Raw genomic sequence first — 1,153,433 nt, forward strand, 5'->3', positions numbered from 1 at the left:
AAGATTTTCTCTGTTTGTATTTGATCTGGCCATTTTAATTATAATTTGTGTTTATGTGGGTCTCTTTGAGTTCATCTTGATTGGGACTCTGTGCTTCCTGAACTTCTGTAATATTATTTTTTACCACCCTAGGGAAGTTTCTGTCATTGTTTCTTTAGACAGGTTCTCTATCCTTTACTCACTTTCTTCTCCTTCTGGTACCCTCTGATGTGGATGTTGTTACATTTCATGTTGTTCCAAAGTTCCCTTAAGCTATCCTGCTTTTAAATTATTTTGTCTTTTTTCTATTCTTATTTAGTGTTTTTTTTCTATTTTGTCTTCTGAATCACTGGTTCAATATTCCTCCTCATCCAGTTGACTGGAAAATTTTTTTAGTATATTCTGTATTTCAGATATAACATTTTTCATTTCCACCTGATTATTTTTCATAGTTTCTGTATCCTTATTCATGGTGTTTTTGCTCTCACTAAGCTCCTTGAACATCCTTATAACCCTTACTTTGAATTCTCTCTCTGATAAATTGCTTTCCTCCATTTCATTTCTGGAGTTTCTTCCTATTCTTTCATTTGGAGACTCTTTATTTGTCTCTACATTTTGGCTGTCTTTTTGTGTTTGTTTCTGTGTTTTAGAAAAGACTGCTATGACTCTCAGTCTTGGTAAGATGACCTTCTGTTGTAAGTGTCTGGTAGCTCCCAGTGGTGCAATCTCCTTGATCTCCTAAAACTGAGTGCTCTAAGAATGTCTCTTTTGTGGGTTGTTTAGACCCTCTTGTTGTAATTGCATCTTGTTTGCCCTTTTGTGGTTGGGATCAAACCTTAGGCTGGTTGACTATGAAGTTCAATCCCAATGATTGTGTTCAATCTTCTGTACAGGTGCAGTCTCAAAGTGTCTTGATGGGTTCAGTGCCACAACCTTCAGGCTGGGTGTCTGTTGAAGTAAACCTTTATCACCAAAATATTCACTGTTTGTGTCTGCTTCTGCTAAACCTGTGTGTTCCTAGGAGGAACCAATTTGTGTAAATTGGTTGGCTTCTTTTAGCTTAGAGCTTGTGGCAGATCTGTGGTTGGTCTGAGGCTCCCTGACTTCAGCTTCCACCTGTCAGCTATACTGCCTCCCCCTTGAGGTTGGCCTGGTATTCCTCTAGTGCCTTCAAAAGAGAGTCTTTAGGGTGGACCCAGGCTAGGCTAGCTCAGGCTATTGGGCCCCCTGCTTAGAGATTACATACTCTTAAATATTTTGCCCAAATTATTGGATTGCTATTTTTGTACTGATTGCAGAGCCCAAAGGTGGGAAAGTTGATAGTTTTAAACTAATTTGGGGCACTCATGAGTCTGTGAGTGGGATCTCTTCACCCAATCTCATGGCTAAATTGGAGGAAGTAAATGTACTCCTCCCTTGCACCCCACCAAAAACTAATCAAGACACAATAAGTGAAGTGGGAATGTATACTGAGGAGGAAGCCAAAAAACCTTTATAAAAATTAAGATTGTGCTAAAATTATATTTTTGAACATTAGGTCATATATTAACTGGAAAAAAAAGTCATAAACAGGATTTTCAGTATTCTATATCTTTTTTTTAAATTATCTATAAAACAAGGTATATAAAGGAATGCTAAGAATAATAAGCTATGGGATATTTTTATATTATTTTTTTATGCTTATCTTCAATCTTTCTTTTTTTCTCTATAATAAATACATATTACTTGTAGAATATATTTTTAGAATATATTTTAAACATATACTTTTTTCTTTAGCATCATTATTATCCTCAACATCAGTATCAATATTATAGTACCTAGACAACCAGCACTGTGTAAAATTAGTTTTGTTAAAACATTTCCTTGTGGTATTATCTTAGTAGCTTATGTCTTACTACAAAACATTCTTTCAAGGAAAACACATCTTCCTTAAAAAAAAAAAAAAATCCAAAACCTGGTAATACTAGTTGTAGAATCTTCTCATGAGGAGAGCACTATGAGGCAATAAGCCCATCTTCCTTTCCCTGGGAGTTTCCCTCACCATAGGTCTTCTCTCTACCCACCAGTTCAACAGGAACTTTTGGCCTTTAACACTTGTGCACACAGTTCAACTAAACAGCTTCACTTAATTGCCTCTTTGCATAGCTGAAAAGATGTTGAAAATTTTACAAATAAAATAATTTACCAGTGTAAAAAGAATTATGAAAGATAAATAAATCTACAGCACCATGATTCTATTAGGTGTGTCATGCTCTTTGGGGAGTAGAGATGGGAGCTTACAGAGATGAAGCCATCTAGAAACAAGAGGGCTGCATCTTATTCTCCAGATCCATCTCAGCTTTCTCAAAGCTTCCTTTTCTCTGAGGAAGGGAAGGTTTATTACAGTGTATTGATCAACCTTCCAAATAGGTCCCAGATGGTCAACAAAATACATTTTTTATTTTTATTGGTTTCTCTGCAGAGATTAAAAAAATAAAATGTAAAATTATGGTTCTTGCTCTAAGAAACTTACCATTTCTGATGGGAATATCCTACAAATGCCTGGAATTCATGTTGGAACACTTAGAAAGAAATATGTAACTGCTGTCTATTTATCATTTAGCTCATGGATGGATGGTCTATCTTCTTCAAAACTAGTTCCTTAAATAATAATTGACTCTTGTCAACCAGCTGTAATGGTGTTTCTTCCATAAAACCTTCTATAATTCCCTCCTCCAAAGTTATAGAATTACTTTTTTTTCTGAACACCCAGCATATATTGTGCTCCTGTTGAGAGACATTTCACAATTTAAGGTGGGAGACACACCCTCTGAGAACATAAAATAATAGCAATAAAAACAATAAATACCCTTTATTGACAAATTATAAGCTGGACGAGATCATGTTTTTTACAGTATCTCATTTAGTGTTAATACTAATATTATAAGCTTCAAAATGATTGTGTAGCTCATCAAAATCACACATTTTAGCCCATATCTGTTTTATCCCAAATTCCTAGCTTTGATTACCAATGCCTCCTGAAATTTCTCAAATTACTCGTTTATCCTCCCATTCTGCCAGCCTGCATTCTGACACCTCATCATGTCTATACACTTGACAATTTTTAGGATCGGCAGCAGAGGACCTCATCTCTCTAAAATGCTGAGGTGAAATGTTTTTGAGGATCACTTTTTGATTTTATCTATCTGTCTTATCCCATCTACTGGGCTTTATACCCCTGTAGAGGAGAAACTGTACCTTTTCACCTATCTGCCATTTCCCCCATACACCATTTCTGTGGAGCCTAGAACAATGTCTTGTTCTTATCATTTCTGAATGAATTTTTAATAACATTTTTAATGAATGAAAGAACATTAATTAGAATAAACAGATTATATAAGTGAAAATAATATAAAGTACGAGTGATAACACTTCCATGTTGAGAGAGGCTTCCTGCAGGAGGTGACATTTTTTTGTTTCTTTTTTCCTTTTAATCCTCACCCAAGGATATTTTCCCGTTGCTTTTCAGAGAGAGTAGAAAGGAGGGAGAGAGAGAGGGAGAGAAACATCGATGTGAGAGAGACACATTGGTTGGTTGCCTCCTGAACGTTCCCTGACTGGGGCCAGGGATTGAGTCTGCAACAGAGGAAATACATGCCCACGGCCAGAACAGAAACTGGGACCCTTCAGTCCACTGGCCTACACCCTAACCTTTGAGCAAAACCAGCTAGGGCATTTTTAGTTGCTCTGGCTGGGAGAACATTTATTTAGGGGAGATGAAGGTGAAAAGCAATCTATTGGAAAAATTGCATAATGGTCTGAAATAAAGCATTTCTCAATATTAATGAGAAATGATGGTGCTGATAGATTTCTTATGCCCATAGAACAGATGAGCAAGAAAGTTTAATTCTGGGAATTTCTGTTTTCCATCCCAGGGATTATTTCTTGAGTCATTACCACTTCAGTGGATGAAGGTATGTACTAGGAATAGGCTACTAATGTTTTCCTTACAATTACAGCACATTTCAGAAGAGACTAATGACCCCATGCCACATTGTTTCCTTTTCATTTCAGTTGGCCTCAAACAAATAAAACCAATAAATATTATCAGAGTTACATAAGTTCATTAAGGGTTATAGTCAGTGGCTATGTTTGTTTTACTGTGTAATAGATGACGAAACCATGGCCATGAGTGGAATAAGGTGAAATGGTTTTCATATTTTCCCATCACAACACTGAAGACTTGCTCATTGTTTTTACACTGGCTTATATTTGAAATAGAACAGCTTAATAAAGCACTTATACATTTTTACATGTCTTAAAGCAGTCCACATTCACATCTGATCTAGTTCAATGATACAATGATACAGTGATACATAATAGATGTTTGAAAGTGGTTCTTAAGAATAACATTGAATATTAAATAAGCATTTTCAATGGCTACACAAGTAGTGTGAAAGCTTTCAAATATGAAACAGTATTTTTCAATAACTTCAATTCACCACTATTGAAGTTTTTTTTGGTAATCGTTTTATGGATTAGAGGACAAAATTTGACTAATGCTATATAAAATATATGACATAAAAAGTTAAAGCATACTCTATTGGCCTACAGTCTTTTTTATTTATCCCAGGCTAATAAAACAAAATAACCATTGCTCTAATGAAAATACCACACATTTTTATACTGAATTCTCATTGTTGTCATATTTAAAAAGAGACTTTAAAATGATGAATCTTCTATAAATTCTTACCAAAATAACAAAATTGTACCTGTGATTTGGCTATCTAAAAATCTCTTATCCTCTTTTAGCTATAATCCATCCTTCTGTCAACAGAGTGATTTTCTAAAATACAATCCGATCACATCTTTTGAAAACCTTCAGTGGTTCCCTATAAACATAATCCAAATGCCTCTGCATGAAATATATGACTATTCATATCATGGCCTATATTGACTCCTTTTTAAATTTTCCTTTCAGTCTTTTTTTTAACGTCCTTCCCATGTAACCCACAATCACCCTGAACTTTCTGTGTCTTGAAACTTGAGACCTTTTTTTACCTCTCAGCCTTCAATTGCCCTCCCCATCATTTTCTAGGTAAAACTATTTTCTTATTACTCCACACAAATATAACTTCTGAAATTTTTTTTCAGATTTATCCAAAACATACAGTAATCTCCTTCTCTGTGCTCCTCTCGTACAGTCTCCAGGCATTCATAATAAGACATTTCCATCACCCTGCATTTTCATATTTTAATGTTTAGTCTCCCCCAACACTGAGGATTTTGTCTTTTTTGCAAGTAAAAGCTGAAGACTGGTATCAGAGATTGTGTATCTCTGGTCCCAAGGAGGTGCTTCATAAATGTCCACTTACAGAACAATTTAATAAATAAATCACACAAGCTCCTCATGGAAAAAGAATACATCCAGAGTTTATGCCTTTTAATGCCCTGATGCTAGTTGCCATTTTGGACTGGAGTTCCAGACTGACACCAGGGATTTGGTTCTGCAATAGTGTCCAAGTGGCTTTTAGTTTCTAGGTAAAAACACATATTCCCAAGAGAATATCAGGAGTCATTATTTGAATAACCACCTCTCATTTTATCCCCATAAATATGGTGAATACATAGTTTCTTTGAAAATGTCCCTTTGAGTTTCTGCTGAAGTGTAGTCATTTAGAAGAACAAAAGGTAATCAGTATGTTCAATAAAACAGCAGGAATTTTATGTTTGGCAGCCAGTTCCACGGGGATACATGCGTGGATTTAGTTTCCAAACAGACTTCAAGAAACTGACTTGTTGGGAGAAGTACAGTCTTACAGGGAAATCTGCATAAGACCAAAGAAAACAATCGCATTTGATAGTGATAATGTTTCCACCAAAATCACAAAAGATACTCTGCCCTTATACACTCAATTCCATTTTATTTGTTATTTTTATTTTTTTAAAATATATCTTTATTGATTTCAGAGAAAGGAGGAGAAAGGGAGAGAATGAGAAAGAAACATCAATGATAAGAGAGTTGTCATTGATCTGCTGCCTCCTGCACGAACTTGACTGGAGATTGAGCCTACAACCTGGGCATGTGCCCTGACTGGGAATTGAATCAAGATCTCCTGGATCCTAGATCAGTGCTCAACCATTGAGCCACACCCGGCCAGGCCTTAGTTCCATTTTAAATGGTAGCCGTTGGAATACAATTAAAGAAAGAAAATTACATAGTTAGGAGGAGCTTTAGAGATAATGTTGTCAATACTCTTTATTATTCAGATATGGATGTAATTGCTAAGAAACAAGTCCTACTTGCCTAACCTATTTGGGATACAGAGAAAACTTCAGGTGAAGATAATATACAAAGGCAGCAGTGCAATAGGGTGGCCAGGCCATCATTTCTAGAGTCAAATAAGACTGGGTCCATCACTTACCATCTTTATGGCCATAGACAAGTTACTTAACTTCTTTGAGGTTCAGTTCTTTCACTATCAAAAAATATATACTACCACCTTTTTTAGATGGTGTGGTAAGGATGAAAGATTCTACATATGGAGCACTTAGCCCAGTGCCTAAAAAAGTAAGAATCCTCAGTAGCTGATGGATATTGCAGTAGAAACAGGGGGATGTAAATCATGTTTGGGGTGAACTTCCTGTCATTTGAGGCTGCACAACATCCAAATCTTTGGATTTGGGAAGATCCCTGGGAAGAAGGAAGAAAGCTCACCTTCCACTATGAAAATTCTAAATGGAAGGAGAATGGACCCCTGGTTGAAATAATCCAATAAAGACTTCTGCCTAGGCTCTGAATCTGGAAGGGACAGGCTTTAGGGGCACCACCCAGTGCCTTTATCAGGCTCCTGCCTGCCTGCATTCTACAAGAAGCTCCCACTGCACAGACTTCCTTAGTCCCTATATGTTTTCTGCACCTGACATTTTTGGGTGCTCTTTGATATCCTCCAGCTCTTTGATATCCTCAGCAAATTCATTTTTTTGTTGAGATTAAATAAATTTCTGCTACTTCTGACTAGTAAGATGCTAATTATAAATATAGTTATAATAGGGGCAGACCAATGCCTTCCAACCAATTCACATTCCATTGTTAACACATTTTGTGCTATAACACTTCTTCAGTTATAACTATAGCTTAAATTTCTGTGTTCATGGAGAAAAAGGAATCTACACAAATGGGAAACTGTGGATGAACCATAAGTTTACTTTAAGTCACAAGATTAAGCAACTATACACACAAATGTAGGATAAGAGGCATTTCTGCCCACTCTTAGTTTAAGGGCCTATTCTAAATGGCAGCATGGGAGAGTCAGAGAGCAGAAGCCAAAAAAATCCAGTTCCATTAATTGAGAGCCATTTACAAAAGAAGTGGTTCTCTAATGCAAGCATAACTTTGTGCTAAGTTACCAGTGATTTCCTAATGTTTTCAGTTGGAGGGAAATATATGACAGATGTGTTGGCTCTAGAAACAATAAAAACAGCTCCTTAAACCACCAAGAAGGAGGTGGGGGGAGAAGATAATACAATACAAAATAAATCAGGAGGGAGTAGGCAGGACTGTATTATGGTTGAGGGTACCAAGGGCATGATATGTTCAATAGCAGTAAACAGGCTGGGGGTGAGCAGGCCTTGGAACACAAGCATCAACCAAAGCACAGAGCCCCACCCTAAAGGAAAATGATATTCAACTAGAGGAACACAAAAAGGATAAATATAAAAAGAAACTCAAATGGGGCAATAACATTAAGGCACTTATACATAAATATAATAAAACAAATGAAAGAAAATATGAATCGTTAGCCTGTGCCGAGTTCCATTATGATGGTGGTTCTCAATATTTAGTGTATATCAGAATTATCAGAGACTCTGGTTAAAAATGTACATCCTTAGGCTTCTTGCCCAATAGGTTCTGCTATAATGGTTTTTGTGTGGAGCCTGAGATATGTTTCTTTAACAAGTTTGAAGGTGCTCCTAATGTAGGTAGCAATTCTCATTATATTCAGAAGAGTTTAACAAGGCTTTTTAGTTTCAATAGGTACACTAACAAGTTATGCTGTCCTAGAATAATATTCTTGAGACTAATATAGCTGCCATTACAGCACTTTGAATAATCAGGGTTAATTAAAGTCATTTATAAAAATTCTAATTTTTAAGATAGACGTTATCTGGTGATGTGTACAACCTACTGATAATAATGACCATCACTATATGCCTGGCATTGTTAAGTGCTTTACATGTCTTAAACAGTTTGCTCTTCAAAGCAACTCTATGAGGTTTGTTTTGTTATTATTTCTATTTTACAGATGAAGCAACTGGTAAACAGAGAGGATGAGAATCTTGGGCATCACGGACAGCGATGGTTAAATCTGTGTCAACAATGAGATACTCAAACATTATTCTAGGTATGTCTGTGAGGGTATTTCTGGATGATATGAACCTTTGAATTGGTAGACTGAGAAAAACAAATTACCCTGCTTAACATGGATAAACCTGATCCAATCAATTAAAAACCATCAGAACAAAAGGCCAGTAAGAGAAACAGTCTGACTTCTAAGCTGGGATATTGGTCTTCTCCTGGCTTTGGACTAGAGCTTACAACTTTGTAATGGTTCACAGGTCTTTGGATTCTGACTATTCTATTATCAGTAGTCCTCTCCTGTGTCTCCATTTTTCTGACTGCATATCTTGGGACTTCTAGCCTCCAACACTGTGAGAAATTAATTTTTGCTGTTTAAGTCATCTGATTATGGTATTTTGTTATGGCAGCCTCAGCAAACTAAGAGTTTTGGTACTGAAAAGTGAGGCATTGCTGTAATACCTAACATAGGGAAAAGGCTTTGGAACTGGGCAATGGGTATAGGATGGAAGACTTTTGAGGTGTGTGCTAGAACTACGGACATTAAGGATGATTCTGGTGATGTCTTATGGAAATAAGAAACATGTTATTGCCATCTGAAGGAAAGATGATCCCTGTTTTAAAGTGGCAAATAATTTGGCTGAACTGTGTTTCTCTTCTACTATTTTGTGGAGGGTTGGCCTTGTAAGTGATGAAATTGGATATTTAACTGAAAAGATTACTAAGCAAAGAATTAGAATGGCTTCATTTCTTCTTTTTGTAATTTTTATATCTCAACTAGAGTTGACATTCAATATTATTTTATAATAATTTTGGGTTAGACATTTATAAAATTTATAGAATTTATAGAATTTACAAAATATTTAATTTTTTGAGGAATCTCCATACTGTTTTCCATACGGGCTGGATCAAGTTGCAATCCCACCAACAGTGCACAAGTTTTCACTTTTCACCAAATCCTTGCCAGCACTTGTTAAATTATTAATAACAGCCATTCGGAGAGGTGTGAGGTGATACATCATTGTATTTCTATGATGATTACTGACTTTGAGTATCTTTTCATATGTCTATAAGCCATCTGTATGTCCTCTTTAGTGAAATGGCTTTTAAGGTTCTCTGCCCATTTTTAAATTGAATTTATTTTGGTGCTAAGTTGTATGAGTTTTTTATAAATTTTGGAAATTAACCCCTTGTCAGATGAATCATTGGCAAATATGTTCTCCCATTCAGTAATTCTCTCTCTCTCTCTCTCTCTTTTTTTTTTTTTTTTTAATATATCTTTATTGATTTCAGAGAGAGGAAAGGAGAGGGGGAGAGAGAGATAGAAACATCAATGATGAGAGAGTCATTGATTGGCTGCCTCAAATCCACAACCCAGGCATGTGCCCTGACCAGGAATCGAACCCCTACCGCCTGGATCCTAGGTCGATGCTCAACCGCTGAGCCACGCCCGGCAGGGCTCTTTTTGTTTGGCTGGTAGTTTCCTTTGCTGTGCAGAAACTTTTTGCTTTGATGTAGTCTCATTTACTTATTTATTCTTTTGTTTTCGCCCAAAATAAATATAACTAAGAGCAATGTCAGAGAGTTTACTGCCTATAATTTTAGTCTACGAGTTTTATTGTTTTGAAGCTTACATTTTAGTCTTTAATCCATTTCGAGTTTATTTTTGTATATAGTGTAAGAAGGTGATCTATTTTCATTTCTTTACATTCATCTGTTCAGTTTTCCAACATAATTTATTGAATAGAATGTCATTAATCTGTTGTCTATTTTTGCCTATTTTATCATAGAATAATTTACCATATAGGCATGGATTTATTTATGTGTTCTCTATTCTGTTACACTGACATAGGTATTTGTTTTTATGCGATTACCATGCTATTTTGATTATGATGGCCTTGTAATATAGTTTGATATCAAGTAGCATGATATCTGCAACTTTGTTCTTAAGATTGCTGTGGTTATTAAGAGGCTTTATTGTTTCATATAAATTTTAGGTATATTCCGGTTCTATAAAAAAATCTTATTGGTATTTTGATAAGGATTGTACTGACTCTATAGATTTCTTTGGGTAGTATGGGAATTTTGGCAATGATAATGCTTTTTATCCATGAATACTGTATATACTTTCATTTGGTTGTAACTTCTTTATTTTCTTTCTTCAGTGTCTTATAATTTTTTCAGTACATACCTTTTACCACCTTGGTTAAATTTATTCCTAGATATTTTATTTTTATTTTTTCATGCAATTGTAAATAAAATTGTTTTCTTAATTTCTCTTTCAGATAATTTGTTTTTGGTATATAAAAATGCAACTGATTTCTAAATATTTATTTTGTATCTTTTTTCTCTACTGAATTTATTCATTAGTTCTAATTACTTTATGTTGGAATCTTTGGGGTTCTCTCTATATAATATTATGTCATCTTCAAATAATGATAGTTTTACTTTGTTTCCACTGAAGCTGCCTTTTATTTCACTTTCTTGTCTGATTGTTGTGGCTAGGACTTCCAATAATATGTTGAATAAAAGGGGATAGCCTTCTCTTGTTTTGATCTTAAAGGAAACATTTTCATTTTCTCCCCATTGAGTATGATGTTAGCTGTGGGTTTGTCATATATAGCCTTTATTGTGTTGAGATATGTTCCTTCTATAACCACTTTGCTGAAAGATTTTATCATAAAACAATGCTGGATTTTCTCAAATGCTTTTTCTGCATCTATTATATGCTCATATGATTTGCATCCTTTATTTTATTTTCTGTATCATGTTAATTCATTTGCAAATATTGATCCAATCTTTTATCCAAAAAAATAAATCTCATATGATCATGATGTATGATATTTTTAATGTATTGTTTAATTCAGTTTGCTAATATTTTGTTGAGGATTTTTGCATCTATGTTTATCAGATCTCTACTTTTTTTTTTTTTTTTTTTTGTAATGTCTTAGCCTGGTCTTGGGATCAGGATATTGGTGGCTTAGTAAAACGAGTTGGAAAGTCTTCACTCCTCTTGACTTTTTTTGAATAGTTGCAGAAGGATATGTGTTAAAACTTTTTTCAATGTTTGTTTAAATTTACCTGTGAAGCCATCTGGACTAAGAATTTTGTTTGATGGGATTTTTTTTATTAATTCATAATCAGTCTGTTCAGATTTTCTGTTTCTTCTTGACTTAATCTTGGAAGATTGCATGTTTCTAGTAATTTATCAATTTCTGCCAGATTGTCCATTTTTGTGTGATATAATTGTTTATAGTATTTTCTTACAATCCTTTGCATCTCTGTGGTATTAGTTGTCACTTCAACTCTTTCATTTTTTGTTTTATTCATTTGGGTCCCTTGTCTTTTTTTCTTGATGAGTCTGGTTAAAGGTTTATCAATATTGTTTAGCTTTTCAAAGAACCAGCTTTTGGTTTCATTGATCTATTTCATTGGCTTTTTAGACTTTATATTGTTTATTTTATCTCTGAACTTTATTATTTCCTTTCTTGTACTCATTTTGAGCTTTGTTGTTCTTGTTCTTTTTTTTGTTCCTCTAGGTGTAAGGTTAAATTGTTTACTTGATTTTTTGTTGTTATTGTTGCTTTTTGAGGTAGACCTGCACTGCTATGAATTTCCCTCTTAGCACTGCTTTTGCTGTGTCCCATAGATTTTTGATCATTGTGTTTTCATTTTCCTTTGTCTCAGGGTATCTTTTGATTTCTTTCTTGATCTCATTATCAAGCCATTCATTGTTTAGTACTGTTATTTATTCTCTATGTGTTTGTATGTTTTGTGTGTGTTGTTTTTGTAATTAATTTCTAGTTTTATATCATTGTGGTAAGAGATAATGCATAAGATTTCAACCTTCCTAAATGTATTAAGACGTGTTTTGTGACCTAACATGTGGTCTATCCTGAGTACTGTTTTATGTGCAGTTGAAAAGAATTTATATTTTGCTGCTTTAGGTGAAATGCTCTGAAAATATCAAATAAATCCTTCTGGTCTAATGTGTCATTTAAAGCTACTGTTTCCTTGTTGATTTTGTGCCTGGAAGATCTATCTATTAATGTCAATGGGATGTTAAAGTTTGTTACCATATCTGTATTACTGTTGATCTCTCTCTCTGTGTTTGTCAATATTTGCTTTATATATTTAATTTAGGTTCTCCTATGTTGGGTGCATAAATGTTTACAATGGTTGTATCCTCTTATTGGAGTTATCCCTTTAGTCCTTTTTTTTCTCTTATTATAGTTTTTTTGTTGGTTTGTTTTCTGGGGTATCGTGGGACTACTTTATTTTTACTACTTTCAAAGTATTAAAAATGTCCCCTTTTCCCTCCCATTGACCCCTTCCACCCCACTCCTTGACCCTCCTGAGGCTTTCATTGCACTACTGCCTCTGCCTGTCTTGTCTTATATAAGTATTGGTACCCCAGCTTTTTTTGTTTGTTTCCAGTTGCAAGAAATATCTTTTTCATTCCTTTACTTTCAGTCTCTCTGTGTCTTTTCATCTGAAGTGACTTCCTTGTAGACAGCATATATGGGTCTTGTTTTCTTATCCATTCAGCTACTTTACGTCTTTTGATTAGTGCATTTAATCCATTTATATCAAAGTGATTATTGATAGGTATTCAGTTATTGCCATTTTATTATTTATATTTTTGTGAGTTTTTCCTTCTTAAAGAAGTTTCTTTTAACATACTGGTTTATTAGTGATGAACTCCTTTAGCTTATTTTTCCTGTGATTCTCTTTGTTTTTTTTCTTTTTTTTTAATCCTTATTTATCTTTATTGTTGAAAGTATTACAGATGCCCTTCCCCCCCCCATTAATCCCCTCTACCCCACATCCACCCCACCCCTAGGCTTTTCCCATACCAATATCTGTGTCCATAGGTTATACATATATGCATGTAAGTCCTTTGATTAATCTCCCCCCACCCACTCTCCCACCCCAACTTTCCCGCTGAGATCCCTCAGTCTGTTCCATGCTTCTATGTCTTTGGATCTATTCTGTTCATCAGTTTATTTTGTTCATTATACTCTACATATGACTGAGATCATGTGGTACTTGTCTTTCTCTGACTGGCTTATTTCACTTAGCATAATACTCTCCAGTTTCATCCATGCTGTCCCAAAGAGTAAGAGGCCCTTCTTTACAACTGCATAGTATTTCATAGTGTAAATATACCACAGCTTTTTTACCCACTCATCTACTGATGAGCACTTGGCTGCTTCCAGACCTTAACTATTGTAAATTGAGCTGCTATGAACATAAGGGTGCATAAGTTCTTTATGATATATGTTTTGGGTTTTTAAGAATATATTCCCATAAGTGGGATCACTGGGTCAAATGGCTGTTCAATTTTTAATTTTTTAAGAAAATTCCATACTGTTTTCCATACTGGCTGCACCAGTCTGCATTTCCACCTGCAGTGTACTAGGGTTCCCTTTTCTCCCCATCCTTGCCAGCACTTGTTGTTTGTTGATTTGATGGTAGCCATTGCGACAGATGTGAAGTAATACCTCATTGTGGTTTTAATTTCCACCTCTCTGATGATTAGTGACTTTGAACATTTTTAAATGATAACCTTGGTGGGTAGAGTTCTCTCGGTTGTAGGACCTTGCTTTTCATTAAAAATTTTATGCAAATCTTTTGCAACCTAAAAAGTATCTAGTGGGAAGTAAGCTGAGAATCTTATGGGAGCTCCTTTGTAGAAAATTAACTCCCTTTCTCTTGTTGCTCTTAAAATTCTCTCTGTCTTTAAAATTTGTCATTCTAATTATGATGTGTCTTGGTGTAGGCCACTTTGGGTTCATTATATCTCAGAATCTTCATGCTTTTTGGAATTGCATGTCTATTTCCCTCACCCAGTTAAGGGAGTTTTCAATCATTGTTCATCATATGAGATTTTAATCCCTTGCTCTCTTCTCTCCTTTTTCTGGTACTCCTATAATGCAAATGTTGATACTCTTGAAGTTGTCCTGAGAGCTCTTAATCTTTCTTCATTAATTTTTTTTTTCTATTCAGATTGGGTGTTTACCACTGTCTTGTCTTTCAAATTGCTAACTGGATCCTCTACTTTGTTTAACCTATTGTTGATTCCTTCCATTGTATTATTCTTTTCAGTTATTGCATTCTTCATTTCTAATTGCTTCTTCTTTGTGGTTTCTATGTCTTTTTGATGTTTACTGTATCTTTAGTAAAGTTCTCACTAAGTTGATCTGCTTTTCCCTCCTTTAACATCTTTATAAGCAGTGTTTTGAACTCTGAATTCCGTACATTGCTTGCCTCCATTTTGTTTAGTTCTTTTTCAGGATGTTCAGTTCTTTTATTTAAGACATGTTTCTCTGTGTTCTCATTTTGGCTGACTCCCTTTGTTTGTTTCTATGTCATAGATAGATCTGCTATATCTCTGGTTCTGGCTGGGTGGCTTTATGGAGTAGGTGTCCTGTGGGGCCAACTGGGGCACTCTTCTTAATCCCCTGAGCCAGGTTTTCAAGGAGTGTCACTTATGTGGGTTGTGTGTCCCCTCCTGCTGTAGTTCAGCCTTGATTGTTGTTGGCACATCAGTGACTGGCTGTGAGGATTAGTCATGACCATGGTTTATAAGCTACAGTGTGGGAGCTGATCACACCAAGTGGGTTTACCTCAGTGGGCTCTGGTGCATGATGAGATCACCTTTGTGTGTTCCACTGTGGAAGTAATTGGGTGGTTCTGTTTTGGTCTGAACCTTGGAAATAGGAGTGTTCTATCTGGGGCCTCTTGGGAGAAGCTTTGGTGAAAGCCAAGGTCAGCCACTGCTTATGACCAGCTTGGGGCCACGTGGTGGGATCTACAAAGTCATCTATGGTTGGTAACTACCTTTCCTGGCCCTGAAGGCATGTGGAAAAGTCCACACTATGAACCTAGGTCATCTGCTATCGGTACTATGCCTGGTGCAGTTCAGTGAAAGGTTCAGGGTATCTCAAGGCTTTCTGTCACAAGCCAACTGCCTATAAGGCTCAGACATTGAAATAGCCTTGAGTTGTATTCAAGTTGGATAAGGCAGGGTCTCAATGAGCCACCAGGGTGAGTGGTGTTCACCTGGTTAATGCAGATTCAGATTTGGCCAGTTTGTGTGGGGAGCTGTTCAACACAGATAAGATGGTGCCTGCCTGCCAGTTGTTTTGGAGGAGGACTCGACACAGGGATAATGGCAGCTGTCTCTCGAGCCCTCACACTGAAGCCACACAACTCAATTTATTTCTGTGTGCCTCTGGTGCCTCATGAGCTTCTGTTTCTCCACAGGAGCCCAGGGCAAGTACCTGTGAGCAAGTGAGTCTGTATGTGAGCCTTTTAAGAGGATGCCTAGGTTTTCAACAGCCTTCTGTCTCACCTGTATGCATAGAATCCCCATTGATTTTTACAGCCAGATATTGTGGGGGACCCTCTTCCTAGCACTAGTGCTCTGGGCTGTGAACATTGGTGTTGGGCTTGGACCCTTGCTCCTCAGGGGAGACTTCTGCAACTGAGATATCCCTCCTGATTCCCAACTGCCACATGTGGGCTCAGGGCCAGCCTGTTTTGCATGTCTGCTCCTTCTTCCAGTCTCGTCATGGCTTCTTCATATCCTAAGTTATAGGACTTCTGTTTGGCTCTCAAGGTTGGTTCTCAGATGTTTCTCAGGTAGATTGTTCTATAATTTAGTTGTAATTTTGATATAGTCATGGGAAGAGGAGAGTACAACATTCACCTACTAAGGCATTTTGACTGGAACTCTGTCATTCCTTCTTATTGCTTAAAGTAAAATGAAAGAAATAATTTGAAGAAACAATCATTAAGCAATAAAAGGTCAGAACTTGAAGGTTTGGAAAGTTCTCAGCTGTGATGAAAAAAATTAGAAAACTTGTTCTAAAGAGAAAACTAAGGATATGACTGATGAACTTAATCAACCATCTTGCCTGGCAGGGAGTGGTTCAGAGGCTGAGTGTCGACCTAGGATCCAGGTGATTGGGGTTCGATTCCCAGTCAGGGCACATGCCTGGATTGCGGGCTCGATCAATGACTCCCTCATCATTGATGTTTCTATCTCTCTCTCTCTCCCTCTCTTTTCCTCTCTCTGAAATCAATAAAGATATATTTTTAAAAAAGGGGAAAAAAAGAATAGTTATGAAATTATATTATCAGTGACATTGCCAGTTTGAACTAAGGGGCACAGAGAAGGTGGGGATAGGCTGAAGGAATTTCATAAGATAGAACCATAGCACTATTTGCCTGCAAACTTGCATTATTTTTTAAGAAAAGGGGAAAATTGTTCAAAAAGCAATTTAGAGATCATCACATTTTGCCATTCCCACCACAGGCACAGAGTGCACAGGCCTAGAAGACATACATGACACTACCTGATTTTAAATGTCAAGACTTCCACCCAGTGTGGTCCTTGCAAAAAACTGCATGCTTGGAGCCACTCTGCCGAGCTATGGAGGTGATGCTGCCACCCTAGTGGGTCCGTAAGGCAGATTGTCAAGAGGATTATTCTCAAGCCTTAACAACTAGTGAAACTTGCCTTACTTGGTTTTAAACTTGCTTAGGACCCCTTTCTCCCTTCTGATTTTTTTTTTTTTTTTGGAGTAGGGATGTCTACCTTCTGTCCCACCATTGTATTTTGGAAGCATGCGACTTGTCCATGGTTACTAAATACACAGGAGAATTTTCCTCAAAATGAATCATATCTTGAGCCGCATCCATATCTGATTTAGATGGTATTTAGATAAGGCTTTGTATATTAGACTTCAGAGTTAATGCTGGAATGAGTAAAGACTTTGGGGCTTATTAGGGTGGGATGAATACATTTTGCATGTGATAAGTACATTATTTTGAGGGGCCAGGGGAAGAATGCTATGGACTGAATATTTATTTGTGTTTCCCCAAAATTTATGTATTAAAGCCTTAATCCAATTGTAATAGTATTTAGAAAAGAGAAATTTGGGAGATAATTAGAGTTACCACACTATTTTCTCTGTGTGTGTGTCTCTGTCTCTCTCTCTTCTACATGAGCTTGCAAAAACACAATGAGAAGGTGATTATCTACAAATCAGGAAGAAAGTTCTCACCAGAACTTGACCATAATATCACCCTGATCTCAGACTTCCAGACTCCAAAACTGTGAGGAATAAATTGTTATTATTTACCATAAATTTTCACCTAGTCTATGGCATTTTGATATAGCAACACAAGCAGGCTAAAACTTGTATAAGAAATGGTAAGGTTGGGATTTGAAACCCAAAGTTTGATTTGAAACTTCCCCTTGACCAACTACTCTATACTTCCCCCTGACCAACTACTCTAAACATATCCAGAGACCAAGCTTTACAAGTTTTCTTAAAGTGATTCACTCTCTTGCATTCTCCTTATACCAATAGATAGAGAAAGTGTCACTTGATTTAGGGTTCTGGGTGCTTGGATTTAACTTTCTTCTTAAAATGCCTCTGAGTGGTGGGACAGAAACCCCCCCACTCCCATGAAACAATGTAGAGAGGCCATCAAGAGAAGGGGCAACTGAATCATTCCTTTCTAGATGACTTGATCATATTTCCAACAACTGTGTCAAAATTATGTTTCACCAGATGTAGCCTGGTCTCTGAGGGGACTGTATGACCACTGCATGTCCAAGAAAACCTATCAAAGACACATACTCTGAATGTCTCATCAGATCATCGTGCACTGACCTTCTGTGGGATGGTAAAATCCAACATGCTTGGAGAAAACAAATACATACATATTTAGTATCTTCATAATGATAAAGCAATTTTGCAACATTAATTCTGGTCTTTAGATTAGCACATTCAATATGTCAGGTTCACAGGTAGTTTGGGGCCAGGTTTGAATTCTAGCAAAGAGTTAGTAATTGGTTAGAGAGTAGAGTGAGAGGAACCACACTTCTTTCATGTAAGAGGGAAAAAGGGTTCCAAGGACGTCTGTTCATGCATGTATTGGAGCTTGAAAATGGGAAATACTAAAGGAAAAAATAAATAAAAGATGTTCCCTTGCAGATGTGGAGTTTAGTATTTTGTGGATACAAAGGCAAAAGGCCATGCTGGAAAAGAATCAGCTGCCTCAGTCCACATAAGAATGCACTGGTCACTTTGAAACCATTTGGTTCTGTTTAATTTAGAAGAAAAAGCAAATACCAGGGGAATAGAAAAACAAGACAAAGGAGAATAACTTTGTCTATTTCTTTATCAAAACCAGTATCCTAGCACTTTCCCTCTCAAGAGCATGCCTGTGCCTTTCCCTTTCCCCTCTCCTTCCCTCTTAGTCACTTTACCTTTGTCTTTCCCTTTCCTAATCTTCAAAGGACCTTCTTTTGCTTCTGTAACTTGTATCAGAAGCCTAGCTGGCTCACTTCTACTACTTCTGTAACTTTCTAAATAAACTTTCTCCCATAATTTGAGTTCTTGGCTCTGAATTCTTTCTTTGCTGAAGTCAAGAAGAGAGGTCTACTTTCACCACAACACCACTGGTAACACCCTCAGTTCATTCTCAGTCTCATGGTTTTGGTGATTGATCCCATCTCCATTCTGCAGAATATTCCATCAGGGTTCCAAGATGGTGGCAGATTAAATGGAAGCCACTCTGACACTCTCCCAGAACCAAACTGAAATTAAAACTCAAATATAGACAAACTATCCTGAATAATGAATTGAAGATAAGCTGGAAAGAACCCTTATAACCACAGAAGTAAAGTGGAGACCTCATAGAGGCTGGTAGGAAGTTCAGAGGCATGAGAGGGCTGGCTGGGCTCCTACAGGCAGCAGCTAAAGTTCTTGAGGGATATCTCAGCTGTGGGGGATTCCTACTGAGAATTTTGGGGCTTAAACACCAAGCTGGGCTTCCCAGCCCAGAGCACCAGAACTGAGAAAGGTGTTCACATAACATCTGGCTGTGAAAAGCAGCAGAGTTCCTGTCTGCCAGGGAGAGATGTATGGTAATACAGGCACCTTCTTTAACTGCCAACACACAAAAATTTTGTGCAGCTACTAACCTTGGGCTCTAGCAGAGGGATCACAGAGTGGATTAGAACTGTGTGAGGAAAATCCAGGGTGCTCGTTCTGGGGAATAAAGCTCAGAGTGTGTCCATCTAGATTCCTGTGCTAAGTCAATACCCCATACCTCAGAGGACATATTTCTCATGCAAAACTTTACAGTCCAGGCAGCATTTGTCTGGGGCAGAAGAAATTGCCTCAATTGTTGTAAAACCTCTTGCAGTACCTTGTGGAGTTTATGCTTTGCTGTGGTCTACACCCTGAGACTCATCAAGAGACTAAGAATAACAATCAGCCTGCAGGCAGTGGGGGACCTCTGGGTGCTTTTAGTCTTTTGCATGATTTGCTTCTGGACCCAGGGCTTGAAAAAGCAGATGATGTGTAACTTGGTCCTTTCCAAACACACCCAGCCACAGAAGAGAGAGCCACAAGCTGTGGATTGCTGATAGTTCCAAAGAGGGTACTCAAGGCCAGTCAGAAACAGCATCTGACATTGACATTAGCCTGTACCAGAGACCCTCCAAAAAGGCTGGGAGTCTTAGCAGATCTACCTAACACATAGAAACAAACCCAAAAAGGCAGCCAAAGTAGGGAGGCAACAAAACAAGTCCCAAATGATAGAATGAGAGAATTCTCCAGAATAAGAGCTAAATGAAATGGAAATCAGCAATCTAGGAGATAGAGAATCAAGAATAATGATTGTAAGGATGCCCAACAGCATGAGAAAAGATATGGAAAATATGAAGGAAATTAAGAATTACACAGCAGAAATAAAGAATGCATTGGAAGGGATAAACAAATTAGGGAAAGTTCAGGATTGGATCAGCAAAGTAGAAGACAGGCCACAAAAATTACTCAATCAGAAATCTAAAAAGAAAAGCAATTAAAAAACAGGAGAGTTTAAGGGAGCTGTGGGACAACATGAAACATAACAATATTCACATCATTGGACTATCAGAAGGTGAAGAAATCAGCAAGGGATAGAGAACCTGTTTGAAGAAATAATGACAGAAAACTTCCTTACCCTGCTGCAGGAAACAGCCCCACAAGTTTAGGAGGGACAGAGAGTCCCAAGCAAGAAGAATCCAAAGAGGCCCACACCCAAACATATCATTATTAAAATGCCAAAAATTCAAAGCAAAGAGAGAATCATAAAGGCAGCAAGAGAAAAGCAATTTGTTACCTACAAAGGAGCTCCCATAAGGCTGTCAGCTGATTTATTATCAGAAACTCTACAAAAGGGAATGGCATGAAGTATTCAAGGAAATGAAAATCAGGGATCTGAAACCAACACTACTTTATCCAGCAAGGCTATCATTCAAAATAGATGGTGAAAGAAAGATCTTCCCAGCCCTAGCTGGTTTGGCTCAGTGGTTAGAGCATTGGCCTGTGGACTGAAGGGCATGTACCTTGGTTCCAGGCTCAGTCCTCTGCCTCAGTTGGGGTGCATGTGGAAGCAACCAATAGATGTGTCTCTCTCTCATCAATGTTTCTCTCTCTCCCTCCTTTCAACTTTTTGAAAAGCAGTGGAAAAAAATGTCCTTGAATGAGAATTTAAAGAAAAAACACACACAACTTCCCAGACAAAAAAAAAAAGGCTAAAGGCTAAAGGAGTTTATCACCACCAAACCAGCATTGCAAGAAATGTTAAAGGGACTGCTGTACTAAGAAATAGAATGCTTGGTAAAGCACCTTTGTGAAGCCATTTGGACCAGGGCTTTTCTTTGCTGAGAGTTTTTTGATTACTGTTTTAATTTTATCAGTTGTTATTGGCCTATTCAGGTTTTCTGATTCTTCCTGATTCAGTTTTACATGATTTCACTCATATGTGGAATCTAATGAACAAAATAAACTGAAGAACAAAATAGATCCAGGCACATAGAAGCATGGAACACACTGCTGAATCTCAGAGGGAAGGCGGGGGTGGGCAGGGAATAATTAATCAGAGAACATATATACATAACCCATGGACACAGGAAATATTATGGTTAAGGCCTAGGGGGGGATGGATGCAGGGTGGAGGGGGTCAGTGGGGGGGGAGGGGACATCTGTAATACTTTCAACAATAACAATAAATTAAAAAATAAAATATCAAAAATGAAAAAAAACAATATCCAAATGAGAGGGATTGATTTTTATTTTTGGTCTAAGCTGCAGCCTTATAAATTTGGATCCCCTCCTGCCATATAAACCTCATGCAACTTCTCACCAAAGAATACCTTAAGAAATGTTAAAATCTAATTCTTTAATATTATTTTTCTTTGGATATATATAGAACTGGGTAAATGAGATAGCAAGTGCAAGTTGCTTTATGAATTTGAAAAGATTAATGATGAACTTTAAATAATCTCTCTCAATGGAAAACTAAGAATATGGATAAATGAAAACTGACATTGCCACTCTTTTTAATAGGAAAAGTTCCATCCTGTTCTTTTAACCTTGTAGCTAGCATACTCTGGAACTTAGATCAAAATAGATCCATCCATTTTTGCAGATGGTCTACTGCATTTGTTATTATTATTGACTTCACAACCTGTTCCCTTTCCTCTATCTCCCAGTCTCGGCCAGAGTATCAACCAAAAGGCCCTTGAAAGAAGAAATCCATTCAAGGTTGTTAGTCTGCAGTTACATGTGTGTTCAGGCCTCCAACTCACACTCACTCTACCCTGACAAGTGCAGAAGATGAAAACATTGCTAGACAGTCTGTTTCTGAGAGGGATCAACCTGTTGCTGAAAAATTTATTGTCAGGGAACTGTGGGACAGCAAAAGGCCTTTATTTGAACCAAAATTGGTCATTCAGAGTTTATTCTGTAATCTGATCATTTATTTATATTTTATGCATATTCTACCAAGAAGAGGATGCATGTGGGGCCATTACCTCATTGAATGTGGTTTGGTCCAGTGATTATATCATTGGATGGCCTATTAGAGACTATAGTATGCAGATCATTTGTATGTTGCTTTAACCCTTTGGGTTTTGTGTGACCTCAATAAGTAGGGTTTTTCCTCTTCTGTTTGCATCCATTGCAAATGGGATCTTGAGACACAGTTCTTGGTTTGAACAGACAGATGTCCCATGTACAACATGTCTTTCCTCAACCACTTCTGAAGGAGAACATGAGTGGTGAGAGGGAACAAAAGGACTGAAAAAAATCAAAGGATGGCTCATAGGGAAGAAGATTTTTCTTGTAAATATTAATGACTTATGTTCACTAAATTAATTCAGTGACATGAAACTTATCAATGATCAGGAAAAGTAGTCACAGATTGGCACTGTTCTTAAAATTATAACAATACCTTCTATGTACAGGCAGGTCTGTCAGAGTGTGCTTGTTATATTTTCTCAATCTATGGATATTTTTATTATTTCACAAATGAAGTAATCAAGGTTTAATGAATGATTTGCCCAAAGTCAGAGCTCAGAGATGGTATTCAAGGCCATCTTTGAATGATAATACCAGAGCTCTATTCTCCATGGTCTTTAAATCCATATCTAGAGGCTACTGAGGGCAGCAGGAAGCAATCTTGGAAAACTTGCCAGCCATTTCCATTCACTTTCAAAGTTAGGTAGACCCACCTCAAGTTCCCTGGTTGAAAATTACCCTTTTTCTCTGTGAATGGCCATCAGTACATTGGGTGAGCCCCCACTGATGAACCATCTAACCCTGATCCTCAGCCAGCAGGCTCCTAGTCTTGATTGACTGATATAGGGTAGGAGGGACACTTGATCTTAGGTTGGTCATTCAGACTGGAGCTAGTAACACACACTTGTGCCTCCATGGAGTTTACTTAAGGTAGGTCTGTGAAAGGAATCTCCATAATCTCTTTTTGTTGAATCTCTTTTTGCTCAAAAGCTACTTTTAGTTCCATCCATTCAAGTCTTGTTTGGAATTTTCCAAAATCTTTCTCTTCTTACTTAAGGTAGTGTGGAAGATATGGAAAATTGGTTCACTCAACACATATTCTCAACCAAGTTCCTCCTTTCCTTCTTTTCACTCTGCATCTCAGGGTAGCTATACAACATAGTTCTGGCAAAAGAGATACAACCACAGCTCCTTGGGCTGGATTATGGGTTCCAAAATGAAGAAGGCAGATTCCCTCCCCATTTTTTGCTGACTAGAAAGCAAATGTTATGCCTAGAGGGGCAGAAGCTATATGGAAAACATAAAAAAAGGCTACAGAACTGAAACATCATTGAATCAGTAGGTCATTAGCTCTGGACAGCCTACCTCCAGACTTTGTAACATATATAGAAAAAAATACAAACATTAGTTTAAGCCCCACTTCCAAATCTTTTATCCTTTACAGAGTAGAACTGGATAAAGGTATCCTGGTCAGTTTTCTTTAGGTTATTTGAAGGGATATGTATAGAAAACTTTGGGTAAAGAAGGTTATTTCGAAATATGCAATGATTTAGAAAATTGACCAAATGCCAATAGTTAGTTTAGATTCCACTTATTACTCATGAATTCACTCATCATGCAACAAATATTTATTGCCCACCTATAGTAATGTCAATTGTGTGGATACCATGGTAAATATGATTTATCTGCTTTCAGAAAACTAATGTAAATATCAAGGCAGAAAATTCAGCAACTATTTCTTATAAAGTTTAATGAGCACCCATATAATTGGGATCTGCATAAGTTTCACACACAAAAATGGAAAAATAGCTCAGCATAGCTAAAAACTAGAGCTAACATATCTGCCTTATTATTATTATTATTATTATTATTATTACTTTAGAATTTATTTGTGTTTTCTCAAAAAGAGATTTAGGAGGGTTGGTTTGGGACCAGTGAGGATGAAATGTGCTTCTTGGGCACATTTGACAAGCCATCTCAAAGGTGATGGGATTCCCTCCTGCCCACTATGATGGTTATCTCTGGAATGTTTACATAACTGTGTTAGTCTTTGCAGGCCACCATTACAAAATACCACAGGCTATATGGCTTCAACAACAGAAATTTATTTTCTCGTAGTTCTGAAGTCTAGATAGCTCAGATCAAGATCTGGCCAGGTTGGATTTTGATGAAAGATCTCTTTCTGGCTTGCAAACACCACCATCTCACTGGGTCTCTTTCTTTTCTTATAAAGACACCAACCATATCAAATTAGTCCTTACCCTTATGACCTCATTAACCCTTATCACCTCCTCTCAGGCCCTATCTCCAAATACACTAACTTTGAGGATTAAAGCTTCAATATATGAATTTACAATGGTGGTTTGGATGGATGCCAAAACATTTAGTTTATAGCAATAACTGATTCTGTCTGCATGGTTTATTTAAGGCTGGTCTGTGAAAGGAATGCCTACTGGGGTGGTAGCAGGGTGATGATGCTCAAAGGGCTCTCCATATGAACAGTTCCACAAAATGAGGAAGAAAAATATGGCCACTATTTTTAAGTAGCTTTTTAGGCACTATGGGGTTTTCTTTTAAACATTCCAGTATGAAAGTATATGCTTCCCTGATATGGAGACAAAATAAAACCACCCAGAAAGCAGTAGTCAGGGTCTCCCTCTGCAGAACAATCAGGTCATGCACCTTGAGGAGATACCATATCTGGATGACAGGTAATTTCCATGCATCTGCTTCCAATGCCAGGAAACACATGGGTAACCCATGGAGAGCCAATGCTAGGGTATAAAGGAGAGGGAGCTCCAGGTGGAATACAAAATGTTGCCTCTCAATTTATATTTGGGTCTCCTATCATAAATAAAATGCAAGGGCTTTACAGGTGATTCTCTAATTGAGGCCAGAGTGAGAAATTTGCGTTCTCTTTAACAGAATAGGAAACTGAAAAGAAGTGGATATATCAAAGTGACAAAAAGAGCCTGGGTTTCCCATGCCCAAAACCACAGGCTTTAGCCATAACCAGGACATGTGCACTAGAGTCCTATCCCATGGGAGGCTTGGACATAAGGACAAACTTTTCCTAATTATTTAGTTATAGGATAATTCAGTCTTGTTTTTAATAGTGTTAGCAACTTCTCAAGAGTCCTCTTCGGATGTTTTCCTATATATTAAAGACAACATACCTGGAAAAGAGAGACGCTGAAACTTTCAGCATCAAAATTTAGATTGGCATGAGCCAAGAGCCTCCAGGGAAGGGTAGTAAAGAGTAAGAATTGCATATTTCCACATCTGTTTTCAATGAAATTTATGTCAAATAATTTTGACAAAAGGAATCCAAATAATTACTTTGTTTTTTCAAAATGTCTTGAAATGTCATTAAAATTCACCTAGAGCAAATGAGAATATAGAGGCCTGGCCCTCGTGAATAGGAAGACACTTGACCTGCTGCAATGTGAGAGAGGCCATATTGTTGCTTATTTTAGCATTTCTGTTCCCACCAACCTGGGGCAAGTGATCTATTTTCAGCTTGATACCAGCCAGGAAATAGCTCAGCTACAATACCCTTCCTGTTAATGCAAATAAGTCATATCCCTGGAAGAGCAGAGAACACCAGCATTGGCCTGAGTATCAGAAGGGCAAAGTCATTCCTGTACTAGCAAGGTAAGAGCAACAGAAATGTTACAGAACACAAATGAGAAAGGAAACCTGCTAGAGTAAGTTTCTAGAAGGTAATTAGGTAGTGTGCATGGAAAGTTTACAGCAGTGCACTCACTTTGGTTGGGTAATTTCATTTATTTGAATTTCTTACTTCTGAGCTGGCAAGTAGGATAAAAATCAAATTCCAAACCTGACACTAAAGATGGCATTGTTTAGTAAAAACAATGAAACTAAATATTATCCCAGGATAAATTGATTAAATTAATTTGGTTCATACATACACAAAATGTGGTGCAGACATTTAAAAGAACTTTGGGATGCATATTTACTCACATGGAAGTAATATAACTATATTTTTCACTGAAAAAAGCTGGTAACAGAGAAACACATAGATATTTTACAGGTGTATATGCATAAAATTTCTAGATGGTTTTATACAAAAAAAACTGGAGCAATATCTAGGTGATGGACTTAAGAAAGAGTTTTATTTATTGATTTTCTTATTTGTATTGTCTCCTCTTTCTTTTTTATATAAACCATTAATATTATTTTCCATCGATTGTTGGATTTTATATTTGCTGGATTTTACTCATTTTTTTGTATTTCTAAGACTTAATACATGTAAATGTTCCTGTTCATTGGATGAACTGGAATATCATATACTTCCAGAGCTGTAAAAGATCTTAGAGAGTTTTTAGTTCAAACTTTCAGGTCCACAAATTGAAGTTGGGAATAAGATCCAGTGAAGAGAATGGCTTGGCAATAGTTGGTGGAGAAGAGCAGGCACAAAACCTTTGGAATGAGATAATTTGTTCTTTTGTTTTTATGAGTTTCTACTTTCTCCTAGTTTCCTCTTTCCTATGGTTAACATAAATAACAACTAATAATTGTAATTGAAAATAACTGCCAGAAAAAAATGTTACAATATTTGTGTTTGAAACAAACTGAAAAACAGGTGTGCACATACAGGGGAACATTGAAAAAAGAAGTAAGATTCTTGATAGAACACAACTTTTCCTGTAGTGCAGATGGTGACTCACACCTCCTCAATGAGGAGAAATAATGGAAAAGTTCTTTATAGACACAGTCTTCTTAGAACATTTGAGGATAAGTATCAGAACCTACTTTTTAGAATCTTAAATGTTAAATATGCTAGTGTGTTAATGGATATTAACAATCTGTATTAGCTATTGTGAATACAGTAGGTCCTAAAATAACGTCGTTTCTTCATTCAAAGTTTTGTTATCACATTGATGAAAATTTAATTACCAGTGCAGACTTTGTGTGAAGTTTACAAGTTCTCCCCATCTCTGCATGGGTTATCCCTAGGTACTCCGATTTTCTCCCATATCCCAAAGAGGTGCATATGAGATAAACTAGTATGTTTAAATGGTCCCAGTTTGAGTCAGTGTGGGTGTGGGTATGAGTTTGCTTAGCAATGGAAGGTGTACTGTAGAGGATGGGTCTCCCAGCTTGCTTCCTGAGCTACTGAGAAAGGCTAGGCCACCAGCAACCATGAACTGGAACAAGCAGGTTGGAACATCATTGTCTTACTTGTTTTTTATAAATCTTTCTAAAATGTATGTATAGCTCACATTTATGTCAATGTTTAGTATTAGAAGAGTTTTGGGTCTTTATTTAGAAGTTTGGTGATTCTGTGCCCAGAAATATGCCATAGGAACGTATTCTTGTTTATATCAATTAGCCCATGGTAAAATTTGTTTTGTTATACATCTTTTTATTTAAAGTTACAGTTTCCGAGAACCTATTGATGACCTTAAGTAAGGACTCACACTAATGTTGCAATGGATATGAAAATACAACTATCTCTTTCATTTTCTGTTTTTATTTCCTTTGGGTATACACCCAAAGATGAGATTGCTGGGCCAAATGGTAGTTATATTTTTAATTTTTTGAAGAACCACCATTGTTTTTCATAGGGGCTGCTCCAACCAACAGTGCACAACTTTTCCCTTTTCTCCATATCCTCACAGACACTTGTCTATTGTATTTCTCATAATAGTCAATTTAATAAGTGTGAGGTGATACCCCTTTGTGGTTTTGACTTACATTTTCCTCATGGTTAGTGATGTTGAACACCTTTTCATGTGCCTGTTGACAATCTGTCTTCTTTGGAGAAAAACTTATTCAGTTTCTGTGCCCATTTTTAAATCAGATTGTTTTTTATAATTGAGTTGTATGAGTTCTTTATATATTTTGGATATTAACCCCTTACCAGATTTATGACTTACAAATATTTTCTCTCATTCTGTAACTTTTCTATTCATTTTCTTCATGGTTTACTTTACTGTGCAGAATCTTCAATGTTTATTGCAACATTATTCACAATAGCTAAAATATGGAATTAACTGAATTGTCTATCAATTGATAAATAAAAAAGATGTAAAATTATATATATATATAATTGGATCTTATTTAGCCATGAAAAAAGGAAGGAAATCTTCCCATTTACAACAAAATGGGTGAAGCTTGAGGACATTATGCTAAGTGAAATAATACAGACAGAGAAAAATAATAATATATAACATCACTTATTTGTAGGATCTTTAAAAAATATCAAACTTGTAAAAACAGGGAGTAGAAAAGTAGTTCCCAAGGGCTGGCATATAGGGGATGCAGAACAAAGTTGGTAAACTTTTAGGTATAAGATGAAAAAGGTCTGATGATCTAATTTATTTAAAATATGGTGACAATAGTTGGTAACACTGTACTGTATAAATGAAATTTGCTAAGAGAGTAGCAAGTGTTCTCACCAAAAAAAAAAAAAAAAAAAGGGAGATGAGTGAGATAATGGATGTGTTAATTAAGTAATAGAGGAATTCTTTCACAATGTATAAGTATATCAAGTCACCATGATATATTCTTTAAAAGTTTAGGATTTCATATGTCAGAAATACCTCAATAAAACTGACAGATTTTATGTTGATGTAGTCTCATTTGTTTATTTTCTCCTTTGTTTTTCTTGTTGTAGGAGATTTATCAGCAAACTTATTGTTATGAGAGATGTCTGAGATTTTTGCTGCCAATGTTTTCTTCTAAGATTTTTATGGTTTTACTTCTTACATGTAAATCTTTTATCCATTTTGAGTCTGTTCTAGTATATGGTGTAAATTGTTGGTCTCATTTCATTTTTTTGCATTTACCTGTCCAGTTTTCCCAACACTATTTGTTGAAAAGACTGCCTTTGCTCCATTGTATGTTCTTGCTTCCTTTGTCAAATATTAATTGAGCATAATGGCTTGGGTCAATTTTTGGGTTCTCTGCTCTGTTCCACTGATCTATATGCCTGTTCTTATGCCAGTACCAGACTGTTTTGATTACAGTGGCTTTGTAGTATAACTTGATATCTATTATTTTAATCCCTCCAATTTTGTTCTTCTTTCTCAAGATTGCTGCAGCCATTTGGGGTATTTTTTGGTTCCATATAAATTTTTGGAGTATTTGTCCTCGATTTGTGAAATATTCCATTAGTATTTTAATAGGGATTGCATCGAATCTCTACATTGCTTTGGATAGTATGAACATTTTAATGGTGTTAGTTCGTCTAATCCATGAACATGGTATATTCTTTTTGCAAAGTCCTATAGTTTTCCCAGTACAGGTCTTTTACCTCCTTGGTTAAGTTTAATCCTAAGTATCTTAATTTTTTTGTTGGGATGGTAAGTGGGATTTTTTTTTTAGTTTCTCTTCCTGAAAGTTCATTATTGGTGTATAAAAATGTCATTGATTTCTGGGTGTTAATTTTATATCCTGCTACCTTGCTGAATTCATTTATTAAATCTAGTTTTTTGGAGGAGTCTTCAGGATTTTCTATATACAGTATCATGTCATCTGCAAATAATGACAATTCACTTCCTTCTTTCCAATTCGGATGCCTTTTATGTTTTATTCTTGTCTGATCACTGTGGCTAAGACTTCCAGTACTATGATGAATAATAGTAGTGAAAGTAGACACCCCATCTTGTTCCTCATCTTAGGGGAAATGTCTTTAGTTTTTGTCCATTGAATATGATGTTGGCTATAGGTTTGTCATATAGGGCCTTTATTATGTTGAGGTATGATTCCTCTATTCTTATTTTGCTGAGAGTTTTTATTAAAAATGTGTGTTGGATTTCATTAAATGCTTTCTCTGTTTCTTTTTTTGTGTGATTTTTATCTTTCAGTTTCGTTATGTAATGTATCAAATTTATTGTTTTGTGAATCTCATACTTGCCTTGAATCCTTGGAATAAATCCACTTGGTCATTATATATGATCTTTTTAATATATTGCTGGATGCAATTTGCTAATATTTTGTTGAGAATTTTAGCATCTATGTTCTGCACAGCAAAAGAAACCATCAACAAAATGAAAAGAGAGCCCACTGTATGGGAGAACATATTTGCCAATGATCCATCTGGTAAGGGATTAATATCTAAAATATATAAGGAGCTCATACAACTTAACAAAAGACAGACAAACAATTCAATTTAAAAATGAGAAAAGGACCTAAATAAACATTCCTCCAAAGTGGACATACAGGTAGCCAAGAGACATGACAAAATTTTCAAAGACACTCATCATCAGAGAGATGGAAATTAAAACAACACTGAGGTATCACTTTACACTTGTCAAAATGGTTACCATCAAGAAATCAACAAACAACAAGCGCTAGTGAGGATGTGGAGAAAAGTGAAGCCTAGTACTCTGCTGATGGAAATGAAGACTGGTGCAGCCACTAAGGAAAACAATATGGAATTTCCTTAAAAAATTAAATATGGAACTTCCATTTGACCTGGTGATCCCACTTCTGAGAATATATTCTAAGAAACCCGAAACACCAGTCAGAAAGAATATATGCACCCTTGTGTTCATAGCAGCTTAATTTACAATAGCTAAGATCTGGAAACAGCCCAAGTGCCCATCAGTAGATGAGTGGATAAAAAATTTGTGGAACGTTTACACTATGGAATATTACAAAGCTCTAAAAAAGAAGGATCTCTTACCCTTTGGGACAGCATGGATGGAACTGCAGATTACTGTGCTAAGCGAAATAAGCCAGTCAAAGTAAGACAAGTATGACGTGATCTCACTCATGTGTGGATGATAATAAACAAAATAAACTGATGAACAAAATAGATCCAGCTACACAGAAGCATGCAACACACTAAAGAATCTCAGAGGGAAGGCAGGGATAGCGAGAGTGGTTGGGGAGAGATTAATCAAAGAATTTATATGCATAAATGCATAACCCATGGGCTCAGACAATAGTATGGGGAAAGCCTGTGGAGGACTTGAATATGGGGTTAAGGAGATCAATTGGGGCGGGGGGGAGGAAGACATCTCTAATACTTTCAACAATAAAGATAAATTTTTTAAAAAATGAAAAATTTTTCAAAGAATATTTGTAACCTCCATGAGTTATACCATAATTCATCCATGAAGTCTGAGAGTGGGCCCTCAATATCACTGATTCATCTCTACATGCACCACCTCTAACCCTCTTCAATCCATCCTTTCCAGCTCATCTCACTGCTATGGCCTGCTCTAAGGTCCTCCTCATTTTTTTCCTAGATATTTCCTAACAATTTTCTTTGAACTAGCATCCCTGCCTCCATTTCATACTTCTCTAGCCCAGCTTAACACTGCTGCCAAATGACTTTAAAAAACAACAGTAACAACAAAAACACAGATTAGAGCATGTCATTTTTTTGCTTCAAAGTGCCTTCCAAATACTGACAAAGTGGACTTGCAGGTAAGGTTCTCCACCATAATCTGCTCCCACTGGCTTGTCCTTCTTGCTCTGCTTCCCAGACTCATTTCTTTTGATTTCTTGCCCCTTCCTTATGAATGCCCTACCCCAACACTATTTTGAGATTTAGCTCCTCTAGGAAATGTGTCATAATTACCACTCCAAGTTGAGTTTCTTTCTTGGAGTCCCAATCAGATCATATGCAAATTTCTCAAAACATTTACCATGCTTTGCTTTCCTTTGTTTAGTATCTTCTTCTGCTATTGGTTTATAAGTTCTTTGAGGACAGAAACCATATATTATTTATACTTATATTACCAACATTTAGTGCTATACTTGGAAAAAAAGATAATATTTATACCATAAATAAAAAACTTCAGAGTTTGAGTTCAAACATATTAATTTAGAAAGTTACAAATTAAGAAATCCTAATGGACTCAATGTGTTACCATCAACATTTTGCTGCCCAGAAAGGAATAAATTGGGTGATTCATACTTGTAAAGAATGTTACTTTGGAAATATTAGTTTCTGTATGACACAGGGCAGTCCCCTCTACTTCCTTTGGAGTTGATGCCCTGGGGATGTAAAACATCCCTGAGAGAAAAGCCATCGGGAAAATCTAAAACTGTAACAACATGATATACTTTATGATATTATCTTATAGAACTGAGCATAATAAAATATCTTAAGCCTTTTCTATAATTTATTAATAAAAGCATCCAAAGACAGACACAGTGTTAACTGGAGCAAATCAAGCAGAAGTAGAAAACAAAACAAGCTTTTAGACATAATGACTGATCCAATAGGATGTGGGCCTGAAACTGGACATCGGGTTTTCATATTCTATTTATAATGTATCACACGGGGTAGGACTAAAAAAGATGAACTAATATAAATTTAAAATATTCGTTGTTTCTTTGGTATGATCCCATATCTTAAGCAGAAATGTTTTGAAATGTCAATGCAGACCATATTATAGGACTTGATAAGCCATTTCTAACATGAGGATTTTTTGCCAAGAAAGGCTCTGGAACAACTAGTAACAGTGGAGTCTACAGAGCTATCTCTTAATTTGGGATCAGAGCAAAGCAAGTTTATCATTAAAGTTTTTTCTATTAATACACAGAGCAGCCTGAGCTGGCCTCATGGAGCTGGTTAGAAACAAAAGCATAACCAAGGGTTGAGTAAGAGATGAAGTCTCCCAGTTTTGCCCAGGATCCACAAGGCTAAGCGCATACTCACTGGACACTCATGCCACAAGGGCTCTTTAGGAGGGTTTTAAATTCTCTTAGGTCCATCAGGTAAGGAAGGGCAACACTAGGAGTAAGAGTCAGATCATGTTTCACAAGGGATTTACCACAGCCCTCCACAGATAAAGCAGCAGCTTTATTTTGTTTGAGGCCCTGTTCCAGAGAACTCTTTTGCTCTCTCCCTCTTTTTAAAATCTTTACCTTAGGATATGCTTTTTACTGATTCTAGAGAGAAAGAGGAAGGGGAAGGGAGAGAGAGAAAGAGAAACATTTCTCTGTCCCTTCATGCATGCATCCCAACCAGGGATAGAACCTGAAACCTGTGTTCTGATGAGGAATTAAACCAGTGACAATTTAGTGGGATGGCACTCTAACCACTAAGCAACACCAGTCATGGCTCTCCTTGTTTTTGATTACTCCATCTTGACTTGTTAAACATTGAGTCTGGCATCCTCTTTTTTTTCTTTTAATATATCTTTATTGATTTCAGAGAGAGGAAGGGAGAGAGAAAGAGAGAGATAGAAACATCAATGATGAGAGAGTCACCACTGATAAGCTGCCTCCTGCAGGCCCCCAACTGGGGATTGAGCCTGCAACCTGGGCATGTGCTCTAACACAGAATTGAACTGCAATCTTCTGATCATATCTTAGGCCAATATTCAACCGCTGAGCCACACCCAGCCGGGCCTGCCTAAGGGTATTAAGAGGATACTGGGAAAGCCTGGCATCTCTTAATACCCTTAGGCAGCCCAGGCTTTTTGTCTTGTGATCAGCACTTCTTTTCCCATAGTCACATAAGAACTTTGTTCTGATATTTGATGTCTCTCCTAGTCTCTGAGGTGATTCATAGAAGTTGAAAACTAATAATGTATGGACATCACACTACATCAGCTTTTCAGCTCCCCAGAGCTAGAACTATCTGAATTACATAATCAACTGATTGTGATTTACCATAACCACCTAGGTTTGGGTTTAGCCCTGGCAATAGAATGAATTTGAGGTTGAAGCAATTCTCTTCATAGCTAAGCCATCAAATGCCGTTTCATTGTTCAATTGAAAGTTATGGGCAGATAAAGAGGATGGTTCAATTTGTACTCTAGTCTATGTGTATTGTAAATGACTTGTTTTAAAAGGGTTTATTTCATAAGTATTTCAGATATATATAGATTGTCTCATCTTATTTCATTCATTCTAGTTTTACAAAAGTATGTAAATAAGATTCAAAGATGTGGAAAAAGAGGAATTTGTTCCAACTCTTATCAGGCTCATTGTTCACAGAATAAGTGTTTTTCATTTGGAAATGTCCTTAAGTCCATGAAAAAAGAAAAGAAAAATGGGTGGGTTACATAGAAACCTATTAAATTTTATCTATTACTAAAATTATGCTCCTCAGGTTAGAAATATCCATTATGTTGTTTTTCTTAATTTAATTTAAGTCTTAGGCTCTATATTAGGGGAGAAATAGTGGGAGAGTGGATTTTTGTGATTTTCATGTATTTCTATGTAAGAAATCATGGTGGTTTATTTCCAGAAATTATCATCATTTGGGACTTTAAAAAAACAACATTCAAAGCTACATACCCAGAATTTGTGTAAGTAGACCTTCATTTTGATTAAGAGTGAGAGTGTGTGAGTTTGGAAAATGGGAAGGAGGTTGTTTTATTTTAATTGCTTGGGTGTGAGAGAATCTGGTTATCAGTTTCATATGAGATGCACTTAATACTGAGAGGTTCTGTGCTTGTCTTAGTCATTAAATGGAGATTCAGTGATCCTCTCATTACTTACACATAAACTTGATAACAATGCATGATTCATTCTCAACTTGCTCTTTTGCAACTGTGACAAGGGTAAATCATTGCCTGTAAGAATCAGGCAGCACTTTTTTCCACAATGGCAAGATTGCACTCTGGCCCATGAAGAAGCAGCACAGGACTCTGTAGTAATATGTGAGAGAGCACAGGGCGTGCCATTTCTCATCAGTCTCAGCAACAAAACAGATTGTCTGAGTAACTCATATCTTGTGCTTTTTTTCAGAGAAGAAGGTGCTTGGTCATGTTCAGGGTCTTATGATGGTAAGCATCAAATTTTCCAAAAGTTAGAAGAGAAGACATATGAGGTCTGACATATCCACAAATATATCTTTCTGAACAATGGACAAAGAACTAAGTTAAATATCTCTGGACTGTAAAACAGATTCCTCTTCAGTGTTTCTTTCAAAGAGCTCTTTTGATCAAACCATGAATCTTTTTCAACATGGCAGCCTACTGGTCTATGATTTAAGTCAAGAATTTAATCACCCCTTAATAAAGTCCTTAACTTCTGAAGGGGTAAAAGAGGACAACCTACTACTAGAAAGAAAATACTGCTATCATATGACCACTTATTTATATCCAAGGAATTATTCAAAACAAGCTTGCTCACTGGTTATTTTCTTTTCATTTGTCCATCAATGCAGACTCCTCTTTAGGAGTCCTCTCTCTCTTGGTGTCCCTTTGTAGTATTTGTGTCTTTTTCCCTCACCCCCAAACCCTAGCTCCCAACCAAATGTTCCATTTTGTTCCATCACCATCAAATCTCTTTCAAATATATACAGTACTATTTGTCCTTGGAAGTAGTTTTTGGTCCTTTGTAATTAAAATACACATGATAAACCTTTGTCTTGATAATATTGCCCACTTCTTATTGCATAACTTTGATGTTCTGTTCAAATAAGGACTCTGACTCTCTTCTCTGCTTACTAAGAGAGGAATGGGGCAAAACATAGAGTGACAACAATGGGGGAAAACACTTTGTCTAGTAGTATTTAAAACTAGGCTATTGCCATTAATAAATTCTTACAAAATTTTGGATTTTCAACCAACTATCTTCTTTCAGCCATGGTAACTGCAAATTAGTGAGGTTCAGCTAACACTAATATATTTTTATTTTAATCTTCCAGTTAAAAATGTTGCATAAATTGATTTTTTATGTTTTTTTAAGTCTAGTTTGTCTTTCAAAAATAGAATTTACAAATTTTTGAAACTTAAAGCAACCAAAAAACCAAAGTGTTTTTTATATTTTTAAATTTGTTTTAGTGAGAATATGTAATAGCTATAAAAAATATTATATGCAACTTAATTATCATCATTGATAACATTGTATTTAGAAACTGGCCAATATCATGTTGAAATACAATTTGTATTTTGAAAATTCCCAAACATTGTTGTTGTTTCTTAAATTATTGATTTATACTCTGCTTCTTTGCTTGGAATAACTGATGAGAGTAAAACTGAAATAAATGAATTGACAAAGAAAGGAAAGTTAAAAAAAAGAGGAAAGGATGGTAAAAGAATGTAAATACACAGAGCATAGGTCTTGCATACTTGTAAACATAGTTAAATTTTGCTCTAAGGCCTTGGCAACCAAAGCAAAAAAGAAAAAAGAAAGATATATCTTGCTACACAGTTCTTACTATTGGGTAGGAAGAAACATACTAGTTCCTCAGGGAAGCAAGCTGATGGGGCATCAGATGGGAAACACTGAGTGATGTTATGCAATGTATTCAACTGGAGTTCTACAAGCAAGGACATTACAGAGTCTTCCTTAAAAATCAAGAGTACAACATTAAACACAACCTAATTTAAGAAATTTTTAAGCCCAAGTATGAAACTTTCTGTCAGTCCATCTTGAGTGGAGGCATGAGTTGAGTGCTTAACCTTTAAAGATTCATTTTGTTGAGGTTAAATAACAAATGGTTTAATATTGCTTTTTCAGTAAGGATGTGGAAAGTCAGTGGTGTGATGAGGTAGTTGAAAGCAGATTCATTATCTAGACAAGAGAAACTCAATCACAACATACCAGTCTATCACAACCAAGATATATGTAAGCAGCTATTACTCTCCTTATCGATCACTGTCCCACTTCCCTAGAGTTACACCCTGGCAGTAAATACAGACACACTTGTAGAAAATTACTTCCATCATATAAGGAATTAAGTATGAACCTTCTGCAAACAAAAAAGAGTATATACTTGGGGTCTATCCAACTGGGATCAATCCCACAGACTAAGCTTGGAATAGCTCTGGTAGAAAAAGCATCCTCACTTAGCTGCATACCATTGACTATTTTTCATAATGTGAGCTTTGTGACATGGGTGACTGAATCCCAACCAGACAGAGCCAAGTGCCTATGACACTTGAGGAATTTGCTTGGACTGTGCCTTCCAGAGCCCCTCTCCAGAATCTGGATCTCAGAGCCTACCCTTACACTGATCAGCATTAGAATGCAATAAGATGTTTAAAATGAAATTTAAATTTTAACAGTTTCCTTTCTGTTTCCCCTTATATGCTGCCCTTTTGACATAAATGGGGATTTTTTTTTTTTTTTTGCAAAAGACCTTCCCAACCAAGAACAAGATAGGAAAGATCCATGTTTATTCAAACATAGTGAAACAAATCTTTTTCAGTTTATGAATGATTCATTAATAGGAAATGAATAAAGAACTCTTCTTGAAAGAAGGTTAATATAGCATTTTAATATCTTCAAGACAACAAGAAATACTATACAAACTATAGAAAACTTTCTGAAAACTCCTAATACCACTTATTCAATTTAGCATTCAGTGGTCTGGGAGACATCACTTCAAGGATTAAACTAAAGGAAAAACAGTTGCTCTTGACAAGTCCTCTTGACAATGGCCCTAATCAGGATACATGAGTTATCGTGCTTTATGCAATTGTGCAGTCTGAACCTGCATTTGACATCTTTCAAAGGATCTAAATATTGAACAGCATGAAACATTGCTGTGCTTGACCTCTCTTATTTTTAACTCCTGTCTTGATGATTTGGAATTGCTCCTAGATCATCTAGATGCATATGCCCTGCTAGAAAGAATGAAAAGTATGAGGTACACACTGCTGATTATATATAACCAGAGTGGGCCGTACTAGGATATTGATATATGTAAGTAACAGCATCTCATATTTATCCTATAGAGTTCCATTTAATATTATTAAATTCTGTATGCAAATTAATTTGGAAAGGAGTATTGCATTTAATTTAACACAGAGCTCTCCTTAAGGGGAGTAACACAAACACATTCTTCCCAGTATAAATTGGCTCCAGGTAAGTCATGAAAGCATATCCTACTGTTCAGGTTTCAGAAGACAATTATTTTCATTCCTAAAAGCAAAGAAAGAAAACTGATGTCAAAAAGCTATCTAATATCCAAGCAGACATTGCATTAGCTGCAATAGAAAGAGTAAAAATATCAATAAAGAACATCTCTGCCTCATTAGAAAGTTGATGGGGTTAGGACACTTCTAAATTAGTGAGCTGAGGAGTTGGTGACAGTCTTCACTTAGGGATCCAACAATACTTTTACATCTTCCAAAATGGTCTCTTACTTCTGGGTACAAAATTAAAATACTTGAAAATAAATAATACATAGATGTGGGGATAATTTAAATATAATTAACTAATTAGGTAAATTTTGAAATGGTATAACTCAGAAAAAAGTACTTGTGAGAGCAAAGACTGGGGCAGCATCATAATATTTCTTTATTTATATAAAATTCCCAATAAAGACGCAGTTGATGTTTAAAATGCAATTCATTTGGTTTAGTAAGCTTCTTGTTGGCCATTATTATAAGGGGAGGGAGCTGGAAAAATTCCTCTCCAGATAATCCACTTGAAAACCTGCTTAAAGAATGATAATTAGATTTGAAAATAAACAGTCTAGGGATGATTAAGGTAGAAAAGTTTCCAGGAGCTGATCCATGACACTTCTATCTAAGAAGCACATTGAACTCTGCTGTGTTCCTTACCAAAAGTCAACTTGAACCATTGTGTGACCAGCTCAGGAAGGGCCAAGTCACCCACCTATTTCCCATTGAATTGCATACTATTTTCATGACATTGATGATGGACTTTCAACTTAGACTTCCTCAATAGTAATACAGGTGTGTTACCTACCCAGGCAAAACTCAATATTTTCTTGAGTTTCTCTCTCTCTCTCTCTCTCTCTCTCTCTCTCTCTCTCTCTCTCTCCATGTTTGTGTGTGTGTGTGCGTGTGTGTATGATTTGTCTTTGAAGGGATTCACATAGTAGGAGGTGGAGATTCTTGAGGAGAAGAGTCTATTGAACTGGGTATTACTCAATATGAAAGATCTGGAGACACTAACTGTCCAGTTGAGGAAAGGGGGACAGCGAGAATCCTATCTTATGCTTTGATTTCCTTTGAAGCAAATACAGAAGAGCTGGGGTTTTCTGAGTCCTCCCCTCTCTCTTCAGAAATAAGAAGTGGGAGATGAAATTTTTAGCAGAAGCTAAAGCCAGGAAAATAGGTGACAGATAGCAAATGCAAATAACAAATGAAAAGAGAAAGAAACAGGTTACAGAGTACTGGAGGCAACAATGGAGTCCTCAGTGAAGGAGTCTTTGGTCATACACCTTCACCTTCTTGGAAGGCAGGGTAGGGTAGTATGTGTGAACACCTCTGCCTCCAGTGTATTTACTTAGCACCCTTGTATGAACAAGAAGGACAATCAACTTGGATTTGGTAAACTTTACTCTAGTTTAAAATCATTCAACTTTATTTCTAAATATTTTGAATATTTAGAATATTCAACATATTTCTAAATATTTTGAATCCCTTTCTAATAATTTGTGGACTTCTAAGTTAATTGAACAGAGAATTTAATGGCCATACATGACAAGGAATAGACTATGTAATCCAGGAAAGTCATTAAACAACATCAGGAACAATAACAAAAACAACAACAATAACAAATTTTGTGCAGAAGATAGAATGTGATTTCCAGAGTTGCTACTTTATATTATTTAAAAGTCCACTTTTTAGCAAAAAAATATGAGAAATGCAAAGAATAAGAAAATATGGCCTATACACAGGAACAAAAGCAGTCAATAGAGCTTGTGCTTGAAGAAGCCCAGACATTAGTTACTAGAAAAATACTTTAAGTCAGATAGTTTAAGTATGTCCAAAAAACTAAAAGAAATAATTTCTAAAGAAATAAAGGAAACCATGCCTAAAGAAATAAAGTATGAGAATAATGTCTCATTAATTATAGAATATTCATGGAGATAGAAACTGTAAAAGAACCAAATAGTAATTCTACATTGAAAAGTACAATAACTGAAAGGAAACATTTACTAGAAAGGAGCAGCATCAGGTTTAAACTCACAGAAGGAAGAATTAGCTAACTTGAAGTGAAAGCAGCAAGAGAGAAGCAATTTATCACATAAGGGATCATCAGTCATATAAATAGCTGATTCATCATCAACAAACATGGAAACCAGAAGACACTGGACTGAAATAAGCAAAGTACAGGAAGTAAATGATTGCCAATAAATCCTATATTTACCAAATTTGTACTTCAAAATAAGATTAAAGAAGAAATGAAGACATTCCCAGATAAACAGAACTGAGAGAATGTGTGACTAGAAAATCAGCCCTACAAGAAATACTAACTAGAGCCCTTTAAGATGAAACAAAAGTACTTCAGAAAGTAAGTCAAATCTATGTGAAGATATAAAGAGCACTAGTAAAGATAAACACATAGGCAAATATAAAAATTGTATGTTATATGCCAAATCTGGACATTTGGAAAAAAAGAATGTGCAAGACCTGTTTTTTTCCTGAGAAAATAAAAATTTATGCTAGATATATAAGTGATTTTAATGGATGAATTTTAGAATGTAGAGGAGACTGTGCGAGCACATACAAGGGCCTTTAATCCAGGAGAGGAGGAAGAAGGAATTCATGGATAAGAGAGTTAAGCACCAGATAAGGTGCTCTGAACCTGAGTTATAAAGAACAGGTAGGGAACACTGTGAAAAAACTATAGGGAAGAGGGAAGCATGAGTGAACCCAATTGGTCAATCAAGATGTGTTTAGGGAATTAGAGGTTATGCCAAAACAAAAGGTGCAGAGGGGCTAATAGAGGAGCTGTGGGAGAAGAGCTCAGAGATCAGGGGAAGCCAAATTGTGGAGGGCCTGAATGCATTATGGAGGTATAGGACTTTGTTAGTTAAGTAACGGGCAGTCACTGAAAGTTTTTGCATGAGGGAGTGAGATGATCAGTTAGATCATTCTAGCAGCAATGTGGAAAATGAAATGGGCGTTGAGGGTAAGATGAGTGGTAGAGAGGGAGAAAATTGGAACAAGAAGTTCTGTCAATCAATTATTGCAATATTTATGGCCAAGAGACAATGAAAACTGAATTAAGAACCCCTAGGAATGGGGTTATTTATTGGGTAAAATTAAATTATTAAAACTTTCTGAGTGATTATATAGAAAGTGGAGGAGAAGGAGGATGCAGAAGTAACAAATAACATGGACAATACCAGAGGAAGCTTATTTTGAAGGAAATAAGAGAGTAAAGCAGGCTGAGTTTGAAGTGCCTGTGGGACATCCAGGTAGAAATGTCTGGTAGGCATTGAGAATTTGAGTGTCGAGCTTAAAGAGAGGTCATGGTTACAAAAATAAATGTATGAGTCATCTATATTTAAAAGATGGGTAAAGGCATATGATTCAATGCTATCATCCAGGAATGAGGAGAGGGGAAAGATAAAACTCTGAAACCGCCAACAGTTAAGTGGATGGCTCTCCATTCCTATGAAGAAAATCAGAGATGCTAGGATAATTTTTCTCCCAGCATAGCTTTTCAGGTGACTTTTCATCTGTTCAGAGTCCCCAGGCACCACATATTTTTGACAGTGAGAAATAAACATATTTATATCAAACAACAGTATAAGAGATTAAAAACATTACCCCTCCTTGTGAAATTTAGACTCTAACTTTCTGGCTTGTGGAGTGCTTTAATAACAAGATTGGAATTTCAGGCATAAACAAAGATTTGTAAGTCAAGAATGGCATCAAGGAGGATATTCTCTATTGTTTCCATTCTTGCCCTATCCTTTTATTCCAATCATCTCCTCCCAGGATTCTGGTCTAATTCAGTGGATGCTATGCATTTCAACCTGGAGAATGAGTGAAAGTTCTGACAGAAGGAAAATGTCTCCAAAACAAATAAATTGTTTCTGTGCTAATTTGGGTCTTTTTGTGTAAGCACAGCCTTGATGCTTTGATAGGCTAATAGAGTGCCTATATTTTTCCTCTTCCTAATAAAGATTTCAGGAGGATGGAAGTATATGATGAAGACTATTAACCCCCCTCCCCCCAATTTTGTTCTGCTCTCTCTAGTCTTATGGCTAGGCAATATTTCCCACTCCTTGCGATGACCATCTGACTAGTTTCTCTCCAATGGAAACTGCCTGCCACTTCTGCACATAGACCTTCCAGATTGTGGACAGGCTTATTCCACTATTCCACTTTTTAGCAAGCTAGATCCTAGGCATGGCTACAACTCACATCCACCATGCTGATGATAGCAAAAAAATGGTGTGGTCACAAGACAAGAGGGATCTGCATGGAAGCTTGGATCCCACAACCTGGAACTCTCACCTTTAACTTTTAGAGAAAAATAAACTTTTTGTTCTTTATGCCTTTACATTTGGGAGACATTTTTGAAAGAACTGTCTACCTTCCCCTCCCAACTAATGCAAGATAGAAATAGTGGGAAGGTGGGTAATAAATGAAATCAAGACCTGCTCCTTCCTCTTAAGGGAGAGTGGCAGTTAAAAGAAGTTATAGAGAACATTGGGGGGCCATTTAATAATGATCAGAAGAATCAAAGATATAAAAAAATTACTAGATATTTGACAGCCATGAATTTGTGTCCATTTTGTCCAAAGACATCCCATGTGGGAGTTAATCCTTCTCAACTCAAAGGAAGAGAAATCTAAATTGTATTATGGAGTAAGTCTTTTTTCCTTTTTCCTTTAAATAATTTTTGTACTTTTCAATTAAATTGACATACAATATTGTATTAGTTTCAAGTGTACAACCCAATGATTAGACATTATATAACTTACAAAATGATCACCCTAAGAAATCTAGTACCCATCTTACACCGTACACAGTGATTACAATATTATTGTAATATTGTAATATTATTCCCTATGCTACACTTTACATCCCTGCAACTATTTGGTAACTACCAATCTGTACTTCTTAATCCCTTCACCTTTTTCACTCATTCCCCCAAAACCCCTCACATCTGGCAACCATTAAGATATTCTCTGTATCTATGAGTTTGTTTCTGTTTTGCATGTTCATTTTTTTGTGTTTTTGTTTTTAGATTCCACATATAAGTGATATCATATGCAATTTACCTTCCTCTGTCTGACTTATTTCAGTCAGCTCAATATCCTTTAGTTACACCTTTGTTGTTGCACATGGCAAGATTTCATTCTTTTTTATGGCTGAATTCTATTCCATTTTATATATGCATTTCTTTGTTCATTAATCTGTTGATGAACACTTAGGTTGCTTCCATATCTTGGCTATTGTTAAGTAATGCTGGAATGAACATATGAATGCATACGTCTTTTTGATTTAGTGTTTTGGGTTTCTTCAAATAAATATCCAGAAGGTGGAACTGCCGTGCCCTTCTTTGTCTCTTGATATAGACATTGTTTTAAAGTCTATTTTGTCTGGTATATGTATTGCTGCCCCAGCTTTTTGGGGTGTTTTTTGTTTCCATTTTTATGAAATGTCTTTTTCCATCCCTTTGTTTTCAGTCTGGGCATATCTTTCAATCTGAAGTGAATCTTTTGTAGACAACATATGTAAACGTCTTCTTTTGTTATCTATTCATCCTCCACATGTCTTTTGATTGGCATATTTAATCCCATTTTATTTAAAGTAATTGTTGATAGATATGTATTTATTGCCATTTTCTTCCTTCTCCTTCTCCTTCTCCTTCTCCTTCTCCTTCTCCTTCTCCTTCTCCTTCTCCTTCTCCTTCTCCTTCTCCTTCTCCTTCTCCTTCTCCTTCTCCTTCTCCTTCTCCTTCTCCTTCCTTCTCCTTCTCTTTCTCCTTCTCCTCCTTCTCCTTCTTCTTCAAGAAGGTCCTTTAACATTTTTTGTAATACTGGCTTGGTGGTGATAAAGCCCCTTAGCTTTTTCTTGTCTTGGAAACTATTTATCTGTCTTTTGACTCTAAACAATAGCTTCACTGGGTAGAGTAATCTTGGTTGTAGGTCTTTACTTTTCATCACTTTGAATATTTTGGGCAGTCCTTTCTGGCCTACACATTTTCTATTGAGAAATCATCTGACAATCTTATGGAAGCTCCTTGCTTTTCTCTTGCTGCTTTTAAGATTCTCTCTGTCTTCAACCTTTGGTAGTTAAATTATGATGTGTCTTAGTGTGGGCTTCTATGAGTTCAACTTGTTTGGGACTCTGCATTTTCTGAACTTGTGTGTTTATTTCCTTGCATGGTTAGAGAAGTTTTCCATCATTATCTCTTCACATAGGTTTTTAACTCCTTGCTCTCTCTCTTCTCCTTCTGGCATTCCCATAATGCAAATATTGGTATGCTTGAAGTTGTCCCAGAAGCTCCTTACACTATCCTCATATTTTTAGATAATTTTTTTTCTTTTTGCTGTTCTGATTGGGTGTTTTCTGCTTCCTTATCTTCCAAATAACTAATTCGATCCTCTGCTTCCTCTACTTCACTGTTGATTCTCTGCAATGTATTCTTCATTCCAGTTAGTGTATTTTTCACTTCTGACTGATTCTTTTTTGTTTTCTATCTCCATTTTTATGTTTCTTATCTCTTTGATGAAGTTCTCACTAAGTTCATCTACTCTTCCCTAAGTACACTGAGTATACTTATAACCAGTGTTTTAAACTCTGCATCTAGTAGATTGCTTGTCTCCATTTAGTTTAGTTCTTTTTCTGGAGTTTTATTTTGTTCTTTTATTTTGAACACATTTCTTTGTCTCTTCATCTTGGCTGACTCTCTGTGTTTGTTTCTATGTATTAGGTAGGGCTGCTATGTCTCCCGGGCTTGGTAGAATGGATTTATGTAATAGGTGTGTTATAAGGTCCAGTGGTACATCCTCCCCAATCACCCACACTGGGTACTCCAAGCGCATCTCCTATATGGACTGTGTACACCCTACTGTTGTAGTTGAGTTTTTATTGCTGTTGACACTTCAGTTGGAGGGATTTGTCCCTAGGACAGTTGTATGTGAAGACAGGCTGTGACCATCTTGGAGGATCAGCTGTTCAGGGGCTGACCCCATGGAGCAGGACTTACTTAGAGGGCCTCTGGTGCCTGCTGAGTCTGCCCCTTGAGTGTGTCCCGTGTGGAGGAGGTTGGTTGGTGCTTTGATGTGATCTGAAGCTGTCCATTGGATACACTGGCTTGGTCCTGCTGGGAGATGCAGGCCAAGGTCAGTTACCACCCGTGCACTGTCCAGAACACCCTACATGAGCTACAATGTTATCTGCAGATGGCTGCTACTTTTGCAGAATTTGGATGTGCCCAGGAGAGGCCAGCTGCAAACCAAGACTGGCTGCCATTTGTGCCGGGCCTGGAGCCATTTAGTGAGAAGTATAAGGCATATTGAGACCAGATGCTGCTTGTTTGAGAAATTTTAGGAAAGTCTGAAGCATAAACCAAGACAGACCCTTTGTATAGAAAAGAGACTGGAATGGGCCTGCAAGGTGGGTGGGGCTTCATCTCAGGGAATCACCAGGGCGGGACTAACAGTGTGAGCTAGGTTGATGGAGACTCAGAGACAGTGCTTGCCTGCAGAGTTTGTGGGGGGAGGACCAGAAAAGGAACAACGGCCTCTGCCAACACTTCTGCCTAGGAGAATGTTGCCCTTCTAGCTCTCACCTGATACCATACAACTCAGTTCCTCCCCACATGTCCCTGGTGCCCCGGTGCTGGAGCTCAAAGTGGTTGAGTCCAAATAAGTCCTTGTGTGAGACCTTTAAGGAGGATGCCTGGGACTCCAGCAGACTTTCATCTCACTGAGCCACAATTCCTCTTGGTTTTTACAGCCAAGATAAGGGACTTCTATTCCTGACATTGCACTCCTGGTCTGGGGGGGCCTGTCTGGGACTGAGACCCTCTAGCTCCTCAGGGAGGACCTCTGCATCTGAGATATCCCTCCTGATTTTCATCTGACATAAGTGGGTGTGAAACCAGCCCTTTCTCCATCTCTGCCCCTTACTATCAGTCTCTATGTGGTTTCTTTTTCTTTTTTTTTTTTTTTAATATATCTTTATTGATTTCAGAGAGAGGAAAAGAAAGGGAGAGAGAAAGATAGAAACATCTATGATGAGAGAGTCATTGATTGGCTGCCTCCTGCTTGCCCTCTACTGGGGATAAAGCCTGTAACCCTGGGCATGTGCCCTGAATGGGAATTGAACCCCAATCACCTGGATCTTAGGTTGATGCTCAACCACTGAGCCACGCTTGGCAGGGCCCTATGTGGTTTCTTTATATCCTTAGTTGTAGGACTTCTGTTCAATTACATTTCCGGAGATTCTGAATGATGGTTATTCTGTAGTTTAGTTGTAACTCTGATGTAGTCATGGGAGGATTCAAGTACCGCATTTACCTACACCACCATCTTGAACAAAATCAAAGGAACTCTTTACGGTGTTCACTGAATCCTTTTAATAATAGCTTCTTGTGTGAAGTATACCCAAGCTACTTTCAATACCTAACAAATTCAGTCTCTAAAGCCTTTTTAAAAATCTAGTGCCTTTTCTGACTCTTTATTTACTTGAATAAGTAAGTAGCTTCTGCCTTTTTTGTATTCTTAGTGATGGTCAATCAATAGTTACATTCTGCAACTATTTCAGACTTCTTGTGGTTTTATCAATAGCTTCATATGTGAATATTTTTAAGCATATAATATGTGTGTATATAAAGAAACAATGAATAATAAATACTAAAACTCTATACAATCTCACATTCAAAAAGTGTCTTCAGCATGTCTTCATCTTTTCTGCATACATATACACAAATATCAAATAGATGTAATAAAAATGGCCACTCACTGGCTCAATAACAGAACTATTTAAGGGTAGACTTAGTTTTAATTATGATAGCATGCTATGAGTCACATGATTCTATCAAGATTTAGTTTATTTCTCACCTATATTGTCTCCCTTCTCAAAAAACTCTTCTCTCATCATCACAAGACTGAAGCTCATGGAACCATAAAATCCAGTGGAAGCTAGTGAGTCTTTTCTGTCATTCTCAAAGTTCTGGGATTCACTTTAATTAGATTTGTTCTGGTCACATTCATCCCTGAACAGAATGTATGTAATGCAGGGATTGGCTTAGGCTTCCATTCCTAGGGCCGTAAATGGATTCGTGTCTCGACTATGTGAACTGAGAAAGATAAAGGAGTACACTTCAAACATAATATTTTTGTTAGGTCTCTTCTTGAAAGAAGAGGAAACAGATGATAGAGAAACAAACAACAACCATTTATAACAATGTATCTCTTCGTTGTCCAATGTTTATGTACAATCTTAGTACAACTACTAGCACTAGTGCTTATTGCATGTGTAATTTTCTTTTTTTCTTTAATGTCTACATCTAAATTTAACATACTCACTCAATCCCCAGAAAGCAAAAGTAAAATCTCTTTTAATGCTGCCCCCCACTTCAAGTTTAGGATTACTGGGTGGCATGAAGTCCTTACAAACAGACATCCAACATAGTCAATACACAGTGGCAGAGAGAGACTAGAAAACCCAGGGTGAGAAATAAGAAACACTTTTAGTCACTATTTCATTGCATATATAAACTTTTGCTGTTCACTAATGCATTTCTATAACATTGACTGGGAAATGGTAGGTACCTAGCATTTTTTCAATGAATGAATGAATGAATAAATGAATGTATGAATACACAGCTGGACAGACCCAACAAAGACTTCCTGTCCAATGCTCAACTGGCCTAACCTCATTCTTCTCTCTGAGAATGACTTCTGGCTTTTGTCTGTGTCCAATTTTTCTGTTCTTTGGTAGAATCTTCATAAACTATTGTCTTCCATGGTGACGTTGTGGAAAATGTCCCCAATGTTAGCCATTTTTATTTTTGGTTTTTGGTGGTTTGTTTGTTTTTTCTTTCTTAACATTTCTCAAGTCTGAGGGCTTTCTTATAAATTAAATATTAATAGACAATTGTTCTGACTTCTTTTTAAAAAATGTCTTAGTTTTTATCTAATTCCAAGCAGAGCTCCAAAGTTAGAGATTTTGTTTGGTCATGTCTCTTTAAACTGGACTCCAACCTGAGAATTTCTGGTTCAAAGTAATAAGATAGGTTCACTGTCCATCCCAGAAGTCCTTCCTTTACTAACCTTCATCTTTGCACTGCCCCAGAGCAATTTGAAACAATTGTTGAAGTAAGAGCACTAATCTGGAACTCAGGTAGCAACTGCACATGCTTTAACAGTGTGAAAATTCAACTTCTTTATTATGTAGGAAACATATAGCAGGAGGTACTTGGCAGTGATATGAAAATATGTTTGCCCCATATTTTAATGATGTCTTTTGATATGGTTTCTCCCTTCCTGATTTAGTCTACACTAACTTTTGTTTTGCATAGATAATAAACTTTTCTGACCCTGCAACTTTCTTATTCTACAGGTTACATTCAGAAGGTGACATTTCAGCAAACTTTTACTCTCTTTCTTCTTTGATTTCAGATGTGTCAGCATCAACATATGCTTATCTAATTCTGGCTGGACCTTTATTATCTCTTTTTAAAGGCCACAAAAAGTGGTTAACCCTTTCCAAAATCTTGACTTTCTCCTACCACATCCCCTAATGCAGAAGCATCTGTAGGCATATGGTCTAAGGTCTGAGATATAACTTGGCTCACCAACTTCTATGCTGTGAATAATGAGTTCTCATTACCTTCCACTCCACCTCTTCAGATTAGCATTACCACATTTTCTGCTCTCTTATACACAACACCCCACTCCTGGTATTTATTTAAGCATCAGTCAAGATCTTATCTGTGGTTAAGTTCATAAATATGAGGTATTAAGCATAGACATTAATTGACTCATAAAACTTAAGAGTTCAACTCTGAGCTACTATACATAGAACAGCTCTCCTATGAATATAGCAAAATTGACATGGAACGAAGCTCAAAGTTGTATAGTTAAGCCAAAGACTCAAAACTGTAACATCTTTTAAAAGATCTGGCATTTCTGGACCAAAGCTCAGAGTTGCAAAATCACATGTGAATGATATGGTAACTTTAAGAAATGTCTGTATTGTATTTGAAGACTGTTTGCCAAAAAACTGAAGTTTTAACTTACATATGCTAAAATGCTGAATTAATGTAATGCTATTTTTTAAAATTTATAATATTGTAACCTCAGTTCAGAATTTAACTGAATATAAAACCCAAATGATTTCTATATAATAAATTGAACTATAAAAGTAACTTGTGTGTGATTCTGAATTCACAGATAAAATGTTAAAAAATATACAAGACAAAACAAAACAAAACTTAAAAGTTCAGCAGATATGACTTAAAAAACAGTAAGAGTACTTGCCCCAGCATTGTCAGTCTTGCCGTAAGATACACTAGTAACTGTGGTAATAGGAATAAAATTTGTTCTTTGGGCCACATGCTATACTCTTGGGATGAGTGTGGAACCCTACTCAGACATCCAGAACTAAAAGAGAGGGAGGGGAGAATCCCTACACAAAAACTGGATATATAGATGAAGCAATGTTAAGTCAAGAATGAGCTTTTAAAAAGATCTGTTTTATAGCTCTTTTCGTCTCTTTTTCAAATGCTGTTATTTTTTTTTATTATTTATTCTTTCTATTTCCTGGGTAGGTGCAGTTTTCTTTCCTTACTCATTGATGCTCAGCTAGGCTGTATGATATTCTATAGCCAATTGAATATTAGGGGACATGACAGGAAGAGGTCTTAAATGAGCATGTGCATTTTGGCTTGGCTCTTGTGCATCTGTAATGTCATGAGAAGAGAATGCTGCAGATAGAGCTGCCCCTTCAGCTTGTGTACTAGAATGAACATGCATACAGTGTACTTGAATCCAACCCACAGCTTGAAGCAAAGCCACCTAGATGAGCCCATTCTTGATCAGCTGCACTCAGCCTACAGAACCATGAGTGAGAGAACAAATATTTGTGTTGTAAGCTACCAAACTTTGACATTGTTATGCAGCATTATTTTGGTAATAGCTCATTAAGACCTTCTTGTAGTATATGCTCCAGAATTTCTTTCTAAAAGCAGAAATCTGGAAAATGGGACAAAGAATATTATGTATTATAACAAGGGTGTTGTTTTTATTTAGATTGTAAGTTTCCTTTGGGTGGATTATTAGAGTTTTGGAAGATATTATTTTCTCAGTTCTAAGATGTACATTGTTTTCCACTCTAACATTTCTATACCAGGATAAATTACAAAATCAATGTGCATGTGGCCTAATGGCAGATGGCAGTGTTTCTCCATTTCTGCCACACCTCCTCCTGCAGTTGTGTGTCCTTTAAAGGTATCTAAGTGTGTCTTGCAGTCTAGCAATTCAGAAGTCACAAAGTGCAGTAGGGGTTGGCAGGAGGGGAGCAAACCAGGGTGTGCCCTCTGATCAGTACATCCAGTATCTAAAAAGCATCATTAAATACTGATTGAGTACAACTTAACTGAATGCAAAGTTTCTCTTTTAAAAACTAGTGAGTGCCACACTGTAGTATGGTAAAGACTAAAAAAGAAGGAAGAAAGAGGAAAAAGAAGTGTATGGTGTTAAGGTTGAAGTTTGTTTGATTTTGGTGAACTTGCTTTCTTTTCATTTACTGTCTTTCAGAAAATCAGTAGGCACAGGTTTAGCTAACATTTATTATTTTCTAGTTACTATCATTAATTGCTTCTTGTACTTAACTTATTGTATTAGTGGTAATTAAAGAACTTAAGTGTTATCGACAATCATACAATTATTCTTGTAGCAGCTCACAAATAGATTTTAAAATAATGCTATTGACTTTCAAGGGTACTCAAAGTATAGATTATTTTCAAAAGTGTAATCACAACATCTAAATAACTTAGGACTTCACTAAAGTTTGTGGTGAGTTTGCTCGTTTTGCATTGTTTTTCTTCATCTGTACTTTATTCTCTTTGATCATCTGGCCTTTCCCCATCCCTAAGTAATGTACTGAATCAAAAGAGTCACTCAGACTACATTGAGAAAAGTGTTCAGGAGGAATGGAAAGTTAGGCCTGCTAGTCATGGCCCCAGGGAAAGAGCCGCAAAGGGGAGGGGGCACAATGACATATAAATAAGGCCCAGACTAACTTTAAGCATTTATTATAAGAATCTTCTTCTTTCTTTCTGTAAATCAGCATGGACTTTATTACAAAAAACAAAACAAAAAACCAAAAAAAAATTACAACCACAAAACCAAAAACCAACCACCAACAAAAAAACCTATAAATTTCTCTGTAGAGGCATTTTGACATTCCTAAGGGCTTACTATAGTTTCTATATGTGAAAGTCAATCATTAAATAAATGTCAAATTAATGAATGTGCTAACATAAATCATTCAAACCTGTGAAGAATTTTTATGAGTTTATCTGAGCCAAACTGTCAATGTATTCTGGGGATCCAAAACCTCAACAGATAGAGATAATGCTCCAGAGAATGGCAGTTTTTGACCCTGCTTTATAGATTACAATCAAAGGAGAAGACGCAAGTAAATTACATGAAATTTGCTGGTGATAGATTAGGGAGGTGGGAGAAAGCAAAACTGGGAAATCTCTGGGATTGGATAAAAAGTAAAATGATAGACACATACATCTTTTACATAGATGGGTGCAGGGTAGTTAACAGTCAATAGTTAACAATATATCAATAAATTATAGAATTCCTGGTCTTTGCCCTTGTGCATTGAGGGCTGGGGGGGGAGGGGGGAAGGGAAATTACTTTGTTTTGCAAAGGCCTGTGTTAATCAGTATGTTATCTCAAATGCAAAAGACAACCCACAAGCTTAATTGAAGTGAAAATTAACCTCTGTTAGGGAAAAATACTGCCTCAGGACATGGTCACCAGCCATAAACTGCTTATATTTAAAAAGTTTTAATTTCAGACCATCCTTTGTGGTTACTTTAGGTCTCTGAGTTTGCAAGGCCACCATGCCTGAGCTTGTCAGGTTTAGCATGTGGCCCCTTTTCACCTACAAACATATTAGCAATCTATTGTGTGCCATGGGTTATACTGGGTATTTTGCATAGGTAAATTATGCTTTCTGCTATCCAAGAAGAGAAGCATGGTACAAGTATGGATGATAAAAATAAGAAACAAAATACAGTAAAGGCTCATTGTAACTGCCAAATTCACCAATTAGTACCCATTAGATAGGTACTAATATCCTTGGTTAATATTAGGCACATAGCTAGGTAGGCATTCTTACTTTTCATCACTTCTAAATGTCAGTATGTCTCCTCTCAGTTTGCATTCCAACAAAACTTTATAAATATGAATCAACTGCCCAGTTTACATCTCATTATATAAATGGTCCATATTTTTATAGGCATTTATTTGTAGGCAGACATCTTAATGTCTCTTAAACCCAACACATAAGTTAACTTTTCTGCAAATAGCAAGTACCAACTTAAGTTTCTAATTCTTGTTACCCTCCACTGAAAGTTAAATAAACAAATGAAACTACATCAAACTAAAAAGCTCTGCACAGCAAAAGAAACCAGTATCAAAATGAAAAGGGAACCTACTGTATCAGAGAAAATATTTACCAATGATACATTTGATAAGGGGTTAATTTCCAAAATATATAAAGTACTCATACAACTTAACAAAAGGAAGACAAACAATCTAATTGAAAAATGGGTTGAGGACCTGAGTAGACACTTCTCCAAAGAGGACATACAAATGGCCAAGAGACATGAAAAAATGCTCAATGTCACTAATCATCAGAGAGATGCAAATTAAAAACACAATGAGGTACCACCTCACACTTGCCAGAACGGTTAGCATCTATAAATCAAAAAACAAGTGTTGGCAAGAATGTGGAGAAAAAGGAACCCTAGTACACTGCTGGTGGGAATGCAAACTGGTACAGCCACTATGGAAAACAGTGTGGAGTTTCCTCAAAAATTTTAAAATAAACCAGGCCTGCATGGCTCAGCGGTTGAGGATCAACCTATGATCCCTGAGATTGCGGTGTGATTCTCGGTCAGGGCACATGTTCAGGTTTCAGGTTCGATCCTCAGTGGGGAGCATGCAGGAGGCAGCTGATCAATGATTCTCTCATCATTAATATTTCTATCTCTCTTTCTCTCTTCCTCTCTCTGAAATCAATTAAGACATTTTTTTAAAAAATTAAAATAGAACTGCCATTTGACCCACTGATCCCATTTCTAGAAATATATCTTAAGACTCCTGAAACACCAACCAGAAAGAATATATACACCTTTATGTTCATAGCAGCATTATTTACAATAGCTAAGATCTGGAAACAACCCAAGTTCCCATCAGTAGATAAGTGGATAAAAAAGCTGTGGTAGATTTATACCATGGAATACTATGTGACTGTAAAACAGAAGGCTCTATTACCCTTTGAGACAACATGGAGGGACCTGGAGATTATTATGTTAAGTGAAATAAGCCAGTCAGAGAAAGACAAATATCAAATAATCTCACTCATATGTGGAATCTAATGAACAAAATAAACTGATGGATAAAATGGAACAGACTGATAAATCTCAGAGGGAGTGGGGAGGGAGACGGGAAGAGATTAACCAAAGAATTTATATGCATATATGATTGTCTATGGGTACAGGCAATATGGTGGTGAAGGACTAGGTTGGGGTGGGAACCAGGTGGAGGGAACAAGGGGGAAAAATAAAAGCAAGCATCTGTAATACTCTCAAAAATAAAGAATTTTTTAAAAGTTAATCTCAAACTGATTATTTTGCCATCTTTCTCATATTTTGGGCTGACATCCACCTATCTTGGTCTTAATTTTTCATCCACAGTTTGATATACATTTCAGTTAAATTTCTGATTGCTTCCTACCTCAAAGGTTTCATCTATTCAATGGGTCCTTTACAAAATCATCCCTTGTAGACTGATAGGCCTTGGAACTTCCCATATTACACACACACAAAAAAAATAAATAAATAAACCTATATTTGGGTTAATGTAGGGACAGCTGGATTGGATTAAAATTTTTCAGTTCTGAATGCTCTCCCTCTTGACACCAGCTTCCAACAAGGAAAATGAGAAGTGACTTAAAGACCTATTGAACACCACTCAAGGAGTCAACTGGTAATGTGAACACAACCCTGGAAGTTACCCTTAGGTGGACTCCTATCTAACCAAGTTGCTGTTTTAGACTCAGACACATAGGCTCTAAAAGCAGTCACTAGGAATTTCATGCAGATGACTTCACTCTGAAAACCTTCCTGATAAAGTCACTAGATGAGTCCAAACTACCTCATAGCCCTGGAGCCAGCCTGTCTGGAAGGTGCCAGAATAACCAGACAAATGGCCTAGTTAAAATCTTTCAATAAATATCTGGAATCAGGTAAAATGAAATTCCAGATGAAGTTACACAGAAAGAAAAGCCATGCAAAGGCAGTCATTAGTAAAAGAGGACTGGCTGTTTAAGGATAGATCTCCCTCTTGCACTCCCCTCTTAATGATGTCGTAAGATGAGCAATAACTACACATTGTAGTTGTCTTCATGTTTCATTGCATCAAGTTACCAGCTCTGTCATAAAATAATACACCACTGCATGAGTGAGCAATGGCCCACCACCAGAGAGCAGGAGCTGACTGAATGGGTGACATACAGCCACAGGGCAGGGCAGTAAGTCAGAGAGGCAGATAGAGGCACATACTTTTTGTACATGTCACATTGGGAAACCAAACAGCGAGTGATGGGAGGTATTGCTCCCATGTGATCTACTCCTTTCCAGATCTTGGCTCGCCCTTGGAAGAACTCTAGCCCAGGTGATCCAAGGAAGAACTGTTGATTTTGGAAGTGGCTGGGCCTGTATTTCTACCATAACAGATGATTGGGTCTCCAATCTCTTTTATTTAATAAAATTTTATTATATGCTTGCAATTTGTGTTCATTTTAGAAAAAGCGCTTGAGAATAAAGAAAAAACCCATAAATGTCCATCCAGAGATAGTTTTGTGGGTATTTTAAGGTCTCTCATTCCAAAGATTTTCTTCTATAAATGATGTATGCATCTATATTCAACATATATACAGAAAAGTGCACATGTAAGTGTACAACTCAATAAAATCCCTATTACATTATAAATTCTTCTTTCTATAATAATTCCTGGAAGCTTTCTACAGCTATAGATAGCTCCCTCTATTTTATCATCACTTGATATTTAATTGTAGAGATCGTCCAAAATTTACTTAACTAACTTATGATCCATGTTTTTATGTGACTTTTCTGTTGATGTCTTTCCCTTTTCTATTATATTGAGGTTGTGCATGAGTCTTTTTCTCACTGATGTGTATCTATATCTTACAAAAATAGTTACATTTGAACATTTTGAAACTATAAAGTAATGAGGCTAGATCTCTATTGACTACTGTTAAAAATTAAAAAGTAAAGATCAATTCACCCTCATAAAATTAATTAACAAACTTTTCTTGTTTTACTCTTTCAGTTTTAGTAAAGATGATGTCATATGTTTATCTTAGATTATAGTTGTAAAACACACTGTGTCTCAGGCATTGTCAACACAGTCTCCTCATCTTTACATAATTTTTAGTCAAAGATCCCATCCAGAAATAACACTGTGGTTAAGTGAATAGGTTGAGATGTTAAACAAATATGTATTCAAGTTCTTTCTGCAACCCACTAGGTATGGTGACATTGGGCAATATAATTTAATCTGAGTTTCAGTTTATTCAGCTGTGAAATGAGAAGACTAATAACACCTACTTCATAAGGTCTTTTTGTGAGCATCAGATGAGGCACCACATATAAAAAAAACTAAGATTTAAACTACATTTAGGCACTCCTTTACAAGCATAACACCTGACATTGAATAATAAGTTAATAAGTGTTGGCTGTATTGCACTAGTACTACACCTGTTCTTCATGGGCTCTAACAATTCAAATAAAGAATTCACAGCTCAGGGAGGAAAAAACTGGATTAGGCACTACCCCTTACAGAACTTTGTCACAGTGATGTTGATTTCTGTCTGGCAATGCAGCATATAACACAATAGCAGGTAGGCTAAGTCAAGATGAAGATACTGCATTTCTGAGCCGAGAAAATGTTTAATCATTGGTGTGCTCAGGAAGGAGTGCAGAAACCAGGAAGACTCAGAGATGGCTCACTGGGTTCAAGTGGTCCCCCTTGTGATAGTATGTGAAGCACAGTTTCTTCAATAGATGACACTTTGGGAGGGTACAAAAGTAGTTACCATGTCTTCTGATTTTGTGATTTTCTTTTATTTCTACCATCGCTTTACATTTATCCTTTTTACTACCCAACCTCCAAAGGCTACTTCCCCTTCCAAGTTTCTGGTCTCTCCCAGAATTGATGCTTTCCTAAGATGGCCACATTTGCTTCCTTCTGTTCTCAAGCCACTTTTTTTTCTTTAATTTCCTAAATAGCCAATAGTCCCACTTTCTGGTTCTCGGGCTTATTCTCAGTATTTCCTCACTGAGGATAAGACCATCACCTCTGAAGGTGACTTTATCCATATAATAACACTATATTTGGTTGAGCAGTGTCCCCTCCAAACTCATGTCAATCCAGTTCATGTTACCGTATTTGGAAATAAAGTCTTTGCAGATGTAATCAAGTTAAGATAAGGGCATAATGGACTAGGGTAAACCCTAAACCCAAAGATTGGTGTTATCATGATGAGAGGGACATTTGGTGACAGACAGACACAGACACACAGAGAAAGAAGAAGGTAATATAATGGCACAGAGAAAAAGATTGTGTGACCATGAAACAAGAGATTAGTGGTAAAGCTACAAGCATGTGGAACACCAAGGATTGCTAGCAACTGCCAGAAGCCAGAAGAGAGGCACCAAACAGATTCTCTCTTCGAGACTCCAGAAGAAGCCAAACTAGCTGATACTTTGATTTCATATTTCTAGCCTAAAAAATTGAGAAAGAACAAGTTTATGTTGCTTTAAGCTACCTAGTTTGTGGAAACATGTTACAGAAGTCCTAGGAAACCAATACAACCATTGATACTAGTAATCACTGCCCTCTCCTTATTCGTGTGTAGTGTTCACTTGACTCTCAATGCTAGTGTGGGTTTTGGAGTCAACCTTTTTAGTTTGGGATGTTTCTTTCCCTTGTATACACAAATTTAAATCTGTAGTGATCTCGGTCTCGTAGTATATCAAATGTGGTGAATGAATGATTTTATTTATATTTCTTTTTAATCTGTAAGATTTTGAAAGGTGTGTGCAGAAATTAAGATTTAAGAATGTGCTAATATCCCATAGGCACTGTGATTTATTGTTAACCAAATTAAATAGTGATAGATGTTTTGGCATAGTGAAGACACTGGTTCACAAACTGAACAGAACATCAGAATGACCATAGATTCTTGAACACAATTACTCAAGATTCTATTCTGTATTTCAAGGTAGGGACTAAGATCTATATTATTAAATAAGTTTCCTTAGTATTTCTGACCAAGCTGATGCCTGTCATTTATTGTATGTGAGCTATACACAGGACAGAATTTTCCCATTTATGGAACCTGAGTTGAAAGAAAGAAAGAAAGAAGAAGAAGAAAGAAAGAAAGAAAGAAAGAAAGAAAGAAAGAAAGAAAGAAAGAAAGAAAGAAAGAAAGAAAGAAAGGAAAGAACCTTAACAATATACTCAGTTAAGCATAAATGACATGTAGATTCAGATAGTTATGGTAAAACAATTTCTACAATATTTGTATTGTGAAATACAGATATCCATAGGCATAATCCATAAATATGCTCAAGGTGCTAATCTGTCAGACAGTTTGTTGCCTTGACCTCATCTACTGGTCAACCAGCTTTTTTCCTCAGAAGAGCCAATAAACTACAATCTTTTGGTGGCATGAATGATTTTTTTTTTTTTTTTTGCATCTATATCTAACCATTGTTGGGCTACATGCAACTCCAACCCTTTCATCAGGAGGGTATTGTTTAAAATTCATTATCTCAGCAAACACATTATTCCTTAAAGACTGCAGAGGATATAAGTAGTGAGAATTTTGATCAATTTTTTGTCTTCTTCATGGAGTAATGACAGGATTTGTGGTTTGATGGGTTGGCTGAATGGATTTAGTATGGACATGAATGAGAACTTCTGAAAGTGAAACTAAATGATAAACAGTCTTAAATAGTAAAAGAGAGTGAGTAGCAAGCTTTTCTTTGAAGTCTTCCAAAATGAGGGCAATGTATATTCTTATCAATTCAGCCCAGCATGTCTCATTCATTTTTAGGGTTTTCTAGAAATTATATCTTCTCCATTGATCATATTAAAAACCAAATTATACAGGCCTGGCTGGCATGGCTCAGTTGGTTGAAGTGTCATCTCTTTTACCAAAATATGGTGAGTTTGATTCCCGGTCAGGGCACATACCCAGGTGGAGGGTTCAACCCCAGTTGGGGTGTGTGCAAGAGGCAATTGATTGATGTTTCTCTCTCACACCAATGTTTCTTTCTCTCCATTCCTATCTCTAAAAATCAATAATTTAAAAAATAATAATACTTAAATAAAAAGAAATTATACAGAAACCTAAACTTAAAACTACAAAACTCTTAGAATAAAAATAGAGGGAAAGTTTCACAACATTGAACTTGGCAATAATTTTTTGGGTATGACACCAAAAGTACAGGAAAAAAAAAAAGATACATTTGTCTTCATCAAAATTGAAATTTTTTATGCATCAAAGGACACTATCAAGAAAACAAAAAAGTAACCAATAGAATGGAATAAAATATTTGCAAACTATATTATGGATAAGGGATTAGTATATAAAGAACTCCTACAACTTGACAATAAAAACACAAACAACTTGATTTTTAAAATGGGCAAAGGACATTAATAGACATTTTTCCAGTGAAGACATAAATATGGCCAAGTATATGAAAAGGTGCTCAGCATTACTAAGCACCAAAGAAATGCAAATAAAAACAATGAGATAACACCACACACCCATTAAAATACCTATTTTCAAAACAAAAACCCCAGAAAATAGCAAATGTTCATGTTTGGAGAAATTGGAGCTCTCATTCATTGTTGGTGAAAATGTAAAATGGTGCAGGTGTTGGGCAAAACAGTATGGCAGTTTCTCAAAAAAGAAAAATTGAACATAGGTTTATCATATGATCCTGCAGTTTCACCCTGAGTGTGTAATCAAAAGAATTGAAGCAGGGACTGGAACAGATATTTGTGTATGCATATTTATAGCAACATAATTCACGGTAGCTAAAAGGTAGAAGACACCTGCATAAACAAAATGTGGAATGTACATTCACTGAAATGTTGTTCAGTCTTAAAAAGGAAAGTAATTCTGACACAACATGGATGAAACTTGAAGGCACTGCGCTGAATGAAATAAGCCTGTCAAAGAGACACACACTGTAAGATTCCATTTATATTAGGTATCTAGCATAGTCAGATTCACAGAGACAGAAAGGAGAACATTAGGCTCCAGAGTATGGAGGGAGAGGGGAATGGGGAAGTGGTGTTTAATGGTTAAGAAGTTTCAGTTTAAGTAGTGATAAAAGTTCTAGGATGGATGATATTCATGGCTGCACAACAATGTAAATATATGTAATGTCATAAACCGTATACTTAAAATGGTTAAAATCTTTTGCATATTTTACCACAATAAAAAGATTTAAGAACACTTATTCAATGCCATGAAGTTTGTTGGACCCTGAACACACAGAGGTAAGTAGAGAGGCAGGTGGTCAGCCATTATGGAATTTACAGTTTGGAGGAAAATGTAGAAAATGATAGGGATTATGTCAAGGATTGATAATGAAGTGTAGTGAGTTAAGAGTCTGAACTAGAAGAGAATAAATTTCTATTCTTTAAAGCATTAAATATATATATATGTGTATATAGTAACCAATATAAGTTAAGCTTGCCTTATTTTCCTTTTACCATCTCTTCTCAATATTGTTTTAGTTTCAGGTATATTGTATAGTGGTTAAACAATCTTACACTTTACAAAGTGATCCCCCAATATTTCAAGTACCCCCTTGGCAGGATACATAGTTATCACAGAATTATTGACTATATTTCCTATGCTATACTTTAGATCCCTGTGACTACTTTGTAACTACCAATTTGTGTTTCTTAATTCCTTCACCTTTTCAAATCAGAGCTGATTTTATATAGTGTTTTCATTAATACACATGTATGCAAATTTATTCATTGAGTTTCTTAAATATTAATCAAAATTAATTAAGAATTTGTTTGTTCCAACTAATTATTATTTGATAGAAAATTTAATTTTTTGTAAAGGCTGTTGAATTACAACTCAATCATTTCCTAGGATATAGTTGTAATAAGGTTCTTAATTTTAAAATGCCAGGCATTATATTAAATTACAATGATAATATTAATGTATAATTGGGTGAAATCTTCCAGATTTTAAAATAAAATATTTCTTTCAAGATAAAAAATATCCCTTTACCTTTTTAGCCCAGCCCCCCAAACCCCCTCCCCTCTGGCAGCCATCAGACTGTTCTCTTTGTCTGTGAGTCCGTTTCTGTTTTGTTCATTTATATTGTTCTTTCTATTCCACATATAAGTGAAATCATATGGTATTTGTCTTTCTCTGATTGACACTTCATTTAGCATATTACCTTCTAAGTCCACCCATGTTGTCCCAAATGCTAAAATTTTCATTCTTTTTTATGGCTAATACTCCATTATATATATCACAACGTTTTTATCTACTTATCTATCTATTGCCTTTTACCATCTCTTCCCATTAATATTGACTTACCTTATGCTTGTATAAGAAAATGTAGCCTGGCTGGGCATAGCTCAGTGGTTGAGAGTCAACCTAGGATCCAGGCAATTGGGGTTCGATTTCCTGTCGGGGCACATGCCCGGGTTGTGGGCTTGATCCCCAGTCGGGGGCGTGCAAGAGGAAGCCGATCAGTGACTCTCTCGTCATTGATGTTTCTATCTCTCCCTCTCCTTTCCTCTTTCTGAAATCAATAAAGATATATTAAAAAAGAAAAGAAAGAAAATGTAAATTCTTCAAACCATAATCAAAATCTGGGAATGTTTTAACTCAACAAGATCTCCCTTCAAATACACACAGTGTCAGAAAGTTGTTTTCTTATAACTGAGGGTTTTTTCCTGCTTGGAATTGGTGGGTAAGTCAGTTTTATGACCCAGGTAATTAAAATAAAAGATTTTACTTAATATTAATAGTTTATATTTTTGGTGTACATAGATTTTAAGGTTCTTAAATACATATAAATGAGTCCTTCAAAGAAAATATTTAGTAATCATTATCTTATTAGAAGCTTCTTTATAACAGAACTTCTCACTCCATGAATTCACCAGTTTACAGAGTCTTTAGTTGAAAATGTTTAAACTGTCACACACAAAATTTTATTATCCAGAACTTGGAGGGCATTAAGTGAAATAAGTCAGATAGAGAAATACAAACACTGTTTGATCTGATTTCTTTTCTTTTTTAAAATTTATATTTATTGTTGAAAGTATTACAGGTGTCCCATTTTTTCCCCCAATTGACCCCTTCCACCTCATTCCCACCCCTCCCTAGGCCTTCACCCCGTCATTGTCTATGTCCATGGGTTATGCATATATGCATATAACTTCTTTGGTTAATCTCTTCCCACCCTCCATCCCCCTTCCCTCTTCCCTCCGAAATATGATTGTCTGTTACATGCTTCAATGTCTCTGGATCTATTTAGTTCATCAGATTCTTTTGTTCCTATCTTTATTCCTATTTTATTCCACAACTCTATATCTAGCTATCTGCATATATATAATTTAACATTGTTCAATGCTACTTTAATTACATTTGCTTAACTGTAATTTTGCAATCTAAGTTCAGGTTTACCTTTGGTTATTTTTGTTTAATAAAAATTATTAAAAATAAAAAAACACCATCTTCCACTATTACTCAGGCAAAGAGGCAAAGATGGTTGAAATGATAATACTAAAATGTTTTAATCATCTTATACTAACCTGGGATGTCAGTGTTATCAAAGTATAGAATAGGAAGCTAAAGAAAACTCCAGGTGGAACATTAAACTCTGGTTTTCCTTCAATGTCTCCCTGATAGAAAATGTGCTCTGAGCCATGGTCAGACTATGCTGCACCACTGTGAAACAAAACTTTTTTGAGACTCATTTGCTTGATCCACACATCCCAGAGCATAACTTTCTCAGATCTTCTGGACAAAAGAAACCTGAGAAAGCCTTTTAACTCCTTTGAACAGACTTCTATCTTCTTAGAATAGTGTATTATAACAAAACGGCCACCTCCAAATCTTCAATGACCTCTCGGATGACACTGCTTTGGGAAAACAAGGCACACAAGTGATGCATTTAAAAATGATGCCAACTGAACAGAAGAAGCTGAAGATGTTGGGTGCATTTGGTGTTTTGTCATTGTGGACTTCATTTTAGATTTCTGAAAAATTCAATGTAACTCACAGGATAAGAAAGCAAACAGGCTTGGGGGCCAGGAATAAAGTATGTGCACACCACTACACCTAGGTATGAGCAGACGGCAGGATAGGCAGACGCCAAGGCAAGGGGAGCACTGACAGTGTTCATGTTGCCTTCAAAACTAAGCTCAGAAACCCACAATTATTGTGACATTTCTCTTCAGCCAAGTAACTGAGTGAATAGTAAGAGATGAATGAACACTTAGGGGAAAAGGCATCTAAAAACAAGCCACTCTGTCATATTAGATTAAACTATGCTAAATGATTTAAAATGCTGGCATTCTATAAAGTCAAACAAAAGTAAATCAAACATATTTGGGATCTTCAAAATTGCCATAAAATAAGCAGAAATATATCTGAAAAAAAAAAAAAAAAAATAGGAAGCTATATATGTGTTTTATGAAAGGGGTTGTCCTATATATAAAAATACATATGACAACCCCTTTTTTAAACACACACACACACACACACTTATTCAATCTTAAACCCCTACCTGAAGACAATAATATGTCCTCAGCATCCAAATAAATTTTATTGTGGTAAAATATACATAATATTAAAATGTATCATTTTAATCATTCTTAAAGTTATAGTTCAGTGTCATTAGCATTATTGTGCAATCATCACCACCATCCATCTCCAGAATTTTTCATCTTCCCAAACTGAAACCCTGTATCCCTTAAACAATAATTCCTATTCACTGTTCCCACCAGCTCCTGGCAACCACCATCTTACTTTCTGTTTCTATGAATTTGACTCTTCTTTGTACCTTGTATAAGTGGAGTCATAGAATAACAAATAATTTTTAAACTGCAATGTAATTATCCTAGTTGTAGTACAGTTAATTGAACAAATTATGCCCTTTAAACTATAGAAAAAAACCATCATTGAAGTATATACAAAGATCTCCTGATTTCACAGTAGAATCCAAGTCCTGGTCTGATGGGGACCTGCGTCCATCAGGCAAATACAAAACTCCTTTATTTACTTTATTAAGTTGAAGTCAAAAAAGTCTCACTGGCATTCCGGGCCTTGCTTATATATTTTTGTATTTCTGATGGTGCAAACTCAGTTGCAAAAATATCTACAGTACTTGCTTTAAAAGTACTTGCCACTTAAGTGTAAACAGACTTGTAATTTCGCTGTAAAAATTCATGACTTGCTGAAAGGAGCTGTAATAAAGTCACAATATTGCTGGCACAAACACCATCAGGGGATCAAAGATAGTTGGCTGGCCATGAAGGGTGATATGCATAATGTAAGCTGGGCAAAGCTTGGGCTATAGCCATTGGTATTGCCCATAGAGGCCCTTCTTTCCTGTGATCTTCAATGTTCAAATATATGAAATGCTGATGGGCTCATGGTTAAGCAAATGGTTCAACGTCAATCTCAGCCTTACTGTGGATACATACAGAGGCACCCTTCAAGACCCTCTAGTACTTCGAATATCACTGATATTTCCTTATGGCAGAGGGATGTGGGGCAACTTTCAGAAATAAAGGTTAGAGATAGAGGCCATTTTATGCTAAAAACAGTTCCCACTGAAAGTTTAGTGTGCTTTGTATGTGACAAAAGAACATTCCTCCTTTCTTCAGGGATTACTAGAGGAGGGTTATCCAAGTACGAGAAGGTTATTCTTATTCACTCTGAGGTAGTGGGAATATAGCCAAAAGGTGAGGTATATCAGAAGTAACCTCAGGGTCAGAAGTGAACTAGTATCAGTTTTGTTCTCTGCTGTAGTGGCTTCCAAAGGTATACAAGGACATTCTTGTATTGAACCTCTGGCTCAACAGACTAGAGTGCCAGGTCCCACTGCTTTTCTCTTCTTCTCCCCAGACCCTCTTTTCTCCCTTTCTCAGCTCTGTCCCTGGTTACTTTTCATAATTCTCTGTCTAGGATATTGTGTGGGGTCCACTGTGCACTGAGAACTGTCTCTCATGGGATACTTGTTCTGGCTGAAGCTTATTTATATGTACTTCTCATCTAGATACAGCTGCAAAGCCTTTCAGAGGAAGAGTCTGACTAAACAAAATGGTTGCCCAACCTTGGCTTTGCCAGCTGGCCAGGCTCCCCAACAACAGAAAGCATCTTGATTTGGAGTCAGGAGATCTGAACTTTGGAAAATGATTTTATCTTTCTAGGCTTGGATTCATCTTTGTAACATGAGGGAATTAAACATAATTTCTGAGGTCTCTTTTTTTAGCTCTAACACTTTTGATTTTTGACCTAAAGGATATCTCTTGAAGCTACCTGTTCTCTACCCTTTCAGAAAGATGAGGCCAGAGAAGGACTGGATACAGCTGAACCTTTCTTCTAGTCATGCTCATTGCTTAGACTTACAGAGATAAAAAGAGACACACAGATCCTGGAAGCAAACTTGAAAATATTATTTCATTTGAGATTTTGTCAGAAATGAATTATTCTGAAAGAAATACAAGGAGATAGAGATTAAAGATGGCAGCGGACTGAGTGGAAGCTACACTGACACTCTCCTGGGACCAAACTAGAATTAAAACTAAAATATAGAAACACTAGCCTGAATAATCTATTGCAACTGAAGACAAGTTAGAGAGCACCCTCATAACCAAGGAGGAAAACTGCATAGAGACTGGTAGGAAGTGCAGAGGTGCGAGAGGGCTGGCTGGGATCCCACAGGCAGCAGCTGAGGTCCAGAGGAATACCTTAGCTGTGGGGGTTTCCCACTGAGGACTCTGGGGCCTAAACCCCAGGCTGGGCTTCCCAGCCAAGATCACCAGAACTGAGAAAGGTGTCCACATAACATCTGGCTGTGAAAAGCAGAATTTTTGCCTGCCAGGGAGAGGTGGCTGGAACTGCAAGAACCATCTTAAAGAGCCAACACACAAAATTTTGTGTGCAGCCACTCACCTTGGACTCCAGCAGAGGGAGGGCAGAATGGACTGTAGCTGTGTTAGGAGAATCTAGGGTTGTGGGCTCTGGAGATAGAGCTCAGAAGGCACCCCTCTGGATTCCTGTGCCAAGTCATTCCCTCATACTGCAGAGAGAGACATTTACCTTCCAAGTAGCTTTTGCCTGAGGGGGAAACTTTTGCCCCATTCTGCTGGAAAATATCTCACCCTACCCCCTAGAGTTTCTACAGCCTAAGGCTCATTAAGAGATTGATAACAATCAGTTGCCCCACCCTGTGGAGTTTCTACAGCCTGTGATACATTAAGAGAATTAGATTAATCAGTCTCCAGGCAAAGGCAGACTTCAGAGTGCTATGAGTTTTTGCTTAGTTTGCTTCCAGACCCGGCCTAGGAAAAGCAGGCTTTGGTGTGCCTCTTGGTCCTGTACAAATGCATCCAGCCCCAATGGAGAGAACCTCAAGCTGTGGATTGTTCATAGCTCCAAACAGGGTACTCAAGGCCAGTCACAAACAGCATTTAACATTGGCCTGCACCAGAGACCATCCAAAAAGACTGAGAGTCTTAGAAGGCCTAACTCACACAAAGAAACAAACCCAAAAATGGGGAGATAACCAAACAAGCCCTAAATGAAAGAACAAGAGAAGTCTCCAAAAAAAAGAGCTAAATGAAATGGAGGTAAGCAATCTATCAGATATAGAGTTCAGAATAGTGATTGTAAGGATGCATAACAGCATGAAAAAATATATGGAAACTATGAATGAAATGAAGAATAACATAGCAGAAATAAAGAATATGTTGGAAGAAATAAACAGCAGATTAGAGGAAGCTGAGGATCAGATCAGTGAATTAGAAGACAGGGCAGAAAAAAATCACTCAATCAGAGACCCAAAAAGAAAAAACAATTAAAAAACAGGAAGATAGTCAAAGGAAACTGTGGGACAAGATGAAATGTAACTATTCACATCATAAGAGTGCCAGAGGATGTCGAAAGCAAGCAAGGTTTAGAGACTCTGTTTGATGAAATAATGGCAGAAAACTTCCCTAACCTGGTCAAGGAAAAAGTCACACAACTTCAGGAGGCACAGAGAGTCCCAAGCAAGAAAAATTCAAAGAGTCCCATGCCCAGACACATCATAATGAAAAGGCCAAAAATTCAAGACAGAGAATTTTAAAGGCAGCAAAAGAAAACCAATCTGTTACTTACAAAGGAGCTCCCATAAGGCTGTCAGCTGACTTATCAGAAACTCTGCAGGCCAGAAGGGAATGGCATGAAGTATTCAAGGTAATGCCAATCAAGGATCTGAAACCAAGACTACTTTTCCAGCAAGGTTATCATTCATAATAGATGGTGAAATAAAGAGCTTCACAGGCAAAAAAAAAAAAAAAAGCTAAAGGAGTTTATCACCACCAAACCAGCATTGCAGAAAATGTTACAGGGAATGCTGAAATACTGAAATAGAAGCATTTCAAGAAATGTTAAAGGGACTTTAAGCAAGAAGAAGAAATAGAGAAACATAGGAATAAAGAATTAAAGTGGCAATAAATAAAGATCTATGAATAATAACATTAAGGACTTTAAAGGAGATCAACAGCAATACAGTCATAGTAAAGGACTTGAACAGCCCACTGGCTTCACTGGATAGATCTTCCAGACAAAAAGTCAACACAGAAACAGTGACTAAATGGTGCACTAGATCAGATGGATTTAATTGATATTTACAGAACTTTTTACCCCAAAGCTGCAGAATATATATTCCTCTCAAATGCACATGGGTCATTCTCAAAGATAGACCACATGTAAGGACACAAAACATGTCTCTACAAGTTCAAGAAGGTTGAAATCATATCAAGCATCTCATATCACAAGGGCATGAAATTAGAAATCAGCTATAGTAAAAACACTCAAAAAAATTCACACGCATGGAGGCTAAAAACATGTTATTAAACAATGAATGAGTTACCAATAAGATCAAGAAAGAAAGCAAAAACTTCCAGGAAACAAATGAAAATGAACACACAACCCAAAATCTATGGGACACAGTGAAATCAGTCCTAAGAGGGAAGTTCATAGCATTATAGGCCTACCTACCTCAAAAAGCAAGAACATTTTTTAGTAAACTCTCTAACCCTACAACTTAAAATGTTAGGAAACTTAAAGCATTAGAAAGCTCCCATGTGAAGCCATCTGGGCCAAACCTTTTGTTTGCTGGAAGTTTTTTTGTTGTTAATGCTTTGATTTCATCAGTTGTTATTGGCCTATTCAGGTTTTCTGATTCTTCTTGATTCAGTTTTACATGATCTCATTCATATGTGGAATCTAATAAACAAAATAGATTGAGGAACAGAAAAGATCCAGAGACACAGAGGCATGGAACAGACTGGTGAATCTCAGAGGGAAGGCGGGGGAAGGGGGAGTGGGTGGGGAGAGATTAATCAAAGAACTTATATGCACATATGCATAACCCATGGACACAGACAATAGTGTGGTGTTGGCCTGGGGAGGGAGCAGATGCGGGGTCGAGGGGATCAATGGGGAGAAAAAAGGGGGATATCTGCAATACTTTCAACAATAAAGATAAATTTTAAAAAAAGAAATACAAGGAGATAACTTTATGGATAAACACCACACTCTTATTCATTTTCTTTGGTTTCATGTTTTTTGAAAAAGGAAAAGTATATTAAACATAAACATATCATTCTAGCCATGAGTTTATCTATAATGTCTGGATTTTCAGGAAAACTTTTCTGAACACTAATCTCATGGTTTCTATTACTTGGAAGGAAAATAGACATAAACACTGTTGTTAGAGTCGAAGAAGAGTTCATGCCTTTTGTATGTACTACAGTGTCTTGGTGCCATGTGAAGTCTGCAATAAATCATAATGGGACAGGATGATATTTCATTTTGGCCAAAGCCCTCTCCACTTCTCCATTACCATCTGCCTGTGTTTGGCTTGATGTGCACTACCATACTCCTTATTTCTGGCACCACTGTACAAAATGACCAGTGAATCTCTACTGCATCATGACATTGTTTCTGAGATTCTATAATTTTAAATATATCCATCCCTTTGTTCATAATTGCCAAAACTTGGAAGCAACCAGGATGTATTCCTTCAGTAGGTGAATGGGTACATGCAGATAATGAAATATTTTTCAGTGCTAAAAAGACGTAAGCTATCAAGCCATGAAAAAATGTGGAGAAAACTTAAATGCATATTACTAAGTAAAAAGACACTATGGAAAAGTTATATATTGTATGACTCCAACTATATGACATTCAGGAAACAGCAAAGCTATGACAGTAAAAAGATCAGCAGTTGCCAGGGGCTGGAGAGAGAGGGGAAGATGTGAATAGAGCACAGAGAATTTGGGGGCAGTGAAAAATACATTGTATGATCCCATAATGATGGATATGTGACATGTTGCTATACACTTGCACAAACCCAAAGAATACAACACCAAGAGTGAAACGTAATGTAAACTATGAACTTTGGGTGATTGTGATATGTTAATGTAGCTTCATCAATCTTAACAAATGTTTTATTCTGAGGAATGATGTTGATAGTGAGGGAAGTATGCATGTGTGGGAGCAAGAGGATTATAGGAAATGTCTGTACCTTCCTCTCAATTTTGCTATGAACCTAAACTACTCTAAAACATAAAGTCTTAATAAAATAATCCAACTTCTTTCAAATTTGACATTACTGCAGTATTTTAAGGGATTTTTAAAACTATAATCCCATTCATTTTCATCAGATATATTTTTCATTTTGTTGCTCCTCTTTGTACTTAGTTCTGCTTCCTGATTTATTGCCTGGCATCCTTTACTCTGATATAGATGTGCCAAGAAACTCACATAGTGAATGTGGACATGCAGAGAGCTCTGTGAGTCTCTCTCTGAAGATGGGCATAAATCAAGGTAGATTGGAAACCGCTTTCAGTGGGGCCTGAGCTTTCAGAGCACCTTAGGGGTGGGCTTCTAAATGAATTGACACCCCCCAGCTGGGCGTGGCTCAGTGGTTGAGCGTTGGCCTAGGATCCAAGAGATGGCAGTTCAATTCCCGGTGAGGGCACATGCATGGGTTGTGGGCTCGATCCCCAGTTGGGGGCCTGCAGGAGGCAGATGATCAATGACACTCTCATCATTGATGTTTCTATCTCTCTCTCCCTATCCTTTCCTCTCTCTGAAATCAATAAAGATATATTTAAAATAAATAATAAATATAAATAAATAAATAGACACAGAATGCACTGTCTAACACTCTAAGGCAATGGTTGCTTAACAGTGTATGTTGCAAAGATTCATAGGATTAAACAGTTATCCTTATGAGATGGAGATACAGGGACCAAGTTTCTGGACAATTTCCAATAAGTTGAAACAAATAGTAAGGACAGCTTTGCCTGGTCAAAGAGGCAACCAAAGGATCCTGATGAGGAAACTAGAGACTTAGGATCAGCCAAGAGTGTCACCACCTTCCTCCTCACTAGCCATCTTCTGAGTCATTTCCTCACCAGTCACTAAGGTCCCTGGGCAATTCTCCATGTAAGGGCTGGAAGTCATCTGGAATATCTACTCTGTAATGGACTTAAAGCTTACTGAAGGCAAACAGAGTATGAATCATAAGAGGAAACACCAAAAACAGCAAGCTAAGAGTGGGGACATATCTCCCACTCCCACCCCTGCAACACACACCTCTATCCAGCCAAACTCATTTATTTCTTTATACTCAATGGGCCAAGTATAATCCCTGGATTTACTAACTTTATATATATATATTCATTTGAGATTTTGTATACACACATACATTTATAGATATATGTATACACACACACACACATATGTGTGTGTGTGTGTATATTTGCCCTCATTGATCTTATATTTCAAATTATATGTGCTTTTGTAAATTCCTAAAATCTTTTGAGGAGCAATAATGTGCAGATCAATCACTTTGTAAAAAAATAAATAAGCTGCATTTTTCTTATGAGAGGCCTCCTCACCCCAAATGAGGGCTTCTCACTCTGTTCAGAGTCCCTTTAGTTCCCTGTGGAATCATGGCTCCTGTGCTAACTCATGGTTTCTTGAAGATAGTTTCCTAAGAGTAACCCATGCTTTTCTTGGACAAGGACCCTCATATTTTTTCAGTATTTTTCTCCGCATCCATTGGCACTCATCTGGCCCAGGCCTGAGCCAAGAACATACTTTTGATAACCAAACAAGAGATATCATTTTAGCCAACTTTGTGAAACTATCTCTGCAGATCAACAGAAGCAAACACGAGTTTTATTTTACATCAGCTATGCCCATAGGCATAGTTTAAGTAATAGTTGTTGAATGACAGAGTGAATGTTCTCAAAGAAGGTGGTGGCAAGTGGTACCCCTACATGAGGCTGGGCAGCATGATTCAAAAAGGCCACATTAGCCAGAGAAAGTCAGTGTTCTTCTGGGTGCCCCAGACCATAGGGGCTTGTTAGGTGTGGGCATTCTAAGTTGCCCCAGGGCCTGAGGAAGAAAACCTGCCCTGGGTCGAGGAGTCCACATGTTTAAGAAGCTGACCAGCTGATTCTGAACCAGGTTTTCAGGCAACAATGAAGGATAAAGAGCAGCCTTGAAGGACTGGCCCTTCTGGGAAGAGGACCCCTGCACCCCCAGCCTGAGGTCATCAAAGCTGGGGAAGAGGCACTGACTCCACTGCAAAAGCCCTGTGTGAGCTTGGATCAGTCACTTCCCCTTCACAATTATAAGATGAGCAAAATATCTGTCACATTAACTTCCAATATAATACACATAAGTCCAGACATAGAAAAACTTAGTAAATATTTTATTCCTGAAAACCAAAATCTCTCCTTTACTATGAAAACACTTTACTAAAACCCTGTAATGATGAAAACACAGAGCAGTATTGTTAACTCTAATTTCAAAAATAATGCTAACTAAATGCACACTTGTCAAGTCCTGCACCACCTGATGTTTGCATAAATGCAAACTATAAGTCTGAAAATCACTGAGAGGGAGAGTAGGCAACACAACAGAGTGGCTGAGGCTCTGGAAAGACATGGACCTGGGGTGATCCAGGCTCCACCTTCTCCTCACTGCAAGAACCTTTGCAAGCTATTTAACTGGTCAGGGGGCTTACTTTTACCTGCAAAACAGGAGTGATAAACCCAACCCTTTTGGAAGGAGTGATAAATATAATTACAATATGAAGAAGAGAGGTGACTGGTGCCATGAAAGAAACACAAATGAATGATAAGCCTCCCCAAGAGACTGTGAGCCCATGCGGCTCCAGCCCCTGACTATGTCCCCCCAATACCTGATAGAATGCCTGAACACAGTAGGAACTTAAACATATCTAACTGGTTATGATAATAGCAATGCAGTTTAAAACATACCATGGGCTAGACCCCATGTAAAGTGTTTCAATGGGCATGATCTCACTTATTCCACACAATTAGTTTGTCTTACAGAAAAGGAAACATAAAGAGGTTCAGTAATCTGTTCAACATAGTGGAACATTGCCATGAACTCAGAATTCAAAATCTGAACTACAAATCCACATGGGGGCTGAGAGGGGTCAGAGAAAGAAAAAGCAGCGGCTTAGAGATGGCTGCACAGAGACTATGGGACTTTTCTTGAGCCTTGAAGGACAGCAAAATTTGAGGCAAGACAAAATGAGAGGATATTTAAGGAGGAGGAGGAGACATCTTTCCAGAGCTGGAAAGAACAGTCTGTCCTGTGTGGGCTCTTTTCACAGCAGACCTACAACTTCATCTCAGAGCCCTGGCAGCAGCTCCCACAATAACAGAAGCTGTGGTTCCTGTGTTACCATGACCTCTAGACCTGGGGGGCAGCCTCAGCCCCAGCTCTGGTGATTTGGAAGCTTCTCCCAGACTGGGCTTCTTTTTTGTCTTTAGAATCAAGCTAAATTTCTAGTTTGAAGCCCAGAGGTATGCAATGGTACACACCATGGTGTGTCAGGGACAGGGTGGCAGGTTAATTTCCTGGCCTCTCAACTTTGCATCACATCCATAATGACATTTCAACATTGAGAAAGTTTCTGCTATTTCCCTCCTCTTTAAATTAAATATACAGTAAGCGTTTTGTGTTTCACTTCCTTAAGAAAAAAAGTATATTCTGGTTAAAAAACAACAACAACAACAACAACAAAAAAAAACAAAAAGAAAAATATAGAATGGAGTCGGGGAAGTTTATAAAAACCATATTGTGTGCTCAAGGGACTGGTGTTATCTTTGTGGAGCTTTTTCATTCTCCTGGGAATACTCATAATGTTGTCTTATGAGTTTTGTTTGTTGTATTTTTTCCCTTCAGTTCTGTCTTACTTTTGAGCATGTGCGTTACCTACTGAGTTGCTAGTTTTTTTATATGCTTCTCAGAGGTATACTGCTGACACAGTAGCCTGGAGCCAGCAGGCTTTGGAGCCACTTCTGTTCCATTTTGAAATTACCTTCACAAGGTATTTATAGTAACAGAGGTGCCAAGGAGGGATGGAGGTGAATGACAAGCCCTGCCTCCAGGTTGGCGGCACTGCGGGGGGCCCCCTGCAAAGATCTCTGTCCAGTCATGTTGCTCGGGAGGAAGAATGCCAGTCTGTTCGCACAGAGAAGGTCGACAGTGGCACACTGCACATGTCAGCCAAGGCATGAAGGAGAGGAAAGGCACACCAGGGTGCTGTAACTCTCACTCCTCCCACATCAGAAGTTATCACTTGCCCCTTACAGCTTTGGGGTTCTGCAAGAGAGGCTCTGTTAAGGCAGAGGAGAAGTGAGAGTGAATGGGGCAGGGCTTGGCTTTAGACCCTTACTCCAGCCCTAATGAAAGCCATGTTCATCTAATTTACTGTGGAAGTTCTGAATATGATTTTGTTTGAAGAAAATCTCCTCTTAGCTAAAAGTTTGACTGCCCCTGATCTATACAGGATATCTCTACTCCTATCAAGTGAATCATCTCATGGCCTTTTTAGACCTCACTAAGCTTGTTCTCTGTCCCTCACCTCCATACCTTTCCCTCCTTCTTGCCTTAGGAAATTCTTCAGGCTCACTGGAGACCATATGCCTCACTGAAGGCTCTTGGCAGCCCACTGCAATGGTCCACAGGGATCTTTCTGCTTCTGTGAGACACAACCTACTCTTCCCAGCCGCCAGAGTGATCATTCTACAACACAAATTTGATCCTGTCCCTGAACTGGTTAAAGCTCTTCTGAGGTTTACCCACCTCCTAGAAGATAAAACTCGACTACATTAACACAGCACTCAAGGGGATGTCTATTCTGAGCCTGACTTACTCTGCAGCTGCTCCCCTGTCTCCCCATTGTGACCATATGACAATCACATGGACCCTTTATTCACTCAGTGATGGAATAAGTATTTTTCCAGCAACTATTATGTGCTAGGCATTCTGTCAATGCTCAATAAGAGATGAAAAATGATTGCCCTCATGGAGCTTGCATTCTGTGAGAGAAAAGGAGCATAAACACAAAAGGAACAAAGAATCAGGGAAACTGGCAGGTCAGAGCCAGGATGGGAGGGTTAGAATTTCTTTTGACTGTAACGGAAAACTGTAGGAGGGCTGGAGCAACTGGAGATCATGATATAATTCCCATTTGTAAAAGACCTCCTTAGTGGCTGTGTGGAGAATGTTTATAGAGGGGGCGGGAGAAGGGACTGCCTATTTGTGACCCTAGGCATGTCCCCAGAGAGGAGGGAACAGCCACTTCCCAGGAAAGAGACTCAGAGAACCTCCAGAGCACACCTTCATTCTCAGTCCTAACCATTGGCTATTTCAGATGAGAGGAGTTTAGGTTCAAGAGGGAATGGGAAGTGAGGAGGGAAGTGGAGAGGAGTGAAGCAGGGACAGCATTTTCCTGCAGTTTTGCTGGGGACATGCCACTGAAATAGGACTGTGGCTAGTAGCAATAATATAGTCAAAGGAGGTTAGTTCACTTATTTTTTAGTTGGAGAAGACACTAGTGATGAAGGAATTTGCTTTGTGTATATGTGGGATTCCACAGCAGGGGATCTTGGTCTGTGAGACCAAAATTCCACCCCAGGTCCTCAGGGAGTGGACTGGAGTGCTAGAGCCTGACCACTTGCTCTGTTTCTGATACTGAAGACAGGAAAGTTACATGGTCAGACAATGTGAAGCCCCCTGGGAGCCAGCCTTGTTAGAATTCAGTGGCTCATAGATCAGGCATGAGCTTCCCAGGGCCCTGTCTCCAGTCCCACTCCAAAGTTAGCAAGGCTCCAAGGAACCTCTCCACCCATTAAGGTGGTGGCTCAGTAGAGCACACAGCCCTCAGGGTTTGAAAGTAGATGTCCTCCCAGGCAGCACTGTCTGGCCATGTGCTTCCAAACTGCTCAGCCCAGCTGGAAGCCACAAACTAATGCCTCCTACTTTCTAGATGTTCCCCTGGAACCCCAGTGGCCAGACAACCCACCAACCCCCCATCAACCAGCCTAAGGGCACAGCTTAACTCCTGGATCACCCTGTTCATCCATCACAGTCAAGCTCCAGTACATCTTCATTTTCTTGCTGCCTTCCTGCCAAAATAAAATTAGTCAAATAAAACACAATCATAAGGCATCAGGCCACAGGCTCTTTACCACAACCTAAATAACTCTGACAGCTCAGAGAAGAGATCAGCAGAATAGCCACTGAACAGCAGCTAAGCTAAGGTTTCAGGAACAGAAGTAGACACTGCCATATCCAGCTGCATCTGAACACTCTTCCAATCCATACTCAGAGACCTGTCACCTGGGATGTACCCAGCCACCCCTCTCCCATATAGACCTTCCTATCCCTGCTGAGGCAGTGAACAGTGCCTGACTCTGATCAGCCATATGTTCTTCCTACCAAGGTCTCAAAACATGCAGGTATACCCCACCCATTTGGGGGTCCCTGCTTAGATGTTCTTGGCTACAACCCCCAAGTGTACCTTGCTTTAGTTATTCCGTGACATGAGTATCAAAAAATCTATGTACCTATTTTATTATTTATTTATTTATTTATTTATTTATTTATCTATTTATTTATTTATTTTTATTTATGTGTATATTTATGTAAATGTTATTTTTAAAAACATTTTTATTGATTTCAGAGAGAAGAAGGAGGAGAGAGAGACAGAGACAACCCTGATGAAAGAGGAATGCCTCCTGCATTGATCGGCTGCCTCCTGCATGCCTCCTGCTGGGGATCAAGCCCCCAACCTGGGTATGTGCCCTGACCCAGAATTGAACCTTGATCTCCTTTATCATAGGTTGATGTTCAACCACTGAGCCATGCTGGCCGGGCAATATGTATCTGTTTTAAAGCACAGAATATCTTAAGGCTAAGAATGTCATTCATTGTTGATTTTTATGCAAATCAAGCTTCTTTGGGTTCTTCAAAAACACTACTGGAACCCTGATGGTGGGTACATATCTACTTTTGTGGTTAGATCTTTATGGAGAGCCATTTCCTTATATTCTGAGTCTCTCAATGGTGTTGGGAACAAAGTAGAAGAGGAAGCCTACCGTGGTTTAAAGGACATGAATTTAAGAGCTAAAAGCCCTGAATTACAGATCCATGTGAGCCTCTGCTGGTCTGTGTAGCCACCTCAACGCCTCGTGCTCAGTTCTTTATATGCAAAATGAGGATGCTGATGTCTAAGGAGTGGAGTATAGTAGGCAGAGCATCAACTCTGGAATTAGCTTTTTCAAGCCCAGCTCTGTCACTGCAGGGATCAAATGTTATGTGTATAATGCTTAGTACCATGCCTTTAGTGGCACCTGATCCTGCTGAACAAGGCCTACCTTGATAGAAAGCACTCTCTATTCCCCACTTCCACAGGCCACACTCCCTTGCTTTTCATCCAAACCCATTGGTCACTTTTTTTCAATGCCCTTTGTGGACTCTGCCTCCTCCTCCCAAACACTAAATTTTGGAGGTGAGGGTATTAGTCCTAGATCCCTATCTCTTTCCTCTCCCTTGGGTAGCTCAGCCTTCCCACCTTTGTGTCTCCAGCGAAAGCATTCCTGGGACACCAAAAAGTCTTAGATAAACAAGTAGTTCCTTGAGACTCCATTTGAATTTCTCAAAAGCAGAACTCTTAATACTTCGTGCCAATGAAGTTTCTTATTCCTGTATGTTCTATTTCAGTCAATAGTTCCACTCTTTTACTGGTGGCTGAAGCCAGAAACAACATATTTTTAATCCATTGTTGAACTCTGTGGTTCTATATCTAAAATAAATTTGAATCTATCCTTGTCTTCATGAGCCCCCCCCACTACCTTTGATCTAGATAATCACCACCTCTTGCTCCAACTACTGCAGTAGCTTCTTAACTGGTCTCCAGCTTTCAGTCCTGATTCCACCCAACATATTTCCCAAACAAGTGTGGTCTTTCTAACTTGAAAATCAGGTCATGTCACTTGGCTGCTTAATTCCTCTTGGTAATTTTGCTTTATACAAAAAGTTAAATTCAAACTATTCTTCAGGATTTGTGATGTTCTTTATCATCTGGCCTTTGCCTAGTTTTTCAAGTTCATTTCATTCCAGCCTCTCAGCTACTAGTTGTGCTCCAGTCATGCTGTTCTCTTTTCACACTTCCAAGTCCTTGCAGGTGCTATTCCATTGTCCTAGAACATTATCCCATTTCTTATTTACAGGACCTTTATCCAACTTAAAACTCTAGTATAGATCCATGGGAGACTGCAGTAAGAGATGACATGGGTCCAGAATCACTCCTACTCTCAAGTTGGAGGCTTTGACCAAGAGTCAACTTCTTAGAATGGCTTATTTCCCCTGGAGGCTTGCCAATTTCTCATATAAATAGACTTTTCTTGGCCTGCCCTTCCAATAGATTAGACCTGTCAGTAGGTTGGAATTCCAGTTTTGGAAACAAACCTATAATACGTTGGGATGATCACTGTATACCAAGTTTTGTATCTCTGAATTTTCTTATTTCTTGGGGTACACGGTTCTGGGAATTGGCTAGTTAGCAGGGCTTGGAGAATCCACCATGATGGAAGCCTCCCATTCTGGAAGAATTTCTTAGTATGTTAATCAAGCCCACCAACATTGTAACCCAGCTTACTGTTCCATTCACTACTCTCCCCACATACCTTTCATTCTCTTCCACTAAACCACCCATTGTCTGATGAATTTACCTTTCATAGCTCAGTGTTCATTTTATATTCATGCCACTTCCTCAGCTACTGTGGAAATCACACTTTACTTCAAGACCCAGACCAAATTGTAGCTCTCAAATATTCTAAATCCAGGTAGATATTCATTTCAACCAGAGCTTAGTGTTCACTCCTCAGGGCTCTAATAAGTCATGCCATGAATTAAGCATCATTTCTGCACCAGGTGCAGTACTAAGAAGTTTATAAGCTTTATATAACATACCTAACACTTTATCTATGAGAAAACAGAGGCTTAGAAAACAATAGCATGTTCACAGTCACAATTCAAACCCACCCCTGTCTGACTCTATCATGCACAGTCTTCACTGTTGCACTATTTTGTCTCACTCACAAGCATGTCTGTCTCTCCATTTTCCTTGAGGCTCATTTTTGTATATCTTAGGCCTTCACAGTATATGATACACTGACACTTTTTGGGCAATGCACTGTTAGAAGGGTGGTTTCTTATTCCATCTCTGTAAAGTCTTTTAAAAGGATAAAAAGGGTGAAGGTCTTTCTACAACAGCTTTAACATTCTGTTATAATGAAAAAAAGTTGGAAAATTGATATTTACATGTTCCCAACACCAACATTAGTTTAAATTCTCATCCACACCCTTGTCCTGGGAAGGCCACACCAAGACAAGTCAGCCTTCCCTTTGGAGCCCATTCATTAGAGAAGGGAAGTGTTTATGTAGCCTCAGCTTAGGGATGATATAATGATTGCCTTTCCTCACAGCAGGTCTCACCCTGTCTCAGGAAGACGTCAGGGGTCAGAACAAGGCCACTCTGTGTTGATGAGTCACTCTGGGAGAAAGCCAATCACAGGATAAAGGTTGGCTCCAGAGGATTGGCCAAAGGAAACGGTACCTTTTCTTGGAGGACTGAGGTTGAATCTGACCTCAGTCTGATGGCATGGAAAACCACCTGGGCTGTCTGGCTGGGGATTCAGGAAATCGAATAGGAGTGCCCAGAGAGGAAGACTCTAACCAGGACTCTGAGGAAATCTTCACTGCCAGGTCTCTGAGGAGCTCAGGTGAAGTAGGTTTCAGGAATAATGACTCTGCATATTTTTTCCACTTGTAAGTTTAGTTCAATTAAAAGCAGGCAAAAGTGGTGGAGAAATCTACCTTGGAGAAAGCAGTAGAGGAGTGAGGCCAAAAAATTGTTTTCTGTCCAAACCTTTGCATTTGCTATGTATGGTACACTTGGAAGACCATTGAGTCATATGGTGAAAAAGCTAGAGTCTCTTTTTCCATTTGTACTAACACCAGTACTGTAATCTCAACACCATGATCACCACCTCTATCACTACCTCCATCACTACTACTAGCTAAATTTTAATGCCTTTGAATTATTTGGCAGATATCATTCTAGGTGTTTTATGTTTACTATTCATTTAATTTATATAATGGGAGTTATTATCCTTAATAATGAGAAAACTAAGATTCACAAAGATCAGGTAGCATGACCAAGGTATATATCTTGTGAGTGGCAGGGCTGAAATCCTCACTTAAGTGTGTCTAACACCAAGGCTATGCTTTCAACCACTGTGCCAGATCAAAGATTCCCTTGGGATAGAAAAGAAAGCTAAGGTTAACAAAAAATAGCAAAAAACAAAGCAAAACAAAACAAAAAGCAAAGAAGAGTCCTACTGAATGTCTCTTCCATCCCTAACTACTCCTGTCCTTCTGTTCACTCATATTTTCAGTGATGCTATGGTACATACTCCTCAGAATAACTGATTCTCTTTCTTCTCCCTTGGGCCATGAGAAGAGGTTAATGATGGATGACTTTATATTTCTGAGAACAGGGAAGAACATATTATCTCATGAAACCATGGGGATAGTCACAGGGTACTTTAAAGGAAGTTAAAGGTCCCATAGTGGAAGATGGGAAAGAGAAAGTCAGAGGTTATTTTTGTTATGATTTGTAATTCCAGTTTTATATCCTACATTGGTATGAGGTACATATACTTGCACTATATGGCAGAGCAATCATTCTGCATGCCTTTCAAGACTGAAGGATAGGGGGTCATTTTCCCTTCACCTTACAAGAAGCTATTGCTCAGGGAGACCCTCCATGGCTTTATCATAACTCTCTAGGCCAGAGGGAGAATCTAACTGGCTACTATGCAAACTCACAACAGACCTCCTATCAGCTATACTTCCTTGTCCTGTTGTGAAGCATCAACCATTAGAGCTGGCAGGTATCCAAGAGATCTTCTGGCACAATGATTTATAAACTGTTTTTAATAAAATTTTTTCAATTAGAAATTTTACTCAGACCTTAATATATAAAATAATTATAGTAGCTATGATTTAATATGGCAGTTTGATGATAACTTTTCATTAATTTTACTTAGTAAATAAAGATAGATTGAATAAAAGAAAAATAATTATTTTGCAGTCATCAATGAAACAATAGACAATTATCCTGAATGGATGCTGAAACCAGAAGGTGAAATGTCAATAAGAAACTTGTTAATGAAAGGATCAGGCTAACACCAACTTAGCACATTGATCAAACAGCATTAGTAAAATGGGTTAATCAACTATTTGTGGCCTCAGAGGTGATGTAATAGAAAGTGCAAGAGTATCTACAAAGTACTCTTGCCTAAAGAGGTATCAAATCCAAATCCAGTCAATCCTCTATATTTGAATATCAGTTTCCAGGACACAAAAGAATAAATCAAACCATTCCATGAGGAAGTGATCAGCCAAATTCACAATGTGAGTCAGTCTATGGAATAAATGAACTAGTTTCTCTTACTGATCAAAGGCATGTGCAGTGGATTTTATTATTGTCCAATTATTCGTTCTCCCTTCCTATAAGAGAGTAAGGATTATACATTGTAAGCAGATAATACATTTGTGACTACTGCCTTTTGGCTGACCATTCAGAAGAACTGTGCATATTCCTATCCCACTGATGTTGGCTGGGCCTTTTGACTTGCTTTGATAAATGGCAACTGAGTAAAAGAGACTACACCATGTCTAAAGCTTTGCTCATTATGTCATGACTGTTTTGTGGCCTTTTAAATTCTGCCACAAGAATATCCTAACAAAAATAGCCTGTGTCCCAAAATAAGAAGACACACGGAGAGAGGCTACAGACAAAGTGCAATGTGAGCCAGAAACAAAAACTTTTAACCTTTTATTGTTATAACAATGGAGATTTGGAGGTTATTTATGACCATAGGAAAGCTGGTTAATTTAATATTTTTTTAAAAAACACACATAAAGGGGGGGGGGGTAGGTTTGAAAAGGTTGTTGATCTGCCCAATAGAACACAGCACAGAGCTGGCAACAGGCATATAATTCAAAGTCTGTGTAAGCACACACCTAAACATGGAATGATGCCAATTTTTACCCTCCAGGTGAAAAATAGTGGACTTACCTTCTTTTTAAACAAAAGAAACAAAATCTGTCTGAGGTAAACTGGGACAGCTAATGTGGGCATTGATGTCTAAAAGCAAAACACTCCAAAACAGGCATTTTAATGTAATGGTCTACTCCCTGTATGTTCATCCTAAAATGAAGCCTATCAGATGATCAGCCCTGTTGACAGAGGAATACAACCAGACCACTGTTGCTCCATTAGTAAATATGAACAGACTTCTAAGGATTACCATAACAGGGACAAACACAGAGGGAAAATGACACCAGAGAAAAGAGGAATAATTAGGATACAGAGTATATTTTTTTAAAGGAAAAACTTTTAGTTAACATTCTCAGAGGGATTTGAAACAAGATAGCATTCAAAAAAAAAAAAAAATCACACACACAAAAAACAAGAATAGAATTCTATAAAAAAGGAAAAATGAGAAATAAAGTACTGTAGAAATTAAAATGCAATCCCAAATCTTGCTCTGTCCCATCTAAACAAAGAAGAAAGATAAAAAGATAATATAGGCCTCACTAAAAAATAAAGAGGAATAGGATATTTTCCATCACTGTGAAAATGGAGGCAGTATTATTGATACACAGAAGAGGAATAAAACTGACTGAACAAGAGTAGGATGGAATCACCATTTATCTGAAGGAATGGTATACACCAGAGCTTTGTTAAGATCTTCAGTGTTTTCATCATGTCTGGTTTTGTCACCATGCATTTTCAGAATGTATGACAAACATGTACATAAACAATTCAGTGAGATGAGCATATTTTAGAAATGTAAAGTCAAAGAAGATTCAGCATCATAAGAAGTAAATTCTCATGTATCTAATAACTCAGCCAGACTTTCATTTCTAGAACTAAAAAATCTCAAAGTCTCTATATTAATTTCCAAAACTTAGTTTAGAAAGGTTAAGTTTTCAAAAAAGCTAAAGATCTCTCTCAGTGAAGCCAATTCCCTAGAGAAGTTCCTGCCATTTTAGTTTCAAAAGCTTATGGTTTCAGATGAAAGTTGTTTGAAATTTTTGTATAAAGAAAGGTTTACATATTGAGAAGAATTTTACTCACACACCCTACTCACTGCATACACATTAGTGCTGCAGTACATTATTGAAAAATACACAAAATATGTCAAAATTACTTTCACATGTCTAAAAATGCTTGTCAAAGTGCTTAGAATCTGGTTGGTAATGATTTGAGGGAAATATCCAATGACGAACCTTGAAACTGCATGTGATTTCCAGTAAACACACAGACACAGATACATATTTGATTATAATGTGAAGATATTTTTAGAAACCTCTTGCTAAATTTTTTATTACATTTTATCTAAAGAGTATTTAAAGTTTTGATTACAAGCCATAATTCAAGAGGAACTTTGTTCATCTGAGAACATCCTTTAGCCTAAGGAGACTTCAAATGGGTTAAAGGGATCAATATACAAAAGGAAAATATTCATTCAAAAAATCAAATCATAAGTAGACCTCAACTTTAAATGTCTTTGAACTTAATTCAGGCTCTAAGTGAAAAAGGGGGAAGTTCACATATATATTGAAGAAGAGAAAAGCTTTTATGAATTCTGGGGAAGAGTACTATAAAAAAATAAAAAGGTTGGCTGATCCCAGGGGAAATTAGAACACTGACGGTGTGGAATACTGGAATGGCTCCAGGCTGCACAGGTCTCTCTAGGAGCAACATTTTCAGACAGCGTCTGTTCACAGTGGGAACTATGACTCTGAGCAGCATTTGTCAAGTGTGGCAGCCCTGGGAGAGATGCACACACACAAATTCATTCTACATAATGATCCAATAATCCACTTCCAAAAACTTTACCATTCCAAAGTGCTAAATTCATCTTTAATGGGACAGGGACAATCTATGTGAAGTTTGAGAGGAACCTCTGATCTGTGATAAATTGAAGCTTTTCTTCCTTCTAAAACATAGCTTTGGTCTACTAGAAAGAAAGAAGCCAAATTAAACACTTTTTATACATAGACTTCTAAGTCATGAGTGGCATTAGCTCCTTCAGGTTGGTACAAATAATCTCTTTCTTTTAATGTGTTAAAAGGACATTCTAGGAATGTCAACATGCCCAGCCTGTGCATTTTCTAGTATATTGTCTATATTGTTTTTTCCATGGAATAAATTAATAGGCAGCTTGACTAGTATAATATTTAAGAGTGTAGGTTCCTGAATACAAATAATAGCTCCGAAACATAAGTGCTCTGTGATGTTAAGAAAATTATGTTAACTATCTAATTCTTAGGTTCCTGACCTGAGGAATGGAGATTAAGATAGTGTCAACCTTACAGAGTTTTTATGAGGATTAATTGAAATAATCTCTGTAAAGTTAAGATATTCCCTTGCCCAGAGGTACTGTGGTTGCAAACAACAAAAACAGTAACTCAAACTGGCTAAAAAGAGAAGTAAATGTGTGTTTCATATAGGCTGGAATCCAGAAGAGCAGGCTTCCAGCATAAAATGATTGATGGATTGTCAAAAGCCCAGGTCCTTACCCCCTCTCACATGCTATTCTTGGCATTGATTTATCATAAATCTGCTTCCTCTCCTAGTCACATTTTGCTTCCTATGGGAGTTAGGACTACAGAATTTCTTGTTTATATTAATAAGAAAGGGCAAGGTAAACTTTCCAGTAGACTTCTTTCATCCCATTGGCCAGAATTGGATCACAAGACTATTTTATTATTGTTGATAATAGACAATATAGATGTTACCCCTTCTCCTCGACTTTACCCACCTCCACCTAGTCCCACCCCCTCCCTCTGGCCCTCACCTGTGTCTAGAGGTTATGCATATAATTCTTTGGCTAATCTCTCCACCATTTTTCATCCATTATCTCCTTCCACTCTGATCTCTGTCAGTCCTGTCAGTCTGTTTCATGTATCCATGCCTCAATTATTTCTTGTCAGTTTATTTTATTCATTAGATTCCACATATAAGTGAGATCATATTATATTTGTCTTTCCCTGTCTGACTTTTTCATTTAGCATAATAATCTCTAGGTCTATCCATGCTGTCACAAAAAGGTAAGAGTTCCTTGTTTTTTACAGCTGCGTAGTATTGAATGGTGTAAATGTACCAGTGTTTTTATTCGTTTTGCTACTAATGGGCATTTGGGCTATTTGCATATCTTGGCTATTGTAGAAAACATTGCTATGAACATAGGGGTGCATATATTCTTTCTGACTGGTGTTTTGGGTTTCTTAGGATATATTCCCAGAATTGGGATCATTGTGTCAAAATGCAGTTTCATTTTTAATTTTTGAGGAAAATCCATAATTTTTTCCACAGTGGCTGCACCAGTCAACAATCCCACCAACAATGCATGAGGGTTCCTTTTTCTCTACATTCTCCACAACACTTGCTGTTTGCTCATCTTTGATCATAGCCATTTTGACAAGTATGAGGTAATATCTCAACATGGTTTTAATTTGCATCTTTCTGATGATCACAAGCTTATTTTAAAATTACCACTGCGAGTAAAATAGAATCACTGTGACTGATATAGACTTGTCTTTGGAGGAGAAAGTAATGTAGAAGGTTATTTAAATGCCCAGTGAAGACTACCACTTATTTCCATTATTGTCCACATTATGTTACCCTTACTTAGTCTTATGGAGTTTTTCCAAAATGCAACTGGCTATTGCTTCAAAGGTATTGAAGTGGCAAATTGATTTTAATTTTTGTTTTATGGAATATTTATTGCAAGTGATTGTCTAAAATTGTGCTACAGAGGGATTTTGGAGCTCCACTTATGCTGGGGAGGGGAAGGTAAAATAAGTTATAGGAATTGGCCAAGGGCACAATGCCATGAGTGGAACTGAAGAACATCACTGTACCATTTGTACTCTTTCTTTCTACCACTTTTTAAACTTTAGGCCTTAAAGAACTACTTCTAGCACATAAACAAGTCTTTCAGACTAAATCCAGGAGTTCATCTTCATCACTGAAGGATGATTTTGACAGAAAAGCTGGTCTTCCAGATTTCTGAGTGACCTTTCTGAACAGGCCAATTCAACAACTATTTCCGGAGCACTAACTCATTTTCCTGTTTTATGCCAGGTACTTAGCAGAATACAAAAGAAGTATAAGAAGCAAACTCTATCCTTAAGAAATTTCCAATCTATCTTGAAAACTAAAGCATGTATGTGGACAGTAAAGTGTTAAATAGTAGAACAAGGCAATCTAGAATTCAGGGCTCAAGGAAATCACTACAGCCATTTTAATTGGTCATGACTAAACTGACCGGGGAAAATCCCACAATTAATTGCAGCACCATTTTGCAAATTGGAATATGTGCTCAGCCTAAATCTGTACTAGAGACTGATACTTTCCATGGAGCCTGCAGACAGATGGCCTCAGAGTTTTTCAATTTCTCCCATTTGTTGACGGTAACCACTACCATGACCTTGTATAAATACATCTTCTTCCAGAAAAGAATGAGTTTTGAAGCCTGCTGTGGAGGTATGTTTCTAGAGCTCTAAAAGTGTGGCAGTTGCTTCTCAAGGCTCCATCCTCCGACATAATCCTTAGGATTCACTCCTCAAACATGATTGATCTGACCTAGATGACTCAGCACCCTTGACCTTAGAGAATATATTACATAGAGAATATATTGTATGTCACAATTTGTGATTGCCCTACCAATGTTATGAGTTTGTAACAGATTTGAAGGATCTAAGTCTATAAAAATTTATTGAGTAATAATAATAACATTTACTCACCAACAGACACTTAATTCTGAGCACTGTATAGACCAGAAGATACACACTATAAAACTAGGGGAAAATATTATTCGTTCACAAGGCATTTATAATCTGGTTAACCTAATACAACATACATATATGGAACAAAAGGTATAGATCAACATACAGGGCTGCTATTTCTGGTCCAGGCCCTTACTGACTCACAGGCAGATTATGGCAGTGAGTTTCTGACTCAAGTCCTCCTGCAGTCCAGTGTACTTTATCACAACTGCCAGGATCATCTTCCCAAAATATAGCATTGAGCAAATCATTTGCTTTTTGGAAAATCTACAAAGGCATCCCAGTACCTACAGAAAAATCACCCTCTTGGTTTGTAAGACCCCCAACTACCCTCTAAAATCTGTTCCTTTCCAACCTTCCACTCTGTTGACAATATAGCTGCCTTCTTTCACTACTGAGATGTTCTCTTTAACTAAATGTGTTCACTCAAGATCTGCCTCCATGGCTTGTTCACCTCTGTATGTCATACCCTACATGCCTCCACTGATTTAAATTCCACTTTTCTTTGAAGATGAAGGTTTTTATTTCCTACATACTTACTTTCCTAAACACATAAGATTACAGCAATTATTCTCCCCTTTGAACTCCAATAGCACTGGCATTTCTTATGTGGTACCAGGAGTTACTCTGCATCAAATTGATGTAATTGTCTTGCCTTCCCAGTCAGATTCCAGTTACTTAATGTTGAGTACCTTGCACCAATCCTTTCTATCTGCCCAAAGCTTAACAAACACAAAATCTTCAACAATCTTGTTTGATGACAAAATAAAGTCAGATGTAAGTATTGAGTAGAATAAAGGAGTATTCAGTTATAATCAGAATGGACTAGAATGAATTTTAAAATTTCTTACTAGAGAGATGACTTTTTAAACTGGGTTTGGAAGAAATAACAGGAATGGCAGAGGGCAATAGGAGAGGAAGGAAGAAGGGTGTGGGTTAAAATGGTGATGGTGGACATAGGAAGGAATGGGTGGATCTGGGAGCCTGGCCATGTTCTGATAGTCAAGTAAAATCAACACACTGGTACAGAAGTCCAGTTGCCAGATGCCCTTCCCTTTGAATATCTTCTAGGTGTAACTTGCTTAGGTCTGTAGAGTTGAGAGTTACAGCCAAGAAAAAGTCATTGTCTAGGCTTAAATTCTATCTTATGACCTTTAAATGTTCTTCCATTTTATTCTTTAAAATATCATTTCTTTTGGCAAGGCAAGTTTTTCCAATGGGAATTGAGGTCTTTGGTCCTCATTTTAGCCTTGTCAGAACAATTGGATAGAATTACACAGACTTATTCTCATTTTTAGGTCCTCCTCAGAAACTCCATTGTAGAGAAGGATCTAAGACACCCAGATCTGCAAGTTTTCAGGGTAGTGTGAGATATTACTGAATATGTTTAGCTGCATGGCTTTGAGATGTCAACGAGCTGGGCCTACAGTTATCTCCAGCCTAAATTAAGGGAATCTGTTTCCAAACTCACCCTGTGGTTCTTGGCAGCCTGGCAGGACTCAGTTCCTCACTGGTTATTAGCCAGAGGTTTTAGTTCCTTATTGTGGGTCTCTGCACAGGGCTGCTCACTCCAAGGCAATTGGTGTCCCCCAGAATGTGTGTTGAGAGAGAAATAGAGAGAGAGAGAACAGAGCTTCAGTTTTTCAAAACCTAATCACAGTGACATACCATCATCTCTGCTATTTGTTGTTTTCAGAAATCAACTTTGGTACAGTGTGAGAAGGGACAACACGAAGGTGTTAAGAAGAAATGAGGCCCATTGGAGAGCACCTTAGAAGCTGCCTACCATGGAAACCCCTCAGTAACTTAAACTTTCTTACCTTTAACCTCTTTCCAAATAAAAAACATGGCAATTTCTGGTCAAGTATATTCAGTTTCATCTGAGGATGGGAAGGGATTTATATCTGGTCAGAATGATGACCCTGAGGCACCACATCATCAAAATAATTAAACATATTCCATCCTTCATGTGACAATATTAGGCCAATTCATTTTTTAAAAATCTTTTAACACAAGCAGGTTTTTGGTTGTCCTATTTCAATAGAAAAAAATAATAAACCATAGCATATTATTTCCTATTTCAATCAGTCAAGATTTCATGAACACTATTCATCAAACTACATTGATTAAATATTTATTGAAAGTCTTCTCTGAGTTAAACATTTACTTATGTATTGCTATATAACCAACTACCTCAAAACAGTGTTTTAGAACAACATAAATTTATGTGGATCAGCATTTGAGTAAGGTTAAGTTGGGAAGTTCTGCTCCACATGGCAGTGTCTGGAGTCATTTTCTCAGCTGTATTCACATGGTTGCAGAAGTGAGCTGGAGTTCCATGGAAGCTTCACTTACATGTCTAGTGCACTCCTCCAAGTGGCCCCTCTCTCTCCAAGAATGGTGACCAGACTTCATTGGTTTCAAAGAGCAAAAGAAGAAAGAAGATACTAAACCTCTTCAAGGCTTGGCCTAGAACTGGTACAGTATCACTTTTACCACGGTCTGTTAGTCAAAGTGAGCCATGTATTTTTGTTTTTTGTTTTTTTGGAAAGTATACCGTTTTGGAAAGTTTTCTCTTTTCTTTTCTTTTCTTTTCTTTTCTTTTCTTTTCTTTTCTTTTCTTTTCTTTTCTTTCTTTTCTTTTCTTTTCTTTTTTTCTTTTCTTTTCTTTTCTCTTTTCTTTTCTTTTCTTTTCTTTTTTTCTTTTTTTTCTTTTCTTTTTTTTCTTTTCTTCTTTTCTTTTCTTTTCTTTTCTTTTCTTTTCTTTTCTCTTTTCTTTTCTTTTTATGTCTTTATTAAATTTAGAGAGAGGAAGGGAGAGGGAAAGAGAGATAGAAATATTAATGATGAGAGAGTAATTGGTTGCTTCCTGCATGTCCCCTGCTGGGAACTGAGCCCCCAACATGGGCATATGCCTTAAGTAAGAATCAAACCATGATCTCCTGGATCATAGGATGATGCTCAATCACTGAGCCATGCTGGCTGGGCTTGGAAAGCTTTCTTCTGTCAAATTTCCTTTGTGCATCAAATCTTTGAACTAAAATCGTTGACCTCTAGACTCAGATTTAAAGGACTCATGTGATTAGATAAGGCCTACCCAGATAACATTTGGTGACTTAATTACAACTGCAAAATTATTCCATAACAGCACTTAAATTAGTGTTTGATTGAATAACTAGGAAAGAGTGTATGTACATCAGGAGCTGGTAATCCTGGGGACTACCTTAGAATTCTGCCTACCAGAGTGAGACAGCTGGTAATATTTGGTCAATGCTTGTAGAGTAATTAATAGTAGTATATCAATGTTAATTTTCTGGCTAGATAGTTGTATGTTGGTCATGTAAAATGTTAACATTAGTGGACACTGAGTGAACAGTATATGGGAATCCTATATACTATTTTTGTAATATTTTGCAAATCAAAATTCATTTAAATAAAAAGCTAAAAAAAAAAAAAAAAAGAACAAGTTATCAGGCCAGCCTAGATTTCAGGGAAAGGGAAACAAAGTACATCTGCTGCTGGAAAGGGAGACATGGGCATATAGGAAGGGAGGAATTGATGGTGAGGATCTTTGAAGGCTATTACAGGCACTATGAGTAATAAAAAGAAATGAATATGACAAATTCTTCTCTCATAGAACATGTAATCTGGTGAGAGAGTGTCTATTCAACAGGTATTTATTGTGTATTTTCTATATAGTAGGCATCATGATAACCACTGGAGATGTAATGGTGACTAAGGTACCCACAAGGATATTAAAGTTTAAGGGGAGGTAGCAATTCACGACTAGTAATTATAACCCAATGTCACGTAACTTTTATGGTCAGATAAATGCCTAGGAATTATAAAGCAAACAAGATGCAAATATCTCTTCCAATCATGGAGAATTGAAAAAGCTTCATTCATGGGTTAACAGACAAACACCAAGATGTATTGCCCTACCTTCTCTATTCCAGTACTTTGAAAATGCTCCAAAAAAACCAAAAGAAGTTATCTGTATGGTTTACTCCTGTATGTTCTCATTTGGGAGGGTTACAGTTTTCACTGAATTTGCTTATAAAAGAGGTTTTTACACAAATGAATGTTTTCCTACTAATATAATTTTTAACTCCTGGTGGAGTCATATAAATCATCTAGACATCTCTCAGGTTTCTTTTATTTCCCCAGGCAGAATCTGAAATTTGATTAGAAATGGTGTCCCTCATTTACACTGAAATGTGTCTCTGTCTCAGAATTTGTTAAGGCTCAACAGAGTGCTGGTTGTATTTTACATGCAAAGTGATGTTCCCCTAAGTGGTTAAATCCAAGTGATCCAGGCTCTCTCACTTTTCTCTGCAGTGATCTTTGAGAGACTTGTTTTTGACCTACTTATTCAGCAAAAGTTTTTACTCTATTTAACCTTTAAAAAGAACCAGAAATAGAAGTTTGTACCTGTGAATTTACACACAGAAAAATCTGCTTGGGTTAAGGTTATCTTTTGTGGAAGTATATATTCTCATCTTAACAGATGAAAAAATGTAATATCTTGCTGAGATGGCAGCTTGAGAATACTTTCTAGGAGTTTCTGGGTACCCCATTATTTCTAGAGCATATGAAAAGGTTGAAATGTTTGGATTAGGGATTTTCTTTCTGATCCTGATGTATCTTGTCTCTTCTCTCTTTGAAGATCCCTAAAGTCCTAAAGCTCATGAGTTTTAAGGACACAATCTGAAAGTAGTGTTCATGTTAATAATGGCAGGGTATCATTTAGTCACATTGAACATGGTAGACTGGAGGACACGTGAATATATCCACATTAACATGATGCCTTTTTTCCCCCCCTCCACTGGTTTTTAGAGAGAGTAGAAAAGGGGAGAGAGAGAGAGAGAGAGAGAGAGAGAGAGAGAGAGAGAGAGAAAGAGAAAGAGAGAAAGAAACACTGATGTGAGAGAGACATATTGACTGGTTGCTTCCCAACTGGGGCCAGGGATCAAGCCTGGAACTGAGGTACGTGACCTTGGCCCAAATTGAACCCAAGACCCTTCAGTCTGCAGGCCAATGCTCTACCCACTGAGCCAAACTGGCCAGGGCGACATGATGTCTTCTTCAAGCAGCACATCCATCAAGCCTTTCCATTGGGAATAGTGATTTACATGTAAGAACTCAATAGATGTTACTTATAATAATAAGTATCATTGTTTAGCATCAAATTTAACTCCAGTCACAAAACTTATGAAAAGATCAGCCAGCATTGTTAAATTATGTCTACTATGTGTCTTAAGAAAGAGAGAGAGAAAAAAAAGAGTACAATAAGGTTTCATATTTCACAGGAATGAGTAGAGTAAATCTACTTTCATTTTGTACAGGAAATTAAAGGTTATAACTCCAAATTTTAGCAAAGTCCTCTTTCTCTTCCAACTGAGCCTATTCTAGAGCTCAGTGCTCTTTCTGTTAAGTTAATAAAACTTCCCTCAGAAATAAACCCACACAGAGACCCACCAAGCTACTCATTTCACCTCATGTCACCTGAGTCGTATGAGAATAGTTGCATAAAACATTGAGTTTTGATCACTGTCATCTCTCCATGGTTTTGTCAGTGAGTTCTGCTCACTGATTCACTTAGTAAGTGCTGAGCACCACTTCTGTCTGAGTACTGAGTTCACATGTTGTCACTTAAATTTTCTCAGAAAACAAATGTGGAGAACCAGGCAAAATGTTTGGGATTCAGAAGATGGAAAACATGGACTCAGAGGTGGAAGCCCTATGATTGGATATTTCCATCTTTTTTGTGCTTTTTAAAATGGGAAAATTTAGTTTTCTATTGCCTCAGACCTTCCTCATTGTACAGTTCAGAAAATCAAGCTGAAAAGATTCTCAGTATCCTAGGTCACTGGGTACCATTTCCAGAGGTGACCTGTGGGTCATTGTATTTCTGTCCTTCCCTCTTGTCTGTGTCAATGCCACTGTAAGCATGTTTGACTTTATGCAAGGGTAATTCTAGAGAGGGAAATATAGTACATTTATCTATCCCCAGAAATAGTGATTTTTAGCTGCCCCCCCAATATAGATGTTATAATTTTCTTGACCTTCTCCAAAGAAAGAACACAGTAATGTCTATTAGTAGTACATTTCAAAACTTCTGACAAGAACAGCCAGAAAGTTCTTTGTGAAATCTAAACTCATAAATTCAAGAGTGTCAGGGCAAATGTGTGTTACACATGTTGCCACTTCTCAAACCAAGAGATGCTATGGAAGTCAAAATTTTTCTTTAGGGTTCACAAAAAGGTTAAGGGGTGAAAAGAAAGATATTTTCCTGTGGCCATTTTACATTAATTTCAGTCTCAGTTGTGTGTTCTGAAGCTGAGTGTCTTGTTTCATGGTGAACACTTGTGCAAAAGTTCTAGGTGAGAGGAAAGGGTGTGGGTGACAGAAAGAGGGGAAGGAAAGCATTTTTCTTCCAGTCCATGTGGTCAGGAGCCAAATAAACCAAGTTGAGTTGGACAGATTGTCCTGTGGCTAATTTGCAAGAAAATGAAAAGGGGAGCAGAGATGTGCTAGTGTTTTTCATCCCATTGAAAGGATAAATCACAGACAGCTGTGAAGATCCAGTCACCCTTTTTAGGAGATGGCAAAGCCAACATAGAAAAGAAATCACCTTCCTTCTGGAGGCCATCTGAGTAAAATGGCTAGGGACAAACTAGTCATTACTACCTGAAGGCCAGTAAACCTGTCTTCTCAAAAAGAATCAGAAACAAAGTCCAAGACCTACTGCTGGAGCAGAACCATCAACCATCATGCCTCCCCACTCCCCATTTCTCAGATGAAAGCCCAATAACCAAAGCAGCAAGGCCTTGGTTGTCACAGAGTCTAGATTGTGTTCTGTATTATTTTTTATTTATTTTAGCTTTTTTTCTTAGAACCAGAGCACATGACAGAGTGGTAGTAAGACTAAGGGCTCTGCCTCAGCCCAGATTGGCATTTGGAGCACTCCATGTTTTTCCCTGAGTTTTAAGGGAGAAGAGGCAGCCAGTTATTTGAGAACCACCCCACCCAGAGATTAAATCAAGAATGCTTGTGGAAGTGAAGTCATGGCCAGAATGACCATTAGTTACCTTCCAAATTACTGAGCAAGCCCTATTTTTCTGAAAATCGGTTGTAGGTTTTGGTATCCATGCTTGTGTAACACAAATATATAATTCTGTCTCTGTGTGTCTATGTAGAGAAAGAGAAATAAAAATGAAATAGAAGTGGAGGAAGAGGGGAAGAAAGATAAAAGAGGAAGAGAAAAGATTATTATCACTGAGAAAGAGAGGAGAATAAGGGATTTCAAAGAACGAGGGAAAATAAAGTTAGGGAAGTAAGTAGGCAGAATAATAGAGAAAGAAGCAAAGAAACAAAGTGTCATCTGTTTACGTTGCAAGGTAGTTATTTTCCTGTCCCTTTAGACTTGCAAAGGCAGAGCAGCCTCTGTATTAGTTTCCTATTGGTGCTGTAACAAATTATTACTAATTTAGTGACTTCACACAAAGCAAGTTTATTATTTTAAACTTATGGAGATCAGAAGTTCAAAATAAATCCAAAATAAGTTTTACTAGCCTAACATCAAAAAGGGCTGCATTCCTTCTGGAGGCTCTGTGGGAGAGTCCATTTTTCTTGCCTTCCATCATCTAAATGCCTACATTTCTTGGCTCACTTTCAATTGCAAAGCCAGCAATGGTTGGTCAGTACAGTCTTTCTCACATTAAATAACTGACATTTACTTTTCTACATCTAAAGAACTGCTGTGTTTATATTGGCCCACCTGCATACTCCGGAATAATCTATTTTAAGGTCACCTAATTAGCAACCTGAATTCCCTTTTGCTATACAAGGTAACATATTCACAGATTCTGGAAATTAGGGTGTGGGCATCTTTGGTGGGACAGGCTCTTATTAAGAAAGTTGCAAAGAAGCAGGATTCTGAGAAGTGACTTTAATCCTAAAGCCTTAAGAAATAGAAAAAAAATAGAGCTATTTCTCAGGAAAAATTTTGAGATGGATGAAATCTGTTCCCTGAATAGTGTTTGATCTGCCTCCAGTATCTGCCTTCCCTTCTTGGTCCTTCCACACCAAGCTGGATTCATACAGCTATAGGCTTACCAGAGTATCCTGAGCAAATGCATACTTGGGTCTGCCTGACCTGGGTGTGCTGTCTCTTTCCCTTTCCTGCTAATCAAATTTAGCTATTCTAATTCTCATATCATATAGAATTAAATGCATGACTGCAAATAATTTGCATTCATTGTCTATAATACTTTAACCTCCTAGAGTGATAGTGGAATACAAGTTTTTGAATGGGTATTGGGGAAACTTATCTATTAGAGCTTGTTATACTTACTTATCATACCACATAAACCTGTCATGCATACAGCCAGACTGGTTCAAAAGTTCAGTGCCATTTGGACTCAGAAGATAGGTTGGTATGTCCATATTAAGAAACTATTTAAGCATCTTATGAGAGTAGTAATTTATAAAACATTTAACCTGGTATTGCTATAAAAATACAGTTTTATCCTGATGTCTTTTCGTACCTCAATATGGACGATGATAAGGACTGTGGTGTATCCCTCCCTACCAGTTGCTGTTTGGAATGGAAATACATACTTTTCTCTGAATCTTTTCATCCTCCTTTTCAAAAAATACTGTACCAGGACTAGTACCACAAAATGTAGAGGGATTAGAAGAGAGCTTGATATTCTCACCTCCTAAGGATGATGCAACAAGGAAGGTTAACAACTATTTTTTTAAGCCCATTGTGTCTAAGGAATCTTATCAATTAGGGTTCATGACAGCCGATAGTCTCCTATCAATAGAAGCAAGTGCAAGAAGAACAACATAATATTTTTTAAAAAATCTTCATTGTTGAAAGAGATGTCCCTTTATTTTCCCCTTTGACTCCCCTCCTCCCCACCCCAATCCCCTCCACAAGCCTTCACACCACTATTGTCTGTGTCCATGGGTTATGCATATATGTTCTTTGGTTCATCTCTTCCCTCCCCACCCTCTTCCCTCTGAAATGCATCAGTCTATTTCATGCTTCTATGTCTCTGAATCCATTTTGTTCATCAGTTTATTTTGAACATTAGATTCCACATATAAGTGGGATCATGTGACACTTGCCTTTTCTGACTGGCTTATTTCACTTAGCATAATACTCTCCAGGTCCCCTCATGTTGTCTCAAAGGGTAAAAGATCCTTCTTTTTTATAGCTGCATAGTATTCCATGGTGTAAATGTCCCACAGCTTTTTTATCCATTCATCTAGTGATGGGCACTTGAGCTGTTTCCAGATCTAAGCTATTGTAAAAAGCACTACGATGAATATAGGGGTACATATATTCTTTCTGACTGGTGTTTCAGGTTTCTTAGGATAAGTTCCTAGAAGTGGGATCACTGGGTAAAATGGCAGTTACATTTTTAATTTATTGAAGAAATTCCATACTGTTTTCCATAGTGGCTGTACCAGTCTACATTCCCACCAGGGTTCCATTTTCTCCACATCCTCACCAGCACTTGATGTTTGTTGATTTATTGATGGTAGCCATTCTGGCAGGTGTGAGGTGGTATGTCGTTTTAATTTTAATTTGCATCTCTCTGATGATTAGTGACACTGAGCATTTTTTCATATATCTCTTGGCCATTTGTATGTCTTCTTTGGAGATATGTCTATTTAGGTTCTCTGTCCAGTTTTTGATTGTATTGTTTCTCTTCCTTTTGTTGTGTTGTATGAAAATCAAAAAAGACCCCAAACAGTCACAGCAATCTTGAGAAAGAAGAACAAAGTTGGAGGGATCACACTACCAGATATCAAGCTATACTAAAAAGCCACTGTAATCAAAACTCACACAAGAACAGGCACATAGATCAATTGAACAGAACAGAGAACCCAGAAATCTACCCAAGCCATTATGTTCAATTAATATTTGATAAAAAAGACGAGCATACAATGGAGTAAAGACAGTGTCTTTAATAAATGGTGTTGGGATATTGGACAGGTTCATGTAAAAAAAGGAAACTAGGCCACCAACTTACACCATACCCAAGAATAAACTCAAAATAGATAAAATATTTAAGTATAAGACATGAAACCATAAAAATCCTTCAAGAAAATGTAGTTAGCAAAATACTAGGCATCACACTTAGCAAAATTTTCACTGATACAACACCTAGGACAATAAAAACAAAGGAAAAGATAAAAAAAAGTTACCACAGCAAAAGAAAAAGCTTCTTCATAACAAAAGAAAGAAGCATCAAAATAAAAAAGGAACCCACTGTATGGGAGAATATATTTGCTAATGAATAACATAATCTTTAAAGATGAGCTTAAATATGAGTAGCCCAGGTACAAGGTATGAATGGTGAAGGATGTACCTTTTTTCCACTTGTCTCCTTTGCCAATTGAGAATCAATGGTGAGTAGTCAGAGGAAAGGCAGAAGATATGCACAGTCTGTTCAGCCCTGAGCTGGCATTCTTTGTCAGTACTTACAGGCCTATTATCTGGAGAATGAGTCCTATGGATGAAGGCAGCACTGAGCCATGTGGGAAAGTGACAATCAAGACTCACATCTGTAAAGCTTTAAAGTAGACAACATGCCAATGGCACAGGACAAAAGAGTCAGTGGTGAAATGTCAAATTCAGGTGAGATGGGCGTGTGTGAATATCTCTGAAGGCTAAAAGCAAGGGTCATGAAGTCTTCATGTAAAAATCCCCATTGCAGGTTTATATAGGCTTAGTAGCCGGATGGCCTAGTGTGAAATAGCTTATATGAGACCTCCTCTGTTTTTTAAATTCATAATTGTGCTTCTAACTCTTAGTAAATGGGTTAAAGGCAAAAGGACACCAACTAAGTTGGTTAGTGTTCATTTCTCTTCTTCTAGGATAACATTCAGCATATCAGGCAGCATGTTGGAAAATAATCATGTTTAACCAGAAAATTATGGCAGTAAAATGTCTCATAAAAAAATAAATCAAGTAAAGGAAGCCTAGTTGCTTGTACACACTCTCACTTCCATATTGATTAACCCACTAAATTTCAAAGAATTTTCTAGACAAGCCTCTGACATAAACCTTTCAGAAGTCAGGCTTTAACATAAACTGAACTTGAGCATATGGTATTTAGTAGTGTGCTCATTTTAGGGAATGTGTAAGATAATAGGTCTTGATAATTCAAACAGTACATTTATTTATAGTCATAGCCTATTCTGGGGCATATTGCTAAAAACTTTAGCAAGCACATGTTTCTTTCAGGGTTAATTATTTATCTAAACTTAAAATATGATTATGAATTATTTCTCTCACTAAACAGGTAAAGTAAATACTTTCTATTAGATGGTGAACAGGTTCAAAGTTCTCCTGGATCATTTTGAGTTGTGTAGATAGAAATCCGGTTAGCTATGACATACATGATTACACTGAAGAGAGTCTCCAATGGTGACTCTGCTATGTATAAAGACTGTAGTTTTAATTGATTTCAAGGATTTAGAAGCATTTTGTGACCCTCTCTGAATGATCAGTATCCTCCTACCTATGGCTACCCATATATTTAAGGTCATTGCTCAGTAACCAAGTAATTTGCATCTAAAGATATCTACTTAGATTAGTAGGAGAAATGGTGGATTTGTCTTTTAAGGTGGGTGGTTCTGCCAATTCTCTGTCCTTCAGCCTTTTACCATTTTCATTACTAATTGTATATTTATGGAGGAATTTCATTTAGATGCCTGGCCTGAAGTGAATGTCTCCAAATATATATCTATGAATTGGCCATTGGGGGAAAAGTACTACAGAAGGCATTAATTACCCTTGTATAAAAAATATAACTGGTAGAATAGCATCAGGAGTTCTTCAGAATATTATGTGCACAGGGAACAAAAGCAGAGAGGACAATAACTGTTTCAAGAATTAGTAGGCATTCTTCTAAAAAGTCTCATGAGGCCTTGTGAGAAGACATTTATTTTTTATTCCAAACTTTGATTTTTGACACATATTGGGCTTACAGCATGAATAAATGGCTCAAATCATTCCAATAGTAAAGAACACAAAAATAAAATTAGCTCTAAATCATTGTTTGAAGGATGGACATTACCTTTACATTACATGAATTTAACTTTACATTACCACTTGGTACATAATGACATGACTTTCAAATATGTGTGCCTAACAGTCATGAATTGAGATTATACCAGGATATTGATTGTGGGGGTCATCTGATTCCTTGGCCTATACCTGGGTGTGGGTGATTGGCAGTCTGGGTGACAATTTAATCTGGAACATATAAATAATTCAGTTACTACTTTCTAGACAGAAGATATTTCCTATACTTTGAATTCGCTAACAAATACTAAATGCTTAAATACAAATATTTAATATCAAGGAAGGATACATTGTTCTACAGTAGATACTCAGAAACCCATAAAATGCTTTCATTTCATTCTCCAGTTTGTCATTATTTATACAGTATTTAATACCTAAATAGTCACCTGATATTCATTTAAAAACATGTTGCATTTACACTTGGCTCAAAATAAAGTATTGATTAAAGACCCACTCTTCAATCCCTAATGCAGGTAGACACCTACACCTCAAAATGCATTGATGGAAATTGATTTTCTGTTATGTATCATAAAATAATCAGAGAAATACAGCATAAAGCAAATATTTACTGCCATGGTAGAGAATGGAGTTCAGCTTTATAACGGCCATCAGCGAAGACCATGGTTTAAATTATACATTAACAAAGGGCTCATGAGCTCAAAATTAAGTTGTTCTGTTTAAAATCAATCACTGTGACTGTCATTCTGCTTATTGCTTTGACTTCCTAACAAAGGTTTAAATGAGAACTTTATGTGCAAGTAGAGAATGTCACGAGATCTGCTTTTTTTCAGACCTGCATGGGCTGGAGAGGCAAAATGCTTAAGCTATTAATCTAATAAGAATGAGTAATGTATTTTTCCAGAAAAAAAATCTTTACAAAAAATCCCACAAATCCAAAATTAATCTATTATCTAGAGGAAAAAAATGTTAAGGAATGAAAGGTGGGGTATATTCAGAAAGCACTAGATTCACTGATACCAGAGCCAAATGTTAAGCAGGAAATCCTGAATTTATTCTTTTTTTTATTGCCAAGTACCAGAATTGGGGAGTAGGGTTCAGAAAGAGTATTGCTTTTGCTGGCAAAATGCATTCACATTGTGGCTTTGAGAAAGAGCATATTTTTTTGTCACTCGCCTTCATGTTGGTTCACTACACCAGTCCTGAGCAGCTCGTCGATTGTCCTGTCATCATATCTGAGGGCCTCCTTCAGGATGTGGGTTGTGTGCTGCCCAAGCAGGGGAGGAGGCCTGGCCTCTGACATCTTGAACTTACTGTATCTCACAGCCGGGCCTGTCAAAATAGGTGGAAAGCAGGAAGTCTATTAATGACTAACCCTAGGAAATTTATTATCCAAGAAACCTGGGGTATATTTCCCATGAATGCCAAGAATATCACTGCTAGTCACACCCTTAGAGATGCACCATCATTTTGGAAAGAAATGTATTTTCACATGTGGTTTTTCTTGACTCCATTTCATCCAACTGCACAATGGTCATCTGATCTGCCTACCACTGTGGGGGGGCATATATATGCCTGGTGGATGCTAAGCCTGTTCTGAAGCTGTCAGTCCTGTCACTAGAAATCTCAGGGGTAGGGTGCTTAACTGAGTGGACTCTCTGGTTACAAGAGAACAACAACCAAGATACATGCTGTCTTTCTGAAGCTGAAAATATGGCCCCAGGAGAAGATAACCCAAAATTTTACTATTTACTGTCTACTGTATATTTCCAAGATTTAGTTCAACAAACCGCAGATTAACTAAACAGCAGGCAGACCTTGATTGAAGCTTTTTGATGGTAGAAGTTATATAAGCAAGCTCCATTGTTAGGGAGACTTCAATTTTAATGTTTGCTCTTATAATTTCTAAAGAGTCATCTTGAATAAATTACTTAACTTCTCTGAGCCTCATGTTCATAGCTCTAAACAGGGTATGATGTTTACCACATAAACTTTATGTAATAATTTAAATGAGATAATGGGCAAAAAGCACTAAGCAAACATTCCCTAGCCCATAATCATGCACAAAACCCACTGGCTACTCTGATGGCAAAAGCTGCCACAGCATCAATCTTAAAGCTTGCAGTGCAAGGGGAAAAGACATCACCAGCTATTTGCTGAGCACTAAGCCACTGTAAACAAGGTAACTCAAACAATACTTTCAACAACTGTTGGAAATAGATTATCCCATTCTTTATATAAGGTCACTAAAGCCACAAAAGCTAAGGTTTTACTTCAGGTCCCATGGCTAATAATTATTAATAGTGCCAAGATGCAAATCCATGTGCATTTGAATTGTCTCCCACTGAAGGCCATGCACTTTCCATAGCCTTAGCAGTCTCTTTTTAGTCCCCACTCTTCCATGGAAAAGATGAACTGACATTGAGGAACAGATTTGATCTTTGCTGCCTCATTCCATAAGTGAAGTGGTATTGATGTTGGCTGTACTTTATATCTCATCGATTAGCCTTCAGGAAAACAAATTAGTCACAAGAAGACTACAAACAGTACATTTCTATCTAATAAAAAATTTTCAGCCTCCTCTTAATTTGGGAAACCCATAAAAACAGTAAAACCAAAGCATGTATGGGTAACTGAATGTCAGTCAAGAAAGAAGCAAGTGTGCTTTGAGCTCTTTGGAGAATTTCATTAATAAAAAGTACTGTTGTAGAAACCATTGCAATAGTTAGAGGACAGAGACCATCAAGCCACAGCTCTGTGTAACACATACCATCCACTACAAATAAATGGCAATTTTTAACTTATATCCAACATTTTCCTTCTCTGAAGCTTGGTGAAATCCATTTTTTTTTTTTCCCATTTATGTTTCCTTTTAAATGCCCCAGTATATGACTGTTTTTCATGGACTGGTTCCTTTTCAGTAAAGGAGCATGCATTGGCAGTCATGGTGTGCTACTCTCCTGAGAAAACTGATAATCTGATGTTTTAGGAATGTGATCCTTACTCATTGCTCTCTCAGACTTGGTTCTGTTTTGACACTAATTAACAACAGTTTTAATCTAAAACTTGCCTTTCAAAAGAAGAACTCCACTGAGGTAATACATGTATGAAGTCAATGTGATATGGCTTTTTCTTAAATGAATTACCTGAAGTGAGACTTCCAACTGGAAAGTAGGCACTTGACTATATCAAGAATCTGGATTGGAACACAGCTACTACTATTATTGTTGCTGCTGCTACTGATAATAGTAGGAAGCAGTAATAGCTATCATTTTGCACAGTGTCAGCCACTATCCCAAAGGCAGTACATACACTATCTCATATAATCTTCAAAACAATACTGAATGAGAACTGAAGGTAAAGGGAGTTAAGGTAAAAGAGTTAGAGTTAGGGTTTGGATGGAAAATTAAAATAACTTGCCCAATGTCACACACCTAGGAAGGGACATCTGTTTCCAAGTTGAGGTCTCTTGAGTTCAAGAATTTGGACTTTAAAAATATAATTTTTTGAGATGAAATTCATACAATATAAAATCAACCATTTTAAAGTGAACAATTCAGTGCCATTTAGTACATTCACAACGCTGTGCAACAACCACTTCTATCTAGTTCCAAAACATTTCCATCACTCCAAAGTAAAGTCTTCTAACCATTAGACAATTAGACAGTTTCTCTCAACTCCTGCTCCCATAGACACCTGGCAACTACCAACCTATTTTTTGTCTCTATGGACTATCTATTCTGGATATTCCATATCATCACACAGTTGGTGATCTTTTGTGTCTGCTTTCTTTCACTCAGCATAATTTTTTTGAGATTTTTCCACATTATAGCACATATCAGTACTAGGAACCTGGACTTTTAACCTCCATGCAATGATGGCACTGAGAAAATTCTTCAGGTCTAGCCATACTAAAGGGAATTTCAACTTTTGTCACTCCCACTATACACCTTTCTTTCCTGGTAGCTTCCAGAGTTACACTGAAGACTATGTCACCAGTTTATAATTAAAGGTATTTAAGCCTTTGCATAAAAAATCTTAAATAATTTAGGTTGTTAAGTTGGTATTACTTGGTAAATTTTTACAATTCCTTGGATAAAGACATATGTATATTCAATGAAGCAAATAAAGTGATGTTCAGATCCCACAGAAAGATAAGCTTTCATAAGCTCTTGTTCTTGCCACCTTGTACAATAATCCAGTGTATTCCTTCAGTCTAAGCTTTGCACAAAGGGAATAAAGGACTATTAAAACACATCTGTTTCGAAGAGTAGAAAATGTTTGATATAATCATATAGGTCTAAGGTCCAGAAAGAATAAGTAATCTGACCTTTCATTAAACAAAGACTAGCAGATAAGTTACATGTTCTTAAATTAATTTTTGACAAAGTAATATCTATGTTCATGTGTGCTTTCAAAAACTTGCAAGCTGTGTAATCTCAAGGATTTTTTAAGTCTCTGAGCTTTGTCTACACATTTCTAAAATGAGGCTAACAATACCTTTTAAAGATTATTTTGAATATTTGAGTAATATAATATAGGTCATATTCAATATCAGTAATAGTCAAAGAAATTTACATGAAGATAAGACACAATTTTGTTTATAATATTAGAAAATCTTGTGAATATTTTTTTTACTGTTTTTAAAAAGTGTTCACAAATTAAAAGAGAGATTGGAGACGTCAGAGGAATGGCAGCATGAGAGATCACCTTGGAGTCTCCTCCTGAAATTTCAACAAGTTAACCAACTATAATTAAACAAAGAATTTCCTACTCGATACAGAGAGACCCACCCATCAAAACATCTAAAGATGAGCAACAAGGAATAAGTAGGGAGGCGAAAAGGGAGAAAAGCTCAGACGTCCCTCAGATGCAGTCCTGCAGCCAGAAGGTAGCAGTGTGGCCTAGAGAGGGGAGGAAGCTGGCTGTAGCAGGTGCTTCCTTCCTTTGACTGGGAGGAGCACAGAGCTGTGGGGCAGCAGACCATCAGGGAGAGTGGAGAAAACAGTGACTGAGCCAGCAGATGCTTAATAGAGTGTGAGGCCCTTCAGCCCAGCTTTCCACTGTAGGACAGGGGTATTTCTGACAAATAAATGAAACTACAGAGCCCTGTCACCCCTTAGGCTCCCAAAACTTGCCTCCTGATACCCCAAGAGCTACTGCAGTGGAATCACTGTTTCCCTCTGTGACTAATTCCCAGATTTTGTCCTTGGGGCTATATTCCACAAGGTCCCTAGGGGTTGCCATTACCTTGAGGGCAAAACAAACCACACCCTCAAGCATCTCGGCTATACTGGCTTACTGAAGCCTCAGAAGTCAAGTCTGGGAGTTCACAGAAGTAAAAAAACAACTTTTGATTCAGCGCCATCTACTGGAAAATAATAGAAAGAACACTTTAGAGAATCCTGCTATAGAAGGGATAGTTATGCCTAGAAAAAGGAGAGTAGAGAATACCATGAATAACCGCAGTAATGAGGATGATCAGAAAGAAAATGAAAAGTCTCCATAAAGCTCGCTGGAAAACATGAAAATATGTGATATAAGTGAAAGAGATTTCAAGATTGCAGTTCTGAAAATATTCAACAAGATCTGAAAAAATACAGACAGGTAATTCAGTGCACTGAGAAAACAAATCAATGAATAAAATGAGTGCTTTTTTATTTTTTTTTATAAAAGTATCATTTTCATTTAAAAAAATGATTTTTGAAGTTTCAACCAAAGAGATTGAAACTTTAAAAAAGAATCACTCAGGAATCATGGAAATGAAACATGCAATCAAGATTAGGAATGAGCTACTGAGCACAGAAAACAGAGCCAACCAGATGGAGGAAAGAATTAGTGATATCAAAAATAAGAATCTATAAATGATGCAGAGGGAATAAGAGAGAGACTTGAGCATAAAAAAAAATGAAAGAGCTCTATGAGAACTATCTGACTTCATCAGAAAAAGAAATATTAGAATAACAGGCATTCTGGAAGAAGAAGAGAGGGAGATGGGAACTGAGAGTCTATTCAAACAATTAGTAGATGAGAACTTCCCAAACCTATGGAAAGAACTAGATCCTCAATTCCAAGAAGCAAACAGAATACCTAGTTACCTCAATCCAAAGAGACCCTCTCCAACACACACTGTATTAAAATTGTCAAAAATTAGTGACAAAGAAAAAATTCTAAAAATAGCCAGGGAAAAGAAGGAAGTGACTTACAAAGGAAAACCCTCAGAATTTCACCTGGCTTCTCAGTAGGGACTCTACAAGCCAGAAGAGAGGGGAACCAAATATTCAAATATCTGAAACAGAGAAACTACCAGCCATGAATAATATATCCAGCAAAATTATCCTTTAAATATGAGGGAGAAATAAAAACATTTCCGGACATACAGAAGCTGAGAGATTTTATCACCAAAAACCTCCATTGCAGGAAATACTCAAGAGAGTTGTTCTACATGAAACAAAGAACATAAGGTCACAACACTATGAGTAAGATCATCAAAACACAGCATATACAGGGATATTTTGTGACAAAAAACATAAAGGGGAGGGGGCAAAGGTCTGAACAGGCAAAGGAGGGTGAAAATCAGATACGCTCAAAAGGAAAACAAACAATTGTATATATGCAACATTAATTTTTATAAACCTGGTGGTTACCACACACAAAAATCCCCAAACCAGGACACATAGATTAATAAAAGAGGACACAGAGGAAAGAAGTATGAAACACCACCGAACAAAAACAGACAGAGGTACAAAGTAAAAGAGAGAATGGCTATTGTTTTCCCACAACCAGAAAACAAAATATAAAATGGCTATAGAAAATCCTCATACATCAATAATTACCCTGAATGTAAATGGTCTGAATTCACCAATAAAGAAACACAAAGTATCAGAGTAGATCAAAAAACAAAACCCAACCATATGCTGCCTACAAGAGACACTTCTAAGCTGCAAAGACAAGCTAGATTCAAAGTTAAAGTTGGAAAATGATTCTCCAAGCAAATAACATCCACCAAAAAGCAGGTGTAGCCATACTTATATCTGAAAAAATAGATATCAAGACAACAAAGATACCAAGAGATGAAGATGAACACTTTATAATAATAAAGAGGACACTACATCAAGAAAACATTACAATTCTTAATATATATGCACCAAACCAGGGGGCACCAAAATATATAAAGCAACTACTCATAAAACTAAAGGAAGAAACAGATCAAAACACAATCAGAGTTGGGGACCTTAATACTCCATTGACAGCTTTAGACAGATCAACCAAACAGAAAATCAATAAAGAAATATTGGCCTTAAATGAAGAAATCTTGCTTTAAAAGTGTTTTTTATGCATGTATTAAGAAACTTGAATGAATTTTATAGACATGAATCTATACAAATTTCTGAATCCACTCAATACTCTTACTAGCTCTATCTTTCCCACATGGCTTTCTAACCTACAGCCTGCGAGGGTTCTTTGTATGGAATTCTGTACTTTGTTTTTTACTTTTCCATCTGCTTATTGCTTCCAAAGATTACTTTTGTTAGGACTAGGTATTTAGCTCTTCATTCTTTCATGTATTGCTGTTTAAGCCAATCTCTAACCTCTTCTTTCCAGATAAAGTAATCAAATAGTTATAATATTGAAAAAAAAACAAAAGAAGAAAATATGTCTAAAACCTGGGCATTGGTTAAATACATTACAGTGCATCTAAATGATGGCAAGCTGTAGATTAATTTCAAATTGTACTTTGGGGAGCTTTGAATATACACAGTACCCTCACTCTATCCTGAAATAACACTAAAATGGAAGTATAGAAGTTCAACAAACAAGCAAAAAACTTCATGTGAGTGAAGAGAATGGAAGAAAGCATCACTACTAAATGAAATATTTCAGCAAATCTAACAATGTCAGCATTACAAGAAATGTTAAAGGAACTGCTGTAATTAGAAGTAGAAATAGAGAGAGAAACATAGGAATAAAGAATTAAAATGGCGATACATAAGTATCTACAATAATAACCTTAAATGTAAATGAATTAATGAGCCAATATCAAGATTTAAAGTGGCTGAATGGATGAGAAAACATGACCCAAATCTATGCTGTCTACAAGAGACCCATCTCAGGACAAAAGACTCACACAGGATGAGAATGAACAGATGGAAAAAAATTTTCCATGCAAATGGAAATGAAAAAAACACTGGGGTAACAATATTTATATTGGAAAAAGTAGACTTCAAAACGAAGACCATAACAAGAAACAAGAAACATCATTACATAATACTAAAAGGGTCAATCCAACAAGAGAATATAACACTGATAAACATATATGCACCCATTATAGGAATACCTAAATTTATTAAAAAAAAAAAATTCTAGAGGACTTTTTTAAAAAATATATATATATCTTTATTGATTTCAGAGAGAGAAAGGAGAGAGAGAGAGATAGATAGAAACATCAATGATGAGAGAGTCATTGATCGGCTGCAGCCCACAACCCAGGCATGTGCCCTGACCAGGAATCGAACCCTGATCGCCTGGATCCTAGGTCGATGCTTAACTGCTGAGCCAAGCCCAGCCGGGCTCTAGAGGACTTTAAAAGAGATATATAGCAATACAGTCATACTAGGGGACTTTAACACCTCACTAACTTCACTAGATAGGTCTGCCAGACAAAAAGCCAAAAAGGAAACAATGACCCTAGATGACACACTAGATCAAATGGATTTAACTGACATTTACAGAACATTCCACCCAAAGCTGCAGAATATACATTCTTCTCAAGTGCACACAGGACATTCTCAAAGATAGATCACATATTAGGACACAAAAAAAGTCTTTAATACTTCAAGAAGATGGAAATCATATCAAGCATCTTCTCAGACTACAATGACATGAAATTAGAAATCAACCACAATAAAAACACTAAAAGACATTCAAATGCATGGAGGCTAAATAGCATGTTTTTAAACAATGAAGAGTTACCAAAGAGATCAAGAGGGAAATCAAAAACTTCCTGGAGCCTGGCCGGGTTTGGCTCAGCGGTTGAGCGTTGACTTAGGATCCAGGCAATTGGGGTTTGATTCCTGGTCAGGACACATGCCCAGGTTGTGGGCTCGATCAATGACTCTCTCATCATTGATGTTTCTCTTTCTCTCCCTCTCCTTTCCTCTCTCTGAAATCAATAAAAATATAAAAAAAAAACTTCCTGCAAACAAATAAAAATAAACACACAACAACTCCAAATATATGGGACACAATGAAAGCAGTCCTCAGAGGAAAGTTCAAAGCATTACAAGTCTACCTCAAAATACAAGAAAAACTCCTAACAGACTCTTTAACCCTACAACTTAAAAACTTAGAAAGAGAACAAAACAAAACAAAAAAAAACCCTAGGAAGTAGAAGGAAGGAAATAATAAAGATCAGAACAGAAATAAATTACATAGAGACTAAAAAATCAATACAAAAAATCAATGAAACCAAGAGCTGGCTCTTTGAAAAGATAAACAAGATTGATGAACCTTTAGGTAGACTCACCAAGAAACAGAGAGGACCCAAATAAACAAAATCAGAAATGAAAGAGGTGAAATAACAATTACCACAATGGAAATACAAATGACTGTAAGAAAATACAATGAACAACTATATGCCACCAACCTGGACAATCTTGATAAAATGGACAAATTCCTAGAGAAATACAACCTTCCAAAACTCAATCAGGAAGAGTCAGAAAACCTGAATGGGCCAATAACTGCTGATGAAGTCGAAGCAGTAATCAAAGGCTCCCAGCACACAAAACTTCACAGGGGAGTTTTACCAAACATTCAAAAAAGATACCAATCCTCTTCAAACTATTTCAAAAAATCCAAGAGGAAGGAACACTTCCAAGCTCTTTATATGAGGCCAGCATTATCCCAATTCCAAAACCAGATAAAGACACTACAAAGAAAGATTATTATAGGCCAATATCCCTGATGGACATAGATGCTAAAATCTTCAAAAATGTTAGCAAATCTGATCCAGCAATATATTTAAAAGATCATACACATGACCAAGGGGGATTTATTCCAGGGATGCAAGGCTAGTACAATATTCACAAATCAATAAATGTGATACATCACATAAACAAATTGAAAGACAAAAATCACATTATCATATCAATAGATGCAGAAAAAGAATTCAATAAAATCCAACACCCATTTTTGGTAAAAACTCTCAGCAAAGTGGAAATAGAGGGATCATACCTCAACATAATAAAGGCCATATATGACAAACTTACAGTCAACATCATACTCAATGGGCAAAAACTAACACCATTTTCCCTAAGAACAAGAACAAGAAGAACAAGAACAAGAACAAGAACAAGAACAAGAACAAGAACAAGAACAAGAACAAGAACAAGAACAAGAACAAGAACAAGAACAAGAACAAGAACAAGAACAAGAACAAGAACAAGAACAAGAACGGTGTGTCCACTTTCACCACTTTATTCAACATAGTACTGGAAGTCTAAGCCAAAGTAATCAGACAAGAAGAAAACATAAAAGGCATCCAAATTGGAAAAGAGGAAGTAAAACTGTCATTATTTGCAGATGACATGATATTGTACATAGAGAATCCTAAAGACTCCACCAAAAAACTACTAGATTTAATAAATGAATTTAGCAAGGTAGCAGGATACAAAAGTAACACCCAGAAATCTATATCATTTTTATACACTAATAATGAACCTTCAGAAAGAGAAACTACACAGAAATTCTATTTACCATTGCAACTAAAAAAATAAGATACATAAAAATTAACTTAACCAGAGATGTAAAATACCTGTACTTGGAAAACTACAAGACACTGAAAAAAGAAATCGAGGAAGATATAAACAAATGGAAATGTATACCATGTTCATAGATTGAAAGAATTAACATCATTAAAATGTCCATACTACCCAAAGCAATCTATAAATTCAATGCAATCCTTATTATTAATACCAACAGCATATTTCAGAGATATAGAACAAGTACTTTGAAAATTTATATGGAACCAAAAAAGACCCCAAATAGCCATGGCAATCTTGAGAAAGAAGAATAAAGTTGGAGAGATCACAATATCAGGTATCAAGTTATACTACAAAGCCACTGTGATCAAAACAACCTGGTACTGGCACTAGAACTGACATATAGATCAGTGGAATAGAACAGAAAACCCCCAGAAATTGACCCATGCCATTATGGTCAGTTAATATATGACCAAGAAAGCAAGAACATACAATGGAGTAAAGATAGTCTCTTCAATAAATGATGTTGAGAAAATTGGACAGGTACATACAAAAAAATGAAACTAGACACCAACTTGCATCATACACAAAAGTAAACTCAAAATGAATAAAAAACTTAAATGTAAGATGCAAAACCATAAAAATCCTGGAAGAAAACTTAGGCAACAACATCTCAGACATCTCTCATAGCAATATGTTTGTCAATACATCTCCTAGGGCAAGAAAAACAAAGGAGAAATAAACAAATGGGACTGCATCAAAATAAAAAGCTTCTGCACAGCAAAAGAAACCATCAACAAAATGAAAAGGGAGCCTATATATGGGAGAACATATTTGCCTTTGATATGATAAGGAGTTAATATGCAAATTATATAAGGAACTCATACAAGTTATCAAAAGGAAGACAAACAATCCAATTAGAAAATGGGCAAAGGACTTAAATAGACACTTCTCCAAAGAGGACATCCAGATGGTCAAGAGACATCTGAAAAAATGCTCAAAGTCACTAATCATGAGAGAGGTGCAAATTAAAACCACAATGAGGTATCATTTCACACCTGTCAGCATGGCTACCATAAGAAATCAATGAATGACAAGTGTTGATGAGGGTGTGGAGAAAAGAGCACCCTAGTACACTGCTGGTGGAATGCAGACTGGTGCAGCCACTATGAAAACAGTATGGAGTTCCCTCAAAAAATTAAAAATTGACTTGCCATTTGACCCAGTGATCCCACATCTAGGAATAGATCCAAAGAAACCCAAAACACCAATCACAAAGAACTTATGTACTCCTATGTTCTTTGCAGTGCAATTAACAATAGCTAAGATCTAGAAACAGCCCAAGTGTCCATCAGTAGATGACTGCATAAAAAAGCTGTGGTACATTTACACAATGGAATACTATGCAGCTGTAAGAAAGAAAGATTTCTTACCCTTTGAGACAGCATGGATGGATGTGGAGAGTATTATGCTGAGTGAAATAAACCAGTCAGAGAAAGACAAGTACCACATGATCTCACTTATATGTGGAATATAATGAAGAATATAAACTGATGAACAAAATGGATCCAAAGACATAGAAGCATGGAAGAGACTAAGATCTCAGGAGGAAGGTGGGGATGGGGAAGTAGGCAGGGAGAGATTAAAGAACTTATATGCTTACAAACAGTAAGCATAAACCATGGACACAGACATTGGTCTGGGGAAGGCCTAGGGATAGGGTGGATGTGGGGTGGAGGGGATCAATGGGGGTAAAAAGGGGACATCTGTAATATTTTCAACAATAAAGATTAAAAAAACAAGAATGTCATGGGTGGGATCATGTTGATGGGTTAAAGGAGGTAGAGAAAACTAAAGTTCAGAATATTCTGTAAAGAGACTGAGAGGTAGTGAATTTCACTCCCCAAAAGCATCTGATCTTAAAATCAGTGGTTATTAGACTATGAGTTGTTAGAATCGAATTAGGAATGAAAGCAAAAATATTCAATTTCTCAATATAAGCTAATCTCACTAGTTTTCTGGAAACTAGAAAAAAGTAAAGCTTGCTTTCAAATTTCTAAACAAAAATTATGTTAAACCTAGAATTCTATACCTAGTAAAATGATTAATCAAATATAAATACATTTTCCAACTTACAAGTAAGTCTACTAAGAAAGTTTGTTGATGTTGAGGCCAATGAAACATGGGAGTAAATTATAGAAGAAAATTTTGGTATACAATGAGGGCCAATCAAGAAGTAAAGGGAAAGAAAGGCCCCAGGATGATAGCTGAGACCAGGAGAGTCTATATGGTAGAGATGGGAGAGGACAGAGACCTTCGAATAGGGAGCCTAAGAAGGCCAAAAGAGCCTTAATTGTATAACTAGTATAACTAAAAAGTTTTAAAGTCTTTATAACTGAAAAGTTGGAAATATATAATAATAAGATAAAATTACATTATGCAAGAAAAAATAATTAGAAAAACAAAATTTGCATAAGAGAATCATGGTCCAAAAATAAAGCAAATTATAATGTCTCATGATTTAAGTAACTGATTTAAGTAAACAAAGAAAATCCACTTGACTTTGATGTCAAGAACATTGGAGTAGCACATATTACCTGTGTATCCTCTATAACAGCACTAAACATAGTGCATTAAATTGTCTATTTAGTTGTCTATCCTCTATGGAGACAGAAAAATGTCAACTGTTTTTGCTAATATGTCCGCAGTGCCTTTCACAGCCCTACAAAATAAAGATAATGTCAATGATTGTAGATTGTGCTTTTTAGAGCATTATCTATGAGAGCTTTCAATTTATAAAATAAAGACCACTATCCCTCTCATTTTACAGATCAGAAAACTGTGGCTCTTTATATGGTTAGTTTGACTAAAGGTACTGAACTAAATAATTGAAAGAACCAGGACAAGATCTCCTATATGTCAGACTCCATGGTCCATGTTCTGTCATTCAATACAAATTTATTAAACTAATGATTGCTAACAATTAAAGATATTTGAATAAGTACTGCTTATGGCATTTTAATGAATTCATTATCCACTAATTTATTCTACCTATACTTTTTAAGTACCTATCCCTGTGTCAAGATCTCGGCTGTATGATCAAAATACCTATTAGCAAACCATGGACTCATCATTGATGTTTCTGTCTGTCTCTCTCTCTCCCTCTCCTTTCCTCTGTCTGAAATCAATAAAGATATATTTTAAATAAATAAATAAATAAATAAATAAATAAATAAATAAATAAATAATAAATAGTTAAATTTAATATAAATTATAAAATTGTTAAAAACCTACTGAAAAGAGGAGAATATTGTAGGCAGAATGGGGACGGGCCATTGTGATAGTAAAAGGCTATTCTAAGTGGGATGTGAAATAAAGCCAAACAGATTAGATGATTTTAAAGCTGAGCCTTAAACTGAGCTATTGATATAGCTAATGGAGGAAATAACATTCCAAACAGTGTGAAAAGGCTTGATGTTCAAGGAACTAAAAAAGATACAGTGTGGATAAAATAACTTGGTAGAAGAAGAGATATTTTAGATGAAGTTGGAAGGAAAGGCAGAGAAGAGAATGCAAAGGGATTTAGAAGTTGATGAATCCTGTTTCTGGGTTGAACAGCTCGTGGGGCCATTTACCAGATGAGGAAGAAAAAATGGATTGCATAGACAAGTTTGTGTGGAAGCAGTAATCAAATTTCTTTTTCCATTAAATTTATTTGGGTGACATTGGTTAATAAAATTATGTAAGTTTCAAGTGTACAGCTCTATGATACATTATCTGTATATCACATTGTGTACCCACCATTCAAAGTAAAATCTTCTTGCGTCATCACATATTTGACCTCCTTTACCCTTTACTACCCATCTCCCCAACTGCTTCCCTTGGTAACTATTATGTTTTCTGTGTCTATGTGTTTTTGTTTATTTGTTTTTCTTGTTTGTTCCCTTGTTGCTTTCAGTTTTATATCCCACATATGAGTAAAATCATATGGTTCTTCACTTTTTTTTCACTTATTTTGCTTAGCATGATATCTCAAGATCCATCCAGGTTGTTTCAAATGACATAATTTCATCTTTTCTTATAACTGAGTAATATTCCATTGTATACAACCACTAAGGAAAACAGTATGGAGGTTCCTCAAAAACTAAGAATAGGCTTTCCATATGACCCAGCAACCCCTCTCCTGGGTACCTACCTGAAATATTTGAAAACATTTCTTTTCAAAGTTATACGTATCCTTATGTTCATTGCAGCATTATTCATGGTAGCTAAGATATGGGAACAACCAAAGTGTTTTTAGATAGATGATTGAATAAAGAAGATGTGGTATATATATCTATAGCTATATACATTATATAAGTATACATAGATAAATATTTATATGTATAGTATATGTATATCTACATCTAATCATCATCTATATCTAATTCTTTCTTTTGGACATGCTATTTGAGGTACCTATGAGATATCCCTGGAGAGTTTTCAATGAACATTTACCTATGCAAGTCTGGAATTCAGGGAAGAGTTTTGGTCAGGGTATATAAATTTAGAATTCATTTACCATCTAAATATCTTATTCCAAAACAATATATTTCCAAAACAACTGCATTTATTCCAACATCCTTGATGCTGAGATCTTAAGTTATTTAGGCACCCTTTTCTCTGCTATCTAAGTTCTATAGTAAATCTATTGCATCAAAAGTGTTTAGTGTTCACAGAAAGCAAATTAAATGAATGAACAATTCATCTCTATAACTCATAATTTGGGAGATAAATGCATTTTTAAAAAGAGATTTCATATTCTTGGCCTTAAGCAGGGAAACTGCTATTGACTTGAGGGTAGACTTAAGACATCTTTATGTTGAAAAGAACTGTGGACTTTGTGTCCCACAGAAGAAGCAGAGAAAGAAACAGAGTTCTCTTTGACTGAGAGCCACTTACAGATAAACAAAAATGAGATACTTTTCTTCTGCTTTAACAAAAGCAATCAAACTGAAAAACACTGAAATAAATGAACACTGTGGAAGCTTCCAGTTCATCAACTGAAACCCCAAGTGCTGTCCTTGTGAGGGTCTAGCTAGTATAATGATTGGTGGTCAAGGCTCTGGGTTTACTTATACCCCTCGCAAAGAAGGGAAATTATGGGCTCCACGATGGCAGTGTAGTAGGTAGGAGTTACACTCAACTTCTTCCCAGGACAAAACTGGAATTACAACTAAAATATAGAAATATTAACCTGAATAACCAACTGAACACTAGCTGAGCAGAAGTCTTATAACAAAAGATTTACAGAAGCTATATTGAGACTGGTAAAAAGGGCATAGATGTGAGAAGGGCTGGCTTTGTACCCACATGCAGCTGCTCAGAATCTGGAGGGATATTTCAGCTGCAAAATTTCTCCCTGAGGAGCGGAGGGCCTCAACCCCACACCAGGATCCCCAGTCCAGACAACCAGAGATGGAAAAAGAGGCGCCAACATAATATCAGGCTTTAAAAATCAGTGGAGATTATGTCTGCTAGAGAGAGAAGAAAGTCTGCTTAAAACCCAGGCACCCTCTTAAAGGGCCAATGCACAAAATCTTGTTTGCTGCCACTCACCCTGTGTTCTGGCAGAGGGAGGGCTGACCAGCTCACAGCTGACTGCAGTCTTTCAAGGATAGCCTGGGTTTGTGGCTCTGGGGAGACAACTGAAGGGACAGCTACCAGTGTCCCTGTGCTGAGTCCCTCTCCCATGCTTCCCAAAGATGCAATCTATACCCCATTACTGCATCATCCTGGGGGAATACAATAGCCCCATTCTACTACCTGTCACCCCACCCTGCTGAGGATGGATTCTCCAGGAGGTATGGGCAGAATCTGGAATAGGCCCAGTTGTGTGGCTCTAGGACAAGGGCCACTTTTCCCTCTTACATTAAATGGGTGCAGAGCCCTCCCTTCACATGGCCAAATCCTGATCGGTTTGGGCCTGATAAACATTGCTGGCATCCCCCTGACAACTCTGTGAGACCGTGTCCCACCACAAAGGTCTGTGGGCAGCTGGCAAGTACCAGATGACTTTGATGTACACTGGGACTTTTGTTGAGTGACCTCAGACTCAAGACCTGAACTGAGTTTGAATCTTTATCAATCTGGTGGACTCCAGTTGTCCTCACCTGGTAATTCACTGAGAATCTATCATAGCAAAGTCACGTGTAACCAGAGGCTCTTTGAATGACTGAGCCTAACAAGCAGCTGGCAGGCAGAGGTGGGTGGAGGCAGATCTTGAGGTGCCCTGGGCCTTTTATTGACCTACTCCTGGGCTTGGTGCTGGTAGAAACCAGCTTTGGTATGCAGATAGGCCCTTCCCACACACGAATAGGCCTAGCAGAGGCAGCCACAAACAGTGGATGGATTGTAGCCCAGGGCCAATCACAAGCAGCATCTGACATTGACTTGCACTGGCATCCCTCCCAAGATGCCTCAGAATCAATACACCCAGTGGTTTCAGACAATATAAGAGCAGGATCCAATTAGCTCCACAAGCATTACATTCAAAGGGAGATATTGGCAGACATCAGATCTTGCTGAGGTGAATTCCACTTCATGTGGTTAGCATGCAAACAGAAGCTCATCATCCATGATGGTCAAAGTTGATCCTCACAGCCAGTTAGACTGAGGGTTGACTCCACACATGGATGAGCCAATAGCAACTAAGATTCAACTATGAAAAGAGGATTCACATAACCCAGCTCAAGGGATCAGGGAGACAGTGCCACTGGGTGCCACAAAATATCTACTACATAAGTACACCTTACTGAGACCAGGGGACATAACTGATCTATCTAATAAACAAAAACAAACACAGAGAGGCAGCTGAAATAGAGAAGTAAACAAACATGCCAAAAAGAGAAGAACAGGATACATCTCCAGAAAAAGAACTGAATGGAAAGAAGACAATCAAGCTACCAGATTAAAAGCATAAAACAATGTTATAAAGATACTCAAGAAACTTAGCGAAAACTTCAACAGCATGAAAAAGGACATAGAAAACATAAAGTAGAATATAAATGAAGTCAGAAATAAGGAGTACAATATCTGAAATGAAGAATATACTACAAGGAATCAAAAGTAGGATAGACAATGCAGAAGGCTGAATCAGTGATTTAGAAGATAAGGTAACAGAAAACACCCAATAAAAACTGCAAAAAACAAAATAATTTTTAAAAATAAGGACAGTTTAAGGGACCTCTGGGATAACATGAAGCATAAAAACATCCAAATCATATGGGAACCAGGAAAGGAAGAGAAACAGCAAGGGATTTAAAACATATTTGAAGAAATAAAGAATGAAAACTTTCCTAACCTGGTGAAGGAAAAAGACACACAAGTCCAGGAATCACAGAGTCCCAAGCCAGATGAACACCAAAAGGCCTACACCAACACATATCATAATTAAAATGGCAAAGGTTAAAGACAAAGAGAGAATCTTAAAAGCAAAAAGAGAAAGAAACTTCATTAGTTACAAGGGAGCTCCCATAAGACTGTCAGAAATATTTCAGTCCAGAATGGACTGGCACAGAATATTTAAAGTGATGAAAAGCAAAGACATACAACCAAGACTGTCATTTAAAATTGAAGGAGAAATAAAAAGCTTCCCAGGTAAGAAAAAGCTAAAAGAGTTAATGAACACAGAACCAGGATTACAAGAAATGCAGAAGAAGAAGAAAAAGAAGAAGAAGAAGAAGGAGGAGGAGGAGGAAGAGGAAGAGGAGGAGGGGGGGAGGAGGGGGAGGAGGAGGGGGAGGGGGGGAGGGGGAGAAAGTTACAAAGAATAAAATGGCAATAACTAAAATATCAATAATCACTTTTAATGTAAATTGTTTAAATGTTCCAATCAGCCCAGCCAGGTGTGGCTCAGTGGTTGAGCGTTGACCTGGGATCCAGGGGACCGGGGTTCGATTCCCAGTCAGGGCACATGCCCGGGTTGCAGCTTTGATCAATGACTCTCTCATCATTGATGTTTCTATCTCTCTCTCTCCCTCTCTGAAATCAATAAAGATATATTTTAAATACATAAATAAATAAATGGTCCAATCAAATGACATAAGATAGTTGAATGGATTAGAAAACAAGACCTATATATAAGCTGTCTACAAGGCATCCACCTCAGGAGAAAAGAAACACGGAAAACAATGTTTAAGAAATGGAAAAAGATATTTCATGCAAAGGCAAATAAAAAAGCTGGGAGGGCAATACTTACATTAGACAAAAGAGATTATAAAGCAAAGGCCACAATAAGACAAAGAAGGACACCACGTAATGATAAAGGGATCAATTCAACAGAGTCTATAACCCTTGTAAACATTAATGCACCCAACATAGGAATCCCAAAATACATAAAGCAAATATTGATGAACATAAAGGGAGAGATCAACAGTAATAGAGTCATAGTAGGGGATTTTAACACCCCTTTTATATCAATGGATAGGTCTTCCAGGAGAAAAAATCAACAAGAAAAAGACAGCCTTAAATGACACATTAGACCAGATTGATTTAATTGATATCTTCAGAGCATTTCACCCCAAAGCAGCAGAATATACATTCTTTTCAAGTACACATGGAATATTCTCTAGAATAGACAACATGTTAGGGCACAAAACAAGTCTAAATAAATTTGAGAAGACTGAAACCATATCAAGCATCTTCTCTGACCAGAATGGCATGAAACTAGAAATAAATTACAAGAAAAAAAATGAAAAACACATGAACACATGGAGACTAAAAACCATTGTTACTGAACAATAAATGGATTAACAATAACATCAAGGAAAAAATCAAAAGATAACTTGAGACAAATAAAAATAAAACAACAATCCAATATCTTTGGAACATAGCAAAAGCAGTTCTAATAGGGAAATTCATAGCATTACAGTCCTTCCTCAAGAAGCAAGAAAAATCTCAAATAAACAATCTAACCTTACACTTAAAGGATTAGAAAAAAGAACAAAAAATAAAGTCCAAAGTGAGTTAAATACAGAAAATAATAAAGATTAGAACAAAAATAAAGAAAATTGAGTAAAAAAAAAAACAATACAAAAGATCTATGAAATAAGACCCGGTTCTTTGCAAAGATAAACAAGATTAATAAACTAGTGCCCCGCCGACGTAGCTCAGTGGTTGAGCATCGACCTGGGATCCTGGAGATTGTGGTTCAATTCCCCTCAGGGCACATGCCCATGTTGCGGGTGCAATCTCCAGTCAGGGGTGTGCAGGAGGCAACAGATCAATGACTCATCATTGATGTTTCTATCTCTCTTTCTCCCTCTCCCTTCCTCTCTCTGAAATCAATAAAGATATATTAAAAAAGAAAAGAAAATATCTGCAAATTAATTAATGTGATACATCACATAAACAAAATGAAGGATAAAACCGTATGATCATATCAATAGATTCAGAAAAAGCATTCAATGAAATTCAGCACCCACTTATGATAAAATCAGCAAAGTGGAACTAAAGGGAAGATATCTCAATATGATCAAGGTCATATATGACAAACCAAGAGCTAACATCATACTCAATGGAAACAAAAAGGGTTTGTTTCCCTTAGTTTCAGGAACAAGACAGAGATGTTCCCTTTCACCACTTTTATTCAATGTAGGGCTGGAAGTCCTAGCCAAAGCAATTAGACAAGAAGAAGGAAAAAGTCCCGCCGGGTGTGGCTCAGTGGTTGAGCTTTGATTTATAAACAAGGAGGTCATGGTTTGATTCCTTGTCAGGGCATATGCCTGGGTTGCAGGCTCAATTCCCAGTAGGGCACTGCAGGAGGCAGCACACCAATGATTCTCTTTTATCATTGATGTTTCTATTTCTCTCTCCCTCTCCTTACTTCTCTCTGAAATTAATAAAAACAGATTTTAAATTAAAGAAGAAATAAAAGACATCCAAAGTGGAAAAGAAGAAGTAAAACTCATTATTTGCAGGTGACATGACACTGTATATATAAAACCCTAAAGATTCCACACAAAAATCCTTACTAGAACTGATAAATAAATTCAGCAAAATAGCAGGATACAAAATAAATCTTCAAAATACAGTGTCATTTTTATGAACCAATAATGAACTATAAGAAAGGGAAACTAAGAAAACAATCCCATTCACAATTTTATATAAAAATTACCTTCAAATAAATTTGAACAAAGGGGTTAAACAACTGTTTTTGTATAATTATAAAACACTGAAGTAAGAAATTGAAGAAGATACAAAGAAAGGGAAGCAGATACCAAGCTCGTGGATATGAATTATTAACATCATTAAAATGTCCAAAGCAATCTATAGATTCAACACAATTCTTATCAAAATACTGATGACATTTTTCACAGAACTAGAACAAATAACCCAGACACTTACATGGAACCACAAAGAGCCCGAACAGCCAAAGCAATCTTGAGAAAGAATAATTTTGGAGGTATCACACGGCATGATATCAAACTATAGTACAAGGCTATAGTAATCAAAGCAGAATGGTAATGGCATAAAAACAGACATATAGTTCAATGAAACAGAACAGAATGCCTTTATAGTTAATTAATATTTGACAAATGAGGCAAAAACATACAATGGGGTAAAGATAGTCTATTCAATAAATGGTGCTGAAAAACTTGGATAAATAGCTCCTTACACTTCCTTACACCTATACAAGAATAAAATAAAAATGGATTAAAGACTTAAATGTAAGACTAGAAACCATGAAACTCCTAGAAAAAAATATAGTAATATCTCAGGCAAGAGAAACAAAAGAAAAACTAGCAAATGAACTACATCAAACTAACAAATGAACTATAGAAATGATTCCTGAAAGTACATTCTTACATCAAACTAAAAAGGTTTTTCACAGCAAGAGGAACCATCAACAAAATGAAAAGACAACCCACTGAATGGGAGAAAATATTAGCCAATGATACATCTAATAAGGGGTTAATATCCAAAATTTATAAAGAATTCATACTACTCAGAACAAAAAACAAACAAATGATCCAATGAAAAAATGAGGAAAGGATCTGAACAGACATGTCTCCAGAAAGGACATATCAATGGCCAATAGACATATGAAAGGATACTCAAGTTCAATAATCATCAGAGAAATGCAAATTAAACTCACACTGAGATATCACTTCATTCCTGTCAGAATGGCTATCGTCAATAAATCAATAAACAAATGTTGGTGAGGATGTGGAGAAAAGGGAACCCTCATGCACTGTTGGTGAGAATGCAGATTGGTGTAGCTACTATGGAAAACAGTATGGAGTCTCCTCAAAAAATTATAAATGGAACTCTTTATGACCCAGTGATTCCACTTCTGGGTATATATCCAAAGAAACTGAAAACACTAATTCTAAAGAATGTATGCATCCCTATGATCATTGCAGCATTATTTACAATAGCCTAAGTATAGAAGTAACCCAAGTAACTCAATAAGTGAGTAGAAAAGAAAGTAGAAATACACATAAACAATAAAATATTACTCAGCCATAAAAAATGAAATCTTAACATTTGCAACAGCTAGGATGGACCTAGAGGGTATTATGCTATGTGAAATAAGTCAGAGAATTATAAATACCATATCATTTCACTTATATATATATAATCTAAAGAACAAAATAAAAGAACAATCTAAACAGAAACAGAGTTTTAGATACAGAGAACAGACTGATGGTAGCCAGAAGGGATGGAGTTTGGGGGTCTGGGTTAAAAAGGTTGAAGGGATTAAGAAGTACAAATTGGTAGTTACAAAATAGCCATAGGGATGTAAAGTACAGCATATGGAATATAGTCAATAATATTACAGTAAGTATGTATGGAGCCAGGTGGTTTCTGAAAATAGCAGGGGAACCATTTTTAAAGTATATGATTATCTAACCACTATGCTGTACACCTGAAACTAATACAAAATCATATTAAATGTAAACTGTAATTGAAAAAAAGAAAAAGAAAAACTTTAAAGGGAATTGGGTGGCATGTTTTGAAGGCTATACCTACTTCTAAGTGAGGACTGTGTGTGAACTGCCTGTGGTTCCCTTGGGGACGGTCTGTATGATTCTAAAAAAGTGTCTATGCCTTTTTATTCAACATCTGCATATGCCTATCAAGGAAGACTGAACTGATAAACTTCATAGAATCTAGTGTTCAATAGCTTGAACTGACCAAATACAAGGTGAGGAGGACTCCTTTCCCAGTCTCTAAGTCATATAGAACAGCATTGGAAACCATGACTTAGTGTTTATGGTATATTAGGCCTGTGACTGGGTTCTTTCCATACTGCTTCTTGGTGAAAAGGAGGGAGCAAAAGAAGAAAGAGTTACCTAAGTTTAAAACTGAACTGAGGAGTCTTAGAGTAGAACAAGCCAAGAACAGCTTCAGGTTTCATGTTCTGACCAGTCTGTTCTCTCCATCTTTCCAGAGCACAGTTCTATTAGATATCTTATGCAATATGTACACATTGCTACCTCATCTTTTAAATTAATTTGTCATATGCCAGCTATTTCCTTGTAGGAAGTCATAAAATCACAGCACCATCAATACATTTTGTTTTCTCATGCTTCTGAGTTAGGTGATGCTCTCCAAAGGAATGATGCCTTTGCTGTGTTCTCTTGCAGAAAGTTATCTGGTATAAGCCACAGGGACCACCCAGTTCCTGGTGTGCCAGAGAATTCCTCAGATTATCCCTATAGTGTTTTCTGTCTGTGGTTTGAGACCCTTCAGTAACAAGACCCTGACTATATTGTTTCATCTCCTTTTAGGAACCTTCCTGATTATTTTAGGATGAAATGGGAATCTACCCAATCTATGCAAACATCCCAAGCTACACTAACTATATACAGAGTTGAAGCTACATTTTATAATACAGACCAACTTAATAATGTAAACAGTTGCAGGAAACAGAGGTAGCCAAAAGCATGTGGGAAACCATAATGAATATTCAAGTAATGGGAATATAATATCACATCATCATGAGTGAAGGAACCTAAACAGTCTTTTTTTCCGGAACTCTATGCACCTCCTGTCTTGATGATGCATTTTTAAAGCAATGAAACAATCTTGCTCAACTTCACAGAACACTGGCAAATCATCAACACTAAGTGTTAAATTAATTTAACATAGCTGGCCTGACCAATCATAACAGAAGCAAAAATAAATAAAATTAAAGGTAATTATGTGGATCTTTTCATTTGTTGTTTTTTTAATGACAGATATGAGTGTCAACTTTTAAAAATATCAAGAATACTTAAAGCAAACATCTGTTTTATAATACATGAAATACTATATTTTTATTTTGACTTCTTTAGACCATTGCTAAGATACAGGCTGTAGATACCATTTTATCTTCAAGGCTTACTAGTGTAATAAGAAGCCAAACTTCATTTTGCTGAAAATAATGATAGCTTCAGTACCAAGTTATTTTACAATTTTTCCCTCCAGTGCTTGATCTCATCATCATAACAATAAAACATTATTTATATGGTGCCTCACAGTCATAGCATACAAGGCGCCAAATGGAGCCATATAGTTAGAACACATTAAACCCATTAGATGTGAGATAAAACTATTTAAACTAGAATGAAATGGTGGGAAAGGCCTTAGAGTTAAAAATGACTTTGGACACCTCTAACAGAAGAACTCAGTCTACGGGACTGCTTATGTGATCAAGCATCCCAGAAATTCAAAGCAACATGTGGTGGGTGGGTACCACCAACTTAGATGGGTCACCCTTCAGTCTCACCCAGAGTTCAGAGGCACCATTTATCACTCGTGGTATAATGAACTTTAATTCATCATTTTGTGACTCAATAAAGAGTACCTCAAATGCCACTACCTAAAAGGTAAGGCTGTATTTTCAACTATGTCTATGGTCTTGTGGTAGTCATCAGTGTTGTCCATGAAATTCCAATTTCCACCTTCCAAGAGAAGAATAGTATGTCCTGACCCCTTAGATATTGGGCAAGTTTAGGTGAGTGGCCAACAAATTGTAAATGAAAGGGATATGTATGCCACCTCCAGAAGAGAACACTCACTTGCTGATTTAAAACTCTCTCTTTTATGAAAACTTGGCAGTGTGTGAGATGGTGACTGCTCCACCAGCCTGGGGCCCTTTCAACCCATGATGGACATGTAGTGTGAGCATGTAATATATTTGTGTTGTTTAAAGCCAATGTTATTTGGGAATTGTTTGTTATTACAGTATAACCTAACCTATGAACACTGATCATATTTCTCAATTTTAATACAGAGACCTATTTGCCTGAACCAGAAGAGGATTCATTAATCTAGTCCCTCAGCATTTAAAAAAAACAACACACATTTAGTTCAAATGTTCCAAATACTTTGAAACTCTCATTTTGTGTGTAGCCAATTTTAACTATGGAATGATGAAAACAGCTATTATTTAGTGAGTACTTGCATGTGTTAAGCATTTGGTAGAATGCTTTCCATATATTACCTTGTTCAATAGACTAAATATCTTTAAAATGTAGAGTTATTATTATACTATTTTATCAACAAGGAAAGTGGAGTTAAGTAACATCAAAATTACACAGCTAGTCAACTAAAGATTTCTTTATAACTTAGGCTGGCTAACTACAAAGTGCATGCTCATTAACACTAGGATGTATTTCCTCCCTGCATAATGTGGAAGAAAATCTGTTCTCATATCAGTGGCTGAATAAATACCATTCTTTGGCAGATGGTATAAAACAGTACTGTATTATAAATACTTATATATTTTATGATTGCTACTCCATTGAGACATTTATCTTTCATTTGAAAAAGAAACACGACAACTTGTACTTGATTTATCTATCTTGTTCCAACCCACTGAAATGTCATAGTAGATTATCCATTTCCTGCTGGAAAAATATATGGCCCATAAGGAAATGATATTCATATTCATTAGCAAACACCCCATCTCCCTCAAAGTGTGCTACCCAAACTTCCAGCTGAGGTCTCTGAAATGTCAGGCTAGAAGAAAATCTCCCCTGAATGCTTCTTCCTAACATTTGTGTTTGCTTCTAATTATTTCTAACACCTCTGAAAACACTAGAAAGGGTGAATAAACACCTTGCTGACAATGTGCTCTTTGCCAAAATAATCGATTATCTTGCTTCTTTGCCTTCTAAAATCCAAATATTCAATACAAGCTTCTTGGGCACATTCCCAAGATTTTGTTTGGTTAGACTTCACCACGGAAAACAAAATTGGTTCAGCAGGAGTCTGTAGCCAGAACATTTTAAGCTTCATAGACCTTCAAAGTAGTGACCTTCTCTTCACCTCCTCTGCCTCTATGCTCTATTAAAGAAAAGACCAGAAGAAGTTTCCAGTCAGAGAAGCCAGACTGTATTTTGATTCCGTTTTGAGACAAGTAACTGAACAGAGTTGAAGCAGGTAGTTATTTGTGGCTCTTACCTCAAATACCTTTGAAAAGGTCTTCTGTAAACCTTTGAAGATCTTTCATAATTTAATAAAATTTTTCTGTGCTGCTTAATCTCTATCTTAAAGGAATCAGCCTTATATCTACCACCTGATTTTCTTTTCCAAGAGTCTCTGAGATCACAGAAATCACAATCATAACACAAGCAAATAGAGGATTGAGAAAATTAGGTCCCCAAACCTGCTGCTGGGAAAATTGGGATATGCTATTTGTGACAAGAATTGATTGTAGCTTTTTTCTTTCACTTTGCCTCTGTGGTCCAGGCGGAAAGATTTTAGGAGAAAGTCCTTTCCCTCTATGGCCCTATTTCTGCTTTAGCATGCCCTTCCTCTCGATAACAGCACCCTAAACCTCAGCATTGCCTTTCATACCTTGCTCTTTCAGTAGTCCTATCTCTGAAATGTCTCTTACACATACCCACATTTCTGATCTTTTCTGCCACCTCCTTGGCCCAAAGCACCCTGAAATAAGAGGAAAACTTGTTTAATCTTTGCCCCAGTTGTTCGTACAGCCAAACTGTATTCATTCTCCTCTGGACCTGATGTTATGTGAATCTCTGAGCCCACCTAGAATGCATGTCATTTTAGCCATCTCCAAGCCCACGTTATTCTTAAAGATCTGTTCAAGCTCACTTGATGTTGAGCCCTCTTATTTTCTCACAGTGCAAAGGAACATCTCCCTTCTATGACTCCCTATAACATTTGATTGGCCTTTCCTCTATGGTATATTTCAATTTCTAATTGTTTTGTCTCTTGTGATTTTTTTTTTTTAAACCAGAATTAACATTTTGCTCATCTTGCATCTCCCACAGCACCTACCAGAGTGTCTAATAAATAATTATTAGACAAAACCAATTAGACTGAAAGGAAAAAAACTAACTAGATATACAGAATTGGAAAAATGTAAAATATAAAACTAAAGAGAAGTTAAAGCTAGCAAATTAATATATTTTGTACTAAGTTTCTAAATGAAGTCATCTGTACTTTCCTCCTTCCAATCCCATAACCAACACATCAGCAAATCGTGCTGATTCTACCTTCAAAATATAACAAAATTGAGTGACTTTTTACAACAAACCTGGTCTTAGCCACCATCATATTTTGCCTGGAATTCTGTGAGAGCCTCCTAGCATGTTTCCCTTCTTACCTGTTTTCTTGCAATGTATTCTCAAAAAGGCATCTGAAGTTACCCTCTAAAAACATAATTCAGATCATGCCACTCCTACGCTCAGAATTCTGACAGTGGATTCTAAAATTTTACATAATCCACCAACCTTTCCACTAAGCAGTTGCCCTGTGAGCTCCCCTCTTGCCTTTTCCTCTCTTATTCACTTTGTTCTGACCCTGCTGGCCTTCTTGTTCTTCACCAGGTATACTCATCTTCAGAGGCTTTGCTCCAGCTCTTTGCTCTACTTGGAACTTTCCTCCATCTGATGTCTACACATATCATTTCCCACAAATACTTTAAGTCTTTTTTCAATGAGGTCTCCACTAACTACCCTACCACATTTAACATCTCAACCTTCCATTCTGACCTTGCCACATCCAATACCTCTTACTCTTTTTCTTTCTTCCACACTTTTCATGTATGTCTACCATTCTTTGACTCCCTTTGCTAAAACATAAGATTTATAGTAACAGGGAGCTGTGTCTGTTTTCCTCAACAAATATTTGCTAAATATGAATGAATGAATGAATGAATGAATGAATGAATGAATGAATGAATGAACGAGCTCAACTAGACTTTGAATTTAGTTCTCAGGTTTCTGAAACAATGAAAATCAAAGTCATACTCTCAGACTTCAAGATTCTAGCAAAATGAATCTTGTCAAACATACCTGAAAGCAAGGTGAAACACTATTATTACTATAAACCAAAAGAGTCACACATAAACAAAAAGTGATCAATGTAATGTGCTTGTTGTCACTGCATTTGCTTTATCCAGTCATGCATCTTGCACTTATGTTACCCATGAGGATGGACAACTGCAACATTCCAAAGGTGAAACATTTCAACAGTTAGGTGGAATTTTTGAGTATAGAGATTCACTTTATAGGTTGGATAAAAACAGGTGTTCAGGAGAATTTTTAAGCTCCATGAGGGCAGAAATCATATCTGTTTTGAGTGTACTCTATGTCCAGAAGCCAGTGAATTGTGATGCTCAATACATATTTGTTGAGTGTACGATTGAAGAGAAAGGACCTTTATATTTTCAGAAATAAACAAGGTAGTAAAAGATAATTCTACTATTTACATAAAGAAAAGTTTTACCACCTGGAAGTTAGGGCAGTGATACAAAATTTTACCTTAAATTAGTTTAGAAATTAATTTTTTATTATGAAAATAATATGTAAGACTTTGAGCAATGTAAAATAGGTCAAGAAAACACTCAGATTTTAAAAAAATGTTTATTAATCCTTCTTAGAAGGACATAATTTCTTCTAAAATTTAATGGCTATTTTTTCTACTTGGAAAACATCATTTTTAAAATTTATATGAACTATAATTTTTACAATTGCATGTTAATTAAATCTTGTTCCCTATGTTTCTCTTTGCTAGTGGATGTTGTGAAATTCACACAATACATGTCTGTTGTGGTACACAAACATTTTCTGATTTATTGTTTCTTCCCTTTCAAACCTTCTCACATTCTCCTTATTAGCTATGTAGATTGGTGTTTACAAAATGCCCTGATGACTCTCTTGCACATTAATTCTGTGGTTATTCTTTCCTAGTGTCTTTTGAATTACTTAAAAGTATTCAACAAAGTACAAATGACCAGTAACTATTGAATATCTGAAGTGTTGTTTTCATTTTCACAGTTTCATTGTAAATTTGAGGATGGCCATTTACTTATTTTTTTTTTAATTTATCTTTATTGTTGAAGGTTTTACAGATGTTCCCTTCCTCCACCATCACCATTGACCCCCTTCACCCTCCTCTTGCCCTCTCCCCAGGCTTTCAGCACACTATTGTCTGTGCCCATAGGTTATGCAAATATGCATGTAAGTTCTTTGGTTAATCTCTTCCTGGCCCCCACCCTTCCCCTCTACTATACATCAGTCTGTTGCATGTTTCAGCGTTTCTGTGTTTATTTTGTTCATCAGTTTATTTTGTTCATTAGATTCCACATAAAAGTGAGTTTGTGATATTTGCCTTTCTCTGTCTGGCTTATTTCACTTAACATAATATTCTCCAGGTCCCTCCATGCTATATCGAAGATTAAGATATCCTTCTTTTTGACAGCTGCATAATATTCCATTGTGTAAATATACCACAGTTGTTTTTATCCACTCATCTACTGATGGGCACTTGGTATTTTTTATACATTAACTAAAATGAATGGGTAATATTCTCTCCCCACATGGAGCTCTTTATGGTTTCCAATAACACAAACTTGGTTCTTTTCATCTCCTAAGTGTAGAGGTAGCTGTTGTGCATGAAATGTGTTAAGATATCCTCAGTCTATGTTGAGTGAAAAAAACATTTCTACATTGGAACTTCATGAATTTTGCCTAACAATCCAACTTAAGTAAATGAAAAATATATATCATTTTTACAAATAAATTAAACTAGGACAGAGATGTGTTGTAAATCATAAGAAAACTTACTTAATAATATACACAAGTAGATTATAATTAGTAAATTAATTCTTTGCTCACAAAGGGTACTTATTCTGTGTTTGAGTGTACTTATTTTTAGGAACAGTAAAAACATTTCCTGTGTAATCATAATTAATCCAATAATTTGTTCAGGATTTGTTTTTGTTTTGTTTTTTAACAAAATAGCATAAATATAAACCTCAAAATGATCATCTAAATATCTAAGTGATAATGTATTCCAAATTAATGAGAATTAAATTTAAAATGTTATTGTTTTTAGGTTTTTAGGTTCACAGGGGCCATAAAACCAGAAGACCTGGTCCCAGATAATTATTTGTAGATTATCATGAGTAAAAAAGGCCTTTGATGAGCAGTGATACAAGGATAATTTGTCATCTGTGTCCTTAAAAAACGTAAGTAAATTCTCTAATTATAAGTATTTCACATGGCATTTTGAATGTCATGAAAGAAAAAGTCTAAGTACTATAACAAAAATGGGTTAGAACCCAGCCGGGTGTGGTTCAGCAGTTGAGCATCGACCTAGGATCCAGGAGATCGGGGTTTGATTCCCAGTCAAGGCACATGCCCAGGCTGCAGGCTTGATCCCCAGGTGGGGCTTTGCAGGAGGCAGCCCATCAATGACAACTCTCTTATCATTGATATTTCTCTCTCTCCCTCTCCTTCCTCTCTCTGAAATCAATAAAGATATATTTTTTTAAAAAATGGGTTAGAAGTTTAAGAGTCCTTTTTCTGAAAGTTTTGTACCTTAAAATTACGTGAAGAGGTATAAAATAGTCTATGTGAGGAAAGTGACCATTTTTGTACACTATAAAGGATTTGCGGGTTATCACACTATAAAAAGTGTTATAAAGGAAAAAGCATCCACATACATAATATATATTTTAAGGATAACCATAATTTTGTTTTCTATGAAACAGAACATTCAAAAAACATCCAGTGGTCACCCTGGAGTACACCCAATTGCCCAGCCCAGTGATATGGCAATGAATGTGCAGTAAACCCCACAGACCATGTTTGGGAAAATCTTGGGTATCTTCTTGGGCAAAACCCAGAAGAGGTAAACATCCTCAAATTCCTCTTTTAAAAGAAGAGGTTTGCTTGCTTTCTCCTTCTTTTGTTGTTGAGAGCCTCATCTTACCAAGAACAAGACAGATAGATGCCTCAGTGCCTTGGGTGTTTGTGAAAATGTGAATAAATGGCTTCCTACCTAAATTTCCCAGCTTGCCAATTCAAAAATGCATATTGCTGGACTTGACCTTAAACCTATTAATCAGAATCTTAGGGAGTAGGATTTGTTATCTGAATTTGAACAAGCAAATCAGAAGTTTCATGAATCACTAAATTGGAAAGATCATGCAGATCTGGGAAAAATATTTAACCTCTCTTAACCTCAGTGTCCTCATGTATAATATGAGTGTGCTAACAATGTCTAGTTCACAGACAAGTTTGGAGGATTAAATAAGAAAACGTCTGCCAAGTACTTAACCCAGGACATAGCACATATTAAGTGCTTGCAAATTATTATTTCTTATTTTTATTGTAACTAACAAAGTAGAGTCTGAGGTTCAGAGTCAGTGAGAATTGAGTTTATGTTTCATGATGACCAGCAGTGATTCAAACTCATGTTTAAGATCTAGTCTGAAATCTGTCCAGAAAGACTCTCTCTGAAGGAAAGATCCTTATTTTAACTTTAAGAAATAGAAATAAAGTCTTTAAAAAGCATAACATAAAAAGCAATATCTTGGCTTTCTAGTTTTGGACAAAATGGAGTAGCCCCATTCATAAAACTAAAAAAACTCTGGACATAAGGCAACAAAAAGCATAAGACAATTCTGAGAGGTGGAAATAAGGTGACTGCCAAGGGATCCTGGGACTTGAGAAACAACACTTAGAAGAATTTTCTTGGTTTCTTTTTAGTCTCCCATATATTTTGGACAGGGCACTACAGAAGTCTCCAACCCAACAGACACAGACAAAAATAAATGCCAAGAAAGCTTGTTCCTTCTACCAAAAACTAGAAAAAGAATGGCCTAATCGAACCGTAAATCTTTTTGTCAATATCTGCCATACTCTGGCAAACACCAGTGGAGGAGACCCCTCTACCACCACTGCCTGATGGTTTCAGTGGGACCAAGCTGAGAGCTTACTTTTTACCCTACAATCCCCACCCCAATCCAACAAAAGCAGGTAGCAGCACTCTAATTTCCCATACCTGTGTGTTCAGCAGTACCAAGGTTGAGCATATCTCTCATTCCTCATCCAATTACACTACCAGGATAATGCCATAGAAATCTAGTAGTGAGCTAAATGGAGCAGGGGAGTCTGAAGGGAAGCTGACCAAATACACCTACCTGGACTTCATGCTACACCTCAACAGGGAGATTTCCTGCTTAAGAATAAGAAGCTTGAATAAGATACAAACTCTCATAACATAATATTCAAAATATCCCGAATACAATTGAAAATCATTTATTGTAACAAATACCTAGGATAATTACAAATTGAATGAGAGAAGTTCCATCTCATCCAAATCAACAAACGCCAATGCTAAGATAAATGAGATATGGAATTATCTGACAAGGATTATAAAACAGACATCAAAAATGCTTCACAAAGCCCACCTGGTATGGCTCAGCGGTTGAGCATTGACCTATGATCCAGGAGATCGCAGTTTGATTCAGTCAGGGCACATGTCCAGGTTGCGGGCTTGATCCCCAGTAGGGGGTTTGCAAGAGGCAGCCGATCAATGACTCTCTCTCATCATTGATGTTTCTATCTCTCTCTCCTTCTCCCTTCCTCTCTCTGAAATCAGTAAAGACATATTTTTAAAAAAATGCTTCATAAATAATCCTGGATTCACTTGATACAAGTAAAAAATATAAAATCTTAGCAAAAATAAAAAACAATATTAAGAAGAAGCAAATAGAAATTGTGGACCTGAAAAATATGATAACAACCACAAAAAATACCAATTGGCTCGACAGCAGAGTGGAAATGATAGAGGATAAAGTCAATGAATTTGAGAACAAACCAATAGAACTTACCAATCTAACAACAGAGAGAGAATAGATTGAAAATTTTTAAAATGAACAGACAATAAGGACAATAACAAAACAGTTAACTTTGTTATCATTTCAGTCTCAGAAGAAAAAAGGAAGAGAGTAAGACTTTTTGAAAAAGTATTTGAATACAACAATAATCAAAAACTCCCCAAATTTGGTGAAAGACATAAATGTATGGTTGTGAAAATTTGGACAAACTCCAAATAGGATAAACCCATAGAAATCCCTGTCAAGATACATCACAATTAAACTTTTGGGGAAGAAAAGACAAAAGAAAAATCTTGAAAGCAGTCAGAGAATAGCACCTTACCTATAAGGAAAAAGCAATTAAAATGACAGGATTTCTTATCAGAAACCAAGGAAGAAGAAAAAAGTAAACTTTTTTTATTACTGAAAGAAAATAACTGTCAACTGTGAATTTTATTTCTTTCCAAAAATATCCTTCAGGAATAAAGAGAAAATAAAGACATTTTCAGATGGAAAAAAGTAAAAAAATTTGTTGATAGCAAATTTACCCTTAAAAATGGCTAAAAAAAATAATTTAAACAGAAAGGAAATAATAAAGGAAGGGACTTTGAACTTCAGAAAGAAAAGAATATCAGAATTGGTAAATATAGAGGCAAATATAATATTCTTCTTATCATAAGTTTTAAAGTCATATTTGATAACACAAGCAAAGTCTGTAACATCATTTAATGTGATGGTCAATGTATGCAGAAGAAATATTTAGGGTAATTATATTACAAATAAGAAAGTAAAATTATTTAAATGGAGCAGTGGAAACAAGAGGTCTCTATACCTTTCTTGAACTGGTAAAATGTCAACACCAGTTGACTGTAATAAGTTATACATGTATAACATAATACCTAAAGCAACCAGTAAAAAAACTATATAAAAGAGATAAACTCATAAATAAGTGAAAATGGAATTCTGAAAATGTTTAAGCAACTCACAGATAGGCAATAGATGAGAAACAGATAAAATAAATAACAAAACTGCATTCCTAAGGTGAAATATATCTCTATTTATTTAAATGTAAGTGATCTAAATGTACCAATCAAAAGAAAGAGATTGGCAGAAAGGATGAAAAATATGCTGACTATAAGAAACTCATTTCACATTTAATGACAAAGGTAAGTTGAAAGTAAAAGGTTGAAAAAATATGGCATGCAAACATTCATTTCAGAAAAGCAGATAACTGTATTAATGTCAGATAAAATACACTTCAGAGCAAAGAAAATTCTAGGTACACAAAGCTAAATAACATAATAATGAAAGAATCAATTCAGCAGAAATACATGATCCTAAATGAGTACATTCCAAACAACAGAGACTCAGTTACATGAAGCAACAACTGATAACACTGAAAAGAGAAATGGAAAAACTGCATAATTGTAGTTGGGACTTCCACATCTCATTCCAACAATTGATAGAACTCCTGGACAAAAAATCAGCAAGGATAAAGAACCATTCAATCAACCAATATACCTATATCAGCATATATGGATAATTCCACTATATAAAATCAGATTTTTTTTTTCAAGTGCCCAGGTAAAATTCACTCAGGTTGAGAATAAATCTAAACAAAATTTTAAAAACTTAAAATCTGTAACAGTCTGACTCAAATTCTTTGATGTTTGACTACTGACAGTATTTAAGCTTCACTCCTTTTCCTTTACCTTCTTCTCTATAGCTGGGAAATTTGAAAAGAAAGTCTGGTTGTCACCTTCTTTGGTACTTGTGGGAAGATCAGACCACACAAGACCTAGCCCATGTGTGTGCACAGAAAAGCTCACCCCAGACCAAACCCCCTTATTACCATAAAAACCTATATTAGTTTGCTATGAATGTCATAGCAAAGTAGCACAGACTTATTAACTTAACAGAAATCTATTTTTCATTGTGATGGATGCTAGAAGTCCAAATTCAAGGTGTTGGCATGGTTAAACTCTTCTGAGACATCCTCCTTGACTTGTTGAAGGCCATCTTCCTGTGTCCTCATTTGGTCTTCCCTCTATATTTGTCTGTGTCCTAAATTCCCATTTTTATAAGGACAACGGACATATTAGATTACGGCCCACACTAATGACCTCATTTTAACGTAATTACCTCTTTCAAGACTCTCCAACTATAGTCATATTCTGAAGTACTGGATATTAAGACTTCAACATATGAATTGGGGGGGATATAATTTAACCCGTGATAAACCTCAAGCCAATCTTTTTTCCCTGCTCTCTCAAGCCATTTTCTGATTTGCTTGGGAGCCACCATGCTCTCCCCGGAAGGCCTCATTATATAAGTAATGAAGCTTTCATATGCTCTCCCTGTGTGCTTGTCATCATACAGTTTATGCAAATTTGGGGAGTGGGGTTATCCTGCAGGGTGGCTACAACAAAATCACACAATAATATGTTCTCTGGCCCTGATGTTATTAAACTAGAAATCAATAACAGAAAGACAATAGGAATATCTTCAAATACTTGTAAAGAAAACAACACATTTCTAAATAATGTATAGTCCAGAGAAATTCTCAAGGAACAAAAATTACATATAACTCAATGAAAATTAAAATATAATGTATCAAAATATGTGAGCCACAGTTAAAGTTGTGCTATAAGAGAACTTCGTGGCAGTAAATGCTTACATCTGAGAAGAAGAAAATTCTCAAATCAATAATCTAAGTTCCTACCACAAGAAACTAGAAAAAGAAAATCATATACTCAAGCAAGCATAAGAAAGGTATTGATAAAAATAAAATGATAGACATCAGTAAATTTAAAATTATGAAAACAGAATCAATGAAACAAAAAGTTGTTTTTTCAAAAAAATCAATAATATTGATAAACCTCTACAAGACTGAGTAAAATAGAAATAGAGAAAACACAAATTGCAAATATCAAGAATGAACAAGAGATATCACTACAGATCCTGCAGCCATTAAAAAGATAATATGTTTATTTACTCATAAATTTAACACCTTAGAAAGTGGAACAATTCCTCAGAAACCACACACTAACAAAAAGATTAAGTAGACAATTTAAATATTCTATAATCATTAAAGAAGTTGAATTCAAATTTTAAATTTTCTAAACAAGAAGTTTCTAGGCCCAGATGATTTCACTGGAGAATTCTATTAACCGTTCAAAAGAGAATTAAGACCAATTTTACAAAATTGCTTACAAAGTACAGAAGAGTAGAGAATATTTCCCAACTCACTTTATGAGAATAGTATACACTAATCCAGAAACTAAACAAAGGTAGTGCATAAAAAGAAACTAGGAACTAATATATAAGATGTCCCCAAAAATACACACACTTTAAATAATTATAAAGACAGTATTTATTAAAATACATTTCATTTTCAAAATTGAGCTACAATGTTAAAGTGTGTATACATTTCTTGGGACACCCTGCATTTCATAAAATTACATCTGAAAGTCCTCAATTAACAAATCAAATCCAGCAGTGTGTTAAAAAGAAAGTATAAACCATGACCAAGTGGGATTTATTCCAGTTATGCAAAGCTGGTTCAACATTTGAAAATTAATTAATTCAATCCACCATTCCAACAGGCTATGGAAAAATCTTGTGATAATATCCATTGATGTAGAAAAAGCAGTAGACAAAATCCAACACTTATTAAACAACAACAACAAAAAGACTCTCAGCAAAGCAGGAATGGAGGGTACTTCCTCAACTTAACAAAGGCCATTCACAAAACCCAACAGCTACACCATACTTAAAGGGAGAAGACTATTTCCCCTAAGATTAGAAACAAGGCAAAGAATGTATCTTTTTAAAAATATGTTTTTTATTGATTTCAGAGAGAGAGAAAAGGAGAGAGGAAGATAGAAACATCAATGATTAGAGAGAGTTATTGATTGGCTGCCTCCTGCATGGCCCCTACTGGGGATAGAGCCTGCAACCTGAGCATGTGCCCTGACTGGAAGTCAAACTGTGACCTCCCGGTTCATAGGTAGATACTCAATCACTGAGCCACCCTGGCCTGGCAGAATGTCTCTTCTTACCACTCAAATGATAAGAGAGACTGCACATCTGAACCCCACAAGACACCTACTACATAAGTCCACCATACAAAGACATAGCAGATCTACCTAACACACAGGAACAAATACAGAGAGGAAAACAAAATGGAGCGACAAATAAACATGCCCAAAATGAAAGAACAAGAGAAATCCTCAGAGAATGAATGAAGTGGAGGCAAATAAACTACCTGATACAGAGCTCAAAACAATTTTTATAAGGATGCTCAAGCAACTCAGCAAGAACATCAACAGCATGAAAAAGGACATAGAAACCATAAAAAGAACCAATCAGAAATGAAGAATACAATATCTGAAATGAAAAATAAACTAGAAGGAATCAAGAGTAGGTTAGATGAAGCAGAGGATTAAATCAGTGATTTGGAAAACAAGGTAGCAGAAAGCATTCAATCAAGAAGCAAAAAGAAAAAAAAATTAAATAAGGATAGTTTATGGGATCTTTGGGAAAACATGAAGGGTAACATCATCAGTATCATAGGGGTACCAGAAGGATAAAAGAGAGAGCAAGAGATTTTGAATATATTTGAAGAAATAATTATTAAAAACTTCCCTAACCTTGTGAAGAGAAAAGAAACACAAGTCTAGGAAGCACAAAAAATCCCAAAGAGGCCCACACCAAGACACACCATTATTAAAATGGCAAATGTTAAAGACAAAGAAAGAATCTTAAAAACAAGACAAAGACAGTTAGTTACCTACAAGAAAGCTCCCATGAGACTGCAAGCTAATTTCTCAAGAAAAACATTTCAAGCCAAAAGGGAATGAAATGAAATATTCAAAGTAATGAAAAGCAAAAACCTACTACCAAGACTACTTTACCCAGCAAGGTTATCACTTAAAAATTGAAGGAGAAATAAAGAGCTTCCTAGGGGAAAAAAAAAAAAAAAAAAGGCTAAAAGAGTTCATCACCACCAAACCAATATTAAAAGAAATGAAAATGGGACTTCTTTAAAAAGAAAGAAAAATGTATTAACATAGTTTTAAAGAATAAAACTGCAATCAGTATGTACCTATTAATACTTTAAATGTAAATGGCTTAAATGCTCCAAACAAAAGGCATAGGAGAGTTGAATGGATGGGAAAACAAGACTCATATAATTGTTGTCTTCAAGAGGCCCACTTCAGAATGAAAGATACACATAGACTAGAAGTTAAAAGATGAAGAAAGATACTTCATGCAAATGGAATGGGGGAAAAACCTGGGGTAGCAATATTTATATTATAAAAAATAGACTTTAAAACAAAGGCTATATTAAGACACAGATAAAGAACTCTACATAATGATAAAGGGAACAATACAACAAAAGTATATAACCCTTGTAAACATTTATGCACTGAACATAGGAGCACCTAAATATATAAAGAAAGATTGATGGACATAAAAGCAGATACTGACAATAATACAGTCATAGTAGAGGATTTCAACACTCCACTAGGATCACTGTATAGATCTTCCAGACAGTGAAAGAACAAGGAGACAGTGGTTTTACATGACACACTAGATCAAATGGATTTAATCGATATTGTCAGAGCATTTCACCCCAAAATAGCAGAATATACTTTCTTTCCAGTACACATGGAAGACTTTCAGGGTAAACCACATGTTAGGACACAAAACAAGTCTCAATAAATTTAAGAAGACTGAAATCATATCAAGCAACTTCTCCTACCATAATGGTATGAGACTAGAAATCAATTACAAGAAAAAAACTGAAAAATACACAAACACATGGAGGTTAAATAACATGTTACTAAACAATGATGGATTAATAATATTATCAAGGAAGAAATCAAAAGATACATTGAGAAAATGAAAACTGAAACACAGCAACCCAAAATCCATGGGACACAGTGAAAGCAATCCTTTGAGGGAAATTCATAGCATTACAAAAGCAGGAAAAATATCAAATAAAAAAATCTAACTTTATGCTTAAAAGGAACTAGAACAGGAACAACAAACAAAGGCCAAAGAAAGTAAAATAAAGAAAATAATGAGCATTAGAGTGAGAATAAATGAAATAGAGTTTTAAAAAAGCAATACAGAAGATCAGTGAAACCAAGAGCTGGCATTTTAAAAAGATAAACGAGGTTAATAAACCATTAACCAGACTACACAAGGAAAAAGAGGTGGGAACCAAATAAATAAAATCAGAAATAAAAGGGAAGAAATAACAAATGACACCAGAAAAATACAAAGGATTATAAGAAAATATTATGAATAAGTATATATGCCAACAAACTGGACAATATAGAAGAAATGGATAAACCTAGAAACATACAATCTTCAAAAACCAAATCAAGAAGAAAGAAAATTTTAATGGACTAATGAAATCAGGTGGTAATCAAAAACATCCAACAAGCAAAATTCCTGGACTGAATCACTTTAGAGGTAAATTTACCAAACATTCTAAGAAAAATTAACACCTAATCCTTCTCAAACCAGTCCAAAATATTCAAGAAGAGAGAAGATGCCCAAGCTCATTTCACAAAGCCAGCATTACCCTAAGTCCAAAACCAGATAAAGATGCTACAAAGACAATTATAGGACAATATGTCTGATGAACATACATGCAAAGTCCTCAACAAAATATAAGCAAACAAAATTCAGCAATATATTAAAAGATCATCCATAATGATCAAGTGGGATTTATTCCTGGAATGCAAGGTTGGTACAATAACCACAAATCAATTAACATGATACACAACATGAACAAAATAAAGGATAAAAATCATATGGTCATTTCAATAGATGTAGAAAAGCACTTGGCAAAATCCAGCACCAATTTATGATAAAAACTCTCAGAAAAGTGGGAATAGAGAGAAGATATCTCAAGATAATAAAGGCTATATATGACAAACCCACAGCTAACATCTTACTCAATGGGGAAAAACTAAAAGAATTTTTAAGATTAGGAAGAAAACAAAGATGTCCACTTTCACCATTCTTCTTCAACATAGTACCTGAAGTCCTAGACACAGCAATCAGACAAGAAGAAAAAATAAAAGGCATCCAAAGTGCAAAGAAAGGAATAAATCTTTCATTATTTGCAGATGACATGATGCTCTGTATAGAGAATTCTAAAGGCTCCACCAAAAAACTGCTAGAACTGATAAATGAAAAGTAGGAGGATACAAAATAAATATTCAGAAATGGTTGCATTTTTAGATACCAATAATGAACTACCAGAAAGGGTAACTAAGAAAACAATCCCATTTACAATCGCATCAAAAAAAGTAAAATACCTAGGAATAAATTTAACCAAGAAGGTAAAAGACTTGTCAGAAAATTATAAGAAACTGAAGAAATCAAAGAAGATACAAATAAATGTAAACAAATGTTCTATTCATGGATAGAAAAAACTAACATCTTTAAAATGTCCATACTACCCAAAGCAATCTATAGATTCAAAGCAATTCCTATAAAAATTTTGAAGAACTAGAACAAATTTTGCAGAACTGGAACAAATATTCTAAATATCTATATGGAACCACACACACACACACACAAACACACACCCAAAGAGCCTCAGCAATATTGAGAAAAAAAAGCAAAAAAGTATCATGCTACCCTATACCAAACTATACTACAAGACCATAGTACTCAAAACAGCATGCACTGGCATAAAAATAAACATATACATCAATGGAACAGAATAGAGAACCCAGAAATAAACCCATATTTATATAGTCAATTAACATTTGACGAAAAGAGCCAGAACATACAATAGAATAAAGACAGCCTATTCAGTAAATTGTGCTGCGGGGTAAATGGACAGATACTTGCAAAAAAAAAATAAAATTCTATCAACTTATTACACCATATATGAGAATAAATTCAAAATGGATTAAAGATTTAAATGTAAGAGTTGAAACCATAAAAATTCTAGAAGTTAAATCTCTACATTTCTTTTAGCAATATTTTTTTTCTGATATATCTCCTCAGGCAAAGAAAACAAAAGAAAAATAAACAAATGAAATTACATTAAACTAAATTTTTTGCACAGCAAAGACAACCATCAACAACACGAAAAGACAACCTAGTAAATAGAGAGCATATTTGCTAATGATACACCTGATAAGGAGTAAATTTTAAAAATTATAAAGAATGACCACTATTCAACCCCCCTCCAAAACCCCAAACAGTCCAATTTAAAAAAATGGGCAGAGGACCTGAATAGATGCTACTCTAAAGAAGACATACAGATGACCAACAAACTTATAAAAAGATGCTCAATGTCACTAATCTTCACAGAAATGCAAATTTAAACCACAATATGGTATCACCTCACACCTGTCAGAATGGCTAACATCAATAAACCCATGAATGGCAAGTGTTGGCCAGAATGTGGAGAAAAGGGAACCCTTGTGCAATGTTGGAGCAATTGCAGATTGGTGCAGTCAATATGGAAAACACTATGGAGATTCCTCAAAAAATTAAAAATGAAACTGCCTCATGACCCAGGGATTCCACTTCTGGGGATTTATTGAAAGAAACCCAAAACACTATTCCTAAAGAATATATGCACCCCCATGTTCATTTCAGCATTATCTACAATAGCCGAGCTATGGAAGCAACCAAGTGCCCATCAACAGACAAGGGTATAAAAAAATAGTGGTACATATATACAATGGTACATTATTTGGCCATAAAAAAGAATGAAATCTTGTCATTTGCAACAGCAAGGATGGACCTAGAGGGTATTATGCTAAGTGAAACAAGTCAATCAGAGAAAGACAAATACCATATGATTTCCCTTATATGTGTAATTTAAAGGACAAAATAAATTAGCAAACATTTAAACAGACTCATAAATACCAAATGAACTGATGCTTGCTAGTGGGGAGGGAGCTTGGAAGACTGGGTAAAAGAGGTGAAGTAATTAAGAAGTACAAATTGGTAGGTACACAATAGTCATAGGGAAATAAGTAAAGCATAAGAAATATAGTCTATAATATTTTGATAACTATATACAGCGCTAGTTGGGATACTGGATTGAGGGAAGCACTATGTGAAGTATACGATTATCTAACCACTAAGCTGTACATCTGAAACCAATACAAAATAATATTGAAAGGAAAAAGTTACATAGTGTATAAATCCATTTATATAACATTCTTGAAATGAAAAATTTAGCCTTAGCCAGTTTTGCTCAGTGGTTAAAGTGTCATCCCATAGACTGAAGGGTCCAGGTTTGACTCCAGCCAAGGGCACATACCTCGTTTGGAGGCTCGATCCCTGCCCCCTGGTTGGGGCTCGTGTGGGAGGCAACCAATAGGTGTGTCTCTCTCATATCAATGTTTATCTCTCTCTCTCTCCCTTCTGTTCTCTCTGAAAAGCAATGGATTAAATATCCTTGGGCGAGGATTAAAAAAAAAAGGAAAGAAATGAAAAAATTTATATAGAGAAAAATAATGAGTGGTTGATAAGGATTATAGAAAGGGGGTGGAAAGTAGCATTGCCTATAAAGAGTAGCATAAAGGCCCTTTGTGATGGAACTATTCTGTATATTTGTCATCATGCTATTCATATGAATCTACATGTGTGATAAAATTGCATAGAATTAAACACACACATGCAAATGAATTGTGTAAACTGGTGAAATCTGAATAAGATCAGTGGATTGCATCAATGTTAATTTCCTATTTGTAATATTGTATATTATTTATGTAAGGTTTTACCAGTGGGGGAAACTGGGTGAAGGAATTATTTCTTACAACTGCATATAATTCTACAATTATCTCAAAAATCAAGTTTTAAAGAGTTATTAAAAGACAAGAAGAACAAAAGTAGTACTTTACATTTGATTAGTGTTTTTTATCTTTTACTACAAATCAGTTCAAATCTAACCCTTCATCTCAAGAAAATGGAAGACACTAATGACTTCCTCCAAATCGAAGCCACTGGATATTTCCCTAATCTAACTGCATCGATCTTGAAATTGAGGTTGAAAAGGTGATTTTCCTTGACCAGGGGACTTAATAATGGATTAATCAAGATTTACTTCAAAGAAGAATCATTTTTTTCTTTAAATCCAAAAAGTTGTCTTTTTTAAAGTTTGAATCCAAATGAGAATATAAATACAACCATCAAATATGTTATTTTCCCAAGTTGTTAGCAAGCCTTGGGGGATTACCTACCATATTATATTTATCCTGTATTGAGGGTAGCAAATGCAGGTCCTTTATAGAAAGCACTATTTCTGGAGGTCTGGCAAAAGAACGTGGGTGCTATTGGAAAGAGGGCACTAACAGAACTTAATTTCTGCAATCAATATTTCAACATGCAAGACATAAGGGAAGGTGTTCTGAAGCAGATGTCATTTGATAAGAAAAAAATTGAAGAACTTGGATACGGGACTCAGGAAATATCTGGAAGAAATCTAAAAAAATAACAGTCCACATTTAGTAATCTGGAAATTAGATTTTAATTCTGTTACACATTTGCTTTTAAGCTTTTAGGTGAACTTGGAAGAGACAACAGACCAAGTTCTTAAAGTTTTCACAAGGTAAAAATGGAAAAAAAGACAATATTGTGTGCTGTGCTGCCCCGTATCATAACTACCAGCCCCATTTGGGCATTTAAATTAAAATTTAATTAAATAAAAACCTAGTTCCTCAGTTAAATTAGCCAATTTCTAGTGTTCAATAGCCATATGTGGTAGTGGCTACCATATTGGACAGTACAGAAAACATTTTCACCATCTCAATAAAATATTGGGAAGCCACAATATAGATAATTAAGGAAAATATTACAAAGCTCTAAAATACTTTTTAAAAAGGACACCGTTTTACAAAATGCCACTTCCATAGAAGTATAACCACTGCCTCCTAGGAAAACGGGGTTGACAAGGACCCTAAAATCATCATGTCAAAACACCTGTCATATGCTTGAATCTTTGTTGTTGCCCAGTCATGTTTAAACATTTTTTCTATAGCAAAAAATTATAATTTCCTTCGTTCTTTTTCAAGGTTAAAGAAATATTTCTGCCAGGCTGGGCATGGCTCAGCGGTTGAGTGTCTACCTAGGATCCAGGCGATCAGGATTCGATTCCCATTCTGGGCACATGCCCGGGTTGCGGGCTCGATCCCCAGTCGGGGGCATGCAGGAGGCAGCCGGTCAATGACTCTCTCATTACTGATGTTTCTATCTCTCTCTCCCCCTCTCCTCTCCTCTCTCTGAAATCAATAAAGATATATTTATTAAAAAAAAAAAAAATTCTGTTCTTTGTAAGTATTTTATGGTATAAGTCATTCATCATTCTGGCTGTTCACTGCTGGATTCCAATCTGGATTCCAATTTATTTATATCTCTAATCAAATAAATGTGCCAAAATTAAGTGCATGCTTCAGGTGCTCAGAGTTTAAAAGATCTTTCTTTTCCTTTATTCTAGATATTACACTTCTATTTTTACAGACTAATAGCACAAGGTGTCTTTTAGTGACCTCACCAATCAGCTTTTTTGCAGTGAATTTTCAGTAAAATAAAACCTTGCAATCTGGTAAATGTAGCCATTGCTCCAGCTAATTGAAATATTTTTTTTCCTTATTTTAATAATGTCTCCATGAAGTGGACCACCAGCATACTTTGGAATACTTCAGGTGGCAAATTCATTAATGACACTGGTTTTGTCTCAGATACAAATGCATGGTCTGGACCTACATATTTTTGCATTAAGTTACATCTTTTCCAGTGTAAATGACATAAATGTGGACAACAGGGACCATTAATAGGTCCTTGGAAAACTCTCACCATCATCTACCTCATCCTAAAAATCATCACAGTTTGAGTCCAACCATTCTCATGTCAGTTGGACTGTAGTAATGTGTAGTTCCTGCTTCTTCGTTTTACCTACAAAGGTATACCTGGTAATCTAGTTTATATTAAATTTTCTACAACATACTTCATCTTTTCCTAGAAAGCTAAAAGCAGATGCTGAAATTTATTAGTGTAAAATGACTAGAAAGGCTTTTATAGATAGCACAAGAGAAAATTCATCAATCCTGGAACCCTGAGGCTACACCTACAATCCTGGCACCAACAGTGGGCAACTCCAGCATTTTATAGTAAAACAATGTTAAGAAACATTTTTAATGACATTATTGATTTTCAAACAATAATAAAGGTGAGGTCCTGTTTAACTGAATTCTAATGAGGTTGGTATTTCCAATAGTCTTCCACTGAATGAACCTCTTATACAACTATTTGAACTGGCTGTGGGAGAGAGAACTTAATATTGTAAATTCTGGCTTAACCATTGCCCAGTTGGGATGTTTTAGAACCAAGTCTCTTAGTGACTCATTCAGTCTAGAGACAAATAGAGGAATATTTGCAGCAACTGATCTCCAAGCAGTTGGTTACATGGTAATGATGCAGTGTGTGCCAAGATCCTGAAAGGCAAGGTTCTAGAGAAACATTGCAGGACACCATTATTTTTAATATCAATCTAACTTTAAAATGGTTTGTGTCCAATTTTCAAAAGACACAAAGCAGTCTAGGAGTTAAAACAGAGAATGTGGAAAAGTAACTAATACATTCATGAACACATGTTGACATGGCAAAGCACTAAATAGGTGGACCTCTACAAAAAACTAAGAGTCAGTCACCTAAAAGAAGTCAGTCAAGTCAATGTTTGCTTTTCACACAGAAGCTTTATGTCACAAACTGGAAAGAAATAATTCAGTGGGGGGGATGGGTAAATGCTTTCCAAATAAGGAACCCTCCTCGGTTTGTTAATTTTTCTTGTTATATGCAGGGTCTTAGAATATGAATCATCTCAGCTCAAAATTCCTACATTTGGAGTTTGGATAAAATTTCTTTTTCCTCCAGGAATCTGCAACTAAAATGTGATCTATTTGATTATTATTAGGAGGTTTAAAAAATTATTTGTTAGAGTCTTCTCCAGCAGAACAACAACAAAAGGGGCTGCTGGCAAGGTAGATTCTGCTAAAGGGAGAGTACGAAGCCAAGCAGATCACTAGTTGCAAGGTCTCACACAACGGTGGCCAACGGACAGGGAGGACCAGAATTAGGAGAAGGCCTGGGACAAATGGGATGTCTGGGCTTCCTCTTTAGGTAATTCTCTGTTGCTAAGAGCGCTAAAAACAAAACAAACACACATATAAAAATCTCCGTAGTGGATGGATGAAAGTTTGTGTGTGTCCAAAGAACCAAAGAATGTTAATTTTTGGAGAACATGTGTCCTACAGTGTAATGTTAAGTATAACACTAATAAAGTATTGAATGGGATAAAAAGTGTTTTCACAACCATATCACAATAGATATTCACAATGACCCTATGTGGAGGAGGGTAATTAGTATTTTCCTCACTTAACGTGAAAGGAAAATAAAGCTCTGAGAGAATAACATGTTGCCTACAGTCCCCAATTAAGGAAGCAAAGCAAGAACTAGGGCCTTCTGATTCCTGTTCTGGGTACTCAAGGCTCTGCACTGCCAACTATTTCATAAATACTTTCCAAAGATGTGGGTTATGATAAGCACAGAGAACAGCCATACATCTGTACTTGTTGCCCCTCCTGAATGGTGACTGCCTCCTTAATACTCATATTCCGTCATTGTTCTGCCTGCTCAGGTCACTTTGCCACATCACAGAAGCCCCCTCAAGTATGTGCTGGGTACTGAATGTGGAATCATTCACTACTCTATACAGGTTCCAAGCACCAGCTATTGCCTTGTTAGAGGACCCCTACTCAGAAAGCCTTCTTTGCTTTCAGAGCCCTTTACTATCTCCCTCCTTCAAATACCCAGTACCTTCTACTACCCAAGGCTGACAATCACCCCTGTTGAATTCCAGCTGGAGTAGGGAACAGTTGTAAGAAAAACCTCACAAGGAGATAGGAGCACCAGGTGAACAATGTGAACAAAAGTGCTCTTGATGTCCCCAACAGAAACTCAAAATCTTATTTTCTCACAGAGTCCATGTGACTGATGCTGACTTGCTAGTGAAGTTCAGAAATTCTATGAGTATCTAGTAGCATCTTGGTTTGACATTTATATTATACAAGGCTTCATTACCCCAAGACCCCATCCTTCATTGATAAAATGTGTTTCAAGTTTCATATGACAGCCCTCCAAAACTGCAGCAAACAAACCCATTTGCAAGTTGGGCACCTTCTGTCTTCCAGCACTGGCTCTTCCCCTACTCATTCCCTTCGACCTAACCTGTTTACTCATGTCCAACTTCTGGGTGGCCCATGAAAACTATTGCTCCCCTGAGACTATAGCAGTCGTAAGCAATGAGTGGAAGGTGAAAGTTCTGGGGAAACGTCCAGGCAGCAGAGCCAGGCAAGGAAAGAAGACTGAGTTGGAATCATTCAAAAAACAGCAAGGATTGCTAAACCCAAGCTACAGGGAAGAAGGCCTTTTATGGGAATTAAAATGGAATTTTTAGGCAAGCAGGGTGGGTGTCATTAAGAAAGCACAATCTGTGGATGAGGCAGGCCTGGGGTACATTCTTTCACTGAATAGAAATGATAATTTTAAGCTAAATATTAAACCTCTCAGAAGGTCCAGTTTTCTCATCTTTAAAATGGAAACAATGTTTATTTCTCAGGGTATTTGTGAAGATTCAAACAATCTTATAAATGTGACCAGCACAATCTCTGGCAGCATACAGCTGACAGTTGAATGTTGTTTCTTGCTTGCCCCTTTGAGAGATGCAATGTGATATGGGGGGAGATTAGAGTAACATAATGTATGTTAACTCCTGCAACCAGGTCGTGCTTGAGAAGTATTATTAATTCAGTATTTCAGCAAATGTGTGTTGAGTGCTTAATATGGGCCAGGCACAGTTCTAGAAAAAATAAATCCAGGCAAGGAGAAAGAAAGCAACAAAGCTGTTATGTTAGGTGGGATAGTCAGGGAAGTTTCTCTGAATAGATGAGATTTCAGCAGAGACTTAATGAAAAGAGGGACAAAAAGAACCATAAAAATATCTAGGTAAAGAGGCATCCAAGTAGAGAGAGGGAAGAGCAAAGCTAAAGGCCAGGCACTTGTGAGTCTGGTAAACAGAAAGAAGGTCTCAGAAAACTGTAGTGACTATAGTGGAGGAAGCAAGGAAGGGATGGGCATTAAAGGGGACTGGTGGGCCATTGATATGCACTCTGCAGACCACCAAAAGGGCTTTCTACTTAGTTCTGAGCACAGTGGAGCACTGGGAAGGTTTTAGAAAAGCCATATGGAGAACAGATTATAGCTGTGCAAGGGTGGAAGCCAGCAAGCACTACTGCTGGCACAGGTCAGAGATGATGGCATTGGGGCCAGGCTGGGAAGTGTTCTGATTCAATGTGTGTTTTGAAATTAGAGCCAATAAGATTTGCTGATGGGTCTGGTTGTGGAAAGTGAGAGAAAAAAGGTGACTGAGAAAGAATCAAATTATTGTTTTTATTCTAAAGGGAATGCTGTTTACTGTGGTGGAGAATTCACTGTGGCAGAAATCATTTAGGGTCATCAGTATTCTCCTGTGAGCAGGCTGAGTTTGATATACACATTGGGTGTCTATGTGGTGATGAAAGGTGGGCCCTGGAGTGTGGGAAAGAGTGCAGGCCTGGAACAGACACTGTGGAAACCTCAGCAGGGTAGTGGCCTAAAAGGAAGGGGACGAGATGCAGCCAGTTGTCTGGGAAGCAGGAATAGAGAAAAAGGAAGGGGGTTAACCACTGCCAGGGGAGCACTTACAGGTCTTGGGGGGACACTTTCCATCAGTGGAAATTGAGAGGGCAGGTCCCTTGGCAGAAGGGGCCTTCTCCAATTAACAGTATTAATATTTCTTTTGGTTATTGCTTTTGTTTTCTTCTTTTAATTAAAAAAATATAAAATATTTCAAACACACTGAACACCAAAAATAAAATAACAGACACACCACCAAAATTTGTAATTTGTGAACATTTGGGTACTTTGCTATATTTATTTCAAATACACCCCAACCCTTTCTTTCCTTTCCAGATACTTTAGTGAACTAATTTAAAGAACAGTGCCTGGCATGTGGAAAGTTCTCCATAATGGTCAGGTACTACATTGCTGGTGGAGATGAACATGGTAGTTATTGTTATTATTTTGCTGATTTATATTCTCCTCATGTTTTCTAGCTTTTATTACATAAATATATCTTTTTTTAAAATCCTCACTTGAGGATATGTTTTCATTGATTTCAGAGAGAGAGAAAAGAAAAAAAGGAGAGAGAGAAACATTGATGTGAGAGAGAAACAAACATTGATTGGTTGCCTACCAAATGTACCCCTACTGGGGGTCCAACCCAAGACTCTTGGGTGGATGGGATGATGCTCTAACTAGCTGAGTCACACCAGTCAAGGCTATATAATTACATCTTTATAATAATGTATAGTACAATGTTCTATAGTTTTAAATTAACATAAATGATTAATTTTTGAACTATATTCTTGTGTATCTGGATTTTTTCACTTAACATTGTGTTCTTGAGATGTTGTTTTTCATGTAATGAGTCAGATACAGTTTAGAAAATAAAAGTAATATGAAGAAGAAACAAGCTCTCTTCAAAGAGAGTTAAGTGAGGGAGCTCTGGAAGTCCTGACACACACCAGCTCTCCTTCCAGCAACCTTTCTCCATTTATTTTGTCTTTTTTATTACTCCTTAATCTGCAGCTATCACTCACTGTTATAGAAATATGAAATTCCAGCTTCACAAACACCAGGCCAAGAAGAAAGCCTAAAGATTATCTGTTTTTGTAGCCCCCAACTTTTTCCACTGCTTGATTCCTAAGAAGGAGCCATAAAGTGAGTGAGTCTTTAGCCCAAGTTTCTATCCCTGGGGCAGCCTTATTTTATTCAAGAATTGACAAACACTCACTTCTACAAGCAAAGTAAAACTGAATATAGACGCTATACTTGCTGGTTTCTATTATTTCCCTGATCTCTCATATTCCAATTATCTGATTTATTTTTATATGAGAGCCCTAATAGTACAGGCAGTGTTTGAATGTAAGCTCCAAAGGGGTGAGAGTAGACAGAGGGCACATTCCACATAAGGATCCAGGCATGAATTTTGAATTAGAAACTTGACCAATGCCACTGTGGAGCTGATGCTAGAGGACAGGACTAATTTTCAAGGCCCTGCTGCCAGCATGTGACAGAATGACAACTTCTGTGCTGGCAGAATCAGAGCAGCACCACCAGGAGACAAATGGGCCTCTCTGTGCCTGGATAGTTTCCATGTAGGGAACTTTTGTTGCTGTTGCTCTTGTAAAGTTTAAGTTCCTGTGGCTTTTCCCCTTTTGCCAGCCTTGCTGAGGACTGAAGGAGTGCTGGGTGGTAAAGACTCCCTCAAGGGTGGCAAAAGCCTTGCAGATCAAGTCCCCTGGCCACAGCAAGGAGGGGAGGATCAGGCCTAAAGCTTCAGGACTGGACACAACCTGGAGGAGAAATGAGCTTCCTGGTTAGTACCAGATTCAAGCTTCGTCTGTCTAAACTTTCAGTGGAATTTAGAGCTCTTCATATTTCAGTTTACTACAGAACAGCCTGAGGCCCCAAATCAGAATCAGCTTGAAGTTGGTGAGCAAGAAGCAACTCATTGGTCTCTAAATGTGGGCAGCTTAGGGTCTCCCCTGCTTCTAAATTCATAAGACCCTCTTTGTTCCCTCTCTCCTACCTGCACCACTTAAGACTTCTCTCCCCTTTCTGAGGCTCCGATCTTAAAGGAGCCGGTGCCTGAGTCCACTAGAATTTCTCAGTTGGAGAATGTCTCAGAGCAGGCAGCACCTTCCACCCCCACACCCTGTCACCTTTGATCCTTGGCCATTTGCCCTTGAGGTTTACATTTGACCTTGTGCTCTTGAGTTCACTCCAGAATCTGTGTTTTTGTGTTTTCCGTTTCTTGCTTCTTTTTCCCTGCCTAACACTCCTTTTTCCTATGGCCTATGCTCACTGAGCATCTCCCTTTGTTTGTATGTTGGTGTGCTCCTTTTAATTCATCTTTTTTTTTTTTTTTTTTTTTTTTAAATTATGCTCTACACAAAGATTTAAAGTAAGAAGTGCCAAAAAAAAAAAAAAAAAAAATTAGATAGGAAAATCTAGCAGATTTGGGGTGAAGAAAAACAAACTTGCATCCCACTTTCCCAAACCTCAAACATACTTCTTTCTTGGCCAACTTCTCAGTTACTCACCACAGTGCTTTTATTTTATGCCTTAAGGGACAGGAAAAGGTTCTTTCCTGCTCAGCATGTAATTAATATAGTACTTAAAAGAAACATCCTTTTTTCCTCTAGTGATGCACTTGTTGCTAGCAGTGGAAAGACAAGGCATCCAATAGGCCACAATTTCTAGAATCCCCGGGCCAATCCTTCTGAGTACTGATGCCTTGTGGATGATTCAAAAACAACTCAAAATAAACTGATGAACAAAATAGATCCAGAGACATAGAAGCATGGAGCAGACTGAAGGATCTTAGAGGAAAGATGGGGGTGGGGGAGTCAGGGGGGAGAGATTAATCAAAGAACTTGTATGTTTATATGCATAACCCATAAACACAGACATTGGCATGGGGAAGGCCTGGCGGTAGGGTGGAGGGGATCAATAGGGGGAAAAAAGGGGACATCTGTAATACTTTCAACAATAAAGATAAATTTTAAAAAAACAAAACGCAAGTCAGAATCAACAACATTCCTCACATATTGTTTAAATGCTAATTCTTTGTCTTGAGCTGCATACTTTCTGAAAACTGTTTCTCTAGGCTGCAGTAAGCCTAGTATTTGGTTATGAGGCCCAGAGGTCTAGCTTCTTCACCCAATACTTACAAAATATGGTGAATTCAAATACCTTCCACAGATCACTCTGATCCTCCATCTGATTTCTTTACCAGCTGCTCTCTGCCTGATTCATTGTGCAGATTTCTTGCTGGTGTAATGGATACTCCCTAGTTACCTACTATAATACGAGGCCTTACAGGTGTATAGCATGTTTGTAATGCTTGTTCATAGACTTCCAGGGAAAAATTCATAAAACACAATCTTATGTGTAATTTTCCTGAATACTAAATGTTTTGTCTTAAACTTTAAGATAGTGTACCAATTGAAAAATGCCAAGAATTACTTCATCTCATGGAAATGTACCTGTTATAAATTATGTTCATTTTTAAATTAAGCTCAAAGCCAGCTGTTATTTTTGCTAAAAGTAATCTTTGATGGTATACTTTGGCAACTACCCCTTAAAACTTAAAAAAGACAATAGACAACATTTAAATTGTTTATTATCATTTTACATTTGTGCTTAAGCCTTCTTGATTAAATTATCTGTACCACATAATAAAAATAAGTTTTAGGGAATATATATATATACATATATATATTATATAATGTTGGGGTTTTGACTTATTTTTCTTTATTTTTGCTACTCTAGTCATTTAGTTATCTCTACAACAGTGGTAAAATTGAAAGGCAAGTTCTTATGCCATGAGAGTTTGCTGGACATTCTAGCTGGGAATGCATGTACCTATGTAATCTTAATCCAAGAAGACAACTTCTCTAACTGGGAGGGTTGTCTGTTTTGACCATCAGACAGCTGGGCAGGATGGGGTATCTGCCTAGCCTACTTTTAATGATCTGAGTGAATTCTGACAATCAGAGCTGGAAGGAAGTATCTCTTTCGAAGTGAACACATATCCAATTCCAGCCTCCATTTTTCCGTACTCAAGTGGAGTGTTACTACTTCTAAAAAGTCAGGCTTTTCTTTTTCTGTTTTTCCCTTTTTGCGTGGAATTGACACAGTGATTATATCTAGTAAGAACGAAAGACAGAGAGAAAGAGAGAGAGAGAAAGAGAGGAAGAAGAGAGAGAGGCAGGGAGGGAGGAAGACAGACTATACCATGCACTTCTAATTATGTTTCCTCAGAAAATTTGAAAAATTAGAAATGTTCTTCACTCATGTCCTAGAGAGATATGAAAAATAAGTATCTAGATTCAAACTCTTCTAAGTAATGCTGAAAATAAGGTAGCCAGTGTTCCAATAAGGGCAAGACCTCACTTGCATGTTTCTTAGGACTCTTACCACTGTGAATTTCAGCTTGATGGAAGTACTACCACATGTCAGAGACAATGCCATGTGTTCACCAACACCAATTTATTTTCTTTTTGGACATACAGGAAGACTACATTTTCCAGTTTCTTTTGCAATGACTTTCGTCTCAAGAGTCTGAATTCTATCGAGTGGAATGCAAGTGAGAATTTTGTATGCCACTTTCAAGCTGGCCACAATCTTCCCTTTTCCTGTACAATCTTTCACATCTTTCTGTCCCTTTTACAGAAATCTTGGAACCACATAATGAAGATGGTAGCATTACAAGACAGAAAGAGTCTGTTCTTGAAAGACTGCATTATATGATGTCATCTCCCCCCATGACCATATTGGACTGTGACAGAGGTGGACAAGAATAATTATTTGAGATTTAGGGGTTTCTTATTACAGTAATTAGTATTACTAACACCAAAATACCATATTCTATCACAGATGCTCCCTGTATTATTTCCTGCTTCACCCATAGCTGTCATTTTAAGATAAAAATTAGGAAAACAACTTTGTCTGCAAACGACTTCTTCCATCTTCCTCTGCGATTTTTCTCCCCTTGCCCTTCCCTTTGTCCCTGCCTCCCCAACACACACACATCTCTTTACTTTTACACACCTTTTTTTCGTTTTGAAATAGCAAGCAGGCCTGTCACTCCTTAGGCTTCAAGGACATCAATCAGCTTTATAACTACAGGCAAAGATCTTTCCTCAGGAAACATCATTTTTTATATTTTTTTTTGAGCAAGAAATATATTTTGCTTTCTCTAGGCACAAAGTGAGGCTAACAGTATAACTAGCTACTTGTGATGAGACCGAACAAGAGAGAAAAATTTTCTATTCCTGCTCACTGTCATTTGTTCCCTTTCTAACTTCCATTTCTCCAACATTGTTGCATTAATCTAGCAACTATCCAGTGATCTACTGTAGCGTGAGTATTCAAGAAAGGGGCCCCAATGTTTATTACATTATTCTCCTCAGCATGTTGGCTATTACTTAGCGATAAGATGATACAGGAAGCAAATCAACTTTGACTCTATCAAGAGGAATTAGGATAGTTCCCTGGACTAGAACAGCTGCCTGGCCCATCTTTTAGTCCATACCTATTTGAATCCCAGATCTGACACTTAAGGGAAAGAAAATTTTAAGTACAAATGCCACCTTTTAATTCATCGTGAAATAACTTCTCTTTCTTTTTCCCATCTCTCAGTAGAAAAGGAGAGAGAGAAAGAAAAGGAAAGGAGAACTTGGAAGAGACCCATTTTCCTCTCAAAACAGAAAACAGAGGTCTCAAATGCTAACAAGATCTACTCCTTAAAATTCATATTTATAATAAGCAGTATAGCAAAGTCAGGCAGAGGAAATGGAAAACCATGGGAGCAGAAATTGCATTTGCTAAGTACAAATGTAAAAATACAGTTTCCACCTTCATTCTCCAGTGTTAGCTTTGGAAATCCCCCTAGTAGGAAATGCACTTGAAATATGTTTTGCCTTTGGATCTATTTTTAACTGAAAAAAAATCTTACTGATTCTGGTATATGTATGTATAAGAGAGTCTTAACCTAAGTGAGGAGGCTAAAGGCAATTTATCAGTGACAGAGCTCAATACCAGGAGAGAAATCGTAATGTGTGTTTCTGTGTGTGTATGTGTGTGTGTGTGTGTGTGTGTGTGCAAGAGAGAGAGAGTTTAACAAAACTTCCATTTTTAACACCTTATTGGCTTATCCACTGGGATTATTTCTAGTATTACAATTTTTTTAAAAAGATTGTTCCAAGAAATTCAGACAGATACATGGAAAAATCATCAAGTGGATACAATAGCAGTAAACATTTATTGATACAAATAAGCAGCTCTAGAATATCCAGGGACTTTCCTGCTATGGTATTGACTTATAAGAGACATCACAACCAAGGTCTGCTTTTGTGTTTCTCCTTGTTTCCAGAAAAATAAACACAACCCTTAGAGATATCAGAATATCCAAGAGGATCCATAACCTGATCCTTGGGAATATTTGGTGGCACTCCTACTTACTGATTTTTCACTTTCTCTGACCTTAATACTTTTCTTTCTTTCCTGATCCCCTTGGTCTTTCTAGCTGCATACTCATATAGTATTTCTCCTTTTCTTTAACACTCTCACTTTTATTTTACTTTGTATCCATATCTCTTTCAGAATTTCTCCATACCCAAAAATATCTAGTTGTCTCAGAAAAATGTAAGTATGTATGAGGTGAATGATGGTGCTCTACCAAGATCCCTTTCAGTTCTCTAAGGACCTCATTCTATTGGTCTTCTCCCCTGTATATGCAACCTTTGTTTCTCTCAACTCTACCTTTACTATTACTATATAAACAGGCTGAAATAAGTTCTCTTGTCTTAGAAACTTATGTCCTATTAGCCGTGATACCTCCTACTTTCCTTCCCACAAAGACTCATCTACATTTCTTCTTCTCTACTGGCTCACTTCCCATGTACTTATTCATCTACTAAAATTCAAACTCTGGCTTCTGTGTCCACTGTTAAAACCACTTCCTCAGTATGCCAATATCTCTGGTACTAAAGAAGCTTTAAAACAGGAGGAATTTTCCAGTGCCACTGTATCTTGTTGAGGAAAGCAGTTCTCAGTGGTTCTTTATGCAGAGGTAGTCACATTCTGGGTAACATATTATCTTGCCTTTCTGGCCACAGCTGACTGGATCCCAGGGGGTGGGGATACACAAGTGACCCAATCTATGGACTATGGGTCCCTCTTTAATTAGAAACTGGGGATTCTCTCCTTGAAAGTCTGGTTAAAGAAGGTAAAATGGCAGTGAATCCAAAGCATGCAGACCTCCTAACAAAAAGTTAGGATGATAGCAGGCATCCTGAAGAGGGATCATAGAGCACCCCCTACATGGAGGAACCCCAGGATCTCCTTTATACTCCCATAGTAATTTCAGGAAGCAACAAAATACCCTAATTGCAAGAATTATGATGAATCCTGAAAAAACTTGTAGTTTTCTGAACAGTATTCCATTCTCTACAAGGCCTGACTTTTCTATAATTCTTATTCTCTGAAAACTTGGTTGCATAAATAAGGTTACTGTCTACTTCATTTTCTGAGTGTGTACTTAAGTAACTTAAGAAAACTTGAATTAATATACTGTTTATTTTAAAAACACACACATAAGAAATAGAGCTACCTAGCAATTATTATCTTGTATCTGGGGTATTGTACTCTGCTGATACTATCTCCTTCCAGAAGTTCACACTCGCTTGGTTTATGTGATCCAATTCTTCTTGGTATTCCTCCTATTTACATAGCTATTTCTTTATTTTTTCTTCTCCATCTTCTGTATTTCCTCATCTCAATCCTTATAAATTAACCAGGCATATTATGATCTACTTTTCTTAAATCTATATACTCTCCCTTTGAAGAAGCACATACATACACTTGGCTTCAATCTACACTTAAATCCTAATGACAATTGTTTGCTGGATATTTTATCTTCATTTGGATGTTCCACAGGATCCTCAAATTCCACATGGTTAAAATCAAAGTCATCATTATTTTGCACAAAACAGCTCTTTGTCTTGTGTTCTTTGCATCGATGGATGATACCATTGTTATCCTAATAGCTCCAGTCAGTAATCTGATTCTGTGTACAGTTTTCTTGCTGTCAGTTATTCCATGCTTTAACTTATCTCCAATATATCTTCATCATTGCACTCCTCTGTTGTTGCCTTTTCATCTAGTCATCCCCTGACTCACCCTGTTTCGGTCCTTCTCTGCATTCCCACAGGATCTTCTGTATACCACTTTCATAGTACCCACCCACTATAATGAGAGTACTGACTTCTTCTGTCTCCTCTAATACTGTAAGTTCTTTGTGGGTCAAGATCTAGTCTTAGTCATACTTTTACTTCTACCACCTAGCACAGTGCTGGCCAACTACAGGTATATATTAATGTTTTTAGAAAATAATAGATATATGAATAAATAAATAAAAATTCAGACTTGCCTACATTATGCACAAAACCAAAGATGCTCCTGACTCTTAATTTCATCAGCTAGAATGAGAAATGTAATATTGAACAACAGAGGTATTGGTTCATATTCTCCAAACCTCTCTCCTCAAAAGACACTAGGAACAAATATTTCTTTCTCACTCTCATCCCTTTCTCAGACTTCTTCTTTACAAGACCTTCATTCAGCTCTTATTTGGCTTCTTACATGTGTGCTCCTACCAAACCAGACCCTGGCTCTATGGTTAATGGCCATAACTAAAATGCACAATTGTAAATACCTCACTCATCAATATATTGTTTCTTCTTTATTAGAGAGGAACTTTACTTCTGTATTCAGTGGAGTTGCTTGTATGATACCTCTTAATTAAGTTAATCATTGATTCTATTGATAGTAGGAAATCCAGTTACATCTTTGTTGTAGTTTGTTTGTGTGTGTGTGTATGAGAGAGAGAGAGACAGCCAGAGAGATGAAGAAGAAGGAGAAGAAGAAGGAAGAAGGGAAAGAATAAGAAAAGAATGAAGAAGCAGAAAATACATATACACACACAAATATACTTGTATATATAGAATAAAATATAGTGTCACCATTGCCTATTTTGATTTGTCCATGCTAATAGAGAAGAGCATGGCATGTATTGTAGAGAATAACAGATGTATATAAAATTTAGTCCTAGAAGAAAAATTATAGATGGAAAAGTAATATGAGCTAAAATATATTTAGTACTTATAATACTCAAGTACTATTAAGTACTGTACAAGCATTGTTTTATATAATCCTCATAACAACCTTGTTGATAAATTAGAAAAGTGAGCCTCTATTGTAGTTGCATCACCTTTGTCAAGGAACAGAACCATGATTTAAAGTCAAGTATTTTCATCTTCAAAATCATTTTTCAACAGCAATGGCACACTGCCTATCAAGTTCTACTTACTATGTTTCCAGATAAGAAAACAAACTCAAAGGTGTGAAACAGCTTGTCCAAAGTCATACACTCTCCCCTTCTGCCTGACTTTGGGATGGCTTGCATTCTGTTTTGTATAAAATCTCCAAGAGACAACAATTACATTCACCGGAAGGAAAGCAGTCTGTTTGAATGACACATACAAGAGATATTTTTGCATAAAAGCCGGGAAATGGGCACTTATCTCCTCAAAGATCAAAAGGCCCTTGGAAGAATGTTCTTCCTCACCATCAGCTCCTTATCCCAACCCATAGCTGGCTGACTTCCTCATTAGGCTTGGGCTATGGAAGGGCAAAGAAATTAAACCAAATAGGCTTTGTGAAACTGCAGAAGATTAAGGCTTGGGGAATGGAGACTATGTCCCCAGGGAGCATGGCTGGATGTAGACCATTTGAGAAGTGAGGAGACAGTGCCCAAGCATATGGATGCTTCTGTGCAGATAATCCAGACTTGGCTGAATATAGTTCTTACAAATCTAAGGCTTCTTATTTTTCCAGATGGCCATTCCCACTTGTTCAGCTGCCCAGACTTCTGTTGCTGGATATCTGATTTCCTCTATCTGCATGTGAGGCCAGGGGCCAGTCTCAAGAAAGAAGTCCTTTAGAACAGCTTTCTTAGGCCTGAAATCCACTGCTAAGCTCCTGGGTTTTCCTCACTCCACTGCTTCCTGTGCTGGCAAACAGGGTAAATGTGAGTGGTCTAGGGACATGTCCAGTGTAGCCAGGTGGCACTTCCATCTTAATTCAAATGACCCCCATGTTAGCCTTATCATGGTACTGAGCTTCTGTCTGGCTGTTCAACTTCCTTCTTCCTCAAGAGCCATAGTTCTTTCTTAAGTCTCAGCTTAGTGACTGAGTTTTAGTTATGTAACCTGTTCCTTGGATGACAGTTTGCTTTTTGCTAATGAGAAGCAGTAATTTTCTTCAGACTCCACCTGCCTTTGTATCTTGCTCTCCGCATATTTCCCTTCCTACTGTCCTTAGCTTATTGAAGACCTATCATATAAGGCCTCACATAAAGGTTTCCTATTCTGTAGTATTAGGCACCAAATAATTCAATTGTTCTTTGAAAGTGTAAATAGAATTGGCCTATAGTTTTCAATGATTCTCTCCAACTTATGACCTTATAAAGAAAAAAAGTTACTGTAATTGCTGCTAAACTACCACTACTTCAACTACCATCACTTCAACTACCAAAGGTGCTAATTAGCTAGCACCTTTTGAGTAACGGGAATTATGCTATGTGCTTTATATGTATGAACTAATTTAATCTTTACAACTTTAAGAGGTGGGTAGTGGGTATTCCTCTTATTTTCATTTTATAGATCAGAAAGCTGATCTATAAAGGGTTGAAGCCAGCGGTTGCCACCTGCTATGTTATGGTACTGCATAGAGAACAGGTTATGAGTCTTCTGAGCTATGCATCAGCTACCCTTTATAGCAGATGACCCAGACTCTGGCCTCTGCTTCAAGAAGCCCCATTTGTTTACCCCAGGTTTCTTATCCCAGCACTTGTACAAATATTATCAATTTAAATTTATTCCATAGCATTAAAAACATTGTGAAGCACTAGTGTAAGCAACTAGATTAAGTGGTATAGCTACTATGAATTCAAATTTGCAGAAATCAGAACGTGTTCTCAAGATAATCATTCATAATGTTCCTTTTCTTAACAAAACAAATAAAAGGGGAGGAATAAAAAACAACATAAAATCCCCCAGTGATGGGTATAAGAGGGCAAAATTAATCAGAACCACTATAGTTTTCCTAATTTTATAAAACTGAGAGAACAGAGTAACAGATAGAAGCAAAGAGAGAAAAATCAGGTTGAAGAGAGATTACAATGATGATGGTAGAGAAGAGAAGGCTAAGCCTGTCTTCAATAGAATCTCAGTGTTCAAAGAATGCCTTAGAGGAAATATTCTCAACATTCATAGCAGCATAGACAGGATAAAATAGATTTAAAGCAGAGTGGATTTGGAGTTGGACATCAGCAAGTCTTGACCATGAGTTTGATGAAACCCTGAAATTGGCTATACAGGACCACCTGGAACCCTTTGAGAACAAAAGCTCCATCAATAACATAGGCTTTAGACATACCCATTCTTAAAAAGCTGGAATTTAGTCCAAAATATCTAGCCCTGGGAACTTGAAAACTTGACAGTTCTTTAAGGTTTTAGTTTTCTTTTACAGACAAAAGATCTTATTAAACTTAATGGTGTTCACTTGGATGTTTGATATTTGAGAGTTTGGAAGTGTATCTATTCATTGCTTCTCAGGAGGTTCTCCAAATGCTTTCCATGATGCAGGCACTACTTCAAGGAGTTTTTTCTTCTCTCTGTTCTACATATTTGGTGTTTGTCTCTGAGGCTCCTTGGATGACATTTGATAGACCCACAATGATATTAGACCAAGTCAGAGGAGCACCCTCAGTTTGTGTTACCACAATAGCTTGATAACACACATGGAAACATTTAATATGTACGAAAGCAAAACACTAGCATTTTCATGCTAAAAAGTACCCCAAAGGAATATGTGTTATTTTCACAAGGACATAAAACAAATGGCAACTGCCATTAAGTCAAGTACACAAAAAAACTATTGATTCCTGAGAGGGGAGGCATTCAGAGTTTCCTAGGCTGGATTCATGTCTGAATTATACCAATCAAAGTGGTTGCTCCCAAAATGGTTTACAAAAACTTGAACTTTGCAGGAAAACTTTAAGAAGAAACAAGCCATCCTCAGTGTCTTTTCCATACCCTCTTGGCCACAACTGCCTCTCTGCCTAAAATCAAGTCACCTTGTTTTAAGGTGTTGTCAGCTTAGGGATTGTCAGCTTGGGTTGAAGTGAAGAACTCAAACATATTTTCTTTCTAATTAAACCCAAGGAATATTTGAATTGATGAGTTATTCAGAAGCAGTGAGTTCATCTCTTTTGACATTTAGAAATTGGTTGAAGGCCCATGTAAATAGTAAACAATGTACTTCTGGCTTTGTACCCCAATACTACATGCAGCCAGCCAGGTTCTACACATGGACATGCCTGGATGAGTGCCACTGCAGTCAATGAAAATTGCATGAGAATTTCAAAGGGGCAGAATTCAGCTGGGAGACTATACATGAGAATCTAAGAGCAGAGTTTGGGTCCAGAATCTAGCTCAATGGCTGGGTTTTATATACCTTTAAAGACAGTACCTTTTTCCTTTGCAGTATGTTAACTGGCTTGCTTCAAACAGGCATGGGAAAATTGGTCCAAGAACCAGCAAACCTTAAAACTGTTCAACTGTTCATAGCCAACTATAAAAAGACAGTCATTTTAATTCTGATGGATGCTTTCATATAGACATATTGAAGCTGACCACAAATAAAAGTGAAAACAGATACAGAATAAGTACAGCAAACAATGGAAAACAAATGGATCCTGGTCTACAGATGAAAAAGACTAGTTTTGGATGCCCCATATTCTGCCTTATTTTACCTAAAAATATTTTCTTAACATTTTTAGCATTATTAATGAAATTAAATTATTCCACATGTGTGCAGAATCAGTCCCATGGTGCCAATATTTGTTTTCTACACTCAAACTAGGAGAACCACAGCACTTCAAGGGCAATAGCACTAATCTTTTATTATGGCAATTTAGGACTTGGAGTTTACCCATGGGCAGCTAAGCATCACTCAGAATATATGAATGACAAGGCCTTTGTTCTTGAGTACCTTATCATGTTTTCTAAAAGACGCTTTCATTTAACATATTCAGTCCTTGAGTCACCCACAATGTTATTGCACTGAAAGAGTGTTTTTTGTCTGAGAAGGGCTATGGCCTGGACAGTGATATTCTCATATCACATTCCATAGGATATGAGGGTGGAAAATCCCACTATTCCTCCTCATAGATATAGAAATATATGCAGGGAGAGTTGCAGTGTCCCCTTGATTACTTCTCTTAAAGTTCACATTATGTAAGAAAAAAATTATTAATACCTATGATGTGCCAGGTATTTTTCTAGGTGATAGATAAAGAGTATTTAACTAAGAAATAACAAGTATCTGTCCTCATACAGCCTGCATTTTATTTTGAGTAGGGAAAATAAATGTATCAATACTTTTTTGTTCAATTAAGCATTTACTTAAATTTTTGATAAGCATCTTCACTAGTTACATTTATGTACAAGGTATATAATGCTGCCCAAAATTGGTAAGCTTTGAGAAGGTAGGATGAGATCTAAGCACTTTTCTTTCTGGTGTATCCTCAATTCTTAGATCATTATCATCAGCATCTTTGAAACAATAAATAAAATACTATTCTCTTGACATCACATGTTCCATTTACTCACCTTGTTATGATAGGACATTTTGTGTGTAAAGTGAGAAAACTTTACATTGTAAAGTTGATCTTTCTAGATATCTAAGTGGAAAAAATAATATGAACCCTTTCCCTCCTCTCGCAAAAGCAAATGTAATCAATACACTACCCTTCCCACTATGAATTGTAACAATGTGCTTTATATTTTTGAATAAAACTGGCATTTGAAAAAAATTTCAAAACAAGAGAACAAATGTGCTATTTTCAGTACATTTCAATTTCCATATGAGTTTCTTTAGAACCACTACTTGATTTCTTTAGGTTACATAAAGAGTCCAACCTTAGTTGCATAATCATATTATCTGTGAGATTATTTTAATAGCTGGAAAATTAATAATATAGCATCTGCTATTTCTAATGGTTCAAAAATATTATTTTGGAAGATGGACTCTTATTTCCTTTTTGTGAATGGAATAAGAAGACACAAAGTGAAGAAAGGGAGGATCACAGGAAATAAAATGACTTCCTTAAGATCTAAATGAACATGTGTCTTTCTGAGGTTTATGGCAGGTAGTTAAAAGCATGAGCTTTGGTGTCAGAAAAATTGGCTTTAATCCTGCTGCACACTAGTTGTCTAATTGTAGTCATAGTTGAACCTCTGTAAGATCAATCTTCCGATCAGTAAAATAGGAACATTTTACTTGTAGAGCTATGAGAATAAAATGAAATAGTATCTATGAAGAGCCTAACATAAAGTTTGGCATATTTGTGAGTTTTCTATAAGTGGTTGCTGCTGTTTTATTATGACTGTGATTGTTATTACTTTATTTTACTGTTACATAGCATAAGGCCAGAAGAAGAAAAAGAATGAAGTATAACAGAAAAGTTTTGTCTTCTGAAACTTTACAATTGAAAATAAAAATTGATATTCTTATTATGTCATGCTATAATCAGCTACCTAGAATAGTTAAATATCTTTTTTAAATAAACATGTAATCAATTTCTAATTTCCCATAATCAAGGAATAAAAATTAGCATGTTTAAATGGAAAACCATAAGTAACCTTTAAGAACTCATTCAAGTTTCTCACTCTAGTGAACATAAATAGAACAAAAGATTTCATATAATCCAGTCATTTATGTATCTTTTGGTGCAAAACTTGCTACACTCTGAAGAATAGAAAAGAGCAGATATGGTTATGGTTAATATCCCCACTTTCAGCTCCCAATTTGCAATAAATTGTCCCTTCAATGCTGTGACTTCTACCATCTATTCACGAAAAGTGTGTGTTGCTCAAGGGATGAAAGGAAACTCAGTGGTTTTCTGGTTGGGTATTTTGAATGAACCTGAAAAAATGTACAGATTCTGATACCCCCATTTGATGGGAATTAGGTTATTCTCCTTGTTTCCTATCTAGTCTTATAGAAGAAGATCTACTGCTCACTACTTGCAATCACTAGGACTCACTGGGGAAGGTTTTTACATGGTTTTAAACATGACAAAGGGGGAACTTGTAAGAAATTTATAATCCAAGCAGAAAACCTTGTCCATAATGAAGAAATGAGGAGATCAGAATTGACAGTAAATGTAGACCCAGTCATAGGAAAAGGTTTTTGAAGTTTTAAAATGCCATATTTGTGATGATCAAATTGAAAAGTTAGTAGACAATTTTAAAGTAAGTGGTTGTGTGTGTTTGTGTGTGTGTGTGTGTGTGTGTGCTGACCCCAATGAGAAAATGTCCACAGGCAAAAAAGAAAAAAAAAAAGCATCCATTCATTTCTCTACAACCTTGCCTCTCATTGCTTATCTTCAAGTCATTTGTCTAGTCTCATTTGAAATGACTAAGTGATGGGGCTTCCAAAATGTTCCCAACGAAACTATTTCACAGTCTGCAAAATTTCACTGTTTCCTCTTATTTAGCTTAATTGTATTCCACTTCAATTCACTGCTTTTATTTAAAAAAGAAAAAAGTAAGTCTGTTCTTTAAATTCAAATCATAGGAAACAGTTTCTGTTTTCTTTTTACTTTATAATTGAAAAGGTTTCCCAGTAGCGATGCCTAATATTTGCTAAAAGGGATGCAAGACTATATGCAGATTCTAGCCTGTGAAGTCACATCCTCCCCAAGTGCAAGTGTGAGGGTATTTTAAGTTGTGCTCATCCCAGTTAACAAGGGCCTGAAGCACATCTGATAAACCATATAACCCATTCATCTTTAGGGTGGTTGTTTTTTTCCTCATTCCTGTGTCCAAAGTACATAAATATGAGTTCAAAGTTCAGCTCAAGATGAAATGGCTTTACTTCCACAGGGGAGTACCTTGCTATTTTATGTACCTCCTGGAAGGGGCATCCACATCTGAAAACAATAAAATTTTCATGTTCATGGTTAAGGTCTTAGACTATCTCTATCTCACTAGTGTCAGCTTTTCCAAACCCCTGTTTCATTACCCAGTTCCAACCTGCCCACAAATATGAATCTGAGTTCTATAAAGTTTATGTAGAACACATCCACAAGAGAGGGAAGATGTTTAAGGTAAAATTTTAGTTACTTTCCATCTTCCTTGAAATAACCCCAAGTCTGTGGTTATAAGGCCCAATATTTAGTGAAATATATCTCACTCAAGATGTAATGAATTGTTTGGGTGTGCTTACAATAATGTAGACTCCAAGCACCAAGACTTGCTGAATCAGAAATTTCTACAGGTGGAGGTAAAACTAATAAATGCCCCAGCTGATTTGTGTGCATGATAAAGTAGGAGGAACAAAGGTTTTAGTTCTTTTAGCTCTATGCAAGAGAGTGTTCACAAAGTTCCAATATTTATCCACTCCCTTATATGCTTTGTCTTCCCTTTTTCACCTGTTTGTGCCACTATTCCACGTGAACAAGCTAATCTGGCTCATGTAAAATACACTGTCTGCCACCACCACTTGCCAGCTCTAGGTCAGTTTAGGGAGGTGGTTGAACATGAAGCCAGCCCCCACTTACTGAACCTCAAGGAAGCCACCACTTACTGACTTTGCGACTTTAGCCAAGGTACCTGTTTCTGTTTCAATTTCCTCATCTCTCAAACAGTTGTAATAATAGCACCTACATCATGGGCTAGTGTAAACACTGTATGATTCACTTAATGTTTGTAAAGTGCTTAAAATAATGCTGAAATATAGTAAATGACACTCTATAAATGTGGACACTGTAAATTTAGGACACTTTAGCTTCAATTTCTGCATACAACATAGAACCCTCTGTATAACCTATATACCATCCTACGTAGAAAATGAAGAAATAGAGAAACTTGGATCTATGATTAAGTGATGGCAGAAATAAAGAGAAACCTGGTTTCTGTGGTATTCAGCATGAACAGCAAAGACCTGTACAACTCCTCAGCCCACCCCCAGGTCTGCCCTAGACCACAGTCACCCTCACACAAGGCCACCCCCATTTCCAGGGCAAAAGTATCTCAGAGTGCTGCAACATCCATCATTATGTAAAGAGAAAACAGTAAGTCCAACTTTTTAGCTAGGTAGGCAAGAATTATTATTATTTTAAAAATAGTGAGTGTTTTTTGGTTTTGTTTTTTGGTTTGTTTTTAAATATGTTTTTATTGATTTTAGAGAGAGAGAGAGATGAATATTGATTGACTACCTCCTGAACACCCTCTACTGAGTCCGCAACAGGGGCATGTGCACTGACAAGAATTGAACCTGTACCTCTCAGTGCATGGGACAATGCTCAACCAACTGAGCCACACCAGCCAGAGCAAGGGTAGGCAAGAATTAATCTTTTGACATCATGACAATGACTCTTGAATGTCAGAAATGAAAACAAATGTTTGCTTGGAGCACTATGTCATTTTCTAGGCCCATGGTTGTGACAGGAACCACCATAGCACTTGTGCTATGAAATAATTTTCCTTTACATAAGAATTTTCCTTCATACAAAAAGATTGTTAATAAAATCTTGCTAAATTTCAGAAAGAGAGCTCTTCCTAAATTTTTTACCTGGCTTCATCTGTGACACGTTTGCTGTGGTAATGACTTTTTCACAACAGGTATTCAGCATTCTGCTTGTTTCACAAACTTCCTTCACCACATTTTCCAGGCTAGTGCCAAGGGTAAGGCTTTTCCATGCCAGGTTTTCTGAAAAATTAATAAATCTCCTGCCATAATCCTTTCTGCTTCAACTGACAAATTTAATAAATGACAGGATGCAAAGCCTAGGTTTCCTAATGGGATTGCTTTCTTTTTTGTCTTTGACAATTATTACAGAGTAGCACCTCTGAGACATGGTCAAGTGCTACAAACCTAATCCTTAGCAATTTCCTCCTTAGCTCAAATAACCTAAGTATTTTATGAATGGTAAAGGGTTTCATGTCAGTCATCAACAAACCAACCCTATTCTATCCCTTCCCTCTGTCCTTTCTTCTGTTTTTTTGGGTAATTTTCTTTAAAATAACATACTTATGTCAATTTTTCAAACAAATTGCACAGGATACTTTCAATATATTTTCTTTTAAAAGTTTCAAAAATAGCATGCTATTTCTAAGCAAAGCTATCAAAATTGTGCAATAACTTTAATGTTACTCTTAAAAAGTTTTGGTTTAAGAATTTGGATAAATAAGAAGACCAGTTCTAGGGGATTCCAGGGGCCTCGTGGTGCACAAAAAGGAGGGATTGGCTCCAGACTCCCTTCAGGAAGAGGCAACTCTCGTGATCTTTCAAGACTTTTTAGATGTGATTAGATGTGTATTAGATGTGTTTAGAGATGTGTTTGGGCCCAGGATACACTCCACCACACAGGAGTCCTTTTGCCCAAGGTGGTGGTGGGTTTCCTCAGCCCACAGTATTGGCCTCCAGCAAAGCAAAGCTATTCATCCACGGAGTGTACCCCAATCTTACTAAAACAAAGGCCTGAAGGGATCTGTGGTGGGGCAGTGTAGCTCCACTCAGAAAAAGGAATGACAAGTTACTGCATATTTGTGAAGCTAACATTTTGGGGTAGAGTTGATCTAAAAAAATAAATTCTTTAACAAAACACAAAAGAAGGATATTAACATTGACTAGTAAGTGCTAACTATATCAGCCAGTATTTCAGGATCTTGGGTGTTTTGCCTCGTAGGATTCTTATGATGATTATGATAATTCTGTGAGATAAGTATCATTTCGTACACTTAAAGGTAGAAATTATGATGCTCAGAAAGGTTAAGTTGCAGGCACAAGACAAGACGATCAGAGAAGACATGTGGTGGTATTCAGACTTTACAACATTAAAGAAAACAATATATTTTTATTTAAAATCCAAGACACCAATATACTTTTAAATAATACTCACAAGCACTAAGATATATTATTTGCTAAAATGGGTTAAAATTCGCTTTTTATTTTGATTAAAGCTATGTCAGTAAGCAATGATTTCTGACTTTGTATTTTACTAGTATTAACCTAAAAACATTTCCTATGTCTATTCAATAATTTGATGTTCTAATTTAGCAATCCTGAACACATCTTTTTCCTTTTTTATATATTTATTTCTCTATATAGGTCTCAAAGTATCTCACAAAAAGGAAAGTACCATAGATAACAACAGAATTTGTATCCAAGGGGCTAGAGTAATTTCTTTGTCATAAGTAATTAATCTTATCATAATCATTCATTCAACATATGTACTTATTGATCCAGGTCTTATGCAAGGGGTTACAGGTAAATGATAAATAAAATATGAGTCTACATTCAAGATCACTGGGTAAAGGGGAAGACATAATAATAGATTATTATTATAACACAGTGTGATAAATGCTAGGAAATGTATCTGTATAGGGGTAAAGCAGTTTGGAGAATCTGCATGTGGCTGGAAATTCCATCCGAGTTGCTGATACATTGAATTCTGAAGAAGGGCTTAGAGTTCTCTTGGTGGACTTGACAAAGGTGCATACTTCAAGTAGAGGAAACAACATGAATCCATGCGACTACATAATGGTAGAAATATGTCTGAGTGGCTAACACATATGGGATGAGTTTGAGAGTGGGGCAAAATATGCAGGGAAGGTAGATGGGGTCCATTGTAAAGTCTCTGTATTTCAGACTCTGAAATTTGAATTCTGACCTGTATGCAAAGGCCAGACAGATTATAAATCTAATATTGAGAGGCCTAGGATCCTGAAAGTATCCACTACTTGCCTTACGCCTTCTAAGCAAAGCAACCCCTGACCCCTTGTTCAGGTCCCATGCTTTTGAGAATATGATCCTGTAACTTAACAATAAATTTAGCTGACAATCAGTGACTGACCCAAATATTAAACATTAGAAAGCCCATTGGTTTATAAATTAGAAAGGATGAGAAAATTAGGAATGGGAAGGAAGGAAAAATTTGGAACTGAGGGTTCTCTTGACCAGGTGACTGGATGAATGTGGGAGAAGAGGGAGAAGTAGTCTAGGGATGATGGCAGTTTCTAGCTACAGTAACTGAGGGAGCGAATAATTTAGAGTGAATACAAGAGGAAGAAGGGATTTCAGAGGATAGATAACCAGTAAATGTAGTATGAGGTCTTGAGTGAAGAAATTAAAATAACTGAGCTGTGTATCATGAGGAGACTACACATATTTTCCAAATGAAAAGATGGTTTATAAAGACCTGCCCAATATGAATTTTTTTGTAAGAAAATTAAGCAGGTATTTCAACTTGGGTTATTTTATAACTATGAAATGTTGTATATTTTAAGTTAAACACTGATGTCAAAGATCAGTTTTATAGTTTTAAAAAAACAGCCCATGTTGTAATATTTCGTAAACACTAACTGAAAATGCATGGAATTAAACTTTGCATCACCTACTTTCCTCCCTATTTTATTAGACCTATGAAAAGTTATCACAAGACTTAAATGAGGCCTCTCACTATACCCTACAGGTTACAGATTGAGGAAACTTGATTAAGACCACTAGAAAATGCTTTTTCAGAAATGTGTTGATCTACTTAACGTTTTTGTTCATATCCTAGTCAATCGTGGCTCTGCCCTGCTTTGTTTTTTGACATTCAGCTTCCAGGTTGCCCCTGGCTTGTCCCCAAGGACCAGCCATAGGCTCACCTATTGCTGACCTCCACTCATTGTCTCTTTTCAGCATTTGCTTCATGACCAAACTGCTGGGGTTACCATTTGGCTACAGACCTTTACTAGTTTAGATTCATTGCCTAAAGTCAAACCCTTTCTCCAAATTGGCAAAGATATAAAAAGAGTCATTTATAGCCTGCTGGAAGAGGCAATATAGCTTAACAATTAAAACAGGAGTATGGCGTCAGAAAAAAACTGGGTTCAAATTCTTGATCTGCCATTTATGATGTAAGATCTTGTACAAGTTACTTTTTTAGCTTGTTAGCTCTCTAAGCCTCATTTATAAGACAGGGATGATAACAGATACTGTCTCTTAGCTTCTGAGGTACAAATATAACAATACAACAATACATGTCCAGCACTTAACCTGGAACCTAACAGAGTACAAGTTCAATTTATTTTCTTTCTCTTCTGTTTTTTCATTATTATGAATTCTCCATAATATGCTTCTTGTTAGTAAAATTTCTACCAAGTTTCCATCTTATAAAACACCATCTCAGAAATGCTTAGGTCACTCCTTAACCTTCAATTACAAGTTATCTCATTAAAATATCTATAATGTTCTCATTCCCTTTAAATAGCTTTGTATATATGCACTTGTTTTCATAGATTGATTACTAAATGGGATACCAACACTTGGATTCCAAACCCAATATTCATCCTCCCTGTCCTATGTAAACACGATTAGACATCATTAACTGACTATTTAGAGAACTCAAGGAACTGGGTTCCCTCCCCCCGCCCCACGAGATGTATTTGTTAGACACAGACAAATAAAGAAAAGGAAATTCTGAAAAGAAAAAAATTAATGTCTAAGATGCAAAGGAGTTATTACAAACAACAGAGAGTGTTAAAAAAAAAAAGAGAAAAGAAACATTTAAAAGAGGTCAAAAAAAGTACCTCAACAGAACCATTTTCATTTATATTGTTTCAAGTGGATAGCACATATTCAAAATGTTCCCATTACTTTTTATATGCTGTACTCACTCAGCATGTTTGACTATTTTACTTCATAGTGTTTTGGCACAAAAATGTAAATAACATTGCACTTCACCTTCCGAAGTTCCCAGTCTATTTTCTGGGGAATATGGGGAAGAGTACACTGTTAGAAACTGTGCACATTCTGCTGGTTGAAATCCAAAAGCAGTTTTTTAAAAAAGTTTTCTGTAACAACTTGTTTTAGGGAGTTTATTCTCTGCCAACTAAAAATGATGATTTCCAGGAGAATGCAAACTCTTTTAAAAATCAGACAAGATTTTAGTATACCTCTGCATTGATTTGAATTGAAGCTCTGTGAAAACATCAGTTTTCTACTTTAGGTAAATATCTGGAACTTCAGACTTTATTTTCCGTGAAGAACTTCTGGAACATTCCTATTTAGCTGTTTTTGGGAGAGAAGCCAACTTTCCTTTCATTTAGTGAAAGAAGACAGGCTCAGAATGCATTTCAATTTGAGGATGGGGCACTACTGAAAATAGTTTCACAACCAGCTATGTACAAAATGTTTCATTGTAATGATAAAGAGGAAAAGAGACCTAGAAGAACTGTGTTCTAGCCTTTGCTCTGCTACTACTTACCTATGTAGTCTTAGGGAAGGCATTTTTCCAGGCCAGCTTTCTTCAAGTGCACCTTTGGAAAGTGTATCAGTCCTATAAGTTATCCCACTCTCAAAAATGCACAAACATATTACACACCATACAATTTCTTCAGTTAGAACATCTGCAACTTTGTTTAATCCAGTGCTTCCCAAGCTTATTTGCCTACATAACTACAGATTAATGTTTTAAGGAACTCACTTTGGGAAGTGCTACTCTAAGTATACATTTACTCATCAGACAAAAAAAAAAAAAGAAAAGAGGGTAGTGGAAAAAACGTTTATTAAGATTCCTGTAAACTTTAGTATTGTTTGAATGCTCAAAATATCAGTGGCATAAAATGAGAATTGGAAATTAAAAAGAAAATTTTCTTAATTATATTTTTTATTTTTATTTATTTATTTTTTTAATATATCTTTATTGATTTCAGAGAGAGGAAAGGAGAAGGAGAGGAAGAGAGAGAGATAGAGACATCAATGATGAGAGAGTCACTGATCGAGCCCGCAATCTGGGCATGTGCCCTGACGGGGAATGGAACCCTGATTGCCTGGATCCTAGGTCGACACTCAACCACTGAGACACGCCCAGCCAGGCTTAATTATATTTTTTAAAAATGGAACTTCTGTTTATGGAAATATGGTAGATTAACTATCATATAAAACCCTTTTAATCCAAGACATTTAAAAATGTTAGGCTATATTGTAAAATAATTTAGATCTATGAATTAGTTAACAAGAAAGTAAAAGAAATTCTTGGGCAGTGGCTAGGGATGGGGGGAGCTGAGAAGGACTGAAAAGACAGAAAAAATTATAAATAGTTCAGCTCTGAAGCCAGCAGCTACACCAAGAGCATCTGCCAATGCTTACTGACTTACAGCTATGGCATAAATGACCACATGGAGAACAGAAGACATAGCCTAAGGGTTGTATGAGGTAAGAAGTCATATTTGAGACTCCCTTGTAAAGATCAGACCCCTCAAAATGTTATAATCTCAGTAAAATGGTAAACTAGAAATAAAATCCACCTCACATAGCACAATGGCAAGAAAAATTATATGTATCATTCTGATTCTGATAAAGATTGATAAAAATAATTTCCTTGAGAATGTATAACCTACCACAAGTCAGTCCTCATATAGGTTTGGAGCTTGTTTTATACCATTTTTGTGGTCACAAAAACTATAAGGTAGAATGTAGTTTATAGTGTCATAGACGTCTACCAGAAGCCAGCATAAAGGCATGTGCTCTTGGTCTAGGCTTCAAAGAATTCTGACAATCGAAGTTCCAATGAACATAACACACATAACATAATATAGCTGTAAATAAGTCATCATCTACTAGACAGAGCAAAACAAAATCAGATATTCAAATCTTTCAGATATTGGGTTAACAGATCCAGTGTATAAATATGTTTAAGGGAATAAAGGAAAAAATCAAAGTTACATAAAAAAACAAAAGTCTATAAGAATAATCTGAAATATTTGAAAACATAGCTTCTATAAGTGAAAAATAAAATAATTTTATTAAGAATTTGATGGAAAGGTTGAACATCAGATTAGAGAAAGCTGAAGAGGCATTTAGTCAACTGCAAAACATAACTAAAGATACTACTCAGCATACAGTAGAAGAAACAAAGATTTGAAAAATATAAAAAAAGTTAAAAGATATGAAAGATAAAGTGGTAAGGTTTAGCACACATCTAAGTGGAGTTCCAGAAGAAGAAAATAGAGTAAAAATTTGAAGAATTTTCCACAATTGATGAAAGACATGACTTCTTAGATTCTGGAAGCCCAACAAATCCTAAGTGAGATAATAAAAATATCAATAAATCAATACTCAGACACATCTTAGTAAAACTGAAAAAAAAATGAAAGAAGTCTAAGAGAAAAGCTTCAGTTGAGCAATAGATAAAGAGAAAAAATTACCTACAAAGGAATACAATTAGCTGACATCTTAATAGCAAAAATGAAAGCAAAGGCATAAATACTACTAATCAGTGCAAATGGCCTCATTAATATTCTATAACTATGAAAACAAAGTAAAAAGGATCAGAAGTTGATCAATTATATGACTAACTGGAGAAAAGACAGCACTAATGTTTAGGGTACAACCAACATTAATCATTTCTGAAGTCTCTAAGGAAGAGAGTAGTGAGCTTGGCTGCTTATTTACTACATCAAAGATGCCATGGCCACTTCTCATTGGTCTATCCCCTATCCCAACCCCTTCTACAAACTCAGAAATGTTTATTATGGTTACTCAGCTAGAAATTTACTCTAGGAATTTATGAGTATAATACAGGCAAATCTAGCAACTCATTTATCTAACTATGCCTTTAAAGAATCAGTTAAAAGAAGACACATTTGAATATCATATGGAGATGGAGTCTAAAACAGTGGTTTCCAAACATGGCTATGCATTGGAACCATCTGGGGAGTGTCTTTTAAAATGTGAAGTTGGACTATACCTGATTTACTGTAATAGCATCTCAAGCACAGGAATCTTTATTTCAACAAAGCTCTCTAGGTGATTTTGATACACTGACAGCTTGGGGAACTACTGGTCTAAGGAAACTCCAGCTAGATCAAGACTTGTGCTTCAAAGACCCACAACCTGGTTATCAGCTCTCAGTCTCATGAAAGCTGACACACTCAAAATCAAACTGCCTTTATGACTGAAATAGATACCAGGATACCACTCTTTAAAGTATACAGCTGTCCTGTGAAACACAGATGTTTCCATGATTGGCCCCTTCTCCACCTATAGCCAACTACATGGAAACATAATTACAAGAAGAGACTAACAATTTGCATCAGCAACCATTGTCTCATGGACCAGATAGCTACACTGAGTCCAGAATATTCCATCATCATATTCTCTTCTTGAGAATTAATAAGTTGTTGGTGAATGTAGAATCAGAACAAGAGGCATTAGATAAATTGAAGATCCCTTGAAATATCCTTCCCATCGAAGTGATGGTTTTCAACACAAGACTAGAATATACAAGTCTGTTGACAACAACCAGCAAAGCAAGCATGGTTGTCTGTTTCAAAAGTCTACTGATGATGGAGTTGACAGTACTTGGATGGGATAGGATGTGTACAGATGACATTGCCTCTGTAAACTCCTTAGCTAACCACCCTACCCCTCCTTCAGATTAAAACTTTTAAAATATACACTGTTCCTTTTATTCTAAGACACAGAACATGTTCATATTTTCAATATCAAGATATATCTTAAGACAAATGTATAGATTTAATGTGACTTTTAAAAAAACATTAAATCATTGCAGTTCCTGCCACTGGGTAGGAACTCTTCCTTCCATTATAATTGTAAAATTCTGTGGTGATGCCTCATATTTACCCATCTTAGGTGAACCCTTGACCAATCAACTGTGACAAGAGAGGCTGGATCAAAATGGTTGCTTATGATCTCCATGTGTGTGGGAAGAGTTTCCCCAGGAGAAAAAGAGAGAGAGAGAGAGAAAGAGAGAGAGAGAGAGAGGTAGATAGGTTAGGCCAACAAAAGAGAGAAATAAGACTGAAGTGTATAAGGCCAGATAGTTACTGTATTCATATATTGTATAGTATTCTTGATTAATTCCAAAGGGAGTGTCTGTCAAAAACAAACCAATTCATTAAAGTTTCATGTTTATAAGAGCAGGGTGGCAGCACAGGTGAGATCTTAACTATATTTTTGGATTATTTTAACAGTAAGAATTTGGATGAAGTTAAGACAAAATGTAAATCCATTAATAATATTTCTATTTTTTTATTCCCTCCTGCCTTTATTAAACTCTGGCTTGACTGTAAAAACTTGCCAACATTCTACCATTTGTTTACATGAGATCTATGAAAACAGAATTAAGCAAATTATTCTTTCAAACTAGAATCTTGCTGTTAAAATTCTAATGCACAATATTATGGCTATTCTTTGAAGCATACCAAATTGACCTAGTTTCAAGACTTACACTCTGATCACTCACATAAATCCAGATAAAATATTCAGCACCAAATAGTAATTACAAGAAATTCAGATCCGTTAAACAAAATAGTGAGTAAAAACATTGTCTGATTTTAGTTTCTATCTTTAAGCAAAATTACTGGTCTGCATTGTATAGACAATAAAGAGTTATGAAGACAAATTTTACAGTAACGGTTATTTGATGAAGACAAACTTATGTTACACTAATTTTAATCCAGTGGTTTTACCTTTATCATAACAACTTTTATTTCCTTATTTCAAAAAGAAAAAGATACATTTTATGTAAACAGCAATGCATTTTCTGTCAAATATAATTAATGTCTGAAAAATAAAGTTTATGGATTTTGTAAAAGAGAAGATTTTTGTTTGGCTTTTGAATGATCTTAGCTAAATAGCTTTCCCTGTTCATTTGACATCTGTTAGCTCCTCCATATCCTGGAAGTATTAAGTGTATTATACTTTCAGCTGGAAGCAAATAAGATCAAATCTCAGCCACCTCATTTTATAAATCCTTTCAATCATTCATAATATTCTTTGACTAGCAAATAAAAGGACTGCATCAAAAAAGCAATTTAACTCATTGCTTACAGATGGAAATAATAAACATCAGTCATTGTCTAAGTACAGAATACAATACTATATTCAAAACAGATAACACTCAGATATTTATTCATTGCTCAAGTTAAAGAGTTTTTCTTTAAAAATCACCAGTAATACCTCAAATTTCTATTTTTCCAAGGTAAAGTGATCAGAGTTTAAATGATTATGTGCACATAAGTAAGCATGTGTTGACATAACATTCTTGAATTATTTCATTGTATTGAACTTAATTTTATTTGCCTGCAAATTATTTCTATAGCCCATCCTGCTATTCTATTATCTAATGTAATTTTCTTTAAATCTGAATGAGGCCTTCAAGAAAAGATATTTCAATAAAACTCTCTTTTTTGTGTTTTGGCTCACTATTTGGTTTTTCCTATTAGTATGTATCTAAAAGTTGTACTCAGGAGTGAAAATTCAGTGATGGAGAAATTATTATTTGTAACATATTTTCTCTTCCCCATATAAGTACAGATAAATCTTAATTCAAAAGCAGTCTTTGGGATCAGAAGTGTAAGACCTTGAATTTTGCCTCTGGCACTTACTAATCAAGAGAACCTGAACAGCTTTCCTAATCTTTCCAGGCCTCCTTCTTTATTCATTTGTTAAATGCGGAAATCACACTCACCACATCGGGTTTTATGAGCATTAGATAAGTTGATAAGTATAAAACCTAGTACAGTGCTTTGAAAACAAAATATGTATGCAATAAAAATCAACTTCTTTCTATATTTTAATCCATAGAACTATAAAATAGGCTTTTTCTCTTTACGATTCTTATTTCTTAGGGCTCTTTAAGAAGCAAGTGAACTAAATCAAAATCTAACTCAACAAAGTCTGGGTAGATCCAGGTGATCAAACCGTGTCACCAGCACCCTAACTCTTACCATGTCTTTTTTCCTGTCTCTTGGCTCACCTCAAACAGGCTCCTACAGTGTGGACTATGATATATGAGGCAAATATGATAGCCAACAGCTTCAGCTTACATTCTAACAATTGAGCAAATCCAGCTGAAAAAAAGGTATCTTTCCTAATAATTCCAGCAAGAATTCTAGAAATTTATCATTATTTTGATCTCAGAGATCAAAGTTATGTGCCTAATCTTGAACTGTAGGAAAATGCAATAGACTTGCGTTTCCTCATTGATCAAGAGTGGTGGTAGCAACTCTATTTGAACCAATGTGACAATGACCTCCCTACTTTAGTCAAACACCACAGGAAAAAACTACAGCCCTACTCCAGCTCTGTTATCAAAGAAGAGATGCTCCCAACACCCAGCCACACTAGGGTGGTGTTGGAGAAAGCCAAGTGGGAGCCTGGACTTTCATTTCTGCCTGGGAGTTATGAGGACCACCCCCTGGTGAAAGTGGAGACACTTGGAGAGAATGGACTCCCACTCCTCCCACCCAGCAGTAACAAGGCACTCCTCTCCATACATGCTGGGATGGTATCAAAGGAGGTGACATGGAAAGCCTGGACTTTCATAATTTTCCAATATGGCAAACCACAAACTCTTCACTGTCAGTGAAAGCCATTGCAGGTAGCTGTACCAGGCATTCCTCTTACTATGAGATAAGTTGGTATCAGCAGAGGCTTAGTGGGGAACCTGAACTCCCATCTTACCCAGCAGTATTGAGGAGCCTCCTACCCCACAATCACCACAAGGTACCAATGGAGATAAATTGGGGAACCAGGGCTTCCACCATGACCTTTTAGTGATAAGGGAGCACCTCCTTTGCTCTACCAGCACCTGAGCCATGTATATCCCAGTTTGGTTTTTCTTTTATTATAGGAATTAATTATATTTTCTTCTTGGTTAAATCCGTAGAGATTGTTGGGCATGACTCTTTTATTCATTGAATAATATGTAACAATATAATCAACAAATTCATTTGGAATTATTTCTGCTAATGAACCTTATGTTAACTTTATCTATAAATATTTTACCTTTCATTAACATAATTAAAAACAAACATAATTGCCAGGTTAAGCCAAATAACTTCTGATAAAGCCAATCTCATAGCTGAGATAATAATTTTCTCTTGTTAAAGTTATGCTGACTAAATGAAACTAAGAACACTCTATAACACATTTGAAAGAAAATAATTATTGCAAATTCATTAATAATTGCCATCTTTATTTTCTCATTATTCACTGTAATAACTTCCTTCTTGAACTGTTTTCTGAGTATATTATTGCCATTATGCCTGTCTGAGATAATGTGCTAAAATTTCACGAGAACACATGTGAATTTTATATTTTGTGTTTACCACTAGCCTTAATCAATATTTTACTTATTAACTCTTTATAGGGAGATTTAAGGCATTAATTAAGCTAAGATTGTTTTTCTTTAAATTGAATTACAGGTAAAAGTATAATTAATGATTTTACTAAATTGTAATGCAGAGGCAAAAATCTCTGCTCCCTCATAATTTTTTCACTCTGAAACAGACCAATGTAGAGAATATTGCATGCATTTTCTCATGCCTTAACTTTTTTTTCTTCATATACTACATTGGAAATGATGCTGTAAGCTGCAAGTAAAAGAAAAAGTGTGTATAGATGTGTTACTAGTTCCTGACCATTATGACCAAGCCTTGGAGGCTTTTCTTGGAGCTACATCATGTTCCTGGTTACTAATTGGACTCAGAGAAATTTCAATATCAAATTTATACTGTCTAACTAGAACTACGCTTCTTTTAAAGGGATTTGTGAGACTGACATATCTGAAGCAACTATAAGGAATTGGTTACTAGACATAGGCAGACTCAGGCAGTCAGAATTCATTTCATTGAGTTAATTTAGTCATGGTTCCTACCTCTAAAGAATTAGTGAAAAACAGCTAGTCAAACAAACTCAATCTAAGAACAGCTCATTTCTCCAATAATGGACAATACAGCATTTTATGCTTTCTTATAGAAGAAACAGATGATATCAAGTTTGAATACATTCTGATTCACTTTAAAAGGCAGTTTCCAGTTGCTAAAATTTATGTAGAAAATGAAAAATTTTATAAATGTCAGGGCACCTAGGGGTTTATAAATGGTGGTAGAAAGGATTGATAGTCTGAAACCATCTAATTATTGGCCATGATTGTAAATGAGGACATTCCCCTTATATTTTGCCATTAAGATATTTTATGCCACATACCTTGTATTTATGGGATCATATAGATATATGTTAATATTATTTATTTCTAACAGTAGAGGAAATGGAGGCTTAATGTGTTTAAGTCACTCCTTAAGGTAACAAAATGGATAATTAGAAAAGCTGATTCTATCTTAGTTCAATATCCATTCCACTTGATCTTAGTCCCAGTAATTCTTGCACGTACTCCAGTCATGTCTAATAATGCTGTTCAGACAATTTAAAAGAAATTTTTAAGTCATTTTAGCACTATGTTCACAATTGTTTTAAATTTATTTCTTTCCCCAGTCCTTCTTACATAAAAGAAGAACTAGACAGAGGTCAAAGAAGGGGCATTTGCTGGCCCAGGAGATTTGGAGATCTGGAATTCACGGGTATTAATAAGGGATTAGTCTCTAAGAGTTCCTCCCAGAAGCAAGTGAATCTAGTACTCCAAATGTAATCCCCAGTAAGGTGGATTCTAATGATGTAAAAGTGTTAGAAATAGCTATCAGAAGAGAATGACTTAAGCAGTTCTGAGTGGTACACTTGAAACACTGAGAATGAAAAGAATGTTGCTAGCCCTGTCCAAGGGAGACACCATCAGAGGAGTTCAACAATAACAAAGATATACTGATGAGTGGTGCAGAAATAATATTTCACAAATTCTGAGATTACCCTCCCCATACAACTGCTCTAAACTTCCTGCTTCTATTTGCTCTGAAACCAGACTAAAGCCATTGTGCAAATACCAATTTGCTTTTAAACTAAGAGGAAGGTACTATAGGCAAGGATAGAAATATCTAAACATTATAAAAGGCTTATTCATCCCACACACTAAAAGCATTAATTGAGTCACGCACCCATGCTCAATCTTGAGGTTCAAAAATAATAAAAAATACTGACCTTTAGAAAGTCAGAATCTAAAGGGCTTTTTGGCACAAATTTATTTTACATAAATTTAAACTGCAGGAATCAATTTCATCAGGGCTTAAAACCTCTTGAGTGAGTAAATCATAGTGAACCAATTTAAGTTCTCCCTTCTGATTCTTACTCTCCCCCTAGGGAATCCCTTAGGACTTCTTCCTTTGGTGCCCTGAAATAGACATTAACCAATAGATTTTGTTCATTAGTTTCAGCTGAAATTAGATGAAACTTTCAGAAACAATTCTCTATTAAATATGAAAGAAGAACAAAAGGAAAATAAGGAGACTATTATGTACACAGGAAAGCTAATTAAGAAAAGCTTTCTGACCCTATCAAAACTAGTTGGTCTGTGGGGCTTGAAAGTGCTATCTCATTCTATATGGGAATCCCTGAAAAGGAGGTAGCAACCTTCTAGATCCCAAGGGCTAAAATAACTAACCAACCAGCAAGATAGCCTGATGTCTTCTTCCTAGCACCAGGAAGCAACACATGGTAAGCTTCAGAATGTAGTCCCCACCCAGAGTTTTTAACAAAAGATACAAGTTCTAATTTCTGGGTGGATATCTAACTAATCATTGATATCAGGATGAAACCCATGCTCTAGATGAACTTCCTTAGCACAAAATCAACTGAACCTCAATATCTTACCCCAACATCATAACCACACAGCACTGAAGCAGGCAGAGTTGCACATGAGAAATTACCTTCTCACTCATTCTTATTCACTCTGATTTCCCTCCCATCAAAGGCATAGTAGGGAAGGAAAGGGCAACCTGGAAAGGTTAAATAAGGGAATAGAGTGAAAATCCTGCATTTGTTGGATATCTTGAGCTATTGTGACCAAAAGAATTTTCATGATGTAACTGTATTCTTCCATTCTCCTATTGCTCTTGTTAAACAAGGACATTGACAATTTCATGTGATAAATTTAATCTGAAAAGAGGCAAGGAATTAGGCCCATGGCACTACTTTCACCCCTAACAGCAATTAATTTTTTCTGGATTCTCTTAATATTTTCAGACTCAATGAATCTGTGTGTCAATCCAAATACATGCTGCTCTGAAACTTTCCTAGACAGTCAGTTCTTCAGCTTGAAATTAAAGGCAATGATCTAAATCATTGAGGCAGTTCTGTTAAAAATTTTGTTTAAAACCTTTGGATAGGAAAATAACGAAACTTACAGAGCCCAAGTTTTTACTTCCTTTTTATATCATAGACCACAGATACTAGTCAAAACAAAGTGATGACAATATCTCAAAAGTTTACATATGCTTGTCTTAATAGTTGAAAAGTAAAAAGAAAGAAAACAGCAAAAACACTTATTTGGTAATAAACATATGAGAAAACTAGGGAATTAAAAGTTACAAATAGATTGGTCAAGCACATTTTTAAAATATAGATATAAAAAACAAGGATATATAGGATATAATATGATTATGAAGAGGCCTGATAATGTATATTGAGAAAAAAAATAAATATATTTTAACCTTTCTAGGAAAAACAATATTCTATTTATTTATACTGTACCTCTAAAAAATAAGGAATATGCCCTTTTCTCTTCTTCCTTTATTTTTCTAGATTTTTATTCTATTAAAGTAATATTGTAAAAATTTATAAAAATATTAAAAAATAAAAATTACCCATAATCTTACCTCACAGAAAAAATATTTTTCACATCATAGCATTATTTTGATATATTTCCTTATAGGCATTTTTGGGGGGAGGTATAAACCTCACTATATCAAATGAGGTTTATGCAAAAGCTTGAATATTACAAAACAATCTAAAAGTTGGGTTACAGAGAAATAACAAGCTCTACTGTTTTGATAGAAAGGAAGATAAAAACAAAGAGAGAACTACCATTTGATGTTAAAAAGTCAGCTAAGAAAGTTGTCTTGCTTGAGAAGCTAACAAATTTGCTAATTCAGTGCTAGAAAAACAATTCTTAACTTACTATTATAAGTTCCACTTGGCTCACATTACTTTCTAGTTTGATTCAATCATCATTAGACCTCTGAACTTTTTAAGAATTTTATTCATTCTGAGAAAACAACATTTATTCTTCCTGTTTTGCTCTGACGCTACACAACCTACTGACATTCCTGAGTCTCAACACGTACTGTAACTTATATACTCCATTACTGAAAAGTATCTGTGTGCATATATACATGTGTGTATGTGTGTGTATAGCTATATATTATTTGCATATGTAATATGTTATTCTTTTGTAACTATGTATGTGGATGTGTGTACGCATGTGAATGTGTATTTGTATGAGTATGCATATGTATATGTATATATCTCCTATACTAGAGCTTAGCCCTGTCAGAGTTTAGCTCTTAGGCCTTGCTTATCCCCAGTACTGGGGGAGAGTTGAGGCATTTTTCCCTGAGCCTGAAGATTTCATTGTTACTTATATTTTATTATAATTTACATGTCTATTGTTTTACTTAAGAGAAAAGGTTATCAATCCTGGTGATGTCCTTTTAGTTACAAGGGAATACAAGATGGAAATGTATTAAGGCTATGCAGAAAATGAGAAATCCTTGAGAATAACTGTTTTAGGTATATATAAACAACACCGATACATTATGTGCATAACTAATGGGCTCTGAAACCAGACTAAAGCCATTGTGCAAATACCAATTTGCTTTTAAGAAACAACTAGATGATATAGACTTCAAGGAGAAGGAGACTATAATTGTATATGGAGAAAAAGTGAAATATGCTCTCTTCACAAGCCCCTGTCATATCACAAATAAGCAACAAAGTCATCAGCATGAGGAAATCAATGCCTGAAGAATGCAGAAAGATAAAATCAATGACATTGTACTTTTTTCTTGGGGTGAACTTCATTGTAAGAAATATTTCCTTTCTTCCATTTTGAAGATTTAAAATGCAACTCTGTGTTTTATTGTACTTCAAGCTGGCCCCTAAAAACTGTTTCCTCAAAATGTTTAAGACTTCTCAATGTTGGTGTTTTTAAAGACAAAATTTTTAAAAAGAAGAAAAAAACACACACTAGGAACTCTAAGTTCTGCCAATTTTTCCTTCCTGCCAAGTCCTATTAGTATAAATGAATGGTTTATTTTAAGAAATGCCTGATAAATTACTCTACACAATCAGTAATGAGGGTACTGTCAGCAAAGGGGAATCATTTCCAAAATTTACTTGGCATTGAGGAGCTAGTGCCTTCTAAGCTCAAACTGGGTTATACGGCCCTGGCCCCTGTGGATTCCATAAATCTCTCCATTTTTCTCAGAGGACAGAGTGATCAACCAATATGTGTAAGTGTTGAGGCTTCTCTGTGCCAGCTTACAGTTTTTGAAAACTGCAACAAAATTTAGTCACTTTCAAACTTTCCTTGTCAACAGTTTCTACTACCCTTCCCAGAGTTCTTTTTCTTCTTAAGCTTTGCCCCAGGGGAAAATACTAAAGACCTCAAGATATTATAGTAAAATCAAAAAACACAGGCCAGAACAAAACAGAAAACAGCTTAATGTAAAAAGGAAAAGGTCAAAGAGCTTCAATTTCAAGACATAAACATTCATTCTGTGCCTGATTGATATCCAATGTGACTTTGGAGAAATACAATTGTAGTGATATGGAGGCTGCAAGTCACTACTCAAACATAAAAGGAAAGGAAGGCACCTAATGACCTCTGCTAGAAAAAGACAGAAAAATACGTAATTTAAAGACTCTGTGGATAAAGAAAACCATTAGAGTTGCAATTCAACAATGAAAGATGAGAATCATCCTCACAGGCTTCTGCATAGTTTCCTTATAGCAGTGTGCTCCTACTTACATCCTGTGAAATCAATTGTGTGTTTATTAATGAAAGCCGAGAACCAAAAACTCAGAAATAAAAGGCATGTGCTGGTGTTCTCCAGCCCAAAACACTGATGGAAAAATACCTTGTCTTAAAGTTTTATTTTTCTAAAAGGAGAAATAAGTAAATGTTCTTTTGGGTTCATAATGGCAACAAATCCCTACAAAGCTGTTGGGGGAATGAAGAGTTTAAAACTTGGAGTCTGTTATCTGTAAAGCTCTTTTGTGCTCTATAGAGGAATAGCATTATGAAAGTTAATGTGCAAATAAAATAAACAAATACCTCTAGTCCTTGCCCACCCACGAACATTGCAGGCTGGTTCCCCTCAATTATCCTTGGCCCACTTATAAATCCCCCAGTGATGGGCTTCTACTACTTTCACTGTAAGACTATTTTCCACCCTCTAAAAGACTTCCACTTACTCTTAGCAGTGTCTGTATAATGTTTGTGGTGACCCTACATCAAAATCTTGTTCAGCCTCCAAGTATGAGACCAAAGTGTTTCACACAATTTATACTACTCATATTTTGTATTTAATATGTTTAAACACTAGGATCAGAGTTCATCGTTTAATGCAATGCAGTCTGTACACAACCTGACTAAATTACAGATGAACAGAAGAGATGCTGCATACTTCCTTCAATCTTATAGCAAGAAGAAAGATACCAGTTTTCCCTAGGAAATATTTATAAGTTCCAAGCATTCTTAGCATCATTAACAAGCAAACTTCACAATACTCCTTAGAGATCATTGAGAGAAACTAAATCCCATTTTTCAGATGAGGAAACTGAGACCTGGACAGAGATTGGGTGAACTTTTCAAGGGCAAGGATATCAACAGAGACAAAGTAAGCAGGAAGAACCCAGCAGGATCTAGACTCCTGAGCCATCCTGCCTGATCTTTTTCTCCAAGGTCACTGCTCGGAATGCTACCTACCTCCATGGGAATGTTGGTCAAAGTCCATGCTAACATTTCTTAGATGGTTGGAAGGAAGCTAAAGTGCTGGATAAATGGCCTCTAACCACAGCTTGATTTATTTAAAAAAAATAAAAATAAAAAGCCATCCAGAAAATAGTAATGTTGTGGAAAATCTTCTTACCCAAGACACTGGGCCTCATTTTACCTACCACAGATATATGTTTCTACAAAAGAACTACTTCAAGGCTCTCAAGACTGATCCCAAGTTACTACTAACATCGTATTTCATTAATTAGAAAGGCCAGGGTAAGAAGAGCACAAGCTTTATACCAAGTAGGTGTATAAATTAGCCCAGCTTCCCTAGCTTCTAAGCCTGTGATCCATTCTGATGATTTTTCTGATCACTTCAAGAGTGAAAAGCAGAATGTAAAGAGTCTTTTTTTTTTTCCTTTTTTTTTTTTTTTTTTTAGGTAGCCTAGTCTCACCTTTGGGTTACAGAGAGCATTCCTAGATAATTAAATTATGAGATAAGCCAGTGGCAATGATTACAAGGAAAATGAGAGCTTCTGAAATAACTCTACCACAGCCAGATAAAAGAAGTGAAGATGGGTGCAAACTTCACATGGAATAAATGTCATAGCTAAATTTCTAAACATAACTTTAAACCTATTGTCAACTCTCTGAAGTCAGCTTTGGAAATGGCTACTGCACTTTTTCACTATTCCTTGGGTAAGTACAGTTGACTCATGATTCTAATCGCACCTCCAAGGGCATGGAAGCACAGGTATACTACAGAGGCTATACAGGAGGCAGCTACAATATGTATAGCTGTAATATATACCTCTGCCAATAGCTGATTAAACCAATAGGGAACCTAGGGCAGCTAACCCCTGGATTTCAGTCAATGTGGAATTATGATCAATAGTTGGCTTGAAAAGATATTCCTATTAAAATACCAACAGCATATTTCACAGAGCTAGAACAAACATTTTGAAAATTTATATGGAATCAAAAAAGACCTCGAATAGCCGCAGCCATCTTGAGGAAAAAGAAAAGAGTGGGAAGGATCACTTTACTGGATATCAAACTGTACTACAAGCCATTGTAATCAAAACAGCCTAGTATTGGTACAACAGATATATAGATCAATGGAACAGAATAGAGACCCCAGAAATAGACCCAAGCCATTATGGTCAGTTAATGTTTGACAAAGGAGGTAAGAGTATACAATGGAGTAAAGGCAGTCTCTTCAATAAATGGTGTTGGGAAAACTGGACAGATACATACAAAAAAATAAAACTAGACCACCAACTTACACCATACACAAAAGTAAATTCAAAATGGATAAAAGACTTAAATGTAAGACATAAAACCATAAAAATCTTAGAGGAAAACATAAACAGCAAAACCTCAGACATCTCTTGTAGCAATATGTTTGCTGATACATCTCCTAGGGCAAGAGACACTAAGGAGAAAATAAACAAATGGGACTGCATCAAAATAAAAGCTTCTGCACAGCAAAAGAAACCACCAACAACACGAAAAGGGAACCCACTGTATGGGAGAACATACTTTCCATTGATACATCTGATAAGGGGTTAATATCCAAAATATATAAGGAACTCATACAACTTAACAAAAGGAAGACAAACAATCCAATTAAAAAATGGACAAAAGACCTAACTAGACACTTCTCCAAAGAGAACACAGAGATGACTAAGAGACATATGAAAAAATGCTCAACATTGCTAATCATCAGAGAGATGCAAATTAAAACCACAATGAAGTATCACTTCACACCTGTCAGAATGGTTACCATCAACAAGTCAATGAACTACAAGTGCTGACGAGGTTGTGGAGAAAAGGGCACCCTAGTACACTGCTGGTGGGAATGCAGACTGGTGCAGCCACTGTGGAAAGCACTATAGAGTTTCCTCAAAAGATTAAAAATTGACCTGCCATTTGACTCAGTGATCCCATTTCTAGAAATATAAGAAACCAATACATCAATCACAAAGAACTTATGTACCCCATGTTTATAGCAATGCAATTTACAATAGCTAAGATCTGGAAGCAGCCCAAGTGTCCATCAGGAGATGAGTGGATAAAAAAGCTGTGGCTCGTTTACACCACGGGATACTATGCAGCTGTAAAAAATGGAGGATCTTTTATCCTTTGGGACAGCATGGAGAGAACTAGAAAGTATTATGCTAAGTGAAACAAGCCAGTCAGAGAAAGACAAGTACCACATGATTGCACTTATATGTGGAATATAATAAACAAAATAAACTGATGAACAAAATGGATCCAGAGACACAGAAGCATGGAGCAGACTGAGGGATCTCAGAGGGAAGGTGGGATGGAAGAGTGGGTTGGGAGAGATTAATCAAAGAGCTTATATGTATATAAGCATAACACGTGGACACAGACTTTGGTATAGGGAAAGCCTGGAGGTGGGATGGATGCGGGGTGGAGGGAATTAATTGGGGTAAAAAGGGACATCTGTAATATTTTCAACAATAAAGATAAAGAAACTTTAAAAAAAATTAAAATGGTGCTGCTGCCTTTTGACCCAGTGATCCCACTTCTAGAAATATATACGAAGAATCCTGAAACACTAATCAGAAAGAATATATGCACCCTTATGTTCATAGCAGCTCAATTTACAATAGCTAAGATCTGGAAACAGCCCAAGTGCCCATCAGTAGATGAGTGGATAAAAAAGCTGTGGGACATTTACACCATGGAATACTATGCAGCTGTAAAGAAGAAGGATCTCGTACCATTTGGGATAGTATGGAAGGACCTGGAGAATATTATGCTGAGCAAAATAAGCCAGTCAGAGAAAGACAGATATCACATGATCTCACTTATATGTGGAATCTAAAGAACTGATGAACAGAAATGATTCAATGACATGGAAGCATAGGTCAGACTGTGGAATCTCAGAGGGAAGGAGTGGGGTGGGTAAGTGGAGGGGAAGAAATTAACCAAAGAACTTATGTACATATATGCACAACCCAAGGACATGGATAATGGTGTGGAGAGTGATGGGGGAGAGGGGTGGGATAAGGTGGAATGGGTCACTGGGGAGAAAAAGAGACATCTGTAATATTTTGAACAAAAAAATAAATAAGAAAGAAAAAATAAATAAAAAAGGAAAGAAAAGAAAAGTTGTTCCCGAGTCCTCTTGTTGGAATTAAGAACTGGAAAGCTAAGACACTGAGCTTAGTTAGCTGAGGCAAATATAGCTAACAAATAGTGGTAGTGTGATCATTACTGCTCAAGTGTATGCTGGATTTATGAGGCGAGTGACTATGAATTCTCAGAGGAATCCCGTTGGGACAGTGAGAGGAGAGTGCTGCAGGGCACTATGATTCAGAGAGACAGAGATGGAAAGATGCTACAGCTTAGCTTCTGTCTTGCTAAGCTTGTCATTCAGCTTCCCCCACACACAAACTTTCAATAAATCCCCCTTTAAGTAAGGCAACATAAGTGCGTGTCTGTTTCTTGTTACCAAAAGAGCCTTGAGAAGAACTAAGTCCTCCACAGAAATGACTAAAGACTTTCTGTGGTAGTCCCACCTTCCAACTGTCCAGCTTCAGGCACTCACAGCTCTCCCCACAGCAATGCCAGGACTCCTGGAAGAGGGTGCCCCCAGGGTATCCCCTGGTAGATTGGAGTTCTTCAAGCAATTTGGTCATTCCTCTTCCAAAATTAATCTGAAGTATCACTGAAATGTATACTGCTTACATTTATTTTAAAAGATTACCAAAAAAGTGAACTGATTTTCAAAAATCCCCGTGAAGGAAACATAAATAGGAATATGACTATTCAGTTTGGGTCCAATGTCTTTTCACTCTAGCACTTCATTAACAAGGATGTTTTGCTTTACTAATTACTGCAAGGAGTTTATCCTGATGTTCACAGTAAAGATAAGAATGCCCCATCTGATGAATACCTCCATAACGTACCTTTGTGTTTCAAGCTCAGGAGAAAAAATAAGTAGAAACTATCCCTCAAGACCAATGTCTGGGTTCAGGCACAAGAATATGAATTTTATCAGTGTTTGTTGGACAAGAATCTGAACTCTCTTTCCATATTAAGCATAATGAAAAGCAGTCTACAGAAAAGAAGCAAATTCTCTCTCATCTCTGCCTCTGGTAGTGGGATTTTTAACTCAAAACTTCATTTCTCCAAATAATATTTTGCATAAATGAGATCTCCATTATAGCATTAAGAGCTTATAAGAATTTTTGAGCTTTCATCATTGTTCACTACAAAGTATCTTCTTGTTAAAGTTTCAAAGTGCTCCCTGAGGAAAAAAATGTCTATTTGTCTTGGTATTTATCAATGGAGGGCACATTGATTTTATTCTGCACACCAACTCCAAATGATTGATTGAGCCCTGTGTGAAAAAGAGTTCTTTAAACCAAATGACTTCTGTGCTTGGTGGGAAAAAGTCCAGGATTACTTCGCTATGTATGCCACAGGCATGGGAAGGAAAAGAGCCCAAAAGCTAGGTGCTGACCAACCTTAGTTGACACCATTCATGTATAAGCAAGTATTTGATTTAGCGCCCTGCATTTTTGAGCCAGCACAAAACTATTTAGCTCTAAATATCCCTTTTAGATAGAGGCCTTGGCATTTAAAACTATAATAATATATAGAAAATAACACTGATATGAAACTTGTTGCTCCAAGGTTCTGGGAAAGTAACAGTAAGTAATTAATAACTGAAACTTACAGAAAAACATGAGAACTCAAATGCAGGAAATAGAATTTTTCTCATGATATGTAAGAACAATATGCCAGCAAACAGAAATAACCATAAAAATGAAAATAGAAGTAATGATGTAATAAATTTGGATATGAATCCTTAAAAAACTTCAAAAGCCTTTCCATCTAAATAAGACTGAATTCTCTCTTCAGAACACAGGTGCTTTTTTTCTTTACTTTGATAGCTGAGAAACCGAGGCAGAGTGGAAAGGAAAAACAGTTTTAAGAACCCCAATGTAAATCAATACCAGATTCTGAGCATAGAAAATAAGTTGATTTAAAACTGACTTGTTTTAGCTGGCAGACACCTGGATTCCTGGCTGATTTTCACAGTGGCAGAATAAAGGCAACTGCTGGGCAAGGCTCACATGAGTGGTCAAGAGATTAGCTAACATTGAAGAACAATATATCTCAACTGAATAGGTTTTTTAGAAATTTTGGAAACAGGAAAAGCAACACTCTAATAAATCCAGAAATCTAACCATTTCTGAGAGGCTCATCTATTTTCAAAACATGTATTAAGTGCCTCCCTCTGACATTATATGAGTACTTGATTTTATGTTGCTGCTTATTTAAAGGAATTTGGAAGACTGCATCTATATTGACTTATTTATATTTCCATGAGAGAAGATAAAGTGCAGAAATAATCCCCTCACTTTGCACTTAAGCCAGAGACAGTTTAATATTTTTGGCTTGCTTTCTAAAAGGCATGAAGTGTATCTGTCTAAAATCAGACTAGATTCTCTGTGCTGCAGGAGTAAGGTAAAAGATAGGTACAGTGCAATGATTTTAGAATCAGACTCACTTCAGTTGGAACACTAGTCCTGCTTCTCATGAGCTGTGTGACCTTAAACATATCCTTAATCAATCTAAACTTTGGTTTTCTAATATGTAAAGCATATTACAAAATATAATAATATTAGAATAGTATATGTTAGGCACTGGATCCAATATCTGACAGAGAGTTAGTGCTCAAGTAACTATTAACTTATACATAGATATACCTCCCTCTTACTATTGTTAGCTGAGAATACTTGTAGAAGTTTACTTTTCCAGAAGAGAAACTGGGACTCTGTGTCTTGCCAAAGGTATAAATCAGTGGCTGAGTCAAGAAAGAAAATGCATCTACTTGTAAATTATGGTATGTAATTGGACCAAGGACATCCCACTCATTATGAGCAGTGCTCATTACTGTGTGCTGGCCTTTAAGACCACCTCATTTTACTACAAGCTACTTTAATGATTACAGATGGAAAAGCGGGTTGATCTTTTAAAAGTTTCAGAGATATTCAGGAAACTATTATGGCTCTCAAATACGTTTATTTTATTTTATTTTTATTTTTGGTTTGTTTGTATGTTTTTTGGTTTTGGTATCTCTTCTGTGCAGAAATAAAGCCCAGAAATACCACCACTGAAATTGCATGATATGGCAAGCAGTTACCAAATATAAGTGTTAAATGCTACTTTATAATGTACATTTTCATTAATACACATTTGGTCCATTTAAAAGTTTTGTTGTTTGCCGGGCTGGGCATGGCTCAGCGGTTGAGCGTCGACCTAGGATCCAGGCAATTGGGGTTCAATTCCCGGTCAGGGCACATGCTCAGGTTGTAGGCTGCAGCCGATCAATGACTCTCATCACTGATATTTCTATCTCCCTCTCTCCCTCTCCTTTCCTCTCTCTGAAATCAATAAAGATATATTTAAAAAAAAAATAAAAGTTTTGTTGTTTCATAATTTAAAATATATAAATCATTTTAAAACATTTCCCCCTTTTTTCCTTAATGTTACTAATGGGAAAGCAATAATGGCCATGCAAACTCAAAATGATTATGTCTTGATGTTCAGGACAAATTTGTGATTTTTGCCAAAATGGCTTAGTCATTATATTTCACAGTTGCACTGTCTGGAGTAGATTGAAATATGTAACTTGTGAAAAAAGCCAACATAAAATCAAAACCTAGAAACATTTTCAGGCCTTTATAATCATCTGCCTACAGATATTATCAGCACCAGAAATAACTGGAAATGTAATTGCATTTAGGCAAGACATGGTGCCTTTGCAAGGGAAACAGAAAAAAATAAACAAATAGTACTATATCAAACTAAATAGTTTTTGCACAGGAAAAGCACTATCAACAAAGCAAAAAGACAACCCTCCTAAATAGGAGAACATATTCACCAACCATACCTCTGATAAAGGGTTAATATCCAAAATTTATAAAGAACTCATACTACTCAATACAGCAAAAACAAATAATTCAATTAAAAAATGGACAGAGGAACTGAATAGACACTTCTCCAAAGAGAACAAGAGACATATGAAAATATGCTCAATGTTACTAATCATCAGAGAAATGTAAATTAAAACCACAATGAGATATCATTTCACAAATGTCAGAATAGATATCATCAACAAGTCCATAAATGACAAGTGCTGGCAAGGATGTGGAGAAAAGGGGACCCTCATGCACTGTTGGTGGGAAGGCAGACTGGTGTAGTCACTGTGTAAAACAGTGTGGATGGTCCTCAAAAAATTAAAAATGGTACTGCCTTATGACCAGTGATTCCACTTCTGGTGATTTAGTCAAAGAAACCCAAAACACTAATTCAAAAGACTATAAGCACTCTTAAGTTCATTACAGCATTTACAATACCAAGATATGGAAGCAACCATAGTGCCCATCAATAGAAGAATGGATAAAAAAGTGGCAGTATAGCTGTAGAATGGAATATTACTCGGCTATAAAAAAGAATGAAACCTTACCATTTGCTACAGTATGGATGGATCAAGAGGGTATTATGTTTAGTGAAATTAGTCAGAGAAAGACAAGTACCATATGATTTCACTTATATATGGAATCTAAAGAACAAAATAAATGAACAAACAAAATTGACACAGACTCATAAACACAAAGTGAACTGGTGGTTGCCAGTGGGGAGGGGATTTATAGGATTGGTTGAAAGAGATGAAGGAATTAAGATGTACAAATTGGTAATTACAAAATAGTCACAGGGCTGTAAGTAAAGCATAGAGAATATAGTCAATAATATTGCAATAACTATATATGGTGCCAGTTGGGGTACTAGAAACATGGGGGGAACACTATGTAAAGGACCTAATTCTTTAACCACTAAGCTGTACACCTGAAACTAATACAAAATAAAATTAAAAATATAAAAGAGAGTGCCTTTGGCCTACAGTTTGCATGTGAGCACCTAAAAAAAAAAAAAAAATAGAATGTAGCAAAAATCTATACCACTTTCCACTTTTCCCCATTTTGACAATGAACAATGTGAAAATGACAGATTAATTTTTTAGGACACTGGTGTCTGGGAACTTTTTAGGGTTGATTTTTAACATCCATTCCTTAAAGGAAAGCAACAGATACATATATATCATTGTCCTTACTGAGCTCTCTTTTATGTAAAATAGAGCATAGTTTTTAGTTCTAGTTTTGCTTGCTACTGTTGAAGGCATTCTTTTGGCAATCATAATTTTTAACTAGGTAAGTTAAATCTACTTTGTAGAACTGCTTACCTTCCCTGAGGAATTGTTTTAAAATCCTTGATAAAAGCTGTGGGACATTTACATGATCGTATACTGTGCAACTGTAAAGAAGAAGGATCTCTTACCCTTTGGGACAGCATGTATGGAACTGGAGAATATTTTGCTAAGCAAAATAAGCCAGGCAAAGAAAGACAAATATTACATGATCTCACTCATGTGTGGAATCTAAAGGACAAAATAAACTGATGATCCAGTGACATAAAAGCAAGGAACAGACTGACCAGTCTCAGAGGGAAGGCAGGGTTGGGTGGCTGGGTGGGGAGAGATTAACCAAAAAACTTATATGCATATGTGCATAACCCATGGACACAGAAAATAGTGTGGTGAAGGCCTGGGGCAGGGGGTGGGAGCGGGGTAGAAGGGGTCAATGGGGGAAAAAGGGTACATCTGTAATACTTTCAACAATAAAGATAAATTAATTAAATAAATAAATAAATAAATAAATAAATAAATAAAATAAAATAAAATAAAATAAAATAATAAAAGTAAATCCCAGAAAAAAAAGAGGGAAGGAAAACAAACTTCTGAAACTCAGAAATAATCACAAGCTTTAAATAATCTTGGTGAGTTTTAAATTAAGGGAAAAAATACAACAAAAGAAAGGCTTATTTCCCAGATGAATTATGCTATACTGTGGAACCCTAAAGTCTGATGTAGTGCATTTGCCCTTACTAAAAGTTGTTCACTACATTTCTGTACAAAACAGATTTATAGCATCCATTTTCACTCTGATTTCCTGTTTCTCTGTCCATTCACCAAGCAAGTATTTAGAAGCCTTAAATGGCTATATGGAGTGTTTTAAGAGTTGACTTAAGAAGTGAGCACTCCTCTGGGGGCAATTTGATTGGTTAATACTATTTCTGTGCCCAGTATGTGAATCTTTATGACTGCACAGCTCCAGCAATGAATTACTTGACCTCAACTTTCTCCTTGGGGTGCACACCTTAATTTTCCACACTAATTTTCCAATAGAATTACAAGAACACTTTCCTTATCTAGAGGTCAACTATTCTACAAACTCAACTACTTGGAACACAGACCAAAAGCAAGGGAAAAAAGTATCTGTGCTGCCAAAAGTGATGTCATAAAAACCCATAGATTTCCCCTTTCTGAGGGTTGCTAATCATTTAGAATGAATTTACCTTGATTTTATTAACAGTTACGATCATTATACTGATATTGTTTTTGAACCTACAAGAGATGAAATGAAACAAATCATAAGTGAGGAAGAGGGACTGATAGAGGCAATAAACTGGAAACAATAAGATGTAAAAAAGACACTAAATCAAAAACTACAGAAAAAGTACAAACAACCTATGTGCCTCAGGAGTCAACGAGAACATTGCTTATTATATAAAAAATAATAAACACTCCCAATGATTATAAAAATAGATAATGTTTTATTTTTTCAATCCACACTAAGAAAGCCAGATAAGTATTTAACTCATTTTATAAAATTCCATCAAACAAAGAAAACATTTTAAAAGGATTAGCACTTAGAAGAATGAGCTCTGGGGACCATCTACCATCTATCTATAATTGATTGATCATTCTATACAGTATATTCACTCTATGGAACAACTCAGTCACTCAGAAGAAAAGCCAAAAGCTAAATTAATTGCAGTAGATCAAATTATTCAATTTGAGAAAGCATATATACTTAGTGCTGGGTGATCTATAGTTATTTAAAGACATACTCGTCAGCTCAAACAGTGAAATCTGGTTTTTTTCCCTTTAAATCAGAGCATGCTCTCCTCCAAAGAACATAGACTTTTATCTGTAAACTACAAGAACTTGAAACAATCTGCAAGACTTGAGTATGACTTGATTTTCAGCAGGTGTAACAGGAATATGGGAATTGAGGCCAGAAACTGAGCTTTTGAGGAGAGTAAGTTATCTTCTTTCCTACTCTTCCATGCTTTTGGTGTGGAGAGTAAGAAAGAAGGAAGGCTGGGAGAAAGTTCATACTGCTGAGGAAGTAGCAGGCTACAAATTGGCTGACTCCTTCAAGGGGTGAAATGGCACTATTAATAATTATGCTGGCACAACAGCCATAGATCAAGAGAGTCCAAGGCAAACTGAAAACATTGTCACCCTAGTTGTAAGGAGCAAAGCAAAAAATGCTATGCTAATTAATCATCCTCTAATAACTCTTGAAGTAGAAGATAGTGGGAAAATATGAACAGGTAATTCATGAATAATTCCTTATAACACTCTGAAGAAATGGTCTCCCCATTTTTATGTTCACATTCACTCCCTCAGTTAACCTCAACCACTGTAACACATTATAATTTTTAATGTAAACTCTATTCACTATTAGGTTATAAGTTTTTAAAAACTGTTATTGTGTCTTTTTTCATTATATTTCCTTTCAAGTCTCATGCATTTTATTTCTTCATTAGATGATAAAAATTTGTTAATTATCAAAATAGTATCCTTAAGAAAAATGAAGCCTGGCCAGGTGTGGCTCAGAAGTTGAGCATCGACCTAGGATTCAGGAGATTGCCGTTCAATTCCTGGTCAGGGCACATGCCCGGGTTTCGGGCTCGATCCTCAGTGGGGGGCATGCAGGAGGCAGTCGATCAATGATTCTCTCATCATTGATGTTTCTATCTCTCTCTCCCTCTCTCTTCCTCTCTCTGAAATCAATAAAGATATATTTAAAAAAAGAAAAAGAAAAATGAAGACTTACATGTTGAAAATAATAATTACACTTTAATTCTCCCATCTAAACTTAAATTATTTTTACTGACCTAAAATCAGTTGCTTGAACTTAAAAAGTGCTATAGAATTCTAGGTTTCTCCAGACCTCACTACCTACCTTTTTAGTATTAATAATCTTATGGCAATTTTAAAATACATTACAGAAAAAAGACATCAGAAAAAAATTGCTAAAAATAAAATTACCTGTTTGAATTGCTCAATAGATTATTGCTCAATAAATTTATTAGTTTATCTCTTAACTTTATTATTATTTTTATTTTGTTAATCCTCACCCAAGGATATTTTTTCCATTTTTATTTTTTGTTTTTAGAGAGAGTGAAAGGGAGGAGGGAAGTGGCAGAGGAGAGAGAGAGAGAGTAACACTGATGTGAAAGAGACACATAGGTTGATGTCTTCCACACATGCCCTGACCAGGGCTAGGGGGTGAACATTTAACCCAGGTATGTGCCCTGGACCAGGAATCAAACCCATGACCCTTTGGTGGGTAGGCCAATGCTCTAACCACTGAGCCACAGTGGCCAAGTCAGGGCACATACAAGAATAAACTAATGAATACATAAACAAGAGGATCAACAAATCGATGTTTCTCTCTCCTCTCTCTCTCTCCCCCATCTTTCTTTCTCTGTCTAAAAGAAATAATAGTTTGGATGTACTTATACATGCATAGAAGTCATTCCAACACATATGTAAATTAAAAAGTAAAAATTCCATGAGAAAGGAACGATTATATATACAGGCTCAATCCAAGAATGTACAATCAGTATTGGGAGAGGGAAGTGAAATACCTATATTTCCTTTATTGGTATGTCAATTTTTGGCATTGGTTAGCTTGCTCAGAGCTCAAATAAAATTCTAGACAAATTTTAGAGAAAGTCAGCTGTCTTAGTTTTCTATTACTTCTGTAATAAATGATCTCAAAGTTAGTGGCTTTAAACAATCTAGATTTATTGTGTGACAATTCTGCATGTCAGGAGTCTAAAATGGCCTCACCAGGATGAAGTTAAGGTATTTGCAGTGCTGCATTCCTTTGGAGGCTCTGGAAGAGAGTTTGTTTCCTTGCCTTTTTCAGCTTCTAGTGGCTGCCTACATTCTTTGGCTTGTGGTTCTTCATCTTCAAAGCATGTCACTTCAATCTCTGCTTCCATTAATCACACCTTTTTCTCTAACTCTGATCCCTCCTGTCTCCCGTTCATAAACTGAATGTGATTGTATCGGTCCACCCAAATAACACATGGTAATCTCTCTAACTTTAGATCTTTAACTGAATCACATCTTCAAAGTTCCTTTTGCCATATACGGAACCATTCACATGTTCCAGGGATTAGGATATGGGCATATTTGGAGACTATTGTTCAACCTATCAGAGTGGGTTATCGGGTAAAATTTCCAGATTACAATTTTTTTTTCCATAATTTTTATTGATTTCAGATAGAAGAATGGAGAGGGAGAGAGAGAGAGAAACATCAATGATGAGAGCTAGTCATTGGCTACCTCCAGCATGCCCCCTGCTGGGGACCGAGCCTACAACCCCGACATGTGCTCTGACTGGGAATCAAACCACAATCTCCTGGATCATAGGTTGATGCTCAAATGCTAAGCCACACCAGCTGGACCCAGATTACAAAATTTGAATTTTGATTCTAGCTCAGTCATTCACGTTTAGGACCACTGAGTCATTCACCTTTAGGACCACTGAAACCATTTCCCTACTCTACACTTAAATATAACATTCTTGCTAAATGCCCACCCACTGTCTACTTTGAACTATACAGTAACTGCTATGTATACTCTCTTTCCAGGAAGATTAACATTTTCCACAACTCCTTTTTTCATTTCTATTTCACATTTAAGAAAATTTGTCCTTATTTTGAGCCCAATTCCCTTCTCTATAACAGTATTAATTAGTCTTTGCTCTGTCCTGTGATAGCATATCCTTCTCTAAATTGACTATCATATCCAAACTTCTAATAAACATGCCCAGTACAGGACATGATTCCAAGGTCCTCACTCTGCTGGTTGCTCTTTCCTTAAAAGATGAGTCACACACACCTCTCCATCAGGTACACTGGGCAACAGTCTGACAGTGCAAGGTGATGATGTTTATTTGGGCGACTGACTACATGTTTACATAGGAAAAGGAATGGCATAAACATATTAGGTGCATTATGAATGTGTCACCAACAGCAGCAATCATAATGTGGAGGCATTTGGATTGTAACATGGCAAAAACAACAGTATTTGAAAGTAAATTAACTGACTATAGGGCTTAGTTTTTAAGTGTCCAGCATGGTCTTTATAGCAAACATTCCTTTAAAAAGCACTATTTGGTCTTGGTCATGTTAAACATCCTGCTTCCTAGAAATGGTGATAGAAAGATGGTCTTTGGGCTTTTTAAAACATATTGGTTGTTGGCATCCAGCTGTCCCAATAAACTGAACAGATTCCCCAGGGGCCTTTGCCCACTGGTCAAAAAGAACCTCCCATAAAGTGGCTTAGAGAAGTTTAAACATCATTTCGGTGTTTTTCTTAAAGATATAGAGTCCTGGGGGCCATCAAGGATCCCAGGAAACATAGAAATGGCTTAGATTCCTGTTGACACACTGCTGAGATCATTTCAGAAGCAGTTACTGTCTCTTCCACTGACTTTGTGGAAATTTCTGAGAAATAGGTTGTTAAGTCCTTGAGGCCACTGCCTCTGGACTCACCTGCTGCAGAGAGGAATAACCCCAAGACTTGAGCTGGAAACATTCTTGGTTGATATTTGCTTAGCTTTCTGCCCCTTGATACTTTTCCTCCACTTCTACAGAGCCTGGGACCCTGGGGACTGTGCTCAGAAGACACAGGGCCTGCTCGTCACGGTGTCCTTCAGATCCAGGCATGCACTTGACCTAGCCCTGAAACCAAAATTTGCTTTTTGCTCAAGTTTTGAAAGGTAGGTTGTGCCTTCTTCCCTGGGGTGAATTTCTGTCTTTCAAACCATTCAGGCAGCCTTGTCCTTCCAGGATATAGGAAAGTGATTCCATCTTGCTCTCGCCTCTTTCTTATGTCAGGACATAAGAGTTCCTAAATACCAGTTGTGAGGCTGAGACCTTGCTAAGCAGAAGAATTTACCTGAGGTCCACTGCATGCTATTTGCTAGGACTCTGTGATGTTCCTTGAACCTATGATCTCTGTGTGTTTTATCCACTGCCTGTCAAGGCACCTTGCCATCTCTTGGTAAATATGACACCATGTGTACCAGTTATTGTGGCCCACCCATGAGTTGGCAGTCTCTCCATTGTCCACAGGTAGGTTGTCCTCTGCCATCCTTCTGACCCATACCAGTGTGCCTGTCCAGTTACACACTGGCTCCATCTTGCTAGGATGACAAACACTGCCTCTCTCCTCCGTGGGACTCATGAGAGATCCTTTGTTCTAATGGCATTTTGAAAAAACTATTAAGATAGTTTTTGGAGTGCCAAAGCTTAAAAATACCATGCAATTTATTTTTATATTGCATGACTTTCATTCCATAGCATACCTTTTTTGCATGGAAGTATATAAAGAAGGTATTTTTTAAGTATAGAAATTGATATTAGAAAATTCTATGAAGAGGCCACCTATGTTATTAAAAAGGCAAAAATTAGGTTAATTATTACTAGTCTATTTGTTTATAGACCTATTTTTGTTTTTGTTTTTTGTATTAGTTTCAAGTGTACAGCATCAAGTGGTTAAACAATCATATACTTTATAAAGTGTTCCTCCCAATATTCCCAGTGTACCAATTTGTGCTTTTAATCCCTTCACCTTTTTCACCCAAATCTCCAACACTTCTCCCCTCTGGCATCCATCAGTCTGTCTGCTATCTATAAATCTGTTTCTAATTAATTTTGTTCTTTAGATTTCACATATAAGGGATATCATATTAAAAGCTTAATTCTCACTAATATATTTAGATTTACATTTTTATTAATAAACAACAATAAGGAATTTAAATTTGGGAAAGAAAAAAACAACAGGCTTAATAACCACATATAAAAATATGAGGTTTAATTTTGTTTTAACACCAGGACAGACATTGGGATTTGTGTATGGATGTTATGTATTGCTTTTTCAGCACTTTTTGGGGACTCATGGTTTCAACTATATTTATTGGAATGCAAGAATAAAAATTATATTCTAGCAGAGTTCCATTGTGTTTAAATACAAGAGCAGTGAAATAAACTTTTTTCTTTTCCCACCTCACACGAAAGGTTAAGTGTTGACATTTCCTTTTGGATATGTGAAATATTTAATAAAGGTAGAGAAAAGCAGTCCAAAGAAAATACATGGCTGAAAACTTAGAGGGTGATGCGTGATATTCAAGAAAAGTACAGGAAAAGGCATGCTGTCAAAGGATTTCCTTGCGTATAAGAGAGGGTGAACTGCTTGGGTGGAGTGAAAGATTAAGACCATTTCAGAAACTGTTCAAATACGAGTAATCTCCCTATTTTCTTCACTCATGAATTCTATCTTTTCCCATTTATTTGCCTTCCTTAAGTCCTTAAGATATACCTCCTAGGCCCTTTGAAATAAAGTCAAAGGAAACAAATGATAAAGAGGATTCAAATCTGCTTTCTATATTGGTTTAGAAACCTCTGATTCTAAACGGTTAATTTTTCTTTTGGCTCAAATACCCAAATAGAGGACGTGCAGACCTAAAAGTTAGTTGGTTATTTTATTTTTTTTATTTCAGGGAAAGCACACAATTTTTATTTTCTTTTTTAAAAAGCAGGCTTCCAAAAGCATTTGTATCAGACTCTGGATGTCAGGCAGGAGTTGCAGGAGATGACTGAATGCAGAGTCCAAGAAGCATCTTCAAGTAAGAAGCATCTTCAAGTAAAGTTTGTTTTTGTTTTGTTTTTTAATGAAAAGAATTCATTCCACAGAAGATAGCGTGGTATTTCAACCAGACTGGCAGCCTTTTGTTTGGAGTTTGTACAGTTTCAATTTAATTTAAGTCAAAATGTGTTTAAATGACAGCTCTTTCTTTCTTTCTTTCTTTCTTTCTTTCTTTCTTTCTTTCTTTCTTTCTTTCTTTTTCTTTCTTTCTTTCTTTCTTTCTTCCTTTCTTCCTTTCTTCCTTCCTTCCTTCCTTCCTTCCTTCCTTCCTTCCTTCCTTCCTTCCTTCCTTCCTTCCTTCCTTCCTTCCTTCCTTCCTTCTTCTTTCTTTCTTTCTTTCTTTCTTTCTTTCTTTCTTTCTTTCTTTCTTTCTTTCTTTCTTTCTTTCTTTTTTTGGGGGGGGGGGCGGGGGAGTGTCTTACTGGAAAATTTCACAATGAAAGGTATAGAAAAATAGACCAGAAAAAAATTGTCTGTAATTCACTGCAAAGGATGGGAAGGCAACTAATGAAACTATTGTTGGAATTAAAATGTGAAATATGGAATAAGCTGTCACTTATACTTTCCAAGGACTTAAAGACCCTATTGTTATACCCAGGCTAAAGAGACTAAGAAACACCATGGTGTCATTCTAACCATAACTTGAGCTACTGTAAGCACAAAGAAGCTCTAAAATTGGAATAATAGAGAAATATGAGCCTCCAGCACCACCATGGTAAAGTTCTTTCCCCAGAAAGAGCATGCTGCTCTAGACTGTGGCCTGTTTAGAGAGCTGGATGTGAGTTCCAGCTGTAATCTTGCTTATGTCCAGGAAATTGATGACTCACCTTGGACACCAGGTGGCAGAGGGAGGCAATAGGACTGGGGTTACTGCTATTGGGAGTGTTGACAGGAAAGATACCTTAACCAGTTCAATACAGTAAAACTCCTCTAATTAAGCTTCATTTAAAAAATATAATCTTCAGAATTATATTGCTTTTGTTTTAGACTCTACCTCAACTCTACCCTCCTGAATGATTCCAGAAGAGTTAAAAAAATTATTTTTTTAACCTTTCTTTCAGACCTGTTTTTTCCATCAGTCCTAATATACCATTCAAATTCTTTTTTTAAGAACAGAAGAAAAAGATAAAGACAGCCAACAAGATGATATATATCATCTCTGCTGAGTTTCTGCTATGGAACTGAATTCCTTACATTTGAAATGCATTCCATGAGTGTAAAAGACATAAGCAGTCAGTACTGATGGCTAAAAAAGGCAAATGAGGTAACAGTAACACTGATGGGCTGTTTGTCTCAAATGTCCTATAAATTGGAAAGTGAAATTCATTTTTTTCAATCTACATTCTCTCTATTCAAGGAAAACACTCTCCTCAGTGGTAAGTTGAGGTAAGGTATTTCATAGAGAATCCTTAGCATTTGAGTTGTCACTGCAATGTTTACAATTTGGGAACCTCTTACTTAAAAAGTGTACCAAAGTGCATATTTCCTAAATTTCCTGTAAAACTCATGAATGCAGGATGACACTTATGGGAACTTTTTTTCATCTTCTAATCAAATCTACTAGAATTATCTCCCCCTTCTGTATGTATGCTATAGGACAGTTGGGAAAGGGCTTTACCCAGGCTCTCTATTGTAACAGTTGCTGGCTTTGGCATTTTCATATAAACATGCAAGCCAAAGAGGAATTGCTCCTTTATAACTGGCCTAATTTCCCCTTTCCTGGAACATTCCACAAGACACCAACAATGAAGTGCTCAGAAAAGAGGAATCATTTCTGTTTATGCAAAAATAGATCTGAACTCCATGAGGCAAGGAAAGAAATATCAAAACGCTTCAAAGACCACAAAGAAAAGTTATAATCAAATCTGGGTGCTGGTTTTGAGATCTGACAGAGCTCCTCCGTACACCAGCTCTGAATGCTCAGAGAGATATAGCCATCTGCCTTTTCTTCTAGCTTTGCCTAGTTTCATGCCATGGGCAACCTTGGGCAAACTGTGTGCTTAAGCAGTGCTATGACATTATTTAGGGTAAGTGTGGGTAACACTCTCAGTGACTACCCACTCTCAAACACAAGCATACCATTTCAGTCTCAGGGGTGTTTCATATACACTAAGTCTTTGGTTTAAAGTTTATAAAAATGATGATTAGAATGCCTTCAGGAGGCAGCATAGCATTTTAATAAAAGGCATGGCCTTTTGAGTAACTCAGAATTGAATGCAAGTTCTGGCCCTGCAACTTACTGGTTGTGTGTCTTTGGTCAGCACATTTAATTTCTCTGAGGCTCAGTTTGCTCATCTGTAAAATGGGGATACTAGTGTCTCCCTCAGAGTTTCAAATGATGATTAGAGACTATATATGTGATGCATGTAACATATAAGTATACTCACTAAGGATTGGGTAATTTTATCAAGTGCTCTCTACAGTAACTATCCTTATTATGCTTACAAGGTGTATCTCCACACACAGTGTAACATAATGTGTAGGTTTTCTATGATTCTTACCACCATGGTTATCACTGCAATTCAACTTAAAGGAAAACATGTTTAGAGGCTTGAAGCATCAGTAAGTGTTGTTACCAGCTCACATTACCTTGCAGTTAATTATAACTTTTTCTTTATTCTTCAATTTCTACTCCTAAGAAACATGAAAAGTTATGTATCTTTTTAAATGGAAAAAACAAACAAACTTAGTTTAAGATAGTTTGAGAAAAAAAGTATCATCCTGAATCTTTATTCAAATAACTCAGCTGATTTCCCTTGCAATGTAAATAATGTTTCCCTAATAGATTTAAATCCAGGTTTCCCTTTTGCTGCTTAAAGCTTGCTTCTTCTTATTTGCCACAATTAGGCAATTAATTGGGTATTTATAGGCAACTATCACATACCTCACTGGCATTGCTACTCAGCCATATATCTTAAATTCTCCACATCTTACTACTTAAATCCTACCTCTTAATCACCTCATCATCTTTGTCACATTTGAAAATTTCTTTCCACTTAATCAATTCCATTTTCTAAGCTAGAGTATGAACAATTGTGCAAAATTCTTCTAATGCAGCTGTATTGGAGCTCAGTGAAGAGAAAGCATTTTCTTCTCAAGTGATTTCTTTAGATCCAAGGGTAGATTTTGCTTCTAGTGCAAGAGCATCACCATGTGAGCTATTCCTGATCTGCACTTTGGTGTTGTCTTCAATCCATTTCCATTATTGATACCTTTAATAGTCGAATGAGGCTCTCACTGGTAGGGGCTGAGCCAGCTAGGAATGAAAGTGCCCCACCATCTCTAGGACCCCTCAGCCACCCAGACACCTCCATGGCTATGCTCCTAGCTGATCCTTTCCTGCCCAGTGTTCATGTGTGTTCAATATCCATAGAAGAAGAGAAAAAACCTTCTAATATTCCTCAGGTCCTTCAGACCCTTGAGGTAAGGGGGAAAAAAAAAAAAAAATCAACCCTCAGAGGATGGTCAGTTTTCTTATTTGGCTTTTCCTCCCTTCTTTACTAGCCAATTTATCCAGTAAATGACCATTACAGCTTGTTGCATGTGGCTCCAAGGGGCACAGGTTCCCAGAGGAGTGACCCACAAAATGCTTTTCCAAGGTGTCTTAATAAGAGCTCTGGGGAAAAGGGGATCCACTGCCAAATAACAAGAAAACATGGTATTCAGTATCTCCTTATTAGAGACACAAACATCATATTTCAGAACGTTAATGATTCTGAGAAATGTCACTGTAAAGAAAATTCATTGACTTTTTGTAATGAACATTTCCCAAAGTTGTTTGAAAACAGGGATATTTCTTAGTGGGACAAATATTAGGGCTATAAGAAACTGTAGGTTCTGCAGAGTATATTTTGGATACATTCTATTGTATCGTAGTCCTTCTCTGATTTTTCCTAAATAAATTGTTACATTCTCATATGTTATATCTGAATTATTATTTTGACCTGCATGATCTTTCAGAGAACAATGCTGGTTTTGAAAGGATGTTTTCATACTGCATGGTCTCCACTGATTTTATGCACAATATATTTATCCAAGAGCTCCTAGTTGGGAGATGGTTATAGGGACTGGTTTTGCCTAACACACACATCTGGCAGCGCCAGTCCCAGGGTTTCCCTGTCCCCACTGCATTTCATTTTATTGGTCACTATCAAATGCCCGTTAACCTGAGCTCCTTGTCAGCCAACACTTGATTACAGAGTAGATAACAGATAAATGTTTGTTAAAAGAATGATTTATTTAATTATATGTCTTAGAGAAATATGCAAGATTATTTAATTTTTTATGTTTGAAAAATAACTAACAAACTAACTAGTTTTATTTTCCACAAGAGTTGTTGCTACTGTTGATACTGTTAAAAGTTTCTTAATTATCTGCAATGCGCTTTCACATACTCCTTCTATGCACTGAGCACTTGGAATAAATTATTATAATTATTATAAGTCACAGTGACATAAGTGTTTGATCTTTCTATTACAGATTCAACAGACGCCACTGAGACCGCTTAATAAAGCTATCTATAAACTCCAACTATAAATTGCAGAGCAAGGTTTAGGACTCAGGCCTCACTGATCGAACCTATCCACACTCCACTCTACTATGTCTTGTGCACACACCACACATATATACCCCATGTACACTGGGAAAGCAACATAGAACTTAGCTAATCTACGTGCAGTAATCATATTTTTATTGTGGCAAAATATATACAACATAAAAATTATTATTTTAACCTTTTTTAAGTGTACAATTCTGTAACATTAAGTACATTCATATTGTTGCATGTCCATCACCACCACCCTCTCCAGAACTTTTTCATCTTCCCCAACTGAAACTCTATACCCATTAAGCACTAACGAACGCCCTTTTCCTCCCTCCCTTTAGCCCCTGGCAACCACCCTTCTACTTTTTATCTTTATTAATTTGACTACCTAGGTACCTCGTATCAGTAGAATCATATAGGATTTCACTAATTAATTTTTAAATTCTTGTTTTGGCCATAGTATCAACTACTCATCTTAACTTTCTAATACCAACACACTAATGTTTGCAGTTTAATTAACGTTGCTCAAAGAAAATCTGGCTCTAACTTTATAACAAAACCTGCCCCCAGTGAGCAAGAGGAAATTTGCCCACACACCACTCAAGCCATGGGTGATCACTGACAGGATGAGAAATCAGGAACATCAGGGTGGGAGCTTAACATCTTGTGTCTTTTCATGATTAAAATTTGCATGTATATCACAAACATTTCTATTTTTTTTACCCCTTTCAAACTGCTTTTCTGTTAATGTATGAAAACAATACAACTTGAGGAAAATATAATCCACAGTTTTGGTCCATTTATACTTATATGCTCTTAAGAATATCAAAATGGCCTACCAATGCATTTTTCCAATGACTTTTTTTCCCCCATAAAAGCACAATTATAAACTTTGTGGGGAAAAACCAAAACTGAATCCCCAAAGGAGGTAAACTCAATCTAAGTTCAAATTCTTGAAATTTAAATTATTTAAATAAATTTTCAAGCTGATCTTTAAACAAAACATTTTCTAAAGAACAAAATAAACTGATGAACAAAACAGATCCAGTGACATAGAAGCATGGAACAGACTGAGCAATCTCAGAGGGAAGACAGGGGTGGTAGGTCAGTGGGTGGGGAGAGATTAACCAAAGAAATTATATGCATATATGCATAACCCAAGGACATTGACAATAATGTGGTGAAAGCTTGGGGTGGGGATGGGTGCATGGAGGAAGGGGTGAATGGGGAAAAAAGGGGACATCTGTAATACTTTCAACAATTAAGATAAATTTAAAAAAAATAAAAATTAAATAAAATGCATTAAGCAGGCTTTAAATTAGAGACTAAAGTTCTAAGGTTAAAAATGCAAGAGTTGGCTTAACTTTTCTTTTTGGCTCAACTCTAGGAAACATTAGTAAATAGGGAAAAGAAGACAGATTTCAGGAATACTCAAACTTGGGTTTGGTACTGCCACACTCAGGGAGTCTCAATTTTCTCATCTGTAAATTAGACATAATAATATATAATTTAATGAATTGTCCTGGAGTTTAAACAAATTGTGTATATACACACCCTACACAAAGGACAGATGTTTGCTTACATTCCCTTATTTCAAATTTGAATGTTCTATGACAAAGATTTATTAAAATCTATTCATAAAATATATTAATATGCAGTATGTGAATTTCATTTTTCCTTTATACTGAAAAAACAAAAAGAATGATCCCATTAGAACAAAAATACAAGGCACTGAAAGGTGAGGTGAGGTTCTTAAGGTCACAAACCAGTTTGAAGGCCCAACAAAGAGAAAGCAAGTTGTTTCTGAGGAGTTTACTGGGGTAAAAAGGAATGAGGATATTCTTTAAATTTATATGGGGTAGTATTTCTCTAACTTTATGTGGCTGCAGAATCTTGTTGGTACTTTTGTTTCACCAAACACTTTCCTTAAATTCCCAAAATGTCTTCTAGTAACATTTTTCATTTAATTAAAATTAAGTTTTTGATTGTTTGAAAAACATATGACATCTTGTAATAACCTAAACTGGAGACTGCATAAGAACACTTTCAACAGACACAGGGTTTTGAGTAGGTCACCCACTCTCAGAGTCACATGGCTGCTGTGACTTAAATGGTGTTCAGATGAAGGACGATTTGGGGGAACAGTTCATCCCTTCCCATCAGGTGGTATCTTAATCTTACTCAAAAGATGAGCTCAGAGACACATTGACTGCAGATGCCATACCAGATATGACGAAATGGGGATATGGTTCCATGAAGGTTGCTACAGAACTGACACACATAAACTAGCATTTTCTCTTGCTGAGGAGAAAAGCAATGAGCCCCATAGACCAGCTCAGTGTCAAATCAAACCTTTAACTACCATTTCTTTACCTCCTCCAAAACTTATTATATTAACATAACACTCTGTGCTTATTCAAAATTAAACCATAATCCCTTTAAATAAAAACATGGCTTGAGGGAGATTCCAAGATGGCAGTGGATTGAGTAGAAGCTACACTGACACTCTCCCAGGACCAAACTGGAATTACCACTAAAATATAAAAAAACCGTCCTGAATAATCAAATGAAGATGAGCTGAAGAGGAACCTCATAACCAAGGACCTAAAGCAGAGACCACAAAGAGACTGATAGGAAGTGCGGAGGCATGAGAGGGGTGGCTAAGCTCCCACAGGCAGCAGCTGAAGGTCCAGAGGGATATCTCAGCAGTGGGGGGTTCCCACTGAGAACTCTGGGGTCTAAACCCAAGCTGGGCTGTCCAGCCCAGAGCACCAGAACTGAGAAAAGTGCCCACATACAAACTGGCTGTGAAAAGCATCAAGGTTTCCAGGGAGAGATGGCTGGAAATTCAGGCACCATCTTAAAGGGAAAACACACAAAGTTTTGTATGCAGTCATTTACCTTGGGCTCTGGTGGAGGGAAGGCAGAATAGACTAGACCTATGTGAGAAGTATCTAGGGATGCTGGCTTGGGGGATAGAGCTTAGAGGGCAGCCAACTGGATTCCTGTGCTGAGTGTTTCCCCCATACTGCATTGGACATCTTTCTCAGTCAGAAATTTAAAGTTCAGGCATCTTTCTCCTGGGGGGGGGGGGGGTAGAAATTGTCCCACCCATTGAAAACTTCTCATTCCACCCTGTGGAGTTCCTATAGCCTGAGGTGCATTAAGAGACTGAATAACAATCAGCCTCTGCCTCTGGGTGCTTTGAGCCTCTGAGTGATTTGCTTCTTGACCCAGGGCTTGGAAAGCAGGCCTTGCTCTTCATCTTGTTCCTTTCCAAACATACCCATCTCCAGCATACAGAACTACAAGCTGTGGAGCGCAGAAAGCTTGAAACAGGGCACTGTAGACCAGTCACAAACAGCATCTGACATTGGCCTGCACCAGAGACCCTCCAAAAAGACTGGGAGAACTAGCATATCCACCTAATACATAGAAACAAATCCAAATAGGCAGCCAAAATGGGGAGACCAAAAAACAAGACCTAAGTGAAAGAACAAAAGAATTCTCCACAATTAGAGCTAAATGAAATGGAGATAAGCAATCTAACAGATACAGAGTTCAGAATATTGACCATAAGGATCCTCAGCAGGAAATTAAATGACATAGTAGAAATAAAAAAACAAACATTGGAAGTAATAAACAGGATATTGGGGGAAGCTGAGGATTGGATCAGTGAATTAGAAGACAGGGTATAAAAAAATCAATCAGAGAACCAAAAAGAAAAAACAATTAAAAAACAAGGGGACAGTTTAAAGGAGTTCTGGGAAAACATGACTGTAACAATATTCATATCATAGGAATGCCCGAAGATGTAGAGAGTAAGCAAGGGTCAGGGAACCTGTTTGAAGAAATAATGGAAGAAAATTTCCCCAACCTGGTCAAGGAAAAAGTCACACAAGTTCAGGAGGCACAGAGACTCCCAAGCAAGAAGAACACAAAGAGGCCCATGACCAGACACATCATAATTAAAATGCCAAAAATTCAAGACAAAGAGAGAATCTTTTTTTTTATTTTAAATATATCTTTATTGATTTCAGAGAGAGAAAAGGAGAGGGAGAGAGAGAGATAGAAACATCAATGATGAGACAGTAATTGATTGGCTGGGGCCCCCAACCCGGGCATGTGCTCTGACTGGGGATGGAACCTCTATCGCCTGGATCCTAGGTCAATGCTCAACCGCTGAGCCATGCCTGGATGGGCCAAAGAGAGAATATTAAAGGCAGCAAGAGAAAAGCAATCTGTTACATACAAAGGAGCTCCCATAAGGCTGTCAGCTGATTTCTCATCAGAAACTCTACAGGCCTGAAGGGAATGGCATGAATTATATAAAGTAATGAAAAACAGGATATGAAACCAAAACTACTCTATCCAGCAAAGCTATAATTCCAAATAGATGGTGAAATAAGGAGCTTCCTAGACAAAAAACAAAAACAAAAACAAAAAACTAAATGAGTTTAGCCCCATTGCAAAAAATGTTCAAGGGACTGCTATAATAAGTTGAAATAGTAAGAATGAGAAACAGGCATAAAGAAATAAAATGGCAATAGATAACTAATTATCAATAATAACCTTAAATATAAATGGATTAAATGCTCCAATCAAAACATAGGGTAACTGAATGGATAATAAAATATGACCCAAATATATGTTGTTTACAGGACTCCCAACTCAGAACAAAAGACTCACACAGGCTGAAGAAAAGGAAAAATAAAAAACTTCTGGAGGACTTTAAGGGAGAGATCGAAAGCAATACAATCATAGTAGGGGACTTTAATACTCTGCTGACTTTATGGATAGATCTTCAGACAAAAAATCAACAAGGAAACAGAGACTCTAAATGATACACTAGGTCAGATCAATTTAATTCGCATTTACAGAACATTTCACCCCAAAGCTGCAGAATATACTTTCTCAAGTACACATGGGACATTCTCAAAGAGAGTCCACATGTTAGGACACAAAACAAGTCTCTACAAGTTCAAGAAGATTAAAATCATATCAAGCATCTTCTTGGACATTTACACCATGGAATAATATGCAGCTATAAAATATATGGATCCCTTACCCTTTGAGATGGCATGGAGGGACCTGGAGAGTATTATGTTAAGTAAAATAAGCCAGGCAGGGAAAGACAAGTGTCACATGATCTCACTCATATGTGGTATCTAATGAACAAAATAGAACCAGAGACATAGAAGCATGGAACAGACTGATGAATCTTACATGGAAGGGGGGGTAGGGGGGGAGAGATTAATCAAAGAATTTATATGCATATATGCATAACCCATGGATAGAGACAATAGTGTGGTGAAGGCCTGGAGGGAGAGGTGCAGGATGGAGGGGATCAATGAGGGAAAGGAGGGACATTTGTGATACTTTCAACAATAAAGTTAAATTTAAAAAAAAAAGTCTCACTCCATTGATACTTTTTCTGGCAAAGTCTTCTGAACAGGAATATATTTTGATATCTTAAGAATCCATATTTAAAACAAAAAAACAATAAAAATTTCTTATGGATTTTAGCCCAATTGTCATATCTGCATGGACAAAAAGCCCCTGCCTGGTAATGCTGCGGGGAAGCAAAGCCCTTCTTATCTCAGAAAGGAATAAAATGATCCCCTCTCCAGGCATAAATAAATCCAACAATGAAGTCAAGCAACACACTCTATGCTGAAACCCACTTGGTGGCAAAGATGCCATCACTTCCTTCTTATCCGCATTAACTCCACAATATGGAAGTCCAAACAGGAAAATAATTTAAATCTTTATATTTAGCTATTACATGGTATCTGATTTTACTTCTCCATACAGCCTATTTTCTTAATTACATTTAATTAATTTATCTCTAAAGACTCATCATAAAGTTAACACTTAAGTTTGATGCAGAAAAAGACTTCCCTGGGTGCCCAAGGAAAGTTGACTGCAGCAAATTCAAAAACTGAAGCACTGGTCCCAGAACATTTCTGATCCACCTTCTAAGACAAAATAACAAAAAGTGCTTTATATCATTGAGGTCTCCATTTTTCCTGTGGCTTTTGATTTTTGTTTTTATCTTGTTTTGACTTCTAGATTTGGTTAGACCTTCGGTGGTTTATTCAGATGTTTTTAAACACAACTCTCACCTCAAGGATCATTCAGTATACTGATATTTGAGAAAATACCCCGATTTATAAGTTCAATTAAATATTCACCAAGAAAAATCCTTTAGCTTAAATGTCACTTCCTAACACTGAAAACTTACTCTGTAACCGAGAATTTCATCAATAACTTATGACTACTTTGCAACAAGAGTTCCTGGTCTATTAGACAGATTTTCTTATCTTCATGTCTAAATTGATGAGGACATGTTGAAGAAGAACAACTGAGTTCTTAGCCACATTCCTAGTCTCAACTAATAAGAATATGAATTCCCTGAGCATGAAAGCCCAGGTCTAACAAAATATGTCTTCCTTATGGCACAGATAAACATAGTTGATGGAGGTCCCTAAGTCATATCAGCAATAGGAACTTGGCTCTTAGGGATTCCTGATGGAAAGACATTCCTGGGGATGTGAGTCACTCCTCCTGTTTCCTCCAGGCTTTTCTAGGCAGGGAAGTCACTGTGCTATTCATCTCTCACTGAAAGGTTGCAATGTCTATGATCCTGCTTCACTGTAATGGGACTTCCAGAGAAGGCTGCTGGCACTCAATGTCAAATCATCTGAGAATACACTGACTTATTTAACTCAGTGCATTGCCTTGGGTTAAGGGTTTAATACAGTTAAAAATAATTGAGGGCTTTGGAATGTACCATGGTTAGTCTATTTGAAAATTCACTTCCTTGCCAGCTTTCTCTCATTCTGTTGACAGACTGTAGAACATTCCTTTCATCTCTTTTTTTTTTTTTTTTTACAGCTTAACCACTCCCTGAAGGTGTGTGCTCTTTCTAGAAGACAGATTACGCACTGCACACAACATGAAAACTTTACACTCTTCCTGTTGTCACCTGAAAGATTTTTCTACTTGGAAGAAATAACTTATCCCACGATTTATTCTCTGATTGGTTTTATTTAGAATTCCTTCTTAGAACTCGCATATTTAAACTTTAAGGATGGATATAAGCTGAAACTTAGGTTCCTCATAATTTTTTTTTTTTTTTCCCCAGTGAGACTTGTGACAGTTTTCCCTATTGCTGTTATCCATTATAGATATTTAACTGCACTTTGGGGATATGTGGTTTCAAAAACACTATCTAATTTTTTATCTAAAGGGAAGAATAAAAGCTAAAAGTAACAGGGCAAGGTGAAGTCTCATGTAGCCTAGAAGAGGAAAATTTGTAGCCAAGTAAGAGACTAAGGGGTAACTTCATTTATCTACTTAAAACTGGAAACAAACTAAAGTAAAATAAATCTCTTTCAGATAGCTTCCACAGGTAGCCAGTCTGTTCATAAAAAATGCATATTGCTCAATATTGTCACAACTCATATTTTATTATCTTTCATCTAAAGGCTTTTTATTTTAATCATCATCCAGAAAATACCTATTAGTACTTAGTTGGTATAGAAGGTACTGGTTAGATTTTAAAGTGACAGTATATTTTCCCCCAGAAGCTTACTAAAGAAAAGTGTTTTACATAATCTTTTCTATAAAGTTGTAAAACATTCAGAAATAAATAAGTCAGATAATCAGATAACAAACATTCAACTTTTTAAAAATTCACTATAAAACCCAAACATCAATATTCTAATAATTTGCTTCGAACTACATTAATTAATAGTAGTGACTGTTCTTCCTGCAGCCAACACCCACTAGCTAAGAATTTCTGCAGGTTCCAAATATGAATATTAAAATCCTATGGGAGCCCAGCCGGGCATGGCTCAGCAGTTGAGCATCCAGGAGATCAAGGTTCAATTCCCTGTCAGGGCACATGTCCGGGTTGTGGTCTCGATCCCCAGTCGGGGGCCTGCAGAAGGCAGCCCATCAATGATGACTCTCATCATTGATGTTTCAACTCTCTGTCCTCCTCTCTCTGAAATCAATAAAAACATATATTTAAAAAGAAAAAAATCCTATGGGAAAGAGTTATGAAAAGTTTTATTTAAAATAACTTGGAGCTGCTTTCTGAAAAACACAGATCAGGGGACCAGCAGGCAGGGTAATTCGATTTAAAATCATTTCTACGCATAGAAGATTGCTTCCCTTTCACAGTAAGGACACACTCATCACTACAATACTTCTCAAAAGTTCTACTGGAATCAAATAATCACAATTCACATGCACAGGGAAGCATCTGAAAAACATGGGGAGGAACTTAGCCACACAGCAAACTATTTCAGTGATACTCTTTGAAGTTTGGAACTCAGCACCAGGCTGTTTTGGCCCCTGCACAGTACATGGAAAGACAGCATGTTCCACTCTGGCTAGAAGCCCAACGGCCAGCAGTATTTCAAGAAGAGATGCAAATGGTGAATGGCTCAGTGGAAACTGGCAGTCCTTTGGAATGTAATGACTAGTGTGACATCTTTTCAGTAAAGTCACAAATAAGGCGATGTTTATATAATGTTCAGCAATCTCTTGCTGAAGAAATATAATGGTATGAACTCTAATGTACCTTTTCATTTCAATAATTAACAGACAAATTTTTATCAATTTCAGTTTAAAATGCAGGACATTATGAGTTTTACAAACATCTTTAACCAACTTAGAAGTTTTTTGGAAATTACCCTTAAACTCATTAATGAGAACATCTGCCCAACTAGGTTTGAGGCTCCTACCTAAACTCCTCTTCTAAGTCCCACCTTTGCCCTAGATAGCATGTATCTGAGAGACCCTACTTTGTTTTTAATTTTAGTTCAATTTTAGGTCTCATTCTTCTGGCCTCTGGGTACCTCTCCAGGGTAACTCTGAGCTTCTCCCCTCCAAATTTCTCCATTTGAGCTCTTCCTCATCTCCTCCAGACACTAGCACTTGGCCGCCTCATTGCTCCTTCAGCCCACACTAGTTTGGCCCAGCTGACAACTGGTCATTGTTCACATGTCTGTTTACAGTTTACTTCTCAGGAACACTTTCCTGATCCCACACAGTAGCTTAGATCTCCCTGGCTGGTGCTTCCAGAGAATCCTGCTGTAGCCTCTGGTTTTCCATGGAAACACTCATCCTGCTTCTCTGTAATTATTGTATGCTGCCTTCCCTGGCAAACTAATCTCCATGAGTGACTGGGCCTACTCTGGGGACAGCTCTATCAGCAGATCTTCATATGGTTTAGTGAGTTTAGTTGTGTGTGGGTGTGATGTATGTGTTTGAAGATTTGGCACTGGATCAGATTAAATTAGTTAATTATGAGCAAATTAATACATTGTGCCCTAAGCTAATGGTGAGCAAAAACTAAGGACTACTCCCCTCATTGGGGATTCTTAAAACATCAGAATATTTAAGCCTGGCAAAGAAAGATATGATACTTTTTCTCATTCATACCCCCATTAATGATAATTTGTATTAGTTTGTTTCCACCTTTAACTATAAAATAAGCTTTAAAGCTCAAATGAGAGAGTAGTTTCATGAACAATACTTGAGATAAAGAACAATAGCATTAGCATAACTACAACTCATATTTAGAGCTAACTCATGAGCTTTAACTAGATTGCATTTTATAACTATGTCATGTATATACGCAAAATAAATTTCTTTCTTATTTATTGTAGATTGGAGGTGGTAGCAAATGATATAAAATGTATATTGGAATATATATTAATTAATAAAGCTGATAATTTAAATCATATTACTTGCTGTATTTTAATACTGGTAATGATTGCAAACATTGTAATAATATATTAAATACAATAATTTAAGTGGCCACCAGTAATTTTAAAGAGGCAAATAATTTCCCATTCTTGTTCAAGGCATATTAAACTTTAGTTGACCAGTATCTTTAACTATTAATCAATTAGGGGTACACAGGAGCTCTAATTTGAGAATTGAGGGAATGCTGTGGATTTATATATTTCTAAAAGGTATAATCAAAATCACATAAGAATTATTGCTTTCTTCAAGGGACAGTTTTCTAGTAACTGCTAAGACATAAATGCTTCAAGTAAATTAGTACAACATATCAAAAATTCAGTACAGGTTCACTAAGAAAGGAAATATAAATTAGTTTGAAGTAATGTTAACAAAATTTTTACTATAAATGTGAAGATTCAGATATACAGGGGTGGACAAAAGTAGGTTTACAGTTCTGAATATGTGAAACACAGAGTGTATTCTTGAATCATTATTTATTCTTGTATTATATATTTTTTCATAGTAACAACCATAAACCTACTTTGCCTACCTATGTATATGCAAATCTATAGAACAACATTTAATGAATTCAAAATGTATCTCCACTGGCCAACTAGCAGACAATGTAACATAAAATCACTTTTCATTCTACCCATTTTTCCTGTGTTGGCAGAGTTACCTCACTGAGGCATTGTGGAAGAGTCTGAGTTATTTTTACAACATTCATGAGGTTTCCAAAGGGAACACTCACAAAGAAAGACAGAACTATCATAGGGAAATAAAATCAATGAAAGGATCAATCCATAGAAAAAAATTTAATTATTTATTGTGATATGTGTATCTAATATCTTTTATCCTGTCTGAGAGACCTCTTACTGGGATACACTGAATTAGAAGAAACAATAGCAACTTCCTATCTGATGTCTGTAAGCAAAACTGTCTCTGCCTTTTCATGAGGAGTCCAAATGTGCTGCCTTGAAGAGACACTCAGATACTAATTCCAAAAATATCTTAAACATATTTCATCTCAAACCTGAGACTTCCTATATTGATATTCTATAGAAAGAATATAAAGTAAATCAATAAGATAGACATATCAAAAATATGCTTAAGCTCTATAGAAATTAAAGAAACAAAAATAGCCCTGGCAGGGTGGCTCAGTTGGTAGGAGCATTGTCCCATACACCAAAAAGTTGCTGCTGGTTCAGTTCCCAGTCAGGGCACATACCTAGGTTGCTGGTTCAATCCCCAGATAGGACACATATGGGAGGCAACCAATGGATGTCTCTCTCTCTGCCTCTCTGTCTCTCTGACTCTCTCTTTCCTTTCCTCTCTCTCTGGGGTCAATGGAAACATGTCCCCAGATGAGGATTATAAAAAAAGAAACATGCCCTGGCAGGTTTGGCTCAGTGGTTAGAACATCAGCCTGTGGACTGAAGGGTCCCGGGTTCAACTCAAGCCAAGGGCAAGTACTTCAGTTGCAGGCTCGATTCCCAGCCCTGATCAGGGTGTGGGCGGGAGGCAACCAGTGTATGTGTCTTTCTCACATTGATGTTTCTCTTTCCCTCTATCTCTCCCCATCCTTCCACTCTCTCTGAAAAGCAATGGAAAAATATCCTGTGAGGATTTAAAAAAAGAGAAAGGAAAGAAAAAGGAAAGGAAGGAAAGGAAAGGAAAGAAAGGAAAGGAAAGGAAAGGAAAGGAAAGGAAAGGAAAGGAAAGGAAAGGAAAGGAAAGGAAAGGAAAGGAAAGGAAAGGAAAGGAAAGGAAAGGAAAGGAAAGGAAAGGAAAGGAAAGGAAAGGAAAGGAAAGGAAAGGAAAGGAAAGGAAAGGAAAGGAAAGGAAAGGAAAGGAAAGGAAAGGAAAGGAAAGGAAAGGAAAGGAAAGGAAAGGAAAGGAAAGGAAAGGAAAGAAGGAGAGAGAGAAAGAGAGAGAGAGAGAGAGAGAGAGAGAAAGAAAGAAAGAAAGAAAGAAAGAAAGAAAGAAAGAAAGAAAGAAAGAAAGAAGAAAGAAAAAGATTTTTCAAAAAGAAATAAAGATAAAAATAAAGGATAAAAAAGATTACTACAGATCTGACAATTCTTTTGTGACCTTAGTTATTTACTCCTCCATATGTCCATGCCTTTGCCAGGTAACTTTGCAATTTCACTTAAAAAATATATATATTTCCCCACCACTTAGTATATAGCCTTAAACTTGCTTAGGTCAATAGAGTGTGGGCAGAAAGATCTGGTAGTTCTGAGGAAGGTCTTAAGTGGCATCGCGGTTTCTTGTTCTCCTGCCATTGTCATGAGAAGAACACAAGAGACTCATGGAGCAGAACTAAGCCTAACACCATGAGAAGGCAAGCCTCACTAGATGCCAGACTTGCACTTATAGCAAAAGCCACCCAAGCAAGTTCAGCCCAGCTCAGCCATCCCCCACTTGGACCCACATCCATGGAATAAATAAATGCTTATGTTTGAGTGCCACTGAGATTTTTGTGGTTATTTGTTACACAGCTTTATTGTGACTATAGCTAACAGATATACTAAAAAATTAAAGTGAGTGAAAGGGGTATACTTTCCCTTTTAAGGAATCTGAAAAATATTTCCCTCTTCTTGAGTCTGATTGTTCATTCATTTACCTGGAAAATCAGCAAATTCACACCTAACTGATTGAGGGAGTATTACATTCAATGATTTCATTCTAGGTTGGCCACTGACTTACTCTTTTCCTTACTATCATGCTAACATTTGTATTAACTTTCAAATGTTTAACCTTTCCTCTCATGTGTTGGGGATATAAATGACTGTCTGACCTCATCTTTAAACCTGTGGAATTCAATTAGATCAGTGGTTCTTGAATTGTTCTTTAGGGCCTATGGTTCTAAGGAGGTATTTGGAGGGCATTATGGAAGCAGAAGAAATCCAAAAGGAGTGCTAACCTATCGATCAGCAAAACTCTGTTTTGATCAGTTTTAGCTATTGAGACTTTATTTGGAAAATCAGTTTAGTGTTTAAAAGTTAAAGTTAAAAACTACTTGACAAATGCCTTTTAAAGTCTTTCCATAATGAACGCTCTATGATTACATTTTTACTGCCCCCTTCTCTTTATTGCTATTATGATGGTCCTAACTTAAGACATCATCACCTGGACTCCCACAATAATTTCCTAACCTGACTCCCTGCTTTAAGTTACAAATTATATCATTTCACTCCCCTGCTTAAAACTAGAGTAAAATCAGATTTAGTAGGGCTCTGCCCTTCTCTTTGGTCTCATTTTCTGCCTCCTTTTCCTCATTCTTCATACTGGCTTAAAATGCCCTCAGCTCCTTCCCACCTCAGGGTCCCTTCACATGCTGGTTCCTTTGCTAGGAATGCTTTCTCCCTACTCTTCAAATGTTGACTTCTTTATATCCTCCAATTCTCAGTTTATAAATCACCCTTTGATCAACTAAATTAACATAGGTCACTTCTGTTCCCATTATACTCTGTGACAGCACACTGTTTATTCCCCTTCCTTGCACTTACCATGATTTATAGTTACAGGAACATTTGTTGGTTGCTTTAATTGTCTGACTTTGCATTGAATATGAATGAGCTCCATGTGGCCAGGGGCTAAGGTGTCTGGTTTATTTTTTAATTCCAAGGACCCAAAGTATTGCCTGGCACATAAGTATATGCTCAATAATATGAATGAATAAATTACTTTCTTAACATGCTTTTTCCTTACTACCTTTCTAAATAATATGTTATTTCCATATTAACATGTGATCACAGTCTCTGATATGCTTTTACTTGCTCTCTCTCTTAATTAGGTTCCTTAATTCATGCATAATGCTCCTTATGCTCCTGTGCATTAGAATTTTCTATTTCAATTTGATTTATTTATCATAATTCTCTCTTCTTATTTTTTTTACATGCCAATGGCTTTTATCTGATCTGTTCCGGGACATTACTGTCCAGCTAATCCCAAATCTTAGAGCTAGAATAAAGAACTATACCTAAAATAAAATTAACAATGCAATTCTTCAATAAATGAGACCTGAAAGCAGTAGAAGTAAATGCTTTATGCATTTGACTGGTGACTGAGTAGTTTAGGAAATACCCAAATTTCAAGCAAGGCAACCAGGATATAGTTTTGGGAAAACAATGGCCAAAGTTATATCATAGTTAATTTCATTAACCTCTGTCAGAAGAAGAAGACAAAAAAATTGTGTGGTTTGTGTATAGTTTGGAAAATAAGGACACAATGAAGAAGAATGTGGAGTGTTTTTCAAGCAATTCCCAGAGTAGAGACAACAGATCTGAGGAATGGCCATATTATTATCACTAGAGAAGTGAAGTCTGTGGATGGTAACTGGTTAATCATAATCATAAACTCTCAGTAAAGTTCTAATGCTCTGAGCATAGGAATGAGGTTTCTGGCTACAAGGAATAAGAACTCCTCCCAGTTGGCATTTTGGCCTAGGCCAAAATTCTTTGGTGCGTTTGTTCAGTATGAGTCAAATTACAAAACTTCAATATATTCTGAGTTTACTGAAAACATTTGTCTCTTGGTCTACAAAGACTAAGGGTCTTTCTGTCATTATTTCCTCCACCAAGTTCTCTATCCCTTGCTCTCTTTCCTCCCCCTCTGGCACTCCTATAATGTGTGAATGTTGTTTCATTTCATGTTGTCCCAAAGCTCCCTTAGGCTGTCCTCATGCTTTTTAAGAGTTTTTTCTTCTTGCTGCTCTGATTGAGTGATTTTTTCTACCTTGTCTTCTAAGTCACTTATTCTGTCCTCTGCTTCATTGAGCCTGCTTTTAATTCCTTCCAGTGCATTCTTGATATCAGATACAGCATTCTTTATCTCCGTCTGAGTTTTGTTTATGGTATGCATCTCTTTTTTCATGTTTTCACTAAGGTTCTTGATCTTATCATGTTGAACATCTTCATAATCAATACTCTAAACTCTATTTCTGATCACTTGCTTAACTCCATCTCATCAAAGTCTTTTTCTGGTGATTTTTCCTTTTCTTTAATTTCAGGGTTGTTTTATTTGTCTCCACATTTTGGTAGGTCTTAGTGTTTGTATCTATATATTAGGTATATTTGCCGTCTCCCAGTCTTGCAGGGAGGGACTTTGCATTGTGAGACCAGTGGAGCCCAGAGGTGTATTTTCCTTATACTTCTGAGCTTTTTGCTCTAGGCATGTCCCTCTTGTGGGTGTCTCTTTTGTGTGTTTTTGTTCTCCTGTTTTTTTTTGGGTCTAGAGTGTTATTGACCAGTCCTTGCGAGGACTCTCCTCTCAGGTTGGCTGTGTGTCTCAGCCCCAACCTCATTGTATAAGCTGTTGTATGAGTGCTGGCAAGGCAGGACAATACCCAACTCAACTTCCAGGAAACAAGGGGTATCTTACAAAATATCTTGGCAGTCACAATGAAGACAACCCAAGTGAAAATAGAACTGGGAGAGTGAAGAGAGAACACAAGTTCTAGAGGGAAAAAAATAGCTTAAAAAAAGAAAGAGAAAGAAAAGTAAAGCTTAGAGAGAGAGAAGTATTTTGTTGTTAATAGTGACTAAAATTTAGAAAATAATAATAAACTAAAATGTAAAAAATAGAGAACTACTGGGAGATAATAGAGGCAGAGAAAAGATTCTGAAAGAAGGGCCAGCAAACAATTAAGGGAGAGAATAGGAATAGGATAGTAGTTGAAAATGAAAAACTAAAAATACATTAAATAGAATAAGAGAAACTAACAAACTAACAAAAAGACAGGAAGACAGAAGGGAGGAAAACAAAAGCAAGATGGAAAAGAAGAAGAAAAAAGAAAATAAAAACCTTATGCCAATGGATTGAGAGGAGAGAGAGATTAAGCCTGGGCAGGGAGGGAGTCCAATAAAAGATTTGGGGAAACTATAAAGAAAAGCGGTAAACTTGTTGGTTATAATGATAAAGTCCCAGCCATTAAGCAGGAATATCAAGAAAGTCTTGATGATAGAAGCAAGGATAAAACAAAACAAAGCAAAGAAACAAAACAAAAGAGAGAAACAAAACCAAAAACAAGCTAAGCAAAATGAAATTCTTTGAAAAGATAAAATAAGAAAAAAAAATTTAATTATTATACAGTTTAAAAAGAAAAAAAAACAAATGGCTTATTTCCCTTTCTCTTCTTCTTAAGGGAAAAAGGGAGGAGGGGAAAAAAAAGTCAATCAGGTGGGTTTCTTCTGGGCCGCCTGTGTTGTCTGCAGGTCACTGTCTTGTGTGATGAGTTCCGTTCTCCTGGGAGGTACTTGTGTATCAGCCAATGTGAGGAGCCATCTAGGTTTTGGCTCTGGTGTCCTTAGGTAGATGGTTGATCTGAGGCTCTCCATGGATCACCTCCTCTTGTCAACTATTTTGCAACTTTGTAGTTGCCTATTCTTACTCCAGAGTCCTCTGTAGAGTCTTTAGGGTGCAAGATGTCTAGTGTAGCCCAGGGTATCACTCCCCTTACTTAAAGCTTTCACTGTCAGGCACTCACTGTGGGGAATTTAGTCTGTTCCACAGCCAGCTCTTTGGTCCCTACCCTGTCCTCTGATTCTAGTTCCCCATGCACTGTCCCGCTGCAGGTTCAGACTGATTTCAGCCTGTTGCCTTTTCTGTATGGGCCATTTCGGCAGCCTAGGCTCAGTGGGTTTGATTAAAGAACGTTTCCGTGAGCTCTTTGCTTGCCCGGCCCCCAGCAGGGGTTTTCAGCATTTCCTCCTGTTCCAAAACAACAGTCCCTGAAAGTCTTATTCTTGTAATGTCCTCCTGCGAGCTGCTCTCCCTTCCCCTTCAGGACTGTGCCCTTCGGGGGTGTCTGGAGCCTCAGTGAGCTGGACCTGCCCCTTTCCTATTGGGGGTTGTGCTCCAGGCTGCAGGAGAGGCAGGCAGGCTCCACCCCTCCTTCCCAGCTCTGGTTGGCTGGTCACACCAAGCCCACCCTTTAAACAGTGTACTGTGCAGACCCCAATCCCAGCTTCTGCTGGTTTGTCCGCCCATTGCACGCTGGGAAGGTGGGAGCCAGTTTCGGGATCAGACCCCAAAAAAACACAAAGCAACACACAGGCAGAGAGTCTGCCCTGCAAATTCCTGCCACCCACGTGCCAAGGCACCCAGCGGGAGGGGACCCAAAGTCAGCTCCAAGCAGCTCCCCGCACCACTGATCTCCGCAAAGCTGGGGTAGCTTCACACACCACCTTGGCGCTCCTCAAGGCTGGTCACTGATCCTAGCCTCTCTGCACCAGGAGCTCAGGGAGGGAGGGCTCTGCCCCTCCCCTGTGCCACACAGATTCAGTGCTTTCTGGGGCTCAACAATGCCTTACAGGGAGGTAGAGGGTCCCTGTGTGTGGCTGCTCAGTCCCAACCTCTGGTCCCTTGCCACTCAGGCACCACACACTTTGGGACAGCCCTTCTATGGTTGGCACACTGAGCATTAGACACCGGTCGTGTCCTCCATTAGAAGTTTTGTTTCCTAGGAAGGCGCCATCTCCTCCTCACAGGCACACCGCTCCCCTGGGCCCCTCTGCCCTGTGCGTGGGGCACTCCTTCCCCTCTCCTGCACTTCAGGTGTGAGATCCCACTTTTGGAGGCTGGTCTGCACTCCCGAGGGAAGGGAGCTTTGCAGCCTGCAAGCCTCGGGGGCTTGGAGCCCAGCACAGGCTTCAGGGGGGACTCCCCCTTTCTACATCCCCCTCTCTTACCAGGCTCTATGATGTTTCTTCAGTGCTCCCTACTCACACTCTATCCACTCAGGTATATTTCCCTGGTTTTTTCAAGCTGGCAATGAAGTATTTTAGGAGCAAATCAAGTCCGTGGCTGGGAGTGGCCGCACTCTGCTGCTTCTCACAGTGCCGCCATCTTCCCTCTCCAAGACTAAGGGTTTTGGATTGAGACCTTAAACCATGGTTCAGAAAGCAAATGTCCTAGCCCAAGCAGCCTGTAGCCTCCATTGAATGCCACCTCTATCGATCCTGGCTTCCTTTCTCATTCTCATATGAACCACATGTAATTTCACAATATTTGCCATATCTATCATTATCTATCTGCTGGCAATTATATAATGTATCTTTGTGAGTACATGATTACAGAAATAGAGTTAGGTGATACAAGCATTTTTTGTGGGTGAGACAATTAGACATTTGTTAGGGCAAAGACAATTCTGTAGCCCCAGCATGCATTCTTGTATGTGTGATTCTAACTTTTATCAAAAACAAAAACTTTGGATTATGTCTTGACAAGCTGTTTGGGGGGGTCATCATAGGGAACAATTTATTGAGGAAGATGTTAAGAAAAATAAAAATTTTCAAACCTGGGACTGATATCTTTCCCACAGTCGGATGTTTCATTTCCATAATGAGGCCATTGTGCAGCACCTTAAAATGTAAAATGAGGGAAAGAATACATTACAAAAGGAAATTCTAGTCAATCTCAAAGTATATGGAAAGCCACCAATTCAGTCCCCTGAAGAAAGATAGTGGAAAACAGAGATGCTTGAAATTTTTGTTTGAAAGTAAATATTTGATACAAAATAATGTTTCTATTTTACATTTTATCAAGTGAAGCTAAAAAAAATAGAAAACTCATAGTCTTCTCCCTCTTGAAAATATTATTTGCTCCTAAATATAGGTTATGATTCATCCCTTCATCTAATATTAAAGCTTAGCCTCTTCCTGCACTGCTTCACAGTAGGATTTGGCCAAGGTCAACTGCAGGACAGGCTGCAAAGAATTAGACCTGGAATAGAGGAGTCCCCTGGGTGGTACATATGCTCCTGGTAATTTATTTGGTAGAAGGTGTGGGGAGTCAGTCCAGTTTGAAGGTGAATCAGAGTATCCAAAAGGTCCAGTGACTTCTGGAAGTGGACAGATTCAGGGCTGCTGGGATAAGCAATGAGCATAGCCAGCTGACAGGAAGCCCAGAATAGGCCCTGGTCAGAGGCCTGAGCAATAGATTAAAACCAGAGATGTTTTCAGTGATAGTAAAACCTTAATCATAAGACTAGCTTTCATAACTAGGATTCTATTATCCTGCAGTCAGTGTGGGGCGGGTGAGGGTGGGAGGAAACAACTGAAAAAAAAAAAAAAAAGGCCAGAGACTTCATCTCAGAGGACTGACAAGATTCTCATGCACTGGGACCAAGAGAGATATTTATTAGCACCCCATCAAGAACACAAGATAGAACACATGGTTTGAGGGTTAAGATTCAAGGCCAATTACTAAGACAGAAACAATCTAACAGTGTCCAACCAGCAAAAATGTGACTTGCTGCTGAATTCTGTGACTACTGAACCAGAGATACTCAAATCCTTGGCATATAGAGGCTGTAGTTTTTTTTCCCAAGAGGTGGGCAGGAAAACAACATCTGCCAGGGATCAAGTGCCCTCCAACTGTAGGACGAAGATGAGATGAGGGAAGGCATAGAATGAGATTCTACACATAAAAGTGGAATTACTGGAGGCAAAATGTTCTATAATCCCACAAATGAAATGCTATAAAATTGTTTTCTTTTTTATTGCTTGTTTTTTAACAACTGTAGTCTACCTAAGAATACTGTGTCAAAAAAACCCACAAAAATTTCAATTTACTTTTACTATTACTGTATCTTCAGTGAGATATATATGGGTGGCTTACACTGTGTTTCACCTGCATTATCTAGCAAGTGGAGAGTTTCTCTCTCCCTGTTCTGTACATGGACCTAAAGGGCAGAAGTATTTCAGTGGCACAGTAAACTGATGGACAATAATTTCAGGCTAACATCCCAAAGAATGGCAAGTTGTAATGGTTTTATAGTGTTTTAAGCTTCAGGTGAAAGCAAAATTTGCATATACATATTCCTATATAATCTTTTCACACAAAAAAAGAGCATGTACTACATAAATTAATAAAAAATGTTTCCTCACTTGAAAAACTCAGAAAAATGTCAAATATCTTGTTTTTATCCATTTCTAGTAAGTTTTTTTGGTCCCATTATGAAATAAACCACCAAAAAGACAATCTCATGGGTAACTTTTTTTTGATTTATTGTTGAAAGTATTACAGATATCCCCCTTTTTTTCCCCATTGATCCCCTCCAACCCGCATCAGCCTCCACCCCCCCCATGCCCTCACCACACTATTGTCTGTGTCCATGAATTTAGTATATATGCAAATAAGTTCTTCAATTAATCTCTACCCACCCAGTCCCTAACCCCCACCTTCCCACTGAGATTCATCAGTCTGTCCCATGCTTCTGTCTCTGGATCTGTTTTGTTTCTCAGTCTATTTTGTTTATTAGATTCCACATATGAGTGAGATCATGTAAAACTGAATCAGAAAGAATCAGAAAACCTGAACAGATCAACAAAACTGATGAAATCAAAGCAGTAATAAAAAATAAAAATAAAAAAAAAAAAACAAAAAAAAACTCCCAGTAAACAAAAGCCCTGATTCAGACGGCTTCACAGGGGAGCTTTCTAATTTTTTAAGTTGTAGGGTCAGATAGTTTACTAAAAATTTTTCCTGCTTTTTGACGTAGGCCTATAGTGCTATGAACTTCCCTCTTAGGACTGCTTTCATGTGTCCCATAGATTTTGGGTTTCCAGAAGGGAATGCCATGAAGTATTCAAGATAATGTAAAACAAGGATCTGAAACTGAGGCTACTATGTCCAGCAAGGCTATCATTCAAAATAGATGGTGAAATAAAGAGCTTCCCAGACAAAAAAAAGCTAAAGGAGTTTATCACTACCAAACCAGCATTGCAGGAAATGTTAAAGGGACTGCTGTAATTAGAAACTGCTGTAATTAGAAGTAGAAATAGAAGCACTGAAAGAAATTTTAAAGGGACTTTTGTAATAATAATAAGAAATAGAGAAACATAGGCATAAAGAATTAAAATGACAATAAGGACCTATCAATAAAAACTTTAAGGACTTTAAGGGAGAGATCAACAGCAATACAGTCATAGTAATGGGCTTTAACACCCCACTGATTTCACTGGATAGATCTTCCAGACAAAAAGTCAGCACAGAAACAGTGACTTTAAATGGCGCACTAGTTCAGATGGATTTAATTGATATTTATAGAACATTTCACTCCAAAGCACAGAAAAAACATTCCTCTCAAGTGCACATGAGTCATTCTCAAAGATAGACCACATGTTAGGACACAGAACAAGTCCTATAAGTTCGAGAAGATTGAAATCATATCAAGCATCTCAGATCACAAGGGCATGAAATTAGAAATTAACTACAGTAAAAACACTCAAAAACATTCAAATACATAGACGCTAAATAACATATTATTAAACAATGAATGAGTTACCAATAAGATCAAGAAAGAAATCAAAATCTTCCTGGAAACAAATGAAAATGAACATACAACAAGTCAAAATCATGGGTAACTTTTTAAGGTTAGAAACTATAACTCTGCAATAGACAAATATTCTGGCTCCTACTGCTTTTCTGGTGGGGAATGGTCTCCACCTTTTGGACAATTATGCTTTTTAAAAAAATACTATGTCAGACCCCCTCCTTGAGGGTGACGGCACACCATTTTGGTTCCTTTTTAGGGATGTCTTGCCTCTCTGTTGAAGTCACCAGCTTTGCACCAAAGAGCTGGCCAGAGAAAATTCTTGCCAGTGTTAGAACTGTGCTATAGTTTAATTTTGGTGTGGCTTATTCTCAGCACCCACCCAGCACAACCTCCTCATATGTGGGGGTGGGGGCTAAATGCCAACTCGAGGTGCTAAATCTCAGTTCTACTGAGGACAGGAACAAAAATACCAAGCTAAATTTCACTCGAAACAATTATCTGCACACTGAATCATTCTTCTCGTATCTCTGTTGCCCTCCTGACTACCTCTTTGTAATAACACTGCACTGCTACTCACAAAAGACAAAAGTGAGTGTTCTTAGCTAAATATAACTTAACTGATAGTGTTGAAATTAATTAACACTGAATTGTAATTATGTGGCAAATGTTAAGTGTCAAAAGTGAAAGGGTAACTGGTAAAGGTCAAGGGATTTATGTCAAAGTTTTGTAAAGCAAAAGCTAGCAGTTAAAGTTTTTCATGGCAGCAGCTTAAGGAGTGTACTTCCTCCAGCCCTATCCCCATTGCTGTCTATATATGCCATTCCCAATAAGAAACTTTGTTTCTAACCTTATTAATTCATTTACATTGAAAATCATTCTGTTTTAAGCAGAAATATAAATTTTTCTGCTGTCTGGCAAGAAAGCTAACTGCAATTTCTCATTTGTTGTAACAATTGTGCAGTTATGAGGCAAATGAGGTAGACTGAGCCCCATCTTCAAAAAGATTTGCCTTATTCCCCTCCTTGGTTGCCACCCATCTTTGTATGTAAAGTCTGAAGTCCATAAAATTCCATAGGCTTTCTTTGTGAATCAGGTCCGATTATCTCTGAGAACAGTTGAGGCTGTGGCAGTGCCTTCTCTGGAAACCCTGCCTTAATGACTTGGAATCTTGGAAAGTTCTCCAGCCTTATTTGTGGAGCAAGTCCTGCTCAACTGAGTAACGTATTCGAGGGCCTCAGAGACCAGAAAGGTCTGTCTGAATTTTTACATAAATACCTGCTGCATTTCAGGTGTATTGTTTCATCTTAACTTCACTGAAAATGGAGAAACTGCCATTTACCAGTATTTGTATAACATTTCTGTGGGAGTGGTTACTAAATGTTCCCTTTCTTTTTTGCATCCAGAGTCAATACCCCAATCTCTATTACCTTCACCTAGAGATGCACATTGAATAGTGTTTCATTTGCTGACCACTAACAATGGAATAGGAACCTTGGCTTAGAGGCCTTCCACTACCTTATCCCACAGGGAGAATTTCATGCCTGGAACTGTGTGTGGCCGCTCGGGATAGTGTTCACCAGGCAACGGCCTCCCCAGGCTTCGTACTGGGTGTTGTCCTCTTACTTGTTTTACCCCCTAAGTCTTTCCTAGTTTGGTAGCTTTACTAAATTTTATTTCTCCTCCTTGAAATTTCAAAAGCATTTTCTTGACAAGAATAGAATTGCAGACAGTGCACCAACATCTTTAGCATGAGGCCTATTTACGATAAGGCCGCTCTTTCTCCTTCAGGATTTTAGAGACTGGCAGCCTAATTACAGGGTCGGAGGGTGTGCGCTAATGAGGGGAGGGCAGGAGAGTAAAGTGTGTACCTTAAAGCGACGGGTGAAATAAAAGTTTAAGTGAAAGTAAGGCAGTCTTTTTATAAAGTCCTATGGCAGGAAAAATGTCTGTAATATAGCACTAGCAAGAAAAACTGTAAAACAAATAAAATAAAAATGCACACTATATAGGCAGTGAAAATCTTTACAAAAAGCAAGATACCTGGGTCAAGAACAGAAGTAGCAAGGCACAGTCAAATGAAAAGAGACTGACAGAGCGCTGGCATCAAATGGCATACAAATGATACATGCACAGAGCCCATCAAAACGTACATATAACACACAGACACAGACAACAGTGTGGTGATAGCCAGAGGAAACAGGGGTGGGGGAAGGTGGAAGAAGGCAAAGGGAGGATCAGTGGGACAGAAAGAAACTTTCCTTTGGGCAATAGGGGCATGATGCAGTGTGCAAATGAAGTTCTGTTGAGTGCACACTTGAAACCTGTATGTTTGTGAACCAATGTCACACCAATAAATTCAATTAAAAAAAATCAATGAAATTCTGTCAATGATATTAACTACAATGCACAAAAGAGAATTGATCTATCCATTCACTATGAATAGAGACATGATCTATTCATTCAATTTAACAAACATCATAGAGCACCTAAATACCAGACGATATGAAAGGACAGGTAATAAAAAGACAAATTAATTTCATTCAAAGTGCTATAATTAGAAGAAAGGGCAGGGAATAAGAGACCCAAACCCATTTGTAAGATATAATTTAAACTCCACAATGTCCAATAAGAACAAGTAAGTAACTCTGCCTCCCTTCAAAGGAAGCTGAAAGATGTAGGTCAAGGAGGCAAGTAAAAGTCTTAGAACAAAAATGATATTGAAATATAACATTAAAGTTAATAATTACAATAATAAACAAAATAACAGCAGCTATTGCTTAACAAAACTCCTAGGGTCAAAGAGGTCAAGTATTTGCCCAGGATTTCACAATTAATGAGTGGCTATCAGGTTCCTGACAGTTGGAGACTTAGTAAAAGGAAAAGATGAACAAGCATAATTTGACTTACCATTAACACAATTGGTGTGGTCAATTTTGTAAGACAAATTAGTCAATTCATAAAGGAAAGAAAATCAGCCAAATGGACTGCTTGTACTGCTTGACATCATGAAACCGAATTAGCTGATAAACTGAACTGCTCCCTTCTAGACAGCCAAGGATATTCTGGCTACCACAGACACCAAGGTTATGAAATATAAAGGATTTGGGCCCCAGCCAGGCTCAGATTTAGAGGGGACAGACCCAGTGGGTGACCTGAAGCAAGGCAGTTAAGTATCTGGGGCTCAGAAACTTCATCAGTAAAAAGGCAGTAAGAATATCTCTTTCTCAGGAGTTTCTAAGGTTTGAAATGATGAGCGTAAAGCACTGAGCATAGTGCCTGGCACAGAGTAAACTCACAGTGAATAGCAACTGTTTCACCACTATCCACAAAGTGGGTTCAAACTCTGGCTCCACCAAGTTCCAGTTGTGTGGCTTTAGGGCACATTCATTCATGCAACAAGTATATGTTAAACGTATCAACAGTAATGGTTAATAATTAATAATAAGTATTAATTACTATTTGTGCCAGGTATTGTTAACTGCTGAGGAAAAACTGGGTCGCAGACCAAGCAAGGTCCTTGCCTTCAAGAAGCTTACACTCTTGTAAAGTAGACTTTCAAATTAAATAGTATCCACAGGTCTGTTATTGTGACATAGCACATGTTTAGTTCTGTACTGTATCTTCAGTGTCTTGAACATTAGTTGGCACTATCTGGTAGATGCTCAATAATATTTTACTGAATTTATTGAATTAAATGTTTATTTACTTATTATTTATTTATTTATTTATTTATTTATTTATTTATTTATTTAACTAAGTGGAAAGTGGCTCCTTTAGTTTTGTTATTTTATGTGTAGGGGGGATTAGAGAGTTTTCTCTATTTTACCTTTTTATTTTTTCAATTACAGTTTATATTCAATATTATTCTGTTTTAGTTTCAGATGTACAACATAGTGGTTAGATAATCATGTACTTTATACAGTGACCTGGTCTCATACATAGTTATTATAATATTATTGACTATATTCCCTATGCTGTAATTTACATCTCTGGGACTACTCTGTAACTACCAATTTGTACTTCTTAATCCCTTCACTGCTATCACCAAGTTCCCCAGATACACCCTACCCAGAGATTGCTTTACCCTTTTAATAAATCCCTAGAGTTCTCTAGATACAAAACAGTTTACTGGACTTCCAAAATATGTTCACATTTTAGAAACTTAGTTATCAAGTTCCAATGTTGCCTTGCAATTCCCTCAGTTTTCTAAAGCATCTTCCAGGTGATCTTGAATCTGTCCTAAACCTATTATGCACATCTGAAGACACTCCATAAGCCATGCTGAGAGGCTCTGCAAGGACCATGGCCACTTGAAGAAAAGTCAGAAAGGGTGAGCTATGAATTCAGCAGAAACGAGCTCATGCATTATACATGTAGGGTGAATATACCACACTTGAAGAAAATAATCATAGCATTCTTCTTTATTGGAAAATCTCAAAAAGCTTTTTCCAAAATAGGAAAAAATATATTTAAAAGCATAAAAGCATTGGAGTAATCAATTTCATTTATTGCATTGTCCATTTTGTCAAGTTAGTCATTTCTTTAGCTTAATAGGAAAACAACCTTGGAATAATATTTGGAAAGGTGCATAAGTAAAGGTATAACTTATAGTTAATATGTTAAAAGTTAATTCAACTGTTTCTGAAAACTATGACCAAAAAAATGCAAAAATAACATAAATTCATGAAAAAATTGACATGTAAGATCTTTACTGAGATAATGGAGATCAGATTTAAATGATACATTTTGGGGGGTTCTTATTTCTTTTGAAAAAATTACTGTAATTTAATTTTATTCTGTTGCTAATGCATACAATACAGCCTTTTTTCTCTTTTCTCTAATTAAAAAACATGAATATTAATCACTCAAAGAGGTATTATGAGATAAATGTATAGTTTAATCAGTACTAATAAAATAAACACTCGTGTGCCCAACACCAAGCTTGAGAAAAAGAATATTATCAAAATATTTAAAACTCTAAGTTTGCCCCAGCCCCTCCCTTCTCCATATCTACATAACCACTCTCTTGAATATTTTTACTATTTCCTTACTTTTTTTATATTCATACTCCATATGTGTATACCTCTAACAATTTACAGCTTGCTGTGACGCATTTATAGCATTCATATCAGTGAAATCATGAGTATGTATTTCTACTCTGAGTTGCCTTTTCTCTCAACAATTTTTGTGTATTTTCCCCATTTTGGAGCTTGTGGCCATGGGCCAATTATGGTCATTAATGTAAACTATGCCATTATAGAAATATATCAAGCTATCAATCATCTCTGCTCTTATGTTATTTCCAGTTATTTTACAATGAAAAGCAACACTGCTATTAATCCATCTCTTTGTGCACCAGTTACTCTGGGGCATATACCTAGAGCTAGAACAGCTAAGACACAGGGTGCTTGTATCTTCAACTTGTTAGGTACTGGCAAATTATTTCTCTGAATGGTTTACCCATTCCCAACAATAGTGAACATAAAATCAAAGTTATTAGGTTTTGCCAATCACTGCAAAATGGTATCTTATTGAAGCTTTGACTTGCATTTTCTTAATTACCAATGAGTTATGTGTATTTTTCTTGCTTACAGTAGCCATTTATATTGTTTCTTCAGTGAAATGCTTGTTCAAGCACTGGGATGTTTTTGTATTAGCTTAATTATCTTTTCTTATCAATTCTAAAGAGTTGTTTACATGTTATGGTTAGACATCCTTCATTGGAACATAAATTGAAATATTATGGCTTTATTTATTTCTCACTTTGTGGTGTTTTGATGAACAGAAGTTTTTAATTTTGGCATTCTCAAATTTATTGAAATTTTTCTTTACGTCTGCAGTTTTTATGACATATTTTAAAATTTCTTCCCTACTCTAGGTGATCAAGATATTCTCCTAAATTATCTTATAAAAGTTTTAATGTTGACCAATTTATAATAAAAGCTCATAGCAAGTTTGGGATTTAGAGAAATTATCCTGAAGGTAACATCATACTTAATGGCGAAAGACTGAATACTTTTGCTTTAAGATTGAGAACAAGGGAAGGATGTCTGCTTTTACCACTGTTATTCAACATATTACTAGAAGTTTTAGCCACTGCAATACATCGAGATATAAAGACATAATTTGCATAAAGGCACACAGGTGAGAAGGGATGAAGTAAAATAATAAGCGAATAAAAATAAATGAAATATAATGAAGAAAAGGAAGAAAAATTTAAAGGAAGAAATCATACAGATGACATGACTGTCTACATAGATAATACAGCTAGAACTAATGAGTTTGCAAGGTCATGGGTGCAAGGTCAACACACAAAAATCAGTCACACTTGTTTACCAACAATGAATATAAGGAACCCAAAATTAAAAATGCAATATCATTAACAATCACTCCAAAAAGAATGGAATACTTAGATGCACACTTAACAAAACATGTATAGATTCTGTATGCTGGAAATTGCAAAATGCTGATGAAAGCAATCAAAGGGACCTAAATAAATGAAGAAGCATACTATATTCTTAGATTTGAAGAGTCAACATCTTCATTTATTCATAGCTTTAATGCAATTCTTACCCAAACCCCAGCACAGTTTTTTGTAGACATATAAGAAAAAGTTTTTTCTAAAATGTACATGGAAAGACACAAACCTCAGAATAGCTTAAACAACCTTAAAAATAAGAATACAGTGAAAGAAAATCTGTCTACTTGATATTAAAGTATACTATATAGCTGCTAAGAGAGATTTTGATGGAGGGTTGACCACATAAATCAGTGGAACAGGACAGAGAACTCAGAAATATATCCACACAAATATCCAAATAATTTCTGACAAAAGTGTAACTGCAATTGAGGAAGGATAGCCTGTTCAACAAACTGTACTGAAAAAATTGTGAAAAAAAGAACAAAAAACCCTTAACCTAAATCTCATATCTTATACAAAAATTAACATAAAATGGATCGTGGACTCTAATATATAAATTTAAAATGATAAAATCTTAGGAACAGTATTGGAGATTGCTCTGCAAAAACTCATGTTAAGAAGATAAAAAAGCTACAAATTGGGAGAAATATTTGCAAGTAATATATCTGATAAGAGACTACTACCCAGTATACATGTAAAGAAGTCTTACAACTAAACAGTAAAAACACAACTCAGGTAAAAAGTAAGCAAAAAACATAAACAGACATCTCACCAAAGAGGATATAAAGATTGCAAATAAGCACATGAAAAAGTGGTAAATATCATTAACCATTAGAGATGCAAATTAAAAGCATAATGAGATATTAGTATACACCTATCAGAATGGCTAAAAAAAATTTAAGTGACATAATATACCGGCAAAAAGAAACTGGATCACTCATACATTTCTAGTTAGAGTAAAAAATGATACAGCCATTCTGGAAAACAGTTTGGTAGTTTCTTAAAAACAAAACAAACAAACAAAAAAACAACTAAACATACAGCTGCATACAACCCAGGATTTGCACTCCCGAGCATTTATTCCAGGTAAATGAAAATTTATCTTCATATAAAAACTTGGACTGAATGTTCAGAGCAGCTTTATTTGTAACAGCCCTAAATTGGAAACAACACAGATGTCCTTCAACTGGTGAATCATTAATCCAACTGTGGTACATCCATATTATGGAATACTCCCTAATACAAAGGAACAAACTATTGATTCATGAAACAATTTGGATGAATATTTAGGGAATTATTCTGAGTGGGGGGAAAAAGCCAACCCCATAAGGTTACACAGTGTATGCTTTCACTTAATAGCATTCTTTTTTTTTTTTAATAACTTTAAATGTTATTTTCAATTTCAGTTTACATTCAATATTATTTTGTATTAGTTTCAGATGTACAGCATAGTGGTTATACAATCATATACTTTACAAAGTATTCCCCCTATATTTCCAGTACATAATTATTACAATATTGTTGACTCTATTCCTTATCCTGTACTTTACACCTCCAAATTGTATTTATTAATTTTGTAACTATCAATTTGTACTTCTTAATTCCTTCATATTTTTTACTCAGTCCCCCAAACCCCCTCACCTCTGACAACCATCACTTTGTTCTCTGTATCAAAAACTGTTTAAATTTTGTTTGTTCATTTATTTTTTCTCTAGAATCCACATGTAAGTAAAATCATATGGTACTTGTCTCTCTCTGACTGAATTATTTCACTTAGCATATACCCTCTAGGTCCATCTGTGCTGTCGCAAATGGTAATATTTCATTCTTTTTTATGGCTGAGTGATATACCATTGTATATATGTACCACAATTTTTTATCCAGTCATCTATTGATGGGCACTTGGGTGGCTTCCATATCTTGGCTATTGTAAATAATGCTGCAATGAACATAAATTCCTGTTTTGGGTTTTTTCATATTTAAACCCAGAAGTGGAATCATTGGGACATAAGGCAGTTCCATTTTATTTTAATTTAGATTTATTATTGAAAGAATTACAGATATCCCCTGTTTACCCCCATTTATTCCTTCCACCCTGCATCTGCCCCACCCCCAGGCCTTCCCCATACTGTTGTCTGTGTCCATGGGTTATGCATTTATGCGTATAAGTTCTTTGATCAATCTCTCCCCACCCACTCTGCCAATCCACCTTCCCTCTGAGGTTCATCAGTCTGTTTCATGCTTCTGTGTTTCTGAGTCTGTTTTGTTCATCAGTTTATTTTTTTCATTAGATTCCAAATATGAGTGAGATAATAAGCCAGTCTTTCTCTGACTGGCTTATTTCACTTAGCATAGTACTCTCCAGTTTAAACCATGCTGTCCCAAAGGGTAAGAGATCCTTCTTTTTAACAGCTGCATAGTATTCCATGGTGTAAATGTACCACGGCTTTTTTATCCACTCATCTACTGATGGACACTTGGGCTGTTTCCAGATCTCAGCTATGTAAACTGCCCTGCTATGAACATAGGGGTGCATAAGTTTTTTTCTGTCTTGTGTTTCAGGTTTCTTAGGATAAATTCCTAGAAGTGGGATCACTGAGTCAAATGGAAGCTCCTTATTTAATTTTTGAGGAAGCACCATACTGCTTTCTATAGTGGCTGCACCAGTCTGCATTCACACCAGCAGTGTACTAGGGTGCCCTTTTCTCCACATCATCTCCAGCACTTGTTATTTGTTGATTTTTTGATGGTAGCCATTCTGACAGGTGTGAAGTGATATCTCATTGTCATATTAATTTGTATCTTTCTGATGATTCGTGACTTTGAGCTTTTTTTCATGTGTCTCTTGGCCACTGTATGTCCTCTTTGGAGAAGTGTCTATTTAGATCCTTTGTCCATTTTTTAATTGAATTGTCTGTGTTCCTTTTGTTGTTGTATGAGTTCCTATATTTTGGATATGAACTCTTTATTAGATGTGTCATTTGCAAATATATCTTCCCATACAGTGTGTTCCGTTTTCATTTTGTTGATGGTATCTTTTGTTGTTCAGAAGTTTTTATTTTGATATAGTCCATTTGTTTATTTTCTCCTTTGTTTCTCTTGCCCTAGGAGCTATATCAGCAAGTGTATTTCTAGGATAGATGACTATTTGCTGCCTATGATTTCTTCTAGGATTTTTATAGTTTCACATCCTACATTTAAGTCTTTTATCCATTTTGAGTTTATTTTTGTGTATGATGTAAATTAGTGGTCTAGTTTCATTTTTTGCTTTTTCATGTACCTATCCAATTTTCCCAACACCATTTATTGAAGAGACTTTTACTCCATATATGCTCTTGCCTCCATCACCAAATATTAATTGAGCACAATGGAGTGGATCAATTTCTGGATTCTCTGTTCAGTTCCACTGACCTATACTCTGGCTGTTGTGTCAGTACCAGGCTTTTTGATTACACCGGCTTTGTAGTATAACTTGATATCTGGTATTGTGATCCCTCCAACTCTGTTCTTCTTTCTCAAGACTGCCTTGCCTATTGAGGGTCCCTGTTGGTGTCATATTAAATTTTATAGTGTTTGTTCTAGATCTGTGAAATATGCTGTTGGTATTTTAATAGATTGCATTGAATCTATAGATTGCTTTGGGTAGTATGGACATTTTAATGATGTTAAATTTTCCAATCTATGTACAAGGTATATTCTTCCACTTGTTTATATCTTCCTCTACCTCTTTTTGCAGTATCTTGTAGTTTTCCAAATACAGGTCTTTTACCTCCTTGATTAAGTTTATTCCCAAGTATCTTAATGTTTTTTCAGTTTCTCTGAGAGTTCATTATTGGTGTATAAAAATGCTATCAATTTCTAGGTGTTCATTTTTATCCTGCAACATTGCCAAATTCATTTATTAAATCTAGTAGTACTTTGATGGAGGCTTTTGGATTTTCTATGTAAAATATATCTGCAAGTAATGATAGTTTTACTTCCTCCTTCCCAATTTGGATGCCTTTTGTGTTTTCTTCTTGTCTGATCACTGTGGCTAGGACTTCCAGTACTTTGTTGAATAAGAGTGATGAAAGTGGATACCCCTGTCTTGTTTCTGTTCTTAGGGGAAACATTTTAGTTTTTGCCCATTAAGTATGATGTTGGCTGCAGTTCCGTCATATATGGCCTTTATTATATTGAGGTATAATCCCTGAATTCCCACTTTGGAAATGGGTGTTGGATTTTGTCGAATGCTTTTTCTGTGCCTATTGGTATGATTATGTAATTTTTGTTTTTCAGTTTTCTTATGTGATGTATCACATTTATTGATTTGCAAAGATTGTACCAGCCTTGCTTCCCTGGAATAAATCCCATTTGATCTTTTTAATATATTGCTGGATCTGATTTCCTAATATTTTGTTGAGGATTTTAGCATCTATCTTCATCAGGGATATTGGCTTATAATTCTCTTTGTAGTATCTTTATCTGGTTTTGGAATTAGGATAATGCTAGCTTTGTAATAGGAGTTTGGAAGTGTTCCTTTTTCTTGGATTTTTTGGAATAGTTTGAGGAGGATAGGTGTTAGTTCTCTGAATGTTTGGTAAACCTCCCCTATGTAGCTTTATGGACCAGGCCTTTTGTGTGCTAGGAGATTTTTGTTTACTGCTCCAACTTCATCAGTAGTTATTGGCCTATTCAGGTTTTCTGACACTTGGTGATTGAGTTTTGGAGGGTTGCACTTTTCTAGGAATTTGTCCATTTCATCCAGGTTGTCCAGCTCTGGGGTATAGAGTTGTTTATAGTGTTTTCTCACAATCCTTTGTATTTTTGTTGAGTCAGTTGTTATTTCACTTCTTCCATTTCTGATTGTGTTTATTTGGGTCCTCTCTCTTTGTTTCTTGATGAGTCTGGCTGAAGGTTGATCAATCTTGTTTACCTTTCCCAAGAACCAGCTCTTGGTTTCATTGATATTTTGTATTTTTTTTTTTTTGTCTCTATATCATTTATTTCCTCACTTATCTTTATTATTTCCTTCCTTCTATTTATGCTGGGCTTTTCTCGTTCTCTTTTAAAGTCTTTAAGTTGTAAGGTTAGATAATTTATTATAAATTTTTCTTGTTTTTTGAGGTAGGCCTGAAGTGCTATGAACTACCCTCTCAGGACTGCTTTCATTGTGTCCCTTAGATTTTGGTTTGTTATGTGTTCATTTTCATTTATTTCCAGGAAGTTTTTGATTTCTTCCTTGATCTTTTCATTGTTTAATAACCCATTCATTGTTTAATAACATGCTATTTAGCTTCCATGTGTTTGAATGCTTTTTAGTGATTTTATTGTAGTTGATTTCTAATTTCTTGCCATTGTGATCTGAGAACATGTTTGATATAATTTCAATCTTCTTGAACTTGTAGAGACTGGTATTGTGTCCTAGCATGTGGTATATCTTTGAGAATGTCCTGTGTGCGCTTGAGAAGAATGTATACTTTGCAGCTTTGGGGTGGAATGCTCTGTAAATATCAATTAAATCCATCTTATCTAGTGTGTCATTTAGGATCACTCTTTACATTAATTTTTTGTCTGTAAGACCTATCCAGTGAAGCAATGGGGTGTTAAAAGTCCCTTACTATGACTGTATTGCTGTTGATCTCTCCTTAAGGTCCTCTAGAATTTTTTTTTTTATAAATTTAGGCGCTCCTATATTGGATACATACATGTTTATCAGGGTTATATCTTCTTGTTGGATAAATCCCTTTAGTACTGTGTAGTGACCTTTCTTGTCTCTCCTTATGGTCTTCATTTTGAAGTCTATGTTGTCAGTTATGAGTATTACTACCCCAGCTTTTTTCATTTCCGTTTGCATTGAAAACTTTTTTTTCATCCCTTCACTCTCATCCTGTAAGAGTCATTTTTCTGAGGTGGGTCTCTTGTAGACAGCATATATTTGGGTCATGTTTTCTTATCCACTCAGCTACCCTATGTCTTTTAATTGGAGCAAATAGTCCATTTGCATTTAAGTTTATTATTGATAGGTACTTATCTATTGCCATTTTAATTCTTTTTCCCTATGTTTCTCTCTCTATTTCTACTTCTTATTACAGTAGTCCCTTTAACATTTCTTGCAATGCTGCTTTGGTGGTGATAAACTCCTTAAGGCTTTTTTTTTTTTTTTTATCTGAGAAGCCATTTATTTCACCATCTATTTTGAATGATAGCCTTGCTGGATAAAGTAATCTTGGTTTCAGATCATTATTTTGCATTTCCTTGAATACTTCATGCCATTCCCTTCTGATTTGTAGAGTTTCTGATAAGAAATCAGATGAGAGCCTTATAGACGCTCCTTTGTAGGTAACAGATTGATTTTCTCTTGCTGCCTTTAAGATTCTTTATCTTGAATTTCTGACATTTTAATGATGTTATATCTGGGTGTGGGCCTCTGGTTTTTTTCTTGCTTGGGACTCTGTTGCTTCTGAACTTTTGTGACTTTTTCCTTCACCAGATTAGGGAAGTTTTCTGCCATTATTTTTTGAAACAGATTCTCTATCCCTTGCTTATTCTCCTCCACTTCTGGCACTCCTATGACGTGAATATTGTTATGTTTCAAGTTGTCCCATAGCTCCCTTAATCTCTCCTACAGTTTTTTAATTGTATTTCTCTTTTGGATCTCTGATTGAGTGATTTTTTTCTACCCTGTCTTCTAAGTCACTGATCTGATCTCAGCTTCCTCTAATCTACTGTTTATTTTCTCAAATGTATTCTTTATTTATGCTATGTCATTCTTCATTTCATTCATAGTTTCCATATATTTTCTCATTGTCCTTATAATCAGTATTCTGAACTCTATATCTGATAGATTGCTTATCTCCATTTCATTTAGCTCTTCTTCTGGAGAATTCTCTTGTTCTTTCATTTAGGCTTTTTTTTGTCTCCTCATTTTGGATGCCTGTTTGGGTTTGTTTCTCTGCATTAGTTAGATCTGCTAGGCCTCTCAGTCTTCTTGGAGGGTCTCTGATGCAAGCCAATGTCATATGCTATTTGTGACTGGCCTTCAGTACCCTGTTTAGAGCTATTAACTACCCCTGGCTCGTGGTTCCCTGTGCTGGAGCTGGGCACATTTGGACAGGACCAAGATGCACACCAAAGTCTGCTTTTCAAAGGCCCAGGTCCAGAAGTAGATCAGGCAAAGACACAAAGCACCCAGAGGTTGGCCTCTGTCTTCAGGCTCATTCTCTTAATGAGCCTCAGGCTGTAGACTAAAACTAGGGATAAACTCCACAAGGAGGGGTGAGAGGTTTTCCAATACGTGGGGTAATTGTTTCCTTGTCAGATAAAAGCTGCATGTCTGGCAAAGGTCTGCCTGAGAAAGATGTCTCTGCAGTATGGGGGAATGATTCAGCAAAGGAATCCAGATGACTGCCCTCTGAATTCTATCACCATAGCCCAAAACCCAGTTTTCTCCTTACATCACTCTGGTCTACTCTGCCCTCCTTCTGGAGGCTAAGGTAACTGGCTGCAGCCAAAACTTTGTCTTGGCTCTTTAAGAGGGACCTTGCATTTCCAGTCATCTCTCCCTGGCAGAGAGAAGTCTCGCTGCTTTTCACAACCAGATGTTTTGTGGGCACCTTTCTCAGTGCTGCTGCCCTGGGATGGGAAGCTCAGCTTGGGACTTAGGCCCCAGTGTTCTCAGTGGAAACCCCCCATAGCTGAGATATCCCTTGGGACTTTTAGCTGCTGCCTGTGGGAACCCAACCAACACTCTTGTGCCTCCCCACTTCCTACCAGTCTCTATGTGGTCTCCACTTTGGGTCCTTGGTTATGAGGGTGCTCTCCAGCTAGTGTTCAGTTGATTATTCAGGATAGTTTTTCAATATTTTATTTGTAATTCTAGTTTGGTCCTGAGAGAGTGTCAGTGTAGCTTCCACTCAATCTGCCGCCATCATCTAGGAATCTAGACAGTTCCATTTTTAATTTTTTGAGGACCATCCATACTGTTTTCCATAGTGGTTCCACCAATCTGCATTCTCACTAACAGTGTAGTGTACGAGGGTTCCCTTTTCTCCACATCTTGACAACACTTGTGTTTGTTGATTTATTGATGGTAGCAATTCTGACAGGAGAGAGGTGATAACTCATTGTGGTTTTAATTTGTATTTCTGACAAATAGTGATGTTGAACACCTTTTCATATGTCTATTAGCCACCTATATGTCCTCTTTGGAGAAGTGTCTATTCAGGTCCTTCACCCATTTTTTTTTAATTGGATTGTTAGTTTTGTGTGTGTGTTGAGTAATATGAGTTCTTTATAAATTTTGGATACTAACGCCTTATCAGATATATCACTGGTAAATATTTTCTTCTATTCAGTAGACTGTCTTTTTATTTTGTTGATGGTTTCCTTTGCTCTGCAAAAACGTTTTTAGTTTGATATATCTCAATATGTTTATTTCTTCTTGTGTTTTCTATGCCCATGTCCAGGAGAAAAAATATTGCTAAGTTAAATGTCAGAGATTTTACAGCCTATGTTTTTGTCTAGGAGTTTTATGGTTACCAGTGTTACATTTAAGTCTTTAATCCCTTATTAGTTTATTCATGCATATGGTGTAAGAAGGTTTCATTTTTTTTTTTGGCATATTATCTGTCCAATCTTCCCAACATTATTTATTGAACTGTCTTTACCCCATTGTATGTTTTTGCCTCCTTTGTCAAATAGTAATTGACCATATAAGTTTGGGTTTATTTGTGGGGTCTCTGTTCTCTTCTATTGATCTTTAATTGATCTATATGTCTGTTTTGATACCAGTGCCATGCTGTTTTTATTACTATAGCCTTGTACTATAGTTTGATATCAGGTAGCATGACTTCTCAAATTTTGTTCTTCTTTCCCAAGATTGTTGTGGCTTTTCAGGAGCTTTGTGGTTCAATATAAAATTTTGGAATATTTGTTTTAGTTCTGTGAAAAATGCCATGGTATTTTGATAGGAATTGTGTTGAATCTATACATTGCTTTGGTTAGTATGGACATTTTAATGATGTTAATTCCTCTTATCCATGAACATGGTATATGCTACCATTTCTTTGTATTTTCTTCAATTTCTTTCTTCAGTGTTTTATAATTATCCAAGAACAGTTGTTTTACCCCCTGGGTCAAATTCTTTCTAAGATATATATTTTTTAAATAAAATTGTGAATGAGATTATTTTCTTATTTTCTTTTTCTGATAGTTCATTATTGGTGTATAAAAATGACTGTGTTTTGAATGTTTATTTTGTATCCTGCCACTTTACTGAATTTATGTATCAGTTCTATTAGGTTTTAGGGGGATCTTTAGGGTTCTCTATATACAGTATCAGCTCATCTGCAAATAAGGACAGTTTTACTTCTTTCTTTCCAAATTGCATGCCTTTTATTTCTTCTTGTCTGATTGCTGTGGCTAGGACTTCCAGCACAATGTGGATAAACGTGTTGAAAGCAGACATCTCTGTCATATCCCTGATCCTACATTGAGTATGATGTTAGTTGTGGCTTCATCATATATGGCCTTTATCATGTGGAGATATTTTCCCTCTAGTCCCACTTTGCTGAGATTTTTAATCATAAATGGGTGCTGGATTTTGTCCAATGCTTTTGGTGCATCTATCAATATAATCATATGATTTGTACCCCTTATTTTGTTTATGTGGTGTATCACATTAATTGCCTTGAAGATATTGTCCTAACCTGGCATCCCAGAAATAAATCCTAATTGATCGTGGTGTATGATTGTTGGATCCTGTTTGCTAATATTTTGTTGATAATTGTTTGCATTTATGTTCATCATATGGGATATTGGCCTATGATTTTCCTACTTTTAGTGTCTCTGTACGGTTTTGGATTTAGTATATTGCCGGCCATGTAAATTGAGCTTAGGAGTCTTCCTTCCTCTTGAATTTTTTGGAATAGTTTTAGAAGAATAGGTGGTATTTCTTCTTTGAATGTTTGGTAAAATTCACCTGTAAAGCTATCCAGTGCAAGAATTTTATTTGTTGGGTTTTTTAAAATTATTATTACTGTTTCGATTTCATTAGTTGTGATAAGTCTGTTCTCTTTCTTCTTGATTCAGTTTTGGAAGGGTGTAAGTTTCTAGAAATTTGTCAGTTTCTTCCAGATTGTACAATTTGTTGTCATATCATTGTCCATAATATTTTATTCTAATCCTTTTTATTTCTGTGGTGTCAGTTGTTACTTCCCCTCTTTCATTTCTGAGTTTATTTATTTGAGTCCTTTTTCTTTTTTATCATTCTTTAAATGATAATATTCCAGAAATAGACAACAAATTAATGGTACAGGTTAGAGGAGAGATGGGAGTGGAGGAGAGAAGAGTATGTGCAGTTTTAAAAAGACAACAGTGATGGAATTGTTCTGTATCTTGGCTGTATGGATATCACTATTCTGGTTGCAACCTTGTAAGATAGTTTTGCAAGATGTTATCCTTGGGGAGCTGGGTACAAAATACATGAATACATGGAATTTCTCTGTATTATTTCTTACAACTGCATAAGAATCTATATCTCAAAATAAAATTTTTATTTTAATATTTTTTAATTTTGATTTTTCATATTTTTTTTTTTTTTAAACTGGAATTGAATTTTTTGCATGATGTGAAAGGGAATTCAATTTCATTTTTCCCCCAGAACAGGTTTTTTAAATCCTCACCTAAGGGTATGTTTATTGATTTTAGAGAGACAAAGGGAAAGAGAAAGGCAGAGAGAGAGAGAGAGAAATATCAATGTGAGAAACATCAATTGGTTGCTTCCCCTGTGAGCTTCAACCAGGACCAAACTGAAACCTAGGTATGTGCCTTGACCAGGAATCAAACCCCTAACTTTTCAGTGTAGTAGGAGGATGTTCTAAGCAACTGAGCCACACCAGATAAGGCTTCCCTAGAATAGTTTTTAAGCAGTCCTTCCTTTCCTCATTAATCTGAAATACCTGCTCTGATGTAGATCATTTGTAAACAAGTTGGCTTTTTTTCTGGGCTTTTTGTTCTGTCCTATGGGTATATTTGTTTACCCCATTGCTGATACCATGCTGACTAAATCACTGTGGCTTTATAAGTATCACTGGTTTATTTGGTAAGATCTCTACCCTACCTCTGCCTTGTCCTTTGTCTTTAGGGGTTCTTGGTCCTTTACTCTTCTCTATAAATTTTAAAATCATCCTATCAAGGTCTAGTAAAACCTTATTGCACATAAATAATATCCTTACAATATTATCTTGCTATCCATTAAACATTTACTTTAATAATTTCCATTTGCTTAAGTCATTTTGATATTTTTATGAAGTGCTAACATTTTTATAAAGATTGTCCCCGTTTTTCATGAGATTTATAGTTAACACTTTTATTTTTCATATAAAACTTTTTTATTTTTAAAATAAAACTAGTGTTAGCATATAGAAATAAAATTAACTTAATTTTTTATTTTATATCTGACATACTTTTATTAATAACTCATTCATAGATTCTGTTGGGTTCTCTATACAATTAATTATAACATCTCTGAATAATTATAGTTTTGTGTTTTTCCTTATGTTTTGTTTTCTTATATTACATTGCTGACTAACACTTCCAATATATTGGTAGAGTGTTAGTAGAAAATGTTTTTATCTTGTTCCCAATTTTATTTTATTTTTTAAATATATCTTTATTGGTTTCAGAGAGAGGAAAGGAGAGGGAGAGAGAGATAGAAACATCAATGATGAGAGAGTCATTGATTGAGCCCACAACCAGGCATGTGCCCTGACCGGGAATTGAACCCTGATCGCCTGGATCCCAGGTCAATGCTCAACCTCTGAGCCATGCCCAGATGGGCTTGTTCCCAATTTTAAAGAAAATACATTTAATGTTTCAAATTTGAGTATGTTTGCACTATGGTATTACAGGCATGTTTTATTAGGTTAGGAGATCTATTCCCGTTATTTTGAGAAGCTTTATCATTCATGTTGACTTTCATCAAAGGCTTTTTATTCATTTATTAAAAGGATCATATAATTTTCTCCCATAATCTGTTAACATGGGGAACTAATTTTCTAATATTGAACCAACTTACATTTCAAAAGCAAACTAACTTTTGAGTTCTGTTTTGTTTACGGTTTTCTTGTATTTTCATGAATGAGACTGGCCTGCTATTTGCTTGTGTTTTTCTTGTTTTATTTTTAGTATCAAGAGTAACTTTACTTCATAAAGTGGGCTAGAGTAATCCTTCTTTGTGTATTTCTGAAAGCATCTGTGTAAGATTGGAATTATCTAGTCTTTCACTGCCTGGTGAAAACTCAGCAGCAAACTATCTGCAACTGGGGTTTTATTAGTGAGACGTTTTTGAATTATCACTGTATCCCTTTAAACAATATAGGAAAATTCAGATTTTTTTCCTTGAGTAAATTTAGATATCACATTTTTCAAGAATTTTATCATTCCCCTAAATTATCAAATTTATTATCTTAAAATTATTCATTACTTATCATATAATTTTAGAATTAGTATATCTTCCCAGTGAATTGAAATTTTTATTATTATTCTGTGACTTGTAATGAATTTTGTTGTATAGTCTGTAGTGACTAACATTAGTAAAGTTACACTAGCTTAATTCTGGTTTGCATTTTCTTCATATATCATTTTGTGCCTATACAGTCAACATTTCTAGGCTTTAAGTGTGTCTCTTGAAAATAGAAAATCACAGGATTTATTCTATTATATCTCTGTCTTTTAACTGCAGGATTGGGCATATTTGTAGCATTTTATTTAATACCTTCTTTTTGTCCTACTATTTAAGAAATCTCCCTTTGCCTTAAGATTGATTGAGATTATTTTTCTACATTTACTGGTTTGGAAATTATACATCTATACTTTTACTATTCTTTCCTCTTGAGATCTTGACATGTATTTTACTTCAGGCTTAATTTGGTGCTCCAACCTTTCCCAAGATTAACTGGCCCAAGAAATTAGAAAGAACACAATGATTAAATAAAAGAGGAAATACAATAGAATCCAGGGAAATATATAGGTGTGAACTACAAAGTCAGGATATTAGAAGTCCAGACTTAGTATATCTTTAACTCAATCCTCCTGGCATTTGGGGTCTTCAATAGAATTATCCCAGAACCAGGTGCTGCACACTTTGGTATCAGTTGAGGAAGTACTCTTTCCCTTCAGCACAGGGACCCATGCAAAGCCCTGTAAAAGGAGCCATTTTAAGAGGTTATGGGCAAGGTGATTGTATGTATGTGCTGTCTTCACTTAGAAGGAGCCAAATAATTTCTGTATTCTAACAAATTTCTCAGTTGCCCAATGGGAAAACAGAATTTTGGTCAGTTCTCAGGACGGATCAGGAGGCTGTACATATATCATCTTTCTTACTAGATGCAGTCCTCTTCCCTGGAGACGCCGAGATGCCAGTGAGGCAAAGATTGGGCACCTAGTGTAGGGAGCACGACCTGCTCTACTTTATTTAATGTAGTTCTTGATCCTATTCAGAAGCCATGGAAGTGAATTTTTTTTCCCTTAATGTTCATTTATTGATCAATAAATCATCATTTAAATGTAAATCATGCCAGCCTCTCTCCTCTTTCAGGGATCAAAGTAACAAAAGAGTGTGAAAAGGAAAAAAGTCAGTTGGATAAAAATATAGCATGACCAAAGTCACGAGGACTCTCTGAGTGGGCAGTTTTCTAAGTGATGTGTCAGGGAGAGGCAGTCTAACCAGCATTACTGTAAAGAAAGGACAGAGATAAGTGTGAAATAATAGCACCTTCCTACCACATATGGCAGTTTGCATCTGTGCTTATTTGACCCACACAGAAGCCCAGTGAAGTAGGAGTTATTGTCTCCATTTTATAGATAAAGAAGCAGACATGGGGAGGGAAAATTACTTGACTAATATCATAAATAGAAGGGAAAAGTGGCATACTCATGTCTCCCTGATGGCATGGCCTAGACTCTTTCTACAACATTATGTTGTCTCTTAAGTGTTCAGTACCACTTACCACTATAAGATTCTAGTGTTCCCGACCTGGTTCAACAAAGATATAAGGAGAAAGAATCTTTGTGGACACCAAATACTCCAAATGATTGGTGATTTGTCATTTCTTCTGTTGGCTGAAGTGCTTCCTAGAAGTTTGGGTATAGTAAGATGCAAGTAATATTTTATCGAGTGCTTGTTTTCTGTCTCTTTGATGGTAGTGTATTGTAAGTTTCACTGAGATTAAATCTCCATTGGGATCTAATTACAATAATATATCACTTTATTTGCCATAGCAATGCTTTCTCTTAGTAAGTCCACAGGAATATGAAGGACAGCAGGGTATAACAAAGTATCAACATCTGCTTCCTTAACAAGTTCTTTTTTTAAAAAAAACTATATCTTTATTGATTTCAGAGAGAGGAAAGGAGGGGAAGAGAGACAGATAGAAACATCAATGATGAGAGAGGCATTGATCAGCTGCAGCCCCCGACCTGAGCATGTGCCCTGACCAGGAATTGAACCTCAATCGCCTGGATCCCAGGTCCATGCTCAACAGCTGAGCCACACCCAGCCGGTGAACAAGTTTTTCTTTAACAAAGTTATGTAAGCCAAATATGTCTGCCTCTTTATCACTCTTGATACAGTATAAGTTTAACCAGGAAAGATTTTCAGCATCAGGAAACCACAGGATATAATGTCATGGCATACATGATATCTGAACAGTCACAAAGCAAAACACCACCGGATACATGTGACAATTATTCAGGCCTGCACCATGAGGAAGCACTGTCATTTGTTTATGTTAGCCATTCTAGAGAACCCTAACCGCCCAAGAGGCAATCAAGTGACTGCCCTGTGACTGCAGAAAGACCATCGACGTTGCCGACCACATACTCCCTGCACCTCATTCACCATTCACAAAAGTTGCTCAGGTTCAAAACAAAGAAACAAAACCCAAAATAATTATGATAATTAGCATGTTTCTAAGAGAAAAACTAAGGTGGTGGTTCTAAAAGTCAATAAACTCTGTGTTTTCATTTTACATTTTGGTTTGGTGTTCATGGGAATGTGTGTCAGTGGGGAAAGACTTTGCTTGTTGCAGGCAGATGTATGTTTGCTCTAAAGCAAGAAATAAGGAGAGCTATTTTAGGAAGGAGTCTGTATGACTAAGTTTGGGGGAGATAATATTGATGTGTGAGCAGGGTCACTGATAACTTTGTAAGCAATTAATCCTTTGGATATGCCAAGAGATTTTATCAGCCCCAAAAGACTGAGTCATACATACATAATGTTGGCTTGAATTAGTTGGGAGTGTGGCATGGAGGAGTGGGGATGGTAATACGCAGAAAATAAAACAGAAAGACGTGAACTTAGTCCTGAGCCTCTTTCAACAGTCATTTTCCTAACTTTTTGCATCCAGTGGCTCATAATTTCAGTCGCATGTTATCAGCCTGCCTTACAGAAATATTTTTCAGCCTGGATATTCATGGCATTGTGACATCTCAATGGAGCAGCCAGAAAAATGCTTCTTGCCTTTGGTTTTCTTTTTACTTTTTTAAAAATATCTTTATTGATTTCAGAGAGGTGAAGGGAGAGGGAGAGAGAGAGATAGAAACATCAATGATGAGAGAATTGTCATTGATCAGGTGCCTCTTGCATGCTCCCAACTGGGAATGGAGCCTGAAATTCGGGCATATGCCCTGACCAAGAATCGAACCCTGATCTGCTGGATCCCAGGCCAATGCTCAATTGCTGAGCCACGCCCGGCTGGGTGCCTCCAGTTTTCTTAATATGAATATCATGGGAGACACTGCCTTCTAGATTGTGACTGTACGTTATTCTCTTTCGGACCTGACACGACGCCGCTACTCTAATTACTCTAATTTGGACATTTTGCTTTTGCTTCCAATGCAGATTTTCCTTAGAACTGAGCCAAGTGATCAATAACCTTTGAAACAGGTACTATTAGAATTACAATTTACAGATTATTAAACTAACTTAGGAAAGACACTTGAGCAGTTAGCAAGCCCAACAGCTAGAATTTTTACCTAGAAAGCCTGATTCTAGAGCCTGTACCTTTAGTCATTACACTATGACTTCATCTTTTGATAGAATCCAAAGTGGAATTCATTCATATAAAACTCTAGTCTGTGATACCTCATGCTATTTACCTCAACTCAAATCAAATGTATTGAGCACTTGCTATATGCCAAATGGTAGATAAGCACTTCAACATATAGATTTCTATAACCAACACTTACAAATATCTTTACCAGGTGCTATGCAAGAGGGTAGGGATATAAAGGTAAGTAGGTGTGGTGTGGTCCCTTTTCTCAGAGACTGCACATCACAGAAGATTAAAAAACAATGTGATAAATGCTTCAATAGTGTAGAATTAAAAGAGGAAGCACTGACTTTGTTCTGAGCTGAACAAATAATGCTTTACAAAAGTAGCGCCTTTTAAGTAGAGTCTTGTAATAGGACACATGTGCAAAGAAAATAACGAGGATGTGTGTTGGTGGAAGCATATTAAAAGTCAAGGATTTTGAAAGGCTATGACATACAGGAATCTACAAGGGTTTGATGCTGCATTTGGGTGAGATGAGACTAGAAAAGTAGTCTAGCATAGACAACAAAACAATCTATGCTAGAGTTTGGGCTTTATCCTATAGACCATAAGTCACAGGTGCCAGGTAGATAAGGCCAATGAGTAGAACAGACTGGGTAACCAACATTAGGGAAAACAGAAAAGCATATGCCAAGTTGAAGACAATAGCTGCCTCACTCATGTAGATTAGATCCAGGCTTTCCAGACCATGTTATTTTTCATGAAAATTCATAAGTCCAGGCTTATATGTGAAATCTACACATTTTTAATCTTAGCATCTAGAGCCACAGAGTTTCTAGGGTAGGCAAAATTTTCTCTCTGCCCATAGTAACTAAACATTTCATCTTTATGACTCATGCATTCAAAATTACACAAAGTTGATAGCAACATTGTCAAGAATCAAAGTTTGAGAAACTCAGTTCTAATCTGAACAGAATGGGTAATTTGACAGAAACCACAACTATGATATTTCTTGCTAAGCCTTAGCACAGCTATCAGACATGAAGAACATAACCTAATGTTTTCAGTGGAAAACATTCGTCAATAAAAATAGGTGTATGATGAAAAAGGACAATAAAGGTCCTTGGGACTCACCTAAGTGAAAAGTGCTTACGAAAGAGCAAAATGGTCCACTGAGCTATTGGTAAAAATGAGGAAGGGTGCTTGGCAAATAGTTTCTAAAATGTTGCAGCTTTATATCTACTGAGACAAGCGAATCAACAACTGTGACGGACTGGGAAATGCAAAAATAAATTCATTTCTTAGATAAGCTAAAAACAACTTCTAGGAGACAACAATAATATATTTCCTACCAAAGAAATCATGACATTTTTGTATATAGCATGGAAAAGTATACTTGTACACAGCAAAAATGAAATCTCAAAGGTCATGAAATCCTTATATGGAAAAAAGTTACTACCTTAGCTAACAGTGAGCAAAGAAGTCACTAACAATAACACAATACCATCCCTATTAAGATATTATTGTGTATTTGACAGCCCACAGGGTCTCGCCTGTTTCTCCAAACACAATATACATAGTCTGCACAGCCTTTCAATCACACACAGTGCTCTGTCTCAAGAGCTTTGTTTAAGTTCCCCATTCATCTTTCCCTGCCATACAAGTGTTGAGGCTTGTCTATATATCACTTTGTTTTCTTTATGCAAAACCCTTTAGCTAACAATGTTGCTATCAATAAGCACTAACTCCTCCCCTGTTGATCAAGCTAGTTCCTGACATAACACTGTCTGTTTTCAAGCAGCACTTGTATAATCAGTTAAAGTGTGTATACCCTTATGGTGGTGGGGAGTCACCTCAATGCCAATGTCCTCCAAAATAAAACCCTAGCAACTCGGCTGGTAGATTACTGTGCTGTTGTGGAACCTCAGCTACTCTTTCATCCCACTCCATCCATATATAATCTCTTTCCATGAGTTATTATGCCATAATACAAGATGCTGCCTTTATAGACACCTAAGAGAGTTCAGTGCCTGGAGCATACAGATTAGTACATATTAGGTAATAATTGCCAATACTTCATTAATGCTTACTATGTGCTAAGCATTTTGTATGGATTATTTTCTTTCATTGCCTATTATTAGCCCCATTTTACAAACAAAGAAACTGAGGTTCAGAGAGTATGTAATTTTCAAGGCCCCCCAGCGAGTTTAAATAGCAGAGCTGGGATCTGAATTCGGGCTGCCTGGTGCCAGGGCCAAAGCTGTCCACCTTTATTCAATACTGTCTAATTACTGCCTTATTGATTATCATATTATGTATTTTTTTCACCAGGAGCTGCTTGCTGCCTCCCCCTATAATCAAGTTCTATACTCTCTTTACTCCCTCTGATGCACTCCTTGTCTAAAATATTTATCCTCATAAATCAAGGCTGTTAGAAGGTTTAAGGCAAAAACAAAAAACAAAAAACAACAAAAAAACAAAGGAAAAATACAATTTCTTTCTGGAAAGAATCCAGAACTTTCAAAAACAGAGCAATTCTGGAAACTAGAGACTTGAATTGCCGAAAAACAAGATCAAGGTAGGTATACATGATTAGTTATAGGATTCAAGAGATTATCTATAGAAGGGAGCATTTGAGTCAAGTGTAAGGACAGAAAGTTCTGGTGAATTCCAATAGTTCTGAGAGACACAGACAACAGTTTGGTGATTCGGGTGGTGGTGAGGAAGTAGAAGAGGGTATAGGGAGGATAAATGGTGATGGAAAATAATAAAATAAAATTAAATTAAATTAAAAAGAATAAAAGAAAAAGGGAGGAGGCTTGGAAAACTTGTGGGAAAGGAAAGTAGAGGTCTCTACTGCCCCAAATCTTCTATGACCCTTAATGTATCTTGTTGGTCATCTTAATAGGTAGGGCTTTATCTAGAAAGAAACACTTTAACACAGAAAAGTCTAAGAGACTAGGTTTTAATTATTACCATCACAAAAAAGAAATGTTAACAATGTGACAATATATAAATGTAACAATTCAACATGTTGTACACAGTAAACTTATACAATGTTATAGGTCAAATATATTTCAATTAAAAAATTTGATTAAAATAAAGACCAAATTTTTTTTTTTTTAAAGTAAGAAGGCATGAACTCAAAAGATTAAAAAATTAAAAATAGGTGAGGATTCTAAGCTGATTTCTCTCTACCAGGACAGAAATGCATTGTATCTTTTGGATATTAGGATTTTAAGAAGACGGTTTTAGATAATACAAATCTATAAAAGAATACTCTTAAGAAAGAAGGCCTCATGTTTTTCATTCATTCATTCATTCACATATTAATTCACTCATTCATTCACTCAAAATAAATTGTCTTCAATATCAGTGCTTCCAACTCTAGCATGCATCAGATCTTTTTGAAATCAGGTTTAGGAGGTTTGCAAATCCCAGATTGCATTTCCAACAAGCTCCTACTTCTGGGGGCAGAACACACCTTCAGTGGAAAGACTGTATAACTACATGAGAAGACCACCAGATGCACATATCCTGGGAAGGGAAACAAGGCAAGGCTACCATAAAAAGTGGAGAACAGGAGAAACACAATAGCTCCCACCTGAGAGGGCACTCCTCTATTCACACATTTCTCTCAATGATTTTGGGTCCTTCTAGAATTTTTACATGGCTATAAAAATGGGCTACAGGTAAATTCAGCTAAAGGCCCCTTTTATGGTGACAGGACAGATATTTAAAAGAATTTTCTGCCAGGCTGGGTATGGCTCAGTGGTTGAGCGTCGACCTAGGATCCAGGCAGTCGGGTTTGATTCCCAGTGAGGGCACATGCCCAGTTGCAGGCTTGATCAATGACTCTCTCATCATTGATGTTTCTCTCTCTCTCTCTCCCTCTACTTTCCTCTCTCTGAAATCAATAAAGATATATTTTAAAAAATTTTTTCCTTTTGTTTTCTCAAAACTTAAATAAGTGGGGCCAGTGTGGCTCAGTGGTTGAGTGTATACCCAGGAACCTGGAGGTCACAGTTTGATTCCTGGTCAGGACACATGCCTAGGTTTTGGGTTTGATCCCCACCCAGTAGGGGGCATGCAGGAGGCAGCCAACCTATGATTCTCTCTCATCATTGATGTTTCTATCTCTCCCTCTCAAATTAAGTAAAGTACATTTGTTAATCTTTTGTTTCCAATTTTTCTTTTTTAAAATAAAAGATATAGAATTAATTCCAATAGACATTTGACTTTCATGAACATGAGCTAAATATACATATGTAAGTTATATGTATATATTTATATATCTACATATTCTGTATATCATATACATAATAAACATACATATTACACATATAATACATATTCAAATTGTATTGTATTGACTTCAGAGGAGAGGTCAATAAACCATTTGCTGCACTTGGATCTCAGATTCCAAGCCATTGCATTCAGCCCCACATCTTAATAGGAGAGGGGAATGACCAACTATGCCAGGTAGATACAAATAGAATCAAATGTGGCAACTGCCATCTGAAAGTGCTCCCATTACTAGTGTTCCCATAAAAAGAAATCCCCCTTAAATGTTTTATTTTCTCAGATTAAGAGGACAATGTAATCAATCATGTGTTCTTTTTTTCCCCCCTTAATTTAGAGATGTCTAGTGTTCAAATGATCTCATTCCAGGCCCTGGCCCTTGGCAAAAATATCTTTCCATTTTCCTCACATGGTGTCTGGTCTTTTTCTTATCATAATTTAACTGTTCTGTTTCACATATGTTTTGCTACAAACTGCCTAAATCCTTTAGGAAATAAAAAGGAAATAAATAAATAAATATTGATCCATTTGTTGATTCAGCAACCCTTGCCAAGTGTTTATAATATGAGAGGTACTAAGGATGGAGGGGAGTAACATCCTCAGTTATGGAGATGCAAACAGCAAGTAGACAATTGCAGTTTGTAGAGCTTAAGGACTCAATACCCTCACTATGTGCCTGAATTACTGGGATATAGTATGTAAAATAACTCTAATGTTTGCTAGAAAGTCAAAGTTTAGTTTTTTCACTAAAAAAGTTAGTCTTAAAAAACAATCAGTGATTTCCTGTAGATTTGTGATTGAATTGAAAGTCAGAATCAGAAGAAGGAGTCCATTTCCAAAAATAAGTATCAGAAATTGTTCTTGTTAAATCAAAACAAGCCTCATTCTCATTCAGAGAACTGTGACTTCAAGGAGACAGACATCCCAGAGAGGAAATGCTCACCAGCCCAATGATCAGTTGAGATATCTGTGTTTTTTGTATCTTTCTGCACTAGAAGCCAATGAAAAGAAAAAGCAGAGCCCCTAGGCCTGTTAGGAAGGGGAGAGACAGAGATAAAGAGAATACATTGCCAACAGCACTATTGCCTGGCACTGTGCCAGTGACTCACAGGTCATCATCTCTTTTCATGGTAAAGCCTGCTTACTATGCATCAACTGTAAAGGAAATGGAAACTCAGAGAAATGAAGTGATTTTCAAAAGTCACAAAAAAGTGGTAGAGGCAAGATTCCAGCTCATCTACCCCCTGCTAAAATTGATCTTCTTGAACCCGATGCCAGGTGAGTGATTAAGGTCCAACTTAATCAGATTTCATGGAAACATACCTGATGAAGTGGAATGGTTCCTCAATTTTCACTCAGTGCTTCAGAAGCATTTTATCATTTTAGTTAGCCAAGAGTTTCAATAGTCTTATAAAAAGTTCATAGAAAACTCTGCCAGTTTGCTTTCTGTATTTGAATCAATCCCAAACTAGCTGATTTCAGAAGCAAATCACTTCCAATAGCACTTGGTAGATTCATTTCAAATGGTCAATGTTGTTTATGACTTATAAAAAACTTTATGAGATTAAAAGATATCATCTCAATGTGTCACATGGACATTTTATTGACCAAAAAATGGGGATAGGGATACTTCTCCTCAAAGGGGCACATAAAAAAGATGTGATAGAAAAGGTGAAGTAGGAACTTGGTAATTCAGCTTAGGGAAGAAATATATATATATATATATATATATATATATATATATATATATATATACACACACACACGTTTATGTGTACATAAACATATATATACGCACATGCACACACATATACATATGTAATGAACATTATATAGAAATGTATTATACTTGTTCATGCGTTCAAGAATTATTTACTGAATGCCTCTATATTTAAACTAAGACAAAATCTCTTTTACACACACATGATGTTGAATAATGTATCAGTCACCCAACTCTTTTGAACATGTCCCTGAAATACTGTTACCTACCCATATTCCCTAATAATGTGTTTCTAAACTAACTTATTTACATACTACCTCCCTCTAAGAAATCTGAATCCTTAAGAATAAAACTTATAAACAATAATATTTGGCTATCCTTCTAAAACTATATTTGGGAAAGATTTAAATTTTAATATAATTTAGTGATAATTCTCTACTTCCTATAACTTTTCTAATTTCAGGCTGTATTCAAATACAGGGGACTCAGCAGACTAAAATTTTGCTAAAATTCATCCTCTTCCAACACAAGGAAAACTAGTCACTACATTATTTGTCTGAATGGATATAGTCTAATAAATGTAGACTTCTACATGTGAGCTTTTGGAAACTAGAAGTCAAGCATCTTCTGGGAACACCTGCTTTCCTCTAGCTTCGTTGGCATGATACATGGATGAGCAACAGTTTACAGCTTTGTAAAGTGTATTAAGACTATTAAAATGCATATTATGCTGCCATTTGACCCAGTGATTCCACTTCTGGGATTTTATCCTAAGAATCCTGAAACATGAATCAGAAAGAACTTATGCACCCCTATGTTCATAGCAGGGCAATTTACAATAGCTAAGATCTGGAAACAGCCCAAGTGCCCGTCAGCAGATGAGTGGATAAAAAAGCTGTGGGACATTTACACCATGGAATACTATGCAGCCATAAAGAAGAAGGATCTCTTACCCTTTGGAACAGCGTGGATGGACCTGGAGAATATTATGCTAAGCAAAATAAGCCAGTCAGAGAAAGACAAGTACCACATGATCTGACTCATATAAGGAATCTAATAAACAAAATAAACTGATGAACAAAATAGATCCAGAGACATAGAAGCATGAAACAGGCTGATGAATCTCAGAGGGAAGGCGGGGATGGGAGGAGTGGATGGGGAGAGATTAATCAAAGAACTTATATGCTTATATGCATAACCTATGGACACAGACAATAGTGTGGAGAAGGTCTGAAGAGGGGGAGGCAGGGGCAGATGGCAGATGGAGGGGATCAATGGGGTTAAAAAAGGGGACATCTGTAATACTTTCAGCAATAATTTTTTTAAAAAAATGCACATTATGGCCCTAGTTGATTTGACTCAGTGGTTAGAGCACTGACCCAGGGACAAAAGGGTCCCAGGTTTCATTGTGATCAAGGGTATGCCCCTCAGTTGCAGGCTCAATCCTGTGAGAGAGGTGATTAAAAAAAGAGAGAGAGAGAGAATGCATATTATGATTTTCATCATATCTTTCCTCTCTGAGCCAATAAGCTTCAATATATTGACTTTCTAAGAAAGAGGGCTAAATGACCTGCTTTGACCAGTTTCCTGCATGGTAGATATGAAGTGCCTTTCAGGGATTTGGGATTTATTTTAGGTTGGCTTGAGGAGGCTTTAACAACACTAAAAGGATTTTTAGTTGTTTTGCATTGTGTTTTGAGCACCAACATAATTATTGCTGGTTTAAGCAAGGCTAACACCAAAACCCCTCAGAAACAGACACCAGCTTACTGTGTCTGCACTCATCTGCCATGAATTTTACACATTCAGTGCGGACTTGTACTCTAGTGCACTGTTCTCACACCCATGCCCATGAGTTCTGGTAGGTTGAAATCAGCATGAAAACTTGGACTTAATTTTTCCTTAACTTTCTATTCATCTCATTCATTGGATGAAGAAATCACTGAATAAATCACTAAGTCTTGGAAACAGAAGCTCTATGTGGTTAGTCACTTAGAGTGACATCCTGTCCACAGTTATCTCCTCTAACGCTATTTGCTAAAATGGAGCCATCAGCAAGATTTATGCACAAAATAAAGGTTTAGCCCCTGAATCAGACTTAATTTCCTCGTGAAGTTAATTCCTTGTAGGGAGGAACTCTTACTTTGGCAGGAGATTTTCACATAGCCTACATTCGACTCATCAACTGCACAAGGGGTGAAAATTCTGTGCACAGGGTGGGTGGTGGAGAACAGAACACTCTCTGGCCCTTTGCCACCACACAAGCCTGCGATCTTCACATCATCTGTACTCCAACTGATCAGATCCAGACAGTACTCTGCTCCCACCTCTGAAAGGTCCTGTTTAGACAATCATGAGCTTCTTAAGAAAATGAAGATTTATCAGTGACCCTTGAGGGCCACTCTATCTAGAGTGGATAACAATGTGGTTTTAGAATGTTCATTACATATTATTTCTGTGTCAGTGTGACTCCAAAACAACCAGTAGAGAAGTGAAAAAAATCATTTTCATGAAACAGGTATGATTTCTTTTTGGAATTGACTATATTTGGTCTAAAACTGACTGTTTTCTCATTGAATGAGCTAACATTCCTAAGGAGCAATTAAGTAAGCCATATTGTTAGAGCATGGGAATAGCTGAGCACTGCGTCAAGGTCTATTTTCACTTGATTATATGTGTATTTATTATACAAAAATAGAGCAAAACTATGACTCTGCCAAGAGACTTTCTTCCCTACATTATACTATGAGTGATCTGAGATTTCTTTAAATTTAAGAGTGCATGCTTGTTTTGTTTTCACATCTGTCAGCCTTTTTTATATTTAATTTTCTTCTTTATTAGTGTTATTTGTGGTGCTTATTATTTAGGAGAATTCACTGGTAGCAAAATATGCTTGTTGGCAATCGAAAAAGAGGAAGTCCTTCAATCTGTCAATTTGTGGTAGATGAAATTATTCAGATAAAATAAAACTGATTGTGAAAATGGCCCCCAACAGAGGGCAATTTTCATCGTATTTAAATGGGTATGTTTTCTCTGTCATAGACTTCTACAAGACCTGTTTTTATCTGGGTCCAGAATACCTATGCAGTACTCAAATCCTTCATGAAAGGGCAGTCTTGAAATGCTTTGCTTCTAATTTTAAAAGTCAGATTGCAAATCATATTTTCTACTTCAAGCTCTGAAAAACAAAATGTAAAAACCTACCATTCCTTCATAGATTCCACAAATAGGCATAAACAGGGATAGAAGAAAGTTTATCCCCACTGTAACTTCAAACCAGAAGGTACTCCTCAGAGGCAAAGAACATTCAGGTTATAGGAGTGGAATAAAGCTGCTTAAGAAAATGGTCAGTTATGGAATGTTCTGTGCATAAGTATGTCCATTAATTAAAAAATGAACTTAAATTACTAATGGATTTCATAATGGCCACCAACCAGCCGCCAGTTGGCTGTAGCTTTGTCACAGATGGTAGTGACTGATCTGGACTAGATCTGACCTAGAGATAGTCCATCATTTATTAAATTGCAGTCCCAAATAAAATTCCATGCATTGCAGCATTTTACCATTATGTCTCACAGTGAGATGCACTGATAGCACTCCTTATCTGCCACCCCTGTTGCAGACAGAAAACTATTCAAAGGGCTTAAATATAACATTCAGTAAAGAAAGTGCATAGTACCTCTCAAGAGATAAAAAAAAAGAACCACCTGAATGAGTGTCACCTGAATGAGACAGGACAAAATGGGAGCTCTGCTTTGTACTAATCTGGTTTGTTACCTCCCAGCACCAAGATTTACCACTTTTTTTTTTTTTTTTTTAATCAAAGGGCCTTTATTTACACAGCAACTGCTAGGTAGTGAATGCTTGGGTTTTGCTTTAATCCATCAACAAATCCCCAGAGTAAAGAGAGCTGCTGTAGGCTGGCTCCAGAACCTACCAACTTAGGGCTCTTGCATAAATAAATCACTGGAGTGGGCACATCAAAAGCCCCTATTACTGTCACTAGACTCATTGTTTTTAGTATTTTGAAAAATTAACCTTAGCTGTGCTTTTGGAAGCTTAGGCTCATAAAGATGAGGAAAAAATTCCTACTATTATAAATCCAGGTAGAACTTAGAAAGACAGAGAGAAAATACAAGTCCATTTTAAAATATTTTATGTAATGTGTGGTAGAGCTTCCTTCATATTTCCAAAACTCCATGTAGCTTCTTGTCCTATTTCAAAGATGATACATAAAAGATGTGTTTTAATACAAGAAATATACATTCAAGAGGCAAGCCCATGATATATAGATAAGCAGTATTTGTTCACATTAAGGTTATTATTTTACTTATTTCAAAGAAGTAGAATACTACTGTTAACAAAGTTCATATTTAACATGTAGCACTAATCTTTCTATTTTTAAAAAATAAAACATTGTTTTAGCTGGAAGGAGCCTGAGAAATACTATAGTCTCTGCTTCTCACTCATGTTCACTGAAAGGCCTGAAATAGAAGAGAGGAGTGAAGAAGGATTCCTCAGAGATTTGAGAAGAAACTTTAGAGGCTGGACCATGGATAAAATTTCTTTGTAATCTCATGCTTTATCTTAAAACTGTATTCAAATTTTACGTTTTACTCCAAAGCATATCCACTTTTCTGTGGATTTTTAAAATGACATTTAAGCCCTGGCTGGTTTGTCTCAGTGGTTAGAGCGCCGGCAGGTGGACTGAAGGGTCCCTGGTTCAATTCTGTCCAAGGGCATGTACCTCGGCTGCAGGCTTGATTCCCCGCTCTGGTTGGGAGGCGGCCGATCGATGTGTCTCTCTCACACCAATGTTTCTCTCTATTTTTCTCTCTCCCTTCTACTCTCTCTGAAAAGAAATGGAAAAAATATTCTCGAATGATGATTAAAAAATTTAAAAAAATAAAAATGACACTTAATGTTGCTCCATTATGTAAAAGTAATGTTCCAAGATGTGACGTTTTTATCCTATAGCTTTGTGAACACCTGCCAATTATTGATCCCAATTCTCCTCCTATATTCACTCAATTCTCAATTTCATTCTGCCTTTGAGTTTCCTGTTGTGGACTTTGGTAAACTCTTTTCCTAACCGAGTTTTCAGTTTTGCTTTTTTTTGAGTTGGTAGCTTGAGGAATGCCCATAGATTTTGAAGTTCCCTGATGTGTGGTTCTTCAGGGTTGGCCACAGCTCAGAAGGAGGAGGAGGAGGAAGAGGAGTAGGAAGAGGAGGAGGAGGAAGAGGAGTAGGAAGAGGAGGAGGAGGAGGAGGAAGAGGAAAACGAAGAGGAGGAGGAGGAAAAGGAGGAGGAGAAGGAGGAGGAGGAGGAGAAGGAGGAGGAGGAAGAAAAGGAAGAGGAGGAGAAGGAGGAGGAGGAGAAGGAGGAAGAGAAGGAGAAGGAGGAGGAGGAAGAAGAGGAAGAGGAGGAGAAAGAGGAGGAGGAGGAAGAAGAAGAGGAGGAAGAGGAAGAAGACGGGGAAGAGGGGGAGGAGGAGAAGGAGGAGGAAGAGGAAGAAGAGGAAGAGGAGGAGAAAGAGGAGGAGGAAGAAGAGGAAGAGGAGGAGAAGGAGGAGGAAGAGGAGGAGGAGGAAGAAGAGGAGGAAGAGGAGGAAGAGGGGGAAGAAGAGGAGGAGGAGAAGGAGGAGGAGGAGGAGGAGGAGGAGGAGGAGGAGGAAGAAAAAATAAGGGATGAAATAAAGAGCCTGGAACACAATGATAAATAGATTGTGATAGAAATAGGACTGAAGATCAGGGAAGGAAAAAATGCCCAGATAGCTTCAGAAAGAACAGTGTGCTTAAAGGTCCGCACACTAGAGAGCAGGGGATGGCCAGTGCCCTGGAGGAAGTGCTGCCTGGTGCAAGAAGGAATGGAAGGGATCTGTAGGGAAAGAGGGGCCAGGGAGGCTGGTAAGTGTCAGGTCATGGATGGCTTTGCAAGCTGTGTTAGGGGCTTGGGCTTTATCCTAAGGGCAATGGAGAGAAACTAAAAAGTTCAAACACGATGACATTTACATTTTAGGAATGCTGTATAGAAAATCTCCAGATCAACCTTAATAACTGAAACAACTGTATTCAGTCACCTTTTCAAAGTGGACTCCTTTCATATCTGTGGGTTTTTTTTTTAATTTTTATATTATACAGTCTTTGGGAAGAAAGACTATAAATAAGTATTTTTGTAGTCTCTAATATTATAAAAACTTGTTCCCAGAATTTGTGGCAATGTTGTGGACACTGGCTCAGACACAAGCAGGTGGAATCCATTTCAATAAGTATTATTTAAAATATTCAACATCTTTCACTAAAAAAAAAAAAAAAAAAAAAAAAAAAAAAAATGCCACTGCAGAATCACTTAAAAATGTTTATGTATATACCTAAATCTGCACAGTGCTGATAGGGATTTTAAATGGAAGGCCAAAAGCTGTTTTTCTCCCTTTTACTGGACTATTATTAACCAGTCAGAAAGTAGTTCATTTATTAGATAAAAAATGTATAGATGGTTGATGGATGAAGACTATAGACATAATTTCATGACATTATTTAAATTATATTACCTAGACAAAGAATGCTGATCCATTGGCCTCAAGTTACTGTCCTATAACCTATGGTAACAGCCAGATATTTTCCTCATTACTTAATGATACCAGATCTCAAATAAGTATCACAACATGAAAAACAGATGTTAAAATGTGACACTCAAGGTCAGTTTACACTGAATACTTGTTAATTTTTAAGTGCCTGGTTACTTCTCAAGAATTGTTTCTAAAGTATTTCACAAGATTTTGTTGAACTTGTTAGTAGAGATTAGAGTTTTAATACATACACGAGACATAAATAGGAATTTGACTTATTAATCAAAGTAGCAATAAAACATAGAAAACTTTTTATACTAGAATGCTCATTACTTTGAATGAAATATGATTTTATACAAATGACCAAAATAAAGAGCATAGTTTATATTTTTATTTCAATAATTTTTATTTGTATTATCCCCTTAACATGCCAAATGATCTTTTAAATCCATTAAAAGCATAATTTTCATTTTAAATAGAAAATAACTAATTATTGTGCTATTACAGATTATATATTTTTACAAACTAAAACACTAGAATTTAAAAAGAGGAAAACAAAATTCTCATTATGGCACCACCCTCAGCAACCACCTCTAATATAAATTTAGTTCCAACTTTTTTTCTTTGTATATTCATATCTATATATCTATAACCATATCTATAGATATATAGATATTGAAACAGAATCAAAACAAGCAGTGAAGTTCTCTCCATGATGATTAATCTTCATCTACAGCATCATTCTTAATGACTAGAGACAGTGCCCTGATATGAATATGCTATAATTTGTCTAATCACTGATTTGTAAATATTTAAATTATTCCAGTGTTTTGGTTTTATAAATATTATGGCAATGAACAAATATGTAGTTTGGTCTTTCTACACATTCTTAGTAATTTCCTCAGCAAGAATTCCAAGAAGTAAAATTTGTGGGTCAAAGGATGCAAGATTTATAAATGTTGGTACATACTGCTCAATTGCATCCAGAAAGATTGTACTGATAGTCTCACTACAGTTGAGTAGATGACATTTTCTGTCATGTTATTTTTTTCTAGATGCTATGACAATTCCTTGATCCCAAGAGGTACATGGGATCCTCCTTTTTAATATCCTTAAAAAGGAGTCACATTTAACAATTAATGGCATACCATAATTTAACTGGTGGCTTGTTTTTTCCTTTCTTAGTGATACTCATAATATACTGTTACATCATATAATCAACGTCTGAAATGCCATAAAATATGGTATGGCTTTATATGTGTGGCTGTGTTTAACAGATACACAGGTGATTTTCATTTTTATTTAGTCTAATTGTCTCTTTTGTAGCTGTCATGCTTATGATTTCTCTAATTCTATGTAATAAACATTCACCTGTGCTTTTTCTATTATATTTTATACTTAATAAACTTGAGAATTGTATTTTCACAAATGAATTAACTAATTACCTTAATAACACTTATTGAATAATTATTTTTTTGCTCATATTTATATTTAAACATATCATATTTAAAGTTGATTCTATTTAAACATTAGTAATATAAATTATTTCAACATCTTAAACACAAGCATTTAATAAATTTTCATTGATTGATTAATTAAATTTGTAGAAATAATGTGTAGACTTTGGCCTAAGTTAAGGTTTTGTAGTCACAGTTTAAAGCATCTGAAGGGATTCTAGTTTTAGGTGGGAAAGTGCCAATCAGCAGTTTTGGCTCCTGGACTTATCTCTGTTTCAGTCACATAATAAATAATGGGACCCAGCAAACTGAAAACTACTGTTCCTCAATGTTGGCAACCCTTCTTTCCACCCACTGAAATCAGGGAGGAGAGATTACTGAGCAGGGCTGGAAAGTTTCTCCTTTCAATACTCAACAAAACTCCACAGGAATTTACTGAGGCCACCAGGGCAGTGTGCTAAAGTAAGGCATAACGCCCTCACACAGAGAGCAATGAGCTCAAAAGTTTATCTTTTATAACCTCACCCAGTCAGTGTATTCAACTGACACTTCATGGGCAGCTATTCTGTTCCTAGCAGTAATGGTAGGTAGATAGGTACAAAAAAGTTTCTGCTCTTGGAGAACCAGACAGTTGGGGGGAAAGATGTCAATGAAAACTGCTACAAAATTCAACCTTTAGTTTATCAATGCCACTGGGAGAGCAATAGAAGAACAAAAAAGTAAACAGCAGTCCAAGAGGAAGGAAGATAGAAAAAACACATGGAAAGGTGTCTGAAGATGCCAAGTGGAGATAATGAAGGTGGGAATGGCTTTAGAAACAGTTTAACAAGCTTAACAAGCATATAGGGAGTGTACCTGTGGGGTCTGGCATTGAAATGACAGTGAGAATGTCAAATCACAAGTCTGGGGAAACTGAAAATAATCAGATACAGTGAGGACTGGAATTAGGACTTGACTGATTGAATATGGAGAGGGAGGGACAAAGAAAAGTCTAGGCAGATTATCCATTTAGTAGCTTGTATGTTTGGTAATATGTTTGTGCCCATCCATTGAGAGAGAAAACACAGCAGGACGGGCAAAGATAAACTCAGTTTTAGACTTTTTGAGTTTGAGCTGCTGTAGGTGGACACATCCCAGTGGATGTGCACAACTCAAAGTGGGATATATACAAATCTGGAACTCAGAGGAGTCAATCACTCCAACTGCAAATTACTTTAGTTCATTTGCTTTCTTAATGAGAGCATCCTCACTGGGGAATGAGGTGAGCTTTTTTACTTGTCTTTTTGTTTTGTGGGAAATAGGAAAGTTCATGGATAGAACATGCTATATATAGGGTGACATTCCTTTCATCTTACCTTGGATTCCTAAATGGCAGGAAAGATGATGCAAGGAAATAAGAGAAGGGGTTTTAGAAGGCAGCAAAAGCAGGCCAAATATTCTTTACAATTGTGCAGAGTAGGTCACAATGGCAATATTTCCTTATCTATAAACTGCTCATTCTTTGCTACACAAATGGAATGAATAAATACTTAAGAATGACTTATTTGTACTATGTCGGTCTGTTTTAAAAACAAAAGAGAGGTTTTATTTTTTTAAATACTGTTTCGGTAGAATTAAAAATGTGATTTCCATAATTGAAATCATATCCTTGCAATTCTTTTACAGCCAATTTTAACTCCTGGTAGGTAGAAGGAGGAGTCATCTTCACAACTCACTCCATGTACAGACCTATGATTTGTGTCCCTATTTCTGGAGTGTGATATAACTTGAGCGTGAATTGGATTTTTCTGCCATTAAACCAGGGTCAGAAGAAGTAACACTGTCCAGGGTGGGATTTTAGATGATAAATTGCCTTTATGACAGGAGGAAAAGATGGATGGGAGCTTTGCAAGTATTAAATATTTCATTACATATTATTTTTATGTATTGTTCTGTGTAGTTTGACTTATAAAAATTCACAGAGTTTCTACTTCCTCTAGGGTATGATTGGCTTTAAACATGTCTAGAGTTAAATTTGCTTCTGAGAACAAGTGTTTGTGTTAATGTGACTTACTTGATAACAGTCAATGTAAACCCTATTATTTAAGACATATGCATTACTAAATAGTTTCGTTAAATAATGAAGAAGAACTTTTAAGAGAAAAAAACCCACACAAACACATGATTTTCACTTTGCAAGTAAGGGCTGGAGAGAGGCTGGCTCTGAGGCTGACTTCATGGCTTCAGGCAAAACTGAGAGATTAAACAGAAATTACAACAGAACCATAGCTCTCAGTTTTTAGAGACAATTCACTCAGTAAATGACAAATCTCAGGAAATCTTTTGAAGAATAACTAGTTATATTTCTTTGGTTTCTTGTTTTGATATTAGCTAAATAATATCACCATGGAAAGTGTCATAAAGTCTAAAATATTTCTTAATTTAATAACTTGGGGTAATTTTCTACATGGCAAAAGGAAGGGAGATGCCAAATGATGTCCCTGATGTGACCAAAATGCCTCCTTTCAAAAAGAGGGAAGAGAATATGAACAAAAATGTAAAGCAGATACAAGGGGTGGGGTGGCATAGGGGTTAGAAAAGGTGGGGCACTGGAGTTTGAAAGAGTAATTGTTGCGAGAAGAACTCAAACAATTTTATACACAACTGTATTTCCCAGACAAATACTCAAACTGACCACTGCTAGATACCTAGGTCCAGAGTAGGTTTTACATGTGTTAAAATAAAGTTGCTTCTGCCTCTGCTTTGGTTGAGGCCCAAAGGTTAAACAAAATAATAGGTGGCTATGGTATTAGACCACCTTTGTAGAGCTTACAAGGAGGTGGCAAAATTGATTTTGTAATCCTTAACATCTACTATTGGAGTATGAAAATGTTGGAGAATGGTGACCTTTATTGTAATAACACCCTCTAGCCACTCTCCTTCCCCCAATTTTAATAAGAGAGGCACAGAGAAGACAACAAAGAGTGGAGATTTATCGTACCTACAAGGTTCAGAGGCTAGGGCTGAGGAAATCCTACCAGGCCAGGGGCAAAGGAAGTACTGTCTGAGCCAAGGGACCTGCAGTGGGATTTTCTGAGTGGGAGACTCTCAGAGTAATCGTGGAAGCATATCATAAGAAGGTCAGCTTTGACCAGCCTCCAAGCCCAGAGAGTCTATACCAGGTCACCCAACCCATCAGGTGAGGCTTTTTCTGCCCTACTCTTCTTGGGTCCCTCTCCCAGCATGTAGTTGGAGTAAGGGGTGGGGCGACAGATGACAAAGTGAAGAGATAGAACAGGAGCCAACTGTGAAGCCTGCCTCTGCCCCAGCTGCAGACTTCTGAATTCAAGTGGGCCTGGGCTGAGATAAACAAGGGCTTTCATTTTAAAATAAATTCAGAGTCTTTGTGTTTCTACTATAACTGACATATGAATTGCATTTTAGATAAATCTTGTGATTGAAAGTGGTATGAGAGACTTTATTATCAGATCACTGAAAAAGTTATGGGATGATCCCAAGATGCAGTGGCAGGAAAACTGAAGGGTTTAAAAAGAATAAAGGTATGGCAGCAACCTCTAAAGTCCTCTCCTAAATTTAACTCTAGGGAGATGGGAGGCCAGTGTATACGGAGGACCAGCAGGGGACCTCCCAACCCAGCTCAGAGACTCCATTATTCTCTGAGGCACATTCAGAGGCTAAATGTTGAAAAGCTTGATTTAACATCCTTTTTTGCAAGACTAGCATATAACGAGTGGTTTTAATAACTATAAGAAAATAAACAAAAATACAGTACTTTCATTTTATATGGCCAGCATTTCTTTGTGAGAGTTGCATATTCAAACCAAGTTTTATATGATCTTAAACTCTCTTTTTTCTCTACAGAGGCAATTGGTGGTTTCCCTTCCACACTGCATTATCTTATGGGAGGTTTGTGCAACATCCTACAACAAAGTATAGCAGAAAAGTCAGCTTACTTAAATCATACCATACCATACCATGCTGCTTTCCATCTCTGTATGATGAAACACAATATGCTTTATTTCTCTAGAGAACACAACTGATCTATTCTCATAAAATTACTTATGGCTAAAATGAGGTAGGCTATATTTTGGTTAGATCTCACTAACCTTTCTTTGTTCATATTCTCCCTTTAACAAATAGCATATCTTAAAATTTAAAGATAATGGTCTAGCAATCAGTATAAAATAAATTAAATACTGAATCTTGATTCATTATTCAAAATCCTTATTTACCAAGCAAAGAAGCTGTGGTCTATATAATTGTTATGAACTGAATATTTGTGTCCCTCCAAGATTCCTGTTGAGATCCTAATCTCTAGTGTGATGATGTTATTAGGAGGTGGGGCCTTTGGAAGGTGCTCAGGTCGTGAGAGTGGATCCCTCGTGAATGGGATTAGTGCTCTTCTAAGAAAAGTCATGAGAGAGTAGCTTCCACTCTCTACTCTTTGCCATCTGAGTAGATTGTGAGAAGATGAACATCTGAGAACCAGGAAGTGGGCCTCACCAGACACTGAATCTGCTGGCACCTTGATCTGGGACTTCTAGCTTCCAGAACTATGAAAAATAAATGCCTGTTGTTTAAACCACCCAGTCTGTGTTGTTTTTGTTAGCAGCCTCAACTGACAAAGACAATCATGTAAAGGGCAACAAAGTCAAAGTCAGTTTCAATTGCCAGCTCCTCCCCTTAGAACCAGGCCACCCTGTAAGTCAGGTGGGCTTGCCGCCAGCTTCAGTATCCTCACCTTCAACATGGGCCTCACTTGCAGGGCCATAATAAGGGCCTGATGAAAGTGAGGATATGAAGCCCCTGCCATTTGGCAGTGATGACCTCGGTGAAGGCCAGTAACCCTGCTCTGTACATGTCCAAGCAAGAGTCACCTGAGGGAAAACAAAGACATGAAACTGGATATTTTGCTCAAAAGTTTTACACACTTAAGATCTACCTAGGGATATATGCACAGAGACATTTTAACAATGATCAAACACTCAAATAAAAACAGAATTCACAAAACAGTAGAAATTCAATTGATTGACTCAAAGAGTTTGTGCTAGGACTCCACAGAAGGCTGTGTACTCCATGAGCAGCAGTATTCAGTGTTCAGTATTTAAAACAATGGGGGAAGGACGCTTGGTGAGGAGAATTAGGAAAAGAAAAATGGGCATGGGATTGTTTATTATAAGCATTGCAAACTAGTGGCTAAATTGTAAGATTTCACAACAAAATCCTGATTTCCAGCTTCTCTTCCAAACACAGAGGCTGAGCCTTAGTTGCGCCCAGAAATATATGCTTGCCACCTTCTCTAGGTCACTACAGTGGCCTTACACCTTTGGCCTTTGCTTATCCCTGACAGGCCATAGTAGGTATTTAGGATTGCTAAAATCTAAGTTAAAAGTTTCATTGACCTTATTAAACAATGATCCTAAGTGAACATCAACCTATTCAAGCAACCACAGTTACTTCCTATTCCTTTCTTTACCCCAATCCACTGGCAAGAATTCATCTTCTAACACCTTGAGAGCTGCATTCCACACTCTAAACACAAAGAAACCCAAACCTTGAGTGCATTTTAGATAGCATCTTTTCAAGTAAAACTCCTACAGGAAATTTTCTTAAATTAAAATCCCACAAATTAGAAGAACAATGAAATATCACCTCACACCTGTCAGAATGGCTACCATCAACAAATCAACAAATGATAAGTGCTTGTGAGGATGTGGAGAAAAGGGAACCCTAGTACACTGCTGGTGGGAATGCAGACTGGTACAGCCACTATGGAAAACAGCATGGACGTTCCTCAAAAACTTAAAAATGGAACTGCCATTTGACCCAGTGATTTCACTTTTAGGGATATATCCTAAGAATCCTGAAATACCAGTCAGAAAGAGTATATGCTCCCCTATGTTCTTAGCAGTGTAATTTACAATAGCTAAGATCTGGAAACAGCCCAAATGTCCACCAGTAGATAAGTGGATAAAAAAGCTGTGGGACATTTACACTATGAAATACTATGCAGCTGTAAAACAGAGGACCTCTTACCCTTTGGAACAGCATGAATGGACCTGGAAAGTGTTATGCTAAGCAAAATAAGCCAGTCAGAAAAAGACAAGTATCATATTATCTCACTTGTATGTGGAATCTAATGAAGAAAATAGACTGATGAACAAAACAGATCCAGAGACATAGAGGCATGGAACAGATTGAGGGATCTCAGAGGGAAGTGGGGGTAGGGGAGTGGATGGGGAGAAATTAATCAAAGAATTTAAATGCATATATGCATAACCCATGGACACAGCCAATACTGTGAAGAAGGCTTGGAGGGTAGAGGAGTGATGTGGGATGGAGGGAATCAAAGGGGGAAAAAGGGGGCATCTGTCATACTTTCAACAATAAAGATTAGTTGGAAGAAAAAGAAAACGGGAAAAATAAACAATAATAAAACCTCTAGTGAGCACTGAGGCTGATCTTTCAACAAATTGATGATTATTGGTTTGGCTTCTCCATTCAACTAAAATGATCGAGTTTTATCATATTTTTCCACCTAGACTATTTTTTTCTCATCTCCTTTTCCTTAAGCATGATTTTATAAATCCCTCTCAGTCAAATTCTCTCTCTCTCTCTGACACACATACACACACACATACACACATCTAATCCCTAAAAACATTCCTTTTTATCAATATTAGAAGAATGAGGATGGAGAAGATAAGGACTCTGCAATAGAATATTACAAGTCTCACCTTCCTTACTCACCTTACTCATCACCTATAAAACAGAGGCTTAAGCAGTGCAAATCGGTACTTACAGACTAGTCACAGAGATGTGGATCACAGCATAGGGAATATAGTCAATAATATTGTGATAATATGTATGGGGCCAGGTGGGTGCTTGAAACAGTGGGAGGACCACATTATAAAATTCATGATTTTCTAACCACTGTGTTGTACATCTGAAACTAATAGAGAATAATATTGAATGTAAACTGTAATTGAAAAAGAAAAAAATCAAAAGAACTAATGCTGCTGAACAACAACCTGAAGCTACGATTGACTGCCAAAAAGAAAAAAAAGTAAGTACAATAAAGTTTATATTTTCAGTGTACTTTGTAAAAAATGGTCATAAATTTCTATGTAAAAATGCAAAACAACAACAAAAATAAAACAGAGGCTGGGACTATATCTGTATTCTTTCCATAAACTGTGAGACAGATCACAAACAATTTGTTCCTAAGAATAAAAAATTACAAATGGCTTTTTTCTATGTAAATAAAAGCAAATTAAAGGTTATGTTTGTAGTAATATAGATATTTCTGTCTTGCATTCTACAACACTTTCTGGAATGGGAAATACATGGCCCATCACTGAGCTAGCAGGCAGAGAATGTTTAATAACCCAGGGAGAAGTGGTAGTTATGGTGAGAAGTGAAACTATGAAAAGAGGAACAAATTTTAAAATTATTTCTTAGAATGTTTACTAAGTGTACAGTAGTATACATACACTCCTGCCCCTTCTTCAAGAAAATTTCAATAAAGATCTATTTGCTTTCAAAGCTTTACTTTTTGCATTATATCCGTATTCATGTCTTTTGTTTTTATTTTATTTTATTTTTCCATCACCATTTATCCCCTCTATGCCCTCTTCCACTTCCACTCATCCCCTTCCACCCCTATAATCAACACACTGTTGCCCATGTCCTTGAGTTCTCTTTTTTCTTTTTTTGCTCAATCCCCCCACCCCTCAACCCCCAGGCTGTCTGCCTGCTCTCTATCTTTGAGCCTGTCTCTATTTTGCTTGGTAGTTCAGTTTGTTCATTAAATTCCACATATGAGTGAAATTAGGTGGTACTTATCTTTCTCTGACTGGCAACAACATGGATGGACCTGGAGAACATTATTCTTTGAAAGCTTTTTGGAATAAGATTTGTGTTTCTGACTTCAATGATATCTTCAATATGATACAACCCAGTGGAGTGGTTCTCAAAGTTGTTCCCCCAACTCCGACTAGCACCTCCACTACCTGGGAACTTGTTAGAATAACTCTTTGAGCCCCACCCCAATTGTGTCAGAAATTCTGGAAGGTCCAGCAATATGTATTTTAAGTAGCCCTCCAAGTGCATCTGATGCATGTTGAAATTTGAGAACTACTACTATAACCTCATAGTGAGCAGCCGTTACTGAGAAACCATCTGTAGCAGAGGCTACAGGTGCTGAGACATTCAGATCCTCCTGACCAGCTAGTGCACCCACCCTCTAGCTGCTTTGAGTGATAAAGATGAGGGCTTACTCTTGTGAACTTCTTCAGTGACTTAGCCTTCCTTGGCTGAGAGAACAAGAGGAGATGCCTGGGAAGTCACCTACCTACCATCTCCAACCCCAGGGGCAGCCATAAAAGAAGACATCTGATACCATCTATGCTAACAACTAAAGTTTTCTACTTTGTATTTTGCTCCCAATAAAAATCTATTCTTTGCTAAAATTTAATTGTAAGTTTTTAAATGCATAGAAAAGATTTAAATTACAATTTATAATCCAAGCAAGTTTTAAGATAAGAAGCAAACTTTTTAGAAAAGAACAAAACCCCACCAGAGCTTACTTAGAAAAATATTTAGGGCTTGAATATGTGGAGATTTCTAATACTCCTTTTCTAAGTGGAGTTCAAATTTCCCATTTGTAGGTTTCCCAGTGTTGGTGATTGTGGAGTATGTGCCTGTGGTTAGGTGGTTTAGGGAAAATGGAAAGAATGAAGGTACTGGTTTTAAAATTAAACCTGAATCATTCACATGCCTTAAGGATCATGTCCAAAAAGAAATTGCTTTCCTCGGGACCAAAGGTACTATCTCACCATTCAAATGCAAAGTGCCAGAAGTTTATTTATACCTTCTCCATAATTTGTTTCCCAGACTTAGCTTTCTAAATGCACTTCCTTCAGGAAAACATACACTTTTCCCCTCTTGCAGACCAAATTCCTGTAAGAGAGTCTCTTTTGGAAATGATAATCACAACATAATTCTTGTGTTTTCTAGTGACAACTGAGAAGCAAAACCCTCATATACACATAAATAAAACACCTCCCAAAGAAAAACGAGGATGAAGCAATGAAAAGAGAGTAAAGAAATGGTCTGCCTTTCCCAAACTCTCTCTTCTTGTTTGTAAGAGTAACTGTTGCAGCATGTTCATAGCTTACACTGGGATTTTAAATCTATACCCCTCATCTAAAGGCAGATTCTTTTTTTTAGTGTTAGATATAGATTCATGTAATCTGAGTTACTGTGAGAGTTTAGTTCAGAACAGTTCTACCTTGGGCAATTATAGAATACCCAAGGCTACTGTTGGAACAGGTGCATCTTGTGTTCCAAGGTGAAGCTGGACAATGAGGCTGAGTTTAGTTGTCAGAACTGTGTCATGACCACAATATTTGTGATGAATCCCTTTAGGTATAAGACTGCTCATCTGACCTAAGTGAGGGTTTGTGAGGCTGTGTCCACAAGAGACAGAAAAGAATACAGCTAGGTTATATAGCCTAGCTTCCTTAACGCAAAACTCACACAAAGCTATCTTATACACCCTTGGTGATGCTGTAGCTGCCTATAGATTAAGATTTAGCAAGATCTATAGAGCTAGCTGCCCACTAGATGTGGTCCTGGGAGCAAGGCAATATGTCCCTGTGTCAAAGTAGCCTCTAGAAAGGTGATGAATGGACGTCATTGCCAACAGAAGAAGCCACTGCTATGAAAAACACTGCCTGGGGAAGAAGGAGGAAGTTTCCACTTACTGATTGCTATAGACTGAACATTCATGTTTCCCCAAAAATCCCATGCTAAAGCCTAATTCCCAAAGTGATAGTATTTGAAGGTGGGACCATTGGAAAGTGATTAGAACACGAGGGTGAAGCCTTCTAATGGGATTAGTGCCCCTATATAATATCTTCCTGCCCCTTCTGCCCTGTGAAAACACAGCAAAAAGATGCCACTTATGAACTAAGAAGTGGGCTTTCTCAAGACATTGAATCTGCTAGCACTTTGTTCTTGGACTTCCCAGCTACTGAAACTGTGAGAATAAATTTCTGTTGTTGATCAGCCACTGAGTTCACAGCATTTTGTTATAGCAGCCTGAACAGACTAAGACTAAGACATTGACCACCAACTTCATACTCATATCTTATAATTACCACATTTCCTCAATTCTAAGACTTCTCAGGAGGAAATAAGAATACCATTATGACTGAAAGCACATGCTAATATAAATTATAAAAATATATTTACCATAGAACAAAAGAAATATTATATTATTAGAAATGGTAATGATCATAAAAATACTATACTATGTTGAGCATTCCTAGGCTATATATTTAAATACATTACCTCATTTAATCCTCATAAAAATCATGACCCTTTGAGGTAGATGTGATTTTTCCAGTTTTACAGATGAGAAAACTAAGGCTGAAAAACAATAAAGGAAATTAAAAAGAATGATGGAATCTGGAGTTTTGTGAACTCATGCCCAGTCCTTCTGAGTTTCTGAGATGTGCTAACCTGGAAGGAAGCCACCAGGGGGTGTGACATGTAGTTGTTCAGTCCTCTCCACTGTCCCAGTGATACCAAGGATAAATTTTAAGACCAAAAAAAAAAAAAAGCAGTTAATAGTTTAGTGGTCCAAGACCCTATTGTAAGCTTTATTATTTCTAATCACATACAAATAAAACCCTGTTTCTGCCATGACCCAAATTTTAGGAGGTAACATTGTGAATTAGAAGAAACAATGGTTCTGAGGTCTGAAAGATCGGGGGTTTGTAATCATGTTCTGGAACAGAAAGGTAGAATTTCTAATTAGTGACCAAATAATAATTTTTAAAATAAATGGTGCTGAAAAAAAGAAAGAAATTAGAAGATAGAGTCCCTACTTCTCTATAACACCAAAATAAATGTCAGATGAACCAACAAATTTTGAATAAAAATATCTTCATGGTGATAGAATAGTTCTGTATCTTAATTGCAGTTACCATTGCATGAATCTCCACATATGATAGAATGGCATAGAATTATGCACACATATTGTACCAATGTCAATTTCTTCATTTTAATACTGTACTATAACTATGTAAGGTGTAACCATTGGAGGAAACTGGGTGAAGGTGAACAGGATTTCTCTGTACTATTTTTATAACTTCCTGTAAAACTATAATTATGTCAAAATAAAATGTAAATGTAATCATAAAAGAATCAGAATAGATTAAAACAATAGGTAACCTTAGTGTGGGCAAGTAAGAATCATTTTTTTTAATTGATAAATTTAACCACATAAAATGTGGTTTTTCTGAATGTCCAAAAATACAAAATTGGCAGGCAAATATTCAGATGTTTTCTGTGTATCTGACAAATGAGGGTTTAGTTAATTTCATTTCATTTATATAGTGGCTAAAAGTGTAGACTCTGGAGTCAGATTGCTGGGGTTAAATCCATGGTTCTATCACTTGATTGCTGTATGACTTTGAAAACATTACCCTCTTTGAGCTTCAACTTTATCATCTGTGAAATAGGGATAACAGTGCTACCTTCCTCAATGAGTTTTTGCAAGGATTAGAGTTAATACAATATAAAATCTTCAGAACATTATCTGGAACATACATAACAACACATGCAGTATTAGCTGAGTTCATTCTTGGTATTGTAATTACTGCAATTCAATACTGGAAAAGATAAATCCTTCTGTGATGCCAGACACTCACCTATTCTGGATCTGGTTGGGGTAAACTCATCCTTGATAACTCTGGACAGATGGCCCTGATAAAATTATATCCTCATGCTGAGTCAAGTCTGTACATTTATCCTGATAACTGATGATCTGTGTTATGTTAAGTGACTTCTACCCTTGTGGTCACCTGTGAACTGGAACTCCTTGCTCTCCTTAACATGTCTACCACAGTGGCTATTCCTCCATTTCCCTTCTAGTGTGGTGCTTCTAGTTCACTGTAATTAGGTAACGGTATATGAGTAAGAGAACCCCTGTGCCAGTATCCAGTGTTATCATCTTCACTCTCCCATACCTTACCTCTGTTAATCCTCACAATGTCCTTGTCAAGTAGATATTACCATCTCCATTTAGAGAAGAGATGGTAACTCAGAGAAGTCAGTGACTTTTCCAGATCACACAGCCAGCAGGTAGTAGCACCTAATCTCAAAACCAGCTCTGAATCAAAAGCCTGGAAGTTTCCAGAGGGATGGGAACACTCTAGCTCACATTAGAAGCATCATGTCTACTCTAAGATTCTCAATAAGATTCTCTGGGGCCCCACTTTTTTTCTACCATGGACTTTTAGACAATGTTGTTGACCCCTGGCAGGTTTTACTTTTGTTTTCCTGATTCTTGTCAGTGTTCTGCAAAGGAGTACTCACCATATAAGTCTCAATTCGGCAAGAGAGTGGCTCCTATAGTTAGGCCATCCCCTCGGCAGAACACACATTGCTTTTTATTCTCCTTAAGATGCTTTAGAGCTCTGTCTCCCAATATAGACTTGAGGCTCATAAAATACTGGGAACACATGTTGCTATTATAGAGTATCCACTCAAAATAATTAGTACAGTGGTTTGTAATTTCAGATCATTGGCCCCCAAATCTGGAACAATGCTAGAAAAAAAACTAGAGGATGTGAGTTTCCATTTGAGAAGCTCTTGTGTATATGTATGACCACCTAGGATTATGAGTATAGAAACTTGAGTATCAGTTACCCTGGTACCAAATAAAAGGAAGAGTATTTGCTTTATTGCTTGCTCTTGGAGCCAAGAATGGGATTTTCATAAAATCACTATTTAGTGTGACCTTGAGCAAGTGGTTAACTTATCAATTTTCAGGAAATCTACCTCTGCAGGATAAACTCTAATCTTTTCAATCTCCAAAGAAATTTGAGTATTTATAGATAGAGGAAGGTAGGAGAGAAAAGGGCTCAAAAAAGACACTCCCAGGGAATGCTATCAGCCAATGCAGAAATTCCCCTGTGCTGACTGAGCTCCCTAGCAAACCATGCCAATTGGGTCCAGCAACAATCAATGTTCATAGAGAAGAGACAGAGACAAAGGTATGCATGCACATTCTCTCTCTCTCACACACACACATGCATACACAGAATGCACATTTCTCCTGTTATGATACTCTATATGGATATTACTTAGATGTTTTCCTTGGAATAACAAAAGGGCAGGGATAGTAGAATGACTATGTTATGCATACAGAACAGAACTGTCTCTAATAAAAATCTTGCACACCTTGTGGGCTGATTTGAGATAGAATAATTTTTTCCTGTACAAGCAGTCTGAGTTTAGCCTTTGTTTATAAGTGAGGACCCACAGGATAAGAAACTACTCCAGAAAAAAAAGTGTTTCAGTGATCTTCTATTGAGCTGGATATCCCACTCTGGTGTTTGCAGGGCATTAACAGGAACACCTTACTCCACAGTTCTCTCAACCCTAAAAACATGGAGCTGATTCATGTTGATAGGTCATGATGAAACTGAAAGTAGCTTTATAATATGTTGGCCCCTAAAGTAGAGAGTGTCAAAGCAAGGTAAGCTCAGAGCCTTTATAATACACATAAATCTAAAGTACCAATACCTCCGCATCCTCCAGATATCACTGCTGAACATACAGGGGAGGAAAAGGCAGACAGAAGTCCATAGTCCAAGAAAACAAAAACGTAATTTGTGGTTCTTAGAGGTGATGAATATTGATTTAACTTGGTTTCCTTGACTTTGATGTTTTTGCAGAAAAAAATCACATGAAAATGTTTTTATTCCACTCTATTATCTTCCTCATCTAAAACAGTGCCAAATTTCTTTCACATTAGAAAAATATCTCAACAGAATGAAAGATTAAGGTCTGGCCTGGCCGGGCATGGCTCAGCGGTTGAGCGTCGACCTAGGATCCAGGCGATCGGGGTTCAATTCCAGGTCAGGGCACATGCCCGGGTTGTGGGCTCGATCAATGACTCTCATCATTGATGTTTCTATCTCTCTCTCCCTCTCCTTTCCTCTCTCTGAAATCAATAAAGATATATTAAAAAAAAAAGAGAGAGATCTGGACTTCAAATTTCTTCTAAACGTGTCCAGCAGCCTGCCTGCCCATGCAGTACAAAAGAAATTTGGTCATTGATAATTATCTCTGTGTCTCCATCTAGATAATCTAAGAAAGAACTGGCTGCCTTCAAATGGCCCTAAGAGTAGCAGAATGCTCAGGCTTTGGGTGGTGATGAGGGTTATTTTGGGAAGCTAGTGTTTGAGTGGGTTTAAGGATGGGCTGATGACAAAATAAGAGTTGCATCCTGTGATGATGTAACCCGGATGGATCTCACAGTAACCCTTAAATTTCTTATGCATTTCTACTGCTTTACCTTGGCAAGCCTGTGTCAGTTAAGGGCCATAACTTGTGTCCTGGATACTCTAGGGACCTCTAACCCAAAGCTGGGTTTTTATAACGTATCTTACATTAATTCACTGTCTGGCTCCAGGCCACACATTAACTCCTTATACAACTCAATTTCCTCAGTTGAAAGAGGGGAAGCCCCCACTTACCTCCTTTACAGAGCTTCTCAGTGGAGTTTTAACAAAACGAGATGGAAGAGCATGTTACTTTTTTAGAATTGTTCTGTAAAATCCCAGCAGAAAAAATACACAGCTACCATTTGCAGCCCAGGGGACAAAATGTGGTAGGAAGGGCCCAGATGGAGCAGCTCAATGCTTGAGCATTGACCCATGAACCAGGAGGTCATGGATTGATTCCTGGTCAGGGCACATGCTTAGGTTTCACACTCCATCCCCAGTGGGGGATGTGCAGGAGGCAGCTGATCGATGATCCTCTCTTATTATTGATGTTTCTATCTCTCTCTCCCTCTTCCTGAAATCAATAAAAACATATATATTTTTAAAATGTGGTAGAAAGGAGATCTGGAAATTCACCTTCTGTTGGTGCCTGCATGGCTTGGGACTTTAAACAACACCTTTAATTGTTATGTTTTTCTCTGTCTCCTTAAATAAATTATCATTTTTCAGATGATCATCAGGAAAATACTATGCATATAGCCAGGATATAATCACTGTTTTTCAGGACTCCTGTCTTTCATAAAGCAGGTAGCAGCTACCTCTGAAAAGTAGAGTTAGTCTCAGGAGCCTGCCCTGTTGAGGCAGTGTTGAGCCCTCAGGCCACACAGCACTGTTCACAGATGGGCAGGGCCCTTGAACAATGGAGTGACAAACTCAGCTTTCAGAAGTGGCTGGAATGGTTGACATAGGGGTCCCCTGTCACACTCACTTCCTAGAGGACAAGTTTAGCCAAAGCCACATTAAAAGATAGTTGCTTAATGTTGGCAGAACTTTTCAGGAGGGTACGTGGGTGAGGGAGTGGGCAACAGTGTCATAACATGACAAAACCAAACTAATTTCCTGTCCTCATATTTCAAATCTCCGGTGGGGGTAGAAGGCAACCTCAGAGATCTGGGGCTTTCTTAAAAAAACTATAAGAGGAACAAGTGATAAAAGGAGCCAGGGTTTTAGCAGGGCCACTGTCAACAAAACCAAAGAGGAAAGAAGTTTGCTTCTCGACCCCAACCCTTGCTTGTAATTTTCAGACTGGGTTTGCTACAGGAAGTTCTTCAGAAGGGATGTGAGGTGTGGTTTTTTTCTGTGGTGGTTCTTTCTCCTTAGTGAGTGAAGTATGTCTAGTCTTCTCATGTTTCCACTAGAAGTTAAGAAGAATTAGTGGCTTGTTTTTGCTTCACGCACCTCCTAGTGGTCTCTAATAAAATGTAGTTATTTTGTTATCTGATAACAGTCCATTAGTAACTGTCCATTTTAGCCAGCATAAAAATATGAATAACATTTAAGGCAGAACAAATGAAAATTGTTCAAAACACAGCATAATTGGCATATTTCCTTCAGCTTTCCAAATGCTCAAACATTAGTATATCAAGGAGATTCCCTACACTGGATTCCCTGAATAGATTCAATGCTTAGGTCTCTCATTTCATGATCACTTAATCCTAAAGTGTAAGATGCCACTCAAGCAAGGTCTGAAGACCCATATCTTAGGTTCTCCTGAATGCTGTAAGAGCCTTCAATCCTAAAATGGGACTGGAAATGTGAGAGCAAGGCCCACTTAGCTAGTGTATGTACACTGCAACTTAGTCTGTAAAGCAGGCTTTCAGGAAGTTCCAAGCATCTTCACAGTCTCAAGAATTGTATATGACTCATAAAATTTAGAATTCTCCACCTACACTTATCAATGTTATTTTCTTCCTTGTCCTTGTTCCTCCCTCTTCTATCAAGAGACACATTCAGCTGCCTACAGCACCCACAAAGATTTCCCCAATAGAGCAAATTCCAACAAATAGAATAAAAAAGTTTCAAAGGGCTCACAGAATATAGTGGTTCGGGGATTAAATCAGGCAGTCTGGTTTCCAATTCTGATTCTACTAAAAATCAAATAATGAAAAGCATCTAATGATTCTTTGTATACTTCATATTCTTAACACTAAGTAACTCACTTGACCTTCATAACAAACTTCTGAGCGAGAAGGGCAGATTTTGTCATCTTTAATTTACAGATGAGAAAGCCAGCTCTGAGATCTGCATAACTTGCCCAAGATGATATTCCTATACGGGTGGAGCTGTTGTCACACAGCCTCCTTGCTCAGCATCCACCACCATGTAATCTGAGCTCCGTCTCCCCAATGTCTCACTCCTGCTACTGGCACACACATGCCTACTCATCTCCACCCTCTGTGCCCCTTAGTAGCTAGTCTCATCACACAACAAGCTGTCATCTCAATTATTTGCATTTTTATCTTAGTGTTCCTAAAGGTTAGAAACCTCACTGAGTACAAGGAGCACCTGAGACCCATCTTTACAGCCAGAGGACATGGCACTGCATCTTTCATGCAGCAGGTGCTCTGTAAATACTTGGCAAATTGAACCAAACTGGATCAATCTGATAAAATTGCAAAGCAGGTAAATTTTGTTCATCCCCCATCTGGTAACATCTTATTCTCAGCCTCAACTCCCACATATCCACACTTATTCCCAGATATTTCAAACACAGAAAAAACTATATAATTGATGGAAAGTTTAAAAATTATACATCACTGTAGTAATAAACTTGAATCTAAATAGGTGTGGCTCTAGCTAATTTGACGCAAAGCCAGAAAGTCTGGGATGACTTGGGAGCGTCAGAGCCTTCTCAGTGGGCCAAAAATTACATTTAGAACTCAGTGGCACTTAAGCTTGTACCACAATCACAGGCATCCAGTCACCCACTTTGGTTTTCTCATTTATGGGTTGAAAAATACGAGTTATAAACTATTGGAAGTATTTTTAACTCCAATTATTTGGATAGTAAGATGTAATGTTTCAACCTAACTGAATACTGAGACCAATCTTAGCAACCAATTAGACAAAATAAAAGAAAAAGGAAGTATATCAAAGTAAAAGTCTAAGAGAAAAAGAGTAAGCTATTTAAAAAGATTATGTTGATATCATGACATGTATAACTCAAAGCATCTGTGAACTTCCCACACAAATAACACAGTGTAATCACTTCTTCCTCTTTGATGTGGACCACATACAGAGGCCTAACCATGAAGGAGACCAAGCTACCCCCTTAGCCTGAGCTTGTACTCCAGTTACAAATGAATACATGCTTGAAGATTTCTGAGACTCAAATCAAGGGCAAAACCACTACTAGCTTCAGCTTTTTCAGTTTACTCTTTGAGCCGCTAAGTTCTATTCCTGTTACCTCCTCTTGCCTGCTCCTCCTGAGTACCTCTAACAGCGTCGGTTCATGCCATCTGAACATGTGATACTCATGTGATGGACACTGCCCCTCCCTCCCAATGGCCCCTAAGGCAGTGTCACCCCTGCCCCAGCCATGCCAACCACTGGCAGTATTCTCCTCACAGCTCTCTCTCTATGTTCAGGAATTACTCCTGTTGTACCTTGCCTCAAATGTCCACCTGAGTAACTTTTCCTTGCCCACTCATCCTTCACATTCACCTCCTACAACCTGGGAAGTCCTTACTTACTCCACCAGGCTGAGTTAGAATCTCTTCCTCTGTTTTCCAAAAATCTTGGACAGCATTTGTGACTCCAAATAGTAATTCCTGTTAACTTGTCTACCTTCTATCCTCAAAGGTCCCACAAATATCTAGCACATTGTGAGCACCAAGGAAAAACCTTGTTGGCTGACTGACTGCTTGAATGAATTGACAGCAATAAGGCGCAGTCATATCCATCACCTCAGACAGGTGGGAAGAAAAAGCCAGTTATTTGAGATGTTTCTGTTCCTCAGTGCCTAACGCAGTGCCTGGTGTTATTTAACACCTTATCAGTTAGTTAAATAAAATTGAACCATGATTCGTGCTTTGTCCAATCTTTTTTCAGCAATCATTTATTGATCGTCTATATACACACATTTAACTAGGCACCGCAACAATCAGGTAAGCTGAGGGTCTAGAGGAGTCTAAAGTCTGGGTAGTTAATAGATTTATAAATAGAGAAGAGTCATAGATGGTTGACTGAAATACCAACAAGTCTTTGTAGGGAAGATAGGAAAGATTTAGCTATGGAAATGAGTTTTGACACAAATCTTAAATGATGAGTACATGGACATACACTTTTTTTGAGCCTCTTAGCTGTGTGTGTGTTTTGGTTACCTGCAACTACTATCTGAAAAGTACCCTGGTGTGAATATTTATGCAAATATTAATTATACACTAATTACACACTATAATCCCCTTGGTTACTTTCTCCCACAATGTCCTTTTGCATTTCTAACATTTTAGCTGTCCTTGGATGACAGTTGTTTTAACATGCCACAGACCCTGGTTTACCATCTCTGAACTGTTTCCTCTCCTGAATCCTGCTAATCTGTCATGTTTATTATCACTTTTTTCAGCGTCAGTCATTGTGAACAGCAGTGTGTTTTCCCCAAAAGTAATAAATATTCATGTGTTTATGAAGTAATGAAGAAAATGTTGCTGAGCATGAAAAATTGATGTCAACAGTAAGAAGAGAATGAATCACAACATTAAATCTATTAGCATTCTCACACCTTCCTAGAGGCTCAGTTGCTTCAGACAAGGCAGCCAAAACTTGGACTTTAGAGGTTTAGATAATGACTACAGGATGTGAAGGAAAACAAAAGATACAGTTGGCTAGTTATGGCTCTGGGTGTCATTTCTCTCTTACAATAGCACATGGATAAGAAGTCTTTTCACTTTATTTATCTCTTGGAGACTGGGATAGTTTTCTTGCCCCACATATAAGATATAGCCTTGGCAGTGTAACTCCCTCTAGGAAATTAGAGGTTCTCTGCACTAGGGACACCTAGTTTGAACTCATACCTCTGACCTCGGACCTCCACTCAAATGACCTACTGGTCCAGAGCCAGTTACTGCAATGACACAAGTATGTTTCCTTTTCCACCATTTCTCTCTGATGGTGTCTAAGGATTAATATTAGTTTAAGAATGCTTTGAAATATTGACGAATATTTGCTGACATTAGTGCATGCAGGTATGCACATACGGTATACTAAGCAAAGTCCATTAGACATGATATTCAACAGAAAAGGGAAAATAAGAAAGAGGATGGTTGGATGGAATATGTATAGGGTCATGAATAAGCACTTTGCACTCAGAAAGGCTTTGTAGTCCTAGCTCTGCCACTTATCTGCAGTGTGACTTTTGAAAAGTTGCTCGACTTCTTCAGGCCTTAGTTTTATCATCTCCTAAACGCAGCAGTTCTTAACTGGGGGCATTTTTGTGTGGGCAATTTTAGTGTAGGTGGAAATTTCAGTCCTCCTTAGTAATACCTCATAAGTATTCATCTTATGCCCAATGCTAATCTTAATCTTTCCTGAAACCAAGACTCATAAGACAAAGGGGTAGTCAGCACAAATATATCTGATTTTCAAGTTGAAGCCACTAGAACTGACATGCAACCCAGCAGTGTTGGGTTATCTAATCCCCCAAATCATACCTAGGCACATGGTCCAGATTCATCCTGGCACTTCTTGAGGCAAGGTGCTAATTTTATTTCAGAAAGTGCAGCACCATTTCCTACACAGTGATATCTTCTAAAAGGAGTGATCTGGCCACCAATGGCAATAATTGTTTTATGTCTTCTTTGGTTTGTTTGTTTAACAAGACCAAAAAAGGACAAATTCATATCTTTCTCATTGGCTGAAGCCAAGGCAAGGTTCTATTTACAGATCAGCAAGAACAATGTGGAAATTGTTCACTAGCAATGTGAATCATTTTCAGACAAACCCCAGAAAATCTGGGATAAGTTAGGTGGAAGAGAGATAAATGACAGTATGTGGAAAACTTTATTTATGAATGTTAATAAAATTTCTATTGCAAAGGAAATACTAGAGACAAAACTGAAAAGCCCTACATTCAGAATGAAAATTATTCCAGCCTGACTCTAAGATGCAGACACACCAAAGACTAATTCATTAAGTGCTAAGTTCAAGAGAATGGTGGCAGGCTGGAGCTATAGCTAGAGAAGTTCCCCTCCTCAGGTTATTGCCAAGACCCTGATCACACACTTTGCAAACCATGATAGATATGTGAGGGCAGACCTGACACCCTTGCTGAACTTTTTCTATGTCAACTTTCGCAGCATGGAAACAAGTTAGTTTTGGACTAACGGCAATCTTCTCCATTCACACTTGTGGCCTTTGACAGACCCTTTCGAAATGAAAAACAAAAATGACAGCCAGTCAAAATCAAGATTTTAATTTTTGCAACATCTGGAGATCCTTTTGAGCACAGTGGTTGATAAAACCAGAATGCACTTGAACTTATGTGAATATGAACCCCAAGAAATGTCTAGATACATGTTGGTTATATAGTGGATATGGACATCATTAATTTGTTTGAGCTGTGGAAATGCTTTCAAAAAGTATGGTGAGAACATGGAAAGGCAATGTTTTTGAGGGCTTGATATGCTGACTTCTATTTTCCATAGGTTGGGATAAAATGTTTCCAAACATTGACTGAGAGGAGTACTACTAGTTAAAACATTCCAGGTCATGGAAAGAGTCAATATTTTAACTGGGATTTGTGAATAAGTGAATATCAGTTAAAGTGTCATCAAGGTAAGATGAGAATTTCAAAATTCTAATATTGAAAAATACGCTGAGCATCAGTCTCAGGTAAAAAGAAAGGCTTTTTTAGTTGGTCAATCTTTATTCACTTATTATATATTCCAGCTAATGTGCCCAAATACTTTACACTCCTTTGAGAGTCAGAGTATAAAATGGTAGTCAAACAATATGACCTCTGAAGTCCAAAGTTTGGGTTCAAACCCCAGCTTTGATACTTGTTGCATGACTTTGGGAGGCTTATTTAACTTCTCCAGTTCTCAGCTTTCTCATCTGTTAAACGGGGATAATAAGGCCACTGTTTTAAAAATTAAACAAGTAAGCATGTAAGCACTTTGAAAGAACAGCACCAGATTTATTTGTGTTTCATCAATTGTAGCTCTCCTTATCTAATTTCATCTTCACTCAGACTTTGTGAAGTAAGTACTGTCCATCATTCTCATCTCACAGATGAGGAAAGTGAGGATTTGATAGGTAAATTAACTTGCCCGAGGTCAGGCAGCTCATAAGTAGTGGAACCAGTACTGGAAACAACCTCTCTCTCAGGCCAAAGCTCAAGCTCACAAGCATTCAACATCTAATGTATTTGGAAGATGACTGTAAAAAGGAAGAGTTGGCCTTTCCTACTAAAGGAAATAATAGCTACTAGGGCAGAGATTAAGAACATTCTTAGTCCAGGAAGTAGCTTCCATAACCCTCCAAGGGGCATCTACAAATCCTTTCCTCTCCCCAAATCATCTATAATAGGAGTGAAGGGGAATGATTACAAACATGAACCCTATCAAAACTCTACTTCCCTCCATTTAATGGGGTCCCTTTCTTAACTCTTAACACAAAGCATGAATATCTGAAAGCCATCTCCTTTCCCTTCCGCAACAAACTTCTGAAGAATGTGCCCCTCTCATCATGATCAAGACTGTCGTTAGTATAATTTTGCTGAGTATGAGTCAATTTCAGCCGACTTCAGGGTGAAGCAGCCTAGCTGGCTTTTGTTTAATTTTTTTTTTTTTTTTTTAATATTGAAACATGCCTAAGAGCTTCATTTCTTTTTCTTTTTCTTTTTTAAAATTTTATTTTTGTTTAAAATATTACAGATGTCCCTTTTTCTCCCCAATGACCCATTCCACCCCATCCTATCCCTCTCCCCAGTCCCTCTCCCCACCATTGTCCGTGTCCTTGGGTTGTGCAAATTTTCAAATGAAGCTTAGTGTTGGTGCCTGAGCCCTAGCTGTGCCTGTCTTTCCTCTGGAACCTTCTTTTTTCTGCCACTATTCCTGCCCCAATCCCACCCTCTTCTTCCACTCTACCCTAAGAGTTGAGAATCTATGACATGCTCTTGGGTTAGTGAAAGTGTCCATAGTGGTAGCATATTCACATCATCAAAGTTTTACAGCTCCATTGTCCTCATCCATTTTCCCCCTAATGAAGGCTCCCACTTTTTTAGTACACATTAAAAAAGACCTTTTGCATTTTCAGTAATTGTACAATGGAAGTCTACAAAATCAGGACTGTTAAGCCTTCAAATTTTTGCTTTTGCTGCTCTTACTTCCTAGACCTGAAATACCTTATTATTTTCCCCTCCCCCACCCCACTGCTGTCTTAACTTGACAAACTTTTACTACCACTCTAAAGAAAGATAGATGGTACACTTTCACCGTAGTTTTCCTAGATCTCAGGAAAATCTATGTCCCCTGCAAGGCAGAATGGTTACCTCCTTTGCATTCTTCAACTTCTTATAATCCTTAGCACACTGTATCATAATCTTTCTCTATTCAGCACCTAGTATAAGCTTGAGATATAACAGATATTCAATGGGGTTTACTGAGAAAAAACTATTAAAGGTTAACAAATTTTTATTTACTACCTCCTACTTATGTGATCATGGACTTGTTTCTTCATCTATTAAATAGACAGTATTGCTATAAGAAATAAATGAGAAAGGATATAAACATTTTTTCTACATGGTGCACATTTAACAAATGTTTGTGTCTGTCTTGAATTTTGTGCATATTTTCTTCTCTTTATACTCCTCTTCCACTCCCCCACGCCCTCTTCATTTCTTCTTTTTAGAACAGAAGAATATAGCTCTTGAAAGTTTGGATAAAGGAGAATTATGACAGGTTTTAGGAGAGTCCCTCTAAAAAGAGTCTAAGAGAAGCATCTATTAGACTGGAAATCACAACCCTGATATCAAGGATGGCCTTAGTATGGAGATGAATGTAGGATTGTTAAGCCAATAGTCTTCAATGATTTCTGGACCCACTGACAAAGTAATCACCATTATGGAGGGGGTATAGCAGGCTATTTCAACTTGGCCTCATTAAATTTTTAATACTTCTAATATGGTTACTTTGATTCCACACTCATCAGAAAGCTGGGTCTGCTATCTGGGGAGAATTATGGATGATGCTGAATTTGAGTCTTTCCAGACCCCTATGACTGTGATATTTCATTATCAAAAAGTGGGATGGCTTTTGATTATGATCTGGCTGTGAGGAGAAAACCTCTGGTCTTATTTCAGATATAGAGACCAAAAAAAAATCCCACAAAAGTCACATACATTAATCAGCTTTCTGGAGTCTACCACACTCATATACATTCTATCATAGCATGAGACAATAATTATGGACTTTAAAAACACACAAAAATAATTTCTTATATTTCCAATGAGAGGCCCAGAATACTCCAGGATTTCATTCAGCTTCCTCCACTCTCCTGCTCTTCCTATAGATTTCAAGGGCATTCTTTGATATCCAAGTGTTCCAACAGTAAGGGCCCTAACCTCAGTTTTAACTTGATCCTCATCTCATTCTCCAAGAGGATATATCAGAGAGTCCAATGCAAAAGGCACAAGTATATTTGGTCTTGATAGATTCTTGCCTTTACCACTTGACAAGAAATAGACCTTGTCAGCGACATTCTCAGTCACAGTTTTTAAGTCCTCCTAATGACTCCAGCTTAACTGTTTATATAGTTAAATCTCTTGTACTATTCCATTAATGTGACTTACAGCAAGACGTAAAAATGTAGCTTTTCAATAATTAACATATAACTTAATTCGGCATGGGAAAGAAGTTAGCACTTAGAAAAATAATATTGAAGTTACAAACCACATGTGAAGGTGACTGGATAGAAAGTCTGAAGTCTAAAACATTTTCTTGCTTTAAACTTCTTTTGAACAGAAGTCAACTCACATCACAAAAATATTCGTGTTTATACATATAATGATACTGTAAACACAAATTTTAAAAAGGGTTTTAAGACAATAGTCACAGACAACCAAACTGTAACCATTATGTTTACCATCTTGGCCCATGTCCTAAGCTCCACATGTTTTTGGCATCAGCTTTCTGATTCAACAATAAGGGCTCAAATATGAAGATTCCTTTTTGTTGTTATTCCAAATGCATGAGAAAACAAATTCATTTATCTAAATACGAATTTTGAAACTTTGGAGTATGGTGACCATATGCATCAATCCTCAGAAAGTAAAAACAAAATATTAATTTCCCTTTCTATTGGAACACTTTAGGTTTCTGACATGAGGAACTGATCCTATTAAGTAGTAACTTACAGTGGCTACTTATTCCTTAAATGTGGAAAATCCACAGGGGTAGATCATGGGAACTAAGGAAGAGAGTACATTGGGTAAAATCATATACGCAGCTAATCCTCATCAACTCTGTGTCATTCTCCCCCATCCAATCCCCTCCCACTTCTTCACCTTCCAATCCATCCATTCCACCCCTGAGCTACTCAATTAAATGAGAAATATTTAGCAGAGTTTGCTACAAGAATTTGAGTTGCAGCAAACAGACTTGGTTTATTTACAAGAAACAAGCCTTCTGCTGTGCTTGTATCTCATTCATTCCAGGATTCCAGGAAGATTCCTTCCCTTTGCTATATGGTACCTTTCACACAGTGAGAAGGAAGAAACTATGGATCAAGGGATAGTTTTTATGGAAGGGCTGCAGGCCAATAGCAGAAAGGCTCCATCTAAAATCTAAGAAGATAACAATCTTATTAAGGTTCTTTACTTTTCTCATTGGGAAACTACTCATAATAATCTTCCTTTTCCTTTGAGAGGAACATTCTAAACAATGTTGTTTTTTTTTGCTTGGAAAACTATGATTTTAAAAAAAATTCAGATGTAAATAATAAAAGATTATGCCTTCCCATTATATTTATTTTCCCCAGAAGGTGAGGGCTCAAATATGAAGATTCCTTTTTTTTGTTATTCCAAATGCATGAGAGAACAAATTCATTTGCCATCACTTGCCATCAACTGGAAATTTAAGTCTTCTCTTAAACAATGAGATGTGTGCTTTTCCAATTACTTGATAAATATAAAATGAGCAAACACAGAAGGGAAAATTCATGATAGTGGAAACTGGAATACATACAGATCAGGTTGTGGCTTTCTGAGCAACTCTTGCTTATAAGTTTTCAAAAAAATGTATAGTTGGGTCTTTGCCTAATGGAATTAAATAAATTTCTTCTTTTCTTTCCTTCATTGACAAACTATAAAACAAGGAGTCAATGTATAAAACTTCCACTTGTGCTCCACAGCCCTTTAAGTTAGCCTTTAAATAAATCCATTCCATTGCAGAATTCCATAGTAGGACTTCAGAATGTTTACTGTATCCCAAATTTCTTAAAATATGAATACAGAATTTAAATACTTAATTCCATACACAAATATGCCAATTTTAATCTGTTAGTTTTATCATATAAACATTTACATAATGTAATATTTATTATATATTATAAAACATTATTTATAAATAAAACAGTAATTCAAAAAAATTTCATTATAGACTATTTGGAAAATGCAGGGGGGAAAAAATTAAAGGGCAAAAATTACCCATAATCTTATTCCCAAACAACAATTAGTTTTAATATTTTAGTATATTTCCTTCCATATTTTTTTTTATTTTGTATATTGCTTTAACTTTAGATCAAAGTATGCTAGAAATTTTGTATCTTGCTATCTCCCCTATAATATTATATATTTAAATTGTTTGATGATAATCTATTATTTAGATATAACTACTTGAGGATTGGGAATTGTTTTTAATTTTCTATTATTAGAGATTCCAAGATGGTGGTAGATTGAGTAGAAGGTACACTGACACTCTCCTAGGACCAAACTAGAATTACAACTAAAATATAGAAAAACCATCCCAAATAATCAACTGAAGACTAACTGGAGAGCACCCTCATAACAAAGGACATAAAATGGAGAGTACATAAAGACTTGTCAGAAGTGTGGAGGTGTGAGAGGGCTGGCTGTGCTCCCACAGGCAGCAGTTGAAGGTCCAGAGGGATATCTCAGCTGTGAGGGGGTTACCATTGAGAACTCTGGAGCCTAAACTCCAAGCTGGGCTTCCCAGCCCAGAGCACTAGAACTGAGAAAAATGCCCACATAGCATCTGGCTGTGAAAAGCAGCAGGGTTTTTGCCTGCCAAGGAGAGATGGCTGGAAATGCAGGCACCCTCTTAAAGGACCAACACACACCTTGGCTGCAGCAGAGGGATGGCAGAGTGGACTAGAGCTGTGTGAGGAGAATCTAGAGATACTGGCTTGGAGGATAGAGTTCAGAAGGCAGCTTTCTGGATTCCTGTGCTGAGTCATTCCCCCATACTGCAGTGGACATCTTTCTCAGGCAGACATTTAAGTCCAATCAGCTTTTTCCTGGGGTTGAAGCAATTACCCCATTTATTGAAAACCTCTCACCCCACCCTGTGGAGTTTCTACAGCCTGAGGCTCATTAAGAGGCAGAATAACAATCAGCCTCTAAGTGCTTTGAGGCTTTTCCTGATTTGCTTTTGGACTCAGGGCTGGAAAAGCAGACCTTGGTGTGAATTTTGCTCTTTTTCAAACTCACCCAGTCCCAGCAGATGGAACCACAAGCTATGGAGTATGGAAAGCTTCCATGAGGGCACTCAAGGCCAGTCACAAACAGAGTCTAACATTGGTTCCACACCAAAGACACTCCAAAAAGACTTGGAGCCCTAGCAGATCTACCTATTACATAGAAGCAAATCCATAAAGGCAGCCAAAATGGGGAGTAAAAAAAACAAGTTCCAAATGAAAGAACAAGAGAATTCTCCAGAAGCAGAGATAAATGAAATGGACATAAGAAATCTATCAGGTATAGAGTTCAGAATATTGATTATAAGGATGCTCAACAGCATAAGAAAAGATAATGATACTATAACGGAAATTGAGAATAACATAGTAGAAATAAAAAAAAAAAACACATTGGAAGGAATAAACAGCAGATTAGTGTAAGTTGAGGATCAGATCAGCAAATTAGAAGACAGAGTAGAAAATAATCATAAAATCAGAGAACCAAAAAGAAAAGAACAATTTAAAAATTGGAGGACAGTTTAAGGGAGCTGTGGGACAACATGAAATGTAACAATATTCACATCAAGGATGTGCCAGAAGGTGCAGAAAGTAAGCAACTGTTAGGGAACCTGTTTGAAGAAATAATGGCAGAAAACTTCCCTAATGTAGTCAAGGAAAATGTTTACAAGTTCAGGAGGCAGAGAGAGTACCAAGCAAGAAGATCCCAAAGAGGCTCACAGCCAGACACATAGCAATTAAAATGCCAAAAATTCAAGAAAAAGAGAGAATCTTAAAGACAGCAAGAAAAAAGTAATCTGTTACATACAAAGGAGCTCCCATAAGGCTCTCAGCTGATTTCTCATCAGAAACTCTACAGGGCAAAAGGGAATAACATGAAGTATTCTAGTTAATGAAAAGCAAGGATATGAAACCAAGAATATCCAGCAGAGCTATCATTTAAAATAGGTGGTGAAATAAAGAGCTTCCCAGACAAAAAATGGCTAAAGGAGTTTATCACCACCAAACCACCATTGTAAGAAATGTAAAAAAGACTGCTGTAATAAGAAGTTGAAACAGAGAGAAAGAGAAACAGGTATAAAGAAACAAAATGGCAATAGATAAGTAACTATTAATAATAACTTTAAACATAAATGGATTAAATGGTCCAATCAAAAGACATGGTAGCTGAATGGATAATAAAACATGACCCAAATACATGCTGTATTCAAGAGTCCCACCTCAAAACAAAAGATTCACATAGGCTGGGGGGCGGGGAGCTGGGGGGAACAAAAAACTTTTGGAGGACTTTAAAGGCGAGATCTACAGCAATACATAGTAGGGGACTTTAACACCCCACTGACTTTACTAAATAGATCTTCCAGACAAAAAATCATCAAGGAAACTAAATGACACACTAGATCAGATGGATTTAATTGACATTTACAGAACATTTCACCCCAAAGCTGCAGAATATACATTCTCTTCAAGTGCACATGGGACTTTCTCAAAGATAGACCACATGTTAGGACACAAAACAAGTCTCTACAGGTTCAAAAAGATTGAAATAATCTCAAGCATCTTCTCAGACATTTATACCATGGAATACTATGCAGCTATAAAAAAGAAGTATCCCTCAGCCTTTGAGACAACACAGTGAGGCCTGAAAAGTATTATGCTAAGAAAAATAAGTGTCAGAGAAAGAGAAGTGTCACATGATCTCACTCATATGTGGAATCTAATGAACAAAATAAACTGATGAACAAAATAGATCCAGTGGCATAGAAGCATGGAACATACTTACCAATTTCAGAGGGAAGGCAGGGGTGGGGGGTGGGGAGAGAGAGAATAACCTAAGAACTTATTTGCATATATGCATAACCCATGGATACAGATAATAGTGTGGTGAAGGCCTGGAGTGGGGGGTGCAGGGTGGAGGGGATCAATGGGGGTAAAAAAGGGAACATTTGTAATACTTTAAAAAATAAAGATAAATTAAAACATAAAAAATATATTATTAATGCTATCTCAGGAACAAACATAATTTCAGACAATGAAAGTGCCATAGCAGCTATTCCAGTGACTGGGAACAATACCCGGTTTTTCATTTCTTGGAGCAAATTGAAACTCAGAAACACATGGCTAGTAGTTCTTGAAACATCTCACTTTAGATTTCTGGCAACAGAGACCTTCTTTGGAACCTGCAGATCCAAAAGGGAGATTTCGTCTCTAATGGCATCCACTGCAAAATGAACATGAGCATAAAGGATGAGCGTGCCCTGGGAGTCTTTACTTACATAGCACTAACATTTACTCACCATTACATTAAGATTACTACTAAGAGTTTACATTTCTATGACACCTTCCAGATTGTCTTAACCTCTTGAACATTCAATTAATTTTACTGATGGATGAGCAGCTCCAAATTACCAAATCATTTCTTTTGTAGATAAATTGATGGATAAAAGAACATTTCTGGACCTGTAACTCCAAATCACATAAGAAGTGGACAAGAATAATTTATCTTCACCACTTCCAAGTATAGCCACCCACTCTCTGCTTGATACTTGCTGATTTAAAGAACCTGAAAGATCCTATGGGAATGCTCTCAGAGAATCTTGATCCTGATGAGAGAGTTTCTAAGGGATTTGACGTAAGTCTTATGAGGTATATAGGATAAAAATAAGAGCTTAGAGCCTATATCTCATCAGTAGAAGGAGGGGTCTTTTATAGCAGCCCAAGTCCAACAGAGCATGAAGTGGTTACAGTATAGTATAGTGTTTGTGTGAAGAAAAAAGTGTGGGCACCCCTAATCCACTTCCGCCATGAAACTCTGAGACATGGAAGATGAATTCAGTTGTTTCTGAGCTCCTCAAAAAGGAACACAGATGTTAAAGGAGGTGTTTGAGTTGTAGGGCTGTCAAGGGGCCACCAAAAAAACCTAGAAGGTACTTCAGGTTAAAAAAAGGAAAAATGGTGTTGGGGCATCATCCACTGCTGGTACAGCAAAGGGAGATTAATATTCCACTCTGAGAGCTACGAAGTAAAGTTGAAAGTCTTTCCAAGAAATTATAATTACTACATCAGCACAGTCTACCAGTGTCAGAGAAAATAGGATAGAACCAGAAATAAGAATACCTGCTCACAACCAAGTGTCTACTGATGTGCTTTCCTATCTCTCCCCCTATGTGTTGCTTAGAGAGGGACATTATGACAGTAAATGAACTTTTTAAAAGAATATATCTAGAAGGACAAAGAAAATAGGAGAGAAAGTGACAGAAGATGAGAGGCGGTAGCAATATTTTATGAGCTGAAAATGCAGTGGATGAGTGGTCATTAACTTAGAGATAGAAAAAGTTGAAACTGTGGATTAGAGGGTGAGGAAGCCACAAGAAACAAACCTGTTTAAGCTAAAATATCTTGGAACTGGAGGCACCAACACCTCCAGAAAGGTGGTGATGCATGGTAAAGCTGAAAACACGTGTATTTGTAGTTGAATGTTGACTGCCCCTCCCCATACTTTCTGGAGAGGTTTAACATCATCTATATATAAGGACAAAAGTAATATTCCATGTAGGAAACTAGACAATTAAGTAAACATCTGCATGGCAATAATGAGATTCCCTCGCCTACTTTCCCCACTTGGTCGCTAGAACACAATCAGGAATAAACCCCACAGGCAGAAATTGGTAGGATTTTCTCAAGAGAACTGAAAAGACCAAGAATAGATCTGTAGATGCTGATATTTGAGGTTCCTCAATAAAAAAGCCTTCTTATCAGCTAATACTTAAAAACTACCAGTCAAAAGCCATGTCCTTACATACAAACTTCCAGTCAGATTTTTAGTGTCACATTCTTCAATATTAATAGATAGCTAATGCTGTCTTTTTGTGGTGATTTCCAAGCACATTTTAACATTTTACACAAATTAATTCATTTAATTCTTTACACATATTAATATTTTGTACATGTACATATACATTTATTACTATCCTCATTTTTCAATAAAGAAACTGAGATACATAAACATTAAATAACTTGCTCAAGGTAGCAAGCTTTGAAATACTATGGCCAGTTTCACAATCTTTTAATTTAGATTTAGAGTCCATGCTTCTAATCTCTAACTCATACTACCTCAAAAGAAAAGTAGAGACAAAGTTAAGGAAAAGGAGAGAAAATGAAAACAAGCAACAAACAGAAAAATTACTCAGTTTACTTATTTATTCATTATATCCATTAAAAAAAAAAAACGTGTTCTAATTCAAAGGACAAGAGAATATGGGAGCAAAATGTTAAATAGATGAGTTAAGAAATAGAATGTAGAACTAAAAGACAAAAACAGAAAACTAAAGTGGTCCATTGAGAAAATAAGAACAGATTAAGCTGTGATCATGAAATTATCAAAGAAATAATACAAGAAAACTTACAGATTGAAGGAGCCCATCAATATCCAACTAGCATAATGAATGACAAAAGACTAACACAAATACACACCACTGATAAATATTCAGCCACCAGATATAAAAAGACTATTTTGAAAGTTTCTGGAGAGGAAAGAAAATATAATTAGAAGATAAAAAATTAGAATGACATTAGGCATGTCAACAGCAATTCTGAAAGATAGAAGACAATGAGAGGCACTGAACCAAATGTCAATCAAAGGTGAAAATAAAATAGTTTTCCAACAGGTAAAGTCTAAATAATATTATGCCCTATGTGTCTTTTTCTAATAGGAAGACTGAGTTCTAGAAAATAACCCCAAGTTGATGATAAAGGGAAGCTTCAGTAAATCACTGGAACAGCAGTACCATAGAGAATTAATCCAAATCAGAGCAACAGTGTGTGGTAAACAGAAAGATGCCATGCCCTAATTTCTGGAATCTGTGATATTACCTTGTATGGGAAAAAGATAGGTGTAATTAATATCTTATGTGGAGAGATTATCCTGGATTATTTGGTAGTCCAGTTTAATCACATGAGGATTTAGTAGTGGAGAACCTTTCCTGGCTGCAGTGAGAGATGTAACATGAGAAGAGCTCAACCTACCCTTGTTGGGCTTTGAAGATAAAGGAAGGGGGCCATAAGCCAAAGACTACAGCAGCTTTTAGAAGTTGAGAACATCATTCAGCAAGAAAACAGGGACCTCAATCTTATAAACACAAGGAACTGAAAATTCTGCCAACAACCCATAGGAGCAAGCAAATGGATTTTCCCAGGAAGTGCCCAAGAGGAATGAAGCATGCTGACATCTTGGTTTTAGCCTGGTGAGATCCATGCCAGATTTCTGACCTACAGAATTGTTAGATAATACATTTATGTTGTTTTAATCTGCTACATTTGTGGCAACAATAGTAAACAAATACAGATCACCAACTTCTAAACCAATTTACTCAGTTACTGTCAACGGGAGAGAACCTTAAGTGACAAAGCCTGAGAGTGAATGTGTATACTCAATAGTCTTGATAAATACATAAATTTAAAATTCAGTGGAGAGACTGTGTTGTCTTGTCAATACAATTGACAAGGGTCAACTGCAAGTGAGGCAATGGAGGACCTACCTACCAATCACAGAATGATCAATAGTTTTGAGAATAAACAAGAGGTTTGAAGGTTGCCAATGGTGGAATGAGAACTTCAAAGATCCAAATTTCTCCCACATTTTTCTATTAGAGCCATTTCTATCACATCTATCCAAGTCAGTGAGATTTGTTTATGATATAATATAAATATTTATAAACACCCAAGATAAAAGCATAGTCTCTGACTTCATGAGTAAGCCCTGCAAAAAGAGGTAGTCTTGAGTATAGGCAAGCATACGAAAAAAACTGACCTACTCAAATGGCCATCTCTGCAGCAACATGAGCAGGCATTTCAGGGCTAAATAAAGTTAAAGATGTAAACTGCCCTTTATTCTTACCTGGCAGGAAGCAAATGAGGTAAATAGCTCTGATCTATTTCTTTTCTTTTTAATGTGGGAACTTTCAAAAAATTGAGATAGAATTGTCATATAACACCGTATAAGTTTAAGGTGTACAACATGTTGCTTTGATACATTTATATATTGTAATATGATTATCACCATAGTGATAGCTAACACCTCTACCATAAAGCATAATTATCATTTCTTTTTGTGGTGAGAACACTTAAGATGTAGTTATAATACAGTACTATTGACTATAATCACTATGCTGTACATTACATCTCCAAAGTGTATTTATCTTCTAATTATACGTTTGTATCCTTTAATTAACATCTATCTCCCCAATTCTGCCATCCCTAAAGCTTTGTAACCACCATGCTACTCTATTTTTACTAGTTCAACTATTTTTAGATTCCATATATAAGTGAGATAATACAGTATTTGTCTGTCTATGCTTGGCTTATCTCACTTAACATAATGCCCCCGAATAACAGAAGCTCCTTTCTCATAGCTGAATAATACTCATACTATATATATGACATATATATATCACATATCTTCGCTATTGTAAATAATGTGCAATAAATATGGAATGCAGATGTCCTTTTGATATCCTCTTTTCATTTCCTTCTTTCCAGAAGAGAGATTGCTGGATCACATTTTTAATTTTTTGAGGAACCTCAATACTGTTTTCCATGGTGGCTGCACCAATTTGCATTCCAGTCAATGCATGAGGTTTCCTTTTCTTCACATCCTTGCCAACACTTTCTCTTTTCTTCTTGGTGACAGCCATTCTAACAGGTATGAGGTGCTATCTCATCATGGTTTTGATTTCTGTCTCCCTGATGATTAGCAATGTTGAGCATCTTTTCATGATTCCTTTCTTAACTAGAATGTTAAAGACTTGGAATTCATACAGGATAATTGGGAAATTGCTTTTATTAAAATTTCTTTTCATAGAAAAAGTCTAGGCTTTTTTTTTTTAAAACAAAAAATTTAAAGGAATAAATTATTGATATAAAGCAAAGAAAGCAAGTTGACAAACTACAAAATACAAAGGAATCTCATTTCTGCTACTGACATGCTACAAGGTCCAAACCCTTTTGAAAGCATAACAATAGAAATGTAATTGACCCTTTTAAATTTCACTCTACACATTGACTCTTCATTTTCAAATCCTTTCCTTTTGGAGACATCAAAAAATTAAAAGAATAACATGAATATAACTTAGGCTTACTTTTGCAAAATAAAGAATTAAGACTATTTTCAAGCTAGGTAAAAACAAAATGCGAACTTTCCTCTCTCCTCCCAGGGAGAGTAAGGGGACTTTTATCTCAGTTTTCTATGAAACCTCCTCAAGGCCCCCAGTACCTGAAGTGTATTTACAGAGGGAGATCAGAATATTTTGAGCTTAATGTCCATTTGCTAGAAGAAAATTGTGCGCATTTAATGCTGTGCTTAGGTTTTAAAAAATTGCATGGACTTTCCTAATGTAAGTGTGGATGTTACCTGATGCTGAATGGGTCATGGTAATAAATTGGACATGGTGCTTCATCTCATTATTCATTATTGTCCCCAGAGTTTCGTTTACTATACTATTAGTTTAGTAGATCACCCCAGGTAGAATGACCATGGCTACATCAACAGTGCATCCCAGATTTGGACCTAGGAACTATGATCACCATAACCAAAAGGACATAGAAAATGAAGATTGGGAGATAATGTGATTCCCAATTATAAATGATGTCAAAATTCCTTGGAGATTGGGACTTCACCAATGTGAAACATGGGATACCCCACCCCCACAAAACCTCTTAAAACAAGGAGTAGTTACATCCCTGGGTGGGGGGATAGGCAATGTAATTAACTTTGACAATAGAATGTACCCTGAGACTTTTCAAGGCAAAACTGTACGGATTTTTCTTTTTCTTTTACTTCTTTTGTGGGTATGCAATCCTTTTTTAAACATTTGGTCTACATATGGATAGACCTGTGATTTTAAATGACCTAATGAGCCTCAGACAGACGTCTAAGTAAGCCTCATGAATAAGCCAAAGAATTTCAGATGCTAACATTTACTGTACAAAAACATTTTTTTTTCCTGTTTGCTGATTTTTATCTCCTTTTAAAAAGTTAACACTTTTTGAACACAATATATCTTGAATTTTTTGCAGGTGTTAAACAGCTGACTTTAATTTCTTAAAGAACCAAATTCATCTATTACTAGACCAAAAAATTAACTCTATTTATTTAGGTTATTTTGACAATAAGTCCTTCCTCTTTATTCTATCTTAGAAAAAGGGTTGCATTTCTCTGTAAAAATAAACTTTCTGTGAAGATTAAGACATGACCTCATGTAGACTTGCTCCTTAAAAAACTGAAGGGCACAAAATGTGATATAACATTTTCTTTTCTCTAACCTTTTAATTTAGAATGGATGGACATATATTAACAATGCTGGTTTAACAATAAAATAGCATATATTTCTTAATGGCACAAAATGCTATGGTATAGCAAGTGACTTTTTTTCTAAAGGAGCATGTACAAATGCATTGATTTTAGGTTCTTTCGTAGAGTAATACCTGCTTTACATCTCTTTGGAGTATGTTTCTTTTTTTTTTTATTGTTCAAAATATTACAGATGTCCCTTTTTTCCCCATTAACCTATTCCACCCTGCCCCACCCCCTCCCAAGTCCCTTACCACACCATTGTCTGTGTCCTTGGGTTATGCATATATGCATATAAATTCTTTGGTTAATCTCTCCCCCTCCACCAACCTGCCCCCTCCTTCTCTCTGAGATTTGTCAGTCTGATCCATGATTTTATATCATTGAATCTATTCTGTCCATCAGTTTATTAAGTTTTTTAGATTCCACATATAAGTGAGATCATGTGATGTTTGTCTTTCTCTGCCTGGCTTATTTCGCTTAGCATAATATTCTCCAGGTCCATCCATACTGCCCCTAAGGATACAAGATCCTTCTTCTTTACAGCTACATAGTATTCCATGGTGTAAATGTTCCACAGCTTTTTTATCTACTCATCTACTGATGGGCACTTGGGCTGTTTCCAGATCTTAAATATTATATATTGTGCTGCTATGAACATAGGGGTGCATATATTCTTTCTGATTAATTTTTTAGGATTCTTAGGATATAATCCTAGAAGTTAGATCACTGAATCAAAAATAAGCTCCATTTCTTTAATTTTTTGAGGAATCTCCATACTGTTTTCCATAATGGCTGCACCAGTCTACATTCCTACTAGCAGTGCACTAAAGTTTCCCTTTCTCCACATCCTTGCCAGCACATGTCATCTGATGATTTGTTGATGATAGCCATTCTGACAGGTGTGAAATGATACCTCATTTTGGTCTTAATCTGCATTTCTCTGATGATTAGCAACATTGAGCATTTTTTCATGTCTCTTGGCCATCTGTATGTACTCTTTGGAGACGTGTCTATTCAGGTCTTTTGCCCATTTCTTAATTGGGTTGTTTGTCTTCCTCTTCCTGAGTAGCATGAGTTCTTTGTATACTTTGGAAATTAGCCCTTTATCAAATACATCCTTGGCAAATATGTTATCCCATACCATTGGGTTCTTTTGTTTTTTGGCTGATTTCTTTGGCTGTGCAGAAGCTTTTTAGTTTGATGTAGTCCAGTTTGTTTTTCTTTTGTTTCTCTTGTCCTAGGAGATGTATCAGTGAAAATTCCACTACATGAGATGTTTGTGACTTTACTGCCTACGTTTTCTTCCAGTATTTTTATGGTTTCACAACTTACATTTAAGTCTTTTATCCATTTTGAGTTTATTTTTGTGTATGGTGAAAATTGGTGGTCTAGTTTCATTTTTTTGCATGTAGCTGTCCAGTTTTCCTAGCACTATTAATTGAAGAGATTGTCTTTATTCCATTGTATGCTCTTGTTTCCTTTGTAAAATATTAGCTTACCATAATTGCATGGGTCTATTTTGGGGGTCTCTGTTCTGTCCTATTCATCTATATGTCTATTGTTGTACCAAGACCAGGCTGTTTTGATTACAATGGCTTTGTAATATAGTTTGATACCCGGTAAAGTGATCCCTCCCACTTTGTTCTTCTTTCTCAAGATTACTGAAGCTATTCGGGGTCTTTTTTGGTTCCATATACATTTTGGAATATTTGTTCTAGCTCTGTGAAATATGCTGTTGGTATTTTAATAGGAATTGCATTGAATCTATAAATTCTTTGGGTAGTATGGACATTTTAATGAAAGTAGCTTTAAATTAAGACATTGTCTAGACTAGATATGAAATTCCTATCATGAGAGAATACTTGAGTAAGATGAGATCAATCACAGAACAACAAATGATATTGTAAAAGGGAGGGGAAATTTAACAAGGGCTAAAATTTAACTAAATTTTAATTCATGAGGTGCTTCACTGTGTACTCAAGATTCTAACATCTGGGATTTTTTATTATAAAATTTCCAATATAACTGTTATTTTATCAACTAGTTACCTTCTGTTGTCCATGCCAGACTAAGTGTTCTCTGTTTTCATCCACCAACTATCAAAACAGGAACAAAGTGAAAAAAGTTGTCTAGTATGCTACTCATTTTTAATAAAGGACCTTGAATCCATTGAAGGGACTGACACAGTAAAGGGCAGCTGTGTGTGGTGGATGCAACCTTGTTCAGCTTTCCAATGAGTAGCTTTTATGAGATAGTAATTTTCTTTAAAATACTCTAGCATAAATAGGTGATGTATCCATGTGTGTTACTTTTGGTCCATACCCTTAGGCTGGTAATTTTTGTTAATCATGAGTGCATGCCCCAGGGGTGGTAAGCTAGCATGAGAAAAATCTTAATCAAAAGGCCAGCTCCAGATACAGTTATCACAAAACAGTCTTCAGCTATCTTCAAACTTGATATATACCAGGGGTTTGTTCACTAGAATAATGGATATTGGAAGTGTTCTTCAATCAGTGAAATGAGTGGCCATATATGTCATAAAAATATTATAGAGGCATTTCTACCTTCAAATAAATAAGGTTTAAAAATCTGGTAAGCCTAATAGCCAGAACCCTTCATAATGAGAACCTGGGCTCTCTGAAGAAGTCTTGAGTCCAGCCCCTGATTTGAAATGTTATTGGTCACCACTATCCTGAACTATACACAGCTATCAAAGTCAACCAGAAACAACCTGAAAATTATAAATAACTAAATTAGTTAAGGGTCTTTTGCACTAATGGTTAGGAGACCTTCCTAAAACCATGGGGCAAGAAAACCAAATTGTTTACGGTGTGGGGTTAATGGATCAAATTAGCTTTATTTTCTTCATGTAAGAAAAATATCTATATTAAAGTCAAAAACTTTATTCAAAATGTCATAGTTCCTGTGGTACATATATCATATGAGCAGACCATCCCTGGAAACATAATTCATTCCATTTACTCTGTTATCTGTTATTGTCATGGAATTTTTCTTATGATTTTGTTAAAAATCACCCAGTAATGTTTGGCTTTTTTTCAGCAAATGTAGTCAGGATGGGAAACCGGGATATGCCATTAATGTCTTATTCATGTTTATCTTCTTTCTTTTGGTGACTAGTAGTCCAGAGGAATTTTTTCTGGTGAAGTGAGGAGGTATGGATAATTATTTCTTAACAGATAAATGTAACTCTAGATTAAGCATCTTCTTTACTCCAGCACACATTCTTTCATTCCTGCTCATGGACAGGGAGCATAGAAAGCTGTAAAAATGTCACCATGGCTGCCAACAAAACACTTGTGAGGCAGAAGATAAAATAGGATCAGTACCTTAGATCTTTGTTGCTGTGGTAGCCAGCCTCCAAGATGGCAACCAATGATCCTTATCCTCTAATACTCAGGAGCTTGTTGATTTCCTTCCATATTGCATAAGGGATGATCAGTGTGATCAAATAGAACACTACAAAAGTAATGGTGTGTGAACTCTTAGAATAGGATATAAAAAAAAAATTACAGTTGCCATCTAGAGAGAGACAACAAGATGGCAGCACAGGTAACTGCTATACCTGATGCCTCCCACAACCACATCAAAATTACAACTAAAATAAAGAACAACCATCACTCAGAACCACCTGAAATCTAGCTGAACAGAAGCCCTACAACCAGGGAACTGAAAAAGAATCAAGAGCGGTAGGAGGGGCAGAGGCATGGGCAGATTGGGGCTGAATCCCAGAGACAGGGCTGCTGGCCCACACCCAGTGCCACAGTTTAAACCAAGAGGGACATCTCAGTGGTGGAGGTTTCTAAGAGGAGGGCAGGTGTCCCAGCCCCACAACAGGTCCCCCAGCCCAGGGTTCCATGCCAGGAAGAAAAGTCCCCACAGCTTAAGGCTGTAAAAACCAGTGGGGATTGGGGCTGAGTGAGCAGAAGCTACAGAAGTCCCAGGCAGCTCCTCTTAAAGGGCCTGTGCACAGAATCACTCAGACATGCTCTCTGAGCTCCAGCACTGGGCAGCAGCTTGAAAGGAACCTGGGACATCTGGGGAGGAACTGACTTGCCTGGAATCAGGGTGAGAGCTGGAAAGGCAGCTTTATCCCAAACAGAAGAGCTGCCAGGCCATTGCTCCTTTGATGAGCTTCCCCCCAACACAGACAGTAGCCAGGCACCATATTTGAATCTCCAGCATCTGACTCACACTTTTGGCTCTGCCTTGATGATTCTCAAAGACCCTACCCCTCTCTACTGGCAAGCTCATCCAAGCCATTTCCAGTGGTGTTTCTATGCAAGTGGCCTCTCAAGCCTCATGCTTAGGACTTTCCTAAAATCTCTCAAACAAGCAGCAGTTTGCCCCATACCTTTCAATAAGTGGCCCCAGGCCTTGCACTAGTGGCAGCCTGCATTGGTTCATAGCTTGGCCTCTCCTGGATACCTCCAAGCCTAGCACAAGTGTTTCTTATTTTTTTCTCCCAGACTCCCTGTGAGTTACTTCTAATGTTGTTTAGGTATAGTGTTGTTTTTTTACTGTATCTCTGTGTATAGCTTTTTAAGTGATTGCTCTAGATATTACACTGTATACATATATTTTATAACTGTCCATTGGCATTGGCATTTTACCAGTTTAAGTGACATGTAGAAACCTTACCTCATTTTAGATATCTTTATCCTCTCCTTAATTACAATTGTCTTAAATAGTTCCTCTACATACATTTAGAATTATGTCAGTATCTGAGTTTATTGCTTCAACTTTCAAACATAATCTAGAAAATTCAAGATAAGGAAAATCAATTGTATTTACCCATATTTCTACTCACCATGCTTTTTTTTCTTTTTCTTTATGTTTCTTTATGTTCCAAGATTCCTTCTGTTACCCTACAGGCCTCATATTGAATATGGCAGAGCCTCTTTTAGCCTGAATGACTGTACAGAGCAACTGTCCATGTTAGAAGACTATGTAAGAATAATGTGAACTTGTGTTGAATAAGCCACTAAAATTCCAAGGATTATTTATCACAGGAGCAAAAATTACTTCTTTAACTAATGTTATCTATCACGTGCCTCATAATTGGAGCCAGGGACCACTTCAAAAAATTACAATGTAGTGTCCTTACTACTCTCCAACCATTACTCCATACCCCCTCCCTAGCTCATGTAAGGAAAGAATAAAAAAGAGGCAAGAGGTGAGTTGTTGGCTTCATGAGTAGAACAATATGTCTAAGGAGGAGAGAGAAAAAAGCCAAATGAGCAAAAAGGTAAATGTATGAGGTGATAAGTGTGTAATTAACTCAATGGTGAGAATCCTTCACAATGTATACTTATAACAAAACAACATTGTACACTTCAAATATATTACAATTTATTTGTCAATTATATCTCAATAAAGCTGAAAAAAAGAAAATATCTGCCTCTGCTATTCCTCCTTCCTAACCCCAATAGATAATTATCTAAGTCTTTTTTTTTTTAAATCTTCACCCGAGGATGTTATTCCCATTGCTCTTCAGAAAGAGTGGAAGGGAGAGAGAGAGAGAAATATCATGTGAGAGAAACACATCCATTGGTTGCCTCCTGCCCTGACTGGGGCCAGGGAACAAACCTGCAACCAAGGTACAGAATCAAACCTAGGACTCTTCAATCCACAGGCTGACGCTCTAACCACTGAGAAAAGCTGGCTAGGCAGTATCTATATCTTGAGGAGAATGGAAAGTAAGTAGGAACCAGGCCACATGCCTGTCCACTCCAAGGGAGAAGTCTAGCTTTAGTAGGGAAAAGAGAGGGCTTTAAATTGAGTATGAGGTTAAATTAATATTAGGTCTAATATTAAAATGGAAATTTATGGAGTCATCTCAATATGATATTAAGAGATGAGGGAGCATAACAGAGTTGAAAACATTAATTGTTAAAAATCAAGACCATTCCATATTTCTAGCTCAATAAATTGAGATTCCTAAATATAGTATAGAGATTATACTTTACATAGTCATTCTGACTTATAAACTTAGAAGTTAATAACAAAAATGCCACATATAAGGAATACCTAGAAGTCATAAATAGAAATAGATGGATTAACTGAAGACTTGATACATATTTATAGAGCGACAATGTGTCTGACTATCATTTGAGGCTTTTGAGTTTTTAATAATGATGCTGTTGTGTAGCCGTAGATCACTGGATTTGCTGTCAATAGACTGAGTCACCCTGGCATTATCACTTAAGAGTTACCATTGCTTTACAAGTCACTTATCTTCTTTGACCTTAGGTTCTTCATCTGGAAAATGGGATTATGAAATCAAGGTCATGAGATTACTAATTAAATATAATGAACAGGGCCTCACTGAACACTTGATATAGAATATGCTCTCCTGAAAGACACTCAAAGAAAAATCTGACAATTGTAAGTTTATAAGGATGGTAGGCTAATTTTTATTCTGACCTTGTTGTCAATGTCAAATACAGCATATATATGGCACTGATACACTACTACTATGAGCGAATTATTCCTGGGCTAACAACAACAAAGGGAATTAGTCCTTCCTGAACCACTAAAGTATAATACATACAGATATACACACACAAAATCTATAACAGTTATATACATGTAGCTGTTTTCACAAAAATTTGACTTATAGCTTGAAAGAAAAAATAACCTTAAAACTATGTAACCCCTAATGTATCCTTTCTCTAAAGCCATAAACACAACTCTAGTTATCCTGTCCAACAAAAATATACCATAGTAGGTAGAGTCACAAAAAAAGTAAATTGTTTCAATCTTTTCATTCATTTTAGTCTGTTCCCGCAACTAAAACTTCAAACTGCAGGTGCATGCAGAATACTTTTGCTGTGACAAGAGTAGTGTATCTTTGTAACCTGGGTTTTACCTAATGATGTGTGAACTAAATGTTAACTGCAGCAAAATGACTCCAAGCCAAGAAAGCCCCAGTTGAGAGTCATGTCTGGAAGAGGGACTAAGCTACAGGAAGACACCAGAGCAGGGTTGGATCTTTGGTCCTTGGGAGATCACCATTCCTTCCTTCCTTTCCACTTTTAATGTTTCAAGAGTATGGAAATTAAATTGGAATTTTCAGTTTTCAGAGAGTCTTCACTTTAGGATCCAAATTTGATTTCAGTCTGAAAACTAGCATCTAAATGAGTTTGATGAGGAGCAGTTTTTAAGAAAGGTCAAACCAGTCAAAGTAAAACACTAACTAATTATTGTAGAGACATCTGGAATTGGTTATATGTGGAACAGAAGGAAGAGTGTTCTTAGGACAGTTGGTTTAATTACCTTTATAAAACAAGAAAGAGTAACCTAGGAATTTCAGCTATTCTCAGGGCAAACAGACAACCTTTAGCTAGTGAATATATTTGCTTCTTATTTCAACCAGAATCATTTGTACTATATCCATAGTTTCTGATTGTTTCAGTTGTTGATTAAGGCAAATTTTCAAATGTCCCTCTGAGGTGTACATTTTGTCTGGGAGATTTTGTGTGTTAGAGGCAAATTTATGTGTTCAGACACACTGTTTCTTTTTTAAAAAAAAAACGAAAAAAAGAGGGAAGGGAAGGGAAGGGAAGGGAAGGGAAGGGAAGGGAAGGGAAGGGAAGGGAAGGGAAGGGAAGGGAAGGGAAGGGAAGGGAAGGGAAGGGAAGGGAAGGGAAGGGGAGGGAAGGGAAGGGAAGGGAAGGGAAGAAAGGGAAGAAAGGGAAGAAAGGGAAGAAAGGGAAGAAAGGGAAGAAAGGAAAAAAAAAAGAAAAGAAAAGAAAAGAAGAAAAGAAAAGAAAAGAAAAGAAAAGAAAAGAAAAGAAAAGAAAAGAAAAGAAAAGAAAAGAAAAGAAAAGAAAAAAGAAAAGAAAAGAAAAGAAAAGAAAAGAAAAGAAAAGAAAAGAAAAAAGAAAAGAAAAGAAAAGAAAAGAAAAGAAGAAAAGAAAAGAAAAGAAAAGAAAAGAAAAGAAAAGAAAAGAAAAGAAAAGAAAAGAAAAGAAAAGAAAAAAAGGAGAGGAGGGGAGGGGAGGGACGGGAGGGGAGGGGGAGGGGAGGGGGAGGGGGGGGGAGGGGGAGGGGGGGGAGGGGAGGGGGGAGGGGGGAGGGGGAAGAGGGAGGGGAGGGGAGGGGGGAGGGGAGGGAGGGGGAGGGGGAGGGGGGGGGGGGGGAGGGGAGGGGAGGGGAGGGGAGGGGAGGGGAGGGGAGGGGGGAGAAAAGAGAAGAGAGGAAAGAGAGAAGAGAAGAGAGAAGAAAAGAGAAGAAAAGAAAAAAAAGAAAAGAAAAGAAAAAAAGAAAAAAAAGAAAAGAAAGAAAAAAAGAAAAAAGAAAGAAGAAAAGAAAAGAAAAAAGAAAAGAAAAGAAAAGAAAAGAAAAAAGAAGAAAAGAAAAGAAAAGAAAAAAAGAAAAGAAAAGAAAAGAAAAGAAAAGAAAAGAAAAGAAAAGAAAAGAAAAGAAAAGAAAAGAAAAGAAAAAGAAAAGAAAAAAGATGCTGTAAGAAGTATGGTTTTGGCATCAGACTGACCTAGATTTTCATTTACTAATTGTGTGACTTTGGGAATGTTAATCTTTCTTATCTTTCCTGTATCTGGGAAATGGGAATAATTCCTATCTTGATGAGATCTGTGTTCTGATTATTATATTACATTTTATAACATATGTAAAACACCTAACGATTAGGAGACAAAGCATTCCACAAATGTTAATTCTCTGGCTCTCCCTTTCTTTCTTCAGTCTATTCTTCTAAAAGCAATATATTTTTGGCAAATATAATGAGACAGGAAGCTTATGTATCCTACAACTTAAAATGTCAGTGGTATTGATACTATTGCAGTTAACCTAGTTATTAATAATAGGAAAGGAGCAAAGGGAAGGCTAGGCATTATAGGCCTATTCCCTGCAAAACACTGGGGGAAGGGGACTGGACAAAGGGATAATAGACACATGCCCAGTAAAATTGGGAGGATTAACAAAGGTGCTTGCCCATCAGTCACACTTGGGAACAGAGGTCATTGGCCAGGATGGGAGTGGCCACTGTAAGCACATGAAGATTTGGGATATTCTATCCCTTGAAAAAAGGAATTTGCCCTGTTGTGCTTTTGGGAACTTTGGGACTCTTGTTGTTTGAGGCACACTCTACTGCATTCTCCCATGTGGCCTACGGCCATGTGGACCCCTACACACAATGGACTAATGGTCTTTAACTAACGTGATGCTGTACTGGACCTAGCTGCAACATAGAATGGAAACTCTGGACTCTGACCTTGCTTCTAGCTTTACTGAAACCCCAGCTACACTTCTTCTATGACTGGACTAAGGGAAATAGGTATTTGGAAACCCAGGGATGTAATTCCATGCAAATAAAAATCACTCATTCTCCTGTGTCAGTCTCAGAAAATTAATTTTCTCTGGATATCATAAGAACTCCACCTCTAGCAGCACCCACTGGGAAAGAGGATCCCCCATTTTCTCTCATAACAGTGTAGCAAAAGAGATTAAACATATATATGGGTTTGAAAGTACTCTCCCTTGGATATCTCAGAAAAGTTTATCATTATAGTTAATGGCATTTCATGAAATATATTTTTATGATTGTACCAAATTGTACCTTTATGATTTTACCACTGCCCCCCTCCCAGCCCCACCAACAATAGTCAATAGTAGCATATTATAATCATCTTGATTCAAAAATCAAGGACCTGAGATTAGACTAAATCCTGGACCACAGTGTGTCATTGCCTTTGTAATCAATTTCTTTCTAGCATCCAGGGTTACCAATGGACAAGTTTGCAAACTAATGCTGTGCCTAGACTATAGGAGAGAATTCTGCTTTGCACTGAAAAAGTTTAGTGTAGCTAAGAATGATGCTGAAAGCAACATTTTATTCCCAGGGAGCAGGTTATGGCTTTTCAAATGAAATTTAGCCAGAACATTTACGTCACATTAACACCAGTGAGTGGAAAAAAGGGAAGGGAGGATATAATTATATTCACAAAGACACAGTGGCACTGTTTGTCTTTATTGCCTTTCCCTTAAATATTTCTGAGGTTTATAACACAATTCATGAAATTAATAGTAATATTAAATCCTTTCTATTTTCCCCACTTGAGTCTGGGTGCAGGAATAAACCTGTGAGGATAGGTTAGGGGACCAAGAATGGCTGTTGCTGGGTCCAAGGAGATCAGGGTGACATCTAAAGATGATTGTAAAAACACCACATGCTACAGCCCAAAGTGGTAGAACAATGCATCAGAATTATCGAGAGTTGTTTGCCATCACTTTTAAAACCCTAAGAACAGTTTTCAGGTACCCAGTTTGGGTCTTTGTGTGAAACACAAAGTATAGGACAAGATAGAGTTAATATTAAAATGGCATGCAAGATAGGGAGCTTCTTGATGTGGTTAAGCATTTGCTCTCCTTACATTCTGTTCTGTTTATAAACATTCCAGCTATGTGAATAATAAAGAGCCAAGCACAGGCCTTTGTCAGCCCTCTATGATCTTTTTGGTACTGGAAGGGTTCAGAAGGAGGTGTTGAGTTTTTGTGTGCTAAAGCTTGTCAAGGGCACATCAAAATGTAATAACTATATGACAGATTGGATGGCAGATTTTGGCAGCTAACAAGGAGCTTTCTCCTTATAGGATGTGCAAGCTTGTGAGTTGTGCTGCAATTAGAAATATTATTTCTGCCTGAGCTCTTCTTATATTATTTATTCTCAGAAATGACAACAGTAAAAGACTATACTTCTCACTCCCTAGTATACTCTGCCCATCCCTCTGCTGCTAAAGTAACTAGTATCTTAACTGAACATCATTTTTAAAAAACCAGCTCAATGCTATTCAGTGTTTATGAGATATTGATCCTTCAATGAAAAGTCAGTAATACATTATTTAATCTAATCCCCTTGAATTTTTTCTGTGTGTGCAAAACATCCTTTTAGTACTTTTTGTAATTGTTGTGGTTGTAACCATATGTCTCTAGGAGGAAAGCAAGATCGTTGTTTCTTAACGGGTGATATGTACTATCTACTGTGTCACACAGGACTCTGTAATACTGTTAGCAACAACTAAATCCTTTCCACAGAAACTAATTTTAAAATTCAGGAAAGAAAAATAGTACTACTTTTCTGCTACTTACTAAAGCTCATGTGAAACAGTCCAGTGAATGGGGTGAACCTCTTTCTCAGAAGTTAAAGGTGAGACACCCAAAGGGGTAAACAGTTTCCTAAGAGATTTATAGCCTACCTGGGCCAGCATTAGGAATCCATGCAACTGAACAGGCAACTCCCAGATTATTCTGGTTGTTTAAACCATAAGCAATCCTAGAAGACAATGGAGTGGGAACTGAAAGGCAGAAAAAAGGAGATGGGTAACTGAATTTTGATTTTTAAATACACTCAGGGAATGTCCATTCAAGAGTCAGCTTCCATCCTAAGCCTCTTCAATAAAAGGTGCTGGGGAAACTGGAAAGTCACATGCAAAAGAATGAAACTAGACTGCTATCTGACACTATACATAAAAAGAAACTCAAAATTGATTAAAGACTTGAATATAAGAACTAAAATAATAAAGTACATAGAAGAAAACAAAGGTATTAAATTTATGAATCTTGGTTTTAGAGTGTTTTTTTGTGACCTTGACCTCAAAGACAAGGGAGGTAAAAGCAAAAATTAATGAATGGGATTACATAGAACTAAAAAGCTTCTGCAAGGCAAAACAAACCATCAACAAAACAAAAAGGCATTCAACAGAATGGAGAAGATATTTGCAAACAATACCACTGATAAAGGGCTAATATCCAAAATATATCAAGAACTCATGCAGCTCAACAACAACAAAAGCAATTCAATTAAAAAATGGGCAGAAAACCTGAATAGATACTTTTCCCAAGAAGACATACAGGTGGCCAAAAAATATATAAAAAGGTGTTCAACTTCACTAGCAATAAGGAAAATGCAAACCGAAGTCAAATGAAATACCACCTTTCACATGTTAGAATAGCTATTATCAATAAGACAATAAATAAGTATTGGAGAGGTATGGAGAAAAGGAAACCCTGGTACACTGCTGGTGGGAATGCAGACTGGTACAGCCACTATGGAAAACAGTACAAAGGTCCCTCAAACAATTAAGAATAGAACTACCCATATGACCCAGCAATCCTTCTTCTGGTATATACCTGAAAAACTTGAAAACGCTTATTTGTAAATATACATGTACCCATATGTTCATTGCAGCATTACTCACAATGTCCAACACATAGAAACAACTTAAGTGTCCTTTAACTGATAATTAGATAAAGAAGATGATGGATAAAGAAGATTGGATAAAGTAGTATATCCAATGGAATACTACTCAGCCATAAAAATTGATGAAATATTGCCATTTGTGACAACATGGATGGATCTTGAGAGTACCATGCTAAGTTAAATAAGTAAGATGGAAAAGGACAAAAAACATATGATTTCACTTGTATGTGGGTCTAAAACAGAAACTAGAAAACAAACCAAGCAAACTCATAGGCACAGATAACTGTGGTGGTTACCAGAGGGGAAGGAGGGTAGGGGGAAGGTGAGGTGGGTAAAGGGGGTCAAATATATGGTGATGAAAGAGACTGGACTTTGGGTGGTGAGCACACAATGCAAGATACAGATGATGTATTACAATTGTATACCTGAAATGTATATAAAGTTATTAACCAATGTTGCATCAATAAATTTAATTTTAGAAAAGAAAGCAACTCAGTTTCAGGGTATATAAAGTATAAACTAGTTGTCTTATTTATTTCAAAATACTGAGTCTGAAACCTTGTTTGAAGAACATGAAAATAAAACCAAAAATGAGAAAATAGTTTGCAGTAAAAGAGATAGGGACTGAGAAGAATTTTAAGAAAATGCTTGGTTTCCTCAATAAAGGACAAGAAAATAAGGCAACTATGAATAGGAACAAATAATCTTATGGAAAAGACAGGCTGAAGGTAAAAGGTAAAATGATGAAATTAAAAGGGTGCTAATAAAATGAAAAAAATATTGCAAGGACACTAAAGCCACATTATTAGACTTGAAATCTTTTTTTTTTTTTCCCCCATCACCATTTATGCCCCTACACCCTCTTTCCCCTCCCCTTCCCTTTCCCTGGAGTCACCACACTGTTGTCTCTGTCCATGAGTTCTTACTCTCTCTCTTTCTTTTTTCTTTTTTGCTCAATCCAAAATCTGCATTGAAGGAATAGCAGAATCAATGACATAATAACCCAAATCAATCATGTGGTTGTGGGCATATAATTTTTTTTGGAACAAAGAAGAAAACTAAGTAGGAAGAAGGAAATAAGAGCTACCAAGTTTAAGTCTGAGAGGTATATCTGAAGAAAAGAATAAAATAAAACAAAAGTAGCAATAATCAAAGCTATAAGAAGAAAAGGTTTCCTTGGATGAAGAAATGCCTGTGTAAGCAGATTGCAATGATTGACAGCTTATAGTTCACATAAAACCAATGAAAACAGGCATGCCTGGGCATATCCTGATTAAAGTACAAAAATAAGTGAAACAATTCTCCAAGTTCAGGAATGTAAAGCAACAAATTTTGGTCACTTTTAGAAATATCCTTTGCCACATTAAATACAAAATGACAATGAAGGAACAATTTAGTCTCCTTCGTAAAGTAGAAATACACTATTACATGTAAACACCAGCACACTAACATGGTACCTACTCAATAAATGTGAGGTATTATCAATACTATATTTTAAGAGCTAAAAGTAGAAGAGAGGGAAGAGTAAATTTGCTGAAATCATAATGTCAAGTATAGGTAGATTAAATATTGCTGAATTTTGGTTAAAAGGTGTCTATGTGCCTAAAGCACAATATAAGAGTAAGCAGAACATTTGCCTCAGAAGCATATGCCCAGTAGAAGTCCAAACCCTCAGGTCAGTTTCTTTTAAAAGACCTCAGATGATTCAAACTTGCTCTGAAGTGTGATTTAAAATGTCATCTTATTAAAAAAAAAAAAGTTATCAGCAGAGGGTTAAAACTATGATGTGGCTGGCAGCCTCTAAAATGGCCTCCAATAATTCCTATCTCCTTGTATTCGTACTTTTATTTAATCCCCACTCCTTGAGTGTGGATTGAATTTAGTTGTCCCTTCTAGCAAATATCATGTAGTATAGGTAACAGAATGGTATTTTCAAGGTTATGTTACAAAAAGACTGTGGCTCTTCTCTTGGGCACTCTCATCCTCTCCCTCACCCTGAGGAATCCTGCTGCCATGCTTTAACCTGCCCTGTGGAGAGGCCCACAGGCAAGGAACTGGGAAAGGCAGCTCTAGCCAAGTTCCTGTGAGGAACAGATGCCCTCAGTCCAACAAATTAGGAGGAAATGAACCCTGCCCACAAATCCAGCCTTCAGATGAGAATGCAGCCCCAGCTGCATTTGTGAATTGTAGTCTTGTGAGCCATTCAGTTAACCCATGCCCAGATTCCTGATGAAACATTTGGAGATAATAAATATTTGTTGTTTTAAGCCACTAAGTGTTGGAATAATTTATTATGCAGCAATAGGTAACCAACATATAACATGTTAATACTAAGTGAAAAATAAGGGAATAAAAAGTAATTATTTCACTGCCCTTTGGGTCATGTGGTATCTTGAAATTTCTACTATATGGCCTATTTTTAAATAACTGAAAATTGGTCTTGGTCTTGAGATAAGATTTACCTCAAATCTGAGCAAATGCTTGGTAAAAAAAGAATTGCAAACACTTGATACATATACTAAACTCTATCAAGTCTCTGATCATGGACTACACAAATGTACAAATTAGCTTATCAATCAGTTAACCCATCAATTTATCTTTAACACTAAAGTTAAATTTCTAAAAAATATATTAAAAATAAAAGATATAATTAATGTAAAACATCACAATCTAATAATAATTAGGTCTAAAATCCCAGAATTTATTTGGAAGCCCTGATAGTACAGTGGTGGAGAACACAGCTCTTGAAATAAAAGGACCCTTGCTTGAGTGATAGCTCCACCAAGGTTACCTACTAAACTTGGGCAAGTTCCATAACCTTTCAATGTTTTAGTCTCCGTAAAGTAGAAATACACTATTACATGTAAGCACTAGCATACTAACATGGTACTTACTCAATAAATGTGAAGTATTATCAATACTATATTTTAAGAGCTAAAAGTAGAAAAGAGGGAAAAGTAAATTTGCTGAAATCTTAATGTCAAGTATAAGCAACTTAAGTCTTGCTGTTTCAATCTTAATTCTGACAATTAGAAAAATATAGGTCAAAGAACGGTTTTGAAAAATTTAAAGGTGATGAAATAAACATATTTCAAAACACTAAAGAAGATATATGCAGCTGAAAAGACCAAAACAAAAAAGAGGGTGGGAGGGACACAAAGAAGCATATAGAAAAAGTTAAATAAGTTAAAGTCATTTGACAAATTTATTAGTTTCCTAAGGCTGCTGTAACAAATTGTCACAACAGAAATTTATTTTTTCACAGTTCTGGAGGCCAGAAAGGTGTCAGCAAGCTTGTGAAAGAATCCTTCCTTTCCTGTTTCTTGTCTGCAATCTTTGGCGTTCCTTCACTTATAGTTGCATCACTCCAGCCCTGCCTCCATCCTCAGGAGCGATCTTTCCTCTGTGTCAGTGACTTTGTTTCTAAATCTCTCTCTCCTTATAAGGACACCAGTCACTGGAATTAAGACCAACCCAAATCCTGTATGACCTTATCTTAACCTGATTATATCTGCAAAGACCCTATTTCCAATTAAGGTCACATTCACAAGTATCAGGGATTAGGACATCAACACATCATTTAGGGGACAGACACTGTTCCATAACAGTGAAGTACTATTTACAAAAGCACACTTAAAAATAATCAGAAACTATTTAAATATGTGACAAAAAGGAAACAGTCAAGTTAGCATACATCTATATAATCAAATATCCAAAACTTATTAAAAATCAGATTCTGAATAAATAATATGTGAGAAAATATTAGTGATATTGATACCACTAATAACCTGGTTATTATTAACAGGAAAGGAGTAAAGGGAAGACTGGATAATACAGGCATGGCATTTATACAGCTTTGCCGGGAAGCTACAGTTAACGTTTTCCAAGTCTGTTCCCTGCAGATTGATGGGGAAGGCATTGGACAATAGATGCATGCCCAGTAAGGTCTGGGTGACCTATCAGTCACACCTGGGAGTGAGTCAGTGGTCAGAATAGGCATGGACATTGCAAGGGTGCAAAATCTGAGATACTTAACTCCTGAACAAAGAAAGTTTCCTCTCTCTCTCTCTCTGTCTCTGTCTCTCTCTCTCTTTCATTCTTGCTGCTTACACCTGTTTCCTGGCTCAACGGGCTTGCATGCTCTGTACTCGCCCTCATGGGTCATGTCCATGTGGACTCCACACAATAAACTAATGGACTTTAACTAGCCTGGTACTACATCAGACCCATCTCCACTGTGGGACAGAAACTCTGGACACTGGCTTTGTTTTTAGTTCTGCTAAAGCCCCAGCTGCACCTTTTTCAGGATTGGATTAAGGGAAATGGGATTTTGGAACCCAAGGAATGTAACTCCACAAAAATAAAGCATTTTACCACATCTCATCCTCCCAGGAGGACCTCTGGAAATGCTTATTCCAGTGGTTCCCTAATAACTCCACTCCCACTAGCGACAGATAAATTCAATTCTCTAGTAATATGATATAAAGTAAAAATATTGAAATATAGATAGTTAAATACATAAAATGATATAATGACCTCAAATAATCTATACACACATATACATAGAAAAAAGTCTTAGAGAAAATACACTAAAATAGTAATAGTGGTTAACATTGGTTAGTAGGATTAGAGGTGATTTTTATTCTCTTCACAATTTGCTGTACTTTCAATATTTTCTTACAGTTAAAATGATTTTTTTAGACATTCACAGTCTGTTTTATAACAATAAAAATAAAGTGTGTTTTTCATACTTACCTTTTAAGAGTTGTGGATATGCTTGTGTGTTTATTAAAGGAATTTAATAAAGCTTGAGGAATGTATGGGATGCGGGGTAGTTGTAAGTTTATATGTAATGTTGAGATTGCACACCAATAACCTGAATTTACAGTCAAGATCTGTTACTTTCTGGCTGCATAAACTTGGACAAGTGACCTAACTTCTATGTGTTTCAGTGTCCTAATCTGTAAGCTGAAAGTGTATAATAGGGCCCACCTCAGAATATTGTTTTAGCAAATTTTTTGCTCATATATTCAACAAAAACAATAGGTCAACTGCTTTTTATCTAAAATTTGGCCAGCAATTTCATGTGGTGTGCCTGATAGTATTAGTAGGAGTAGAAGTGGTGCCTTCTAAATATTCCACATATCATATATTCTGACTGAATGTGTTCCTCCAAAATACAGTATAACTTTATGATACATAAGGCACAGAGGTCATAAAATGACCAAATGGGAATTGGATAGTTGTTTCTGCTCCTCCCCTACCAAATAGGTAAGTCTAATATATTTCCAGGTATTTTTTGCTATCCTTTGAGTGCCTTGAATTGTAATGATTTAAGGTTATAGACTTTCAGTAAATTGTCCGGGCACCAGTGAAACAGCCACAGAGGGTGCTGAGGCCCTGATATTAGTTCCTATATGTTCCTGCCTTGCCCTGTCAAGCTACAGGTGCTGAGGCCAGATGTAGCTGGTTTTGTTGCTTTTCTGGGCCTGGAACTGAAATACAACTGTGGCCTAGATGTCATCTCTAGGGAGAAAAGGTCAGGGGTTCCAAACCACATGACCAGTGATAGGCAAGAGGAAGAAAGGCCACCCTGGGGGTGAGGTCCCACCCTACAATTGTCCTTTGCTAGGCATCCAGAGCTTTCCACCCTGGTGACCTTCTGTACCTGGCCCATTGTCCTTGCTCTGCTCATGTCTGTCTAAATGCCCACCACAAGATCAATGTTGACTTACATCTGCTCCAATGGATTAAAAGCCCTGCCTCCCCTGACTCAGTCAGCTGTAGTACATTTTGCAAGCCAACCATAATGGAATGCTAGTAGGTGGCAGGAGGTGGGAAAGGGCAGGAGAAGCATTTTGAAATTTATCATACTTTGAGTACTGGAGAAAGGTTGAGACAGAAACACAGCAATCATGCAGTTGAAGAAAAACTAAGGTCTGCCTTCCTCTTGGACCCAAGTGCAGAGGAGCAGATATCTTACAATGGGACTCTGCTAGACACCCCGAACCAGTCTGAGGAAGGCAAGCGCCACATAAAGTCTGACCTAAATAGGGCCATGCCAGGGGCATCTTCTTGGAGTTGCAAACTTTATGCCAGACTGCAGTGTTCCCTGACATCTAGCAGGCACTATGCTTCTGAGGGAACAGAAAAAAGGATCCTGAGATTAAAGGGTTGGAAATGTCTAAGCACAAAAAGCTGTGGTTGAGCTGCCTGCTCTTGTCAACTAGAACTGAACTCCTTCTGTGGTTTCTTAGTATTGACAAACATGGCTCTAGACTGTTTTTAAAAAAGAAGAAAAAAGGAAGATGAAAGCTTTTCTGTGAAAAACAGATCTACCTATGGTAGTTCATGAATTAAATTGCACTGCAGAGGCAAGGTAAGGAAAATCTCAGTACCAGGGCAGAAGAGTGTAATCAGTAGTGACAGTGGCTCATTAATCCAGTGAGCAATAATTGTGCACCAGCTGTGGGCACAGCCCAGGGCAAGAGAGGCAGTAAGGGGGGAAGCGATGTGTAATAGGACAGGGTCTTAGTCTAGATATGAAAGGCAGTGTTATACAGGTCAAAAGGTCTGCAGAGGGGGGCCTTCTCTAGACTGGGAAAATCAGGAATAAACGGCCAAGGAATAAAGATTTAGTTTGTTGGAGTTTCTCCAAAGAAACTTTCTCCATCTCTCCTCAGTCCTACAGTTTCAGAACTTATTGAGAAATAGATGCAGAAGTCACATAGGGATCAATTTATTGGCTTTATTACTAGTAAAGCTGGATCAGAGAATGTGGCTAGTACCTGAGGTCACAATCAGGCTTCTCACTCCCCTACACCCATCCCACAATGTAGGTTTTCCCTGAGGCAGAGGCACAGCCTACCCTATGCTAGTACCACAAAGAGGAAAGAATATGTCCTGCCTGCAGGCAAAATGGGCTGATAAGAAAACTCAGAGGGGGTTAAGCCAGCAATGTCAGTTACTTTTCTTCAATTAGGCAATCCCTTTTTTGGGGGAGGGGGCTGGAAGGAAGGCTTATAAGTTTCCTCCTTTCCCAATATTTCCAGAATGACAGATGTTTCTATTTTATGGGATTCAGTAGGGATGCATGGGGAAAAAAATTAGTCTCCTTTGTATAGACATATGCTGTCAGATTACACATTTTGATATTTAGAGGAAGAACTCTAATTTCTCAATGAGCTAGAAGAAGGCCTAAATATCATCTAGTCCAATGATATTCTTTTTTTTTCCTTTTAGTTGTTGAACTCTTTCTTCAAATATAAAACACAAATGACAGAACTGTTCTGGCTGAAAGGAACAAAAGGTAAGAAGTGTGGAAAGCCCAGGCTTGACCCTAGCAGCCACCCTAAGGCAACTCTGAAGAACCCTAGGACTTCACACTGTAATTTCCAAACCTCTGAAATGGTCCTACTGTGCTGCAACCGTGCTAACCAGAGAAGTTAGGTGATTGCCCAAATTGTGCAGCTGAGTCAGTGGTGGAGACGGGGATACTAGAATCCATCATGGTGACAAGGGCTTGAAAGCAACACAGAGAGTTTCAACTCACTTGAAAGGGACCTATATTAATGCTGGTCTCAGTTCTTTTTCTACTACCATATAGCCCATTTAGTATTGTCCATAGGTCTTTGAAGAGGCTGCATCTAGCCAGGAGCTCACACTGAGAAGCATCACCAGGAAGGACTGTGAATCCAGTAACTGCCACTCCAGCTGATTCAGAGCTTTACAAAAGAGTAAATAGTTATTATCAGGATAATTTAACTGAAGAAAAAGGGACAAACTAGTACAGCTCCTATGGTGACCTCCAGCACTATATTTTGAATAAGGTGTCTTTCTGTCTCTCTTTTTCAGAAGGAACCAGTCAACAAAGATAAAGCATGTTTGCCACAATAGGCAGCTTCTAGTCAGAATGTACTGCTCTCACTACAACCCTAACTTTTCACAAGAAACGGATGGTGAAGGGGTTGTTTTTAAACCAGAAGGGTAAAACTGATTTGGCTATTGAAGACAGAATTAGTTTGAATAATATGAAATCAAATGAAATGAAAACATTGGGTCATATGCTTTTTAAATCATAAAAGGCCAAATATTGGCTCTTTTACGTGTCAACCTGTATTTCACTAGCCTGACTGATTTCCAACCAATTTGGACACTCTAGTATTCTAGAAAATATGCTTTGGTCCAGATTGATCTCTGATTTTGCTTCTTAAATTAGAACAGGGACCAAAAACAATGGTGTGGCCTTAGATTTTAGGTTACATAGGACTATTAAGGGCAAATGAGCATGTCATAGACATTATCTCATGGCCTCCCTCTCCATAATGCTGGTTGCTATACATTTCCCTTCTTCTCCCCACCCTCACTTTATGCCCACACACCTGCATCCTACAGAGAGTGCACTGAGATCACCAGCTGATTCAATACTGAATGCCAAATGCTTATAATACAGAACAACTTTCATTATTGTCAGAATTCACAGGAGAGCGAGCAACCAAAGCTTAGTATCTCTGCATTTGATCATTTATCCTTCCCCAAAACATTATCAAATGTATGTAACAACATACTTATTTCTATTATCCTTCTCATAATTATATCCAGATATGATCCCTGCAAAGCACACACATGGTTTAAAAGCCATTCTGTGTGTCAGGGGAAATCATATTGTCACATGTTGGTAAGCCAGGATATCACTATTACTAAACTTACTTTACAAAACAAAGTGGGGGTAAAAAAACAGGGGAAGGGAAATTCAAACATCAAACAGCACTGATGGGCTTATCATCATTGTGCTACATTACAGGGTGACCTCTGCAGACTAGAAATTAGGTTACATCAACAAACCTTTCACTTTAAAGTGTGAGATGAAAGAGTGCCTCCCCTAACATTTTACAGTACACTGGCTCAGGTTTAAAGAAAGTATGCAGCCAGGTACCCGTGTCATATTTCAATCTGTGATACTGACATGGATGTGAAAACCCAAGCCTTTGAAACTGAGCCTTTCATATGATGAACAAAAACCTGAAATGTACTCTACTGCAAAGACCTGAAGGAGAGAGAAGGTAAGATGATAAAGGGGAAACCTTAACACATGGAACATTTCTGAATTATCCTGCCATGGGCTGTCTGCTAAGGTAGAGCTTAGTTCAGATAATTGACATTGGTTTATTTGGGTTTCCTCAATATCAAGACTTACTTGCCTAGTAAAGATTCTAAAAAGTCAGTGATGTGTTGCCAAAGTAAGGAAAAGTATTTAACAGAACCAGCCTTAAGATCAATTCAATTAGAGTCCCACAACACCACGCCACCAATAGCACTGTCTTGTCACATATTTTAGCTAAATTCGTTTCTTTGTTGCCTCAATAAATTCCCAAGCAACCAGTGAAGAGCTGAAATATTGGATGCAGGCTTTGCTAACCCTTTACAAGTGATCTGCCCTGTACTGTACTTTACATTTCTAGTCCTGTATTTTTGACCTAGAAGTTAACAGATACCAAGACATATAAGTCATCCTCTGCTTTAATCAATAGGTATGTATATAAGAAATGGAGGGACTGCAGAGAGAGGACTTCTCAATTCCCCATTAATCATTTTAAACAAGGTCCTCAAATTCTGCCCAGTCATGACCTTCAGGTTAAAGTGGAGGAAAGGTAAGAGTTACAACACAAAGGGCATTTGAACTCCCTGTAAAAAGAGATAAAAGGTGATCTGCTAATATCTGGTGAAGCAAAACCAAGTCTCCAATAGTAGAACACAAAAATGTCCTAATATTTTTAAATCCTTGAAAACATCTCCAGCCCGAGGTCCTTCCTTGGCATCTGGCCAGGCCCTCGTCCCCTTTACCAGGAACAGAATCCCAGGTTGCATTACCCTTCCTAATTCTTCATAGTCTACTTCATTTGGCAAAGGAACTAAACCTAACCACAATCGTTAAAAAGAAAGGCTTAAATTCTACTATAAAATATACAAATCATGAAATGTATACAACCAACAAAAACAATTTCAGTACTACTTGATGAAAAGAATTTTGTTTTGAGTGTGTGTGTGTGTGTGCGCGCACATGTGTGTGTGTTTAATTTAGCATTCCAGTAATGTGAAACCACTGTTTAAGGTAGAAAATAATTTTTCAATCTCAGAAAACATTGTTACTAGTTGCCAAAAGTCAATTCATATAATAAGAACTATTTGCTAATGCTGAACACCTGCACTTTTATAGATAGCCTCTGAGGACAGCTGTAGCTGAGTCTTCTAGTCTACTGATACAGCAGCCAAGCAACAACACAGAATTATAGATAAGAATGCTTGCTAAATTATCCATGCATGCATCTACACTGAGTCTAGGATATTTATTGGTGGACTCTGAGAGTCGTTAGATACAATAAAGAGCAAACAAAATATGTCCAGGATAAGGATCCCAGCTGCTAGAGGTGGTAGAATATACAAATCAAAACATACTAAAGGTATAAACACATATCATGCTTATGGAAGCCATGTGTAAATATTTTGCTTCCCAAGGTTAGTTTTAGCTTTTTTGGTTTAATTGCTTGATTTTCTGACTTACTGGGTTTAATAGAAAATGACAGCAAACAGAAGTTTAAAGGAAGGGTTCATTAAGTAGGTGTAAGCATTGTTTCATAGTCTTCTGAAATCAAGATTTTAGCAAGCATCTTGAGGATAGTCTTCACATCCTCACATACTTATTCAACCACAGTGATGCTGAACCTCTATGGCTTTTTCACTGCAGTCATCTCCTCTAACCAATGCAGCAGAAACCAGGAAAAGGTGACTTTAATATTATCATTACAAATAATAAAAGATTAATTGAAAATCTATTAAGAGCCAGACAGTGAATAAAGTAATTTACAAGTATTGTCTTTAATTTTGATAACATCTTTATGAAGCATATATTGTTACCCTCATTTTACAGGCAAAGAAACTGAAAATCAAATTAATGTGACTGGCTCAAGTTAGATATCTGATAAGTAAGTAGAATTCAAATTCAGGTCCATCTGGTTTGAGATGCTGTGTGGCCTTTTCTCTATATTTATACTTCTTCTTTTGCCAACATTTAGTTAGCACTGACTTTTTGTCTGGCAGTATACTTGGAATGTAGAAGTTAGTGGGGTAGATGTGGTCATGCAGGAAGACAGGAAGACAGACATACAAAGAGTAGTAAGTGAAACTTGGGCTATTAACAGGCAGTGGAGCATGCTAGAGAACACAAGCTGAACCTGTCCAAATGGTACAAATTCTGCAGACTGCACAAGAAACTACAGAAAAATGCTTACTGAGTAATCATGTTCATTCTCCAAACTTTAAATAATCTAATTGTTCATTCAATTCAATCTTGATATCTTGATATATCTTGATATTTCTATTTCAATATGATACCATTCAGTTTTCTTTGGCTGACTGTGATTTCAGCAGTGCCAGACAGAATCTCTTAAATGCCAAAATAATGATAATTGGCCTTTTTTCCTTGGATTTCAAGTTTTTACAATGCCCTCCTCTGTAGCACATACTCCACTTATATCTCTGAAGCAATCCCTTACTCCCTCTCCCTTCACACAGCCGTGACTCTTTTATCTGCATCACACTTCCCCAAAAGTTCTTTCACACCCTAGGCCCTGCATCCCTACTACTACATTCCTTTTCCTAATGCACTCACCTTCTCCCCTCCTCCCCTACTGACCTATGCAGCACTTTCACACACTAGAATCAAATAACTCCCTAAGGCAGAAAGGACAAACTAATACCATTATTGGGTACTTTGTCCTCTCCTAGTACAGAAAAGTGAGACCTTTTCTAGAAGTGATCTAATACAGTTTTCACCACTTTGGGATGTGTTCAGTCATTTTTATCTTGAGATTTTTCAAAAGTGGACACAAGCAAACTGCCAAGATTAACACAAAGTGCTAAATTAACCAGAATTTTTCAATATGCACATGATGGATGACCTGTGTCTGTGGGATACACTCTCATGGGAGTGATTCAGTCATAGTTGCACCTACTCTCTTCCACCAAGAAAGCAAGTTGGAATAAAAGTCAATATTGGTTTAAAAAAAACCCTTGAATCTATTCTAATTTTTTAAAAATAAGCCACTCAAAAATTTCATTTACCTAGTACATAATTATCTATGCTTTACAATATACTTCACAGCCAAGGCACTGTGGTTACAAATGTGCTACCAAAAATCTCTGCATGATGTTTGAAGACAATGGCTGATAACCTTCTAAAGACAACTGGCTTTTACTTTTAAGGCAAAGTTCTTTTCAATAGAGGGAAGTTTTTTTATTGCACAGTATCTGAGGCCATAAATAGGTCTGATAAAATTCATCACATATGTATATGCAAGTATATATACACCATGGCATTTTCTGAAAAATTCAAGCAGTATCACCACAAATAACTAGTAATACTATCAAATACTTCCAAATACCCAATGACAGTCAGAAGGAAAACATTATAATACCAAGCACAAAGCTTTCCTTTCACATTGGTTGGTTGTATTAAATTTTATGTGTACTATCCCTTTCCTTTTAAAGAATCTTCCAACCACAGTATTATATTCTCAAGGAGTACATTTTATGCTCTTAACATAATAATCATTTGTTAGCATGAATATATTATTACTGTTATAAAACTAAGAAACCACAAAGGTAAATATATTAGAATACTTGTCAGGGTTCTCAATTAGTGGCAAAACATGAAGAGTTAAAGCTCTGACAACCCTAAGGGAGGACCAGCACACTGAAATGGAGAGAGCCATGTGCTATGATAGTTCGCAGGCTAAGGTATGATGTAAAAGAATTAACAACAAATATACTAGAAAGACATTTCTGTTCTTTGGACTGGCTCAGGGTCTGGGCCATACAAAATGATCCCAGGGCTGTTCACTATTAAAAAATTCTACTTTTCAGAGATGCTGGTTCTTATGTCTCAGCCCACTTCTCCTTGATACCTTGGTGACTCACTTCTAATGAACAGAATGAGGTAAAAATGACTTCAAGGCTAGGTGACAAAGACAATACAGCTTCCACCTGGCTTCTTATCTTTCACCCTTGGAACCTAGCCACTATACTGTGAGGAAACCAAGCAACCACATGGAAAGGTCAAGTATAGGTATTCTGACCTCAGCCCTAGCAGAGAACCCAGCCAATAGTCAGTATCAACCACCAGACATCTAAGTGAGCCTTTAGATAATTTTAGCCCCCATTATTGGAGCCACAACAGCTGACCCCCAGTGAAGCAGAGACAAGTTGGCTTCATTAAGCCTTCCCCAAACTTCAGGTTCATGAAGAAGATAAATGTCATAATTTTATGTCACTAAATTTTGAGGCAGTTTATTATGTTCCAATAGATCACTGAAGTATCAACTAATCAAGAGGAATGCTAGCCAGTACATCACACAGGTTTTTATTAGCTGAATATCAGCCCTCTCAGTATTCCATAAAATGGAAAAACAAAATAGTCAGAAACCTACTCCCAGAAATCCTGGAGACAAGATAGCTTGGAATATTCAATTAAGTAAGTTCATAGTAATTTAGACCACAGTTAAGGCAGGAAGGAATCAACAGTCTTGAATGAACTAGTTATACTTGAGTATCTGCACAATAGCAAGTAATATTCACACCTTGGGGAAAAATTAGAAAATACTTAATTGGGTATTACATGCATTAATAGTATTGATGGATACACATAAAATCAATTATGAGAGAAATCATGTCTAATCCACTGGCAAAATCAAAGTGTGTTTCTCCTTGATAGGAAAAAAAATTCACATTTTGGCTATTTGAACCACTTGCTCCTTCACTTAATAAATAATGGAGATCACAATAATAGACGATCTTAATAGAAAAAAGAAACAATAATGCAGACAGACTCTGTTCTGGCAAAAAGAACTGCAAGAAAAATGTTATTGTTTCAAAATATTACTTTAAAGCTTCAATAAAATGTGTTTACAAGCAGATTTTTTTTCTTCTGTTTTGTGTCAATTTAACCTGATTAGCACTTTGTGCTTTTTCTGGCTGAGAACTCATGGCTTTATTCAGCTCTAGAAAATTCTAAGCTGTTATTGTCTGTTGTATATTTTATTCATTCTCTCCTTCTAGAAATCCTATTAGGAATATATTTCAATGTTTCAATTCATCCTCTCTTTTATTTTATATTTTTCATCTATTCCCTTTCTTTCTTTCTTCCTTCCTTTCCCGCAACATTCTGTGTAATTTAGCCAGTTCTATTTTTCATTTCAAGTAACTAACATTTCAATTGTGTCCCACCTACTATTTATCCTCATTATTAGAGTCTTTTTTCAATATTTAATCCATATGTAAATTTTATTTGCAAGATATCTAATGGATTCTTAGCCATATTCATCCATACTGGTTTCAAAATTGTTTATTTTTATCTACAATCTCCTATTATTGACTTGGATACTAGGCCCTTTTTTATCCTTTCAAAAATATATAAGTTAATTTTATTGAAACCATTTGACAAATGATTATTTCTAATTCCTCAAGTGTAATTCCTCCCATTTGGGGGGGGTATGCTGGCTATCTTTTATTGTCTTGAATTTCCACATGTGTTTTTAAATCTGGGCTTATGAGTTTTTCTTACCAAGGAAATTTTGTTTGTTATGTTTCTTTGTTTTTATCTCTTCCTAAACTCACCTCCATATAGTGGGCAGTTTCATTATTACCTCATCCTTACTTGAGAGTCCACAACTCAGAACTAGGTCTTATACTAGAAAACTGGGACCTTGCACCATGGGAAAACCACAGTTCAGTTCCCATGGTTGCAAATGGAGTTTTTATTGGAAAATCCACTGGAATGAGCAAGTAGTTCTGCTTCTTCTCCTCGCCAGGTCATGTCTAACAAGCCCCTGATATCACAAAAGCCATAGGCCTCTGTGACTCACCATGGTGGGCACACTTAGTGCTTCATGGGACTTGAACAAGTTGGCCTGCTCCCTCTTTTCAGTTTCAGAGCCCTGGGTGCTTCAGCTCCTGCTCTCCAAAAATTTTCATTTTGTGCTTGTTCATCTGAGATTTTTATTATAAATTATGCTTTATTAGGGAAATTCTACATTTTTTAAAAATTATTTTCTCCTCAATTTTCTGTGTCCCAAATGGATGTAGAGACACTATTTTGTACCACATGTGCACCCACACTGCCATCTTGACTACAGAGGCAAAAATTAGAATAAAAGTAATTACTTTTTTCTCTATTTTGCATGAAAATCCATATTCTTTTCATTGTTAAAATTTTTATCTTTATCATGATGAAGAGAATGTAAAGTAATTTTACCATTGCATAAAATGATATATTTGCTATAATAAGAACTGAAAATAATACTATGAAACAAGTGTTTTATATAACACAGAAGTCTGATGAATATTTGAGTCAGTGATAGAACTACCAAAAGAATACAACTTTTAAATATATGTGTATATCTATACAAAAGCAGAAGATATGCAGAACATCACAAGTTACATTCCTCACATGGGAAATGACCCATTTGCAGATCTGCACAACTGTTTAAAATCCTTTATGTTTTTTGAATTTCTAGATTTTGCTTTAGATTCGTAGCATAAACAAGTTTTAGTCAAGTGAGAACCAGATCTTTAGCTCTTCTAATTTTCAAAGACAAGTTCTTATTGCTTAATTTTGCATCAAGCACCTGCTAAAAGGCATCATTTTCCTGGCTGAAGGGGCAGGCCACTTAACATTAGCACTGACAATAGACTTCACACAAACATTGGTCTACATGTCAGTTCATTTTGAGCAAGCTTCCATATGCTCAAAAAACCCTGTACTCAGCCCATTTCAGTGTAGGCCTTTCTGCAAAGAGGTCAATTTCTGTATATGAGTTATATCATTTATAGAAAGTTTATTTTATTTTTAAAAGGAGAGATGCTCTTTCAATACTTAATATTAAATATTAGATAGGTTTTTTAAAATATACAGACATTTTTTATTTCTGATTTTATTTTTTAAATGTCAATACAGGAACTCAGAGGAAAAGTTACTGAGTATCTTCATGAGGGATATAAAAAATGTGTAAGACACACAATTTTTCCTCTAGCCAATTTTATATTTATAATAGAGTAGTTGTTTTATGATATGTGATGAAACCCTTCTAAGTCAGTGAGTTTCTGTTTCTCTCCCCCCTACCCCCTTTCTGCCTGTCTCCCTCTCATAGTTTTAAAGATATTCTTTCAGCATTTTTTAAATTTGCTGAAGAAAACTTAGTTGATAGTGCAGCTTGTATTCACACTTATGAAATGTGCAGGTTATTAAAGGTAACATTAGTGGCATTTATGAATACAATTGTCCTTAAATGATAAGGAAACTTGTAAGCTAGTCATTGTTATTTAATATTTCTAAATGGGAGATTCTAAATATTCTCTCATTTGAAGTTACAGATAAAAACAAATATTTTCACAAATTTGTGTGACCAATATATAGTTAACTCATTAAATGTTTTTTTAACTCATTAAATGTTTTTTTTTAATTTATCTTTATTGTTGAAGGCATTGCAGATGTCCCCTTTTTTTCCCCATTGACCCCTTCTACCCTGCACCAACCCCCCACCCCAGGCCTTCACCACACTATTTGTCTGTGTCCATGGGTTATACATTATATGCATATAAATTCTTTGGTTAATCTCTCCCTACCTGCCCCCTCCTTTCCTCTGAGATTTGTCAGTCTGTTCCATGCTTCTATGTCACTGGGTCTATTTTGTTCATCAGTTTATTTTGTTTTAGATTCCATGTATAAGTGAGATCATGTAATATTTGTCTTCTTTATCTGGCTTATTTTGCTTAGTATAATATTCTCCAGGTCCATCCATGCTGTCCCAAAGGATAAGAGATCGTTTTTTTTGTTTGTTTGTTTGTTTTTTTACAGCTGCATAGTATTCCATGGTATAAATGTGCCACAACTTTTTTATCCACTCATCTGCTGATGGGTATGTGGGCTGAATGAATATGATTTTACATAATATGTATGGAAACAGCTATATAACTTATTCTTTCATCTTGCTCAGGCATAGAAGGGCAAAATTCAGAAGAAAGGAATGGTTATGGTGGCTTCGCATTCCTTCTTTATGGCTGTCTAGTTTACCTTCATGCTGAGTGAGATGAGTTGGAAATGGAAAATGAAGTGTGTAAGGACAGATGACTGAACAGCAACACAGACTACTTAAGCTGAGACTCAGAAGATTCAGATGAGAAAGTTTAGTACATACTAGCCATAAGCTTTATGGTAGGACCAGTATAAAAGGACATGATTCTCACCTTCCAGCCAAAGGCAAGTAAAGTATTGTATCAAGGCTTCACTAGTAGACATTTTTCCAAATAAGATATTCAAATGGCTGACAGGTACATGAAAAGGTGCTCAACATCACTAATTATGAGAGAAATGCAAATTAAAACCACAATGAGATAGCACGTCACACCTGCCAGAATGACTGTTATCAATAAATCAACACACAACAAGCATTGGAGAGGAAGTGGAGAAAGGGAGCTCTCCTGCACTGCTGGTGGGATTGTAAATTGGTGCAGCCACTGTGGAAAACAATATGGAGGTTCCTCAAAATGTTTAAAATAAAACTACCATATGATCACCCAATTTTCCTTCAGGGTGTACATCTGAAGGTAACCAAGCCATTGTCCCAAAGAAATATCAAACCCCTATTTTTACTGCAGCATTACTTACAATAGTCAAGAAATGAAAACAACCTAAATATCCATCAACTTATGGAATGGCTAAAGATGTCATATATAATGAAATGCTATTCAACCATTAAAAAAAAAGGAAATCCTGCCATTTGCAACAACCTAGATGGAACTTAAGGGCATTATGCTAAGTGAAATAAGTCAGGCAGAAAAATAAATACTGTATAGTTTCACTTATATGTGGAATCTAACAAGCCCATGAAGACAAAGACCAGGCTTGTTTTTGCCAGAGGGGGTGGAGGGTAGATGAAATGGGCAAAAAAACTGAAAAGGTACAAACTTCCATTTATAAGATGAATAAGTACTGGGGATATAATATACAGCATGGGGACTATAGTTAATAATACTGTATTGTATATTTGAAAGTTCCTAAAAGAATAGATCTTAAAAGTTCTCATCACAAGGAATAAAAATTTATAATTACTTTTACCTTTCTTTTTCAAAAGAAAGTTCATATTCATGTAGCAATAACATAGACCTCTTTTTCCTGGAGATGAGTAAGAGACCTGCCAGGGCCAAGGGGATCTCAACTCAGTAGTCTTCTAGCTATGTTTTCCATGCTCCACCCAGGCTTTTGAGATGGATTTGGTCTTATGTCTCAGAAGAGATGGGCATTTACAGGAAGGGTCTGGTCAAAGAAATCTGTGATATTATCATCCTGATTACAAATAGAAACAGTTTAAATACAAAATAACTTCATCCCTACCACAGTTATCCAGATCCAATCCAGAAACAGTCTTTCAGATCACAAAAGGGTTATTTTGCCGCCTTATAGGGCAACTGCCGATTTAATTCTTTAATGAGTTAAACTAACCTCTGGAATGTTGAATTTGTAGAACTAAACCTAAACAGCTGGTGACAGAGACAATAAATGTCAAATGGTAATCATAACTCTCACCCAAGATACATTTATGGTCAAAATCCATAACCACATGTATACAGTCAAGGTTAGGGAGAAAAGGTGTTTCAAAACATAATTCAGGAGTATGTGTTGAAGGTTAAATAGTTTCTTGTCACAGAAGTAATGCTATAAGAATCCCCGTATTATTCTAAGTCAAGCATGATCATGATAACAAATGATGTTTTCTGTTTTTATTCAGGTGCTTTTTTTCTGTCATTCTAGAACACAGGGTTTGGACACAAAAGGTAATTGAGTGAAATAAAACAACTTTGGACTTTGGAGTCAAGCAAATTTTGGTGTGAATGTCAAGTTAACCACTTACTAGATGACCTGGGTCAAATTATAACTGTTCTGAGTTTCAATTTTCTAATCCATGAAACAGAGATATTAATAACTATCTCACAAAATTTCCATATGAAACATGTAAAGTTCTTTCTCTCTTACACACACACACACACACACACACACACACAGACATACACACAACAAAAAGTTCATCAGTTCCCATTCTGTTAGCTCTGAATCTTGTGTGTACTCTAATATGTAAATTTTTGTTGTTGCTAATCCTTATTGGAGGATATTTTCCCATTGAGTTTTAGAGAGAGTGGAAGGGAGGGAGGGGGAGAAGAGGAGAGAGAGAGAGAGAAACATCAGTGTGAGAGAGACACATTGATTGGTTGCTTCCCTTATACACCCATCTGACCAGGGCTGGATATTGGACCTGCAACCCAGGTACATGCCCTTGACCTGGGATTGAACCTGTGACCCTTAGATGAGCTGACCAATGCTTTAACCACTGAGCAATACCAGCCAGGGCTCTAAAATATAAACTTTAAGCACTTGTTATAAATTTACCTTCTCTTATCACAGAACATATCTTCTTTCTGTCATGAGAATTCAAAAAGTTCTTGGCATAGAGTAGGTCCTCAAAACAACATTCTTTTGTGTCTGTTTTTCTAACATTTACTGTGCTCATGTTACAAGAGCCCTCTTCTCCATTTAAGAAAGAAAATGAGACCAAAAGAAAGGCAGGACCTAAGTTTCAATATTACAATTGTGTACATCAAAAATGATTCTACTACAAATGGTATTACAAGAGGTCTGTTATTTCTAGTTTCTGCTTATCCTTGATGTGTGGTTAAACTTTCCTAAGAAATAATATCTAAGCTCTCAGATATTGTGTCAAGCAGCTGTGAAGAAATAGCAGATATTTTATAATGTGAACTGGAGAAACAGTGGATAAAGAAGAAAAAGATCTACTTCCCCACTTTCCAAGAGCCAACATGGAGCCAACAATCAGCTTCCTTCTTTGGCGTGACTTGTTATGTGGCTGGTATTAGAGGACTCTAGGTTTGGGCTAAGGAATGGCCACTGAAGGAGCAAGGGGGAATAGCAGATGAAGCAAGGGAGCTGTTGACAGAGAAGTGGTTTCCCTGACAGAACAAAGAAAGGAATTAGAAGAAGTGATGGCACGCACAAGGTGTAGGACTGAGCTGTAAAACTGAAGAGGAGGTAAGGGGTGTTCTATGACTGCGTGTAGGTTTAAATCAAGAAGCAGGAAGCCAGAAGCCAGTTAGGCTACCCATGAAACATTCTTTCCTAAAGTTCTGGGGTTTTATTTCCCCCAGTGAAATTAGCATCAAAAGCTTAGAGATGTTTCTTCTTAAACTCTGCAGATTCTCATTCTAACTCTGAAGTTCACAAAATGAGATCCTCTTGTGGATTGACAGATCTTTTAAAATGTCTTGAATATTTTCCCCCCTTGATATTTTACATACAATGTCAATTTTACATTTGGATAAAATATAAGACTGATATTTTACAACACATAGTCTGACAGATGAGGTAGTCTCTAACTCTGATCACTAATTCTCAACAATAACTTTCCTGGCTCATTCTCAAGTGAAAAACCTTGAATCTCAACTTAGTAACTAGTGGACTATGTGACTTTGGGCAACACAGAGTGTATTCCTTCAAAGTTATTCCTTGAGTGTGTCCCTCTCAAGTTCCTTCAAAACTGACTCTCTCTTCCTGCTACACTCCCACCCCCTATTCCAGCCATCGAGTATTACTGGAGGTCCACAGATATTATTTTCATAGCTATGCTTTGAAAGCCCTGTGCCTCTTGTCTCTCTGGAAAGTTCAGAGTCTATTTTAAAGGTTATCCTCAAAGGTCTTCCTCTGTGAGGCTCCCCCTGACCACTCTAATGGCCCTCAGGAAGAGAGAATCTTTTTTTTTTTTCTGCCCTTGGTTAATTACTTACTTCCTATATGAGAGATTCTCTAATTTCAAATGATTGGCTAAATTGTTTAGATCTTACATGTCCTGAAGGGTGGTACAGAGGTTCTTTCTTTCTGGATAAATATATCATTCACTGATTCAAATTACATAAACTGTGTTTTGTGTCAGGATGTGTGCTTGGGTGGGTCTATGTAAATATGAAAAAGACTTAGTTTCTGATTTTATGGAGATAATAGTTCAGTAGAAGATAAGTAAACAGATAAATAAATGGAAAATTATAATAGGATGAGGCAATTACTATGATAGAGAGAAGCAAAAGATGCTAAAAGATGATATGAAAAGAACAAGTCCCAAGCAAATGGGGTGGGAAGGAAGATGAGGCCCCTGAGCAGCATCCTCAAGGTGAGGATACCTGGGGCAGCAGCAGTGGATAGCGAGCAGAGACTCTGAGACCAGATGCTTTCAGTGTGAACACAGCATAGGCAGAGAGAAGATAGAGCTGGTCACAAAGGAGTAAGATGAGGGCTTTTGGTTTTGTTCCGATAAACTGAAAGCAGGTGACTCCATCCTATGTATACCTGGAGGCCATAAGGGGGTAACTGCAAGTGGGGAAACCTCTTAGGATGTTGTTAAAAAACATGTCAATCTTATTAACCAATGTCACTCTAGTGAGATTAACTTACATGTCAGAAATAATGAAGACCCAAATAAGGGAGTGACAGTGAGAGTGAAGAAGAGAGGGAAGATTCAAGAAAGCTACCTTTAAAAGTTATGTGTGTCTAACTTAATGACAGGCTGAATGGAGGGGAGGGCAATGAGAGAGCCATTTCAAGGGTGCTCTTTTTCTTCCTGACCTAAGTGCCTGTTATTATTGAGATAGATGAGGAAGAGCAGATTCAGGGGATGAGAGAAGAAAAGATGAGCTTAGTTTGGGACATATTTGAAGTCCTGTGGAGCACCCAACAAAAAACTTCCAGATGGCAAATGACTATGTGTGCCTGCCATATAGTAGAGACAACTGAACTGAAGACAAGAATATTGGAAACGCTGGTATATATGTGGTAGCTGAGTTCTATTTAGAAGCAAAAAAAGGATATATACAATGAGGAGTGGGTTTTATAAGTTATGGGTATGATGGAAACCTATTAAGAGATATTCATAAACCAGAATCTTAAACTTTTTCTTGCCACAGAATACTCAAACTCTGCCCTTGACCCTCAAACTCTCATCACAAATTCCCCAAGGAAATACATGCCTACAGGTCAAGAACTAATAATACCAAGGTCAAAGTGTATGGTTTACTACTGCAACACTTCACCACTATATTTCACTACTATAGAAAAGTCCCTTGGTGAGTGACTAGATCATCCATGCTCTAAAACCAGAGGCAGATTTAAAGGATCTACAGTACTTAAAGTAAGCTGGGAAAACTTAAACTGAAACACAAGTTTCAGTCCTCTATATCTGACCACTCCAGTGTCAAGGAAAATGTGCCAAAGGAGACAAACTGAGGTAAACAAGAGGGATGGTCCAGGGTAAAGACTGCCTAATCCAGGCACCAACGTAGTATTTCCCTAGCAGTAATGTTCCCAAATCCATATTACTCCCAGTTTCATGGGAGGAAGAGAGAGATTGTATATGGGTAATATTCAAGAGCAGGAAAGATAGAGAATCCCCTGCACCTGGATCTAATAAATGTCATTGCCTTTGAAACCACTTAATCATCCCTCTTCCTTGGGGATGAAGTTAGGAGTCAGAAGTGATTAAGAGTTGCCATGATCTCCCCATTGATCCCAAAGGGCCAAACACAAGACCCTAGTAAACACCTAACTTTTAGGGACTGATAAAGCAAGGGGAACTTTTAAGGAGGTTCCTGAGGAGGACTAAGGAGCAGAAAAGGAAATCTAGAGGACAGTGTACATTCCTAGAATTCAAAGGAGGACATAATTTGACAGGGCAAGTGGTCAAGAGTGCAAACTGCTGCTGCCTACGACAACTAGAAGCATCATATGTGGCCTCAGTGAAAATGGATTTCAGTGCAGAACAGAATCAGAACCTCTGACTGTGTGGGCACAGAAATCTGCACAATTATGTATGCTAAGATTTGCATGGATTGGGGCATAAATTGAGAATTCCACTTTTATATAATAGCTAGCTAGCAGTCCTTGGAACTGGCAAATGGCCAAGTTTTAACAGGATTCTCAGCTAAGTAAGAAGGCACCTCAATAACACGGTCTTTGCTTAGTTAGTGCCCAGATGGCTCACTTGAGTTTCTGACCACCAGATGGTGAAGTATCACAAGAGTGCTCTAGTTTTTGATGAGCTGTGAACCTATACAATATCCTTCCTGCTTACCATTTAGACAAATGTAGGTTAGTATTTCTTTTGGAACTGTAGATGAATAAACTTTTTATGTTAAATGTTATTCTAAACAAAGATGAGAAGATAAAAGAATGCTCCACAGGACCTCAAACTCTTCATGCTAAAAACTGAACTCACAAATATACACATGCACCAGAAAAGAGGCAGAAAGAGACAGAGAGAGAGAAAATTACACCATGTGGTATTAGATTAGAATATAATACCTATATTAAAGTTACATTCATATGAATTTTGTTGAATGATTTGAGTCCTAGATTCAAGTCCTAGCTATGCCATTTACCTGCTATAGGTTTTGGACAAGTTACTTAATCTCTCTTAGTTTTGGTTTCCCTTTTGGTAAAATAGGATGAAAATAATGGCACCTAATACATAGAATTATAATAATTAAATATAAGAATACATATGGCATGAGTCTTGGTGCAAAGCAAGAACTCAATAAATGTTATCTATTATAATTATTATGGCACTTCAGAATCTGGCAGGAGCTTCAATTGTACATTATGAACTTCAATAATAATGATAGCATATATACTATTTCAAGATCATTTGTGTTAATAGAACATGCATACACATAGACACCTATATACATGCATATACATATATGTTACAAAACAGCATCTCCAAAGAGGCAGTCTCAATATTAAAATAGCTTTAATCTAAAAATATAATGATAAGAATGTTCTTTGGTCTTGGAAATGTTTTTTCCCCTCATAGAAATAATGACTATAATAAAGTATTCACATAATTCTAGAAGCCAAATTAACATTTAAATTATGACAGTTCTGAAAATGTAATAAAATGAAATATGCAACCTGCAAGGGAATTAGCAGATGCTGAGAATAATTTGGTTCAATATCTATTCTAGCTCCCTTATAGTTAACAAGAGGATGGAAAGATAAAATGGGAGGGTGGGGAGGAAATCCAACGCACTCTTCTAACTAGGGTTTCAGGCAAAACCTAGTTTTCATAAATCACATGAACTTGTATGAAATCTTGGTTTTGAATAGTGAATTGTGTAGAAAGAAGTAGAATTATGTAGATAGAGAATCCCATTTTCTTCCAGAGACTGTGGTTCCTGAATTAGGTTTTTCCTGGCTTAGCAGCCTCTGTTGCTTTCCTGAGGGCAGCAGAGAAAGTAGAATTCTGGTAGCAATAGCTTCCTATCATCAGCTTCCTACAGAGATGGTGCAACTTTCTTGATTGAACACAGCAGAAAGGTTCTGAGAGCTTGTCTTTGGGAGGTCAGCCATCTATTTCACCACTTGCAATTATTCTGAAGTATCTATTCCCCTGTATGAAATCTTTGTCTACTTAAACGAGTTATAATCAATTCTGCTGTCTTCAGTGGAAACCTCTCTGACCAATAGAGGCAAGCAGAGCAAATATGGCTTTGGACAGGGTTCCAAGTCACTGCTCAGGCAAATCAAACTTAATGAAAGCCTGGCATAAGAATTATCTATGCTAACTTCTCCTTTCACCTCAGAGTCCATAGAAACCCAAAAATATTTACAAAACAACTTTCTATGAAGAAAAACATGGGATTGGGGTAGAGGAGAGGAGAAGAAGGTGGAAAAACAGAGATAAGTCAGAGGTTGAAAAGAAATAGAAATAGCTATTTGTGTATATTAGTTGTCCATATTGTAGTCATTTGAAAGATGGACACTATCTGTACAGAAATACTGATGAAGAAGCTTTTGAAATGTTGAGATACTTGGATTCCATCCCAAGTTAACTCAATCAGAACCTGAGCAGTGGCACCTAGGAATGTGGTGATTGAGATGTGTAGTGAGGTTTGAGAACCAATGCTGTACAATAAGTATGCTTAAACAGAGCAAATTTCAAAGTTTTCACCACTGTTCACTTTCAGAAATAATTTAGAACCTGAAAGGAGAAAGATCACTTTTCTTGGATACATGTTTCCTTTGAGCTTGCAGTTACTGATGTTAAGGGGCAGAATTTGCTGTCAGGTGAAATCTCTCTATTCAAGACAACAAGAATCCTTGTATGTACCGCAGCACTAGCCAGAGGGCCTGATGTAGATGTCTCACCTGACAGAAACCACCAACTTAAGAAGAAATTAAATGGCATGCTCTGATGATTGAATCATATCTGCCTGATAAGTGTTGTAGATATTTTATATTTATGGTTATTAAAAAAATATATTTGTCAAATCATTAGATTGGTGCTAGCCACCCAGTGTAGCTGTGATGAACACCATGCATTTAAGTGAGGGCACTTAAAAAAGCAAAACATTTATAGTAAATTTGGGTATAAAATCATTTTATATATTAAATATTGATAACATAAAAATCCAAAATACATGTGAGTTAATTGCTATATTCAAATGAGCACAGGTAACATGTTTTATTTTGAGGATATACAAACCATACTCAACTCTTTCACACATTTAGAGAGCTGTCCTACCATCAAGTCATGGCAGAGGAGTTTCATCTCAAGAAGTTGAATCCACTTCTGCTTTTTAGTCTATATACCTTTCAATCTTCACCAAAAGTAGGAGATGGATAACACATTTATTCAACTTCCAAAGTTGGACCACTTGATATTTTGAACAAATTTTACTGAGTTAATATGCTGACTTGAAAATTTCAGCCAGAAATATAGAGGGGGAAAAACTTTTACTGAGCATCTTCTTAGTGCCAAGTACTATGCTAGGGGAGTAAGCATTACTGTACATGTTATACAGAAATGAAGGCTCAGCAACTTGCCATAGGACACACAAGAGCATGTGGAACCAGGATTTAGGCCCATGACTATCTGGTCCCTTTTCCCACAAGCTCTCTTATCTCTTATTATTGTTTTTTTGTTTGTTTTTTGTTTTTTAAAAAGTTTATTTAACACATTTCATTTAGAAAAACAGTTAATATGCCTTTCATATAAAGCTCAGTTCTTTGCTATATACTAGAAAAAGCACAGATTCCCTGAAGGGAGCTGAAGATAGCTGCATTCCTCAAATTCTATGAGAATCTCTCAGGAGACAGGACAATGACATACAGTCTGTGGAACTTCCGGAGGGGAGCAATCGATGCCAGAAGGTGGACTGAAACATTTAGGAAAGAATGTTCTTTTGACCATTAGATGGTTGAATAGCATAATATTGTAGTTAAGAACGTAGAATGGAATGTCAGTTCAGGGCCTAAAGCAGGCTGCACTACTTTCTAATTACTCTGTGACATTTGAACAAGTTGCTTAACCTCTCTCATTAGTTAAAAGAATATATAAATATGTACTTCAGAGAATGTGAAATTTCAATTAAATAAAAAATGTGAAGTGTCAAGCAGAGTACCTAATGCTGAGCATATGCTTAATAAAAGGTGGGTTTTTTTTATCAGTCTTAATATTAATTATTTAAGGAAAAAGACAAATTGTTTACCTACCCTTCACACAGGCTCTTGACTATTCTCCAGCAAGGGGTCAAGTTAGTCTCCAGGTGGGCTTGCTACTCAGCCTGGTTACAGTTCTTCAATAGTGCCAGACTGTGTTCACGTAACTGGGGAAAACTCATCTCAATAGCTTACACTATAGTTTCTCCTTGATGGAAAACTATCTTCATTTAGAAAAATAGCCTATTAAGATGCTCACAGTAGAAAAGTGAGGTTCTGGGAGACATGGTTAAGAAGGAAACAGCAAATAAAAACTAGCTGAAGAAATATAGAGGGATTTTAAATTGAAAGATGGAAAGAAGGAGAGGGAGGAGAAAAAGAAGGAGAGGGAAGAAGGGAAGGAAAAAGAGGGGAGAGAAAGAGGGGGAGGAAAGAAAGGGAAGAGGGGAGAGAGAGAGAGGGAGGCGGAGGACAGAAGGAGAAGGGGAGATGAAGAGGACGAGGAAGAATAGGTACTGAGAGAGTGAGGGGCCCTGGGACTATTATGGCAGAGGGATATAGGCATTAAGAACTTCCTGGTGGCAAAGTAGTTTAGGAAAGAAACTTAATATTTATATTTATATATTCTGCTGGGATATAAACCCTCTCCTGTTGTCTGCCAGGTCTTCATTATGGAATAGTTCCTGTGGGAGTGAATTAGGGATGGGAGAAGGGATACAAGTTAAGAAACAAAGGTTTAGTTCCCCTCAAGAATCAGCATGGAAACAGAGAAAAAAGCAGCTGTGGGAGGTATGACACAGTTGAGGTCAAGAATTTGCCAGGAAAAACTGCCCATGGGAATCAGTTCTAGAATGTACAGAAACCTGGGGTATGGCATTGCAACCTTCTAGGAGATATGAAATGGGAGGTTGAGACAATTTTATTTAAACCTCAAAGGACAGGGTGACCTCAGAGACAAGGGTGACCTCAGCTAACATCTGATTTATATTAGCATTTCCAGATGGGGTGTGTGTGGGGGGGAGATAAGAATGCACTATGATAAGTGGGATTATAGAGAGCAGTAATTTTCAAAGCTTGTTTGTATTTTACAGAGAAATTCTTTCTTCAAATGAAACATTACTTGGAAGCCCAGTGTGAAAAAATAAAAAAATATCTGCTCAGCTTGGTCTATGTGTGCACATGTGTGGTGTGTGGTGTGTGTGTGTGCATGTGTGTGCGTACGTGCATGTGTGTGTGAGAGAGAGGGAGAGAGGAAGAAAAAGGAGGGGGAAGAGAAAGAGGGGGAGTCAGTACCCTGTCTCCTTGCTTCCTCCACATACCAATTTCCTCTCACCCATAGAGCTGGTCTACCTGTGATTGGGATCTAACCATCACAGTTTTAAAACCACATGTAAAGGTGCATCTGGCTTTTTTTTTTTTTAATAGATGGAGCACTTTATTTGAGCACACAAGGTCTCAGATCAGATTGCCTTTATTCATTGTGTGTGTTTAGGTGAATTACCTTAACTCTTGTTTTGTACTTTATCTAAATAGTGGGTATATAAGAGTAAGAGACCTCACAGGATTATTGTGAAAGTTAAACCCAAACTTCCATGTAAAGTATTGTAAAAAGTACTAGCACAGAGCAAATAGATGTTAACTATTATTGTTACTTTAAAATACTTCCTTTTCACAGGAGTAATATGCAGACATTAGATTATCAAATAATTTCCAGGTTGGCAATTACACAAAAGAGGTCTTGGTAATGAAAAAAGAGAAGATGGTCTACTGAGGAAACACAACAGAGGGCTGGGGCTCTGGAGCAACATGAGATTAAGAGAAGAGTGAAAGAGGCACCAAACATAAGGAAGGTTCTCCATCCCAGAAGAGTAACTACTGACATCACTCCAAGTCAGAGGGTACCTGACTTATAACACACAACCAAAGGTTCTCCACTACTGTTTAATTCCTAACTCCACTTGATTGAATCAAAGGCTGACTATTGCTAGTATTTTGGCCTAATAATCCTTAATTATCATTAGCAAAAATAAAGTGCATATAATGTCCAAAGGGGCATAGTATCCTAAGGCAGAAGGCAGAAGAAAATATTACTTAAGAGTCACAACTCTACTGCTCTAGCCTATTCTTAAATGAGAAACCAGCAATTATCAGGAATCTAAAAGTTCCTTACAAAACATAATTTTCTCCTATGCTATCACACAAGATTATTGATTATATACTGGAATATGTGTCTATGTGTTCCCAAAATGTAAAAGATACATATCATCTGAGTAAATGATCTTCTAACAAAGTTCAAAAGCTGAAATAGTGCATATTTTCTACAGAAAAAGTCTTGGAATTGTATTATTTTTTTAACATAATTTATTAACTTAATCATTTTCTCTAAAAGGAGATGTTAAAAGTAGAGGAAGTATAAAAATGATTTGTGGAGACTTATAAAGCAATAAATTGTACTTTGTAGAAAGCAGAAAAAAGAAAAAGAAATTTAACTTTCTTCTATTTACAGTAGCCAGGTGAAATCCAGGGCAGAGTCCAATTCTGCACAATTCACACTGTTCTAAGCCTGGACAATTTAATTTTGTGGAGTATGTATTTGGGGCAAAGTTTGGAATCCTGGGGAGAGCTGAAATAGAGTAGCATTGCTGATGCATTTGTGGGGGAAAAAGAAAGTATTCCTAAGACTTGGGGAAACAGCTACAGTAAGACTCTAGAGTCCCTGGCATGTGGAGATGGGCAAATGGAGAAAGAGTCGAAAGCCTGAAAGAAAACGAAAGGTAGCCTTCCCTTGTGGAACTAAGGAGTGGTTCCATATGCCTTTATTGGCAGGGAGATTTCTAGAAAATCATGTTATCAAGCATCAGAGAGTTTGGAAAGAGATCAAATGAATTGGCCAAGGTCATATGCTGTGTCAGGGCAGACCCAGAGTTAGAACTCACAGACCTGAAGTTTCCAATCTATGGCTTGGCTCCCTGGGCCACAAATGCTTGTCAAGGAAAAGTCTCCCTAGAGCTGAGGCAATACAGCTGGAGAATATTAACCCCAAGGTTTAAAACAGATAGTATTTCACTGGATCATAGATCCAGAACCTGTTTTGGTGAATATTCAGGGAAAAGTAGAGGTCAAGGGGGTTAGTATGTAGGGAGGCTTAACTAGGTGATCAGATTGTCTAACCCAACAAAACATCATCCTTCAAACACACACACACACACACACACACACACACACACACACACACACACTCTACTAAATGTTATTAGCTGAGAAAACTGAAAGTACATGTGTGAGAGAAGTCATCATGGGTGGTTATAGGTGTGTGTATGTTCCCTTAAACCCAGAAAAGAAACTTCTAGTAGATCAGTAATTTGTTCTGAAATGAAAAAACAACTAACAAACAAATATAAATCAACAACAACAACAAACCCATGAGGGCAGTTAAGTCTGAGATCATTGAAAAAAGTACCTTCCACCTTCTGGATAGCATCCTCAGATTCTTGGCCTTTAGGCCTTGGGTTTGTAAATTTTCTTGGCAATTAACCCCATTAAGAACTTGATTAAAGCTATAGGACTCTCCTAGGGAACTGCTTATGGACCCATATTAACAAAATTAATGATAAAATTCCAGGAATTCAAAGATCCCCATGTCAAAGGACCCCAATATGAGAAGCCCTGTTCTAAGAAACTCTGCAATGCTTGGAGGTAGATGTGAATGCCATTGATTGATCTGTTGGTTCCCAAAACACTGTCCATGAGCCAGCTACCTCAAGATCACGTGGGACACTTGTTAAAAAATACAGATAGCCTGGTCAGCGTGGTTCAGTGGTTGAGAGTTGACCCATGAACCAGAACATCACGGTTCAATTCCCAGTCAGGGCACATGCCTGGGTTGTGGGCTCAATCCCCAGTAGTGGGGTGAAGAAGGCAGCCAATTGAAGTTTCTCTCTCATCGATTTTTCTCTCTCTCCCTCTCCCTCTGCTCTCTGAAGTCAATAAAATTATATATATATATTTTTTAAAAATACAGATATTTGAATATCTTCCAGATCCTAATGAATCTGAATTTGGGGGGCTACAGTGATGGAGCAAGTGCCACAGGAACCAGTATTTTAACAAGTGTCCCAGGTATTTCTGATACACAGTCAGGTTTGGGAGTCACTACTTTGGACAGATGCTTAATGATACTGTTAACATAGGAAATGGAATGAGATAAAGGTAATAGAAGTTGGCAGAGGGAGGTGTAAGAATAGTGATTGTACTATTTTCTAATCCTGACTTGGAACCAATGGTCTAACAATGACAAAAATATTCTAAATCTGGTCTATCCTAGGAATCTGGGACATATGGTCACCATGATATAAAATGAAAAATGTCTGAGAAATCACTGCTTTAAAGATAAGATGACCAGATGGTCTACATTAAGTTCCATCATTTGATTTCACATCCTGCATCTCTAATTTTCTCTTGCCTGTTACCTTCTCCTCAAGCTATTGAAACACCCTTCTTCCTCTTATCACCAGATTTCTGCAACTGCTCCATATGTCAGGAAACCTCACTGTAGCCTCTTCAGATCAGCCTCAGTGCTGATTAGCAGGCTGAGGCCAGTCTCCATTGCACTTCTTTGCTTTAGAGGCAAAAGCCTCAGAGGTTTAACCTAGTTCTTTCTCCTTAGGTAGCTACTTCCATCCACTCTACCCTTGAAACTCCGTCCTCTCAAACTACAAACCATGGAGCCATATGCAGCTCAGCAATTCCAGCTGACTCTAAGAGCATTCACACTGGCCCATTTTTATCACTGATTGTTACAAGGGAAAAAACAAAAACACATAGAAAAGCTCTTCATTCACAGTGTTCCTTTCAATGCATTTGCTGGGCTATAATTGTACTTTTATATATTCAACTTTTTGCTTCCCACTTATTCCTCAATCTGCTTCAATAATAAATATAATAATAATAAATATATAATAAATATTACATATATAAATAAATATAATAAAAATGTCTTAGAAGATAGAATGAATAAAAAGCACATGGTAAATTGTTGGTGCTTAATGATAAAACTGATTTACTCATTGTTTCAGAAGTAGCAAAAGGAAACAGGCAGCAAAATATAAAGTATAGTCCCTGCTATACTTACCATAGTGGTTTGTCATATGATACATACTGAAGATAAATACTGAATAAAACCAAAAATGTTAAAAGACTGATAAGGATTTTATTATATATTTAGGTGCTTCTACATTGGGTGCATATATGTTTATGAGAGTTATATTCTCCTGCTGGATCAATCCTTTTAGTATTATGGAGCAAGCTTCTTTGTTTCTTGCTATGGCCTTTGTTTTGAAGTCTATTTTGTCAGAAATAAGTATTGCTACTCCAGCTTTTTTTTCATTTCATTCTCATGGAATGTTCCTTTTCCATCTCTTCACTTTTAGACTGAGTGAATCCTTTGTTCTGAGATGGGCCTCTTGTAGATAGCATATACATAGGTTGTTTTTTTAATACATTCAGTTAGCCTGTGTCTTCGGATTGAGTATTTAATCCATTTACATTTAAGCTTATTCATTTAAGTATATACATTAAATATATACTTATTTAATGCCATTAATATATCATATTCACGGAATAGAAGAATTAACAGCATTAAAATTTCCATACTACACAAAGCAATCTATAGATTCAATGCAATTCCTATTAAAATACCAACAGCATATTTCACAGAACTAGGAAAAATATTCCAAAACTTTATATGGAACTAAAAATGAGCCTGAAGAGCTGCAGTAATCTTGAGAAAGAGGAACAAAATTGGAAGGATCACTGTGCTAGATATCAAACTATACTGCAAAGCCATTGTAATCAAAACAGCCTTGTACTAGCACAAGAACAGACACATGGAACAACAGACCAGAACAGAGAAGCCAGAAATCAACCCATGTCATTATGGTGAATTAATATTTGAAAAAGGAGGCAAGAGCATACAATGAGTAAAGACAGTCTCTTCATTAAATGGTGTTGGGAAAACTGGAGAGACATGCAAAGAAATGAAACTAGACCACCAGCATAAACCGGATACAAGAATAAAATCAAAATGGATAACAGACTTAAATGTAAGACATGAAACTATAAAAATCCTAGAAGAAAATGGGCAGTAAAATCACAGACATTTCATACAGCAAAATTTTTACAGATAAATCTTCTAGGGCAAGAGAAAGAAAAGAAAAAATAAACAAATGGGACTACATCAAACTAAAAATCTTCTGTACAGGAAAAGAAAATATCCTCAAAATGCAAAGGGAAACAATGGTATAGGAGAACACACATCTCAATGAGAGGAAGAAAAACAATCCAATTAAAAAATGAACAAGGTGAATAGACACTTCTCCAATGAAGACATACAAATGACCAACAAACATATTAAAAAATGCTCAATGCTGCTAAACATCAGAGACATACAAATTAAAACCACAATGAGTTATCACCTCATGCCTGTCAGAATGGCTACATCAACAAATGACAAGTGCTGGTGAGGATGTGGAGAAAAAGGAACCCTAGAACACAGCTAATGGGGATGCACACTGGTGCAGCCACTATAGAAAACAGTATGGAGTTTCATCAAAAAATTAAAAATGGAACTGCCATTTGACCCTGGGATCCCAATTCTAGGAATATATCCTAAGAATCCCAAAACACCAATCAGAAAGAGTATATGCACCCCTATGTTCATAGCAGCATTATTTACAAGAGCTAAGATCTGTAAACAGCCCAAGTGCTCATCAGTAGATGAGGGAATTAAAAAGCTGTGGTACATTTACACAATGGAATACTATGCAGCTATAAAAAGAAGGATCTCAGGCTAATTCATCTAATAAGCACTCATTAAAGATTGGCTATTACCTTGAGTAAAAATATAGGACAGAACATGAGGTATAAGTACTTTCCATTTGCAGTGGGCTTTACAGTGAATGCTGTGGTTACTGTTTAAGAGTTGGCTAATCAAACTAACTTATAGTAGTAATCATTTTGTAGTATATACATGTATCAAATCATCACGTTACACACTGTAATCTTACACAATGTTATATGTCAAATATGTCTCAATAAAGTTGAAATTTAAAAAAAGGATCTCTCACCCTTTGAGACGGCATGGATGGACCTGGAGAATATTATGCTAAGTGAAATAAGCCAGTCAGAAAAAGACAAATACCACATGATCTCACTTACATGTGGAATTGAAAGAACAAAATAAATTGATGAACAAAATAAAGCCATAGACATGGCAGCATGAAACAGACTGAAAGGTCTCAGAGGGAAGGTGGAAGGGAGGGCAGGAAAAAATTAATCAGGAAAATTCACAGCAATACAGACCTATCTCAAGAAACAAGAAAAAGTTCTACTTAACCATCTGACACAATGACTAAAAGAACTAAAATGAGAATAGCAAGAAAAGCCCCAAGGAAGTAGAAGGAAGAAAATAATAAAGATCAGAGCAAAAATTAACGACATAGAGACTAAAAAAATTAATACAAAAAATCAATGAAACCAAGAGCTGGTTCTTTGAAAAGATCAGTAAGATTGATGCTCCTTTTGCCAGATTCACCAAGAAACAAAGAGAGAGGACCCAAATAAATAAAATCAGAAATGAAAGAGGTCATATAACAACTGACCCAACAGAAATACAAAGGATTGTAAGAAAATACTACAAGCAACTATATGCCAATAAACTGGACAACATGAGTGAAATGGACAAATTCCTAGAAGTATGCAATCCTCCAAAGCTGAATCAAGAAGAGGCAGAAAACCTGAATACACCAATAGCAACTAATGAAATTGAAGCAGTAATCAAAAAACTCCAAGCAAACAAAAGTCCTGGACCAGATGGATTTACAGGTGAGTTTTACCAAACATTCAAAGAAGAATTAACACCTATTCAATTCAAACTATTCCAGAAAATCCAAAAGGAGGGAAAATTCCCAAACTCTTTTTATGAGGCCACCATCATCCTAATCCCAAAACCAGATAAAGACACTACAAAGAAAGAAAATTACAGGCCAGTATCCCTCATGAACATAGATGCTAAAATCCTCATTAAAATACTAACAAACTGGATCCAGAAATACATTAAAAAGATCATACACCACAACCAAGTGGGATTTATTCCGGGGATGCAAGGCTGGTATAACATCCACAAATCAATACATGTGATACATCACATAAACAAAATGAAGGACAAAAATCATATGATCATATCAATAGATGCAGAAAAAGTATTTGACAAAATCCAGCATCCATTTCTGATAAAAACTCTCAGCAAAGTGGGAACAGAGAGATCATACCTCAACATAATAAAGGCCGTATATGAAAAACCTACAGACATACTTAATGTTCAAAAACTAAAACCATTTCGCATAAAAACAGGAACAAGACAGGGATGTCCATTTTCACCACTCTTATTCAACATAGTATGGGGAGTCCTTGCCACAGCCATGAGACAGGAAGAAAACATAAAAAGTATTCAAATTGGAAAGTAGGAAGTAAAACTGTCATTATTTGCAGATGATATGATATTGTACATAGAAAACCCTAAAGACTCCATCAAAGTACTACTAGATTTAATAAACAAATTTGGCAAGGTAGCTGGATACAAAAATCAACATCTGGAAACCAATGGCATTCTTATATACCAACAATGAACTTTCAGAGAGAGAAACTAAAAAAGCAATACCATTTACCGTTGCAACTAAAAAAATAATATACCTAGGAATAAACTTAACCAAGGATATAAAAGACCTGTACTCGGAAATCTACGGGACACTGAAAAAAGAAATAGTGGAAGATATAAACAAGTGAAAGAATATACCATGTTCATGGATTGGAAGAATTAATATCATTAAAATGTCCATACTACCCAAAGCAATTTATAAATTCAATGCAATTCCTATTAAAATACCAACAGCATATTTCACAGAGCTAGTACAAACATTTCAAAAATTTATATGGAACCAAAAAAGACCCCGAATAGCTGCAGCCATCTTGAGAAAAAAGAACAGAGTGGGAGAGATCACTTTACCAGACATCAAACTGTATTACAAAGCCATTGTAATCAAAAGAGCCTGGTATTGGTGCAACAACAGACATATAGATCAATGGAACAGAACAGAGAACCCAGAAATAGACCCACGCCACTATGGTCAGTTAATATTTGACAAAGGAGGCAAGAGCATACAATGGCGTAAAGACAGTCTCTTTAATAAGTGGTGCTGGGAAAACTGGACAGATACATGTAAAAAAATGAAACTGGACCACCAACTTTCACCATACACAAAAATAAATTCAAAATGGATAAAAGACTTAAATGTAAGTTGAAAAAAACAAAAAATCTTGGAAGAAAACATAGGCAGTTAAGTCACACGCATGGAATTTTCACTAATACATCTCCTAAGGCAAGAGAAACAAACAAAAAGATAAACATATGAGACTATATCAAACTAAAAACCTTCTGCAAAGCAAAAGAAAACAGCCTCGAAATACAAAGGAAACCCAGGGTCTAGGAAAACATATTTTCCAAGGTTGTACCTGATAAGGGGCTAATTTCCAAAGTGTACAGGTAATTCATATTACTCAGCAAGAGGAAGACAAAAAATCCAATTAAAAAATGAGCACAGGACCTGAATAGACACTTCTCCAAAGAGGACATACAGATGGCCAAGAGACATACGAGAAAATGCTCAACTTTGCTAATCATCAGAGATGTGCAAATTAAAACCACAATGAGTTATAACTTCACACCCGTAAGAATGGCTACCATCAACAAACCAACAAATGACATGTGCTGGCGAGGGTGTGGAGAAAGAGGAACCCTAGTACAATGCTGGTGGGAATGCAGACTGGTGCAACCACTATGGAAAACAGTATGGAGGTTCCTCAAAAAATTAAAAATGGAGCTGCCTTTTGACCCAGTAAGCCCACTTCTAGGAATATACCCTAAGAATTCTGAAACACTAATCAGAAAGAATATGTGCACCAGTATGTTCATAGCAGCACAATTTACAATAGCTAAGATCTGGAAACAGCCCAAATACCCATCAGTAGATAAGTAGATAAAAAAAGCTTCGGGACATATACACCATGGAATACTACACAGCTGTCAAGAAGAAGGACCTAGTACCCTTTGGGAAAGCATGGATAGACCTGGAGAATATTATGCTAAGCGAAATAAACCAGGCAGAGAAAGATAAACATTACAAGATCTCACTTATATGGGGAATCTAAAGAACTTATTAAACTGATGAACAGAATAGATTCAATGATATGAAAGCATAGATCAGACTAATGAATTTCAGAGGGACAGAGGAGGGTGGGTGGGTGGAGGGCGAGAGATTAACCAAAGAATTTTTATGCACATATGCACAACCAAAGGACATGGACAATAGTGTAGAGAGGACTGGGGAGGAGGGTGGGAAAGGGTGGAATGGGTCATTGGGGATAAAAAGAGGCATCTGTAATGTTTTAAACAAAAATAAACACACAGAAAAAAAAAAAAAAAAACCAATAAAAAAGTAATTAATCAAAGTACTTGTAAGCATGTATGCATAGTCCATGGACACAGACAATAGAGAGGTGAAGGCCTGTTGTGGGGTGGGAGATGTGTAGAAGAGTGACAAAGAGGGGAAAATGGGGGACATTGGTACTACTCTCAATAATAAGATAAAATAAAGATTGACAATGGAGATTTCACAAAGACTAAAAACAGTAGTTGTTACTCCGTGTTTCTGCAATCTTTTTTCTCTTGCTACTTACCTAACAGTGTGCAAAGCAGTCCTGTAAGTTAACATAGAATGTGTTTGTGTTCAATACAATTATTTTTATCATTATCATTATTATAAAAGCCATTCATTAAGTGTTATATTAAAGGTTGTTATCTATGTTATCTCATTTACCTGTATTTTTTTTCAGAAGTTTTGTGAAATACTATCTTCACACATTTTACAGAGATGGAAAATGAGGCTCAGAGAGTTTAAATATCTTGAGAAAAGTCACACAAATTGTGTTCAAAATAGTGTTATGCTGGTAAATGTTTGCCAACCAGTTCTTTGGGGTCAGGGAAAAGTTCTGATAGTATTTGCTGATTTCCATGATGTAAATAGTACCATCAATGTATTTCAAGCTACCAAGGTGATGTCACTTGAACACAGAGTTGTATGTGCACCATTACATTTTGTCAGTTAAGGCACTGGCTCCAACACACCATGACTTGAATCTAGGCCAGCCTTGTTCCAAAAGCAGAATATTCACTTATTGCAGCATTTCTGTGATTCTATGAGTATGGAAATTGAACACTGGCCATGTCTCCATCCTGGTAGTGCCAAGCAATTTGGAGAAATTACCTTTTTTTTTTTTTTTCATTTATTGAAAAGGTAAAATATAGAGAAAAGCCATTCTGTTGTTACTATGTAAAGTCAGAATCAGAAAAGAAAATACTTGTGGACAACTCTGAAAGCTGAAGTGGAAGTAATATAGCAAAGAAACATCATATGAAGTATGATAAGTCTAGTAATGGAAAATATCAACACTCTTGACATGAGGCCTAGTTTCTTTGAGGTTTTTTTCTTCTTCTTTTAAAACCAAATTTTATAATCCAATAAAGAAAAACCATACTACCCAGTCTTCACTGTGATACCCAGGGTTTTTATCTTTCTTTCTTTCATCTGTACACCACATTGTGCTAAAATCATTCAAATGTCTCTGTCTCTGACTGGTTACTTTCCAAAACATCCTAATATTCATCTTCTAGGACAAGTTGTAAATCAAAGAAGTGTCTCCAATACCTGTATAACTCATGACTACTAATGAAAAAAAAGAAAAGTCTATCTACATTTTGAAAGATGAGCCTACATCATCCATTGTACCTATGCCCAAGAAGAGAGGGGAGTAGATGAAAAAGCAAATCCCCAACATTACTTAAAAACCAATCATCAGCTTGGTGATACATCACAAATGAATTTGAGGGAAATGAATTTTTAAAAAGCTTTGGTTGATTTACAAAATCTGTGACATAAAAGGTAAGAATTACATTATGTATGATCATAAAATTAAAATAAATCTTCCTTGTATATCAGATTTTAAAAACATATCATAGAAATATGTTCCCAAATGGGTTAAAAATGTCAAGACAAAAATCATAAACCTGATGGAAAAGCCACTTATTACTAATGTATAAAGATTAGCAAACACAAAAACAATAAATCATAAAATTGTCAGAAATGGTTTGCTTCACCTAGATTTTAATATAAAGTTTAAGTACTCTGAATGAAAAATAAATGTATAGATGAATATCATTTGCCAATGTGAAATACAGAATATATTTTAAATATATTTTACATGTTTGTCAGAAAATATCTTTAAGTTTCATCTAAAATATACTGGCCTAGGCCCTGGCCAGGTCACTTAGTTGGTTAGAGTATCTTTCCAATATTCCAAGGTTGTGGATTTGATCTCCAGTCAAGGCACATACAGGAAGCAACCAATGAATGCGTAAATAAGTAGAACAACGAACTGATGTTTCTCTCTCTCTTTCATCAATTTTTAAAAAGATTATAAAATATACTGACCTACTATAGGATGAAAGAAAATAATACAAATATTAAAAAATTAATGGATAAGGCAGGGGTAGTCATGACTAATATTTTAGGTTTCAATAATTTAATAAAAATTTAGTGGGTCTATTCAAATGAGAATGCAAGAAGCTCAGCAGTATCTCTGATGTGTGCATTCTTATAGAACCAACCATGGGCCTTTATAAAGAACAGAATATCATCTCTGAAACAATATGTAGAAGGGGTCTTAAAGAGCCAGCTAACAATGTGAAATTCCCCTGTGTCATGGTATCCCTGGCCAGGGGGAGGAGAAGGCATGAAGGGAGCCATCCAGAGGAACATCAGCTTCTAACTGAACGCTACCACTGATAGAAAACCTGCCATCTCTTTGGCACATTCTAATTTGGACAACTCTAATTATAAGAGTGTCCATCTCTGTCTCTAAGTTCATACTACTGGTCCTAATTATGCCTCCTAAAACACAGAAAACAGCAACAGAAAAGAGTATAAAAACAGAAACAGAAAAATCAAATTTAATTCTGATGTCATTATCCTTAACAAGATTAGGTCAAATTGTTTAATTCTGAGCCTCAATTTCTTCATCACATAGAAAGTTTATGAAGACCAAATGAGATAATTGTGTACTTTACATATATTAAGTGTTTTATAAACTGTAAGTTGCTATATAAACAATAGATCATGTAAATTCCAATAATTACTTCCTACTATTTCAATCTATTTGACAGTCCCCAAGTTATTTTAAAAAAGTTTCCAAGTGCCATGAAAGGTCTTTGAGGGGATAAAATTTTCATGTTCAAAAATGTATCAGGACAGCCTAGCTGTATCATGACAGCCTGGCTGCAGCCTGGCTGCAGCCTCTCAAGTGTTCCAGGTTGGTAATTACAACAAAGTTATTTGGTCATGTACAGTTCTGAGACAGTAGTATGGTTACCACATCAATGATGCACATGGTTACAGTAGAGGTTTGGTTAGATACTGATACATTTTGGCAGTAAAGCTACATTTCTTGTTGAATTAGATGTGGAATGCCAGAGAAAGAATCAAGTGTGGTGTCTAGATATTTTACCTGAACAACTGGAAAGATGGAGTTGCCATTCACAAAGATAAGAAAGACCATGGGTATAGCAGGACTAGTGGGAAGATCAACTAAATTTGAGATGTTTATTAGGCATTCAAGTAGAGATGTCAAGTAGTACTCCAACAAAATAGAAATAACAGTACTAAAAAAGGGAGACATCAGTGGTATCTAATGTTGAATAAGCTCTAGAGTTCCTTGAGGATGGTGGTGGACTGAGGGGAAGCTACTCTCCCAGGAAGAAACTGGAATTACAACTAAAATATAGAAAAACCATCCTGAATAATCAACTGCAACTGAAGACTAGCTGGAGAGCACCCTCATAACCAAGGAGGAAAAGTGGAGACTGCACAGCGAACTGTAGGAAGTGCAGAGATGCGAGAGGCCTGGCTGGGCTCTCACAGGCAACAGCTGAAGGTCTGGAAGGATTCCCCCTGAGGACTCTGGGGCCTAAACCCCAGATTGGGCTTCCCAGCCCAGAGAACCAAACTGAGAAATGTGCCTACATAACATCTGGCTGTGAAAAACAGCCTGGTTTCTGTATGCCAGGAAGAGACAGCTGGAAATGCAGGCACCCTCTTAAAGGGCCAAAGCAAAAAGTTTCCTGTTCAGCCACTCACCTTGGGCTCCAGCAGAGGGAGGGCAGAGTGAACTGGAGCTGTGTGAGGAGAATCTGGGGTTGTGGGCTCTGGAGAGTGAGATCAGGAGGCACCCATCTTGATTACTATGCCGAACCATTCCCCCATACTGCCCAGGACATCTTTCTCAGGCAGACAATTTATTGCTTTTGCCTGGGGAGGGAAGCAATTGTCCCACCCTGATAGAAAACCTCTTGCCCTACCCAGAGGAGTTTCTACAGCCTGAGGCTCATTAAGAGAATCAGATTAACCACCCTTCAGGCAGAGGCAGACCTCTCAGAATGCTTTGAGTCTTTTTCTGATCTGCTACTAGCAGCAGGCCTTGGAAAAGCTGACTTTGAAAGAACCTGAAACACCAATACCAAAGAACTTATGCAGCCCTTTGTTCATAGCAGCACAATTTACAATAGTTAAGATCTGGAAACAGCCCAAGTGCCCATCAGTAGATGAGTGGATTTAAAAAAGCTGTGGTACATTTACACAATGAAATACTATGCAAAAGTAAAAAAGAAGCATCTCTTACCCTTTGAGACAGCATGAGGGACCTGTAAAGTATTATACTAAGTGAAATAAGCCAGTCAGAGAAAAACAAATATCACATGATCTCACTTATATGTGGAATCTAATGAACAAAATAAATTGACAAACAGAATAGACTCAGAGACACTGAAGCATGCAATAAACTGATGTATTTCAGAGAAAAGGAGAGTGGGAGAAGAGATTAACCAAAGAATTTATATGCATAGATGCATAATCCATGGACACAGATAATAGTGTGGTGAAGGTCTGGGGAGAGGGAAGGAGTGGGGTTGACCCGGTCAATGGGGGGGGGGGGGGAGGGAAATATCTGTAATGCTTTCTACAATAAAGATACATTTTTAAAAATCTCGAAAGGCAAAAAATATATAAAATAAAATTAAAATTAAAAGCCTAATTACTATTAAGCTGTGGCACTTTTCCCTATTTCCATTATAAAAACCACTGCCCATATAAACTAGCATTTCCCAAAAGCATGGCCCTCAACAATAACTGCAAGATATTGCAAGAAATACAGATGCAATAGTTAAATAAACATTTTCTGATCATGACCTCTTGGAGACTGACGTATACATTGGGTTTGCAAAGGCTCTGTTAAATCTAGGAGAAAAGATGTCTGGTTATGTTGTATAAGCCAGTACTTTCCAAATTAATGTAAAACAATGCACTTCTTTTTTCTTTTGAAATATTTTTTTAAATTGATTTTAAAGAGAAAGGAAAAGAGAGGGATACAGAGATAGAAACATTGATGAAAGAGAGACATGGATCAGCTGCCTCCTGTACACCCCCTACTGGGGGTCCAGCCTGGAACCCGGGCATGTGCCCTAACTGGGAATCAAACGGTGATGTCTTGGGTCATGGGTCAACACTCTGAATGCAGAACTCAACATAATTAAAATTTTAAAAAAATGAACCAACATCCCTCAATGTCAACTGGATAATGGAATGAGTTTTGAAACAAGCACAGCCTTAGGTTTGTGTATGGATATTTTGTTTTGCTTTGTTTTGTTTTGTTTTAATCCTCACCTAAGGATATTTTTTCCATTGCTTTTCATAGAGAAAGGGAGAGAGAAAGAGAGAGAAAGAGGCATCAATGTGAGAAAGACACATCCATTGGCTGCCTCCTGCATGTGCTCTGGCTAGGGCCAGGGATCAAGCCTGCAACTGAGGTATGTGCTCTTGGCTTGAATTGAACCTGGGATCCTTCAGTCTGTGGGCCGATGCTCTAACTACTGAGCAAAACTGGCTAGGGCTGGGTATGATTTTTTATTTATCTTTTCACCTCCTCTTCCTGGAGTTATTCCCTGAAGGAAACCATAGGCTTTCAGAGAGCGGAACCATAAAAATTGTAGGCATTCAAAACCAAGCAAAAACTACTTAAAACTAATAAAATCAAACTATAAACCATAGCATTCACTACTACGCTACTTAGAAATACTGGGTCTGGTAAGACTCATAGGGAACAGCAAATGTGCATGCTGGCTGTTGGTAAAAGACTACAGCACTTGGCTTATCTTCCAAAAATCAAAAATGAGAAAGACACAATGATAGGAAGTCATTGTGTATGCTCTTTGTCTCTCTCATCTCTTCATTTATCCCATGTGTTGGAGCTAAGTGAATTCTGACTCCCCACACAACTAGAGAATAAACTGCCTAAACAATTTCTAAGTGCTCAAATAAATGTAGCAATGTGGATCATTCTGGCATTTTCACCCAGTGCCCCTACTAGATACTCAACTGTACATGCAGCCTCATTGTGTTCCCTCTAATGCCCCTACTTTCAGTGTAAGATGGTTCATACACACACAGACTTTCAGAGGGAGTCTGGTATGATTTAGAGGAGTATTCTTTGAATTTCGCTCCCAGGATTCAATCTGTTACTAAAATTCAAAGTACAGTGGTACTTTAGATTTCGAATGTAATCCATTCTGGAAGATCATTTGAGTTCTGAAACGTTTGAAAACCGAGGGATCAATAGCCAACAGCTACACCTCAGGATCTTGCACTCAGCGGAAGCTGTGTGGCATGTTTGACTTCCTAGGCGTGTTCGAAAACCAAAGCATTTACTTCCGGGTTTACAGCATATGTAAACCCAAATGTTTGTCAAAGGAGATGTTCGAAAACCTAGGTACCACTGTATACTTGTGAAATGCAAATGTAGTTTTATTTCAAATAATCTAATAATGTTAGCTAATATTATTTGAATGTCACCTACCATTTGCCAAGCACTATACTAAAGGCTTTAGATACATTTTTAGAATTTAATCTTCACAGTAACCCTGTGGGATATAATTATCCACATTTTACAGATCAGGAACCCAAAGCACAAAGAGTTTAGGTAAATTTCCCAAGTTTTCACAGCCATCAAGGGACAGAGATGATAATCCAATCTAGGCAGGCTGACTCCAGATCCTGTCCTCTTAATCCTGATACCATGCCGCTTCTCATAAGTAAAACAAAAGCATCAGTTCTGTATGGCAATCAAAGCAAGTAAAAACAAAAGTATAATATACACATGCCCTGATTTTTCTTGCTTGTGTGGTGGTTGGGTATGGGCTGTGCAGCATGACTGCCTCAGTTCAAAGCCCTTTTCTCCCCCTAAATAGTTGTGTGCTATGAGCAAGTATTTAACCTCCCTAAAGTCTCAGTCTCCTATCTGTAACATAAAAATAATAATAGCTAGCATTTATCAAACACTTACTATATGTCATGCATTCAATCTCTTTGTATATATTGATATCTTTAATTCTATGAACTAGAAACTGTTATTACCCTTATTAATACCTAAATAATATAATTACGTCTTAATGCATATAAAGAACTTTGAACAATATCTGACATAGCATATTAATAAATATTAGCTATCAGACACATCACACACATACATTTAAAGTTCATAACACATTATAATCATAATTATCATAACAACATCAAACAAACTCTGCTACAAATCATTGGAATATTATAAAAAGGAGATTAATCTAGGCTTCTAGGAATGCTATAATGCAATATAAATTTATAAATCATTAAAAATAATGACTAAAGAAGCAGCTCTGTGATACTGGTTAAGGAGCAGTTCTGCATACCTGTTTCCCAGCTTCACTACTTAATAGCTGTGTGATACTGGGCAAGTGCCTTACCCTGTCTGTGCCTCAGTTTCTTCACTTGTAAAATGAAGAAAATAAATATGCCTGTCCTTAGAGGATCATAAAGTGAAAATAATAATGCTTGCTTTCTGGGCGTATGAAACTTGCATGGGATAATATATATAATGTACTTAGGAAAAAATCTTGGCAGATTCTCCAAAACTGTAGCTTTGTTAGTACTACTAATACTACTACTATCACCACTACTACTACTGCTGTGCAATTCTACTACATAAATCAGTATATCTTGTGACATTTTTCCTCATAAAATTATGGCCCCAAGAGAAACAACAGGGTACATGTGATATAAGAAAAGCATTTGATTTAAAGTAAAACCAACACTCCACATGTGATCCAATAATTCTATTTCTTAAAGTTTGCAAAAGGACATCAGTATGTATTGATCCTCTTTCTACCACATCTCACCACTGGAGATCTAAAATGGAAAACTTCATAAGGTATTATCTTTAATAAGTCATTACTAACCATTATTATACTTCATGGGGATATAAATGGCACTCTAAAGAAGGTTGAATTTATGGATAAATTAGGCTAATTTGGGTTGCTTGAACAAGAGGATAACTGATTATTTACAGATTCACAACCTAATAGCCTTTTCATTTTCAATGTTGCAAAAGGAGTTATACCTCAAGGCATAGTCATTCTGGAGTTGTGTTTTTTAATCTAAACTTGATGTAACCTGAGTATAAAAATGCATTAGAGAGCCAGGAAATAAACAGTGAAGATACATGAAAGTGCCCACTGGTGCTATTAGCAATGGGGGATCAAGGCCTTGTGCCACTGGAACCAAGCATGCTCGGGTAAATGTCTAAAATGCATGTACTTCCCCAAATATCAAGCCTTCCCCAGCCCTCGGTTCCAGATCAGAGAAATGTCGATCCAGACAGAAATTCTTGACTCACACTCACTTGCTTTGAAACTTGCCATAATTAATCTTAAACTGACATGGGACAATATGATGGAATCAAAGTCATAAGCAGGAATAAATCCCCTTGGCTCAAAGCGGAGCCACACATAATAAGCTGTTAAAAATCAGGATTATCATTCAAACCAGCACTCTGATCCTGGGGCAGTCCAGAATTACGGGGATTTGCTGGTCTTTTCTAAGAATAACCCATTTCCAATCATTCAATTTGGAGTTTGCCAAAACAAACGCATTTTCCAAAAGAGAGCAGATGAGGTGTAAGTTGACCTAGGTTTTTTTACCCCATTATAAGTGAAATGTCTGGCTCATTTTGAAACTAGCTCTCTTCTTTTTTTTCTTATTTATTTGTTTGTTTATTTTATTTTATTAATACTTCTACAAATTTTATGAAATCACTAATAGAAGATACCTTATAAATTTCAGGGCCAAGCAAAATAAGACCCATGCTAAAGTATCACAAAGTTAGTATAACTGGACTACACATTCAGTCTTAATCTTCCTGGTGGTCAAAACAAGAAGAGAAAAGTTCTCCAAGAATTAATTTAAAGGGATTGCAGATAACAGCCAGGTTTAAATGATTATTCTAAAATTACAGGTAAGAGTATTTCAATGAATGTATGTGTATTTAAGACTCACAGGCCAATACTACACAAACGTTTCCTTCATGTAAGTCTTTTTCAGAGCAAAATCCTCCTGCTCTTTCTGTTAAGGCCTCTATGCTCTGCAGAAAGAAGGTCTCTACAGGCAATATTTCAGTTTTTAAAATATGGTAAATGGTTCTATTTTAAACCAAGGAAATGGATCATTATCAAGTAATGCTCTTTATATCGCCAACAATGCAATTTTATTTTACTATTTTTAGTAAAAATTTTACTATTTTTAAAACAAAACAACATAAAACAAAACAAAAAATGCCCTGTTAATATGGACTTATCAAGAATTCATAAAGAGGTTAGTTTTCATTAGTTAATCCAATGTATTATGCATAGAAAAAGCTCAGTAAATGTGCTGTATCAAATTAGGCTTAATTCTTCAGGTACCAGATATATAATTACAATTCATAGTTGTTGTTTTCATGTTATTTAAGGGTTTTAAGTGCAATTTTAGAAGTATTAACATATAAATAAAATAAAATTAAGAAAGGATATAAATATGTATATATATACTACAGCATGGGCAAAAATAGGTTTATATAATATAAATAAATAATAAATAATAAATAATAATACAAGAATAAACTTTGTTTTGCATATTCACAACTATAAGCCTACTTTTGCCCACCCTATACACACACACACACACACACACACATACATAAATATGTATAGAAAGAAAGAGAGAATGTGTAAGAAAGAAGGGAAAGAATATAACATACTATAAGAAAGTACCCTGCAGTCCATCCTGGTCTCTGGCACTTATATATATTATCTAATTTAATCCCCACAATGATGCTATCATGTAGACACTATCATTGTCATGATACAGAGGAGAAAACTAAGACTCAGAGATTATTCATTCAAGAGCCAGCAAGGGAATATTAACCCTATATGAGGTAATTTCAAAGCTCATGTTATTCCTAACATACCTCAAAAGAACTTCACATTGCAGAGTGAATGATACTAGACCCATTTGCTAACTGATAAAAACAAAATATTGGAAAGTCAAACTGTCTTTCTAGTGTACACCAGAGTCAGAACTAGAACATAGAGTTTTTCTACTACATTACAGTTGGTATGATATAAAGAGTAATTTGTAACAGTGGTGTCATTGATAGAAAGTCTGTGACATTCTGAAGACAGAGCTTAAGTTAATAAATACAAATAATGTATTTTCTTTTTTTCTTTTTTTTACCCTTTTTGGCTTGTTGTTACATAGACTTTGTAAGTTTATTTGTGAATTCAACTATTATACTAAAAGTACAAAGGGATATATTTGAGATAAACTAAAAACATAATAAATGGACTAAAAATATACCATTTTTCACAAGGGAAACCACAGTTTTCTAGGCTGTATTCCCTAGAGCTAGAGAATATACTTTCTAATGAGCTTTGAGTAATCACATAAATTGAAAATCTAACCTTGTAATGCCTGATAGTAATCTAAACTACTTAGCTGTGTTTTGTATTATACCACAAAACAGTGGTTTGTTCACAAAATGTAACAAAATATCATGTGTTACTCATACTTTGGCCTTAGGCTTACATGGGTAGAAACCATAATCCCCAATGCATTTCAGAGTATGTTTGGAAAACCAAAGTTACTCTATGAAAATGACCCAAAAGCAAAGCCCTATTTCATTAAAAACACAAATTGCTAAGAGGTAAATATTTAATTATTGCCTTAGTGTATAAAGAAGATTTAAAATATAGTGCACATTTTTCCCACTTAAAGAAATGAAAAGGGAACATTCAGGAACCATACAGGAGAGTAGTAAATTAGCTATATCCTGATTTACTTCATATATGCTGCATTATGTAATGTGGAGGAAACTAGATACTATACCCCAACAAAGGGCTGTTTTGATACCAAAAACTTCAGATTCAGAGAGAAAGGGCCTATCCAAGTTGCTAAATGAGGACAACTTGTCAGGCTAATGTCAAGGTAATGTCAGAGGTTAACATTAGACATCACAGGTTGGAGATTCTCAAGTCAAAATATCTGACACCCATCAGGAGAATTTATGGACATGATTTACACTGTAAGATTCTGCAAGAACAGTGCTGTGGCAGTTAAGAATGTGAACAGTGGGATGAATGTTGATTCCCTCTTGAGATCAGAACAGATTAGATATTTTTTCCATTTTCCCATTCCAAAGCTCACCCCAAAAGAACTCAATATTTGATGGTTTATAATGTATATAACTTAATCCTGGTTTTAACTTGAATAGATCAACTTTATTGAGAGTTTAAGTCATTTCTGATTTAAAATGAGTTTTTGAAAATGTACATTGACATTAAACCCTAGATGCTAAAGCTAACAAATTCCACAATGAAAACTTGATCATGTAGGAGTATAAATGTTTTAAAAACATACTTTTGAATAGGTTTCTCATTAAGATAAAATGATTCCCAAATCTACATCCTTGGCAACATTTAATATCAAAAAAGCAGGTAATGAAATTGTCTCCTTATCTAGTGAGTGAAAGGGAAGTGTGAGATGTTCCATGTTGCCTCTCCCTCTCTCCACACAGAGACTCTCACTGACTCCTTGGGCTCCAGCTGGTGAATCCCAAACCTCCTGCTGTAGCCATTTCTTCTCTCTGAGCTCAAGATCTCTATTTCCATCTATTGAGTGGATATCCTTACATGTGATCAGCTCAAATTCAACATCCTTAAAGTAAAAGTTATTATTGGTACACTAAACCTTTTTCGGCCCACTCTGGTATCATTGTAATCTACCTGTCAGGTCTCTCATCTTCCTCACCCTCCACATCCAATCAGTTTTCACCTCTCAAGCAGTTTTCCAGTTAACCCTTTTTCCAGGATTCTCACTCTTATTTTTTTTTTTTTTCTTTTCTGCTCTAACAGTTTCTCAAATAGCCTCCTGTTGCTATTCTGACATACTCCCACCCTCTATCTATCCTCTACTTTCCTGAAATATTTCTAAAATGAAAAGCAGTCATTACACTCCCCTGGTTACTGTCCTTTGGCAACTTTCCATCTCCTGTTAGATACAGTCCAATCTTCTTAGTATGCTATAAGGCCCTTCAGAAGCTGACTCTAAACTAACATTCTAGCCTTAGTTCTTTACACTCTCCACTTTAAACTCTAGCCTTTCAAAAGGCCCTGCCTTTATTGAGACACATACATACCATGCCTTTCCCACTGCGATCTACTATCTGCCATGTCCCACTTTGTCCAACATTTGGACACACAAACATTTCTCAATAATTACCTCTCTCACCCTATAAAGTATATCCTAACTTCTGCCCCTTTACAGTGTTATTATTCTCATTTCTGTGTTTCCCAAACAAAGTGTCACTTTCTTAATTAATGCCTTTTGATGTTGCAAACCTGAAAGTCCACCTCTAGGCTGAGCTACTCAAGATTCTAGGTATCCCTATTCTCCTCCATCTCCTAGTGCTCTACACAGCTCTACTCAATGCCTGGTATATAGAAAGTGCCCATTAATGCTTGTTGAAAGACTAAAATAATAAACAAAACCATAAAATTCAAATAAAATTTTAAGCCTGAATAGGTATTAAGTTGACTGGGGTAGGACATAAAATTATTCTTGTCTGTTCAGATTAGATTTTAAATTACCCTAAATAACTCAAGGTTCTGTGTTCATGGCCATCATCTTACCCTGGCAAAGCACCACCCCCGAAAAGAAAATCTGCCCATATGTTAGCAATACCTTGAAATTGATTAGGCCAGATGTGGAGAGGCCTCCTGTGTTGCTCTGTTCAGAAAGGGCACACAGCTCCCAATATGATGCAAGATGGGTCAACAAAACTGGTGGAGCTGTGGCACAGCTGTTCAACAAGCCAAAGCCTCTGAATCCTAGTCAATGTGCTATTCTGACCTTGCCTGCTCACTGGTGTTCAATTCTTTTCTTTCCACTCACAGTAAGTTGTTACTAAACTTCGAGATCTTAGGTATATTAGTTTGGAGCAAATGGAGAGAGGGCAAAGGGGAGGCTGTTCACTTAGGAGTGTAATAATTTCTTGAAAAGGAAACCTTAACTCTTATTTACATTATAGCTACAGCTGTAACCTAAACTGGTTATGTTAGTGTAGGTAGCTAGATATTAATTAAGAAAGGGAGCAAAGGGAATCAGACATTATTAAGCATAATAAACCAGAGAGATGAATTGGATAATAAGCCTGTTTCCCTAGGAAGTTTCAGCATTCATAGGCACCCCAGAGGATTGCAATATTTCCCTGCCAAGGGGATTAACACCCCTTCCTCCCCTGGGTAGGGGGAAAGGACCAGCTTTCCATTCTCCCCAGGGTACAAACAGTCCAATTACCAAGACTATGGGGGTAAAGAATAAATAATATTTTTTTCTCTGCTAGGTGCATGCCCAGTAGAAGCCAAGATGGCACAGGGGAAGGTTCTTCTACTTTGAGGCACATGCAGTAGGAACTAAGATGGCAATCATAGGGGCCTAGCCTAGGAAAAGGACCAGATTGGATACAGAACACAGAACTTCAGATCTTGGAAATGGACTGATTAGGGGGAGGAACAAGCAGAAGCCCATGAAGGATTGGGAAATTAATTGGTTAGTTTGAAAAAGCACCTGGTCTTTCCCAAGCCCAAGGTAACACAATCAGCCAAACAAAGAGCTCACTCTCGCTCTCCCTCTGTTTCTCTCTGTCACTTGGTTCACTAGTGCACTTTCTCTCTGTAGCAGCCATGCAGCCAGCAGCTTCATGAACTCCAAATGCAGGCTCCAAATGCAAGCCTGGGTACAGCAATGTAGTGCCTGCCAGAGGGCAGCCTGGTACAGAGACTAGGCTAGTCAGATGGGGACAAAGGCTGAACTGAACTAACCAAATGCCACAGAATTTCTAGTCACAGGCCTTTATTCTGAGCTTAATGAAGACACAGCTAGACTTCTTTCAAAGTAGGATGGAGCTAAACCCAGGAAAGTCCTTTGATTTTGCTTCTACAATAAATCTTACCACCATATCTTATCATCCCATATGTAGGCCCCTGATGCTTTCCTTGCAACACCATGAAAGGAAACCATTTCCACTAGTAGCAGTTACAGCATACATTCTGATACCTTCCTCCTAAGAGTGAATTAGGGAAACAGAGGTGGAGACTTTCAAAAGGTGCCTCCCTTTTGAAACTTGAAAGAAAATGATTTTATACTCTTAATGATTCATTTTAGATATTTTAAGTATCAGAAGTGTAACATTAAGGCCATCAGGCTATTAAAAAGCTAGATGAGGTAAATCCTTCCCTTAAATCCATATTTATACTTTATGAGAGGTAACTAAGTAGAAGAGGAGATAAAATTACATTAATTCACATTCTAAAGACAGATGCATCTGTTGTCCCACTTAAGAGTAAGGGTCACTGGTCTGATTTGCTTCTGGACTCAGGGCTTAGAAAGCAGACTTTGGTGTGCATCTTGGTCCTTTCCAAATGTACCTAGCCCCATCAGAGGGAACCACAAACTGTGGTGAGCAGAAAGCTTCAAAGAGTGTACTCAAGGTCAATCACAAACAGCACCTGACATTGGCCTGCTCAAAAGGCCATCCAAAAGACAGAGAGTTCTAGCAGGTATACCTAATAAATAGAAACAAACCGAAACAAGCAGCCAAAATGGGGAGACAAAAAAAAAAAAGCCCAAATGACAGAACAAAAGAATTCTCCACAATTACAGCTAAATAAAATGGAAATAAGCAACATATCAGGTATAAAGTTCAGAATACTGATTATATGGATGCTCAACAGCATGAGAAAAGATATGGAAACTATGAAAGAAATTAAGAATGACATAGTAGAAATTAAAAAAAAAAATTGCAAGAAATAGACAGAAGATTATGGGAAGCTGAGGACTGGATCAGTGAATTAGAAGGAAGGTAGAAAAAAACAGTCATTCAGAGAACCAAAAAGAAAAATAATTGAAAACAGGAGGACAGTTTAAGGGAGCTGTGGGACAACATGAAACGTAACAATATTCACATCATAGGAGTTCTAAAAGATATAGAAAGTAAGCAAGAGTTAGAGAATCTGTTTGAAGAAATAATGGCAGAAAACTTCCCCAACCTGGTCAAGAAAACAGTCACACAAGTTCAGGGGGCACAGAGAGCCCCAAGCAAGAAGAACCCAAAGAGGCCCATGCCCAGACACATCATAATTAAAATGCCAAAAATTCAAGACAAAGAGACAATCTTAAAGGCAGCAAGAGAAAAGCAATCTGTTACCTACAAAAGAGCTCCCATAAGGTTGTCAGCTGATTTCTCATTAGAAACTCTACAAATCAGAAGGGAATAGCATAAAGTATTCAAGGTAATGAAAAACAAGGATTTGAAACCAGGACTACTCCATCCAGGAAAGCTATCATTCAAAATAGATGGTGAAATAAAGAGCTATCCAGACCAAAAATCAAAAAAGGTTAAAGGAGTTCATTGTCACCAAACAAGCATTGTAAAAAATGTTCGAGGGGCTGCTGTAATAAGAAGTTGAAGTAGAGAGAATGAGAAACATACACATAAAGACTTAAAATGGCAATAGATAACTACTTATCAATAATAACCTTAAATACATATGGATTAAGTGCTCTAATCAAAAGACATAGGGTGGCCTGACTGGGCTTGAGTCAGTGGCTGAACATCGACCTAGGATCCAGGAGATTGCTGTTCGATTCCTGGTCAGGGCACACCCCCGAGTTGTGGGCTCAATCCCCACTCAGGGGCATGCAGGAGGGCTGATCAATAACAACTCTCCCATCATTGATGTTTCTGTCTCTTTCTCTCTCCCTCTCCCTTCCTCTCTCTGAAATCAATAAAGATGTATTAAAAAAAAAAAAAGACATAGGGTTGCTGGATAGATAAGAAAACAAGACCCAAATATATGCTGCCGACAGAAGATCCACCTCAGAACAAAAGACTCACACAGGCTGAAAAAATAAACTTCTGGAGGACTTTAAGGGAGAGACCTACAGCAATACAGTCATAGTAGGGGACTTTAACATCCCACTGACTTTATTGGATAGATCTTTCAGACAAAAATTCAACAAAGAAACAGCGACTCTAAATGACACACTAGATCAGATGGATTTAATTGATATTTACAGAACATTTCACCCCAAAGTAGCAGAACATACATTCTCCTCAAGTGCACATGGGACTTTCTCAAAGATAGACCACATGATAGGACACAAAACAAATCTCTACAAGGTCAAGAAAATTAAAATCATATCAAGCATCTTCTTGGACATTTACACCATGGAATACTATGCAGCTGTAAAAAAGAAGGATTCCTTACCCTTTGAAACAGCATTGTTGAACCTGGAGAGTATTATGCAAAGCGAGAAAAGCCAGTCAGAGAAAAACAAGTATCACATGATCATGTTCATATGTGGAATCTAATGAATAAAATCAACCAATGAACAAAATATATTTAGAGACATAGAAGCATGACACAGACTGACCAATCTCAGAGGGAAGACAGTGTTAGGTGGGGGATGTGGAGAGATTAGCCTAAGAACTTATATGCATATATGCATAACCCAGGGACACAGATAATAGTGTGGTGAAGGCCTGGACAGGGGTGGTGCAAGGTGGAGGGGATGAATGAGGGTGTGGAAGGGAACATTTGTAATACTTTCAACAATAAAGATTTAAAAAAAAAAAAAAAAAAAAAAAAGAGTAAAGGCCACTGATTTAGAGAAGCAAAATAGAAAAATAAAACAAATTCTTCTCAAGGAATGTTCCATCATTCCTCTTTATGCTTTGTTTGAGAAGAGCAAAATAACATCATAGTCCTTACATGAAGGTTGTCTGCTCTGTTAACCCAAAAATCTGTTGAGAGGGAGCAGTTAGCAAAGGCCTTTTGTTAACCCTCAGAAAGAATTCACAAAATTTTGTTCTTTTCCTTCAAAAGACACCTCATATGGAGATAAAAGGTCTGCAAGAAATTTTACCCCCAAACTGAGCTACTTCCCTCCCTTCCTGTGATAGGGTCTAGCAGCAGAATGTGGAAAGGTTACTGAAAGTCTGCAGGTGCTCCCAGCTGCCTAAAGAACAGAATGGGGAGATGGGGAGGAGTGAAAGATGAAGCCTGGTGTAACTCATAAATCATGCTAAGTGGAATGATTTTATCTTGATGCCATAAGAAGCCACTGGAGAATTTTAAATAGGCAATAACAAATCAGATTTGCATGTTGGGAACATCATTCTAGAAATAGAAGATAGTGGGGCAAGCTTGCATATCAAATATACAATGTCAAATTAAATTTCATGTTTACTAGTTATGATAAGACAGTAGGATCATGAAATTTTTTTGAAAAACAGAATATTCCAAATAAGAATGGTAATTTTCTTCCATTTTTAGGCCCTAGTCCCAGGGCCCCATTTATGCAGAACAGAAAGCCAAGAGCCACCTAAACTCAGAATAAAATCTTAAGTTATCTGACTTGCCATTCTACTTTCTAAACATAAAAGTGTTATTTATTATACAGGAATTTAATTTCACAGATACTTATGGCACAGCTACTTTGTTGAGACTGTTGGAAATCCTGAGATTAATAAAATGCATTTTCTTTCTTCTAGAAACTCACAGATTACTTCAAATTTAGTAGAGAGGAAAACACTTTTTTTTTAGAAGGGGTTATTTAGGGGAAATAAAAATACCAATGAAAACATGCCTTGTTATCATTATGCATTTGTAATATATGTTCATAACCACCTAAGCCCTTTAGTTTCTAACACTCAGTTCTCAAAGCATAAACATATAATTTGAATTTAGGAAAATCGAATTCAAAAAACAACAGCACTTTTACCTATATTTTTAGGTTATATTTCTTTTAAAAATAGAGACTGAATATTCTTTAAAACAAATCAGTACCAAATAGAGAGTAACTATAAATGAAAAATGCATCTAATTCCTACTAGAACTTAAATTCCCTAAAAGCTGAAATGAGAGTTCTTTTCCCTCAGATCTATTTATGTTTAAAATAACTATGCCAGTCTGCTTGCTACAAAATCCCATCCTTATTGAAGGTCTGAAAAGCAGCCACCCAGTGTTAGGGAGGTTCTGCCATCTCCAGGAAGCAAGTGAACAAATCTTAAGGGCATCATTTTGTTGTGAAGGATGCTGTGGCTACTATAAGAAATGTCTAGGATGGAATTGCTAATACCATGGAAGGGAGAAAGAGCACACCTGGAAATAATTGGAATACTTGACAAAAAGAATGGAAGATCCCAGAAAGGAAGAAAGTAATTCCTAGTAGGTTCTCATGAGGTCACTATGGCATCCTACTGCTTCAGTAACTGCGGTTTTGGGTTTCTTTGTTTTCTCCTGTGCCTGGAGTAAATATAGCCATATCATGAAGGTAGACTTACAATCTAATATTATAGCAGGAAAGGTTGGGGAGAAAAAAACTATTTCATTCAGCAATGTTAAGCTATTATTTAACACAAAACCATGTTTAAAATCCTAAGTTTGAAGGCCTGCAGAAGCCTTCAAAATAATGACATAAATTAACAAAGTTGAAATAGTATATATATAAAAGGCCAAGTGAACTATTTCTAATGGATATGTTAGATATTTTATAATAAAAAATTTCAGGGAAAAGGCAATTCTGGATTTTAAATGTACTTTGAATATGGCTATTTAATGTTTAGATCTTTTTGTGTTATATTTTACAAGCTTGGGCTTTGTACAAAAGAAATGTTGTCCTCCAATACTGCGAGGGAGAAGAATGAGGTTACTGTTATACTTCATATCATGGAATTTTGTGTTAATGAACCACAATATGAAGCCAAGGTATTGTGTAGTTCACATAATTATTTTTGTAACAGACTAAAATCTTTCAGAAAATGCTTTTATAAACATTATCATGGATTAGCTTGCGGCTTGAACCCCATGAATCTGAGCTCCAAACCCCAAGACATAGAGGGGCTTGAACCCCAGCAAGGGGGTCAGAGGTTAGAGTGAAAAAATAAAAAACTGCTTAACAGTGGGACTAGAGAACCATAATTAAACTAGTGAGTAGAGATGATATTACAATTAATTATGTAATAGGCACAAGCTGGTAAGCTTAGGGAAACTTGGTTTAGAAATCAAAACATTCTAAGAAGTATTATTTTATCACCCAAAAACCCATTACATTAGCACCACATGGATTTGTGGCAGAGACATATGTGTTTGATGGTTACAGTTCACAGGGCAACCTAATATACCCAGGCCCCAAATCTATCCCTTAGGTTCATGATCAAATGAGCTAGAAGTTTCAGGTCAACACAAGACATAAGACAAACTTGAATAACCAGGAATTTTTAGGAAATACATCAAGATGTCAAACACTACATTTTTAGGATATGTGTAATTATTACCCTGGAAGATACTTGCTTCCTTTTTTATCATCTATGTGCAGGACCCTACACATGGCTCTGATGTGTTTGTTTCTAATTACATAAAAAAATACATAGCCCTTTTCTCCTCTTTCTTTCTAGAATTAGCATCAGATTCATAGAATTCCATTTATGCTGTTATATTAAAACGACAGCGGTTCACATCATGTTTCAACCAAAAAATATTAAAGAGTATTGAACATAGACACCTGAAAATGTACTTGAATACCACCACCCATAACAAAGTAAAGATGGCTTAAAAACAAACCAAAAACAAAACTGCTATAATTAGAGAATTCTGAGCACTATTCTCACTTCATGGAAGTATCTTCTTTTATCTGAGTTGCTTATTCAATTGAATCTAGTTCACAAGACTTACAAGAGAAAAAAAAATTCTACATTGATTCTTTAGAAATTCTGAATTTGTATGTACCCTTGACCATGAAAAGTGGTTTACTCTGATTTTACTAAATTCCATTTTCTCCCAAAGTTGTTTGAGACTTGCTTTTATGAATCACATAGGAAGTCAGTACTGTCTCCTGTGCCTTCCACTAGAGAAAAAGGAACAAAAATTGTTACAACTTTAAACCCTAAACTGATGTAAGAGCCCTGGAGATTAAGCTGATGCATATAGGTTCTCTCATAAAACTTGTGATATTTATAAAATTAATATCTTGGATGTCATTCTGCAAAGCATGTGGTAACAATCAGCCTTGATAACTCATTCATCTAGCAACAAAGGCATATTGGATTTTGGTGGAGGGATTTTCAGCACATCATCTTCAGTGTGGTTAAAAAAAGACTTGTATGAAATGATATTTTTTTAGATGTGCAGGGATAGAGCTTGAGTGTAAATTGGGTTTTACACACACCTGATGAATGGGTGGATAAGAATTCTGGCTTTGACCTAGCTGGTTTACTCAGTGGTTAAAGCATGGGCCCATGGACTGAAGGGTCCCAGGTTCTATTCTGGTCAAGGGCACATACTTCAGTTGCAGGCTCAATCCCTGGATCCAGTTGGGGCATGTGTGGGAGGCAATCAATCGATGTCTCTCACATCAATGTTTCTCTCTCTCCCTTCCATTCTCTCTGAAAAGCAATGGAGAAAATATCTTTGGGTGAAGATTTAAAAAAAAAAAAAAAAAAAAGGATTCTGGCTTTTACGCCTTTGTCTTGGGAATTTTTGCTTTTGTTTGTTTGTTTGGGTGGGGGAGGGGTGCAGGTTTCTGAAAATAAATAATAAAATGGTTTTGTATACACATCCAGGAAAAGACTGACAGGCAGAATAGTCATAGGTATCAGTCTCAGTCCTATAGAAAGGGCTTCAGGTAAAGCTGATGAAGTGCTTTCCTTGATGGGAACATAAAAATGGAGGTAGAAAATATAAAAATAAATAGTTAGAAATAAAGAATACATTTTAGGGAATCAACAGGAAAGTCAATAAAGCAGACAATCAAATCAGTGATTTGGAAGATAACAAAGCAGAAAAGACCCAATCAGAACAGAAAGGGAAAAAAAAAAAGAATCCAATAAAATGAGAATAGTGTTAGGAGACTCTGGGCCAAATTCAAGCATACCAACATTCACATCAAGGAGATGCTAGAAAGGAAAGAGGGAAAGAAAGAAATTGAAAACATACTTGAAAAACTAATGACGGGAAACTTCCTTAACCCAGTGAAGGAAATAAACATACAAGTCTAGGAAGTGCTGAGAGTCCCAAACAAGAAGAAAACAATGAAGTCCATACAAAGACACATCATAATTAAGATGGCAAAGGTTAAAGACAAGGAGAAAATCTTAAGAGAAGCACAAGAAAAGCAATTAGATACCCGCAAGGGAGCTCCCCTAAGACTGTCAGTTGATTTCTCAACAGAAACTTTGCAGGGCAGAAGGAATTGACATGAAACATTGAAATGATTTTGAAAAGCAAGGACCTACAACCAAGATTATTACCCGGAAAAGCTATAATTTAGAATCCAAAGATAAAGAGCTTCCCAGATAAATAGAGAGATACACTGCAACATAATGAGGCCATATATGAAAACAGACAGACAAGATCATACTCAATTAGCAAAGGCTAAAAATGTTTCCCTTAAGATCAGGAACAAGACAGTGATGTGTGCTTTCACAAACCTTATTCAACATAATACTAGCCATAGCAATCTGACAAGAAGAAGAATTAAAGGCACCCAAATTGGAAAGGAGAAAATAAAACTACCATTATTTGCAGATGACATAATATTAAACATAGAAAACCCTAAAGACTCCACACACAAAATCTATTAGATATAATGAATGAATTCAGCAAAGGAGCAGAATACAAAATTAATATTCAGAAATTGGTGGCATCTTTATACATCAATAATGAACTCTCGAAAGAGAATTTAAGAAAACAATCCAATTTACTATTGGAACAACAACAAAAAGGTATCTAGGAATAAATTTAAACAAGGAGGTAAAATATTTATATTCAGGACATTATAAGATATTGAAGAATGAAGCTGAGGAAGATTCTAATAAGTGAAAGCATATACCATGTTCATAAATAGGAAAAATTAACATCATTAAATGGTCCATTCTCAAATCAATCTATAGATTCAAAGCAATTCCTATTAAAATACCAATAGCATATGTCACAGATCTAGAACAAATATTTCATAAATTAATATGGAACCAGAAAAATATTTGAATAGCCTCAGCAATCTTGAGAAAAAAAGAACAAAGTTGGAGGTATCACACCTACCTGATATCCAACTATCTACAAGACCATAGTAAGAAAACAGTATGGTACTGGCACAAGAACAGGCATATAGATCAATGGAACAGAATAGAGAGCCCAGAAATAAATGCACACCCTTATAGTAAGTTAATATTTGACAAAGGATTCAAGAAAATGCAATGGTATAAAAATAGTCTCTTTAATAAACAGTATGGGGAAAATTGGACAGGTGCATGCAAAAAAATTCAACTAAACCACCTTCTAACACCATACATAAGAATAAATTAAAAATCAATTAAGACTTAAATGGAATTCATGAAACCATAAATATCCTATAAGAAAACATAAATAGTAAAATCTCAGATATCTCTTGTAGCAATATTTCTACCAATATGTCACCTAGGGCAAGAAAAACAAACATAAAACAAATGGAACTACATCAAATTATAAAGCTTTTGCACAGGAAAAGAAACCATCAACAAAATGAAAAGACAACCCACTGAATGGGAGAACATATTTGAAAATGATACATCTAATAAGGGGTTCATTTCCAAAATATATAAGGAATTTATACAACTCAACACCAAGAAGACAAACAATTGATTAGCAAATAGGTAAATAATCTGAATAGACACTTCTCTAAAGTGGACATACAAACATATAAAAAAAATGCTCAATGTCATTATTCACCTCAGAGATGTAAATTAAAATCACAATGAGATATCATCTCATGCCTATCAGAATGGCTAGCATCAATAAATCAGCAAACCACAAGTGCTGGCAAAGAAGTGGAGAACAGGGAACCTTTGTACACTGTTGGTGGGAATGCAGAGTAGTTCAGCAACTGTGGAAATCAGTATGGAGTGTCCTCAAAAAACTTAAAAAATGGGACTGCATTTTGACCCAGTGATCCTACTTCTAGGAATATATCTCAAGAAACCTGAAACACTAATTCAAAATGCACCTCTATGTTCATTGCAGCATTATTTACAAGATCTAGAAACAGCACAAGTAATCGCCAGCAGATGAGTGGATAAAAAGGCTGTGGTGCATTTACACAATGGAATACTACTGAGCCATAAAAAAGAAGAAAATTTTATCCTTTGTCACAGCATGGATGGACTGGTAGAATGTTATGCTAAGTGAGATAGGCCAGTCAGAGAAAGACAAAACCATATGATCTCACTTGTATGTGGAATCTAATGAACAAAATAAATTGACAAACAAAATAGAAACAGAGGCATGGATACCTGGAAAGAGACCGACAGCTGTGAGAGGGGAGAGAGGTGTGTGGGGCTGGATGAAAGATAGTGAAGGGCTAAAAGAAACATATATATTCATAACATATAGACACAGACAACAGTGTGGTGGTAGCCAGAGGGAAACGTGGTGGTGGTAGGTGGAGGTGAACAGAGAGGGAATAAAAGGGTACAGAAAGAGACTTTGTTTTGGGGGATGGACACACAATGCAGCATATAGATGATGTTTTGTTGACTTGTACACCTGAAATCTATATGGTTTTGTGCACCAATGTCACCCAAATAAAGTAAATTAAAAACCTTCCTAGACAAGAAAAAGCTAAAGAAGTACATCACCACCAAACCAGTATTACAAGAAATGTTAAAGGGTATTCTTTAAAAGGAAGAACAGATAACATGAATAATAAAATGACAATAAATACATATCTATAAAGAATTACTTTAAGTGCACATGGGCTAAATGCTCCAATCAAAAGACATGGTGGCTGAGTGGATAACAAAACATGACCATTACATGTGCTGTCTACAAAAGACTCATTTCAGATCAAAAGACACTCACAGACTGAAAGTAAAGGGATGGAAACGATATATCTTAAATTGAAACAAACAAACAAACAAAAATCCCCCAAAACTGTGGTACCAATACTAATACCAGACAAAACAGACTTTTAAATAATGGCTATAGCAAGAGACTCAGCAATTCCACTTCTGGGTATTTTTCAGAAAAAACACAAAACATTAATTAAAAAAGCATATACATCCATGGGTTCATTACAACATTATTCACAATAGCCAAGATATGGAAGCAACCTTAATGTTCCCTTAATAGATGAATGGATAAAGAAGTGGTGCATATATGCAATGTAATAGGATTTAGCAATAAAAAAGGATAATATCTTGCCATCTGCAAAAATATGAACCTAGAAGGTATTGTCCTGAGTGAAATATGTCAGACAGAAAAAGACAAATACCATATAATTTCACTTATTTGTGGAATCTATAAAACCAAAATTAATTAACAAACAGAACAAAAACAAACTCAAACATTCAGAGAACATTTTCATGGTTGCCAGATTCGAGGGGGGTAGGAAGACTGGATGAAAAAGGTGAAGGGGTTAAGAAGTACATATTGAAAATCAAGATGGTGGCAGGGTAGGTGGAAGTTACACTCACTTCCTCCCAAGACAAAACCAGAATTACAACTAAACTTAGAAAAATCATCTTGAATAACCAACTGAGGACTAGCTAAAGGAAAGCCTTATAACCAAGGTTTTACAGAAGAAGCCACATCAAGAATGGTATGAAAGGTGCAAATAAGAAAAGGGTTGGCCCAATCCTACAGGTAGTGGCTGAGTTTCTGGAGAGATATCTCAGCTCCTCAGGGGGGTTCCCCTTGAGAAGTGTGGGGTCTAAAGACCTAGCCAGGCTCCCCATCCCAGAGCATAAGAACCAGGAAGAGGCACTCACATAACATCTGGTTGTGAAAAGCAGTGTGGTTTCTGTCTGCCAGGAACCCTCTTAGAGGGTGAGCACAAAATTTTATTCTTAGCCACTCACTCTGAGCTCCGGAAGAGAAAATGCAGAGTAGACTACAGTTGCGTGAAGAGAGTCTGAAGTCTGTGGCTCTGGAGAGAGAGCTGAAGGGTCAGCTACCAGAATCCCTGTGCTAAATCATTTTCCCACACCACAGATGTCATCTTTCTTGGGTGAAGCACTCTCTTTCTGTGGGATCAGCCTGGGAGAAAAGAATAGACCCACCCTCTAGAATCCCTCTTACCCCACCCAGTGGAGTTTATGACCTGCTGAGGAGTATAGCCAAAGGCTCTTTCAGTGACTGAGCCTAACAGGTAGCTGGCAAAAGAAGGCAGGCAGAGGCAGACCTCAGAGTTAATTGGGACCTTTGCTGACCTGACACTGGGCCCGGTGTTTATAAAAGCCTACCTTGGTGCACAACTTTGTCTTTCCTGCATGCATCTAGGCTCAGCAGAGGCAGCCATAAACTGTGGATCACTGAAAGCACCAAACAGGCTCCCCAGGTCCAATCATAGGCAGTATCTGATGTTGGCCTGTACTAAAATCCTTCCCAAGAGGCCCAGAACAAATAGACTCAGTGGTCTGCTTCAGACAACAATAGAGCAGGTTCAAACAAGTTTCACAAGCAGCATATCCAAAGAGAGATCTCAGTAGGTACCAAAACTTGCTGAGGCAAACTCTGCTACATGTGGTCAGCACCTGTACTGCAGCTCACAAACTCTGGTCAAAGTTGAGCCTGACAGAGAGCCATCCTGAGGGTCAATCCCACACACAAACAGGCAAGTAGCCGTCATGATTCAATTACAACAGGAGGACCATTCCTAGAGCACCCAGCTCAGATATTCAAGGAGACTTCACCACTGTAATCCAGAGGACACCTACTACATGAAGCCACCTTATCAAGACTGGGAGTTAAAGCAGATATATCTAATATGTAGAAACAAACACAAAGAGGCTGCCAAAATGGGGAGACAAAGAAACAGGCCCCAAATAAAAAAACATGAGAATTCTCCAAAAAAAGAGCTAAATGAAATGGAGGCAAGCAATTTATCAGTGATAGAGTTCAAAGTAATGGTTAAAGGGATGTACAACAGCATGAGAGATAACATAGAAACCATAAAAAAAAGATATCATAAATGAAAAATACAATATCTAAAAGGGAAAATACACTGAAAAAAAAAAAACAGTAGGTTGGATGAAGCAGAAAACTTAGTCAGTGTTTTGTAAAAACAAGGTAAGAAAAAACAGCAAATCAGAGCAGTAAAAATATTTTTTTAATGAGGCTAGTTTAAGGGACTTTCACACATGTGAAAACATGTGTGTCACAATATCTGCATCATAGGGTTACCAGAAGGAGAAAAAGGAGAGCAAGGGATCAAGAATCTATCTGAAGAAATAATGACGGAAAACTTCCTTAAACTGGTGAAGGGAAATAGCATGTTATTTAATAATGAGTGGGTTAACAATGAGATCAAGGGAGAAATCAAAAGATAACAATTACTCAATGAAACAAATAAAAATGAGAACACAACAACCCAAAATCTATGGGACACAGTACAAGCAGTCCAAGGAGTGAAATTCATTATAGGCCTAACACGAGAAACAAGAAAAATCTCAAATAAACAATCTAACTTTCCACTGAAAGTAACTTTAAAAAGAATAATAAACAAAGTTCAAAGTGAGTAGCAGAAGGAAATAATAAAAATCACAGCACACACAAAAAATAGAGTCTAAAAACACAATACAAAATATCAATAAAACCAAGTGCTGGTTCTTTGAAAAGATAAAAAGATTGACAAATCTTTAACCAGACTCATCAAGAAAAAAGAAGAGGTCCGGCCAGGAGTGGCTCAGCAGTTGAGCGTCAACCTGGGATCCAGGAGATCAGGGTTCGATTCCCGGTCAGGGTACATGCCCAGGTTGTGGGCTCAATCAATGACTCCCTCATCATTGATGTTTCTCTCTCTCTCCCTTTCCTTTCCTTTCTCTCAAATCAATAAAGATATATTTTTAAAAATAATAATAATTTTAAAAATAAAGAAAAAAGAAGAGAGGACCCAAATAAATTAAATTAAAATGAGAGAGGAGATATAACAAAAGACACCAAAGAAATACAAAGGATTGTAAAAAAAATAATAATAATAAGCAACAATATGCCAACAAATTGAAGAATCTGGAGGTGAATAAATTCCTAGAAACATGGGATCTTCCAAAACTAAATCAGGAAGAATCAGAATATCTGAATACATAGATCACAACTAGTGAAACTAAAACAGTAGTAAAAAAAACTCCCCCAAAACAAAAGTCCTAGACCAGATGGCCTTACAGATGAATTTTACCAAATATTTAAAGAAGAACTAACACCTATCGTTCTTGAACGATTCCAAAATATTCAAGAGTGATGACTCCCAAGCTCATTTTATGAGGCCAACATTTTCCTAATTCCAAACTATATAAAGACACTACAAAGAAAGAAAATTATATGCCTATATCCCTAATGAACATAAATGCTAAATGCTCAGCAAAACACTAGCCAGCCAAATTCAGCAATACATTAAAAAGATGATACACCATGATTAAGTGGAATATATTCTGGAGATGCAAGGTTGGTACAATATCCACAAATCGATAAAAGTGATACATCACATAAACAAAATGATCGTATCAATATCTGCAGAAAAAGCATTTGATAAAATCCAGCACACATAGAAAAACTCTCAGTAAAGTGAGACTAGAGGGAACATATCTCAATGTAATAAAGGCCACATATGTCAAACCCATAGACAACATTATACTCAATTTATAAAACCTCTGTTTCTCTTAAAATCGGGAACAAGACAGGAAGGTCTGCTTTCACCGCTTTTATTCAACACAGTACTGAAAGTCCTAGCCACAGCCATCAGTCAAGAAGAAGAAATAAAAGGGATTCAAACTGGAAAGGAAGAAGTAAAACTGTCATTATTTGCAGATGACATGATACTGCATATAGAGAACCCTAAAGATTCCACCAAAAAACTATTAGAACTGATATGTTAATTTAATAAAGCAGCAGGATATCATATAAATATCCAAAAATCATTTGCAGTTTTATATACCTATTATAAACTATCAGAATGGGAAACTAAAAAAAAAAATCCCAGTCACAATTGTTCCAAAAAGAATAAAATACTTAGGAATAAATTTAACCAAGAATGTAAAAGACCTGTACTCAGAAAATTATAAGGCACTGAAGAAAAAAATTGAAGAAGATACAAATAAGTGGAAGCATATACCATGTTCATAGACAGGATGAATTAACATCATTATCATCAAAATGTCCATATTACCCAAAGCATTCTGTAGGTTCATTGTAATTCCTATCAAGATACCAATTGTGTAATTTACAGAACTAGAACAAATATTCCAAAAATTTATATGAAACCACAAAAGACCTTGAATAGCTATAGCAATCTTGAGAAAGAAAAACAAAGTTGGAGGAATCATATTACCTGATATCAAAATATAGTACAAGGCTATTGTAATCAAAACAGCATGGTACTGGCATCATAACAGACATATAGATCGATGGAATAGAATAAAAAGCCCAGAAATAAATCCATGCTTTTATAGTCAATTAAGATTTGACAAGGAGGCAAGAACATACAATGGAGTAATCACAGTATTTTCAATAAATGGTGTTGGAAATATTGGACAGATACATGAGAAAATTAATCTAGACCACCTTCTTATACTATACACAAGCATAAACTCAAAATGGATTAAAGATGTAAATGTTAGACTCAAAACTATAAAAATCCTAGAAGAAAACATTGGCAGTAAAATCCTGGACATTTCTCACAGCAATATTTTTTCTGATGTATCTCTTTGAGCAAGGGAAATAACAAAAAAATAAATAAATAAGAAAATGGGACTATATCAAACTAAAGAGTTTTTGCATAGCAAAGGAAACCAACAGCAAAATGAAAAGACAACCCACTGAATGGGAGAACATATTCACCAAAACATCTGATAAGGATTTAATATCCAAAATTTATAAAAAACTTATAAAACTCAAAACCAAAAATCAAATAATCCAGTTTAAAAAAATGGGCAAAGTACCAGAATAGGTACTTCTCCAAAAAGGACATACAGTTGGCCAATAGACATAAGAAAAGATTCTTAACGTTCCTAATCATGAGAGAAATGCAAATTAAAACCACAATGAGGTATCACCTCACACCCATCAGAATGGCTACCATCAGTAAATTAACAAACAAGTGTTGGTGAAGATGTGGAAAGAAGGGAACCCTTGTGCACTGTTCATAGGAATGTATATTGGTGCAACCACTGTGGAAAGCAGTATGGAGTTACCTCAAAAAAAATTAAAAATGGAGCTGCCTTATGACCCAGCAATTCCACTGCTGGGAATTTACCTGAAGACACCCAAAACACTAATTCTAAAGAATATATGCACCCCTGTGCTCACTGCAGTGTTATTTATAATAGTGAAGATTTGGAAAGAGCCCAACTGTTCATCAGTAGATGAGTGGATAAAACAGCTATGGCACATTTACACAATGAAATGCTACTCAGCTGTTAAAGGAAGGAAATTTTACCTTTTGTGATAGGATGGACCTGTAGAACATTATGCTAAGTGAAATAAGCCAGTCAGAAAAAGACAAGTTCCATATGATTTCACTCACATGTTGCATCTAATGATTAAAATGAACTAACAAGAAAAATAGAGACAGATTCATAGACAGAGCAGGCTGACAGCTGTTGATGGGTGGACGCATTGAGCAAAAAAGAAAAGAAAAAAAGAAGTACAAATTGGTAACAACAGAATAGTAGTGGTGATGCAAATACAGCATAGGGAATATAGTCAATAATATTGTAATAACAATATATAGTGTCAGATGGGTACTAGATTTATCAGGGTGATCACCTTGTAAGATAAATATCTAATCACTGGGTTGTACACCTGGAACTAACAGAATATTTTGCGTTAATTGTAATCGAAAAAATATTATATAACCTCAGAGTGTCGAAAGAAACAACAACAAAAAGGAATGCTTAAGAGTGGGACTAGAGACTAGGAATATACTAGTGAGTGAAGTTGATATTAAAACTTGTGTATTATCCACAAGCTGGTAACCCTAGGGAACCTTGATTTGGATATCAAAGCAACTGGATTTTAAGCTTGTTTCTAGAAGGAATAAGAGTAGTAAAGAAAAAAATCAAGTGGGTAGTTTGGGGGATGAGAAAAAAGACTTGTAATCAATAAGGTTACTTATATTACTCAGAATCATGTTCATACAGGAAATCTTGTAAAACGAACCCATCCATAGGAAGACTGAACAGCCTTCTGAGGAACCACGTTTGGTGCTGAAATTAATATGAGCCCCCCAGTGCAAAGGCAAGTAAACCACTGCAATGTGATGTAAAAAGCATAGCTATCATCTAACCTCCCACGCTTCATTTCCTCAACTTTAAATGAAGGCTTTTCTAACTCCAACTTATAGTGAACGACCCAATTTCCTAATTATTGAGAATGAACAAGCTACCCACAAACTTCTCAAAAACTCCCCCCAACACTGTGGTAACCTGTGGCAAGCATAACATGGGTGGCAAGAAAATCTCAAGCACCAACTTCTGAGGCTTCCCTTAAAATGTTGGTTTCAAACTCCCTTTCTTGCATCTGACCACAAAGCAGAGCTGCTTCCTGTGCATCTAAAATAAGAAGCAGAAACAAGAGACAGCATTTTATCCAGAAGGAAATGAGGAGCAAGGTGAGTCACATTTAGGCTTCCCTCACAATTCCAGCTCTACACTCATCATGTGTAGAATTGGGGATGGAAGAGAATATGGTCTTGGAGATAATAGAGGTGATCTCTTTAGGAATCACTATTCCTTTGCCAGTATTTTGAAAGTCCGCTTTGCTCCCTTCTCTCCAATTCAGTTTAAAGAGAACACTCTCAATTTTAGGAGTCAAGCATCACATGTGAGGGGTTTGGGAACTGGCACTCCGTATACAAAGATGCCATGTTAGGATGGTAATTGTCATTCACAGATCACAGTTACTGTCTTATATCACCTCCTTTACCATCTGATTTTTCTGAATAATATCTTACAGTTATTTCTCATTCGCCGTGCATTCCAACAAACTCCTTTTCCAATATGTGCCTCATTAGATCCGGACCTGCTCCAATCACTTCCTTAGCACTTTCAGGCCTACATTAACAGTTCCTCTTCCTGTAGTGCTTTTCTCCAATTTTCTACTAGAAAACAAAAGTCATATACTTTGAGGCTCAAATCAATTATCATTCTATAAAGCCTTTTTCAATCACCTTTCACAAGAGCTTCTGCCTCTTAAATAATGATATGCTATGTTGATACATTAGAATGTATTGTGTATGTATCTGTCCGTCTCCCTGAGCAAGGATCAAGGCATTGGTTTCTTCCCTTTTGGTGGCCAAGATTATTAGAATCTCTCTAATGGATCATGAATCTAACTGTGATCTATTGACAGACTAGGGCATCAAGTACTTAGAGAAGGACTCACCAAGGCCCAATACTTGAGAGAGGCACAGTTCCAGTATAGGGAGTCTGTGGTCCAGTTATCCTTTCACACTTCTATGCTTGGGGAAATGGCTAAGTATGTAAGTGTGAATTTAGACAACTGAAATGGCACTGCTTGGACCTATGCAGACATGTAAACCAGCAAAAGTATTATCATTCTAGTGGACACAAAAAAAAATTGTCTGTGAGAAATCATGGGCATACTATGTGGCAGAGATGGAGAAAAGGCAGTAGTGAACTGATAAGGCTTTCCAGTCTTTTTCTGACCTTTTTGAATAAAATAAAACAGCAGGTTTGGGGGCACAAATTGATGGAGAAGGCAGATGATAATATTTGAGTGTTCCAAAGATTAGCTGAAAAAATAAAAGAAATATTACCTATAGTAGTCAGACGAGGCTAGATTATGCTATAGTAACAACCCCAAACCTCAATGGCTTAAAAAAAAAAACAGATTCATTCTCTCCCAAGCAATATGACAACTTTGAATTAGCAATGGGATCTGTTCCTTTTAATAACTCAGGGAACCAGGCTGAGAAAGAAGTCACCATCTCAAGAACTCACCAGTCCACCATGCCAAAGAGAATGACAGCTCTGTTGGGTCTTAAAACAGATATTAAGTGCTCTGGTCTGGAAATGGCATATACCCTCTGTTCACAACACTTTGGCCAGATCTAGTCACATGTTCCTATCAAACTATAAAAAAGCCAGGAGTTGCAATACTACCATATTGCAAGAAGGCAGAAAGCTGGAAATATTTGGTAAACAGCACTGATGACTACAACATGATCTTATTTGTACCCTAAGCTTGTAAAGTAGATCACACTTGTTACAATAAATTGAATTGTATTATATTGAAATAGGGTTTTCTGTTGATTTAGTTTAAATTAATAAAATGCACATTGTCCCTAGATGTTGTCAGAGCCTCTGTATCTAATTTGAAAGATTCTAGAAAAACTTATTTGCACCTGAAATAACACAACTGCACAATTATATTTCTAAGAATTTTTGCTAAGGAAGCCAGAACAGTCCAATTTCTTATTTCATAAATATGTTAGAAACAAATAATTCAACTATTAGCAATCAAATTTTTATAAGTTAAGAATTTCCTTTTAAAGGAAGCAAAATTAGATTGAAAACAATTTATTAGAATGGCAACAAGGCATGAGATCTAGTTCCTTGTTTTCTGTCTACCTTATATTTAACTTATTTAAAGTCTAATATGCTCATGTGCTTCAGTTTTTCTATCCAGAAATGGATAACATTATTTCATCCAATTATCAAATATTAATTTAACATCCACTGGATACGGGCACTTGGCTGCACTGGTAATACAGGGGGGAAATGCATGATCCTCAACCTCATGAATCTTATAATCTATTTACCACTAGTGATCAAAATCACTTGGTTCTAAATAATAGAATGTGGTAATATAGGTACAAATAAACATAATATGAAAATTACTAAGACTTTCACTAATCTGTTAAGTGCACTGGTATATGAGCCCCTAAAGGGAAGTAACAGGGGAGATAATGAATATAAGAGGTAAATGAACATCTTAATAACCAAATATAATATCTGTAAAAAAATCTTCATCCATCCACAACTACTGGAACTCCAGCATATAATGAAACATGTCCCAAGTATTAAAAGATATATAAAGTCAAACTGTCAATGTGTGGCCAATTCATAGAGATGAAGCCTTGGGTTCTTGCTAGGTCATAGGACATTAAGGGGTTGGTTCTCTTTGACTTCCTAGTATTTGACTTAGAATAATTTGTGCATATTTAAAGAATTCAATTTCCTAAAACATATGAAAATTTACATTGCAGCAACAACCTATAACATTACCAAAACACTTGCTATACATTTGCAAAAGTAGTTGTAGAATTTTGTCTGTGCCTTTGTAGTCCTTTTAGTATTGGTATGCCAATGCAGCTTCCAAGGACATTGTGTACTCCCAATACCTACTGTAATTTAATTTTATAGCTATTGTTATTGGAAGGAATGAAATATTAAAATACAAAGTATCTTTTTAAAGCTATAAAGGAAATGTGCAAAAAGCAATGAAAAGGATAAGAAATGATTTCTAAATTGAACAGTTTGTTTTATTATTAACAATAACAATAAAATAAGTCACACAGCTCATAAGTCCTCCCAGATGAGACATCTGCGTGATTCTCTTTGGTCTGAAAAGAAACCTAACTTAGAAACATGTCAGCCATGTTTTGAATAAAATGAAAATTTCACACTATGTGGAAATGTCACTATTTTCTCTTCAACATGTTCATGATTTAGTGTTATTTTAAGATGCTTTGCTTTCCAATTATTTGCCTTATTTAGGGCATTTTTTCCATCAACTTTAGGTGGGGTAAAGTTATCAGTAACTGCTTTTGATGAATCTAAATTGTTTAATCTACTAAGTCTAAGATTATAGGCCATCAACAATTGGTACAAATTCTAAATTCTATCCAGCTCACAGGTTTAAAAAGTCTGCGTTAACCTTCATTAGCAAAGACCATCTCTATATTCTGGTAACCACATTTAACCTTTAATGAGTTGTGATAGCTGAGTGATTTTGAAAAAGAGAATGGTGATATAGCTGTAGCTAGTTCCTAACATTATATTGAAAATGTACTGTGTTCTTTTTATGGAAAATAAAGAAAAAGAAAGGGTGGGTGGAGCTAATAGCTCATTAAGATACACAACCCAGAGGGAGCTGTTGAAAGTCCCTAAAGTTTTCCTCTCTCCATGCCTCTGTCCAAGAAGTAATGTGAGGACTTGTCCTCTGCCTACAAAATGCTGTTAGTCCTATCGACTTCAACTTGCCAATTAACTATTCCCACTTTCTATGAAATGCTTTTCAAAGTTCATAGGCTCCACTCCACTTGCTTCTCTGCTCAAGGCATTAATAGATTATAATAATATATTATAGCAGGAATTAAAGAAGCACAATACGTTTCTTGAATCCTCCACAGATGGGAAGTGGAGAATGGAAAGAATGTGGCCTTTAGTGTCATACAGATCCATCACTTTATAACATAACCCAGGCCAAATAAGTTCACCTTTTTTAGGTGCTCATCTTCATCAACTATAATATGGATAATAGTTTTATCACAGAGCTGTGGCAGATTATATAAGAAAATGAATTTAAGAGCATTGGGAGTATTGTAAGCTTTAAAATTTTTGGCTTAGCATAAATATATGAGGAATATATATTTTCCTGATGTCTGACAAAAATTTCTTTTTATCCCATTATCAATGCCAGCAGCTACTCTGAAATGAAAATGATAATACAGAACAAGTCAGTAAATAATTCCTAGGAGACAAAATGTTTTAAAGACCTGATCTTCATTTTAAACCTAGTGGACTGACCTGAGAGATTGATGAGGTGAGTGGCAAAGTCCAAGCAGAGGAGGCTTGGGTTTCTAATCCTACTTCAACCATGTATAAACACAGGATTTGGGAAACATACCAATGATGGCCTGCTTATGATTTTCTTGTTGGTGCACACAGGAGCTAGCTATAATCCTCTGAAGAGAGAAGGGATAGCTATTCTCATTATGCATAACCCTTGGTAAGTTTCATAGCAGGACAGGTAAATCTGGGCCAATGTTTGGCCCAGATTCCCAGCCTGAAAGCCTGAATGGTTTTGGTAGTGGAGGATGAGCTACCCCTGCTATGTAGGGGTGGCTGAGAGAGTCAGCAGTTGGCCTAAAAGGAGTCTGGGTTGGGCCTGAACTTGTGCTACTGTTGAGAGTCATACCCTGTGTTGTATTCTCCCTCTGATATCCCCAAATCTCATACAAAAGCATAAGATAGGCTCTGATATACTGCAGTCATTTAGTAAGAATCTGTGTTCAAATTTGGAGAAAATTGGTATGATGTTGCTCTTTGGAAGCCAATGTATGGAGTGGCAGTCACTAGCCAAACATGCTCTCCCAAGGCAAACATCTGGTGACTTGAAGAGTCTGAGCTAGATAGCGGGAGATGAGGGAGAAAGAGGTGCTTACACTTGGGCATGCATGAGGCAGAAACAAAAAAGATAATGTTGCTAACACTTATATAGATCATATATGTCAAGCACCATGCACTTCCATAATTATTTATTCATTTAATCATCATTAGAGTCAGGGGAGAGAAACAGTTAAACCAAGACAAAAAATCCCATGAACTCTAGGACTAGGACAGAGCAAGGCTGTGCTGTTCAGCTCCTTCCCTGGTCTGTATTCCAAGGTGACTCCAACCCCTGTAGACTTGAATTCCTAGCAGCACCAACAAGCTTCTCCCTTCTTACCTGGCCACGTCCTTCACATTTCGTCCTCTTCTGTTCTCATAGGCTCTGATTTAGATTGATCATCTGGCTCTTATTTGTGATCTTAATTCTAAGAAGGATATTTCATTTAGCTCTTTGGAGAGCTTTTTGATGCAAATGTGTTAAAATGGGGGGGAAAATCGCTGTTTATAACTGGGGAATGTGTGTAACAGGCATTTCTGAATTTCAGTCTCCATTCCCAAGATCTAGAGATGAGGAACAGGAATGAGTTGTAGACCATCCTTACCTCTTTGGTAATGGAGAAAATATATATTAAGTTAGTACTACCTTGTTTGTTTGCTTTTGATACACATCAAAATATCTCAGTCACAACTATATTCAAATTGTTGTCTAACTCAAGGTAAGCACCTCAATCAGCAGAACCTTGGCAGAACCCAATTAGAGAATCTAAAATAAAATTGGAAAGCCCCAGGTATGACTGATCTTCTAAGTTTAATACACTTTTTCTAAATATCACACAGTCCCCCATTCCGTATGCATCTCCCTAGATTAGCAACCTCACATTTTATAGTGTTCAAAGGTCCCTACCTCCTTCTTTACCTTCTTATTCCTGTAGCCCTCTACTGCTCTCTGCCCACCATCCCTCTCAGCCCAGGGCTTACAGGCCCAGTATGTGATGATGGACCCTCTCTTCCAGACAACCAGTGATTGTAGGTCTTCTCATCTTGTAGCCTGCAAATCCAGGATCAGCAGTCATCATTTTTTATGTGAATCTCTGTGACAAGGAGATGAGAGAGACTCTGGGACCATATCTCTATCTTATGGACTATCAGTTATCAATATCTAAAGTTTTCCAGCTCATTATTATGGTGACTAGCAATTCACAAAAGTGAAAATGACCTTAATAAAAACGTAACCTGACTTTTTAACTAGTGCTTAAACCTGTTCTTTAACTTATCAAAGATTTGTCTCCCAATATAAGTTTGATATCTCCTACCACATTGCTAAAAATTTATGTACTTTTGCAAAGTTGTTCTATATTTTGTGAAAGAAATTATTAGAAATGGGCGGGGGGGGGGGGGACAAAAGGATATACCCAAAATGCTTTAAATATGTATATTAGAAGTTCTAACAAAAATCATATATATTTCTGTCAAAAGAAATATATTTAATGGAGATATCAGCATTGCCTTAACACAATTAAGAGTTGGTAAGTTCTGACCCTATTATATCTAATCTCTCTCTCCCTATATATCTTTAAAGTGAAATTACAAGAAGAAAAATAAAAGGGGTAAATATGGAAATGTTGCCTAGGATCATGATCTTAAGGATATGCTTACACTCACACACACACACATATTTTATATATTTAAATAATGCTACAAGATTACTGAACAGAGTGATAAGTCACTATGATACCAATTACTGGTTTTGTATCAATTCAAAAACAATTTTATTTATATTATTTTAATTAGGTCACTCTTTGAAACTTTGTTATATGTACATGTAGATATTTAATTATATATTTACTTGTACCACAATAGAATTATTTCTTAGCTGGAAAAAATATCAGATATCACTTTTCTCTGCAAATGTAAGCATTATACTACTCAAGAATGTAGGAAAACTGCAAGTAAATGACTGAAGGATAAAATCAAAGTAAAATATAACATTTTTCTAGAGCTTTATAGCCAGCAAGGCGTTTTCATTTTCATTGCCTCAAATTCCACTTCAGTAAATGTAGTCTATTCAAAGAATAACAAATCCTGTAATTTACACTTTCTCTAATAAGACTATTTTAAAATTAATGGAGATTATTAAATTATTATTATATGATATTAATAAAGCTTGAACCTGAACAAATGCTTAAACCAAAAAACCAAGAAAAATGCTTAAATCATAATCATTAGTTAATCTTGTTTACAGTTCTTTATTAAGATTAATCACTCTTTAAGCATAAATCCCTAGACATTAGAAATATGACCATGGGAAAGTTATTTAATTACTCTGTATGTCACTTCATCAGTGATAAAATAGAGATAACCCCTTATCTGCTCATAAATGATGGACTGGGCAGTATAATATTTTGACATTCCCTCTGCCTAACAATTGGATGTAACTATGGTTATATGAACACACAACAAAATGAATGAAATCAAAGTCATGTAAGCCTTTTAGATAATTAATTCTGCATGACAGTTTTCTTGGAAATATAAAAGGAAAAAATCAGTATATGCAAAAAGACCCATTGTACTATTCTCTCACATAGTGGTTTATTGTAAAAACAAGAATTTCATTATGTATTGGGAAATTTTAGAGCAAGCTTTCAGAAGGGCTGATGACCTCATATGGTAGTTATTTTTCACTTAAACAAAATAAATTGAAAATGGAATAAGTCATACGACATCTTACCATTCAGGTTTAATTAAAATATCTCTTCCTCTTCCACCTCCACCCTCTTTCCCATGCCAATGGCAAATAAACATCAAGTGGAATAAACATTTACTGTGTCAGCTCATGCTAAATACAAATGTAAATGCTTTAGACACATACATATACGTCTCTTTTAAGGGTCTTCAATTTCTGCATCACTTTTTCTGATTATGTGTACATATAAATAGGAAGATATGTTTAGACACAAGAAATTTAGATATATTTTCAAAAGATCCTGAGTTAAAATAACCAACAATATTCCCACTTCTCTTTGTGAAAATAAACTCAAGTCTACTTATAAGTCTTTCTTTCTTTTCAGTAAAATTTATTGAAGTACAATTTACATATAGTAAAATTCACCCTTTTTGGTTTATAATTCTGTGACTTTTGACAAATGCAAAATAACATAACCATGACTACAATCAAAATATAGAATATTTTTGTTAGCCCCCCAAATTCTCTTGTTTCTCTGTAGGCAGTTCCTCCCCTCACTCCCAGTTCATGGAAGCCACTGATGTTTTCTGTCCCCATAATTTAACCTTTCTTGTAATGTCATATACATGGAATAATATAGTATTTAGTCTTTTACATCTGGCTTCTTTCACTTAGTATGACACATTTGAGATTCATCCATGTTGTTCCATTTATTTGTAGGTCTGTTACTGTTTATATTGCTAAGTACTATTCATTGGTTGACTATATTCATCACTTGTTTACCCATTTACAAAATGAAGGATATTTGGGCTATTTTTTACTTGTCTTTCTCAACATGTCAGAGCATGAGGCAGTATTGTATGGTGATTGAGAACTTAGTTTTGAGCCACACAGACTTTATTTCAAATCCCAAGTCTGCCATATAATCATTTGTACTCTTAAACAAATTACTTATATTTTTCTGAGTCATAGTATTGTTGTGAAGATTAAACTAGTATGTGACTTGTGGTATAAATAAATGGCTGTCCTTATTATTACTATTACCTCTAATTCTCAAATTCTTCTTACTTCAGGTCTTCAAACTGACTCTAAACATAGCATCTTCAATCCTCTCAGAGCTTCTCCTACATTCCTTCACTTAAAATATACCACCCCTTATTTCTGCTTCCCATCTTCAAGACCCACATTTATCTATCTCCATGAAAACTTCCCCAACTCATATTCCATGTTTATCTTTTCACACTCTTCACATTCTTGTAGCACGAATTATTCAGTTTGGTAGCCACAACTCACATGTGGCTTCTTAATGTTAAATTAATTACAGTTCAATAAAGCTTAAATAGAATACCTCAATCACAACATTCAACAGAAAAAGGTGACTAATGGCAGCCATGTTGGTCGATGAAGATATAGACTATTTCAATCCTCACAGAAATTTCTATTGGACAATACTACTTAATACTTAAAATTATATAATTCCATTTAGAACTGGGTTATTGATATAATTGTATTCTTAGTTTTGCTGTATACATAATCTTATATTACATACAAAAATAATAATTAGCAGACATTGACTGAGCACCTATTATGTGCAAGATACTCTGCAAGGGACTAAGGATCTGAACATTTGCCTTCCAAGAGCTTATCATAATACAAACATTTAAGAAATGATGCAGCATTGTTTATGTGATCCTGAACCATCGGGACAATACGTGCTAAAGGAATATAAAAGAAGAAATGACTATCAAGACCATGCTAAGCAAAAAAGTAGGTCATTAAAAATTTAGGACATATATGAAAAGGAGTATTACATATAGGTAGAAAAGTGGGCAGAACCCTATCTTATACTTTTTTATATATTCCTTCCAGAGCATCAAGCACAGTGCTAGATATAGAGGGTTATAACTAACACACTGAGGCATAGAGGAATCAAGTGATCAGAAACAGGAATAGATACAATCATGTGGCCAATGTTGGCATGTGACAGTCATGTGATGAGGATCCAAAAAACACATGTTCAATGCAGATCAAACTAACAGCAGGTTGGCAAAGGTAAGTGTAGAACAAATCCAGAGGTAGGAGCTAACAAGCAAAGACAAGTTGAAAAAAATGAATCCATAAATAGAGAACAGGTAATCAAAGTGATGTTGAGATTAACACATGCTCAAGGAGAAAGGCAGCATTCAAAGATTAGCACAATGCAGCCAGAAATAACTCATCATCAGAGAAATGAAGGATGAGAAAACTGGCGCCCACACAGGAGGCCATACTGGGGAATGCAGCTAGTTGAAAATGCTGTTCCAGCTATCTTTTATCCCTGATAGTTCCTCATGGAATGGTCTGTCTTCCTGTTTCATATGTTCATATGGCATGTGGAAGTCATATAAGTCATTTGGATAGGCTTCGTTTATTGGTAAAAAGGAAGATAGCTGAAGTCTTTATATTAGTATTCTTAAACATAGAGGTAAAACTGCAAAAACTAGTACATTAAAATCTCAGGTTAAAATGTAACATCCTAAAGTTTATTGGCTTTCTGCAAAGTCCTGCCTGTTCAAATGGTGTCCCTCCATTTTCCCATTTCTTATTTGAACTAATATTTGGCTTAAGTGACTTGCTCAAGAAGCTGGTTACAGAAACATGGCTTCAGTTGCTTATTGTTGGGTCTATCACATGTGATTTGCCAAAAGATCTATAGAGTCACAAAAGTGTTCTTCCCAGCTTTGCCTGAGGCTATAGGAGTATCAAAGAAAATATAAACTTTTTAAAGTCCAAACCTTGGATAAGAAATCAAATGTATGGTTAGAGGAAAAGGCAAAACAAGACAACATTGACAGCAGTAACACAGTCACAAATGATCTGCCTTAAAGAATAATCTGCCTAAAGAACCAACCCAGATACTACATCACCCACCCCTATGCACAAAGACATGGCCCACTGTCTGAAACCACTAAGTTCATAGAATCTTCAGAGGTTCTAGAATAACCACCCTTTGTCTGAGTCAGAAATGAACAGGATGCTCATTAAGAATTCCCCATTTTCCCCACTACACTGTCTTACCATGAGAAGCTAACTATAACCACAGAAACTGATGTCCAGATCATTGCAATCACATCCCATTGGGGAAGATTCTGGGAATACCTGGAGAGTGACTTGAAAAGCAAACCATCGAAGTCAGTTTAAATGTTGTGAAAGGATTAAGTCCTGATGTTATCATCTGCAATGCACTTGCATCAGAAGACTGGTTTTCTAATTTTCTACTTACACAAGAATGTCAGGAGTTCCCCAGGAGAGGGAACAGAATGCTAGGTTATCCTGGGAAGCCACTATTACCTCAGAGACAGAGAACTATAAGGGCAGGAGAAACATAGCCAGTGTAAATGATTTGCTACAGACTCATAGTACTGTAAATAGCACACCATATTTAGATCATGATCCATATTTGAATCCTAGATCTATCACTTTCTAGCTGAGTGATTTTAATTCCTTAATTTCTCCTGTCATCAGTTTATTCATCTGTAAAATGGGATAACACATTACTTAACTATTTTGATGAGGTGTTGTGACAATCAAATGATATAATGGCTGGGAAAACACTTTGTAATCATTATGCACATGGAAGCTATTATCTGTTTTTTTCCCTAAAACACTGTTTCTTGGAACTCATTTAGCCTGGGGTTTTCCAATTGCACTTCTAAAAGAACATTTTTGGAGCTACTCAAAGGATGACTTACACAAAATATTCGTATCTGTTTTCTGCTTTTCTCTGATCCAAGGAACTTGCTTCCTTTCACAGATTTAGCTCTTTATGTCATTAACTAAATTTAAATCATGCCTAAAAACTTACTTGTTTGGCAGAGCAGTTTCATATCCTGTTTGGTTTAATTTTTAAAATTCTTTTGTAAAGTGCTCCAAGATGTTTGCATGAAGATCATTCAACAAACGGAAGCCTCTCTTGAATACACACACAAGGCCACACCCACATCAATGGGAAGAAACATAATATGAACTTTTGTTAACATGGTAAAACAAGTCTACAAAAAATAGTTCATAAAATTACATTCCCTGCCACACTATATGGCCATTTCTTTGTTAAGAGAAGCTTAACCCCTTCAAAACCAACAGGGAAGGCTAATGTGACCTTCTAGAACCCAAGTCCACCAACTCATATACAGAGAAGATTTAAGTGTACAGTCGAATATAAACATAGTATTTTTCATGAAGCAGGCATCCTGGCAAGAAAAAAATCCCTAGTGTTTCACCATTTATCAAGAGACTAACCATCAGATCCTGAACCGTGTTACATAAGCACAATAACCTTATTGTTAGCAGCTGTTGATTGGTCAACATTGCACAACTGACCAGGTGCATGGCAGGATGGAGTTTTGTCTTTATCCCAAAATTCAGGGTAGATGGGCTCAGGACTTGTTCAAGGATGGCAAAACACTGTTTCCAAGTCATCAGGATTATTGTAGCCTATAAAGTACTTTGCCAATTTATCCATATCTGGTAAAGATGAAAGCATGCTGCAATTACAAAAACAGCCATTGGTTTAATTTGGAAATATTCTTTTCAATTTTGTAAGTTTAAGAATTGGTTTCAAGCTTAATTGTCTGAATGTGAAGGTAAAATAATTGACTCAATGTAAGTAAAGATCATCAGACAAGTCCAGGAATGATATATTTTGGAAAATATAGTTTGAATTATCAGTAGCAGGGATATTTAATGTTTATCACTTTAAGATAAATATATAATGCTAAAATGTATTTGTTAGAAGAACCAAGGAAAGCTCTATCTATGTAAGACAGAAGAGTTTATAGAGTAACAAAAAGTCTATCTCATTATGTATTCAAGAAAACGATTTCACATAAAATGAACCATTAAGTTTCAGACTAATATGTTGTCTTATGACACGAATTCAAAGGCTATTTTTTTCACCTTCGCTATTAGTTTTAAGTTGTTAAAAAAAGCTAAGTAAGCTCTATGAGCCTTATTTTTTTATCTTTATGTAAATAAAAGCCCATTTTTTACTGTTCAGTTCTAATTTATAATGCCAAAAATGAGAAACAGCGGATTTTAAAAGCCTGATTTGTCACAGCTCAGCAATACTGTCTAGGTTTCACAACATAGGACAAACATTACATGTGACACAACTTTTCAGGTACAGGTGCTTCAATTTGAGGAAACCTGAGATTTCTAACTCTTCTTCCTGTTTACCATTCTCTCTGTGGCCACTTACTGAACCTATAGGACTTCAGAGTTTAAAAAATAAAAAAGAAAGTAGTTTATCTTTTTTAATATATCTTTATTAATTTCAGAGAGAGGAAGGGAGAGGGAGAAAGAGAGACAGAAACACCAATGATGAGAGAGTCATTGATCGAGTCCACAACCTGGGCATGCTCCCTGACCAGGAATCGAACCACTATCTCCTGGATCCTAGGTCAATGCTCAACCACTGAGCCATGCCCGGCCGGGTGAAAGTACCTTAATTTCGTGTTTGCTATTTATGAGAAGTTCTGACAAAGAATTTAGTGGAAGAAAGCTACTAGATAACAAATTCTACATTTTAAACCATCTAGTAATTTCAATGTCATCCCTTCTTTTCCATTATCCTTAAAATTAAGAACTGTTTTCCAGTGGTTAAAATACTCAACTGCCACTGGTTAGAATACTCAATCCAACTTAAAAAAAGAGGAAAAAAAAAAAAAAGGATTGGTGGTAAGAAACTAAATCAGAGAAGTTATAAACAAATAAAAGCAACAACAAAATAAACTTCCAAAATTTTTCCCAGTTCCCCAGTGTCCCACCACTCATATATATCTATGTGTATATATATATATATATATACACATATATAATATATATATATATATATATATCCTCTTTCGAGAGAGTATTTTTTCCATTGCTTTTCAGAGACAGTGGAAGGGAGAGAGAGAGATTAAAAAACATCAATGTGAGAGAAACACATCGATTAGCTGCCTCCCGCACAGGCATCAAGCTTGCAATTGAGATATGAAATTGAACCCTGGACCCTTCAGTCCACGAGCCAACACTCTAAGCACTAGTTAGACTGGCTAGGGCCCACCACTCATATCTTACTGAAGTATAGGCACACTTAAGAAAGTGTTTAATGTGATAAGAATAGATATAATATAGAAAAAACACTGATTTCAATGATTGAGTTTGAATTTCAGATTCGGCAACTCAATAGACTTTGGGCAAGATGTGTACCCTCTGCAAGGCAGTTTCCATATCCATATATCAGGTATGACAACTTAACTTCCCAGGATTGTTATGAGGATTTAACAGGATGATGTCTGCTGAACCAACTCCTATGGTTATTTGTAACACTAAGTGCTCAATAAATGTCAGTTAATTGAAAGTAAGAACTGATTTACCCAAAATCTATGGGGAGATTGAACTAATAGGACCCCATTCAAGATGATGATATAAATGTTCAGAAAAAATTCAGAAATAAAGGTAAAGGGGGTTTTAAATTATTTAGAGGTTTGTTCTATAAAAAAAAAAAAATCTATTTTCTATATTATAGAAGAGATAAAAAGAGATAAATTAATGAATAAATAAATATAACACAAAGTAAAAAGTGCTCATAGTCATATACCCAAAGGATTGCTAAAAAGGACAAGCTGCCTTTTTACAGCTTACTTCCCTCTCATCCCTTGAAATGAGAGGGAAGCTGCCAAGGGATGAGAGGGAAGTAAACTGTCCAGGGAAGTTTACTTTGCATAGAGATTCAAGGGGAGTTGAAGCCTTGGTTATAAGTGGAAATTCATCAGACAGATGTGTTCATAGGATGGGGAGGGAGCATTGAGCATATCAGACAGACAGAAATTACATGTGTACACATAAAATATAATTTCAGAATTATATAATTTCATAAATTCACCAAAAGGAAAACATCATAGGTGAATAAAACTAGCTCATTCATAATAGACAATTTTAAGTTGAGAAAAATGGGAAAAGTAAAAATATGAATAAAAATCTTAAATCATATGCTCAAGAGGAAAGAGCAGCAGGAGTTCAATAGCTTGATTCAAGTCTAGCTCTATCAGCCATTACCTATGTTATGTTGAGTAAATCTCTTCAAACTCTGAGCCCCAGTTTTCTCCTCTCTAACACCAAGAGTTGTCTTAGCAGATCACTAAGGTATCAGTCATCTTGAAAAACCTGAGGATGTGATGAAAATTAAAACTCCACTTTTATATACTTATTAATACAACAGATCAGGAAAGTATCTTGCTCTTATTTAAAAACAACACTGTTTTGAAAGTTGATTCACAATATAAAAAAATTTATACACCTAAATTTTATGCATGTGTATATACATGTGTATGTGTGTGTGTGTGTTACAGCTTATTACTTAGGGGAAAAGTACACTGGATTAAGTCACACCTGGTTAAGGTGGAAGGGGAGGGACAGGAGGGAAGGAAGAGGAATTTAAAATGTCTGCAGAACTCATTAGTGCCCTGATACCAAATGATTCAAGGACATCTTTGGCTTTGATTCAAACAGTTGTTCTGTTCTGAGTAACATGATGACAATCTAAAGATTCACAGCTGGACTCTGGAAAACCTCATCTGATTGTTCTGTTAGAAAAGTAACAAGTTTGCTGCATAGCTGTATGACACTGGACCATTTCAAAATGAGTCTTGTCAAAGCCAGGGGCCCAAAGAGCTGCTCTATGCTGCTTTGGTAAAAGATGGGATTTGTACTTAAGTTGCTCTGGTATTAAGAAAGGCTGAACAAGCATCTTTGAGAGGTCACTGGCTCAGGCTGAAAGAAAAGGTGAACATTTGTGTTCACAAATTTTAATGGAACACATTTTTTTATTTTAACATCCTTCCTCAGTCCCAAGATTTCTCACCCCACTCTCCAAACAACTCAGAGGACAGACCTCTTCATCAAGATGAATCACTTACCCATGTGGTTTATATCCTGTCTCCTCTTATTCCACAGAAGTTTGATGTCACAATGGATGCTACCAATGACACCATTTGATTTAGAAATAAGGAGACATGACAGGTCTTTCCCAGACACACCTTCATTCTTCAGTAATCCCAGCATCATCGAAATCTAAAACCAGCAGGGACTTCACACATCATCAATACAGCTGTTTATTCTTAAGGAAGACTTAATACTTTAACCATAGTAATATGATGAGATAAAAATAATAAATTTCTTCCAGAAGTGTTCAGGATTTTTCCCAAATGCCTTCTTCCACTGCTGCTCTTTAAACTAAAGAAAATTCCCATTAAGTATAAGCACAGGTTAATTCAACAAAAAGTTTTCACTATTTCCTCATGATCTTCAAGGATTGTTGCATTACAAGTATACCTGACATCCTTAAAGGACTCTCCACCTCAACTCTTCATTTTTCTTTCTTTGACCCTCACAAAGCGATCCAAAATCACCTAACCACTAATGAATGGACTCCAAGCTATCTAAGAGGCAGCCTTAAGGATAAAAGCTGTTAACTTCAGGTAACTAAAAAAAATTATTATTTTCTGAAATGTAACACCATCAGAGCTACTACTGCAATGTAGTAAATTCTCTTGAAACTCACATTTTCCTTAGTATGACAGCAATGTTTCATAGCAATTTGTCTATGCAGCCTTTATCTTTATGAAAGCAAGTACATAACATCAACTGCATGCCATACTTCATATTTTAGTGAGTGAATAACTGCATAAACTTCTGTCTATTAATTTTCCAATTAAGAAACAATATCAACCTTATCATTTAGGTTAGGATTAGAGACTTAATAAGGTTAAAACATTATTAATGCAAGTTTATGTTCATAATGGACCACAGATCAAAAGGATCAGATAGTATGATTGTTTTTAATAATGTAACTCTTGACTACTAATGAATTAATTCCAAATTCATTTTTTATGATCTTCAACATTCAGATAATTGAGATTTTATAGTACAAACTCAAATTCACATTTGTATCTTCTCAATGATTTGTCAATCTAAGTTGCTCAGTTGACAAGTCTAAAGAAGATTGCTCTCTGCCCCAGCTGTGCCAATTCAACCTGGAATGGGAAACACTGACACCCTTAAGAGTTATCAAGATTTTGTATAGAGATGAAGCTGACAGTTATGTCAGGGATGTGAGAAGCAGAATCATATCCAGCTTGTTCCTGCAAAGATGTGTTGGCTCAACAGAGCTGAGGATCATAAAAACAAGTTTGGTAGATAAAATGGGCAGATATACATCAAAGACACATGGGGGGAGATATTGAGCAAAAGGATGTTGTTTCACACATTACTTGTAGGGTGAATGGTGCTTTGCTGAAGATTCAGCAATCTCTGGAAGAAAGGAGGGGCTTAAGTGCCTCCTTAAGATTCAGTTGCTCCTTACAATCTAAACTTCCTGACCCCTGTTTGGTATTTCAGGTAGTGAAGCTGCAGGTCCTTGGAATTATCTATGTCCTGCAATGATCCTTTTAATGATCCAAAGTGTCATTCCTCAAACAAATTAAATACTTAATTTTTCATAAGTTATCTTGAGTCAATTCCATATATTTCTCTACAATCTTTTAAACAACCCTTCATGGTAAATATTATTACTTATGTTTTACAGATGAGAAAAATTAAGGCTCAAAGAGAAAATTAACTTACTCAAGATTACACAGCTAGTTAAGTAGCAGAGCCAGGATTTAAACTCACATTTTTCAAAATTATACTATTCTCTTGCTTTCTACTGCTACTGATAGAATCTCCATTCTCACTAAGGAAGTTATTTATTAAGTATTATCTGTTAAAGGGATGTAAATGAAAATGTATAATAATAATTAAATGAAAAATTAATAATATTTAAAATGTATATTAAAGAAAATCTTCAAAAACATATACAATGTGGAGCAAAAGTAGGCTTGTTGTTGTTACAACAACAACAAAACCCCTGTAGTTTTTGTGAGCCTCTTGGGAAAATCAGGACATTCTCAGGTAAAGTTATTATTTATTGATATCAAGATTACAGGAATTTTTTTATACTGGGTAATACAAAAGTAGGTTTACAGTTGTTTGCATTCAAAGAATACAATAAATAATGAATAATAATGTAAAAATAAACTCTGTTTTGTATACTCAGTTTTGGGAGCCTTTTAAGTTGTAAAATAGAGATAATAATGCCTAACTCTTGGGATTAGAGCAGAGGTTAAAAGAGATGATGCATGGACAATGACACTCTTCCAGGACCAAACTGGAATTACAACTAAAATGGGCTGGCTGGGTTCCCAAAAGCAGCAACTGAAGGTCCGAAGAGCTATCTCAGCTGTGGGGGTTCCTACTGAGAAATTTGGTGTCTAAAGCCTCTGGGCTCCACAAACCAGAACACCAGAACTAAAAAGGTGTCCATGTAACATCTGGCTGTGAAAAGCAGCAGGATTTCTCTCCACCAGGGATAGATGGTTGGAAATGCAGAACCCTCTAGAAGGATCAATGTACAGGGTTCTGTGCACAGCCACTCACCCTGGGCTCTAGGGGAGGGAAGGAGGAATGACTGGACTAGAGCTGTGTGAGGAGAATCCAGGATAGCAGGCTCTGGAGATGGAGCTCTGAGGGCAGCCATCTGAATTCCTGTGCTGAGTCATTTCTCTATACTGCACAGGACATCTTTATCAGGCAGACCTTTGCCAGCTAGGCAGCTTTTGCCTTGGGGTGAAGCAAGTGCCCTACCCATTGGAAAACCTTTTGTCCCACCCTGTGGAGTTTCTGCCTTGCTGTAGATTATGACCTAAGGCTCATTAAGAAACTCAGATTAATCAGCATGCAGACAAAGCAGAACGCTGGGTGATGTGAGTCTTTGCCTGATCTGCTTCAGGACCCTGGACTTGGAAAAGCAGACTTTGATGTGAAGCAGATCTTGGTCCTGTCCAAACACACCCAGCCCCAGCAGAAGGAATCACAAGCTGTAAAGTGAGAAACTTCAAAAACGGTCGTCAAGACCAGTCACAAACAGCATCTGACGTTGACCTGCATCAGAGATGCTCCAAAAAGATTAGGAATCCTAGAAGATCCACCTAATACATAGAAACAAATCCAAATAGGCAGCCAAAATGGAGAGAAAGAAAAACAAGTCATAAGTGAAAGAACAAAAGAATTCTCCTGGAGAAGAGCTAAATGAAATAGATATAAGCAATATATCAGATATAGTTTCAAAATACTGATCATAAGGATGCTCAACATCATGAGAAAAGAACTGGAAACTAAGAAGGAAATTAAGAATGACATAGTTGAAATAAAAAAAAAAAAAACCCACACAAAAAAAAAAAAAATTGGAAGGAATAAACAGCAGATTATGGGAAGCTGAGGATCAGATCATTGAATTAGAAGGCAACCTGGAAAAATCACACATTGAGAGAACCACAAAGAAGAAACAATTAAAAAAAACAGGAGGATAGTTTAAGGGAGCTGTGGGACAACATGAAATGTAACAATATTCACATCATAGGAGTACTAGAAGATGTAGAGCGTAAGCAAGGGTTAGAGAACCTGTTTGAAGAAATAATGTCAGAAACCTTCCCCAACCTGGTCAAGAAAAAAGTAACACAAGTGCAGGAGGCACAGAGAGTCCCAAGCAAGAAGAACCTAAATATACCCATGCCCATATTAGAATTAAAATGTCAAAAATTCAAGACAGAGAGAGAATCTTAAATGCAACAAGAGAAAAGCAATCTGTTACCTACAAACGAGCCCCCATAAGGTTGTCAGCTGATTTCTCATCAGAAATTCTACCAATCAGAAGGCAATGACATAAAATAGTCAAGGTAATGAAAAACAATGATCTGCAATCAAGACTATTCTATCCAGCTATTATTCAAAATAGATGGTGAAATAAAGAGCTTTCCATACAAAAAAAGGCTAAAGGAATTTATCACTAACAAACTAGCATTGCAAGAAATGTTAAAGGGACTGCTATAAAAGAAGTAGAAATAGAGAGAGAAATATAAGCACAAAGAACTAAAATGGCAATAGATAAGTACCTGTCACTAATAACCTTAAATATGAATGTATTAAATGCTCCAATCAAAAGACATAGGGTAACTGAATGGAAAAGAAAATATGACCCAACCATATGTTGTCTACAAGAGACCTACCTCAGAACAAAAGGCTCATAACAGGATGAGAGTGAAGGAATGGAAAAAAGTTTCCACGCAAATGGAAATGAAAAAAGAAGCTGAGGTAGCAATACTCATATCTGACAAAATAGACTTCAAAATGAAGGCCATAGCAGAGACAAGAAAGGTCACTACATAATACCAAAGGGATCTATTCAATAAGAGGATATAACCCTGATAAAAATATATGCACCCAACATAGGAGCGCCCAAATATACAAAAAAACTTCTGGAGGACTCAAGAGAGAGATCAGCAGCAATACATTCATAGCAGGAGACTTTACACCCCACTGACTTCACTGGATAGGTCTTCCAGACAAAATAATCAACAAGGAAACAGAGAACCTAAATAACACACTAGGTCAGATGGATCTAATTGACATTTACAGAACATTCCACCCCAAAGCTGCAGAATATACATTTTTCTCAAGTGCACATGGGACATTCTCAAAGACTGACCACATGCTAGGACACAAAACAAGTCTCTACAAGTTTAAGAAGACTGAAATCAGATCAAGCATCTCAGATAACAATGGCATGAAATTAGAAATCAACTATAGTAAAAACACTCAAAAACATTCAGACATATGGAGGCTAAATAGCATGTTGTTAAACAATGAATGAGTTACCAATAAGATCAAGGAAGAAATCACAAACTTCCTGGAAACAAATGAAAATAAACATAAAACAACCGCAAATCCTTGGGACACAGCAAACACAGCCCTGAGAGGGACATTCATAGCACTACAGGCCTAGCTGAATAAACAAGAATAACTTTCAGTTATCTAGTTTTGCAACTTAAAGACATAGAGAACAACAAGAAAAGCCTAGGGTAAGTGGAAGGAAGGAAATACTAAACATCAGAGAGGGAATAAATCACGCAGAGGCCAAAAACAATATAAAAATTCAATGAAACCAAGAGCTGGTTCTTTGAAAAGATAAACAAGATTGGCAAACCTTTAGCCAGACTTATCAAGAAACAAAGAGAGGACCCAAATAAGTAACATCAGAAATGAAAGACGTGAAGTAACAAATGAAATCACAGACATACAAAGGGTTGTAAGAAAATACTAGGAACAACTATATGCCAACAAACTGGACAATGTAGACAAAACGGACAAATTCCTAGGAAAATACAATCTTCCAAAGTTGAATAGGGAAGAAGCAGAGAACCTGAATGATCCAAAAGCAGCTGAGGAAATTGAGAAGTAATAGAAAAATTCCCAGCAAACAAAAGCCCTGGACTGGACAGCTTCACAGGGGACTTTTACCAAGTATTCAAAGAACTAACACCTATCCACCTCAAATTATTCTAAAAATATAAGAGTAAGGAACACATCCAACCTCTCTCTTTTTAAAAAATATATCTTTATTGATTTCAGAGAGAGGAAAGGAGAGGGAGAGAGAGAGATAGAAACATCAATGATGAGAGAGTCATTGATCGAGTCCACAACCCGGCATGTGCCCTGACGAGGAATCGAACCCCAATCTCCTGGATCCCAGGTCGACACTCAACTACTGAGCCATGCCCGGCCAGGCTCAATCTCTTTCTATGAGGCCTGCATTACCTAATTCCAAAACCAAATAAACACACTACAAAGAAAGAGAATTACAGGCCAGTATCCCTGATGAACATAGACGAACAAAATATTAGCAAAACGAATCCAGTAATATATTAAAAAGATCATACACCATGACCAAATGGGATTTATTCCAGGGAAGCAAGGATGGTACAATATTTGTAAATCAAAATATGTGTGATATATCACATAAACAAACTGAAAAACAAAAATTTCATGATCATATCAATAGATGCAGAAAAAGCATTTGACAAAATTCAGTACTCATTTTTGATAAAAAGTCTCAGCAAAGTAGGAATTGAAGGATCATACCTCAATATAATAAACACCATATATGACAAACCTACAATCAATATCATACTCAATGGGCAAATAGTAAAAGCATTTCCCCTAAGAACAGGAACAATACAGGGGTGTTCACTTTCACCACTCTTATTCAACATAGTACTGGAAGTCCTAGCCACAACAATCAGACAATAAGGAAACATAAAAGTTATCCAAATTTGAAGAGAGGAAGTAAAACTGTCATTATTTGTAGATGACATGATATTGTACACAAAAAAATCCTAAAGACTCCATCAAAAAACTACTGGATTTAATAAATAAATTCAGCAAGGTAGAAGGATAAAAATTAGCACCCAGAAATCGATGGCATTTTTATTCACCAAAAATGAACTCTCAAAAAGAGAAACTAAAAAAAAAAAAAACAAACAAAAAAAAAACCCATTTACTATTGCAACAAAAAAAATAGGATACTTAGGAATAAACTTAACCAAGGAGGTAAAAGACCTGTACTCAGAAAACTATAGGACTTTGCAAAAAGAGGTAGAGGAAGATATAAACAAGTGGAAGAATATACCATGTTCATGGCTTGGGCAAAATAATATCATTAAAATGTTTATATTAACCAAAGCAATCTATAGATTCAATGCAATCCCTATAAAAATAACAAAGGCATACCTCACAGATCTAGAACAAATACTCCAAAAATTTATAGGGAACCAAAAAAGACCCTGAATAGCCACAGCAGTCTTGAGAAAGAACAAAGTTGGAGAGATCACAATACCAGATATCAAGTTATACTACAAAGCCACTATAATCAAACAGCCTGGTACTGGCATAAGAACAGTCATGTAGATCAGTGGATCATAACAGAGAGCCAAGAAATCTACCAAAGCCATTACTCTCAATTAATATTTGACCAAGGAGGCAAGAACATACCATAGAGTGAAGATAGTCTCTTCAATAAATGGTGTGGGGAAAATTGAACAGGTACAAGCAAAAAATAAAACTAGACCACCAACTTACACCATACACAAGAATAAACTCATAATAAAGATTTAAATGTAAGACATGAAACCATAAAAGTCTTAGAAGAAAATGCAGGCAGCAAAAACTCAGACATATCCCATAGCAATATGTTTGTCGATACATCACTTAGAGCAAGAGAAACAAAGGAGAAAGTAAACAAATCAGACTACATCAAACTAAAAAGCTTCTGGAACATAGCAAAAAAAAATCATCCACAAAAGGAAAGGTAGTGAATGGGAGAACATATTTGCCAGTGACACATATGATATGGGTTAATATCCAAAATGTATAAGTAATTCATACAACTTAAAAAAAGGAAGACAAAAAATCCAATTAAAAAATGGGTAAAAGACCTAAATAGACATTTATCCAAAGAAGACATACACATGGCCAAGAGACATGAAAAAATGCTCAACACTGCTAATCATCAGAGAGATGCAAATTAAAACCACAACAAGGTATCATTTTACACCTGTCAGTATGGTTATCATCAACAAATCAACAAATGCCAAGTGCTGGTGAGGATGTGGTGAAAAGGGAACCCTAGTACATTGCTGGTGCAGCCACTATGTAAAATAGTATGGAGGTTCATCAAAAAATTAAATTTGGAACTGCCATTTGTTCCAGTGATCCAACTTCTAGGAATATATCCTAAGAAACCTGAAACACTTATCAGAAAGAATATATGCACCCCTACATTCATAGTATCACAATTTGCAATAGCTAAGATCTGGAAACAGCCGAAGTGTCCATCAGTAGATGAGTGAATAAAAAACTTGGGGTACATTTTTACCATAGAATACTACGCAGTTGTAAAAAAGAAGGATCTCTCACCCCTTGGACATCATGGATGGAACTGGAGAGTATTATGCTAAGAGAAATAAGCCTGACAAAGAAAGATTAGTATCACATGATTTCAGTCATATGTGTAATATAATGAACAAAATAAACTGATAAACAAAATAGATCCAGAGACATAGGATGATAAAACAGACTGACCAATCTCAGAGGGAAGGTGGGGGTGAGGGAGTGGGTGGAGAGAGATTAATCAAAGAACTTATATACATATATGCATAACTCGGGGACATAGACAATAGTATTGGGGAGGCCTGAAGGTGGGGTGGATGTGGTGTGGAGGGGATCAAAGTGGGGATAAAAGGAGACATCTGCAATCTTTCAACAATAAAGATACATTTTAAAATATCTTACAGGGTTCTAGTTTTTGGTTCTGCATTTGTTTTTGTCTCCTGGCATTGAGGATTGCGTGTGTGTGTGTGTGTGTGTGTGTGTGTGTGTGTGTGTGTGATAGAGAGAGAGAGAGAGAGAGTGAGAGTGAGAGTGAGAGAAAGGCTGACAGATAAATATTCTTATCATTGTTATACATTATGTTTTCTGTATACCTGTATGATGATTTTAAAAATTAAGAAATGTGTTTCAATATCAGAAAATAGCCATCTGACTAACTTTCCACTGAATTAAATGCTTATTTGCCCATTATATTCAAAGACCCATGGTCTTTCTACATGGTAAAATAAAAGAAATGCAAAATTTGGATTCTTGCCTCTACCACTTATCCTGTCTCAGAGACTGTGGTCATTTGCAAAGTGGAGTTATCTAAATCACCTTCTTCAGAAAATTAGATTGAAGCCCAAATGAAATAATTCATGTGAGGACCTTTTGTAAATTACAAAGTCCAATAAGCCCTCATATTAGTAAGTGTCTTATCTATTTCAGAACCTATATTTTTATGCCGTCATAAGAGATTCCACTTAGCAAAAATCTCTAGCTGCAAAAGGTTGTGGCGTAGCTAAAGTGACATTCCTTTCCATATTTTAAATTTGGGGATATCTCTTCCCCCAGCAGTTATCAAGGTCACAATTCTGGTTACAGGACTCAAATCATTTGGAGAAGCCTACTGACAGTTGCTATGGCTGCTGTGCTCCTACACAAGGTGAGAAGCTGACCTTGTGGTGTGTTAGAATTTTGGCCAAGATAGAAGAGAGTGTAAGCATGATTTGAAAAGCAGGACAGGCCTAGCCAGTGGCTCAGCAGTTGAGCATATACCTATGATCTAGTGGATGCTGGTTCAGTTCTCGGTCGGAGAACATGTCCAGGTTGTGAGCTCAACCCCCAGTAGGGCACGTGCAGGAGGCAACCAATGGCTCATAATTGATGTTTCTATCTCTATCCTCTCCCTTCCTCTCTCTGAAATTAATAAAGATATATTAAAAAAAGCAAACAACAAAAAAACAGTACAGACTTTAACTGGATTGATGTTTCCTGAGTCACTTTCTGAAGGGCCTTCACATTCAGATCAGTTGGATAGAAGGTTTAAAGGCCATAAAAAGGAAATATGTTCATATTTAAATGCCCAGAGTGCTAAGGAAAACCCTATTCATGTTGCATTAATATTTTCAGTAACTTTTCAGATAATATCTAGGCCTATAATGAGTACAGTGTGGTTAGGAAATGAGCAGTAATGAATAGTGTTGAATCACTTCAATTTCTAAGGAAAAAAAATCAAGAACAAAGTCTAATGATTATTCTTAGCAAGTAAAATATTGCAGACCACAAAATGGTTTGCCATTCTAATCCATTTCAAGCATAAACAAATACATACTTGCATGCACACACATACCCCTACACAAATACCATAGTCAAAAGCTGAAAGAGTTAATTTAAACCTTGGAGAAAACCCACTTTAAGGACTGGTTCAAAAGCTCTTAAATAGCAGAAAAATCAATACACTTTTATCAGACTTCAGTGTTTATAGAAGCAATACAAAACAGGATTTTGTTTAAATGTATATATTACGCCAGATCAAGCTGTAAGTTAAAACATCTGTGTCCAAGTTAATCTCAGATGCAGCATGGAGATTATTTGAATTGTGTGTTTCCTTTTGTGACCTTTTTAGATGTGGCTTTGCAGGGGGTGGTGGGGGAGGTGGACAGGCAGGGAAATAATTTTCTTAAGCTTTTAGTTGCCTGCAACAGTGCCAATAGTTGAACATAATGGCGATATTTTTAAAGTTTCCCATATGAATAACAAAAGAAACAAACCCTTTAGTAATTTCAAAATACTGTTATGTAGGGAATCTTAAAAAATAAGTTATAGACACGTAAATATAGGTATGTGGATCTAAGATTGCTATAGGCTATTCATGACATAAAATTTTCAATTAAAACCACTTTTAAGAGCAATAATCACATTTTGAAAAGGCATATACAACTTGCTAGTGGATTATACTACTTCCATGATGAAACAAACCTTAGAACATAAGCAAATATTATATACTTAGTTTAACAGGCACTGATGTTTTCAGCACAATATAGTCTTATAGAAAATGTCTTATAGAAAGTCCTAATAGTTCTTGTTTATAGGAGACGAGAAAACAAAAACTGAAGTTGATGGAAGCTTTCTTTTTTTAGATTTGTTTTCAAGGGATCAGACATCTGTAAATCAAATCCATTTTGACTGAAACAATAAATTTGATTCAATTCTGAAATTTCATTTCAAAAGTGTAAGAGAAAAATTTATGGGACCCTTCAAAGTAAATGACAAGTCTGGTCTCTGAAATATGTCAGGAACACATTAACATCATGTAAAAATAACAGCAAAGCCAAGCCAAAGTCACAACGGCCAAATGTCCTGAAAACAGGGCTCTAGGAAAGGAACTTGTGGATCTAATATTAGTTGTATTTTTGGTAAATAACTGGGACTTCTTATGATTGAATTCCCTTAATACATACTTTCAGTGTAGTGATTCTATTCCTTCTTTGTTTAGTTGATTATGTGCTGGGCAAGAGACATCAACCGAAGATTAAAAGACTGAACTGCAGATGCTCCCTGCTCTGTTCCACGTGCGAGGAATATAACAAAATAAAGTACTTTGACTTTATGGAATGTATGCTCTAATGGAGAAAAAGGCTCCACACACACATATGTAGATATAATTATATTATTTTGTATTATGCCATTGCATATTATATATGAGTGCTATGAAAAAAAAATGAAGCAATGAAAGAGAACAGAAAATAAAGGAGGACCATGTCAAATAAAGACTCTCTTGCAGTGATGTTTGAGCAGAGACCTGAATAAAATGAGGAAATAAGCCCACAGATATCTGTAGAAAGTGTACCCCATACAAACAGTACAGCAAACACAAGAATTCTAAAGCATGAGCTTGCTTAATTTGCTTAAGGAACATCAAGGGGGTCACGGAGGCTGGAACAGAGTGACTAAGTTGAATAGAGGTAGGAGATAAAGTGATAGAGGCAAGTTGGGCCAGATCATGTACAGCCTTGGAAGTCCTCTAATTGTGATGAAAAACAATCAGAGGGTCTGAGCAAGGAAGGGGCATGATGATTATGCTGGCCAATGATTAGGAGAGATCACATCAGGTTTTACCTAAAGCAGAACTATGAGATACCTGAGCATAATACTTAAAGCAGTGCCTAGCAAGTACTAAATGTTCAATAAAGATTTGTTGAAGGAAAGAAAGGATAAATAAATGATTTTATGGTGACAGCCTATGCCTCAATAAAAGCTTACTCACAGTTATACCTTTATTCCTTTAATCAAAACCATTTTTCATTGAACAATGCACCTGAAAAGTAGTGCCATTTAAGTCACTTGAAGTCATCAATGTATTTCATAAATTAACTGACTTAACAGTTTCTGCCCAGTGTGACCATAGACATAAGTGTTTGGATACAAAGAGATCTAGGGGGCCCGGCCGGGCGTGGCTCAGCAGTTGAGCATTGACCTAGGATCCAGGCGATCGGGGTTCGATTCCCAGTCAGGGCACATGTCCAGGTTGCGGGCTGCAGCCGATCAATGACCCTCTCATCATTGATGTTTCTATCTCTCTCTCTCCCCCTCCTTTCCTCTCTCTGAAATCAATAAAGATATATTTAATAAAAAAATTAAAAAAAGATCTAGGGGATGAAAGTTGTGTGATAGATTCTTGAGAGTGAATTAGTAAAAAAAAAAGAATTAGAATGATGCTAATAAAAGGTGAAGTGGGAAGACAATATTAAAATAGCTTCTTAATTAATACCAGTGTCTTCAATCTCTTTACCTTCTCCTCATACAACATTGATCAATTTCTGTCCCTTCTTAAAATTCTGCAGTCTCCATATTCTACAAGACAAAACCCAAACTTCTCAGCATAGCAGAAAACACACCCAACAATCTTTCCAAATGCATTTCCCCCCAAGGCTCATGCTGAACCCCAATAATGTAAAGGAATTGCCATCACACTAACATCCTGCAACCTATTACACCTAAGTGCCTTATGTAGGTCAGTTGCCCATCCTGGAATGGTCTTTCTTGCCTTTTCTAGCTGGTAAGCTTCTAAGATTCAACTTAAGCATCTACTCTGTGAAATCTTCCCTGAGCACCTCCCCTCACAATGGTGTGCTGCCTATTAATGCCCATGCTAAGCTCTGAGGTCCTCAAAGTAGAGTTACTGGTGTCAATGTGGTTTGTTCCTCTCACTCACTTCAGTCCCTAGCACAGAGCAGATGTTCAGTATGTTTGCTGACTAAATTTTAAGTCTGAATTGAAACACAGACAAGACAGCTTTTTCCACAACTTAGTTTCAACAAATGATTAAATATTAAAATGATTAGTACTACAATGGTACGCAAGCTAGTTCTCTAATTTCAAATGAAACATGTTCTTCTGTTTGTCTTTAAGAATTCTGAAGGAGATTTTAGAAAAAGGGAGCTGAATTTTCTCATTTCATTTAGAGAAGAGAAAACCCTAATAAAAGCTTTTTGATCACTTTTCCACTACAACCTTTGGTAAAGTAGATGGACTTCCTTGTGATATCATGGCATTGCTGAAACTCTGTAGCAAGCTGCTTTTACTTACGGAAATAAAAACACTTGTACCTAGGTCTTGCCTATTCATAAGTAACTTCTGAAGGGTATATGTTTAGTGAGTGATAGGATTCCTAACTGAGTCCAAACATAACCAGGATGCCTTAAAGAAAGGACAATGTGGTGATAATCACCATTTAATTTCAAGTGTTGCATATTTGTTTCAACAAGTTTCAAAACACTTCCCAAGGGATTTTAAAGAAAGTCACCAAGTATGTTTAACAAAACAACATATGGAATGCTAATTTTGTTGTGATGCTATACTCTAATACAGCCAGAAACAGACTTTTCATAAAATCAGCAGATTTGCAAACACTAATTAAGAAACACTGAAAACCATCAAGGTCAATTTAAATCCATTTAAAAACAAATATTCCTACTCTTGTTAGTTCTAGTAATTTCCCACCAGGGATTCACTGCACACCAACAAACTTTCACCATTCAAGCTTTTCAGTAAAGGTAAATAAATAAAGGTTTACTTTTGATTTTCTGTACAAAGGCAAACAGTGAGGTTTAGAGGGCTGGGTGAAAATAACAAATTTGTCTCTATCAGTATACTCTCTACTCAGGAATCAGACCATTGTGGTATAGAATTTTGACTTAAGTTGATATATCACCTCTAAGAGACTTTCCAGGAGTTCTGTGCTAGCCATAAGGGAGTATGCTCTGATACTAACTCTGTGTGAGAATGATTCCCTTGCCTTGTGTGGAGAGAGCCAATACCCCTTACAAACTAGTTTTACAAGTTATACTTCAATGCTGCCCTCTGCCCAGAGGCCATTATTTTTTCAGTCTCTCTGCCCATTGATCATGTCATTGTTTCTAAGATCACTCCACCCAAAAAGTAGGGGGAACATATATATGCATGTATGTATGTATGTATGTATATACAAGTGCTTGTGTGTGTGTGTGTGTGTGTGTGTGCTTGCATGTGTATATGTGTGTATCTGAGCATTTCTCAGATTTTCAACCAGTGGATATTGACCAAGTACTCATATGGTCAACCTAGCTATATGCCCAGGGCCACTCATCTCTTGCTATAGACTCTATCCACAAAGGATGGGGAGATATATTATTGCTACACTCTCTAAGAACAGATCCACCAGTGAAATCAAGGTATTTTAAACAGAATAATTTATAACAAACTACCCTTTCACCTAAGAACTCTAGACCAGCAATTTTCAATTGGTCTGCCGTAGAATTTTTAAAACATGCAATACATGACTATTTTGTCAAGGGCATTGACTTTTTTTCCCTTGGATTGTCCAATAAAAAAATGACAACAGCCAACACAACAATGACCCTCCAATGTGAATGAATCAAAATTGTACCTATTTTTTGTCAGATTGGAAAAAAAAAACTTATTTTTTTGGAGTGCTGCAGAATTTTAATAATTAGTTTATGTGTGCCATGAGATGAAAAAGGTTGAAAATCACTGCCTTAGACCAAAAACAGCAAACAAACTGATTTGAATCTGAGTTGCAAAGCTTAAAAAAATTCTATTACATATCCAAAGACCAAAACTTTTTCTAGTAAATAGGTTGACATATTATTGTTTTGTTTCTTTATGCCTTGTCTTGCTCCAGAAAAGACTTAAAGTAGTTTAGTTTAAAATGAGTGTGAGATTGGCTGAGTTTAAAAAGTTGTCAAATGGAAGTTTGCCTTGTGTTCCTATTGTCTTTCTTTTAATAAAATTGGATATAAAAGAATATTTAAATGGTTCAGTCCTTTGTCTCACAGATCCCCAACATGGACTGCCCAGATGAAGACCAAAAGTCTTAAGATAAAGATGTAAAAGTCTGAGAAGCAAAAGCAAAAATATGTCAAAGTATATGTTATAAAGATTAGTTAAACTTGTCAACTGATTTCTTGAGGAACACTGTCTCATGAACATACCTCCTCTCTTTCCTCCTTTCATTTCACTTCCCTATTTACAATAAAGAATAAGGAGAATCTGAGGCTATGGGGAGGGAAGGACAATCTTAACCAATAAGTGACTCTCATCTAGGGCTTTTGCCTACAGATACAAACAGAGAGCACAACAACTAAGAGAGGGGACATTGGAAGTTTTAAAACATTATGTATTGCTAAGTCCAAGACACTCAAACACCACCACACAGTGACTGTCAAATCTAAATTGAGATTTGTGGAATTTTTAAATTTTCTCTTCAAGGGAACAGTTCAGCTCTATGGAGAGGTGTGGTACATAAGAAGATGGAGCATCTGGCTGGAGACCAATTTGCATATAAGCCCAACCCAAGTGGACCCATATTGATAGCTTTTCTAAAATCATAAACAGTACAGCTGAAAAAAAATACACTACACTCAGGTTACTTTATGGCATCAATAATTAAACAGGACTCACTGCACTCATTGGGTTATTGCAAATTCTGACTAAACATAAAGAATTTTCAAATAATATAATTATTCCTTTATTTATTCATGTTTTTCTACAATGTTTTTAATTGGATGTTTAAAATTCCACAGCTATTCAGGCACTTTGTTTAAATGGCTATAGATGACTCATATGTACTTTCAGGGAAGAGAAAAGAAACATTAATGAGACATATCAAAGTTCTAAAGACACAATAAGAATAGCAAAATGAAAGACTAGAATTAATGGATTATTTTTTACTCTGGTAAATATACATAACATAAAATTTTCCTTTGTAACCATTTTTAAGTATACAATTGCATTAACTACATTCAAAATATTGTACGATCATTGCCACTATCTATTTCCAAACTTTATCATCCTAAACAGAAATTCTGTACCCATTAAACAATAACTGTCCCCATTAAACAATAAATCCCCACTCTTCTTTCTTCCTTGTTAATTTCTAGTCCAATTTCTTTCTCTATGAATTTGCCTATTCTTGGTCCTTCAAATAAATATAATAGTACAATATTTGTCATTTTGTGTCTAGTTTACTTCACTGAGCATATTTTCAAAGTTCATTCATGTTGTAGTATGTATCAGAATTTCATTCATTTTCATGGCTGAATAAGATTTCATTGTATACATTTTGTTTAGAGATTCAATTGCAATGGACATTTGGGTTATTTACACCTTTTAGCTATTATGAATAATGCTGCTATGATCACTGGTGTACAAGTATCTGTTTGAATGTTTGCTTTCAATTCTTTGAGATATATACTTGGAGGTGGAACTACTGGATCGTTATGATAATTCTGTGTTTAACTTTTTGAAAAATTACTGCACTATTTTCCACAGCAGCTCCATCATTTTACATTCCCACATTGTATGAGGATTCCAATTTCTTCACATTTGCCAAAACTTGTTATTTTCTGTTTTATTTATTTGTTTGTAATAGCTATCCAAAGGGGTGTTAAGTGGTATCTCATTGTGGTTTTGATTTGTGTTTCCCTAATGACTAATGATTTTGAGTGTCTTTTTTCTGCTTACTAACTATTTGTATATTTTCTTCTAAGAAATGTTTGTAGTCCTTTGCCCATTTTTTGAATTGGGCTTTTTGTTTGTTGTTTACTTATAGGAGTTCTTTATATATTCTGTATTCTGGATATTAATCCCTTATCAGATATATGCTTTTCAAATATGTTCTCCCATTCTATGGGTTGTCTTTGCACTTTTTTTAAAATATATCTTTATTGATTTCAGAGAGAGGAAAGGAGGGGAGAGAGAGAGAGAGATAGAAACATCAATGATGAGAAAGTCATTAATCGGCTGCCTAGCCCGAAACCCGGGCATGTGCCCTAACCGGGAATCGAATCCCGATCTCCTGGATCCTAGGTCGATGCTCAACCGCTGAGCCACGCCCAGCTGGGCATCTTAGTACTTTTTTGATAATGATTTTTGCTGTATAGAAGTGGTTGTTTTTGTTTCTCTTTATTTCAATGAAGTCCATTTTATCTGTTTTTATTTTTGTTGTCTGTGTCTTTGGAATCACATCCAAGAAATCATTGTCAAATCCAAAGTCATGAAAATTTCCTCCTACTTTTTACCTAAGAGTTTTATAATTTTAGGTCTCACATTTAGGATATTGATCAATTTTCAGTTAATTTTTGTATATGATATAAGATAAAAATCCAACTTCATGATTTTGCATGTGGATGTCCATCACTTTTGTTAGAAATGTTTTGTTCCTCTCCCCATAAAATGGTTTTTTTGGCACCTTTGTTGAAAATCAATTGATCACATATATGAGGATTTATTTCCTAGCTCTCTATTTTATTCCATTGTTCTATATACCTGTCCTTATGCTGGTGCCACAATTTTCTGATTACTATAGCTCTATAGTAAATTTTGAGATTGGGAAGTATGAGTCACTCTGATTTTTTATTCTTTTTCAAGGTAATTTTAACTATTCAGAGTCCCTTTAGGATAGGTTTTTATTTCTGTAAAAAATGCCATTGGGATTTTTGATTTTTGATTACAATGAATCTATAGGTCACTTTGGGTAGTACTGTCACCTTAGCAATATTGTCTTCTAATCAATGAATACAGAATGTCTTTCCAATTATTTGTATTTGCTTAATTTCTTTCAAAGCATTTATTTCAATTTTTACAGTTAATTGGCATTTACACTACACCAGGAATAATTCTAAGTGCTTTACAAGTATTAATTTATCTATTTCTCATAACAATATGATAAAGTGCTATTTTAACTCCTTTTTTGTGGATAAAGAAACTGAAGCACAAAGAAGTTAAATAACTTGCCTAAGGTCACTGTGCTGGTAGGTGGTAGAACTGGGATTTAAGCCCTGGCAGTCTGGCTCCAGAGTCTTTGCTCCTAACTATGATGCTATACTTCTTTCAAGCACTCATTCATTCAACAAGCATTTGCATAACACCAGACACAGGTCCTGAAACAAAAGACAGTTTGCAAGTGATTCATTAAAGAAGTGATCCCAGGAGAAACCTGTTAAAGAAGTAAGGAAAGCAGGATAGGGAAGTGGAAGAAGCCAAACAAGGGTCTGATTTCAGGTGAGGTATCTGCCTCAGCCTGATACTGTGAGAGCCATGGAGTCTGTTTGTGTTTACCTCAAGGCAAGAGAGCTGGGTTTTTATACTCACATACTTGCTGTAGGTCACTCTGCTGGGGTGGAATTTCCAGACAATATGAGCTCTCCACACGTCTGAGATAATTAGCTCTAGTAGTTCAAGTTTAGTCCTCTAAAGAAAGTCACAAGTTCAAGTCGGTAGGAACAAAGTATGCAGAAGCTGGAGGATGGATGCACAAAGATAGTAAAGAGCACCAACATAACCCATTGTGTAACTATAGTTACTGAATATTTGAAGAAGTAAGATAAATGAAACTAACACATTTGATTCCAAAGAATATATATGTTGGTAGCAAAGCCAAGACACACATGCTCCATAAAGAGTAGATAGTGGTAAATTCTATGAGGGGCAAATAAATTGCTAAGGAATTGGAGAAATAAAAACATGCAACTGTTTTATGTCCTGGCTGAGAGAATCATAAAAGATAATTGAAGAGGTGGCATTTGACCTAGTGCTCAGCAACACTGTACTTCCAATATAATGAGTTCCCCAAAAAGTGTTAGAAATGCAAAATCTCAGGCCCCAACCCAGAGCTACTGAATCAGACACTTAGGGATGGGGTAGAGCAATCTATTCTAACAAGTTCTGCGGAAGACTGATGCACACTCTAGTTGGAGAAACACTGTTATATCCTAGACTACAACCCAGTGAAAGCTCAACTGAGCTTCACATACACTAGGCTACCTGTGGCCCTGCTGCCTGCCCAGCAGCACACTCTCTCACTCCCTCTCTTGAGTGAATAACAGCAAGGAGTGAAAGTGGAACTTGGACTAGATGAAGGAACAGTCAAGCTGGAGAGCAGCTTTTGTGACTAATAAGCTGAGGCTAAGGTGATGCAGAGTTCCAGGAGGCCAATTCAGTGAGATAAAACTGACAGAGAAGAACAATTCTATTAGTCAGAGGGCAGGGCCTGGACCCCCATAGGAGCCATCCTCTCCACACACCTCTGGAAGTTCTTGCTCTTATTCCTTTCTTAGGGACTGGGTCAACTTCAGAGGCCCACAGATACCCAGGGCTTTCTCAGAAATTGACAAGTTAGTGGGTTATGCCAACGGATGAGGACAGAGCCTAAGCTTTAGGTAAAATATCCCTAGTAAGTTGTGCAAAATGAATTAGAGAGAAGGTATCTTGGGAGAAAAGAAATCTCTTAGAAGGCTTGGAAGTAGAACTGTGGAAAGGTAGAAAATTATACAAGAAATTCTGGACATAAAATTGACAAACATTTAGCCCAAGGAAAGACAAGGAAACATTTTCCTGAAAACTACAGATATCGATATACGTTATACACCTCTTCTACAAAAGTCTTATTTTTTTTTTAGCTGAAACAGAAAACTCACTATTGCCCTCAAGACAACAGTCATTAAAATGATTCGCAAAGTAAAACATAGTGCAGATAAGATGCAACCACAAAAATGCTGTTTAACTTTCATATTTACCATAGAAGAGTTGTGAAACATGGACAAGCTAAATGATTCCAGGTGTCTTTAATACAAATGCATGCGATCAAACTTTTAGCTTAAAACTATAAATACATCCATTCCCTCACAAAATTGGCAGGTTATAAATTTAGAAAATGCTAGTTGATATGCCACTAAAATCTCCAGATCTATTTTTAGAATAAGTTTAGAGAAACCATTAACTATCAGAGTCATTGTCTTATTATCGGCGCATCATAAAAAGTTAACATCTGCATATTTTTTATAATTTAATAATAATAGCAAATATGTATTGAGTGCTTACTTTGTGCCAGGCACTATGTTCTTTACATGCCTTATATTATTTATTTCTGAGACATAAAAATTAAATGAATTGCCTGAAGATACAGAGCTTTTAAGTAGGATTCAAATTCACATCTACAGACTCAAGAGACAGAATTAAAAGCACTAAGCAATGTCTCTTCAGACATTGTCTCTGCTAATTTAATCCTCTTAAAAATCCTTTCTTACTATCACCATTTTACAGGGGAGGAACATGAGACTCCAAGAAGTTAAGTGTCAACTTCAAGAAGAATCCGCCAGGAAGAACTAACCCAAGTTGTTTGAGTTCCAGGTCAGTGATGCTCCACTACCTAGAATAAGAGTTACTCTGATTGGGACATTCTCAGTTTTAAAACACGACAATATTTTCTGTGAAAGAAAGCAAAACACTTGAAATACAGTACAACTGGCAGCCCTAAAGATGAATGTGCATGCACACAAACATACACACAAACACTAATGTGGCAGCTTAGTAGTAAAAGCAATAGTGAGTAGTGCAGGAAGCATATACAATTTAGCTTTCCAGTCTCGGTTAATAATATGTTGGTCTGTGTGTGTAGATATAGATCTATGCAGTTATAAATAAATCTCTAGATATCTGTTTTCAGAAAGGAGTTAGAGTTACCACATGGACTAGCTGTGATTTCTGGGAATCTATAGAGGAATTGTCATCTGTTATTATAAAACATAATCATTTTGACAAAGAAAACATTAAGCATTTACAATGGCATTGAACAAGGGCTGATCATTTAACCTCAACTTTCAGGGCTATTCTATATGATGCACTATCTCAGAGACAACATTGATCTAGACAACAATCATATAAATCAGGATACCTAAATAAAGACCTTTTGAGTTATCTAAGTGCTATTTTTCTAAAAGAATTTTTCCTCTCAGTCAATTCCTACTTATTCCCTAACTGGCAGCCACACTCCCAATTCCTTTCTCCTTTCTTTAATATACCATTTTGAAGAGAAGGAGTATAGCATAACAAAAGTAAACTCAGAAACACTGCAGGGTATTTTTTAAAATCTAGAACATAAGCTCCAAAGTAATTACTACCTGTATAATAACTTCCATAAACTATTATCACCATTATGAACATTATTTGTTAATATTTTTTTATTGTTTTTAAGTATATCTTTATTGATTTCAGAGAGAGGAAGGGAGAGGGAGGGAAAGATAAAAACATCAATGATGAGAGATTCATTGATGGGTTATCTCCTGCACAACCCCCACTGGGGATCAAGCCAGCAACCCGAGAATGTGCTCTGACTGGGAATAGAACTAGAATCCCCTGGATCATAGGTTGATGCTCAACTGCTGAGCTACTCCAGCCAGGCATCAATATTGTTTTAAACAAAATGCATTCTGGAAGTACATTATCTTCTGCTCACAACACAAGCAGAGATAATTCATCCCTACTCTTCAGGAGAGCGTCCCAAACCATCTCAGCTTCTAAGAATGGAATGATATATGTGAACTTGTCCAGGTAAAAAGTACAATCACAGCTATAGCTTCATGTAAACAGAAATTAGTATGTATTTCCAAAATCCTGTGATTAAGTAAAAAAATCTCAAATCCCTGAAACAAATGATTAATACAACTATGATGGATTCAGGAAACACAGTGAGGGGGTGGTTGGAAGTGGCTGTGTGAGAAAGGATATACTCAAACATAATTTTCCCTTTCTTTTCCATGCCTTTGGGAAAAGTGTGATGGAAGACATTGCCTAGATAGTAGCTGCTGTGTTTGGGCAAAGTTCTAGGTTATCATTTATGTACTCTTCTTGCATTTTGATCTTAGTCATGCTGACAAAGAAAATGAGAGGATCAAGCTGAGCAAAACCCTTGCACATGGTAATCATGACAGATGAACCCAGGGTTGAACAGTTCCATGTGGCCTCACAGGCCAGCACCAGGCTCCGTGTGATCTATTAGCAGGGTGAGCCCAGGTGCAGGACTCGGCTCCAGGCTTGTAGAGCGCAGCCCCAGCCATTAACCCATTAACTGATTTAAGCATGGGGAACTTATGAAAAAGCATGCAACATGAACGTCAGTCAGGAAATGATTACAAATTAGAAAAAGAAAGAGGGACCTAGGGCATAGGGGCCTCTTTCTTTTGCCACAGTAATAAAAGCAACTTCCTCTTTTCCCTAATTTCAGAACCACAGAGTAGAATTCTCTCCATATGAAATTCCTTACAAGTCACAGGCTGCAGTAAACCACTGCCTGTCCCCTTCAGCGTATTCATAACATAGTTACACAGAAACAGATGCCACTGCTTTACTACCATGCTGTTAAGAGAAAGTGTCAGTGTGACAAGGGAAACAGCAGCCTATAACCTCTTAAGATCAATCCTGAAGCACCTTGAAGATGTTTTTGTTCTTTAGGCGACCTGAATCCTTAAAGTTTGATAAAGCTCTCCAAGAGAGTGAAACTCAAGTTTAATGGCTCTGATAAACTTTATACAGTAAACCCTCAATTTAACGGATTAACTTTGGCTATGACTGATGAAATTTCTGGTCCATATGTCATATGTGAAAATTAACACCCATTTTAATTTTAAAATGCTTTAAACCAAGATTTGCTTATAATTAAATTAACAGGTTATTTTTGTTATTAACTCACTGTTATTTTGAAGAAATTTTAGCGAACAGGCCATATGTTGGAAAAAACACTATAGTAATTTTGCCAACATAAATACTACATATCTACAACTACAGTTTACATATTTAAATCCAAGAGTCACCGCTTGTAAACAATGCTGGATGAGTGACTAGCATGTGATCACATAACACCACTCACAGTAATTGGATCTGTTGTTGCATAGGGTGACTTTCTGCAGCTGTTTTAACCTGTGCTGGGCTGATATTTCCTTGTGTGCTAAGCCATGCCCAGCCATATGCATTTGCTTACTCACAGAGACTGGTGAATGCATGCATTTACTAGACCTATTTAGTATAAATTTAAAATTATAGTAACATATATATAGAAAACTTTTCTATGAAATTAAACTTTTCATGCATACTTAATTTTAATTACACAAACATGTCTACATAAGTAAAAACAGGTAACTTAACTTATCAATTTTTTAACATACAATTTGTCATTTTTTTAACATACACATTCAGAAAACCTACTTAATTATATAACAGACTTTCAGCTTTAACGGACGCCCCCTTGCCCGAATTAGTCCATTATATCGAGGTTTTACTGTAATTAAACTGAAAGTGGATTCTCATTGCTTACAAACCAAGTGTAATGCTGACCTATGAAGGCTCATTTATTCCAGTCTTTCTGTTGTTCTCAAGCTAACTGAGCATCACTACTGTGAAGCAGCTTCCTGGGTGAGTGAAAATTATTCACTCTCTTATCTGCATCCTCAAAATGATTGTTATGAAGGAGATAAAAGAAGGGAGCAGAGTAAGTAGAAGTTACACTCACCTCCTCCCAGGATCAAACTGGAATTACAACTTAAATATAGAGCAATTGACCCAAATAACCAACTGAAGACTAGCTGAAGAGAAGTCTTATAACCAACAATTTACAGAAAAACCCATATTGAGACTGGTAGGAAGGGTAAAGACATGAGAAGGCCTGGCCCTGCTCCCACGAGCAATGGCTGAGATTCTGGAGGGATATCTCAGCTGCAAAAGTTTCCCCTGAGAAGCATGGAGTTTCAGCTGCAAGCCAAGCTCCTCGGCCCAGAGCATCAGAGCTTAGAAAAGACACCTACATAACATCTGGCTGCAAAAATCAACCAGGATTTTGTACACCAGGGAAAGATGGGAGTCTGCTAGGGACTCAGTTGCCCTCTTAAAGGGTCAACGCACAAAATCTCATTTATAGCCACTCACTCTGGGCTCCAGTGGAGGAAGGGCTGAGCAAACTAGAGTTATGAGGAGGTGCTGGGGTTTGTGGTTCTAGAGAAAGAGCTGAAGGAACAGCTGCCAGGATCCATGTGCTGAGTCCCTCTCCCAACAGCAGACTCCATCTTTCCCAGGGCCAGCACTCCCCTCCACATAGCATGAGCCTGGGGGAAAGCAATACTCCTACCTTCCAGAGCTTGCACCGTGCTGAGGAGTCAGCTGCCTTGGCTCGGGTGTAGAGTTCTGGGCAGACTTGAGGGTGTCAGTGACTGAGTTGTGTGGCTTTGGGGCAGGGGCCATTGGCCCCACTTTCCCGTGAACCCGACTGGACATCTTCTTGGCCCACTCACCAGGCTCCCAGTGACCACAAGTTTCTGACTCCTGGTGGCTCCAATCTGGCCCAGACTGAGTTGTGTGGCTCTGGGTCTGGGGCCACTCCCCCCAACTTAGCCCCTGCCTGACTGGCACCCTCCCTCATGAGAGATCCATTATCCTGACTCCTACTGGTGGCCCTGCCTTGCTGAGATGGGGCTCCAGGCAGAATCTGAGAGAGACTGAGTTGTGTGTCACTAGGTTGGGGCCGTATTTCCCTTGCATCCCTGACAGGTGCAGAGCCTTCCCCTCACACAGCCAAATCTTGGTCTCATTGGGCCTGATAATTCTGCTGGCCTCACCCTGATAACACCCTGAAACCCTGCCCAACCACAAAAGGTGTGCAAGCACCCAGTGTATGGCAGATAGATTTGGTGTACCCAGGGACATTTGTTGAGTGGCCTCAGAGCCAGCACTGGCACTGAGTTTGAACCTGTATCAGTCTGGTGAATACTATTTGCCCAACCTGCCACATTCAACTCGAGTCCTGCCAGAGGCTCTTTCAGTGACTGAGTCTAACAGGCAGCTGGCAGGCAGAGGCAGACAGAGTCAAATCAGGGTGCCTTGGGACTTTTGCTGACCAGCTCCTGGGCCTGGTGCTGGTAAAAGCCTACCTTGGTGTGCATCTTGGACCTTCCTGTGCACAACCAGGCCCAGCAGAAGCAGCCACAAACTGTGGAAGCTTTGTAGCTCCAAAAAGGTTGCCAAGGTCCAGCCACAGACAGCATCTGACATTGGCCTGCACCAGAAACGACATATTGAGTGGCCAGCTTCAGACAAAATCAGAGCAGGATCCAATTAGCTTTGCAAGCTGCATATCTAAAGGGAGATATCAGCAGGCACCAGACCCTACTGAGGCAAATTCCAAGTCATAAGGTCAGCACTTGCAAAGCTTCTCATACACTGTGGTTGGGGTTGATCCTCACAGTTAGCCATCCAGAGAGTCAACCCAACACACAAATGAGCCAATAGCAATCAACAATTACAACAGGAGGGCCCACATAACTCCCAAATAGAACCACAAAAGATCCTGAATAGCCACAGCAATATTGAGAAAGAAGAACAAAGTGGGAGAAATCACACTACCTGGTATCAAACTATACAAGGCCATAGTAATCAAAACAGAATGATACTAGCATAAAAACAGACATACAGGTCAATGGGGCAGAATAGAGAGCCCAGATATAAACACATGTCTTTATGGTCAATTATGCTAAGCAAAATAAGCCACTCTGGGAAAGACAAATATCACATGATCTCACTTACATGTGGAATCTAATAAACAAAATAAACTGACAAACAAAATAGATCCAGATACATGTAAGCATGCAACAGATTGACAGATCTCAGAGGGAAGGGGAGTGGAGGAATGGAAAGAGACTAACAAAAGAACTTACACGCATATATGCATAGCTCATGGACACAGACAATAGTGAGGTAAAAGCCTGGGGTAGGGTGGGAGTTGGGTGTTGGGGGGGCAAAGGGGGGGAAATGGGGGCATTTGTAATACTCTCAACAATAAAACTAATTTTTTTAAAAAAGGAGGCAAAAACATACAATGGGGTATATATTCTCTTCAATAAATGGTGCTGGGAAAATGGGACAAACGTGCAAAAAAATAAAACTAGACTACTTTTTTACACTATACACTTTCTTACACTATATACAAGAACAAACTCAAAATAGATTAAAGATTTAAATGTAGACTCGAAATCATAAAAATCCTAGAAGAAAACATAGGCAATCAAATCTTGGACAGTTCTGGTAGCAATATTTTTTGTGATATATCTCCTTGGAAAAGGGAAACAAAATAAAAAACAGCTCTGGCCAGTGTGGTTCAGCAGTTAGAGCATCAGCCTGAGTACCAAAGAGTCTCCAGTTCAATTTCTGGTCAAGGGCATGCACCTGGGTTGCAGGCTTGATCCTGGTCCCAGTCGAGGCTCATTCAGGAAGCAACATATTGATGTACCTTCTTCACATCGATGTTTCTCTCTCTCCACCCCTTCCCTCCCTTCCACTCTCTCTCTCTCTCAAAAAAAGAAAAAAAAAAAAAAGCAATGGATAAAATATTCGCAGATGAGGATTTAAAAGAAAAACAAAATGGGACTACATCAAACTAAAAAGTTTCTGAATAGCAAAGGAAACCATCAACAAAATGAAGAGACAACACACTGAATAAGAGAACATATTTGCCAATAATACATCTGAGAAGGGGTACATCTTGACACCAAAAAAAAATCTAATAAAAATTGACAAAGGACCTGAATAGATACTTCTCTAAAGAAGACATACAGATGACCAATAGACATATGAAAAGATGCTCAACATCACTATTTCTCAGAGAAATGCACATTAAAACCACAATGAGATATTACCTCACACCTGTCAGAATGGCTACCATCAATAAACCAACAAACAAGTGTTGGCGAGGATGTGGAGAAAAGGGAACCCTCCTGCACTGTTGGTGGGAATGAAGATTGGTGCAGCCACTATAGAAAACAGTATGAAGTTTCCTCAAAAAAAATTTTAAAAAAATGGAACTGCCTTATGACCCAGCGATTCCACTTCTGGGAATTTTTCTTCCTGAAACACTAATTCAAAAGAATATATGCATCTTTATGTTCCTTGCAATGCTACTTACAATAGCCAAGATTTGAAAGCAGCCCGAGTGCCCATCAGCAGATGAGTGGTTAATAAAAACTGTGGTGCATTTACACAATGGAATACTACTCGACTGTAAAAAAGAATAAAATTTTACCTTTTGTGACAACATGGATGGACTTCAAAAATATTAAGCTAAGTGACATAAGCCAGTCAGAGGAAGAGAAATAATGTATGATTTCACTCATATGTGGAATCAAATGAACAAAATAAACTAAAATATAAAAAAAAACAGCCTCATAAACACAGAGAACAGAATGACAGCTGTCAGAGAGGATGTGGTTAAGGGACTGTGTAAAAAAGGTGAAGGGATTAAGCAAAGGGAAAAATAAACAACCTCATAGACACAGACAACAGTGTGGTCATTACTAGAAGGGTTGGAGGGAGGTAGAAGAGGGTATGGGGGGGATACATTGTGATGGAAGGAGACTTAACTTGGTTGGTGAACACACAATACAATATACAGAATTGTACACATGAAGCCTATGTAATTTTATTAACCAATATCACCCCAATAAATTCAATAAAAATAAAAAATAAAAAAGATGATCGTTACATGTCTATATTATAACACTCATTGTAATCATCTGAATTTATGTTTGTCTCTTCAACTGGACTGTTTTTTCTTCTGAACAGAAAGTATGTTTTCTAATGTCTCACATCCACAGAATCTAGCACATGTGGTGCTCGATTGGTGTATGTTCTGTAAATGCATGAATATTCTTCAGTATGAATTGTAAATATTTATTATGATCTAGCACAATATATATTTATATTGTGTCTTTCTGTCTTAGGTCATATTCTTCCTGATAATTTAACTAAACCACTTCTCTGTTTACAAACCTTGTGAGAGATAGCTTAAATATGTTTTAAAGTTATATGCAAGTACAGATTTAAAATGTCTCTAGCAGTGAAAGCACTCCCAGTAGCATTCAGCCTGAAAGTCAATTCTTTCCTTCCACATAGATAGGATATTCCTAGGGAAAATAAATAGAACTTATATTCAGCAGAAACTGAATTGCTTGTATACCAGTTTGCAGCTTTTCAATGCAAAGGCCAAACCACTCAATAAGGATTTAACCAAAGCTGGGGGCTGTGAGTAGAAGGGCTGTGCAGAGTGCGGAATAGGAGAGCAAAAGATTTTACTCCATAAAAGCAAAAGTGGCCTAAGAGGACAATCAGGAGTGGGTCTTAGGAGTACCTGTTAGCTGAAGAGCATACCCACTGTAATGCAGAGGGCCTGAGAGTGGCTTAGTGAGGGGCTCTGAGCAAGGAATCCTTGCAAAGACACAGGCCATTGCAGCGTGATGAAAGGCATGAAGCAGTCTGCCATGGGAGGAAAAAAAAACACAGATGAGACAAGAGAAAGGAAAAAATAGTAAAAGATAAAAAGCAAGAAGGGAAAGTGCTCCAATACGACTTTCTAGCCAGAGCAGGAAAGCTCTAGTAATATAGTAAATGGGCCCCGAAGGAAGAAAAAAAAAGATGAAATGTATGTGAACCTTGCAAAACATCTAGAACACCTTGTAAAACAGCAAAGGAGAGCATGAGAGTAACAGGAAAAGAGAAAAGAACAATGACTAGCTTGGTTAGGTGGGACTTTCTAAGGGGATTGAAATTGGGGCCCAAGGGAAATATATTTGTTTTTTAGTATTCAAATAATTATTTAGTAAATTTAGTTTATGTTTTCTCCATAGTGCATAATTACATGGTTCTCAAATAAACCTTTGTTGGTTATAAGTCTCAGGCATTTAAAACAAATGCCTCAATGTGAGAGCATTAATAGCTATTCTCCACACAAGTAGGAATAAATAGTTCTTAATTGGACCTGCCTGTTACTACCTTCTTGTCTGGGAATAGAAAAGGTGGAATGTAGCAGAATCTGTCCAGAAAGCAAATATAGCCTCATAAAAGTCTTAATATTTAAGAGAAGATGAAATCTGGACTGCTAAATATCAAGGCTACTTAGGACCAGTGAAAACACCTATGACAACACAAACACTCCCTCCTTATTGAAAGAGATGCAACCAATAGCAGAAGAAAATATATAAGACATTAATATCCCATAAAGTAGTAGAAAACCCAAAGCCAAAGAAAAAACCCAAGAGGGTTTAAATTTAATTAAAGTATCTCTTCATCAGATGAAGAGTCACTATTAAAAATGACAATTTATGATTGAGGATAGTCATCCTGAACAAGGACTCCCAACTCTTCTCTCACTTCCAGTATCTAGGCCTTGTAATCTATTTTCTGTGGCAAAGTTAGAGTAATTATCCTAAGAGTTAAATCCAATTGTGCCATCCTCTACTTAAATCCTGGTTGCCTTCCAATACCTTTAGAATGGATTCTGAACTGCTTAGGAAGCATTGAATATTACTCAGAATCAGAACTCAATCTGCTTTTCCAGTTTTATCTCCTACCACTTTCCTCCTCCCTTAACCTTTTTTCTACTACACTAGACCATTCAACATTTCAGGAACAAATATGTGTGTTCCAATGTTTATACTGCCTCTTCATGCTATCATCACACCTATAATTTACTTTTCACTACTCACACACCAAAATTCCACTTATCTTCAAACTCCTGCTCAAATGACTTTAATCAATGAATCTTTCCTTAGTCCTCTAAGTCACAATATTTGTTCTTGCCTCTATACTAAAATCACATTATGTTAATGTCCAATTGCATCACCATTGGGAAAATAACATACTAGAGAGTTGCGTGTACACACTTCCAACTGGATAACCAATTCCTTAGGCAGAGGTACACTGTCTTATCTTCCTCCTCGACAAGTTTCAGCAAGTTGCTTGCATTACCTTTAATGCTTGTTCTAATTTCATACTCCATTTAAATTTAGAGATCATTTTAAGGCTTGTTAGTGTTTTTTCTTAGTTATTACAAAATAGTTCTATTTTTAGAATGTAAAGCTTTATATCTATAATTTATTAATCAAAGTTATACAAAGTCCAGATCAGCAATTTTCAACCCATATACCACAAGAATTTTTAAAACATGCATACCTGACTAGTTAGTCAGGGGCACTGATGTCTCTTCCCTTAGACTGTCAAATTAAAAAATGACAAGAGCCAACACAACAGTGGCCATCCATTGAGAATGAATCAAAATTATAACTATTTTTTGTGCATGCCACAGAATTTTAGTAATTAGTTTACGTGTGCCATGAGATTTAAAAGGTTGAAAATCGCTGATCTAGATCATTAGACCAAATATCAAGTAAAAGTCCAAAATAAAGTGACAGTGAATGTCAAATTCACAAAGGGTAGCATCCATGTCATTAATTAAATGGAACAAGTTCTTCACAGAACACCATACCAGGACAAGCATGAGTGCCCAAAATGATTTGGTAAATATCATGTATGACCTAGATTGTTAACTATATGTTTACATGTAGAAATAGTGTCTCTTGGGTTTCCCTGCACTCTCAAACATTACCATTGCAATAATCTACTCAAAGAAAGTATTCAATGATATGTGTCAAGTGATGGAAAGATTGATAAACTTATATATATTTAAACTGTCTTGTGAGCTATCAAATTTTCAAACTGATAGAAACTATACTAGATAATTTCTTTAGGTTTTAGACTATTGAGCTGAAAATAGTCCAACAGCTCATAATAAGTATTACTAACAACTCAAATCAATTACTATGAAGTAACTGTTTATACACAAAAATATAAAATCTGATTCTTTCCTTTAAGAAGTGGATTTGCAGGACTAAAATTAACACTTGTGAAAAAGTAAAGAATATAAGACAATATAAAATAAAGGTCACTAAATCAGAAGATTTGTTTTAGAAAGATGTAGAAAACAGGATTAGAAGGTGAAAATTGTCAAGAATTGATGTGATAAGAAAAATTAAATTTCCATTTGTAAGAGTTTTTTCTAAAAGAAATTAGAGATGTGCACAAAGATGCATGTACAAAGCTGTAACTCATTATAATATGAAATAAACTTGGTATCCAATAGTGAATTACTTAAGAATTATAAGACACTCGCAAAGCAAATAATATGAATTATTAAAAGTAACCCTTTCATAGGTATATGGGTATAAATGAAAAATGATGATAACATACCAGAATGAGCATTATATATATTTTATAAAACTAATTACACACATAAAAGTCTAAAAAGTTATAGAGGTTACCTATTATCCTTGAATTAAGGGAAACATTTATTTTGCTTATCCTTATTATCTATATTTTATGACAAACATGTATTTCTTTTATAATAAGGAAAATAAAACTAAAAGATTTTCTTAGTACCTAGGAACAATCTAGAACTCAAAGTCAGCATGTGACTAAGAGAAGAGCTAAAAAAGATTAAGTCCATGAAAGAGTTTTGGAATAAATAAAATGTTGTGCTAAAAAAAGAAAAATATATAATAAGACATAGCCATTATAACTTCTTAAGGAAGGTATGATGGTTAATTTTATGTGTCAATTCTACTGGGCCATGAGGTGCAAGATATTTGTTCAAACATTAATCTGAGTGTTTCTGTGAGGATGTTTTAACATTTGAATCCATAGATCCAATAAAGCAGATCACCCTTCCTAATTGGATGGCTGTCATCAGTCAACTGAAGACTTGAAAGAACAAAAAGGCTGAGTAAGTGTGAACTTCACCTGACTGGTTGAGCTGGGACATTGGTCTTCACTCTGCAGACTGGAACTTACACTATGGCTCTCCTGGTTCTCAGGCCTTCAGACTCAGACTATACCACTGGCTCTCTTATGTGTGTGTGTGTGTGTGTGTGTGTGTGTGTGTGTGTGTGTGTGTGTGTGTGTCCAACCAGTTCTGTTTCTCTGAAGGAATTCTCAATAAGAAATATGTTTCAGTGGGAAAGTGGAAAGGAGGGCAGGAAGAGATTAACCAAAGAACTTATAAGCATATATACATAGCCCATGGACATAGACAAAAGACAAGTAAAGGCCTGAGGTTGGGAGATGGGTGGAAGGTTGCAAATGGGGGAAAATGGAGGACATCTGTAACACTCTCAACAATAAAATAAATTTTAAAAAAGAAATATGTTTAAAGAAGGTTAATCTTATAGTGGTGTGCAGGATGGACTGGTGTTGGGGAATGCCACAGGCTACGTATGCAGCCTGAAAGATGCTGCAGAAATTGGGCAAAAAGGATGAGGGGATGTCTTGGGGTAGAGCCAGTGGGAATGGGCAGCTTATGGTGCTCAGAGAATCAACAGGCCTGAATTCTAATTCCAGCTGAGCTATTATGCCCTGGAATAAGAAAATCACTTCACCTCTCAAAGCCTCTGATTCTTCATCTATGAAATGAGTTGTTTAGAGCAGAAATCCTCCATGGTCTTTTTCTGGTCTATAAATCTAAATCATATTATCAATAGGAAACAATACTTAACTGATTTTATTTGAACTGTGAATACATTGGCTTAACTTTTTTCTTTATTACACTGAATATAACATTAGTACTCAATAAATAAAGCATTTATTTGGACATCATGGTTTAATTGTAAGACCTGAAAATGCCCTGCTTTTTGGCAAAGTCTTTGTACTATCAATTATTAACTTTGCAAACAATAATGGAAAAACAGACACATTACTTTGAAATAGGCCTGCTTTAATCTAATTCTCTTTCTTAATCACAGAAAAAGCCAATTTATAAGAATAACACATTTTAGCTAATTTATTTATAATGAAACATTAAGTAACTTTAGCACTTAATGCAATTTGAGGATCCTGCACAAGGACTGAGAGGTTCTAGTAGATCAGGCAGCAATGCCAGTTTGATGTTTGTATTCCCTTCCACCATGTGTAATATGAATCTAAGATGGCCTACAAAAAAGGAGCCTTATTAACCTTATTCCAAACAGAAATCTTGCTTATGTGAAAGTTGAGAGACACTTAAATACTCTACTTGAAGATTAGCTTCCTGGATGTTCAAATTCATATGATCCACATTATATACAATTCTGGTTTTATAGACCCACATGGCAAAGCCCATCTGATCAAATTAAGTCAATCTTACAAATAGATTCCTGGGCCACAGAAGATGTAATAAGCTCACAAAGAGTGTATTGATTCTCCCACATATACCATGCCATCATCAGCCTAACCATACAGTTCTCTGCCTATTTCCCAAGTCAGAAGTTTAAAAGAACATATCCATAATTCTTCTGTGGCTAGCATGCTTATTCTCTGTATGATTAGAAAAATCAGTAGAAAAGAAAGAAACTGTGTGTGTGCATCAGAGAGAGAGAGAGAAATGAAAAGAAAGATATAAAGAAAGAAAAAAGAAGAGAGAGGGAGAGAGAAAAAAAAAAAAGGAGCATACTAAATCTCCTTTTAGCCTGTTGACTGATCTCTTAGAACCTGGACACATGTACCAGCTCTTTCATAAAATTATTTTTCTTAGTCTTGGGTTCTTTTTACAACTAAATTTTGATCTAACATCCTGAAGCTTTCAGGTAAGGCCATATTTTACATCATATTTTATTTCTGGTCTTGGCAGTAAACTTGGAACTAGCTAGTCCAAATTTTTCATCTAGTCAACTCCAGGGAAAAGTACAATACAGAAAGGAAGAAAGAGCCACAGACCTTGACCAACAGAAACTGTATTAAACCAGAGGAAAAGTATTCCACTTGTGCTCCAACAGGAAAGAAAAAAGAGAGGCTCAAAGTTTCCACCATTAAATGAGGAATTCTTCCAGCAGAGGGGCTCCATGATAAACCTTTCACTGAGTTTTATCCAGGAATATTACATGTCATGACTCCTTTTAACTCTATCTCCTCAATCCATGTTATTAATTGAGTTTTATGAGATCTAGCGTATTATTTCTAAAGAAGGAAAAAAATAATTTGTTATAAAATATGTGGTTCTCCCTCTCCACCTGCTTTCATTTATAAAACAAGCCATCTAAGTCTCTCAGGCTATTTTTCCACAAGACTGTTTATAATGTGGTAATAATTATGCTAATGCCAGCTGGGAATACATCTATGTGGACATGCTGTGGAGTGTGTTGGGGTGAGGGAGGGCTATCTATATAAGTGCATGAGGAGAACTATGCAATAAAATTATAGTACATGTGTAGCCCTCTTTCCATATTTACTAGTTTGTTGTAAGCTCCTTCTCAAAGAGGAAATAGACCATGCTTCCTTTACAGAGGGAGAGTTATTAAATAACAAAGACCATGTGTTCAGCTATGTCTTATTTGTCTGAGAAGTCTGCAGCTATTTTCTAAACCAAATTAATAGCAGAATACTAAACTTATTTCCCTGGTGAAAACTTCTGGCTACTAACAGTGTAGGAATACACACCTCACTGTCCCCAAGAGCACAAGAGCACAGTTACATAATCACTATGTAACCAGTCCATGATGGCATCCAAGTGAGGAGAATTCAGCTTGTGCAGTGTGCAATGGAAAACGGACACCCTCTAATTAAATGATATTGTTTACACAAGCAATAGAGTATTACATCATTAACCCTACAAAAAGAAGAGAATGTGAAATTTCAGAAAGGACAGATAGCTATTTAATGGGTAACTTGTCACTACAGTCAGCTTCAGTATAATAAAAGGTGCATGGAAAATTCCTTGCAGCGAGCCCTTTGCACAGCAGAGTCTTCCTTCGTCTGGGTCAGAGGGTGTGTATGTCTCTGAAGGAAATGATATCTCTTTTTTTCACATACCCACTTTCTGCACAGTGAGCTTCAAATAGCATTTCTGAGATGCGTCTGCTGTATGTTAGGGGCACAGAAGCAAGAGGCTGGCAGTGAGCCTCATGTGTGGCTGGGGAGGAAGGAAGCATCTCCTTCCTACAAATCAAGAAAATGTACATCCACGTGACAACTAAACACAAGAGAACCTAGTGTGTATAGAAACTACTCTTTTTAATTTTTACCCCCAAAGCCATGTAAATTGTAAACAAAGACAATGCAATTCTAGTAGTAAAATAATCTCAAAAGGGATTTCTAATATTTCTATAACTCCATTTAAGACTACAGACCTCCTTATCAAGTATAATTTTTGCCACAACAATATAAGGGCATTTTCCTGCACATACTGGAAGCAAATATACTCCTGTCATCTCAACAAAACTTTCAGTGAATGTTGCCAGTTATAGAGGTTTTGTAACATGCTCATATTTCAAATATATGGTGCTTATGTTCCCAATCCAATATACAGACATATATGCTTATTATTAAAACACACTCTATAAATCCCTACTGGGGAGATTTTAGTTCCATTTGAACATCACAACTAAAACATTCTATTCATTCCATAGCAAGTTCACTCTCTTCAAGTGAAAATTCTTTCTAGTGTTTCTGATGTAAACTGGAAAAGTTAATTATAATTCACACATGAAAAATCTTTTTAACAGTTAGAATCAGAAGTAGTAAGAGTTAACTGTCCAGTCCAGCAGATAAACTTTTGCAGGTTTCCATCTGAAAGTCATAACATAACCTTTTATTCAGTGTGTCTTTGGTACAGAAGGTTTTTCAAGGCAGAGTTCTTCAAACTGCAAGATGTTAAACAGATGTCCTCTAAAGTCTTCCAGGTCTAAACTATGAAGAGTCTGTTTTCAGTCTCTGTGTTGAATCTTTCATTTATTTTATTCTTTTATCAAGATCTTCAGGTCTGGATATTTCTTTTGTTCAAATTATTTTGTTCTTATTGTTTCTTAAGCTATATATTTGTTTAGAACCAGATTTTAAAACATATTCTTTTTGAACTAAATTAGGAATATTAATTTACAATTTCTCATTTAAAAACATGTTTTCATCAGGAAAATCTCTGCTTCCTATAGCAGGTGCTGAAAGCCTAATTCCAGATGTTTTGATGTGTAAATAGCACAGGAAGAATTTGAGAAATGGGTAGAGATGCAAGAAAGAGGAAGGCATAAATTAAAAACAGACCTGTTAGAACTTCAGTTCACATGAATCTATAACTAAAAGCCCTTTCTGAACATTTTGGCTTTTGTTTTCCATTGGTGGGCTTCTAACTTAACCATTTTTCATGTTACAAATGTCAGCTTTCCAAAACATGGCAACAGCCCATAGATATTGGACTAAATGTTCACCTGGCTATTCATTTCTAACAAACTAATGCATTCTATTCCTATATTGAACAAAATAATATGTTCTACATTCCAGTTAAATATGCTGAGACTTGGAACCCTACCTTAAAGATGTCATTTCTCCCATCTCTAACTGAACAGGCGCTTGGAGTTTAACTACACCAAGAAAGTATGATTGCCTGGCCAGGCATGGCTCAGCGGTTGAGCATCGACCTAGGATCCAGGAGTTCGTGGTTCGATTCCAAGTCACGGCACATGGCCTGGGTTGCAGGCTTGATCCCCAGTAGGGGGTGTGCAGGAGGCAGCCAATCAATCACTCATCACTGATGTTTCTATCTCTCTCTCTCCCTCTCCCTTCCTCTCTCTGAAATCAATAAAGATATATTTTTAAAAAGAAAAGAAAGCATGATAATCAGGGTCCTCTAAAGCTTAACCCACAGTCTTTGCAGTTGAAAGCCCACTTTTGCTCCTTTTGTTCTTACCCATTTGTTACTTGAAGGAATTTCAGAATGCATAGCTCTAAGAGGGTTAAAAGGGTGATTATGAATGTTTTCTCCTTATTTAGCTTAATGTTGGCCGAGCCCCTCCATCACTTCAATGAGACACACATGAGCAGAAAGGCTTTACAATATAGGCAGGCCTTTATAATATGGATAGTTTCCTTCTCAAATATCCTTTTGCTATCAAACTAATCAGTAGTAAGGGATAATTAAAGCCATACATAGCACAGGGCTGAGTTTTGACTACTTTAACCATTTCACTACCCCTCTGCATCTACACTGACAGAGGAATAGAGAGCATGCCCTTGAAGGGTGTCTGGCATCGGGGTTAAGAACACAGACTTTGGAGTCTGGTATACTGGCACAGGATGTATGGCTGGAAAGTTACTTCCTTCCTTGAGACATGGTTTTCCCATTTGTAAAATGGATGTTGATGAGGATTAATTAGATAAGGTGCGTAAAGGAATCAGCACAGAGCCTGACACTTAATACTAAATGTTAGGTATTATTGCATTGCCCCACCTGTACCCTATGCTCCAACCAAAGCGAATCCCTCTGTCCTCACTGAACCCTAGTCCCCTGCCACTGCATTGGTAATCATTTACTGGTCCTGACTCTTCTGTGAAAGCTCTTTTCATATATCCTAATATCTACTACCTGTACAGGCTTCCCATCCGTTCCAATTTCTGTCCAAATTTTAAACCACAGCTCAAATATCACCTTCTCGATGCAGTATTTCTTAAACTCTTCAAGTTGTGCCTTCTTACTGCCTTGAATCTCCACGGTTTTTGTTTTTCTGCTATTGACTCTTCATTTAATGTCACATTATAATTACTAGTTTATGGATAGTCCCTGTGTTATATTTATTTTCCTTTTCATTCCCAAGCCCAAGTCCCACTCTACTCTTATCATAAAAAGTCATTCTAATATACAGTATTGAATATGTATCTTTTTATTAATAAGGATTCTTGGAAAATATGTACTGTTTATATGCATGCACATTAATTTATTTAAATAGATACTATGATATATTTCATTCTGTTTCTTTATTGCTCCATGCCGTTTTGTGATCCTTCCATGTTGCTATGGGTATTTCTAATTGCTGCATAATACTCCATGATGTACACTGCCCAAATTCTATTGATACATTTTATAATGAACTCCTGCCCACCAGAAATGAATAGCTTTGTACATGACCTATGAAGGACCTGTTTGAAAATATTATCGGACTATATACCAAAGAGCAGAATTGCAGGTTCACAGGAATAGTTTAAGTCTGTTGGCTAAGTAATACCAAACCAGGAAGTTTGCAACAGTGTGAACTCCCAACAAAGGTGCATGTTGCTCTCTATATCTTTATATCTTGGTTCTATCCAACCTTCCCATTCTTGCTACTTTACTCAATGTAAACTGACATATCATCATGGTTTTCATTTGCATGTCTCTGTTAATACATTTAATTTTCATGGTTCTATTTTTCTTGAGCATTTAGCTTACATAGCCTGGAGATTTTTAAATTAAAATGTTGTCTGTCCACTTCCCTCTGTGCAGAATCATAGATCACTTTAAAGTAGGGGCATATTTATTTTATTTATTTTATTTATTTGCTTATTTTTGCACTCACTACAGCACCTGCAATATAGCACCTGTGGGAAGACATTAAACATGCACTAAAAAATAAATTGCAAGCATGGAAGTATGAGTGGATAAGAACAATTACAGAGAAAAATAAGGGCTTTGAATTCTAAAATAAGTTGAATATGGTTAATCCTTTTGCTAAAACCATGAGTTCACTTGGCCATTTGAACTGAAAATGGCAGCACCCATTTACTGCCTCAAATACCGTAGTGAAGGGTAGAAGGAAGGTGCTAATGTGCTGGATTCTAAAATGGAGATTCTACTGTGACATATACATCAACCCCTGGGTCAGAAGTACAAGTACATTCTCTTCACTACTCACTTTAAGGACCTAATGAAAATTAAGCTGCAGCTTCATCTTGGTAATCTCCAAAGCCCTGCTCTTAAATACAGGTGCAAAGACTGGTTAAGAAAATTGCCCTGACTGCCAAAATAAATATGCCTTACAGAGTAAGTAGGCATTTACCCAGTAGCCAATGCAGGTAGTTATACTTTCTATAACTTTCCTGAGAGGGGCAGAACAACAATGGTCTTATACTTAATTAACCCTATCATCACAAATATTTGCTTAATGTATATCATGAAAGCTGAGAAGCCACACAGCATGGTCATCAAAAACAACATATTTGAAGTCAAACAGAACTGGTTAGAATTTTTTCTCTGCCACATACCAGCTACGTTACTTTTCATTTCTTCTGACATCAGTTTCCTCATCTGCAAAATGGGGACATTGATACTAGCTTTATATATAGGGCTATTGTAACAGTGAAATGAAATAGTGGTATAGCCCTTGATGAATGGTAGCTTTTATTATGCCTATTATTTCCCCAACCTATATCATCTTATTAAGATTAAAGCAATAGATGAAAGTATAAAGTATTGGAAAGAAATGTCTATAACTATAATAAATGATTAAGTGGAGGTTTTCCCTTACAAAATTAAGTTGTATTTGCTATAGTGGGAAAAATATACTATATTAAGAAAGACTTGGTTCTAGTTTGAGTCCCAGCTATAACATTCCTTGCTGTGTGAGCTCAAACAAATCAATCTCTTGACCTCAAACCTGTATGCCGGAACAATAAATCTACTTCACAGAGACCCTCTAAAAATCTGATGTGATAATAAATATGAAAGCACTTTGCAACCTGCAAAACAGCATAAAACATACTAAATATCATTGATTTCCAAAGTTTCACAGTACCTTATTACTGGCATATAGTTAATGCTAAAAAGAATAATCTATTCCATGATTCAAAATGTCAGAAGCATTTTTCTAGGGTGAAATAATGCTGGCATAATTTTTTACCTTTCACCTTATCATTGAGAAATTTCCAACTTTTATTTAGTACTTTGAAAATCAGAATATTCTACATAACATTTGAGACAAAATAACAGGAACAACCATTTCTTTAAGGACTAACAAAAGTAATGTCTCTCTTTAGTAACAGTGAATATTTTTGCTTCCGTAGAACAACTGTTTATTTTAATTTTGTGAAAATCATGGTGCTTGTAGGTGATCTGGTTTCCTTCTTTTTGCCAGCTGCTAGAAATTTCAGAACCAAAGTTGAGGCCTCTTCTGAATGTGCTGGGCTGCGCAGCATTTTGTATTTTTTGTCCTTACCTCTTCCCCGAGGCATTTCTTACACTTATTTTTCTTATTTGCCTAGATTTCCCTACTTTCTCTTTTACCTTCTTGAATAGAGAAGTTAAAAATAAGAAACAGAAGAATCTCAATGACTAAGGAGGAGTGAGTTTGAGCTTCACTTTAGAGCCTTTTAAAGGAGACGGGTTGAGTCTTTTTTAACCTGCACACCCACAACAGGGTCGAGTTGTTACATGTTCAGTCTTTACCCAAGAAAATGTCTCTGGTGAAATTTTAATGTTTACTTCTTATCATTCCTTTGTATTGTCAGCACCAAGACTTAATATTTGCTTTTTGTTTTGTTTTGTTTTTATTTTTAAGAAGTATTTATTGAAAAAATAACAGAGATTATTAGCTTTCATATTCTAATCTTTAATATTCTGAATTACCTTGAAAGCTAAAGACACCTTGCCTACATGCAGTGCTTACAAAAAAATGGTTCTTGTTTCCTTTTACATAGCTTCAACTTCTGACCAGAATCTTAGAAGACAAAATGCCCTGCTCTAATAAAAAAGTGGTGACCATAACTGTAACCTTATCTGGTTAAGTATATTTTAGGAAAGAGGCGAGAAGGCATTTTGACTGCAAAGATCAAGCCATAAGCCTTCATTTTCTAGTAGTCTGTGCATAAACTTTAAATTAAAGTTTTTATATTATTTCATATCTTTCATACCAGGACCTTTATTTGGTAATCAGTAATAATCCTAATGTTTGCTTTCTTCAAACTGCTCTGAGTTTCAAAATCCAAGCATAAAAATTTATTAATGCTAAATGGATATGTTCATTACCTTGATTGTGCTGATGGTTTCTTAAGTAAAAAACATCAATACTAAATGATGCAAAAATAATAATAGTTATTGTCATTAATCATAGTAATAAAATTGAACTATCAAAACACAATATAGTACAACGTGATCTCACTCATATGTGGAATATAATGAACAAAATAAACTGATGAACAAAATAGATAGAAAGGCACAGTAGCATGGAACAGACTGAGGGGTCTCAAAGGGAAGGTTGGGGTGGGGGAATGGATGAGGAGAGATTAATCAAAGAGCTTATATGCTATATGCATAACCAATGGACACAGACATTGGTATGGGGAAGGCATGCAGATGGGGTGGATGTGGGGTGGAGGGGATCAATGGGGGAAAAGGGGAGATATCTATAATGCTTCCAACAATAAAAATAAATTTAAAAAAACACACAATATGGTATGCTTCACCATAGACACATTTTCTTATTTGACTTATTGTAAGAGCAACATCAAAAATAAAGTGAAATTAATTGCCCAGTGATGAATGCCATTTAGGTTGTAAAGAGGTTAAAGTAGGACAGCTCTAAGATGGCAGAAGACTGAGTGAAAGCTACACTGACTCTCCTGGCAACAATCTGGATTTACAACTAAAACATTGAAAAACCATCCTGAAAACCAACTGAAGACTAGCTGGAGAGCACCCTCATAACCAAGGAGGAGAAGTGAAGACTGCATAGAGACTGGTAGGAATTGCATGCACTAGAGGGCTGGCTGGGCTCCCAGAGGAAGCAGCTGAAGGTCCACAGGGATATCTCAGCTGTGGGGTGTTCCCACTGAGGACTCTGGAGCCTAAACCCCAGGCTGAGCTTCCCAGCCAAGAGCAAAAGAACTGAGAAAGGTGCCCACATAATACCTGGCTATGAAAAGCAGGAGGGTTTCTGTCTGTCAGGGAGAGGCAGCTGAAAATGCAGGCACCCTCTTAAAAAACTAATGCACAAAGTTTCATGTGCAGACACTCACCTTGGCTCCAGTGGAGGGGGAGCAGAGTGGACTAGAGCTGTGTAGGGAGAGTCTGGGACTGTGGGCTCTAGAGAGTGAGATCAGAGGATGCCCATCTGGATTCCTGTGCCAAGTGGTTCCCACAGACTGTGGAGGACATCTTTCTCAGGTGGACAGTTTTGGGCTTTTGCCTGAGGGGAGAGAAATTGACCCACCCTGCCAGAAAATCTCTCACCCTACCCAGAGGAGTTTCTACAGCCTGGAGCTTGTTAAGAGACTGATAACCAGCTGTCCTGCCATGTGGAGCTTCTATAGCCTGAGGCTCATTAAAAGAATCAGATTAATCAGCCTGCAGGCAGAGGCAGAACTCAGAATGCTATAGTCTTTGCCTGGTCTGTTTCTGGACCCAGGCCTTGAAAAAGCAGACTTTGGAGTGCATCTTGGTCCTGTCCAAATACTCTTAGCCCCAGCAGAGGAGACCTCAAGCTTAGGGTTGTTAATAGCTCCAAACAGGGTACTCAAGGCCATTAACAAACTGTGTTTGACATTGGCCTGTACCAGAGACCTCCAAAAAGACTGAGAGTCCTAGCAGATCTACCTGATACTTAGAAACAAACCCAAAAAGGTAGCCAAAAGGGGAGACCAAAAACCAAGCCCCAAATAAAAGAACAAGAGATGTCTCCAGAAAAAGACCTAATGAAATGGAGATAAGCAATCTCTCAGATATAGAGTTCAGAACAGTGATTGTAAGGATGCTCAACAGCATGAAAAAATACATGGAAATTATTAAGGAAATGAAGAATGGCATAGCAGAAATAAAAAATACATTGGAAGGAATAAAGAGCAGATTAGAGGAAGCTGAGGATCAGATCAGTGAATCAGAACACAGGGTAGAAAAAATCACTCAATCAGCTATCCAAAATGAACACACAATTAAAAAACAGAGGACAGTCTAAGGAAGCTATGGGACAACGTGAAATGTAACAATGTTTACATTATAGGAGTGCCAGAGGAGGTCAAAAGTAACCAAGGGTTAGAGAACCTGTTTGATGAAATAATGGCAGAAAACTTCCCCCACCTGGGCAAGGAAAAAATCACACAAGTTCAGGAAGCACAGAGAGTCTCAATCAAGAAGAATCCAAAGAGGCCCATGCCCAGACACATGATAATTAAAATGCCAAGAGTTCAAGACAAAGAAGAATCTTTAAGGAAGCCAAGGAAAAGAAATCTGTTATCTACAAAGGAGCCACCATAAGCTGTCAGCTAACTTCTCATCAGAAACTCTAAAGGCCAGAAGAAAATGGCATGAAGTATCCAAGGTAATGCAAAACAAAAATCTGAAATCAAGACTACTAAATCCTGCAAGATTATCACTCAAGATAGATGGGGCAATAAAGAGCTTCACGGAGAAAAAAAGGCTAAAGGAGTTTATCACCACCAAACCAGCATTGAAGAAAATGTTCAAAGGTACAATATTCACAAATCAATAAATGTGATACATCACATAAACAAATTGAAAGACAAAAATCACATGATCTTATCAATAGATGCAGAAAAAGCTTTTGAGAAAATCTAACACCCATTTTTGATAAAAACTCTCAGCAAAGTGGGAATAAAGGGATCATACCTCAACATAATAAAGGCTATATATGACAAACATACAGCCAACATCATACTCAACGGGTAAAAACTAAAACCATTTCCCCTAAGAACAGGAACAAGACAAGGGTGTCTACTTTCACCACTCTTATTCAGCATACTACTGGAAGGCCAAGCCACAGCAATCAGACAAGAAGAAAACATAAAAGACATTCAAATTGGAAAGGAGGAAGTAAAACTGTCATTATCTGCAAATGACATGATATTGTACATAGAAAACCCTAAAGATTCCACCAAAAAACTACTAGATTTAATAAATGAATTCAGCAAGGTCTAGGATCAAAATTAACACCCAGAAATCAATGGCATTTTTATACACCATTAATGAATTCTCAGAAAGAGAAACTAAAAAAAATCCCATTACCGTTGCAACTAAAAAAATGAGATACCTAGGAATAAGCTTAACCAAGGATGTAAAAGACCTTTACTCAGAAAACTACAGAACACTGAAAAAAGAAATAGAGGAAGATATAAACAAATGGAAAAATATACCATGTTCATGGATTGGAAAAATTAACCATTAAAATGTCCATACTACCCAAAGCAATCTATAGATTCAATGCAATCCCTATTAAAATACCAACAGCATATTTCACAAATTTAGAACAAACACTTCAAAAATTTATATAGAACCAAGAAAGACCTGGAATAGACATGGCAATCTTGAGCAAGAAGAACAAAGTTGGAGGGATCACAATACCAGATATCAAATTATACTACAAAGCCACTGTAATCAAAACAGCCTTGTATCAGTGGAACAGAACAGAGAAGCCAGAAATTGATCCACACCATTATGGTCAATTAATATTTGACAAAGGAGGCAAGAACATATAATGGAGTAAAGACAGTCTCTTCAATAAATGGTGTTGGGAAAATTGGACAGGTATATGCAAAAAAAATGAAACTAGATCACCAACTTACAGCATACACAAAAGTAAATTCAAAATGGATAAGATACTTAAATGTAAGATGTGAAACCATAAAAATCCTGCACAAAAACATAGGCAGCAAAATCTCAGATATCTCTTGTAGCAATACATTTGCTGATATATTTCCTAGAGCAAGAGAAACAAAGCAGAAAATAAACAAATGGGACTGCATCAAATAAAAAGCTTGTGCACAGCAAAAGAAACCATCAACACCATGAAAAGGGGGCCCACTCTATGGGAGATAATATTTGCCAATGACACATCTGATAAAGGGTTAATAGCTAAAATATATAAGGAATTCATACAACTTAACAAAAGGAAGGCAAACAATCCAATTAAAAAATGGGCAAAGGACCTAAACAGAGACTTCTCCAAAGAGGACATAGAGATGTATAAGAGACATAAGAAAAAATGCTAAACGTTGCTAATGATCAGAGAGGTGCAAATTTAAACCACAATGAGGTATCACTTCACACCTGTCAGAATGGCTACCATAAACAAATCAACAAATTACAAGCTCTGGAGAGGGTGTGGAGAAAATGGAACCCTAGTACATTGCTGGTGGGAATCCAGACTGGTGCGGCCACTATGGAAAACAGTATGGAGTTTCCTCAAAAAATTAAAAATTGACCTGCCATTTGTTCCAGTGATCCCACTTCCAGGAATATATCCTAAGGAACCCAAAACACTAATCAGAAAGAACTTATGCACCCCTATGCTCATAGCAGTGCTGTTTACAATAGCTAAGATATGGAAACAGCCCTAGTACCCATAAGTAGGTGAGTGGATAAAAAAGCTGTGGCACATTTACACCATGGAATACTATACAGCTGTAAAAAAAAAGAACAATCTTTTATCCTTTGAGACATCATGGAGGGAACTAGAAAGTGTTATGCTAAGTGAAATAAGCCAATCAGGGAAAGACAAGTACCACATGACCTCACTTATATGTGGAATGTAATAAACAAAATAAACTGTTGAACAAAATGGATCCAGAGACATAGGAGACTGAGGCATCTCAGAGGGAAGGCAGGGATGGAGGAGTGGGCGGGGAGAGATTAATCAAAAAAGGTATATGTTTATAAGCATAACCCATCGACACAGACTTTGGTCGGGGAAGGCCTGGGGTGGGGTAGATGCAGGGTGAAGGAGACCAATGGGGGTAAAAAGGGGACATCTGTAACATTTTCAACAGTAAAGATAAAGAAACTTTAAAAAAAAAAGAGTTAAAGTAAATCAGGTAAAGAAAATACTATATTTTGTAGATATCCTTGGTGATTATTCTGACAGTGAAAAGAATTTAGAAATTCCGATACGTGCAATAAGAAACACTAAAATGACTTATAATGATATAAACCATATGCATTATTTTCTAAACTTCCCCAAATAGTAATTCTCTTGCTTATAATATAATTTAAAATTAGCTTTAGCCTGGCCAGGCGTGGCTCAGTGGTTAAGCACCGAACTAGGATCCAGGCGATCAGGGTTTGATTCCTGGTCAGGGCACATGCCCAGGTTGTGGGCTCAATCAATGACTCTCTCATCATTGATGTTTCTGTCTCTCTCTCTCCCTCTCCTTTCCTCTCTCTAAAATCAATAAAGATATAAAAATATATATTTTAAAAAAATTAGCCTTATGCTACTGCATTTTGTCTCTTTTTTAATCTTTAGGAATATTAAATTTTCACTATCTGATAGTTTCCTATCTGTATATTTGACATTATTAGGAAAAGTGTTTATTAGTCTTTTGTATTCTATTAAATTCAAAATCTTCAAGATCTCTGTTAAAAGGTTAGTATATCTGAATGTTATGGGAACACTTACAATGAAGGTTTTATAATGTTTTGTCTATTCAGAGCTACATAACCATAAAAATTATTTCTCAATCACTTGTGATTTAGTCTACCTCAACATCTACAATTCTAATGTATATTTCTATTTTCAACTGTTTAAATTACTTACTCTAAACACCAGAGCTGTGCATGGTACTTATTCAGAATTATATTGTAGTAATTAGTGGCTATATTGTTAATGAAAATGAAGCTTTCAGAATTAATGAATAAAGCCTAAAAAAATACTTAACTAATACACAGGAAAAACTCATAAGTTTTAACTGTAGATTTTGTAGTTTTACCCCAAGTTTTCACAAAAATACACCTAACTGCATTTCTTTGTTCTTACTATAATGCTAAGGCGAATACTACCCATCCAATTATGTGGCCAGATTTGAAAAAGTATGCAGCTTTAGTGCACCTGAGGCTCGTCTGTCACATTGATTTGGCGAAAGGGAAAATTTTACCTCCCAAAGGGAAACACACAGGCTTATAACTGCTATAGTGTGAAACCACTGGAGAAAGAAGAGACTTCTTCCTAAAAAAAAAAAGTAGCAAGACGTGATGATATTATTTGAGCCCCTAAATGCAGCCATTCCTGAATCTAGATTTTTTCAATGGTATGAATGTGTACCTCCATTTTTTCTTTAATCCACTATGAATTGGATTTTGGTCACTAACAGCTGAAAAAGTAACTGAAAAAGTCTGGTAAAGACATTGGTGCTCATTTTTTCTTTTTCATTTTAAGTTTTGTGGTTTATTTCCTATTGTTCTGTCAGAAGTCATTTAGTACATAACTTAGATCTTTAGAATTTTCTGCTGCTAATTTGTTTAAAAACTAGATAACCTTATTTGAAATGCATACATAAAGGAAAGCTAACCAGACACATAAAAGGGTCTACAAGCTCTTCTTTAAGAAAAATTTATCAGCTTCTTTCTTCTCCTCAGGCTGAAAAAGACATCCCTCCTCTCAACTCTCATCACAGCACCCATGTGGCACCCAGTAATTTACATGTCTGCACATTCCTTGGGGACTAGCACCAGGTTTTCATCTCTGTATCCCCATAGCCTAACCAAGTACTTAACATGAAGAATGCCTTCAGGAATGCTTGTAAAATATTAAGTCTCAGCATCACACAGCTAACTACTTCCCTGACCCGTTAGCTAGCTCACCTCCAATTCTGAGAATAGCTATTCCAAAACTTTCCATTCTCACACCCCTCACATTGCTTTGCCCCCTTACCACTTACAAATATTTTTTCCTCCTACCTAATAGAAAAAACGAACAAAGCATGAACTTCCTACACTTCCTGTCCCTTCACCTTCAATCTACTTCTCCCCAACCTGCCTTCTTCCTGCCAGTCTCAGAGCATAATGTACCTTTTCTCCCAGGTTCTGAATTCATTCTTTCTCATTTCCTTCATGTTCATGATCTTATTCCATTTGTTATGCTCCTGTAGTACCTTCTTTGAAGTGTGCAAATATCTCCCATCCTTGATCCAACACCTCTCTTTAATTATCCCTTTGACCTTCCCTTCACAGTCAAGCTTCTGAAAAGATCAATCCAATTGATTTACTCACTCCTATGAACACTTCAACCTATTCTACCAGGGCTCTACCTCTCCTCATTCTATAGAAATCTCTCTGTACAAATAATATTTGTCAGCGGTTATACAACATATCTTCTCCAATAATTAAATATCTGGTCAATGATTTGGGGTTCCTATTGGTTACTTGGCAATATGTTGAAATAAAAGTCAATGTTATAATGTTTCATATAAAAATATAAAATACATAAAAGCCATACCATAGTGCAAATAGCACTGGATATTCTGTTAATGTAGAACTGGCATCAATGTATTTATAGAGAACAATGTTGTTTTAAGCCTGGATTATGCATACTATGTAAAATTCATAAAAATAAGTGATATTATATGCAAAAATTATAAAAATTTAAAGACAAAATATATTTTCAAGTATATTAATATTTAGAAAAAAGATAATTGGGATATTACATTTAAATAAATACAAATTTGTTCTGACAAGAAAAGAATCTATTTGTGTAACATACATGCAGTTGACATGTGAAACCATCTTAAAGAGAGATTATGAAGAATGAGACAATCTCACATAGGTGATTTTTTAAATTATACCAATTGAAATTACTTTCCTAAAAATTTAAACCAGGCCTAACATTATGCTATTAACACAGGTAGACATTTTGTTGCAGAATACTCTATCATATATGTCTTTTGGATTTAGAAGTGATAAAGTTTTCAGAGAAAATGACAATTATAGAACTACAAACTGCCCCTAATACTATCAAGTCTTTCTATGCATTTGCAAAAAGATTTGCTATTTTCAAAATATTAACAAACGGAAGGTATGTAATTTTAAAAAACATGTTAGACTTGCACCATAGTGCATTATTAGGTGCTATTGAAACATTTCCAAAAGTTGTTAAAACATTGGAGGTTGTAGAAAATAATTTTTCAATCAAACAAATAGGTGGCTGATAAATCAAGGGGTTTCTTGAAATTGTTTTTCAAATGTGAACTTACATTTGGTTTAAAATTTATCATATGCTAAGTTATAAGAAGTCTTTCTAAAGAGATTAAACATAAAAATGATATTTTCTTTACCTAGAAAAGTAGAAATTTCAGCTCAATTTCAATTTTTTTTTTTTCTGCAAAGAGTAGAAAGTGTGTCAAAAGATATTCTCTAAATGCATAAAAATCAACAAAACCTGAGTTCTCAGAGAGAACAAGATTATGACTTTTTGATTTAGATACCATTCAATAGTTCTCATAAAAAGATAAAGATTGATATTTGATTGCTATTCTAAAATGTGTATTGCTCCTGGAGAATATTATGCTTAGTGAAATAAGCCAGGCAGAGAAAGACAAACATCACATGATCTCACTCATATGTGGAATGTAAAGAACTTCACAAACTGGTGAACAGAATAGATTCAGTAACATGGAAGCATGGATCAGACTGATGAATCTCAGAGGGAAGGAGGGTGGGAGGAAGGGGAGAAATTAACCAAAGAATTTATATGCATATATGCATAACCCAAGGACACAGACAATGGTGTGGTGAAGGACTGGGTGGGGTGGTGGGGCGGGGTGGAATGGGTCAATGGGGAGAAAAAGAGACACCTGTAATATTTTGAACAATAAAATAAAATGTGTATTGCTTAGATTGGATGTAATGTTAGTAAACTTAAATTTACATTTGAGGTATATACTTTGAAAAAAATGAAACTTCAGAGCTACTCATTAAAAGAAATAAACACTTAACAGAAGCAACTGAGGGTGTGAAAAAAATCTTTTTGTTTTATATATTTTTTTATTGTTGACAGTATTACAAATGTCCCCCAATTCTCCTCTCCCCTTAGCCTCCCTCCTCCCAGGCTCTGCCTAACCCCAGGCATTCACCACACTATTATCTGTGCCCTTTGGCTATGTATATATGAATATAAATTCTTTGGTTAATCTCTTCCCATTCCCCTCCCTGAGATATGTCAGTCTGTCCCTTGTATTCATGCCTCTGGGCCTGTTTTGTTCATGTTTATTATGTTTATTAGATTCCACATGTAACTGAGTGCATGTGATATTTGTCTTCTCTGACTGGCTTATTTCACTCAGCATAATATTTTCCAGATCCATCCATACTGTCCCAAAGGGTAAGAGATGCTTCTTTTTTATAGCTGCATAGTATTCCATGGTGTAAATGTACCACAGCTTTTTTATTCACTCATCTACTGATGGGCACTTGGGCTGTTTCCAGATCTTAGCTATTGTAAATAATGCTGCTGTGAACATAGAGGGACATATATTCTTTCTGATTGTTGTTTCAGGACTCTTAGGATATATTCCTAAAAGTGGGATTGCTGAGTCAAAGGGAAGTTCCATTTTTAATATTTTAAGGCTACTGCATACTATATTCCACAGTGGATATGCCAGTCTGCATTTCCACCAGCAATATACTAGAGCTCTTTTCCCTACATCTTCATCAGTGCTTCTTGTTTGGTGATTTACTAATGGTAGCCACTCTGGTAGGCATGAGGTGATACCTCATTGCAGTTTTCATCTCTCTGATGACTAGCGACTTTGAACATTTCTAGATGATGCAAACATGATTCCCAGATTTAATTTTAGTGATCAACATAAAATTAATTTTTTATGGTTAAATCACCCTGGCTCTTTGTTCATTTAATACAAACTACATAATAATGCTTCTTAGTTTCATGGCTATTACATTGTATATTACTTTAGCTGTACAGTATTATAGCAACTCATGTTCTATTCTGAACTATCTGAAAACATGTTTGGGGTGGAAGGTAGAGTTTATTGATTCAGGAGATTTTCACAAATTTTAAAGAGTAGAAATTCTAAACCAACTCAACTGAATTTAAAGACAACAGTTCTCTTCTTTCACATGAGCTGAGAGATGAGACTGATGTTGTGGTATTGATTTAAATTCCATAATTAAAATATTTTGTTTATAATTTACATATTAAACATTAATTTATAGGTCCAAAAGCTTTATTGTTGTGGAACATAATGTTGATTGGATGACATAATGAAAGTGGTATGTTACTTTATGAAAATATTCTTTTAATATTTTAAAAAAAACTTTTTGTCGAATATTAACATTAAATGTCTTCTAAAACCTCTTGCATGCTTACTTAGGACCAACTTTGGAGAATTCAACACTACAGGCAAAGGTAATTTTAGACCATCCACAAATACATAAAATACACATACACATACTCATTTAATTGGTGTAACACTTGAAATGCTTAATATTTTATGACTTATTGCATCCATTTAAGAATATAAGGAATCCTATAGTTTCCCTCCCTCCATTCCAGATAAATTATACACACACACACACACACACACACACACACTCCTCGCTGAAGTCTAATACTGAACCTCTCCCAAGGAGAATGGGCCACAGGTTAATCAATTTTTTCTTTAAAAAAAAGATGATTTTCCTTCTGTGGTCCCCAAAGGAGCATAAGAGATGGCTAAATTTTGTTTTGTCTTATTTTGTTTGGTTTTGTCATGATTCTAAAATTATTTTAATGTCCCTGCTGTTGTAAAGTCACTCTAAAACATCAAACTATTTACTAGTGTTAACTCCTTATTCTTGAAAAATTCACACAGTGATACTGGCCAAACCCACATGAGGCCAACCTTCCTGCTTGCCCCCTACCTTAGGTCTGTCTGTCAGCTATTTGATCTTATATCCCAGGCTTCTGGGCAGGTGGATATTCAGAAGAAGTGAACTAAAGACTGTCCTATTCATGTGGTAGAAAGATATTTTTAAAAATTCTAAAGAACATAATAAACCGATGAACAAAATAGATTCGGTGACATAGAAGCATGGAACAGACTGACAAATCTCAGAGGGAAGGGGGTTGGAGGGGCAGAGATTAACCAAAGAAATTATATGTATATATGCATATATGCATAACCCATGGACACAGACAATAGTGTGGTGAAGGCCTGGGACGGGGGTGGGTGCCTGATAAAAGGGGGTCAATGGGGGAAAAGGGGGACATCTGTAATACTTTCAACAATAAAGATAGTTTTTTGTTTTTTTTAATTCTCATGCTCAATACAAATTATAATAATACAGTTTGGAGATAGGAATGTCTTGCCTGATATAATAACAGCAAGAACTATTATTGTTATTAATATACTTTTGAGTAGTTTATCTGAATATCATTGTTCACAACCAGAAAGCAATTCTAATTCAATACTTTCATTTTTATAACTGATCATATTGTTAAAAAGAAAAACTGCCATTAAGAGGCTAAAAAACCCAGTACTCCTTTGCTGTGGTCATGAGATGAGCACTAGATTTGAGGTCAGAAGACCCAGCTCTGCTACCTACTGTGTCCCCATAAGCAGTTTTTTAAGCTCCTGAAGTCTATTTTCTCATCTGTAAAAAGGCACAACACCACATTCCTGACAGAGTTCTTGTGAGCTTTAAAGTAAATTGTTCATGAGCTGGCTTCTACTCTACATTATCAAACTACTTTCCCAACATGTATTGTATGTTCTGGTTGCACCTCCTTGAGGTTCTCTAAAGTGTCGCCTTCATTATTCCCCCTATTTCGAATGCCACCTTCCTCGTTTATGTGGATAATGAGTATTAAGTAATAAACACTTGAGGAAACTTTCCCTGACCACTTCCACGTTGAATCAGCTCATCCTCTAGGTTCCAATATCAACTTGTACAAATATTTATTTTAATATTTACTTGTTTATTGATTCAAATACCTGACCATACACTCCTTGAGTTCCTAAACTATGCCTTCTATTTCTTCCATCTCATCATGTATACTTAGCACATGCATAACCCACAGCAGAAAAAAAACTGAATGATTAAATAAATATTTTTTGCATGACATATACAAAAAAAAAAAAAAAAAATGGGCTTAGTCATTTGTGATGTAGTAGGAATTCAGTTTAGGTTAGCTGAATCTAAAGTTTAACCTTTAGAGATGATGGATCCTTTGCTTACCAAGATAGTACTTCATTTTTGTGATTTAAATTTCTGAACAATAACTTTGAGTGGTTCTGAGATATGTTTTATAAATAAAATAAAGCCCTGGCCTTGTGGTTCAGTGGTTGAGCATTGTCCCATTCACTGAAAGGTCACAGGTTGGATTCCCAGTCAAGGCACCTGCCCAGGTTGTGGACTCAATCCCCAGTAGGGAGCGTGCAGGAGGCAGCAGATTGATGTTTCTCTCTCCCTCTTCCTCTTCCTTCCTCCCTCCCTAAAATCAATAAAAATGTATTTTTTTTACAAAAAAGAAAATAAAAACACCATCAAATGAGTCCCACATATGGCCAGCACATTCTGTTAAGAATATTTTATCTTGTTTGTATTATTATCATCAAGGTCTTTCAGCTTACAAATCCCATGAAATAGGCAAACTGACATGCAAGACTTCAATATGTGACAAAGTTAAATTGTAAGCATGCTTTTCTCAAGTCTCTCTGTGCTCATTGAATTCAACTGCTTAGCCATAGTATTTGAAAAGTTAAATACACTTCCTGCTTTGGTCAGCTTGATTCTTCATTAAAACAATTATATCTTCATGCCAAAAAGTATGTATTATGTTTCCAATAACAGTAAAGACATAGAAAACTGATTCCAAACAGTCATTTTCTGTTGCTAAAAATTACAGAACACTATTCCTGACTTGCCATAAGTTATAATTAGAACTATTCAAAGGAACAGACAGTAGCAATAAAACAAGAAACAAATAAACCTTAAGAGTGAATCAGAGTACTTCTAGGTATAAACAAATATTGAGGTTCTTGAATTAGGGAACTATTTGACAAAAGATGCAGACTGCAGGAAGATGATCATTGTCAGCAGAAACAAGCAGGAAAGAATTTAAAGAAGAGAAATTAGAGTCTGGTGAGCAATTAGGTTAAAAATCTCCAGACACTGGGACTCTGGGGCCACGTGGTACACATCAGGGCAGAATGAGCTGTGTTATACTGTTACATTTCCTGACCTTGGAAAATCTTTCACTTCCTTTTGAACACAGAATGATTATCTTAATTAATAATTTCTGTAGTGAGGACAAAATTTATATTCTACAACTCACTTGCTTTACTATGGTTTTCTTTACAGGCTTCATTCTTATTGATGGCAAAACAGACAAAAAATCTTATAACTTGAATAGGAAAACTTTCCTTTTCCTCTTCCTACTTTGCTAGATGGTATTGTCTGTGGGAAGAGGAGTATCTGGTTCCTTTATCCTCTGGGTTTTCTCTGGCTTCTGCTGAGATGTCCCACAATCTGTCCACTTTACTGGGGATCCTCCACTAGTGGCACGAGTTGTCCTGATCTTGTTTTTATGGTGTCAGCAGACCATGGAGCTTGACATTGTGCTTGGTGGTGAGATCCCAGCATTCAGCATCCTCCAGTACCGAACCCTTTGGTCACCAGTCCTCCCAGAAGGAGATAGTGGAGAGGAAATGGGGGAGACCTTCAGCTGCTTTCTCTGCTGCACACTGCAGAATGTAGGACTCTGCCCAAGTATCCTTAGTGTCCCCCATCAGCCCTTGAATCTCTACTATCATGTTGGGCATTTTGCCATGACCAAAAGTCTGCCTACCTCCCCAGGCTTTTTCCAAGTAAAGGGGAGTATTGACTTTCATTGTTCTTGAACTGAGACAAATCTAAATATTTAACTTCTCTTTTCCCAGTTTCAAGATATCACCTTAAGGTGGCAGGATGCAGAAGTGAAGGTATTCTGTCAGCTTTCTTGACCTTCTTCTCTTTCCATGATTCTCTCCAGCACTGAGAGATTTGCTCCTTCCCACATTGTGGGAACTTCCCATATGTTCTGACCTTGATCTGTTCTTCTCTGTTCTGCTCCATGAGCCCTCTCCAAGTTCTGATTTATAAGGAAATTATAACATACCCCCTTTTTTTTTCCTCAAAAGAAAATGTGTGTGTTTTTTCAAACAAAAGGTGCTTACTTCAAGATCATCATGTTGCTATAGATGTGACAAATTCTACCTGAAGGTTCAATGCCAAATTTTCCCAGTGGAGTCTGTCCTTCCCAAGAAGCAATGGATGTTACTGATTTAATAAGTTGGAAGAATCAGGGAATAAGTAGTTACTTGGGATTATAAGGAATCTAGATATATGATTTCAATACCCTCAAATATCTCATGTCCAAATCTAAAGCTCAAAAGAGTTAATTTCTATGAATTTATTTATTTATATTATATTAAGATCTAACTTGAGTCATTGTATGTTTTCCTGTTTTATTTTTCAATTGCAGTTGACAATCAATATTATTTTATATTAGTTTCAGGTGTACAGTATAGTGGTTAGACACTTACATCACTTGAGTCATTCTTAGCGGTTCAACATAGTTAACAAATTACTTTTTTTTTGTACAAACTTTTCATCCATCAGAGAAAACAGAATAGAATTAAAGATCACAGATCCTTTCTCATTAAACAAAAGGATGCAAAATCTACTGGCCTAAAAATGTTTCCATTATTAATATATGGGGAAATTACTGTAATAGAATATGGTTTCCATGTAGAAACATAACCCATGATCAAAATATCACATATTTAATTTTCATAAAGATGAGTCTGAATTTATAATATTTAAGCTATTGTAAGTCTGAACCATTCCAATATGATATCCTAAACAGCAATTTACCCTGAGTTTGTCATAATCTTTCCTCTCTTGGGGAAATAATTGATCAAACCAGGTAGTCCAATCACAGTAAATAACAAAAGCTAAAACTGAGTGTGCCTATTATGTGTCAGGAAGTGTTCCAATGGTATCACATGTATTATTTCAATTAACCTTCATTGCAATATCTCAAGCTAAATATACTGATTATTTAAGATTTTACAAACTAGGAAATGGAGGCATAGAAAGGCTAAGTAGCTTTCTCAACACCACTCAATGAATAAGTAGTAGAGTCAGAAGCTGAACATAGGCAAACTCACTTCCCAGTCTTTACATCTAACCATGATCCTATGCTGCCTTATAGGAAAAGAAAATGTGAGGGCACTGAATTTAAGATGCAAAAAAGAAAAGAACAAGGCACAAAGACTCTGCTATCTTTATAAGGACAAAAGAAGGGACTGAGATTCTGTATTTAGAGTTGGCTTGCATGATAATTCCCAGAACCATATGTTTCAAATGACCTGATCATTGGATCTTTCATTTCTGATCACTTGACATTTTTAAACATGAATCATCTAATGAAAAAATTATAGGGCTTTCTTTTGAACACATTGTTTATTTGCCACCAAGAGATCTCAGATATACTTTAAACAAATTCCTTCTATAAAGGAAAGATTACATACCCTCATGAATGGCATAATCCAAAAATAGGAATTATTTAAAACAGCTCTAACACCTTTTCTAAATTTCCTACATTGTGAAATGACAGCAGTGTCTCCCTTTCAACACTGCCTTCTAGTCAATGTAAAAAGAAATAAACCATCCCCACATGCTCATATTTGGTGTTTACTTTTCCATCAGTCATCTAAAATGGGATGCAGGAAAAGGGATGTGTCTCTGTTAGAGAGAGAAGAAAAGTGAAGGAAAGAAAATCTAATGCAACAAGAGAGTTGCCAGATTTGGAACTGATTGAAAGAGTTTTGTGTCACCAAACATTTTTCAAAAACCTATCAATCTGCAACTCTTTTTATAAACCAACCTGTAATGACTGGTGTTTCCACACATTTCCTTCACACACTTGCTTCTGAGTTTGGCAGTGCCTTTGATTTGAAAAAGAATTTCAAACTTTAGATGATCACACAGAACCTTTTGGCATCATGGAAAAGAATATTTAGATCAGAAAGACTTAAAGGAATGTAAGCTAGAGTTCCAAGTAGTTTAAACTTTCATTACAGAGATGCCGAGAGCCACACTGCTGTGCATACAAGAGTGTTTATAAGCGATGCCGTTTGTAACTCAGACCAATTAAATGAGAATTAAAAAGGATGTGAGAAAGAAAAGCATGTATTAAAATTTATATTAAATAAAAATATAAATTTTATAGTATATCAAATACTAAGGTACACCCAAGCAAAATCATAATGTGCCTAGTCACATCCTCTGGCATCAAGGAAAAACCACCTTGGAAAAACCAACAAATTTTTAAAATAACGGAAAAGTGACAGCATTAACAACATTGATATAATTAGTAATCCCTGGGAAAATTCAAAGAAAGTGGAGTAATGAAATTAGTTTCCAGCTGACTGGTTACTGCTGCTTAAGAAAACAAAGAGCACAGCAGAATGGGGTTCAGAATGTAAACAGCCAGAAGAGAACAGAATGTCTAACTGCAAAGTAACTGACTCCATTATGAACATAAATCTCATTCCCCCTTCCCCTCACAAATAACTGGTTCTCAATATTTTTGTTTCGAGTTGGTTGGCATGGCTCAGTGGTTGAGCATTGACCTATGAACCAGGAGGTCACAGTTTAATTCCTGGTCAGGGCACATGCCCGGGTTTCAGGCTCAATGCTCAGTAGGGGGCATGCAGGAGACAGCCGATCAATGACTCTCATCATTGATGTTTCTCTCCCTCTTCCTCTCCCTTCCTCTCTCTGAAATCAATAAAAAAAAATATTAAAATTTTGTCCCCAACCAGCAGCATCAACAACTTGTCAGATATACAAATTCTTAGGCCCCACCTGAGACCAACTGAATAAAATATTCTGGTGATGAGGTCCAGTAATCTGCTTCAATAAACCCAAAAGATTATCTCAAAGCACATAGAAGTTTGATATCCACTGCCTTAAATATCACAACATGATCAGCAAAAAGTAGAGATGCCCTTCTTCAGTCTGTGAAACCTAATAGTAATAACAGTAAAGAGTTATTGAGGGCTTATTATTAACAAAGCACTTTTCATCACATGTTATTTATACTTGCTCACTTAATACTATGACAATCTTATAACTACTACACCCATGTAATTTGTTAACCAGACAGGGCACAGTGAAACTAAGTTACTAAAAATAGACAGTGCTATTATGAGAAGTGCAAATTTCTTTTTTTTTTTTTAATCATGACTTTCTTTTTCTTATGATTCCCTATAATGATGCACCATTTTAGTGTGGCATTTTTAAATTTCTAGTTTTCAATTACAGTTTACACTATTTTGTATTTGCTTCAGATGTACAACAGAGTGGTGAGACAAGCATATACTTTAAAAAGTGGTCCCCCTGATATTTCAAGTACCCACCTGGCACCATACATAGTTATTGCAATATCATTGACTATATTCCCTATGTTGTACTTTATTATCCCCATGACTATTTTGTGACTACCAATTTGTACTTCTTAATCCCTTCACTACCCCAACCCCCTCCCACCTGTACCATCAGCTTGTTCTCTGTATCTATGAGTCTATTTCTAGTTTTTTTGTTTGTTTAATTTGCTCTTTACACTCCACATATAGGTAAAATCATATGATATTTGTCTTTCTCTCTCTGACTTTTTTCATTTAGCATTACACCCTCTGGGTGTATCAATTCTGTCACAAATGGTAAGATAATCACTCTTTCTTTATGGCTGAGTAATATATAAGAGAGAGTTTCTTGAATGTCTATCTACCAAAAATAAAGGGGGATAAACACTAGGAAGCTTGAAAAGAGCAATTCCATATATGTTTATTTATTTTTATTTTTATTTTTTAAAAATATATCTTTATTGATTTCAGAGAGAGGGAAGGAGAGGGTGAGAGAGATAGAAACATAAATGATGAGAGAGTCATTGATCAAGCCCACAACCCAGGCATGTGCCCTGACCTGGAATCAAACCCTGATTGCCTGGATCCTAGGTCGACGCTCAACCGCTGAGCCACTCCTGGCAGGGCTCCATATATGTTTAAAGAATTTTTTTAAATCTTTATTGAGGAAAGTATTACAGATGTCTCCTTTTTCCCCACTTACCCTTTCCATCCCGCACCCATTCCCCACCTAAAGCCTTCACCATAGTATTGTTTGTGTCCATGGGTTATGTATATATGCATATAAATTCTTTGATCTCTCCCCACCCACCCACTCACCTACCCTCACCATCCCTCTGAGAGCTATCAGTCTGTACCATGCTTCAACATCACTAAATCTATTTTTTAAATCAGTTTATTATGTTCTTTAGATTTCACATATAAGTGAAATCATGTGATGTTTGCCTTTCTCTGCCTGGCTTATTTCACTTAGCATAATATTCTCCAGGTCTATCAGTGCTATCCCAAAGGGTAAGAGATCCTTCTTCTTTACAGCTGCATACTATTCCATAGTGTAAATGAACCACAGCTTTTTTATCCACTCATCTACTGATGGGCAATTGGGCTGTTTCCAAATCTTAGCTATTGTAAATTGTGCTGCTATGAACATAGGGGTGCATATATTTTTTCTGACTAGTGTTTCAGGATTCTTAGGCTATATTCTCAGAAGTGGGATCACTGGGTGAAAAGGTAGTTCCATTTTTAATTTTTTGAGGATCCTCATACTGTTTTCCATAGTGCCTGCACCAGTCTGCATTCCCACCAGCAGTGCACCAGGGTCTCCCTTTCTCCACATTTCCACCAGCATGTGTCATTTGTTGATTTGCTAGTGGTAGTCAGTCTGAGAGGTGTGAAGTGATACCCCATTGTAGTTTCCATTTGTGTCTCTCTGAGGATTTTACTAGTAAAAATCTTCATAAAATTTTGAAATTTCTCTTGAAAGACAAAGAGGTCAAGGTCTAGTTTTTTTTAAATCACTTCTTAAATCATTTCTATTATGATATCCTTCATTATGGTCCCAAATGGAAGCAGAAGTGAGTCCAGCTAGAAATATGCTCTGAGTAGTTCTGGTGACTAATAAGTAAGATGGTAGATATTGAAGCCAAATTGTCAATTCTGACCAGCGCCAAACACCATCTTTTTTATCCCTGCTCTCATCACCATACCCTTATGTTATCAATGGATATTCTAAATTCTAACAGACAGAGAATATAAAAGAATTCAAGATATAAAACATAATTGTGTCTAAGCGTGTAAATGACAGCTAAAATCAGGAAATAAATAGCAGCCTTTGTTTATTTCCTTATGTAGTTCTATTACCTCTTTTGCAGTAACCCAGGCTTGAAACCTTGATATATGTTGAGCATTCCTCTTTCTTCACTGTCCCATCCAAGAAACTGAAAGTCTAAAATTTTGTTCAGAATTTTCTATATGTCACTTTCTTTCTACCACAACTTCTGCTACACTATCTCAGGCCCTTACCCGCTCTTCTCATTCTAGGTTATCATAATGGTCTCTTAATCTCCTTCTTCTTTATATTTATCACAAAGATCATTGTCAAATAAAGCCACTTTTATCATGGTGCTTCCTTGCTCACAATCCTTCAGTATTGACTGGGTAAATTCCAAACTCCTTAAACATAAATATAAACATCTTCAGTGCCTGACTTCAGCTTCATCTCCAACTCTTTCTTTAAGTGAATCCTAAAGCTGAATCAGTTTTATACTCACTCTCCAAAACATGTCATGAATGTTCCAGCAACTCTTCTTTATCCCTCTCCACAGCTTTAGAAAAAAGATAATAGATGAAGAATGCAAAAGTGAGGATAAGCATTAAGACAGAGAATATATTAAAGCCTGTTTACTATCCAGGATGTAATTATAGATCAGTGTTTCTAAGTTCATTATTCTGCCATATAGAATTTACAACTATTAGGAGAAAATAATAAGTATCTAAAAGTTTAACATTGTCCGGCTGGGTGTGTCTCAGTGGTTGAGCATCAGCCTAGGATCAAAGAGATCAAGGTTCAAGTCCCAGTCAGGGCACAGGTCCTGGTTGCAGGCTCGATCTCCAGTCGGGGGTGTGCAGGAGACAGCCAATCAATGACCACTCTCCCATCATTGATGTTTCTGTCTCTTTCTCTCCCTCTCCCTTCCTCTCTCCGAAATCAATAAAGATATATTTTTTAAAAAGATAAAACAATTAAAAAAATAAAAGTTTAACATAAGTCCTTGATTAACTTATATAGCAGCATATAGATTAAATATTAATCTAGTGCTATTTCAGATACAGGGAATAAACATATTTATAAAGGAAGAGGGCTTCTGCTTCAGAGGTGAAACAGACACCCTTTTTCCTCTTCCCACAAAACTACCACTGAAGGGAAGGTTTCTGGGTTTGACCAAATTCATTGCTGAAGCAGGAGGAATTCCTAATTTGTTCTCAGGAAATAGCCCTCCAACTACCAAACCACTCAAATGAGTTCCTCAAATATAACTTAAAAAAATAACTAGAATCACCAACATTTAGGGGAAACCAACAGAATGATTAAAATGTTCCAAACACAAATAATCCCTAAGAAATAAGGATTTCTTATTTCTTACCAAATAAGAAATAAATATAATATTTTTTAAGGACTATAATTATGATCTTCAAGACCAAATAAAATAATATTGTGTTCTTTTAAAAAACACTGCTCAGAAGAAAGAAGAGGAAGAGAAAAGAAAAAAAGAAGAAGAAGAAAGAAGAACAGAAATAACTGTATATTTGGGAGATGCAAGGTTGGTAAAATATTCACAAATCAATAAATGTGATACATCATATAAAAAAATGAGGGACACAAATCATATGATCATAACATTAGATGCATAAAAATCATTCCATAAAATCCAGCACACATTTCTGATAAAAACTCTCAGCAAAGTGGGAATAGAGGGAACATGACTCAACATAATATAAGCCATATATGACAAACCTATAGCAAACATCATGCTCAATGGTCAAAAACTAAAATCATTTTCCTTACAAACAAGAACAAAACAGCGTTGTCCACTTTCACCACTATTATTCAACATAACACTGTAAGTCCTTGCCACATCGATCAGACAGAAAGAAAACAAAAAGGTATCCAAATTGGAAAGGAGGAACTAAAACTGTCATTATTTGCAGATGATATGATATTGTACATAGAAAATGCTAAAGACTCCACCAAAGTACTATGAGATTTGATAAATGAATTTGGCAAGGTAGCTGGATAAAAAATTAACATCCAAAAATTGATGGCGTATTTATACACCAACAATGAACTCTCAGAAAGAGAAACTACAGAAACAATACCATTTACCATTGCAACTAAAAAAATAAGATACCTAGGAATAAGCTTAACCGAGGAAGTAAAAGATCTGTACCTGAAAAACTATAGGACACTGAAAAAAGAAATAGAGGAAGATATAAACAAGTGGAAGAATATACCATTTCATGGATTGGAAAATTTAATATCATTAAAATGTCCATATTACCCAAAGCAATATATAGATTTAATACAATTCCTATTAAAATACCAACAACATATTTCACAGAGCTGGAACAAATTTTCCCAAAATTTATATGGAACCAAAAAAGGCACCAAATAGCTGCAGGCATCTTGTGAAAGAAGAATAGAGTGGGAGGGATTACCTTACCAGATATCAAACTATACTATAAACTTACTGTAAACAAAACAACCCAGTATTGGTAAAACAGCAAACATATAGATCAATGAAACAGAACAAATATCCCAGAAATCGACCCAAGCCATTCTGGTGAATTAATATTTGACAAAGGAGGCAAGAGCATACAATGGAGTAAAGGCATTCTCTTCAATAAATGGTGTTGGGAAAACTGGATAGGTACAAGCAAAATAATAAAACTAGATCACCTACTTACTCTATACACAACAACTCAAGATGGATAAAAGACTTAAGTGGAAGTCACAAAACCATAAAAATCCTGGAAGAAAACATAGGCAGTAAAGTCACAGACATCTCACATAGTGGAATGATGTTCACTGATACATCTCCTAGGGCAAGAGAAAGAAAGGAAAATATAAACAAATGGGGCTACAACAAACTAAAAAGCTTCTGCACAGCAAAAAAAAACATATGGAGGAACCCTACGGTATGGAAAAACATATTTGTCAAGGATACATCTGATAAGGGGCTATATTCTAAAGTGTAGAGAGAACTCATACAAATCAACAAGAGGAAGACAAATAATCCAATTAAAAATAGGGAAAGGACCTAAATAGACACTTCTCAAAAGGGGAGATGCAGATGGCGAAGAGACATATGAAGAAATACTCAAAGTCACTAATCATCAGAAATGCAAATCAAAACCACAGTGAAGTAGCACTTCACACCTGTCAGAATGACTATCATCAACAAATCAACAAATAACAAGTGCTGACAAGGATGTGGAGGAAGGGGGAACCCTGGTACACTGCTGGTGGGAATGCAGACTGGTGCAGACACTATGGAAAAAAGTATGAGGACCCTTAAAAATTAAAAATGGAACTGTCTTTTGACCCAGTGATCCCACTTCTGAGAATACATCCTAAGAATCCTGAAACACTAATCAGAAAGACTATATGCAATTCTTTGTTCATAGCAGCACAATTTACAATAGCTAAGATTTGGAAACAGCCCAATTGCCCATCAGTAGATGAGTGGATAAAAAAGCTGTGGGCCATTTACACTATGAAATACCATGCAGCCTTAAAGAAGGATTTTGTACCCTTTTGGACAGTATGGATGGACCTGGAGAATATTATGCTAAGCAAAAAAAAGCCAGGCAGAGAAAGACAAATATCATATGATCTCATTTATATGTGGAATCTAAAGAACATAATAAACTGATGAACAAAATAGATTCTGTGATATAGAAGCATGGAACAGAATGACAAATCTATGAGGGAAGGTGGAGGTAGGTGGGAAGGTGGGGAGAGAGTAACCAAAGAATTTATATGCATATATACATAACAGACAATAATGTGGTGAAGGCCTGGGGTGGGGAATGGGTGCTGGGAGAAGGGGTCAATGGGCAAAAAGGGGAATATCTGTAATATTTTCAACAATAAAGATAAATTTTAAAATAGAAATAATAGTATATTTTGGAAATTAAAAACACGGTGACCAAAATAAATCAATAAGTAAGTATTAAGGTGAATATGGATAAAATTTCAATTAGTGACTTAACATATCATAAGAAATCTGAAAGTGTATAGTAAAAGGAAAAAAAAATAGGTCTTAGCGAACACACTATAAAAAGAAAAATAATACAGAATCAAGCATGTAATGTAAGAAACAAAATTATCATTATCAACAATCTGGCATCCAGTGAAACATTTAGAAAATTATTAAAATAAATAGGAGCTTACCAAGCCAGAAGGGGATAATACTATATAAAACCAGTAGTTATCTTACATGCTAAAAATAACAAATTATAGGATGCACCCCATAATGATTTCACTCATAACTCAAATAATACTCATATGATAACTTAGAATAAAGATGAATTAAATATGTCAAACATTTTTAGAAAAAGTATAAATCTGACAGTCTCACCACAGACATAAAATAAAGCTTGAATCCTTATTTAAGAAACACCATGTTTCTGAAAGGGAAGATTCAATATCATAAAAGTGAAATTTTGCCCTCAAATTAATCTATAAGCTAAAGAACATCCCTCATATCACTCTAAAATCCATATAAAATAGATTGATGAAATGAACAACATTTTTATAAAAAAGAAAGTTTGGTCTAACATGCTATGCAAACACAGGAATTAAAAACCAGCAAGAAACTAACCTAGGTATAAGTAGACTGAACAGTGAGCAAAATAGGGAATCCACAAAAAGATACATTAACTTGATTGTGATAATGGTAATATTTCAAACTAACAGGAAAAAGAAGACTACAACAATAATTGGCTTTGGGATATTTGGCTTTTCACTTGGTCAAAAAAATTAAGATATAGACAAAATTCTGGAAATAATAAAGAGCTAAAAACGAGGCTATAAAAATGTCCAAAACAGAAGTGATTATTTTAAAACCTTTATTTTTTTTTCAAATTAATAAAAGACATTTATTTAGTCATAGTTTGAAGAAGCTCAGAAAATCTGTAAATATACCATTTATGATACATAAAATACAAAGAAAGCAAAGGCCATTAGGTGCCGGGGGCCAGCCCCAGTGGTCCAGGGGTCCCCAAAGGTGTGGACGGTGTCAGCAGAGAATGAAGGAAGGACGCGGAGACAGTGTTCAGAGCATCAGGAGAATCAGCTTCTATTTTAAAAACTTTAAGAAAGCTCTTCCTATTCAAGACACAGAGCCAAGGAACCACAAATGAAAAAAACACACAACTGATTTGACTACATTAGAAACTAAAATGTTTGCAAAAATAAATAAAACAACAAAAAACATAAATCAACTTAAAAGACAAGTTCACTGTTTATAACTAGAAAGGGGTTATAATTTATGATATACAAAAGTAAAAATTTATTAAAAGATAATAGAAAAATAGGTAAAGGATTTTAACAGTTAAGACAAATAGACAAAAAAAGTCTCTTTTTTTTTTTTCTAGGACATGAAAATGCTAGTTCTAGTGTTTATGAAATGCAAATGTCATCTCTTTTGGCCGATCAAATTACTAAAAGCTGAAGAGACTGGTGATATATAGTGTTGGTGATAATGTGGGAAAACAAGCATTATCCATTCAGTTTTGACAGGAGTATAAATTAAGACCTCCTTTGAGAAGCATTTGATAGTTTTACAAAAAATTAAGTTGTATTTACCCACCCAATCAGAAGTAATACTTTAAAGAACCTATTCTAGAAATACTTGCACAAGTCAAAATAAATATGAAGATGTTCACTGTCTTACTATATGTATCAATTAAACATTTCAAGTGACAGTTATACCGTCTAAAGAAATTTGTTACTCCCACATATCAATGTGCATTTTTAAAATAATAATGTATTAATATTGGTTTATTAAGTGTAACAAAGACCATATCAGTGTGGGATGTTAATAATTGGTGAAACTGGTGCCAGGAACATGGGACTCTGAAGTGTCTTAATTTCTCTGTAAATGTAAAATTTTATTTTTTATTATTCTATTTTATTATTTTATTGCTGACAGTATTACAGGTGTCCCCCAATTTCCCACCACATTTAGCCCCCTACTGCCAGCCCCTGCCCAACCCCAAGTTTTCCCCAGACTATTGTCTGTGTCCATTGGTTATGCAAACATGTACATGAGTTCTTTGGTTAATCTCTTCCCATTACTTCCTCCAAGATATATCAGTCTGTACCATGCCTCCATGCCTCTGGACCTAATTTGTTCATTAGTTTATTATGTTCATTAGATTCTACTTGTAAGTGAGATCATGTGATATTTGTCTTTCTCTGACTGGCTTATTTCACTCAGAATAATACTCTCCACATCCATCCATGCTGTCTCAAAGGGCAAGAAATCCTTCTTTCTTACCGCTGCGTGGTATTCCATTGTGTAAATGTACCACAGCTTTTTTGTCCAATCATCTACTGGTGGGCATTTGGGCTGTTTCCATATCTTAGCTGTTGTGAATAACACTGCTGTGAACACAGGGGTGCATATATTCTTTCCAATTGGTGCTCAAGGCTTCTTAGTATATATTCCTAGAAGTGGGACTGTTGGGTCAAAGGGTAATACCATTTTCAAGTTTTTGAGTAAATTCCATACTGTTTTTCACAGTGGCTGCACCAATGTGCATTCCCACCAGCAGTGTACTAACAGTTCCGTTTTCTCCACATCCTCTCTAGACTTGTCATTTGTTGACTTATTCATGGTAACTATTCTGGCAGGTGTGAAGTGATATCTCATTGTAGTTTTAATTTGAATCTCTGATGATTAGTGACACTGAGCATTTTTTCATATGTCTCTTGGCCATTTGTATGTCCTCTTTGGAGAAGTGCCTATTCAGGTCCTATGCTCATTTTTTAGTTGGGTTATTTGTTTTCCTTTTGTTAAGCTGTATATGTTCTTTATATATCTTGAAAATTAATCCCTTATCAGATGTGTCATTGGCAAATATGTTCTACCATAAAGTGGGTTAACTTTTCATTTTGTTGATAGTTTATTTTGCTGTGCAGAAGCTTTTTAGTTTGATGTAGTCCCATTTGTTTATTTTTTTCCTTTGTTTCTCTTGCCCTAAGAGATATATCAGAGAAAATTCTGCTACATGAGATTTTACTGTTTTCTTCCAGGATTTTTATGGATTCATGACATATTTAAGTCTTTAATCTATTTTTAGTTTATTCTTGTGTTTTGTGTAAGTTGGTGATATATTTCATTTTTTTGCATGTACCTGTCCAATTATCCCAAAACCATTTATTCTAGAGACTGCCTTTGCTCCATTGTATGCTCTTGCCTCCTTTGTCAAGTATTAATTGACCAAAATGATGTGGGTCAATTTCTGAGGTTTCTGTTCTATTCCATTGATCTATATGCCTGTTCTTGTGCCAGTACCAGGCTGTTTTGACTAAAATGGCTTCGTAGTATAGTTTGATATTGGCATTGTGATACCTCCAACTTTGTTCTTCTCTCTCAAGATTGATGAGGCTATTCGGGTCTTTCTTAGTTCCATACAAATTTTTGGAATATTTGTTCTAGCTCTGTGAAATATGTTGTTGGTATTTTAATAGGAATTGCATTGAATAGATAGATTGCTTTGGGTAGTATGAACATTTTAATGATGTTAATTCTTCCAATTCATGAACAGGATATATTCTTCCATTTGTTTGTATCTTTCTCTATTTCTTTTTTCTCTTTTTAAATTTTTGTTCATCTTCACCTGAGGATGTTCTTTCTATTGCTTTTCAGAGAGTGGAAAGGGGGAAGAAAGGGAGAGAGTGAGAGAGAGACATCAATTTGGGAGATAGACATCAACTGATTGCCTACTGGTTGCCTCCCACATGCACCTTGAATGGGGGTGGTGAGTGAACCTGCAACCCAGGTGCATCCCCTTGATGGGAAATGAAACCTCCAATTCTTCAGTGTGAAAGCTCTCTAACCACTGAGAAACACTGACCAGGGCTATTTCTTTTTATAATGTCTTGTAGTTTTCCGAGTATAGGTCTTTTAACCTCCTTGCTTAAGTTTATTCCAAGGTATCTTATTTTTTTGTTGCAATGGTAAATGGGATTTTTTTTTTAGTTTCTTTTTCTGAGAGTGTTTAAAAATGCCATCGATTTCTGGATGTTGATTTTGCATCCTGCTACTTTGCCAAATTCATTTACTCTTTAAACATAGATACTTAGATAATTCAAATTAAACATAGTATAACATAATATGTAAATAATTAATAATTATTTTAGTACAGCTATAATGATTCTTTAGAAACAATGCTCACCATAGCATTGCCTATCACTGCACAATATTCTTAACCATTGCATAATAAACATTTACATGGAAATTTTTTATCCCTACTTTTGGGGACAAAGTGCAACTTTATTGTGGCCATTGACTCAAAAATATTTGTTCTCTGCTACAGATCAGTGCAGTAGGCAGAATAATAACCCCTCAAAGGACTGTGGGCAGTTTCTAGAAACTGGATAAGGCAAATAAATGTATTTCTCCTAGAGCCTCTAATAGGACACATCTTGAATTTAGCCCAGGGAAACCTATTTTAGACTTCAGATCTTCAGAATTATAGGAAAATTAATTTGCATTATTTTAAATTATGTAGAAATGTGTTTTAGCAATAATAGACACTGTATTAGGTTATAAAAATACTAAGACATCCTCTTGCCTTTATGATCACAGTCTTTGCAATGGAGGAAATAGGTACAAATTACAAATCTTGAAATAGATACTAATTGTCAGTAAGTAGATATTGAATAGATATTCTGAGTCTTGGCTTCTGGTAAAGATGGCAGCATAGGTAAATGGGGTACTCACATCCTCCCACAACCACATCAAAATTGTAACTAAACTACAGAACAAGCATTATTCATACATGCATAAAATCTAGCTGAATAGAAGTCCTACAAACTAAGTATATGAAAAAGCCATATGCAGACTTGTAGGAAGGGTGGAGACTCAGAAAGAGCTGGTCTCACATCTGAGTTTGGCAGATAAAAATTAGGAATGATATCTTGGCTGTGAAGACCCCCCCTGAGGAACCAAGGGTCCCAGACCCACAGGAGGCCACCCAGCCAAGAGTTCCAGTGCCAGAAAGATAAGTCCCCATAACTTCTGGTTGTAAAAACCAGTGGGTATTGTGGTTGAGGCAGAGAGCTACTGAAGTCCCAGGCATTGCACTTAAAGGGCCCATGCACAGACTTAACTTGACTCAACAGTTCTGAGCTCTAGCACTGGACAGCAACTCTAAAGGCACCAGTGACAAACATGGAGGAATTGAATTGTCTGTCATCAGGTTGAGAGCTAGACTGGCAGTTTTCTCCCAGACTGAAGTTCTGGCAGAGGCCAATATTTACTTTCTGAGCCCTACCCCCATAGAACCAGCAGATGGGTGCCATATCAGAGTTATCATCCACTTGTTACTTTTCACCATGCCCTGTTGATGCCCTGTGATCCAGCACACCCAACTTGCAGGCAAACCCAAGCTGTTTCCAGTGTCTTTTCCATACCAATGGCTTGCCTTAGTTCATGGTTTGGACTTCCCTAAAATCTCTCAAACAAGAAACATTTGGCCTTACATTTCCTGTACCTCTCGCTAAGTGGCTCCAGGTCAGCCACTAGTAGCAGCTGGCTTTGATTCATAGCTTGGCCCCTCCCAGGCATCTCCAAGCCCAGCATAAGTAGCAGCCATCTTCAGATTGATTTGTAGCTCATGTTGGTAGCCCTGGGCAAAACAAAGGTGGTGACCAACCTTGATCTGCACCTCCAGGGACACCCCAGAGCCAGCACACCCAGTAGATATCATCAGGCCACACCAAAGCACCACCCAACCACCCCCACAAGCAACACACTCAAGGGGTGGCCTCAGTGGGCATCAGAGCCCCAGTGAAATAAGTCCTGCTCTGTGGAATGGGCCCTTGAACAGCTTATCCTTCACAGTGGTTGTAGCCAGTCCTTGCATCTGATTGGCCTGGGAGTAAATCCCTCTAATTGATGTGCCAATAAGAATCAAGGCTCAACTACAACAGGAGGGAATACACAGTCTACATGAGAGTGCACCTGGAGAGCTCAGTTGAGTGAGAAGGCTGTGCCACTGAACCCTATAGCACACTTATTACATAGGTAACTCTACCAACCTGGAAGACCTAGAAGATCTACTTAATATATAAAAACAAACACAGAAAAGCTGCCAAAATGAGGAGACAAAGAAAGGTGTCCCAAAAAAAGAACAGAATAAAACTTCCAAAAAAGAACTAGAAACAAAATGGAAAAAAGAAATGTACTAGATGCAGAGTTCAAAACACTGGTTGTAAGTATGCTCAATGAACTTAGGGGGAGAGTGAATGAAATTAATGAGAATTTCAACAAAGAGATAGAAAACAGAGAAACAGAAATAGAAAACATAAAAACAAATCAGTCAAAAATGAAGAATACATTAACTGAAATGAATATATTTCAGAGAATCAACAATGCAGTAGATGAAGCAGAGGTTCAAATTAGAGAACTGAAAGATAAAGAAGCAGAACACCCAATCAGAACAGAAAAAGGAAAAATAAATCCAAAAAAACAATGAGGATAGTTTAAGGAGCCTCTGGGGCAACTTCAAGCTTACCAACATTCACATCATGGGACTAGCAGAAGGAGATGAGAGAGAGCAAGGAATTGAAAATCTATGTGAAAAATGATGGCAAAAATATTACTTGTTGAAAGACATAAAAATACAAGTCCAGGAAGCACAGAGAATCCCAAACAAGATGAATCCAAAGAGGCACACACCAGGACACATTATATTTAAAATGCCAGTGTTGAAAGACAAGAAGAGAATCTTAAAAGCAGCAAGAGAAAAGCAATTAGTTATCTACAAGGGGGCTCCCATAAGACTGTCAGTTGATTTCTCAACAGAAACTTTACAGGCCAGAAGGGATTGGCACAAAATATTCAAAGTGATGAACAGCAAGGACCTACAACCAAGATTGCTTTACCAAGCAAAGCTATCACTTATAATTGAAGGACAAATAAAGATCTTCCCAGACAAGAAAAAGTTAAAGAAGTATTACATGCAATGTTAAAGGGTCTGGTTTAAGAAGAACAAAAAAATAAAAATTATGAACAATAAAATGGCAACAAATACATATCAATCAACAATTGAATCTAAAAAACAAAATAAACAGAACATAAAGAGACTCATAAAAACAAAGAACATTTTGACTGTTGCCAGATGGGAAGGGGGGTTGGGGATATAGGTAAAAAATGTGAAGGGATTAAGAAGTACAAATTGGTAGTTACAGAATAGTCACTGAGATGTAATGATTATGTATGGTGTTAGATGGGTAGGAGATTTATTGAGATGGTCACTTGTAAGTTATATAATGTCTAATCACTGTTTGTACACCTGAAACTAATACAATATTGTATGCCAACTGTAATTGAAAAATTAAAAAATATTTAAAGTGGAAAAAAATACTTTCTGATACTTTTTAATTATGCATAATTTTATTATATCTACTCATATTCTTATTTTAGAAATCTGTGCATATTCTAGATATCTGCTTGTTAGATAAAATTTATTTTTGTAGTTTTAAGTTATTGACTGAAAAAAATAAAACTTATAACTTTGTCCTAAATATCTCAGACATTTATTCAAAAGAATATATTATTAAATTGGGGATGAAAAGGGACATTCACTTTCTTTTTTCCCCCTTTTAATATATTTTTAAGATTTTTTCAATTACACTTTACACTCAATGTTATTTTGTATTTGATTCAGATGTACAACATAGTGGTTAAACAATCATACCCAACTGTCACCATACATAGTTATTACAGTATTATCATCTCCATGACTACTTTTTAACTACCAATTTGTAATTCTCAATTCCTTCACATTTTCACCCAGTCCCCCGTCCCCTTTCTGGCAGCCATTAATCTGTTCTCTGTATCTATGAGTCTGTTTCTGTTTTGTTTGTTCATTTATCTTGTTCTTTATATTCCACAATAAGTGAAACAGTGTGGTATTTGTCCTTCTCTAACTTATTTCTCTTATCTTAATACTCTCTTGGTGTATACATGCTGTCAGAAATTGTCAGATTTCCTTTTCTATGACAGAGTAATATTTCATTGTATACATGTACCACCAAATTTTTATAAACTTTTCTATTGATGGGCACTTGGGTTGTTTCCATAGCTTGGCTACAGCGAACAGAGGGGTGTATATATTCTTTTGAATAAGTGTTTGGGTTACTTCAGATACTCACCCAGAATTGAAATTGCTGGGTCATAAGGCAATTCCATTTTTAATTTTTTGAGGAATTTCCATAGTGTTTTTCATAGTGGTTGCACCAATCTGCATTCCCACCAACAGTGCAACAGTTGAATCAAATTTTAAATGTTTCCAACACTTCATTAACTGAAAAAAGTCTTGTCTTAGGGACACCAGATATAACTGGCCAGCACATCCTCACCAAAACTTGTTTGTGGATTTATTAATGACAGCATTCTGATAGGTGTGAGGTGATATCTCATTGTGGTTTTAATTTGCATTTCTCTGATAATTACTGATGTTGAGCATCTTTTCATATGTCTATTGACAATCTGTATGTCCTTTTTGGAGAAGTATCTATTTAGGTCCTTTGCCCAATTTTTAGACATTTGCTTTCTATTTTCATTGTGAGCTTCACTTAACAGTGTAGTAGACATTAATAGTAATACACCCTTGAGCATTCATGTATAATCTATAGTTTTTACATCCTGAAATTTTTAGAAAGTAAGCTAAATGTGTCATTTGACATATCGTAAATGGCATTTAACAAATAAGCTACGTGGAATTTACTGCTGGGAAAGAGAATCACTAGCATTGCCCACAGGTGCTAGAGTCTCACCTACAACACTAGAGTGAACCCCTTGACAAAAGAGACAGAAAATAATTTGTAAACATGAAAATAGGAAGAACATGTTTTAGCTTGTAATTTGGGGGGTATTCCTACAGCAACTGCCAGTAGGTCTACTCATCAGCTGAAACTAGGATGAAACAGGACATCTCAGTCTAGTTACTCCTTTGATCAAAAAATTCAAATATTTATAAGATGGTTTCCTTTGTCCTACATTTTTCATTTTCTACACACAATTTTCTCCCAATTAAATTGTTTTTTTTCTGAGACATTCAATATCAGTCAGGGTCAAGTCAGGAACAGAAATACAACTATTTCTCTGTTCAGAGATAATCAAATAACAATTTACCACTAAAATTGTTAGGTAGGTAACTGAACAGATAAAAAGAGGACTCTAAAGTATTATAAAGGTTGCAAATACAGGAAGTAGTTACCACTCCTAGGACAAGGGGAAATAACAGAAAACATTAGAATTGTTAAACGTAGAACCTTAGAGGAAGAAGCTGTGGAGCTAAGACTCCGATCTCTGAGGTGAAGGTTCTGGCCAGTAGATCTGGTGTCTCTGAGACAAGACATTTTTCAGTTAATTCTGTAAGTGTTGGGAACACTTCAAACTTGATTCAACTGCTGCCACATGACAGAACTTCTGCTTCTGGGATGCAGAAGAAGTATTGCTGAGGTGATGATCATAGAAACCACAAATAAATGAGTCCATGCGAAGAAAGAAGAAAATAGGAGTCTTTTCTTCTTCTTCCCACCCTGACACTTCCTCTAGTGTCTCCTCTGTGTAAGATTCGAACAGGAAGTAAGGTGGCAAAAAAGAAATGTGTTTGGAATCCCAACTCCAACATCACAAAGCAGAGTATAAAAGGGTGGATACACACCTAAGAAACAAGTTATGCACTGGTCCACCCCTTTGACAACTTACATCTTATGTATATTCTTTCATAAACAACAACACAACTCTGTGTTTCCACTTAACAAGATACAACTATTCTCAGTACAAATGAAGACATTCTCTCTTCAAAATCAGTAGAGACAAATTCTCAACAATCATAGTATCCACTCTATGCAACGTTACTACCCAAATTCAGTCACAGTATATTTGAATTTTCTCTTGCCTCATACTAAATGGAAAATAATCTCTTAAAAAACTATAACATAAGAAATATAAGGAGATAGTAGAAGAAAGTTAATATATACAATTACATATGTATATTCTTGGAAAGATAGCAAACAAGCAAAGAATGAAATATACATAGCTACTACAGTCTTTATGCAGCTGGTCATGAAGCTGTCATGATATTTATAACTTCTTTTCTTCACTATCTATTCCAAGTTTCCTCTACCTCAATCAAGACTTCACCAAATCACTACTCTTATCTGTTGATGTAACCCAAAACTTCATTCCTGAAGTGCCTGAATCCTGTTTTGATGTAGTTTTCCATTAACTTTTACTATTAGACAAGGAAATAGTAACAGGCACCCAAGAGAATGTCCTGGGTTTTAGACCATATTGTGTAGTACCAATCTGATTTCCCCTTGGTAATCAGGATCAATTGCCCCAGTCAGCAGTAACCCTTTTTGTTGCCTGTTGCTTTAGAGACATCAAATCCTGAAACAGTCAGGTGACAATCTCATCTTCAATTCAGTAAATCACACTGCATCAACTGGTAGAGGCATTCTATCCTTAGAAAATAAAGCCACCAAACCAGTAGAACTTAAAGTCGTAGAGAGAGAAGCAAAATCTCTGAGAATGAGTTATTAAATATTACAATAAAAGGAGTCATGTGTAACACCTTGATCTTCAGACTCACATATTTGACCATAAGTGACACAGCATCGTATATGGAACTCTAATTCAAAGCATATACTGCATAATATAAGATAGAACCCTATCCTTCTAGACTATTATCTGCATTCCACATGTCTATTAGGAAAGTCGCTTCTGGGTAGTGAGAAATTTGGTGAGACAAATTATTTTCATAGGCATAAGTGCATTGCTGCATGTGTTTTATTGTGAAATGAGTTTCCTGATCAGAAACATTGTTGTACAGAATATCTTGATAATGGATAATGCTTTCCATGAGTTTGGAATGGTACTGCTAGCAAAAGCATTGTGGGCAGGAAAATCAAATGCATATTATATGTCAAGCTTGGTCAGTGTTGCTCAATTGGTTGGAACCTGGTCTCCAATACCAATAGGTTGTGGGTTCTATTCTAAGTCAGAGCACATACCAAGGTTGTGGGTTAAATCCCTGGTCAGAGCACATGCAGGAGGCAACTGGTTAATGTTTCTCTCTCACATTGATGTTTCTCTCTTTCTTTTTCTCTCTCTCTCAAATCAATAAAAACATACCCTAAGGTAAGGATTTTAAAAAAGATTACATCAGAGTGATGTCAGAGCAACGGTGGCCTGAGAGATATCCTTAGTCTCTCTCCTTGAAATTTCAACAAATTAGGCTGGCCGGGTGTAGCTCAGTGGTTGAGAATCGACCTAGGATCCAAGCGATTGGGGTTCGATTCCCAGTTGGGGCACATGCCCAGGTTGTGGGCTAGGCAGCTGATCAATGACTATCTCATCATTGATGTTTCTATCTCTCTCTCTCCCTCTCCTTTCCTCTCTCTGAAATCAATAAAGATATATTTTTTTAAAAAATCAACAAATTGACCAATTATAATTCAACAAAGATTCCCCTACTCAATAGAAAGGCACAACTGAAAGACTCACACACTGAAACATCCAAAGGTGGGAAGCCAAGAATAAGCAGGGAGATGAGAAGAGAGGAAAGCTCAGACAGCACACAGACACAGCCCTGCATCCAGGAGCTTGTGGCATAGAGAAGAGGAAGCTGGCAGTAGCAGGTGCTTCTTTCAGGCAGCCAGGAGGAACAAAGAGCTGCATGGAGCAGTCCAGCTGGGCAAACAGAGGGAACAGTGATTGAGCCAGCAGTCACCTAACAGAGTGTGGGGCTCTGCCACATGACTGTCCCCTGATGGCTGGGTAGGTTTTGGACAAAGAAACAGAACCACAGAGACCCACTGCTCTTTTGACTCCCCAAACTCACATCCTATTGCCCTTGGTGTCAAGTTGAGGAACATTTTATTTGTAAACCAAGAGCTATTGCAGGGAAGAGCGGTTTCCCTCTGTAACTGATCCTGGGTTTGGTGTTTGGTGTGGGACCCCATGGATGTCGAGGTTGCCACAATTGTGAGGGAAAACAAACTCCACCCCTAAGCAGTGTGGCTGTATGGAAGCCCATGAAGGTCAAGTCTGGGAGATCACAGAGGTTAAAAAAAAAAAAAAAATCTTGCAATTCAGCATAATCTACTGGAAAATAGTAGAAAGACCTCTTCAGAGAACATTGCTATATAAGGGACATTTATGCCTAGACAAAGAAGAGGAGCAAATATCATGAACAACCACAGTAATGAGGATGATCAGAAAGAAAATTAAAAAGTCCCAGAAAACAAGCTGGAACACATGAAAATATGTGATATAAATGGGAGAGATTTCAAGATTGCAATTCTGAAAATACTCAAAGAGATGCGAGAAAATACAGACAGGCAATTCAGTACACTCAGAAAACAAATCAATGAACAAAATGAGTACTTTAACAAAAGATTGAAATTTTTAAAAAGAAGCAATCAGAGATTCTGAAATTGAAGCATGCAATAAAGGAGATTAGAAATGATCTACTAAGCATAGTAAACAGAGACAACCAGTAGGAGGAAAGAATGAGTGATATCAAAGATAGGAATCTAGAAATGACACAGAGGGAAAAAGAGAGAGACCTGAGCATAAAGGAAAATGAAAGAGCTCTATGAGAACTATCTGACTCTATCAGGAAAAGCAATATTAGAATAACAGGCATTCCAGAAAAAGAAGAGAAGGAGAAGAAAACAGAGAGTCTATTCAAACAGTGGATGGGGACTTCCCAAATCTATGGGAAGAACTAGATCCTCAAATCCAAGAAGCAAATAGAACACCTAGTTACCTCAGTCCAAAGGGGACCTCTCTCCAAGGCACAATGTATTAAAATTGTCAATTATTAATGACAATGGAAAAATTCTCAAAGTAGTCAGGGAAAAGAAAGGAGTGACCTACAAATGTAAACCCATTAGAATTTTATCCGAATTATCAGCAAAAACTTTACAAGCCAGAAGAGAGTGGAACCAAATATTCAAATGTCTGAAAGAGAGAAATTACCAGCCACAAATAACATATCCAGCAAAATTAACCTTTAAATATGAAGGAGAAATAAAGATATTCCCAGACACACAGAAGCTGAGAGATTTGATCAACAGAAACCTCCATTGCAGGTAATACTAAAGGGAGTTACTGTACACAAAATAAAGAACATAATGTCACAATGACCAGTAAGATCACCAAAAAACTTAGACATAAACAGGTATAATTTGTGACAACAAAACCACAAAAGAGAAGGGGGTAAGGGTTTGAACTGGCAAAAGATGAACATCAGAAGCACTCAAAAGAAAAAATACTATTGTATATTTGCAACTATATTTTTTATAAGCCTAATAGTAACCACACATAAAACTCTCCAAAGAAGGACACATAGCTTTAAAAATAAGGACATATTTTGAGGCTGTTTTCTTTTGCTGTGCAGAAGCGTTTTAGTTTGATGTAGTCCCATATGTTTATTTTTTCCTTTGTTTCTCTTGCCCTATTTGCCAAGGATGAATCTGAGAAGGGGTTAATTTCCAAAGTGTACAAAGAACTCATAGCACTCAGCAAGAGAAAGACAAACAACCCAATTAAGAAATCGGCAAAGGACCTAAATAGACAGTTCTCCAAAGAGGACATACGGATGGCCAAGAGACACATGAGAAAATGCTCAAAGTCGTTAATCATCAGAGAGATGCAAATTAAAACCACAATGAAGTAACACTTCACACCTGTCAGAATGGCAGCCATCAACAAATCAACAAAGGACATGTGCTGGCGAGGGTGTGGAGAAAGGGGAACCCTAGTACACTGCTGGTGGGAATGCAGACTGGTGCAGCCACTATGAAAAACAGTATGGAGGTTCCTCAAAAAATTAGAAATGGAGCTGCCATTTGACCCAGTGATTCCACTCCTAGGAATGTATCCTAAGAATCCTGAAACATTCATCAGAAAGGATATATGCACCCCGATGTTCATAGCAGCACAGTTTACAATAGCTAAGATCTGGAAACAGCCCAAGTGCCCATCAGTAGATGAGTGGGTTAAAAAGCTGTGGGACATTTACACCATGGAATACTATGCAGCTGTAAAGAAGAAGAATCTCGTACCCTTTGGGACAGTATGGATGGTCCTGGAGAATATTATGCTAAGTGAAATAAGCCAGGCAGCGAAAGAAAAATATCACATGATCTCGCTTATATGGGGAATCTAAAGAACTTAATAAACTGACGAGCAGAATAGATTCAATGACATGGAAGCATAGTTGAGACTGACGAAATGTCAGAGGGAAGGGAGAGAGGGGGTGGAGGGGGAGAGAATAACCAAAGAATTTATATGCATATATGCACAACCCAAGGACACGGACAATGGTGGGGAGAGTGACTGGGGAGGGGGAAGGAACGGGGGGAAAGGGTCACTGGGGAGAAAAGGGACATCTGTAATACTTTAAACAAAAATAAAAATTATAAATAAATAAATAAATAAATAAATAAATAAATAAATAAATAAACTAAATAAAAATAAAAATAAGGACCTAGAGGAAAGAAGTATGAAACACCACCAAACAACAACAAATAAACAGACCGAGGTATAACAGAAAAGAAACAATGGAGACACAGAGCTACCAGAAAACAAAAGGTAAGATAGATATAGGAAATCCTCATACATCAATAATTATATACCCCAAATGTAAATGGCCTGAATAGACCAATAAAGAGGCAAAGCCCAACCATATGCTGACAAGAGACACTTCTAAGCTGCAAAGACAAAGGAAGATTCAAAGTAAAAGTTTGAAAAATGATTCTCCATGCAAATGACATCCACCAAAAAGCAGGTGTAGCCATACTTATATCTGACAAAATAAATTTGAAGACAACATAGACAAAAACAGACAAAGTTGGATACTTTATAATGATAAAGGGGACACTGCATCAAGAAAATATAGCACTTCTTCATATATATGCTTTCAACCAAGGACCACCAAAATATAAAGCAACTACTCACAGAACTAAAGGGAGAAACACAATCATAGTTGAGGACCTTAATACTCCATTCACAGCTCTTGACAGATCAACCAAACAGAAAATCAATAAAGAAATATTGGCCTTAAATGAAACGCTAGACTAAATGGACATTACTGACATTTATAGAGTCTTTCATCACAGAACAACAGATTATAAATTCTTCTCCATTGAACATGGAACATTCTCAAGGATAGACCATATGCTGGGTCACAGAACTAGCATCAGCCAATTCAATAAGATTGAAACTATATCAAGCATATTCTCTGATCATAGTGCCTTGAAATTAGAAATCAACTGCAAAAAAGAAGTCAAGAAACCCACAAATACATGGTGATTAAACAACATACTACTAAAAATTGACTGAGTCAAAGAAAAAATAAAAGATGAGATCAAAAGATATATAGAGACAAACAAGAAAGTCAATACAAAATATCAAAACTTCTGGGATGCAGCAAAAGCAGTAACAAGAGGGAAGTTTATATCATTATAGGCCTATCTCAAGAGACAAGAGAAATCCCAAGTAAACAACCAAACATCACATCTTAAAGAACCAGAAAAAGAACAAAAGCAACCCAAAGTCAGCAGAAGAAAGAAAATTAGAGCAGAATTGAATGAGAGAACAAAACAACTGTACAAAAAATTAATAAAACATAGAGCTGATTCTTTGAAAAAACTAATAGAATTGACAAACCCCTGGCTAGACTAAGAAAAAAAAAAGAGAAAAGACCTATATAAATAAGTTAGAAATGAAAGAGGAGAAGTCACCGCAGACATCACAGGTATGGAAAGGATCATACTAGAATAATATCGAAGACTATATGTCACTAAATTCAATAACCTAAAAGAAATGGATAAGTTCCTAGAAATATATAACCTTCCTAGACTAAATCATAAAGAATTTGAAAATCTAAATAGAGCAATCAGCAGTGAAGAAATTGAAACAACCATCAAAAACCTCCCCCCAAATAAAAATCCAGGACCAGCTGGCTTCACCAGTGAACTCTACCAAATGTCCAAAGAAGAGTTGAAACCTATACTCCTCAAACTCCTCCAAAACATTGAAAAAGGAGCAATACATTTTATGAGGCAAATATACCTTGATACCAAAACCTGGCAAGGATAGCAAAAAAAAAAAAAAGAAAAGAAAAGAAAACTAAAGACCAATTTCTCTCATGAATACAGGGTGCAAAAATCCTTAAAAAAATACTAGCAAATCAAATACAGAAGAACATAAAAAATATAACACATCATAATCAGGTGGGGTTCATTCCAGGGGTACAAGGATGATTCAACATATGTAAATCAATCAATGTAATACACCACATTAACAAAAGAAATGATAAAAGTCATATGATTCTATCAATAGATGCAGAAAAAGCATTTGATAAGATGCAACATCCATTTCTGATTAAAACACTCAATAAAACAGGAAGAAAAGGAAAGTATCTTAACATAATAAAGCCTATATTACAAGCCCTCAGCTAATGTCAACTTAATAGTGAAAAACTGAAAGCTTTTCCTCTAAGATCAGAAAAAAGACAAGAATGTCCACTCTCATCACTCTTATTCAACATACCTCTAGAAATCCTAACCAGAGCAATAAGGCAAGATAAAGAAATAAAAGACATCCAAATAAGGAAGTAAGAAGTAAAACTGTCACTTTTTGTAGATCACATGATTCTGTATTTAGAAAACCCTAAAAACTCCACCAAAAATCTATTAGAAACAAATAAAGTTGCAAGATAAAAAATCAATGTACAAAAATCCATTGTCTTCCTGTATACTAACCACAAAATTTCAGAAAGAGAAATGAAAAAAACAATTCCTTTTGCAATTGCAACTAAAAGAATAAAATACCTAGGAATAAACTTAACAAAGAATGTGAAAGAGCTATATACTGAAAATAACAAAGCATTATTTAAAAAGATTGGAAAAGACACAACAAAATGGAAAAAATACCTGTATTCATGGGTTGGGAAAGAACAACATAGTTAAAATGGACATATTACCCAAAGCAATATAGAGATTTAATGCAATCACCATCAAAATACCAATGTCACTTTTTAAAGAAATAGAATGAGAAATAATCAGATTAGCATGGAACCACAAAAGACCCAATATAGCCAAAGAAATCCTGAGAAAAAAGAATGAAGCTGGAGGTATCACACTGCCTGACTTTAAATTATACTACAGAACTACAATAATCAAAACAACATGGTACTATATCAAACTAAAAATCTCCTGCACTGAAAACAAAGCAAAACAAAATAAAACAAAGAGGCAGCCAACCAGATAGGAGATGATATTTGCAAACAGTAGTTCTCACAAAGGTTTAATGTCAAAAATATATATGAAGAACTCATAAAACTCACCACCAAAGATACAACCCAATTAACAAGTGGGCAGAGGTCTTGCGAGAGACACCTCTTCCAAGAAGACATATGAACAGTCAATACATATATGAAAAGATATTCAACTTCACTAGCAATTAGGGAAATACAAATAAAAACTACAATGAGATACCACCTCACACCTGTTATTGTGGCTATTATCAACAACACAAGCAATAACAAGTGTTGGAGAGGTTTTTGAGAAAAGGAAGTCCTCATTCACTGCCTTTGTCCTGTGAACAAGTGTTCAAAGACCACCATGTAAGAAAGCCTCTCCAGCCTGAACATCTATTGGAGTGACTGAGAAAAGAGGCTTACAAACATCTATAAAAAATTTGTCATTTTGTCTGCATGATTATTGAGAGCCATTAATAAGCATGAATATAGAACAAAAATATCTTCACACTACCTATTCAGAGGGCTTGAGTAGCTCACAATGAGAACAAGAGAAGTCTAGGAAGGTTTGGCAATTTTACGGAAATTGAGTAACTTGCCCCAAGTAAAGAAAGATTAGAAGAGCAATGATCCTGCCACAAATCTGCTAGCCTACCCATCTCTCACAGTATACTACAGTGTCTCTAAAAGAAGGAAAAAGAACAGAAACCAGAGAAAGGACATAATTATAGTATGAACAATGTTGGTTTAAAAAAAAAAAGTTTTTAACAATGATGGTCTTCACCAAGGTCAGTGCTACAAAGAGGTGCATATACCAAGGTATGAGGATAAAAAAAGGACTAGTTGGAAGTGAATTTTCACCTTTAAGAGAAGTTTCAATTGAGAAATGAAGAGAGCAACCAAGTTTCAATGGGCCCTATAAAAAAGTTGCAAGGAGATTCACAGAGTAGACAAAGCCAAACAACAAGGAAATGACTGATGTTGGGTGGCACAAAAAGATCAGAAAGGGATGAACAAAACATGGAGCAGTGGAGGGGTGAAGGTAATGATGTGTCAATATGCAAAGACTGGATAAACATAGCAAATGAATATTAGGTCCAGTATATTCTCCGAGCTCCCCAAGAAAGGAGAGTTAATAATGGTGTCTACTTACAGAACTGCTGGAATATTAAAATATATGTGAATTCAACTATGAATAGTATATAGGAGACACTCAACAAATAGTAATTAACAGTGACAATAGTAGTAATTATAATAATGGCTTACATTTATTGAGGCCTTGTGTAACAGATACTGTACTCAGCAATTATTACATTATCTCATTTAATCATCAAAGTAATTCTACCATTGCCAATATTATAGTTATCATTTTACAAATGAGGAAACCAAGGTTTAGAGATAAGTAATTTGTTCAAGATCACATAACTAGTGACACAGACAGCTATTTCTCTCTGTTCCAAAAGTTACATACTTGGCCAGAATAAACCATAAAAATTGGTCTCAAAATCTATCCCTGAAAAGGGGTACCAGTTTAGTTGTTCAAACTGTGGAGTTATTTATGCTCAAGGGGATTGCTGAAAACAATACAGAAATAACCTATCAATTAATGGAGACTAACAACAGGATGCTATATCAACAGAAGCAGACAATTTAAAAGAGAGACTGAGAAAAGTCAGAGAGCTCTGCAGAAACCAATGTAATCCTAAGGTCTCTACACATGCCTGAAGCTACACCCTCTAAATGAATACATTAGATGTTTCAAACTGTGTGTGTAAGGGGGGGGGGATTGTACTTCATTAAATCAGTCCAGAAAAGCCATTAAATAAATAAACAAGAAAATAAAAACAAACATTGCAGAAGGGTTGTAGGAGAATCTTTATCTAAAGTTGCTATAGTAAATTATCTAAAATGTCCAATTTTCAATAAAAATAATGACACATGCAAAGACACATGAAAATGTGACTCATACATAATAAAAAGAGTAGACAATAGAAACTGCTTGTAAGAGTTTCCAGAATCAGGTTCATTGGATAAAGATTTTAAAATTACCTTATAAATATGTTTAGAAAACTTAAAACAAACAAACATGCTTAATGAATTACAGGAAGGAATGATAAAAATGTCTCGCCAGATAGTATCAAAAAAAGGAAAGACATTATTTTAAAAGAACAAAATAAAAATTCTGAAATTGAAAAGTACAATTAGCACAATGAAATATTCACTAGAGGCTAAAAATTAAATTTGAACTGAAAAGAGAATCAGTAAATGAAGATAAGTCGATAGCAATTATGGAATATAAAAGGCAAAGGGAAAAAAGAATTAAAAAAAATAGAGACTAGTAGAAAAATGCGATACCATTAAATACACCAACATAGGAATAATGAGAATACCAGGGAAATGGAAAGAAAGGAGCAGAAAAACATTTTAAAAATAAAAATTTCCCAAATTTGATGATCTACACATCCAAGAAATTCAAGGAGCATCAAGTAGAAAAGTGTAAAGAGATCCAAACCCAGACGTATCCTAATCAAAATGCTCAAAACCAACAACAAAATATAATCTTGAAATCATAAACTATTTGAAAATAAAAGGGAACACTAATAAAATTGGCAGCTGACTTCTCAGAAACAATGTGGGCCAGATAACAATGGATGATGTATTGAAAGTTTTGAAAAGTTTTGAAAAAAAATTATCAATCAAGAATCTTTTATACAGCAAAATTATCTTTCAAATATGTAGATGAGGATCTGGGAAGATGGCAGCACTATGCAAAGAATGAGAGCGCCCTTGCTCCAGCCACAGACTTGATTTACCGCTAAAATACTGTGTAAATATCTTGGAAAAAACAGAGAAATACACCTGAGTGGACATATTTTGAGTAGGGAGCATGGAAGAAACATCATGGAGTCTGGTAAAGGGGGGAGGTGTAGAAAGAGATAGTCCCCCTGAAGCCTGTGCTGGACTCCAAGGACATAGGCCTAAAGACTGCAAAGCTCCCTCCCCTAGGGAGTGTGGACTGGCATGCAACCTGGAGTGGAAGAGAAGGGAAGGAGAGCCTGTGCACAGTGGGCAGAAGGGCCCAGGGGAACAGTCTGCTTGTGAGGGGACCGTGCCTTTCCAGTGAAACAAAGCATCTAATAGTGGTAGATGGGACAGGACTCTTTCACCCAGTTGCTGACTGTGGGAAAGGCTGTCACACAGTGTGTGGGTCCTGAATAGAAAGAGGCAGGAGGTCTGCAATGAGCAACCACATACATGGACCCTCTGCCTTCCTGTAAGGCATTGTGTCAAATCCCAAAAAGCATTTGATCTCTGTGGCACAGGGAAGGGGAGAAGAGACCTCCCTCTAGAGAGGGTCTAGAATCGCCAAATGGGCAGATCGGGACTCCAGCTGCCAGAGCTGCTGTTGCAGCACATAGGCGTTTTTTAACTCACTCTGAGGATAGCTCAGATGGCATGCAAGGAGCTGCCCCAGCTTTACTGAGATCAGCTGTGCAGAGGAGCTGCATGGGGCTGAATTTGTGACCCATCCTGCTTGGTACTAAGGCTTGAGTGGGGGAGGGACAGGACCTCGCAGGTTCTCTGCCACGGTGTTGCTTTGTGAGTTTTGAGTTTTTGATTGCTGAAGGGGCATCCACCCTCCTGGCTTGCACTGGGGAGACAGACTAGTAAAAGCTGGAACTTGAGTCTGCATACTAGAGAGTTGGAAATAAGCACTCCTATAATCAGCTAAACATCTTGGAAAGGAGGGGTGGAATACGCCTACCTTTCCTGCAGGCTAGGAGCACCAACTCCAACAGGAAAGGGGATGGTTCAGCTCCCTGAAGCCCCATATATACCCGACAGAGCACAGTCCTGAGGGGTAAGGGAGATCAGATCACACAACAACAATATAAGAATAAAACTCTCAGGGACTATTGTATGGGAACAGGGGAACAATCTTAAAATACCTTCTGAGGTCTGGGAAGGCAAAGTGCTCAATGGAATTTTGTTTTATTTTAATCAAATCCACTGATCTCAGGCCTCTGAAACTGCCCATACAGAAAAAGAAACAGACTGAATTCAATCTGAAATGGCAGCAGAACATTGCATGAAGAACTAGAACTGGAGGATAGGGTAGAGGCTGAGGAGTTGGCTTTGAAGCAGAGACAAACTTCCCCACAGTGAGTGCCCGACAGCAAAACCACTAAGTAAGGGGAGCAATATCTTGAGCTACACTAGCCAGCCTGCACACTAAAGACCCTTCAAAAGACTCTGGAATAAGACCAAGCAACTACAAGGAGGAGGTAAAATAGCTGACAAGTGGAGGTGGTCCACAGAGAGCCTCAGATCACTCAACTACCAAAGAACACCAGAGGCAAACCTAGACAGCTCCTGACATTGGCTGATATACAAGTATCTCCCAAGAGAATTGAAATCAGCATTCAAGACAAGGAGTAGCAGACAACATAAGCTGCCAAGAAGAAACTCACCTGATGGAGTTTTTTTTCTCTTTAGAAAAAAGAGAGAAAAAATTTTTTTTGGTTAATTTTCAATATTTTTTTGTTAATTTTTAATTTTTTAAAAATTTTATTTTGCTTTGCTTGTGTTTGTTTCCTTTTGCTTTTGTTTTGTTTTTGTTCTATTATCAAGATTTTTTTGATATTCTCTGCTTAAATGCTGGGACATTATCATTACAACCAATAAGATTACTTCTTTTCTCTACTGCTTCCCCAAAATCTCTTACTGGACCTTCTCTCTACCCTTGCTTTATCTCTCGCTGTCTTCTTGTTCCATTGGTATAACTTTTTTTTCTTCTCTTCTTTCCTTTTTTCTTTCCTTTTTCTCCCTCTGTCTTCCTGTCTTTTTGTTTGTTTGTTTCTGTTTGTCTCTTTATTGTAGTTTAATTTTCCTTTTTCAACTATTTTCCTATTTTTATTCTCTATCCTTAATTTTTTGCTCACCCTTCTTACAGAAACTTTACTCTGCACCTTTTATCTCACAGTAGCTTCTCTCTCTTTTTTTTTAAATTTTATTTTATTATTATTTTTTATTTTTGGTTACTACTAGCATTAATATCCTTCTGTCTCTATATTTTTTCCTGTGTTTTTTTTTTTCTTTAGCACGTGTGTTCTCACTTCACTCTCCCAATTCTACTTTCACTTGAGATATTTTCATTGTGATTATCAGGATATTTTGTAAGATACTGCTTGTTTCCAGGCAGTTTTATTGTGTATTTCCTTGCCTTGCCAGATCCCGTACAACATCTCATATGATGTGGTTGGGGCTGATCCACACAGTTAGCCAACCTCAGAAGACAGTCCTCCCAAGAACTGATAAACACCAATCTAGAACCAATCACAACAGGAGAGCCCAAAGAACTCACAAAAGGGACACTCCTAAAAGGGACATGTCTAGAGGAAATAGCTCAAAAGTACAAGGAAAACACACCTCTGGGCTCCACTGGACCCACAAGACAAAAATCCCATCCCACAAGACTGGGAGACAGCAAATATATCTAATATAAAAATACAAACACTAAGAGCCACCAAAGGGAGGAGACAAAGAAACAACCCCTAAACTAAAGAAAAGGAAAAAATTGCCAAAACAGACCTTAATGAGAAGGAGTTAAGCAAGTTATCAGAGATAGAGTTCAGAGTAATGGTTATAAAAATTCTCAAGGAAATTAATGAGAACAACAAGATACTTAATGGGAAGGTTCAGGAACTTAGTGAAAACATGAAAAAAAAAAAAAGATACATATCATAAAAAAGAATCAGGCAGAAATAAAGAATGCTGTATCTGGAAGAAATTAAAAGCAGGCTCAGTGAAGAAGAGGATAGAATAAGTGACATAGAAGACAAGATAGAAAAAAACTGCTCCATCAGAGTAGCAAAAAGAAAAAAAACTTAAAAAGCATGAAGGACAGTCTAAGGGAGCTTTGTGACAGCATGAGTGAAACAACATTCACATCACAGGGAAACAAGAGGGGGAAGAAAGGGAACAAGGATCTAGAACTTGGTGGAGGAAATAATGACAGAAAACCTCTCTATGCTGGTGAGGGTGAAAGCCACACAAGTTCAGGAACACAGAGGGTTCCAAGCAAGCAGAATCCAATGAGAACCAGTCGAAGACACATCATATTTAAACTGGCAAATGTTAAAGACAAAGAGAGAATCTTAAGGGCTGCAAGAGAGAGACAAGCAGTGACCTACAAGGGAACTCCCATAAGGCTGACATCAGGTCTCTCAACAGAAACTCTTCAGGCCCTAAGGGAGTGACATGAAGTTCTCAAAGTAATGAAAAGCAAGAACATGCAACCAAGACTGCTTTATCCAGCAAGGCTATTGTTTAAAATTGAAGGTGAAATAAAGAACTTTCCAGACAAAAGAATGTTAAAGGAGTTCAGTATCACCAAACCAGCATTGCAAGAAATATGAAAAGGATTGCTTTAAGGGAATGAACCTTATACTCTTTGGGACAGTATGGATGGACCTGGAGAATATTATGCTAAGCGAAATAAGGCAGGCAGAGAAAGACAAACATCACATAACCTTACTTATACGTAGAATCTAAAGAACTTAATAAACTGATGAATAGAATAGATTCAATGACATGGAAGCATGGATCAGACTAATGAATCTTAGATGGATGGAGAAGGGTGTTTGGGGGGGGGGAGATTTAATCAAAGAATTCATATGCATATATGCACAACCTAAGGACAGTGACAATGGTGTGGAGAGGGACTGGGGAGGAGAGTGGGAAGGGGTGGGATGGGTCATTGGGAATAAAAAGGGACATCTGTGATATTTTAAACAAAAATAAACACACAAAGAAAACAAAACAAAAAAAAGAAAATGAAGAAATATTGAGAGAAAGGTACTTCTGCTTATAGGAGGAAAATGGCATTAAGGTAGTATATATCAATTGTAACATTAAATGTAAAAGGAATAAAAGGTCCAATCAAAAGGCATAGGGTAGCTGAATGGATAAGAAAACAGGACCCGAAAATATGCTGCTACAAGAGACCTACCTGAGAGAAGATTCACACAGGCTGCAAGTGAAGGGATGGAAAAAAGTATCCCATGCAAATGGAAAGGAAAAGAAAGCTGTAGTAACAATACTTATTTCTTACAAAATAAACTTCCAAATAAAGACCATAAGAAGAGACAAAGATGGTCACTACATAACGCTAAAGGGATCAATCCCACAGAAGTATATAACACATAAACATTTATGCAACCAATATAAGTTGCATAAATGTTAATAATATATTGAATATATTTTTAAAATTTGGTGGGCTTTAAGAGGGAGATACACAGCAATACAGTCATGGTGGAGGACTTTAACACACCACTGTCATCATTACACAGATCATCAAGAAGAAAAAATCACCAGGGAAACACAGACCTTTAATGACACATTAGATCTAATGGATTTAATTGAATTTACACAAGATTTCATCCAAAAGCAGTTTAGGAGTCTACACACTCTTCTCAAGTGCACATGGAATATTCTCAAAAATATACCATATTTTAGGGCACCAAACAAACTCTGCAAGCTCAAGAAGACTGAAATCATATCAAGCAACTTCTTGGATCACAATGCTATGAAACTAGAAATCAACTACTATAAAAAAATGCAAAAACATTCAAATATATGCAGGCCTAATAGCATGTTATTAAACAATGAATATGTTACTGATGGGATCAAGGAAGAAATCAAAAACTTCCTGGAAAAAAATGGAAATGAACATACAATAACCCCAAATCTATGGGACACAGCAAAGCAGTCCTGAGAGGAAAGTTCATAGCAGTATAGGCATACCTCAAGAAACAAGAAAAAGCTCTACTAAACCATCTGAAATAACAACTAAAAGAACTAGAATGAGAATAGCAAGAAAAGCCCCAAGGAAGTAAAAGGAAGGAAATAATAAAGATCAGAACAGAAATTAATGACATAGAGTCTAAAAAAGAATACAAAAGATCAATGAAACCAAGAGCTGGTTCTTTGAAAAGGTAAATAAGATCTATGAACATTTAGCCAGACTCACCAAGAAACAAAGAGAGAGGACCCAAATAAATAAAATCAGAAATGAAAGAGGCGATATAACAACCGACTCAACAGAAATACAAAGGATTGTAAGAAAATACTGCAAGCAACTATGTGCCAATAAACTGGACAACATGGGTGAAATGGACAAATTCCCAGAAGCATACAATTTTCCAAAGCTGAATCAGGATGAGGAAGAAAACCTGATTAGGCTGATAACAACTAATGAATTTGAAGCAGTAATTAAAAAACTCCCAGCAAACAAAAGCCTGGGACCAGGTGGATTTACAGGTGAGATTTAACAAACATTCAAGAAAGAATTAACACCTATTCAATTCAAACTATTCCAGAAAATTCAAGAGGAGGAAAAACTCCCAAACTCTTTCTATGAGGCCAGTATCATCCTAATCCCAAAACCAGATAAAGATACTACAAAGAAGGAAAATTACGTGTCCATATATACCTGATGAACACAGATGCTAAAATCCTCAACAAAATACTAAAAAATGGGTTCCCGCAGTACATTAACAAGATCATACACCATGAACAAGTGGGATTTGTTCTGGGGATGCAAGGCTGGTATAACATCCACAAATCAATAAATTTTATATATCACATAAACAAAAGGAAGGACAAAAATTATATGATCATATTAAGAGATGCAGAAAAAGCATTTGACAAAACCCAGCACCCATTTTTTATAAAAACCCTCAGCAAAGTGGGAATAGAGGGAACATACAACCTAATAAAGGCCATATATGATAAACTTAGAGCCAACATCATATGAAATGGTCAAAAACTAAAACCACTTCCTTTTAAAATAGGAACAAGGCAAAGATGTCCACTTTCACCACTCTTATTCAACATAGTATTGGAAGTCCTTGCCACAGACGTCAGATGGCAAGAAAACATAAAAGGCATCCAAATTGGATAGGAGGAAGTAAAATTGTTATTACTTGCAGATAACATGATATTATACATAGAAAATTCTAAAGAGCTCACCATAGTACTATTGGATTGGATAATTTTGGCAAGGTAGATGGATACAAAATTAACATTCGGAAAAATGGCATTTTTATACACCATTAATGAACTCTCAGAAAGAGAAACTACAGAAATAATACTATTTACCATTGCAACTAAAAAAATATAAGATAACTAGGAATAAATTTAACAAGGAATGTAAAAGACCTGAACCTGGAAAACTATAGGACACTGAAAAAAGAAATAGAGGAAAATACAAACAAGTGGAAGAATATACCATGTTCATGGATTGGAAGAATTAATATCATTAAAACGTCCATACCACCCAAAGCAATTTAAAGATTCAATGCAATTCCTATTAAAATACCAACAGCATATTTCACAGAACTAGAACAAATATTCCAAAAATTTATAGGGAACCAAAAAGATCCCGAATAGTTGCAACCATCTTCAAAAAGAACAGAGCAGGAGGGATCACTTTATTGGATATCAAACTGTACTACAAAGCCATTTTAATCAAAATAGCTTGTTATTGGTACAATTACAGGCATATAGATCAATGAAACAGAACAGAGACTCCTGAAATAGACTCACACCATTATGGTCTGTTAATATTTGACAAAGGAGGCAAGAGCATACAATTGAGTTAAGGCAGTCTCTTCAATAAATGGTGCTGAGAAAATTGGAAAGGTACATTCAAAAAAATGAAACTAGACCACCAACTTACTCCATACACAAGAATAAATTCAAAATGGATAAAAGGCTTAAACATAAGTTGCAAAACCATAAAAACCCTGGAAGAAAACATAGGCAGTAAAGTCACAAACATCTCACGTAGTGGAATTTTCACTGATACATCTCTTAGGGCAAGAGAAACAAAAGAAAACATAAACAAACGGGACTACATCAAACTAAAAAGCTTCTGTACAGCAAAAGAAAACATATTCAAAATACAAAGGAAACCCTTGATATGGGAGAACATATTTGCCAAGGATGTATCTGATAAGGGGCAAATTTTTAAAGTGTATCAAGAGCTCATACAACTCAACAAAGGAAGACAAACAATCCAATTTAAAAATGGGCAAAGGACCTGAATAGACACTTCTCCAAAGAAGACATACTGATGGCCAAGAGAAATATGAAAAAATCCTTAATATTGTTAATCATTGAGAGATGCACATTAAAACCATTTTGAGGTATCACTTCACACCTGTCAGAATGGCTACCATCAACAAATTAACAAATGACCTGTGCTGGCGAGGATGTGGAGAAAGTGGAACCGTGGTATACTGCTGATGGGAATGCAGACTGGTGCAGCCACTATGGAAAACAGTATGGATCATCCTCAAAAAATTAAAAATGGAACTTCCCTTAGAACCAGTGACCCCACTTCTAGGAATATATCCTAAGAATCCTGAAACACTAATCAGAAAGAATATATACACCCCTATGTTCATAGCAGTGCAATTTACAATAGCTAAGCTCTGGAAACAGCCAAAGTGACTATTATTAGTAGATGAGTTGATGAAAAAGCTGTGGGTCATTTACACCATGGAATACTACACAGCTGTAAGGAAGAAGGATCTTGTATCCTTTGGGACATTATGGGAGGACCTGGAGAATATTAAGCTAAGCGAAATAAGCCAGGCAGAGGAAGACAAACATCACATGATCTCACTCTTACATGGAATGTAAAGAACTTCATAAACTGATGAACAGAATAGATTCAGTGACATAGAAGCATGGATCAGACTAATGAATCTCAGAGGAAAGGAGGGGGGCGGGTGGGTGGAGGGGGAGAGATTAACCAAAGAATTTATATGCATATATGCATAACACAGTGACAAAGACAACGGTGTGGTGAGGGACTGTGGACAGGAGTAGGGGCAGAGTGGAAGGGGTCAATGTGGAGAAAAAGGGACATTTGTAATATTCTGAACAAGAAAATAATATATATATGTATATGGTATTAATAAAAACAATGTCGATGAACATTCCCAGACAAACAAAAACTGAGAGAATTTGTTGTTAATAGACCTGGCTTACAAGACATATTAAAGGATGTTCTTAGAATCCATATAAAAAATAAAGAGTGCCAATAAATCAAATATAAAATATAGGGGACATAATAAAAGTATATTTCTTCTTTCATCAACTAATTTTAAAAAACAATTATACATATACATATATGAGGCAAATTCATTATATGAAACCCATATTACTGGGAAACCAAAATCAGACAAGACATGACAAGAAAATTGCAGGCCAGTATTTGTTATGAGTATAGACCAAAATATCCTCTGTAAAATACTACCAAACCAAACACAGAAATACATGACTATATGCAATTTATCTCAGTAATGCAACTGTGGTTTGACATCTGAAAAATCAATTAATGTAACACACCATATCATTTAAAAAAAAAAAAGAATACATGGTCATTTGAATAGATATAGAAATGCATCACTCCTTTATGATAAAAGCATTTAACAAACAACAAATTCAAAGTTACTTTCTTATCCTGATAAAAAGCATCTATGAAAATACCACAGCAAATGTCATACTTAGTGGTGAAAGATCAAATGCTTTGCTCTAAGACAAGGATGTCTACTCTTTTTATTTCTGTTCAACTTTGTACCAGAGGTTCTACCTGGGATTTCAGGTAAAAATGTAAATGAAAATCATCCACACATGATAGATGACATGCTCTTGTATATAGAAAAATCCCAAAGAATTCATCTGCCCTCATAAGAAAGAAAAAATGCTATTGGAACTATTATATGAGTTCGGTAAGATTTAAGGATAAAGTTTAATATCCAAAAATCTATTTTATTTCCATACAATAATAATTAAGAATGCAAAAGTAGAGTTAAGAAATCAATTCCATTTATAATATCTCCAAGAAGAATAAAGACTCACTTATAAAATTGACCAAAGAAATATAAGACTTGTACACTGAAAATTATAAAATATTTTTGAAATAAAAGAGTAAATAACTAGAAAGACACAACCGCTTCACTGATCAATACTTACTATTACTAAAATGGCAATACTAACAAATTGATCTGCAGATTCAACATATTTCCTATCAAAATCTCAACCAACTTCTTAGCATAAATTGATGAGCTACTCCTAAAATTCATATAGAAATGCAACGGGCTTGAAAATGAAAAACAAAGTTTGGGTATTCACACTTCTTAATTTCAAAACTATGACAAATCTGTAGTTTAAGACAGTGTGGTACTGGAAAAAGGAAACATACAGATAAATAGAGCAGAAATAAATCCTCAACTTATTGTGAATTGATTCCCAAAACGGGTGCCAGAAAATTCAATGGGGAAAAGAATAGTTCCCTCATCAAGAAAGGAAGGAAGGACAGGAGGGAGGAAGGAAGGGAAGATTCATAATAAGTTATGGCAAGGAGGTGGAGAAACTGGAAATTTCTCACATTGCTTGAGAGATTGTAAAATGAAGCAGCTACTTTGGATAACAATTTGGCAGTTCCTCGAAAAATTAAACATAAGAGTGATCATATGACCTAGGATTCCAATCCTGGGTATATACCCAAGAGATATAAAAACAAAAGTCTATAATAGCCCTGTTTCTAAGAGATAATAAAAAACATATGTCTACACAAAGCTTGTACATGAACTTATATAAAGTCACTTTTCATAATAGCCAAAATGTGGATATAACCCAAATGTCTGTCAACCGATGAGTAGATATGTAAAATGCAGTATATCTGCACAATGAAATATTATTCAGCCATACAAAGGAATGGAATACTGATATGTACTGCCACATAAAAGAACTTTGAAAACATTATATAAGTGAAAGAGGCCACTCACAAAAGGACACGTGTTTATATGAAATGTGTAGAATAGGAAAATTCATTCAAACAGAAAGTATATTAGTGTTGACCAGCGGCCAGGGAGAGAGAAAATGAGAGTGAATCCTGATGAGGTTTCTTCCGGGGGTTGTAAAAATTTTCTAAAATGAGATAGTAGTAATGGCTGTATAATTCTGTGAATGTGCTGAAAACAAGAGATTATATACTTCAAAGGGTAATTTTATGGTATGTGAATAATATATCAATAAAGTTGTTATGTTTTTAGTCACATAACATTCTTAAAATGATAAAATTATACATATGGAAACAAATTAATGGTTGCTATGGATTAAGAATGTAGCAGTGGTAGACGTGACTACAAGTGGTGGCATAAAGGAGACAGATCTTTGTAGTTATGAAACAATTCTGCATCTTGACTGTGGTTGTAGTTACATGAACCTATACAATGGTATAACACAAAGGAATAGAACAATATACACACATTGTAACAATATCAGATCCCTGGTTTTGCTATTATACTATTATTATGTAAGATGCAATCATTGAAGAAATCTGAGTGAGGAATTCACAGGGCCTCTCTGTACCATCTTTGCAACTCCCTGTTAATATAATGATTTCAAAATATAAAGTTTTAAAATATTAAAAAAAGAAAATTCTAATAGTCTTCAAATCTAATCTTTTTCAACAATGTTCTAATCTAATCTTTTCAACAATGTTTCAACAATGTTCTATAAGTTCCTTAATACCTAAAAAAAATACCCTGGCAAATAGATATAACATATTCAAGGCTTTTGGCAAATATGTCTCTCCTTGCCAAGAAATAATTTGGTATTCCTGATTATTAATTAATCTCATATTTGCTTAGAGCCAGCCAAGTACTGATTCTTTTTTCCCAGGGCCTAGCATACCATGTTGAACACAGTTGGTACTCATGAAATAGATTTTGAATGAATTATAAATCTTTAGGTCTCAGGCAACAAACTGAGCTGTGGTGGCTCCATTTTGGTAGTAGTCTAATCTAAAGGAAATGACAACCTCTGTTTAGAGCATCTTCTTTTTTTTCATAAAGACTTTCTCTTTTGGAGTAATTTTAGGTTCACAGCAAAGTCAAGAAGAAGGTACAAAGAGTTCCCCTATGCCCTAAGCCCCTACACATGCATAGCCTCCCCCATTATCAACATCTACCACCAGTAATATCATTACAATTGAAGAATTGACAAGGACACTTCAGATTATCCAACACAGCATCTTTTCCACATAAAAGGTTCTCAGTCTCTAAAAAATACAGTCCTTATTTAATTGTATTTCTGCTGTAGTTTTCATAAATATGATTCTCTGAGCTTAAATACCATGAAATCATCACTTGTACGAGATCTCCTCATTTGAATATGCCCTAGTTGCACTCATAAGTGTTTTCTGGAGGAAAAAAACTTTCTAAATGACATGACGTCATTACATGCATTGTGTCAGAGGACTCAGAGTACAGAACATCCTGCTTAGCCTATGTCTGCTCCTGTATATGGAGTTACCTACACAGTTAGGTCATGGCTTCCCTACTTTAGTGAAAATTTGTGGGTAAATAAAATGGAGCTCCATGGGACTAGAAACTAAATCTTATCCTGGGGAAAGCTCTTTAAAACAGATTTTACAATCCAATACGGTTAGGAACAGGGCTTAGAATGGACATGTTAATTCAGTTGCAGCTCAATAAATACTGTTTCCCAAGATGCCCACATATGTCTATATATTAAAGTATCTGATTTCCTGTAACCTGGAGTGTACTCCTTCACAGTGCTTGTTTGTTGGTTATCTATAGCTTGATTAGCACGAGCATTTGAGTTTATTATAGGTTCAGGCCTAGAGTTATGCCTGACAGGGTATAAAACAAAGACTGAATAGCTACATTGATTAAGTTTCCAGTAACTCTGTTAAATGGTAGGTTGTGTTAAATGTGGCTTGGACCTGCGGATTTATAATCTATCCCAAATTTCAACCATGGGATATAATCTGCATATGTCACAGGTAGGTGTACATAGGCATGCCTACATCTTGCATCCAATTGGGCTTACCTTGCTACCCAGGATCACCAAAATACATTGCTGCTGGTATGAGTACATCTGTTCCACTTCTAGCAGCTGGTTTCATACTACATGGTCCAACATTTTGGATAAAGATCAAACTCTTTAGCACAGCATACAAGTATTCTATAAAATGACTTCTTGGGTTCTCCATTTTTATCTCTTACCACATCTCACCCACACTCTATGCTCTGGCGATCGCACACTACTTGAGCTTCGAATACTTCCTCAGGCAGATACACATCTCTCGCTTCTTTGACTGGTTATTTCTTCTGCCTGAAGTAACTTCCCTTCCACCATCACATTTCCCAGAAAACATCAAATCATCTTAAAAAGCTAATTAATATAAGTACACTATACAAATTATGTCATTGAAATTTGGTGTTTTTTTTTTTACATCCAATGAGGTAAAAATCTTTAAAACCTTCATATTGAGAGGAGGAAACTGAGGCATAGGAGGGTTGAGTAATGCCCAAAGTCATCCAGTGAGAAAATGGCAGAGTCCAAATAAAAGTCAGGTTTGTTCAGTTATAAAGACCATGTTAATAGCCATAACACTCCCTTTCTTGGGGAATCTTATAAATATCCCTAAATCTATATTAGACCTTATGCTATCAAAATCCCTGATCTTGAGGCTCTGGGATCTATATTTTGGAAAAGTTCCCTAGATGACTTTAGTGCACATCCTGTTTGAGAACAACTGCCTGATGATATAGAAGAGCTTATAATTATTGACAATACAGTGTAACACTAAGAAATTGGAGAGCATCTGACACCAATTTTGAAAATTTAACAATTTTTCATAAAAGTTAAATGAGACATATCTATTTTGCAAAAATGAGAATCTGTAGAGCAGTATTTCCAAGAGTAGATGCATTCTGGTAACATTTTAATTACATTTTATAAATTAGCAAAAATCTGTTTTGTAAAAAAAAATGAATTTAAATTATCTTTCATTTAAATTCTTGACAAGAGATCAACTACAATTATGTGGAGAAGATCTGAACACTTGATTGTGAGGCTGTCTTAGTGTTCCTTGGGCATCAGAAATAAAACCTCAACTGTGATGCAGAAATGTCAACAATAGCTCAGGTTTCCTACTCAGTTTCATATCTCTGAAACAGGAAAAGAAGGATAATTATAATCGATAAATTTGAAATGTGAGAAAACAAAAACAATGGCATATAAGAATCTTTTTTATAAGCATTGTTTTTAAATTATGGAAACCTGAAAGAAAGATGGTGAAATTTAAAATTTTATTTTGCATGTTCTATAGAGGACTTCCCCATTGCCACTTTACACTTTTTTTCTTTTTATCAGGAAACCCTGTATTTTAATTTAAAAAGTAAACAAACCCCAATATATAAAGCATTCAAAGGTGTATTAGTGTAAATATATTAATATAAAAGTTCAAAATTATAACATTTACTTATTCTATAAGCAATATAAAAATTATGGTTTTAAATTATAGTTCCAGTTATTTATTAACTTCTTAATTCAATTTATTTCTATATTTTGTTTTTCTTATTTTATGAAAATTCTAATTTGCATAAGTAAATACTTGTAACGTATGTAAACTTGCACTGCAACTAACAACTATGTCAGAATCCTATTCAAGAAAAATTATTTAGAAAAAAATTTTTTAAATAGTAAGAAATTTTTGCCTTAAATTAGAAATATTTAAGTTCCAGGTACTACAAAGCAACAAGTATACCCTACACATCTCCCACTGAATGTGGCTATAAATCCTAGACAGAATACATGGAGCAGCTATTTGAAGATTCAAAACTAAATGCCAACAAATAAATTAGGGAAGAACAGAATTCAAATACCACCATATAAGAGTTAAATTTACCTCTTTTTTTTTTTAAATGTACTTTTTAAAAATATACCTTTATTGATTTCAGAGAGAGGAAAGGAGACGGAGAGAGAGAGATAGAAACATCAATGATGAAAGAGTCATTGATCAAGCCTACAACCTGGGCATGTGCCCTGACTGGGAATCGAACCCGGATCACCTGGATCATAGGTCAATGCTCAACCACTGAGCCACACCCGGCCAGGCTCTTTTTTTTTTTTTTTTTTTTACTGCTGTGTCCACTAATGTGAACTCACATAGAAAACAAAGTGTGTTTTTGCCCCACCTCTCCCAAATTCATTTGTTGAAACCTAGTCTTCCAATGTGGTGGCATTTGGAGATGAGAGTTAAGAAAATGACCAGGACCTGAGGGCAAAACCTTCATGAATGGGATTAACACACTGATAAAAGAGACCTCTGAGAGGTCCCTCATCCCTTCCACCAAGAGAGCAAAAAATGTGGCCACCTATGGACCAGAAAGTGGGCTTTCATCAGACACTGAATCTGCCAGTGCCTTGATGTTGGATTTTCCCAGCCTCCAGAAGTTTGGCCAATACATTTCAGTTGTTTATTAGCCACCCAGTCTATTTTTGTTATAGCAGCCTGAATGAACTAAGGCAGATGCAGACAGAGAAAGCTCCAAAAGAAGCCTGCTAGTTCTGGTGCAAGAAATGAGAAAGGGAATGCATAACACTCAAAGAGAGTGTGGACATATCCCATTTTTCTTCATTCTTTTATTCATTCCCCTACCCCAACTCTCAGGTTATGCTGTAGTAGTAGCCACTTTTACAAGCAAGGCAATGATGCCAGCAAAAGCCAAAATCCTCAGAAAGGGGAATGTTCCTCTAAGTTTGATGAAACTGCAGTTTCAAAAGGGTAGAGTCAAATCCAATTGCTCTTTTTCTCTTTTTGTCCTGCTGCCACCTAGCCCCAAGCACAAGTACAGTTTGGAAGTGCATAGAAGATCAGGGTAACTAAAGCCGGAGAACGCTGACAAGAGAACTGAAAGAGGCACCCTATGAAACTAAATTACCAAGAAGATCTTGAAAGAGGAACTAGGGAATATGATCCTATAAAGTTGCTTATGAACTCCTGGGTAAATACACATATAGAATTATACACACCACACTGTGGGGGTTCAGAACAAGCCACCCCAAGATGTAACTCAGTGGTATGAAGATTACTTTGAACTAACGGCAATTTTAGCTGCAGGCTCAAGAGGAACTTCTACCCTTCACTTTAACTGGAAGAACTTGAATTAGGTGCCTTGCCCATAATAACCTAATATCAAGAATAACTTATTTTGCCTGCCAGGCATGGCTCAGTGGTTGAGCATCGACCTAGGATCCAGGCGATCAGGGTTCACATTCCCGGTCAGGGCACATGCCCGAGTTGCATGCTAGGCAGCCAATCAATGACTTTCTCATCACTGATGTTTGTATCTCTCTCTCTCCCTCTCCTTTCCTCTCTCTGAAATCAATAAAGGTATATTTAAAAAAAAAAAAAAAAAAGAATAACTTATTTTGACCTATCTACAGGGCTAGGTAAACTTTGATTTACTCAGAATGTCTTATATACCTCAGTCCCCTTTCTATCTCTGAACCTCCTGTGCATGTGGGGTCTCTCATGTATGCGGGGTTCCCATAAATATGTATGTATTAAATTTATGTATGTTATTTTCTCTTGCTATTCTGCTTCATGTCTATTTGATTATTATACAAACTAAAAAAAAAAACAACTTGAGGGTAAAGGAGAGTTTGTTCCTTCCCCCACAACACTCTGAGACCTGAACTAACAGATCTCAGACTGACTATTAGGTGGTGCATACACAGCAGAAATTGTGATAGTTGTACAAAAAGGTTGGAAAAGGAAAGAGACATTAGAAGCAAGGTCAAGAGAAGGTTAAGCAGAACTTGTAGCCTAAACCCAATCACCTTGAAATGACCAAGTGCAATATTGTGACTTATGAGAAATACAGGGTAGGACAAAAGTAGATTTATAGTTGTTTGTACAGAAAATAATACAATAAATAATAAATAATAATACAAGCATAAACTCTGTGGCCTCTCTCTGGAGCATGCCCACACCTTTCTTCCCTCTCAGGAGTGCATCTATACTTTTCTCTTCTAAACTCTAAGGATCCCAGCAAGAGTTACAACCAATGGAACAGCAGTCAGTGGCAGCTCATCCCGGGCTTACCCCCTAAACCTGTCTCCAAGGCCCCCTTTTCTCTGACTTTTCAGTGAGCTAACAGCAGCCCCACAGTGGCTCACTTCTTTCCTGTAACGTTTCTAGGGAGCCAAAGGAGAGCACCTCCTAGGCTCTTACCTGCTGTTCCTTCTATCCTAGACTTTTCAGTGACCTAAAAGCAGCCCCAACTTGGCTCACTTCTGTCACTGTGACTTTTACTTCTTAGTGAATTCATGCAGTTAAGTAAGAATGGCTCACTTCTTTCCTATAATGTTTCTAGAGAGCCAACACAGAGCACCACCAAGGCACTCTTCTGTTGTTTCTGGTACCCTAAGCCCTTCCTTTGTTTCACTTCCACCAGCTGTAATAAAGGTACTCTCAAAGTCACCTGGACTTATGTTGTGAAATTTTTCCTGAATGAAGTCAAGAACACACACATTAGCAGAGGCAAACCCACTCCAGGCCTAGTCCCTTTCTGGTGACAGCATGAGTGTGTTCAGCTTGTGAAAAATTATTGGGCTTCATACTTACAATATGCATGTTTTTCAGTATGTATATTATACTTGGATAAAATCTTTTCTAAAAAGTTTTTTTAAAAAAAGAATAAACTGCATTTCACATACTCACAACTATAAATCTACATTTGCCCCACCCTGTGTATATTTGCTCTTCACCCATAATTACTGGCTCACAGCTCCCTAAACCCTTGGAATTTCCTGAGCAATAAAAACAATAGGAACATCTTTTGTTATACAGTTTGGTCTCTTGTCTTGAGTTCTTGAAAATGCCTCAGAGTCATAAAGGTGAAATGAGTTTCTTGTTATTCATTACAAGCATCCTTCCACCCCATTTGAGTTTATGTCAAGGAGGTGACCTTTGGAAAGCACCTAAGGAGGGCTGGTTGCCCTCCAATCATGAATAAAGGCTTGGTAACCAATCATGAATAGAGAGTTGGAACTTTCAATCCTGGAAAGGGGAGAGGGGTCAGAGGCTGAATCAATCAGCAATGCTCAATAATTTAACCAATCATATCTCCATAAAAACCCAAAGGGAGAAGGTTCAGAAAGCTTTCAGGATGAGAAACCAGAACACTTCCATGTGCCACCATGTCAGGCTCCAAACTCCACAAGTACAGAAACACCTTTGTTTAGAACTTCACCCTGTGTATCTCTTCATCTGGCTGCTGATTCATTTCTTTCAGTATTCTTTGTAATAAACGGGTAATCTAGAGAGTAAATGGGTTCCCTGAGTTCTGTGAGCCTGTCTAGCAAATTAATCAAACCCAAGGAAGGGGGTTCATGAGAACATCTGATTTATAGCCAGTTGATCAGAAATACAGATAACCCGTATATGCAATTGGCATCCTGAATTGGAGGGTGTCTTTGGAATGTCTACTTTTTAGCTTGTCAGTCAGATGCATAGATAAAAATCTGGGCTTGTGATTGGCCTCTGAAGTAGAGACCTTTAAGCCCTTAAACTGTAGAATCTGATGCTATCTATCTCTGGATAGACAGTGTCACAACTGAGTTGAAATTTTGGATAGCATTCTGGTGTATAAGAATTACTTGTTGGTATAGGGAAGTCTTCACACATTTTGGAATTGGGTCCAGGAATACAAATGAGCAAAGGACCTGGAAGATAAATCAGCAGAAACAATCTCATGTGAACAACAGGGAGGGCAAAAAGATTTGATAAAAATGAATAGTGTTTCATCAATCTGTGGGACAATAAGGAAAAAGTGAACATTCATATTGGCGTCCTAGAAGTAAGGACAAAGAGTGTACTACAGTCAAAAATTTGACAAAATAGCCAAAAATATTTTAAACTTAGCAAAAACAAAAATCTAAAGATTAAAAACAACTCAGCAAATCTCAAACAGGATAAAGCCAAAATATTCTATACCCAAACATATTATAATCAATTGCTAAAACTACAGATGAAAAAATTATAGACTAGGCAGTAAAACAATGTGTTACCTATAGCAATAATTTGAATTATTAAGGATTTTTCATCAGAGACGCTGAGGACAGAGGCAATGGCACAAAAATTTAAGGCATGGGAAGAAAAGAACTGTCAACCAAGAATTCTATAATGAGTAGAAATAGACTTCAGAAAGAAAGGGAAATAAAGACATTTCAGATGAAGAAAAACTAAAGTAATTTGTAGCCAGGTGACAAACTCTAAAATAATTTTTAAAGGGATTCTCCATGGAGAAGAGAAATGAAGCTACAAGGAAACTAGGAACATCAGGAATGAAGGAAGAGTAACAGAAAGAGTATATCTTTGTAAATATAACAGACTATTTCCCTACTGCGGTCTTTAAAATATATTTGATGTTTAAAAGCAAACATTATAATATTGTCTGAGTGAGTTTTCAATGTATGTAACTTATACGACAAATATAACACAAAAGTAGAGGGGTAAAGGGGCCTATATCATGGTAAAGTTTCTATATTCTACTTAAGTTGGTTAAATATTGATTTCTAAGCAGACTGTGGAAAGTTAAGTAGGTATATTATAATCCTCAGAGTAATTATGAAAATACTATATAAAAAATATATAGCCAAAATCAAAATGCAACACCATATTTTCAAGAATGTGTGGGTATTCTATTAATCCTGTTTACAACTGTACTGTAGGTCTACAATGTGCCTGGAATTGTAGATACAGAGATGAATAAATACAAAGGAACCAGCTTTCAGGGAGTACATAAGATATCCTGCTCTTTTCTAAAACTCAAGAATTAATTCAGTCAATTATCCATGCTCTTCCACACGATCAAAGTAAACCCTCCCAGTACTCTCATTTCTATTCTTTAACACTGAATTTTTAACCCCTTATGGTATCTTTTTTGTTTGTTTCACGATATAATTTATATACTCCAAAATCTATCCTTTTAAAGTGTACAACTGAGTGACTGCAAATACTTACTCAAGTTTGGGCAACTATACATCTACCTAGTTCCAGAATATTTTCATCACCCCAAAAATAAATTCCATATTCATTAGCAACCACTAACATATCCTCTCCTTCTCTTGGCCCTTGGAAATCCCTCATTTACTTTCTGTCTCTATGGTTTTGCCTATTCTGGACATTTCATATAAATGGAATTGTATCATAGGTGGCCTTTGATGTCTAGCTCCTTTAACTTATTTTCAGGATGATTCATGTTGTAGCAAGTATCAGTACCTCACACCTTTTTATGGATGAATAATACTCCATTGTATGGATATAATAAATTTTTATTATCCATTCTTCAGCTGAAAAAATCGGGGTTGTTTCCAACTATTTTAACTATTATAAATAAAGCTTCTATGAATATATGTGGACACATTTTTGTGTGAACTTATGTTTTCAATTCTTATACCTAGGAGCTGAATTGTTGGGTCAGATAGTAAGTAACTATGTTTAAAATTTTAAGAAACTGCCAAACTGTTTTCCAAAGCAGCTGTATCATTTCACATTACCAGCAGCAATGTGTGATGATTCCAATTCATCTATATACTTAACAATACTTGCTACTGTCTTTTTCATTATAATCATCCTGGGTGGATCACACTGTGGTTTTGATTTGTATTTCCAAAATAATTTATGATGCTGAGCACCTTTACATTCGATTACTGTCCATTTGTATATCTCCTGTGGACAAATTTCTATTCAAATTCTATGTCCACTTTCATTTGGGTTATTTGTCTTTTTATTATTGAGTTGTAGGTGTTCCTTATATATTCTAGATATTAGACAGTTATGTCTTTAACTGAAACTTTTAGTGTTCTCAATATTCAAGTAATCGCTGAGCCTAATAACTTCTTTTCAATGAACATATGTCTTTTTTTGCTAGACTCACAATTATCATCTCAGCTTAGGCCTTTAACACCTAATGCTTATACTAATCATTAAGTAATATAACCTTCTAATTGAGCTATGACAACAGCTTTCTATGAGATCTCTTTCCTATGGATTTATTTATTTTTTATTTATTTTTTAAAATTTATCTTTATTGTTGAAAGTATTACAGGTGTCCCATTTCCCCCCCAAATGACCCACTCCACCTCGCTCTCACCCCCTCCCCAGGCCTTCACCCCATTGTTGTCTGTGTCCATGGGTTATGAATATATGCATATAACTTCTTTGGTTAATCTCTTCCTATCCTCCATCCCACTTCCCTCTTCCCTCTGAAATATGATAGTCTGTTGCATGCGTCAATGTCTCTGGATCTATTTCGTTTGTCAGGTTATTTTGTTCATTAGCTCCTTCTTAAAGAAAACCCTTCAACATTTCATGTAGTACTGGTCTCGTGGTGATGAAATCCTTTAGTTTTTCCTTGTCTGAGAAGCTCTTTATCTGACCTTCAATTCTAAATGATAACTTTGCTGGGTAGAATAATCTTGGTTGTAGGTTCTCATTTTTTATCACTTTGAATATTTCTTGCCACTCCCTTCTGGCCTGCAATGTTTCTGTTGAGGAATCAGCTGACAGTCGTAACTAAGTGCTTTTAGGTAACTAACTGCTTTTCTTTTGCTGCTTTTAACATTCTCTCTTTGTCGTTAATCTTTGGCATTTTAATTATGATGCGTCTTGGTGTGGGCCTCTTTGGGTTCCTCTTGTTTGGGACTCTCTGTGCTCCCTGGACTTGTAAGTCTATTTCTTTCCCCAGATAGGGGAAGTTTTCTGTAATTATTTTTTCAAATAGGTTTTCAATTTATTTATTTCTTCTCCTTCTGGCACCCCAATAATATGAATGTTGGTATGCTTGCAGTTGTCCCAGAGACTCCTTATACTATCTTCATATTTCTGGATTCTTTTTTCTTTTTGCTCTTCTGATTGGGTGCTTTTTGTTTCCTCATTTTCCAGATTGCTGATTTGATTCTCAGTGACCTCTACTCTACTGTTGATTCCCTGTAAATTATCCTTCATTTCAGTTTGTGTAGCTTTCATTTCTGATTGGTCCTTTGTTATGTCATTGATGATCTCATTAGTTTCCTTAATAGTCTTACTAAGGCCCTTGAGCACCCTTATAACAATAATTCTGAACTCTGTATCTGTTAGCTTGCTTGGTTCTATTTTATTTAGTTCCTTTTCTGGAGTATTCTTCTGTTCTTTCCTTTGTGACATCTTTCTTTGCCTCCACATTTTGTCTGCTTTCAGGTATTTGTTTCTGTTTATTAGATAGAGCTATTAAGTCTCCTGGAATTTGTAGAGTGGCTTTGTGTAGTAGGTGTCCTGTAGGGTCCAGTGGCTCAGCCTCCCTAGTTACCTGAACTGGGCCTTCTAGGTGCTCCCCTGTGTGGGCTGTGTGCACTGTCCTGTTGTAGTTGAGCCTTGGTTGCTGTTGGTGTCACTGGGAGAAATTGACCCCCAGGCCAATCGGCTGTGAGGACCAGCTGCAACTACAGCCAAAGAACTGCTGTGCCGAAAAAAACCCCTATGGAGCAGGATTTACTTCAGTGGAGCTTAGGTGTTCACTAAGTGTGCCCCTTGAGTGTGTCACTTGTGGATGTGGTAGGGTTGTAATCCAGCGTAGTTGAGTCTGACCACCAGGTGCACTGTCTCTAGGGCCTCCCAGGAGGTACAAAGTCAGCCTGTGCCAGTGCCTTGCCCAGGGCCACCCAGCATGAGCTGCACAGCAAACTGTAGTTGGCTGCTACTTGTGCTGGGCTTGGAGGTGTCCAAGAGAGGCCAAGCTATGAACCAATGCAGGCTGCCACTAGTGCCAGGCCTGGGGCCACTTATTAAGCCATGTGCGGCACGGTGCTGCTTGTTTGAGAGATTTTAGGAAAGTCCTAAGCATGAGGCTTGAGAGGCCACTTGCATAGAAAAGCCACTGGAAATGTTTTGAATGAGCTTGCAAGTAGGGAGGGGCAGGGTCTCCCAGAATCACCAGGGTGAGGCCAAAGGTGTGAGTCAGGTGCTGAAGATTCAAATATGGTGCCCTCCTGCTGAGTCCCTGTTTTGGCCCTTTAAGAGGAGCTGCCTGGGGCTCCCGCACCCTCCACAACCCTCAGTGACAGTCCCACTGGTTTTCACAGCCTGAAGTTGTGGGGACTCGCTTCCCGGCCCTAGAGCCTTAGGCTACAGACCCAATGTGGGGCTGGGACCCCTCACTCCTCTGGGAAACCTCCACCACTGAGATATCCCTCCAGGTTTAAACCAGGACACTGGGTGTGGGACTGCAGCCCAGTCTCAGAGATTCAGCCCTAATCCGCCCGCGGCTCTGTCCCTCCTACTGGTCTCAATGTTTCGTCATTTCCTTGGTTGTAGGACTTCTGTTCAGCTAGGTTTCAGAAGGTTGTGAGTGATGGTTGTTCTGTATTTCAGTTGTAATTTTGATGTGGTTGCAGGAGGCGGGTACAGCTGTTACCTAGGCCGCCATCTTGTTTCTTCTCCTTTCCTGTGGATTTAAAAGCATCCCTCAAATTATCTTGCATTCTGCATCATGAATTTCTTGATATGTGTGGCCTTGTTAGAAAAGTCTTCAGTTTTTTATAAGTACCTATATTAGACTGACAACTTTTCAGAAATTTAAGTTGATAATATTTCAGAATTGAGATACAAAGTTATTATCCCCTTTTTTTCTAGCATGATGGGAGAATAGTGCAGAGAAGTAGGTAGGCGAGGCAATTATATTAAGAATAATTCCCTACACTCATGCCTGGTTTAGAAATTCATTTGGAAGCAATCACAGAGGGAATCCCCAAGCTAATCTTCCCTGGTTGAAAGTGGGGGGGGGGCGGGTATTAAACTCCCTGTACTGTGATAGCAGCCTCCAAGTCACACTCATCCTACTGTAAAGGATAAACATCTAACTGGCTAAGAACAACCTCTGAACAATAAGGAGATTATGCCAACCCAAGGCTGACCCCTAAATTAAAGATAAAAACAAGTGGAAATAATCTGAGCTGGGATAACAGAGTCTGTGCATTGCAGGGGAAATAGACTTCACAGAATTGGTACAGCGAGATCACTGATGTTTGACTTAGTAAGCAACAAGTAAAACAACCCCTAAGTCTAAACAACCCCTGGATTTAAACTGTCTAGACATCAACAAAAATTATGAGACATGCAAAGAAACAGTTAAATGTGTCCAATAAATAGAAAGAAAAACCTGGCAATAGAAACTGTCTTTGAAGAGGCCCAGATGGTGAACTTAGAAGAAAAGAACTTCAAAGCAGCTCTCATAAATACATTCAAAGAAAAAAAGGAAACCATGCTTAAAGAATTAAAAGAAGATATGAGGACAATATCTCATCAAAGAGATAATATCAATAAAAAGATAAATATTCAAATTATTAAAAGGAACCAAATGGAAATTCTGTTACTGTACCAAAAGTACAGTAACTGAAGTGAAAAATTGACTTAAGGGGCTCCGCCATATATTTGAATCAAAAGAAGCAGAAAATTTAATGATATATAATCGGGATTATGCAATCCGAGAACAGAGAAAAACAATAAAGAAAAATGAACAGAGTCTCAGAGAAATGTGAGATACCAGTAAGCATACTAATGTACAAATAATAAGAGTACCAGAAAGAGATGAGAGAGGGATGAAAAATAATTTTTAAATGGATGAAAACTATGCAAATTTCATGACAAACATTAATCTACACATCCAAGAAACTCAATGAATTCTTAAGTAGGATAAATGCAAAGAGATCCACACACACCCAGACACAACATGCTCAATGTTTAAAGACAAAGAGGAAATCCTGAAAATAGCAAAATAAAAATGACTCATCATATACAAGGAAACTCAATAAGATTAATATTTAACATTTTATCATACACCGTGAAAGTCAGAAGGCACTGGAGTAACATATTCAAAATGCTGAAAGTAAAAAACTGCCAAACGAGAATATTATATCCAGAAAACTATCTTTCACAAGTAAAGCTAAACTAAAAATAAGCCAAAGCAGATAATTTGTTAAGTAGCAGACTAACATTTTAATGAATATCAAAGAAAATTCTTTAGGCTGAAAGTAAATGATACCATATAGCACTATGAATCCACACACAGAAACACTGAAGGAATACCAATGAAACAATCATGTAGGCAATTATAAAAAAAAAAATAGTATAATTGCATACTTCTCCTTGACTGATTTAAAAAGTTACTGCAATAAAACATATGCATATAAGTGTACTGTGGGGCCTATCACATATAGAAATGTCCAATTTTTGTCAGTAATAGCATGAGGGAGATAGATAAGAGCAAAAAAGCTCTATTGGAATAAGGAGAGGACATCAGATCCAACTAAAATCTAAAACCCAAAGCCATAGGAAATTAAGAGAAGATAGCATAAATAAAATTAATATAAAAAATTCTATCGATATAGGCTTGCTCTCATTTCTTCTATCAGATTCCTTGAAATACTATTATATAACATATTATATAGAGTAATAATTATAACTGTATTGCTGAGCTTATAATATACATAGATGTCTCATACTGATATATACAAAAGAGGAGCTATTAGGAATAAAGTTTCCATATTTCGCTGTAACTAAGTCAGTATACAACTAAGTCAGTATACAGTCTGATACAATTTATCAGAAGTCAGTTCTGATAAATTAAGCTGTATGTTATAAGCCAAAGAGAAACTAGTAAATAACTAAAAAGAGGGAGAGAGACACTTTAGAATAAAACAGCAAATAGGTTGAAAATAAAAGGATGGGAAAAGACGTACAATGAAAACAACAACCAAAAAAAGGAAGGAGGCAGCTATACTAATATAAAAAACAGATATTAAAACAAACAAACAAAAAAATGTTACTAGAAGTAAAAAGATATTTCATGATGATAAAAGAGACAATCTATCAGGAAGACATAACAATGGGCAATCGTGTGTGCAAATGAACTCAAAATGGATTGTACACCTGAATGTAACTCAAATTATAAAACTTTTAGAAGAAAATATAAGTGAAAATATTCATATCCTTAGACTTGTCAGTTTTTTTTAGTATAAATCTAAAGCACAAGAGACAAATATAAAACAGATAAATTGCAAATTCAGGGTCTATTTTTAATTGCTGAGGTCTCAAAGAAGATAGAATTCCATTCCAAGGTCCCTTAGTTTAGACTATGACTACACCATTTTGTATATATTCCTCCTTCATTGTTAATCATTTTAGAAGAGTTCTTAAATATCAAATGTGCTCAGTCCCTGACAATCATTGTGTATTATGTATGTAATGTTTTATGTATGTAAATGACTACGAAAATGATAAAAGTGTTTTCATTACAATAAATCTGTGAAATCATAACATTTAGTATTGACATCTGTTTTAACTGCTCAAAAATAACCAAAACTAATTTTTTTTAAATCCTCACCCAAGGATATTTCTTCCACTGCTTTTTAGAGAGAGTGGGAGGGGGAGAGAGGGAGACAGAAACAGTGATGTGAGAGAGACACATCCATTCCATTGGTTGTGTCCTGCACACACCCCCAACTGGGGCTGAGCTTGCAATTGAGGTACATGCCCTTAGCTGGAATCGAACCTGGAACCCTTCAGTCCTTGGGCTGCAACTCTAACCACTTAGCCAAACCAACTAGGGCTCAAAACTCATTTTAAATTTCCATTTAAGAAACCGTTTAAGCTATGAGAATATTTAATCATTTTTCCTTATTAAAAAGGTAATATATGATTGCTTTAAAAACTATACTTATTCTTACAAAATTGAGATCAGATTAAATATAATTTTGCATGATACTTTTTTTCCATCTTTCATGCCATTCCTCAAAAACATGATAAAGAAAATATATTGTTCCATTGTATTAATACATTTTAAATTACTTAATCTCTATTTGTTTAAAAATAAGCAAGGATTTTGAATAGACTTTTTCTCAAAGAAAAGAAAAACCTTCTGATGTTCCCAGGTCAATAAATACATAGAAAAGTGCTTGACACCACTAATCATCAGGGAAATACAAAACCAAACCACAATGAGATATCACCTCACACCAGCTGGGATGTCTATCATTAAAAAGATCAGACAAGTGCTGGTGAGGATGTGGAGAAAAGGAAACCCTTGCACTGTTGGTGGGAATGAAATTGATACAGCCACCATAGAAAATGGCATGGAGGTTCCTCATTGTGGTTCTGATTTTTACTTCACTGAGATTACCCTTTCTTGATTTTCATTTTTTACCTATAAAAAACACATTAGGTCTTTGGTTTGAGAATTCAAGGCTTAGGCAAAGGCAATGATCATACTTTGTATCCCTACTCTGAAATATTTTGAAAATGTTAGGAAAATATGAGATATTTATGTTGAGTTTGATGAATATGTTGTGTTTGAGAGAGAGAAACAGACAGATACAGAGAAACATTTTATAAAAATTAATACAAACCAACAAACAAACAAAAACTTCAGATGTCCCCAGGTCAAAAATAATTTTAAAAATCATTGAATAGCAAAAGTGAAACCCTCCATTAAATTCCTCTCAATCATTGAGAAGGAATTTACTATTAGTATGATAAAGCAATTACAAGAATTATTTAAAAGGATAAAGAGTTCTTTGGTAAGTTTAAAGTATTTTGTAATTTTTGTCAGATTTTTAAGCTTTTATTAATTAATTTAATGGGAAAAACTAATACTGTTTTTATGCCTATTATTTTTTACTACTAAAAACAGCCAGAGCATTTATGCATTACTGTGACAATGGACTCTTTCCACCTTAATTAAATTGGGCTGCTTATTCTCCTTGAATGTGTAATAGTTTCATCTTTGTGCTTTCCATTCACTGCCATATATTTATCGTAGGCCTTCAATTACTATTTGTTGACTGAATAGAGGAATGAATGAATGAAAAAATGAATGTTATTATGGTTTCCTTTGTCCTGAAACTTTTATGTTTTTATAAAAAGATGAAAAGGAAAAGCTTTTATTTCTTAAACATAAATTCTACAAACTTATTTCCATCAGTGTCATTCAAGGAATGTCCAAGGAATTCCAGTTGGATATCTAAATATCTAAATACATATACATGTGTGTATATGTATATATATGTCTGTGTGTGTGTGTGTGTGTATGATAGTTCAAAGAAATTGGTGAATCCAAAATTCTTAGCTATATGAAAAAATGAACATAAAGGTAATTTTTATTTGACATTTCAATGAGTTTCCTCTTACATAGTATCAAACAAAGTGTTTTTGTTTTTGTTTTTGTTTTTTGTTAATCGTCATCAGAGGCTGTTTTTTCCCACTGATTTTTAGAGAGAGTGGAAGGGAGGGAGGGAGGAGTAGAGAGCAGAGGGGGGAGGGGAGAAGGGAGAAAGAGAGAGAGACATTGATGTGAGAGAGACACATCTATTGGCTACCTCCAGCATTCATCCTGACTGTGCCCAGGGATCAAACTTGCAACCCAGGTACATGCCCTTGACCAGGAATTGAACCCAAGACCTTTCAGTGCATGGGCTGATGCTCTAACCACTGAAACACACCAGCCAGGGCCACAAGGTGTTTTGCACTTAGAGTCTTCTCAACTCAACAAAGTTAAATGTTATTGCCTTATACTTTATATTTTAACATAAAAATGAAACATAAACTTAATTTTTGTTTCATTTAATCACTGAAGTTTAACATATATTATTTCTTCAAAAACTGAAAATATTATATCCAGGTATCATAAAACAGACACACATAATATATCTGAATTTGTTCATCATCTAAAATGTATCATGTATATTCAGAAGTAAACATAAAATTGATTTTTTATCTACTTTGTCTACTATGAATTACTTTCAGATATACTGTTTTACCTCAGATCATCATCAATTGTTTTCCAGTTGCAGAGAGAACACTGTATGTATATATTTCCCAGCGGTATTAGAGACAATAATATAATTTTGTTTATATTCTCCCAGGGCTATGCAACTGCATTTCAATAAATATCAACAAATGTCAATGAAATGGTAATCTTCAAAACACATCAGTTGTGTATCTGTATGTGTGTTTGTGTATGTGTATGTTAGAAAAAGCTTGAAAAACAGGTGTATATTTTGAGGTGCTTATGGTATATATATATTGAAGACTTTTTTTCAAGATGCTCAGATATTTTGCCAAAATGTGCTAAAACAATATCACTTAGGGGATATGAGCTAGCCTAGAGATTAATAAAATCTCCAACTTCACAGGAGAATTGTTTTTACATAATTCCACAAGTTACCATGTGAAAACAACAGATAGTTTTAAACTATCAAATATTTCAATACTTCTCTCTGTTTGTTTCTATGACATATTTATCTCATACAAAAGATTTGCTAAAGAAGTTTTAATGGCCTTCTGGGACAGAAAGAATAAGGTTTCTGTAGAAAATGTTAAATTAATGTTGATGGTGATGCAAAGTTAAGGAAGGGTTGTTAAGGATGGCCTGCTGCCACAGGGTGGGGTTTTGTTTTGGTATCCTTTTAGAGCCTGCAGGTGTTTGGCACTAGTTAAAATCAGGGCCAGCTGTGATATTTCACTTCTGATATTTCCCTCCCAATAGTTCTCAGAAGTGATGCTTCAGGGTGATGTCTTACACCTGATGTACTCAACGTGTGTGGTATAAATGTGAAGACTCTGTTAAATAACAGCAATTTTATGACACCCTTTGCCCAACCAGAGGTCACACCATAAAGGAGAAAGAAAAATGTTAACCAGAAGTTTAGTCAATTAGACATATATATTTTTAATTGAGTAGCCCATTCAAAGATGGTAATACACAAGAATCGCCAAACATACAGTTTTAAGCAAAACACAAAAAGCAAGATAACACATTCTCTTTTGATTCTTGTGGTTGGTAATGATGCTCTTAAATACTCTCAGTGGTGAGATCCATACCTATTTTTTTCAGGAATTTGAACAGTTTCTATTAAAAGCTGCATTTTCTTTTAAGTTTATTTGAGTTGGAAAACCTCAAACCACAATGTATTTCATGCACATGGGACTATACTGAGGTCATTTAATACGTTTTTTAAGCTTTTTAAGATTCCTTTAATGTGCTGCAAAATCTTGGCCCGATTAAAAGAAAATATTTTAAGAAAGCCCTTGGAAAAACAACTATTAAAATATATATGCAGATAAACTATACTACTATAATGCAAACAATTTTCCATAATTTATTGTTGAGGGACAAAAACAACAAAACTACCACTAATAAAAGGGCTTTGGATCAAAACTTCTCAGACCTATCAGTAAATATAGGCCAAACTCCTACCCCCATAGTATTCATGATTAACTTAACAGTGCTTACCTGTAGTATCATTTTAACTGTGTTATATATAATCAGAGATAAAAGGTGGAGAACCTTGCATTTATCAAAGAAAGAAAAATCATCTGCTGTTTCCATAAAGTCAAAAACTCAAGTTTTCTTCAGACACTAAAGAAATTATTTATGTTAGAAATAGTTTCTACCATCAAGTAAATTTCTGTTGTCTACCAAAATGAAAATGTAAACCACTAATGAAATATAAACAGTCCATTTAATAAGTATGGCCACAGAAAATGCTCTCCTATTTTGCGATGTTTCTAAACCTTTTTTTTTTTTTTTTTTTTTTTGATTAAACATACCCCCTTTCACTTCATCAAAGTCTCACTTTTTGTGCCATGTCATGTTCCAGGCCTTGTACTTCACCCAAATCACTTTTCAGTTGAAATACCAGCTGTGCTGGCATGGTGTACATGGAGAACTGGGCCACAGGCACCAACAGTGTGGTCCCACATCTGAACAGATGTGGCTGGCTCCATGTACCCAGGGCCAAGAAACTCCACATCTCATCAAGGGAGAAACAAGGGAGGACACCTTAAACAGAAATCATGCTTTTACAGAAAATGAAAAATAAAAGGACTTTCAATAATCAGAAATGCTGAATGGTTGAGAACTTCTTGGCACAGAGTTTGGTGATGCATTTTTTAAAAAGGATATTAGTTAGAATTCAATTTTAAGTTAATGATCTCCATCTCCACAGATACACTAGATTTGCCTCTAACCATCAAACAAAAGTAAAAGAATAGTTTTTTAACAAAAAACTAACCATAAAGCGCACCATCAAAACCAAAGCTACTACCATTCATTGAGCATTTACACCTTGGCAGTCCCTACTATGTGTGCTTAATAAACATTATCTCATTTAACATTTATAACAATATAAAGAAAAGATCCTATTTCACCATTTTACAGTTGAGGAAGCTGAAGCCTTTCTAGTTTATGAAACTGCCTATTAATTTTAACTCCATGGTCTTAATCATTATGTAATACTTAGTCCCCTGAGCTTTTCAACCAAAGGCTTTTCAGCCAGGCCTACAGATAGAGCTTGTCAGGCCCCACTCAGGGTTATACAGTAGCCACCTGATCATGTGGAAAATCTATACTTTGAAGAGAATTCATTCATTCATTCATTGATTCATGCATCAACAAATATTTACTATGTACCTTCTACTTAAGTCAATTTTGAATTTATTTTCCAGAAAGGAAGAAAATTTCCAAATCCATATTAAAGTTCTAGTGCCTGGTACATTAAGAACTATAAAGGTTTTTTGAATAAACTCAAAATAGTCATTTTTAGATGTTCTTTTTAAATTTGTGTAAAATAACTTATTTTACACAATTTTTTTTAAAACTCCCTAATTTTTTCATAGTCTACAGTCCTTCAAAATTCAAAATTATATGAACTTCTTTCTAAAAGAGCCAAACATTTCCAAGCACAGGAGAAAGATAGTACCCTTACCTCTTGTGCAAAAAAGTCCTACTTATAGTTGCCATGGTTATTTTTGATTACTTTAAAAATGTAATAATACTACATGGATTTTTAATCTTACTAAAAATCCAGATAAATTTTATACATACATTTTAGCATTTAAATTCCATAGAAGAATAAAATTATATATAAAAGAGACCAACTCTACTCTTGCAACTAGAGTAAAATTATCAATAACTATCACTGCATGTTTAAGAATTTTTAAGGTTAGGATTATAGCAATTGGAATCTACTTTTTGGTGTGTAAGAAGGCAGTTTTCAGAGATTTGGGGGGTAGAAGGAAAATTTGGACTCTTGGCTTAGGTAGTATCAATCTTCTCCATTTAGAAAATGAGCTAAGTACTGAAAATATACCATAGCTCAAGAATAGAAATTTCTTGCAGGTCAAAAAGACTTGTTATACAAAGGTTAAAGTAAATAAACTTAACTACAAGTAAAAATTGGGAATTGAAATTCTACTTATCCTATATTCAATCTGAACAAGCCCATAAAGTGAACAATTTTAAGGTGATGGGTGGGACTTGGATTGTTGTTCATCAAAGCCTAATAAATGGGTAACCTTAGAATATATCTAATGATTTTTTATAATAACATTCTTTATTTAATGACTTTATCCCTGAAGAAATACGGATGGAGCAACAAAACTGCTGATGAAAGAACTCTCAGGAAATCTCTCTAGAGAAATGTGCCCTCCAATTGAGTTAAATGTGAAGTCTTACACAGCTTTATAGCACTTTTCAGCAGAAAAGTAGCAATAAAAACCACCCATCCCCACATAACAGCTTAAAGCCAAAGATTTACTTCATTCAAAGTTTATGAAGTAAGAAAACTGGCAGTCTGGTCTTCTACATTTAGAGTGTGCACACTGCTACCTCACCACAAGGAATCACAAGGAATTAATTCGCTGATATGGTGGGGACCATTTCACATAAACTCTGTGAATATCTAGTGGGCTCCCTCATCTCAAATACTTATTGACCATTGTTTCATTATAGACATAGCCTTGCCATACTCACAGTCTTGGCCAAAAAATAGCAAAAAGCAGAATTCCTGAATTCATTCACTTTTTTCTTCAGTAAATATGTAAACATTGAATTAAAACATTCAATTCTCTCTCTCTCTTTTTTTTTTTATCCTCATCCAAGGGTATTTTTTCCACTGCTTTTCAGAGAGAGTGGAAGGGGGAGAGGGGAGAGAGCGAGAAACATCGATGTGAGAGAGAAACATCAATTTGTTGCCTCTAGCTCCAGCGCCAAGCAGGGCCGGGGACTGAGCCTGCAACCAAGGTACCTGCCCTTGGACAGAATCAGCACTCTAACCACCGAGCCAAACCAGCTAGGGCACATTCAATTCTCTTTTAAACAGATATTCATGTAAGGTAAAGGTACCAAAGTAAAGGGTTAGGTCAGTTTTCAACAAAGTTCTCTCTTAAAAAGTATATTCTAGCCCTAGCTGGTTTGGCTCAGTGGTTTAGAGTGTCAGCCTGCAGACTGAAGTGTTCAGGGTTCGATTCTGGCCAAGAGCATGTACCTCGGTTGCAGGTTTCATCCCCAGCCCTGGTGAGGGCTTATGCAGGACGCTACCAATCAGTGTTTCTCTCTCTTCCTCTCTCTCACTATCCTTTCCACTCTCTCTGAAAAGCAATGGCAAAAACATCCTCAGGTGAGGAATTAAAAAAACAAACACAAAAAAACAAAAACAAACAAAAGGTATATTCCAGCCTGGCCAGGCAGTGTCTCAGTGGTTGAGCATCGACCTAGGATCCAGGAGATCTCTGTTAGAGTCCCGGTCAGGGCACATGCCCGGGTTGCGAGCTCGATCCCATTTGCTGCCATGCAGGAGGCAACCGATCAATGACAACTCTCTCATCATTGATGTTTCTATCTCTCTCTCTCCTCCCTTCCTCTCTCTGAAACCAATAAAGGTTATATATATATATATATAATTTTTAAAAGTATATTCCATTTTCAACAATTCATTTCAAAGAAAATCTGTCATTTTATATAAATTTAATTTATATAAATTAAAATAATTTTTAAAACTATAATTTCAAAATGCTGGAAACTGACAAGCTATGTGAATAATCATAGTGAAACCTTTGCAGAGACATGGAGATCCTCTACCTTTAGGGATTAATATGTGAACCTCAGAAATGATAAATTGCTTGCTGTGATATTGATTAAAGTAATAAAATAAAACTTATTATTTTGACATCATCTAAAAATAACCATTTAAACAATATTATAGAAGAAACTTTTTTTTCCCATTGACCCTTTTTCCTGGGCTCCACTAAGGAGCCTGTATCAAAGGTAAAGCACAAATTTCTATTCAATTACAATTTATTCTTCATGAATAATGCACATTAATGCATATAAAAGCCTCTCATAGGCAGAATTAACTATGCCTTGCTTTATACATTTTAAGATAACCATATTATGAGTAGTCTATAACAGTGAAAGTTCTCATATTTCCTTTTACAGAGAATGATCTTTGAGTATCTAACCCCAAGCTCTCAGTGGTCTATATTTCTATTTTTCAGAAAAAAAAGTCCTGACCTTGGAAATTTTATGTAGTGGCTGCTGAAAAAATATGTTAGATCTGATAAACATAAAAGTATGATTGTAGACAGCCAGTTCTAAATTTTAAATCTTTTTATTTCATACCTACAGCTTAACATAACAGTAAAAGATCAAGTTATATGATTAAAGTGCAAGACCAATGTTTAATTTACATTTATATAAATTAATCTGGATAGAAAACAGAGGCAAATTTTTGTTTTAATCATGGTATAATAAAAGCGTCAAAAAACAAACCTGAGGTTCTGCAAATACATTCTTCATATTGTTGATTGGGCCATATGGGACCTTACTGCCTTCAAAGAGGTGTAACCACTTGTTGGTCATTTCTTCTTCAAACCTAGAGAGAGAGACCAAAAAAGAATGTATTTTTATACTCTAAAGAAGGTAACACATGTTTTTTTCTCATGTGACTCTCTTGCAGCAACCAATAATGACAGTGTTTTCCTTTGCTCCTCTTCTTGCTCTTATTTTCTTTGCTCCTAGTTTTGAGAGAATGTTGCCTATATGAAATGACTTAAGCTGCACTGCAGCCAAACAGGTCCAATTACTGAAAATCCATAATTAGAGATGGAATTCCTCCTATCTCTGTCCTTATGTACTTTATGACAGAGATTCCTTTGGAGAAGAGAGATTATGTGGAAAACAGTATTAATTGAGTTCAATGTGTCATTGAGCTTCTTATAAAAATAATATCATTGCAATTTGAGCATGATATTATTGGACAAAGTATTTTTTAGGTCTCAGGCATAGTATATCAGGTTAGACAATGATATACTATATTACTCCAAATAAGTAAATAAAAATAAATAAATAAATAAATAAATAAATAAATAAATAAAAATAAATATGATTGTTTTAAAAGAAACATGCATGCTTTATCATCATTACATTCCAAGTTCATCATAATTAACAGACACAACCATTACTTAACAATAATATTAGCTATTATTTATCCGTACTGTGACTTACTAATCAGAACAAATTTAGACATGTAAAGACTTACATGACTCAGTTCAGCCAACAACACTCAAATTCATTAAAGTCCTTTACCTTTGTTTTGTTTTAACTATAACTTAAAATTGGACTTCATAGACATAAATGCTTATTTGATTTCCTTTATTTTCTCTATAAGAAAGGAAAGGGAACCTAATTCATTAATGAAATTTGCTGTTTTATACTTCTTCTCTTTTAAGAGAGACAGAATATTGGATCCTCAAAGACATTCATCAATTGTATATATGAAGAATTTTAGAATTGCTAATTGTTTAAATTAGCAAATTATTTTTAACATAATCTAAGTGAAAAGGTTTTTTTTTAAAGCATTAGTTAAAGTAGGTTACTGGCAGCAAGTAAACTGCTTCACTAATATGAAAGAACTAGAGTGAATACAGTAGCAATGTTTAGTATTCATAAACTTCTATTCAGCTCTCTTATACATAGCTAGAATTAATCTCAGATCTGCAGATTCCATGAAAATTTATATTACAGAAATGGACTTCTTCCATTATTGAAAAAAGTATAAAAACACTACCAATACTTTGAGGACACTTCTCTGATTGCCACCTAGTAAATACAAAGGAAGACAAAAGAAAAAACATTTGAACTAATGTATTCTCTAAAAGATAGACTACCATATGAACTATACTGTTCATATATATTTATAAAAAATAATTTCAATTTCTGATTATTTGTTGTTAGTATATAAAAATACAATTGATTTTTGTATATAGATCTGCCGCCTGTTACCTTGCCAAAATCACTTGTTAGTTCCAGTAGGTTTTTTTTCGATTCCATCAGGTTTTCTACATAGATGATCATGTTACCTGAGGAGACAGTTTTACTTCTTCCTATCCACTCTGGTTGCTCTTTCTTTTTCTTTTTAAATTTATCTTTATTGTTGAAAGTATTACAGATGTCCCCTTTTTCCCCCCATTGATCCTCTCCACTCCGCATCCACCCCATCTCCCGGCCTTCCCCATACCAATGTCTGTGTCCATAGGTTATACATATAAGCAAATAAGTTATTTGATTAATCTCTCTCCAACCACTCCTCCACCCCCACCTTCCCTCTGATATACCCCAGTCTTTTCCATGCTTCTATGTCTATGGATCTATTTTGTTCATCAGTTTATTTTGTTTGTAATCAGAAATTGAAATTTACAAACAATACCATTTACAATTACATCAATAATATCAAACACCACAATTAACCATATGCTGGGCCATAACTCAAGCCTTGGTGACTTTCAAAAATTGAAACCATTCCTGGTGAGATGTTATTTAAGGGCACAAACTTGCAACTAGTAGACAAGTCCTGGAGAACTGATGCACAGCACAGTGATTATAGTCAACAATACTGTATTACAAACTTTGAAGCTGCTAACAGACAAAATCTTAACTGTTCTCTCCACAAAAAGAAATAATAAATATATGATGTGATGGAGGTGTTAGTTTATGCTAAGATGGTAATCAGACTGCAATATATAAAGGTATCAAAGCAACACTCCCATTCTGATTCAGTCTTTGAACCATTGGTCAAATATAATTTTGTGGTTTTACATTTAAAAATAATAATAATTTACATTATTATTTTATATTATAATTTCCATATAAATAAGGATCTGATAAATTTTTAAAAATATATATATCTTTATTGATTTCAGAGAGAGGAAGGGAGAGGGAGAAAGAGAAATAGAAACATCAATGATGAGAGTTGTCATTGATTGGCTGCCTCTTGCATGCCCCTGAATGGGGATCGAGCTCGCAACCCGGGCATGTGCCATGACCCAGACTCTAACAGAGATCTCCTGGATGCTAGGTCAGTGCTCAACCACTGAGCCATGCCCGGCTGGGCAGGATCTGATAAAATTTTTTAATGAAGGTAATATTACAATTTACGAGGAATAAAATTAATTCTATTCATGCATCCGCTTATTCTACAATCATCTAGAGAGTGCCTTGATTATTGTCCTTAAATATGCCTTTCTATTTCTCTCCATTATCACAAAGATTTTTTTCATTATACATTTTAATTACAGCTTAGTAATGTTAATTATCCCTACTTATTACAAAATAAAATATTTCATTTCCAAATATTAAAAAAAATTATTCCTTCATACGAACCCCAAAATACAAGATTAAATGTCTTGCACTAATTGATTCTTCACATCTATATGTTCTTTTCAATGACTGTTAAAGTCATCTCCTGGCTAAGACTTATAAAGATTTATGCAGATATATATCACCAAAATGATGTATGTTGAAAGAATAAAAGAGATACTGCAAATATGGAGCCTTTTCAATCATAGTGTTAATTATTTAAGTTTTCATAAACAGTATTATAATGGTTAGTCTGCTAAACTTTCCAGACAAGTGAATTTATCATCACTGGACTCACCCAAGTGGCCTGAAAGATCTACACAAAAAAATGTATGTCAATAACCAAACAAACCCATAGTTGGAGGCTTGCCAACATAAAACTCCGGGGAATAGTTGAAGTTTTAGTATTTATATAAGCTTTTCACCACTGGGCAAAAGAGAGGGATTTATTTCATGTTATGGAAAACAATGGATGCACTTTGTAAATGAGACAGGGGAGAGAGGCAGCGTCTGGAGATGCAGTTGTGACCACTGTGTGTGTATTTATGTGGATGTGGGTGTGGAATTGTTCATAAATCCCTTAAACGCATAGACAGAATATGTCTGCATTCCACTGTTCCCAGAGGATACATCCATCATTTTCTTTTGAAAATCTATCTCTTGATCTAAATCTGATGTGGAATACTTTCCTTTATTTATGCAAAAAAAAAGTTATTAAGTGCATGTTTTATTAGCCACAAAAATTCTGCTAAAAAAATGTAAAAAGCTGATGATCTAAATCACACAAGGCAATACAGTCCTGAAGATAACACAAGTAGGATATCCTTAGATCCAGTTTCTTGAGCCTCAAAGCTAGAGCCTCCTCTAGGAAACTTAAAAAACAATTCAATCTTAATTGTGAACTTACTAAATCAACCCCTATATTTAGTTTCAGATTTTTTTGAATTTACTTGATGCTGGATTGGGTATATCAGACAGCATCATTTAGGTAGATGAAACAGGGCTACATAAAGATGGACTTGAGTTTAAATTTCTTAACATCAACATTTAACTTAAAAACAAACAAAAAAACTCTTCCTCTTTAGGGAATAGATTTAAGTTGCAGCCACATCTAAGCCCTGAGAGAAACTAATAAGATATCAGGCCATGAAGGTAGGAGTTGTAAATATCTGTAACACTGATAACTAAATGCTGATCATTAAATTGGTCTAGCCCGGCCAGGTGTGGCTCAGTGGTTGAGCGTGGACCCAGGAGCCAAAGCGATCACGGTTCGATTCCGTGAGGGCACATGCTCAGGTTGCGGCCTTGATCCCCAGTTGGGGGCATGCAGGAGGCAGCCGATCCATGATTCTCTCATCATTGATGTTCCTATCTCTCTATCCCTCTCCTTTCCTCTCTATGAAATCAATAAAGATATATTTAAAAAATAAATAAATACAAATAAATAAATAAACTGGTCTATATTTTGTAGATATTAACTTCACAGGCATGCTGTATCATAGTATTGTCTTTGTTTGACCAATAGGAAACTCAGGTTTGGAGAAATTAATTTGTTCAAATTAATACAGATGAAATTTGTACTCTTTGATCAATATCTTTCCATTTCCCTGACACTAACTCCTGGCGATTACCATTTTACATTCTGGTTCTACTAGTTCAACGTTTTTTAAGATTCCACAAAGAAATGAGATCATGCAGATTTGTCCCTACTTCTATGTCTGGCTGGTTTTACTTTGCACTTCCATCCTATATACCTCGAGATATATCTCCTTACATTAATACTCATTTATTCCTGGTGTTTTTAGCAAGGGTTTATTTTGTGTCAGTCACAGGGATTAAAACAATAAAAACGTTTCTGTATTCAGAGTCCATATAGTCTAATGGAGAACACAGCTATGGAACCTGATGAATTACAATGCAGGAAGCTAGGACAAAAATATGAACAGAAAATTTACAGTTAAAAAACAAAAAAGGGAGATCTGAACTAAAACTGGGAGTCAGAAAAGGGTTAGAAAATGAGGTGAGGCCGGCCTGGAGTGGCTCAGCAGTTGAGCATTGACTTATGATCTAGAAAATCTAGGTTCGATTCCCAGTCAGGGTACATGCCTGGGTTGTGGACTGGATGTCCAGTAGGGGGCGTGCAGGAAGCAGCCAATCAATGACTCTCATCATTGATGTTTCTATCTCTCTCTCTTCCTCTCCCCTCCTCTCTCTGAAATCAGTAAAGACATATTTTTTTTAAAAAAATAAGGTGACATTTGAGCCAGGTTTTGAAGGATGAGTTATAATTTTCCACATGAAAGATGGGAGAAAGGGTGTTTCAGGCAGAGAGAGAGGAATGCATACAAAGACCCAAACTAGAAATAATCTATAATCTCCTGTGTCCTTAATTGGAAAAGATGAAATATGAAAGGAAAACTGGAACCAGAGAGCAAGGCATCTTGTCTGTAATGCTAAGAATACTGGATTTCCACCGGCAATAAGGAACACAGAAGGGTCTTTCAGCAGGGGACAGTCATAACCACAATCGATATATATAATGGAAGGATATAGATGAGACTAGAGATAAAGAAATTTGACAGGGGCAACATTCTCTCTTTGAAGCATCTTAAGTCTGTCTATCATTGTCTCATTATCTTCCATATTATTGTCAATCATAAACAACTTTCCATTTGAAAAGTTTTCTTGATATTCTTATCTCTTTTTGTTGCTATCTTATTTATCTCTTTCCAATCTATCATTACTGCTTGAGCCTCTGAAATCTGACTTGTTCACCAACACATTTTCTTGCCCATTCCCCAAGAGTCTCCAGTGAGCACTTATGAAATCCAATATTCTTTTCATAGTCCTCATTCTACCTACTCTCTGTGCAGTGTTTTATACTCTTGAGGATCTTATATTTAGATCCCATGACACTATAACTTTTTGAATTTTTAATATCTCTTTGGCCATTTCTGTTTCTTTTATTAATTCATTTATCTTTATCTTTCAGATCCAATATTCTTTGTTCTCTTTTACTCACCTAAGTAATCCTGTCATCTCTACGCAGACACCCAAATCAATATTTCTAGCCCTGACCTTTCCCTAGTTCCCTTTTTCTAGTTATCATGGGATATTTCCACTCAGATGCACTATCGTCCCCATAAACACATCTATGGATGACTATAAGTTGCATTTTCCCCATAAACCCAACAGTCCTCTCTTGTGTGAATTCACTCCCTTGGTAAGGCTAGACACTTCTTTTCATCATGTCATATAATTTATACATAATTGTCCTGTAGAATCAACCTTTCAAAAGTTAAGTTTTAGTCTTCTGTTCCTACTGTTACTGTCACAATCCATACCCTTAATTCTTTAGACAATAGTTGAGTAAAAATGTGTTGCCTCTGAAACATCAATCAGAAAAAATATATGCACCCCTATGTTCATAGCAGTATTATTTACAATAGCTAAGATCTGGAAACAGCCCAAGTGCCCACTGGCATATGAATGAATTAAAAACCTGTGGTGCATTTACACGATGGAATACCATGCAGCTGTCAAAAAGAAGGATCTCATACCCTTTGAGACAGCATGGAGGGGCCTGAAGAGTATTATGCTAAGTGAAATAAGCCAGTCAGAGAAAGACAAGTATCACATGATCTCACTTATATGTGAGATTTCAGTTAACAAACAAAATAAACAGATGAACAAAAAAAGATTCAGAGACACTGAAGCAAGCAACAGACTGGTGTATTTTGGGGGGAGAGATTAACCAATGAACTTATATGCATACATGCATAGTCCATGGACAGACAATAATTTGGGGAAGGCCTGGGGAGGAGGCTGGAGTGGGAGGGAGGGGTCAATGGAGGCGGAAAGGGCACATCTGTAATATTTTTAACAATAAAGATAAATTTAAAAATTCATTGCCTCCACTTTTCCTCCTATCAATAAATGATGAATTTTAGATATGACCCAAATTAATCCAGCTTTTTCCTTCCCCAGGATCACTATATTCTCTCACCGTAGAGAAACAAACTGTTTCTTGACTTTTATATCCCTAGAACCTAGAACATAATTGGCACTCATTAGGTGTTGAATGAATAAATATATGACTATGTGGGGACAATGAGAGGGTCTCAGCCACATTAGCTTCAATTGGTGGGGTAGATTATTTTCTTGTAAAACCTTGCTGAGACTAAGTTTTTTTAGATACAGAGGTTGAAAGAAGGAAAACAATTTGAAGTTTTTAAGTTTAAACTTATTTATCACAGCATCTCTTCTTCTGCACTAGTCTGTAAATTCTGTATAAAAGTATGTCTTATGGAAAATAAATTTAAAGTTCCCAACAACTAATTTACAAACAAATGCTTAAAATACAATGTTTCAATTTAGATACTGCCTACATTATGCAGAGAATCAGATCTCTGGAAGTCAAAGGACCTTAAAAATCATCTATGAGCCTAAAAAATCATATTATGTATATTGAAATATTTCCAGTAATAGGGAAAGCACTGGCAGTCAGATTATTACAAATATTCAAATATACACAGTTGTGCTATACCAGAAAAGGCATGAGATGTGGATAGATTTTGGTTTGATCACAGCCCCAGCACCTCCTATCTATATGATCTTCATAGAAATATCAATTAAAAACATTCAAAATTTTTCAAATCAAAACAACTATTTAGTAAACATTTACCATGTGCAAGGCTCTGTGCTAGGCAGTTTATATGAATGGGGGATTTCATTTAATTCTCACAACAATCTTGTGAAGTACAATCATCAAGCTCATTTTAAAGATAAATAAACCAAGGTTTAGAAAATGTAAGTAACCCTTTAAACTCATCGACATTAAGTTGCCAAACTGGAAGTTATCCTGGGTCCAAAGCCCATGTGTTAACCACCACTTTCTACTGCTTGATTCTGGACAGCAGAGCTCAGGAGACCAGACCAGAAAAACCTCTGTGAGTGATGTGCTGCAAAAGGTCAGCAAGTCAGAGGGCTAAAAAAGGAATTACCGCATCTTGATGCTGTTAACTGAGAAACTTTTATGTACCAGGCACCATAAAATACTTTGTATATATTATTTCTAGTTCTCATAATCCCATAAGGTGAGTTTTATGATCCTTATGCTTGATGAAACTAAGATATAGAGAAGTCAGCTGGAAGTATATGAATCAAAAGTGTATTGGCTGGTGGGGTCTTGAAATGGTCATTTTCTGTGCTCTTTCAGTAGAGTAGACCCACTAGATGCCAGCATCAAACCAATTAGGTCATTGGCAGTTGAGCTATTCTTTGCCCTCAGAGTTGGGGAGGAGAAAAGAGCTAACACTCTACTGGGTGATTTGCCTGGGCCACAACTAATCCTGACTTCTTTTCCACTGACCACTGATCAACCTTATGTTCTCATAATACCTCATAAGATTGGCCACCATTTTCTAAATTGATCCTTTCAAGAACTCCATAAGAATGGGCAAATTATTCTTATTTTGAAGGTGAAAAAAATAAACTATTATTGGGATTCACACTCAAGTCTTTGCATTTCAGTCTCAGACTTTATGTCACTATATACAACAGGCATTTATAAAAGATAATCAACAAATAAATCAATCAATCAAATTTATTGAAAAGACAAGCTTGATTTTTAATACTAATATCACTTAGCTCTGTGAGTGTGGCTAAGTTGTTTAACTTCTCTGAGCTATAATTTCCTCATCTCTTAAGAGAAAATTATAATTAGATATAAATTGCTTAGCACAGCACCTAGCACATAGTAGGTACCCATTAAATGGCTCTTATATAGTAGTAATGTTACTTTTAATACTCTGTCTTCTTCCATTTCTTTAAAAAATGACTGGTATTTTGATGGGGATTACATGAAATGTATATATTGCTTTGGGTAATATGGCCATTTTAATTATGTTGATTCTTCCAATCCATGAACATGGGATAGCTTTCCATTTTGTTGTGTCTTTTTCAATTGCTTTTAATAATGCTCTGTAGAGGAGGACTTTGCAAAAATAAGACTCTCAGGGACTGTTGTTTGGGAACTGGAGGAAACGCTGAAAACCCCTGCTGGGGGCTGGGCAGGCAAAGGGCTCACCAGAATGTGTTCTTAATCGAACCAACTGAGCCCAGGATGCTAAAATGGCCCATGCTGAAAAGGCAACAGGCTGAAATCAATCTGAAGCTGCAGCAGGCCAGAGCCTGGGGAACTAGAATCAGAAAGGGTAGGGACTGAGGAGATGGCGGTGGAGCAGAGACTAACTCCCACAGGGTGAGCTCCTGACAGCGACACCTCTAAGGGGAGTGATACCCTGAGCTACACTAGCCACCTTGCACCCTAAAGACTCTACAGAAGACTCTGGAGCAAGAACAGGCAACTACAATGTTGCAAAATAGCTGACAAGAGGAGCTGGTCCACGGAGAGCCTCAGACCAACCATCTACCTAAGGACACCAGAGCCAAACCGAGACGGCTCCTCACTTTGGCTGACACACAAGTACCTCCCAGGAGAACTGAAATCACAAAAAACAGTGACCCTCAGACAACATAAGTTGGCCAGAAGAAATTCACCTGATTGACTACCTTTTTTTCTGCTGCTTTTTTTGTTTTGATTGGTTTTGGTTTTTTTTTTTGGTTTTGGGGGGTTTTTTTGTTTGTGGGTTTGTTTATTTTTTTTCTCTTTTTTCCTTAGGAAGAAGAGAAAGGGGAGAAAATTTGTTTTTTCTTCTTTTTTAAATTTTATAATAATCTTTTTTTTTTAACATTTTTTTAACTAATTTTTTTTCTCTTTTTTATAAAAGAATTTTGTCTTGCTTAGCTTGTTTTCAGTTTTGTTTTGGTTATTTGCTTTGTTTTATTTTACCCTTGCTTCTACTATCAAGACTTTCTTGATATCCCTGCTTAACGACTGGGACTTTATCATTATAACCAAGTTTACTGCTTTCCTCTATATTTCTCCCAAATCTCTTACCAGACTCCCTGCCTGCCTGGGCCTTATCTCTCTCTCTCCTCTCAATACATTGGCATAACTTTTTTCTTCTTTTTCTTCTTTTTTCTTCTACTTTTCTATCATTCTTTCATTATGCTCCCTTCTGTTTTCTGGTCCGATTGTTAGTTTCTCTTATTCTCTTTATTGTATTATTGTTTTCCCATTTTAAACTATTATCCTACTCCTATTTTCTCCCTTAATTTTTTTCTGGCCCTTTTTTGAGAATCTTTTCTCTGCTTCTGTTATCTCCCAGTAGCTTCTCATTTTTTACATTTTAGTTTATTATTATTTCTAAATTTTCACCACTATTAACAACAATATACATCTCTCTCTCTCTCTAAGCACTACTATTCTTTCTCTCTTTCCTTTCTTTAAACTTTTTTTCTGTGTATGTGTTTTCCCTCCACACTCTGAGTTCTGTTTTCACGTGGGTTGTTTTCATTGTGACTGTCAAGATATTTTGTAAGGTACCTCTTCTTTCCTGGAATTTTAGTTGTGTATTGTCCTGCCTTGCCAGCACCTGTACAACAGCTTACACATTGAGGTTGGGGCTGAGACACAGTTAGCCAACCTGAGAGGAGGGTCCTCCCAAGGACTGATCTACAACAATCTAGACCCAACCACAAGAGGAGAACATAAAGAAACCAAAAAGGAGCACCCATAAGAGGGACATGCCTAGAGGAAAGAGCTCAGAGATGTAAGGAAAACACACCTCTGGGCTCCACTGGACCCACAAGACAAAATCCCATCCCACAAGACTGGGAGACAGCAAATATATCTAATAAATAGATACAAGCACTAAGACCTACCAAAATGGGGAGACAAAGAAACAACCCCCAAATTAAAGAAAAGGAAACATCGCCAGAAAAAGACGTCGATGAGATGGGGTTAAGCAAGTTATCAGAAATGGAGTTCAGAGTATGGATGATGAAGATGTTCAAGGAACTTAAGAAGACTCCAGATGATAAGATCGAGAACCTTAGTGAAAACATGAAAAAAGAGATACATACCATAAATAAAACTCAGACAGAGATAAAGAATGCTGTATCTGATATCAAGAATGCACTGGAAGGAATTAAAAGCAGGCTCAATGAAGCAGAGGATAGAATCAGTGACTTAGAAGACAAGGTAGAGCCTGGCTGGGCGTGGCTTAGCTGTTGAGTGTGGACCTAGGATCCAGGCGATCGGGGTTCAATTCCTGGTCATGGCACATGCTCAGGTTGTGGGCTCAATCAATGACTCTGTCATCATTGATGTTTCTATCTCTCTCTACCTCTCCTTTCCTCTCTCTGAAATCACTAAAGATATATATATATATAAAAGAAGACAAGGTAGAGAAAATCACACAATCAGAGCAGCAAAAAGAAAAAACACTTAAAAAGCATGAGGACAGTCTAAGGGAACTTTGGGACAACATGAAGCGAAACAACATTCGCATTATAGGAGTGCCAGAGGGGGAGGAAAGAGAGCAAGGCATAGAGAACTTGGTGGAAGAAATAATGATAGAAAACTTCCCTAGGCTGGCAAAGGAGAAAGCCACACAAGTTCAGGAAGCACAGAGGGTTCCAAACAAAAGGGACCCAAAGAGACCCACTCCAAGGCACATCATGATTAAAATGGCAAGTGTTAAGGACAACGAGAAAATATTAAGGGCTGCAAGAGAGAGACAAGCAGTGACCTACAAGGGAACCCCCATAAGGCTGACAGATGATTTCTCAACAGAGACTCTTCAGGCCAGAAGGGAGTGGCATGAAGTTATCAAAGTAATGAAAAGCAAGAACATGCAACCAAGATTGCTTGATCCAGCAAGGCTATTGTTTAAAATTGAAGGTGAAATAAAAAGCTTCCCAGACAAAAAAAGGCTGAAGGAGTTCAGTACCACCAAACCAGCATTGCAAGAAATGCTAAAAGGACTGCTTTAAGAAAAAGAAGGAATAGTGAGAGAAAGGTACATCAGCATAAAGGGGAAAACTGGCATTAAATAAGTTGATATCAATAGTAACCTTAAATGTAAATGGAATAAATGGGTCAATCAAAAGACAAAGGGTAGCTGAATGGATAAGAAAACAGGACCCAAATATATGCTGTCTACAAGAGACCCACCTGAGAGCAAAAGACTCACACAGGCTAAAAGTGAAGGGGTGGAGTAAAATATTCCATGCAAATGGAAAGGAAAAGAAAGCTGGAGTAGCAATTCTTATTTCTGACAAAACAGACTTCAAAATAAAGACCATAACGAGAGACAAAGATGGTCACTACATATTACTGAAGGGATCAACCCAACAGGAGGAAATAACCCTTATGAACAGTTATGCACTCAATACAGGAGCACCTAAATATATTAAAAAAATTCTTGGGGGACTTCAAAGGGGAGATTGACAGCAACACAATCATAGTGGGGGCTTTAACACCCCACTGTCAGCACTGGACAGATCATCAAGACAAATAATCAAAAGGGAAACACAGGCCTTAAATGAATCAGTAGACCTCATGGATTTAATTGACATTTATAGAACATTTCACCCCAAAGCAGCAGAATACACATTCTTCTCAAGTGCACATGGAACATTCTCAAAAATAGACCATATGTTGGGGCACAAAGCAAGTCCCTACAAATATAAGAAGATTGAAATCATATCAAGCATCTTCTCGGATCACAATGCCATGAAACTAGAAATCAACCACTATAAAAAAAACTCAAAAATAATCAAACACATGGAGGACAAATAGCATGTTATTAAACAATGAATGGGTTACCAAGGAGATTAAGGAAGAAATCAAACACTTCATGGAAAGCAACAAAAATGAACAGACAACAACCCCAAACCTATGGGACACAGCGAAAGCAGTCCTGAGAGGAAAATTCATAGCATTACAAGCCTATCTCAAGAAACAAGAAAAGATCTAATGAACCATCTAACACAACAACTAAAAGAACTAGAACGAGAACAGCAAGAAAAGCCCCAAGGAAGTAGGAAGAAGGAAATAATAAAAATCAGAGCAGAAATAAATGACATAGGGACTAAAAAAAAAAACAATAAAAAAAGTCAATGAAACCAAGAGCTGGTTCTTTGAAAAGGTAAATAAGATTGATGCACCTTTAGCCAGACTCACTAAGAAACAAAGAGAGAGGACCCAAATTAATAAAATCAAAAATGAAAGAGGCTATATAACAACTGGCCCAACAGAAATACAAAGGATTGTAAGAAAATATTATAAGCAACTTATGCCAACAAATTGTACAGCATAGGGGAAATGGACAAATTCCTAGATGCATACAACCTTCCCAAGCTGAATCAAGAAGAGGCACAAAACCTGAATAAGCCAATAACAACTAATGAAATTGAAGCAGTAATAAAAAAACCCAGCAAATAAAAGTCCTGGACCAGATGGATTTACAGGTGAGTTTTACCATACATTCAAAGAAGAATTCACACCTATTCTATTCAAACTATTCCAGAAAATTCAAGAGGAGGGAAAACTCCCAAATTCTTTTTATGAGGCCAGCATCACCCTAATCCCAAAACTGGATAAAGATACTACAAAGAAAGAAAATTACAGACTAATATCCCTGATGAACATAGATGTTAAAATCCTCACTAAAATACTAGCAAACCGGATCCAGCAATATATTAAAAAGATCATACATCATGACCAAGTGGGAATTATTCCAGGGATGCCAGGCTGGTACAACATCTGCAAATCAATAAATGCGATGCAACACATAAACAAAATGAAGGACAAAAATCATATGATCATATCAATAGATGCAGAAAAAGCATTCGACAAAATCCAGCACCCATTTCTGATAAAAACTCTCAGCAAAGTGGGAATAGGGGGATCATACCTCAACATAATAAAGGCCATGTATGACAGACCTACAGCCAACATCATACTCAATGGGCAAAAACTAAAACCATTTCCATTAAAAACCGGAACAAGACAGGGATGTCCACTTTCACCACTCTTATTCAACATAGTACTGGAAGTCCTCGCCATAGCCATCAGACAGGAAGAAAATATAAAAGGTATCCAAATTGGAAAGGAGGAAGTAAAACTGTTATTATCTGCAGATGACATGATACTGTACATAGAAAACCCTAAAGACTCCGTCAAAGTACTACTAGATTTGATAAATGAATTTGGCAAGGTAGGTGGATACAAAATCAACATCCGGAAATCAATGGCATTCTTATACACCAACAATGAACTTTCAGAGAGAGAAACTAAAAAAGCAATACCATTTACCATTGCAACTTAAAAAATAAGATACATAGGAATAAACTCAACCAATGATGTAAAAGACCTGTACTCAGAAAACTATGCGACACTGAAAAAAGAAATAGAGGAAGATTTAAACAAGTGGAAGAAGATACCATGCTCATGGATTGGAAGAATTAATATAATTAAAATGTCTATACTACCCAAAGCAATTTATAAATTCAATGCAATTCCTATGAAAAGACCAACAGCATATTTCACAGACATAGAACAAACATTTCAAAAATTTATATCATACCAAAAAAGATTCCAAACAGCTACAGCCATCTTGAGAAAAAAGAACAGAGTTGGAGGAATCACATTACCAGACTTCAAACTATATTACAAAGCCACTGTAATCAAAATGGCCTGGTATTGGTACAACAACAGGCATATAGGTCAGAACAGGCAATGGAACAGAACAGAGACCCCAGAAATAGGACCACACCATTATGGTCAGTTAATATTTGACAAAGGAGGCAAGAGTATTCAATGGACTAAGGACAGTCTCTTCAATAAGTGGTGCTGGCAAATTTGGACAGATACATGCAAAAGAATGAAACTAGACCACCAACTTTCACCATATACAAAAATAAACTCAAAATGGATAAAAGACTTAAATGTAAGTCACGAAACCATAAAAATCCTGAAAGAAAACATAGGCAGTAAAGTCACAGACATCCCACGTAGTGTAATTTTCACTGACACATCTCCTAGGGCAAGAGAAACAAAGGAAAAAATAAACATATGGGACTACATCAAACTAAAAAGCTTCTGCACAGCAAAGAAAACAGCCTCAAAATACAAAAGAACCCCATGGTCTGGGAAAACATATTTGCCAGGGATGAATCTGATAAGGGGCTAATTTCGAAAGTGTACAAAGAACTCATAGCACTCAGCAAGAGAAAGACAAACAACCCAATTAAGAAATCGGCAAAGGACTTAAATAGACACTTCTCCAAAGAGGACATAGGGATGGCCAAGAGACACATGAGAAAATGTTCGACGTCGCTAATCATCAGAGAGATGCAAATTAAAACCATAATGAGGTATCACTTCACACCTGTCAGAATGGCTGCCATCAACAAATCAACAAACGACATGTGCTGGCGAGGGTGTGGAGAAGAAAGAGGAATCCTAGTACACTGCTGGTGGGAATGCAGACTTGTGCAACCACTATGGAAAACAGTATGGGGGTTCCTCAAAAAATTAAAAATGGAGCTGCCATTTGACCCAGTGATTCCCCTCCTAGGAATGTATCCTAAGAATCCTGAAACGTTCATCAGAAAGGATATATGTACCCCGATGTTCATATCAGCACAGTTTATAATAGCTAAGATCTGGAAACAGCCCAAGTGCCCATCAGTAGATGAGTGGATAAAAAAGCTGTGGAACATTTACACCATGGAATACTATGCAGCTGTAAAAAAGAAGAATCTGGTACCCTCTGGGACAGTATGGATGGACCTGGAGAATATTATGCTAAGTGAAATAAGCCAGGCAGAAAAAGACAAGTATCACATGATCTCGCTTATACCTGGAATCTAAAGAACTTAATAAACTGATGAACACAATGGACTCAATGGCATGGTAACATAGATGAGACAGATGAATGTCAGAGGGATGGAGGAGGGCGGGTGGGTGGAGGGGGAGAGAGTAACCAAATAATTTATATGCATATATACACAACCCAAGGACATGGACAATGATGGGTAAAGGGACTGGGGAGGGGGATGGAACGGGGTGGAACGGGTCATTGGGGAGAAAAAGGGACATCTGTAATATTTTAAACAATAATAAAATTAAAAACAAAATAAAACAAAACCAAATCTAAAAAGTAGGCAAACTTCTGGCAAAAAAAAAAAAAAAAAAAAAAAAATGCTCTGTAATTTTCAGTATATAGGTCTTTCACGTTCTTTGTTAAGTTTATTCCTAAGTTTTTTATTCTTTTGGTTGCAATTGCAAAATGAATTGCTTTTTTCATTTCATTTTCTGAAGTTTTGTTGTTAGTATACAGAGAAGCAATGGCTTTTTGTACCCTGCAACTTTACTCATTTATTTATTGTTTCTAATATTTTTTTGATGGAGTCTTCAGGGCTTTATAAATACAGAATCATGTCATCTGCAAAAAGTGACAGTTTTACTTCTTCCTTCCATATTTGGATGCCTTTTATTTCTTTCTCTTACCTTACTGCTCTAGCTAAGACTTCCAAAGGTATGTTGAATAAAAGTGGTGAGAGTGGATATCCTTGTCTTGTTCCTGATTTTAGAGGAAAACCTTTCAGTTTTTCACCATTGAGGATGATATTGGCTGAGAGTTTATCATATATGTCCTTTATTATGTAAAGATGCTTTCCTTCTCATCCTATTTTATTGAGTGTTTTAACCATAAATGGATGTTGTATCTTATCAAATGCTTTTTATGCATCTATTGATAAGATCATATGATTCTTATCTTTTCTTTTGTTAATATGGTATATTACATTGATTGATTTACATATGTTGAACCATCCTTGTGCCCCTGGAATGAACTTGAAATGCTAATCAAAACTACAATGAGATACCACCTCACACCTGTTCGAGTGGCTATTATCAACAAGACAAGCAATAACAAGTATTGGAGATGTTGTGGAGAAAAATGAATCCTCATTCACAGCTGGTGAAAATGTAGACTGGTTCAACCACTATGGAAAGCAGTTTGGCAATTCCTCAGACAATTAATAATAGAGCTACCATACAACCAAACAATCCTTCTCTTGAGTATATACCCCAAAAACTTAAAAACATATATTCAAAAAGGTATATGAACCTTTATGTTCATTGCAGCATTATTCCAGGTAGCCAAGACATGGAAACAACCGAAGTGTCTTGCAATAGAGGACTGGATAAAGAAGATGCGGTACATGTACACAATGGAATGCTACTAATACTACTCAGCCATAAAAAGGATGAAATACTGCCATTTGCAACAACATGGACGGAACTTGAGAATATTATGCGAAATGAAATAAGTCAGTCAGAAAAAACTAAGAACCATATGATTTCAGTCATATGTGGGATATAAAACAGACTTTTGGACACAAACAGCACTGTGGTGGTTGCAAGAGGAAAGGGGTTGGGGGGATGGCGGTGAAGGGAATCTTAATATATGGGGACGGGAGAAGATATGACTTTGGGTGCTGGGCACATAGAGCAAGATACAGATCTTGTAACACAGAAACCCACACTTGAAACCAATATGTTCATATTAACCATTTCACCCCCATAAATTTAATAAAGTATTGTTAAAGTCTGGAAAAAAAATCTAAGTGTACATGTATCAAATCATTATGTTGTACACCTAAAACAAATGCAATGTTATATGTCAATTATATCTCAATTAAAAAATAATTAAAAAATAAATTAGCCCTAGCTGTTTTTCTCAGTGGTTAGAGCATCAACCTGCAGACCTAAGGGTCCTGGGTTTAATTCCAGCTAAGGGCACTACCTTGGTTGCAGGCTCAATCCCTGGCCCCAGTCAGGGCACTTGTGAGAGGCAAGCAATCAATGTGTCTCTCTTACATACATCAGTGTTTCTCTCTCTTTCTCTCCCTTTCACTCTCTCTGAAAAGCAATGAAAAAAATATCCTTGGGTGAGGATTAAAAAAATAAATAAAAAATTTTAAAGATAAAAAAGTCTAAGCTTCTGGGACTTCTAAAATATATTTATATATTACTTCATTGATGTTTATTTCTTTTTATGGGAAATATCATTGTTTGTACTGAAGCTTCCAGGAGATTGGTGATGACATCAGTGTCAGAATTCCAGTCTGTTTTCATTACACTTGGAGATCCCATAGTATGGCCTGACAATGCAGAGATTTTAAGTTAGGCAGGAAGTGATACAGCAGACATATTTTATCCAGTAAGCAATGAAGATAGTTGAAGCAATTTTATTTATTTTTTTTATTGACTTTTGAGAAAGGAAGAGAGAGAATGAGAGCAAGAGAAACATCAATGTGAGAGAAACATCGACTGGTTATCCCCACAAGTGCTGCAATCTGAGATCAAACCTGCAACCCAGGTATGTGCACTGATTGGACATTGAACCGACCACCTTCTTTTGTACTGGACAATGCCCCAATCAACTGAGCCACACAAGCCAGGGCACCCTCAGGGCAATTGAAGCAATTTTAAAAGGTACCAACAGCTTGTGGAGACACCACAAAGTTTAAAGATCTTATCTTTTCGTCTCATCCTAATGATTACAATGAATTCCTTAGTTCCTGTCAGTGATGAAGAGAATGCCTGCTAGAGCTTATCCTGGGTCCATATTTGGACAAGGCCTCATTTATGTAAGAAGCCTGGAGTGCACCTAGACAAAATCTAGTGACTTTAAAGTCAATGACAGGCTGGAGGAAAGATGGCAGCACTGTGAAAACAAGTAGAGCACCCCTGCTCCCAGCCATGGACTGGGTTTACTCCTAAAATACTATGTAACCAGCTTGGAAAAACCAGAGAAATATACCTAAGTGGACATATTTTGAGTAGGCAGCACTGAAGAAACATCATAGAGTCTGGTAAAAGAGGGGGGCATAGTAAAGGGGGAGTCCCCGGAAACCTGTGCTGGGCTCAGGCTTAGAGGCTGCAAAGCTCCTTCACTTTGGGAGTGCAGACTGGGATCCAAAAGTGGGGATTTCAAACCTGAAGCAGAGAAGGGAAGGAGTGCCCCATGTGGAGGACAGAGGGACCCAGGAAAATAGTGTGCCCACAAGGAGGGGACAGCGCCTTCCTAGTGCAACAAAGCTTCTAATGGTGGCCACAACTGGCATCTTATGCTGAGGGTGCTGACTATAGGAAAGGCAGTCCCAAAGTGTGTGGCACCCGAGTGGTAAGGGACCAAAGGTCTGCACTGAGCAGCCAAATACAGGGACTCACTGCCTCTCTGTAAGGCATTGTGTTGAGCCCCAGAAAACATTTAATCTGTGTGGTGCAGGGAAGGGTAAGATAGCACTCTGGTCCTTAGCTCCAGGTGGGGAGATCCTGGGATTTTTGACCAGGCCCGTGGGGTGCCGTGGTGCTGCACATGGAGCTACCCCAGCTTTACTGAGATCAGTGTTGCAGGGGAGCTGCATGGAACTGACTTTATGTCCCCTCCTGCTGGGTGCCTTGACATGAAGACTGATGGAACTTGCACGGCAGATCCCCTGCTTGTGTGTTGCTTTGTGCATTTTTGAGTTTTTGACTGCTGAACAGGCTCCCACCTTCCTGGCATTGATTGGGTGGACAGACCAGTGGAAGCTGGTATTTGTGTCTGCATAGTAGTATTGGAGGTGTGCGCCTGGTGCAAACAGCAACCAGACCAGGGAAGGGAGGGGCAAAGGAGCATGTTTGCCTCTCCTGCAGCTTAGAAGCATCACCCTCAACAGGAAAGGGGATGGTTCAGCTCACTGAAACCCCAGAAACCCTGCCCCCCCCACTGCAGGGCACAGTCCTGAGGGGGAAGGGAGAACAGCCCCCAGGAGGACATAACTAAATTAAAACTCTAAGGGACTATTGTTTGGGAACTGGAGGAAAAGCTGAAAAACCCTACTGGGGGTGGAGTAGGCAAATTGTTAACTGGAATGTTTTTTAATGGAACCGACTGAGCCCAGGACTGCTGAAACTGACCATACAGAAAAGGCAACAGACTGAAGTAAATCTGAAAATGCAGCATCCAGTGTATGGGGAACTAGAGGATAGGGTAGAGACAGAGGAGGTGGCTGTGGAGCAGAGAGTAGATCCCTCACAGTGAGTTCTTGACAGCAAACCTCTAAGTAAGGGAAGTGATAGCTAAAGCTACACTAGCCATCCTGCACCCTAAAGACTCTACAGAAGACTCTGGAGTAAAACCAGGCAACTACAAGGTTGCAAAATAGCTGACAAAAAGAGGTGGTCCACAGAGAGCCTCAGATCACCCAACTACCTAAGAAGACCAAGGACAAACTTAGCTCCTCACACTGGATGATACCTCCCAGGAGAATGGAAATTAGCATACAAAACTGTGAGCAGCAGACAACATAAGCTGCCCAGAGGAAACTCCCCTGATTGACTTTCCTTTTTCATTCCCCCACTTAGGAAAAAAAAGGAAAACATTTTTTTTCTTCTTTTTAAATTTTATTTTTTAAATAATTCTGTATTGTTTACCTTGTTTTTAGTTTTGTGCTTTGTTTTGTTTTGTTTATTTGCTTTGTTTTGTTTTATCTTTGCTCATATATATATATCTTTATTGATTTCAGAGAGAGGGCAGCAGAGGGAGAGAGAGAGAGAAACACCAATGATGAGAGAGTCATTGGGGATGGAGCCCGCAACCCGGGCATGTGCCCTGACCGGGAATCGAACCTCGATCTCCTGGATCCTAGGTCGACGCTCAACCGCTGAGCCACGCCCGGCTGGGCTGTTTTATCTTTGCTTTTACCATCAAGATTTTCTTGATAGTCCCTGATTAATTGCTGGGACTTTATCATTATAACCAACAAGTTCACTGCTTTTCTCTATAGTTTCCCCCATATCTCTTATTACACTCCCTGCCTGACCTCACTTTATCTCTCTCTCTCTTCCCTTGATATACTGGTGTAATTTTTTTTCTTCTTTTCTTCCTTTCATTTGTTTTGCTCCCTTCTCTCTTCCTGGGCTTTTGTTTGATTGTTAGTTTCTATTATTCTCTTTATTGATTTTTATATTTTCATTTTCAACTATTATCCTATTCCTATTCTCTCCCTTAATTTTTTTGCTTTCCCTTCTTTCAGAATCTTTTCTCTGCCCTTTTTATTTCCCAGTAGCTTCCCTACTTTTATATTTTAGTTTAGCTTATTATTATTATTTTTAAAATTTTCATCACTATTAACAACAATATAGTTTTCTTTCTCTAGCTTTACTTTCTCTCTTCCTTTTTTTTTTTTTTTTTTTGCTTTAGAATTTCTGTTCTCCCTTCACTCTTCCAGTTCGGTTTTCACTTCGGTTGTTTTTATGGTGATTATCAAGATATTTTGTAGGATACCCCTTGTCTCCTGAAAGTTTAGTTGTATATTGTCCCACCTTGTCAGCACCCATACAACAGCTTACACAAAGTGGTTGGGGCTGAGACACACAGTTAGCCAACCTGAAAGGAGAGTCCTCCCAAGGACTGGTCAATGACAATCTAGATGCAATCACAACAGGAGAGCCCAAAGAATCCACAAAAGGAACACCCCAAAAAAAGATAGGCCTAGAGCAAAGAGATCAGAAGTATAAGAAAAACACACCTCTGGGCTCCACTGGACTCATTACAAAATCCCTTTCCATAAGACTGGGAGACAGCAAATATATCTAATATATAGATACAAACACTAAGAGCCACAAAAATGGGGAGACAAAGAAACAACCCCCAAACTAAAGAAAAGGGAAAATCACCAGAAAAAGACTTTGATGAGATGGAATTAAGCAAATTATCATAAATAGAGTTCAGAGTAATGGCTATAAACATTATAACCAGGAAATGAATGAAAACAACAAAGTATTTGATGATAGAGTCGAGAAACCTAGTGAAAGCATGAAAAAAGAGATTCATACAATAAAAAGAAATCAGGCAGATATAAAGAATACTATATCAAATATCAAGAATACACTGGAAGGAATTAAAAGCAGGCTCAGTGAAGCAGAGGATAGAATAAGTGACTTAGAAGATAAAGTAGAAAACAACCACTCAATTAGGGTAGCAAAAAGAAAAAACTTAAAAAGCCTGAGGACGGTCTAGGGGAGCTTTGGGACAACATGAAGTGAAATAACATTTGCACCATAGTAGTTCCAGAGGAGGAGGAAAGAGAGCAAAGGATAGAGAACTTGGTGGAGGAAATAATGACAGAAAACTTCCCAATGCTGGTGAAGGAGAAAGCCACACAAGCTCAGGAAGCACAATGGGTTACAAACAAAAGGGACCCAAACAGACTCACTACAAGACACATCATAATTAAAATGGCAAATGTCAAAGACAAAGATAAAATATTAAGGGCTACATGAAAAAGACAAGCAGTGACCTACAAGGGAACCCCCATAAGGCTGACACCAAATCTCTCAACAGAAACTCTTCAGGCCAGAAGGGAGTGGCATGAAGTTATCAAAGTAATGAAAAGCAAAAAACATGCAAACAAGATTGCTTTATCCAACAAGGCTATCATTTCAAATTGAAGGTGAAATAAAGAGCTTCCCAGATTAAAAAAAAAAAAAAAAAAAGGCTAAAGGAGTTCAGTACCACCAAATGAGCACTGCAAGAAATGCTAAAAGGACTGCTTTAAGAAAAAGAAGAAATAGTGAGAGAAAGGTACATCAGCAAAAAGGGGAAAATGCAGTAAATAAGTTGATATCAATAGTAACATTAACTGTAAACAGAATAAATAGTCCATTCAAAAGACATAGAGTAGCTGAATGGATTAGCAAACAGGACACAAATAAATGCTGTCTACAAGAGACCAACCTGAGAGTAAAAGATTTATACAGGCTAAAAGTGAGGGATAGTGTAAAATATTCCATGCAAATGGAAAGGAAAAGAAAGCTGGAGTAGCAATTCTTATTTCTGACAAAATAGACTTCAAAATAAAAACCATAATAAGAGACGAAGATGGTCACTACATAATACTAAAGGGATCAATCCAAAAGGAGAAAATAACCCTTATGAACATATATGCACCCAATATAGGAGCACCTAAATATATTAAAATTTTCTTGGTGGACTTTAAAGGGGATATTGACAGCAACACAATCACACTGGGGGACTTTAACACCACACTGTCAGTATTGGGGAGATCATCAAGACAAAAAATCAACAGGGAAAAACAGATCTTAAATGACTCAATACATCTAATGGATTTAATTGACATTTACAGAACATTTCATCCCAAAGCAGCAGAATACACATTCTTCTCAAGTGCATGTAGAACATTCTCAAAAATAGACCACATGTTAGGGCACAAGGCAAGTCTCTACAAATTCAAGAAGTCTGAAATCATATCAAGCACATTTCTGGATCACAAAGGCATGAAACTAGAAATCAACCACTATAAAAATAACTCAAAAACGTTCAAACACATGGAGGCTAAATAACCTGTTATTAAATAATGAATGGGTTACTAATGAGATCAAGGAAGAAATCAAACACTTCCTGGGAAAAATGAAAATGATAAGACAACAACCCCAAATCTATGGGACACAGCAAAAGTATTCCTGAGAGGAAAGTTCATTGCATTACAGGCCTACCTCAAGAAATAAGAAAAAGTTCTAATAAACTACCTAACACAACTAAAAATACTAGGACAAAAAGAGCAAGAAAAGCCCCAAGGAAGTAGAAGGAAATAATAAAGATCAGAGCATAAAGCAGTGATATAGAGACTAAAAAAAAATACAAAAAATCAATGAAACCAAGAGCTGGTTCTTTGAAAAGATAAATAAGATTGATGCACCTTTAGTCAGACTCACTAAGACACAAAGAGAGAGGACCCAAATAAATAAAATCAGAAATAAAAGAGGCCATATAACAACCAACCCAACAGAAATACAAAGGATCGTAAGATAATACGATGAGCAACTATATGCCAACACACTGAACAACATGGGTGAACTGGACAAATTTCTAGAAGCATACAATCTTCCAAAGCTGAATCAGAAAGAGGCAGAAAACCTGAATAGGCCCATAACAACTAATGAAATTGAAGCAGTAATCAAAAAACCTCCCAGCAAAAAAAAGTCCTGAACCAGATGGATTTCCAGGAGAGTTTTACCAAACATTCAAAGAAGAATTCACACCTATTCTACTCAAACTATTCCAGAAAATTCAAGAGAAGGGAAAACTTCCAATCTCTTTTTATGAAGCCAGCATCATCCTAATCCCAAAACCAGATAAAGAGACTACAAAGACAGAATATTACAGGCCAATATCCCTAATGAATATAGATGCTAAAATCCTCACTAAAATACTAGCAAACCAAATCCAGCAATACATTAAAAAGATCATACACCAAGACCAAGTGGGATTTATTCCAGGGATTCAAGGCTAGTATAACATCTGCAAATCAATAAATGTGATACATCACATAAACAAATGAAGGACAAAAATCATATAATCATATCAATAGATGCAGGAAAACATTCAACAAAATCCAACACCCATTTCTGTTAAAAACTCTCAGCAAAGTGAGAACAGAGGGATCATGCCTCAACATAAGAAAGGCCATATAGGGCAAAACTACAGTCAACATCATACTCAATGGTCAAAAACTAAAACCATTTCCCTTAAAAACAGGAACAAGACATGGATGTCCACTTTCACCCTAGTATTCAATATAGTATTGGAAGTTGTTGCCCCCACCATGAGACAGGAAAAAAAATATAAAAGGTATCCAAATTGGAAAGGAGGAATTAAAACTGTCATTATTTGCAAATGACATAATATTGTACAAAGAAAACCCTAAAGACTTCATCAAAGTACTACAAGATTTGATAAATGACTTCGGCAAGGTAGCTAGATACAAAATCAACATCTGGAAAGTGGTGGCATTCTTATACACCAACAATGAACTTTCAGAAAGAGAAACTAAAAAAAAAATGATACCACTTACCATTGCAACTAAAAAATTAAGATACCTAGGAACACATTTAACCAAGGATATAAAAAACCTGTACATGGAAAACTATAGGACACTGAAAAAAGAAATAGAGGAAGGTATAAACTAGTGGAAGAATATACCATGATCATGGATTGGAAGAATTAATATCATTAAAATGTCCATACTACCCAAAGCGATTTATAAATTCAATGTAATTCCTATTAAAATGCCAGCAGCATATATCACAGAGGTAGAACAAACGTGTTGAAAATTTATATGAAACCAAAACAGACTCCGAATAGCTGCAGCCATCTTGATAAAAAAAAATAGAGTGGGAACGATCACTTTACCGGATATCAAACTGTACTACAAAGCCCTTGTAGTACAAGGGCTGGTATTTGAACAACAACAGACATATAGACCAAGAGAACAGAATAGAAACTCCAGAAATAGAACAAAGACATTAGGGTCAGTTAATATTCAACAAAGGATGCAAGAGCATACAATGGAGAAAAGGCAGCCTCTTCAATAAATGGTGCTGGTAAAATTGGACAGGTACATGCAAAAAATGATACTATACCACCAACTTTCACCATACACAAGAATAAATTCAAAATGGATAAAAGACTTAAATATAAGTTGCAAAACTATAAAAATACTGGAAGAAAACAGGTAGTAAAGTTACAGACATCTCACATAGTGGAATTTTCCCTGATATATCTCCTAAGGCAAGAGAAACAAAAGAAAAAATAAACATATGGGACTACATGTAACTTAAAAGCTTCTGCACAGGAAAATAATTCAGCCTCAAAATACAAAGGAAACCCATGGTCTGGGAAAGTGTATTTGCCAAGGACATATCTGATCAGGGGCTAATTTCCAAAGTGCACAAAGAACCCATAGTACTCAGCAAGAGGAAAACAAACAATCCAATTAAAAAATGGGCAAAGGACCTGAATAGACACTTCTCCAAAGAGGACATAGAGATGGCCAAGAGACGTATGAGAAAATGCTCAACATCATTAATCATGAGAGAGATGCAAATTAAAACCACAATGAGGTATCATGTCACACCTGTCAGAATGGCTACCATCAACAAATCAACAAACGACATGTGCCGGTGAGGATGTGGAGAAAGGGGAACCCTAGTACACTGCTGGTGGGAATGCAGACTGGTTGCAGCTACTATAGAAAACAGTATGGAGGTTCCTCAAAAAATTAAAAATGCCTTTTGACCCAATGGTCCCACTGCTAGGGGTATACCCTAAGAATCCTAAAACACTAATCAGAAAGAATATATGCACCCCTATGTTCATAGCAGCACAATTTACAATAGCTAAGATCTGGAAACAGCCCAAGCGTCCATCAGTAGATGAGTGGATAAAAAAGTTGTGGGACATTTACACCATGGAATATCATGCAGCTGTAAAGAAGAAGGGTCTTGTACCATTTGGGGCAGTATGGAAGGACCTGGAGAATATTATGCTAAGCAAAATATACCAGGCAGAGAAAGACAAACATCACATGATCTTGCTTATATGTGGAATCTAGAGAACTTAAACTGATGAATAGAAATAATTCAATGACATGGAAGCTTGGATCAGACTGAATAATCTGAGAGAGATAGAGGATGGCAGGTGGGTGGAGGGGGAGAGATTAACCAAAGAACTTATATGCATATATGCACAATCCAAGGACAGTGACAATGGTGTGGAGAGGTACTGGGGTGGGGGGTGGCATGGGACGAGGTGGAATAGGCCTTGAGGAGAAAAAGGGACATCTGTAATATTTTAAATAACAACGACAAAGAAAGTCAATGACCTTTGCAATACTGTGGATGGATCTTGAGAGTATTATGCTAAGTTAAAAGTCAGATGGAAAAATACATATGATTTCACTCATATATGGAACATTTTAAAACAGTAACAAACAAACTAATTAAAGAACAAAAAAATATATCGTGTATACAAACAACAGAATGGTGGTTACCAAGAGGAAGGGCATTGAGGAGAGGGCAAATTGGGTAAAGTGGATCAAATATATGGTAACAGAAAGAAACTAGACTTTTGGTGGTGATCAAATTACAATGTTGTACACCTGAAATTCATACAATATTATTAACCAATGTTACCACAATTTCTTTTAAAAATCAGTATCAGCAACCTGGAATAACTGAAAGGTTTCCTTTACCTTTATATCCTGCTACTCTTTGTGAGGTACTCAAAGACATTTTCTTCCATTATTTTCATTGTTTCTTGAGCAGAGAATAGGATAAAGTTTGTGGCAAAAGTGAAATCATATCCCTCTTGGTTTCATGAAATTTTCCCCACTTTTGGGTCAGAACAGAAAAATATTTTAAGGATAAACTTATATGGAGAATCTATGATAAGACTAAATATTTGAATCCTCTCAATTATTTTCCCACATAAAAATTCAGGGCTCCAAATGTTATTTGGGGGATCTAGTTATTTGTCATTTCAGAGAGGTTTTATATGAAAATCAAAATGTAAAATACTACCATACGGGGTGGGGCAAAATTAGGTTAACAGTTGTGAGTATGCAAAACACAGAGTTGATTCTTGTATTATTATTTACCAATTATTATATTATTTTCTATACAAACATGTATTAGAATGTGACTTTATGTTAAAAAGCACTACAGTTCACACAGTGATTTGTTTATATTCTTCAATTTGCAAAAAAATCCATATATTTATGGAACAGTAGAAAGCCTTACCTTTTTGCTATACTGTCTCTATGGTGGTGTTATAGATTTGCCAACCACTGCTTTCTCAAAATAAGTTTTGATGTTTGTACAACCAGAACCCACAATCTTTTAAAATTTGCATACATTAGTTTCATCCTCTTAACATACAAACCTTCTGAATATACAGATGACTAGACCCAGAAAGCTGTGTCTTTAAACTCCAAATAATTTTGTGAAAAACCCAGAAAGCTAATCTTACAGAAACTTAACAAAAACTATTGAGAATTGCAAAATACATTACACTATTAGCCAGTAAGAACTGAATATAACACTTTGGGAAAAGATTCTGTTTCCATAACATAAAAGATTTTTGAAGTTTATGTCAATATCACAACAATGCTTCCCAAATATTTTTAAAAGAAAATTCAGGACTATTATCCACAAGAGTTAGTTTTTAAACTATTAAACTTATTTTTTATTTTACTATTGAGAAACATCTCAAACAAGCTAAAAAGTCTAGGACTAGAAAACTATTAAAATAATATAAACGCACATGTCCTCTCACCCACCCACATTGTTAAAATGTTAACATGTTAGCATATTTGCTTCACATCATTTTAAGAATAAAATGATACTTCTTAACCTTATTCCCCTTTTTCTTCTCACCATCTGAAAAAAGCTCATGTACATTTCTCTGTTCACGTTATTGTACATATATTTTATGTGTTTTTAAACTTTACGCTACATCTTGCTTTTCTTATTAAACATTTTAATTTCAGAATCTATCCATACTCATAAATATACATTTGGCTTATTCATTTTATTATCCACTGGGCACATTTCTGTGTAATAATTCTAAATTTATTTTTTCTCCTGGTAATGGCACATTATTTCCAGTTTATTTGTTCACATGGTATTGATTTCCTAAGTTATATAAAGAGGCAGAATATCAGAGTCATAAAGCAAGCACATCATTAACTATCTTAGATTTTGCCAAATTTCTCTTCAAAGTGGTTGATGCCAATTTGTGCTTCCACCATGCTCCATTTTTATTTTTTGTAGGTGATTTTACTTTATTTATTTATTTTTTATTTACTTTACATGCTCCATGTTCTTATGTTCTTACCAAGGTGTTACTGTCAGGTTGAAGTGTTGCCAATCTAATAGAAGTGTTAACTTTAAGTTGCATTTCTCACAAATGGAGAAATTAAGCATCGTTTCATAAGCTTACAACATTTTAGATGTTTTTCTTTCTATTCTTTCTTTTCTCTTTATATATTTTGTCCATTTTCTCACCTGGGCTCTTTTTATTTTTGCAATTTTTTTATTAAATTTATAGGGAGGACATTGATTAATAAAATTATATAGGTTTCAGGTGTAAAATTCTATAATACATCATTGGTATATTGTATTGTATTGTGTGTTCACCAACCAAATCAAGAATCCTTTCATTATCATTTATCCCCTCATACAATCTTCTGCCTCGGCTGACCCCCATTTCCCTCTGGTAAGCACCATACAGTCGTCTGTGTCCGAGTTTTTTGTATGTTTTTTGTTGTTGTTTTGTTTTGCTTAATACTTTCACGTTTTTCACCCAGCCCCAAACCTCCTCTCTGACAGATGTCAGTCTGTTCTCTATCTATGAATCTCTATTTTATTTGTTTATTTTGTTCATTAGATTTCACATATGAGTGAAATCATATGGTACTTGCCTTTCTCTGACAGGCTTATTTCACTTAACACAATGCTCTCCAGGTCCAGCCATGCTTTTGAAAAGAGTAATATTTCATTCCTTTTTGCAGCCCAGTAGTATTCCACTGTGTAAAACTACCACAGCTTTTAATCCACTCGTCTACTAATGCACACTTGGGCTCCTTCCAAACCTTGGCTATCATAAATAATGCTGCAACGAACATAGGGGTGCATATATTTTTCTAATTAGTGTTTAAGTTTCTTTGAATAAATTCCCAGAACTGGAATCGCTGGGTCATAAGGCAGTTCATTTTTAATTTGTGGAGGTAACTCCATACTGCTTTCCACAGTGGCTGCACCAATTTGCATTAGCCAGTGCATATCCTGGCTAACACTTGTTTGTTGATTTATTGATGATAGCCATTCTAACAAATATGAGGTTATATTCATTGTTGTTATTTATTTGCATTTCTCTGATGATTAGTGACATTGAGTATTTTTTCATATGTCTTCTGTCCTCTTTGGAGAAATGTCTATTTGGGTCCTTTGTCCATCTTTTTTTTTTTTTTTTTTTAACTTGGCTCATTTGTGTTTTTGGTGTTGAGTTTTATAAGTTCTTTATTAACCCCTTATCAGATGTATCATGGGCAAATATGTTCTGATTGTCCTTTCATTTTGGTTATGGTTTCCTTGTATATAGAAACATTTTAGTTTGATGCAGTTCCATTTGTTTATTTTTTCATTTCCCTTTTCCAAGGCCATATATATATAATGCTATAAGAAATGTTGAGAGTTTACTGTATATGTTTTCTTCTAGGATTTTTATGGTTTTGAGTCTAACATTTAAGCCTTAATCCATTTTGAGTTTATTCTTGTGTATGGTGTAAGAAAGTGGTCTAGTTTCATTTTTTTGCATGACTGTCAAATTTTCCCAACACCATTTATTGAATAGACCATTTTTCCACATTAAATGTTTTTCCCTCCTTGGTCAAATATTAATTGACCATAAAGGTGTAGGTTTATTGCTGGGCTCTCTATTCTGTTCCACTGATCTATATGTCTATTTTGATGCCAGTATCATGCTGTTTTGATTACTATGGCCTTGTACTGTAGTTTGATAACAAATAGCATGATTCTTCCAATTTTGCTCTTATTTCTCAAGATTGCTGGGGCTATTCAGGGTCCTTTGTGGTTCCATACAAATTTTTGGAATATTTATTCTAGTTATGTTAAATATGCCATTGGTATCTTGATAGGAATTATGTTGAAACTATAAATATTTTGGGTAATATAGACAATTTAATGATATTAACTCTTCCTATCGATGAACATGTATATGCTTCCACTCATTAAAATTGTCTTCAGTTTCTTTCTTCAGTGTCATAATTTTCTGAGTACAGGTCTTTTACATACTTGTCAGGTATTTTATATTTTTTATGCAATTATAATGGCTTTGTTTTCTTAATTTCCCTTTTGATAGTTCATTATTGGTGTATAAAAATACACCTTATGCCTGGCTGGGTATGGCTCAGTGGTTGAGCATTGACTCAGGAACCAAGCTGTAGTACTTCAATTCCTGGTGAGGGTAAATGCCCAGGTTGCTGGCTCGATCCCCAGTGGGCGCATGCAGGTGGCAGTTGATCGATGATGTTTCTCTCTCATTGATGTTTCTCTCTATCCCTCTCCCTCTTGTTCTCAAAAATCAATAAAACATATTTTTAAAAAATAAATAAAAATAAAAATGCACCTGATTTATAGATATTTATTTTGTACCCTGCTACTTTACTGAATTCATATATCAGTTCTAGTAGTTTTTTGGTGGAATCTTTAAGGTTTCTCTATATACAACATCATGTCATCTGCAAAGAATGACAAATTTTACTTCTTTCTTTCCAATTTGGATGCCTTTTATTTCTTCTTGTCTGATTGCGGTGCAGAGGACTACCACTACTATGTTGAATAAGAGTGGTGAAAGCAGACATCCCTGTCTTGTTCCCCTTCTTAAGTGAACCGCTTGTAGTTTGTGCTCACTGAGTATGATGTTGGCTGCTGGTTTGTCATATATTACCTTTACTATGTTGAAGTTTGTTCCCTCTGTTCTCACTTTGCTAAGAGGTTTTATCATAAATGGATGTTGGATTTTATGCATCTATTGATATGATCATGTGGTTTTTTTCCTCTATTTTGTTTATGTGGTGTATCCCATCTATTGATTTTGGGATATTGTACCAATCTTGCAGCCCAGGATTAAATCACACTTCATCATGGTGTATGATCTTTCTAAGGTATTGCTGGATCCAGTTTGCTAATGTTTTGTTGAGGATTTTAGCATCTATGTTCATCAGGGATATTGGCCTATAATTTTCTTTCTTTGTAGTGTCTTCATCAGGTTTTGGAATTAGAATAATTCTGGCCTCAAAAAACGAGCTTGGGAGTCTTCCCAATTCTTGAATTGTTTTGGAATATGTTAATAGGTGGTAGCAATTCTTTGAAAGTTTGGTAAATTCATCTGTGAAGCCATTGGATCCACAACTTTTGTTTGCTAGGAGTTTTTTATTACTGCTTCAATTTCACTAATTTCAATCTGTCTATTCAGATTCTCTGATACTTCCTGATTCAGTATTTTAAGATTTTATGTTTCTAGGAATTCATCCACTTCATCGAGATTGTCTAATTTGTTGACATCTATTTGTTCATAATATATTTTTTACAACCTTTTGTATTTTGTCAGTACAGTTGTTAATTCTCCTCTTTCATTTCTTATTTTATTTATTTGGGTCCTCTCTCTTTTTTTCTTGATGAGCATTGTTAAAGGTTAGTCAGTCTCATTTACCTAATCAAAAATCCAGCCCTTGGTTTCACTCATCTTTGATATTGTTTTTTTAGACTCTATTTAATTCATTTCTGCTCTGATTTGCATTACACTGGAAACTCAGTTCTTGAACTTAATTTGTTCTGGAAGGCTGTTTGAACACCAAATCATTTTTTCCCATTAGAAATAATGTAAATTTAATGAATCCATTCCAGATCCCCAAATGATTCCATTTTAACCTTTCTTATATATGGTACATATCTAATGTACTGTTTAATCTATAAATATACACTTTAAAAACAAAAAAGGACATGAAATGTAAATGAAAACTTACAAAAAGGAATGTACAGTAAAAAATAAAAATTTAATAACAATGGTCAACAAGAGCAAAAAAAAAAAAAGAAAAAGAAAATATTCACAGCACAATTTCCTGAGATGTTAACAATGTGAAATTTAGTGGTAACTGACTCATACTTGAGCATTCTCTCCTTTGTTTGTCTCTTGAGAAACATGTGACTCATCATACAGGTATCAGCATGAAAGGGTTGTTGGGTTGAAAAGCTAATTTTTTTGAGATGGGAGATGTTTCAGAGCTGAGGTTTGACTATATTTCTATTCTTCTCACTTTGGGCTTTGTTGTTCTTTTTCAAGTTCCTTTAAATAAAAAGTGAAATTGTTTATTTTCTTGTTTTTTTAAGTAGGCCTGTAATAGTATGAATTTCTCTCTTATGAGTGCTTTCACTGTGTCCCATCAATTTTGGGTTGTTGTTTTCTTATTTTCATTTGTTTCAGTGTATCTTTTTATTTTGTCCTTGATCTCATTGTTAACTAATTCATTGTTTAGTAACATGTTATTTAGCCTCCATGTCTTTGTGTGTTTTTCAGTTTTTTTCTTGTGATTGATTTCTAGTTCTATAGCATTATGGTCAGAGAAGATGTTTAATATTATTTCAATCTTCTTAAACTTATTAAAACTTTTTTTGTGTCCTAACATGTGGTCTACCCTAGGAAATGTTCCATGTGCACTTGAAAAAAAAAAAAGTATATTCTGTTGCTCTGATATGAAATTCCCTGAAGATATAAATTAAATCCATCTTATCTAGGGTGTAATTTAAGGTCACTGTTTCCTTGTAGATTTTCTCTGTGGAAGATCTATCGATTGATGTCAATGAGATGTTAAAATCCCCTACTATGACTATATCACTGTCAATCTCTTTATGTCCATCAATGTTTCTTTATATACAGTCAAACTTTGGTTCTCGAATGTCTCCCATTCAAACAATTAGGTTCTCAACTAAGTTTTTCTCAGTAAAATGCCTCATTTGTTGAACAAAGTTCAGTTCTTGACCTGACAACCCTTTTATGCTGATACATCAGCATGACAAAAAGTGCCTCCCAGGCCATGAACAAAGGAGAGAATGTACCCATATGAGTCAATTTACCTCTAAACCTGTGTTATCAACATCTTAGGAAATTGTGCTGTGAACATTTTTGTGTGTTTTTTTTTTTTTTTTGCTTTTGTTGTTGGCAAAATGACCATTAGCATAATTATAAAACATAAAGAGGTCATCAAGAGTTCTAATGTTGCTAAGGGTGTGAAAGAAACAATGATCACAGGTAACTGAACAGGTAGAAAAAACTGTTGTTGGTTTGGATAAACAAAAGGCAGTTAGCCAGTGTCAGCATTTCAGAGGCAATGCTATATGAAAAAGCAAAGATGCTACATGCTGACCTCTTGAAAGGCACCCCTGGAATATGTGCTGAAAGTGATTCATTTAAGGTTAGTAGGAGATGGTTCAATAAATTTAAGAAAATGTTTGTTTATAGATTAAACAGTACGTTTGGCATATACTGATATAAGAAAGGTTAAAACAGAGAATCACTAAATTAATTCAATTTACATTACTACTAATGTGGAAAAAAAAATGATTTGGTTTTCCAGCAAATTGCATCTCAAAGAGCCTTCCAGAACAAATTAAGTTAGAGAACGAAGGATCCACTTATTTAGGTGCTCTTATGTTGGGTGCATAAATGTTTACAAGAGTTATATCCTGTTCTTGGCTAGCTCCCTTTATGATTATGTAGTGCCTTTCTGTTTCTTACTATTGTTTTTACATTAAAGTCTGTTTTTTTCAGATAAAATTTGGGTACCCCAGCTCTTTCTTCCTTTCCATTTGCATCAAATCTATTTTCCCAATCCCATTACTTTTAGTCTGTGTATCTTTCAGTCTAAGGCGGGTCTCTTGTAGACAGCATATATATGTGAGTCTTGTTTTCTTATCCACTCAGCTACCCTATGTCTCTTGATTGAAGCATTTAAGTCATTTATATTTAAAGTTATTATTAATAGGTACTTATTTATTGCCATTTTATTCTTTTAACTATGTTCCTCTGTTGTTTTGTTCTTCTTCTTCTTCTCCATCTCCTTCTTAAAGAAGACACTTTTTTTGTAATACTGGTTTGGTGGTAACAAACTCCTTTAGCTTTTTCTTGTCTGGGAAGAATTTTATTTCTCTTTCAGTTTTAAATGATAGTCTTACTGGGTAAACTAGTCTTAGCTGTAGGCCCTTGCTTTTCATCACTTTGAATATTTTATGACAATCCTTCTCACCTGAAATATTTCTGTTGAGAAATCAGTTGACAGTCTTATGGGAGCTTGCTTGTAGTTAATTGTCTTTTCCTCGCAGCTTTTAAGATTCTCTCTTTGTCTTTAAACTTTGCCATTTTAATATAATGTATCTTGGTGTGGGTCTCTTTTGGTTCCTCTTGTCTGGGACTCTCTGCACTTCCAGGACTTGCGTGTCTTTTCCCTTCACTAGGTTAGGGAAGTTTTGGTCATTATTTCATAAAATATATTCTCAATTACTTGCTCTCTTATTTCTCCTTCTGATACCACCAAGATGCAGATATTTTTATGATTCATGTTGTCCTCATTTTAATTTTTTTTTCTTTTTGCTGCTCTGATTTTTTTCTATCTTGTCTTCCAAATCGCTGATTTGCTCATCTGCTTCATCCAAGCTGTCGTTTACTCCTTCCAATGTATTCTTCATTTCAGATACTGTATTCTTCATTTCTGAATGGTCTTTTATGGTTTCTATGTTCTTTCATGCTGTTCAGAATCCTTATAACCATTGCTTTGAACTCTATAGCTAATAAATTCCTTGCCTTCATTTCATTTAGCTCTTTTCCTGAAGATTTCTCCTGTTCTTTCATATGGGACATGTTTCTTTGTCTCTTCATTTTGGCTGTCTCTTCGCGTTTTTTTCTAAATATGAGATATATTTGCTTTGATTTCAGTCTTGTTTGGGTGGCCTTATGTAATAGATGTCCTGTGGAGTCCAGTAGTGCAGTCCCCTTGATTACCTGAGTTGGGTATTCCAGGAAAGACTTTTGTGTGGATTATTTGAGTCCTCCTACTGTAATTGAATGTTGATTGCTATTGGTTCATTCTTGCATGGAATCAACCCTCAGACTGGTTGACTGTGAGGATCAACCCAGACCATGGCATGCAAAGCTGCAGTTCTGGTGCTGACTACCCAAAGTCAATTTGCCTAAGCAGGGTCTGGTGCCTGCCAAGATCTCACTATGGATATTCCACTTATGAAGCTTACTAAATCCTGCTCTGATGTCTGAAGCTCTCCACTGTGTATGTTGGTACTGGTGCAGGGCAATGTCAGATACTGCCTGTGACTGGCCCTGGGCAACCTGTTTGGAACTACAAGACACCCACAGTTTGTGGCTGCTTCTGCTGGACCTGGGTGTGCATGAGAAGGACCAAGCTGTGCCCCCAAACCAGCTTTCACCAGCATTGGGCCCAGGAAAAGGTCAGCAAAATTCCCAATGCACCTTGAGATCAACCACCACCTGCCTCCACCTGTTGGCTGCCTGTTAGGCTCAGTCATTGACAGAGCCTCTGGTCGTACTCAAGTTGCATGATGTAGGCTCTCAGTGAGTCACCAGGTATTAGCAAATAGTGTTCACCTGACTGATACAGGTTCAAACTCAGTTTGAGTGCTGGATCTGAGGCCACTCAGCAAATGTCCCTGGATATACCAAATCTAGCTGCCACCCACTAATTGCTCACATACTTTTGTGTTGTGGTGGGGTCTCATGGAGTTGTCAGTGAGAGACCAGCAGAGTTTAACAGACCCAAACAGATAAATATTTCGCTGTATGAAAGAAGGGATCTGCACTGCCCAGGTGTGCAGGGGAAAATTGGCCACTTTCCCAGAGCCACACAATTCAATCTGTCCCAGATTCTTCTGGGAAGAGAGTGAGCTCACCAGGGCAGAGCCTCAGGAATCAGGAGAATGGAGGTAGTGGATTTCCTATGAGGGGGAGGTACCAGTCAGGCTTCAGGGAAGGTGAGGGTTGTGGCCTGCCCTCGAGTCACAGAACTGTCTTTTCCATATTTATCCCCAATCTCGGCAGGATGAAGCCACTAGTAGTCTGGAGAGTGCGGCCCTGGAGCCTGAAGGCTAGGTCCACTAGAAGTCACAAGCGTAGTTCTAGTGGATCTCCCATGAGGAGGAAGTGCCAGTTAGGTTCATGGGAAATGGCTCCATCCCCAAAGGCAGACAACTTAGTCACTGACACCCCTTGAGTTTGCCCAGACCTCTACACTCTGGCCAACGTAGCTAACTCCTCGGCAGGTCCTACACTCTGCAGTGTGGGCCAAGAGGGAGTCCAAAGTGGGGAGTCCAGCCTGGCTGGGTGTGGCTCAGTGGTTGAGCATCGACCTAGGATCCAGGCGATCAGGGTTCAATTCCCGGTCAGGGCACATGCCCAGGTTGCGGGCTCAGATCCCCAGTCGGGGGCATGCAGGAGGCAACTGATCAATGACTCTCTCATCATTAATGTTTCTCTCTCTCTCTTCCTCTCCCTTCCTCTCTCTGAAATCAATAAAGATATATTTTTAGAAAAAGAACAAAAGAGGGAACATTACTAAAACAAAACAAAACAAAACAAAGGGAAGAGTCCAGAGGTTGAGGGTATTGCTTTCCCCCAGGCTGATGCTGCAGAGAGGGCAGTGTTCCACCCAAGAAAGATGGTGCTTGCTGTATGGGAGAATGACTCAGCACAGGGATCTTGGAGTTGTCCCTTCAGCATTATCCCCAAAACCCCAGACTCTCCTCATGTGACTCTAGTCCACTCAGCCCTCCCTACACTGGAGACCAGAGTGAGTGCCTGCAGATGAAATTTTGTGTGTTGGCTCTTTAAGAGGGTGTCTGTGTCTCTAGCAGACTCCACCTCTTCTTGGTGAACAGAAACCCCACTGCTTTTCACAATCAGATGTTATGTGGGAGCCTCTTTCCGGCACTGGTGTTCTGGCCTAGGGAGCCCAGCTTGGGATTGAGACTCTAAATTTCTCAGGGGGAACCTCCTACAGCTGAGATATCCCTCTAGAATCTCAGCTGCCCCTGTGGGAGTAGGGTCAGCCCTTTTCATGTTTCTGCCCTCCCTACAAGTCTATGTGGCTTCTTCTGTGACTCCTTGGTCACAAGACTTCTTTGCCTTTAGTTGGTTATTCAGTATGATTGTTCTATAATTTACTTGTAATTCCACTTTAGTTGTGAGAGAAGGTAAGTATAACATCCACCTATCCCACCGTCATCTTCAATTCTCCCAGTTTTCTTTTCTTATTAACTTATAGGAATACTTGAATAACTATTAATTGATAGTCATTAATTGGTAGCCAGTGGCAACAGGAATACCCAATTCGGGGTATGGTGAAGAGGAAGACTATATTCAGTGCTCAATTGTGATACAGCACAGCTGTGGAACAGCATGGCTGTGAGGTGGCCCTAGGGTGAAGTAGGCCTGGAGAGAGGTGATCTTCATGCTGCAATGCAGCCCATGTTGCAGATCAGCCTCAGTGTTGCAGACCAGCTACATTCTGCTCCACATCAGCAAGATAGCTCTGCTGTGCTCCACTCTGGTGTTGCAGCTCCACACTGCTCTGCTTAGGCAAGACAACTCAGGTGTTATAAGGGAAATACAGTCTTTGATAGAAACCAAAAGTGAGCTCTTGAAGCTAGAAGGGACCTAATATATATAGAGAAGTCCTCGCCCCTGGTCCCTGATTGGTCCATTCTCATACAAATGAGAATTCAAAATCCTCATAGTTTAATTGGTCCAAAAGCCACTGTCCTGATTAGTTAGAATTGATTGGTCAGTGAAGATACAAATGAGAAAATGTTTGAACAGCTCTGATTAGAGGGGGCAGGTCTTCAGTCCAATGATTAATTTATGATTCAAGGAGCTCCTTTATAATTCTCAGCTCAGATAGCAGGAATATAGTGCAAGCAGAGAGTTCAGTGAGAGATGCAGGCAGTTCAGTGCAGCCTTTACCTGAAGTGCAGCAAGTGTGAGAGTTCCCTGTTCAGAAATGGCGGCAAGGTTCTGTTTTTAAATTTGGACCTAGTTATCCACTAGGAGCCCTTCCTAATAGGTACCTTTATTCTCAGAGTCAATATAGTCTAGATGCAAATCCTTTACTAGCTATATGCATTTCAAATTTCTTCTAGTCTATAGATTTTCAGCTTTATTTACTTTTTCAGACAGATACTACTAATTTTAATGTATACAAATCAATATTATTTGTCCTTTAAGATTGCTTTTCAAGTTGGTTTAAAAAAATAGTATCTATCTTATAAGCTTGTCATGAAGAATTAAATGTATTAATATTTTGAAGGTATTTAGAACAGTGCATTGTACAAGCAAATGTGACATAAGTGTAAAATAAATAAAACTATGCTAACATTTCTGGGGAGGCAAACTATTGGCAAGGTGGGAGGAGAAATTAAAATGGAAATTTTGGAAATAAAAATTTGGTACAGGGCTACAGTCCATAAATGTATTGCCAATAGGAAATGTCTCTTTGGACAAATCTAAGTAAACCAACCCAACCAAAGAGATTCCATAAGATCCAGGCTGGAGTCTACAATGCAGTAATTATAAACAGGCCTGTGACAGTTCCATAACCCACAGAAAAACAGCTGGAATTTGTTGGTCGGCATTTCTACCATAAACAGAATCACAGATTTAATATTTCCTGTAATTTCCTCAGACCTTATTTCCTCTTAGGTATTTATCTCTACATATTACCAATAAATTATGGTTAAAGTTATCTTTTTTCCTCCTAGCACTCACTAGCTCTCTCCTTTGTCTGCATGTCAATTCACAGGCCACACAAAGTATGAAGTAAGAAGAATACATCCAGGAAATCCAATCACTGTCTTCTAGTTCAGGGTCACTCAGTACTATTCAAAAACTGGCCCTTAAACACAATGAGACACTTACTACGCTAAGTAGCCACTACATCTCAAGATGCACATTAATTATTATCACATTAATAATTCTAGTCCATACAAATCATCGTTCACAGTTGAGAACCATATTGTGTTTTTATAAATTTTAAATAAAGTATAGGTGATCTATTATAATGTTTTTTGACTTGACCAGCATTGCTATGATTATCAATACACCCTAAGCAGCATCATTGCAAACATAATATGGGAAAATCTATAAGGGTATTCCTTTTGTAATCTTATGATAATCTTGGATAGGATTTTATCTCTGCACTTTTCTATTACTTTTTCTGTTTTATGTCAAATTAGTTTCTCCTGAACTTTTAGAAGGCTTTGTTCAAATAGCCTTTCTATCATTACAGAAATCCCTCTTCAGTTTTTTTGTGTGGTGTTAAAAAATATATTTTGCTCTTCAAAATTTCTTGAGGCTATTCTCCTGTATCACTTTTATATGTACTTTTTCTGTCCTTATATCTCTTATCCATATCCTGCTTAATTTTTATTTCACTACCTGAAATTTCTCTGTGTGGAGGCCTCTTTTGGAGGGTGACTTTCAAGAATTCATGAGACTATACTGCCCCAGTCTCTCAGATATTACCAGGAATCCCTGGCACTCACTTCCTAGTTTTAGTTTCTACTGTCAAATTTGCCCTGTGTTTTCCAAAGAATACCTGTAGGCTATTTTTGACTTGTTCTTTGGTCCATTAGAGACCCCAATGCTTTGCTCTATATTTCCCATTACAAATGCTCATATTGTGCATGTCTTATGGTTTTTAATGCTTTGTTCCCACTCTTACTTTGGGGTTCAAGTCGATTCCTTGTCATTTTGTTGTAAATGTTTTCCATGTTTTCTCCAATTTTGTTCTCTAGAAGCTTTATCTGTTTTTATATGGACATTTGGGAAGATCCTAAAACTCTGCTGCCTCTAATACCACCATCTTACCTGAAGTTTATTGGTATTATTTATAAGGTATTTGAAGAAGCTCCCTTGTAGACTGCTAGTTAGATGCAATTTGGAGCTCAAAAGACACTCATTTATAATTCAATTTTTATTCTTTTGTTCTGGCCAAATTCAATCTCTTATCCTTTGACCAACAGGCATATTTTCATTACTTTTAATCCAGTTGTGCACTGTATTAAAATATATCACATAGGTGATTTATGAGGCCCATCTCTTATAGTCCCAAAAGCCACTTAAAACACATATTTAGACCATCAGCATAATGTTAAGTATAATCTAAATCCAAATATATGGTAAAAGGAATACACCATGAAATGCAAGTTCTTAATTTTTCTGTTTCCAAACCCCATTTATAATATATCTCTACTAAATTTAAGTCCATTAAAGAAAGGACTTCATTTTCAAATGAAGTATGAAAATCTACTACTTTGTAAATTTACTCATTTCCTCAGCTGGTGTCTTCCACAAATGTTATGTTGTTATTATACACAGCACACTAAAATGAAAATGGTATAAAGAAAAAAAAGAATGATAGGCTATAAAATGCTGTATTTGATTTCAAAGATATCCTAAAGGTAAAATCAATTTTACTGGCAATTTAACACTTGAAACTCAGAAGTATGGTCACTCAACCTGTTTTTGCACGTATATAGTACAGGAAGTGCTCTGCCACAGTAGACAGTACTTTCAGTCACAACTCACCGCACATTTGGAAATCTCTAAATAAGGACTCCAGTTTCCCAATCTTTCTGCTCTTTCTCTATCATCCCTAGCCCCACACACACTAGCCTCCCTTCTTTGATGAAGTTTCTAAGATTCCTTCCAGGTGAAAACCAATGCTGTAAATGTTAGAAGACAAATCATTCACAATCATCCTAGAATCTGCCTCTGCAAAATTCCTTCCATTGATCCTTTTATTTTTATTTTTTAAAATTTATTTTATTGTTGAAAGTATTACAGATGTCCCCCATTTTGTCTCTTTTACCCTCCTACCCTTACCCCAGTTTTTCCCCTTTCTATTGTCAGTGTCCACAGGCTGTGCATATATGCTTATAAGTTCGTTGAGTAATCTCTTCCTGCCCTCCTGCCCTCCCGCACTCCTTCCCTCTGAGATCTGTCAGTCTGTTTCATGTTTCCATGCATGTGGTCCTATCTTGTTCGTCAACCTATTCTGTTCCTTATTTTCCACATATAAGTGAGATCATGTGATGTCTATCTTTCTTGGACTGGCTTGTTTCACTTAGCATAATATTCTTCAGGTCCACACATACTGCCATAAAGGGTAGGAGATCACTGTTTTTTACAGCTACATAGTATTCCATGGTGTAAATGTCCCAGAGCCTTTTTATCAACTCATCTACTGATGGGCATTTGGGCTGTTTCCAGATCTTAGCTATTATAAATTATGTTGCTATGAATTATAGGGGTGTATATATACCAGTCTTTTTGACTGGTGCTCTGGAATTCTTAGGATGTATTCCTAGACGTGAAATGACTAGGTCAAATGGAAGTTATATTTTTAATTTTTTATGGACCTCCATACTGTTTTCCATAGTGGCTGCACCAGTCTGCATTCCCACCAGCAGTGTACTAGGGTTCCCCTTTCTCCACACCCTCACCAGCACATGTTGATTTGTTGATGGTAGCCATTCTAACAGGTGTGAAGTGATACCTCATTGTGGTTTTAATTTGCATCTCTCTAATGACTAGTGACTTTGAGAATTTTTTCATATGTTTATTGGCCATCTATTTGTCCTCCTTGGAGAAGTGTCTATTCAGGTCCTTTGCCCATTTTTTAATTGGATTGTCTTCCTCTTGTTGAGTTGTATGAGTTCTTTGTATATTTTAGAAGTTAATCCTTTATTAGATGAGCCATTGGCAAATATGTTTTCCCAGGCCGTTGATTTCCTTTGCATTTTGAGGATGGTTTCTTCTGTTGTGCAAAAGTTTTTAGTTTGATGTAGTCCCATTTGTCTATTTTTTCTTTTGTTTCTCTTGCCCTAGGAGATGTATCAGTGAAAATTCCACCAAGTGAGATGTCTGATATTTTACTACCTATGTTTACATCTAGGATTTTTATTGTTTCATGACTTACTTTTAAATCTTTTATCCATTTTGAGTTTATTTTTGTGCATGGTATAAGTTGGTAGTCTAGTATCATTTTTTTGCATATATCTGGTCATCTGGTCAATTTTCCCATCACCATTTTTTGAAGAAACTGTCTTTACTCCATTGTATGTTCTTGTCTCCTTTGTCAAATATTAATTGTCCATAATGGTGTAGGTTGATTTCTAGGGTCTCTGTTATGTTCAACTGATCTATATGCCTGTTCTATATGCCAGAAGGAGGCTGTTTTGATTACAATGCCTTTGTAGTATAGTTTGATGTCTGGTATAGTGATCCCTCCAATTCTCACCAGCAAACAAAAGTCCTGGACCAGATGGATTTACAAACGAGTTTTACCAAACATTCGAAGAAAAATTAACACCAATTCTCCTCACACTATTCCAGAAAACACAAGAGGAGGGAAGACTCCCAAGCTCTTTTTATGAGGCCAGCATTATCCTAATCCCAAAAACAGATAAAGACACTACAAAGAAAGAAAATTACAAGCCAATATCCCTGATGAACATAGATGCTAAAATCCTCAACAAAATACTAGCAAACCGGATCTAGCAATACATTAAAAAGATCATACATTATGACCAAGTAGGATTTATACAGGGGATGCAAGTCTGGTTTAATATTCACAAATCAATAAATGTGATACACCACATAAACAAAATGAAGGACAAAAATCATATGATTATATCAATAGATGCAGAAAAAGAATTCCACAAAATACAACACCCATTTTTGATAAAAACTCTTAGCAAAGTTGGAATAGAGGGAACATACCTCAACATGATAAAGGCCATATATGACAGGCCTACAGCCAACATCATAATGGGGAAAAACTAAAACCATTTCCCTTAAAAACAGGAACAAGACAAGGATGTCCACTTTCACCACTCTTATTCAACATAGTACTGGAAGTCCCTGCCACAGTGATCAGACAGGAAGAAAACAAAAGGTATCCAAATTGGAAAGGAGGAAGTAAAACTGTCATTATTTGCAGGTAACATGATATTGAATATAGAAAACACTAAAAACTCCACCAAAGTACTACTAGATTTGATAAATAAATTTGGCAAAAAATTAGGTGCCTAGGAATAAACTTAACAAAGGATGTAAAAGACCTGTACTTGGAAAACTACAGGACACTGAAAAAAGAAACAGAGAAAGATATAAACAAGTGGAAGAAAATACCATGTTCATGGATTGGAAGAATTAATATCATTAAAATGTTCACACTACCCAAAGCAATCTATAGATTTAACACCATTCTTATTAAAATACCAACAGCATATTTCACAGAACTAGAACAAATATTCCAAAAATTTATATGGAACCAAAAAGGACCCCGGATAGCTGTAGCAATCTTGATCCTTTTAAAAAACAAACAAACAAACAAACAAACGAGAAAACACCTTTTAGTTATCTTTTTATTCTCTTCTAAATCAGGTGAGACTTTGGGGGGAAGTTTTGATGTGGCATAAACCTGGAAAGGTGGTTGAAAGTGTCACCAACTTCTCTTTCTTTGGTGTCCCCAGGGTAAAAAAAACCATGAGAGCCTAGAAGGCTCTCACTAAGGAAAGGGTCTAGCAGTTCCCACAGGGCCCCAAGCCCCTGCCTTCTGCTGCACCTTCTCCGGAAACCCAGGGTCAGCTTCAATTGCACCAGGCCACAACTCTCAGAGAATCCTCCCCCAGCAATTTGCTACAGATAAATATCAGCTTGTTTCAAGCCATCAGGAAGTATTGAGGAGGGAGGCTGATAGCTTTAACATCTTCAGAGTTGGGAGGAGGGAAGCCTTAAAAACAGCCCTGGACACCGCCACTTTCTACTGTCTGAGGGCTCAGAGGCAGCCTTCCACCTCTGAGCCCTGAAGGGAGAAAGGCTGGCCATCCCTAAGGACAAAGGAACTAGGACAACCACCTCCCTGCCACCAGCTCATTTAGAACCAACTATCCACCAATGGTTCAAGGGCCCTAAAGAGCGACGTGCCAAGGATGGTCAATTTTGATTCACTGGGTGAGCAGAGGTGACTGAGGGTGTCACCTGCTCATGGAGGAGAGGACATGCACACAGCAGAACATTCATGTTCTCTTACACCTGTAGCAGCCACAGGCCCTCTGGTCTGTAGGGAAGGGTGACGCTGCCCATGTTGTTGTCTCAGAACCTGCATACTTAGGTTAAAAAAAAAAAAACACAGGGAAAGAAAAAGCAAACTGAGCCCATTTTACTTGTTTCATTTGTTCTTTAGTATCAGCCTCCAGTCCAAACCCAGGGGGAACAGTGTCCTTTGAGGGCAGGCCCAGGCCCCAAGCCAACCAGACCACAGAGAAATTGCGGTGGGGGTGGCATCAAGAACTGGCTTCACTCTTTTTCAAGGGATGGAGTCTCAGAGGGAACCCTTAGATGTTGGCATCTTTCACCAAAACAGAGGAAGTGCCGCCTTGCATTTCTGTGTGATGTCCCCTCATCTGACACCTGCCCCCTTAAAGGTGGCCCTCAGCAGGCCCAAAAAGCAGTCAGTCAGTTGGCTGTCATGAGGTCCAATTCCCCCTGGTGACTGTTGCCTTCTGTCATGCAGCCTAGTACAGCCAACCCTGCCTGTCCTCAGCAGGGTGTGACCTGTGCCAGGAGGTGCTTGTCCTCTCCTGAGCCTTACGAGCAGACACTTCTGACTCTTCATAGTGGCAGCTGAGCTGACTCTGCAGAAAGGAAGCGTTGGGTTTACAAGCCATTGGTGCATTTCGTACCCTTAGCAGATCCAGTAGATAAAGTCTGTGTTCACCCTTGCCTGCAGATATGGGTGGGTGGCTTCTCCCACTGATCCTTGTTGAGTCCTGAGGAGCCTAATGCCATGTTCTTCTCCACAACAGTCCTTTAGTAGTTTAAAATAACAGTCATGCCCTTCTACCAAGTTCTCTCTCCTGTCAATTAAACACTCCTACATCTTTTACCTATTCAGCAATACAGTATACGAAAAGAACTTAAACAATTCATAGCCAACTCATCAGTGGAGAAAAATATGTTATTTAAAGGGAAAAGATGAAAATAAACAATCACAGAGAAACATTCTCAGCTCCATTCATAGTTTAAGAAGTGCAATTTCTTAAGTTAAACAACTTGAGGTATCATTATAACTGGCAGAAGTTAAAAAATGAATGATTAGACATCACTGAGGTGCTACAAATTAATTCACATTTTGTTAAAAACAATCTGTTAAGAAATAATAAGAATTATAAATCTGTTCATTCAGTTTGAATGATTCCATTGGTACAGTGATATTCAAATCAAAAGCTTCTAATAGCAGTAAAATAATAAAAAGACCCTAAATGCCTAGAAAATAGCAAAATGTCTTCATATAATACAGAATATTTACACAACAGGTTATTAAATAACAATTCAAAGAAAATTATATAGTCAATATACACTAAATACTTTATATAATATACCCCAAAATACTTTAGCAAATTCAAAAACAGAACTCAATTTTATGTGCATATAATTATATAAAATGATGTATATGCCCTAATAAAAATCCAAAAACATTTTGTCGAGGCATAAATAGAACTAAATTTTCATCATATTCTTTTTGCTTCAAAATTTTTCAAATTCTTAAAAAAATAAAAAAAGTCTCATGGCTTCATAAAGAATGTGGAGATCACCCACTACCGGCAGCATAGCTCTATGTGTCAGAAAATGGGTCTGTTTTGTTCCCTGTTGTAGCCCTTATACCAGGACAGAGACTGACATTTGATAACTGACATTTACATGGTATATACTATGTGCCAGACACTGTTTTAAGCATTTTACATAGATTAGATATTTAATACTCACAACAACCCTATAACATAAATGCTATTATTGTCCCCATTTGATAGATGAGGAGGCTAACGCATAGAAATGTTTAGGTGACTTGCCAAAGTCACACAGTCAGTAAGAGACAGAGGCAGGATTAGAACCCAGATAGTATGATCTCCAGAACCCATGCTCCCTCCCTCCATGCTGTACCACCTCAATAAATGAGGTGAGCAAATAAAAGGATGGTTCAAAATATGCATGTATGGATGAATGGATCAATCAATCAATGGATTGATGAATTACTTGGGTTTAGTCTCTTTGAAACCTGAGAAAGGGAATGGACATATGACCATCTTCTCCACTCTGGCACTGTGCTAGGTGTTTCCATACATTATCTCACTAAATCATAGTAACAATTTTACAAGGATGTATTAAATTTGCCCATTTTTTTTTAATATGAGGTAACTGGGTTTTATCCATTTGATGTTGAATTGTGGAAAAGTATCCCTGAGGCTCAAAATGTGCTTGGCAGAGTGGGATATATATATAGATAGATGATAGATAGATAGATAGATAGATAGATAGATAGATAGATATACATATATATACATATATATACATATATATGTGTGTATATATACATATACACATATACACACACACATATACATATATACATATATATATATTTACATATATACATATATACTTTTTTCCCCTTCCAAGAGCATATACCACACAAAAGGAGAGACTGTTTTCTTAACTAAACAACTTCATTTCCAACATGTAAATTATGGCCTGATTTATACTAATTTCTCAAAAAACATTTGTTAAATTAATGAACAAATGAAAGACTTTTAAGTATATTTTTAATATTTAGAAAAGTAAATAGTAAGAATTAGTAGTCAATATGGTTTTCTTAGAGACAAATAATACCAAGCCAATCTAATTTTCTTTTTCAATTGGATTCTAAACAGATTCTAAACACTATGAGCAAAGTGTTGCTGGATTTCACCAACAGTACTACAAGGTCATTCAAAATATCTTTGTGTCTAAGATGAAGAAATTTAGCTTACTTAATAACATAATTGGGTGAATTTGAAGCCAGGCAAAGATACACACAAATAGTTCAGTTTCAATCTTAGGTTGAAAAGATGGTTTCTGTTGTTGAACCTAAATGAGAATTCAGGTGATGTCATTTTGGCCAGTTTTGTGGAAAACAAAAATCTGGTAGAGATAGCAATCAGGTGATTTAAACAGAGCCAATTTTGTTTTAAACAAAATTAATGAAAAATAAGCTTAAGTTCAAAAGTAAAAAATGTACAAAGAGAAACAAGGCTTAGTAGCAGCCAGGGTTTTTTGTTTGCTTTAAGGTGCTTTTGTGGTTAGTACTTAATGCAAATCAACATGCCACATGTCTGCCAAATAAGACTGAAAACTTACATTTCTTTAACAGAACTTGGTTACACCATACAAATTAACCATCACCCTGCTATACTGTTGCCCAGCCAGATTCATATAATAAGTAATACTTATCAAGTGCTTGCCATATGCCAGGCATTCTTCTGAGAGTTTTACCTTTGCTACATTTGCTCATTTAATCCTCCAACAATTCTAGAGATATGGATTATTGTTATTATCTCCAATTTACAGAAAAAATCTGAAACACAGAAGTCACGCAGTTTGCCAAACATCTTAAAACTAATAGGACAGGACAGTATTGAAAGCTGAGCAGTCTAATTCAAGTTTCAGCTTACGTTAACCATAATTCTATCCAGCCTTTCTTGTTCTCTGACACCAACAGTTGCAGAGGCTGAAGATGCTCCATCCCATGTGCTCTTGGCCAACATAAGTTCTATTGCAGTGATATACAGACATTTGCAGCCTGCTGACAGCTTTGCACCTCAAACAGCCACATCTCTTTGTTGTATGTGTGCATTCTCCAGTGCCATGGAGTTTGCTAGGATGCACCTCCAGGGGCAATCCTCAAACACCAGGAAATAGGAGCTGGCAGATAAATACCCCAGCATCCCCATCCTCTGGTGAGATGATTCTGAAGCATGTTCCACAGTTTTCCGTGTCCTCAGTACAACTGAACCCCAGCATGACTGAGCCCCAGCTGCCCACAGTGGCAACCTGCCTATCATTGCACACTTATGGGCCTCACTTTCCCCAATGTTCATTTGTATTTCTTGAGATCATTTCCCTAATAAATGACCTGTACCCAAGTCCCTGGATCAGGGTTTGTTTTCATGAAAACCCAAACTAAGATACTGCCCTATGCTCTTTTTGAATCATTTTTAAATCTTCTATGAACTTAGTAATTACTTAATTTAATTACTTTAAGAATTTAAATAATTTATTCTTAAGCATATCATACATAGCTCTGGCATTAATTGTACATTCTTTGATGATTTTGTTGTGAGCTGAACTAGAGCATGACTTGAGGGAAAACAAAATAAGCTAGCATGATTTTCCTCCAGGCCACCAACCAAGCCCAATAGTAACTTAGAAAGAAAGGGAAGGGAAAATGGCAAAATAATGAAAAAGAAATATGAGACAGGAATTTTAAACTTAATCACTATAACATGAGTAAAATTTAAGTCTTTGCCCAACCCCGTGGACTCCCAACAGCAAATTACAAAACTGATCCATTCTCAAGAATATTTCTGAGAGGGGTAATTTCCTTAATTCATTCTCTTTTTTGATACGCTCAAAGGGAGTTATTGGTAGTTAGAAATATAAATCAAACTGGAAAACTATTTCATGTGCTTAATTAAATCATGCCACCAATTGTTACTGTGTTTGTAGATCACAGTCCTACTCTTCCAATTCCAGGAGTGCTTTTAGGAGGTGATAAAACGTGCTATTGGTAATTCAGTAATGCTAAGGTGTTGCTGTCTTAGAGATGAACAATTCAGACTTAGAAACACCTTGTGAATGGGAAAAACAAAGGCTATTTTAAAAAGTATCCTAAATGCAACATTGCTTTTTAGTTAATTTACTACACTGAAAATAACATTTTAATAATCAACTGTCACACTCAACTCCTACTGTTGCATGGATAAACTGATATATCTATATAGAAAAATAACCAACCATCATAAAACTTGACATTTCTCAAATATACAGCTTTTGCATGCACTTGTGGTTTAACATGTTTCATATGGTTAATGTTAAAATAAGTAAGTTTTATTGAACAATGTAGTAAACAACCATAAAAAGCATGCATAAATTGTTAGTAGATTCTGCTACTTATGGTACACAAAATTCACTGGTGGACTGTGTTTCATCAAAATATTCTCTCTCCCACTGAAAATTGAAAATTTTTATAGCACACAAACAAAAGACATGGAACTTTCCTCTCTTAACCAAGTTTACACTTTGTCTTCCAAAAGTCACAGCAAGGAAAATAAACAATTTTCTCAATGAATTTATAAGGAAGAAAGCTATAACTGAAAACAAGCAAAATGTATAGACTATTACAAAAATTTAGCTATTTATCCAGAGTAAGATAAAAGTTAGAAAACGGTAAAAAATACCTTCTATTTTGATAGTCACACAAAGTAAACTTAAGAACATGAACTAATGACAGGAGGCATAGATTATTCCCTTTATTTTGACCTCTACATTCTATGTTATTCTTAGCCCTCAATGAACAAAGGGTTATAATAAAATTTCAGATATGTTTACCAACTAGATCAGAGCACAGAATTTTCTGCTTTTTGGTTAGTTTTGGAATTATGTTGTTTGTTTTCTGAAAAATGGGTGTGTACTGCAAGGTTATTTGCCAGCTTTATAAAGTTATTAACTACTAAAATGTTCATATTAGAAAATTTGGAAAACAGACAGAAATATAAAGATGGTAAAACAAAGGTTACTTATAATTCTATCCAGAGGCAAAAGTTAATATTTAGCTATACTTCCTCCTCTGGTGCCACTCCTTTTTGTTGTTGTTAATATTATTTATAATTTTGCATTTTAAAATTAATATTCTATAATAAGTATTTCCCTTCCTATGAAAAATTATCAGTAACTTTAATTTTAGTGAATGGACAATATTTCTAAATAAGCATTTTTTATTCTCACCCCCTATCCCCTCCCCTTGGTCAGCCATCAGCTTGTTCTCTATATCTATGGTTCTGTTTCTGTTTTGTTTTATTCATTTATTTTGTTTTTTTAGATTCCACAAAAAGAGAGATCATACAGTACTTGTTTTTCTCTGTCTGACTTATTTAACTTAGCATAATGACCTGTTGTAGGTCCATCCTTGTTGTCCCAAATGGCAATATTTCATTCTTTTTATACATCACATCTTCATCCATTCATCTATTGATGGACATTTAGGTTGCTTCCTTATCTTGGCTATTACTAGTAATACTGCAGTAAACATAGGGGTGCATATATCTTTTTAAATTAATGTTTTGGTTTTCTTCAAATAAACACCCACATGTGGAATTGCTGGATCATTTGGCAGCTCTATTTTTAATTTTTTGAGAAATCTCAATACTGTCATCCAGAGTGGCTGCACCAATTTACCACTCCACCAACAGTGCATGAGGGTTCTCTTGTCTCCACATCCTTGCCAGCACTTGTTATTTGTTGATGCATTGATAATACCCATTCTAACAAGTGTGAAGTGATTATGTCATTTTAATTTTAATTTGCATTTCCCTGATGATGTTGAACATCTTTTCATACGCAGTTGGCCATTTGTATGCCCTCTTGGGAGAAATGTCTATTCAGGTCCTCTGCCCGTTTTGTAATTGGGTTGTTTTTTTGGTGTTAAATTGTATAAGTTCTTTATATATTTTGGATATCAACCCCTTATCAGATGTACCAATAGCAAGTATGTTCTCCCATTCAGTGGGTTGTCTTTTCATATTATGGATGGTTTCCTTCACTTTGCAAAAGCTTTTTAGTTTGATGTAGTCCCATTTGTTTCTTTTTTCTTTTGTTTCCCTTGCTTGAGGATATGTAGCCAAAAAGACATGGCTAAGAGTAATTTCAAAACGTTTACTGCCTATGTTTTTCTTCTATATGTGTCTTAGTATCAGGCCTAGCATTTAAGTCTTTAATTCATTTTAAATTTATTTTTTAATATGGTGTAAGTGGTTCAATTTCATTTTTTGTATGTATCTGTCCAGTTACCACTTCAATATCACTTATTGAAGGGACTATCTTTACCTCAAAGCATATCCTAGCCTCCTTTGTCATAGATTAATTCAAAATAAGTATTTATTTATTTCCCTAATGCTAGATGTTGGTGTCCTTTGAGGTACTTCATTACTGTGAACAATTCTGCAAGTGTCTTCATTTTCATTCATCTAAAGAGATTTATAAGGACATAAAGGATGAATATTTTGAAATAGAATTATTGAGTTACTGAGAATAACACTTTGTCCAATTGCTTTACCTCCAGCAGATCATGAACCTACTACACATTAGGAAATACTAATTATTATTTGTATTTAAAAATGAATAATTAAAAGAAAATATTGATAATAAAAAAGAGAAATATTGAACCATTTTGATTTGTGAATACTTAATTACTAGTAAGGCCAAATAATTTTTCATACATTAATTTGACATTAGGATTCCAATTTATAAAAATTATTTCTTCAAGTTAATTTATTGAGGCTATTGTGGGTTTTGTTGGATATATTTGACTGTTCTCTTTGTAAAATAACTACCATCATCTGTAGTTATTGTTAGGAATATGTTTCCCACTTTGCTTTTTTTTTGTCAATTTATTTATGCTGTTAAAACATTGGAGTTGTTCTAATACATAGTAGGGATTATCATCTTCAACACTTTAAAAAAAATTGATTTAGTCTATTTATTCTCTTTTTTTTATTCTTGAAGATGAACTTTAGAATTTATTAAATTTCAAAAATTACCAGGTGGAAATGTTTTTGTTTTTTTAAAAATATGTTTTTATTGATTTCAAAGAGAGGAAGGGAGAGGCAGAGGGAGGGAGAGAAAGAAATATTAATGATGAGAGTCATTGATCAGCTGCCTCCTGCACGTCCCTTGCTGGGGATCGAGCCCAAAACCCTGGGCATGTGCCCTGACCAGGAATCAAACTGCAATCTCCTGGATTATAGGTGGATGCTCAACCACTGAGCCATGCTGGCCGGGCTAGCCAAGAAATTTTTATAGTTCTTTCCTGTAGGTCCCAGACATATCTTGTTACCATTGTCCTCAAGTATTTTGTATTTGATGTTGCTGCTGTTAACCATGCATGCAATCTCTCCATTTTATTTTTGGAATATGAAAATACTGTTTTCTGTACACTGCTTTTGTATTTAGTACATGTTTAACTCTATTAGTTATAAATTTTTCTTAAACATACTATTCTTTAAGAAAAAGTTTTATCCTCACTAAAGGATATGTTTATTGTTTTTAGAGAAAGAGGAAGGAAGAGAGACAGATAGACAGAGACAGAGACCTCAATGAGAGAAACATCGATAGGTGTCTGCCCATACTCACCAGGACTGGGGATCCAACCAGCAACTAGATATGTGCCCTGACTGGGAATTGAACTTGCAACCTTCTGGTGTATAGGACAACACTCCAATTCACTGAACCATCCGGCCAGGGCTTATTCTTTTAATATTATATGTAGTACCATTTTTCGTATGTTCTTTCCTTAGTCTAACAAATGTAATCATTTTAGTAAACAACCTGTACTTGTTAGTGTGCATTCAGAGATCAACTTTATGCTCTCTCCCAACTTCCATCCTACTCTGGATTTAGTATTTCCCAAACCCTAGAAAACTCTTGTGAGGATCTCATAGCCTTTCCAATCTCTCTTAGGTAATGAATGTATAGGCCTTCTGTTCTGGTATTTAAATAATCCAGTCCAGTCCAAGTACTACATAGTGCTAATGAAATACATCAGTAAAATTCAGAACTCCTGTGCAAATTCAACTCCTAGGTTTCCTATAACTTTAATACCTGAGATAAATTCTGCTTAATTATAGTGGTTATTCTTTTGATACATTATTATTATTATTATTATATAAAAGTGTATAATAAATTATAAGTATTCTATTTGATATTATTTTAGTATTTACTTTCTTAAATTATATTGAATTATATACTCTAATTTCCCAAACTGTATTCCAAGGCACACTAGCATTCCTTGATATATTAACAGATGTTGGGGATAGTAGAATAGGAAGGAGAAAAGAAAATTTCTCTAGTCACATAAGCTTGGAAATTACTACTTACTACTTCTCCATAGGGATTCAAATACACATTAGTATATTAAGGTCATAAGAAATTCTCTAAAAGAATAAACTGTTTGTCTTCAGTTTGAATTTTGGCTGGTCTTGTTACTTGGACTATAAAATGATATGAGAGAGACATTGTGTAAGTTCTAGAGCCCAGAAATCAACAGGCCTTGTCGCTTCTGTCTTTGCCCTGTAAACAAATGTTCAAAGATGACCACGAATGAAAGCTTCTCCAGCCTGAAGAATAAAAAAGATGAGGAAGCCCAGCTGGCATGGCTCAGCGGTTGAGCATCGACCTATGATGCAGGAGACCAGGGTTGGATTCCAGGTCAGGGCACGTGCCTGGGTTGGGGCCTCGATCCCCAGTATGGGGCATGCAGGAGGCAGCTGATCAATGACTTTCTCATCATTGATGTTTCTATCTCCTTCTCCATCTCCCTTCCTCTCTCTGAAATCAATAAAGAAATATTTAAAAAGGAAAAAAAAAGATAAGGAAGAAAACCAAGACACTCTATGTAGTCATGAGTCAGCACCAACCATATGTGTGAGTGAAGTTACCCTGGACTTTTTAGCCCAGGTAACTATCTAGCTGAAAACAACTATCTAAGTGGGGACCCCCCCAAATCCAGCAGTACCACCAATAAATCATAGAAACATGAAAAATAATAAATCATTGTTTCAAAACAGGGGTTCAAAAACTGTGGTCACATGGGCAACACTTACTCTGTTTTTGTAGAACCCTTGAGCTAAAATGGGTTTTACATCTTTAAATGGTTGACAGAAGTCAAAAGAAGAATATCTCATAAGACATGAAAACTATGTGAAATTCAAATTTCACATAAATAAAATTCTGGAACATAGTCATACTCACTCACTTAAGTATTTTCTGTGGTTGCTATGATGGTATGCTATAAGACAACAGTTACTTAAGATTTTAAATTTCCTTCCCCCCCTTTTTTTTTTGGTCTTACCACACTGTGTTTTACAGTTATACCTATGCTTGTATACTTAAATTAGAAATTAATTTCTGGAATAGTTCACTGTAGTTCATTTTTCTTTTTTAAAGTTTATTAAGAGATTCTTTGTAAACTAGTCTGTAATTGGTGCTTATAAATGTTCCATAGAAACTAGAAAAGAATATAAGCTGTTAGTAGGATATGTAAGTGGGACATATACCTGCTACTCCTACCTCATTAAATATACTAAATATGTCCTCTTTTCTTTTATTAATCTATTTTAGAAAATTGCATGTTAAATTTTTACAAAACAAATATGTTCCTCACAATTTCTCTCTAACTTTCTAATAGTTCTAAATTTATTTCAGAATTTATTTTTATATTTTTATGTGTTTAAAATAGCCAAGAACCATTAATTACTCTTATTTTCCAAATACAGAATATAGCAATGGCCAGTCCCAAAGCCAGGAAGATCCAGGCCAGCATTCTGATTTTCCTTTTTTGTTTCCCTTCATTAAACTGAAAAGAGCTCTGAGACTTAAATAAACTCAGACATTCCAAAGTCTGGATTTTTTCTTTTTCGAAAGTTAGAAATTTAGAAAAGAAAAACAATTCACAATACAGTAAAGAAAAATCATTAAGAAATGAAAATGTAAATCTATAAATTGAATGATTAAAAGGGGTGTGTGTGTGTGTGTGTGTGTGTGTGTGTGTGTGTGTGTGTAAGGGAGGGGGTGGGGACTGAACAGAATGTGTGCTTATTCTCTTTTCTAGCCAGAATTGTTTGAAACATAAAATTTATAGCTATAAAGAAAAGGAAAATAAGCAATTATACTGTAAGTACTGTAGAAAAGGCATTGATAATCAGAAGATTCCAATTTCATTCTCACCAATGAACTATGTGATAATGGAAAAGACATGTTAAAGTAGAACTAAGGTAGGTCCAGTCTGGCACTGGAAGCAGTGAGTAGCTTGCCAAAACTACTGTGGATTGTCCAGGTGAAGATGGTCAGGAGCAGCTGGCCACTAAAGGCTGTTTCAGGATGCGGACAGCTGGTGGAAATCAGGACTCAGCAGGGATGTCAGCTGTCAGCACTGGAAGAGAGGTGGCCAGCTCTTACTAGAAACATCAGCTGATGTCAGATCAAAGACCCAAGGAAGGCCTATGCTGGAAAACCAAGGCTAAAAGGAGGTAAAGAATAAAACCCAAGTGTGGGCAAAGTAGTTGCCAAACAGAACTCATTCTGAGCCAAAGGTGGGCAGGAAATTGGAAAGGGCAGGAATGAGTCTGGGAGTCTGAGATGCAGAGTCACAGGAGAACGAGTCAAACTCCAGATTCTCTATTCAATTCAAAAATCAAGAGCAAAACAAGGTCAGCCAGAAAAGTCTGGAGAACTGTACCTACCTTCTCTGAATATGAAGGCCTTTAGAGGTGGCCTTGTGGAGTCTCCCACTAGATTTCAAGGGGTCTCTGGCCATGATGCTGTTAAATTCTAAGTTCTTACGCTTAGGGGTTAAGTTCAATGATATCCAAATTCTATCCAGCTCACCAAGTGTTCAGTAATCTAACATTCTATATATCTAAAAATATATGTTTCAATAGCGAAACAAGGGAATTAATTTTTTATCCAGGGAAACAGTTTATTGAACTCCCACCCACCACCATCACCACCCCACCCCTACCACACAGAGACATATAAATATCCCACCATTACCACCTAATTCTTTCCACTAAAAGGCAGTGTGGGATGTTTTATAGCCCTCCTGGGGAAAAAAGTGGGGGAAGGTGTAGGGAGTGGGATGACATTCCATTGCATCCTGACTCACTTAAAGTCATCATTTGATTCTCAGTCACAAAGAATTCTCTTAACATGATGAAAAGAGCCCTGGTCATGAGGAGCTTGTTTGGAGTTGCAGTAGTTCCCTTTGCATTCTGTAAACCAAAAGGCTGCATTCCAGGGCTGTGTTTCATTCTTTATCCTTATAGGCAGATTTTATAGTAACAACACATATCTACTTAAATCTATCTCCAAATAACCAACATTCAGAAAATGGACCACATAAAACACAGGCATTTTACAAGGGATCATCTATTAGCTGAAAATGGTAGAGCTGCCATGGAATGCATAAAAAAAAAATGTGACCCTCACCAAACATCAGAACTATTTATCTAAATCAGGCCTCTGCAGTGTGTGCCAGATAAACCTACAATGATATGATTCAACGTATTATGAAGGGTTAGGAGGATGTTACAATAAACTTAATATGTAGGTTGAGGATATATATAAATCACATGAAATGCAGCCTCATAAGATACTAATAGAAGTCAGAGGCAAAAAATGTTGGCAAAAGTGATCATATGGGAAAGAGAGCATTAGTAAAAAAAAAAAAAAAAAAAGTTTCAGAGGAAGAAAACAATAAGTTTCTCTATGTGTATTAAAGTCATGTAGACATGGGAGAGTTGATTGTTGCCAGGTTTAGAGAGGGGAGTAATTAATCAGAGTTTAAAGAGACTTCCATAGCCTCCCAGCCTGGCAGAAGTGTCAGTAAGGGGAAACTAATCTCTGGGGCTTTTCATTCTGTTCTTCAGCCACCTTAGGCAAACAGTGCTTGGGTGATTTCTTACCTTTTCCACATTACAATCTAGTCTAAGGAAAAGGTCTGGGAAAATTTATTTCACTAAGGAATAAAAGTTCATGCTTTAACTCTCCCTGTACTATTTAAAGCTTAAGGGGATAAACTTTTAAGCCAAAAAAAATCTATAATTGCAGAATCTCTAAAATTAGCAAACTATATGTAACGAAGGTATGGTTATATTCCATGGACTGGAAGTTCCTTCCAGCCCTTCTAAATTATATCATAAAGGTGGCCACTAATAAAATCCTCCCTGTTCTCTAAGCAAACCACTTGTTCAATGAAGCCTTCATACAAATACGTAAAACCCAACTAGGAAGTTGACATATAATATCCAGTTATTTGTTTTTAAAACAGTTCAAGTGTGAAAGACAAGATAAAGACAGGAAGATGGGGCCAGGGAAAGAAGGCAGAAAGGACTGCAATGGGGATTTAAGAAAGGGGGAAAGGAGAGGAGGCAAGAGAGCGATAGCTATTAGAAATAAAATATGAGGTAGTTTTATTTTCTACTAAAAATAAAAATTAAGGATATTATAGATGCTATTTAACAGAAAAATAAGTCAACAGCTTTCAGGAAGGCCAAAGACTCTCATTAAAGCTTTGAAAAACTTAACCATAAAATGACACATGTATTTTACTTAGTTCAAAGGCCCAGACTAAACCTTTCATAGAGGCTGTTAACACAGCAGAGCAACTAAGGAACAAAAATGTTTCATTCTTTATGAGAATACAACCACAAGTGCACAGAATATAGTAAGTGGAATATTCACAAGTTCTAAATTCATTGCCAACACAGAAACAAGTGTCTCCTGAAAAGGAATAGAATATGAGCTATTACGATCCACTTTTGGTTCAAAAACAAAAAACTAAGCACTATTAATAGCCTTTATTAGGAGTGCTATATAAAGTTAAATGTATTTGTAAGTCCTGTGGGCTATTTAAATTTGTGGTTTTTTTAAAAAAAAGTTAGCTGGAACAAGGCCTTACAGGCCAACTAAAATGGCATGCTTTACTTTTGCTAGAATTAAATAAAATCAGTACAATAATACAAAGTTATATCATCCTAATCAGGATTTGACTGGCAGTTAAAGAGAATTTTATGAAATCAAAATTGTGCAAGTTATTTCATATAATTACAGTTTGGAAAAGAGGAATCTCTCAAAAATATGGGATTCATGCACTTAAAAAATGATAGAGAAATTTTATAAAAAATATTCAGGAACTAAAATTTATGATTCTTGAGGACTAGGAGTCTCCTAAAATAGACTGAGCACTGTTGTGTGCTGAGTATTGTGCTAGCTGTTTTTATGCCTGTTCTGCTTTTTATTTCTCACTGTGATGTAGGTATTGGAATGTGTATTGTATATATGAGAACCTGAGGCTCAGAGCAATCAGAGGACTTGCTCAAGACCACAGAGTTAGTCAATGGAAGACTCTAGTTCCAAATTCAGGCTTTTGATATTCAGTGATCATAACAGAGGCCTCCTTGGTTAGTTTAAAGAAATTCTCATTTCCTGCTACCAGTGTTCTCCTTTTTTTATTTTGACCTGACATTGAGAGATCTGCCCTCTTTTCCCTTTGGCCAATTCTGCCAAACTTGGTTAGCTTTGCCCCTCCCTCACTGAGTGCCAGAAACCAAAATGGGCACTAGAAATAAAAATAAAAAAGTAACAAATGTACCACTCAGGTAGGGGATGTTGAGAGTGGGGAGGCTGTGCAAGTGTTGGGACAGGGGTATGTGGGAACTCTTTGTACTTTCCTCTGAATTTTGCCGTGAGCCTAAAACTGCTCCAGAAGAAATTAAGTCTAAATAAAAATAAAACAAGACATAGTCTTTGCCTTAAGAAATTTACTATCTTGTCAAGGAGGAAGAGAAGTAAACAACTGATGACAACTGAGTGCTTTAATGCTTTGATGTAGCAGCATAGGAGGGGCTGCTAAAATAGACAAGTGCTGCAGAAAAACCTCCTGAAACGTGTGTTCATTTTAAAGGACTGGTAGTAGCAGCCAGTAAGACAAAAAAGCTGCATCATTTTAGGGAAAAGGAGTGAGCGTGTGTGAGCAGACAGTGAGGATTAAAAGACCAGGACACATTATAAGGAACTGCAAGTGGCTGTAAGGTGACAAGGCTCGGAAATGCAATTACAGGTGTTAAAGTAGTTCAAACTTTACCCTCAAAGCCCTGCAGAGTCCCCAATACACCTATGCAGGAAGTAGAGCGACCAAATTTGCCTTATGGTACCAAGGTGTCAGTTTTTAAAAATTAACATTACATTTAAGTGCCTTTGGAGTTGCAATCTCTCCATTAACTGCCAAATATTACTCCAGGTGCCACTTTCCAGTATTCTGCCCAAGTCTAGTAAAAATAATTTGATACCAAATTTTGAAAACAGTCAGAATAAATGGAGCTCTTTAATAAACCCTTGAATCAATTCAAAAAATATTTGTTTAGCACCTCTGTTTAGAAGGCCCTGAACTAGGGCACTTAATTTTACAATATTATAATACAGTAAAGTCTACAAATAAGTAAATATTCAATTATATATTCAATTTTATATATATAAGGAATATATACACATATTCCTTAATCCCTTCACCTTGTTTAACCCAGCCCCATAAGCACTCTCTCCCTCTGACAGCTATCAGTCTGTTCTATGTATCCATGCTTCTGTTTCTCTTGTTTGTTAAATTATTTTAATTAGATTCCATATGTAAGTGAGATCATATGGTATTTGTCTTTATCTTACTGGCTTATTTCACTTAGCATAATAATGTCAAGGTCTGTCCATGCTGTTATAAAGGGTAAGATTTTCTTCTCTTTTGTAGCCAAGTAGTATTCCACTGTGTAAATATACCACAGCTTTTTCATCCACTCATCTAATGATGGGCACTTAGGCTGTTTCCAGATCTCGGCTATTATAAATAATGCTGCAATGAACATGGGGTACATATATTTGTTTAGATTAGTGTTTTGGGTTTCTTTGCATATATTCCCAGAGGTAAAAATGCTGGGTCAAATGGTAGTTCCATTTTCAATTTTTTGAGAGAACTCTATAATGTTTCCCACAGTGGCTGCACAAGTCTGCATCCCCACCAACAGTGCACAAGGGCTCCCCTTCTCCACATCCTCTCCAACACTTGTTTGTTGGTTTATTGGCGATAGATATTCTGACAGGTATGAAGTGGTATCTCATTGTGTGTGTTTTTTAATTTTACTTTTTATTGTTGAAAGTATTACAGATGTCCTTTTTTTCCCCCCAATAACTCCTTCTACCCCAAACCCATCCCCCGCCCCAGGCCTTCAGCACACTGTTGTCTGTGTCCATGGGTTATGCATATATGCATATAAATTCTTGTGGTTTTAAATTCTTGTGGTTTTAATTTGCATCTCTGTGATAATTAGTGACTTAAGCATCTTTTCATATGTCTACTGTCCATCTGAATGTCCTCTTTGGACAAGTGTTTATTCACATCCTTTGCCAATTTTATAATTGAGTTGTTTGTCTTCCTGATGTTGAGTCTCATAAGTTCTTTATATATTTTGGAAATTAACCCCTGATCAGATATATCACTGGTGAATATGTTCTCCCATGCAATGGGTTGTCTTTTCATTTTGTTGATGGTTTCTTTTGCTGTGCAAAAGCTTTTTAGTTTAATGGAGTCCCCTTTGTTTATTTTTTCTCCTTGTTTCCCTTGCTGAAGGAGATGTACAGGCAAAAATATTGCAATAAGAATTGTCTGAGACTTTACTGCCTATGTTTTCTTCTAGGACTTTTATGGTTTTGAGACTTACATGTAATACTCTTGTCCATTTTGAGTTTAATCTTGTGTATGGCGTAAGTTGGTGGTCTAGTTTCACTGTTTTGCATGTACCTGTCCAATTTGCCCAACACTATTTATTGAAGAGACTGTCATTACTCCATTGTATGTTCTTGCTTCCTTTGTCAAATATTAATTGACCATAAAAGTATAGGTTTATTTCTGGGGTCTCTGTTCTGTTTCATTGATATATATGCCTGTTCTTATGTCAGGACCAGGCTATTTGATTACAATGGCTTTGTAGTATAGTTTGATATCAGGTAATATGATACTTCTACCTTTCTTATTCTTTCTCAAGATTGCTGAGGCTATTCCGGTTTTCTGTGGTTCCATGTAAATTTTTGGAATATTTGTTCTAGATTTGTGAAATATACCATTAGTATTTTAATAGAAATTGCATTGATTCTGTAGATTGCTATGGGTACTGTAGATATTGTAATGATATTAATTGTTCCAACCCATGAACACAGTATATGCTTCCACTTATATGTATCTTTCTTAATTTCTTTCTTCACTATCCTATAATTTTCTCAGTATAGGTCATTTACATGTTTGGTTAAATTTATTCCTTGGTACCTTATTTTTATTGTTGTTGCAATAGTAAATGAGATTTTCCTCTTAAATTCTCTGAGAGTTCATTATTGCTGTTTAAAAATGCAACCAATTTCTGAATATTAATTATCCTGCTACTTACCGAAGTCATTTATCAGTTATAGTAGTTTTTTGTTGGGGTTTTGGGGGTTTTCTATGTATGGTATCATGTTACCTGCAAATCATAACAGTTTTACTTCCTGTTTTCCAAATTGGGTGCATTTTATTACTTCTTTTCTCACTGCTGTGTCTAGAACTTCCAGTAATATGTTGAATATTAGGATTGAAAGCAGACATCCATGTTTGTTCCTGATCTAGGGAAAACGCTTTTAAGATTTGCCCATTGAGTATGATGTTGGCTGTGGGTTTGTCACAAATGGCCTTTATTATGTTGATGAATGTTCCCTCTATTACAACTATGCTAAGAGGGTTTTTTTGGTTTGTTTGTTATTCCTACTTAAAAATTTATTGTTATTTTAATGAATTACTGTTTCTGAAGTGACTTGAACTTCTTAAACAACTCATTTCTTTATGTCAAAATAACTTCTATTGAAGATTAATTAGCTCATTGTACATACTCCTCAGCACACCTTATGGTGAAAGCAGAAATTCTAATCATATATTTGGAGGACAAGTTGGCAATATCTACCAAAATTTAGAATCACATATTTTTTTTTTTTAAATGGGGAAAAGGACATCTGTAATATTTTAAACAAAAATAAACACACACAGAAAAAAAAAGCAAAAAAAAGCTGAGTTTTTATCATAAATGAGTGCTATATTTTTTCAAATGCTTTCCTGCACCTATGGGTATGATGTCATTTTTATCCTTCATTTTATTTATGTGGTGTATCACATTTATTGATTTATGAATATTGTCCCAACCTTGCATCCCCACTTGATCATGCTATATCATCTCTTTAATGTACTGATAGATCCGGTTTGCTAATATTTTGTTGAGGATTTTAGCATTTATTTTCATCAGGGATATAGGCTATAATTTTCTTCCTTTGTAGTATCTTTAACTAATTTTGGAATTAGGATAATGCTGGCCTTGTAAAAAGGGGTTGGAAGTCTTCCCCTGTCCTGAAATATTTGGGATAGTTTGAGAAAGATACGTGTTAGGTATTCCGTGAATGTCTGGTAAAATTCACATGTGAAGCCATCTGCTCCAGGGTTTTGCTTGCTTGGAGTTTTTTTTTTTTTTTTTTTTTTTTATTACTGCTTCAATTTCATTAATGGACCAATTGTAATTGGTTTATTCAGGTTTTCTGATTCTTCCTGATTCATTTTTAGAAGGCTGTATGTTTCCAGGGATTTTTTTTCATTTCACCCAGGTTGTTCAATTTGTTGGCACATAGTTGTGTGTTGTTTTTTATCATTTCATGAAAATCAATTTATTAAATTTATTGAGATAATGATGGTTAATATTAAAATATTGGTTTCAGGTATGGGTTTCTATGTTACAAGATCTGTATATTGTACTGTGTGCCCACCACCCAAAGTGATATCTTCTCCTGTCACCATATATTAAGACCCCCTTCACCCCCAACCCCCTTCCCTCTGGCAACCAACACACTGCTGTTTGTGTTCACAAGTCTCAGTTTTATATCCCACATATGAGTGAAATCATATGGTTCTTAGCTTTTTCTGACTGATTTACTTCACTTAGCATAATATTCTCAAGGTCCATCCATGTTGTTGCAAATGGCAGTATTTCATCCTTTCTTATGGCTAGGTAGTATTCTATTGTGTTGATGTACCACATCTTCTTTATCCAGTCCTCTATCACAGGACAGTGGCTGTTTCCATGTCCTGGCCACTGTGAATAATGCTGCCATGAACACAGGGGTGCACATGTCTTTTTGAATATATGTTTTCGAGTTTTTGTGTATATATTGAGGAGAGGGTTTGTTGGGTCGTATAGTAGCTCTATTCTTAATTTTTTGAGGAATTGACAAACTGCTTTCTATAGTGGTTGAACCAGTCTACATTCACATCAGCAGTGAATGAGGGTTGCCTTTACTCCACAACCTCTCCAACATTTGTTATTGCTTGTCTTGTTGATAATAGCCACTCTAACAGGTGTAAGGGGGTATCTCATTGTACTTTTGATTTGCATTTCCCTAATTCCTAGTGAGATCAGATATCTTTTCATATATTTATTGGCTTTCGTATGTCTTCTTGAAAGAGGTGTCTTTTCAGGTCCTCTGCCCCTCTTTCTGATTGTGTTGTTTCTTTGGTGTTGATTTTCATGAGTTCTTTATATATTTTGGAAGTGAAACCTTTGTCAGAGCTTCTCTTTGCAAATATCACCTCCCATATGGTTGGCTGCCTGTTTGTTTTGTTGTCAGTTTCTTATGCTGTGCAGAAGCTTTTTAGTTTGATAGAGTCCTATTCATTTATTTTTTCATTTTTTCCTTTTTTCCCTTGATTTTGGGGTCAAGTTCATAAAATGTTCTCTACAACCAAGTTCCATAAGTTTAATTCCTAGGTTTTCTTCTATGTAACTTACTGTTCTCGGGTCTCATATTTAGGTTTTGATCCATTTTGAGCTCATTTTTGTACATGGGAAAAACTGTAATCCAGTTTCATTCTTCTGTATGTGGCTTTCCTGTTTTCCCAAAAGAATTTACTGGAGAGACTATCTTTACTCCATTGTGTGTTTCTGGCTCCTTTGTCAAAAACTATCTGCCCATATACATGTGGTTTTATATCTGGCCTCTTGAGTCTGTTCCACTGATCTGTGTGTTTGTTTCTGTGCCAGTACCATGCTGTTTTGATTATCATAGTATAATCTGAATTCAGGTAGTATAATTTGCTCTGTAGTATAATTTGAAGTCTGGTAGTGTGATACCTCCAGCTTTTTTCTTTTTTCTCAGCATTGCTTTGGCTATTTGAGGTCTTTTGTGGTTATAAACAAATCTGATGGTTTCTTACTCAATTCCTTAAAAAATAACATTCGTATTTTAAGGGTGATTGCATTAAATCTATATATTGCTTTGAGTAATATGGCCATTTTAACTATATTGATTCTTCCAATCCATGAACACAGGATATTTTTCCATTTTGTTGTGCTTTTCCAATCTCTAGTGTGTCATGAAAGGTCACTGTTTCCTTGTTGATTTTCAGTCTGGAAGATGTATCCACTGATTAAATGGGGTGTTAACATCCCCTCTTATGAAAGTATTACTGTCTATCTCTCCCTTAATGTTCATCAAGATTTGCTTTATATATCTAAGTGCTCCTCTGTTGGGTGCATAAGTGTTTCTGGAGTTATATCCTTTTATTGGATTGTTCCCTTTATCATTATGCAGAGTCTTTCTTTGACTCTTGCCATAGCCTTAGATTAGAAGTCTTTTTGTCTGATATAAACATTGCTACCCCAGTTTTTGTTTTGATTTTTCATTTCCATTTGCATGGAACATTGTTTTCCATTGCTTCACTTTCAGCCTGTGTGCATCTTTTGTTCAGAGGTGGATTTTATGTAGACAGGATATATATGGGTCTTGTTTTCTTATTCATTTAGCTACCATATGCCTTTTGATTGGAGCATTTAATCTATTTACATTCAAAATTATTATTGCTAGGTACTTATTCATTGTCATTTTATTCTTTAAACCTATGTTCCCCTCTCCCTCTATTTCTTTATATTTTCTTTCTTCTCCTTAAAGCAGGCCCTTTAAGATTTCTTGCAATACTAGTTTGGTGTTAATGAACTCATTTAGTTTGTTTGGTTGGTTGTTGTTTTTTGTCTTTGAAGCTCTTTATTTTTCCTTCAGTTTTAAATGATAGTCCTGCTGGAGAGAGTAGTCTTGATTGTAGGTTTTTGCTTGAATTTCTTTTATATTTCATGCCAATCACTTCAGGGCTGAAGTATTTCTGTTGAGAAAGCAGCTGGTGGCCTTATGAGAGACCCTTGTAGGTAACTGTCTCTCCCCTGCTGCTTTTAGATTCTCTCTTTGTCTTTAACCTTTGCCATTTTAAAGACATGTCTTAGTGTGGGCCTCTTTGGGTTCATCTTGATTAGGACTCTAAGCTTCCTGAACTTGTGTACCTTTTTCCTTCATCTGGCTAGGGAAGTTTTCAGTCATTTTTTCTTCAAACAGGTTCTCTGTTCCATATACACTCTCTTCTTCTTCTAGTACTCCTATGTTACAGATGTTGTTACACTTGATGTTGTCATAGAAATCCCTTAAACTCCCTTATTTTTTTAAAATTCTCTTTTCTTTTTGATGCTCTGCCTAGGCTCTTACTGTTATCTTGTCCTCTAATTTGCTGACTCAGTCCTCTGCTTCATCTAATCTGCTGTTGATCCCTTCTAGAGTATTCTTCATTTAAGATATTGTATTCTTCATTTTTGACTGGTTCTTTTTCTTGGTGTCTATGTCCTTTTAAAATGCTTGTGGAGAGGGAAGATGGCGGCACTGTGAGAAGCAGGAGAGGCCCCCGCTCCCAGGCACGGACTCAATTTACATCTAAAATCCTTGTAGCCAGCTTGGAAAAACAGAGAAACATACCTGAGTAGACGGAGTGCGAGTGGGGAGCACTGAAGAAACATCACAGACTCTGGTAAGAGGGGGGCGTGTAGGAACAGGGAGTCCCCCCCTGAAGCCTGTACTGGGCTCTGAGCCTGGAGGTTTGGAGTCTGCAAAGCTCCCTCCCCTCGGGAGTGCGGACTGGCATCCAAAAGTGGGGATCTCACACCCGGAGCAACGAGAGGGGAAGGAGCGCCCTGCGAACAGGGCAGAGGGACCCAGGGGAGCAGTGAGTCCACGAGGAGGGGACAGCTTCTTCCTAGGAAACAAAGCCTCTAATGGCAGATAGTGCCTTCCTAGTGAAACAAAGCTTCTAGTGGTGGCTGCAACTGGCGTCTAGTGTTCAGGATGCTGACCATAGGAAGGGCTGTCCCAAAGTGTGTGGCACCCAAGTGGTAAGGGCCAGAGGAGTGCACTGAGTGGCCACACATGGGGACCCTCTGCCTCTCTGTAAGGCATTGTGTTGAGCCCCAGAAAGCACTGAATCTGCATGGCATGGGGGAGGGGAGGAGCCCTCCCGCCCTGAGCTCCTGGTGCCCAGAGGCTGGGATCTGTGACCAGCCCTGAGGGTGTCCTCCAGCCCTGAGCTACCGGTGCGGAGAGGCTGGGATATGTGACCAGCCCTGAGAGGCATCAGGGTGGCGTGTGAAGCCACCCCAGCTTTGCTGAGACCAGCGGTGCAGGGAGCTGCGTAGAGCTGACTTTGGGTCCCCTACCACTGGGTGCCTTGGCATGTGGGTGGCGAGACCTTGAAGGGCATTCTGCCTGTGTGTTACTTTGTGCCTTTGTGAGTCTGATTGTGGAACTGGCTCCCACCTTCCCAGCATGCACTGTGAGGACAGACAGCTGAGGCTGGGATTGGGGTCTCCACAGTAGATTGTCTGAGAGGTGGGCCTGGAGCGACGAGCCTACAAGAGCTGCGCAGGGAAGGCCGGAACCCGCCTGCTTCTCCTGCAGCCAGGAGCACCTGCCCAACAGGAAAGGGGAGGGTGCCATTCACTGAGGCCCCAGACACCCAGGCAGGGCACAGTCCTGAGGGGGAAGGGAGAGCAGCTCATAGGAGGACATTACAAAAACAAGACTCTCAGGGACTGTTGTTTGGGGAATGGAGGAAATGCTGAAAACCACTGCTGGGGGTTGGGCAGGCAAAGGACTTACCAGAATGTGTTTTTTTTATCAAACCCACTGAGCCCAGGCTGCTAAAACAGCCCATACAGAAAAGGCAATAGGCTGAAATCAATCTGAAGCTGTAGCAGGTCAGTGCATGAGGAACTAGAATCAGAGGACAGGGTAGGGACTGAGGAGCCGACTGTGGAGCAGAGACTAACTCCTGCAGTGTGAGTGCCTGACAGCGAAACCTCTAAGGGGAGTGATAACCTGGGCTACACTAGCCATCCTGCACCCTAAAGACTCTACAGAAGACTCTGGAGTAAGACCAGGCAACTACAAGGTTGCAAAATAGTTGACAAGAGGAGGTGGTCCACGGAGAGCCTCAGAACCATCTACCTAAGAACACCAGAGCCAAACATAGATGGCTCCTCACACTGGGTGATACACAAGTACCTCCCAGGAGAACTGAAATCAGCATACAAAAGAGTGACCCTCAGACAACATAAACTGCCCAGAAGAAACACACAGGATTGGCTGTCTTTTTTTCTTCTTTTTTTTTTTTTCTTTTCTTTTGGTTTGGTTTTGGTTTTGTTTGTTTTTGTTTTATATTTTTGTTTGTGTGTGTGTTTGTTTTTTCTCTTTTTTCCTTAGGAAGGAGAGAAAGGGGAGACAATATTTCTTCTTTCTTCTTTTTAAAATTTAATAATAATTTTTTTAAAAAAATTTAAAAAATCATTTTTAACTAAATTTTTTCTCTTTTTTATAAAATAATTTCATCTTGCTTAGCTTGTTTTTAGTTTTGTTTTGCTTATTTGCTTTGTTTTGTTTTATCCTTGCTTCTACTATCAAGACGTTTTTGATATCACTGCTTAATGACTGAGACTTTATCATTATAACCAAGTTTACTGCTTTCCTCTATAGTTTCCACCAAATCTCCTCCAGACTCTCTCCCTGCCTGGGCTATATCTCTCTCTCCTCTCAATTCATTGGAATAATTTTTTTTCCTTTTTTCTTTTTCTTCTTTTCTTTTGTTCTATTGTTATCCTCCCTTCTGTCTTCCTGTCTTTTTGTTCAATTGTTAGTTTCTCTTATTCTCTATCTTGTATTTTTGTTTTCTCATTTTCAACTATTATCCTATTCTTATTCTCTCCCTTAATTTTTTGCTGGCCCTTCTTTCAGAATCTTTTCTCTGCTTCTGTTATCTCCCAGTAGCTTCTCATTTTTTACATTTTAGTTTATTATTATTTCTAAATTTTCAACACTATTAACAACAATATACATCTCTCTCACTGTAAGCATTATTTTTCTTTCTCTCTTTCCTTTCTTTAAGCTTTTTTTTTTGTATATGTGTTCTCCCTTCACACTCCGAGTTCTGTTTTCACATGGGTTGTTTTCATTGTGACTGTCAAGATATTTTGTAAGATACCTCTTGTTTCCTGGAATTTTAGTTGTGTATTTTCCTGCCTTGCCAGCACCTGTACAACAGCTTACACAACAATGTTGAGGCTGAGACACACAGTTAGCCAACCTGAGAGGAGGGTCCTCCCAAGGACTGATCTACAACAATCTAGACCCAACCACAAGAGGAGAACATAAAGAAACCACAAAAGAGACACCCACAAGAGGGACATGCCTAGAGCAAAGAGCTCAGAAGTATAAGGAAAACACACCTCTGGGCTCCACTGGACCCACAAGACAAAGTCCCATCCCACAAGACTGGGAGACAACAAATATATTTAATATATAGATACATACACTAAGACCTACCAAAATGGGGAAACAAAGAAACAACCCGAAAATTAAAGAAAAGGAAACATCGCCAGAAGAAGTCTTTGATGAGAAGGAGTTAAGCAAGTTATCAGAAACACAGTTCAGAGTACTGATTATGAAGATGTTCAAGGAACTTAAAGAGAAAAATAAGGCAAAGAGGATAAGATCGAGGACTTTAGTGAAACATGAAAAAAGAGATACATACCGTAAACAAAACTCAGAGATAAAGAATGCTGTATCTGATATCAAGAATGCACTGGAAGGAATTAAAAGCAGGCTCAATGAAGCACAGGACAGAATAAGTGACTTAGAAGACAAGGTAGAAAAAATCAATCAGAGCATCAAAAACACTTAAAAAAGCATGAGGATAGTCTAAGGGAGCTCTGGGACTACATAAAGTGAAACAACATTCACATTATAGGAGTGCCAGAGGAGGAGGAAAGAGAGCAAGGGATAGAGAACTTGGTGGAGGAAATAATGATAGAAAACTTCCCTAGGCTGGCGAGGAAGAAAGCCACACAAGTTCAGGAAGCACAGAGGGTTCCAAACAAGAGGGACCCAAAGAGACCCACTCCAAGACACATCATAATTAAAATGGCAAAAGTCAAGGACAAAGAGAAAATATTAAGGTCTGCAAGAGAGAGAGAGGCAGTGACTTACAAGGGAAACCCCATAAGGCTGACAGCTGATTTCTCAACAGAAACTCTTCAGGCCATAAGGGAGTGGCATGAAGTTATCAAAGTAATGAAAAGCAAGAACCATGCAGCCAAGATTACTTTATCCAGCAAGGCTATCATTTAAAATTAAAGGTGAAATAAAGAGCTTCCCAGACAAAAAAAGGCTAATGGACTTCAGTACCACCAAACAAGCATTGCAATTAATGCTAAAAGGACTGCTTTGAAAAGAAGAAGGAATAGTGAGAGAAAGGTACATCAGCATAAAGGGGGAAAATGGCATTAAATAAGTTTATATCAACAGTAACCTTTAAGGTAAACGGAATGGTCCAATCAAAAGATATAAGGTAGCTGAATGGATAGGAAAACAGGACCCAAATATATGCTGTCTACAAGAGACCCACCTGAGACAAAAAGGCTCACAGAGGCTAAAAGTGAAGGGATGGAGTAAAACATTCCATGCGAATGGAAAGAAAAATAAAGCTGGAGTAGCAATTATTATTTCTGACAAAACAGACTTCAAAATAAAGGTCATAACAAGAGACAAAGACGGTCACTACATAATACTAATGAGGTCAATCCAACAGGAGGAAATAACCTTATAAACATTTATGCACCCAATATAGGAGCACCTAAGTATATAAAAAAATTCTTGGGGGACTTTAAAGGAGAGATTGACAGCTACACAATCATAGTGGGGGACTTTAACACCCCACTGTCTACATTGGACAGATCATCAAGACAAAAAATCAAAAGGAAAACACGGACCTTAAATGACTCATTAGACCAAATGGATTTAATTGACATTTACAGAACATTTCACCCCAAAGCAGCAGAATACACATTCTTCTCAAGTGCACATGGAACATTCTCAAAAACAGACCACATTTTAGGGCACAAGGAAAATCTCTACAAATATAAGAATAATGAAATAATATCAAGAATCTTCTTGGATCAAAATGCCATGAAACTAGAAATCAACCACTATAAAACTAAAAAATATTCAAACATATGGAGGCTAAATAGCATGTTATTAAAAAATGAATGGATTACCAATTAGACCAAGGGGGAAATCAAACACTTCACGGAAAGTAACAAAAATGAATAAACAACAACTGCAAACCTATGGGACACGGAGAAAGCAGCCCTGAGAGGAAAATTCATAGCATTACAAGCCTATCTCAAGAAACAAGAAAAAGATCTAATGAACCACCTAACACAACAACTAAAAGAACTAGAACGAGAACAGCAAGAAAAGCCCCGAGGAAGTAGAAGGAAGGAAATAAGAAAAATCTGAGCAGAAATTAATGACATAGAGACAAAAAAAAAAAAAAAAAATCAATGAAACCAAGAGCTGGTTCCTTGAAAAGATAAATAACATTGATGCACCTTTAGCCAGACTCACTAAGAAACAAAGAGAAAGGACCCAAATAAATAAAATCAGAATTGAAAGAGGTGATATAACAACTGATCCAACAGAAATACAAAGGATTGTAAAAAAATACTATGACCAACTATATGTGAACTATTTGGACACCAGGGGGGAAATGGACAAATTCCTAGATGCATACAACCTTCCAAAGCTGAATCAAGAAGAGGCACAAAACCTGAATAGGCTGAAAACAACTAATGAAATTGAAGCAGAAATTAAAAATCTCCCAGCAAATGAAAGTCCTGGACCAGATGGAAGTCCAGGAGAGTTTTACCAAACATTCAAAGAAGAATTCACACCTATTCTATTCAATCTATTCCAGAAAATTCAAGAGGAGGGAAAACTCCCAAACTCTTCTTATGAGGCCAGTATCACCCTAATCCCAAAGCCAGATAAAGACACTACAAAGAAAAAAAATTACAAGCCCCTATCCCTAAAGAACATAGATGCTAAAATCCTCACTAAAATACTAGCAAACTGGATCCAGCAATGCATTAAAAAGATCATACACCATGTCCAAGTGGGATTTATTCCGGGGATGTAAGGCTGGTAGAACACCCACAAATCAATAAATATGATACATCACATAATCAAACTGAATGACAAAATCACATGATCATATCAATAGATGCAGAAAAAGCATTCAACAAAATCCAGCACTGATTTCTGACAAAAACTCTCAGCAAAGTGGGAATAGAGGGATCATATCGCAACATAATAAAGGCCATATATGACAGACCTACAGCCAACATCATCCTCAATGGGGAAAAACTAAAACCATTTCCATTAAAAACAGGAACAAGACAGGGATGTCCACTTTCACCACTCCTATTCAACATAGTACTGGAAGTCCTAGCCATAGCCATCAAACAGGAAAAAAACATAAAAGGTATCCAAATTGGAAAGGAATAAGTAAAACTGTCATTATTTGCAGATGACATGATATTGTACATGCAAAACCAAATTTGGCAAGGTAGCTGGATACAAAATCAACATCCAGAAATCAATAGCATTCTTATACACCAACAATGAACTTTCAATGAGAGAAACTAAAAAAAAATACCATTTACCATTGCAACCAAAAAAATAAGATACCTGGGAATAATCTTAACCAAGGATATAAAAGACCTGTCCTTGGAAAACTATGTGACACTGAAAAAAGAAATAGAGGAAGATTTAAACAAGTGGAAGAATATACCATGCTCATGGATTGGAAGAATTTTAATATCATTAAAATGTCCATACTACCCAAAGCAATTTATAAATTCAATGCAATTCCTATTAAAACACCAACAGCATATTTCACAGACCTAGAACAAACATTTCAAAAATTTATATGGAACCAAAAAAGACCCGGAATAGCAGCAGCCATCTTGACAAAAAAGAACACAGTGGGAGGGATCACATTACTGGATTTCGAACTGTATTACAAATCCATTGTAATCAAAATGGCCTGGTACAACAACAGGCATATAGATCAATGGAACAGAACAGAGACCCCAGAAATAGACCCATGCCATATGGTCAGTTAATATTTGACAAAGGAGGCAAGAGCATCCAATGGAGTAAAGACAGTCTCTTCAATAAGTGGTGCTGGGAAAATTGGACAGATACATGCAAGAAAATGAAACTAGACCACCAACTTTCACCATACACAAAAGTAAACTCAAAAAGGATAAAAGACTTAAATGTAAGTCATGAAACCATAAAAATCCTGGAAGAAAACAGGCAGTAAAGTCACAGACATCTCACGTAGTGTAATTTTCACTGATACATCTCCTAGGGCAAGAGAAACAAAAGAAAAAATAAACATATGGGACAACATCAAACTAAAAAGCTTCTGCACAGCAAAGAAAACAGCCTCAAAATACAAAGGAACCGCAGGGTTTGGGAGAACATATTTGCCAAGGATGTATCTGATAAGGGGCTAATTTCCAAAGTGTACAAAGAACTCATATTACTCAGCAAGAGGAAGACAAACAACCCAATTAAGAAATGGGCACAGGACCTGAATAGACACTTCTCCAAAGAGGACATACAGATGGCCAAGAGACACATGAGAAAACGCTCAACGAGTTAATCATCAGAGAGATGCAAATTAAAACCACGATGAGGTATCACTTCACAGCTGTCAGAATGGCTACCATCAATAAATCAACAAAGGACATGTGCTGGCGAGGATGTGGAGAAAGGGGAACACTAGTACACTGCTGGTGGGAATGCAGACTGGTGCAGCCACTGTGAAAAACAGTATGGACGTTCCTCAAAAAATTAAAAATGGAGCTGCCTTTTGACTCAGTGATTCCACTCCTAGGAATGTATCCTAAGAATCCTGAAACAGTAATCACAAAGAATATATGTACCCCTATGTTCATAGCAGCACAGTTTACAATAGCTAAGATCTGGAAACAGCCCAAGTGCCCATCAGTAGATGAGTGGCTAAAAAAGCTGTGGGACATATACACCATAGAATACTACACAGCTGTAAAGAAGAAGAATCTCGTACCCTTTGAGGCAGTATGGATGGACCTGGAGAAAATTATTCTAAGTGAAATAAGTCAGGCAAAGACAAATGTCACATGATCTCGCTTATATGTGGAATCTATAGAATTTAATAAACTGATGAACAGAATAGACTCAATGATGTGGAAGCATAGATCAGACTGATGAATGCTAGAGGGGTGGAGGAGGGTGGGTGGAGGGGGAAAGAGTAACCAAAGAATTTATATGCGTATATGCACAACCAAAGGACAGGGTCAATGGTGGGGAGAGGGACTGGGGAGGGGGATGAGACGGGGTGAAATGAGTTATTGGGGAGAAAAAGGGATATCTGTAGTATTTTAAACAAAAATAAAATAAAATAAAAAAGAATTTAAATAAATAAATAAATAAATAAATAAATAAATAAATAAATAAATAAAATGTTTGCAGTCTTGTTTTTTAAGTTCTCCCTGAGATCATCTATTCTTCCTTTAAGATCCTTAAGAATCCTTTTAATCACTGTTTTAAACTCTGCATCTGGTATCTTAGTTGCTTCCATTTCATTTAACTCTTTTGCTGGGGATTTCTCTTGTTCTTTCATTTGGGGCACATTTCTTTGCCTCCCCAATTCATTTGCCTTTTTTGTGTTCATCTCTGTGTATTGGGTAGATTAGCTGACTCCAAATCTAGTTATGAAGTCTTTCTGAAGTAGGTGCCTTGTTAGATATCAGTGATCTTCTAGATTACCTGAGCTAGGTGCTCCAAAAATGATTCTTGTATGGTTTATGTGCCCTCTCCTGTTGTAGTTGAGTCTTGAATGCTGTTAGCCCATTCATAAGTAGAGTTAAGCCTCAGGTTGCCTGGTTATAAGGTTAGACTTCGTTCACCATGTATTAGTTGCTGTTCAGGTGCTACCCCATGAATCGTCCGGATCTGGTGTTGTCCAGAGGCCCCTTTTGGCTGTGCCATTTTTGTGGCTAGTTGGGTCAAGCTTTGCTGTGGTTTGAAGCCCATCACTGGTTGTGTTGCTTCTGGGTCCAGTCGGCTGGGGTTTCATTGCAGGTTGATGTCAGATGTTGTGTGTAACTGGCATTGCGCTACCTGACTGGCGCTACCAAGATATTCATTGTTTGGCTGCATGTACTGTGCCTGGGTGTGTGGCAGAGAGGCCAGGCTGTATACCAGAATCAGCTTCCTGAAGCTGTGAGCGGTGGGCATATCAATAAAAGTCCAAGGCTTTCTGAGGTCAGCATCCACTTGTCAGCTACTCTGCCACATCCTGAGGGAGCTGCACACTGAAGGTCTCAGCTCTGAGCTATGCTGCCTTCCCCCACTTGCAGAACTGAGCCCAGTAGGCTGGAGCCAGTGGGACTTGAAAAAACAGATCAAGGCAATCTTCCACTGGTGCCAGTCTATGGGAGGGGAGCAAGCTGCACACCTATCCCTAAGTTCCACAGCTGTACCTTCAGGGACCCTGAGGAGCTGCACTCCAAAGGTCCCAGCCCCCAGCTGCACTCCCTTCCCCCAGAGAAACTGAGCCCAGCTAGAGGGAGCCAGCAGGACTTCTAATAACAGATCATGGCAGTTTTACACTGGTGATTGCGCCAGCCCATGGAAGAGGAGGTGAGCTGCATTGTCAGAGACCCTGATAGGAGGCTCCAAAGGAGCCAATGGTTTCAGCACTGAACTGCACACCATATCCCCTGCAGAACTGAGCTGAGAAGGACAGGGCCAGTGGGATTTGGGAAAACAGATCAAGGCAGCACTCCATTGGGGGTGGTGCAGGTCTGCTGGAGGAGAGCAAGCTGCACACCTCCCCTTAGCTCTGCAGCCATGTCTCCAGAGACCCTGGAGTCTTCGGTTAAAGGTGGCACCTGCCAAATGCACAGGAGGGGGGAAAGACTGGCCTCCTTTCCAAAGCCACACAATTCAATGACTGTGTTATTGTATGCCTACAGCTTCTCCAGAAAAAAAGCACATCAATAGGTAGGTCCCTGTTGGGTGCAGCCCACAGTCCTTTCTGCTGGACTCGAGCTTGTCAGGGTAGTGTCACCAGTATTTGGAGGAATAGGTTAGTTTACTCCCCAGCTGGTGCTGTAAGAATAGGAGTTCCCAACCCTGGGAGATGGTGCCTGCAGGCAGTGTGGTATTTTTTGACTCAGGACTGGGATCTCAGTAACCCACCTTCTAGACCTCTCTCTGGAGCCATGCCACCATATGCTGTGGGTCGCCTTCCCTCTACCAGAGCCCCAGGTGACTGCCCAAGGGCAAGCTCCTGTGTAATGGCCCTTAGGAGAACATCTGGGATTCTAGTAGACTCTCTCTTCTTCCAAGTGGACAGAGTCCCCATTGATTTTCACTGTCAGATGCTATGAAGGCTCCTCTTCCCACCTGTAGTGCTCTGGTTTGGAGGTCCTCAGCATGAGGTTGAGACACCGCACTTCTCAGGGAGACTTTTGCAGCTAATATATATCCCTCATACTTCTCGGGTGCCGGGGCCAGCCCTCTTCACGTCTCTGCCCTTCTTACCAGTCTCTGTGTAGCCTCTTCTATAAATCCTTGAATATAATGCACCTGTTCAGCTGTCCTTCAGTTGGCTATTCAGGTTGATTGCCCTATAATTTAGCTGTAAATCCAGTTTGGTGCCCAGAGGAGGTATGTGTAACTTTCACCTACCCTGCAGCAATCTTGGATCCTCTATGGAAAAGTTCTTAAAAACATGTTTTTAAAGTCTTCTACAAAGTCTGTAGGATTACTCTAAGGAAAGTTCAGTAGGCCAGGGCTTTTGTCTTTGTTTTTTTTTAAAGCAGTATTCCTAATGCTCAAAATAGTCACTGACACATAGTAGGTGTTCAATAAATGTTTGTTAATAAATGAGTGAGAGAATGAATGAATGAGAAGCATATACCATTGAAACTCTCGAGTCCTTCAAGTCTCTTCAGGTAAAAAGGGTGACTTTTCTGACTCTAAGTTGCTGGAAGACTTAGAATTCTACCAGGTAGAGTATTCCCTTCAAGACATCTCTTTAGGATGGGGGAAATGCATGGAGCTGTCAAAATGTAAAAACTAGTTATAAGATGAAAAAGTTCTGGGGATTTAATATACAGCATGGTAACTATAGTTAACCATACTCTATTATATATTTGAAAGTTGCTAAGAGAGTAGATCTAAAAATTCTCATAACAAGAAAAAAAATGTAACTACATGAGGGGATGGATGTTAATTAAACTTACTGTGGTGATCATTTTGCAATATATATATATAATCAACATATATAATCATTATGTTGTATACGTTAAATTAATACATGGTATGTGTCAGTTATATCTCAATAGAAGTGGAAAAAGAGATGCCTATGTAGGTTAATTAGAAAATAGAAGTTTCTGATGAGCAAACTGATTTTATGATGAAAAATAATCCCTTTTTTTACAAGTTTAAAAAACTACTTTATCATAAAGTCATAATTTTTGCAACATGATTTGCCTGTCACCTCCCTCACCCTCTCTCTGGACCCACCTACTCGCATTCTTACCCTTGATCACTGAGCTGCAGGAACACTGTCCTCTTAGCTACTCTTTAAACTCCCAACCATGTGCTCACTGCCTAGAAAGCTTCTCCAAGATATCTGCTGGTATCCCAACCTCATTTCCTTCAGGACTCTGCACAAATATCACTTTATCAGAGAGGCCCTAACCAGCCTAAATGTAATAGCCAGCATTACACTCAACTTTTGGCACTCCTCATTTCCCTTCCCTGCATTATTTTCACCAACTTATGTTGTTTCATTTACTTCTCTGTCCTCTGTGTTTAACAAATATTTATTGAGTGAATAATCAAACAAGGACACAATGACATTTATGTACACTTCAGGGAGACAATATGATATGTGAAAAGGTACAGCCCTTTGAATATCTTTTCTAACTAACTATTCATTGTGGGGTCTAACCTTGAGAGTAACCTCCCTACACTCAGAATTTTCATCGGAAAAGAAAAACTAATAATACTTTTCTGGTAAGCATTTGGCATCAAATAAATGCTGGTTCTTCTCCTTTCTTTCACCTTACCTCCTTTTTGTGATTGGTAGTTAATGTGTCTATGATTCACAAGCTCTGAAATTGCTGGTAAATGAAAGGAACAATGTGTTGAGCATACCTTTAGCAATATCATTCCCAAAAATAACTCCTGTGGATTCTGTTTGTGTTTGATAACTGATAGGCTGGATACAAGGCACAAAAGGACACCTTCTTTTCTACTGGGAACCCAAATAGAGACATTTGAGGATGATTTCATGAAACTGTAGCATTAACTTTGAAGCATGACTGTATTAGAATAATGGTAAGCCTGGGAAACAGTCCAGGGAGAGAACAAAAGAAACTGAATGGGAGTGTGGCTGGAGCATGCGCCTTATAGTGAGAAAAAGAGAGAAAGGAAAGGCTATGTAAGATTATGGAAGACCATGATGCCTACCTAAAAATACCCAATTTAATACTATAATTAGCAGAGGGCTAGAGAGCCACTAAACATTTGAATATTAGTAAAACATAGAATCATAAAATGGTAAATTTTAAAAACATTAACAGAGACTTCTGAAAGCTGAGCAGTAGACAGCACTAATGAACCCAATGACATTTGTTCAGAAAAACAAATGACAAGTTTATAAATGAGAATGAATCATATCCTAATATTCCCTGTCATCACAGTTTGATTCACTACATAGAAGAAGAGACATGAGCTAGAAGAGACTGAAGATCTGCTTATCACATGAGAGCACCAAAAAATGTCAACACACTAGAACAAGAGAACATGAAATCTGGCCTCTGAGCAACAAGGGTTCTCTCTCTGCGGTCTGAGTAGGGCTCTCTTAAGCTTACTCCCTAGTCTCTTTCTTGTTTTGATTCTTTATTCTCATTAAGTGCAAATAAAGACATAAGAACTCTGAGTTCCAAAATGTTGAAATTCCCTTTCTGTGTATATAAGAGTACGAAAAAGGTGATAATATATAATTCACCTTAAAGAGACAAAATAGAAATTAATCTGTTACAGTGCTACTAAAAGCCTTCTCACCACAGAATTCTATAACAGAATTTAGCAATGAATAAAAATTTTAGGACTTAGGAAACCAATAACGTAACTTCGAAGTTCTTGAAGTTATGGAAGTGCTGGCAACTAAATAACAGGATTACACTTGTATCTGACTCAGTTTTGCATTTTTCTTGGGTCTGCTCTTCTCACAGAATGGATATAATTTATTTAGATTACTAAAGAGCTTTTATAAGGTTCTCACAAGAGCCTATTATTGAATCTTGGTAACATGGTGTGAAAGAAAAAAGTCATATCAATGAATTAAATGAATTAAAAGCTGCTTGAGAGGCAAAGAGGCAAAAAGCAGAAATAAATGACCAGTTCTCATGTGGAGAAAGGTTAGTGATTAAAGGCTCTTAGGCTTTGCAGTAAAATCAGAGTTATATTTAACTAATGACTAGGAAAGGGGAACCCAATTATTATTCCCCTATTCTTCGTATATCAGTCCCATACACAGAGCCCCATTGACTGAAGAGCTTTTGGCACATGGAGGAGATACAGGCAGTGTAGAGAGGAAGTGCTTAAAATCCAGGAGAGAGCAAATAGGTAATGAATGTTGACTCCTATAGAAAGCCCCAGATATAAAGGAAATAGAAGTAAAAATTATATTAGCAAAATTTTATTTTCTAAGGATGTTGAGATATATACACACACACACACTACATAGAAACACTAGTGCCTTTTCACAACACAAGATATGGTATTTGAACAACAGTACATAATTTATTGGCATAATGAGCGCCAATGTTCCATACATGTAGAATAGTTCAAGTGGGCATCTAGATCTGCAAAGACCACAGTCTATTTTATATATTTTGAAATGTAGAAATTAATAAATGACACTGATAACAAAAAATTAAGAATTACTACCATTTTCTGGGGCAAACTTGGTAAATTGGTACAGGTTTTAACAAAAGCATAACCTGACATGAATGGAATAATTTGGAAATCAAATACTCTAAATGATTAATGTTAATGCTTTGTGACCCATAACTCAATATGGCATTTTAAAAACATCGTGAAAAACTTCACAAAAGGGGGTCAGAAAAGCCAACAAATTCCTGACTTAACCTCCATTTGTCTCAGTTTTCTTATCCACAAAAAGGTGAATAATAAAATTTACCTCCAGAATGACTGTAAGGGTTAAGAGAGGTGAGGTATGTAGAGTGTTTAAGACAGTAAAGGTGAAAAATAATGTCAAATTATTGTTGTTGGTGGTGGTATTTATGATGTTCCAACTCCAAACAACAAGCCACAAACAATCAATACATTGTGACCTTTCTTGTTTATATCATTGTTAAGACTCAGTACCTAAGAAGACAATTAAAATGCTTTCAAATGCATTCAAATAAAGAAAACACTTAGATTTAAAATATCTTCCCATTAACCAATTGTGTGAAATGGAAAAAAATTTCAACTTAATCTAAATAAGCCTAAAAAGAACACCACAAGGCACCAGAGAAATGCTAGTGACATAATTTTTGAATGTATAAATAGTAGATCCAAGCTTACCGTGCAGATAATATTTTAATAAGCTCTTTTCTATTCTGTACCCGAAGGCGGTTAGTTTTATACTTCCAGTCATCAATCAGTTCAGGCAAATTCAAGATCTAAAAGAGAAAAACAATTTTAATGTATAATTCACAAGTTATTCATGTACCTGCTTATGGGTACTAGTGTTCAAGGCCTACCACTCCGTCCCCAAGACATTCCTTGCTGGTCTTTAGCCTTTCCTCAACAAGGGATATAGAGCAACAAAGGTAACTAGAGGGAAGAATCATGCCATTAGGATGGGTGTTGCTGTGACTGTGTTTGTTATTTATAAGTACACTTTAAGCATACATATGGGAGCACAGAAAAAGGAGTTATTAGATACCCATAATAAGTCTCGTGTAGAGGGCGTAAGGAGATTCAAATTAGATAAAACTGACCTAAATTTCAGAACCAGTATAAGTGCAATCCTGCACTTACAGAAATCCCCTAATCAACATATATATCTTGTAGATACATTTACTTATTTTTTCCACATGTAAATAAATAATATTATCTGTCCCACTAGTCCTATCCAGGATGTTGTACAAAATGCTAAAATAAAGGCCAAACACATGCATTTGCCCTAAACACTCACCATTAAAATAATGTCAAATACAAACATATTCTTCCAATACAAGTTTCACTATTTTTCTTTAATATCTCTCCCTGAAGGAATAACAAATAAAAATGTTTTATATATTTCCTCCTTTGCTTCTCCTCAATAAACAAAAAATCTATCTGCCAAGTTCCATTTGATATCTTGCAATCTTAACAAGACCATTATAGAAGTACCTAATTGTTTTGGAATGGATGTTTTAAAAACAATATGTGGAGAAGAGTTTGGCAGTTGTGTTGGAAAGTCAGGAGCATTTATAGACTAGGGTCAGGGCATGTAGCCTACAGAAACCTTCACTACATCTATTAATGTATTTGCTTTAAATATAAACATTCAATGGTTTCATATTGCTTCCCACAGTATAAATAAAATCAATCCATTAATCATCTTACAAAGAAAAAGTAACTAAAACTATTCCAAAAAATTCAAGAGTAGAGAAGACTCACAAGCTCATTTTATAACACCAGCACTGCCCTATTCTAAAACCAAATAAAGACACTACAAAGACAGAAAATGATTGGCCAGTATCCCTCTTGAATGTAGATGCAAAAATCCTCAACAAAATATTAGCAAACTTACTTCATCAATAAATTAAAAATATCATACACCACGATCAAGTGAGATCTTTTCCTGGGATGCAAAGTTGGTATATCAGCAAATTAATTAATATGATACACCACATTAACAAAATGAAAGATAAAAATCATATGATCATATCAAAAGGTACAGAAAAGCATTTGACAAAAATCCAGTACCCATTTATGATATAAACCCTCAGGAAAGTGGGAATAGAGAGAATATACCACAAAATAATATAGCCCAAATATGTCCATACATGCTGTAAGATTTCATTCTTTTATATGGCCAAGTTGTATTCCATTTTGTATATGTACAACATCTTTTTTATCCACTCATCTATTGATGGGCACTTGGGTTGCTTCCATGTCTTGGCTATTGTAAATAATGCTGCAATGTATATATATTTTTAAACATATATTTTTGAATTAGTGTTTTTGTTTTCTTCAACTAAATACTGAGGAGAGAAATATCTGGGTCATACGGTAATTCTATTTTTAATTGTTTTGAGGAATCTCCATACTGTTTTCCATAGTGGCTGCTCCAGGTACAATCCTATCAACAGTGCACAAGGGTTCCCTTTTCTCGACATCCTCATCAGCACTTGTTATATGTTGTCTTTTTTATTATTATGGCATTTTTTATTGTTGAGGGTATTACAGATGTCCCCCATTTCTCCCTCTTACACTCCTCCATCCATCTCCCACCACTCCCCAGGCCCCCGCCTGTCCATTGTCTGTGTCCATGGGGCGTTCATATATGCTTATAAGTTCTTTGGTTAATCTCTTCCCACCCTCCTTCCCACCTTCCCTCTGAGATCCATCAGTCTGTTCCGTGCTTCCAGGTCTGTGATCATATCTTGTTCATCAATTTTGTTCCTTAGATTCCACATATGAGATCATGTGGTACTTGTCTTTCTCTGACTGGCTTATTTCACTTAGCATAATACTCTCTAGGTCCATCAATGCTGTCCCAAAGGGTAAGAGATCCTTCTTTTTTACAGCTGCATAGAATTCCATGATGTAAATGTTCCACAGCTTTTTTATCCACTCATCTACTGATGGGCACTTGACCAAGAATTTTAAAAACCTGTACTCAGAAAACTACAGGACACTGAAAAAAGAAATAGAGGAAAATACAAACAAGTGGAAGAATATACCATATTCATGGATTGGAAGAATTAACATCATTAAAATGTCCATACTACCCAAAGCAATCTATAGATTCAGCAACATTCCTATTAAAATACCAACAGCATATTTCACAGAACTAGGACAAATATTCCAAAAACTTATATGGAACCAACAAAGACCCTAACTAGCTTCAGTAATCTTGAGAAAGAAGAACAGAGTTGGAGGGATCACTATACAGGATATCAAACTATACTACAAAACCACTGTAATAAAAATAGCCTGGTATTGGTACAACAACAATCATATAGATCAATGGAACAGAACAGAGACCCCAGAAATCGACCCATGCCATTATAGTCAATTAATATTTGACAAAGGGAACAAGAGCATACAATGGAGCAAATATGTTGTATTTCTGATTACAACTATTCTGGCAAATGAGGTAATATCTCATTGTGATTTTAATTTCCATTTCCCTGAAGATTAGTAATACTGATCATCTTTTCATATGTCTATTGGCCATCTGTATGTCCTCTTTAGAGAAATGTCTATTCAGGGCCTCTCTTAATTTTTTTCTTTGGATTTTTTTTTATGTTGGGTTGTATGACATCTATATATGTTTTGGATATTAACCCCTTATTAGTTATATCATTTTCAAACAACTTCTCCCATTCAGTACATTGGCTTTTCATCTTGTTAAAGCTTTCCTTCACTGTTCAAAAGCTTATTAGTTTGATGCAGTCCCATTTGCTTTTTTTACTTTCTTGTCTTCACCCAAGGAGCCATATCCAAAAATATGATTGCTAAGACCAATGTCAAAGTGTATACTGCCTATGTTTTCTGTCAAGAATTTTACAGTTTAGCCCAGCCAGCTTGGCTCAGCGGTTGAGCATCAACCTATAATCCAGGAGACCAAGGTTTGATTCCTGGTCAAGGCACATGCCCAGGTTGCGGACTCAATTCCCAGAAGGGTGTGTGCAGGAGGCAACTGATCAATGACTCTCATCATTGATGTTTCTACCTCTCTCCCCCTCTCCCTTCCACTCCCTGAAATCAATAAAAAATATTTTTAAAAAAATTATGGTTTAGGGCTTACATTCAAGACTTTAATCCATTTTGGGTTTATTTTTGTATATGGTATAAGAAAGTGACCTAGTTTCATGTTTTTTGGATGTGTCTGTCCAGTTTTACCAACACAAATTTTGAAGAGATTGTCTTTTCCCCACTGTATATTTTTGCCTCCCTTGTCATAGATTTACTGGCTATATATGCCTGAGGCAAGGGGTGGGTGCAGGGTAGAAGGGATCAATGGCGGAAAAAGGAAACATCTGTAATACTTTCAATAATAAAGATAAATTTAAAAAAAAATAATGGTCAGAGTATGCATCTTTGTCTTAAACCTGGTCTTAGAGAAAAAACTTCCAGCTTTTTACTACTGAGTGTGATATAGTATTATATTAGCTGTGACTCTGCCCTATATGGCCTTTATTATGTTGAGCTACGTTTCTTCTATACACATTTGTTCAAAGTATTTATCACAAATAAATGTTAAATTTTGTCCTTCATTCTGTTTATGTGCTGAATCATGTTAATTGATTTTCAGATAATGAACCATCCTTGTATTCCTGGAATAAATCCTACATGATTGTTGGGTATCATTCTTTTAATGTATTGCTTAATTTGGTTTTTAATATTTTGTTGAGGAGTTTTGCATATATGTTCATGAGGGATATTGGCCTATAATTTTCTGTTTTTATAATGTTTTTGTATGGTTTTTGTATCGAGGTAATGCTGGTATTGTAGAATAACTCTGAAATTTTTTCCTCTTCAAAAATTTTTTGGAATAGTTTTACAAGGATAGCTATTAATTCACCTTTGAATGTTTGGTAAATTCTCCAGTAAAGCCATCTGATCACAAACTTTTGTTTGTTAGAAGTTTTTTTATTACTATTTCAACTTCTTTTCTAATAATTGATCTGTTCAGATTTTTAAATTTATTTCTGATTCAATCTTGGAAGATTTTGTTTCTAGGAACTTACCCATTGCTATTAGGTTGTCCAATTTGTTGGAGTATAATTGGTCATAGTATTCTCATAATCCTTTGTATTTCTGTAGTGTTGAAAGCCACTTCTCTCATTTCTGAATTTATTTATTTATGCCCTCTCTTTTTCTTGATGAGTCTGGCTAAAAATTTCTCAATTTTGTTTATCTTTTTTCAATTTATTGATTTCAGAGAAGGGAGAGAGAGAGAGCATTGTGTATGTGCCGGGGGGGGGGGGGGTGGAGATTGAGAGAGAGATTTGTTGTTCCACTTACTTATACATTCATTGGTTGATTAATTTTGTTTATTTTTCAAAGAACAAGCTCTTAGTTTCATTGATCTTTTCTATTTTTAAGTCTCTATTTCATTTATTTCTGCTTTTATTCTTCTTCTTTCCTCATACTCACTTTGGGCCTTGTCCTTTTTCTAGTTCTTTTAGGTATAAGGTTACGTAGTTTATTTGAGATTTTTCTTGTAAGTTTTTTGAGGTAGGCCTGCATCACTATAAATTTCCCTCTTAGAACTGCTTTTGCTGTGTCCCAAAGCTTTTGGATCATTGTGTTTCCATTTTCTTTTGTCTCAAGATATTTTTTTTATTTCCTCCTTAATTTCTTCATTAACCCATAGTAGCACACTATTTAGCCTCCACTTCTCTGTGTTTTTCCCTGTTTTCTTCTTGTAATTGATTTCTAGTTTCACACTGCTGTGATCCAAGAAGATGCTTGATACAATTTCATTTTTTTTATATCTACTGATACTTGTTTTGTTGCTTAACATATGATCTAAACTGGAAAATGTTTCATGTGCACTTAAAAAGAATATGTTGGTTTGGGGAGAAATGTTCTGATATATCTATTAATTCCACCTGATCTACTGTGTCATTTAAAGCCACTGTCTCCTTATTGATTTTAAGTGGAGTGTTAAAGTTCCTTGTTATTGTTATAAGTGTCAATCTGTCTTTATGTCTGTTAATATTTGCTTTATGTATTTAAGTGCTCCTAGGTTGGAAGCATACATGTTTACAAGTGTTACACCAGTTTGATGGATTGATGCCTTTATCATTACGTAATGCTCTTCTTTATCTCTTGTTACAGTCTTTATTTTAAAGTCTATTTTATCTAGTAGAAGGATTGCTACCCCAGTTTTCTTTTTGTTTTTATTTGCATGAGATATCTTTTTCCACCCCTTTTCTTTATTATGTCTGTGTAACTTTCAGTCTGAAGTGAGTCTCTTGTAGGCACACTATGTATTTTGATTGGATCATTTATTCCATTTACATTTAGATTAATTATGGTTAGGTGTGTACTTATTGCCATTTTATTAATTGTTTTCCAGTTGTTTTTGTAGTTCCTCTCTTTTCCATTCTTCTTCTCTTGCTCTCTTTTCATGTACATTGATGGCTTACTTCAGTGATGTGTTTGGACTCCTTTGTCTTTATTTTCTGTGTATCTATTAGAGGTTTTTGGTTTGTGGTTACCATGAGATTCATATATAACAAGCTATATTTATAACGGTCTATTTTAAGTTGATGGTCACTTACATTCAAATGCATCCTATAAGCACTACATTTTTTCTCAACCCCACTTTTATGCTTTTGACATCATATTTTATATCTTGTATGTACCCCTTAATTTATTACTGGAGTTGTGTAAGTTCTTTTAAATTTATTTTTATTATTTTTTTAATCCTCACCTGAAGATATTTTTTCCATTGCTTTTCAGAGAGAGTGGAAGAGAAAGAGAGAGAAACATCAATGTGAGAGAGACACATCGATTGGTTGCCACCCGCATGTGCCCTGACCAGGGCTGGGGATCAAGCTTGCAACGGAGGCACAGAAATAGAACCCAGGACTCCTCAGTCCTTGGGCTGACACTCTAACCACTGAGCCAAGCCAGCTAGGGCATGGAGTTGCGTATGCCCTTACTTTTATTTTTTAACTTTCATACTAGCTTTACAATTGATTGATATATTACTACCTTTACTAAATGGCCCTTATCAGTGAATTTTTTTTTTCCCATTCCTTTCTTTTCTTATTTGTAGTTCTGGCCTTTTCTGCTTGAAGGAGTCCCTTTAACATTTCATGTAATGCTGGTTTGATGGTGATGAACTCATTTAGCTTTTGCTTGCCTTTACAACTCTCTATCTCTCCCTCAACTCTAAATGATAACGCTGCTGGGTAGAATATAGTTAGTTGTAGGTGTTTTCCCCTTTCATCACTTTGAATATATTGTGCCATTCTCTTACAGACTACAATGTTTCTGCTGAAAAATCTCCTGACAGTTTTATGGGATCCTCCTTGTACATAATCTACTGCTTTTATCTTGCTGCTTTTAAGATTCTCCCTTTATCTTTTTTTTTTTTTTTTTAGTAAAAGAAGCAAATAAGTATTTGCTTTATTGACATACTAGGCTTAGATCTGTGTTTAACAAGCCAGCTTAAAATAGCACCATGGTTAGACTACTGCCTACTTTACAAGACCATCATTTTACAACTTATTAAGCAAATAAGGGATCAAACGGCTCTCATTCACCTTATGTGATCTTTTTATACACATACTGCTAATAACCTTTGGAATTTTAATTATAATGTGTCTTGGTGTGGACCTTTTTGGGTTCACCTTGTTTGGGACTCTCTGTGCTTCCTGAACTTGAATGTTTTTTTCCTACTCCAGGTTAGGGAAGTTTTCAGGCATTATTACTTCAAATAGGTTTTCTGTCCCTTTCTCTCCTCTCCTTTTGGTATCCCTATGATGCAAATGTTGGAATGCTTGTTTGGTACTGTTCCTAAGGTCCCTTAAACTATCTCTGATTGTGTGATTTCCACTACCTTGTTTTCCAGGTCACTGATTCAGTCTTATGCATCATCTAATCTACTATTGATTTCCTCTAGAGCATTTTGCATTTCAGTTATTATATTCTTCTTCAGTCCTTATTGGTTCTTTCTAAAATATTTTCTGTCTCTTTATTGAAGTTTTTACTGAGTTCATCTATTGTTATCCTGAGTTTGTTGAGCATTTTTATATCCAATGTTTTGAACTCTTCATTTGGTAGATTGCTTATCTCCATTTCATTTAGTTCTTTTTCTGAGTTTTTGTCCTGTTCTTTCATTTGTTTCTCTGTCTCCTCATTTTGACTATCTCTCTGTGTTTGTTTCTTCAAATTAAAGAAAACAGCAACCTCTCCTGGTAACTAAGAAGTGGCCTTGAGTAGGAGCTTCCCCTTTGTAAACTGCATGTACCAGGTGTCTTTGGCAGGTCAGTTGGAGCTGTAGTTGGAGCAGCTGAGGCTTCAGTAAGTCTAGGGGAAAAGCTGCACAGAGGCTTGAGCTATAGTTAAAGGGGACATGCACCAAGGGGAGTTCGGGGACCAGCCACAGAGCTGGTGTGGGCATGGGGTCTGGGGCACACAGGGGCAGCCTTAGCCAGCTGCCTAAAGCTTCTGGATTATGTTTGTGCCCATGAAATCAAGGTGGAGTGGCAACAAAACAAATGGTGGTCTTCAGTGCCGCTGACATCAGAGACAGTTCCCACAGTTCCCTTCCTGTTTGGCAAATGTTCTAGGGTTAGTATATGAATTTGCTTCCCATATAATCTAGGTGCCTTCTAAACCACTGTTTTTTTTTGCTGTGCCCCAGACTGGACAAGTCTGTGTGTGGGCCCTTCAGTGATCCCTCCCTATTGCCAGTCACTGCATTGGGGGTGGGTTTCCCATGTTACCTGTGTCTTTCCAAAACTTTTTGTATGTCATCTCTCTCTCATTTGCTATGCAGAAGGTGTTCCATCAGCCCAGTTCTTCAGTGGGGATTTCTCTGTCTATAAGTGTGGATTCGATGTGTTTACGGGAGAAGGTGAGTTCAGGGTTTTCCTATACTGCCATCTTGCGACAGATCACCTACTTTTTCATTTATATCAACAGTGACTCCGATGCTTGTTGAAGCATTTTTCTAATAGCTATTTTAAATTTGGGTTTTTTTTCCTTTCCTTTTCTTTTTTTAAAATATGTCTTTATTGATTTCAGAAAGAGGAAGGGAGAAGGAGAGAGAGAGATAGGAACATCAATGATGAGAGAGTCATTGATCAGCTGCCTCCTGCATGACCCACCCTGGGGTTCGAGCCTGCAAGCCAGGCATGTGCCCTGACCAGGAATCAAACTCCCATCTCCTGGATCATAGGTTAATGCTCAACCACTGAGCCACACTGGCAGGGCTATTTTAAAGTTTTTGCAAATTAATTCCAACATCTGTATCATTTTGTCATTGACATTTATTGATTGTCTTTTCTTGTGCAAGCTCTGGTTCTTCGTATACTAAGTAATTTTGAATGGTGTCCTGGACTTTTTGAATAATACATTACAAGTCTCTGGGTCTTATTTAAATCCTACAGAAAAATTTTGTTATTCTTGTTTTCTGTAAGCAGTTCACCTGGTTAGGTCCAGGCTGCAAGTTCCAACTGACCTTTGGTATGCTTTGGTTCTAGTGTTGGTTCAGTTTTCAAAGCCTCTGAAGTTTTACTCAAACTGTACCACATGTGTCCCACTTAATGGTCAAGCTGCAGCCTGGGCAGTAGTCTGTTAACTAAGTTCTCAACATCTTTGGTGTGTTGATTAGGATCAGATCAGTGTATACATAGCTCAAGGATGAGTGCAGGACTTCACAAATAACTTAAAGGATTGCCATCCAAAGCTCTTCCCTCTCTGCAATCTCTTCTCAATTCCCTGAAGCTCCCCTTCGGTTGCCTCACTTTCAGGGCACAGGCCAAGTGGGAGGCCAGAGAACAAGCATTCACTCCTCTATTTTGGGGTCACTGCTCAGTGATGAAGAAAAAAGGTTCCCTTCTTCTGAGTCTTGGCTTCTGTTCATCTACTACTACCACTACAGGAATGCTTGGGAGTTGGGGTTTGAGAAAATGGAAAGGAGAAAAAAATGGCAGATTTCTAAACTCTCTCTGACATTAGAGTTCACTTTCATGCTCCTCAAGCCCAGAATGCAGAGCAGTTCCTGGAGCTCAACTCTTTTCCCTGGTGCCCACTTCCAGGTTTCACTCTGTCCATTTTCACACTGGAGGGAAAAACTTGTAAACTTCTTGCCAGTTTAGAGGTACTTCAAATTCTGGTGTTCTTCCCCAATTCTGCTACTGCTTTCTTTTCAGAGTCCTCTTATAGACGTTCCATGTATTCACTCCAGATTTTATCTCTATGTTCCATGGAGGATATGAGGAACCAGAATCTCCATACCTAATTTTTATAAAGTCCATTTTTAAGGGCATATGGCTGTACTAAGTATTTCACTTATCTATTTTCATACAAAAGCCCAAAAGTTATATATTACTATAGTTATGTATTATAATCTTCCTTTAATCATGGGTACACAGATGTTTAGCAAAGATTATGTACCCTGCCAAAGGTCATCTGACTAGTTTCAAGGCAAACAGAATGCCTTAGAATTGTTATAATGTCCACAGATCTCTTGATTCAAATTAAACTACAATGATTATTAAAATTGAAGTTTCCTGTTCCCTGTCTCAGACATACTAAGTCAAAATCATTGAGAACGGACATTTTCTATGCATGCTGAAGTTGAGAGCCAATGCATATTGCCTCCAATTAAAAAACAACTTTAAGTCCAAATGACTTTTGAAAAGATGTCAATATTCTTCAAATAGGAATACCCATTAGTGTTGGCATCAATCAGCTTAAAATAGCTTACATATGCTCACATTCCCTACATTTCTGTATCATGTTAACGGACATAAAATAGGATTTGTTATAAAGCAAGGTTCACTTTATATGCAGGAAGATATTCTCAATCCCAAACCTTTAACCCAATGCTCTTGCCCTCACTCTAATCCTTGACAATAAGAGATTCCCTACTAAGAACCTCTCCAAGAAGTATTAGTTAACAAATATGTCAAATTCTCTTTTGGGAAGAGATTAGGCCTCAGTGAATTCTACTCATTGTGGCAGACAGATTGCTACATTTCTCCTCAGAAGGTAGGGAAGTAGAGTGGTCTTATATTTGAAAGTGGACCTTACTTGGAAAAAGAACAGTCTTGATGGGCTCACTGTCAAAAACAGGGGATCTCATCTTCTATAAGGCCAGCGTGAATGACAAATCTCTCAGTATGAGATAAATATGAATAAAAAATACTTAGAAGAAGCTCACTACAGTCAGGAGAGGGAGAATCTTGCATCAAAATAAGGAAACAGGTGCCTTGGCTGGTATGGCTCAGTTGGTTGGAGCGTTGCTCCATGCACCAAAGGGTTGTGGGATCAATTCCTGGTCAAGGCACATACCAGGTTGCGGGTTCTATCTCCAGTTGGGGCGCGTATGGGAGGCAACCCATTGATGTTCCTCTCTCACATCGATGTTTCTTTATCTCCCTCTCCCTTCTTCTCTTTCTAGAATCAATAAAAACATATCCTCAGGTGACATTTTAAAAAAATAATAAAGTAAAATAAGTACACAGGTGATATTTCTTAGGTGAAAAGGTTTTTTGGACAAGTTTACATGTAAGGATATAATATGATGGTTGAAAACACCAATTGGATTTCAATGTTTGCTCAAAATGCCTAGTAAATGATGTAAATAACATTAAAATCATAGACACAATTTTTTTCTGAGGATCTCAGAATTTTATAGATATTGTCTTAATGGCTCATAATATTCCTCACTCACATATGGAAAAAACAAGGTCAGTATGCCATTCTCCAAAGTCGTCTGAAAGTCTTTTCTTAAACAATGTGTCATAACATGCAACAATAACTCATATTTTAGTACTAGACTTATGGCAAATATTCTGCTTTGAAATAAAAATCTTTTTTCAAAAATGTTCTTATGGATATTTATGAGGAAGTTCAAAAGTTTCAAATTAATCAGCAGTAATGAATCAAAAATAAAAAGAATTCAGCACAGTTATTTTCAACACTAAAGAATATGTCAACCAGTAATTTCTCTTCCCTCTTCCCCCACCTTTTCTGAAGATAGAAAACTCCAAAACATATGGCCCAGGAAGAAAATCTGTACTCATTTATAGCAATGAAGTGGCTTTTACATCTCTGGAGCTAGAGTACTGTACACAAATGACTTCATAGACAACAGCTTCCGTATGTTCTATATTTTTAACATTGACCGTTCAAGTAAAGATTCTTTGATCCCAGATCAAATGTTTGAATCAATTTTCTCTACACTTATTCAGAGAAACCATTATAAAAGCTCCCCTCTTTCCCACCTCAGATGTTCCAGCCCTTCCTCCAATCAGAACTATCTCCATTTGTCACCTTCTCTGTGGTACTTCCCACCCCTTTGCTGTGGTTTTTAGCTCTGCTCCTTAACCTCTCATACAAAAGAGGCACAGTAATAAATAATTTTTGTACATAACAAGTTAACCACAACAAATAAAGTTCTTATAAGGAACTCACAAGCATCTTTAATAAAACAAAGCTCATGGTAGTATGGTTAGTACAAACATCCTCAGTAGGTGAGGCCTTTGTCTACATGCAAGAAAAAAACACACACAATATATTTTAAAAACTAGATTATATCCCTGGTCTTACAACTGGAAAAGTAAACTGAAACCTAAGCCCTTAAATAAAAACAAAAGATCAAAAAGAGTCTAGGTGCAAAAACATCAGATTTTTTAAAAATGTCCAAGCAATGCTTAAAAATAAGAGTATCTTCAACATGAAATTATTTTAAATAATCCCAAGGCCCTTTTTTAAGTCCTTGTTGAGGAGCAACATTTTTGATATAACCTTATTTGCTAAAGTATTAAAACATAAATTTTGCAGAAAGGTACTCATTAAACAAAAGCTAACTTTAAATCATTTAAAAATTTTCTAGTGATAAATAAAATAAATTTGGTAGTAGATTATATTTGGGCCTAATTAGATCTCATGTTGTGGGAGGAAGGAAGGAAAAGTAGGAAGGAAGGAAGGAGGGAAGAAGGGAGGGAAGAGAAGGAGGGGAGAGAGAAAAAACTAGTGTTAAAGATCCCTTTATTTGTTGTTGTTGTTGTTGTTTGTTTCCTTTTTGCTTGGACTGGCAGACAGGTCAGGTTTTAGAATAATTTAAGTTACTATGATTCTTCATTTCAAAATACAGCCAGACACCTCAAAATAATAATAATACAGTCAGAGTGCTGATTCAGAACCTGTACTTGGCATTTGTAAATATGAAAATGGCACACACTAACACAGGAGGTTCTTGAGTTGCTTATATGCTTAGCAACACTGTTCTAGGCAAAATTAAGCCTTCCTGGCTTTTAACTAAACGAGTTGTTGCGTATATAATTCACCCATCCCAATGATTATAAATTACCTTGCACATGGTAGCAAACTGTTGGTTGTTTCCTGCTCCAGCTACAAGATAACCATCCTTGGTTTTAAAAGCCTAAAATAAAAAATACATACATAAAAATATAATTTATATATTGAGAATACCACAAAAGTTGGGTTTAATTTCTAAAACTTTTATGTAAAAAGTTTCCTCTAAAGCAATGTTATTAAGTCAGTATCAACTAATTAGAATTTTTTTCACTTATATTTGCATAGCAGCTTTCATTTGGGATTTTCAAAGTACTTTATTCCACTGTTATATAATTGGGGGGGGGGATAATTTAGAAAAGTGAAAATACTGGAATTTTATTATAACTCATAACATGAAATTCTGAATTCATTACCATATGGATTAATGTTGAATTTTCCCAGTTTTGTGTTTTATTTCCATTTTTTTCTTGCAGGGCAAAGCAAGAAGGTACTTGTATTATACAAACTGTAAGAACAGATGGGAAAAGAGAAAACAGTAAGGAAGGAAAAAAGAAGGGAAATAGGATGGGTGAGTGCACTGATGGAGCTACATTTCATTTTTTAAAACCTCAGATGTAAACTTTTACACAATTTTCACCCTTTAGTAAGTGAAAATGGACATATCTGGATCCTGGACTTTGTGTGACTTATCTACCTGAAAATGTCTATTTCTTTTTGGAGACACCATTCATTTGGACAGCAAGATCTTTTAGTAATTGACATTCCCATGTTCCATGGTCCTAGCACCTCTGGAGAACTTCTCAGCATTCTCTACTCCACATTTGATCACAGTAGTTTGCAGGAACCAAACTTTACCCTCAGAAAGACTTGTTTCCACTTTCCTTAAGTAAATAAATTCTAGTTTCCTTCTTTTTTATGTAAAAGGTGCTCTGTATCTTTGCCTACTTTTTCTTCATTTATTCCTGCCTCTGAGACACACCTATCTTCTTTAGGGCTTACTCTTATGCTAATGACCTTGTTACTACCTTAACTAACATCTTCCTGAACCCTACTCAAACATCTTGAATCTCTTTACTTCCACTGGATCCTTGTCTTCGGCCTACATATAGTGTATTGCCTGCACTAAAAATATTAACAGAAACAAAACAAAATTTCCATCAATCCTGACACCCCTCTCAAGTGATCTTGAAATTTCCTTCCCTCCAACTCTAAATGATATAAAAGTGCCACATGCCTATACTTCTTCACCAACCACTCTGATGCCTCTTTATTATTTAGTACTGTGAACTATCCCATCTCCCAGGAACCTGTCATCTCTAAGCTCTGTCTGGGTTCATCTCCAATCTCTCTGACCTTTTTTGCAGGATTATCTTCTCCTCAACCTTCAGCATTACTCAAGCATCTGCACTTGGTCTTTTAGTTCACTTACTTCTTTTGGTAGCTACTAGCCACATGTGGCTATTGAATTTAAATAAACTAAAATTAAATTAGTCACAAAATATTACATATGTGATTTCATTTACATGAAAAGTCCAAAACAGTCACATCTGTGGAGACAGAATGGTTAATGCTGTCTAGGGCTAAGGAAGTTGTAGAAATTTGGCAAGCTACTGCTAATTAATATTGGGTTTCTTGTTGAGGTGATGGAAAGTACTAAAATTGATTATGATAATGGCTGCAAAACTGTGAATACACTATAAGCCACTGAATTCTATACCTTAACTGGGTGAAATATATGGTATATGAACTATTTCCCAATGAAACTGTGAATTTAAAAAATTAAATTAATAGTTCAATTCCACAGACACACTAGCTACATGCCAAGCATTCAATAGCCACATGTGGCCACTGGCTGTTATATTAGACAATGTAGATGGAGAACATTTCCATCATCATAGAAAGTTGTACAGTACTGGTAGAGTGGAGCTGGTAGATTGTATGTTTTTTATTCTTCCTATTAGGGCTAACATGATATCTGAGTAATATCGGGCAATTAATAAATGGCTCTAAATTGTTAATGAATCAAATGATTTCTTCCATGTAGTAGAATTGTGGCTAAAATGGATTGCAAGAAAAATACTATAACAGAGTTTTATCCTATTTACTTGTTTGCTTGATTTGGTAAAGAATGCTACTAAGAAGATATCACATGCACTATTTTGAACATCTATTTTCCCTTGTTCACAGGGAAAAGTAAAGTTAATGTTAAACATAAGGCATTAGTGTTTCTCAAACTACCAAAAAATAATCTGAAATAGAGCTGTGAGTGAGAGACAAGATTTTGAGTGATGTCTCAATAAACCACTGATAACTATGAAGGTACACAGGTTGCTTGTTTGTTTTTTTTGCAGCGGAAGAGGAAGTTGGGGAGTGCATAAGTAATATGAAGTAACAGTGTGTATTGACAGTTATAATGTAAAGAAAGGTTTTCAAACTTGGGGATTAGTGACATGTCAACAATTTACATTTTTGGGGGGTGGGGTGTTCATTTCCTTTTAATTAATGATGAAACACCTGTTTCTTCCTTAAGTTTAAACCATACCATGAAATACATCTTTACCAACATATAATTCTTAAAAACTTAAGCAGCGATAACCAATTAACGATCACAGGAAAGTGAATACTGAATAATAGCTAAGCCACCAGAATACAATTAGACTAAAGATCACCCAATAGATCTATAGAAATAAAGGTAAGATTATGAGTACTTTAAATACATATTTGTTTCCTGTTTTACTACTTCAGTGTTTATTTAATAAATATATTTTTAATAGGAACTTTCTAAAAAATACTACATTGTGCTGTAGACGGAAATGTTTCTGTCCCCTCAAAATTCATATGTTGAAATCCCAATCCCAGTGTGATGTATTAGGAGCAAGAACACAGCCATCTGTGTAGGAAGTAGGTCTCCACCAGATACCAAATCCACCAGTGCCTTGATCTTGAACCTCTTAGCCTTGACAACTCTAAGAAATAAATGTTTGTTGTTTAAGTCACCCAGTCTATGGTATTCTGTTATAGCAACCTGAATAGACTAAGAAATGGTACTGAGAAGAGGGGTACTGTTGTAAAATGTACCTGCAAATGTGCCCTGGCTGGATTGGCTCAATAGTTAAGAGCGTCAGCCCTCGGAATGAATGGTCCCCAGGGTTCAACTCCAGCCAAGGGCATGTACCTCAGGTGCAGGCTCCATACCCAGCCCCAGTTGGGGTGCCTATGGAAGGCAACCAGTCAATGTGTCTCTTCCCCTGCACACCCCCCCCCCCCAACTCCCTTCCACTCTCTCTGAAAATCAATGGAAAAAATATTCTCAGATGAGGATTAAAAATTAACTATATATATATAGTCTACAAATGTGGCAGCATCTTTAGAGCTGGGTAATACATAGAGACTGGAAGAGTTTTGAGGTACATAATAAAAAATTCTACATTGCCATGAACAAACCATTAAAGGGAATTCTGGTGAGAGCTCAGAAAGAAAAGAGGAGCTCTGTAGAGAGAGCCTTAGTCTTCTTTTTTAAAATTTATCTTTATTGTTGAAAGTATTACATCTGTCCCCTTCTTTTTCCCTCATTGATCCTCTCCACACTGCATCCACCTCCCCTAAGTCAGTCTGAATGGAATGTTGGTAGAAATATATAATTGCAAAGATCATTTTAATGCGGTCTCAGGTGGAAATGAGGAAAATGTTCTTGAAAACTGGAGGAAAGGTTATCCTTGTTATAAAGTGGTGAAAAACTTGGCTGAACTGTGGTCATATTCTAGTATTTTGTGGAATGTAGAACTTTCAAGTGATGAAACTGGATTTTCTAAGCAACACATTGGTTCCTCCTGACTGCTTATAGTACAAAGTGAAAAAACAGAAATGACTCAAAGATAAAATTTTTAAGCAAAAAGAAAACAGAAACTAAAGATTCAGTAAATTCTCATCTAAGTTGTAAAAAATGAGAAAGCATGGTCAGAAAAAAATATTAAAGGTGTGGCCAAGTTACCATTTGATAAGAGCATATCCTTTAGCAGGTGACTGAATAAACTATGATACATTCAGACAATGGAATGTTTTTCAGCACTAAAAAGAAATGAGCTATCAAACCATGAAAAGATATGGAGGAACCTTAAATGAAGGTTACTAAGTGAACGAAGCCAATCTAAAAAAGCTATATGTTGTATGATCCCAATTATATGACACTCTGGAAAAGGCAAAATTATTTTTATAATAAAAAGTGGATGCCAGAGCAGGATGGGGGAGAAGGATGAACAGGGAGAACATAGAGAATTTTTAGGATAGTGAAAATACTCTGTTATACCATAATGATGGATATATGTCATTATACATTTATCCAAACCAGTGGAAGGTACAACAACAGTGAACCCTAATGTAAACTATAGACATTGAATGATTATTATATGTCAATGTAGGTTCATCAGTTGTAACAAATATATTACTGCTGGACAAGGGGGAGGTGGCCACTGATAATGGGGGAGACTTCTCATGTACATGTAGAGGGAGTATATGGGAAATTTCTGTACCTTTTGTTCAATTTTTCTGTGAACCTAAAATTGTTCTAAAATTATTTTTTAAATGGGATAAGAGGAAGCATTCTTATGGTGATGACAATGTTCTGTATCTTAAATGTATCTATGTCAATAGCCTGATTGTGATAGTGTACTGTAGTTTTGCAAGATGTTACCATTGGAGTAAACTGGATAAAGGGTAGACAGAATCTGTCTCTATTTTTTTCTTTTACTTTTTTAATCCTCACCTGAGGATCTTTTTTCCATTGCTTTTTCAGAGAGAGTGGAAGGGAGGGAAGGAGAAAGATAGAAAACACCGACGTGAGAGAGACACATAGATTGGTTGCCTCCCACATGCTCCCTGACCAGGGCAGGAGATCAAGCCTGCAACCAAGGTATGTGCCCTTGGCCAGAATTGAACCTGGGACCCTTCAGTCCATGGGCCAGTGCTCTAACCGCTGAGCCAAACTGGCTAGGGCTGTCTCTATTATTTCTTAAAATACATATGAATCTACAATTATCTCAACTTTTAAGTTTAATGTTTTTAATAGATGCTGGTATATAATATTGGGGCCCTAACAACAAAGATAGAAGGAAATAAAGTTAAGAAATATTTAGGTGTTAAAATCTACTAGAGTTGGTGATGGCTTGAATATGATGGTTGAAAGTTGAAGTCTAAGAAAGAGGAAGGTGTCATGGGTGGTGTTTAGGTTTCTGAGGAGTTTTTGCAATATTCCAGAGGAAATTTCAAATGAGCAGGGGTTGGGACCAGATAAAAGTCTGAACTGTAAATAAAACTTGAGAGTCATTTGCTTGTAAAGCCATCACATAGATGAAGTCATTTAGAGAGTTCATACTGCTGAGTAGGAAAACTAGGGGAGCCAAGGTTGAGCCTGAAGGCCACCCACATTTGAAATCCAGGCAGAGGAGGAGTTAGCCAGAGACTAAGATGGGAACTAAAGAACACCCACAGGTGGTCTTTCATCACCTCTGCAAATGCTGCCTTGGTGTCACAATATAAACAGAATGCAGTTTGATGTGGATCAAGGACTAAGTAAAAGTTAAGGAAATGGGAGAGCACATACAAACACCTGAGAGGTTTGGCTGTGAAGGGACAGAATGAGCAAGGGATTGAGAACACAGGTTGAGCATGATGCAGACCCAGATTCCCATGTCAGTTTGGTGGTGTGAAGCTGAGGAAGTTCCTACTGGATACTTCCACTTTCTGATGAAGGAAGGGGTGAGGCTATCAAATGAGAGTAGGGCTGGGAGACATGAGACTAGAAGACTGAAAGAGTCAAGAAGTTCTGATGTATCATTAAAGAGAGCAGAGTAACCAGATAAACATAGTTGGAATGCTAAAGTGTTAAGAGCTCAATTGAGTGATTTTCTTCCATCATCACTCAGTTACAGAGAATAAATGAATATTTACATTCACTAGATTTAGGGTTTTATCAGATGAATATGACAAAAAGATACAACTTTAGGAAAATTATCCAGAATGTTATTGAGCAATGAACTATGGACTATGTGAATGTGTCACAAGGTGGTGATGAAAAGAGAAGATTGTGGATAGGCAAAGGGAGAGGTATCAGTGCATAAGAAATCCTGTGAAGTCAAAAAATACTCATAATAAAAGTAACTGAACATACAAGGTAGGAAAACAGGAGATTATAGATGGTCAGAATGTAAAATGCTTCATTCAGTAATTATTGAAGTGAAACAATTTCAGTGTGAGGTGACAGCCACAGTAGGAGGTACATAGAATAGTTGCTGATAAAAGGTAGAGCACTCAATAAATATCATTATTACTAAATAATTAGTATAGACTGAGTTCTGCATAAAAGGAACTCCGTAGGGCATTCTAATCCCTTAGATTCTGGTACCTGGGCTCTCATCCACTTGGCAAATCACTCCTATCTCACTCTTCCCCTTGGTTGCCTCACTCTCTATACCAGACATGACAAGTGACAACAGGCCATGCACACACCCCACTAGCATTCTTTCCATCACAGGGAGAACTCAAATCAAAAGCATCAAATTGAGCTGCAAACACTCATGACTGGGGTGTCTCTTTTGTAAGAAAGTCAAGCCTCAGGTGGAAAAAAGCAATTGCTTCTGCATGAAATGATGGGAAAGGAGCAGCAGAATGAAGGAAAGGTGAATATCTATAGTTTTAAAAGGACAAAGCCAGAACTAAGCCTTTCCACATAGGAGACCAGGTTTTATTATTCCTGAGGAAAGAAATGCTTCTTTCTGTGGGCTGTGCTTATTCAAGGGTGACAAGTTTCGCTGGTTGGGAGATCACACAGAAATTACATGGTTTTCTTCACTTTCTAGTCATGATAAACCTCCTCTCTGTGGAGAGAGGTATTTTTCAGGATAAGAAGATATTGATTGGCAAGGGATTAGATGTCCCAAGGAAATAGCACAAGTTAGCAAACTGGAAGACATGTAAAGACAAGAGAGTATGGTGGCTCAGAGTTTAGTTCCTCTGGTTAGAGCAGTTTCAGATGTAAAAAGTGACCATACCTGAAAGACTGAGGGATACAGATGTGAAATACAGGATTAGAGAATACTGAGCAGATGTGAAGGAAGAGAAATAAGAGGGTCAGTCTGGAATTCCCATTGTTCTTAGAAGTTTCTATTACTTCCCAGATGCTCTGCTTTCTCAACTTCTAGGCATGCTAACTCGGTTTGATGACATCCTAACTATTGAGCTGACTAAATATGAAACCACAGGAGGATCTCTAGAAGTTTTGCACCAATTCAATCTATCAGATGGAAAAAAAGAAAAACTGATACTTCCTATGTCACCCTTGTAAAGTACCATATTAATTTATCTGTATTTTCTCTGGTCTAAATAAAGTGCATACAATTGGTTGTGTGTCTACTTCAAAGAAAAGAGCACAAATTTCAAGCTTTCCTGGAGAGCCTTAATATTTAACATGACTTTCTTCCACAAAAGGTAACCACTGCTAAATGACTTCATCATCTACTGGAAAAAGACATTCCATGAAGTTTAACTCAGTGCCATGAGAATGTTTTCTGGAATGTCAAGCAGTTACTGACTTTGAGTCTGTGATAGTACATTGTGACAAATATAGAGCACTCTTTCCTATCACTAACAGTTCAGTTCACCTTATGGTGTTAGAGCTGCTGAGCCAGATGGCAATGAGGCACAAACTGCTTATAACTCAAGAACAGTGTCATCTATGAAATGGAATTGTTTAACAGGTGGTAAATGAGCTCCGAAATACCTAATTTCACACACTACCTATTTGGCTTTGTCTGCACATTTTCATAGGCAATAAGCCTTTTAGGGGGACCCATTTCTAAATACTAGTGCTTGCCTTGAATTTTAGAATAGCCTTGAGTACAATATTAAGTACTGATTTCCATTCATCCCAGACATAGGCCAGAATTTCCCAATTCCATAGCAAATTTGAATGCTCAAAGATTTCATGAAGGTTCTTCAAAAACAATTAAATCTCATTTCAAACCAAACATATCTAGGATTTCAAACACTTGGTTACTAATACTGGGTATGGAGGCAATGACAAGAAAGAAAATAGAAACTGTCTAATTTTTTATATTTTTCACAAATTGTCAATGGATATTAATTTTTTATTTTTGCCAATTACTGTTTATATTCAATATTATTTTGTATTAGGTGCAGGTGTTACATAATCATACACTTTACAAAGTGTTCCCCTGATATTTCTAGTATCTACCTGGCACCATATATAGTTATTATACTATTATTGACTATATTCCTATGCTGTAGTTTACATCCCCATGACTATTTTGTAAGTCCCAATTTATACTTATCAATCCTTTCACCTTTTTCACCCAGTTCCCCAAACCCCATCCTCTCTGGCAACCATCAGTCTGTTGTTCTCTTTATCTATGAGTCTGTTTCTGTTTTGTTTGTTCATTAATATTGTTCTTCAGATTCCACATATAAGTGAAAGCATATGGTACTTGTCTTTCTCTGACTGACTTATTGCATTTAGAGTAATACCCTCTAGGTCCCTGCTGTCACAAATGGTAAGGTTTTGTTCTTTGTTATTCCATTGTATAAATGCATCCACTGAACTTCTGATGGGCATTTGGGTTGCTTCCATAGCTTGGCTATTATAAAAAATGTTGCAATGAACATAGGGGTTCATGTATTCTCTTGAATTAGTGTCTTGGATTTCTTCAGATAAATCCCCAGAAGTGGAATCACTGGGTCATAAGGCAGTTCCATTTTTAATTGTTTGAGGTAATTACATACTGCTTTCCACTAATCTGCATCCCCAACAGTGTATGAGGGCTCCCTTTTCTCCATATCCTCTCCAACACATGTAGATGGTGGATTTATTGATAATTGTCATTCTGACAGGTGTGAGGTGATATCTCATTGTGATCTTAATTTCAGTTTCTGTGATGATTACTGACATTGAGCATATTTGCAGATGCCTATTGTCCATCTGTATGTTCTCTTTGCAAAAGAGTCTATTAAGGCCCTCTGGCCATTTTTAAATTGGGTTGTTTGCTTTTTTGGTGAAGGTTTTTATGAGTTCTTTACAAATTTTAGACATTAACCCCTTAACAGATGTATCATTAGAAAATATGTTCTCCCATTCAGTGGATTGTCTTTTCATTTGTTGATAGTTTCCTTTGCTGTGTAAAATTTTTTAGTTTGATGTAGTCCCATTTGTTTATTATTTCTTTTGTTTCTCTTGCCAGAGCAGATATAGCAGAAAAAACGTTAATAAGAGGAATGTTTGAGATTTTATTCCCTATTTTTTCTTCTAGGAGATTTATAGTTTAGAGTCCTACATTTAAGTCTTTGATCCATTTTGAGTTTATTCTGTAAAAGGTATAAAAAGGTGGTCTAGTTTCATGTTTTTTCGTGTATCTAGCCAATTTTCCCAATGCCATTTATTGAATAGACTGTATACACCCCATTATATACTCTTGCCTTCTTTGTCAAATGTTAATTGACCATGTCGGCTTGGGTTTATTTCTAAGCTCTCTATATTGTGCCATTGATCTATGTGTCTGTTTTTATGCCAGCACCATGCTGTTTTTATTAGTAAAGATACATAGTATAGTTTGATATAAGGTAGCATGATTCCTCCAACTTTGTTGTTCTTTCTTAAGATTACTGTCACTACTTGGGCCCTCTGTACTCTATATACATTTTTGGATTACTTGTTTTAGTTCTGTGAAATACATCATTGGCATTTTTAAAAATTGTGATGAATCTATAGATTGCTTCCAATAGTATGGACATTTTAATGATGCTAATTCTTCATATCCATGACCATGATACTTGCTTCAATTTATTTTTATCTTCTTCAGTTTCTTTCTTAAGTGTCTTATAATTTTTGAGGACAGGTCTTCTACTTCCTTGCTTAAATTTATTCCTAGGTTTCAGTTTTTAATGCAATTACAAATGGGATTGCTTTTTTAGTTTCTCTTTATGCTGATTCATTATTGGCATATAAAAATGCGACTGATTCTGGATATTTATTTTGTATTCTACTTTACTGGATTTATCAATTATGATAAATTTTTGGTGGAATCCTTATATAGAGTATCATATCATCTGCAAATAATGAGTTTTACTTCCTCCTTTCCAATTTGAATGCCTTTTATTTATCCTTCTTGTCTGACTGCTGTGACTAGGACTTCCAGTATTATGTTGAGTAAGAGTGGGGGAAACGAGCATCCCTGTATGTTCCTGATCTTAAGAAAAACACTTTAGTTTTCCCATGTTGAGTATGGTGCTGGATGTGGGTTTTTCATTTTTGGCCTTTATTATATTGAGGTACAATCTCTCTATTCCCACTTTGCTGAGAGTTTATATCATAAGTGGGTCTGGATTTTGTCAAAAGTTATTCTACATATATTGACATGATCAAATGATTTTTATGCTTCATTTTGTTTATATAGTATATCATGTGAAATGTGATCTGTGGATATTGTACCAACCTTACATCCCAGGAATAGATCCAACTTGATCGTTGTGTATCATATTTTTAACGTATTGCTGAATTAAATTTATTAATAATTTGTTGAGGATTTTGTACCTATGTTTATCAAGGATACTGTCCAATAATTTTCTTTTTTTTAATATCTTTAGCTGGTTTTTGAATTAGGATAATGCTATCGTAAAATGAGCTTGGGAGTCTTCCTTCTTCTTCTTTTTTTTTTAATATATTTTTATTGATTTCAGAGAGAGGAAGGAAGAGGGAGAGAGAGAGATAGAAACATCAATGATGAGAGAGTCATTGATCAGCTGCTTCCTGCACACCCCCTGCTGGGGGTCGAGCCTCCAACCCAGGCATGTGCCCTGACTGGGAATTGGAACAGTGATCTTCTGGATCATAAGTTGATGCTCAACTGCTGAGCCATGCCAGCTGGGCTTCCCTCCTCTTGAAAGTCTTGGAATAGTCTAAGAAACATAGGTGTTAATTCTTCTTTGAATGCTCGGTAAAGTTCACCTGTAAAGCAATCCAAATGCTGCTTCAATTTTGTTAGTTGTAATCAGTCTATCCAGATTTTCTCTTTCTTTATTCAGTTTGGGAGATTGTATATTTCTAGGAACTTAACCAATGTTTTCCAGATTGTCCAATTTGTTGGAATATAGTTGTTCAAAGTATTTTCTAATAATCCTTTGTATTTCTGTGGTGTCAGTTGTTACTTCTCTTTCATTTCTCGTTTCATTTATTTGGGTCACTCTTTTTTCTTGATAAGTCTGTTAAAGAAGTATCAATCTTGTTTATCTTTTCAAAGAATCAGCTCTTAGTTTCATTCATTTTTTTGTGTTGTGTTTTTTTATTCTATTTCATTTATTCCTGCTGTGATTTTTATTATTTCCACTCTTACAGTAACTTCAGGCTTTATCTGTTGTTGTTCTTCTTGATCCTTTCAGTGTAAGGTTGGATTGTTTATTTGAGATTTTTCTTGTTTCTTGAGGTAGGCCTGTAACGCAATGAACATCCTTCTTAGGACTGATTTTGCCTATCCTCATTTTAAAATTATTTTTGCTTTCACTGTGCTTATTGGATGGTTTCTGCTACCTTTTCTTCCAAATCATTGATTAGATTCTCTACTTCACCTAACTTACTATCTATTCCTTCTAGTGTATTCTTCATTTCAGATATTGTATTCTTCATCTCTAATGGTTTCTTTTTTATGGTTTCTATGTCCTCTTTTATGCTTGCTATCTCTTTTTTTAAGTTCTCACTGAGTTCATCCATTCTTCCCCTAAGTTCCTTGAGCATCCTTATAACCATTGTTTTGAACTCTGTATCTGGCAGATTGCTTGTCTCCATTTCAGTTAGTTCTTTTTCTGGGGCTGTTTCCTGTTCTTTCATTCGGGGCATGTTTGTCTCCCCATTTGCCTCTCTATATTTGTTTGTATGTATTAGGCAGATCTTCTATGTCTCCCAGTCTTGATTTTGTGGCTTTATGTAGTAAGTGCCCTTTGGGGCTCAGTAACACAGTCTCCCTTATCACATGAACAGGTGCTCCAGGAATGTCCCTTATATGGTTTATGTGAGTCCTCCTGTTGTAGGTGAGTCTTTATTGCTGTTATCCTCTCTGTGACTGGGGTCAATCCTCAGGCTTGCTGACTATGAGGATTGACCCTGACCAAAGCAGATGAGGTGCTGTGGGGTGCTGACCACATGAAGCAGAATTTGCCCCATCAGGATCTGGAATCTGCCAAGATTTCCCTTTGTATGTGCTGCTTGTGGAGCTAATTGGGTCCTGCTCTGATATGGTCAGAGAGGGTGTGTTGGATCTGGAGCCACTTGGAAGGGACTCCAGTGCAGGTCAATATCAGATGCTTCCCATGACTCACCCTGGGCTACCTGTTTGGAGCTACAAAACTATCCACATTTTGTGGTTTCCTCTGCTGGGCCTGGGTGTGCAAAGGAGAGGTGTGCAAGGGGAAACTACCCCCACCCTAGAGTCACACAACTCTGTTTGTCCCTGATTCTAGCCAGATCTCCTCAACAGCCCTAGCTCTGTAGGGCAGGGTTTTCAGAACTGGAGAGTGTGGATCTCCCATGGGTGGTGGGGGTGGCACCTGCTGCTCAGGCTCATGAGGAGAGGGGAGAAAATGGCCCCTGTCCCAGAGCACACAACTCAGTATCTGACACCCCGTGAGTCTGCCCAGAACTCTACACTAGGAATCCAGGAAGCTGACTGCTCTGCAGGGCTTGAGTTCCACAGGGCACAGCAAAAGTTTGTCAGGGGGGTGAGGCAATTATATTCTCCTGGGATGATACCAAATGGGAGTGCTCCACCCAAGAAAAATTACATCTGGGTTAAGTGTGGAGAGGAACTCAGCACAGGGACACTGGCAGCTGTCCTTTCAACTCTCTCCCCAGAGTCCCCACAGTCTCTCCTCACAGAACTCTAGTCTGCTCTGAGCCACTCTCCCTCTACTGGAGCCCAGGGTGACTGACTGCAAATGAGGTTTTGTGTGCTGGCCTTTTCAGAGTTCCTGGATTTGTAGCAGACTCCAGTGTCTCTCTCACAGACATAATCACTTCTAATTTTCACAACCAGATTTTGACCAAGGAGCACTGAAGAAACATTGTAGATACTGGTGAGAGTGAGGGAGGCATGGAAAGGAGGAATCCCCCCCAAAGCATGTGCTCAGCAGTGAGGCCCACTGGAGGCTATAAATCTCTCTCCCCTTGGGAATGTGGACTGACATCCAAAAGCAGGGATCTCAAACCCTGAGCAGTGGAAAAGGGAAGAGAGCTTGTGGATGTTGGGCATAGGGAGCCAGGGAAACAGTCTGCCTGCTCTAGAATAGAAAGGAGCCTGTAGGCTCCCAGCAGTGAGCCAAAGGGACCCTCTGCTTTCCTGCAGGGCATTGTACAGAGCCCCTGGGAGCATTTGAACTGTGTAAGGTGAGGAAAGGGAAAGGAGCCCTCCCTCTGCCAGAGAGAGGCTGGAGCTGCTTTAGGGGCAGAGAGCGGATTTTTGACCTGCTCTGAAGAGTGCTAAGATAGCGACCAAAGCTGGGGATCTCAGCCCCTGCCTTACTGAGATCAGCTGTGCAGGAGACCTGCCTGGGCTGACCTAGTAACCGCTCTTGCTGGACTGGAAGCACAAGTGAGCCAGATTCTACCAAAGCAGGTTTTCTGCCTGTGTGTTACTTATATGTTTTTGATTCTTGAAAGGGACCCCTTGGCATCCACCTTCCTGGCTTCCAATGGGGCAACAGACCAGTGAAAGCTGGGTATTGTGTCTGTATTGAGGAGATTTTGAACAGAGGGCTCTGTGAGACCAGCCAACCGGAGCTAGGAAAGGAGGGGCAGAGCATGCCTACCTTTCCCACAGGCTAAGAGCACCACCCCCAACAGGAAAGGAGCTGGTTCAGCTCCCTGAAACCCCAGATACCTCTGCTGGGCACAGTTGGTGGGGGAAGGGAGAACAGCTCAGAGGAAGGAATTACAAGAGTAAGACTCTCAGGGATGGGCTGGCAAGGTATCCACCAAAGTCTCATTAGATCAAACCCACCGAGCACTGGCCAGCTGAAACTACAGAAAAGGTAACAGACTAAATTCAATCTGAACCTGCATCAGACTATTTTAGGGGGAACTAGATAGAGTTGGAGGATATGATAGAAACTAAGGAGTTGGCTCTGAAGCAGAGATTAATTTCCCCAGGGTGAGTGCCTGTCAGTGAAACCTCTAAGGGGAGCAATACCCTGAGCTACACTAGCTTACCTGCACCCTGAAGAGTCTATGAGGAAGACACTGGAGTAAGACCAGGCAACCACAGTGGCGGAGGTAAAATAGCTGACAGATGGAGGTGGTCCATAGAGAGCCTCAGACCAACCAGCTACATTAGGACACCAGAGCCAAACCTAGACAGCTCCTGACATTGCCTGACAGAAAATTACCTCCCAGGAGGCCAAAAATAACCATACAAAACAGTGAGCCTCAGACAATGTAAGCTGCCCAGATGAACTTCACTTGGCTAGCTTTAAAAAAAAAAAAAATGTAATTTTGATGTTGTTTTGAATTTGTTTTGTCTTCCCTTGCTTTTTATTTTTGTTGTTGTTTTGTTTTTTGTTTTGTTTGAGGGTGGGTTGTTTTTTGTTGTTTTTTTTCAAGATTTTGTTGATACTCTCCACTTTATTGCTTGGATATTATTATTATTATTTTAATTTAGTTTATTGCTTTCTGTATTGTTTTTTCCATATCTCTTATTGGCCTCCTTCCTTAATATTGCTTTATCCTTTTCTCTCTTCTTGTTCCCTTGGCATAACTTTTTTTCTCCCTTTTTCGTATTCTGTCTTCCTGACTTTTCTTAACCATTTTCCTATTCCTACTCTCTACACTTATATCTGCTCTCCCTTTTTTCCTTTCAGAATCTTTTCTCTGCCCCCTTTATCTCCTAGTACCATCTTTATTTTTTTTTTTATTTTTTTTTTAACTGCTAACAATGATATCACTTTATCTCTTTCATTTTTGCCTTAGTTGTTGTGTTCTCCCTTCACTTACCTAATTCTACTTTCTCTGAGGTGTTCTCATTGTGATTAGTGGATATTTTGTAAATTTCTGTTTGTTTCCTGTCAGTTTGGTTGTGTTTTGTTTTGCCCTGTCAGCACTTGTACAACAGCTCATATGATGTGGTAGTGACTGAGTCTCACAGTTAGCCAGCCTGAGAGGACAGGTGCTGGCAAGGCAGGACAATACCCAACTAAATTTCCAGGAAACAAGAGGTATCTTACAAAATATCTTGACAGTAACAATGAAAACAACCCAAGTGAAAATAGATCTGGGAGAGTAAAAGGAGAACACAAACTCTAGAGAGAAAAAAATAGGTTAATAAAAAGAGAGAGAAAGTAAAGTAAAGCTTAGATAGAGAGAAGTATATTGTTGTTAAGAGTGATTAAAATTTAGAAAATAATAAGAAACTAAAATGTAAAACAAAACAAAGCAAAGAAACAAAGCAATACAGAGAAACAAAACAAAAATCAAGCTAAGCAAAACAAAATTCTTTAAAAAAAATAAGAAAAAAATTGATAAACAAATTTGGCAAGGTAGCTGGATACAAAATCAACATCTGGAAATCAGCAGCATTCTTATACACCAACAATGAACTTTCAGAGAGAGAAACAAAAAACACAGTACCAATTACCAGTGCAACTAAAAAAATAAGATACCTAGATATAAACTTAATTAAGGATGTAAAAGACCTGTACTCGGAAAACTACAGGACACTGAAAAAACGAAAGAGAGGAAGGTATAAACAAGTGGAAGAATATACAATGCTCATGAATTGGAAGAATTAATGTCATTAAAATGTCCATACTACACAAAGCAATTTATAAATTCAATGCAATTCTTATTAAAATACCAACAGCATATTTCACAGAGCTAGAACAAACATTTTGAAAATTTATATGGAACCAAAAGACACCCCGAATAGGTACAGCCATCATGAGAAAAAAGAACAGAGTGGGAGCAATCACTTTGCGGGATATCAAACTGTACTGCAAAGCCCCTGTAATCAAAACGTCCTGGTATTGGTACAACAACGAACATATAGATCAATGGCACAGAACAGAGACCCCAAAAATAGACCCACGCCATTATGGTCAGTTACTACTTGACAAAGGAAGCAAGAGTATACAATGGAGTAAAGACAGTCTCTTCAATAAGTGGTGCTGAGAAAATTGGATGCATGCAAAAAAATGAAAGTAGACCACCAACTTTCACCATACACAAAAGTAAACTCAAAAAGGATAAAATACTTAAACGTAAGTCATGAAACCATAAAAATCCCAGAAGAAAACATAGGCAGTAAAGTCACAGACATCTCACGTAGTGGAATTTTCACTAATACATCTCCTAGGGCAAGAGAAACAAAAGAAAAAATAAACATATGGGACTACATCAAACTAAAAAGCTTCTGCACAGCAAATAAAACATTCTCAAAATACAAAGGAACCCCAGGGTTTGGGAGAACATATTTGCCCAGGATGTATCTGATAAGGGGCTAATTTCCAAAGTGTACAAAAAACTCATATTACTCAGCAAGAGGAAGACAAACAACCCAATTAAGAAATGGGCACAGGACCTGAATAGACACTTCTCCAAAGAGGACATACAGATGGCCAAAAGACATATGAGAAAATGCTCAAAGTCGCTAATCATCGAAAGATGCAAATTAAAACCACAATGAGGTATCACTTCACATCTATCAGAATGGCTACTATCAACAAATCAACAAATGACTTGAGCTTGCAATGATATGGAGAAAGGGGAACTCTGGTACACTGGTGGTGGGAAAGCAGACTGGTGCAGCCACTATGGAAAACAGTATGGAGGTTCCTCAAAAAATTAAAAACGGAACTGCGTTTTAACCCAGTGATCCCACTTCTAGGAGTATATCCTAAGAATCCTGAAACACTAATCAGAAAGAATATATGCACCCTTATATTCATAGCAGGGCAATTTGTAATAGCTAAGATCTGGAAATAGCCCAAGTTCCCATCAGTCAATGAGTGGATAAAAAATCTGTGGGACATATAAACCATGGAATATTGTGCAGCTGTAACGAATAAGGATCTCAAACCCTTTGGGACAGTATGGATAGACCTGGAGAATATTATGCTAAGTGAAATAAGCCAGGCAGAGAAAGACAAACATCACATGATCTTCTCTTATACATGGAATCTAAAGACCTTAATAAACTGATGAACAGAATAGATTCAATGACATGGAAGCATAGATCAGACTGATGAATGTCAGCGGGAAGGAGGAGGGCTGGTGGGTGGAGATGAAGAGATTAACCAAGGAATTTATATGCATATATGCATAACCCAAGGACATGGACAATGGTGGGGAGAGGGACTGGGGAGGGGGATGGAACAGGGTGGAATGGGTCACTGGGGAGAAAAAGGGACATCTTTAATATTTTAAACATAAATAAACAAAAAAATATGCCAGGAGGAATTAAAAGCAGAAGAATGAATAAGTGAATTAGAAGATAAGGAAGGAAAAAACAACCAGGGCAGCAAAAAGAAAAACCTTTCAAAGCATGAGGACAGTTCAAGACAACTTTGGGACAACATATGAAACAACATCCATCTCATAGGGGTACCAGAAAGGGCAGGAAGTTAGCAAGGGATAGAGAACCTCTTGGAAAAAATAATGACAGAAAACTTCCCTAAGCTGATGAAAGAGAAAGCCACACAAGTCCAGGAAGCACAGAAGGTACTAAACAACAGTAACCCAAAGAGACCCAGCTCCACGACACATCAAAATTACAACGGCAAATGTTAAGGACAAAGAGAGACTCTTAAGGGCTGAAAGAGGGACAAGCAGTCCCCATAAGGCTGTCAGCGGATTTCTCAACAGAAACACTTCAGGCCAGAAGGGAGTGACACGAAGTTCTCAAAGTAATGAAAAGCAAGAACCTGCAACAAAGACTGTTTTATCCACCAAGGCTATCATCTAAAGTTGAAAGCAAAATAAAGAGCTTCTAAGACAATAGAAGGCTAAAGGAGTTCAGTATCACCAAACCAGTACTGCAAGAAATGCAACAGAGACTGCTTTAAGATGAAGAAATATTGAAAGAAAGAAACATAGGCAAAAAGGGGGGAAATGGCATTAAATAAATATATATCAAGAATAACCTTAAGTGTAAACAGAAAAAATGCTCCAGTCAAAGACACAGGGTAGATGAATGGATAAGAAAACATGACCCATTTATGTGCTGTCTACAAGAGAACCAACTCAAAGCAAAAGATTCACATGGCTGAAACTGAAGGGATTGAAAAAATATTACATGCAAATGGAAACAAAAAAACAGCTGGTGTACCAATACTTACTTCTGACTAAATAGATTTCAAAATAAAGACCATAACAAGAGACAAAGAAGGTCACTACATAATAATAAAGAGACCAACACAACAGGAGGAAATAAACCTTTTAAATATATATGCACCCAATATAGGGGCACCTAAGTGTATAAAAAAATTTTTTTGCTAGACTTTAAGGGATAGATACACAGCAGTAGAGTCATAGTGTAGGACTTTAACATCCCACTTTCATTGGACAGATCATCAAGACAAAAAATCGACAGGGAAACACAGACCTTAAATCACACACTAGATCTAAGGGATTTAATTGAATTTATAGAACATTTCATCTCAAAGCAGTCTAATAATCTACACACTCTTCTCAAGTGTGCATGGAATATTCTCAAAAATAGACCACATTAGGGCACAAAACAAGTCTCTGCAAGCTTAAGAAGACTGAAATCATATCAAGCATCTTCTTAGATCACAATGGCATAAAACTAGAAATCAACCACTATAAAAGAAACCTTAAAAATATTCAAACACATGGAGGCTAAATAGCATAATATTAAACAGTTAAAGGGTTACCAATGAGATCAAGGAAGAAATCAAATACTTCCTGGAAACAAATGAAAGTGAACACACAACAACCCCAAATCTATGGGATGTAATGAACGCAGTCCTAGGAGGAAAGTTCATAGTATTACAGGCATACTTCAAGAAACAAGAAAAAGCCCTAATAACCTATCTAGCACTACAACTAAAAGAATTAGAAAAGAGCAGCAAGAAAAGCCCAAAGGAAGTAGCAGAAAGAAAATAATGAAGATCAGAGCAGAAATTAATGACAAAGAGACTAAAAAAAAAAAAAAGAGTCCAAAGATCAATGAAACCAAGAGCTGGTTCTTTGAAAAGATAAATAATATTGATGAACTTTTGCCAGACTCACCAAGAAACAAAGAGAGAGGACCCAAATAAATAAAATCAGAAATGCAAAAGTTGATAGAACGACTGAGCCACGAAATTCAGAGAATTATAAGAAAATACTACAAGTAACTATATGCCAACAAACAGGATGACCCAGTTGAAATGGACAAATTCCTAGGAATGTATAATCTTCCAAAACTCAATCAGAAAGAAACAGAAACCCAGAATAGGCCAAAAACAATTTTTATACACCAATAATGTACTCTCAGAAAGAGAAACTAAAAACACAATACCATTCGCCGCTGCAACTGAAAAAATAAGATACCTAGGAATCAACATAACCAGGATGTAAAAGACCTGTACTTGGAAAACTATAGGACATTGAAAAAAGAAATAAAGGAAGATACAAATAAATGGAAGAATATACCATGTTCATAAATTAGAAGAATTAAGATCATTAAAATGTCCATACTACTCAAAGCAATCTATACATTCAGAGCCATTCCTATTAAAATACCAACAGCATATTTCACAGAACCAGGATAAATATTACAAAAATTGATATGAAACCAAAAAAGACCCCAGATAGCTGCAGCAACCTTGAGAAAGAGGAACAGAGTTGGAGGGATCACTATACAGGATATCAATCTATACTACAAAGCCATTGTAATCAAAACAGCCTGGTACTGGTACAACAATGGACATATAGATCAATGGAACAGAACAGAGACCCCAGAAATAGACCCACACCATTATGGTTAGTTAAAATATGATAAAGGAGGCCAGGGCATACAATGGAGCAAATGGTGATGGGAAAATTGGACAGGTGCAGGAAAAAATGAAATTAGACCACCAACTTACTACATACACAAGAATAAACTCAAAATGGACAAAACACTTAAATGTAAGTCATGAAACCATAAAAATCCTAGAGGAAATATAGGCAGTAAAATAAAATCAGTCATCTCATCTAGTGAAATTTTCACCAATACATCTCCTAGAGCAAGAGAAACAAAGGAAAAAGTGACAAATTGGACTACATCAAATTTAAAAGCTTCTGCACAGCAAAAGAAGACATCCTCAAAATGCAAAGGGACCCCCATGGGATAGAAGAATATATTTGCCAATGACACATCTGATAAGGTGTTAATCTCCAAAATATACAGAGAACTTATACAACACAACAAGAGGAATACAAACAATCCACTTAAAAAAATGGGCAAAGTACCTGAATAGACACTTCCCCAAAGAGGATATATAGATGGCCAGGAGATGTGAAAAAATGCTCAATGTTGCTAATCATCAGAAAGATGCAAATTAAAACCACAATGAGGTATCACCTCACACACCTGCCAGAATGGCCACCATCAACAAATCAAAAAATGACAAGCACTGGTAAGGATGTGGAGAAAAGGGGACCATTGTACACTGCTGGTGGGAATGCAGTCTGGTGCAGCCAGTATTGAAAACAGTATGGAGTTTCCTCAAAAAATTAAAAATGGAGCTGCCTTTTGACCCAGTGACCCCACTTCTAGGAATATATCCTAAGAATCCCAAAACACCAATCAGAAAGAATATATGGACCCCTATGTTCATAGCAGCACAATTTACAATAGCTAAAATCCAGAAATAGACCAAGTTCCCATCAGTAGATGAGTGGATAAAAAAGCTGTGGGACATTTATACCATGGAATACTATGCAACTGTAAAGAAGAAGGATATCCTACCCTTTGGGACAGCACAGATGGACCTCGAGAATATTATCCTAAGTGAAGTAAGTCAACCAGAGAAATACAAGTACCACACTCTCACTCATATGTGGAATCTAAGGAACAGAATAGATTGATGAACAAAATAGGACCACAGGCATGGATGCATGGAACAGACCAACAGATCTCAGTGAGAAGGCAGGAAAGAAGGTGGGAAGAAATTACAGACCATGGACAGAGACAATGGACAGGGGGGGCCTGGGGATTGGTGGGAGATGGGTGGAAGGGGGTAAGGGAACAAGTGGGGGATATATGTAATACTCTCAACAATAAAAAAAAGAATATTCTAAAGTGGATTACAGAGTGGATTCCCAGTAAGGTTTTCTAAACCTATAAATTCTATCATATCTCAAAATTTATGAAGGACAAGAAATAGGGTATACACAATAAGACTATGATTAGGGGGTGGCCCTGACATGAGACCTGCCCACTAAATCTGAAGAGGCACTGAGGTATGGCCCAGCTGACAGCAAAATATACAAAGTTTGAATAACTATTGTTCAAGAAAACAGTCATAAGATAAAGTGTGGGGTGTGGGAAGGAAACTGGGTGATAAAAATTTGACAGAATAATCCTTGAAAGTCCTACAGTAGGCAATTGATCCCTGAGATGTATGGGCAGAGGCTGCAAGGTCTTACTGTGAGAGTGAGGCCCAGAGACTTGCCTCCAAATGCATACATGAGGAATTGTGAAAGCAAAGCAAAGGGTGGAGAGACAGGAACCAAGCAGTTAACTAGATAAGAAGTTGGTGGAATACAGGCAAAAGCAGAAGCCCAAACCTTTAAAGAAAGGTATGTGAAGCAATAAGAATGACCTCTGGTGATCATAACGTGGCTGCCAGATAAAAACTACTTAGATCCCAACATGCTATACCACTGTAGTCACACCTAGTATCTAGCACGGTATCTCTCATAATAGGAGCTTAATACACTTTGTTAAATCAAAGCCAATGCATTAATGCTGGATCACAGCAAACTAGGAAATTCAAGATATATACCAAAAGGTTAGTGCTAAAACTGATATGGAAAAGATGAAGAAGTGTCAGGGACCCAAAGATGAGGGCCCATTAAGAATGACAAACACACTAAGAATCAATACCCACAACAAACTTCTTTACTCACTAAAATTAAGGGTAAAGATAAGTTTATAGGGAGGTAGAGAATATCATTCCATAGTAGTTCCACATGTGTCCTATAGTTGAAATAATGACGGACTCATTCCCCCTAATTAAGTACTTCTCATTCTTCCTACTATGGTCAAAATTTAGGCCATTCACAAGATAGCTCTCCCATTTTCAGAGGCCATTTAATTGTCTAACAGATATCTTCCTTTATCTCCCTAATAATCAGATTCCAGGGTCTCTCAAACTATCATGGTGTTTAAAAGGAAAGAAAGTTGTTATCCTGTAGGATGGTGAGGAGAAATCTCCTAGTATTTTGCCATAGGGCAGGACCATCAAAGATCCATTTGTACTGTGACCACCTCCAGTCACCAATTCCATCATCATCACACCAATCCAACACACATGGCAGATGTTACTATAACTCTGGCACTCTGTCTTGAAGCACATAGGATTAGATTTAGCATTCTTTCCAGCAAACACTCCAGATAGCTATTACCGAGTAACTGAACAAGAATTGGAAGTAAAATTTATTTTCCATCTAAATATAAAATGGGGTTTCTGTACAGAGACTTGGAATATAAAGTACACAGATTCTCAAAACACCTTTGGGCTTGGCCTAAAGAGCATGGAAAGTGCTATGGCTTTTTGGCTTATTCAGTGGAGAATACATGCTTATGGGAGGGCCCTGCTAACTCACAGATGAAATGTTTCCTTATGGGAAAACCAAGTTATCTAAAACAAATTAACTCCAGGGTTAGGAAAAGCTTAGGGAAGGCTCCACCTTAAATATTTACAGACATTTCTAACTTAGAAATGTGATGTAAAACGTGGTGGCAAGCTGCAAGCAGCTGGTAGAACTTCCATGAGATTGCCATATTGCAGGATCTGGACTGGTTCTTTAAAGGACTCACTCCTCCTTCTGGATAATCGGGACATGGGAGCCTAACTCAGACCATCTAACATGAATATGAGGCTAAGATACCAAAGTGATGAATTGCTACTGGATAGTGAGAAAGAAATATTTTAGAAGCCATAATCCTTAAAGACTATATAACCAATCCCTGGGAAACTAATAATCAGAAAGCAAAATTATCAGAGTTGAACATGGATTAATTACTTCTTTTTTAAAAATTCTTTTTATTCTTTATTATTTATTTCTTTGTTTGTTTGTTTATTTATTTATTTATTGTTCAAAATATTACAGATGTCCCTTTTTCTCCCCATTGACCCATTCCACCCTGCCCCACCATCCTCCCCAGTCCCTCACCACACTATTGTCTGTGTCCTTGAGTTTATATGCATATAAATTTTTTGGTTAATCTCTCCCCTTCCTTCCCTCTGAGATTCGTCAGTCTGATCCATGCTTCCATGTCATTGAATCAATTCTGTCCAACAGTTTATTAAGTTCTTTAGATTCCACATATAAGTGAGATCATGTGATGTTTGTCTTTTTCTGACTGGCTTATTTCATTTAGTATAATATTCTCCAGGTCCATCCATACTGTCCCAAAGGGTACGAGATTCTTTCTCTTTACAGCTGGTGCAGCCACTATTGAAAACAGCATGGAGGTTCCTCAAAAAATTAAAAATGGAGCTGCCTTTTGACACAGTGACCCCACTTCTAGAAATATATCCTAAGAATCCTGAAACACTAATCTGAAAGAATATAAGCACCCCTATGTTCATAGCAGCACAGTTTACAATAGCTAAGATCTGGAAACAGTCCAAGTGCCCATCAGTAGATGAGTGGATAAAAAAGCTGTGGGACAATTACACCATGGAATACTATGCAGCTGTAAAAAACTTTTTAAATTGATTTCAGAGAGAGGAAGGGAGAGGGAGAGAGAGATTGAAATATTAATGATAAGAGAGAGTCATTGATCAGCTGCCTCCTGCAAGCTCCCTACTATGGATCAAGCCCACAACTCTGGCATGTGCCCTGACAGGGAATCGAACTGTGATCTCCTGGTTCATGGGTCAACACTCAATCACTGAGCCATGCTGGCCAGGTGGATTAATCACTTCTTGTCTCAAGTCCTGATGATCTTGAATACTGAGTCAAGACTGAATCTATTCAGAGATTTTTACCTTGAAGTGTTCCTTTTACCCTCCTATGTGTGGCTATAAGCACCAGCAAAAAATGAGCCCAGGCTTGTACAAAGAGAGTCATGTTGAATTGCTTGAGGACTGAGGTCTCAAAATGTACTTCAACCATTTTCATTTTATTAAATACAAGAAAATATAATATGCACTTTGATTATTATTATGTATTTTCCCATTTCAATCACTTGTTACCCAAAAAAGGAGGATTCACATGGGCACATATACTATGACTGAGCTCAAGGGGGTGCTATGCAAAGTTCTTTTGCATCAAAACTTAGATGAACTAGGAAGTTGGTCCTTTTATAGTAACTTAATAGCAGAGCCATTAGAAGAATTCTTCCAAAACAACCTGAAAAGAATTTCCAATAAGTCCTTCAAATAGGTCAGAGGGTAAAGAAAGCAATCATTCTTTTCTGGTCTCCTTAACCACTTAAGATTTGGTATTTCTGTGCCCCTCTGCCAACAATAACAGGTCATATTAGCTAAAAAGTCAAGGATAGCTGAAGATTCTGTTATATTTTAGAATTTATCTGTTTGAATAATTCTTATATTTTAGTTCCTCATACTCTGTAAATAAAGGTGGGAATTAGTTTAGACATTTATGTATACTAACAGAATGTTCTGGAAATAATTTATCATTGCCCATCTCCTCAAACACTGCAATTCTTCATCTCAATTTCATTAACTATCTCATTTCTACTCTACCTCCCAAACAGCCTGAAGAAGGAGCTCCACATATCATGTGACCAACCATTCCTCATCTCTGGTTAACTTAGAACAGTATGGATACCACTCTCAAGCCAGCCACTAGCTCCACTAGCCAGGAATCAACTAAATCAGCTTGAGAATTCAAAAGATTTTGTGGAGATGGGGCTGGGATGGCCAAATGAGGCTTAAGTAAGTAAGGAAGTCTCAGAAAGACTAAAACTCAGGCAAAAGACCAGACTACAAAAAGGAAACAGATATGAACTAAGCAAATGTGCCTGCCTGATGGCATCCTGATTCTAGTGAAAGAGAACTATACTTTTGTTTCTGCAAAATCTCTGTAACCTTACAATAACCTCCCCCTTATTGACCCCATCCCTATTTATGAGTTAATTTGACTATATCTCTGTTTGTTAGAACCAAAAAAGACTTAAATATAGATTTACTAAACTGTGTTATATGATGCAAATTCAGGGTCAATATATGACTAGAGTTCCTTTGCATAGTGAAGTTTTGGGGAAGCAGTGAACAAAGTTAGATCTATATCTTCTGGGCTCATTGTCTATTAGCTTAGCCTGACATATAGGGAGACCTTATATTTATTTGAAAATGTTTTTTTACTAGAGATTTTAAAAGGACATTTCCCAAACTAGCTCCACAAAACACTGTACCATGCAATGTTAATTACAATCTTCAGAAACACACACACACACACACAATCTTTTCTTCACTGATATAAGTTTGAGAAATGCAAGTTCAACAGCATTTTTTACTCTACTTTTCAAACCCTTAATGTACTAGTGAATTTATGAATCTCCAAAAGAGGCCTAGAGTTTTTTTTAATTTATTTTATTGTTGAGAGTGTTACAGATGTCTCCTATTTTCCCCCTCCTTCCCCCTCCACTCAGCTCCCGCCCCACCCCAACCCCTCCCCTATTGTCTGTGTCCATGGGCTACGCACATGTGCATATATATTCTTTGATTAATTTCTTCTCATCCTCCCTCCCACCTTAGCTCTGAGATCTTGCTTGTTCCCATGTCTATGGGCCTATTTTGTTCATCAGTTTATTTTATTCATTAGATTCCACATGTAAGTGAGATCATGTGACATTTTCTATCTCTGACTTGCTTATTTCACTGAGCATAATGGTCTCCAGGCCCATCCATGACTAGAATTTTTAAAAAGGAGTTTCTTAAATTAGTTTGATCATGAAACCCATTTTGGAAAGTTTAACAGTTAATTTCTCTGAGAAGAGTTTTCCACAAACAGTTCGAAAAGGACCAGGAGCAAGGGCCCTGTTGACAGCCAGAAGAATCTACAAAGGGTGATCTTTCATTTTCTCCAATGTTCATTTTACAAATTAACTGATTTATTTAAAGTCTGATTTAATATTTTCCCCTAAAGGATAAACTATATTTGCAATTTTATGCAAGTCCCTAGTAAAGGATTTGGCTAAATGCCAGGGGAAAAAATGCTATGACATATTTTACCTTAATCCATGTTTTCCATCTAATAAGATCAAGTTTTTAAAAATATAATACTTAATTATTTAGATAAGGTTTGGGTTTTTTTTAATGACCATGAAATCTTGTTAATCAGGTGGTCTGAGCAGAGAATGACATTTGCAAAGGAAAATAACTTAAGCTCTTCAGTTACTTTTCTCCACATTTTGCTAAATTAAAATTCAGTTTTTAATTACCTAATTACATAAATAAATTATTTTGCCTCTCAAACAGTAGTCACTCTCTGTTTCCATTTCCATGCCACTCATTTATTCCTTCTAGCCCTCCTTATAACATGGCTTCTATCCCAGCACCCCACCAAAACTACTCTCAAATGGCATCTTCATTATAATTTTTTTTCTCAAAGTCCTCACCTTTCCTGATCTCCCTGCCCCCAATAACTACCCTCTCCTGTTTCACCCTGGGGAGAAAGTACACAGTCTTACTTCCTTTAAATTCCAATTTCTCTTACTCAGTGGGATTCCCTGAGCTTTTCTCCTTAGCTGACCTTTCGTTCTTCTCCTTCTCCTTCGGCTCTATGTTCTCACTCAGTCCCAGAGATTCAACTCTGACCTCTACAGAAATTCTCTTTCTAACAATGAGAAAGCACTTGTATTAAGTTATTCATAATCAGTAATCAAATTTGAACTAATTAACTACCATATAAACCAGGACTAGTACAAGTTGGGAAATTGCACCAAAGAATACCCTCAATAAAGAGGGACCAGATGGCTATACTGGTGAATTCTACCAAACATTTAAAGAAGAACTAATACCATTCCTTCTCAAAGTCTTACAAAAAATTGAGGAGGAGAAAACATTTCCCAACTTATTTTATGAGGCCAGCATTATCATGATACAAGGACAGACAAAGACACCACAAGAAAAGAAAATAACAAGCCAATATCCTTGATGAATATAAATGCAAAAATCCTCAAGAAAATACTAGCAAATTGAATTCAACAGCACATTAAAATGATCATACACAATAACCAAGAGGGATTTTTCTTGGGATACAAGGATGATTCAACATACGAAAATCAATTAATGTGATTCACTACATTAACATAATGAAGAATAAAAGTCACATGATAATCTCAATAGATGCAGAAAAAGCATTTGATGAAATTCAACACCCTTTCATGATAAAAACTCTCAACAAACTAGGAACAGAATGAAATTGCCTTCACATAATAAAGACCCTACATGAACAGCCCACAGCTAACAGCACACTCAACAATAAAACTTTTCCCCAAAGATCAGGAATAAGTCAAGGATATCCACTCTCAACACTTCTATTTACCACAGTACTGGAGATCTTCGCCAGAGAAATTAGGTAAGAAAAAGAACTAAAGGGCACTTTCATCCCAAATAGAAAAGAACAGTAAAATTGTCCCTATTTCAGATGATGTGAACGTATTTACAGAAAATCCTTAAAATTCCATTAAAAAAACTGTTATAATTACTAAACAAATTTGGTAAAGTTACAGGTTATAACATCAACATAACAAAAATCAATGTATTTCTATACATTTCTATACCAACAAAAATATCTGAAAAGGAAATTAAGAAAACAATTCCATGTACAATAGCATCAAAAAAGAAGAAATCCCGGCCAGGGCTCAGTTGTTGAGCATCGACCTAGGATCCAGGAGATCACAGTTCGATTCTGGTCAGGGCACATGCCCAGGTTTCAGGCTTGATCCCTAGTTGGGGGCATGCAGGAGGAAGCCGATCAATGACGACCCTCTCATCACTGATGTTTCTCTCTCTCTCTTTCTCCCTCTCCCTTCCTCTCTCTGAAATCAATAGAGATATATTTTAAACAAAAAAGAATAAAATACCTAGGAATATACTTATTAAGGTGTATTCATAATACTACAAAACACTGACGAAAGAAATTAAACAAGAAAAAAACAAATGAAAACCACACCCCATGTTCATGGATTGAAAGACTTGATATTGTTAAAATGTCCATACTAACCAAAGTAATCTACAAATTCAAGCCATCCCCATAAAAGTCAATGCTATTTTTTTTTTAAAGATACAGAAAAAACTACTTTAAAATTCATATGGAACTACAAAAACCACAAATAACCAAAGAAGCCCTGAGAAAGAAGAACAAATCTAGATATATCAAAATATGATTTCAAAATATAAAACAAAGCTACAGTAATGGCTCTGCCATAAAGACAACCATATAGATGAATGGAACAGAATGGAGAACCAGAAATAAATAAATGTTAACAGATCTTTAACAAGGTTTCCAAGATTACCCAATGCAGAAAGGATAGCCTCCTCAACAAATGGTGTTGGGAAAACTGGACATCCACATGCAAAAGGATAAAATTGGACCTTTGTATTACATCATAGCAAAAAACAAAACAAACATACAAACATTCTCAAAATGGATTAAAGACCCAAAACTATAAAATTCCTAGAGAAAACAGGGGGAAAGCTTCATGACACTGGTCTTGTCAAGGATTTTATGGACATTACACCAAAAGCACAAACAAAAACAAAAATAAACAAGTATGACTAGCTCAAACAAAAAAGCTTCTGCACAGCAAAGTAAATAATGACATAGTGAAAAAGCAACCTATGGAATAGGAGAATATGTTTGTCAACCACATACCTGATAAGGGGTTAATAACCAAAATGCCAAAATATATAAGAAACTCCTACAATTCAGCAGTAAAAAGCTAATAACCCAATTTAAAAATCAGCTCAAGACTTGAATATACATAGGAATAATTTCTATAAAAAAGACAAACAAATGGCCAAGAAATATTGGAACTATGTTCAACATCACTAATCAAGAGGGAAATGCAAATTAAAACACAATATTACTTCACATCTGTAAAGATGTCTATAAAAAAAAAAAACTAACAAATATTGGCAAGGATGTAGATAATGGAACCCTTGCACACTGGTAGTGCGCAGTCACTATAAAAAGCATTATGGAAGTTCCTAAAAAATTAAAAATAAAACTACCTCCATATGATTCAGCAAACCCATTTCTGGGTATTTATGTAAAAGAACTGAATCTCAGAGAGAGATCTGAATTCCCACATTTAATGCAGTATTATTTACAATAGCCAAGAGATGCAAATAACCTAAATATCCACTGATGAATGGATAATGAAAAAAAAGGATAATAAAAAACAATGGAATACTATTTAGTCTGTAAAAAAGAAAATGCAAGGACATGAATAAACCTTAAGGCCATTCTAAGTGAAAAAGCCAGTCACAGAAAGACAAATACTGTATAATTCCACTAAAATATTCAAACTTATATAAGTAGAAAGTAGAATGGTAATTGCCAGGACCTGGGAGGAGTGGGAGATGTGGGAGGTTTACTGTTCAATAGGTATAGAGTTTCAATTATACAAGATGTTAAAGAGAAAAATTCATTGACTTTGAAGTCAGACAGAGCTGAATTTGAATCTCAGTTCTACCACTTACCATTTTGACCCCAGACAAATCACAGAACTTCAGTTACCTACTCTATAAAATAAAAATAATACCTACTTTATAAAATATTGTGTAGGTTATTCCAAGGATATTGTCTTAGGTCATTCAGGTTGCTATAACAAAATATCATAAACTGGGTTGCTTATAAAAAATAAAAATTTATTTCTGGTAAATCTGGAGGGTGGAAGCTTAGAGTGCCAGTCTGATTACGTGAAGGCCTGAAATCCAATTCCAGAATTCCCACAATGTGGTTGTCTTCCATCTGTAGATGCAGAAGTAAGTATCAGCAAAGTTAAATATTAAAAGTCTTTAAACAGATAGTTTTATCCCATTAATAGAGATACTTTAGTTTTTAATTCAAATCAGTCTCTCTGTAGCCTGCTCTTCTTAAAGGTAGCTTTTAATTGCTTGAGGTCATGTAGAACAAGTCTAATATTTTACATGAGAGTCTTTTAAATACTTGCAGTATTAAGAGGAGGTAAGGGCAGGGCTGGGAGTTTCAATTTTTATAAAACAGCCCTGGTATTGCTTAAGTACTCTAAACCTGAAGATCTTCCTTTCTAATTTACTGTTCTTAATGTATTACTCCAGAATTGTTTACAGTGTCGAACTGTCCTGGCTTAAATTACAAAATCCTGGCTTTAAGTTATCTGGTCATTCTCTTTTATCCCTCTAAATTATAAGCTCCTTGAGGTAAAGGATGATTTCTTATTTATCAGTGCACTTGTCCCTGTACTTAATAAAGTTCATTGCATTATAATAAAGAATCACAGGTTGGCAGAGTATTTTAATCTTACACCTGCTTCACCTCAAGGATGAAGGAGGACTCCCCTGCCCTAGGGGTTGGGGGAACAGCCAAACACAACACCCAAAACTGGACAGATGAGATCAGCAGCAGTTTACTAGTCACATATTCCCACAGCCCAGGGGAAGAGAACACTACATGTAGAGGGCCACATGGGAGTTGCATTTAGTAACAAAGTGAACAACCAGAGGCAGGAAGAAGCAGGCTTGGTAGCATCAAAAGGGGAGGATATCCTCTGGTTCCCACAGAAAAATGTGACTGGCTTGTTTGAATAATTCCATGGGCTAGCAGGGAATTGAAATACTACTCAGGAATAAACAGGAACTGTGCCTGATCTGTTTGAAAAGGAGAGTTGTTTGGCTACGTAACCTCAGTTATTGGAGCAGAATGGGGAGGGGAACTTGCAATTAGGCCTATTTGAGGTCCTCCTGGCTTCAGATGTCAAGGCAGCACATCATATTAATATTAGGTCTTACATCATACAGAGTTTTAGTATTATTATTTCAGCATTTTAAAGATAGCATTACACTGTTTCCTGGCTTCCATAGATTTCTTTTAAATTTTTATTTATTGATTTTTTTAGAGAGAGAGGAAGGGAGAGACATCGATTTGTTGTTCCACCCATCCATGCCCCCATTGGTTATTCCTGCAATAGCCCAGACCAGGGATCAAACCCACAACTTTGGTACATCCAGAGGATACTCCAACCGAGATACCCAACCAGGGCTCCAAAGATTTTTTTTTTAATCTTTAATTATTCTTTTTGTTGCTCCTCCAAAGCTAATATGTCTTTCTTCCCCTCTGGCCTCCTTTCAGAAGATTCATTAGAATCTGATGTTAAAGATTTTTAGTTGCCTGAGATTCTTGAACCTGTGAGTTAATATCTTTCATCAACTGAGGGAAATTCTCAGTCATTACTTTTTCAAATATTGCTTAATCCCATCCTCTACCCTCTCTTGAAATTATAGTAACACATGTGTTGGAGCTTTTGAGCATGATTTACATGTATTTTATACTTATTTTCTACTTCCATTCTTTTCTTGATCCCATTATTTTTTTCTATCTTGAACTTCAATTTGGATATTTTTATTGAATTGTCTCTTAATTAATTCTGTCTTACTGTGTGCAATTTGTGGTTAAATTTATCTAATGAGTCCTAATTTCTGATATATTTTGGTATTGTTTAAAGTCCATTTAACTCATTTTATAAATCTATTTAAATAGCCTATCTTTTTATCATCACCATTTTGACCATCTTTTCCTCCATTTTTTAACACATTTATAATTATTATTATTAGAGTTTTTGCCTCTTATACCCACTATCTGGATCACCTCTGTCTGCCTCCATTGGTTATTTTTTCTTGCTTATCAGTCACTTTTCCACATCTACAAATTTTCAATTGTGTGTTAAACATTATAAAGGATATATTGCTAAGCCTCTGGATTATATTAACTTCCTATAAAATTCCAGAATGTTGATGTTAAGGTTTATTCTGGCAGGCAGGTTGAATTACCTAAAAGACCATCTTGATCTATCAAGAATTGGCTTTAGCCTATGTTAGTGTTGGTTATTTCAAAATATTCCTAGACTTTGGTCCTTACTCAGAGGGTGTGGTTTTTCCAGGTTCTCAAAGTAATAATACAAAGTACTGACAAAGCCTACTTTTGACAGAGCATATTACAACTTTCAAAGAATTTTCACATATATTATTTGCTCAAACATAGGTTCTCTTACTAAGGTAACTAAAACAGAATATTCAACATGTACCAGAAAAGGTCCAAAAGTTCTCCAGATTTAAAGGCTATTCCTTATCCCAGGGTAATTTAAGCAAGTCACCATTATTCATTCATTCAATACATATTTACTTTGTCCTACCATATATTTTTATGGGTACTATATTAGGCACTGGGAATATATATAAGAATAATATACTCTCAAGAGGTCAATGTAAAAGTTTATGATCCAGTGGATAAAGAGAGAAATGAGTGGGCTAATAAAAACAAAAACACTTTGTTTCAAATTTTTCTTTTTATGGTTGTATTTTTGCTTTAGTTTTCAATGTTTATATGTACATTCTAAGAAGAATCTGGGACAACCTACAGTGATAAAAAATATATATATATATAAATAGCCTGGCCAGCGTGGCTCAGTGGTTGAGCATCAACCTATGATCCAAGAGATCATGGTTCGATTCCCAGTCAGGGCACATGCCCGAGTTGTGTGCTTGATCCTCAGTAGGGGACATGCAGGAGGCAGCCAATCAATGATTCTTTCATTGTTGATGTTTCTATCTCTCCCTCTTCTTTCCTCTCTCTGAAATCAATAAAGACTTTTTTTTTAAGTAAAAAAATATTTCTTATTATTTGTGGATTTATTTGTTATTCTATTAATCTTTAATGGAAAATCTTAACATAAATCATTTCCATGTGATTTACTGACTCGAGCTGCTTCAGGTTGCACAGATTTTCCATAAAACTCCATTAACAATGATAGAAATTAAGCCATGTAAAGAGCTAAGAAAAACCATATATTTTCATGTCTCTTGGAACATATCAGAAATTTGTGGTGGGGAAAATTTTTTCCCTCAGTATTTTGAAGTTCAGATGGATTTTTATTTGGCCTTATTAAAACCTACAGCAGCACTTTAGAGCCTAAACCTTGAAATACAACTGTATCCAACCACCATAACAGTTAAAAACTCATTTAGAAGCAGCAGGGGGAAAAAAGGAAAAAAAAAGTTTAGAAAATGTTGTACCTAAAAGAAGATATATACTGGATAACAGTAAGTTTAAAGTAGCTAATTACATTAAGAATTAACTTGCTGTTATTTAAAATTCATTTGTCTAAAGGAGCCCAGGAGGGAAGTCCAACAATGTGTTCTTCTTTTAGTCAGGTAAAATTACTGGAATTTGTCTTAGATTCAGAGTCTCTTGAGTCTAAGATATATTCAGCTCACTTGTATATACTGGAAAGTACAATATTCCCTATACTGTACTCCCTAAGAATACTAAATACCCACCTTACTGACAAGCTCAGGGAACAGGTTTCTACTTCAATTTCTCTACTAAGGACTCCTTTTATCTGTCCAGACTAGAATGTTATTGTAAATTGTGGATGACTTTGCAAAAACTCTGAGAATCTAATAAATTCTCAAAGTACTGTCTTAAGGGATAGAATTCATCTCCCTGTAAAACAGGGAGATGAATCACCACAAAGACACCAATCACTTGTAATTCTAGTGATAGCTATTATTTACTAAGTGGTTACCATAGGTGCCAGACACTATGCTAAATTCATTTAATGAATTACTTTCTTTGATTATCAGCAAAACCATAATACATAGGTATTATTTTAAATGTACTGTTGAGGAAACTGAAGCATTGAAAGATAACTTCCTCAAGCTATTAATTAACAGAGCCACCCCTGGAGCTAAGGTGCTATTGCTTTTCTGACTGAATCTACTACCCTCTCTACTTAGATACTTACCTGATGCTTGCCTTTCTGGTTCAACCTGACATCCTTAGATTATTGATACCTGAACATATCTCAGATCACAATATCCTTTATAAACAGTTTATTATTCTATCCAAGTAACTTTACAGTAGTCATCCTCTGCTACCAGCTAAGGTTCCTCAGCACCAGCTTCACCTTTTCTTTCAGCTGTATGCTTTATGGCAGACATATGTATGTTGAGGGTTACTTAGTAGGATCCCAAACCACCTCTCCTGAGCTATAAAAGCTTCAACTTTGTATGGATCCAGTTGTCATTATTCTTCCCTAAATATTCTGGCTCAGAGGCAGGAGACCAGGATTCTCCCACTAACTTACTATACAGTCTTAGGCAAATCACTTAAACTTGCCATGTCAGAGTTTCCTCGCTTATAAATTTAGAGTGTTGGACTGGTTCCTTCCAGCTATAAAATTCTGTGATTTTAAGATCAAACATGAAATCCTGATAGGAGAATTGTAATAAAACAGTGAAAAAGAAATAAAATGGTCTGTCTAGAAGATATTGCTTATTTTATTATGAGTGTTTGGGCCTATTTTGTACATGTTTACAGGCACTGAGAGACATTTAAAATGAGGACGTTTTATAAGGTAAAAACAAGAAAGTCCTCACACATGTGATATTTAAAATGTGGCTCCAGAGTTCACAGCACCCTCATCATGTATAAATAGAACATAGCATTTACAACCACTTACTCTGTAATATATTTCTTTTGGCTGAGAGGTAATGTTCAACTACATGAGTTTCTAAGAACACTGACCTTTGTTCTTTATGTTGTTCAGTAAAGTAATGATATTTTGTAAAAACATAGTGTCCTTAGGCACTCAATCTAATTATTACTGTGTTTTTTGTAAATATTTATAATGGCTCCCATTCATTGAGCACACACTATTGGGTCTTGCCATTTACATATATAATCCCATTTTTCCAACAAGCCTGTATTATTACCCCACTTTACTCATAAGAAAACCAGGCCTCAGAGTTTACAGGAGCTGAGCTGAACACCATTAAATAAGAAACAAAGATGAGAACCAGAGTCTGTAAAGCTCTGCTCTGCTATTCTGCTTCAAAATAAATTAAAATAAATCTGCTCATTATTTAAACAAAAATAGTACTAAAATGTATTGAATTCTTATTATGTAAATACCCTTTTAAGCCTCTCAGTAGCCTTATCAGCTAGATACTCTTATTATCTCCATTTGCAGGTATGGAAACTGAAGCACAGAGAAGTTAAGTAACTTGTCCACAGTTCACAGCTTAAAAAGATCAATGTTCTCAAACTCCTTCCTGCAAACCACCTACAATGTGGTAGAAGCTCTAGGTCTAGAGGCAAAGTATCAATTTCTTCTCAAGTTTCACAAGTTGATACGCAGGATGCAGAATGATTGGATTGATAAGGCAATGACCACAGAGTCTCAAAGCATGAAATTCTTCCACCTCTACTATTTCCACATATCTACACATATATCAAGTATGTATGAAAATAAATTACCTTCAAGCTTGCACATATTCACACATTCCTGTTACCATCTAAATTGCTTTAGTTCACCACACCTGGCTTCTTTTTTTCTTTTTCTTTATGAAAACTATATAAACAAGTTTCTCTGCCCACACCAGTAAGACCAAAAGTGTTAATGAGATGGTAACAATAATAATGATCATAACAATAACAGTATCTTTAAAATTATTCCAGACTCAACTATTTCTACCATTTGACACATTATCCTACCACATCAGAGCATGTTTTAAAATTTAAATGTCAAAAAATTCATGAGGGAAACTGTAATTGATCACTTTGAAATCATAAGACTTGTTTTTTTCTTATTGAAAATTATAAGTAGACTGTTACTAGTCCAAAGAGAGACGTGTACCAAATGTTTTGTCAAAAAAATAAGAAAAACTTGAAAATGAGGAGCAGAAATAATATATGGCTAGTTGTAAAATCTGCTTCAAATATCATAAAATTTATGATAAACCTTAATTCCAAATAAACCCCATGATGCTGTAAACATACACTGTGCTAGAGTGTTTAAAAATATATAGAGAGAATCAAATTCTCCATTGCAACATTAATTTTCCATTACCTTTTCAATAGTATCCTATGAAAACATACACATATAAAAGATGAATGCTTTATGATAGCAACACATTGGAGCCAGTGTAATGAGGTTTATGTCAGTGTTTCCATTTAAGCTACTTTTTTTTTCAATAGGTTAATGACTAGACCATAAAAATGCAATTAAGTAAAATTGGCATGTATGTTCTTGGTAAGTAACATTTTTAAAAAGTAAAAGAAAACTAAAAGTAACTGTTGACCATTTGGAAGAAGATTTTTTTCAATTATTTTGAAAAAAGGTACTATAAAGGAAAGTGAAACAAAAGCTTTTGGCAATTAGATTTATAAATATATTTTCAAAGTTTGTTGCCAAATACATTTAGCCCTATCTCTAATAAAATAATCTGTGATTTCAGAAACTTTGACATGCACTTTCTTACTGGATATGAAATGCGTCAGCAGTAACATTAATATTTTTCTCTAGTCACTAGTTACAACATTTTGGAGTCCTGGTAATCCTGGAAGGTTGGTATGCCAAATTTAATAATGGGATTAAATGTGAAATGACATTCAATTTAAAATTATACCTCTAATAACTGTTGACACAATTGAGAATATGGACCAGGAGACAAGGACTCATAGGTTAAGGTATCAGCTCTGCTGTTTGCTACTTTGTGATTTAGGCAAGCAACTAACCTTTCTATGCCACAGGCATCCCATTTTTAATCTGAAAATAACAGTACCTATCTCACAGAATCTATTCATTCAAAAACATTGAGTAACTACTGAGGCAAACAACTATAAACCATACTTCCTGTAAATTGCTTTATTTAAATACAATGTAATGTATCCTTAAATCATAACAATTTCTCAAAATGAATTACTAGTAATTCTTAGTGATTGTATGTTTTAGAGATGATGTTTGTTTTTACAGCTGGTTAATTCTCTAAGATGGCAGGGATGAAGAGCTGCAAACCATCTCAAATCATACTAATTCCTTGGTTAGTTAACATATGCTTAGTTTAAATGACATAAATTAGCAAAGCTATCCAAAGCATTTGATGCTTAATTCAACAAATATCCACTAAGCATCTACTTTATTTAAGGAAGATCATAGCCAATATAGATTGACTGGAGTGTCTTGAAATGGTAACAACTACAAAGATTTTGATGTGAAGAGAAAATAATGCATTCTAGGTAGAGAAAAAACATATGCCAATGCTAATACAGTACACAAAATAGGCAGGAACATGTTTGGTTATAACAAAGTTTTCAAAGATAGTGGAAAATGAGTCTGGACAAGAAGGTATAGGCCAAACTGTGAAAAGCCCAAGAAAGCAGTTATATATAATTCAGTAAAAGATGTGTTGACAGTTTTTCTACAAATTAAATGAAATAATATATCTGGTAACTTTTAGTATAGTGCCTGCCATATACTAAAAACTCAAAAATTCTAGCCAAAATATAATTTATTAAAAATTTAATTACACCCCATTTTCAATACTAACAAAATACTACGAACATAAACACAGAAATATACAACAGTGAAAAGTAGAAGGTTAATGCTAAAAAATCGCCAGAGCAGTACAGGGTAGCTCCTAAGATCTTTGAGGGGTGCCAGACGTCTCAGGAATGGGTTACGAAGCATCTACTGGAGCTTTTTGTCCCTGGCTGGAAAAGACAGTGCAAATACGCAGATGTGGGAAGGTAGCCTGACCTGAGCCTGACCGAACCAGGTTATAATGAGAGCGCACAGGGTAGATACATGAAAATATGTTTGTCCCATTTGATAAGAACATAGGTTAGGTACAGGAAATACTGGAAGTGCAGTTGGAAAAATGGATTGGAGCCTCAATAGCTTCCATGTTAAGGGAGCTCGATTTTAATCAATAAACCTTAGAGAGGCTCTGTAAGTTTGCAAGCAGGAAAGAGACCTGATCAAAGGTCTGGCTTCTATGTACAAGAGAATATATATTATAAAATATAGAGAAGAAGGTATAGTTTGTATAGTAGACCAGGCCAGGGAAAATGAGATACTGAGGTAGGCTGTTCCATGGAAATAAGGATGCATATCATAACAGAACAAAAAGCCAGGAAGAGAATCTCACTCATAGCACTCAGAAACTTCAAATGAAATGTGCAGACATAATAATTGTAAAATGCATTTACATAATTTGATCTGATTCCAGCCTACTATACCTTCATTCCCCATCACTACTCTCAAGAAACTTTCACTACAGCTAGTAGCAGTAATATACCCCATATAGGTACCCATCCCCATAACTTCACAAAATGTTATTCCTTGTCACCAGAATGCACTTTCCCCACCTTCCTCATTTATCTACTCTTTCTCATGCTTCAAAATTCATGTCAGCATCTGATTTTCCTAAAGTTTTCTGATCTCGTTGCAGTTCGTGTACTCCCACAGCAGCCTTCTATATCTCTGCCATGGTACTTAGCATATACTAAGTGCTAATTCAAATTTTCTGTTCTCCCTCCTAAAACTATAACCAGTCACATGAAAAAAAAAATAGTTGAATGCAGAGGTTAAGTGCAAAGGCTACTGTTTCTGTATTTTACCACTTATGTAACATCGTTGGGCCTTATCTTCCTCTGCAAAACACAGGTCTTTCATAATTCTTCTTGTAATGTTGCAGAGTAAACAATGAAGAGAACCAGGCTAGTTGCACTAGGTAACCATCAAAATCAATGACTACAACCAGGCTCTTTACCAAGATATCAGCCTTTCACCTCTACTTCCATCCAGACATGCTGCTTGGCAATGGAATTACTCAACAACAGCCTTGAACCATAAATTCACAAAGAGACATCCAAGCCCTTGAATTAAATCCTCATTTCCTCCCGTAGATATTAGACAAGAAGAAATGTGAAGGGAAGAGTGACATCATCGTCAGAGCAGCACAAGTTGTTCCTTTTGTTTCTCCCCTTCAATTTACAACTATAGGATATACACAATGCAACAAAGGTTTCTACCCACAGCACACCAGGATGCCTGAGAGGATCCACATATCTATACATCAGAAGGTGGGTGAGTTGGACTTTGTGGAGGTGGTTAAACTAGAAGAGCAGCAGCAAAACTGGGGAAGCAGCAGTTCCAGGAATAGTGGTGGCACCCACTGAAACACAGCCACCCCGGCAGTGGTTGTGGTGACCATGATCCCAATAGTGGCACCTACAACCCAAGTGACTAAAACAACCTCAGTGATGCTGGCTACCACTCTAACAAAGGAGGCAAAGGGTGGGAAGGACACACTTCCAAAAGCTGGATAAGTGTAATAAAAAACATTGTCTTATAGCACCACCAACTAGAAACGAAAAGAAAGGCCCCTAATTCCTAACCCATTGAACTTGTCAAAAATTAAAATCAATGAAGCTTTACCTAAATAAGGAAGGTGCGTGGATGGAACTGGATAGTATTATGCTAAGTGAAATAAGCCAGTCAGAGAAAAACAAGTGTCACATGATCTCACTCATATGTAGAATCTAATGAACAAAATAAAGTGGTGAACGCAATAGGTACAGAGACATAGAAGCATGGAACAGTCTGACACATTTCAAAGGGAAGGTGGGGGTGGGGGAGTGAAAGGGGAGAGATTAACCAAAGAATTTATATGCATATATGCATAGCCTATGGGCACAGACAATAGTGTGGAGAAGACCTGGGGAGGCTGGGGGCACATGCTGGGTTGAGGGGATCAATGGAGGGGAAAGGAGAGACATCTGTAATACTTTCAACAATAAAGATAAATTAAAAAAAAATAAAGACGGTGCTTGTTACTTCAAATGTGTCGGTGGAGGCACATCTCATCAAACACCATAAAAAACCACAGTAATATGGTATCACAAAAAGAAAATGATTCTCCAGCAATTCAAGCCAACAAAGATTGGGGCCTAACTGATAGAGAATTCAAAATAGCTGTTATGAAGAAATTCAATGAACTAGAAGAAAACTCAGAAAGGCAATTCAATGAACTCAACAATAAAATTAATGAACAGAGGGAATACTTTATCAAAAAAGACTGAAATTCTAAAAAAGAACCAAATAAAAATGCTTAAGCTAAAGAACTCAATAAGTGAGATGAAGGATTAGAAAGCATTGAAAATAAAGCAGATCATATAAAAGAGAGAATAAGAAATCTGGAAGATAGAAATCTAGTAATGATTCACATAGAAGAAAAAAGAAAACGAAGATTTTTAAAAAGTGTAGAAACACTATGAAAGTTATTAAACTCCATTAGGAGAGTCAACATAGACTAATGGGTGTAACAAGAAGAAAAGAAGAAGGTGGTAGAGAGGTTATTTAAAGAATTAATAGCTGAGAACTTCCCAAAATTGGTGAAATAACTAGACATCTAAGTGCATGAAGCTAATAGATTACCTTCTATATCGATTCAAAAATACTCTCTCCAAAACACATTGTAATGAAGCTGTCAAAAGTCAATGATAAAGAAAAATTCTTAAAGGCAGCAGAGGGGGGAAAAAAAGTAACCTACAGAAGAACCTCCATTATACTATCAGCATATTTCTCAACAGAAACTCTACAGGCCAGAAAAGAATGGAATGATATATTCAAAGTATTAAAAGATTAAATGCCAGCCAAAAATATTTTTATCCAGCAAAATTATCCTTCAGGTATATAAAATAAAGGCTGTCTCAGACAAACAAAAGCTGAGAGAGTTCACCACCACTAGACCTGCCTTACTAGAAATGTTGACAGGCTCTCTTCTACCTCAAAGAGACAAAAGTATACAAAAGTTTGAGTAAGGTTATAAACAAACAAAATAAGAAAATTGTAACTATTTTAGGATTTGATGTTAAATATTTAATTATCACAAGGGTTAAAGAAAAAAAGCATTAAAAATAACTATTGCTACTACAATTTGGTAGCAAATAGCATAAAAAAGGATAATCTGTGACAACAAAAACATAAAAGAAGAGGAGGGAAATGATGGAAATTGTACAGCCAAATGAAGAAGAGTTTCTATCAACAGAAAAAGGACTATTTTATTTATGACTGTTTTATCTACACAAGCCTCATGGTAACTACAAAACAAAAATCTACAGCAAAACCACAAATCATTACAAAAGGGAAAACTGAACAAATCATCATAGAAAACCAACCTAAAGAGGTAAACAGAAACACAAAGGAAAAAATGGAGATACAAAACAATCAGAAAACAAAAGATAAAATGACAGTAGCAACTCCTCATATATATCAAGTAATTACTCTAAATGTGAATGGATTAAACTTGTCAATCAAAAGGCACAGAGTGGCTATATGTATAAAAGAAGACTTAGCTCCAAAGACAAACATAGACTCAAAGCAAAGGGGTGGACAGTGATAAACCAAGCAACAGGTAATCAAAGAAAAGTGAATGTAGCTTACTTATTTCAGACAAAATAGACTTCAAGTCAAATCTAGTAAAAAGAGACAAAAAAGATCATTGTATAAAGAGGTCAATACATCAAGAGGACATAACAATTATAAATATAGGGTGCCCCCCAAAATGTATACATACACTTTAAATAATTATAAAGGCAGTGTTTATTAAAATACATTTCACTTTCAAAATTGAGCTATCAGCTATTAAAGTGTGTATACATTTTTTGGGGACACTCTGTATATATGCTCCCAACATGCAAGGACCAAAATATATTAATCACATACTAAGAGGTATTAAGAAAAACAGATAATAATACAATAATAAAAGGGAAATTCTATACCCAACTACCACCAATAAACAGATTGTCCAAACAGAAAAGTCAAGAAGGAAACATTAGAACTGAACCACACTTTGGAACAAATATATTTAGAACATTCCATCCAAGAGCAATGGAATACACATTCTTTTAAAGTACAAATGGAACATTCTATAGGGTGGATCATATGATAGGCCACAAAAATAATCTTAGCATAATTAAGATTGAAATCATACCAACTAGCTTCTCTGACCACAATGGCATGAAATTAGAAATAACAACAAAAGAATAGTGAGTAGATCTCCAAATATGTGGAAAAGAAACAAGAAACTTATAAACAACCAATGGGTCAGAGAAAAAAAAATCAAAGGGGTATATAATATCAAATGAAAATGAAAATACAACATACCAAATTTTGTGAAAGGCAGCAAAACCAGGTCTGAGTGGAAGGTTTATAGTAATAAATGCATACATTAAGAATTAAAAAGATCTCTTGCCCAGCTGGGCGTGGCTCAGTGGTTGAGCGTCGACCTAGGATCCAGGCGATCGGGGTTGGATTCCCGGTCAGGGCACATGCCCAAGTTGCGGGCTCGATCAATGACTCTCATCATTGATGTTTCTCTCTCTCTCCCTCTCCTTTCCTCTCTCTGAAATCAATAAAGATATATTAAAAAAAAAAAGAATTAAAAAGATCTCAAATAAACAACCTATTTTACACCTCAAGGAACTAGAAAATGAGGAACAAATTAAGCCCAAAGTTAGCAAGATAAAGGAAATAATTAAAATCAAAGCATAGCCCGGATGGTGTGGCTCAGTGGCTGAGTGTTGACCCATGATCCAGGAGATCAACGTACATCTGAAACTAATATAAAATAATATTGAATATGAACTATAATTGGAAAAATAAAATTTAAAAAGAGAACACAGTGACTTCTGACATAGTGTCTACTGGATTATTAGTACAGCTATTTCAGAATTAAGAAAAAAACTATTTCGCAGAAATGTGAAATTCAAAAAACATAAATAAAAAGAAAGATTTCTACTCAAATATCAAAAGAAATATACAAATTTAGGATTATATCCACAAAAAATATATATTTGTCTTAAATCAGCTGACGTAACATGAAGCTTGATGCTCTTATGAAATATGTAATGCTTATCAGATGCATTAATTTTCTATGCTAAATAATAAATTACCATAAATTTAGTTAATTAAAACAAAACCTACTTATTATTTCACAGTTCTATATAATATATCTGGGCCCAACTCAGCTGGGTTCCCTACTCAGGGTTTCAAAGGCTGAAATCAAGGCGTCAGCCAGGCTCCATTAACATTGTTGGCTTCACTAAGGAAGGATCCCTTTCCAAGCTTTCTTAGTTTGTTCATTCATTTTCTTGTGGTTGTAGGACTGAGGCTAGGCTGCTAGCAGCCAACACTCTACAAAAGGAGTTCACACGATGCTGTTCATTTCTTTATGGCCATAAAGAGAATGTCTCTCACCCTAGGCTCCTAAGACAGACTTGTGTAATGTCACTTAATCATAGAAGTGAATCCAATCACCTTTATAATATTCTATAAGCTATACACAAGTACTAAATTCTACCTATATTGTAGGGTAGTGGATTATACAAGAGCATGGATAATTGAGGATAATCTCAGACTTCTGTCTACCACTTCAGACAATTATCATCACTGAGTACTATACTTTTCCCTTTTCTGTTTCCAGAATATGCTAATCAAAATTCTTCTCCTTTAGGAATTTCTTCAGGATATTGTGGAAAAATGTTAGTTCAGAATACAGTCATACAGTACTTTCCAAAATGTACCAGTACTTTCCAAAATTAATCAGTATTACCAGATTGAAAAAATGTTCTCATAAAATAAACTTTTATAAATGAAATAAGACTAATTTTAAAGTGAAAAAAATCCCAAAATCTCAAGGCAAAACTGAGAAACAGTTTCCATAACCTTTTCCACTCATCATTCAGAGAAATGAGAGACAGATAGATGTTTATGTTTATACAGTGGTTGTCATAGCACAAGGACAAATAAGATAAGCCTTTCCCAATGAATAATATTTATAAAATTTCAGTGGCTACTTTCCATTACATTAAGTCAACACATCAAAAATTTAAATACCATTCTAAAATACCATTCTAGGTATTAGGTTTGTTATTAGTCGTCACCATGAGTAAAATTTTTAAGGAAAAATTTCTAAAAGTAGGAATTATAAGCCAAAGTGTATGATCACTTATGTGTTTCTTGAAAGGCATTGCCAAGCAGTTTCTAAAAGTAGAGTACCTATTTATATAGGCTGAAGCAATACAAAAGTATTTAATTTCATTATAACATGAGGTATTATTAATATTTTGTGAATTTAAGTTACAAAATAAATGCATAACCCATGGATGCAGACAATAGTGTGGTGAAGGCCTGGGATGTGGGGTGGGTGTGGAGTACAAGGGGGGTAAATGGGGAAAAAGGGGGACATCTGTAATTCTTTCAACAATAAAGACAAATTTTTTAAAAAACTTTTGTTTTAAGTCACATTGCTTTAATCACTAGGGTGAAATAGCCTATCTATATTTATGTATAGATTATACTGTTATTAATGTAAAGTATGTTCTTTGATCATTTTTCTATTGATGATTTTGCTTTTCAATCTGTAGAAGCTCATTATATAATACAGATTATGACTGACTGAAAACAATTTTACCTTGCATTTTTTTTCTTTAAATGCATTCTATACTAAAGTATTTTGTAAATCAGTATCTCAATTGGTTAATACATTTATTTTTGATTTCTACTAATGCATCAAACCTCCAAAGATTTAAAATAATTTTTTGTTTTTGCTGAATAAAAACATTATATAATTTTTTTTATATCTAAATAACTAATCTTTATGAATTTCCATTTTTATGACAGGATTTTTTAATTTGATTGTCCCTACTAGTACTCTCTATTGTAGCATTTGCCATACCTCATTTTAATTATTACTCTATTTTTCTTTCTTGTCCCCTACAATATTACTTATTTTGGGGTCTTCTCTGTCATGCACAGCTCCTGGCAAAGCTTTTGGCTCATAATAATCACTCAGTAAATGTTTGCTAAATTGAAATAAGTAATACAGAGATCTTGACTTTAAAGAATTTGCAATCATATTACAACACTTTTTAACAAAAAGTAATGACCTAAACAAATATTGCTGATGCACCTTTCTCCCAAACACAAAATCAATTATTTCTGTGGATCACAGGGACAGTCAGAATTGTCAAGCTGGTCATCTCAGGGTATTAATTCAAGTGCAAGTCTATGATAAAATCTCTAAAGCTGAAATTAGGCCCAGGACTATGTTCTACTCTGGGTTGGAAACCAGTAGAAGAGATGCCTGTGGCACCATTAGAAACTCCATGGCTCAAAGTCTGGCCCAAGGGACCTGGGGATCTTCTGGACAGGGATATTTCCTCAATTTTGTCATCCCAGGAAGGCCCACCCAACCTTCTTCACCGCAGAGAAGCTGTATGGAAGTTGTGAGAGGCTAGAGAACCCCCAACTACTGCATGTAAGACAGGTCAAACATGCAATGAGGGATACCTGGGAGCAATTAAAGGTATTATCACATAGCTTCAGAGGACTGACAGCTTGCTGGATAGTGAGTGCTGGCCACCTCCCTACAACCATGCTCAGATTCACTGTGATTTAACAACTTGACTTACCCACTGAAAGTGAACAGAGTCATGAGTAGGCAAAGAAAAACAATAAAGCATACAAGAAGGAAGAAGTAGGAGTAACACAAGCAGAACACAAGAACAGAAAACTCCTGATGAAATGAATCTGCTAGAAGAGGCAAATGACAAAGTTCAAAAGAAATAAATATAAGAAGAATGAAAGTGATTCTATTTAACATTAATAAGATTTTCTACACATAAACATAATTGTTGAATGATAAAAGTAAATAGATGCAGAGTGCTATTGGCAGAAGAATAGATAAATTAATGGAATAGAACTTAAAACCCATAAATAGAGCCCCTCAAAATATGTTCAACTGACTTTTGAAAAAAGCACAGAAACAATTTAATAGAAGGACAACACTCTTTCAAACATGGTCTGGTACAGCCCTGGACAGAGTGGCCCAGTTTGTTGGAATGTTGTCCTGTACACCAAAAGGTTGAAGTCTGATTCCCAGTCAGGGCACATAACTGGTTCAATCCCAGGTTAGGGTGCATATAGGAAGGCAGCCGGTCTATGTTTCTCTCTCACATCAATGTTTCTCCCACCCACCCAGCCTGCCCCGCCCCCTGCCTCTCTCCCTTGCCCTCACTCTAAAATCATTAAGCATGTCCTCAGGTGAGGATTTAAAAAAAAAAAAAAAGGTCTGGTGCAATTTGACATCCATAGGTTAAAAAAAAAAAAAATGAACCTCACACCTTATATAAACTTAATGAACTCATACCACTAAATCAAAATGGATCATGAACTTAAATGTAAAACATAAAACTATAAAACTTGTAGAAAAAACATAAAATAAAAACTTTCATGATGTAGGGCTAGGCAAAGAGTTCTTAGACTTGACACCAATATCACAACCTATAAAAGAACAAATGATAAATTGGAGCAAAAAGAAAAGATTTTGCTCTAAGAGAATGAAAAGACAAATTTCAAAGTGGGAGAAAATATTTGCAGACTACATATTTGATGAAGGATTAATAGAATATTAGCAAGGGACAAAACAGATGACCTTGGTGGAAGAGAGCAGAGCTAGTGGTTTGTTTACACATATTACTAAAGAAATGTGTTTGCTTATGAGTGTTAGGAATAATAAAATAACTACTAATGAAATGAGGGAGCACAGAACTGCCAAGTTAGCCACTGAAAAACAAGGCATGGAGAGTAAATTGTAATTTCATTAAATCAACAAAAATAAGGAAAAGGAACTAGAAGAAAAGGGAATCAAAGTAAAAGGGAAAGAATGAAATCAAATTAGTTGCTACACTAGGTGAATGGACTGCATACTTCCATTAAGACACATGCAATAGATGGGATTTAAAATAACACCCAAGTATGTATTTATACCTTTTAAAAATGATATAAAAATAAAAGTGAAAATAAAAGAAAGAACTAAATAACTACCATTTAGAGACAAACAAAAAGAAAACAAATAATAATATTAATATTCAACAAGGCAGAATTTAAGTTAAAAGTATAAAACATGGCAAAGATAGGCATTATGTAATAATACAAAGCATGATTTATAAGAAAGGTTTAATTTCAAAAACACATAACATAAAAGTAAATAATGAGGATGTGAAAAATAATAACTTCGAAATAAAATAAACAAAGCAAAATAAATAAAGGCAAAGCTAACAGAAATCCAAGAAGAAATTAAAAACAAAATCATAAAGATGGATGTGAATACACATCTTTCAAAATACCATAGAGCTAGTACACTAAAAATATGTAAGCACATAAAAAACAAAATAATATAATCAATAGAAAAGCTAACTAATAATCAGCAAACAATATTTTATATAAATACATAAAGTATAATTTCCATACCATAAACAGAGAACACATTTTATTTATTTATTTTTTTAAATACATCTTTATTGATTTCAGAGAGAAGAAAGGAGAGGGAAAGAGAGAGATAGAAACATCAATGATGACAGAGTCATTGATTGAGCCCACAACCAGGGCATGTGCCCTGACCGGGAATCAAACCCCGATCACCTGGATCCTAGGTCATGATCAACCACTGAGCCACGCCCAGCCGGGCCACATTTTATTTCAAATAGTTGAAAACACAAAAAATGCTTAATAAATATAAAATCTGACAAATTATATGATCACATCTTCTGATTATAAACCAATAAATTAAAAAAACATAATAAAAGTTTATAAAAAGAAACCTCTTTGAAAATTGATCAATATTTTCCAAAAAAATCCCTAGGTAGAAAATAAATAAAAACTGCAATTACTAATTATCTACAAGACAATGAAAAGGAAAGACTACTTTATATTAAAACTTTTCGAATACAGATAAAGTCTCACTTATAGAAACTGTGTAGCCCTAATTAAAAAACAAACAACAACAACAAAAAAAAACACAAAAAAAAACTGAAAATAATGGAACCAGTATACATTTCAAATATTTAAAAAGAAGACACAAAATAAAGAAAGTCATATACAGAAATCATCAAAGAAAAAAGCTAAAATACATGATAGAAAAATATCAAAAATTTACTCTGTGCTAAAACCAATAACCACATAAAATCTCACACGTCTAATGAAGAAGAAAAACAAATAGTTGAAGTGGGCAAGAAGAAATGAAAACAGACACATAGGAAATTAGAAAAAAATTATGAAAATAAAAATAAAATAACGAATTCTATGACAACATATTTGAATGTCTAACATAAATGAATAATTTTCTACAAAATACAAATTACCAAAACTTAATAAAAGTAGGAAAAAAGTAAACAAATCACTAATAATGATTATCAATCACAATTATAGAATGACCATTTTTACAGGCATGAGGCCTAGGTAGATTTACAGCTGAACTCTTTCCAAGTTTAAGAGGACTCATAATTCCGATATTATTTAAATTAATCCAGATTAAAGTAAAAAACAGAAAGCTTCCTAATTCATTTTTTAAATTTTAAACTGGCAATACCTGTTTAAAAACAAAAAATCACAGCCCTAGTCAGTTTCGCTCAGTGGTAAGAGCATTGGCCCAGGAACTAACGGGTCTCAGGTTCAATTCTGGTCAAGCCAGGGCCCTGGTCGGGGTATGCGCAGGAGGCAATCAATCGATGTGTCTCTCTCACATTGATGTTTCTGTTTCTCCCTCTCCTCTTTCTCTCTCTCTCTCTCCCCCTCTCTCCCTCTCTATCTCTCTCTTCCACTCTCTCGGAAAACCAATGGGAAAAAATATCCTCGGGTGAGGATTAAAAAAAAACAAAAAAATCACAGTCCAATTTCACTTGTGCAGATAATGTCAATAAAATACCTAATTGAATTTATTGATATTTGCAATATTTCAAAAGAATGATGCAATATAATCAAGAAGTAGGGTTTATTTCAGGAAGCCAAAGATGACCAAGAAATATAACAGAATTCTTACATACAAACTTAAAGAAAAATTTATACAGTGGTACCTCAGTTTTCTAATGTAATCCATTCTGAAAGACCGCTTGAGTTCTGAAATGTTCAAAAACTAAGGGATCAACAGCTGACAGCTAGGCCTTAAGGTCTTGCACTCAGTGGAAGCCGTGTGGCATGTTTGACTTCCAAGGCACGTTCGAAAACCAAAGCATTTACATCCAAGTTTATGGCATTCGTAAACCAAAATGTTCGTCAACAGAGACATTCGAAAACCAAGGTGCCACAGTATTTATGTATAATTCTATAAATGGTAATAAAAGTCACATGATAAAATTCAGCAGTAATTTCTAATAAGAGCTCCAACTAAGATTGAAAGAAAATAATTATAGTAAATACAATATAAAAAGACAAACATCATTAAAATCAGAAGGACCACTGTTATCTAAAATGAGATTTTGAGATTCTAGTATATAAAGATGAAAAATAAAATAATTGGCATAAACAGATGGTACAAAATTATGTTTAGACATATATTTTATACCTAGAAACACACACACAAAAAAAACCCTAAAAATAAAACTACTACAATTCATAAGGCAATTTGATAAAATGACCAGATAGGTTATATGCGAACCAACATTTTATGTCCAAAAAACGTCATTCAGAAATTAAAATAGGAAACAATTGCCATTCACAACAGTGAAAAATATCTATGAAGGCATAAAATTATATTCTTAAGTACAAAATAAGATTTGAACAAGTAGATAAGCAAACTTTGTCCTTGAAAAGGAAGATTTGATGCCAAAATGTTATAATTACATATCCTCCAAAAAGTATAAACTTTGGAAGCAATCCAGTTGCTTTCAAATCCAATCACAATAATTTTGAATTAGATTAAAATGACTTCATTATTCATATAGAAGAATAAATGTCTAAGAAGAGAAAAAACATATAAAAACAAAAATAAATTGATCACTTTCCAACAGTCATCTAAAACTTGCTATAACATCATCATAAACAAGAAAGGAGTTCCAGTCAAGATAGCAGGGTAGGTGAACACAGCACACAGAACCTCCCACAACCACTTCAAAATTACTACTAAATTACAAAATAAACATCATTCATAACTGCCTGAAGCCTAGCTGAAGAGAAGTCCTACAACTGAGGATATAAAGAAAAAGCCACATCTACATGGATAGGAAGGGCAAAGACACAAAATGGACTAGTCCCACATCAACATGTGGTGGTTAAAGACTGGAAGGGATATCTCAGCTATGGAGTTTCCGCTAAAAAGGGAAGAGGTCCCAGCCCCAAATCAGAACACCCAGCCCAGGGTTCTGATCATGGAAAGAGAGGTTCCCATAACTTCTGGCTGTAAAAACCAGTGGGGATGTGGTTGAGAGACAGAGGGCTTCTGGAGTCCTACATTTTCCTATTAAAACACTCAGATGTACTCAAACTCACTCGCTCTGAGATTCAGCTCTGGGGTAGCTGCTTGAAAGGTACCAGGGACATACGACAGGGAACTGAATTGTCTGGCTTGAGGGTGAAGGCTGGAGGGGCAACATTCTTAGAGATACAAGTGCTGGCAGAGGACATTGTTCCTGTGCTGAGCCCTTCCCAGCAGAGCCAGCAAGCAGGTGCCATATCTGAATTTCCAACAACCTGGCTAACATGTTTGCCTCACCCTGGTAATTCCCTGAGACCTGTCCTAACCCAAATTGTGGGCCCACTCAAGCTGTTTCCAGTGGCTCCTCATACAAATGGCCTCTCTTGCCTCATGCTTTGGACTTTACTAAAATCTCTCAAACAAGCAGCATCTGGCCTCTGCAAACCCTGTACCGCTTGCTAAGTGGCCCAGGCATGACACTAGCAAAAGATGGCCTCTGTATGCAGCTTGGCCTCTCCCGGGTAACTCCAAGTCCAGCACAAGTAGCAGCCATCTGCAAATCACTTTGTAGCTCCTGCCAGGTGGCCCCAGGCAGGGCACAGGCAGTAGCTGATCTTGACCTGTACTGCCCAGGAGGCTCCAGAGCTTAGTATTCCCAGTGTACAGCTTTAGAACACACGGAAACACCACCCAATCACATCCACAAGCACCCCACTCAAGGGGCAGGCTCAGCAGGCACTAGAGCATTGCTGAAGCAAATCCTCTGTAAGGTCAGCTCTCACACAGGATATCCTCCACCATGGTCTTAGCTAGTCCTCAAAACTGATTGGCCTGTGGGTGAATCCTTCCCATTGACATGCTAACAACAATCAAGGCTCAACTACAACAGGAGAGGGCAAACAGCCCACACAAGGGGAGCACCTGGAGTACCCAGCTCAAGTGACTAGGGAAGCTGCACCGCTGGGCCTTACAGGACACCTACTACATAAGGCCACTCTACAAAAACAGGGAGACATAGCAGCTCGAAAAAAATTTTCAACAAAAACATAGGAAACATAAAAATGGAAATAGAAAACATAAAAAGAATAGTCAGAAATGAAGAGTGCATTAATTTAAATGATGAATACATTACAGGAAATCAACAGTGAAATAGATGAAGAAGAGGATCAAATCAGTGATTTGGAAGATAAGGAAAAAGAAAACACCAAATCAGAACAGCAGAAAGAAAAAAAATTCAAGAAAATGAGCATAGTTTAAGGGGCCTCCAAAACAACTTCAAGCATACCAACAATTGCATCACGGAGGTGCCTAAATAGAAGAGAGACAGCAAGGAATTGAAAACCTATTTGAAAAAAAATAATGATGGAAAATTTCCCTAACCTGGTGGAGGAAATAGGCACACAAGTCCAGGAAGCACACAGAGTTTCACACAAGATAAATCCAAAGAAGCCCACATCAAGACACATCATAATTAAAATGCCAGTGGTTAAAGACAAAGAGAGAATCTTAAAAGCAGCAAGAAAAAAGCAATTAGTTACCTATAAGGGAGCTCCCATAGGCTGTCAACTGATTTCTCAACAAAAACATTTCAGGCCAGAAGGGAGTGGCAAGAAATATTAAAGTGAAAAGCAAGGACTTATAACTAACATTACTGTACCCAGTAAGGCTATCATTTAAAATTGAAGGACAGATAAAGAGATTCCCAGACAAGAAAAAATTTAACAAGTTGATCACCACCAAACCACTATTACAAGAAATGCTAAAGGGTCTTCTTTAAGAAAAAGAAAAAAATAGGATAAAAAATATGAATTATAAATGACCATAAAAAGAATGAAATCTAACCATTTGTGATAGCAGGGATGGACCTAAAGGGTATTATGCTAAGTGAAACAAGCCAGTCAGAGAAAGAGAAATACCGTAGGATTTCATTTATATGTGAAATATAAAAAACAATATAAAGACAAAACAGAAACAGGTTCATAGATATAGAGAACAGACTAATGGTTGGCAGAGGAGAGGGGAGTGGGGGACTTGGTGAATAAAGGTAAAGGGATTGAGAACAGAGTAGTAGTTACAAAACAGTCATTGGGATGTAAAGCACAGCATAGGAAATGCAGTCAATAATACTTTAATAACTCTGTATGGTGCCAGCTGGGTACTGGAAATATCAGAGGGAACACTGTAAAGTATATGATTGTCAAACCAAAATGCTGTATACCTGAAACTAGTACTAAATAACACTGAATGCAATCGGTAATGAAAAAAATAAATAAAGGAAGTAGTTCATGAAAACATATTAAAATGAGTGCATACATGTAAAAGCAAAAATTTTAATTCACTTTTTATTGTGAAACTTTTCAAATATACAAAGAGAACAGTATGATAAACCATCTTGTACCTGTCACTAGCCTCTACAATTACCAACATTTTGTCATTCTTCTTTTATCTAGTCTTCATTCATTAATTTATATTTTATTTATATTTTCTGGAGTTTTTTAAAGAAAATTTCAGATAGCATATGGTTATACCCACATTACTTTTCACATGTGTCTCAAAAAGATAAGGATTGTTTAAAAATGCCATTATCACACTTAACAAAGTTTTGAAGTGCCTTAAATACCAAGTCTGGGTTCAGTTTTCACCAATCTATTTAAAAGTTTTTTATGGTTGCCCTGACTGGTGTGCTCACACACCGAAGGGTTCAATTCCCTGTCAAGGGCACTATCTGGATTGTAGGTTGGATCCCCACCCCAGTTGGGGCACATGTGGGAGGCAGCCAAAGGATGTGTCTCTCTCACATTGGTATTTCTTTCTCCAGCCCTCACTTCCACTCTCCCTAAAAATCAATGGAAAAAATATCCTCGAGTGAGGATTAACAACAAAAAGAAACAACAATTTTTTTATGGTTTGGTTATTAGTTTGTTCAATTCTTATTAGTTTGTTCAAATCAGTATTCAAATAAGATCTACACATTTTATTTAAAACAAAAACTAGAAGTAAATAACTCAGTTAAAAGAAAGAGTAAGTTGTAGTTGACAATATAGATAAGATTTAATATGAAAAGAATTTTATTTTAGCAAGAAAAACACATTTATTCAAAATACTGTCAAAACTAGCCATCCACCTATAAGTAAATTAAGTTGGATATTACTTCCCATCACTTAAAGAAACATTTTATGTAAATATACAAATGGAAAAATAAAATTAAAATAAAATAAAATTTAGGAAAATAAATGTTAGGACAACATTTTAATCAAGGCCTTTTTAATCAAAAGTAGAAAATCCAAATGTTCTATAAGAGAAATCAGACATATCTGGCTAGATAAAAGAAAAAACATAGTCAAAGATGAAAAATGGATTGGGAAAATTTCATTACTATAAAGAGTCCCTACATATTAATAAGAAAAATACTAAAACAAGCAAAAATATAATCTGAATGGGAAATGTAGATATCCAATATTAAAATAGGGCTCTTCAATTTCTTACCCATTAGTTTGTGTAAATTTTTAAAGAATGATAATACCCAGTACTAGAGAAAATTAGAGGTACGAGGAGAAAATCATTTTAAAATAGTGTTGGTAAAAATGTGAATTGCTTTTGCATCCCCTTAACTTATAACAAACCCAGCCTGATAATCTACAGTGTGGATATAATAGCCATAGTTTACACATATTTAAAAGAATGTTTACTGTAGAATTTATTATGGTGGCAAAAATGGAAATAATAAACTACCCATCAATGAGGAAATAAATCATGTTACATCCAAGCCATGAAATACTATGCAGCTATTCAAAAGAATCATGTCTTGAAAAGAAAAATTTCCATGATCATGATGTACTGGATAAGTATTATCACCTTTTCTTTATATTTATCAATATAATGTGGAAAATTATACCTCATTGCTGTGATTTAAATTTATTTGATAACCAATTACATGCAAAGGCATTTTTCATGTTCTTATTGGCCATATTTTTAAAATAAATTACCTCTTACTGTTGCTCATTTTTCTATTAGGGTTTTCATATTTTCCTTATTGGCTTGCAAAATTATTTACACATAAGGAATCACTCCTTGACCATCAAATCACATTATAAATATTTGTATTTATCACATAAAGGTATATATGAAGTGATCCTTCTCACATACAGATGTTATACATTTTTAAATTGTTAAATATATCAATAATTTGATTTGCCCTTATATCGGACTTAAAATGTACATTGCCACATAAATAGTATATAGATGTTTTCCCATTTTTTCTTTGAGAATTCATAAAGTTTTTATTTTTTACATTTAAATCTTTAAACCATCTGGAGTTTATTTTGGTAAATGAAGTGAGAAATCTGACTCTCCCATGGAAATAAGTTTTTTGCCTGAAACAGCAGACAGGAGCCCCAAGAAGGTCAGACATAGCCAAACTATATTTTAAAATGTATCTTTATTGTTGAAAGAATTACAGATGTCCTCCTTTTTTCCCCACTGACCCCTTCTACCCCATCCCCACCCCCTGCCCTAGGCCTTCACCACACTATTGTCTGTGTGAAATAAGCCAGGCAGAGAAAGACAAATGCCACATGATCTCACTTATATGTGGAATCTAAAGAACAAAATAAACTGATGAACAAAATAGAGCCAAACAGTATTTTTGAGGGGTTAGGGTAGAAGAAAAACAAACAAGCAAAAAATAAAATAAAACTAGCTATGGAAAACTGGCTTACAGAAAAGTAGTTTCCCCATGTATAGAAAATAAACCAAGCACAGAGAAAATTTCCCTGCTTGGGTATCCCATGTCTCTAACTTCTTTCAGATTACTAAATCACTAATATAAATTTATTCCATACAGCCATTCAACAATAGGTCTCATACGAGAGAATATTGATACGATACCAAAAAATCCATCCATTCTACTTATTGGCAAATACATTGTCAGAATAAATCTTTTTTATTTAAAAATGTATAAATATAAAGATGAAATGATACCCATAAAGATGCCCTACAAAAGAAAATCAATATAGCATGTAAGAGGTAAAGAACATATTTTTAATGTAAATACAAGTAAACATAAGTAAATTTTAGAAAGCACTTATGCCCCCAAGGAAATTGAAGAAAACACTCTGGACTCTCAGAACAAAAAAAGTAAAGAAGAGCTAAGAAAAAAAACCCTTACAGGAAAAAATTGACAGACTCACTAAAATAATGAAGGAAGGAAAGAGAATGGCTTCATACAATTTAAAATTGGACTAAAACGTATAAGCCATGGACACAGACAATACTGTGGTGAAGGTCTAGGGTAGGGCAGGAACCAGGTGGAAGGGGGCAATGGGAGGACAATGTAATAGTCTCAACAACAAAGATATAAATAAATAAATAAATAAATAAATAAATAAATAAATAAATAAATAAATAAATAAATAAATAAAAAATAAATAAATAAATAAATAAATAAATAAATAAATAAATAATAAATAATAAATAAAAATAAATAAAATTGCACTAAAACTTATAAAGGTCACAATTTATACTGCAAAAAATCTTATAAGTCACATGGAAGACAAACATAAACCTAGCCCAGATTGAAGATTAAAATGGTTAAAAATTATAAAAATTATATAAGATATAAAATGGAGATTCAACATATAAATAATGTATTTTACTATAGAAGAAATCTCAACAAATGAGACAAAAGCATCTAATATTACAGGAGAAACTTTCCTTAACAGTTGCTTGTTGTTGCTGTTTAATATTATCTTGGAAGAATGAAGAAACAAGAATAAGCATCAGCTAGTTTTACAAACTACAATTACTTTAAGCAGTATAAGGATTTTGTCTTGGTCAGCGCATTTCACCACTGAAAATGATTAGTTCCTGGTTAAACTTTGCCTTCCTAACAAGATAAGTAGATGTACCAATAAGAATTGAGCATTCTGTAAGTTAAACAGGAGGAAACAAGCCAATGAGAAGAGAGTGGCTTTTGAAGTGATAGTCATGATGACTCTGAGCAGCTACCAGAATCTTTGGTCCAAAGGACAAAAATTTGAGGTTTTAGAACACTGTATAAGAAATGATCAGATATGAAACCCTATTGGCACTTTTTGACTTCCATTTTGAACAAGAAATCATTTATATCGTATTTGCCATCAACAACGCCCAAGAAGAGCATCTGAACAATTGAACAGAGTTAAGAAAGTAGATGGTGTGGTAATAAGGAGATAGAAAGAATGCTCTGCCATTTTTTGTGCACCATACTCAATAAATTTCCCTCTTTAAATGTCTGATTTATTGCCCTCTGTCAGTGGTTAGAGAGCCATTTTGCCTAGTCTGTATTCTTTTAGCTTAATCAGAATTTATAACAAAATTACTGAGCTGAATAAAAATCTAAATCTTCTGACCAAAAATCTTCATCCCAGACAGGACACAACTAATTAAATCTAGAAAAATCCTAGTGAATATTTGTGAAGTATAAAGAAATAGTCCTTGAAAAGTGTTCTTTTTTAAAAATTGGCAGATGAGCCTATGTAACTTCTTCACAATATTACAGATGGAATCAAATATATATTTTTTTAATGGAGAAAGAGAAATTCTCAAGAATTCTATATTCAGACAAAATGTCACTCACTTCGAAAGACAAGAGAAATATATTACCAAATATGTAAGGGCTCATAATATATACCAATCATGTATACTAGAGGAAAAATAAAATGTTTGGAGGCACATTTCAGGCACAGAGAGGTTAAGTAAGACAAAACAACAACAGCAAAAAGACTCATGAGCTGGGTCTGCATGGCTCAAGCCTTATGAACATGCAAATTGTGCTATGAAAGAAATGGGAAGGAATATTGCCACTACTTAATCTCCAAATTATATCCAAATAGCTGCTAAAATATGAATATATAATAGAATAAACTACTATAATAATTAAAAGAAAGATACATGAGTTAAAAGTAATACTTTAAATACTAACTAATACAAAATAACAAAATATGCAAACAGAAATTGGAAAGTTGTAGAGCAAAGAAAGTAAAAGGGCCCAAATTCCTTTGATTTTTCAAGAAAAACAATATGGTTTGTTTCTTCATGTGGGTAACTTGAAAAATATACTTTCAAATAAGTTTTTTAACAGAAAATGTTTTTTAGTAAAAATTAGAGCAAATATATACCTTCCAAATTACTAGAAGGAACATAAAAGCAACACAGCAAGGTTTCAAAAGACAAAAAATAAAGGGAATAATAGAAAAGATTTTTTAAAATTCTAATCATTTCTAATTTTTTGAGGATGCTCCACACTGTTTTCCATAGTGGCTGTACAGTCTGCATTCCTACCAACAGTGTACTTGGGTTCCTTCTTCTCTACATCCTCACCAGTACTTGTTGTTTGTTGATTTATTTATAATAGCCATTCTGGTAGGTGTGAGGTAGTACCTCATTGTCATTTTAATTTGCATCTGTCTGATGATTAGTGACATTGAGCATTTTTTTCATAGGTCTTTTGGCCATTTGTACGTCTTCTTTGAATAACTGTCATTTGACCCAGTGATCCCACTTCTAGGTATATATCCTAAGAAGCCTGAAACACCAATCAGAAAGAATATATGCACACCTATGTTCATAGCAGTGTTATTTATACTAGCTAATATCTGGAATCAGCCCAAGTGGTCAACAGTAGATGAAAGGGTAAAAAAATGTGGTACATTTACACAATGGAATGCTATGCAGCTGTCAAAAGCAGAAAATCTCTTACCTTTTGGGATGGAACTGGAGAGGATTATGATAAGCAAAATAAGCCAGTCAGAGAAATACAAGTATCACATGATCCCATTCATATGTGGAATCTAATGAACCAAGTAAACTGATGAACAAAACAGATCCAGAGATTTAGAAGCATGGAACAGATTGTCGAATCTCAGAGGGAAGATGGGGTTGGGGGAGTGGATGGAGAAAGATTAATTAAAGAACTTAAATGCATATATGTATAACCCATGGACACAGAAAATAATATGGTGAAAACCTGGGGAGGGGGGAGAAGGAAGGGAAAGGGGGTCAATGGGGGGGAGGGGACATCTGTAAAACTTCCAACAATAAAGATCAATTTTAAAAATAAATAAAAAATAAAGTTTTAAAAAACTTTTAAATTAATAAAAATTCAAATCATGTTTGTCAGAAGTAGAATCAAATATATCAGTAATATATAAATGAGCATTAAAGAGAGCACTACATTTTAAAAAACATCAAAATCAAAATTATTCCAAAAAGTTCAAAATAAATATAAGAATAATAATGATAATAGTATATACTTATATAGCGCATAGTATGCTCTACGCATCACCAAACGCATTTTACATCTTACTCATTTAAACCCTCAAAACATCCACATTTTATAGATTATAAAACTGAGGTACAGATTGGTTAATTAACTTGCCTATCAGGTAATAGGTAACACATCTATGGTCAAACCCATGAAGCCTGGCACAAAAACACATGGTTTTAATCACAATACAGTGATGCACCACATAACATTTAGGTTAACAACAAACTGTATATATGATGGTGCTCCCATAAAATTATAATAAAGCTGAAAAATTCATATCACCTAGTGGCATCATAGCACAACACATTACTAATGAGTTTGTGGTCACATAAAAGTATAGCACATACAGTTATGTTCAGTACATAATAGTTGATAATATTAATAAATGACTATGCCACTATACTATACTTTTTATCCTTATTTTAGAGGGTATCCTTTCTAATTATTAAAAAAAAAATGTTGGCTGTAAAACAGTATGCCATATTATGTTGGCAATAGCCTCATACATTTCTCATTTACCATGTCTCTTAACTGCATCATATTTTCTTCTGCTTTATTTAATTTCATGTTGTTCTGTACAGTAACATGCTGTACAGGCTCACTGCCTAGGAGCAATAGGCTATACCATATAGCTTAATTGCATAGTAGGCTATACTATCTAGGTTTGTGTAAGAACATTCTATGATGTCATCACAATAACAAAATTGCCTGACCCACCCCTGTGGTTAAGCTGCACATGACTGTACTGGTGCTCAGACATGGGTGATACTCACTGTTAGTCCCTGCAGCTCAATCACGTCTCTCTATTGCCTTCATTTATAGACAAAGTTGTACCGAACAATAATGTCATGCAAACAAATATTATAAAACCCAAGGCAAAATTATTAAATTGAATAAAAAAGAATAAGAATAACTAGATAAATATGGAGGTTATAGTACAATTCAAGATCTGAATTAGAATTAATTAGAAATAAAAAGGATATTGGTTGATGTGGCCAGTTATGAGCTATATATATCATAAGCAGTTACTACCTGGAAAACATAATGGGAAAAGATCCTACCCATTACAGTTCCCCAAACCTATGTCTAGAAATAAACAAGAGAAAAGCATAGGACCTATATGAAGAAACCTATAAAACTTAGCTGACGGGTATATTATAAGACTTGATTAATACCATGTTCCTAGATAAGACTCAATTATGGTTAACAGATCACATCTAACCAAATTAAAATTTAGCCTTAAAAAATTCCAATCAGAATCTGAAAGGTTGCTTTTCACTTGACATTTGACTCAAAATTTCTCTGAAAATTTATACCGATAATAATAGGCATGAAAATATTGGGGGAAAAAGAATGCTAGAGAATTTATAAAAATAGGCATCTAAACTTGTTATAAAATTAAAATAATGATAATAGAGTTTACCTGAGGCAATACTAAAGAATGGAAAACAGAACATAAAGTCCAGAATCATGTGGGCCTCTGTATGTGCTTATAAAATTAGTTCTTATCACTGAAGGATTAAATTAATAAGTGGTTATAAGTTAATGAGATAACTATCTGAAGGATCTATGCAAAAATACAAACTGTACTTATGTAGTAAAATTAAAAATGATTATTTTGTTTTGTTTCAGTTTGTTTTGTCTTTCCTTAGTGTTTTATATCTTGCTGAGTTCTCCAAATTTCCAACATTAAGAATGTTTTAACTTGTAATTAGGAAACCCTCATAAATGTTATTTTAATGGTGTGGATTCAATTAAAGTTGTAATTAAAAAAGAAAAATATGTTGTTTTAATTCAATAAATGTGAAAACCCTTCCACAGTGAAAGGCTTCTGAGAGAGAAAAAAAGTTGCTTTGATAACAAACTATAACCCAGGAAAACTGTGAAAGAAAAAAGAGGTGAAAATCATCTTAGAAAAATGGGACTTGGTGAGACTACAGTGAGGAACTAAGTCATAAAGGTGTTCCATAAGGTCTCCTTCTGCACGTAGAAAGGGGAGGCATCCAAGGAGGGATGGTAATAATAGAAGAAAGTCTATCCTTCTCAGTTTGCATAAGCCTGTTTTTAACATGGTTTCTGGAATAAAAATGTTCAAATGAAAATAACTAGTTTTTCTAAATTACCACTAATGTAGATGAGCATGTCTAGAAAAATCACAAAAGAATGTGTCCTCAATTATAGCTCCAACATATACGTTAAGAATATGCAAGTATGCTCATTATACATTAATAGGAACATATATTATTTAAAAGAAAGGTGAAAATTGTAGGAAGTCAGTTTCAAGTTTGAGGAATGCTCTAAGAATATTGTCATCTAAAAAAGAAAGGCATCGCCTTCAATTTACCTTCTAAATTTTTTATATAATGACTACCAAATGATTGCAGAAAAGTACATTTAGTTTAAATGACTTGGAAACCTTGCTGGCATCAACTTCAACAAATAATCAATACCCTTCCAAGGAAAATAGGTAAAACAGGACTAAAGAAAACATCTCAACTCAGGGGTAGGTTAGAGAATTAATGCTAATTGAAAACTATCCTATCCTCATTAGAGATGGCTCTTACTTCAGCATATGTGTCCTGTTTTAAGCAAAGATAGCCTAGTTTAGAAGAAATATAAATAATATAAATGAAAATGCTCTTCTAATCTGTGTTGCCAATTTTCCTGTGTGCACTGAGAAATAAGTTGGGGGAGTAAAAAAGGGTATTTATATTACCTCTATTTCTTTAAAAGCCTTCTGAAAGCTCTGACCTACCAAATGCTTTTGCTGAGTATTTCCAAAACTGAATGATAGGATAAAAAATATATATATATATATATTCTCAATTTTGTTCATTCTTCAATACTTATACATTGAACTCATTATAACTTTTTCATTAATTTTTTGCATGATCTTCTTAAGTACTGAGGCTATTTCGATCCTTTGATGACTTAGATTTGACCACTTTAAAATATACATATATCAAGTGAAAAATAATGACATTGTTTGGTTTTTCATTTTTGCCACTAGTAGTAGTACACACATAATATTATGTATTCATCAACTTAAAAGATACAATATATGATTAAATGACTATCTTAATTTCAGGTAATATTCTGACAAATCCTTTCTGGCTTTTATTGTTTTAATAAAGCAAACTAACTGGAATTGTTCTTAAATTTTAAAAGTCATTTCAATCAAATCCTGAAAGATTGCATACCTACATTTATTACAAGTATTTTATAAGTATTTTTCCATATGCTTGTGCATTTTAATTCTCATTTTCATTCATATTTTCAGTTTAGTTTGTTGTAGTCATTTAAAAGAAGGCCTTAGCTCTCTTTGTTCTTTTTTTTTTTTTAAACATGTATTTAAGTTTTATTTTTGTAGGATAAACTTTATTTCAACAATTGTGTTAATCCCAGAACTTAAACAATCATTATATTTCCCAGTTTTCTTTCCATATCTATCATTTAAAGCTCAGCAAAAATAGAAAATTAAAAAAGAGATTCTTTCTGTGCCCAAGCCAATTGATCATTGTAAAATTTCAGAATTTTCTAAACAGACACTGAATATAAATGAGCACCTAAAACATCAGTATATTGTGCAATATTATTTACTCTTTTACAAACTTCTTAAAAAACTAGAACAGATTTTGGGCATATTTATCCTTGAACTATGTCTTTATGATGAAGTTACAACTTTCACAATAAAAGAGATTTGTATAAATTAACTCAGAACTCAACAAACCCTAATCAGATTATCTCTCTAGTTTCCTAATGGTATCACAATTAAAATCTGCTATGATAGCATAATAGAATCTCATAGACTAAAAGAAAATTTCCTGATTGTTAAAAATACTAACTTTATAGAATATTTTTTATAATAAGAAACATCAATATTATAAGAAACAAAGAAAATGTAATACTTTGTTGTAATACTTAAAACATTATATATTCAGAAGTTTCGGTCCAGATGGTGGCTTAGGTAAATGCGGCACTCGAATCCTCCCATAAGCATATCAAAATTTCACCTAAACTACAGAACCATCATTCAGAACTACCTGAAATCTAGCTGAACAGAAGTTCTACAGCTAAGGATATAAATAAGAAGCCACAAGGAGACTGGTAAAAGTGACAGAGATATGGAATGGGCCTGTCCCATATCCTCATATGGCAGATAAAAATCCAGAGGGATATCTCTGTTGTGGAGGTCCCCATGAGGAGCAAGAGGTCCCAGCACCAGCCCAGAGTTCCGGTACTTGGAAGATAAATCCCCATAACTTCTGACTGTAAAAACCAGAGAAGACTGTGGCTGAGTGAGATGGAGGGCTGCTGAAGTCGTAGATGGGCCCTTCTAGAAGAAGGACCCATTTATGGACTTACTAGGACTCACTCTGAGCTTCAGCACTGAGGAAGCAGCTTGAAAAACAACAGGGATGTAAAAGGAAGAACTGAATTGTCAGGCATCAAGGGAGAGCTAGAGGGGCAGCTTTCTCTAGACAGAAGTGCTGACAGAGGCCATTGTTCCTTTGCTGAGCCCCCCACACTCCCACCAACAGAGCCAGCAAGCGGGTGCCATATCTGAGTCTCCATCAAGCTGGCTAACACTGCTTACTTGGCCCTAGTGATTTCCCAAGATCCTGCCCCACCTAAATTGTGGGCCCACCCAAGCCCTTACCAGTGGCTTTTCCACACAAACAGCCTGTTTTGGCTCATGCTTCAGGGTTCCCTAAATCTCTCATAAAACCAGTATCTGGCCTTGGTGTGCCATGTATTTCTCTCTAAGTGGTCTCATGCCTGATACTAGCAGCAGCTAAACTTGGTTCACAGTTTGGCCTTGCCTGGGCACCTCCAAGCCCAGAACAAGTAGCAACCATCTGCACATCTATAGCTCATACTGGGTGTCCCTGGGCAGGGCACAGTCAGTGGCTATGGCCTCCATCCCTCAAGAGGACCCAGAGCCAGGGCACAAGATGTACAGTTTCAACCCATGTCAAAGCACCACCCAATCATCTCCACAAGTGTCACACTCAAGAGGTAAACTCAGAGGGCACCTAAACCCTGCTGAAGTAAGGATTTCACTGTGGGGTCAACTCTTGCACAGCAGATCCTCCATAATGATCACAGCCAGTCCTCACAGCCGATGGGCCTAGGGGTGAATCTCTCCCACTGAGATAGCAATCAAGGATCAACTTCAACAGGAGGGTCTACACAGCCCAATGGAGTGGAGGGTTGCACCTGGAGTGCCCAATGGTACCCTACAGGACACCTACTACTTAAGGCTACTCTAAGAAGCCCAGGAGATGTAGCATCTCTACCTAATACATAGAAACAAACACAGGAAGGCAGCCAAAATGAGGAAACAAAGAAACAGGCCCCAGATGAAAGAAGAGAACAAAACTCCAGAAAAAGAACTGAATAAGATGGAGACAAGCAAGCTACTAGATGCAGAATTCAAAACAATGGTTATAAAGTATAAGGGAACTCACTAAGATGCAATACTGCTCAAGTAGCAAAGGAATCTGGGAAATGTTGGACCCTTAAGTCTCTGTAGCCTCGGGCTTGGCTGACTACCCAGAAAACTAAAATGATGACTAAAGATAAACATCAGGCCCCAGAAAGGAGGTTAATGAATGTATAGACTGCGATAACTGACTGATGTTATCTGTTAACTTAGGCATTCATTTTTCTTTCTGGTGGTGTATGTGACTACCGACCATATGGACTTACTATTAACCCCCTATAAAAAAGAGACCCTGGCCTGGGAGAGGTATGGATTATTCCTGGATAGCCACCACTGGGAGCAGCTGCTTTGCCCATGTATATAAGTTTCTCCTATTAAAGCTCTTAAATTTCAATAAGGCTACATATCAGTTCTTCAGAATCGATCCTGAATTTAGACTTTTGGGCTTTCACTCCAACATAAGCATTCTCAAAATCTTAGGGGAAGAGTAGGTGAACTTAGTGAGAACTTCAATAAAGATATAGTAAACATAAAAATCGACACAGAAAACATTTAAAAAATAGTTAAAAATAAAAAAATACACTAATTTAAATGAATCATCATTGAAGCAGATAAAACAGAGGATCAAATAAAAAATTTGGAAGATAAGGAAGCAGACAACACCCAATCAGAAGAGCAGAAAGAAAAAAGGATCCAAAAAGGGAGGCTCTGGGACAGCTTCAAGCAGCCCAAAATTTGTATCATGGGGGTGCCAGAAGGAGAAGAGAGAACAAGGAATTAAAACCTGTTAGAAAAAATAATGATGAAAAACTTCCCTAACCTAGTGAAGGAAATAGACATACAAGTCCAGGAAGCACACAGAGTCCCACACAAGATAAACCCAAAGAGCAAGACACATCATAATTAAAATGCCAAAGGTTAAAGACAAAGAGGGAATCCTAAAAGCAGCAAGAGAAAAGCAATTAGTTACCTACAAGGGAGCTCCCATAAGGCTGTCAGATGATTTCTCAACAGAAACTTTGCAGGCCAGAAAGGAAGGGCAAGAAATAGTCAAAGTGATGAAATGCAAAGATCTACAACCAAGACTATTCTACCTAGCAAGGCTATCATTTAGAAACAAAGGACAGATAAAGAGCCCTCCAGACAAGAAAAAGCTAAAGGAGTTCATTACTACCAAACAAGTATTAGAAGAAATGTTAAAGGACCTTCATTAAGAAGAAAGGGGGAAAAAGATAAAAAACATGAATAATAAAATAGTAATAAGTACATATCTATCAACAATTACTTTAAATGCAAATGGATTAAATACTCCAATCAAAAGTCATATAGAGGCTTAATGGATAACAAAACAGGATCCTTACATATGCTGTGTACAAGAGACTTGACTTAAATGGGAAGACACACACAGACTAAAAGTAATGGGATGTATAAAGATATTTCATGAAAATAAAAGCAAACAAACAAACAAAAACACTGGGGTAGCAATATTTATATCAGACATAATAGACTTTAAAACAATGGCTATATCAAGAGACAAAGAAGGACTGGGCAATTCCACTCCTGGATATTTATTTGAAGAAACTCAAAACATGAAATAAAAAAACACATGCATCTGTATGTTCATTGCAGCATTACTTACAATAGCCAAGACAGGGAAGCAACCTCACTGTCCATCAATACTTGAATGGATAAAGAAGTGGTGCACATATAGAATGGAATATGACTCAGCCATAAAAAAAGAATGAAATCTTGCCATCTACAACATGAAGGGACATAGAAGGTATTGTGCTGAGTAAAACGAGTCAGGCAAAGGAAGCCAAATGCCATATGATTTCACTTATATTTAGAATCTAAAATACAAAATAAATGAACAAGCAGAACAGGAAAAGACTCATAGATACAGAGAACATTTTGATGATTGCCAAATGGAGAGGGGGTGGGTAAAAAAAGGTGAAGGGAATAAGATGTAAAAATTGGTAGTTACAGAATAATCATGTGGATGAAAAGTACATCATAGGGAATATAGTCAATAATATTGTAATAACTATGTATGGTGTCAGATGTGTACTAAATTTATCAGGGTGATCACTTAGTAAAATAAGTCATGTTATACATCTCAAATTATTATAATATTTTAGGTCCTGGCTAGGCCACCCAAGCAGGCACCGGGTTAAGTGACACTTCTTCAGATGAAGGGTTAATAGAGGACTTGACTGTAGAAGATAAATCTGTGAAGCAACTGGCAGAAGGATTGCTTTCTCACTACTGCCAGACCTGCAGAGATCAAAACAAGCCCTCCAGGAACTCACACAGAACCAAGGTGTATTGTTAGACACACTGGAACAAGAACTTTCAAAATTTAAAGAACGGCATTCTATGTTGGATATTAATGCTTTGTTCACAGAAGCTAAACACTATCATGCCAAATTGGTGAACATAAGAAAAGAAATGTTGATGCTTCATGAAAAGACATCAAAATTTTTAAAAAGAGCACTTAAACAGCAGAAGAAGCAAATAGAAGAGCTGGAAAGGGAGCAGCAGCGAGAGAAGGAATTTGAAAGAGAAAAGCAGCTGACTGCCAAACCCGTGAAAAGGACATAAACAGTTGAATGTGTCTGTGTATTCTTCCTTCCCCTGTTCCCATGTTCTCTGGATTTAGGACTACTTAAGTGTAGGCTGAGGTTAAGCTGGAACCAGTGTGAAGATGACCCCACAGGTCGACGTGGTGTCCAGCCCCCATATCTGGCTCTTTACATGCTTCCTCAGGCTGGGTGCTCAGCAGGCTGGCCCACTTCAGCTGCACACAGGGGCAGGCCTCACAGCCAAGAGCCACTATGAGGTGCTGGTGCTAGGTGGGGGCAGCGGTGGGGTCACCATGGCCTCCTGTATGAAGAGGAGAGTGGGTGCAGAAAATGTGGCCATGGTTGAACCCAGTGAGAGACATTTCTACCAGCCAATCTGGACGCTGGTGGGTCCTGGTGCCAAACAGTTGTCCTCTTGTGGCTGCCCCACAGCGAGTGTGATTCCATCTGGTGTTGAATGGATCAAAGCTAAAGTGGCTGAACTGAACACAGACAAGAACTGCATCGGCACAGACAACGGTGAGGAGATCTCCTACAAGTATCTTATTATTGCTCTCAGAATCTAGCTGGACTATGAGAAGATTAAAGGCCTGCCTGAAAGTTTTTCCCATCCCAAAATAGGGTCCAATTATTCAGTTAGTATGGTAGAGAAGACATGGAAAGCTCTGCAGGACCTCAAGGAGGGCAATGCCATCTTTACCTTTCCAAATACTCCAATAAAGTGTGCTGGAGGCCCACAGAAGATCATGTACTTATCAGAAGCCTGTTTCAGGAAGACAGGGAAGCAATCCAAGGCCAATATCATTTTCAACACTGCTCTTGGAGAGATTTTTGGGGTGAAGAAGTATGCAGATGCCCTGCTGGAGATCATCCAGGAGAGGGACCTCACTGTGAACTACAAGCAAAACATCATTGAAGTCCGAACTGATAAACAAGAGGCTGTGTTTGAGAACCTGGACAAACCTGGAGAGATCCAAGTGATTTCATATAAAATGCTTCATGTTACACCATCAATGAGCTCACTGGATGTCCTCAAGAGGAGTCCTGTGGTGGATGCTGCTGGCTGGGCAGATGTGGATAAAGAAACTCTGCAGCACAAGAAGTACTCAAATAAATGTGTTTGGGATTGGGGACTGGACCAACCTTCCTACATCAAAGACTGCAGCTGCAGTAGCAGCCCAGTCAGGAATCCTTGAGAGAACAATTTCTCTGATGATGAAGAATGAACCACCAGTGAAGAAGTATGATGGCTACACGTCATGTCCACTGGTGACTGCTACAACCACGTGATTCTTGCCAAGTTTGACTACAACGCTCAGCCCCTAGAGACCTTCCCCTTTGACTAAAGCAAAGAGACTGTCCATGTACCTCATGAAGGCTAAAATGATGCCCTTGCTGTACTAGAATATGATGCTTCGTGGTTACTGGGGAGGACCAGCCTTTCTGTGGAAGTTGTTTCATCTGGGTATGAGTTAAGGATGGCTCAACCCTTGCTCTCTTTGGATGGCTTCTGGACCAAAATCAGAGTCAATGATTGACCAAGAGCAGTGTGAAGAACTCCAGACCTAACACTGTAAAGAGTTTACTGTCGGATGATGGATGATGGGGACTAAATGCCTCCCCATCATGTTCCTCTGGACAGGCACTATGCAGGCTGCCAAGGATGAGCTAGATTCTTTGGAAATACTAAACTAAAAGAATAGGCTTTTATTTTTTAACTAAAAATAAAAATAATAATAATAATATTTTATGGTAATTGTAACTGAAAAATAAAAAATTATTTAAAGTGTAAAAAATGTTTTTAAAAATTACATATTAAAATGCTCATTTTAAAGCAGGAAATGGGCATGAGGTGATATCTCATTGTTGTTATAATTTGCATCTCATGGATGATTAGTGATTTTGAGCATTTTTTCATATGTCTCTTGGCAATCTGTATGTGCACTTTGGAGAAGTATCTATTTAGGTCCTTTGCCCACTTTAATTGGATTATTTGAATATTAACGCCTTATCAGATGTATCATTGGCAAATATGTTCTCTCATACAGTGGGCTCCCTTTTTCTTTTGTTGATAGTTTCTTTTGCTGCGCAGAAGCTTTTTATTTTGATGCAATCCCATTTGTTTATTTTCTCTTTTGTTTTCCTTGTCCTAGGAGACGTATTGGCAAACATATTGCTATGAGAGATATCTGATATTTTGCTGCCTATGTTTTGTTCTATGATTTTTATGGTTTCACGACTTACATTTATGTCTTTTATCCATTTTGAGTTTATTCTTGTGTATGGTGTAAGTTGTGGTCTAGCTTCATTTTTTTCTGATGCACCTGTCCAGTTTTCCCAACACCATTTACTGAAGAGACTGTCTTTATTCCATTGTATGCTATTGCCCTCATCATCAAATATTAATTGAGCATAATGGCTTAGGTCAATTTCTGGGTTCTCCATTCTGTCACACTGATCTCTAAGTCTGTTTTTGTGACAGTACTAGGAACAGTTCTTATGTTTTAATTACAGTGGCTTTGTAGTATAACTTGATATCTGGTGTTGTGACTCCTCCAACTTTGTTCTCCTTTCTCAAGATTACTGCAGTAACTTGGGGTCTTTTTTAGTCCCATATAAATTTTTGGAGTATTTATTCTAGATCTGTGAAATAAACCTTTGGTACTTTAATAGGGATTGCATTGAATCTATAGATTGGTTTGGGTAGTATGGACATTTTTATGATGTTAATTATTCCAATCCATGAACACGGTATATTCTTCCAGTTGTTTATATCTTCCTCTGTCTCTTTTTGTAATGTACTGTAATTTTTCAAGTACAAGCCTTTTAACTCTTTGGTTAAGTTTAGTTGTAAGTATCTTAATTATCTTATTTTGTTGCAATGGTAAATGGGATTGTTTTTTTAGTTTCTCTTTCTGACAGTGCATTGTTGGTGTATAAAAATGTCATCAATTTCTGGGTGATAATTTTATATCCTGCTACATTGTCAGATTCATATATTAAATCTAGTAGTTTTTAGGATTCTCTATGTTCAATAACATGTCATCTGCAAATAATGACAGTTTTACTTCCTCCTTTCCAATTTGGATGCTTTTTGTGTCTTCTTCTTGTATGATCCCTGTGGCTAGGACTTCCGGTAGTATGTTGAATAAGAGTGGTGAAAGTGGACACCTGTCTTTTTCCTGTTCTTAGGTGAAATGCTTTTAGTTTTTGCCCATTGAGTATGATGTTGGCTGTAGGTTTGTTATATATGGCTATTATGTTGTGGTTGGTCCCTGTTTTTATCAAAAATCGGTGTTGGATTTTGTGGAATGCTTTTTCTGCATCTATTGATATGATCATGTGATTTTTGTCTTTCAGTTTGTTTGTTTATGTGATGTATTCTAACAGGTAAGATATCGCCTCACACCTTTCAGAATGGCTACCATCATCAAATCAACAGACAACAAGTGCTAGCAAGGATGTGGAGAAAAAGGAACCCTAGTCCACTGCTAGTGGAATGCAGACTGGTGCAGTCGCTATTGAAAACAGTATGGAGTTTCCTAAAAAAATTAAATATGAAACTGCCATTTGACCCAGTGATCCACTTCTAGGAATATATTGTAAAAAACCCATAACACCAATCAGAAAGAATTTATGCACCGCCATATTCACAGCAGCACAATTTACAATAGCTAAGATCCAGGAACAGCCCAATTGCCTATCAGTAGATTATTGGGTAAAAAAGCTGTGGGATATTTACACCATGGAATACTATGCAGTTGTCAAAAACAGAAGAATCTCTTACCCTTTGGGATGGAACTGAAGAGTATTATGCTAAGCAAAATAAGCCAGTCAGAGAAAGACAAGTATCACATGATCTTACTGATATGTGGGGTCTAATGAACAAAGTAAACTGATGAATAAAATAGTTCCAGAGACATAGAAGCATGGAACAGACTGTCGAATCTCAGAGGGAATGCAGGGGTGAGGGAGTGGGTGGGGTGAGATTAATCAAAGAACTTAAATGCATATATGTGTAACCCACGGACACAGACAATAGTAAGGGGAAGGTTGGGGGGGTAGGGGTATCAATGGGGGGATAAAGGAGGACATCTGTAATACTTTCAACAATAAAGATAATTTTTTTCTAAAAAGCAGGAAACATATCCCAATGGTAATGAAAAAAGAAAAGACATTATCTTCATTATAGAAATGGAGAATTGAGGTATATTCCATATAACACATCTTGTATCACACTTATAACTCCTATTACTTTACAACCAGAATAAAACATAGAATGGATTATGCTTATCTGGGGATGAGGTCACTGTATCTGTATAACTGGGACTCTTACTCCTTCCAGCCATGTAACTAGGTATCAATAAACTAACACCATAGCTTTGTCTAAAAGGCCCAGGAGAAGGCCTATTTAAACTCTCTGTTGCTCTGGGAGATCTGCCAGGGCACCTCACCTGTATGATTTCCTATGTAGCTTGCAGAAAGGTGATGAGGTTTAGGTTTGTGTTTTAGGTGATGGAGAGGCCAAGAAATTAAACCAAATACCCCAGCTCAGAATACCAGAGAGTTTTGCTGCAGTGTTTCAGACTAAAAAGCACAGCTAATTCTATAAAGATACTGGAATTACATATAGAAACCACTTAGTCCCAGCACTGCTAGGGCACAGTAGTTCTCTGTCAGCAGTACAGACCTAGCAGAGCATAGGATAATACTAAAGAGCCTCTGTAGACTTGAAAAATATTTTTCTCTCTAAGAAGCTATGTTATCAGGGCACCAGAACATCAGAACCCTTCTATGTGCAAATTTAGAGCAACAAATGCAATTAGAGATCTTTCCCAAAGGCCTATCTTCCTTAAACTAAGGAGGACAAAAAAAAACCACGGACACTGCCAGGTTCACACTCTTGTGCCAGGTGCCAAGAGCCTTGCCTAGTTTCCTAAGGAGTAAAACGAACATCAGTTTCCCTCTTTTACTTATACCCATGGAATAGTAACTATAGAGCTGCAACAACTCTAATTCTTCATCTTTCTAATGAGAAAATTCAATCCCAGTGAAATACAACAACTTGCCCAAGATCACCCAGTCAGAACTAGAGCTTCCAGAGTTGCAGGCAGACCAGTGTTCCTGTGTCTGCGTTAGCTCTTAAGTATCCCATATCCAGGCACTTTGCATTTGGTCCTTGAATGAAACCAGTGTAGCTTCTCTCCCTGCCTTATCTCTTTTTCTTATGTTGCTAGAATATGAAAAAGAAAACTCACAAAAGAAGTGGCAAAGGCTGGGATGTATGATTCCATCCAGACTGATGGCATTTCATTGGCCAGAAAGCTAGTCAAAAGAATCCCCAGGAGCAGATTCTGCTTCCAAAATTAACCTTCAAAGAGATTAAAAAGGCATGTTCACACTATAAACTCAACCTGTTTGCCATACAGACCATGAAAACATGCTGCCATCAAACTGCATCAAATTAGTTCCATTCTTCTATGAAGAAATTGAATAGAAACAACTTATGAGTCATGGAAGCACATCAAAAGCAGAGACAACGCTGGACAGACAGATTAAAAGTTTTACCCACTCTGACCTATGTTCATGTCATAGTGACTTGTTTGGATTAAACATTCCTCCTCAATTTTAGAATGGCTCCTCCATTTTTATGCCTGTGTAACTTCCCCCTTTTGCCCAAAATACTAATAGTTAAAATATAGATAATATTCCTTCTTTGCAAATGCTATTTCTCTGTCCCTTTAGGCTTACAGTACCTCTGGCAAAAGTCAGTGTTCCTGCAAGTGTTATCACTGTTTTTAGTACAATGAGGTAAATAAATTGTACCATATTCAAATGCGTGGTGGGTATAAAAACACTATCCAGCTTCATTCAGCATGACAAGTCATGTGTTATTAATTAGTAAACAATATTTGCATGGAGCACTTTATTTATTTACAAAAGGATTTTTATAGTTTGGCTTGTCTACTTCCTTATTTTTGTGTCAGGTCAGCAGCAAAAGCACTTGTATTTTTGTACAAAACAATAAAAGTATGGAGAACAACAGCAAAAGGAAAATCACTGTGTTTAACATACAGTTTACAGTCATCCACTCCCCAAAGGCAAAAGAAGGAAAATTTAAAAATACATGAAAGAAGGAACATAGAATATCAGGAATAAGGTTACAGCTTAAAATGTAATAAATAACAGATATCAAGACCAAATGATGCCTCTATGCACACAATCACAGATTGGGCTGCCTCTAACCCAGTGGTTTTCAACCCATGTGCCACAAGAATTTTTAAAACATGCAACACCTGACTATTTAGTCAGGGGCATTGGCCTCTTTTCCCTTAGACTGTCAAATAAAAAAATGACAACAGACAACACAACACTATCCATCCAGTGTGAATTAATCAAAATTATACCTATTTTTGTCAGATCAGCAAAAAAATATATTTTTGTGTGTGCTGCAGAAATTTAGTAATTAGTTTGTGTGCCATGAGATTAAAAAGTTTGAAAATCACTGCCCTAACCTATTAGAAATTAATGCAGCACAAAGTTTCCCAAAGAAGTCTCTGGTGTTCTCACCTAAATCCATGTTAGACAGTAGTTCTCATCACTAAAACCACACATAAATCAGCAAGCTGGCAATGCTTGCTCTGGGGAGTCCAAAGCTTAAGCTGTTTGATGACTGAACTTCCTCTCAACCTAAAGGGGGTGGATCTTACCTGATCAGAAGAAGCAATAAGAGAGGACATTCTAAAAGCTTACAGGAGAGAGAGAGAGAGAGGGAGGAAGGGAGGGAGGAAGGAAGAAGGAAATGGAGGAGGAAGGGGAGGGAGTGGGAGAGATTTTATTTCCAGAACCATTTAATTTACTATCTTTGCATTACCACATTTTTATTTGGCTTTATTATTCTATATTATCATCAATTTTACTCCATGGAAGTATATAAAAAGAAAAAAGAAAACATTTTCTTCTTATAACACAAGTTGCCCTTCTTAATTGAAGTGGTTGATTTCCAGGCCATACGGTGTCAGGAAGCTGGCAACTTCATTTTCTACATCAGTCTCCCATAACTTTTTCTATTCATTCATCTTAAAAATGAAAATAGATTATACCAAATCATTTCTCATGTCTCAACTACCACAAGTAAGATGGAGGCAAAATCACAAACTGTGTACTAGCACAGATTCTGGAATCACTACTCCTAACAGTGTGGCCTTGGGTAGCACCATACTTAACTTGTGCATGGTTTAGTTTCTTCTTCTGACAAAAAGGGAAGGGTGACTTTGCCAGTTTGGCTCAGTGGTTAGAGTGTCGGCCACAAGGACTGAAGGGTCCCAGGTTCAATTCCTGCCAAGGACACATACCTTGGTTGCAGGCTCAATCCCCTGCCCTGGTCAGGGCTTGTGCAGAAGGTAACCAATCCATGTGTCTCTCTTACATCAGTATTTCTCTCTCTCTCTCCCTCCCTTACACTCTCTTTGAAAAACAATGGCTCAACATTGCTAATCATCAGAGAGATGCAAATTAAAACCACAATGAGGTATCACTTCACACCTGTCAGAATGGCTGCCATCAACAAATCAACAAACGACATGTGGTGGTGAGAATGTGGAGAAAGGAGAACCCTGATATACTGCTGGTGGGAATGCAGACTGGTGCAGCCACTATGGAAAACAGTATGGAGGTTCCTCAAAAAATTAAAAATGGAGCTGCCGTTTGACCCAGTGATTCCACTCCTAGGAATGTATCCTAAGAATCCTGAAACACCAGTTGGAAAGAATATATGCACCCCTATGTTCATAGCAGCACAATTTACAATAGCTGAGATCTGGAAACAACCCAAGTGCCCATCAGTAGATGAGTGGATAAAAAAGCTGTGGGACATTTACACCCTGGAATACTACACAGCTGTAAAGAAGAAGAATCTCATACCCTTTGGGACAGTATGGATGTACATGGAGAATATTATGCTAAGTGAAATAAGCCAGGCAGAGAAAGACAAAAATCACATGATCTCACTTATACGTGGAATCTAAAGAACTTAATAAACTGATGAACAGAATAGATTCAATGACATGGAAGCACAGATCAGACTGACGAATGTCAGAGGGTTGGAGGAGGGTGGGTGGGTGGAAGCGGATAGAGAAACCAAAGAATTTAATATGCATATATGCACAACCCAAGGACATGGACAATGGCGGCGAGAGGGACTAGGGAGGGGGGTGGGACGGAGTGGAGTGAGTCATTGGGGAGAAAAAAGTACATCTGTAATATTTTAAACAAAAATAAAGTTTAAAAAAAACAATGAAAAAAAATCCTCAAGTGAGAATTTAAAAAAGGGGGGGGTGTAATAATAATACTTATTTCATAGAGTGGGTATATGAGCTAAAGAAGAGAATCCATATAAAACATTTAGAGTAGAACCTTTCATATAGTAAATGCTCGAGTAATATTAGCTATTATTGTTATGAGTGCTCACTAAATGTGTTTTTTATGAAGCAATTTGGAATGTTTGGTTAAAGAAACGTTCTTATAACCAAAAATACTAAATGGAGCAACTTGGATCATTTTTGAAAGAGTACTAGAAAGAAACAGGATCATGGTTAAGGAGAGAAGAGCCCTAACTTAAACTAAAGGTTGGGACAGGATTCTACATTATTCAAATACTATACGTTCACCAAGTTGCTCCCTGGTCTTGATTTATAGCTCTTGATAATTCTAATCTTATGTAAACTTCCCTTCTAGGAGGAAGGATTTGCCATTTTAGGTTATTAGTGCCTAATTAAAATCAGAATTTGGTCATTGTGAACCCATTTTTTCCCAAGGGCTTAATCACTTTTTAGATTAACTGAATGGCCAACTCCCAGATTGCAAAATTTGAAGTGCAAACTCCAGATAATAAACAGTCCTTAACCTACCTTTCCAGGGCTCTCTCAATTTAACTGACTATTTTCTGCTTGGGCCTTATACTTAACTGTATAAGTTAATAAATTAGCAGCTTCTCACATTGTTACACTTCTGTATTTCCTTGTCTACTCTCAGTGCCCACCATTTCCACCTGGAGGGCAAAGCCTTTGTCTGAACCATCTCAAGATCTAGCCCTGTTGCTACCTAGTGCAGACTCTTTAAAAAGTATAAATGAATCAAGCAAGGCATCTTTTATTGTACAGGGTCCTAAATTGTCAACCAATGACTTCATAAGTTTAGTGTAATAAAAGCCCAAAGGAGATATTTTTTTGCTAGCTGAAAATTAGGAACAACTGTCCTTTTTAAGACCAGACACTGTATTTTTTATAAAATGTATCTGAGGCTTTGTGAGATACAGACCAATCCAGGAAGAAAAATAATCAGCCAGTTACCTTCCCTTAATCTCGGAAGTTATAAGGAATAATTCATAATTCTAGATTGACAAAAAAGGAGTAAATCACAACTAAAGATTAACATTAATATGAGATGGTATAAAACAAACGCATCTTAGCAACTTCAAAAGGATGAATTTGATTGCTTTTGGATTACCTGTGTTGGAGAGTTCTATCTGGCTCTATTCAAACCTATCCAAGTATAGGTGCAGGAAGCTTTGCCCCGCTTCACATCCTCACCACTCCCCTGGGGTACAGGTTCATACCTTTTATCTCTGGAGAGTGGGGCACTGAAAGTGGGTTGCCACTTAGGTAAGTAGAGTAGGAAGTAAACAAAATGTGGAGGCACAGAAATGAATCACATTACACCAGCTGTAAGTCAAAGGAAGACATGCTAACAGGGGGTTAGGTCCTTACCAAGTGCCAATTAGAAGAGCAACTCATGCAATGCCCTGGTCACAGGTGACACATTTATAAACTCTGCTCATATGGAGACTAAAGTTGGCTCCCAAGAGTTTCCCATGAGAGTGGCCATTGGGCAACCTCTGGATATAAATTCTGCTCTGGTTCATGACCACTCATTAAGAGCCTTATCTCCCCATTCCACCCCAAACCATTTCTTCTGCTTCATCAACCCAAGGACTCTTATCTAGTCTTGGTGATGAGAAGCCTCGTTCTGTCTCACTGTATATAATGCCACCCAGTTTCCACTCTTCTGTCTTGTGGCAACAGTACCTCTTTTCCCAAAGGAATCATCCTTCTCCTATCATCAATTCAGGCGCTTGGATAAAACTGACCCTACCCCTTAAGAACAGGAGTAATATCTTGAATTAAAATAAATTAATCTTCCTATGCAAACTCTTTCTGAAAATAGTGGAAGACTGAGTACTTCCTAACTTATTTTATGAGGCCAGCATTACACTGATACCAAAACCAGTAAAGACATTATGAAAATAATAATATAAAGAACCAATATCACTCAATAGCATGGATATAAAATTGAACACACACAAATTTAGCAAGTTATAAAATGTATACAATATATTACAACCTTGTAGGGTTAATGCCAGAAATCAAGGTGAAATTCATTAACAGAGTTCACTATACTAAGAGAATAAAGAAGAAAAGCCACATAATCATCTCAATTGATGTGGAAAACACATTTAACAAAATTCAACACCAATTCATGATTTTTTTAAAATCCTCAGCAAATGGAATACAATGGAATTTTCTCAATCTAACAGATGAAAGCTATGAAAACCTACAACTACAATCATACTTTACAATGGAACACTAAACCATTTTCCCTAATATCAATAAAAAGCTAGGATACCTGCTCTTACCTTTCTATTCAGCAATGTACTGGAGAACCTAGCCAATGCTGTAAATCAAAAAAGAAAAACTAATGACATACAGATTGGAAAGTACAAAGTAAAATAATGTTTCCCTTTCACTATCTTGGCTTCTATTTGGAGACGGACAACCGGCCCAAGTCAGGCTAAGCAATCCAATTCCTGAATTTGAGTATGAATTCTCTTTTCTTTTGTGCTGTCTTCTCTTGTGGTGAGAGACCTTCAAGCTTCTGGGGCCACAATATAGTCTGAGAATAGAACTATCTCATTAGGTGCAGGGCCTAAAAATGATCCTAGTGATGTTAAGCCATGAATCAAGCTTGTTTGAGAGTTCTACTCCTTGGGCCATTCAGTCATATATTAATACTCTTTTTGGCTTAAGCCAATATGGGTTATCACCTAAAAGTTCTAATTTTTTCTCATGTATTTCTTGCCTTAAATCCTCTCAGGGCTTAAATTTTTGACTTCTTTTGCTGCTGTTCTTTTCTTCCCTGAGTTTGACTCTAAATCTAACTCTAATAGGTGAAATAACAACATAGAAATGAGTATAAATATTATACTGCCACATATGTGATAAATAAATGTAATATGGTAAAAAATATTTTAGTTTTCAACTGGTAAATCAAAGTCAGTCCTCTGTAAACCTCTTCACCAATGTAAAAAGGTGACAATGTAGATTCATCTGTTATACTTCTAGATACGCTTTCCATATTGCAATAGTAGTGGAATGGCAATCAGACAGACAGATTTGTGCAAGGTAGAGGTAAAAAATATGCATTTTATTTATACTGATTATGGCCAAACTTATCAGAAGATATGAGAAGTATGCAATACATATTACACTTTCCAAATGACAGCTCAATACAATTACTTTTATCTACAACTCAAGATCACCCCTTTATAAGTACAGTCTTTGTTCATTGCACAAATTCTCCCCAGACCCCTCCAAAAATCCCTCTCCAAAATGATTCTAACTAAACCACGTTTTCCCACTCTAATTACAAAATCTTGCTTTATCTGTGACTACTGTCATTATAAGATTATTGATATGAACAGTGGACCTCATAATTGAAGGAATTTATTCTTTGCGAAGACCTCAGCTCTACTTGGTCAGAATGTCTTATGATGGGCTAACACAAAATAAGTCCCTATTTGTTATATGACCCTAGGAAGCACAAGTTAGGAAGAAATAAAAATGAGATCGGGAAAGGAGAAAAGCCAATAAATAATGTGTTAATGAACAGGTTACTGCTGTGGCCAATTGAGACTCAATCTCACTGGGAACTTCCTTGAAAACCATATACAATATACCACAAAATTATCTTACCAAGGAATAGAGAAGGTGGACTATTTAACTACTGACTGTCATCCTCACTTGTTGAGGGTTGTCTGTTGGGGCATGAATTCCCTGGCATTTCTGAGCTGCCATGTGTGGGTTAACCAAGCAACTATAACATGGAAGCCCTCAGACAGAGAATCAGAGACACAGGTGCTTGAGGAAGAAAGCTGTCAGTGACTACAGAAACCACACTGCAGAAGAACTCAGATGTAGATGGCAGCGTGATGGAGTGGGAAATCAACAACCTCAGTTACACGGTCCAACTAAGTTCTCAAGTTACTTCACCTTGTGATCATATGAATACCAACATTCTTCTGTCTCCTCCTCATCGTCATCTTATGGATTTCTCTATAATCTCTATGCCTCTTCATTTATCTACTTAACATATTTCTTCTTCTAACATTGATACAATTCCCTTATTAAATATAATATATTCCCTTTTTATCGATATTATCTAAAAGACAAAAGAGACTTATACCTGATATAATCTACCGTTATTGACCAGTCTGTCTTTAGTCTCATCAAGAATGTCTTCTTGAGGAAATAGGAGCATCAAATTTTCAAGAGTTTCAAGTGTAAAGAAGACATAGTCCCTGTTCTCCAGGTACCTAGCAGAGGAAAGAAGTCAAGGTCACAAATAACTAAAACCTAAAGCAAAATAAGCAAAATGCCAAAAGAAAGGTATATGCAAAGTGTTTTAGGGGCTCAATGGACATAAATATCACAATCTGTTGGCAGGATCAGGAAAAATATGCAAATGGGTAGGCTTGTGAGCTGAGTTTTGAAGGATGTGTGGAATTTTGTCAGTAAAAGGTGGCTGTGGGGCTTTCTAAATATAGAGAAGATTATAAGCAACACTCACAGAAAACACACATGCTCCTTTGAGAACTAGTCTGGTTTGGCTGAAGCATAATGTTCACATCACAGAAGAGTACTGGGAGATATTGCTGGAAAAGACCCTCTGCATCTATTTTTAACCATCTCAGTAATCTACCTATCATCAGAGCTTTTAACTCTTAAAAGTGGAATGATGTTAAATGCCTCTGGTAGTAAGGTCTATCAGCTGCACACTGTTTTTAAACACAAGGTTTGTATTTATACTTTTAATTTTTTACTAAAGATTAAACTAGTGGAAAGGAAATGCAGGAAGTCAGAAGGGTGTCATCCATCCCCTTATAGTCATATAAGGATAGCATAAATGTTTAAAAGCCTGGAATCTAAAGAACATAATATACTGATGAACAAAATAGATACAGTGACATAGAAGCATGGAACACATTGATGAATTTCAGAGGGAAGGGGGGGGATTAACCAATGAATTTATACGCAAATATGCATAACCCATGGACACAGACAATAGTGTGGTGAAGGCCTGGGGCGAGGAGTGGGTGCGGGGTGGAAGGAGTCAATGGGGAAAAAAGGGGACATCTGTAATATTTTGAACAATAATAATTTTTTCAAAAAGCCTATGATCCTTTTGTCTTTTTTTGTCCAACTGCTGCTTAAAGAAAGAAGTGATAGTTTGTATTTTACAAAAGAAGTGGAATGAGGCAATAAAAGAAATAAATGAACAAAATAAGTCGCTGCTTAATACTTTCTTCAATAGGTGACTGAATCTACACACACACACACACACACACACACACACACACACACATATATGAGTTTGAAAGGAAATTAGCCAAAGTAAATAATGTAAAAAATCAATGTCAAACACATCTGTACACATGTGGTTTTTCTCCACATCCTGAGTGAATTAACATTTTAGTCTTGCTACAGTTCCATTATTAATCTTATTCTTACCAGAGTTGACTGTGAAATAAATTGGATGAAGTGTAATAACTGAAGCTGAAGGAAAATTGTTTCTTTCTTACAGACAGTCCTAACAGTTGTTTTGTCAACCTTCAAATACACAATCTTAGTGCAGCTGTTATAAACACAATAGCGTAGGTTAATCTATATCAGGATATCAATTAATATTTTAAGAGCACATTCCATATATTTAATATTTAGAATAATTCTGGAATAAAATTGGTCAAAAAATTATCCTCATTTACAGATTTTAAAAACAAGGGGAGGGAGATTAATCAAAGAACTTATATGCATATATGAATAACCCATGGACACAGACAATAGTGTGATGAAGGCCTGGGGTGGGGCAGGGGTGCGGGGTAGAAGGGGTCAATGGAGAAAAAAGAGGACATCTGTAATACTTTCAACAATGAAGATAAATTTAAAAAAGAAAGGTTCATTAAAAAGTTTACTGTCTTCCCCATGCCCAAGTTGTAATATGGTGTTTTGAGTCCCATTTTAATGTTCTTACAATTTACCTGAAAAGAGTCTTAGAAGCAAGTAAGCATTATTTAGTAAATGATTCACTTTTTGAATCTGTGCATTACAAAAAAAGTGCGGGTCACTTCTTTAAAATAAGTAAGTTTTTTTACATATAATATTATTTCATGATTTCCATGGTTTTCCTCACACAAAGCTAAACTAAGATAGCCTCTTACATGCTCTTGGCAGTAGTTCTCTGGAGTCTCAAAAAAGTCCTTGTTAGAAGCTGTTGAATAAATTCAAGGTGTACTTAAAGAAATTTTGATTCTGCCTCCAAAAATCACAGTATGCCTATTCTGTATATAGATATATCCTCTATATGTGCTCATTTTTATAACAGATTATCAACTTTCCCCTTGTATTTCTTAGACCTAATCTGAATTATTGAGCAATTCAGAACAGCTAGATGACAGCTTATCACAGAGTTCTCCTTAAATGCTCTCTAGCTTTGAATAAAATTTGTTCACTAAGACAACTGGAGGGTTGAAGAGGCTCCTCTGTTCTCTGAGCTGAGTGGGAATGGGGGTAGTATAGTTTAGAGCAGATTAATGAGTTTCAAACTTGAATCTGCATCCAAATCACTGAGAATCTTGATTAAAATGTCAGTGAAAAGTCAGGAAGCAGTTGTGATTTCCCACAATAAATAAATATCTCAAATATATTTTTTAAATTCTTAATTGGTAAAGCCATGAATACTAAGAACCATGGATGACTTTTTTCTGGAGGGAAAAAGATCCCTTATGCTAAATCATTATGAATTATTCACACACACAAAAATAGAAGATCCTGCTTTTAGTTTACTTCAGAGCATGATGATATGAAAATATAAAATATTAAGTACTATAAGAATATCTGCTAATTTTGAAAATGTTAAAATATCTTGAGTTGTGTTTTTCTAGTGATTTGTATTAAAATTGAGTTCAACTCCAAAGCCATAATTTTCTCATTATATTATAAGCCTGTTCATTATCCTAAGGAAAATAAAATGCAATCTATTACCTAAGTGCCCAGCATTATGCTTCATTAAATGTTTGAATGACAACATATTCTTCAGTAGTGTGGAAGGAGGACCAAAAAAATATATTCCAGGTGTGAACTCTGTACTCAACAGACTTAACTAGATTTTTTTTTTTCAGTCCTAACATTGTGATAATTTTTATTAGATTTTACTTCATTTTCCTACTTTTGATCAAAAGCAATGTGCAGGCATGGAGAGAACAAAACTCAGCACAATACTGATGGAATCTTTTACAATTAGGTGAGCCCAAGCCTCTCTCCACCCCATGTTTGCAGACAGGATACTTTCTTCTGTACTTGCAACCAATTCCAACCTATCTACACATAGGCTGTATTTCCTCGAGCAAGTAAAATACTCTTTAAGCCTCATATTCCTCCTCTGTGAAATGGGGATAATACTATCTACCTCAGGAGAGTTTAGGGAGCATAAATGAGAATAGACAAAGATGTACATTACTTAGCATTTTGCCTGGACACATTAATATTATCCCCTTACACAGCACTTACTGAGTGCATGCAGTATTATTGGTACTATATACTTTTTAATTTTTTTGTTAACACTATTACAGATGTCCCCATCCCACCACCTTTTGCCCCCCTCAACCCAGCCACCAACCCCCCTTCCCACTGCTCATCACCACACTGTTGTCTGTGTCCATGGGTTATGCACATATGTTCTTTGGCTAATCCCTTCATCTTCTTTCATCCAGTCACCCCTCCCCCCCCGACAGCCATCAGATTGTTCCATGTATACATGCATCTCTTTATATTTTGTTTGACCGTTTATTTTGTTCATTAGATTCCATATATAAGTGAGATCATATGGTATTTGTCTTCTCTGAGCGACTTATTTTGATTAGCATAATAATCTCCAGGTCCATCCATGCTGTTGCAAAGGGTAAGAGATCTGCCTTTTTCACAGCAGCATGGTATTCCATTGTGTAAATGTACCAAAGCTTTTTCATCCACTCATCTACTGATAGGAACTTGGGCTGTTTCCAGATCTTGACTATTGTAAATAGTGCTGCTATGAACATAGGGAGTGCATATATTCTTTCGAATTGGTGTTTCAGATTCTTAGGATGTATTCCCAGAAGTGCATTCATTTCTTTAATCCTTTAACAGCCCCACATGGTAGGTATTACTATCCTCCTCCTTTAACAGTAAGAAGCCATCTTCAAATTAGAGTTCTGATTATTTCACTGGACAACAGACCAGATAAACAGGGACTAACACTAACCATTCCAGGGGGTTTAGGAAAGGAAATAAACCCCAATGCCCTAAGGTATCGATTGCATGGAATGAATTAACTTCTCATCTATCAAAAAAGAAAGTACCAGCCATGGAGAACTGAAAAAAATAGTAGCTCAAATAGCTTCCTGTGTTTTGTTGTTCTGTTGAGGAACCACAAAAGAAAAATGTAAGTACAGCCCTCAGTCTTGTCAAATTATTCCATGTCTTTGCTACTGATAGTGTTACTGATAGCCATGCTTTCTATCTGTCCAAGATAGAGAACTCTGATTCCCTGTGGTAAAAAATCATACCACAGTGGTAGAATAGAAACATTCATTTTTTTTAAGGAAATGTGAGATAAATTCTATTTTTGGATACATGATGGGATAATATATTGAGATATTAATTAGTTTTTTGGTTTTGCTGATATTGAATGGTCCAAGAGAGTGAAATAACATTTAGTAGTTTGTATTTTTTATTTTTCCTTCTTATACTCCACCCCTACCTTCTGAGAAAATGGCCAGACCTCTGCACTCCTTTGCCTCAGGGTAGGCTGCAGGGTTAAAGCAGAAATGGCCTGAAGAGAACCTCCCTTTCTTGCTATAGTTTTCCAAAAGGCTTGTGCTATAGAAACAAAATTGAGTCACTGCATTCGGTGAGAGGGTGGAGGGAAAAGGAGGTGACAGGTGTGGCAGAAGCAGCAAGAAGAGAAAAAGATTGTCCCAGGCAAAAGGTAGGGCTGGAGGTCTGTGGAACCTCCAGTGCAGAGACCCACAGCTTCCCCCTTGCAGACTTCCAGGAAAGAGGTTGGGTTTCCTTATTAAATGATAGCAAAGTAGCCATACAAGTCTCCATTCAGAGCACCTGGGCCCACAAGGTCCCCATGTAATGGAGGACATGACAATCCCAACACCATCAGGTTTCAAGGGATTGGCTGGGGAGATAAAAGTAGGTCTGTTCATTAGGGAGCTCAACTAAGGGGCTTTGGAAAGGTGGAGGCTTTTTTTGGTTGTCAAAATGAGTGGGAGTCATGGATATTAAAAACAAAGTACAGGACAATCCTACACAAGAATTGCCAGTACACTGTTAAGAGAAACTGGTGGACAACGGGCATTGAAGTAGAAATTATTTTGGACTAAAAGAACAAGGATCACTCTGTTCTGTGCAACATCCCCTCAGCTTGACAACTTTGCGAGTGAGAGGAGGAGTTCCATTATGACTGAGGTTGAATTCCCTTCAAGGTGGAGGGATGGGAGCTGAGTTGGATTTCAATTAATTTAAAAAAAATAAGTACTGCAGCATTTCTTACATATGGGAGCTTATTGAGAAGATCTATACAGCCCATGATATTTCATTTTTAAGAGTGTAGTGTAAGGGGCTTTCTAAAAGCATGATCGCCTCTCATCTTATCTTCTGCACACTCCTGAGGATGTACCACGTTGCGAACTTGCAATGGTTCTGCAGGTGGCTTTCCAGATTGCATCTGTATTCTAGTGCAAAGAAAAAACCAAGCCACCCTTCTGTCCCTTAAAGAACACCCCACATTTCATTATTCTGTCTTTTTTGTGAAAATGGCTAAAGCGATTATACTTTTAAAGTTTTATTTTCAAGCTATTTTATTTATAATCAATAAAATCTGGTTAAGCATCTGTATATCCATCCATCCTACCTAACAATTGTTACATGTCACAACAAGATTGTCAAGAAAGGATTTTAGCATGCCACATAAAGTGGCATAAGTTACTGCTTTAATGAGAAATGCCCAAATATCACCTTAAATCTAAGTAAACAGCCACATGCATTTAAAAATATATTAGAAAGAAATGTGAAGTATTTTCAACTTTAGAAGAAACATAAACTTGAGGAAAGAAATAAAATACTATTTTTTGGGTTGTCACACCTTCCATAAAAAGTAAAAAATAAAAATATAAACAAGCAAAGGCAACAGATCCCTTTTGTATATGGGAGAAGCAGCATGAATTTAGATTTCTTACCAAAGGACAGTGGTCAGTGGAGACAGGTGAAAGTCCTACAGGAGATTAAGAACCTAGTTAATTTCCATTTTTTACAAGCATTATGCCTTTTTAAATATATATCTTTCATTGAAAGCTTACTAATACAAGACAGTATACTTTATTTTTATTTTATTTCTATTGTTCAAATTATTACAGATGTCCCTTTTTCTCCCCATTCATCTCTTCAACCCTGCCCACCAACCTCCCCAGTCCGACAACACACCATCGTCTGTGTCTTTGAGTTATGCATATAAGCATATAAATTCTTTGGTTAATCTCTCCCCCCACACACATGCATGCTTCCTTCCCCCTGAGATTCGTCAGTCTGTCCCATGCCTTAATTGAATCTATTCTGTTCATCAGTTTATGAAGTTCTTTAGATTACACATATAAGTGAGATCATGTGATGTTTGTCTTTCTCTGCCTGGCTTATTTCACTTAGCATAATATTCTCCAGGTACATCCACACTGTCCCAAACGGTACAAGACCCATCTTCTTTACAGCTGCATAGTATTCCATGCAGTAAATGTCCCACAGCTTTTTTATCCACTCATCTACTGATGGGCTGTTTCCAGATAATAGCTTTTATAAATTGTGCTGCTATGAACATAGGGGTACACATATTCTTTCTGACTGGTGTTTCAGGATTCTTAGGATATATTTCTAGAAGTGGGATCACTAGGTTAAAAGGCAGTTCCATTTTTAATTTTTTGAGGAACCTCCATACTGTTTTCCACAGTGGCTGCACCAGTCTGCATTCCAACCAGCAGTGCACTAGGGTTCCCCTTTCTCCACATCCTCACCACCACATGTCATTTGTTGATTTGCTGGTGGTAGCCATGTTGACAGGTGTGAAGTGATACCTCACTGCGGATTTAATTTGCATCTTTCCGATGGTCAGTAATATTGAGCATTTTTTCATATGTCTCTTGGCCATCTGTACGTCCTCTTTGGAAAAGTTTCTATTCATGTCCTTTGCCCATTTTTTAATTGGATTGTTTGTCTTCCTCTTGTTCAGTTGTATGAGTTATTTGTACACTTTGGAAATTAGACCCTTATCAGGCACATCCTTGGCAAATATGTTCTCCCATACTGTGGGGTTCCTTTGTATTTTGAGGCTGATTTATTTTGCTGTGCAGAACCTTTTTAGTTTGATGTTGTCCCATTTCTTTATTTTTTCTTTGTTTCTATTGCCGTAGGAGATGTATCAGTGAAAATTCCTCTACGTGAGATGTCTGTTACTATACTGCCTATGTTTTCTTCCAACATTTTTATGATTTCACTACTTACATTTAAGTCTTTTATCCATTTTGAATTTATTCTTGTGTATGGTGAAAATTGGTGGTCTAGTTTCATTTTTTGCATGTAGTTGTCTAATTTTCCCAGCACCATTTATTGAAGAGACAGTCTTTATGCCACTGTATACTCTTGCCTCCTTTGCGAAATATAAACTGACCAAAATTGGGTGGGTCTATTTCTGGGGCCTCTGTTCTGTTCCACTGATCTTTATGTCCCTTGTTGTACCAATACCAGGCTGTTTTGATTACAGCGGCTTTGTAGTTCAGTTTGATATCCAGTAAAGTGATCCCTCCCACTCTGTTCTCTTTTCTCAAGATGGCTGCAACTATTCAGAGTCTTTTTTGGTTCCATATAAATTTTTTGAATATTTGTTCTAGCTCTGTAAAATATGCTGTTGGTATTTTAATAGAAATTGCATTGAATCTATAAATTGCTTTGGGTAGTATAGACATTTTAATGATATTAATTCTTCTGATCCATGAACATGGTAAATTGTTCCACTTGTTTATATCTTTCTCTATTTCTTTTTCAGTGACCTTTAGTTTACTGTGTACAAGCCTTTTACATACTAGGTTAAATTTATTCCTAGGTATCTTATTTTTTTACTTGCAATGGTAAATGGTATTTTTTTTTAGTTTCTCTCTCTGAGAGTTCATTGTTGATATATAAAAATGCCATTGACTTCCAGATGATAATTTTGTATTCAGCTACCTTGCTGAATTCATTTATCAAATCTAGCAGAACTTTAATGGCATCTTTATAGTTTACTATGAATAATACCATGTCATCTGCAAATAATGACAGTTTGACTTCCTCTTTTCCAATTTGGACATATTTTATGTTTTCTTCCTATCTGAGGGCTGTGGCAAGGAATTCCAATACTATGTTGAATAAGAATAGTGAAAGTGGACAACCCTGTCTTGTTGCTGAGTTTAAGTGAAATGGTTTTAGTTTTTGCCCTGTGAGTATGATGTTGGATGTAGGTTTGTCATGCATGGTCTTTATTATGTTGAGGTATGTTCCCTCCATTCCTACTTTGCTGACAGTTTTTATCAAAAATATGTGCTGGATTTTGCCAAATGCTTTTTCTGCATTTACTGACATGATCATAAGATTTTTGCCCTTCATTTTGTTTATGTGATATACAACATTTACTGATTTGTGGATATTATACCAGCCTTGCAACCCCAGAAAAAAATCCCACTTGGTCGTGGTATATGATCTTTTTAATGTATTGCTGGATCCAGTTTCCTAATATTTTGTTGAGGATTTTAGCATCTATGTTCATCAGGGATACCGGCCTGTAATTTTCCTTCTTTGAAGTGCCTTTATCTGGTTTTGGGATTAGGATGATACTGGCCTCATAAAAAGAGTTTGGGAGTTTTCCTTTCTCTTGAATTTTCTGGAATAGTTTAAGGAGAAAAGGTGTTCATTCTTCTTTGAATGTTTGGTAAAACTCACCTGTAAATCCATCTGGTCCAGTACTTTCGTTTGCTGGGAGTTTTTTGATTACTGCTTTAATTTCATTAGTTGTTACTGGCCTATTCATGTTTTCTGCCTCTTCCTGATTCAGCTTTGGAAGACTGTATACTTCTACGTATTTGTCCATTTCACCCATGCTGTCCAATTTGTTGACATATAGTTGCTCATAGTATTTTCTTACAATCCTTTGTATTTCTGTTGTGTCGGTTGTTATAGCAACTCTTTCACTTTTGATTTTATTTATTTAGATCCTCTATCTTTGTTTCTTGATGAGTCTGGCTAAAGGGGCATCAATCTTATTTATCTTTTCAAAGAACAAGCTCTTGGTTTAATTGATTTTTTGTATTTTTTTTAATCTCTATGTCATTGATTTCTGCTCTGATCTTTATTATTTCTTTCCTTCTACTTCCTTGCTGCTTTTCTTACTGTTCTTGTTCTAGTTCTTTTAGTTGTTGTGTTAGATGGTTTAGTAGAGCCTTTTTTGGGTACTGTTTTTTTATCCATGCAGCTACCCTATGTCTTTTGATTGGTCTATTTATTCCATTTACACTTAAGATTACTATTGATATATACTTACTTAATGCCATTTTTCCTGTTTGGGCTGATGTACCTTTCTCTCAATATTTCACTTTCTTAAAGCAGTCCTTTTAGTATTTCTTGAAATGCTGGTTTGGTGGTACTGAACTCCTTCAGCCTTTTTTTGTCTGGGAAGCTCCTTATTTCATCTTCAGTTTTCATTGATAGCACTGCTGGATAAAACAGTCTTGATTGCAAGTTCTTGCTTTTCATTCTTTGAGAACTTCATCCCACTCCCTTCTTTCCTGACGAGTTTCGGTTGAAAAATCAGCTGTCAGCCTTATGGGGGTTCGCTTTTAGGTCATTGTTTGTCTCTGTCTTACAGCCCTTAATAGTCTCTCTTTCTCCTAGACATTTGCCATTTTAATTATGATGTGTCTTGGAGTGGGTCTCTTTGGGTCCCTCTTGTTTGGAATCCTCTGTGCTTCCAGAACTTGTGTGGCTTTCTCCCTTGCTAACATAGGGAAGTTTTCTTTCATTATTTCCTCCACCAAGTTCTCTATTCATTGCTCTCTTTCCTCCTCCACTATTACCTCTATGATGCAAATGTTGTTTCGCTTCATGTTGTCCCCAAGCTCCCTTAGACTGTCCTCATGCTTTTTAAGTGTTTTTTCCTTTTTGCTGCTCTGAATGAGTCATTTTTTCTACCTTATCTTCTAAGTCACTTTTTCTATCTTCTGCTTCATTGAGCCTACTTTTAATTCCTTACAGCATATTCTTGATCTCAGATATAGTATTCTTCATTTCTGCCTGGTTCTTTTTTATGATATTTAGTGTTTTGTTTTGTTTTCATGTTTTCCCTAAGTTCCTTGACCTTTCCATTAAGTGTATTTTTCTCATTAATTTCTTGAACATGTTTATAACCATTATTCTGAACTCTATTTCTGATAACTTGCTTAACTCCATCTCATCAAGGTCTTAATCTGGCGATTTTTCCTTTTCTTTAGTTTGGGGATTGTTTCTTTGTCTCCCCATTTTGGCGGCTCTTAAGAGTCTGTATCTATATATTAGATATATTTGCTCTCTCCCAGTCTTGTGGGGTGGAATTTTGTAGTATATGTCAAGTGGAGCCCAGAGGTGTATTTTCCTTATACTTCTGAGCTATTTGCTCTCAGCGTGTCCCTTTTGTGGGTGTCCCTTTTGTGAGTTCTTTGGGCTCTCCTGTTGTGATTGGTTCTAGATTAGTGTTGACCTGTTCTTGGGAGGACTCTCCTCTGAGGCTGGCTAACTGTGTGGCTCATACCCAACCACATCATACAAGCTGTTGTACAGGTGCTGGCAAGGCAAGGCAATATACAACCAAATTTCCAGGAAACAAGCAGTATCTTACAAAATATCCTGACAATCACAATGAAAACACCCCAAGTGAAAGTAGAATTGGGAGAGTGAAGAGAGAACACAAATGCTAAGGCAAAAAAAAAAAAAAAAAATAGAGTGAGAGAGAAAAAATGGTATTATTGTTCCTAGAAAAGAAAAATTAAAAAATAATAATAAAATAAAATAGAAAGTAAAAAATAGAGAAGCAACTGAGAGATAAAAGGGGCAGAGAAAAGATTCTGAAATAAGTGCAAGCAAAATATTAAGCGTTGTGATGGGAATAGGAAAATATTTGAAAAATAAAAAATACAATAAAGAGATAAACAGAAACAAACAAAAAGATAGGAAGACAGAAGGGAGAAGAAAGAAAGAAAAAGAAAGAAAGAAAGAAAGAAAGAAAGAAAGAAAGAAAGAAAGAAAGAAAGAAAGAAAGAAAGAAAGAAAGAAAGAAAGAAAGAAAGAAAGAAAGAAAGAAAGAAAGAAAGAAAGAAAGAAAGAAAGAAAGAAAGAAAGAAAGAAAGAAAGAAAGAAAGAAAGAAAGAAAGAAAGAAAGAAAGAAAAAGAAAGAAAGAGAAAGAAAAAGAAAGAAAGAAAGAAGAAAGAAAAGAAGAAAAGAAAGAAAGAAAAGAAAAGAAAAGAAAAGAAAAGAAAAGAAAAGAAAAGAAAAGAGAAAGAGAAAGAAAGAAAAAGAAAGAAGAAAAGAAGAAAAGAGAAAGAAAGAAAAGAAGAAAGAAGAAAGAAAGAAAAAGAAAGAAGAAAGAAAGAAAGAAAGAAAGAAAGAAAGAAAGAAAGAAAGAAAGAAAGAAAGAAAGAAAGAAAGAAAGAAGAAAGAAGAAAAGAAAGAAGAAAAGAAAGAAGGGGGGAAAAAGTTATGCCAATGGAACAAGAAGAGAGAGAGAGATAAAGCACTGGCAGGGAGGGAGATATGGGGAAAACAATAAAGAAAAGCAGTAAACTTATTGGTTATAATGATAATGGCCCAGTAATTAAGCAGAGAATATCAATAAAATATTGATAATAGAACAAAAAAAAAAAAAAAAAAAAAAAAAGGCAGGAAAAATAAAACCAAAGCTAGTTTTTAAAAAAAATTAAATAATTTAAAAATTAAAAATAAATTAAAAGCTTGAAACAAAAATTCTTTTTCTTCTAAAAAAAAAAAAAGTCACTCATTTGAGTTTCATCTGGGCAGCTTATGTTTTTTGATGCTCACTGTTTTGTATGCTGATTTCAGTTCTACTAGGAGGTATTTGTGTATCAGCCAATATCAGGAGCTGTCCAGGTTTGGCTCTGGTGTCCTTAGGTAGTTGGGTGATCTGAGGCTCACTGTGGACCACCTCCACTTGTCAGCTATTTTGCCTCCCTCTTTTGGTTGCCTGGTTTTACTTCAGAGTCTTCCAAAGAGTCTTTAGGGTGCTGGATGGCTATTGTAACTGGGAATATTTCTCCCTTTAATTAGAGGTTTCACTGTCAGGTACTCACTGTGGGGAAGTTAGTCTCTGCTTCAAAGCCAGCTCCTCAGTCTCTACCCTATCCTCCAATTCTAGTTCCACATACAACGGCCTGCTGCAGTTTCAGACTGATTTCTGTCTGTTGTCTTTTCTGTATGGGTAGTTTCAGCAAAATGAGCTCAGTGGGATTGATTAAAAAAAAATTCCATTGAGCACTTTGCCTGCCCAGCCTCTAGAAGGGGTTTTAAGGTTTTCCTCCAATTTCCAAACAATAGTTCCTGAAAGACTTACTGTTGTATTGTCATCCTGTGAGCTGTTCTCCCTTCCCCCTCAGTACTGTGCCTTACAAGGGATATATGGGGTTTCAGTGAGCTGAACCAGCCCCTTTTCTGTTGGGGGTGGTGATCCTAGTCTGAAGGAGAGGTAGGCGTGCTCTGCCTCTCCTTTCCTAGATCTGGTTGGCTGATGTATTATGCAGTTATTTCAAACTCCCAACAATGCAGACACAAATCCCTGCTTCCACTGGTCTGTCTCCCAAATTCAAGCCAGGAAGGTGGACACTCGTTCAGCAATCAAAAACTCAAAAATGCACAAAGCAACACACAGGCAGAGAACCTGCCCTGTGAGGTCCCATCGACCCCAGGCCTTGGTACCACAGGATGGGTCACAAAGTCAGCCCCCCACAGCTCCCCTGCACAGTTGATATCAGTAAAGCTGATGCAGTTCTTTGGGCACTATCGCAGCTCCCCTCAGAGTGTGTCAAAAAACCCTGATTAGCCATACCTGGCAGCTCTGGTGGCTGTAGACCTGACTGTCCCCACCAACAGCTATGGCAGCTGGAATCCTGATCTACCCTTCAGCAACTCTGGACCCTCTCTGGTGGCAGGAGGGGTCTCTTCCCCTTCCCCATGTCACCAGAACAAATGCATTCTGGGGTTCAACACTATGTGTTACAGGAAGGCAGAAGGTCCCTGCATGTGGCTGCTTAGTACAGCCCTCCAGCCCTTCTATTCAGTAGCCACACTGTGGGACAGCCTTACCTATGGTTGACAGCCGGTATGGAAAATGCCTGTTGCTACTGCCATTAGAAGCTTTGTTTCACTGGGAAGGTATGGTCCCCTCTTCGCAGGTACACTGTTCCCTTTGCATCTACTCCGGGTTTGGGACCCCAGCTTTTGGTTGCCAGTCCACACTCCCAAGGGAAGGGAGATTTGCAACCTCTAGCCCTAGGGCATCGAAGCCCAGCACAGGCTTCAAGGGGGACTCCCCTTTTCTACACCCATCCTCTCTTGCCAGACTCTATGATGTTTCTTCTGTGCTTCCTACTCAAAATATAACCGCTCAGATATATTTCTCTGGTTTTTCCAAGCTAGTTACACAGTATTTTAGTGGTAAATCAAGTTTATGGCTGGAAGCACGGGTGCTCTGCTTCTTGTCACAGTGTAGCCATCTTCCCAGATCCCCAAGGCAGTATATATTAAATACTATTCTCACTTAAATCTTACTACAAAGACTAAAAGGTAGATAAACTTGTCCCCATTTTGCAGTTTAAGAAACTGAAGATAATGACATTAAGTAGCCTACACAAGATGACAAAGCAAATAAGTATTGACTGAATTTCAACCACGACTGTTGGATTCAAAGCCCAGAATCCCAGACATGAGTACTCCTTTCATGTATTTCAGAATCAAAATGGACTGTTTCTAGTTGCCATCAAAGACTCTGGCAGTGAAAACTAATATATGAATTAATAGAACTATTTTCAGTTTCTTTGAAATGTTCATTGAAAAACATCCTGGCTTTCTCTTCCATACTATGCAGTACCCATTATCTATCATTAATACTAATCACACCTTTTTAAAAATTTTGTTTTTTGTTGAGGGTATCACAGATGTCCCCAATTTTCCCTCATTTGCCTCTCTGCCAGGCTCCCATCCCAACCCACATCTTCACCAAACTATTGTCTGTGTTCATGGGCTATGCATATATGCATATAAGTTATTTGATTAATAACTTCCCACCCTCCCTTCCCTCAGATCTGTCATTCTGTTCCATAGTTCCATGACTCTGGACCTATTTCTTCATCACTTTATTTTGTTCAATGGATTCCGCATATTTGTGAGATCTTGTGATATTTGTCTTTCTCTGACTGGCTTATTTCACTTAGCATAATATTATCCAGGTCCATCCAGGCTGCCACAAAAAATGAGAGATTTTTCTGTTTTAAAGCTGCATAGTATTCCACTGTGTAAATGTACCACAGCTTTTTTACCCACTCATCTACTAATGGGGACTTGGGCTATTTCCAGATCTTAGCTATTGTAAACAATGCTGCTATGAACAGAGGGGTGCTAATATTCTTTCGGATTGGTGTTTTGGGATTCTTAGGCTACATTCTCAGAAGCAGGATCACTAGGTCAAATGGAAGTTCCATTTTGAATTTTCTGAAAAAACTCCATGTTTTCCACAGTGTTTTGTAACACTCTCCATTCTGACTAGCCTTTTACTAGGGTTCCCTTTCCTCCACATCCTCACCAGCACTTGTTGTTTGCTGATTTATTGATGGTAGCAACTCTGGCATTTGTGAGATCCATACAGTGGGTTCATTTTCCTTTTGATTGTGGTTTATTTTGCTATGCAGAAGATTTTTAGTTTGATGTACCATTTGTTTATTTTTTCTTTTGTTCCTTTTGCCCTAGGAGATGTATCTGTGAAAATTCTGCCAAGTGAGATGTCTGAGATTTTACTCCCTCTGTTTTCTTCTAGGATTTTCATGGTTTCATAATTTATGTATAAATCTTTAGCCCATTTTGAGTTTATTCTTGTGTATATTATAAGTTGCTGGTCTAGTTTCATTTCTTTGCACGTACCAGTCCAATTGTCCCAAACCATTTATTGAAGACACTGTCTTTACTCCATTGTATGCTCTTGCCTCCTTTGTCAAATATTAATTGACCATATCGGCATGGGTCAACTTTTGGGGTCTCTGTTCTGTTCCATTGATCTACAAGGCTGTTCTTGTTCTAGTACAAGGCAATTTTGGTTAAAGTGGCTTTGTAGTATAGTTTGATACTGATACTCTGATCCCTTTAAGCCTGTTCCTCTTTCAAAGATTGCTGAAACTATTAGGGGTCTTTTTTGGTTTTATGTGAATTTTTGGAACATCTGTTTCAGATCTGTGAAGTAGGCTATGGTATTTTATTAGGAATTGCATTGAATCTATAGATTGTTTTGAGTAGTATGGGGATTAATGATGTTAATTCTTCCAATCCATTAACACGGTATATGCTTCCACTTGTTTGTATATTTCTCTATTTCTTTTTCAATGTCCTGTATTTTCTGAGTACAGATCTTTAACCACCTTGATTAAGTTTCTTCCTAGGCATCTTATTTTTTTCATTGCAATGGTAAATGGAATCTTTTTTAGTTTCTCTTTCTAATAGTTTATTATTGGTGTATAAAAATGTCATTGAGCCCGCCGGCGTGGCTCTGCAGTTGAGTGTCGACCTAGGATCCAGGAGATCGGGGTTCGATTCCTGGTCAGGGCACATGCCTGGGTTGTGGGCTCGATCAATGACTCTTTCATCATTGATGGTTCTATCTCTTCCTGCCTCTCCTTTCCTCTCTCTGAAATCAATAAAGATATATTGTTTTAAAAATGCCATTGATTTCCGGATGTTCATTTTGTATCCTGCTATTTTGCAAAATTCATTTATTAAATCTAGTAGTATTTTGTTGGAGTCTTTAGGGTTTTCTATGTACAATATCATATTATCTGCAAATATGTGGGCCTGTCAGAGAAACTTCTAATAAGGGGAGCAATAGCCTGAGCTACAATAGCCTGCCTGAACCATAAAGACTCTCTTTGGAAGATGCTAGAATAAGACAACCACAAGGGAGAGGCAAAATAGCTAACAGGTGGAGGTAGTCCACTGAGAGCCTCAGGTCAACCAGTTAAATAAGGACACCAAGAGCTAAACCTAGGCAGCTCCTGACATTGGCTGACACAAAAGCACCTCCTAGGAGGTCCAAAATCAGCATACAAAACAGTGAGCCTCAGACAACATAAGTTGCCCAGATGAACCTTATTTAGATGGCTTTTATATTTAAGATAAAAAGGGAAAAAAAGTTTCAATTTTATTTTTATTTTATTTTAATTTTTAAATTTTTATTTTTTGTTTTGTTTTGCATTCCTTGTTTCTGTTTGTGTGTGTGTGTACATGTGCATGTATGTGCTTTGTTCTATTACAAGATTTTATTGATATTCTCTGCTTTAATGCATAGATGTAATTATTACTATCATTAAGTTTATTGCTTTCCTCTATGGTTTCTTCCGTATCTCATATTGGCCTCCTTCCCTACCATTGCTTTACCTTTCTCTCTCTTCTTGTTCCTTGGCATAAACTTTTTTCTCTTCTATTCTCTGTCTTCCTATTTTTTAAAATAATTTTCCTATTCCTACTCTCTACACTTATTTTTTGTCTCTCCCTTCTCCCCTCTCAGAATCTTTTCTCTGCCCTTTTTATCTCCCAGTAGCTTATACTTTTTGACTTTTTATTTTTTTTACTATTACAATAATATCCTTTTCCCTTTTTCTTCTTTGCCTTAGTAATTGTGTTCTCACTTTGCTTTCCTAACTCTACCTTCTCTTAGATTGCTTTCATTGTAATTGTCAGGATACTTTGTAAGATCCTGTTTGTTTCCTGTCAATTTGAAAGTATTTTCTTTTGCTCTGTCAGCACCTGTACAAAAGCTCACACAATGTGGTAGTGGCTGAGCCTTACAGTTAGCCAACCTCAGAGGAGAGTCCTACCACAAACAGATCAACAACAATCTAACACCAATTGCAATGGGAGAGCCCAAAGAACACAAAAAAGGGACACACCTAGAAAACAGAGCTCAGAAGTATAAGGAAAAGACACCTCCAGGTCTGACACAACATTCACTACAAAAACCAACACCACAAGACTGGAAGACAGCAAATATATCTAATATACAGATGCAAACACAGAGACACTAAAATGGGGAGACAAAGAGACAACCCAGACTATAAAAAAGGCAAAATTGCCAGAAAAAGACCTTGATGAGATGGAGGTAATAGAGTTCAGAGTCATGGTTATATATATATATATATATATATATATATATATATATATATATTATATATATCTTTATTGATTTCAGAGAGAGGAAAGGAGAGGGAGAGAGAGAGATAGAAACATCAATGATGAGAGAGTCATCAATCGAGCCCACAACCGGGCATGTGCCCTGACCGGGAATCGAACCCCGATCTCCTGGATCCTAGGTCGACGCTCAACTGCGGAGCCACGCCCGGCCTGGCCAGACTCATAGTTATAAAGAAGCTCAAGGAAATTAATGAGAACCATAAAACACTGAATGGGAACATTCAGGAACTTAGTGGGAGATACAAAGAACTTAGTGAAAGCTACATCAGCATAAAAAAAAGATATAGATATTATGAATTAGAACAAGGAACAAGTAAAGAAGACTATATCTGACATCAAGAATATGCTGGAAGTAATTAAAAGCAGGCTCAATGAAGCAGAGGATCAAATAAATGAATTAGAAGATAAGATAGAAAAAAACACTCAGGGCAGCAGAAAGAAACAATACTTAAAAAGGATGAGGACAGTTTAAGGGAACTTTGGTACAACATGAAATGAAACAATATCCACCTCATAAGGATACCAGAGAGGGAGGAAAAGTGAGCAAGGGATAGAGAACCTCTTGGAATAAATAACGACAGAAAACTTCCCTAAGCCGGTGAAGGAGAAAGCCACACAAGTACAGGAAGCACAGAAGGTAATAAACAACAGTAACCCAAAGAGAACCACTCCAAGACACATCAAAATTAAAATGGCAAATGTTAAGGACAAAGAGAGAATTTAAAGGGCCACGAGAGAGACAATCAGTGACCTACAAGTAGGTCCCCATAAAGCTGTCAGTGGATTTCTCAACAGAAACACTTCAGGCCAGAAGGGAGTGGCATGAAGTTCTCAAAGTAATGAAAAACAAGAACCAGCAACCAAGATTGTTTTACTCAGCAATGCTATCATTTAAAATTGAAGGCAAAATAAAAAGCTTCCCAGACAAAAGAAGGCTAAAGGAGTTTGGTACCACCAAACCAATATTGCAAGAAATGCAAAAAGGACTGCTTTAAAAGAAGAAATATTGAGAGAAAGAAACATAGGCATAAAGGGGAAAATAGCATTAAAAGAAGTCTATATCAAAAGAAATAGGGTAGCTGAATGGATAAGAAAACATGATCCATATATATGCTGTCTCCAAGAGACTCAACTGAAAGCAAAAGATTCACAAGGGCTGAAACTGAAGGGATCGAAAAAATATTCCATGAAAATGGAAACAAAAAAAAAAAGCTGGTGTACCAATACTTGTTTCTGACAAAATAGACTTCAAAATAAAGACCAGAGTAAGTGGCAAAGAAGGTCACTACAAAATAATAAAGGGACCAATCCAACAGGAGGATATAACCCTTACATCCTTATAAGTTGCATATATGTTATTAATATATTAAGTATATTAAAAAATTATTAGTAGGCTTTAAGGAGGAGATTAACAGCAATACATTCATAGTAGGGGACTTTAACACCCCAATGTCTTCACTAGATAGATCATCCACACAAAAAATCAACAAGGAAACAGAGACCTTAAATGACACACTAGATCTAATGGATTTAATTGACATTTTAGAACATTTCACCCAAAAGCAGAATACACATTCTTCTCAAGTGCACATCAAGCAATTTCAAAAGTAGACCGCATGTTCAGGAACAAACCAAGTTCAAGAAGATGGAAATCATATCAAGCATCTTCTAGATCACAATGACATGAAATTAAAAATCAACCACTATAAAAAAAATTCAAAAGCATTCAAACACATGGAGGCTAAATAGCATTTTATAAAACAATGAATGGGTTACCAACAACATCAAGGAAGAAATTAAAAACTTCCTGGAAACAAATAAAAATGAATAAACAACAACCCCAAATCTTTCAGACACAGTGAAAGCAGTCTTGAGAGGAAAAGTTCATAGCAGTACAGGCATACCTCAAGAAACAAGAAAAAGCCCTAAAAACCACCTACCACTACAACTAAAAGAATTAGAAAGAGAACAGCAAGAGAAGTCTAGAGGAAGTAGAAGGAAGGAAATACTGAAGACCAGAGCAGAAATCAATGAAATAGAAACAAAACAAAACAAAAAGATCAACAAAACCAGAACTGATTCTTTGAAAACATAAATAAGATTAATGAACCTTTAGCCAGACTGACCAAGAAACAAAGAGGACACAAATAAATGAAATCAGAAAGAAGGAAGTGAATTAATGACTGAAGCAACAAAAATAAAAAGAACCCTAAGAAAACACTAAGAGCAAATATGTGCCAACAAACTGGACAACATAGGTGCAATGGACAAATTCCTAAGAACATATAATCTTCTAAAACTCAATCAGTAAGAATCAGAAAAAATGCATAGGCCAATAACAACTGATAGAATTGAATGAGTAATCAAAAAACTCCCAGAAACAAGAGTCCTTGGACAGATGCATTTACAGGTGAGTTTTACCAAGCATTCAAAGAAGAATTAACATCTATTCTCCTAAAATTATTCCAAATAATTCAAGAGAAGGAACAATACCCAAACTCTTTTTATGAGGCCAGCATTAGCCTAATCCAAAACCAGAGAAAGACACTACAAAGAAAGAGAATTATAGTCTAATATCCCTCAAGAACATAGGTGTTAAAATCCTCAACAAAATATTAGCAAATTGGATCCAGCTATATATAACAAATAGCATACACCATGACCAAGTGTGATTTATTCCAGGGATGTAAGACTGGAATGATATTCGCAAATCAATAAATGTGACACATCACACAAACAAAATGAAGGACAAATCACATGATCATAACAAAAGGTGCAGAAAAAGCATTTGACAAAATCCAGTACTCATTTTTTATAAAAACTCTCAGCAAAGTGGGAATAGAGGGATCATACCTCAACATAATACAGGTCATATATAACATATCTACAGTCAACATTATACTCTATGGGCAGAAACTAAAACCATTTCCCTTAAAAACAAGAACAAGACAGGGATGTCCACTTTCACCATTATTATTCAACATAGTACAGGAAGTTCTTGTCATAGTGTATGACAAGAATTAAAAATAAAAGACATCCAAATTGGAAAAGAGGAAATAAACTGTCATTATTAGCAGATGACATGATATTGTACATACAAAACCCTAAAGACTCCACCAAAGTACTACTAGATTTAATAAATGAATTCAGCAAGGTAGCAGGATACAAAATTAACACCAAAAATAAATCGCATTTTTATACACCAATGAATTCTCAGAAAGAGAAACAAACAAACAAAAAATCCCATTTACCATTGTAACTAAAAAAATAAGATACCTAGGAATAAACTTAACCAAGAATGTAAAAGACTTGTACTCAGAAAACTACAGGACACTGAAAAAAGAAATAGAGGAAGATATAAACAAGTGGAAGAATATATCATGTTCATGGATTGGAAAAATTAACATCATTAAAATGTCCATACCACCAAAAGCAATCTATAGATTCAGCACCATTCTTATTAAAATACTAATGGCATAATTAACAGAACTAAGACAAATATTCTAAAAATTTATATGAAACAAAAAAAGACCCCAAATAGCTTCAACAATCTTGAGAAAAAAGAACAGAGTTGGAGGGGTCACTATACAGGATTTCAAACTATACTAAAAAACCACTATAATCAAAGCAGCCTGGTATTTGGTACAACAAGACATATAGATCAATAGAACAGGACACCCCCAAAATTGACCCATGCCATTACAGTCAATTAATATTTCACAATGGAGTAAAGAGAGTCTCTTCAATAAATGGTGTTGGGAAAACTGGACAGGTACATGCAAAAAAATGATACTAGACCACCTACTTACTCCTTACAAAAGAACAAATTCAAAATGGATAAAAGACTTAAATGTAAGTCACAAAACCACAGAAATCCTGGAAGAAAGACAGGCAGCAAAGTCACAGATATCTCATGTAGTTGAATTTTCACCAATACATCTCTTAGGGCAAGAGAAACAAATGAAAAAAATAAATAAATGGGACTATATCAAACTAAAAAGCTTCTGCACAGCAAAAGAAACCATCAACAAAATACAAAAGGGACCCCACAGTATGGGAGAACATATTTGCCAAGGATACATCTGATAAGGGGCTCATCTCCAAAATATACAAAGAACTCATACAACTCAAAAAAAAAAAAGACAAACAGTCCTATTAAAAAAATGGGCAAAGGACATGAACAGATACTTTTCCAAAAAGAAAATAAGATGGCCAAGAGACATGAAAAAATGTTCAACGTTGCTAATCATGAGAGAGATGCAAATTAAAACCACAATGAGGTATCACTTCACTTCAGCTGTCAGAATGGTTGCCATCTTCAAATCAACAAATGACAAGTGCTGGTCAGGATGTGGAGAAAAGGGAATCCTAGTACACTGCTGCTGGGAATGCAGACTGGTGTAGCTACTATGGAAAACAGTATGGAGCTTCCTCAAAAAAATTAAATAAGGAACTGCCTTTTGACCCAGTGATCCCATTTCTAGGACTATAACCTAAGTATCCCAACACACCAATAAGAAAGAATATATGCACCCCTATGTTCATAGCAGCACAATTTACAATAGCTAAGATCTGGAAACAGCCCAAGTGCCCATCAGTAGATGAGTGGATAAAAAAAAATCGGTGGGACATTAATACCATGGAATATTATGCAGCTGTAAAAAAGAAGGATCTCTTACCCTTTGGGACAGCATGGATGGACCTAGAGAATATTATGCTAAGCAAAATAAGCCATTCCAATGATGACCAATATCACATAATTTCACTTATATGTGGAATCTAAAGAACAAAATAAACTGATGAACAAAATAGATCCAGGGACAGAAGCATGGAACAGACTGACAAATTTCAGAGGAAACATGGGGGGAGGAAGGCACAGATTAACCTAAGAACTTATATGCATATATGCATAACCCATGGATACAGACAATAGTGTGGTGAAGGCCTGGGGCAGCAGGTAGGTGCAGGATAGAAGGGCTCAATGGGGAAAAAAGAGGACATCTGTAAAAATAAATTTAAAAAATATTATATATATAATCACAATCAAGTGGGATCCATTCCAGGGACACAAGTATGGTTCAACATATGCAAATCAATAAATGTAATATACCACAATAACAAAATAAAGGATAAAAATCATATAATATTATCAATAGATACAGCAAAAGCATTTTATATGACACAACATCTGTTTATAATTAAAACTTTATAAACCTTCAGGCTTACTTTTAGGATTAATTTACTGATATAAATTTGGCATGCCTAATTCTATTATAGCTAAGTGGAAACCCACAGAATTAAATATCTATTATTTCTAGAATCATTTAACTTCTCCACAAAGTAAAAGGAGGAAAAAATGTAGCTTTCTAACTTTAAGTTTAAAACACATATCTAGGAATTTATACTATAAATTTATCTTTTGCAGTTATTTGATCAAGAATTTACCTATTCTGTAATACTGTCAACAATAAAAAAAAAGAAAGAAAAGAAAATGGGGAAAAGAGCTAAACAGACACCTCACCAAAGAAAATACAAAGTGGGTAAATAATCACATGAAAAAAATGATCATTTGTCATTATGGAATTGCAAGTTTTACTCCTTTGGGCTTTGCTGGTAGTAATTTTCAACTATGAATTCTCTGAAATTATTTAGTAATAATTACTACTATAATATACAATTAATCTATATGATATGATTTTTATATACAGTATAAGTCTTGATTCTTAGAGTTGGCTCTTGAAACCTAATAATCCTCTGTATATATTTGTACTATAACACTTTTATGAAAATATATATGGATTTGATTTTATGAATTCTTAGAGAACAATATATGTAGGTTATTTGTATTGAATCTCTTGCAGTTATTTGATCAAGAATTTATTCTGTAATACTGTCAACATTTAAAAAAAAAAGAAAATGGAGAAAAGAGCTAAACAGAAACCTCACCAAAGAAAATACAAAGTGGGTAAATAATACATGAAAAAAATGATCATTTGTCATCATGGAATTGCAAGTTAAAGCAACAATGAGATATCACTACACACTTATAAAAATGACCCAAAGTCAAAACACTGAAAACACTAAATGCTGGCAAGGATGTGGAGCAACAGGAACTCTCATTTATTGTTGGTAGGAATGCAAAATGGCATGGGCATTTTAGAAGACAGTTTTGTAATTTCTTATAAATCTAAAAATAGTCTCACCATCATCCAGCAATTGTAGATCTAGGTACTTCTCCAAATGATTTGAAAACTAATGTTCAAACAAAAACCTGGTGTTTATAGAAACTTCAAAATTTCCTTAAACTGGACCCCTTTCGACACACCAAGATATTCCTCAATAGGTGGATAAACTATGGCACATATAACCACATTTGTTCCTGTGTTTTAAAGCAATTTCTTTTTCAAAATATATCTTTATTGATTTCAGAGAGAGGAAGAGAGAGGGAGAAAGAGATATAGAAACATCAATGATGAGAGATTAGTCATTGATCAGCCACCTCCTGCAAGCCCCTGACCAGGGATGGAGCCTGCAACCCAGGCATGTTGTGCCCTATCAAACCACAATCTCCTGTATCCTAGGTCAATGCTCAACTGCTGAGCCATGCCTGGCCAGGCTCTTCCTGTGTTTTAGACAAATATTACCTTTTCTTGTAAACAAGCATTCTTCATGGAATAATCTGTTCTCTTAGAGAACGTTCTCAGTGATCTTTAGGGTTTCTTTTTCAAAGTTTATATAGATGTGCGGTTCATTTCTCTGAATAATTTTACATATTTTTCCACTGGCATAAAAAAATATTCTATTAATAATTAAAACATTTGAATGGTATTTTCCAGCTGAGAAAATATATATAGCCTTTAGGAATATATATTTACCAGGAAAATCAAAAGAAGCAAAACCATGGAGGATATCCCTATATAAATAGTAAATAATATATAAACAGCTTAAAAGAAAAAAATGTTTAAGAGTAGCCATGGCACAATTTATTTTAATAATCAGATTAATGCATTGGTATGGAAAAAAGAGAAAAATATAAAAAGAGTTAAGCATTCAGTATATTTCAACAGTCAGCTTTAATAATCTATTGTAAAGTGCTTTGTGAACATTAAATAATTATAGATGCAGGGTCTAAGATTGGCAGTATATTTGTGTAATGGCCTCAGTCATTCTTCAAAATTCCAGATGACTAATAACAAAGAAATGGACACCTGACAGATGATGTTACAAAGAAAGTCACCAAGAGAATCTCTCAGCTCTTTAACTCATATTTCATTACTGGACTTGTAAGAAAGCAGGGAGAGCATGAGAAAAAAAAAAAATCCAAAAACAAAACTTAAAAACAAACATCTATTGAACAAAAGGAACTGACAAAGTAGATTCAGATACACTGAAGCATGCAAAAGACTGACAAATCTCAGAGGGAAGGGGGAGGGGAGAGATCAACCAAAGAACTTATATGCATATATGCATAACCCATGGACTCAGACAATAGTGTGGTGAAGGGTTGGGGAAGGTGGGGGAGTGTGAAGAAGGGGGGCCAGTGGGGAGGAGAGGAAGGGGACACCTGTAATACTTTCAACAATAAAGATAAATTATAAAAAATTTTTAAAAATCAAAATCCTCAAAACAGTAAGATATGTCAAACACACACATACAGCCCTGGGTCTAATTTGAAGCATGTGTTGCATAATCTTTAGTTAAAAAAAAAAAACAAAAAAAACCCCACGAAGTTAGAAAGATGGCCATGGCAGAGGCACAGTATTCTGGCACCACAGACTGGAAATTAAACTAAACTGGGGAACATTCACCCAGAATTACCAACTGAGGTCCAGCTGAGGAGGAGATTTATTATAACAAGGAAGGGCAGAAACCACCTGGAGTCTGGTAGAAAGGGCAAGGTCACCACAGTGGCTAGACCAGTTTCCACTGGTGGCAGGCCAAGAGTGAAGAAGAATCTCTTGGCTGGGGGGGTGAATATTCCTGAGGATCAAGGCCGGGGCCCCAGGCTCCCCAGTCAGAGCACCAGAGCTGAGAAGAGAGTCCCATGTGACATCCAGCTGTGAAAGGAGATGGGGCTTCTGGCCACCAGTGGGGAGACCGGAGCAGGTCAGAGGTAAAGCCACAGGTTTTTATTTCTTTGGTTTGGTTTTGCTTTTAAACCCAGAGCACAGAATTTTCATTTGCAGCTACTCACCCAAGGCTTAGGTGGCAAAACTGCAGTGCAGACTGGAGTTGTCTGAGGAAAGGCTGGGGTGGGAAGCATTGGGGGAAAATGTGGAAAAGTGAGAGCCTGAAGGCCTGAATTCGGTCATACCAACCCCCAAAACCAAAGCATCAATTTTTCCTGAAAGGTACAGGCCCCTCCCTGAAGCCACAGCTCAGGAAAAGACAAATACCCTAACCTAGGGGGTGCAGTTTGCCCCACCCTCAGGAAGCCCATTTGCCACACTCTGCATTTCTACCCTTGCACAGGACACAGCAGCAAGAGGCCAAGCCAAAAGTTTGAACAGGAAGCATCAGTGACTGGCTTGGGGGATGGGGGGTCAGGGTGCTTCTTCCTCACAGGAAAGCTGATAGACTCTTCCAGTTTCCAGCAAATCCCACTGGATTTTGTACAAGGATATCCGCCCACCCGAAGGCAAATAAATATTCTGGGACACTCTCAGAGGAGTAACTCTAGGACAAGAAAACACACCCACCATTTTCCCTGAAATCTGAATGGCACTTCCCCCTCACATGAGACCCAGACATCTTATACTCCTGATTCCACCTAAAGCCCTTTCAGAAACAGACTTTTCAGTAATTAAGACTGGCAGCTGGCCAGCAGGCCAAGGCAGGCGGAGACTGAGCCCAGGGAACCTGGGAAAGTTTGCTGACCCTTCCCTGGGTCCCACACTGCTAAAAAAAACAGCAGTAGAGTGGAGCTTAGGCCCTCCCAGGGCCAAGTGCTGTGGAGACAGACACAAACTGTGGGTCACTTGAAGCGTCGAAAAGGTTGCTGAGAACCAAACGTGGACAGCTTCTGACAGTGGCTAGCACCAAAGTACCTTTCAGGGAGGCCCACAAATGGCAGAAAAAACAGTTAGCCTCAGTCAACAGAAGACCAGGATCCAAAGGGAGCTCCCAGCAGGCACTAACCTCTCTGAGACGAACACCATTTCACTTTTTTGTTGTCTTATCTTTATTTTCCTTCTTTATTGCTTTGTTATTATTTTGGTCTCTCTTTTTTCATATAGCTAAATGCCTTTGATTACTCTATCATTTTTCCTTTGCCTGTTTTCCTTTTCATTATTTGTCTTCTTTCTCTTTTTTCTTTTTTATAATTTTCTTCTTTTCTTTTATACAATTTCCTTCCCCTAGTCTTTGTTCTTATTTTCTTTCTTTCCCTTCAGCCCTTCTGTTATTTTTGATTCCCCTTTTATTCCTCTCGTATTTTAAAATTTTCTTTTCCTTTGTTATTCTTGTTGTCTTTTCTTTCCTAATTCTCTTTAGTAGTAGCTTTTGTTGTGTCTATAGGGGTGTTTTGTATGGTTTTATTTTGTTGTGTTTTGTTTACTTCTGTCACCACCTGCACAACAGTTCACAGGGCGTGGGCGTGGGTGAGCCTCATGGTCAGCCAGCCTAAGAGATCCCATCCACAAACAGGACAACAACAATCAAGACCCAATTACAACAGGAGAGCAAAAATAACCCACACAAGGGACATTCCTAGAGCATCCAGCTCAGGAGATCAGAGACAGCACCATTGGGTCCCACAGAACACAAACTACATAAGGCCACACCACAAAGACCGGGAGGCATAGCAGTTTAATCTAGTACATAGAAACAAATACAAAGGGACAGAAAAAATGGGGAGACAAATAAACAACCCACAAATGAAAGAAAAGGAGGACTCTCCAGAAGAAGAGCTAAATGAAATGGAGGCAAGCAATTTATCAAATATAGAGTTCAAAGTAATGGTTATAAGGAGGCTCAAGGAACTTAGAATTACAAGAAACTTAGCTTAAACTACAACAGCATGGAAAAAGAAATAGCAGCCTTGAATAAGAACCAGGGAGAAATGAAGAATAGCATAGTTAACATCAAGAATACACTGGAAGGAATCAAAAGTAGATTGTATGAGGCAGAAGACTGAATCAGTGATTTTGAAGACAAGGTAGAAATACATACTCAATAGGAACAGCAAAAAGAAAAAAGAATTTAAGGCTGGCAGGAGAGGCTCAGTGTTTAAGCATCAACAAATGAACTAGGAGGTTATGGTTCGATTCCCAGTCAGGGCACATGCCCAGGTTTCAGGCTTGATCACCAATAGGGGGCATGCAGGAGGCAGCCAATCAATGACTCTCCCTTACCACTGATGTTTTTATCTCTCCCTCTCCCTTCCTCTCTCTTAAATCAATAAAAACATATTTTTTAAAAAATAATTTAAAAGCAGTAGTATACTTTAAGGAAACTTTGGAACAAAATGAAATGTAACAACATCTGCATCATAATGTTTACAGAAGGAGAAGAAAGTGAGCAAGAAATAGAGAACTGGCTTAAAGAAATAATGACAGAAAATGTCCATAACCTGGTGAAGGAAAAAGTACACAAGTTCAGAAAGCACAGAGTCCAATCAAAATGAATCCAAACAGATCCACACCAAGACACATACTTAAAATGGCAAATGTTAAAGACAATGAAAGAATCTTGAAGGCAGCAAAAGAGAGAGAGAAAGTTACCTAAAAGGGAGTCCCATAAGAATGTCAGCTGATTTCTCAACACAAATACTTCAGGCCAGAAGGGCTTGGCATGAAGTATTAAAAGTAATGAAAAGCAAGGACCTGAACTCAAGACTACTCTATCCAGCATGGCTACCATTTAAAATTGAAGGAAAAACAGAGTTTCACAAGAAAAAAAGGCTAATGCAGTATATTACCATAAAACCAGCACTGCAAGAAATATTAAAGGGAATGCTTTAAAAAGAAGAAGAAATGGAGACAGAGGAACATAGGTATAAAGGGAGAAAAAAAGCAATAAATAAGTACCTAGCAATAATAACCTTAAAGGTAAATGGACTAAATGCTCCAATCAAAAGACATAGGGTAGCTGAATGTACAAGAAAATATGACCTCTATATATGCTGACCTATATACATGCTGTTCTGAGACCCAACCCTGAACAAAAGATGCACACAGATGAAAGTGAACGGATGGGAAAAAAAAATTCCATGTAAATGGAAATAAAAAATAGTTGGGGTAACAGTACTCATATCTCACAAAACAGACTCCAAAACAAAGATCATAACAAGAGATAGAGAAGGACACTACATAATACTAAAGAAATCGATTCAACAAGAAAATATAACCCTTGTAAACATGTATGCACCCAACATAGGAGCACATCAATATATAAAGAAAACTCTTGGGTTACTTTAAGGGAAAGAATGATAGCAATAGAATCACAGTAGGGGATTTGAACACTCCATTGACATCACTGGATAGATTTTCAATACAAAAAATCAACAAGGAAATAGAAGCCTAAAAGGACACACTACATTGAATTGATCTAGTTGATATTTACAGAACATTTCATCCCAAAGGGACAAAATATACATTCTCCTTAAGGGCACATGGGTTATTCTCAAAGACAGACCACATGTTAGGACACAAAATAAGTCTTAGCAAATTCAATAAGAGTGAAATATATCAAGCATCTTCTTGGTTCACAATAGCATGAAACTACAAATCAATGACAATAAAAAAACCCTCAAAAACATTAAACATATGGAGGCTAAAGAGTATGTTATTAAACAATGAATGAGTTATCAATGAAATCAAGGAAGAAATCAAAAACTTCCTGGAAACAAACAAAAGTGAACATAATAATCCAAAATCTATGGGACACAATGAAAGCAGTCCTGAGAGTGAAGCTCATAGAATTAGAGGCCTACCTCAAGAAATAAGAAAAAGCTCGAATAAACAATCTAACCCTACAACTACAAGAATTAGAAAGAGAACAACAAGAAAAGCCCAGAGTAAGTAGAAAGAAGGAAATAATAAAGGTCAGAGAAGAAATAAATGACATAGAGACCAAAAAAAAAATACAAAAGATCAATGAAACCAGGAGTTGGTCCAAAAGATAAGCAAGATTGATGAGCCACTAGTCAGACTCATCAAGAAACTAAGAGACATGACCCAGATAAACAAAATTAGAAATGAAAGAGGTGAATTAACAACTGACGCCACAGAAATACAAAGGATTGTAAGAGAATATTACAAACAACTATAGGCGAACAAATTGGACAACCTGGGCCAAGTGGACAAATTCCTAGAAACATACAATGTTCCAAAACTGATTCAGGAAGAATCAAACCAATAACACCTAACAAAATTGAAGCAATAATCAAAACACTCCCAGCAAACAAAGTCCTGGACCAGATGGTATCACAGGAGAGTTTTACCAAACATTCAAAGAACTAACACCTATCCTCCTTAGACTATTCCAAAATATTCAAGAGGAAAGAAGGCTTCCAAGCTCTTTTAATGAGGCAAGTGTTAAACTAATTACAAAACTAGACAAATAAAATACAAAGAAAGAAAATTACAGGCCAATATTCCTGATGAACATAGATGCCAAAATCCTCAACAAAATATTAGCAAATTGGATTGAGCAATAGTTTAAAACGATTATTCACCATTAACAAGTGGGATTTATCCCAGGGTGTAAGGCTGGTAAAATATTTACAAATCAGTAAATGAGACACATCACATAAGCAAAATGAAAGATAAAAATCATATATGAAAATATCAATAGATGCAGAAAAAACACTCAATAAAATCCAGCACCTATTCTCCTTAAAAAGTCTCAACAACGTAGGAATAGAAGGATGATACTTCAAAACAATAAAGGCCATATATGAAAAACCTACTGCCAACATTATACTCAACGAATACAAACTAAAAATGATTCCCTTAAGAACAAGAAAAAGATGGGGATGTCCGCTTATAACACTCTTATTCAACATAGTACTAGAAGTTTTAGCCACAGCAATCAGACAAGAAAAAAACATAAAAGGCATCCATATTGGAAAAGAAGAAGTGAAATTTTCATTATTTTCAAATCACATGATATTGTACATGGAAAAACCTAAAGACTCTACCAAAAAACTACTAGATTTAATAAATGAAATTGGCAAACTAGCAGAATACAAAATTAACATCCAGAAATTGATGACATTTTTATACACCAATAATGAACTCTCAGAAAGAGAAACAAACAAACCAAAAAAATCCCATTTATCATTGCAACAAAAAAATATATCTTGGAATAAACTTAACCAAAGATGTAAAAGACTTGGACTCGAAAAACTACGGGACATTGAAAAAAGAAATTGAGGACTATAAAAATAAATGAAAGAATATACCATTGTTCATGGATTAGTAGAATTAACATCATTATGATGTCCATACAACACAAAACAATCTATAGTTTCAAAACAATCTATTAAAATACCAATGACATTTTTCATAGCTCTAGAACATATACTCCAAAAATTTATATGGAACCCAAAAAGACCCCAAATAGCCACAGAAATCTTGAGAAAGAAGAATAAAGTAGGAGGGATCACAATACCAGATATCAAATTATATTACGAAGCCACTGTAATCAGAACAGTCTAGTACTGGCAGAAGAACAGGCATGTAGATTAACGGAACAGAACAGAGAACCCAGAAAACAACCCAAGCCATTAAGATCAATTCATATTCAATAAAGGAGGGAAGAGCATACAATGGAGCAAAGACAGTCTCTTCAATAAATGTTGTAGGGAAAATTGGACAGGTAGATGTAAAGAAATGAAACGAGACCACCAGTTTACACCATACACAAAAATAAACTCAAAAAGGATAATATACTAAAATGTAAGTAGAGAAACAAAAATCCTAGAAGCCATAGGCAGCAAAATCTCAGACATCTCTCATTGCCATATGTTTGGCAATACATCTCCTAGGGCAAGGGAAACAAAGGAAAAACATAAACAATTGGAACTACATCAAACTAAAAAGCTTCTGCACTTTTTTTTTCTAATAAACCATCAACAAAATGAAAAGGTATCCCTCTGTATATGAGAATATATTTGCCAAGGATACATCTCATAAGGGGTTAATTTACAAAATATATAAAGAACTCACACAACAAAAGGAAGACAATTTTTTTAAAATGGACAAAAGTCCTAAATAGATACTTCTCCAAAGAGGACATGCAGATGGCCAAGAGACATATGCAAAAATGGACAGTCAGTAATCATCAGAGAGATGCAAATCAAAACAATGAGGTACACGCTCACACCTGTCAGAATGGTTACAATCAACAAATCAACAAACAACAAGTACTGGAGAGAATGTGGAGAAAAGAGAACCCTAGTACACTGTTGGTGGGAATGCAGACTGGTGCAGCCACTGTGGGTAATAGTATGGAGGTTTCTCAAAAAATTAAAAATGGAACTGCCTTAAAAACCCAGGGGTTCCATTTCTGGGAATATATCCTAAGAAACCCGAAACAGCAATCAGAAAGAATATATGCACCCCTATGTTCACAGCAGCATTATTTACAATAGCTAAGATCTGGAAATTGCCCAATTGCCCATCAGATGAGTGGATTAAAAATATGTGGTATAATTACACAATGGAATACTATGAGGCTATAAAAAAGGATCTTTTACCCTTTGCGACAGCATGGATGGACCTGGAGATTATTATGCTAAGCAAAATAAGCTAGTCAGAGAAAGACAAGTATCACATGATGCGACTTATATGTGGAATCTAATGAACAAAATAAACTGACGAACAAAATTAAACACTCTGAGTTAAACAACCTCTAGTAACTATTAACTAAACAGAAGTGTGTACGTTTGTGTGTAGATAACTTTATAATTGATTACTCGTTTGAAAAATCAGAGTTCAAATGGCAATTTGTCTCTCATGTTATTTGCTGATATTTGGTTTAACCTTATATTCCTCATTCTCATCCATGTAAAATGTTTACTCTAAGTGATTTCTTAAGTCCCATTTTCTCTCTGTTAGTCTGTTATTCTATAAATTACAGAAAGGTAGCTTTCAAGTAAATATAAAGTCATTAATGACAGTTAGAGATGTTAAAAAATTAAATTGTCTCCCTTATAAGAAGTGAGTTCCTTGTAGCTAAGGTGGATCAGCATTTGGTGTGGACTTTCCTGGACTAGGTGAGTGACTGAATCATGTCCCCTCTGAGAGCCTGCATTCAATATTTACCATGGGCCACTGTACTAAGTAATTTTACATACACCTAATTTGGTCCTCATAACAATCCTTTGAAGGCTGAGATAGGATTCAAAATCAGGTCTTTCTCATACACATTTTTGAGCTATGGCAGTCAAAACCGAAGAATGTGCAGGTACAAGGGTTTGCTCCGAGAGTACCTTTATTTTCAGAACCTTCCAACACTCTGCTGGCCTAGTCAGAAGGCTGCAACTACAATGACTCCAAATTCATTTCCTGATTCCTAAATGAAAGCAGGTTTTTAAATAATTCAAAGCCCACAATTCTACAGGTTTAGTCTGGTTTCCTTTTCCCTAATTTGGTAGCATTTTTCACAGTACTGGAGTGTCCCTGCTTTTTCCTTGTCCACTTATATGCTCTTTCAAAAGCTAATTCCTGTTGTTTTATAATTTCACTAGCCAAAAGAGCTTAGTCCTGCACTCTCAGAAATTTGTATACTTACTCTTCCGGATTATCTATAAACATGTTTAATAAAGTGGTCCAGCAGAAATCCCTGGAGGAGCCTCACTGTTTACACATTTCCATCAACTGCAGGCTCACACATCCTACTTTTTGTTTCCTCTATTAATACCTATGTGTGACAAAATATTCCCTGTAATACCATGGTAACACAATTTGGAATAGCTTTGTTGTGAACCTTTGTAACTGACTGCCTGATAGCCTAAACAAATTACATTTGTTGTTTTTTCCCCTGGTGCTTATTTACCTCTTCAAGCTATTCAAACATGTTACAGAAAACAATAATTTTCTCGCTTCATTATACTAAGTGGTGAATGATGCTACAACTTTTGGAGTCTACCAATATGAATAAAATTCATTAGGCAATAAATTGTAGGGTCTCCTCATTAGAATGGAAACAAGAGTTGGAATTCACTAATAGTGAAGTACAGTAATTTATTTCTCATGTTTGGTCACAATTTATATTCTCTTGAGTTTCTTCATACCCTTATAATGGATACCATAAAGTTTCAGCAATTTACTGATATTCATCATGTCCATCAGGTAGTATATCCTATTCCCTTAACACTATTTTATCTAATGCTACATCTCTTACCTCTTTGCTTCAAAGACATGATGATAAAGACCAAAGCAGAGGATTCATTGAGACTCTAGATCTTTCTTCCCCATGGGCACATCTTTTGCACCCTGATCATCGAGGTTCCATTGGTTCTCCAGTTGACCTTCTGTCTTTCATGTATAAAAAAGCTTTTATTTCTGCACTGCAATCCTTTTTTGTGCTGTTTCTTGAATTCCTTTACCAACTGGCTTCTTATTTACACCTGACCTGCCACACTTTGAGGCCTGCCCTATTCTCACTTGAACAATCTTTTCCCTACTTTCGCTTCTGTTTACTTTATGAGATTGATGTAAAAGTTTTTATATATGCTCCTAATCTTTGGTATGGCACATATTTTCCTGTCCTTCCATTAATATGTTTAAAGCATTTCCAATTTCCTACAAGTTACAGACTTTTGAAAATATTACTTTCAATTTTAACTTAATACACAGATTGATTTGAAAATAGTTCCAGTCTCTAAAACTCAGCAGTATTGTGATGAGGATTTTTTTTTTTTACTCCACTTCCAAAGGTTGAATGTAACTGAGTTGTGAGTGTTACTACAATAGTCACAGATAATTTCCTCCACCAATTCTGGTCTAATCTTTAGACCCAAGTCTAGTGTAAATTCATTCCTTCCTTAATTCTAAAACATCCTATGAAGCAGACATTTGTATGAGATCTTTCAGTCTCTGAACAGGATCTCCCTCATAACTACTTTTTGGTCTAATTTTCCAGTGTTATCAATAGAATTTCTATATCCTTTCCCCATTCAGTTGGTCTTTGATGGAGTATCTTAACCTAGGGTTCAGGGATGGGTTCCAGGAGGTCTGAGAAGCCCATGAAATCTTGGGCAAAATCATGCATGTACATGTGTATGTGTACTTTTCTGAGATAGGATTCCATAGCTTTCACCAGTTTCTCAAAGAAATTATGAGGGGATAAAAGTTTAAGATCCACTGGTCCATAGTGTTCCTAAATACACTCATTACAGAGCATGAATTTCTCACCCACAGAGGATTTTATTTGTCCAGCATTATTTTGCACATTTTTGTTTACTGTTTTTATTATGTTTATTCTAACTTCATCACTTCTGTATATAAAATGATATAATCCTTTCAATTCATCCATCCCTAACATCTGTATAGATTTTCTAACCCTGCAGTACCAGTTTTCATTAGTTTCTACCAGTTTTCCCCTTCTACCAAAAGAGAATGGAACTGGGAACCTTACTTGCTGGCAATCATTCTACCTACTCTTTTTTATACTTCTAGAGTTTATACATCCAGTATGCATTGAAAATCTTGAGCCTTCAGTTTTCTACAAAGCTGTTAATTTTCTGTTTACATAGATGGATGATTTTTTCATCCCCATCTTCATCTAACCCAACACACAATCCCCTTCTCCTTTCACTCCTCCTCCCACACTCCACCAACCACAACCCAGCAAAGTCCAATGCTTCCTCTGCACTCACCAACTTTCTCTCAATTTTTAGGTTAAATTCTAAAGTGCCATTTAACAGATTGCTACACACAGAGCTCATTTTCTGGCCCCCCACATTAACACAACACCTCAATGAACCATTATATTTGCTGAACAAACCTCAGATTCTTTTGCAATCTACACAGTAACACCATTATAAGTTTTGTTCTCTACCCCCAGCTTCTTTGAACTAGGACTGAACTTAGTGACTTAACTCCTTGCAATGGAAACAAGAATGATGTGGTAGGAAAAAAAGAACAATTCATGCCGCTTTTAAGGCTTTTTTGTAATATATTTTAAACAATTATCAAAAATATATTAAAATTATGTAAAAACAAAACAAAAAAACAACAGTGCAACTTCCAAAGTCTAGCAAGAAAAATGAGACTTTTACGATACACACTGCTCTTGATTCTTGACTAGTTTGTATCCTCTATTTGAGTCAGCTCACTAATACAGTTATCCCCATTGTTCTTCATCAGCAGGATATTATCGAATGAAACCATGGGGCTGCTTACGATGGAACTGCAAAGACTCTTACAAGGATGTTTACAGGACCTAACCAAGTAATGTCCCAGTGGCCCCAAGGTATGAGTTACAGCTATTCAAAGCATGGAGGTCTTTATACCAATAAGGGCATTCCAAAGCAGTAAAGATGTAACTTATATTGCAAAAATTAAATTGGGATTTGGTAGTTTATGTACCTAAGTTTGTTTCTCTTTAGAAACAATATTTAAATTGGCAAATAGGATCATGCGTCAGCCTGTGATATGGCTGTACTGACAATATTAACAGTGCTAAGAATTTTATTGAATTTGATCACCATTTTATAACACTGAGGGAAGTTTTCATGGAGAATTCCAATGTCAGTTATAAGAACGCTCCTTGTTGCAGTCTTAGGATCAACATCCTCCCTACCACTCTACTATTCTCCTAATCTGCTCCCCATCAACCCACCTCATCATACACATTTTCCAGGCAGCAGGAAAGGGAGATGCCTCCTTGACTTGAAGCTGTCCTTTGATAGAGAAGAAGTAGAAGAATAAGGCTCCTCCAGCAGTTGGTGGACTGGGTTATAAAAACTGAGAGATGGAGATAAGGGCAATAGGTCTGGGGTGGTGGGATAAGTGCAATAACGGTGATAACAGCTACTGTCTACTGATCGTACACTGTATGTGCCTGACTCTATGCTACATATTTTATATGCATCGTGTCAACTGATGGTGATTGGCACCGATTTAAAGTCCAACAAGAATTCCCAATTTGGGGTGGGGTGAAGAAGGAAACTTTATTCAGTGCAAACAGTTCAATGGTGCTACAGCACAGCTATAAAAACAGAATGACCATGAAAACAGCACAGATATTGAACAACTCAATTGTGATATAGAACAGCTCCAAGGCCAGCTGGCCCCAGGTGGACCAGGCCTCTCTCCAGATGGTTGACTCTGCTCCACGATGGTCTGCTTCACTCTGTTATGGTGAGATGCCTTCTCTCCAAATCAGGGGAGAGCTGGCTTATATGGAGAGAAGTCCCAGCCCCTGGTCCCTGGCCCCTCACTGGTCCCTACTCATGCAAATGAGGGCTTGGAACCCTCACAGTATGGTTGGCCCAAAAGGCACTGTCCTGATTGATCAGAATAGAGCCACTCTGGTCAGAGGTGTGCTTCTCTGATTGGGACAGGGAAAGTTTCAGTCCTACTGGTTGGAATAGAACTCCAGGAACTCCTTTATAAGGGCTGGCTCAGGTGGCAGAAACACAGGGCAGGAAGGCAGGTAGTCTAGCACAGAGGCAGGCTTCTCAGTGAAGTGCAATTTTCATGAGAGGCTGCTAGGCCTTTGGTATTTTTTATTTGAGCCCAATTAGCCACCAGGAGCCCTTCTTAGTAGGTGTCTTTTTTTTCTCTCAGGCTTCACAACTGTTTTGCTAAATCATCACCAGCACCCATGAAGTAGGTAATATTATCTCAATTTTACAAATGAAAAAACCATCTCAGTGGAATGAAGCAATTTGCCCAAGGTCTATCTAACTCTGAAGCCCAGGCTTTTAAATAAAACATCCAAGTATGCTGCTGTATCTGGCAGCATCTGGAGCCTGAGCAGCAATAGCTAAAAAGAAAGGAGGAGAGGAAACTCAACAGTAAAGGGGATGGTGATGTAAAATCCCATCACAGCAGAAGCAGAAATTTAGACTATGGCTAGGAATAGAAATGAGAATTTTAGGTTTATTTTCCATAACTGAGATACTGCTTTTAAAAATAAAACTGATTTTCAGTAAAATGCTTTAAAATAAATTCTGCTCCTCTTCATCGGAATCAGATCATAACAAATGGTGTTACAAAAAGGTCTCTAAAGCTCCCCAACACACCAAGGAAAGGAAATACACACACAAAGCATATACACAGACCTACTACTTAATATGACTTATTTGCTACCCTTGTTAACTGAAACAGATAAAAAAAATCAGACTGAGAGGGAGGAGAGTTTTGCAAGAGGTTGATTTATTTCAAGAACTCTTCTCAAGCTGGGCATCTGGGAAAAAAACTGGATTTTTTTTTTTAGCTGTAAAAATTGGAAATTCAAAACATACTCCTTAATCTTTTCACTCCTCTTTCCTAATATGCAGACCTAACTAGCTGTTAACAGGACCTGTTCTAGGGGCTTCATATATCTCTGAAAGTACATCATCTCCCTCAGGATCTTTCTTTACTTGTAAGTGTTCCTTATATTCATCTTCATGGCCAAAACTCATGGCCTACAAGATTACACTTGGGACACCTTTTTCTACGCAGAAGTGGACTTTGTCACTCCTTTGTCAAACAACCCTTGAGACACCCTAAGAATTCAAAAAGGTCATCACTTCTTCCAACAATCACATAGAGGTTGATGCTTATTTCAGGACAGTGTTGCTTCCTTTCTGCTCTCAATCATTTCTACAGGGATCAAACCTATACATGTATTCTGTGTCACTGTGCTGAGCAGGATGCTGTTTTCTCAGTAAGCCAGTCACTCAGAACAACTGCAGCATATTATGTGCTAAAATTAAGTAACAACAGAGTAACTCAAGCAATAGGGGGCTTGAAGGAGGGAAAGACATGAAAGCAAGAGTGCTGATTAAAAAAAATGAAAAGAATTCCCAGAATTCTCTCTCCAAGACATTAAACCAAAGAAAAAGGTAGTTTTACATTGAATAATCATGTATATCAGTAGCTCTAAGGGTGGGAGGAAAACATCTAATAATGTGATCATGTTCACAGATTTCTTCCAAGTCCCCAGTGGAAAATGCCACTCCATTACCAGGTTACAAGAGTGACATCTAGTGGATTCATAATACAATGACCAAAAGGATTTCACATGTACTGTAGAACACAGCTTCTCAAAATCTGACATAACAATGAACCCTAGAGATCTTGTTAAAATGCAGATTCTGGTTCAGTAGAATAAACTAGAATCTATTATTTCTAACAAGCTTCCAGGTTATGCCAACACCTTTCTCCCCAGACCACTTCGAGTGGGGAGGACCTAGAGCATTTCACACCTGCTTTTACTCTCAGTAAAAAAAGAGAAAAGAAAAAAAAAAAAGAGGGAAGGGATGAATCATTTCCAGGTTAAAATTAAGTCAAATAATTTTTAAACTGTTCCTGGGGGGAGCTGGGGGTCAATGGGGTGAAAAATGGGGACCTCTGTAATACTTTCAACAATAAAGATAAATTAAAAAACAACAAAAACTGTTCCTATTTCACTAGCCCTATTCAGCATGCACACTTACCATCTCTTCTCTGAGCAGATTCCCTGCACCAATATTCCTTTTCTTAAATTCCAGAAACAAAACTAAGAAGGCAAAGAGCATACTTCACAGCCACATTTATACATGGACACTATTTGTTCAAGTCGCCAATACAAGTTCACTTCAGAACATAACATCTTACAATTTTCTTTTATTATTATCTTATTTGCCCAATATTGGATTGTATTATAATAATAATTTGTACCATACTGGAACTCAGTTCCTTTACCTCCCAGTTAACCTGCACCAGTACTTATTGTATAAGTACTAAGCACACCTACTCAGAATTTCAACATTTGCCGTGGACACCTCTAAGAACAGAAAGGATGTGTAAATACATCCAAATCCAACTGTTTCCAGATCTAGTCCTATGTGATTTATCTGAGCAGAAAAGCCTTGACTCCATGCAGAGCCAACAGGCAAGACTCTTAGCTGTAAAGTAATGTGCGCACCCCTCCACAGAGGAGTTCTGTCAGGCCCCACACAAACTCCTCCTGCCAAGGCCTCCAGCTCAGCTAAATGAGAACTCTTTCCTTGGTTCTGGATCACAGTTCTAAGAGTCATCAACACTGACAAAAATAAGTCTCTCTTTTCCCAAACACACAAACATGCAAAATACCACTTTCTCATCCAGTAGAATCCTTTAGTACAAGTCAACTGACCTAGAAAAAAATTATCATTTTTAAGCAGTGGAACCTACATTTAAACAAAAAGAAAGAGTAGCCCAGGCCAGTGTTGCTCAGTGGTTGGAGTGTCAACCCATGCACCAAAGGGTGGCACGTCCGATTGCTGATCAGGGCACAAACCCGGGTTGTGGGTTTGATCCCCAATTGGGGCACATGTGGGTGGAAGCCCATCTTTGTTTCTCTATTACACTGATGTTTTTCTCTCTCCTTCCTTCCCTCTGTCTCCCTTCCTCTCTCTCTAGAATCAATGAAAAAATATATATCCTCAGGTAAGGATTAAAAAATTTGAAAAATGAAAAAAACAAAAAGTAGAGCTGTTCTGGTAGAAAAGGGGTGGAAAACTCAGAGATCTACCTACTGGCTTTCTCCCAAGGCTACCCTTTTTACCCCATGGCCCTGAATATGCTTCCTCATGCCTCAAATATTCCTTCACATCCCAACTTCTGCCCCAGCCTACCAACTTCACAAACTATAGTTTGAAAAACAGAAACTATGATCATAACAATAGCTAAAACCATACCAAACCCCTATAATGGTCAAGGGCAGTGCTCCCAGTATATAAATGGAGAGAGAGATGTTTCATTATAACTTCACTTAATTATGATTCTAATACAATTTTAACATATGCAATCAAAGGATTTATTCAAAAGATGTACAACCTGATTTCCTGAAGTAAATTTGCTTTTAAGTAATAATTAAGGATCTCTGGAATGCACAATTACCTGTATTCTTAGGACTATGAAAAGTCCCAGACAATTGTTTCAAAGAAACCCAGATCTTCAAATAACCAGTTTTCTTTTTGTTTCAACAAGAATCACAAATCCATAAGGATCAAGTAACACATAAGATTTAAAGCAAATATGTAAAAGCTACCTCACTAAAACCTTTGGAAAAAAAGGGCAGGGAAAATTCAGACAATTCATGCCTTAATTATAAAGATGCTCAAGGAAATTAATGAGAACAAGACACTTAATGGTAAGGGTAAGGAACTTAGTGAAAACATGAAAAAGAAATAAGTACCATAAATAAGAATCACGCAGAAATGAAAAATACTATAACTGATATCAAGAATACAGCAGAAGGAATTAAAAGAAGGCTCAATGAAGCAGAGGATAGAATAAGTGACTTAGAAGATAAGGAAGAAAAAAACCACTCAGTCAGAGCAGCAAAAAGAAAAAACACTTAAAGAGCATGAGAAAAGTGTAAGGGAGCTTTGGGAAAACATGATGTGAAACAACATTCCCATCATAGGGGTGTCAGAGGGGATGGAAAATGAACAAGGGATAGAGTACTTGGTGGAGGAAATAATGACAGAAAACTTCCCTAGGCTGGTAATGTAGAAAGCCACACAAGCTCAGGAAGCACAGAGTATTCCATACAAGAGAGACTCAAAGAGATCCACTCCAAGATACATCATAATTAAAATGAAAAATGTCAAAGACAAGGAGAGAATATTAAGAGCTGCAAGAGAGAGACAAGCAATGACCTACAAGGGAAGCCCTATAAGGCTGAAATCAGATCTCTCAATAGAAACTCCTCAGGCCAGAGGGGAGTGACATGAAGTTCTCAAATTAATGAAAAGCAAGAACATGCAACAAAGACTGCTTTATCCAGCAAGGCTATCATTTAAAATTGAAGGTAAAATAAAGAGGTTCCCAGACAAAAAAAAAGGCTAAAGGAGTTCAGTACCACCAAACCAGCACTGCAAAAAATGCTAAAAGGACAGCTCTAAGAAAAAGAAGAAATAGTGAGAGAAAGATACACCAGCATAAAGGGAGAAACGGCATTAAATAAGTGTCTATCAATAGTAACCTTAAATGTAAATGGAATAAATAGACCAATCAAAAGAAATAGGGTAGCTGAATGGATAAGAAAAGAGGACCCAAATATATGCTGTCTACAAGAGACCTACCTGAGAGAAAAAGATTCACATGGGCTAAAGTAAAGGGATGGAAAAAAATATTCCATGCAAATGGAAACAAAAGAAAGCTGGAGTAGCAATACTTATAGACTTCAAAATAAAGACCATAACAAGAGACAAAGATCGTCATACATAATACTAAAGGGATCAGTCCAACAGGAGGAAATAACCCTTATAAACATATATGCACCCAATATACGAGCACCTAAATATATAAAAAAAAATTTGGTGAACTTTAAAGGGGAGATTGACAGCAACACAATCATAGTGGTGGACTTTAACACCCCACTGTCATCACTGGACAGATCATCAAGACAAAAAAATCAACAGAGAAACACAGACCTTAAATTACACACTAGGTCTAATGGATATAGTTGATATTTACAGAACATTTCATCCCAAAACAGCAGAATACACACTCTTTTCAAGTGCACATAGAACATTCTCAAAACTAGTCCACATGTTAGGGCACAAGGCAAGTCTCTACAAATTCAAGAAGATTGAAATCATATCGAGCATGATGATCACAATGACATGAAACTAGAAATCAACCACTATAAGAAAACTCAAAAATATTCAAACACATGGAGGCTAAATAGGGTGTTATTAAACAATGAATAGGTTACTAATGAGATCAAGGAAGAAATCAAACACTTCTTGGGGAAAAACAAAAATGAACAGACAACAACCCAAAATCTAGAGGACACAGCCAAAGCAGTCCTGAGAGAAAAATTCATAGCATTACAGGTCTATCTCAAGAAACAAGAAAAAGATCTAATGAAGCAAAAAGAACTAGAATGAAAACAGCAAGAAAAGCCCCAAGGAAGAAGAAGGAAGGAAATAATAAAAATCAGAGCAGAAATTAATGACATAAAGACTAAAAAAATATACAAAAAAATCAATGACACCAAGAACTGGTTCTTTGAAAAGATAAATAAGATTGATGCTCTTTTTGCCAGATTCACCAAGAAACAAAGAGAGAGGATCCAAATAAACAAAATCAGAAATGAAAGAGGTGATATAACAACTGACCCAACAGAAATACAAAGAATGGGAAGAAAATACTATGAGCAACTAATATGCACAAACTGGACAACATGGGTGAAATGCACAAGCATACAGTCTTCCAAAGTTGAATCAGAAAGAGGCAGAAAAATTGAATAGGCCGATAACAACTAATGAAATTAAAGCAGTAATCAAAATCTCCCAGAAATCAAAGTCCTGGACCAGATGGATTTACAGGCGAGTTTTACCAGACAAACAAAGAAGAATTGATACCTATTGAAATAAACTATACCAGGAAATTCAAAAAGAGGGAAAACTCCCAAACTCTTTTTATGGGGGCAGCATCACCCTAATCCCAAAACCCAATAAAGACACAATAAAGAAAGAAAATTACAGACCAATATCCCTGATGAGCATAGATGCTAAAATCCTCAACAAAATACTAGGAAACCAGATCCAGCAATACATTAAAAAGATCATACACCACAACAAGTGGGATTTATTCTGGGCATGCAAGGCTTGTGTAACATTTGCAGATCAATAAATGTGATACATCATATAAACAAAATGAAGGGCAAAAATCATATGATCATATCAATAGATGCAGAAAAAGCATTCAACTAAATCCAGCACCCATTTCTGATAAAAACTCTCAGCAAGTGGGTATAGAGGAATCATACCTCAACATAATAAAGACCATATAAGACAAACCTACAGACAACATTATACTCAATGGGCAAAAACTAAAACCATTTCTCTTAAAAACAGGAACAAGACAGGGAAGTCCACTTTCACCACCCTTATTCAACATAGTACTGGAAGTCCTTGCCACAGCCATCAGACAGGAGGAAAACATAAAAGGTATCCAAATTGGAAAGGAGTAAGTAAACCTGTCATTATTTGCAGATGACATGATGTTGCACATAGAAAACACTAAAGACTCCATCAAAGTACTACTAGGCTTGATAAACGAATTTGGCAAGGTAGCTGGATACAAAATCAACATCTAGAAATCAATGGAATCCTTATACACCAACAATGAACTTTCAGAAAGAGAAACTAAAAACACAATACCATTTACGATTGCAAGAAAGAAAAAAAAAGATACCCAGGAAAAAACTTAACCAAGGATATAAAAGACCTGTACTCGGAAAACTACATGACACTGAAAAAAGAAATAGAGGAATATAAACAAGTGGAAGAATATATCATGCTCATGGATTGGAAGAATTAATATTAAAATGTCCATACTACCTAAAGCAATTTATAGATTCAATGCAATTCCTATTAAAATACCAACAGCATATCTCACAGAGCTAGAACAAATATTCCAAAGATTTACATGGAACCAAAAAAGACCCCGAATAGCTGCAGCCTTCTTGAGAAAAAAGAATACAGTGGGAAGGATCACTTTACTGGATATCAAACTGAACTACAAAGTCATTGTAATCAGAACAGCCTGGTATTGGTACAACAACAGACATATAGATCAATAGAACAGAACAGAGACAACAGATATAAACCCAAGTCATTATGGTCAGTTAATATTTGACAAAGGAGGCAAGAGCATACAATGGAGTAAAGATAGTCTCTTCAATAAATGGTGCTGGGAAAACTGGACAGATACATGCAAAAAAGTGAAACTAGACCACCAACTTTCACCATACACACAAATAAAACAACTGAAAATGGATAAAAGGCTTAAATGTAAGTTGCAAAACCATAAAAATCCTGGAAGAAAACATAGGCAGTAAAGTCACAGACATCTCACATAGTGGAATTTTCACTGATACATCTCCTAGGGCTAGAGAAACAAAAGAAAAAATAAATATATGGGACTACATCAAACTAAAAAGCTTCTGCACAGCAAAAGAAAACAGCCTCAAAATACAAAGGAACCGCAGGGTTTGGAAGAACATATTTGCCAAGGATGTATCGGATAAATTTCCAAATTAGCCCCATTAGAATTCATATTACTCAACAAGAGGAAGAGAAGCAATCCAATTAAGAAATGGGCAAAGAACCTGAATAGACACTTCCCCAAAGAAGATATACGGATGGCCAAGAGACATGAGAAAATGCTCAATGTCACTTCTCATAAGAGAGATGCAAATTAAAACCACAATGAGGTGTCACTTCACACCTGTCAGAATAGCTACCATCAACAAATCAACAAATGCCTCGTGCTGGGGAGGATGTGCAGAAAGGGGAACCCTGGTACACTGCTGGTGGGAATGCAGACTGGTGCAGTCACTATGGAAAACAGTATGGAGGTTCCTCAAAAATTAAAAATGGAGCTGCCTTTTGACACACTAATTCCACTCCTAGGAATGTATCCTTAAGAATCCTGAAACATTAATCAGATAGAATATATGTACCCCGATGTTCATAGCAGCACAGTTTACAATAGCTAAGATCTGGAAACAGCCCAAGTGCCCATCAGTAGATGAGTGAATAAAAAAGCTGTGGGACATTTACTCCATGGAATACTATGCAGCTGTAAAGAAGAAGGATCTTGTAGCATTTTTGATAGTATGGATGGACCTGGAGAATATTATGCTAAGTAAATAAGCCAGGCAGAGAAAGACAAACATCACATGATCTCACTTATATGTGGAATCTAAATTTAATAAACTGATGAACAGAAATGATTCAATTTCATGGAAGCATAGACCAGACTGATGAATCTCAGAGGAATGGACAGGGGCGAGGTGGAGTGGGAGAGATTATCCAAAGAACTTATATGCATATATGCACAACCCAAGGGCACAGACAATGGTGTGGAGAGGTACTGGGGAGGGGGTGGGGTGGGGTAGAATGAGTTAATGGGGAGACAAAGGGACATCTGTAATATTTTGAACAAAAAAAATTAAGAAATTAAAATTAAAAATAAAAATAAATAAAGAGGAAGGAAGGAAGGAAGGAAGGAAGGAAGGAAGGAAGGAAGGAAGGAAGGAAGGAAGGAAGGAAGGAAGGAAGGAAGGAAGGAAGGAAGGAAGGAAGGAAGGAAGGAAGGAAGGAGGGAAGGAAGGAAGGGTTATGTTTTGAGCTAAAGTTAGGACAGGGTTAGGATGAGAACATTCAGGTTAAGGCTGAGGCTAGCATTGAATTTATGATTAGTGTTAGTATTAGGATTTGAGTTAGCTTTGAGATTAGCATGTAGTTTTAAATTAGGGGTAGGTTTAGGTTTAGTGTAAGGGTTAGGGTTAGAATTAAATTTAGGTTTTAGGGTTAGTGTTAAGATTTGATTTTGAGCTAGGTTTTGTGTGGTTAGGGTTAGAGTTGTGGTTAGTTCAGAGTTTATAATTAGGGTTAGGGTTAGGGTGAGAGTTAGATTTGAGTTTATCGTTTGGATTAAAATTAGTGTTAGGTTTAGGCTAAGGGTTAGGTTTAGGGATGCTTAAGGGTTAGGGTTAGGGTTAGGGTTGAGTCTATGGTTAGGTTCAGTGTTAGTGTTAGGGTTAACTTTGAGGTTAGAGTTTGTTTTAAAATTAGAATTAGGTCTAGGGTTAGCATTTGGTTAAGAGCTAAGTTAAGGTTACATTTAGGGTTAGGTTTAGGGTTAAGATTAGCTTTTGACTAGAGTTAGTATTAAGGTTTGAGTTACAATTATGGTTAGGGTTTGAGTTAGCATTGAGTTTAGGATTTGTGTTTAAATTAAGTTTAGGATTAATGTTAGAGTTAGTGTAAGAGCTAAGGTAAGGTTGAGGTTTAAGGTTAGGTTTTGAGTTATGTTTAGGTTTAAGGTTAGATTTAGGGTTATGGCTACGGTGAGAAAAAACTTTAGTGAATGTGTTAGTGTGACTCTAACACACTAAAAAAGAAGCCACAAAGAAACAGATAAATGTATATTGTTTACAATTTTACTTATTAAAAAATCCTTAACATAGGTTTTAAAAATCCCCAAAGTTACTTAACATGCTATGATTTAACAGTGTTCTGGCCACCATGGCCAGAAGAATATACCTAATGAACTAACAGTAAAGGTAGAACAAGATCCCTATTGTACAGGACAAGGCCCAACAAGCTAGCCCAATAATTACCGCTCCCCCTGTGTTCCTATAGAAAAAACAAACCAATCACGCTCTGGCCAAGCATAACCCCTTTACAGCAGTGTCTTTGTAGTTACTGAGTAACATGAGGGAAGAACTAAGGGTCAGGGCTGCAGTTCAGCTCTTACATGGGTGAGACGCTGCAACTGTAGCTGCTGGCCAGTTAATAAAGGCTCCAAAAATTCAAACACAAACTCTGGTGGTCATCTGTCGCGGGTCACCCCAGAACAACAGCATTTTGATGTGTTCTAAGGATTGACAGCAAAATGCTCCATCTCTTCAAGTTTATAATTTACTGCTTGTCTGAGTCTCTGCTTGTGCCAAATTAAATGTACAGTATAAAGTCCCTACCAGAAATAACAGCACAAATTCCTGCTCTACTCATTGGTTGAATGAGGCCAAATGAAGAAAGGGAGACATGATTTTATTTAATCATCTGAATAACTGTTTTCTTCAATCTCTTGAATTAGAAGTTACTCCGGGGGGGGGGGGGGGGGTGTTAAAAGAAATTGCTATGTAAATTATCAGACCATTGTGAAAAATTCCATTTTAAGGCCCTATATTTGAAAGGCTCAAGAAAAAGAGTATTCTTGTTAATGAACTGCTCAGAAAGTCAACTTGCCCGTAGCTATTCTGAGCACCCAAACTCCTGAGGCCTCAGAGTACTGCAAAATCTCTTTGCCTGTGAGGCACAAATTGTATTGTAGTATAAATGATGGAGTGCTTTCTTCCAGCAGACACCACCCAAAACTCTTTTGAGGAGTTCTGTAATATAGGAACATGGAGAAATGGAATGAAAGATGGAAAAAGACATGCTGTGGGGATCCAAGGAAGGTTTCTGGGTTTATTTAAGGTGAAAGACATGATCATATGTTTATCCCCTGACAAATAGTATAAGTGATAGAGAAGATAAAATGCAGGAGCAATGCCATTAAGTAGGCAAAATGTGGAAAGGGACAATTCATCCATTGTGATAGGAGGGGATGAAATGAACTATATATAGATACACATGTAAGAGTTTGGGAGGTATGGTAAAGAAAAGATGTAGTAGTTCTCTTATGATTGCATCACTTTTGAGTGAAATAAGAAGCTAAGGATGACTAGAGAGGGCAAAGACATGAGGAGAGAGAAGATATGAAATAGTCACCTCAGAGGTAAATATGTAGGTATATGTGGCAGGATTGCTGGGTAAAGCTGAGAGAAATTTGAGAGAGGCAGTCATAAATTAAGAGTTAGATTGTAGATATGTTTTCTTCTACCCATATTCATTGCTTGAGTGCAGGCATGGAAAACATTGAGTGTTAAGTCTAATCAATATTGGGAGTTGCCAGTTGAATACAAAAAAGATGGTATTGTCATTGATAATAATAAAGTCTAAATCTAGAGCTTTATTACGCACAGTGCAACATCAACATCATCTGGAATCAGAAGGCACATCTTAACAAGATTTCTAAATGATTCAGGTGCATGTTAAAGTTTGAGAAATAGCTGAGTGAGATACAAGTGAAACAGAAAAAGGCCATTAAAAGTGATAGAAGGTTAAAAAAATGAGAGGCCAGGCTGTTGCTTGGGTTCTCTAAATGAATTTCAGAGACACCAAGATTGATGAAAGAAGAAATGACTGGGTCAAAGGAAGAGATGAACAGAGCCACATGGGAATAACTGTCCATGTGATAGTAGATGGCCGGAAGACTCGGAGTTCTAGTGGTGACTAAGGCAAACATGTAAGGCAAACGTGTAATGTAGAACTACTACATTAGTTCTAGTAGTCTTTAAGGAAAGGAGGTAGTTGCAGTTGTACTCTCATCCTCTGGTTTGGTATCTTAGTTTATACTGATCATGAGGGCAACACTATACTGAAGGAGCACATAAAATTCTGTGAGCTCACTTAAGTAGTATAGACTCAGAGAGAAACAGTCTTATCAATATAAACAGTAGTAGGCACTTAGGCAGATGTGAGCAGAATGGGAACAATAATCCAGGTACAAAAGATTAGGAGGACAAAAAACAAGAGACAATTGTAGAGTAGGACCTTGCCCCCAGGGTAACCTTTCCTCCCCTAACATATTGCTAGTCATGCAGTTTAGACCCCCGGACCTTTTATACCGCTGGTCATATGGTTTGGACCCTCCTATGACCTTTCTTCCCCTGGCATGTAACTAGTCATGCACTAGAGCCCCTTAGAGGAGGAACAAGGGAGCTGTAGAATAGTCTCATAGGACTCCAATACAAGCCCTCCAATACAATGCAGGACCACTCCCTTAAGCATTATGCCCTCAGGACAATGAGGTTCTGGCCCACATCAAATAATCTTAGGAACAAAGCCTCAGGTCTATTGACCACATAAAAGAGTTTTGCTCAAACTAAAGATAATCTGTAGGTCTCAGTTGTGTTTCAGCTCCAGGCCCAGAAAAACAGCAAAACCAGACAGAGCGATGCAATGGCTGACATTAGGGCCAGATGCAACGACTAATTACCCCCTGACCTTGAAAGAGACCACAACCTTGAAAGTGCACACCTAGAAAAACTGATTACTATTCTATTGAGATCCTCCCCTGGGACCTTCCCTAAGATTCCTGCCTTTAGAGAGAAGATAAAAACCTTTAGGCCAGAGGATCTAGCACTCACTCTTTCTCTTTTGAGCAGACTCACTCCTTTCCCCAAACCTTTTTTTCCTTACACATACTGTCTCTCTCTGGACCACGCCCTTGCCTTTCTCCCTCTCCTTTCCCCAGGTACGTTCTCTCTGCCTTTCTTTTTCCTAAGCTCCTGGGACCCTTCTTTTGCCTCTACAACTTATTTCTTGAGCCCACACAGCCCACTGGCTCACCTTTTCTACCTCTGTAATTTTCTAAATAAACTTTCTCTAATAATTTAGATTCCTTGGTTCTTAATTCTTTCTTTGCCAAACTCAAGTTCCAAAGTTGCTGAATCAAGGTCTCATAACATTCTGATGCTGTTTTGCCACTAACAGAACTATATGCCAACAAATTGGACACTGTGAAAGAAATGGATAAACTCCTAGAAAAATACAATGTTCAAGAACTGAATCAAGATGAAACAAAATCTGAACAGATTACAACAAATGAAATCAAAGCAGTAATTTTAAAAACTCCCAGCAAACAAAAGTCCTGGACCAGATGGCTTCACAGGTGAATTTTACCAAATATTCAAAAAATAATTAAAACCTATTCCAAAAACTTCAAGAGGAAGGAATACTCTGGAGTTCATTTAATGGGGCCAGCATTATCTTAATTCCAAAACCAGATAATGACACTACAAAGAAAGAAAATTATAGGCCAATATCACTGATGAACATAGATGTAAAAATCCTCAAAAAAAAATATTAGCAAACCAAATTCAGCAATACATTAAAAAGATCGTACACCATGATCAAGTGGGATTTGCTCCTGGAATGCAAGATGGGTACAATATCCACAAATCAATTAATGTGACACACCACATAAACAAAATGAAGGATAAAAATCATATAATCATATCAATAGACGCAAAAACCATTTGATAAAATCTAGCACCTATTTATGGAAAAAACTCTCAGAAAAGTGGGAATACAGGAAACATACCTCGATATAATAATGGCCACACATGATAAAACCACAGCTAACATCACACTCAACAGGGAAAATCTAAAAGTGTTTCTCTTAGAGGGAAAAGATCTGTACTCAAAAAATTACAAAACACGGAAGAAAGAAATTGAAGAAGATACAAATAAATGGAAGCATATACCGTGCTCATTAAATAGAAGAATTAACATCATTAAAATGTCCATATCACCCAAAGCAATCTATAGATTCAACACAATTCCTATCAGACTACTAATGGTGTATTTCACAGAACTAGAACAAGTAATCCAAAAATGTATGTGGACTCCAAAGAGCCACAGCAATATTGAGAAAGAAAAACAAAGTTGGAAATGGCTGGTGTGTCTCAGTTAGTTGAGCCAAAAGGTTGCCAGTTTGATTCCCAGTCAGAGCATGTGGCCAGGTTGCGAGATCAATCCCCAATGGGGACATTCAGGAGGAAGCCGGCTGATGTTTCTCCCTCACACCAATGTTTTCCTCTCTCTCTCTTTCTCTCTCTCTAAAATCATTAAAAATAAATAAATAAAAGAAAAACAAAGTTGGAGGGATTACATTACCAGATACCAAACTATACTACAAGGCCACTGTAATAAAAACAGCATGAAACCGGCATAAAAACAGACATATAGATCAATGAAATAGGATAGAGAGCCCAGAAATAATCCCACACCTATATAGTCAGTTGATATTTGACAAAGGAGGCAAGAACATACAATGAAGTAAAGACAGTCTATTCAATAAATAGTGTTGGGAAAATTGGACAGATATGTGCAAAAAGTGAAAGTAGACCACAGTCTTTCACCATATAAAAGAATAAACTCAAAATGGATTAAACACTTAAATGTAAGACTCAATACCATAAAAATTCTAGAAAAAAAGTAGGCTGTAAAATCATGGACATTTCTCTTAATAATATTTTTTCTGATATATCTGCTAGAGAAACGGAAACAAAAGAAAAAATAAATAAATGGGACTACATCATTTTTTGCACAGCAAAGGAAACCATAAACAAAAGGAAAGGAAAATCTGATACCGAGTTACCTGAATGAATATTCAAATAAAAGGAGTTAAAATCAAAAATTTATAAAGAACTCATATAACTCAACACTAAATATACAAACAATCTAATTAAAAAATGGGCAGAGGTCCAGCTAGAGTGACTCAGCAGGTTGAGCATTGTCCTGTGCACTAAAAGGTTGCTAGTTCGATTGCCTGTCAGGGGACATACCTGGTTTGAGGGTTTGATACCCAGTCAATCAATTGATGTTTCTCCCTCACTTCTATGTTTTGCTCACTTTCTCTCTCTCTCTCTCTCCCTCCCTCTCTCTAAGCATGTCCTCAGGTGAGAATAAAAAAAAAAAAAAAAAAAAATGGGCAGAGGACCTGAATTGGCACTTCTCCAATAGATATATGAAAAGATGCTCAACATCAGTAATTACTTGAGAACTACAAATTAAAACCACAATTAGATATCACATCACACCTGTCAGAATGGCTATCATTAATAAATACACAAACAAGTTCTTAACATTGTCCTCTGTTAAAATGCACTTGACAGGGATTTCCATTATCAATGATGAGCATAAATTAATTAGTTGACAAGACCTCTTAGCTAAGAGCAAGCACTGAAGAGGATATGCAGAAAATAGAACCCTCATGTACTGTTGGTAGGAATACAGATTGGTATAGGCACTATGGAAAAGAGTATGGAGGGTCCTCAAAAAATTAAAAATGGAACTGCCTTATGATCCAGCAGGTGACTTCTGGGTATATATCCGAAGAAAACCAAAACACTAATTCGAAAAAATATATGCACCAGTATGTTCATCACAGTATTATTTACCACAGCCAAGATATGAAAGCAACCCAAGTGCCCATCAATAGAGTAGATAAAAAACTGTGGTACGTATATACAATGGAATATTACTTGGCTATAAAAAAAATTATGAAATCTTACCATGTGTGACAGCATGGATGGATCTAATGGGTATTATGCTAGGTGAAATAAGCCCATGCATTCAAGGTCTATGATATTTCAGATAGGGTTCAGCATGAATAGGGGAAAGTGGGCTGGGTATCTTAACTAATTCCTGAGACCACCAGGGCCTTCCATTATACACCTTCATATCAAAACCAAGACAACTCAAATTAAATACAAAGCTGTAATTATTATAGAAAATTGAATTATAATTATCCTAGATTCACAATAAAAAAATATTTTCCAAATTTATTTTTAAAATGGAAAACAGACTAGGGTCTATAAGTATATCTAGGACCCATCATGGTATGCTAGTTTCACTCAAGCTAAATTTGCATTTGTTCCTTAATCACAGTGTTGAACCAACACCTTACCAAGAGAAAAATTAATTCTGGGATACTGAGGAAAGACCCTAGCAGAACTTCTCTTATTTCTTAACAATAATAAAGCTGCAATCAACTAGATCAAATAAGCACATTATCCACTTTATGTCACTGGGACAATTCAAGCAGAAGACATACATTTATGTCTTCAAAGAACAGAAACACACACACACATATCTTTTTTTTATAACTACAATTATAAAAACCAAAGATTATACATTTCTTTTCACATCAAAATGAAATAATTGAGAGCATACCCAAGATGCCAGAGCTCTGGTGTAAACACTCAGAAGGGATAACTGAGGTCTATATTAAATTTTTTAAAAATACATTCTATTTTTTAAAATAAGCAAAAAATAAAAAATAAACCTTATACTTGAACAGATACATAAACACCACCCTATACAATGTGATTTGGAATTACACTGAAAAGCCTTCCAACTCATAAATGCTTTCTCCATACACATCAAAAAGTGAAGCCTAGACTTCCATTATTTGAGATGAATTCCCACAGGTTCTAACATTGTCCCCTGTTAAAATGCACTTGACAGGGATTTCCATTTAATTTATGATGAGCATAAATTAATTAGTTGATGAGACTCCTTAGCTAGGAGCAAGTGTGGTGGAGCCAGTGTGGGGTGGAGTAGGAGGGAACTGGAATCACACACTCTCCTGTCAAAGGTACCAGGCTCTGAAAGAATATTCCACAAGTAGGCAGGAGATCAGAGTTGGAATCCATCTAATCAACCTAAGCATAAGATTTCTTATCTAAGAAATCTGAAGGCTGAATTTGATGACCTCTAACTAGTCCAAAAATACCACTTTTGTGATGTGAGGTAGGTTTGTCTAGAAGTGTAGGAGCAAACACAAAGGGCTAAGAAAAGGGGAAGTAAAATGTTACTAATGGTAGTCATAAAACCACTTTGGAAGAAAAGAGGGAAGGAACTGAAGAAAATGTCTACACAACTGTAATTTTGCAAAAAGATTAATTAAATGTGTTAAAAAGAGAAATCATATTTCTACAGAAAAAAAACATAGTAATGCCTCAGGAGTAGAGACCATAAATAGAAATAGAGAAAGAAGAATTCTAGAATCACATTGGGTCACAGCTTTCTTCAGATCTGATAAAAACTGAAATGAAACTAGTTTTGCCCAAGGAACTACTGTTCTTAAAACTAAAGGGATGATTAGCAGTGTTGATGGGTTTCCTGGCAAATGGAAAATGCTGACTTCTGTGAGTACTGTTAAAAGCACTAGCACTAAAATGACTATAGTAAAATCAACTCATTTATTCAACAGAAATTTTATAGTTAACTAGTATGTGCTTCTACTGGATGTGAAAAGGAACACGATAAAAAAGACACCTCTACTCTTAAACTTACAATATAATGCAGAAGATACAACAAGTACATTAGCAAAATAATGAGATATAATGCAACTGGACTAAGCAAAGGTTAGGGGTTTGGAAAGGAGTTCGAGTTTTTGTTTTTATTTTTGAAAGATCACAGCTCCTTCACATATTCATTCACACTAGCCAAAGTCAAGAATTTCTAAGGACAAGTTTAGACACTTAATAAAGAACAGCAGTTCCTGCACCATCTGCTTTGCTCAAAAATGAAGATGTCACAGGCAAATTTTCATTTTACTCCAACACTGTGAGAATATTATTGTCAACAGGGGTAGGTAACATTTGGTTTATAATTGACATGGTGAACAAACCATGCTTTCTAAAAGGCTACAATCAGTGCCTCTTTGGGGTGAAAAAAATGGGGAAAAAAGCAAACCCACCTGAGTCCCATAGTTACTGACTTTCAGCAAGTTTCTTTGATCCATTTAAGTGTCCTGTTACTAATCTTCTGATGAAGAAATATGCAAAATACAGCATTTAAAGTGAAAAATAGAACCTTGTTATAGTTAAACAAAGATATATGACAGAATACCCTGAAAACTTGTTTGTTTGTTTGTTTTTTTAAGGAAATCATTTTGCAAACTCATACCATACAGAACTGCAGATTTCGGTAGCCCAATACTACAATCTTGTATTCTTACCTGGTAGGGAACAATACTGCCATGAGCTGTGCCCCAACGTTTCGCTTCTTTTTGGCCAATAAGATAATTAGCAGCTACCTGGGTTAAACATGCCACCTACCAAGAAAAAAAAAAGCCAATGTATCTATACTCTCATTTCATTCATTAACAGAAGGTTATAATATGAAAGTTCTAATTTGATTTCATTTTATGTCATTGTAGAAGATTAAAAAAAAAGAGAGAAAAAACTCTGAACGGGTTAGAAAATATGCAGGCATCCACCTTTCATCATACAAAGGAAGAGCAGCATTACATTATTGCATGAGACTAAGTACTGAGTAATGTCGCCTGAGAAATATAAACACAGGAACACTTAGTTCCTGAAAAGATCATCTAAAGGCAGAAGTTGACCCAGCAGGTTGACCTGGTCAAGTTTTAGCATCAAAGCCTTAGCAAAATAAATCAGCAACTATACATTCCTTTCCCTTCTCCACCCGCCCTTTTACTTTCCATCAAGATGACACAAAAAGAGACACTGAGCAGGTGAACCAAAGTTAGGAGCTCCATTCCTCTAAACTTGGCATTACATAAAATAGAGGTTTATTTATTTATTTAATTATTTACTTATTTACTAAATAAATAAATAAACCTCTATTTTGATTAAGTTAGTTTAGTCAAATTTTCTGTTCCTTGCTGCCCAAAGTATTTTTACTAACATGGAGAATCAAGATTATTATTTTTTATTCATAGTGAATCATCCTCATTTAAACAAAAATTACTGTACTTTTCACAACTTGCTTCTAGTCCCATGGCCTATTACACTTATTTCTGTTTTCAAGCATAGTTCTATTAAAGGGGTGATCTAAAATCTCTGAGTCTTAACACTGATTCATATACAATTCAAGAAAACCCACAATAATTCAATTCCATATAAGGATAACATGAAGATAATAATTTGATTCCTGAAGATCTGCCACAAGACACATGTTCTAGTGAATATCCATGCCTCCCAGGGCCCAGAACTATGGAAAGGAGCTGACCTAATAACAACTTTTCAGTTTCCAGAACAAAAGCTTCTCAACTCCTAACATAATCAAGATATAGCATGGGCTCGCTTTTCCCATTCTAAATCATTAGATGTGACTGGGAATCTACCAAGCCAGCAAGTTGATACTGGCTGCTGCAACAACTCAAGGGGTGATTTTTCAAGGCTTGGTGCCACAACCTGTTATTGCCCTCTGCCTGACATGGCACCTGTGCCTCCCAAGAGTGCTATCAATAGGGCTAGGCCTGAATTAATCTCCTTGCAGCAGCAGTCATTCCCCTTTACCATTTTCTTGGGATTTACACTGACTTTTATGTTCATTTACAGCTCTGCTGAAATTGGAACTGCCTTATGGCAGCTGGTTTGACTGTACTGCCCAGGTGGCAAAACTAATAAACTTTGAGTCATCCACTTCTGGGCCTCCATCTGGTCTGGGGCATTTGAACCATGGAACATTCCAGGGCTGCCTGGGGCTGCCTTGTACTAATCACCATTTCACAGATCACTTCTGTGTCTTTCAAAATGAAAAACCAAATCAACATTTTGTAGTAAAAATGCACTGGATGGGAAGCCCAGGTTCATGGTTTCTAATTTCAATCAACCACTAAATAGTTATACAACTGTAGGTATGTAATTTAACTACTTTGACTTTCAGGTACATTTTCTATAAAAATCTTTGGCATTTGACCTAAACCAATTTTTTCAAGCTTTTTATAAAAGAGCAGAACTCTTATATCAAACCACATAATACATGAAATCCTAATATATAGGGTATCCCCAAAAAATGTATACACACACTTTGTTTATTATAATACATTTAATTTTCAAAATTGAGCTATCAGCTGTTAAAGTGTGTATACATTTTTTGGGACACCCTGTATAATACCTTCAAGTGCTCTTACTGAAGCAGAGACAGACCTACAATGTGACCCTAGGCAACATGAACACGCAACACAGTTTGCAAAATAGTAAATGGTCTTAAATTTGTTTCTAAGTTGTCTACACTTCTGACTCTATTATTCTTCTCAACAGTCTGGCAGATAAAAAGAAAGCAGTGATGCAGTAGTAGTCATTTTCCTGTGAAGGCTTTTGCTGAAATTGGGGAAATTTTCTCCAGTCTAAAGTTTTTCTATTTTCTTAGCTATAAGAAAGGTCTTCATTGTTCTACCTTCATTGTTCTTCATTGTTGTGTGTGTGTGTGTGTGTGTGTGTGTGTGTTCCTTTCAAATACATTCTGGTTAAAGCATTCTCTAAGGTGCTCTGGTGCTACTGGAGGCAGAGAATTCACATAAATAAAAGTAATTCTTTGCAAGCAATTAATCACAATAGGCTTGGTATTTTCACTTCTCTAATTTCAAAATCAACTGATAATTAATACACCAACATCAGCAAGGGCTGCATGAGGTAGTGGGCTGACTGGATGATTACAGGTTAACCTGGAAATCCTAGATTGATCTGAGACAATTGTCAGGGGTAGGCATGGGCTGGACTCTACCTTACTCTCTCTCATTTCTTACTCACTACCTCATTCTTTCTTCTCAATTCCGGCCTCTGTGTTTCTGACCCTACTCTGATAAGCCTCTTTGACAAGTATTTAATAAAAGTAGCCCAATTTAGAGTTAGTTTGAATGAAGGGTCAGAACTCATCTCACAGACTGTTTCTAAATGAAATACTATATCCATTTTCATAACTCATGAAAACAAAAAACATTTTAAAACTAGCATGCTCCCACTAGGCAAAACGATTAAATAAGATTTGAAGCCAGTTGGCACCCAAAAACAAAGTGTGATTTGTCAGTAAATACTCAGAGGCAAAGTTTGGGGTGGAAAGAATTCTACTTTGAAAAAAGAACTGGGCTAAACTTAGTAACTCAATGTTTAAAAGGGGTATTACAGATCTGAAAGTAATCTACTATTTACAAAGATGTATTTTAAGGCAGGAGAAGGGGGAGAAAGTCAACACTATGACGTGATTATGTATGAAAAATCAGAGGCTTCCTGGCAATTAATGACAAATTTTGCACAAATCAAATGAACATAGGATATGATTTTTCAGTTAATAAGTACATACTGTATATTCATTCTAAATATTACATTAGATCATTATTTTCATCCCCTAAACTTAGGCTCACTATTTCTTCATGTAGATGCTATATAATTTACTCAAAATGTTGCCTTTATATGGTTTCATCTGAACAAAAAAGCTATCTTTGATTTAATAAGAATCATTCTGACAGCAAAACTATTATTTTAGATAACATAGTGGGTCCTGATATTCTTTGTGTCTGACCAGAAAACACAAAGTGGTTGGGTTGGTCAAAGTGGACTTCAAAGGGCACAGTCCCAAAAGGCTTGAGGAAGAAGACATCCAATTATTTTACAAAGTAGCTCCATGGTGTCTGTTGCCACATATTTCACTCCTACCAAATGAGAATCAAGCTTCAATAACAGCATTTTCATCTCCAAAAGGAAAACCAAGTATAATAGGTAAAGTGGAGAAAACAAGACTATGGTCCATTGCATCAAAATGGGTAACCACCCCCCTCCTCTTGCATATATTCTGGCCTCTAATTAAACTGGACTAAACACCAATCATGCTTTACTTCTGCACTTGCCCATATATCTCCATCCATTCTTCAAAGTCCATTTCAATGTCACCTTATCCATTAAGTTCTCCCATCACTGAAGCAAAAAATATTTCCTCTGCCTCTGAACAAATTTACCTGACTCCTGCTGCACTTTCACAGTAAACCTTATACTACAATTAGAATTATAAGATGGAAAAGCTAGAAAAACCTAGATCAATAGTTCCTAAACCTGGTTCTGCAATACAATCACCTGGGGAATTCCCAAATCTACTGATCAGAATCTCCAAGGATGGAGCCTGGGGGAAAATAATTTAACCAATGTACCATTAATTGTACACAAGATATAAAAACCAGTCTTAGGAAAGTCTAGTCAAATTCCTTAATATTACAGGTAACTAAATAAAGGAACAGAGAAGGAAGACGATTTATCTGAGATCTCACAACTAGCTACTGGCAGAACTTTGAGCTACTCTAACTACAGTGTCTTTCTCCATGTTACAATATTATTTAGTATATTATCCTATCACTCCTTTTAAATCTCAGGGTAAAAATTATGTATTATAAAACCTCTGTACCTTCTCATAGCACCTAACATAGAGCTCGCACACTAATTTTTTAACACATGAATGACTAATTACTGTTGTTTTATTTATTCAACAAATACTAAGTGCTGCTTTGTGTAAGGCATTATGCTAGGTTCTGGGTATACATAAGTAAATGCAAAAGACATCGTTCTTCCTCCCTTGGATTTATAAAAACTGATGGGGAAAGGATGATAAAGGAGAACTTAAAAAACAAAGAAAATAACAATGGCTTTTCCTAAGGCTGGAAAGCAATGGGCATTCAGCGGGGAAAACACAAAAAAACTGACAGTAGACCAATGTAACTGAAGCATGCCAAGAAAAAGACAGGGAATGAAACTGGACAGTTGACAGAGGCAGATCATGCCAGTCCTTGCAGACCATGGTAATGAGTCATTCTTTGCACATCTCTCAGAATGATCACTTTAAATTACAAATCAAATCATCCTTCTACTTAAAACTCATAGGCCATCCCACTGCATCTGCAATTAAATCCAACAAATACCTGAAAAGAGGGAAGAGAAAAAGGGGACCAGTTATGGATATTGCAAGAATCCAGGCACAAGTTGATGATAGCTCAGACTAGGATGGTAGCAGAGAAAATAGAAAAATTTGTAGACTTAAAATATATTCTAGGGACAGAATGGACAAAACATGTGAGAGACTGTATGGGAAGGGAATGGCAGAAAGAATGGTGAGGGAGAGGAATGAGCCAAATGTAACCTCCAGATTTCTAGCTGAATATCAGGTAAGCCATTAAGACATTAACAGAAAAAAGAAAGAGAAAGGAACAACTTGAAGGGAAAGGAAAATAAGAGTCCACCTTTGAATATTTTGAGTTGGAGAGGCCTGCAAGACAATCAATTGTGCTGGAGTCATCAACACACAGAACATACTAAAGTCATCTGTTAAGGGGAAATATAGAGAGATAAAATATGAGAAGAAATCAGAAATAATATAAAACAAAAGAAGATACTCTGTCTCCACGTCAAAAACAGCCTTTCGTCTAATCACAGGTATGGTCAATGATGTACGTACAAACTACGAGCACCAATTTAAATACCCCAAAATAGGGGGTAGGTTAAATAAGATATGTTATTTATATACAGTAGAAGACAAACTAGGCACTGAAAATAATACAACAGAAGAATACAGCCTCATTTAAGAAAATGTTCACTGCTCTTTTTAAAAAAAAACTTTTTATTTTAGAAAAAAGTGAATGGATTAAGGAATTTAGAACAGTTTTAGATTTTCAGAAAAATTACCAAGATAGTACAGAAAGTTCCCATATATTCCACATCCACTTCCCCTATTACTAGCATCTTACATTAGTGTGATACATATTTTCAATTAAAGAAACAACATTGATAAACATAATGATTAGTCTTGGTAGGTGTGGCTCAGTCAGTTGGGCATTGTCCCATGCACCAAAGGGTCAGCAGTTCAACTCCAGTTCGGGGCACATGCCTAGGTTGTGGGCTTAGTTCCCAATCAGGGTGCATGTGGGAGGCAGCTGGTCAATGTTTCTCTCTCACATCGATGTTTCTTTCTCTCTCTCTACCCCCCCTCCCTTTCTCTCCCTCTAAAATCAATAAACAAATATATATATTTAAAAACTGTTTATTATGAGAGGGGAAGATGGTGGCACTGTGCGAAGCAGCAGAGCACCCCTGCTCCCAGCCACGGACTCGATTTACTCCTAAAATCCTATGCAGCCAGCTTGAAAAACCAGAGAAACATACCTGAGTGGATGGAGTGCGAGTGGGGAGCACTGAAGAAACATCATGGAGTCTGGTAAGAGAGGGGGGGCATAGGAAGGGGGAGTCCCCCCTGAAGCCTGTGCTGGGTTGTGAGCCCGGAGGCTTGGAGGCTGCAAAGCTCCCTCCCCTAGGGAGTGTGGACCGGCCTCCAAAAGCTGGGATCTCACACCCGGAGCAGAGAGAGGAAAAGGAGCACCCTGCATGGAGGGCAGAGGGACACAGGGAAGTGGTCAGTGCCGGAGGGGACGGAGCCCTCCTAGAAAAGAAAGCCTCTAATGGCTGACAGCGCCTTCCTAGCAAAACAAAGCTTCTAGTGGCGGCTGCAATCAGCATCTAATGCTCAGGGTGCCAACCATAGGAAGGGCTGTCCCAAAGTGTGTAGTACCCTAGTGGTAAGGGACTAGAGGACTGCGCTGAGCAGCCACACAAGGGGACCCTCTGCCTCCCTCTAAGGCATTGTGTTGAGCCCCAGAAAGCATTGATCTGCCTAGCACAAGAGAGGAGAGGAGCCCTCCCCACCCTGAGCTCCTGGTGGAAAGAGGCTGGGACCTGTGACCAGCTCTCAGGGGCGCCGTGGAGGCTCGCGGAGCCACCCCAGCTTTGCTGAGACCAGCAGTGCAGGGAGCTGCGTGGAGCTGGCTTTGGGTCCCCTCCCGCTGGGGGCCTTGGTGCACGGGCAGCAGGACCCTGCAGGCCGGACTTCCTGCCTGTGTGTTGCTTTGTGCATTTGTGAGTCTAATCACAGAACTGGCTGCCACCTTCCCGGTGTGCACTGCTAGGACAGACCAGCAGGGGCTGGGATTGGGGTTTGCACAGCAGACTGTCTGAGGGGTGGGCCTGGTGAAACCAGCCAACCAGAGATGAGCAGGGAGGGGCAGAGCCACCCTGCCTCTCCGGCAGCCAGGAGCACCTCCCCCAACAGGAAAGGGGCGGGTCCCTCTCACTGAAGCCCCAGACGCATGCCCAGGGCACAGTCCTGAGGGGGAAGGGAGAGCAGCTCACAGGAGGACATTGCAAGAATAAGACTCTCAGGGACTGTTGCTTGGGAACTGGAGGAAAAGCTGAAAACCTCTGCTGGGGGTTAGGCAGGGAGAGGGCTCACCAGAATGTTTTTTTAATTGAGCCCCTGAGTCCAGGCTGCTGAAACGGCCCATACAGAAAAGGCAACAGGCTGAAATCAATCTGAAGCTGCAGCAGGCCTGTGCATAAGAAACTAGAATCAGAGGAAAAGGTAGGGACTGAGGAGCTGGCAGTGGAGCAGAGACTAACTCCCACAGAGTGAGCGACTGACAGTGAAACCTCTAAGGAGAGTGATACCCTGAGCTACACTAGCCACCCTGCACCCTAAGACTCTACAGAAGACTCTGGAGTAAGACCAGACAACTATAAGGTTGCAAAATAGTTGACAAGAGGAGGTGGTCCACAGAGGAACCATCTACCTAAGGACACCAGAGCCAAACCCAGACAGCTCCTCACATTGGGGTGATACACAAGTACCTCCCAGGAGAACTGAAATCAGCATACAAAATAGTGAACCTCGGATAACATAAACTGCCCAGAAGAAACTCACCTGTTTGTCTTTTTTTCTTCTGTTTTGTTTTGTTTTGTTTTGTTTTTCTTTTTGTTTTTTTTGTTGGTGGTGGTTTTTGGTTTGTGTGTTTGTTTTTTCTCTTTTTTCCTTAGGAAGAAGAGAAAGGGGAGAAAAGTTTTTTCTTCTTTTTTTTTAAATTTAATAATTTTTTTTTAAATTTTTTTAAAACATTTTTTAACTAATTTTATTTCTCTTTTTTATAAAAGAATTTTGTCTTGATTAGCTTGTTTTTAGTTTTATTTTGTTTATTTCCTTTGTTTTGTTTTATCCTTCCTTCTACTATCAAGACTTTCTTGATATCCCTGCTTAATGACTAGGACTTTATCATTATAACCAAGTTTACTGCTTTCCTCTATAGTTTCCATCAAATCTCTTCCTGGACTCTATCCCTGCCTGGGCTATCTCTCTCTCTCTTCTCTCAATCATTGGCATAACTTATTTCTTTTTCTACTTTTCTTTCGTTCTTTTGGTATCCTCCCTTCTGTCTTCCTGTCTTTTTGTTTGATTGTTAGTTTCTCTTATTCTCTATATTGTACTTTTGTTCTCTCATTTAAAGCTATTATCCTATTCCTATTCTCTCCCTTAATTTATTGCTGGCCCTTATTTCAGAATCTTTTCTCTGCTTCTGTTATCTCCCAGTAGCTTCTCTATTTTTTACATTTTAGTTCATTATTATTTTCTAAATATTCACCACTATTAACATCAATCTCTCTCTCTCTAAGCTTTACTTTTCTGTCTCTCTTTTTTTTAAGTTTTGTGTGTGTGTGTGCTCTCCCTTCACTATTCCAGTTCTGTTTTCACATGGCTTGTTTTCATTGTTTTCATTGTGTCAAGATATTTTATAAGAGACCTCATTTCCTGGAAGTTTAGTTGTGTATTGTCCTGCCTTGACAGCACCCGTACAACAGCTTACACGACGAGGTTAGAGCTGAGACATAGTTAGCCAACCTGAGAGGAGGGTCCTCCCAAGGACTGATCAGTGACAATCTAGACCCAACCACAACCGAAGAACATAAAAAAACAACAAAAGGGACACCCACAATGAGGACACGCCTAGAGCAAAGAGCTCAGAAGTATAAGGAAAACACCTCTGGGCTCCAATGGACCCACAAGACAAAATCCCATCCCAACAAGACTGGGAGACAGCAAATACACCTAATATATAGATACAAGCACTAAGACCTACCAAAATGGGGAGACAAAGAAAAAACCTCCTAATTAATAAAAAGGAAATATTGCCAGAAAAAGACTTTGATTAGATGGAGTGAAGCAAGTTATCAGAAAAAAAGTTCAGAGTATTGATTATGAAGTTGTTCAAGGAACTTAAGAAGACACTAGATGATGAGATCGAGGCCCTTAGTGAAAACATGAAAAAAGAGATATATACCATAAACAAAACTCAGACAGAGATAAAGAATGTTGTATCTGATATCAAGAATGCACTGGAAGGAACTAAAAGCAGGCTCAATGAAGCAGAGGATAGAATAAGTGACTTAGAAGACAAGGAAGAGAAAAATCACTCAATCAGAGCAGCAAAAAGAAAAAACACTTAAAAAGCATGAGGATAGTCTAAGGGAGATTTGGGACAACATAAAATGAAGCAACATTCACATTACAGGATATTCAGAGGAGGAGGAAAGAGAGCAAGGGATAGAGAACTTGGTGGAGGAAATAATGATAGAAAACTTCCCTAGGCTAGCGAGGGAGAAAGCCACACAAGTTCAGGAAGCACAGAGGGTTCCAAACAAGAGGGACCCAAAGAGACCCACTCCAAGACACATCATAATTAAAATAGCAAAAGTCAGGGACAAAGAGAAAATATTAAGGTCGGCAACAGAGAGATAAGCAGTGACCGACAAGGGAACCCCCATAAGGCTGACAGCTGATTTCTCAACAGAAACTCTTCAGTCCAAAAGGGAGTGGCATGAAGTTCTCAAAGTAATGAAAAGTAAGAACATGCAACCAAGATTGCTTTATCCATCAAGGCTATCATTGAAAAATGAAGGCGAAATAAAGATATTCTCAGACCAAAAAAAGGCTAAAGGAGGGCGGTACCACCAAACCAGCATTGCAAGAAATGCTAAAAGGACTGCTTTAAGAAAAAGAAGGAATAGTGAGAGAAAAGTACATCAGCATAAAGAGGGAAAATGGCATTAAATAAGTTTATATCAATAGTAACCTTAAATGTAAACGCAATAAATGGTCCAATCAAAAAACAGGGTAGCTGAAAGGATAAGAAAACAGGACCCAAATATATGCTGTCTACAAGAGACCCACTGAGAGCAGAAGACTCACACAGGCTAAAAGTGAAGGGATGGAATAAAATATTCCATGCAAATGGAAAGGAAAGAAAGCTGGAATAGCAATACTTATTTCTGACAAAACAGACTACAAAATAAAGACGATAACAAGAGACAAAGATGGTGACTACATAATGCTACAGGGATCAATCCAATAGGAGGAAATAACCCTGATAAACATTTATGTACCCAATATAGGAGCACCTAAATATATAAAAAATTTCTTGGGGGACTTTAAAGGGGAGATTGAAAGCAATACAATCATAGAGGGGGCTTTAACACCCCACTGTCAGCACTGGACAGATCATCAAGACAAATCAACAGGGAAGCACAGACCTTAAATGACTCACAAACCAAATGCATTTAATTGACATTTACAGAACATTTCACCCCAAAGCAGCAAATACACATTCTTCTCAAGTGCACATGGAACAGTCTCAAAAGCAGGCCCCATGTTATGGAACAAGGCAAGTCTCTACAAATATAAGAAGACTGAAATCATATCAAGCATCTTCTTGGATCACAATGCCATGAAGCTAGAAATCAACCACTATACAAAAAACTCAAAAATATTCAAATGCATGGAGGCAAAATAGCATGTTATTAAACAATGAATGGGTTACCAATGAGATCAAAGAAGAAATCAAACACTTCATGGAAAGTAACAAAAATGAACAGACAACAGCCCAAAATCTATGGGACACGGTGAAAGCAGTCCTGAGAGGAAAATTCATAGCATTACAGGCCTATCTCAAGAAACAAGAAAAAGATCTAATGAACCATCTAACACAACAACTAAAAGAACTAGAATGAGAACAGCATGAAAAGACCCAAGGAAGTAGGAAGAAGGAAATAATAAAAAGCGGAGCAGAAATTAATGACACAGAGTCTAAAAAATCAATACAAAAAATCAATGAAACCAAGAGCTGGGTCTTTGAGAAGGTAAATAAGATTGATGCACCTTTAGCCAGACTCATTAAGAAACAAAGAGAGAGGACCCAAATAAATAAAAACAGAAATGAAAGAGATGATATAACATCTGACCCAACAGAAATACAAAGGATTGTAAGAAAAAATTATGAGCAACTATATGCCAACAAATTGGACAACAGGGGGGAATGGACAAATTCCTAGAAGAATACAACCTTCCAAAGCTGAATCAAGAAGAGGCAGAAAACCTGAATAGGCCGATAACAACTAATGAAATTGAAGCAGTAATCAAAAAACTCCCAGCAAACAAAAGTCCTGGACCAGAGGGATTTACAGGTGAATTTTACCACACATTTAAAGAAGAATTAACACCTATTCTATTCAAACTATTGCAGAAAATTCAAGAGAAGGGAAAACTCCCAAACTCTTTTTATGAGGCCAGCATCATCCTAAACCCAAAACCAGATAAAGATACTACAAAGAAAGAAAATTACAGACCAATATCCCTGATGAACATACATGCTAAAATCCTCAGTAAAATACTAGGATACTGGATCCAGCAATATATTAAAAAGATCATACATCATGACCAAGTTGGATTTATTCTGGGGATGCAAGGCTGGTACAACATCCACAAATCAATAAATGTGATACATCACGTAAACAAAACGAAGCACAGAAATCATATGATAATATCAATAGATGCAGAAAAAGCATTCAACTAAATCCAGGACCCATTTCTGACAAAAACTCTCAGCAAAGTGGGAATAGAGGCATCATATCTCAACATAATAAAGGCCATATATGACAAACCTACAACCAACATCATACTCAATGGGCAAAAACTAAAACCATTTCCCCTAAGAACAGGAACAAGACAGGGATGTCCACTTTCACCACTCTTATAAAACATAGTATTGGAAGTCCTTGCCGCAGCCATCAGACAGGAAGGAAACATAAAAGGTGTCCAAACTGGAAAGGAGGAAGTAAACCTGTCATTATTTGCAGAAGACATGATATTGCACATAGAGAACACTAAAGACTCCATCAAAGTACTACTAGATTTGGTAAACGAATTTGGCAAGGTAGCTGGATACAAATTCAACATCTGGAAATCGATGGCATTCTTATACAAGAACAATGGACTTTCAGAGAGAGAAACTAAAAACACAATGCCATTTACGATTGCAAAATTTAAAAAAAAGATACCTAGGAATAAACTTAACCAAGGATGTAAAAGACCTGTACTCGGAAAACTACATGACATTGAAAAAAGAAATAGAGGAAGATTTAAACAAGTGGAAGAATGTACCATGCTCATGGACTGGAAGAATTAATATCATTAAAATGTCTATACTACCCAAAGCAATTTATAAATTGAATGCAATTCCTATTAAAATATCAACAGCATATTTCACAGACCTAGAACAAACATTTCAAAAATTTATATGGAACAATAGAAGACCCCGAATAGCTGCAGCCATCTTGAGAAAAAAGAACAGAGTGGGAGGGATCACATTACCAGATATCAAACTGTATTACAAGGCCATTGTAATCAAAAAGGCCTGATATTGGTACAACAGGCATACAGATCAATGGAACAGAACAGAAACCCCAGAAATAGACCCAGGCCATTATGGTCAGTTAATATTTGACAAAGGAGGCAAGAGTATCCAATGGAGTAAAGATAGTCTCTTCAATAAGTGGTGCTGGGAAAATTGGACAGGTACATGCAAAAAAGTGAAACTAGACCACCAACTTTCACCATACACAAAAGTAAACTCAAAATGGATAAAAGGCTTAAATGTAAGTTGCAAAACCATAAAAATCCTGGAAGAAAACATAGGCAGTAAAATCACAGACATCCCACATAGTGGATTTTTCAGATACATCTCCTAGGGCAAGAGAAACAAAAGAAAAAATAAACATATGGGACTACATCAAACTAAAAAACTTCTGCACAGCAAAAGAAAACAGTTTCAAATACAAAAGAATCCCATGCTCTGCGAAAACATATTTGCCAAGGATGTATCTGATAAGGGGCTAATTTCCAAAGTGTGCAAAGAACTGCCATTTACTCAGCAAGAGGAAGACAAACAACCCAATTAAGAAATGGGCAAAGGACCTGAATAGGCACTTCTCCAAAGAGGACATACAGATGGCCAAGAGACACATGAGAAAATGCTCAAGGTTGCTAATCATCAGAGAGATGCAAATTAAAACCACAATGACGGATCACTTCACACTTGTCATAATGGCTACCATCAACAAATCAACAAATGACATGTGCTGGCAAGGATGTGGAGAAAGGGGAACCCTAGTACACTGCTGGTGGGAAGGCAGACTGGTGCAGTTACTATGGAAAACAATATGGAGGTTCCTCAAAAAATTAAAAATGGAGCTGCCTTTTGAAACACTAATTCCACTCCTAGGAATGTATCCTTAAGAATCCTGAAACATTAATCAGAAAGAATATATGTACCCCAATGTTCATAGCAGCACAGTTTACAATAGCTAAGATCTGAAAACAGCCCAAGTGCCCATCAGTAGATGAGTGAATAAAAAAGCTTTGGGACATATACACCATGGAATACTACGCAGGTGTAAAGAAGAAGAATTTCGTACCCTCTTTGGGACAGTATGGATGGACCTGGAGAAAATTATGCTAAGTGAAATAAGCCAGGCAGCGAAAGACAAACATCACATGATCTTGCTTATATGTGGAATCTAAAGAACTTAATAAACTGATGAACAGAATAGATTCAATGACATGGAAACACAGATCAGACTGACGAATGTCAGAGGGATGGAGGAGAGTGGGCGGGTGGAGGGGGAGAGAGTATTGAAAGAATTTATATGCATATATGCACAACCCAAGGACATGGACAATGGTGGGGAGAGGATCTGGGGAGGGGAATGGGCCGGGGTGGAACGGGTCATTGGGGAGAAAAAGGGACATCTGTAATATTTTAAACAAAAATAAAATTTAAAAATTAAAAAAAACAAACAAAAAAACCTGTTTAGTATGTTCAGATTTTCTTAGTTTTTACTTAATGTCCTTTTTCTATTCCAAGATATCATCCAGGTTAACTAACATTATATTTAGTCATTGGCTCCTTAGACTCCTCGTGGCTGTAACAGTTTATCATGCTTTCCTTGTTTTTGATGACCTTAACAGTTTTGAGTAGTTATGAGGTATTTTGCAAAATGTTCCTCAACTTGGAATTTTTTAATGTTTTCTCATAATTAGACTGAGATTATGGGTTTTTGGAATGAAGTGCCATTTGCAACACATCATATCAAAGGTATAGACTATGAACATGATTTATTACTTTTTGTATTGACCTTAATCACCTGGATGAGGCAGTGTTTATCAGGTTTCTCTACTGTAAAATTGCTTTTTTGCTCCCCTTTCCACACTGTACACTTTTGAAGGAGGTCAAGATATACAGCCCACACTTAAGAGGTGGGCGGCTATGACAGTCCTTCTAGAGGGCAAAGTGTAAATTATTTAGAGTTCTTCACAGGAAATCTGTCTCTTCTCCCCTATTTATTAATTCAATCGTTTATTTATATCAGCACAAACTCATGGATATTTATTTTATACTTTGGATTATAAGGCAAAACTACATTATTGTGTTCCTCAAATCATTCCAGATTTGTACATTGGGGGCTCTTTCAGTTGGCTCCTGTGTCCTTTGACATACTCCCCCCCCATCATTGTCAGTTTTTTGCTTTTAGCACTTTCTCCTTTGTGGCACTACAAGATGCCCCAGGCTCATATTTAAATGTCCTATTCCAGTCTTAAAGGAAAGCATCAAAAGAGAAGCCACAGGGTAAAGAAAGAGACCTAATATTTATTTTAGTGTCAACCAGCACATCGTTAATTCATGCACTTATTCAAAAATCTTGGTTATCACCACTACTATGTATCAGGAACTATTACAAGCACAAGTGCTATAGCAGCAAACAAGGCAGATGTGGTTGCTCTCTCATGAAGCTTACATTCTAGTGTAAGGTACATTCAGACATAAACAAAGAGGAAAATATGAAGAAATGATAAGTGATATGAAGAAACTGAAATAGAATCACAGAGAGGGCTCTTCTAGACTAGCAGGTTAGTGAAGACTTCTGAATATGTGACATTTAATCTGAGACCTAGAGAAGGCATATGAAAATCTAGGGGAAATCTTTCTAGGTGACAAGATCAACCAATTAAAAGACTTTATTGTGGTAAAAAGCTTACCATATTCAGGAAAAGAAAAAAGGCCACTGGAGCTGCAACATAGTAAGTAGGAGAGGGAGTAGTATAAGGTGAGTCAGCGTGGTATGCAAAGGCCAGATCACATGGGTTCCTGAAGGCTTGGGTAAGTAAAGATCTGGGATATTATTCTAAGGGTGATGGGAAGCCACTGATTTATATAATCATATGGAATTCAAAGGGGCAATGAATGAAACCAAATAATCTCACATGAGGTAGGTATTACAACTTCCACTTTACAGATGAGAAAACTAAGCCTATGGGGATTAAATATCTCCTCCAGATCTCAAAGTCGGTGAGTGGTAAAGCTATGACTAACACTCAGGCCACTCTACTCTCTACGCTATCCCTACACTACTACCTCCTTTCTGTTCAACCTCTCTGCTCCCATGCCCTCTCACCCTAGTAGCACTTGATTTCACATCTATATCCTAGGTTATATCCTTGGGTTCACATTTTATATACCCTGCAAGGTCCCCCAAATCACTGGAGTGGGCTGGAGCCCCTCTGTGATCACTCACTTGTCCTCTGCATTTGCTTAGAAAGCACATTATTAACTGAAAAGATAATTCTCCTCACATTCTTCTACTCAACTTCACTCATTTACCAACTATAAAGCACTTCCTGGGGAAAAATACTAGAAGATAAATGAGAACACACCTTTCAAGAAGGGAAATTTATCCTCACATCGGAAAGACATTTTGAGATCCTGATATCTCTCTTTTTCATCCTGATACCATTACTTTGCATGTCAAACTTCCTGTGCAATCTTCTACACTTTGTCCCTCACCCTGTAAACTAAACTAATTCCTTCAGAATCACTAAGGCCAAAGAAAACATTCAGGAGTAGAGAAGGTATTTTGACTATCCCACATTGAAAGAAGAATAAGAATTCTACTAATTCATACTACATCTGTCATTAAGTTTCTGGTATTTACTAATGATAAAAGCTAAAATTTATTAATCACGTATTGTGTACTGTTCTAAGCATTTTATGTGAGTTATCTCATTTAATCATCATGACAACTGTATGAGAGAGGTGCTTTCATTAACCTATGTTATGTACAAACAGCACAGAGCAGTTTAGTAATCCACCCAAGTTTATATACTCAGTAAATGGTCAAGCCAGGACCTGAACTCAGCTAGTCTAGATTGTGATAATCTATACTATATTATATAAGAATCAGATTATTTAAGATTTATGAATGGCCTTGATCCTAGGAAAGTTTTATTGGACTGTCCAAATTGGTAAATAAAAAAAAACAGTTAATTCAGCATCCTTTTCAATTAGGTAAACTTCTGATAAGTTTGGCCTTAATGATAATATTTAATGTAGTGCACATTCACAGTTTTCTGCTTTGCTGCAAATATGTCTTGACTTCTATTCCAATGTAACTAGAAATAAATTTCAATCAATAAACATTTTACCTGTAAACACTGAAAAACCAGTAGAGCTGTTATACAACTTTCAAATCGCTACATTTCTTTACTTAGCAAAGAAAAGAACATTATCATATCCTTCTCTTCATAATAATTTTTAACTTAATGAAAAGAACACACACATTTCATATTCCTCTGAATTATAATAATAATGATGTTTATTTTATATAATAAACTCTAAAGAAATAGTTGCTTTATACTCAGAATAATTTTTCCAATCCATCTTAATCAAAATCAGACATATAAGAAAATTGTATATCAAATGCCAGAAGGTATGAACAGACAGCAAAGAGAGACAGAATTTCAACAAAAACAAGTTTAGGATAATACACCAAAGGTATTTCTTACCACAAACCACTGATCCAGTCAATCATTATGCTAAAATAGTAGTTATGAACAACTAAAAAAATGTGATAAGTGGAAATGTAGAAAAGTGATATTTAATGACATTATTTCTTTACTTATCTCTGTGATGCCTTTTGTTCAGTTTCTTCTTTTTTTATGTTTTTATTTATCTTTACTATTGAAAGTATTACAGATGTCCCCTTTTTCCCCATCATTGATCCCCTCCACCCTGTACCCACCCTACCCAGGCCTTCATCACACTATTGCCTGTGTCCCTGGGTTATACACATATACATATAAATTCTTAGGTTAATCTCTCCCGACCCACCCACTCCTGCCTTCCCTCTGAGATTCATCAATCTGTTCTGTGCTTATAGATCTGGATTTATTTTGTATATCAGATTATTTTGTTCATTAGATTCCACATATGAGTAAGATCATGTGATACTTGTCTTTCTCTGACTGCTTATTTCCCTTAGCATAATACTCTCCAGGTCCCACCATGCTGTCTCAAAGGGTAAGGGATCCTTCTTTTTGACAGCTGCATAGTGTTCCATGGTGTAAATGTTGAGAAAGTGAGTGATAGAATTTCAGTCTTCTTGAACTTGTAGAGACTTGTTTTGTGTCCTGTCTTTGAGAATGTCCCATGTATACTCGAGAAGAATGTATATTCTGCAGCTTTGGGGTGAAATGTTCTGTAAATGTCAATTAAATCTATCAGATCTAGGGTGTTATTTAGAGTCACTGTCTCCTTATTGATTTTTGGTCTGGAAGATCTATCCAGTGAAGTCAGTGGGGTATTAAAATCCTCTACTATGACTATACTGCTGCTGATCTCTCCCTTAAAGTCCTCTAGAAGTTTTTTTATAAATTTAGGTTCTCCTATATTGGTTATATATATGTCTACCAGGGTTATACCCTCTTGTTGGATCGATCACTTTAGTATTATGTAGTAATCTTTATTGTCTCTTGTTATGGCCTTCATATCAAAGTCTATTTTGTCAGATATGAGTATTGCACACCAGCTTTTTTCATTTCCATTTGCATGGAAAATTTTTTCCATCCCTTCACTCTCAGCCTGTGTGAGTCTTCTGTTCTGAGATGGGTCTCTTGTAAACAGCATATATGTGGGCCATGTTTTCTTTTTTTTATTTAGGAGAAAATTAAAGTTTAATACAAGCACATGAGATATTCACATAGGCCTGATAATTCCATAAAAATTTCAAAGACAATGAGGCAACATTGGGTATATAAGACACTTGAACAAAGGAGAAAGCAGGACTGGGTACTAGATTTCAGAAGAATGAGTGATTTACTTGAGGAAAGGCTGAAAATCCTTGCTAGATGACTCAGAAACAATAAGACACAGAGGTTATCTAGTTAACAGGTCCCTGCCTGAAAACCTCTTTTTACCATACTTAATTAAATTAGGCTAAGGCAAACATCCTAAGATCTTCTTCCTTAAGCAGTTTCTTCTGAACCTCCTGGGCAGGAAAGGGATGAGAATAAAAAATTCTTTCTGAGCTTTTTGCTTCTTAATAAACAGCTTAAATTCACTATCCTAAAAAGCAGCTTCAGGGTGGCAGAATTTTGGTCCCTTCATTCTCACATTTCGTTGTTGTTGTTAATCCTCACCCAAGGATATTTTTTCCATTGATTTGTAGAGAGAATAGAAGGAAGGGAGAGAAAAAAACATCGATGCGAGAGAGACAGATCAATTGGTTACCTCTTGTACGATCCCTGAGAACCTGCGACCCAGGTACATGCCCTTGACAAGGAATTGAACCCGAGATTCTCTGGTGCCCCTGCCAATGCTCTAACCACTTAGCAATCAGCCAGGGCCACTTCTACCTTTTTAAAAATATATATTATTTTTAATTTATATTTATTGTTGAAAGTATTACAAAGGTCTCCCTTTTTCCCCCATTGATCCCCTCCACCCTGCACCCATCCCCCCAGACCTTCACCACAACATTGTCTGTGTCCATGGGTTATGCATATATGCATATAAGTTCTTAGGTTAATCTCTCCCCACCCACTCACCTACCCCAGCCTTCCACCTCAGATTTGACAGTTTGTTCCATGTTTCTATGTCTCTGGATCTATTTTGTTCATCAGTTCATTTTGTTCATTAGATTCCACATATGAGTAAGATCATGTGATACTTGTGTTTCTCTGACTGGCTTATTTCACTTAGCATAATATTCTCCAGGTCCCACTATGCTGTCTCATAGGGTAAGGGATCATTTGTTTTCACAGCTGCATAGTATTCCATGGTGCAAATGTCTGAGAAGATGCTTGATATGATTTCAATCTTCTTGAACTAGTAGAGACTTGTTTTGTGTCCTAACATGTGGGCTTTTGAGAATGTCCCATGAGTACTTGAGGAGAGTGCATATTCTGCAGTTTTGTGGTGAAATATTCAGTAAATGTCAATTAAATACATTTGATCTAGGGTGTCATTTAAAATCACTGTTTTCTCGCCCGGCAGGGCGTGGCTCAGCGGTTGAGCATCGACCTAGGATCCAGGCGATCGGGGTTCGATTCCTGGTCAGGGCACATGCCTAGGTTGCAGGCTGGGCAGCTGGTCAATGACTCATCATTGATGTTTCTATCTCTCTCTCGCTCCCTCTCCTTTCCTCTCTCTGAAATCAATAAAAATATATTAAAAAAATAAAAATAAAAAAATAAAATCACTGTTTTCTTGTTGATTTTTTTGGCTGGAAGATTTATCCAGTAAAGTCAGTGAGTGTTGAAGGTCCCACTATGACTACATTGCTGTCGATCTCTCCTTTAAAGTCCTCCAGGATTTTTTTGGTTTTTTTAGCCTGTATGAGTCTTTTCTTTTGAGGTAGGTCTCTTGCAGACAGTGTATATTTGGGTCTTGTTTTCTTCTCCATTCAGCTACCCTATGTCCTTTGATTGGAGCATTTAATCCATTTATATTTAAGGTCATTACTGGTAGGTACTTATGTATTGCCATTTTAATTCTTTTTTTTTTTAAAGTTTCTTTATCTTTATTGTTGAAAATATTACAGATGTCCCCTTTTTACCCCCATTGATTCCCCTCTACTCTGCATCCATCCCACCCCCAAGCCTTCCCCAGACCAGTGTCTGTGTCCATGGGTTATGCTTATAAACATATAAGTTCTTTGATTAATCTCTCCCCATCCATTCCCCCCTCCCCACCTTCCCTCTAAGATCCCTCAGTCTTTATGCCTATATTTCTCATTCTTTCTATTTCAACTTGTTATTACAGTAGTCTTTAAATTTCTTGAAGGCAACCCTTTTCATGAACCCTCTCGCACACCGAGAGCTTTGCTTTCTTTCTTTACACAATAAATCTTTGTATTCTTTCTCTTAAAAAAAAAAAAAAAATTCTTGCAATGCTGATTTAGTGGTAATAAACTACTTTAGCCTTTTTTTTTTTTTTTTTTTTTTGTCGTCTCAAAAGCTCTTTATTTCACCACCTGTTTTGAATGGTAGCCTTGCTGCATAGAGTAGCCTTGGTTTCAGATTCTTGCTTTTCATTACCTTAAATATTTCATGCCTTTCCCTTCTGGCCTATAGAGTTTCTGATGAGAAATCAGCTGACAGCCTTATGGGAGCTCCTTTGTAGGTAACACATTGCTTTTCTCTTGCTGCCTTTAAGATTCTCTCTTTGTCTTGAATTTTTGGCACTTTAATTAGATGTGTCTTGGAGTGGGCCTCTTGGAGTTCTTTTTGCTTGGGACTCTCTGTGCCTCCAACACTTGTGTAACTTTTTCCTTGACCAGGTTAGGGAAGTTTTCTGCCATTATTTCTTCAAACAGGTTCTCTAACCCTTGCTCACTTTCTTCACTCCATGATGCAAATATTGTTACATTTTATGTTGTTCCACAGCTCCCTTAAACTGCCCTCCTTTTTTAAAAATTATTTTTTCTTTCTGGATCTCCAATTGAGTGCTTTAATCTACCCTGTCTTCTAATTTTCTGCTCTGATACTCACCTTCCCCTAATCTGCTGTTTATTCCTTCCATTGTATTTTTTTATTTCTTCTATGTCATTCTTAATTTCCTTCACGGTTCCCATATCTTTTCTCATGCTGTTTAGCATCCTTACAATCAGTATTCTGAACTCTATATCAGCTAGATTGCTTATCTCCATTTCATTTATCCATTTTTCTTTGGAATTCTCTTGTTCATAAATTTGAGGGTTTTTTTTTTTTGTCTCCCCATTTTGGCTGCCTGTTTGCATTTGTTTTTATGTATTATGTAGATCTGCCATAACTCCCAGTCTTTTTGGATGGTCTCTGGTGCAGGCCAATGTCAGATGCTGTTTGTGGCTGGCCTTTGGTACTCTATTTGGTGCTATCAATGATCCACAGCTTGTGAGTCCCTCTGCTTGGCTGGTTGTGTTTGGAAAGGATCAAGATGCACACCAAGGTTGGCTTTCCTAAGCCCTGGGTCCAGAAGCACATCAGACAAAGATTCAAAGCACCCAGAGATCTGCCTGTGCCTACAGGCTGATTAATATTTTCAGTCTCTTAATGAGCCTCAGGCTATAGACCACAGCAAGTCATAAATTCCACAGGGTGAGGTGAGAGGTTTTCAACAGGTGGGTAATTGCTTCCCCCCCTAGGCACAAGCTGTCTGGATGGTAAAGGTCTGCCTGAGAAAAGATGTCCTCTGTAGTATGGGGGAATGACTCAGCGGAGGAATCAGATGGGTACCCTCTGAGTTCTATCTCCAAAGCCTGCAAACTTGGATCTCCTCACACAGCTCTAGTTCACTTTGCCCTTCCTCTGCCGGAGCCAAAGGTGAGTGGTTGCACATGAAACTTTGTGTGTTGGCCCTGGCAGATGGAATTCCTGCTGCTCATCACAGCCACATGTTATGTGTGCATCTTTCTATATTCTGGTGCTCTGGGTTGGGGAGCCCAGCTTGGGGTTTAGGCCCCAGGCTTCTCAGTGGGAACACCCCACACCTGAGATAACCCATGAGAACTGCAATGGCCTTCTGTGGCCAGCCCTCTTGCGCCTCCACACTTCCTACAAGTTTCTATGCAGTCTCCACTTTAGGTCCTTGGTTATGAGGGTGTTCTCCAGCTAGTCTTAAGTTCATAATTTAGGATAGTTTTTCTATATTTTAGGTGTAATTCCAGTTTGGTTCTGATAGAGGGTCAGTGTAGCTTCCACTTAATCTGCTGCCATCTTGGAACCCGTTTGTTCAATTTCAAAAGCCTTCTTCAGATATGGTCTTACATTTCAAATAACTTAGTTCTTTAAAATATCTATTTTTACAATAAAACAGTACATTCTTCTGCAACATTCATTTTAAAAAGAAGTTCTAAGAATGAAATGGAAATTACTTTCGTTTATTGCTTCCTTTATGCATATAATTAGCACTTATTATATGCAAAGCACCATATCAGGTGCCTGTGGGAGATCCCAAAATCAATAAAACAGACTTTCATATATTTGAGAAGGTAAAATCCAAAATAGAAATAATTAGTGCCACAGACACTTTTTTTAAAAAATCAAGTACGGATAAAAAGTGAGATTTGAGCTGACCCTTTGGTAAAGAGAATTTAGTGATGCTAAAACAAGGAAAAGGGCTTCCATTTGAAAGAAATATTGTGAACAAGTCACAGCAGAGATGGAAAAGGATTGGGTCTTTATGAATGAATGAATTAATGACTGAAAATAACAATTAAAGTAAGGCATTAGATTTGATAACCAGGAGATCATAGATGATCACTAAGATGCAATATCAATAAAGCAATAGGGACAAAAGCAGATTCAAGGGGGCTAAGGAATGAATGAAAAGAATGTGGGAGCTGCAAGAATATTTTTTATTGATTTTTTTAGAGAGAGGGGAAGGGAGAGGGGGTGAGAGAAACATCAATGTGAAAGCTAAACATCAATTAGCTGCCCCCCTACTGGTGATCAAGCCTGAAACATGGGTACATGCCCCAGCTAGGAATGGAATGGTAACCCTCCTGTGCACAGGATGGATGACACCCCAACAACTGAGACACATCAGCCAGTATTTTAGAGGCTGTGTAAAGGGGGAAGGAGAGAGACTAAACAGTAGCTCAAGCAGGTAAGGAGGAAGATGAAAGTTTTATTTTTGAGGATGAAAAAAGCCCTGAAGTTCAATTGAATATACTAGAAAAAAGAATTAGCTGAAGGTGTGGAGTCTTAAGAAAGATGCAAGAGGATAATAAGAAAGTACAAATGAAGGGATTATGGGTATAAAATGTCATTTCTCAGTGAAGTCTTCCCAAACTCTCTCAGATGAAGTCACTTCCTCTTCTGCCTCTCTGTCCACTAGAATGGAAGCCTCGGGAGGGAAAGAACTTGTCTGATTTGTTTGCTGCTCTCTCTAGCAGCAGGAACACTACCTGAGACATACTTTAGGCACTCAGTAATTATTAAACTAGTAAATAAACAAATGAATGATACAGTTTTTCTCTAATTTTGGAGGAGAATCTCAATGAAGAAGAAGAAATAGTTCAAGTGAGAAAGAGGGAAGTTGGATGCAATCCCCTCAGAAAATCAGAATAGGACAAGGCATCTTCATGGGAAAAAAATAGGCTGAAACTTGCTTTTTTCTCCCTCTAAACTCTGGCTGTAGCCACTGGAGTCACAATAAACAAGACCACTCATTCTTTTACCATATGCCAAATGGGTAAACAAAAATAGAGGCTTAGTTATATAACAATGTCAGGCCCTGCAGTCTCATATCCAGGGTGAGAAAAGCAACAAAGGTGATGTAGGGAACAATAAGGGAAACTTCAGGTGTCTAAAAGTGAGTATATGATGAGGCTAAAAATAAATAGATGAGTAGAGAGATGAAATAACAACTCTTCCTTGAAGTCACAATTGGGGATCGGGTGAGTCTGTAACGAGGGACCAAAAGGTTCTACAAGGGAGTACTAGGAAGTTCAAAGGCTAAGAAGCTGAATAAAGGCAAATACCCACTGACCTCTACAGATCTCTTTCGTTGTTCCATGGAGCCCAGGATGCTGTTTCTTCTACAAAAAAAAATGTTGTGGTTCATTTTGGGAAGAATTTCATGCACTTTGTTCAGTTATGTTAGTTCAGGATACATTCTATAATTCTCTATTTGCCACTGTTTTCCTCTACTCTAATCACCTCTGCCTTTATGCCCTGGTGACCTTTAATCAAAAGGGAGATTGTGTTGGGTGGGCCTGATCTAATCCAAAGAATTTAAAAGAAGGTGAAGCTCAGAGAGGCATGCTCCCACTGGCCTTGAAGATGCAGCCTCCATGAACTCTACAGACACACGGAACTGTATTCTACAAACAACCTGAATGAGTTTGGAAGAGAACTATGAGCCCCGAATAAGAACTGCAGTGCAATAGACACTTTGATTGCAACCTTTTAAGACGTGAGCAGAGGAGCCAGCCTTCCCTGGACTCCTCACCAGGGAAACTATGAGATAATAACTTTTTGCTATTTTAAGTTACATTTGTGTAATTTATTATGCAGCAATAGAAAACTAATACATGGCTGAAACCACTGAAGTGGATGACTAAACTGGGCAATTAGAGGGAAAGCAGAGGACAAGGGCAGGGCACTGGAGTCAAACAAGTAGGGGACAAAGAAAGAATAGGCTGTAAAGGTAAGAATAATAATAGAAAGGGGTGATGTCTTCATGCCAAAGAAGTATGTTAAAAGGAATAATGTTGAGTGCATGTCAAATAGCCAAGTAAAGTCAAGGAGGATAAGAGTGAGAATCTTGGAATCAACAAAAAGAAATTAACCTTTAACAACAATATCAATAGAGGAATTGGAATGGACATTGTAATACAAGGGGTTAAGAAAAGTAGGTAGGAAGCAGAAACTTCAAATACAAATATTTTAAGTTTGGCAGTGAAAGGAGAAAAGAGATAAAATAGCTGAAATGCATAGCCCAATCACCAAAAATGGTGTCAAGTAAATATTGCTCATGATGTTTCCATTTCCAGTATATACAGATTTTAATAGAAAATTAATGAAGACCCAAAAGCCTTGGGGCTAAAGGAATGAATCTCTCTTAGTGAAAATTTTAGGCATTTTCCCAAGTTCATGGAGAGTTTATACTCATGGTATATTCCTAGAACCTTTAGGTTACAGAACTATATAAAACAACCCTACATGCAACAACAGCTTATAAACCATGACCCGATGTGGTTAAGAAATTAACTTACACACTCTACCTACATCTGATCATTCTGAATGATGAACACCAAAGAATGTAAAGGCGAATCTGATGATTTCTGTCTTCCCATTTTACATTGTGCTGCTCTCTGAGATTCTATGGGACAGTTCCCGGCTAACAGGGGAGAATCACTGAATGCAGTGCATGATTAAGTTCTTTAGTGGTGACTTTTCTAAGTGAGCTCATGGGACTTATGGAGAAAGGCATAAAACCAGGTGTGGATTAGGACAAAAAATCATGATGTCAGTGACCAAATGATTCAGCAGGTAAAATATGTGTCATGTCATTACACTTCAAGCAAAAATTCATACAGTAAACATAGGTGCGCAAGTGCCAAGAACTGCTGTGTTAACAAAAACCAACTCAGTGATGAAAAACAAAGAATTCTAAGTACAGCAAGAGTGAGAAAGAATATTCTATATTTTTATATACTAATTCTACTTAAAAGTTTTTAATATTTTGCATTTACATTTCATTTTTTCTTTCAGCAAATATTTATTGATCGACTACTTTGTTCTGCCAGTGTGCTAGGTGCTAGAAAGATAGTGGTAAAAAGAGATGGATTCACTGCCCTCACGAAACACAGAGTCTAGTGAGAAGCCACACATTACACATGCTACAGCCCAGTGACATGAGTAGTTTGGGGGCAACAATCTGATTGGGAACAGACCTAAGGAACTCAGCTCAAACTTAAGTTTGCATGATAAGCATATTCTTTTCACACTTCCCTGTCCCCTCCTCCCACCAACACACAAAAAATGCATTGGTCAAATATAAAGGCCATCTTTACTAATTTGGGAGTCACTTCACAGGAACAGAAACAATGAGAATATTCCACTATATATACAAACACCTGGTCAACCTCTTCTATGTTCTAATACATCTCATCAGAGATTAAAATCAAGTAAACTGATTTTAGAACATCACTAACTTTTATCACATTCAGAACTCATCAAAAATTGACCACGTGGCACTATCTAGATGGATTTTAGGATCTAAGCTGAAAATTGTAGATGTGTGGGTCTTTTCAACATCACCTCTAAAAGACCTCAAAGGTACGCCCACATAATCAGCCTTTGATGATATGCTGTATCATATATCCATATTCGCACATGTCCTTAATTTGGCACATTTGCATATGATCTGAATTCTAACATATCCACAAACATATTTTTATATGCTAGAAGACTGTAATATGATAGAATCCTTAAGAAGCCGTTTTGCTTTGTTCTGTCAATTCTCATATTCATCAGACAATGATCATTCTCTTAGCCACATCCTCCACCTACTCCTTAACCACACTGGAGGGCCAGACAGTTCCAAAGAGGACATAATCTTTGAGTCTTTTTGACTCTTCAGCAGTTTGGTGAAAAGAAATTGGGATTCTGGGTCAAAAGGCATGAATCCCAGTCTCAGCTTAGACCCTCACTACAAAGTCCTGATCCCTGAGTCAAGTTTGCAAAACATCACCAACCTCCTCATAGCCTGGTGTGTATGACTACAGAATAACATTATAAAAGTGTTTTCAAAATACTCCAAAGTATGAATAATGAAAATTATCATTAAAAAAAAAATTATCAAAGCCAATACAGATCAAACAGCTAACATAGAGTTTTACTATACAGTAATTTATAACTTCTATATATTAGATTAGTGTTTTCCATCTTTCACTGATACAAATAATAATAATCCATCTAGGAAAAACAAATCCCACAAATGGCAAATCTGGTTAATCTGCTTTAGAAATTTCAAGTATATTTATTACTTTTATTAATCAAAGACAAATTTCTGAACTGTACATTTTTTACCTTTTTCAAATATTAGACACAAATTAAAACACTGTTGTTTTAGAAAAATACCAGTGGAATCACAGATTAAACATCTGCAGTTTGATTATAAAGTAGCAAAATTTAATTTCTAATAAGATTTCTAAGGTAAGTATTATCGGTTTATCTCCAGAGGTTGTAAACCGGCAGCTCATGAGCATGATTCAGCTGATTAATGTGTTTTGTTTGGCCTACACAGAATTTCAAAAATTGAAAAGTTTTATAAAAATTCAGATTTCTTGGTTCAAAATTGAAATTCTGGCTACACTGAGTTAGTGGTGTAGGGAGCTAGCTTTTAATGGCTCACAAAAACCCACTGTTAATATTTCTTCCAAACATGTTTAGTGACAATCACATTAGAAGTTTGAAATTAGCTATATGGGAATATTTACACCATGAGAATTGGCAAATGCTACAAATGGTTTAGTCATACTCTTTAAAAAAAAAAAAAAAGAAAAGAAAAATTTGAAAAATAACAAAGAAAAAAATCCAAGCCACTGTGCTTGCTTGATACTTAAAAACAAAGACCAGGCTTAAATTCAACACTGTTGGACATATCAAAATACCATCTTTAGATTCCTTTTTCTCCATTTTCTAACCATTATGTTATTTAAGCAAAAAAATAATGTAACGTATTTCAAGTCAGAAATTGAGCAGTTAGCAAAAATTGATTTTTTAAGTTAAGGCTTATTTAATTACATAGTCTTCAGAAACAAAATATGAAAAACTCAGAATTTTTATTTATAGCGGGAAAATAGTCATTGCTTTTCAAAACTATGAAGGCTTCTGGTTTGTCTAAAGACCATATATAACTATTTGATGGAGATCTTCAAAATCTGGGCAGAAACATTCCTACAAAAGAAAAACCTCTGATTAAATGACTCTATCAATAAGAATGTCTGACTGAACATGAAACCAGATATGATAGTAATGAGCAATATTCCCTTTCATGTCACATTATATGATTTTTTTTTCCTCAGGTGAGCTAAGAGCTGGTTTTTATTTTACTTTTTAATTGATCATCATTGTTGAAAGTATTACAGATGTCCTCTTTTTTTTGAAATTGCTAAGACAATAACACTTTTATTTATCACTCCCTCCTTTGTGGTATGAACATCATAAACCTACCTGCTAGAAAAAAAGCATTTTCCACAAACCACTTCCAAGGTCCCAAGAACAAAGAGAGAGGACAAAATTTGGGAAAGGACACATACCCATGGAAGTTCCTAAAACAGTTCACATCAAAGGTTTGCATTTCTAGATACTGTCCCAGCAGTAATCATGACCATACCACAAGGAAGGAGCCACATGAGCATTTGTCAGGAGTGTCTACCTCAATCTACCACTCTTAAATTCCATCTTCCCTCCTCTACCTCCCACTAGATTTCTTTTCAGTCTCAGACCTACTTTATTATGATTACTGGTCTTTTCTTGTTTTCAAAATGCTCAAAAACAACAAGTACTTGGAATTCTACTATAGCCCCCAAACTATAACAAGGTCAATTTTACTGTAGCAAGAAAACAAGGAGATTAAAGAAACGGGATGGAAGGAATGAGGAAGGGAGGGAGGGAAGAAGAGAAGGGGCAAAGAAAAGAACAGAAAACATGTTTTGAAAGAAAGCATGAAAGAAAGGGAACATGTTTAAGAAAGAGAAGGAGAAAAGCAACTGTCATGAGTCCTTTTAGATTGCTTTTAACATAAAATTTGGAGCAGAGGTAGAATTCAAATATTGTTATTGATCACCTTGAAAATAAATTTAGCCTCTGATTTTCTACATGGTCCCATGTACATGGGACATTCTAGAGTGTACATGGGAAAGCTCAGGAAATGATACATCAAAGTCAAGAGAAGTTTGTCAATATTACCAAAATCAGTAACAAAACAAAAAAAGAGAAACAGCAAAAAGTACAAGAGTTTACCTGTATTCAGTAATATGTACTAGTTGCACTGATTTATGTGGAAATTTGTTTCACTGATTTTCACCAATGAAATGCTAAAGGCCTGTACCTGTTACTTCAACAGTTCTTTTAGTAAAAGAGTTCAAAGTCAGCCAGAGTACTTTTACTGTAATTAACCAGCAAATAAGTATTTTCAGGACTTACAAAAAGTTATCTCCATTCTCTACCTAGTCTAAGCACCAGCAAGCACCCATGGGCCTCATATGCATATTTACAATAAGCAGTAAATATGTCATCAGTATTTTTAACTTAATTTTGTTTGAGGCATTTTAACACACTCCCTCAACTTAAAAAGCAGTAGCAAAGTAAGGTTATTTTTAATGTTTATATTCTAAATAATTGCTGCAACTAATATACTCCTAGGTCAGTACATACAGGGTTAAGGGATGTAGTAATAAGGTGAGAGTGTGCTGAAGAGTGGTGGGATGAAAAGAACAATAAAGGAGAAACTAAAGTGGAGACAATGGTAAAAATAATATTATAATGACTATATTATATATAATTATAATTATTATTATATTAATAAAATTAATAATAATAATGAAAGCTAACACTTATTTAATGCTTACTATGTAATGGGCACTTTTGTAAGCACTTTACATATGTAAATGTATTTTAATCCTCAAAGCAATTTTAGGAGGCAAACACTGTTATTATCCCCATTTAATGAATGAGAAAACTGAGGCATTGAGCCATTTCAAGACTTGCCCAAGGGCTTCAACTACTTAGGAGCATATTAAGGGTTTAAATCTCAGCAGTCTAGCTCTAGAGTCCATGCTCCTAACCACTTCCCTATTGGCCTAAATAAGGGTTACCAAACGGAAAGAAGTTAATTCCACAATTACCTTAAAATTAAGTTTGTGGGGTTCTCTTAGAAAAAAAAAACAAAAAAAAAAAACTGAGGTTCTTTTTCCTTTACAGAAAAAAAATATATTTTGCATGCATATTAAAATATTCTAACTAATAAACACAATATAAATTGCAATGTGTACTTAGAAACAGGTAACAAGTACAATTACAAACACTAGAAATGGATATTAAAAAATTCTTCTCCAGAAACATGGAGCACAATATTTTAACCACCCAAGAGATCCTATTTCTAGTACAGCTCATGGACCCACAGTGCCATCCAGTGATATACTAGGTGAATCATGTGGACATCCTCTTCTGCAAGTTACCACAGTCTTTTCTATAACTAATTCAGGATTTTCACATAAAAAAAGGAAACAAACATTAATAATAGCCTACCTTTTCTTTTACTATGACTTTTACCAAATTACCCTTAACATTTAAATTTCCCCCACTATTTTTTTTAAACACATGACTTTATTAAGACCAATCCAAACTATTAACTTGAGGGGTAAGAGAGGTTGCTATTAATTTACTACAGTACTTTATTTCCTCAAGAAATCATTCTAACCATTAATAGCATTTTAGTCACCCACTGAGGATATAATATTGTCACCATATAGGGTACTCCAGTGCTTCGCAGTATAACCTTTGAGTAGTGGATCCAGAAGCAGTCAATGAGGAGGGCTGAAACACCTGCTCCAAAAAGCAAAGCAAATTGTGGGTAATTCCCCATCACCAGTACCTGCACTATAGAACCTCTGAAAGGAAACAGGTGCAGCAATTAAGCACATGGTGGAGACACCTGGTGGTGTAGAAAGGAGAGCTGGGCAAGCATCAAACAAGGCAAAATTTATCTGTAGAGCTAAGGTGGGTTGTTGTTTTCTTAATTCTCATACAAGGAATGTTTACATTGTGACTTAACTGAATTCTAAAGTTTAGTTTTCATCCAAAACCATAATATTATAGCTAATTATATCACCAAGACAAAATGATTATATATGCACCTGGAAGGAATTCATAAAGATCCATCAGTGAGTTATTTTAATAAGATTTTTTTCCTGAAATATTCATCAAACTTTTAGTAGTAGTTATTGCTAAAGAGTAGAATTACAAAAAAAAAAAATGGTTTCTAAGGTACATATTTGTATATTTTTGGCATTTTTTCCCTGAACATGTATTTCTTTTGTTAAAAGTATAGAAAAGTCCTGTGTTCCACTCCATTAAAGTCATTAGGAAGAAACACAGCAATAAAATACTTGTCTCTGTTTTCTATACATAGCTTATACAGTTCAATTGTTATGTAATTGATATTTTAACATACAAGAATAAAACACAATTTTTCCTTAAATTAACAAATGCCCTTCACCACAGAACTTCTTACAAATCTATTTTGTTAAAATATATTTTCCAGTTAGCAGCTAAGCCAGCTTTTAAATTCTTTCATTTTTAAAATGCCATTATTGATAAAATGTCTGGAGGAGTAAATATGATTTAAAAGACAAATATGTGAACTGTGGTCACCAATACGTGAGAAGTAGAGTCTGACTTGAGGTTCATGTCTGTGGCTGCTGGAATGTCCCTCTCTACAGATGTTTCCCTTCAAGTCAAGGGTTCATTATGAAGACTTCCCACACTCCTAAAGACTGCAAATCATACTGACCAGTCAGCTGCTGATTTTCAGTTAGTCCATATCATCACTGCCTAAAGTTAGGTGTACCATACAGTCATAAAGCCTTAAGGTCCTTTCTAACCACTCTATGTTCTTTTAGTTCTTTTTGTTTCCTACCCAGCTAAAAGTCCCATGGAGCTTCAGTAGAGCAAAGACCTAAAAGACACATTGATGTCCATAACTAAACTCACAGGCCAGCCAAAAAAGTTGCTACATGTATGAGTTGAGTCTTGATTAAAAACTATTTGGGGGAACTTTAATGCCATTTAAGAGTATCAAGATGATAGATAATACATGGAAGAAATATGTAGTAGGTTTACTTTAAGACACACCTTCTTTTTAAATTATGACCCACAGATCTACTATATCAGGGTCACCTTGGTGCTGCTTAAAAATGTAGGCTCCAGAGTCTTGCCTTGGACCCACTGGATCTGACGAATAAGAGTGTGAGGTCAGAGAATCTGCTGTTTGCTATTAAAAAAAAAAAAAAAAAAATTGCCTGGGTGGGCGTAGCTCAGCAGTTGAGCATCAACCTAGGATCCAGGAGATTGCGGTTTGATTCCTGGTCAGGGCACATGCCCAGGTTGTGGACTTGATCCCCAGTCGGGGCCGTGTAAGAGGCAGCCAATCAATGACTCTCTCATCATTGATGTTTCTATCTCTCTTCTCTCTCTCCCTTCCTCTCTCTGAAATCATTAAAGATATATCTTTAAAAAAAGTTAAAAAAAAATCATCTCCCTATTAGAATAACCAAAATCCATAACACTGACAATACCAAATGCTGGAGAGGATGTGGAGCACCAGGAACTCTCATTCATTATTAAGGGAATGCAAATCACTATGGAAGGCATTTTGTCAGTTTCCTACAAAACTAAATATAATCTTACCATATGGTCCAGCAATTGCACACTTTGGTATTTACACAAAGAGTTGAAAACTTACATCCACTCAAAAAACTGCATGTTTATAATTATAATGCCTTTATTCATAACTGCCAAAACAGCTTTATTATAACTGCCAAAACTTTGGTTTTTCATAATTACCAAAACTGTAGTACATCCAGATAATAGAAAATTACTCAGTGCTAAAAAGAAATGCACTATCAAACCATGAAAAGACATGAAAAAACTTAAATGCATATTATTAAGTGAAAAAAAAGCCAATCTAAAAGGCTATATACTGTATGATTCCATCCTAGAAAAGGCAAAAACTCTGGAGACAAGGAAAAGATCAGTGGTTGCGGGGCAGTAGGGGTGTGGGGAATGAACAGGCAAACACAGAGGATTTTTAGGGCATTGAAAATATGATATAATAATGGAAATAAATCATTATACTTTTATCCAAACCCACAGAAGGTATAACACCAAAAGTGAACCCTAAGTTAAACTATGAACTTTGAGCGATTCTGATGTGTCAATGTAGATTCATCCTTGGTAAAAAATGTACCAAGTGATGCATGATGTTGATAATGGCGTTGGAGCAGGGAATATGTCAGAAGTTTCTGTACCTTCTCTCTATTTCATTGTAAACTTAAAATTGCTCTAAAAAATAAGTTAAAACAAAACTCCCTGGTAATTTTCATACATCATAACTTTGGGAATCATTTGTGGAACAGCAGTTCTCAAACACTGCTGAACATCAGAATCATCTGAAGAGCTTTTATAAATCCCAATGCCCAGGCCACACCCCATACCAATTAAACCAGAACCTGGGGATGGAACACAGGTAGCAGTTTTTGTAACTTCCCAGGTGATTTCAATGTGCAACGAAGTTTGAGTACTGGTTATAAAGACTCAACATACATCTCAGAGACAAAATACAATCTTTCTGGGTGCCAGGCATACTTAACTTGAGATTTTTAACAATAACAACAAAAATGTTTAATACCCAGTTAGTTAGTCATGGTGGTAACTAGTAAGAACTAATAAGCTGCCATGAAAAGAATCATTAATCATGATTTAAACAAGGAAAAGTTCTCATTACTAATATGACAACATACCAAAAGGGGGGATAACAGTTTGAGTAAAATGAAAAGAAAACATATTAAGTCTAACCTTCAATGACAGAAAACTTATGCTTTAAGTATTAAAATTAGTCTCATTACATAATTTGATGAAGTTACCAATATTGTACATTTTTTTCATACTGTTACAAACCAAAGTGCAACAGTTTGAGGATACTTAGAAGATGCTGAAGCAGAATGGGTATCAAAACAAACTAGATTTTCAATAAGGTACCAATGTCAAAGAAATAAAATGATTCAGTGAGCAGATCTAAGTCTTTTGGTCTTCCTTCAGAGGCTTACATGATTAATGTGCTATTAAACTTGAAACAACATATAGCAACACAATAAACCTGAAAGTATTTAAAAAGCGTGTCTTTACTCAAGGAAGTACAAATTTCAGACTCAAACTGGGACTACAGATTGAACAGAAGACAAAAGGAGAATGTACTCATTTTACTCATTTGTGGTGTATCTTGAGTTCAATAGAATAAAAAATATAAAAGAATTACAGAGCTATTTGGTAGAAAGGAAGTCATCATTTCAAATAAGACTGAATGATTTACAAGATTCCAAATCCTGGTTTAAGTTTCTGCAGCTTCCTTTAGAGAAAACCACAGAATGTATCTGTATTATCATCTAATTCTATAAGTGTAATTCAGTTTCAGGAAGAATTGATTGAACTGAAAAGAAACTATGCCACCAATATGACAGTGTTCCTGGAACTTTAAAGCTACCCTGAAATTTCTGGCAGTCGCTTCTCAGCAGTGTTTTGGTCCTCTGCCTCTATGAAAATCCATCTTAAAATATAAAATTGCTAACATTAAAAATCAGTGATGTAAAGCTTGAATCAGAATCATCATAGCTTATCACTTGCACAGAACATAAGTTCTTTTACACTGACAAAAATTTACATATAAAACCAAACTTTCTATAGCCACTTCTGACTGCTAAGGTGATGAAGCAGTTTCCTATTGCTGCTATTACATATTACCCAAAATTTAGTGGCTTAATTTTTTCCTTTACAGTACTTGAGGTCAGAAGTCTAAAATCTCCCTCACTGGGCTAATGTCAAGGGGTCAGCAAAGCTGGTTCATTCTGGAGCCTCTCAGGTGAGAACCTATTTCCTTGACCCTTTAGATTCTAGAGGCTCATCTGCATTTCTTAGGTGCATGGCCCTTTTCCTCACTAACTCTCTCTACCTTCTTGCTACCATTGTTACATCTCAAACTACTGACTCTGATCTTCCTGCCTCTCTCTTAAAAAGACCCTTGTACTTACATTAGGCTCACCCAGTTCCAGGATAATCTTCCCATCTCAAAATCCTTAACTTAGTTACATCTACAAAGTTCCCTTTGCCATGTAAGGTAACATATTCAAAGGTCCTGAGGATAAGAATCATTGGCATCATTCAGGGCCATTATTTGGTTTAGCACAGATAGTAACACGGAAGGAGTAGAGATTGGACATAATCATGGTGAAACATTACTTTTCATTTTCAACACAAGTGGGGAAGAAAGAAAAAAAACACTGGAATTTCAATGCACCTCCCATTCTTCTGTGTTCAAAGTCTGTTCTGGTCATTGTAATAGCCACGAACCACATGGGACTAATAAGCCCCTGAGAAGGGTATGCCAAATTAAGGTATGCTGGAGGTATAAAGTACATGTTAAATGTGAAAGATACTGTAGAAAAAATGTAAAATATCCTCTTATTAATTTTATATCAATTTTCTAACTTCCACTCAAGATGGCAGTCAGTAAACATTGTGGTTCACCTCCTCCCATGACCACATCAAAATTACAACTAAATTATAGAACACTACCCTTGAGAACCACATGAAGACTAGTGGAACAGAAGTCCTATAACTAAGGATATAAAGAGAAAGCCAAGTAGAGACTAGAAAGAGGGGCAGAGACTTGGAATGAGCACGTCCAACACCCACTTGTGGCAGTCAAGAGTCTAGAGGGAAATCTTGGCTGAAGAAATCCCCCCTGAGGTGAGAGGGGTCCCAGGCCCACATTAGGTTTCCCAGCCCAGAGCATTAGTGAGGGAAAGAGGAGTCCCCACAACATCTGACTGTAAAAATCAACAAGGACTCCATCCTAGTGAGATGGAGGGCAGCTGTAGACCTAGGTGTCCTCTTAAGTACAGACTTAAGAGCTCAAGTACAGTCTCCTTCCCTCATACACAGTCACTAAGCTCCAGCAAAGGGACAGTAGCTCAAAAAGCATCAAGGACATAAGGGGGGAAAACTGAAATGTCTGGCTTCCGGGTGAGGGCTGAAAAGGCAGCTCTCTTGGGACAGAAGTGCTACCAGGCACCATAGTTCCTTTGTTGATTACTGCCGCCCCCCCCCCCCCCCCCCCCCCGCTCCAGCCAGCAGGCATAAGTGCTGGCAGGAGCCACTGTTCCTTTGTTGAGCCCTCCTGCTACACGGCCAGCAGAAGCAAGAGGGTACCAAATGGCCTGGCTGGGCCTGGCTCAGTGGTTGAGCATCAACCTAGGATCCAGGAGATTGAGGTTTGATTCCTAGTCAGGGCACATGCCTGGGTTGCCGGCTCAATCCCCAGTTGGGGGCGTGCAGGAGGCAGCCGATCAATGATGACTCTCTCATCATTGATGTTTCTATCTCTTCCTCTCCCTTCCTCTCTCTGAAATCAATAGAGATACATAAAAAAAAAAAAAAAAGTACCAAATGTGAGTCTCTAACAACCTGCTAACTGCTCTGGTGATTACTGGAGGCTCCGCCCCACCCAAATCATACACAGGCCAAACCCCTTTCAGTGGTTGTTCAGAAGCAGATGGCCTCAGCTGGCACTGAGGACTCACCTAAATTCTCTCAAAGGTCCACAAACACCAAACAAGCAGCAGCTGACCTCAATGTGTCCTTTACCTCTCACTAAGTGGCGGCAAGCCTAGGACTACTGGCAGCTGGCCTAGGTTACCAGCATAGCTGCTCCCAAGCACCTCCAAGTGCAGTACAGGCAACCACCAACCACAGATCATTTTATATTTCCTACCAGGTAGTCCATACAGGGCATAAGCACCAACTGATCGTAATCTGTGCTCCAGCCCCACCCAAGAGGCCCTAGAACCAATACACCTGGTGGACAGCTACAGACCACACTAGAGCACCTCCCAATTAGCTCCACAAATGATGCACCCAGAGGATGGAATTCACTGGTAACAGCCCTGCTAAAGCAAATGCCACTCTGTAGGGTGAGCCTTCACACAACAGCCCCTCCACTATAGTCACAGCCCATCCTCACAAGTCAGTCAGAGAGTCAATTCCATCCACCAGCATGCCAACAGCAACCAAGGCTCAACTACAAGAGGGTACACACAACCCACACAAAAACACACCTGGAATACACGGCTGAGGTGAAAAATGAGGCTGCACACAACAAAACACCTACTACATAAGGCCACCCTGCCAAGTAGGGAAGATGCAGCATATCTACCTGATACATAGAAGCAAATAGAGAGGCAGCCAAAATGAGAAGAAAAAGAACCATGTCCCAAATGACGGACCAGGACAAACCTCCAGAAGAGGAACTAAACAAAGCGGAGGCAAGCAATCTACCAAATACAAGAGTTTAATACATTGGTTGTAAGGATACTCAATGAACTTAGAGGAAGAATAAATAAAATCAGTGAGAACTTAAACAAAGAGACAGAAACCATAAAATAGAAGTAGTCAAAAATAAAGAATACAATAACTGAAATTAAGAATCCATTGGACTGATGAACCTTTAGTCATACTCCTCAAGAAACAGAGAGGATCCAAATAAACAAAATCCGAAATGGAAGAGATGAAATAACAACTGACTCAACAAAAATACAAAGGATTGTGAGAAAATACTATAAACAACTATAGTATTTAGTTGTCTGCCAAAGCTGGACAACATGGACAAAATGGACAAATTCCTAGAAAAATACAACCTTCCAAAATTCAATCAGAAAGAGTCAGAAAACCTGAATAGGCTGAAAACTGCTGATGGAGTTGAAGCAGTAATAAAAAAACTTCCAGCACACAAAAGTCCTGGTCCAGATGGATTCACAGGGGAGTTTTACCAAACATTCGAAGAACTAACACCTATCCACCTCAAACTATTCTGAAAAACCCAACAGAAAGGAACACTTCCAAGCTCTTTTTACAAGGACAGCATTAGCCTAATTCCAAAACCAGATAAAGACACTACAAAGAAAGAAAATTATAGGCCAATATCCCTCATGGGCATAGATGATAAAATCCTCAATGAAATGTTAGTAAATTGGATCCAGCAATATATTAAAAAGATCATACACCATGACCAAGTGGGATTTTTACCAGGGATACAAGGATGGTACAATATTCACAAATCAATAGATGTGATACCTCACATAAATAAATTGAAAGACAAAAATTACATGATCATATAAATGGATGCAGAAAAAGTATTCCACAAAATCCAATGCACATTTTTGATAAAAATTCTCAGCAAAGTGGGAATAGAGGGATAATAACTCAACATAATAAAGGCCGTATACGACAAACCTACAGCCAACATTATACTTCATGGGCAAAAACTAAAACCATTTCCCCTAAGAACAGGAACAGCACAGGGGTGTCCACTTTCACCACTCTTATTCAACATAGTGCTGGAAGTCCTAGCCACAGTAATCAGACAAGAAGAAAACATGAAAGGCATCCAAATTGGAAAGGAGGAAATAAAACTGTCCTTATTCAAAGATGACAGGATACTGTACATAGAAAATTCTAAAGACTCCACCAAAAAATTACTAGATTTAATAAATGAATTCAGCAAGGTAGCAGGATACAAATTAACACCCAGAAAGCAAGGGCATTTTTATACACCAATAATGTATTCTCAGAAAGAGAAACTAAAAAAAAAAAAAAAAAAGTCCCATTTACCATTGCAACAAAAAAATTAAGATACTTAGGAATAAACTTAACTAAGGAGGTAAAAGACCTGTACTCAGGGAAATACAGAACATTGCAAAAGAGATAGAGGAAGATATAAACAAGTGGAACCCTAGTACACTGCTGGTGGGAATGCAGACTGGTGCAGCCACTATGGAAAGAGTATGGAGTTTCCTCAGAAAATTGAAAATGGAACTGCCATTTGACCCAATGATCCCATTTCTATGAATATATCCTAAGAAACCCAAAACACAAATCAGAAAGAACTTATGCTCCCTATGTTCATAGCAGCACAATTTACAATAGCTAAGATCTGGAAACAGCCCAAGTGCCCATCAGTAGTTGAGTGGATAAAAAAGCTGTGGTGCATTCACACCATGAAATACAATGCAGCTGTAAAGAAGAAGGATCTCTTACCCTTTGGCACAGCATGGATGGAACTGGAGAGTATTATGCTAAGTGAAATAACTCAGTCAGAGAAAGACAAGTATCACATGATCTCACTCATATGTGGAATATAATAAACAAAATAAATTGATGAACAAAACAGATCCAGAGATAAAACCATGGAACAGACTGAGGAATCTCAGATCATAGCACTATGGCACCTTTGAGGAAAAGAGCACCTTAACCAGAGTAGGCACATTGTATAATTATTTCGTAATATGTACAATTTTCAAGTAATGGGGGGACTTAACGAGCAGCTGTATTTTAATTGTGGCTATCTACTTTTCTTCTCACCCTCTGAGGGAATTGATGGGGAGAGATTAACCTAAGAGTTTATATGCATAACCCATGGACACAGACAATAGTATGGGGGCGGATGCGGGATGGAGGGGATCAATGGGGGGGAAAGGGGGACATTTGTAATACTTTCAACAATAAAGATGATTTTAAAAAACAAGAAAGAAAGAAATCTGTAAGGTGAAGAACTGTGCCCAGGCCTTTGTTCTTATCCCTTACTAGCTTCCCTTGGTCCTTCCTCTCCTGGGAACAGAGAAAGATGAAAAAGTCCATGGATAAAATGAAGACAGAGCCCAAAGGAAGATGCCAACATGAAAAAGGTGAGTACCAAGGAAGAAAAGGTGCCCAAGGGAAAGGGGCCCAAAAAGAGAGGTGCTCTGGCTCAAAAGCACAGTAAGGAGCCCAGCTTGAGTCCTGAAGATGAAGCACACATATTTGATGCCTTCATGCATCATTTAATGACTTTGAAGGGGGCCCCATATTCATTTGTTTTCAGAGAAAGAAACCCTACAAGTGCAGGGAGTGTGGAAGCATCTTTAACAAAAGATATATCCACCATCAGAGTTCACACTGGAGAGAAGCCATTCCAGTGCAATCGGTTGGGAAGGTGTTTCAATACAGCTCTGAAGTCACGAAACACCGGAGAATCCACATGAGAGAAAAACCCTTTAAATGCAGTGAGTGCAGGAAATCCTGTAACTGCAGCTCAAATCTCCTAAAACAGAAAACTCACACTGAAGAGAATTCATATGAATGTAAGGAATGTGGGAAAACTCTTACCTACAGCTTTTGTCTTATTCGCCATCAGAAATAGCCTCCTGGAAGAAACACTGAGAGCAAGGAAGCTGTGCACTCAGAACCTCTGGTATAGCCTCTGCCTGTCGTGTCCATTCTGGCTATGATCCTCTCACCTGCTCCTTCGAAGACATTGGTCCACAGTCTCTTAGCCCACTGGGTTCTGAGCCTGTCCCCATGCAGGCTGGCAGGAGGTCTGTGACCCTGAGCTAGACAGCAGTGCTTCTACAAGGATCAGAGTGCCCTCTGACAGGACCAAACTCCCGCTCTCCCCGCTCAGCTGGCTGCAGTGATAGTTCTTCTTGGGCTAGAGTACCAGTCCTTGAACTCAGCCCCTAATCCCCCAGGAACTGGACCCTCTATGTACCCTCCCTGCCCAGGCATCATCCCAAATAAGCAGCCTGACTTATCCAGATGGACCATTAGGGACATAGCTTCTCAATGCTGCCTGAGCTTCCTGCCCTGGCCACATGGTAGGGGGTCCCGGGATGCTGATGGCAGCTTCATCCAGCCAGCATCTGCCATACAAACCTTCAAACATGAGGCTGTGTGTCCTATCCCCCAAGGGCCAGTTCTCCATTCAGGGTCAACAGGACCAGTCCCCAGAAGGGGAATGACAGGTAGAGATTATTCTGGCAAATACCTCCCTACAGATTGTGCCACATAGGAACACAGCACCGCCCAGACAGCAGGTTTCCTCTGGCCTCTCCGGCAGCAGGCAGGTTGTGAAAGCAGATCACCAGCAAAGCAAGATGTTTCCAAGGAAATACACATAGAAAGGAACCTCAAAACTAACAAGAAAATTTCCACATTCCTGAGCACCAAGGAAGAACAGAGATGAAGAGAAGAAACCTCATCAGTCCAGCCTCTCAGGCTGAGGGACAAATGGGGACATGGGCATGAGGAGGGCTGACCCTGTAGAAAACCCACATTCAAGGGCAAGCCTGCAGACAGGGTGAGTAAGGGCAGTGTTTTATCTAAAAGGCCCTATGAAAACAGTGAAATGGGAGAACTGGAAATAACTGTGGGGGCCATCGTGTGGCTCTCAAACCTTTCAAAGGTTAAAACATTCACAGAGTGCAAACTTTCAGGAATGTCTTTTCTCATTTCATCCAGAAAGCACAGTCAGCTCTTCTTCAACTAGGAATCGGCTCTAGGTAGAAACACCACAGGCTGAGCATTTCCTCAGCAAAATGCCTTTTCAGAACCCAAAAACCTACACAGCACCTCCCTGCTGTTGCAGGAAGAGTTACAGCAATGACCCCAGACACACCTCAGGGTGCCTTGTCTCCATGCTGCAGGCTCCACATGGTCCAGCATGGAGAGCACAAGGATGGCTCCAGGGTGACCTGGCTCAGGGCGAACGCCACAGAGGACCTTGAACAGATACTGGGTTGCCTATGGGTACCCCAGAAGCTTGATGTTGATCATCCTTCATGCTGGCATTCTGTGAACCATGCCAGTGTCTGTCCCTACAGGCCTCATCCACCTGAATCTGAGGGAAGGTGGGAGCCAGCACTGTGGGGCAGCTGGCAGTAAGGGCCACAGAGCAGGTGTGACTCTGCATCCTCTCCCCAGGGCAGGGGCTGATCAGTGAGTGACTTTGGCCTGTAGTTGCTCTTGCACCAGAGTCCACTGCATTCCTGGGGAGGCTGTGGGCAACAAGATGCCACCTGGTCTTTATTTCCAATGACCTCTCATATCCATCCTCAACCAATTTTGGCACCAAGATGTGATCATTAGTTACCTCTGCAAGTGAGCTAGACTCTAAGACTTGCTAGAGAGTTGAGGTGACTAGGGGTGGGGCCCTGCTGCCTCAGAACCAGGAAGAAAGGCGATGGGGCAGGGGATACTTGGACATTTGCTCTGGAGCAGAACAGAGAGGGTTCTCAGTGAGTCAGAATGGAGGAGTAAAGGGAATGTTTCCAAGGCCCAAAGAAGCTGTATTGGGACCAGAGAAGGAACGGGCTGGGGGCCAGGATGGCTTCAGGTCCAGTTCCCAGGGAACTTTGTGCACCCAACTTGAAGTTTTCTGTCTCCTGGTTTTCTCCTCACAAACTCCAGCCACCTGCTGGGTGGACTGATGGGAAGCCCTTTTCTTGACCAGAGTCCTGCCATGATCCAGGCTTGGCCAAGGGGCCGGGCTGACATTGTTGCCCAAAGTTGCCTGCAAACCCCATAGACATGGGTTCCTGAGGCCTGAAATCACTTTCCCCTAGGGGCTAGCACCAAGATGTCTCAGCCCCAATGCATACCTTGGTCTCAACACTGAGTGTGCCCAGCACCAGCAACATGCAGCGCTCCACAGGAGCTTCAGTCATAACATGTGTGCCCCCATCACTGCAGCCTTACCTACATGGTATTCTGGTTTTGTTTGTTTTTAGTGTCTGTGAATCTTGATTTTAGTATGTTTGCTTCCTGGTAAGCTTCAGCACTGGGTATACTGGTGTTCCCCATACATCCCCCTGGAAAGTGCAGATCATGCCCATGTACTTGGTGGCTTGGAGTAGCAGTGGGCCCTAAAAGCTCTCGCACGCAATTGGTGTTCTTGGGCCTGTGGAGGTGCAGACACTCACTAGTCTGGTGTTTCCCACAGCTATTTTTATTGTCCAGAAATTTAACTTTCCAACTAAAGTTATTGAACTTTTATTTTGTAATCCCTACACTCCTTCAGTTCTTATTAAGCATCTGTTCTCTATATCTGGGGTGGATATTCCCTTTACTTTCTACTGGTTTCTACTAGTGTCCATGTGCTCTCCTAATCCAGACAATGCCCCACTGGTTCCTACTTACTCCCAGCTGCCTCCCACACTCTTTACAATGCCTCCTGTCCTGCTGCCTGTTGGTACCTGTTTTCTCCTGTAATAAACATCTGTCCTTACCCATAAAAAATACATATATATATACACACATGAAATTAAGGCATTCCTAGATAAACAAAAAAATGAAAGAATTTGTTGCAAGCAAACCTGCTCCACGAGAAATGCCAAAGGGAATCCTTTAGGCTGAAATTACAAAAACCACTGGACAGTAACAAATCCACGTAAAGAAATAAAGAGCACCAGTAAAGCTGACTAAAATGCTAAGCATAAAAGACAGTATAAATGTATTTTGTTTATAAAGTTTTTCTCCTCCTAACTGATTTAAGAGAAATGAAAAGAGCTATAGAGGTACAGGCTGATGGGCACACAATGTATAAAGGTGTAATTTCCATAACAAATAATAGCACAAAGAAGAGTGGAGGAAACAAAATTATAATGGAGCAACATTTTTACACCCTATTTTAATTAATAATAATCTCAATTACATTGTTTTATATTAGGATGTTAATTGTAATTCCTGAGACAACACTAAGAAAATTATATATATATGGAGACAGAGAGAGAATGAAAATTAAAATAGTATACTAGAAAATATCTTTTCAACCAAAATGAGGCATTAATGGAGGAACAGAGAAACAAAGAAAACTTAAGACATATAGAAAACAATAGCAAAATGGCAAATTTTTCAAAAAGCAGAGGTTGGAAGAATGCAGAAAAAAATTAACCCAGCTATATTGTATCTATAAGAGATACACTGTAAGATCCAAAGACTCAAAAAGATCAAAAGTAAAAAGATGAACAAAGGCCTGACCAGTGTTGCTCAGTGGTTAGAGCGTGGACCCAAGTACCAAAGGGTCTTGGATTTGATTCTCAGTCAAGGGCACGTACCTGGGTTGTAGGTTCCATCCCAGACTGGGTCAGGGCACATGCAGCAGGCAACCAATTGATGTGTCTCTCTCACATCGATGTTTCTCTCTCTCTCCCCTACTCTCCTTCCCGTCCACTTTCTCTAAAAATCAATGGGAAAAAAATATCCTCTGGTGAGGATTAACAACAACAACAAAAATGAAAAAAATATACCATGTTTTATGGGCTAACTTGTGTCTCCCCCAAAATTCACACATTGAAGTCCTAACCCCACCTCAGAGTGTGACCCAATTTGAAGATAGAGTCTTTTAAGAGGTAAATGTGTTAAAATGAGGTCATTAAGATGTGTGCCAATTCAATGTGACTGGTGTCTTTATAAGAAGAGAAAATTTGGACACAGATATGGTTAGAAGGAAGATGATGTGAAAACACAAGGAAAGATGGCCATTTATAAGCCAAGGAGAGAGACCAGGAACAGATCCTTCCCTCATGGCCCTCAGAAGAAATCAACCCTGATAACACCTTGATCTCAGAGTTCAACCCAGTGGAATTGTGAGAAAATAAATCTCTGTTTTTTTAGTCACACAGTCTATGGTACTTTGTTATGGCAATCTTAGCAAATAATGCATCATGAAAACGGCAACCAAAAAAGAGATGAAGTATATACAAATATCAAATAGACTTTAAGACAAAAATTGTTACTAGAAGCAAATTAGTACATTTTATAATGATAAAATGGTCCATTTATCAGGAAGAAATAACAATTACAAACATGTATGTACCTAACAACAGAATACCAAATACATAAAGAAAAAACTGACAGAATTAAAGTAAGACAATTCAATTATAACGGAAACTTAAATAACCCACTCTCAATAATGAATAAGACTACTAGGCAGAAAACAAAGAAATAGAAGGCTTGAAATGCAAATCATAACCACTCCACACACTATAATAGCTAAAGTAAAAATTATACAGAATATAATTATACAGAAAGTTCTGGCAAGGGTGTAAGAAATTAAAAACCTCATAAATTGCTGGTGAGATCATAAAATAGTACACCTGTTTTATTTTATTTTAAATATATCTTTATTGATTTCAGAGAGAGGAAGGGAGAGGGAGAAAGAGAGAGAAAGAAACATCAATGATGAGAGAGTCATTGATCAAGCCCGCAACCAGGCATGGCCCTGACCGAGAATCGAGCCCCGATCTCCTGGATCCCAGGTCGACGCTCAACCGCTGAGCCAAGCCTGGCCAGGCAGTACATCTGTTTTAGAAAAAAGTTCCTCAAATGTTAAACATAGCATTACCATATAAACCAACTAGACCTAACAGACATCTATATGACACTCCACAAAAACAGCAAATACACCATCTTATCAAGCACACCTGGAACATCCTCCAAGACAGACCATCTATGAGGCAAAAAAAAAAAAAATCCTCAGTAAATTTAAGAGGACTGATTTCACACAAACAACGTTATCCAACTACAATGAAATTCAGTGAGAAATTAACAACAGACGGTATTTGGGAAATTAACAAACAGATGGAATTTAAGTAACACATTCCTAAAAATCAATGGATCAAAGAAGAAATCAGTAAGCAAATTAGAAAGTAATTTGAGATAATAGAAAATGAAAACATAACATGCCAGAACTTATGAGATAAAGCTAAGAGTTCCTAGAGAAAAATTTATACCTGAAAATGCCTCTATTAAAGAAGAAAAATACTTCAAGTCAATAACTTAACATGTGAGTTAAAGACCCAAAAAAGAAGAATAAACTAAACCCAAAATTAGCAAAAGGAAAAAATAAAATAAAGACAATAGTGGAAATAAAGGATACAGAATAGAGAAAAACAATAGAGAAAATCAATAAAATTCAGTAGGTTTGTTGGAAAGATCAACAAAATTAACAAACCTAAAGCTAAACTCACCAAGAGAGGAAAAAAAAAAGAGAAAACTCAAGTTACTAAAATCAGGAATAAAAGAGGAAATATCTCTACTGGCCTTACAGAAATGAAAAGGACTATATAAGAATAGTATGCCAATAAATTACTAATAAATTAAAAAACTTACATAAAATGGACAAATTCCTATGAAGAAACAAATTACTAAAACTAAATAATAAATAGAAAAACCAAATAGACACATAACAAGAAAGATTATATTAGTAATCACAAAACTTACAAAAAACTTAAAAACCCCAGATGTTTTAGCTTCACTGATTAATTCTATCAAACAACTAAAAAAATTAGTACCAATTCACAAACTCTTCCAAAAAACTAGGAGAAGAACATATTTTATGAGGTGAGTATCACCCTAATACCAAAAATTGAGAACTCTATCAGAAGTAAACTACATGCAATTCCCCTGTTTGATTATAGACCCCACCCCCCAAATCCTCAGCCACATACTAGCAAACTGGATACAGCAATATATACAAAGGATTATACAATATGACCAAGTGAAATTTTTCCCAGGACTGAAAAAAATTCATGCATGTAAACTGTTAATCAATCAGTGTTAGTCAATCAACAATCAAATAACATTAACAGGAATTAACAGCAAACCAAATAATGATCTCATTAGAGGGTACTTCCTCAACCTGGTTAAAACACATCACTGAAAAAAAACACAGCTAACATCATACATCCTAGTGAAAAACTTAATGTTTTGCCCTGAAATCAAGGAAAAAGAAAAGAATGTCCGCTTTCTACTTTATTCAACATCGTATTGGGATTCTTTCTACCCAGGGCAATTAGGCAAGAAAAAAGGTGCCCTTGCTGTTGAGCATCATCCTACGCACTGTAAGGTCACCAGTTTGATTCCCAGTCAGGGCACATACTCAGGTTGTGGGTTCAATCCCTGGTCAGGGTGCGTGCAGGAGGCAACCAATGTTTCTCTTTCACATCAATGTTTCTCTCCCTCTCTCCCTTCCTCCCTCTCTAAAATCAATAAAAACATAATTTTTTTTAAAAAGAGAGAAAGGCATCCATGTTGGAAAGGAAGAAGTAAAACTACATGCACAGATGGGTGATCTTGTATATGGAAAATCCTATAATATCCACTGAAATATTCTTAGAATTAAAAAAGCTAGCACTGCAAGGTTACAAGATACAAGGTCAATGTACAATCATCAAGCTAAGTTCTATTGTTCAGTGCTGATCACATTACTTACTAAAAATCATTCTCCCCAAAAGACAAGCCACGATGTCTCTGTAAATCCCTCTTAAGAGCTAAAACATATTCCCCAGGCAGCCTTATTCACCGTAACACTATCAGGAAGAACAGGGTTCCTGGCACTGGGCACTCAATAAATATTTAAATGAATAAATATTTAAGGGAATAAATGCTGGGAGGACTTTATCCTCTTAGGGAGAGAAGTACAGCACAGTGTACATCTAGTTCGAGCTCAGTTCCCAGATTTGCTACTTACTGGCTGTGTGACATAGGCCAAGTTTCGTTACTATTCTGCTTCCTCCTCAGTAAAATGGGAATAATAAAGCTGTCGGGGAAACAAATTAGTAAATATATGCAATGTGCTTAGAACAGTGTCTAGTATAAAGGAAATGTGATATAAGTTGTACTATGTTATTAAAGTCACTCTCAAAAATTCAACTTTGGAAAATATAAATAGCCTATATAATGCAAAACCAACTATAAGATCAGCAAGTTTATAGCACTCTCCCAGTGTTGCACCTTGGCAGACATTGTTAATAATCACAGCACTCTTTTTACAGAACCTGTCTCAACTTTCTCAATACCCGTCTCCAGTCACACCAGATAGTAGGAAACATTAAAGCTGCTGGCAGTCTTGCATTGGTTCATTCTACCAAAACTGCACCAGAACTCAGCTCTTGCTCTACAGGTTTGATCTCATACCCTGTCAAGAAATTTCCTCCCCCCCAAAAAGAACAGTCTATCACTGACTCCTAACTTCTAATGTGCCTACTAACTACAGAATATTGAGTTACTGTTTAAATGCTACACCCCATGTTTATTCTGCAGATGAGTATTAATAAATGACTAGTGCCAATGTCAACATCTAGGGAATGTCTTTCAATCAGTCCCAGCAGCCTTTTGTAAGTTCCTAGAACATGCCAAGTTTTGTGCTACTTCAGGCCTTTGCATGTATTGTTCCCCCTGTCTGGAATAATCTTGCCCTGGCTAACAAAGATGACCCTGATATCTTTATAAAAACTTTTTATTTCTTTCTATGAATTTATCTCCAACTACGATGTAAATCTCATGGGGCAGGGCACTTATTCAATTATTTATCACTCATTGTATGCTCTGTTATGTAGTAGATGAGGAAAATGTATAAATGGATGGATGGACGGAGGGATAGGCTCTGTTAGTACAAATCTGACTTAATTTCTTATTCTATACAGTGAATATCAATAGGTTAAAAAACAGAAATCAGAACAATAATCTTTAAGGTAAAAATATATTTAGTAGATGGCATTTACCGCATTAGAAACGTATATTAAAGCATTTTAGAAGATTTTCTATGAAAATGGTTGAAACCAAAGCAATTTCCTCTTAGCCCTTAGTCATCTTGAAAATGAAATCAGAATATCCAAATTGCTAAGTATTCCAACTAATCAAGATACTATAAATTGCTGGTATATAATGACTATAGGCTACAAAATATTTTAAAATTACTCATCATTATACCTGATACACATTCTATGAACAACTAAAGTGATTTTCCTAGAAATTAAGTCTCAGCTACCATGCCCGATGTTAGTAGTCTACTTGGCTACAATGACAGCATAATAGTAGAGGCCAAAGAGACACATTCCACTAGCAATCGGTTGGTCTATAACTGTGGCAGGTAAACAGTCACCATTAATTAGTCAATACAGAAAGATATAATCACTACATTTTATTCTACATAAAATTTTCTGACTCTAGAAAGGAAAAAGATGGAGGTGAAACTGATTAACATAGCAAGAAAGACAAATTTTTTAACTCTACAAGAATATAGGTGATTCTAAAACTGTTAAACCCAGCTTTAAGAACAGTCAACTTCATTATTCTATAAAAGTTTACAGGGAAAAAGGTCTAATTTCAGGGAATATTTGTCAACACCAATGGATCTTTCTCCTATTTTATATCTTGATCTTAATTATGTTTCTGTTTTTTGAAACATTTTAAAAGCACAAAATTGTTTTAAAGTATCTAACAAGAGAATTAAATTAGATCACAATAAAATTTGTTTTCCCATTTTATTCTCTTCTCCTTGAGATATTCTCCCACCAGTAATTATCAGTTACTACTAATTAAAAGCCCTTGTTTCCCTCATTGTGGCTTACATATAAAAATATGCAATGCCAATGAAAATAACTAATTATTTCAGTTATACAAAACCAGAGAACCCTACCAGTACACCTGCATTTCACTGAATCTTCTTTGAACCATTATTTGTATTGCAGTCACCTGTATTCAATCTAACCAACAGTATTAAAAAACATAAAATAATAAATTATCTAAAATACTTTGTAGCCTTCTCTGTAAGTCACCTGATTTTTTTCATTGTGTGTGTGCATATCTTTATCTTCCTGGTTGTTCATCTTAATATTAGATAAATGTTAATATCCATTTGTAACCCCTGAACTTAAATTAAGAGAGCAGTGGGAAGCCTCAGGGAGAGTGCTAATTAAAGAATGGAAGTTGGACCAGGATTAAAAATTGGTGGCAAATTTCTAAGTATTGTCAGACTGACAAAGGCTTTCAAAGCATAGGGCTCCTCAAAAAAGGGAGGTTCAAATGCACACTCACAGTTCCCTGATTTCTTGAACTTCCTTATATTATCTTTTTTTTTTTCCTCTCCCTACTCCATTCTCTCAACTTCATTGCTCATACACCGCTGCCTCTCTACCTCTCTATCTTCTATTCACCCTTCAGCATAATCTCAACTTTCAGCCTCCACTTCTTTCTGGGATGCAAAATTGTCTTTCCTCAGAGATTTTGCACATTCTAGAGCTGACTTACCAATTAAGCATAGTGCCTAAGGCCCATGATACTTTAAAAGTACACAAAAATTTTTAATTTCTTTTAAAATCAGAAGAAAAAAATGAATGCAATAATGTTAAACACATAATAATGAATTATACTATATTCATCTTTATATCAATGCAATTATAATTCTTAATATTTTTATGGAGGAAAGAAACAAACTACAAAGGCAAAGTTTTCTAGGGCTCACAGAAATCACAATGGGCCCTGAATTCTTCAGAGTCAGCTCAGCTTACACACCTTCCCAAAAGCCTCGTGGGTAACACCCAGACCAGAGATAACTGTATAAGTATTTATTTCAAAACCTGGTTTATGGTGATGGTTGCATAACTCACTAAATTTACTAAATATTATCAAATGGTCACTTGAAATAAGGTGGCTTTTATGGTATGTAAAATGTACCTCATGAAAATTGTAAAAAAATATATAGAATAAAAAAGAAAAGCAGAAACAGTTGCATCTAAAGACACACACAAAAAAATTTCAGATTACTGTACTTGGTTGAAACTCAAAAGTTTATCCATAAAACTGTGCTATAATAATGAGAGTTAAAATTTTATGTACTCTAAATATAAACAATACTACAAACATGGAGAAAGAATAGTGACAACAAAAATGCCAAAACGTTCTATATGTGAAATAATTACTGAGGTTTGGTGCTAAAATAACTAACTCATTGTAGTAGTAATTATGAGAACCTGGTTGCAATTAAATACAGGAAGGATATTAAAACTTCCAGTAGATATTTCTGTAAGCCACAATAGAAGAGTAAGAGCAACGGAATAATTGGAACCACATCCGAAACCACTTCCTTGTTATTTACCATTATTACCTAAAGAATACTGATGTTTAGATGCTGATGTTAGACAATCTTCAGCTGACAACTTTAAATCATATTAAGACTAAAAACAAATCAAAGAATTTTATGAAAAGGGTTAAAAGTTTATAGCCATGAAGCTACAAAAAATTTGATGCCCACTAAAAACCACATCCCAGCCACTGTCATATCTGTTCAATGCAATGGCTTTGCTGTGGTTGAGGCAATCATCTCTGAGTTAATAATTAGCTACTATTCAAATCAAGTGTAATTTGTCTATTTTACACTAGATCGCTTTTAAGAGAGGAAGTAGAAAATTTCATTTTTAGCAACTGATATTAAGTGATACATTCATTTGTAATCCTGTATAATGCAATCAAAATGTGTAGAAAAGTATGTTTTTTTCAGCACTGTATGAAATCACTGTCATTCTCCAGGCAGCTAAAATTAAGTGCTAATGTAATCTATTTAATGCAGGTGAACGTGTATATAAAAAAGAAATGAATACATTTTTTAAAGGTGAAATTTCTTATTATGTTATATGAAAACTATCTGGAAATAGCACTTCTCATTTTCATAAAGCAAATTGTAATCATTTTGTGGTTTGGTTTTTGGATCTGGAATCTATGAATGTTATCTTAAGTTAAAAGACTAAGTGAAGTTAGTCAAGATTTCTGTATTATGAAAAATAATAATTATGATAAAATCATTGTCAATAACCAACTTTTTCATCTCAGCACACCTATAACACTGTGAAATATTTTTTCAATAATCCTAATAAAATTAATGCAAGTCATCAGTAAGATACTTTCAATTTACAAAGAATTTTTCACATTCCTTTATTGCATTAGATCCTTAAAACAACAGAGTATATTAGGATATTGAGCATTTGTGGTTGGTTACCCAATGCCCATTTCCCCTTCCTCTGACCAAAAAATAGCCACACCTTTTTTTAGGGGAATCACCTCATCATAGTCATAGCCCTGTGATTTGGGTGAAGCTAACCTGAACGCTAGTACCAGGAATGGCTTAAGGCAATCAGTCTTCTCTTTCAGGCCTCATTATTAGGTTCAGGAATGGTCGTTTAGCCCAGTAAAAATATATGATCTTGTTTTCCGGGACTTCTATGAAAGAGGACTTGCTTTTTCTTCTATGATAATTATTGAAAGGTTCTGAAACATTCCTGAGTGGTGCATTATAAAATGTAAGATCTGGAACAAGAACTGCTACAACTTTAGCTCCTCATAATGAAGATTGGAAGGGGACAGATGAGGAGAACAGCAGAGGGAAGCGAACAGGAGTAAAAACAAAAAAGTAAAGAAAGACAAGTGAAAACAAAATAAAATAAAACAAAAACAGAGAAAAGAGATGCCCAAGACTGGAGAAGCACCCATGAGAAGAAAACAGAGTTCAGAGACAAGAAATAGGGCAGAGTTTGAGAAAAACAGAGCTTGGGTTGCAATGGATTCAGAGAATCAGAATGTTCTTATTTACTCATTGCCTTGCATTCCAGGTAGGCTTTAGCATAAATTATCATCTGAACCACTGCCCTCTGAAACTCTCTGTTTACAGCTCAGACGCTATTCTATTCTGAATGCAGGAGCTGTAAAGTATCTAAGCAGGCATAGTCTTCGGTTGGAAAGACCACCAACCTAACATAATTTAGAGATAGAGAAATAGAAGGCTTGAGAGGTTAAAATTCAAATTCATAAGCATGGCATACAAAGCCCTAACAATCTCCCCCCAACCATGTTTTCTAACCCTATTAATGAGCCACAAAGAATTAAATATCACCTCCAACTCTCCCATAAGACTTAGCTGCCTATAAGAGTAAACCTTAAGTGGATGTCACCTCGTACTCTAAGCCTAGCTAAGCACAGAGCCTGGGATTCAGTGCTTAGTGGCGTAAAGCTAAAACAAAAAAAAATCCAGTCATTCCATGACTCCAAATGCTATTTTTCTCAAAATTCTCATTTCAACAGAAACATTTGTGCATCATGTTAAATTCTATGATTTTTTCATTTGCTGGATCTAAACATGATTACAAAATGATGCAGAAGGGTGCACTCTGTTGCACTATCTTATTATGGCTCTTGTCACACTTCGGGTGTGCGAGGTTTTGTTGTGTTTCTTTGAGTGCTCTTTTGCTTCCTCTACCTCTTAATCAATTTTCCATTTCCCCTGGAGCTTCACTGCAGAAAAGCTAAAGTTTGGCTATCCCTCAGGCAGGACCAGATCTATTGCCTTCCTGAAGTAGGATGTCCGGATGCCCGAAACCAAAGTTCTTGCTGAGACTCTGTTGGTCAAAAAGATCAAACCCCTCTTAGCCTCAGGTTCTTCATAAGTAAAATAAGAATAAAAATGTATTCCCTAACTACCTACCTTAAGTGATTATTATGAGGATCACATAAAATAGATGTGAAACTGCACAGCTCTAAAATAAGGCATAATAGATTTTTCTTGTTAAAGAATAGTGAATGAAAATAGCCAAGATATGAAAACAACCTAGGCATCATTCAATGGATATATGGATAAAGAAAATGTGGCATACACACACACACACACACACACACATGCAGAGTTGACTCTTGAACAACATGAGGGTTAGGAACAGGAAGACTTTCATACCCCTCCACACACAATCAAAAATCCACATATAACTTTTGACTCCCCAGGTGACCCTCAGTATCATGGAGTATTGCTTCCAAGTGATACCAAAACTCAAGGATGCTCAAGTCCCTTACATAAAATGTATAGAACAACACATACAGTCAGTCCTCTGCATCCATGACTTGCCAATAGGGGATTGAAAATACTGTTTTCAATCAAGATGGAGGTGTAGGAAAATGTGGTACTTGAATCCTCCCAGAAGCACATCAAAATTACAACAAAACTACAGAAAACACATCATTGAGAACTACCTGAAATCTAGTTGAACAGAAGTCCTACCACTAAGTATATAAAGAAGAAGCAACAGCTACACTGAGATTCATAGGCGGGGTGGAGACGCAGAACAGATTGGTCCCACACCCATGTATGGTGAATAAAAATTGTGAGGGATATCTTGGTTGTAAAGGTTCCCCCTCAGGAGTCAATAGCCCCAGCCTGACAACAGGCCCCCCAACCTAAGATTCCAGGGCCAAGAAGAGAAGCCCCTATAACTTCTGGCTGTGCAAACCAGCAGAGATTGTGACTGAGTGAAAGAGAGGGCTCTGTAGTCTGAAGTGTTCTTCTTAAAAGGCCTGCTCACAGACTTACTTGGACTCACTTCCTCTGAGCTCCAGCACTGAGGCAGCAGCTCCAAAGGCATTAGGGACATATGGGGAGGAACTGCACTGTCTGGCATGAGGGTGAGAGCTGGAGGGGCAGCTTTCTCCCAGACAGAAGTGCTGAAAGGGGCCATAGTTTTTTTGCTGAGCCCTGACCCCACAAAGCCAGTAAGCAGGCTCCATAACAGAGTCTCCATCAACCTGGCTCATACTTTTTGGCCTACCCTGATTCCCTTAGGCCCCCATTCATCTGAACATTCAGAACCACCCAAACCATTTCCAGTGGCTTTTCCACACAAACAGCCTTTATTTTCTCATTCTTTCAACTTTCCTAAAACTTCTTAAACAAGCAGCATCTTGCCTCTCGATAAAAAGCCTAGCACCAGTGGCAGCCAGCCTTGATTCTCACCATGGCCTCTCCTAGGCACCTCCTAGCCCAGCACAAGTAGCAGCCATCTGAAGATCACTTTGTAGCTCATGCCAGGCAGTGCACAAGTGGCAGCTCACCCTGACGTGCACCTCCCAGGAGGTCTTAGAGCCAGCACACCAAGTGGACAGCGTCAGACCATATCAAAGCACTACCCAACAACCTCCACAAGTGACAAAATCAAGGGGAGGACTCAGCAGGAACCAGAGCTCCACAGATACAAGTATGCTCCATGTAGTCAAACCCTACTCAGCTGATCCTCCATAACGGTCCTATCCAGTGCTTTCAGTGAATCAGCCTGGGGGTAAATCCCTCCCACTGAGGTGCCAACAGCAATCAAACCTCAACTACAACAGGGGGGTGTACATAGCCAACACAAAGGACACACCTGGAGTGCCCAGCTCAGGTGATCAGGGAGGCTGTGACACTGGACTCTAAAAAAGGCCATTCTACCTAGACTGGGAGATGTAGCAGCTCTGCCTAATACATAGCAGAAAAAAAAAACAACACACACACACAAGGAGGCCACCCAAATAAGGAGACAAAGAAAAATGTTGGAAATGAAAGAAGAAAACAAAATACTGGAAAAAGAACTGAACAAAATGGAGACAATCGACCAGATGCAGAGTTCAAAACAATAGCTATAAGGATGTTCAACAAACTTAAAGGAAGAGTGGATGAACGTAGAATCTCAACAAAGAGATAGAAAACATAAAAATATAAAATATAGCCCTGGCCGTTTAGCTCAGTGGTTAGAGCATTCATCTGAAGATTGAAGGGTCCTGGATTCAATTCCAGGCAAGGGCATGTGCCTTGGTTGCAGGCTCAATCCCTGGTCCTGGTCAGGGCCTGTACAGGAGGCAAACAATGTGTCTCTTTCACATTGATGTTTCTATTTCTCTCTCTCTCTCCCGTCCATTATTGATGAAAAGCAATGAAAAAAATATCCTCCGATGAGGAAAAAAAAAAAAGTGGAGTAGATTCGGCAGAGGATCCAATATTTAGAAGATAAGGAAGCAGAAAACAACCCAATAGAACAGCAAAACAAAAAATAATCTGAAAAAATGAGTATAGTATAAAGAGCCTCTGGGACAACTTCAAGTAGCACACCAACATTAGCACCATGGGGCTTCCAGAAGGACAAGAGAGCAAATAATTGAAACTATGTGAAAAAATAATGATAAGGAGAGGGAAGATGGTGGCACTGTGAGGAGAAGCAAAGCACCCCGGCACCCAGCCATGGACTTGACTTACTCCCAAAATACTAAGTGACCAGCTTGGAAAAAACAGAGACATGCCTGAGTGGACATATTGTGAGTAGGAAGCACTGAAGAAACATCATAGAGTCTGGTAAGAGAGGGGGGGTGTAGAATGGGGGAGCCCCCCCTGAAGCTTGTTCTGGGATCCAAGCCCCAAGCCTTGGAAGCTGCAAAGTTCCCTCCCCTCAGGAGTGCAGACTGGCATCCAAAAGCAGGGGTCTCAAACCCAAAGCAGAGGAGATGGGAAGGAGTTCTCTGAGCAGAGAGTAGAGGGACCCAGGGGAGCAGTGTGCCCTCAAGGAGGAGATGGCACATTCCTAGCAAAACAAAGCTGCTAATGGGGGCCATGACCTGCCTCTTCTGCTCAGGATGCTCACCATAAGAAAGGCTGTCCCAAAGTGTCCAGCATGGGAGTAGTAAGGGACCAGAGGTCTGCACTGAGCAGCCGCATACACGGACCATTGCCTCCCAGTAAGGCACTGTGTTTAGCCCCAGAAAGCATTTACTCTGTGTGGTGCTGGGAAGGGGAAGAGAGCCCTTCAGCCCTGAGCCCCAGTAGAGAGAGTCTGGGATTTGGGACCAGCCCTGAGGGGCACCTTGGTGACGCATAGAGCCACCCCAGCTTTACTAAGATCAGCAGAGCATGGGAGCTGCATGGAGCTGACTGTGAGTACCCTCCTGCGGAGTACCTTGGCGCTGGTGGCAGTACCTTGCAGGGCCAACTCTCTGCTTGTGCCTAGCTTTGTGCATTTTTGAGTTTTTGATGACTGAACTGACTCCCACCTTCCCTGCCTGCACTGGGAGGACAGACCAGCAGAAGCTAGGATTGGTGTCTGCATAGTAGACTGTTTGAGGTACAGCACTCCTGTTGTGACCAGCCAACCAGATCTGGGAAGGAAGGGGGGAGCATGCCTGATTCTCCTGCAGCCTAGGACCACCACCCTTAACAGGAAAGGGGCTGTTTCAGCTCACTGAAGTCCCATATACCCCCCTCCCCCGCAGGGCACAGTCCTGAGGGGGAAGGGAGAACAGCTCACAGGAGGACATTACAAGAATAAGACACTAAGAGACTATTGTTTGACAACTGAAGGAAACGCTGAAACCCCTCCCGGGGAGTGGGCAAGCAAAGGGCTCACTAGAATGTTTTTTAATGGAACTAAGCCCAGGCTGCTGAAACTGCCCATACAGAAAAGGCAACAGGCTAAAATCAATCTGAAGCCGCAGCAGGCCAGTGCATGGGGAACTAGAATCAGAGGAAAGAGTAGAGAATGAGGAGCAGGCTGTGGAGCAGAGACTAACTCCCTCACAGTGAGTGCTTGACAGCAAAACCTCTAAGTAAGGAGAGTGGTATCCAGAACAACACTAGCCATGCTGCACCATAAGGACTCTACAGAAGACTATGGAGTAAGACCAAGCAACTACAAAGTTGCAAAATAGCAGAAAAGAGGAGGTGGTCCACAGAGTACCTCAGATCAACCAACTACATAAGGACACCGGAGACAAACTTAGACAGCTCCTCACATTGGCTGATATACAAGTACCACCCAGGAGAACAGAAATCAGCATACAAAATAAAGAGCCTCGGAAAACATAAGCTGCCCAGAAGAAACTCACCTGATTGACTGTCTTTTTAGTTTGTTTGTTTCTTTTATTTTGTTTTTCTCTTTTTCCCTTAGGAAGAAGAGAAAGGGTAATAAAATCTTTTTTTTTTTTTTCTTCTATTAAAAATTTATAATTTTTAAAAATTTTTAAACATTTTTCATTAATTTTTTTAATGAATTTTGTTTTGCTTAGCTTGGTTATTGTTTTGTTTCTTTGTTTTCTTCTGTTTTATCCATGCTTCTACTATCAAGACTTTCTTGATAATACCTAAGTGCTGGGACTTTATCAACAAGTTTACTACTTTTCTCTATAGTTTCCCCCAAATCTCTTATTGGACTCCCTCCCTGCAAGGCTTTATCTCTCTCTCTCTGCTCTCAATCCATTGATATAACTTTTTTCTTCTTCTTTTCTTTATTTGTTTTGTTATCCTCCTTTCTGTCTTCCTTTCTTTTTGATTGGTTGTTAGTTTCTCTTATTCTCTTTATTGTATTTTTATTTTCTCATTTTCAACTATTATCCTATTCCGATTCTATCCCTTAATTCTTTGCTGGACCTTCTTTCAGAATCTTTTCTCAGCCTCTTTTATAGCCCAGTAGATTATCTATTTTTTACATTTTAGTTTAGTTTATTATTTCCTAAATTTTCATCACTACTAACAAAAATCGACTTTTCTCTCTCTAAGCTTTACTTTTCTTTCTCCCTTTTTTTAACTTTTTTTCCCCCTAGAATTTCTGCTCTCCCTTCACTCTTCGAGTTCTATTTTCACTTGGGTTGTTTTCATTGAAATTGTTAGAATATTTTATAAGACACCCCTTACTTCCTGGAATTTTAGTTGTGTATTGTCATGCCTTGCCAGCACCTGTACAACAGCTTACATGACGAGGTTGGGGCTGAGACACACAGTTAGCCAACCTGAGAAAAGAGTCCTCCCCCAAAACTGGTCAACAACAATCTAGACCCAACCACAACAGGAAAACCCAAGGAACCCACTAAAAGAACACCCACAAAAGGGAAATGCCTAAAGCAAAGAGCACAGAAGTATAAGGAGAACACACCTCTGGGCTACACTGGACTCATGATACAAAATCCCTCCCCATAAGATAGGGAGACAACAAATATATTTAACATACAGACACAAACACTAAGAGCCACCAAAATGGGAAGACAAAGAAACAACTCCCAAATTAAAGAAAAGGAAAAATCACCAGAAAAAGACTTTGACAAGATGGAGTTCAGCAAGTGATCAGAAACAGAGTTCGAAGTAATGATTATAAAGATGCTCAAGGAAATTATTGAGAAAAACAAGGCAATAGATGGTAAGATCGAGGATCTTAGTGAAAACATGAAAAAAGAGATAAATAACCAAGAAAAATCAGGCAGAAATAAAGAATGCTGTATCTGATATCAAGAATACACTGGAAGGAATTAAAAGCAGGCTCAATGAAGCAGAGGATAGAATAAGTGACTTAGAAGGCAAGGTAGAAAAAATCACGCAAAAAGAAAAAGCACTTAAAAAGCATGAGGACAATCTGAGACAGCTCTGGAACAACATGAGGCAAAACAACATTCGCGTAATAGGAATGCCAGAGGGGGAGGAAAGTGAGTAAGGGATAGAGAACTTGGTGGAGAAAATAATGACAGAAAACTTTCCTATGCTGGCGAGGGAGAAAGCCACACAAAGTCATGAGGCACAGAGGATTCCAAACAAGAGTGACCCAAAGAGACACACTACAGGACACATCATAATTAAAATGACAGATGGGAAAGACAAACAGAGAACATTAAGGGCTGCAAGAGAGAAACAAGCAGTGACCTACAAGGGAACTCCCATAAAGCTGACAGCAAATCTCTCAAAAGAAACTTTTCAGGCCAGAAGGGAGTGGCATGAAGTTCTCAAAGTAATGAAAAGCAAAAACATGCAACAAAGATTGCTTTAAACAGCAAGGCTATCATTTTATTAATTTTATTTTTTTATTTTTAAATATATCTTTATTGATTTCAGAGACAGGAAAGGAGAGGGAGAGAGAGAGATATATAGAAACATCAATGATGAGAGAGTCATTGATCAAGCCTGCAATCAGGCATGTGCCCTGACCGGGAATCAAATCCTGATCGCCTGGATCCTAGGTCGACGCTCAACTGCTGAGCCACGCCCGGCAGGGCAAGGTTATCATTTTAAATTGGAGGTGAAAAAAAAGAGCATCCCAGACAAAAAAAACCCTAAAGGAGTTCAGTACCACCAAACCATCACTGCAAGAAATGCTAAAAGGACTGCCCTAAGAAAAAGAAATAATAGGGAGAGAAAGGTACACTAGCATAAAGGGGAAAAATGGCATTGACTAAGTACATATCAATAGTAACCTTAAGTATAAACGAAACAAATGGTCCAATCAAAAGACACAGAGTAGCTAAATGGATAAGAAAACAAGATCCAAATATATGGTGTCTACAAGAGACTCACCTGAGTTTTAAAAAGATTCACAAGGCCAAAAGTGAATGGATGGAATAAAATATTCCATGCAAATGGAAAAGAAAAACAAGCTGAAGTAGTAATACTTATTTCTGACAAAATAGACTTCAACATAAAGACCATAACATGAGACAAAGGTGGTCACTACATAATGTTAAAGGAATCAATCCAACAGGAGGAAATAACCCTGATAAACATTTACGCACCCAATATAGGAGCACCTAAATATATAAAAAATTTCCTGGGGGAATTTAAGGAGGGGATTGACAGCAACACAATCATAGTGGGGGACTTTAACACCCCACTGTCAGCATTGGACAGATCATCAAGACAAAAAATCAAAGGAGAAACAGACCTTAAATGACTCACTAGACCTAATGGACTTAATTAACATTTACAGAACATTTCACCCCAAAGCAGCAGAATACACATTCTTCTCAAGTACACATGGAACATTCTCAAAAATAGACCACATGTTAGGAAATAGGGCAAGCCTCTGCAAATTCAAGAAGATGGAAATCATATTAAGCATCTTCTCAGATCACAATGAAATGAAACTAGAAATCAACCACTATAAAAAAACTCAAAAATATTCAAATGCATGGAGCTAAATAGCATGCTACTAAACAATGAATGAGTTACTAATGAGATCAAGAAAGAAATCAAACACATCATAGAAAGAAAAGAAAATGAGCAGACAACTACCCAAAATCTATGGGACACAGCAAAAGCAATCCTGAGGAAATTCATGGCATTATAGGCCTATCTCAAGAAACAAGAAAAATTTCTAATGAACCATCTAACACAACAACTAAAAGAACTACAATGAGAACAGCAAAAAAAACCTCAAGGAATTAGGAGGAAGGAACTAATAAAGACAAGAGCGAAAATTACTGACATAGAGACTAAAACACAATACAAAAAATCAATGAAACCAAGAGCTGGTTCTTTGAAAAGGTAAATAAGATTGATAGACCTTTAGCGAGGCTCCCTAAGAAACAAAGAGACAGAGCCCAAATAAATAATATCAACAAATGAAAGAGGCGATATAACAACCAAACCAACAGAAATACAAAGGGTTGTAAGAAAATACTACGAGCAACTATATGCCAACAAAATGGACAACATGGGGAAAATGGTCCATTTCCTAGAAGCACACAACCTTCCAAAGTTGAAGCAAGAACAGGCAGAAAACCCGAATAGAACAATAACAACTAATAAAATTGAAGCAATAATCAAAAAGCTCCCAGCAAACAAAAGTCCTGGGCCAGATGGATTTACAGGCGAGTTTTACCAAACATTCAACGAAGAATTAACACCTATTCTACTGAAACTATTTCAGAAAATTCAAAAAGAAGAAAAAGTCTCAAACTCCTTTTGAAGGCCAGCATCATCATAATCCCAAAACCAGATAAAGAGAAAGAAAAAAAATTACAAGCCAATATCCCTGATGAACATAGATAATAAACACCTCACTAAATACTAGCAATCCAGGTCCAGCAATACATTAAAAAGATCAAACACCAAAACAAGTGGGATTTATTCCAGGGATGCAAGGCTGGTACAACATCCGCAAATCAATAAATGTGATACATCACATAAACAAAATGAAGGATAAAAATCATATGATCATATCAATAAATGCAGAAAAAGCACTCAACTAAATCCAACATGGATTTCAGATAAAAACTCTCAGCAATGTGGGAATAGAGGGATCATACCTCAACATAATAGAGACCATATATGACAAACCTACAGCCAACATTATACTCAATGGTCAAAAACTAAAACCATTTCCCTTAAAAACAAAAACAAGACAAGGATGTCCACTTTCACCACTCTTATTCAACATAGTATTGGAAGTTCTTGCCACGACCATCAGACAGGAAGAAAACATAAAAGGTATCCAAATTGGAAAGGAGGAAGTAAAACTGTCATTATTTGCAGATGACATGATATTGTACATAGAAAACACTAAAGACTCCATCAAAGTACTACTAGATATGATAAACGAATTTGGCAAGGTAGCTGGATACAAAATCAACCTCCAGAAATCAATGGCATTCTGATACACCAACAATGAACTCTCAGAGAGAGAAACTAAAAAACCGATACCATTCACCACTGAAACTAAAAAAATAAGATGCGTAGGAATAAACTTAACCAAGGATGTAAAAGACCTGTACTTGGAAAACTACGTGACACTGAAAAAAGAAGTAGAGGGAGACATAAACAAGTGGAAGAATATACCATGCTCATGGATTGGAAGAATTAATGTCATTAAAATGTCATACTACACAAAGCAATTTATAGATTCAATGCAATTACTATTAAAATACCAACAGCATATGCACAGATCTAGAACAACATTTCAAAAATTTATATGGAACCAACAAAGACTCTGAATAGCTTCAGCCATCCTGAGAAAAAAGAACAAAGTAGGAAGGATCAAAATGTACTACAAAGCCATTGTAACCAAAACAGCCTGGTATTGGTAAAACAACAGGCATATAGATCAATGGAACAGAACAGAGACCCCAGAAATAGACCCTGCAATTTTGGTCAGTTAATATTTAACAAAGGGGGCAAGAGCATACAGTGGCATAAAGACTGTCTCTTCAATAAGTGGTGCTGGGAAAATTAGACAACTACATGCAAAAAATGAAACTAGACCACAAACTTTCACCATACACAAAAATAAACTCAAAATGAGTAAAAGACTTAAATGTAAGTCACAAAAGTATAAAGCCCTAGAAGAAAATAAAGGCAGTAAAGTCAAAGACATCCTACATAGTGGAATTTTCACTGATACATCTCCTCCAGCAAGAGAAGCAAAAGAAAATATAAACATATGGGACTACATCAAGCTAAAAAGCTTCTGCACAGCAAAAGAAAACAGCTTCAAAATACAAAGGAACCCCACGGTATGGGAAAACATTTTTGCCAAGGATGTATCTGATGAGGGGCTAATTTCAAAATTATACAAAGAACTCATACTACTCAGCAAGAGGAAGACAAACAATCCAATTTAAAAATTGGCAAAAGACCTGAACAGACACTTCTCCAAAGAGGATATACAGATGGCCAAGAGACATGAGAAAATGCTCAATGTCACTAATCATCAGAAAGATGCGAATTAAAAATACAATGAGGTATCATTTCACACCTGTCATAATGGCTACCATCAACAAATCAACAAATGACATGTGTTGGAGAGGATGTGGAGAAAGGGGAACCCTAGTACACTGCTGGTGGGAAGGCAGACTGGTGCAATTACTATTGAAAGCAGTATAGAGGCTCCCCAAAAAATTTAAAATGGAGCCACCTTTTGACCCAATGATCCCACTTCTAGGACTATATCCTAGAATCCTCAAACACTAATCAGAAAGAATATATGCACCCCTACGTTCACAGCAGCGCAGTTTATCTGGAAACAGCCCAAGTGCCCATCAGCAGATGAGTGGATAAAAAAGCTATGGGACCTATACATCATGGAATATTACACAGTTTTACACAGTTGTAAAGAAGAAGGATCTCATACCCTTTGGGACAGTATGGATGGACCTGGAGAATATTATGCTAAGTGAAATAAGCCAAGCAGAGAAAGACAAACATCACATGATCTCGCTTATATGTAGAATCTAAAGAACTTAATAACCTGATGAACAGAATAGATTCAATGACATGGAAGCATAGATCAGACTGACAAATGTAAGAGGGTTGGAAGATGGTGGGTGGGTGGAGGGGGAGAGAGTAAACAAAGAATTTCTATGAATATATGCACAGCCCAAGGACACGGACAATGGTGGGGAGAGGGACTGCGGAGGGGAGTGGGACGGGGTGGAGTGGGTCACTGGGGAGAAAAAGGGACATCTGTAATATTTTTAACAAAAATAAAATTTAAAAATAAAAAGCTGTGGGACATATACACCATGGAATACTATGCAGCTATAAAAAAGGACCTTATAGCCTTTGGGACAGTATGAATGGACCTGGAGATTATTATGCCAAGTGAAATAAGCCAGGCAGAGAAAGACAAACATCACATGATCTCACTTCTATGTGGAATCTAAAGAACTTAATAAACTTATGAACAGAATAGATTTAATGACGTGGAAGCACAGATCAGACTGACGAATCTCAGAGGGACAGAGGAGGGTGGGTGGGTGGGTGGAGGAGAAGAGATAAACCAAAGAATTCATAGGCATATATGTGCACCCAAGGAACGGACAATGGTGGGGAGAGGGACTGGGAAGGGGTTTGGGAAACAGTGGAATGAGTCATTGAGGAGAAAAAGGGACATGTATCATATTTTCAACAAAAATAAACACACACAAAAAAATAAAAAATAATGTAAAACATCCCTAACTTGGTGAAGGATATAGACATACAAGTCCAGGAAGTATACAGAGTGCAAAACAACATGAACCCAAAGAGGTCTACACCAAAGCACATCATACTTAAAATGTCAAAGGTTAAAGAAAAAGAGAAAATCTTAAAATCAACAAAGGAAAAGCAGTTAGTTGCCTTCAAGGGACTCCCTCAAGTTTGTCAGCTGATTTCTCAACAGAAATGTTGCAGGCCGAAGGGACTGGTAAGAAATATTCAAAGTGATGAAAAGCAAGGACCTATAACCAAGATTACTCTACTCAGGAGAGCTATCATTTAGAAACAAAGGACAGATAGAGAGGTTCCCAGACAAGAAAAAACTAAAGGACTTCATCACCACCAAATCAGTATTACAAAAAATGTTAAAGGATCTACTTTAAGAAGTAGAAAGAAAAGATCAAAACTATGAAAAATAAAATAGCAATAAATACATATGTATCAACAAATACTTTAAATGCATATGGATTAAATGCTCCAATTAAAAGACATATGGAGGCTGAATGGATAACAAGACACTTATATATACTCTCTATTAGAGCCTCACTTCAGATCAAAAGACACACAGGCTGAAAGGAACAGAAAAAATATTTCATGAAAATAAAAACAAACAACAATAAAGCTAGGGTAGCAATACTTATACCAGACAAAATAAAATGTAAAACAAAAGCTATATGACAAGAGACAAACAAGGGCCCAGCAACTCTACTTTTGGGTATTTATCTAAAGAAACCCAAAACACTAGGTTGAAAAGACATATACATCTATACATTCATTGAAGCATTACTTACAACAGCCAAGACATGTAAGCAACTTAGGAATAGGATAAAGAAAAAGTGGTGTGTATATACAATACAATAGAATATGATTCGGTCTTAAAAGAAGAATGAAATCTTGCCATCTGCAACAAAATGGATGGACCTAGAGGGTACTGTGCTGAATGAAATAAGTCAGAAAGAGAAAGTCAAATGCCATATAATTTTACTTATGTGTAGAATCTAAAATAACAAAATAAATGAACAAGCAGAAGAGAAACAAACTAACAGATACACAAAACATTTTGAAAGTTGCCAGATGGCAGGGGGGTAGGAGGATGGGTGGAAAAGATTGAAGGGATTAAGAAATACAAATTAGTAGTTACAGAATAGTCAGGGGATATAAAGTACAGGATACGGAATATAATCAATAATATTGCAATAACTATGTATGGTGTCAGATGGGTACTAGATTTACTGGGGTGATAATGTCATAAGTTATGGAAATATGTAATCAATTGGTTGTAAACCTAAAACTAATATAATATTGTAAGTCACCTATAATTAAAAACTAAAATATTACAGTGGGGGGAAAAAAGAAGAAAACTGAAAAATACTGTTTACAGTCCTAACTGGTTGAATCTGAAGATGTGAAACCTAGGTATATGGAGAGCAGACTGCTTCCTTATTGAAAAAAAAAATACAAGTATAGGTGGACCCATGCAGTTCAAACCCATGTTTTTCAACAGTTAACTGTATACAATGGAATATTTTTAGGCCAAAAAGGAAATTCTGCCATTTGTGGCAACATGGATGAAGCTAGAGGGCATTATGCCAAGTGAAATAAGTCAGACAGACAAAGATAAATACTATACGACCTCACTTACATAACAGGGTATAGGGTATTAAAAAATCTCACATTTAATTAACTAACTAAGCAAGAATTAAATATACTAGCAAAACTAATAGTCTAAAATATTTACAGTTTCATATTAAACATGTTACAGGAAGCAGCAGTTCCAATTCCTCTTTTCACCAGTCTTGACCACAGGAATACAGCAGATGTCAATGGCTAGCCAGGCCTGCAACATCCTGTCCCCAGAAATAAAACTCACAGAGAGAAAAAACACCAGAGGCTGACACACATAAAAAAAGCATCAAAACCACCCCAAAGCTGTAATTTGAAATTGTACATCACCAGAATTCCTTAGTTCCCTTCTTTCCACAATTACCCTTATAAAAGCCCATGAGCCTACTATCTTCTCAGGTTGTCTGCACCTGAATAAATCACTTTCCTTCTATCGGCACCTGTGTCATGTGTTTGGCTTCATGGGGGCAGGCAAAAGAATGTGAGGGTTGTTTCGGTTGGTTTCAATCACATGTATAGTCTAAAAAAATTTTTTTTTTAAAAGTATCTTTATTGATTACAGACAGAGGAAAGGAGAGGGAGAGAGAGATAGAAACATCAATGATGAGAGAGTCACTGATCAGCCGCCTCCTGCACACCCCTGACTGGGGGGATCAAGCCCGCAACCAGGGCATGTGCCCTGACCGAGAATAGAACCCTGACCGCCTGGATACTAGGTCAACGCTTAACCAATGAGCCATGCCTGGCCAGGCTAAAAAATTTTTTTAATTAAAAAAATATCAAGAGGCAGAAAACCTGAATAGGCTGATAACAACTAATGAAATTGAAGCAGTAATCAAAAAACTCCCAGCAAACAAAAGTCCTGGAACAGATGGATTTACAGGCAAGTTTTACCAAACATTCAAAGAATTAACACCTATTCTATTCAAATTATTCCAAAAAATTCAAGAGGAGGGAAAACTCCCAAACTTTTTATGAGGCCAGCATCATCCTAATCCCAAAATGAGATAAAGACACTACAAAGAAAGAAAATTACAGGCCAATATCCCTGATGAACATACAGGCTAAAATCCTCACTAAAATACTAGCAAACTGGATCCAGCAATACATTAAAAAGATCATACATCATGATCAAGTGGGATTTTTTCTGGGGATGCAAGGCTGGTACAACATCCGCAAATCAGTAAATGTGATACATCACATAAACAAAATGAAGGATAAAAATCATATGATCATATCAATAAATACAGAAAAAGCATTCGACAAAATCCAGCACAGATTTCTGACAAAAACTCTCAGCAATGTGGGAAAAGACGCATCATACCTCAACATAATAAAGGCCATATATGACAAACCTACAGCCAACATCATACTCAATGGTCAAAAACTCAAACTATTTCCATTACAAATAGAAACAAAACAGGGAGGTCCACTTTCACCACTCTTATTCAACATAGTACTGGAAGTCCTTGCCACAGACATCAGACAAGAAGAAAACATAAAACGTATCCAAATTGGAAAGGAGGAAGTAAAACTGTCATTATTTGCAGATGACATGATACTGTACATAGAAAACACTAAAGGCTCCATCCAAGTACTACTAGGTTTGATAAACGAATTTGGCAAGGTAGCTGGATACTAAATCAACATCCGGAAATCAATGGCATTCTGATACACCAACAATGAACTCTCAGAGAGAGAAACTAAAAAAACAATACCATTTACCATTGCAACTAAAAAAATAAGATACTTAGTAATAAACTTAACAAAGGATGTAAAAGACCTGTACTCAGAAAACTAAGGGACACTGGAAAAAGTAGAGGAAGACATAAACAAGTGGAAGAATATACCATGCTCATGGATTGGAAGAATTAATGTCATTAAAATGTCCATACTACACAAAGCAATTTATAAATTCAATGCAATTCCTATGAAAATACCAACAGCATATTTCACAGATCTAAAAGAAACATTTCAAAAATTTAAATGGCACCAAAAAATACTCTGAACAGCTGCAGCCATCTTGAGAAAAAAGAACAGAGTGGGAGGGATCACTTTATCAGACATCAAACTGTACTACAAAGCCACTGTAATTAAAATGGCCTGGTACTGGTACAACAACAGGCATATAGGTCAATGGAACAGAACAGAGACCCCAGAAATAGACCCACACCATTATGACCAGTTAATATTTGACAAAGGAGGCAAGAGCATACAATGGAGTAAAGACAGTCTCTTCAATAAGTGGTGCTTGGAAAATTGTACAGATACATGCAAAAAAATGAAGCTAGACCACCAACTTACACCATACACAATAAACTCAAAATGGATAAAACACTTAAATGTAAGTCAAGATATCATAAAATCCTAGAAGAAAACATAGGCAGTAAAGTCACAGACATCGCACGTAGAGGAATTTTCACTGATACATCTCCTACAGCAAGAGAAGCAAAAGAAAATATAAGCATGTGGGACTGCATCAAATTAAAAGGCTTCTGCACAGCAAAAGGAAACAGCTTCAAAATACAAGGGAACCCCTCGGTCTGGGAAAACATATTTGCCAAGGATGTATCTGATGAGGGGCTAATTTCAAAAGTGTACAAAGAACTCATACTACTCAGCAAGAGGAAGACAAACAATCCAATTAATGGGCCTGGAGAATATTATGCTAAGTGAAATAAGCCAGGCAGCAAAAGACAAATATCACATGATCTCGCTTATATGTGGAATCTAAAGAACTTAATAAACTGATGAACAGAACAGATTCAATGACATGGAAGCATAGATGAGTCTCACGAGTGTCAGAGGGATGGAGGAGGGCGGGTGGGTGGAGGGGGAGAGAGTAGCCAGAGAGTTTATGTGCATATATACACAACACAAGGACACGCACAATGGTGGGGAGAGGGACTGGGGAGAGGGAGGGGATGGGGTGGAATGGGTCACTGGGGACAAAAAGGGACATCTGTAATATTCTAAACAAAAATGGGCAAAGGACCTGAATAGACACTTTTCCAAAGAGAACATACAGATGGACAAGAGACATGAGAAAATGCTCAATGTCGCTAATCATCAGAGAGATGCAAAGTAAAATCACAATTAGGTGTCACTTCACACCTGTCAGAATGGCTACCATCAACAAATCAACAAACGACATGTGCTGGTGAGGATGTGGAGAAAGGGGAACCCTAGTACACTGCTGGTGGGAATGCAGACTGGTGCAGCCACTATGTAAAACAATATGGAGGTTCCTCAAAAGATTAAAAATGGAGCTGCCTTTTGACCTAGTAATCCCAATTCTAGGAATATATCCTAAGAATCTTCAAACACTAATCAGAAAGAATATATGCACCCCTATGTTCATAGCAGCATAATTTACAACAGCTAAGATCTGGAAACAGCCCAAGTGCCCATTAGTAGATGAGTGGTAAAAAAGCTGTGGGACATATGCACCATGGAATACTATGCCGTTATAAAAAAGAAGGATGTCATACCCTTTGGGACAGTATGGATGGACCTATAGAATATAATGCTAAGTGAAATAAGCCAGGATAAGAAAGAAAAACATCACATGATCTCGCTTATATGTGGAATCTAAAAAATTTAATAAACTGATGAACAGAATAGATTCAATGATATGGAAGCACAGATCAGACTGACGAATGTCAGAGGCATAGAGGAGGGCGGGTGGATGGAGGGGGAGAGATTAACCAAAGAATTTATATGCACATATGCACAACCCAAGGACACGAACAATGGTGGGGAGAGGGACTGAGGAGACGGAGGGGACGGGGCGTAATGGAACATTGGCGAGAAAAAGGGACATCTGTAATATTTTAAGCAGAAATTTAAGAAAAAAAAGCAAAAAACAAGCTCATAGATACAGAGAACTGACGGGTTGTTGCCATAGACAGGGGTGAGGTTGGGCAAAATGGGTAAAGGGGCTTAAATGGTACAAACTTCCAGTTATAAGTTAGTCATGGGGATGTAACGTAGAGCATGGTGAGTGTATTTAATGTTACTAAATTGTATATTTGAAAGTTGCTAAGAGAGTAGGTCTTAAAAGTTCTCATCACAAGAAAAGAAAAATTGCAACTATGTGGTGAAAGATGTTAACTAGATATTGTGATGATCATTTCACAGTATATATAAATATCAAATCATCATGTTGTAGATCTGAAACTAGTATAATGTTATATGCCAACTATATCCCAATTTTTCAAAAGGTGGTTAATCTGTCTTAAATACACTAATAATCTTAGCAACCTCTGACTAGTTTAGCCACAGCATAATAGGCTAAATCACTGCTACCATATTTTTCAAAATCAAATCATATCATCATTAGCTGTGTATCAAGTACCCAAAGTCAATGGTTTTCTACCTTTTTCTAATCTTCCCTAGCAAACATAGAGGCCGTGAGACATACTCATTGGTAACAGTGGTTCTCCAACTTATCTCAAAAGACTAGGTGAGTCTGCCATTTGACGAATAGTAGGTTGGGCTTTGAGAATACCACTGTAAGCAAGAACAAACATAATTCCTGCACTCATGAAACTTACAGTCTGAAAGAGCAACATGAACAACAAATATAGACACGCAGCCAAAATGGCTGGAATATATGCATTACCTTTGCACTTACTGTACCCTCCCTTTGTAAAAACCCTACCAGTGATTCCACTTACATCCAACCCCACCCCCAGAGAACCATACAACCACAGACTTCAACATTGTAAATCACTGTGTTAGGTGCTAGAAGAGAATTAAACTCTACAAGATCATTTTTTCCAAAGCTAATTAATTAATAATTGACACATATGTAAAGCAATCTAGGTAGAGATCAGGAGACAAAACTAGAGTCCCAAATCCAGGCTAGGCTATATAATTTGTAAGTACTGGTGCAAAATGAAAAATGTAGGGTCTCTTGTTCAAAATTATTTAGAATTTCAAGGCAATGACAACAAAACATTTAAACTAAGCTTAGGGCCCTCTGTGACTGAACAGGTCATATACCCATGAAATCTTCACGGAGTCCATACTTATCAGATGTGCAACCTTTATCCAGTCACTTATCTCAGGTTCTTTACAGATGTGAAATCAGGGGAAGAAAAAAGCCACTTTCAGCTTCTTCCCATAACTAACATTTGTGTTTCTCTGTTAAGGACATAGATCAATCAGAGTTACTTTAACATTTTATATAATCATTAAAATTCTGACTATGACTCAAAGCTAGTGTTGAAAACTCATACATAGAGCTGCTCCAAGATGGTGGCAGACTGAGTGGAAGCTACACTGACACTCTCCCTGGACTAATCTGGATTTACAACTAAAACATAGTAAAACCATTCTGAAAACCAAGTAAAAACAAGCTGGAGAGCACCTTCATAACCAAAGAGGAAAAGTGGTGACTGCAAAGAGACCAGTAGGAAGTGGGGACCCGAGAGGGCTGGCTGGGCTCCCGCAGGCAGCAGCTGAGGGTCCTGAGGGACATTTCAGCTGTGTGGGGTTCCCACAGAGGACTCTGGGGCATAAACCCCATGCTGGGCTTCCCAGCCAAGAGCATAAGAACTGAGAAAGGTGCCTACATAACATCTGGCTGTGGAAAGCAGCCAGGTTTCTGTCTGCCAGGGAGAGGCAGCTGGGACTTCAGACACCCTCTTAAAGAGCTATCGCAGAATGTTTCTTGTGCAGCCACTCACCTTGGTCTCCAGCGCAGGGGAGTGGAGTGGACTGACACTGTGTGGGGAGAATCTGGGGAGAGTCATTCCCCCAGACTGTGGGGGACATCTTTCTTGGGAGGCAAACATTCAGCTTTTGCCTGAGGGGGGAAACAATTGCCCCATCCTGCTGGAGAGCCTTTTGCCCTGCTCAGAGGAATTTCTATAGCCTAAGGCTTGTTAAGAGACTGATAGCAACCAGCCACTCCACCCTGTGGAGCTTCTACAGCCTGAGGATCATTAAGAGAATTAGATTAACAAGTCTGCAGACTGAGGCAGACCTCAAGGTGCTTTTAGTTTTTGCCTGATCTGTTTTGGGACCCCGCCCTAAAAAAAGCAGACTTTCGTGTGCATCTCGGTCCTTTCCAAACACATCCAGCCTCAGCAGTGGAGACCTGAAGCCTGGGGTTGTTTATAGGCCCAAACAGTGTACTGAGGGCCAGTCAAAAACTGCATCTGACATTGGCCTGTACCAGAGACCCTCCAAAAAGGCTGAGAATCCTAGCAGATCTACCTAACATTTAGCCAAAATGGAGAGACCAAAAAACAAGCCCCAAATGAAAGAATAAGAGAAGTATTCAGAAAAAGAACCAAATGTAACAGAGATAAGCAACCTCACAGATATAGAGCTCAGAATACTGATTGTAAGGATGCTCAACAGCATGAAAAAAGATTTGGAAACTATGAAAAATGACCAGTCAGAAATGAAGAATAACATAGCCAAAATAAAGAATACATTAGAAGGAATAAATAGCAGATTAGAAGAAGCCGAGGATCAGATCAGTGAATTAGAAGACAGGGTAGAAAAAATCACTCGGTCAGAGACCCAAAAACAAGAAACAATTAAAAAACAGAAGGACAGTCTAAGGGAGCTGCGGGACACCATAAAATGTAACAATATGCGCATTATAGGAGTGCTAGAGGAGACTGAAAGTAAGCAGAGGATAGAGAACCTGTTTGATGAAATAATGACAGAAAACTTCCCTAACCTGGTCAAAAAAAAAAGCATACAGGTTCTGAAGGCACAGAGAGTCCCAAGCAAAAAGAATCCAAAAAGGCCCACACCCAGACACATCATAATTAAAATTTCAAAAGTCCAAGACAAAGAAAGAATCTTAAAGGAAGGTAGAGAAAAGCAATCTGTTACCTACAAAGGAGCTCCGATAAGGCTGTCATCTGATTTCTCATTGGAAACTCTACAGGTCAGAGGGGAATGGCATGAAGTATTCAAGGTAATGCAAAACAAGGATCTGAAACCAAGGCTACTCTATCCAGCAAGATTATCAATCAAGCTGCATGATGAGATAAAGAGCTTCTGAGACAAAAAACGGTTAAATGACTTTATCACTACATAACCAGAATTACAGGAAATGTTAAAGGCCCTGCTATAATTAGAAGTAGAAATAAAGAGAATGACAAATAGCTATAAAGAAACAAAATGTCAGTGGATAAGTATCTTTCAATAATAACTTTAAATGTAAATGGATTAAATGTCTCAATAAAAAGATATACAGTAGCTGAAATGGATAAGAAAACATGACCCAATATATGCTGTCTACAAGAGACCCATCTCAAAACAAAAGACTCATAGAGGATGAGCGTGAGGGGATGGAAAATAATTTTCCATGCAAATGGAAACAAAAAAAAAAGATGGGGTAGCAATACTCATATCAGACAAAATAGACTTCAAAATGAAGACCATAACGAGAGACAAGAAAGGTCATTACGTAATAATAAAGGGATCAATCCAGCCAGAGGATATAACCCTGATAAAACATATGCACCCAATATAGGAGCACCTAAATTTTTTCAAAAAAACTTCTAGAAGACTTTAAGGGAGAGATCGACAGCAATACAGTCATATTCGGGGACCCTAACAACCCACTAACTTCACTGGATAGGTCTTCCACACAAAAAATCAACAAGGAAACAGTGACCCTAAATGACACACGAGATCAGATGGATTTAATTGACCTTTACAGAACATTCTATCCCAAAGCTTCAGAATATACATTCTTCTCAAGTGCACGCGGGACATTCTCAAAGATACAGCACATGTTAGGACACAAAACAAGTCTCTAGTAGTTCAAGAAGACTGAAATCATATGAAGCATCTTCTTGGATCACGATGGCATGAAACTAGAAATCAACTACAATAAAAACAATAAGACATTTAAACACATGTTTTTAAACAATGAATGGGTTACCAAAGAGATTAAGAAAGAAATAAAAAACTTCCTGGAAACAAATGAAAAAGAAGATACAACAATTCCAAATCTATGGGACACAATGAAAGCAGTCCTTAGAGGTAAGTTCATAACAATACAAGCCTACCTCAAAAACAAGAAAAACTTCTAATAGATTGTTTAACTCTACAACTTAAAAACTTAGAAAGGGAACAACAAGAAAAGGCCAGAGTAAGTAGGAGGAAAGAAATAATAAAGATTAGAGCAGAAATAAATGACATAGAGACTAATAAAACAATACAAATGATCAATGAAACCAACAGCTGGTTCCCTGAAAACTTAAAGAAGATTGATGAACTTTTAGCCAGACTCATGAAGAAACAAAGAGAGAGGGCCCCAATAAACAAAATCAGAAATGAAAGAGGTAAAATAACAACTGATCCAACAGAAATACAAAGGATTGAAAGGAAATACTATGAACAACTATATGCCACCAAGCTGGATAACCTGGATTAAATGGATGAATTCCTAGAAAAATACAACCTTTCAAAATTCAGTCAGGAAGAATCAGAAAGTCTAAATAGGCCGATAACCGCTGATGAAGTTGAAGCACTAATCAAAGGGCTCCCAGCACACAAAAGCCCTGGCCTGGATGGCTTCACAGGGGAGTTTTACCAAACATTCGAAGAAGAATTAACACCTATACTCCTCAAAATATTTCAAAAAATCCAAGAGGGAGGAACACTTCCAAACTCTTTTTATGAGGCCAGCATTAGCCTAATTCCAAAACCAGATAAAGAAACTACAAAGAAAGAGAATTACGGGCCAACATACCTGATGAACATAGATGCTAAGATCCTCAACAAAATATTAGCAAATAAGATCCAGCAATATATTAAAAAGATCATACACCATGACCAAGTGGGATTTATTCCAGGGATGCAAGGCTGATACAATATTCGCAAATCAATAAACGTGATACATCACATAAAAGAAGTGAAAGACAAAAATCATATGATCATATCAACAGATGCAGAAAGAGAATTTGACAAAATCCAGCACCCATTTCTGATTAAAAAACTCTCAGCAAAGTGGGAATACAGGGATCATACCTCAACATAATAAAGGTTATATATGACAAACCTAAGGCCAACATTATTCTCAATGGGCAAAACCTAAAACCATTTCTCCTAAGAACAGGAACAAGGCAGGAGTGTACACTTTCACCACTCTTATTCAACATAGGACTGGAAGTCCTAGCTACAGCAATTAGACAAGAAGAAAACATAAAAGGCATCCAAATTGAAAAGGAGGAAACAAAATTGTCATTATTTGCAGATGACATGATATTGTACATAGAAAACACTAAAGAATCCACCAAAAAAACTACTAAATTTAATAAATGAATTCAGCAAGGTAGCAGGATACAAAATTAACACCCAGAAATCGATGGCATTTTTATACACCAAAAATGAACTATCAGAAACAGAAACTAAAAAAAAAAAAAAAAAATACCATTTACCATTGCAACTAAAGAAATAAAACATCTAGGAATAAACTTAACCAAGGATGTTAAAGACCTTTACTCAGAAAACTACAGGACACTGAAAAAAGAAATAGAGGAAGATAAAAACAAATGGAAAAATATGTCATGTTCAAGGATTGGAAGAATCTACATCATTAAAATGTCCATATTACCCAAAGCACTCTATAAATTCAATGCAATCCCTATTAACATACCAACAGCATATTTCAGAGACCTACAAAAAACAGTTCAAAAATTTATATGGAAGCAAAAACACCCCGAATAGCCACCGCAATCTTGAGAAAGAAGAACAAAGGTAGAGGGATCACAATACCAGATATCAAGCTATACTACAAAGCCATTGTAATCAAAAGAGCTTGGTACTAGCACAAGAACAGACATATTGATCAGTGGAACAGAACAGAGAACCCAGAAATTGACCCATACCATTATGGTCAATTAATATTTGATAAAGGAGGCAAGAACATACAATGGAGTAAGGACAGTCTCTTCAATAAATGGTGTTGGAAAAATTGTACAGATACATGCAAAAAAATGAAACTGGACCACCAACTTACACCATACACAAAAGTAAATTCAAAATGGATAAAAGATTTAAATGTAAGGCATGAAACCATAAAAATCCTAGAGGAAAACATAGGCAGTAAAACCTCAGACATCTCTCATAGCAATATATTTGCTGATATGTTCTCCTAGGGCAAGAGAAACTAAGGAGAAAATAAACAAATGGAACTGCATCAAAATAAAAAGCTTCTGCACAGCAAAGGAAACCATCAACGAAATGAAAAGGGAGCCCACTATATGGGAAAACATATTTGCCAATGACACATCGGATAAAGGGTTAATATCCAAAATATATAAAGAGCTTCTACAACTTAACAAAAGGAAGACAAACAATCCAATTAAAAAATGGGCAATGGATCTAAATAGACACTTCTACAAAGAGGACATACAAGTGGCTAAGAGACATATAAAAAAATGCTCAGCGTCACTAATCATCAGAGAGATGCAAATTAAAACCACAATGAGATATCACTTCACACCTGTCAGAATGGCTACCATCAACAAGTCAACAAACTACAAGTGTTGACGAGGGTGTGGAGAGAAGGGCACACTACTACACTGCTGGTTGGAATGCAGACTGGTGCAGCCACTATGGAAAGCAGTATGGAGTTTCCTCAAAAGATTAAAAATTGACCTGCCATTTGACCCAGTGATCCTACTTCTAGGAATATATCCTAAGGAACCACAAACACCAATCGCAAAGAACTTATGTACCCCTATGTTCATAGCAGCGCAATTCACATTAGCTAAGATTTGGAAACAGCCCAAGTGCCCATCAGTAGAGGAGTGGATAAAAAGGCTGTGGCACATTTACATCATGGAGTACTATGTGGCTGTGAAGAGGAAGGACCTTTTGGCCTTTGGCATAGCATGGAGGGAACTAGAGAGTATTATGCTCAGTGAAATGAGCCAATCAGAGAAGGACAAGTACCAAATGATCTCACTTATATGTGAAATATAATAAGCAAAATAAACTGATGAACAAAGTGGATCCAGACACATAGAAGCTTGGAACAAACTGAGGAATCGCAGAGGTAAGGCGGGAAGAGGGATGTGGGTGGGGAGAGATTAATCAGGGAACTTGTATGTTTATGGGCATGGCCCATGGTCATGGACATTGGTGTGGGGAAAGTCTCAGGATGGGATGGATGTGGGCTGGAAGGAATCAGTGGAGTTAAAACGGGGACATCTGTAATGGTCTCAACAATAAAGATAAATATTTTTTTATTAAAAATAAATAATAAAATAAAATAAAATAATAATAAAATAAAATAATAAAATAGCTACTGAATAAGGAAAAAATAAATAAATATAACCATTAGAAAAAAATCTCATACATAGTATTTCACCTTTAACCATAATGATACTTTTACCTCTGTACACCTCCTTAACTTTGCCTAAGAGAAAAAATAATCTTCAAAGCAGTCCTCTAGATTTACTGTTTTCCTATATATGCAACTTAAATCTGAAGTTCCCAACTGAGGTCTCTGTCTATAAAGTAGTTTTTACTACAGTAAAATGAATATTTGAACAAATTAGATATTTTTTTGTATCCCTAAAAAATTACCTAGTCAGAATCAATTTCCACATATGGTAACAGCAACTGGTTCTGCTATAGTAAAAAAAGAGGCAAAATGTCCATTTGAGAGTGAGTTAACCCTTTTATTCCATTAGTTTAGTATTTAGCATATTATAATTGAAACTATCTAACCAGGGGTTCGTAATCTGGAGTTCATGGAAAGAATTATGGGAACTATAACCTGAATAGAAATATATATGTATATCTTGATTTTCTAAAGCTCTAAATAAAATTGAACATTTTCTTCAATTATGAATGTAGGCAACAAACACAGTACAGGTACCACAGTGGTACATATGACTCGATCACCAACAAACATTATACATATTTTCATATCATATTATAGTTATTGCACCTATCTTAAATGTTGCTTATGCTCAACACCTCAAAATGACAATAGTTATTGGACTCACTGATAGATCTTGTGATTTAACATAAATGGAATAATGCATTAATGTACATGGTATAAATTGTACATGGTATAACACAAAATTGTTTCATATATTGAAATAATTACATTTCAATATAATTGGTTTCCTTGGTAATCCTAAATATATCATTTTGTGCATTTAAAAAGATAATTCTGAGAAAAGGTCCACAGACTTCATCAGACTACCTAAAGGGTCCATAGCACAAAAAAGGTGAAGAAACTTTGGTCAAAAGAAGTTACAGAGCTCACGTGACAAAATGGAAACACCTGTACTCTTGTAATAGATCTAGTCTAATAAAAACTGTCTTTAAAATCTAGTTCAACAGCAATGTCTGCATACAGCAAAATTTTCATGGTTCATCTATTTTAATATAACAACAATTAAATACACAAAAACAAAACAGATTTCTGTTTTTTTCTGTTTTGTTTTGTTTTTTTCAGATGTGACTACTGAATGTAATATGAAAGGGTATATGCCAGATACATGGTTTTACTCCACTATCTAAAATGTTATTTGGATTGGTACCTGAGATGACAGTAGGTTACAATCAATGAACAGTCCTTTTCCAGTTTTATATCTTTGTATCAATCCAGCCATAATGGCTCCATATGCATACAGGCCAGTGGCAAGATCAGTCATGGCGACTCCTGGACGAACTGGATCTCCATCCTGATTTAAGAGTTGGTTTGAGAAAAAGAGAAAATTGAGAATTAAAACCATCATATGATTTCTCAAATATTCTAAGGTCAAATAGAATAATTGTATATGACATGTGCAAACACAAACTAAAGAAATACAGCAAACTACTACTGAAGATATCTGTTGCTGGTGAGAATATATTTATATTTACTGTATATTTGCTGAATTTCTTGCCCTACCCCTTACCAATCAAACCAAACCAAACCAAACCAAATGAAATAAAATATTTATAAAACATGTCTTAAATTCTTTTTAATATATTTTACCTTTTCTATACTTAAAAAATAAGTAATTGAATTTGAATTTAAATGAGTCAATCTGTTCAAAAGGAAAGAGTTAAAGTAGTATTTGTTTTTTCCAAGTTGGGTTGAAGGCTCTCCCAGGAATTAAAGGAGGTCTAATTTCCTTGTAACTGGCAAATATACTAATGGTATCCACAGGAAGCTTTTTTCAGGATACTCCTGATTTAGAGTTACTATGGCAAACCAACCTAGAATCTATAGATTTATGGGTATGGGAAATAAGCTTTACAATTATTTGAGTGTAAAATGGAGATATTTCACAGCCTGAGATGTTCCCTGTTGTGTGAGGTAACCCATGTACTTCACTGGAAATCTTATCTAGTGCTCTGGGATTGAGAGTTTTGTCTATTGTGGGAAGAAAGGAGCTGGGGCCTCTCTCAATGTCCAGGACTTCTCTCTGCTTCCTCTGTGCCTGCTGATTGCTTATATCTTTGAAATTACAAATAAAGTTTAAAACTGATTAACAGCTACAATTCATGTTGGTCTAATTTGACAATCCAAACCTTGACTCATATGTAAAGATACTAAAACAGTGCCTTGCAAACAATAAGTATTCTATAAAAATGAGGTATCAAAATTATCAACTGTATTATCAGTCACTGTTATATCAGACAGTTCCTATTTTTCACTACCTTGAATTCTGCTTAGGCTTTCATTGCACAGAATACCTAAAACACATACATTTTATATTATGCCTCATTGATACATTCACTCATTCAATTTCTGACTAATTAATTCCAGCTGCTGTTCAGTCATTTTCAGAAGCTAATTTTTTCCTTTTCTGAAGCCCACATAGAAACGATGTTAATTGTCTTTCTAAAGTACTAAATAATGTTCAAAGCAAGTCAGACTTCATAATGACTAAACTCTTTTTCCTTGCTTTTAAACATATTTCAAGAAAAATAGTGTCAAAAAAATTGGAAACTTCTGGCTATTTTCTATTATTATTGGCAAAACTTGTAATGGTTTGAACCAACAGTAAATTTAAAATTAAATTTTTCATTGTGATTTAAGATTATTAAATGTAGTAACAGTGAGAGACAAGTTCAAATTTAAGCTTATTACATCTGCTTTCTCACTACAAAAGTAATATTATCATATCTGTTATACTTAGATTAATAAAAATAAATAAGATAACAAATCCTTTATATTTTAAGTTTCCTGAAAAGAAGAGCCTATACCTGATAAGTATTCTAAAACCATCATTGCATTATACAGCATAACAGTGTGAGATGTATAAACATTAAAAAAACATTAAGTCTTCCATATAGTTGAAATAACATTGCCCCTGTTAAAACTGGCCATTTGTGAAGGTTCCGGTCACATAAAAATTACAACTAAATTAGAAAACAATCAACCTGAATAACCATTTGAAGACTAGCTGAACAAAATCCCACAACTAAAGATATAAAGAAGAAGCCACAATGAGACTGGTAGGAGTGGCAGAGAGGGGAAATGGGCTGGTCTTGCACCCACTGTGGCAGTTGAGAATCTGGAAGAATATCTTAGCTGTAGAGCCCACCCACCCCAGGAGGAGGAGGTCTTAATGCTAGCCCTAACCCCAGGCCAGGCTCCCCAGCCCAGAACATCAGTGACAGGAAGAGGAACCCACATGACACCTGGCTGTGAAAATGAGTGGGAATTCCACCCATCCAGATGAGACTGAAGGCTGCTGGGAAACCAGGCTTCCGCTTAAAGGACCAGCCAAAAAACTCTTGCTCACAGGCACTCACCTTAGGCTCTAGCAGAGAGACAGTGGCTCAGGAGACACCAGAGACATAAAAGGAGAAACTGAGTTGTTTGGCTTTGGCAGGAGGGTTGGAAGGCCAGCAGTTTCTGAGCTGAGCCCTCCTACCACACAGCTGATGGGAACCATCTTTCCTGTGTTGTGTCCTCCCCCAACACAGCCAAATCTGATTCAGCATTAGCCTAGTGAACTCTACAAACTGCCCCTGACCAGTCTCTGAGAACCTGCCCTACTCAACTTGCATATGACCAAAGGTTCTCACCGTAGCACCCACCCTGGGCCCAGGTTGTAGTCTTATTATTAAAAAATCTTGAAGAATTGCATCAAGCTCAAGAGTGCCAGAGACATACAGGGAGAAACTGAATTGTGTGGCTTCAGTGAGAGGGCTATTGGATGGCTGCCACTGTCCCTGTGCTGAGCCATCCCCCAACACAACCAAATCTGAATCTCCATAAGCCTGATGAATACCACCTGCTCCACTCTAATGACTCCCTGAGAACCCCGTTGCCTGGATTGTACTAACAAAACAAAAAAATTCAATTAATAAAATCAAAAATGAAAGAAGGAACATCACTAACTTACTAACATAAATAAAAAGGATTATATGGAAATACAACAAATTGGATAACCTAAATGAAATAGAAAAAGACAAACTATAAAAACTGACTAAAGAACTTAATAAACATATGACAATAAGAGATTTTGAATTAATAATCACAAAGTTTCCCTCAGAATAATAAATGTCTAAGCTTTTTTTTTTTAGCTTCACTGGTGAATTCTACAAGCATTTACAGAATTAATATTAATTCTTCACAAATACCTCCAAAACCTGAAGGAGGAGAGAACACTTCTTAACTCGTTTTATGATGCCAGTCATATACTAAGGTCAAACCATGAGAAGAAATCAAAAGAAAACTATAGACCAATATATTTTAAGAATGGAAACACACAAAAAACATCAAAAAAATATTAGCAAAATGCTTAAACGGCAACATATAAAAGAATTACACACCATAATCAATTGGGATTTTCTCAGGAATGTAAAGTTGCTTTAACATTTAAAAATCAATCAATATAACACACTATATCATTAAAATAAAGAACAAATGCAACAAGACCACCTCAAAAGATGCAGAAAAATCATTTAATGAAACTGAACATCCTTCATAATAAATACTCAACACACTAGGAATAAAAGTTAATTATTTCAATTTCATAAAGTCCATATGAGATAAAAACACAGTTAACATCATAGTTAAAGGTAAAAAGCTAAATGCTTTCTCCCAGTATCAAAATCAAGACAAGAATATCTGCTTTTATCACTTTAATTAAACATTATACTGGAGATTTTAGCCAGTGCAATTAAGAAAAAAAGAAGTAAAACAAGTCTAAGCTAGAAAGAAATAAGTAAAACCATCTCTATTTGCAGAAGATATAATGTTGTAACAGAAAATCCTAAGCAATCCACTAAAAAACTCCTAGAACTAAAAAATGAGTTGAGCAAGTTTGGAAGATATAAAGCAATATACAAAAATCAACTGTATTTCTAAACAGCAACAATAAACAAACCAAAAATGAAATTCAGAAAATTCCATTTACAATAACATAAAAAATAATAAAGCACTTAGGAATAAATTTAACAGAAGAAGTACAGACTTATTCTCTGAAAACTATTTTTAAAAAGAAATTGAAGGGAAAATTCCAAGCTGGATGCAGAGTAGTTGGAAGCTACACTCACCTACTCCCAGCCCAAAATCAGATTTACAACAAAATTATACAGCAATCAACCTGAATAACCAACAGAAGGCTAGCTGAACTGAAATATTATAACCAAGGACTTAAAGAAGCCTTACAGACACTGATATAAAGGGCAGAGATGCAGAAAGCCCTGGCCCATGCACCCACATGAATCTGATGAAAGGCCAGAGGGATATTCAGATGCAAAACTACCACCCCCCAGGAGCATGGAGCCTCAATTGCATGCAGGGATCCCCAACCCAGAGCAACAGACACAGGAAGAGGAGCCCATATAGAATCTGGCAGTTAAAATCAGTGGGGGTTAAGTTGACTGAAAGAGAAGAGAGTCTGCTACAGACCCAGATGCCACCTTCACAGGGTCCAGTACTCCTATTGTTAAAGCACCAGTGTGGAAAGTGTCCTGCCCAGTCCTCCAACTGCTGGTAACACCATTCTGCTCTACTGGCATGACCCCAAATCAAGACTCTTTTGATCTGTCCTCCCAAGCCTCAGTGGCTCTGCCCTGCTGAGCATGCTCCTTAAGAGGGGATGACTGGCTGTACCCAACCTGAATGTGCTGTACAATCCTCCTGGGGGAGATACAGTTGGAAACTCTGACAGAGACTAAGTGGTTTGGCTCTGAAGTAAGGGCCACTCCAGTAGGAGCCTTTTTAAGTTCCTGACCTTGTGGCACCAGCTTTGTCCTACTGTCCTAAGTCACCACACCCTATAAAGCTCGTGACCTGTGGAAGGGTCTGTGGGATGAGGCCAGCCCAGCTCCGTTCTACAGTCTTTCTTCAGAATGCTCTGGAAGAAGATCAGGTAACCCCAGGGTGGTGGGGAGGGTACAGAGTAGCTGAGAGGTGGAGGTGGACCTCAGAGAGTCTCAGACCCTTTATAGATCTGCCCCATCCCTAAGCTAGAGGAAGCCAACCATTGCATACAGATTGGCCCCTCCCACACACACCCAGGCCCAGTAGATGTGGCCACAGTGAATAGAATGGTAACTCCAGAACAGGTAGCCCAAGGCAGTTACACACTGACATCAACCTGTACTTGAACCCTGTCCAAGTGGAACCAGAACAAACACAACCAGTAAAGGGATTCAGACCACACCAGGGCCCAACCCAACTAACTACACAAGAAGAACACCCGAAGGGGGGTCCTCAGCAGGCACCAGACCCTACTGGGAACAATCCTACCATGGGGTAGGGGTCAGCCCTGCACAGTCACTCATACATGATGATCAAGGTTTATCCTTATAGTCAGCCAGCCTGAAGGGTTAACTCCACCCCAAAAAAGGCCAACAGCATTCAAACCTCAGCCACAGCAGGAGGGTGCACAGAACCCACAAGAAACATACCTAGAGCACAAAACTCAGATATCTATAACACTGTGCCACTTAGCCCAACAAGAAACTTACACCATAAATCCATCATAACAAGTCTGGGGGGTATAGCAGATCTACCTAATACATGGAGACAAAGAAATATGCGCCAAATGAAAGAACAAGAGAAAGCCCCAGAAAAAGAATTAAATAAAATGGAACCAACTAAAATACCAGATGCAGAGCTTAAGGATGTTCAAGAAACTTAGGGGAATAATGGATGATCTCAGTGAGAACTGGGGGAAAAAAAAAAAGAGAGAGATAGCATTAAAAAGAACATAGAAAGGATAAAAAAAGACCAGTTAGAAATCAAGAATACAATATCTGAAATGAAGAATACATTAGAAGGAATTAACAGCAAGTGAGATGAAGCAGAGGATTAAATCAGCAATTTAGAGGACAAGATAACAGTAAGCACCCAAGCAGAGCATAAAAAAGAAAAGAGAATTTTTTTTAAATGAGGAAAGTCTAAAGGAACTCTGTGACAACATCAAGCATAACAATGTCAGCATCATAGAGGTGACATAAGGAAAAGAGAGTGAGCTAGGGATTGATAACCTGTTTTTTAAAATAATGACTGAAAACATCCCTAAACTGGTGAAGGAAAAAGTCACAGAACTTCAGGAAGACAAAAAGTCCGAATCAAGATCAACCCAAAGAGGCTAACACCAAGAATTATCATAATTAAAATGGCAAAGGTTAAAGAAAATGAGAAAATCTTTAAAAAATCAAAAGAGAACGACGTTATTTACCTACAAGGGAGCTCCCATAAGGCTGCCAGCTGATTTCTCAACCAAAATCCTCTAGACCAGAAGGAACTGGCATCAAATATTCAAAGTGATGAAAATCAAGGATGTACAACAAAGACAATTCTATCCAGTAGGGATATCATTTAAAATTGAAGGTGAAATAAAAGCTTTCCAGGGAAAAAAAAAAGGGAGCTAATTACCACCAAAGTAGTATTTCAAGAAATGACAGAGCAAGGGTGGTGAATGTCTGGCCTGTGGGAAGTATATGGCTCATGAAACCATTTGGTCGGGCCCTGCCAATGCAACTGTAGGTGGGACTCAAAATTCAATAAATCTAGGTGATTTTTTCTAATAGCTAATTTTTAAGTTGACAATTTTGTATGGCCAGTGAATGATGTTATAAATATCCAAATGGCCCTTGGCAGAAAAAATGTTCCCCACCCCTGTGTTAAAGGGTCTGCTAGAAGAAGAAGAAGAAAAGGAGGAGGAGGAAGAAGAAAAAGAAGAGGAGGAAAAAGGAGAAAAGGAAGAGGAGGAGGAAGAAGAAGAGAGACAGAGAAACATAGGTATAAAGAATAAAATGGCTCTAGCCGGTTTGCCTCAGTGGTTAGAGCATCAGCCCACGGTCTGAAGGATCCTGGGTTCAGTTCCAGCCAAGGACACATACCTTGGTTGCAGGCTCGATTCCCGGGCCACATGCAGGAGGCAACCAATCAATGTATCTCTGTCACTTCGCATTTCTCTCTCTCTCTCCCTTTCTCTCTCTGAAAAGCAATTGAAAAAATATCCTCAGGTGAGGACTAAAAAAAAGTAAAATAAAATAGCAATACAATCTATCAATATAAATGGGCTAAATGCTCCAATCAAAAGACATAGGATAGTTGAATAAGGAAGAAAGCATAACCCATATATATACTGTCTACAAGAAACCCACCTCAGAACAAAAGATACACATAGATTGAAAGTGAAGAGATGAAAAAAAATTTGATGCAAATGGAAACAAAAACAAACTTAGGGTAAAAATACTTATATCAGATGAAATATACTTCAAAACAAAGGCTATAACAAGAGACAACAAAGGTCACTACATAATACAAAAGGAATCAATCCAACAAGAGGGTATAACCCTTGTAAGCCAATGTGAATAAAAATAGTAGCACCTAAATATAAAAATGTTGGTTAACATTAAGGGAGAGATGGAGATGGAGAGCAATACCACCAAAATCAGAGATTTTAACACCTCACTGACATCAATGGATAGATCTTCCAGGCAAAAACTGAGGAAGATACAAATAAGTAGAAGAATATACTGTATTCATGAATAGAAAAAATTAACATCATTAAAATGTCCATACTACCCAAAGCAATCTACAGGTTCAATGTAGTTCTTTTTAAAATACTAATGGCATATCTCACAAATCTAGAACAAATATTCCAAAAATTTATATGGACCCACAAAAGACACCGAATAGCCTCAGCAATCTTGAGAAAGAGAAACAAAGTTGGAAGTATCCCTCTACCCGATATCAAACTAACAATGTCACAGTAAACAAAGGGCATGGTAACAGCACATGAACAGGGATACAGGTCAACAAAACAGATTAGAGTCAGCAGATATAAATCCACACTTGTATGGTCAATTAATATTTGACAAAGGAGGCAAGAACATACAGTGGGTAAGACAGTCTCTTTAATAAATGGTATTGGGAAAGTTGAACAGGTACATGCAAAAGAATGAAACTAGATCACCAACTTACACCATACACAAGAATAAACATAAAATGAATTAAAGACCTAAATGTAAGTCATGAAGCCATGAAAATACTAAAAGAAAACACAGGCAATAAAATCTCAGACATCTTTCGTAGCAATATTTTTGCCGATATATCTTCTTGGGCAATGGAAACAAAGAAAAATATATATACAAATGAAACTACATTAAATAAAAAGCTTTTGCACAGCAAATAAAAAATCAACAAATGAAAAAGGAACCCACTTAATGAGAGAAAATATATGCTAAGAATATATAAGATAAGGGGTTAATTTCTAAAATATATAAAGAACTTAGGTAACTGAAATGCAGGTTAAGGAGATTCCAAGATGGCAGATTGAGTGAGTGGAAGCTACACTGACACTCTCCTAGGACCTAACTGGAATTACAAATAAGATATAGAAAAACCATCCTGAATAATCAACTGAAACTGAATATTATCTCGAGAGCACCCTCATAATGAAGGATGAAATGCTGAGGCCCAATGGAGACTGGTAGGAAGTGCAGAGGCACGAGAGGGCTGGCTGGGCTCCTATAGGAAGGAGCTGAAGGTCTGGAGGGATATCTCACATCATAGGAATGTTCAGAAGATGTAGAAAGTAAGCAAGGGTTAGAGAACCTCTTTGAAGAAATAATGGCAGAAAACTTCCCTAACCTGGTCAAGGAAAAAGTCACACAAGTTCAGGAGGCACAGAGAGTCCCAAGCAAGAAGAACCCCAAGAGGCCCACACCCAGATAAATCATAATTAAAGTGCCAAAAATTCAAGATAAAGAGAGAATCTTAAAGGCAGCAAGAGAAAAGCAATCTGTTACCTACAAAGGAGCTCCCATAAGGCTGTCAGCTGATTTCTCATCAGAAATGTTACAGGCCAGAAGGAAAAGGCATGAAGTATTCAAGGTAATGAAAAGCAAGAATCTGAAACCAAGACTACTCTATCCAGCAAGGCTATCATTCAAACTAGACAGTGAAATAAAGAGTTTCCCAGACCAAAAAAAAAAAAAAAATTGGCTAAAGGAGTTTCTCACCAAACCAGCATTGCAGGAAATAGTCAAGGGACTGCTGTAATAAGTTGAAAAAGAGAGAACGAGAAACATAGGCATAAAGAAATAAAATGGCCATAGGTAAGTACCTAGTAATAATAACTTTAAATATAAATGGATTAAATGCTCCAATCAAAGGACATAGGTAGCTGAATGGATAAGAAAACACGACCAAATATATGCTGTCTACGAGAGACCCACCACAGAACAAAAGACTCACACAGGCTGAAAAAACAAAAATTCTGGACTTTAAAGGAGAGATCAACAGCAATACAGTCATAATAGGGGACTTTAACACCCCACTGAATTTACTGGATAGATCTTTCAGAAAAAAATCAACAACGAAACAGTGATTCTAAATGACATACTAGATCAGGTGGATTTAACTGAGAGTTGCAGTAACTTATATCACAAAGCTGCAGCATATGTATTCTCCTCAAGTGCACATGGGACATTCTCAAAGATAGACCACATGTTAGGACACAAAACAAGTCTCAATAAGAAGACTAAAATCACATCAAGCATATTCTCTAACCACAGTGGTGTGAAACTAGAAATCAACTACAAGAAAACCACACAAACACCTGGACACTAATCACATGCTACTAAACAATGAATGGGTTAACAATGAGATAAAGAAAGAAAAAAAAACAAAAAGAAAAAAAACAAGACAAATCAAAATGAAAATAAAACAACAGAAAATCCATAGAACACAGAAAAAGCAGTCCTTAAAGGGAAATTCATAGCATTACAGGTCTACCTCAAGAAACAAGGAAGCTCAGCCAGCGTGGCTCAGTGGATAAGCATTGACCTATGATCCAGAAGATCGCAGATCAATTCCCAGTCAGGGCACAGCTCCCCAGTATCGGACATGCAGGAGGCAGCCGATAAATGGCCCTCTCATCATTGATATTTCTCTCTTTCTCTCTCCCTCTCTCTTCCACTCTCTGAAATCAATAAAGATATATTTTTTAAAAAGAAAGAAGAAAAATCTCAAATAAATAATCTAACCTTACATCAAAGAAATGAAAAAAACAAACAAACAAACAAAAAACCCAAAGTGAATGAGAGGAAGGAAATAATAAATATCATAGCAGTAATAAAGAAAATAGAATCTAAAAAACAGAAAAATTAATGAAACCAATAGCTGGTTCTTTGAAAAGATGAACAAGATAAATAAACCCTTAAACAGAGTATCAAAAAAAAAAAAAACACCCCAAAAAATAAAACCAATTCCCCTAAGAACACAAACAAGACAGGGGTGTCCACTTTCACCACTCTTATTCAACAGAGTACTGGAAGTCCTGGCCACAGGAATCAAACAAGAAAAAAACATAAAAGGCATCCAAGTTGGAAAGGAAGAAACAAAACTGACATTATTTGCAGATGACAAGACACTGTATGTAGAAAAATCTTAAAGACATCACCAAAAAAATCCTAGATTTAATAAACTAATTCAGCAAGGTAGCAGGATACAAAATTAACTCCAAGAAATCTATGGCATTTTTATACACCAATAATAAACTCTCAAAAACAGTAACTAAAAAAAAAAATACCATTTATGATTATGAATAAACAAATAAGATACCTAGGAATAAACTTAACCAAAAATGCAAAAGAACTGTACTCAGAAAGCTACAGGACACTGAAAAAATAGAGGAAGATATGAACAAATGGGAAAATATACCATGTTCATTGATTGAAAGAATTAATGTCATTAAAATATCCATAGTACCCAAAGCAATCTATAAATTCAATGCCATCTCTATTAAAATACCAACAACATATTTCACAGATCTAGGACACTTCAAAAATTTATAAGGAACCAGAAAAGACCCCAAATAGCCATGACAATCTTGAGAAAGAAGAACAAAGTTGGAGGGTCACAATACCAGATATCAAGTTATACTACAAGTCACTGTAATTAAAATAGCCTGGTAATGGCACAAGAACATATAGATTAGAGGAACAGAACAGAGAATCCAGAAATTGACCCATGCCATTATGGTGAATTAATATTTGACAAAGGAGGCAAGAACATACAATGGAGCAAAGACAGTCTATTGAATAAATAGTGGTGGGAAAAATGAACAGATACATGAAAGAAAAAAAAAGAAACTAGACCACCTTCTAACACCATATACAGAATAAATTCAAAATGGATTAAAAACTTAAACATAAGACTCAAAACCATAAAACTCCTAAAATTAAACATAGGCACTAAAATTTGAAATTTCTGTTACCAATATTTTTCCTGATATATGTCTTCAAGCAAGGAAAACAAAAGAAAAAATAAATAAGTGGGATTACATCAAATTCAAAAGGTTTTGCACTGCAAAGGATCCATCAAAAAAAAAAAAAAAAAAAAGTCAAGGAATTAAATGGGATAACATTTCCACCAATGATAAATCTCATAAGGGGTTAATATCCAAAATTTATAAAGAACTCAGACAACTCAACACCAACAGAACAATCGAATTAAAAAATGGGCAGGAGACCTGAATAGATACTTCTCAAAAGAAAACATACAGATGACCAACAGATATATGAAAAGATGCTCAATGTCACTAATCATCAGAGAAATAAAAGTTAAAACCACACCTGTCAGAATAGCTATCAAGAAATCCATAAATAACAAGTGTTAGTACAGATTTGGAGAAAAGCAAACCTTCATGCACTGCTGGAGGGAAAGCAGATTGGTGCAGCTATTATAGAAAACAGTGTAGAGGGTCCTCAAAAAATTAAAAATGGAGCTGCTGATGACCCAGAAATTCCACTCCTGGGTATTTATCTGAAGAAACACAAAACATGTATATAAAAGAATATATGCATCCCTATGTTCACGGCAGAATTATTTACAATAGCCGAAATATGAAAGCAACCCAAAAGTAGTGATACATATATACATTAGAATATTACTCGGTCATAAAAAGGAACAAAATCTTACATTTGTGACAGCATGGATGGGCCTAAAGGGTATTATGCTAAGTGAAATAAGTCAGTCAGAGAAAGACAAATACCATATGATTTCACTTACATGTGTACTCTAAAAAACAAAACAAACAAACAAAATAGAAACAGACTCACAGATACAGACAACAAATTGATGGTTGACAGATGGGAGAGGCTTGGGGGACTGGGTGGAAAGGGTGAAGGGGTTAAGTAAAATTGGTAGTACCAAAATAGTCACAAGGATGTTAAGTATAGCATAGGGAATATAGTCAATAATATTGTAATAACTATGTATGGTGCCAGGTGGGTACTAGACTTATTGGGCGATCACTTCATAATTTATATAAATGTCTAACTACTAGGCAGTATGCCTGAAACTAATGTAAAATAATAATGAATGTCAACTGAATTTTTTTTAAATGTTTTAATAAAAATAAAATAAACCAAAAAATCTTTTCTAAATATAATACTTTATTAAATTTATTGGGATCACAATGGTTAATACCAATATATAGGTCTCAGGTGTGGGTTTCTATGTTACAAGATCTGTATATTGCTCTGTGTGCCCAACACCCAAAGTCATACTTTCTACCATAACCATATCCTAAGACTCCCTTCACCCCCCACCCCCAGCAACCACCACACTGCTGTTTGTATCCACAAGTTACAGTTCCATATAGCACATATGAGTAAAATCATACGGTTCTTAGCTTTCTGACTAACTTATTTCACTTAGCATAATAGTCTCAAGGTCCTTCCATGTTGCTGTAAATGGCAGTATTTTACCCTTTATTACGGGTGAGTAGTTTCCCTTGTGTACATGTATCACTTCTTTATCCAGACCTCTATCGAAGAACACATTGATTGTTCCATGTCATAGCTACCATCAATAATGCTGCAATGAATAAAGGGGTGCATATATTTTTGCAAATACATGTTTTCAAGTTTTTTGGGTACATCCCCTGGAGAGGGATTGCTGGGTCATAATTTTTTGAGGACTTGCAAGACTGCTTTTCATAGTAGTAGAACCAGTTACATTCCCATCAACAGTGAATGAGGGTTCTCTTTTCTCTACATCCTCTCCAAAACTTGTTATTACTTGTCTTGTTGATAATAGCTGCTCTAATAGGTGTGAGATAGTATCTCATTGTAGTTTTGATTTACATTTCCCTACCAGCTAATGAGGTCAAACATCTTTTCATGTATCTACTGGCTGTTTCTTAAGTCTTGGGACGGGTGTCTGTTCAGGTCCTCAGCCCATTTTTGATTGGGTTGTTTGTTTGGTGTGGAGTTTTATGAGCTCTTTATCTATTTTGAAAATTAAACTTTGTCAGAGCTGTTTTCAAATATCATCTCCCATCTAGTTGGCTGCCTCTTTTGTCTTGTTGTCAGTTTCTTTTGCTGTGCAGAAGCTTTTTAGTTTGATATAGTCCCATTCATTTATTTTTGCCTTTACTTCCATTGCATTTGGGGTCAAGTTTACAAAATGTTCTCTAAGATCAAGGTCCATAAGTTAGGTATCTATGTTTTCTTCTATGGAACTTACTGTTTCAGGTCTCACATTTAGGTCTTTGATCCATTTTGAGTTAATTTTTTTTATACATGGGGACAAACTGTAACCCAGTTTCATTCTTTTGCATGTGGCTTTCCAGTTCTCCCGGTGCAATTTATTTAAGAGATTATCTTTACTCCATTGTGTGTTTCTGGCTCCTTTGTCAAAAATTATCTGCTGGTATATGTGTGGTTTTATATGCGGACTCTCAATTCTCTTCCACTGATCTATGCGTCTGTTTCTGTGCCAATACCATGCTGTTTTAATTATCGTTGCTCTGTAGTATAATTTGAAGTCATGTAGTGTGATACCTTCCTCTTGGTTCTTTTTCCTTAGGAATGCTTGGACTATTTCGGGTCTTTTGTGGTTCCATACAAATCTGATTTCTCATTTTATTTCTTTAAAAAATGTCATTGGTATTTTGATGGGGATTGCATTAAATCTATATATTGCTTTGGGTAATATGGTCATTTTAACTCTGTTGATTCTTCCAATCCATGAACACAGGATATTTTTCCATTTTGTGGTGTCATTTTCAATCTTTTTCGTAATGCTTTGTAATTATCAGTATATAAGTCTTTCCTGTACTTTAAGTTTATTCCGAGGTATTTTATTCTTTTGGTTGCAATTACTAAATGAATTGTATTTCTCATTTCATTTTCTGAAGTTTTGTTGTTAGTATACAGGAAGGCAATGGATTTTTGGACAATGATGTCATATCCTGCAACTTTTCTGCATTTGCTTATTATTTTTAATAGTTTTTTGGTGGAAACTTTAGGGTTTCTAAATACAGAATCATGTCATCTGCAAAAGGCGAAAAGTTTACGTCTTCTTTCCTTATTTGGGTACCCTTTACTTCTTTCTCTTGCATTATTTCTCTGGCCAAGACTTCCAGAAATATGTTGAATAAGAGTGGTGAGAGTGGACATCCTTGTCTTGTTTCTGATCTTAGAGGAAAAGATTTCAGTTTTCCACCATTGAGTATATTGGCTGAGCATTTATCATGTTGGCTTTATTATGATACGATACTTTCTTTCTATTCCTATTTTATTGACTGTTTTAATCATAAATAGATGTATCTTATCAAATGCTTTTTCCTGCATCTATTGATAAGATCATATTATTTTTATCCTTTCTTTTGTTAATGCAGTGTATTACATTCATTGATTTACATATGTTGAACCATCCTTGTGCCCCTGGAATGAACCCCACTTGATCGTGATGTATTATTTTTTTTTATGTACTGCTGTACATAGATTTTTGCATCTGTATTCATCAGAGATATTGGTCTGTAGTTTTATTTTTGTGTGTTATCCTGCCAGGTTTTGGTATCAAGATTATATTGGCATCATAAAATGTGTTACGAAGTACTGCCTCTTCTTCAATTTTTGGGAAGAGATTGAAGGAGGATATGTTTTAACTTTGAACATTTGGTAGAATTCACTGGTGAAGCCATCTGGTCCTGAACTTTTTGTTTTTTGGTAAATTTTTTATGGTTGTTTCAATTTCCTCGCTGATGATCAGTCTATTTTAATTTTCCAATTATTCATGACTTAGTCTAGGAAGGTTATATATTTCTAGGAACTTATTCATTTCTTCCAAGTTATTGAATTTGCTGGCATATATTCTTTCATAATATTCTAGTATGATACTTTGTATATATGTGATGTATATGGTGACTTCTCTCTCATTTCTGATTTTATTTATATGGGTCTTTTCCCTTTTTTCCTTAGTGAGTCCAGCCAGGGTTTTGTCAGTTTTATTAATCTTTCCAAAGAACCAGCTTTTTGTTTTATTAATTTTTTGTATAGTCTTTTTTTCTCTATTTCATTCTATTCTGCTCTAATTTTTATGATTTCCTTTCTTCTGCTGACTGTGGGCTCCTTTTGTTCTTTTTCTAGTTTTTTAAGATGTAATGTTAGGTTGTTTACTTGGGATTTCTCATTTCTTGAGATAGGCCTGTAATGATATAAACTTCCCTCTTATTAATGCTTTTGCTGCATCCCAGAAGTTTTGATATGTTTTATTGTCATTCTCATTTGTCTCTATGTTTTATTGTCATTCTCATTTGTCTCTATATTAATCTTTTAATCTCATCTTTTATTTATCCTTGGGTCCAATCAAATTTAGTGGTATGTTGTTTAATCTCCATGTACTTGTGGGTTTCTTTACTTCCGTTTTGCAGCTGATTTCTAATCCCAAGGCACTGTGGTCAAAAAATATGATTAGCATAATTTCAATCTTCTTGAATTGGTTGATGCTAGTTCTGTCACCCAAGATATGGTCTATCTTTGAGAATGTTCCATGTACACTGGAAGAGTGTATAATATGATGTTCTGGGATGAAAGGCTCTGTAAATGTTAATTGTGTTCATTTGGTCTAGTGTTTCATTTAAGGACAATATTTCTTTATTGAGTTTCTGTTTGGTTGATCTGTTTAAATCTGAAATGGAGTATATTAAGGTCTCCAACTATGATTGTGTTTTGATCTGTTTCTCCCTTTAGTTCTGTGAGTAGTTGCTTTATATATTCAGGTGCTCCCTGATTGGGTGTGTATATATTAATAAGTGTTATGTTTTCTTGATGTAGTATTCCCTTTATCATTATAAAGTGTCCAGCTTTGTCTCTTGTTATCTTTGTTGTCTTGAAATCTATTTTGTCAGATATAAGTATGGTTACACCTGCTTTTCTGCAGATGTTATTTTCTTGGATAATCATTTTCGATCCCTTTACTTTGAATCCACCTTTGTCTCTGCAACTTAGATGTGTTTCTTGTAGGCAGTATATGGCTGGATTTTGATCCACTCTGCTACTCTGTGCCTCTTTATTGGTGAATTCAGACCATTTACATTTAGGGTAATTATTTATATATGAGGATTTCCTGTAGCCATTTTTCTTTTGTTTTCTGGTATCTCTGTGCCTCCATTGGTTCTTTTCCTTTGTACTTCTATCTGTTGTTTTTCCTAGTGGTGTTTCATACTTCTTTCCTGTGTGTCCACTTTTTTTAAGCTATGTGTCCTGATTTGGGGATTTTTGTGTGTGGTTACCATTAGGTTTATAAAAAATAAAGTTGCATATATACAATAGTTTTTTTCCTTTTGAGTGTATCTGATGTTCATCCTTTTCCATTTCAGACCTTTACTCCCTCCCCTTTTATGTTTTTGTTGTCACAAATTATCCGTTTATACTGTAAGTTTTCTGGCGATCTTACTCGTAGTGTTGTGACTTTATGTTCTTTGTTTCAGGTAGGATAACTCCAAGTATTTCCCATAATGAAGGTTTTCGGGTGATAAATTCTCTCAGCTTCTGTATGTCTGGGAACATCTTTATTTCTCCTTCATAATTAAAGAATAATTTTGCTGGATACACTATTTGTGGCGGGTAATTTCTCTGTTTCAGATGTTTAATTATTTGGTTCCACTCTCCTCTGACCTGTAGAGTTTCTGCTGAGAAGTGAGATGAAATTCTGATGGATTTTCCTTTGTAGGTCACTTCTTTATTTTCCCTGGCTGCCTTGAGAATTCTTTCTTTGTCATTAATTTTTGACAGTTTTAATACAATGTTCCTTAGAGAGAGCCTCTTTGGACTGAAGAACTATATGTTCTGTTTGCTTCTTGGATTCAAGCATCTTGGATTCAAGTTCTTTCCATGGGTTTGGTAAGTTCTCATCCACTATTTGTTTAAATAGACTCTCCGGTCCCTTGTGCCCCTCTTCTTCTTCAAGAATGCCTATAATTCTAATATTGCTTTTTCTGATGGAGTCAGTTTTTGTAGAGCTCTTCCATTTTTCCTTATGCTCAGGTCTCTCTCTTCTTCCCTCTGTGTCATTTCTAGATTCCTATCTTCAATATCACTAATTCTTTTCTCCATCTGGTTGGCTGTTTTCTATGCTCAGTAGCTCACTCCTAATCTCCATAACTGCATGCTTCATTTCCAGGATTTCTTACTGGTTCTTTTTTAACATGTCAATCTCTTTGGTAAAGTATTCGTTTTGTTCATTGATTTGTTTCCTGAGTGCACTAAATTGTCTGTCCATATTTTTTCACATCTTGTTGAGTATTTTGAGAACTGCAATCTTGAAATCTCTGTCATTTATATCACATATTTCCATGCGTTCCAGCTTGCTCTCTTGGGATTTTTCATTTTCTTTGTCATCATTCTTGTTACCATAGTTGTTCATGTATTTTTTCCTCTTCTTCATCTAGTCATAAATGTCTCTTCTATAGCAGCTTTCTCTGGAGAGGTCTATCTACTATTTTCCAGTAGATGGCACTGAATCGCAAGATTTTTGTTTCCTCTGTGATCTCCCAGATTTAACCTCCAGGGGCTTCTATAAGACAGTACTGTCACACTGCTTGGGGTGGGGTTTATTTTGCCCTCACTGTAATGGTGGCCCTGACCTCCATGGGGTCTAGCCCCAAGCACCAAACCTGGGGATCAGTCATTGAGGAAAACAGGGGTTCTACTGTAATAGCTCTTGTTTTACAGATAAAATGTTCCTCAACACAACACTGAGGGTAACGGGAGGTGAGTTTTGGATGCCCAAGCGACAGTAGGGCTCTGGGATTCCATTTCTTTGTCAGAAATACCCCCACCCAACAGTGGAGAGCCACGAGGCAGAACCCTGAGCTCTGTCAGGCATCTGCTGGCTCAGTCACTATTCACTTTGCTCAGGGCTGCCCCATGCATCTCTCCCTTACTGCCAGCTGGCTAAAGGAAGCATCTGCTACCACTGGCTTCCTCCCCTCTCCTGGTCATGCTGCGAGTTCCCAGCTGCAGAGCTGCTTCTAAGGTCTCCTCCCTTCTCGCTTCCTGCTTATTCCTGGTTGCCCACCTTTAGATGTTTCAGTGTTGAGGTCTCTCAGGTGTGCCTCTGTGTTGAGTAGGGAATTCTTTGTTGAGCTAAAGTTGGTTAATTTGTTGAAATTTCAGGGGAAGAGTCCAAGGGTATCTCTCACACTGCCACTGCTCTGACATCACTCAGTGACTCAAAAATAAAATCATTGATAGTAAAAAGGCAAAGCATAGACTGGGAGAAAATATCAGCAATGCATATACTTGTATCTAAATTATAGAAAGAAATCAATGAGAAAAAGACTAACACTACAATTATATTTTTTTGAAAAACAGGTAAGACTCATATAATTCACAAAGATATATTAATGGCCACTAAGCATGTAAAAAACACGTACATTATTACTCACCAAGGAAATGCAAGTTCAAATCACAATGAGATACTTCTACAAACCTACCAAAATGACTAAAATTGAAAAGACTAGTATTGTCAAGAGTCAGTGAAGATAATTAAAACTCCCATACATTGCTGGTAGAGTATAAAATGGTACCATTTTGGAAAACTGGCAATATACTAAAGCTAAATATGCATCTAACCTGTGACCCACCTGCTCCAGCTAAGAAAAAAAAGTGTGTATGTCAAACAAAAGCCATTCAAAAGAATGTTCATAGGTGCTTTACTCATAAAAGACAAAAACTGTAACAGCTCAAGGGTTGATTAACAGAACAAATGGATAAATTGTGGTATATTCATACAATGAAATAATGTAAAGCAATGTAAAACACAACACTGATACATACAATAAATGAATGTACCTCAAAAACATTTTGTTGAGCAAAGAAGCCACAGATAAAAAACTACATACTATAGAATTCTATTTATAGAAGTACAAGAATAGGAAAAACTAGCTTATAGGTGACAAAATAGTAGTTATCTCTAACAGGAGGTCGTACTGCTGGGGAAGAAGGATGAGAGAACTTTTCTGGGTGATGAAATATGCTATATCTTCAACTGGTGATGTTTATCCAGGTGTATATATTTGTAAAACATCATTGAACCATACACTTAAGATTTTTCACTTTATTATATTTAAATTATACCTCATTTTTATGGGATTTAAGAAAATTTAGAAAATTATACTACCAATTTTGTTTTTTAAAAGATGAGAGACTATTTTAGGCATCTAGTAAACACACTGTATTACAGCACTGTATATAAATTATAGCACCCTGTACTCTTCCTCAGAGCTATTTTTGTTTGAATTTAATGTTTATTTTCTATTAATGTTTGTTTTCCCCATTTAACGATGATGCCTACCCTGCTGTCTGCTTAATCCCCAATACCTGCCACAGTTCCCAGCATACAGAGGGAAGATATGCAATAATCATTCATTCAATCAATGAATTAAGAAGTAGATTTGTCCATGTGAAACAAATACAGTACATGAAGGTTGTATATTTAATTTAATACATGTAAAGTGAATAAAATAATGTTTAGCAAATAGTAATTGATCAATCAATGTTGAGTTAGAAAAAAAAAATCTCCCATGAAGGATAACACAAGACATAAAGTTCCTGACTGATAAATGATAAAGTTGAGCACATGTCATGTGGTTATGCCTTTCAGAGTATGGCACAGTGCACAAAGGGAGCCACAGTAATCCTTTACCTCAGTTATTTTTGTGTTAATTCATTTTAATATTTGAATATACAAATTTAAAAGTCCCAGATCCTTTCATATCTTCACTGAGCATTGAGTTCAGTTCTCCTAAATAAAACCACTCCCAATGTCTTGTACATGAAATAACTTCAATGAGATAAAGAGAAATATATCCATAATCCATTCTCTCAAAGGATAGAAAGTAAATCAGTGCACTTGAATATTTTAAGGAAAGGCAAGACATTTTTTTCTAAGACTGGTGAAAACAAAACAGAAAAAAAAGTACAAAAGATCTTATATTTCAAGTCATTAAAATTCCAATGCCTGCTTTAAAATTAATGGAAAGAAGTAAAGACTGTATAAAAGAAGACAAAGTCATTATGCCAATTTAACCTAACACTACAGCAATATTTCCTGAAGAATTAACTGAATAAAGTAATTCAAGGAAGGAACAGCTATTGGAAACAGTTATTTTTTAAATATGTTTTTATTGATTGCAGAGAGAAGAAGGGAGAAAAAGAGAGAGAGAGAAATAGCAATGATGAAAGAGTCATTAATTGGCTGCCTCCTGCACGCCCCCTACTAAGGATGGAGACTGCAAGGGCCCTGACAAGGAATCAAATCATGGCCTCCTGGTTCATAGGTCAATGCTCAACTACTGAGACTGCCAGCTGAGCTAGAAGCAGTTTTTTAAGACTACTCAATCTATTCTGTTTTGGAAATGAATGTCTTTTTAGTATTTTTATTGACTAGGCTTCCGTACACTTTCTTTTTTATTTTATTTAATTACTTTCAAATTGTTTTCCCAGATTGTGCATTTTCTAAGAGTCTGATCTAACCAACCACATTTTGGCCACCTGTATATCTTTTAGGAACTTCCCAATCTATCATCAATGAGTAGGATTATAATGAAATCAGATAATTATTTCACTGTCAGAATCTAATACATATAACAATCAGACACAACTACACCTGAGGCACTATTAATAAATTTTAAAATACATAACAACTTATATTATTCCAGAGGGAAAAAGAAACCCTCTACTATGTACACATGCCAAGTGAAGGCACTTCAGTAGAAATGGACATCTGTGGACTAGTCTAGTCAGCCATTCTACTTCACCAAACAATATTCCTAAGTCACATGAAGTTGCTTATGTTAAACTTGACTAACATAATATATATGCAAAATGTGTTTACTACTCTATTGCTTCTTGCTAAAAAGTGTTATTTTCTATGAGGTCATATTGACATTTAGGCCATACTGACACTTTTAATAAGTTATTCACTTTTCCTGGTTCTTTCTAAAGTTAACTCAAGTTTAAGCCTATAGCTAGTAAAGATTGAAAATCCCTTTGGAATACCTGAGGAAAATTTAAGAATAGTCTAAAGAAGGATACCTACCTCAGGCCCTGTGATGTGCATCAGACCAGAAACAGCAGAGGCCACAGCATCATAACCAGCTCGCTGAGACAGTGGACCTGTCTGACCATACCCTAAAACAGTGAGAATAAACATATTCAGTACCACATAAGGAAGGCAGTAGTATGATAGTGTGCTTAGAACCATTTGTTTCCAAAAATCTTGCAGCATTTTGTTACTATTACAATCTATACTATCCCTTGAAGAAGGCAGTAAAAATTAATTATGGTGTTATATCCCAAATGGTTGCAAACTGGCGGCTTATGGACTAGATACCTACACAAATGTTTTGTCTGGCCTGAAGAATGTTTTCAACTGTTTTTATTTCATTTATAACATTTAAAAATCAGAAGATGGAACAAAAAATTAAAATTTCTGGCTTTTCTGAAAAATCAGAAAATAAAAACTAGGCCCACATTCTCACATGGCAACAATCAGAGTTAAGTAATAACACTTCCATTTACACAGGGCATAAATTCTCCAATTTGCCAGTCTCCACCACTCATTCCTTTATGCCTCAGCCTGTTCCACTCATTTAACTTACCTTCCAGACTCCAACAGGTATTTGCTTATTCTTGTTCTATACAAAACAATGTACAAAACAAAACAAAACAATGTCTCCCTAGGTTCTGCTTGCATATTAACTCAAAAAATATATAAATGATGATTAAAATTTTGAGCATGATTAAAATGATTACATCTCTTAACAGTGTTTTTAGATTACAAAGAGGCAGTAAAGATATCACTTTTTTTTTTTGCCATCAGCAAAAATCAAGAAAACACAAAAAATATTTTCTCCTGCTCTCCTCAGTCCTGGTGCTTATTGTTGAATAATAAAGGTTATATTAGAATCTACATGAATCTGTCTCCAAATCCCATGTTTCAATCAGAGAGTAGCCAGATGAAGACCCTTACATACCCATCAGCAACTGGCTAAAATTCCCTGCATACTCTGCTTTAGAAAGATCAGGAAAGAAATGCCTCAAGGTCTCTGTCTGCTTCTCTAGCCACCTGGAATAGTCTCCCTCTATTTTACTCCTTATATCCACATAACACTCCCTTGCATCCTCCAAGTCAGCACTCGAATGATTTCTTACCAGAGGGACCTTCCCTAAAGAACTTTTATAAAAGAGCACTCTCACTTCTCACTCTTAATCACCCTTACCTAATTATATTTGACTTCATAAACCTTATCACCACAAGATATATAACATAAATTTTTATTGATTTATTTTGTCTCCTCCCTACTAAAATGTATAGCCCAAGGAATTTTTTTCTATTCAATTCACTGTTGTATCCCCAGCACCTAGAGTAGAACACAATAACATTTATTGCATGAATGAGTGAATGAATGACTATTTATTACATAAAAAATATCATTTTAGAAAAACAAATAATCCATAATAAGTAAATTAACAAAGAAAACAAAGAGGTTTGTTTTTTTCTATTTTGTGTTGTTTTTTTGTTATTGACCAAAATGGCAGCATAGAAGGACATTTTCCTCCTCTCATGGACATAATGAATGTACAGCTACACATAGAGCTTCACTCTGAGAGAAATCCATAAACTACTGAGTGATTTCTACATATTGGGCAAAAGAAAATACCCACATCAAAATTGGTAGGAAAGGCTGAGACACGCTCTTGTCCTATATCCCACTCTAGGCACAATGATATACAATTAGGTTGGAACCCTGAACTCCCCACTTCTTCCTGAGAAGCAAAAGGTTTCAACAGCACAATTACTGGCGCTATTTTTAAAGTTCCCACCTGAGGGATAGGACCCCAAAACAACCAGCTCTGATAGCCACCACAGTTCAGGCCCACAGAACTATAGCAAACAAAGAAATTGTTGATGCACAGGAATACTAACCACAGCTATCCCCGCAGGGCTCAGAACATATGAAGCAGTCAAAAAACATCCATTTCCTAGTCTTTCCCTGGAAAGAGTTTAACTGCATGTACTTTATAAGATGCTATCTGAGGGCACAGGGATTAAATAATACGCTTATAGAGGGTGACTGTCAACCAAAAAGAATCAGTGGGCACATTCCCCACTTTCTCCCTCCAGCAAACTCCAACAATAAAACCAGGTCACTAGCATCTCTTTGGAAGGGACTTCTAAACATGCCTCATGCCCCAACTTTTGCATCTCTTACTTCCTAAGAGATGGGGCTCTGAATCACCTGTCTATGACTGCCAACCAGGCTTTCATGAGTCCCATGGGACTATAATAAACAAACAAGCAGGGTTTTTTTTAAAGGCCAAGGAGCACCCCCCACACACAGCTTTATATCCAGGCTCAATGCAGAGGAGTTGTAAGCTTTCACAGTTGTTGCCTGAGAGCCCAGCTTCTAATCAGCCTGCATCAAGGTGGTGACAATAATAATCCCATTTGGGACATTGATGGGTCACCTCACACACTCAACTACTGAGAGTCAGGAAGTACAAAGACAGTGTCTTGGACTATTACAAAGGTTTGAGGCAATCCTGAGTTCAGACTAGGCTGACTGACAAGATTCATCTCCTACACAAGATCAGTCTATAAAGACTGAAAGAGGTGGCTCTTTTAGCTAATGTGTGAAAACCAACACAAGAAGTCAAGCAAAATGAAGAAACAAGGAAATATGCTTTAAATAAAAGAAGATAAATCTCCAGAAACTGATAATGAAATGAAGATAACTGATTTACCTAATAGCTAAAAATAATGCTCATAAAGATGCTCAACGAGGGAGAGCAGCTCATAGGAGGACTCTGCAAGTCTTATTAGACTCTTGGGGACTGTTGTTTGGGAACTGGAGGAAACGCTGAAAACCCCTGCTGGGGGCTGGGCAGGCAAAGGGCCCATCAGAATGTGTTCTGAATCGAACCCACTGGGCCCTGGCTGCTGAAACAGCCCAGACAGAAGAGGCAACAGGCTGAAATCAATCTGAAGCTGAAGCAGGACAGAGCCTGGGGAACTAGAATCAGAGGACAGGGGAGGGACTGAGGAGCAGAGACTAACTCCCGCAGAGTGAGCGCCTGACAGCGACACCTCTAACGAGAGTGATACCCTGGACTACAGTAGCCACCCTATACCCTGAAGACTCTACAGAAGACTCTGGAGCAAGACCAGGCAACTACAACGTTGCAAAATAGCTGACAAGAAGAGGTGGCCCATGGAGAGCCTCAGATCAACCATCGACCTAAGGACACCAGAGCTAAACCTAGGCGGCTCCTCACATTGGGTGATACACAAGTACCTCCCAGGAGAACTGAAATCACAAAAAACAGTGACCCTCAGACAACATAAGTTGCCCAGAAGAAACGCACCTCATTGACTACCTTTTTCTCTGCTGTTTTTTTGTTTGGTTTGGTTTTGGTTGTTTTTTTTTGGTTTTGGGTTTTGTTTCTTTGTTTTTGGTTTGTGGGTTTGTTTATTTTTTCTCATTTTTCCTTAGGAAGAAGAGAAAGGGGAGAAAATTTGTTTTTTCTTCTTTTTTAAATATTATAAAAATCTTTTTTTTTTTCTTTTTTAATTTTTTTTAAACATTTTTTTTTAATTTTTTTTTTTTTTTATAAAATAATTTTGTCTTGCTTAGCTTGTTTTTGGTTTAGTTTTCATTATTTGCTTTATTTTGTTTTATCCTTGCTTCTACTGTCAAGACATTCTTGATATCCCTGCTTAACGACTGGGACTTTATCATTATAACCAAGTTTACTGCTTTCCTCTATAGTTTCCACCAAATCTCTTACAAGACTCCCTGCCTGCCTGGGCTTTATCTCTCTCTCCTCTCAATCCATTGGCATAACTTTTTTCTTCTTTTTCTTCTTTCTTTTTCTACTTTTCTTTCATTCTTTCATTTTGCCCCCTTCAGCTTTCCTGTCCGAGTGTTAGTTTCTCTTATTCTCTTTATTGTATTTTTGTTTTCTCATTTTCAACTATTCTCCTATTCCTATTCTCTCCCTTAATTTTGACCTGGCCCTTCTATCAGAATCTTTTCTCTGCTTCTGTTATCTCCCAGTAGCTTCTCTATTTTTTATATTATAGTTTATTATTATTTTCTAAATTTTCACCAGTATTAACAACAACATACACCTCTGGGCTCCACTCGACCCACAAAACAAAATCGCACTCCACAAGACTGGGACACAGCAAATATATCTAATATATAGATATAAGCACTAAGACCTACCAAAATGGGGAGACAAAGAAACAACCCCCAAATTAAAGAAAAGGAAACATCGCCAGAAAAAGACAATGAGATGGAGTTGAGCAAGTTATCAGAAACGGAGTTCAGAGTATTGATGATGAAGATGTTCAAGGAACTTAAGAAGACTATAGATGATAAGATCGAGAACCTTAGTGAAAACATGAAAAAAGAGATACATACCATACATACAACTCAGACAGAGATAAAGAATGCTGTATCTGATATCAAGAATGCACTGGAAGGAATTAAAAGCAGGCTCAATGAAGCAGAGGATAGAATAAGTGACTTAGAAGACAAAGTAGAGAAAATCACACAATCAGAGCAGCAAAAAGAAAAAACACCTAAACAGCATGAGGACAGTCTAAGGGAACTTTGGGACAACATGAAGCAAAACAACATTCGCATTATAGGAGTGCCAGAGGGGGAGGAAAGAGAGCAAGGGATAGAGAACTTGGTGGAGGAAATAATTATAGAAAACTTCCCTAGGCTGGCGAAGGAGAAAGCCACACAAGTTCAGGAAGCACAGAGGGTTCCAAACAAGAAGGACCCAAAGAGAACCACTCCAAGACACATCATAATTAAAATGGCAAATGTCAAGGACAAAGAGAAAATATTAAGGGCTGCAAGAGAGAGACAAGCAGTGACCTACAAGGGAACCCCCATAAGGCTGACAGCGGATTTCTCAACAGAGACTCTTCAGGCCAGAAGGGAGTGGCATGAAGTTCTGCAAGTAATGAAGAGCAAGAACATGCAACCAAGATTGCTTTATCCAGCAAGGCTATCATTTAAATTTGAAGGTGGAATAAAGGGCTTCCCAGACAAAAAGAGGCTAAAAGAGTTCAGTACCACCAAACCAGCATTGCAAGAAATGCTAAAAGGACTGCTTTAAGAAAAAGAAGGAATAGTGAGAGAAAGGTACATCAGCATAAAGGGGAAAAATGGCATTAAATAAGTTGATATCAATAGTAACTTTAAATGTAAATGGAATAAATGGTCCAATCAAAAGACAAAGGGTAGCTGAATGGATAAGAAAACAGGACCCAAATATATACTGTCTACAAGAGACCCACCTGAGAGCAAAAGACTCACACAGGCTAAAAGTGAAGGGGTGGAGTAAAATATTCCATGCAAATGGAAAGGAAAAGAAAGCTGGAGTAGCAATTCTTATTTCTGACAAAACAGACTTCAAAATAAAGACCATAATGAGAGACAAAGATGGTCACTACATATTACTAAAATGTTCAATCCAACAGGAGGAAAGAACCCTTATGAACATTTATGCACCCAATACAGGAGCACCTAAATATATAAAAAAATCTCTTGGGGGACTTCAAAGGGGAGATTGACAGCAACACAATCATAGTGGGGGACTTTAACACCCCACTATCAGCATTGGACAGATCATCAAGACAAAAAATCAACAGGGAAACACAGACCTTAAATGAATCACTAGACCTAATGGATTTAATTGACATTTATAGAACATTTCACCCCAAAGCAGCAGAATACACATTCTTCTCAAGTGCACATGGAACATTCTCAAAAATAGACCACATGTTAGGGCACAAGGCAAGTCTCTACAAATATAAGAAGACTGAAATCATATCAAGCATCTTCTTGGATCACAATGCCATGAAACTAGAAATCAACCACTATAAAAAAACTCAAAAATATTCAAACACATGGAGGCTAAATAGCATGTTATTAAACAATGAATGGTTTACCAAGGAGATCAAGGAAGAAATCAAACACTCCATGGAAAGTAACGAAAATGAACAGACAACAACCCAAAACCTATGGGACACAGCGAAAGCAGTCTTGAGAGGAAAATTCATATCGTTAGAGACGTATCTCAAGAAACAAGAAAAAGATCTAATGAATCATCTAACACAACAACTAAAAGAACTAGAACGAGAACAGCAAGAAAAGCCCCGAGGAAGTAGAAGGAAGGAAATAATAGAAATCAGAGCAGAAATTAATGACATAGAGACTAAAGAAACAATACAAAAAATCAATGAAACCAAGAGCTGGTTCTTTGAAAAGGTAAAGAAGATTGATGCACCTTTAGCCAGACTCACTAAGAAACAAAGAGAGAGGACCCAAATAAATAAAATCAGAAATGAAAGAGGCGATATAAAAACTGATCCGACAGAAATACAAAGGATTATAAGAAAATATTATGAGCAACTGTATACCAACAAATTGGACAACATGAGGGAAATGGACAAATTCCTAGAAGCATACAACCTTCCAAAGCTGAATCAAGAAGAGGCAGAAAACCTGAATAGGCCGATAACAACTAATGAAATTGAAGCAGTAATCAAAAAACTCCCAGCAAACAAAAGTCCTGGACCAGATGGATTTACAGGCGAGTTTTACCAAACATTCAAAGAAGAATTACCACCTATTCTATTCAAACTACTGCAGAAAATTCAAGAGGAGAGAAAACTCCCAAATTCTTTTTATGAGGCCAGTATCACCGTAATCCCAAAACCAGATAAAGATACTACAAAGAAAGAAAATTACAGGCCAATATCCCTGATGAACATACAGGCTAAAATCCTCACTAAAATACTAGCAAACTGGATCCAGCAATACATTAAAAAGATCATACATCATGACCAAGTGGGACTTATTCCGGGGATGCAAGGCTGGTACAACATCCACAAATCAATAAATGTGATACATCACATAAACAAAACTAAGGACAAAAATCATATGATCATATCAATAGATGCAGAAAAAGCATTCAACAAAATCCAGCACCCATTTCTGATAAAAACTCTCAGCAAAGTGGGAATAGAGGGATCATACCTCAACATAATAAAGGCCATATACGACAGACCTACAGCCAACATCATACTCAATGGGCAAAAACTAAAACCATTTCCATTAAAAACCGGAACAAGACAGGGATGTCCACTTTCACCACTCTTATTCAACATAGTACTGGAAGCCCTCGCCATAGCCATTAGACAGGAAGAAAACATAAAAGGTATCCAAATTGGAAAGGAGGAAGTAAAACTGTCATTATTTGCAGATGACATGATACTGTACATAGAAAACCCTAAAGACTCCATCAAAGTTCTACTAGATTTGATAAACAAATTTGGCAAGGTAGCTGGATACAAAATCAACATCCGGAAATCAATGGCATTCTTATACACCAACAACGAACTTTCAGAGAGAGAAACTAAAAAAGCAATACCATTTACCATTGCAACAAAAAAATAAGATACCTAAGAATAAACTTAACCAAGGATGTAAAAAACCTTTACTCAGAAAACTACGTGACACTGAAAAAGGAAATAGAGGAAGATTTAAACAGGTGGAAAAAGATACCATGGTCATGGATTGGGAGAATTAGTATCATTAAAATGTCCATACTACCCAAAGCAATTTATAGATTCAATGAAATTCCTATGAAAATACCAACAGCATATTTCACAGACCTAGAACAAACATTTCAAAAATTTATATGGAACCAAAAAAGACCCTGAATAGCTGCAGCCATCTTGAGAAAAAAGGATGGAGTGGGAGGGATCACATTACCAGACTTCAAACTATGTTACAAAGCCACTGTAATCAAAACAGCCTGGTATTGGTACAACAACAGGCTTATAGCTCAATGGAACAGAACAGAGACCCCAGAAATAGACCCATGCCATTATGGTCAGTTAATATTTGACAAAGGAGGCAAGAGTATCCAATGGAGTAAGGACAATCTCTTCAATAAGTGGTGCTGGGAAAACTGGACAGATACATGCAAAAGAATGAAACTAGAACACCAACTTTCACCATACACAAAAATAAACTCAAAATGGATAAAAGACTTAAATGTAAGTCCTGGAAGAAAACATAGGCAGTAAAGTCACAGACATCCCACGTAGTGGACTTTTCATTGACACATCTCCTAGGGCAAGAGAAACAAAGGCAAAAATAAACATATGGGACTACATCAAACTAAAAAGCTTCTGCACAGCAAAAGAAAACAGCCTCAAAATACAAAGGAACCCCACGGTCTGGGAAAACATATTTGCCAAGGATGAATCTCATAAGGGGCTAATTTCCAAAGTGTACAAAGAACTCATAGCACTCAGCAAGAGAAAGACAAACAACCCAATTAAGAAATGGGCAAAGGACTTAAATAGACAGTTCTCCAAAGAGGACATACGGATGGCCAAGAGACACATGAGAAAATGCTCTACTTCGCTAATCATCAGAGAGATGCAAATTAAAACCACAATGAGGTATCACTTCACACCTGTCAGAATGGCTGCCATCAACAAATCAACAAACAACATGTGCTGGCGAGGGTGTGGAGAAAGGGGAACCCTAGTACACTGCTGGTGGGAATGCAGACTGGTGCAACCACTATGGAAAACAGTATGGAGGTTCCTCAAAAAATTAAAAATGGAGCTGCCATTTGACCCAGTGATTCCACTCCTAGGAATGTATCCTAAGAATCCTGAAACATTCATCAGAAAGGATATATGTACCCCGATGTTCATAGCAGCACAGTTTACAATACTAAGATCTGGAAACAGCCCAAGTGCCCATCAGTAGATGAGTGGATAAAAAAGCTGTGGGACATTTACACCATGGCATAGTATGCAGCTGTAAAGAAGAAGAATCTCATACCCTTTGGGACAGTATTGATGGACCTGGAGAATATTATGCTAAGTGAAATAAACCAGGCAGTAAAAGACAAATATCACATGATCTCGCTTATATGTGGAATCTAAAGAACTTAAGAAACTGATGAACAGAATAGATTCAATGACATGGCATAGATGAGACTGATGAATGTCAGAGGGATGGAGGAGGGTGGGTGGGTGGAGGGGGAGAGAGTAACCAAAGAATTTATGTGCATATATACACAACCCAAGGACATGGACAATGGTGGGGAGAGGGACTGGGGAGGGGGAAGGAACGGGTCATTGGGGAGAAAAAGGGACATCTGTAATATTTTAAACAATAATAAAACTTAAAAAAAAAAAAAAAAAAAGAGTATATGACTAGTAGACCTAGACTTCTGGAGTCAAGATTTCGAGAGAAAATATTTTCTGACATCTAAAGAGTGGGCAGTTAGTCAAGCATAGTAGTGGCCTAAGAAGGGAGAGTGGTTTTGACAATGCTTGGGAGGAGCTAAGAGAATTAGATTTTGCTACAAAGCAAAAAGGACAGAGTGGTGAAAGCAGAGGCAAATGGGGACCTTTATGTGTACTAACCAAAGGGAGACTTTTTGTGGTGGATGTAGGAGTAGTTATGACCAATGGGAGACAACTTTTGGAAGAAATTAATATTTTGTGTTCCCTCCATTTCCCAATATGTCACTCCTTGTTCTACCTACCTAATGGGTATGACCTAACAGAGACTCTTTGAGGTGTTCCTAACACACCATTCACATGAGAACAGCCAGCAAATGCTTCCCAGATAATGGGTGAATTCCTTAGACATGTGAAACCCTGCTTCTTCCACTTGTTCTCTAGAGTCACTATGATCTGTCTCTCTTACAACTCCTTATAAGCAAACAGTCTCACTCACAGGCATCACTGTCTTCTCTCCAGTGTTCTGAAAGGAGCAATCTGGCCCACAGTTCATAGCTCAACGGTTCAGAGCTGTGCAGTTGATGTAAGAGAAGCCACCCACAGGTTGATTTTGTGTAGCATAGCTAAAAAAATGAACTGGTACGGTCGGATCCTTGCTTTCTGTAAGTTGAACTGGGAAATGTAGAGGCTGGGCTAGTGGAATTAAAGATGGAAATATGTTATATGTTTTAGTTTAGTTCATGTCCAAGTCAATGTTTGATGGTAGTTGTCACAAGGATCCAATAAATTAATGTATGTGACATAACTAGAATAGTACTGGCACACTGAATATGCTCAATAAAGATTAACCATTACTAGTTTTGTATCTTGATGCTGAAAACATGGCCAGAAAAAGCCTTTTGGTAGAGAGGCATATGAAGCAAGCAGATGCATAGATAGAAACTGAAATGCCATGAGGGAGAAGGCAGGCCCACACCCGAAACCACTTTAGTTTCAATTTCAAATCACATGCATCCCTTATAAAGATATTTTGTTCCTTAAAGTAACTAGGGAGAGATTCTGTTCTTTACAGCTAAGTAAACCCAACTAAGAGACTCCCTAGTTCACAGAATAAATTGGGCAAATGAGTTACTGTTCCTCAACTGATTTGCAGTGTTTGGGCACATCATGTCATGTCAAAATAACAATCTGCTATTAAACCTTAAAAGCTTTAGTGCATGCTTTTCACTCCAGTGTATATTAATCTATCAATTAATTTAATTTAATAACTTTAGTGCCTTTCTCACTATGCAGATTAGCTAATACAATTTAGCCTATGAATTTTCACAGATTCTGTTTGTAAAGTGTTGGGATAATGAACTCTTTGAAATATTTTCCCCACAGACAAGTTCTGATCCAAACCCCTTTAGCAGCTCAGCAAAAAAAAAAAAAAAAAAAAAAAGATGCTCAACAAGGCCAGGAAAGCAATGCCTGAACAAAGTGAGAATTTTAATAAATAAAAAATATTAAAAAGTACCAAAGAGAAACTAAAGAGCAGAAAAATAAAATAACAACTGAAAAATTCAATAAAGAAGTTCAAGAGCATGCTACATCAAGTGGAAGAAAGAAGCACCAAATTAGAAGACAGGGCAGCAGAATCTATCCAGAGGAGGAAAAAAAAAAAAGGTTAAGACAGCTTAAGGGACTTATACAATATCAAATGGACCAATATATGCACTATAGGGGTCCCAAAAGAAAAGTGAGAAAGGGACAAAATCTTATACTAAGAAATAATGGCAGAAAACTTCCCTAGGGGGGCAAAGGGAAAGTTGGAGGGGGGCGGGGACAAAAGAGATCCAGGTCCAGGCAAACCAAAGGGTACCAAATTTAATGAATCATAAAAGATTCACACATAGTCATTATAATTAAATTTTCAAAAGTTAAGGACAAAGAAAAAACCTTCAAAACAGCAAGAGAAAGGCAATTTGCTATATACAAAGGAACATTCATAAGACAATCAGCAGATTTTACAATAACCTTGCAGGCCAGAAGGGAGTGGAATGAGATATCCAAAGTGCTGGGGTGGGGGGGATTACAAGCCAAGAATACTCTACCCAACAAAACTGTCTTTCAGAATTGAGGAAGGGATAAAGAATTTCCCAGAGAAACAGAAGCTAAAGGAGTGTATCACCACTAGACCAGCCCTACAAGATATGTAAAAGGGAGTTCTTTGAGCTTAAATAAAAGATGTTAATCAGTAACATTAAAATATGAAAGTATAAAACTCACTGGTAAAGTTAATATATGGTTAAATTCAGAATAACACTGTAATGGTGGCGGATGAATCACATAACTCTAGTGTAAAGGTTAAAGAACAAAAGTATTAAGACTACCTATAACTACAATAATTTGTTAATGGGTACACAATATAAAAAAGGCATAAATCATGACATCAAAAACATAAAATGTTATAGGCTGTAGAAGTGTATAACTTTTGTATACATTTGAAGTTAGGCTGCTATCACCTTAAAAGAGAGTGTTATAAGTTTAAGATATTTTATGTCAGCTCATGATAACAAAGGAAAAACTGATAATAGATACACAGAAATAAAGAGACAGAAATCTAAGCATACAACTACAGAAAATCATCAAATCACAAAGAGTGGGGGGGGGGAAGGAAGAAAGAAATTAAAAAACAACCAGAAAACAATTAAAATGATAATAGTAAGTGAATATCTATCAATAATTACTTTAAATGTAAATGAACTAAATTCTCCCATCAAAAGACACTAAATAAAGACACTGGGGGAAGGTTTGGGGATGAGAATCAGACTTCAGCACATGGTTAATTAATTTGTTCATGTGCCACACTGGGGTTGTGAAGGGAGATGTGGCATTGTAGAAAGTCCTTCAGACTTAATATGAGCAAATCTCTCTGTTTTTTGTGTTCTGATTCTTGCTTACATGCAGTGTGGCCCTTGGTAAGACCCTTAGGTCAATACTCCATTTTTCAATATACAAATGAGTATCATATGGGGGGGAGGTGGAAGAAGGTATGGGGGGATAAATGGTAATGGAAGGAAACTTGACTTGGGGTGGTGAACACACAATACAGTACAGATGATGTGTTGTGGAATTGTGCACCTGAAACCTGTTTAATTTTGTTAACCTGTGTCACCGTAATAAATTCAATACAAAGGAAAAAAAAAGACACTGAATAGGTAAAACAAACAAGACAAAACTACATGCTGCCTTCAAGAGCCTCACTTCAGCTTTAAGGACACAGATTGAGAGTGAAGTGATAAAAGAATATATTCATGCAATGGCAACCAAAAGAAAGCAGAGGTAGCTATACTTATCAGATAAAATATACATTAAGGCAAAGAGGGACATTATATAACAATAAAGGGGTCAATTTAAAAGTAGGATATAACACATAAATATTTAAGCACACAGAGAAGTACATAAATATATAAAGCAAATATTAACAGATGTGAAGGGAAAAGTAGACAGCGATACAATAACAATGGGGGACTACAATATCCCACTTTCAATAATAGCTAGATCATCCAGACAGAAAGTCAGTAAGAAAATACTGGACTTAAACTACACATTTAACTAGATGGATTTAACAGACATTTCTAGAACATTTCACCCAACAGCAGAAAAATATACATTCTTCTCCAGCACACATGAAATATTCTCCAGGATAAATCATGTGTTAGGCCACAAACAAATCTTAGTAAATTAAGAAGACTGAAACCATGTCAAGCATCTTTTCTATAAACAATGGTATGAAACTAGAAATCAATTACAAGACTAAAGTGAAGGGATTAAGAAGTAAAATTAGTAGTTACAAAATAGTCACAAGGATATAAAATACAGCATAAGGAACACAGTCAATAATATTGCAATAATTATGTATGGTGCCAGATGGGAACTGTAAATATTGGGGGGATCACATAGTAAAGTATATGATTATCTAACCACTATGGTATAGACCTGAAACCAACCCAAAATAATAATGAATGTAAATTGTAATTGAAAAATATTTTTTTTTTAAAGTAAAAGAAAAAAAGTTCACAAATATGTAGAGATTGAACAACATGCTACTGAACAACCAATAGGTCAAAGAAGAAATCAAAACAAAAATATAATAAATAAAAAACCCTTGAAACAAATTAAAACAGAATGCAGTTCTAAAAAGGAAGTTTATGGTGATAAATTCCTATGTCAAGAAATAAGAGAGATCTCAAATAAACAATCTAACTTTACAACTCAAGGAACCAGAAAAAAGACAAACAAGGCCCTCAGTTAGCAAAAGGAAGGAAAGAAGAAAAATCAGAGTAGAAATAAATTAAGTAGAGATTAAAAATACAATACAAAAGATCAATTAAACAGAGCTCATTTTTGTGGAAAGACAAACAAAACAAACTTTTAGCTAGACTAAGCAAGAAAAAAAGAGATGACTCAAATAAATAAAATCAGAAATTAAAGAGTACACATTACAACTAATGCCACGGAAATACAAAGGATCATTAGAGACTACTAAGAACAAATATAGGTCAACAAATTGGACAACTTAAGATAAACAAATTCCTAGAAATAACAATCTACCAAGATTGAATCATGAGGAAATAGAAAATCTGAACAGACTAAATAAAGTAAGGAAATTAAATCAGTAATCAAAAACTTCCCATCAAAGAAAAGTCCAAGACCAGTTAGCTTCACTAGTGAATTTTACCAATTTTTAAAAAATTAATATCAATCCTTTTTTAACTCTTCAAAAAAATAGAAGTGGAAGGAATACTTCCAAACTCATTTTAGGAGGCCTGCATTATCCTGCTACCAGAACCATAAAAGGACACTACCAAGAAAGATAATTATAGACCAATATCCCTGATAAACACACATGGAAAAATCCTCAAAAAATATATTAGCAAATTGAATCCAGCAATATGTTAAAGAGATCATACACCATGATCAAGTGGAATTTATTCCTGGGATGCAGGTTGGTACAATATCCTCAAATCAATTAATGTGACAAACCACATAAACAATAAAGAATAAAAATCATATGATCATATCAATAGATGCAAAAAAAAGCATTTGACAAAACCCAGTACCTACTTATGATAAAAACTCTCAGCAAAGTGGGAATATAGGAAACATATCTCAACATAATAAAGGCTATATATGACAAATCCACAGCTAACATCATACTTAATGGTGGAAGGCTAAAAGTTTTCCCCCAGAGATGAGAAACAAGAAAACAGTATCCACTTTCATGACTCTTTTCCAACATAGTACTGGAAATGCATGACACAGAAATTAGGTAGGGGGGAAAAAATAAATGAAAGAGGTTAAATTGTCTCTGTTTGCAGAAGACATGATCTTAAAGAAAACCCAGAAGACTACACCAAAAACTGTTAAAACCAATAAAAAAATTTAGTAAAGTTTCAGGATACAAAATCAACATACAAAAGTGACTTGCATTTCTATAAACTAAGAATGAAATATCAGAAAAGAAAATAAGAAGGCAATCCTATTCAAAATAGTATGAAAAACAATACTTAGAAATACATTAATAAAGGAGATGAAAGACTGTACACTGAAAACTACAATACATTGATAAAAGAAACTAAAGAAGTCACAAATAAATGAAAAGATAACCCATACTTTTGGACTGGCAGAATTAACATTATTTTCTCAATGGATAAGAGATTCTTCCTTTTTACAGCTGCATAGTACTCCATGGTGAAAATGTACCACAGTTTTTTAACTACTAATTTACTGATGTACACTTGGGCTGTTTCCAGATCTTAGCTAAGGTAAATTGCACTGCTATGAACATGGGAGTGCATATATTCTTTCAAATTGGTGTTTTGGGTGTCTTAGGATATATTCCTAGAAGTGGGATCACTGGGTCAAATGGCAGTTCAATTTTTATTTTTTTGAAGAAATTCCATATTGTTTTCCACAGTGACTGGAGCAGTCTGTATTCCCACCAGCAGTGTACTCTACATCCTCACCACCATATGTCATTTGTTGATTTGTTGAAGGTAATCATTCTGACAGGTGTGAGGTGATACCTCATTGTCATTTTAATTTGCATCACTCTGATGATTAATGACTTTGAGCATTTTCTCACGTCTCTTGGCCATCTGTATGTCCATTTTGGAGAAGTATCTATTTAGGTCCTTTGTCCATTTTTTAATTGGATTGTGTCTTTCTTTTGTTAAGTTGTATGAGTTCCTTATATTTTTGGATATTAACTCCTTATCAGGTGTCTCATTGGCAAATATGTTCTCCCATACAGTGGGCTCCCTTTTCTTTTTGTTGATGGGACCTGGAGAGTGTTATGCGAAGGAAAATAAGCCAGTCAGAGAAAGGCAAGTATCACATGATCTCGCTCATGTGTTGAATCTAATGAACAAAATAACTGATCAACAAAACAGATCAAGAGACATAGAATCATAGAGTGGACTGACGAATCTCAGAGGGAAAGAGGGGGTGGCTGGGTGGGAATAGATTAACCAAAGGGTTTATATGCAAATATGCATAACCCAAGGACACAAACAATAGTGTGGTAAAGGCCTGAGACTGGGGGGTGGGTACAGGGTGGAGCAGATCAATGAGGAAGAAAAAGGGGACATCAGTAATACTTTCAACAATAAAGAAAAAAAATTTAGAAAAGAATTAATGTTGTTAAAATGGCCATACTACTCATAGTAATCTACAGATTCAATGCAATTTCTATCAAAATTCCAATGGTACTTTTTAGAGAAATAGAAAAATAATCCTAAAATTCATATAGAACCACAAAAGACTCAAAATTGCCAAAGCTTTTGTGAGCAAGGAGACATCACGCTTCCTGATTTCAAAATACATTACAAAGCTACAGTAATCAAAACAGTGTGTGGTACTGGCATAAAAAGACGTATAGACCTATGAAACAGAATACATAACCCAGAAATTAACTGACACATAATATAGTTACTAATTCTTAAAACGAGTACCAAGAACACACAATGGAGAATGGATAGTTTCTTCAATAATTGCTGCTAATGGAGAATGGGTAATTTCTTCAATAAATGAAAACCAGATATTCATAGGCAAAAGAATGCAACTGGATGCTTATCTTGCATCATATGCAAAAATCAACTCAAAATGGATTAAAGACATAAAAGTAATACCTGAAACTGTAAAAAACCTAGAACAAAACACAGGGGAAAATTTCTTCGAGTTGGCCTTGGCAATGATTTCTTGGATATAATACCAAAGCACAGGCAACAAAAGCAGAAATAAACAAATGGCATTACATCAAATTAAAAATCTTCTGCAGAGGAAAGGGAACAATCAAGAAAATAAAAAGCAACCTATGGAATGGCAGAAAATATTTACAATATATCTGATAAAGGTTAATGTCTAAAATATAAGGACCATGCCTGGCCAGTGTGTCTCAGTGGTTGAGAGTTGACTCATGAACCAAGAGGTAACCAGTTCGATTCCTGGTCAGGGCATATGCCCAGGTTGCGGGCTCAATCCACAGTGGGAGGTTGGGAGGAGGCAGATGATATATGTTTCTCTCTCATCAAGGTTTCTATCTCTCTCTCTTCCTCTCTCTCTAAAAAAATGAACAAAAATATTTTTTTCAAAATCATAAATAAATAAATAAAAATAAAATAAAATATAAGGACCTCATACAACTCAATACCAAAAAGACCAATAATGGGCAAAGGACCTGAATGGACATTTGTTTTTAAAGAAGACATAAAATGGGCCAATGGGTACATGAAAATAGGTACATCACTAATCGTCAAGAAAATGCAAATAAAAACCATGATGAGCCCTAGCCAGTATGGATCAGTTGGTTGGAGCACCACTAATACACCAGAAGGTTCAGGTTTGATTAACAGTCAGATCATATGCCTAGGTTGGGAGTTCAATCCCCAATCAGGGCACATGTGGGAGGCAACCAACCAATCAATGTGTCTCTCTCACACTGAAGTTTCTTTCTCTCTCCCACTCTCTCTCTCCCCACCTCTTCTTCCCTCTCTAAAATAAAAAAATAAAAACACAATGAAATATAACCACATACACCCGTTAGGACGGCTATTAGCAAAAAGAAGAGATAAAAAATGTTGGGAAGGTTTTGGAAAACAAGAAAGCCTGGAATATTGTTGGAAGGAATGCAATATGATACAGCTATTATGGAAAACAATACAGCAGTTTTCAAAAAATTAAAAATTGAACTATCATATGATTAAGCAATCCTATTTCTGGGTACATATTAAAATGAAATGAAATAAATATGTCAAAAAGATATCTGCACTTCCATGTTCACTGCATTATTCCTAATAGCAAAGAAACAGAAAAAACCTAAGTGTCTATCAATGGATGAATGGATATATAATATGTTTACATACATATTTATAATGAAATATTACTCATGCATAAAAAGAAAGGAAATCATTCAACTTGCAACAACATGGATAAACCTGAAAGGCACTATACTAAGTGAAGTAAACCAAAGGGAAAAAGACACATACAATATGGTATGACTTGTAAGTGGAATCTTTCAAAAAAAGCCAATCTCATAGAACCAAAAAGTAAAATGGTGGTTGCAAAGGGCTAGGAAAATGGAGAGATGTTGGTCAAAGAGTAGAAATTTTCCGTTTTTAGATGAATAATACCTGACCATTTGTTCTCCAACTACTCTAGAATGTTAGCAGGTGCTATGCTAACAACTGAGGTGATGGGAAAGAATAAGATCCATGCTGGCCTCTTCAAGGAGTTTTCAATCTTGTCCAGGAAATTAGGAGAGATGGAAAGATAGTGGTGAAGGAGCTGCATCTTTCTCCAACCTCCTCCCAAAATCTAATTGGAATTCAAATTAATTGGGGAATATTCACCCTGAAATACTAGCTGAAGACTGGCAGAAGAGGAGACTTTTAAACAAGGAGAGCGGAAATGACCTTGAGACTTTACCAATACAACAGCTTACACGATGTGGTCAAGGGTGAGCATCACAGTTAGCCAGCCTGAGAGGAGATCCCAACAAATGAGGTAACAACAGTCAAGACCCAATTACAACAGAGGAAAAAGGGTCGCTCCTAGAGCTTTCAGCTCAGGAGTTCGAGACTGCACCACTGGGTCCCATAGGGCTCTTACTACAAAAAGCCACCCCACCAAGGCTGGGAGTCATAGCATGTATATCTAATACATAGAAAAAAAGAACAAAGATACAACTAAAATGGGGAGACAAAGAAGCAACCCCCAAATGAAAGAAAGGAGGAATCTCAAGAAAAAGACATGTGAGATGGACGTAAGCAATTTATCAGACATAGAGTTCAGAGTAATGATTATAAGGATGCTCAAGAAACTTAATGACAACTATAAGAAACTTAATGGAAACTAAAATGAACTTAGCGGGAAATATATCAGAATGAAAAATGACATAGAAACCATGATAGGACACAGTTGGAAATGAAGAATTTATATCTGACATAAAAAATACACTGGAAGGAATTAAGAGCAGGGTTGATGCAGCAGAGGATCAAATCAGCAATTTGGAAGACAAGGTAGAAAAAAACACATACTCAATTAGAGAACCAAAAAGAAAAACATTTTAAAAGAATTAGGAAGGTTTAAGGGAACTTTGGGACAACATCAAATGGAACAACATCTGCATTATAGGGGTAACAGAGAAAGAATAAACTGAGCAAGGGATAGAGGACCAGTTTGAAGAAATAATGATAGAAATCTCCCCTTACCTGAAGAAGGAAAAAGTCACACAGATTCTAGAAACACAAAGAATCCCAATCAAGAACAACACAATGAGACCCACACCAACACACATTAAAATTAAAATGGAAACATTAAAGACAAAGAGAGACTCTTAAGGGCAGCAAGAGAAAGACAGTTACCTACAAAAGAGCTCCCATAAGTCTATCAGCTGATTTCTCAACAAAAGAACTTCAAGGCCAGAAAGGATTAGCATGAAGTATTTGAAGTAATGAAAAGCAAGGATCTGAGACTAATACTACTCTATCCAGCAAGGCTATCCCTGTTGTTTCTTCTACCCTAATTTCTTCCTTTGTTTCATTGTCCCTAGCATTAATAAACATACTCTCAAACCCATCTGAGATCATGTTGCAAAATCTTTCCTACATAAATTAAGGACCCACACACTACAGGCCGGCCTGAGAAAGACCTGCTCCAGGCCAGCCCCTGTCCAGTAACAATATCAAGTATCTTCTAGGATCACGATGGCATGAAACAAATAATCAACTATAATAAAAAAAACTCAAAAACATTCAAATACCTGAGGCTAAATAGTATCTCATTAAACAGTGACTAGGTTAACAATGAAACAAAGGAAGAAATAAAAACCTTCTTAGAAACAAATGAAAATGAACATACAACAATGCAAAATTTAGGGAACACACCAAAAGCACTCTTGAGAGGGAAGTTCATAGCATTACAGGTCTACCTTGAGAAACAATAAAAAGCTCAAATAAACAATCTAATCCTACAATTAAAAGAGTTAGAAAGAAAAAAACAAGAAAGGCCAGAAGGAGGTGAAGAAAGAAAATAATGAAGATCAGAGTGGAAATAAATAACATAGAGACTAAAAAAAGGAATACAAAAGATCAATGAAACCACGGGCTGGTTCTTTGAAAAGATAAAAAAGATTGATGAATCTTTAGCCAGACTCATCAGGAAACAGAGAGGACCCAAATAAATGAAATCAGAAATGAAAGAGGCAAAGTAACAACTGACATCACAGAAATACAAAGGATTACAAGGAAATACTAGGGACATCTATATGCCAACAAACTGAACAACCTGGATGAGATCGACAAATTGCTGAAAACATATAATCTTCCGAACTCAATAAGGAGGAATCAGAAAACCTGAATAGGCTGATAATAACTAATTAAATTGAAGCAATAATTTAAAAAAAAACAAAACACCTACCAGCAAACAAAAGTCCTGGACTAGATAGAATTGCAGGTGAGTATATTATCAAACATTCAAAGAACTAACACTTATCCTCCTCAAAACTATTCAAAAAAATTCAGGAGGAAGAAATACTTCCAAGCTCTTTTTACAAGGACAGCATTATCTTAATTCAAAAATCAGATAAAGACACTAGAAAGAAAGAAAATTACAGGCCAATATACCTGATGAACATATAGGCTAAATCCTCAACAAAATCATCGCAAGTCAGATCAAGCAATACTTTTAAAAGATCATGCACCAAAACCAACTGGGATTTATTCCAGGGATGAAAGGCTGGTACTAGAGCCACAAATCAATAAATGTGATACATCACATAAACAAAATGAAGGATAAAAATCACAATATCATATCAATAGATGCAGAAAAAGCATTTGACAAAATCTAGCACCCTTTTAAGATAAAAGCTCTCAGCAAAGTGGGAACAGAGGTATCATACCTGAACATAATAAAGGCCAAATATGACAAACCTACAGCCAACATCATACTCAATGGCCAAAAACTAAAAGTGTTTCCCTTACGATCAGGAACAAGACAGAGTTGTCCGCTTTGACCATTCATTCAAAATAGTACCAGAAGTCCTAGACACAGCAATCAGACAAGAAGAAAAAATAAAACGCATTCAAATTGGGAAGGAGGAAGTCAAACTGTGATTATTTGCAGATGACATGATATTGTACATAGAAAATCCTAAAGATTGCACCAAAAAACTACTATACTTAATGAATTTGGCACAGTAGCCAGATACAAAATTAACATCAAGAAATCTATTGCATTTTTATACACCAAAAATGAACTTTCAGAAAGAGAAACAAACAAAACAATACCATTTTCCATTGTAACAAAAAAATAAGATACCTAGGTAAAAGATCTGTACTTACAAAGCTAACAAAAATGAGAGTGAAGGATACAAACAACTGGAAGGATATACCGTGTTCGTGGACTGGAAGAATTAACATCATTAAAATGTGCATAGTACACAAAGCAATCTATAAAATCAACCCAATCCCTATTAAAATACTTCAGCATATTTCACAGATCTAGAACAAATATTCCAAACATTTATATGTAACCAAAGAAGACCCTGAATAGCTGCAGCAATCTTGAGAAATAAGAACAAACTTGGAGGGAATCACAATACTGGATATCAAACTATACTACAAAGACACTGTAATCAAAACAGCCTGGTAGTGGCACAAGAACAAGATTATAGATCAATGGAACAGAACAGAGACCCCAGAAAAAGAAACATAGCACTATGGTCAATTAATATTTGACAAAGGTGGTAAGAGCATATAATGGAGTAAAAACGGTCTCTGCAATAAATGGTGCTGGGAAAACTGGACAGGTAGATGCAAAAAAAATAAAACTAAACCACCAACTTACGCCATACACAAGAAAAAACTTAAAATGAATAAAAGACTTCAATGTGAATCACAAAACCTTAAAAATCTTAGAAGAAAACATAATCAGTAAAATCTCAGACATCTCTTGGAACAATATTTTTGCTGATATGTCTCCTAAGGCAAGAGAAATAAATTACCAAAAAAAAAAAAAAAAAAAAAAAATGGGATTACATCAAACTAAAAAGGTTCTGCACAGGAAAAGAAACCATCATCAAAATGAAAAGGGAATCCACTCTATGGGAGAACATATCTGCAATGATACATCTGAAAAGGGATGGTTGATCTCAAAACTATATTTAAAAACTTATACAATTTGGAGAGAAAACAAGATGGCAGTATAGGTAACAGCAGTACCCACTGCCTCCCACAGCCACATCAAAATTACAACTAAAATACAGAACAACCATCATTCAGAATCTCCTGAAATCTAGTTGAACAGAATTCCTACAACCAGGGAATTGAAGAAGCACATTGAGACCAGTAGGAGGGATGCAGATGCAGGGCAGAATCTGGGCTGAATCTTGGAGAGGCAGCCACGGCCCCATATGGTTTAAAACTGGGGGGGACAACTGAGTTGGTGGAGGTTTCCCAGAGGAGCAAGGGGGTCCCAGCCCATCAGGCCCCCAGCCCATGGTTCCATGGCAGAGAAGAGAAGTCTCCACAACTTCCAGCTGTAAAAACAAGTGGGGATTGTGGCTGAGTGAGTGGAGGCAGCGGGAGTCCCAGGCAGCCCCTTTTAAAGGGCCAGCACACTGACTTATATGAACTCACTCCCTCTGAGCTCAGCGCTGGGCAGCAGCCTGAAAGGAAGCTGGGGCATTCAGGGAGGAATTAACTGGCCTGAAGTCAGGGCAAGAGCTGGAGGGGCGGCTTTCACCCAGACAGAAGGGCTGGCAGAGGCTATTCCTCCTTTGATGCAACCCCACACACACACAGAGCCAGCAGACAGGTGCCATATTTGAATCTCCAGCAACCTGACTCACACCTTTTGCCCCACCCTGGTGATCCCCAGAAACCCCACCCCTCTCTACCTGCAAGCTCATCCAAGCCTTTTCAGGAGGCTTTTCTATGCAAGTGGCGTCTCCAGCCTCTTACTTAAGACTCTCTCACAATCTCTCAAACAAGAAGCAGCTCGCCTCAGCTTGCCTGATACCTCTTGATAGGTGGCCCCAGAGCCGGTACTAGTGGCAGCCTGCGTTGGTTCACAGCTTGGCCTCTCCTAGACATCTCCAAGCTCAGCACAAGTAGCAGCCACCTACAGATTGCTGTGTAGCTCATGCTAGGTAGCCTTGGGCAAGGCACAGGCAGAGGCTGACTCTGCACCCCCCAGAGGTCCCAGAGTCAGTGCACCTGGGTGGTCAGACTCAAAGATGCTGGATTACAACCCTACAACATCCATGAGTGACATCCCCAAGGGATGCACTCGGTGAACACCAAAGCTCCACTCAAACAAAGCCTGCTTGATATGGGTGTCTCCAGCACAGCAGCTCTTCAGCTGAAGCTGCAGCTGGTCCTCACAGCTGAATGACCTGGGGGTCAATTCCTCCCAGTGATGCCAACAGAAACAAATTCTCAAATACAACAGGACAGTTCACAGAGCCCACACAGGGGAGCACCTAGAAGGCCCAGCTCAGGTGACTGGGGATCCAGAGCCATTGGACCCTACAGGACACCTACTACACAAAGCCATTCTACCAATTCCAGGAAACATAGCAGCTCTACCTAAAACACAGAAACAAACACCTAGAAGAAGCCAAAAGGGAGGCAAAGAAACATGTCACAAAGGAATGAACAGAAGAAATTTCCAGAGAAGGAACTAAATGAAATAGAACCAAGCAAGCTACTAGATACAGAGTTCAAGATAATGATTATAAGGATGCTTAAGGATCTTAGTAAGACTATTAAGGAAACTAGAGAGATCATCAATGACATAATAACCAGTCAGAAATGAAGGATACATGAACTGAAATGAAGAATAATTTACAGGGAATTAACAGTAGAGGACGCTGAGAATCAAATCAGCAATTTGGAATATGAGGAAACAAAAAACACTCAATCAGTAGAGCAAAAAGAAAAGAATTCAGAAATATGAAAGAGAGTGTACGGAGTCTCTGGGACAACTTCAGGCAGCCCAACATTCACATTATGGGGATGCCAGAAGAAGTAAGAGAGCAAGAAATTGAAAACCTGTTTGAAAAAATGACAGAAAACTTCCCTACCTGGTGAAAGAAATAGACTCACAAGTCCAGGAAGCACAGAGAGTCCCAAACAAGAGGAACCCAGAGGCTCACACCAGGACACATCATAATTAAAATGCCAAAGATTAAAGACAAAGAGAGAATCTTAAAAATAGCAAGAGAAAAGCAGTTAGTTACCTACAAGAGGGCACCCATATGACTGTCAGCTGATTTATCAACATAAACTTTGCAGGCCAGAAGGGAGTGGCAAGAAATATTCAAAGTGATGAAAAGCAAGGACCTACAACAAGATTACTCAGCAAAGCTATCATTTAGAACTGAAGGTCAGATAAAGAGCTTCACAGACAAGAAAAAGGTAAGAAAGATCATCACCACCAAACCAGTATTACATAAAATGTTGAAGGGCCTTCTTTAACAAGAAGCTAATAAACAAAAGAATCTGACAAACAAAACAGACCCAGAGACATTGAAGCATGCAATAGATGGTTATATCTCAGAGGGAAGAAGGAAGAGGGAAGAGGGGAGGGGGTGGGGGTGGGAAGAGATTAAGCAAAGGATATATGCATAACCCATGGACACACACAATAATGGGGTGAAGGCATGGGGAGGGGGTGGGATCAAGGTGAAAGGGCTCAATGGGGGAAAAAATGAGATACCTGTAATGCTTTCAACAATAAAGATAAATTAAAATAAAAAACTTACACAACTCAACACCAGGAAGACAAAAAATCCAATTGAAATATGGGAAAAGTTCCTGAATGGACACTTCTCCAAAGAGGAAATGCAGATGGCCAAGACACATATGAAAAAATGCTCAATGTCATTAATCATCAGAGAGACGCAAATTAAAACCACAATGAGATATCACCTCACACTGGCTAAAATGGCTATCATCAATAAATCAGCAAACAAATGCTGGTGAGGATGTGGAGAAAAGGGAACCTTAGTGCACGGCTGGTGGGAATGCATACTGGTGGAGCCACTGTGGAAAACAGTATGGAGTTTTCTCAAAAAATTAAATATGGAACTGCTATTTGACCCAGTGATCCCACTTCTGGGAATATATCCTAAGAATTCTGAAACATCAATCAAAAAGAATATATATACTCCTAAGTTCATAGCAGTGTAATTTACAATAGCTAAGACCTGGAAACAGCCCAAGTGCCCATCAGTAAATGAGTGGATAAAAAAGCTGTGGGACATTCACACACATGGAATACTATGCAGCTGTAAAAAAGAAGGATCTCTCACCCTTTAAGATAGCATGGATGGTCCTGGAGATTATTATGCTAAGTATAATGAGCTAGTCAGAGAAATACAAATATCACATGATCTCACTTACATGTGGAATCTAATAAACAAAATAAAATGATGAATAAAATAGGTCCAGAGGTATGGAAGCATGGTACAAACTGACAGATCTCAGAGGAAGGAGGAAAGGGAGGAAGGAAGTGATTAACCAAAGAACATATATGCATATATTCATAACCCACAGACACAGATAATACTTCAGTGAAGGCCTGGGGTTAGGAGGGAGCATACCTGAAAGCATCCCCAGACCAAAACCAAGGGTTAAAAGGGGAAAAATGGGGCATCTATAACACTCTCAACAATAAAAATAAATGCTAAAAAAAGGATGAATAAGCCCTCACTGATTTTCTCAGCGGTAAGAGCGTTGGCCTGCAGACTGAAGGGCCACTGGTTCGATTCCAGTCAAGGGCATCTACCTCAGTTGCAGGCCCAATCCCCAGCCCAAGCTAGGGTGTTGTGGGAGGCAACCAAACGATCTGTCTCTCTCACATCAATGTTTCTCTCTCTCTGTCTCTCCCTCGCCCTTCCATTCTCTCTAAAACAATCAATGGAAAAAATATTCTGGGGTGAGGATTAACAAAAAAATAAAAATAATAAAAATAATAAAAAATGAATAAGATCTGAGGATCTAATGTAAAGCATGGCAACTATAGTTAATAATATGGTATTATATACTTGAAATTTACTAAGAGATGATCTTAAACATTATCATCACCAAGAAAAAAGTTATCTCTATGAGGTGATAAGTGTGTTAATTAATTTGATTGTGGTAATCATTTCAAAATGTATACAAATATATATATACCTCAAATCATCACGTTGTACACTTTAAATATATACAGACTCTAAACTGGCCAGCAAGAACTGGTGAAGATCCTGAAGGGTGTGGTGGTGCTGGGTGGCTTCCAGAACCTCTTACACTCTTCAGGACAAGCCCCTAGAGCTGGGGGCCAGGTATCAGCCAGCCTGGACTCCAGACAGCACCTACCTGATCATGCCTTAGCCAATGTCCTCAAATATAGCCAGGTCTTAGGCTTGGCTGTTGCATGTGTGTAAAGAATGGGTGCTAGGCTCGTCCAGCATGGCTCAGAGGTTGAGCATCAACCTATGACCCAGGAGATTGCAATTTGATTCCCCGTCAGGGCACATGCCTGGGTTGCGGGCTCAGTGCCCAGTAGAGGGCATGCAAGAGGCAGCCAATCAATGACTCTCTCATCATTGATGTTTTTATCCTCTCTCCCTCTCCCTTCCTCTTTCTGATATCAATAAAGACATATTTAAAAAAAAAGAAAAAAAGAATGGGTGCTGGACTGTCACGGCACACATCTACAGCTCCCCTCTAGGAGATACTTCATGACAGAGCCAGACTCCAGCAGCAGGAGGCGGGGTGCTCTCATAGTGGCAGCCTCAGGAATGAAGCCCCCAAGCTTTCCCAAAACCATCCCCAGACCAAAATCAAGTCCCCTCAGGAGTGGGATCCAGATCACCCTAGACTCCCAACCCCAGAAGAGAACAAACCAGTCTCACCAGGGTCCCAGGAAGATATCCACACTGAGGTGGAGTGGTCAGAAGGACAGGAGAATGGAGCAGAAGATTCTGGGAACAGAGGATGAGCTGAGAAGGTTGGCTGAGCAGAAGGAACAAAAGCAGCCCCTTACCAGGGTGAGAATGGCGAGGACCCATATGTGGGATCCACAGATGAGAGCACAGACATAAGGGTCCCCTGGGAGTCTCCAACCTGCTAGTTCCAGAACTCCCAGACTTCTTCTGGGGCAAACACTTCTTCCTGTATGGAAAATTCCCTGGGGATGAGCGGAGGAAGCTCAGCCACTATGTCACAGCCTTCAATAGGGAGCTCGAGGACTATATGAGCCACTGGATCCAGTTTGTGATCATGGGACAGTAGTGGGACCCCAGATTTGTGGAGGCCCTAATGGACAAGCCCTCCCTGGAATTTGTCCACCTGCAATAGATCTACAGTTTTAATGAGAAGAAGTTACTTCCTCACCGGCTCTACAGGGCGGTGCCTCAGGCCTGAAGTATGTGCTTGTGCATACACACATAACTTTAATAAAGCTGATTTGGTTTGGGGGGAAAAAAACAAAAACATATACAGTTAATTATCCCTCCATAAGTCTAGGGGGAAAAAGAAACACAATGTGAGTATGTAAAACAAAGTCCCCATATAAAATTATCACTTAGAATTAAATTAAAATAGTTCAAGATTAAACTATATGTATCATTTAGGACAGAAAAAGTGTCACAACATGTTTCTCCCTTTATGTTTTATTACAGAAAATTTCACACACATAAAGGTAAAGAAAATCATAAAATAAATTCATCAGCCAACATCAATAGCCAATATTCATAGCCAATATTTATTCTACACTTATATATATTTTACTTATTTCAATTAAAACTCTTTTATGAAGAAAAAAATAAAACCTTTTTTTTAATCCTCACCTGAGGACCTGTTCATTGATTTTTAGAGAAAAAGAAACAGTGATGTGAGAGTGAAATATCTGCCTGCTCACGCCCCAACCGGGGCTGGGGATTGGACTCACAACCTAGGTAGGTGCCTTGACCGGGAATGGAACCCCAGTGATCTTTTGGCATATGGGAAAACACTCCAACCAACCGAGCCACACTGGCCAGGGCAGTAAAACCATTTTTTTTAAAATACCAAAATGTCTTGATTCAGGGGAAAAAGCACAAAATTACAGACTCTGCCATGCTTGCCTCCCAGTTCCAAAAACAAATCTTGTAAATTCTCAACTATTTTTCAATCCTTAGAAAAGCAAAATAGGATCTAAAGGAAACATAAAAGCAAATGAAGTACAAGTCAACAATCTCCATGCAGAAATTAGTGCCAAGCTTTAGGAGTGAATTTAAATTCCAGGATAGCTTGTTTATAGCTGTAAAGGGCACCTTAGACCAGGCTTCCAGTCTTGAACACATTGGTTTTTAAAGCCCTGATATCCCCAGCATAAAACAGGCCTCCAGGGGCAGAAAGAAACTCCATCACAAGGCAGAAACGCTGTGTGCTCTTTAGAAACCTGTTGTCTCAACAATAAGTCAAGAGAAGGAGTTAAGTTTCAGTCCGCTCTAGGTAGGGAAAATCAAGTGCTCAGGCTTCTGGCCAGGAGCCCAAATCCATCAAATGGGACAAACAGAGGCCTCTCACCATCACCACAACTCTAAATGGAATCTTCCTAATAAAGGCCTGCAGGAAAACACACTCAGAAAAACAAGCAGCTTACAAAGTAAAGTGTACCATAATACTTGCCTTACAATACAAATTAGAACTTCCAAGTATTTCTATTAAAGAGATCTATAAATAGGTACTCTCATGAAGGCAGTATGGCATGGTGAATAAAAGGATGAGTTTTAGGAATGAAAAAAAATCTGGATTCAAATTGTAGCTCTGCCAACTACTATATTTTTGACAATTCCTTTAATCTCCCTGAGCCTCAGTGTCCACAACATTCACATTTATCTCATAGATTATGAGAAATCAATTTGATAAGACAGTATAAACAAAGTATACTTTACTATGAGAGCTAAATATACTTAATTCATTGATTAATATACTAATAATATAGTAGCTTGCCCATTGAATTTTGAGAATAACAAAACTGCATTGAGGTACATCGAAATGATGAGAACAAATAGTCTAAACGTTGCAAGTATGTTGTTTAATAACCCATTAAAATTAAGTTTTTGTACTTGTTCATTTTAGAAAAGAAGATGACAATAATAAACTTACATATATACATATTTTATAGTATCAATAAAAAATTATTCTACCTTTTTGCCTTACACTTACCTTAACTGTTAGGAGTGGGAAGGAGAAATAGAATAGTGGGGATTAGCTATATTTATAAGAAATATTAATCATGCTCTGTTAACCATTATTGTTATGCTCTGAATAAAGAAAGCACATTCTGATCTGGCTTGGAGTTGTACACTCCAGGACCTGGAAGTTAACCTCAAACTACCTATCATCTTGGAAAGATTAACAACCTTGTTGCTGAAACAATGAAATCCCTGAGGCGCCCGCCCTTTGCAACCCCCAATCTGCATTGCCTGTAACCTGTAATCATTATACCCATTCTTATTCCTTTTGCCTACTTCCACATGCCTGTAATTCCTTTTGGCTACTTTCCCTTGTAATCTTTGTCCTTCTACCCAATATATATAAGCAGCTGGTTTGGGGGGAAAGGAGAGGGAGGGTACAGAAGATTTTGTGGATGATTTGCTGCTCTCCCATGTTGCCGACAATATTGGAAAATAAAAACAGTCATATGTGATTCAACCCTGTGTCTGCTTAATTCGCTCAAGTAGTGGCAAGAAGCCTGGACCCATTCCTTGTCCAGTTTTATAACTACCAGTACTATCAACAAATAGTTATAACAATAAATAGAAAATTTAAAGCAGAGAATTGACATTATCAAAATGGTATTTTGCAAAGATGACTCTGTTGGCAATGTGAGGATTGAATTATTTATTAATAATTTAATAAAGAGTTAAAAAAATGGTAAGCATGGGAGGCAGATAGTTCTTTTTAATTTTCAACTTTACAATTCCAAAAACAACTATGATCAAAATCCAAATTAAAGAGGAAAATTTAAGCATGTTAATTCTATTTTATATTCAAGTAGAAGGTAAGGAAAACTAAAGAGGTTATGTAAAAATCAGAGAAACACTCCTCATTGTTATTCTCTTTCTCCCTTCCTCCCTCCCCAACGCCCCCTCTCCCCTCTCTCTTCCTTATTCATTCTCATTCTCTCCCTCCCTCCCTCTCTCCCCCCCTCCCTTCCCCAATCCCAATGGCGCCCTCTCCTACTCACATTCATTTAAGGAGCAACCTCGCCATCTTGTGGCTTTTATGAACATTGAATACAGAGCAAAACTTGCATTTCCAGACTTATAAGTAAAAATGGAAGGGAAGGAAGCTAAAGGGAAAAGAAATTTTATCTTATAATTTGCCTTGAATACCAGATGATCTGGCCTACCCACTTCCAGTTTCACTCATTTTTCTTGTGTATGACTTTGTGTTTTCTTTTTCTCAACTTATGAGCTCTTAAAAAGCAGGAGCTTCATTGTTGCTTTTGTTTTCTGTAACACCTATGACACCTCCCACAGCTCTCAACACTCTATCATAGGTTACTCTTTTGGAGGTCAAAGGTCCCACTAACAAACTGGTAAGAAGCTATGAACTCTTCTTAGAAAAAAGTAATTGAACATATGCTCATACTATTAGAACCCCATTCATGAACCCCTAGTTTAAAAACAGGTTAAAGATCCTCAGTTGGTAACCACTGCTTGTTATCTCTGTTCCAGGCCCACAGCACCTTGATTATCAGCATCATTCTCTTGAGGGACATCAATTCGAGGACACATTTGAGACTTCCAAGCAGCTAGGAGCTTCAGAATAGGGTTCTGGCCCAAATATAAGAAAACAAAATGAAGTTTCATCTAAACAATTTCATTAGCCTCTGTTTCTGTTCTCCCTACCTCATGCCTGCCTTTTGTGAACACAGTGATCTTTCTAAAATGTAAATCAGAGTGTACTACTTGCCTGCCTAATGCTTCTTAGGGGCTTTCCAAATTACCTAGAGTAAATCTGAACTACTTATCCTGGCTTAGAGACTCCCTTATGACTTGGTCACTGCCTGCTCTCTGTCCTAATCTCATCAATTTTCCCACTGCCCTCTACTTTGAGTTCCTCTGGCCTTCTTACTGTTCTCTAAATACACCCAACAGCTTATTCCCATCCTGAGGCATTTACACAGCCTAGAATGATTTTTCCTCCAATCTTCACATGGCTGGCTATTACTGAATATGTGATCTTAAATATACCCTCCATATATCGCTGACAGCCCTATCTAAAATAAACTCCTAGGAACTCTCTGATACTTTATCATATTTTCATTCTCTCTATAGCACTTATCACTATCTGATATATTTTTTATTTTTGGATGAATTCCTTTCTCTCTGCTTAGAATGTAAGCACCATGAGAGCTGTAAACAAGTGTCTGTTCTCTGCAATATCTTCAGCACCTACAATGTCTACCAGTATCTCAGTAAATGTGTGAGTAAATAAATGTGAATAAATAAGCTCAGGGAATAGAAATAACACTTCTCTTACTTAACATTTATCTAACTTAAAACATATTCTTTGGCTAGAAGGCAAAGATTAAACTGTACTTCCTCCAGTAATACCTAGAATAACCTATTTCGGGTAGAGGACAGAGTGGGAAGATCCTGACAACTAAATTTCCAAGGTTCAACAGTTGACATTCCCTAGTAGACCATATCTGGCCCCCTATCTTCTCATTCTCCATGTTCTCTCTAATGCATCTCATCCAGACCATGCCCCAAACAAGATATTGAAATCACCCATATCTAGAATAATAATAACAATATTTATTGAGTTATTGCGTATCAGGCACTCTATTAAATTTTTGTCCTTTAGACCATTTAATTCATACAACCACCCTAGGAGTTAGGTACCATTATCCCTTTTTTACAACTATAAAAGCTGAGGCTTAGAGGGTTAAGTGCCCTGTCCAAGGTCACACTAATAGGAAGTAGCAGAGCTAGGATTTTAACCCAAGGCTGGGCCCTTAAACATAAAGATGTTTGTTTGTGCATGTGTGGATATCTCACAAAAGTCCAAGGTAGTTCAAGTTGAAGATGCCCCAAACAAAACTCATCATGCCACCTCAGTTACATTCACATGCCATCAACCCAGACCAGTCCTTCACATTCACTCTTTCACTGAATGAAACATCACCTACACATCTGGAAAATTCCAGACCCCTAAGAGTCATACTGGACTCTTTTCTTTCAGTTTGTGTCTATAACCAATCGATTACTAATTTCTTATTACTTGATCTGCCAAATAACTCACAAATCCATCTAAACCTTTATGACCTTTTATAGCTTACTAAGTGGTCCCCCACCTCAGATTAATCTTCACATGACTATAAATGCCCTTTGAATATGTAAGTCTGATCAAGTCATTTATCTTATTAAATTTTTATTAAATTGCCTACAGGATAAAAATAATAATTCCTTAGTATGACACACTGAGTCATTTGTAACCTGGCCACTAACCACTCTATATGTCATCTCCTGACACTCCTCTAAAACAACTCACACTTAGTATAGCTGTTCTCCAAATATACAAGTCTCTTTCATTCCTCTGGGTGTTTGTACATTCTATTTTACTTGTAACTCCCCAACTCCCTGGTCTGGTAAACACAGAACTCTTAAGATAAAGACTTGGTCAATAAACGTTTTTTATGGACAAGAATGAAGGTAGTTTCAAAGAAGACTACAACATATCCTGGTAATAAATTCAAAAACAAAGCAAGTATGTCTAAGTTAATATCATGGCTATTAGCTAGATATACCATTTCAGCAGCTACAGAACTCCAACAATATATTTTTTAAATAAAAGGAGAAGAGAATGCAATAAAAAAATTTGCTATAAAGAATATAATCCTTCAAAATGTATATCTGAACTTTGTTTCTGTTAATTTTCTGGTATGTAGAATGTTTCTGAATTAAAATGATAAATTATGAACTCATGATATATTTTATTTTTTAAATATATTTATTTTCTTATCTGTCCACTGAAAAGACCTAGAAGCAGACTAACCCAGTAGCAATAAGCATCCCTAATATCCAGACTGTGGTCTCTAAATACCACTTCCCACTCAAAGGAATTACGATTCCTTTGAGAAATAGTTGATTCCAGGATGGGGCAGGAAATGTACAAAGTGCACCTAGAATATCTTGTTATACCAATAATCATGAAGTTATCAAAGACTATTGGTCATCAAAAGGATGCAGAAGACATCTTGAAAAGGCCCCTACTGACCAAAGATGAGACAGTTTGAGTATCAATAAGGATAATAGTTTCAATCAAATTTGTTAAAATTTGTGAGTTTATAATGATATTTTGAAAATCATCAGTCACCCTTGGGGGATACTAGGAAATGCATTCATTATCATGACAATTGGTAAATGGAAAAAAAAATTGCATCTTTCCTGCCTTTACTAAATGAACTATACCTCAGGGTAATCAAATAGTTGATGAGAAGATTTCCTTCATAGAAATTTTCCAACCAATGTATGAAGAAGGAATGGTCCAACTAGGATATCATCATTTTGTAACTCCTAATAAATTAATAAATCTAGGTAATCATTATTAGTAGCTGTTAACATTACAAAAACAGCCTCATGTGCATCCTGTTGGAACTACACACTACTTTCTATAAAATATTCTTGACAAAAAATTTAAAATCTGAGCAAGCCCATAGATGTGACAATTTATGAAGAACAACAAAAGTTAAACAAGCTCTGACCAGTGTTGCTCAATGGTTAGAGCGTCAGCCTATGCCCCTAAAGGTCAAGCACTTGATTCCTGGTTAAGGGCATGTACCTGGATTTCAGGTCAATCCCCAGCCCCAGTCTGGGTTCATTCAGGAGGCAATCAATTGATGTGTCCCTCTCATATCAATGTTGCTCTCTCTCTCCCCCTTCCTCACTCCCTCCCTTCCATTCTTGCTAAAAAGCAACAGAAAAAATATCCTCAGGTGAGGATTAAAAAAAGTTGAACAACATGGGAATGTAAGCAGCAAAATTCAAACTTTCCAACAGGACAAAATAAACTGTTTTTTTAAGTAAATAAACTGCAAGGGACAAAAAAAGAGACTGAGGAGAAACCACAAATTAAAGGAGATTTAAGAAACATATCAATCAATTGCAATAATTAGATTTAATTTGGATCCCAATTCAAATGAACAAACTGTAAAAAGAAACAGCAAGAGAATTAGGGAAATCTGAAAGCCAACTATATATTTGGTATTAACAAATTATAGTTATTCTTTCATTTTCATGCGATAACACTGGATATTTATGCTTTAAAAAGAATCCTTTTCTTTCAGATATATTCTGAAATATTTAGAAATGAAGAGATATGAAGTCTTAGATTTGCTTTTAAAATACTGCAGAGATGCCCAGCCAGGCGTGGCTCAGCGGTTGAACACTGACCTAGGATCCAGACGATCAGGGTTCGATTCCCAGTCAGGGCACATGCCCGGGTTGCAGGCGGCAGCCAATCAATGACTCTCTCATCATTGATGTTTCTATCTCTCTCTCCTTCTCCTTTCCTCTCTCTGAAATCAATAAAGATATATATTTAAAAAAAATAAAATAAAATAAATAAAATACTGCAGAGATGGAAAAGAGATGGCATTGTAAACAAAATAAGATTGGCTGTGGTCATTATTGAGCTGGGTTATATGTACCTCAAGAGCCATTATACTATTCTCTCTACTTTTAAGAATTTTTAAAATTTTTCATAATAAAATATCAAAAAATAATAAATTTAAGAATACCATGCACAGAATATTAGAGCTGAATGGCTCTGGGGCAAAAATTCTTGCTTTACAAATGAGAAAACTAAGGCCTAGAGAGGTTAAGAAACTTGCCCAAAGCCATGAAGCCCATCAATAACAAAACTGAAACTAACACTCAAGTTCTCAGTTTCCCAATCCAGTTCTCCTTCATCTGAACAGGGAGTTCTATTCTGAAGAATCTTCTTAGCCTCTTTCTACTTTATAGGATTAATTCAAAAACACATTAAAGAGCCAGTTCTCTAATAAGTGGGTTTTTTTTTATTTGTGTGCTTTGTTCTATAGACATTTCCTTTATTGTGCCTCTTTTCTACACTGTGACAATTAAATGAGATGTGGGCCAAAGTTTCACATTCTTATAGCATGTTGCTCAACTCTTTTTGTTGGCATTGTGAAAAACCTTATTACTTTTATAGTTTTCCCAAAATCACACCTTCCATTTAATAGGGTTTGTACTTTTGTCTAATGCACAACAATTAGGATTCTCACAGTTATACTTCATTTTGGTGTGTTTTTTTTTCTTTCTCCCTCAGAGTATGAATATAGCATTTCTAACCTATAAGATATACACCTTTCAGGTATACACCTTTCTACATGCAAGATTACATATAATCAGCAGGATTCAAATTAGATTCCTGTAAATTTCAATACAGCAAGAGACCTCCCTGCAAACTAGCTGACCAATCAAAACTAACACTTAACCCAAGAACTCCATAAAGTCAACTAATAGAGGTAGTTTAGGGGCAATAATAGTAATAATAATAATAACAGTTAACATGTACACAGCACTTGCTATGTTTCAGTAACTATACTGGTGCTTTGTGTGTGTCATCTCATTTAAGTCCCATAAAAACTACAAGAGGTAAATTTTATTATCCTATTTTAATTAGTATTGAGAAAAATGAGGTTTTGAGAAACTAAGTACCTTACCCAAGGTCACACATTTACTTACTGTAATTCTATAGGTAATTATTGATGTGATGACACTCATTACTATGTAACCACTTTTATAAAATATTTCCATGAATACCAACAGATCATACATTGTCCAAAGAACAAAAATGTGTTTAATATGGTTTGCTACTTCAATAACCTTTGATATTAGATCCCTCAATCTCTATCACAGAGAGGTAGAAAGAACATAATACTGTTATCTATGTAGTCCTAGTCAGAGAAGGTAAAGAAATTTGCTAGTTAAGCAATATTCTTCAATGTAGCAAAAGCATTCCAAGCAAAATATATATATATATGTTTATACTGATGATATATCATCATCACATAATTAACACATGTTTTGTTTGACAATTGTTTCTTATGTATATGTTTCATTTTCCCCAACTAGTTAAAATAACACTAAAGCAGACAGTAGGAACTTAAACACTAGTTACCTGGACTACTACATATTTTTGTATTTTATACCATTTCATGCATGCCTATGATATTCTTAAACGTCTTTAAAACTATCATCATCTAAATGGAGTCTACCATTGCAAAGGCTCTGATTATCATGCCACTGCATCATGCTTAAAGTGACTTGAACTGTACCCACAATGATGTACATACAGAGGGAGAGAGAAAGGGAGAGTGAGAATATCCTAAATCCCAGAAAAACTTATTCAAGTAAGGAGGGGAAAAAAACTATTATAAACCAAACTGATACAGTGAAAATGCATGGAAGAATCTGTCCTTAAATTAAGAATTCAAATATATTTTCATGAAATTTATTCAGAAGAAACTATATCAGCAGTTACACCTAAAGGGTCAACATTTCCTATAAGACAAGTGAAGCACAACTCTGAAATGTCCCTTAAAATCATTAAAGAATTAAGAGAATTGCCACTGTTATATATTTTTCATTTTCAGGGACAAAATCAAATTATGAATGACAGAAATAATAAACATACTCTATGAGTAGAAAAGAAAATAAAAATCCAGCCAGACTCTCATGTAAAACCAATTCCCAATAGCAAGATTCCCACACTCTAAATAGCAACACTACGTCAGCCTGTGAAATGACATTTTAAGCAAAGAACACAAAAATGTTCAGTACTACCCTCTTTACAGAGACTAAATATCATCTCAAATTAAATTCAGATAAATAAATAACTCAATTGGATGACAAATAAACAAGAATCACCTTTAGCTTTGTTCCATTGCCACGAGAAAAAAACTCAGTTAAGTAATAGCAGCATCTTTATTTAATAGAGATCAATGAAACAAAAGAATAAAAAGAAACAAGAAAGATATCAAATAAAATCCAGTAAACTTTGAATAACCCAAAGTTATAAGTAATGAAAATTTTTCCAAAAGTGCGGGCTTCTGGGTAAGCAATAGTTCCTAAATAAGCCAATACACATAGTGACACCAAATCCAAAAGCAGAGAAATAACATGAAATCAGGAGAAACAGAGTAACATATAATGGCAGCGGTTAAAATAGTCACCTGTAGAATAAAACTATGGGAGGTTTAAAAAGTTTATAGACAACAAAATTACAATTAAACTGCAGAACAATCATCATTCAGAAACACCTGAAATCTAGCTGAACAGTCCTATAATTAAGAATATAAAGAAGTAGCTGCAGAGACACTGTTAGGAGGGACAGAGATGCTGAACAGGCTGGTCCCACACCCACATTTGGCAGATAAAAATCAGGAGGGGTATCTCGGCTGCTGTGAAGGTCCCCCCTGAGAAGCCAGGAATCCCAGCCCCACACTAAGCCCCCTAGCCCATGTAGCACTGAGAAGAGAAGTCCCTGGAACTTCTAGCTGTAAAAGGCAGTGAGATTGAGGCTGAGTGACATAGAGGGCTCCTGGAGTTCTAGGAATTCCTCTTAAACGGCCAACCACACACTTACTCCTACTGACTTGCTCTGGGCTCCAGGAGCTTGAAAAGTTCCAGGGACATAAGAGGAGGAACTAAATTATTTAACATCGGGGTGAGAGGTGGAGGGGTAGGTTTCTCCAAAACGAAAGTGCTGGCAGAGCCTTTTCTGAGACTCCCCACACAGAGCCAGTAAGTGGGTACCATATCTGAGTCTTCAACAGCCTGGCTCAGTTTGCTCCACCCTAGTGATTCCAAGACCCCAAGCCATTTCAGGCCCACCCAAGCCCTTTCCCGTGCCTTTTCCAGATGAACAGCTTGTCTCGTCTACTGCTTCAGACTTTACTAAAATCTCTCAAATAGCATCTGACCTCGGTGTGCCCTGTACCAAATGTTAAGTGGTCCCAGGCCCAGCAGGAGCGGAAGCTGACCTTGGTCCACAGCTTATCCTCTCTAGGGCACCTCCAAGCCCAGCACAAGAAGCAGCCATGTGCATATCACTTTACTGCCCATGCTGGGTAGCCCTGGGCAGAGCACAGGGCAGAGCACAGGCAGCGCAGGCCCCAGGACCAGAGCACCTGGTTCACAGCTGCAGATCACACAGAAACACCACCCAACCACCTTCATGAGCAACACACTTAAGAGGTGAACTCAGCAAGTACATGAGCCCACTAAAGTCAGTTTTGGTCCATGGGATCAGCCCCTGCACAGCTGATCCTTCACAGTGGCAGCCAGTAATCCCACCTGATCAGCCTGGGGGTAAAGCTCTCCCACTAACATACCAATAACAATCAGGCTCAACTGCAACAGGAAGGTATACACAGCCCCCATGGGAAGTGTACTTGGAGCTACCAGCTCAGGTGCCCAGGGAGGTTGTGACATTGGGCCCTACAGGACACCTACTACATAAGGCCACTCTACAAAAACTGGGAAACATAGCAGCTCTATGTAATAAATAAAAAGAAAAGCCACAGAGAGGCAGCCGAAATGAAAAGACAAAGAAACATGTCCCTAATGAAAGAACAAAACAAAACTCTAGAAAAAGAACTAAACAAAATGGAAAAAAACAAGCAATAAGATGCAGAGTTCAAAACACTGGTTGTAAGAATGCTCAACGGACTTAGGGGAAGAGTAAATGAACTTAGTGAGAACTTCAGTAAAGAGATAGGAAACATAAAAGCAGAGATAGAAAACAAAAGAAAAAGTGACATCAGAGGAATGGCAGTGAGAGATCCTCCATCTCTCCCCTTGAAATTTCAAAAAATTGAACAGTTATAACTCAACAAAGGTTTCCCTGCTTGATACACAAATATGCCTGCGAGATCCATACATTGAAACATGTTGGTGAGCAAGTGGAGCAAAAGGGAGAGGTGAAAAAGGAGTGGAGCTGACACAAGCCAGGGACGCAGCATGGCAGCCAGGAGCTCATGGTGAGGCTCTGCCAGAGAGGGGAAGAATCCAGTTACGGCTCACACACCTTCAGCCAGAAGGAACAGAAAAACTAAGTGGGCACTCCTGCAGAACCGAGCAGCACAAGCTATGGCTGAGCCAAGAGACCTGGACAAGAGCACAGAGCACAGGAGAACAGCCACACTTGTCAAGCAGCAAGCAATTCAGACAGAAAAACAAAGACACATAAGCCTGGCTTTCTGCCCTTAACCTCCAAAGATCGCCTCCCTTTGCCCATAGTTTTGGATTATGAAGCACATTAACTCCGAGACCAAAAACTAGTACTATAGAAACACATTTCTCCCTGAGCAAAAGGTGCACTCTGTGATGAGGCCCGAGTCAGGAAAAAGCAGGAACCCTGGTGGGACACAGCAATGGAATTTCACAGAGCTAAAAAAAATACCTGTGATCCAGTGCCACCTACTGGAAAAGAATAGAAAGACCTCTTTGTGTTAATCTGCTAGAGAACTGCTAATCACACATTAATGCCTAGACAGAGTAAGAATTCATCAAATACCATGAATAACAAAGGTAGCAAAGCAGCTTAAAAAGAAAATTGAAAATATCCAGAAAACAAACTTAAAGAAATGGAAATATGTAACATAAATGACAGAAATTTGAAGATTGTAGTTCTGAGAATATTCAACGAGATACATGAAAATACAGTCAGAAAATTTAGTGAGCTCAAAAAACAGCTTAACAAACAAAACAAGTACTTAAGCAAAGAGACTGAAAATTTACAAAAGAACGAAACAGCAATCCTGGAGATAAAGAACTCAATAAAAGAGATGAAAAATAGAACAGATAACAACTCCAAATTTATGGGAAACAATGAAAGCAGTCCTGAGAGGGAAGTTCATAGCAATACAAGCCTACCTCAAAAAATAAGAAAAACTTCTAATAGACTCTCTAACCCTACAACTTAAAAACGGAGAAAGAGAACAAAAGAAAAGCCCAGAGTAAGTAGAAGGAAAGAAATAATAAAGATCAGAGAAGAAATAAATAACAGAGAGACTAAAAAACCAATACAAAAGATCAATGAAACCAAGAGCTAGTTCTTTGAAAAGATAAACAAGATTGACCCTTCAGCCAGACTCATCAATAAACAGAGAGAGAGAACCCAAAAAACAAAATCAGAAATGAAAGAGGTAAAATAACTGACCCAACAGAAATACAAAGGATTGTAAGAAAATACTATGAACAACTATATGCCACCAAGCTAAACAACCTGGAGAAAATGGATAAATTCCTAGAAAAATACAACCTTCCAAAACTCAATCAGGAAGAGTCAGAAAGCCTGAATAAGCTGATAACTGCTGATGAAGTTGAAGCAGTAATCAAAGGGCTCCCAGCACACAAAAGCCCTGGCCAGGATGGCTTCACAGGGGAGTTTTACCAAACATTCAAAGAAGAATTAAAACCTATCATCCTCTATTTCAAAAAATCCAAGATGGAGGAACACTTCCAAACTCTTTTTATAAGGCCAGCATTAGCCTAATTCCAAAACCATATAAAGACACTACAAAGAAAGAGAATTACAGGCCAATATCCCTGATGAACACAGATGCTAAAATCCTCAAAAAAAATACTACCAAATCAGATCGAGCAATACATTAAAAATATCATACACCACAACCAAGTGGGTTTTATTCCAGGATGCAAGGCTGGTACAATATTCGCAAATCAATACACGTGATACATCACATAAACAAATTTAAAAACAAAAATCACATGATCATATCAATAGATGCAGAAATAGCATTCGCTACAATACAACATCCATTTTTGATAAAAACTCTCAGCAAAATGGGAATAGAGGGATCATAATTCAACATAATAAAGGCCATATATGACAAACTTATGGCCAACATCATACTCAATGGGCAAAAAACTAAAACCATTTCCCCTAAGAACAGGAACAAGACAGGGGTATCCACTTTCACCACTCTTATTCAACATAGTACTGGAAGTCCTAGCCACAGAAATTAGACAAGAAGAAACATAAAAGGCATCTAAATTCAAAAGGAAGAAATAAAACTGTCATAATTTGCAGATGACATGATATTTTACATAGAAAATTCTAAAGACGCCACCAAAAACTACTAGATTTAATAAATGAATTCAGCAAGGTAGCAGGATACAAAATTAACTCCTAGAAATTGATGGTATTTTTATACACCAATAATGAATTCTCAGAAAGAGAAACAAAAAACAATCCCATTTACCACTGCAACTAAACAAATAAGATACCTAGGAATAAACTTAACCTAAGATGTAAAAGATCTGTACTCAGAAAACTATAGAACACTGAAAAAACAGAGGAAGATATAAACAAATGGAAAAATATACCATGTTCATAGACTGGAAGATTTAATGTCATTAAAATGTCCATACTACCCAGAGCAATCTATAAATTCAATGCAATCCCTATTAAAATACCAACAGCATATTTCAGGGATCTAGAACAAATACCTCAAAAATTTATATGGTACCAAAAAACACCCCTAATAGCCGCAGAAATCTTGAGAAAGAACAAAGTTGGAGGAATCACAATACCAGATATCAAGTTATACTACAAAGCCATTGTAATCAAAACAGCCTGGTGCTGGCACAAGAACAGACATATAGATCAGTGGGACAGAACAGAGAAATTGGCCCATGCCATTATGGTCAATTAATATTTGATAAAGGAGGCAAGAACATACAATGGAGTAAAGACAGTCTCTTCAATAAATGATGTTGGGAAAATTGGACAGGTATATGCAAAAAAATGAAACTAGATCACCAACTTACACCATACACAATAGTAAATCCAAAATGGATAAAAGGTTTAAATGTAAGACATGAAACCATAAAAATCCTAGAGGAAAACATAGGCAGCAAAATCTCAGACATCTCTCATAGCAATATGTTTGCTGATACATCTCCTAGAATAAGAGAAACAAAGAAGAAAATAAACAAATGGGACTGCATCAAAATAAAAAGCTTCTACACAGCAAAAGAAACCATCAACAACACAAAAAGGGAGCCCACTGTATGGGAGAACATATTTGCCAATGACACACCTGATAAAGGGTTAATATCCAAAATATATAAGGAACTCATACAACTTAACAAAAGGAAGACAATCCAATTTAAAACGGGCAAAGGACCTAAATAGACATTTCTCCAAAAGAACATATAGATGGCTAAGAGACATATGAAAAAATGCTCAAAGTCACTAATCATCTTTTATCCTTTGGCACAGCATGGAGGGAACTTATGCTAAGTGAAATAAGCCAGTCAGAGAAAGACAAGTACCACATGATCGCACTTGTATGTGGAATATAATAAACAAAATAAACTGATGAACAAAATGGATCCAGAGAAATGGTAGCATGGAACAGACTGAGGGATCTCAGAAGGAAGGGGGGGAGGGGGGAATGGGTGTAGAGAGATTAATGAAAGAACTTATATTTTTATAAGCATAACCCATGGACACAGACACTGGTCTGGGGAAGGCCTGGAGGTGGGATGGATGCAGGGTGGATGGGATTAGTGGGGGTTAAAAGGGGACATCTGTAATATTTGCAGCAATAAAGATAAAGAAACTTAAAAAAAAAAAAAAAAAAAACAAGAAAAAAAAACTAAAGTCTGCAGCTACAATGAAAGGAGCTCTAGACAATATGCAAATGAATGGGTGTGGCTCTGTTTCAATAAAACTTTGTTTACAAAAAAAAGAGATGAAGAATAAACTAGCAAGCCCTGAACAGTGTAGCTCAGTGGTTAGAATGTCAGCTTATGCACTGAAGGGTCACAAGTTCAATTCCCAGTCAAGGAAACATACCTCATTTGCAGGTTTGATACCCCAACCCAGTTGAGGTGTGTGGGGGGCAACCAATCAATGTGTCTCTCTCACATTGATGTTTCTCTCTCTGTCTCTCTGTCTCTCCACATCTCCCCTTTCCACTGTCTCTAAAAAGCAATGGAAAAAATATCCTTGAGTGAGGATTAAAATCAAAATAAAAAGAACAAAATAAAAAGAATAAACTGGCAAGCATAGGAAATACAGCAAATCAAATGGAGGAAAGTATCGGTGATATTAAAGATGAAATCTAGAAATGATGCAGAGGGTAGAAGAGAGAGACTAGAGCATAAAAAAAAAAAACTCTACAAGAACTATCTGACTCCATCATAAAGAGGAATATAATAATAATAATAGGCATACCAGACGAAGAAAAGAGGAAGGAAGAGCCTACTCAAACAAACACTTGATGAGAATTTCCCAAACCTATGGAAAAAAACTAGATCCTCAAATTCAAGAAGCAAACAGAACACCTCAATCCAGAGGTCTTCTCCAAGGCACATTGTATTAAAACTGTCAAAAATTAATGACAAAGAAAGAATTCTCAAGGCAGCCAGGAAAAAAAGAAAGTAACCTACAAAGGAAAGCCCACTGTGTTATCATCAGACTTCTCAGCAGAAACTCTACAAGCCAGAAAAGAATAGAACCAAATATTCAAACTACTGAAATAAAAAAATTACCAGCCAGGAATAATATATGCAGCAAAGTTATCCTTTAAATATGAAGGAGAAATAAGGACTTTTCCAGACATACAGAAGCAAAGGGTATTCAACACCAGAAGACCTCCATTGCAGGAAATAATCAAGGAGGTTATGCTACCTGAAACAATGAACAGGTCACAAGTTTACGTACGTTTGGTAAGATCACCAAAAACTTACCACATAAACAGGGATAAATTCTGACAACAAAAACATAAAAGGGGAGGAGGGTAAAGGTCTGAATTTGCAAAGAAGGGTGGAGCTAAGATTCATTCAAAAGAAAAAGGACTACTGTATATATGAAACTTTCTTTTTTATAATCTAACGGTAACGATATCCAAAAAAATGCTAAACTGAGACACATAGCATAGAAAAAGAGAAAACAGAAGAAAGAAGCATAGAATATCATCAAACAAAAACAACAGACAAAAGTAGAAAGGAAAAGAACCAATGGAGGCACAGAGCTACTAGAAAACAAAAGATATTAAAGTGGCTATAGAAAATCCCCATACATCAATAAATACCCTAAATATAAATGGTTTGGATTCACCAATAAAGAGGCACAGAGTAGCAGAGTGGATCAAAAAACAAAACCCAACCATATGCTGCCTTTAAGAGACAGACACATCTAAAATGTAAAGACAAAAGTAGGTTCAAATTGAAAGGGTGGAAAATTATTCTCCAAGCAAATAAAATTCACAGAAAAGCAGGTGTAGCCATACTTAGACAAAATAGACTTCAAGATAAAGAAGGTAACAAGAGACAAACATGGACATTTTATGATAAAGGGAACACTACATCAATATATGTACCAAATCAGGGAGCACAGAAATATATAAAGCAACTACTAATAGAACTAAAGGGAGAAACAGACAAAAACACAATCATAGTTGGGGACCTTATAATACTCCATTGACAGTTCTAGATAGATCATTCAAACAAAAAATCAACAAATATGAACCTAAAAACCGTTTAACTTGTCCCTGTGCTTTAAGGAGGAGGAGGAGGGGGGAAAGAGGAAAGGGAGGCAGCAGCAGCAAAGGTTAGGAATAGCTAAAACTTTCTAACTGCCAAGTACTTCACACACATTACCTCATTTAATCCTCATGATCCTAGAATTAGCAGAGAACATTGTTCTTGGAAAGTTTAATTATCTAGTCACATAAGTAGTAAGTGGCAGAGCCAATAGTTTGACCAGTTGATAGGGGACAACGCCCCCTCCTCTCTTTGCTCTGCTTTAATCACAGTAGTTCCACCTTTATCTGTGTTAGATTTCTGTATAAGATATTTGAAGAAAAGGTTCAATAAAATTTAAAATAACACTAAATACATGAATAAATGCTCAGTTCAAACACACATTGTTTAAGAGTAAACTGTATGTTACACTATTCTCCTTCACAAGGTTCTAAGACCTTTGCCTTAAGGTTGGAATGAGAGTGTCACTTAGGAATTGATAAGATTAAGGCTACAAAGAGGTCAGGGCAAGCTAATCAAAACCACTTTCCAAGTCCAGTGCCTTAAAGCAATATCTGAGGAAGATGTTTGGTTTTTGCTTCTTAGATGTTGGAATATAAGTGGATTGATGTGTGATTGATTCCTGCCTTGGAAATTTAGAAAGAACACTCACCACAGTGCTCAAATCCAGAGTAGGAACCTGGATAGTCATTTCATTCCACTAATATTTATTTGAAAAATAGGTACTGAATATGTACTATGTGTAATTATTTCAAGAAAATCGGTAGCACTTAAGAAAACATTAGTGTTCAGTAGTGACAGAATCAAACTCTATGTAGTCCCACATTTGATAAGCAAAGTTTCTAATGCCTCCATGGTTGAGCACAGACTAGAGAGGGTTGGAAGAGAAGAAAGGTCACCAGAGAAGGTCTTAATTTTAACTACCATAGTGATCTAATGTTTGCACTCTCTAGGCTTGGCAGGGACTTAAAGCTTACTTGTCACATGAGGCACTTTAATAAGTTCTTCAAAGACTTCCCTCACCGAATTAATAGGGATCTCTCACTTCCAGTGTCTCTCTATACAGGTGATTCTATTTCTTTTCTAGTTGATCATTTTTGAGTTCTTTCTCAGCCCCCAGCATCATCAGTATACCACCAGCTTCTTTCTGCCTCTTGGACAGGATCTAATACAACCACACAAATGTTTTTCTCTTTCTCACCCTGACCCACAAGAAATAGTGGCAGGATTGAAGTGGCTTCCAAAACTGCAGCCCTTAAGACATTCTCTGGCTCCCCAAATTTCTAAGACATGAATCAATCATACATCAATCCACTTATATACCAATCTAAAAAACCAAATCCTCTCAGAAATACCACTGAAGGCCCTTTCCTTTGCATTGAGATTACACATTTCTAGAACAATTTATTTTGAAACAGTTTGATTAAATTTTAATTTACAAATTATGGAAATGCACCAAAATCTTATGTAGTTATCTCAGAGTAGTGGCACTATAACTCATAATACTCTTTTTGATAGTCCTCCATTTTCAGTTTGCCAAAATTAGCATTTATTTTTATGATAAAAAAGAAGGGGTTTTCTATTTTTTTCTTTATTTTTATGGTTGACACTATCACAGAAGTCCTTATTTTCTCTTTCTTTGCCCCTCCACCAAGCCCTCAACCCTCTTCCTTCTGGCCATCACCTCACCATTCTCTCTGTTCATAGGTTATGCCCATATGCTCTTTGGCTAATCCCTTCACCTTCTCTCATCCAGTCCAACCCTGCCCATCCACTAAGTTGGACAACTGTCAGATTATTCCATGTATCTATGCCCTTAGTCCATTAGTTTATTTTTTTTCATTAGATTCTACATATAAGTGAGTTCATATGGTATTCGTCTTTCTCTAACTGGCTTACTTCACTTAGCATAAAAATCTCCAGGTCCATCCATGGTGTCTCAAAAGGTAAGAGTTCCTTTTTTATTCCATTGAGTAAACATATCAATGCTTTTTTACCACTAATCTACTGATGGGCATTTGAGCTGTTTCCAGATCTTGGCTATTGTAAATAACACTGCTATGAATATAAGGGTGCATATATTCTTTTTGATTGGTGTTTTGGAATTCTTAGGATATATTCCCGGAAGTGGGATTGCTAGGTCAAAACCAGTTCCATTTTTAATGTTTTGAGAAAACTCCATACTGTTTTCCATAGTGGCAGCACCAGTCTGCATTCCCATCAACAGTGCATTAAGGTTCCCTTTTCTCCACATCCTTACCAGCACTTGTTTGCTGATTTATTGGTGGTAGCCATTCTGACAGGTGTGAAGTGATATCTCACTGTGGTTTTAATTTGCATCTCTCTGATGATTAATGACATTGAGCATTTTTTCATGTGTCTTGGCCATCTGTGTGTCCTCTTTGGAGAGTGTCTATTCAGGTCCTTTCCCCTTTTTTAAATTGGATTGTCTTCCTGGTGTTGAGTGTTATGAGTTCTTTATATATTTTGGAGATTAACCCCTTTTCAGATGTATCATTTTGAATATGTTCTCCTATACAGTACATTCCTTTTCATTTTGATAAGGGTTTCTTTGCCATGCAGAACTATTTTAGTTAAATGTATTCCCACTTATTTTTTCATTTATTTCTCTTACCCTAGGAGACACATCAGCAAAAATATTGTTCTAAGAGATGTCTGAGATTTTACTGCCTGTTTTCTTCTAAGATTTTTTAATTTTGCAACTTAAATTGAAGTATTTTATTCATTTTGGGTTCAGTCTTGTGTATAGTGTAAGTTGGTGGTCTAGTTTTATTTTTTTGCACGTATCTGTCCAGTATTCCTAACACTATTTATTGAAGAGATTGTCTTTACCCCATTGTATGTTTTTGCTTCCATTGTCAAATATTAATTGACCATAAAGGCATGAGTTGATTTCTGGGGTCTCTGTTCTGTTCCATTGATCTATATGCCTGTTCTTATGCCAGTACCAGGCTGTTTTGATTACAATGACCTTGTAGTATAGTTTGTTATCAGGTAATGTGATATCTCAAACTTTGTTCTCTTTTCTCAAAATTGTTGAGGCTATTCAGGGTCCTTTTTGGTTCCATATAGATTCGTGAAACATTTGTTCTAGATCTGTGAAATATGCCATTAGTATTTTAATAGGCATTGTGCTGAATCTATAGATTGCTTTGGGTAGTATGAACATTTTAATGATGTTAATTCTTCCAGGGCATGGACATGGCATATGTCTTCACTAATTTGTATCTTCCTCGATTTCTTTTTTCAATATCCTATTGCTTTCCGAGTACAAGTCTTTTACCTCCTTTGTTAAATTTATTCCTAGGTACCTTATTTTTTTTGTCATTATTACAATATATGGGATTGTTTTCTTATTTTACTTTCTGATAGTTCGTTGTTGGTATATAGAAATTCCTGAATATTCATTTCCTATCCTGCTCTTTTGCCAAATTCATTTATTAATTCTAGTAGCTTTTTGGTGGAGTCTTTAGGGTTTTCTATGTACAATATAATGTCATCTGCAAGTAAGGACAATTTTGCTTCCTCCTTTCCAATTTACATGCCTTTTATTTCTTCTTCTTGTCTGATTGCTGTGGCTAGGCATTCAGTACTGTATTGAAAAAGAGTGGTGAAAGCACACATCCCTGTCTTGTTCCTGATCATAAGAGAAATGCTTTTAGTTTTTACCCTTTGCGTATGGGGTTAGCTATGGCTCTGTCATATATGGCCTTTATTATGTTGAGGTATGATCCTTCTTTTCCCACTTTGCTGAGAGTTTCTATCATAAATGTGTGCTGGATTTTATCAAATTCTTTTCTGTATCTATTGATATGATAATGTGGTTTTTATCCTTCATTTAGTTTATGTGGAGTATTAATTTGTTAATTTGCTAATATTGTATCAACCTTGCATCCCTGCAATAAATCCCACTTGATCATGGTGTATGATCTTTTTAATGTATTGCCAGATCTTGTGTGTTAATATTTTGTTGAGAATTTTAGCATCTATTTTCATCAAGAATATTTGCCTATAATTTTCTTTCTTTGTAGTATCATTATCTGGTTTTAGAATTAGGATAAAGCTAGCTTGTAAAATGAGCTTGGGAGCTTCCTTCATCTTGAATTATTTGGAATAGTTTGCAAAGAATAGGCGTTAGTTCTTCTTTTAACGATTGGTAAAATGAAGCTTTGGTACACAACTTTTATTTGTTGGGAATTTTTTTATTACTCATTCAACTTCAGTAATTGTAATCTATCTATTCATGGTCTCTGATTCTCCATGATTCCCTTTTAAAAGACTGTATGTTTCTAGAAATTTATCCATTTCATTCAGATTTCCCAATTTCCTGCAATCCTTTGTATTTCTTTAGTGTCAGTTGTAACTTCTCTTTCATTTCAGATTTTATTTATTAGGGTCCTCTCTCATTTTCTTAATGAGTCTAGTTAAAGGTTTGGCAATATTTTCTATCTTTTCAAAGAACTGGACCTTGGTTTCACTGACCTTTTGTATAGTTTTTAGGCTCTATTTCAATTATTTCCACTCTGGTCTGACAAAGAAGAGTAAGAAAAATGAAAAAATAGAAAAAGGAAAAAGAGGGGAAAAATATAAAAGAAAAAATGGAAAAGGAAACAGAAAAGAATAAAACAGAAAAAGGTGGAGTTCACATGAGCAGAGTTTAGTGCCTGCTGCAATCTCCCTTTAAATATGCTGTTTGTGAAACTTTTTGGATCCTGTTACCTGAAGCTGGCCACTTGATGTGTTGGTTCTGGGCTTCTTGGGAGGGACTCTGTTATAAGCCAATGTCAAATGCTATCTATGTCTGGCATTCAGCAACCTGTTTGAAGCTACGGGTGATCCATAGTTTGTGGCTGCCTTTGCTGGGCTTGGCTGCGCAGGGGAAGGACCAGCACTGGGCCCATGGGTGGTTTAGCAAACCTGTCAAGGCACCCCAGGATCTCCTTCAACCTCCCTCTACCTGCTGGATGCCTGTCAGGCTTAGTCACTGAAAAGGCTCAGTCTCTAAAAGAACCTCTGGCTCATGGGGCAATTGGATCTCCCATGAATGGGAGGTGCCTTCAGACTTCAGGGAAGATGGTGTGATCACCCTCCCCAGAGCCACTTATCTGAGTTCCAGATTTTTCCATGGCTTCACCCAGTCAAAGCCCTTAGTAGTCAGGTGGGTGGGGCCTCCAGAGCTCAGAGGTTGGGTCTGCCAGATGGTGGAAGGATGTTTCTATAGGATCTCCCATGAGAGGGAAGTGCCAGTCACATTCAAAAGAAAGTGGGGGCAATGGCCCCAGCCCAAAGCCAGTCACTGACAACCCCTGAGTCTGCCCATAATTCTATACCCTGGCCTATGTTGCTGACTGCTCAGCAGGGCTTAAAATCCACAGGGTGGGGCAAGAGGGATTCCAAAGGGTGGGGTAATTGCTTTTCCCCAGGCTGGATGGCACTTGGAGGGGATTGCTCCACCCAAGAAAGATGGCTGCTTTGGCATCAATGAATGACTCAGTACAGGGATCCTGGCAGCTTTTCCCCCACATCTCTCCTCAAAGCCACAAACCCCTTATTCTCTTCTGGGGATTCCAGTCCTCACCCCCCTCCCTCCACCGGAGCCCAGGGTGAGTGGCTGCAAACAAAATTTTGCGTGTTGGCCTTTGCCTCCAGCGAGTTCCATCTCTCCTTCGCAGACAGAAACCCCACTGCTTTCTACAGCCAGGTACCAAGTGGGTACCTCCTTCCTGGCTCTGGCGCACCAGGCTAGGGAGCCCAGCCTGGGGATTAGGCATCATGTTTCTCTGGGGGAACCTTCTGCAGCTGAGACATTCCTTCATAACCTCGGCCACCACCTGTGGGAGTAGGGCTAGCCCCTTTCATATCTCCACCCTTTGTACCAGTCTTGGGGTGGCATTTTCTGCTAATCCTTGGTTATAAGACTCCTCTTCAGATAGTGTTTAGTTGGTAATGCAAGGTGATTGTTCCCCAATGTAGTTGTATTTCCAGTTTGGTTCCAGGAGGTCTGAGAACATGATCCACCTACTCTACAGCTATCTTAGAAAAAAAAAAACAATTTTTTTTTTTTTTTTGGTTAATCCGTACCCGAGGGTATTTCTTTTCCATTGATTTTTTAGAGAGTGGAAGAGAGGGTAGGAGGGAGAGAGAGAAACATCAGTGTGAGAGAGACACACTGACTGGTTGCCTCCTGCACCAACCCAGCCACGGCCGGGGATCAAACCTGAAATGCAGGTATGTGCCCTTGAGTGAGAACCAAACCCTCCACCCTTTGGTGTGCAGGCAAACACTCTAACCACTGAACTACACTGACCAGGGCCCCAAGAGCTTTTTAAATTTAAAAATATAGCTAATGTAAATATCTGGTTTATTTCATAATTAAATCTCTAATAAATGATCATTAGAAAGTACATTTCCCAATACTAAATCATAAAAACTGTTGGGTTTTTTGCTAAGAACATGACAAATCCTAAGAAAAGATCTAACTATACTCATATCCTTGTCATCTCCATTGATGGTGAAGACACTGACTCCAAAAAACCAAAAATGTTCTCCATTTAGTGTATATTCAATATAAGAATGCGGTTTTATTTCAATGTATTTATCTTCCTCATTATTTGAGCTAAACTAATATTAAGATGAATTTATATTTTCTTTCAACAATCCAAACAATGGTAATGGAAAGTAATTCAAAACATTTTAACTAAGAACTATTAAAAAAAACACACACAAAGAAAACTCTTTTCCTCCCTGACTGCTTGAAGACCTACCACCACCATGAATGACACAGTAGCTGTCCAGACCAGGAAGTTCATGACCAACAGATGACTTCAGCAGAAACAAATGGTCACTGATGTCCTTCACCCTTGGAAGGCAATTTCTGTCATTACCTATGACAGAAATTCAGAAAATAAGAGCCAAAATGTATAAGACCACACCTAATGTCATCTTTGTGTTTGGATTCAGAACCCATTTTGTTGGTGGCAAGAAAACTAGCTTTGGCATGACTTATGATTCCTTGGATTACACAAAGAAAAATGAACCCAAACGTAGACTTGCAAGACATGGCCCGTCTGAGAAGACCTCAAAAAAAAACAGCGAAAGGAACACAAGAATAGAATGAAGAAAATCAGGGGTACTGCAATGGCCAATGTTGGTTCTGGCAAAAAGAAGATGTAAAGATTCTTCAGTGACTTTATCTGTGGTGATTGTACAGATTTTTCATGAGTGGATTAGAAAACTAAGAATTTTTAAAAAAAACATTTTGTATCTGGGAGAGTCAGCCTAGGTTCAAAGTTTTTCTGTAGCTAATCCAAAAATAAATAATTGAGAATTTACCACAGTTTGTTTGTTTTTTAAAAATAAAAAAACTAAGGGTGGGGCTGGCATTATTTTCTTGAAAATTTATTATTTATATTTATTTATATTTATATTTACATATTTATTTGTGGACTTTTACCAGGAATAGGGAACTTCCTACATTATATGAAAAACCATTGCACAAAGAGTAGTTTCTGTTGCAGCCCTAAATTAACTCGGCATGATTAAATGATCAGAGACATTAAAATTTTGTCATCACACACAACTGAGATTAAGGAGTATGTTCCTCCATCATCACTCAGCAACTATCACTTGGTCTGATGGTCTGACAGCCTGAAAATACTTATTAACAAACTTATCACAAAATCAAGTACCAATACGAAGTCTCCCCCTGATACAGTAAGGTTCAAAAGCCAGCTAAATGTTTTTAATTAATACTAACTTTGCACTGGAGGTATATAAATAACTGTAACACTCTGAAAATATCACTAGAGCCAGATGAAATATCAGGAAATGTATCAAAAGTGGTTCTTCTAATTTCTGGGTTAACATGGCAGCAGGCAGCAAACCCAGTATGCTTTCTCTCAACATCCCATCAAAATACCTATGGAGAGATGCAATAAAGATAAAAATGGGGAAAAGAGAGGGGGAAAAACATTAAAGTGACGATAACATCACATTCCATGTTCAGTGGAGAATTTCCACTAAAAGCATGATTGATGCAAAGGATTAAGAAGCACATTCTTGAATGATAAATCATGTGTTCTATTCTGAACCAGAATCATACAGGTGACCAAGTTTAAGGAAAACCAGAGATTAGGATAGGTTTCTTAATTTTTACAAGGTTCGAATTAGTTAATTGATACTTTTTATATGACAATGAGAAAATACTTAGAATTCTAAGGAAAGATTTTTAGAGATTTTGAGGAGGGCAGTTCAAGAAATTTTTTTTAACAAGGTCCCTTTTAATTTCTATGTTAAGATATTATCTGCACTGTTTTTTCAGTCCTTGCTGATGAGTTTTTAATTTTTTAATTTTTGTTTTATTGTGTCCGTTTGATGTTTGTTTTAAACATAAAAACAACAGACTTATCACTCCTACTACCAGCACACCTGGTGGAGAGAGATTCATCCATGGAAAATTTCCATGGAGCTAGCCTGGTCACTCACTACCTCTTCAAGAGACAAGGTGACCAGACTTTTATAATTCAGATGATTAATCGTGATGGTATCTAATTATAACACCTTTTTTTTCCCCTCATCTGGAGCACTAGGAACCAGGCTACTCCTTCTATTCTTTAATAAAAACATTACTGCTACAAAGTAGTATATGTGCATAGTTCCCCAAAGAGTAAAATAAAATAATTTTGCATAGCATCTCTTGCTTTCATTTTTTTTTTTTAATTGTGTAAATTGTTCTCTTAGAATTGAAGTCCCTAACCATGCAAGACTCAAGGGACACTAATGACAGGTTTTCAAGCCTATTCTTTTCTAAAGGGATTAGCATAGCTAAACATCTCTGACCACAAATGCAAGATTTTCCAAGAGTAGCCTGGTACGGTCATTAGTTCTAGAATCCATAAACTGCATGTAAAAAAGATGTCAATTTTCCAGAACCAGAATTTGAGTCCTCCATCAGCTCCATTCACTTTTCTGTTCCTATAGCCATTCACAGACTACCAATTTCTAGTACACAACAGAGGAGATATTAGATGAGGATCCACAGACATGCACAGGATGCTGGGATGCTTTGATAACTAAGAAAATGCGCTATGAGCAGGGTGCAGAGAGAATAATTCTACAAGCAATTCATGGTGGGGTGGTTAGCAGGAGAGATGGCAGATCTCACAAAGTATTTGTGGCATTAGTTTAATCATAGTATCAAGTAGTCAAAGCAATAGACTAAAAACCTCAGTGCAGCAAACCTCTGCTAAATTCAGATGTAGATTTTATAAACAATTTGCCATTCAATCTAATATTAAGAGAGAGGAAATGCCAGGATCCCAGTGGACAGTCAGTGTGGAAAAGAAAACTATCAGGAATATCCTTACATGTGGCCTGACTGCTTAGCTGCCCTATACTCCCTTTTTCCTGCTTATATAAAGAGGGTACTAGCCAGCCACGACCCTTCATGCTTTCTTATAAGCTATCTATATATCTGCACCAAGACACATACACAAAAAATAAAATTAAAAAAAATTAATAACCTTTTTAAAACACTTGTATTTCCCAAAACAAGTAAAGAAAGTAGAACAGGCGCCCTAGCCAGTTTTGCTTAATGGTTAGACCATGGGCCCACAGACTGAAGGGTTCCGGGTTCAACTCTGACCAAGGGCACATACATCAGTTGAGGTCTTGATCCCCCACCCTGGGTCAGGGTGCATCCAGGAGACAACCAATCAGTGTTTTTCTCTCACATAGATGTGTTTTTTTCTCTCCCTTCCACTCTCTCTGAAAAGCAATGAAAAAAATATCCAAAAAAAACCAACCAGGCTTTTTCCTGTAGATGAAAGCTGTAAGAAAACTTTATTTTAGATCCATAATCTCTGTCCTACAAAAAGTAATTATAGCCTGGTATTTCCTAAAAAATCTGGGCTGAGAGTTAGTCATCTACCTCTGCTTACTAATGGAGAAACATCAGCTCCAAAATCCAGAACCATTCATGTAACATAGATGTGACAAACCTTCAGCTATCTCTAAATATTATTTGCATTTTCTATTAAATAAATGAGAAGATGGTGGTGTAGGTAAAAGCGGTACTCACTGCCTCCCACAACCACAGCAAAATTACAACTGAAAAACAGAACCATCATTCAGAACCACCTGAAATCTAGCTGAAAGAAAGTCCTACAACTAGGAAATTAAAGAAGAAGCACATCCAGATGGGTAAGAGGGACAGAGACATGGGGTGGAATCATGAAACAGCTGGTCCCACACCCACTGTGGTGGTTTAAAATCAGTGGGATACCTTGGCTGTGGAGGTTTCCCTGAACAGGAAGGGGTCACAGCCCCACACCAGAACCCCGGTCCAGGGTTCCTGTGCCAGGAAGAGAAATCCCCACAACTTATGGCTGTAAAAACCAGCAGGGAATGTGGCTGAACGACAAGGAGGCTGCTGCAGCCCAGGCAGTTCCTCTTAAAGGGCCAGCACACAGACTTACCCAGACTCACTCCCTCTGAGCTCCAGAGCTGGGGCAGCAGCTAGAACAGAACCTGGTATATTTAGGGAGGAAATAACTTGTCTAGATGCAGGGTGAGAGCTGGAGGGGCAGCTTTCTCCCAGACAGAAGTGCTGGCAGAGCGCTCCCTGACACAGAGCCGACAGGAAGACGCCATATCTAAATCTCCCTCAACCTGGCTCACACTTTTCACCCCACCCTGGTGATTCCCTAAGACCCTGCCTCTCCCTACTTGCAAATTCATCTAAGCCATTTCCAGTGGCTTTTCCATACAACTGGCCTATCTTGCCTCATGCTTCAGACTTTCCTAAAACTCTTAAACAAGCAGCCTCAGCATGCCACATACTTCTCAATAAGTGGCCCTAGGTCAGGCACTAGCAGCAGCTAACCCTGGTTCACAGGTAGGCCTCTCCTGGGAACCTACAAACCCAATACAAGTAGCAGCCATCTGCAGATTGCTTTGGAGCTCATACTGGGTGGCCCTAGGCAAGACACAGGCAGTGACTGACTTTGCAACTCCCAGGAGGCCCCAGAGACAGTACTCCAGGTGGTCAGCTTCAACCACACCGGATTACAACCCTACCACCTCCATGAGCAACACAATATAGGGGTGGACTCGGTGAGTACCAAAGTCCCACTAAAACAAGTCCTCCTCCCTAGGTTCAGCTCCTGCACAGCAGCTCTTCCACTGTAGTTGCAGCCAATTCTCACAACCGATTGGCCTGGAGGTCAATCCCTCCCAGTAAGGCCAACATCAATCAAAGCTCAACTACAATAGGACACTGCACACAGCTCACACTGGGCGCACCTAGAGTGCCCAGCTCAGGTGACTGGGCCCTACAGAACACCGACTACACAAGGCCACTCTACCAAGTCCAGGAGACATAGCAGGTCTACCTAATACATAGAATCAAACATAGGGAACCAGCCAAAATGCAGAGACAAAGAAACATGTCATAAATGAAAGAACAGGAGAAATCTCCAGAAAAAGAACTAAATTAAATGGAAGCAAGAAAACTACCAGATACAGAGTTCAAAACAGTGGTTATAAAGATGCTCAAGAAACTTACTGAGAACTTCAAGAAACTTATTGAGAAGTTCAAGGAACACTGAGAACATCAACAACATAAAAAAAGACCAGCCAGAAACGAAGGATACACTAACTGAAATAAAGAATAATTTACAGGGAATGAAGGTAGAGTAGAGGATGTCAAGAATAAAATCAAGAATTTGCAATATAAGAAAGCAAAAAACATTCAATCAGAAGGGCAAAAAGAAAAAATAATCCAAAAATATGAAGATAGTGTAAGGAGCCTCTGGGATTACTGCAAGCATACCAACAGTTGCATCTTAGTGATACTGGAAGGAGAAGAGAGGGAACCAGAAATTGAAAGCCTGTTAGAAAAAATAATGACAGAAACTTCCTGTATCTGGTGAAAGAAACAGACATACAAGTCCAGAAAACACAGAGAGTCCCAAACAAGAGGAACTCAAAGAGGTCCACACCAAGACATACCATAATTAAAATGCCAAAGATTAAGGACAAAGATAGAATCTTAAAAGCAGCAAGAGAAAAGCAATTAGTTACCTACAAGGGAGCACCCATAAGACTGTCAATTGATTTCTCAACAGAAACTTTGTAGGCCAGAAGGGAGTGGCAAGAAAGAGGAAAAGTGAAGACAAGCAAGGACATACAACCAAGATTACTCTACCCAGCAAAGCTGTCATTTAGAATTGAAGGTCAGATAAAGAGCTTCCCAGACAAGAAAAAGCTAAAGGAGTTCATCACCATCAAATCAGTATTACTTGAAATGTTAAAAGGTCTTATTTAAGAAGAAAACAAGATCAAAAATATGAACCATAAAATGGCAATAAATACATATCTAACAATTGAATCTAAAAATAAAAATAAATGAACAAGCAGGACAGAAACAGACTCATAGAAATAGAGAACATTTTGATGGTTGCCAGATGGGAGGGGAGTTGGGGGGATGGCTGAAAAAGGTACAGAAATTTAGAAGTACAAAATTAGTCATTATACTTTAGTCATGGGGGTCTAAAGTACAGCATATGGAATATAGTCAATAATATTCTAATAACTATGTATGATGTCAGATGGGTATGAGATTTTTCCAGATGAACACTTAATAAGTTATGATGTCTAATCAATCACTAGAGTTTACACCTGAAACTAATATAAGATTGTATGCTAACTGTAATTGTAAAAATTTTTAATTTTATTTATTTTTAAAAATATATCTTTATTGATTTCAGAGAGAGGAAAAGAGAGGGGGAGATGGAAACATCAATGATGAGAGAGTCATTGATCGGCTTGCTCCTGCATGCCCCCGACCAGGGATCGAGCCCGCAACCTGAGCATGTGCACTGACTGGGAATCGAACCCCAATCGCCTGGATCCTAGGTTGACGCTCAACCGCTGAGCCACGCCCGGCTGGGCGTGTAATTGTAAAAATTTTTTAAATATGATTTAAAAAAGAGAAAGAAATGACACATGAAACTCTTTGACTAGTCATTGTTTATTGGTATTCTAAAAGTTCTGCATCATTGTAATGAAAACATCAAAGTATAATATGGCACAGAAAAAAGACACATCACTAATTTTGATAGACCCTAAAATACATTCCCATTCTAGAAACTTTGGAGATCTTTCTCAGTCCCTTACCTCATACCTCACATCAAGAATTACCAATTTTACCTCTGAATTATCTAATAGAAATACATATTCCCTCTTCTATATACAGCCTTTCTACTTTAAGTCTTAGTTTAGATCCAAATGAAATGAAAAATATCACCATAACCCCTACTCCCTGCTCCCAGTCTATAGCTCTGACACAAAAAGAGGTACAGATCACAACCTTATTTTAAAATTTCTAATGGACTTCTAGTCAAAGATAGTGAGCACAGGAATCACAATTCTCCCAATTCTTACAGAAATAACCAAGGAAATATAAAAATGAGGAAAACATGCATCTGTGCCCTCCAAATGCCTAAAGTTGATGAATTTCTACTAAATACAATTTAAATAGAATTAGTTTGGACAAACTGTCTGGAATGTAGACATGTAACTCACCTCTTTAAGCTTCATTTCCTCACAGAAAAACAACCAGTAGAGGGTATGCAGTAGTGGTAAAGACAGGACTGAGTGAGACTGCCTGGTTGAAGGTCTGGCCCTACTGCTTACTAGCAGAGTAATCCTAGACAAGTGACTTAAGCTCTTTGTGCTTCAGTTCTCTCACTCAAAAATTATGAATGATTATAGAAGTTACCTTGTGAGACTGTTGTAAAAATTAAATCAATTAATACATGTAAAGAGATAGTGCCTAATATTTAATGTGTTCAATAATTGCTATTATCATCATCCCACTACAATGTAAACGCCAATTCCAGCACCAAGTGCTTGGGATATACACTTAATGCAGATATCAATAATGCCACATTGCTAAACTCAGGTTTGCTGTAATATAACTTTTATTTCACGTAAGAAATACCTATACTGCCTGGCCGGGCATGGCTCAGCGGTTGAGCGTAGACCTAGAATCCAGGCAATTGGGGTTCGATTCCCGGTCAGGGCACATGCCCGGGTTGTGGGCTCGATCAATGACTCTTTCATCATTGATGTTTCTGTCTCTCTCTCTCCCTCTCCTTTCCTCTCTCCAAAATCAATAAAGATATATTTAAAAAAAAAAAAAAAGAAAGAAATTCCTATACTTAGTCTGTTAATTTAATAGTACTGCAAGATTTCTAACAACAAAAAAAGAGTCACATTTCCCTATGTTCAAACCCCATAACCCAAAGACAACCACTTCCAACCCTTTTAGCTATTTATTTTAGTACATTTACTTCAATATTTTAAAATATTTTTAAATTTAAACTTCAAACATTAAATAACAGCTTTCTACTATGGAAGACGTGGATTTTGCTATCATTAATCATTTTCCAGATATAGTTATATTACAAATTTTGATGAGTTCTTCATATTACTGTGACTATGGAAATATTGTCCATTTATGAGTCACATCTCCTTTCTTTTCCTCACCTTTGGGTGTGCTTAGTTTTCTATGTGCCTATCCCTACATCTACCCCCTAAGTTTTCAATCAATAGAACTGAATTTCCTATGATGACCAAACAGAACAGATAATCTCACTTCCTTTTTTTTTAATTGGAGGAAACTTCCTGAAGTCCTGTATCCTCTGCTTTTAGTCTAAGCCTGCTGTACAACTTGTTATCAAAGGCTTTCCTTCACCTCTCTTCTCTACTGAATCCTTTGTATCCTAGATATTATTAATTATCATCATCATCATCATCACCATCATTTGCTTATTTTGGTGGAAACAATTCTTCAGTATCTTCCTGAGAAAGTATATAAAGGAAGTAACACATCTGTCCTATTTCTTTTCTTTTTTTTTTTTTTAATATATCTTTATTCATTTGAGAGAGAGGAAAGGAGAGGGAGAGAGAGAGACAGAAACAACCCTGGCATGTTCCGTGACCAGGAATCGAACCCCGATCGCCTAGATCCTAGGCCGATGCTCAACCGCTGAGCCACACCCAGCCGGGCAGGAAGTAACACTTCTGAATGTGAATAAAACTTATGTCTGAAAATCTTTATTCTACTCTTACACTTGATTTGTCTGGATATAAAAGTCAAGTTTAAGTACCATTTTGTATTAAAATTTTGAAGGTTTCTTTCCAATAGGTCAAGATCATTACCTGATTATCCAAATCTTCCCATCTTTAATGACTTTTTTTGGTCTATTTGTCCTATCTATTACTGAAAAAGAAGTATTGAAATCTTCAACTATAATTGTGAATTTATGTTTTTCCTTATAGTTTTGTCAATTTTTTATATATTATGAGGTGATATTGGGAGCATATACCTTTAAAATTGTCAAACTTCTGATGAATTTATCACTGTAAACAATGTAAATCATGAGCCATAAATCATTATCAATTATCTTTTGTTTAATATTTTCTGTTTTAATATTTATTGTTCGGTATCTTCACCAGCTTTCTTTTGGTTAATATTTACATGCTATATGTTATTTTTCATCTTTTCCTTCTCAACTTTTCTGAATTGTTTTAGATGTGTCTCATAAATAACATTTAGTTGGATTGTGGTGTTTTTTTTTAAATCTAGTCTATCTTCAGAAGTCTTTGTCTTCCTTTTTAAACAATATTTTCATCATTAGAGAATTCTTATTTATTTCAGCACCTTGATAAAGATATTTGTCTACTATTTTCTAGCTTACAGTGTTGCTATTAAAAAGTTAGCCAACAGCCCAGACAGCGAGGCTCAGTGGTTAAGTGTTAACCCATGAATGTGGAGGTAATGGTTCGATTCAGTCAGGGCAGATGCCCGGGTTTCAGGCTTGATCCACCATTGGGGACATTTAGGAGGCCAACGATTGATGATTCTCTCTCATCATAGATGTTTCTCTCTCTTTCTCCCTCTCCCCTCCTCTCTGAAATCAATAAAAAAAATATTTTAAAATAAAAGTCAGCTGACAGACAACTCATTCCTTTGAATATAATCTGTCTTACTCTCCCCCTTTAGCTACTTTGTCTTTGATTTCTATAGTTTCACTATGATGTGTCTAGATGAGAATTTCTTCCTATTTATCTTGTTTCCATTTAGAGTAATCCTACTCACTCCTAACATGCAATCCTCCACACAATCTTTATTTCTTCATCTAATAGCTGGTTTCAGATGATGTGATGCAGGACTCAAGTGTTCTAGGTAACAGGAAAGCCACTATAGGAAAGGGCCTAGGTCCTAGAATGATTAAACTGCACAAAGCCCCCTCTGGCTCATACTATCTATCACATAAGAAAGAAACTAAGTTAAATCATTGAGATGTAGGACTTGTTTATTAGAACAGTTTACACACCCTAACCAATATACTATCACTCAAGCTGTTGAGGCAAAAAACTTTACAGTCACCTTTTATTTCTTTCTCTTGAATTCCTCATATGATCCTTTAGCATATTCTGTCAGTTCTGCCTTTAAAATATGTCCAGGATTGAAGACTGCAGTGGATTGAGTGGAAGCTACACTGACACTCTCCCAGGACCAAACTGGAATACAACTAAAATACAGGAAAACTATCTTGAATAATCAACTGCAACTGAAGACTAGCTGGGGAGCACCATCATAACCAAGAAGGAAAAGTGGAGACCACATAGAGACTGGTAGGAAGTGTGGAGGCACTAGAGGGTTAGCTAGGCTCCCAAAGACAGCAGCTGAAGGTCCAGAGGGATATCTCAGCTGTGGGGGGTTCCCAGTGAGGACTCTGGATCTAAACCACAAGCTGGGCTTCCCAGCCCAGAGCACTAGAACTGAGAAAGGTGCCCATATAACATCTGGCTTTGAAAAGCAGCAGGGTTTCTGTCTGCCAGGGAGAGACAGCTGGAATTGCAGGCACCCTCTTAAAGGGTCAATGTATAAAGTTTCCTGTGCAGCCACTCATCTTGGGCTCTGGCAGGGGGAAGGCATAGTGTATTAGAGCTATGTGAAGAGAATCTAGAGGTGCTGGCTGGAGGAATAGAGCTCAGAGGGCAGATATCTGGATTCCTGTGCTGAGTCATTCCCCCATACTGCAGAAGACATCTTTCTCAGGCAGACATTTACCTTCCAAGCAGCTTTAGCCTGGGGGGTAGAGGGGTGGGAAGCAATTGCCCCACCCTGCTGGAAAACCTCTGGCCCCACCCCATAGAGTTTCTACAGCTTGAGGCTCCTTAAGAGACTAATTAAAACTCAGTCTCTGGATGCTTTGAGTCTTTGCCTGATTTGCTTCTAGACCCAGGGCTTGGAAAAGAAGACTTTGGTGCACATCTTGGTCCTGTCCAAACACACCCAGCCCCAGAAGAGGAAACCTGAAGCTGTGGAGCATGGAAAACTTCAAACAGCATACTCAAGACCAGTCACAAACAGCCTCTGACATTGACCTTCACCAAAGATCATTCAAAAGCCTGGTAGTCATAGCAGATCTACTTAATTAATAGAAACATATCCAAACAGGCAGCCAAATTGGGGAAACAAAAAACAAGCTCTAAATGAAAGAACAAAAGACTACTACAGAGGAAGAGCTAAATGAAATGGAGATAAGCAATCTATCAGATGTAGAATTCAGAATTCTGATCATAAAGATGCTCAACAGCATGAAAAAAGATATAGACACTATGAAGGAAATTACAAATGACATAGTAGAAATAAAAAAAATAAAAAAAACATTGGAAGGAATGAATAGCTGATTAGGGGAAGCTGAGGATCAGATCAGCAAAATAGAAGGCAGGGTAGAAAAAATAACTCAATCAGAGATTCAAAAAGAAAAATCAATTAAAAAACAGGAGTACAGTTTAAGGGAGCTGTGGGACAACATGAAGCATAACCATATTTGCATCATAGGAGTGCCAGAGGAGCTGGAAAGTAAGCAAGGGTTAGAGAACTTGTTTGAAGAAATAGCAGAAAACTTCCTTGACCTGATCAAGGAAAAAGTCACACAAGTTCAGGAAGCAAGAGAGTCCCATGCAAGAAAAATCCAAAGTGGCCCACGCCCAGACACATCATAATTAAAATGCCAAAATTTCAGGACAAAGAGAGAATCTTAAAGGTAGCAAAAGATAAACAATCTGTACCCAACAAAAAAGCTCCCAGAAGGCTGTCAGCTGATTTCTCACCAGAAACTCTACAGGCCAGAAGAGAATGGAATGAAGTACTCAGGTAATACAAAACAAGGATCTGAAACCAAGACTATTCTATCCAGCAAGGCTATCATTCAAAATAAATGGGGAAATAAAGAGCTTCCCAAACAAAAACAAAGGCTAAAGGAGTTTATCACCACCAAATCAGCATTGCAAGGAATGTTAAAGGGACTGCTGTAATAAGTTGAAATAGAGGGAATGAGAAACACAGGCAGAAAGAAATAAAATGGGCCCAGCCAGGCGTGGCTCAGCGATAGAGCATCGACCTAGGATCCAGGGGATCTCGGTTCGATTCCTGGTCAGGGCACATGCCCGGGTTGTGGGCTTGATCAATGACTCTCTCATCATTGATGTTTCTATCTCTCTCTCTCCCCCTCCTTTCCTCTCTCTGAAATCAATAAAGATATATATATTTTTTAAAAATTTTTAAAAAAGAAAGAAAATGGCAATAATAACCTATCAATAATAACCTTAAATATAATTACCTATCAATAATAACCTTAAATATAATTACCTATCAATAATAACCTTAAATATAAATGGATTAAGTGCTCTAAACCAAAGATATAGAGTAGGTGAATGGATAAGAAAACAAGAACCAAATATATGCTGTCTACAGGAGACCCACCTCAGAACAAAAGACTCACACAGGCTGAAAAAAAACACACACCACAACTTCTGGAGGACTTCAAAGGAGAGATCAACAGCAATAAGTCATAGTAGGGGACTTTAACACACCACTGACTTTACTGGATAGATCTTCCAGACAAAAAATCAATAAGGAAATAGTGACTCTAAATGACACAGTGGATCAGATGGATTTAATTGACATTTATAGAACTTTCCACTCCAAAGCTGCAGAATAGGCATTCTCCTCAAGTGCACAAAGGACATTCTAAAAGATAAACCACATGTTAGGAAACAAAACAAGTTTTTACATGTTCAAGAAGATTGAAATCATATCAAGCATCTTCTCAGACATTTACACAATGGAATACTATGCAGTTGTAAAAATGAAGGATCCCTTACCCTTTGAGACAGTATGGTGGAACCTGGAGAGTATTATGCTAAGGGAAATAAGCCACTCAGAGAAAGACAAGTATCACATGATCTTACTCATATGTGGAATCTAATGAACAAAATAAACCGATGAACAAAATGGATCCAAAGACATGGAAGCATGGAATAGATTGACGAATCTCAGAAGGAAGGCGAGGGTGGGTGGGTGGCTGGGGAGAGATTAACATAAGAATTTATATGCATACATGCATAACCCATGGACACAGACAATAGTGTGGTGAAGGCCTGGGGGAAGGGGAACAGGGTGGATGGGACCAATTGGGGAAAAAAGGGAACATTTGTAATACTTTCAACAAAAAGATAAATTTAAAAATATATATATGTCTGGAATCTGCCTAGTTCTCACCATCTCCACTATTATGTTCCTGGTTCAAGGCACCATCAGCCTCTCATGTACAACACCCTCTTAACTGGTTTCCTTACTTAACTCTTTCAAAACACATCATATAATATCACTCCTGTGTTCAAAAATCCCTCACCTGGCCACGCGTGGCTCAGCGGTTGAGCATCGACCTAGGATCCAGGCAATCATGGTTCGATTCCCGGTCAGGGCACATGCCCGGGTTGCGGGCTAGCCGGTCAATGACTCTTTTATCATTGATGTTTCTATCTCTCTCTCTCCCTCTCCTTTCCTCTCTCTGAGATCAATAAAGATATATTTAAAAAAAAAAAAAAAAAAAAATCCCTCATGGGCTTGCCATCTCATACAGAGTGAAAAGGCAAAGTCCTTAAAGCTGTACCCATGGCCCAATGGGATCTGGTCCCCAACTGTCTGTCTAACCAAATATTCATTTATTTTCCTCTCACTCTGCTTCAGATATATTAGCTCCTCAGTGTTCCTTGAACAAGGCAAGTTCACTTCTACCTGAGGGCTTGCTTCTATACTTACTAATCTCTGCTTAGAATGCTGTTTTTCTAGAGACGATTTTATATGGCTCAGTCCCTGACTTCCTTCAGACTACTGCTCAAATGATCCCCCTCCCCTCCATTCTAATCTCCTCATCACCACTGATGGTTTTCAAAGAAAACTTTTTTGAATTTATCATAACAATTAAGAAGGCTGGATGCCTGAATGACTGCATGGAGCAAAGCCCCGAATGACCTGCTCTCAACTGTGATATAAGAAAGAGATAAACTCTACTGTATGAAGTCATTGATATTATGGAGTTTATTATAACTGTTTTCTAGAAAAAGTTGAGGTAATTTATCATTGTTGTTCAGGATTCAGTCTTTACACCAGACTCGTGATTCTGGATAAGACTCTAAGCTTCAGTTTCATCACTGAAAATAAGAATAATTAATATTATGGCTTGAATTTTTATGAAGACTGAATGAGGTAATGCATGTAAAGCTTTGATAACCTAGTAAGGCTCAATAAATATAAACTATTATTAGTTAAAGATTCTTCAAATTGAGGTAATATGTGTGTTAATTCATGTTATGTGTTAATTTATGTGTCAACTTGCTAAGGGATGTCCAGATAGCTGGTAAAACATTATTTCTGGGTATGTCTCTGAGGGTCTCTCAGGGAGAGAATCAATAGTAAAGAAGATCATCCTCACTAATGTTGGGTAAGCAGCATCCAATTTGTTGAGGACCTACATAGAACAAAAATGTGAAGGACAAATTCTCTCTCTCTGCCTAAGCTGAGATGTCCACCTTCTCCTGTCCTCAGACCTCGGCACTCCTGGTTCTCCAGCTTTCCCACTCAGACTGGGATTTACACCATTGCCCCTCCCTCCACTCCTCCAATAGTGCCTTTGGACTTGGACTCAATCATACCGCTAGATTTTCTGGATCTCCAGCTTGCAAACAGCAGATTGTGGAACTCCTCAGTCTCCATAACCATGTGAGTGAATTCCTATAATAAATCTCCTCATGTATATCTATATATATCCTATTGATTCTGTTTCTCTGGAGAATCTTGACTTATATAACATGTAAACTGGCATCTGGTAACAAAGACATCTGCTGAACTGGAAGTATGGAATTGGGGAGGACCTGGGGAAATAGTACTTAAGGAGATAAGAAAAAACATGAAAAGCACTTGCCTTTAATTTGATGGATACTTAACTAGGGATGAGGAAAGACTGATGAACAACCTGAAGATTTCAGCAGAAAGTTGGACAGCATCAATTTAGAAGACAGTCAGTCAGCAAAGTTATCTTCCTTTCTAGATGGCAAAGGAAAAGGCTGACATTTTTAAAAACTTGAAAAACAGTTTAAACGCTGCATTAGCCATTCTCTAAAATTTACACATTGATAGAGTTTTTGCATTCCAGAAAACATACGTATGATCAAAGCCTCTCAATTTTCTCTTCCTTGGAAGCTGCCATCAAAACTCATCTTTCATTTAACCTAAAAATTATTGAAGAATTCATAGCTCATTATTTCTTTTTTACCATCTCCTAATCACTCCTAAACATCATAATTTGGCTTCTTCTCCCAGCATTCTAGCAAATTGTTCTTGCAGGATTAACAATAACCTCTTAATTGTTCAATTTAATGATTTATTTTTCCAGTCCATATCTTATTTGGCTCAAAAAGTAACTCAATGAATATTTATTGAGTAACTACTGCATTATAGACATCATGCTGGTACTGGAAACACAAAGTCGTAGTACTGCTGTTGAACTGATCACAGACTTTTGCTTGAGGGAAGAAGGAAGGAAGTTAAATAATTACATTACAGTGCTTGGCAATGAATAGATATAATACTTATTTGCTGAATGAATGAGTGAATAAATAAATGAATAGATGGGTAGGTGCACGCATGCATATTTAGATGAATGAATACAATCTAATAAATGTTAAAATCAAGATAGTATAAAATGGGCTATGGAAATACAAGAACAGAATGTCTTACGCATAGAATCTGACTAACATTGATCATTTTACCTTCCCTTGAAATTCTCTCCTGCCATTGAGAGAATGGTATGAAACTTATTTTCCATTTTTCATTTTTCCCAGATCCCCAGATGCTTCTCCCATGGATCAAGCTAATTTTAAATCATCTCAATTCATATGCTACATCATTATTTAATCCATCTCTTCCACTCCATCTCCACTGCTTCTGCTTTGTTTAGACTTACTGTTTCTCCCCAAGACTATTTTAATATATCTATAAATGGTCAACTGCTGTCAGGATATTCTCTTACTACATGCAATTCTCTACCTGAAGTTAATTATCTTCCTAAAATGGATCTGATAATGACATTTCCCTGCTTAAAATCTTTCATGATTTCCTTTCAATAACAGGATGAAGACCAAACTAGTAAATATGGCATATAAAGTCCTTTCGTGGGGCCTCAATTTACTTTCCAAGCCTCATCTACCTCACTTTATCCACACAGGACTCCACACTGTTCTTTGAACATACCATGTCATTTGTGTCTCAATTATTTTGCCTAATTGAGTCACTATCTAAATTGATTCACTTTCCCTCCATTCTCTGCCTGGAAAAAAACTAACCATATTTCAAAAGCCAACTTAGCTATTATCTCCTTTGTTAGGACTTCTACCATCACACAGTTAGTCAACTCCTAATCTGTACTTCACAGCACTTTTGTCCATTCCTTAAATTGATTTATAACTATTTGGTTCTATATGAACTGTCTCCTTCCCCAAGGGCTCTTGGCTGTCTACATTTCTTATTAATCTTTATGTTCCTGGTACCTGTCAAAGTATCTATGTCAATAAATATTTCTTGATTAGCTATTCTACCATCTGGGTACAGGTTTCACAAATTCTTTTTTAGAGTAGAAAACATTCCTCCTTTTTTTTTAAAATTTTGGCTCAGATTACAAAGCAAAAATAACTGCGCATAAAACATACAACGAAGTGAGCACAGAAAATATCACTGAACCAGAAAATGTGGGAAATATTAGAACATAAGAATTAATATAGTTCACAGTCTCCACCCTGAGATGTAGTTGCTCAAAGAGCAGTTTCCTCTCAGTTTTAAGTATTGCTGTACACATGCTGGAGCTGAGAGTATGTAGAAGGCTAATGTCTGCAGTACTGTGGAGGAAGGAGAGTGGAGGACTCGAGGTATGAAAATAATTCTGCATGTTAAAATTGTATCACTTTCACATACTGCATTTGCACTCATTTAATTCTTACAATAACACTTCAGGGGGACACGTCAGCAACACTGTTTCCATTTTATAACCAGAAAACAGGTTAAAAGAGATTAAATACCTTGACAAAAGTTACACAACCAATAATAAAAGAACTGGGCCTCCAACTCAGGTCCTCTTACTACCAAGTCTTTGCTCTCCATTATATAGTCTCATGAAAAGAGTTCCAGATATGACTGACATGACTGATAATATAAAATTTATGCAACACAATCTGAAACATATTTAGTGACTTAATGCATTTCATACCTACAGAATCATTTACAACTTTGATAGAACTTTTATGAATTATATCTCAGACTCACTAGCAATCTATAAGGTAAGCAGGGTAGGTTTATTCCCATTTTAGAGAAGAGGATATTTAAACTCAAACCAGTATGACTTTCCCAAGGTTACATGGTACTATAATATTCATAAATTCTTGTTGAAAGATTTTAATAATGCTGCATATTTATAATTGATAAGCTATGAATATTGATATCATAATTATAAGACCTGCCTAAATGTAAATTATGCCAATTATGTATTATTTTATGAGATAATATATAATAAATGCTTAACAAAGTATCTAACACATAATGAATACTCAATAAATTAGATAGTCAAAACCAAATGTCAATTTTTCCTGATTCCATTTCTTACCACATCTGTAATCATTTTAATCGTGGAGAATTGTTTTTATTCTTGGGAATGTGGGCACCTGGCTTTTACATCATAATGCATTTTCTATCCCAAGTCTCCTCAAAGCCTAGACTCAAAAGGAAACAAATAAAGTACTTTTTCTCTCTCCATCCTGTGGCCATAACTACCAAATGCTCTAGATCTGGGACCTGTAAACTTCTGCGAAGTGTCAGGCAGTAAATACTTTAGGCGTTGTGAGTTTTGGGGGTCTCTGTTGCAATTACTAAACTATGCTATTACTATGCAAAAGTAGTCATAGACAATATATAAAGAAACTGGCATGGCTGTACTCCAATAAAACTTTATTTTAAAAACAAGCCACTGGTCAACTTTGGCCCACAGGCCTTCAAGGCCCCTGCTCTAAATAACTGAATTGGGGAACTGCAAGAAACCCAATGAAATGCTCGCACTGCAATGGTAGGAGATGTAGGGGTAAGGAGTAAATGAAAAGGAAATATATTTTAACATTTGCCTCCCCATACCTGTATCTCATAATCTGAGATTCCTCCTGTAGATTTTCCCTCTTTTTCCTCCCTATCTTCACCTGAGAAATGTTTGGACCACATAGTCCATGGTTCTAAACTTTTCAATTCACTTTGGTTGTTTTCAATACTGCATGACTCAAGCTAATAAAAAAAAAAAAAAAATAGACCAAATAGCTTACATACAGTAAGCCCCATGCCTCCAGATGTGATAAACAGTTCAAGTGCAAGTGACAGACCAGATCTAAAATGCTGAGAGATGAGAGGGCAGAAGCATACAGTATTCCATTCAAAGAAGCAAAAGACCAGTAGAAACACTGAGATAAAGACTGAGGACTTTGTTGCTGATAATTGATCCTATGCACCTTCAACTAAACATTGACAGGTAACAGATCTAAACAAGAGTTATTTTTATAGACATAAACATGTACAGCTTTAGTGGAATCACTGCACCCATATGCTGGGCTAGAAACAGAACTGAGGGTATGTGGGAGGCAATGGAGGTTTTATGGGTAAAGAAGAATAGAAGATTCAAAATATAAGGATGTTAACAAAATCAATAAAATTAGGTGTATCTAACTGAGGTGAAGGCATGTCCCACACTACTATTTTTGTTTTCCTTGGAGAGCCACAAGAAACAGGATTGAAATTTCTAGCTGGAAATGTACCCTCCTAAAAATAGTTGGGACCATAAAATTTTATTTGTCAAACTGAAAATTTTTAAATAATTATCTTTATTTTGAAGTAAAATCAACAATTCCCATAGAACCCTCATATTTATTCTAATAGGCAATTCTTCTCTTCAAAAAGTATTCATTTAAATGACTAAATACATTTCTTGGTCCTTCGAGTATTTCCTATGTACAATGTTAGGAACAATAAATTATTCTCAAAAGAATGATAAAAATATAATCTAAGATGTGAAATTAGTATATGGAATAGGATTTTGACCAAAATAAAACACATATGATATTGGTCAACATTTAGTATTAAGCTGAGGAATACAGTAAAGAAATAACATGGAGTCACTATAGTCAAGCTGCTAAATTTACTAATATCAAGTAATTTGAGGCATTAGGAAATGATTCTATTCTTGCTTTAACTAGCCTGAAGACTTAAATTTTTAAACTTTCCAGTCTTGCCTCAATGCCTGGATAGACATCAAACCTACAAATAACACTGATTACCCCCTGAAGAACAATGTTCACATATCCAGACCACCTGACATCCAATATCCAGACCACCGGATATTCATTATCAAATCACAGGTCATCTAGAGGATTACCATCTTTGGCCAATCCAGAGGCTATGAACACAGGACTGATTCTTCTCAAGAATGTACTTTTTACTATAAGAATGCTTAACTTTTCTTTCTTTGAAACACTTCTGGGTTCTTGCCTTGCTGTGTTCCCAGTCTGAAAGCTCTAAGACCCTTGAATAAATCTTTATAATTTATTTCTAGCCAAAGCTTCCTGATTCTTTTTGGTAGTTTGACAAAGCAAATGACAACTATATGCTAATATTTATGTACTAATTTTATCAGATTAAAAAGAAATAAAAACTAAAATCCTTCACATAATTTATTCTTGAACAAAGGAGTGTTTAATACATTCAATACCTAGTCATCAAATATTTGTATTTGTAGATCATTAAGCAAGACATAGTAAAACAACATTTTCTTATGGTTGTAACTATGCTACAGCTATAGTATGTTCTTCCATACTAAACCTATTGTAATTTAGACTAGACTTTTTCACTTTTTAAAATTTTTTCTTTAGCTTTCTTTATAATTTTTATTTTTTAATTGTAATAAAGTATACATAACAAAATTTACCAATTTAAGCAGTTTTAAGTGTACAGTGCAGTGGCATTTACAATGTTGTGCAACCATCACCACCATCCATCTCCAAAACTTTTTCATATTCCGAAACTGAAACTCTGTGTGCATTAAACAATAAGTCCCCATTCTCCTCTCCCACCAGCCCCTGACAACTACCATTCTATTTTCTGTCCCTTTGAATTTGACTATTCTAGGTACCTCATAAAAGTGAAATCATACACTAGTTCTCCTTTTGTGACTAGCTTGTTTCCCTTAGCACAATGTCTTCAAGGTTTATCCATATTATAGCATATATCAGAATTCCTTTCCTTTATAAGGTTAATAATATCCCATTACATGTATCTATTATATTTTATTTATCTATTTATTCATTAATAAACACTGAGTTGCTTCCAACTTTTGACCATTTTGAATAATGCTGCTATAAACATACGTGTGCAAATATCTGTTTAAGTCCCGGCTTTCAATTCTTTTGGATATATACTCAGAAGTGGAATTGCTGGGTCATATGGTAATCCTGTGTTTAATTTTTTAAGGGACCTCCACTGTGGCTTACACCATTTCACATACCCACCAACAATGCATAAGGGTTCCAATTTCTCCACATCCTTACCAACACTTTTGGGGAAAAATCCGTGGTTTTTTGCATTTTTTGTAATAGCCACCCAATGAGGTTTTTATGTTTTTTTGTAATAGCCACCCAATGGGTATCTCATTATGATTTTGACTTGTATTTCCCCAATGAATAGTAATGTTGAGCATCTTTTCAATGTGCTCATTGGCATTTGTATATCCTGTTTGGAGAAATGTCTATTCAAGTCCTTTGCCCATTTTTTAATAGATTGTTAAGACTAGTCTTTCTTATAACCAAATATGTTTGCCAGTGGCTGCACTTCGGTATTTTTCACATGATAAACTTTTGTGGTTTTTATGTTCTTTAGAAATCAGAGTCACTGATTTCACAATCAAATATTCTATCAACATTTTTGATCTTTCAGGGTAAGTGACTATTACTTATTCAACATACTTTTGATCTTTGTGATTAAAGATACTACGGTCCAAATAATGGGCTGAAGGCTGTAATATTGCACTAATGCTAAATGAAAAAAATCATTAGCATTCATGAAATAAATATTATATAAATTTTATCTAACATTTATTTTTCATACAAGTATGGCATTTCTTCTTATCTAGCATTGCTTCCTTAAATTTATGGATTTATTTCCCAGGCCTATTACCAAACGGGAAAACAATTCTGTTCTGTCGACAGAGTTTTTCAATGGTTGTTAAGTCTTGGCATGTTTATCTGGCACAAGCTATGAAACATTTAACTTGTGAAGGTTCTGAAATAACTACTCCTTTGACATTAACTAACATTGTCACCTTTTTTCCCTCTTGCTGGTCTCTGGTCCCCAAAAGGTTCTTTAAATAGGGAGCCACTATATCCACATATTAGAAATCAGAGAAAAACGGTAAAACCAACTGATTCTAGATTTATACCATATTTCAAGGCCCAGGCTATGTCTTTGCTTCTGGAATTTGAAAGCATTGAAGAAACAGCTCAAACTCCTTTTCAAGTCTTGGACTTCTCTTTTATTGATCAATAGTATAAGAAAAATCAAAGTATCTAGGAACTTGAATAGTTCAAGCATACATTTATGCTAATAAAATGTCATGAGATGATACTCACTGCATATCCATAATGATACCCAGCAGAGCTCTTTTAAGAAGAGCAATTTGTCTCTTTTAACATATTGGAGAATCATTCTGTCCATGTTCTAATCCAGTAGATTTTCTTAATCCCAGTTTCATAAAGAGTTTCCAAAGAAAACTGTAATAACATTCCTTATCCCAGTAGCAACTCAGTATTGGCTTTAAAGTGGTATTTGCTACTGGAAAAATATATTTATTTAGAAATTATATATGGATAAACTTGCCTTTTTCATTTGTGTTTAAATAATTACAAATGTATAGGAAATTAGTCAAAACACTTTTATTAAATATTATATCTTCAAGCTAAAAATTTTGAAGATAGATATCTTAGGTTTACTCTACCACCTGAAAAATATATTTCTTCAACAAAATAAATTTCAGCTGAGGCTTCAAACCTGGGATGAATGCCCTATGTGCCAGAACACAATGCAGGCCATGCTAAAACATTATGAAATCAGTTTTGCTGCCCTTAGCTTATCGTTCATTTGAAAGTATACAAGAAAAGGTAGACAGGTAAATAAGACTTTTAGTAAGAATTTCCTTAGAAAGAATTGTCATTTCACCCTGTCATAAGGGAGGAGCAAACTGTCACCCCTTTATTTCAAGCCACATGAGGGAAACTTCATAAAAAAGTATCTGAAATCTTGGCCTGTGTTCTGAGATTTTGAAATTACCAAAGACTTGACATGTACTTACAATTACGTCAAAAGCAGAATCTCAGAGGAAAGGCGGGGGTGGGGAATGGGTAGGGAGAGGTTAATCAGAGAACTTGTATGCATAAATGTATAACCCATGGACTCAGACAACAGTATGGGGAAGGCCTGGGGGTGGGGCAGATGTGAGGTAGAGGGGATCAATGGGGGGGGGGGAGATATCTGTAATACTTTCAACGATAAAGATTTTAAAAAATTATGTCAAAAGCAAAATGTTATGGTTACATCAGTTAAAAGCTACAGAACTAACAGATCTGGGAGTAAACTCTACTCCTCCAATAGTGAAGAAGAGGAAGGAGTTTTCCCTATGGGTCAAATGGGCCATCAGGAGAGCAGAACTAGTTCATTTAAAGGAAATTTTACTCCTGAGGGCTGACTATTGGACAAGGTGACCTGAACAGATAGGCTCTTTCTAAAGAGGACCAAAAAAAAACCACAGAAGCTGAAGGGGAGGAACTACAGTCTGAGGTCTCCAAGGATCTGACAAAGCTCCCCATAAGACAAAGAGCCACCAACTGAGCAATCAGCCCTACAGAAGGCTCCAATGCAGGGCTCCAACTACATTAATGAAATAATGGCTTTGGGGTACCCATTAACTCACTTCCATTTCCTTAAGAAGTCCTCATGAGGTCCAAGTGGAATCCTGCAATCTATCCATACAAGGACAGAGATTAAGAAAATGCCATTGGGAAATTCACAAAAATTAAACAGGCACTTTTCAAACTTTTTTCCTTAAAAAAGGGGGGGGATTTTATTAAAGGGCGTTCATACTGTTCCTACTATAAAATTAGTCTGGTCAAAAATATAATGTATTGTTTATCCTTCTGGAAAGAAAGAATAATGAAGTTAACAGGAAGAAATAAATATTTTTAAATGTGGTATAGGGAATTCATACTGCTAAATTTTTATAATTAATAATATGCTCAGAATATACAAAGGAAAAACGGTCCAACTTAAAATTAAATTGGTAAGGAAAACATCAATAGAATTCTAAAAGTATAGAGAGGTACAGAATGGTCACTTTAAAAAAAAAAAAAAAAAAGACTTTAAAAAATATAAAAAGGTCATTTTGGAGATTCTCTCTACCTAATGGCACACAGAAAACCCTACAGTTTTCCCCAAAAGACATTCCTAGTGAATTATAGCTTTTTAAACACTGCCCCCTAATGTTCATATGCAGCTTCCTCTGAAATGATAGACAACTGTGCTAATAAAAATAATCGGTCCTTCCTCCCTTGTGATCAGTATAGCATTTTTGTCCTGCAGACCAAATTTCACAACCCGAGGCAATCTCAACCATACAACAGTCAGAGTACATTAAAGTAAATCTCCTAACCATTCTAAGATTGCTCTCATAAGCAATAAGGCCAACATGGGAGTGAGAAGGACTATTTGGGCTTGGACAGCACTGACGAGACAGCAATACCACTGGGAAACATTAGGAAAGTCTAGGATCCCAATCATAACGTGCAATTTTAGACTGTTCTAATCAGTCTTACTAAAAAATAAAAAATAAAAACCCACACTGATTACCAAGAATATCAAGCTTCTAAAGAAGAGATGGCCCTTGCTTTATATACACAAAAACTCACGACTCATAAATGACCTTTGCTTCTAAAAGAATATTGAAATTTAGACTGCCCTTATGAGAAAATTTTTTCATGACTTCCACCATTGCAAATATGATTAGCAACAAATGAAAGAGAATAGCAAAAATATTTTATTCTCAACTAGAGCTGTTCAGTGCCTTGTAATCACAAAATCCATGTCATCACTTAACAATGATATATGTCTAAGTATGAAAAGCATAGTGGCACTTAATACTATTAAGTCAAGAAGCCTGAGTTTTAAACCTATTAAATAGCTGTGTGACCTTAGGTACTTTAACTGTTTTGGATCTGTTTCCTTAACAGGAAGTAAAGGAGACAGAAATGTATGGGTGTGTTTCTAATGATTGTTAGGAGATGTGGATGTAGGGGATTATAGAATTATGAGAGGTATTTTTTCAGATTACACATGCCTCTCTGCATCACCTCCTCATTCCCCCATCCCAATTACTTAAAAGCATATGATACCCCCATTCTACCCTTAGCTGAAAACTTCTGAATTATATAAGCTATATCCTCAGCCCCTTGCTGCACTAAAAAGTTAATACAGGATCTGAGAACTGAAAGAAAACTTAGAGATTCTCTAGTCATAAACCATGGCCCAGAACTTTTGATTCTAACTATAGTTAGTTACAGATGTGGAACTTTGGAAAGTGTGAGTCTTCCCAAGTGGATTAGCATTTTATTTGGCTAGGTGATGTGATAAAATGCATTGTCATTCCCAGTCTTCCCCTTCTCAGAGTCCACGTCCTTGCCATGTGACTTTGTAGTTCCTGCCACTAGAGTAGAATATATTTTATCACTCATTGGTATTGAGCTTAAGCACATGACTTTCCCTAACCAAAAAAACATTAGCAGATGTGATGTGAGGAGAGGCTTTAAACTTGCTTGTGAGATTGGGCTTGCTCTCTTGTGCACTTACCTTTCACTAGGAGAACTTGCATTTGGTAGCCACTGGTCCAAGGAGTATAAGAGCATGTACAGCAAACCAGGCCCCACCCTGGTGACTCCCTAAGACCCTGCCTCACTCAACTCAAGTGGCACCCGAGGTGCTCTTTTAGTGGATGAGCCTTACAGACAGCTGGCAGGCAATGACAGGCCTCAGGGTGCAAGATGTCCTCTACCCGGCAAGACTATCATTTAAAATTGAAGGAAAGATAAAGAGCTTCCAGACAAGAAAAAGCTAAAGTAGTTCATCACCACCAAACCATTATTACAAGAAATGTTAAAGGGACTTCTTTTAAAAGAAAAAGAGGGAACAAGAACATAAATATCACAATAAAATGACAAAATTATGTACCTATCAATAATCACTTTAAATGTAATGTATTAAATGTTCCAATCAATTGTGTAACTGAATGGATAAGAAAACAAGATCCATACATACGCTGTCTAAAAAAGACCCACTTCTGATTAAAAGACACACAGACTAAAAGTAAAGGAATGGAAAAATGTGTTTCATGCAAATAGAAATGAAAAACAAAAAGCTGGGTTAGCAATACTTATATCAAATGCCTCAACAATTACATTTCTGGGTATTTATCAAAAAAATTCCAAAACACTAATTCAGAAAGATATATGCAACCCTATGTTCATTACAGCATTATTTACAACAGCCAAGATATCAAAACAACCAAAGTGCTCATTAATAGATAATTAGATAAAGAAGATGTGGTACATATATACAATGGAATATTACTCAGCCATCAAATAATGAAATCTTGCCCAGCCAGGCGTGGCTCAGCGGTTGAGTATCAACCTAGGATCCAGATGATCAGGGTTTGATTCCCGGTCAGGGCACATGCCCGTGTTGCGGGCTAGGCAGCTGATCAATGACTCTCTCATCATTCATGTTTCTATCTCTCTCTTTCCTCTCTCTGAAATCAATAACGATATGTTAAAAAAAAAAAAAGAAATCTTACCATGTGAAATAGCATGGATGGAGAGTATTATGCTCAGTGAAATAAATTAGACAGAAAGAGACAACTACTATATGATTTCACTTATATGTTGAATCTAAAGAACAAAATAAATGAACTAACAAAACAGAAACAGACTCATAGATACAGAGAACAAACTGATGGTTGCCATATGGGAGGGGGGTTGAGGGGCTGAGTGAAAAAGATGAAGGAATAAATAAGTACAGATGGTAGTTACACTATAGTCATGGGGATGTAAAGTACAGCATGGGGAATTTATATAGTCAATAATATACTAATAACTATGTATGGTGCCAGTGGGTACTAGACTTATCGGGAGATCACTTCATAAATTGTATAAATATTTAACCACTATGGTGTACATCTGAAACTAACATAAAAGAATACTGAATGTCAACTGTAATTTTTTAAAAACATTTTAAAGAATAATATCTGGCAGATCATTGGCCTGCCATAAATATCTGGTGGATGAATGAATAAACACTAAAAAATATTAATTTTTCTAACAAAAACTATTAATATAACTTTCAATTTTCAAAGACACTTTACTATATTGCATCCCTAACAGTTAAGTGCTTATAAAATATGTACAACTGACAAATATGATGACTGTTTTTCCCCTTTGGCCTAAATACATACACCCTCTCTCTGTCTGTCTGTCTCTCTCTCTCTCTCTCTCTCTCTCTCACACACACACACACACACACACACGAAGTTCACTACAAAGGCTGAAGAACCTGGAAGACTTTACAGCAATCTTTTCCTTGGTTTAGCACTTTTGAATATATTGAAGAGATATGTTGAGTTCTTGTATTTAATCTTAAAGCCAATTAACATTTCAACATAATTCTATGTGAGTTAATAGTACTTTGCAAATATCTACAAAATAAAAAATTAAAAAATTAGCAAAAATTATGGACAGACAATTCACAGAAATTTAAACTGCCAATAAATATGTGAAAAATGTTCATTTAGGTTAATGTTTTTAAAGGTTAATTTTTAGGAACCTTAAATGTCTTGGGAGGGAGGAAGAGCAGAATCACTTCAAGAAAACCAACATTAGTAAGAGGTTTCTTATAGAAACTGGAAAATCTATTCACTGATGAGTACGTGGTACTGAAATACCTGTGATGGAACAATAGACGATATGAGGAGCAATCTTGTCTATCTCTTCGTATCCCAGGCCCATTGCAGACAGTTTGCCAGGGACATAATTTTCCACAAATACATCACAAACAGCTGCAAGCTGAAGGAAGAGGTGAAGATGAATCAGACTTCTTAAAGGACTGCCAAACTTTCAACAAATCTTCACATTATAGAATTCTAATTTCAGTAAACAAAAGTGATCCTCACTTTCGTAATAGTGCAGAAAAAAAAAAATCTCAGGAAAAGTGGAATTATGAAGTAGAATTAGATTAACAGAAAGGCTCTGGTCTTGAGCTTTTATGTTGATCTAATACTTGAGGTATTACTGCCAGTAAAACAATGGTTATTAAAGCTTTCGGTAAATACCATGGTATTAAATGGATTCTGCTTATGTTAAATGTAAAAAATATCTAAGCTACATGGTCCAAATATGTTTTCAGAAGTCTAGGTAGAAAAATTAGAATATAAGGATAGAAAATATATGAAAAACATTTCTTAAACCCTTTACCAAAAAGCTAAATACAATGTCTTTACTATTTCTCCATCTTTATTATGTGATATTCCTCATTACAATATGCACATATAGGCACTTAACACATGTAAACATGATTCTGAAATGCTCTCATACTTTTCAGATGCTTTCTTTCCAAAGTGTGTTAAATGTATTTAATGAACCATTTTTTAAAAAAACTATTAAACCCAGTGAATCAATAACTGTCTAAAATAAAACATAGGTTTTAATTCCTATATCACTGCTATAGGAATTAGAGGATAATGAAACACTGAAAACCTTAATCATAAGTTTTTTTTCAAAATTTCAATTTCAAATCATTTTTAAAGTAATCATAGAAATTATTCTAGGTTACCCAGAGAAATTCATTACAGTGATTCTTGAAAACATCCAAGTACCTAATAAACTATTCAATAAAATTTTTAATTGACATGGTGACATAGATTTAGATACATTCACACACATACAACTAATGTGATAGAATCAGACTCTAGATCAGGGGTGAGGCAACTTTTTCCATAAAAGATCAAATAGTAAATATTTTAGCCATTGAAGGCTACATACATTATTCTTTATTTTTCTTTAACAATCTTTAAAAATGTAAAATCCATTCTTAGTCCATGAGTGATACCAAAACAAACCTGATTTGGCCCACATAGTTTGTCAACCTCTGCTCCAGATGGAAAAGGCTGAACTAACATAAACTTTAGATAAAAACACATACATAAATTGAGTGTTTGTTTATTGCTGTGTCACCAAATTTGAACTGTGTATACAGAATTGCCTGACTTAACCAAATTTGGGGGAGGGGAGATCTTAGGACACATCTCCAGGAAATAAGATGTCGTCCTCCAGAGCTCCTGAAACAGAGGTACCAAAAGCCTAGGTAAGCACCTACAGGAGAGGAATAATAATATATTAAGATAGAAAGGTTTGCCCTGGCCAGCTCTGCTCATTGGTTAGAGTATCATCAGCCCAAAGATTGAAGGGTCTCGGGTTCAATTCCAGTCAAGGGCACGTACCTCAGTTGCAGGCTCGATCCCAGGCTCCAGTGTGGGAGGCAACCAATCAATAAAACCTATTACATTGCTCTGTGGACACAGTATGGATATTATGACTGTCAACTAATTAACATGTAAAAGTATAGATAATGTGTTAGAAAGTTATCAAATCATATTGCCATGGAAATACCAGGCTCCAAGGCGATCGGGGTTCGGTTCCCGGTCAGGGCACATGCCCAGGCTGCGGGCTCGATCCCCAGTGGAGGAGGTAGCCGATCAATGACTCTCTCATCATTGCTGTTTCTATCTCTCTCTCTCCCTCTCCTTTCCTCTCTCTGAAATCCATAAAGATATATTTATATAAAATTTTTTTAAAAATACCAGATTTAAAATAAATTTTAAAAAATACCAGAAAATCTTCACACAGATGATTTTCTAAGCAGAGTTTTGTTTTTCACACAATCTGTTTTTGGTTAACCTATTTGACAAAGGAATAATATTTTTTGGAGCTCTCAAGTATCCAACTGATTGCTTGGTATAATACTTTGGAATCGTTTCTATAAACTAGATTCATTATATTAGCAATCATAGCCACCAAGGTCTGAATACAGATGTTATTTTACTATTCTTAAGGCTAAAAAAGAAATCCATGCCATAAAGAATAACAAACTAGGCAAAAATAATTTTTCCTCTAGGCAGTAAGATACATAACTTATGGATGATATAACTAGCTAAAATCCACAGACATGAAAAATGTCTCCAGACAACCTAAGTTTAATATGAGCTGAAATGTACTTTATTGTTATCAATCAGAGAAATCAAGCCCATAATAAAACTTAATTTAAAATTGTTATAGTGTGGTGGAGGACACTGGCAATATCCAAGGAGAGTGAAAAGGAAGTCCCAGTAATTCATTTATTTTGGTCAGAATTATACACGTAGGCCTAAAATATTCAAGTGTTTTAGTAGTAAGAGTTATGAATTCCACCTAACACTGTCCCATTGAGAAGCCCTATTAAATGGTACAGTATTTTGTTCAATCAAATCTGAAACCTTGACTATTCAGGATAAAATATGAGAATATCCTGAAATAAAAGCAAAGAAGTAGGAATGGTGAACACTAAAAATGAAACTAAAAAACACAGAACAGAAAGAAATAAGGAAAGAACAATCTCTTAGATAAATAACAATAATTACTGAGAAGATTAAAAGAAGGGCCTAAGCATGAAGACAATAGGAGTTGGGTCAAGGTTAGAGTAGCCACTGTAGAGAAACAGGTCAGAGCTATAATAATAAAGAACAATTTAGAAAAATCAAACAAAGTTTCACCTGAAAAAAAAAAACCCTAAATTATACTATAGAAAAGATGTAGAAAAAAAGGGCAGTAAGATCAGGGAAATTATCAAGCTTTGGGTTCAAAATGTATCTAGTAAACAAAAATTCTAAATTTACTGGATTGATCCAACAGAACCAAAGAGGATGGTCACTAATTCTCATCTTAATAAATTTTTAAAAATTATCTTGCCCAGCCGGGCATGGCTCAGTAGTTGAGCATCGACCTAGGATCCAAGCGATCAGGGTTCGATTCCTGGTCAGGGCACATGCCCGGGTTGCAGGCTCGATCAATGACTTTCTCATCATTGATGTTTCTATCTCTCTCTCTCCCTCTCCTTCCCTCTCTCTGAAATCAATAAAGATATATTAAAAAAAAAAAATTATCTTTCAATTAGCCTAATAGAAAAGGAAAGTAGCAACAGAACAATGATATTAAAGTTGATTCTTTGGTATAAAACAAATTTGGGGATTTGGTTCTCTAATCAAGTAGGCTTACTTCCATTAGATTAGACTTTAAACTTTAACAAAGATGGCAAACAAGTTCTATTTTCACATGAAGAATTCAATTTCATGTGCATCAGGAACAAAAATAATTCTAACAACCCTAAGAAGTAAGGACTATTATTATCCCCACTTTACGGATAAGGAACCTGAGGCATTCTTTAAGTAACTTGCCTGAAGTCACATAGCTGGTAAGTAGAGAAGGAATCTGAATCCCAGCAGTGGAACCCTAGGATATGCCCCAAACCATTCTGCAATCCTGCCCCTCGAGGGAAGATACCAAGATCATGTCTGGAAACACTGGCCATCTAAATAAGTGTTTAAAAAAAAGCTTGAGCCCTGGCTGGTGCAGCTCAGTGGTTAGAGCATTGGCCTGTGCACTGAAGGGTTGCAGGTTCAATCCCTGTCCCAGATGGGGTGCATGGGGGAGGCAACCAGTTGATGTATCTCTTTCACATCCATGTTTCTCCCTCCCTTCCTCTTTCTCTCTCTCTCTCCCTCTCTCTTCCTCCCTTCCACTCTCTCTCAAAATCAATGGACAGAATATCCTCTTGTGAGGATTAACAACAACAAAACAAGCTTGGGCTCTCCAGTAATATGACCCAGGGTTCAAATTTCAGCTCTTCCTTTTACTAGCTTTGTGATCTTTAGAGCACCACTTGAGCCCCAAAAGACTCACTTCCCCCCCATGAAAACGAAGATTCTAATGCCTCATTTATTCTGAGGATTTGAGGAGATAAAGTAAGTAAAGTGTCCAAGTCTAAGATCTGAGACAGAGTAGGCACTCAGTCAGTAACAGCTAGTACTGCAAGTGAACACCCTCAGTGTGAAGAAACATTATACACAATATACAAGAAATTATAAAGCAAATTATACTTACTATAAAAGGAAAGTTAAATTCTTAAATGGCATTTATAGAAAAATTACAAATTGTCAATGAAATAAAGTTTTAAAACACGTTTACTCTGTTGTTAAATCTCTAATTACAACCCAGGTGGTATGATGTCCTTCATTAAGCATACTGTACCTCTTTGATGATTTTCACACCTTTTGGATCCTTGATATTAACAGCTATACTCTAAAAATTAAAATATATGTATATTAAAATGGCATCATAAAGTTTTTTTGTTAATACTGACAGTTCAGCAAGGTAGCCAGTCATATCATAGATTCTCCTCTTAAAGCAAATGTATTTTCCTTCTGAAGAAATATTTAAATTCATCTTTACTGATTTTATTTGCAATTTAGATATGTTAGAATGTACCAAGGATTACAGTAAACATGCTTCAAATACCAAATGTTAGGCACTTATCAATCTCCAAAATAATAACAAATGTAAAGAACCATTTAATAAAATTATTTCCATTATAAACCATTATAAATTCTCATGAAATGTTTTAAATTAGTAGAGAAGAAAAATTAGTAAAGTTATATTGTTTTATTTGGTAACTGTTGAATGAATAAAATTTCACCTTATTTGAAATGTTAATTACATCTACAAAAACAGGATGGAAACAAACAGGCGGGATATAAAAAGTTTTGTTTTTACAATAGAATTACACAAAGAAAGCAGAAAAAAATATATTCTTACTTTTTTATTTCGATTTACACTGAGAAAATAAGTACTTTCTGTCCCCACAAAAGGTGGCCCCCAAGTTCGTGTATCATCACCAGCTCCTGAAAATAATAGTATGAACTATTAATCTTTAACTTTGAAACATCATGAGACATTTCATATCAATAGTCTCACTCATCATATATATTCACAGGTGCCTGAACAAAATCAGTTCAACTCAGCGGCATCAGCAATGTAGAGGAGGCCATAAGAGTCCATTAGAACCATCCAAACTCTTTACCTGTTCATGTTAATCACTAAATCTTTCCATATCCTTTCACTAAAATTCATCCCTGAAAGTCAAAATCCAGAAGGAAATATCCTATGGGTAGTCTTTAGATTTAATAAATGGCAAATTTGAGGGGGGAAAAATTGCCCTCAGTTTTTGGCAAGCAATTCAATTTGTGTTTATTGGCATTAAATATGCAAAGAAAATGTTGAGTGTGCAAAAGCTGTTTGTTAAATATCATTTAAATCAGAATAATGATAAGTGTTCCCCTAGCCGATTTGGCTCAGTGATTAGCAAGTAGGCCTATGGACTGAAGGGGCCAAGGGCCCGTATATATCTCAATTACAGGCCAGATCCTTGGCCCTGGTCAGCATGCAGGAGGGAGGCAACCAATCGATGTGTCTCTCTGACATCAACATTTCTCTCTCTCTGGCTCTCCCCCTCCCTTCCGTTCTCTTTTGGGGGAAAAAACAAACAAACAAAAAAAAACAATGGAAACAATACCCTCAGATGAGGATTAACAAAAAAAATAATAATAATAAGTGATAAAATGGCATAATACAATGGCATCTGAGCCTACAATAAATACACCATCAAAAAATTCTGCAGCAACAACAAATCAGAAAAGGCAAAATAAGTTATTGAGTAGCTAATTCAGCTAATTTGAAATACTATTTTAGAATAAAATTTTATTTGTCTACGTCTTGCTTCAAGGTAAAATTTTTAAAAACATCAAACATAGAGTATTTTATTCTGGATATAAACTTCAAGTGATTCTGAAATGTCTTTGCATTTGATTCAAAGACAACACTATAAAGTTACAGAAAAAAGGAGTTCTTTGCATAGTAAGCAACTGGCAAACAAGTTAGATAGAACTCAGAAGCTGAATCAACAATTAACTGCACAAAATAGTATCACTTAAAAATTTAATAATGCAAGTTCTGATTAAATATTGATATAAACAACTAATCAACTCTATAATTACAGTTAAAGTATTTATCAGGAGCCTCCCAAAAATAATTTATGAATATATGTTAAAGCTTAAATTCCAATCTCATTTTAATGAGGTAATTAATCTAGGATCAGTGCCAATGGCACATGACAGGAAATCTGTTAAAACATCAAAGGTCGCAAACTGGTAAAACTGGCAAATGACACATTTTATTTGACTCACACCCAATACAAAGTTTTTAACTAGCTGCCATGATTTCAAAATCTGGCGATCCCTTTTGGAAATCCTAATACATCAATAATTACCCTAAATGTAAATGGTCTAAATTCACCAATCATGAGGAACAGGGTAGCAGAGTGGATCATATAACAAAACCCAACAATATGCTGCCTACAACAGATACATCTAAGCTGAAAAGACAAAGGTAGATTCAAAGTAAAAGGGTGGAAAATGATTATACAAGCAAATAACATCCACAGAAAAGCACGTGCAGCCACACTTATATCTGACAAAATAGATTTCAAGACAACAAAGATAACAAGAGACAAACATGGACACTTTGTAATGATAAAGGGGACACTATATCAAGGAAACATAACACTTCTTAATATATATGCACCCAACCAGGAAGCATCAAAATACATAAAGTAACTACTCTCAAAACTAAAGGGAAAAACAGATCAAAACACAATCATAGCTGAGGACCTTAATAGTCCACTGACAGCCCTAGCCAGATCAACCAAACAGAAAATCAATTAAAAAAATATCGGCCTTAAATGAAATAGTGGAGCAAATGGACATAATTGACATTTACAGAGCCTTTCATCCCAGAACATCAGATTATACATTCTTCTACAGTGCACACAGAACATTCTCAAGGATAGACTATATGTTGGGTCACAAAACTAGCATCAACAAGTTCTTCAAGAAAACTGAAATTATATGAATCATATTCTCTGACCACGATGCCTTGAAATGAGAAGTCAACTGCAAAAAGGAAGTAATGAAACCACAAATACATGAAGATTAAACAGCATACCACTAAAAAATGACTAGGCCAAAGAAGAAATAAAAGATGAGATCAAAAGATATATAGAAATAAGTGAGAAGACAATAAAACATATCAAAATTTCTGGGATGCAGCAAAAGCAGTAGTAAGAGGAAAGTTTATATCCTTACAGGTCTATCTCAAGAAACAAGAGAAATCCCAAGTAAAAAACCTAACATCACATCTTAAAGAACTAGAAAAAGAACAAAATCAACCCAAAGTCAGCAGAAGAAAAGAAATCATAAAAATTAGAGAAGAATTGAATGAAATAAAGAACAAGAAGACTATAAAAATTAATAAAGCAAAGAGCTGGTTCTTTGAAAAGATTAATAAAATTGACAAACCCCTGGTTAGACTCACTAAGGAAAAAAGGGAAAAGACCCATATAAACAAAATTAGAAATGAGAGAGGAGAAATCACCATAAATATCACAGATATACAAAGGATCATACTAGAATATTATGAAAGGCTATATGAAACCAAATTCAATAACCTAGAAGAAATAGATAAGTTCCTAGCAATATACTGCCTTCCTAGACTAAATCATGAAGAATTAGAAAATCTAAATAGACCGATCAACAGTGAAGAAATTGAAACAATCATTAAAAACCTCCCCCCAAAAAAAGTCCAAGACGAGATGGCTTCACCAGTGAATTCTACCAAACCCTCAAGGAGATTTAAAACCTATCCTTCTTAAACTCTTCCAAAACATTAAAGAAGAAGCAATACATCCCAACACACTTTTATGAGGTCAGTATAACCCTGATACCACACTCTGGCAAGGTAACACCAAAAATAAAACACAGACAAACTATGGACCAACATCTCTGATGAATACATATGCAAAAATCCTAAACAAAATACCAGCAAACTTAACACAACAACAGTACATCAAGAAAATAATATATCAATCAAGTGGACTTTTAAAGACGGTGGTAAATTAGGTAGAAGCTACAATGACACTCTCCTAGGACCAAACTAGATTTACAACTAAAACATAGAAAAACTATCCTAAATGATCAATTGCAACTGAAGATTAGCTGGAGAGCACCCTCATAACCAAGGGGGAAAAGTGGAGACCACATAGAAGTGGTAGGAAGTGCGCAGGCACGAGAGGGCTGGCTGAGCTCCCAGAGAAGCTAAAGATCCAGAGGGATATCTCACCTGTGGAGAATTCCCACTGAGAATTCTGGGGTCTAAACCACAAGCTGGGCTTCTCAGCCCTGAGCATCATAACTGAGAAAGGTGCCCAAATAACATCTGGCTGCGAAAAGAAGCAGATTCTCTGTCTTCCAGGGACAGATGGCTGGAAACACAAGCATCCTTTTAAAAGGCCAACCCACAAAGTTTTGCGTGCAGCCAGCCACTCACCTTGGGTTTCAGCAGAGGGAGAGCAGAGTGCCCTATAACTGTGTGAGGAGAATCCAGGGATCCTGGCTCGGGGAATAAAGCTCAGAGGGCAGACATCTGGATTCCTATGCTGAGTCATTCACCCATACTGCAGAGGACAACTTTCTCAGGCAGATGTTTACCTTATAAGCAGCTATTGCCTAGGGGAAAGCAACAGCCCTACCCTGCTGGAAAATATCTCGCCCCACTCCGTGGAGTTTCTACAGACTGAGGTTCATTAATACACTGAATAACAGCCTCTGGATGCTTTGAGTCTTTGCTTGATTTGCTTCTGAACCCAGCAAATGGGAAAGCAGACCCTGGTGTGATCTAGTCCTGTCCAAACAAACCAGGCCACAGCAAAGGGAACCACAAGCTACGGAGTATGGAAAGCTTCAAACAGGGTACTCAAGGCCAGTCACAAACAGTCTCTGACACTGGCCTGCACCAGACACCATCCAAAAGACTGGGAGTCATAGCAAATCTACCTAATACACAGAAACAAATCCAAACTGGCAGCCAAAATGGGGAGACAAAAAACAAGTTGAAAATGAAAGAACAAAAGAATTCTCCAGAAGAAGAGCTAAATGCAATGGAGATAAGCTATCAGATATAGAGTTCAGAATATTGATCATAAGGATGCTCAAAAACATGAGAAAAGAAATGGAAACTATGAAGGAAATTAAAAATGACATGGTAGAAATAAAATAAAATTGAAAGGAATAAACAGCAGATTAGGTAAAGCTGAGGTTCCAGTCAGCGAATTAGAAGACAGGGTAGAAAAAAAATCACACAATCAGGGAACAAAAAGATAAAAAAATTAAAAAACAGAAGAACACTTTAAGGGAACTGTGGGACAACATGAAACATAACAATATTCGCATCACAGAAGTACCAGAAAGTGTATGAAGTAAGCAAGAATTACAGAACCTATTTGAACAAATAATGGCAGAAAACTTCCCTAACCTGGTCAAGGAAAAAGTCACAGAAGTTCAGGAGGCACAGAGAGTCTCAAGCAAGAAGAACCCAAAGTGGCCCATACCCAGACACATCATAATTAAAATGCCAAAAATTCAAGACAAAGAGAGAATCTTAAAGGTAGCAAGAGAAAAGCAATCTGTTATTTACAGAAGAGCTCCCATAAGGCTCTCAGGTGATTTCTCATCAGAAACTCTACAAGACAGAAGGGAATGGCATGAAGTATTCAAGGTAATGCAAAACAAAGATCTGAAACCAAGACTCCTCTATCCAGCCAGACTTTCATTCAAAACAGATGGGGAAATAAAGAGCTTCCCAGACCAAAAAAAAAGGCTAAAGGAGTTTATCACCACCAAACCAGCATTACAAGAAATTCTAAAGGGACTGCTGTAATAAGAAATTAAAATAGAGAATGAGAGAAACATAGGCATAGAGAAACAAAATGAAAATAGATACTTACCTATCAATAATAACCTTAAATATAAATGGATTAAATGTTCCAATCAAAGGACATAAGGTAGCTGAATGGATAAGAAAACAAGGACCAAATATATGCTGTCTACAAGAGACCCACCTCAGAACAAAAGATTCACACAGGATGGGGGTTAAGGAATGGGAAACAATTTCCCATCCAAATAGAAATGGAAAAAAAGCTAGGGTAGAAATACTCATATCTGACAAAACAGACTACAAAACAAAGGCCATAAGAAGAGACAATAAAGGTCACTACATAATACTAAAGGGGTCAACCCAAAAAGAGGATATAATCCAGGTCAACATATATGCACCCAACATAGGAGCACCTAAATTTATAAATAAAATAAAAAAGAAACAAAGAGACATGACCCAAATAAATAAGAAAACAGAAATGAAAGAGATGAAGTAACAACTGACACCACAGAGATACAAAGGATTGTAAGAAAATACTACGAACAACTATATTCCAACACCTGGACAATACTGAAAAAATGGACAAATTCTGAGAAAAATACAATCTTCCAAAGCAGAGTTGAAAAGAGTCAGAGAACCTGAACAGGCCAACAACAGCAGATGAAATTGAAGTAGTAATAGAAAAACTCCCAGCAAACAAAAGTTCTGGCCCGGACAGCTCCACAGGGGAGTTTTACCAAAGATTAAAGAAGAACTAACACTAACCTCAAATTGTTCCCAAAAAATCCAAGAGGAAGGAACACTTCCAAGCTCTTTTTACAAGGACAGCATTAGCCTAATTCCAAGACACTACAAAGAAAGAGAATTATAGGCCAATATTCCTGATGAATATAGATGCTAAAATACTCAACAAAATATTAGCAAATTGGATCCAGCAATATATAAAAAAGATCATACACCATGATCAAGTGGGATTTATTCCAGGGATGCAAGGCTGGTACAATATTCACAAATCAATAAATGTTATACATCACATAAACAAGTTGAAAGACAAAAATCACATGATTGTATCAATAGACACAGAAAAGGCATTTGACAAAATCCAACACCCATTTTGATAAAAACTCTCAGAAAAGTGGGAATAGAGGGATCATAATTCAACATAATAAACATCATATATGACAAACCTACAGCCAACATCATACTCAATGGACAAAAACTAAAACCATTTCCCCTAAGAACAGGAACAGCACAGGGATGTCTGCTTTCACCACTCTTATTCAACATAGTACCAGAAGTCCTAGCCACAGCAATCAGACAAGAAGAAAACACAAAAAGCATCCAAGTTGGAAAGGAGGAAGTCAGTCATTATTTGAAGATGACATGATATTGTACATAGAAAATCCAAAAGACTCCACCAAAAAACTAAAAGATTAAATAAATGAATTAGGCAACATAACAGGATACAAAATTAACATCCAGAAATCGATGGCATTTTTATATACCAATAATGAACTCTCAGAAAGAGAAATCAAGAAAACAATCCCATTTGCCACTGCAACAGAAAAATTAAGAGACTTAGAAATAAACCTACCAAGGAGGTAAAACAACTATACTCGGAAAACTAACAGATGTTGTAAAAATAGATAAAGGAAATTATAAATAAGTGGAAGAATATAGCATGTTCATGGATTGGAAGACATAACATCATTAAAATGTCCATACTACCCACACCAATAAATAGTTTCAATGCAATTCCCATTACATACCAATGGCATATTTCACAGATCTAAAACATATACTTCAAAAATGTATATAGACCAAAAAAAAGACCCCGAATAGCAGCAGCAATCTTGAGAAAGAAGAACAAAGTTGGAGGGATCATAATACCAGATATCATGTTATATTACTAAGCCACTTTAATCAAAACAGCACTGTACTAGCACAAGAACAGGCATATAGATCAACGGGACAGAACAGAGAACCCAGAAATTGACCCATGCCATTATGCTCAATTAACATTTAACAAAGGAGGCAAGAACATAAATGGAGTAAAGACAGTCTCTTCAATAAATGATGCTGAGAAAATTGTACAGGTACATGCAAAAAAATGAAACTAGACCACCAACTTACACCATACACAAGAATAAACTCAAAATGGATAAAAGACTTAAATGTAAGTAGTGAAACCATAAAAATCCTAAAAGAAACCACAAACAGCAAAAATATCAGACATCTCTCATAGCAATATGTTTGCTGATACATCTCCTAGGGCAAGGGAAACAAGGAGAAAATAAACAAATGGGACTGCATCTGCATAGCAAAAAAAAAAATCAACAAAAGGAAAAGGGAGCCACTGTATGGGAGAACATATTCGCCAATGATACATCTGATAAAGGGTTAATATTCAAAATATATAAGGAACTCATAAAACTTAACAAAACGAAGACAGGCAATCCAATTTAAAAATGGGCAAAAGATCTAAATAGACACTTCTCCAACAAGGACATACAGATGGCCAAGACACATATGGAAAAATGCTCGAAGTCACTAATCAGAGATGCAAAATTAAAACCACAATGAGATATTATCACCTCACACCTGTCAGAATGGCTACCATCAACAAATCAACAAATGACACATGGTGGTGAGGATGTGGAGAAAAGGAAACCCTAATACACTGCTGATAGGAATGCAGACCGGTGCAGCCACTATGGAAAACATTATAGAGTTTCCTCAAAAAATTAAATATGGAGCTGCATTTGACCCAGTGATCTCACTTCTAGGAGTATATCCTAAAAAACCTGAAACACGAATCAGAAAGAATTTATGTACTCCTATGTTCATAGCATCACAATTTACAAAAGCTAAGATCTGGAAACAGCCCAAGTGCCCTTCAGTAGATGAATGGATAAAAAAGCTGTCATATAGTTAGACCATGGAATACTATACAGCTGTAAAAAAAAAGAAGAATCTCTTACCCTTCAGGAGAGCATGAATGGACCTACAGAGTATAATGCTAGCAAAATAAGACAGTCAGAGAAAGACAAGTATCACATGATCTCACTCATATGTGGAATATCATGAACTTATCAACAAAATAGATCCAGAGACAAAGAAGCATATAACAGACTGATGAATCTCAGAGGGAAGGTGGGTAAGGGGCAGTGGGTAGGGAGAGATGGATTAAAGAACTTATGTACATAAATGCATAACCCACAGGCACAGACAATAGTGTGAAGAATGCCTGGGGGGGGCCAGTTACAGGGTGGAGGAGATCAATAGGGGGGGAAAGGGGGGGACACCTATAATATTTTCAATAATAAAGATAATTTTAAAACATATTTTAATTACATAAAATAAATAAAAATACATCATGATCAAGGGTGGTTCAACATATATAAATCAATCAATGTAATACACCATATTAACAAAAGAAAGGCTAAAAATCATACGATCTTATCAATAGATGCAGAAAAAACATTTGATAAGATACAACATCCATTTATGATTAAAATACTCAATAAAACAGGAATAAAAGAAAAATACCTAAACATAATAAAGGACATATATGATAAACCCTCAGCTAACATCATAGTCAATGGTGAAAAACTGAAACCTTTTCCTCTAAGATCAGGAACAAGACAAGGATGTCCACTCTCACCACTCTTATTCAACATAGTTCTGGAAGTCCTAGCCAGAGCAATAAGGCAAGAGGAAGAAATAAAAGGCATCCAAATAGGGAAGGAAGAAGTAAAACTGTCAGTTTTTGCAGATGGCATGATTCTGTATTTAGAAAACCCTAAAGACTCCACCAAAAAACTATCAGAAACAATAAACAAACAGTAAAATTGCAGAATACAAATTCAATGTACAAAAATCCATTGCCTTCCTGTATACGAAAAAAGACTTCAGAAAAAGAAATGAAACAAAAAATTCCTTTTGCAGTTGCAATGAAAAGAATAAAACACCTAGGAATAAAGTTAACAAAGAACATGAAAGACCTATATACTGAAAATTACAAAGCATTATTAAAACAGATTGAAAAAGACACAACAAAATGGAAAAATATCCTGTGTTCATGGATTGGGAGAATCAACATAGTTAAAATGGCCATATTACCCAATGCAATATACAGATTTAATGCAATCCCCATAAAAATACCAATGTCATTTCTTAAAGAAATGGAATGAGAAATCATCAGATTTATAAGGAACCACAAAAGACTCCAAATAGCCAAAGCAATCCTGAGACAAAAAGAACGAAACTGGAGGTATCACCCAATCTGACTTCTACAGAACTACGATAATCAAAACAACATGGTACTGGCACAGAAACAGACTTACAGTTCAGTGGAAGAAAACTGAGAGCCTACATATAAAACCACATGTATATGGGCAGATGATTTCTGACAAAGGAGCCAAAAACACACAATGGAGTAAAGATAGTCTCTTCAGTAAATGGTGCTGGGGAAACTGGAAAACCATATGCAAAAGAATGAAATTGGATTAGTTTGTCCCCATGAAGAAAAATTAATTCAAAATAGATCAAAGACCTAAATATACGACCCAAAACAGTAAGTTACATAGAAGAAAACATAGGTACCGAACTTACGACTTTGGTCATAGAGAGCATTTTATGAACTTGACCCCAAAGGCAAGGGAAGTAAAGGCAAAAATAAATGAATGGGCCCAGCCGGGCGTGGCTCAGCAGTTGAGTGTCGACCTAGGATCCAGGCGATCGGGGTTCGATTCCTGGCCAGGGCACATGCTAGTTTTGCGGGCTCGATCCCCAGTCGGGGGCGTGCAAGAGGCATCAGATCAATGACTGTCTCATCATTGATGTTTCTCTCTCTTCCTCTCCTTTCCTCTCTCTGAAATAAAGATTTTTTTTTTTTAATAAATAAATAAATAAATAAATAAATAAATAAATAAATAAAATAAAATAAATGGGACTATATCAAATTAAAAAGCTTCTGCACAGCAAAAGAAACTGACAACAAAACAAAAAGTCAACCAACCAGATGGTAGATGATATTTGCAAACAGAAGCTCCTACAAAGGTTTAATTTCCAAAGTATATAAAGAATTCATAAAACATAACACCAAATAATCAAACAATCCAATCAAAAAGTGAGAAGACCTGAACAGACATTCTCCTAAGAAGACATACGAACAGCCAATAAATAATATGAAAAGATTTTCAACCTCACTAACAACTACAACGAGATACCTCACACCTGTTAGAGTGGCTATTATCAACAAGACAAGCATAAGTGCTGAAGAGGTTGTGGAGAAAAGGGAACCCTCATTCACTGCTGTTGGGAATGTAGACTGGTTCAGACACTATGGAAAGCAGTCTGGCCATTCCTCAAAGAATTAAGAAGAGAGCTACCATATGACCCCCAATATCTCTCCCGGGTATATATCCAAAAAACTCAAAAACATGTATTCGCAAAGATATATGCACCCCCATGTTCACTGCAGCATTATCCATGGTGGCCAAGACTTGGAAACAACCAAAGTTTCCTATTACAGAGGACTGGATAAAGAAGATGTGGTACATGTGCCCAATGGAATACTACTCAGCCATAAGAAAGGATGAAATACTGTCATTTGCAACTACATGGGTGGACCTCGAAAATATTAAGCTAAGTGAAATAATTAAGTCAGAAAAAGCTAAGAACCATATGATTTCACTCATATGTGGGATATAAAACTGAAACTCATGGACAGAAACAGCAGTGTGATGGTTGCCAGAGGGGAGGTGATATGGGGCGAAGGGGGTCCTAATATATGGTGACAGGAGAAGATATGACTTTGGTGGTAGGCACACAGCACAATATACAGATCTTGTAACATAGAAACCCACACCTAAAACCTATATGATCATATTAACCAATGTTACCCCAATCAATTTAATAAAAAATATAGAAATAAAAATAAAATTCAGACTGCCTTAATTGATATTTTACCACATTCATTCATTTAACAAATATTTATTGGCCCCTGCAATGTCACAGACACTGCTCTATGCAGAGCACACACAGCAGTGAACAAAAGACCAACAACCCTACTTTCACTTCCCTCCTACTGGAATATCAGCAGCAGCATTTCCTGCCATATACAGTCCACTGCACTCATTTAGGTTAGTGCCTGGCCCTGCAGGCATATAGCTTATACTCACTGACTAACTCTAAAAAAAGAAAAAATATATATACTTAAGCTTGATATACTCTTTGATTACACAAATAATGTAATCTAAATCCTAAGTCAGAAACCTACAGCCAAATTTGATTTAATGAAAGAACTGGAAAAGTAAATAAAAAGAGTGACTAGTTCTCTACTGAAATTTGAAAATACTGCCAAGTCACTTTTCCTCATATTTGTGTTAAATAATTTTTTTGAAAACCCAAAACAATTAAATATATAATATGAATACTAAAATGCATTGGGCAAGAGAAGGGAAAGAGATCAGTCAGAAAAAGAGTGATGAATACCTGCTGGAAATGAAGCTTGATACCAAGGTATGCCTGAGACATAATAAAGGCCTAGACAAAGGAAGGTGTCCTCCACCATGGAACCAAAAAGTACAAAGGAAAAATAGGCCTAAGTAAATAGAAAATAACAATTTCTAAAATTAATATAACTACAAATATGTAACCTAATGATAAACTGAAATAGCAAGAGAAATTAGATTGGATGCTCTCTCTAGAATGGAAGACCCAGTGGTTGAAATTAGAAAGTGCTGTGGTATTGAAATTGAGAGCAATGTGGAAATTAGAAGTTTTATGGAGCCTGGAAAAGAAGATGTTTACTAGAAACTAAATATTTTTCAGCATGCATCCAGCAATGACTAAAAGCAATAAACATCAATGGCTGGATATATAAAGCATTGTCTCTAGAAAGCACGATTTACCACCTGAAGCCTGAGAAACAGAGTCATATAAATGTAATAATATATAATATTCCCCATGCTGATCAGAGAATCTTCTCCTGCTTTGGGCACCTAAAGAGATCTATTTAGCAAAAAGTTGATTCTTCCAAATCAAGTATTCTACTTTATGCCATTTCATCACTACGGTGAATTAATAAGTTGATGTAATTATAAAACTAGTCCCTTGTCTTATGAGCACAATTCAAGGCTAGACCATTTTCACTGATTTGGGAAATCTATTTGAAATCCATAAGGATTAGGTCTTCAAGAATAAATAATAATGCTAATTTTTGAAACCTTCCCAAAAGGCTGTTTATAGGATGATTCAGACTCTGCTCTGAGTTCTTGTTGGAGGAAAAGGGCATGCAACATGACACTTTTCTGAGTGTCAATAATAGCATGAACTAAACATCAAAATGCTAAGAAGGTACCAAATAAAAGTGAGAATTGTATACACAGAAAAAGTTTATTCTGTAGACAAAGAGGGGGAAAAAGAACCAGAAAGATGTCAGACAAGAAACAAAGACTTTGGGTGGTGAGCACACAGTGCAATATACAGATCTTGTAACACACCTGAAACCTGTATGATCATATTAACCAATGTCATCCCAATAAATTTAATTTTTAAAAAATTTTTAAAAAATAAAGACAAAGAATTGATCTAAGCTTATGTGTTTTCCCTCAAAATCATAAAATGGAAAAATGTTTCTTTTATTAGAAATAGAAAAAAATGACAGGCATTTGGACTCCTTTTTCAAGGACTTTGACTCCTTTCCCTTCTCTCCTTTTTCTGTGTCCTATTTCTTCCCTTTTACCTTTAGCTTTTCCTTGCCTTTGCTTCATCACACAGTGAGGGAGTGGGCCAGCCTCAGTCCAATCTCAGTCTCAGCATTAAGACTTGTGTGAGCCTAAGGAGAGTCAATAAGACCTGAGTGCCTGGATATTCCTTATTAGCTGTGTGACTTTGGACAAACTGCTTTATCTCTGTGTCTCTATTTTCTCATTTATAATCTAGGAATAATAACAGCAGCCCACCAGGTTGATGTAAAGATCAAATTAATATAGGCAAAGTGCTTAGAAATGATAAGTGGTGTTAGCATCATTACATTACATGTTGCATCTCACTTTCTACCAGAGGCTTTTGTATGTGCATGAAAGACCTGGCTTAAGCCTTAGTTCTTGAACATATAAAAAATAAAAAGAGTTTATTAGTCTAGGTTCCGGAGAAAATAAGGAAAGAAAAATAGAAAATAATAATTTCATTGCAATTCTTTCTTTATCCCATATACAGGTATATGGATTTTTTTAAATATTAAAAATATTTGTTTTTATGTTTTAAAGGGAACAATAACTTTACCTGGTTTTTCCACTTTTATAACTTCTGCTCCAAGATCTCCTAAATTCATTGTAGCAAAAGGTCCTGCCAGTACTCTACAATGTTAAACAATGACAAATAAATCACCCTCTTAAAGATTTTTATATTAATTTTCTAAATAGTCCATCAACACAGACAAGCTCATTAATGCTAGTAAGAATTAAAATTGTTAGAACTATTCAAAAATGTAACTTGGCCATATGTATCAAGAGTTTTAAAAAGTATATTCCCTTGGATGCAGTAATTCTACTTCCAGTATTCTATCTTAAGGAAGAAATTAAAAGATTACTAAGACAAAGATTTATGTAATAGGAAACCTATTTTATAACAGTGAAATATCAGGGGATGATTAATTTTGTGAAAACTATATAATAAAATATCATATATTTTTGTTGAATTCTGAATGACATAGAAAAACATTCAAAATATAACATTATGCTTAAAATGTGCATAAAACAATCATTTCAATATGGTTCAAATCTTTGTTTTTATAAAATATATATAAATATGCAAATTGGAAGGAAATGCAATTAAGTATTATACTGTCTTTTAGAATGATAAAATTACAGGAATTTTTCCCTTTTTTCTTTCCAAAATTTTGATACTAAGCATATAAGCACCCTCTTATAATTTAAAAAGTACATGAATGTTTTTTGAGAGAAGGTTAAAACTCAACCACCGAAAAACAGATAAGCCAATACAAACCTTGTTAGATCCAGAATTTTTACACCCTCCAATGGCTTCACATTGTCAGTATCTGGCAAAAATACAGAAAACTTAAAGAGTACTGATTAGTAATTTTCAGGAGGAAGAATGCAGAATTCTTTATACCGTGTTTTAAGCAATCTCTGCAAAAAAAAAAAAAAAAGTGTTTTTCCTTTTACATTGTTTCTGCTTTACATGTAACACAGGAATCTGGCCCTGATCCAATTAAGTCAATCTGTAAAAATTAAAGCCTCCAATCTCAGATTATTCCCAATTAAATAAATCCCCAGTTACACTTAAAATAGTTTGTCTAATGAAAAATAAAAAGTGAGAGGGCGAGAGAGGATAGGCTGAGCAGAGGATTTTTAGGGCACTGAAAATACTCTATATGATACTATAATGTTAGATACATCACTACACATTTTTTCAAACCCAAAGAATATAAACTGCCAAGAGTAACATAAAAGTATGGACTGTAGGTGATTATGATGTGTCAATGTAGGTTCATCAATTGTAACAAAAGTATCCTCTAAGGGAGGCTGTGCATGTGTGGGGGTAGGGAGCATATGGGAAATCTCTGTACATTCCTCCCAATTTTGCTGTGAACCTGACACTGCTCTAAAAATATAGTCTTAATAAATAAATAAAAAGTAAACAAAACAAGAAAAAAGCACTAACAAAAAATAACAATAAAGACCTCTGCCTATTTGTTCTACATTTAACACAGGGAGAAAAAAATGAATTTTAAAAGTTTATTAAACAATTTACAATCATGTGCCCATTTCCTTTTTCTTTTCACCCATCAGCTTTAAAAATAAAGAGACAGCCCTGGCTAGTGTGGCTCAGTTGGTTGGAGCATCATCCCCATGCATTGAAAGGTGTCGGGTTCAATTCCCAGTCAGGGCACACACCTGGGCTACAGATTAGATTCCCCTGGCCTATGTGCCCAGGTCGGTGCGACTGTAGAAGGCAACGGATTGATGTTTCTCTCTCACATCAATGTTTGTCTGTTTCTCTCTTTTCCTCTCACTCTAAAAAAATCAATTAAAAAATATATTCTCGCCTGGCCGGGCATCGCTTAACAGTTGAGCATCAACCTAGGATCCAGGAGATTAAGGTTTGATTCCTGGTCAGGGAACATGCCTGGGTTAGGGGCTTGATCCCCAGTCAGGGGCATGCAGGAGGCAGCCAATCAATAATGAATCTCTCATCATTGATGTTTTAACTCTCTCCCTCCCTCTCCCTTACTCTCTCTGAAATCAATAAAAATGTATACTTTAACAATATATATGTGCATATATATATATATATATATATATATATATATATATTCTCGGGTGAGGATTAAAAAAAAAGGAGAGGGGTTGGTAATTATATCAGTAATTCACAACATATCTAACAACATTAAATCACAAAATCAAATTATGGTCAGGTGGCTTACAAAGTTTAGATCATGATGACTAAGATCAGGCTCAGCTTATGAAGAAAAATGATGAAACTAATTGGTTCAATACATTTTTTTATAATCTTCACTCAAGGAAATGTTTTTTTTCTTTTTGTTTTTTGTTTTTATTGTAGAAAGTATTACAGATGTTCCCCCATCCCCCCCCTTACCCCTATCCACCCATCCAAGGATATGCTTTTATTGATTTTTAGAAAGGAAGAGAGAGAAGGAGAGAGGGAGAGATGGGGGAGAGGGAGGGAGGGGGAGAGGAAGGAAGGGAGGGAGGGAGGGAGGCAGGGAGGCAGGGAGGCAGGGAGGGAGGAGAGATATAGAACTGCAACCTAGGTTTGTGCCCTAACCAGGAATCGAACCCACAACCTTTTTGGTGTACCAGACAATACTCCAGTCAACTGAGCCACTTAGGACGATTGGATACATTTTTTAAAAATATACTTCATTGGTTCCTGTGGCACTAGGTCACCTGGGAGAGAGGCCTGTGAGAGTAGGTCCATCACAGCTATTGCTGTATACAGAAATCCTGACATTTCCAGAGCTTTTTGGAGCCAGAAGTGAATTTCACTTTCCCTTAAGATGGAGCATATTTTCACAAGCACCATTTGGATTCTTTGGATCATTCATCTTCAAGGGAGATATGAAAAGGAAAACTATGCAAAGACAACATCAGAAAGATGCTCCAGTTTTCTGGGCAGACTCACTCCAAGATTCTAATGAGAATTCTGAGCACGTATTAAAAGACAACACTTATCTCTGTAAATGTTTAAAGTGCTTATTACTTCGTGGACATTCAAGGAATGGTTTTTGAACTACAGCAAACAGCAGAATCAGACATCCCAAAAGAGATCTAGAGATTGTCAACATACCACAGAGTTGATCCTATGCTATGATAAAACTGGAATGTTTGTCCAAGAATTTACCCTATGGCCTGGCTGGGCGTGGCTCAGAGGTTGAGCGTCAACCTGGGATCCAGGCGATTGGGGTTCGATTCCTGGTCAGGGCACATGCCCGGGTTGTGGGCTCGATCAATGACTCTCTCATCGTTGATGTTTCTCTCTCTCTCTCCCCCTCTCCTTTCCTCTCTCTGAAATCAATAAAAATATATTCAAAAAAAAGAAGAAAAAAAAAAGAATTTACCCTATGTATCTATCTTTCCTCTAGGCTCTAATTTATGTTCCTTCCTTCCCACTTATGTAATTTTTCCCAACATTATTTGCTAAAATCCTACCCATGCTTCAAGCTCTCCATTAAATTAGCTGTTCTCAATGAATTTAATTTTTATTTTCTAACTGGATATTATTCCTGTGACCTTAACTCAAAAATTTGTTGTTGTTGTTAAGACATTCACTTTATTCAGCTTTGGGTTCTTATTAATGTAGTATTTACCTCCTATCCATTTCGTACCTTTGCACTGGTAATCACTAAGCTTTATACATACTAAGTGCTCTATCAATAGTTTTAATTGAATGCAATTAACCTAAGGCAAAAACAATTTCTTTTATTTTTTCCATCACCATTTATCCCCCCATACCCTCTTCCACCTCCATCTCCCACTCCGAAATCACCACACTGTTGTCAGTGTCCATGAGTACTTTCTCTTTTTTCTTTTTTGCTCAACCTCCCCACCCCCGCTCCACATCAGCGCTATCTGCCTGCTCTCTAGCTATGAGACTGTCTCTATTTCAACTTGTTAGTTCAGTATATCCATTCAATTCTACGTGAGTTAAATCATATGGTACTTGTCTTTCTCTGACTGGCCTATTTCACTTAGCATAATGTTCTCCAGGTCCATCCATACTGTCCCAAAGGGTAAAAATTTCTTCCTTTTTACAGCTGAGTAGTACTCCATTGTGTAAATGGACCACAGTTTTTTTATCCACTCGTCTACTAATGGACATTTGGGCTGCTTTCAAATCTTGGCTATTGTAAATAATGCTGCAATGAATGTAGAGGTACATATATTCTTTCAAATTGGTGTTTTGGGATTCTTCAGATAAATTCCCAGAAGTGGAATAACTGGGTCATAAGGCAGTTCCATTTTGAATTTTTTGAAGGAACTCCATTCTCTTTTCCACAGTAGCTGTACCAGTTTGCATTCCCACCAACACTGCACAAAGGTTCCCTTCTCTCCATATCTTTGCCAACATTTGTTTGTTGACTTATTGATGAGAGCCATTCTGACTGGTGTGAGGTGGTATCTCGTTGTGGTTTTAATTCACATTTCTCTAATGATTAGTGACACTGAACATCTTTTCATATGTCTATTGGCCATCTGCTTGTCTTCTTTGGAGAACTGTCTATTCAGGTCATTCATATTCTTTTTAACTAGATTGCTTGTATATTTTGGTGTTGAGTTTTATAAGTTCTTTGTGAAGCTTGGATATTAACCTCTCATCAGATATACTGGTGAATATGTTCTCCCATTCAGTGGATTGTCTTTTCATTTTGTTGATGGTTTCCCTGCTGTAAAAAAACCTTTTAGTTTGATGTAGTCCCATTTGTTTTTCTTCTGTTTCCCTTGCCCAAGGAGATATATCAGAAAAAATATTGCTGCAAGGAATGTCTGAGATTTTACTGCCTATGTTGTCTCCTAGGATTTTTATGGTTTTGAGTCTAACATTTAAGTCTTTAATCCATTTTGAGTTTATTCTTGTGTTCAGTGTAAGACGGTGCTCTAGTTTCGTACATATCTGTCCAATTTTCCCAAAACCATTTATTGAATAGACTCTCTTTACCCCATTGTATGTTTTTTCCTCTTTGGTCAAATATTAACTGACCATAAAGGCATGGGTTTATTTCTGGGCTCTCTATTCTATTTCACTTATCTATATGCCTGCTTCTATGCCCATACCATGCTGTTTTGATTACCATGGCCTTGTAGTATAGCTATCAGATAGGGTGATTCCTCAAATTGTTCTTGCTCAAGATTGCTGTTGCTGTTCCGGGTCTTTTGTGGCTCCATATAAATTTTTGGAATTTTTTTTAGTTCTGTGAAATATGTTCTAGGTATTTTAATAGGAATTGCATTAAATCTATAGATTGTTTTTGGTAGTAATGACATTTTAATGATGTTAATGCTTCCTATCCATGAACATGGTATATGCTTTCACTTATTTGTATCTTCTTCAATTTCTTTCCTGTGTCGTAATTTTCTGAGTACAGGTTTTTTTCTATACTTTGTTAAATTTACTCCTAGGTATTTTATTCTTTTTGAAGCAATTGTGAATGGGATTGTTTTATTAGTTTTCCTTTCTGATAGTTAATTATTGGTGTATAACAATGCAACTGATTTCTAGATATTTATTTTGTATCCTGTTACTTTACTGAATTCATTTATCAGTTCTTGTCACTTTTTGATGGAACCTTTAGGGTTCTCTATATACAGTATCATGTCATCTACAAAAGTAAGTTTTACTTCTTCCTTTCCAATTTTGATGCCTTTTATTTCTTCTTCTTGCCTGATTGTTGTGGCTAGGACTTCCAGTACTATGCTCAAATAAACTCTCAAAAATTCTTTACAGGTTTAAATGTTTCTTACATTACCACATCACACTCTAGGCTAGGTATGTCACAAAACAGAGTGAGGAAGAGTGGCAGTTTCAAGAATGTGTATAGACTGAAAAGCACTTGCTATCCATGAGGCAAAGATTGAATGAGTTTAAGTTCTTTTGTGGTAGGCAGTTAGATAGACATGAGCAGAGTAAGAACAATGGGCCAGATACAGGTCACAGTATGTGGGGGTGTGTGCAAGCCCTGGGTGCCTAGCAAAACAATTGTAGAGTGGGACCTTGTTCCCAGGGTGACCTTTCCTCCCCTAGCATATTGCTTGGCCATGTGGTTTAGACTCCCTGACCTTTCCTCCCTAGAGACAATATCTAGGCCTCAGGTGTATTTCAGCTCCAGGCCCAGAAAAGCATCAAAACCAGACAAGCAATGCTACAGCTGACCTCAGACCAGCTGCATTGAATAATGACCCCCTGCCCTAACACTGACCAATCAATCAGTAGAGACCTGACACCTGAAAGGACATACCTGTAAAGCTGCTGAATATTCTACTGAGATCTTCCCCTGGGATCTCCCGTAAAATCTTCCTCCTTAAAACCCTTAGGGCCCTAGTCAGTTTTGCTCAGCGGTTGGAGTATCAGCCAGCAGACTGAAGGGTCTGAGGTTCGATTTGGGCCAAGGGCATGTACCTCTGTTGCAGGCTGGATCCTGGGCCCTGACTGGGGGCACGTGCAGGAGGTAACCAATGGAAGTGTCTCTCTCACATCAGAGAGAGAGAGAGAGAGAAAGAGAGAGAGAGAGTGTGTGTGTGATCTCCCTACTGCTCGCTCTGAAAAGCAATGGAAAAAATATCCTCTGGTGAGCACAAAAAACAAACAAACAAAAAAAACCCCTTAGGACAGAGGGAGCAGGCCAGTGCCTTTCCTTTCCCCCTCCATGTCCGCATCGCCACCCCCAGGTGCACCGCCTTTACCTTCCTCATTCCTAAACTCCCAGGGCCCTTCCTTTGCTTCTATAACTTAAGCCCATTTCTCCTATGAATTACTTTTTCCACCTCTGATTTTTTTTTAATCCTCACCTGAGGATATATTTTCTCCATTGCTTTTTCAGAAAGAGTGGAAGGGAGAGAGAGACACACACACACATCAACTGGTTGCCTCCCCCACGTGCCTCCAATCAGGCCCAGGATCCAGCCCGCAGCAGAGATACATGCCCTTGACCCAAATGGAACCCTTCAGTCTGCCCATGCTCTAGCCACTGAGCCAAACCCTCTAGGGCCACCTCTCTGATTTAATAAATAAATGTTTCCTTTTGTTTGAATCTTGGCTCTAAATTCTTTCCTAGCCAGAACTCAAGTACCAAGGTTGCTGAACCCAGGTCCAGTCTGACCCCAACGGTCTAACACCTGGTGCCATTCCCACCGCCGACACTTTTAAGATTGTTTCCTACAAGCTGGTGTAAAGATTCAGTGACTGTAACCCCAAATTTTGAAGGAGCAAAAAAAGTTCTACAAAACTATGGTAAATATAAGTTTCAAATTCTAAACAAAATATGGGACAGCTGTCTGGTACAAAGGCGTGTTTTACTATACATTAGGTGTCATTATTGAATTATCACATTTTTCTTTAACTAAAAGTCTGTGAAACAATCAAGATTTTAAGCTTTAGCCAAGTTTTGTTCTTTGAAAATCAGTATCGCTGCTTCCTAGTCACCTCCCTAGCCTGCTAATCCAAAAGAGGGAGTAAAGTCCAGCATTTGTTTGCACAGCCTCGCCAAGATGCAATCTGAACTCCCTTCTGAAATGCGGGTGTACATTTTTAAAGTTATTTAAACTTGGGAGACGAGAGGGTGGGGGTAACCGAGAGGCGAGAATTGCGCCCGGTATGACCCGAGGTGGGGCGGGCGCAGCGCCGAGCTCCCAGCCCCGCGCCCCGACCGGGCGGGAGACTCCGCGGAGGCCGGAAAGCGAGACAAAGCCAGCGGGAGGCCTTGAGCCGGGCGCAGGGACGCGGAAAGGCCAAAGGGCCTGCGGGGTCAGCAGGAACGTCGGGAGAGCTCGGGCACTCCACGCAGGGCGCCGCCGGCGGCGTCCCCTTCGCCGCGAGGGCAGTTTTGGAGGGTACCTGACTGCGGGGGGCCGGTCCACAGCTCCCTTCTGCCGCCTGGGCCACAGATAAAGCCGGTTCTCCGCAGAGCAGCGACCCTCGCCAGTGCCAGCGCAGCCAGCATCGCGCGCCTCTCAAACACCCTCTGCCCCAGCCTGAGATGAGCACAGGGATCGCCCGACCCGCAGCCGCTGGGGGCGCCCACGAACGCCTCAGACTCCACCCCGGCCGCAGGCGGGGCCGCGCTGGGCGCAGCTCTCTTGTCTCCGGTCTTTGTCTGGGCAGGTGTCTAACCAGTCGTTCTCACCAAAGACAGCCAGACTGTAAAGAACGTTTCCGAGCCGGGTGTCCCGCCTTTTCTTTATCCTCTTCTTCCTCCCTCCTTCACTTAAATTCGCTCATTCTTTACACAAATAACTCATTTCCCTGCCGCTAGCGGAACTTCTGTGTAGCCGGAACCAATGTGTTGTGCCGCGCTGGCAGCGGAGAACTATTTTGGTGTAGGACCACCAGTAATCTGAGACGGTTCGGTCGGGACGGTTCCGGGGGCGCGGGAGTCAGGTCTTCATCTCCAGATATGCACCGACAGAATTTTCGACCCCCGACTCCTCCGTACCCCAGCCAGGGTATAGGAGGTTGGAGTAGCGGGAGCAGCTTCCGGGGTACCCCGGGCGGAGGCGGGCCACGACTGCCCTCCCCTAGGGACGGGTACGGGAGTCCACATCACACGCAGTCGTACGGGCCCCGGGGTAGGCCCTATGGGAGCAGCCCCTCTCCGCGACACGGCGGCAGCTTCCCCGGGGGCCGGTTCGGGTCTCCGTCCCCTGGCAGCTATCCTGGCTCCTACTCCAGGTCCCCCGCGGGATCCCAGCAGCAGTTCGGCTACTCCCCAGGGCAGCAGCAGACCCACCCCCAGGTAATAAATAGCCAGCGTTTGCGACGCTCTTACTGTATGGCAGGCACGGTACTAATAATCCCTTTATGTGGATTATTTTTTAATCCTCTGTGAGGTGAGATTGTTTGTTACCTTCTCTTTGCAGATGAATAAACTGAGGCTCAGAGAAATTAACTGTCTTTAGATTACCCGAGAAAGTGGCCTTAACTTTCTAGAGCCCTCCTGCTTTTAGCCACTACGCTGCCACTCATTCGCTGGAAATTTCCCTAATTCTCTTTTGTCAGAGGCCTTGCCAATTCGTTTCAGTGAATTTATTCTGAGCCCAGGTCTCCGAGAGAAAAGAAGCGAATGAATTCCCAGGATAGAGTTCATCTGGGTTAGAGAGTTATAGGCTGCTGCACTTTTTTTTCCCTTTCCCGCCTTTGTTTTCGAACGACACTGGCCTCTGCTCCAAGTTTTCTCAAGGGAAAGCAGTGATAGTGGGAGTTTCCTATTCCTCTCGGTGAGAGTGAATACAGGAGTTGAAAGAGTACTTTTGGTGTGTGTAGGATTTTTGTGATTTATTCGGTGCATCCCAGCCCTTTAAGTCTAGAGCTAATGAGATGGGAAGGTTCTAGAAATTTTGAAGCTATAGGGTTAAATAGGTTTTTTTCCAGAAAAATATGGAAATTTTGAGGAAAAACTGAAATACAATTATTTCTTATTTCATCACTATTTGATAGTTCCGCAAAGTTTGAAAACCCAAAGTACTTGAGGTGACAGTAGGCATGGGATTAATAACAGAATACCAAATTAGTTTACATTTTAAAAACAAAAGCACTAGATTCAAGAAAGCGTGGACTTTGCAGTGGAATGTATTTGGCTTCAAAGCACAACAACTTTTAACAATATGACCCCCAACTAGCTTTTAAAGAAAAAGTACCAGTTATCTCTAATAAATGGTTTTTTAACTGATGATTTTTTTTCTAAAGGGTTCTCCAAGGACATCTACACCTTTTGGATCAGGGCGTTGTAGAGAAAAAAGAATGTCTAATGAATTGGAAACTTATTTCAAACCTTCAATGCTTGAAGACCCTTGGGCTGGCCTAGAACCAATATCTGTAGTGGATATAAGCCAACAGTACAGCAATACTCAAACATTCACAAGCAAAAAAGGAAGATACTTTTGTTAGCATTTCTGAAATTTTCAACTGGAAGCTTCATGTGTCAGGAACATCTTGGACAGAACTTTAACTTGTGTACTTAAGTTGAACCCTGACATGGTGACTTTGAATAATTAGTTGGGTCTTCTTGGTATTTTTCATCATATCAAATATTGTTGGTATTAGAGAAGAAATATGGTAGGATAATTTGTAATATTTAGCTCTCTGAAAGTGCCTACCACATTCTAGAAGATTTACAGTTTCCAAATATTTAACATTCTTGGTTATATAATGGACATTTGTCTTTTAATGTTTTTCCAATGTTTTAAAATAAAACATTTTGTCTTTCTAGCTATATTGTGGTTATGCCCTTTCCTAAAGGAATGGAATTATTGAAATAATGCTTTGTAATCAGAATTCATAAGTAAATATTTTGCCTACTACTTTTGAAAATAAAATAAACCATCCTTTTTGAGCTGTAGACAGTTCTATATTTGTTCACAGAGAAAGAGTGGTAAAGAAAGAATAAAGAAGAGTACTGTTCCTATTATAACCATTGTTTTATGTGCATATTTTATGTAATGCTTTTGTTAAAATGCATTGAAACTTGATTGGAAGTCACAGAAATTCACTTAAGCTTAAGTAAACGAATTTTTATACCCTTTATCCTCACTTAACTGGAAAGGGCAAGGACATACCTATTTCTTACATAGTTAGGTCAAAATATTTTGTGTCTGAATTTCTCTGCATTACTCAGTATTGTGGAGTTATTTTCTCTTGAGGTCAAGAAAGATGGCTACCAGCGGTCTCAATTCGTTTCCTTTGTGAAGAGGACATTTCCCAATTTAGTCAATCCCAGGGAAGGCAGATTGGCCTTGCTTACTTAGATTATGTTTCTGTAGTCCTGACCTAATAACTGTCCAAGGTAGTGAGGCCTAATTAGTTTGAATAGTGGACCCACCCCTACAATGAGACAGTGCTGTGATCTTTAGCCCTACTATGCCTACCTGGAGTACAGAAGTGGTTTTCCACAGGAAGAAATGTTACAGTAATGGAGGGAAAAATATGAAGGGATATTTTTTCTATTTAAACAAAATCAAGGCTTTTAAAATATTTTGAGGTCACAATAGATGAAAATACAGCTGGTTAAAATTTCGTTTACACATTCCCAGAAATAAATGTCCAAAAATAAAATGGTCTCGCCACCTATTTGAGCCATACCTAATTCATTTTGTTAGATTTTCACGGAGGCAAAGAAGAAAATGAGAAGGGAAGGATTTTAGATTAAGATACCCAGGACTACTACTGCCAGTTACTAACTGGATGAATTATTTAACATCTATGCCTCAGTTTTCTCATATGTAAAAGGAAGAAATTAATAGTACCCATGTCACAGAGATGTTGTATTTGAGGATTAAATGGTTTTACATGTGTGAAACTTAGGCCAGAGCCTGTCACATAGTAAGCACTCAAAAAATTGTAGCTGCTACTTATTCACCCCTATATCCTCAGCTCTTAGAATGATGCCTGGAAAAATAGTAGGTGCTTAATAAATACTTGGTGAATGAATGCAGATAGTCTGATTTTATCTACGGTATTGCTCTGCCCTTATATCCTGCATATTAAAAAATAGTAAATACTTTTTCCCCAATATATTAAAGGAAATGTCTAGTCCCTAATATCTTGTCTTTCCAGATGATTCGAGGTCATGATGCATAATGAAAATTAGAGCAAGTATATTACTTTTTTAAACCTTTTATTGAACTTCATAGGCAAGAAATATCTTTAGGAAATAGCTTTTAGAAATAATTATTAAAGCACTCTTAGCAATCACTGGGTTACTGGCAAAAATAAGAAAAAGTATTTTGTGATAAAGTATATATTTGGAAGACTTTCAAATTTTAACTGTTCTAATGGTTTATGTACATTTTATTTTACTGCTTTACAAGTGTAATGTTAAACAACTAAATGTAATTTTTTTTTCCGTCACCTTACCAACATCTACTTCCAGAGGTCTGACTTTTTCTAATTTTTTTAAAAGAAACATTTTTTTGTCTTCAGAAAAGGTTCATTGCTATATATATATTGCTCTAGTTGTTCATGTTTGACATTGATATTTTGGTTTGTTTCTATTATTAGCCTATTTTTGTTTAGCTGAGTGAAAGAAATAGATTAGTCTTTTAAATGAAAAAAAATTTTTTTTCAGTGTTTCAGAATACACATTTTTATCCCCATAAAAATGCTAAGTAATTATGTTAGGAAAATTTATAGTTAAGTATGCATCTTAAATACTTATATAATTAAAGAATGTAAAAATAATCTATAGTTGTGTCTTCAAACAACAGTATTCAACTTTCCAAGGGATATGCAAGCACAGATAGCTTTAAGGATATCCAGAGCCAGATCCTCAATTCCCATATATATTCTTTGTTAAAACTGATCTGCCTTTAAAGACCATCTGCATGATCAGTGGATTGTGCCAGTTCTCCATTTTCTCTTCTGCCATTATGTAATCACCCTACCCTACTTTACAAAACAAACAGACAACCTATAGCAGTTGTATTTTTCAAAAATTACCCCAGCAGTATTTCAGGTCTCACATATTCTTCCAAAACCTTGCCACCACCCCCATCAAAATGTGGAGTTGCCCTGGCTGGTTTGGTTCAGTGGTTAGAGTGTTGGCCCATGGACTGAGGGGTTCGGGATTCGATTCCAGCCAAGGGCACATACCTCCACTGCAAACTCGATCGACAGCAGTTGGTGCGTGTGCAGGAGGCAACCAATGGATGTGTCTCTCACATAGATGGTTTCCTCTTCCCCACCCCCCACCCCCACTCTCTCTGAAAAGCAATGGAAAAAAATATCCTCTGATGAGGATTAAAAAAAAAAGATGTGGAGTTATGTTCCTTCCCTTTGAACCTGAGCAGACTTTTCCTTCCTTTCCACCAAGGAAGTATGGTAGAAGTTAATGTATTTTTATTGTGGGTAAGATGTGGTCTTAGAAATGGGTTATATTGGCTAATGTGGAGATGTTCAGAATTTAGATGTATTGTCAAGTACGGAGATAGAGTGATGACAGTTTTTGTTTAATAACCTTGCCTTTTTTGTCACCCGACTATTCAAAAACCATTTTTCCTGTGGGCGAGTAGTGTGACAGTAAAGCAAAGAGAGCGTGAGGGAAAGGCACCTTATTTTTAGGCAACAAATCAGAAGGTTGCTGACCTCATCTATTAGAATAGTCAAGATAAGTGTAAGAAATGATGGGTTTTGATGAATCTGATGTTAAGCAAATTGTCTTCACCATTATCAGTAATGGTAAAGAGCATGATGAATATGTCTAAAACCTCCCTGAGTAGCATAATTTGCATGATTTCAAGGAGGAAGTTAAAAGTTTCATGTTTATTTCTGACATATTAAAATTATATCTTCAAGTTGAAAGATCGTATTTCTTGGTAAGTTCATGATTTTGTTTCCTAGAGCATTTTTCAGATTCTTAAGTGGGACATTTTTATTAACCTTTGCCAGGTTCATTATATTAGATTCTGTAAATTCATATTAATTTTTTCCTGGCCTAAGTCTCCTGCTTATTGTCTCTGAGCTATTTCTCTGTTTTTTTCATTCCTACTATGTATTTAGGCTTAAATTAACAAGTATATTGTGGATTTTGTTGTAAATAGAAAAATAGTCATCAGTAGTAGTCATAAAACATAATAGCCATCAGGATACCTTGCATAAGCCCTAAACTTAGTAATGACCGAGTATCTTTTCACTCTTAATATAATTTTTCTTGTAATGTAAGACATTATTATATGACTCACCATTATATACCACTTAGTAAAAAGAAAAACATTGCCAACTAAACTATGATATGCCATCAATTATAAGATGCATCCCAATTTCAGAGATGTTAAAATGTGCATCTTACTTTGATGAAATACCTTAAAACAGTATTTTTTTAAAAATATATATCTTTATTGATTTCAGAGAGAGGAAGGGAGAGGGAGAGGGAGAAGAAGAGGGAGAGGGAGATAGAAACATCAATGATGAGAGAGTCATTGATCGGCTGCCTCCTGCATGCCCCTGACCAGGGATCGAGCCCACAGCCCGGGCATGTACCCTGACCAGGAATTAAACCCCGATTACCTGGATCCTAGGTCGATGCTCAACCGCTGAGCCACGCCTGGCCAGGCTAAAACAGTATTCTTAAAGGCAGAACATATATTTCAATATAGGTATAGGTGTAAATGTCTATAAAATATAGTCTAAGGACATAGTGCATTTAACTGTAGAAAACTAGCTTTACTTAATTAGGATTAATTCCTCTCATATTTTCATATTCTCTTCTAATTTTGTAAGAAACAAATGCTTTCAAACATAAAATTTCTAATCTCTATATAATCATCCTCAATATATCTGTGCAACTTCCAATTTTATGGGGATATTTTTACTCAGTTTTGTCTTAATTTTCCATGAGCACTATGATGCTAAATGTAAGAGTTATAGATAAGTCTTGGTAAAGCCTTTTGGTTAATACTCCAAGGAGTTAAGAAAATGGCCTGAACATATTCTCCAGGGAGGGTGGTTTTTAATTTTTTGCTTTCAGCAAAATTGAAGAAAGCATAATCAAATTGTCAATTAATGATCATTCAAAATAATTAAATAATTTTATGATTTTTGACCTATAACATAAAAGGCATCCAAGAATTAAATGGCACCACTATAACAAAATTCTATTCCTTTATATGGATGAACGAGTTCTCAGCATTTACTATGACAAAGTATTAGAAAACAGACGAGCTGAGTAATATTTTAGAAAATACATTCTAACATCACCTTAAAAGGAATACAAAGTCAAAATAAACCAATAGCCATTACTGATATTCAGTTAATATGTAAGTTTTCTCCTCACAAATGACACCAGATTTACCAAGCCTCCATGGAATACATAATTCCTGTGTTATAAAAACTGTTAGTTAAAAAAAAAAAATTCCACCAAATATTAAACCTATGGTAATAACTTGATCTCAAACCTGGCTAAGGACCCTATAAATGTTTCAAAATTGTAAGTCATTTTATTTATGAACATAGTTACTGAAAATCCTAAATAAGATATCACAGCTTTGCCTGATCTGCTTCTGGACCTGGGAAAGCAGACCTTGGTGCCCGTCTTGGTCCTTTACAAACATATCGAGCCCCAGCAAAGGGAACCACAAGCTGTGGAGTATGGAAAACTTCAAACGGGGTACTCAAGGCCAGTCACAAACAGCCTCTGACATTGACCTGCACCAGACACCATCCAAAAGACTGAGAGTCATAGCAGACTACCTAATACATAGAAACAAATCTAAACAGGCAGTCAAAGTGGGGAGATAAAAAAAAAACAAGCCCCCAATAAAAAGCAAAAAAATTCTCCATAAAAAAGCTAAATGAAATCGAGATAAGCAATCTATCAGATATAGAGCTGAGAATACTGATCGTAAGGATGCTCAACAGCATGAGAAAGAAATGGAAACTACAAAGGAAATTAAGAACAACATAGAAGTAAAAAAAAAAAACAAAAAACATTGGAAGGAATAAACAGGTTAGGAGAAGCTGAGGATCAGATTAGCAAATTAGAAGACAGAGTAGAAAAAAAATCAGGGAACCAAAAAGAAAAAACAATTAAAAAACAGGAGGACAGTTTAAGGGAGCTGTGGGATAATATGAAACATAACAATATTCACATCATAGGAATGCCAAAAGAGATCAAAGTAAGCAAGGGTTAGAGAACCTGTTTTAAGAAATAGCAGAAAACTTCCCTAACCTGGTCAAGGAAAAAGCCACACAAATTCAGGAGGCACAGAGAGTCCCAAGCAAGAAGAATCCAAAGTGGCCCACACCCAGACACATCATAGTTAAAGTGCCAAAAATTGAAGACAGAGAGAATCTTAAAGGCAGCAAGGGGGAAACAAGCTGTTACTTACAAAGGTGCTCCCATAAGGCTGTCTGCTGATTTCTCATCAGAAATTTCACGGGCGGGAAGGGAATGGCATGAAGTATTCACTGTAATGCAAAGCAAGGATCTGAAACCAAGACTACTCTATCCAGTGAGGCTTTCATTCAAAATAGATGGAGAAATAAAGAGCTTCCCAGACCAAAAAAAAAAAAAAAGGGCTAATGGAGTTTATCACCACCAACCAGCATTGTAAGAAATGTTAAAGGGATTAAATGCTCAAAAAGAAAGAAAAAAAAAAGGCATAGGGTAGTTGAATGGATAAGAAAACATGACCCAAATATATGCTGTCTCCAAGAGACCCAACTCAGAATAAAAGTCTCACACAGGCTGAAAAAAAACAAAAACAAACAAACAAAAACAACTTCTGGAGGACTTTAAGGGAGAGATTGCCAGCAATGCAATAGTAGGATCCCTTACCATTTGAGACAGCATGGTGGAACCTGGAGAGTATTATGCTAGCGAAATAAGCCAGCCAAAGAAAGGTAAGTATCCCATGATCTTACTCATATGTGGAATCTAATGAACAAAATAAACCAATGGCCAAAACAGATCCAGAGACATAGAAGCATGGAACAGACTGATGAATCTCAGAGGGAAGGCAGGGGTTGGTGGCTGGGGAGAGATTAACCTAAGAACTTACAAGCATATATGCATAAATAGTGTGGTGAAGGCGGGGGGTGGGGAGGGTGCAGGGTGGAGGGGATCAATGGGAGGGAAGGGGGACATTTATAATACTTTCAACAATAAAAGATAAATTAAAACATTAAAAAATAAATAAAAGTGGCCTACAAAACCCCACTTGATATGGGATACTATAACCTCTCTCACTTCCCTTTCACCCTTTCCCTCACTCTACACCAACTATCCTGGCTTCCCTGATGTTTCTCAAATCTACTAGGCATAGCCCTGCCTTGCATCTGCTGTTCCTTTTGTCTTAATTTCTCCCCTCAGTATATATACTGTTCATCACTCTCTTACTTGAAGTCTTTTTCAAGTGTTTCCTTTTCCATGGGGACTTTTAGAGGGGGGGAAAAATGGTACCACAATTCAGGAGTTACAAAAAGAAGGAGGCGGCAGCGGAGGACTAATAGGGTTTATCAGTATTACTACGGTGGTTCAGCACCTGAAAAATTATTCCTATAATACATCTAATTAATTGGTTAAAGGAGAGGGTCTATCAGAACTCAGTACATGGAGAAATATAGTTGCTTAAAATTGAACACACAAAAATCTTTGAGAAGTGGGAGAGGACAGATGAAACTGATCTTATTTGCAGGTATTATCTGTGTACAACTCCAAAAGAAGAAAACTTTTTTAACTATTCTGGAACAATGTATAATTACAGCTTTCCTATACACCAGTTGAAAAATGGAATGAAATGTCCCACTCTCCAAAGCAAGCTACAGTAAATCTTGGCATGTGGCGGGAGGGGTGTGGGGCTGACAACAGAAATTATAAAGCATTTTTATAGTACTTTTTAAAAAGCATTACTAAGTTCAGTGATATGGAAAGATCAGTATTGCACATATGTCCTTTCTCTAAATCTATAAAGTCAATCTGATTCCCATCAAAATCTCAAAATTTTTGTGGACCTTGCAAAATGATTCCCATATTTACATGGAAATGGGTCAAAATTAGTTATAAAAATGCTGAAGAAAAATATAAGTAGCCTGCTCTACCAAATAAAACTAATGACTGACTGGTGCAAGAATAAACAGACTAGAGAAACAAAAACAGAGACTTCAGAAAGAAATTCACACATGAAGGCCTGAATGTGAAATGTAAAAATAAAAAATAAAAAAGTTTATACTCTGGCCCGTTAGCTTGGTTGGATAGAGTGTGGTCCTGATACACCAAGGTTGCAGGCCCATACAAGATTCAACTAATGAATGCATAAATAAGTGGAACAACAATTCAGTATTTCTCTCTCCCTTCCTCTCTTTCTAAAGTAAATTAATTTTTTTAATGTTTTTAAGAAAATATAGGCAGATTTTATGAATTTTTAATAGGGAAGGATTTCTTATACAAGATATGAAGAGCACATAAAAGGTAGATGAATTTGACTGTATTAATATTAAAATACAACAAATGGCACCATAAAGGACAGGCAATTGATAACACATATAACTAATATATTATTCATATCCAAAACATGTAAAGAATTTCTACAAATCAATTAGAAAGACAAGCAGACAAATGTGCCAAGAAAGGCAATTATAGAAGAGAAAACCTAGATGGATAATAAGCATATGAATCTCAAAATTGAAGTCACAATGACTTCCCATCACAATTATTACATTGATGAAACTTTAAGAGCCTGACAATACAATGTGTTGGTGCAGATGTGGAGCATCCTATACTACACAAGTGCTCATGAGAGTATAAACTGGTAGTACCACTTCAGAGAGAGCATTTGGCAGTACAGTGATCTCAAAACCCCGAAACCCATGAAATCCCTATCTAGATGTTGTGGAATGTAATTATTATAAACCCCAATTAATGTAACTTAAACTTGTCTAAACTTGTAGCTGGAAACATTAGCCACAAGTCAGAATAGCACAGAATGAGATGGCATTCTAAGTCGGTCAAAAATACTTTGGTGAATACAAATATGTTTAGAAAGATTTTTTTAAAGGTCAGAGAATATTTATGTAGCAGTTACCATAAAATGTAGGTTAAATGTACTTGTTAAGTGTTTGTTCACTCAGGACAAAGAACTCATAACATTCTCAGATTCATATTCAACAGTCCTCTAGGGATTGTTACCTGTCAACATGTGACTATAGAGAAGTAAACTTTTAAAAATATTTGTGCATAAAGTTTGTTCCCTTACTTAGACTTGGGGCAGTATTTGACTTTGTATAATAACCTGCTTACCACAACTTTGTTTTCATAACTAACTCAGTATAAGAGTATTAATTCTCATAATGAATTGTTACTGAATTAACAGTATGTGAAAGCCCTCCTTACAGAAATTATTCTTGCAAATGGAGAAAACACAACATGAATTATTTTCTTCTACAGTATGTAACCTAGAGAAACATGCACTCAAATTTGTGCAGAGACATATTCAAGAATGTTCTTCGCAGTAATCAAAACACTGACAACAGTCTGACCACCAATAGGACAAAGGATGAATAAGTTGTATATTTGTACAATCCAGCAATTGAATTAATTAGAACTATACGATACAATATGAAAAAAATCCAAACTAATTTTGAGCAAAAAAAGGCCTATGTGTTATTTTTCACATAAAATGTAAAAGCCTAAAAAATAATACTTTGTATTATTTATAGATGTATAGCATAAAGTAATAGTATGAAACAATGAATGTAAGTAACAAACACTATATTCATAATAGTAATTATTTGGAGATAGGTTAGGAGATACAGGCTTCAAATAAATTCGGTTGGCAGGTGGGTGTTTCAATCTATCCATATTTGGAAAACATTACAATTTATTAAGGCTGGCTATAGGGTATACATATACTTTTCTCATTTCTTTGAAATATTTCATAATAAAAATTTTGATCTCTTAAAACACCTTGCTGACCAGTCATGAATATACTCGTGTTTCTGTATCCAAATGTTGCTGTTAGGTCACAAGATAACTTATGTCTGTACTTACATTAATTTAAGTAATTTTAAACACCTTGCTGACCAAAGTAGCCAGCTGCATGGACTAGTTCTGGCTTGAAATAGCTGGTCCACAAGGTTAACACATTTGATAATGCCAGAATTATGCTAATACCAAAACCAGACAAAGACATTACAAAAAAGGAAAACTACACCAATATCTGTCATGAAGATAAAAGCAAAAATCCTCAACAAAATAGCAAATTAAATTTGACGATGTGTTAAAAGAAATATACCATGAACAAGTGGAATTCCAGGTATGCAAGACTGCCTCAACATTGGAAAATCAGTTACTGCCGTCCTGGCCCGGTGGCTCGGTTGGTTTGATGATCATCGCATACACCAAAACGTTCTGGGTTGGACTCCTGGCTGGGCAGGGTAGGGGAGGCCAGGATGAATGTTTCTCTCTCACATGGACGTTTCTCTCCCTCCCCCTCCCCCTCCCCCTCCCCGCCCCACCCCCCTTCCACTCTCTGAAAAGCAACAGAAAAAACATCCTCTGGTGAGGATAAATAAATAAAGTTTAATTGTAAAGGCAACACAATATTTAATTGTATAGCCAACACAATATTGAAGAACACAGTAACAGAACTGACACTATCTGACTGCAATACCTACTGTAAAGCTACAGTAACCAAGACCATGTGGTATTGGTGAAAGAATAGGGACAACTAGGTCAATGGAACACAATACAGAGACCAGAAATAGACCCACACAAATGTAGTCAACTGATCTTTGGCAAAGAAGGAAAGGCAATTTGTTAGAAAAAGAAGAGTCTTTTCAACAAATGGCTCTAGAACAACTGGACTTCCACATGCAAAAAAAAAACACCTGAATCTAGACACAAGGTCTATACCTTTTACAAAAATTAAATAAAAATGAATCATAGACCTAAGTGTGAAACACAAAACCTATAAAGAAGACATAGGAGAAAATCTAGGTGACCTTTGGTTTGGCAATGACTTTTTAGATACAATAAAAGCATGATCCATAAAAGAAAAATTAAGTTGGACTTCATTAAAATCAGAAACCTTTGCTCTGCAAAAAACAGTTAGGTGAATGAAAAGACAAGCCACACACAGATGGGGAGAATATATTTGCAAATCTATGAGACATCATTGTTACTTACAATGGTTAAATCCAGTGCCAAATGCTGGCAAGGATGTGGACCAACAGAAGCTCACTCACTGCTGGTGGGAACGCAGGATGGAACAGCTGATTTGGAAGTTTATTTCTTACAAAACTAAACATACTCTTACCAAACAATCCAGCAACCCCACTCCCTGGTTACCCAAATGAGTTGAAAATTTACCTCCACACCAAAACCTGCATGAGGAGTTCACTTTCCACCAAAGACTGAAGACTGTATTTCCCCTGCTAGAGCTGAAACTCCGAAGATGTCTCAGGTGTCTAGCCAGAGCAGAGCGGATTTCACAGCCACCCTGAATCACAGTTGAACTGTTCCACAGCAGTGCTGTTTTCACAGTCATGCTGTACCACTGTTGGCAGTGAATAAAGTTCCCTTCTTCACTGCACCTCATGCTGGGGATTCCTGCTGATGTTGACAATCCAAACCAAAGGGAGGTCACAAGCAGGGGGTGCAAAGTGAAAAACGGATAATTAGTTTATCATGCTTTTTGTACATGGAAGTAGAAATATCCTAACAGGTAGTATATGAACATGAGGGCCATTTAAGATAATATTTTAACATGATTATGAAAAGCAAAATACCTTGCATTTGTGGGTAGGGACGTATGTGCAAAACGGTTTTGAGTACCAAGATGTGTGCACCTTTTGAGTAAGGAAACAAGAAACTTACATGGTGTTTGGACATAAGAAATAACATCCATTAAATAGCTACCGAACAAATTAATGTATAAATAAGTGTGAAAATATGAATTGTGTATAAAACTGAGGAAGTTTGTTCTTTTACATTTGTATGCATGTGGTTTTTTGTGTTTTTTTTAACAATCTAAGTTTGTATAGTGAAAATTCAAATACAAAGATAAAAAAGATCCCCCCCCCAAAAAAAAAAACAAAAAAAACCTGCATACAAATGTTTATAACATCTTTATTCATAATTGCAAAACTTGGAAGCACCAGCATGTCCTTCGATAGGTATGGATAAACAAACTGAAGTACATCATCTGGACAACAGAGAACTGAAGCTGCCTCCAGGGACTAAGGAATTAAATCAAGAAGCTGGAGACATCTAGGAAGCTGGCAAATAAACTTTGGAATCTCAGGAAAACTACAACCTTTCTAACCAGTGGTGAAAGCCAGAAGCCATATTAAAGATGAGCTCTGACTCAATTCTGCCTCCCAAATCTTGGTCAAGTGCATCTAATTGGCAAAACTAAATTTATATTCAGAACTCTGGTTGCTAGGTAGGTCATTTCAAACAAACCAACCCTCCCCCCATTTTTCTAAACTTTCCATGAAGTAAGAGTCTGCTGGACGATGGGACCAAGACAGGAAAGAGCAGAACAAACAAGGAGAGAACAAACGCAAGAACTCATAGCATTACCTAAGCTCTTTTATCCAGCCAGGCCCTGGATTTTGTCAGTTAAGTACATTTTCTGTGGAAGTTAATGTAAGCTGGATTTTTCTGAACTTTGCAACTTGAAGGAATCCAGACTAGTACAAAAAGTAACTGTAGTAGGGTAATGGAAAACTGTTCATGTAGTAAGATACCATTTTTTAATTAAATTTTTATTTTAGCTTATTTTATTTTTTCCATCACCATTTTTCCCCTATGCCCTCTTGCACCTCCACCCACTCCCCTCCCCACTCCCACTATTGCCACATTGTTGTCCATGTCCATGAGTTCTCTTTTTTTCTTTTTTGTTCAATCTCTCCACATCCCTATCCAACTCTTCCCCCACCCACCACCACCATTTTTTAAAGTATTTGTTTATGCATATAAAATCTTTGGAAGATTTGTTAACTGGATTGGGGTTACAGAGATTTTCACATTCTGCTTTACATATTTCTGAATTGTTTGAATTTTTCATTGGGAACATACATTATTTCCGTCATCCGAAATAATAAACACTAAACACAACTGCTGTCTTAGGAGATGTCTATGATAAAGAAAACAAAAACAGTTGAAGCCTTAGTTATTTTAATTTGCCTTGTTCAGTTAGTCATATGACTTAATTCAAGTCATGGACTGAGACCCTAACATTTTTTTAAAAAATGAATGCTATATAGGTGAAAGAGATAAATACTTTGCTCATGCCAGTATACAGAATTTTTCATGAAAGATGGGTAGGAAGTGTGTAGCTTTTGAGAGAAAACTAGCAATGTTCTGACCCCAGTGGAAAGCAAAGATTCCTGCTGCTTAACAGTTTCCAAGTCTTGGAATTGAGTCTCACTGGCATTAACTGAGTCACATGTCCATCTGTAACTGTTACAAGAAAATGTGGCTTTGATCAGTGGATCAAGCCTGGGGTACTTGCTGTCTATAAAGGCAGAGGTGAAGTTAGTAGTGGCCCTCTGAACCACAAAGACTGGGAGTATAGGGATGTATAGTTTCCCAATAGAAAGCAGAATGTTATTGATAGGGAAAAGAAATTCAAAGGAAGAAAAGACATTCCATCTCCTGGCAGCCCAGTTTTCATATATAGGCTTCTTTCTAGAAATACATTGTTTTTCATAAGTTGTTCTGTTTTACTTTATATTTTGAACATTAGATTTACAGGAAAGTTGCAAAAATAATACAGAGAATTCCCACATAGCTTCCACACAACTTTTTCCGTGTTTACATCTTACATAACCACAGTCCTATGCATTTGTCAAAACTGTGAATACTAAATTAAACTACAGACTTTAGATTTCATCAGTCTTTTCAATGACCGTTTTTTTTTGTTCCAGGATCCAATCTAGGATTCCACTTTGCATTTACCATATATATACTTTTTAAAACAGTCACATCTGATAAAATGTAACATGTCAAAACACACCTCCTTATAGAGACAACTCAAAGTCTCATTATTAATTCATACTGAAATTCAAAAAATCTCTGGATGATATGTATTTCTTTTTTGGGGTCTAGATATAATACAATTCTTTATGGCAAATTATGGCTAAATAACAAATTTATATTTACTCAATGTGCAGTGGCAGAAAGAAAATAGGGTAATTACAATTGAAAGGATGAAGAGGTGTTAGAGGAAGAGGAGAAGAGGAGGGAAGGAGAAAAAAAGAAACTTCTATTAGGATGGGATAGAGACGGGAATATATAGTGATCCCCATATACATAAAACATACCCTAATTGAAAAAATAGCAGACTCCTTATCTTGTCAGCATTGTGAGGTTTTTAAAAAATGTTTTCACTGGATTTAGAGAGAGAGGAAGGGAGAGGGACAGAAAGAGAAACATCCATGGGAGAGGACTATCGATCGGCTGCCTCCACGCCCCCTGCTGGGGATCAAGCCTGAAACCCAGGCCTGGGCCCTGACGGAATCGAACCAGTGACCTTGGTGCATGGGACCATGCTTAACCAACTGAGCCACACTTGCCAGGGCAGCAATGTGAGTTTGTTGATCAGCCATGGTTCTCCTATCTGAATCTCCTTTGTCATTATTATATGACCATAGCTAAAATGAGCAATATGGAAGTTTTCTCTTCAGGTGGCTGCCTCTTGTTAGCAACCTACTTGTTATGAAGTGTTTTGCCTTACTTGGACTGAGTTAACTCTGTTCCATTTTACCCTACTTAATATACTATTATAATTTTGCCTCCAGTGAAGGGTTTCCCTTTTAGTGCATCCATTCATATTATATATAAAGACATATATTTATTTTATATGCTATATATATATAGTATACTGAATACTGAATTTGTATAATGTTCCAGATACAATTCTAGACGCTGGGAGCAGAGAACAAAAAAACAAAAAACAACTCTGGCCACCTTAGAGCATATATGGGAGAGAGTGGTGCTGGGAGGGAAAGTGGCAAAAAGGGATTTTCTAGGAGTATAGATAGCTTATCCATAGTAACAGGAAGTAAGTTAATGAAATGGAAATGGTTAGTGAAAGGTGGAGGTGATATGGTAGGAACTTTGGAATTTCTCTTATTTCTATATCTATAAAATGGAGAACAAAGTCATCGACTGAAATTTAGAATAAGGAAGTGTTATGGGTTGGGTTATCTTAAAATTCATATGTTGAACTTCTTTCTAATCCCAACACTTCAGAATGTGACTGTATTAGGAGATAAGGTTTTCAAAGAGGTGGTTAAGTTAAAAGTAGGCCTTTAGTGAGGGTCCTACTTCAATATGACTGATGTCCTTATAAGAAAAGAAAATTTGGACACATTGACAGAAGACATGCGAGCACAACAAAGGAAAGACCATGTGAGGATACCGCAAGAAGGCAGCCTTGGCAGCTCTAGCAACTAATACAGGAAGGATGTACTGGAGGTTTGAATAGACAGGAGAAAAGTGTTAAATGATCATGTGGAGAAGTGAGAGTGGAAAGGACTAGGCAATTATCCTATACTTCATCAAATCCAAAATGCCATTGATTGTAAGACATGCCATTATTTTAGGAACCACTAAAAAGGGAAAAACCCTGCCAATTAAAGTACGCCATGCTATAGTGGCACAAATAAGACATCATCATTTCAGAGATATTAAGTGCAAAAATGTGTACATTTTAGAATTGGTGAAATATGGTTGTGTAATTGCTGGGCAGCCTTCGGGGCCCACATGAGATTAGTGATCATGAAGTAAAGTGAAACTTAGTTGAGTGTTTTCCCATCAAAGCTGAGCTGCATGGATGCAGGAACACAGTGGATTTAAAGTGTTTTGGGAGTTTGGATCAAAACAGAGTTTTGTTTTTTTTTTGAGTGGTACAGGAAAGAAAGAGGGTGACAAAGCCACTGAACATGTATATAAAGGAGTGAGGGAGTGGCTATAATGAAAAAGGTAAGTAGAGTCTGACTATTAGAGAGTGAGCTGCAAATTTAGAAGGGGATTTTCAAGGAGTAGTATAACTAGCATGCTTTAAATTGCCCTTTAGTGGGGAGTAGGGGGGAGGGAATTGTGTGATTGGTGTTTAAGTCCAGGGTTTTACAAGGGCATGAGTAGCTGAGATGAGGTGGAAGATAAGATCATTAGAGAAGTGATCAAGAAACAAAGAAGCCAAGATTTGAAGGACCATCCACATGGATGTTGAAATCAAGGTAGAAACAGGAGAGAGTGAAAGCCAGGAATTAAAATCTTCAAAGAATGGGTAGGAGACAGTGGGGATGGTGAGAGGGGAAGAGTAACTCAGAGATCAGTAAATAACTGCAGCAGGGATAAGTGATGTAGTCTGAAGACATGAGAGCTAAAGCTATGTAGTTGGTTGTGTGTGTGTGTTGCTTTATTACTTGTTATTTATTTTATTTTTTAATTGAAAGCTATGTAGTTTTAAGTAGGCAACAAGAATGGTCTGAAAGTGAAAATGAAATGAAAGTTAAGGACATCTAACTAGACTCCAGGCCCAGTGAAACAAGGGAGAGAAAATAGCTATCACTTGAAAGGGCTGCAGGGCAATCCCTGGTCTCAGGAAAGAGCCATGTTTCAATCAAAACAAGAAGGCCAAGGGAACACAAATATACCATAACACACCAAGTATGGTTTTGTTTTTTTAATTTTATTATTGTTTAAAATATTACAGATGCCCTTTTTCTCCCCAATGACACGTTCTACCCCGTTCCTTCCCCCTCCCCAGTCCCTCTCCCCACCATTGTTCATGTCCTTGGGTTGTGTATATATGCACATAAATTCTTTGGTTATTCTCTCCCTCTCCACCCACCCGCCCTCCTCCATCCCTCTGACATTCATCAGTCTCATCTATGCTTCCATGTAATTGAATCTGTTCTGTTCATCAGTTTATTAAGTTCTTTAGATTCCACGTATAAGTGAGATCATGTGATATTTGTCTTTTTCTGCCTGGCTTATTTCCCTTAGCATAATATTCTCCAGGTCCATCCATACTGTCCCAAAGTATGGTATTTTAAAGTCAAAATTATTTCTCTTAAATTCTGCAGAAACCTTTACCATCCAGTGTTAATGGTGAAGAGTCTGATACCAGTCTGGTTCTCTTTCTTTTGTAGACAATCTGTTTTTGTTAGTTCCTCAATAAAAATAAATCTAAAGTTCCAATAAAATTTATAATTCTGAAATATTACTTTGATGTATTTCAAGTGTAAATCTTTTATCATGTATCTTGCTTTGCATTCCACGGACCTCTGCAATTAGAAGAGACTCACATCTCTTTCAACCCTGGAAAATTTCTTCGTTTATTTCTTCCTCTCTATTCTCTCGACTCTCTCCATTTGGAACTCCTATCAAACGAACAGTGGAATATCTAGATCTACCCTCCATTTCTTAATTTTCCTTTATACTTTTATTTAAATTTTTAGTGGTGACTTTTAGGGAGGATCATCCCCAGCATCTCTTAGCTTGATATTCAGGCTCAATAATTTGATTTTTAGCTGTGGATGTTCTATATTACAACCCATCTACCTTTTTGTTTGCAATTGTGTTTTTAAATCCAATAACTCTGATTCTTTTGTTAACCTTTTATTTTTATTTTTTAATAAATGCTTAATATAATTATAGGTGATTCTCCAACATTCCTGCAACCCTGGTCTAAATCAGTCTGCTAATTTCATTCCTCTTTTCACTGATTGACTTGGCAATGTGTACGTAGCTTAATTTGGGCAAATGAGATGTACTTCTTATGAGGTGATCCTTTTAGCTCTAGAGAATTTTGTTTAACTGTGATACCTGGAACAGCCACAACAATCTTGCCACTATGCTAAAGAAAAAGCCAATGCAGAGAGAAAGAGAGAACCAAGAGAACAACAAAGAAGTAAATCTGGAGTGCTCGTGTACTCTGTCTGAAGCCCAACCTTTTCTGGATTCATGTGAGAAAACAAATTTCCCTATTGCATATGCAACTTTGAATTGGATTTTCTGTTATTTGTAGCCCATACATGCTGACCTTATACAGAGTGTGATTAAGGGAAGTGGGATGCTTCAAGTAGCTAATCCTAAAATGTAGAATTGGTAAGGTGAAGGAGATAGAGAATTGGGCAAGGTGATTCTCTCTATCTAGGTTCAGGTAACCTTTGCATTTACCTAAATTGTTACTTTATATACTGGGACACTAACCATGTACCTATAAAAGTGCAATATTAAGGAAAATGGTAGAAAAAATTCAAGATGTTGGAATATGTTTGCTATTTCTTGTAACCTGCAAGAAAGAGATGCATTCAGCTCAAGGTGCCTATCTGAAAGCAGACATCCTTTCTAGGTGTGGCCTGCAATCCAATTATCTGCCCTAGGAAGTGAGAGACATAGCTGGAGATAAGATTGAGAAAAAAAGATAAACCTTATCACTCCTTCCTCAGAACTATAGGGTTATGAATTATTTCTTTCTACCCCAGGCTGTTGTTTCAAATCACCTTAAGGCCAACAGATATAATTAAATAGGTCAGAGGGATGAATAGTTTACAAAAATGAAGCATGGAATGATGTCGTATTATGTATCACACGTTTTCATCAGAAATGTACCAAAAAATGAAAAAGTGATTCAATTAGTGTCCTTTTAACAATTAGAACAGTTGCAATTATAACCTGAGTTTTAACTATAAATTTAATACATTTACTTTTGTAGCTTTCATAATGATTAAAGATCAAGTACCAAATTTTTCCCCCATTGTGGAATTCCCCTTTGCCCCCCCGCCCCCCCGCCCCCAATTGTGATTCTCTGTAAGTAGACTTTGCTTCACCAATTATACTGGCATAAGATACTATATTTAGTGACCCTGAGATAAGTTTCTCTGGAGTATTTCACCATGTGGTAATTTCTTCCTATGTTTTTAGTTGTTTGCTATACTAGTTCCTCCAACTTCATTTGCTTTCTTTGAATAACTTTCAAAAACTTCTAGAACACAGACGCCTATGTTTCAATGCTATTATTGAATTATCATAAATACATACATGTTTTTGGAGGATCATGTGCTCACTATGCTAATTTCTCTTTGCATCAATTTCTTTAAGAAAATTTTCCTGTGGGCCTTAAAATAAGTGGTTCTGTATGGACTCTGGAGCCAGAATAACTCTTAAGAATTGAATGTGTCCCCCCACAAATGCATATACTGAAGCCCTAATCCCCAATGTAGCTATATATGGAGTAAGGAAGTAATCAGGGTTAAATGAGGACATTAGAGTGGGGGCCTGACCCAACAGGATTAGTGTCCTTATAAGGAGAAACACCAGAGAGCTTGTCCTCTCTATCTTCATGAACTCAGAGGAAAGGCCATGTGAGGAAGCAGAGAGAAGGCAGCCATCTACAAGCTGGGAGGAAGCTCTCATCAGAAACTGAGCCCTCCTGGCCCTTGATCTGGGACTTCCAGCCTCCAAAACTGAGAGAAATAAATTTCTGTTTAAGCCACCCAGCCTTTGGTATTTTGTTATGGTTATGTTCAAATCCCATCCCTGTGACTGAGGGCAATTTGTTTAATGTCTCTTTCCCAGTACTGTAGTCCTTCCTTATCTGTGGGAGAACATATTCCAAGACCCCCCAAAGGATTCTTGAAACTACATAGTACCTAACTCTGTATGATAACCTAGACAGGTACTAAGCAACTTATGGGCAGGTAGTATATACAGCATGGATACACTGACCAAAGGGATGAAGCAGGTTGGCATGAGATTTCATCACACTACTCAGGGTGAACAATTTAAAACTTATGAATTATTTCTGGAATTGACCATTTAATATTTTTAACCACAGTTGACTGTGGATAACTGAAACCTCAGAGAGTGAAACCATGGATAAGGGGGGAACCTTAACCTCCTGTGTAAACTGTAGTTAAAAATAGTATCTACCTCATAAGAGTTTTGAGGATGAAATAATTTTGCAGTAATAATTTCATGAGTAGTTCCTATATTGTCCTTTGATAAAAAGCTTTAGTTATCAAGATAATGGAATTTCTGAAGAACTAGTTTGATCTGAGGATATCACTTAGAATAACTATAAGAACACATGAACTTACTTCTTAAGTTTAATGTGTTAGTGCTTTTGTGTTTTGTTCAAAGTCACACACAAAATTTTTTTTTTTCCTACAAGCTTTGCCTTTGTTCCCTTTTGCATTTAGGCCTATGACATATACCTCAAATTAATTTTTGAATGTGATGTGATATAGGACTCAAGCTTCATCTTTTCCCCTACGTGTATACCAATTACTCTAGTAACATTTTTAAAAGAGATTATCTCCACTTAATTGCATCCAGGTGAAGGTATATGTGGGGTCTGTTTCTGGACTTGTGTTGGTTGAAAACCTTGGGAGCTTCCCAGATGAAATCTGAAATTGGATCCAGTAAACAAAGGGCAAGGAGAGTCTGAAGAAACAGGTAGACTACCCCAGATTGGTAGGCAGCAAATTTAATAAGCAAGGGAACTTAAATACAATGCCTGTCTTGGGCTCCTCAAGAGATTTTCACTTTTCGGCCAGAATTTTAAAAGTTTAGAGGGTTCTGTCACATATACCACCCAGATGATCTCAACAACACATTGCTTTCTCAAGGCTGTCCTCAAAAATGCCTCCTACTATGGGAATGGTAGACAGAACATACACTCCAAGGACAGGGGAGGGAATGAGGAGCCTTGGACTGCCCAGACTCAGCTTGGTGTCAACCTGTAGTCACATCCTCTCAAAGACCTGCTCCAACAATTGGCTTTCTCTCCTATTGGTCTATGTCAGCGATTTCCAACCCCTTTCATCTCATAGCACACATAAAGTAATTACTAAAATTCTGTAGCATAACAAAAAAATGTATTTCTTGTTGATCTTACAAAAAATGAAGTATAATTTTCTTTCATTCACACTGGACAGTTATTGTTGTGTTGGCTGTTATTTTTAAAAATTTGATAACCTAAGGGAAAAGAGGTCAGTGCCCCTGACTAGTCAGGTATTGCATGTTTTAAAAATTCTTGTGGCACACCACTTGAAAATCACTGGTCTATGTTTATCTTTAGGCCAATACCACACTATCTTAATAACTGTTACTTTATATTAAGCATTGAAATCTGATAGAAAAGTTTTTCAACTTTGTTCTTCTTCAAGGTTGCCTTGACTATACTAGTTTCTTTACATTTGCACATAAATTTTAATGTCAACATGTCCATTTACACACCCACACAATTGCTGGGCTTATAATTGGGATTGCATTGAATTTATAGATAGCCCAACATGAGTAGAATTGACATACTATCAAGGATTCCAATCCTTGAGCTCGTGCATTCTCACAAGCTCCCTCCCTCCCTCCATAGCTTTACATCTTTAACTAATCTCAGCAATGTTTATAGTTTAGTACAGAAGTACATCTTTCTTAGGATTTATTCCTAAACATTTGGCTTCTCATGCTAATGTGTTTAGTGAATTTCATTTTCCAACTTTGCTAGTATTTATATAATTGATTTTTGTATAGATTTTATTCCGTTTTCTTGCTAAAATAACCTGTTTGTAGATTCTTCTGTATTTTCTGTCTACACAAACATGTCACTTAAGTACAGATTTTTTCCTTTCCAATCTTTACATGTTTTCTCCCTTGCAGTATGGCTCAGACCACTAGTAAAATATTGACAAAAAGTGATAGTAAACATCCTCGTCTTGTCTGGACTTCAGGGGGAAAATGTTTAATATATCCTCATTAGCTTTGTTACTCTTTTTTATAGGTACCTTTATCAAGTTAAAAAACTTTCCTCTATTTCTAGTCTGCTGAGAATTATCATAAATGGATGTTTAATGTTATACTTTTTGCCCTTATCCAGGTGATGTTACGGTTTTTCTCCTTTATTACATGAATGTGGTAAATTACACTGATTAATGAATGTTATTCAACTTTGCACTGCTGGAATAAACCCCACTTAGTCATATAGTAGCATCCTTTGAAAAAATCTCTGGATTTTCTAATATTTTATTAAGAATGTTAATTGAGATACTGGCTTATAATTTTCTCATAAAGTCCATGTCAGGTTTGGGTGTCAGGGTTATGCTGAACTCAGGCAATGAATTAGAACATATTCCTTCTTCCTCTAATCTCTTAAGAATCTGTGTAAAATTATAACTTTTTCCATAAGTGTTTCAAAGATTTCATTAGTGAAGCATTCTAAGCCTTCAGATATATTTGGGTTTTTTGAGTGGGAAAAATATTTTAATTATAGATTCAATTCCTTTCATAGATACGAGACTTTTAGATTTCTTCTTCTGCCAGTCTTAAATTGTATTTGTCTATTTCATCTAACTTACCAAATTTATTGGAACAAAGTTGTTAATAAGAGTATATACTGTCTGGTTCCCTTAATATGAAGCTTAAGAAGGCAAAAGTAATCAAGGGTGACAGAAGTTAGAATAGGCTCCTTCTAAGGGTAATGACTGGGAAGACGCAAGACCACCTGGAATGATAGATAGGCTATCTTTATCTGGGTGGTGGTTACATGGGTATAAATATATAAAATTTATTAGGTACACTTAATACCACCTTAATTTATACATGTTATACTTACATAAGTTTTAAAATGAAATTAAAAATAAAGCTTAATATGTGATTCTGGTACCCACTCAAGACTGAAACTTTTGTGTTAAAGCATGGCCTGAGAGAGCCAAACTGAGCACAGGATGCATACTAAACTATCCGAAGTGAATGGTTCAGATGCTAAAGACTTACACTATTTCCTTCTAGCAAATGTAGAATTACCTTATCATCTCTTCCAATGGACACAGAGAAATAAATCATTTCTCTGAATCTGAAAATAAACTGCAGTGTTCAAAAGAAAAAGAATAGATGAGTTACATATACTTTAGACAGTTCAGCACTAATCACTCCTTTCAGCTGTTTAAGATGGAACTAGACACAAGGTAGGTCAAATATTTTATATTCTGTGGAAAGCATCAATGGTGAATATAGTTATTGGTTGACTGAAACTGATACCTTCCAACTTAAAACTTATTTTACTACAAAGACATTTTTCTTAATTAAAATAAGAAATAAGCATCAATGAAGAAGCAAAATTTCCCCTTCACCACATCCACCCAATCTCTCTCTCTCCAACAGTAAACAGTCATAAAGCAATTACTATACAATATACTAGGCACTTTTAAGTTACTCAGTCCTGAAAACTTTAGGTATTGTACCCATTTCACAAATGTAAAAACTGAGAATCAATATTTCAATAACTTGTCTAAGTTATACAGATGAATAAATGGTAAAACCATGATTTGAAGTAGCTTGTAAGCCTGCTTTTTAAACCACTGTCAATAATAACCCACAACCAGCTTGAGTTTTCAAATTCTTTGACATTTTAAAAGCTAAATAGAAAAGCCTGTACACATTGCAAATCAACAGAAGAACCCAAAATACAAATTTTAAAAAAGAGAAAATAGCCCTGGCCAGTTTGGCTCAGTGGCTGGAGCATCAGCCCATGGACTGCAGGGTTCCAGGTTCCATTCTGGCCAAGGGCACTACCTCAGTTGCAGGCTCAACCCCTGGCCTGGTCAGGGCGTGTGCGGGAGGCAGCCAATTGGTGTGTCTCTCTTACATCAATGTTTCTTTCTCTTTTTCTCCCTCCCACTTTCTCTCTTCCTTCCACTCTCTCTGAAAAGCAACTGAAAAAATGTCCTCGGGTGAGGATTAAAAAAATAAAATAAGTAAATAGAGAAGATAAAAATCATTTTAGAAAAATATTAGAAACAAAGCCAACAAGGTAGCATTAAAAAAAAAAAAAATAAAGGCAAACAGAGTATAACATAAACTGAGATGCCCAAGTACTTAAAAATGTTAAAAACAAACAAAAAACTTGAACGAAAACAATTAAGTATTCATGACCTGGTAGTGCTGAATATATCACTGAATATATAAAGCAAAGAGGATTAGACATATAAGGAAAAATATGTAATAGGAGCAAAAGAATTTATTTTACATGTATTACTTCTTGAGAGATAAGGAAGGTTATAGAGAATTCACCAGTGTTTAATTAAAAATATTGATTTAATGGTGATATGAGAACTGTACCAAAGGATATACCCATCCTAGCACTCAGGAAATAATTACAAACGTCTGCTTAGCAACCTAAACAGAAATCTTTAATAAATTCCCAAAGCAAACTACATATAATAGAAGTTACAAGTTATTAACAAAAAGATTGAACTAAAAATTCTAAACATACCAACCACCTGGAAGTTGAAACACATTATCTTACATAATTCTTGGATCAAACAAGCAAACAAATTTGCAGCGACCAAATATTTAGAAAACAATGAAAACAAACATTCTTAACCTATAGGATGGAGCCAAAGTAATAATCAGGGAATTCATAGCATTAAAACGGTTTCTTTTAGAATTGGAAGGAGGAAAAATAAAGAAAAAGGACTCAAAGTCAAAATGCTAAAATAAATTAGAAATAAATGGTAGATTATTATTCCCTGGTGGTGAGAAGAGGGTATGGAGGTGGAATGGGGCACATCCTATTTGTCTATTCAAGGAGAAAAGACAGAAAAGAATCTACAGCCCTGGCCGGTTTTGCTCAGTGGTTAGCGTGTTAGCCCACAGACTGAAGGGACCCGGGTTTGATTCCTGGTCAAAGGCACTTACCTCGGTTGCAGGCCTGATTCCAGGTGCTGGTTGGGGGGGGGGGGGGGGCAGGCAACCAATCAATGTGTCTCTCTCACATTGATGTTTCTCTCTCTGACTCTCCTCCTCCCACTCTCTCTAAAAAATCAATGGAAAAAATATCCTCGGGTGAAGATTAAAGAAAAACAAAAAACAAAAGGATATGTAATAATAGATAACATATGTATTTAAAACACTAAGATTCAGTGCATCTATATGCTAAAAACATTTTAAATATAAGGTAGACTATATGATGAATTTCCAGAAAAAAGGAAATTACCAAGATTTACTCAAGAAACAGAACCTTGAACAGAAGAATACATGGGGAAATAGAAAAATAGTGAAAGGATTACCTTCAAGAAAAGATTCAGGTGTATCTGGATATAAATAAAACACCATCACTTCAGTAAACAGGTAATTCTCAGATATATAAACTATTTTAAATCAAATAAAACATGAAATAGTATTCCAACTTACTCTGGAAAGACATCAAAACCTGTTAATCAAAACCAGACTTCTCTCTTACGAATGAATATAAATACAAAATCCTAAATACAAAGTTAGTCAACAGAATGCGGCAAACAATTGGCTCAATATTAGATTCTACTAATGTAACTGGTGTCTATCATCAATAAAGAAGAAAATCTACATATTAGTCAATACTGCAAAGCATCTAAACATATTTAACATCTCAAGAGAGTAATACTAAAAAATAGACATTCATAAAATCCCAAACAATAATTCTCGCCCTACCCAGTGTGGCTCAGTTGGTTGGGTGTCATGCTGTGCACCGAAAGGTTTCCGGTTGGATTCCACGTCAGGACACAAGCCTGGGTTGTGGGCTTGATGCTGGGTAGAGGAAGAGGGTATGCAGGAGGCAGCCAATCAGTGTCTCAATTTCACATCAATGTCTCTCTCTCCCTTCCTCTCTCTCTAAAAGTCAATAAAAAATCTTTTAAAAAACAGAAAGAATTCCTGTTATCATATTCAACCAACCAAAAGCCATTAAAAATAAAAGTCAAGTAATGTGGCCAGTTTAAAATAAACACCACATGACAGCTTTTCTATATAAGCAGTGACTAGTTTAAAATATTACAGTGCTTAATAATATGAAGAGTCCATTTCTGAAAGCAAAACAAATATTTTTGGAAATTAAGGAGAAAAAACACATCAGAACTGTAATAAAGAAAATGTCAAACTTTTAGTGAGGAACATGCTAAAAAAAAAAATTCCACTATATTTTCAATGGAAAGACCTGCCCGCTAAAGTAAATTTAAACATGTAGTATATGTTCCCAGTTAAAATCCTAACACAGTACTTGAGTAAAGTGATTAAAATATGATTCTGAAAGTCACATTGAAAAATAAATGGGCAGGAATAGAAACCTTTGACAGAGGGACAGTTAAGTTCCATCCTACAACAAGTATTGTCGTCACACACTGTTCCAGGAATTGAAGTGATTTTAAAAAGACTATGACTGATGCATAGTTTAAGTGTAGTCCTTGTAACCAGAAAAGAAAGATCAAGCATGGAGCATAACTGGAAGCCCAGAAATAGACCCAAATAAGACAGATGGTATTTTAAAAGTAGGGATAGTCCTGGCTGGTGTGGCTTAAGTGGTTGGAGAGTAGACCCATACACCAGAAGGTGGTGGGTTCAATTCCCAGGCAGGGTACATACCCAGGTTGCGGGTTAGATCCCTGGTTGGGGCACACGTGAGAGGCAACAGATTGATGTTTCTCTCTCAAATCAGTAAGAACACATCCTCGAATGAGGATCAAGGGAAAAACAACTAGGAATAGAATGAATGATTTAAGAAACGTTGTTGGCCTAATTAGTAAAAAAGTGTAAACTTGGGTCATTACCTCACATCTAACAAATTCTAGAATGGCTTACTTAAAAGTAGAAAGCTAGATATGTAAAATAAAATCTGTGTGAAAGTTAATCTTAAAGTAGAAAGCTTTTCTAAGAAGAAACCATAGGAGAGATGAAGAGACTTGGCTACATATAATTATTAAATTTTCCTATATTAAAACACATCCCCAGAATTTTTAAGATTATAGTTTAAAAAGGGCTACCCTTCCTTGTATAAAGAGCTCTTCAGAGCAACAAAGATAAGCATCTAATAATTAAGCATATGAATAGTTAATAAACAAAATATATCTGGCTAACATGAAATAATGAATTAAAAATTTTAAATACCTCGCACAGCTAAATGAAAAGTGTACGGAGTCATAAGAGTGTAAAACTTGCACATCATTCCTGAGAGCAATTTGAAGTTTAGAAGTTTAGAAGCAAAAGTTTAGAAGTGCACTCTTTAGACCAGCAATTCCAAGGAAATTATGTATTTATGTGGATTTTCATCACAGTTACTTAAAACAAAAATTATAAATATTTTATGTTCAGCAAATAAGAAATTGTTAAATTATGGTTCTTCCATAAAATAACTTAGAACCATTAAAAAGAGGGTAAATTATTGGCATAGGAGAATGTTCACAAAATACTATTAAATGTAAATGTAAAAACCTAATTATAAAGTATAATTCCATTGTTTTCAGAAAAAAATAGATATGCACTCACATACATCCATCAACAGGCAAAATATTAATGATGGTTATCTCTGATTGTGTTCCTATGTTTTCAAATATGTACAAATATAAAAAGGAATAACAGGTTCCAGGTCATTAAGCTTTGTCACTAAAACAAGCCATAGTGGATAACAAGTGGTCACCTTTATCAGATAAGATTATCCTAAATCTGTTCTGCAGATAAGCAAGAAGAAAACAAGGCTAAAAATGTCCTGGAATTATTAACAGTAGTTTATTTACAAACTATCAAATACAGACTTTTTTTTTTTTTAAAAAAAAAAACAAATGGCTTAAACACATTAGATTTAACAGTTACAAGACTTTACTGAAAGTTCTTGCAAAAAAAGTACAACTTTACAACAAATTAACTTAACTGTGAAAAAATTAAAGGGTGATTCACTACGCAGTCGCATTTTTAATGCAATTAGAACCAGAAAATTATTTTTTAATGGGACATTTGATATAGTGAAAGGAATAAGACCCACAAAATTTTAGTCTATATAGTTCAAAGGGCAAGTTCTTTCCATTAAGATTAAAATTTTGTTTTCCCTATCTTCAACAGGACCTTAATTTGTTAAAGCTTTTATCTTTAATTAAACTAGAAACAGTTTTAAGAAATTATCTGGAGAGGCCTCTGGCACATGACAAACCATTGCTGCCCTTATAAAACAACTTAAAAATTATAAAGCCTTGAGAAAATATAAAAGCAATGTTTGCAGACTTCCTGATATCAATCTTCCTCCTACAAATAGAAAATAAACTTTAATGATTCAGTTTTATCTAATTGTTGAATATTTAAGAAACTATTGTCTTAAAAAGGGGGGGGGAACCTCCTTTTTAAAGGCTATCCACATGTGAAAGTCTCTAAAGGCCCCCCTAATTCAATGTTTCCTAATTTTTTATTTTCCTACTTTTCCTGAAATTTTTTAAGTTGACCTTTTAAATTCATCTGACTTATTGTTCAGAACTCTAAATTTAATTTAATTTTTTTTTTTTTTTTTACCAAAACACTGGAGTTTTAACCATTTTCTTATTGAAAAGTTAAGTATTTGCTGCAGTATTTAGACATGGCTTAGGCAGAGGTGGGGAACCTTTTTCTGCAAAGGGCCATTTGGATAATTTTAACATCATTCATGGGCCATACAAAATTATCAACTTAAAAATTAGCCATGAGAAAAGCTCCTACGTTTATTGAATTTCAAGTCCCACCTGTGGTTGCCTTGGCAGGGCCAAACCAAATGATTACAGCCCAATGGGCTGGACATTCCCCACCTACGGTTTAGAGGAATAAGCACTGGCAGTCCATCTCTTTTAAGTCTCATTTTTCTTAGCAGTAAATTGTAAGAGATGGGCCAGATGATTTTAAATTACTGGGACATTCTGTTCAGACTTTTAAAATATCAAAACCAATATCCCAGGGAATCAGTAGGTCTTTATTTAAAACTTGTATTTCAGATTTACTTTAAAAATAAGTAAATAAAGAAACTAGGGCGAAAAATATTAAAAAAAAAATGGATTAAGCTCATTGCAAATACAGCAAAACTATAACTCATAAGTACCAGTAAGATTAGTTTGGAAGCATTTGACTTTTACCTTCCATTTTTCTCAAGAAATCTTGATATTTCCTACAAATTGGCTTACTGCAAAGTAGCTAGATACAACAAAATTTGTTTTCGAGTTTCCAGTTGTTCTCTTTCTTTCCAGAACCTTCTCTATTCAAATATGACTTTAAAATTTTACATTCACATTTTCAAGTGGCAAATACCACTAAGCTTTTCCAGATACTTTTTAAATCTCCTTGTTCACTGTCAACCTACTAGAAGTATGACTTAATGCCTTTCATGTTTATTGATGTATTCCAAGTAATTAGAACAGTACTTGACACTTGGTAGGCACTGAATATATATTTACTGACAGAATGGAGCTCTGAATCACAGCTAACACATTATCTTAATTCACATACCAAAACTATTTAAATCAATAAACCCCCTTAAAATGAGTCTTTTAAAATTATATAGATGACTGCAACTCTCTAACACATAGTGAACTAAAGATGGGAAACACTCCGTAGTGAGTTGCATGCAGAAAAACTTGCTGTGGTAGAAAATACACAAAAGAATTTCACATGGGAGACAAATATTTTCTTCTTTTGATATGTCAATCTTTTCTGTTTTCATCATCTTATTTGTAATCCCACTTACCGGTTTTTCTTTCTCCAAAAAACTTAAGCAATATTTTATGTTCCTTATATTTGACTCCAGAATACCTAGTGATTACTATAATTATTATAACTTATGGAATTAGCAATTTCCCAATCCTGCTCTTTTTATTAGTCCAAATTCACTAAAATAATAAATGGTATGCTATAAGATTTTTACTATCATATTTCATTGATTTTAAAAACACATTTTTTCACACAGTTACATTTCTGAATTTGGGAAGTATCTTTAAATTGATTCATCTTATTTAGAATTGTGTTGTGGTTTAATTGGCAACATTATTTCCAAGTGGTGCATAAAATATTGGTATGTCTCTATATCAATGCTATCTTAGGGCAATATTCAAGTAACAATTTCCCTATCCTCCCAGCCACTCTCGCAACATAAATACACAACTGAAAGGTTTAATTAGAAAAACTATCCAAACACAGTTCAATTGTATATAAAATATTTAATTTTTAAAACACAGGCTATTCATGTCACATAAATATCTTTAATTTTACGTTAGCTACTATGGTCAGCAGAATTAACAGGTGTGACTATTAAGAATAACTTAGATACTGTCACTTATAGGAAAGTCTAATGCTCTAAGACTCACCATATTAAGTTTTCAGATACTTCAATACTGTAGCTATTTTGCAAAATTTCAAAATATTTCTTCACTTCCAGCAATGTAGTTTCATTACAAGTTGTTAGTATTTAATATCCAAATAAAAGCAAAATATTCTTTTCATTTCTCCTCAACAGAAAATGGTCAACTGACATCATTTTATAGCAGTAAAATGGTAAATTATCCACTTTAAAATATTCTTACTCTCACCAAGCTACAATGCTTCCCATATACTATTTTAAATGAATGTTCACAAGTCAGATAGAGGGCACAGGGTTAAAAGACTGACTTTAGAACTGGAGCAATTTCCATTTTGTAACAGTTGTTCCAATTTAAGATTCCAATAAAAAAAATCAGTTACCAGGAGAGAACAGTTAAAACAAACTAATTAATTGACACAACTCTCATTTCCAGAGTCTGTTTTCCCATTTAGTGATATGGAAACACTGGTTATTCACCTTTGGTTCCTTTCTAAAATTATTATAATTATCTGTGTGTGTGTGCGCACAAAAAGTTAGATTTGACACATCACAGTTTAAATAAGAATTTGTCTATCATTCTTTGTTGCTTTTAATTAAAAAAAAATGTTGAAATGAACTCAAGTTGCTCTAAGTCTGGCAAAAGTCCTAATAAACCTCAAAGAAGGTGAGAGGAGAAGGTAAGAGGTTTTTCTCTCTTTTTCTTTGCTGCAATAAATTCAATCTAGGAAATGTTTCTAGTTAACAAGTTAACAGGGTTAATCTTTTCTTAAAATGGCAATTGTGCAACTTAAAATATGGTGTTTGCTACCCTTCCCCCCATGAACATTAATAGAATTATGCAAATTATGTTATTATGCCTTGTGTTTATGCTACTGTCCTCCACGGCAAAAGGAAACGGGAACAACATGGCAGCCTGAAAGAAAACGTGCTCTGAAATTCTCATTAAGCTATTACTTTCAACCATTAAAAAGACAAACTCTTTAGACCTTATCTCATAAGTACAGATTGCAGTTCTATTCCCTTTCTTTACTCTCACTCCCTTTTCAAGAGAAGGTGGTAGTGGAAGGTAACAGCCCAAAGACAGGCAGAAAAGGAGAAAGTGTGATAGGCAGAGAATGGATCTAACAGGAACTGAAAAGGCAGACCCTAAACACTCAAGGGCACCCTTCCTCTTCAATACAATGTATTGATTCCCTTTAGAAGACAAATGGGTGTAAAGGTTAACTACTTTTTCAGACCTTAAGCTTACCTGTTAAGGCACTTACTTACCCTCCCCTCCCCACCCCACCCATATTTTTCATATAAAACCCACTATTTCATTTGAATGCATTTTGCTAGGTTATGATAATCTGCAGAATAAAACAAAAATAACATTGACCATTTTTTTTTTATAAAACTGTTGCATCAAGAGAAAGGTTGTGTTTTATTTTCTGAAATGAGCACAAAGTACACCTTTCACAATAACACTGAAAGCAGGTGCAAAGACTGACAGTGACCTTTGACTAAAGGTAGCTTTGTAAAAAGAAAAAATACCAAATAAATCAGTGCCCTTTCTGATTGTTGTAAAACTGGAGAAGGGAGGGGTTCGTTGTTTGTTACATAAAAGTTGGTCCAAACTTACAAAAAAAAAGCACAAATGTGCATAGTTCAGATCTGCAAGAGGGTCATAAAGGACTTTTATGTCCCTAATATTAGCATCCACTTAAAACTGCGAGAATACAAAATAAAACTGTTAACTTGTGAAGATGTACAATCAATAGATCTAGTTTTTAGAACAGCATGAATTTAAGCAAAGGTTTTGTTTTGTTTTTTGGTCTTTTTAAACTATCGTATGCAAGACCCTTTCCACATAAAAATAAAGCTGTTGTTGAATTAATATTATTCAAGTCTCTTGGATTGCTGCCTTAAATTGCAGCTAGAAAAGTCTTTCCAGATAAAAATGATGTGCCTGAGGAAAAACTGATACTCAGTATGGTAGCCCTCTGCCTCGACCTCTGCCAGCTGATGTGCTAATGTGTCCCCTGTATCCTTGTGAATATCCAGGTCCTTGGGCAGGAGAAGTCCAGGTCTGTCCATGCATGAGGCTGGGGCCGCCTGGGTTTTCCTGTAAGGTACCACCATAGTTATAGTTGTGCATCTTTGCTGGCAAAGGATGAGTACTCTCTGGCCCTGTGGAAGGGTCACTGCTGTTCGCCAGGACTGCAATGGGGCCATGGCTATATTCAAATCTATGGTCTTTGTCTCCACTAAACAACATGGGACCAGTATTGAGGTAAATGTCTCCATATCCAGCCACTGAACCAGGAAATGACTCAGAAAAGGCAGAAGGCTGAGGTGGACCACCAGAATGAGATGAAGTAGTACTGTAGTTCTCCAAAGACTGAATATCTGAGTTTCCAATGAAGCTACGTCGTTCCAATGGTAGAGCAGAGCTACCTCCTAGACCATCATTACTAACATAAGGAGCAGAAGAGAAAGAAGAGGATCCAAAATTGTCCTTGTAGTCTGAAGTGGGTACATAAGTGTCACCTGCCTGGTAATCAATACCACCTTCTCTTTTGGGATCATCCTGGGGCTGATGCTGAGCAAGCAGCTGTAACAGGGCTGCTTTCACTCCAGCATGAGGGTCAGTTAACGAAGAACTAGTGGTGGGTACATGCTGGTTTTCTGTCCGATAATCCAGATCTTCTTCAGTGACTGGTGGTGGTTCAGGTGGTTCAGGAGGTCGTTGATCAGGAGGCAGAATACGAGGCCGGTCTGGTTCTGGTGTGAGCTCTAATATCCTCATGTCTTGGTGCTGGATGAGGTCATTTTGCTCTAAGTGAAAAAAAGTAAAAAAGAGTCAAAATTTACTGTGGATAAAGTAAATGTTCAAAATAGTTAATGTTTCCTATGGATGGTCCTAAAGAGCATTAGAAGTTCCATCTCTGCCTGCCCCCTAAGCCCCCTCTCCAAAAGAGAAAATAAAAAAAGAAAAATTAAAGAAAAAGGAAAAGGTATTTAAGTCCTAACTTTGCCAACTACCATTTAAGTCTATGGTGACCAAAAAATTGTATTATATTTGACTTTTCAAAGGTATCACATATATACCTGTTTATTGCTTGAAGAACAAAAGCTATTGTATATGCAAAGTTTCTGCCTTGGTCAATCACCCTGTTGTAGTTGGAGTAAAAGATTATTTCTTAACCACAGGTTTACATGAGAAGAATCTATGACATCTGGGATAGGTTAAGTTATATCACACATGGATAACTTGCTAAAGAATCAGTTTCTAGCACTAGCCAGTTTGGCTAAGTGGTTAGAGCATCAGCCTGCAGGCTGAAGGGTCCCCCAGTTTGATTCTGGCCAAGGATATACACCTCAGCTGCAGGCTCAATCCCTGGCCCCAGTCAGGGTGCGTGCGGGAGGCAACAAATCGATGTGTCTCTCTCACATCGATGTTTCTCTCTCTTCCCTTCCCTCTCTCTCTGAAAAGCAATGGGAAAAATATCCTCAGGTAAGGATTAAAAAAAGAATGAATTTCTAGAAGTAAACAGACTAAAAAACTAACAAGACTTGAGAATTTTCAGACATCTCCTAGCAATGCCACTAAACAATACACATTAGAGATAACCATCAACAGCAAGAAAACAGTGTGAACACAGCCACATTAGTGGTCTATTATCTGCAAACTCACCCGATACTGGAGTGCCAGGTTCTGGAGGTGGCCTGAGTTGTAACGATGCTGCTTCATGTCCTGATCCATTTTCCCTTTCTTCTAGTAGTACATCTTTCTGCTTTGACTGCTGAGCCTTTATTAACTGAGTCAACAGAACTGCAAATGCACTCTGCACAGCCGCCTGGGCAGCATCAGTCTCCACTTTAGGCTGGACGCTCTGAGAAGAAGGCTGAATTCCTCCCAATGGTTTTGAAGACTCCTGCTGTGGTGTTGATGGATCTGTCTGTTTTTCACCTGTTGCCAAAATTCCAGTAGGAAGGTTTATTTTATTTAGCTGCTGTTGAGTCTCAGAGTTTACCTTAATGTTCAACACTTGGACAAAATCAGCCATATTAACACTTGTTTTAGATTGTAGTAGGTTTAGCAGAATGGCCAATTCACTGTGGTTTAACTGCTGTCCAGGGCCTGTTTTTACTAAAGACAAAATTTGCATTAATTAGAATTGCCATAATTCACAGCTGCCCCACCCACAAAATGGTTCTGTATGACCATATGAAAATGTCCATTTGTAGGACAGTGCTTAAGAAACACTACAAAAAGGGAATCTCAGTCTAATTTAATTTCATGTGCATTTAAGATGTAACTGCATATAAATTAAAACCAAAAAAAGGGAACAAACTGTGGTCCATTTTGAATAAATTATCTTTAGGGGTAAATACCTCAAAAGTAAAATCAAGACTACCACTAGAACCTCATACTATAAATATAACCAGGAAATGTCACCTGTGAATGGGAACTGGATGATGCTGATGATACAGTGTCAGGTACTTTCTAAGCATTTTATATCCTTTATTACTCATAATATAAGACATATTATTATTAGCCCCATATTATTAGCCCCATTTTTTTAATGAAGAAGAAACTGACATCGAGAGAGACTTACTTGTCTAAGGTCATAAATTCTGTAAATGGCAGAGTTGAGATTTGAACCCAGTATTCTGATTCCAGAATCTTTACTCTTAACTAATTGTATTGCTTATCTGAAATAATGCTTATTATCTAAGAACCTAACCTAACCTTATATATTTTTTTAAGTTTATATTTTATTTTCTTAATTGAATTTATTGGGGTGACATTGATTACATAGGTTTCAGGTATACAATTCTACAATATTTCATCTGTAATCATCCCAAGTTAAGTCTCCTTCCATCTTATATCTGTAGCTATTTCAAACTAGGATGTGGTAGACTCTTTCATAATGTGTACTTTATTCAAGTTACTTTTTTTAATTTTAAGTCATTTTGGGTAAAGATATTAACTCATCACCAGCAAAACAGATTCAGTTGTTTGTCTTTTTCCAATTTTCAGTTTAGACTTGTGATGGTTTATACAGGTTTTTGTGCAAGCTAAACTGAATCATGTACAGGGGTGGGCAAAAGTAGGTTAATAATAATAAATAATTCAATAATAAATAAATAATACAATTATAAACGATATTGCATACTCACAACTGTAAACCTACTTTTGCCCCCCCCTATATAACAACACAGCTCAAGGGCATATAATGCAACATACGTTAAGTGATATTACAGATAAGTAATTTCCATAACCAAATAATAGAAGAAAAACTCGGAAAGATGAAAACTGATGATTAATGCTGTCTTTTTATAGTCTCCCTTTATAGATTTTGAGATACTTTTTATTATTTAATATCATTTTTAGATTAATTCAAATCAAACTTTTCCAAGTTATTCTTATGACCTGCAGCACTAATAAAGAACAAAAGTTGATTACTACACCCCAAGCGCGAGTTTCTCCTCATTTTCCCCTTTCATTTCTCTAACAGAGGCAGTCCCTGTGTGAGCTCAGAGAAGTACTCTTTTAACTATGGTGTCTCCTCTTCAGATGTGGCATTTCCTTATTTCAAGACACTGATTAATGAAGAAAATTAAGCAGAGGATACATTCCTATTTCAAAAAGACAGAATTCTCACTTAATAGTTTTAAAAAAAGGAAAACAAAAAATAAAACTCTCCACCATTAATAGGGCTGCTAATTATGTAGATAAGAAACAAGAAAATGAGCCGAGAAAGGGCAATTCATTTTTCACCAGCTAAAATAGAGTGAAATAACTAACCTCTATCCCACTAGGTTTGAAAGTAGAGTAAGTACAGTTCCATGAATAGGCGTAGAAATAAAGACCTGATAGTCTTGTTAAGGAATATGATAACTTTAACCTGGGACAATTGACCACCATCCAAATTTCTTATTACTGATATCTCAGATCCTGTTTCAGTAGCAGATGATATATAAAACATGTAACTTTACCCAGCTGACATGGCTCAGTGGTTGAACATCAACCTATGATCCAGGAGATTGCCGTACAATTCCTGGTCCGGGAACATGCCCAGGTTGCTGGCTCCATCCCCAGTAAGGGGTGTGCAGGGGGTAGCTGATCAATGACTCGCTCACCATTGATGTTTTCTCTCTCTGTCCCTCTCCCTTCCTCTCCCTTCCTCTCTCCGAAATCAATAAAAACATATTAAAAATATGTATATTTTTAAATAAAACATCTAACTTAAATACAAATTAAGAGAACTTCCTATTATTTCTCTTTTGCCTTTCTCCATATTTTACACATTTTTAACATGAAAAGAAATATTGAACTTGACGCAGATAGTCTTCATAGTGTGTACAACAGATGTGTTTTCCAAAGCTATGTATATCAAATATTTTCATATATAAGGGGAATTCACTTTTTCAAGAAATTCTGAAGAACACTTCTCTACAACAAATAACAACTGCTGCTGGTTTTTAAAGTAATATGTATCAACACTTTAATGTAGTTTGACCAAGATCAAGTATGAGCTTGCAGATTATATGGGGAAGCATAAATGATAATCTTCCTCAAGCTTTCTCATCTAATCTAGTCTATATTTACATTCACCACCCAAAGCTCAATTTGATTCACAGATCTGCGATCATCAATTAACTCATCAACCAATATTTACTCATCTCTTAATACATACTAGGCTGCTTTTTCATGTTTAATAAACTACCACCTCTACACACATACACACATATACAGGCATACCTTGGAAATACTGTGGGTTTGGCTCCACACAAATAAAGCAAATATTGCAATAAAGCAAGTCAACACAAATTTTTTGGTTTCCCAGTTATGCTTACACTACACTGTAGCCTATTAAGTATGCAATAGCATTATGTTTAAAAATGTAATAGACATACTTTAGTAAAAAATACTGTATTGATAATAAAAGCCAGTGACCTTTTTGCTGGTGGAGGGCCTTGCCTCAATGTTGATGGCTGCTGACTGACCATGTGTAGTGGCTGCTGAAGGCTGGGGTGGCGGTGGCAATTTCTTAAAATAAAACAGTGAAGTTTGCTGCATCAACTGACTCTTCCTTTGAGTTTCTCTGTAGCATGCAACGCTACTTGATAGCACTTTACCACAGCAAAACTTCTTTCAAAATTGTAGTCAAACCTCTCAAATCCTGAAGTTGTTTTATCATCTAAGTTTATGTAATATTCTGAATCCTTTATCATTTCAGCAATCATCATAGCATCTTCACCAGGAGTAGATCCTACCTCAAGAAACTACTTTCCTCTACCATAAGAAACAATTCTCATTAAGTTTTATCATGAGATTGCAGCAATTCAGTAACATCTTCAGGTTCCACTTCTGCTTCTAGTTCTCTTGCTTTTTTTCCACCGCATCTTACTTCCTCCTCTGAAGTCTTGACCCTCATAATAATCCACTGGATTTGGAATCATCTTCTTCCAAACGCCTGTTAATATTGATATTTAGAAATCTTCCCATGCAATCATGAATGTTCTTAATGGTATACAGAATGGTGAATCTTTTCCAGAAGGTTTTCAATTTATTTTGCCCAAATCCATCAGAGGAATCACTATCTATGGCAGCTATACTATTACAAAATGTATTTCTTAAATAGTAAGACTTTAAAGGTGAAATTATTCCTTGATCCATAAGCTGTAGAATGGATGTTGTGTTAACGGGAATGAAAACAACATTAATCTCCTTGTACATCTCCATCAGAGATCTTGGGTGACCATGTGCATTGTCATTAAGCAGTAATATTCTGAAATGAATGTTTTTTTGCTGAGCATTAGGTCTCAACAGTAGGCTTACAATATCCAGTGATTCGTTTTGTTGTCCCATTTATAAAGCATAGGCATAACAGATTTAGCATAATTCTTAAGGACAGTAGGATTTTCAGAATGGTAAATGAGCATTGGCTTCAACTTACAAGTCAACTTGCATTAGCCCTTAACAAGAGTTAGCCTGTCCTCTGAAGCCAGGCCTTGATGTCTCCTGTCTAGCTATCAAAGTCTTAGATGGCATCTTCTTTCAATATAAGGCTGTTTCATTTATATTGAAAATCTGTTGTTTCTTAGCTAGATCTTCTGGATAACTTGCTGCAGCTTCTACATCGGTACTTGCTGCTTCGCCTTGCACTTTTATGTTATGAAGACAGCGTCTTTCCTTAAACCTCATGAAGCAATCTCTGCTAGCTCCAAATATTTCTTCTGCAATTTCCTTACTTCTCTCAGCCATCACAGAATTGAGGAGAGTTAGGGCTTTGCTTTGAATTAGGTTGTTTTGCTTTCTTATCATTCGTGTGTTTACTAGATAGTACTTTTAATTTCCTTGAAGAACTTTTCCTTTGCATTCACAACTTGACTAAGCTGGCCAAGAGGCCTAGCTTTCAGTTATTACCACTTTCAACGTGCCTTCCTTACTAAACTTAATCATTTCTAGCTTTTGTTTTAAAATGAGATGGGTGATTCTTCCTTTTACTTGAACAATTATAGGCCCTTATGAGGTTACTGATTGGCCTAATTTCAATTTATTGTTGTATCTCAGGCAATAGGGAGGCCCAAGGAGAGAGGGAGATGTGGTCAAACGGTCAATGGAGCATTTGTAACACATGCAACATTTATCAATTAAGTACGCTGTCTTATATGGGCACTGTTGTGGTGCCCCAAAACAATTATGATAGTAACATCAAAGATCACTGATCACCACCCTGGCTGGTGTGGCTCAGTTGGTTAAGCATTGCCTCATGCACCGAAAGGTCACCAATTCCTGGTCAGGGCACATACCAGAGTTGCTATTTGACCCCGGTTGGGGTGCATACAGGAAGCAACCAATCAATGTTCCTCTGTCACATGGATTTTTCCCTCTCTCTCGCTCTTCCTCTCCCTCTAAAATCAAGAAAATATATCTTTTTTTTTTTTTTTAAAGATCACTGATCACCATAATAAATATAATAATTAAAAAGTTTGAAATACTGTGAGAATTACCAAAATGTGACTAGTGAGTAAATGCTGTTGGAAAACTGGTACCAATACACTTGCTCAATGCAGGGTTACCATAAACTTTCAATTTGTGAAAACTGCAATATCTATGAAGTGCAATAAAGTGTAGCACAATAAAACAAAGTATGCCTGTATTTATTTCACATCAGTCTCTGTCTTCTCTCTCACACACACACACACACACACACACACACACACACACACACACCCTCCCCCCCCCCCCCCTAAATCTTAATGCTTTCTGGTTTCTTGTGGCCAAATGAGGGAATGGATTCCATTTCACATCAGTCTCTGTCTACACACACACACACACACACACCCCCTCCCCCCCCCCCCCCCAAATCTTAATGCTTTCTGGTTTCTTGTGGCCAAATGAGGGAATGGATTCCATTTTTTAAAAAGTTTACACTGAAGAGATGGATTTCTCATGAAGAAGCTTACTCTTACAAACAGATTGAGTCAGAGGAAGAAATTTAAGTTTTCCCAAAATATCCTTCTTTGTCAGCCTTCAAGTCATTTTTGGCACAAAATCAGATTCTAATCTTTGAGATTCTATAATATGATGGGAAATATATTAAGAGTAACTGCTGGGGATATTATAAACAGTACAAAAGAGACAAAAGAGCTACTATTATAATTTTTAGCTGTTTTCTTATATCTTTCGTCTTCTTTAAGTATTCACAGACATTAAATGCTGAGCCTCAGTGACAACAGTGTTAGTAGAAGACCTACTGATTCCTGCACTAGGAGGAAAAGGGAAGTAGAGAAAACTGACTAATGGCTAGTCATATGTAATTTGAGGCCTTCTTCATAAGTTAATCTTACCTTGAGATTACTTAATATTGTGGCGCCAGTACCAGCAATACATCTGTACTGGCACAAGCAAATAACAGGAAATGTCAAGTTCGGTGATTAAGCCTTAATGTTCAACTTTTAACCTCAAATGCTTTAGCACTGGAACAATATAATCAACAGTAGCCATAAAACAACTGGAAGCATTACTGACCAGGTGCTACATTTGAGTTGCCCTGAGATTTCAGCTGTGAAGTTGGCAGCACACCCTGGGGTGTGTTCGTTCTGCTGTCATCTAGGCCCAGGGACAAGTCCTTTCTGGGAGCTTTAATTGTGGAAACATCATCAGTCATGCCCATCTGCTTCTGCCTTCTTCGTTTTTTACTCCATAACTCATGACAGTCTTGCCATAAAGGAAGGCTGGAAAAAAAGAATAAAGTTGTTCATCAATGGCATTTCTTAACAAAAAAATACTAATATTTCTTAACATCAAAGCTGCCTCTCCCTCTCCCCTACAAGTCGTTCTTGAAAAATTCACACATAGGATTTATAAATTGTTCCAATAAAAATCTGCCTTGATGTCCCACTTCCTTTAGGACTTCACCTTTACAAATAGACAACTGTTCTGTAGCTTCTGAATAATCAATAAATAATCATTTATTAAAACTATAATGAACAATGTATGGTCATAAAAGTAGGTTACAATTATCCTTGGTGCAATCTTTTAAAAGCCAGTTCTTATCACAGTACATTATACACTGAATAAGATATGAAAAAAAAACAAAACAGCAAAAAATATGCCATTTGCAGAAACTAGACTATAGAGAGATGATTAAAAAGTACTAAAGCTAGGATATAATACTTGTGAAAATTTTCTAGTAAAAACTTTTAATTTTTTAATACCCTCATATTTGCTTCTGTAAACAAATGCTCTAGAATTAAACTGATGTAGAGACATTTCAAAAATAGGCTCATTACTTATCAACAAGTTCTGAATAACTAGCAACTATCATCAAAATTACTCTCAATTATGAAACAACTCTACCTAAATGTAATTTCATAAACCTGAGAACAGTGCAGAATAACTTTTGCTTAAAGAAAAAAACATAAATATTTGATTTATAAATGTTTTCTTTTTACCCTAATAATCCAATGGGAAGTTATTATTGTATCTATCTAAAGATGAGAAAATTAAGGCTTGGAAAGGTTAATAAACTTGCCCAGAATAACTACAAATTTCCTTAAGAAGCCCAGACCTGATGATATATGTCTGCAGTCTTGACCCTGTATATGGTTTCCTCTAAGGATATAAGACTTTTTAAAGGGGAACACCTGGAATTGTTTTAAAAGAATTTCTCTATCCACATGTTCTTTTTCTAAAACCCATCTTTGAGAAAGGCCTGCACATTCAGCAAATTCTTTCATACCTCCTCTTTTACAATTACCCTTATCTCATGTTATAAAAGAAAGGCATATGCAACAATATGGTTGAATCTTAGTAATGTAATATAATATTAAGTAAAAAAAGGTCATTCCCAAAAGATTACAAACAAGCATGACATCCTTTTATAAAATTCAAAACAACTAAAATTTAAAAATATAAACTGTTATGAGTACATACAGATGGCAACAAAAGTATATACAAAGGAAAACAGGGATGATGGGTACCTCAGGTAGAGGAAGGCAAGGGGATATAGGTTGTGCGGTAAGGTGTGTGGGGGGGAAGGGTATGAGATGATTAAAATAGATTATTTTGAAGATTCTAGCTTTCATTTCATAGGCTCATAGCTGCTTATCGACATCATTTAAAATAACTAATTAGATTAAGTAACTAAAGGAAAAAAAAGAGAGCCATGCATGGACCAATGATGAGTGATATAAGGATATGATTAAACCAAGTCTATGCACCTGAGGTCCAAAAACAAAACAAAGGCATACCTCTCAGCCATCTTACTATGGTGCATTGCCTCAGCGTGTAAAAACCTCCTGGAGTAACAAACAAAGGGACAATTTGAAATATTGATATTGGGAAGCTATAGGCATCATAATCCCTCCAAAGCCTTTCCTCTCTTTTTTCTCCCCACCACCGCTTCTCTCTCTATGAGCGTGTGCGTGCGTGCGTATTATAAGATGTGTAGCCTTAGTCACTGTCGAGGTATTCTGAATTCAGATTACTGCAGTACTGCAGTAACGGCAGTGATTTTACTTCCACCACCCAAAATGTTCAGGGAACACACAACTCTTACAAGAGTCCCATGAGAGTAAAGCAAAGAAATATACTAAAAAGGGCATTGTTCCCTCCCATAATTTAAAGGTAAGAGATTCTTTATGGATGATTCAACACTCATCTCTAGGAAAAGATAAACATCACTCAACAAATAGGTAACAGAGTATGTTAGTGATGCTAACTTATACAGATGTACTAGGAATGTTTCCTAGGATAAACACATTTTTATGTACTTTTCTGAAGGTTCAAATACTGGCTCAGCCACTTATTTACTGTCTCATTATGCAAATAATAACCACTGTAGCTCAGTTTCCCTGTCTTTAAAGATGAGAGAATACATTATGGGGTAGAGGTAATACATGTTAATATATGTAAGTGCTCAGACATGGTTAGGCACTATATTCATGTTTGTTCCATTTATCATCATTCAATAAGGTAGCTTAAAGTTATTTTTATCAAATACTTATTCTAATACAGTTGGATGTTTTACCTTATGAATTGTTTAATGCTTTATACTTGCTATTAAGAAAAAAAGTTATAGGCTAGCTGCCATTCTAATTCATTTTTAAGCAATATATACTTTTTCTCTTTTCAATAAATACCTCAGAAAAGTTTGACTGGACTTCTAAAACAATTAATATAGTTATTTTGTGTTTTGTTTGTTTTATGCCACTCTCATTTGATTATTCCTAAAAAATTAATCAGAAGAGTTTAGTACATAAACATATTTCCTAAAGGAATACCATGCCTTCTTCATAGTCCTTAGCTCATAGACAATTTATAACTTTATTATATATTACAAAATGAGAGGTAATATTGTTTATATAAATTTATTTAAATATTAAATTGACATCATTATGATTTTGACCCTGACTGCTTTAGTGATTTCTCTAACAAAATTTGATGTATCCCATAATTTATTACTGGTTTACAGAATTTTCACCAAAATGTGTATTAATGTTTATTTTTAATGAAAAAAAATGCAGTGAGGTATGTTCTGATGAAAACTGAATTTAGGTGTTATAGCTGACAATATGAACAGTGCAGTCAGTTTTCATAAATTGAATGGGATACATCTACAGTTCCAAGATTTTGACAAAAACATATATTTTAAAAATGCAATAAACACAATTTAAGAAACTGATTGACAAAGTAGCACTGAAATGACATGCTGACTTCCTAATCTTTTCTAAGCATACTGGATTGAACAAATACTAAGAAAAGAAAAAGTAACACATATAAGAAGTCATTTAATAAGTATTCATAAAGCTTCTTTGGTTTGCTTTCCCAAAATTTGAAAAATTCAATGATTAATGACTGAATAACATATCCTTTGGCAAGTCAAGTGGTTTCCAAGTCTTTACTGTCAAAAAAGTTAAAGGGGTAAAAAATTTTAAGTTTACATCTGAAAGGACATTAAAATATTTTTTTTTACTGTTTTTATTGCTTTTAGAGGGATGAAAAGAGAGTAATAGAGAGAAACATCAGTGATGAGAGAGTGTCATTGATCGGCCACCCCCGCACGCCCCCCACTCCCCCACTGGGGATCAACCCTTCAAACCAGGCATGTGCCCTGATGGAGAATGGAACTTGACCTCCTGGTTCACAGGCTGACACTCAACCACTGAGCCATGCCAGCCAGGCTCATTAAAATAATTTTTTATGACAGACTACTATGTGATTTTGGGGACATAATGAGGAGAGAGTTTAAAACTCAGTGATATAACTATGACAAAAACTCCACCTATTCTCAAATGCATGTTTACAAGGGTATTTATTAAAATAAAATTAATGTGGAACTTTGTCACATTCTAGAATAAGTACTATTAATTTATAGATATGCAAATTACATGGGGGGGGAAATCACCCCTATTTATTTCAATAGGTTGCATTTCCAACAAAATTTAATATTTTTTATTTCTTTTCTTAACTAAAATATGTACTATTAATATTTGCGGTGACAAATTAATCAAGAATAAAAAGAGTGTTGCAGTCAGATTTTAAAAATCAAATTTCCATTTATACGTATACATATATTTGTTTTAAAGATATATAATAAGGTAATCAGTATAACACTTTTGAGCAAAAATACATATTGCATTAAGAACCCGCAGAAGCAATATAAGTTCAAAAGGAAAAAAGAACAATGTTGTCCAACCCACATGGCTCAGCAGTTGAGCATCAACCTATGATCCAGGAGATCGCTGTTCAATTCCTGGTCAGGTGGTTAGGGCACATGCCCGGGTGGTGGGCTCAATCCCTAGCAAGGGGCCTGCAGAAAGCAGGCAATCAATGACTCTCTCTCATCACTGATGTTTCTATCTCTCTCTCCCTCTCCCTGAAATCAATAAAAATACCTTAAAAAAAAAAAAAGGAATAATATCAAATTGTTAGTTTCTTCATACATTTTCTAAGTGAATGTTGGTGAATATAAAAATGCTAAGATATTTTGGTTCCACTCAACATATTTTTAAGAGTGATATAACTGTCCCATTTAAGTGTCAACATTTATGATACACTGAAAATTACATCTTTTGCAACTATTTAAACCCTTGATTTAAAAAGTTTAGGTGTTGCCCGGCTGGGCATGGCTCAGCAGTTGAGCGTCGACCTGGGATCCAGGCGATTGGGGTTTGATTCCCGGTCAGGGCACATGCCCGGGTTGTGGGCTCAATCAATGACTCTCTCATCACTGATGGTTTCTATCTCTCTTTCTCCCTCTCCTTTCCTCTCTTTGAAATCAATAAAGATATATTTAAAAAAAATAATAATAAAATAAAATTTAAATAAAAATAAAAATAAAAATAAAAATAAAAAGTTTAGGTGTCACCCGGCCCTCCAGGGCTCAGTAGTTTGGCATCAATCTATGATCCAGGAGATCAAGATTCGATTCCCAGTCAAGGCTCATGCCTAGGTTTCCGGCTCGATCCCTAGCAGGGGGCATGCAGGAGGCAGCCAATCAATGACTCTCTCTCATCACTGATGTTTCTATCTCTTTCTCCCTTTCCCTTCCTCTCTCTGAAATCAATAAAAAAAATATTTTAAAAAAAAGTTTAGACGTCAATTAAAAAGGTACTTCGAAAAAGTTTTACCAGAATTCTTTCATGTGTACTACTTAAACCAAGAGATCAACTTAGTATTACCAATAATGGAAGAAAAATGACATTATATTCCTCTTGATATGATACAGCAGGAAGCACACATTACTACCTAGGTAGTAAGTATTCTTGCGAAAATACATATGTAGATATATCTGCTCTAATTCTTATCATGAGAAAGCAATTAAAGCCAGATTTTAGAATGTTTTATGAAACAGCTAGCTTAGACTCTTCAAAAATGTCAATGTCATAAAAATCTTCCCCAAAGAGTGATTAAAGGCTGAAAAGACAAGACAGTAAATGAAATATGCAAGCTCTGAATGAGTTCCTCTTTGACTCCACCCTGGGGGGAAAAAAGGCTATAAAGGAAATTATTGCAGAGAAATTTGACTATGGACTATTAGATACTACAATGTTAAATTTCTTATGCTTTATAATGGTACTGTAATTATACAGAATTAACTCCTATAAATGAAGTGTCACTTCCACAATGTAATATTCAAACAGTTCAGACAAAAGTTTATACAGAGTGCTAAAACAAATATGTCCAAATATTTACTAACTGTTGAATTCATTGTATTATTTTTTCTATTTTAATGTAAATGAGAATTTTTTTTTTTTTAAATATATCTTTATTGATTTCAGAGAGAGGAAAGGAGAGGGAGAGAGAGAGAGATAGAAACATCAATGATGAGAGAGTCATTGATCGGCTGCAGCCCACAACCCGAGCATGTGCCCTGACCGGGAATCGAACCCTGATCGCCTGGATCCTAGGTCGATGCTTAACCGCTGAGCCACGCCCGGCCGGGTGAGAAAATTTTTTAAATCAAAGTTGAAAAAATTCTTTGAAGGGATACTAGAGCCAAAGTTTCAAGACTGCTAATATCTACTGATAAGCAAAACAAACAAAACCCCATAAAACAATTAATTCAACAGTGAATAATTTAGGTCCCTCAACACGTCAGACAATACATCCTTTATGCCTTTCAAATCATCTCCACAAAGGCTATTCGAATACAGCAAAAACTTAATGACACTGAATACAATGGTCTCATAGAAATATAGTAAGCCCAATCTAAGTGATAAGTGGAAGCGTCAGGATTTGAACTCCAAAGCCCATGTCTGTTCATTTACAATATGCTAACTATATTACATGGAAACATCTTATTATTATACGCATAGACTTGCTTTATGATGCTCATCAGCATTTTTAAAATTAAGAAAATCCCTACAAAGTTTCTAGATCTTACCAAGAACAACCAAATTAACTGCTCTGTCCCGTCCCCTTTCCTCAAATCAATCTTAGAGAAATTACAAGAACCACAAGAGAGTCAAGTTTCAAGAACCCAGCTATTCTAACTCCCAAACTCTACACATTCCACCCCCTCCCTCCCCTCAGTGGAAAATAAATTCATTCTATACAGGCTTTTGATACTAAAATTCTTTTATCCAATGATAAAAACTTTTACTCTTATCGCTTGCCAAGGAATATTTCAGAACTTCTTTCTCTTATTGGATTTGAGAGCTGGGTCCACCCTTTACTGTATTTGTATTCTTGGGCAAGTTTCTTAACCTCTTTAAGCCTGCTTCCTCCTCTGTAAAATGGTGATGATAATACTACTCACCTGAGAGGATATAAAGATGAATGTAATACATGAAAAATGTTCAGCATTAGTACTCAAAATTTTAGCAATAGCAACTAATAGTATAAGCAGCAGTAGTATGGGTACTACAGTAATAAGCTTCAGCAGTAATATCTTCTTAGAGTTTAAATATATTAATAAAATTAGCTAGAGGAAGGCTGCTTTGCTAGTCCTATGGTTACCAGAACATTAAGCATTCTAGATGTGCAAATTATGTGTTTTACTGTTATTCTATTTCTTTTAACTTAACTAATCATGGAAAAGCATCTGATCGTTACATATAAATGTGATTAAAATTATCCAGATTCTTTATATATGGGATCTAATAATAATAAAAAAGTCACTTACTCTGGTGGGGGCATTTTTGAGGGTTCCACATCCCGTAGGAATTCACATTGAAGAGCTTGTTCTGCAGTGCAGCGCTTACTAGGATCCAAGGCGAGCATGTAATCAAATAAGTCTAGTGCAGCTGCAGGAATACTAACATGAGAGGATTACAAAATCATACATGTTATTTGACACAAGTTTAATGTTTCTTTAGAGCCTTATTTCAAATATTAGCATTTTATAAAACTTATAATACTTTATTCCAGTAAATATCAATTTTCCTTTGAAAAATACTTTCACATATTTTTGTAACTATTATCTTAAATAATTTTAAATTTGGCAAACAATAGTATATTTTATTACTCTATGGGCAACTGGCTATTATAAATTAAGAATTGAACAGTTCCCTACAACAAAATAAAACTCTGAGCTCAAGTTAACCTGAAAGATGTATCAATAAAATTTAAAATAATATTAAAAGTCCTTTCATGTAAGTACCAAATCTAACACAAAAACACAAACCAGATTCCATAATGATGGTGAAATGGCAATTTGCATGTAGCAAGGGGAAATTCAAAATAAAATGACATAAAAAATTGTGATGGGTCTATTTTGAGTCCATAGAGTGACGTTTAGAATTCACAATAAATAACTAAAAAAAAAAAAAAAAGTTCAATGCAATATGGATGTTTAAGCATCCCTTTCTTACAAAACAAATTCTTCTCTTAACTTTCGACGATATTGCTTCTTTGGTTTCATGGTGTTGAAATATGGTAGTTTGATTACATCGGGCCACACTGCAGGACATGGACTCCCACATATACGGCTAAACACAAAAAGAAGTACATCACTATAAACTACACAGACAAAATAATACATACAACTGCTATAAAAAGCATCAACTCATTTAAGTCCTGATATAAGAATTTTCACTAAATATTTTAGTGACCCCAACCTAATTACTTGTTTTAAGAAATCAATTTATTTTCAGTGGATACTTCTAACACTCCACACATTCCAGTTCCTTCAAAGAAAACCTTATTTACAAAATCAAATCTTAAAACAAAGGTAACACTCAAAATATGCTGATCATATTTTGAACCAAAATAAAAAAATGTATGCCAATATATTAAGAAAATAGAGTTTAGTATATGTCTTTCTCTGTTTTTACAGATACCTGTCATTACCTCTTCTCATGAATATAATGAAGTTTGCAATAAGAGCAGAAACAGATATAGTAAATAAAGACTTGAAGTCTGTCAACTGGAGTACCCTAAAAGTAACATTCCTGAAACACGTAAGTTCTTTAAAATTATGCCACAGATTTCAGGGCATTAAGAAATTTTAACTGCTTTACTTTTTGCTTATCTATATCTTGAAAATTCTTAAGAGGGCTGTTTTTTTAAAAATAATTCTCACCAGAAGATATGTTTTTATTAATTTTTTTTTGTTTTTAAGAGAGAGAGGGAGAAAGGGAGAGTGGAAAATATTGGTGTGAGAAAGAAACATCGATCAGTTGCCTCCTACACGCGGTATGTGCCCTGACTGGAAATCAAACCCACAACCTTTTGGTGTACAGGACAATAGCTCTAACCAACTGAACCACCAGGTCAGGGCAAAAACCCTCATAATTTTAGTATTAATCAGTAAGTCTTTGTTATGATAATTTATAGAAGAAATGCTTGTAACAATTAGGTAACTCCAGCTGGTAAACAGGTAAAAACTGATTTTGGTAGGATCCAATAAAAAATTGGTTAAATATGCTTGAGTATACTGAATCTCAAGGATAAATGTACATTGTATATAAAATGATTAGCTGGTATTTAAATGTAAAAAGAAAAGGTCCATGCATCTATATATACATAAATATAAATGTATTCACCAATGTGCATAAGCATTTGACAACTAAAATTGCCAGATACTCTTTAGCTGAGCTTCAGAATATCACCTCAGAAATATACTTATTATGTAAGAGAACCTCTCACATTTTTTAAGCTATATGTCACCCAAACTGTGCCTTTTGTTTCAATATACAGTAAGCCTCCTTATCTATGTGGGATATGTTCCAAGACCCCCAGTGGGTGCCTGAAACCATGAATAATACCAAACCCTATGTATGCAATGTTTTTTTCCTATAATAAAGTTTAATTTATAAATTAGGTACAGCAAGAGATTAATAATCAAATAGAAGAATTATAATATTCTATAATAAAGTTAAATGAATGTGGTCTCTCAAAATATCCTTCTTTAAACTTATAATTTAAAAAAAATTTTGATTTCAGAGAAAGGAAGAGGGAGGGAGAGAGAAACATAGAGGTGAGATAGAAACATCGATCAGCTGCCTCCTGCATATGCCCCAACTGGGGATCAAACCCACAACCTGGGTGTGTCCTGACCAGGAATCAAACCCTCCGCCTCTTGGTGTACAGTATGACATTCCAACCAATTGAGCCACACCAGCCAGGACTCTCTAAAAATATCTTATTGCACTGCCCTCACCCTTATACAGCGTGGACACGCTGGACAAAGGGATGATTCATGTTCCCCGTAGGAAGGAATGGGATGAAGTAAGGTTTCATCATCACACTACCAGGAACAGCATGCAATTTAAAACTAGGGTTTATTTCTGGAATGTTACATTTCATATTTTTAGACCAAGGGTAACTGAAATCAAAACCATGGATAAGGGGTACTACTATAGTTTAGGATTTTTATAAGTCCAAGCTGTAAAAAAGGTATCAAAATCTTATTCTTTGTCCACTCCCAATCTTTTCTTTCTCACAACCCAATTTTAACAACCTCCCCCAAAATACAAAGGCCTTCTTAGGAAAGGCCAAACTCAGGAGCATGGCCTTTTATAGTCTGGCCCAAACTGCCTTCCCTAGTCTCACCTCCCAATTCATTTCTCCCCACAGACCAACCATGTTTCTATATCGATGCTCATATTTCTCTCTCCCTAGATGCTACCTACCTGAATCTTTTTCATTTCTCAAGACTCAGATAAAAAGTAATCCATTCATAGAAGTCTTCTGTATCCACAATGCTACCCAAAATAATCACTCTTTGCATGCTATTTGTTTCTTTTGACACTATTTCATCCTGCTTTGTATTTTAGTTGTTTACATGTATGTTTTTGCTTACTAAATTATAGTTTGGGAACCATGACCCTTAAACAGTAGACAGGTGGGAAAGGGAGTAAGAGAAATATGTTATTGGCAGAGAAGTGCTCAGACAAAGGCATGGAAGTAGCTAAGTATAGACATTTAGTAGGACTAAGAAAATCAGTATGGGAGGAATTCAGAGCTCAGGCAGGTATATCTGGAAGATAAACAGGGACCACACAATACAGTTATAAGAGGCAGTTTGCCTAACTAAAGTTGACCCTTAAACAACACAGGTTTGAACTACATGAGTCCACTTATACACAGATCTTTTTATTTAAAAAAAATATATCCTTATTGATTTCAGAGAGAGGAAGGGGGAGAGAGAGAGAAACATCAATGATGAGAGAGTCATTCATTGGCTGCCTCCTGCACATCCCCTACTGGGGATCGAGACCGCAATCCAGGCATATGCCCTGACAGAGAATCGAACAGTGATTTTTTGAATCATAGGTTGATGCTCAACCACTGAGCCATCCCAAGCCAGGCTACAGATCTTTTTCTAACAAATACAGTATTTCTAATAAACACTGTAAGTGTATTTTATGATTTTCTTAACATTTTTTTCTCTAGCTTACTTTATTGTAGTAATACAGTATAGAATACATATAACAAAATACATATTAGATGACTGCCTCTGTTATTGGTAAGGCTTCTGGTCAACAGGAGGCTATATTAGTAGTTCAGTTTTGGGGAAGTCAAACATTATACTCAGATTTTTGACTGCACATGGGATCGGTGCCCCAACTCCACCATGTTGTTCAAGGGTCAATCGTATAATGAAGAAAAACTTTGAAAACAAACTTTAGAACTGAATCCTGTGTGATACTGATAAAACTGCATTGTGTAAGAATCTGTTTCTTTCGTAAAATGGAGATTAATTTTACTTTGGAGCTCTGACATTAAATGAACTAGCATCTGGCCTATTAACAGCCTTATAATAAATATCAGTTGCATTACCTCCTAGCTAAAGAGTTTCAATTATTTCATTATATGTGTGGTGGGAAAACATCTAGGTATTAAAGTTATCTAATTGGTAGCAGCATATTGGATGGAATAGACATACTGAGGCATGGAAAGTTACTAGCAACTAGGGAAGCAGACAGGAATTGGTAATAACTACATAGCAAAATCTGTGCCTAATGGCCAGCCAGCTCTCCCAAAATCATTTACTGAGATGTCTTAAAATGTATCACATGCTAAACCCCAAATATCTGAGATCTATTTTGAGAATCTATTCTAATCTACTCACTTAGATATTCTGGTGTCAATACTATATGGTAGCTTTACATGTTTTATGAGGCTTACAGGACAAACTCCTCTATCTGCCCATTCCTCTAATTAACTCTTCTCAAAATTTTCTTACAGCTAAAATATAGAATCAATACTGCCACACTCCAAAAATAAGAGAATCTTATTGGAATTCAACTGCTGCTCTGAATTTATAGATTTAATTCAGAAAGGATTGCTAGCCTTACAAAGCTTAATATTTCTGTCACACAAATACTAAATTTTTATATTTCCTTCATTTTAATATTTAATTCTTCAATTAGATCGTGTATATTTCTTTTAATGGGTCCTATTTTTCACTTTTTCTGAATGTATCGCTATCCTTATTATATTTCCTAAGCAGTAACTAGGAAAGTTTTGTAGGAAAGGCTTAAAATCTCACATACAAAATTTTAGGCAGCACCTAAAATCCTATCATTTCTAATAGTTTTAGTAGTTGTTTCTTTGAGGCTTCCTTGTTTCATTAGAATTCACCTATTCTTTCTAATGTGTATACCTCTTTATCATTAAGTATGTTACATTATGTAGCGATTTCCAAACAATGTTAGAATTATAATGATGTTCTACACAACACTGGGTAATTTTGTTTTGTTTCTTCTTTTTTTAATCCTCACCCAAGGATATTTTTTTCCATTGCTTTTCGGGGGGGAGGGCGGGAAGACGGATACCCCATGTGAGAGAGACACATTGGTAAGCTGCCTCCCACACATACCCCAGTGTGTCCTGACCAACCGGGGACAGGATGGTGCCTGCAACTGAGGTATGTGCGCTTGGCCAAAGTTGAACCCGGGGACCCTTCGGTTTGCAGGCCGATGCTCTAACCACTGAGCAAACTGGCTAGGGCAATTTTCTTTTGTTTCTGATTTTAATTGAAGTACTTTCATCATTTACCACTGGGAAAGATGATGACTTTGGTTTGAAAAACAATACATAATACAGACACAAATTCACACATATATCCTGTTAAGGAAGCATTCATTTATTCCTTTTTAGTATGGGTTTTACTTTGTGGCTTTTAAATACTTAAAGGATACTTTAGTTTTATCATTTTGATTTCCAGAAACCTTATTATAGTCATTATTTACATTTTCTTCCCTGGGCTACTAATGTCAATGAATTGTATTAAGAGGTCTACTAATACTTAATCATCCTTATATTCAGATGAGGAATACTACCTGGGCCTAATAAAAGTATTATTATTTTAGTATAATGCTGTATACTACTTGTTAATTTGTCCTGCATCAATACTCATGCGAGATTGGTATATAGCAGCAGTTTTCAAAATTGGGGTCCAAAGACCCTTGGGTGTTCTCTAGACCTTTCAAGGGTCTGGCAGGTTAAAGGTATTACTTAGACATTATTTGCCCTTTTCAATGTATTGACTTTGTAATGATGGTACAAAGCCAATGGTGGGTAAAACTACCTAAACCTTAGCATGAGTCAAGGCAATGACACCAAACAATAGCAATAAGTACTCTTCACCACCACATAATCTCAGGGCAGGGGGGAAGTCAGTTTCACTTAAGAATGTACTTGTTGAAGAACTAAAAAATATTAATGTCATTAAACCATAACACTGGAGTATACATATTTTTAACATTCTCAGTAATGAAAGAAAATATTCATAAAGCATTTCTATTGTACAACAAAGTCTGATAGCTATCTTGAGAAGCAACTGTACAATTATTTGAGTTGCAAGCTAAAATAGCTGCTTTATTCACAGACCACCATTTTTACATGCAAGAACAACTAACAAACTATGGTCATTCAGAATTGGGTATCTGTCAGACATTTTCTCAAATATGTTCAAAGTCAGCTTGTTACTTAAAGGAAGACAAATGCAATATTTACTGCCAATTACACAATTCAAGCTTTCAGGAGAACTTCAGAATACTAGAAAACTTAGTATCTACACCATGAAATTGATAACTTCATAATAAACACCTAAAGGCTTTTCTAATGAGATTGTGATAATAAATAATATATAATGAAATGTTACACATTGAAGAGATGCTCAATTCAGTGATACAATATTTTCCAAATGACCAATACATAATTTACAAAATCATCATAGTTGTAAAAGATCCATTCAAATAGCAAGAGATCAATGGATTTCAATTAATATTAAGAGTACAAAATATTCCATTTGGTTTCAGATTGCACATTGTAACTAACCTATAAAAAATTACCATTTATTTAACGCAGTTTCAAAAAAGAATATGCATAAATATTTGAAAAGACTATTGAGAAGTGAATCACAGATATGAGGATGCCAGATGTACTTTATTAAGCCAAACAGTGAAAGATTTGTAAAAATATAAAAATGCAACTCATTTCACCAACATTCATTTCCATTTAGAAAATATTTTTTTACAACTTCAGATATTATTTTTAATGTATTACTTTTAAATGAAGTATTTTTAATTTCTAATGTGGTAAATATCAATAGACATAACCAACATAAACAAAAGCTCCTGGGATCTTTCATAATTTTTAAAAGTGTAAACAAGTTCTGAGGCCAAAATGATTAAGAAGCACAAGTCTACAGAATTTTTTACGCTATTGATTTATGAACGTATACATGCTTCATTTTTAGAAATATGGGAACTTTCCTTCTTTTCCTGTATTCTGAAAAAACCAAAGCCTGTGCCTTTGAAGTTTTAAAAATTTCAACTGTGTCTAGACCTGAGGGTTTTGGGGGAAAGAATGGTGGGGGGATAGGGGAAGGTTGGATAGAGAAAAGCAGGATTCTTTTCACTCCAATCTATTTTTAATTTCTTCCATAATTTTAAGTGTCTTTTATTTCATAAGCAATATACACTGTGCAATATATAAAGGTTCTTTTGTTGGCTGCTAGAAATCTTAGTTAAAAGTGTTGACTCTTGTATAAAAACATTTCTGCTTTCATTCATCCCATTTTGTCCTCACTTTTGTTTTGTTCTCTCTTTTACCATCACTTTTTTAAAAAACTGATTTTAGAGAGAGAGGGAGGGGGGAGAGAGAGAAACATCGATTTGTTCCACTTATTTATGCATTCACCGGTTTATTCTTGTATGTGCCTTGACCAGTGATCAGACCTGCAACCTTGGTATATCAGAAAGACATTCTAACAAACTGAGCTACCTCAGTTTGCCATCAATTTTCAACCCATGGTCTTTAATCACAAAACTTTTATAATCTGCCTAAGATACTTTCTGGAACAAAGCAAACTACAGATTACTTGACTACTGTAGTAGTAAAAAGCTTTTTTAAAAATTTATCTTTATTGTTGAAGGTATTACAGAAGTCCCCTCCTTTCCCCCCCCACTGACCCCCTCCACCCAGCTCCCATCACCTCCCCAGGCCTTCACCACACTATTATCTGTCCATGGGCTATGCATATATGCATATAAATTCATTGGTTAATCTCTTCCCACTCCCCCTTCCCCTTGAAATGTCAGTCTGTTGCATGTAGTAGTATAAAGCTCTTTAAGACAGATTCTGATTAGTATTCCCACTCTTGATCAGTTTACACGTATTTTTACAATACAAACTCTATATATAGACACCTCATCATTTCTGAGGGTTTTTTTTTCAGATGGGAGAAATATCCTAGCATTGCTGCAAATAAGATGAGGGGGAGAAGTATGCATTAGGAAACTTACATTTAATTCTTACAACCCTACACAGATTAGAAGTCCTGTTTTACTTGTGAAGAAACAAATTTAGAACATTACAGAACTTACCATAAGTCACAAGAGCAGGAAGTAGCTGATCGGTCATTAGAACTGAGGTCTGTAAGCCCACCCCTTTCAATATACTCTGCTGCCTCCTTCAAATCAGGGAGACTTGTTTATCAGAAACTTCCATTTTTCCTTCGTGTTTTAAAAATAATGCTATAGAATCAAAGTTGAAGCATCCTTTTCTGTTTTAATAAATATTTGATATCTTAACAACAAAATAAAAACTTTCTGAAATATATAAACTGGGAAGTAAAACAGGTCCATGTTGAAATAAACAATTCCAGACTCTTGATATGTTTGTTCTACCTAAATGGGATCAAATCAAACAAAGCCTTCTGGAAAACTGCTCTTTTCATGGGATTATGTTGTTTTTCCATGTTAATAACTCCAGATCTTTCATTTTGTTTTTAATTACTGTACACTAAGCTACTAAGTGGGTGGACTGAGCTTGCTTTCTTTTTCCATATGGTTCACTAAGCTATCATATGTTCATAAAATATCTCAAGTACACTCATGCCTCAGGATTTTTATTACCTTGCTGTTCCCTCATTTCTTTCAGATCTCTGTTCAAATGATACCTTATGGGAGAGACATTCCCCTACTATCTAGAACACTACCTCCTATCATTTTCTATCCCCTTACAATTATAACCACTTGATATATTTTGTTTGTCTTGTCTGTCTTCTTCAACTAGAAAATAAAAAAAGTTGTGTGCCAGTTACTAGGCACTGAGGATATAACCTTGACCCTCCATTGTATCCTAAAAGAACCTAGTAACTGGCACACAACCAGCTATCAATAAATACTGTTCAGTTAATCCCCGACTTGAAATGTCTTCTGTATTATAATCTGGGGTCCATATAAACTTGCTTTATTTCTGGACTTTCCATATAATTCCACTAATTTATCTATGTATTATGTGCCAGGTGGTCTTATTAGTTACTATAATTTTGTTTTAACATACAATATACCAAACTTTCCTTGTTTTTAAGAACTTTCTTGGTTATTTCCATATTTATCACTCCAAGATGAACATTAAAATCAATCATCATTTAAAAAAATATTTTTTGAAATTCTCATTAGAACTATAATGATATAGGATAAATTACCACCTTTAGAAACAATTAAGTCTTCCTAGCCAAAAAAATATGGCTCTGCAATAGTTATTAAAGTCTTCTTTACAATTTTAAGTGGGACATTATAGTTTTCAATATTCCTGGAGTATACATGGTGGCGGTTTTTAAGAGCTTCTTTTCTACCCACTATGTTTCTAACTGGTTATTATTGGTTCATATTTTGTAAAAGCTACTGTTTTTAGTATGTATATATTATTATATAATATATAAGTACATTTTTGTGTATACACACATAATTTTCTTAACACTTGTCATTTTACCAAACTTTTTATTTAAGGTGTTTCAGGTGATTACCTCATACACTGCATGCATGCATATCTGCAATGTTATCATATACAAATTATGACAATACTGCCTTCATTTTTCCACTAATTATAGCTTTTATTGGATCCCTTTTCTAATTCTATTAGATAACTGGTTAATACTTTCAAAACATTCCTAAATAATGATACTAGAAGACAACCTTTTCTCATTCTTGTCGTTACACCTAATATTTTACCACTAAATATTATTCAGGCTTCTAGTTTGTGATAGACATTTTTATTATGTTAAAGAAATCTCTCTCTACACTTCCTTAGTTAGCGAGTTTACATTTCCAGTAAATGTGTATTTAATACCTATCAAGATAAACATAGTATTTTACTTCTATTAAAATGAAGAGTTATAAGAACAGACTTTCTAAAACTGACACATCCTTGTATTATTGAGATGAACTCTACCTAACTTTCTCTGCAAGTTAATTTTCTAATGAAAAGCTTGACACTATTGGCTAATCGCTCCTTTAGAATTTTTGGACTAATATTCTGTAGAAATTTCTCATGTTGTCTTTGTCAATTTGGTGTTCGTGTCATATTGACTTTGTATAATGTCGCAGAAAGTTTTATTTTCTACATAGTACTGAGAATTGGTTAAAAGCTTAGATGCTAAGGTAAAACTGTCTACATTTAAATTTCAATTTTGTCACCCTGCTAGTTGTTTGAGCCTGGACAAATTCTTTACTTCTGTAAGGTCCAGTTTTCTTAACCTGAGCTTCACTGAGGCCAATTCAGGTGAAATTCTTAGAACAATGCTTGCATCCCAAAACATTAATTCTTCCATACTGTCATACTTAATAAAAATATATCTAACATTCATTTTCTCCTCCCTCATGTTTACTCTTCCTTCCCAGTCTTATCTATTCAACCTCAAGCCCTTTGATTTAATCACAAAAAGGATTTGGGGACTTTTAGATTCTTAATTTTACCAGATCGAGTATCAAAGTGCCTGTATTCTAGTTTCTCCTTTTTTCAGCAATCATTACAACCTGAAAACACACTCTGAAAGATTTTATATTTCCTATAGAGTATAACAACCTCCACCCAGCAAATATTAAATCATGAGCTTACCTTATTAATTCTAGTTGTGCAAGTTCCTGATTTGCTTGAAATATAGGTTTTTTAGTGAAGAGTTCACCAAGGATACATCTAATGAAAAAAGTACCCATCATTACCAAATGATATGGATTTTACTTCACTAACAAAAGTTTCAGGTAAATTAAACCAGTCAATAACCCTATCTTACCCACAGCTCCATACATCAATAGCTGGTGTATATCGCTCTTCTCCCAACAGCAGTTCAGGTGGACGGTACCACAAAGTGATGACCTTGTTAGTATATGGCCGACTAAAAAAAAAGGAAAAAAACTCTTTAGCATGAGTATCAGAATAAGAGAAATTCTCTTAGGAAATATTATTTTGGCTGATCAAAGCAATCATAAAATACTAACTAAAACCGCTTTCATATGCCTACTAAATACAGATAATATATTATCATAAAATACATTTGACAGCAATGTGATTAACTGAAAAATTCCCTTAATATATAAAAACAAAAAGTAACTGGCTGGTTTTAACTGTAATCTGATCAAAGAAAGGTCTTTTTATCAACTCAACTATTCAGTACTGCTTTTCCTTTCCATAATAAAGAGGTTAACTGATTTAAAGGGAGTTGATTCTGACCAAGTCTGGCAAATTACTAACATGTAGCAAGATATAGTTTCAATTGGAACATCTAACAAAAGTTTTCACATGGGCATATATCTGGCAATTTTTCATTGATTTCCATCCACTTTCATATGTGAACAGAAATGTAGGTTGTAGTAGTTGAGGTCTGGAAAACACTACTAGCAACAGGCATGATTACTTTATCAGATGATTCCTTTGACACCTTCCAACAGAGTGGGCATATATATACAGCTACCTCTTTATTTACCATAGAAGAGGTTATCTAGTAAGTTGCATTAGGGCCAAGTTTTACCATCACAGTACAAATTCTCTGGCAAAATGTTTTCAATCCTCAGAGAATGATCATATTCTGCTGATTTACATGAATAAAGAGGGTCTTAAGAAGGTAGAGGTGGTTCTTCTACTGATCATGTTTAGGATATATACTTCAGGGTGATCACTACGTCTTCAGATCAACTCTAAAGCCCTCTTTCTGAATATCCTCCAAATCACAAGAATCCCAAGGCCATCTCACAGGAAATTCCCCATTAAGGCTGTATTCCACTTGAGGTTGGCTTAGCTCTGGATCAGTTTGGGAAATGAGGAAAAGGAGCATATAATTTATAAAGCAATTCCCTCTTGCCAACTGTAGGTCTGAAATTCCAGGTTGCTTAAGACCTCACTCAGCAGAACATCTGCTTTGCCCCCACCCAGCCAAATTTCTCCAAATAAATCTAAACACTTGTGCTATAAGCCATCAATTTGGGCATACAGCATTATCACAGCCAGTGTGTCAAAGCCAGGAAAAGAGTAACTGACCTTGGTATAAATTATGAAAATAAGGCGTATAAGATATATATGTTCAATAGTAAATTAGGATTAGATTTTTCTAACATTATTAAAGTACTTTTCTTAGTGATTTTTGTTTATCAGCATCACTTATTTCCACATAAGATCTTTTAGACTCTAGCTACTCTAATTAAGCAGGACTTAATCATTCTTTAAAAATATTTTCACCTCTTTATGCCTTAATTCCTTTTAAATTTGAAATTTCTTCCTGACTTTTCTCATTCGAATCCTATTCCTCTTTCAAGATACAGTGAAAGACCCATTGCAATAATGTCTAATCTCTATTTACAAGATTTATTTCACATTCTTAAATTTGTATCATACTAACTACTGTATTAAACACTGTTTTCTACCTTCCCAAAGAGTCAAAAGACCCCAGAAACCATTCTTTATTATGAACCCCATACACAAAGCCCACACAATGCTGCATGTGGAAGACACCTTAATGTATATGGACCTGCAACTTGAGGTGACAGAAACCTCAATTTGCTAGCTAGCTGGGTGAAAGAACGAAGTTTGTCAAAATTATAATGACTAGTTTCTAAAACATTTCAAACGTCTATAAGTATATGAAACCTAAGCTCTTGTTACTGAAGTGCAACTAGATATCTATAGTCAAGAAAATGTTTAAATTAATATAAATCTATCTGCAAAAATTAATTTTAAAATCTTTTTATATCTAAGTTGTCTTAAATGTTTTTATTTCATTTAAAAAAAAAATATTTTTATTGATTTTTAGACAGAGAGGGGGAGAGAGAGAGAGAGAGAACCATTGATGTCAGAGAGAAACATCTATTGGCTGCCTCCTGCACGCCCCCTAAAAGGTAACAAGCCTGCAACCCAGGCATGTGCCCTGACCAGGAATTGAACCAGCAACCTTTCTGGTGCATGGGACAATGCCCAACAGAGCCACACCAACTAGGGCTTAAATGTTTTCTAAAAAGCATGTTGAATTATGTGGAGAAATTATACAAATTAGTTACTAAATTTTATTGAAAAATAAGTATTTAAATAAGATGGTTATTTTATATACTACATATCAAGTTCTAGGCAACATTTAGAACACAGTCATCTTTAGAAGTTAAAAATTGTTTTAAATATTTTTAATTAATACTTTAAATAAGCTTTTTAATAAACAAGTTTTTAATAAACTTTAAAAAGTTAACATTGACAACAGAAAAACTTGATTTCAAAATTTTGCAAAATAGGCGCTACACTTCACTTTCCACTTTATACTGTTTAATGAGAAAGAAGCAAACATCTCCAAAGTATGCAGACAAAAGGGCTTTAATCATAAAAGCAAATTCCTAGATGGAGTTAGCAGAAAATAAGGTCAACTGAATCACCCAGTTAATAACTGTTTATACCATTATCAACAAAATATTCCATGCTATGATTAGCATTCTGTGTTTACAAATGTAAAGACAAAAGTAAAAGACACTGAAATTATGTTTAGAAACGAGGACATTTAAATCCCAGAAAGATGAAGTACCATTATAATATGAAAATACATCATCCAAAGTCCGACAAATAAACAAAAACTTAGAATCCTCAAAAATGAACATTTCAAACTTTGTCTACTAGGTTTAGCTACCCACTGTTAACATTCTAAAGATAGTCCCGTTTAGATTACAAAAAGAAAACGCAAAATGATTTGACACCATATGTATGATGCTTTACTTTTTCTCTCATTTATTTTTTTAAATTACACTTTTGAGAGCTGTCTACCCAATTTCTCCACAAAAAACAAATTTATTCCTATTGAAAAAGAAACAGGAATGAAAAACATATGGCCAGGTCCTTAGGTGTTACAGAGCAAATTAATATACTTTAAAAAGGGAAACCTAAAAATAGAAAATGAAGCACCCTGATTTATTCTCATAATTAAAGTTAAATTCCAAGCAATAAATTCCATAACCTAGCAAAACAGACACATACAAATCCCTCCACCATTTAATTAGAAAAACAAAATAGGACTAACCAATGAGCTGCATTCTTGGATGGAAAGAAACTAAACTTTGTAAAGATCAAGACATAATGGCCTCGCCCTGGCTGGTGTGGCTCAGTTGGTTGGAGCACCAAACCGTACACCAAAAGGTGGTGCGTTAGGTTCTGTTTGGGGCACATACTCGGATTGTGAGTTGGATCCCCAGGTGTGGGAGGCAACAAATTGATGTTTCTCTCTTCCCCAAAAGTCAATTTAAAATTTTTTAAAATATTTTTTAAAAAGAAATAATGGTATCAATGTTATATACTATGAATTTCGATTTCTACTAAATAAATAGCTTCCTCTGTAAATCTCATTAACATTTTTTTTTTAAAGAAAGCAGAACTATTTCTTGGGAATAGTTGGGGAATTAACACCTAAAAATAAAAACACTTTCTTTTTATTTTAAACTATCTATCTTAATGTGGCTAACAAAATATTAAAATGTAAAGTCATTAGACTTTTAATAAAACTTTCATGTGAAATGTCAGGTAATTTTAAATATTTGATGCTACCAAAATATTTTTCACTTATAAGACTTATTAGATGTTTAAGAAACTTTAAAGGAGATTCAGAAATGAAAATATCATATGCTTGCTAACCTCCTAAATAAGCAAACATCATTTAGCAAAAATAAAGTACAATATTTGAAGGGCAAGATAACAGAGACAGTGAAATTCACCAGAAAATATTTGCTACAAAAGAACTCTAAAAAACTGCAATCTATCTCCCAAGTAGACTTTAGAGGCCCCTCAAGCTCTCCACCTGTAAAATACTTTTTAGGTAATCAAGGTTAGATCCAGAGTCTAACCAGGGAAACACTCCAGTTTAATGAAAATAAACAGCTTTTCTGTCAAATGAGCCAAGTTTAATTCTTACTTAGCTCTGTCACTTACTAATTTTGTGATCTTGGAAATACTTAAGTTTTCTAAACTTCAGTTTCTTCATCCATAAGATGCACATAAGAATAATGATATCCACACCACCCATCTCAAAGGACTGCTCTCCCTTAAGATCACTCTTGTGAAAGGAAATCATATATAATAAAGTACCATGTGCCCCAGTAGGTGTGGCTCAGCTGGTTGGAACATCCCCCCATGCACCACACCCCTTTGATTTCCAGTCAGGGCACATACCTAGGTTGCTGGGTTCAATTTCTGGTTTTCTCATACATTGATGTTTCCCTCCCTCCCTCCCTCCCTCCCTCCCTCCCTCCCTCCCTCCCTCCCTCAAAATCAGTAGAGCATATCCTTGGGTGAGGATTAAAAAAATCATAATAAAAAAAATAAAGTACCATGCATAAATGCTACCTAAGTTTGTCCCTTTCTTTATAAACAACAAGTATTTACTGAAATTCTAAGCTAGGCACTGCACTAACTAAGCACTAAGATGGCTGGATCAAATGGTCAACCAACCATGGTGGTAGCTGTTTAGAGCCTTAAAGTCTGGTGGCAAAGGATATAAACTATAATGATATACTCTAAGTACTACATAAAATAATGAATAATGTACTCTGGACACATAAAGAAAGATGTGCCAATGCCTGTAGGAATCAGGGAAGATTTCAAAGAAGGTAATGCCAAAACTGCACAATGAAGATAAACAAAACAGATCTGTCAGACTGAGGGAACAGGGAAGTATGATTCCATACAAAAGGAAACAACTTAGATTCATAAGATAGTCAAGAGCTCGGCTTGTTTAGGGAAGTGCTCATAGTTCAACACTACTATTACCTGGGGGGGCAGGGGATGGTGGTTGATAAAAATATTAGGAGAAAAGAATGTTAGGGAGAAAGACCAGAGGCAGGAAAAGCAATTAAATTTTCTTTGCAATGGTCTATATGAAACACATCTATATGTGAAAATGACTGAATATCTTTAACTAAAGTGGCGAATAAAGTAAAAGAAACAGACTTCCCTGAAGACAGGTTTTGTAACTACGTTTAAGGTACTTAGATGATCTAGGAAAAGATTATGTCCAGTAAACACACAAATTTAGAGATCAGAAAAAGGATCAAAGCTTGAAATTCAGATTTGTAAGTCTTCAGCATTAAAGGAACTGAGGAGACTTCTCCTACATGAGGAGTAGTAACACTGTACCTGAAAGAATTAAATTTCCTTTACCATTTTGTATGCTTAAAATGTAACCTACTCCATTAGGGCCAAAACAAGTACAATTTAATCCTGTTAAATTACAATTAAATCAGTGATCTAAATGAGATTTTGATTTTTTTAAAAATATATCTTTATTGATTTCAGAGAGAGGAAAGGAGAGGGAGAGAGAGAGATAGAAACATCAATGATGAGAGAGTCACTGATCCGCCGCAGCCCGCAACCTGGGCATGTGCCCTGACAGGGAATAGAACCCTGATCGCCTGGATCCTAGGTCGACGCTTAACCACTGAGCCACACCCGGCCGGGCGAGATTTTGATTTCTGAACCTTGTTTAGTCACATCATTTGTTGTTATTCATGTTATGAGTGATCTTTTATATTACCAGGGTTCCAATATCATCCAGGGTCTCCTAGAAGATCCTCTCTGTATTATCTAGAATTCCCAAAGCTCCCTGCACTAATCTATATCAGGAGGGTCCTCCAGATCAGGATAACCTTTTTATAAATCAAAATCAATGAAACAGTTACCATGAATGTATTTTAAGTTTTAGGGCATATAAAAAGTTTTAGGGTATACCAAAGTTTAAAATACAGTCCCTATCTTTAACTACAATTCTAGCTTGAGTGAAAAGGCAAGAACACAAGTATTAAGATCAGTGTTAAGGAGATAACTTTATCATAAATATAACCTCACCTAGTCCTTGGACAAGTATCAAAGAGGCAATACCTCACTCCCTCTCCCATTTACACCTATACATAGAGCTTTGGAGAAATTTAATTTTGCTTTTAATGGCAATTTAACGAAAAGACACTAGATGGCGATATTGCCTTCCAAAATGTTTTAAAGATTTATTTTGATCACAGTTAATTTTTAGAACCATAAATCATGTTTTTTAACACCTTGTAAATAAAGATTGTAGAGATTTTACATCCTTCATTTTAAAGCTGAGAATAATGAGGTCTAGAGATACTAAGTGACCAATATTCCACAAGTGGTTAAACAGCAATGCCAGGACTAGAACCAAAATTTCTACATTTATGCCTAAGGTTATGCTCCTTGCATTAAAAAAGTAAATGTGCTAAATACATAGTTTCTTCTCTAAAAATGAAAATAATATCAACTTATAATAAAAGCACATACTTTCTTATATGGGACAATCACATAAAGAGAAAGACATACTCCATCATTTGGAAAAGCTTTGGAGCAACTTAGTAAAATAAAAACTCCAAAGAGGGCATATCAGTCACAGGAAAGGTTGGACTTAAAATAACTACTAAAAAAAATGAATCAAATGAAGCAATGGGGCAAAACAACCTCTGTTCTCAAGATATATATTTCCCAATGCCAAATGAGACAAAGTATGAATATTGATGTTCAAAATGAAAAAATGATTCTTCAAGTTTAAAGGAGTCATTTTCCTTTTAATTTTAACCTAGTAGTTCTTGTTCTTTCTTATGTTGTAGTACATATGACAGAGGAGATTCATATGGGTCACACCCACTCAATGTTCAATTCCTCCATACTAGCTGTAAGTCTATCCAGTCTTCCTCAAACTCAAAAAAGATATCCAAAATCAAATGAGTAAGAGTGGTGGTTGATGCTATTAGAGTGGTAAGTTGAAATCTGCTCTATTTTTAAATAGATAAACCCCACAATACTCAAGAACTTTATTTTGTCTATAGCTAATTACTTAGAAAATACTTCAAAGTGATTTAACATTTGGATGGGTAAGTATTATAGTCAAGTCCTACCTTTCTATTTATAATAAGTAAAAAAAAAAATGAGTGAAAAATCATTTGCTGTATGTTTAGTTCAAGAAATATCCAGAAAACTTGGGACAACACAGTAAAATCTGTTAAAGGCAGGTTTCAGTATGTTAGAAATCAGTTATGTTATTAAAACTTATTGAAACAATATATGCATTTTAAAGTCATCCCATTGAAATAAGCCTACTTATCTGATTTTAAAGAAATCGAAATTATTCAAATCTGAAAAAGAAAAGCTTCAAAAGAATATATTAACCTCCTGAAGGATAGGATATTTACTTATAAAACGAAATGATACACCAAGTTTTTACCTTACAAATTTGATTAAGCAGAAAAATTCAGTATACATTACATAAAAATGCAAAGTTAAGAGACTAAATTTCCTACTTCTCAAGGTTCAAAATTCTCCTATCAATTCGGCAGGGCAATAAGGACCATGGCTCAGTGAATATACCAAACCCATGGCACACCCAGCAGGAAAGAAATGGGCTAAAATAGAGTCTTATTAAATTCAGTTAATTCCATAGTTTATTTACATAAAATCTACTACTTCACAAAAGTAATTCCATATTAGTTCCAGTAAGACAAGTCATATTTCACTACCACCAGGTACAAAAATACCTAAGTGGGATATACATGCCAACTTTAGCTGGAGAAGCTCCACACAGAGAAGTTACACACTGAACTTCCTCACAAGTTTGTTTAAATAAGAGGTTCTAGGGAGCTTAAAACAAACAAATACAATTATAGATAAAACTATAATTTAAAAAAAGGACGTTCAAAATAATTAAAACAAAGTTTATAGGTCTAAACATGCAATATAAAAAGCATATACAAAGGTTTTTCATTAAACACAAAAATTAAAAATGTCTTAATGTCTCAATCTGCATTAGAAATGTGAGTATAAATTTCTAAAAAGCTCCTAAGTTCACTTAAGTTACATGTACAATGGCACATTTTTAAAGAAATTATATTTATCTCTAAGTGTTAAAAACACAATTTATTTTTATATGTTTTTATTGATTTCAGAGAGAGAAAGGGAGAGGGGGAGAGAGGGAGAAAAACATCTATGATGAGAGTCACTGATTGGCTGCCTCCTGCACACCCCCTATTGGGGATCGAGCCTGCAACCCAGGCATGTGCCCTGACTGGGAATTGAACTGTGATCTCCTGGTTCATGGGTCGACACTCAACCACTGAGCCACGCTGGCCAGGCTACAATTATTTTAAAATTGAGATAAATGTATAAATTCTGTAATTTTATACACAATTATGGTGTAAAATTTTATTTTATCCCATGTATTTAACCATGAAAAATAAATTTCCTTTTTCTTAAAAAATAAGCTATCAATACAATGTTCTTACTATAGCTTCTAAAACTGGTCTCTAATGTCTATAATATTCATTTGAAAGTACTCTTACCTTTCTTCTGAGCTATACAATCGAGCAAGTCCAAAATCTGCAAGTTTTATCTGCCCTCTGGTGGAAGTAAAGCAAAATGAACAAAAGATATTAGTCTACTTTGAATTGGTCATACACAATCATATTCTTTCCTAGAACCAATCAAAAATATACTTCCATAAACTTTAAATTTGATCACACTGCAGCACTCAAAGTACTATATAGGTAAAGGCAAGTAAATAAACTCAGGATAAAATAAGGTAAAAAATTAGTACTTTTCTTTGGAGAATTTCAGCTAATACTATAATACTAATACTATTTTAATTATTATTACTATTATTATAGTAGTTCTAGTATAACAGTATTTCAGTACCATTTAGTTCCTATTTAGAAAAATACACAAAATAAGATAACATAATTTTTACTACCAAGTAGTAAGACAAATTACTTGTTCAAGTCAATACTTCAAGAACTAAATTACATTGTTTTAAATTTATGTTTAATTTTCCTGTTAGAGGGGCTAGATGCCTGGAACACTTTATACTAAAGTATAAATCAGGACGAGACATGCTTCACTTAAACTAGCAAATAATAGCAATTACAGTAGACTTATCAGAGTTCAGGTTATGCTATCAGTAAAATATTCAACATAAGCTTTATAAGTATGTATATATATGTGTGTAGGTACAGTGGTACCTCGGTTTTCGAACATCTCCGTTGACAAACATTTTGGTTTACGAACGCCGTAAACCCTAAAGTAAATGTTTTGATTTTCGAACACGCCTCAGAAGTCGAACACACCACACAGCTTCTGCTGAGTGCAAGATTCTGAGGCCTAGCTGTCGCTGTTGATCCCTCGGATTTCAAACGTTTCAGAACTCGAAGGGTCTTCCAGAATGGATTACATTCGAAAACCAACGTACCACTGTATTCACTTCAAAAAAATCCACTTTAAAACTATGATAACTGTTTTAAAAAACTGTAAATTTAAAAACTCTAAAATCTATTCTTACTCTAAAGCTAAAACCATATTATCAATTAGAAGATACGTTCACATTATTTGAAGGAATATCAAACAAGAAAGTCAACTAAGTATTATTTTGTGTACATTACAAACTATTACTAGAAGTTAATTAATTGAAGTATATTTAACGCAAACTCAGAAATGCCACAAGCTGTAATGTTGTTGTGTTAAAATAGTTTAAGCAATGAAATACAGTTCCACCTTTGAACACAGGTTTGAACTACATGCGTCCACTCATATGCAGTGTTTTTCAATAAATACTGTAAATGTATTTTCTCTTTCTCATGATTTTCTTAATAACATTCTTTTCTCTAGTTTACTTTATTGTAGTAATACAGTATATAATACATATAATATAGAATATGTATTAATCAAATATTTATATTATCAGTAAAGCTTCCAGTCAACGGAAGGCTATTAGTAAAGTTTTTGGAGAGTCAAAAGTTATATGCAGATTTTTCGTGTGTGTGTGTGTGTGTGTGTGTGTGTGTGTGTGTGTGGCAGAGGAGATTGGCACTCCTAGCCCCCTAGTTGCTCACATGTCAAATGTAATCTAAATTACAAATCCTTTAAACAAAATCAGGGTATTTATTATATAACACTCACTTTGAACATATGTATCAGTCATATCATACCTATTATTTAGAAGAATATTTGAACATTTAATATCCCTATGCAAAAAGTTCTTCTTATGACAATAATCCAGACCTTCCATGAGCTGTCTCATAAACGACTTTATGTGATTTTCATTAAAATGAACCAAGCCTGATTCCAGTAGTCCCATCAGATCATGGTCCATATATTCAAACACCAGATAAAATGCACCTAAGAACAAGAATTAAAACATTAAAGATTTTTACTCTTACAATTTTTCTATAGGTTCAAAATTTTTAAAAATAAAATTCTGCAGTGAAAATTAATTCTTGAAAAGTGTTACTTTGTCACTTAGATAATGTTCATCTTTCTCTCTGAATCTAATATCAGTAAGTACATCCCAAGGACACATCTAACCCAGTTCGCATCTTATAAACAAAACTCTTATGATATAAAATCAATCTTGTTGATTTTCACATTGTACAGTTTCTGGGTATAATGAATGTAAAATAAATTCTTAACTATTTTACTTATTGAACAAATTGTCTCTCAGCAAAAGCAGAATAAAATCAGTACAGCTCATTAAAGAGTATTTGAAGGTGGCAAAAGAATTAACTTTAATAAAAAAAAAAAATCTGAGCTCAGTTGGACATTCATTAGATGACTTCCTTTAAGCCTTCAACATATAATTTAATTCTAACTACACAGCTCCAGAGCATGTGAAAGCATAAAGACTACAACTTTATGTTATAAAACCAGCTCAATCTTGCTACCAAAACCTAACATAGCATAGCAATACACAACTGTACTTATGAGATTCAAAAATCCTAAGTGAAACTTGCACAAACTGAATTCAGAGCCATTATAAAAAAATATCCCTATCAAGTTGAGTTTAATTTAGCAATTCAAAAATGGAAAAGCTAATAAAATTTAATACATCTATTTGTCAAAGGAAAAAATTATCAATATGCCCAAAAAAGGCATATGAAGAAGGTTCATGATCAGTTTCTAATTAAAAATAAAGCAATGATTTCATAGTAAACTTAAAAGTTTATAACGGTACTTCTCGGAAGCCAACAACTAATGATATATTTACTAATAAAATGCCAGGTGTTGTATGCAAAATGAAAACATTAATTATTACTAGCTGTCCTAGAAGTTAGTAAAATTAAAAACAAAATATAAATATTAAAGCAGTCAAAAATGTAATTACTGATAGATGTTAATGACTGTCCTAAAAGTCCAAAAGAGAGTAGCTGGGTTAGAGAAAATCATATACAAAAAGCAAGACTTCATATATGCTAGAAATGAATCATTAGAAAATAAAATTTAAATGACTCCACAACAGAAAAAATTATACTACAAATGACTAGAAATAAATTTTAATAAGAATTATACAAATTCATTAAAAAATACCAAATTGTAAAAATGACTTGTTTTTGTTTTCTTTTGCTAAAGGGACATTCAACTTGACAAAATAATTCTAAAATTCACCTTGAAAAAAACAAAAAACAGAGTACCAGCCAAAATGTTTCTGAAAATAAACACTTGCGCTACCAGAAATTAATATGAGCTACTGTACTATTAGGACAGACAGAACAGCGTAATATAATATACACCAGAAAACAAGTCCCAAATATATAGGGTGTCCCAAAAAAATGTATACACACACTTTGAATAATTATAAAGGCAGTGCTTATTAAAATACATTTCATTTTCAAAATTGAGTTATCAGCTGTTAAAGTATGCATACATTTTTTGGAACACCTTGTATATCTAATAATTATTAAAAGTCATTTTAAGTCAGTGAACAAAACCAGAAATTCTAAGAGAGACTCAAAAGGAAATACTGGAAACCAAAAACAGTGTAACAGAAGTAAAGAACACTTTTGACAGGCTCATCAATTCCCAGGATATGGCCAAGCAAATAATCAGTGTGTTTGAAGACATGTAAATAGAAACCTTCAAAACAAAAATGCAAAGAAAAAGACAGAATGCCCCCGAACTATGGACAATTACAAAAAGTGTTAATATATGTGTAATGGGAATACCAGAAACAACAAAAAAAGAGAGAACACAAAACAAGAAATATGTGAAGTAAAAATGACAAAAATTTCCCCAAATTAATAAAACATATGAAAACCACAGATCCAGCAAACTTGGGAGAACACCAAGGGGAACAGCAAAACACCTACTCTAGGTATATCACATTCAAACTGCTGAGAATCAAAGATAAAAAGAAAACCTTGATAGAACTTAGAGGAAAAAATATCTTACCTATACAATATCAAAGATAAAAATTGTATCTGATTTCTCTTAAGAAACCACACATACAAAAAAAGAATGGAATGAATATTTAAAGTGCTGAAAGAAAAATCCACCAACCTAAAATTCTGTATTTCATATCCAGCAAGATTATTCTTCAAAAATAATAGAGAAATAAGAACATTCTCAAGAAGAAGAAAAAAAAGAAGGAAATTTGTCACCAGAGGCTAAAGAAATTCTTCAGAAAGGAGAAAAATGATATAGAAAGAAACTCAGATCCACATAAATAAAGGAAGAACATTAGAAAAGAATAAAGGTAAAATAAAGTCTTAATTTTTCTTCTTAATTGATCTGTTTGCTCAAAATAATAATAGCAATAATGTTTTCAGTGATTATAGCTTGTAGGTAAGTGAAATGAATAACAATAACATTATAGCAAATGGGAGCGAAGAACTGGGAATACTCTGTTTTGAGGTACCTATACTACCTATAAAGTAGTGTAATGTTATTTTAAAAATTGTAAATGTACACTGCAAACATAAGGACAAACATTAAAGATAATTTTAAAAATAAGCATTCATATGCTAAGAAAGGAGGAAAAAAAAATGGAATCATATAAAAAGCTTAATTAAGACCAGAGGAGGCAGAAAAAGAGTGGAAGGGAAAAAAAAGACAGGAAATAGAAAACAACAAATATAGTAGATATTAATCTAACTATCAATAATCACCTTAAATGCCAATGATCTAAATATACCAATTAAAACACAGACTGATAAAGTGGGTAAAAAAAAAAAAAAAAAAAAAAGACCCAACTACATATTGCCTACAAAACATACACATTAAATACAGATAGAGAGAGCCCTGGCCAGGTAGTTCTGTCAGTTGGAGTGTCCTCCTATACACCAGAAGGTTGTGGGTTTGATTCCAGGTCAGGGCACATATCTAGGTTGTGTGTTTCATCTCTGGTCAGGGTGTGTACAAGAGGCAACCAATCCATGTTTTTCTCTCACACTGATGTTTCTCTCTCTCTCCACCCCCCCCATCAAAATCAATAAAAACATATCCTCAGATGAGGAATAAAAAATAGAGAGATAGAGAGAGATTAAAAGAAGGGAGAAAGCTATACCATACTATCACTAACCAAAAGAAAGCAGGGGTAACTTATTAATTTTAGACAGAGCAGACTTAAGAGCAAAGAAAGATATCAGGAATAAAGGGGTCGATTCTCTAAGAAGATACAACAACCTTTAATGTGTTCACTCCTTACAAAAGGCTGCCAAAATACATAAGGAAAAAAGTGAAAGAACTACACTGGCAAATAGATATGATATTTATATGATACTTCATCCAACAATAACAAAATACATATTCGTATCATATTCACATGAACCATTCACCCACATAAAGCACACTCAGGGCCATAAAACACACCTAAAGAAATTTAAAAGAAAATAAATCACACAAAGTATGCCAATGAAATTAAACTAAAAATCAGTAACAGGAAGACAGCTGAAAAACCACAAAATACTCAGAGCTTAAAAAAATAAAAAACTTTTTAATAACATGGATTAAAGAAGAAATAACACATGAGAAAAATATTAAAATATTTTGAAGTAAATTAAAGTGAAAACACAACTTAACTAAAATATGTGGGATACAGCAAAGCTGTTCCTTAGAGAGAAATTATAGCACTGAATAAATGTACTAGAAAAAAAGATCTAAAATCAACAACCTAACTATCCACTTTAGGAAACTAGAGAAAGAGCAAGTTAAATTATAAGCAAGCAGGAAAACAGAAATACAGTCAAACCTCAATTCTCGAACATCTCCCAACTAGAACAATTCAGTTCACGAACAAGTTGTTTACAGAAAAAAAGTCTTGGTTGTGGAACAAAACTTTGGTTTTCGACCTGACAACCCTTTCATGCTGATACCTCAGTATGACAAAAAGCGAGTCTCAGGCAACAAAAAAGAGGAAAGAATGCTTTTGTTGCTGGCAAAATCAAGGATTAGCACAATTTTAAAACAAAGAGGCCACCAAGAGTGCTAATGTTGCTAAGGGTGTGAAAGAAACAAGGATCACAGGTCATTGAAGAGGTAGACAAACTGTTGTTGATTTGGAAAAACAAAAAGCAGTTAGCTGGTAACAGCATTTTTGAGGCAGTGAAAAACCAAAGATGCTGCATGCTGCTCCTGAAAGACACCCCTGGAATACGTGCTGAAAGTGATCTGTTTAAGGCTAGTAGGGGGGTTTGATAAATTTAAGAAAAGTGTTTATTTATAGATTAAACAGTACATCCAGAACAAATGAAGTTCAATAACCAAGGTTCTACTGCAATAAAAATTAGAACCTAAATCAGTGATATTGAAATGAGGAACTCAACAGAGAAAAAAAACAAACAAAAAAACTCTAAAAGCTGATTCTTTGAAAAGATCAATTAAACTGGTAAACCTTTAGCCAGGTTAAGGTGCTAATAACTAATAACAGAAATGAAATTTCTATTATCAGGTCAGCACCCAGGAGCTGGCAACCAGCTCAGCCTGGAGAGAGGAGGAAGCAAGTGGTAGCAGAGCGACCGTGGGCAGTAAGGAACAAAGTGTCTCAGTGGGCTCTCCCGTAGGGCAAGTGGTGCAAACAGTAGCTGAGCCAGCAGAGAGGCCCAGGCAAGGACACAGCACAGGGGTTCTGCCAGGGCTGTCGGATGTCAGGCGGTGGTGTTTCTGACAAAGAAACTAAGCCATAGAACCCTGCTGCTCCTTAGACTCCCAAAACTCACCTCCAGTTGCCCTTGGTATGGGGTTGAGGAGCACATTATTTGCAAACTGAGAGCTACTGCAGCAGAACTGCTGTTTCCCCTCTGTGATTGATTCCCAGGTGGAGTGGGGAGTGGGGATGAGAGGTGGGAGTGGAGGTACGTAGCAGAGGTCTGGGGTCACCATTATGGTGAGGGCAAAACAAACCCCACCACCAAGCAGCTATATTGTCTGACAGAAACCTAGGAGGGCAGCTCTTGCAGGTCACAGAGGTAAAAATCTTGTGATTCAGCACCACCTACTGAAAAATAGAAAAACCTCTTCAACCATTACAGAAAGTTAAATAATACAATAGATGCCTAGACAAAGGAAACTAGCAAACACTATGAGTAACCATGGTAACGAGGAAGCTCAGAAAGAAAACAATATCTCCAGAAAGCAAGCTGGAACACATGGAAATATGTGATATAAATGACAGAGAATTAAAGACTGCAGTTCTGAAAATACTCAAGGAGATATGAGAAAATACAGACAGGTAGTTCAATGAATGCAGAAAACAAATTAATGAACAAAATGAGTACTTTACCAAAGAGATTGAAACTTTAAAAATGAAGCAATCAGAAATCCTGGAAATAAAGCATCCAATTAAGATTAGGAATGAGCTACTGAGCATAGAAAACTAAACCAACCAAATGGAGGAAAGAATTAGGAATATTGAAGGTAGGAATCTAGAAATGACACAGAGGGGGGAAGAGAGAGACCCGAGCATAAAAAGGGAAGGGAAGGGGAGGGGAGGGAAGGGGAGGGGAGGGGAGGGAGGGGAGGGGAGGGGGAGAATGAAAGAAAGAACTCTATGAGAACTATCTGACTCCATCATAAAAACCAATACAAGAATTATAAGCATCCCAGAAGAAGAAGAGAGGGAGAAGGGAACGGAGGGCCTATTTAAAGAAAGCGTGGATGAGAACTTCCCAAACCTATGAAAAGAACTAGAAACTAGAATCCAAGAAGCAAGCAGAACACCTCGTTACCTCAATCCAAAGAAGCCCTCTGCAAGGCGCATTGTATTAAAACTTACAAAAATTAAAGACAGAAAAAAATTCTCAAAGCAGCCAGGGAAAAGAAGGAAGTGATTTATAAAGGAAAACCCATCAGAATATCATCCACTTCTCAGAAGTAACTCCGTAAGCCAGAAGAGAGTGGAACTAAATATTAAAAAGACTAAAAAAGTGAAATTACCAACCAAAAATAATATATGGAGCAAAGTTATCCTTTAAATATGAAGGAGAAATACTTTCCCATAAATACGGAAGCTGAGGGATTTTATCACCAGAAAACTTCCATTGCAGGAAATACTAAAGGAAGTTATTCTACCCAAAACAAAGAGCATAAGGTCATAACACTTTATGCTCACCAAAAAATTTATACCATAAACATAATTTGTAACAACAAAAACATAAAAGGGGAGGGGATAAAGGTCTGAACTGACAAAGGAGGACGGAGATCAGATGCACTCGAAAGAAAAAAACTACTATACATAGGTTGTCCCAAAAAAATACACACATATTGAATAATTTATAAAGGCAGTGTTTATTAAAACACATTTCATTTTCAAAATTAAGCTATCTGCTGTTAAAGTGTGCATACATTTTCTTGAAATCCCTGTATATGCAACTATACTTTTAATAAACTTAACAGTAACCACACTCAAAAAACTCCAAATTAAGACACATAGCTTAAAAAAGAGGAAACAAAGGAAAGTATGTAATACCACCAAACAAAAACAAGACAGACAGAAACACAAAAGAAACAAAACAATAGATGCACAGAGCTACCAGAAAACAAAAGATAAAATGGCTATAGGAAATCCTTATGCATCAATAATTACCCCAAATGCAAATGACCTGAATTCACCAATAAAGAGGCACAGAGTAGCAGAGTGGACTCAACCATAGGCTGCCTTCTAGAGATATATCTAAGCTACAAAGACAAAGGTAGATTCAAAGTAAAACGGTCAAAAATGATTCGTCAAGCAAATAACATTCACCGAAAAGCAGGTGCAGCAATACTTATACCTGACAAAATGGCTTTCAAGATAACAAAGGTAACAAGAGACGAAGATGGACACTATATAAAGATAAAGGGGACAATACATCAAGCAAACATAACACAACTTAATACATATGCACCCAATCAGGGAGCACTGAAACACATAAATCAACTAGTCCCAGAACTAAAGAAGAAACAGATCAAAACGCAATCATAGTTGGGGTACTTAATACTCCATTGACAGCTTTAGATAGATCAACCAAACAGAAAATCAATAAAGAAATATTGCCCTTAAATGATATACTACACTAAATGGACATAATTAACATTTACAGAGCCTTTTATCTCAGAACATCAGATTATATATTCTTCTCTAGCGCACATGGAACATCCTCAAGGATAGACCATATGTTGGGTCACAAAACTAGCCTCAACCAATTCAAGAAGATTGAAATTATACCAAGCATATTCTCTGACCATGATGCCTTGAAATTAGAAATCAACTGCAAAATGCAAGTTAAGAAACCCACAAACACATGGAGATTAAACAACACACTATTAAAAAATGGGTCAAAGAAATAAAAAGTGAGAGCAAAAGATAAACAGAGACAAATGAGAATGACAATAAAACATATCGAAACTTCTGGGATGCAATAAAAGCAGCGATAAGAGGGAAGTTTGTATCACTACAGGCCTATCTCAAGAAAAAAGAGAAATCCCAAGTAAAAAACCTTACATCACATCTTAAAGAACTAGAAGAACAAAAGTAACGCAAAGTCAGCAGAAGAAAGGAAATCATAAAAATTAGAGCAGAACTGAATGAAATAGAGAACAAAAATATACCAAAAATTAATAAAACAAAGAGCTGGTTCTTTGAAAAGATTAATAAAACTGACAAACTCCTGGCTAAACTCACTAAGGAAAAAAGAGAAAGGACTCATATAAACAAAATCAGACGTGAAAGAGAAGTTATCACAGACATCAAGATATACAAATGATCATCCTAGAATACTATGAGGTATACGCCACCAAATTCAATAACTTAGAAAAAACAGTTAAGTTCCTAGAAATATATAACCTTACAAGACTAAATCATGAACCGGAAAATCTAAATAGCCTAACTAGCAGTGAAGAAATTGAAGCAACTATCAAAAACCTCCAAAAAAATAAAAGTCCAGGACCAGATGGCTTCACCAGTGAATTCTACAAAATATTCAAAGAAGATTTAAAATCTATGCTTCTCAAACTCTTCCAAAAAAATTAAATACTACCTAACAAATTTTATGAGGCCCACATACATAAACCCTCACTCAGCAAGGATAACACAAAAGGGAAAACTACAGACCAATATATCTGATGAATACAGATGTAAAAATCCTAAACATAATACTAGCAAATCGAATACTGAAATACATAAAAAAAATTAATACATCACAATCAAGTGGGGTTCATTCCAGGGACACAAGGATGGTTCAACATACACAAATCAAAGAAGGTAAAATACCACATCAACAAAAGCAAGATAAAAATCATACAGTGTTGCCCTGGCAGGCGTGGCTCAATAGTTAGAGCCTCGTCCCACACACCAAATGGTTGCCTATTGGATTCCCGGTCAAAGGTCCGTACGTGGGTTGCAGGTTCAATCCCCAGCCCCAGTCGGGAAGCATAGGGGGAGCAACCATCGGTTTCTTCCCCCACACACTCCATCCCTCCCTTCCACTCTCACTCTCTGAAAATGAGAGGAAGAAAATATCCTCGGGTGAAGATTAACCAAAAAAATATAAAAATTGTATTATCTTTTCAATAGATGCAGAAAAACTTTTGATAAGATAAACATGAATTTATGATTAAAGGACTAAATAAAATAGGTATAAAAGGAAAATACCTCAACATAATAAAAGCCATATAAGATAAACCCTCAGCCAGTATCATACTCAATGGTGAAAAACTCATAACTGTTCCTCTAAAATCAGAACAAGACAAGGACCCACACTCTTACCACTCATACTCAACAAACCTGTGGAAGTTCTAGCCAGAGCAATAAAGCATCCAAATTGGGAAGGAAGAAGTACACATGTCACCTTTTGCAGAAAACATGATTCTATACATAGAAAACCCTAAAGATCCCACCAAAAAAAACTATTAAAAACAATAAACACATGCAGGAAATTTGCAGGATACAAAATCAACATACAAAAGTCCACTGCCTTCCTGTGTACTAACGACAAAACTTCAGACAAAGAAATGAAGAAAACAAAACAATTCCTTCTGCAATTGCAACTAAAATAATAAAATACCTAGGAATAAACTTAAAGAATGTGAAGGACCTTATTTACTGGAAACTACAAAGCATTATTAAAAGACATGGAAAAACATACAAAATGGAAAAATATCCTGTGTTCATGGATTAGAAGAATCAACATAGTTAAAATGGCCATATTACCCAAAGCAATATACAGATTTAATGCAATCCCCATCAAAATCCCAATGTCATTCTTTAAAGAAATAGAACAAAAAAAATCATCAGATTTGTATGAAACCACAAAAAACCCCAAAGAGCCAAAGCAATCCTGAGAAAAAAGAACAAAGCTGGAGGTATCACACTACCTGACTCCAAATTATATACAGAGCTATGACAATCAAAACAGCATGGTATTGGCAGAAAAACAGAAACAAAGCTCAATGGAACATAACTGAGAGCCAAGATATAAAATCACATGTATAGGGCAGATAATTTTCAACAAAGGAGCCAGAAACACACAATGGAGCAAAGAAAGCCTCTTCAATAAATGGTGCTGGGAAAACTCGAAAGCCACATGCAAAAGAATGAAAAACTGGATTACAGCTTGTCCTCATGTATAAAAATTAACTCAAAATGGATCAAAGACCTAAATATAAGATCTGAAACAATAAATCACATAGAAAAAAGCATAGGTACTAAACTTATGGACCTTAGTCATAGAGAACAGTTTATGAACTTGACTTTAAAAGCAAGGGAAGGAAAGGCAAAAATAAATGAATGGGACTATATCAAACTAAAAAGCAAAAGAAATATACAACAAAACAGAGGCAGCCGACTGAATGGGAGATATTTGTAAACAATAGCTTTGGCAAAGGTTTAATAGGCAAAGTACACAAAGAACTCATAAAACTTAGTATCAAAAAACCAAACAAATCAATTAAAAAATGGGCAGAGGCCCTGAACAGACACCTCTTCCAAGAAGACACACAAACAGCCAACAGATATATGAAAACATGTTCAACCTCACTGCAAATAGGGAAATGCAAATCAAAACTGCAATGAGATACCACCTCACACTGGTTACAATGGTTATCATCAATAAGACAAGTAATAACAAGTGTTGGAGAGGTTGTGTAAAAAGGGAACTCTCATTCACTGGTGGGAATATAGATTGGTTCAACCACTATAAAAAGCAGTTTGGCGAGTCCTCAGAAAATTAAGAATAGAGCTACCATATCACTCAGAAATCCCTCTCCTGGGTATGTACCTAAAAAACTTGAAAACACATATTTGCAAAGATATATGCACCCCTATGTTCACTGCAGCATTATTCAGTGGCCAAGACATGAAGGCAACCAAGGTGTCCTTCGATAGAGGATTGGATAGTCAGGCAGAAAAAACTAAGAAACATATGATTTCACTCATATTTGGGATATAAAACTGAAACTCATGGACATAAACAACAGTGTGGTGGTTGCCAGAGGGAAGGGGGTACGGGTAAGAGGTGGAGGTGAAGGGGATCTAATATACAGTGACAGAAGATGATTTGACTTTGGGTGGTGGAAACACAGTACAATATACAGATCCTGTAATACAGAAATCCACACTTGAAACTTTATGATCCTGTTAACCAATGTCACCCCAATAAATGTAATATAAAAAAAGAAGAGAAGGAAAAAAATAAAGACTTTGAATAGTCAACACAATATTAAATACAGTATTAAAGGGGAATGAAGTTATAGGGCTGTTACTATTTGACTTCGAGGTTTACTATAAAACTACAATAATCAATACAATGTAGTATTAGCAAAAGAAGAGACGAGTAGATCAACAAAGCAGAACAGAAAGTCCATGAATAGATCCTTATAAAAAGTCAAATGATCTTATACAACAGAGCAAAAACACTTCAATAGCAAAAGGATAGTCTTTTCAACAAATGCTGATGAAACAAGTAAACATAGAAATACAAAACTAAACTCCTGGAAGGTAACAGAGGAGAAAATTTAGGTGAACATAGATTTGGTGATCACTTGGTAGATATACCACCAAAATCACAACCTGTAAAGAAGAAATGTTCTTCTTGTGTAAGAAGCTGAACTTCATTAAAATTTAAAACTTGGGCTCTGAGAAAGACACCGTTAGGAGAATGAAAAGACAAGCCACAGACCGGGAGAAAATCTTTATGAAACACATATCTTTAAGGGAAAAAAAGGTATCCAACATATGCAAAGAAATCTTTAAAATCAACAATAAGTAAACAAACAGCCCAATTAAAAAGTGGGCAAAAGATATGAAGAGACATGTCCCCAAAGAAAATGCACACATAGCACATAAGCGTATGAAAACATTCTCAACATATTTCATTAGAGAATGACAAATGGCAAATTAAAACAATGGGATATCATATACATCTAATAGAATGGCAAAAATCTGAAACAATGACAATTCCAGGTGCTGGTAAGGATTTGGAACACCATTCATTGCTCCTGGGAATACAAAATGATACAGCCACTGAAGACAGTGTCTAAGTTTACTACAAAATCAAATATATATTTACCATATGATCCAGCAATCACACTCCTTTCTATTTACCCAAAAGAGCTGAAAACATGTTTACAGAGAAACCTGGACATGAATGTTTATAGCAGCTTTATTCATAATTCATAATTGTTAAAATTCAAAAGCAACCAAAATGAATAAACAGACTGTGGTACTCCAAGACAAGGGAATGAATATTAATCAGCAATAAAAAGAAAAAAAAACGTATGAAGCCATGAAATTCCATGGAGCAAACTTACATGCATATTACTAAGTAAAAGAAGCCAATCTGGAAAGGCTAAAACATATTATATGTTTACAAATATATGACATTCTGGAAAAGGTAAATCTATGGAGACAGTAAAAGGATCAGTGGTTGCCAGGGTGGGAATGAAAAGGTGGAACAGGATTTTTAAGACAGTGAAAGTATTGTGTTAGTATGTGTGTATGTGTCTGTCAGTCAGTCAGATTCTCTGTGTCTGTGGGACATTTTTGCCACTATCTTTGTGTCTATTTCTGTGTCTCAGGCCTGTAGATCTCTCTCAGACTCCATTGAACTCTGTGTCCCTCTGTTGGATTCTGTCTCTGCTTGACTGACTGCCTGACTGACCTTGTCTGTCTCTCTGACTCCGTCTCTCTCTAAAATACACACACACACACACACACACTCACACACACACATATATTTATATTTATTTATTTTTATTTACGTATCTAATGCTATCATTTCAATTTCCACTCTTGAGCACAGAAGGTCTAAGATACAACAGGCTGTTAGCATTGAGTTGAGCAGAAAGTAGCAAGAGAAAATGGGAAATTAATTTTTTTCTTCACATAGGTTAGCACTGTTTCAATGATTATGGTAAGTTCATTTTACTTTTATACTTCTTACAGAGGAACTTTACTTTCAAAAGAAAAAAATATAGAATTGATAGTTAAAAGCAGCTAAAATACAAGCAATTTTAAATTCAGTAAAAGATAATCACATTAAGCTCTATCCTCATAGGCAAAGCAATAAAATGCAATGAGAACAACCTAGGAGAAATAAATTATTGTGTTAACTGAATTTCTGATCCCCTTCATTGAGAAGTAGACAGTACAATCATTATTGATCACTGTAATTAGGCTGAATCCTTCAATATCTGCCCACCAAAAGATCTGAGTGACCCTTGACCAGACGTCAAGCCACACATCTGTGGCCTGGGAATCACAACTTAATCTGACTTCTAATTGACAGAAACCCTCCCATCATCAACTCCAGAAGAACCTGGTGCTATTGGGGCACTCTAGGACCAGAGGCTAGTTTAAGATGGACCTCCCTAATCCATACCTCTTATCCAAGTTTAAGTTAAATTTGGACATTCTACAGCCTAAAGCACACTGGCTTAAACAAAAAAATGAAATGTACCAATCTTCTAAGTATTCATAGTTTTGGGTATGGAGTAAAATAGAGCTTTCAAAAATGTTATCACAAGACACTAAGTTCCCTCTCTCCATTTCTCAGTGCTAGCTCTATCCTCAGAACCCACACTGCCTCAGGTGGTTGTTGCAGTAACAGATCATTCTTGCTCTTAGACTCACATCTCACAGTTAAGACATCATTCTATACATAAAATCTTAGTAAAAGTGTCAAACTCTGGAAAGGAGAACTGTAAGGATCTGAGTGACATGTCCCTAGGGAACTGGAAATGGAACCAGCTCCACAGTTACAAGGACTTAGGATAAAAGGTGCAACCTCAACAAAAAGTCCAATGTATTCTATCTATGACTACACTGTCCATTCAGAAGCCATTAGTAACAAGTGCTTATGGAGCACATGAAAAATGAATAGACTCAGTGACAAGAGATGTGCTGTGGATATTGAAGACTTAATACAAAAAAATGTAAATTACCTCCCTAAATTTTAATATTCACTATATGTTAAAACAATATTTTGGGTAAAATAAACATTAAAAGTAACTGGAAGAAGAAAATATATAATTGTATTATTAGAAATATATGGCAAGAGGGGGACGGGATACACCAAGAAAATAAATTTACTGACACACCAATTTAAATGAGATTAAATTAAAATGGTCTACTCATTACTAATTCCAAAATGACATTTCACACATGACCAAAACATTATGAAAAGTACAGTGAAGTCATAGATAGCACAATTTATAAAAATGTGTTTTAAAATTCTTATTGTGGGATTCCAAGATGGTGGCGGATTGAGTGGAAGTTACACTGGCACTCTCCCAAGCCCAAACTGGAATTTCAACTAAAACACAGAAAAACTATCCTGAATAATCAACTGAAGATTAGCTGGAGAGCACCTCATAACCAAGGACCTAAACTGGAGACCACAAAGAGACTGGTAGGAAGTGCACAGGCGTGAAAAAGCTGACTGGGCTCCCACAGGCAGCAGCTGAAGGTCCAGAGGGATATCTCAGCTATAGGGGGTTCCCACTGAGAATTCTGTGGTCTAAACCCTAAGTTGGGCTCCGCAGCCAAAAGCACCAGAACTGAGAAAGATGCCTAGATAAAACATTTGGCTATGAAAAGCAGCGGGGTTTTTATCTGCCAGGGAGAGAGAGAAGAAATGCAGGCACCCACTTAAAGGGCCAGTGCACAAAGTTTTGTGTGCAGCACTCAACTTGGGCTTTGGCAATGGGAGGGTAGGGTGGACTGGAGCAGTGTGAGTAGGGATGGAGGCTCTGGATATAGAGCACAGTGGGCAGCCATCCATATTCCTGTGCTGAGCCATTCCTCCATACCGAAAAGGACATTTTTCTCAGGCAGACCTTTGCCAGCAAGGCAGCTTTTGCCAGTGGAGGGAAGCAACTGCCCCACCCATTGAAAACCTTCTTCACCACCCTGTGGAGTTTACCCCATGCTGTGGTCTATAGCCTGAGGCTCATTAAGACAGTCAGATAAATCAGCCTGCAGGCAGAGGCAGATCTCTGGGTGCTTTGAGTCTTTGCCTGATCTGCTTCTAGATCTGGGCTCTAGAAAAGCAGATTTCGGTGTGCATCTTGGTCCTGTACAAATGCATCCAACCCAAGCAGAGGTAATCACAAGCCATGGGTTGTTGACAGCTCCAAACAGGATATACTCAAGGCCAGTCACAAACAGTTTCTGATACTGGCCTGCACAAGAGACCATCCAAGAAGACTGAGTGTCCCAGCAGATCTACCTAATACATAGAAACAAACCCAAATGGGCATCCAAAAGTGGGAGGCAAAAGAACAAGCCCCAAATGAAGGAACAAGAGAATTCTCCAGAAAAAGAGTTAAATGAAATGGAGATAAGCAATCTATCAGGTATAAAGTTCAGAATACTGATTGTAAGGATGATGAAAAAACATAGGGAATCTATGAAGAAAATCAAGAATGACATAGCAGAAATAAAGAATACATTGGAAGGAATAACAGAAGATTAAAGGAAGATGAGGATCAATCAGTGAATTAGAAGACAGGGTAGAAAAAAAATCACAAAATCAGAGATCCAAAAAGGAAAAGCAATTAAAAAACAGTAGGACAGTTTTTAAGGGAGCTGAGAGACAACATGAATCATAATAATATTTGCATCATAGGAATGTCAGAAAAGGAAGAGAATGAGCAAGGGACAGAGAATCTGTTTGAAGAAATAATGGCAGAAAATTTCCCTCACCTGGTAAAGGAAAAAGTCACACAAGTTCAGGAGGCATAAAGAGTCCCAAACAAGAAGAACCCAAAGAGGCCCATGCCCATACACATAATTAAAATGTCAAAAATTCAACATAAAGAGAAGCTTAAAGGCAGCAAGAGAAAAGGAATCTTTTACCTACAAAAGAGCTCCCACAAAGATGTTAGCTGATTTCTCATCAGAAACTCTACAGGCCAGAAGGAATAGCATGAGGTATTCAAGATCATGAAAAGGAAGGATCTGAAACCAAGACTACTCTACCCAGCAAGGCTAAATTTCAAAAAATATGGTGCAATAATGAGCTACCCAGACAAAAAAAGGCTAAATGAGTTTGTTATTACCAAACCAGCATTGCAAGAAATGTTCAAGGGACTTCTGTAATTAAAAGTAGAAAGAGAGAAACATAGGCATAAAGTGGCAATAAAATGGCAATAGGTAAGTACCTATCAGTAATAACCTTAAATATAAATTGATTAAATGCTCCGACAAAGGACATAGGGTAGCTGAATGAATAAGAAAACAAGACCAAAATGTAAGCTTTCTATCCACCTCTGAACAAAAGACTCACACAGGCTGGAAAAAAAAAACAGAAACCAAAAAAACTCCCTCAAGACTTTAAAGGAGAGATCGCACAGTAGGGGGACTTGAACACCCTACTGACTTTACTGGATAGATTTCCCTGAGAAAAAAATCAACAAGGAGTGATTCTAAATGACACACTAGATCAGATTATTTAACTGACATTTATAGTATATTTCACCCCAAAGCTGCAGAATATACATTCCCTCAAATGTACATGGAACATTCTCAAAGACAGACCACATGTAAGAACACAAAACAAGTCTCTACAAGTTCAAGAAGACTGAAATTATATCAAGCATCTTCTCCGACATTTACACCATGGAATGCTATGCAGCCATAAAAACTAAGGATACCTTACACTTTGAGACAGCATGGTAGGACCTGCAGAGTATTATGCTAAGCAAAATAAGCCAGTCAGAGAAATAAAAGAATCACATGATCTTACTTACATATGGAATCTAATGAACAAAATAAACCAATGAAAAAAATAGATGCAGAGAAACAAAAGCACAGAATAGACTGAGGGATCTCACAAGGAAGGCAGGGGTGGGAGGGTAGGTGGGGAGATAATAACCTAAGAACTTACGTGCATATATGTATAACCCATGGAAACAGACAACAGTCTGGTGAAGGCCTGGGAGAAGGGGTCCAAGGGGAAGGGGATCGGGGGGAGGGGGGAGAGGAGACATCTGTAATACTTTCAACAATAAAGATAAATTAAAACAAAACATAAAAACATTCATATACTTGGAGGTTAAGTACCATGTTATTAACCAATGAATGGGTTAACAAAGAGATCAAGGAATAAATAAAAAGCTTCCTGGAAACAAATGAAAATGAACACACAACAACTCAAAATCTATGGGACACAGTGAAAGCAGTCCTGAGAGTGAAGTTCATAGCACTACAGGTCTACCTCTAAAAACAAGAAAATCTTCTACTAAACTAACCCTACAACTTGAAGACTTAGAAATAGAACAACATGAAAAGCCCAGAAGAAGTAGACGGAAGGTAATAATAAAGATCAGAACAGAAATAAATGACGTAGAGTCTAAAAAAATACAAAAGATCAATGAAACCAAGAGCTGGTTCACTGAAAAGATAAACAAGACTGATGAACCTTTAGCCAGAATCATCAAGAAACAGAGAGAGAGGGCCCAAATAAACAAAATCAGAAATGAAAGAGGTGAATAACTGACCCAACAGAAATACAAAGGATTGTAAGAAAATACTATGAACATCAAACTATATACCACCAAGCTGAAAAGGACAAATTGCTAAAAAATACAACCTGCCAAAACTCAATCAGGATGAGTCAGAAAACCCAAATAGGCTGATAACTACTAATGAAGTTAGAGCAGTAATCAAAAACTCTGAGCACACAAAAGCCCTTGTCCAGACACCTTCACAGGGGAGTTTTACCCAAAACTCAAAGAACAACTAACATCTACCCTCCTCAAAACTACTCCAAAATATCCAAGAGGAAAGAACACTTCCAAGCTCTTTTTACAAGGAAAGCATTAACCTAATTCCAAAACCAGATAAGGACACTACAAAGAAAGAGAATTACAGGCCAATAACACTGATAAACATAGATGGTGAAATCCTCAACAAAGTATTAGCAAATCAGATCCAGCAATATATAAAAAGATCACACATCATGACCAAGTGGGATTTATTCCAGGGATGCAAGCATGATACAATATTTGCAAATCAATAAATGTGATACATCATATAAACAAACTGAAAGACAAAAATCACATGATCCTATCAACAGACACAGAAAAAGCATTCAACAAAATCCATCACCCATTTTGATAAAAACTCTCAGAAAAGTGGGAATAGAAGGATCATACCTCAACATAACAAAGGCCATATATGATAAATCTACAGCTAACATCATACTCAATGGGCAAAAACTAAAACCATTTCCCCTAAGAAAAAGAACACAGGGCTGTTCACTTTCACCACTCTTATTCAACATACTACTGGAAGTCCTAGCCACAGGGATCAACAAGAAGAAAACATAAAAGGTATCCAGGCTGGAAAGGAGAAAGTAAAGCTATCATTATCTGCAGATGACATGATATTGTACATAGAAAATTCTAAGGACTCCACCAAAAAACTACTAGATTTAATAAATGAATTCAGCAAGGTAGCGGAATACAAAATTAACACCCAGAAATCAATGGCATTTTTATACACCAGTAATGTACTCTCAGAAAGAGAAACTAAAAAAACAATCACATTTACAATTTGAACAAAAAAAGTTAAGATACTGAGGAATAAAATTAACCAAGCCGGTACAAGGCCTGTAATTGGAAAACTATAAGATGTTGCAAAAATAGAGGAAGATATAAATAAGTGGAAGAATATACCCTGTTCATGGACAGGAAGAATTATCATCATTAAAATGACCATACTACCCAAAGCAATCTATAAATTCAATGCAATCCCTATTAATATACCAATGGCATATTTCACAGATCTAGAACAAACACTTCAAAAAGTTATATGGAATCAAAAAAGACCCCAAACAGCCAAAGCAATCTTGAGAAAGAACAAAGTTGGAGGGATAATACCAGATATCAAGTTATACTGCAAAGCCACTGTAGCCAAAACAGCATGGTACTGGCACAAGATCAGGAACATAGATCAGTGGAACAGAACAGAGAATCCAGAATTCGACCCAAGCCATTATGGTCAATTAATATTTGACAAAAGAGGCAAGACCATACAATGAAGTACAGACATTCTCTTCAGTAAATGGTGTTGGGAAAATTGGACTCGAACATGCAAAGAAATGAAACAAGACCACCAACTTATAACACACACAACAATAAACTCAAAATGGGTTAAAGATTTAAATGTAAATCAGGAAACCATGAAAATCCTAAAAGAAAACAGAGAGAGTAAAATCTCAGACATCTCACATAACAGACTTTTCACAGATACATCTCCTAGGGCAAAAGAACCAAAAGAAAAAAATTTTAAAATGGTATTACATCAAACTGAAAAGCTTCTGCAGAGCAAAATAAACCATCCTCAAAATAAAAACGAACCTACTGTATGGACCTCACAAATGCCAGAGTGGCTATCATCAATAAATCAGCAAACAACAAACGCTGACGAGGATGTGGAGAAAATGGAACCCTAGTACACTGTTAGTTGAAATGCTGAGTGGTGCAGACACTATGGAAAACATTATGGAGTTTTCTCAAAAAATTCAAAATGGGCCCTCCATTTGACCCAGTGATTCCACTTCTGGGAATATATCCTAAGAATCCCAAAACATCAATCCAAAAGAATATTAGCACCCCTATGTTCATCAGAGCAGCATTATTTACAATAGCTAAGATCTGAAAATAGTCCAAGTCCCCATCAGTAGGTAAGTGAGTAAAAAAAGCTGAGGTACATTTACACAGTGGAATACTATGCAGTTCTAAAAAAGAAAGATCTCTTATTTTTTTGCAACAGCATGGGTGGACCTGGAGAGTATTATGCTAATCGAAACAAGCCAGTCAGAGAAAGACAAATATCACATGATCTCACTTATATGTGGAATCTAATGAACAAAATAAAGTGATGAACAAATAGGTCCAGAGTCGTGGAAACATGGAACAGAATGACAGACCTGAGGGAAGGGGGGAGGCTGGAAGAGATTAATCAAAACCCATGAACACAGACAATAGTTTGGTGAAGACCTGGGGTGGGGTGGGAGCCCAGCAGAGGGAGGCAAATGAGGGAAAATGGGGGACATATGTAATACCCTCAACAATAAACATAAATTTTTTAAAAATGTGTGATTGGTATTAATGATAGTTAATGGGTACTGCATAGTATGGAAGAGAAAGCCAGGACAGTTTTCAATGAACATTTCAAAGAAACTGAAAATAGTCCTATTAATTTGTATATTAATTGTCATTGCCAGAGTCTTTGACAGCAACTAGAAACAGTCCATTTTGATTCTGAAATGCATGAAAGGAGGACCCACAGCTGGGATTCTGGGCTCTGAGTCCAACAGTCCTGGTTGAAATTCAGTTAATATTTATTTGCTTTGTGATCTTGTGTAGGCTACTTAATGTCATTGCCTTTAGTTTCTTAAACTGCAAAATAGGGATAAGTTTATCTACCTTTTAGGATTTGTAGTAAGATTTAAGTGAGAAGAGTATTTAAAGTATACTGTCTGTATTAGTAAACATTCAATGAATGACATATTTTTAAAAAAGGTATAATGCTTGTAAAATATGGAAATTAACTAGATTCATAATCTCCATGTAAGATTTTCACGTGTCTCCACTGATCATTGTCCTTAGGTAAGAAATCTAAACTCATGCTGCTTCTCCCATATACAGAAGGGATCTGTTGCCTCTTCCTTGTTTTTATTTTTATTTTTTACTTTATACAACAAAATAGTCAACAGAAATATGTTTTTAGTTAAGTACAAAAATGATTAAGAGTAGCCTAATAAGGTAACACTACAGATAAATACGGTAGCACTGCAGATAGGTAACTAAATAATAGTTTTATAATGCTTTAACTGATAGGCTTAAAAATGCAGTGGTATTCTGAAAGATGAAACCTGATTGGGGAAACCAGAAGAGAAATTTAAGCTGAGATTTATAGCAGGGCTGGGAGCAAGCAGACTGATGTGGGGGAGGGGAACGCAGACCAAATGTACAATTCAACTGGTTTTAATGTGTTTGCAGTTACACAACTATCACCACATTGAATTTTAGAACATTTTTCATCACCTCAAAAAGAACCATGTACCCATTAACAGTCTCCACTTACAACCCCTCTCCAAGTCTCTAGCAACCACCAATCTACTTTCTGTCCCTATGGATTTGCCTATTCTGAATATCTTATATAAACAGAATCATACAATACAGACATTTGTAACTAGCTACTTTCACATAGCAGAATGCTTTCTAAGGTTCATCCATACTGTAGCATGTGTATCAGCACTTCATTCCTTATATTTTTAAAAACTGTGATGAAATATACATAAAATTTACTACCTTAGCCATTTTTTAATGTGCAGTTCAGTCGCATTAAGTATATTCACATTGTTGTGCGACCATCACCATCTATTTATAGAATGCTTTTCATCTTACAAAAATGAAGTTCTGTACCTATTAAAACAATTACTTCCCATTCCCCCCTCCCTCCACCCACTGGTAACCACCACTGTACTTTCTGTTTCTGAATTTCACTACCTCAAGTACCTTACGTAAGTGGAATCATACAATATTTATCCTTTTGCCCTTGCTTATCTCACATAGCACAATGTCCTCAAGGTTATCCATGTTGTAGCATTTGACAGGATTTCCTTCCTTATTAAAGCTGAATAATATTTCACTGTATGTATATGCTACATTTTGATTATCAACTCATCTGTCCAAGGACACCTGGGTTGCCTACACCTCCTGGGTGTTGTAAATGCTGCTGCTATAAACATGGAGTATACAAATATCTCTTCAAGGAGCTGCTTTCAATTCTTTTGGGTATATACTCAGAAGTGGAAATGCTGAATTCATGTGGTAATTCTACTTTTTATTTTTTTTTCACCCTTACCTGAGGATATTTTTTTTCATTGCTTTTCGGAGTGGAAGGGAGAGAGAGAGAAACATTGATGTGAGAGAGACACATCAATTGGTTGTCTCTTGCACGCGCCCTGGTAGGGGCGGGGATTTAGCCTGCAACTGAGGTACGTGCCCCAAATTGAACCTGAGACCCTTCAGTCCAAGGGCCAACGCTCTAACCACTGAGCCAAATTGGCTAGGGCTCTACTTCTAGTTTTTGAAGAATTGCCGTATCATTTTCCACAGGAGCTTATCATACATTCCCACTGGCAAAAAGAATAAGGGTTTCAATTTCTCAAGGATGTTTCCAACATCCTTTCCATCACTTGATATTTTCTACTGTTGCTTTTTTTATGATAAATAACTTTAAGGGTTATAAAGTAGTAACTCATTGTGGTTTTGATTTTCATTTCTCTAAAGGTTAGTGATGAGATGGGGAACCATTTTCCTGCCAAGGGCCATCTGAGTACTTAAACATCATTCTCAGGCCATACAAAATTATCAACTTAAAAATTAGCTATGAAAAAAGCTCCTAGAATTATTGAATTTCAAGTCCTTCTTGTGGTTGCCTTGGCAGAGCCAGACCAAATGATTGTGAGGGCCATACATCTCACCCCTATTAGCCTATAATGTGTGTAGAACTGGGATCTCATTGTGGTTTTGATTTTCATTTCCCTAATGGCTATGATGTTGAATATCTTTTTCTGATGCTCACCCGAGGATATATATATATTTTAATTTATTTCAGAGAGGGGGAGAGAGAGATAGAAACATCAATGATGAGAGAGTGTCACTGATTGGTTGCCTCCTGCACGCCCGCTACTGGGAACCGAGCCTGCAACCTGGGCACGTGCCCTGACCAGGAACTGAACCACGATCTCCTGGATGATAGGTTGATGCTCAACCACTGAGCCATGCCAGCCAGGCACTGAGGATATTTTTCCCTTTGCTTTTCAGAGAGTGGGAAAGAGAAACATCGATTTGAAAGAAACATATCGATTGGTTACCTCTCGCATGCACCTCCAACTGGGGCTGGGATGGAGGAGCCTGCAACCAAGGTACCTGCCCTAATAGAACCGGAGACCCTTGAGTCCAGGGGCCGACGCTCTAACCACTGAGCAAAACCAGCTAGGGCTGTTGAATATCTTTTCATGTGCTTATTGGCTATTTGCATATTTTCTTTGGAGAAATGTCTATTCAGATCCTCTGCTCACGTTTTGGAAAGGGTTTCTTTCTTAAATTTAGTTTTAAGAGTTCTTTATACCGTTTACCCTGGAACAACACGGGTTTGAACTACACAGATCCATTTATACAGGGATAGTTTTCAAAAAATACTTGTTTTCAATCTGCGGTTGAGGAGGGCTGACTGTATGCACTGACCTATGCCGTTTTATATAGGGGATTAAGCATCCAAGGATTTTGGTATCCAAGGGGGATCCTGAGACCCATCTCCTGCAGATACTATAGGACAACTAAAGTTTTTAGGGATTCAAAAATTAGGTGTGAATTTTTTACTGTGTATAGGGGGTTGGTGCCCCTAACCCCTGCATTGTTCAAGGGTCAACTGTACATTCTAAATACAAGTCCCTTAATAGTGGTTTACAAATATTTTCTCCCATTCGATGAGTTCTCTCTTCACGTTTTCAGTAGTGTCCACCAACACACAGAAGTTTTTAATTTTTATGAAGTCCAATATAACTATATTTTGGATCAATTATCTTACTGCTTCTTCTTTAAATGTCTTAACAAAGGCGGCTTTGGCTAATCCAAGGTCATGAAGATTTACTCGTATTTTCCTGTCAGATTTTTACAGTTTTAGCTCTTATGTCACTGATCCAATTTGAGTTAATTATTGTGTATGGTGTGAGAAAGGGGTCCAATTTCCTTCTTTTGCATGTGGATTTCCAGCTGACCCTGCACTGATTGTTGAAAAGGCTATTCTTTTCCATTGAACTGTCCTGGTATATTTGTTGAAAACCAACTGACCATAAATGTAAAAGTTTATTTCTAGACTCTTGAATTCTATTCTACTGATCTATATGTTTATCCTAATGCCAATATCACAGTTTTGATCACTCTAGCTTTGTAGTGAGATCTGAAATGAAGTAGGAGTCCTCTTTGTTTAAAAAAATTTTTGCTATTTTTACCTCTCTTGAATTACCATATGAATTTTAGGATCAGTTTGTCAGTTTATGAAAAGCAGCCAACTGGGATTTTGACAGAGATTGCACTGAATATGTAGATCAATTTAGGGAATAATGCCATCTTATTATAAAGCTGGTTGATCCATGAACATGAAATGTCTTTCCATTTATTTTGGTCTTCAATTTCTTTCAATGATATTTTGTAGTTTTCAAAGTACAGGTAGGTCCTTACACTTTTGTCAATTTATTCCTAAATATTTTATTTTTTAAGACTATATTAAACTAAACTGTTTTCTTAATTTTGCTTTGGATTGTTCATTAGTATATAAAACTACAACAGATTTTTTATATTATTCTTATATCCTGCCCCTAGTATCTTGGCAGAACTTGTTTATTCGTTCTAAGAGTTTTTTAATAGGTTCCATCATAGGGTTTTCCAATATTGTGTGTACACACACAGATGCATGTACACAGACACAAACTAATTAGAAACATTTATTTCTTCCTTTCATATCTGGTTACCTTTTTATTTCGTTTTCTTGACTAATTGCCCTGACAATGTTTAACAGAAGTTGTGAGAATAGACATTTTTTTATTCATAGATGCCCTTTATCAGGCTGAGGCAGTTCTCTTCTATTACTAGTTTGTTCTATTCCTGCCCAATATTTGAGAATGTAAGTTGGCACAACCTTTCTAGAAAACTTGGTGATATGTGTCAAGAAAGGACAAAGTTCAAATCTTTTGACCTAGTATTCCTATTTCTACTAATCTATTTAAAAGAATAATCAGAATTGGATAAAAATGTTATGCATAAGGACAATGGAATGAAAGGAGTCTGGTTCCAGTCTACAGACTCACTGACTACTAGGATTGATGGCCGATAAAGTCCCTTCTCTGGTTACAGGTATATGAACACCTGCACACCCCCTGCTAGAATTTTCCAGTGTAAAATTTTAATATAGGAAATAGTAGTTAAACGCCTAAATATGCAACAATGGAGGAATAAAATATGGTTCATTTCAGTGACAAATTAAGCCAGTAAAAAAAAGCATATTATTAATGAAAGAAGCAGAACTTCAGTTTGGGAATAATCATAAATATGTAAGAACATACAGGGAAAATACACAGACATATATAATATATGGCTCATTTTATTTTCCAAATTTATGAAACTAAACATTACTTTCATTATCAAGTAAAAGAAAGCCTACATGTTAACATTTTCCTTTCTCCTCCTCTGCCCCACTCAAAAAGTTACTAGCTCTATACAGCGGTGATTTTCAACCCTTTTCATTTCATGGCACAAATAAACTACTAAAATTCTGCAGCCCACCAAAAATATACTTTTTGCTGAGCTGACAAAAAATAGGTATACTTTTTTAAAATATGTTTTTATTGATTTTAGAGATGGAGGGAGGAAAAGAGACAGAAGAGAAACAACGATGTGAGAGAGAAACTTTGATTGGCTGTCTCCTGCACGCCCCCTACTGGAAATCAAGCCTGCAACCCTGGCATGTGCCCTGACTAGAAATCTAATGGGTGACCTTTTGGTGCACGGGATGATGCTCAACTAACTAAGCCACAGCAACCAGGGCAAAAATAGGTATAATTTCGATTCATTCACACCTGAAGGCTATTGTTATGCTGGCTGTTGTCTTTTTTTCACTTGACAATCTAAGGAAAAAGAGGTGAGTGTCCCTGACTAAATAGTCAGGTATTGCATGTTTAAAAGTTCTTGTGGCACACTAGTTGAAAACTGCTGCTACACAGTAATAGCACCACACAGAAAGAGGATAGTAGGATCTTAAAATTATAAATCTCTGGCCTGGTACCCTTAATTGGAAATTTCACATAAAAGTCCATATACAAATAAAATGTACAACTGAGACTATTTTCTAAGTTTTATTTTTCATATGCCATAATGAACAAACAACACAATAAAGGCAGTCCCCAGTAGATAAAAAATGTAAACTGCCAAGTGACTTTCATTCCTGACTCAATATGTGGCTGGAGGCCCAATGTAACAGGAAAATTTTATTCTTAATAAAATAACCTGGAAGTTCATTCTTTTGTTAAGGTGGAAAAAAATGAAAACAGTTTACAGTTGGTAGGAACAGACTCCTTAGCCAAGTTCTCGTTTATTTGGTAGGTTGCACAGCCTGTACTATTTTGAAACTCAACATCTACAACTAAAATTCCAATGATTATGTACTGAGTTAGAACAAGAAAAAACTTCTGAACAGAAATAAATTTGTCATTTATATATTACTTTGATCTGCATCTAGCAAGTACTGACCCTTCTGGTTCCCAGAAACTAGCTAGAGTCAGGGATCAGATGTTGCTTTTTAAAATCCCAGCACTACTCAATAGACCTTGAAGGTTTCATATATATGTTCTACAGCTGCCCTATTCAAAATGTAGCCAGTAGCCAAGTGCACTTGAAAGGTGGCTAATGCAGCTAAGAAACTTAACTTGCCCAGATCTAGAACCTAGAATAAACATTTTTCAACTACAGAGCACTTGAAACATGGCAAACGCAGCTAAGGAACTGATCTTGCCCAGGTCTAGGACCTAGAACAGTAAACATTTTTCAGCTACAGAGCACTTGAAACGTGGTAAACGCAACTAAGGAACGGAACTTGCCCAGGTCTGGGATGTAGTACAATAAACATCTGTGTACTGAAACAATGAACAAGTCAATCAATAACATTTCCTTCACAAAACTTATGAGCTATTAGCAATTCTATACTGTGGAAATGAGTTCAGATTTTTAAGAAAATGAGATAGGGAAGGTAATTTTAAAGCAAAATTATTTTAGGGAATATGCCAATCGTTCATTGCCTCATAAAACAAATTATGAGTTATGAATTAGAATGCAGTTCTCTCTACCTATCTAAATTGCACTCACCTTTAATATTACACCCATTCCATAGAACCTCCCCAATTCTGAATCTCATTCATTCATTGACTCAAAATTTAAAAAGGCTGGCCTGTGGGGCTCAGCAGTTGAGCATCGACCTATGATCCAGGAGACTGAGGTTTCATTCCCAGTCAAGGCACATGCCCAGGACGCAGGCTCGATCCCCAGTGGGAGGGGGGCGTGCAGGAGGCAGCTGATCAATGACTCTGTCTCATCATTGATGTTTCTCTCTCTCTCTCCCTCTTTCTTCCCTCTCTCTGAAATCAATAAAAACATATTTTAAAAAAATTTCAGTCTCTGCTCTCAGGGATGTCAATAGAAATATGATATGAAAACATAATGATAAGATGAAATAGAAAATACTATAACAGAACTCTGTATAATATGAAATGCAAGTACAGGAGGGCACCACGTGGGAATCAAAGACTACAGAGAAGGGACATTTAGGAATTCTTCCCTCAACTGTTTAGTGACACGTGGCACATTTACTATAGAATATTGTTTTCTTAATTTTTAGGAAACTTTTAAATTAAAAGATTACTCAAATTCTCACATTGAACAAATACTAATATTGAAAGTATTACAGGTAGCTTAATTTGTGTATAGCAATTATAATACTCATTTTTGGTTATCTAGGGTACCATGTTAATTTTAAATACAAAAATACTGTTTTATTGGAGTGATACTTTGTTGCTTTTTAAATCTGAATACTGAAACATTTACATCTTGATATGGAGATTGAATCATGCTTTTACTTTACACTGCATATAACTGCAAAACAAAGTCTTCTCTAACCAGAGAATTATAAACTGCACTAAAATTTTTAAGTAATTATTATTATACTCATTCAGAAAGTATTTATAAATTCATAATCCTCAGTGAGAGGGAGAAAATATAGCAAAGCTTCTGTTGCAAAATAATTCACATGCTAGTTCAAAAACAGTGAAATATGAACATGAGAGTACTGAAATTAATACAAGTAACTGCATCCCACTTTCCTTTCATACTTGAAGAAACTGAAGAACTAGAGGTACAAAATACTTTCTCTGAAACAAAACTCTCCTAACAATAAAAAGATTGAAAACAGAAAAAAGGTTCAAAATCCTGTCAAAGTTATGACCATGTGGTATCTGTCCCCTCAAATGCCTCACAACTTCTAGAATGCCCATCGTGACAAATGTGTCAGCACACAGTAGATTCTCACGCGTTCTTCATTTTCTGATTCATCTGGTGAACTCAGAGTAGGAAGCTGGTCAAAGACATTGTGCCCTCCCTTATCAAAACCTGAAGCAATCACATCCACTGCTAGGCCAGCTGTAGCCTTGGCTTCTCTGAAATAGCCAACCAAATACTGACTTCAACAAGATCCAGTGCTAAAGCAACCCTGTATTGTGTATTTCCTCAGTAATATACATGCCTTCTTAACAGGTTAGTACCCCTAAAAAAGGGGTTCCTGTGGCTGGAGCCCGTGCATCAATATAAAAACTCAGATGGATCCGCCTTTGTTTTTTGCCAATCAGCCGACCAAATGTCTGCTCCATTACGTCTGGATATCAAGTTGATCTACGTCTCTCATGGAAAAATACTGAGTATCATAATTCTTTAAAATAAAATATTCAGGAGGGTCCACATATCTTAGATCAATATACACAATACTTGGGGAAGAGCTACAAGGTTAGATCCAGAAAAATCCTGGAAGCTGTGGTACCTTGTCCTGTAGTTCTTTGAGAAGATATAAAACTGGCTGTTAATGGAGATTTCTAGATGAAGTGGCGAAGAGCGTTCTGATGTCAACCTGGGCATCAACTCACATTACACAAAGGTCTGTGCAGTGCCAGACATGGCCACTAGCAATAACGAGCCATGGTCTCCTCCCACTGTGACGCAGCTGTAGCCACCTGACACTGCTCTACTAACTACCTCAGCCAGTTTGCAAGGCCCACTGAGCCAGGATTCACTATCAGATTGCTATATATATCATCTTTGGGGACTGGAGTGCAATTCAAATCTTGAAAGTCTTTAAAGCAGCAGCCCAAACTGAAGAATATTTTTATCAAGCCAGCTTCTCTTACAGGTGCAGGACCATATTCCAACTCCTTTTCTTTTCTGTTCCTATGAGAATGGGGTCCGAGCACAGTCACAGTTGAAGGACCTTTTCAGGATAAAATGCACTTGTGTTTAGAGATGCAAGAGGCTGCTTCTTATGGATAAGATGGATAGCGTAAGACATCGCCAAGCAAGAGCTTATGCTGGCATTCTTACATAGCCAATAGCTTGTGTTATAATAATATAAATGTTTATTTTTATAAGTCTATATTTTACATGATTTTGTGTTGTTTATAATTTTCATATTAAAATTGTTTTACATATTTAGTTTCACTTTTTTAAATTTTAAGAATTCTCATAAATTAAATCAAAGTTCCTATACTGTCTTTTTGTTCCACCATGGCAATCACAATTAGTATAACGTAACACAGCTAGAATGGTCAGAATTAGAATCCAAGGACTCCAAATCTATTTTGTTTTCACCAAGTCATGCTACCTCATCCTGGTTCCCATCAAAATGAATAGATTTATTAAAAAAGAATTATGTATCACCTCATACCTATTAGAATGCCTATTATCAAAAAGGAAAGAAATAACAAGTGTTGGTGAGGATGTAAATAAAAGAGAACCCTTGTGCACTGTTGGTGGCAATGTAAATTGCTGTAGTCACTATGGAAAACAGTATGGAGGTTCCTCAAAAATTTAAAAACAGAAGTAACATATAATCCAGCAATTCCACTACTGGGTATTAAGCCAAAGGAAACAAAAACACTAACTCAAAAAAATACACGCACTGCCATGTTCACAGCAGCATTATTTACAAAAGCCAAGATATGGAAGCAACCTAAGTGTCTGTTGAGATATGAATGAATTAAAAAAATGTATGTATATATACAATGGAATATTATTCAGCCATAAAAAAGAGGGAAATCTTGACATTTGCTACAACATGGATGGACCCTGAGGGCACTATGCAAGTCAAAGATCGTTGGTTGCCACAAGAAGGGGATGTGGGGTAGGCAAGATGGGTGAAGGTGGTCAAAAGGCACAGACTTCCAACTATAAAGTAAATAAATTATGAGGGTTTAATGTTTAGCATAGTGATTGTAGTTAATAATACTGTATTGTATATTTGAAAGTTGCTAAGAAAGTAAATCTTAAAAGTTCTCATCACAAGAAAAAAAAGCATAACTTGTGGTAATGGACATTAAATGGATTTACTGTGATCATTTCACAATATATACAAATATCAAACTGTTGTTAAAACTAATATAATGTTATATACCAATTACATCTCAATAAAATAATTTTGCAAAAGCATTATCTTCCAAATTATATATGCTCTGGCTGATGTGCTCAGAGGTTAGAGTGTCGGACAGAGCACTGAAGGGTCATGGGTTCGGTTCCCAGTCAAAAGTTGCAGGTTTTATCCTGGCCACAGTAAGGCGCATGCAGGAGGCAACCAAATGATGTGTTACTCTCACATCAATGTTCCTCTCTCTCTCTCCTCCTTCCACTCTCTCTAAAAATCAATGGGGGGAAAAAATTTATACTCCCTCAGATACTCTAATACATTTACTAATAGCTAGCACCTAAATGTAACGTCTCACATAACAACACATTTTCATATTTATCACATCTCAATAACAAAGAGAATCATGGTGGGGGAAAAGAAGATGAGGGTACAAATACATGAAAATCTATGATTTGTAAAACATATATTTATAAAATATGATTTGCACTATGAAGTAATCAAAACAAAACAAAAAGCAAACTTCAGGGAATTTATAATCTGGTAAGAAAAATAAATTAAGACCACAAATAAAATAAATAGAAACTGAATACTTTATATGTTCAGAGGTAAGTAGTCTTTTAAAAAATATTAAAGCATGGACAGGATTATAAGTAGAGATCATTTATTCATTTGGCAATTAGCCATTTCATACCTTCAACAGTCTAGTCACTGAGCTAGGTAGGAATTATAACAGTGAATAAAACAGGTATAATTCCCAACCTCAAGTGAAAAAAGCAAATAAGTAAGAAATCAATACAGTTATTCTGAAAAAAATTATGAAGAAAAAGACTAGCTAGAGCTCTTAAACTATGTGTGTCTAAATACAGTAGAAAATGCAAACACTGGTCAAGTAAGGCCTTACTAATGAATAAAGCAACATTCAGGTTGAGACTTAGCAGATGAGAATTCAGCCTTTTAAATCAGGTTCATGCATATTTGTGTGTCTGCGTGTGGTGTATTTGTGCTGGGAGGGGAGATGTTTAAGTCTAGGGAAGCAGCATTTTAAGGCAGAGAGTGCACTGGCATATGTAACAATTCAAAAGACCAATGTGACTGAAGTTTGGTGAGCAATCAGAAAAATGGCATAGATGGGATTGGAGAAATAGGCAGGCGGTGTGATCCCAGATCAAAGAAATAGGAGGTTCAGGGTGTGATAGAGGAAAAGCAAATATATTAATTTGACTATAGTACGAGGGTAATAAAAAACATTTCCACACAACTCTCAGGCATAAAATTTTAATTAAATTTTACTATACAGTGAGAAAAGTAATGTTTCCCTTTAATGAATGGATAACTGGCTCAGAAGGGCTAAAGACCTTGCTAATAACGTTGCACAGCTAATAAGCTATGACTCAAATCCTGGACATATTAGCCTAAGTCAACCCAGTATCCTTTCAACTACATAAGAAGTAGTAATGAAAAATAAAGTAAAAAATACAAACTAGGTTAAAAGTAAGGCTAAGGAATATGGGCTTTATTACAGACAAAAAATAATGGAAGTGGTATCAATTAAAAAGATAATTTAAAAAAAAAAAATATCTTTATTGATTTTAGAGAGAGAAAAGGAGAGGGAGAGAGAGAGATAGAAACATCAATGATGAGAAAGTCACTGATCGAGCCCACAACCGGGGCATGTGCCCTGACCGGGAATCGGACCCCGATCGCCTGGATCCTAGGTTGACGCTCAACCGCTGAGCCATGCCCGGCTGGGCTAAAAAGATAATTTTGATAATATCCATAGTGTATAAGAATACTTTCAAACAGAAATTCCTTTGTGCAAAACAATTATCATATACTGTATCAATCATATTACACTGTAATCCCCAGAATAAGACTGTGTGTATGTATGCATATATGTGTGTGTTGGCTGAGGACAGATAGTGGCTAAATACCATGTTCAATCAGAACACACCTACTTAAATCTGTAATCTGTTTTATGTTAGAATTAGTTTGAGAAAAAATTCTGCTCTTCAAAAACCACCAATTTAAAAAGAGACAACATTGGCTCCAAAATCTTACTCTGAAGATCTAAAACCTACTGGCAGTACAGCTTTTTTTTCACCCATCATGTGCCCTAATGATAATTACTTTAATAAACGCATGAATTTCTTTTCAGCTTCTCTACTAAGAAGCCAACCATGTACCAGGTGCAGTTTATTCAATGTAATTTCAGGTAAGATTTTTGAGTACACACTTTTAGAATTAATATGTAAGTCTAGCATAAAGTTTCTTTGTATGTTAAGGCACTACAACATTAAAAATGTAAGGTAAATATATTCTAATACTACTATACACTGCTTCCCAATCACTAAAAACTGAAGACAAAAAATTAACACTGATACTCAAAAAAAAAAACTACTACTAGTGAATACTTTATGTATGATACTGGTAAATGTGCTTTGATGTTTACTTGAGGGATTCAAAAACCACTAAAGTAAGTAAATTAATTCTTCAATTCAACTATATTTACTTAAGTGGTCAACACCTATAACAAAATCTACAAGATAACTTAATCATGAACACAACTGATTATGTAAATATGCACACATACCTTTATCCTTCTTAAAATCCAAAGCATCTTCTTTATCGGTAACTATCTCCTTCATATTGATAATACTCTGATGCGTAAGCTGCCGGAGAATTTTAATTTCTCGAATTGCTGTAATTGGAAAGCCTTCCTTTTCATTATCTAGACGTACTTTTTTTAAGGCAACCATTTCTCCTATTCAAAAATTAAATAAAATCAGGTTACTAGTTGGCAAAAACCACATCAGTTTTCTTAATTTTAAATTTATTTTAATTCATTATATTTGCTCCTACCTCTTCAAATTACAACCCACAAAATGTATTTTAGTTTCCAACATACCACATTTATAAAGTTGACGGTTCAAGAAATTAGGTCTCTGGCTAATTTATGAGATAGTTGTCGAAGCTGTGGAATACTATACAACTGTATAAAAAGATAGGGTAGGTCCATATGTATTGTTATTTAATGCTTTCTGAGATAAATGAAAAAAGCATGATGAGAAAGTAGACACATTACACTGCCATTTTTGAAAAGGGAAGCTAAATATATCCAATATGCCTATATATGCATAAAATTCCTGTGAACAGATGAGAAAATGCTGTAGGTTGTACAGGTGAGAAACTAGGCTCAAATACATTAACTTGCCTAATGTTGCCCAGTTATCCAGTAGCGAAAGTGAGATTCAAAATCTGGTTTAGCTGCCTCAAAATCTGCTCTTCCAATGCACTAAATAAAAAGCTTCATAATTTAGATATGTTTGTATCAGATAAAACCTAAATGTTAAGTAAAACACACACATGCACAAACACAAATTCTATTACAAGAAAATATTCATCACTATAAAAAGGTTTATTCATTTCCCTTCTTCGGAGAAAAAAGGAATTCTGTCCTTACAAAGTTTTTAAAAGAAGAATGTTTATCACTTTCATCATTAAAACGTATTTGATTTTTTTATAGGGTATTCTAAAATGTAAGATAATTCCTTGTTTTATTAAATAGCTTTAAAAGTTATAACCTTTTTGATAATGCAGAATCATCATTATCAATATTATTACTCCACGCTGTAATTGCCTTCAGGAGGTTCTAAGCATAAGGTAGTCTCCCTCACCTGCATTAAATGGCCTGAAATAGCCATGCTATTTTAACCTATTGGTTATTTCAACAAGGAATTATATGATTATACTCAGGTTCAGTGCATTACTTAGTAAAATATATAGCCCCTGACAGTTACATTTTCCTCTTCTGCAAGGACTTTTAAAACTTTCTCTCAGGTTCCTGATTATGTTCTGAAAGATTCAGCTGCTAAATCTGGCCTCTAAATAAAGGGTAATTTCTACGGGGGGGGATTTTGTCCGAAATAAAAATGTTGCATAAGGCTTACTACAACAAAATTTACTACTAAAACTAATCACATCAATATACTTTTTCCTCTGATTACTGACAAGGTAAGAATTTATTCACCATAAAAAAAAAAAAAAAAAAAAGAAAGAAACCTGCCCGGCTGGTGTGGCTCAGTGGTTGAGCCTCAACCCATGAATCGGGAGGTCACAGTTCTATTCCCAGTCAGGGCACATGCCCAGGTTGCAGGCTTGATCCCCAGTGGGGGCAGCATGCAGAAGGCAGCCGGTCAATGACACTCTCTACCTTTCCCTTCCTCTCTCTAAAACAAATAAAAACATATTAAAAAAAAGAAAAAAGAAAGAAATCTAAATCCCACCATACTATACATCACAAATACTAAACAAACACTTTTAGAAAATATAAATGTATGCATACTCATTTACATGTACTCCATTCTTACATAAGTGCATATATAAAATAACAAGATGAAACAAAAACATAATAAAAATTTAACTTTTTCCCTGAAAATTCCTGAAGTTATACATTAGAAAAGAAACACAAATACATTCCATAGACCTAAAGATTCACAGCATTTAGCATTCTTACCAGTGTCTTTATCCCTGGCCTTGTACACTTGTCCATAGGTACCTTCTCCAATAATTCCGATGATATCAAATTTATCCACGCAGCGTTTTCCCCAGTCAATATCTTTTTCTTTGATTTCACCATAGCGAGGCCCACATATTCTATCAAATATAGTTCTGAAGTTTTTATATACAATCAAGCAAACTGAATAAACTGTTAAATATTCAATATGCTCCCACCACCCAATCCTATATCTTTTACTTCCCCCTACCCTTCCACATTTGTGATTTAAGACAAGTCAGTCTGGGTTTTGGTACTATAAATTATCATAAAAGTCAAGCTATCAATCTCCACACTGACTCTTCTTCTGTAGGCTAATGCTTAAACTGAGAAAGAGAAAGAAGCACAGCTTGTATGAAGGACTTTCAGAAATAGTGATTTGGCAGTGAGTGGACAAAACCAACATTAGTATGAGCAGTCAAAGTTAAATTCTCTAACCAACCTCCAGGAAGTTTTATTTTTCATTCATTGACTATATATCTGCTTTCAAAACACAAAATGTTGACAATGAACATTATCAAAAATCTAACTATAAGGCTCACTGACAAATTTAGACTTATGATAGATAAAATTCTCTTGAAAGTGGAAACACCAGAAAGACTTTTAGTCTAAGAGTACAAAAGTACTAATAAAATCAACTCTCAGGAATCCACGCTGTGTGTGTGTGTGTGTGTGTGTGTGTGTGTGTGTGTGATACATGATATTTGACATTCTTCAAAAAGATATTGTAGTTCTGTAGTATTTTAATATTCTGGTAGTAACAGAAATTGAAGTAAAGGAATAACGCTATTATTAATACTCAAAGAAAGACTATTTAAAAAGTTTTCTAACTTTCTGCTCCATAACAGAAAAATCACCTTATACTAGTTGCTACCTGAACAGCAATGCTTAAATCAGATCCAACTCAAAGTCTTACTTTGATTGGTTAGGGAGAAGTAAAAAGAAAAAACAAAAAAAGAATCAGTATTTTCCCCGCTTAACTGATGAACAGGTTTCCAGGGAAAAAGTTATCTACAGGGACTTACTTGAAGCTAATTTAGAATACAGATTTCAAACCTTCTTCTATTCCACCTCTTGCAAAATGAAGAACGGATTTAGTTATGGGAGCAAATGGAGCTAAAACCAAAGGAAAGCCCAGCAGTTTGCCCATTACTAATTTCGTTTGGGATCACTTAATGCTGACTTCCACCTTGTCCAATTTCAGTGATTCTGTTATTTAAATATCTTAATTATAAAAGTTATCTTTAACACATACAACACGCCCCAAAATCAATACATTACAAACTGTGAGAGAAAATTAAACTTGATTTTATTAGTCATTTTGAATAGTTAATCAGCAATTATGAAGTTTTTTTCAAAACTCTAATAGAATTTATTCATATATTTAAGTTGAAAGAATACATTTTTATTTTAAATCTTAATTTTGTGTTTTATGATTTTATGATGATCCAGAATCACCTCTGGTCAATTTAAGAGCAGGTAAAAAGCAAGCACATACTTAGGCCTCCTTTTACTATGTAACTGTGTTGCTGTCTTCTTTTCCTCTGGACTCTTTGAGAGATCATCTCCTCCTGGTAGCTCAGGGGGCAGTGGTAAATCAGCAAGTAGACATCGCAGTTTCTTTTCTACTTCTTTTTTAACTGCTTTTACTGAAATATTTCCTCGTAAGCTAAAAAAAAGGGAGTCAGACCAAAAAAAACCACTTTATTTCGTTGAAAAATAAAAATGCAGCCATGTCTTACTTTAAGTAGTACACAATGGCAAAAACTAAGTTTTTTATTTTCCAGATAAAATAATATACTATATTCAACTTCAAATTTAAAATTGGGGGGTAAAAATAATGTAGAATTTCATAACTAAGAAAATTTGAACAAAGTATGAACTATCAATATTGGTTCATTAATTTTAACAAATGTACCATACTAATGTTGTTAATGAGGAACCTGGGTGTAGGGTATATGGGGGACTTTCTAATTCTTCTGTAAATCTTTAACTGTTCTAAAATACTATGTATTTTTAACAATGATATATAATTACTCTAAAACTACATTAAAACTGAAAGTAAACTGTTTTACAGGAAAATTCATGACTTTTGTAATAGCATTTGGTTTTATTCCACTGAAGAGACAAAAGCTATTTTGCTTAAGAAATAAATTCTTCTTGCTCACTTAAACAACCACGAAAAACTAATTTAGCCTCAACCCTCCCTTTCCAGGTTACATTTTCTAAAATGGACACTGATTCTTTGGAAAAAAAATTTTAAGACTATAGCTTACTAGACTTGCTGGTGAAAATTTTAGTTCAATTAGTTTTGTACTTTTTATGAATGCATAAAAAGCTCTGATTTTTAAAGTACTATATCTTAACTTGGTAAAACTCATTATTTTAAACCTCCCAGATATTATAAAATTTTTTATCTAATAATATGTCATGTTGAAAGATAATCTTAAAATGATAATAAAATTTGGACTTACCATACCTTCATAGCAGTTAATGAGTCCCACAATGAAAAAGTTTAGTGGAACTACACTGCTGTGGTCATAAGTTATCAACAAATATCACTTAATTTTAATTTCTTACAAAACTTCTATTAATTTTGAACATTAATATTATTGTACAACAAATTGATTCTTTAATACCATCAATAAAAACTATTCATCAATAATCAAAATAAAATTGTACCTTTTCTTCATAATCCTACGTTACTCACTAGAATGTTCTTTAACAGAAAAAACATGTTCAAAAGAAAACTGGTTTGCAGTTTTATTTTCATTTATTTATTCGCAGTTTTATTTTTAAAGTAATGGTGTCACAGAAACTACTTTTCAATTTTACTGTCCCCCATTACAGACTGTATACCTGTGTGTGCTAGGTACTACATAAGGCACGGGAGACCTAACAACAGAAATACAATCAAGATATAGTTCCTCTCAGAAAGGAGCTTACAGTATTTTGGAAGATAGTTAGGCAAGCAACAGGATAAAGTACTATACAAATGGATTCCCAGAATAATGTGGTAGCTAACAGGTAACTTATTCAGGATTGACAGTAAAAGCTTCTTTCTAAGAAAAGAAGAATTTGAACCCTGACTGAAAATAAGCCTATTTAAAATAACTTATTTAGAAAACTAAGTTGCTAACTTGTAATTTGGCTTTAGTTAAGAATTCTCATTTATCTGAGGATTCAAATCAACATTTTTTGGGGGAAAAAATAAACTGGAAGTCTTTACTTATAATTTAAAATTTTAAAAATTGCCTTTATCCCAATATATCATTATATAAACTATCAAATTCAGCAAGAGTTCCAGACATAAGAGAAATGAAATACTGCTTTTGAAAATTAACATTATTTTAAAAACATTGTATTTTCACTGAATACTTGGAATAACCTATTTGGAAATGTGATTTTTAAAAAGTTTCCATATACTACAGCAACAAAAACAATAAAATGCCTTAACAAGAAATGTACAAGACCAATAGAAGAAAATTAAAACATATGACTGATGAACACAGATTTGAATGAAAAGAAACCATGTTTTTGTGTGGAAACTATAATACTGTCTCCAAATTAATCTATTACATTTAATAGCATCCCAAACAAAACCCAAAGAAGAATCTTTTAAATGCAACTTGACAACAACCTGACTGACTATAAAATGTGTCTAAGAATATGAGCAAAGAACTGCCAAGAAATTTCTGAAAAGTAATAATGAAGCAGGATATGACCTGTCATATATACAGTTACCTATCCAAAAAAATATCAAACCAGAAGCCAAAGGCTGGATGAAGCCAAAGAATATGTATTATTGTCTATCCAATGTTTTGTAAAACATTATGATTTAACTATCAATATTTTTAAATATGAAGATGTACATAAACATTCAGATTCTAGGCTTCTTAAAAAACAATCAAACAAGAAAACAAAAAAAACCACTCTAACAACACTGGGCCCAAATTGATGTATAGCAGCACTGAAGCTGAAACTGAACAGGAGAACTATTCACTAATCAGTAATTTATATCTCTTCAGTTTTAATTATCTGCCTACCCCTATAATAGAAATTTGAGTTTGAGAGCCAATATACCATGTATCAAAAAAAGTTAAAGCAAAAAGGAACTGGCAAAAAAAAAAAAAAAAAAACGTTAATTGAAAAGAGGGTCCAGAAACAGATATCTATAATTTTTATATATAGCACCACAAATCAGTGAGATGGATTGTTCAACAAATGATGCTATTAATTGAATTTATTAGTCCACAGAGTGATGGGGGGAGCCATGTCTGTCTTCTTCATTTAAAAACCCAAAAACAAATTTCTGTGAGATGTAAGTTAACCTTTTTTAAATTTATATACTCAAAATTAAAAAAAAAAAAATAGATCTGACTACAATTTTTTAAACGCAAAACATATAGCCAAAAACCAAACAAATAAATCTCAAAGGCAATCAACAGACTGAGGCAAAGGTCAAGATCCCTAATACAAGTAGTACAAATCAATTAGAAAACGGAAAACAATCTTAAAAAAAGCTACCATAAGATATAAACAACCAAGTCACTGGAAAAAATAGCCAATGAATATTCAGAAATATGCTGTATCTCAATAACCAGGAAAATGCAACATTAAATCGTTATATATTTTAAAGATGATCAAAAGTTCAAAAGTAACAATGTTGTTGAAGCAATTTCATACATTTGGGTACATAAATTGGTACACAGTGTTACTGAAATACAATTTGGCAGTTTCTATCAAATCTTAAATGAGCATAATTTGACCTTGCAACTATCGTACAAAAATTGCTCACATGTACGTGAAATATTAACATAAGGAGAGTTAAACAGCAAACAATTATAAATCTAAGTAACCCTAAGCAATAGCAGAATAGTAAGAGCATGATGCTTCCATTCCAATAGGTAGGAATACTGAACCTATCTACACCAAAATGAAAAAAATCTCCAACACACTAAATGAAAAAATCAAGTCAAAGAATATTTTGCACAGTATGATATTAATGTTAAAAAAAAATATTATATGAAAACATACAGTTAACAGCCTATCTTAAGGATTTTAGGAGAGTAATGGATTCCAGGTCTAGGAGAGAAGCAAAACTTGAAGCGCTCCTAAAAGATATTATGTGGTTAGGAAACAAGGAAGCACTCAAAAATCCAATGGGATAATGTCAAAAGGACAAAGGAAAGGAGTCAGCTTAAAAGAGTTCCCACAGGCCAAATTGTGGACAATTGGAGCATCAAAAGGAAGAGTGACTGTAAATGGTCTTGAATCAATCTTTAGGCACACACATTAGTAGGAGTAGGCAGGGAGTCTTAAAACTTCTATGTCCTGGCCACTGTGCCTCAGGTGGTTGGAGCACCGTCCCATGCACCAAAAGGGCACACACCCAGGTAACCGGTTCAATCCCCAGTCAGGGTGCCTACAGCTTAATGTTTTCCTCTCACATCAAGGTTTCTTTCACTCTCTCTCTCCCCCTCTCATCCTCTCACTCTAAAATCAATGAAAATATACCCTCTGATGAGGATAAAAAAAGAAGAAAACAGCATCTGACACTGACCTGTACCAGAGACAATCCAAAAGACAGGGAGTCCCTAGCAGACTTACCTAATACATAGAAACAAATCTAAACAGGCAACCAAAATGGGGAGACAAAAAAGCGATCCCCAAATAAAAGAACAAAAGAATTCTCCAGAAAAAGAGCTAAATGAAATGGAGATAAGTAATCTATCAGATATAGAGCTCAGAATACTGATCACAAGAATGCTCAGCAGCATGAGAAAAGAACTGGAAACGAAGGAGGAAATTTAAAATGACAGTAGAAATAAAGAAAACATTGGAAAGAATAAACAGCAGATTAGGGGAAAGTGCAGATCAGGTCAGTGAATTAGAAGACAGGGTAGGAAAAAAAATCACTCAATTAGAGACTGAAAATGAAAAAACAACTGAAAAACAGGAGGACATTTTAAGGGAGCTGTGGGACAACATGAATCATAACAATATTCGCTTCATAGGACTGCAGAGGAGGTCGAAAGTAAGCAAGGGTTAGAGAGCCTGTTTGAAGAAAAAATGGCAGAAAACTTCCCTACCTGGTCAAGGAAAAAGTCACATGAGTCCAGGAGGCACAGAAAGTCCCAAGCAAGCAGCCCAGAAAACACCATAAAACACCAAAAATTCAAGACAAAGACTCATAAAGGCAGCAAGAGAAAAGCCATCTGTTATCTATAAAGGAGCTCCCATAAGGCTGTCAGGTGATTTCTCATTAGAAACTCCACAGGCCAGAAGGGAATATCATGAAGTATTCAAGACAATGAAAAGCAAGGATTTGAAACCAAGACTACTCTATCCAGCAAGGCTATTGTTCAAAATAAATCAGGAAAGAAAGAGCTTCCCAGACAGGAAAAAAAAGGCTAACGGAGTTTATCACCACCAAATCATCATTGCAAGAAATGTTAAAGGGACAGCTGTAGTAAGTAGAAATAGAGGAACATAGGCATAAAGAAATAAAATGGCAGTAGAAAAGTACCTATCAATAATAACCTCAGCCTGACCAGGCACGGCTCAGCGGTTGAGCATCAACCTAGGATCCACGTGATCGGGGTTCGATTCCTGGTCAGGGCACATGCCCAGGTTGCGGGCTCGATCCCCAGTGAGGGGCATGCAGGAGGCAGCTGATCAATGACTCTCTCATCATTGATGTTTCTATCTCTCTCTCTCCCTCTCTCTTCCTCTCTCTGAAATCAATAAAGATATATTTTTAAAAAGTAATAGTAATAATAACCTTAAATACAAATGGATTAAATACTCCAATCAAAACATAGGGTAGCTGAGTGGATAAGAAAACATGACTCATATATATGCTGTCTACAAGATACCTACCTCAGAACAAAAGACTCCCACAGGCTGGGAAAAACAACAACAAAGAAAAATCTTCTGGAGGACTTTTAAGGAGAGATTGCCAGCAATACAGTTCACAGTAGGGGACTTTAAACACCCTACTGACTTTACTGGATAGATCTTCCAGACAAACAACCAACACAGAAACACTGATTCTAAATGACACACTAGATCAGATGTATTTAACTGACATTTACAGTACATTTCACCCCAAAACTGCAGAATATACATTGCCTCAAGTGTACATGGAACCACACGTCAGGACACAAAACAAGTCTCTACAAGTTCAAGAAGACTGAAATCCTATCAATCATCTTCTTGGACATTTACACCATGGAATACTATGCAGCTGTAAACACGAAGGATCCCTTACCCTTTGAGACAGCATGGTGGGACTTGGAGAGTACTATGCTAAGCAAAATAAGCCAGTCAGAGAAGGATAAGTATCACATGATCTTACTCATATGTGGAATCTAATGAACAAAATAAACCAATGAACAAAACAGATCAAGACATAGAAACATGGAACAGACTGACAAATCTCAGAGCAAAGGCAGGAGTGGGAGGGTGGGTAGGAAGAGATTAACCTAAGAATTTATACGCATAACCCATGAACAAAGACAATAGTGTGGTGAAGGCCTGGGGTGAGGGGATCAATGGGGGAAAAGGGGGACATTTGTGATACTTTCAGCAATAAATATAAGTTTAAAAAAAAAAAGAAACTTCTATATCCATGAAATATACATTCAAATACATTCAAGGAAATAAAAGCATAGACACAACAATGAGAAAAACAGAAAAGAAGGTGGGTCAAAAGAAATTTTTTAATGACCAAGTATGAAATGTGTCGCCATCTCATTAAAAACAGATGCACAGAGAATATCTTCCTTGAGCATTCACTTGGGTATGTCCTGAGTTCCTGAAAATATTCACTAGTAAAAATTTACCCCTAAAGCACATATGAAGAATAAAGTAGAGAACAATGAGTCTTACTGGTCCAGAATCACTGGATTCTCAGGTACTAATGATAAGTGACTCAATTCTGCACTCATTGTGCTAGAAAGCCTATTTCAGCACTCATCAAAATTACAAATCACTACTATTATGAATCTTTAATGCTTCTAGATAACAGTCAAGCCTGGAAATACCACAATTATAGTAGTATAATGGGATAACACCCCATTATACTACTATACTAAATTGGATGGGGTATCTTGGTAACATTTTTTATTGTAGAAAAAAGGGGCCTCAGAAAGCATGAAACAGGATTTTTGCTTGTTTAAGTTATAAAATTTTCATAATGCTAACCACCAAAGTGAGCACTTGAAAGAACTGCCCACGTGATGTTTTTATCACTTGTTTTCAAATTCTCTCAGCTAGGAAAATTGCCCATATAATTATTTCTTAATAGAAAATAAGGGGGAAACAGCTCTAATTTCTTCATAAAAATAAAAAAAATTAAGTGTTATAATAGGCAGATATAACACAATAGAATAATGCACCTATACTAGCATACATTTTAGAAACATTCTTAGAATTGCATTTACTTTACAGATACTCTTACTTTCATCCTGTTAAAAATATTTCAAAATAAAAACAAGCCACACCCCCAATATTCATAATAGAAATCTGTAAACACATAAAAGGAAAGCATAACCACATTATAGGTTTTCTGTAATATGTAATTAATTTCTAATTGCAGAAAATTTTAAGTCAAGAAAGACAAAACTAAAGGGATAAATTCATAAAGCCACCAAAACTGGCAAATTTAAAAGGCCACTAAAGAAACTTAGAAAACCAAGATACATACTTTATATCACCCAGGACAGACGCTCTCATAAAATGTCCTGTCTTTGATAGTGTCACTGAGGAATATTAAACCAAAGTTAACACTTGCATTTCTAATTCTCAAACTCAAATTGATATTGTATCCCAATACAATGCCAAAATTTTACTGGAATTCTTAAAATACCTATAATTTTGTCACTCTACAAACTAAGGGCTTCATTTTAAGACATATATTAGAAAGAGAATTAATCCACTTACAGTATTTTTTGTAAAGTTTTTTTTGGGGGGGGGGGTGTCAAATACTTTCTCACTTCAAACTTATGTATTTTTTTCTTTAAATAGTTATTGACCAAACTTTCTGCACTTACCTATCAGCATCTTTATCTTCAGGCAGCATGGGAGGCAAAGGTAATGGTGGTAATGTAGAGGTCACTAGAGTCACGTGTTGCTCCTTCTCCTTGGCTCCTATGCTTGGTGTAAGTGGTTTGGTTTTCTCTTTAAGAGATACTGGTTCCTCCTTTGCAGCTGCAGATTTACTCTCCTTCCCAACAGCTTTCTTGGTGACTTTATCTACAATCAAATTATTGTCCACCTTTGTTACCTGAATTGGTGGCTTTGTTTTTGCCTTGTCATTTTTTGTAGTTCCACCACTTGAAGGAGAAGGTGCATGCTCAATCTTAAGTTTTTTCACATCCTTCACATGGTTTGTTTGTGATGCGCTGGCACCAGTTTCCGGGTTCCCCTTGGTAGGTGTAGAAGTGTTTGAGGCTTTGGCAGCTTTGGCAGCGGCCTCAGCAGCCTTAGCTGCCTCGGCAGCTCTCGCTGCCTCAGCAGCTCTCGCTGCCTCTGCAGCTCGTGCTTTTTTATTCTTGTTCAATTCAGCTGCCAGGCTACTCTTCAGAGTTAGTGTGCTAGGAGAAATGCTAGAATGACGACTTCTGGATCTAGACAATCTGTGCCTGCTACGAGATCTTGAATGCCTAGATGAATATGGGCTTCTGCTTCGGGATTTGGCAGACCGTCTGGTGGAAAATAATTAAGATTTAGTCAGTAATTCAGAAAAGTTCAGTTGAAATTTACAAAATCTGCTAACTAAAGCTTGTGAAGTAAAACATTTATTTAATTTCAAAATCATAATATAGTTTTTGTGGAAGAATTTTTTAGAAACAAAAAGTGCTTTTAAGTAGATTATCTGGTGATTTGGTGGCTATAGTTTTCCTGAAACAAGAATGATTGTCTCAATCTTGATCTAGCCTACAAATACTCAAATATGAGGCTGGATGAAAGCAGGTCTCTAACAGAATAAATACTCTTAAGAATTAGGAGGAAAAAGTGTGACAAGGCATCACTAATGTCTAAGAAAACAGAAGCAGCTAACAAGAATACCAGTGGTAGCAGTAGCAGAGTGAAGTTTGACTAATCTTTTACCAGGGAGACAATCTCTACATCTCAAAAGCACCCTCACCCATTAAGTTCAGAAGTAGGTCTGTCTACAACAAGAGTGAAAAAGACAAAACCTGTCATTGGGCAATAAGTAAAAGTCTCTAAATCTTGAAAACTACTTAATGACTGTGCAATTCACTTCTCAAAAGTTATTGGAAAACACAAAACTAACAGTATTGTGGCAACCAAACCACCTATAAAACAAATGCAGTACAGCACCAAATGAAAAGTAGCTCAGCTTTCCAAATCTACACCTTATCAAAACTTTATACTCACAAGACAAAACACGATGATAGTACTTTGTTATCTCATTTAATGCTAACATCAACCCGAATAAAGTATCTATAGTTTACAGATAAGAAACTGAATCTAAAATACTAAGTTACCTAAATCAATCCCATAATTATTGGTAGTTACATTGGTTATCATCTTACTGCCACCACCCTATCCCTCCAATACTCCTCTATCCTATTCTGTGACCAAGGAGGCTGACCTCAACAGATGCATCTTCTGGGTTCCAGTGCTGTCCTGTCACTGGCAGAAGATCAGAAGGCAGAGAAAGGCTGGATTGTTTCTTCCCAGCTCCCTTCCTTCTCTGGACCACATTTTCTGACAGAAGCTGTGTCCCTCTACTACCATGGCTCTTATCAGGCACACCCCTTATCCACAGCCCTCACTAGGCTCCAAGAACACTGTATTTTCCTTGCCCCTTTGAGCTTCTCTCTAATAAATAGTGATAACATCCCCTGTGAGTTCCCTGAATCCACCCCATCTCTGTGATCCTTCATTAAAGTCTCGAATCCTCTGAGTTTGTTAGTTTCCTTCTTAAACCTTGCCTGATCTACTTGTATGCCAGCACTTTTGACTCTGAAGTACATAGGTTAACACAACACATTAACATACAGCCAAGGAGAGAGCTCTTGCTGAAATTTTGTAGAAGTTATGGGAGGAGAGTAAATGAGGAAAAAGCAAAGAAACTTCTGGGAACCATAATTAAAATGGGCAGAGAGAAAAAGAATAACTGCACATTTTTCTTTATACCTGACATTAATACAGTATGAAAGGAAAAGTTTAGAAACATTCTACAATTCTAATAAGAAAACAAAATAATGATTAGGTTTAAAATAAACTCAAATACAAATTCAACTTCTTCCTCATTCTTTCAAAAACATTTCAAAATGTACTGAGGGCCAACTAGTGTTCAGCACAGAGCTAGTATTTCATACATAGAGTATTTATATCACATTGTTTTAGATGAATGAGAACACTGGTAGAAAACATTCTAATCTAACACTTGCTTACCATTAAATATACATATATACCAATAATTAAAATCACCAATGAGCTTATAATTACTCATAGAAATGAGAGAAAATATTTGGCTGTAAAATATTTTGGATAACTTTAATATAGGAACCAAAAGTGTTATAATATGAAACAATAGGCTACATTTTAAATTTCCTCTCCAGGTCCTGGCTGGGTAGCTCAGATGGTTAGAGCACTGTGCCAATACGCCAAGGTTGCAGGTTCGATATCCAGTGAGGGCACTCACAAGAATCAACCAATGAATGCATAAATAAATGGAACAACAAATCGATGTTTCTCTCTCTCTCTCTCTCTCTCAAATCAATAAATAAAAAATATAATAAATAAATTTCTTCTCCATTAAAACTCTTGGAATTCTAAACAAACCTGATAAATCGTGTTTCCATACCCTGATCAGACACAGCAGAGGAAATGAAAGAGGCTGTCATCTCATGAGAGATAACAGCACAGAAATTTTCCTAAATTAATTTTCCTACACTAACATACAGACATATAAATTAGATTTAACTGGGAGATTTATGATCAGTAAATTTTACCTAAGGAAAGAGATACAAAGATATCAGGTGAAATCCCAACAAAATTAACTCCTCTGGCCTATTAAATTATTCTCTTCTGGATAGAATCTAAATAAGAGAGGTATGAGTAAAGATGTAAAAAAATTTTTGCTCTATAAAAAAGATATTTTGGGGGAAAAAGATATTTACATAATGATATTTTTATGGTATTTTGTCTCTATACCAGTTGAACTCATCTAGACAAACGCTCTTTTTCTCTTCAATTCCTCTATTCCTCTTCAAAAGCTCCTTAAATTTTTCATGTCATAATCAACTTGCATTCTCTCAGATATTACTTAATCTGCTAGTAAATTTCAATTATATACTTACTGTTTTAACAAACATAATTTGGGAACTTAAAACTAAATATAGCCCTGCCCCTGTGTGGCTCAATGGTTAGAATGTCCCCTGTGCACCAAAGGGTCATGGGTTCGATTCCCAATCAAAGGAACATACTTGGGCTGCAGGTTCGATCTCCAGCGCAGTCTAGACTCATGCAGCAGAAAACCAACTGATGTGCCTCTCTCACATCGATGTTTCTCTCTCTCTCCCCCAACCCTTCCACTCTCTCTAAAAATCAATGGGGGAAAAATATCCTTGGGTGAGGATTAACAAAAAACAAAAATAATTCTAAATATAAATACAAAACTCAAGTTTAGGTTATTTTTACTAATGATCTAATACTTCAGCCATACAAGTTACAAAGGTAAGAGAGAAGGGGATCTCTAAGACTATATCATGATGTCCTACTAAAAGAACTGAAATAGATGGTATAGAAGACAGCAAATCCCTGATTTATACATAAGATTTTTCTTCTTTTTAAAAATGCTCTAATAGTTCTATACTGTATATTCTGCAGTAAATGTGTATATATATATATATAGTAAATGTACATACATACATATATATATATATATATAAGCTGTTTCTTGCCTGTTTTTAAAATTTTTAAGAGGTTATAGGAACTCTTTAAGAAGTTCAGAGACTTTTTTATTTTTCTAAGAAGGTTTTCCCAAATTCATATAACACAAAGCAGGAACAGGATAAAAACCCATTATCCTGAAACATAAATGGTTAGTGCTCATTGTTAATTAGGTTAGTGTTCCTAAGAGAGACAGCATGGTGTACTGTTCACTCAACTACATCATATAATCTCTCGAAGAGTCCAGGCCTTCAGAAATTCTGCCTAATTAGCAAACACTGATTCTTAAAAATTTTACAATAATATCCAACCCCTCATTATAGAACAGTGCTTTCCAAGAGAATTTTTTGGGATGATAGAAATGTTCCATACATTTAATATCCAATACAGTAGCCACTATTCAGTTTTTCTTAACTGAATTTCTGTACCCTGCTTATTTTACATGCTAACAGCAGCTATGTCCCATTTCAAAAATTTGTTGACAATCTGCAAAATGCTTCCCATGCAAAAATGGTTAAATATATGCAAATCAATAAATGTGATACACCACATTAACAAAATGAAGGATAAATATTCTATGATCACCTCAATCGATGCAGAAAAGGCTTCTGACAATATTAAACGTCCATTCATGATAAAAACTAAACAAATTGAGTAAAGAAGGAATATGCCTTAAGATAATAAAGACCACATATGACAGGCTCACAACTAACAACATACTCAACAGTGGAAAGCTGAAAGCTTTTTGTCTAAGATCAGGAACAAGACAATGATGCCCAACTCTCACCAATTTTATTCAACACAGTACTGGCAGTCCTAGCCAGAGCAATTAGACAAGAAAAAGAAATAAAAGGCATCAAAACCAGAAACGAAGAAGTAAAATTATCTGTTTGCAGGTGACATCTTACAAATAAAAAACCCTTAAAGACTCCACCAAAAAGCTGTTAAATAAATGAATTCAATTCAGTAAAATTACAGGATACAAAAATCAGTTATGTTTCTAAAACAACCAACTACTGAGAAAACAATTCTTAAAAAATTCCATTTACCATAGCATCAAAAAAAAAAAAAAAAAAAAAAGTGATGAGAAACAAATTTAACAAAAGAGGTGATAGAAACTGAAGACAAAGACAAATGGAAAAATACTCCATGTTCATGGACTGGAAGAATTAATGATAAAAATGTCCATATTACCCAAAGTAATCTACAAATTCAATGCAACCACCATCAAAATTCCAATGGCATTTTTCACAGAAATAGAAAAAAAAAAAATCCTAAAATTCACAGGGAACCACAAAAGACCTTGAATAGCTAAAGTAATCTTGAGAAAGAACAAAGCTGGAAAATAAATACTTCCTGATTTCAAATTACAAAGCTATAGTAATCAAAACAGTCAGCCATGGTACTGGTATTGTAACAGCTCGATTAACTATAACTGTACTATGCAGCCTCTTAAATTCATCTCCTGTTAAAAAACTTCTTTCAACCTATCTAATCCATACTTACGTGCAAAGCAAACACGTTCTTCTATTACCTGCTCCTTGTCAGGCTCTATTTTTCATTTCACCACTTTCCTCCACCCATTTCCCCAGGGTAGAAATCTTCCCAGTTTCCTTGTAACCATTACATCCCATCAATTGTCTAGTTTTATTAATTCTAATTCTACATTCCCGTACATCCACACTTCTCTGCACGTTTCCTATTGCTGCTGTAATAAATTATGACATATTTAGTGGATCTGACACCACAGATTTTTTTAATCCTCATCCGAGGATATTTTTTCCATTGCTTTTCAGATTGGGGGGAGGGGAGGAGTGAGAAGGAGTGGGCAAGGGAAAGAGAGAGAGGGAGAGAGACATCTATGTGAGAGTGAGGCACACTGACTGGTTGCCTCCCACACTCACCCCGACTATAGCCAGGGATTGAGCATGCAACTGAGGGACATGCTCTTGGTCAGAATCAAGTCCAGGACCCCTTCGGTCCATGGACCAACGCTCTAACCACTGAGAAACCAACCAGGGCACAATACAGATTTATTACCTTACAGTTCTGGAGGTCAGAAGTCCAAAATCAGTCTCAGTGGGCGAAAATCAACATGGCACTAGGACTTTGTTCCTTCTGCATTCTCTTCAAAAATCTGTCTCTTGCTGTTTCCAATTTCTAAACGCTGTCCATTCCTTGGTTCATGGTCCCACAGCAACCCAACCTCTGCATCGATCATCACATTTCCTCTCTAACTGTGCTTCTATCATCCCAGGGCCTTTCTTACTCTGACTTTCCTGCCACCTTTTATAAAGACCCTGTGATTACAAGGTGGCATTTTTGTACACCAACAATGAAACAGAAAGAGAAATTAAGGAAACAATCCCATTTACTACTGCAACAACAAAAAAATAAATAAGAAGCCTAGGAATAAACTTAACCAAGTGGAAAAAGATCAGTACTTGGAAAACTATAAAACATTAAAAAAAGAAACTGAGAAAGATACGAAGTGGAAGCATATATCATGTTCATGGATTGGAAGAATTAACATCACTAAAATGTCCACACTACTCAAGTCAATCTACAGATTCAATGAAATCCCTATTAAAATACCAATGGCATATTTTGCAGATCTAGAAAAAAAAAGTCCAAAAATTTATATGAAACTAAAAAAGACATCAAAACAGTCTCAGCAATCTTGAGAAAAAACAAAGTTGGAGATATCATAACACCTGATATCAAACTATACTACGAGACCATCGTAATTAAAACCACCAGCATGGTACTGGCATAAGAAAAGGCATATAGATCAATGGAATAGAACAGAGAGACCAGAAATACATCCATACATTTATGGTCAATTAATATTTAACAAAGGAGGCAAAGCCTTACAATGGAAGAAAGAGAGTCTTTTCAATAAATGGTGTTGGGAAAAGCTGGACAGGGACATGAAGAAAAAAAAAGAAAAGAAATAAAACTAGACCACACAGTTACACCATACCCAAGAATAATCTCAAAATGGATAAAAGATAAACCATAAAACTTCCACAAGAAAATACAAGCAATAAAATCTCAGACGTCTCTCATATCAGTATTTTTTGCCGATATATCTCTTCATGCAAGGGAAACAAAGGAAAAAATAAATAAATGAAACTACATCAAACTAAAAAGCTTTTGCATAGCAGAAGAAACCATCAACAAAATAAAAAAAGAATCCAATGAATGGGAGAACATATTTGCCAATGATACATCTCCTCAACTGATACGGAGTTAATTTCTAAAATATATGAAGAATTTACACAACTCAACACCAGAAATACAAACAAGCCAATTAAAAAATGAGCAAAAGACCTGAAGAGAGATTTCTCCAAAGACGACATATAGATGGGCAATAGACATATGAAAAAATGCTCAACATCATTAATCAAAGAGATGCAAATTAAAGCCACAATGAGATATTACCTCACACCTGCCAGGATGGCTATCATCAATATATCATGTGTAGAAAAGGGAATAGTGCACTGTTAGTGGGAACGCAGACTACTGCAGCCACTTAGGAAAACAATGTAGAGTTTCCTCAAAAAATTGAAAACAGAACTGCCTTTTGACCCAGCAATTCCACTTCTGGGGATATATCTCATAAGAATCCTGAAAAACTGTGAAAGAACATATGAAACCCTATATTCACTGCAGCATTACTTACAATAGCCAAGATCTGCAAACAGCCCAAGTGCTCATCAGTAGATGAGTAGATAAAAAGGATGTGGTACATTTATGCAATGGAATACTATGCAGCCATCAAAAAGAACATCTTACGTACTGCAACAGCATGGATAGACCTGGAGAGCACTAGGCTGAGTGAAATAAGCCAGTCAGAGAAAGACAAATAGCACACGACCTCACTTATACGTGGAATCTGGCGAACTAAAATAAACTAACAAAATAGAAACAGAGGCATAAATACATGAAAAAGACTGGTAACTGTGAGAGGCAAAGGGCGTGTGGGGACTGGTTTAAAGAAGCTGAAGGGATTAGGGAAAAAACATACATACCTAACTCATAGACACAGACAACAGTGTGGTAGCCAGAGGGAAAGGAGGTGGGGAATACGTGGAGATGGGCAAAGTGGGGGAGAATGGGGACAAGAAGAGACTTTGCTTGGGGCGATTGGCACATGATGCACTGTGCAGGTGATGTTTTATTGAGTTGTACACTTGAAACCTTATGGTTTTGTGAACAAATGCCCCCCCAATAATTTCAATTAAAAATAAATTAAAGAAAAAAATAAGACCCTGTGATTACACCCTGTGATCCATCCAGGATCATCTCACAATCACAGGATTCCTATTTTAATCACATCTTAAAAAGTAAGTCCCTGGAAATTCCAAGATGGCAGCAGACTGAGTGGAAGCTACACTGACACTCTCCCAGGACCAAACTGGAATTACGACTAAAATATAGAAAAACCACCCTGAATAAACAACTGCAATTAAAAACTACCTGGAGAACACCCTCATAACCAAGGAGGGAAAGTGGAGACCACACAGACTGGAAGAAAGTGCAGAGCTGAGAGCTCAGGCCTGGCCGGGCTCCCATAGGCAGCAGCTGAAGGTCTAGAGAGGTATCTCAGCTGTGGGGGGTTCCCACTGAGAACTCCTGGACCTAAACCCCAAGCTGGGCTTCCCAGTCCAGAGCACAGAACTGAGAAAGGTGCCCATATAACATGTGGCTGTGAAAAGCAACATGGTTTCTGTCTGCCAGGGAGAGATGGCTGGAAATGCAGGCACCCTAATAAACGGCCAATGTAAAAGTTTTGTGTGCAGCCACTCACCTTGGACTCTGTTAGAGGGAGCGCAGAGTGGACCAGAGAGGTGTGAGAAGAATCTGGGGTTTTGGGATCTGGAGATTGGAGCTCAGATGGTGGTCATCTGGATTCCTGAGATGAGTCATGCCCCATACTACAGAGGACATCTTTCTCAGGCAGATCTTTGCCAGCCAGGCAGCTTTTGCTGGGAGGAAGCAATTGCCACACCCATTGGAAAAACACTCCCCCTACCCTGTGGAGTTTACACCTTGCTGTGGTCTAGAGCCTAAGGCTCGTCAAGACAGTAAGATCAATCAGCTTGCAGGCAGAGGTAGACTGCTGGGAGCTTTGAGTCTCTGCCTGAACTTCTGCACCCCAGCCTTGGAAAAGCAGACTTTGGTGTGCATCTTGTTCCTGTCCAAATGCACCCAGCCTTGGCAGAGGGAACAACAAATCAGCCCAGTAGAGGAAACCACAAGCCATGGGTTACTGATAGCTCCAAACAGGGTAGTCTGGGCCAGTTTCAAAGAGTGTCTGACACTGGCCTGTACCAGAAACCCTCCAAAAAGACTGAGAGTCCTAGCAGATCCACCTACTACATAGAAACAACCCAAATAAGCAACCAAAATGGGGATCCCGACAAAAACACAAGACCCAAATGAAAGAACAAGAGAAGTCTCCAGGAAAAGAGCTAAATGAAATGGAGATAAACAATCTATCAGATATAGAGTTCAGAATACTGAATGCAAGGGTGCTCAACATCATGAAAAAAAGATACAGAAACTATGAATAATATCAGTCAGAAATGAAGAATGGCATAGCAGAAATGAAGAATATATTGGAAGGAATAAACAGCAGATTAGAGGAAGCTGAGGTTCAGATCAGCAAATTAGAAGACAGGATAGAAAAAAATCACTCAATCAGAGATCTAAAAAGAAAAACAATTAAAAAACAGGAGGACACTATGGAATACTATTCAGCTGTAAAAAAGAAGGATCTCTTATCCTTTGGGATAGCATGAACAGAACTGGAGATAATTATGCTAAGTGAAATAAGCCAGTCAGAGAAAGACAAGTACCACATGATCTCATTCATATGTGGAGTATAATAAAAAAAACTGATGAACAAAACAGATCCAGAGACAGAGAAGCATGGAACAGATTCAGGAATCTCAGAGGGAAGGGGGGGGGGAGAGAGGTTAACCAAAGAACTTATATGCTTATATGTATAAGCTATGGACATAGACATTGGTATGGGGAAGGCCCAAGGGTGGGGTGGATGCAAGGTGGAGGTGATCAATGGGGGAAAAAAGGGGACACCTGTAATACTTTCAACAGTAAAGATAAACTAATAAAATGAGAAAGATATATGTAATTACAGCAATAAATTAAAAAATAAATTAATGGATATACACACACAAAAAGTAAAAAAATGCCCCAAAAAATTATAGTTATTTTGAATGTGTTCAAAATTAAGCAACAATTAACTTCAACTAAAATGCTACAAACATAGCTTGCTTGGTATATATGAAGCACATGCTAACCACAATCCAAAAATGTGTAAGATATTAACAACAAATAAAGAAAAACAAAACCAAACATAACACTATAAGAACTCATCAGTATACAAGGGAAGAGAGCAAGATAATAGGAAAGTAACAGAGAACTAAAAGAGATAAAAAAATTAATGAAATTATAATAACTATATACCTATCAATAATTGCTTCAAATGTAAGCGGACAATTAAATATGTCAATGAAAACATATAGAGTGGCACAATAAATAAGAAAAACAAGGCACGTATACATGGTGCTTACAAGACACCCACCCCAGTTAAAAAGACAAACACAGACTAAAACAAAGGGACAGAAAAAGATGCTTCATGAAAACGGAAACAAAAAATAAGCTGGGGTAACAATACTTATGTAAGGCAAAGTAAACTCTAAAACAAAGGCTGTAAAAAAAAGACAAAAAGGGGCATAAACACAAAGGATTCAATTCATCAAGAGGATATAACTCTTGCATACATCTATGCACACAATGCAGAAGCACCTACATATATAAAACAAATGTTGATGGACACAAAGAAAGAGACCAACAGTCATAGTAGGGGACTTTAATACCCCACTGACATCAATGGATAGATTTTTCAGAGAGAAAATGAACAAGGAAGCCATGGTCTTAAATGATGCTCTAGACAATATGCACGTACCTTATATTTTTAGGAAATTCCACCCAAAAGCCACAGAAATACATTCTCTTAAAGTGCACATGGAACTCTGTTCACATGTTTCACATGTTAAGTGAAAAGTAAGTCTCAATAAATATAAGAAGATTGAAATCAGACCAAACTTCTTTATTGACAATGGTGTGAAACTAGAGATCAATTACAAAAAATAAATAACAAACACATGCAGGCTAAATAACATGTTACTAAACAATGAATGAGTTAGCAATAAGACCAAGATAAAAAGTTAAAAACACACACACACAAAACAGCAATATAGTTTAAGGGGGCCATGGGACAATATGAAACTTAACAATATTCACATTATAGGAATATCAGAAGGGGAAGAAAATAAGCAAGGGACAGAAAACTTGTGTGAAGAAATAATGGCAGAAAACATCCCTAACCTGGTCAAGGAAAAAGCCACACAGATTGAGGAAGAACAGAGAGTCTCAAGCAAGAAGAATCCAAAGAGGTCCATGACCAGACACATCATAATTAAAAAGCAAAAAATTCAAGACAAAGAAAGAATCTTAGAAGCAGCAAGAGAAAAGCAATCTGTTACCTACAAAAGAGCTCCCACAAAGATGTCAGCTGATTTCTCATCAGAAACTCTACAGGCCAGAAGGGAATGGCATGAAGTATCCAAGGTAATGCAAAACAAGGATCTGAAACCAAGAATACTCTATCCAGCAAGGCTATCATTCAAAATAGACGGTGAAATAGCTTCCCAGACAAAAAAAAGCTAAAGGAGTTTATCACCACCAAACCAGCATTGGAGGAAATGTTAAAGGGATTGCTCTAATAATAAGGAGAAATAGAGAGAGAAACATAGGCATCGAGAGTTAAAATGGCACCTGGCCAGGCATGGCTCAGCAGTTGAGCACTGACCCAGGATCCAGGAGATCGTGGTTTGATTACTAGTCAGGGCACATGCCCGAGCTGCGGGCTCGATCCCCAGTCAGGGGCATGCAGGAGGCAGCCAATCAATGACTCATCACTGACGTTTCTATCTCTCTCTCCCTCTCCCTCTCCCTCTCTCTGAAATCAGTAAAGATAAATTAAAAAAAAAAAAAAAATTATAATGGCAATAAATGGAAACCCATCAATCATAACCTTAAGGAGTTTCTTTAAGAGAGAGATCAACAGCAATACAGTCATAGTCAGGGACTTGAACAGCCCACTGATTTCACTGGATAATTATTTCAGACAAAAAGTCAACACAGAAACATTGACTCTGAATGACACACTAGATCAGATGGATTTAATTGACATTTACAGAACATTTCACCCCAAAGCTGCAGAATATACATTCCTCTGACCTATGTTTTGAGCACATAGGTCATGCTCAAAAACAGACTAGATGTTAGGACACAAAACAGGTCCCTACAAGTTCAAGGAGAATGAAATCATATCAAGCATCTCAGATCACAAGGGCATGAAATCAGAAATCAATTACAGTAAAAACACTCAAAAACATTCAAACACATGTAGGCTACACAGCACGTTATTAAACAGTGAATGGGCCAGTAAGATCAAGAAAGAAATCAAAAACTTCCTGGAAACAAATGAAAATGTACACACAACCACCCAAAATCTATGGGACACAGCGAAAACAGTCCTGAGAGCAAAGTTCATAGCACTACAGGCCTATCTAAAAGGGTAAGAAAAATATTTAATAAACTAACCCTACAACTTCATGAATCAGAAAGCTCCCGTGTGAAGTGGTCCGGACCAGGACTTTTGTTTGCTGAGTATTTTGATCACTGTTTCAATTTCATCGGTTGTTATTAGCCTACTCAGGTTTTCTGATTCTTCCTGATTCAGTTTTACATGATCTCGCTCATATGTGGAATCTAATAAACAGAATAGACTGAGGAACAAAATAGATCCAGAGACACAGAAGCATGGAACAGACTGATGAATCTCAGAGGGAAAGCGGGAGTAAGGAAGTGGATGGGGAGAGATTAATCCAGTAACTTATTTGCATATAATGTAGAACCCCTGGACACAGACAACAGTGTGAAGGCCTTCGGTGGGAGGCGGATTTGGGGTGGAGGGGATCAATGGAGAAAAGAAAAAGATATCTGTAATACTTTCAACAATAAAGATAAAATTCTTTTTAAAAAGTTAAGTCCCTTTTGCCATGTAAGGTCATATATTCACAGGTTCACAGGAACATCTTTGGGGAGGGGTGGGACATTATTTGGCCTATCACACCCTCCTCTTCTCCAGGGCACTGTTCTATTTTAGACCTCATTACCTCTCCTAAGAATAACTGATCTTTTCATATCTAATCTTTCCCTGCTCCAATTATCTCTACAGACATGATAACCAAACTAATCCTCACCGTTCAGTGATTTTTACATGTCCCCAATTCACTCACCTTCCTTCTCTTTTTAGTACCTATTCCAAACCTTCACAACTTTCTTCAAGCTCACACACCAAAGTCTTTTCTTATCACTGTACTTCTATTTCACAGAAAAAATAAAGATGATCAATTATGTCTCCTGCCTGCAAATGTAATCTTTATCTCCATCCAAGTTATAGTCCACCTGAGTAGAGGTGTTTCTCTTCCTATCCAAGGCTAAGTCCTCTAAAATGCTATCAATTTCATACTCTCTAGATCCTTACTTCATAGTGTGGTCCACAGACTGGCAGCATCGGAATTATCTGAAAGCTTGTCAGAAACGCTGTATTTGATCAGGTCTCAACCCAGACCTCTTGATACAAAATCTGCATTTAACAAGACCCTCATGAAAGTTCCATATGCACTATGCTGAGCTCCTCTATTGCAATTGTCCATTTGTTATTTCACCTCAAGGAATAAATTAATTCAAGTCTCTAAGATCTTTTTATAATAATTTTTTTTAATACTCACTAGAAGATGTTTTTTCCAGTTCTTTTCAGAGAGTGGAAGGGAAAGAGTGTAAGGGGAGGGGAGGGAAAAAGGGAGGGAGTGCTAGAGACATCGATGTGAGAGAGATACACGGACTGGTTGCCTCCTGACAGGGGCGAATGATCAAGCCTGCAACCAAAGAACGTGCTCTTGGCTGGAATCAAACCCAGGACCCTTCGTCTGCGGGCCGATGTTCTAACCACCACGCCAAACCAGCTAAGGCTTCTGCATCTCTAAGATCTTTAAAGACAGACCAGAAAAAAACAAGCAAATGATGGTACCTTGATACTGTATTTTTACCTCTTCTTCTAGTAAAGAAATTAAAATGCTCCCTTCTCTTTGGTAACCAGTAAAGGTAAAATAAAATAATGGTAATAAATTTCCATCCATGAGAATGGCCAAAATAGAATTTTGAAAATACCAAATAATAAGAATTCAGAGAAATGGTCACAAATAAATTATCACAAGGAATATAAAATAGTTAAGGCTTTTTAAAAGGCAATTAGGTAGTATTTATCAAATGCTTTTGATCTGCAATTTCACTTATAAGGACATCTCTTACAAAAAAATTCCCATTTCTGTCAAAAAGTTATTACACAATATCCTTTAAAGGGTAGTTTATAATATAGAAAAGAAAGCTCAGTACCCAACAACTGACAGTTAACTAAAGCTTGATAAATTTCATTATGGAATCTCTTACGTAGCCTTATGGAAAGACCTTCAAATCATATGTTTTAAAAAGTATGTAACAACATTTATGGCATAATATTCTTAATGCTTACGTGGACATATATTTGTACATATGTCTATACACAGAAAAAGGATGCACATCAATCTATTTACATGGTTATACATTTGGAAGGGAATGGGAATGACAAAGTCATAAAGGTTTTCTTTTACATCTTGCTCTGCATGCTTCTATACCGTTTTCGATAATTTCAAAACTGTTTTAAGCATAAAAAGAGGGCAAATTAAACGAAGAAAAATAATTTTATTATAGAAAACTGAAAAATACAGGAAATTTTAAAGATAAACACCATCAGAAATTACTACAAACCAAAATGTCTAGTATAAATGAAAAGGTGTGGCTCAGGGGTTCTGCAACCACCCATGCACCAAGAAGTTGCCAGTTCAATTTCTGATCAGGGTACATGCCTGAGCTTTGGGATTTATCCCCCACAGGGAGCATGCAGGAGGCAGCCAATGTTGATGTTTCTCTTTCATTGATGTTTCTATCTTTCTCTCCCTCTCCCTTCCTCTCTCTATAAAATAAAAAAAAGCACACTTAAAATAATGAAAAAGGTTGTAAAGATTTATTCTTACTCCACTACACCAACTTCTTAACTTCAAAGAATTAAATCTAGGAAATCATGAGTGCTTTTAGTAACACTAGCTAAAGAATATATTTTCAACATTAATGCATATATTTTCCATGACAAATAGATTTCCTTTCCTAGCCCCTAGGACAGTAATGGATTATTAAACAGGCTCATGTTTAAGGGTCAATCAAAGCACCCAGAATTTTTTTTTCAGCAAAAATTCAACTCTGAGGAAAATAATTTTCATCAAAAATAAAATTAGATATTTCTAAAAAATTCACAACTATCATTTTGGGGAGAAAGACTGAATACTTTCCCTATATGATCAGGAACAAGACAAGGATGTCCAATCTCACCACTTCTAATCAACACTGTACTTGCGACTCTAGCCATTTCAATTAAGCAAGACAAAAAGAAAAGGAATTCAAGACTGAGGAGGAAAAACTTAATCTTGTATATTGAAAATCTAAAGGAATCCACTAAAAAACTATTAGAACTAAGAAACAAGTCAGGAAGATGGCACAAAAATGATAAATATAGAAAAATCTGTAGTTCTATACACTAGCAATGAACAATCAAAATGAAATTACAAAAAAACTCCTATTTACAATAGCCTTAACAAGAAACATACGAATAAATTTAACAAAAGAAATTCGTGGATTGTACCCTGACAACTTCAAAATGCCACTGAAGATATTAAGGAAAACATAATTAAATGAAAATAAATTTCATGTTGATAGATGATTTAATATTATTAAAATGGCAATGCTATCAAATTGATCTACAGATTCAATGCAATCTTTACAAAAGTCCCAACTACCTTTTTTGCACAACTGGCAAGCTGATCCTAAAATTCACATGGAAATGCAGCCCCCCACTCCAAACAAAGTCAAAGCAATCTAAAATGACAAAGTTGGAGGACTTACTTCCTATTTCAAGTATCAACGCAAAGGTAGAAAAATCAAGACTGTGGTACAGTAAACCCTCGATTTTGTGAACCTCAATTTAATAGACTTTGGATTTAATGGACAACATTTCTGATCCATGTCACATGTGAGAATTAAAACCCTGATAATTTTAAAATCCTTTTAACCAAGATTTGCTTATAATTAATTAACAGGGTTTTTTCTGTTATTCAGCTATTTTTAATGAATTTTAGCAAATAGGCCATATGTTGGGCAAAAAGTTGTAATTTTGCTGACATAAGTAAATATTACGTATCTACAATTATAGTCTACATACTTAAATTCAAGAGTCACTGCTTGTAAGCAATGTTCAGATAATGATTAGCACGTGATCACACAGCATTACACATGGTAACTGGTTCTACTGTCCTGTGCTGTGACTTGTTGCAGCAGCTTTAACACATGCTGGCTGATGTTCTGACATGTGCTAGGCTACACCCCAACCACGTGCATTTGTTTACTCACGGTGACTGGTGAATGCATACATTTACTAGACCTATTCAATAAAAACTTAAAATTACTGTAATACATATAAAAACTTCCTGTGAAATTAAACTTTTCATACACAGTTAATTTTAATTACACAAATGTTTCTATATAAACAAAAAACAGTAATGTGTTAATTTTTTAACAACAGCATTCGGATAACCTATTTTATTATATAATAGACTTTCAACTTTAACGGAAACCCCCAGCCTGAATTAGGTCATTATATTGAGGTTTTACTGTACTGACATAAGGATAGGCACGTAAATCAACAGAATAGAATTAAAGAGTCCAGAAATAAACCCTCACATTTACGGTCAGTGAATTTATGGTCAACAAGAATGCCAATGGAGGGAGGTTTAAGATAGCAGCGGAGAAGCTGGATCTTTCTCACACCTCCTCCCAAAACCAAACTGGAATTAAAACTAAATTGGGGAATATTCACCATGAATTACCAACTGAAGACTAGCTAAAGAGGAGACTTTTTAAAAAGGAAGAGAAGATACCAACCACCTCTAGACTGGTAGGAAGGCAGGGGTCATGAGAGGGGCTGACCCAGCTCCCAGGGGGCACAGGCCAAGGGTGAGAAGGGACATCTGAGCTTCCAAGGGTGAAGAGGGATAGTCTCTGCTGCTGGGGGTTCCCCCTGAGAGGATAGAGGCCTAGACCAAAGACGGGGCGCTCCCCAGCCCAGAGAGCCATAACCAGAACAGCCACTCATGCAGCATATAGCAGTGGGGCTTCTATCTGCAAGGGAGATCTGAGCCTCACAGTGACAAAGTCAATCTTTCTTAATGAGCTGGAGCACAGGATTTTCATTCCTAGCCACTGACCCTAGATTTCGAAGGAGGGAGGTGGTGCAGACTTGAATCCCCTGAAGAGAGACTGGGGCGGAAGGAATTGGGGAGAGTAGCAGGGGAATGGCTGGCAGGATACCTATGCTAGGTCTCCAACCCCATCATATTGTAGCATCCCTTTTTCCTGAGGGCCACAAGCCCCTCTGAACAGCAGAAACCAGGGAAAGGGTATACACCCAGCCTTCCCATCTTTCCCCTCACCCCACACTAAAGAATCAAGCTCGTTCGACCCTGCATCTTGTCCCTGCTGAGGGAGCCAGCAGTCTCAGAGACATCAGGGACTGGCTTTGGAGCAGGGCCATTACTCCAACATTCCTGGGAACCTGGCTGGTGTTCCCTGAAACTACTGTCTTCTGGCAAACTCCACCAGCCTGCTTAAGAGGGGCTCCACCCTACTGAGTCTGAGAAATATTCCAGTACAGAAACAGGAACATGGCTCTGGCACTAGAAACACACTCACCATATTCCCTTAAGTCTGAATGTTTGCCGCCCCGCCCCAGTACCCCATGCAACTGAAAGGGCAGCCTAGGAGCTCAGGTTGGCCCCTCCTATGGGTAGCTAAGCCTAGTAGAGACAGCAACAAACTGTGGATCACTTAAATCTTTGCACAGGGTGCCAAGAGCCAAACATGGACAACTTCTGACATTTGTCAGCACAAAAGTACCTGCTAGAAGCACCAAAATAGCCATAAAAAGCAGCCTCAGACAACAGGATCAATAGGGAAATCGTACCAGGCACTAAAATCTGCAGAGACTAACTCTACTTGTTTTATTTTCTCCATTATTTTCTATTTCTTTTCCTTCTTATTGCTTTAGTATTGTTTTTTCCTCATTTCTCTCTTCTTTCTTATATGTCTCTTATTTTTATTTTTCTTCCTCTTACATTTTTTTCATTTCTTTCTTTCACTTTATCATGATTTTTTCCTTTCTTCTATTCTTTTTTACCCTTTCCTTTTCCTATTCTTTATTCTTCTCTCCCTTCTTTCCTTTCATAATTTTGTTCCTCCCCTTCTAGTATTATTGTTATTTTTATATTATTATTTTTCTTTTATTACCCTTGTGTGCTTTGCTCTTTACTAATTCTCTCTTCTTTTGTAATTGTTTTTGTTGTTGTTGGGTTCTTTTTTTCTGTTTTGTTTCGCCTTGTCAGCACATGTACAACAGCTCTCATGACATGGTCGGGGTTGAGCATCACAGCCAGCCAGCTCGGGAGGATATATCCCAACCACGAGTGGAACAAAAACAATCAAAACCCAATTATAAGAAGAGAGCGGAAACAACCCACAAAGGGGGCACTCTTAGAGCATCCAGGTCAGGAGTTCAAGGAGACAAGACCACTGGGTCCCACAGGACACTTAATACAAAAGGCCACCCCACATAGGCTGGGAGTCATAGCAGGTATATCTAATATATAGAAACAAATACAAAGAGACCCTAAAATGGGAGACAATGAAACCACCACCAAATGAAACAAAAGGAGGAATCTCCAGAAGAAGATAATACTTGTATGGATGCTCAAGAAACTTAGAACTTCAAGGAACTTACTGATAACTACATCAGTATAAAAAAGAACACAGAAACCATGAATAAGAACCAGCTGGAAATAAAGAATACTATATCTAACATCAAGAATACAATGGAAAGAATTAAGAGGGGGCTAGATGAAGCCAAGTGTCCAAACCAGTTATTTGGAAGACAAGGGAGAAAAAAAAACAGGAAAAAGAAAAAACACTTAAAAAGCATGAGGATAGTTTAAGCAAACCCTGAGACAATGCGAAACTGAACAACACCCACATCATAGGGTAACCAGAGGGAGAAAAAAGTGAGCAAGGGAGAGAACCTGCTTGAAGAACTATTTACAGAAAAGTTCCCTAGCCTGGTGAAGAAAAATGTCAGACTAGTACACGAAGCACAGAGAATGCCAATCAAGATGAACACAAAGAGACCCACACCAAGACACATAATTAAAAAGGGCAAGGTTAAAAATAAATAAAAAGCCCTAGCCAGTTTTGCTCAGTGGTTAGAATGTCAGCCTACAGACTGAAGGGATCCAGGTTCAATTCTGGCCAAGGCCACGTAACTCAGTTGCAGGCTCAATCCCAGGCTCCAGTTGGCATGGGAGCAGGAGGCAATGAATTGATGTGTCTCTCTCACATCAATGTCTGTCTCTCTCTCTCTCCACTGCTTCTGAAAAGCAATGGAAAAAAATATCCTCGGATGAGGATTAAAAGAAAAACAAAATGGTCAACATTAAACAAAAAGAATCTTAAAGTCAGCAGAACAGATAGTTATCTACAAGTGAGCTCCCAAAAGGCTGTAAGATGATTTCTTAACAGAAACACTACAGGTGAGACAGGAAAGGCATGAAGTATTAAAAGTAATGAAAAGCAAGGATATGAAACCAAGACTACTGTATCCAGCAAGGCTATCATTCAAAATTGAAGGTGGAAAAAAGAGCACCCTATAAGAAAGAAAAAAGAGACTAAGTTTATTTCCACCAAAGCAGAACTGCCATAAATACTAAAGGGACAGTTGTGGCAAGAGGAAAGAGACTAAGAGAGAGGAACACAGACATAAAGGATAGAAATGGCAATAAATAAGTACCTATCAATAAGAACCTTACATGTAAATGGATTAAATGCTCCAATCAAAAGACAAGGGTACCTGAATGGATAAGGAAACACGACAAATATACAGTATATGCTTTCTACAAGATACCCACCTGAGAACAAAAGACACAGGATGAAAATGAAAAGATGGAAAATTTTTTCCCATGCAAATAGAAATTAGAAAAAAAAGGGGAGAGACAACAAGATGGCAGCATAGGTAACAGAGGTACCTGCTGCCTACCACAACTACATCAAAATTACAACTAAAATATAGAACCACCATTCAAAACCTCCTGAAATCTAGCTAAACAGAAGTCTGACAACAAGGGAACTGAAGAAGCTCATTAAGACTGGTAGGAGGGGCGGAGACGCAGGACAGAATCTGGCCTGAATCACTGATACATGGCCAAGGTACCACATCCAGGTGCAGCAGCTTAAAACTGGGAGGGATATCTCGGCGGTGGAGGTTTCCCAGAAGAGCAAGGGGTCCCAGCGCCATATCAGGCTCCCCAGCCCAGGGTTCAGGTGCAAGTAAGAGAACTCCCTACAACTTGAGGCTGCAAAAACCAGAAGGGATAGTGGCTGAGGGATGCAGAGGGAGGAGGAGTCCTAGGCAGTTCCTCTCAAAGGGTCTGTGCAAGGACTTACTCAGACACACTTCCTTTGCACTCCAGTACAGGGGCAGAAGCTTGAAAGGAACCTGGGACATTCAGGGAGGAACTAACTTGCCTGGAATCAGAGCGAGAGCTGGAGGGGCAGCTTCCTCCCAGACAGAGGTGCTGGCAGAGGCCATTGCTCCTTTGATGCGCCCTCCCCCCAAAGTCAGCAGGCAGGCACCTTCTCCAAATCTCCATCAACCTGACTCACACCTTTAACCCCACCCTAGTGATTCTCAGAAACCCTGCCCCTCCCTACTTGCAAGCTCATCTAAGCCATTTCCAGTGGCTTTTCTATGCAAGTGGCCTCTCTAGCCTCTTGCTTAAGACTTTCCTAAAATCTCTCAAACAGGCAACAGCTAGCCTCAGTGTGCCCCATACCTCTTGATAAGTGGTCCATGCCTGGCAACCAGGTTCAGAGCTTGGCCTCTCATGGACACCTCCAAGCCCAGCACAAGTAGCAACCATCTACAGTTGCTGCACAGCTCATGCTGGCTGGCCCTGGGCAGGGCAAAGGCAGAGGCTGACTTTGCACCTCCCAAGAGGCCCCAGAGACAGTGCACCTAGCGGTCAGCTTCAAACCATGCTGAATTACAGCCCTACCACATTCACAAGTGACACACAAGGGGAAATCTCGATGAACACCGAAGTTCCACTGAAGTAAATCCTGCTCCACAGAGGTATCTCCAGCACAGCAGCTATTCAGCTGTAGCTGCAGCTGCTTCTCAAAGGCAACTGGCCTGGGGGTCAATTCTTCCCAGTGACGCCAATAGCAACCAAGGCTGAACTACAACAGGACAGTGTACACAGTACACAGAGGGGAGCACCTAGAAGGCCCAGCTCAGCTGACTAGGGAGACTGAGCCACTGGACCCTACAGGACACCTACTACACAAAGCCACTCACAAATTCCAGGAGACATGGGAGTGCTACCTAATACATAGAAACAAACATCAGAAAGCAGCCAAAATGTGTAGGCAAAGAAACATGTCACAAATGAAAGAACATAAGAAATCTCCAGAAAAAAAACTAAATGAAATGGAGTCAAGCAAGCACTAGATATACAGTTCAAAACAATGGTTATAAGGATGCTGAAGGATTTAGTAAGACTATTAAGGAAACTAGTGAGATCATCAATAACATAATAAAGAACCAGTCAGAAATGATGCCTACACTAACTGAAAGGAAGAATAATTTATAGGGAATCAACAGTAGAGGATGCCGAAAATCAAATCAGCAATTTGGAATATGAACAAGCAAAAAGCACCCAATCAGAAGAGGAAAAAGAAAAAGAATCCAGAAATATGAAGATTGTGTAAGAAGTCTCTGGAGTCTCAAGCAGCCCAACATTTGCATTAGGGGAATGCCAGAAGGAGAAGAAACAGAACAAGAAATTGAAAATCTATTTGAAAAAATAATGACAGACAATTCCCCTACTTGGTGAAAAAAATAGGCTTACAAGTCCAGGAAGCACAAGTCCCAAACAAGAGGAATCCAAAGAAGCCCACACCAAGACACATCATAATTAAAATGCCAAAGGTTAAAGACAAAGAGAGAATCTTAAAAGCAGCAAGAGAAAAGCAGTCAGTTACCTACAAGAGAGCGAGCACTCATATGACTGTCAGCTGATTTATCAACAGAAATTTTGCAGGACAGAAGGGAGTGGCAAGAAATACTCAAAGTGATGAAAAGCAAGAACCTACAACCAAGATTGCTCTACTCAGCAAAGCTATCATTTAGAATTGAATGTCAGATAAAGAGCTTCACAAATAAGAAAAAGCTAAAAGAGTTCATCACCACCAAACCAGTACTACATGAAATGTTGAAGGGTCTTCTTTAAGAAGAAGCTAATAAACACAAGAAACTGACAAAGAAAATAGACCCAGAGACACTGAAGCATGCAAAAGACTGTCACATCTCAGAAGGAAGAGAGAAGGGAGAAGGGAGGGTGGAGGGTGGGAAGAGATTAACCAAAAAAGTTATATGCATAACCCATGGACAAAGACAATAATGAGATGAAGGCCTGGGGAGGGGGTGGGAGCAAGGTGGAGAGGGTCAATAGGGGAAAGAATGGGACACCTGTAATACGTTCAACAATAAAATTTAAACAATAACATAAAATACAATGAAAAAAAAGCACGGGGGAGCAATGCTGATATCGAACAGAAAAGACTTCAAAACAAAGGCCATAACTGAGAAAAAGAATATCACTACATAATACTAAAGGGACATATCCAAGAGGATATAACCCTGGTAGACATATATGCATCCAATACAAGAAGACCTAAATATATTTTAAAACTTCTGGAGGACTTTAACAGAGATATAGACAGAAATACAGTCATAGTAGGCGGCTTTAACAACCCACTAATATCACTGGGTAGGTCTTCAAGACAAAAAATTCAACAAGGAAACAATGACCTTAAATAACCCAATAGATCAGACAGATCTAATTTTTATTCACAGATTTCATTCCAAAGCAGCACTACATACGTTCTTCTCAAGTACACAGGGAACATTCTCAAAGATACACCACATATTGGGACACAAAATAAGTTTTACAAATTCAAAAAGATGAGATCATATTAAACATCTTCTCATATCACAATGCCATGAAACTATTAATCAACTACAATAAAAAAAACTCAAAAACATTCAAACGCAGTTGGTCTAAAAAGCATGTTATCAAAAAATGAATGGGTTACCTATAAGAGGAAGGAAGAAATCAAAAACTTTCTGGAAACAAATGAAAATTAACACAAAACAACCCAAAATCTATGGGACAAAGAGAAAGCTGTCCTGAGAGAGAAGTTCATAGCATTATAGACTACCTCAAGAAACCGGAAAAAGCTCTAATAACCTAACACTACAACCTAAAGACTTAGAAAGATAAGCAAAGCCCAAATAAAGTAGAAGGAAGGAAACAATAAAGATCAGAGGAGAAATAAATGAAACAAAGACTAAAAACCCAATACAAAACATCAATGAAACCAAGAGTTGGTTCTTTAAAAAGATTGACTAACAAAGAAACAAAGAGAGAGGACCCAAATAAATAAAATCAGAAATGAAAGAGGCAAAGCAACAACTGAAACCTCAGATATGCAAAGGATTGTAAGAAAATACTATGAACACTATATGCCAACAAAGTGGAAAACCTGGGCAAAATGGACAAATCCCTGGACCCTTACAGCCTGTCCTACAGCCTGTCAAAACTCAGTCAGGAAATAAAAAATAAAAATAAAAATAAAAAAACCTTAACAGAGCGATATCAACTAATTAAATTGAAATAGTAATCAAAAAGCTCCCAGCAAACAAAAGTCCAGGACCAGATGTCTTCAAAGACGAGTTTTACCAAACATTCAGAGAAGAACTAACACACCTATTCCTCTCAAACTAGCCAAAAAAAATCAACAGGACTGAGGACTTCCAAACTCTTTCTACAAGGCCAGCATTACCCTAATTCCAAAACCAGATAACAACACTAGAAAAAAAGAAACTTACAGGCCAATATCCCTGATGAACATAGATGCTAAAATTCTCTTCCAAACAGTAGCAAATTGGATCCAAAAACATATTAAAAAGATCATACATCATGACCAAGTGGGATTTATTCCAGGGATGCAAGGCTGGTACAATATTTGTAAATCAGTAAGTGTGATACATCACATAAATAAAATGAAAGATAAAGATTATATGATCATATCAACTGACAGAAAAAGCATCCAACAAAATCCAGCACCCAGTTTTGATAAAAAACTCAGCAAAGTAGGGCTAGAAAAAACATACCTCAACATAACGAAGGCCATATATGAAAAATCTACAGCCAACATCACATTCAATGGGCAAAAACTTAAAGTGCTTCCCTTAAGAACAGGAATAAGACAGGGACGTCTGCTTTCACTACTCCTACTGAACATAGTAATGGAAGTCCTAGCCTCAGAGATCAAACAAGAAAACATAAAAGGCATCCAAATTGGAAAAGATGAAGTAAAACTGTCATTATTTACAGATGACATGATATTGTACGTAGAAAATCATAAATACTCCACCAAAAAGCTACTAGATTTAATAAATGAATTCAGCAAGGCAGGGGGACACAAAATTAACACCCACAAATCAATGGCATTTTTATACACCAATAATGAACTCTCACAAAGAGAAACTAAAAAAAAAAAATCCCATTTACCATTGCAACAAAAAAATTAAGATACTTAGGAATAAAATTAACCAAGGAGGTAAAAGACCTGTACTCAGAAAGCTACAAGACATTGCAAAGAGAGATAGAAGACGATATAAACAAGTGGAAGAATATACTGTTTTCATGGATTGAAAGAATCAACATCATTAAAATGCCCAAACTACACAAAGCAATCTATAAATTCTATGCAATCCCTATTAATATACCAACAGCATATTTCACAGATCTAGAACAAACACTTAAGAAATCCATATGGAACCAAAAAAGACCCTGAATAGCCATAGCAATTGTGAAAAAGAACAACAAAGCTGGAGGGATGATAATACTAGATATTAAACTATACTACAAAGCTCCCGTAATCAAAACAGCCAGGCCCTGGCCAGTGTTGCTCAGTGGTTAGTGTGTTGGCCTCTGGCACTGAAGGGTCATGGGTTGGATTCCCAGTCAAGGGTATGTACCTCCACTGCAGGTTCTCCCCCCAACCCTAGCTGGGGCACATGCGGGAAGCAACCAGTTGATGTGTCTCTTTCACATGGCTGTTTCTCCCTTTCTTTCTCTCTTTCTCCTTTCCTCTCTCCTTCCCTCCCTTCCTCCCCTCCCTGTCTCCCTTCCACTCTCTCCATAAAGCAATGGGAAAACTATCCTCAAGTGAGGATAAAAATAATAATAATAATAATAAACGGCCTGATAGTGGCACAAGAACAGGCATATAAATCAACAGAACAGAAGAGAGGCCCCAGAAATCAACCCACCTCATTATGGTCAATTAATATTTGACAAAAGGAGATAAGTCTCTTGTATAAACCATGCTGGGAAAATTGGGCAGGTACATGTGAAAAAATGAAACTAGACCACCAACTTACACCATACAAAATAAGCAGCTCAAAATGGATAAAAGACATAAATGTAAGTCACGAAGCCATAAAAATCCTAAAAGAAAACAGGCAATAAAATCTCAGACATCTCATGTAGCAGAATTATCGCCAATACATCTCAAGGGAAACAAAGGTAAAAATAAACAAATGGGACTATATAAAACTAAAAAGCTTTCTGAACAGCAAAAGAAACCATCATCAAAATAAAAAGGGATCCCAGTGTATGGGGGAATATCTTTGGCAATGATACATCTGATAAGGAGTTAATTTCTAAAATATATAAAGAACTTACACAACTCAACACCAGGAAGACAAACAATCCAATTAAAAAATGGGCAAAGGCTCTAAATAGACACTTCGCCAAAGAGGACATACAGATGGCCAAGAGACATGAAAAAATGCTCAAAGTCACTAATCATCAGAGAGATGCAAATTTAAATGAACAATGAGGTATCACCTCACATCTGCCAGTATGTCTACCATCAACAAATCAACAAACAAGTTCTGTCAAGGACGTGGAGAAAAGAGAGCCCTGCTGGTGGGGATGCAGATTGGTGCAGCCACTGTGGAAAACAGTATGGAGTTTCCTCAAAAAATTAAATATAGAACTGCCATTTGACCCAGTGATCTCACTTCTAGGAATATATCCTAAGAATCCTGAAACACCAATCAGAAAGCATACATGCACCATTATGTTCATAGTAGCATTATTTGCAATAGCTGAGTTCTGGAAACAGCACAAATGCCCATCAGTAGGTGAGTTAATAAAAAAGCTGTGGTACATGTACTCAATGGAATACTATGCAGCTGTTAAAAAGAAAGATCTCTCACCCTTTGCAACAGCACAGACAGACCTAGAGATTGCTAAGTGAAATAGTCAGTGAAAGACAAATATCACATGATCTCACTTACACATGGACTCTAATAAACAAAATAAACTGATGAACAAAATAGGTACAAAGACATGGATGCATGGAACAAACTGACAGATCTCAGAGGGAAAGGGGGCGGGAAAGAGATTAACCAAAGAACTTATATGCATACAGTAAACCCTCAATTTTGCAACCTTCATTTCACAGGCTTTGGATTTAATGAACAATATTTCTGGTCCATATGTCACATGGGAAAATAAAAATCCTGTTGAATTTCAAAATGCTTTTAACCACTATTTGCTTATAATTAATAGGTGGGTTTTTTTTCAGTATTAACTCACGGTTATTTTTAACAAATTTTAGCAAAGAGGCCGTAAGTTGGAAAAAACACTGTAGTAATTTCACTGACATGAATATTACATATCTACAATTATAGTCTACATATTTAAATCCAAGAGTCAGTGCTCATAAGAAACGTTCAGAGAATTATTAGCCTATGAGCACACTGCATTGCGAGCAGTAATTGATTCTGTTGCTGTGTGGTGTAACTTTCTGCAGCAGTATTAACCAGTGCAGGTTGTGTGGTAAGCCATGTCCCAGCCATGTGCCTTTGTTTACTTGGAGTGACTCGTGAATGCATGCATTTACTACATCTATTAAGTATAAATTTAAAATTACAGTAATACATATACAAAACTCTGTGAAATTAAACTTTTTATACTTCATTTTACTTACACAAATGTGTCTGTATAAGTAAAAACAGGTAAACGTACTAATTTGTCAATTTTTTAACATACGCATTTGGAAAACCTACTTTATCATATGAAGGACTTTTGGCTTTAAGGGACATACCCTCACCTTGCCTCAATTAGTCTGTTATATTGAGGTTTTTACTATATGCACAGCCCATGGACACAAATAGTGCTGGGGGCGGGGCGGGGCGGGGCTGTGTGGAGGGAAGCTGATGGAGAAAGAACAGTGTTTTTAATAACTGGGACAACTAGATATCCACATGCAAAAGAATGAAGTTGGACCTCTTTCTCTCACCGTACAAAAAAATTAACTTATCTAAGCAGATCAAAGACCAAGATGCAAAAACCTTAACTGAAAAAATCTTAGAAGAAAATATAGGGATAAGTATTTGTGGCCTTCTAAAACCTTCTTAGATATGACACCAAAGCACAAGCAACAAAAGGAAAAAAAACAGTGGACTTCAACAAAATTTAAAACTTTTGTTCTTTAATGACATCAACAAAGGAATACAATGGGAGAAAATATCTGCAAATCATATATCTGTACCATAATTTATTTAACTGCTCCCCTATTCATAGTACTTAGGTTGTTTCAAGTTTGTTTGTTGTTAATTAGGTAGGCATTATTCATCCCATTTTACAAGAAAGACCAAAGTTCAAAATGGAAAAATTAATGAAAATGCTTGCTATTGCTCTGCTACAAAAAGCACCTAAATCCTCATTGGTATAATTTCTAAGCCTTTCCTTTTTCCTTAATATTGGATATTTACCCATCTAACAGAATAGTCTTTAGATTGTTCTGTTGACACCTCTCCCTAGGAATTCTTTCTTTTCTTCTTCTTCTTTTGAGTCCACAGGCAAATAACTCACAAGTTAAGTGACTTGTTCAATGTTACACTATTAGAACGGCCTAAATGTCACCAGGTGAAGACTCCACTTCTTTGTATTAAATTAAAACTGACTCTCTTGAATGCAAGAATTCCTCTCTCTAGGAGAAGAAATGTTGCAAGTCATATTAAGGGACTTGTATCCAGAATACATTACAAACTCTTAAGATTCAACAATAAGAAGACAACCCAATTTTAAAATAAGGACCTGAACAAACATTTTCCTCCAAAAGGAATACAAATAGCCAATGAACACATGAAAAGATGCTTAGCATCATTAGTCATAATGAGATACGATTTTAAACTCCAGGATGATAATGGAAAAGACAACTATTGCCACAGATATGAAGAAATCAGAACCCTCACGTATTTCTGATCAGAATATAAAAATGATGCAGCCACTTTGGAAAACAGTTTGACAGTTCCTTAAAATGTTAAACACAGGATTATCATACAACGCAAAACTGCACTCCTAGGTATATACCCACGAGAAAGAAACTATACTTAAATGTTCACAGAAGCATAATTTATAATATCCAAAATATGGAAACAAACCAAATGTCCACCAACTGACAATAAAATGCAATATATCCATACACTGGAATAATACTTGCCATACAAAGGAATGAAGTATTGATACATAATACAGCATAGATGAGTCTTAAAAATCTTATGCTTAAGTGAAAAAAGAGCATGAATTGTATGATTCCATTTATATGAAATGTCCAGAATAGGAAATCCATAGAGACAAAAAGTTGTTGCCAGGGGCTTCGAGAGATGGGAATGGGGAGTGACTACTAACAGGTAGAGTTTTTTGGGAGGTTGATTAATCTGTTCTAAAATTAGTAATGATGGTTGTACAACTCTATAAATATACTAAAGACCACTGATTGTACCATTTAAAATTAGAGTAAATTGTATGGTGTGTGTGAATTATATCTCAAAAAAGATGTTATTTTTAAAACTAGAAAAAATAACATAAAGCTGAAATGTTTTCTGTTTGTTCTAAAAGTATACTTCCTTTCCTTTATGTTTCTTATGCAACACTAAAAGTTAAAAAAAAATAAAAGACACATGGCTGACTCTTTGCAGACTGGCTCAGGCAAACAAGTTCTAACTCACTGAGCATAAACTCTGCATTAGTCTTCATGTTTTGCTGAAGAAAGAAAAAGATGGTGAGGAGTAGAGGGAGAGGTTAATACTTGATTTTCCCAAAGGCACATACTTTTGATTAGTCTAGCTCTAGTTATTATGAATTTATTCATAGGCCAACATTGGCCCTGTTAGTATCAACAGGATTTTTTTTTAAATTCTAAGGTTCTGGATATTTTCTCATCTAAGTCACTTTAACATCATTTTCTAGGTACCTATTACCTATCATATGCTGTGTCAGTGCTTAAAAGACATTAAGATTTAAAAAGAACCTCATGGGCTAAAGCAAAAACAAAATATTATGAAAGTCAAGCCAAAATCAAATAAGGAGGGGAAAAAAACAGTCCATGTAGAACTCCATACCCAGCAAAAATATATTTCAAAATGGAGGTTTCAGACAAACAAAACAGCAGACCTACATTATAAGAAATGTTCAAAGCCACCCTGGCAGGTTTTGCTCAGTGGTTAGAGCATCGACCCGCAGACTGAAGGGTCCCAGGCTTGATCCTGGGCCGGGGAGGGGAGCAAGTGGAGGCAACCAATCAATGTGTCTCTTTTACAGTGATGTTTCTGTCTCTCGATGCTTCTCTCTCTCTCTCCCCCCCCCCCCCTCTTCCACTGTCTCTGAAAAGTAATGGGAAAAAAAAAATGTTCAAAGCCTTCCTTTGGCCAGAGGAAACTACTACATCAAAGCCTGGATATGCACAAAGGGATGGGAAAGTGAATGAAAAGGTATATGTTAAAGTACATATAAGTGACTTTTCTCATTTTTAAATTTCATGTGTGTATATATATGTGTATATATTATATACACACACATATATAAATATGTATATATGTATGTATATATGTATATATAAATGTATACATGTACATATTTATATACAAATATGTATATATGTATACATGTACATATTTATATACAAATATGTATATATATGTGTATATATGTATATATAAATATGCATAAGTCATAATGTAGAAATAAAACATGACAAGAATAGTACGAAAGAGGAAGAAAATAAAAGTATACTTTTGTAATGTCATATTATACATGAAAGTAGACTGATAAATTGAAGAGGTGTATTTTAAAACAAGGAGAAAAACTTTCTGACCATGAGTTAGGCAAAGGTGTGTTTTTTGGGGGGGGGGGGGACAAAAAGCACAAGTTATAAAAGAAAAAAAGAAAATTTGGATTTCATCAAAATTTAAAACTTTTGCTCTTCAAAATTATTATTAAGGAAAGGAAAGCCACAGACTGAGAAAAAAACATTTGCAAAATGTGACTGACAAGGAGCTTATATATATAGAATATGTACAGAATTCTTACAATTTAGTAAGGCGAACAACCAAATTCATAAAGAATATGAGCAAAACATTTTAAGACACCACAAAAGATACGAAGAGCAAACAGGAATATGGAAATATACTCAACATTATTAGTTGCTAAGGAATTGCAAATAAAACCACAATGATACGCCATTTCTCCTCTACTATAATACCTAAAATCAAAGACTGACAAAAACTGAAGTCTCAGTGAGAATGTGAAGCAACTATAATGCTTAAGTAATAAAAACAAGAGCTGTATCACATGTTCACTGCACCTCTGTTCAGCCATTTGGTTTGAAAACAAACCAAATGTTCAACTGGGTGAATGAATAAGCAAATTAATGGTATATCCATAAATGTAATATTACTCAAACATTAAAAAGGAACAAACCACTTAAACATGCAACATCAATGAGGGGTTGGGGGACAACTCTAATATAATCTAGATGTAGGAAGTATTTATAAAAGTGATCTCAGTGCTAAAGGAATTAAGAGAAATCACTTCTGGATTAGACTAATGAAGGGTGTTAGATGACACCTGAACTATAGTTGGAAACAGGATTGGCTAATTGAGTCAAGGGCATAAACTAAGGTACAGGGGCTTACAATTCCAGGTTTTTAAAACAGTAAGGAGTCTAGAGCCATAGATACAGGGAACAAGCTGATGGCTACCAAGTGGGGTGGGGGGGGCAGGTTGGAGGGATGGGGGAAACATTTTTTTTTTAAATATATCTTTATTGATTTTAGAGAGAGGAAAGGAGAGGGAGAGAGAGACAGAAACATCAATGATGAGAGAGTCATTGATCGGCTGCAGCCCACAACCCGAGCATGTGCCCTGACCGGGAATCGAACCCTGATTGCCTGGATCCTAGGTTGATGCTTAACCGCTGAGCCACGCCCGGCCGGGCGGGGAAAAATTTTTTTAAAAACACATAAAAAAACCTAAAGTATAATTTATCTTATTCACTGTTATCCTGTTAAATTGCTCTACAGCTGACATGGCAGTAATTTCAGAGATCAGTGATTCAGACTTCTTGAGCAAAGGACTTTAAGAAGGTTACACTATTAAAATTTCCAAAGTTTTTATTATCAAAATAAAACTAAGATATAGCAACAGGCCTCCATGGAGTAGTCAAATTAATGATTCTTGAACTATGAAGGGATGTCAGTCCCACCATCAATGTTTCATTCATGAATACCAGTAATTGGGAATTTATCAACCAATAAAACCAACCAACATTCTAAGAATGAAGAATAATAATCTCATTTTAAGTAGCATATGCAGGGGTGAAGGGATTGAGCAAAAAAGAAGAAAAAAACCTCATGGGCACAGACAACAATGTGATGGTTGCGGGGGGAGGTGGTAGAGGGTATGGGGAGATAAATGTCCATGGACAGAGACTTGACTGGTGGTGGTGAACACACAATATAGTCAGTGTACAGATGATGTGTTATAGAACTGTGAATCTGAAACCTATAGAATTTTGTTAACCAGTGTTACCCCAATAAATTCAATAAAAAGGAAAAAAAGTAGCATATGCAGTACGCTGCAACCCTTTTTTTAAAAAGCTGCCTTTGTTCACTGAAGTACTGCTTGTAACAGCAAGTACTAGAAACAATTCAAGTGTCCTTGTAAGGGACTGGTTCAATAAACTAGGAGGCAGCCATCCACACAATGGAATACTATGCAGTTCCAAAATAAAAGAATGAGGAAACTCTTCCTGTACCAACATGGAAAGGTCCCAGAACAACATACTGTAAGGACAAAAAGCAAGTTACAGAAAAGATTATATAATGTGCTGCCTTTTGTATAAAAGAGTAGGGAGGAAAATAAGAACATATATTCATATCTGCTTTTACTTAAACACTGTACTGATATACGAGACAACAACTGAGTGGCATAATAAGGGGCAGGGAGAAAAATCCTATTCACCCACATCAAGTGAATCTTTATCTTCTCCTCCTAAAAAAAAAAAAAAAAAAGAAGAGAAAGAGAAAAAGAGAGAGAGAGAGAAAAAGACAAAGACAAAGAAAAAAATAGAAAGGAATCCAGTTTGTATTGTGATCAGCATATATAAGAAGTAAGGGTAGTTTGGGTGAGTCTAGGGTGGGGAATCTTAAATGCCCAATTCAAGAATTTGATTCTATAAATATGTTTTATAGGAAATTGACACATTCAAAGTGGTACTTTAAGATTAAACCGAATACAAAAACAGGAGGGGCTTGAAGAGTGAAGGGCCAAAGCATGCAGATCCAACAGTAAGTCCATAAACTAGGGAATTCCAAACTAAATCAGAGTGGACTAGAGACCACTGCAAAAGAATCAACAGAACAAGCAATTTATAGGAAGTGGGGAGGGAGAAAAGATAAATATTACTAAAGTTCAGTCACTGGCTGCCTGGGAGAAACTACTACCTCTTAAAACACATGCACACATGCGCAAATCAAAAACTTCTTAAAACATAAACAAGATTAAAAGACAAGCTCATGAAAAATATTTGCTAAAGCCACACAAAAAAAACCCCACAAAGTTAATATCTCTAATACAAAAAAAAAAAAAAAACTTACAAATTAGTAACAAACAAAACCTAAGAAATAAGAACCAAAAGTAGATGAAAATAAATTCAGCATTATTAGATATTAAATAAATGCAATGGATAACTGACAACTCCACTAATAGTGGGTCTAAGGAAATGGGTACTCCCACACTTGGAAAATACAAGTTGATAAAAGCCTTCTGAAGATGAAGTATATCAAAACTACAAATGTGCATACCATTTTTGCCCCAACAATTCTATGCCTGGGAAATCCAACCTAGAGGATATTATGGGACAAATACACACAAAATTGGCAATAGATACATATAGCAAACAAACAAACAAAACTAAGAGTAATAAAATGGGCTTGGCCAAACAAGTTATGATACATCAATACAATGGAATACAAAAAGCCAATAAGAATAATATACTATGAACTACATGGTACAAAATAGCATTGTAGTATGTTCCCATTTATGTAAAATCTTATGCCCCTATGTATATATGCATAGAAAAGTCTAGAAGACTGTTCATCAAAATATCAAGGGTGATCATCTCAAATGGTTAGACTCAAGGGGACCTTAATCTCTTACACTTTTCTATACTAACTGAAAATTTCTATGAGCCTCTATTATCTTTGTAAACAGGCGAAAAATAATGAGCAACATTTGAAAAAAATGACTCCAAGAGAGGTGAAATAATTAATTTAATGTTGGGTAAATTAAGTTTGGAATAAAATATCTCAGTAAAAGTACCCCTATGCAACTGAAAGTGAAGAAACAGAAAAGTGAGTCAGCATGCAGCCCATTAACTATTTTCAGTTCATCTCACTACCATTTTCTTTTCCATTTTATAAAAATTCCAGTTTTTAACCTAAATTTTATTCTCTATTCGACATTCATTTTCCAAATATATTAAGAACACAAGATTCTCCCACAATTTAGATGTGCCCAGTTTAGAAATTTAAGAAACAAAAATCACTGCAAACAAGTAATACTTCTGATTCCAGTTTGATAATTTTGTTTCTAACACCTACTTAAAACTTACAGATATCTATACATATGAAACAAAGCCAACCAAAAACAAAATAACAAAAACATAAGTGATGTTTATACAAAAAGTACACAATAAGAGAAAAAATTAAAATCTTAAATATTGAATGTTAAGCAACATTAACTGTTAACTGGTTTTGAGAAAAAGCTATAATTTTTCAGTTATGAAATAAAAGCTTGAAATTCTGTCTGCTCAGAAAATTATCACAAAAAAACCCAAATCATTTACCTTGATCAGTACACAACAGAGTACAAATATGAACACTAAATCTGAACTTATTCTATACATACCAGAAGTGATTCCCAGCATCCTTGACTCATTCCAGTAAAGAAGCTAGAAGAAGGTTCTTAAATTCTCCCATTATAAATCAAAGTGATTATTTTCCCCATTGTAGAGTATATGTGAACCAAAATAGCAAATAAGTTTAGAAACACAACTGATATCTCTGCAAAGGTTGATTTGAAATAACCCGTGGAGAAAAATGCTATTTCAATTAATTCAAACACTAATAAATACACTTTGGAATTTATCCTCTAGGAGCTTACAATCTAGAAGGAAAAACACAAATGTAGCCAGCCAAGTAATTAGAATATTAAATAGAATTTTTTAAAGCTCCAAAACAAAGAAAAAACAAAGTACTGTAAGAATATAAGAAAAGGAATGAACTTTTTCTAGATGAATGGAGAAAGGTCACAAGATGATGGAGTAGAAATTGAGTTGGGTTTTGTATGCAAAACTGGAAGCAGAGAAGAGGAGAAAAGGGCATTTCAAGCTAAAAGAACAATAAGAGTAAAATTATATAGAAATAAAAGTGCCTTTAAAAATAGAATTCTGATAGAATGGGGCCAGATCATAAAAGGCACTACCTGATGATGCACTAGAAAGCTTAACTTAATTCTATATACTGAAAGTGACACAATCTAATCAAGATTTTAAGAAAATTCTAATAAAGAATAAATTAGGAATAAAAGAATAAATGAATAAGAATGAAAAGAGTAACAAAAGTGTGATAAATAAATAAAAAAAGGACCTGAACTAAAATGCTAAAAATGGAAATGGGATAAATAACTAGTGTTAGAACAAAAATGTGGTAAGGACTGAGTAGATGTAAATGTCAGGTAAGGTTTGGTCAGAAAAAGGGCCAAAGCATAAGGCCATCTTGAAAATGAAAAGAGTGATTAAAGGTATGGTGACTTACAGAGAGTTCACCTAAATTTCCAGCCTGCCTGAGTGTTTCTGCATTTATTTTAGTATCTTATATTTTTGACACTTTTAAAAAGCACTTTAAGAATTCCATTCATCTAAGGATAGTTATGACTTATTTCTATTAAGTACATATTAAATCAGTAGCATTTTATGAGTTTTAGGGAGTTTTAAAAAAAAAAAAAATTCTGGAATGTCTTCATTTTGTGTATTTTAGAACACTAGTTTTTAGGACAAAACACTAAATAATGCATGACAGAGGCACCCCATATCATATACAAGTGAATACTAATAAATTTACTTATTTACATCTAGGGTCCACCCATCTTTAGATTCTCAGGGTCTTAATATTTTTCCATAATGGAGACTCTGTTGCTTCTTGGTGAAAGAGAACTTCCACAGGTTCAGAGAGAGAACCAATTATATATAACAATTTATTGTATTAACTGTACCTGATATGACTTGACTTCAGATCAAGATATCTTATTGCAAAGCAACCCTCAATAACTAAGAGTAATTAATGTCTTTAAGAAATGTTTTTAGCTTCATACTCATAAAAGCCATGAATTAGTACAGACAAAATGAGCTGAAAGAATCTTTAGAAGAATTTGGTTTTCTAAACTCTCAAAATGCTGCAATGATGGCCAGAAAAACAGAAATCAATACATAAATATCCAAATGGGTTGAATTTTAGCAAAACAAATTATTATGTGAGGTGGTCAGTTCCCTTGAATGCTAGATGAGGTCCACTAGATACAACACAGTATCAAAAGCATGTATTTTAGAATCAGTCAGCACTTAACTTTTTAGAGTTTCCATTTCCCAATTTATCAATAGAAATGTTTCCAACTACCACATGGGTTTTGGGTCTGAAAGTATGTTAAGTATTTATCAATGCTTAGCACAGAGTAAAACCCAACTTAATACCATTTCCTTCCTTTCCTAAACAGCCCCTCTCTTCAGTACACCCTCACATTACAGAGCTGATCAGCAAAATTATGTGACTTCCTACTTCCCAACACTCAAGTAGCAAGAAAAATATAGTAAACTGGTTATGTAGGGGTGGGGAAGTAAAGCTGAGAAGGGACTGATTAAAACAAAAGTATGAGGGTGATTAAAGACGGCAGCGGACTGAATGGAAGCTACACTGACACGCTCCCAGGACCAAACTGAAATTACAACTAAAATATAGAAAAACCATCCTGAATAACCAGCAGAAACTGAAGACGAGCTGGAGAGCACCTTCATAACCAAGGAGGAAAAGTGGAGGCCACACAGAGACTGGTAGGAAGTGCACAGGAGCCAGAGGGCTTACTGGGCTCCCACAGGCAGCATCTGGAGGTCCAGAGGGATATCTCAGCTGTGGGGGGTTTCCATTGAGGAATCTGGGGCCTAAACCCCAGGCTGGGCTTCCCAGCCAAGAGCACCAGAACTGAGAAAGGTGCCCACATAACATCTGGCTGTGAAAAGCAGCCGGGTGTCTGTCTGCCAAGGAGAGATGGCTGGAAATGCAGGGACCCTCTTAAAGGGCCAACACACAAAGTTCCATATGCAGCCACTCACCTTGGGCTTCAGCAGAGGGCGGGGCAGAGTGGACTGGAGCTGTGTGAGGAGAATCTAGGGTTGTGGGCTCTGGAAATAGAGCTCAGAGGGACCGCTTTGAGTTCCTGTGCCAAGTCATTCCCCCGTATTGCAGAGGCAGACATATACCTTCCAAGCAGTGTTTGCCTAAGGGGGAAGCAACTGCTCCACCCTGCTGGAAAACCTCTCACCCTACCCCATGGAGTTGCTACAGCCTGAGGCTCATTAAGAGAATCAGATTAATCAACCAGCAGGCAGACTTCAGAGTGCTTTGAGTCTTTGCCTGATCTGCTTCTGCACTTGAACCTTGGAAAAGCAGACTTTGGTGTGCATCTTGGTCTTGTGCAAATGCACTGAAGCCTCAGCGGAGGGAACCTCAAGTCCTGGGTTGTTGATAGCTCCAAACACGATACTCAAGACCAGTCACAAGCAGTACCTGACACTGGCCTGCACCAGAGACCTTCCAAAAAGACTGAGAATCCTAGCAGACCTACATAATACATAGAAACAAACCCAAACAGGCAGCCAAAATGGGGAGACAAAAAAGTCCCAAATGAAAGTACAAGAGAAGTCTCCAGAGAAAGAGCTAACTGAAATGGAGATAAGCAATCTATCAGATATAGAGTTCAGAATACTGATTGTAAGGATCAACTGCATCCTTGCAAAAGATATGGAAACTAAGAAGGAAATTAAGAATGACATAGCAGAAATAAAGAATGCATTGGAAGGAATAAACAGCAGATTAGAGGAAGCTGAGGATCAGATCCGTGAATTAGAAGACAGGGTAGAAAAAAAAAAAAAATCACTCAATCAGAGATCCAAAAAGAAAAAGCAATTAAAAAACAGGAGGACAATCTAAGGGAGCTGTGGGATAACAAGCAACATAACAATATTTGCATCACAGAAGTGTCTGAGGAGGTCAAAAATAAGCAAGGGGTAGAGAACCTGTTTGAGGAAATAATGGCAGAAAACTTCCCTAACCTGGTCAAGGAAAAAGTCACACAAGTTCAGGAGGCACAGACAGTCAGTCTCAAGCAAGAAGAATCCAAAGAGGCCCACGCCCAGACACATCATAATTAAAATGCAAAAAATTAAAGACAGAAAGAATCTTAAAGGTAGCAAGAGAAGAAAAGCAATCTGTTACCTACAAAGGAGCTCCCATAAGGCTGTATGTCAGCTGACTTATCAGAAACTCTACAGGCCAGAAGGGAATGGCATGAAGTATTCAAGGTAATGCAAAACAAGGATTAGAAGCCAAGACTACTCTATCCTGCGAGGCTATCATTCAGAACAGATGGTGAAATAAAGAGCTTCCCAGACAAAAAAAGACTAAAGGAGTTTATCACCACCAAACCAGCATTTCAGGAAATGTTAAAGGGACTGCTGTAATTAGAACAAAAAATGTTAAAGGAACTGCTGTAAAAAAAAGGAGAGAAACATAAGCATAAAGAATTAAAATGGCAATAAGTAAGGACCTATCAATAATAATGTTAAGGGCTTTAAGGGAGAGATCAACAGCAATACAGTCATAGTCAAGGATTTGAACAGCCCACTAACTTCACTGAATAGATCTTCCAGACAAAAAGTCAACACAGAAACAGTGACTAAATGGTACACTAGATCAGATGGATTTGGGGTGGAATATTTCACCCCAAAGCTGCAGAATATATATTCCTCTCAAGTGCACATGGTCATTCTCAAAGATAGACCACATGTTAGGACACAAAACAGGTCTCTACAAGTTCAAGAAGATTGATATCATATGAAGCATCTCAGATCACAAGGGCATGAAATCAGAAATCAATTACAGTAAAAACACTCAAAAACATTCAAACACATGTAGGCTACACAGCATGTTATTAAACAGTGAATGGGTTACCAATAAGATCAAGAAAGAAATCAAAAACTTCCTGGAAACAAATGAAAATGTACACACAACCACCCAAAATCTATGGGACACAGCAAAAGCAGTCCTGAGAGGGAAGTTCATAGTGCTGCAGGCTGACCTCAAAAAGCAAGGAAAATTTTTAGTAAACTAACCCTTCAACTCAAAGAATCAGAAAGCTCCCCTGTGAAGCTGTCCAGACCAGGGCTTTTGTTTGCTGGGAGTTGTTTTATTACTGCTTGAATTTCATCAGTTATTAGCCTACTCAGGTTATCTGATTCTTCCTGATTCAGTTTTACATGATCTCACTCATATGTGGAATCTAATAAACAAAATAGACTAAGGAACAAAATAGATCCAGAGACACAGAAGCATGGAACAGACTGATGAATCTCAGTGGGAAGGAGGGGGGGGAGGAGGTGGGAAGAGATTAATCAATGAACTTATATACATATACCATGGACATAGATGATAGTGTGGTGAAGGCATGGGGTGGGGGGGCGATGCGGGTTGGAGGGGATCAATGGGGGAAAAAAGGTGGGATATCTGTAATACTTTCAACAGTAACGATAAATTTTTTAAAAAAGCATGAGCAGAGGACTGAAGAGTCAAATAAAGGCAAAGAGCAGGTTAGAACGTAGATGTCAATAAAATGGAAAGGATTTATTCTAGGAACTAACACCAAGAAAAATATCAATACCATAGTTTCAATACTAATATTCTGAATGTGTATGCATTTCCTTAAAAATATTTACATTGGCAATTTATTAATATATAAGATCCATGTGGGCTGGAAAAAGATCCAATGCTTATTTCCTGCAGCATAACACTCGGTCTATATTAAATACTTATGTAATCCAGGCCCACATTAATATTTCATATGCTTGGTAAACTCCATCATCCCTTCATTTACCCATTCAACAATTATTGAGTCTACTTGTGTCAGACACTATGGTTACCACTAGGATTACAATGGTGGTCAAGCCCAGGCTGGTGTGGCTCAGTGGTTGAGCATGGACCTAGGATCCAGGAGATAACGGTTCGATTCCCGGTAAGGGCACATGCCCGGGTTTCAGGCTGCAGCCGATCAATGACTCTCTCATCATTGATGTTTCTGTTTCTGTTTCTGTCTCTCTCTCCCTTTCCCTTCCTCTCTCTGAAGTCAATAAAAGTATATTAAAAAAAAAAAAAAAATGGTGGTCAAGACAATCTAATTGCCTTCATGGAGCTCCCAATCCAGTAATCTATTATTTAAACAATATGGGCCATCCACCACAATTACTAAATTCTAAAAGTAAATAAAACTTTTTGTATTAACCTGGGCAAGTGAGTTCAATTAATTGTTTCTAAACAGTAATTAATACGTTTGCTATATTTAAAAATCTTAAGTTTTTCAATCAACCATTTTAGCTATCAACCATATAAATTCTGGGCCCCATATTTTAAGCAGGACATTCGACAAAATAGATATAATGTGGAAAATCTAAAAACTGTACTTTATGAAAAATGTGGTTTTGGGTCAAGAAAAGAAAAGACTCAGAACTGACATGGCAACTGTCTTTACATTTTAAAGAGGTAGCATACAGGTTTGCTCTTTATCATTTCAAAGGGTTAAACTTGAAGCAATGGGTAGAACTGAAACGGAGCTGGATTTCTGTTTCAATATGAAGAATCTTAACAAGTCAAGCTATTCAACAGCATCTTAGCTGCATCAGATTTCTGTAATAGTCTACACTATTTCTATACATAAATTTTCCTTTAATTCTTGAAATGAAAACAACAGAAAAACCCCACAAGTATTTCCCTGTTACAGTTTAGGAAACTGGGTCTCCAAGGGTCTTGCTAAGACCCTGGACAAACCAAGACTAGAACTTGAGTCCTAGATCTAATGAAACAGGCTCTCTTCAAAGCAACATCTTCCCACCTCTAGATGTATTCAGGACACAACAAATGGCCAGCTGTCAGGAATGTTGGCCTGGATGGTCTAAAGCTTAATCCAAATGCAATCTTTTAAAATACTAGTGGTCAATACAAACACCATGAAAATATTTAATAAATGGTCCTCTAGATCACAAGCTTCAGGAAGGCAAGGGCCTTGTCTTTCTTTTTTTTAATCCTCACCCAAGGATATTTTTTCCATTGATTTTCAGAAAGAGAGAGAGGGACAGAAAGAGGGAGAGAGAAATAACACTGTGAGAGAGATACATCAATTGGTTGCCTCCCACACATGCCCTGACTGGGGCAGAGCCTGCAACCAGGTACATGCCCTTGGCCAGAATCGGACCCAGGACCATTCAGTCCACAGGCCAACGCTCTAACCACTGAGCAAAACCGGCCAGGGCCCTTGTCCTTCTCCATTGCTGTATCCCAGTCCCTAGGACAGTATCTGGCATATAACATATGCTCAGTAAATATGCTAAATATGAATAATCCTAATCACACATACCACTACTACATAATATAAACAAAACGTATAGTACTATTAGATAATTAAGGACCTTGTTAAAGTATCCAGCAACTAAAAAGCCTGACAAAAACAAAGTCCATTCTTAATATTGCATCATAAACTTAAAATCATGATCTAAAGTCCTGAAATTTAACCTAATCAGTTTTCAAAAACAAATTCAATTAAAAAAAAAAAGCAAACCTTTTGGCAAACCTAAAACATCTTAACTAAAAGTAAAATATATGATCTTACAAGATGTAAACAATAAATTTAATGAAATGACTTTACAGTGTTGACAGTCTTTGCTTAAACTTTAAAGCATCAATCAACTAGAATTTTGAGTGTGCCTGAACACTATAAGAATGAAGAGATGTATGCAGCTGTTTTGGTTTAAAGACAAATTCACACCTGTATCTCTACTCACATCACATCTTTACAAACATTTACTAGGCTGACACTTCAAAAATATCCGCTAATTTTACAGGTGCATATACTATACGGAGAGTCAAAATAACTCGTACATAGAGGTTCTCAGCATCGGTTTGGCATCACTGAAAAAAAATTAAGACCAATAGGAAAATCCCAATCAATGCAAATGTCATTTTGAAAAATCCTGAATTATGAGGCTTGGAATTTCCAGGTATATTAAAGAATATAAGAGCATGCAAAACACTCAAAAGTTCTTTTTAATTCACTGTGCTTAACAGGTAAGTATATATCAATGCTCACATTTCTTTTGGAGAAACACAAGCAAGGCATAACAGCTATATGAAAGGCTTACTCCAATTTCGCTACATTAAATTATACCTTTTAAAGATTTGTTAACAAAGATCCTGATATTTAAAGGTCTATTTAACTTTAAAGTAAGTGTAAATAATAACTTAAAATAATAGTTAATAGCCTAAGAATGTACTAAATCATTCACTTGGTTACACTGGACTAATCAACTAGATTACATTTACATATTATTAGCAACTGGGTGTCATCACAAACCAACAATGTTGTCATTTTTCTACTTTTTTAAATTATGACTTTGAAAGACTTCGTAAGAAACTATTCCACACAAAAATATCGCAAAGATTATCTTCGTATCTTCAGAATTTAGAACTATAAGCTTTTTTCACATATTAAGAGCATAAAAGTCACGAAAAGGCTGCTTTCCCATCGTTGACACATTTCCAATCTATATCTAACATCAAAACATGATTCAAATTCTCCTTTATAATATTTAACCCCTAAACTGCAGTCCATTCCTAAATCTCCAACAATGAAACCTCTTTAGAGAGTTTTCAAAAAAAATTATGACAAATTAACCAAGCTCTAGGTTTACCCAAATTAATTGTGCTGGAAAAACAGAGAGCACTTGAGAGAAATCTGTTCGTATATTAATGCAGTAAGTTTAAAACTTTGAACTCTTCCTTAGAAACCTTCCCTTACCAGAGAGGAGAAAAGCTCTGTTGGACCTGTTGCTCTGTCCCTCCAAACCCCTAAAAGGTGTCATGGGCGCCAAAACGCCTTCTGATACTTGAAGCGCGTCCCAAGTTGGGTTTTCTAGTCTCAGGTGGTTCTAAAGAGCCCAATTACCACTTTCTCTGCCTCCGGGGATCTGGCCAGCCCAGCCCAAGACAAACTCACAGAACAGCCGACTCACCTGATCACGGGGCTGTAAGGGCTCCGGGAGCGACGCCAGCTGCTACTACTGTAAGGACTGGGAGACACGTCGCCGCCCCGCTCGTACGAGCTGTGGCGGCTGTAGCTGGGAGAGCGGCGGCGGCTGTAAGGGCTCGGGGAGCGCGGCAGTCGCCGCGAATAGGGGCTGCTGCCACCTCCTGCCGGGCTGGGGGACTTACGGCTCCTTAGGCTCTGCGAGGCCCTGTGAGACACCGGGCTGTCGTCCCGGCCTCCCAGGGGGCTCAGGGACCGCTGCCTTCGCCTGTAGGCCTTAGGCTCGGTCTTGTCCTCCCGGTAGGCCTTGGGCGGCTCCTTGTAGGCCGAAGGAGGTTCCTTGGACGACTTAGTCCGGCTCCGGCGAGCCTTCAGGTCTCGGTCCTTGCGGCTACTACTGCTGCTAGACGTGGCCGACGCGCTTTTCCGGCGGCCGCCACTGCTGCTGCTGCTGCCACTCTTGGTTGCCTCGGCCCGCTCCTCGCCACTGTGGCTGTGGCGGCTACGGGACTTAGAGGCCTCGCTGCTACCTCGCTGCCCATCCCGCCGCCGGTGCTCGCGGTGGCGCTCCTTGCTGCGGCCGCTACTGCGGCGGCGGTCCCGGCGAGGCCTGCGCCCCGACCCCTCCCCGCGCCTCTGGGTGCCGGAGGAGGAGGCCGGACTCCCACCGCTGCCCCCCGTTCCCCCGGCAGCCGTCGCCGCCGTTGCCGCGCTGCCCCCCCCCAGCAGCAGCCCCTGCTCGGACTGGGAGCTCACATCCTCGTATTCCACCAGCGGGGTCACACCCCCGCCGCTACTAGCACCGCCACCGCCGTCCTGCTGCGGCTGGGGCAGCGAGAAGACCCGACGCTTCTCCGCCTCCTGCCCGGCGCGGGGCCCGCGGCGCCGCTTCTGCCGCCCTCCTGGGCGCCTCTTGCCTCTCGCCAGCCGCTTGACCTCCAGAGGGGGGCCTGGGCTGAAGCAAGAGGAGGAGGCCGCAGCGGCGGCGGCGGCTGCGGCGGCGGCGGCCGTGCCGGGAGCAGCCAGGAAGAGCAGAGGCGGCGGGGGCGGCGGCGGTTGCAGGAGCTGCGGCTGCAGGAGCGGCAACAGCAGCGGCGGCTGCTGAGGGGACAGGAATCGCCTCCGCTTGCGGCGTTCCTCCAACTTCTTCTCCGCCCAGCTCAGGCCTCCGCCTCCCCCCAGCGCCGTGTCCGAGCTGCTCGGCATCGCCTAGAGCTCGCTGCGGAGCGCGGTGCGGGTGCGGCCTCCTCCCGGGTCAGATCCTGGCCATCTCTCCCGCCGGAAACGGGCCAGCGGAGACGGCGGAGGGACTCGGAGCACCAGGGCGGTCCGGAAGAGACGCCACGATAATCCGGGTCGGGACTCAGGTCCCTGGGTTCCAGGTCACAGCGGGGTACGCAGCGGCCTCCAGGCCTGAAGAAGCAGGAATCCGGGCGGCAAAGGTCCTGATCGTGCTAGTCGTCCTATCCTTAGCAGCAAAAACACCAGATGCACTGGGCGCTGACCTGCGGGGGAGTCCGGAGTCCTCCAAGTGCCCCCGGGGGTTGGGGAGCGGCCTTGGCCGAGCTCAGCTCTAGCAGCGCAACGCGGAAGTACCACCTTCGTCGCTGCTTCACTCCATCGCGCCCTGACGTAGGGTGCGAGTTCAGGGGAGGGGAGTGGGCGAGACAACAACACGCCTCCGCCGCCGCCTCCTCCTCAGCGTCGACGTCGTTTTCCAGGGGTGGTGGCGACACACGGCGGGCGCCCCGGAAATAGCTGTCTTGACAACTCCCGGCCTAGCGTCTCGCGCACTTCGCGGCCCGCAGGGACTGGCGGCGTGGCGAGGCGGAGGCGACCGGTCTGCGGCTCCCGGTTGGGGCCTGCGAGTGTGCTTAGCTGGGCAGGGGGCTGTTTCCGGGGAGATGGGGGCGGGGAAAGCGTTTCTGAGTCTGTGGCGGCGGGTTTGAGCCCTGACTTCTTCCTTCACCGGCTAGAGCAGAGGTGGCGAAGCGGCCCCTTTTCTCCGCACCCCCCCGTCCCACGAGGAGGCTCCTGGTGTGCGCAGGCGACCCCGACTCGCTCCTCCCCTTCCCTCTCCGCTCCTCTTCAGGAGGAGGGAGGGCAACGAGACTTGCTGGCTGGGCCCTAACCTTCACAACCCCTCCTCCACGCCTCGCTCTTTCGGCCTTTTCCCGGGGTCCTGACGCCAAGCCGGGAGCGCGCACGCAAGCCACGCTCCGAGAAGGCGGAAGGTGAATGGTGTTGGGGCAAAGGAGGCGGGAACGAAGTTGCCTCCCACCAGCGTGCTCGCTCCCGCTAGAGACGGGTGTTCTGACCGGAAGTAGTGTAACGTAGAAATCGTCACTTCCTGTGGAGGTGGGACTACTGTGGAGGAGGGTTAAAGGAAAGAGGCTTGGTGCGCCGCCCACTGCTGTCGCTTGAGACTTGCAGCGATAGCTTGCTCGCTATGCTCGCGTACGGCCTGCGCGCAATGCCGGCTCTGATTCTCCGCGGGCGCCTTATCACCTTCCTGTTGAAAGGTCGCGGCGATAGACAAGAATCTGGAGACTTCGACAGGAATAATGCCGTTAATGGGCCTTTGGTCTCGGTAGTTACCCATCATCTACCCTCAGCCAGCCGCAGGATTGGAACGGCTGAAAGCAGAAGAGCAGCACTCTGCCAAAGAGAGCGAAGGTGGCGTTAGCTTAAATTGTCTCACTTCCACGCAAGTTCGAGGCCCCATCTAACCTAAAAACACACTTGGAAATCACTGTGTCGAACTTTGATAACACTGAAATTTACTTTTTAAAAATGCCTTAAACTAATTCGGAGAATAAGTGAAACGTCAAAAGGGACTACTGAAAAATATCAGAATTATTACCAGCGACCTTAAAGTCAAAACATCTTGCTAAAATGAGGGCTGCCCTCTTAGCACTTCACCCACTTTCTCCTTAATATCTAAATCTGTGGGGCTCTCAAAAGTAACCATTCAGGAACCTCACATCTCATTTCTTGTCTTACCAGACTTGCCTTTTATTTATAGATTGGACACTTACGATAATTAGTTTAAAATCTAAATGGCACTGGGTTTTATATGGCTCTTTGAAAAGCTAAGCAGTACATTCACAAATGGCTACATGTAGTCACCATTTGCAGATTTATTTATTCAGACCATTAGTTGGTTCTTAGTTCCTAAACATCTGGTATCTATCCATCATTCATACTTTAGTGTAAATAATTTTAATTGGCTTTACATCCACTAACACTATGTCAAACTGGAGTGATCTAAGCTAAGACCAGACTTAAATGAAAGAATGAATACAAAGGGTGTTTGTTGCTGGGGGAAAAAAAAGTAAGTTTTTTGCTTTATCTAACAGGTCATATCAGCTATTCTTAAAAATGTGCTCTGAAATTAAAACCTTTTCAATGGATGGCATAGTCAAGACTTTTCATAATAATAATGTTATGATTTGTCTTTTTTCCTCTCATTCTTTCACAAATGTATAATGGAGTTTTCCAGAGAGAATATGACATGATATGACATCATTCTAATGCCTAATGGAATGTGTGCTTGTGTTCACATGTTTTCTAGAATGTTCTAGGTATTAGGTTTCTGAAGTATGTAAACATTTAGAATATCTGCATAATGCAATGAACCAATATTTTCCAAAGTACTAATGGATATTACAAAAACATGAGTAAAAGATTCATTCAAAATACAAGAAGACTGACGGGTTCTAATGTAACAGCACAAAAAGTTCATTGATATGATTTCAGTGTCCACTTTACAACTAACCTTTAAGAAACTACTGTGGAGTATTGGTGTAGTGTCAAAGAGTAAACATAATTACCTTGAATGGTTATTAAATCCCCCCCCCTTTCCAAAAACATACTGTGTTTAAGTTCTTTTTTTTTCAGCCCTTTATTCTCCATCATAAGGAAGAATACTAAGCATATTATACTGAAATAATGGAACTTTTCAATTCAGTGATAAAAACAAGTTGTGGCTAGCATTTACTCAACACTGTATGTCAGTCTCTGTGCTAGGTGCTTTATATCTATTTTCTCATTTAATCCTCTCAACAGTGCCTACAAGCAAGGTGACCATAGTCCTGGGTGGTCCTGGTTTCTGCCTCTTGTTTAACCATAATTAATAGTATCCCCTTTCCAGTACATAGGTTTCCAAGTTTGGATATAAATTATCTGATCATCCTGCCTATAAAAATTATTACCCCTATTTACAAATGAGAAAACTGAGGCATAGAGTGTCTTGCCCAAAGTACACTGCCAGTAAAAGTGGATCTGGGATCCTAAAACAAATCTATCTGTCTAGCTTGGTAGTCCAGTCTTTTAAGAATTACAAGATGTTTAACAGTGATAACAGTGCTCCTGAAATTTATGTTGAACCCAACTATAAGAAATATTCCACAATTTAAAAAAATGAAAATTTATGATAAAATTTTAAAGTCCATTTTGCTAGTAAAACTGAAGTGATAGATGTCCCTCTCCCACACTCATCTTTGACACAGTCAGAGGCTCACACTTGCTATCAACCCTTTGCAGAAGAGCAATGTGGGGGGCTTAGGGGGCTTCTTACTGGCTCAATGAAGATGAAGGATACTTAGTTTTTATTTTTCAATTACAATTGCCATTCAATATTATTTTATATTAGTTTCAGGTATACAGCATAGTGGTTAGACAATTATATAATTTATGAAGTGATCTCCCTAGTAATTCTATTACCCATCTGGCACCGTACATAGTTATTATGTACTTCAGATCCCTGTGACCACCAATTTGTATTACCAATTTTGTAACTACCAATTTGTATTTCTTAATCCCTTCACCTTTTTCACCCAGCCCTGCTCCCCCCCCCCCCCAATCTGGCAACCCTCAGTTTGTTCTCTGTATCTATGAGTCTTTGTGGGTTTTTTGTTCTTCTATTTTGTTCTTAAGATTTTGTTCTTTAGATTCCATTTTGTTTGTTCATTTATCTTGTTCTTGAGGTTTTGTTCTTTACTTATATTCATATGGTTTGTCTCTGTCTGACTTATTTCATTTAGCATAGTTCCCTATAGGTCCATCCATGTTGTCACAAATGGTAAGATTTCATTCTTTTTCATGGCTGAGTAATATTTCATTGTATATATGTATTACATCTTCTTTATCCAGTCATCTATTGATGGGCACTTGGGTTGTTTCCATATCTTGGCTATTGTAAATGATGCTACAATAAACATAAAGTAAGGATACCGATTTATAGAACAGGAATGGTAGACTAAACTGCTAAAGGCCTTGCTAATATAGCTTCTCCCTGATCATAAGTAACAGAAAACTGGCTTTGCTGGGGGTATAAATGTGCCTAGCTAAAAACTACATCTCCTTGAAGATGAATGAAATGACCATTTTTTGCAGTTCTGGCCAACAAAACATAAATGGAAGTTTTTGGATGAGTCTTCTGGAGATGTGTCTTAAAATGGAAGACCAATTTAGCTGACCTGTGCCTTTTACCCTTCACCCTTACTTTTCTTTATATCTGAAACTCAAATGCAGTACTGGAGTTTCACCAGTCATCTGTGACTACAAAAGAACAAGCACACACTAAGGATAGCTAGGTAAAGAAAGGATAGAAGAGCCTGGATCCCTGAGGACATTGTGGATCTACCAAACCATCCTTGAACTGAAAAAGACATGTAAAATTGGCAGTATGTTTAAGCCACTGCTTTTTCAAATTTTATTACAGCCAAACTAAATTTCTAAATATCACAATGTGACCCCATGCTCCCATCCTTCCATGATGGATATCTTTAATTAATTATAGCATTTCTTCCTGCTAGTCTAAATATAGTCTCAGAATCCTTCCCAACATAAGTGCCTGAAACCCACACTGCAGCAGGTGAGCCACATCACCCAGCAACTCAAGCTTGGGAAGACATAGTCTGAGTGTGGTTCTGCAACCATCATCAGAAGGGCAAACAATCAAACAGTGACTATTTGCAATGAGAAGATTTTGAGACTGCTAGGTTTCCTTTCTGAGGGGGACCAGTATCCTTCCCTCTGGCACCAGGGTCCCATTTTTGTACTCCAGGCTATGGGGGCCCTCACTTCACTATGTTGTAGTCAGTAGCCTTTCCCTGAGGGTGAAGCCTTTTACTGTGTCTTTCACCACTCTGGGTTCTCCCATGCGTTTTTACTGAAATGCCTCCCCATCCAAGTAATTGGAGTGCAGAGAAAAGGGAAGAGCTAGAGAAAGACAACCCTGGATTTATACCAGGGCTTTGGGGATTAAATTTTTCTTTCAGTAAGAAAAGAATTGAGAACACAAAGGGTGTAGTCGCAGGGAGTTTGGGGGAACTGGTTGAAAGAAAGGTCAGTGATGCTCTTGATTTTAATCCCACATCACTCATCACTTTGTTCTTAAATAAAGAAGCTTGGGACACATACACACACATTGTAATATATTCCAAAATAAAAGAAAGTATAATGCAAAACTTATGGTAAAATTTTCTGATTAATTTCACTAGTGAAACTCTGAAGTGATAGATGTGCTGTTTCCACTCTCATTATTTACACATTTAGAGTTCCATTACCAATAGGTTGGAGCTGCTACCATCAGTGAAACTTTTTTATGCCTATCCTGGAGCAATTCTTGTGATTATTTGGGAATTTGGTTGGTCCAAAAACTTAGATTTCACACCCTGGCACAAAGCTATGAACATTACAGTTATATTAGTTATGCCTTATAGAGATAAATCGAATCAATACATTGAATTATGTCATAATTTAAAAGGGACATAATGTATTGGAATAAATATTAATGTTTAACTTCATAAGAATATGTGCTCTTAGGAGACAGGTACTCATGAATTTTTGGAGGTTCAACTACAGAACAAGAATACTTTAAATTTCTAAATACGTCAACTAACAGAGTTGATGAAGACAGCATAGACAAACCTGAACAATTCATCTATGTTGTGTTAAAAGTTCTCATAAATAGGTCATTATAATCTTAAAATAGTCAAAGGAAATAATTTCTACTAGCACTTTTTAACTGACAACGTGACTCTTTGTTTTCAGAGCATTACAATAAAAGTATTAGAATTAGCATTTAAAATGGATTTACACTTTTATTTATGGTCGGATGATTTTCAATAGGGGTGCCAATATAATTCAATGAGGAAGAATAGTGCTGGGACAACTGAATAGCCACATGCAAAAGAATGAAGTTGGACCCCCACATACAAAAATTATCTCAAAATGGTTCAGAAACCTAATATAAGAGCCAAAACTATGAAACTGAGAATTAAACATAGGAATAAATATTTTTCACCATTTGGTTACACAAAACCTCAGATGAGACACCAAAAGCACAATTGACAAAAAGAAAAATGGCCAAGTTGGACTTCTCAAAATTAAAAAACTTTGTACTTCAAATGATACCATTAAGAAAGTGAAAAAGCCCATAAATATTTATAAATTATATACCTATTAAGGGACTTGTATCTAGAATGTACAACAATTAAAACTCAATAAAGAAATGATAAATAGCCCAATATAAAAAATGATTAAAAGATCCAAACAGTCATTTCACCAAGCAAGATAATACAAATGGCTAAAAAGGACATGAAAAGATGTTCAACATAATTAAGGAAAGTCAGGTAAAAACCACAATGAGATACCAGTTCAAACACCAGGATGACTATAATCAATAGACAAGTTTTGTTGAACATGTGGGGAAACTGGAACCCTCATACATTGCTGGTGGGAATGCAAAAATGGTACAGCTACCTTGGAAAACAGTTTAGAAGTTCCTGAAAATGTTGAACATGGAATTCTAATATGACCCAGCAGTTACACTCCTGGATATTACCCACAAGATATGATGAAAACGTATTTCTGTGCAAAAAGTTGTACCTCAATGGAAACAACCCCAATGTCCACCAACAGATTAATGGATAAACAAAATGTGACATATCCATACAATATAGTATTTGTCCAGCAATAAAGAGGAATTTATTTCTGATACATGCTACAAAATGGATGAACTGTGAAAACTTTATGCTTAGTGAAATAAGCTTATTTTCTGTCTCTTGATCTTAACCTAAAGTACAAAGTAGACAGTATTTTTCCCATTTAACAGTTGAAGAGAGTAAAGCTCAGTGATTGAGTTGTCTACAGCCACATAAACAATAATGTGAAACTGGAATTTTAACCCAAATACACATCCTAAACACAAAAACACTTTTTTTAAGAAGTGTTTCTTGATCTATATCCAAACAATCCCTTCCTTGTCCTTTATTTTGTCTTCAGTGACCACACAAGTCCTTCTTTCCTTTTCCCTTTCTGTATTGGTGCCTGCCTTCCTCCCAGTGTTCTGGGCATAGCTAAAAATTTCCAGTGGAAATTAAGGGAATTTAGAGCTGGAAGGATTCTTTAAAAATTAGCTCAATCCCCCTCTCCTCAATTTATTGATGGAAAATGAGAGTTACAGAAATCAAATGTCTAAGATCTTACTGCTACTTTGTCAAAGAAGCCCAGTTTATTTGATCTCTTTTTTATTCAATACTCCACATTAGACTCATGGTTTTCAAACTCAATAGCAGTACTCAGAGATATTCCAAAGAGGAAATCAGTTTTGAGATCCTCAACTTCAGTACTTCTAACATGGATCTGCCTGAGAATGTGGTCAAGCTATCTAGCTGGTTCTCTTGATAAAACTACAAAACAAAGACACAACTGTCACTCATTCTCTAACATTAATGACATGTTGCCCAAAAGTGTAAGAACAAAGGCAAACCAAGCCAGGATTCAAAACATTGGTGTGAGAAGATTTTTTTGATCAAGACAATCTCTCTGATAGTAAGTGATATTCTTTTATAGACACATGAACTAGTAGGGGGCACATTAATGTTTAAAAATTATTAATCAAAATGTGAAATATACCTATTGTTTTAATCAATTGTATATTACTGATAGTTGTAATTATGACTCAATCTAGAGGAAAATCTATAAATTTCCATTTCCATACATATTTTTGTTGTTGTTAATCCTCATCTGAGGATATTTTTTCCATTTTTTTTAGAGAGAGTGGAAGGGAGGAAGGGAAGGAGGGAGACAGAGAGAGAAATATCAATGTGTTATTTGGTTGCCCTCGGAGCAGAGATCCTGCAACCCAGGTACATGCCCTTGACTAAGCAATTGAACCTGAGACACACTGGTCGACAGGTTGACGCCCTAACCACTAAGCCAAACCGGTCAGGGCTACATACATATTTTTAGAGCAGGATATATGATGGAGTGATCAACAAAAAACTTCAAAGCAAAACAGTATGTTAGTGTATTAAATTAGGATAAAATTGTGAGAGTAATAGAATGGAAATACAAATTCAAAGAGTAAAAAGAACATGTAAAATTCTGCCAATTGATGTCATTTTACTAAAAGAATAATAGTGGGTATCAGATGGCTATTGTTTGAGAGTCTTGGATACACATAAGAATGATATATTAGTGTTATTTTTAAATGTTAATATTTATAATACCAAAGAAAATTGCATCCTTTGCAACTATTTAAAAAGAACCTTAAATATCAACGTAAAAAGGTGCAAAGGCATATATAAGCTCTCAAAACTATTTTAGAGCACTAAAAATCTTTAGTTTTTTTGCTTGTCTTGGGCAATCCTGTATACAATAATGTACACGTTACTCTGCATGATCTGAGTCCCATTTATCACTCCAGACTCATCCTTCTATTTCTGCTTAATCTCTGCACTTCAGTCATATGGGATCTTTTTTCAGTTTTTTGGAAGGTTCTGAACTTCTCTCAACTCTGGGCCTTCATATGCACTGTCCCCCTTATTCAGAATACTCATCCCACTTCCTATATCTCAACTAGGCCTAATTTTTACATATTTAAATCTCAATGAGGATATCTCTAAGTTTTCTCTTACACACCTCCCCCCCCACACACTGCCATCACTAAGATTGGATTAAATACTCCTTTCTGTTCCCATTGAATGGTGTCATCCCATCAGTATTTTCCTCATCTGTATTTTTCAGTAGACTATAGGTTTCAGTAGAGACAGTGTCTCTTTTACTCACTATTATATTCTTAAGCCTGGCACAATGTATGGTACCTGGTAGGTGCTTAATGAATATTGGGAGAATTAATGAGTGGATTGATTTTGATGACTCATCAATTAAAATACTCTATTGAAAGTAACAGCTACTCTAAAAATCTTAAGTGAAAATGGAATTTATTGAAAAGGTGTAAAGGACTCAGAAACTGACAGAAAGCTATAGTAACAGGCTTAAAAAATAAAGACCCAGGTAACTGGGAAGGCAGGAAGCTGGAAAATGTTAGCAGGAATAACAGCACAACCACCTCTGCTGCTGCCTCCTTAGGATTCCACCTCAACGCCCTTGGAGATAATCTCCCCAAAACTGTGAATTATATCTCATCGCCTCTTTGTCTTTTTGTCACTTGGTCAAGATTCAGATTTCTGGAAAAATGATCAGTGGCTAAAGATCATGTGCTCATGTTCAGACTGCTAGAAGTGGGGGACATCAGGATATGGTCCCTCACACTTCCAGAGTGGAAAGGAGGGTAAGCCTCTCAACAAGACAGTGGGGGAATGCTCTCAAACAGGAAGAAGGGTTTGATATGGAGCAACCAAGAAAGTACAGCTGTCTGTTACAGCTGTCTAGAACTAAAGCAAAACATGTGTTCCCATACAAAGCAGTCTATTTTGGTATATTTAGGGCCTCTGGAATGCTTAAAAGGTAGTAAAAACATGAATTGAGTGATGTTTTTAGAGAAACAATCTTCATTCTGTAGTCAAATGAAATATTCAGTAATTCATATGTATTATGCTAGAAGTTTTACTTAATGAAGTGCTCAGTTAAGGATAGAAAAACATTACAAAATAGACATTTAAAACATCAACTGAAAAAAACTTAAAGTTATTTTGGTTGCATTATGCAAAAGTTATTTAGTGTTCCAATCACAATTATAGCAAGCAATTCTACCTTCTGTGAAAATGGCCAGTGCCTAGAAATCCAAGGGACTTTGAAAATCACTCAACAAATTTTTAAACTTTTGTGTGATTTTTTTTTTCCAGGAGAGGAAGGGAGAGAGAGAGAGATAGAAACATCAATGATAAAAGAAAGTCACTGATTGGCTGCCTCCTGCATGCACCTTATTGGGGATCCAGTCCAAAACCAGGGCATGTGCCTCACCAGGAATCCAACGGTGATTTCCTGGTTCATGGGTCAACTATCAACCACTGAACCACACTGGCCAGGCAAACTTTGAATTTTGAGGGAGCCTTGTAGTAATTAATATTTACTGAGAACCTAATAGGAACTGAGGCTCACATATACAAGATGAAGGGTTTTTCTCAGATGTGGAAGAAATGAACCATCTAAGAAAACTTGAAGAACGAGGGATAAAAAAAGAAGTATCTGTCCACACAAAAGCCTGCACATCAATATTGGCCCATTAATTGTAAAGTACCACACTAATGAAAGATGTTAATAGAAAAAACTGGGGGCGGAGGGATATAGGGGAACTCTTTATACTTCTGGCTCAATTTTTTATAAACCTAAAACTGCTAAAAATAATTCTATTAATTTTTTTAAGAGAGAAGCATGCACAATTGTAATTTAAAATACTATGAATTTCTTAGTTATGTTTATCATACTATTTATTATACTACTAAAATTCACAAGTGGCAGGTGAAACACCTGTGAGGAATAAAAATGAAGTAGATGGATATAAACACATAAGTATTTACTGACTATTAGCCAGTCTCCAAGATGATCCCCAATGATGTTATCTCCTTTTTATTGTTTTAAGCCCTACATTTTATATTTGTGATGCAGCAATAGATATTTAATACAGTGCCATTTAGGAGAAAAATCAATGGATGCACATTAAGAATTAAAACTCCTAAGAACAAATTAACACCTTTGGATTTGCAAAACTTGGGAAAGGTTCTGGACTTGGGTATAGGAAGTATTACAGAGGGAAGGAAAGAAAAGTGAGTCAGAATGAGACTGATTTAAAGCTATAAAGGGAACAGACCAACTCACACCCAAACCCTGAAACAGAATAGTTGGCAGCCAGGTATTCCACCTAGATGGGTAGTGGTGCAAGTTGGGGAGGACAGGAGAATTCCTTTCTAAAGAACTGCCTAGAGAGAACTAGGGGTGCTAGGAAGGAGTCAGTACAGCAAAGAAAATCTTCCATTCTGGCATGTAAGAAATTTCAGCATAAAGCCAGCTCTTTATCTGTGCTCCTAAAGGAGGTCTATCAATTGAGAATCTCCTGCTTTGTGCATAAGTCATACAGTCGGTCTTACTTTTGTCTCTGTTTTTAAAAAAATCAACTTTGTTGATGCATAATTTATGTATAATATACTGACAAATGTATAAGGCATTTAATCACAGCACTGTGTTAACAATATTTCATTCACAGAGACAAAAACTTCCTCCTGCCTCTTAGCAGTCAACTCCCACCACCACCACCTGGCCCCCGGCAATTAACGATAGATTAGTTTTCATGTTCTAGAACTTCTGATGAATTTAATCATAGACTATGCAGATCTGTCTTGTCTTGCTCAGCATAATGCTTTTAGATTCATCATGTTGTCACTTGTATCAGTAATTCCTTCCTTTCTGCTGCTGAGCAGCACACCATTGTATGGATACACCACATTGTTGATCCATTCACCTGTGGTTGGACATTCAGATTGTTGCCAGTTTGGGGCTACTATGAATAAAACAGCTATGAAGTTCATGTAACTACCATTAGAGTATCATATAGAACAGTTTAACTACCCCCCAAAAAATTCCCCTGCGCTTCACCTATTTAAATCTTTCCTACTCCCCTCAAACTTCTGGCAATCACTTACCTTTTTAAAAATAATTTAAAATTTTTTCTCAATTACAGTTGACATACTATGTTAGTTTCAGATGTGCAACAGTGATTAGACCTTTATATAACTTACAAAGTGATCACCTAATAAGCCTAGTACCCATCTGACACCATACATAGTTATTACAATATTGTAGACTATATTCCCTATGCTGTATTTTACATTTCTGTGACTGTGACAATTTGTACATCTTAATCCCTTCCACTTTTTCACCCGTCCCCCTAACTCCCTTCCCATCAGGCTAACATCAAAATGTTCCCTGTATCTATGAGTTTGTTTCTGTTTTGATGCTTCATTTATTTTGTTTTTGTTGTTGTTTTTTAATCCTCACACGAGGACATTTTTTCCATTGTTTTTCAGAGAGAGTGGAAGGGACAGAGAGAGAGAGAGGGAGAGAGAGAGAGAGAGAGAGAAACATCAATGTGAGAGAGACACCTTGATTGGTTGCCTCCTGCACATGCCCTGACCAAGGCCAGGGATCAAGCCTTCGACTGAGGTACGTGCCCTTGACTGGAATTGAACCTGAGACCCTTCAATCTGCAGGCTGACACTCTAACCACTGAGCCTAACCGGCTAGGGCTATTTTGTTTTTTAGATTCCACACATAAGTGAAATCATATGGTACTTGTCTTTCTCTGACATACTTCACTTAGCATAATACCCTCTAGATACATCATGTTGTTGCAAATGAAAACATTTCATTGTTTTCTATGGCTGCGTAATACTGTATATATATACCACCTCTTCTTTATCCATTTGTCTATTCATGGACACCTGGATTGCTTGCATATATTGGCTATTGTAAATAATGCTGCAATGAACATAGGGATGCATATATCTTTTCAAATTGGTGTTCTGAATTTCTTCAGAAGTGAAATTGCTGGGTTATATGGTAGTTATATTTTTAATTTTTTGAGGAATCTTCATGCCATTTTCCATAGTGGGTACACCGATTTACAATCCTACCAACAGTGCACGAGGGTTCTTTTTTCTCCACATCCTGCGAACACTTGTTTGTTGATTTATTGATGATATCCATTCTGACAGGTATGAGATGATATCTTACTGTGGTTTTAATTTGCATTTCTCTGGTGATTAGTGATGTTGAACATCTTTTCATATGTTTATTGCCATCTGTATGTCCTCTTTGGAGTAATGTCTATTCAGGTCCTCAGCCCACTTTTAAGTCAGATTATTTGTCATTTTGGTGCTAAGTATTATAAGTCTCTTACATATTTTTTATATTAAACCTTTATAGGATATATCATTAGCAAATACCTTCTACAATTCAGTAGGTTGTCTTCTTGTTTTGTTGATTGTTTCTTTCATTGTGAAAAATTACTTAGTTTGATGAAGTTCCCCGTGTATTTTTTCTTTTGTTTTCCTTGCCCAAGGAGACATATCCAAAAAAATATTACTAAGAGCAGTGTCAAAGAGTTTACTATGTTTCCTTCTAGGAATTTTACAATTTGGAATCTTGCAATTAAATCTTTAACCCATTTTGAGTTTATTCTTGTATATGGTGTGAGAAAGTGATCCAGTTTTATTCATTTGCATGAGTCTATTCAGTTTTTCCAACACCATTTATTGAAGAGATCGTCTTTACCCCATTGTATGTTCTTGCCTTCTTCAACATAGATTAATTGACCATATAGGTGTTGATTTACTTCTGGGCTCTCAATTCTACTGCATCAATCTATGTGTCTGTTTTTAGGCCAGTACCAAGCTGCTTTGAATACTATAACCTTGTAGTATACTTTGATATCTGGTAGCATGATACCTCCAACTTTGTTCTTTTTCAAGATTATTGTGGCTATTTAGGGTCTTTTGTGGTTCCATATGTAGATTTTTAGCTTATTTGTCCTAGTTCTGTGAAAAATGCCATTGGTATTTTTATAGGGATTGCACTGAATCTGTAGATTGCTTTGGGTAGTATAACATTTTAACAATGTTAATAATTCCTATTCATGAGCACAGTATACCATTCCATTTAATTGTATCTTCTTCAATTTCTATTTTCAATGTCTTATTCTCTTCCAAATATAGGTCTTTTAGCTCCTTGGTTAAATTTATTCCGAAGTAGTTTTTTATGCAATTGTAAATGGGATTGTTTATTAATTTCTGTCTCTTATAGTTCATTGTAGGTATAAATACAACTGATTTGTAAATATTAATTTTTTTATCCTGTTACTGAGTTCATTTATTAGTTCTTATTGTTTTTTGATGAAATCTTTAGGGTTCTCTCCGTATAGTGTCATGTTATCTGCAAATAAAATCAGTTTTACTTCTTCCTTTCCAATTTGGATGCTTTTTATTTCTTTTTCTTGTCTGATTGCTTTGGTTAGGACTTCCAATACTATGTTGAATAAAGTGGTAAAAGTGGACATTCCTGTCTTGCTCATGATCTTAAGGAAAATGCTTTTAGCTTTTAACCATTGAGTATGATGGTGACTGTGAGTTTTTCATATATAGCCTTTACAATGTTGAGAAATGTTCTCTCTGTTCCCACTTTGCTGAGAGTTTTTAGCATAAATGGATGCTGGATTATGCCAAATGCTTCTCTGCATCTATTGATATGATTATATAATTTTTATCCTTTATTATGTTTTTATGTGGTGTACTACATTGATTTGAGAATATCAAACCAAACTTGCACCCCAAGAATAGATCCCCCTTGATCATCATGTATGATCTTTTTAATGTATTGCTGAATTTGGTTTGTCAATATTTTATCGAGAATATTTACATCTATGTTCATCAGGAATATTAGCATGTAATTTTCATTTTTTTGTAATGTCTTTGTTTAGTTTTGGAATCAGAGTAATGCTGGCCTCTTAAAATGAGCTTGAGAGCCTCTCCTCCTTGTCAACTTTTTGGAATTGTTTGAGGAAGATAGGTGTTAATTCTTCAAATGTTTGGTAAAATTTACCCGTGAAGCCATCTGGTCCAGGACTTTTGTTTCTTGGGATTCTTTTTTTTATTTTATTTTATTACTGATTTGAGTTTGTTAATAGATATTGGTCTGTTCAGATTTTCTGTTTCTTCTTTATTCAGTTTTGGAAGATTATATCTTTCTAGAAAGTTACCCATTTCTTCCAGATTGTCCAACTTGTCATATAATTTTTCATAGTATTTTTCTATTATCTTTTGTATTTCTGTGGTGTCCATTGTCACTTCTCTTTCATTTCTAATTTTATTTATTTGGTCATCACTTTTTTTTCTTGATGAGTCTGCTTAAAGGTTTATTTTGTTTATCTTTTCAAAGTAAACAAAATCTTTTCTTGTTTTCATTAATCTCTTGTTTTGTTGGATTTTTTTAGACTCTATTTTGTTTATTTCTACTCTGATCTTTATAATTTCCTTCCTTTACCAACTTGTGACCTTGTTACTTCTAATTTTCTACTTCCTTTAGGTGTAAGAATAGATTTTTTATTTGAAATTTTTCTTGTTTCTTGTGGTAGGCCTGTAATGCTATGAATTTCCCTCTTACAATTGCTTTATTTGTGTTCCATAGATTTTTAGGTCATTGAGTTTTCATTATCATTTGACTCAATGTATTTTCTAAATTTCTTCCTAGATCTTATCATTAACCCATTAATTTGTTAGTAGCATGTTATTTAATGCCCATGTGTTTGTGTATTTTTCAGCTTTCTTCCTGTGATTGATTTCAGTCTTCTTAAGTTTGTGGAAACTTGTTTTGTTGCCTAACATGTGGTCTATCCTGGAAAATTTTCCAGGTGCACTTGAAAAGAATGCATATTCTGCTCTTTGGGGGTGAAATGTTCTAAATGTATCAATTAAATCCATCTGCTCTAATCTGTCATATAATGTAGGTGAACTTTGTCGATTTTTTTGTCTGGGTGCTCTATACATTGATGTGAATGCGATGTAAACGTCTCCTACTAATACTATTATGATCTCTCCTTTTAGGTCTGTCAATATTTCCTATATATATTTTGGAGCTCCTTGTTGGATGCATAAATGTTTACAGAGGTTATGTCCCAATTGATCCCCTTATTATGAAATGTCCTTGTCTTTTATTATGGCTTTGTTTTAAAATCTATTTTTTCTGATATGATTATTGCTACCCCAGGTTTTTTTTAAATTTCCATTTGTGTGAAATATCTTTTTCCATTCCCTTACTTTTAGTCTGTATGTGTCCTTCAATCAAAAGTGGGTCTCTTATTGGTATCATGTCTTATTTCCTTAACCATTCAGTCACCTTAAGTCTTTCCATTGGATCACTTAACCTATTTACATTTAATTATTGATAGGTATGTAGTTATTGCCATGTTAGTATTTATAATTTTGACCTTTCTTTTTTTTAAATTTATCTTTGTTGTTGAACGTATTACAGATGTCCCCCCTCTCCCCCCTCATTGATCCCCTCCACCCCATATCTGGCCCCCCCCCCCATAGGCCTTCACCACACTATTGTCTGAGTCCATGGGTTATGAATGTATGTATATAAGTTCTTAGGTTAATCCTTTCCCACCCACTCCCCCACGCCCACCTTCCCTCTGAGGTTTGTTAGTCTGTTCCATGCTTCTATGTCTCTCTGGATCTATTTTGTTCATCAGTTCATTTTGTTCATTATATTCCACATATGAGTGAGATAATGTGGTACTTGTCTTTCTCTGCCTGGCTTATTTCACTCAGCATAATACTCTCCAGGGCCGTCCATGATGTCCCAAAAAGTAAGAGATCGTTCATTTTTACAGCTGCATAGTGTTCCATGGTGTAAATGTACCACAGCTTCTTTATCCACTTATCTGTTGAAGGGCACTAGAACTATTTCCAATCATAGCTATTGTAAATTTTGCTGCTATGAATATAGGGGTGTATAAGTTCTTTCTGATTGGTGTTTCAGGTTTCTTAGGATATATTCCTAGAAGTGGAATCACTGGGTCAAACGGCAGTTCCATTTTTAATTTTTTGAGGAACCTCCATACTGTTTACCACAGTGGCTGTACCAGTCTGCTTTCCCACCAGCAGTGTACTAGGCTTCCCTTTTCTCCACAATCTCTCCAGCACTTGTCCTTTGCTGATTTGTTGATGCTAGCCATTCTGACAAGTATGAGGTAATATCTCATTGTTTTATTTATTTATTTTTAAAATTTTATTATTGTTTAAAATATTACAGATGTCCCTTTTTCTCCCCAATGACCCGTTCCACACCGTTCCTTCCCCCTCCCCAGTCCCTTTCCCCACCTTGTCCATGTCCTTGGGTTGTGTATATATGCACATAAATTCTTTGGTTACTCTCTCCCCCTCCACCCACCCTCCTCCATCCCTCTGACATTCATCAGTCTCATCTATGCTTCCATGTCATTGAATCTATTCCAGACTTTTCACTGATACATCTCCTAGGGCAAGAGAAACAAAGGAAAAAATAAACATATGGGACTACATCAAACTAAAAAGCTTCTGCACAGCAAAAGAAAACAGCCTCAAAATACAAAGGAACCCCACGGTCTGGGAAAACATATTTGCCAAGGATGAATCTGATAAGGGGCTAATTTCCAAAGTGTACAAAGAACTCATAGCACTCAGCAAGAGGAAGACAAACAACCCAATTAAGAAATGGGCAAAGGACTTAAATAGACACTTCTCCAAAGAGGACATACGGATGGCCAAGAGACACATGAGAAAATGCTCGATGTCGCTAATCATCAGAGAGATGCAAATTAAAACCACAATGACATATCACTTCACACCTGTCAGAATGGCTGCCATCAACAAATCAACAAACAACATGTGCTGGCGAGGGTGTGGAGACAGGGGAACCCTAGTACACTGCTGGTGGGAATGCAGACTGGTACAACCACCATGGAAAACAGTATGGAGGTTCCTCAAAAAATTAAAAATGGAGCTGCCATTTGACCCAGCGATTCCACTCCTAGGAATGTATCCTAAGAATCCTGAAACATTCATCAGAAAGGATATATGTACCCCGATGTTCATAGCAGCACAGTTTATAATAGCTAAGATCTCATTGTTGTTTTAATTTGCATCTGTCTGATGATTAGCAACGTTCAACATTTTTTCATATGTCTCTTGGCCATCTGTATGTCCTTGTTGGAGAGTGTCTATTTAGGTCCTTTGCCTATTTTTTAATTGGATTGTTTGTCTTCCTTTTCTTAAGTTGTAGGAGTTCCTTATATATTTTGGATATTAACCCTTTATCAGATGTGTCATTGGCAAATATGTTCTCCCATACAGTGGGCTCCCTTTTCATTTTGTTGATGGTTTCTTTTGCTGTGGAGAGCTTTTTATTTTGATGTAGTCCCATTTGTTTATTTTCTCCTTTGATTCTCTTGCCCTATGAGATGTATTGGCAAACATATCGCTACATGAGATGTCTGAGATTGTGCTGCCTATGGTTTCTTCTAGGATTTTTATGGTTTCACAGCTTACGTTTAAGTCTTTTATCCATTTTGAGTTCATTCTTGTGTAAGTTGGTGGTCTAGTTTCATTTTTTTGCATCCTATTTTCCCATCACCATTTATTTAAGAGACCATCTTTACTCCATTGTATGGTCTTGCCTCCTTTGTCAAATATTAATTGAGCATAATCGCTTGGGTCAATTTCTGGGTTCTCTTTTCTGTTCTACTGATCTATATGTCTGTTCTTTTGCCAGTACCAGGCTGTTTTGATTACAGTGACTTTGTAGTACAACTTGACATCTGGTATTGTGATTCCATCTTTGTTCTTTCTCCAGATTGCTGCAGCTATTCAGGGTCTTTTTTCGTTCCATATAAATGTTTGAAGTATTTGTTCTAGATCTGTGAAATATGCTATTGGTATTTAAATGGGGATTACATGGAATTTATACATTGCTGTGTGTAGTATGGACATTTTAATGATGTGAATTCTTCCAATCCATGAACACGGTATATTCTTACACTTGTTTATATCTTCCTCTCTCTCTTTGCAACGCCTGGTAGTTTTGTGAGTACAGGGCTTTACCTCCTTGGTTAAGTTTATTCCTAAGTATCTTAATTTTTTCTTGCAATTGTAAATGGTATAGTTTTTTTAGTTTCCCTTTCTGAGAGTTCATTATTGGTGTATAAAATTGCCATCACGCCTGGCCGGGCGTGGCTCAGTGGTTGAGCACCGACCTAGGATCCAGGCGATAGGGGTTTGATTCCAGGTCAGGGCACATGCCCAGGTTGCGGGCTCGATCCCCAGTCGGGGGCGTGCAGGAGGCAGCCGATCAATGACTCTCTCATCATTGATGTTTCTATCTCTCTCTCCCTCTCCTTTCCTCTCTCTGAAATCAATAAAGATATATTAAAAAAAAATGCCATCTATTTCTGGGTGTTAATTTTGTATCCTGCTACCTTGCCAAATTTATGTATTAAATTTAGTAGCTTTTTGGTGGAGTCTTTAGGATTTTCTTTGTACAATATCATGTCACCTGCAAATAGTGACAGTTTTATTCCTTGTTTCCTATTTGGATGTCTTTTATGTTTTCTTCTTGTCTGATCGCTGTGGCTAGGACTTCCAGTACTATATGGAATAAAAGTAGTGAAAATGGACATTTCTGTCTTGTTCCTGTTCTTAAGGGAAACACTTTTAGTTTTTGCCCATTGAATGTGATGTTGGCTGTAGGTTTGTCATATATGGCCTTTATTATTTTGAGGTATGACCTCTTTATTCCCACTTTTCTGAGAGTTTTTATCAAAACAGATGTTGGATTTTTTGGAATGCTTTTTATGTGTCTATTGATATGATCATGTGATTTTTGTCTTTCAGTTTGTTTATGTGATGTATCACATTTATTGATTTACAAATAGTGTATCATCCTTGCATCCCTGGAATAAATCCCACTTGGTCATAATGTATGATCTTTTAATATATTGCTGGATCCTATTTGATAGTATTTTGTTGAGGATTTTAGCATCTGTGTTCAACAGGGACATTGGCCTGTAATTCTCTTTCTTTTTAGTGCCTTTATCTGGTTTTGGAATTAGGCTGATGCTGTCCTTGTAAAAAGAGCTTGGAAGTGTTCCTTCCCCTTGGATTTTTGGGAATAGTTTGAGGAGGATAGGTGTTAGTTCTTCTTTGAATGTTTAGTAAAAATCCCCTGTGAAGCCATCCAGAGAAGGGGTTTTGTGTGTTGGGAGTTATGTTTTTTTTTTTTTTTTTATTATTGCTTGAACTTCATCAGTAGTTATCAGCCTATTCAGGTTTTCTGACTCTTCCTGATTGAGTTTTGGAAGGTTATATATTTCTAGGAATTTGCCCGTTTTGTCCACATTGTCCATCTTGTTGGCATATAGTTGATCATAGTAGTTTCTTACAGTCCTTTGTATTTCTGTTGGGTTGTTGTGGCTTCACCTCTTTCCTTTCTGATTTTGTTTATTTGAGTCCTCTCTGTTTCTTGATGAGTCTGGCTAACTGTTCATCAATGTTGTTTATCATTTCAAAGAACCTGCTCTTGGTTTCATTGCTCTTTTTATTTTTTTTAGTCTCTATGTCATTTATTTCTTCTTTGATCCTTATTATTTCCTTCCTTGTACTTACTCTGGACTTTTCTTGTTGTTCTCTTTTTAAGTCTTTAAGTTTTTCAATTAGATAGTTTATTAGAAGTTTTTCTTGTTTTTTTGAGGCAGACCTGTAGTGCTATGAACTTCCCCCTCAGACAGCACTCATTGTGTCCCATAGATTTTGAGTTGTGTGTTCATTTTCATTTGTGTCCAGAAAGCTTTTCATTTCTTGCTTGATATTTTTGCTTAAATACATGCTATTTAGTCTCCATATGTTTGAATGATTTTTAGTGTTTTTATTGTAGTCGATTTCTAATTTCATGCCATTGTGATCTGAGAAGATGCTTGAAATGATTTCAGTCTTCTTAAATTTGTAGAGACTTGTTTTGTGTCCTAACATGTGGTCTGTCTTTGAGAACATCCCATGTGCACTTGAGAAGAATGTATATTCTTCAGCTTTGGGGTAGTTTGTTCTGTAAATATCAATTAAATCCATCTGACCTAGTGTGTCATTTAGGGTCATTGTTACCTTGTTGATTTTTTTGTCTGGAAGATCTATCCAGTGAAGTCAGTGGGATGTTAAAGTCCCCTTCTATGACTATATTGCTGTCAATCTCTGCCTTAACGTCCTCCAGAAGTAGTTGTTTTTTAAATAAATTTAGCTGCTTCTATATTGGATGCATATATGTTTATCAGGTTTATATCCTCTTGTTGGATTGATCCCTTTAATATTATGTAGTGACCTTTATTTTATCTTGTTATGGCTTTCATTTTGAAGTCTATTTTGTCAGATATGGGTATTGCTACCCCACCACCTTTTTTTTTTTTCCATCCCTTCACTCTCATTTTGTGTGAGTCTTTTGTTCTGAGGTGGCTCTCTTGTAGACAGCATATATTCATGTCATGCTTTCTTATCCACTCAGCTACCCTATCCCTTTTGATTGGAGCATTTAATCCATTTACATTTAAGGTTATTAATAGGTATTTATCTATTCCCATTTTAATTCTTTATGCCCATCTTTCTCGCTCTATTTCTACTTCTTATTACAGCAGTTCCTTTAACAATTCTTCCAATGTTGGTTTGGTGGTGATAAACACCTTTAGCTTTTTTTGGTCTGGGAACTCTTTATTTCCCCATCTATTTTGAATGATAACCTTGCTAGATAGAGTAGTCTTGGTTTCAGATCCTTATTTTTCATAACCTTGAATACTTCGTGCCATTACCTTCTGACCTGTAGAGTTGCTGATGAGAAATCAGCTGACAGCCCTATGGGAGCTCCTTTGTAGGTAATAGATTGCTTTTCTCTTGCTGCCTTAGGATTCTCTCTTTGTCTTGAAATTTTGGCACTTTAATTATGATATGTCTGGGTGTTGGTTTTTTTGGGTTATTCTTGCTTGGGACTCTCTGTGCCTCCTGAGCTTGTGTGACTTTTTCCTTGACCAAGTTAGGGAAGTTTTCTGCCATTATTTCTTCAAATGGGTTCTCTAACCCTTGCTTACTTTTGACCTCCTCTGGCACGCTTATGATGCAAATATTCTTATGATTCGTGCTGTCCCATAGCTCCCTTAAACTGTCCTGTTTTTTAATTGTTTTTCCTTTTTGAATCTTTGAATGAGTGATTTTCCTACCCTGTCTTCTAACTCACTGATCCTATCCTCAGCTTCCTTTAATCTGTTGTTTATTCTTTCCAATGCATTCTTTATTTTTCCTATGTCACTCTTGATTTCCTTCATAGTTTCCCTGTCTTTTCTTATCATTCTTGCAATCAGTATTTTGGACTCTATATCTGATAGATTGCTTATCTCCATTTCATTTAGCTCTTCTTCTGGAGAATTTTCTTGTTCATAAATTTGGGGCTTGTTTTTTTGACTCCCAATTTTGGCTGCATATTTTCATTTGTTTTTATGTATTAGGTAGATCTGTTGGGACTTTCAGTCTTTTTGGATGGTCTCTTGTGCAGACCAATGTCAGACACTGTTTGTGACTGGCCTTGAGTATACCATTTGGACCTATCAACAACCCATGGCTTATGGTTCCCTCTGCTGGGGCTGGGTGCATTTGCATAGGACCAAGATGCACACCAAAGTCTGCTTTTTGAAAAAGAGTAGAAGAAGCAAAGACACAAAGCACCCAGGAGTCCACCTCTGCCTGCAGGCTGATTAATCTGATTCTCTTAATAACCCTCAGGCTGTAGACCACAGCAAGGTGTAAACTCCTCAGGGTGGGGAGAGTGTTTTTCCAATGGGTGTGGCAATTTCTTTCCCAATAGGCAAAAGCTGCCTGGCTGGCAAAGGTCAGCCTGAGAAAGATGTCTTCTGCAGTATGGGGGAATGACTCAGCACAGGGGTCCAGATGGCTACCCTCTGAGCTTCACCTCCAGAGCCTGCGGCCCCAGATTCTTCTGACACCTCTCCAGTTCACTCTAGCCTTCATCTGCTCTAGCCCAAGGTGAGTGGCTGCACATGTAACTTTGTGCTTTGGCCCTTGAAGAGGGTGTCTGCATTTCTAGCCATCTCTCCTTGGTAGACAGAAACTCTGCTGCTCTTCACAGCCAGATGTTATGTGGGCACCTTTCTCTGGGCTCAGAAGACCAGCTTGGGGTTTAGGCCCCAGAGTTCTCAGTGGGAACCTTCTGTAGCTGAGATATCCCTTCGGAGATTCAGCTGCTGCCTTTGGAAGCCCAGCCAACCCTCTCATGCCTGTCCAGTTCCTCCCTTCTCTATATGGTCTCCTCCCTAGGTCCTTGGTTATGAGGGTGCTCTCCAGCTAGTCTTCAGTTGATTATTTAAGACAGTTTTTCTCTATTTTAGTTGTAGTTCCAGTTTAGTCCTGGGAGAGTGTCAGAGTAGCTTCCACTTAATCTGCCACCATCAGTGGCCATTGCTAGACTGTGGCAGTGGCAGGACCTCCTCTCCTTCCACCATTGCTGTTGACATCCAATTTACTTTGACTTCTTTTTTAAAGAAGTCCCTTTAACATTTCTTGTAATACTGGTTTGGCGGGGATGAACTTCTTTATCTTTTTCCTGCTCGAGAACCCCTTTTTCACTCCTTCAATTTTAAATGCTAGCCTTGCTGGGCAGAGTAGTCTTGTTGTAGATCCTTGCTTTTCATCACTGTAAATATTTTTTGCCAATCCCTCTGGCCTTCAAAGTTTCTTTTGAAAAATCAGCTGAGAGTTTTATGGGAGCTCCTGTGTAGGTAAGTAACTGCCTTTCTCTTGATGCTTTTAGGATTCTTTTTGTCTTTGGCATTTCAATTATGATGTGTCTTAGTGTGGGCCTGTTGGATTCATCAGGAATTCCTGTGCTTCCCGAACTTGTATGTCTATTTCTTTCACCAGTTTAGGGAAGTTTTCTATCATTGTTTTATCAAATAGGTTTTCAATTCCTTGTCTCTCTCTTCTTCTTCTGGTTCCCTTATAATGCAAATGTTGGTATGCTTGATGTTGTTCTAGAAGTTCTTTAAATTTTCCTCATTTAAGAAAAATTTATTTTGGGTGTTTTCTATTACCTTATCTTTCAAATTGCTGATTTGATCCTCTGTCACCTAATCTACTGTTGATCATATACTTTCTAAAGTATATGATTGTCTAACCACCATGCTGTACACCTGAAACTAATACAAAATAATATTTAATATAAACTGTAATTGAAAAATAAAATTTAAAAAGAGAAAAAAGTGTTCTATAATGTCAATAGGTCAATTTGGCTTATAGGCCTTGTATATTCTTATACTGGCACTTAATATGTGAGTTACTGAGCTGAGTGAAATATCCAACTGCAATTGTGGATTTTAAAGATTTTTCTTTAATTCTATCAACTTTGCTTCACATATTTTGAATGTTATTAGGTAAACACATTTGAAAATTTTATCTTCTTGATAAGTTTAAACCCCTTCCCTTTTTTTCATACTGAAATGTCCCACTTTATATTCAGTATAGTCTTTTTTCTGATGTTTGCTTTGTTTGTTCTTTTAAAAAAATGTTTTTATTTCATAGAGAGGGCTAGAGAGATAGAAACATCAATTCGAGAGAAACATCATCGATTGGCTGCCTCCTTCACACCCCCTTCTGGGGATCAAGCCCACAACCTGGACATGTACCCTGATCGGTAATCAAACCATGACCAATGCTCAACCACTGAGTCACACCAGCCAGGCACTTTGTGTGCTCTTACTAAGTCATTTCAAATTTGTTATGATTATTGTCTGCATGCTATATGTTTTACTATCATTTTAACCTACATGTGTCTTTATATTTAAAGCAAGTTTTTTGTATATAGCATCCATTTTGGTCTTGATTTTTTTAACCCAGTTGAACAATCCCTACTTTTTATTTGGACTATTTGGCCTATGTATATTTAGTATATTCCTTTTTATCTCCACTATTTACTTATTAGCTATACCTCTTGTATGTATGTGTGTATGTACTTGCTCTGGGGCTTGCAATAAGTACCTTTAACTTAGCAGAATCTATTTTCAAATAATATATACTATTTCAAGTATAGTGAAAGAAATTTACCATGGATTTCTGATCAAGTAGGTAAATGCTGTGCTTGCCTTCTCCCATAACTACCTCAAAATTACAACTAAATTATAGAACAATCAAAGTGAAGAACCATCTGAAGACTAGCCGAACAGGAGTCCAATAACTAAGTATATAAAGAAGAAGCCACATTGAGACTGGTAAAAGGGATAGAAAGATGAAACTGGCTAATCCCACATCCACATGTGGAGGTTGAGAATTGGGAGGGATGTCTCAGCTGAAGAAAACCCCCTGAGGAGAGAGGGGTCCCAGCCCAACACCTGGCTTTCTAACCCAGAGCACCAGTGTCAGGGAGAAGAACCCCCACAACATCTGGCTGTGAAAATTAGCAGGGATTCTCTCCCTTTGGGTAAAACAGAAAGCTGCTGGAAACCCACGCAAACTCTCAATGGGCCCACACACAGATTCACTCACTCACTCACTCACTCACTCACTCACTCACTCACTCACTCACTCACGAGAACTCACCCTGGGCTTCTGAAGAGGTACAGTGTCTTAGGGGGCACCAGAAACATACAAGGAGAAACTGAGCTGTGTAGCTTCAGGGTGAAGGCTGGAGGGGAAGCCACCATTGTCCCTATGTTGAGCCCTACTCCCACACAGCAAGCGAGTGCCATCTTTTATGCACTGAGCTTAGCCCCACACAACCAAATATGAATCTGCATTATCATAGTGAATAACAGTTCTACCCTAGTGACTCTCTGAGATCGCCCTTCAACCAACCACAAAGGTTCTTTCTGAGGCAGGCAGCCAGCATTAGCCTGTACTGCAGTCTTTCTTAAATCTCTTAAAGGTCCACAGGCCCCAGGCAAGTGGCGGTTGGTCTCAGTATGCCATGCCTTTTACTGCATAGGCCCCAAGCTCAGGACTGGTACAAAATCTGAATCTGCATTAACCTGGTGAACATAATGAGCCCCACCCTGGTGAATCCATGAGATTCTACCTCACCCAACTCATGTACCATGCAAGGATCTATCAGCGAGCGAGCCTTGGGCAGCAAGAGGCAACTACAGGCTTTTGGGTGCCCTGTGCCTTTTGCTAAGCAAACCCAGTACCTAGTACTGATGGCAGCCATCAGTGGGAGATTTGCAGTGTGGCATCTCCCATGTCCCTCCAGGTCCAGCACAGGTGTCTACCAACTACAGATTACTTTGTAGCTCTTACCAGATAGTACAGGGCCAGTCATAGGCAGCAGTTGACTTTGGCTTGCACCAGAGATTCTACCAAGAGGCCACAGAACCAACACACTCAATGGCTGGCTTTAGACCACACACAGCATCATTCAAATGGCTCCACAAGTGGCACAAACAAAGGGTGGACTAAGCAGGCACCAGAGACTACTCAGGAAATCTTGCTCCATGGAGGTCAACCCCTGCACAGCAGCTAGTCAACCGGAGGGTCAATCCCACCCACTGACAGACATGTCAACAGCAATCAAGATTCAACTACAACAGAAGGGCACACACAGCCCATAAAAGGGACACTCCTGGCATACTTGGCTCAGGTGATCAGAGAGACTGTGCCACTACTACAGGACACCTACTACATAAGGCCACCCTGCCAAGACTGGTAGATGTAACAGATCTACCTAATACACAGAAACAAGCACAGAGAAACAGCCAAAATGAGAGACAAAGAAACATGTCCAAAATGAAAGAACAGAACAAAACTCCAGAAAAAGAACTAAGCAAAATGGATACAAGCAATCTACCAGATGCAGTATTCAAAAAGCTGGTGATAAAGTTGTTTAAAGAATTCAGTGAGGACTTCAACAAAGAGATAGTAAGCATAAAAAAGGACCTAGAAACTAAAAAAGAACTGATCAGGAAGGAAGAACATGGAAATGAAGAATACACTAAAAAAAAATACACTATGTTTAGCTCATAGCTCTCAGCTTTTATTCTTTGCCCAGTCTCATGCAGTTTTACCTTCTATAGGTTCAGATTAGTATTCTGTCAAATAGTCAAGGGAATCCCTATGCATTTTTGGATCTCCTTTTCTACCTATCTCCCTCCTGCCTATCTCCATACCTCAGCCTCCCCAAGTCCTTATCTCTGGCTCATAATCAGTGACATCTCTTAGTGATGTTTGGAGTTCCCCCTGAACCATGGTCTAGAAATTGCCTTCAGGGAGAAAGCTGCAACAGTAAAAAAACCACACCCTATTGGTTTTCTTTCTTTCAATGGCTGAAAAAAACACACACGCTTCAAACATTTATTTCATACCTTTTGTTCACTTTTCTAGTTGTTTATGGCAGGTTGGCAAGCCCCATACTGGTAACCCCTTTGAAAGTGGAAAAGGAGGTCTATTGCCTCATTCTTAAATATGAATGGATAACCCAGGATAAGCAAACATTTGAGGACCACAGAACAGAAGATACACTTAAAATTTTAGAATAGAATATGAATGCTACAACTTTAATATGATGTAATATGATATAATTAATATAATATAATAGAGTGGGGCACAAAAGTAGGTTTAGTTTTTGTATGGAAAATACAATAATTAATAAATAATAGTACAAGAATAAATTCTGTGTTTCACATACAACTGTAAACCTACAGTTTGTATATGACAGATCCACTGCTACCATCATACTCAATGGGGAAAAGCTAAAAACATTTTTCTTAAGGTGAGAAAAGAACAAGAATGCCCAGTCTCATTGCTTTTATTCAAAATCCTATTGGAAGTCATAGCCACAAACAATGACTTTAGACAAGACAAAGAAATAAAAGGCATCCAGATTGGAAAGGAACAAGTAAACCTGTCATTATTTGCAAATGACATGATATGATAGAGAACCCTAAAGATTCCAACAAAATATTATTATACTGAAAAATAAATTCAGGAAAGTAGCAGGATAAAAAGTTACTATTCAGAAGTCAGTTACATTTTATACGCCAATATCAAATTACTGGAAAGAGGAATTAAAAGGAGTCTCATTTACAATTGCATCAAAAAGAATAAAATACCTAGGAATAAATTTAACCATAGAGGTAAAAGACCTATACTCAGAAAAGTATAAGACATTGAAGAAAAAAATTTTTTTAAGAAAGTGCAAATAAATGGAAGCATATACCATGCTCATGGTTAGGGAGAATTAAAATTAAAATATCCATACTAACCAAAGCAACCTATAGATTCAGTGCAATCCTTATCAAAATACTAATACTATAGTAATTTGATATTGGCATATAAAATGCCACTGACTTCTGAATAGTAATTTTTTATCCTGCTACTTTCCTGAATTTATTTTTCAGTGTAATAATATTTTGTTGGAATCTTTAGGGTTCTCTATCATATCATGTCATTTGCAAATGTTCTAGTAATACTAATACTAGAACAAATACTTATAAAATTTATATAGAACCACAAAAGACCCCAAATAGCCACAGTAATCTTGAAAAAGAAGAACAAATTTAGAGGAATTATGCTACCTGATATCAAACTGTACTACATGGCTATAGTAATGAAAACAGCATGGTACTGGCATAACACAGATAAGTTAATGGAACAAAATAGAGAGCTCAGAAATAAACCCACTCCTATATGATCAATTAATCTATGATGAAGGAGGCAAGAACATTTTTCTTAAGGTGAGAAAATTGCTTTGGGGTAAAGACAGTTTCTTCAATAAATGGTGTTGGGAAAATTGGAGAGATACATATAAAAGAGTGACACTAAACCATTTTCTTACATCATATACAAGAATAAACTCAAAATGAATTAAATACTTAAATGTAAGACCTGAAACCATAAAACTTCTAGAAGAAAATATAGGTGGTAAAATCTTGGACATTTCTCTTAGCAATATATATTTTTTGGATATATCTTATAGCTTATAGGGCAAGAGAAACAAACAAACAAACAAAAAACAAACAAATAGGATTACATCAAACTAAAAGGTTTTGCACAGCAAAGGAAACCATTAACAAATGAAAAGACAAGCCACTGAATGGGAGAACATATTCACCAAGGATACATCTGATAAGGGGATAATATCAAAATTTATAAGAACTCATTCAACGACACCAAAAAAAAAATCCGATTAAAAAATAAGCAGAGAACCTGAATAGACATTTCTCTAAAGAGGACATACAGAAGGCCAATAGACATATGAAAGATACTCAACATCACTAATCATCAGAGAGATGCTAATTAAAATTACAATGAGATATCACCTCACACCTGTCAGAATGTCTATCATCAATAAATCAGCAAACAAAAAGTGTTGGCGAGGATGTGGAGAAAAAAGAACCCTTGTGCACTGTTAATGGGACTGTGAATGGGTGCAGACACCATGGAAAACAGTATGGAGTTTCCTCACTAAATAAAGATAGCACTACCTTATAACCCAGCAATTCCACTTCTGGGTATTTATCTGAAGAAATGTAAAACACTAATTCAAAAAGATATATGCACGCATATGTTCATTGCAGCATTATTTACAATAGCAAAATGTGGAAGCTACCTAAATGTCCTTCAATAGATGAATGGATAAAGAAGTGGTACATAAATACAATGGAATATTACTCTGCCATAAAAAAGAATGAAATCTTGCCATTTGCAACAACACCATGGATTGACCTAGAGTGTATTATGCTAGGTGAAATAAGTCAGGCAGAGAAAGAGAAATACCATATGATTTGACTTATATATGAAATCTTAAAAAAATAAATGAACAAACAAAACAAACATTCACAGATACAGAGAAAAAACTGATAGGGGGGATTGAGGATCTCGGTGAAAAAGGTAAAGGGATTAAGAATTACAAATTGGCAGTTACAAAAGGCATGGGGGTGTAAAGTACAGCATAGGGAATATAGTCAATAATAGTGTAATAATTGTATATGGTGACTAGTGGATTGTAGAATTATCATGCAGATCACTTTGTAAGTTATGTAAATTTCTAGTCGCCATGCTGTACACCTTAAACTAGGATAATATTGAATGTCAATTGTAATTTTAAAAAAATTAAAATTAAAATAGAATAAAGTGAAAGATCCTAATACTTTAGCTGGTTAGGAGGTATGATGAGGACATGGGAAGAGGTTGAAGGCATTGAGAAAGGTGCAGGATCCTATTATAGGTCCAATAGAGGTTACACAGTATTTATGTGGGGAGAGCACAGCCAGTTGGAATAGCAGGTGCCCATCATAGAAGGGAATTGCTTAAAATGGAAATTCTGTGTGAAATATTGGTTTATGATAAGGGTTACAGTGGAAACTTCTGTGATGATGGAAATGTTCTGTATCTGTGCTATGTAATACTGCAGCTACTAGCCACATGTGGCTACTGAGCATTTGAAATGTGGCTAATGTGATTGAGAAACTGAATTATAAATTTAATTTTCATTAATTTAAACAGTCAAAGAGGCTGGTGGTTATTAAATTGGACAGTAGGTCTAGTGTATGATCATGTCAGCTGCTTTATTGTGGTTTGCAATCCAAAGGCAGCAAAGAGCGATGGAGAAAAGAAAGGAGGAGAAGCAAAAACATTGTGGAGAGTTACTGAGTTGGTCACAACTTTATAAGAAAGCACACTGGTTGTTTAGCCATACAAGACCTCTCTGGAAGTGCCATGTGGCACTGTTGTATGTGAGAACAGCTCATCCTGGAGAGGAAGGAAGATGAACTCATCTACTGGCCCTTTTCCATCTCCTGCCTTCCATTGTTTAAGCTTACCCCACAGGGTTAATTACCCCACACTTCTGGGTTGGGAAGAGAAAGTGGTGCAGTTCTGCACCTAAACTGGAAATGGTGGGAAGAGCCAATTGCTGGGTTAGTTTGATCTGGGTTCTGAAGTTGCTATTTCATGACAGAGTGTGAAGAAGGTCAGGCCAAAGCCAGGCCCTCACCCTGAGAGAGTCTGAGTCAGCTGAGGTGTTAGAAGATTAGGTGAGCTCCTTGAGCAAGAGACCAAGGTAGGGCGCGGGGAAAACAGTCAGGAGGGGCTTGACCTGGGAATCTGAGTGGGCATAAAATGAGTCTGGTATATTGTGAGTGACTTTGTGCAAGTCACCTAAGCACTTCAAGCTTTGTTACCCATTCTGTACAATGAGTAACTTTATATGCTGGCTCAAATTATCTATATCTATCATCTATATATCTATATTACACAGTATTATTACAAGAACTTTGTAACAGTAAGTGGGGCAGCTATCATTCTTGCCATTTCACAGATATGGAAATTGAGGTTAAGAGAAATTAAATAAAAACACTTATAAATGGCAGAGCAAAGTTCCTCTGACTAAGCCTCTTACTCTTTCCACCATATCAACTTCCCCTTGAGATTTCATCAGAGAACTGAATTTCAGAACTCTAAGAGAGCAAAAGATTCAAGCATGAAAGTGAGACATAAGTTACATGTAGGTACAGGTATTAGAAAGGGTAAAATATGTGTCCAACAACAGCAATTCTAAATTTTCTTAATTGATTTTATAAAGTAAAATGTACTTTGAAAGCAGTTTACAAGTAGAGTTTTAGAAGTACTCCAGAAAGTATTTGTTTTGAATTAATTTATTTCTGTTGAATCACAATGATCTGTTGAAGCATAAAATGTAAAACCCATCCATTCTTCTGAACATTTTTCAGGGGAAATGGCTTAATCTGCTAGGTGAGCGCAGCCAGGAGACCTGCTGTCATTGAGCTCACACATGCTCTGACTTGTCAAGACCTATCTTTGTGTTTCCTCCTGCCAAGTAACAGGCTCAGCTATCATGTTCTCTAATCCCTTGGATCCTACTGCTTCTCAGACTATTAGAGCCAAAGTCACACAGCTTCCACTGACAGCAACCTTTTTCAGATCTCAGTCCTGAGGAAAAAATAACATAAAATGGAAGGATTAATTAAGCAAAAGCCCTCCAGACTGCTATGAGTAAAACTTAAGTTAAAATGAGCCATGAACTGTTCGTTTTTTGCACTTTATTTAAATACAGAGAAAAATCAAGACTCTCAAAAATAGGATTGTTACTTTTTAGCTTTCAAACTCTCCAAGTAAGGTGATATGGGAATGATGTTAATGTAACACAGAGCTCTCCAAGAAGCCTGTCAATTTCCAGGGGCACACAGCAGAGATGAGCCATTTCATAACTGAAGACTTCCTGTAAATTGTATGGACTTTATACGGCTATAGAAACAGAAACTGGCACCCATTAACTGCTGTTATTATCCTGAGAAGCTAGTGCTGGAAGGGATGGGAAGGTCATCCAAATGTTAACCTGAGCCAGGTGTCCTGGACGCCCAGAGCCTCCTCATGAGAGAAAAACGGGGATTCTAAGTCTCCAGACTTACTTCCCTAGCCCTAAACCAGAAGGTGGTGCTAGAGTCAAAAGGTACTATGATAATTGATATGGGGTCTTTTCATGAGGTATTGAATGGTGGGCTATTATTGATGTAAACACATACCTGGACTATCCCTGAGGCCGTTTTTAGTGATAAGGAAGATGAGTTTCAAATACACTATACTCTAGGATAGTGGAATGCTACATAAACAAGTTTCAAATAAACCTTCCACCAAAAGAGATAGAAACTGTGCTGTCAGAAAAGAATCAAGTCTGTTATATGCCTTTATGTTCTTGTGCCCAGAATGGTGCCTTCCATGGATACAGTAGGACAAAACAAATCTTTGTCATCGACACCGATATAAAAATGCTCATTTAAAAAAAAACATGTCCTGGGCTTTCTGAAGTAACTTTGTTTGCCTTTTACTTTCAATGGTCAGAGGATGAAACCATGTATGCTTTGACTTCACATTATCTTCTGAGGCATTAACCTGCTGTCATTTCACAAACAGCTATGAAAAAAAAGTTTTAAAACTACTGGTGTCTTTTTAGATTAATTCTCATTTGACCTCGTCTCCTTTCTTCAGCATTTACAAATATTATTTAAGGTTCTGTGTCTTGCTAGTTGTGTGATGCTGAGAAAATTACATAAGTTCTTTGATCTTATATTTCTTATTTGTGAAATAGGAATGATATTAATACCAACATCACAGGGATGTTCTGAAAAGTAAATAAGTTATTGTCTGTAAATATCCTCAGTGGAACGTTTAGTGCAGTGTAGCTATTAATAAGATTATAGTATTAAAAATACGCATAATTACAGTTAAATTTTACTGATATTTAAAATTTCTCCTTTGAATCTAATGTGAATATCAGCAGAAAAAGAGAAAGAACCAAGAAATAGTCCATATTTTGGAAAGAAGTTTAGAAGAAAGTCAACGACACTTTTCTCAAATTTAGGCCAATTCTACTTTTTTTCTGAAATATGGGCAGTTTGAATTTTCATTTGTTTATAAGGAATTTTGTTTAAATCAAAGACCTTTATACATCTAGATTTTTCAGAGCAAATACAAAAAGTATAAAGGAAAGAATCCTTCAGCATTTCTGGTTTCATCTGGATCTGAATTTATAGCTTCTTATCATTTGTTTTGTAATTATAAAATGGAGCCAACTGTTGAACTTTCTTTTTTAATTAAATTTATTGGGGTGACAATGGTTAATATGAACATATAGGTTTCAGGTGTGGGTTTCTATATATTGCTGTGTGCCTACCAACCAAAGTCATATCTTCTCCCATCACCATATATTAAGACTTCCTTCACTCCTCTCCCCTTTTCCTCTGGCAACCACCACACTGGTGTTTGTGTCCACAAGTTTCAGTTTTATATCCCATATATGAATGAAATCATATGGTTCTTAGTTTTTTTTGACTGACTTATTTCACTTAGCATAATATTCTCACGGTCCATCCATGTTGCAAATGGCAGTATTTCATCCTTTATTATGGCTGAGTAGTATTCCATTGTATACATATACCACATCTTTATTCAGTCCTCTATTGCAGGACACTTTGGTTGTTTCCATGTCTTGGCCACCGTGAATAATCATATGATTGATTATTCGAGGTGCAATGAACATATCTTTGCAAATATATGTTTTTGAGTTTTTTGGGTATATAACCAAGAGAGGTATTGCTGGATCATATGGTAGCTCTATTCTTAAATTTTTGAGGAATCACCAGACTGCTTTCCATAGTGATTGAACCAGTCTGCATTCCCACCAGCAGCAAATGAGGGTTCCCTTTTCTCCACAACCTCTCCAACACTTGTTATTGCTTGTCCTGTTGATAATAGCCATTTTAACAGGTGTGAGGTAGTATCTCATTGTAGTTTTGATTTGTATTTCTCTAATTGCTAGTGAGGTTGTATATCTTCTCATATATCTATTGGCTGTTCATTTTTCTTCTTGGAAGGAGTGTCTGTTCAGGTCCTCTGCCCACTTTTTGATTGGGTTGTTTGTTTGGTGTTGAGTTTCATGAGTTCTTTGTATAATTTGGAAATTAAACCTTTGTCGGAGCTGCTGTTTTCAAATATCATCTCCCCATCTGGTTGGCTGCCTCTTTGTTTTATTGCCAGTTTCTTTTGCTGTGCAGAAGCTTTTTAGTTTGATATAGTCCCGTTCATTTATTTTTGCCTTTACTTCCCTTGCCTTTGGGGTTCAGTTCACAAAATGTTCTCTAAGACCAAGGTCATAAGTTTGGTACCTATGTTTTTTTCTATGTAACTTAGTATTTAAGGTCTCACATTTAGGTCTTTGATCCATTTTGAGTTAATTTTTGTACATGGGGACAAACTGTAATCCAGTTTCATTCTTTTGTATGTGTTTTCCAGTTTCCCCAGCACCATTTATCTTTACTCCATTGTGTGTTTCTGGCTCCTTTGTCGAAAATTATCTGCCCATATACTTGTGGTTTTATATATGGGCCCTCACTTCTGTTCCACTGATCTGTGTGTCTGTTTCTGTGCCAATACCATGCTGTTTTCATTATCATAGCTCTGTAGTATAATTTGAAGTCAGGTAGCATGATATCTCCAGCTTCTTTTTTTTTTCTCAGGATTGCTTTGGCTATTCAGGATCTTTTGTGATTCCATACAAACCTGATGACTTCTCATTCTATTTCTTTAAAAAATGACATTTGTATTTTGATGAGGATTGCATTAAATCTGTATATTGCTTTGGGTAATATGACCATTTTAACTATGTTGAGTCTTCCAATTTATGAACATAGGATATTTTTCCATTTTGTTGTGTCTCTTTTAATCTGTTTTAATAATGCTTTGTAATTTTCAGTATATAGGTCTTTCCTGTTCTTTGTTAAGTTTATTCCTAGATATTTTATTCTTTTGGTTGCAATTGCAAAAAGAATTTTTTTTTCATTTTTTTTTCTGAAGTTTTGTTTTTAGTATATAGGAAGGCAATGGATTTTTGTACATTGAATTTGAATCCTGCCACTTTCCTGTATTTGTTTATTGTTTCTAATAGTTTGTTGGTGAAGTATTTAGGGTTTTCTGTATACAGAATCACGTCATCCTCAAAAAGTGGCAGTTTTACTTCTTCCTTCCCTATTTGGATGCCTTTTATTTCTTTCTCTTGCCTGATTGCTCTGGCTAGGACTTCCAGAACTATGTTGAATAAGAGTGGTGAGAGTGGGCATCCTTGTCTTTTTCCTGATCTTAGAGGAAAAGCTTTCAGTTTTTCACAATTGAGTATGATATTAGCTGAGAGTTTATCATATATGGCCTTTATTATGTTATGATACTTTCCTTCTATTCCTATTTTATTGAATGTTTTAATCATAAATGGATATATCCTATCAAATGCTTTTTAGGCATCTATTGATAAGATTATATGATTTTTATCCTTTCTTTTCTTAATGTGGTGCATTACTTTGATTGATTTACATATGTTGAACCATCCTTGTGCCCCTAGAATGAACCCCGCTTAATCATGATGCATTATTTTTTTGACGTAGTGCTGTATTTTATTTGCTAGTATTTTGTTTAGGAATTTTGCATCTGTATCCATCAGAGATATTGATCTGTAGTTTTCTTTTTTGTGTTATCCTGCCAGGTTTTGGTCTCAGGGTTATACTGGCCTCGTAAAATGTGTTAGGAAGTATTACCTCTTCAATTTTTTGGAAGAGTTTGAGAAGGATAGGTTTTATATCTTCTTTGAACATTTGGTAGAATTCACTGGTGAAACTATCTGGTCCTGGACTTTTATTTTTTGGTTGGTTTTTGATGGTTGTTTTAATTTCCTTGCTGCTAATTGGTCTATTTAGATTTTCCAGTTCTTCATGATTTAGTCTAAGAAGGTTATATATTTCTGGTAACTTATTCATTTCTTCTAGGTTATTGAATTTGATGGCATATAGTCTTTCGTAATATTCTAGTATGATCCGTTGTATATCTGTGATGTCTGTGGTGACATCTCCTGTCTCATTTCTGATTTTGTTTATATGGGTCTTTTCTCTTTTTTCCTTTGTGAGTTTAGCCAGGCGTTTGTTGGTTTTATTAATCTTTTCAAAGAACCAAATCTTTGTTTTATTATTTTTTTGTATAGCCTTTTTGTTCTCTGTTTCATTCAGTTCTGCTCTAACTTATTTTAATTTTTAAAAAATATATCTTTATTGATTTCAGAAAGAGGAAGGGAGAGGGAGAGAGAGTGATAGAAACATCAATGATGAGAGAGCATTCATTGTCTGCCTCCTGTACAACCCCTACTGGTGATCGAGCCTGCATCCCAGGCATGTGGATCATAGGTCGATCCTGGACATAGGTTGATGCTCAACCACTGACCCACACTGGCCAGCCTCTGCTTTAATTTTTATGATTTCCTTTCTTCTGCTGACTTTGGGTTGCTTTTGTTCTTCTTTTTCTGGTTCTTTAAGATGTGGTGTTAGGCTGTTTACTTGGAATTTCTCTCATTTCTTGAGATAGGCCTGTAATAATATAAATTTCCCTCTTATTACTGCTTTTGCTGCAACCCAGAAGCTTTGATATGTTGTATTGTTATTCTCATTTGCCTCTATATATTTTTTGATCTCACCTTTTATTTTTTTTTTTTTGACTGAGTCATTTTTTCGTAGTATGTTGTTTAATCTCTGTGTATTTGTGAGCTTCTTTACTTTCTTTTTGCAGTTGACTTCTAATTTCAAGGCATTGTGCTCAGAGAATAAGCTTGGTATAATTTCAGTCTTCCTGAATTTGTTGATACTAGTTCTGTGACCCAACCTATGATCTGTCCTTGAGAATGTTCCATGTGCACTGGAGAAGAATGTATAATCTGATGTTCTGGGATGAAAGGCTCTGTAAATGTCAATTATTTCCATTTGGTCTAGCATTTCATTAAGACTGATATTTCTTTATTGATTTTCTTTTTGGTTGATCTGTCTAGAGCTGTCAATACAGTATTAAGGTCCCCAAGTATGATTGCATTTTTATCTGTTTCTCCCTTTAGTTCTGTGAGTAGTTGCTTTATATATTTGGATGTTCCCTGGTTGGCTGCATATATATTAAGACGTGTTATATTTTCTTGATGTAGTGTCCCCTTTATCATTATGAAGTGTCCATTTTTGTCTCTTGTTATCTTTGTTGTCTTGAAATCTATTTTGTCAGATATAAGTATGGTTACACCTGCTTTTCCGTGGATGTTATTTGATTGGAGAATCATTTTTGACCCTTTTACTTTGAATCTACCTTTGTCTTTGCAGCTTAAGTGTGTTTCTTGTAGGCAGCATATGGTTGGGTTTTGTTTTTGATCCTGCTACTCTGTGTCTCTTTATTGGTGAATTCAGGTCATTTGCATTTAGGGTAATTATTGATGTATGAGGATTTCCTATAGCCATTTTGTCTTTTGTTTTCTGGTAGCTTTGTGCCTTTATTGGTTCTTTTCCTTTGTACTTTTGTGTGTTGTTCTTGTTTGGTGGTGTTTCATACTTCTTTCCTCTGTGTCCTTTTTTTTTTAATCTATGTGTTCTGGTTTGGGGATTTTTGTGTGTGGATACCATTAGGTTTATAAAAAATAAAGTTGCATATATATAATAGGGTTTTTTTCTTTTAAGTGTGTCTGATGTTCATCCTACTTTGCCAATTAGGACCTTTTACCCCTCCCCTTTATGTTTTTGTTGTCACAAATTATCCCTGTTTATGCTGTAAGTTTTTTGATTGCAGGACTGAGTCTGAGGGCCATCTGAGCTCTCCTCCCTTCTTGTCTCTCTGCTCATTCCCACTTGACCGCCTTTAGATGTTTCAGTGAACAGGTCTCTCAGGCATGCCTCTGTGTTGAGTAGGGAATTCTTTGTTGAATTATAGTTGATTAATTTGTCAAAAACTCATGGGGAAAGGCCAAGGGTATCTATCTCTCATGCCTCCATTGCTCTGACATCACTTGTTTAACTTTCATGAATCTTATCTTTCTCAATTAAAATTTTGTGCAAAAGAAACTCATACAATAAGTTTTTGCTAATAAATCCAGAGATGAATGGAAATAAAAGCCTCCTTCAGAATCATCAATAGTACCCTGGCTGGTGTGGCTCAGTGGTTAGAACATCGGCCCACAGACCGAAAGGTCTTGGTTCAATTCCTGGTCAAGGGCACATACCTGGGTTGCAGTTTCATCCCCACCCCAGTATTGTGTGGGGGAGGCAACCAATTGATGTGTCTCTCTAACTTGCATTGGTTTTGTTTCCTCTCCCTCTCCCACTCTCCTAGTCTCTCTAAAAGAATCAATGGTGATGAACAGAATAGATTCAATGACATGGAAGCATAGATGAGACTGACGAATGTCAGAGGGACGGAAGAGGGTGGGTGGGTGGAGGGGGAGAGAGTAACCAAAGAATTTATTTGCATATATGCACAACCCAAGGACATGGACAATGGTGGGGAGAGGGACTGGGAAGAGGGATGGGATGGGGTGGAATGGATCATTGGGGAGAAAACGAGACATCTGTAATATTATAAACAAAAATAAAAAATAAAAATTAAAAAATAAATTAATTTAAAAGAATAAATAAATAAATAAAGTACACAGAAGAAGAAGAAAAAAAAGAATCAGTGGAAAAATCAGGTGAGGATTAACCGAAAAACAAACCAAAACCAGCAGTGGAAAAAATATTCTTGAGTGAGGATTAACAACACCAACAAAAAATCAGCAGCAGCAATAAATATTTAGTGATTGACTGCTATCTTATGCAATATAAGAAACTTACATTTAAATCATTCAAAAGGAAAATTAAGAGAGTTGATTATGGGCATATTACTCTATGAGAAAACAATTCTTTTTCTTTGGTAGAAGTTTTGTCCTTTTTTTGTTTTGTTTGATTTTATATAAGTCTGGTGTTAAATTGGAACACACTGTGGGGAGTGGGAAGAGGACAGTTGAAAGGTGGGGTTAGGCAGAACAGGCAGGGGCTTGATTATTCATCTGGCTTGGGCTTTGTCTGTTTAACAAATGAGCTGAGAACTAAATTTTCTCATTAAAACTATAAGATTAAGTCCACTAGTGAAGTTAGGGTGAGAAGGGAATGAGTGACAATGCCAGACTATAATCAATTATCCAATGAAATCAATGAAATGCTGTGGAATTACCCAGGAGAGTACACAACTCAGTATCGGAGGGATGGAGAAGGTCCCTCTCTGGAGGAGGGGCAGAGCTAAATTGAACTTTAATGGATAAGTAGGAGTCAACCATGGGAAAAACGATTGAGAAAGGAAGAAAACATGCACAGGAGCTCAAGAACTAGCAAGCACCACCTTTGAAATGGTTGGAGAGCTGACAGATGAGATCAGAAAGGTGAGCAGAAATCAGATGAAGAAAAGTCTTAACTCTGTCTTGAGGCAATGGAGATACATTAAAGGATTTAGGTTAGGGGAAGGCCTTACACAGATTTGCCTTTGAGTAAGATCCCTCAGGAGATAGTCTGGATACTGGCTCATTTTTTCCTCAGTGCCTCAGAGAGAAGAAAGTGACATATAATAAACCTGTTTCTCAAATTTAAACCATTTTTTAAAAACTTTTATTTTTAATTTATTTTTTATTGTTGACATTATTACAGGTGTCCCCCATTTTCTTAATGTTGGTCTTAGAAGCAACCCAGAGATTTTGAGTAACTGCCTAAATCGGGTGGGGAAGGTCCGGCCCATGGGCCATATGTGGCCCTCGAAATCATTTGGTCTGGCCCTGCCAAAGCAACTGCAGGAGGGACTCAAAATTTAATAAATCTAGGAACTTTTTTGATAGCTAAGTTTTAAGCTGATAATTTTGTATGGCCCTCAAATGATGTTATAAATATCCAAATGGGCCTTGACAAAATAAAGTTTCCCCACTCCTGCAATAAATTCAACTTGCAAACTTCATGTAAATATATACAATGCTAATGTATTGGTAGGTTTTTATAGAAACAAGAATTTTAGCCCTGGCTGGTTTGGCTCAGTGGTTAAAGCATGGACTGAAGGGTCCTGGGTTTGATTCTAGTCAAGGGCACATACCGTGGTTGCAGGCTCAATCCCAGGCCCTGGTGTGGGAGGCAACCAATTAATATGTCTCTCTGGCATTGATGTTTCTCTCTCTCTCTCCCTCTCCCTCTCTCTTTTTCTCACTCTCCTTTCTACTCTCTCTGAAAAGCAGTGGAAAAATTATCCTTGGGTGATAATTTAAAAAAATAAAAAATAAATAAATCAGTCATGTTAGATGTCATGAACACTTGTATAATTAAGGATCTGTACTCCCTCCCTGAAGGGCACAAATACCTCCATTAAAAATAGATGTCACTTTCAAGGTTTTTCATAGGCAATTTAAAAATGAAATCACCAGAATATATTCTTTTTATTAAGCATGAATTTACCATTCACCTTTATATTATACCATGACAGTTTTAAATGCACATATAAGAACTTTGAACTCAAATGTGGAATCACCAAAATGACACAATTCATATTTCCTAACTTGTCATGCATGTGTATTTCATTCCTACCAGGACAATGAAAATATTGCTTAGAACTGTTCTGATTTCACTTCTTTTCCCCCATCACCATTTATCCCCTTTATGCCCCCTATTTCCAGCTCCACCAATCCCCCTCCTACTCCTCCCACTGTCAGCACACTGTTGTCCATGTCCATGAGTTCTCTCTCTTTTTTTTTCTTTTTTTGCTCAATCCCTCAACACCCTCCCCCCCCCCCCCCCGAACACCCACCCCATTCCACCAGAGCTGTCTGCCTTTCCTCTATCTATAAGTCTGTCTCTATTTTGCTTGGTAGTTTAGTTTGGTCAGTAAATTTCACATATGAGTAAAATTATATGGTACTTGTCTTCCTCTGACTGGCTTATTTCACTTAGCATAATACTTTCCAGGTCTATCCACACTGTGTCAAATGGTAAAATTTTCTTCCTTTTTATGGCAGAGGAGTATTCCATTGTGTGTACCACAACTTTTTTTATCCACTCATTTACTGATGGGCATTTGGGCTGCTTCCAAATCTTGGCTATTGTCAATAATGCTGTAATGATCATGGGGGTACACATATTCTTTTGAATTAGTGTTTCAGGTTTCTTCAGGTAAATTCCCAGAAGTGGAATCACTGGGTCATAAGGCAGTTCCATTTTTAATTTTTTAAGGTAACTCCATACTGTTTTCCACATAGCTTCACAAATCTGCATTCTCATCAACAGTGCACGAGGGTTCCCTTTTCTCCACATCTTTAACAACACTTGTTGTTTGTTGGTTTATTGATGATAGCCATTCTGACAGGTGTGAAGTGGTATCTCTTTGTGGTTTTAATTTGCATTTCTCTGATGTTTAGCGATTTTGAGCATCTTTTCAGATGTCTATAGGCCATTGTATACCCTCTTTGGAGAAGTGTCTATTCATCTTTTGCCCATTTTTTAATTGGATTGTTTTTTTGGATATTAACCCCTTATCAGATGTATCATTGATGAATTTGTTCTCCCATTCAGTGGGTTGTCCTTTCATTTTGTTGATGGTTTCCTTTGCTGCGCAAAAAGTCTTTAGTTTGATATAGTCCCATTTGCTTATTTTTTCTTTTGTTTCCCTTGCCTGAGGAATTATATCAGAAAAAAATATTGCTATAATAAATGTCTGAGATTTTACTGCCTATGTTTCATAGAATTTTTATGGTTTCAAGACAGGGATGTCTGCTTTCACCACTCTTATTCAACATAGTACTGGAAGTATTAGCCACAGCAATTAGACAAGAAGAATAAATAAAAGACATCCAAATTGGAAAGGAAGAAGCAAAATTGTCATTATTTGCAGATGACATGATATTGTATATAGAGAACCCTAAAGATTCCACCAAGAGAGGAGAAAGGGCGAGGCGGGAGACTTGGCTCCTGTGGGCAAGGTGTGAAGGGATCCGAGGCCCGGACCGAGGTCACTTCTCAGTCGGTGACATTGGTTGACATGGGGTGCCCCACCGGGCCTGCGGGAAGCTCACCGGGGAGTGCTGCCTGCCAAGACTGAGAGCTGGCTGTTGTTTGCGTTGCTTTGCTCCAGCCCTCAGTCTGTGAGGAGCCCCGGCGACCAGGCTGCAACTACTCACCCAGTTTCCGAGGTGCCAGGGTTCTGGGAAGTTCTGAATTGTTTAACAACCGTGGACTCCAAGTACAACAGCAACAACAAAGGAATCTCTCACTACATGAATACATGAATATGGAATTGTTGCAAGAAGCTGGAGTCGCCATTCCCAAAGGCCACGTGGCTAAGTCACCAGATGAAGCTTATGCAATTGACAAAAAATTAGGTTCAAAAGATGTTGTGATAAAGGCACAGGTTTTAGCTGGTGGTAGAGGAAAACGAACATTTGAAAGTGGCCTCAAAGGAGGAGTGAAGATAGTTTTCTCTCCAGAAGAAGCAAAAGCTGTTTCCTCACAAATGATTGGGAAAAAGTTGTTTACCAAGCAAATAGGAGAAAAGGGCAGAATTTGCAATCAAGTGTTGGTTTGTGAGCAGAGATATCCCAGGAGAGAATACTACTTTGCAATAACAATGGAAAGGTCATTTCAAGGTCCTGTATTAATAGGAAGTTCTCAAGGTGGTGTCAACATTGAAGATGTTGCTGCAGATGTTCCCGAAGCCATAGTTAAAGAACCTATTGATACTGTAGAAGGCATCAAAAAGGAACAAGTTGTCTGGTTTGCACAGAAGATGGGATTTCCACCTAATGTTGTGGATTCTGCGGCAGAAAACATGGTCAAGCTTTACAACCTTTTTCTGAAATATGATACAACCATGGTAGAAATAAATCCAATGGTAGAGGATTCAGATGGAGCTGTGCCATGTATGGATGCAAAGATCAATTTTTATTCTAATTCAGCTTATCGCCAGAAGAAAATCTTTGATCTCCAGGACTAGACCCAGGAAGATGAAAGGGACAAAGATGCAGCTAAGGCAGATATCAACTACATTGGCCTAGATGGGAATATAGGCTGTCTAGTAAACGGTGCTGGTTTGGCTATGGCCACAATGGATATAATAAAACTTCATGGAGGGACTCCAGCTAACTTTCTTGATGTTGGTGGTGGTGCCACTGTCCATCAAGTAACAGAAGTATTTAAGTTTATCACTTCAGGTAAAAAGGTACTGGCTATTCTGGTCAACATTTTTGGAGGAATCATGCGGTGTGATGTTATTGCACAAGGTATAGTCAAGACAGTAAAGGATTTGGAAATTAAAATACCTATTGCGGTATGGTTACAAGGCACACGAGTGGATGATGCTAAGGCACTGATAGCTGACAGTGGACTTAAAATTTTTGCTTGTGATGACTTGTATGAAGCTGCTAAAATGGTTGTAAAGCTCTCTGAAATAGTGAACTTAGCCAAACAAGCCCAAGTGGATGTGAAATTTCAGTTGCCAATCTGATCTGAGAATCCAGTGGATGGCTGACAATAGCTAAGATCTGGAAACAGCCCAAGTGCCCAGCAGTAGATGAGTGGATAAAAAAGCTGTAGGACATTTACACCATGGAATACTATGCAGCTGTAAAAAAGAAGAATCTTGTACCCTTTGGGACATTATGGATGGACCTGGAGAAAATTATGCTAAGTGAAATAAGCCAGGCAGAGAAAGACAAACATCACATGATCTCGCTTATATGTGGAATCTAAAGAACTTAATAAACTGATGAACAGAATAGATTCAATGACATGGAAGCATAGATGAGACTGACAAATGTCAGAGGGATGGAGGAGGGTGGGTGGGTGGAGGGAGAGAGAGTAACCAAAGAATTGATATGCATATATACACAACCCAAGGACACGGACAATGGTGGGGAGAGGGACTGGGGAGGAGGATGGGACGGGGTGGAACGGGTCATTGGGGAGAAAAAGGGACATCTGTAATATTTTAAACAAAAATAAAATTTAAAAATAAAAATTAAAAAAAAAATTCCACCAAGAAACCACTAGAACTGACAAGTGAATTCAATAAAGTAACAGAACACAAAATAAATATCCAGAAATCAGTTGCATTTTTATACACCAGTAATGAACTATCAGAAAGGGAAACTACGAAAACAATCCAATTCACAATTGCTTCAAAAAGAATAAAATACCTAGGAATAAATTTAACCAAGGATGTAAAAGATTGGTACTCAGAAAATTATAAGACACTGAAGTAAAAAACCGAGGAAGATACATATAAGTGGAAGCATGTACCATTGTTCATGGGTAGGAAGAATTATCATCATTAAAGTGTCCATACTACCCAAAGCAATCTACAAACTCAACGCAGTTTTTATCAAGATACCAATGGAGTTTTTCACAGAACTAGAACAAATGTTTCAAAAATTTATATGGAACCTTATCTCGAGAAAGAAGAACAAAGTTGGAGGACTTACACTACTTGATCAAACTATACTACAAGGCCATAGTAATCAAAACAGCACAATACTGGCATTAAAACAGACATTATAGATCAATGGGATAGAATAAAGAGCTCAGAAATAAATCCATGCCCTAATAGTCAATTAATATTTGACAAGGGAGGCCAAAGTATACAATGGACTAACAATAGTCTATTCAGTAAGTGGTGTGGGAAAATTGGGCAGATACATGCAAAAAAAAAAAAAAAAAAAAAAAACTAGACTGGCTTCTTATACTGCATCCAAGAATAAAGTAAATATGGATTAAAAACCAAAATATATTCTTAATTTTTCAGTTTCTCAATATTGTAAAACATAACATTACATTATTCAGGTTTCATTTCCATAGCTTAAACCATACCAGCATTAAGGACTCTCATGGTCTTCATTAAGATAAATCCTGGGAAACATAAAAGTGTGGGAACATACATTCTATTCTTTCAAAGATGCTAAGACATATTTTTCTCCATAGAGAGGCAGTACCCTTTGCTGCTTCTCCAAACTTTTCTCAGCTATTGGCCTCTTGTATTATTACTGGCAGAAACATTTTTAGCTCTCCACTTCTAAAACAACTTCCTCCTAAGACTGTGCTTTCAGGGATCATTTCTAGAGTTCATTAAAACAACTTCCTCCTAATAGTAATGCCTGTCTACCTTTCAAAAGCAAAGAATATAAAAACACTCATAGCAAAAAGCAAGTCACCTGCCCTATCCCCTAAACCATTTTCCAGAAGCAACTTCTTTGAATCATTTTCTTGCTATTAATCAACTTTAGACATTTTCTTTTTATTTCCTGTGGACAGATGAGAATTTAGAACATTTATTCCATATCTCATTTACTTTCCTCCTCATTTCTGTTAGTCATATTCCTTAACTGTATTTAGTTTCTCTATTCTAGAGGTTATAAATGGATGGCCTGGAGGCTAGCTCGTACTACAGATGTGTTTTATTTGGATTGCAGTAAATTTAAAAAAGCTCAACATTGTAAAATGGTAAGCTTTAACATTTAAAAAAATCCAAATGTTTGCCTTCTCACAAAAAGTCAGAGGGGGCAGGTTTTAGTTTCCTAGGGTTGCTGTAACAATGTATGAAAAACCAGGTAGCATAAAACAACAGAAATTTAGTCTCTCACTGTTCTGAAGGCTAACAGTCCAGAATCAAGGTGTTGGCAGGACAATGCTTCTTCTGGAAGCTCAAGGAAAGAATTCTTCCTTGCTTCTTTTGAACTTCTGGTGGTTGCCAGAAATCCTTGGCATTCCTTGATTTGTAGCAGTATCACTAAAATGTCTGCTTCGGTCTTTAGTAGTCTTCTCTCCTCTGTGTATCTGTGTCTTTTTGTCCAAATCTTCCATTCTTGTAAGGACATCACCATTGGATTTAGGTCTCACCCTAATTCAGTATAACCTCATCTTAACTAATTATTCTGCAAAGAACCTATTTACAAGTAAGACCACATTCTGAGGTTCCAGGTGGGCATAAATTTTTGTGGGAAACTAACTCAGTACATGGCAAATATGGCCCCTATCCCAAGAACTTATCAAAGTTGGTCTGTACCCTCAAATGGGGCAAGCATCTACTAGTATGTCAGAATTCTCATGACACCTAAAAGGTAAACACATACACCATTACCTGAGCTCTTTTTCTCATGTTTATTACCTACTTTGATCCTGTAACATCTCAGTTTGCTAACTGTGCTGCTGGTTACTTTTATAACTTTTAAATAATACAGTACACCAAAACTCCTATTTCATGTTTCATGAACTTTAGTCAGTATCTCATGGTTCCCTTCCTGATTTGTAAGATCAGGAGATATGTGGGGTTTTTTTCTTACTTTTTTCTCTATCTCTTCTGTTCCTTTTCCATCTCACAAATTTTGTCAGCAGTGCCTTAATTATTGTTATGGGTTGAATTGTGTCCCCCTCCCCAAAATTCATAGGTTAAAGTCTTAATCACCAGTACCTCAGAATGTGACCTTATTTAGAAATAAGATGATTGCAAATATAATTAGTTTAGATCAGATTATACTGAAGTAGAGTGGGTCCTTAATCCAGTAGGACTGACTTTTAAAAAGGGGAAATTTGGAGACACACATACACATAGGGTGAACGCCATGTCAAGGTGAAGGCAGAGATTGGAATGCCAAATATTGCCCTCAAACCACTAGGGGAGAGGGATGGAAGAGATTCTCCCTCACAGACCTCAGAATGAACCAACCCTGCTGACACCTTGATCTCAGATTTCTAGCCTTCAGAGCTGTGAGACAATATACTTCTATTGTTTTAGCTCCCCAACTTTGTTACAGCAGTCCTAATAAATTAATACAATTATATCATACGTATTTATTAGGTAGATTTGCTATGTCTCCCAGTCTTGGAAAAGTGGTCTTATGTAGTAACTGTCCTATGGGGCCCAGTGAAGTAATCTCCCCAATTACCTGAGCCAAGTGCTTCAGGAGTGTCCCTTGGGTGAGTTGTGTGCCCTCCTGTTGTAGTTGATTCAAGTTGAGTTGGCAGGGTTTCAGGGATAACTAGTGTGGGGTGAATGGTGTTCACCAGCTTAATGCAGGTTCATATTTGGTGTCAGTGCCAAGCCTGGGACCCCTCAGCAAGAGGTACAGGGCACACCAAAGCCAGCTGCTGCCTGCATGGAGCCTGTGGACCTTTAAGATTTTTTAAGACTGCAGCGCAGACCAAGTCTGTCTGCCTGCCACTGAAAAAGCCTCTGGTAGTGTGAAAATTGGGTGAGGTAGGGTCTTAGGGAGTCATCAGGTGGGGCAAGTGATGTTTACCAGTTTAATTCAGATTTGGGGCCCACCTGTGCATGCAGGCCATGTTGAGGGAGGGCTCAATACAAGGTTAATTGTGGCTGTCTCTCCAGCCCTCTCTCTGAAGCCACACAATTCATTTTTTCCCTGTGTGTCTCTTGCACCTTTTGTGCTGTTGTCCCTTTGCTGGAGCTTAGAGTGACTGCCTGTGAACGAGTGAAGTAGAGGACTCCTGGGTTTCCAACAGCCCTGCATCTCATATGGATGGATGGGATCCCCATTGATTTTTCACTGCCAGATGTTGTGAGTATCTCTTCTTCCCAGCACTGGTGCTCAGGTTGTAGAGCCTGATGTAGGGCTGGGACCCCTCACTCCTCACAAGGGACCTCTATGGCTGAGAAACCTTTCTTAATTCTCAACTGCCACTTGTAGGTGTGGGACAAGCCCATTTTGCATCTCTATGCCTCCCACCCATCTTGACATGGCTTATTCTATATATCCTTAGTTATTGGACTTCAGTTCAGCTAATCTTTAGATAGTTCTTCAGATCTCTTTAGACCATCATGTAATTTAGCTGTAATTTTGATGTGGTCATAGGAGGTGGTGAGCATAGCATTTACCTACTTTGTCATCTTGACCAGAGGCCTCATCAAAATTAATTTGATGTGGTAAATTTTCATGTATAGACTGTTTCAAAAACCTGAGCCCAAGCCATCAACGTGACCTTGACATTGGAATCTCTCATTTTATTTTTTAAAATATGTTTTTATTGACTTTAGAGAGAGGAAGGAAGAGGGAGAGAGAGGTAGAAACATCAATGATGAGAGAGAGTCATTGATTGGGTGCCTCCTGCATGTCCCCCACTGGGGATCGAGCCCACAACCTGGTTATGTGTCCTGACCAGAAATTGAACTGTGACTTCCTGGTTTATAGGTTGGTGCTCAATCACTGAGCCATGCTGGCCTGGCTCACTTTATTCTTAATTCCCTTGCTCCTCCCTTTATTTTATTTATCTGATATGCAGGATATCTTCTATTTGCCTTCCCAAATTCACTCTCCACCCTTATCTACCCTGCTTTGTGCTCTGAAAGGGTAACATATATGTCTACAGTCATCAGTGAACCCCTTTTTTTCTGGATTCCATTTGGGTTTAGCCTATGGAAAACTTAGAGAAAGGGAAGAAAGTGAGGTTAGGATATTTATTTCTCCAACTCCTTCTCTAAGAAGTCACCGTAGACTGCATCTCTCATTGGATTCAGCTCTTAAAAGACCTTCAACTATATTCAAAAAAAGAAAAGAAAAGATTCTGGATTACTATTGGATTCTAATAGACTCAAACTGCCCATCATTAACTGGGTGTTATACATTTCACCAAAACATCAAAATTGAACATGCACAGATTTCTTATAAAATCGAAATGTTATTCCCAGTCTCATAAGAAGATCTGGAAACACAAGTAAACTGCATAACCAGGCGGCACAGACTCCCATGCTACTGCTCCTACTGCCTTGTCACCTTTCTCAGTCTACACCAGTGCCCTGTGAAGAGTTCCATATAGCTAGTTAACAGAGGAAAAAATATAGTCTAGATCTGTTGGTGGATCTGCCTATTATGCAATCACCAGCTGGAAGTGGGTAGCTGCTACACTAGCACTCCACCAAAGGGTGGCCCAGAAAGCCAGTAGTGAAAGGAAATTTCTATGGGAAAAACTCTGGATATGGCATCTACTTGTCCACTTCATGTTGAAGAAGAGGTTGCCTCAGGTATAGAACTATAGCGATACATGAACAGTGAGTTGGAAAATTAATTTTGGAAAAGCAGTGGCAAGACCTCAGTGTTTCTGCCAGTTATACCAGTTTTTGAACTTTTGGAGCACCTTATCCACCATCATCATATTCCTAAGACTAGAGGATGCATTTTATGGCAATAGAAGCAGAACAATGGGTTCAGTGTCTGTGAACTTTACTGATCTTACCACAGGCTCCATTACACAGAAGTTCTTGGTTTGATAGAACAGTGAAATGGCCTGCTGAAGGTTTAGTCATGACAACAGCTTAGAGACATCACGCTGTGAGGATGGACTGCTGATATATAAATTGAGGTACCCTTTAACCAGTGACCAATATATGATGTCTTCTTTTTCCTAGCCAGAATGCATGAGCCTGGGAACTAAGGTTTGAAACTGGTAGTGGTCCCTCTAACTATTACATGATATACTTGAAGAATTTTTGCTTTTCTCCCTGTGACCTAGACCTCTGTGGATTTAGATATCCTAGTGCCCAAGGGAGCAATACAGAGAATGGGGCTACTACGCTGACTGGGATCATTGATCCTACTCACCAGGGAGAAATTGGGTTGCTGATACACAAGGAAAGCAAAGAACTATATTTGGAACCCAGAAGATTTTCTAGGTATCTCTTAGTACTCACTTGGCCAGTTGCCCTAGCCAATAGGAAACTGTAGCAACAGAATAAACAAGACCACTAAGACTCAAATCATAAAAATGAAAGTTTGAGTAACACTACCAGGTAAAGAAGCCCATCCAGCTGAGGTGCTAGCAGAAGTTAAGAGAAACATGAAGTGAATATGAAAGAAAACAGATATGATTACCACCTGTTTAGATCTCATGACCAGCCACAGAAGCAAGGATGGTAGTGTCATATATTAATTAATTATTTTTCTATATTCTTTCCCTCTTATCCTAATTTATCAGATATGAAGAACACTAGGGTTGGCTAATGTTTTAGGTTTCAGGTGAGACTATAACTGGATAGACATTTTCCCATGATAATGTAGAAGCTGAAGAACTTTGAATGTCTCCTGTGATAGACCTGCACAAAGAGCAAGAGCTGATGCTGAAGGGGAAAAGGGGTAGACTCTTCTGAATATTTTCTATTTGCCTCTCCAGATACAATCTGTATTCTCTACCCTACCCTGCACCCTGAGAAGCTTACCTTTATGGACAACACTGAAGGCTCCCCTGCCTTCTGCTTCTGATGCCTAAGTTCAACTTATGGGGAGCATGTACAAGGAGATCAGAGGAAGGGAGATGGGGGAGGTTGAAATGTTTATTCCCAGGGTCCCTCTCTGGGGTGTTGCTGCCTGCCTGGTGACTATTTTAGTTATCTATCACAAAACTTACTAATTTAGAACAACCACCATTTTATTATTTATCATGACTCTGCGAGTTGACTAAAGCTCAGCTGAATGGTTCTTCTGCTAGTGTCCTGAGTGGTCTCTCATAAACTGTGGTCACTAGGTGATGACTAGGATTGGAATGTCCAAGATGTCTTCATTCTCATGTCTGGTACCTGGGTAGGAACAGCAAGAAGGCTGGGCTTCATTGGGGTTTTAGGAAGATGAGACTTCTCATTGTCCCCAAGTAGTCCCATAGCCTTGTTCTTTCTTTGTGGACCTCCTTAAGGTCTTTCCACATAGTTTCTTCAGCAGAGTAGCTGGACCTGGTAGCTCAAGGGCTTCCAAAAGTGCAAAAGCAGAATCTGATAGACCTCCTTAAGGTTTGAGGCCTGGAATTGCCACAGAATCACTCCCATCACCTTTTAAATAGTTCCTTTATTAAACCAATCTAAAATGACCCCAATTTGAGTGTGCCATTTGTTTCTTATTGGGACCCTGAAAAGTTTTTACTTTATTCAACTCTCCACTTTCTCTATGCCTGCCTCCAACAGAACTATGACTGGAGAATACATAACAAGAGAAATGTGTTTCATTTTAATTTGCAATCACAAACTTCATGTTGATGCTTAACATTGTTACAATCCTACGTTTCCCTGGTCTAGTCACTCTCCCACTTTCTCACACACTATTTCAGACCTCCCTCCTCTGCTCCACTCTTACTGTGCACTTCACTCAATTCCTGAGAATAGATTTCCACAACTTCCCATCAACAAACCTATCAGCCTTTTAGCTTCATCTGTTAGGTTTTCCAGTCTTGGTAGTTTGACCTTATATAGTAGTAGGTCTCTTGTAGGGCTCAGTGGCACAATCTCCCTGATCACCTAAGCTCAGTGCTCCTGTAATGTCTCCTGTCTGGGTTATATGACCACTCCTGTTGTAGTTGAGTCTTGATTGCTGTTGATTTGTCCATGGATTGGGGTGCCCCTAAGGCAGACTGACTGTGAATATTGACCTTGACTTCAGTGACTAACCTGCTATGCAGAGGCTCACCCCACAAAGTGGAATTCACCCTGGCAGGGTCTGGCACCTGCTGAGAGCTCTCATTGGGTTTGCAGCGTATGGAGTTAATTAGATCATACTTTCATGTGGTCTGAAGTCAGTCACTGGGTGTGTTGGCTCTGGGGCCTTTTTGGAGGAACTTCGGTGCAGGTCAATGTCGGGCACTGCCTGTGACTGGCCCTGGCCACCTGTTAGAAGCTACAAAGAGATCCATGGTTGTTGAGTGCCTCTGCTGGGCTTGGGTGCACATGGAAGGGGCCAAGTATACCAACACCAGCTTCTACCAGCACCAAGCCTGAGGCAGGTCAGCAAAAGGCCCAAGGCACCTCAAGATTCACCTCCACCTGACGGCTACCTGTTAGGTTCAGCCACTGAAAGAGTCTCAGACAGTACATGAGTTGTGTGAGGCAGGTTCTCAGTGTGTAACCAGGTGGGAGCGAGTGTTGTTCACCAGATTGATACAAATTCAAAGCCAGCCCCAGTCCTGGGTCTGAGGCTACTAAGCAAAAGTCTCAGGATAAACCAAGGCCAGCCGTCACCTGCCTGGGGTCTGTGGATTTTGCAGTGGGCTGAGGTCTCGGATTCTTCAGAGTGAGACCAATATAATTCATTAGGCTAAAAAAGATTAAGATTTGGCTGTATGGAGGCAGGACTCTGCACAGGAATGGTGGCTCTGGTTGGGCCCAGGCTGGCCAAAGCTTGCAAACTCTTCCACAGTGTGTTAGCTTGGTGGGACAGGGTTTCAGGGATTCAGGAGCAGACATCTAGTGCATCTCTCTTGCTCGATACCACAGGTTGGGGGGAGGCGAGTAGTTACAGTTGGGCACACAGGGAAGAGTCCTCACCCTAAAGCCTCTCCACTCACTGTCTGTGTATCTCTAACATCTCATGAGCCTGTCTGGATATCCTTGAGAACCCCTCAAGAAAGACTGCAACAAGGGCCCAGGCTGGCTGCAGCCAGCAGATTCCTTTGCAGTGCTCATGCTTGGCAGAGTGAAGCCATAGGGAGTCAGGAGGCTAGGGCTACTGAATCTTACCAGGCTGATGCCATATGGAAGGGAGTGCTCAACCCAGGAAAGATGGTATTGTGAGTGGTTGGGGAGATGGACTCAGCACAGGGAGATTGGCAGCTGTCCCTCAATCCCTCTCTCAAAAACCACACAATGCAATTTCTCCCTGTATGATTCCAGTCCACTCTGAGCTACTGTCCCTCCACCAGAGCCCAGGCTGAGTGACCATAAATGAGATTTGGGGCATTGGCCCTTTAAGAGGGTGTCTGAGTTTCTTTTGGTCCCGCACATCATCCTAACAGACAGAAAACCTACTGCTTGTCACAGCCAGATATTATGTGTTCTCCTCTTCCCAACACTGGTGTTCTGGGTTGGGGAGCTCAGCTTGGGGTGGAGACCCCATGCTTCTCAGGGGAAACCACCCCACAACTTATATATCTTTCTGGAACCTCAACTGCTGCTTGTAGGAGAGGGGCTGGTCCTTTTCATATCACTTTTCCTACTGATCTCAATGTGGTTTCTTCTGTAAAGCCTTGGTTATAAGATTCTCTTCAGCTAGTCTTCAGGATGATTGTAGTAAAATTTAGTTGTAATTCCAGTTTGGTCCTGGGATGAGGTGAGTGTAGCTTCCACCTACTCCACCATCATCTTGGATCCTCAATATATATAAAAGGAAATCCTAGACTGACTTTTTATTTTTTTTACTCTCCTTAATAAATGTTGTCTGTTACCTTAGTCTCATATAACTACAGGAATTCATTTTGAGTAGTGATTTCTTTTCCTTTTTTTATTTTAAATTTTATTTTGCTCCTCTTTTTAAAAAAATTTCCATTTGTCTTTTTCAGATGGAAGGGTAAGTAAGCAATCACATCCTGAGTGTCCTGGAGACTTGCAATGGACAAATTTGCTCACCCCTGTGTCTTGTGAAGTGGAAAGGGTGAACACTAAGGCCCTGAGCCAGGTTGCAGATCCCTCTTTTCTAAGCTCTGCTGGTGGAGGAAAAAGGTGAGAAATTACTGATTTTTCCTTTTTGCAAGGAAGTCCCAAGCTCTCCTTCTCAACCCCCCAAGTTCATTGCTTTCTTTTATCTCTATCTCAGTTTAACAATGCTTTGAACATAATTGGCACTATGCAAATGCTTGTTGAATGAATTAATAAATGAAAATATCAATGGGGAAATATCTAGTTAGTCTTGTTAAAGTAGTACCAAAGATTTTTATCCATGTGATGGCTTACCATGAATGACCAATGACACTGTAGCACAAACACTATGGGGATATTATGGAATCATATCTTGTTAGAGCTGGAAGGCGATCTTGAACTTTTCATGTCCCAGGGTTCCCAAACTGGTGAGTATCATTAGAATTCATATGGCAAATGTATTTACTTAGACTGCATAGTTTTGTTGCTGCTGTTGTTTTTAAATTTAAATTAGTTACCAACATAAATGTTGAAAGATTTCACAAAAAGTGTTTTTTTTAAAAAACAACTGGAAAACCTGGCACCACTAGGCCCATGGCTACACACAATGACCTTGGCTGAGTAGTTGCTGCCCTCTTTCAGATGGGATGTGTTCTATCCATCCAATGCAGCCCCAACCACACAGTGTGCCCTTGACACACTCAGCAGGACTTGTTCAGCCCTGGTAGATGTTGTTTTTGTGATGCCAAATGTAGTCCAATGTCATTCTACCACCCCATTTTGTAGATAAGGAAACGGAAACCCACTGAATTTACTTCTCTAAATAGTTTCCTTAATTTGGGCCTCATCCCTCTACTATCTTCCAACAACTACTAGAGTAAGCTTTGGGAAATGTAAATTTGACTAAGTCACACCCCTGCTTGAAAATCTTTCAGTGGCTCCTTACTACCTGAAAATTCCAATCTTCTTATCATGGTTTACAAGCTTTTCAGTGCAAAGACTGCTTTACAAACCTTGATTCTGACAACTCTAACTCATTAGTGACACCAAATATCTTTATGTTCCTCTATTTTGCTATATCCTCTTGTACCTCTGTGTCTCCATACCTGCTGTTCCCTTTGCCTAGAATGTTCTTCTCTAACCTTATTTGTCTGACAAACTCCTGTTCATATTCAGTACCTAGCTCAGGCACCTGTGATTTTCCCCCAAGAATTTCTCCACCTTCACCTCACCATCTCTGCCATGGGACTCAGTTTACTCTCCTATTTACGGCTCTTAGAACAGTTTATTATGACTTCCACACTACTATGTGCTTCTTGAAGGAAGGGACCACAAATCATTAATTTTAATGCTCAGCATTTATCCCACTGATCAATAAATTTTGAATAAATGAATGACAGCTTTGCTTCAGGTGACTTTGTTAGTGACATAGCCATGAGATTTTATGGTTTTCCCCTAATAATTTCCTGTAGGGTGAACAGGAGTCTCACCCTACAAGTTGAGAAGAGTGCAAACTTGAGAATTGCTACACTCTTCTCATTTTACCATATTATTTCAGGAAACTTAGTCTTCATGACTTGTTGATTCTGTTCCTCCTTTTTCTTCAACATATAGTGTATACCTCCATTTGGCTGCAACTTCACAGTTATAAAGTTGATTCCCAAACATCTTTTTGGCATCAGATAATTAAAATAAACCAATCATGGAATTCTGTACTCCTTGCTAGTGGTTTGGTTCATAAATGAGCTTGAAACTAAAATCTGGTTAGTGAGATTTGAGGAAAATTCTGCTGGATAGAAGATGACTCTGAGGAATTTTCCTACATCCTAAAGAAAAGCCATGAGAACAGATGCTTCCTCTCTTTATCATCAGGACATTGTCATTCTAAAATATGATGTATGGAAGTGCTGATGGCATCTTGCCACCAGCCTGAAAATGAAGCCAATTCCAAAGATGGCAGAACAGAGAAATGGGAAAAAAATGGAAATGAAAGTGTCATTAAACAACCGATCCTGATTCTTATTTTCAAATGAGGGTTAATTGTTATTTGCTACATTAGGTAATAAATCTTTTTCTTGTTAAGCTAGTTTGTCATTTTCTGTATTTTAATTTGAAACCATATGAACAATTTACAGTTGTTCATATGGAAAATAATACAATAATTAATAAATAATAATACAAAAATAAACTCTGTGTTTCATGTACTCATAACTCTAAACCTACTTTGCACACCCCTGTATAATCCTCATGTTTCTAATCCATTTTTAGTCAATGAATAGCTTAATTAATTAGATAAGCTTTGGATGATCTAAAATTGAGCCATATAACCCACACAAGAGACATTCCAGGAGCAGCAAGCACAGGTGACCAGGGAGACTGTGCCACTGAGCCTCACAAGACACCTACTATATAAAGGCAAGCTACCAAGACTGAAAAACATAAAAGATTTACTAAAACACAGAAACAAATGCAGAGAGTCTGCCAAAATGGGGAAACAAAGAAACATGCTCCAAATGAAAGAACAGGAGAAATCTTTAGAAAAAGAACTAAATGAAATGGAGACAAACCACCTACCAGATACATAGTTCAAAACAATGGTTATAAGAATTCTCAAGGAACTTAGGGGAAGAATGGATGAATTCAGTGAGAACTTAAACAAAGAAATAGTAAACACAAAAAAGGATATATAATCATGAAAAAGAACCAGTCAGATATGAAGAATACAACATCTGAAATGAAGAATACACTAGAAGGAATAAACAGTAGATTAGATGAAGCAAAGGATCAAGTTAGTGACTGGAAAACAACCAATAAAAGCAGCAAAAAGAAAAAAATAATTTTTGAAAATAAACATAGTTTGAGGAACCTTTGAAACAATATGAAAATTTACAACATCCACATCATAGGCAATACCAGAGTAGAAGAGAGAGCAAGGGATTGAGAACCTATTTGAAGAAATAATGACTAAAATCTTTCCTAACCTGGTGAAGGAAAAAGACACACAAGTCCAGGAAAAAGATACAAGTCCAGGAAGTGCAGATAGTCACAAACAAAAGGAACCCCAAAAGGCTGAAACCAAGACACATCATAATTAAAATGCCAAAGATTAAAGACAAAGAGATAATCTTAAAAGCAGTAAGAGAAAGACAGTTAACTACAAGGAAGGGCTCATAATACTTTCAGCTGATTATCAACAAAAACATTTCAGGTGAGAAGGGATTGGCACAAAATATTTAAAGTGCTAAAAAGCAAGGAGCTACCACCAAGATTAGTTTACCCAGCAAGGCTATCATTTAAAATTGAGAGACTGCCCAGCCGGGCGTGGCTCAGTAGTTGAGCATCAACCTAGGATCCAGGAGATCGCAGTTTGATTCCTGGTTGGAGCACATGTCCGGGTTGTGGGCTCCATCCCCAGTTGGGGGTGTGCAGGAGGCAGCTGATCAGTGACTCTCTCATCATTGATATGTCTATCTCTCTCTCTCCCTCTCCCTTCCTCTCTCTGAAATCAATAAAGATATGTTAAATAAATAAATAAATAAATAAATAAATAAATAAATAAATAAATAAATAAAATTGAGGGACAAATAAAGAGCTTTCCAAATAAGAAGAAGCTAAAGAAGTTCATTACACAAAACCAGTATTATAAGAAATGTTAAACAGTCTTTTTTAAGAAAAAGGGGGGGGGAAGCAACATGATTATAAAGAATAAAATGACAATAAATATGTACCTATCAATATAATTTTAAATGTAAATGTCTTCAATGCTCCAATGAAGATATAGGGTAGCTGAATGGATAAGAAAAAAAGACCCTTATACATGCTGCTTACAAGAGACCTACCTTAGAACAACACACACTCAGACTAAAAGTAAAGGGATGGAAAAATGTATTTCATGCAAATAAAAATGAAAAAACAAAAAGCCGGGTAGCAGTACTTATATCAGACAATATGAACTTTAAAACAAAGGCTATAATAAAAGACAAAGAAGGACATTACAAAATGATATAGGATCAACCCAACAAGAGGATAAAGCCCTTCTAAACATTTATGCACTCAACATAGGAGTACATAACTGTATAAAGCAAATCTTGATGGTAATAAAGGGAGCAGTCAACAGTAATATAGTCAAAAGAGGGGATTTTAACACCCTACTGATATCAATGGACAGATCTTCCAGACAGAAAATCAACATGGAAACAGTGGCCTTAAATGACACACTAGATCAAATAAATTTAATCAGT

General features: G+C 36.6%; 3 protein-coding genes and 6 pseudogenes across 6 annotated transcripts; 5 read left to right on the forward strand and 4 right to left on the reverse strand.

The window, feature by feature from the left end:
• Positions 1-96,662: 96,662 nt before the first annotated feature.
• Positions 96,663-938,161, reverse strand: SUGCT (succinyl-CoA:glutarate-CoA transferase). Of its 3 annotated transcripts, XM_087821075.1 has the most exons (15): positions 937,996-938,161; positions 930,910-930,961; positions 930,187-930,260; positions 916,885-916,970; positions 916,321-916,371; positions 911,925-912,045; positions 833,970-834,061; positions 812,701-812,844; positions 734,795-734,890; positions 600,735-600,806; positions 588,035-588,132; positions 508,104-508,206; positions 390,987-391,140; positions 220,664-220,727; positions 210,562-210,610 (listed from the first exon to the last, which is right to left on the reverse strand). In XM_087821075.1, exons 1-15 carry the CDS (start codon positions 938,099-938,101, stop codon positions 210,589-210,591), a joined length of 1,335 nt encoding a protein of 444 aa, XP_087677201.1. In that variant the 5' UTR covers positions 938,102-938,161; the 3' UTR covers positions 210,562-210,588. The 3 variants fall into 3 exon arrangements, with proteins under 3 accessions (XP_016062757.1, XP_087677201.1, XP_016062761.1); XM_016207271.2 differs by lacking the exons at positions 210,562-210,610; positions 390,987-391,140 and adding an exon at positions 96,663-99,081 and having other exon boundaries at positions 937,996-938,155; XM_016207275.2 differs by lacking the exons at positions 210,562-210,610; positions 220,664-220,727; positions 390,987-391,140 and adding an exon at positions 487,475-487,619 and having other exon boundaries at positions 937,996-938,137.
• On the reverse strand, positions 119,285-119,355 carry LOC148092236 (small nucleolar RNA U3; annotated as a pseudogene).
• LOC107532776 (sulfide:quinone oxidoreductase, mitochondrial pseudogene) lies at positions 667,673-669,104 on the forward strand (annotated as a pseudogene).
• Positions 774,111-774,613, forward strand: LOC148092237 (zinc finger protein 41 homolog; annotated as a pseudogene).
• LOC107532778 (small ribosomal subunit protein eS24 pseudogene) lies at positions 885,160-885,561 on the forward strand (annotated as a pseudogene).
• Positions 938,162-938,493: 332 nt separating the features above from the next.
• MPLKIP (M-phase specific PLK1 interacting protein) lies at positions 938,494-940,369 on the forward strand. Its single transcript, XM_016207276.2, has 2 exons — positions 938,494-938,893; positions 939,844-940,369. The coding sequence occupies exons 1-2, from the start codon at positions 938,555-938,557 to the stop codon at positions 940,042-940,044; spliced, it is 540 nt and encodes a 179-aa protein (XP_016062762.2). The 5' UTR covers positions 938,494-938,554; the 3' UTR covers positions 940,045-940,369.
• A 30,754-nt stretch (positions 940,370-971,123) lies between these two features.
• On the reverse strand, positions 971,124-1,096,413 carry CDK13 (cyclin dependent kinase 13). Of its 2 annotated transcripts, none has more exons than XM_087821078.1 (14): positions 1,094,610-1,096,413; positions 1,051,511-1,052,164; positions 1,043,953-1,044,123; positions 1,042,416-1,042,555; positions 1,040,493-1,040,663; positions 1,007,895-1,008,084; positions 1,006,257-1,006,313; positions 997,697-997,798; positions 997,522-997,599; positions 987,537-987,653; positions 986,849-986,980; positions 979,747-979,952; positions 973,396-973,671; positions 971,124-972,536 (listed from the first exon to the last, which is right to left on the reverse strand). In XM_087821078.1, the coding sequence occupies exons 1-14, from the start codon at positions 1,095,827-1,095,829 to the stop codon at positions 971,686-971,688; spliced, it is 4,365 nt and encodes a 1,454-aa protein (XP_087677204.1). In that variant the 5' UTR covers positions 1,095,830-1,096,413; the 3' UTR covers positions 971,124-971,685. The 2 variants fall into 2 exon arrangements, with proteins under 2 accessions (XP_087677204.1, XP_087677203.1); XM_087821077.1 differs by having other exon boundaries at positions 973,396-973,851.
• Positions 1,034,899-1,037,048, reverse strand: LOC107532771 (arginase-2, mitochondrial pseudogene; annotated as a pseudogene).
• A 38,767-nt stretch (positions 1,096,414-1,135,180) lies between the features above and the next one.
• LOC107532773 (succinate--CoA ligase [ADP-forming] subunit beta, mitochondrial pseudogene) lies at positions 1,135,181-1,139,316 on the forward strand (annotated as a pseudogene).
• The last annotated feature ends 14,117 nt before the right edge of the window (positions 1,139,317-1,153,433 follow it).

Source organism: Miniopterus natalensis, chromosome 10 (genome assembly GCF_054644295.1).
Source record: "Miniopterus natalensis isolate mMinNat1 chromosome 10, mMinNat1.hap1, whole genome shotgun sequence".
Taxonomy (NCBI): Eukaryota; Metazoa; Chordata; class Mammalia; order Chiroptera; family Miniopteridae; genus Miniopterus; species Miniopterus natalensis.

Coding starts and splice junctions, on each gene's coding strand:
- SUGCT (XM_087821075.1), bottom strand. CDS start 938,101: ATGCTGGCTGCGCTGGCACTGGCGAGGGTCGCTGCTCTGCGGAGAACC. Junction 391,141..508,103: donor ATGTATTTGCAGAACCTCAG/GTTTGTTTTTTG, acceptor TGCTGGTTTTAG/ATTTCGATGATGCTGGGATT. Junction 220,728..390,986: donor ACAGGATATAAACCACATGG/GTAAGTGATTCA, acceptor TTACATTTTAAG/GTGCTGCACAATGGCCTCAT.
- MPLKIP (XM_016207276.2), top strand. CDS start 938,555: ATGCACCGACAGAATTTTCGACCCCCGACTCCTCCGTACCCCAGCCAG. Junction 938,894..939,843: donor AGCAGCAGACCCACCCCCAG/GTAATAAATAGC, acceptor TTTTTTCTAAAG/GGTTCTCCAAGGACATCTAC.
- CDK13 (XM_087821077.1), bottom strand. CDS start 1,095,829: ATGCCGAGCAGCTCGGACACGGCGCTGGGGGGAGGCGGAGGCCTGAGC. Junction 987,654..997,521: donor GCACAACTAGAATTAATAAG/GTAAGCTCATGA, acceptor TTTTGTGTTTAG/CCGTATATGTGGGAGTCCAT. Junction 979,953..986,848: donor TCAAAAATGCCCCCACCAGA/GTAAGTGACTTT, acceptor CTTTTTTTCCAG/CCTTCCTTTATGGCAAGACT.